Source organism: Miniopterus schreibersii (assembly GCF_964146895.1).
Source record: "Miniopterus schreibersii genome assembly, chromosome: X".
NCBI classification, from domain to species: domain Eukaryota; kingdom Metazoa; phylum Chordata; class Mammalia; order Chiroptera; family Miniopteridae; genus Miniopterus; species Miniopterus schreibersii.
The window spans coordinates 58,358,298-59,511,730 of NC_138104.1; the positions used below are offsets into that span (position 1 = coordinate 58,358,298).

General features: G+C 39.6%; 13 protein-coding genes and 6 pseudogenes across 40 annotated transcripts; 6 read left to right on the forward strand and 13 right to left on the reverse strand.

Moving 5' to 3' along the window:
* Positions 1-9,033: 9,033 nt before the first annotated feature.
* Positions 9,034-61,646, reverse strand: DLG3 (discs large MAGUK scaffold protein 3; the record flags this gene model as incomplete). Of its 10 annotated transcripts, none has more annotated exons than XM_081125211.1 (21): positions 9,034-11,285; positions 12,354-12,445; positions 12,781-12,890; positions 13,306-13,478; positions 14,034-14,135; positions 14,704-14,754; positions 16,064-16,105; positions 17,807-17,852; positions 20,968-21,043; positions 21,291-21,467; positions 33,092-33,206; positions 53,106-53,208; positions 53,632-53,788; positions 55,374-55,533; positions 56,109-56,253; positions 56,590-56,726; positions 57,022-57,191; positions 57,404-57,528; positions 57,944-57,994; positions 58,255-58,308; positions 61,290-61,646. In XM_081125211.1, 21 exons carry the CDS (start codon positions 61,644-61,646, stop codon positions 11,179-11,181), a joined length of 2,550 nt encoding a protein of 849 aa, XP_080981337.1. In that variant the 3' UTR covers positions 9,034-11,178. The 10 variants fall into 10 exon arrangements, with proteins under 10 accessions (XP_080981337.1, XP_080981334.1, XP_080981338.1 ...); XM_081125208.1 differs by lacking the exon at positions 17,807-17,852 and adding an exon at positions 20,064-20,163; XM_081125212.1 differs by lacking the exon at positions 58,255-58,308.
* Positions 61,647-77,292: 15,646 nt separating this feature from the next.
* Positions 77,293-91,336, reverse strand: GDPD2 (glycerophosphodiester phosphodiesterase domain containing 2). Of its 2 annotated transcripts, XM_081125732.1 has the most exons (16): positions 91,000-91,336; positions 89,357-89,539; positions 88,988-89,091; positions 88,611-88,704; positions 88,382-88,441; positions 88,023-88,121; positions 87,751-87,844; positions 87,473-87,618; positions 87,279-87,361; positions 87,032-87,182; positions 80,579-80,800; positions 80,223-80,371; positions 78,484-78,631; positions 78,261-78,343; positions 77,983-78,011; positions 77,293-77,904 (listed from the first exon to the last, which is right to left on the reverse strand). In XM_081125732.1, the coding sequence occupies exons 2-16, from the start codon at positions 89,459-89,461 to the stop codon at positions 77,852-77,854; spliced, it is 1,620 nt and encodes a 539-aa protein (XP_080981858.1). In that variant the 5' UTR covers positions 89,462-89,539; positions 91,000-91,336; the 3' UTR covers positions 77,293-77,851. The 2 variants fall into 2 exon arrangements, with proteins under 2 accessions (XP_080981858.1, XP_080981859.1); XM_081125733.1 differs by lacking the exon at positions 88,382-88,441 and having other exon boundaries at positions 91,000-91,083.
* A 2,322-nt stretch (positions 91,337-93,658) lies between these two features.
* On the reverse strand, positions 93,659-219,843 carry KIF4A (kinesin family member 4A). 3 transcript variants are annotated; one of them, XM_081126622.1, is made up of 32 exons: positions 219,778-219,843; positions 219,542-219,657; positions 219,286-219,424; positions 219,063-219,177; positions 210,198-210,388; positions 208,745-208,837; positions 205,998-206,164; positions 205,666-205,760; positions 174,382-174,498; positions 173,584-173,759; positions 169,381-169,442; positions 160,982-161,114; positions 159,272-159,330; positions 159,052-159,157; positions 150,307-150,363; positions 147,857-148,042; positions 131,286-131,389; positions 130,204-130,348; positions 129,364-129,474; positions 122,967-123,050; positions 122,108-122,221; positions 115,148-115,303; positions 114,929-115,029; positions 108,443-108,572; positions 106,484-106,654; positions 105,047-105,154; positions 103,981-104,058; positions 103,533-103,631; positions 102,829-103,005; positions 96,369-96,485; positions 94,611-94,733; positions 93,659-94,340 (listed from the first exon to the last, which is right to left on the reverse strand). In XM_081126622.1, exons 3-32 carry the CDS (start codon positions 219,403-219,405, stop codon positions 94,140-94,142), a joined length of 3,696 nt encoding a protein of 1,231 aa, XP_080982748.1. In that variant the 5' UTR covers positions 219,406-219,424; positions 219,542-219,657; positions 219,778-219,843; the 3' UTR covers positions 93,659-94,139. The 3 variants fall into 3 exon arrangements, with proteins under 3 accessions (XP_080982748.1, XP_080982749.1, XP_080982750.1); XM_081126623.1 differs by lacking the exons at positions 174,382-174,498; positions 219,778-219,843 and having other exon boundaries at positions 219,542-219,631; XM_081126624.1 differs by lacking the exons at positions 96,369-96,485; positions 219,778-219,843 and having other exon boundaries at positions 94,060-94,340; positions 219,542-219,631.
* A 117-nt stretch (positions 219,844-219,960) lies between these two features.
* Positions 219,961-222,646, forward strand: PDZD11 (PDZ domain containing 11). Its single transcript, XM_081126042.1, has 7 exons — positions 219,961-220,044; positions 220,556-220,655; positions 221,110-221,193; positions 221,460-221,516; positions 221,803-221,901; positions 222,136-222,196; positions 222,358-222,646. The coding sequence occupies exons 2-7, from the start codon at positions 220,569-220,571 to the stop codon at positions 222,390-222,392; spliced, it is 423 nt and encodes a 140-aa protein (XP_080982168.1). The 5' UTR covers positions 219,961-220,044; positions 220,556-220,568; the 3' UTR covers positions 222,393-222,646.
* Positions 222,647-228,083: 5,437 nt separating this feature from the next.
* On the reverse strand, positions 228,084-244,466 carry ARR3 (arrestin 3; the record flags this gene model as incomplete). Its single annotated transcript, XM_081125385.1, is given in 15 exon segments — positions 228,084-228,144; positions 228,602-228,685; positions 230,176-230,313; positions 230,702-230,774; positions 231,021-231,042; positions 231,044-231,105; positions 231,290-231,317; positions 231,321-231,429; positions 232,080-232,146; positions 232,295-232,355; positions 232,474-232,630; positions 232,632-232,665; positions 241,773-241,833; positions 241,983-242,012; positions 244,449-244,466. Coding segments are annotated over 15 exon segments (1,005 nt in total).
* A 7,608-nt stretch (positions 244,467-252,074) lies between these two features.
* On the forward strand, positions 252,075-253,172 carry P2RY4 (pyrimidinergic receptor P2Y4; the record flags this gene model as incomplete). The annotated part of the gene is made up of 1 exon (XM_081126069.1): positions 252,075-253,172. The coding sequence occupies one exon, from the start codon at positions 252,075-252,077 to the stop codon at positions 253,170-253,172; it is 1,098 nt and encodes a 365-aa protein (XP_080982195.1).
* Positions 253,173-283,162: 29,990 nt separating this feature from the next.
* On the reverse strand, positions 283,163-288,633 carry AWAT1 (acyl-CoA wax alcohol acyltransferase 1; the record flags this gene model as incomplete). The annotated part of the gene is made up of 7 exons (XM_081125931.1): positions 283,163-283,317; positions 283,527-283,726; positions 285,286-285,457; positions 286,111-286,315; positions 287,178-287,248; positions 287,504-287,611; positions 288,558-288,633. 7 exons carry the CDS (start codon positions 288,631-288,633, stop codon positions 283,163-283,165), a joined length of 987 nt encoding a protein of 328 aa, XP_080982057.1.
* A 26,100-nt stretch (positions 288,634-314,733) lies between these two features.
* DGAT2L6 (diacylglycerol O-acyltransferase 2 like 6) lies at positions 314,734-334,057 on the reverse strand (the record flags this gene model as incomplete). Its single annotated transcript, XM_081126060.1, has 7 exons — positions 314,734-314,888; positions 315,316-315,527; positions 320,290-320,464; positions 321,838-322,042; positions 322,379-322,449; positions 323,063-323,173; positions 333,973-334,057. 7 exons carry the CDS (start codon positions 334,055-334,057, stop codon positions 314,734-314,736), a joined length of 1,014 nt encoding a protein of 337 aa, XP_080982186.1.
* A 9,804-nt stretch (positions 334,058-343,861) lies between these two features.
* On the reverse strand, positions 343,862-383,913 carry IGBP1 (immunoglobulin binding protein 1). Of its 4 annotated transcripts, none has more exons than XM_081125308.1 (6): positions 383,209-383,913; positions 382,548-382,841; positions 372,999-373,194; positions 371,117-371,196; positions 370,010-370,122; positions 343,862-344,333 (listed from the first exon to the last, which is right to left on the reverse strand). In XM_081125308.1, the coding sequence occupies exons 1-6, from the start codon at positions 383,400-383,402 to the stop codon at positions 344,188-344,190; spliced, it is 1,023 nt and encodes a 340-aa protein (XP_080981434.1). In that variant the 5' UTR covers positions 383,403-383,913; the 3' UTR covers positions 343,862-344,187. The 4 variants fall into 4 exon arrangements, with proteins under 4 accessions (XP_080981434.1, XP_080981437.1, XP_080981436.1 ...); XM_081125309.1 differs by lacking the exon at positions 343,862-344,333 and adding an exon at positions 353,881-353,984 and having other exon boundaries at positions 383,209-383,442; XM_081125311.1 differs by lacking the exon at positions 370,010-370,122 and having other exon boundaries at positions 383,209-383,443.
* A 4,722-nt stretch (positions 383,914-388,635) lies between these two features.
* OTUD6A (OTU deubiquitinase 6A) lies at positions 388,636-389,511 on the reverse strand (the record flags this gene model as incomplete). Its single annotated transcript, XM_081125939.1, has 1 exon — positions 388,636-389,511. The coding sequence occupies one exon, from the start codon at positions 389,509-389,511 to the stop codon at positions 388,636-388,638; it is 876 nt and encodes a 291-aa protein (XP_080982065.1).
* Positions 389,512-390,979: 1,468 nt separating this feature from the next.
* On the reverse strand, positions 390,980-391,385 carry LOC308551447 (prefoldin subunit 4 pseudogene; annotated as a pseudogene). Its single transcript has one exon. The product of its transcript is annotated as a prefoldin subunit 4 pseudogene (transcript).
* Positions 391,386-407,255: 15,870 nt separating this feature from the next.
* On the reverse strand, positions 407,256-408,118 carry LOC308551502 (uncharacterized protein NKAPD1 pseudogene; annotated as a pseudogene). The gene has a single exon. The product of its transcript is annotated as an uncharacterized protein NKAPD1 pseudogene (transcript).
* Positions 408,119-412,702: 4,584 nt separating this feature from the next.
* AWAT2 (acyl-CoA wax alcohol acyltransferase 2) lies at positions 412,703-437,336 on the forward strand (the record flags this gene model as incomplete). Its single annotated transcript, XM_081125386.1, is given in 14 exon segments — positions 412,703-412,735; positions 413,548-413,740; positions 415,176-415,263; positions 419,976-420,090; positions 420,094-420,115; positions 434,873-434,983; positions 435,343-435,380; positions 435,384-435,413; positions 435,595-435,799; positions 436,028-436,202; positions 436,782-436,941; positions 436,945-436,981; positions 437,186-437,275; positions 437,278-437,336. Coding segments are annotated over 14 exon segments (1,356 nt in total).
* Positions 437,337-442,061: 4,725 nt separating this feature from the next.
* On the reverse strand, positions 442,062-825,959 carry EDA (ectodysplasin A). 7 transcript variants are annotated; one of them, XM_081126532.1, is made up of 9 exons: positions 825,250-825,959; positions 538,078-538,183; positions 454,696-454,719; positions 449,464-449,643; positions 448,082-448,116; positions 447,105-447,156; positions 444,507-444,595; positions 443,880-443,930; positions 442,062-442,719 (listed from the first exon to the last, which is right to left on the reverse strand). In XM_081126532.1, exons 1-9 carry the CDS (start codon positions 825,643-825,645, stop codon positions 442,468-442,470), a joined length of 1,185 nt encoding a protein of 394 aa, XP_080982658.1. In that variant the 5' UTR covers positions 825,646-825,959; the 3' UTR covers positions 442,062-442,467. The 7 variants fall into 7 exon arrangements, with proteins under 7 accessions (XP_080982658.1, XP_080982662.1, XP_080982661.1 ...); XM_081126536.1 differs by lacking the exon at positions 443,880-443,930 and having other exon boundaries at positions 444,471-444,586; XM_081126535.1 differs by lacking the exon at positions 443,880-443,930 and having other exon boundaries at positions 444,465-444,586.
* LOC308551842 (set1/Ash2 histone methyltransferase complex subunit ASH2 pseudogene) lies at positions 509,895-511,588 on the forward strand (annotated as a pseudogene). The gene has a single exon. The product of its transcript is annotated as a set1/Ash2 histone methyltransferase complex subunit ASH2 pseudogene (transcript).
* Positions 674,352-674,915, forward strand: LOC308551845 (ferritin light chain pseudogene; annotated as a pseudogene). The gene has a single exon. The product of its transcript is annotated as a ferritin light chain pseudogene (transcript).
* On the forward strand, positions 817,171-817,985 carry LOC308551846 (E3 ubiquitin-protein ligase SIAH1 pseudogene; annotated as a pseudogene). The gene has a single exon. The product of its transcript is annotated as an E3 ubiquitin-protein ligase SIAH1 pseudogene (transcript).
* A 42,325-nt stretch (positions 825,960-868,284) lies between the features above and the next one.
* Positions 868,285-885,337, reverse strand: LOC308550979 (dnaJ homolog subfamily C member 9 pseudogene; annotated as a pseudogene). Its single transcript has 3 exons — positions 885,229-885,337; positions 868,531-869,107; positions 868,285-868,366 (listed from the first exon to the last, which is right to left on the reverse strand). The product of its transcript is annotated as a dnaJ homolog subfamily C member 9 pseudogene (transcript).
* A 76,464-nt stretch (positions 885,338-961,801) lies between these two features.
* Positions 961,802-989,746, reverse strand: NALF2 (NALCN channel auxiliary factor 2). The gene is made up of 3 exons (XM_081125609.1): positions 988,836-989,746; positions 965,071-965,242; positions 961,802-964,651 (listed from the first exon to the last, which is right to left on the reverse strand). Exons 1-3 carry the CDS (start codon positions 989,694-989,696, stop codon positions 964,266-964,268), a joined length of 1,419 nt encoding a protein of 472 aa, XP_080981735.1. The 5' UTR covers positions 989,697-989,746; the 3' UTR covers positions 961,802-964,265.
* Between the last annotated feature and the right edge of the window lie 163,687 nt (positions 989,747-1,153,433).

Genomic DNA, 1,153,433 nt, shown 5'->3' on the forward strand with positions numbered 1-1,153,433 from the left:
CGGGTAAGGATTAAAAGAAAACTAAAAAGATAAAGCTTGATCTATTCAACCCCTGCTCGGTCATTTTGCCCTCGTGCTGCATTTCTTTTCTCTGAAATGTTTGAAATGTGTTTTCTTGAACTCTAGGGCAAAATACCTTATGTCTAGCCTTATGCTCTCAGGAATTCTGACATCCCCTGAGTCTGCCTGGACCTTTACAAACCAGGGACCCAGGCACCTGATTCCTCTGCAGTGAGTGAGCTCATCAGGGTGGAGCTAGTGTACCTCCCTAGTCTGATGCTGTATAGAGGGGATTGTTTGACCCAAGAAAGATGTCGAGCCAATCAGATCATTATTGGTCAGAATTAGGTCATGAAGAGCAAAAAGTCCCTCTTATTGATTTCTTTACTTTCTGAGGGGTAATACTGTCAGCAAGACAAATAAAGAATTTATAATGTTCTGCTTTTAGGCAAATGACACTGATAGAAACCCTGGACAGAGGCCCTCATTGCTGCTAGATCTTGCCCTGTGCCATTTTTGTGATCTGCATTAGGAACACATCATCTATTTCCCCCTTTGTGTAGGGTGCTGTGTGATGTACTTACACTCTAATACTCCTTTTCTTTCTACCTTTTCTTTAATCTTTATGTTCCTTTATTGGAGCAAGGTTCCTGGCCAGTATATAGTGCTGTATTTACTAAACAGAGACCTGTGCAGAAATTACATACTATTCATCTAGATAGATTTTTCATTACACTTCGCCTATTGATGGAATAGTTCCATTTATAAGGTTTTATGCATCAAAAAGCTTTGAACTTGATCAGGCTGTCCATTAATTCGTCTCTAAAAAAGTGAAGTGACATTTAATTTTAGCTACTATATTTTATAGCAATAAAAAGCTTAGGTATAATGTGGCCAAGAAGACAAGCTCTCAGAGTAAGAAGTCTGTATTGGTAGTTAAGAAACTCAGGTCATGAGTACTTTTGTCTCTAAGCACCAGCTTATCATTCTCAAATGAGACCCGTCTGCTTGAATCTGGGCAAGATGGCGGACTCTGCTCTGTCTGCTAAATGCCATTGTGCATAGAATGGCATTATGAGAAGCTTCCTAATGTTTCTTTCTACTTTAACTTCACCAAAACTTGGCAGACAGCTCTGTCCTCACGTTCATGGATTTCTGTGCATATTGCACAGTGTTACGTCCTGTTCTCAAAAGGATCTTTCTTCTTCACAATGTGCTCTTCCTGATCCCAAGTTCTACTTCTATGTTTCATTCCTCCCAGTTTTAATAATTCTTTTGGCTGATATTTATTACCTTGAGTTAAGATTTCAAGTTTATCCCTGGCTGGTGTGACTCAGTTAGTTGAAGCATCATCCCGTGCACTGAAAGGTCCCTGGTTCGATTTCTGGTCAGGGCACATACCCAGGTTGAGAGTTTAATCCCTGGTTGGGGTGCATGCAGTAGGCAACCAATTGATATCTGTCCCTCCCTCTCCCTCCCTCCATCCCTCTCTCTCCCCCCCCCCTTTCAAATAAATAAAAGCATGTCCTCAGATTAGGATAAAAAAAAATTTCAAGTTCATAATATTAAGTTGAACCAAATGAATCTGCCATTTTTTGTTGGTCAAATACAGTTGACTATTGGCAATTTCATACAGTTCAACCCAATGCATGTGCTGTGCATTGATGCAGAAACAGCTTAAGCTGTAAGTTGTATTTCTGACTCTTTCCCCAGATGTATTCTTGTTGTTCTTGTTGTCATATCTGATATCATCCATACTAATTGATTTTATACTAATATCAGGGTATTTTCCCCCTTTCCCCTCCATTTTCAGTTTAAAATTCTCTCAGATCAGCAATGCTCTGAATAAACACATTTTTCCCCAGTTATCATGGAGAATTCTGTCCCTAGCCAAGAGCCCAGCAATCCAGTATTTTAAACTATGGTCCAGACAAAACAAATTATATTGAAAATCCCATCTCTATAGGCAGCCATTTCATCTGTCATATATTATTTTTTATTCCAAACTACCAGGTTTCTTTTGTAAGAAGAAAACACTACTTGGTCCCCAAGTCCTTGAATTTCTGCCCACAACTTCATAGTCCTTGGAGATGATTTCCATGTCTCCTGTGGTCCTGTCACTCATGGAGCAAGGTGGAAATGGGCAACCTTTGTTTGGTTTGATAGCTTTCCCACGGCTCTCTGTTAAACTGTGATGAAAATACATGATCAAAGAAAGTATTCATGTTACATCTGCATACTGATGGCCCCCTCCACATTGTCAATCAGGAAGCCACCAACTATACATTCATTTGTTTGTGCATTCATTCATTCATTCATCTGTCCATCCGGCCAATGACTAACTGGTTTAGACCCAGATCCTATCCTCAATGAGCTTATTTTTTATTTTTTAATTAAACTTATTGCCCGGCCGGGTATGGCTCAGCGGTTGAGTGTCGACCTAGGATCCAGGCGATCGGGGTTCAGTTCCCGGTCAGGGCACATGCCCCGGTTGCGGGCTCGATCAGTGACTCTCTCATCATTGATGTTTCTGTCTCTCTCTCTCCCTCTCCTTTCCTCTCTCTGAAATCAATAAAGATATATTTTTTTTAAAAAAACTTATTAGGGTGACAATGGTTATCTTCAGTGAGCTTATAGTCTAATAAAGGAAGAGATTAGGTTTACATTTATTGTATTAGAGTGATTACAATATTATAGATACAATGTGAATGCCAAAAAAAAGTTGGGGTAGGGGGGAATGCTGAGATTCCAAAGTAGGGGATCAAGAGATGCTATGTGGAGAAGAAGGTTGAACTAGACTTTAACGATGTATAAGATTTGGACACAAGGGATGAGGGGAAGGGTGTTCCAAGACAAAAAATAAATAACGCAAGGCAAGGGCACGTAGTCTTTTTCCTGTTAATTTGCAGATAGAGTGCTTGAAGGGGAGTAGTGAGGGAAAGCTGAAAAAGGTTGGTTGGAACTAGATTACAAAGGGTATCAGTTATCTAGCTAAGGAGTTTGGACTTCATTCTGTAAGCTATTGAGGAATTTGAGCCGGGGAGTGGTAAGGTCAGAGACAGACTCCAGGAACATTAATCTGGACAACAGTGGGTAAATTGGATTGGAGAAGGGAAAGTCTAGAGGAAGGAAGATTAATTTGGAGGCCATTATAATTTCCATATTTCACCCTTTTATAAAGCCCCACATTTTCATTAACAGCACTTACCAGTTTGTAAATATATACTTATTTGACCATCTCCTCAACAGTAAGCTCTATAAGGGCAGACACATAGAATAATATGTGTGTTTGTTGAATGAATGAAAATAGTGAAGAAGTGAATTGGGATAATAGCAATGAAAACGGTGATGGTTGAAAATGAGGACTATTATAGAGACATAATCAGAGATAATACAAAGGTTTCAAGTCTGAGTGGGGAGATATTTTAACAGTGTCAAATGTGGCAGAGAAGTTGATGAGTATGAGGTTTGTGAAAGTATAAAATCTGGTGACTTGGAAGCCATACTGACTTCTGAGAGCACAGTTTCAATGGGGCAGTGAGGGCAAAAGCCAGACTGCAAAGAAATGCCGAGGAGGGAAGTGGGAATTAGAGGCAGAACAGCACAGTGGCATACAACCTGGAGCCACTGGATTCAAGTCCTTGCTCTTCCACTTAGCTGTACAACCTTGGCTAAGTTACTTAATCTCTTCAGGCTTCAGTTTCTTCATCTATATAAAGTCTGTAACAGCAGTCATAGAGTTGTAAAGAGTAAACGAGGGCTCAGCCGGGCGTGGCTCAGCAGCTGAGCATCAACCTAGGATCCAGGAGATTGAAGTTCGATTAACGGTCAGGGCACATGCCCGGGTTGCGGGCTTGGTGCCCAGTGGGGGGGGGGGAGCGTGCAGGAGGCAGCCGATCAATGACTCTCATCATTGATGTTTCTCTCTCTCTCTCTCCTTCTCCCTTCCTCTCTCTGAAATCAATAAAGACTTTTTTTTTTTAAAAAAAGTAAATGAGTAAATACATGCAAAGCTCTTAGAGTGATGTCTGACACATAGTAAGTGCTTTTGGAAAGTTTGCTGCTATTATTCAGCTCTTGCTGTCTGGCAGGGTTATGTTTTCCTGCCCCTACTGTCTTGACCCCTCTTGTCATTCTCCTGGAGACCTGTCTTTTCCCCTCCTGTAAAGGCTTCCTGTTATAGGGTGGCTCCAAGGATGCGGGGATTTTTACCTTTTTTGTTGTTTTCCATTCTTCTAGTCATCACAGTCATGACCCTGGTTTTTATTCCCTTTTACCTTCTCTATTGTTTATTGTTATTTTTTCTGTATAATGACCCAGTTCACCCCTGGTGGAGCCTGCAGCCTGCCCTTTTTTGTCTCCTGCTTTGACATTGCTCCACTGAACAGCAGTGGGTCTCCCCTTGGACCTCTTTAGGATCTTTATACCTTTTCCTCCTGATTTCTTTTGTCTTTTTCTTTTTCATTTTCCCCCTTATTCTGCTTAGGAATAATACCTCAACCTCTCCAATAAACCAGAATAGAGAGGTACTCCATGAACCTTTTTACTTCCTCAAGAAAAGTTGAAAGTTGAAAAGCTTGAATTTCAACTAACAAACACAAACCCAGCAATTGCTCTGACTGAAAGACAAGCCTGGTATATCATCCCCTGCAGGGCGCAGCACAGTTTCCATGCCTCCTGGTTCCTGCTCCCCCTGTTGACTGTTCTTCCATGGCCCCCTCCACCCTCAAACAGCTCTCACTAGGAACTACGACCAGGAACTACTGTTTGCCACTGCAGGGCACCTGAACTCTCCTTCTGAGGGCATCTGGTGGTACATTTGAAACATCCATCCCCATATTTCCCTAGTACCGTTTCTTTGTCCAACTAAGTCATCAGAACCAACAACCTCTTCTATCACATTTTCTTTTTCTTTTTTTAAGTTGTCTTAGAATCCTACCCCTCTGCCCAATTGGGAAAAGCAAATTCCCGTCCTAGTCGACACGTCTCCTGTGAATCCCTTGCTCCCTCACAGCAGGCACCTAGCCCCGTCCTCGAGTAATGCTTAATTGTGTATAAACAATGTGCTCATGTGCCATGTTCTTTGACAGCTGCATTTTAGCCTTCTATGTCATCAGCATCACTGTTCATTTGTTTTTTTGAACTGAAAATTTGCAAAAGGCCATGAACAATCTTTGTCTTTGGGGGGGGGGGGCGGGCAAGATTCAGCATAGTACATGGCCTTTAGTATTCTATTTTCCCATCAATGGGAGAGGCCTTAGAGATCATCTATGCAACTTCCTCATGTTTTAGATTAAGACCATGAAGTCCAGAAAGCGGAAGGCCATTCTACAATCATTTATTGAGCATCTGGCACATATTAACTGCTCTAAGGGATGCAAAGATCCACTGGATGCAATCCCAGCCTTCTAGGAGCTTTTCATCTAGTTGAAGAAGTACATTACAGACAAATAGCTATCATGCCAGGAAGAACAGAACAAGTTCAGCATGAACTGCTAGAGTGGTGCAAAAGAAGGGCAGGGTTTTACAGAGATGAGGACTGGAAACATTCCAGACAGAGGCCTTGGTCACAGGTAAAAAGGCAAGTAGACTGGAAAAGAAGATTGAGGCCAGTGGAGAGTGTTAAATACTTCCCTTCCCCACATCCCACACCCTCTCCTCCACCAAGCTGATCCTACTGATCTTACTGGGCTCAACTTGAATGTCACTTCCTCACAGAACCTTCCCCAGGCACCTTCTCTAAGCAGGTCCTCTCACTATGTTATCCTCTATCACTGCATCCTATTAATTTCCTTCATAGCATTTGGAAGAATGTGTAATTAATTATACACTCAGTTATTTACTAGTTTGTTGCCCTGCCCCACTAGACTGTAAGGACCTCAAGAGCAGGGACTGTCTTCATTCGTTGTTTCTGGCACCAAGCACAATGCCTATCACTAAGTGCTCACCAAGCAATGCTCTTCTTATTACGAGGGTAGGAGCAGTGATAATGAAAACAAAGGACTGAACAGGCATTACAAAGAACCAACAAGCTTTGGTAGGAGATTGGATATGATGACTAGAGGAGAGGAATCAGGTTTTGGACCTAAGTGACTAGGAAATGGTGACACTTGGGAGGTGGGAGAAGAGTGAGTGAAAGAGTCAAGGAAAAGCCGAAGTGGCCCAAAGAGAAATGAAGTCAATGGTGAAAGCAGGGACATGGCCTTTTCATATTTCTATGCCATTAAGGGGGAGAAAAGGGTCTTTGAATGTCATGCTTGGGATATCATGGCTGACTTTGAGAGCTTTGGGCATTTGATAAACTTGTGTTGAATGAACAAACGGATGGTCAGTGAGCTGGAGCAGAATAGTTTTTGGTGAGAAGACAGCAGAGTGAAAAGGGAAGGCGCTAAAGGAGAGGAAGTGGTTGGCAATGAAAAGGAGTCATAATTAATGGAGCAAGATCCCAGAGGAGATTTCAGGTACCCCAGAATGAAACTCTCCATAAAATAAACAAAAAAATCATATTAACCACAGGTTTAGGCCTACTCAAATATCTACCCTCCAAGCTTGAGCCAAAGACTAGCACATCTCTTCCCTTTTACTGGGCACCTACTATGTGACAGATATTGTGCTAAATGCTGGAGATATGAAGATGAATAAGACATAGTCTCTGCTCTCAAAGAGAAGTCAAGGAGAAGAAGACACACATAGAGAGGGTCAGTAAAATGTTCCAAGTGTGGCAAAGTGAGCGGTAGCACAGTGTAGCCATTAAGAGCACAGCTACTGCAGTCATACAGCCTGTGTTTGACAACCCGCTTTTAGCTCTGACCTTGTGCCTCAGTTTCCTCATCTGCAACACGAGGATAGTAAGAGCACCTACCTCATAGGACTGTTTTGGGAATAAGTGAATTAAAATGCATAAAGCACTTAGTAGTGTTTGTGACATAGTAAGCATGTTACAATCACTAACGTTCTTACTTGGTCTAATAGAGCACAAAGGATGGACACGCCAGTTCAACCTCTGGGGTGAGAGGGAAAATAGGAGGTGCTTCAGGAAAGGCAGCATAGAAGGAGGGGAATTTTGGAATTGAGTCTTAAAATATTAAGAGGACTCTTCCAGGTAAGCAAGATGGGTGGCAGCAAGGGCATTTATGGGCAGAAAAAAAAGTGTGAGTAAAGACAGGGTTGTGGTGCATTCAGGGAACTTGTGGTGGGAGCACACAGGGACACAGCAAAAGATGAGACAGGAGAGAAAGGCCAAGGCCTGATGGCAAAAGGGCCATCCTAAGGAGCTTGGACTTTTTCCCGTAGGTAACAGGCTCCCAGAGGGTGAGAGCACTTTAGATAGTGAATTCTGTCAGTATGTGGAGAATGATCATTGGCACCAGAAGGCCAGTCAGGGAACATCCTCTTGCACATGCTCTTCACTGTGGGCAGGCAGATCTGAATCCTTCTCAATCAACCCCTTTCCAGTCCTTCAAAATATGCTAGATACTTCTGGTTAGAGTGCCAGTGACAAGAGAGGGGTAGGACACGCAGGTAGTTCATCCAGCTGAATGGGAAGGCACCAGTGGGTATCATACTGACACAGGGCATGGCTCTGCAGATCAAGTCCCGTAGAGGCTTCACCAATGAAGCCCTTCTGTGCTCTGGCAAGGCTCGTGCACCAAGACCCTGTTCGTTGGGGACGAACCAAGGTGCACAGGAGCCAGTTCTGCTATTTCTTGGAAGAGATGGGGAAGAGAGAGGCTTTTGAGGAAATTGGATTTTGAGCTCCAGAAAGTTATTTGCGGTGATAATAAAATGTCCAAAACATGACAAGGAAATGACTGAATGGGTAAAAGGATTAATAGAATTGAAGCCATAAAACCCTAGGTAGGAACAAGGATGAAGGACAAAACTTGGGGAGACTGAGTCTGACTGAGTACTGCCAAGACCCAGGTGGCTCACCAGGCACCTAGATGCACTTCTAACCCCAGCACACTTGTTGGACAGCTTTGAGAAAGCTAACGGCTCTCCCAACAACCGCTCAGCTCATTTCTACAAGGTTTTCTGACATCTTGAGCTTCTAGTGGTTGCCACCTGGCAAGCACTGTCCCTGTGGAAGAGGCTCCATTATCCTTCAGTACTGACCCCTCTGCTGGAGCTGGGTGTCCCTTTTCAGCCCCATCCTGTTTTACTCTAGTTTCTTCCCAGTCCTGCAGCTCAACTCCCACTTTCTTCTGCATCTGTTATTAGGGTCATCCTTGAACACTGCTTCCACACTTGTTTTGGGTAAAGATTTTGCTTTCATTAGCTCATTTCCCGAAGCACTTCCACCTTAAGATAAAGTTGGTCATTTGTGCCTGAACAAATATTTTATGTAGTCATGAGTATCATCCTATGAATGCTGTAATTTAAGGTCTGTTACAGACGAAACCGAGGTGCCCTGAGCTGTACTGTCAGCAGCAGAACTGGGGAGAGATCCCAGTGTTGTCCCCATACAGAGATGGGGCTCTAGCCATCAGGTCATAGCAGAGCTTATGGTCAGGGGGTGTCTACCTTTGATGTTTCCAGGTCTGTAGGGATGACTGCCACCCTGCTCTGCCAGCTGGGGCCTCCTCTGGGTCCACCTCCCCCTCATTTTCTCCTGAGCTGTCAATGCTTTCTGGGCACACCGGTAGCTGGTAGGCCAGCTTTTTCTCACCATCTTACTCAGTTCTCCGCTGCTAACTTGGCCCTTGCTTTATCTAACAAACCTCTTTGCTGCAGGAGGCATCTCCCATCTTGTGTACTTTTGGGGAAAATGTCAACATTCTGCCATCAAGGATGTGGGGACCCCTTCCCAGACCTGGTTGGTGCTATCTGAAGCAGTGTTTTGGGGCCTGGGTGGAGGACCTGCTATGGTCACAGGGGTCTAGAACCATCCAGACAGAGGAACACCTGACTCGCTCAGCTAATGATCACTAAGGAAAGAGCCTTTTGGCCCTGAACAGGTTTGAGACATTTTCCCCACTGCTGTGATGCCATGCCTCCCTCCCCAACTACTTCAAGAAGGTCTCTGAGCCACAGTTCATTGCAACTATCATTTATTAAAAAATATATGTCTCCTTGGAAGGAACACTGGTAAACCAACTAGTGTCATGCTTACTTTGAATCTTTGCTTTTCTTCCCTGGGAGGGGTAGAGGGTTGAGCATCAGTCAGACTTACATCAGTTACTTAACATCAGAGAAATCAACACTCCCTGCTCACCCTTCGTCATCAGTCATTATCGGCCATCACTTACCCCTCTCTGCCTTCAATCCAGTGTACTGCCCAGGTAAAGCTGCTGCTCTTTCTTTACCCTCATTCTGGGACCCACACTTTACAGTTACCCTCATTATGCTGGTAGGAGAACTGTTACCAGATTTCCAAAATCTGGCTGGTAGCACGCAAAGTGTCTTCAACATGGCATCATTCACACTGCTCTAACACAATGGCCTAGAAACAAGACTCAACCCAAAGGGGCCAAGCACATCGGCTCTCTTCTCCCGTGTCACACCTCCAGAGTGGAGGTGACAGAGGCACAGTGGCTTCAAAGAAGCATGGGGGGGGAGGGGCCTGAGCCACACCTGTCGCCTCCATTTATGGTCAAAGAAAAACTCCCTTGACCACATCACTGCCATCTGATTCTGGGAAAGGGCAACAAGGTTTCACATGTGGCCATTGAGTGAATCTTGGCTCTACAGCTCAAACTGACAGCATGAAAGTCAGCTTCCTCCTTGAAGAAACAGTAAGCTACCAGCTGTTGGGGGGGGGGTAGGGCATATAAAGCAGCTGTGAAAGAAAACCAAATCAAACTTCTCTTAACATGGCTGGCCAAGGCCAGTGCTGTCCCACTGTTCCCGCACAGAGCTAGAAGGCAAGTGACTCCCTGTCCCTGTCAGTGGGCCCCATCGGGGGCCTCAGCTGAGCCCAGCATGTCCCAGGCAGGTGAGTAAAGGGCCACATTGCAATGCAGAGCCCCAGGTACTGCTCTCAGTTCTCACCAGCCCTCACTTCCTGTCCTGCTGACCCAGTCTGCATCACCTTCTCTATCACAAGGCACAGTGACATCACGAGCCTTTAGAACACTGTCAAATTGGATTCTACACATTCACTTAAACAGTAAAAGTAAAATTTCAAATAATGAAAAGGCTGACACAGTAGCACAACATGGTTTTGGTTTAACAGCAGCTTAAAAATGAACAAAAAGGAAATCTCTCATGCAGACATCAGGTGGCAAAAACAATAAGCAATTTAATATGGAGCATCATTAACCATTCTCTCTCTTTCCATACACAGTACTGATTGCACCTCAGGGGCAATAGCTGGTTCATGGTTAAGTCTCCAGCCCTCTCACCCCAGGCCAAAGCCCTTTCTCGAAGGCCTCCAGCTGGCCCCCTCCAGAGAAAACCCAAGCTCTCAAGAGAATGACCAAGTGTGAGTGCCCTTGGTACAGCACTTACTACAAATTTCAATCCCTCCCCAACCAGTTGGGGTATAAGATGCCATCTAATTGGAATATGAAAATTAAAGCATTTCTCTAACAACACAGTACCACTGATGAAGTCTCCATAGATTTTCTAGTCCAAAGATGTGATGTGTGTGTGTGTGTGTGTGTGTGTGTGTATATATATATATTATATGAGAGTGTATAATATATATATATAATAATTTCTATATATTTTAGATAAATTACATATATATATCTGTATATAAATAAGATACTTTCTGTCGCCATGATATCGCACCATTCGGAGCTGCATGACAGCAGTACGGATAGGCGGAGATGCAGGAGCACCTCATCGTGGTGCGCTGAGCTCATGTCAAAACCAGGCAGCTGTCCGGAGTCTATCTTTCCATTAGTCCTCCTCTCTTCTCTTCGCTTCTGCTTGATTTTTATGAAAACAATGACTCTGATGGATTTGCACCTGTGCTAGTGCTTGGGAAAGGTCCATGCAGGAATGGGCACAGTCACATGATGAGTGAGATGGCATCATCCCCCCAAAATAAACTCAAACAAAACAAAAATTTAAAAAAACAGAACGGGACTAGAAAACAATTTTTTGACATATCTAAAAAAGGGGATAAGAACAATAGTCATTTGTTCTCCCCATGGGGACAGGAATGAAGAGGGAGGAGGGAAGAGGGGCTTGATTTCTTCTGTTCATAAGAGAAAGGATGGAGGGGCTTCTTCAGAGTTTTTCAGGGGATGGGACCCAAATGTAGTGCCCAGACTGGTCCTCAATGATTTGCTTGATCTTGTTATAAATCTCTTCCAGTGAGTCACCCTGTACAATGGCTAGAGTGAAGAGGAAAACAGAATTATTACTGTGGTCCACAGCATCCCCCGAAACCCCAGCAATCTGGCCTGGCCCAACAGGCCTACAGCTCAGCCCGGCACGCAGTGCCCGCATGGCCGCGGGGTTGGTGTCGCTAGGTCGCTATCTGTGAGCCTAGGTAGCAAGGAAAACTGGTAGGCACTCCCAGCCCAGGGCTTGAAGTTAATTTGCTGAGACAGTGAGACTAAGTAGCAATGAACAGGAAACTGTGTTGCTCACAAACTTTTACTGAGTGCCCATTAGATGCCAGACCTTGCAGCTCACGCTGCCCTTGGCCACGGGGAAGCCAACAGCTGGTAGTTCTCAAGCAGCCATAACCAGAAGACTGGGAAAATCCCAGTTATACAGAGAAAGAGCTGGAAGCCATGATTTCTGACAAGAGACAGTGCTCCTGGGGCAGTCACATCTGCTCTCTTTCAGAGGTCAGCCCAGCACACAAGGACGCGGATGCTCACAGTAAAGGGGACTCTCCAAAACCCAAGGGATGACAGGATAGTTACAGATCCTGTCCCGGTTCACTTAGTAATGCCCCTGCTAGAGTTTACTCTGCACCAACCTATACATACATGTCACTGTACATGAAAAGGTAAGCAACATGTTACTGACACCCTGCCAACCTCTGAGGAACTGACCTCCATAGTCACGTGCACACACATGCTGACAAACAACTTGAACACACACCAAGGAACCATCATCAACAACCAACGTTTATTCAGCACCTAAAGCATGCAAGGCCAAGTACTGGAAGTGGGAAGAGGGGAACATAGTCATGTAGGGAGCATCCACTCTACTAGGCACATGAAGACAAAAAAAACCCCAAATGATCTAAGGCAGTATTGGTGATGGTGGTTGATACTATAAACTGGGTAAAGTGCTCTGGCGGGCTGCAGGCCACTCGAGTACTTTGGAAAGGTATGAGCTCAAAAGCCCCCAGAAAGTATGCGAGGTGGCTAAGCCTCGTGGAGACCCTTATAGAACAGGTGTTGACTGGTCCCATATGAGCCAGACTGGGCGGCTGAGGTCTTTACCTGTGAAGTATTCTCCGAACTCCTGCTCCAGCTTCATGGCTTTGTCATAGATCTTATTTGCTTGTTCATATGTCTGCCGTCGGTTCATTTCCCTGCCAATGACAGAAGAAATGTAGTACCAAACTAGATTCTATGTTCTGATTAACACAAAATGTTATTCCAGGCTCCCTGAAAACCTGCTCAGCTGCCCTCTGAGAGGAGCATGGCCCATGGCTCCACATGTTCCTCAAACCTTCCAAGTCTAAAAGCTCACCCAGAAACACAAGTGTGTCACTCACACTGGGAGCCCTAGGGGACCAGAGCTGGGGCGCAGACCTCCCTTTGCACTTCTGCTGGGGCACCCACCAGCCCAACCAATCACTTCATTTTCTGTTCCCTTTCCAGAGCCCTCTCCTATCCAGGAGTGCGAGTCTCAGCAAATACTTACATAAGTGCTTCAATGGACTTGGGCTTGATGAAAATGGCAATGGGGTAAAGTTGTGCTTGCTGCAGCCTCTTAATAGCATTGCCTGAAACATCTAAGATGCAGTGCTTGCCCTGGAAAAGCAACGCCTTGCATCAGCCCACCCAGACCCTGTCAACTGAACCCCAAGCACTTCCCCAGTGGAAACCCCAACATCCCCCTAGGTGGAACCCAGAAAAGCCTAGAAGATTCTACCCCAGAGGTACCTACCCAGGCTCCACATTTTGCTCCTACTACCCAGAAAAGGCCAGGCCCACAGAGGGATCCCTATTCAAGTGGGTGACACTCTGGAGTGAGATGTATGGAGGAGACAGGCAGACCCCTCCATCTGGGGGCTGGGAACATGCAGGGCGGGCATGGCTTTGGTCAACAGCGCTGCTTGGTAGGCCCTGCACTGGGAGGATGAAGATCCCAGCGGAGCTGTGGCAGGTAGCCTTCTGTGCGCCCTCTGAGCATTACTTATCTAGCAGGGCTATCTCCTGTCCTTACCCTCTCTGCCACTGCGCGCACTGACTGGATGCTGGTCCCATAGAGATTATCATTGAATTGGCCTGCCTCGATGAACTTGTTGTCCTGAATGTCCTTCTCCATTTGTTCTCGGGATACCACGAAGTGGTAGTCCTGGCCGTCCACCTCATTCTCACGCCGAGGCCGCGTAGTATCTGAAGGAAGAAAGGAAACGATGGGCAGCCCAAGGACAATGACATGCTCCTCTCTCACCTGGGTGCCAAGGCCACCCCAAAGGTGAAATGAGTGGGGGAAAGCAGCTGGGAAGAAGCTTGTCTTGCCTACTTCTCCTCTAACCGCAACTCTCACACACATGGGCTGTTTGTTTTAGGTTCAACTAGACCATAAAGGTGGGGTTTCCTGGACCAAGGCCTGGCAGAGGTACCAAAGGTGGTACAGGAGCAAGCGAATGTAACGAGCTGCCCAGTGGGCCATGCCAACACCACTTGGGCTGGGCCTTGCACTTGTCCCACCATTCCTGACCATCAACACCCAAACATTTCCCAAGGGAGTGAGCAGACTGCTCTGACGTCTTCCTCCAACCTCATCAGCTTTGGGGGAATCTAGTGCTGCCTAATCTCTTCTAGGGTATTAGATGCACCCTGTTTCAAGGGCACCCTAGAACGTGGTCTCACACCATTTCCATAACATCACAGCAACAAATCCCAGGGCACCAACACCCCATACCCACAGCCTTCCTGGGCTCTTACGTGGCACACAGGATCCAAACTTATGCGGGAACTCTGAAATCAGGTCATCATTGACTCTGTCCTTCATTGGGCCAAGGATGATCACGGGTCTTGCATAGTGAACTAGAGAGAGAGTGCATGGAGGTAGTGAGCAAGGCCCCCACTGGATGGCCTGCTCTACCTACAAATCTGCCCAGAACACCGAAGCTCATGTTCAGACAGCACAGTGTCCACAGCCATTTGCCGGCTTTTTAACTACAAAGACATCCAAGAGGCTTTATTTGAAAATATCTAAGTCTAAGGCATCTCCCCTTCCAACATATTCAGGAGAAATCTCTGTATGGACACCAGCAGCTAAGCAAGGTTCTTTCAGAGCAGCCACTGAAGGGATGTGACCAGGACCTCCCTTTTAGCAGCGGCTACAGCTAGTGAAATTGCCCTGTCATCCTTGTAAATCTGTCCTACCCTTTGGAAGGCACCCTGGCAGCGAGCACAGGTGCGGTCAGGGGTAAGGGTGCGCACCAGGAGGCCGCACACCTCCAACAGGAAGAAGGGGAAGAGGACGAGGCCCTGGGGCTGCATGTGCCCTCCTGCTCCCCCACACTCTTCCCTGACACCATGTCCCACCACTGTGTTGGGCCCCATGACTGTGAGACTGGCTAGAAGACAAGATTCTCAGAAAAGGGCATACTTTCTTGCCGAGTCACTGGTTCATATGACAAAATAGCATCCTCTTGTCCCTCTGCAACAAAAAAAGGAGACATGTTAGCACTCCCTAATCTGCCTGTGTCCTTGTCTTCCTACACCACTTACCTCACTCCCACCTGTGCCAGAAAACAGCCTAGTCGAGTCGTGCCTACTCACACCTGCCCCGTGGGCCTGTCTGCTTCCCATTGGCAAAAAAGCACAGGAAGCCTTCACCGCCCCAGGACAGGAGCTAGGAGTCCTCTTGTTCAGCGAAATATAGCTGAACAAACAGACGCAACCCAGAAATCATGAAGCCTGCACCAGAAACCACCCCAGTGGTTCCTGAGCACAGGAACTGTTCTTATAGGTAACAGTCACCTGTGCTCAGTTGCCCTCTTGCTCTGGTAAGAATCACAGGGAAGCTTCAACTGGTCTAGACACACTCCCCGCGCCAGCAGGCAGAGAGTCAGGGCACTCCTGCAGGTCCCCAGAGCTGCAGCCTAACTTTGGCCTTTTAAGGGTCTATCTATCCCCCACTCACTGGAAGAAGCATCCAGAAAAGTGGCACAAGGCTGGGCTAAGGTCCCAAGTGCCCTTTAAGAGCCAAGCTGAGGCCTGTTCTATCCTCATGATAGAGCTCCATATATCCTAGCAATCATGAGCTTTTCCCAAAACATTGCCAAGCCACTCGGTGCAGGGTGAATGGAGGTCCCAAAGAAGCTGGCAGCTGGCAGCAGTGCCGGGGAAGGCAGTGATGCTTGCATCAAGCCCCAGGATGCTTGCTCACAGGCTTCCTCTGAGCCGAAGACTTCTGGGCAGATTTTCTGCCAGGAGGCCAGTGCTCCCAAAGTTCATGGGGTTTGCATTGTGGCTTCTCTGGCTTCGTCACAGGATCTCTGAAGGCAAAGGGGGCAGTTACCTGATCATTTAACCCAGCTTAAAGGCAAGGACATTAAACCTTAACCAAGGAGGGCCTACAACTTGGCAAGGCAATTCAGGACAATATCCCACAGGAGCCATTTTTCCTTTGGTCTTTGAGCAAATCTGTAAACCTGGCAGCACCTACGGCCCATAATACCTGTGGCAGGGATTTCCTCACTGGAAGCTCACCCTTCCCAGGGCCCCAGGGATGTTTTAAGTGAGGTCCCAGCCAGGACATCAGGCTTCTACTCTCCTTTTATCCGAGGCCTGAAGCCCATCCCACAAGGACAAACTGGCCACAGCATGTCCAGGATCTGAAAGTGCACATGGCTAAAAGAAGCACTAGCCTCTGAACAGAAACAGCAGCCTTGCAATGCTGGAATGAGGGTGGCTGGGACACATGGTGGCGCAACACAACATGGGGGAGAATGACACACACTTACTGGAGCTGCTTTCGCTGTCACTGGTGTTGGATGTCACTCCCTCTGCAAGCCAACAAGAAAGAGACTCCAATTCAGAACACACCCCTGACAGGTCATACGCGGCACAACTCTCAAATGCTCCAGGAGAGAGACACTGAGCCATCAACCAAGTCAGGCAACAGGACACCTGCCACGTCCAGGCTACCAACTGAGAGACACAGCTCCGGCCCTAAGCATCAGCTACCTCATACCAGTCCCCAGAGTCCTCTTGGTCTGCCAAGTCCCTCCCTATACACTATAAGCCCTCCATTCTTTGGCAGCTTCCTCTTAATCTGAATCCAAAGACCTGACAATGGATGGCTTCCAAATCTTATGTCAAAATGCATCTCCTAAGACTACCAATAGGAAAGGCAGTGACAATAGCAAAGAAAAGTCCAGGGACAAGGCTACTCTTGAATTTCCCTCCCAGATAGAGGCCCCAAAATACAGAATTGCATGGTGCTACCAAACTTCAAGGCTAAGCACTGGGTAGGCTAAGCAGTCACCAGGTAACAATGCTTTGACCACTTGGTGGGACCAACTGCCCTCCTGCCACCACTACCTAAAAGGAGGGCATAGCCTCAGTAGTGAGGGGGCGCTCCCCCATCCACCCGAAAACAGACGTGGCAAAACACAAAGAACACTTGGAGGACAAGACAGCTCTCCTTGTCTTGGAGCCTTGGGACCTGCCCACGTCTGGGCTGGGCTGAGCAGGCACACTCACAGGAGGCATAGGCACAGTCTGGCTGAAGCAAAGTCCACCACTCCCCAGACAGCAGGCAAATGGAGATGAAACATGGACACAACAAACTATGGAGAGAGACATTGCTCATTTCAGCCAAGATGGCACTGTTCCAGACCATGATATGCTGTGGCCTCCAGGAAGGACAGGCTGACTTACCACCCACGGCTAGTTCCTGAGCAATCCCTTGAGGAAGCTCTCCACCTTCATACCTTTAGGACTTATTGAGGGAGAGGATATGCTCACGGAAGCTGCCCAGCACAGCCACATGTATGTGTGCCTCTGTGCACAGTGGGGAGGCTAAGGCCCTGTCATCTAGGTCCCTTCGTTTTCTACTCCAGGATTCTTTTCAGAGAGGAGAGGTCAGTCAGGGTTCTCCTGAGCTAAAGCACTAGATATACATGGTCCACAAATGCCGCTGAAGACCCCTCCAGCTCACCCCTTAGAGATGCTCTGTGGAAAGCCTGCCCATGTCTGTTTGTTGAGGTCCCTGGGCCTGCTGGGAGATCCCAGATGCAGGCTGGGTAAAGGACTTCACAGTGCTCTTGCTCCTAGTTAGAGAGACTGAAACAGCTCATTCTGAAGCCCAATGCTTTAGTGTTGGGTCACTGGGAGAAGCCTCCAACCGGCAGGTACCCCTCACCTCAACACTAGGCTAGAGATGAGCTGAGTAGTCACCCTGTAGAAGTACTTTTTGCGCACATTATTTATAAGGTGGGATGCCAAGTGGTGGGCTCCCCATCACTTCAAGGTACAAAAGGAAAACACAGACATGAATGACAGGCTTTTATTAGGGTATCAGGGATCCAGAGCAGAAGTGTGACATTCACAGCCACTTGTACTTCCTCCTGCTGTGGCATCAGAGTTCTCACAAATATTGCCCTCCCCTCACCCTTCACCCTTCCCCACATCCCCTATAACCTCAACCCCAGCATCTCCACTCATGCCCAAAATACAGTGAACGGTGTGTACAATTGACTTACTCAGGTTCTTTGCTCCATAATAATCGTCACTTAACCCAGGGAAGTCCTGATTTCATAGACAGCAAGGACAAAGAGGGAAGGAGGGAGGGAGGCAGGGACGGAGAGAGGGAGAAAGGGAGGGAGGGAACGAATTAGGGAGAAGAGAGAAAATAGAGAAAAAAGACAGGGGAAGGAAGAATACAGAGCCAGGTAAGCATTAGTGACAGAAGTATGAAATACTATGAAGACCTATAGCTACAGTGAGGTTAAGAACTTTGCTACAGAGAGAACGTCCCAGGTCAAATAAGATACCTGACTTCACTTGCTGCTAGAGGCCTCAGAGTGGACTTTTTCTCAGGTGGCCTACAGGCCGACAGGACAGGTTACTTTCCAAGGCTTGGAGCACATGCTTTGACTAAATTTTTTTTTATAGAGCCAGGTCTCTGCTTTGCCCCCGAAATCACCATTTCCCCCTATAGGTGCATGAAAGAGCAAACACCTATGTGTGGTAGGTAGGCAGGCAGAACTGTCATCATCCCAAGGAGCTTTCTTCCAACACTGATTCACTCTGTCCAAAGCCTTTAGGGAAAGCTTCATGCAGTCTGAGTGTGACTTTCAAAGCTGGCCTGAGTGGTGTAGACCATAGGGGATGAGCTCAGTTTCCAGAGGATAAGCACTAGGCAGCTTCAGCTCTCATCCAACAGGTAAACCTACACGTCAGCTGGGCCACCCAACAGCGTACCCTCATCTGGTGAACTGAAGTGACCGTCTCCTAGTGCTCATGAACAGTACTCCTAGTGCTCCTTACTGAAATTCCTGGAATTTTGAGCCATAACCTTCATCTGCATGAGGGCATCCTTGTATCTACTAGCAACCACACTAGATGGCAATGACCTACACATACCAAGACCATGAATCAGGTTGGCCTAGAAAAAAATGACATTCCCTATTGGAACTACTATAGTCCCAATAGCCCAGGACCCCAAGACCCCTCCTTGTGAGGCAGAAGAGAGGTTTACAATTCACCATGAGTCACATGAGAAATATTTCACCAGCCTGACCTGATATTTAAGGTCAGGTCAGAGCAGTTAATTTCTGAGGCATATGTCAGAGTATGAATATTCTCAGGATTAAATTGGTTCATAAAAAGTTCATTTAGTCCTCGCCAGGTGGCTCAGTTGGTTAGAGTGTCATCCTGTACACCAAAAGGGTGCGGGTTTGATTCACAGTCAGGGCACATGCCCAAGTTGTGGGCTCAATCCCTGGTGCAGGCAACCAATCAATGTTTCTCTCTCATACTGATGTTTCTCTTTCTCTCCCCCTCCTTCCCTCCTTTCCTCTCTCTCTAAAAATCAATGAAAACATGGCCGGTTTGGCTCAGTGGTTAGAGTGTTGGCCCATGGATTGAAGGGTCTCGGGTTCAATTCCAATGAAGGGCACGTACCTCGGTTGCAGGCTCGATCCCCAGCCCCAGTCAGAGCGCGTGCGGGAGGTAACCAATGTGTCGCTCTCACATCAATGTTTCTCTCTCTCTCTGTCTCTCCCCCTCCCTACCACTCTCTAAAAAGCAATGGAAAAAATATCCTCGGGTGAGGATTAAATACAAAAGTTCATTTAGCTCAGCTATATGGTCTTTTCTACCAAAGCAGCTTCGTGTTTCTCAATAAATCTTTATTTGGAAAATGCTGAGTACTCTTTCTTCCATGCCAATTCCTTCAGGAAGAAGGATTTTATTTTGAAAGCTGGCTTTGTAATCACTCTGGGATGACATAGGTCTGTTAGAGCCATGTGGACATCCTGTGTGCAGATGCACGTGTGTGTGATTCGAGTTGTAGACCCAACTCCAGGCATCCAGCAAAGAAAAGACTCTTCTCTTGACATAGGTGAGTGAAGTTAAGGAAAAGAAAACACAAGAGGAGGAAGCCAGGAGAGCAACACTGAGCCCCTAGACCTGGTTGTCTTGAAAATCCAGTTTTCCAAAGCCGACACTGTGGCTGAGAACTGCTTATCGCTACCATAGTAGGCCAGCCCTGGAACCAGTTCCACTCAGAACCTCCAACATTCTTTTGGAGTGATAAGCTGGACAAAAGACCCAGCGTCTCCCTGTGCAGACCAACTGCTACCCTGCCTCTGCTAACAAGCAGGTACACATGCACACGCATGCACACATGGACACGCCAGCACACGCATGTTCCCAGTCCTCTCACAAGGGGAGGTGCAAATGAAGAAAAGGGCGGGGCTGTGCGCCGGCTGCTCTCTGTACCCTGCTGCTACTTACGTTCCTGTATGCTGCTCTCCTGGGCCATGTTTTCTTTGCTCTTGTAAAATGGAAACTTTCGAGAGAGGCGGAAACTCTTTTTACGTTTCGTTTTGATCGACTGTGAAAGAACATGAAGATGGAGGGGAAGGACAGAAGGAAAAAAAAAAACAGAACAATGGATTTTAAAGCATGCAAGAAAAACTAAAATGGAGACAATGGTGAGCTAAATAAAAGATCATTTTTCACAAATGGAGTCTATGAGATTAAATGAAAGTTGATGTAAGAGGAAAATTATGTTTACAGGAAAATGTTGTAGGGATGTTAGACATTTCTACCTAATCCAGACTCACAGCACTCACTGGTACTTCCTAAAGCACAAAGGTCACTGTAGCCTCCTGGACACATGCCCTAAGGTGCCACTGATAAACAGAGTCATTTACTCCATGTCTGTCTTCCCTCTATTGCGCCGGAACTTCTTTGGCCTGCGAAGCTCATAGAAGAACAGGGGTGAATGGAAAGAGCCATTAGGCCTCATTTGGTCTGAAGGGCAGTCAAGAGCTGTAGGGCTACCTACTGGGCTGGATGATGAGGCCTGCTGAGGGTCCCCACAGCTCCGACAGTGTCTGCAGCCAGGGAGGCACCCACAGTGGTTTCATGTGCCCCAAGCCAGTCAGCCTTTCAGATAGTCCGACTCCATTACATCTTCAAGAGCCAGTTCCCCAGAAGGAGTACACACTGGCCAGAGAGTTTGAGTGCCCACTCTCTGCTCTCATAAAAGCAGTCAGTATGCTGATAGGACAGAGTCGGCCCCTGACAAAGAGGGATTCTTTTGTGGTCCCCAGTTCTCTTATCCACCACGCAGACTCCAAGCTTCTTACTCCTCTTCACATATTGGCTGACTTCCTTGGGGATCCCCACTTACCCTGTTAGACTCAATCATCCCCGTCCGGGCATGGAACTTCACAGTTTTCAATCGAGCTCGCTCTTTCTTTTCCACCCTGTTTTGGAGTCAGAAACAAGTCCTATTACTGCCAGTGCATAGTCTCAGCAGTGGGTTGCAGAGGGCACAGCAGCCACTTTTTGTCCCATTGAGTCATAACCATGTCCTGAACACCAACTCTCTACCAAAAAGGAATAATAAAGCACATCCCCTGCTCTCAAGCAACTTACAGTTTAATAGGCAAGAAAGAAATCAGTACCAAGGAGAGGGTGAGGAAGGCCTCTCTCATGATTATGACAACTCACCTCTTCTTACTGGGTATCACACCGATTTGCTCACTTTCTCCATGTGGGGTCACCAGTCTTGCCTGCCACCACTCATCATCTGAAGCATTGACGACATGCAGAATGTCACCATAGGAGAAGCTGAGCCCCTGGCTTGGCAGGCAGCTGTCCCGAGTCCGGTCATAATCAAACAGGGCCCTGAAATGCACAGTGAAAGATGAAGTGATCATCCCAACCCTCAATGCCAGGAGGCTGGCACTCTGAAAGGAGGGCATTGGAAGGCCAACCCAAAGAGCGCAGACCCAGTGGCCTCACAGCAGCTGAGACGGAATTCTCTTCTGTCAGTCCCGACATTAATATGTGCCCTGTTCTCAAACAAACATTTCATTCTCTCATCAAGGAAAAATCTTTCTCAACTCTCATCTCGTCCCAGCTTCTAGACACAAGGTGGAAGTCCAAAGTAGAAAATACTCAATAGTCCTCTCCCTCACCCACATCCTAGGGAAACAAACTAGCTCTACCAATGGGCTTTCTCGATTTACAAATTTACAAATGTAGCCTCAAAAAGCAGGTGAAGAAAAGACATAAAAATGTTAACTACAATCCCAAACAATGAATGGTATAGAATGGTGTAGAAACACAAAAGAGAAAAGGGCCCTGTGTCCTGGGGCAGCCATGGAAAAAGCTAAGGCTGACGATGACCCACATGATGATAAAGTTGAAAGGGACCCTATGAAGAAGTCTCCTAGTTCAGTCTGTGTCTCATATATACATATATGGAAATGGAGAGTCAGAGAGGAAGAATAATTTGATGTAGGTCATACAGCTAACTAATGTGGGACAGAAGTCAGGTCCTGTGACAAGACATACAGAGTAAAGAGATAAAGGGGACAGTAGAAGAAGGTGGGGAGGGAGGTATACCATGCAGGCTTGAGAAAAAGGAAGTGCAGCTGGGAGTCATCGGAAATGAGGTTGGAAATAAAGGTTGGGGGCAAATTTTGGAAGGCCTCTGAAGATTTGAGAATAGAGAAGAGATACATCAAGACAGACTTAGGAACATGAATTTGACTTCATATGTAATGGGATAACAGGGGAGGGGTGGATTTGAAGGCAAATTTAAACCAAAGCTACAAGCTCAATCCTTCAGGATCTATCGCTTACTTTGGCTCTAGTGAAGCTGGTCCTTTACACCAGCTCCTACTCAGGGAACAACTCGCCTGCATGAAAGTATCTCCTTTTCTCCTCCACTGCATCTCTCCTCATATGGAGTCCCCACAAATGGGTTATTTCAGTGAGAAGTTTGTTATTTTTCTACTTGCAACCTAGGCTCTGACTATCTTCTGCATTTTCCCGTTAACACCTTTGCACCCCACAGACTGGTACACTTCCCAGAACTAGTCTAAGACTTAGACATCTCCCCACATGCAGGCCCAAATGAAATATAGAATGTAATAAAAAACTGTAGAAAGTGAAATACCCATTGTCTTTTGAAACTTCTTGAAACAGAGCCCTTAAGAAATTAGTGTCAGGCCCGGCTGGTGTGGCTCAGTTGAGCATCAGCCCGTGCACCAAGAGGTCACAGTTTGATTTCCAGTTAGGGCACATGCCCAGGTTGAGGCAGCCAATCAATGGTTCTCTCTCATCAGCGTTTCTATCTCTCTCTCCCTCTCCCTTCCTTTCTCTCAAAAAATCAATTAAAAAAATTTCACCAAAAAAGAAATCAATGTCAGATTTAAAAATGAAAATACCCAAACTCTGAAAAAAGTCCTTTATCTCCCTTGTCAAGTTACACACTCAGACCAGTAAGGAGAGAGGCCAAGGCCAGGAGATGAAGGAGGCACTCGCTCTGTACATGAGGTTCTGAGTTTTGTGTGACACAATCAAATCTGAATGTGTTTGCACTTCCTGAAGCAAGGAAGGCATTCTGGAAGTTGTTCCTAGTGACAATGAGAAACACTAAATGGCATTATAGGCTTCAAAGGTTATAACAAATGTAGTAAGGAAAAGAACAGAACTTGGATGAAGCACAAATTAGTTTGGGAAGGGATGGAAGCAAGATGTTAAAAATGACTAGGAGAGATTGGGATGAGGCTGTAGAAGATTAGAAGTGAGAGTTTACTGGTTACAAGTTTAAAACACAACAAGAAAAGGGGAGAATAGGCAAATAATTAATATTTTTGTGTATATTCTATTAAAATAATTGAGATTTTAAGTTATTCATTAATTTCTATCACCATTTATGCCCCTTTACCCTCTTTTACCTTTCCCCACCCATTTCCTTCTGGTAATCACCATACTGTTGTGTCTATGAGTATTTTTTTTTAAATGTCTTTATTGATTTCAGAGAGAGGAAGGGAGAGGGAGAGAGGGAGATAGAAACATCAATGATGAGAGAGTCGTCATTGATCAGATGCCTCCTGCACACCCCCGACTGGGGATCGAGCCCACAACCCAGCATGTGCCCTGACCGGGAATCGAACCTCGATCTCCTGGATCCTAGGTCGACGCTCAACTGCTGAACCACACCACTCGGGCTATGAATTTTTTTTTTTTTTTTTGCTTCATCCCTTCACCTTTTTCACCCAGTTCCCCAACCCCGCTCCCCTCTGATAGCTGTCAGTCTGTCCTCTGTATCTAAGAGTCAGTTTATATTTTGTTTTAGTTTGTTTATTAGATTCTACATATAACTGAAATCATATGGTATTTGTCTTTCTCTGACTGGCTTATTTCATTTCACATAATAATCTCCAGGTCCATCCATGCTGTTGCAAAAGGTAAGAAAAATATCAAGTCTTAGAAAAGAAAAATCACATTTAACATAACTTAGAAATAACCACTCTTCATATTGTTGTGGTATCGTATAATATTATATAATAAACACACAAACAAAAAAATACACATTTCACTAAGTTGGAAACATGGTGTGTATATACAATTTTGCAACCTTAGTTGTCACTTGAAATTATATCATTAATATTTCCCATATAATTGAATATTCTTCAAAACTAATATTTTTAATATTGATACAATATTCTATTCTTAAGGATCTTCATTAATTAAACAAATATTTATGAGCATCTAATATAACCAGGCACTCTTCTGGGCACTTTAAAAAAGAGGGGAAATTGATATACCAAGCACCTGGCTTGAGTCATTTACTTCAGATGAGGCACAAGTCTGGCTCTAAGTTCCCCGGCAAACAAGGCAAAAAAGGCAATTTCCCAATAAAAAGTGGTATCCATATCTGTCTGAATTTTACCTGAAGAATTTCTGAATGAGAAATACTGAGCAACAGAACTGACAATGCCTTTTACACTGTGATTTTGTCAAAGACATAGCAGCATATTTGAATTTAAAATTCTGATCATTCTCAGCTGAGAATGTGAAAGATGAACTAACAAATTTTCCTTTTCTATCATAACTGCAAATGGGAAAAGAGCTGAGTCTCAGCGGTCATCTTGTCCCACTTCCTATCTATTAAAGGGAATTCCTTTGAACTTCTCTAAGTTTCTTTCCAGCTCTAGCATTTAATGTCTCTGAGTCTTTCCTAGGTCTTCTCTAAACATTCCTAATTCCTTCACTGGTCCTTCCATTGTCATAATTTTGATTTGTTTTCCAAATCCTTGATGTGAATTCTCTCTAAACCCACTTTGTCTCTTTCCTGCTGAAAATTTGTTTGTCAAACTAGAAAACTTCCTCACAGATGATGAAAACCAGGCCCAGAGACACACAGGGCCTTACAGAGAGTTGGATGGAAGGTGACTTTCAGACTTGGGCTCTTAAATCTCAGAAAAATGTCACGAGGTCTCAGTCACAATAATGCTAAAAAGAAAGAAAAAAAGAAAGAGAAAAAAAGCTAATGCTCTATTTGGCTATGTCTAGAAAATACCTTTCTTCCATTATTTAAATACTCATTGAGTCCACTCTGCATGGGGTATTGTGTTCGATAGATGGGAGATCCTGGCCTGTAGAGCGTGCTGTCTGGTAGAGCATATTGTAGTGAGAGGCACAAAGCAGGACAAATCAAGGCCTAAAAGCATTCAGGAGCATAGATCACATCTAGCTTGGGGACGCTATAAGGAGGTGCTAACTTTTGAGCTGAGGCTCAATGAAAGTTCAGGATTTCAAAAGACAGAGATGGGAGAGGCCTTTCGGCTAGAGGGAACTCCGTGAGCAAAAGCACACAGCCTGGGTGTGTGTGCAGAGCCAGCAGCGCCTGCATGTGGCCACGCCACAGCGTACTCTGGAGAGTGGTGAGCCAAGCCTGTCCATGGATAGATAGCCTCAGTCCCCTGAGAAGTCTGGCATTCATTGAGTAGGCCTTCTGTAACTGACTTCATTGCCTTGGCTTTTTTTTTTTTTTTATCATCACCAGACTAAACTTTCACGTGGAAAGTAACCCAGTAAAAGAGCACAGGTTTGAGTAGTAAAGTCAAACCATCTTCTGAATGGCATATATTTCATGTAATTGAGAAAAGTATGTACATTAGACTTTAATGAATTTTCAAAAAATATCGACTACCTATGTAAGTTCTTTAAGAAGCATGCTAACCTGTGGCCACCTAGCAGTGACAGTCTCTCTTCCAAACAGCCTGGAAACCTAATGAAGTGATGGGAATTGGCACCCTGTTACAAATGTCTTGGGTTAGGCCTGGTAAGAGGATGAAGGAGCACCTTTCTCTAAAACTAGAGAAAGTCAAAGTAGATACCATACTGCTGCCCCTTTTCAACCAAACAATCACTGTCCTGGAACTGAAATCCTATACATGTGAGGCCCAGATGATACAGTGACCAAACTTTTTAATCTCTGACTCAAAAAGAGAGTGAGCAGGAAAAAAGAAGAAAGCAACATCTATTTGTCTGCAGACACCTAAAGAAAGACCATAATGAATCATTCTGTCACTTGGCCCCACCCCACATGTGTGAACTTACTGACAAGCTGGTGTGTTGGGAGACTAGAAGCCTCAGAAAGCCTTTATTCTTTCTGGGTCTAGCTAAAAAGAATTTCATGGAGGCCTCCAAGTTAAGGACTGGTCAGGTCGGTGGGAACACTGTGTCAAGAGAGAACAAAGCTTGTGAAAACAGCCTAAGGTCACAGTGAGCGGTTACATGAAAGATGACTGTTCAACCCTGAATATGTTCTTCCTTGGTTATGGCCATGCACCTCTGTGAAGCCAGGGAGAGTCAGGTCCTGGGTTTCCCTGCCACTTCTCAAACATGGTGGTTAGGCCAGAAAAATACTGATTTATCTTAAGAGCTGAGTAAAGAGCATGGCCCAGGGAACCTGTGGCATGTAAAAGCAAAGAGAAAGTAGGCAATCTGGAGCCAAGTCGCGCCAGCACTAAAAGCAGATGCTCTCTTCCCAGGGTCTGCAGGTTGAAGGTCCCAAGCTAAGCTGTAGCATGGCAGTTGTAAATACTGCTGCCTCTTTCCAAGGAGAAACCATTGCCAAAGCTCTTGCAAGACATGTTGTTGAAGTGGTGACCTTCAAAAAGTATCCCCTAAGAGCTGTGTGCCTGCTCACAGGGCTGATGCACGTGGTCTGGGACATTTGGCCTAATCTTCCTTTTAACTGGGACCCCACTGCCCAATGGGAAAGCAGGAATATAATCAGCCCAAAGTAAATAGATTACCAGGCCAAAGTCTCTACACTTCTGATCCTAAATTGTGAGAGATGGATATGCAAGATCCAGAGAAATCACAAGTACCTGGCACAGCCTGGTGTCTTAGTGAACAGGAATGCCAAGAAAATGGAAACTCTCAAGAAAACTGGTCAGGCAGGTTTCTCAAAGCAAAGTAAACAAGAGCACTTCAGCCTCAAAGGCCAAGTGGCTACTTCCAATGCACTCAACCATTCCAGTACCCAGCTCTCTGCCTGTGGCTCTAGCCATCTGCCTGGCCTGGGAGGCTCCTTATGCCCTGGGCAGCTCCTCTGAGGCCCAACCCAAGTCCCAACCCTTCTCTGTGACCCTGCCCACTACAAATTTCCTTCTTCCAAATTCATACTATGTATTTAGCAGTGACCTTTCTTTCTATTTTCTATTTATTGCTATTTAACTCTTGCAGTTTTTATATCTTTTATATTTTATCGCCAAAGGAGAGGCCCTTTGAGGACCAAGGCCACGTCTAATGCTCCCAAATAGCAGATGAGACCAGACCAAGGTGGGAGGGCACAGAACAACCTCCCAGTATTCTCCCACTATATTTCCCTCCATATCAGTTGGGGTCTAAGACATTGCTTTCTTCCTTTGGTCAGTGTTATGGGCTGAATGTTTGCGTCCCCCTAAAATTCATATGCTGAAGGCCTCAATCCCCAGGGCAATAGTATTAGCAGGTGGGGCCTTTGGGAGGTGATTAGGTTTAGATGAGGGCAGGGGCCCTCATCATAAGATTAGTGTCCTTATGAGAAGAGACAGGAGAATTTTTCTCTCTCTTCCCCTCCCTCTCATCTACCCTCCATCTACCCCCTCTCTTCATACCCCCAGGAAAGGCCACATGAAGACACAGCAAGAAAGTGGCCATCTACAAGCCAGGAAGCGGGGGCCCTCGGACCTGACACTGAATCTGCCACCACCTAGATCTTGGTCTTCCCAGCCTCCAGAACTGTGAGAAATAAATGTTTGTTGTTTAAGCCACCCAGTCTGTGGTATTTTGTTAAAGCAGCCTGAGCTATCTAGTACAGGAAGTACCAGATAAAGGGCACATGTTATTTGAAAATTGAGCAGCTCCTCTCTTGCCTGCTCAATATAAAACATGCAGAGAGCTATAACACAGCAATCACTCATGAACCCCTGACCCCAGTGTGAGAGTTAAAATTTCCAGCAATCTCTGAACCACCACCAAAAAGGCCAAACTTGGCTACTCAGGTAGACACAAGATGGGTCATCACAAGAGGTACAGTGCAGTTGGCGGCACACCATGCCTCCCTGTGCACCCTGAGGAAGGGGACATGGACAGCATGGAAGCACACTGTTCTCCTTAGTCTGTCTCAAAGTCTTAGGCCTCAGAGGGCAATTCTGAAGTTGGAGGAGCATTCAGCTGAGGGTATTCTGAACACAGGTCCAGGACTGGCATTTGGCAGTTCCAGAATCACTGATTCTGGAAACTCTGCCCCACCCTCTGGTAGCCCTGAACACTACATAAATTGTTGTGGCTTTTTCAGATGCATATCATCATCACCCCAAATCCTATCAGATAATGAAGCCTGCCAATACTACCTCGTTGGCATCTTAATCCACTATGGAAAGTCATTAATGAGTAACACCAAGTCAGGCTCCCCCAAGCATCACCCTGGGCTAAGCACAGGGAAGCTGCACAAGTCATGTCTGCTTGTTGACAAGAAGCAGCATTCTCCAGATGCCTTTGATGATCAAGCCAATATTTCTCACATTGTTTCTTGAATCGAGACTACAGATGCCCCAACATGATTTCCTTCCTAGAGTGGGAAGAAGACTGGGGTGGCAGATGGCCAGCCAGGGCGCTGGGATTCCCAAAATGCCTGATGTTGTCCTGTGGCTGCAAAGAATGCAGGCAGGATAGCCAGAACGGACTTTCAAAAGCTATTTCTACAAATGTACTATTAAGCCTCTCGGTAACATTTGGAGCACAAGGTCTTTCATTCATTCATTCTATAGATAAATAAAATATGAGTATAGAACTTGGAAGTCTAACCTACCCTGTGTCTTTTTACTACCTTCACGTCTGAATGGACTGAGTTAAACACCTAGCCACCCGATGCTGAGCAAGAGGCTCAAGAGAGGCATATTTCTGTGGACTTTTCCAGTGTGGAAGGTAAATTTACCAGCACAGCAAAGGCCTACACCGGGCAGAAAGTGGGGCTCTGCTCATTCTGCCTGTACTACTTAAGAGAGGATCCTAGTATGGTGAAGGGTGGGGAAGGCCTTTCCATTAAGTCACTAGTGACTTTAAAACCAAGTTTCATTTTGCAAATACTACTTTTCCTTCTTCCTCCTGCTCCCTGCTCCCCAAATCCTGTCTCCTCTGGTTCATACAGCTGCCACTCCCTAGGCCTTCACTTGCTATAGCCTCTGTGCAGCTGTAAGAGGGTGTTATTTGCTTCAAAACAGCTTTGGAACCCCATGCACACCAGAGGAAGATAGAAACTCAGGGGAAGGGAAGGCAGGAGAAACACGTCATAAGGGTTTGAAACAACAGCAAAAAGAATGAGGTGAAACCCCACCTGAAACGGGTTCCTTCACTTTAACCAGCTGTGGCTCAGTGTCTTCTGTGTAGACAGCAAGCTGCCAGAGGGCAGGAACCACAGCTTCTGGCCCCTTGAATCTACCCTTGCAAGCAGGCCCATATTCCTAGCCCTGTGCTTTACTACTTTCCATGCAGTAGGAGCTAAAGACAGTTCATGTTCAGTAGTTCAAGTGAAACAAATAAATGTCTCTTGTGACACACAAGTGGTCATTCCTGAGTGTCCTGACTGCTTGTTAAAAACATACGTTTCCCCAACCTGACAGAAGAGGGGCCTGTGAATCTGTACTTTCACTAGCATGACAACTGACTCCTATCAGCAAGTTTGGGAAATGCTGGGAGAACCACCCTCTGTATTCTGAACTACCAGGAGCAAATTCTAATTTGGGAATTTATTAGCTGTCTAACTGGAGTCTCAGTTTTCTCATCTGCAAAGCAAGAATAATAATGTCTACTTTGTAACATCATTAAAAGGATTGTAAAAGCAATTTCAAGAGAATAACAAAGGTCCTGATGTGTAAGTGGGTTTTCCCTGAAGGTTCGTTCCCCTTTATCCAAAAGACACTGGGGAACTACTGAAAGCTTCTGAGCAGGTCATGTCCAGATTGTTGCTTTACCTTTAAGCCCCTCTGTGACACCCAGGCAAATGGCTGGCCAGCCTCGTCCATAACACCTCCAGTGACAAAAGATCAAATTTACTATCTCTGGAAGTAGGCCATTCCATTTGCAGACAGCTTTAATCATTAGCAATTTCTTCCTCGTGTTGAGCTGAGATCTGCCTTGGGTGACAGAACAAGTCTAATCCCTTTTCCACACGATAGACTGATGCAATTAACTTAGATAAGGAAAATGAGGAGGAGGAGGTATGGGGAGTTCATTTTGAACACCCTCCACTGGGAGGGCAGCCTCACACCCATGTCCAGCAAGTGGTTGCTATGCATGTCTGCAGTTCAGTAAAAAATTAGGGGCGTCATTTACACAATGGAAGGATTTGAAGTTGTGGAAATAAATGACATTGCCATTTAGGGGGCAGAGCTAATGAAAGGGATTGAGGAATGGTCAGCAAGGTAGGAAGAGAGCCTTTAAAGAAAAAAAGCAGGTAAGTCATGGAAACAAGTGTGGTGAAGAAGTCAGACTAAAGGCAGAAGTCAGACTCAGTCACTGAATTTGACGACTGAGGTCACCACTGCTCCTTGGAAGACTTGAGTATCTGCTCCTCCGGAGCTGCTTAGAACCACACCACCAAGCTGAAAAGCAAATGCACACTTCTCTTCCTACTGAAAGAGAGGTGATATGGATGGAGAGAGAGCAGCAGCAAGTATAGATGACTCCATTTCCCAACCTGCATGTTAAGACAGGTTTCTCCAAATAAGGCTCTCATGCTCCTTCTTATCTTTTGGGAAAACACTGCCTACTAAATCCATCCTGGAGATTAATCACAGTGAAGAACCCTATTTTCCTGTTTAATCCTGCACTTGCCCAACTTCCTGAACCACTGATTTTTCACACAATACTACATCAACCTCTCAAGGAACTAGTGTTTCCTAGCACAGAATTGGGCAAATGTGGGGAGCAGAAGAGAGACAAGACAGTAGTTTAAGGGACTACTGGTATGAAGGGAATTTTTTTCTTTTCTTTTTAAGAATGGATGAAAGTTGAATATGTTTACATGTGGAAGAAAGGGAGCCAAGTATAGAATGAAAGGCCCAAAACAGGCACGAAAGGAAATAGAGCAAGCCTGACTCCAGTAGAGGGGTTAGCTTAGCAAAGGACCTCAGGTCATTGCTTCAGCCAGGAAACATTATTTTTTAATTAAGTCTAGTGATCACAAATGTTCACTATTCTAAGCCATATTTGCTTTGCTCAGAGGATACAGATGTTATCAAGATAAGGATAAGGGTCAATTATGTAAACTGAATAAACTGCTTCACTAGAATCAGAGCGTGTCTCCACCCTCCTCCACAGAGGGAGGGGCGAGAGAAGGGGGTTCCAGGTCTTCCAGCTTGGTAGCTAACGCCCCACTGCCCCTGCCTAGGCAGGGCAAGCTCTAACACAGGATAGGCGGAGAGGGGAAATCTAAATATAAAGCTCTCCGAAGAAACTGTCTTGCCTAAAGAGTGTGTAGCTTCCCACACACTCTGTAGTGCCACATCTGTGGGGGCTGAAAGCATGGAACAGAACAATCCTGACCAAGTCACATAAGTATTATCCTTTAGCAGGGGGCCTCAGCACATTACTGATTCTCCCCATCAGTGCCCTAGTGTTAGGAGACCAAAAAGATCTCGGTGACTACTCTAGCCCTCCTCCTGCTCTCCTCCCTTCACAGCAGGAGGTGAGTACAGCACCTGTGAAGAAAGCTGCTCTCAAAACACAAGGAGTGGAGTTGAGGGCTTATTTTAGAAAAGAACCATGAAGCGGTTAGTGGGCTTCAGGCTCAAAGCTGGGCTCCCTCAGCCCCACTCCCGGCAGTAGGGTCAGGGACAAATGACCAACTGAAGAAAAAAAAAATCAAGCACCCTGAGAAGAACTGCAATTAGCCTTTCTGTCAGTTGGCTATCTTCACCTCAAACCCCAAGGACAGAGCAGTTGTCACGTTGCTGAGCAACTAGTATATGCAACCTCCCCTTCTACCCTCCCAGCCAGTATCAGAGGCCACTTGAAAAAGTTCAACCCAAGAGTTTGATACAACCCCACACGTAAGCATTAAATACCCAGGGAGGGAGGCAGCCAGCTCAGGGGAGTAATCCTACCACCTCTTTCTCTAAGGGTTTTAACCTTGGAGAGATACAACATACTTGCACCAACTATTGGAGTTTTGCCAAGAAGCCCAGGCCAGAAAAAGGAAACTATAATTCTACCAAGAGGCCACAGTGTTCATTTAGCAGTCCAACTCTCCAGGAGGTTTGTACTTTGACCTGACAAAGTATGACAATGTGCCTAGAGCGTCAGAAGCTCAACCTTGAACAATATCTTGGAATAATTTTCAGCAGCAATACTCGCAAAGCTGCATATCCACCCGCCCTTCCTGGGGAACGCATACCATCCTGTCGCATGTCCCATTCCCATGTCCCATTACTCAGATATAATGGACCAGTGCAGCAGGGAGCAAGCAAACACAATTTGTTTCTTTTTTAAAAAAGAATGCAACAACCTGTCAGTTCCTTGGTTTCTTAAAAGAGACCCTGTACCAGAACACAGTGGTAGTTGATATGCTTGGATACAAAGCCTGAGGCGTACTATGCATATGTGAAAGGGGGGGGGGTGCCAAGTTTTCTGCTCAAATCACAGATTGCAAGTACTTTGAACATTAGAGTGCTATTTGAATGCTGACTAGCAACAATCACCCAATAACCTTTTCTGACTGGAGCAAACTAAAATGTTCCCATACTGAGTCATTCATGAGCAAAAAGGAAGAAGCCAAGCCATCTCCTGACTGGCAGGAGATACTACTGACCAGAAAGTACACAACCTGAGCATAAAGTGCAAAGTATTATTGTAGTGCTGGGAGTACACACTCCCTACCCCACTAGGTAAACAAGGGCTGGGTTGGCACCGGCTCCCCTTGTGCAGCACAAGGCCTGCGGCTCGGAAGTGGGACTCACCTGACATACAAGGACCTCTTCTCACTTGTTCGGAGGGACCCAGACCCAGAGCTCATGCTGCTGTTCATCATTTGTTCTCGCAAGTCATGTATCTTCGACTCAAAGCGACTGTACTCTGTCAGGAAGACAAGGGAAAGGGCAAGGAAAGAATGAAGCCAAGGAGTGGCACTGAGCCTACATGTCAGTGGCCCCAGAGTCAGAGGACACTTGGCCTCAAAGCAGCCAGAGCCAGTCCAGTCAGTCTTTGCCTAGATAGGCAGAGTCTCTCTTCCAAGCACAGAAAAGGAGACTTCTCTCCACTCCCCACACTAATAGAAGGAAAGAACACACCTGAAAAGGGATTAACATTCCTACATATCAAATGAAAAGGCTTTTATCTGCCTTGAAATCTCAGAAATCCTTAAAAAAATAACTGGAAAGAGGTTCCAGTGGAGCCTTCATAAATCTTTAGAACAGGCACTAAGGCCCAAGGAGAGCAGATGGGAAAGGAGAATTTCCCAAAAAGAGGATTTCAGAGAACAGATGGCCCTGAGAGCAGGGTGGAGGGGCTGGATAGGACCCAAGGCCATTAGATGACTGTTAGGCAAAGAAGCCGATTTGTTTCTAGATGCCTTTTTTGAGGGGGGATATTTGAACCCTGTACCAAGGTTAAAACAAACGTCACAATCAGATAAGGAGATCACAAAGCTCTCCTGGGTTATTTCCCTTTTAACAAACAGGGTCTTTGGCTTCAGCATCAATTAAACATTAAAACAAATTCTCTCAAACCTAGAGGTCTGGTAATATCTTCCTCCCCCCAAATCGTCTAGTCAGTGGGACCATAAATGCAGGCCCAGCTTGGAGGCCCACTGACCCCATCACAACCACCTGGACCACCTTATCACTCACTCTGTAAAGGTGACTATAGGTTTATGCCAAATTTAAGAAAACCTGATTAGGAAAACTAACTCTAGTCATTATAACTTTATTATAAAAGGCTTTTTATAAGGCTGCTTTGCTGTGGCATTGTCCTAGTACATTTAAAATATGATAGTCATTTCACACACACACACAAACACACGCACATGCACACACACCACACACACACACAATTTCACAACACTTTTCAGGTCTATAATTGCCACATGAAATGAATATACTAAAGCACAGGCTGTGGAAATGGTAGAAAACAGGCATGCTTCATTATGACCAGCTGATTTTAAAGGAAGTCAAATTTTATTCTAGGGATTGAAGGTGGGGGAACTGCTTTAAAAAACAAACACATTTCCAGGGAAAATGAATTCCACAAAAGCATTTTCATGCACCATGGAGGGCTGGCAAGAAGTATCCCCATGTAGTCTGTATGACTGTACAGGCAGAAAACAAAACACCTGTTCCAACACCTGACACTCCCCTTCCCTCAGCAAAGCAACCTGACCTTCAGCTGGGTATAAAGGGAAATGCTAAAAAGCCTAAAGGGGAGGGAATGGGGTTCTAACTGATGGAAATAACCTCTTCTCAACAAAGTTTCTTTTTGTTTAGCTGGTACCAATGAAGCCAACTGGTTAGATTCATGTGCTCTTTCATTCATCATGCACTGATGTTATGGTGATTTATCCTCATTACCTACTCCTGTCCCTGAATTCCTACAGGAAGTAGTTAAGTCACTGACTCACCCATTAAACGTTGGGCAGAAAAAGAGAAACAGCAGCTGGACAATGTCCCTGTTCTGACAGTTACCTGGCAACACATCAATATCAATGAGGTGTCCCAATCTAAAGGTAGAGGGTGGTGACCGATCTGTCATAGAAGCACTCGACTGCCCAAGAGCGCAGCAGCAGGGCTGTCTACCTCTAGAGCTGGCCTGCGCACCAGCCCACCCCAGGGCTTGGCCCTCCACGCTGACCCTCTCTAGTCGGCTCCTTTCTGGCCTTCCTTCTCACACACAAACTAAGAGAGCAGGGTGAGGCAAAGAGATTTCTGACCAGGCAGCCCTTTCTTGGGGAAGAGAAGTAAAAGGCAGAAATAGGCATTGAACCCAGAAAAAATACACCCAATCTAACCTTAAGCCGTTTTCCCCCTCTCAACTTGTTTATATATTCCCTTCTTTGGAATTGACTTGCCTGCTGAACTCCAACTTAGCAGCAGGTCACAGCAGTTGCTTAGTAACTACGTTACTTAAAAAATCCTTTAAAAAAACAACCACCAAACCACCATTTCCTCAAAGCTCCTAATCCAAGGTTGATAATGCTGGGCCAGAGGGCCCACTTAAAATAGGCTACAGAAAGAGAACAAGGCTATTGCTTTAAGGAATTCACTTTCTGTTTTCTACATGCTACTAAGCTTTCAAGTCTATTAAATTGTGTTTTATTCATTTTTTCCCATTCAGATGATCCCCTTAGAGTTCCAGATGCTCATCAGGTTTCTGGCTTTTATTTGTACAGTTATCTAACGTCCACTAGGGCACAGAATAGCCTCTGAATAAATGATTGTTGGGTAAATCAGGAGCATATTAGAAAACAGTGCCCAAGTTGATGCTTTTGTTCTCAAACTAATAAACCTAATGGTTTATTTAACTGATGGCTGCCAGCTTCACTGAGGGTTTGGAAAGGTAGTTAAGAAGTATTCCCATTTACTTTCTTACCAAGGTTAATTGTTGGGAGCAATTGGGATATGTTTTTTAAACACCCTTCTGAGATGTTAATAACCCACAGGGGGCATCTGATTAACAGACTTTGTTTATATCAAAGAAAAAACGAATTCTAACATAAAAACTGTTTAGAATAGTCTTAAGATACATAGCACCTCATCTTAATATTTAGAGGCATTATTTTCCATGAACAGAAGCTTCACTTATAAATCATCTGAATTTGGCCCTGGCCAGGTGGCTCAACTAGTTGGAGTGGGGTACAGTACACCAAAAAGGTTGTGGGTTTGATCCCCAGTCAGGGCACGTATGAGAGGCAACTGATCCATGTTTCTCTCTCAAGTAGATGTTTCTCTCTCCCTTCCTCTCTCTCTAAAAATCACTTTTAAAAAAATAAGCCTTGGCCTGTTTGGCTCAGTGGTTAGAGCATCGGCCTGTGGACTGAAAGTTCCTGGGTTCGATTCCAACCAAGGGTAGGTACCTCCGTTGCAGGCTCGATCCCCGTCCCCAGTCGATGTTTCTCTCTCTCTCCCTTCCACTCTCTCTGAAAAGCAATGGGAAAAAACAACAACAACAAAAACATACCCTTGGGTGAGGATTAAAAAAAAATCATCTGAATTCTAAGGCCTCACAATTTTCCAAAGTCTCTCCTCCCCTTCCACTCATAACTAACAATGATATGAAAGTTACTGCCTATGAAGCCCCCCAGACCAGCCTCTAACCCAAAGGGCCCACTTCAAATATGCTACTTTAAAGAAATAACACTTACTACTAAAATCTCAAGTCTACTTAAACTGTGTTTTATTCATTTTTCCCATTCAGATGAACTCAACCATTTGTGACCCACAAAGATGCCCATCGTGAGTCATCGCATCCCTCGTTCTCTTTGCTAATCACAGAGAGTAATGAGAGGCACAGTCAGTTGTCATTCCCCCAAACACAGAGTTTCTCACTGACTACCTGGGCTGCCTCTGAAAGATCTTGGACTCCACCCCAGACACTGACTCACAACCTACTGAACAGACTCAGGAATCTGCATTTTTAGCAAGCATCAAGGTGATTCTTTTAAAAAATTGTATTAAATATGGTGATTCTGATACCCAATAAAGTTTGAAACTACTGGTCTTGGCTTACAAAATGGAGTTTTGTTTTGTTCAGGAAAAAGATAAGGTAAGTATCATGTGCAGTGTGTCTCATATGGAGGGTAGGGCAAGAGGGTTACCCTACCCTCTTTAAAAAAAAAAAAAAAAATCTGACAATTTGATAGCAAATCCCACAGGAAAGGAAAGTACTAAAGGGGCCTCTGTCCAATGTGCCTGCAAAGAAAGTTGATGAGTTTATAGTTTTTTTTGTTTTTTGTTGTTTTAAATATATCTTTATTGATTTCAGAGAGAGGAAAGGAGAGGGAGAGGGAGAAATAGAAACATCAATGATGAGAGTCATTGATGGGCCACCTCCTGCACGCCCCCAAATGGGGATTGAGCCCGCAACCCGGGCATGTGCCCTGACCGGGAATCAAACCCTGATCGCCTGGATCCTAGGCCAACGCTCAACCGCTGAGCCACACCTGGCTGGGCGAGTTTACAGTTTTTAATTATAAAAGTAGCACATGATTTTTACAAATCTTTAACTTTTTTCTTTAGAAACTCCTGTATCATTTCCCCATCCCACTACCTAGAAATAATGAGTTAGTATATTTAGTGTGCATCCTTCCAAACTTATTTCCATGTACAGTTGACCCTTCAATGACACAGGTTTGAATTGCTCAGGTCCACTTATACACAGATTATTTTCAATACATACTGTAAGTGTATTCTATCTTCCTTATGATTTCTTAATAACCTTTTCTCTAGTTTACTTTATTGTAAGAATACAGTATATAACAGATATAACATACAAAATATGTGTTCACTGACTGTTTATGTTATCAGTAATGCTATTAGTTAAGTTTATGTTATCAGTAAGGCTATTAGTTAAGTTTGGTGAGAGTCAAAAGTTATACATGGATTTTTGACTACACAGGGTCTAGCATCCTAACCCCCGCATTGTTCAAGGGTCAACCATATATATTGTTTCTATGCATACACTCACAACTAACAGATTCACATGTATCTACTTTTTTTATATTCTCTGGTATGTCATGGAAACCCATCCATATCAGTACATAGAGATCTACCTCATTCTTTTTAATAGCTGCGTAGTATTCCATATTATGGATAGACCATAATTTATTCAGTCATATCCGAACTGATGTACATTTAAATTGTTTACAGATTTTTAATATTACCATCAATGCTGCACTATATATTTCTATGAGTATTGCTATAGCATGGATTTCTAGAAGTGAAATGCAGGGTCAAATTATATTAAAAATATTTGATTGGCACTACCACATTGAACCCCAACATTCTGTAACCTTTATGACTATAAGTGAGGATAAACTGCTGTTCTAAAGCTTCCCGTAGCTTTTCTGTTTCTGAGGAAGTAGAGGCAGAATTTACCTTTGAGGACAGATTGATCTTTTGTTTGGGGAAAAACACATTAATGAGCCTTCTGGTTATGCCTAAGTCAAGATTGTATTCTGGGCCCTAGCTGGTTTGGCTCAGTGTTTAGAGCATTGGCCCATGGACTGAAGGGTCCCAGGTTCAATTCTGGCCAACGGCATGTACCTCAGTTGCAGGCTCAATCCTCATCCACAGTTGAGTCACATGCGGGAGGCAACCAATCGATATGTCTCTCTCACATTGATGTTTCTCTCTCTCTCCTTCCTTTCCACTCTCTCTGAAAAGCAATGGAAAAAATATCCTCGGGTGAGGATTAAAAATAATAATAAAAAGATTGTATTCTGGAATAGACAAAGAGGAAGAGCAGTCTCAAATGTTCACTCTGCATAATCACAGAAAAGGTGGTCCTTCTGTGTGTAGGTGGAGCTGCTGGTTCAAAGGGCTCTTCCTAACACCTAAGTGATACTCCATCTTCCTCCAGAAATATCTACCCCGATCAAGTATCTATAATAACTTAACAGCAGCTAAAGTATTTTACTTTAATATTTCCTTCTCCTAGTTATTTACTTAATAACTAAACTTTTTTATTATTATTATTGATTTCAGAGAAAGGAAGGGAAAGGGAGAGAGAGAAACATCAATGATGAGTCATTGAAACCCGGGCATGTGCCCTGACTGGGAATCGAACCAGGACCTCCTAGTTCATGGGTCGACGCTCAACCACTGAGCCACACTTTTAAAGATGGCTACAACCATCCTCCTGTCACTCCCAGCTTATGTATCTCATCTCTCATTACACAGATCCTCTTGTGAGCTAGCCTAGCTAGAACACTCGAACACAGCTTGTTCATTCCTAGCTATTATTTGCTTCTCCTAGAATTTTCTCCCCTTCCTGACACAAAACAACCTTTATGTCCTTCACAACCTTTCTTTTTCATCCTAGAAGTTTTAATCATTCATTTGTTTATTCAAACATTTACTGTGTGCCAGGCACTGTGAGAGCTGCTGGATACATAATGGTAATCAAAACAGTTCCTAGAAATTACAATCACGAAACAAACAACTTTAATTACAATTTTAATTACAATTGTGACAACTGTTATGAAGAAAATGCTAAGAGAGAGACTAACAGGGTGATCTAACCTACTGTGGGATAGGCAGATGAGGCAAGAAGGAGGTGTTAACAAAGGTTTCCCTGAGGAAGTGACATTTAAGCTGAGCCTTTAAGGATGAAGAGTTAGCTAGGGGAAGAGGGGTGGATAAAGCATTCCAGACAGAAGGAACAGCACACATGAGGGTACAAAATGTCTGGATCACAGGGAAGTGGGGGGATACTGACAGGAGATCAGACTAGGGAGACAGACAGGTATCAGATCATGCAAGGGCTTGTGGACTATAGTAAGGATTTTTTCTTTTATCCTAAAAGTAATGGAAAGAAGTCATTGAAAGATTGTAAGGAAATGAATGACATGTTCAGGGTGTGCGTGCGTGCGCGTACATTAATCACTATGGCTATTGTTGCCCAAATAAGTGTGGTGCCTTACATGTAAACTTAATTTTCTTGAAAGCAGAGAACCATGCTTTCTCTTTCTGTCTGGGCCCTACAGCCCCCAGTATAAGTAGCCCCTGCTTTTACAGCATCCAAACCAGCTAGCCCCCTAGCCTCTACTCAAGTATGTCCAATTTTGAGAAGTTCTCCATTGTTTAATTATTAGACAACACTATTCAAGAGAAAATTCTTGGGCTAAGGGCCATCTCTTTTGCCAGCTGATCTGAATTTTCATATCTAAAACATAAAACATGATCAATTCTTTTTCATAATAATATGATGGAATAGTTTAAAGAAGGTCAAAGAGCTAGGAAAGCCTGGAGCATGTTCCAAGACTACTGAATAAGACTGACTAGAAGGTAAAGTGTGAACAGGGGAAGGGGAGGTGGTGGAAGGTTGGGGGCCAGATTATAAGAGTTTGAGATACAGCTTTTCTTACTAAGCTATGGGAACCACTGAGTGTTTAAATAGGAAAGTGATACAGTTAGAACCAGGTTTGGGAGAAGATTATTCTGAGAATGTAATATAAAATGGAGTACAGAAATGAAGATAACAGAGACCAGGAACCTATTCTACTATAGATAATAACTTCAAATGCCTGACATAGTATGGGAGCAACTGAGAATAGAAAGAAGAAACAAGAATAAAAAAATATATTGGACCTAGGAATAAACCAAATTTTACACCTGACTGGATGTAGGGTGAAAAAGGCCCAAAAGCAACTTCTAAGGTTTTTCCTGGAAGACCAGGAAAAGGCAGGATAATATCAGCCATGATAGAGAATGGCCATCATGTATTCAAAATAAGTTAATTCTTCTGCAGGCTAAATATTGCTACTTCCTTAATCATTCTTCATCTAACATGGTTTCCAAATCCTCCATTACCTCTCCCTTTTAAAATCTAATGTCCAGCATTTGTGGTGATGTCATTTCCTTTACAAAACTATTAGCTCGTGGATGTGGTTTTTGTTTCCTTCTCAAAGTTAGCATGGCAACCTGCACCCCTGTTGAGTCAATTAACTTTTATTGAATGTGTTAACTTGCTATAAAGATCCTACAGGACAAACCTGGACACTGCAGTTCTCAAGTTCTGCTTCATCAGGAACTAAAGTAAGAAAAAATAATACAAAACTTTCTCCTTCCACCCACCCCCAAAATGCTAAAAACTGACCAACAAAAAACCACAAACCACTTCTGCAAAACACTGACATGTCGGAGGTTTCAAGATCTATTTAATAGCCTAATAAAGTATCAACAGGGCCTAAAACTACAATGTTCACTAATAAAAACTGGACACTTATCCAAGCCTCCAAATCCATCTCCCCTCTTAAACTTTGCTCTCAAAGCCATCTACCTTCTTAATGACAGAAAAACTGTCTCCTCAGAATTGAAAGTGACATTCGTCGTGAATTTGGCAAAGCTGAAAGGGACTCAGGTTCTCAATCCATAGAAAGTTTATTTGGTCCTATTTAATTATGGGTAGGAAAATGTAGAGACAGGAAACAAATGGTAGCAATAAAGGGTACTTATTCTGTGTGCAGTATAGATTACCAATGATTTGAATAAAGATATAAAAGGGAAATGCTACAAAATAAAGTGAAAGCCATGCCTATCAAATTTGGAAATAACAATGAAGCTGGGGAGACAACTGGATGACAGACTTCAGACACAGACTGTGACAGGGAGAAACAATGGGAAGACACAAATAAAAAACAAATAAAAAAAGAGAAATGTAATTTCCTGACCTTGAGTCCCCACACAGATACTGAGTAGGAAAGAAAGGCCTGAATAATTGCACGTGTCTTGGTTGGCTTAACTCAAAAGAAGTCAATAGCTGCCCAAAGGCTCATTTGTTCTCTTGGAAGTGCAGGTGTTCCAGTCTCAAACCCATACAGCCCTCATTTGCCATTGCTGAACTGCCCTGAGCTCAAAGGAATCACCCATTGTGAAAATGTATAGAACTCTAGTGGAAATGAAGGGACCTCATGAGAGAGTCACAGATTTTGATGAATGAGTTGTGTTTTAGGTTTCTATAGATCCCTTTGGACTGCAAACCCTCAGGATGTGTCTGAATTACAAGCATCTGTCTCAACAGTATAGCTCAGGTTTTCAAAAGAAATGGACGGAGATTAAAGAAAAATGAGTCCATCAAGAAGATACCTGACAGTGTAGAGATATGTATATGAATCGCCAAAAAGCACAACATTTCTAAAAATCACAAACTTGTCTCTATAAAAACAATATGAAGCTTATCACTTGGGTTCTTTTCTAATTATGGGGCCCACTATTTAAAGACTCTGACACCTTTAAAACTGGACACTTTCTCAGGTCCCTTCTAATTTTGACATAATTATGATTCTATGACCAAATCAATGAGATACATAAGGTATCAAACCTAGGACTACTTTAATTTTTTAATATGATCTAGAAGGGGGAAATCCTCAATCTGCAAATAACCCTAAGCTCCTTGGGTCAAAAAATACCAAATCAATGGGTATAAATTACAAAAATACATTTCTAAAGGCTATTTGAGAGAGCAGAAAAGTGACAAACAGGCCTCAATATAGACAAATACTGCTTGAAGAAAAACCATTTCAGCTCCACTTTTAGAACAATGCTCTTGGAACTCTGACTAACCCAGAACAGAAACCTCGGTGTCATTGTTCTGGCCCCTGCACTGTCACAATGTGCTTCCTCAGCCATACACACATAGCCTGGGTTACGGATAGCACCCTGATACTAGGAATGAAACAGAAAACAAGACATGCCAGATTAGCATGCCATAAAAGATTCCAGTTTATTCCTATTGACTGGATGTTTCTGTTCCCCAAACAGCTTAGTGAGGATGTAGGAAGAACTACTGGACAAAAGTACTATAGTATATAAAGGTTTCATTACACTCAGCCACCTGGTCTGAAATGAGTGGAATGAAAAATGCTTTGATCTGATATCAAACTAAGAAAAAGTTATCCACAGGACTTGCTATTGGTCCTTCTCACCTATTCTGGATCACCCAGTAGATCAGGGTAAAAGCCTCAAATAGGGCCTTTTCTCTACTTCAAAGGAATTTCATATAGCATACTCACATGCAAGATTAACAAAGCCTTTAGCACTTTTAACCCATGAGCCAAAGTATATGTAAGAACCACCCCAAGACAAAACACCTCATCCAGAAAACATGAGTATGAAGATAGAATTAAACCTTTCCCTGCTCTCAATGTAGTGGGTACTCTTGTTCCTAACAATCATTTCCATTTAACAGAGATGCTGCAATATAGTGACTGAAACAACATCTTATTATTAAGCTTGTTTACTTAAGTTAACATAACTAATTTCTGTGTTTTATCACATCAATTGCAAGTCTAGATTTAAATGTTCTTCACAGTAGTCACTCCAACAGGACCACAAATTCTTTAACAGTCTTTATTGGGGCATGAACTGAATCTGTTTTGAGTAAAGTTTCTGTGGAAGGAACCCAGAAAATGGGACCTAGAGAAAGAAAAGACTCTTCTTGTTATTTGTCCAAACACCTGTGGTCATTTTTCAGTAACTGATAAAATCCCAGAGTAAAATATTACAGAACAGAATAAAAAACACAAAAATCAAATTTTGTGTGTGTTTGTGCGTGTGTGTGAGATAAAGGTGGCACTTCAAAACAGTAGTAAAATGAATTACTTAATAAATGGTACTGAGGTGATTAAACATTTGGAGCAAAAATAAAGTAGTATCCTACCTTATATCATAAATAAACCTCAGGCAGGTAAAGCTTTTAAATGCAAAACAAAAACATTAAATAACTAGAATAAAACGAAGATAGGTATTTATTTGCTCCAAAAAAAGCAAACTAGCCTGGCCAGCATGGCTCAGCCGTTGAGCATCGACCCACGATCCAGGAGATCTCAGCTCAATTCCCTGTCAGGGCACTTGTTGGGGTTGCAGGTCGATCCCCAGTGGGGGGCACGCAGGAGGCAGCTGATCAATGACTCTCTCTTCATTGATGTTTCTATTTCTCTCTCTCCCCCTCTCCCTTCTTCTCTCTGAAATCAATAAAGATATATTTTTTAAAAATGGAATTACCTAGCCCTGGCCAGTTTGGCTCAGTGGTTAGAGCATCAGCCCTGGGTTTGATTCCCAGTCAAGGGCACATAACTGGGTTGCAGGCTCGATCCCTGGCCCCTGTTGGGGCCATTGCAGGAGGCAACCAACTGATGTGTCTCTCTCACACTGACGTTCCTCCCTCCCCCTCCCTCCCCCTCCCCCCCCCTTCCACTCTCTCTGAAAAGCAATGGGGGGAAAAATCCTCTGATAAGGATTAAAAAACAAAAGGAAATGCCCCGCCGGGCATGGCTCAGTGGTTGAGCATCAACCTATGATCCAGGAGATTGCGGTTCGATTCCCAGTCAGGGCACATGCCCAGGTTGCCAGTTCGATCCCCAGTGGGGGGCGTGCAGGAGGCAGCCAATCAATGACTCTCTCATCATTGATGTTTCTGTCTCTGTCTCTCCCTCTCCCTTCCTCTCTCTGAAATCAATAAAGACATATTTAAAAAAAGATGGAAATACCTAAATGTCCACCAATAAGGGAATAGTTACATGAATTATGGCACACACGATGCAATATTGTGTAACTATTAAAAACCATTTTAATCTTAGCATATGTTAAGTTAAAAAAGGATATAAAACTGTTTAAATACAATGATCCCAATCTTAAAAGAGATACATACATACATATTAATATGATAAGCTATAAAAGTTTGGTGGAAAATACACATGCACAGTGGTTATTTTTGGAGGTGATTACAGGAGATTTGAATTTTTTTTACTTTGTATTTTTCTGTATTTTCCAATTTTCTACAAATCTAAATGCAATACTTTTCTATCCAGGGAAAAATAAATACAATTTGAGGGGAGTAGGGAGGCAAAACGAACAAGACAGGCCCAAGGACAAAGCCAGGACACACATGCACTAGAAACTCCCCTCCACACTGCTCCTGGCTCATTCAGCATTTTCCTCTGGGACTAAGCATTCAACCAGTCACAGACAAATCCACTTAAATGCATTATCACTATTGTCACCTGGTCATCTGATCTAAGAGTGGACCAAAGAAGTCTTGCGTGCCTTAGTAGAATCTAAATATACCACATCTACCATATTTCCCTGATCTACCAGTCCAGTGACCCTGTCCATCAAGGCAATCTGGTCAGTCTGACATGGCTTGTTTGACCTTGGTGAACCAAAACCGGTTCCGGTGCTCACCACTTCTTTTTCTCAGTGTTTACAAACAACTCTTTTTTAAAAAATATATATCTTTATTGATTTCAGAGAGAGGATAGGAGAGGGAGAGAGAGATATAGAAACATCAATGATGAGTCATTGATTGGCTGCCCCCTGCACGCCCCTGACTGGGGATCGAGCCCGCAACCCGGGCATGTGCCCTGACCGGGAATCAAACTGCGATCACCTGGATCCTAGGTTGACGCTCAACCGCTGAGTCACGCCTCGCAGGCTACAAACAACTCTTAATAATATAGTCTGGATTTGCAAAATTCTCTTTATCCTTTTTGAAAATCTGAAAGACATGTATCCAGATCCCTAATGTACATACTTATATAAATTATGTTAATCTTCTACTATGTGTCTATTAAAATTTTTTATCATTTAATTTCATCAAGTAGAAAAATCCCCAAATCTCTAGGGCCTTTGCTCTTTTAAAATACCGAAATTCAGTGAAAAGTAAACAAAGGTCCGTTTCAAGAGAATAAAAGCCTTATTACAGGAAAAGAGAAGGCAAGACAAGACCCTTATTAAAGCAAAACTGTTATTCGCTCAAGATTGTGTGATTCAGTAACAGTCTAGGTACAAATAGGAACTTATAAACTGAATTCACAACTCACTTCCACTTATCTAACACAGAATTGTGGAAAAGAAGTCTAAAGCTTTAAACAAAGCAACAGTGTAAATATGAGAGTAAAGTTTTCAACAAGCAACATATTAAAAAGAAATCCCAAAAAGCTATAACTACATAAGAAAGAATTCATTCTCATTGTCATAGATTATTCTAATCATTCTACCCCATTAGGAGAACCAACGTTTTGCAGACACCAAAGCTCCTAGGATTTTGCCTCAAACCATCTAACGAGGACAAGAAGGCACCTGTCTAGCTAGGTTCAGAAATCTTTGTCAACTCTAGCTACCATGTCCTTGGGCTATATGGAAGATACACAAAAGGCCAGCCCGCCCACATACATGAAGTTCAGCCCCAGGAGGCAAAACTGGACAAAAGGTTAACAACTTTTTTCTCTTCTAAGTTTACAAAACAGGGTGGGCCCAAAGCAGTGCAGCCACTTTGGGAAAAAGTCTGGCAGCTCCTCGAAAATGTTACCTTATGACCCAGCAATTCCACGCCTAACTATATATACCCAAAAGAATTGAAAACATGTGACCACACAAAAACTTGCCCGAGAATGTTCATAGTAGCAGTATTCACAATAGTCAAAAGGTGAAAACAACCCAAAAGTCCATCAACAGATGGATAAACAGAATGTGGTATATCCATGGCATGGAGTATTATTCATTCTTAAAGATGAATGAAGTACTGACACATGCTACAAATGGATGAACCTTAAAAACATTATGCTAAAAGAAAGAAGCCAGATACAAAAAACCATATATTGTAGGATTCCAATTATATGAACCAGCCAGAAAAGGTAACTTTATAGAAACAGAAGATTAGTGGTTGCCTGGGGCTAGGGGAGGGGAGGGATTGGGTGGAAATGGGGAGTGACTGCTAACGGGACAGGGCTTCATTTATTTATTTTTTTAATTCTTATCTGAGGATATTTTTTCCATCACTTTTCAGAGTGGAAGGGGAGAGAGCAAGAGCGAGAGGGAGAGCAAGAGAGACAGAGACAGAGAGAGAGACAGACAGACATCGATTGGTTGCCTCCTGCGCGTGCCCTGACCAGGGTGGGGGCATCGAGCCTGCCACTGAGGTACATGCCCATGGCCAGAATCAAAGCAGGGATCCTTCAGTCCTCAGGCCAATGCTCTAGCCACTAAGCGAAACCAGCTAGGGCAGGACAGGGCTTCTCTTTAGAGTGAGAAAATTTTTCTAGAATTGATTGTGGTGACAGATGCACCACTCCAAACAATCTAAAAACCACTGAATTGTACACTTTAAATGGGTGAGTTGTAAGGTATGTGAATAAGCTCTTTTTTAAAAACAAAAAAAGTGAGCCTTATCATTTTTATCAGGTGAGCATTTCTAGCTAAAGTTATCTACACCCAATCTTTAAACCCCTCCAGCACAGTGCTAACAGTAAAACTTAGTCCATTATCCTCTTCGTTCCCTCTAATCACCTGAGTAATAACATAGTTGGCTTGCTCTGGTCTCAAGTCAATTTGGAAACTGAGAATCAAATCAGAGGACCAAGCAAAGCAAAACTGAATGACAAACAATAAGCACATAAAAAGATGCTTAACATCTTAGCCATCAGGGAAATGCAAGTGAAACCACAATGAGATATCACTTCTCACCCACCAGGACGGCTACAAGAAAAAATACTGGCATTGACAAGGGTTGGGGAGGACGTGAACAAACTGGAACCCTCACACTGCTGGTGGGAATGTGAAATGGTGCAGCCGCTATGGAAAGCTGCCTAGCCATTCCTCAAGAGTTTAAATATAGAGTTGCCATATGATCCAGTAGGTATATATACCCAGAAATTTGCATACAGATGTTCATAAGGAGCATTATTCATAATAGCTAAAAAGTGGCAAAAATGCAAATGCCCATCAACTGATGATGGATAGACAAAATGTGATATATCCCTATAATAGAATATTATTCAGCTATAAAAATAAATGAAGTATTAATCCATGCTACAACATGGATGAAGCTTGAAAACACTATGTTAAGTGAAAGTAGTCAATCACAAACACTATACAGGGTGGGGCAAAAGTAGTTTTACAGTTGTTTGTATAGAAAATAATACAATAATTAATAAATAATAATACAAGAATAAACTATGTTTTGCGTACTCAGAACTATAAGCCCACCCCTGTATATTATACAAAATGTCCAGAATAGGCAAATCCATAGAGAGAGGAAATAGATTAGTGGTTGCTTAGTGCCAAGGGGGATGGGAGGGTGACACTTAAATGGTGCAGTTTTTTCTAGGGTGGTGAAAATGTTCTAAAATTGATTGTGGTGACAGTTGCACAATTCTGTGAACATTCTAAATACCACTGAAGTGCACCCTTAATGAGTGGCTTGTAGGGTCATAACAAATGAATGACAAATACAACTCCATTTCACTTGAAGAAATTAGAAATGCCTACTGACTGCATTAATATTCTTAAGCCTCCATACATTTGCCATTAAGTCAAGCAAACCAACTCTCATTTTTTGGCTCCTTCTGGGTTTCACCCCACAATATTATTCCGTAGTAGTCTTCCTAAGTCCACTTTCCTTTTGAAGGAGAGGGGGTCTCCCTCAGGCTTCCAGTAGCCCCTCTACCTCCAGGTCACTTCTCCTCCTTTGGTGCAGGAGTTTGTGGCCATCAAGACTAAAACACTGACATTTGGGAGTTGGTTTTAGCCCATTTTGGCTAACAGCTTCTGGCACCTGAAGAGTCTCAAAGCAGTATCTTTTGCTATGTACAGATGTATTTGAGTAGAGAGAGGGGAAGGCTCATAGCTCTCTGCTATGGTGGGTGGTAGTTGTGACCTAGTGGCAAAAGCCCTGGACCCGAAGTTCTCAGTAAATACGACTTGAAATTTCGATTCTGCCCCTTACTGACTGTGTGACCTTGAGAAAGTCTCTCAACCTCTCTGAGCTTCATTTTCCTCATCTGAAAATGGGGATAATACCACCTATCCCACAGGGATATCCCGAAATGCTTACAAAGCCGTCTGGAACATAGAGATACTCAATAATTCAATTCAACAAAGCACGTGCCATGTTCTGGACTAGGTGCTCAGGTCATGGATAAATACAACACCAGCTGCCTTCAAATTGTTCAGTATAGAAACGCTGTTAACAGGCATTCGTTTTCTTCCTTCCCTACATTAGCCTTCTTTTAGGATGGCAACAGTCTGTTCAAGACTTTATTCTTTGCCTTTATAAACTTTCATCTCTGTGCTCCCAACAGAGATCTCACTGATAGGGTAGCAGCTATGTTTACATCTTTCATTCTAAAACACGGGGAGATGGACATGTTATGGGGGAAATACCCCTTTTACATTTTCAAGATATTATGAACGCTGATCCTTAACTCTTCCAGGCCTTACCTGAAGATGTTTCCATGGTGAGAGTGTGCTTATTCAGCACTTTAAAATAAGTACATGTGGAAAACTCTCATTCTCTTACTCCCTGTACCCCCAGCCTTTCTGGATTTACATTCCGGCTGAAAAGACTGGTCACAAAAGATCAGTTCCCAGTTTAGCTACCTTAGTGACCAATTTCTGGCTCACCTCCTGATTTGGGGTTCAGGTTCTACTCTATAAACAAAAGGGCTTTCCAGAAAAACACTAGCTCAGTTTATAAACAGAGGCTAACACAAAGTAACTAGAGGGGAAAACGTAGGGCATAGTTTCTAAATCAAAGTCTTTTAACATGAAGCCCACCCTTCCCTTGGAGGAGCAATTCAACAAGTCACAGAAAAATATTTTTCATTTTAGAATAGATTGGAAAAGAGCCTTTGCCAAGAGCCAGTTGTTTAAATTTTCAATTTGAATTTTAAGCAGGATTATACATGCCCAAGAACATCATGCTATTTTTAGCTAATAGGTAGGATTGCTGTGTCCACAACAGTTTGGAGCAATCAGGAGTGAAAGTATTAAACAGCATCTCTCACTGTGGTACCTTTGTCACTTAGTACTTCTACTTCTATTTTAATATTTTCCAAAGCTCCATCATAAAAATACTTGTAAAGCACCCATGCTAAGCACAGTACAAAGTTCAAATAGATAGCCACAGTTTCTATCTTCATTATGGGTTTAACCCACATTAAGCAAACCAAATATATGAAAAAATCTCAAGGTTAAAGCATTCCCACCAAGCTGCCATCTAGCCCCTAAAAATTCACCCTTCCAAAAATTGCACCCTCTCTATGTATTAAATGGAGAGGGCTAGTGAAAATGTTCTAAAATTAACTGTGACCACGGATGCACAATTCTGTGAATGCACTAAAAGCCACTGAGTTGTATGCCTAAATGGGTGAATTTTATGGCATATGTATTATATCTCAATTAAGCCATTTAAAAAGAGAAGAATTGTTCTTACTCTGTTCTAACTGTCAAAGCTATTTTTCAAAGCTCTCATGTTAAAGGGCATCTAGCTAAAGGCTGCACTGATTTGGCAATGCCGCCTCTGTGGCCCTGATGGAGATCACTCTAATCTTCCCTTGCACATACATCTTTCTTTCCCTCACTCTCTTTCACTAGTCTCTCTTTCTCCAGTTCCTTTCCAGTTGTTCCTCTGTTCTAACTAGGTCTTAGATCTCTCAGGTATCCCCAAGCACAACTGGTCCCAATTGGTGGACCCCAGGATTAAATCGATTGCTGACCCTTGGCAACTTTCCCTTCATGACCTTAGGCAAGTCAGGTCCTTTTTCTCCTGTAATCTCTGGTTTGCACAATGAGGGGGTTGGACTACATAATCCTTTCCAGCTTCCACATTCCATGTAAATAATTTTTTTTAAAAAAGAACACTTACTTGGCCAATAACATGCAGTCTCTGCCATTTTAGCTAACAGACATACATTCATTTTGTAAATGCTCATTTGATGTAATCTTCCAAAGAACAATAATACATTTATAAAACGATCAACATGGAGTCCATATTTTAAAAACTATCACTTTATCAAAGAAAATTCAGAGCCCAACACGGAATGCTTGATAGTCCCTCTGGACCTGTTTCCAAGGGTCCATTTTTGAATGAGAAAAAAACGAACACCCCAACTTTTGCATGTTGGGAATCTGCTGAATTTACCAAACCAAAGAAAGAAGAAATATTGGGGTAGCAGAGCTTTAACAGTAGTGGCTCAACTAAATCCTGAGAGAAGAAAGGCTTTGTGGAGCAAGTAGTAGAGAGACCTAACATAAGACAGCACCTCAACATACTTTATACACTCTCAGAAATAGCATTAGAGAGCAATGAACACTGCAGGAATCCTTTTACCCTGGACAACTTGTAGCTCTGTATGAAAACCAGTTACATTCCCCCAACAAAATTCACAAAAATATGTAGTTACCAGTTTCCAACATCCTACCACCAGACAAATTCACAGTATTGTTTCCATGTGCCCAACATCAGAGAGCAAAACCGAAAGAAACAATTCAATTTCTCCTACACACACACACACACACACACACACACACACACACACACACATATGCAAGAGAAACCATTTTCTTTGCAGAATCTACATTATCAAAGTTGTGGGCATGAAATGGATAAATACTGGTTGCTAATAAAAATCAGATGGTTAGCTCTAAGAAGCCAACATCAAACACAGAAATCATAAAAACAATAACTCTAAGGTGTGTTTCTTGTCTTTAAGCTGAACACCAAACATGGAGAGGAATGACTCAGAGTATCCATCTGCATCTCTCTTTCCCATTACCTCAGACCAACCAGCTCTCCTGTTAGTTACCTCCCTACACTACTGTCCGGATCAAAAAAGGCTAGTGCAGAAGGTGGCAGGACCCTCTCTTCTTTCCATTCAGGCTCTTGGCTGGAACCAGAGTGGGGGGAGGGTGGAAAGGACAAAGGTAGGCGCTTTAGATCCCTTACGGCTTGGCGACAGGGCTCCCAGCCTCTCCCTTTCTCATCACGGAACCGGCGCACCTGCCTAGGAGAGGTCCCTTCCTCCAGTAACTGGCCCATGGAGCCTAGGTGTTCAAAGAGCCCGAGCGCTGTAGCCCTAAGGGACAAAGACCAAGACCGGGCTAACAAAGAGGAGGGGGAGGCTAAAGAAGTTGGTGCAAACAAAAGCGGGTGGGGGGGGGGACTGAAAAGGCCAAGCCCATCTCGGGTGCTCGCAGAGGTAGTCGGGTTTGTTGCATTCAAGAGTGTGGGGGAGGAGCGCTTTAGAAAATTCCTCTGAGGTTAAGGATTAGGGAGCTGCTATGGGAGGGCCGAGGCCCTGGGGCGCGAAGGGGGCAGAGCTGGTGGGCTGGGAGAGGTGATGGCAAAGAGATGCCGCAGACGGGGCCCAGGGACTGGAGAGGGACCCCCAGGAGGGGATCCAAGCTGTGCCTGTAGGGGCTGGGGGAGAGCGCAGAGTGGGGGCGCAGTGTTGGAAAAGAGAATCTGAGAACAGAACCGTAGAGAGGCTCAGGCGGACAGAGAGGGGGCCTGACCCCTCGTCCGCCCCACCTCACCTGGCGCGGGTCCGAGTCCAGGTCTAATGAGGAGAAAGCGCCAGCTCCGGCCGCCCCTCCGTCCCGCGCGGGAGACCACGGACACAAAGCGGGGCGCGCTGGAGGAGGGGAGGAGGGAGGAGGGGGGAGGGGGACGGCAGGGAGGAGGAGGAGACGCCTGAGGCGCGCGAGGGGGGGCAAGGATGGGCGCCCGCCGCTTGGGTCAGGGGGAGGGGCGTAGGGCTGGAAGCCACGCTTGGCCAGCCAATGGCCACCCCGCCGGCCGGCTGGCTCAGGCGCGCCGGCCTGCAGCTCACCTCGGCACCTGGGCCTCCGCTGCTCCCAGCCAATCAAAGGCCTTCATTTGCATAACCGGCCCCACCCTCTAGCCCCAGCCAGAAGACTGCTCACGGAGAACACAAAGGCGGCCCCTAGTAGGAGGAGGGGGTCCACTTCCGACTCCCTACTCCGTGGGTTTGGCATCACCTTTTCGGCGCGTTTATGGGTTTTTCATGATAACCCTGATATGGGGAGGGAAATGGTAGGGGGTCATAGAGCTTTGGCCCAAGATGTCTTAAGACGTCGGATCTCTTCTCTCTGAGGTCCTTCTAACCAAGCTATCCTCCAGTTCCAAGGCGTCTTCGCCTCTGAACCCTGCGCGCCCCGTTCCTCCCCCTCCCTTTTTTCCAGCCGCCCCAATCTCTGTGCTTCCTCCTGTATGCTGCTTCCCACTACTGGCCGCCTGCTGTACTGCAGCCCTGATCTGCAAGCTCTGAGCACAGCCTTGATAGATGCTCCTGACTTGCCCAAACCTACCCCTGTCCAGAAGGAAACCGAGAGAGTAAGCCGTTACTGCACTAGGGTAGAAAAGACCTGGTCTAGTGGCTTTGATACCTATGATGGCAAAAAGCCGACACTTAGCACAAGTGTATACTCCTCAAATTATCTTGCCCCGCCTCCCTTCTCCTACCTTCAGGTCTGTACTGGGCCACAATGGTGACTGACTGGCCAGCCCGTTTCAGAGCAGCTGCAGCCTGCTCATGGGTTGCATTCCTCAGGTTGACACCATTCACCTGTTGAAATAGAGGAGCTATGAGCCACCCTAAAAGCAAGAAAGGGAGTCCTCTGTCATAGCAGTTAGGAAAGGGAGATGGGTAGCCCATCCCTAAGCCTACTCAGACGCCTTTTTCAATATCCCATCCTTGCCCCTAAGATAAGACCTAAAGGATATGGCATCTCTAGCGTAGTAATTATCTTTATGGGTCAAATGTCAACCAGGGTTAAGATAAAAAAGACATTGATTTCCTCCTCAAGGATAAGTCTCGTCTCCATCCCTGTCCCTCACTAAGGACATCCATAAAGAAAATATAAGTTTTCTTCAGCTCTTAGCCCTTCTCCCATCTCAAGAAGCATTCCTTAGAGAAAGCAGGATCTCCTCTCCTCACTTTTTAGACTGGCACAGCTCCCATCCTCCCACCTCGCCTTTGTCTCCTCACCGATAAGATCCGGTCTCCCCTGCGCAGCTCTCCACTCAGGTCAGCTGGGCCTCCCGCCAGGATGAAGGAGACAAAAATGCCTTCTCCATCCTCTCCTCCCACGATGTTGAAGCCCAGGCCTGTGGAGCCCTTGTGCAGGATGATCTTGCGAGGCTCTCTGGTGGAAAAGCAGTAGAAGGGTCAGGACAAGGTAGATATTAACTGGTGTCTCTATGAGAGCCAGCCTGGAACAAGTCCCACATCACTGCAGAAGGACTTGGGTCCCTGTTCCTCCCTTTCTCTCCTGGAACCTGCTTGGCTGCTGTTTTCTGCTAGGTGCCAAGTTTCAGTTCCTCTTCCCTCCCTTATTCCTGAGGGCCTGGAGTCAGCTCCCCAGTGGACAGTCCCCTACTCTCTCAGGTCATCAAAGACCTAGCCTGGACTGTGAAGACCATAGTTCAGAGACCACTCACTGGTCCTCTTCCTCCCCAGATTCTCCTATCCTACCAGCTGGTGTGATGGAGCCCAGGCCACAGAAGGGGAGCCGGTTAGGGGCAGTGGAATCACCCTGGAGTTGATTGCACTCTCCATCCACAAAACGTGCATACTTACTTTCCACATGCCCCTCTGCTGTCTCAAAATTCCACCCCCCACTATGACCTTCCCCAACAATAGATGTAGTCACCAACTACTATACACCCTTGCTAGGTGATGTGGGAGACAGAGATAAAGAACTCCCAGGTCCCCCAAAGGGGTGTAGGAGCCTAACTGAAGAAAGGGAACAAATACATGAAAACCTGGACTACCACTAACCACGTGTAAAAATTCCTCAATAAATGGTCACAGTGTCATCAGGTGAGGGCAAAAGCCACTCGGGTATATCCATACACCCGGACTCCCAGCACACTTTCCTGGCCTACCACCTTCACTTGAAGCATCTTTCATCAGAGGAGCCCCAAGTCCAAGACTCCTTTTTTGTTCCAGGTCTGGCCCGAGGCTTCCTCCCTGAGTCCCGGATGCTCTTGCTCGAAGCCCTCCTTTCCTCCTACCTGGCGTCCCCTCCAGGTCGTAGGGAGCGGAGCGGCCAGGCCCACCTCTGCGAAGCCCTCCTCCAGGCTGAGGCCGAGGCCGAGGCCGAGCCCAAGCCCTGGGCCAAGCCCGAGCCCGAGAACTTGCGCGCCCTCTCCATGGCCCCTGCGGCTCTCCCCCACACCCCGTCCGCCTATACTTTCAGGCCCCACTGCAGCCAACCCAGCAGCCTACCAGACCCCACCCCACGGCAAACCTGTCCCCCGGAACCCAAGCCTGCTCAACCAGTTCCACCGAGGCCGCCGCCAGAGTGGGGCGGAGCTGCTCCCTATGAAGCCACCAGGCCGGCCAGCCTCCCTGAATCCTCCCAACCCCACTGGCTGTAAGGCTTTCTTCTCTGATTCGGAATGATTGCAGCAGAGGGGGCGGCTACTGTCTCGGGGCAGGAACCCCCGCAGCCTCCACCTCCTCAGCCCCCAAAATACTCCACCCCACCCTTTCTCCGCACTTCGGCTCCCGGCCACACACTTGGCACTCCCCCTGATGGTAGAACTTGTCCCTGCATCCTCTTCTGTCCCTTCCTAGAGCCCCAAGGGCAGAGAGAGGGCCTCAGACCCCAAAGATGGGAGAGATGAGGGCCTTGTCCTCTTCTTTGCCGTACTACACTAAGCCTGTGGCCAGCCAGAAACGGGTTCCTCTCCTCCCCACCCCTACATAGGGGGTGGGGGTCTCACCTGGTGAAGTCCTCCTCAGCCAGCATGTGCCTCGGGATAGGAGAGTAGCGGGCAGGGGGAACCTGAGGAGGAGCAGGGTAGCTGACCTTGCTCTCCACAGCCCCAAGATAACCCAGGCTGGAATTATGGCTTATGTGGTTGTCAGCCAAGGCAGTAAAAGCTGGAATCAAGAAAGGGAGAAAAAATTTCAGAGACCACTCCACGTAGGTACCTTCCTCTCCTCCCCAAGGACTGTCCCTCACACCCCACCTCAAATGCACCTCAGCACCAAGGGGTGCTGATTCCTCTGGCCTCTCTGCCCCACTCCACCCCCAGGGTTCCTCCTCCACAGTCCCTTTCTGAATCCTGGGCTCACTCCTGTGAGTCTTAGAAAGAGCTGAAGTCAAGGCAGTCTACAAAGAAAGGCATGACTGGAGGTGTAACTAATAATAATCCCTCACATCTCTATAGCCTAATACAGTTTTCCAAGGGCTTTCTCATCCATGATCTCATTTGATCCTTGCAGCAGGCCTGTGAAGAAGGCAGCACATATATCATTAGCTCCTTTTTGCCAAAGAGGAAACTAAAGACAGGTGAAAGGGACTTGTCCAAGGGCACCAGCTATAAGGTTTGGACTCAGTTCTCCTGAGCACAAGTCCTCTGTTCTCTCTATCTTAACAAGGAATATGAACTTCTTCCCCTCCAGAAACCAGGGGCAGGGGCTTCAGCCCAGGGACAGGGCAGATGGGTACGTACTGCTGGCGTAGTCAGGGGGTGCGTACATGTCGTTGAGGTGAAGGCTGCCTGGCTTGGCCACCTTCAGATAGACCATATCAGAGGTGTTCTTCAGTGAGGCCACAGCTTCTTCATGCCTCACATCTTGCAGATTGGTGTTGTTCACCTAGAAGAGAAGAAGCCTTCAGGCTAGCACTTGCAATAAGGAAGGGCCTCTTTGGGACCCCTGAGAGGGGCCCTTCACTGAAATTCAACAGTGCTCTCACAGAGGCCCAAGGATAGTGCTGTGAGGAGCAGAGAGGCCTGAGATAGAGGTAGGGCAGAAAAGGGACTCCCGGCCATGAAAAGTAGGGCCTTGGTATCTAATACACCCAACTCTGATGATGCTCTTGAAATTCCCCACAATGCTTAGTCCCTGAGTGAGGTTCAGGTGGACTGAGAGGCTGCTAGAGCTCTACCTTCCCACCCTACCATTTGGGCATCCCTGTTAAGACTGTCTCACCGCCAGCAGCCGGTCTCCAATCTGTAGGCGGCCATCCTTCTGAGCAGCACCTCCCTCAATGATCTTGGTGATGTAGATGCTGTTGTCTCCTGGGATGTGCTGGTTGCCAATGCCCCCAGCAATGCTGAAACCCAGGCCTGAGTGGGAACCAGCAGGGAGTGGGAGAGGGCCACAGGAGAAGTTAGAGTGCTCAGTCAATCCTAAACCCAACCCCACCCCCAGCCAACACTCTTGCCCCATGGGAGGTCCCCCCAGGGATCCCAAATACTAGGCTGCCATCCCCAGGTCAATAAGGGTGAAACATGAGGTCAAGAAACAAGGGTGTGAGCTGAAATGGGGAGTCAGGCAAGGAGTAAGGCTAATTTCCCTTCCATTTCCTACAGAGCCAACCAGGGACCTCTGGCCAGAGCACAGGAACCCAGAGGGCCGCACCTTTGGGCCCTTTGAGCAGGTTGACCTCCATGATGGTCTCGGGTGGGGGCTGTCGCCTCCGCACCACCAACCGCACCACAGGGCCTGCCTCCTTCAGCGCCTCCACAGCTCGGCTGTGCACCACCTCTGACACGTCCACCTCATTCACCCGCAGCACACAGTCATTCACCCTGTGGGGGAAGCCCAAGAGGCATGACACTGCGCCACCACCCCTCCACCCCCTCTCCCACCTCATTCGGCTCCCCCCCCCTGCCCTCCGCTCCTCCTCCTTCCTTTCCCTCTCCTCTCAGATTGAATGGAAGGGTCATCCTGCCAGGTGCCCTCCTCCCCTCATCTTCATCCTGCCCCTGTTACCCCCAGCCCTGTTTCCAGGCCACCTCACCCCAGCCTCCCGTCCATGGCAGCTGCTCCACCAGGAATGATCTTGGTAATGAAGATGCCAGGGTCATCAGGGACATGGGGGTTGTCAATGCCACCTGCAATGCTGAAGCCCAGGCCGGAATTGCCCTGCATAAAGGAGTGGAGGGGCACAGTCTGCTTACTAAGAGGGCACAAGAGAGGATTCCTGCCCCCCCCCACTTCCGCCTATCCCCCAGAACAGGTACTCCAGGCCTCAGAAGGGGCCAAGGCAGACCAGGGCACATTTGTCAGAAACCAGGTGGCTTCCCAGCCTGTGCTGATCATCTTTGGCCTAGAGGCCTCAGCAAAGCCACCCCCTCCCCAGTTCCCCAGGCTTCAGCAAGGTCAATTAATATTTGTTAGTTGATTGATTGATGCAGTGATGCGGCCTCTGAGAGTCGCTGTTTCCCCATCTTCTCAATGCAGGTCACTCTCTGAGTCTTAAGACTGAGGTTCAAGGTCTTCCCCTCTCCTGGCTCAATCCCTCCCCTCCCCTTTCATCCCATCCAACTGGCAGACTCACCCGCTCAAGCACTATCTCCTCATACTTGAACATGCCATCGCTGCCATTTACCTAGGGAAGACACAGTCAGTTCCCTAAGTGCCTCCTGTACCATCCCAGCCAGATGCTCCCTGGTCAACCTGCTCCTCCCCACTCCCCACAGAATAGGAGAGCTCAAATGGACCCCAGACATGTATCCGCCACAGATGGGGACAGGCTGACCCTGAGGAGTTCAATTCCTCCTCTTGCTTCCAGCCATATCAGGCCAAACCCAGCTGCTCATTTAGCTCAGATCAATGGTCTGGGACTGAGCTAACCAGTGGTGCACTCAAGGAGAGGCTGGGCTCCGGGGCCTTGTGTTTCACTAGGAGGTGTGCAGCTCTGGCCTGGGGGGGATGGCAGAAATGGAACATGGCAGATAAACCACACCATGCTTAGCATCCACGGGGGTCCCCAGGACCCGGACAGGGATCTGCTTGCCTTCTGAACCACAGCTCTCCATGGTGGGGATCACAGACTCCCACCATGTGAGAGGTAGAAAGACAGCAGATACCATCTTGTCCAACCTCCCTCATGTGACAGACGGTGACACTAAGGCCCAGAGTGGACAAAGGTTGTGCCTAAGGGCACACTGAGAGTTAGTGGCAGAGCAGGGGCTAGAACCTGGATTTCCAGGTGCCCTTTGGATTAAAGCAAGCTGCCAAGGCCACTGATGTTTTGGCCACTCATACCCTTCCCTAGCAGAGCTCATGGGAAAAAGGAAACTTGTCCCCTTCAGAGTACCTCTTGAACCCTCATTCTACATCTCTTTCTGTGTCCCCAGGAGCCCAGTTCTACATGGGTAGAAGAAGTTAAAGTCCTAATCCATTTTCTACCAAGGGGTGTTTAATCCTGAATCCTTTGTGTTTCCAAGCAGAAAGGGCCAGGGTAGGACCCGGCTGGGAGTCTGAGGCAAAGCCAGGGGTGGGACAGGAGCAGAATGGACAAAATTCCCCTTGAGGCAGAAGCTGATGACCAGGGACCAACTGGCAGCAGAGTCCATGGCCTTCAACATGCAATAGCCATGGGAGGAGATACAAGAGAAGGGGACAGAAACACAGGGTTGGTCTGATCAGCCCACAGAAGTGGCCTCCCAAATAGGACATCCTTGTGACCATTGTCAAGTGAAAATGTGATTCTGGATAGACAAGTAGAACCTGCTTTCTGGCTCCCACTCTCATCATCCCCCTAAGTGGAAAAGCCCTCTTGCCTGTCTCCCCAGGTAACCTGGCACTCCTTCCCCATCTTTCTCTGGCTGTGTTGCCTCTTGCCTTACTGCTGGTCTCCTCCTCTGAAGAAGGGAACTGGGAGCCCAGGGTTGGGGCTCCTCCACATGCCCAGTTCTGTTTCTCCCTCCCACATTCACCCCACACAGCTTTGGCTTTGAGAAGCAGAGAGGAGGAGATGGGGAGAGGGATGGCTAGTCATGCCTCCACCTTTTCTGGGCCTAGCCCCAAGACTTTATGCCTTACAGAGCTAGGAGTTGGTGGGAGGACTCCAGCTGCAGCCCCACTCTGGTCCCTGATCCCAGGAGAAACTGATGGCTCTTCAGAGTCCCCAAACCAACACAGCTGCCTGGAGTACCATGCGACAGAAATGCAGGGAAAAAGGAAACCTGTGCAGCTCTTGCATGCATCTGGGGTACCATGTGATAAGCCATGCTTCAAGCACAGCTCCAGTGAGATCCAGAGGATCGGGCTTCCACCCTCCCACTGCCCCCTTCAAGGACCCTGTTCCCAAAGCCAGAAGCCACCCAGGGATCAGTCCCGGCAAAGAAATCTTGGCCAACTGTCCCAGCCTTGGAACTGTCACCCATCTCCCAGTTGAGCAGGACGTACATAAGAGAATGTTTGCAAGGGGAGGGCCCCTGGATAGAGAGGAAAAGGAGAGAAGTGGACTCGCTGGAGAAGGCAAGGGGTGAAGGCAAGAGACACAGGAAACAGTAAGTGTGAACAGGCAAAAGGCCAGAACCGAGGACTCCTCTCCCGAGGAAGTCCCCACCTTTGCTTCTGAATGAGAGCTCATCCTATCCCCAGAGGTGGCCAGAATGGTCACTAGCTTGGGGCAGTCAGCACCTGCTCTCAACAGCAAAACCTCCTCCTCTCTCCCTACCCTGGGGGCTGCAGGCCCGAATAACCAGACAGGCCCTCCGCCATGTGTACCAGGGACCTGTCTCTGCCGGCCCAGCCTCCATTTTGCTGCTTCTCCCACAGATGCTCCTTCCATTTTCTAAGCTAGCAGTTTAGGCTGGGAGTGAAAGCCGGAGTTGTGCCTGGCACCCAGGGGTTCCCAAGCTGTGCCAAGTCAGGCCTGGGGGGCCAAGTTCTCCCACATCTGGGGGTACCCAAGGGGGCATGCCCCACTGGGGCCAGTTCCTGCACCAGGGCAGCTGCCTCGTGCCTGGCTTCAGGCATCATGCCTGTTCTGGAGCGAGGAAGCTTGCTTTAGCCGCCCCCCCCCCCTCCGCACACACACTTCAGAGCTGCTTGGACAAAAGAGTCAGTCCTTCTCAGCATCCTCTCAGCCTTGCTTGGGACGTGTTTCTCTCTTCCTCCCCCTCCCTTCCCTTGCCTGTCAAGCGCCTCTTGCCAGGGATACCACACACACACACACACACACACACACACGTGTGTGCACACACTTGCAGCCACATGGTCACACACATATACATGTAGCCACATACACGGGCAAACACAGCCATCCCTGCAGCCTCATCTACAGAAACACCTCCACGGTCAGAGAGACATTATCACACGTCCATGTGCACATTCACACACAAAGGGACTGGGACGGAGAGGGACTCATGGCATCGAGGGATGAAGCTCAGCGAGCTGGGCACATGGGTTCTACATAGATTCACAGGAGCTCCATTGCCTTTCTCCACACACCTCAACATACACACACACACATGTCCCCCCTACGCAGAGCACCATGCCCCCTCCTCCCCTCCAGTGGAGACACACACCACACACAGCCCCCGCAGAACCTCCCGCCCCTGCCAGACACAGAGATACTGCTGAACCCCCGCACTGAGACAAACCCAATTCCCCCACACAGGAAAATGTGCCCCTCTGCCATACCTTCACCTCCTGACACACACAGCTCCTCCCAATTTCCCCCTCCAAATGGAGACCCCCAAACAGACACACACAGTGAAGCACACATTCCCCACTGCCTCTCCTGACCCAGCTGCAACATGAAGGCTTAGGGTCCACTGGCTTAGAGCCCCAGGAACCCCTGCTGCACCCCAGGCCTCTTAGCCCCCACTCTCTAACCCCCCCAACCCCCCGCCCTTGCCCCACCGCCCTCCACCCCCACTGGTCCATACCTGCTCATACCAGTCCCGGTTGGTACAGGTGCACTCAGGCCACCAATTGGGGCCACTGCCGTTGAGTTTGGGGGTGCTCTTGCCCGGTACTGGCTTAGGGGGTACTGGCCCCACATCTCGGCCGGTGGGGATGAGCTTGGCCTTGGTGCGCGGGGTGGGGGTGGCCCCCGCCTGCGAAGGCAGGGTCTGCGAGCTGTATCCCCCATACGCCGTGCTGCCTCCATTTCCCCCACCTGGCCCATAGGGGTCGGGTACCTGCCAGTCCCCGTAGCTGGGAGGCTCTAGGCGCCGCAAGGCGGCCAGGCGGGTCACCTCGTAGCACTCGGGGCACTTACAGCAGTGCTGGTGCTTGTGCATGGCACTGCCCCCCCCGGCCCGGACCCCCCAGCCAACACCGGTTTCCACGCCGCCACCGCCGCCGCCACCGCCGCCGGGTTCCCGGGCACAATCACACTGCTCGGACCAGGAAGGGGGGGGCACCCGTGGGGGTGCCCGGGCGGAGCGGGGCCTGGGGCCAGGCGGGCGTCCCGGGGCCTCTGCCCCCACGCTGCCCCGCACCCACGGCTCCCCCTCCAGCACTGGCGGCTCCGTGTCGCCCGTCGTGGCTCCTGGGCCTAGGCCCAGTGGCAAAGAAGAAGTGGGTGCCTGGGCAGAGGCTGGGTGATGCGAGGACCGCTCCTGCACTGGTCCCCAGGATGGATCTGAGTGGAGTCTAGAGCATCTCTCCCTGGCTCCCTTCTCAGTTGATTCCAGCCAATCAGCGTGCAGAGTCAGGCAGCAGCAGCAGCAGCAGCAGCAGCAGCAGCAGCAGCGGCGGCGGCGGCGGCGGCGGCAGCGGCGGCGGCAGCGGCGGCGGCGGCGGCGGCGGCGGCGGCGGCGGCAGCAGCGGCGGCGGCGGCGGCGGCGGCGGCGGCGGCCGAGGCGGCGGCGGCAGGAATGCTAAACAGCGGCTCCTTAAAGGAACAGGCAGTGGCGTCCCCAGGCTCAGCCCCAGCTCCCCAGATTTCTGGGGTACCGCCAACCCTAGGGCAAGGGCAGAGGACTTGGGCCATGTGTGAGCTCAGCCCCCAGTCTCGTGCCCCCATATCCCAAATTTCAGCTCATCCTCTGCCCACTCCACCCCACCCAACAGGGAGTTGCAGAAAGATGCTCAATGGGTCCCCGGGCTTGCACTTTACCATGAGTAAAGACTTGCAGCAGCAGAACGGACTGAAGTGATGCTGGGGAAGTGCTCTCCTGACAGGGGATCAGGGCAGAGAGCAGCTTATGTGGTGGCTTTCCTGTCAGTGCTTCCTCCTCAGGACTTGTTCTCTCAACCTCTAGGCCCTGAAACGCCAGCAACCTTCCACTTGACCTGTTTGCATTACCAGCGACGGATTTAAGCCTAGGACAGGAGGAAAAGAAAGCTCTAAGTTCTTGTCCCTGGCCCACAGACTCCTCCCGTGTCCGCCACCCAACTTCCGTATGTTTATGATGGGGGAAAGAGAGCTTCAGGGTGCCAAGAGGAGAGAGCCCAGGGCAGGAAGAAAAGCAAGAAGAGATCTGAAGTAAGAGAACACATTTTGGGTGTCTGAAGAACTTGGGAATCTCCGTAGCCTCTCCTGGCTCAGCCTGCTGGGGAATGGAAGTAGGATCATTAGCTACCAATTACTGAGAACTTTACAAAGTCCTAAGTGTTTCACATGCAAACAAAAACCTGACCAAGGTTATTATTATCTTAATTTCACCAATGAGAAACTGAGGTACAGGTAGGTACCACAGTTGGAAGTGACAGAATGAGAATGCAAAACCTAGCCATTTGCCTCCAGAATCCTTGCTCTGAACTACTACAGTACAACAGGTCTATTCTAAGTTCTTCTGCAGAACTTAGATCCCAGTTCAACAGATATTCATTGCACACCAGCTCTGTGCAAGACATTGGCCTAGGACCCAGGAATACAGAAATTCATTTTTGACTCAGAAAATATTCATTGGGCACCTGCCATGTGCCAGACATTGTTCTGGGATTTAAGGATAAAGCAGAAAAAGGAACAAAACAAAACACAACAAACCCCTGTCCTTGGGGAGCTTACATTCTAGTGAGAGGACACAGACAAAAATTAGCAGAATAAATAAATGAATTATATACTCTATAGAATGATAAGTGCTGTGGAAAAAAAAAAAAAAGTAGAGCAGAGAAAGGGAGATTGGGAGTGCTAGGAGAGGATACCGAGTTATAATAATTTTTCTTAGAGTTTTTTACCCTAATGTGTTTTTTAAAAATATGTTTTTATTGATTTCAGAGAGAGGAAGGGAGAGGGAGCTTAAGAAACATTGACGACAGAGAAACATCAATCCACTGCCTCCTGCATGCCCCCCACTGGGGATTGAGCCCACAACCCCTGCATGTGCCCTGAGCAAGAATCGAACCAGAGACCTCCTGGTGCAGGGGATGATGCTCAACCAATTGAGCCACACTGGCCAGGATACCCCCATATTTTTAATATGAAAAATTTTATTTATTATTATTTATTTTATCTTTATTGTTGAAAGTATTACAGATATCCCCCCTTTTTCCCCCATTGATCCCCTCCACCTCGCATCCACCCACCCCCAAGCCTTCCCCATACCAATGTCTGTATCCATGGGTTATGTTTATAAACATACAAGTTCTTTGATTAATCAATCTTTCTCTGACTGGCTTATTTATCGAAGCATAATACTCTCCAGTTCTCTCCATGCTGTCCCAAAGGGAAAGGCATCCTTCTTTTTTAAAGCTGCATAGTATTCCATGGTATAAATGTACCACAGCTTTTTTATCCACTCATCTACTGATGTGCACCTGGGAAGAATGTATATTCTGTAGCTTTGGTGTGGAATGTTCTGTAAATGTCAATTAAATCCATCTGACCTAGGGTGTCATTTAGGGTCACTGTTTCCTTGTTGATTTTTTGTGTGGAAGACCTATCCAGTGAAGTCAGTGGGGTGTTAAAATTCCCTAGTATGACTGTATTGCTGTCAATCTCTCCCTTAAAGTCCTCTAGAAGTTTTTTTTATGAATTTAGGTGCTCCTATAGTGGGTGCATATATGTTTATCAGGTTTATATCCTCTTATTGGATTGATCCCTTTAGTATTATGTAGTAACTTTTCTTGTCTCTCGTTATGGTCTTCATTTTGATGTCTATTTAATCTGATATTAATATTGCTACCCCAGGGTTTTTTCATTTCCATGGAAATTTTTTTTCCCATCTTTTCACTCTCATCCTGTGTGGGTCTTTTGTTTTGAGGTGGGTGTCTTGTAGACAGCATATATATTTGGGTCATGTTTTCTTATCCATTCAGCCACCCTATATCTTTATTGGAGCATTTAATCCATTCACTCTTAAGGTTATTATTGATAGATACTTATCTATTGCCATTTTAATTCTTTATGCCTATGTTTCTCTCTCTATTTCTACTACTTCTAATTACAGCAGTTCCTTTAACATTTCCTGCGATGATGGTTTGGTGGTGATAAATGTCTTTAGCCTTTTTTTTTTTTTTTTTGTCTGGGAAGCTCTTTATTTTACTGTTTTTAAAAATATATATTTTTATTGATTTCAGAGAGAGGAAGGGAGAGGGAGAGAGAAAGTTGAAACATCAATGATAAGAGAGTCGTCATTGATTGGCTGCCTCCTGCACCCTTTCAACTGGGGATCGAGCCCACAACCTGGGCATGTGCCCTGACCAGGAATCAAACTGCGATCTCCTGGATCCTAGGGTGATGCTCAACCACTGAGCCATGCCCAGCCAGACTCACCATCTGTCTTGAATGATGGTCTTGCTGGATAGAGTAGTCTTGGTTTCAGATCCTTGTTTTGCATTACCTTGAATACTTCATGCCATTCTCTTCTGGCCTATAGAGTTTCTGATGACAGCCTTACGGGGGCTCCTTTGAAGGTAACAGATTGCTTTTCTCTAGCTGCCTTTAAGATTCTCTCTCTGTCTTGAATTCTTGGCATTTTAATTACAGTGTGTCTGGGAATGGGTCTCTTTGGATTCTTCTCGCTTGGGACTCTCTGTGCCTCCTGAACTTGTGTGCCTTTTCCCTTCACCAGGTTAGGGAAGTTTTCTGCAATTATTTTTTCAAACAAATTCTTTATCTCTTGCTTATTCTCTTCCTCTCCTTTTGGTATTCCTATAATGCAAATATTGTTACGTTCATGTTGTCCCACAGCTCCCTTAAACTCTCCTCCTGTTTTTTTAATTGTTTTTTCTTTCTGGATCTCTGATTGAGTGATTTTTTTCCACCCTGTCTTCTAATTTGCTGACCCAATCCTCAGCTTCCTCTAATCTGCTGTTTATTCCTTCCAGTGTATTCTTTATTTCTGCTGTCATTCTTAATTTCCTTTATAGTTTCCATATCTGCTGAGCATCCTTACAATCAGCATTCTGAACTCTATATCTGACAGATTGCTTATCTCTATTTCATTTAACTCTTCTTTTCTGAAGACTTCTCTTATTCCTTCATTTCAGGCTTGTTATTTTGTCTTCCCATTTTGGCTGCCTGTTTGGGTTTGTTTCTATGTATTAGGTAGATCTTCTAGGACTCTCAGTCATTTTTGAGGGTCTCTGGGGCAGGCCAATGTCAGACACAGTTTTTGACTGGCCCTGAGTACCCTGTTTGGAGCTATCAACAACCCATCACTTGAGGTCTCCTCTGTTGGGGCTGGGTGCAGTTGGACAGGACCAAGATACACACCAAAGTCTGCTTTTCCAAGGCCCAGGCCCAGAAGCAGATCAGGCAAGGACTCAAAGCACTCTGAGGTCCGCCTCTGGCTGTAGGCTGATTAATCTGATTCTCTTAATGAGCCTCAGGCTGTAGAAACTCCTCTGGGTAGGATGAGAGGTTTTCCAGCAGGGTGGGACAATTGCTTCCTCCCTCAGGTAAAAGCAGCAAAATGTCTGCCTGAGAAAGATGTCCTCTGCAGTATGGAGGAATGATTCAGCACAGTAATCCAGATGGGTGCCTTCTGATCTCTATCTCCAGAGCCCACAACCCTAGATTCTCCTCACACAGCTCCAGTCCACTCTGCTCTCCCTCTGATGGAGCCCAAGGTGAGTGGCTACACACACAACTTTGTGCATTGGCTCTTTAAGAGGGTGCCTGCAGTTCTAGCCATCTTTTCCTGGCGGACAGAAATCCTGCTGCTTTTTACAGCCAGATGTTATGTGAGCACCTTTCTCAGTTTTGGTGCTCTTGGCTGGGAAGCCCAGACTGGGGTTTAGGCCCTAGAGTCCTCAGTGGGAACCCCCCACAGCTGAGCTATCCCTCCAGACCTTGAGCTGCTACCTGTGGGAGCCCAGTCAGTCCTCTCACACCTCCACACTTCCTACCAGTCTCTATGGGGTCTCCATTTTTCCTCCTTGGTTATGAGGGTGCTCTCCAGCTCGTCTTCAGTTGCAGTTGATTATTCAGGATGGTTTTTCTATATTTTAGTTGTAATTCCAGTTTGGTCCTGGGAGAGTGTCAGTGTACCTTCCACTCAGTCTGCCACCATCTTTAATCTCCCTTAATATGAAAAATTTTAAACATACAGAAAAATTAAAAGAATTGTACAGGGAGTAAACACCAAATTGCCTCCTAGATTCTTAACATTTTACTAAATTTGTTTTGATCTCTTTATCTACCCTCCACATAGCCTCTCCAACTTTTTTAAAAATGAAAATTTGCAAACACAGAAATGTTGAAAAATAAAGAGACAACCCACTGAATGGGAGAACATATTTGCCAATGATACATCTGATAAGGGGTTAATATCCAAAATTTATAAAGAACTTATAAAACTCAATAAATGGAAGAAAAATAATCCAATTTTTAAAATGGGAAAAAGCCCTGAATAGACACTTCTCCAAAGAGGACATACAGATGGCCAAGAGGCATATGAAAAAATGCTCAAGGTCACTAATCATCAAAGAGATGCACATTAAAACCACAGTGAGGCATCACCTCATACCTGTGAGAATGGCTACCATCAATAAATCAACAAAAAACAAGTGCTGCAAGGATGTGGAAAAAAAGGAACCCTTAGTGCACTGTTTGTGGGAAAGCAGAATGGTCAAGCCACTGTGGAAAACAGTCTGGAGTTTCCTCAAAAAATTAAAAGGGGAACTACCTTATGTCCCAGCAATTCCTCTTCTGGGAATATATCCAAAGAAACCCGAAACACTAATTCAAAAGAATATATGCTCCCCTATGTTCATTGCAGCATTATTTACAATAGCCACACTCTGGAAGCAGCCCAAGTGCCCATCAGTAGATGAGTGGATAAAAAAGCAGTGGTACATTTACACAGTGTACCGTAAAAAGAGAAGGCAATCTTACCTTTTGCGACAGCATGGATGGACCTGGAGAGTATTATGCTAAGCAAAATAAGCCAGTCAGAGAAAGTTAAGTATCACATGATCTCACTTGTATGAGATCAGAAACTGACAAACAAAATAGATCCAGAGACGTGAAAGCATGCAGCAGACTGATGAATCTCAGAAAGAAGGGGGAGGGGGGTGGGAAGAGATTAACTAAAGAACTTATATGCATATATACATAACCCATGACACAGGCAATAGTGTGCTAAAGGCCTGGGGAGGGGGAGGGAGTGGGGAGGAGGGGGAAAAAGGGGGATATCTAATATTTTCAACAATGAAGATAAAGTTTTAAAAAAATAAATAAACTAAAAAAGTGGAGATAGACTCTTGGATACAAAGAACAGACTGAGAGCTGTCAGAGGAGAGGGGGCTGGGGGCTGGGTGACAAGGGTGAAGGGCTTAAGCAAAGAAAAAAAGAGAGACTCATGGATACAGACAACTGTATGGTGATTGCCAGAGGGAAGGGTAGAAGAAGGTAAAGGGGGGATAAATGGTGATGGAAAGAGACTTGACTTGGGGCGGTGAATGCAATACAATATACAGATGATGTATTATAAAATTGTACACCTGAAAACTGTATAATTTTATTAACTAATGTTACCCCAATAAATTCAATAAAAAAAAGAAATGTTGAAAAAATAGTACAATGGAAAAAAAATAGTACAATGAGCACCTATATATCTTCCTCACAGAGTCAACAACTGGTAATGTCCTATGATACTTGCTTTATGAATCTGCCTATAGTTTTTTCTGAACCATCCAAATGTAAGTTACAGATTTCACTTCACTTCTCCTCTAAATATCCCTGGAGGCATACTGTAGGAATAAAGACCTTCTCCTACATAACCATAATATTATTATGCCATCAAAGAAAATTAACAATATTTCATATCATCTAATATCACTTAATGTCCAGTTCTGTATTCAAATTTCCCCCACTTGCCTTTTATATTTTTAACATTAAAACCTAATCAAGGTTCTCACATTGCATTTGTGTCTTTAGCCACTTTTAATCTAGAACAGCCCCAATCTTTTTTTAAAAAAACAACAACTTATTTTACCCTAGTCAGTTTTGCTCAGTGGTTAGAGAGTCGGCCTGCGAACTGAAGAGCCCCAGGTTAGATTTCTGGCCAAGGGCACATACCTCGGTTGCAGGCTCGATCTGTGGCCCCAGTTGGGGTGCGTGTGGGAGGCAACCAATAGGTGTATCTCTCTCACATTGATGTTTCTCTCTCTCTCTCCCTTCCACTCTCTGAAAAGCAATGGAAAAAATATCCTCTGGTGAGGATTTAAAAAACCACCATCATTATTTTGAAATAATGATAGATTTGCAAGGAAGTTACATAGATAGTACAGAGAGGGCCTGTGTACCCTTCAACCAGCTTCTCTCAAGGATTACATCTTGCTTATTTATAGTACAATATCAAAACCAGGAAATTGACACTGGTACAATGTGTGTATAATTCTATGGCATTTTACCAAATGTGGAGATTCCTGTAACAACCACTGCAATCAAGATACAGAACTATTTGTCACCACAAAGATCTAGTAGCATCATCATTTCATCAGGTTGAGCGAAGTATAGAAACCTCCCTTTAAGTCCCTTTCTCCTGTCCCATTTATAGTGTGGTTGTCTTAAATATTTTCTCTCTATATATTGAAGTCCACATCAGATGATGTTATACTTATTGCTTCAACCATCAAACATAAATTAGACAACTCAAGAGGAGAAGGAAAGTCTATGTACTTACACTTTTCCTTATTCTATTATTTCTTCCTGATGTTCCAAGATTTCTTCTTTTATCATTTCCTTTCTGTCTTCAGAACTACCTTTAATCATTTTTAGGGTGGGTCTGCTGACGACATATTCTCTTTGCTTTCCTTTGTCTGAGGATATCTTGATTTCCTCCTCATTTCTGAAGGATACATTCACTAGACATAGCATTCAAGGTTGGCAGTTCTTTTCTTTCAACACTTGAAATATGTTGTGCCACTTCCTGCTGGCCTCCATGGTTTCTGGAGAGAAATCCACTGACATTTGAATTGTTTTCCCCTGTAGGTAACTTACTACTTTAATGATTTTCTCTTTGTCTTGTTTTCAAATGTTTGATTGTATTGTGTCTTGGCATGGGATTTTTCAGTTTGGGATTTTTTTCAGCTCCTTAAATCTGTAGGTTTATGTCTTTTGCCGAATTTGGGAAAATTTCAGCCATTATTTCTTGAGAACTTTTTCAGCCCCAGCTGCTTTCTCTTCTCCTGGGACTCTAATAACACAAATGTTAGGTCTTTTGTTATAGCCCCACATCTCTGATGCCCTGTTCTTTTTGTTGTTGTTGTTCAGATTTGGTAATTTCTAATGTTCTGTTTTCAAGTTCACTGATTCTTTCCTCTGTCCTCTTCCATCCTGCTGATGAGCCCATCCACTGAAATTTTCAGTGGCTTGGCTCAGACTTCCTTTTCATTTGTTTCAACCTTGCTTGTAACTGTTCATTGAAGCATTTTTTGGTTTATGTTGGCCAATTTAGAATCCTTGTCAGATCATTTAAAGCTCTTTGTCATCTTGGTGTTGCCATCCGTTGATTATTTCTCTTTCAGGTTGAGAGTCTCCCGGTTCCTGGTATGATAAAGTGATTTTTTTCTTGCATTCTAGACATTTATGGATATTATGTCATGAGACTCTGAAACTTATATAAATGTTTGTTTTTTGATAGGCTTCTTCTGACATTGTTGCCAGGTAGTCATAGAAGTTCAAGTTCCCCCCTTGGCATCAGTTGGTATTCCAAACAGGGGCTCCTTCTTACTGTTGGGCAAGATTGGGAATTCCAGCTCTCCATTGACACCTGTCTGGAAGGGGTTGGAATGCCTCCTTCCTGATCTCCAGGGGGCTTCCACCGACTAAGGTAGGGGTGAGGGTGGTAGAGGAGTGGAGTGGGGAGGGAAGGAGGGATATGGCAGAGGCAAAAGTCCTGGTGCTCCACTAGACCTCCTCTGGCACTCTGACACCACCTGGTGGGGAGGAGAAGCCTTGTACTTTGTGGGGATGGAAGCCCAGGCTCCCTACTGGGCCTTCTCTGGCACCACCCCAGAAAGCGTATGGGGGAGCCTGATGAGAGTGAAATTCTGGGTTTCTACTTGGCCTTTGCTGTTGTGAGAGTGGCTGAAGTTTTTTCTGTAATGTTTGGTTGCAGTAGAATAGTTATTGTCTAAGAGTTTTCTGTCTGGCTATGCTGCCCATTTCCTGGTCTTTTAGCTAGAGAGGCTTTTATTGAGGCCTTTCTTGGTCTGTGACCACTGGCATTTCCAGGCTGCTCACTTCTCTGGCACCCAGTCTGGGATATATGAGGCAACAAGAAAACCCAGGGAACTCACCACCATGAGTTCAGGTCACTGGAGTTCCTAGTCAGTCTGCCCCTTTCTCTTTCTTTTAGAGTCTTATGTTCATTTCATATATAATGTCCAAGGTTTTAGGAGGAGAGATAGGGAGAAGTGTGTCTACTCTAGCTGGGCCCAAAACTAGAAGTCTCATCTTATCTTTTTTCTTTTTTTAAAAAAATATATGTCATTTGTTGATTTGTTGATGGCAGCCATTCTGACAGGTGTGAAGTGATACCTCATTGTGGTTTTAATTTGCATCTCTCTGATGATTAGCGACGTTGAGCATTTTCTCATGTGTCCCTTGGCCATCTGTATGTCCTCTTGGAGAAGTGTCTGTTCAAGTCCTTTGCCCATTTCTTAATTGGGTTGTTTGTCTTCCTCTTGCTCAGTACTATGAGTTCTTTGTACACTTTGGAAATTAGCCCCTTTGGAGAAAGGGGAACCCTAATACACTGCTGGTGGGAATGCAGACTGGTGCAACCACTATGGAGAACAGTATGGAGGTTCCTCAAAAAATTAGAAATGGAGCTGCCGTTTGACCCAGTGATTCCACTCCTAGGAATGTATCCTAAGAATCCTGAAACATTCATCAGAAAGAATATATGTACCCCGATGTTCATAGCAGCACGATTTACAATAGCTAAGATCTGGAAACAGCCCAAGTGCCCATCAGTAGATGAGTGGATCAAAAAGCTGTGGGACATTTATACCATGGAATACTATGCAGCTGTAAATAAGAAGAATCTCGTACCCTTTGGGACAGTATGGATGGACCTGGAGAATATTATGCTAAGTGAAATAAGCCAGGCAGCGAAAGACAAACATCACATGGTCTCGCTTATACGTGGAATCTAAAGAACTTAATAAACTGATGAACAGAATAGATTCAATGACATGGAAGCATAGATGAGACTGATGAATGTCAGAGGGATGGAGGAGGGGGGTAGGTGGAGGGGGAGAGAGAGAGTAACCAAAGAATTTATATGCATATATGCATAACCCAAGGACACGGCCAATGGTGGGGAGAGGGACTGGGGAGGGGGAAAGGACTAGGTGGAACGGGTCATTGGGGAGAAAAAGGGACATCTGCAATATTTTAAACAAAAATAAAATTTAAAAAATAAATAAAATAAAATAAATTTTAAAAATAAAAAAAATAAAAAATATATGTCTTTTTTGATTTCAGAGAGAGGAAGGGGGAGAGAGAGATAGAAACATCAATGATGAGAGAGTCATTGATCGGCTGCCTCCTGCACACCACTGACTGGGGATTGGGCCCACAGCCCAGGCATGTGCCCCAACTGGGAATCAAACCCCAATCTCCTGGATCACAGGTCGATGCTCAACTGCTGAGTCACACTAGCCGGACTCTTTTTTCCTTTGATTAATGACATTGCCTTTTTGAAGATTACAAATTGGTTGTTTTGTAGAATATCCTACATTCTGGATTTGTCTGTTTTCTCCCCTTCATGGTGTCATTTATTCCTCTATGCTCTGTATTTACTATACACTGGAAATTAAAATAGAGGCAATCTTAAATATGTTTATATAAGTCAGCCTCACTGAGGTGACATTTGAGCAAAGACTTGAGGGAGGTGAGGAAGTGAGCCATGCAGAAAAGTAAACCTAGTCAGGGAACAGCCAGTGCAAAGGTCCTGGGTAAGGAGTGCACCTGCTTGTTCAAGGAACAGCAAGGAGGACCAAGAGGCTGGAACAGAGTGAGGGAGGGGGAGAGTACTAGGAGCTGAGATCAGAGATTTAGTAGGGGACCAGATTGTATAGGGCATATAGGCCATTGCAAGGATTTTGGCTTTACTCTTAAAGGGATGTTGAGCCATTGGAGGATTTTGTGCAGAGAACTGACATGATACAACTTGGGTTTATCAGGATTGCTCTGGTTTCTGTGTGGATAACAGGCCATAGTGGACAAGGGTGGAAACAGTGAGACCAGCCAGGAGACTACTGCAGTGATCTAGATAACAGGTGATGGTGGTTTGGATCATGATGGTAGCACTGGAGGTGATGAGAAGTAGTGGATTCTGGATGTATTTTGAAGGGAGAATCAACAGGATTTGCTGATGAATTGGACATGTGGTGTGGCTCCAAGGTTTTTGGTCAGAGCAACTGGAAAGATGAAATTGCCATCAACTGAGATGAGGACAGTTTTAGGAGGGGTCATTTTTGGGAAAAAGATCAGGTGTTCAGATTTGGATATGCTGACTTTGAGGTGCCTATCAGACAACCAAGTGAAGATGAATAGTAAACAGGCCCTGCTGCCGAGGTGCTCAAAGTTAGAGAAATAGAAATATGGAAGCTGATTATTACAATACCTTTGAAAAGTGCTGTCACAGAGGGGTGTGTAGAAAAGCAAGTTATCAACTCTACTTGTGGGGAGAGGATGTAAGAAAAGTTTTATGAAGGAGATGACATTTGTAGTTTTATCCTGGAGGGCGACTAGGTGTTCATTAGGTAGAGAAAAGAGAGAAGTGCCTTGTTTTCTACATTCTTAGACCCTGGCACACAGTGGTTGCTGTCAGACCCAACTTAATCACTAGTTGTGTGACCTTGGATGCTATTTTACTTCCCTGTGCTTCAGTTTCTTTATCTGTGAAATGGAAATAATTATAGGGTTTTTGTAAAGACTAAATGTAAAACACAACACAATACCTGGTATACAGTGGGTTAGGGTTAATTATTATTGTTGAATGAACAAATGAATGAATATCTTCCTTCATGACCAAGTCTAGGCTAGACTGCCAACCCAGGAGATTAAAGTCTTTTATATGCTCAGCAGTTTGTCAACATAGACAAAGTGGCATGGTGGTGGTGGTGGGGGGGGGGGCCTGGGCCCTCTGAACTGATCTGATTGAGCAACAAGCATTGCTAAGCCTGGAGTGAATGGAGAGGGTCAAACTATTCTTTCCACATCCCATCCGCATTGACTGGCTTTCTCTCTCATCTTTTCATTTTTAATGAATCTGAGTAAAATCCCTTGAGATTCATAGTGAGCTTCTCCCCACTCCACAGGCTCCCTGAGACTCAGACTGAACTGGGTTGGCAATCCTGAAATGCTTTGACACTTGGAACCTCCTCCCAACTGCTAGAGCCTGAGGCCCCAGGAAGACAGGAGCCCCCTACAGGTCAAAAGAAGCCCCCAGCCCTGGCAGGCACTATGGTTGCTAGGCTGCTCAGACTGAGGCAATGGATGAATGTGGGAAGGGATTTGGGAGGAGGAGAGATACCATTTCTCAACCCATTTCCTTCTCTCTGGCACCCTTAGTAAATTGATGGAGTTGGGGCAGCGCAGCCTGCTGCTGTCTGATAATCTGGGCTCATTCTTGAAAGTAGAGCTTCATTGGGTTACCTCAGTCTTTGTATGTGGAGAAACAATCACTTTTGCCCCAAAGCCATCTGGTTTCACCTGGGAGCCAGAGTCTGGGGTCGCTGAATGCAGAAGTTTGTGGTTTGCAAGTAGGGGGCATCACTGTGAGTGTGCATCCTTGGTCAATAGGAATTCTAGCAAATTGGGTGTGGGTGAGAATAATTTGAGTGATTAGTCCAGTAAGGTATTTCCCCACCATTCCCAATGTATAAATTAGGGAACTCCTACTTTAGCTCATTAAAATAATAAGGCCTCATAGGAATGGCAATATATAAAGAATCATTCCTACCTTTGTGGAGACAATTTTCTCACTAGCTTTCCTGAATTAGTTTTCTCTATGGGGTAGGGAGAGATTCTGAGGTCTATTGACCCCTGTGAGTAGGGACAGAACCCAGTAAGAGGGGAAAAAAATAAAAAGAAGAATGGGAGGTTGGTAAACAAAGAATTAGGCAGCTTCCTAGTGCTGTGTCTGGTTTGGGGCTAGCAAATTCCTGGCTCTGTGCCCTCCCTCTCTGTTACCACCATGCAGCACACCCTGTCCTCATGACGGCCTTTGAGGACCAGAAACCCATACCTTTTTCTCCTAGTAACCTAGCATTCTGGCCCAGGAGTACGTCTAGGCAGTCCTAGGCTGAGGCCACAATAACCCTTCCACTTGGGACTCATTTCTTCACTCTCAGCTAGTAAAACAGGAGCATCATTGTGGTAGAGCCCCAAACCACTGAAAATTTAGTGGAGAGCTGTGCCCAGGAGTCTGATGGTGGGCTTTCCCTTAAGTTACAAGGTAGCCCAGCTGGTGTTGCACAGTGGTTGAGCATTGACCCATGAACCAAGAGGTCACCAGTTAGATTCCCAGTCAGGGCACATGGGGGCCTTGCAGGCTCCATCCCCAGTAGGGGGTGTGTAGGAAGCAGATGATCCATGATTCTCTCTCACTGATGTTTCTATCTCTCTATCCCTCTCCCTTCTTCTCTCTCTAAAATCAATAATAATAATTTTTAAAAAAGAGTTGCAAGGTAGAGATACCAAGCTAAGATACTGGCAGCCAGAGAGGTACTGGTCCAGCCACTGACCCAGTCCACCACACACACCTCTACAGGGCATGAGGGTAGGGGGTAGGCTCCTTGCTCCGTGTGCTTCCACACTAAACTGGGTCGGGACTGTGCCTCAGTTCTATTAATACCCCCCTAGCCTAGTCTGGTTGCCCCAAACCCGGATGCCAGAAGCTGTGAGTCAGCAGCTAAAAATAACGGAGAGCAACTGCACCCGAACCCCAATGACCAGTTCCCCCTGGCCCTCCGCCCTCAGGTTTTTGTCGGCTTCAGTCTCCAGTCTAGGGCCTCACAGACTTAAGTGTGCCATCCAGTCCTCCTGGGAAGAGTAAGGATTTGCGGTGGCAGGCTCAGAGCTGAGTACCCAAGGCTAGGGGCCAGGGGCAAGGGGTGAGGGGCTTGGGCTGAGTTCTGCATTCTGTCGGGGGTTTGGAAGCTGAGGTTGGAGGACTACAGCTGAGTCTGGGAGCTGGTGGTTGAGCAGGCGAGGGCTGGAGACCCCGGAGGTTGTCAGGGTTAAGTCCAAAGCGGAGGGGAGGAAGAAGCTGCAGGGCTGTGAGGCTGGGCGACCGGGAGGGACAGAAAAGTAGGGATGGGAGAGGAGGTAAATGCTGAGAGGTGAGAGCAGGCAGTACCTGACAGGGTAGGCGCCCCAGAGTTGAGGCCGGCAGTGGGCCTGACAGAGGAGCGGCATCGGGAACGTGCAAAACTAAGGAAAGATTTGCAGCCCGGAAAGGTAGTATGGGGTAGCAGGCGGCGCGGACCTGGAGAAGACCTGCCTCGCAACAGCAACAGCCGTGGCGCGGGTCCCCAGGTCGTCTCTGGCTGCCCGGGAGCCCGACGCTGTGCCCCGCCCACCGCGCCAGCTACCCACGGGGTTTGTTGGAGCTGATGGCAGCCAGCGTGTGTGCGCGCGCGCACGTACGTGCCTGGAGAGGCGGGGCGGTGAGAGGTGAAGGGGCGCGGCCCCGGAGGAGGCGGGAACGGGAACACAAATTCAAACTCGCCTTGGTCAATTTCAATCATGAGACGGTAGTGGCCGGGGCATCCTGGGAATTGTAGTTCCTCGGGCTTCTCTGCGACAGAGTGAACGCTAGTCTCGAGGCGCTAGGGCTGTCCTAGGTCCCACTCTGGGGAGAGGGGAAGAATGGAGAACCGAACCTCCTGAATTCGCCAAAGCCTCAATTTGATTTGCCTTCGTGTAGAGACACGAACTGGGGCGAATATTGGTGCGGTGGGGGACTGAAGAGTCAGTCACAGAGCGGCCTCCTGTTACCCTTTTTGCCTTAGCCCCACTCCCTTCCAGACTCCTTATCCTAGACCAGCTCCGCGCTAGTCACCTGAAGTGTTACGCCCAGGGACACTCGAGCAGCAAACACCCGGGGAACTTGCTCTTCGAGGAACGGCGGGCCGGAGAACTAGACCCTGTGCGCAGCCCAGAGAAGCGAAAACGTGTGGAAATAGGACTATGCCCTCAGGGTCCAAAGTCAAGGACACAGGTCCCCAGCTGGCAGGGAAAACAGGTGGCATTCAGCAAACACATCACGGTGAGGATGGACGCGGCCCTCCTCTTGGGGCAGGTGACCACAAGATGGAGCTACAAAGCAACTCTGTACAGCGAGCCTTGGGCCACCCGAACTGCCTACCTTGGTGGTGGCTCTCCCGTTTCCCTCTTGCCTCAAGTGGTCCTTCTCCCACCTCCAACACATACATCTCCCCATGACGACCCTCATTGTCACGTCGCATACACCCCTAGATGAAGGGGGCATCCTTCGCCCAGCCGCAGTGTTGAAAAGATGAGACTGGATAAATGGAAATTAAATTCATTCAGAAACGGATTAACAGAAAAAACACACGAACCAACATGTCCTGAAGAAAAAGGCTGTGTGCAGCAAAAAGCCACCAGTAGGCACAGAACTACACGGCTAGATGGGCTCTTTAGCCTCCAGCCTCTAGACAGGAAAGCAGCTACATTGCAGAGGTCAGGGGGACACAGTGAATGGAGTGGGGTCAGTTCTCCAGGAAGGCCGTTTCGTCTTCTCCTTCAGTCACTGTTCCAAGCTGTTCCATCCTTGACATATACTGTGCCTTCTACACAAGAACGTGTGCACCCAAGTCTCAAACATTATCTTGGCAGTCTCACTCACTCTCTTCCACCACCACCTCAGGTCAAAACCCAAAGGGGAGAAGATTCCATGGAAGCTTGGGACATGTTCACCATTCCCCTCATAGTTCAAAACCTCCTGTTGGCAAAGTTCACCCCACTCTAACCCCACCAACATTCCACCTTAGCCATTCTCCCTTCCTTGCTGTTGGCAGATGTAGACAGGCCTCAGACTCTGGCTGGTGGGGGCCTAGGGCAGGGCATTCACTCCATTATGAAATTGTTGATCCTGGTCAGAAGCACAGCTGTTTCTAAGCCTGGGGGGGGCATGGGGGGGATGAGTAAGGGAAATGCTACTGGAAAAGAAAAATGAGGGAAGAGGAGAAAGTTCTTACCAGTTATCTCTCTCTTCTCAGCATATCTCCTACAGGGAGAAAAGCTTCCCATTGTGAGTTCAGCCAGCTTCAAGCACAACCTTTTGACCCTGGGTTCCCTCAAACTGCTTTTCCCAGGTTCAAGCCAATTTGGTGTCCAAGGAAGTGTCTAAGAATCTCAAAGGAACCAAAAAGACCCAACCCCAAACTCCAGGAAGCATATATGAGTCTGAATCAGTCCCATCATCAGGACCCTGGGGAGAATAAAGATCCAGAAAGCTGAAGCACAAAGCACTCACCCACGGAGGAGGAAGAGCCACAAAATCAGCAAGCTGGAGACACAATTGGTGAGAAGCCACATCATTAGGTAGGTTTTAGGGGGCTGTGGGAATAAGTAAAGGCCCGTCGGTGGCCAGAGCCCCAAAGGTAGTATATGGGGGGAAAGTAAGGAAGAGAGGGACAGGGTTAAGGAGAAGCAGGGAGGGAGAAAAAGGAGGAGGGTAACAGTCTTGGAGCCCTCACAAGAAGCCAGGCAGGGTAACGCATCTGCTGCAGCAGCTGGCAGTCATTGGTGGTGACCGAGTCCACACCTGCACACCAGATTATGGAGAAGAGCCAGGGCTTGTTCACTACAAACATGTTCACTGAGACATTATCCTCATGCAGTGCCCTACGGAGGTGAAAAAGAAACAGGGAACATTCAGAATTGTGGGACACAAGGCATGGGAGGCAGCCCCTGTCTGGCTTGAATCAATAGTGTCACTGCAAAGGAGGTATCAGTTCCACCTTTGCTTGGCAGCCTGACCAAAAGTGATTTTCTTTGCATAGCTGAACTCTGTCTTTTGGTGGATTCCTTCCTTTGCTGTTTGGGGCCACACAAATGTCTCTCCTCTTTGACCCAGGACAGCCCTTCAGTGGTCTGAAAAACAGTGACCATGTTCCCCTGAATCTTCTCTTTTGTAGGCCCAACAGTCACTGTCCTTTCAAATGGGGCTTAGAACCTGGTTTATCATTTCCTTCACCATACAAACCCATTTAATCTGATAATACTCCAGTTTGTCAATGTTCCTTTCAAAGTATGGAGTCTGCATCTGCACATGATATCCAGGTGGCTTGCACAAGCTTTGAGGAGAACAAAACTCTTCCTGCTTTCTGGGCACTATGCCTGTACGAAGGCAGCCCAGGGTCAGGTAGGTTTCGGCAATGTGATGTGCCACCGATGACTCATTATACACCCTGTTCAATTAAAGTCCTGATCTTTCTCACACATTTTTGCTGATGCTTGTGTCTCCTCTCTTGTGTTTGAGCAATTGAGCTTCTTTTGGGCCCCAAATATAGGTTTTTACCACTATCCTTGTTGTGTTTCATCTTGATATATTTGGCCCATCATCTCAGAGTGCTTAGACCTTTCAGGGCCTCGATTTCATCATCAGTGTATTCATTACCAATTCACATCTTTGGAAAACATGATCGGCAGTTGATGCTGACCAGGACAAGACTAAGGTGGGGGCCAAAGCCAATGTCATGTCTCCCTCCATGGTGACAACTTGCGGAAAGGTCCTTAAAATACTTATCATAACAAGGCTATCATTCAGTCCCATTTTTTTCTATCTGACCAGAGGAACATTAGAAGAGTTCTTGGTGGCTGAATGTTTTGAGGTTCATCACGTTTACTGGCTGGGTCAGCTTTTGGGGCCCAGCTCACATCTGCGACTCTGTCACCTCTCTCCCCTGCATCCATCGTCTCTTGCACTTATCTCTTTGGTGTAGAATGAAAGCTAAAATCCTTCTCATGGCCTACAAGGTCCTATCCAATTTGGTCCTTGCCCACCTCTCCAGCTTCACTTTCCCCTTTTTCATTAGACTGCTGTTCCTGCTATTCTGCAGCTCTTCTCATCATTTGCTCTTGTGACCCATCAAGTCTCAGCCCAGACACCACCTCTTTAAACATTCTTCCTAATGTGGCCCTTCCCTAGCCCCTCGCCCTCAACCCCAATTGCTCTATTGCATCTCTTCATTTTATCATCTTCATATCATTTATCAGTGTCCAAAATGCATATATTTTATTCAGTGGTTTATTGTCTTTCTCTTTTACTTGTATGCCCAAAGCCTACAATAAATAGTGCCTGACACATAGCAAGTGTTTGATAAATATCTGTTGTATGAGTGAATGAATGAATGGTCTTTGCCCTCCCTGCATTGGCTCTTCCCCACCATTAAGCTGCATGTGATCCCCTTAGCTCCTTTTCTCCGGCACTCACTTTATATCCAACTGTGTCAGGTCCTGATAGGGGAGGTTGAGAAATAGGGGCCTCTCAGTTCTGTTGACTCCCTGCTGTCCATATATCTGGCGCATTCTGGGTGCCCGTTGTTGGACATTAGCCCTATCTTCATCTGGGAGCCAAAGCACCTGTGGGTTCAGGGAGGGTGGGTGTGAAGCTGGGGAAGGCCTGGGGATTCCAGGGGCAGGATCAGAGCAGAGAGGTTTGGCCACAGAATGGGGTAAATGAGCTGGGTGGGGCCCTGGGAGAGGGACAGCTCAAGATTATTACCATGGCCTAGGGAAGGTGGGGGTTGGGGTGGTGGTGAGGGGAACTTGGGATCCTGGCAACATCACCATGTCTTGAGGAATCCTTGAATTCAGCACAGTCTCCAATGTCTGGTTCACAAAAGTGTCATAGTATGTATGGTTTTGTGGTGGGCGGCGCAAATCAAACATAATGGAAAGGTTGAGGACTGCAGCTTCCTTCAGTAACTCTTCCAATGTTGGTACTGTCTGATTCTCAGCCTCTTTCCGATCAGGGCCCGACAGCTGCTTGGCCTCCCAGAAGGGTGGCCTCTATAAGAATAGAAAAATTATTTCAAGACTAGAAGAAACCTCTGGGCCCATCCTCACTATCTTACTCATTCCCAACTTGGGGTCCAGCTTCTGCCCACATCTTTGCCAGGGTCTTTCTTTTCTCAAACTATGACCTTTTCCATACCCTCTAACCCCTTAATCTGTGACCTCAACCTCCTACCTTCCCAGTTTCCTAATTTCCTAGTTACACTTTCTCTTTGGTTTCATGGAAATCTCTGGGATTGTGACCCCTTGGTTTCCTTCCAATATCAGCAGCTTTCTGGCTGCACCTACATCCCCTTCCCATGGTCCCTCCACAGCTTGAACTACTCTTCCACAGAACCATCAACAACTTTCCTGACCCACCTGTTCTACAGATCTCAAAATTCTGATTCAATTCTACAATTGCCTGCCTCCTGCTCCCCTAGTGTGGCAGAGCACACCATATGGACTGTTGGCACTGCAGTCCTGTTTTTTGCTCTGCCACGTAGCCATCCATTTACTTGTCCTTGATCTGCTTCCTCTCCCATTTCTCCTAGAGACTATTCCAAACCTGGGCCACACTCCTCTCCTTCCTTTGTAATCAACAAATGACTTTACCTCCTAATCACTGACCTGGAGAAAGTGAGCTACCTAAAACTTATTAAGTATTTACTGTGTACCAGGTAGTGTTAGAGGTACTTTATGCAACAGGCCCTGTATAGGAGGCAGGTGAAAATTTCCTCTTTGAATGATGCAAGATTTGGTGGAAAAGAAGCACTCTGGAATGTCATAGTAAGGACTTCCATATATCCACTCCTTCAGAAAAGCAAGAAGAATACTGGCAAACAAAACCAAAATTATAGCTGACTTCTTGAATATAATGTATGCCAGGTATGACATCTTTAAAGTTGTGGGGAAAAAATCTCAACTATGAATTTTGTATCCAGTGAAAATATCCTTCAAAAATAATGGTGGCCCTGGCTGGGTGGCTTGGTTGATTGGAGCATCACCCAGTGTACCAAAAAGGTTGCAGTTCCATTCTCGGTCACGGCACACACCTAAGTTGTGTATGGTAGGCAACTGGCTGATGTTTCTCCCTCACATCAATGTTTCTCTCTATCTCTCCCTTTCTCTCTCTCTAAAATCAATAAACACACACACACACACACACACACACACAACAAAAACCACACATCCTAGGGTGAGGATTTAAAAAAATGAATAAAAAATAATAGTGGACTCAAGCTCATTTTACGAGACCAGCATTATCCTAATCCCAAAATCAATAAAGACACTACAAATAAAAGAAAATTATAGGCCAATATCTCTGATGAACATAGACACTAAAATCCTCAATGAAATATGAGCAAACTGGATCCAGCAATACATTAAAAAGATCATATACCACGACCAAGTGAGATTTATTCTGGGGATGCAAGTTTGGTACAATATTCACAAATCAATGAACGTGATATATCACAGAAACAAAATGAAGGACAAAAACCACATGGTCATATCAATAGACTAAGAAAAAGCATTTTATAAAATCCAGAACTCATTTATGATAAAAACTCTCAACAAAGTAAGAATAGAGGGATCATACCTCAACATAATAAAGGCCATATATGACAAACCTACAGCCAACATCATACTCAATGGACAAAAAATAAAACCATTTCCCTTAAAAACAGGAACAAGACAGAGATGTCCACTTTCACCACTCTTATTCAACATAGTACTGGAAGTCCTAGCCACAGCGATCAGAGAAGAAGAAATAAAAGGCATCTAAATTGGAAAGGAGGCAGTAAAACTGTCATTATTCTCAGATGATATGATACTGTATATAGAGAATGCTAAAGATTCCACCAAAAACCTACTAGAACTGATAAATGAATTCAGTAAAGTAGCAGGATACAAAATAAATATTCAGAAATTGGCTGCATTTTTATGCACCAATAATGAACTATCAGAAAAGGAAACTTGCCCTGGCCAGTTTTGCTCAGTGGTTAGAGTGCAGGGTCGTGGGTTCGAGTCCCTGTCAAGGGCACATACCTGGGTTGCAGGTTCAATCTCTGGCCCTGGTCTGGGCGTGTGCCAGAGGCAACCAATCGATGTGTCTCTCTCATATTGATGTTTCTGTCTCTCCTCCCCTTTCCTCCCTCCCGTCCACTCTCTCTAAAAAAAGCAATGGAAAAAATATCCTTGGGTGAGGATTAACAACAACAACAACAAAGGGAAACTAAAAAAACAATCCCATTTACAATTGCATCAAAAAATAAAATACCTAGGAATAAATTTAACCAAAGATATAAAAGACCTGTACTTGGAAAATTATAAGACACTGAAGAAAGAAATTTAAGAAGATATAAACAAGTGGAAGCATATACTGTGCTCATGGATTGGAAGAATTAACGTCATTAAAATGTCCATACTACCCAAAGATCTATAGAATTGCTGCAATTCCTATCAAGAGTCCAGTGGCATTTCACAGAACTCGAACAAATATTCCAAAAATTTATATGGAACCAAAAAAGACCTCGAATAGCCACAGCAATTTTGAGAAAGAAGAGCAAAGTTGGAGGGATCATACTACCTGATATCAAACTATACTACAAGTAATCAAAACAGCATGGTACTGGCATAAAAACAGACATATAGATCTAGATCACTGGAACAGAATAGGGAGCCCAGAAATAAACCCACGCCTTTATGGCCAATTAATATTTTACAAAGGAGGCAAGAGCATACAGTAGGGTAAAGATAGTGTATTCAATAAATGGTGGTGGGAAACTGGACATATAGGTGCAAAAAAATGAAACTACACCACCTTTTTACAGCATATACAAGAATAAACTGAAAATGGATTAAAGACTTAAATGTTAGACTTGAAACCATAAAACTCCTAGAATAAAACATAGACATTAAAGTCCTAGACATTGCTCTTAGCAATATGTTTTATGATATATCACCTCGGGCAAGGGAAACAAAAGAAAAATAAGCAAACAGACTACATCAAACTAAAAAGATTTTGCATAGCAAAGGAAACCATCAACAAAATGAAAAGGGTACCCACTGAATGGGAGAATTTATTTGCCAATGATACATCTGATAAGGGGTTAATATCCAAAATTTATAAAGAACTTTTAAAACTCAGCACCAAAAAAAAAAAAAAAATCCAATTAAAAAATGGGCAAAGGACCTAAATAAACATTTCACCAAAGAAGACATACAGATGGCCAAGAGACATAAGAAAAGATGTTCAAAGTCACTAATCATCAGAGAGATGCAAATTAAAACCTCACACCTGCCACAATGGCTACCATCAATAAATCAACAAACAACAAGTGCTTGCAAGGATGTGGAGAAAAGGGAACCCTAGTGCACTGTTGGTGGGAATGCAGATTGATGTGGCCACTGTGGAAAGCAATATGGAGTTTCCTCAAAATATTAAAAATGGAACTGCCATTTGACCCAGCAATTCCATTTCCAGGAATATATCCAAAGAAACCTTAAACACTAATTTGAAAGAATATACGTTCCTCGATGTTCATTGCAGTGTTATTTACAATAGCCAAGATTTGGAAGCAGCCCAAGTGTCCATCAGTGGATGAGTGGATAAAAAAGCTGTGGTACATTTACACAAGGGAATCCTACTCAGCCATAAAAAAAAAGAAGAAAAAAAAAGAAATATTACCTTTTTCATCTGCATGAATGGACCTAGAGAGCATTATGCTAAGTGAAATAAGCCAGTAAGAGAAAGACAAGTACCATATGATTTCACTTATTTGTGGAATCTAATGAACAAAATAAACCAACAAAGTGGAGACAGAGTCATAGAGAACAGACTGACAGCTGTCAGAGGGGATGGGGGTTGCAGGGCTGGGTGAAAAAGGTGAAAAGGTGAAAGGATTAAGCAAAAAGAAAAAAAACACACACACACAAAAAAACTCATAGACAGACAACACTATGATGGTTATCAGAAAGAAAGGGGATATATTCCTAGATGTGGGATTACTGGGTCAAACGACAGCTCCATTTTTAATTTTTTGAGGAACCTCCATACTGTTTTCCATAGTGGCTGCACCAGTCTGCATTCCCACCAGCAGTGTACTAGGGTTCCCCTTTCTCCACATCCTCGCCAGCAAGTGTCATTTGTTGATTTGTTGATGGCAGCCATTCTGACAGGTGTGAGGTGATACCTCATTGTGGTTTTAATTTGCATCTCTCTGATGACTAGCAATGTTGAGCATTTTTTCATCTGTCTCTTGGCCATCTGTATGTCCTCCTTGGAGAAGTGTCTATTCAGGTTCTTTCCTTATTTTTTAATTGGATTGTTTGTCTTCCTCTTGTTGAGTTGTATGCACCCCTGTGTTCATAGCAGCACTATTTACAATAGCTAAGATCTGGAAACAGCCCAAGTGCCTATCAGTAGATGAGTGGATGAAAAAGCTGTGGGACATTTACACCATGGAATACTATTCAGCTGTGAGGAAGAAGGATCTCCTACCCTTCGGGACAGTATGAATGGACCTGGAGAGTATTATGCTAAGCGAAATAAGCCAGGCAGAGAAAGACAAATATCACATGATCTCACTCATATATGGAATCTAAAGAACATAATAAACTGCTGAACAAAATAGATTCAGTGACATAGAAGCATGGAACAGGCTGATGAATCTCAGAGGGAAGGCAGGGGTGGGTGGGGAGAGATTAACCAAAGAATTTATCATAACCCATGGACACAGACAATAGTGTGGAGAAGGCCTGGGGGGGGAGTGCAGGGTAGAAGGGGTCAATGGGGAAAAAAGAGGACATCTGTAATACTTTCATCAATAAAGATAAATTTTTAAAAAAAGAAAAAGAAAGGGGGTGGGTAAGGTAGAAGACGGTATAAGGAGGACAAATGGTGATGGAAGGAGACTTGACTTGGAGTGGAGAACATACAATAGTGTCCAGATGATGTATTCTAGAATTGTACACCTGAAACCTATATAATTTTAGTAACCAATGTCACCCAATAAATTCAATAAAAAGTTTAATATAAGAGATAATACACATGTTGTCTTAACACGTACTTTCACATTTCTAAATAAAGTCATAATAAAAAAAAAATAGTGCAAAAAAGGACTTTTCCAGGTAAGCAATTATTGGGTGAATTTGTCAGCAGCAGGAAATTGGAGCATAGTCATAATAAATAGAACTCTTTGTGTAAAATAAGGACCGATAAGCCTATATTTACATGAGTAAATAAATGAATAAAAAATAAATGTGAGTTAAAAGAAGTACTTTATGTATATTAACTAATTTAATCCTCCCAATAATCTTGCAAGGTACTGTTATTATTCGCATTTCACAGATAAGGAAAATGAAGCACAGAGAGATGAAGGAATGTTGCCCAGGCTCACAGGGTAGGAAGTGGCAAAGCCAGGATTCAACCCAGATATTCCTTGCTCTTAACACTCTGATATGTCATTATATAGAGAGTTAAATAGAAAATTGCAAAAGGATATGCGAAGTGGTCCTATGTGAGTGCATATATCTGTATGTATGTATACATATGTATACATGGAACATGTAACCAACTTTTAACAGTGACTATCTCAGGGGGGTTGGATTAGGAGAGAGTTTTCAATTTTTAGGTTATTTCTCTGATGTTTTACTCTTTTACAAGGAACATGTATTACTTTCATAATCAGGAACAGAGGAACTGAAAAAATTAAGTATCCTTTGCAATGTATTGCATCACCTGCAGGATTGAAGTCCACACCTCTGGGCCTGGCATTTGAAGCTTTCCAAGACCAAGCCTCTGCTCCCCTCGCCAGTCTCCCCTCCCACTGCTCGCACCAGTTTTATCTCTTAGTGCCACCAAACCACTTTGTGTTCCCTAGAAACGCTTCTTCATACTTCTGGGCTTTACCCACACTCTTGCCTTTGACTAGAAATCCCACTTCCTGCCTTGTCCATCTTAAAAACTGCTCAGGCATCCTTTCCTGTGAAACTACACCTGACCGTCTCCCACACCCACCCTGCCAAACAGTGACCTCTCTACTCAGTAACGATACTGTTTTCGCTCTAGTTTTTGTACTCTGATAGCCTGTTGCCCAAACTCTCATTTTTACTAGGAGGCAATGACCTGAAGGCAGAGACTATACCTAGTCCCCAGTACAGGGCTCAGCAAGTGCTTATCAATGAATGAACTTTGCCCTGAGTGCCCCTGCAGGTGGCTCTCTTCCAGGAGGCTGTCCTCACCTCCAGGAACCAGGCCCCGGCATTGAGTCTCTTCAGTTCAGCCCAGGAGAAGTTGCTGCTGTGGGCAGTGATTCGGGTTGGGAACACAGAGGCCACATCTGTGGTTCTGCTCAGGTGCTCATCATGCATGAGGAAAGGGATCCCATCAGAGCTGAGGGCACAAGGGGTGTCAGAGGGCCAAGCTCTGGGGCTGCTCTCATTTCCGGAGCTCCCCTGCTGTATCTGTCAGCCCCCCAGCTTCCCTCACCTGACCATCACATCAGTCTCAAACACAGCAACTCCACATTCAGCTGTCTTCCGCAGGGACATCAGGGTGTTCTCAGGGGCCAGCTGGAAAAGGGAATTGGTGAGGAGGTTGCAGGGAAGGGTGGGAGCCTGGGACCCATAGGCCCAGCCACTGCACACCCTCCCCGCCTTGCCAGCATTCTGCCCAACACTCACCATGGGGGCCCCTCGGTGTCCAACCAGCCCAGGCTTCGGGGGTAAGTCTCTGGGTTCCATAATACAGGGTGAGGAGATGCATAGGGGGGCCAGGTAGATGGCCAGGACAATTGTAAAAAACATGAACAGTAGTGCAATCTTGTGACCTGTGGGAAGTAGGGGACGGGCTGTGGAGAAAGGGCAGAAGGCGAGCTCTGGGGGCAGAGAACAGAGTGTAGGTGCAGGAAATTGGGCAGCAGGATGGCCAGGGAGGGTGTGTGGGGGAGTGAAATTGGCACCTCTTTTGTGGATATGGTAGAAGTTATCAGCCACAGGCCAGGCCAGGATGGTGATGCAAGCAACGGCTCCAATGTGAAGGAATGGGGCTGTGGCCTGTGGACCAGAGTTGGTGAGGAGGGCTCTGCTCCCTGGTGCCCTCCCTTTCTCCTCTGGGGCCTGACTTTTGGAAACTAGAGCTACTTGCAGTCTTGGGGGACCAGGGAGCAAGATAGATTCTGGGGTTGCCCACAGGCCCAGACTCCCAACCAGGGAATGGAGATTAGCCACTCACCCACAGTGACAGACGTAAACTAAGCCACTCCTGCTGCCATTGGATGTCCAGTACCACAAGGCCAGTGCACACAAGCAGCACTATGAGGAGCAGCAGCACCTGGGGGACCCGGGATGAATGGGGCCTTCTGTGTCAACCCAGGCTCATGGCTACCTGGGCTGCCCCTCACTACTCTATGAAAACAGGGCCCTTCCAATCCCCTGACTCCTCCACTTTCCTTCTTTCATTTAACAAACACTTACTGGGCTTCAGGTCCTGAGTTTGAGCCCGGGGATAGAATAGTGAGGTCTTCAGCAAATATCCAGCCAAATGCTGGACCCAGGAGCCCCCTTTCCCGCTTGCTCCCATTCCCACTCTACCTTGTGGACACCATGCAGATGTAGAGGCTGGCCACAGAACCACAGGAGCACAGCCAGGATCTGGGGGCAGAGGGTGTTGGGAGTAATGAGGTGCCAACAGGTGGGTCATTGAGAGGTGGGCTTCCCAGGCTGACACCGCCCTCCTTCCTTCTTCACAGTGGGACAGGGTAGAGCTGAGCCAGAAGGAAGGGCTGAGGTGGGGGTTAGGCCAGTGCCCCCCTGAACCTACCAGTAGCAGGGACACATATGTGACCAGTAGAGAGACGAAAAGCGTAAATGCCAGGGACCAGTCCATCCAGTGTCCCCAGTGGCGGAACAGGAATCTGTGGGAGGGGAGAGGGAGGCCTCCGAGTGCAGGAAGGGGTGTTAGGAGTGGCCTGAGGGGAGTTGGGGTAGGTGGACCCAGAAGGAGGACTAGAAGGGAGTGAGGGGCAGCCTTTCACAGGGTCAGGGACTCCAAGGACTGGGGAGATTTCATGGAGGGGTCTTGTAAGGATGTTGGGCAGCAGGAGAGCTGGGCAGGGCTGCGGATGACTGAGCACCCAAGGGTCCCAGGGTGGGGAGTAGGTTGACACGTTTGCTGAGGCAGAGGGGTCCATGACACACTCATTGAAGTTGTGTAGGTCATTGAGAAGGATGAGCCCGATGTACAGCCAGCCCAGGGAGAGGAGGACGGTGAAGAAGAGCAGGCCAAACCAGATACATTCGCACTATAAAGGGGCAGGAGAGAAGCTCACAGCTGATTCCCACTTCCAGCTCAGAGTCCCCAGCCATTGGCAACACACGGGGACTTCCTGCCAGGCGTTGGGCTGCTCTGCAGGCAGCTCTTTTCATATTTGAGAGCGATTTCCTTCTTGGGGAGAGAAAGCCCCTTTCCCCACCAGCTGCCTCTGAGTGCAGTGGCTTCCTTGGCCTCCTTTTCCCCTTCAAGAGGCCTTTGCTTTGGACTTCCTCCCCCCCTCATCCCTACTCCACCTGGCTGGTTTTCATCCTCTCTTTGGGGCATTTCCTCCAGTGGCAGCTATACAGGCAGTGGATGCCCAGGGCCCAGACGGAGCAGCAGTTGGGGGACTCGGCCATGGTGAGGGCCTGGGGGAAAAAGTCCCAGCCTTCTTCCCAGTGTATCTGAGGAGCCTGGGGGAGAAGCAGAGGTCTGGGCTGCCGCCCAGCAATGGAGGTCAGAGGGCAGGCCCTGCATGCCAGAGTGGATGAGGAGGGGAGCAAAGGGGGACAATCTCCAGGGTCTTTCCCTTTAGTCTGGATACCCAGTCAGTCAGTGGGATACCTGTGAGGTCCAGCCTGTTTGCCCGCAGGATGAACACCCAATCTCTCCTACTTAACAGCATGCCCATTTAACAGGAGAAACTGCCTGGGGTGGGGCAAATTCAGTTCAGCAAGTTTTGGCAGATCAAACAAAGCTTCGGGCAGCCCCAGAATGAGGAGCTTTCCACCCCAGGAATCAGGAGTAACCTAAAACAGAAGTTCTAGTTCTGTCCTGGGGCTAGAGGGAGGCCTAGCTAGTTGGCCAGTTGCTATGGATACAGATTGCACACATCACAAAGCCCTGACTGAAAGATCCTCTGTCTCCACCTTCCAGGGGGGTCATAGCCAATAAGAGGAAGCCAGGGGAACAGGCAGCCTGGGTCACTTCCAGCCTTCTTAAGGGGATCTTTTCCTGTCCACACACACCTGGAAAATTTGAGCCCTCTACCCCCAGTCCTATCACTTCCTGCCCAGTCATCCCTTCCCGCCCCCCACTCCAGCCAGCCAGGAAACCAGTCTCCACCTCCCTACTTTCAGGGGCCCCACCCTCTGAGGTCCTTTAGGTGAAAGTACAACAAATACAGGGCAAAGGTTAGAGGGGGGGGGGGTGTCCTGGGGCAGGCGATCCCTGTACCTTGTGCTTTTTGTTCAGGCTGAGACTGAACTGGCTTACTGATCTCAAAGGAGACTGGGTGTGTGATGGTTTCTCCAGAAGAGGAGGTGCAATTTGTGTCAGCACTTGTATCTGCATGTGCACTAGTGGCTGACAGTACAAATGGGCTTGTTGATGACTTTGGGTGTGTAAAGGAGCTCCTGAATACACCCAAAGTGTGTGTGGTCTATGGGACACAACCCCTTGTCATTTGGGCTCTCCTGAGGCTGGGAGTCTTAGAGGGATGCACAATGGCTGGGCCCCTGAAAGGAGGGAGGGTGTGGCTGCTCCCGAAACTGCCCTCCTAACACTATGCTTGCCTTGGGAAAGGAGGCTAGGGTAGGGTGAGAAGGGGTAGGGGCCTGGGGCTGGGGGAAGAAAACCTCTCCATTCCTCAAGCCCCCTCCCAGGAAAAAGTCATCCCAAAGGGAGGCCCTGCCTCTTCCCACCCTGGGACTGGGTTGTGGTAGCCTGCCCTGGGCTCCTTCAGCAAATCCTCAGGTCCTACCCCTGTACCCCAGGCACTGCCTGCCAGAGTCCCACCTCTCTCCAGGAGCTGCTTGGAGGATGGGGTCAGGTCTGAGCACCCCGAAAACCCCAGTCAAAGGAGTTGAGCAGTAGTGCTGCCCAATCCCTGCTGGTTGGAGCCAGCCTCCACCCACAGCTCCCAACTGTAGCCCCCAGCCTTCCCGGGCCCTCACACCTTTTCTCAGTGGCAGCTCTGCTCTCCTGCTCTGTGCGGCACTGCTTCCCAGCTCCTCTCCGAGTTGTCTGCCTCCTCCCTCTTGCAGTCCACGGCTCAGCCCCACAGGTCAAACAGGTGGCACTGTTGCCACCTACAGGAGGATGTGTGGGTCCTCTCTGAAGGCCTGCAGCTGCTCTCTGGCCTGTGCCCAGTCCGGGTGGAAAATGGGAGGAAGGAAGAGGGAGGGAGAGCAGATCTGCTTCTTTACTTGCTTTACTCGCCGCTGCCGGTCAGGGGGCTTTGGGGTGAGGAATTCCTTTGTGCAGCCTTCCCATCCCTCTGTCCCTCCTCCTTCTCCCCTCAGTCACTGCTGGGGCTTTGTCCTGGCTCAGGGAGGCGAGGGCTGAGGGCACTGGCAGGCGGGAGAGAAGCTGGGGGAGGTGACCATACAACTTTGCAACTTGGCAGAGGAGAAGGGGCCCAGCTAGCCCCCTGGGACGGGGTGTGTGTGAGGGAGTCCAGCATTTGGTCTCAAGCTTCATGGGAGGATAGCCTTGGTTCATCAGCCTCCCTTCCCTCTTGGTAGTCTACTTCCACTTATGCAAAATGCATCTAGAAGAATTACAAGCTACTTCCTGATATCTGGGCAGCAGGACACCCTGTTCCTAGGCCAGGGGTCTCCATGGGCTGTGTGGTTCCTATCCACGACCCCAGACAGGATATGCTCATTCAGGATGGCTGAGACTTGCATCATTCCAGCTGCTTTATCTCCAAGGTATTTAAATTCTCCTTCCAAAAATCATTTGAGGAGTGTAGGGTGCTAGGGTCACAGTATTGTGAAAGATGAACATAAGAAATGTTCAAACTTGTAGAGAAATTTTATGAGTTTATTTGAGCCAAAACTGAAAATTGCCAGGAAGCAAAATCTCAAGGGATTGAGAAAATCCTCCAGAGAATGGCAGTTTTACAGCCTATTTTATACACTAGAATCAAAGGAGACATAGAGGGTTTCATGAAATCCACTGGTGGTAGATCAATGGGTCAGGATATAGCAAAGCAGGGAAATCTCTGAGATTGGATAAAGAGTGAAATGGGGAGACTCATACATCTTTTACACTGGGGGGTACAGGATAGTTAGCATTTACAACACAAAGAGATGGCATGTGGGGAACAACATAATAATGAGGGGTTCATAGTTTCTGCTCTGGTGTGCCCTGAGGGTTCTGGAGGAGATCACTCTGACATTGCAGGGGTATGTTATTAGATGCAAAAAGACAATATACAGGCTCACTTAGGGTAAAGACTGAACTATGTCAAAGAAGATATACAGGCCTAGGATGTGACTGCCGGTCATGAACTGCTCTTAGTTAGGAATTGTTATGTGGTTATTTTCCTACAGACCATCCTATGTGGTTACTTTCTGTCTCTGGGTCTGTAAGGCCACCACGTAGGCCTCCCTTGAGCTTGTCAGGTTTAACATGTGGCCCCTTTTTTGTCCACAGCATATAAAAGATGCTGTTACTACATCAGCAGAGAGGGCTGGCTAACACTTGTAGTCAGCTTAGCGCTAAAGCACAGGGCTCAGGGTGGGACTGGGCTGGGGGCTGCCCTGACGGACCTTCCCTCTACCTTTTGGCTGATGCGATGGCTCAAAGCCTGGGGGCTAACGCAGTGTTAGTGGGAAAGGATGCCTCTCTGGAGATAGCTCGGTTACCCATCCCCCCACACACACTGGGTTTGGAACAGTGAGAAGGAAGACTGGTTCTCTTATGCCAGGAGACAGCCCCCCTCCCTCTCTGCCTTCCCATTGTATCCAGGGGCTCTAGTTGGCAATGGCAGAGGCTCTCTTGCTCCATGGACATTAAAATGCAAAGAGAAGCAGGGCTGCTTGCTGGCAGGAGGCCAGAGAGGGCTGCAGGGCACCTAGTCTTCCTGCAGGCTTCATTCTCAGCAGGTCATCCTTCACTTTTCTTTGCTTGGCGCTGGCGGATTCTAGGAGTCTGGGCTTTCATGTGCGGAGTTCGGGGGGGGGGGGGGTTACTTTGGGAGCTTTTATTGGGGAGTGGGCTGGGATTCAGAATGCATGGATATGAGAGGCCCAGGGTTTGCAAACTCTTCAGAAGTCTGCAAGGCCCGTCAGCAACCTATTTGACATTCCAGGGCTGGCCCCTGGTAGCTTTAAGCAGAAATGGAGAATTCTGATGCCCAGAAAGGAGTAAGCCACGGCCCTCTGCTCCCCTTTCAAAGGAGAAAGCAGGCAGCAGTGTGGCCCCATGCCCAGGCTCCAGCAAGAGGTCAGGCTACAGGGCTTTAGGGATGGTCACCTCTGCCACTCTAGTCACATAAGTTTTGGTGTTCGACCTGGGTTCAAGTCCTGGCTCTATTACCCATAACTTTGTGACTTCACATAGAACTGTGGCAGGTGAACGGAGATGTAAATTTGGCCCCTTCCTGGTAAATCTTGAGGCCAGGTAGGCTGTATAGTGGAGGTCAGGCCACTGGCCTTAATAGTGTTATTCCAATTTCCTGCGGTAGCAGAGCGACAGAAAGAAATCACATGCTGCTCCATATTCCCCTCAGGGGGACAGGGGCGATGACAAGGCAGTGGGGCCTGGGTACTTATATGGCGTTGCCAGGGGCCGAGGAACACAGGTTGAAAGCATAGCACAGAAAGATCTTTCCAAATAGTAGAAGCACTAAGCTTTATTTCTTTCTTTATTTTTAAAAACATTAACATTTTTAAAGATTTCATTTACCTCCCACCTAGGGCAGGCTCTGTCATTAAGCTGACACAACCTAGAGATAAGACAGCCTTGGCCTCATCTGCATTGGGAGACAGCCTGAACTGCTGGCAAATCAGAAAGAGCTCCATTGTACTGGAGACTGGTTCCCGAAGAGTCAGCAGGAAGGTCCGCTGGTTCTCTCTTCAGCAGGCAACTTAGCACCCTTCTGGAGAAGAGAGAGTAATAGTCTGGGGCTGAAGGTCTGGAGACTGAGGGCCAACATCCAACAAAAGTTCCTTCCCTTTCAGTAACACGCTGTCCCTTTGATCAACAGCAAGAAACCTGAAATCTAGAGGAGTCATTAAAAAAACATCTCTGGCTGCAACCGGAAGACGTCTTGCAAGCCAGACTGGGGCAGAGATGAAGAGTCCAACTTCAGGGGGCCTCTTCTTCAATAGGGGAGCAGCCAGAGAAGAAGCTGACATTGCTGGCCAGAGCTCGTTTCTTTTTCTTCCCTGGAGCTTTATTTTCTTGAGATTCTGTGGCTACATGTTTCAACTCTTGGAGACCAAAGGAGGAGGCATCTGGAGCAGTCTTTAACAGAACCTGCTCCACCTCACACATCTCTTTCAGGATCTAGGAAGGACAAAAACATGTATGACTACATCCCAGGTGGGGGCAGAGGCTCAGCTCAGCTTAGCCTCTACGAATGCCCAGTACGTTCCCAATAGTACGAGGCGTCCTGTAAGATTGCTCTGCAGGAAGAAAGACTCTAGCCTATGCTCCATTCCTAGTTCCCAACAAGAAGACTGTCCCTTTCCCCCTCCCCGCACCGCTCTCTGTCAGAGCTAAGACAGAGATGGAAAGATACTACAGCTGGAAATGCCTGCCTTTTAGCCTACTTACCTTGCTGTTTGGAGTGGCACAGATGGGGTTGAAGAAGTTCAATCCGGGGGTCACCTCTGTGGGATCCTCCAGTTTAAAGGAGCCTTCAGAATCCTGGGTCTGCTCAACAGTGCCCAAGCTATCCTGAGAATCAAGCAGATAGGCTATTAGAAATTCAGTTCCTAGGGTTACAGAATCACTGCTCCCCTTCAACCAGTGAGACATCAGCTTGAAGGGCCTCATCAAAGTCTAAGCAAGTCTCAGGGAGACTCTGCCTGGGGGAGGTTGAGGTGCTTCACGGCAGCTTCTGAAGGTAAAGGGCTAGGTTGTATAGTGGCACAAGACACATCACGAGGCAAGGTTTAAAGAAGACCAAGCCTTGGTCATTTCTTTGATTAACTTTCCCTTTTTCCAATCTATAATATCCTTTTTAGCACCTCTACAGGGTATTGTATTAATCTTTTTTTCAGAAAAGGAAACTGAGGCCAAGAGAAAGTTACTTAGGTAACAAGCTTTGATTGGAATTATTACCTGTTGTTATTAATAAAGAACTGGATTAAGAGTCAGAAAGCATAAGGTCTAATTTTTTTTACAAGTCTAAAAAATTTAAAATTTTATTAAATTTATTGGGGTGACATTGGTTAATAAAATTATAGGTTTCAAGTGTTCATTTCTATGATACATGGTCAGTATACTGCATTGTGTGCCCACCACCCCAAATCAAGTCTCTTTCCGTCACCATATATTTGACCCCCTTCCCCTTTTACTACCTTCCCTACCCCCTTCCCTCTGGTAACTACCATACTGCTGTCTGTGTCTAAGAGTTTTTGTCTGTTCATTTGTTGCTTTCAGTTCTATATCCCACATATGAGTGAAATCATATAATTCTTGATTTTTTCTGTCTGACTCATTTCACTTAACTACAAGAATAGACTCCTTAGGTCCCTGCAACATTTACAATTGTTAGCCTAACCTCTACCCTGCCATTTTAATCCTCTAATGACTGCCTACCTTAGAAGTATTTTTAATAGAAAACCCAGGACAAAACTGCTCACGTGTAGATGTTCAAGAAATGCATGATGAATGATCATCAGACAAAGCTTGCTAAAATTATTGTTTATCACACACAGAGCTGTTGGAATGAGCTTTTGCCATGGGCACAGGTAGGCGGAGGCCAAGTTTGTGGACCTGATGTGCTTGGTGCTGCCTTTCTCAGCACACATTTTGTTTCCCTGAAATTGCTATTCCTGGAAGGAGGACAGCTACAATTACCTTGGCTCACAACAGTGACTATTAGAAAGACCAAGTTCCTGTGGGTCTTTTCCTAGAGCCAGGGAATAGCTGGTTCCCATGGAGAGGGCTAAGTAACTAATGTCTCAAGATGTTAGGATTAACTTCCTTCCTGGAAGTTGCCACCTCAGCACGTGGTCCTAACAGTTCCAGCTAAGCCTCTGTATTAGCCTGTTCCTGCATGTCTATATGCCTGTAATTGCCTACTTTCCTGTTCCTTGTTTCTGCCTCAGAAACTGTACAGAAACTTTATAGCCAAGGCGGGGAATGGGGAGCTCATACCTGGGAATCTTCTGGGAAGGGCTGTGGCTTCTGAAGGGGATGTGTGGACAGGCTAGCAGTGAGGAAGAAGGATTAAGTGAACTGTGTCTGTTTCTGATTGCAGAGGGAAGGAGAAGGGTGAGAAGAGCTGTGCAGGAGATTCCAGGTTTCATGAAGAAAAGGGCGGAAACTAGTGGGGAACATAAAGGGCAACAGCACTGATCCTACCTTGTCTTGCTGACGGTTCCTACACTTTGTGGGGTCACAGCTGCAGTCCACACCACAGTTCGACTTCTGTCTCCTACACCCACACTGCTTATTCCCACACCAGCCCTTGCAGGAACACTGCAAAACAAGTTTGTAGAAAGACTCATTACTGGCAGGGTTAGATGACTAGTTTAAAAGGCCTTCTCTTCATTTGCAAGCCTTTCTGAAAAGATGGAAAGAACCATCAACTTTACCAAGCTTCTGTCTCCTCAGTCCTCTCTTGTTAATCCTCACCCGAAGATATTTTTTTCCACTGATTATTTTTTTAGACAGAGTGGAAGGGAGTGGGGAAGAGGGAAGGAAGGGGGGGGAGGGGATAAAAGCACATCGATTGGTTGCCTTCCACATGTGCTATGTGCTGTGGGGCTAGGGATCAAACCTGCAACCCAGGTACATGCCCTTGACCTGGAATCAGACCCGAAACTCTTCGGTGCACAGGCCAATACTCTAACCACTTAGAAACACTGCCCAGGGCTCCTCAGTCCTCTCTTTAGTGAAACAATGATCAGCCTGAACTGCCATGGGTTTACTAAGAACAAGTCAAGCCAGACAAATCCGTTTATTTGGGGATAGAACACTTGAAAGACAAATCAGAGGGATATTATTGGCAGGGCAACTGAAAGAGACTCCCATGATCATTTTATGGGAAAGTGAAGAACTGTGAGCTGGATGGTAGTGGAGTTAGGTATAGTATATTTAAGGACTAAGCACGGTTGCTTGATATCTTTAGATCTACCTAACTATACTTCATCCAGTTCATTTTCTACAGTTTGTTCAGTGTCAGCCTGGGCTTTGTCCTCAGCACTTTAATCATTCAGCAGTTTAATGAATCACTGATGATATGAAATAAGATCATTTACATTTGCATAGCACTTTACAGTTTTCAGGGTACTTTCATATAGTATACAAATACAAAAATCTCATTTGAATCTCATAATTGGTCTACAAGGTAGGCATATTAATCTGCTGCAACAACACAAAGCTGGAAGGATGATTAATATGTAAGATAACAGAATCATAATTCAAAAATATTTGGACAGGCTGAAATTATGGGCCAAAAGTAAAAGAAAAGTTATACAGGGATCAATTTAAGTCTGGCATTCAGGTTCTCCCCTAATCAGTCATATAAATATAATATAGGGGAAAGACCTGGCTTAAAAGTAGTTTTTGCACAAAAGGCCTAGGGATTTGAGATATCATGAAGTTCCACGAGTCCAAAGTGTGAAATGCATGTCAAAAAGCAAATACAGTCAGACAGAAGTTTGGAGTTCAGAAATCAAGGGGAGCAACTGCTTCCAGACCCCATTTGAAGCAGTCTGTCCCATTGAACAAAACAGAGACGGGTGAGCAGTATTATAGGAAGTGACGCCATAAGAGAAATGGTGGGAGAAACTGGGATAGTTTGGCTTGGAACAAGTCGCAGAGCTCACAGGATTATGGATGAGTCGGAAGAGACCTCAGGGACCATCTAAAGCCTGATGTGATGTTTGAAGCACCTCTCTAATATCTCTGGTCTAATTATCCAAAATTATATTTATCCTGAGATTATAACATTTTATGTATAACATTTGACCACAGGACACAATTCTGTCATCTGGAATGACATGAAATCAGTTTAACCCCACCTTCACAGCATAGGTGCTCAAACCCTGAGCATAATTTTCCCTTCCCAGCGCCCCCTGTCCAATCCTCTCAAAGCTAAATATACCTAGATCCCTCAATTATTCACCACATGATATGGTTTCCAAGAATCCTCACCATCTTAACTACATACCAATTTGTTCATCTTTAACTGTGACATCCAGAAATGAGCATAACTTTCTAGATGTGTGACCACTGTGAAGTAGATTGACACAGACACCTCCCTTGTTATAGAACCAACAGTCTTGTTAATGAGGTCTAAAATCACAGTAGCTTCCCCTGCCCTTGTTATGTCTGTGGATTCATACTGGGTTTACAGTTAAATTCAAGCCCTTATATCTCTTTCTTATGACAGCCATATCATTATTCTGTAGTTGTAAAGGTAAAAGAAACCAAAATAACATCGTTTTGATTATGAGAATAATATATATCACTTTATAAAATTTGAAAATCAAAACCATGATTTTCAATATTTAATAGTTGTACATAGTATTTCATTATGTGAAAATATCAATTTATTAAACCAGACCCCTACATTAGATATTAAGACTGTTTTGTAAGAAATTGTTTGCTATTATAAATCATGTTACAACAAATATCCTGGTACATAAATATAACCCAAATGTTATCATGATTGACAAGGCCCTCCATGATGTGGCCCCTGACTACCCCTCTGATGTGACCTTGTACTACTCTCTCCCACGTCTCAATACACTCTAGCCACACTGGTCTTTTCAGCTGCTCCTTCACAAACCAAGTTCATCCTGCCCAGAGATCTTTGCATTTGCCGTTTCTTTTTCCTATAATGTTCTTCCTCTGATTCTTTTCCTGACTTGCTCCTTCACTTTGTTCAGCTCTCAGCTTAAATATCTCCTCCTTGCCCTCTTCTGAAGTACTCTTTTCCTATCCCATCTGTGACTTCACTATATTTTCTTATCTCTTATCATCTAAAATGATTTTGTTTTTCTAGTTACTGTGTCTCTATCTCCACAACTGTCTTTCTTCAGTTTCATGAGGTCAAGGATCTTACCTGTCTCATATGCTGTATCAGTGTCTGATACTTAGATCCTCAAAAAAGACTTGTTGAGAGAATAAATATTTTTATACACCGATAACTGTTTCTTTAGTATAAATTCTTATGTGTATAATTACTGGGCCAAAAGATAGGAACATTTTGATATGTATTTTCAAGGTGCCTTATAGAAAGGTATACCAATTTTACATTCCTAATAGCAATAGACAGGAATTGTCATCTTAGTCATATTTGCCAACACTGGACATTAAAATAAAAAAATCTTTGCTTCTTTGAATAAGACAGGGCAAAAGACAGAATTCTATGACATGTCCTAGAGATATCTCACCAGGATGACATTGATCCATTGATTGCTATAGGCTGGGTATGGTCCTCCGACCATTTACAAATTCATCTATATGCCTCAAAAAACACCCTGGTACCCTGTCTATGTGTCTCTATTTTATGCAAAGAGATAATAGTATGAGAGAGGTATCTGAAAGGCTGTCATAAGTAAGAACAATTAGATTTTTATATAGCCAAGACCCATGGGGATTATTTTAGCTTAACAAGGAACAACTTTCTAACAGTTATGGAACACAATGGGCTGCCCTGTGAGATTCCCCACTACCAGAAGTTTTCAAGCAAGCAGAGGCTAGAAATACACCTGGTAGTGGTATTATAGAATAGTCATGACACATGTGACAGATGTATTCACATGAATGCCATATGCGCTAGGTACAACTTCATTTTATTCTTTCTCACACCAGGACAAGATTAGAATGCAAGAGAGGGAGCATGACCTTGCCAAAGACATAACCTCAATTATATAGGTATGTGGTGTGTGTGTACAGATGTGTGTATCACAACTGTTGGCAACCCACCCAGCATGTCCCAACATCATAGTTGAGAAGCACTATAATAGGGGGATTCTTTATATAGAGTGGGAAATAGAGCTGAAAGGAACCTCTGAGGTTCCTTTAAGCCAGTAGTTTTCAACCCTGATTACACATAGGAAATTTCTGGTGAGCTTTTCAGAAAGGCCAGGTCCCACCTCAGACCAATTAAATCAGAATATCGGGGTGTGGGGTCCCCAGCTTCCATGTTTCAAAGCTCTTTTGGGGATTCTAATGTGCAGACAGACTTGAGAACTATTGCTTTAGAGTCTATAATTCTTCTAGCATTGATTTCAGTGTTGTATTGTATCTCAGAATGATAAGATCTGGTAAAAATTTTAACAAAGAATACCAGACTAGGAATTAGGAAACTTGGGCTCTAGTCCTATATTTAATTCTTGGCATGACCTTGGACAAGTCACTTCATCCAAGTTCATCTCCATTCTTTCATCACTAAGATAGAGAAAAGAATAACTGCTTCCTCTTTTCTGCCAAAGGAGACAAATAAGAGTATTTGTAAAATGCTTACTATGCTTTAATAATACCTAAATAATATTTTATCTGTCACAGGTGCTTTTGCATACCTTCCTTCTTTTTAACTTTTTAGATTACCATACACCACCATATAAAGGCAGAATTATTAAAACCCATTTATTAAAAACAATAACAAAACCCATTTATACAACTTTGTTATTCTGACTCAGGATATTGGTGCTGGAAGGGATATTATACATCTGTTCTAATCAAATCCCTTCATTACAGAGATGAAGAATCTGAGGCCTAGGGAGATTAAGTGACTTGCTTATGGTCATCTAACTCACCAGTACCAAACTCAAGACTAGAACTCATGTCTATATGGCTCCTAAGCTACTACTTTTTTTAAACTATAGCACATGACTATCCCTCAGCATGTTCTTAGTACACTAAGAAAACATGGCTGAGTGAGGAAGCCAAACTTTTCAGCAATAGCTTTGGACAAATCATCATTTTGGTGCCTTGCTGCAGTCTCCCTTGCAGTAACCTAGTGATAATACCAGCCTGCTTCCGCTGGGTTGGAACAATATTCATCAGGATTGCCTTCATGCAAAGCTTCAACATCTACAGTGCCTGTCTATGAGCAGTCTGATCAAAGAGCAGTCATAGCATCCATGTACTTCGAGGTTGCATATAGGGAAAAACTAGATTATATGCCAGCTTGCTCCCCTTAAAGAGCAGTTGTATTCTTGTCTAGTTATAAAATCAGGGGGAGAGCCTAGAAAAGAATCATCTCTCTGTTTTAGGCATAGGATTTGTCATTGATAGCGAATATTATTTACTTGCAATATTTGTTATATATTTCTTTTTAAGGTCTTAGAGCAATAGTGTTATAACATACAATAGGCTTTCCTTGAGGAAAGTATACCCGTATTTGCTTTTCATTTGGAAATTCCTTCCCCAGAGTTTTAGGCCCTCTATCATGTGTTACTGTGTGCATTTTTCAACTCTGCTTCCTGTCACCTAGCTGACCTTTTCATCTGCACTCAGCTCACGCTCTCCACTTCAACCACAGCAGAGTCCATAAATGTTCGTTGAGTAAGTGAATGTAAGTCAGACAAACCCTCTATCCCTCTACTACTTCTACTACAAAGCCTTTGCAGTATGCTATTCATTGGTCCAGAAATTGTCTCCCAGTTGCTCCCAACATGTATTTCCCTTTCTGTCTTATAATGCAGCAATAGTCATCTCTTTCCTGGCATCTTCCTAAACTCTATCTACTTGGTTTGGCTTTATAGTCAGTCTCTCTTAAAATCCCCTTAATGCATTTCTCTGAGATGAAGATGCTGAGGTTCTATGGTGTGCTTCTATTTCTTTGCCTTGTTTTCCCATTAGATTATTAGTTCGTTGAGGCTGAGGATGAGCTGTTAGTCCCAATAAGTTGCATTCCTAATGACTCTTTCCAAATGACTTAATGCCACCATGACTATTCTTCATGACTTGCTTCTCTCTGGTGTTGTGGCTTTATAAGGCTCAGTTCCCTGTGTGATCAGCTAATGAAATCAAGTAACCTTCCAGGAAGCCAGCTAGGGTAGTTTGTGACTGCTCTCTTTAAGCAGAATGTGGCTGCAGGGAACAGTTGCAGTAGCAGTAAACTATAGTGCCTGGGAAGTTAATGTTTCAACATAAAACATCTACGTTTGATAATTATGTAAACCTGTCATCATGTAAATAAAGAAAACATGCCTCAAAGTCAGGCTATTCCTAACTAGCCTTAACTTGGTGTGTCTGATTCCCGTTGTGCCTTAGCCTTGTGAGCAAAGTCACTCTATTAAGCAAGGAAGATCAAGTTCCCACTTAGCTCCTCGTCTGTAATTTTTACTGATATGACCATGATATGACAGAAAAAAACGAGTCAGACTATTTGATTTCAAGTCCTGACTGTCACTTGGTTTCATAACTTTGGGCAAGGTCATTTCCCTCCTGTGGGTCTCAGATCCATCTGTAAAACAAATAATAAATATCTCATTGGATTTTTTGTGACAATGAAAAGAGATTAATGTATATGAAGATGCTTTATAAACTGCAAAGTGCTCTAAAAATGTGAAGAATTATTATGGTCACTTTGGAACCAGCCTGAAGAAATGGTATAGAACACTACTGCCTTTCAGATTGGTAACAACCTGCAGACATGAAGAGAGCCACCCTGTGCACTCAGGCAGCTCCTTCTGCTAGCCCCAGGTTCCATACAGAGCTGGCCCAATGAGCACCCCTAAGTGGAGCCAATGCCTTTGAATGGGACCTAGGGGCTCAGGTGCAGGGTATGGGGCCAGTACATTCCCACTGGCAATGAAGATAATGACTAGAACCCCTGACAGAGGTGAGAGCTGCCTCCTACCACTTGGATGCTCTTCTTGGATATCTTAAATAATTTTGTTGGTTTCCATTCCTCATCATCCCCATCGTCGATATCACCATCCTCAGGCTCATTCACAGAATGCTCAGAACAGTATTTTAGATCATCGATGTCCATGCTCTGCTCCAGTAACTTTTCTTTAAAACGGGAAGGTCTTGGCTAAGAACAAAGGTTTGGAATGGTTATTTAATTAAAAAACAAACAAACATGTGGATCATATCTTCACAGTAGCTATTGCCAGCTATATTCTCAGAGCAGAGATTTCAGACTCCCTCAAATATACCCCACTTGGCTTTACCAATCAGAAGAAATTCTGTTTCCGCCTTGGGCTGGGCCTTGCAGAGTCTTTAAAAAGACAGAAACTGCAGGGAAAGAGACTGAGTAATCTGAGGGAGGAAGGAGGGACTCATGATCTGGTATCTTTGGATGGACAGCTGAGTACTGCTCTTTTCTTTTGCTCCTCCTCCTCCTCAGCTGTGGTACATGTCTGTACATGACCAAGAGTTCATCTTCTAGGGAGGGAGAAGGTCTATTTTCCTCAAGATTGTACTAGAGTTTTATCTGGGAGTCCAAGGAAAATCGAGATGCTGGAATTTGGAAATTTTACCTCTCAACCTCTTCTAAAAGGCAATTTTAGCACACTCCAAACCTTGGCTATTTGAAGGTATCATAGGCACTGAGTTTACCTTAGGTGGGATATATTCGAAAGAAGAGTCTGGAGATAGAAGGGTATCCTTAGGAAGATGTGGTTTCTTTTTGCTGGCTACTTGGAGGAGAGTCAGTTTCTATTTGAAAAGAAGAGACAAAGTATATATTGCAGGGCAGCTTCTGAGAATGCTCATGGCTCAAACATAAAGATTCTAAGCTAGTTCAATTTTAAAGCATATTAAAGTGAAGCAGGATAATAGTAAAGTAGGTTTAAAGACTCCCACTTTACAAGATCAGGATTAGATTCTGAAAAGAGCAAATTAAAAAATGTGTGTTTATACCATTTTGAAATGCACATGACTATATCACATGAAAACTCAATGTCGATCTCATGAAGTACAGCCAAGTCATCATACTCAGGCTTGCTCCCAAGGGTTGACAACAGGGTTTCCTAGGGCTTGTTCAGTGGGTGAAAGGCTGTATTACCTGCTTTATGATTTCATTCTCTCGGAGAAGCTGCTTATTTTGTTCACATACTTCGCGCATCTTCTCAAGTTCTTCTTCCTATTTCCAGAGAGTGCAGAGATCGGTGGGATTATTTTGGACACTACATGTGGGTTACCAAACAACTCACAGAGATGAAAACATACTGCTGCCAAGTTGCTGGCAGCAGATGGTTTTCGCACAGCAGGCACTGGCACCCAGAAAAAGGCCTGATTCCTATCAGTTCCTAGGAGTCCTGAATGCCACTTCTATTCCAACACTCCCAAGCAGCCCTGACAGCCATCACAGAAACCATGGGCTCTGCCCTACAAACTTTTCTATTCTTTTCCATTCTCCAGCCTCACATTCCTTATTCACATCAGGATGCTGATTAAGAAACTCATGTGGACAGCTCTGTTTCTCTGAAGTCACAGGTTCTTTTGTTCATCCTTTTCAACACAGACTAGGCAGTTTATTTGCTACTCTAATAATAAGCCTGATTAAACTTCCTGGCATTTAAGACATCAAGATTCATGCATACGACCTTAACTAGTTTGATTTTATCTTCGATGGGAGGTACCAAGGAAATGCTAGAAACCGGTGGTTCAGGAAAAAGATTCTGAGTTGGATAAAATAGTGCTCCAACATGCTACTAAAGGGTGTGGTGCTCCTAGCCTCTGCAGGAAATTTAGACCACAGACATTTTATAGATATGTCAGGTCTCAGCTCAGATAAACAGACTCAGGAAGAGACAGCTGGATGCCCCTAGGATTCTACTGGATGATTTAACTATCTCAACTGTTTAGAGCTTAGGGTTGAGGCAAAAAACCAGAAGGCCTCAGAATCTCATATGGAGTATGCACTGTCATTTCTGTACCAAAAAGGTTATTCTATGTGTGGCTACATTCTAAATACCCTTACATTGATTAACTAGGGCCAAAAAGTAGTAGAGGCTGCTCTTATCAACCCTTTTCAGAACCTAATTTACTCTCTGCTGTAAGTACAATAGTCTAAATCAATTCTGTCAGGCCCGCAGAACCCATCTCTGGAAACCTTTGCCTCATTATACCTGACATTTCAGTGTGCTCCGCAGCTGTTGTTCCTTTTCACTGACTGACACTTCTAGCTGCTTCTCTGCCATTTGGCTTTGCTGCAGCTGACTGAGAAGGTACAGCACCTAGAGAAAGATACAACCCAATGGGATCAAAGAAATAGACAAAAAAGGAAATCAGGCTCAGTCCAAGCAGTGATCAGATGACTCTTCTGTGATTTAGCAATGAACTGTTCTCGCTCTCTCTTTTTTTTTTAATCCTCACCTGAGGATATATTTTTTTATTGCTTTTTAGAGAGAGGAAGGGAGAGTGAGAGAGAGAGAGAGAGAGAGAAACATCAATGTGATTAGTTGCCTCCTGCACACGCCCCAACCAGGGACTAAACTTGCAACCTAGGTACTGGTCATGACTGGGAATCAAACCCAAACCAACTGAGCCACCTGGCTGGGGCTAAACTGTTCTCTTTTGCTCTCATGATTTGAAGTAGTAAGGAGTAAGCATAATCGTAATGTTCACCAGGTATGCTAATCTTAATACCAAAATGGAGGCTAAGACCTGTTGTCACTGGTATGGGTAAACTTAGACAAGTCATTTATTTCTGTTTCAGGTTTCTTATTTGCAAAATTTGGAAAAAACTACCATGGTCTTTTATTTTTTATTTCTCAGAAAACTTTTTATAAAAGCAGCTTTCTAGCTTTTGAGGTTGTTTCCAGTGTTAGATTTGGTAAACTCAGAGTTGTTTATTGAATGAAAATCTGAAATACTTCTCTTTCAGAGCTTGCATTTTTAAGGAGCAAATGACTGGAATCCTAGGTTATCTAGGATTTAGTACCTGGATACTTCAGGAGAGTAGTAGAGAACCATTTCTTATTTTGTGAATCACCTTAACTGCTTCAAATTTTACTTCAATCTTCTGTTTCCTATAAAGGTATAGCTCAAACTTCATTTGTTCCAGCATTGGGGAGCTCTCACTGGTCATCTGACCATCCCAAATATGCAATTCTACTTTTCAGAGGCAAACCTTGAGTAAAGCCTGACCCCTTTGGCATAGCTTATAAGGCCTCTATGATCTTGATTCTGCTTAGGTGTGTAGTACAGGCTTTCAGATCCCAGCTCTTCCATTTACTGTGCAGTCTTGAGCACGTTAACTGCTGGGGCACAGTGCTGAAGGCGCAAGGTCAGGGCAAGGTCCCAGGGGGCGGTGCTTGGGGGCCAGGAGCTCAGGGGCAGGAGGTGGTGGATGCGGATGGAACCAGCGGCACCAGGGGAACCTGTCTCGGAGTCGCTGAACTCCAGTCGGAATGTGAGCCGACCCCTCCCCACGCTGCCTAAAGGAGGCGCTCTGACTATATGGTCCTTTGAAGGAAACGTACCCCCTACTATTTTTTTAAAACTAACAACAGAAAGCAATGATGGTTTATTCCTCAGTATAGCTTCTTGTCTTGCCCTTTTACCTTCTCTTGGTGCTGTTGCTCCACTCTGAACAGCTCTGCCTGTAACTCTGTTTCTATTTCAGCAATATGATTTCGTTCATCAAACAGCATCTTCTGCATGTCAGCACAGCTGGCCTTGTTCTGTTTCAGGGTGCTTTCAAGCTTGCTGACCTGTATTTTGGAGGAGACCAGCTGGAAGAAATAAAAGAAAAATTTCTTTGGAGAATGGCCACCTTTCCTCATTCATTAGGCAGGCAAATGTCTGCTTTCTTAAAATGGGCTAAGAAAAGTTCCTCCATGTCCAAGTCCATTCTTATGTTTTCATGACATATGGATTCTACCATTGAATAATAACACTACCCAGGCCAAGAGCTGATATTTCTGTTTAGGTAGATAACTTATAGAGCTAGAAATCATCATTAGGGTCATTCAATCTCTTGCTCTGTCTCAAGGCAAGAATAAACGCAACATGAACAGTAGCTGACAACTTCAAATTCTAATATTTAAGAAGTTTTTCCTGCCCGGCCGGGTGTGGCTCAGCAGTTGAGCATCAACCTAGGATCCAGGAGATCGGGGTTTGATTCCCGGTCAGGGCACATGCCCGGGTTGCCGGCTAGGCAGCCGATCAATGACTCTCTGATCACTGATGTTTCTATCTCTCTCTCTTCCCCTCCTTTATCTGAAATCAATAAAGATATGTTTAAAAAAAAAACACAAAAAAAGAAGTTTTTCCTTAATTTTAAAGAGAAATTCATAAGACACACCCTCATGGCTAATTATGTCCCATTTCAGAATGTCTGTGTTCACATGTTGAAGCTCGTAGACGCGTTAGCTGAGACTGCAGATCTGGCTCTTCAGGCTAGATTGATATCTTATGCTGGCCTAGTTATATATTCTCTACTAGCCTAGATGGTGAACATCATAAACACCAGTGCTGACAAGACTGATGAGGATTTCTTTAGTAGGATATATCTGCTAACTCGACACAAAATGTAGAAAGGATAGCATTGCTCAAACTTGCAGAGTTGGAGGAGTTTGTATGCTTATCTCAAGAGAAATGCTTCAATCAACAGAAATGATCAACTTTAATTCCTGGACAATGTAAGATAACAGATTATATACATTATTTTAAGGTCAGCGTAGATGCATTTTCTTTTTTCTTTTTCTTTTTTTATATGTTTTTAATGATTTCAGAGATAGGAAGGGAGAGGGAGAGAGAGAGAGAGAGAGAAACATCAATGATGAGAGAGAGTCATTGATCGGCTGCCTCCTGCACGCCCCCTACTGAGGATCAAGCCCACAACCCGGGCATGTGCCCTGACTGGGAATCTAATTATGACCTGGTTCATAGGTTGACACTCAACCACTGAGCTGGCTGGGCAAGATGCATTTTCTTTAAGATGAATCTCTGTATGTCAAAGATGATTTTGTCTGTCCTAGATTGTATCTTAAATTTTTTTAATATACATCTCATAGGTGTTTCAAAAAGTAGTACAATATAATAGTTTATGTTTAAGTAGTGGCCTACTATGGCATCCTGATCTTTTCCTAATAATAACGGCAAACATTTATTGAGCACTTGTACACGCCAACCTTTACCCATAAAACAATTTCCCTAATGTTAGTGTCATTGTGGTTTCTACCATGAAAAGTGGCAATAACACAATGACAGTATTCTAGGCTAACATTTTATTTCTTTTAAAAAAAAAATGTTTTTATTGATTATTTTAGAGAGAGGAAGGGAGATGGAGAGAGAGAGAGAAACATCGATGAGAGAGAAACATGGATCATCTACCTCCCGCAGGCTCCCTTCTGAGGATCTAGCCTGCAACTAAAGGCATGTGCCGTGACTGGGAATTGAACCAGCGACCTCCTGGTTCATGGGTCAATGCTCAACCACTGAGCAACACCAGCTGGGCTAACAAATTATTTCAATCTACCAAGCCAGACCCCTAATTGCTGGTAGGAAGTGATGTTTACCTCTCCAATTAAATATTTCACAACACACTTGGCTTCCAGAATGGTAGCAATATTCTCCCAGCGGTGTTTTGGCCTGTCTTCACTTTCTGCATCCAGCAGCTTCTGCTGTAGGTCAGCAATCTGAGCACTCCTTCAAGGAAAAAAACAGTGAGCCTTATTACTAGTAGTCTCAACACCAAGGAAAGGGGAAGAGCTCCAAGGAGAAACTTCAAATAGTTTTCTGGAAGGAGGTATCAGTTAAGTATCATTTAAATGGAGGAGATATCAAGATGGTGGCGTAGGTAACAGCTGCACCTGCCGCCTCCCGCAACCACATCAAAATTACAACTAAAATACAGAACCACCATCACTCAGAACCACCTGAAATCTAGCTGAACAGAAGCCCTACAACTAGGGAACTGAATAAGCATCAAGACTGGTAGGAGGGGCGGAGACGCAGGTGGACTGGGGCTGAATTGTGGAGACGTGGCCACGGGCCCACACCGGGTGTGGCAGTTTAAACCCGGGAGGGACATCTCCACGGCGGAGGTTTCCCGGAGGAGTGAGGGGTCCCAGCCCCTCATCAGGCGCCCAGCCCAGGGCTCCAGGGCTGGGAAGAGAAGTCCCCACAGCTTCAGGGACTGTCACTGAGGGTGGGGTGGTGGTGCGGGAGTCCCAGGCAGCTCCTCTTAAAGGGCCCGCACATGAACTCAGACGCGCTGCCTCTGAGCCACAGCACTGGGAAGCAGCTGGAAAGGAACCTGGGACACTTGGGGAGGAACTAACCTGCCTGAGGTCAGGACAAGAGGTGGAGGGGCAGCTTTCTTCCAGGCAGAGAAACTGGCAGAGGCCATTGCTCCTCTGGCGAGCCCTGCCCCACACAGTTGGCTGGCAGGCACCATATTTGAATAACCAGCACCTGACTTACACCTTTGGCCCCTCCCCACCCCACCTGCAAGCTCATCCAGGCCATTTCCAGGGTCTTTTCTGTGCAAGTGGCCTCTCGAGCCTCATGCTTAGGACTTTTCTAAAATCTCTCAAACATAGGGCTGATAAGAGGCCCCAGGCCTGGCACTAGCGGCAGCCTGCATTGGCTCATAGCTTGGCCTCTCCTAGACACCTCCAAGCCCAGCACAAGTAGCAGCCAACTACTGATTGCTGTGTAGCTCATGCTGGGTGGCCCTGGGCAAGCGACAGGCAGAGGCTGACTTTGCACCTCCCGGGAGGCCCCAGAGACAGTGCACCTGGTGATCGGACTCAACCACACTGGATTACAACCCCTACCACATCCACGACTGACACACTCAAGGGGCCCACTTGGTGAACACCAAAGCCCCACTGAAGTAAACCGTGACCCACAGGGGCGTCTCCAGCACAGCAGCTCTTTGGCTATAGTTGTAGCTGGTCCTCACAGACTTTTGGCCTGGGGGTCAATTCCTCCCAGTGACGCCAACAGCAACCAAGGCTCAATTACAACAGGACAGTGCACACAGTCCACACAGGGGAGCACCTAGAGGGCCCAGCTCAGGTGACTGGGGAGGCTGAGCCACTGGACCCTACCGGACACCTACTACACAAAGCCACTCTACAAATTCCAGGAGACATAGCAGCTCTACCTAATATATAGAAACAAACACCTGGAAGCAGACAAAGTGTGGAGGCAAAGAAACATGTCACAAAGGATAGAACAGAAGAAATCTCTGGAAGAGGAACAAATGAAATAGATCCAAGCAAGCTAACAGATATAGATACAGAGTTCAGAATTTTGTTTATAAGGATGGTTAAGCAGACTATTAGGGAAATAACTGAGAAAATAAAAAACATAATAAAGAACAAATTTGAAAGGAAGGCTACACAAACTGAAATAAATAATTTACAGGGAATCAACGGTAGAGTAGAGGACACTGAGAATCAAATCAGCAATTTGGAACATGAGGAAACAAAAAACACCCAACCAGAAGAGAAAAAAGAAAAAAGAATCCAGAAATAGGAAGATAGTATAAGGAGCCTCTGGGACAACTTCAAGAGGTCACCATTTGTATTATTGGGATGCCAGAAGGGGAAGAAAGAGAGCAAGAAATTGAAAACCTATTTGAAAAAATAATGACAGAAAACTTCCCCTACCCGAGGAAAGAAACAGACTTACAAGTCCTGGAAGCACAGAGGGTCCCAAACAAGAGGAACCCAAAGAGTCCCACAGCAAGACACATCATAACTAAAATGCCAAAGGTTAAAGACAAAGAGAGAATCTTAAAAGCAGCAAGAGAAAAGCAGTTAGTTACCTACAAGGGAGCACCCATACGACTGTCAACTGATTTCTCAACAGAAACCTTGTAGGCCAGACGGGTGTGGCAAGAAATATTCAAAGTGATGAAAAACATGGAACTACAACCAAGATTGCTCTACCCAGCAAAGCTATCATTTAGAACTGAAGGTCAGATAAAGAGCTTCACAGATAAGAAAAAGCTAAAGGAGTTCATCACCACCAGACCAGCACTATAGGAAATGTTGAAGGGTCTTCTTGAAGAAGAAGCTAATGAACAAAAGGATCTGATGAACTAAATAGATCCAGAGACATTGATGCAGGCAACAGATGATCATATTTCAGAGGAAAGAGGGAAGGGGGTGGAGGGTGGGAAGAGATTAACCAAAGAAGCTATATGCATATATGCATAACCCATGGACACAGTCAATAACGGGGTGAAGGCCTGAGGATGGGGTGGGAGCAAAATGAATGGGGTCAATTTGGGGGAAAAATGGGACACCTGTAATACTCTCAACAATAAAGATAAATAAAAAAAAATAAAAAAATATATACTGGATAGTAAAAAAAAAATTTAAAAATCATTTAAATAATAATTTAGTCATTCGGTTAGGATGTGTGCTCAGCAGCTGTTGGGATATACAGTATCTCAAATCCTGTTACAAAGGGACTCCAAAGACCATCCAAATGGTTTCATTTTATTAAATACTGGTTGAAATGAATGGATCACATAGCTGGACTTGGAAAGATTTGTTTTAGTAAGGTTAGTAGTGCACTGACTACAACATGATTTTGTCTATAGGCCACATAAGCTCAGATTGTGATATGGTGGCTCACCTATGCAAGGACAAGATTCAGGTCAGAGACTGAAAGTAAAAAAAGCCCTCAAAATAACAAACACGTGGATGCTCTTTGCTGGAATTGAATACCAAATTGACACCTACGGCTGGTGTTGTGAGAGGTTATTTTGAAGTGCCTGCCACAAGATAGAAGAGTTTCTAAGAAGACGCGATACCCTGATCCTGGTTATAGCTTCCAGATACGTTCTTTTTCTTTTTTTTAGAAAAAATATCTTTATTGATTTCAGAGAGAGGAAGAGGGGGAGAGAGAAACATCAATGCTGAGAGAGTCACTGACTGGCTGCCTCCTGCATGCCCCTGACTGGGGATCAACCCCACAACCCGGGCATGTGCCCTGACTGGGAATCGAACCCCAATCTCCTGGATCCTAGGTCGATACTCAACCACTGAGCCATGCCAGCTGGGCCCAGATACTTTCTGATCGAGTATGGCCTGAGACCAAGGTTGACACAATATTTCAGTTTCATTACTAGCTTCCTTCTCAAATTTGCTGTGACCAATGAGAGGGAGCATACCAGCACGTATGTGCATAACATGCAGTGCTGTGTAAGGTACTATAAAGAAGATGGGTACCAAAACAACCTAACATAGCAGTTCTCAAATTTAGGTCTCAGGACCCCTTCACACTTAAGAATTATTGAGGACCTAAGAAATTCCATTCACATACATGTTATACCTATAGATATTTACATATAGTATTAGAAAGTAAAACAGAAATATTAAATATTTATTAATTCACTTAAAAATAATAATCCATTATACATAACATATTTTATGAAAAACAACATTTTCCTCAACAAAAAATAATTTAGTGAGAAGAGTGGGATTGTTTTTCCCTTTTACAAAGCTCTATAATATCTGGCTTAGTAGAAGACACATAGATTTGCACATCTCCCTCTGCATTCAGTCTTTGTTGAGGTAAATGAAGACAATCTGGCCTCACATGGACAAGGGAGGATCATTTTAATAGCCTTTTGTGGCTATTCTTTGAGAATACACTAAAACCATACAAGTGGTAGCTCCTTAAAAGTTAGTTGAAAAGTGGAATTTGAAAACATTATTAATAAACATTTCGTACTCTCTTACATTAAAATCCATTGGTCTGTCTTGAAATCTTAATGGGTCTTTTACCCATACAGAATTCTGTAACATCATTTGGACAATGATGAGTCATAGTATAGCCTCTAAATGTTAACACATTTCATTATACAATATAAAAGAATCACAATTGTTAATATCATTACTGGTCTCATCAGAAAAGTTATGAAAAACTGTCAAGCTCACAGTAGCAGATATACATTTTCCAAAATTCTCACTGTCACTTGAAAGTTCAAATTTTATCATTGGCGACAATCATTGTCAGCTGTTTTCCTTGAAGTGACAGGCTCACTCTGTTCATTTTTGAGAAAACATGTGCCACATATCCAAGTCTGAATAACCATAGCCTGTCTGTCAGTCGTTCTTTCAAGTATAAATGAAGTTCCATGCAGAGGCCTGCTGTGCCCACCCTCCAATAGTCACCAAGCACCTTTCCTCGAGACACCACACCCCTGCACGCTGCACACCCGCAGTGTTCTTTCCACTCCGTCACACATATGAAACATCGCTGGACTCAAGGGTGTAGATTTCATAAAATGAACACTTTTTACTGCTTTATCAAAGCCATTCTTAAGTAAGACTCGATTTTTAAAGCTGTGAGTGTGTGGTGGTGAAGTATACAGTGACCACTGCTATAGGTTCGTACCACTGCTTTTATTCAAACCAAGCTGTCAGCAGTTTTGTCCACTGTTACTTTTGCACTGCCATGGCAAATAAATCTTAATATTATTATGAAAATAGTTTTGATCAGACTCCCTAAAAGAGTCTTAGAGACCCCCAGGGGTTTGGAGACCACACTTTGAACAACCTGGTCTAATATGTGGTCCTATGCTTCAACAAGCTTATAATCTTTCTAGATCGACAAGACTGATAAAGGTAAAACAGTTAATAAATATAAACATAACATATGTCATCTGTACCACATGATTGAGTACTGTAACCTCTGAAGGAGTTTAGAGAAGACGGAGATTAGTGAGGGATGAAGGGTTAGGGAAGGCTTCTTGGAAGACGTGGGCCAGAACACTTCAGAGTTGCTGTCTGTCATACGCCCTTTCCCGTTGTCTCTGACAATTCATGCCCCTTGTCTATTTCATAATTTAGTTTATGTCTCATCAACTTTAGGAAAATTCTCTTGATTAAACTCACCTCTGCCTGATTGCCCTCTACCTGGCACCTGCTCTACATTTAAGTAATCATTTACTTATGCACGCAGTGGTGTGCAGGTAAATGTTTAACATCCAGCACTTAAAAAACCAGACCTGATCTGTAGCTTTTGCTAGTTTCTGTGGTGTAAATGCTCTAACCATAACCAATTGTAAGCTATCAATGGCTTACAATATTCCTGAAATTTTAACAAATGATTCCAGCACATTAAACTATTTCCACTTGAGAGCAAAGGTGATACCACCTATTTTTTCTACATATACCAACTGCACTCAGTGCAGCTCAAAGTAGAAACTCAAATGCTGAGTGACTTGTAGATGTATCCAAAGATAAATAGTGTATGTTGCTAAAAACAAATTAAATTATCTCCAAGCTCTTCTGGGCAATAAAATCCTATTATCCTAAGAAACTATACAATCTCTAAGTTCTGATCCTTCTAGAATTCATAGATACTTAAAAGACAGCAGTGATTAGAGAGGCTGGGTAGCATAATTTCTGGTCTTATAGCCAGGAAGAGAGAAAGAGAAGAACATTCATTGAGCACTTCCACTATGCCAACTACTGTACTGTGTTATGTACTTTACTTATTAATCTCATTTAATGCTCATAATCACTTTACCTATATATTCTATCTACTTTGCTGTTGATCTCTAAAGTTCTCCTCCTTCTATGTTATTCCTCTTCTGATATTTCTTGGGTTCCTTTAAAGTTTTGTTTTTATTCAGTTCCACATTTCAGAGATAATACGGCATCAAAAATTGTGGTGCAGCATAAAGAGCATGGGCTGTGGAGTTAGACCAGGTTCTGAATTCCAGCTCTATATAACCTATAGCAAATATGTTAAGATCTGTGAACTTAAGTTCAGATCTCTAAAGTGAGAACAAGAATACATACCTCATAAGGTATACCTCAGAGGGAGGGACTGAATGCGAAAATGTACCTAACATGTCTAGTGACATGTATATTTCAAAATAAGTAAATAAATTAATTAAAATTAAAATTAAAAAATGCTACTTTCTCTTGTTTCTCCACCATCACAAAGCTTCTGAATCACTGGACTAATACGTTCTATTTTGATTCCAAGCATACATTTTTATAATGCCTTATAGACAGTCCCGTTACCTGAGTTCTATTTCAGTCTCTAGGCTTTCAATCTGCTTTGTAATGGAATCCTCTGATTCAGAAACTTGACCATGCAGTTCAGCAACTGAGAATGTGCGCCTCTGTAAAGAAGAATAGTGGGAATGAGGGTGAAGTACTAAAAGGAAAGTAACCCTCCAAAGCAGTGAGGGTGTCTGGGGAGTCTGATAATTGGTCAAATATTTCCATAAGGGCACTTACCCGGAATTTAGAAGGTAGATTCTCCCCAGATTCCTTTTGTTCTTTGAGTTGAGCCAGATCCTGAGCAAGGATCTTTCTATCTTCAAGAAGGTCATTCAGATGGCGTTTGGCTTCTTCAGTACTGACCATAACCTCAATTTCATTTCCAAGCCAACTCTACAAGAGTAATCAGTGATGTTGGGTTAGGGATGAGGAGTCTCTGGCCCATGCGCTAGATTCAGCTCTAGACTTAATTTCCCTTGGACCAGAGTCCAAGTAACTAGAAGTGAGATTTCCATCTGTGCCTATACTCACCAAAAATTCCAATAGCTCTCTAAGAGCCTTTAACAGCAATATCCTAAAAGGTCACAATAAAGACTTTTTGCAGAAAATCTTTCTTCAGATAGTCTACATTTCTCTGCACCCTGTCTTTATCTTCTCTATTTTCTCCTAACCTTTGTCCTTATCTAGTCATGATATAGAATTAAAGTATATTTTTCTTTATATCTGTTCTATTTAATAAATAGATATCCATTTTTAATCTTTAAAGAGGAATGAAATTTTTTTTTTAAATCTGCATTTTAATTTTTTTAAAAAAATATATCTTTATTGATTTCAGAGAGAGGAAAGGAGAGGGAGAGAGAGAGATAGAAACAACAATGAGGAGAGAGTCACTGATCGGCTGCCTAGCCCGCAACCTGGGCATGTGCCCTGACTGGGAATCGAACCCTGATTGCCTGGATCCTAGGTCGATGCTCAACTGCTGAGCTATGCCCGGTTGGGTGGAATGAAATATTTTTAAGCAAACAAAATTAACTAAATTCAATTTTCAAAAAAGTAACCATGCCTGAGAATACTTTCACATCAGAAGATATACCATAATAAGAGTAGTCAAAAGAAAGCTGGAGTGGATATATTAATATCAGGTAATGTAGAATTCACATCAAAGAATTTTACCAAGAATAAAAAAAGGTAATTTCAGCCCTAGCCAGTTTGGCTCAGTGGTTGGAGTGTCAGCCCTCAGACTGAAGGGTCCCGGGTTTGATTCTGGTCAAGGGCACTTATATCAATTGCAGGCTCGATCCCTGGCCCTGGTCAGGGTGCGTGCAGGAGGCAACCAATCGATGTGTCTCTCTCACATCGATGTTTCTCTCTCTCTCTCTCTCTCCCTCTACATCCCCCCCCCCTCCTTTCCACTCTCTGAAAAGCAATGGGAAAAATATCCTCGGGTAAGGATTAAAAATAAAATAAAATTTCATAATGGAAAAGGAGTCAATTATTCAAGATAACTTAATCTTTGTTTATGCCCCTAATAAAGCACCAAAATATGTGGAACAAAATCATATATAAGCCAACAAAGGAGATAATGTGGAATTATAAAAATACTCAACTGGTCCAAAAGAAGCCAAAAAAACAAGGAAAAAGTGAATGAAGGGCCATGTTATTAGCACAAAAAGTAGATTTCAGAACAAATATTACCAGGAGTAGAAAAGATTATTTAATAATAATGAGGGTATCAACTAATACTTATTAATACTAAGTGTTTGTGCCTCTAACAACAGCTTCAAAATAAATGAAGCAAACCAGAGAGAACTATAAGGAGAAAAAGACAAATCCATAATTTTAGTTGGAGATCTCAATATTCACCTCTCAATAACTGATAGAACAAGTAGGCAAAAACCCAGCAAGAACACAGAAAATAAATAGCACAGTCACATAGACATGACTGACATTTATAAACTACTATCCCAAAACAGCACAATACACATTCTTCTCATTTACGCATAGAACATTGACCAAGGTTGACCATATTCTAGGCCATAAGAAGTCTCAATAAATTCAAAAGGATTCAAGTCATACAAAGAATGTTCTCTAACCACAATGTAATTAAATTAGAAATCGCAACAGAAAGATATATGAAAAAATCCCCCAATATTTGGAAACTAAATAACACAGTTCTAAATAACCCAAGGGTCAAATAAGAAACCAACAGGGCAATTAGAATGTATTTTGAACTGAATTAACATGAAAACATAACTATAAAAAATTGTGGGATGTTGTTAAGAGTACTTAAGGGGAATTTTATAGCACTAAATGCCTATATTAGAAAAAGAAGAAAGAACTCAAGTCAATGACCTCAGGTTACCAGATATGGTGGTGGGGGACTAGGTAAAAAGGGTGAAGGATAGAGAAGTACAGATTTGTAGCTACAGGATAGTCATGGGGACGTAAAGTACAGCATAGGGAATATAGTCAATAATATTGTAATAACTATGTAGGGTGCCAGGTAAGTACCAGACTTATCAGGGGGATCACTTTGTAGGTTATATAAATGCCTAACCACTAAGCTGTACACCTAAAAGTAATATAATATTGAATGTCAACTGTAATTTAAAAAAAAATAAAGAAAATTGAAATAAAATATAAGAGCCAATGAAATCCAAAGGAAATAATAAAGATCAGATCGAAAATTAATGAGCTGGGGTTTTTTGGGTATTTTCTTAGTGTGATAAAATATCCATAACATAGTATTTACCATTTTAACATTTTGTAAGAATGCGCTGGTTCTTTGACAAACCTCTAGCCAAACTGATCAGGAAAAAAGAGAAAAGACACAAAAAATCAATAACACAAATGAGATAGATGGCATTAGTATAGCTTTTATAGACATTAGAAGGATAAAAAGGGAATATTATGAATAATTTCACACCAATAAATTTGATAACTTAGATGGAATTCCCTGAGACACAAACTACCAAAGCTCACTCAAGAAGAAATATATAACCCTAAACAACCCTATATCTATTTAAAAAGTTGAATGTTAGTTAAAGCCCCTCTCCACAGAAACAAAAACTAATAAAAAATCCTTCAGGCCCAGATGGCTTAACTTGTGAAATGTACCAAACTTTTAAGGAAAAACAAAATTAATTCTATACAAACTCTTCCAGACAACTGAAGAGGAAGGAATACTTTCCATCTCATTCTAAAAGGCCAGCATTATCTTGATACCAAAATCAGACATTAAAAGAAAACAACAGACCAATATCCCTCATGAACACAGATGCAAAAATTTTACACAAAATTTTAATTTTAGCAAAAGTTTAATTTTATGTATTGCAATACATGAGAAGGATGATATATCACAACCAAGTGGAGTTATCCAAAGAATGTAAGGCTGGTTCCATATTTAAACATCAAAGTGGGCACACAGTGCAATATACGGATCTTGTATCATAGAAATCTACACCTAAAACTTATATGTTCCTATTAACCAATGTCACTCCAATAAATTTCCATTTTTAAAAAGTAATTTATCAAGTCAACAAACTAGAGACAAAAGCATTTGATAAAATTTACATCCACTCAGAATAAAAACTTACAGCAAACTAATATTAGATAAGAACTTCCTCAATCTGATAAAGGGAATCTATGAAAAATCTACAGCTAACATCATATTTAATGGTGAAAGACTGACTGGGCTTCTACCGTCACCACTCCTATCCAACATCATCCTGAAGGTCCTAGCCAATGTACTAGGGGGAAAAAAAAGATATAAAAGACACGCAGATTAGAAAGGAATAAAACCTTATTTACATGTGGTATGATTGTCTATGTAGAAAATCCCAAAGAACCTACAAAATAACTACTAGACTAATACAGTCAGAGGATAAAAATTAATATAAAAAATGGATTGCATTTCTATATATCAGCAAAGAACAACTGGGTAAACAATTTGGCAGTTCCTTAATACAGTGAAACATACACTTACCATGTGACCCGGCAATCCCACTCCTAGGTATATTTACCCAAATGAAGTGATTACCTATGCTTACACAGAAACCTGCCTGGAATGTTTTTACAGCACTGTTATTCACAATCACCAAAAACAAGAAGAAAACCCAAGATATCCTTTAAAAGGTAAACAGATAAACAAACTGTGGGACATCTATTCAATGGAATACCACTAAGTAAAAAAGGGCACAAACTACTGATGTAGGTAACAACATGGAAGAATCTCAAATGCATTATGTTAAGTGAAGAAAGCCATACTGTGTTTCTATTTACATGACACTGATGCAAAAAGAAAACAATAATGACAGAATTCAAATCCATGTTTGCCAAGGGCTAGGGATGTGGGAGGACTTGACTACAAAGAGGTAGAGGGGAAATTGGGGGGATAATAGAACTATTCTATAGCTTGATTGTGGTGGTGGCTATACAATTGTATGTGTTATAAAAACTTGCAGAACTGTACACTAAAAAGGGTAAATCTTACTACATGCCAGTTATGTTTTAATAAAATAACTTGAAAAAATTAAGTCATTTGCCATATTAAGTAAAAACAAACAAACCATAAGATCATCTCAATAGGATTCAGAAAAAACTTTTGAAAAAAATCCAACATCCATTCATTATAAAAACTTTCAGCAAACTAGGAATAGACAGGAACTTCTTCAACCTCATAAAGAATGTATACAAAAAACCTACAGCAAATATACTTAATGGTGAAAGACTGAATGTTTTTTCCATAAGATTGGGAACAAAGCAAGGATGTCTCCTTTCACCTACTCTACTCAATATTTTACTGGAAGATTTGGCAAGTGCAATAAGGCAAGACAAAGTTAAAACAAAGGCATATAGAGCAGATAAGAAAAAATAAAAATTGTCCCTATTTGCAGATGACATGATTGTCTATGTGGAAAATCCTAATGACTCTACAGAAAAGCTACAAGAACCAACAAGCATGTCCAAAAAGTTGGAAATTGAAATTAAAAAAACCATTTCCAGTATCATAAAAATATGAAACTAGGGATATATTTGACAACTGTGTAACACCTGTACACTGAAAACGAAAACACTGCTGAGAGAAATAAAAGACTTAGATAAATGGAGAGGTGTACTGTGTTCATGGATCAAAAGACCCAATATTGTTAAGATGTAAATTCTCCTCAAATATATCTATAAATTCTATGCAGTCCCAATCAAACTCTTAGCAGGATTTTTGTAGAAATTGATAAGTTGTTTTTAAACTTTATATGGAAATGCAAAGGACCTAATTTTCCCAAACCAATTTTGAAAAAGAGTAACAACTTTAGAGAACTTATACTACCTGATTTCAGGACTTCTTATAAAGCCAGTGTAATAAAGGATAGACATGCAGATCAATGGAATAGAATCTAGAAATTGACTTATGGACAATTGATTATGACAAAGGTATCAAGTCAAAATGAATCATAGACCTAAGAATAAAGCTTAACATTATGTGACTTCTACAAGGAAGTTTAGGGGGAAATCTTAGTGACCTTGGGTTTGGCAAAGATTTCTTAAATAGGACATAAAAATCATTACAGTATAAAAGAAAAATGTCAATAAATTGGATGGCATCAAAATTTAAAAAGCTAAAAGGCATCCTTGCAGGTGTGGCTCAGTGGTTGGAGCATCGGCCTGTGTTCCAAAGGGTCAAGGGTTCAATTCCTGGTCAGGGGCACGTACCTGGGTTGCAGGTTCGATCCCCATCCGTGGTCGGAGGGAGTACAGGAGGCAATCAATTGATGTGTCTCTCTCACATTGATGTTTCTCTTTCTCTCTTTACCTCTCTCCCCCCCTCCCTCCGTCCCACTCTCTCTAAAAAGCAATGGAAAAAATATCCTTGGGTGAGGATTACCAAAAAACAAACAAACGAAACAAAAACTAAAAGGCAAACCACAGCCTGGGAGAAAATATTTCTAAGACATAGAAGTCTTTTGTTAGATATATCTAGAATATATAAAGAATTCTAACTCAAAAATAAGAAAAAAGACAACTCAATTAAAAATGGGGAAGAGATTTGAACAGATATTTCATAAAACATATATATGGCAAATAAACACATGAAAAGATGCTCAACATCATTAGTCATTAGGGAAATGAAAACTAAACCACTACCCATCTACTAGAATAGCTAAAATTTAAAAGACTGACCATATTCAAACTACATATTGTTGGGAAACTACAGCAATGAGAACCCTCGTACATTGCTAGTGGGAATGTAAAATGGTACAATTACTTTGGAAAACAATTTGGCAGTTGCTTAACTTAAAGTATACACCATCTTCTAACATGTGAGGACACAGGGAGAAGACAGCTGGAAATAGGCCTTCAACAGAAACTGAATCTGCCAGCATCCTAACCTTGGACAGCCCCCAGGACTGTGAGAAATTACTGTTGTTTATAAACAAAAAAGTTAAAATATACATGTATCATACAAGCCATTCCACTCCTAGGTTTTCTACCCAAAGAAATAAAAACATGTATGCACACAATGACTTGTACATGAATATTCAGTACAATATCTGTAATAGTTAAAAACTGGAAACATGTCAATCAACAGGTGAATTAATTAAAAAAACTGTGGTGTATCTACAGAATGAGATGCCACTCAGCATTAAAAAAAGCAGCACTGATACACACAACCACATGGATGAATCTCAAACAAATTATGTCGAGTGAAAGTTAGAGAAAAATACTGTATGATTCCATTTTTATAAAATTCTAGAAAATGAAAATAAATATATAATGACAGAAAGCAGATTAATGGTTACCTTGAGATGAGGGGTGGGGGGGGGATGGAAGGATTACAAAGGGGTACAAAGTTTTAGTCATGATGGATGTTGATGTTATCTTGATTGTGGTGATTTCATGGGTGCATATCTGCGTCAAAAGTTATTAAATTGTACACTTTAAAAAGGTACGATTTATTGTAGGTCAATTATACCTCAAGAGAACTGCCAAAAAATTAACTGAACCTTAAAAGGGGCAGGGATAGAAAGGGTTCTCTACTCTTGGTCTTTAACAACCATTCATATATTCATATCTTCAGGAAATAAGGCTTTCAGGTAGACATTCAGATTTTGCAGTTTACTTCTAAATAAAAAGAAAGCTATTTCCCATGTTCCATCCACAACAGTACAAAAGGGAAATGACCGTTTAAGCTGTCCATACCTTCACTCGAGCTGCAGTGCCTTCCATTTCACGGCTCTGAGTCTCTTTCCGCTTATCTGCGACCTCCCGTTGTTTTTGGAGGGCATCCTTGAGCCTCTTGTTGGCAGCTGCTGCCTAAATAAAAACAGCTCACAGTAATGTTGAATTGAAGGATAAAAAGAGCATTCTAATTTCCAGCACATTAGTAAAGTAAAATAAAAAAATTATATGGTTTGAGTTCCTATATGAACCAAGTTCATAAGTGTCCACGTCAGATGTGCACCTCCCCTAGGTTCTAAAGCAGATTCTGGTCAACAGTTACTGCTTTAGAGCCTAGGTAAGAGGTACACATTTCAAGGAAGTGCTATTGGCTTGAAAATGTCTGGAAATGTCACATATCAATATTATTCTGTGAATTTTTAGAACAAAGCAAGCCTGATTAGAAAAAAATCCTTATTTGACTAGTACCATTTCTATCTGCTCAGAGTTCATGGCATATAAACAGGGATCAAGACTTAGGAATTGCTGGTCAAGGTTGGCATCCCCTGCCCTGCCTGGGTGGCTCAGTTGGTTGAAGCATTGTCCTGTATAACAAAGGGTTTTGGGTTTGATTCCTGATCAGGGCACATGCCTGGGTTTCTGGTTCCGTCCCCAGTTGGAACATGTATGGGAGGCAATCGATGTTTCTCTCTCACATCAGTGTTTCTCTCTCTCTCCCCCTTCCTCTCTCTCTAAAATCAGTAAAAACGTATTCTTGGGTGAGAATTAGGGGAAAAAAAGATTGGCAATCCCGGTTTCTGAGGACAGTGGATCATTTAAGGAATACTACTTTGCCGGCATCTAAGCAATACACTTGACCTAGCAGACTGGATTTTCTTACCTCCTCAGTTTTACGTCTAAGCACATTAGATTGTTTCTGGAAGTTTCTTTCAAGTTTGAGCAGCTCATATTGCCTCTTTCGTTCCTGAGAAGAAATAAACCAGACTTTTATTCAGCTAGCTAAAATAAAATCTTATTATGTAACTAAAGAGTCTTTCAATGGTACAGTCATTATGGAAAACAAGAGGTTCCTCAAACAATTAAAAATAGGCCCTGGTGGGTGTGACTCAGTGGGTAGAACATCGTCCCTCAGACTGAAGGGTCTTGGGTGCAAGTCCCAGTCAAGGGCATATACCTGGGTTGCAGGTTCGGTCTCTGCCCTGGTAGGGGCATGTGTGGAAGGCAACCAATCGATGTCTCTCTCTCTCTCCCCACCCCTCCTTCCACTCTCTCTAAAAATCAATGGAAAAAATATCCTCGGGTGATGATTAACAACAAAAAATTAAAAAATTGAACTACTGTAAAATCTAGCAATTCCACTATTGGTTATATATCTAAAGTAAATGAAACCAGTATCTTGAAGAGATATCTGCATTCTCATATTCATTGCAGCATTATTCATAATACCCAAGATATGAAAAGATGAATGATAACAAAAATATGGTACATATACACAATGGAATATTATTTACGCATAAACAAGAAGGGAAACCCTGCCATTTGAAACAACATGGATGAACCTGAAGGCTATTACGGTAAGAGAAATAAACGAGGCTGAGAAAGACAAATACTGTATGATGTCTTATATGTGGAATCTAAAAGTCAAACTCAGGACCAGAGAGTAGAACAGTGGTACCAGGGACTGGGGGATGGGGAAAAGGTCAGTCAAAGGGTAAACAATTTCAGTTATAAGATGAACAAGTTCTCGGGATCTATGTATAGCATAGTGACGATAGTTAATAATACTGTATTGTATACTTAAAATTTGCTGAGAGTATATCTTAAGTGTTCTCAACACACTAAAAAAAGGGCGATAGATGTGACATTTCCAAATTTACTCTTCTCTTTTAAAATTGTTATGACTATTCTGGTTCACTTGCATTTCCATACGAATTTTAGGATCAGCATGTGAATTTCTGCAAATAAGCCAGGTGGAATTTTGACTGGGATTGTGTCAAAGCTGTACATCAATCTGGGGAGTATTCCATCCTAAGAATATGAAGTGCATGCCCTGGCCGGCATGGTTCAGTGGTTAGAGAGCCGGCCTGAGGGTTCAATTCCGGGTCAAGGGAATGTTTCTGGGTTGCAGGTTCCTTCCCCGGCCCCGGTTGGGGCGTCTGCGGGAGGCAACCAACAGATGTGTCTCTCTCTCTCCCCACTCCTCCGTCCCTTCCACTCTCTCTAAAAAAAAAATGAATGGAAAAAGTATCCTGGGGTGAGGAGTAACAAACAAACAAGAATATGAAGTTTTCCCATCCCATAAACATGGTTTATATTTTCATTTATTTAGATCTTTAATTCAATGATGTTTTGTAGTTGTTAGTGTCTAAGTCTTAAAATTGTTTTGTTAAGTTTATTCCCAAGTATTTTATTCTTATTGATGCTATTATAAATGAAATGCTTTCTTAATTTCATTTTTAAATTGTTAGTTGCTAGTGTATAGAAAACAACTGATTTTCATATGTTGAACTGATATCCTGCAACTTTGCTGAAGTCGTATATTAGTTCCAATAGTTTTTTAGATTTTCTAGGGTTTTCTATATACAAGATCATGTTATCTGCTAACAGAGATAGTTTTGCTTCTTCCTTTCCAATCTGGATGCTTTTTATATATATTTCTTGCCTAAGTGCCCTGGCTAGAACCACCAGGACAATGTTGAATAGAAACGGCAAGAGCAGATATCCTTGTCTTGTTCCTGATCTTAGGGTGAAAGTATTCCGTCTTTCATCATTAAGTATGACGCTAGTTGCAGGGTTTTCATAAATGACCTTTTAGTAAGCTGAGGAAGTTCCTTTCTAGTTGTTTTTTGAGTGCTTTAATTATGAAAGGATGTCGAATTTTGTCAAATGCTTTTCTGTGTCTATTGAGATGATCCTTTATTCTAATAATGTGGTATATTACATTATTTGATTTTCAGATGTTAAAGAAGCTTTGCAGGTTTTTAGATCTTACTTGGTCATGGTGTATCATTCTTTTTATATGTTGCTGGACTCAATTTGTTAGTTTTATGTTGAAGATTTTCACATTTATATTCATGAGATATTGGTCTGTGGCTTTCTTTTCTTACGATGTCTTTGTATGGTTTTGGTATGAGAGAAACACTGTTCCCTGTTTTTTGAAAGTTTCTGAAAATTTGGTATTATTTCTTCTTTAAATGTCTGATAGAACTCACTAGTGAAGCTGTCTGCGCCTGTGCTTTTCTTTCTGGGAAGTTTTAAACTACTAATTTAATCTCTTGTTATAAAATTTTCTATTTCTTCTTTAGTCAGTTTCCGTAGTTTTCTTTTTTGTTTGTTTTTGTTTTTTAAATCTGGATGATATTTTTTCCATTGCTTTTTCAGAGAGAGAGAGAGAGAGAGAGAGAGAGATGGGGAGGGAAACATCGATGTGAGAGATACATCGATTGGTTGCCTCTCATGCACACACCCCAAGAGGGGTCAGGGATTGCTCCTGCAACTGAGTTACGTGCCCTTGGCCGCAATCGAACCCGGGACCCTTCAGTCCACGGGCTGACACACTAACCACTGAGCCAAACTGGCTAGGGCAGTTTCAGTAGTTTTCATCTTTCCAAGAATTTTTCCATTTCATCAAGGCTTTCTAATTTGTTGGCATACGGTTGTTCATAATATTCCCTTATAATTTTTTCCTTCTGAAAGATTAGTAGTGATGGTCCCTCTTGCACTCGGAATTTTAGTAATTTGAATCTTCTTTTTTTCTTATAAAGCATACCTAAAGTTTGTCAGTATTTATCATTTCAAAGGACCAACTTTTGGTTTCATTGATCTTCTCTATTGTTTCCTGTTCTCTATTTCATTAATTTCCACTCTTAATATTTCTTTCTACCTGCTAGCTTTGGTTTAGTTTGCTCTTCCTTTTTTCAGTGTCTTAAAGTAGAAGGCTAAGCTTATTGACTTGAGACTTTTCTTCATTTTTAATATGGGCACTTACAACTATAAATTTCCCTCTAAGCACCCTTTAGCTGCATCCCGTAAGTTTTGGTATGTTGTGTCTTTGTTTTAATTTCATCTCAAGTTTTTCTTGTGATTTCTTCTTTGATCTATTATTTAATTAGGAGTGCATTTGTGAATTTCCTAAATTTGTTGGAAAACATACTTTGCACTATTTCAATCCTTTAAAAAACATTGATGCATGTTTTATGGCCTAACATATGGTCTGCCCTGGAGAATGTTCCATGTGCACTTGAGAAGAATATATAGCCTGCTGTTGTTGGTTGGAGTATTCTATAGACGTCTGTTAGGTCTAGTTAGTTTATAATATTGTTGAAGTATTTTATATCCTTGCTGATCTTGTACCTAGTTGCTCTATCTTTTAGTGAAAATGGGGTATTGAAATGTCCAAATATAATTTTTGATTTGTCTATTTTGTCCTTCATTTCTGTCAGTGTTTGCTTCATGTTGTTTTGGGGCTCTGTTGTTAGGGGTATATTTTTATAATTTTTATATCTTTCTGATGGATGGACTCATATCATTATAAAATGTTCCTTTTTAGTTCTAGTAACAATCTGTGTTCCAAAGTGTATTTTGTCTGTATAGCCACTTTAGCATTTTTATGGTTGATGTTTGAATGGTAGATCATTTTCCATCCTTCCAACTTATTTGTATCTTTGAATCCATTATGTGTCTTCTGTAGATACCATATCTTGTTATAGATCTTGTTTTTTTCAATTCAGTCTGACAGTCTCTGCCCTTTGATGAGATTATTTAATCCACTTAAATTATGTTATTATTGATATGACTGGATTTATGTTTTCAAGCTTAGTTTTTGTTTTCTATCTTTTATCTTTTTTGTTCCTTCATTCTTCCTTTACTGCTTTTCTTCACATTAAGTGAATATGAATATTTTGTAATATGGCATATTAATTACTTTAATGATTATTTCACTTTATTTTTTGAGTTATATTCTTAATGATTGCTCTAGTGCTTATAATAAATATCTTATCAGAATCTACTAAAGATTTATATTAACTTAATTCCAGTGAGATATAGAAATGTTATTCCTGTATAGCTCTGTTCTCTCTTCCTTTTTTTGTGTTATTATTGTTATGCATATTACATCAATATATAACCAAAAATAATTATAATTATTACTTTATGTCCTTGAAACAAGCTGAGCTAAAAGGAAAGCAAATACATGTTGATCGAATTTGTTATTTACCATTTGTTTCTCCTCATTTCTTCCTGTAGATTCATGTTACTGTATGATGTAATTTTGTTACTCAAATACAACTTTGCCTCCAGCCACCTCCTTTATGTCATTAGTGTCAAAGATATGTTTCTATATATTATAGGCCCATCAGTACAATTACATACATATTATTTTATACAATTGCTTTTCAAAACATTAAGAGAAGAAAGGAAATGTAATATATAATTATACTCTTTTAGAATGATCTATGTAATACCCTTATTGGCACTCTTTGTTTTTGTTTTTTTGTGTGTGTGCAGATTCAAATTACTGTCAGTATCACTTGCCTTAGTCTGCAGTTCTTTTAGTATTTCTTGTAATGTAGATCTGCTAAAAACAAATTTACTTGGCTTTTGTTTATCCGGGTATGTCATTATTTTGCCTTCATTTTTGAAAGAAAACTTTGCTCTCTATAAGATTCTTGGTTGATAGCACCTTCAGGTTTTAACTTCTCCAAACTCTTTCTTCAAATAAAGTCAGTCCCCTTATGGAAGGCAGCATTCCTATGGCTGTTCCTATGGCCTGCCTCTCCCCCTGGGCAGAACTTTCGCTAAGGACCTGGGGGCAGGGACCGCAGCCTAGTTCCTAGAGTAACATTTCTGTTCTAAGTAGGATGCTGGCTATTTTTCTTGGCTTGCCTCTCCTGACATGAAACCTCCATCCTATGGTTACATGGGTTGGGACAATCAGGCCCCAGTACTCCTGGCTTTCTAAAGCAGGGGCAGAGTTTCCACCCTATGCATGGGGGCTAGGTGGAAGAAGGGATACACAGACCTCTTGGCTGCTCTTGCCTGAAACAGAGCTTCAGTAACATGGAGCTAAGGGGATGAAACAGAAGAAACCACAGCCATAGAACGGAAACTGGGGGGTAAGGGGAGGGAGCTGGCCGTGGCTCAAATGCCACAGACTCTTGCTGTTCTTACTGAGATTTAGTAGAGTTCCTTGAATAATTGTTTATTTGCTATATGCCCTTAGGACAATTTCCAGAGATTTTTATGGTTGTTTTTATAAATTTTATCAGCTGTGCTTCTTTCACTGAGTCCACAAATCTCCTCATGCTACCTACCATTCTGAAGGTACTTCTCTCCTTATTTCTTGACCCAACATATCACATTCTGGCCAATTCTAAAAATTTCTCCAAATCAATGTCCTTTCCAAGAATGCTGTTACTACTCTAATTCAGGCCCTAACTATCTTTCTGGATAATACGACATCTTCTTAACTTGTGTTCTGGCCTCCGGTTTCTCAATACTTCAGTTTGTTCTACACATTACTCCCAGACATATCTTTCTAAAGTAGTACTTTGCTGATATCACATTGTTTCTCAAAAACCTTAAAAATCTTTACTCTGCTAAGAAAATAAAGTTCAAACTTCTTGGATCTTTAACAATCCAGCTTCAACTTGTCTTTCCAACGGAACTTTTTACTACTATCCTTCATCCCACCTGGACCATTAGCCATTCCTCGAATATGCCTACAAAGTTGTCATCTCCTGCTGTTTCATCTATCTGGAATGCCTGCATTTATCTCTATCAAAATCCTCCTTAATATTCAAGGCCTGTTCACCTATCATCTTTTCACTCCAACTGGAAGCTTGCTTCCCTTTCTTAACTACTTTGGTGTTTTAGACCATTCGTAAAGCACAGATCTCTTTATGCCTTATATTGGAGAAAACCATGTTTTTGTCTCATCTTCCCCTTACACCAGGCATTCGTCAAGGGCAGGATTTATATACTACCCATCTTCCTATATTCCAGGGTATCTAGTGGATAGTACCTTGCACACAGTAGACATTTAATAAATAGCTGTTAAATTCATGAATGTGTCACATTTTTTGGAGACACCAGTTATTTGAAAAAATGATTTAATGTTAGTCAGCCCAGAGAAGGGTTTATTATCCTTGAGGAGTGTAGTTACTTACCTGTTTTTGTTTTGTTACTTTATATTTATTGTTGACACTATTATAGATGTCCCCATTCCCCACCTTTGCCCACCTCCACCCACCCCCCTCCACCGTCCCTCTGGTACTTACCCGTTCTTTCAATTGGATTACTTCTTTGTCTTTTTGTTGTTTCCACTGTCTAAACTTGTCAGCATCCTCTTTCATCTGACGCACTAACTGTACCCGCTGGTTTTTCATCACCTGTAAAAACAAAAGCCAGTACAAGTATCAGTCATCTGCATTTATTCTAGGTTGATGTGCATATGGACCGACTAACCATTAAGAAGAGAGAAAACTAAGCTGAGAAGGCCACCAACAGACTTTATGATTATGCTTGCAATAGCCCTTGTTATGCTTGCACAGGTTTTCTGAGTATAGACTATACAAATAAACACAAATAACAAATAGAAATAAAAGCAAAAATGTACTTACAAGCTAAATCCAGCCCTAAATTCATGCTATATAAATGAAATTTCAAGGAAATATTTACTAAGTCTCAAGGACAAATCCACCTAGCAACCATTGTATCTGAAGGTTTCAGTACAAGTGGCCTGAAGCAACTACTTGGCAGATAAGTTGAATATTGTCTCTAGGTATTTGTAATTTTGCAACTACTTTATGAAATTATTCCACATAATCATGGAAGGTGGTCAGGATATTACCACTAAATATTAAGGTATCATTGCCCTTTGTTTTTCAGGGAATCTAACATTAAATTCTGAATGTCAAAGAAGGGTTTTGTTATTCAGATTCTAGATGACCACTACGAATAATGTTCTGCAAAAGGGACTTTTGTGGAGATTTACACACTTGAAATGATGACCCTGCCTGCTACTTTCTCACCTGAAAACACCTATGTAGTATAATTCCAAATGGAACACCTATGTTTGTAAGTTTCAGTAGGGCAAATGCATAGATAGAGTTTAATACCCGTATCTCCTGGTTCAGTTTGGAGATGGTATGCTCTGTGGATTCTTTCAGCTTCAGAAGTTTTGACTGTTCATTCAGTTTCTTCTTTAGATCAGCTATTTGACCCTCTAGCTCCTGGAGACGTTTGCGGCGGCGCTCACTCAACCTAAACACAGATGCTGTAGAAATGAAGACTAGGAGCAGCAAAGCCTGACTTCAAAAGACATAGTATTAGACTCACAGGCTCACAACCCTGATATAAAATAGGTGGCCAGTCACATAGCCATCTTCAAATATGAATACCACCCAAACAATCAAAACAGTCTCAATAATGGGGGCTTAATACAGAGTCAAAGAACAACTTTCTGAGTATATAACAATGTGATTGCCTCAATACCCCCCCCCCCACCCATACCACTATGTGTTAAAAGGATGGTTCTTTGAAGCCATTTCACTTCACTTTAGCTTTAGGAAATAATTCTGATTATTACAGAAGTATGAGATAGAAAGTTAACATTCAGCATTACTTTTAAGAACATGACCTTTAGACTCAATAGAAAGATACAACAGTCACTGAGTAAAATGAAGGTAGAATAGCCAATAAGGCGGAGGTTTGAGGGAGAGTAGGATATTCTGTTTATCTGACTTGGCTTTATTCTTAACTAAGAAATGGCTAGATTGATTTTTCGCTTACTAGCCCAGATGTTAGTTCTATTCACAAGCTAATTTACCACCAGAGCAGGGATAAACTGTTGCCGACTGGTAGGTCTGATAATCTTTCAAAATCCAGCTCAAATGCTAACTTCTTGTAAAGCTTTCCTTGATCATGCCAGCCCAAACTAATATCTCCTGCCTCTTAAAGCAATTACTGACTAAGAAATTTATCTGGCTACTAATCATATGCTGTGTCATGGAGTTCTTTTACTGTCATCATGAGATGTTATTTAAAATCTCAATTAATTAACTTTTCTTTAGGTCTCCCCCTCCACAACTAAGTTTAAATTTTGTGGTTGCAGGAAATGGCTCTTTTACTTCTCTGTTTCCTCTACAGCTCTTCATACATAATAGGAACTTGATGTAATATTTATTGACTTTCTTCTTACTTGGCTTGGTTAACATCCTTCTTTGTTGCCTGAAGTTCAAGAAGCAATTCTTCCTTTTCCTTTTGCAGATTGATGACTTCCAATTCTAGATTTTTAATGTTATCCTACAAAAGTTATAGGTCAGAGAGAAAGAAGGCATTAAAGGCACAGGAAGAAAATCACTTCAACATTCCACATTTAAGGAACTATGCACTTAATTTCACCACTTTAATCGCATACTAAAAACATTTGTACTTGATTTGATGGATTTAATGTTATGTAGTGGGAAAAGTATGGACTTGGACCAAAGGGCTGGGCTTGAGCCTTGATTCCAGCACTTACTATCTAAATATCTTAGGGAAGGTCACTTCATTTCTTTTAGCCTTAGTTTCTGTGCAGAACAGAGTTAATATAGCAGGCATGAGATTACTATCTTTAAAAAAGGAAAGGGGGGACATCTATAATACTCTCAATAAAAAAAATGCCTGCTTGTAAGGTTGGCGCATAGCTCATGTCTGGAAACTTGGAATTTGGTAGGGTTCCCACCATTCTCTAACTGACAAGAGTGACTCATTATGCTTAAACTGTGCAAACAATATGATTTATCCTGAGTACATGCTTTCCTTTTGGGAGTCTAGAATTTTGGTATATGCCAGGCAGAGAATACCTACATGAATGACCCCTGGTAAAATCCCTGGATTCCTAGGCTTAGAGGAACCTCACTGATAGACAACATTTCAGATATGTTGTCGCAACCCATTGCTGGAAAAAGTAGGTACATGCTGTGTGATTCCACTGGGAGAAGACTCTTGGAAGCTCGCACCTGGTTTCCTTCAGACTTTGCCCCATGTGCCTTTTCCCTTTGCTGATTTTGCTTTATGTCCTTTCACTCTAATAAATCTTAGCTGTGAGTATGACATATGCTGAGTCCCCTAAGTCCTCCTTGGTGAATTGTTGAACCTGCAGGTGGTTGTGGGGATCACCAAGAGTTTCCCTATCTATGTAAATAGTTAACAACACCACTTACCTCACAGAGTTGTTGTGAAGATCAAATAAGACAAAAAAGTAAAGACATTTTGTAAATTGTAAAGAGCGCACAAACATCCTTATGTTCAGAACTTTCAAACATATGTATTCAATAGCAACTGTAGTTCTGCATGAATTTAGGAAACAAATTCTAGAAACTGAAGTTTGGTAGTTTTCAAGATTGGGAAACCTGAATGAACAGATTCCTTCCTGTTATCATAACCAAGAATGATTTATGGAAAATGGGTGGCCAAGTGGTTGACAGCTAAGAAGATGTAGGCATTAGACCAGCAGTGAAATCACACAAAGAGCAGAGGCAGGTTAGGTGGGGCTTTATCAGACAAGCTTTCTAAATAGGCAAGAACTGTTTTCCATGAAATATACTGAGCCACTTCAGTATAACCAATAAAAATCCATCTCATTGCTTTATAGTTACTCTGCATATTTAAACTGGCAATAATGGATGTGTATGTCTGTGTATACTTACAGAACTAACACATGAAAACATTCTTATAAAAAAAAGTCCAGATAATACATATAAAGGGCAAGTTCCCCTGACTGCCTCACCCCTGCCAAAATTTCAGTCCCCTCTCCAGAAGTAACCACTGTTATTAGCTTAATCCAGACCTTCCAGATATTTTTCTAGATGTTTATATATTCTAGACATTTACACATATATGAAAGTGCATAGACTATATATGTATTTAATAAATATATTGTAGAAAATGTCTAGCATACTAGAATATGTGTAAACAGATATAAAATATAATATGTATACACACAAATGTGCATATATGTATGTGTGTGTACATATTGAAGTGTATTATAGATAAATAGAGTTACACTTTGTGTATATATTATTCTGTCACTTGCCTTTTTAAAAACCTGGTATTGGAGATTTATTTATATCAGTGCATATATAGATCTATCTCATTCTGTTTTTTTGCTATAATGAAATATTCTTGTACATGCTTTCTGTGCACTTGTGCAAGGTTTTTCTAGGCTAGAGATGAGTGGAATTACAGGATCACGGAGGGTACACATTTTCAATTTCAATAGATACTGACAAATTGTCCTCCAAAGTGGCTATTCCAATTTACACTCTTGCTAGCTATGTATGAGAGTACCTGTTTTCCTGCACCCTTGTCAACATTTGATATTACTACACTTCCAAATTTGCACCAATCAGATGGGTAAAAAATAGTATGTCTTCATTATATATACCATATTCAGTCAATAATTGTCTCACCAACTCCACAAAAGGAATTATTCAAATATTTGAGTCCTGGGCTACTATAACTCATTGTAATCTTCATTAGTCAGAACCTATACCTCCTCAAATTTTTCTATGGCAATGCTTCACAGTGAGAGAAAAAGTACTGTTTAGAACAAAAAATTACCTTATTTCTTAGAAAAAGAGAGACAGTGATTTACATGTGATTAAAAATTACTGTTTACATTAAGAATTTATTTCCTCTTTAAGATTCCTTTTTAACTTAAATTTTACTTTTCAATTACAGTTTACATTCATTATTATTTTATATTAATTCAGGTATACAGCATTCATGTTCCCCTAACTGTTAGGTTTTGGAGCTCAAGTATGTTTGATTTCAAGGGGAAAAAGGACAAGATATCTTACTACAGCTATAGCTATAGCTCCTTAGTAGCAACTCCTCATATAGTTAGCACACTGGGGGGACATATCCCCATGTTTCTAGGCAAGAGTACAAGAAGAGAGGAATACTTTTTCAAACTATTAATCCTTTGTTTACCCTGCAAAAGCTAAAATGCATTCAACCTAAAAAAAGCTTCATTTTAAGTTCTGTTAACAAGGAGGATTGAGCTACATATTTAACTTGCTCCCTCCTAAAATCCCATTAAAGTGACCTAAAAGAAGGGTATAAGTCAGCAAGGATGAAGAGAGCAGTTAAAAGATATAAACACATTTTGGAAAAGGAAAACAGTTGGGTAAGTAATGACTGAGTAAGCAGAGTTGAAAAGCTAAAATATGACTCCTGTAGGACAAATGGCAAGAAAAAAGCCAATTTATACCATAGAACTAGAGAGAGGAGCAGAGGTGTCTCCTCTGGACACACCAAACCTGACAGACTCAACTCACAGACAGCAGACGATGGAAGGCAACGATAAAGTATCATACTGCTGATAGACAATTAAATATAAGTCTGTATATGACTGGAGAGACTCCAATTCCCTTATTTTCTCTGGGTTACCAAAAATAGGGCATACCACCACTCTGCCCACATAACTCCAGGTAGGAGAATGAATGAGAGATTTCTTTATTAGAAACTGATTAGCCCAAGAGAAACCCATGCATACAGAACTTCCTATTGTTTTTTAGTACCTCACTGTTAAATATAAATGGACAGCTAAAGATCACTAGAAATTTGAGGCATGTTTCTTACCTGAAAGACCAAAACAAAAACACTAAAGTAAGAAATTTGGAGGAAACAGAGGTAAGGTAGGAAGAAGAAAACCTCAACAAAATTTAATTTATATCCTTAGAGATGAGCACTACATCCATGAAAGAAAGAAAGAAAGGAGAAAAAAAAAAGAATAGAAGACTAGCAAAGAAACAATGCTAGGAAACCTCGTATTAAAGGAGAACACAAATTTCTAGATTGAAAGGACACACCAAGCACCAAGCACAATAAATGAGAAAAGACCCATACCAAGGCTCATCACCGAAATGAAATAACACTTTGGGACAACGAAAAGATCCTGAAAGTGTCCAGAGGAAAAAAAAATACAGGTCAAATAAAAACCAACATGAATTACAATGGACTTCTTAACAGTAACATTGGAAATAGAAGACAATGGAGCAAAGCCTTCAAAATTTTTTAAAAATTCCATTATAGAATTCTAAATCCAGTCAAGCTAACAAGTGTAAGAGGAACAGCAAAAAGCCATTTGTAAGCATGCAATTGTTTCCCTTTCATGTACACTTTCTTAGAAAGCTACTAGGATTGTATTCTACCTACACAAAGGAGTATCCCAAGAAGGAAGAAGACACAAAATCTGTTTCAATATACACATGAGACATGAAGCAGGTTCCCGGGATGATGGTCACAGGTTGATGGCTGGGCAATAGGTCTAGAGAAAGCAAACCAGGACAGAAGATTCCAGGAGGATTGTCTTCAAAAAAGAAATGGATTGATAAATTATCTGGTATATTTGACCACATTGAGAGGAATTTTATCATTCTGTTAAGAAGTTTGGAGATAAATTATTGACAGGTACATAGAAGACTAAGTAAATGTAAAAATGAGATTATTAGAGTCGGTCCAAGATGGTAGCATAGGTAGATGCTGAAGTCACCCTCTTGCAATAATACATCAAATATACACCTGTATTCAGAGCAAATCCTCCTAAGAGACAACTGTGAGCCCATTGAACACCCTGTGCAGAACAAACAAGAGAGAGTGACCGCCTAGAGAAGGTTGGGGAACCACAAGAGCTCTCCGGGAGCAGAGAGAACAATCCAGCACTGGAGGAGTGGGTGAGAGCCATTGTTTATGTTTTTCCTGAACCTGGACAACAGGTGGGAGCTCCATCCAGGTTCTCTGGTGGACCTGTAGGGTGCTATAGCATGTCCCCAGCCACCCCTACTTGAGCTAGACCTGGCAGAAACAGGAGAGTGCCAAAGTGTACATACAAGGGGACTCTCCACCTGGAGATTTATCCAGCAGGTGCAGCTGCTTTGCACTCCCACTGGGCTGCACACACAAAGAGTTCCTCTTCCTGGACAAAGTATGGAGCCTACAGAACACTGCAGTACCCACTTTCAGGGCTTTCCTGTCCAAAGAAAGTGCAGAGATAGTGGGGTGCTACTGTGTGGTCATGTGGGGCTCTCCCACCTAGAAAGAGTGTGGAGCTGACACAATGCTATTGGTACCTACACACAGGACTGCCCATTACAGAGAAATTACGGAGATAGTGGGGCACTGCTGCACCCATAAGTGGGTCCGCCCAACCAGAAGAAAATGTGGTTAGAAAAACTTTGCGGTACCCACATGCAGGAATGCCCCATGTGGAGTAAGTGGGGTGCTACTGTGGACCCACCCATGGCAGGAGTTCCTGCCCCCGCCCAGGAGAGAGTTCAGAACTACCAAAGTATTGCTGTGTGCGCCCATGGAAGGCTGCCCCAACAGGAGAAAGGGCTGAACTAGTAGGGCAACAGGCAGAGTGGCTCCGCCTAGACCTTGCTCTGACTGAGGATAATTTAAGAAACAGGGCATGCACACAGGGATGCCTATGGAGTGAGAGGGGTGTGGCTGAGAGTACAAGGAGCTGTGCTGCTTGGAAAGGGAGTAGAACTAGCAAAGTGCTGAGGTGCCTGCACACAGGCCTGGCCCAATGGGAGAGGGAGGGGAGTAGGTGGGGTCTAAAGATGCAAGGTCACAAAGCAACCCTGCACAGGCCCAGCTCAGATCACAGACAGTTAAAGCAACAGGGCACTCCAAAAGCCCAGCGAGCAGCCCCATGTACATCACGCAACCCCACCCAGATTATAAGGGCAAGGAAGCAAGCACATACCAGGCTACCCCACTCAGAACACACCCCTTCAGCCCAGGTGACACACCAGGCACTGCACACACCTGCCCCAACTACAACCTGCCTGCCAAAACTATTTGACACACAGTCTACTCAGAAACTACTCTTTCAGATTGGAAGAGAATTATTCTATCCAGCTCACAGGAATAAACACAGAAAGTCAAACAAAATGGGAAAGCAAAAGGATATGCCTCAAATGAAGGAACAAGGAAAAACTCAGAGAAAAGCCCTAATGAAATGGAGATAAGTAATTTTCTTGATAAAGAATTCAAAGAAATGGCCATAAGGATGTTCAAGAAACTTTAGACTACAATAGAAAAACTCAGAACACTTCAACACAGAGATAGAAAATGTAAAGAAGAACAAATCAGAGATGAAGAATATAATAGCTGAAATTAAAAAATACATTAGAAGAAATAAACAGCAAATTAGTTGAAATAGAAGAATGGATTAGTAACCCGGATGACAAAATAGTGGAAATCACCCAATCAGAACAGCAAAATGAAAAAAGAACTTCAAAAAATGAGGATAGTATAAGAGATATCTGAAATAACATCAAGCACCCTAACATTCACATTATTGGGATTCTGGAAGGAGAGAGAAAGAGGCAGAAAGAATATTTGAAGAAATAATGACTGAAAACCTTCCTAATCTAGGTAAGGAAATAGACATGCAGGTCCAGAAAGTACAGAGAGTTCCAAGTAAGATGAACAAACCCAAAGAGATCCACATCAAGACATATTCTAATTAAAATGGCAAAAGTTAAGGATAAAGAATCAATCATAAAGGCAGCAAAAATGAAAAAAAAACAAAACAAGTTACAGACAAGGGAAACTCCAAAAGACTATCAGCTGATTTCTCAGAAGCAACTTTATAGGCCAGAAGGGAGTGGCAAGAGATATTTAAAGTGCTCAAAGAAAGGAATCTACAACCTAAGATACTTTAGTTAGCAAGGTTATTAACAGTCAAACCTCAGTTCTCGAATGTCTCCCATCTCCAACAATTCGCTTCTCAACCTGAAAACCTTTTCATGCTGATACCTATATGATCAGTCACGCATCTCTCAGGAGACAATTGAGAATGTGTGAGTATGAGTCAGTTTACCACTAAACCTCACATTGTTAGCATCTCAGGAAATTGTGCTGTAAATATTTTGTTGTTTATTATTATTAAATTTTAATTTTTACTGTACATTTCCTTTCCTTTTTGTTAAATATTCATTTACATTTCACATCCTTTTTGTTTTTAAAGTGTTTATTTATAGACAAACAGTACATTAGACATGTATTGTAAATAAGAAAGGCTAAAACAGGGAACCATTTGGGGGGTCTGGAACGGATTAATTCAATTTATATTATTTCTAATGGGAAAAAATGATTTGGTTTTCAAACAGCCTTCTGGAACGAATTAAATTTGAGAACCGAGGTTCCACTGCATTTAGAATTGAAGGAGAAATAGAGTTTCCCAGAGAAGCAAAAACTAAAGGAGTTCACCACCACTAAACGAGCCTTGCAGGAAATGTTAACGGGTCTTCTTTATGGAGAAAAGAGAAGACCATACCCAGAAGTAAGAAAATACAAGAAAATAAAAAATCTCACTGGTAAAGGCAAATATACAATAATCAACCACTTAAAAAGTTAATAGGAAGGTTAAAAGACAATAGTAGCAAAATTAACTATAACTATAATAAATAATCAGGAGACACACAAAACAAAAAGATATAAAACATGACATCAAAAACAGAGAAGAGAGGGAGGAGTAAATATGTACTGCTTTTAGAATTAGATTGAACTTAAATGCCTATCAGCTTAAAATAGAGTGTTATAGATATAGATGGATATATATGAACCTCATAGTAACCATAAACCAAAACCATGCCAAAAATACACCAAAAAAATGACGAGAAAGGAATCCAATGAAAACACTAAAGAAAACCAATGAATCAGAAAGAGATCAAGAGAAGAAACAGTATAGAACAACAAAAACAATAAGCAAAATGGCAATGAGCACATACCTATCAATAACCTTAAATGTAAATGGATTAAGTGTCCCAATCAAAAGATATAGGGTAACTGAATGGAAATAACACCCATCTATATGCTGCTTATAAGAGACTCACTTCAGCTCAAAAGACAAACAGAAACTGAAAGTAAAGAGATGGAGAAAGATATTCCATGCAAAAAGAAATTTTAAAGAAAGCTGGGGTGCCCAGCCGGGCGTGGCTCAGCGGTTGAGCGTCGACCTGGGATCCAGGCGATCAGGGTTCGATTCCCGGTCAGGGCACATGCCTGGGTTGCGGGCTCTATCAATGACTCTCTCATCATTGATGTTTCTATTTCTCTCTCCCTCTCCTTTCCTCTCTCTGAAATCAATAAAGATATATTGAAAGAAAGAGAAAGAAAGAAAAAAGAAAGAAAGAAAGAAAGAAAGAAAGAAAGAAAGAAGAAAGAAAGAAAGAAAGAAAGAAAGAAAGAAAGAAAGAAAGAAAGAAAGAAAGAAAGAAAGAAAGAAAGAAAGAAAGAAAGAAAGAAAGAAAGAAGAAAGCAAGCTGGGGTGACAATACTCATATCACATAAGTAGACTTCAAAACAAAGAATATAAAATGAGACAAAGAAGGCCATTACATAATGTTAAAGGGGTCAATTCAAACAGAGGATCTAAAAATTATATATATCTATGCACCCAACATAGAAGCACTCAAATAAATAAAGCAAATGTTAGTGGACATAAAAGCAGAAATTAACAATAATACTGTAATAGTTGGGGGCTTTAATACTACACTTACTTCAATGGGCAGATCATCCAGACAAAAAATTAATAAGGAAATAATGGTCTTAAATGCCACATTAGACCAGTCTGACTTGCTAGACATTTACAGAGCTTTTTATCCAAAAACCGCAAGCTACACATTTTTCTCAAGTGCACATGGAACCTTTTCCACCATAGATCACATACTAGGCCACAAGACATGCCTCAATAAATTTAAGAAGATTGAAACTATATCCAGCATATTTTTTTTTACCACAATGGCATGAAACCAGAAATCAATTACAGGAAAAGAAATGGAAAAAAACACAAATACTGGAGATTAAACAACGTGCTTCTAAAAAACCAATGGATCAAAGAGGAAATCAAACAGGAAATCAAAGATTACTGTATGACAAATGAAAGTGAAAATACAACCTTACAAAATCTATGGTCTGCAGCAAAAGCAGGAATAATCCCAAATACAGAGTCTAAATCTATACCTTAAGAAATCTGAAAAAGAACAAACAAAACTCAAAGGAGGAAGGAAATAATAAAGATCAGAGCAGAAATAAATGACATAGAGACTAACAAAACAATACAAAAGGTCAATGAAACCAAGAGCTGGTTCTTTGAAAAGTTAAACAAGATTGATGAACCTTTAGCCGGACTCATCAAGAAACAAAGAGAGAGGACCCAAATAAACAAAATCGGAAACAAAAGAGGTGAAATAACAACTGACCCAACAGAAATACAAAGGATTGTAAGCAAATACTATGAACAACTATATGCTACCAAGCTGGACAATCTGGATGAAATGGACAAATTCCTAGAAAAATACAACCTCCCAAAACTCAATCGGGAACAGTCAGAAAACCTGAATAGGCCGAAAACTGACGAAGTTGAAGCAGTGCTCAAAGGGCTCCCAGCACACAAAAGCCCTGGCCCGGATGGCTTCAAAGGGGAGTTTCACTAAACATTCAAAGAAGAATTAACACCCACCCTCCTCAAACTATTTCAAAAAATCCAAGAGGAAGGAACACTTCCAACCTCTTTTTAAAAGGCCAGCATTAGCTTAATTCCAAAATCAGATAAAGACACTACAAAGAAAGAGAAATACAGGCCAATATCCCTGATGAACATAGATGCTAAAACCCTAAACAAAATATTAGCAAACAGGATCCAGCAATATATTAAAAAGATCATACATCATGACCAAGTGGGATTTATTCCAGGGATGCAAGGCTGGTTCAATATTCGCAAATCAAGAAACGTGATACATCACATAAACAAAAATCACATGATCATATCAACAGATGCAGAAAAAGTATTAGACAAAATCCAGCACCCATTTCTGATAAAAACTCTCAACAAAGTGGGAATAGAGGGATCATACCTCACCATAATAAAGGCCATATATAACAAACCTACAGCCAACATCATACTCAATGGGCAAAAACTAAAATCATTTCCCCTAAGAACAGGAACAAGACAGGGTATCCACTTTCACCACTCCTATGCAACATAGTACTGGAAGTCCTAGCCACAGCGATCAGACAAGTAGAAAACATAAAAGGCATCCAAATTGGAAAGGAGGAAACAAAACTGTCACTATTTGCAGATGACTTGATATTGTACATAGAAAATCCTAAAGACTCCACCAAAAAACTACTAGATTTAATAAATGAATTCAGCAAGGTAGCAGGATACAAAATTAACACCCAGAAATCGATGGCATTTTTATACACCAATAATGAACTCTCAGAAACAGAAACTAACAAAACAATACCATTTACCATTGCAACTAAAAAAATAAGATACCTAGTAATAAACTTAACCAAAGATGTAAAAGACCTGTACTCAAAAAACTACAAGACACTGAAAAAAGAAATAGAGGAAGATATAAACAAGTGGAAGAATATACCATGTTCCTGGATTGGAAGAATTAACATCATTAAAATGTCCATACTAGCCAAAACAATCTATAAATTCAATGCAATCCCTATTAAAATACTAACAGCATATTTCACAGATCTAGAACAAACACTTCGAAAATTTATATGGAACCAAAAAAGACCCAGAATAGCCACTGCAATCTTGAGAAAGAACAAAGTTGGAGGGATCACAATACCAGAAATCAAGTTATACTACAAAGCCACTGTAATCAAAACAGCCTGGTACTGGCACAAGAACAGACATATAGATCAGTGGAACAGAACAGAGAACCCAGAAATTGACCCACGCCATTATGGTCAATTAATATTTGACAAAGGAGGCAAGAATATACAATAAAGACAGCCTCTTCAATAAATGGTGTTGGGAAACTTGGACAGGTACATGCAAAAAAATGAAACTGGACCACCAACTTACACCATACAGAAAAGTAAACTCAAAATGGATAAAATACGTAAATATAAGACATGAAACCATAAAAATCCCAGCAGAAAACATAGGCAGCAAAATCTCAGACATCTCTCGTAGCAATATGTTTGCTGATACATCTCCTAGGGCAAGAGAAACAAAGAAAATAAACAAATGGGACTGCATCAAAATAAAAAGCTTCTGTACAACAAAAGAAACCATCAACAAAATGAAAAGGGAGCCCACTGTATGGGAGAACATATTTGCCAATGACACATCTGATAAAGGGTTAATATCCAAAATATATAAGGAACTCATACAACTTAACAAAAGGAAGACAAATAATCCAATTAAAAAATGGACAAAGGACCAAATAGACACTTCTCCAAAGAGGACATACAGATGGCTAAGAGACATGAAAAAATGCTCAACGTCACTAATCATCAGAGAGATGCAAACTGAAACCACAATGAGGTATCACTTCACAGCTGTCAGAATGGCTACCATCAGCAAATCAATGAACACCAAGTGCTGGTGAGGGTGTGGAGAAAAGGCAACCCTAGTATGCTGCTGGTGGGAATACAGACTGGTGCAGCCACTATGGAAAGCAGTATGGAGTTTCCTCAAAAAATTAAAAATTGACCTGGCATTTGACCCAGTGATCCCACTTCTAGGAATATATCTCAAGAAACCACAAACACTAATCACAAAGAACTTATGCACCCCTATGTTCACAGCAGCACAATTTACAATAGCAAAGATCTGGAAACAGCCCAAGTGCACATCAGTAGATGAGTGGATATAAAAGATGTGGTACATTTACACCATGGAATAATATGTAGCTATAAAAAGAAGGATCTTCTATCCTTTGGGACAGCATGGAGGGAACTAGAATATATTATGCTAAGTGAAATAAGCCAGTCAGAGAAATACAAATACCACATGATATCACTTATATGTGGAATGTGATAAACAAAATAAACTGATGAACAAAGTGGATCCAGAGACATAGAAACATGGAACAGACTGAGGGATCTCAGAGGGAAGGTGGGGGTAGGGGTGGGGGTGGGGGTGGGGGAGTGGGTGGGGAGAAATTAATCAAAGAACTTACATGTTTATAAGTATAACCCGTGGACACAGACATTGGTCTGGGGAAGGCCTAGGGGTTGAGGTGGATGCGGGGTAGAGGGGATCAATGGGGGTAAAAAAGAAAAAAAATAGGATGATGAAGGCACTAATCTGGTAAGATTATCAAACCCAAATACCTTATCAGTTTTACTGTCAATATTCTAAGGAAAATTTTTGTTTTCATTCTTTTCTACTCTTATTTGTAAAGTTAGCATTATTTATTCTAGAAAACTATAAAACATAGATTTCCCCTTTCCTTACAATAATATCTTGTTCTCAGGTACTACAGTATACTGCCAGTATTCTGGGGTTGTAACATAGTGGCCAACGCTTTAGGGTGAAATGATGTAGGCTGAAAAAAAAAAGAGAGAAAGAAAAAGAAAGAAAAACAATAGAAAAGATTAATAAAACTAAAAACTGGTTCTTTGAAAGGATACATAAAATTGACAAGCCTCTGGCAAGACTCATCAAGTGGAAAAGAGAACACAAATAAATAAAATCTGAAATCAAAGAGGAGAGATTACAGCTGACACCAGAGAAATACCAAGGATCATTAAAGAATACTATGAATAATTATATGCCAACAAATTCGACAATCTAAAAGAAATGGATAAATTTCTCAAAACAAATAACCTTCCAAGCTTAAGCCACGAAGGAACAGAATCTGAACAGACCAATTACTAGCAATGAAATTGAAGCAGCAATAATAATAAAAAAATCTCCCAATAAACAAAAGCCCAGGACCAGACAGCTTCACAGCTGAATTCTATCAAATATTTAAAGGAGAATTTGTGCCTATCCTTCTCAAGCTATTCCAAAAAATTGAAGAGGAAGGTACACTTCCAAACTCATTCTATAAAGCCAGCATTACCTTGATTCCAAAACTAGACAAAGACACTACAAAGAAAGAGAATTACAGGCCAATATCCCCAGTGAACACAGATACCAAAATTCTCAACAAAATACTAGGAAACCAAATTCAACAGTACATTAAAAGGATTATACACCATTATCAAGTGGGATTTATACCAGGGATACAAAGGTAGTTCAACTTCCACAAAGCAATGTGATTCATCACATCAACAAAACCAAGGATAAAAATCACATGATTATCTCAACAGATGCAGAAAAAGCATGACAAAATTCAATATCCATTTATGACACAAACTCTCAACAAAGTGGCTATAGAAGGAGCATACCTCCAATTGATAAAGGCTATATATGACAAGTCCGCATCTAACATCATAGTCAATGCTGAAAAGATAGAGAAAGCTTTTTCTCTAAGATCAGAAAAAGACAAAGATGCCCAATTTCACAACTATTATTCAACATAGTTCTAGAAGTCCTAGGCAGAGCACTCATACAAGAAAAAGAAATAAAAGGTATTCAAATAGGAAAGGAAGAAGTAAAATTGTCACTATTTGCTGATGACATAATACTATATATAGAAAACCCTAAAGAATCCACCCAAAATTAATAGAATTAATAAAATAATTCAGTAAAGTAGCAGAATATAAAGTTAATATATGGAAATCTGTCACATTCCTATATACTAATAATAAACAATCAGGAGAAATGAAGAAAACAATCTCATTTACAATTGCATCAAGAAGAACAAAATATCCAGGAATATACTTAACCAAGGAGGTGAAATACCTGTACTCTGAAAACTATAAGACAATGAAGAAAGAAATTGAAGAGGACACAAATAAATGAAAGGATATACTGTGCTCATGGATTGGAACAATTAATATTGTTAAAATGTCCTAACTACCGAAAGCAATTTACGGATTCAATGCAATTCCTATCAAAATACCAATGGCATTCTTCTCAGAACTAGAACAAATAATCCTAAAATTGATATGGAACCACAAAAGACCTTGAATAGTCACAGCAACCTTGAGAAACAAGAACAAAGTTGGAGGTATCATGCTCTCTGATCTCAAACTATACTACAAAGTTATAAAACAGTATGGTACTGGCACAAAAACAGACACATAGATAAATGGAACAGAACAGAGAGCTCAGCAACAAACCCTGGCTTATATGGTCAACTAATCTATGACAAAAGGAGGTAAAAATATACACTGGAATCACAACAGTCTCTTAAACAAGTGGCGCTTGGAAAACTAGAAAGATACATGCAAAAAAATCCCCAAACTGGACCACTCTCGTACACCACATACAAAAAACCCCATCTCAAAATGGGTTAGACTTCAATGTAAGGCCTAAATCCATAAAACCTAGAAGAAAACATAGGAAGTAGACTATTTCACATTAGACTGAGTAACATCTTTTTGGATACATCTCCTCAAGCAAGGAAAAGAAAGGCAAAAATAAACAAATGGGACTACATCAAACTAAAGTTTCTGTACAGCAAAGGAAACCTTCAACAAAACAAATAGGCAACCAACTAAATGGGAGAAGATATCTGCAAACAACACCTCCAATACAGGGTCAATATCCAAAATATATAAGAAAATCATATAACTCAATAACAAAAGAACCTAAACAATCCAATAAAAAATGAGCAGAGGACACGAAAAGACATTTCTCCAAAGAAGACATACAGATGGCCAGCAGACATAAAAAGATGCTCAATATTAACTATTGTCAGGAATATGCAAATCAAAACAATAATGAATGGCTATTATAAAAAAGTCAACAAATTGCCCGGCCGGGCGTGGCTCAGTGGTTGAGCATCGACCTGGGATTCAGGCGATCAGGGTTCGATTCCCGGTCAGGGCACATGCCCGGGTTGCAGGCTCGATCAATGACTCTCTCATCATTGATGTTTCTATCTCTCTCCCTCTCCTTTGCCCTCTCTGAAATCAATAAAGATATATTAAAAAAAAAAAAAAGTCAACAAGTAACATGTGTTTGAAAGAATGTATAGAAAAGGGAACCCTTGTGCACTGTTGGTGGGACTGCAAATTGGTGCAGCCGCTATGGAAAACAGTATGGAGATTCCTCAAAAAACTAAAAACAGATATACCATACAACCAAGCAATTCCACTTCTGGTATTTATCTGAAGAAATCCAAAATCCTAATTTGAAAAGATACATGCACTGCTATGTTCACTGCAGCATTATTACAACAGCCAAGATGTGGAAGCAACCTAGGTATCCATCAATAGATGAATGGAAAAAGATGTGATACAGATACACACACACACACACACACACACACACACACACACACACACAATGGAACAAGGGAATATTTTGCAGCAATGGTTTCACTAATATGTGGAATCTAAAAACAAAACAAACAAAATAAAACAAAAACAAAAAACAAAACAAATAAATAACAGACTCATGGAAACAGACTAAAAGGATGGTTATTAGAAGGGGGGAGTGAGGTGGATAAATAGGGGAAGGGGAATATAGTCCATAATATTGTGAGTTTACACCGTGAAAGATGATTACTAGAATTAGTGGGGTGGTCACATCATAAGGTGTAAAAATGTCAAATCATTACATTGCACACCTGAAGCGAATATAATATTGTATACCAACTATACTTAAATTAAAAAATAAATTAAAAAAATGAGATTAACTCCAGGATACACAAAGTATATTAGAAAGGAAATGCAATCATATTTTATAATGTGGCTCATCTGTAAAACATTTACATAATCATAAAAATGTAAACATTAATTTAATCGAACACTGCAATATAGTCATTTTTAGAGGTAGATATAAGGCAGTGTGCATGGGTGGTTGTATAAGAGAGCTATATTCCCATCTTCCATAGTGGGAAGTCAATTGATAATGTTTAAAATTTTTAATTAACATATTTATATTACAAACTCTTCTCTAGAGATACTGAGATAAATATCAGAAGAAATGGCTTAAAGTATAAGCCTAGGGAACAGGGGAGAAGGTGGTAGAGCAGGAGATTGCTTTTATTTTTCTGAGTATTATACTATTTGACTTTTAAAAATAATAGACATGCATTTATTTGACATAAATAAAAATTAAATTTTAAAAAAGTTAGGTAAGGCTGTGGTAATAAAAAGGAAATAAAACCTCTATTGGCAATTCATTTATTATTTTGGAAGCAACTTCTACCCTAGGGGTAAAAAATGGCAAAAAACACTTTTTTTATTTTTATTCTGACAATTTAGGGGACATGGTGGTAGAAATGCATTAGTGCTATAGGGATTTCTTGATACTAGCATACAGGACTTTGGGGTTATAGCTGGATAAGAAAGCAATGCACCTTTCCTCCTACCAGCCCTGCTAGCATCCCTTTGTGGATGGGAAACACTGGGCTACAAGGGAAAATAGGTCTGGAACAAGGGTAACCTTGTGGATAACCTGAAAGCCAAAGACTTGTTTTTAAGGAAAGATAAATCCCCTTAATTAGCAAGGGCCACTTAGGAAAAACTACCACTATGAGAAACAAGTTTAGCTATTTGCCAAGTCATGTGATATCCACTACAAATCTCTTCGTAACTGACACTCTGAGACCACAGCATAGTTATTAGAACAAAATTTCTCCAAGTAGGGACTATTTCTATTATAACATTATCAAACTATTTATTAAAACCTGTTGTAGAAGGTATTAGATTAAGTAAAACAAAATTACAGGTTCCCTATCCTGCATGTATTCTTTTTTCAACCAATAGTACAACTCCAGTTCTACTACACACATCATGTCTTGTCATCATCAAAAATGGTGTGCCTGTTTTCTTCACTTACAATTCAAGAGAGATGGTAGACATTAACAAATGCTGCTCTAGTAAAGATTTTACCTGATACTGGAACTGAATGGGCTGTAGTTGACTGCCATCCTGAGTCATCTTCCTGGCTAGGGCCTCTTTCAGTGCAAGGGCTTTATTCAACTCAACCAGCTCCTTAGACATCTGAGCTTGACGGAGAACATGTTGAGTGGTGAATCCATCAGAAGACCTACTGGTCTGTAGACTGGTTTCCACTTGCTGGAAAAGATCAGCATAACGATTTGTAAGAAAAACAAGCAACTGGAGTTCCTTAGGCACTACTTCATTGAGTCTCAGCCACTTATCCATTACCTGTACCTCTGTTCTTTCAAAACTGGTTTCTCATACATTCACTTTAAATATCTGAAATAAATTGTGCTAGCTTATTTCCCTGCTCTCACAAGCATCTTATTTCTTTTATCTTTTGGGTCATGTTTTCTTGTCCATTCAGCTACCCTATGTTTTGATTGGAGCATTTAATCCATTTACATTTAACATTATTATTAACAGGTACTCAGCTATTGCCATTTTATTTCTTTATGCCTATGTTTCTCATTCTTTCTATGTCAACTTATTACAGCAGTCCTTTTAACATTTCTTACAATGCTGGTTTGGTGGTGATCAACTCCTTCAGCCTTTTTTTTCTGTCTGGAAAGCTCTTTATTTTACCATCTATTTTGAATGATAGCCTTGCTGGATAGAGTACTCTTGGTTTCAGATCCTTGTTTTCCATTGTCTTGAATACTTCATGCCATTCTCTTCTGGCCTGTAGAGTTTCTGATGAGAAATCAGCTGACAGCCTTATGTGAATTCCTTTGTAGGTAATAGATTGGTTTTCTCTTGCTACCTTTAAGATCCTCTGTCTTGAATTCTTGGTATTTTAATTATGATGTGTCTGGGGGTGGGCTTCTTTGGGTTCTTCTTGTTTGGGACTCTCTGTGCTTCCTGAACTTGTGTGATTTTCTTTGACCAGGTTAGGGAAGTTTTCTGTCATTTTTTCTTCAAACCAGTTCTCTAAGACTTGCTTACTTTCTACATCTTCTGGAATTCCTATGGTGTGAATATTGTTAAGTTTCATGTTGTTCCACAGCTCCCTTAAACTGTCCTCCTATCTTTTGTTTTTTCCTTTTTGTTCTTTGACTTTTTTCAACCCTGTCTTCTAATTCGTTGATCTGGTGGTCAGCTTCTAATCTGCTGTTCATTCCTTCCAATGTATTTTTTTTATTTCTACTATGTCATTCTTAATTTCCTTCATAGTTTCCATTTCTTTTTTCATGCTGTTGAGCATCCTTATGATCAGTATTCTGAACTCTATATCTGATAGATTGTTTACCTCCATTTCATTTAGCTCTTCTTCTGGAGAATTCTTTTGTTCTTTCACTTGGGGCTTGTTTTTTTGCCTCCCCATTTTGGTTGCCTGTTTGGATTTGTTCTATGTATTAGGTATATCTGCTAGGACTCCCAGTCTTTTGGATGGTCTCTGGAGCAGGCCAATGTCAGATGCTGTTTTTGACTGGCCTTGAGTACCCTGTTTGAAGCTTTCCATACTCCACAGCTTTGTGGTTCCCTCTGCTGGGGCTGGGTGCATTTGTAAAGGACAAAGATGCGCACCAAGGTCTGCTTTTCCACGCCCTGGGTCCAGAAGCAAATCAAGCAGGTTCCTTATTTCTTATATCTTTTAACTGATTCTTTTAGAGTGAACTAAGTTTCTTGCTTTTTTCTTTTTCTTTTTTTATTGATTTTTTAGAGAGAGATGAAGGGAGGGAGGGAGAGGGAGAGAGAGGGAGGCAAGAAGAGAGAGAGGAAACATCGATGTGAGAGAGAAACATCAATCGCCTTCTGCACATGCCCTGATTGGGGATCAAACCCACAACCTAGGTATGTGCCCTGACCAGGACTGAAACCTGCAACCTTTTGGTGCACAGGATGACCCTCCAACCAACTGCGTCACCCAGCCAGGGCCCTTGATCTTTTCTTTATTAATCATGCCAACATTTCTCACATTTACCTCATTCTGAGGGTCCTTAGAGGAGAGAGGGCTATGGAAATGCCATCTTAGGAATGGAGGAAATGTAGAAGAGGCTTCATTTATTCTTAAAAAGCTGACCTCTGGTACCTGATTTATCTTCTACCTTTCTTCTTTCAGAATATGAAAACTGATATATATTGGCTTTAAGGAGAAAAAGCTTTCTCAAGCAAACCATTGTCCAGCCTTTCATTTTGACTTTGCTCTATTACCTTTAGCCAACATTGAATATATTTTATCTATTGAATACTCAAAATATTTTCCTTGGTTCTATTAGCTTCTAACCATCCCATACATAGAAAAGTATGCTGAGAAAAAAAGTTCTCTTCCATTTCGTCTCTTATGCTTTTCTGACCTTGCCATAATTTCAGGGATTCTCTTCCTCAGCTGAGTGATAAATTATAGGCAATGGCACAGTTAAAGCTCCTGGTTCTACACAAAGGGGCTGATTACTTACAGCTTCCGGATCAACTCCAGTATCAATGGCTGCAGCCATGCAAGCAACAGTATCATCCTGCAATGACAAATGATGTTTCAGTTTAGAAAAAGATTCTGAAGTGAAGCTTACTAGAGTATTTTATACTGGTTATTTAATTTTTTCAAGTGTACATAGAGACCACTTAAGGTACTGAATCCTTCTGTAGTCACATATACTCTAACAGCCACATGTTTTCATTTCCCACTTCTCAAGAGATTTTTAAAAAAATATATCTTTATTGATTTCAGAGAGAGAAAGGGAGAGAGAGATAGAAACATCAATGATGAGAGAGAGTCATTGATTGGCTGCCTCCTGCGCACCCCCCACTGAGGATTGAGTCCGCAATCTGGGCATGTGCCCTGACCGGGAATCAAACCGAGATCTCCTGGATCCTAGGTCAATGCTCAACCACTGAGCCACGCCAGCTGGGCAAGACTGTCTTCTTTATAAAGGTCGATTGTGCAGTCTTTGTAAAAAACAGGGTAATGTGGCAACATACATACAGGGTGGGGGCAAAAGTAGGTTCACAGTTGTGAGTGCACAAAAGTTTATTCTTATATTATTATTAATTATTGCATTATTTTCCATACAAACAACTGTAAAACTACTTTGCCCCACCCTGTACTTATTGCATCTCTCTTGCTTGGCTAGAGGTCACTGGCCCAGAGTGAAACACTTAACCACTCCAACGGGCCAAAGTTTAAGTTACTTACAGATGCCACTCTTTTCATGTTAAAAAAAATTTTTTTTAATCCTCACCCAAGGACATGCTTAGAGGGAGCGAAAGGGAGTGAGAGTGAGAGCAAGAGAGAGAGGCAGTGATGTGAAAGAGAAACATTGATTGGTTGCCTTCCCTACACTCCCTAACTGGGGATTGAACCCACAACCCAGGCATGTGCCCTGACTGGGAATCAAACCAGCAACCTTTCAGTGCACAGGATGATGCTCAACCAACTAAGCCACTCTGGTCGAGCATCTTTTATGTTTTTACCACTAAATCTACTTTATAATATACAGGTCTAACCAGTCCTCCTGGACACACCATCCTAGGAACAGACATATCAAATTAAGGCAATGTAGCAGAAAAGTGAATAAAGAGTTATTTTGATTTTTATTTTATAGTCAAGGTAGCAAGACCCTACCCTACAAGGAAATAAATGCCATGGTAGATACCCTAGAAAAATGTGCCCATGAAGTCAGACAAATATACTGCAGCCCCTGTCCCTCATATATTAGAACGGATCATATGCAGCTTCTCCAGGTAGTGGAGGGAAAGGGCAGGCACCAATTCTCTCCCAGAGAAGAGCAAATTCCTTTTTGGGGCATTGAACACCACTTAAAAGGGAAATCTAAAACCACTTATTTGGATTAATTTGTTTATAGGCTATCACATGAGCAAGCTCAGTTCTCCTGGTGAAATTCAGGCTTTATTTGGCATTATAACATAAGGATTACCACTTCTGTTTAAGTGATCCTGCAAAGCTCCGGGAAGAAAGGATTATTTCCAGGAAGTCACATGATTAAAGAGGTCATAGGTGAAAGAGCTATTGGCTCAACAGCAAGGAAAGAAGAATTTAGGGTTAGCATAAGGAGTCTCTGTGCCAGCCCAGTGAAACATTACATTGTTGTTGAAACTTAAATCTCAGTACCTTTAAGGTGAGGACTGAAATGGCCCTTAGTAAGTGCTGTTTATAAAGCATTTCCCTTATTCTGCCCAGAAATTCTCAACTAGTGAGACACAAAGAGAATTCAAAGGAAGCGCCGGTGTTTCCACATCCTGTCTCATCATGATTTACAATACTGGTGATTCTTTAAGAGCAAGACATACTAAATCTTTCTTTAAAACAAAACAAAACAGAGCACTTCAATATATTATAGGTTAATAGTTACCCTTCCTCTCTCCCATGTTTTAAGTTTCAGTATAAGGACTAGTTATAGACCTAGTCTAGATTAGTAGAGCCTATAGCACTGACTTTTGGAGACTTTTTCTGGTACCTTCCAGAGGGTCAGGAATCTAAGTAGATGGGTTAAGCCTTAAAGATGACATGTTGTTACTATGGGTTTACCTTGTGGCCCAATGAAATTTCACAATGCTAAGGTTTAAGCTTTGGTGACACATTCTACATGAACATGGCAGGTTTCTGCCTTCACAATACTAAATGTAAATATGTAACAATAAAATTTATTTCGCTCTAACAGCCTTTCTCCCTCATTCTAAGGATACAACTGAGAACCTTTTGTGAGGGAAAAAGACATGATTTGCTGAAGGTGATGATCAGGGGAACAAGGGTAGGCTTCACTGAGATACAGTAACCAGCAATACCCACCAAAATGAAATCTGTGCTTGTAGGCTGTAGGCAATACCGTTACTGAGCATGCAAAATGCTTTTTATGGAACTAGTCTTGAGGTAGGGGATAAAAACAAAAAAAAAATTGATTTTGTTGAAAGGAATGCATGAATTTGCTCATGGGTAACCGCAAAAAGGAGGTTTACTTGAACTATATTTTAAAGGAATAAATGGTGCAGTTTAGCCCTTAAAGCTGAAGGAAACAGATCTGAGAACAATGACTGCCTTTATAACTGAAAATGGGGTGTTCACCCATTACTTACAATAAAAAGTTTTAATTCAGAATGAAGGGCACAAGCACTTACATTTGAAGCATTTTGCTTTCACTGTAGTAAGTCTTAATAAAATCCAAAGGACACATTGTTGTATATTTAATATATATATGTGTGTGTGCATATATGTGTGTGTGTGTGTGTGTGTGTATGTCTTTGGGAAAGTCTCCAAACAATAGATATGGAGGGCTCTGATTCAAGAGTTCAGAAGGATCCATGGGTAAAAGGGTTTATTCTGCTTAACTGTGACAATGGATGGGAGCCAGGGACTTGATCAGCTTGTGGCAACCTTTAGCATCCTCCTCCTGCGTGTACCAAGTGAATTTTAGTGGCAGACACAGCAACTCTACACAGTTCCTCTCAGCCAGCCACAACTAGCAACTTCCTTTATAGCAAGGGTGGGGAACATCTGGGATACCACCTGCAAAGTCATTTGGTATGGCCCTGCCAAGGCAACCACAAGCAGGACTCGAAATTCAATAAATCTAGGAGCTTTTTTCATAGCAAATTTTTAAGTTGATAATTTTGTATGGCCCACAAATAATGTTATAAATATCCAAATGGCCCTTGGCAGAAAAAAGGTTCCCCATCCCTGCTCTATAGGCATTCCAGGCACCAGTCATATTGCCAGATCGTCACTGAGGATATGCCTTCTCTTCTTAACCTGGTTTCATGGGTTTCCTTTTTCATCTTTCCCATGTGACTCAAAGACCCAGAGATGAGGTGGTGTGGCCATAAACAAAGGTGCCCTGGATCACTCTTTTCTGATCTTATAAGCTTTGGCTCCAGTAGGGTTCTGAAGCCTAGGTTATTTTAATTCTGAGGCAGCTCAGGTTTTCACATATTAGATGTTCCAGCTATAGTTAAGTGGAATTATAGACGGTGAAATTTAGCCTTGTGATGGTCATTCTTTGGAATGTACTTTATACTTCAGTCATACTGAAGTTCTTACCATGTTCTAAACTTTTATACCCCTTTGCTTTTGCATATACCTTTTCCTCTCTATAGATTGCCCTTTCCCCTCTGTGTGTTTGGCAACCTCTTATTCATTTTTAAGGACCAGTTTCTTCTGTGCTGCCTTCCTGAATTTTCTAGGTAGATAATCACCCCTTCCTTTGTGCTCCTAACACACTTTGCTCATATTGCTAATGTAAAAGGATTAAAACACACAAGAGAAGCTTCCTAGTTTTCCCTTGCCTCCTTTTCCTTTCCACCTTCTGTGCCACCTCCCACATCTGTGAATCTTGCCCAACTGACAAACCACAAGGCTTGCGAGAATAATTGCTGAAAATAATTGAACAGTTATCAGAATGGGATTGTACTGATGTTCTTGAGCATGAGCCATGAGAACTGTAATAGCCTTCACCCAAAGGTTTCATAGCGATTAACAACAAAAACTGCTATCTGAGCCCAACTCCAGGTAACTACCAGAGTCAAAGCAGGGCTGGAATATGGTAGGCACTCCCTGAGTTTATCAGCTGAATAATGCCTTTAACCTCTATTTGAGTCACTTAAATTATTTTCTTTTGTTATTAATACATACTTAGCAAGGGTACGCAACTAGTGAATGGCAAAATTTTAAACCAGGGTCTGAGTGGCTCTGGAGCCCAGGTTTTTAATTACTGTGGCCTGTTTGTTGGATAAATGAACTGTCATTCTGAACAGTTCCTGATAGTTTTGTACAGTACCACTTATTCTGAAAGACTGCTTTCTAGCCTTTTGGGAGTCTAGTCATTTAATTTCTTGGAACAGGCCACCCTAACCCTTTCCCTCTTGATACTATATGGTATTTTTTCCCAGTGAATCTTTAGAGTAAAATATAGCTGTGGATGATTTTGTAATATCCTTCTGACAACTCTAGACAACACTGGGCAAAACCTGGGGTGGAGAATCACTATTCTGATAAAATTAAAACCTCTGCCCAAGAGCTAGGAATTAACACCAGACATTTACATACACATTACTACTTTAGAATGATAAATAAGAGGGTACAGATGGAACAAAGCCAACCATAACCCCTTAACCAACCATGACCCCTTAATAGAATATGATTTCAATTTTTAAAAAGTACACATACCTAAGGACTAAGAGAAGGAACACTATAAATAAAAAGAGGGTTTTAGGGTGGAAGAATTGTAAGAATTTTTCTTTTGGGGAAAACCAACAAATAATACCCCCCCCCCCCACAAAAAACACACACAACAAAAAACCCCAAAAACCTACCCACAACTTACTATAATAGTTCTAAAAATAAGAAAATGGGAACCTATAGCAGAATGATGATTCAAACTAATTTATGACTGCTTATAAAAAAGAGCTATAGTATTCCCTGGTTGTTCTAAGCTATTTGTCAGAAGCCAGCTTATTTAAGATCAGAGTATGGTCCAAGGCCTCTTACTAAGTTAGCCTGCACTGAAAGGACAGCAAATCAATGACTGCTGCTCATGCTACCTGGCAATTTTGTACTGCATATATATGGGGGTATGTGCAAAAGTAGGTTTATAGTTTTCATAGGAAAATAATAAAATAATAAATAATACAAGAGTAAACTCTGTGTTTCACATACTCACAACTGTAAACTTACTTTTGCCTCACCCTGTATGTTGTTGCTTCCATTATTTGATTAGAACGTTGAAATACTAATGTATCATTGCATATGTAATCTAAGGGAGTTTAATTTAACAAATTCATATTCAGATCATATCCAATGATCCATAATATCTGTCCTCAAACAGCTCAGAATCTAGTTGTTTCAGCAAAAGGCACAGTTAATAGACATGTTTATATGCAACAAGAGAAACAAATGAGGACTTCTGGTCAAGATGGTGATGTAGGTAAATTTGGTACTGACATCCTCCCATAACCACATAAAAATTACAACTAAGCTATCAGTGAGAACCACCTGAAGTCTAGCTAAACAGAAGTCCTATAACTAAGGATATACAGAAGCCACTTCCAGACTGGTAGGACGGGTGGAGATGCAAAAGAGGTTGGTCCCACACCTACATGTGGTGGATAAAAATTGGGAAGGATATCTCAGATGTCAAGGTTCCCCCTGAGGAGCTAGGGGCTCCAGCCCCTTCAGACCAGGGTCCCAGTGCCAGGAAGAAAAGTCCCCATAACTTCTGGCTGTGAAAACCTGTGGGAATTGTGGATGAGTGAGACAGAGGGCTGCTGGAGTCCCAGGCAATTCCTCTTAAAGGGTACGAGCACAGACTTACTCGACCTCACTCTCTCTGAGTTCCAGCACTGAGGTAGCAGCTCAAAAGGCACCAGGAAGTGAGTTGTCCAGTGAGGACTGGAGGGGCAGCTTTCTCCCAGACAGAAGTGCAGGCAGAGGCCATCATAACCTTCCTGAGCCCTCCCCACACAAAGCTGGCAGGTGGGTGCCATATCTGAGTCTTCTTCAACCTAGCTAACATGTTTGCCTAGCCCTGTTGACTCTCTGAGACCCTATCCCATACAACCTGCAGGCCCAACAAAGCCGTTTCCAGTGGCTTTTCCATACAAATGCCCTGTCTTGGCTCAGGCTGAGGACTTTTCTAAAATCTCTCAAAGGACCACAAACCCCAAACAAGCAGTATCTGCCCTCAGTGTGCACCTACCTCTCACTAAGTGGCCTGAGGCCCGACACTAGTTGCAGCCGGACTCGGTTCACACCGTGGCCTCTACTAGATATCTCCAAACCCAGCACAAGTAGCAGTCATCTGAAGACTGTTCTGTAGCTCATGCCAGGTGACCCCAGGCAGAACACAGGTGGCAGCTGATCTTGGCTTGCATCTCCTAGGAGGCCTCAGAGCCAATGCACCCAGTGTAAAACCTCAGACATCACTGGAGCACCAGCCAATTATCTCCACAAATGACACACTCAAGAGATGGACTCATCAGGACCAAGAGCCCTGCTAAGTGAGTCCTGTACATAGGGTTTGCCCCTGCACAGCAGCTCCTCTGCTATAGTGTGGGACAGTCCTTGCAGCCAATTGGCCTGGGGGTAAATTCCTCCTATTGAGATGCCAACAGCAATCAAGGTCCTTATCTTCCAAATCTCTGATTTGATTCTCTGCTTCATCTACTCCACTGTTGATTCCCTGTAATACATTATTCATTTTGGTTAATGTATTCTTTATTTCTGACGGGTTCTTTTTTGTTTCCTATTTCCATTTTTATATTTTCTATCTTTCTTTTGAGGTTCTTCTCACTAAGTTTATCTAGTCTTCCCTTAAGTTCATTAGCATCCTTAAAACCAATATTTTGAACTCTGCATCTGGTATATTACTCATCCATTTTATTTTGTTCTTTTTCTGGAGTTCTCTTCTGTTCTTTCATTTGGGACATGTTTCTTTTTGGCTGCCTCCCGGTGTTTGTTTCTATGTATTAGCTAGAGCTGCTACATCTCCAGGGCTAAGTAGAGTAGCCTAATATAGTAGGTGTCCTATAGGGCCCAGTGGTGCAGCATTCCCTGTCACCCAAGTAAGGTGCTTCAGGTGTGCCCCCAGTGTAGGCTATGTGCACATTCCTGTTTTGTTGAGAGCAGAAAACACCCAATTAGAACAGCAAAAAGAAAAAAAGAATCCAAAAAATGTGGATAGTTTAAAGAGCCTCTGGAACAACTTCAAGCATACCAGTATTCACATCATGGGGAAGCAGAAGGAGAAGAGAGAGAGCATGGAATTAAAAAACTACGTGAAAAAATAACAACAGGAAACTTTCCTAACCTGGTGAAGGAAAGACACACTAAACCTGGAAGCATAGACAGTCCCCAAAAAGACGAACCCAAAGAGGCCCATACCAAGATACATCATAATTAAAATGCCAAAGGTTAAAGACAAAGAATCTTAAAAGCAGTAAGAGAAAAGCAGTTAGTTACCTACAAGCAAGCTCCCATAAGACTGTCAGCTGATTTCTCAAGAGAGACTTTGTAGGACAGAAGGGAGTGGCAATAAATATTCAAAGGGATGTAAAGCAAGAACCTACAACCTGCAAAGCTATCATTTAGAATCAAAGGACAGATAAAGAGCTTACTATACAAGAAAAAGCTAAAGGAGTTCATCACCACCAAACCAGTATTACAGAAATGTTAAAGGTACTTCTTTAGGAAGAAGAAAAAAGATAAAATATATGAATAAAAATGGCAATAAATACATATCTACCAACAATTACTTTAAATGCAAATGGATTAAATGCTCCAATCAAAAGACACAGGGTGGCGGAATGGATAACAAAACAAGACCTTTGCATATGCTGTCTACAAGAGACTCACTTCAGATCGAAAGACACACATAGACTGAAAATAACGGGATGGAAAAAGATATTTCATGAAAATGGGAACAAACAAAAAAACAACTGGGGAAGCAATACTTATACCAGACAAAATAGACTTTAAAGCAAAGAGACAATGAAGGACCCAGCAATTCTACTTCTGTGCATTTATCTAAAGACACCAAAACACTAAATAAAAAAGACATATGCATTCATATGTTTGTTTCAGCATTATTTACAAAAGCCAAGATATGCAAGCAACCTAAGTGTTTATCAATAGATAAGTGGATAAAGAAGTGGTGGTGCATATATACAATGGAATATGACTCAGCCGTTAAAAACAATGAAATCTTGCCATCTGCAACAACATGAATGAACCTAGAGAGTATTGTGCTAAGTGAAATAAGTAAGACACAGAAAGACAAATGCCATATGATTTCACTTATATGTGTAATCTAAAAAGAAAATAAATAAACAATCAGAAGAGAAACAGACTCATAGATACAGAGAACATTTTGACGATAGCTACACGGGAGGGGGTTTGGGGGGATGGGTGAAAAAGGTGAAGGGATTAAGTACAAACTGGTAATAACAGAATAGTCACGGGGATATGAAATATAGCATTAGGGAATATAGTCAAGAATATTATAATAATAATGTATGGTGTTAGATGGGTACTAGATTTATCAGGGTGATCATTTTGTAAGTTCTATAAATGTCTAATCACTGGGTTGTACACCTGAAACCAATATTATATTGTACATCTACTGAATTAAATAATAAAAGAAATAAAGAGAAACAAATGAAAGCAATGTGCCTATTTACATTGTCCCTGCTTGGCTTACCGGTATCTGGGTAATCAGTTGCTGCAGGTTACAAATTTTCTCTATATTTTCTTTTAATTCCTGGTCTTCCAAACTCCCCACTAGCTTTTGAAGATCCACTTTACAGCTGAAAATTCAAGCAAAGGAACCCAAGAGTTAACCACACTGCAAAGGCCAGAGCATCTATGATTACATATTACGTGGTATAAGGTCAGTAACAAATATACGGTAGGAAACTTACGCTGCATGCTGCTTGAGCTCTTCTAGTTTGGCATTAATTTTTTCATTCGTTTGCTCTGTCTGCAACAAAAACCCAGGAGATCATCAGTGGCAGTACCTGACAGCCTCATTTAATTATGCCTTCTCTCCTACTTTTATGGATTAAAACCTAGGTAGAGAGGCTGACTCCTTTGCTGTAATAGAGTATTCAGTGGTCTTTGGTTATTTTGTGAGAAATGTGTTTTTTAACAGTCATGGAAATTAGCCCTTCAGTCAACATGAAGTACTAAAAATATCATCCAAGCAGCTGGGTCTTTTGCTTGCCATGAAGCTCAGACTATGGGGTAGAGTGTGAAGCCTCAATTCCATAGAGAACTTTGCAACCGGGGGAGAAAGCAATAGTTCCTGGCATGCTACCCCCTGCTGTTTGCAAAAAACCACTTACTTAAAACTGTCTCCTACACTATACTGCTCTCTAGTCCCAGCAGAAGGGCATTTTAAAACATAAAAGGGCCTCACACTGCATATGAACTGAGTTTTTGCACATTACACTATCAGATATGGTAGACTAATTTTAGCAAAAGAAAGAAAAAGGGTGAAGCACAAGAATGATGGCAAAGAAGAAATGGCAGAGGCAGCTACGTTTTGGGAAGGGTGACCGATTATTTCCATTTTATTCCAATCACAGTATTTGTAACATGTTAGATGCTGCAACAGATTTGGGAAGAACAGTTTATATAGGACAAAAATGTGTGCTTGTTATGAAGTTCAGATAGAACATCAAGCCACAAGCCTATCAAGCAGCCACTGTAACAACCTTATAAAGGTCAGATGGTATGTGGTTAGAATAACAAGTACTGTCTGTTACATCTGCCACACTCACAATCATGTGAGACACATCTTCTAGAATTACTTCAAAGGCATAAAATGCAGCATGGAGACAGAAAACTATATAAAAATCCCCTAGATCCCATTCTAACTCTTCTGCTAATAATGGACAGTACAATGGACTTAGGATTTGGCCCTCCTCAAAGAAATCTTTAAGCAGCTTACCCTTCCATGAAAAGAGAGCACACTGATGCGTGAAGATGTATAAATTACAGATGTTCAATTACATTTTGGTGGAAAATCATTTTTGCTTCTGGCAATAATTGTGCTATCAAAGACTGAGCTGTATTTAGACTAGTAGAAAAACGTTATTGACAGAGCCAGCATGCACTGATCCAGGAGGTTACTATCAGACAGATAGTAGGGTACAGAACTTGCTGGAAATTAACCACATGTGAAAGGAATTAAAATTAATTTCCTATTCTACCTCACCACGATAACTGTTAGGATGGGATATGAAATGTGACAATGCTAGGGAAAGTGAGATAGAGAGGAACTAAAATCTTATTGAGGGAACAGTTACTTGGTATTATGGATAGAGACTAGGAAGGACTTAAGGTGACAGAGGGACCTGGTTCTTTACTCTCTGGTATTTTAGAACAAATCTACTTTAAAATATTCATGTAGATTTTTTGTGGTGGATATATAGGTGTTCACTGTACAATTCTTTTAACTTTTCTGTATGCTTGAATATAAGCCTTAGAGGGGCTCTATGGAGGATATGGTAATACTATCCATTTCTTTCCACATAACTGGTTTCTTATAATGAGAAGCATGTTAAATATTTCAGAAACTAAAGCTAGTAAATGTCCAGATTACTAGTAGTTTAATCTTGGGGCCTCACCAAAATGATCCTCTCCAACAGCTGGGTTGTCTGACCAACTGCCTCACTCAGACCACGACTTAATTTTTCATTCTCCTCTACCAGGGACTGATTCTTCTCCATCAAAGACTGTAGATTCTCTGATGGCTCCACACTAAAACAAAGAAAGTAACATTAGAAAAATACATGATTGATAACACCTGTATCAAAGGTGGTACAACTGTATCCCGTAGGCCTTTGGGGTGGGGCAGTTGGTTTAAAATTACCCCCGAAAGTCTGGAAAAGGTGTGTCTATTCCAATCTATTCTCTCAGTCAGGTAGTATATTGTATGAATAAGAAACATATGCCTGAAATACTTTATTATTATCTTTATTTTTTAATTTATTGAGTTTATTGAGGTGACATTAATAAAATTATATAGGTTTTAGGAGTACAATTCTATAATACATCATCTGTATTTTGTATTGTGTGTTCACCACCCCAAGTGGAGTCTCCTCCCATCACCATTTATCCCTTTACCCTTTTCTACCTTACCCACCCCCCTTTTCCCTCTGGTAATCACCATACTGTTGTCTGTATCTATGAGTTTGTTTTTTCTTTGCTTAATCCCTTCACATTTTTCACCCAGTCCCAAACCCTCCTCCCCTCTGACGTCTGTCAATCTGTTCTCTGCATCCACAAGTCTGTCTCCACTTTGTTAGTTTAATTTGTTCATTAGATTCCACATATAAGTGAAATCATTATTTGGAGGATGGTAATGATTCAGGGTCAGACATGGTTGCAACAGAACACCTAACCTCTATCCTTGGCTCTTGGTTTAGGATCTTTCTGTTTGTGTCACATTGGTAAGAAGTGAAGGCTAAGTGTAGCTAAGACATGTTCTCTCCTTGTTCCCACTCTGAATCTCTCATTAAAGATTAGGGAAGTAGGGAAGGAAAAAGTACAGAGGAGGTAGGGTATAACCTCATAAATGTAAGTCAATTACCTAGTGTATAGTTTAGTCCCAATAGCATTTAAGTCAGAAAGCTGAAATGATGAACAGTGGTCACTAAGAGCACATTTCACAATTCTCCACAAATAAGTGCTCCCTTCTAAGCACTTGTCTTGCTTGAAACTGATGACTCATAGCCTTTTTGTTCATTTGTCTATCAGTTTTAAATTGCTTAGAGTGGGTGGAGGAAACAAAACAATAGTTTCCATTTCAAATAGGAGCAGAAGGGACACAAATAATTTAAAGGATACATATAAATAAGAACCTTTGGAATTTATGTAGATTACCTGATAGCGGTCCCAGACTAATGAAGCAGACCATTAAGAAGTATAGTTTTGGCCCGGCTGGCATGGCTCAGCAGTTGAGCATCGACCTATGATCCAGGAAATCGAAGTTTGATTCCTGGTCAGGGCACATGCCCAGGTTGCGGGCTCGATCCCCAGTGGGGGACATGCAGGAGGCAGCCGATCAATGACGCTCATCATTGATGCTTCTATCTCTCCCTCCCTCTCTCTAAAATTAATAAAGATATATATTTTAAAACAGTATATATATATATATTGGTTTGCTTATTTTTAATAATCCACTGGGATTAACTGTTCAAAACACAAAATTGGACTGGTGAAAAAAAGACCAGAAGAAATATGAAGGTTTGATCTTAAGGAGACTGAAGGGAAAAATTAATAGCTATCAAGGCTATAATAAAGAGAAAAAAAGGACAGGGAAGGAGCTGTTCTCAATCTCAATAAAGGATAAAAAAAGATTATAGAAACAGATGCCCTCTCACCCAGGTTAAGACCTCCATGAATGCTTCCTTTTTTTTTCCTTCACTTGAGGACATTTTTATTGATTTTTAGAGAGAGAGGAAGAGAGAAAGGGAGGGAGGAAGGGAAGGAGGGAGGGAGAGAGAAGCAGAAAGAGAGGGGGGGAGAGGGAGGAGGAGGGGGAGGGAGAGACACACATCAATGTGAGAAACATTGATTGGTTGCCTCCCGAATACAACCTGACCTGGAATTGAACCCACAACCTAGGTATATGCCCTGACCGGGAATCAAACCCGCAGGCTTTTTGGTGCACAGGACGATGCTCCAACCAACTGAGCCACACCCGTCAGCACAAGACCTCCATGAATTCTTATGGAACATCTTTATCAAAAAGTTAATAACAAGTTCACACCATAAAGTCTCCTATTACACGGTTGAGAATTTACGAAGTCTTATGAAGGAAAGTTCAATTAAAATGTGCATTATAAAATTAAACTATCAGTAAATTTAGTGTTATTTTAGATTGCTCTGATATTTCCTTCTTTCCTTACTATTATTAAACTGAAAACTTCCATGCATTGTTCATGAAAGCTGACAAGCTCCAAAGTAATGATATTTAAATATCATATTAATTTCAGAAGGAAGATTGGCCAATTGCTTCTAAACCAATTGAATTGGTCTATTATTAGAATAAATCTTTAAGAGATCTTTTAGGAGATCCCAGCTTTCCTCAGTTTCTTTATCCAACACCCTTATAATATTATCAAGGAAACCAAGATTAAATTGCCCAAAGGGGAAGAATTACAAAGACAAAGGTGGTCATCTCTAGGTGATGAAATTATGGTAATTTTAAGATTTAATTTCTATACTTTTCTAAATTTCCCACAAGAAGCAATGCATCACTTTTATAATCAGGAAAAAAGGTTAAGAGTTACTGAAAATCAAGATAGTAAAAGAAAACAGACTCACACCATACACAATAATAAACTCCAAATGAAAAGTAAAACATAAAACCAACATAAGGACTAGAAGAAAACATTGGTGAATTCCTTTTTAACCTTGGTGTAGGAAAAGGGTTTCTAACTATGAATCAAAACCCAGAAGCATAAGAAGGTAAACATTAGTCACTTTGGAAAACAGTTTGGCAGTTTCTTAAAAAGTTAAACATACGACCCAGCAATTCCACTTTTAGGTATCTACCCAATAAAAAACACATGTTCACAAAAAAACTTGCCAGTGAATATTCATAGCAGCATTATTCATAATAGCCAAAAAGGTGAAACAACCAAAGTCTATTAACTGCTGAATGGACAGACAAATGCAGTATATCCAGACAATGAAATACTATTCAGCAATAAAAAGGAATGAAGTGCTGACACATGCTATATAACATGGATGAATCTCAAAAACATTATAGGTGAGCCCGGCCGGGCGTGGCTCAGCGGTTGAGCGTCGACCTAGGATCCAGGCGATCGGGGTTCGATTCCCGGTCAGGGCACATGCCCGGGTTGTGGGCTCAATCAATGACTCTCTCATCATTGATGTTTCTATCCCTCTCCTTTCCTCTCTCTGAAATCAATAAAAATATATTAAAAAAACAACAAAAAACAACAACACAAAACATTATAGGTGAAAGAAGCCGGACAATAAGTCCATATACTACATGATTCCATGTATATGATATGTTCATAATAGGCAAATCTCTAGAGACAGAAAGCAGACTAGTGGTTGGCTGGGATTGGGAGTGGGACCAGGAGTGACTGCAAATAGCATAAGGGATCATTTTGAGGTGACGGAAATGCTCTAAAATTGGATTGTGGTGATAGTTGTACAACTCTGTGAATTTACTAAATGTCATTGAATCGTACAATTAAAATGAGTGAACTTTAAGGTAATCTCAATAAAGTTGCTAAAAAGTCCAGAGACAATAAAAAATGATTGATAAACTTTTCACTACATAAAAATATAAAAATTTTGCATGAGAAACACAATAAAGAGAATACATTTGAAGAAAATATTTGTAATACACTACAGTCAAAGAACTAATATCACTAATATATAAAGAACTGTTAAAAATAGGGCCCAAAATTAGGGTGACTATATGCAGACAACTATGGAAAACAGTATGGTAGTTTAATTTAAAATTTTTAAATAGAATTACTATATGATCTAGTTATTCTGCTTTTGGGTACATATCCAAAGAAATCAAAAGCAGGGTCTTAAAAAGATATCTGCACACCTATGTTCATAGCAGCATTATTCATAATTGCCAAAAGGTGGAAAAGCAACTCCTGTCCATTGATGAATGAATGGATACACAAGAAATGGTATATAAAGGGTGGGGCAAAAGTAGGTATATAGTCATGAGTACATAAAACACAAAGAGTTTATTCTTAGATTATTATTAATTATTGTATTATTTTTCATATGAACAACTGTAAACCTACTTTTGGCCAACCCGGTATTCGATGAAATAAGCCAGTCACAAAAAGACAAACACTGTGTGATTCCATTTATATGAGGTATCTAAAGTAGTCAAATTCATAGAAACAGAAAGTAGAATGGTGGTTACCAGGGGATGAGAAGAAGGGCACAAGAGTTGTTGTTTAATGGGTATATAATTTCAGTTTTACATGATGAAAAAGTTTTGGGGAGCTGTTTCACTTAATTCTACTCAACTGTGCACTTAAAAATGGTTAAGATAGTGCCCATCAGTAGATAAATGGATGAAAAAATTGTGGTACATTTATACCACGGAATACTATGCAACTGTAAAAAGGAAGGATCTCTTACCCTATGAGACAACATGGTGGGACCTAGAGAGTATTATGCTAAGTGAAATAAGTCAGTCAGAGAGAGACAAATATCACATGATCTCACTCATATGTGGAATCTAATGAACAAAATAAACTGATGAAAAAAATAGATCCAGAGACATTGAAGCATGCAACAGACTAATGTATTTTGGAGGGAAGTGTGTGTGTGTGGGGGGGCGGGGCGCGGGAAGAGATTAACCAATGAACTTATATGCATATATGCATAGCCCATGGACAGACAATAGTGCAGGGAGGCCTGGGGAGAGGGCAGGAGCAGGGTGGAGGGGGTCAATGGCAAGGGGGGAGGAAAGGGGGACATCTGTAATACTTTCAACAGTAAAGATAACTTTTAAAAATGGTTAAAATAGTAAATTTTATGTTATATGTTCTTTACCACAGTTTTTAAAAAAAGAAAAAACCTACAAGAAAACTAGAAGAAAATATAGGCGAAGGTGAAGAGCATTCTATAAATAAAAGCAATGGCAGAAAACTATAAAAGAATAGATAGGGGTGGGGTAAGGAGTTGTTGTTTAATGAGTATTGAGTTTCAGTTTTGCAAGAAGCAAAAGTTCTAGAGATTCATTGTACCACAATGTGAATATACTTAGCACTACTGAACTGTACACTTAAAAATGGTTAAGATAGTAAATTTTGTTATGTTTTTTACCACAATATTTTTCAAAAGGAAAAAAAACAAGTATAAACACACACACACGCATACATATATATGCTCAGAGAAGTGTCATTCCCTCTTTGTCCCTGCTAACCCTATTCCCATTCCACACTTATTTCCACCCCTTTTCCAACCACTATTCTCCCTCCCCTTGTATTTAATCAGTCTCTTTCATTTCTGATTTAGCCCTCCTGTAGTATACTACAGATACTCTTTGTGCCTTTACTTTTTTCAGTATTTTCTGGAAATCATTTCTTATCTGTTCATAGAAGTCTCCCTCATTATTTTTTTTTTTACAGCTGCATGGTCTCTTACATGTGTACATGTGCCATATATTCAACATCTCTTTGTATATATGGGCATTTCGGTTGTTTCCAATATTTGGCAATTACAGACATGCTGCAGTACGTATATATTTTTGTGTTGTTAGTTATTTATCTTCAGAGTAGATTTTTAGAAATGGGATTTCTGGGACAAAAGGTAAGTACATGTCTGGTTTTGTCAGATATTGCCATAGTCCCCTCCAGAAGGGTTACATCCATTTGCATTCCCAACAGAATTATATGAGAGTGCTTGTTTCCCCCACAGCCTCACCAATGGAATGTGATGTCATATTTTCCCATTTTTTATGAATATGATAGGTGAGAAATACTATCTGTGTTGTTTTAACTTGTATTTCTTTAATTATACAAGCATTTTTTCATGTTTCAGGGCTACTTTTATATCCTTTTCTGGTGAATTGTCTGTTCATGTGTCCCATTTTTCTACTGAGTTTTTTATCCCTTGGCCCTTTTTCTAAAAATTGTGGTAAAATATACAAAATAAAATTTACCACTTTAACCATTTTTAAGTATGTGATTCAAAATGTTGAAACCTGTATAATCTTAATCTTACTAACCAATGTCATCTCAATAAATTTAATTTTAAAAAGTAAAGTGGATTTGAGGTGGAAAAAAGAATATTCACAACACTGAGCAACCATCACCAGCATCTATCCTCAAAACTTTTTAATCTTGCAAACTGGAACTCTGTACGTACTTATCAATAACTGCCCATTTCTCCCTCTTCCCAGCCCCTGACAAACATCATTCTACTTTCATTTGATTACTCTAAGTACGTCATATGGGGGGAAATCATACAATATTTGTATTTTGTAATTATCTTGTTTCACTTAGCATAATATTCTCAAGATTCATCCATGCTGTACATCTGTCAGAATTTCCTTCTTTTTTAAGGCTAAATAATATTCTGTTGTATGAATATACCACATTTTGTTTATACATTTATCTGTCTATGGACATTGTGTTGCTTCCACCTCTTGGCTATTATGAATGCTGCTGCTGTGAACATGGGAGTGCAGATATCTCTTTGAGACTCTGATTTCAATTCTTTTAGGTATATACCCAGAAGTAGAATTGCTGGATCAAATGGCATTTCTATTTTTAATTGTTTGAGGAAACTCCATACTGTTTTCCATAGCAGTTAGACCATTTTACAATCCCTCCAACAGTGCACAAAGTTTCTAATTTCTCCACATCCTCCTCACATCCTAAACAACATCTGTTATTTCCTGGGTTTGTTTTTGTTTGTTTTTTTTATAGTAGTCATCCTAACAGGTATGCAGTGATCTCATCGTGGTTCTGATTCACATTTCTCTGCTCTGATTATATCTTTCTGTATAACTCTGACTTAGATCATATTTCACATACCCTTCACATATCCAAAATGTAAACAATTAAAACCAACCAAGACGTAGAGGGAACTCAAAATGAAATACAAACACTGACTGTGGGAGATAGTACCTTGCCTGGATACTCTAAGCCTAAGGACAAAAAGAACTATACATAAATGCTGTAATCTAGTTCATACAAGTATTTCTCACAGGGGTATGGGCTAGCAATTCTGAAACTACTTTATGTGTATACCAGAACAGAACAAGAATGACAGCTGGTTTCTCACTGTTGGAGAAAGAAGTTTATAAAAGGAGAGGAAGGCTAAAATGAACCCTGCAGTGTTGGATTGGAATCAGAGGTATCAGTATAAAATCATGATTTCTAACATACAGGGTAGGGGCAAAAGTAAGTTTACAGTTGTTTGTATGGAAAATAATACAATAATTAGTAAATGATAATACAAAAATAAATTCTGTTTCATGTACTCACTACTGTAAACCTATGTTTGTTCCACCCTGTATATACAGGTACATAGATCTCAAAATATAGATATGAGTGTATAAGTGAGTTACTATGCATACAGATATTTCCTAGCATTACTCACTGAGGGGGCCTAGAAGTAGTGACACCTCAGTAACAATGAGCACACCTAAGTGCCCAGATCTGGTTTCTAAACACCATTTTGCAATTAAAAAAAATACCAGGGCTCTTTGGAGATATGGTTGATTCCAGAACTGGGGTGGTGAAAATACAAGATAGGTGCGGAATATTTTGTGGAAATGCTCAAAAAGTTGAGGGTATGTTAAAGAACATAAAAGCCACCCTAAAGGAGCTCCTAGCAGACAAAGCAGGAACAATTTAAGTCATAAAACAAATAATGATAGTATTGGATATTAACCCATAGAATAAAATAAATACCCATGAGTCTACATGGATATAAATAAAAAAATCAATGAATAAATGGGAGATCAGAGACAGTTCTTCCTCATAGTAGAATTCCAATGAATAAATTTCTAAGGCCAGAACCCATGCTCTTCCTATTACATCAGGCTACCTCAAAGCCAACTAGCTAAATCCAAAACAGTCAGCAAGTTTGGTAAGATCCCTACCTTGACACCAATGCTATCAGAAACTTTAATATATCAGGGGAAAACAACTATCAGGAGAAATAGCTTCTGCTAGAGTATACATTTAAAATTAATATATGGCCCTGGCCAGTGTGGCTCAGTGGTTATAGTGCTGGTCTGCAGTGCTGGTCCGCAGACCGAAGGATCATGAGTTTAACTCCAGTCAAGGGCACGTACCTGGGTTGCAGGTTGGATCCCCGGCCTTAGTTGGGGCACAGGTGGGTGGTAATCAATTGATGTGTCTCTCTCACATTGATGTTTCTCTCTCTCTCTCTCCCCCTTCCTCCATCCCTTCCACTCTCTCAAAAAATCATTGGAAAAGATATCCTTGAGAGAGGATTAAATCAAAATAATAAATTAACATATGGCTCTTACTTTATAGATCCAGGCAGGGTGCCTCCATGGGCTTGTAGCAATAAGACCTGTAGCTGCTGTACCTGAGAAATGCAAAGAAAAATAGTCACCAATCAAAAGCTAATTATCCCTTTATCAGTGAAATTACCACAACATCAGTGGGGTAATTTTACTCAATGCACAGGAAATCTAAGGCATATATTAGGTATTACAGGCAGCATCAGGGTTGATGATTCAATGGTAAAAGAACAATCAATGTTACATGAATAACTAGTATTTAGAAGATGAGCTGCCCCTTTTACCTAAGTATCTTAATTACTTTTATTGAGCATCTATTTTTTAAAAAAAGTCAAACTCAGCCCTGGGCTAGGCAATGTGAAGGGGAATATGAGATTAAATTCTTGTGGTTTATTCTCAAGCTTACAATCTAATTGAGGAAGACAAGTATAAGGCCTGAAGTAGTAGTAGGAAATAATAAAAGACAGAAGATGCTAAGTCATCAAGTATAGTTAGGTACTTTAGGGTTCTGAGAAGAAACAAATGAATGGAATACCAAAACAGTCAAAAGGAGGCTTCATGGGGATGGATCTCAAATCAGAGTGCATGTGCAACCATCCTCTCCTATTCCTTCCTATGACAGAAGAGGTGCTGTTCTGCCTCCTACAACCAGTCTCCTCACTTGTGCTTTGGACCCCAACTCTTCTTGCCTCCTGATGAATCTTACTCTGTTCATTATCCCTTCTCTCTTCTCTATCTTTGACTTCTCCTTTCTACAGGATACTTCTTATTAAGATTAAAACATGTTCAAGTTTTACCTATCTTAAAACAAAAGCATGCTTCCCAATCCCACTTCCTATCTCTTTTGCCCTATTTCTCTCCTTCACAGAGTTTTAGAGAATAGTCTATACCCATTGCTTCGATTTCCTTTTGTTCACCTCTCTCACTTGCTCCCCAATCTCAATGTTGATATCTGCCCACAGTATTCCACTTAAATACTCTTGCTAAGGTCACCAATGATCTGCATGTCACTACACCCCATGGGCATTGTTCAGTCTTCATTTTACTTGACTATTTAGTAGTATTTGGCTTACCAGAAACCATGCTTTCCTGCTTTTCCTTCTATTCTTCCAGCTGATCTTCTAAGTCTCTTGGTGCATCCCCGCTCCAATTGTCCTTTAAATGGTAAAGTTCCTCAAAGCTCATTATGAGTCTACTCGCTTTACACTCTCTCATTAAAGCCTCAACTCTGACTATGGCTTCAATTACCATCTACAAACCAGTGACTGCCAAAATGTATCCCAAACACAGACCTTTCTGAAATTAGACCCATATATTCAACTATCCACTTAATATTCCATTTGTTTGTCTGCTATCTCCAAACCTGTCCCTTCTCCAGTGAATCCCAGGTCAGGGAAAATGTTTCATACTCCAGAAATCTGGGTGCCACACTCTCATCCCCTTAACTAACCCACTGTTCACTTCTTTTTATCACCACCACCACCCTAAATCTAAGCCACCATTATCTCTCACTTGGAACACTGCAATAATTTCTCAGGTGGTCTCCATGAATCTACTCTTCCTCCAATGAAATCCATTTCCACATAGGGCCAGACCATCTTTTAAAAATGTAAATTATCAATCATTTAAAAAAATTTTTTCTTTATTGTTGAAAATATTACAGATGTCCCTTTTTCCCCCATTAACTCCTTCCATCCTGCCCCACTCCCCACCCCAGGCCTTCACCACACTATTGTCTGTGTCCATGGGTTAAGCATATATGCATATAATTGTCCATGGGTTATGCATATATGCATATAAGTTTTTTGGTTAATCATTATCAATCATTTTTAACAGTCCAGGAGGCTTTGATCAGGCCTCTGCTTTTCTCTAGTGTAATACTGGAATACTCTTTCCTTGCTATCTCCACTCAAAGGATGCGCACTGGCGCACTTTCAGTTCTTCATATGCACTATACTTCTTCCTAACTCAGGACCTTTGTAGACTTGCTATACGCCTGCTACTGTTCTAAGTATTTTATGTGTATTAACTCAACCCCCACAAAAATCCTATGAAGCAGTACAATGATTATTATTTATATATAGAGAACCTGAGAAACAGAGAACTTGTCCAAGGTACATAGCTAGTGAGTTATAGAGCCAGGATTTGGACTTGGGCAGTCTGGCTGCAGTGTCACTATACTTTGCTTTTAACCCCTATACTTTGCTACACATCCTATTTCTTCTCCCTGGAATCCTCTTCCTTCTTTTCTGCATACATAATTCCTACTCAATCCCTCAGATCCCAGCTCAAATGTTGCTACCTCAGAAAGCCTTCTCAGATTAGATATATAACAGAAAATCCGATTCCATACTTTCATAGAACACTATCTCAGTTTATAAGGATATGTGTTTAGTGTCTGTCTCTCCCATAGGTAATTAAGTTCCATGAAGGCAGCAACTATGTCTGCTTTGCTCAACAATGTATCCCAGCATAGTACCTGGCACATAATAGTGTTCAATAAACATTTATTGTTGGAATTAATGAAAAAAATAAATGACTAGGAAGAAGAGCATTTTGGGCAATAAGCATACACATGAAAGAAAATAGAGAGACAGAACTGAGTGTGGTATTTTATAATTTAGATGATACTGTGAACAGGTAAATACATGTATTTTCTATTGTGACCCCTTAGCAGAGAAGGAGATAAAGGAGAAGGGGAGGGAAGAAAAGAGATTAACTGAATAGTAGTCATCATTGAGAAGGAAGGCCGGAGGTGGAGTAAGCACTGGACAGTTGGGAAACACTAGATTCCCAGTGGAAAGAGTATTATACCCTGGAAGGCAAGAAAACGTCACAACTCAAGCATAAATTAATCCAACTACCTGCCTTCTCAGCTCCTCTATCAGGGATACTGAGCTGCTGCACAACCAGTCATGATGACACTACCACAAATTCATGCCTATAGTTAACTACCTCTTCTGTTTCTGTGATTTCAAGTCTTTTGTGGTCTCCTCAATCCCTCTACGCTATTATCTGCTTGCTTGCTCTTAGATGACCTTGCCTCCTACTTAACTAAGAAGATAAAGGTCATCAGGATGAAAATCCTTCAATTTCCCTTCTTTTCCCTCTAAATTAGTGTCACTGTATTATTCCTATCCTAACCTCTTCTTCTAGTCTTGGGGCAGGTATCCCCTCTATTATCTAAAGCAAATCCATCTTTATTCGTGCTCAGAACCTCAACTACTTAGAGATGATGGCTCCTTACCAACTAGTCCCTGTTCTCAGTTTCAGTCTCTCCCAACTAATTCTTTCCCTTGTTCAAGTCTCTTCCATATTTTAAAAACAAACCTACATCCCTTGAACCTCAACTACTACTTCTTGTCTTCTTTTATCTTGTCTTCTTGAAAGAAGAGCCTATCAACTTCCTCTGCTTACTTATCTAGCATTCACTGTCTATCCGACAGCATTCTGCTCTTTTACTTAGCAACTCTACTTACATGTCTCCCCAAGCACTTCAAATTTTAAAAATTCAAACTGAGTCTCATCATTTTCTACCTGACCCTGTTTTTCAAACTGTATTCCCTGACTCAATAACTGGTACTACCATTTATTCAATTGTCCAAGCAAGAAATCTGGGAATTAACCTTGATTATCCTCACCTGCCCTTCCACATCAAATCTGTACCAAGTAAGCCCTATACATTCTACTTCCTTGTGTTTTTTTTCTAATTTGTCCCCTTCTTTCCATCTCTATTGCTATTATCTTTAGTTCAGGCCTGAATTATTATAACAGCCTACTTTATTTTCCCATTTCTAGTCATGCCCACCTGTAATCCACTTTCTTTAGGCTTGCTAGAGTGATCTCCCTAAAACATACATTTCACCATGTCGCCTTGTCACTTAAAATCTTTCAATGGCTCTCCATAGCTCTCAGGTTGAGTTCTAAATTCTTTAACAAGTCATGTGAGGACCTTCAGGATTTGATTCCTGCCTACCTCTCGTCTTATTTCTCAATGTTCACTTCTTTATCAGTGAAATCTCCAATGCCACCCCTAATCTTAAATATGACAACCACGTTAATAGGAATAAGAATTCCACAAACTAACGTAACACTTAACCAGTACCTCTAAACTTCTGGTAGAGGAGAAGCTAAGAAACAAAAGCAGCTCTATTATTCTACTCACATTCTTCTAATTTTTCTCATCAAATTTTAAGTCCCTTATACCTGTTGCTTCAGATGATTAAGTTCAGCTGTCCGGGGATCAATATTAACAACAGGTTTATTCTTGATTTTTCTTGCTCTGTCAGCATAGCGAAGGGTATTTAATGTTTCTTCTAGATTGGAGTCAGCAGGACTCACACAAGCTATCATAAGAGTGTGGCTATTACCTCCTAGAGAATCTGAAAAAGAACAATGGCAGGAAATTAAATCAAACAAGTAAAATGCAAACAAAGCTGTCTATATGGGCTGGTGACTTCAAAATCAGAGCTGTAAGGGGAAAAAAATGAGTGTCTACAAATTTCCTATTTGTGACAATATAAAAACACAAAGATTTTTGATGTATAAAATAATAATAGTTTAAAATACTATTGCATATGTCCTCATTCTTGGGAGAGACTGTGATTTCAGTAGTTAATCGGGTTAAAACAACAGGTTAAAGCCCAAGTAAGTCAGGAGCCACTATTGGGATTAAACATTCTTGGGATGCCCCCATTAGGTAGATTTTAACTCTTCAGGGAATTCTGTTTATCAGCACTAATAAAGAGTAACCAAGTTCATTTTTAGATACAAAGTACTAAGTACAGTTGGTATTCTGCAGACTTCTTGGCTTTCAAACTATATATGAAGATATATTTCCATTATTTTACAAGCCTGCTTGCCAACAGGTCTCTTTCCTATTTATCAATTAGACAGCTCTGTATGTGATAGTCCAAAAATCTGTTTTTTTAACCTATTCCATTTCTGCTTTCTCAGCACTATCATAACTACTCTCTCTTATGTTTAGAGGCACTTTATGCTTACCTTGGAGCAGTCGAGTCAACTTGGAGTCTCTATAGGGCACAAAGCCACCCTTTTTGTCATCTCCGAGAGCACTGATCACATTTCCCAAGCATAGGAGTCCTCGGTTAATATTAATACCTAATAGCAGGAAGTAAAATTTAAAGTGCTTGGTAAAGCATCAAACTTATTACCTACATTTATCCTAAGAAAGGTAAAAGAATTAAAGACCCCTTAGAAATATTCACTTATCAATCTTAAGGAAACTTCTTAACCTGTTCACTTTTCTTAGAGTGCCTCTTTAAGTAAAGTTCAAAGGACAAAGGTCCAAACCTTGGATATACACAACTGAGTCTGTTGGTACTACTCATCCTTTCCCATGGCAACAAAGCAGACAGACAGATAACTATCACTATGTCAACCACCACTTGCATAGTTATTTACTTTCTATATCCATTATCACACTTAATCCTTAGATTAATTCCGTGAAATTAGATTAACAGCTATTTTTTAATCATCTTATTATCATTACTAAAGTGCCTGCAGAGGGACAATAATGATGAAGAGAGTGATAAGAACAGCTAAGTTTATATAGTGTTTACTATAAGATAGACACTGTTTTAGGTACTTTATACAGGGGTGGGCAAAAGTAGGTTTATAGTTGGTTGTATGGAAAATAATACAATAATAAATAATAATACAAGAACAAATTCTGTTTCACATACTCACAACTATAAACCTACTTTGGCCACCCCTGTACATATTAACTCATTAAACCCTCACAGTAGTCCTATAAAGTATGTATAAACTATGATTATCCCTAGATTGACAGATATGAGAGTTGAGGCACAAAGAGGTAAGGTAACTTGTCTAATATCACGCAGCTAATATGTGGAAGAGCCAGATTTCAAATGTAGGCAGCCTGGCTCCAAAGTCCATGGTCTTAATCTCTATGCTCTATGGAAATGAGCTACATTGCTCACTTAAAGGCAGCAGGTACCTTGGAAAGAGGAGAACCTTGAGGCTAAAGATAGGTAATTGACAGAAAATGTATATAAAGAACTCTTGAACTCTGAAGTCTCCCCTCCAGAGCCATGCAACTACTTTCTCTCCATTCTCAATCATTCCCAGTCTACTTAATGGGATAGTCTTCCCAATATCCATCCATTAAATGTTGGTATTCTCTTGGGACTAAGCTCTTTTCTTACTATATATACTCTCCCTGGGTTATCTCATCCATTCCTAGAATTCCAGTAAATACCTATATTAATGATTCCCTAAATCTGCATCTCCAAGCCAGAGCTCTTTCTTGTTGTCCAAAGCTATATTTTGGCTGCCTGCTGAATAACCTCCAGTGGGTTGTGCCCAAGTGGCATTGCATAAAAACATTGAACAAAACAGAATTCATCTTTTAGTGCAAATCTATTTCACTTCCAGCACTGTTCCTTTTCACTGTCTCACCATCTAACCAGTCACTCAACAAACAGCAAACCTGAGACATCCTGGACTCTTCCTTTTTTCTCACTCCACATATCCGAGGCTTTTCATTGAACCTTTAGTGAACATGTACAATGCTCTAGGCATTGCGCTTGGTATTAGAGATACAAAGATGAATAAGTCACACTCCCTACTCTCAAGGAGTTCATAATTTACCAGCAGAGATACACACACAAACAAATAATTGCAAATATAATGTTAAAGGAAGAGATTATGTATAGTAAACATGGGTTCTCACAGGAGAGAGTGGTAAACTTTACCTGGAAAGGTAAAGAAAGGTGTCTGAGAAGAAATGAAAATTTTAGCTGAATTGTGAAGGATGACTAGGACAATGCCAATGGAGGAGGGAAGGGTAAGAAAGAAGAATGTAAGGACATTCCGGGCAGATGAAGTAGCACATGTCAAGGCACATGTTTGTGAAAGAGCACTATACATTTAGGAATTATAGGTAGTTCCAATATTTGCATTTATCCTGCAGGGCAGTGGTTTTCAAACTGCGTTCCTCAGAACCTTAGGGATACTTTAGGGACAGAGATACTGCAGAGTTTCTGCCACTGCAATTTGGATTTTGTTTTAAAAATTATTTTTTATTGTGGTAACATGAAATTTACCATTTTAACCATTTTTAAGTGTAAAGTTCAGTGGCATTAAGTACATTCACACTGTTGTGCAACCATCACCACTATTTAAAATTATTTTAACTATTTTAAAAACTGCATTTAAATGGGCTTACTCCAATGTGCTATATACTAAATGTTAACATGCTGGCGGTCTACCAGTACATTATTTTGTGCATCAAGGTTTATTAATTTTCTGCCATCTTTAAAAATACCTCTATTATTTGTACATATGTCTATTTTGCAAATCTATAATTTAAGGTTGTGGCTTTGCACTAGATTTTTTGCCAGTTCATATGCTCACTCTTGGAAAAATATGCAAGTAATTATACCACTATAGCATGTGAGCTTATAGTAAAACACCAGACAGAGGCAGTTGCTCAATTCATGTGCTCATCACTGCATCACAGTCAGTTGTGAAGTACTAAAGAATATGGAACTCAACATGTTAAGATGATATGGTATTAAAGGTGATTTCACAATCTAAGTGTCCATTGATGGATGAATGGATAAAGAATATGTGACATATATAATGGAATATTACTGAGCCATAAAAAGAAGAAAGTCCTGCATTTTGTGACATGATGAACACTGAGGGCATTATAAGTGAAATAAGTCAGAGGAATAAAGACAAATACTGTATGTTCTCACTTATACGTGAAATCTAAAAAAGCTATACTCATAGAAAGAGAGTAGAATGGTGGCTGCCAGAGGTTGAGGGGGTGGAAGAAATGGGGAGATGTTGATCAAAGGGTATATACTTCCAGCTACTAAGTGAATAAATTTTGGGGATCTTATGTATAGCATGATGACTATAATTAACAGTATCATATTATATACTTGATAGTTATTAACAGAGTAAATCTTAAATGTTATCACTACACACACATACACACACACAAAGATAATTATGTGAGAGAATGGAGGTGGTAAGTACTCTTATTGTGGTAACCATTTAGCAATATATACACATCAAATCATCACATTGTATACCTTAAATTTACATATATGTCTGTAATATCTCACTAAAGATAGAAAAAAAAAGATTAAATAAGATAGTGCAAATGAAGCACTTAACTAATAACGCTAAAAATACCACATGGTTTCAGTGCTTCTTGTAAGCTTTTTGAGTGTTTTGTCAGAGATTTATAGTTATTAAATAAAATAAATTTAGAAAAGATATTGTTATTGATCCAAATTTGGATTTAAATATCAAATCCTGAGATTGTAAAATGGGCTATTAAAAAATGTTTATAATTTGCAGCTATGTATCAGTATGAATCAGGATTTTCTTGATAATTGATACCAGAACAAATTACAAAAAAAAAAAAATAGATGCAAAACCTTAAATAAAATTGTAACTGTCATCAGAAATCCAGTCATGTCATATACTAAGAATTAAGAATGCTTACTGGAGCCTAGTTTGTAACAACAAAAGTCTGAAACCAACCTAAATGTACATTAAGAGGGGAATGGTATAATAAATACAATGACATAACTATACAATATATAGACATGAAAAAGAACACAGTAGAGATGTATATGCCAATATGGTACAATCTCCAACAAATACCATTTTGTGGAAAAAATAAACGGTACAGTAGAACAGAGTACATAGTATGCTTCCTTTGTACAGAAAGAGAGAATATTTAGAAATGTTGCACTGGAGATTTGGGGAAATAGAAAAAAGTTACCTTTCATTATACTGCATTAAAAAAAACTTATAGATTCAGAGGAAGTTGCAAAAAAATGTAAAGGAAGATATTGTGTACCATTCACCCAGTCTCCCCCAATGGTAACATCTTTCATAACTATAGTACAATATCCAAACCAGGAACTTAACATTGACACAATCCCCAGAGCTTAATCAGATTTCTCCAGTTTTTACATGTACACTATATGTATGTTTGTGCATGTAGTTTGTGCAATTTAAAAAAATACTGTTTTTACTGATTTGAGGGAGAGGGAGAGAGAGAGAGAGAAACATCCATGTGAGAGAGAAACATCCATCAGCTGCTTTCTGTCTGCACTCACCGAGAATTGCACCGGCGACCTTTTGGTGCATGGGACAACACTCAACCAACTGAGCCACACTTGCCGGGGCGAGTTCTGTGCAATTTTATCACATGTAAAACTTCATGTAACCATCACCAAAATCAAGATACAGGCTCTCTTGTGCTACTCTTTATAGGCACAGCTACCGTTCACTCCTCAATCCCTAATCCCTGGTAACTATTAATCTGCTCTGCCCTGTAATTTTGTTATTTCAAGAATGTATAAATGGCATCACACAATATGTAAACTTTTGATACTGGCCTTTTTTCCCTCCATCAGCATAATAATAATCCATTCAAGCTGTTGTCTGTATCAAAAGTTCATTACTTTTACTGCTGAGTAATATTACCTGGCATGGATGTGCCACAGTTTGTTTAACCATTCACTTGCTGGGGGACATCTGAGTTGTTTCCAGCTTTTGCTTAGTACAAATAGAGCAGCTATAAACATTCATGTACAGGGTTTTCTGTGAACGTACATGTTCTATGGGATAAACACCCAATAGTACAATTGCTGTATCATATAGTAAGCACATGTTTAGTTTTAGAAGAAACCATTAGTTCATTTTCCAGAGGGTCTGTACCTTTCTACATTCCCAATGGCAATGTATGAGAGATTCAATTTCTCCATATTCTTGTCAGCATTTGGTATTGTCACTATTTTTTCTTTTAGCTATTCTGAAAGGTGGGCAGTGATATAGCTCATTATGGTTTTCATTTGCATTTTCTTAATGACTAATGATACTGAGCATCTTTTCATGTGCTTATTGCCATCTGTATATCTTCTTCAGTGAAATATCTGCTCATGACCTTTGCCCATTTTCTAGATGGACTGAGTTTTGAGAGTTCTTTATATATTCTAAATACAAGTCATTTGTTGGACACATTGCATTTTTTATCATGGAAAAATTTTATGATATGCAAGTTAATATAAAGAAACTATGAAAATAAAAACAGCTATGATACTCTTGTTTGAAGATTGACTTACATCCACAATGATATAAATTTGAACTTATAAATTTACGTGAATTTAAAATCCTTTAAAAAATTTATTTCAACTGTTAGAATTGCATTTAACAGCTTCATTCAAAAAAGAGTTACTATGTTTCCAGTCAAGATGGTAGAGGAGGTAACGCTGTGTTCCCCTCCTGCCATGATCACATCAAAATTACAAATAAATTATAGATCAAACTGGAGAACCATCTCAAGACTAGCTGAAGTCCTATAACAGATATGAAGAAGTCACATTGAGACTGGTATGGGGGATGGAGATGGAGGGGTCCCAGGTCCACACCGAGCTCTCAAGCCCAGAGCACCAGTGCTGGGAAAGGGAGCCCCCACAACATCTGGCTGTGAAAATCGGTGGGGATTTTATCCCTTTGGGTGAGATGGAAACCCAGGTATCCTCTTAAAGGGCCAATGCACAGACTTACTAGCTCACAGGCACTCACCCTGTGTTCCAGCTGAAGGACAGCTGCCCAGGGGGCACCAGAGACATACAGGGAGAAACTGAGTTATGTGGCTACAGGGAGAGGGCTGGAGGGACAGCCACCATGTGGCAATGTATGGAGGGCCTCTGTGTTGAGCCCTCCTCTCACACAGCTGGCATGAGGGTACCAAGATTCCTGTGTTGAGCCTTTTACCCACACAGCCAAACCTGAATTTACGTTAGCCTCGTGAACTCCACTCACTCCACCCTGACAACTCCGAGACCCTGCCCCACCAAACTCCCATACCACCAGAGGCTCTTTCAGCAGCATGCAGCTTGCCTCGGCCCTGATGAAGTCTTTCTTAAAAACTTAAGCCCCAGGTAGGCGGCAGCTGGCCTCAGTGTGTGCTGTGCCTTTTGCTGAGTGGCCCCAGGCTCCCCACTGGTGCCAAATCTGAATCTGTATTAACCTTGTGAACACCACTCACCCCACATTGGTGACTCCCTGAGACCCCACCTCACCCAACTCACATACTGCTCGAGGCTCTTTCAGCAGTTGATCCTTGAGGGAAACTGACATGCAGTGGCAAGCCTCAGGGTTACCCAATGCTTTGTGCTTTGAGGCCCCAGGCCTGGTGATCGTGGCAACCATCCTGGGTTCACAGTGTGGCCTCTCCTATGGTCTTTAGGCCCTGCACAAGGATCTACCAACCACAAATGCTTTGTAGCTTCTACCAGGTAGCCCTGGGCTGGTCATAGGCAGTAGATGACCTTGGCCTGCACCTGAGCCCCTATCAAAAGGCCCCAGAACCAAAACATCCAGTAGCTGGCTTAAAACCACAACAGAGCACCACCTGATTAGCTCCATAAGCCACACACCCAAAGGGTAGGTAGTCTCAGAAGAACTGAAGCCCACTGGGGTAAATTTTGCTCCATGGGGTGAGCCCCTGTATAGCAGTTCATATGCTGTGGTTGAGGCCAATCACCAACCCTACTCACCAATATGCCAACAGCAATCAAGGCTCAACTTCAACAGGAAGGCACTCATAACCCAAACAAAGGAAACTCCTGAAGCAGCTGGCTCAGGTGATGAGGGAGACTGTGCCACTGGTCCATGCAAGTCACCTACTACATAAGGCCACTCTACCAAGCAGGAGACATAGAAGATCTATCTAATACATAGAAGCAAACATAGAGAGGTATCCCAAATGAGTAGACAAAGAAAAATGTCACAAATGAAAGAAAAGGAGAAACTCTAGAAAAAGAGCTAAACAAAATGAAGGAAAGCAACCTACCAAACACAGAGTCCAAAACACTAGTTATAAGAATGCTCAAGGAACTTAGTGAGAACTTCAGCAGAGATAGTAAGCATAAAAAAAGGACATCAAAACGATAAAAAAGAACCAGGCAGAAACGAAGAATACAATAATGGAAATGAAGAATACACCAGAAGGAATCAATAGCAGATTAGTTGAAGCAGAGAAGAGAATCAGTGATTTGAAAGACAAGGTAGCAGAAAATAACCAATCGGAACATTAAAAAAAAAGAGAGAGAGGATATTTCAAGGGACCTCTGGGACAACATAAAGCAAAACAACATTCACATCATGGTGGTACCAGAAAAAGAAGAGAGAGGGAAAGAGACTGAAAACCTATTTGAAAGAATAATAACAGAAAATTTCCCTAACTTGGCAAAGGAAATAAACATAGAAGTCCAGGAAGTGCAGAGTCCTAAACAAGATGAACTCAAAGAGGCTCAAACCAAGATAGATTATAATTAAATTATTAAAAGTTAAAGATAAAGAGAGAATCTTAAAAGCACCAAGAGAAAATCAGTTAGTTACCTACAAGGGAGCTCCCACAAGACTGTCAGCTGATTTCTCAAAAGAAACTCTGAAGGCCAGAAGGGATTGGCAAGAAATATTTAAAGTGATAAAAAGGGTCTACAAATAAGATTACTCTATCCAGCAAAGCTATCATTTAGAATCGAAGGACAGATAAAGAGTTTACCAGACAAGAAAAAGCTAAAGGAGATTATCACCACCAAACTAGTATTATAAGGAATGTTCAAGGTCCTTCTTTAAGAAGAAAAGAAAAGAAAAAAAGATAAAAAATATGAATAATAAAATGGCAATAACTACATATCTATCAATAAACACTTTAAATGTAAATGGATTAAGTACTCCAATCAAAAGACATAGGATGGTTGAATGGATAAGAAAATAGGGCCCATACATATGCTGTCTACAAGAGACCACTTCATATCAAAAGGCACAATCAGATTGAAAGTAAAGGGATGAAAAAAGGTATTTCATGCAAATGGAAATGAAAAAAAAAAAAAATAGCTGTGCTGGCAATAGTTATACCAGATAAAATAGACTTTAAAACAAAGGCTATAATAAGGGACAAAGGACATTTCACAATGATAAAAGAAATCAGCAAGAGGATATAATCTGTGTAAACATAGGCACATCTAAATATATTAAAAAAATATTGACAAACATAAAGGTAAAGATTGACAGTAATAGTCATAGTAGGGAATTTTAACACCCCATTGTCATCAAGGAACAGATCTTCCAGGCAAGAAATCAACAAGGAAACAGAGGCTTTAAACAACACATTAGAATGGATGGATTTAATTGATATTTTTAGAGCATTTCACTGCAAAACATTAGAATATACATTCAAGTATACATGGAACATTTTCCAGGACAGACCACACATGTTAGGTCAAAACACAACCCTCAATAAATTTAAGAAGACTGAAATCATAGCAAGCATCTTCTTTGACCACAATGGTATGAAACTAGAAATTAATTTAAAAACTGTAAAACACACAAACACATGGAGGCTAAATAACATACCAATAAACAATGAATGGGTTAACAATGAGATCAAGGAAGAAATCAAAAGCTACCTTGAGACAAATGAAATTAAATCACAATGACTCAAGCACTGGCTGGGTAGCTCACTTGGTTAGAGCATCATCCAAATTCACCAAGGTTGTGGGTTTGATCCTCAGTCAGGGCAAATATAAGCCACCAATGAAATCATAAGTAACTAAAACAACAAGTCTCTCTCTCTCTCTCTCTGTCCCCTTTTCTCCCTCCCACCCTCTTTTAAAAAAGGAAAACACAATGACACAAAATCTATGTGACACAGCAAAAGCAGCCCTAAGAGGGAAAGTCATACCAATACAGGCCACCTCAAGAAACAAGAAAAATCTCAAAAAAAAAAAAAAATCTATCCTTACACCTAAAGAAACTAGAAAAAGAATGAACAAAGCGCAAAGTGAGTAGAAATAAGGAACTAATAAAGATCAGAGCAGAAATAAACAGATTAATAAAAAAAAAATCCAAAAAAGATCAATGAAACTAAGAGGTGGTTCTTTGAAAAGATAAACAAGATTGATAAACCTTTAACCAGACTCGTCAAGAAAAAAAGGACCCAAATAAAATCAAAATAAATGAGGTAAAATGACAACTGACACCACAGAAATACAAATGATTATAAAAAATACTATGAATAATTACATGCCAACAAATTGAACAGTCTGGAAGAAATGGATAAATCCCTACAATCATACAATCTTCCAAGACTATCTCAAGAAGAAACAGAAAATCTGAACAGACCAATTACTACCAAAAAAATCAAATTAGTAATAAAAAAAAAAATCCCAACAAAAAAAGTCCTGGACTGGAAGGCTTCCCAGGAGAAGTACTAAACATTCATAGAAGAATTAATATCTATCCTTCTAAAGCTATTCCAAAAAATTCAAGAGAAGGGTAAATTCCCAAGTCTATTTTATCAGGCAACCATTACCCTGATTCCAACACTATAAAGAAATTATAAAAAAAAGAAAATTATAGGCCAATATCCCTGATGAACATAGATACAAATATCCTAAAAAAATATTAGCAAACCTAATTCATCAATACATTAAAACGATAGTACACCATGATCAAGTGGGATTTACTCCAGAAATGCAAGGTTGGTTCAATATGCACGAATCAATGAAAGTGATACACCACATAAATAAAATGTTGGATCAAAATCAAATGATCACATCAATAAATATGGAAAAAGCATTTGACAAAATCCAGGACCCATTTATGATAAAAACACTGAGCAAAGTGGTAACAGAAGGAACATACCTCAACATAATAAAGGTGATATATAACAAACCCACAACTACCATCATACTCAATGGGGAAAAGCTAAAAGCATTTTCCTCAAGATCAGGAACAAGACAAGGATGCCCACTTTCACCACTTTTATTCAACAAAGTATTGAAAGTCCTATCCATAGAAATCAGACAAGAAAAAGAAATAGAAGTCATTTAAATTGGAAAGAAAGAAGTAAAATTGTCATTATTTGCAGATGACATGATAATATACAGAGAACCCTAAAATCCCATCAAAAAGTATTAGAACTGATAAATGAATTCAGTAAAGTAGCAGGATACAAAATTAATAATCAGAAATCGGTTGCATTTTTATACACCCATAAGAAGCTATCAGAAAGAGAAATGAAGCAAACAATTTTATTTATAATTGCATAAAAAACACACCTACGAATAAATTTAACCAAGGAGGTAAAACACCTGTACTTATAAAATTATAAGACAGTCAAGAAATGTCCAGGGATTTTCAAGATGGTGGTGAATTGAGTAGAAACTACACCGACATTCTCCCCCAGGACCAAACTGCAATTACAACTAAAATAGAGAAAAAACATCCTGAATAATCAACTGAAGACTAGCTGGAGAGCACCCTCATAACCAAGGATGAAAAGTGGAGACCCCATAGAGACTGGCAGGAAGTGTGGAGGTGTGAGAGCACCAGCTGGGCTCCCACAGGCGGCAACTAAAGGTCCTGAGGGATATCTTAGTTGTGGGGGGTTCCCACTGAGGACGCTAGGACCAAAACTCCAAGCTGGGTTTCCCAGTCCAGAGCACCAGAACTGAGAAGGGTACCCACATAACATTTGGCTGTGAAAAGCAGTGGGGTTTTGGTCTGCCAGGGAGAGGAGGCTGGAAATGCAGGCAATCTCTTAAAGGGCCAATGCACAAAGTTTCATATGCAGCCACTCACCTTGGGCTGTGGCGAAGGGAGGCCAGAGTGGACTGGAGCTGTATGGGGAGAATCCCTGGATGCAGCTTGAGGAACAAAGCCAGAGGACAGCTGTCTGGATTCTGTGCTGGGTCATTCCCCAATATGATGGAGGACATCTTTCTCAGGCAGACATTTACCATCCCAGCAGGTTTTGTCTGGGGGCAAGCAATGGCCCTACCGACTGAAAACCTCTCACCTCACCCTGTGGAGTTTCTACAGCCTGAGGCTCATTAAGACTCTGAATAACACACGGTCAGCCGGGCTCAGCAGTTGAGCATAGGCCTATGATCCAGGAGATCGTAATTCGATTCCTGGGCAGGGCACATGCCGGGGTTGTGAGCTTGATTCCCAGTAAGGGGCGTGCAGGAGGCAGCCCATCAATGACTCTCTCATTATTGATATTTCTATCTCTTTCCCCCTTTCCCTTCCTCTCTCTGAGATCAATAAAGACATTTTTTTTTTAAAGAGTCCGAATAACAATCAGCTTCTGGGTGCTTTGAGTCTTTGTCTCATTTGCTTCAGGTCCGAGGGCTTGGAAAAGCAGATCTTGATGTGCATCTTGGTCCTTTCCATATGCACTCAACCCTAGCAAAGGGAACCACAAGCTCTGAAGTGCAGTGGAAAGCTTCAAACAGAGTACTAAAGGCCAGTCACAAACAGCATCTGACATTGGCCTGCACCAGAGACCATCCAAAAGACTGGGAGTCCTAGCAGATATACCTAATACATAGAAACAAACCCAAACAAGCAACCAAAATGGGGAGACAAAAAAACAAGCCTCAAGTGAAAGAACAAAGGAATTCTCCAGAAGAAGAGCTAAATCAAATGGAAGTAAACAATCTATCAGATATAGAGTTCAGAATACTGATCATAAGAATGCTCAACAGCATTAGAAAAGAAATGGAAACTATGAAGGAAATGAAGAATGACATAGTAGAAATACATTAAAAAAACATTGGAAGGAATAAACAGCAGATTTGGGGAAACTGAGGATCAGATCAGTGAATTGGAAGACAGAGTAGAAAAACTCACTCAATCAGAGAACCAAAAAGAAAAAAACAATTAAAAAATAGGAGGATAGTTTAAGGGAGTTGTGGGACAATATGAAACTTAATATTCACATCATAGGAGTGCCAGAAGATCTAGAAAGTAAGCAAGGGTCAGAGAACCTGTTTGAAGAAATAATGGTAGAAAACTTTCTTAACCTGGTGAAGAAAAACATCACACAAGTTCAGGAGGCACAGGGACTCCCAAGCAAGAAGAACCCAAAGAGGCCCACACCCAGACACATCATAATTAAAACGCCAAAAATTCAAGACAAAAAGAGAATATTAAAGGCAGCAAGAGAAAAGCAATCTGTTACCTACAAAGGAGCTTCCATAAGGCTGTCAGCTGATTTCTCATCAGAAACTCTACAGGTCAGAAGGGAATGGCATGAAGTATTCAAGGTAATGCAAAACAAGGATCTGAAACCAAGACTACTCCATCCAGCAAGGTTATCATTCAAAATAGATAGTGGAATAAAGAGCTTTCCAGACAAAAAAAAAGGCTGAAGGTCTTTATCACCACCAAACCAGCACTGCAAGATGTGTTAAAGGGACTGCTGTAATAAGAAGTTGAAATAGAGAGAAAGAGAAACATAGGCATAAAGAAATAATACCTATCAATAATAACCTTAAATATAAATTGATTAAATACTCCAATCAAAATATAGGGTAGCTGTAATGGATAAGGAAACATGCACCTCAGAACAAAAGACTCACACAGGCTGAAAGAAAACAAAAACAAAAAACTTCTGGAGGACTTTAAAGGAGAGATCGCCAGCAATACAGTCAGAGTAGGGGACTTTAACACCCCACTGACTTTACTGGATAGATCTTCCAGACAAAAACTCAACAAGGAAACAGTGACTCTAAATGACACACTAGATCAGATGGATTTAATTGACATTTACAGAACATTATATCACAAAGTTGCAGAATATACATTCTCCTCAAGTGCACACGGGACAGTCTCAAAGATAGACCACATGTTAGGATAGAAAACAAGTCTCTACAAGTTCAAGAAGACTGAAATCATATCAAGCATCTTCTTGGACATTTACACCATGGAAGACTATGCAGCTGTAAAAAAGAAGGCTCCCTGACCCTTTGAGACAGTATGATGGGTCCTGAGGAGTATTATGCTAAGTGAAATAATCCAGTCAGAGAAAGATAATTATCACATGATCTTACTCATATGTGAAATCTAATGAACAAAATAAACCAATGAATAAAATAGATCCAGAGACATAGAAGCATGGAACAGAGTGATGAATCTTAGAGGGAAGGCTAAGATTTGGCACCAGTGGGGAGCCTGGGGCCACTCAGCAAAAGGGGTGTGGGGGTGGGGAGGGAATAACCTAGGAACTTAAATGCATACATGCACAACCCATAGACACAGACAATAGTGTGGTGAAGGCCTGGAGGGGGGGGTGCAGGGTCGAGGGGATCAATGGGGGGGCGGGGAAGGGGACATTGGTAATACTTTCAAGAATAAAGATACATTAAGAAAAAAAGAAATGTTCATATTACCAAAGCAACCTATAGATTCAATACAATCCCTATCAAAATACCAAAGGCAATTTTTATACAACAAAGAGAAATAATCCTAAAGTTTATATGGAACCAAAAAGACCTTGAATAGCCATAGCTTCCTTAAGAAAGAAGAACAAAGTTGGATGTATCATGCTACCTGACATCAAACTATACTGCTACAAAACCACAGTAATCAAAACAGCATGGTACTGACATAAAAACACACACAGATCAATGGAACAGAATAGAGAACCCAGAAAGAAAGCAATGCCTATCTGGCCAATTAATCTATGACAAAGGAGGCAAGAATATACAGTTGGGTAAAGACAGTCTCTTAAATAAATGGTCTTAGAAAAACTGTATAGATACAGGCAGAAAACAAAAATAGACCACCTTCTTAAACCATATATAAGAATAAACTCAAAATGGATTAAAGACTTAAATGCAAGACCTAAAACAAAGGCCACATTAAGCACATAGCCTTGTGGTACAAGGTGAGGAGCTCTGGGAAGAGCTCTAAGCAGGTAAATCGAGTTTCTAAGCATCTTGGCTGCTGGTTAGAAGATGACTTGAAAGAGTACATAACTTGAAAGGGTAGGTGACCTGAAAGGGAAACCAATTGGAAAGCTTTCTGTAAGCTAAGAAATGATGAAGGTCTGAACTAAGGTAGTGGTAGTAGTAGGGTTAGTGAAAGAAAGTGATGTGAGACATAAGTAAGACTCACAGGACTTGGTTACTCATGGGGTTGGGAGATGGAGCCAGAGTGAAGAAGGAGTATGGAATGATGCCCTGGTTTCTGGTGTGGGTGACCAGTTTTATGTTGGTATTATTTACTGCAGTTGATGGAGGCGCTGGTTTAACAGAGGCCGGGAGGGATGAGGAGTTCAGTTTTAGATATGTTGAATGGGAGGTGCCTGTGGGTCATTTATGAGATGCCCCACAGGCATCTACACTTATAGGCTGAAAAGTTGATGTGAGACATCGGCTGGAGACAGAGATTTGGGATCAGCAGGTTATAAGCAGTAGAAGTTATAAGCATCTAAGTGAGTGGGACTACTTAGGGTGGTGCAGAGGTGACAAGGTGATGGGTTTGAACAGTGGGAAGAGAGAGAAAAGAATCCCAGGACAGACCTGGGCTGTTTCAGGTATGGGTGGGTAGAAGAAGAGGAGCCTGAGAGCCCTCAGAAAAATAAGAGGAAACCTAGGAGAGGATAGTGTCACAGATCCAAGGGAGGAATGAGACTGTCCAGAAGAAGGGGCAGGACGTCAGACACTGCAGTCACCAAGTAAGGGGAGAACTGAAAAGAACCTAATAGATCCAGTTGTTCAGGTCATTGGTTGACCTCAGCAGGGACAGTTTCAGTGGGATGAGGATGGAGGGCTAGCAAAATAAAAGCAGAGTAAAAGGAAAAGGTAAGAGAGCTCTAGTATGAGGATGAAGAATTTTGTTTTAACATGGGAGAAACACATTAGTACTAAGTTGAGGGGGGAAAGTCAGTAGAGAAGGAGAGTTTAAAAAGCACAGGAGGAACAGGAACGCTTGATGGAACCAGATTTCCAAGGCAGTGGGGAGAAAAAAAAATCCAGCAGAGAACATATGAGCACAACAGTACAGAGATCTGAAACAAGAGTACTGTTTGGAAAATGATGAGTAGACTGCTGTGGCTGGAACCCTGTAGTTTGTAGGGAAATGCTGGGAGATGAAACAGGAAATAGAGAGTCCAGAAAATGGCAAGACAGTCCCCTGATACTACAGAATTTCAGAGAGAAAAAAAGTACAGTAGATTATATGGTTACAAAAGGCAGCATCAAAACCCCCAAGACTTAAGTTGGACCTTGAAAGATGGATATGTTGTAGATAGTTTGATGGGGGTGTAGGGGAATGATAGCATTCTGGGAGAGAAGAGGAGACGGCTATAACAAAAGTGCACAGAAGCCAGAATTAGCAGGGCATGTGGTGGAGGCCATGTATCTGGAGTAGAGAGTGTGGGCAGGGAAGCTGTGAAAGACAGCTGAGGAGGTGGGCTGGCTATGAAGGGCCTGGAAGCCCTGGCTATGGTTTTTAGACTTCATTCTGTAAGCAGTGATGTGCCTGCCACTTACTTAGTTTCTAACCAGGGGAGGTACCATGTACAAAATGGTATTTTAAGATTAATGTAGCTATGGTATTTAGAATGGAATGCCTCCTAGGGGCCAAAGTGTTAGGAGGCTCTTGACCAGGTGTACAGGGTAAAGGCATGGACTTTGTAGAGACAGCAGGAACAGACTAGAAGTGTATGCATCCCTATAATATCGCTAAGGAAGAACTAACAGCAGGTAGTGGTTACTTATTCCTAATCAAGATCATGCTGGGAGCAATAAATAGCACAATGGAATAGGAAAAAGAAAAAGCAAGAGACTGAAAAGAAATAGTCTGAGTTAGGAAAAGAACTAGGAGAGTGAGGATTTACAAATCAGGAGAAGAGTTTCAAGAAGGGAATGTTCAAGCGTCAATGCCACAGAGAGGTTAGATAAGATGAGCACTGAAAAGAACCACTTGTTTTGGTAATTAAGGTATCACTGTTGATATTTTACATAGTGGTTTTGGCAAGGTGGGTGAAGGCAGACTACCAAGAGAGTGACTCAGTCAGGTTCCTAAATACAAAGTCAATATTCAAAAATAAAATTTATTTCCATACACTATAAACAAATTTAGAATACAAAATTTTAAAAGATTCTATTTATGCTGTTTACATGGGTTTGTTCAGTTTGTGAAAATTCAGTGATCTACTCACTTATGATATATGTACTTTTCTGTTTGTATATTATACTTGAATAAAAAGATTTTAAAATATCACTTCCAATATTGTCAAAATAGAAATTACTTAACAAGAGAACAAAAGATGTACAAGACTTCTACAGGGAAAATCAATGAAAAATATTAAAGAAGTCCCAAATAAATGGGGTGATATACTATGTACACAGATTTGGAAGACTTAATTTGACTTAATAGAAGAAGTGGCCCTGCTCATTAGTGGGGGAAAGGATGGACTTTTTAATAAATAGTGCTAGGACAAATGGGCATTTATAAGGAAAACAAAATTGGTCCCCTACATCATACCATGTAAAGAAAACAGTTCTAAGTGGATTAAAGACTTAAATGTGAAAGGCAATATTGTGAAGCTTTTATTGGATAATATAGAATATCTTCAAGACCTTGGTTACCAAAGAATTTCTTAAACAAGACACAAAATAAAAGAATCATAAATGAAAAGAGAGTAAAAAGACAAGCCAGAGATAAGGGAGAAGATATTTGTAAAACCTGTGGGGGTGGGGAGGTTTGCAAATAATATAATTGAACTGTGACTAGAATCTATGGTATACATATAGTATACATATAGCATACTATTTTTGAAATAAGTAAGAAAAAGACAGACAATAGAAAAATGGGCAAGACTAGAAGAGGCATTTTACAGAAAAGAAAATATACATGGCCAATAAACGTATGAAAAGGTGATCAACCCTTTTAGTCACTGAGGTAATGAAAATTAAAATCACAACAAAGCTTACCAAACCAGTCAGATTAGCAAAAATTTAAAATTCTGACAAAACATTGTGGGGGAATGTGGACTCTCATACACTAAACACTTAGGAAGACAGTTGGGTGTATATGTACCCTATGACCCAGTCAGTAATTGTACTTTGAGGTCTACACCCTAGAAAATTCTTACACATATGCATCAGGATACATAAACAAGACTGTTCATAAGGGCATTGTTGTTGTTTTTAATTTTTAAAAATTGATTTGAGAGAGAATTTGTTGTTAACACTTATTTATGCTTTCATAGGTTGCTTCCTATGTGTGTCCAGACTAGATAGCAAACCTACAACCTTGGTGTACTGGGATGATGCTCTAACCAACTGAGCAACCCTGTCAGGGCCAGGGCATTGTTGATAATAGCCCCAAACTGGAAACAACTGAAATACCCATCAACAGTAGAAAGAATAAATAGTTGTATAGGTATACAGTAGAATACTGTACAGAAATGGAAATGGAGGAACTACAGCTATATGCATCATAGATGAATCTCACACAATGCTGAAGGAAAGATGTAAAATACAAGATTATATACAGTATGATTCCACTGATATAAAGTTTAATAGACAAAACTATAGAGATATATACACAGACAGCACTACTATCCAGGAAAGCAAGAGAATTATTATCACAAAAGTCAGGAGTGGTTACCACAAGAGGGAAGGAAGGGGATCATGGCCTGAGAGGGTTATACACAGTGCTGGAAATGATGTTTTTCAACCTAAGTGATAATTACATGGGTGTTCACTTTATAATTACTTATTAAAATATATACATGATTTATTCAGTTTTCTGCATATGTGCTATATCTCACCAAAAAATGTAACCAAAAGTGAATCACATGTATTGCTAAGCAGTGTGAACTTTTTTGAGGAGCTTGACTCTGAAAGGAAGGAGATAGCATAGCAGTTATAGGAGGATTCAGGATTGAAGGAATTTGTGTACATATGCACACCAAAATACATGTACAAGAACATTCATAGCAGCACTATTCGTAATAGCCCTGAACTAGAAATTACCCAAATGTCTATCCAACAGTATAAAGGAAAAATAAAGTGTTGCACATTCACCAACGGAAAATGCGTAGTAATAAAAATGGATGAACTACAACTACATGCAATAATATGGATGACCCTGGCTGGGTGTCAGTTGGTTGGAGTGTTGTCCCATACATCAACAAATTGTGGGTTCAGTTCCCAGTCAGGGCATATACCTAGGTTGCGGGGTTGATCCCCAGTTGGGGTACATATGGGAGGCAAATGATCAATGTTTCTCTCTCATATCAATGTTTCTCTCTCTCTCTCTCTCTCAAAATCAATATAAAAGCATATCCTCAGGAGAGGATTTAAAATAATAATAATAATATGGATGAATCTCACAAGCATAATGTTGAGTTAAGGTTACTAGATTTAGCAAAAACACAAAAACGGGCATCCAATTAAATTTCAATTTCAGATGAATGATGAATCATTTTTAATGTAAGTATGTTCACTACAAAATGATGTCATTTATCTGAAATTCAAATTTAACTAACATCCTTTATTTTCTCTAGTGACCTTACATTGAATGAAAGGAATTGGACACAAAGGTTACCTTTTGGGGAAGACTGAGACTGAAGTGGGCACAAGTGGTACTTCTGGGATGCTTGTAATATGGTTTTTGATCTGGGTGCTAGTGACATAGGTATATTCACATTGTGAACATTCATCAGAGTGAAAAATTATGATTTGGGCACTTTTCTGTATGCTATATTATACTTCAATTGAATAATCTCTTATCTATCTGTAATCTATTTATAATATATCTGGTAGTGAGCTGAATATGTTTTATATTCAAAGTCACAACAAAAAACAGGGATAAGCTTAACAAGAAATATGCAGCACCCACACACTGAGTAAAGGGAGATAAATACCTTGCACAGGTAAGTTAATACAGAATATGAATGGTCTATAAATATGAAAGTATTTTTAACTTCACTGATACCTACAAGAAAGAAAATGAGATAGCACTTTTTGGTTATAAAAATGAGTAATTTTATGCCTTTATGGGAATTTGGTAGCATATTTTTAAAATATAGATGGATTTTGGGAAGATGGTAAGTTAAAGGTAGCCCAGATCCCCTTTGTTCCCAAGTCTGATCCATCTACTCTGTTCTTGTGCCAAATAGTTGATGAGTGAGCTCACAGGATGGGTCTAAGATCTGAGAGTAAGTTCTCTTTTGAACAGATGAGAACTCTGGGCCAAGGACCTGGACTCTGATGTAGTATAGCTAAAGTGCAATGATGGGAACATGGCTCCTGGCAAAAGTTTGGTCTGTAGGACTCGATGAACTCCTAGGGGAAAGTTGATATTGCCTGTGTATCCATGGGGGTAGGGGAAGTGGTTCTAAATTGCATCTTTACAACCAAAAATTAATTCAAGATAGATTATAAAACTAATGTAAAAGCTAAAAACTATAAAGCTTCAAGTATAAAATATAGAAGATTATCTTTATGACTTTGGGAAGGCAAAGATTTCGTGGACAGGACACTAAAAGCTCTAGGCATTAAAGAAAAAAAGTTGGTATCAAAATTAATATTTTTGCTTATCTAAAGACACTGTTAAAAAGACTGGAAAAAATACTTGCAACATGTATCTGACACTAGAGTCTAGAATATATCAATCTATTCCCACAAATAATCAATAAAAGATGATTAATTCAATTTTTTAAATGGGCAAAAGACTTGAATGGATACTTTGAAAAAGAAGATATCTTAGACAGTAAGTACATGAAAAGGGGCTCAACACTGTCATCTTGGAAATGCAAATTAAAACCATGATGAGATGCCATCTGAGACCCACTAGAATTTCTAAGACAATATTTTTTTTTTATGGTGTGATAAACTGAAACTCTCATACATGATTGGGGTATAAAATGGTACAAACCATGTTAGAGAACTGTTAGGCACTTTCTTATAAAGTTGAGCATACATCTACCTCTTGCACTCGAAAACGTGTGTTAACAAAAAGACCTGTACACGAATGTTCAGGGCAGCCTTATTCAAATAGCTAAAAAGAGGAAATAACCCAGATTTCCATTAACAGGAGAATGGAAGAATAATAGCAGTATAATCATATAATAGAATACTACTCAGTAATACAAAGGAGTACATTATTAATCAGAGTGGAAACATGAACAAATCTCAAAACAATATTACGTTGAGCAAAATAAGCCAGACACATTAAAAAAAATTATATGATTCCATTTATATGGAGTCTAAGAACATGTAAAATTAATCTATGGTGATAGGAGTCAGAAACTAGTTGCTTAAGGTGGAATGTGGGAAGGGTGTATTGACTGGAAAGCAGCACAAGGGAACCTTCTTGGAGAGATGGAAATGTTTTATATTATGTCTTGGGTGGCAGTTACATGAGTAACTACAACTATCAAAACTCAACAAATTGATCATTTAAAATATGTGCATTTTATTGTATATAAATTTTACCTCGGGAAAAAACTACACAGGAAGAAACATACACATTAAGACATGAATAAAAAGAATAACAGCCCTAGTTGGTATTTCTAAGTGGTTAGAGCATTGGTCCGTGGACTGAAGGGTCCTGGGTTCAGTTCCAGCCAAGGGCATGTACCTCGGTTGCAGGCTTGATCCCCGGCCCAGGTAGGGGCATGTGCGGGAGGCAACCAATCGATGTGTCTCTCTCACATCGATGTTTCTCTATTTCTCTCTCCCTTCCACTCTCTGAAAAGCAATGGAAAAAATATCCTCAGGTGAGAGAAAACAAACAAAAAGAATAACAAAGTTGAAAAATGAGACTGAGAAAAATCTATGTAACATATGTAAAAAGGAACTAATACCTAGAATATATAAACAACTCCTAAAGTCAATAAGAAAAATCCAAACCAAAAGAAAAAAAACAGTAAGTAAAGGGTATGAAAAGGCCAATTCACAGAAATGGAAAGCAAAATGGCCAATGACATGAGAAGATGCTCAATTTCACAAGTAATTGGGGAAAATAATAAGCTTTAAAAAAATAACAGGCAATGTTCAAGAAAGGGAAAAATAAAAAGGTCAATAATGTCCAATATTGTCAACAATACAGGGAAACATTCACATATATTGTAGATGGCCTGCATACTGGGACAGACATTTTAGAGGATAATATTTAGCAGTATTTAACATTTCAAATGTGTATACCCTTCAATCTAGCAATTTCTTTGCCAAGTATATAACCTAGAGAATACTCTTATGTGTATATCATGTACAAGGCTATTGATTGAGGCATCATTTTGCAATAGGCAGAAACTGGACAACCTAAATGTTAAGTAAAAGAGGAATAAATAAACAAGGTGGATTTGTATACTGTAAAATCCTATATAGCAGTTGTAACAATGAGGTAGACTTATATATGGATACAAAAATATTTCAAAGATATATTACTAAGAGATAAAAGCAAGTTTAAAAACAATATGTATAGTATAATAGTATTTATATTTAAAAACAATAGGGAGACACCAATAAAAAAATGAATGTGCAGAAAAAAATCTTGAATACTATCCACTAGGCAGGTGAAAGTGGTTGGATTGGGTGGTAAATCAAGGGTAATTTTATCTTCATCTGTATTGCTTATGTTTTCATATTAGAAATTTATTTATGTATTACTTGCGTAATAAAATGAAATAAATTAAGCAATGCCAAAATTATAAAGGGCATATATATATTACTATATGTATATATACACACATGCATAGAAAAATATCTGGTGATGATACAAATCAAAGTTGACAGTCATGGTTAAACAAGAGCCCAGCTAAAAATTTAAAAGATTCAGGGAATGAAGTGTCCACAGAAGGCCTTTAAAATCTCTAATATAGCCCAGCTGGGCGTGGCTCAGCAGTTGAGTGTCGGCCTAGGATCCAGGAGATGGCGGTTTGATTCCCAGTCAGGGCACATGCCCGGGTTGTGGGCTCAATACCCAGTAGGGGGTGTGCAGGAGGCAGCCGATCAATGACAACTCTCTCATCATTGATGTTTCTATCTCTCTCTCCCTCTCCCTTGCTCTCTCTGAAATCAATAAAGATATATTTAAAACAAAACCCAAAAACTCTGATATATTTCTGGAGCTCTAGAAAGCTGTGTACATGCTCAGGAAAGACCTAAAAAAGTCAGGAAAAACCTAAAAAGCCCTCCTCTTGTACCTCTGGCTGACTTTGAGGCTCTGCTCAAGAAGTGAAGACTAACAGTTGTAGAGTCCAAGCATTGAAGGCAAATCCCAACACACACATAGAGCCCTAGGCAAATGCTGGAAGAGTTACAGGTTCCGGGCATTTAAGGAAATCTGAGAACAATCATTAACTCAGTTGAACAGATACTTCTGACCTCAAACTACAGGTAATGACAAAATTAGTCGAGGAAAGTCACAAAACATACAAAAACAACAAGTTAGATTTATCCTAGGAATACAAGCTTGGTTTAACATTCAAAAATCAATTAATGCAACGTCAGATACCAAGAGAATAAAGAACAAAAATAACATGATCACGTCAATAGATGATGAAAAAGCATTTGACAAATTCATGATAAAAACACTCAACAAACTATGTATAGAAAGGAATTTCTTCAACCTGGTAGGGGCATCTATAAAAAATTCACAGCTATCATAATACTTAATAGTAAAAGACTGACTGCTGTTCTCCTAAGATCAGGAACAAGACAATAACATCGACTCTCACCACTTCTATTCAACATTGCATTGGAGGTTCTAGCCAAGACAAGTAGGTAAGAAAAGGAAATAAAGCCATCCAGACCAGACAGGAAGAAGTAAAACTATTTGTGTTCACAGATGACATAACCTTATTATGTCAGAAATCCTAAAGAATTCATTTAAAAAACTATTAAACTAACAAGTTCAGCAAGTCTGCAAACACAAGATCAATATGCAAAGCTCAAAAAACAATTTGAAAATGAAATTAAAACAATTCCACTTACAACAGCAATAAAATGAATAGAATATTTAAAGAAGTATAAAACTTACACCCTGAAAAAAATATTATTGAAAGATATTAAACAAGACCTAAATACATGGAGAGACATCTGATGTTCATGGATCAAAAGACTTAATGCAAGATGACAATACTTCCTAAACTGATCTATAGATTCGACAAAATCCATATGAACAACCCAGCAGACTTCTTTGCAGAAAATGACAAGTTGATCCTAACATTCATATGGAAATACAAAGGACCCAAAATAGCCAAAACAACCTTGAAAAAGAACAAAGTTGAAGCGCTCACACTTCCCGATTTCAAAACTTACTACAAATCTACAGAAATAAAGACAGTATAGTACATAAGGATAGACATATAGATCAATGGAATAGAACTGAGAGTCCAATTGCTTCTTGACAAGGATGCCAAAACAATTATATGGGGAAAGAATAGTCTTTCAACAAATGATGGTGGGATAACTGAATATCTACATGCAAAAGATCGAAGTTTGGACTACCACTTCATACCATGTACAAAAATTAACTCAAAATTAATCAAAGACCTAACTCTAACATCTAAAACTATAAAACTCTTAAGAGAAAACAGTTGTAAATCTTTGTGTCCTTGGATTAGGCAATGGTTTTTTATATGACACCAAATGTGTCAGCAATAAGAGAAAAAAATAGATGAATAAACTTCATCAAAATTTAAAAATGTGTGCTTCAAAGAACACAATCAATAAAGTAAGAAAACAACCCCCAAAAATGGGAGAAAACACTTGCAAAGCACATATCTGATAAGAGGCTATTATTCAGAATATATAAAGAACAAACACAATTCAACAATAAAGAAATAAATAACCCAAACAAAAATGTGCAAAAGATCTGAAGGAACATTTTTCCAAAGAAGAAACACTAATTACTGATAAGCACATGAAACATCATTAGCCATAAGGGAAATGCAAACCAAAACCACAATGAGATATCACTGCACAGCTACTACGATGGCTGTAATTAAAGACATAGTAACACAACAACCCAAAGTCTAAGGGACACAGTGAAAGCAGTTCTGAGAGGGAAGTTCATAGCACTACAGGCCTACCTCAAGAAGCAAGAAAAATCTCAAATAAACAATCTAACCCTACACCTAAAAGAACTAGAAAAAGAAAAACAAGAAAAGCTCAGAGTAAGCAAAAGGAAAATAATAAAGATCAGAGAGGAAATAAATTAGAGTCTAAAAAACAATACAAAAAAATCAATAAAATCAAGAGCTGGTTCTTTGGAAAGATAAACAAGATTGATGAACCTTTAGCCAGACTCATCAAGAAATAAAGAGAAAGAGGACCCAAATAAATAAAATCAGAAATGAAAGAGACAAAGTAACAACTGACATTACAGAAATAAAAAGGATTGTAAGAAGATACTATGAACAACTATATGCCAACAAATTGGACAGCCTGGGTAAAATGGACAAATTCCTAGAAACATACAATCTTCCAAAACTGAATCAGGAAGAATCAGAAAAGCTGAATAGGCCAATAACAACTAATGAAATTAAAGCAGTAATCAATAAACTCCCGTATACAAAAGACCTGGATTGAATGGCTTAACAGGAGAATTTTACCAGACAATGAAAGAAGAACGAATACCTATCCACCTCAAACTATTCCAAAAAAATTCAAGGAGGGAAGACTTCTAAACTCTTTTCACGTGGCCAGCATTATCCTAATTACAAAGCCAGATAAAGACACTACAAAGAAAGAGAATTATAGGCCAATATCCCTGATGAACATAGATGCTAAAATCCTCAACAAAATATTAGCAAGCCAGATCCAGCAATACATTAAAAGGCTGGTGCAACACCCACAAATCAATACATATGATACATCACATCAAATGAAAGATGAAAATCACATGATCATATCAATAGATGCAGAAAAAGCATTCGACAAAATCCAACACCCATTTGTGATAAAAATTCTCAGCAAGGTGGGAATAGTGGGATCATACCCCAACATAACAAAGGCCATATATGAAAAACCTACAGCCAGTATCATACTCAATGGGCAAAAACTAAGTGTTTCCCTTAAGATCAGAAACAAGACAGAGATGTCCACTTTCACCACTCTTGTTCAACATAATGCCATAAGTCCTAGCCACAACAATGAGACAAGAAGAAATAAAGGGCATCCAAGTTACATGGCCAGGAATGAGTCAGCAGTTGAGCATCGACTTTTGATCCAGGAGATGGTGGTTCGATTCCCAGTCAGGGCACATGCCTGGGTTGTGGGCTCGATCCTCAGTCAAGGGCATGCAGGAGGCAGTTGATCAATGACAATTCTCACATCATTGATGTTTCTTTCTCTCTCTCACCTTCTCTCTTCCTCTCTCTGAAATCAATGAAGATATATTTAAAAAAAAGAAGACATCCAAGATGTAAAGGAGGAAGTAAAACTGTCATTATTCACAGATGACATGATATTATACATAGAAAACTCCACCAAAAAACTACTAGGTCTAATAAATAAGTTCAGCAAAGTAGCATGATACAAAATTAATATCTAAAATTGGTGGCATTTTTATATACCAATAATAAACTCTCAGAAAGAGAAACGAAGAAAATAATTTCATTTATTATTGCAACAAAAAACATAAGGTACCTAGGAATAAACTTAACTGAGGAGGTAAAAGACCTACACTGGGAAAACTATAGGACACTGAAGAAAGAAATAGAGGAAGATGCAAACAAGTGGAAGCATATACCATGTTTATGGATTGGAAAAATTGACATCATTATAATGTCCATACTACCCAAACCAATCTACAGATTCGGTGCAGTCTCCATTAAAATACCAATGGCATATTTCATAGATCTAGAACAAATATTCCAAAGATTTACATGGAACGAAAAAGACCTTGAATAGCCTCATCAATCTTGACAAAGAACAAAGTTGGAGGGATCACAATACCAGATAGAAAACTATACTATAAAGCTACTGTAATCAAAACAGCCCAGTACTAGCACAAGAACAGGCATATAGACCAATGGAACAGAACATAGAGCCCAGAAATCAACCCAGGACTTTATGGTCAATTAATATTTGATACAGGAGCCAAGAGCACACAATGGAGAAAAAAATAGTCTCTTCAATAAATGGTGTTGGGAAAATTGGACAGGTACATGCAAAAAAATGCAACTAGACCACCAACTTACACAATACACAAGAATAAACTCAAAATGAGTAAGACTTAAATGTAAGTCACAAAATCATAAAAACTCTAGAAGAAAACATAGGCAGTAAAATCTCAGATATCTCTGAGAGCAATATTTTTGATGATATGTCCCAAGGGCAAAGGAAACACAGGAAAGTATAAACAAACAGGACTACATCAAACTAAAAAGCTTCTGCACAGTAAAAGAAACCATCAACAAAATGAAAAGGGAACTCACTATATGGGAGAACATATTCGCCAATGATTCATCTGAATCATTGGGGTTAATTTCCAAAATAATTAAAGAACCTATACAACTCAACACCAGGAAGACAAACAATACAATTAAAAACGGGCAAAGGACCTGAAATAGATACTTCTCCAAAGAGGACATACAGATGGTCAATAGACATACGAAAAAACGCTTCAGGTCACTAACCAGACAGATGCAAATTAAAACTACAATGAGGTATCACCTCACAACTATCAGAATGGCTACTATCAATAAATCAACAAAGAACAAATGCTGGCGAAGATGTGGAGAAAAAGGAACCCTGGTGCACTACTAGTGGGAATGCAGACTGGTGTAGCCATGGTGGAAAACAGTATGGAGTTTCCACAAAAAATTAAAAATGGAACTGCCTTTTGACCTAGTAACCCCACTTCTGGGTATATATCCTAAGAATCCTGAAACACCAATCAGAAAGAAAATATCCATCCCTATGTTCATAGCAGCATTATTTACAATAGCCAAGATCTGGAAACAGCCCAAGTGCCCATCATTAGATGAGTGGATAAAAAAGCTGTGGTACATTTACACAACGGAATACTACACAGCTGTAAAAAAGTAGGAACTCTTACAGTTTGTGACAGCATGGATGGACCTGGAAATTATTATATCAAGCGAAATAAGCCAGTCAGAGAAACTACCACATGATCTCACTTATATGGGGAACCTAATCAACAGAATAAATTGACAGACAAAATAGAACCAGAGGCTTGGATACATGAAACAGATTGACAAATGTCAGAGGGGAGGGGGATTGGGGGACTGGATAAAGGGAGGTGAAGGGAGTAGCTAAAGAACATATATGCAGCTTGGCCGGGCATGGCTCAGGGGCTGAGCATCAACCTAGAATCCAGGAGATCGCAGTTTGATTCCCAGTCAGGGCACATGCCCAGGTTGCCAGCTAGATCCCCAGTTGGGGGCGTGCAGGAGGCAGCCGATCAATGACGACTTTCTCATCATTGATGTTTCTATCTCTCTCTCCCTCTCCCTTCCTCTCCCTGAAATCAATAATATTAAAAAAAGAAAAAAAAAGAACATATATGCATAGCCCATGGATACAGACAACAGTGTGGTGAGGTCCAAGGGAGGGGGAACAGGGGCTGAGTGGAGGTGGGCAAAGGGGAGGAAAATGGGGGACATCTGTAATAGTGTCAATAATAGAATATTTAAATAAAAAAAGACAAAACTAAAAATATGGTGAAATTAGAATCCCTATATATATGGATTGTTGTTGTTAATCCTCATCCGAAGATATTTTTTTCCCATTGATTTTTAGAGAGTGGAAGTAAGGAAGGGAGGAGGAGGGACAGAGAGAAACATCGATGTGAGAGAGACACATCGACTGGTTGCATCCTGCATGTGCCCCAGGGATGGGGATTGAACCTGCAACCCTGGTATGTGCCCTTGACCAGGAAGCGAACCCAAGACTCTTCAGTGTGTGGGCCAATGCTCTAACCACTGAGACACCCCGGCCGGGGCAGAAACCTTATATATTGCTGCTAAGAATGTAAATTGCTGTGAAAAAGTCTGGCAGTTCTTCAATAAGTTTAAACACTGAGTTACCATTATAACCCAGCAATTACACCCTTAGGTATATACCCAAGAGAAATGAAAACATACATGGACACAAAAACTTGTACATCAATGCTCAAAGCAGCATTATTCAATAACCAAAAGTGGAAATAACTCAAAATCAGTCAAGAAATTAATGGATAAAAAAAAGAAAAAAGAAATGAATGGATAAATAAAAACTTAATATATTCATGTAATAGAATATTGTTTGGTGAAACCAATATCATTCCAATAAATTGGATATAAATAAATGGGCAGATAGATAAAAAAAAGCAATGAGGTTCTGATACATGCTACAACATGGATGAACCTTGAAAGCATGTTAAGTGAAAGAAGCCACACACACAAAAGACCATATATTGCATGATTACACTTATATGAAATGTCCAGAATAGGCAAATCTTTAGAGACAGAAAGAAGATTAGTTATTGCCTGGGAGGGAGGGAGGAGGTGTTGGGGAGAAACGAAGTGACTGTGCTAATGGGTGTGGATTTCTTTTTGCAGTGATAAAAATAGTCTAAAATTTGCTATGGTGACTGTTATACAACTTTGTGAATACAATAAAAATCGCTGAATTGTACACTTTAAAATGCTGAATTTTAATGTATAATAACTACATCTTAATTTTTTTAAAAAATTAAAGTTACCATATGACCCAGCTATTACACCCTAGGTACATACTTAAAGAGAAATTAAAATATTTGTGCACACAAGTACTTATACGCAGATGTTAATAGAGCAACATTCAAAACAGCCAAATTAAATACAACTGATGGACAAACAAAATGTTGTATATCCATACTATGGAATATGATTCAGTGATAAAAGGGAATGAGGTACCAATACATGCTACAACATGGACGGTCCTTGAAAACCTATGTTAACAGTGAGCGAGGGATCCCTTTTCTCCACATCCTTGCCAACACTTGTTTGTTAACTATTTGGTGGGAACATAAATTGGTTCAGCCACAAAAATGTTCCTAAAAAAATTAAAAACAGAACTATCATATGACCCAGCAATTCCACTTCTGAGTATTTACCTGAAGAAATCCAAAACACTAATTCAAAAAGATATATGTATCTCCATGTTCAACGCAGTACAATTTATAATAGCCAATATATGGAAGCAACCCAACTGCCCATCAACAGAAGAATGGATAAAGATGTGCTGTATGTATTTACAACAGAATATTACTCAGCAATTAAAAGAATAAAATCTTGTCATTTGTGACAACATGGATGGACCTAGAGAGTGTTATGCTAAATGAAGTCAGTCAGACAAAGACAAATATCACATTACCATATGATTTCACTTATATGTGGTATCTTAAAACAACAAAAACAACAAACAAGCAAAACAGAAAGAGACTCACCAATACAAAGGACAAACTGATGGTTGCCAGAGGAGAGGAGGGTAAGGGGGTGTTATGTTGAAAATGTAAAGGGGAATAAAAGGTACAAACCTTTAGTTATAAACAAATAAGTCACAGGGATGTAATATACAGCAAAGGGAATACAGTCAGTAGTATTGTAATAACTTTGTATGGTGATTGATGGTTACTAGATTTATCATGGTGATCACATTGTAAGGTATATAAATGTCCATCACTATATTGTACACTTGAAACTAATATAATACAGGGTTTACACTTGTGAGTACATGAAACAGCTTATTCTTGTATTATTATTTATTAATTATTGTATTATTTTTCATACAAACAACTGTAAACCTACTTTTGCCCCACCCTGTATTGCACGTCAGCTACACTTTGATAAAAAAATAAATTTATCACATGAAAAATCCTTTATAAAACAAACAAAAAACCTTAAGTGAAACAAGCCAGTCACAAAAGACCACATATTGCATGATTATATTTATATGAAATATAGGTTAGTGGTTGCCTAGAGCTAGAAAAGGGGTGAGAATAGGGAGTGACTGTTAATGGCTATTGAGTTTCTTTTGGGGAATGATGAAAATGTTCTAATATTAGATTGTGGTGGTGGTTGCACAACTCTGAATACGCTAAAATCTACTAAAGTGTACAGTTTAAATGGGTAAATTTTATGTAATGTGAATTATATCTCAATAAAGCCATTAAAAAATAACAGAACTGTACACCTAAAAAAAGAGAAAAAGGGCACAAGAACCTTTAAATAAGGTTAAATCACAAAGTGCAAACACAGAACCAAAAGGGCACTTTTAAATACATTCAGGACAAAAAGCTGAATAAGGAAGAAATAGGTCTCTGCCCTGTGCCAGCAGTATAATACTGATAAATGACAGAGGTAAAATTCCTCAATTACTATTTTTGCTTCAGTTCCCAAGTGAACTGAAGCCCAATATGAGTAAAGAGGTAGTGAGAACTCAACTACTTTAATAAGAATTCATATATCTTGGAACAGGTGCATTCTAGCCGAGGGAACTAAAAGTAGTTTCTAAATAAATAAATAAATAAATAAATAAATAAATAAATAAATAAATAAAGTAGTTTCAAATGAGAGTGTTGAAGCCATGTCAAGGGTCTTTGAGAAATCATGGAGAAAAGATGCTCCAGAAGATTGGGCAGATGTAATTTCAACATTAAAAAAAAGGAGGTAAAAGTTAATTCCACAAATTACAGACCAGTAAATCTGATGTCTTCTAGATTATTACAGGGATGGCTTGCAAGAACCTAGAAATGGAAGAATAAGCACTAGAAGCCAACTTGAATTCACTAAGAAAAAGTCAATTTAGGCTAATCCTTATTTCTTTTTTGTATTGTTACTATGTTGGTGGCTATGAGAAATATGGTAGACACAGTATATCTGAACTTTAGCAAGGCATTTGATGAAATATTTTATGAGATCCTTAAGTACAAAATTGAGAAATAGAAATGGGTTAATTTTTGTTAGATAGATTAATAATGGCTTAAAAAACCATTCCCACAGCATGCAGATTACCAGGTCACTATCATGCTAAGTGAAGTTTTCTAATAGCATACATCTAATAGCTCCTAATAGCCTTAGGAGCTTCACCATGTATATCCAACAACTTCAATGATGATATGGAAGCCATGCTGATGATGTTTATGTGACAACATCTGGGAAGAACAGTGAATACTTGAGGATATTGATATTAATCACAAGTAGTTGAGGATAAAACAAAACAAAACAAAAACAAAAACAAAAACTTGCCTGGACCAGATGAAATCAAACCAAGAGCCAGATCGAAATCTCATACCTAAATTAGAAAATGAGTGCAAGGGAAAGAAACAATTTTTCACTATTTCTGAAATCAGCCTCAAGCTTGAATTGTAGGTACCTGAAATATCCCAGTCAAGATACCAATACCACGAATAGGAGTACTAGAAGTTTTTATCTACAACTGTGGCCTTAATTATTCTCACCCTCTTTTAGACGATCACCTTCAGCCTTGGTTTTCTTTTGTCTTTCTGATCCAGCAAGGTCTACAAGATGCAGCTTGGAGCGAAAGCTGCTACTCCTGTGATAATGACAGAAAGATACAAGTGAGAGTAGTACATAAGCTTGAGGATGGCTGAGTATCAAAGTTGACATGCCAGCTCTTCTTTTCTTTCAAGTCAGTCAAAATGACCCCACTGGTTACTAGTGCTCAGAGTACTGATGTCAGATATTTGTCAAATCAACTAAAGAAGCAACCTAATATACAACTTTAGTAGAACTAATGTTAAAAATCTTGACTCTTTAAATTGTAACTTACTTGTCACTTTTCTTTCTTTGTTCTACAGAGATTGTAAAGATGGCATGAGAACGGGATGACTGGGAGTTCATAGCTGTGGAGGCCACAGTCCTACAGTTGTTGCCCTGCTCCAAACAGAAAACAGTATCCTTGGCAACTAAAACAGTCTTCTCAGTGAGTCCCACAATCTAATTCAGAGAAAGAAAAAAATTCCCTTATGATTCATATTTCAAATACTTCATCAGAAATATAAGAATTGGTGTTTTAAAAAAATAATGCCTTGATGTTCCAATAGAACCTTAATAGAATAGTAGTGGTTTTAACTTGCAACTCTGATCATCGTGATCCCTGCATATCAAGGTCTCCAGTCTCCCCTAGGGGCTCCCAAAACAAAGGTGCTGGCCAAAACTAGAGCTAGAAAAGATGTTTAGATTTTAGGGTAGCAACGGATAGGTGCTTTCCAGGGAGTTCCAAGTGAAGGTAAGCTTTGACCTGAAGGACAGCAAGTGCAACACAAACAGCTATGGTATTTCTCTTTGCTACTTTCTCTTCTGTGTGACCCTAGGCTCTTCCCTATACCTCTGATCTGTTTTAAACCTATTTTTCACTGGGGGGAAATTGCATGGCGTAGTTACCACTGGATTAGGAAGCCAGAAAAACAGGGGCCTAGGCTTAGTACTATATCTAGCTATGAGAGTTTGTACAAGTTAAATCTCTTGGAGCCTCTGGAGATTGAACTAGAGAAAGTCCCTGCTAGCCCCAATATGCTATGATTTTATTACTCCATAGCACCCAAATCTATACTGGTGCCCTAATTTCTAGTCTTTTATAATTGCCTGCTACCTACCCTTTGAAATCAGTAAGTTATAAACCAAACTCATTTTCCTCCCACCAACACTGATTCGATCCACTACTTCTCCATTTCTATTAATATCTCTATTCTCAAAACCTCAGCTTCACCTTCAATTCCTCATTCCTCCATATCTCAACTCTAATGCACCAACTCTCAGTCATTCTTCTTTTGAATCCATTGCTTCCTTTTTCTTTCTACTTGCCTAGTCCAGGCCCATATTACTTCATGCCTGAAAAATAAGGCAGTTTCCCCAATTGGTCTTCCTCACCATAGTCTTTCTCCTTTTCAATCCATTTTTGTTTAGTCTTCCTAAAAATCCTGCTTCCTAAAATGTCACCAAACTACAAAGTCTTGTGCAAGGTAATGAGGATAACATCCAGGAGCTCACTCAGCTGGAGAGATAAGTACGGAAATAAAGAGTGGGTAAAAGCAGCCACAGCAAGTCTTCATTCAGAAGTATTAGAGTTTATACAGTGTTCACAGGGATAAAAACCAAGTTCTTTAATCTGGATTCATAATTTGACCCTAACCATATCTCCTATCACTTCCCAACCCATATCCCTGAATTCAGACTGACTGGTCCAGTCTTATTACCCCGAGGAGTATATTTTCTGCTTTCCTGCTTAAACTATTCCTCACCAGAAGAATGCCCTTACTCTTTTCTCTACTTATTTATATTCCATTTATCCCATCTGAAAAGTATTTATGAACTTGTCCTTACCAACCCCAATTTTAGTCAGAAATCTACACATCTTTTTATTGTAAATTTCACCTCAAATAATGCTTGGGATTTAATTCCTGCTTTAGCATGGAGCATAGAAAAGATCTTAGAATTCGGTCCAGAGCTGGCTTACTACCAACATTCTCTTTGGTGATAGCATGAATTTTGCTCAGGTTTCTTATTCCCAGTATCCAAACTTATCCCTTGTATTCCAAGCTTATAAGGCTTTCAAAATAGGTCTGATCCTTTAAACCCTGCTTTAGCTCTTGGATAATGGCTTAACAACCCACAAGAAAAAAACACACAAAATCAGAAGCACGAGCACCTGTCCCCTAGGCACCTCTACCTAAACCTTCAATTTTCTGTGCAGGGAAGATGAAGGAGAGAAAGATGGGTAATATATTATTTACCAAGTTTTCCCAAGTCTGTGCTACCTATTCTCATCCATTTCCAGCCTCAGATTCTCCCACTCCTGAATACTCAAATTGGTGCTATACTCAAGCTCTGCCTGTTTTCAACACTGGCTTCTGAATTTGGTCCACTCCCAGGTACAAAACTCCCAACCTTGCCTCAAATTTTCTGTTCAGCTATAGCTCCACATCCTGCATCTATACCATGTGACAGAAGCCTCTCAAATAAGTGATCTCTTTTTCCGATGGTACTTACGAATTTTTAAAAAGGTTATATTATTCAACTTTTTAATCTTAAGATATCATACTAGAGCCTGGCATAATGTCTATCCCAGTGTTATCCAACAGAATTTTCTGACCATGGATAAGTTCTGTATCTGTGCTGTCCAATACAGTAGCAACATGTAGCTACTGAGCCCTGATGTGTGGCTGGTGTAACTGAGGGACTAAATTTTAAATTTTATTCAATTTTAGTTCATTTAGGTTTAAATAGCCATTTATGACTAGTAGCTACCGTGCTGAACAGCCCAGCTTTAGAACTCTGTAAATAGTTAATAAATATTTAATTGATATTAGCATCACTTGAAAAGGTAACAGGAAGGTGATAATACATCCTTCCCATGTAGGAATTGTAGATTAACAAAGGGAATTAGGACCACACCAAATCTGAAAGATGTTAGTAGTCAATTAAAACTACAGTGGCAAATAAAAGGGATATGAATTTTAGTAGTGAGCAATAGTGAGCAACATTTTTAAATAATAATAATAACAACAACAAACACACCTTTATGCCTTCCTTAGGATCCTCTCGTATATTTATTTGAGAGGCTTTCTCACGAGATGAGCATAGAAGATCCAAGATTTCTTCATTGTAAATCTGGTATTGTTGAAAATAAAGTAGTAAAAACAAGACGTTATCAGCGGTAAACTCAGGGTGGTGGAATTGTAGATTATTTTTAAATTCTTTGTGACTTTCTGTATTAAAATATTTTTACAACAAACATTATATTTTTAATTAAGAAAAGGACTTTAACCCTATATACAAACATTTGGTACTTGCAAGAATGAATTCACATATTACTATAACAAAACTGAGACTGCTCTCTTAAGACAGTCTCTTAGGAATAGCAGACACAATGAAAAGTAACATGGGGGCCCAAATTCAGTTCTTTGATAGTGTCATAACAGTGTCACCTTCACCCATTTTGTTATACCCTAAGTAATGAGTCCTTAGTAGAGGGTGGAAGTGGGAAGCAAAAGGAAGAAGTGGCAACCGATATTTCAACAACCAGAACTTTTAAGTATTTAGAACAGTGTTCAGCACGTAGTAAGCACTATATTTGTTTGCTAATATTGCTGTTGCTATCATTTAACATACCAGGTACCTAAGTTATTTTTTCATTTGATTACCTTGGACAAAACTGGGTTAATGAAGATTCAAGAAGGGAATCTTGATGCTTAATTCCCCATCTTTCAACTCTATACCTCCTATACCTATTAAGATTCAACTTCAGGATGAAGTATTCACATACAATTTATAACTACATGCTTAAATCATATAAGTTTAATTATTGCTCCTTAAAAATAAGAAATCCTATCACTGTTAGTTTCCCAGAAGCCACAAATTCCCTAAACAGGTGTTTTTGGTATCACAAGGTTAGATATAACTAGTCAATCTACTTCTATACTGATAATACACTAGAATGAAAACACCTACAAGGGCAGGGACTTTTATCTCTTTTGTTCACTGTTATAGCCCAAATACCTAGAATAGGGACATAACATGGTAGGTACTCAATATCTGTTGAATAAACACACTCTGTCATCACCTATACAACTCAATATGTCACCCAATTTTTATAATATTCTTCATGAAGTAGCAGCATTATCACTTAAGCCCCAAAATAGTAAAAGGAAATCAAATATTTTTCTACAGACTATAGGGAATCAATGATAGAGGCCAAACTGGAATTAAAAGAATTCCTATCATCTTTTCATGTGGCAATCCCAACTCCTCTAACAATCAGATTAAACAGACTATTCTGACAATGAAGAAAGAACTGGGTGGAAGCCAGATCCAACTGAGCCAGTAAGTTTTTTCTATCAATTTATTACAATGTAATTTACTAAAAATGAAATTTATTAATTTGAGTCATGCCAGGAAAAATCTGATTAGGATTTATTTTTCTACCCAAAGATAAATTTAAACTCAGAAAAATTAAAGATAAATCATTTACCTCCAAGTATGATACTTTCAGAGTAAATTCGAAGTCACTCTTCTTATCAATTTCTTTGAAGAGCAGCTGTATTACCCTAGGAATGACCCCAACTGTTGGTTCATTCTCTTGCTCTGCAGTGTATGCACCTCCCATTGAATAGGTTTTTCCAGAGCCAGTCTGTCCATAAGCCAGGATGGTTGCATTGTATCCTGGCAAAAGAGAAGTCACATGCATAGTGGTACTCAAATATTTTCATCTAATCAATATACTCCATTTCCTTTAGCGATTACTTGCAACAAAATTGAGACCGCTCTCTTAAGGGACTCTTATGAATAGCAGACACAGAGAAAAGTTATATTGGTCTCATGAATTTGCACTGCTCCAAATAAGCAAAGAAGAAAAATACCAAACCCAGAATGTGTGGCCCTCTTGATAGCCCTTAAAAGATAGGAAGTAAAACACTTACAGATATGACTAAGATCATGAAGGTGGCCAAGTCATTGTCAAAGAACCATTCAGAGCTTTATAATTGTACGTTCTATCTATATGCCTTTTGTTGTGTTTTTGGTGTTTTTTTTTTGAAAGAATTTGTTTGTATAAATGAAGACCTTGATATTCTGAAAAATCATAAGATGTTAAGTTGAGATTTTCACTAATAGATTGCTAGGATTGCCTGGTATGGTATAGCATGGCATGACTATGGGCCAAGAGAATAACATTCCACAATCTTCTGCAATACTACAGATATGTGTATATAGTAATAACTGGGGAAACCAAGTATTTGGGGAGCCCAAATACTCAGGGCTCTGGGGTATTGGGAGTTCAGACTACAAGAGGGTGCTGTTGAACTGACTGAAAAATATTAGTTTGTATTTGCAGAGAAATGTTAACCAAATGCATATATATTGGAATCATTTTCTACATTATATTTCTTCTAGTTTCCCAAGTCAAAAACATGAAAGTAGAACTATAGTACTCTCACTAAGCTGTGAAGGTACATTCTGAGGAAGATGACCAGATAGTAAAGGCTTTGGAAACCATATTGTTTCAGGAATGGCTAAAGGAGGAATGGTTAATTAGAAGAAAATTAGAATCATATGATGGTCTTCCAAATATGTAAATAGGGAAAAGATTAACTTTATAGTGGAGAAATCTGGTAGATAACACCTTAATCAAATGATCAAAATGAACATCAGGATGTGAAGGTGACCTGGCTGCAACATCTGTCACCCCATTGATCTCCAGGGTTGATTCAGGTGATCTGGCTAGCTAGGAGGGTGTCTCCTTGCCCCCTCACTGCTCCATGTGCATCCCTCCTGAAGCTGCACACTCACTTGGTTGAAGAGGACATTCGGGATAGAGGAGAGGATTGTTTTATGGTCAAGAGTATACAAGTAGCTGTGCTCCCTACCTAAAGCCTCCAAACAAGTTATCAAAATGAATATCAGCAGTAATGGAACAAATCAAAATCATGTGTTGAGTTTTTCAGGAGTGAAGAGCTCCTTCTCTCTGCTAGAGATCTGAGCAGAGGGGCTCTTCCCTGTTCCACTGTCTAAGTACAAGGAAGTTGAGTGGGGAGTTCTTCCCTCTCCCAAAAGATTTAAAGCAGATTCCTCTTCTTTCTCTGTTCTTTTTCAGGAATACTGATCAGATGTACAGACCAGCCAAAGCGACCCTTTGGGCCTGAGCTTAGAGCCCAGAGCCCCTAACAAATGTCTCTACCACCTGATACTGTACAGTAGACGTGACCTGATGCCCCCGGACACACCAACCTGTCTCCGCGACTGGCGCACCTTACCTGGTGCCACCAGAAGATTCAACCCACCACTGCGACCCAGCACAACCAGTCACCTCTGGACACACGGACCCACCCCAGTGACCCCCACCCACATCATCTGGCACCCCTCACTACAAGACTACTAAAATGGGGAGACAATGAAATAAGCCCCCCCCCCAAAAAAAAGAGGAAGAGCAAGAAAAGGAACTAAGTGAAATGGAGGCAAGCAACTTGTCAGATAAATAATTCAAAGTAATGCTTATAAGGGTACTCAAACAACTTAGTGAGAACTACAAGCAACTTAATGAGAATTATAAGAAACTTAATGAGAACTACACAACCATGATAAAAGAGATAGAAACAATGAATAAGAATCAATCAGAAATGAAGGATAACATAGCTGAAATAAAGAATATTCTGGAAAGATTCAACAGTAGACTAGAAAAAGCTGAGGAATGAATCATCAAATTAGAAGACAAGGTAGAAAAAAACACCCATTCAGTGGAGCAATTGGGAAAATAATGAAAAAGCAGGAGATTTTAAGGGAACTTTGGGACAACAGGCAAAGTAACTACACCTGCATCATAGGGGTTGCAGACGGAGAAGAATGGGAGCAAGGGATAGAGAAACTGAAGAAACAGTAACAGAAAACTTCCCTAACCTGGTGAAGGAAAAAAATCACTCAAGTTCAGGAAACCCAGAGAGTCCCAATCAAGATGAACCCCAAAAGACCCACACCTAGACACATCATAATTAAAATGGTAAACATTAAAGACAAAAAAAGAATCTTCAATTCTGCAAGAGACAGACAGGAAGATACCTACAAGGGAGCTCCCATTAGACTGTCAGCTAATTTTGCAATAGAAACACTTCAGGCCAGAAGGGAGTGGCATGAAATATACAAAGTAATGAAAAGCAAGGGACTGAAAACAAGACTACTCTATCCAGAAAGGCTATCATTCAAAATAGATGGTGAAATAAAGAGCTTCACAGACCAAAAAAAGGCTAAAGGAGTTTATTACCACCAAACCAGAACTGCTAGAAATGCTAAAGGGATTGGTATAAGAATAAGAAATAGAGAGGGAGGAACACTGGCATAAAGAATAAAAATGGCAACAAATAAGTACCTATCAATAGCCTTAAATGTAAATGGCTTAAATGCTCCAATCAAAAGACATAGGATAGCTGAATGGAAAGAAAACATGGCCCAAATATATGCTGTCTACAAGAGACCCACATCAGAACAAAACACTCACAAAGGATGAGAGTGAAGGGATGGAAAAAATTTTTCCATGCAAATGGAAATGAAAAAAAAGCTGGGGTAGCAATACTTATATCTGACAAAATAGACTTCAAAATGAAGGCCACAATATGAGACAATGAAGGCTACTTCATAGTACCAAAGGGATTGATAAAAAACGATATAACTGGTAAACATATATGCACCCAATATAGGAGCACCCAAATATATAAAATAACTTCTGGAGGACTTAAAGGGAGAAATCAAAAGCAATACAATCACAGTAAGATACTTTAACACCCCACTGGCATCACTGGATAGATCTTCTAGACACACACACACACAAAAATTAACAAGGAAACAGCGATCCTAAATGACACACTAGATCAAATGGATTTAATTGACATTTACAGAACATTTCACCCCAAAGCTGCAGAATATACATTCTTCGCAAGTGCATATGGGTCATTCTCAAAGATAGACCACATGTAAGGAAACAAACTAAGTCTCTACAAATTCAAGGATTGAAATCATATCAAGCCATCTTCTTGGATCACAATGGCATGAAACTAGCGATCAACTGCAACAAAAACACCCCAAAACATTCAAACACATGGAGGATAAATAACAGCATGTTATTAAACAATGAATGGGTTACCAATGAGATCAAGGAAGGAATAAAAACTTCCTGGAAAGAAAAGAAAATGAACACACAACTCAAAATCTATGAAAGCAGTCCTGAGAGGGAAGTTCATAGCCTACCTCAAAAACAAGAAAAACTTTTAATAAGCTATCTACCCTTACAACTTAAAAGACTTAGAAAGAGAACAACATGAAAAGCCCAGAGTAAGTAGAAGGAAGGAAATAATAAAGAGCAGAGTAGAAATAAATGACATAGAGACTAAAACAACTATAAAAAAGATCCATGAAACCTAGAGCTGGTTCTTTGAAATGATAAACAACACTGATGAACCCTTTGCCAGACTCATCAAGAAACAAAGAGAGAGAACCCAAATAAATAAAATCAGAAAGAGGTGAAGTAACAACACCACAGAAATACCAAGGATTATAAACAAATACTATGAACAACTATATGCCAACAAGGTGGGCAACCTGGATTAAATGGACAAATTCCTAGAAAAATACAACCTTCCAAAACTGAATCAGGAAGTGTCAAAAACACTAAGAAGGCTGATAAAAACTGACAAAATTGAAGCAGTAATAAAAAAAATAAAATAAAATAAAACTACCAGGAAACAAAAGCATTGGCCCAGATGGCTTCACAGGGGAGTTTTACCAAATATTCAAAGAAGAACTAACAGCTATCCTCCTCAAACTATTCCAAAAAATCCAAGAGGAAGGAACACTTATAACTTCTTTTCACAAGACCAGCATTTATTAGGATAATCCTAATTCCAAAACTGGATAAAGACACTGCAAAGAAAGAGGATTACAGGCCAATATCCTTGATGAACATAGATGCTAATACCCTCAACAAAATATTAGTAAATGAGATCCAGCAACATATTAAGAAGATCATACAACATGACCAAGTGGGATTTATTCCAGGGATGCAAGGTAAGTACAATACTCACAAATCAATAAATGTGATACACCACATAAGCAAATTGAAAGGCAAAAATCACATGATGACATCAATAGATGCAGAAAAAGCATTTGACACAATCCAACACCCCTTTTGATAAAAACTCTCAGCAAAGTGGAATAGAGGGATCATACGTCAACATAATAAAGGCCATATATGACAGACCTATAGCCAACATCATACTCAATGGGCAAAAACTAAAACCATTTCCCCTAAGAATAGGAACAAGACAGTGTTGTCCATTTTCACCACTTTAATACAACAGCACTGGAAGTCCTAGCCACAGCAATCAGAGAAGAAGAAAAAATAAAAGGCATCCAAATTGAAAAGGAGAATGTAAAATTGTCATTATTTGCAGATGACATGACATCATACATAGAAAACCCTAAGGACTCTACCAAAAAAACTGCTAGATTTAATAAATGAATTTGGCAATGTAGCAGGATGCAAAATTAATACCCAGAAATCATTGGCATTTTATACACCAATAATGAACTTTCAGAAAGAGAAAGTAAAAAAAAAAAATCCCATTTACCACTGCAACAAAAAAAAATTAATGTACTTAGGAATAAACTTAACCAAGGAGGTAAAAGACCTGTACTTGGAAAACTATAGAAGGTTGAAAAAAGAGAGAGACTCTATAAACAAGCGGAAGACTATACCATGTTCATGGATTGGTAGAATCAACATCATTAAAATGTCCATACTACCCAAAGCAATCTATAGATTCAATGCAATCCCTATTAAAATATCAATGGCATAGTTTGCCAATCTAGAACAAATACACCAAAAATTTAGATGGAACCAAAAAAACCCCCCAATAGCCACAGCAATCTTGAGAAAGAAGAACAAAGTTGGAGGGATCACAATATCAGATATCAAATTATACTATAAAGCCACTGTAATCAAAACAGCCTGGTAATGGCACAAGAACAGGCATATAATCAATGGAACAGAATAGAGAACCCAGATATTGACCCAAGCCATATGCTGAATTAATATTTGATAAAGGAGGCAAGAGCATACATTGGAGTAAAAAACAGTCTCTTCAATAAATGGTGTCGGGATAAATGGACAGGTACATGTAAAAAAATGAACTAAATAACCAACTTACACCATACACAAGAATAAACTCAAAATGGATAAAAGATTTAAATGTTAAGTCACGAAACCATAAAAATCCTTGAAGAAAACATAGGTAGCAAAATATCAGACATCTCATAGCAAAATTTTCACTGATATAATGCCTAGGGCAAGAGAAACAAAGGAAAAAATAAACAAATGGGACTACATCAAAATAAAAAGCTTCTGCACAGCAAAAGAAACCAGCATCAAAATAAAAAGACAACCCACTGAATGGGAGAACATATTTGCCAATGATACATCTGATAAGAGGTTAATAGATACTTCTCCAAAGAGGACATACAAATGGCCAAGAGACATATGGAAAATGCTCAACATCACTAATTATCAGAGAGATGCAAATTAAAACAACAATGAGGTACCACCTCACAGCTGCCAGAATGGCCACCATCAATAAATCAACAAACAAGTGCTGGGGAGGATGTGGAGAAAAAAGAACCCTAGTAATCTGCTGGTGGGAATGCAGACTGGTGCAGCCACTATGGAAAACAGTATGGAGGTTCCTCAAAAAATTAAAAATGGAACTGCCATTTGACCCAGTGATCCCACTTCTAGGAATATACCCTAAGAAGCCTGAAACATCAATCAGAAAGAATGTATGCATCCCTATGTTCATAGCAGCATTATTTACAATGGCTAAGATCTGGAAGCAGCCCAAATGCCCATCAGTAGATAAAGGGATAAAAAAGCTGTGGTACAGTTGCACAATGCAGCTGTAAAAAAGGACCTCTTACCCTTTGAGACAGCATGGAAGGACCTGGAGAGTATTATGCTAAGCAAAATAAGCAGTCAGAGAAAGTTAAGTATCACATGATCTCACTTGTATGTGGAATCTAATGAACAAAATAAACTGACAAAATAGATCCAGAGACATGGAAGCATGCAACAGACAGAATTCTCAGAGGGAAGCAGGGGGGAGGGAAGAGATCACGCAAAGAACTTATATGCATATATGAATAACCCATGGACACAGATGATAGTGGGGAAAAGTCCTGGGAGGGGATGGGAGTGGGGAGGAGGAATGTCAGTGGCAGAAAAAAAGGGACCATCTGTAATACTTTCAAAAATAAAGATAAATTAAAAAAATAATAATCAAGTGATGGGGGAGAGAGACATAGGTGATAAAACATTGGCCCACTGCTGCTTATCACAACATGGTTGCTGGGTTTTTTAAATACTATTTTCTCTACTTGTGTATGTGTCTGTAGTTTTACAAAATAAATTGTTTTTAAAAGTGAAAAAAAAAATCATGTGTTGACTGACAGTATTCAAAGAGAACCTGAATCTAATCAGAAATAAACATCAGATAAAACAAAATCTGGAAATGGTTTACAAAATAACTGGCCTTTGATCTTCAAAAGTGTCATGATTATAAAAGTCAGAAAAAGAATGACAAAATTTTAGAATGAAGGAGACTACAAGGGCAGTACAACTAAATACAACATGTGATTTTAAACTAGACATTCTGTTATAAAGGGCATAATTGAGTCAATTGGTGAAACTTAAATGAGATCTGAGGACTGGATGGTAGTAATGTTGGAATGCTAATTTTATAATTTTGGTGGCTGTATTGTAGTTATGTAGGAGAAAGTCCTTGTTTGTAGCAAATATACACTAAAGTATTCAGGGGGCATCAGATCAACAACTAATCTCAAATGATTCAGGAAAAAAGGTTTTTTATGGTATTCTTGCAACATTTCTATAAGTTTGAGATTATTGCTTTAATATTTTAAAAAATTGAAACAAGTATTCAATGTGCCCAGAGTCATTACATCATTTAAAAAGTGAAAAAAGAAATGTGAATAGCTGTTGCCTGGAAGAAGGCTTCTGTTTGTCTAGAGAGATGAACTAACATCGCTGGGTAGACATTACCAGGAGGCAAATTTCATCTCAATATAAACTAAGGCAATTAGAGTTGTCTAAAAAACCAATCAACAGGACTACCCTGTGAGTCAGTGAGTTCCCTGTCCAAAAAAAAAAAATTAGACAATGGAAGTTTACTTTACAGAGGTATTGCTAGAAAGCATGTTTCCTTGGAAGGAAAGCTAGACTAGATGATGTAAATGTCCTTTACAACTTTAAGGGACTAATATGTCATGGTTTTACTTCTTTTAAATAGCCCTCTGCTTTGAATCCTGAATAACCACTGTCCTAGAACAATAATTAAAGACCTCTTAGGCACTGCTCCCTTCTTCATAACCCTGCTATGGTCTTCAATAACACTAAAGCCTTAGCTTCTGCAATAAAGATTATTAACTGGCCAGAGTACTCAGGGACTTTAGGAAATCTCCTTCTTTAAAAGAATTCTACTCATCATTCAAGTCCTATCTCAAAGGTTCCGTATGCTGTGAAATTCGCCACAGATTCCCCAAACAGTTAGTGTCATCCTTCTAGTTTTCATACCATTTTGCATAAAAGCACTGCTACTTCTAGAGCAGGACTGATTGATTCTATTGTATATTTTTATCTTCTAAATTATTTATGTAGTCATCTACTTCTACTCCTACCCCTAAACTTTGCAGTCCTGCAGGATCCTTCCACAGGTCTTGCAGTGCTTGAACCTCAAGGAGACTGGCACACTAATTATCATCAGCACCCATCAAAGAACTTAGAATCTAATGAGGTTCCAGGACAAACGAAAATATATAAAAGTCACCCTGGCCCATGTGGCTCTGTGGTTAGAGCATCGGCCTGGGCACCAAAGTGTCACAGGTTCGATTCCGATCAAGGGCTCACACCTGGGTGGTCAAGGGAGCGCATCTGGTTTGCAGGTTCGATCCCCAGCCCATTCGGGTGCATGCCCCAATGTCTCTTTCTCCTCCCCCCACTCTCTAAAAACTAATGGAAAAAATATCTTTGGGTGAGGATTAATATACATACACACATATATGTATGTATATGTATATACGTACATACACACACACACAAAGCAAATACAGTACAAAACTAGTTTCAAGGGTACAGAGACATTCACAAATTTTATTGCATTAGTTCCTAGGCTGTGGGCTTTTTGAAGGCAGGACTCATGCTTCTTCCATTCTTGTATTTACAACATCCAAGCACAGTGCCTGACACAGTATATGCTCAAGAATCGTTTGAAGAATGAAACAGTCTCACCTTTAAATATGCCTTTTATGAGTGGTGCTACTGCTGTATTGAAGATTTCTTCCTGTTCAGTAGAGGGGTCAAATACAAAATCGTAGGTGAAGGACTTATCAGTACCTACCACCACCTAGAGAAGGCAAACGACAAGGGGTGAGAAAATAATGAAAGGCCAGACCACGCCCCTCACTGTCAATTGGCCCCAGGTGTTCCGACGCGGGCCCAGACTGCTACGCACCTGCGGTTCCCCGGGTACGAAGGAAAGGCACATCTGACAGCCCTCACTAATCTCTTTGAGAACCAGAGGGCGACATCGCAGTGCCACTTTTACAGGAATTCCCTTCACCTCTTCCGTCATGATCCTACCTCAGCACTGTCTATGACGGAGAAAAAGAAAAGAGGCTTGCTGATGAATCTTGGTGGGTTGGCAGGGGTGGGGGGGCATCCTCCCTTAGTTCCGGCCCTCCGCAGGGGGTGGGGGATGGGTTACGGACCTCTGCGTAAGCCTCCTCGCAGCCCGGTCGCTGCCGTTGAAGAGTCACTCTCCTTCGGATTTGGCCACCACAGGACTCCTCGGCAGCCCGACACTCTAAAGACAGCGAAGCGGCGTCTGAAATGGAAAGAAAAACCCCCAGCAGAGATGACGATTAAAAACCCACAGCCCCAGGGTACAGGGAAAGGCAGTTCCTGAGCTAAAGTGTGTCCCCTTCACTCGCCAAACTAAACGTACCTTCTCCGGTCTTCCAGCGGTGGTGTCCCAACCGGATATTTAACCGCCAAGTTTCAAATTGGCTCTGGAGGCACCAGCCAATCGGAGCGCTGACAGCCGGCGGGAGGAGCACGCACGTCGGTGTGCGTAAGGGGACGCTTTGGGAAGGGGCGGGCCTGCGCGCCGCACCGTAATCCCGCCCCTACCGACCCTGCGGAGCATCTGCTTCCGGTTCTCAAGCTGATTTGGCGGCGACCAGAACCTGCGCTGGCTGAGGCCTGTTGGCAGGTGAGGTAACACGGCAATTACAGTTTCGAATGCGCGGGGCTCACGCTGAATGTGGGGAGGGGATTTGAAGGTTGCTGGTGGTGAAGGAAGGGTCGTTCTGGGGACCCCCACCTTTACCGATCACGTCTAGGAAATGAGCGGTACTTTGCCTTGAGTCCCTGTGGATAGTTGGAGTCAGCACTCCCTTGGATTTCCAAAGTAGATCTTTTTAGACGCGGTTCTGCTTGCCTGTTCTCAAGGTTGATAGTGACATCTATTTTGCAGGAGTGTTGCGAGAAAGAAGATCATCTCTATAGAGTACCTAGCAGGTTACTTGGCATCCAGATATCCAGCAAAGTTCATTGTTTTTTCTTCCATTTTTTTCTTCCTTCTTTCCACCAATCTATCACCTAGAAGTGGGCTGGTACTAGGCTGACAACCTTGGATGGGTTGGTGTCGTTTTCTGAAACTTGCTGGACTGCTGTCCCTTTTGAATCATTTTTGTCAGCTTTGATTCACCCTTCCATTCCAGAGCCTTGCTGGAGATGGACAGCCGGATTCCTTATGATGACTACCCAGTGGTTTTCCTGCCTGCCTATGAGAATCCCCCAGCATGGATTCCTCCTCATGAGGTGGGAACCATCTGTACTCTTGAATAGCTGATTTTTTCCCATGAGCATGAGATAATATTTGAAAGGTAGGATAGCAGGGTTAGAAAGCTCGATGGAGAATGAATCTTAGCCTTTGTTGTAGCCAAGGGACCCAGAAATTGGATTCTGAGCAACTGGACCCATTAGAAGCTTCTTATGGAGTCCTCCTTCCAGAGTCCATTCACACCAGAGAATTCTGGAAATTCAGATCCCCAGTTTCCATTCTGTCAAAGTAATGAAGTGGGGAGCTACTGGACTACTAGCATTTCCCCAGGCTATCCATCTACCCATTTGGACTGTGTTATCTGTTCTACTTAAACTAAGTCCATGACTTCACCTTTTCCTGACTTCAGGGTGATACATTTGTGTTCCAGATGAAGGTGAACATAAAATATAAGACTAATAGTAAGATTTCTGGTGTTGCTGTTTCTTGCAGAGAGTATACCACCCAGACTACAACAATGAGTTGACCCAGTTTCTGCCCCGAATCGTCACATTGAAGAAACCCCCTGGAGCTCAGGTGAGCTTATGGAACAATGACATCTTATTCCAGGCCAGATTTGTCCATACTAGGCCCAGAAGTTAGCCGTGGTTGGGAGGACAGATTGGGAAACAGGTAGGGAGGTAAGGAAACTACCTTTATCGGGCAGAAAAGCTGAGATACTATTTCCACAACTTCTGACTTCTCTCTGAGGGACACATAGCCAAGCTATCATAGTGATGCTACTAGATATTCTTGTGTTTGTGGTCTATATTGAGCCCCCACTCTGTACTCTTCTCTTGCAGTTGGGATTTAACATCCGAGGAGGAAAGGCCTCCCAGCTAGGCATCTTCATCTCCAAGGTGCGTGTGCCTGGTAGGCAATATGGATAGCTACTTCCCTTTGTCATCAGGTTGCAGAACTGTGATGTCCCAACACCTGGGAGAAGGATGATTTTGTAGACTCATAGAAAAGGGGTGTAGTGGAGAAACTCTTTCCCACTTAAAACTTCCCACCTGGCAAGCATCTGTTTCCCTACATTTTCACATGCACACATATGTTCTCACACACACAGAATAGCACCTTACATTTGAATAGCACTTTGAAATTATCCTACCTCAACCACATATATTCTCTCCTTACCAACAGGTGATCCCTGACTCTGATGCACATCGAGCAGGACTTCAAGAAGGAGACCAAGTCCTAGCTGTAAATGATGTGGATTTCCAGGATATTGAGCATAGCAAGGTGAGCATTGCACTTGGGCTGTGATGAGGCCAAAAGCCATCCCAGGTAGGAAAAGTTAGACAGGTTTAGCCTAATCTGTATGTAACTCAATAAGAATCTCTCCTGAGGAAGTGTACTAGTCGGAAGCAGCTATTAGTGACCCAGAAGGTTGGATTGGCAAATGACTTTCCTCCTGTTATGATTCTATTCTGGGTCATATCTCTTCATTTGTACAAGCTGTTGTGCTCCTTTTAGGCTGTTGAGATCCTGAAGACAGCCCGTGAAATCAGCATGCGTGTCCGCTTCTTTCCCTACAGTAAGTGTCACTCTCTTTTTTACTTACTCGGAAGGGCTCTGGATAGGGATGCTTTAAGTTTACTGATTACTAGAGGCCCCATGAGTTGGGGGTAGAGAATTGGGAGCTCAGGCCTGAAAATAACCTGCTTTGTTCCTCCTTTTCTTTCTTCTTTTCCCCAGATTATCATCGCCAAAAAGAGAGGACTGTGCACTAGAGAGTTGCAACCCACAGCCCTCCACATGGAATCTTCTAGGACAAGCTGGCCAGGCCTCAAGGAAGCCACATGCACTCTCATACAGTCTCATACATTTCGGAGATTCCCGTAATACCTGTTTTTCCTCCTCTGCCTACTATTCTCTCCTCCAAAAAGTAAAACGAGATGCTGAAGAAATGTTGGTGTGACTTTTGGATGATACTCATTAAGTATAAAATGCTATTGAGTCAAAAATAAAAGCACGTCCAAAGAGAGGAGCCACTGGAAGTAACAGAGCAACACTGTACCTACTTGACAATTATCTCTATCTGCCCAGAACATCAGGGAGGCCCAGGAACCTTAGCTACAGTATAGCTGAAGAATGATATAGGGTGGAGGATACTGGAGGAAACCTTCCCTTTCCCCCATGATCTTTGGACATTTCTCTGGAGGGGAGGTTGTATTAGTTCTGTCTTCTTTCCCTGATTCTTTGATCTGGAACATAAACTAAGAGAGAGGCTTAGTGCATCTCTTTTCAGCAATAGTAAGAAATTGATTCCCAATTTCCAAGTTGTAGATTGAGTAGTACTGACAGCTGATTTCTCCCTTTTCTTCACCCCAGCCCCTAAATAACCTTCTGCCATGTTTTTAGTTCCTTAGTTACAATTCATTGTTAGAGATTCCAGGCCACACTTTATGCCATTTCCACTGGCATGTTTAAGATACCCATTCAGAACAGAAAGTTTTCTAATGAGATATGGGATGAAGTACCCCCATAATGAAAGTCCCAAATTTGCCCTGAAAGAATCCTGGGAAGCTTAAATATATATTTCCAAGCCCTTCCCCCGGAGAGTGATTTTGTTGGTCTGAGGTGGAGCCTGGAAATCTGAAATTTTAAGTAAGGTAAATTAGCCTTCAAATATGGGAAACAGTTCTAAATGCAGTAGTAGTAATATATCTCTATGAGGAAGTTCTGGCTCTTCCTATAAATCCCATCCCAGCTCTACTATGGTACCTCTTCTAGAGGCTTGATGCCATTGTTAGGTGGCAACATCCTTGTGAGCAGAGCTGGAGGTAGAACTCCTCTAGCTGTCTCTGCTTCCTGGGTAATTCCCTCTTACTGGGAATATTCCTATTGCTCTGCTTACCTGCAATGGCCATCTGAGAAAGAATCTCATACTTGCACAAAGGCATATTGGCTGAGTCTACTGAATGTTGAGGTCCAAGACTCTCCCTGTGGTTAATTCATCTGAGAAGTGTGGTAAGCTGTAAAAAGTCCCTGCCAGGTACCATGGGCCTAAGAGGCAAAACCCCTCTTGCCCTAAATTGGCTCTCACTTTGTGGTACTTGGAATGGCTCAGGGTTGGTTGGAGCACCAGATGATGTAATTGCATTGTGGAAGTATAGGTAGAGCATAGAGAAAGTGCAAGCAGTAACAGGCTGAGGTAAAAGGACCAGTTGTTTATTGAGGGTGTAGATAAGAAAATGGTGGATAATGAACTGTATTGGTCTTTGAGGCATCCCAGCTGCTGTAGAACTGCATCCCCTATAGGTGTCTTAGCAGTCAGTGAAGGTAAAGTGGGATTCCTGGGTCCTGCAAGAACTTTCCACCCATAACTGTGAGATACAGTCAAGAAAGAAATGCTGGCACTTCCAGGGGTTTCGTTTTACTCGTAAGCCCCAGAATTGGACAATACCTTAGTAAGTGGTCAAGTATTTAAACCAAAAACCTGAGGGTGGGGGAGAAGGACTGATACTGGGAGGCCCAAATGCAATAAATTCGTCAAATTAGGCAGGCAGCCTAAGCTATCAACAGGAACAATGGCTTTTTTAAATGTTTGTTAATCCTCACCTAAGGATATTTTTTCCATTGATTTTTAGAGGGAGAGGGAGGGAGGGAGGGAGGGAGGGAGGGAGGGAACATTGATGTGAGAGAGACACATCAATTGGCTGTTCCTGCAAGCAGGGCTGGGGATAGAACCTGCAACCCAGGTACATGCTATTGACTGGGAATCAAACCCGGAACCCTTAGATCCACATGCCAACACTCTAACCATTGAGCCAAATCAGCCAGGGCAGGAGCAATGGCTTTTGATGCCTGACACATCAGAGGGCTCCAGTTAGATTTCAACCACTGAAGTGTGTTAAGGAAGGTAATAGAGAGGTGGCTGGGGTCAAATCTCAAATCCCAGGGGCAGCTTCTAGGAGACAAGAGGAATTCTGATTTTACGATCCCTTTCACCTAAAGGCAAACCAGAGAGCTACTTTGAGCTTAGTTAGTCCCTTGTCTCTTAAATATTAATTAGGGGGAAAAATTGGCTTGGCCATCAACTCAACAAGGGAAGTTTGTCTTCTTTGCTTGTGCACTCCGTACCCCAGCAAAGCTGGAAAAAAAAGGATACTCTTTTTCCTTCAGTGGAGATGAGTTATTTCTGGGAGGAAGGTCAGGAGCCATGCACAGCTCTGTGTGTGTGTGTGTGTATGTGTGAGAGAGAGAGAGAGAGAGAGAGAGAGGGAGGGAGGGAGGGAGGGAGGGAGGGAGGGAGGGAGGGGTGCCAATGGAGGGAGAGAGAATGGTGATGCACAAAAGGAGGTAAGGTTCAGAGACATGATTCTGGGCCTTTTTACTGCATAACAGGGACACGAACCTTACACTGCCCCACGATAGGACAAACCAAGGTTATCTGAAAGAGTAAGTGGTGGTGGGTGGCTAGAGCCAAGAGTGCCATGGAATTATAATAAAGAATAGTTATTTTTCACATTGTAACTGGTTTTGGCACTGGTTTCAATAAACATCACATTGAGGTCTCTGGATTTTTCTTCCCCTCTTCTGCGGAGACTTGTCTGGACAAATGAGAAATTATATTATAAGGGACCAGATAGTGGTAAGACCCCTTCTGACCAGAGTTACTGGAGAAAAATAGATCCTTCTCAGGTATAATAATGCCTCCCTAGTAATAGCAACTCTAGAAACCTTGAACCTATAACCTTTCTGATCCCTGACACTAGTAACTTCTCCCAAGTAAATATAGCATAGTAGACCCTCCCCACAGAGACTAAGCTTTAGGTATGCCAGAAAAAGTTATAGTTACACCTTACCTTTTGTTCAGATCAATCTTGTTACCCACCAACATGATGACTACATCATTACCTCTTTCTGCCTGAACATCTCCTACCCACTTATCCATTTCTTTGAAAGAATTGATGTGTATAAAAGAATGTGTTGCAGTGTTGAAACATTTAGTAGAGGTTTGGAGAGAATAAAGTACCTGTCCTTCCTCTCGCCTATTCTTACCAACCTCCCTATTGCTTACCTTAATCCCTTTATCAAATAAAACATAGCATAACACCCCCTTGTGATGCCATAGACAACCCCTGCAATAACTGAATCATAATGTAGCTAGGAATCAGGCTGCAAAAGTGCTGCTGGCCAGCTGTGTCCCATAGCTTCAGTTGAACCTGCATAAAACAAAGGTAGATAAAGGCTAGAACTTAATAAAGGCAAAGTAAAAAGAGTTAAGGAATCTGGATCTCTGAAAAGTGGCTACTATGACCACAAACCAAGTGACCTACCATCCTAGGACAGGTCCAATGTCATTATACTATTTTGATTAAGGAAGACCCTAGAGAGCAGCAGATTTAAGGATTCAGGGCCTCTTGGATTTTGTCTGTGTTACAGTTGGAGTTTAGATAAGGACAGAGAGAACAAGAAACAGGACAGGGTTGGTAATTTGGGGAGGTTTCATGTTTTCCTTCCCCTTCTTTATCCACAAATAATCTAGGGTGGTGCTACCCTACTGTGACACATATGCCTAAGGGGTTGAGGTACAGGATTAGTGATATGAGAGTGAATACTCGTCAGTCCTCCAAGTATATGATCTTAGACAGGAAGTCAATTCCAATGGTTGCCTGCAAATGAGAGATACGCACTCTACCCCTCCTCTACTCCCAATATCAGGCAGCCTTAGAACTGCAAGTGGAGAATAGCCTTTGAGAAGGTTGTCCTGCTCAACTTCTCAATACTTAAAATAGATAACTTTGAGGAGAAGAATCCCTGAGTGAGTGGACCAAGGAAAGGGGCAAAAATGTACCTAATGATACCTTGGTGGTGGGCTCACCTGGCCGGTGCAGTTGAAGCTCTGGATCATGAACCAGGTGGTGACTGATGTCTTCCCCACTGTGAGGTAGATAAGTAAGCCATTTGTCACCCTGGGCGAACCAGGGAACCCTCTACTCCATTCCATACAATCACACCTCCTTATCCCCCAAGCCCAACCCAGAGCCCCACTGCCCTGCTCCTCCAGGAACAGGAGTTTGGATTTATGCAGAGATTAGTACTGGGATCCCTTGATGGTTTCCAGGCTGAAGCTTCTGTTCTTGCTGTGGCCCTCGCAGGATGTCAAGGCATACCTCGTGGCTAGCTGCCTGAAGTCACGGAGCTCTCGGTCCAACTGCTCTTCAAACCACCTTGGGACCGCCTCTGGGCCTGGGCTCTGCCCACTGGCCCACAGCTTCTGCTGTTCTTTCTCTCCTCTGGGACAGTGGGTGATCTCGGGAGTGGGGAAGCAAGGATGGACAGCACCCAGAGGGAAAGTTGAAGGACCTATGAAGTCAGGGGTCATTTAGGGGAAAAGCACCTGCTACAGGGTAATCTAATCATTGATGTGGAAGGGGGGCGCTCGTTCTTGATAGTTCCATTACCCTCCTGGAAGAGGACATACCAAAGAGATCGCCAGGAATCTCTGGACAAGCTGAGTTATTAAAGCGTTACAGTGGGGCTCTCACACAAGCTCCAGAGCCAGTTGCTCAGCTCCCCTCGTCCCTCTCTGCTGCCAAAGTCTCTTGCCTCTCCTCCCCGCAGGGTAAACTCCTGGATGACTATGTCCTCAGAGCTTGCAAAAGCAGCAGAGGGGAATGGAGGGTTAGGAACAAGTTTCTGGGCATCTCCACATTCCCTCCTTTTCTTGATCCCAGAGAAGTGATCCCTTCCCTGTCTTCCGGCTCACATCTTCAAACCCCACAGGGTAGCCCCACCCCTTCCAGATTGACCACACCCGATTGTTTCCCTTCACTGGCTCCCTCCCCAAAGACCCAACACAAAACGCCCTGGTGAGTACTGGAGGGGGAATTAGAATGGAGGGAGGGATGGAGGGAAGGGATCGAAGAATGAAAGAGGGAAATAAGGGTGAGAGGGCTGGCAGGAATGGAAGAGATGAAGGGCGAGGGTGATCCCGAGAGGAGAAGTGGGGATGCAGAAAGGAAAAGGTGGACGTCTGAAAGCACTGAACTATAACATAAAGCAAAACCGTAAGTTTTCACTATAAACGTATTGAAAGCAACACTCCAGGAAGCTTTTTTTACATATCCACTGTCAAAAAAAATGGAGGATGGCAGTGGGGAAAGGGTGATGGGACTTCCAGGCCACTTGTTTCCTTACCTAGAAGCCTCAGTAGCAAGCAAGGAGAGGGAGGGGAAAATGAAGCTGAAGCTGATAAGGGGCTCTTCAGTTTCTGAAGAAATGTCTTCCCCCTCCCTTTTTAACCCTCTCCCTCCCACACAATACACACATACACACTACTTCCCCTGAAAACCTAGACACCTAACCTGCCTATTGCTATTCAATCTCCACCCAAACTGCTAGTCCCCATCCATGAGATCAGAACTGTTTGGTCCCCAACCAGAAGGCCCACCGTTCCTGTGAGTTCCACCTGGTCACTCACCATGAGATGGCTTTGGATGCATCAGGATCAGGGGCAGCTCCACACCAACATCACTGCAAGGATCTCAAGGCAAAGTTTCCCTCCAAGTCCACTCCTTGAACCTCTCTCGCTCAGTTTTCCATCCTGGGATGGCCTCAAACTCCCCCATCAATCCTTTGGTCTCCTTATCTCATCATCCTCTCCTCTTGTCCCAGTTCCCCTCCCCACATCTCTTACCTGGCTTGTCAAGTTGCCTTGGATGCTGAGGGTAGAATGACAACATAAAATTAGCAGCTGGAAATGGAAAGTGGGAATATAATTTACTGGGGGATGAGGGATCGTAAGACCAAGTTAGCCACAGAACAGGTTTCTGGAAGGGAAGGTGGTTTGCTCACTGTGCTCACAGGGAACCTGATCTGGGAGAAGGATAGGAAACAGCTTGATTGGATCAGTCTAACTGGGAGGAAAACAGAAGGGAGAAATCTTTGGACTCTCAACCCCCACTCAGACAGACCCTGAACCCTCTCTCACCCTCCACTGGACACCATAAGATTGACTCTGACTTTGTAGGACACCAGGATCCCCAGCAGCTCCTTGTTCATTCCAGGTCTAAGACTGGAGATGGTAGTATTCATTGTGTGTTTGTGGGGGAGGAGGAGTAATTAATCAAGTCCCCCAGTCCTTTCCTGTGCATCTTTTGTCTTCCAACAGGCCTCCCAGGCTTTACTCTCTCCTAGTCATTGGAACCACATTTCTGTTCCTAAAATCCAGTTTTACCATGTCACCCTCTGCTCAATATCCTACCTCACTGAATCTAACTACTCTGCTTAGCAATCTTGTCCCACCCAGCCCCTCTAACCTTTTCTGTCCTAACTCCCTGACACCTGGAAAACAACCTAAATGGACCCATCCTCTTTCTATGCCCAAAACATGCCACGGGGATTCCCACCCTCTAGCCTTTGCTCATGCTATGCTATCAATCTGAAATGTTATTTTCTTCTTCTTTTGCTAACCAGATTCTACACATTCTTTAAGATCTAGCTTATTCTATCTTCTCCAGGACACCCTCTCTAGCTTTGTTGGCTTCTTTTAACTCCTATTGGATTTATAATCTGAACCACAGGTACTAATATTTAACTATTAGATTACATTTGCATTCCTCTTTGTTCCCCATCTAGACCATAAATTGACTGAAGGCAGAAATTGTCTTTAACTTCTTTGTATTCTCCACATGTAATGGGTGCCGAGTAAAAAACCCCACTGATTGAAAAATAAGGCACAGAAAGCTGTGTATTCTTGGAAAAGTCTCTTCATTGCTTGGGGGTGCTGATCTTCTATAAACTAATGCTGTTTGGATGATTTCTAAGGGTCTTTCTAGCATTAATAGTCTATAGCTACATGATTGATAAGGCATGGGGAGGGGTATGGAGGAATTAATGCTTGTCAGATGGTGGCAGATGGTTTTTCCTGGGAGACACATTTAACACTAAGGCCTCTGAAGTGATAGGACCAAATGAATGACTTGATAGAATTCTATCAATTTTTATCATATCATTCTCCTTTTTTGACCTCCTTTTCCTCCATTTCTCATCTCCTAGTCTTTCATCCATTTCTATCTTCCCTAGAGAGTAGGTACTGTAGAGATCACAGTGTTAGAACCAAATGACATGTGCTAGAATCCTTTCTAACTCTGCCACTATTTGCTACACACGCTTAGACAAATTCCCTCATCTTTTCAGCCTCGGGGTCCTTAAGTATAAAATGGAACACAAACAACTTTACAGCCTACTTTAGTGGGATTTTTATGAAGAAAACATAATACATACATAAGACCTTTGTGAGCTGTGAAATAATATACAACATAGGAGTTTTTTCTCTCCACTTTTTCCTTTCTTGCTGACTATGACCCAAGCCTGCCATTGATCCCATGGGAATTATTTAGCTTACTGCTGGCCCTTAGGCCTGGAGGGATCTATGAACACTGACCTAGGGACATTAAAAAAATAGGTAGGCTTTATTGAAGGTGAAACCTCACAACTGTATATATAACATGCAGAATGGGTAGGAAATAGAAAATGGAGGCTGGGAGTCACGTTTGAGTTTACATTGTGCTAGAGGCCAGATTGGTATCACCATGCTTGAGTTTGCCATCCAGTGCCAAGCCCTGTTTCTGGCAGTAGGCAGCCAGGAGTGGGGTTATTGTAAAGCTCTTGGAGAAGCTGGAGTTAACAGCTATAGTCTCCCTTTGAAAGAAGAAGAGAAGAACTTAGGCTAGGCTTGCCAACTAAGTGTACTTTCATTCGGAAGAGTATCTTCCACAATTGCATGAATCTACTGGAGTATCCAAGAGAGCTGGCATGTCTAACTATGGAGAGCAGGAACAATTTTCTCTGATGGAAAGTCCTTGTGTCCCTGCCTTCTATCAGCATTTTGATGATCCTCTTGTGGGTATCCTCCCTCTAGTTCTCCTGGGAATCCTTCCCTTTATCCATGTCAGCCCTCACTTCAACTTTTCTCAGTCCTAGGCTCTTACCCACTTTCCCCAACCCTCTCCTCTGCCTCTGGCCCTCAGCCCTCCTCCCACCACCCCACCCCTTGGCACTTTGACTTAGGGCCTCAGCTCCAGCTCACATGAACTCCTGAATGAACACTGTTTTGGTGTACTGGTCTAGTGAATACAGGACAACATCTGCGATCTTGTCAACTAAACAGCCAGGAAAAGCAGATGACTATAATTAATCAGTCATCCTCGAGACCCCAACTCACTGCCCTCAGATGTGATCTTATACAATATGCATGATGCACTAAAATGTGCTCACGGACAAACAAAAGATAACTATTTTGATAAGCCCAAATTGGAGGGAATACAGGTTGAATAAGTAGGGCAGAGTTTTGGAAAAAGATCTGTGGATTCAGGACCAGGTGCAGAGAGATAGGAAAAGAAGCTCACCTGAAATCTTGATTTTTTTCAGTGATCTTGCTGGTGCAGTTGTTAATAGAAACATTGACAGAGATGGGTTGACCATGGTAGTGAACTTGAAGTTGGAGGAGAGAGGCCCATCAGAAGGTTGGAGGGAGAACACCAAGATCAAGACCCAGAATTCCTGTTTCCTTAGACCTGTTGCCACCTGGCTTCCATCCCTGTCTACCCAAGTAGGAAATCTGTGAATAAAAGGTTTCAGAGGGGCTGTGGGGTAGAGGACAGGAAGTGGGGGTCACAAACCTTCTTCTCCATCCAGGCCTGAAGTTAAAGGGGCTGAGCTGATAGAAGAAAGGGGCAGATGGCCTGGGCCCAGGGGCCAGGGTCTGCCTCCAGGTGTGTAAACTGTACTTTTTGAATCACTAGCCTCGCTGAGTTTCTGAGTAGAGGCCAAGGGGTTAGCCAGAACCTCTCTTTTGGGACTCACAGACCTTTCCCATGCCAACCCCATAGTCCAGTCCTTGCTTGAGAATTGGAGATGGGTGAAAGCCTTTCTCAGAGAACTCCTTTAGATCCTTGATGTGGGTATCTAGACCACTGGTCAGCAAACTATGGTTCACTGGCCAAATCTGGCCTGCTGCCTGGTTTCTATGCCCCATAAGTTAAGAACGGTTATTGCGTTTCTCAATGGTTGAAAAATTCAAAGAACAATAATATTTCATGACGTGGGAATTATATAAAATTCAAATTTTAGTGTCCATAAATAAAGTTGTATTGGAACACAGCCATCCCCATTCATTTTTGTGCTATCTATGCTGCTTTCACTCTACAGTGGTAGAGTTGAGTAGTTATAACAGAAACTAAATGATTTGCAGAGCCTAAATAGTCATTTTTTGGCCCTTTACATAAAAGTTTGCTGACCCTTGCCCTTGAGCAAAGCAGAGAAGTCAGAGGGGAATCAGAGCAGGCATCTGAGTTGATGGTGATAGTGCTGTAACAGGTTAGAAATAGGGCTGTTTCTGTCCTGAGAGCAGATCTGTTTCCTGGCACAGTTTGGAGGCAGTGATTTTGGAAAGGCTCAAAGAATACTGCTTAAGGATTTTGTCCTCCAAATTTTCAGCACAGAAACTCTTCACTTCCAAGTCAACCCCATAAGCTTGCAAAGGGCAAAGGCAAAGAGAACTCATTTCCAACATTGTGCTTCCCTTCCTTGTATACTGTAAGGAATGTCTGACCCCATTCCCAAGCTGTTCAATTCTCCAGTCTTGTTTGTCCATTTGTTCCTCCTAGCACTGACCATCTATCCCTTCCTGTATCTTGAGGACCTGGTTGCAGTGTCACTGAACAGGGCAGGTTGACAACCATCTAGTGGATTAGAAGGAGGGCAGCAAACAAAAGAAATAGGGACTCCTTTCTTCAGTTGTTCTTTAGCTTTCTCTCTTAATCTTCCCTGGAAACGTTGTCCAGGACTTGGGGTCAATACCTGCAGGGTAAAGGGGTAGGCATTGTCCCCCAGCTTGTGCAGCAGTTGCTCTTGCAGGACTGTGAGGGGCTTCTGGGGGTTGGTGGGCTCTGCTGGGATGACTTGTTGGACCTGTACATAGATGTCTTTGAGGAATGTCAAACCAATCACATCCATGGCCATATCGAAAGTCACATGTCAACATGAAAAACACTGCAGGCAAAGGAGGAAGAGAGTGACCTGTCAGGCCTGAGGGGGAAAGAAGGTCTTAAATGGCTCCTAAGACATGGAGAGACAGTGTTATATGATTGAAACAGTATAGCCATAAATAAAAGGACTAATACATTTGACTACAGTAAAATTTAAAACTTCTTTACATCAAGAGTCTTTATAAGCAATGAAACAAGCAAAAGCCTGTGAGAAAATATATGCAACACATATGACAAACAAATGTTTAGCATTTGTACTATATAAAGAACTTTTACAAATCAAAAATAAAAATATCCCAATATAAAAGTGTGCAAAGAATATGAATTGTCTCCTCACAAAAGTGCAAAATGACATGGGCAATAAGATACGAAAACAGCCCTGGCCGGTGTGGTTCAGTGGTTAGAGTGCCAGCCTGTGTACCTAAGGGACACAGGTTTGGTTCCTGGTCAAGGGCACATACCTGGGTTGCAGGTTCAATCCCTGGCCCCAGTTGGGGCACATGCAGGAGGCAACAGATCAATGTGTCTATCTCACATCAATGTTTCTCTCTCCCCCTCCCTTCCACTCTCTCTAAAAATCAATGAAAAAAATATCTTCAGGTGAAGATCAACAACAACAACAAAAGATATGAAAACATGTTCAGTCTCATTATTAATCAGATAAATGTAAATTAAAACCACAATGAGATAACATTTCATATCCATCAGGTTATTAAACAATTTAAAGTCTGACAATACTAAGTGTTGATGAAGATATGGAACAATAGGAGTTTATTACACACTGCCGGTGGGAGTATACATTAGGATAACCACTTTGGAAAACTGCTTGGTATTTTCAGTAAATTGAATCTGCTCAATATCTTATGACCTAAGAAGAATTTAGAGGGACTCTTGCTCATGTTTACAAAAAGATATGTATAAAAATATCCATTGCATCAATGTTTGTCATAGCATAAAACTTTAAGTAATTTAAATATCTGTCAATGGGAGAATGGATAATACAGTTGTGCTATATTTATATAATGGAATATTAAACTGAGATTAAAATGAATGAACTAGAATCCCATGTGTTAAAATGGTTAAATCTCAAAAACTAATGAGTAAAAAAAGCTAGCTGCAGAATGATACACTTATAAAAATTTATGTTTATCAAATTTTAAAGCATGTAGAACAATACCAAAGTTTCTCACAGATATATAAAGTAAGAATGTAGAAACATCATGGAAATAATAAACACCAAATTAGAGCTAGTGGGTAGAAGTAGGGTGGAGGTGAGTAGAGAAGTAAGAGGGAGGGAGGAAGGGGAATGGGGTGAGGAAAGGACACAAGGGAGACTTCACTTTGTTTCTATAATTGTGTGTGTGTGTGTGTGTGTGTGTGCGTGTGTGTGTAAAAGTCTCATTTTATTTCTCTATAACTAGGATTAAATTAGCTTTTTTATTTTTTATTTTATTATTGATAGTATTACAGATGTCCCCCATTTTCCCCCCTTTGCCCCTCTCTGCCCAGCCCCTGACCCACCCCAGGCCTTCACCACACTACTGTCTATGTCCATGGCTTATGCATATATGCATATATGTTCTTTGGTTAATCTCTTCCTACCCCCCACCTCCCTCCCCTCTGAGATATGTCAGTCTGTTCCATGTATCCATGCCTCTGGACCTATTTTGTTCATCAGTTTATTTTGTTTATTAGATTCCACATATAAGTGAGATCATGTGATGCTTGTCTTTCTTTGACTGGCTTATTTCACTCAGCATAATTATCTCCAGGTCCATCCATGTTGTTGCAAAGCTGGGTGGTGAGTACAGGGTATTCATTACAGAATTCTCTACGGTCAGAACATAGGCTTTATATATCTGGGCTTGAACATGACTTGTATAAATCCCTCTAGTTCTCTGAGCCTCAGTTATTTCACCTGTCAACAGTACTGCACTAAGAACTCTACATATGTTATTTAGAGCTCACAACATTCCTCTGAAGTATTATCTCCGCTTTACAGGTAGAGAAAATTAGCTCAGAGTAGTTAAGTGGTGGCCCAGGATTTCAATCCAGACCTGTCTGACTCCAAAGCCCAGACTTGTGTGTACCCAACCTCAGCTCATAGGACAATTGTGAGGAGTTGATGTATAGAAAATTGTAAAGTAATTATAGATGTGGATGATGATGATGATGGTGGTGGTGGTGGTGGTTATCATAGAAATATTGGCAGAAATGGAACAGTTAGAATTGAACTCATACTTTGCAGCTGGTACCTAAGATTAGTGGGAAATAGAAAGCTGCTTCAATGTACCAGTGGAGTGTGGGATGAAGTACAGAGGGACACCTTTCCAATGACAGAGTGACACAGATTGAAGAAAAGAAGGCTGTATAACAGAGATGGGCAATCTTAATTTTATCAGGAGCCCTGACCCAAAGAAAACTAATAACAGCCATACACTAGTAGAAAGCAACTTATTTTAGTATTTTTAAGAGATCAAAATATCGAACAGTCAGATTATCTGCTTTCAAAATTAAGAACAAGGAAAATGAATCTACATTCAAAAGATACAGCAAAGACTGAAAGTAATGATAATGGTAGTGTTTATAAGAACTGGGGCAATGGGCAGCCTCATACACTGCAGGAGGGAGAGTTAATTGGTATCACCATTTTGGAGGGCAATTTGACAATAGAAAGCTTAAAATATGTATGAATGCTGTTTGGCCAATCATTCTTTTTCTAGGCATTTAGCCTAAAGAAATAATTGGACAAGCATGAAAAGATATATACAAGTATGTACTTCACAGGGTTGTTTATAATAGCAAAAAATATCCAAGAATTGAAGATTGGCTAAACCATACAATATAGGACTAGGCAACTTTAAAATTAGAGATTTTTTATATATTGACAAAAGATTAGAAAACATTATAATATAGCATTTTAATTAATTAATTAATTTTTAAATATATCTTTATTGATTTCAGAGAGAGGAAGGGAGAGGGAGAGAGAGAGAAACATCAATGACGAGAGAGTCATTGATTGGCTGCCTCCTGCACGCCCCCGACTGGGGATCGAGCCCTCAACCCCGGGCATGTGCCCCTACCTGGAATCAAACCTTGATCTCCTGGACCCTAGGTTGATGCTCAACTGCTGAGCCACACCCGGCAGGGCAATAATATAGCATTTTAAATAAAAATATAGATATTCTACACAAAAAAGATGAATAAATATGAACTAAGATATTACTAGTAATTATCTTTATTATCATCTGTACTTTCTAATCTTTCTACAGTTAAGACAAACAACAATTTCCAAATTGACAACAAATAAATTCACCATGGTTCTCAAGTACAGTCAATTAAAGTGGGAAAAGGGAGAGAGAAAGAAAAGGAAAGATGGGACAAAGGAAAGGAAAATATAGAGAAGGGGAGAAGAGGAAAAGAGGAAAAGAGGTGGCTGGAAGGAAGCATGGGGAGAGACGGAATGAAAGAGATGAAGAATAAGACAGAAAAAGATTAGGAGGGGTGAGGCAGAGGGATCTAGTAACCCTTGAGGTGAGGGTATTAGATGAGTTGTTCTTAACACATCCAGCTGTTTGCATGTGGGGAGGGGATCACTGCCTCTCAAGACCTTATTGGCTCTCAAGCAGCTTAGAATCATCTTTTGTTTGTGCTAGGACATACTGGTTTTTATTTTTTAAAAATTCAACATCTACTTTAAAGTTATTAATTTATACTTGTGTTTATTATACTAATAATGCATATTAATTGTGTGAAAATGAGACAATACAAAAAAGATAAAGCATAACTCCACCATAATATGTCACATTACAGAGGTAACCCTGTTTATAACTGCTGCATTTGCTTCCCAACTTTGTTTCTATAATTAAATATAAGGTCGCCTTAGGTATTTATGACTTCTCTCTTACTGACTTTTCTAAAATTTGAATTTTTACTTTGAGACCATTGTAGTTTCACATGCAGCTGTAAGAAATAATAAAGAAAAATCCCAGATAGATTTTTATTAAACAACACTTCATTCACACAACCACATATACTGCCCTACAACTGGCCTTTAATCACTCAATGGTATAGAGTAAGCATATTTTACATCAACAAATGCAACTTGACAGGAGAAAAAAACATAATAGAAAATATGATGCAAATAAAGTTATCTTCATAAAAGTAACAAAACATAAAATAGCTAAGGAATTCCCTTAAATATATACAGCTTAAGTGAATAATAATATCAAACTCTACTAAGGGAAGATTAGAATAAAAGGGAAAAAATCTTATTCCTGGACCAAAATGCATTTTTTAAACTAAAAATTTCTTTCTGTAGATTATTCTGAAGATTCTGCAGGAAAGTGAAAAAACGATTTAGGCTTTGGAAATAAAGAGAAATTGAGAGTCTTAAATAAGTTGGTTAATTTACTAGCTATACCCCAATTTTTCTCTGATCATAAGGATGCCCAACAGCATGAGAAAACAAAGGAGCTCCCATAAGACTGTCAGTTGATTTCTCATCAGAAACTCTACAGGCCAGAAGGGAATGGCATGAAGTATTCAAGGTAATGCAAAACAAGGATCTGAAACCAAGACTACTCTATCCAGCAAGGTTATCATTCAAAATAGATGGTAAAATAAAGAGCTTTCCAGACAGAAAAAAAGGCTAAAAGAGTTTATCACCACCAAAGCAGCATTGCAAGAAATTTTTAGGAGACTGCTGTAATAAGAAGTTGAAAGACAGAGAATGAGAAACATAGGCATAAAGAAATAAAATGGCAATAGATAAGTACCTATCAATAGTAACTTTAAACATAAATGGATTAAATGTCTCAATCAAAAGACATAGGGTAGCTGAATGGATAAGATAACAAGATCTAAATACATGCTGTCTACAAGAGACCCACCTCAGAACAAAAGACTCACCAAGGTTGGGAGAAAAACAATACTTCTAGAGGACTTTAAAGGAGAGATTGCCAGCAATACAGTCAGAGTAGGGGACTTTAACACCCCACTGACTTTACTGGATAGATCTTCCAGACAAAAAATCAACAAGGAAACAGTGACCCTAAATGATACACTAGATAAGATTAATTTAATTGACATTTATAGAACATTCCACTCCAAAGCTGCAGAATAGGCATTCTCCTCAAGGACACCTGGGACATTCTCAAAGATAGATCACATGTTAGGACACAAAATAAGTCTCTACAAGTTCAAGAAGATTGAAATCATATCAAGCACCTTCTCAGATATTTACACCATGGAATACTATGCAGCTATAAAAAAGAAGGCTCCCTTACCCTTTGAGACACCAAGGTGGGACCTGGAGAGTATTATGCTAAGTGAAATAAGTCAGTCAGAGAAAGACAGTTATCACATGATCTTATTCATATGTGGAATCTAATGAACAAAATAAACTGATGAACAAAATAGATCCAGAGACATAAAAGCATAGAACAGACTGACGAATCTCAGAGGGAAGGCGGGGGTGGGTGGGGAGAAATTAACATAAGAATTTATATGCAAATATGCATAGCCCATGGACACAGAAAATAGTGGGGTGCAAGCTTGAGGGGAGGGGTACAGGGTGGAGGGGATCAATGGGGGAGAAAAGGGGGCATTTGTAATACTTTCAACAATAAAGATAAATTAAAAAAACAAAAAACAAAAGAAAATTGCAACCTTCGGGTCACAGCCAAGCTTATAGAAAAATACAGGTTTTTAAAAATTTATCCAGGTCTTTAAAAATCTTTTAATTATTTGCCAACATTTGAAAATCAGGAAATTTGCATAAAAATATGGATTTCTGACATATTGAATCTTTCCATAGGCAATCTAAGTCCATGTTCTGATCAGCAGTGAAGCAGGGGCACCACCAACAGTAATGGAGAAAATCAGAAATTCTAAAAACTATTTAAATTTCAGCATGCATGTAAATTTTGAAAAATAAAATTTCATTTATGTTTTAAAAACATATCTATTTTAAAATATTATTTGGGGAAGGGACACCATAATATTTTCAGATTTTGTGCCTCTAAAGGTCTTATTCTGAGCTTAATTTCCTGTTCCTCTCTAACAATCAGAAAATTTGGCCCCACTGGGCTGGAATTCCCAGTTGTTAGCCCCCACCAGACAAGGAATTCACAGTTCCTGCCACTATTTGGTTTTTCTTATATCCCTCCAGTTCACTTGCTTAGTCCACTCACTCAGGTTACTTACCTGGCATGTGTGACATTTCAGTTTGAGGCCCTTGACACAAAGACCAACAAAGATTTTTCACTTACTCTTTCAAACTTTTTAAAAAAATTTATCTTTATTGTTGAAAGTATTACAGGTGTCCCATTTTCCCCCCCAACTGACCCCCTGCACCTCATTCCCACCCCCTCCCCAGGCCTTCACCCTGTTATTGACTGTGTCTATGGGTTATGCATATATGCACATAACTTCTTTGGTTAATCTCTTCCCACCCTCCACCCCCCTTCCCTCTTTCCTCTGAAATATGACTGTTTGTTGCATGCATCAATGTCTCTAGATCTATTTAGTTCATCAGATTTTTTTGTTCATTAGCTTCTTCTTAAAAAAGACCTTTCAGCATTTCCTGTAGTGCTAGTCTGGTGGTGATGAACTCCTTTAGCTTTTTCTTATCTGTGAAGCTCTTTATCTGACCTTCAGTTCTAAATGATAGCTTTGCTGGGTAGAGCAATCTTGGTTGTAGTTCATGTTTTTCATCACTTTGAATATTTCTTGCCACTCCCTTCTGGCCTGCAAAGTTTCTCTTGAGAAATCAGCTGACAGTCATATGGGTGCTCCCTTGTAGGTAACTAACCGCTTTTCTCTTGCTGCTTTTTAGATTCTCTCTTTGTCTTTAACCTTTGGCATTTTAACTATGATGTGTCTTGCTGTGGACCTCTTTGGGCTCCTCTTGTTTGGGACCCTCTGTGCTTCCTGAACTTGTAAGTCTATTTCTTTCCCCAGGTAGGGGAAGTTTTCTGTAATTATTTTTTCAAATAGGTTTTCAATTACTTGCTCTCTTTCTTCTCCTTCTGGTACCCCAATAATATGAATTCTGGGCCTCTTGAAGTTGTCCCAGAGTCTCCTTATACTATCTTCATATTTCTGGATTCTTTTTTCTTTATGCTCTTCTGGTTGGGTGTTTTTTGTTTCCTCATGTTCCAAATTGCTGATTTGATTCTCAGCATCCTCTACTCTACTATTGATTCCCTGTAAATTATTCTTCATTTCAGTTTGTGTAGCCTTCATTTCAAATTGGTACTTTATTATGTCATCGATGGTCTCAGTTGTTTTCATAATACTTTTACTAATATGCTTTAGCATCCTTATAACCATATTTCTGAACTCTGTATCTAGTAGCTTGCTTGGTTCTATTTCATTTAGTTCCTTTTCTAGAGATTTCTTCTGTTCTTTCCTTTGTGACATGTTTCTTTGTATCCACATTTTGGCTGCTTCCACGTGTTTGTTTCTATGTATTAGGTAGAGCTGCTATGTCTCCTGGAATTTGTAGAGTAGCTTTGTGTAGTAGGTGCCCTGTAGGGTCCAGTGGCTCAGCCTCCCCAGTCACCTGAGCTGGGCCTTCTAGGTGCTCCCCTGTGTGGGCTGTGTGCACTGACATGTTGTAGTTGAGCCTTGGTTGCTATTGGTGCCACTGGAAGGAATTGACCCCCAGGCCAATTGGCTGTGAGCACCAGCTGCAACTACAGCTAAAGAACTGCTGTGCTGGAGATACCCCTATGGAACAGGATTTACTTCAGTGGAGCTTTGGTGTTCACTAAGTGCACCCCTTGAGTGTGTCACTTGTGGATGTAGTAAGGTTGTAATCCAGTGTGGTCGAGTCTGACCACCAGGTGCACTGTCTCTGGGGCCTCCCAGGAGGTGCAAAGTCAGCCTCTGGCAGTGCCTTGCCCAGGGCCACCCAGCACGAGCTACACAGCAAACCGTAGTTGGCTGCTACTTGTGCTGGGCTTAGCGTTGCCCAGGAGAGGCCAACCTATGAACCAATGCAGGCTGCTGCTAGTGCCAGGCCTGGGGCTACTTATCAAGACATATGGGGCACGCTGCTGCTTGTTTGATAGATTTTTGGAAAGTCCTAAGCATAAGGCTCGAGAGGCCACTTGCAGAGAAAAGCCACTGGAAATGGCTTGGATGAGCTTGCAAGTAGGGAGGGGCATGGTTTCCAGGAATCACCGGGGCAGGGCCAAAGGTGTGAGTCAGATGCTGGCGATTCAAATATGGTACCTGCCTGCCGGCTGTGTTGGGTGGAGGACTCGCCAAAGGAGCAATGGCCTCTGCTAGCTCTTCTGTCTGGGAGAAAGCTGCCCCTTCACCTCTCCCCCCAATTTCAGGAAGGTTAGTTCCTCATCAAATGTCCCAGGTTCCTTTCAAGCTGCTGCCCAGCATTGGAGCTCAGAGGGAGCACGTCTGAGTGAGTCCGTGTGCCAGCCCTTTAAGAGGAGCTGCCTGGGACTTCCTCAGCAACAGTCCCTGCTGGTTTTTACAGCCCAAAGTTGTGGGGATTTCTCTTCCGGGTCCTGGAGCCCTGGGCTGGGGAGCCCAAAATGAGGCTGGGACCCCTCGCTCCTCCGGGAAACCTCCAACTGCCAAGATGTCCCTCCCAGGTTTAACCCGCTGCACCAGGTATGGGCCCATGGCTATGTCTCCAGGATCCAGCCCTGATCTGCCCACGTCTCCACCCCTCTTACCAGCCTCAATGCCTTTTCAGTTCCCTGGTTATAGGGCTTCTGTTCAGCCAGATTTCAGGAGGTTCTGAGTGATGGTGGTTCTGTATTTTAGTTGTAATTTTGATGTGGTTGCGGGAGGTGGCGGGTGCAGCTGTTACCTATGCTGCCATCTTGTTTCTTCACTCTTTCAAACTTCTAAGTAATCAAGATCAACCAAGACTACATCATCTGTGGAAAGAGGGAGCAATGGAACCCCTGGTCAGGAAAAGATCTCAGACCTTGAAGCGGAAGTCGATCCCTGAAATGGTTCCTCCCATTTTTCCCTTTAATTGCCCTTTTCTTCTGAATGGTCCTTTCTTGGCCTTCTTTCACTCCCTGGCTCCCATACCCTTCTCCCCAAGCTCTTTCCCTTTTTGGACTCACTGGCCAATGGGTTTCACCATGTCTGCATGGTCCACAAAGTCCCATTTCCCCAGGTAGACAGAAAGCTGTTGTGGAACAACCTGCTGTGTTATTCTCATAATCATTTTTAACATAGTCACCTGAAGCCTTCAACCCAAACCCCTGAGACCTTGAAGGATATACTCACCTATCCCTTTTGCCCTCTCAGTTGCCCAGCTGGGCCAGGTTCTCTCACCTTCCCGTTAGAGGAGGTTTTCTTAAACACCTTATGGGGAGAAAACCAGAAAGAGGATAGGGTGGAAGAAGATTGAGAGAGAAGGGAAGAAGAGAGGAAGGGAGAGGAAAGAAAGGTTAAGTGGGGAAAAAAGGAAATATTCTTAGGATTAGAAGAGGCCCAAGGGGCTTGAAATGGTGCAAAGGTGGAGGTAACTGGGATAGAGTTTAAGACACAAGTTGGGGGAGGTTGGAACCCCCTCTGTCCCAAAGGCAAGTGCTGGATTTGGGTAGGGGACAAGTCGTAGGATCAGAGAATTAGGAGTTCTTACTTACCTGGAAATGTTGGCCATGGAGTTGATTTAGAGCCTTTTCTGGAAGGAGGGAGAGAAGGAGGAAGGCTCAATCATTTGGTCCCTAGTATCCTTAACTCCCTTTGTTATACCACCCAAGTACACCTGGTGTAATGTAGCCTTCCCCCTTTAGATAGATAACTCTCACCATAAAGTGCTTTTACTGTTCTCTTTCCTGACAAAGGTACTTATTCAGCCATATTCTTACCCTACTTGGTTTTTATTTTTTACAAATTGTTGGCTAACTATAGTGTCCATTCTTCAGAAAGTGCTGGCTTTCCTGGAGTAGCTGGGGCACTCTTGGAAGCCTTCAAGAAAGAAACTTGTCTGTAAAGGGACTAGAGATAGGCCTCCATCCAGCAAAGTGTGAGGAAAATTAAACTGAATGAGGCTGGATATCACCTAGCACACAGTGGGCTCCAAGACATGTTTGTTAACTATCTGATTTAATGAACAAACAAAAACAGGCTCTGTCTGCTTTTGCTCCTACAATGGATTCTGAGCCTGAGTTCACTTCACAGTGGCCTTATTCCTCAGCTAAGAAAGGAGATCTGTAGGAGAAAAACGGTTGGTGCCCTCATGTTCTTCATTGGTGACAGACACCTCTGTGGAGGTTGAAAGACTTTCTTCTTCTTTTTTAAAAAAATATGCCTTTATTGATTTCAAGGAGAGGAAGGGAAAGAGAGAGAGAGATAGAAACATTAATGATGAGAGAGTCATTCATTGGCTGCCTCCTGCACGCCCCCTATTGAGGATCGAGTCTGAAACCAGGGCATGTGCCCTGACTAGGAACTGAAATGAGATCTCCTGGATCATAGGTCAATGCTCAACCACTAAGCCATGCCAGCTGGACTGAAAGCCTTTCTTGAACCTGTTCTTCACTCTTATCACCCTCTCTAGATTTTCCCATCCTTCTCCTCATCCATATCCCAGGTGCTAGGCCTTGGAGAAGGGGGCCCTTAGAGAGAAGAAGATATCTCTCTAGTGCTTCCCTTTTATGCATATTAGGTCTGGCCCCAGGGTGAGCCTAGAGGAGCTTCCAGAGGTTTCTTGCAATGTTTCTCAGCCTGAGTGCCTGCTGGCTGTGTCAGGAAAGGTGCCTCTCAACTGCTCCCTGATATCATTAAGGGGGATGCTAAGGGCAAAGGATATGGGGCTTAGTATGGGCTAGAAATAGAGGACTTTAGACTATTCCCTGGGGAGAAAGATGAAGCTCACATCAGTCTCCAGCTCTTGTTGCTGTGCCTCCCTCCCCAGCCTCTTATACTCAAGGTCTTCTGAGTGCTCAGATTCATGGGGGTTAGGGGAAAAGAATAGGGTTCTAGGGGTTAGCATGAAATGCTGCTTTATAAATAGCTCAGGTGCCAAGAGTTTGGAAAGCAGATTAGTGGCTGAAAGATTAGTGGCTAAAAGAGAAGCAGGCTCTTCATGTTGGGACAGGGTGGGGTAGGGGTTTTAATCTGATGGTGTTAAAGGCAGGGGAGCTTGTGAAGGGGAAATACAGGGGTTTGGCTATGTGAGGCCTTGTACCTGAGGACTGGGATCAAAGTGGAGTCAGAGGCCTTAAAAGAAGAGCATGGTGAAGGGTAGAAATAGGAGGGCTCAAAGTGTAAACCTTTGTGTTCCTGAAAAAAGAGCTTTGTGTCACCCTCTTTCTATATCTCTTGATCAGCTATTACAAGCCACACAAAAGCCAAAGATATGGAAAAGAGTATCACTTCCCCAGCCACCCATCACTTAGAACTTGAGACTCTTGAAGCTGATAGTTAGCACTGACCATCCAAGCTTATGTGCACAGCAGAAGTCAATCTCCTATAAGAGGGAGTGGAGGTAGGGGAGGGGGGAATGGATGTATTGAGCTGTATGTATACAAGTCTGTGAGCCTTGAACTTCTTTTCTTGTTGGAGAGGAAGTAACAAAGGATTCTTGGCCCAAGAACAGGTTCTCCTGGCAGGATATTGCATGTGGAGGGAATAGGCAGTTGACATATGCATCACCCCCACTTAGAGTAAACCCTCCCCCACCCTAGCTCTTGACTCTCTCCAATCCCTGAAACTAAGTCCATGCTATAGGCTCTAAGCAGCTTCCCTGGCCTCTTATGACCGCTCATAGAATTAGAGATATTTCTGTCCTACAGCCGCCAGGACCCCCATAATGGCAGCAACAGAAGTAATCTTCCTTATTTGACTGTCCTTCCCACAAGGGGCTTCATGGACATGAAGAATGTAGAGACAGAACCTCCAACCTCTGGGGATACAGGACCCTACCCCCCTCACCTTAAAGCCGGCTGGTATTTAGTATCTATCCACAGATGCAACCTTCAACCCTCCAAAATGAGGTGTTCTTTCCTCAGAGGATGGGTATGGCTGTGGCTCAGAGGGCTGGGAAAGGCCTTCTCTACTTCCTGCTCCCCACTGTGGGCACTGAACAGCTACCCTATATTCCCTTTGCACAGTGAGCTGTGTTAACCCTTGTCATATCTTGCCAGCATGTATCCCAGTGCCTTGTCTTTTAGTTGCTGTAATTTGCTCCTTCTCAGGTATTTTCAGGTAGAGCTGGAAGCCCAGGCTCTGCAGGGATCATAGGGTGATTGAAACTAATGCTGGACATACAGGAAAGAGTCATATAACAATACAGTGTACAGATGATGTGTTGTGGAATTGTGTACCTGAAGCCTGTATAATTTTGTTAACCAGTGTCACCCCAATAAATTCAATAAAAAGAAAAAATAAGAAAAAAAGAATCATATAGCCCAGCTGGGCGTGGCTCAGCGGTTGAGCGTCGACCTAGGATCCAGGCAATCGGGGTTCGATTCCCAGTCAGGGCACATGCCCGGGTTGTGGGCTCGATCAATGACTCTCTCATCATTTATGTTTCTATCTCTGTCTCTCCCTCTCCTTTCCTCTCTCTGAAATCAATAAAGATATATTTAAAAAAAAAAAAGAAAGAAAGAAAAGAAAAAAAGAATCATATAATTGCCAAGGTTGGTGTCTGTGGGGAATGTGAAAAGTCCGAATGAATGTAATTTTGGACTGGCCTTCAGCCCATTTTTGTCTTCAGACCCATACTTGAGGCTTACTTCCTTTTTCAACTCAGGCCCATGGTCTCCTCAGCAGGAAGTAGATCTGGTAGGTCTTTAATTCATTATTATGATTGAACTTAAATCATTATCTCTTTTCCAGGAGTCTATGCATTTCTTGACTGGGGTATAATTTACAAACAGTAAAATGCACTAACCTTAATTGCACAGTTTGATGAATTTTTATCTACTGTGGAAGGCTGAATAATGGCCCCCAAAGATAGTAGGTCCTAATGCCTGGAACCTATGAATGTTACCTTGTATGGCAAAAGGGACCTTGCAGATGTGATTAACTTAAGGATCTTGATATGGGGAAATTATTCTGGATCATCTGTGTAGACCCTAAATATAATCACTGGTCTCTTTAGAAAAGAGAGGCAATGGGAGGTAGAAAAAGATTTGACTACAGAAACAGAAGGAAATGTGAGGACTGAAGCAAGCTACCTTGTTGCTGGCTTTGAAGATGGGAAAAGGGGCCACACTCCAGGAATGTAGCTCTAGAACCTGGAAAAGACAGGGAAACAGGTTCTTCTCTGTGGTTTCTCATGGTTGCAAGGTCACCATGGCAGTTCAGGCTCAGCCCTGCTGATACCTTGATTTTGGCCCTGTGAAACTGATTTTGGTCCTTTTCAGGTCCTTACCTCTCCTCACTCTGCACACCTCAATGATATTCCCAACCAGGCCTTCCAGTTAGGAAGTGATCACATTTCTGAGTAAGGGGTCTATTATTCAGTAAGAGGTTGTAGCAGACAGGGTGGTTTATCAACCCATTAGTCATATCCCGCTTCCTTTTTGTGGGCAGAATCCCCATTTTTTGGGTATTCCATCCTCTTCCACTTGGTGTTCTGCTCTTCTAAGCCAGTCATAGTCATGTCATCCCCCTTTCCAGTAATTGGTTTAATTATAGGCTTAATTATAGGCATGATGAAATTCAGGCCACTGAGGTGTGAGGAAAGTACAGTATGTTTGCTAGGGAGATTCTAGGAAGGGTTTACTGAGTGATAAAAATAAGCACCCAGGATAGAGGTCTTCCTTTCCTACCACTTAATATTGCCTTGTTTGGATGCAATGCCTGAGCTGCAGTAGCCACCTTGTGACCATGAGAGTTGCTAAACAACATGCTGAGGGTTGCATATCAGAAAGATGGAAAGAAACAGAATTTTTTATAACGTTGTTTAACTGTTGAATTAGCCAACTCTAAAGCTGCCCACTCCTGGACTTAGAGGCAAGATAATAAATTTCCTTATTTTAAAGTCAGCAGAGTTAGAATTTTCTGTTATTGCAACTGAAAGTATACTAGTAGATGTAAGTGGGTTCTGGATGAGGGCATTGGCTCAGTGAGGGAGAATAGAAAGGAGACAGATGAATCAAATGGTAGAAAGAGACTTCCCATGCTGTCCTAGGTGCTGGACACAGTAGTACTGATCTCTACCCTAAAGTTGTTAATAGCCTTGATGGAGATAAAGAATGGACATTTAGAAAACTATAGAAAAGACAATGGAACAAGACTAACTTGGGTACAATCATATGGAGCCAGTCACTTTCCCATGATTTTATTAAGTTTGCATTATCCAGGATTTCAGATTAGTGTTCCTTTACACCGAAGTCAAGTGACAGTCTTGTTCCTCATTACACTGCACCTTATTCTCAGCAGGTGACCTCATTTTTTTCACTTCATAAAGAAAACAAGCAATTGGGGTGAACTTTATCTGCAACACCCTCCAAATTCACGTACTGTATCTTTTAATTCCTAACGATAAGGAGGGTGATAACTACTAGACCCTATGCATTACATGCATTGCTTCATTTTCTCTTCACAACAAGACAGGTGCTAGTATGCTCATTCTACATATGAGAAAATGTACATTCAGGAAGACTTACCCACAGCCATCTAGCTAGTAGGTGATGGAGCCAGAGTTCAACTCAAGATGTATCTGATTCCAAAGTTGCATTGCTCCACTATTTCACTTACCTTCTTTCCCTCATTTCTTTCCTTCCCCCTTTCCTTCCTCCCTTCTTTTCCCTCCCTCACCTTCCTTTCTTCCTCCTCCTGCCTCCACCTCAGAAAAAGAGGTTAGAAACCATGCCTTTCCCCCTTTCCCTTCTTTATGCCCCAAGGAAACAGCAACTAGAGAATGTGAGGAGCCAAGCGGGAAGGGCTGGAAAAGACTGGAGGAGTAGGAAAGTGGAGGGATACTAGCAATAATGGTATTTATACATTTACTTATCTCAGTCAGGGGAAAGAAGGTAATAAAATTTGCCTGACATACTAAATTCTAGATATCAATGAGATAGTCAAGTGGATATGTCCTACAGCAAGCAATATATATCAGAGCTTAGACTATAGATGTGGGAATCATTCAATTCAACAAACTATTAGTGAGTCATTCATTCATTTAACAGATACTTATTGAACACCTACTATGTACAAGATATCTTTTTTGTTAACTGAACTGGAAGACTTTTTTTTTGGACCACAAGATGTACAATTTGGGGGAGAATACCTGGAACATACTTGGAAGGCTATGGGAAAGACAGGTAAAACCAGGTGTTTGTCCTCAAGGAGCTCTGGGTTTGGTGTGGGAAGAGATGAACAAAAGCACAAGTGGGTACAATTCTAGGCAGTTTGTGGTATGTGTCATGATTTCAGTAGAAATCAAATGTGATCAGAATGTGAGAGATTTAGTTTGATTAGAGAGAGATCTATATGCTGGTGTCTCATTGGTCATTATAATTATTCATAACTTCTAAGTTAAATCATTAGAGTGGACGATGAGAGAGAGGAAGAGAAAAAGGTGGGGGCAAAGGGGGAGGGAAAAGAAGGGAGGAGATTAGAAAAGGGGAGTGGAGAGAAGCTCTCAAGGTAAGCCTTAGGGAAGGGTCCCACTTGGGGGAAGGAGGACAAAAAGGAACCGGGGAAAGTGTCAGAAGGAACATCCAGAGGAACAGGAGAACCAGAGTAATCCCCAAATCACAGTTACAGAAATGAGGAAGAGCTTCACAGAAGAGAACGGATCTGGACAGTGGCAGTGCTTCTGGCCTCCATTATGTTAGCAGAAGCTAGCTTCTGCTTGGGGAATGTTGGAAGAGGTCTTTTCCTGAAGTAGCCACTGGGTAGTAGTGGTGGCAGCAGTGGCAGCTGTAGCTGTTTCCACAGGGACCAGCAGAAACCTAGCAGAGCTAAGCCAGTTTGAAGCAGTGGGAGCCAGAAGCTGGCTCAGTCCTGGGCTTCCTTATTGTAGTGGACATTGAACTGGTCCCTTAGGTGTACACCAAGCCTCAAATCACACTTGTCCTCTGAAGAGGTCAGCTTCACCCCTGGGAGCAAAGTAATGATACAAAATACTTTATGGATTAGCAGCATTTTATGGTTTACAAAGTGCTTTCACACCTATTAACCAATTCAATATGCCAGAAACCATAAATGGTTGGCATTATTATCCCCATTTCACTGGTGAGGACACTGAGTTATGAAGTGGTATCCAGAGTCACACAACTCATATGTGGAAGAACAAGGATTTGAATTCAACAACATCTGGCTCCAAACACCTGGGTCTTTTATGCAGTATCACAGCTTTCAGCTGTTAAAGACTCAGGCTGTGACTGCTTCCTCCATGCCTACCTTTTATTTGCCCCCTACCCTGACATGGCAAGGATCTCCAGAAGCTAGCTTCTGGTTGGGGAATGTTGGAAGAGGTCTTTTCCTGAAGTAACCACTGGGTGGTAGTGGTGGCAGCAGTGGCAGCTGTAGCTGTTTCCACAGGGACCAGCAGAAACCTAGCAGAGCTAAGCCAGTTTGAAGCAGTGGGAGCCAGAAGCTGGCTCAGTCCCGGGCTTCCTTATTGTAGTGGACATTGAACTGGTCCCTTAGGTGTACACCAAGCCTCAAATCACACTTGTCCTCTGAAGAGGTCAGAGGTTTCTCCCATCAAGGTTTTTGGGCCTTTCAGGTGTTCTGGATTCTAGATTCTAGAGTCTCCCTTGCAGGCCTGTCTCCTCCTCTCACTCACAGGATCCAGCTGGGCAGCATTCTCAGGACCTGAATAACAGGTTCAGAGTCCCCATTGTTTGCCAGTTCCCTTCAGAATGGATTCTGCTCCAGCCTGCTCCCCTCCCTAAGCACTACCCACCTCATCCTCAGAGGCCTCCAGGCCCAGAGCTTCCCTTCTGTGCCTAAGACTTCCATAATCACGAAGACTTTAGTTAGCCCCAAGAACCTTGGGCCCAGAACTCCTGACAATTGAGCATTCCTGGACACTTGGCTCTCAGACATCTAGGCTTTCTCTGCTGTATTCAGACCAAGGTCACCTGCAGTGATAGAGAGATAAGGTGATGTGTAGGAAGGGCTGGAGTCTGTAAAGGAAGCTTGTTGACTAGTGTACTTGGGGAGGAGTGAACTGCCTCCTTGCTGCCTCCTCGCCATCTCCTCTAACATATAGTAATAATAAACATCTTGAAATATTGACAGGCTTAACATTGGACTCCTGATCTTTCCTCAAACCTGCTCCTCTCGCAGCCATCAGTAACTCCATCTCTGTCAACATTAACTCCATTCTTCCAGAAATCTTGTAGTCATTCTTGACTCATTCATTTCTCCCACACCCCACATCAGGAAATCTGGTCTCTACTTTGAAAACCTAGCCACAATATGACCACTTCACAACATCTCCACCAGCCTGGTCCACCATCATCTCTATTGGCAATAGCCTCTGAACTGGTCTTGCTCTTGTGCCCCCAGCCTTGTAGTCTATTCTCAACCTGGAGCTAGCCAGTGATCCTTCTGAAGTGTACATCAGATCCTGACACTTGTCTCTTGTAAATCCTGCATGGCTTCCCATTCACTGAAAGTAAAAGCCAACATATCCTCACAATGACTTTCAAGGACCTTCATGATCTGGTCTCTGCCAAACTCTCTGACCTCATTTCTTTGTTTCCCCTTCCTCACAACCACCTGGTCTTTATTCAAAAGACACTTTAATATTTAAAACAGCAATCCTCTCTATTCCCCCTTGTTCTTCCTTCAGCATTCCCCTTTCCTCCTTTATTTTTCTCCATAATAATGATCAAAATCTATATATTTTACTTGTTAATTTTATCTTTTCTTTCCACTAGTATGTAAGCTCCATTAAAGTAGGAGTTTTTGTCTGTTCTGTTTATTAGAGCTGGGCCAAGCACATAGTTGTCTCTCAGGAAATATTTGCTTATCCTTCCATGGTTTATGACCAGTGGCTTAGAGAGGTGACTAAGCATAGTAATTAATTACGTGGATGCTAGAGCCTGGTTCAAGGGCAGGCCTGCTTGGGTACAAATCTTGGTTCTACCACTAATTAACAAAATACTTAAACAACTGTGCCTTAATTTTCTCATCAGCAAAGTAGGGATGATAATATTACCTACTTCAATAAAGAGCCTGGGGCCTGGCCAGGTATGGCTCAGTGGTTGAGCATCGACCTAGGATCTGGGAGATCACGGTTTGATTCCCGGTCTGGGCACATGCCTGAGTTTTGGGCTCAGTCCCCAGCCGGGTGTGTGCAGGAGGCAGCCAAACAATGACGACTCTCTCATCATCGATGTTTCTATCTCTCCCCCTCTCCCTTCCTCCCTCTGAAATCAACAAAGATACATTAAAAAAAAAACCTAGGGACCATTAATAAGTGTAAAACACTTATTAACTTGCACAGAGTAGGTGCTACATAAGCATTTGCCATAATCATATGCACATGGAGTTAAGATTTATATGAGTAGTTTAGATTTTCTAAAATCTTTCAGTGTGTTATCTTGTAGTTGCCCATGTTAACATTCATTTCCCATGTTTCTGCTTATTTACACAGATTATATGATCATCTTGTAGTTCTATTTATCTCCAGTGGCCTGGCTCTTTATCTGTAAACTTAGACGTTTCCTTGTGTACTCTCTCCTACAGTCATTTAGAAGCTGTTAAATAGTAATCTAATTGGGTCCCTTTCGCAATCTGTACAGTGAGAGGGTTGGACTAGATAATATTGATGGGCCTTTCTAGCTCTGACAGTCTCCCAGGACAGGAGGAGGGGCAAGCTTCACCCCAACCCCGCCCCCATGGATATGCCCTCTGGCTGCCAAGGGGAAGGGTGACAGAGTCAGCTGGGCTCAGCTTCAAGGGGACCAGGTAGGAGGCCTGCCATGTTTCTTGGGTAAGAGTGGTGATGGGGTTCTGGGCTGGACCAGGCGTCAGAATTAACTGTAGTACGAAGACACTGGGAGCAGGGTGAGAGGAGAGGTGAAGTCATCTAATGGAGAGATGCTCTCTTCACAGGGACACAGATACTGTGACGAGCTAGGAGACAATTAGGGTCTGGGCGTCTTCTCATGTTGGAGAGTCCTGGTAGGCCTTTACCCTTTTCAGCTAGCCAAACTCTGAAAGACAGAGTCAGCTCTAGAATGAGAACAACCCAAACCACTGACTGTCCTGATTCCCAGCACTGCCTGCTACCCACCACTCCCCTGGCTAGACCAAGGGAGCTCAGGCAGGGGCCTGGCTGGCCTGTGTTGCACCCAGATTTACATCCCTCAGCTCAGCTCCCATTAATGCTTCAACCATCACCCTCCCTGTTCTCTTCCTCCCCCCTCCCGAGGTCAGGGCTGGGGGTGGGAGGCAAGGAAATCCAGTATGTTCACTTCTGCCTTTTTCACCTCTAGGGGGACCATGGCCAGTGCAGAATCCTCACTCTTCACAACCCTAGGCCCCAGCTCAGATCCTGGCAACAGTGAGGTGGAGCTGGACTGCTGGTTTGATGAGGAGTTCAAGTTCATCCTGCTGCCTGTGAGCTATGCAGTTGTCTTTGTTCTGGGTCTAGTCCTCAATGCTCCAACCCTTTGGCTCTTCCTCTTTCACCTCAGACCCTGGGATGCAACGGCCACCTACATGTTCCACTTGGCCTTGTCAGACACTTTGTATGTGCTGTCGCTGCCCACCCTCATCTACTATTATGCAGCCCGCAACCACTGGCCCTTCGGCACTGAGCTCTGCAAGTTCATCCGCTTCCTCTTCTACTGGAATCTCTACTGCAGTGTCCTTTTCCTCACCTGCATCAGTGTACACCGCTACCTGGGCATCTGCCACCCACTGAGGGCACTACGCTGGGGCCGCCAACGCCTTGCAGGCCTTCTCTGCCTGGCAGTTTGGTTGGTTGTAGCCAGCTGCCTTGTGCCCAACCTGTTCTTTGTCACAACCAGCTCCAGGGGGGATACCATCCTGTGCCATGACACCACTCGGCCTGAGGAGTTTGACCACTATGTCCACTTTAGCTCAATAATCATGGGGCTGCTCTTTGGCGTGCCCTGCCTAGTCACTCTTGTCTGCTATGGGCTCATGGCCCGGCGCCTGTATCGGCCTTTGCCAGGGGCTGCCCAATCATCTTCTCGTCTGCGTTCTCTCCGCTCCATTGCGGTGGTGCTGACCGTCTTTGCTGTCTGCTTCGTGCCTTTCCACATCACCCGCACCATTTATTACATAGCAAGACTGTTGGAAGCTGATTGCCGGGTGCTGAACATTGTCAATGTGGTCTACAAAGTGACCCGACCTCTGGCCAGCGCCAATAGCTGCCTGGATCCTGTGCTCTACTTGCTGACCGGGGACAAGTATCGAAGTCAGCTCTGGAAGCTCTGCAGTGGTGGTATCTCCCAGCCCTCCACCACTGCCTTCTCCCTGGCGCTGGTTTCCCTGCCTGAGGATAGCAGCTGCAGGTGGACAGCCACCCCCCAGGACAGTGGCTGCCCTACCCCAAGGGCAGAAAGATTGTAGCACTGGAAGCCTGGAAGGAAGAGAAAAGGGGGTGAATACGGGCAGAGGTGAGGGATCCTAATGGTGACACCTCATATGCCTGCTTCCTCTTTGTTCCAGATTCTGGTAAGAGGCCCTCCCCCTGAGGGTTAGGCAGAGCCAGAAAAATCATGTGTGACCCGATCTCTCATAAATACTTCAGTTGCCCTCTACTTTTTAGCCAAAGGCAGTAGCTGTAACTCTTCCTCCTCTACTTCTTCCTCTTAGTTTCTGTCCCATTCCTGGGACCATTGGTCCTGTTTCTAGATCCTACGAGGCTTCCTGGAAACCTTCCCCAGTCTTCCTTCCCCCTCCTTTCCCCCACATCCTTGTATAGCATATGTTCCTCCAGTCAAACCAGAGCATTCAACTGGAGGAGTGGAGAAGCTAGAGTAATCTCAGGACTGGCCTGACTTATCTGATGGTGACAGCCAGAATCAGGAGATAGGGGCACCAGCATATCATAGATGCCAAGGATGTGACATATGTAGCAGCAATAGCCACTTCCTGGTTTCCCCTTGAAGACAGGATAGCCTGGCCTACTTAGGTGCTGAAATAGGGCACAATCCCAGACAGCCCGCATGCCAGAGTCCCCACATGCAGCTGGTGGCATGGCGCTATTGAACTGGTGTGTAGCTGCTAGGTAGAGAGGGAGCCCAAGTCTTACCATAGGCTGGGGATTCTGAAGAACCTCAGGGGCAGGGCCCAAACTGATAAAGGCCTTTGGAATAGAAATGGGACTGGACCTCCTTTATGATGTCTGCTAAGAGCATATTTGACACTTCTGTATGTAATGAAAGGAAGAGGAGATGGCTCAGAATTACAGGGAGGAGCTTTCATGTATATGGCTGTAAGTTCCAGCATCAAGGGGTAGAGAAGGTTTGTGCAGAGGTTAGAGGTGGTGACAGGGTTCCATGCCAGAGCTGGCTCATCACTGGTCTCTTCCATTTCTCTAGCTCCTGCCCTAGATAAATAATAAATCTGTCACCAGCTCTTTCAGATCAGGATTTAACGTTTTGAGGCCAGAGCGGGGCACTGGGACCAGGACAGCTCCCCTCAGAGTCACCCATCCAGTGACCCACCCGCTTCCAGCTGCATCTTAGTGCTTAAGGGCTTATGGATATGGGGATGGGGATGGGGATGGAACTTGGGGAGCTAACTGCCAAGCCTTGGGAAGTAAGAGTTTTTGGCAGGCCTTCATGAGAAGGGTGGGCTCACACTTCTAGGTGCCCCCTTCTGAAATTGCCTTCCAGCCCTTTAGTCGTCTGAGTCTTCAGCCTTCCTTTTCTTTTGCCCTACCCTTGCTGACCTGTCTCTGATCTCTTACTTATCTATTACCTTACTTGGTCTTACTAGGTCTCTTTGGAGAGTAGGGTTGAGACTGGTCTGCAGAAATAAAATGACTTCAATGCCTCTGAGTCCCCTTTGCATTCTTTTAAGTGTGCCGTCATCCTTCCTAGATATCCAGGACTTGCCTGCTACCTAGGACCACTTCTTTTAGGAGTAAATGGACTGGCCTTCTTACTAGTCTCCCAGTCTCATAGCCATTGCCTAAACTTACAGACCCTGTTCTTCATCTGCATTCATTCCCTTTTATTCCTATGACCACAGCCTCCTTGCCAATCACCTCTCCTACCCACAAGCCTCACCTAAGAAAGCTACTCTCTCCATCACGACTGACCCAGCCTCCTCCATTTCTCCAGTCCATTTAACTCCCATATGCTTAATCAAGACTAACTGCCCATATTTTATGGCCTGCTACTTTAGGGATGCCTTCCCTTTCACCCCAATTTTAGTTAAACACCTTGGGCCAATCTCCTCTCTCTTAGACTGGAGGAGATTGAAGATGAAGCCAGAACATAAGGATGGCTTGACCCACTGAAACTTCTTGTCTTGGAACTTCATCTAAGTTCCCATTCCGCTTAGCCTGCTGAGTTCCTAGTGAGCATTCCAGAGTGACTGTTTGCTGTCTTTCCCACCTTCTCAAGACCACAATTTCATCCTACCCCATGATCTCTTAAGATTTAGCTTGCCTTCTGGGGCCATTGGTCCTGTTTTGTGATCCTATGAGGCTTCCTAGAACTCAGAAGATCTAATACCTCAATTTCTCTCTACTTCATTTAAGATAACTCTACTTCTATATCCATCTTGTCTTTTTTCTTTTCTTCCCTGTAGTCCCAGAATGAGAGGTGGCCCTCTTTTCTGTTCTTTTGTTTATCTTTCTTCATCATTTTCAATCTCTTCTGTAACTGATTTCTTCCTGTCTTAAAACAACACCCCCCCAAAAAAAAACAACCAAATAAAAATAAAACATTACCACTGATACCTTAATACCACTGCTGTCTCTTCTAGCTACTGTTCTATTCATCTTATTCATTTCACTGTCATTTCCAGAAAAAGTACCACACCACAGGTAATTTGTGGTGTATTTCCTCACCACAAATATGGTTTCCTTCCTACACTTTTTTTTTGTATCTAGAAGGACACAAATTACTTCTTAAGCAAGACCTTTAACGATTTTTCCCTCTAACTTTATTGCCTTTGACTTCTATAGGATGCCCTTGTTGCACATCCTCTTTAAAATTTTTGTGTGCATTTTATTTTATTTTTAAAAATTTATCGTTATTGTTGGAAGTATTACAAATGTCCTCTTTTCCCCCCATTGACCCCCCTCCACCCTGATCCCCCTGCCAGACCCTCACTGCACTTATTGTCTGTGTCCATGGGTTATGCATATATGCATATAAGTTCTTTGGTTAATCTCTTCTGGCATAAAAACATTAAAAAATTCCACTATGACAACATTAAAGGAAATTTTGAAAGAAAATAACCACCTATACTTTCAAACCCTAGACAATTGTTTTCATTTTTTCATGTTCCATGCTTTTTCTGTTTGTGTAATACGTATATTTTTATATGTGTAATCATAGTGTACATATATTTTTAAATTCTGCAAAAATATTTTATTGTAAATACTTTCTTTGTGCTACAGTCTTTCATATTTATCATTTCAATGGTTGCATAAAATTACATCCATCAGTAGATTATATTTTATTGCACTATTCCCCTATTATTGGACATTTAGGCCACTCCCAAGTTTTCTGTGCTTTGAATATCTTAATGCACATGGATTTTTTCTTGTTTGTAATTCTGTTCCTGGGAAAAGTTCCCAGGAGTGGGATTGCCAGATCAAAGAACATGAACTTTTTCATGGATCTTGATTTTTCAAAGGGACTGTACAAATTTGCAATGCCGCAATGACACATGAGTGTTCCAGTTCCCTTGCAGCTCTAGCATTGGACTTGATAGGAAATCTATTTGGGTGGCTTAAACATTAATTTATTAATTTCACTTCTTTGACTACTCATGGGATTGAACACTTTCCATATGTTTACCATTTGCATTTCCTCTTGTGTTAACTATCTGTTCATATCCTTCTTCAACTGACATTTTAGTAGTATTCTTATGTATCTAAATATATTTTTTAACATAAACATTAACCTTTTGTTGTATTTGGTACAAATATGTATTCCATTTATTATAGTACTTTTAATTTCAGTTTCTAATTTTATCCCCCTGATTTAAAATTTCTCTCCTTCTACTTTTATCTCTCTTATTACTTCCTCTCTCTTTGCTGGCTTCTCTTTTACTCCCTAAAGTGAACAGAATTCCAAGTTCTGTCATAGTTATAGCATTTGGGGATTATTTAACCTCTCCCCCTTCTGATCCTTGATTTTCTCTTGGAAAGAACCTAAATGCATGTGAGTACAATTCAGTTGACTCATAGTCCTTGAGATTACTTCAGAAGTCTTCTAGGGCCTGGACGCCCCTTCACCTTACAGAGGACAAAACAGGCCCAGAGATATGACTTACACATAACTTATCAAATCAGTGGCAGAACAGGGACTAAGCTCAGGTCCTCTGATTTCCAGAGATTATTCCATAAGCTCGAAAACTCTCAGGCAACTTTATTTCTTCTCCCTCCCTGTTCCATGAGATTCTGGCATTTCTTCATCATGTCAATTACAATTGGCCTTCCTTTATGATCCCAGTGCTACCATTCTAATACTGGCTCTTGTCATGTTATCCTTGACTGACTGCCCCAGCCTCCTAACTTGTCTTCCTTACTGCCAGTCTCTCTTCACAGGATTGCATTCTACACAATGCGTATTGCCAGATGAATTGGCTCAAACACTGCTTTCACTCTATTACTCAAAACTCTTTCATGGTTCCCCCATGTCTACAAAACAAGTTGAAATTCTTTAGTCAGAAATTCAAGAGAGCTTTTTCAGTCTTATTTTCCATTCTTCCCCAATATAAATCTTTCTTCTTCAGCTCATTTGATCTCCTCATTCTTTCTCCATATAAGACTTGCACTTTCCCACCTCTGCACCTTTATTTTTCCTTTGCCCCAAACTAGAATGCCTTCCCTTTCTTCTCCCACTGTCTTTTTCCTACTTTGTTTCCAAAGCCAGGCTTAAGTTCCATTTCTTCTTTGAGGCCTCCTCTGCAGAATCTCACCCAGTGAACTTTCTGGCCACTTCTATGGTTATTATCTGTATGAGTCATTTAGTACTTTTATTGTCTTTTGCTATTACTTATACTATTATCTTGAATTGCTATTTAACTCTTTATGTATGTCTATTTGAGTTCCCACCTGTAAACCCCTTGAGTTACTGTGATAGAAAGGAAAGAGCATAGGACTGAAAGTCAGAAGACCCAAATTTGAGCCCTGGTTATAAACTGGGGCCCAGGTGTGTAACTTGGGCAAGTCACTCAGACTTTCTGAGCCACAATTTGATCATCTGTAAAATGAGGATCATAGTTTCAGCTTTAAGTACTTGAGATTATGGCAAAGTTCTGCAAATCTAGAGACCTAAGCAAATATAAATAGCTGTTATTATATCATCTCACTTACTTAATAAATGGTGCTTAAAAAATATTTGTTGAATGATTACATCTCAGTAATTCAGTTTAATGTTTCTTCTCCTGGGTACATTCTCATGTTAAGAGGCCAAAGGACCCCCAAGGGCACTTTAGGAACTGTGGAGGTAGGGAGGGAATTGGAAAGATATTTTGAAGGAAAGTAGGACTGTTCAGGATCTCTCACATCCCACTACACTGAGTACTCACTAATTGGCCCACCTGTAAGGCTAACCTGGAAGTGATGAAGAGGAGAAGGTGGTACACTTGAGCTTTCACTTTCCCCACATTTTCTACTTCTTCATCCCACAATCCCCAACTGGTTAAGCTAAATGCTTCACCTGAGACTTCTCTCCTTCACTGATGGGAGGAAAGCCAGCATTCTGATGAAGAAGGTGATGAGGAGTAGTAGAGAGAACAAACAATGTAGTCAGATAACCAGACTTGGCTTTGAATCATTGATCTTCAGTTTCTTAATTTCTCTGGGATTTAGTTTCTTCATTGGTAAATTGGGGGTAGTAATACTTCTTTGCCAGGGCTGTTGTAAAGTGTCAATGGAGTAATAAATGAAGGAACATCATTTATAGTTCCTGTGCATGGGAACCCCCTTTCAACAGTTCTCACCTTTAGTGTAGCTGGACAAGGAACTAGAATTCTAGATTTGGATTTGGTGCTACTTAGAAATGATAGTTAAGATCATGACAAAAAATGAACACTTGAGTGTGAGAAGCAGAAGGCTAAGAACTTATCACTGAAGAGATGACCATAGTGATGGATAGGGAGGAAACAGATTGTGACTTTAACATTGTATCAAGGGAGAAGAGAGTTTCAAAAGGAAGGACTTGCTCAAGTTATTTTTTAAAATCCTTTTGACCAAAAGAAAAAATATTAAGAAAGCAAACAACAGGGGTGTGCAGAAGGCAGCCGATCTATATTTCTCTCTCTCTCTCTTTCTCTCTCTCTCTCTCTCTCTCTCTCTCCCTTCCTCTCTAAAATAAATAAAAAACATACTTAAAAAAAAAAGGAAGAAAGAAAGCAACAATGTCAAATGCTTAAAAGAATTCAGGGAGGGTGAGAAACTCAGAAAGATAATGAAAACTACTTGATTTCCTGCCACCCTGGATCTATGCATACAAAAGATATTAGCCAATGACATTATCTAAAGAGGTCAATCTCGAATAGCTTTTGTAATCAAGATCTGTTCATATGTGTTTATACTCCTCTTTCCCTTTGAGTTCCTAGGTGCCTTTCCCTATTTCCATAGATTTAAGAATAACCCACTTGAATGGGTTACTTGCTGAAACCTACAGAGCTGATATTCTCAGTATGAGATGAGATGTGGCTTGTCACCAAAAGGGAGTGCAAAATTACTTGATTGCAACCCAAAAGTGAGTCTGTCTATGAGGGCACCTTGATGTATTTTGATTGCCAGAGCTTATGTATTTAGGTCACAAAGTGGGAAGAAGACAAATTATCCCTCCTGAGTCAAACTGTAAATTATTAAAATATGAGAACTCTCCAAGGGAAGGCTAAAGATGACATCTTTTGGGGGGCTGGCCGATTATTAATGTAAATTTTGTACCACAGTTTGAGGACATAGTCATGCTCTTATATCTACTGTTGGAAAGAAGAAACCGGATGTACTTGGAAAACTCAAGAGAAAAATCAACTCATGCCCTCTCGGGATGTTGTGCTGCTGGCACCTGCTCAATTTGTATACTTTTCATTGATATTTAACTTACTGCTCATTGTAAGCCTCATTCTCTTTACTACCAATAATCCTTTACCTACAACGTGAATAAAACGTTTCTTTTTACTGACTCAGACTTGCTGGATTCCTTTCCAGAAGGTAGCCATTGCTCTGGTTCTTTGAAGATTTAAGTTAGTTTGATTTTACAAGTTTTTGTCTTTATTCATTTCTCAAATGCAGTTTTCCAAAACACACATTCCAGGATAGGAATAGGTATTACTAAATTTTTAAAGAATTGGGTTAAACAATGTTAAGATTTCTTTACTGCAGGATTTATCCAGAACCTTTAACATTATAATGTCTATGGTGAATTTCTAAGAGGAAGGGGTTCTATATGTCATATTTACCAAACTTACTGACTGATGGAACTTTCCTTTTTCTTTCCTGAGGTGCATCTCAAGAACATACTATGCCAAAACACACTTTAGGAGACACTTCTCTAGAAAGGGAAATCTAATATTTTGATCCCACTTGATCAGAGGGCAGGAGTTATGTCTCCTGCCATCCTAGATTTCTTGTTCTCTACCATGGGCAGATACAGAACAGGAAAAGAAAAGTACTTTTCTTTTTGTAGGAAATCCCCTTGTTTCCAAATCCAAAGAAAGACTCTTTCTCCTTCTCCTAATAAAAAGTAAAATATTTTTCCTGCAATTCTTTTTCTTTTGAGGTAGAGTGTGTCAGTCAGGACTAAATTTGATTGCATGTAGCAGAAACCCTACTGTGGTAGCTAAATAAAATAGGTGTTTGTGTGTGTGTGTGTGTGTGTGTGTTTTAACCAAGAAATTCTGAGGTAGGCAATCCAAGGGTGGGTGCAGTTGCTCAAAACAGTCTTTACAGTTTCTTGCTTCACTTTTTAGTGTGTGTTTTTTATCCTTATGATTGTAAAATGGCTGCTCAATTTTAAAGCACTTTTTCCATGTTCTATACAGGGAGAAAGGGGTAAGAGCATAAAGAAAAGAGCTAAAAGGTCAGATCTGGTAAACTGAATTGTTTTTCTTTATTAGAAAAACAATAGCCCTTCTAGAAATCACACCCAGTAGACTTCTGCTTAAATCTCATTGGCCAGAGTGAGGTCATGTGGCCAACCTGAGCTATGTGTATGGGAAATTGGGTTTATTGCTGCTGCAAACAAATTTGGGGTTCTCTGAGTAAGAAAGGGTGGAATAATGGGTAACTATAACATAAAGATCACCATAAAAAATATTGAGAGTCACTATTTGCACCTTCCTGTATATCTTTCTAGATCCTTTCTTATGCACAGATACAAAGGACACTGTAGTCCCATTTTGTCCAAATGCTGAATGGCCAAGAGTTAAAGTCAATGTTCAACTGAAGCTCAAGAAAAAGTTAAGTATTATTATCCATTTTAGTTTTTAAAAAAAACTTTCTTTTAAAATATGTTTTTACTGATTTGGGAGAGAGAGAGGAAAGGAGAGGGAGAGAAAGAAACATCGATGAGAGCAGAACATTGATCGACTGCCTCCTGCATGCGCCCTACAAAGGATCGAGCCCACAACCCAGGCGTGTGCTCTGACTGGGAATCGAACAGGCAACCTTTTGTTGCACAGGATGATGCCCAACCAACTGAGCCACACCATCCAGGACAACTCATACCTTTTTTAAAAATAAACTTTATTTTGGAATAATTTTACATTTACAGAAAAACTGCAAAGATGATACACAGAGTTCCCATACACCCCTCCCTCTGTTTCACCTAATGTTAATATCTTCTAAAACCACAGTACATTTGCCAAAACTAAGAATTGACATTGGTACATTACTACTAATTAAACTCCACACTTTACTGGGATTCCCCCAGTTTTTCCACTAACATCCAGGATACTATATTGCATTTAGTCTTCATGTCTCTTTAATTCTTTGGTGTGTGACAGCTTCTTCATCTTTTCTTGTTTCCATGACCAGTGATTTTGAGGAGGACTGGTTAGGTATTTTATAAAATGTCCCTCAACTTGGGCTTTTCTGATGTTTTTCTCAGTTAGACTGGGTTTATGGGTTTGGAGAAGAATACCACAGAGGTGAAATGCCCTTCTCATTACATGCTCTCAAAGGGGCTTATTGCTTGTGACATTCACCTTGATCAGTTGGTTTAGATTGTGTTTGCCTGGTTTTCCCACTGTAAAGTTACTGTTTTTCCCTCTCCACACTCTATTCTTTGGAATTGAGTGGTTTAGGCTAGTCCAAGCTTAGAGGTCGCACGAGGATCAAGCTCCACCTACTGGAGGGGAGAGTATTTACATACAGTATTTGTAATTCTGTAAGGAAGATTTGTCCCTTTGTCACCATTTATTCGTTTATTCAATCATTTATTTATATCAGTATTGACTCATGTATATTTATTTTATACATTGAATAATAATCCAATACTGCATTTTTATCTTATTGCTCAAATTGTTCCAGCTTTGGCCATTGAGAGCTCTTCCTGGTTGCTTCTGTATACCCCTTTGACATGCCCCCATCCTTTCATTTTTTGAGCACTCCCTTGCTGTATTTATATTTTGTTTGTTTCCCCTAAAATATTCTATTATTGTCTCTAAATTTCTCTTCTTAGCTTGTTTGTCAGGAGAAGAAGATTTTCAGTTTCTATTCATCTAGGGACTCTAAACCTATATTTATTATTTATTTCTAAGTTTACTGTACTGTGTCCTATGACTTCAGTATGTAGAATTTCTGCCTTTTTATTTACTAAACACTTTTTAATTCAAATACACAAATAATAGTTGTAAATGATTCACGTGTACTTGAAAAGAAAATGTAATTCCTTCTGATGCTCATTATGTTCTTATCACTTGACAGCTTGATCTACATTAGTCATTGTATTATTCAGCTCCATACTTTTAAAAATCAGTTTTTATACTTGATTTGACATATTCTGATAGCAGAGTATTGCGGTCTCCAGCCACATTATACAGCAGACACTTGGAATACATCACAAAACATGCATCCTGAGACCATGTGATTTTCATCCACAAATGCAGTAAAGGTATAACTGAAAACTTCAAGTTTCTCCTTCACGCCCTCAACGCAGTTAACCATAAGTAGAGAGTGCCAAAACCAAGTTTACATTTAAGTACAGTTTAGTTCATTCACTACCTAAGTTACTTATTTTAGCAGAATTAGAAATTTCCTACAAGTCATGGGCCTTCTGGATTCATTCATTCAACAATTATTTCTTAAGCACACACAATGAGCTAGGCACTGAGCTAAGGGGTAGGGATACAGAGATGAACAAGACAGTCATAGCCCCTGTGATCCTGGAGCTTCAGTGTAGTAACATTTACTTGCAGATTGTTGAAGCTACATGAAATCTGTAAATTCCAAAGTTCTGCTCTGTATTTAATTTTTCAAACTTCTTTTTCTAGTCTTTCTTTTACATAGTTCTATGCAATTTTATTGAGCTTATTAGACTTTCATTGAATAGCATACTTTTGACCCATATGTCCTTACATCATCTCTTCAGTGCCTTTCTTCTATGAAATCCCTATGAATCCCCTTCTTTTTTTCCTGGAAATATACATATATTAGGTGGCTATCACATGCCAGGTACTTCTTTAAACATTTGGGATGTTGTGATGAGTAAGATTTAGTTTTTATTCTCAAGAAGTTCTCAAACTAGTAGGAAAGACTTGCATAGAAGAAAATAATTATTCTGTAATATAATATGTTAAGCACCATAGTAGAGCCAAGAAAAGTTTATGGAAGAATGGAAGAAGAGGTTGTTAATTCTGCCTGAGAAGGTGATATTTGATGGGGGCTTAAAGATGAATAGGCTTTACCATGTAGAGAAAACATGTTTCAAAGGCAAAAAATTGTGAAAATGTTCAGAAAACATGTAGTCCAGTGCACTACTTTAGACCATGATAAGGAGTGATCAGAGATTATAGGGCTGGTAAAGGGCCTGTGCTGGCCTTCGTGAAGGACCAATCAACAATTATGTGTATAGGGAAGCATTGAACATCCTGGCTGATAGTCTGAGTCCAAAAGACGATGACTAAGTACAGCTCTTCCCTCTGTAGGGCAGCCTTCTGGATACCACTCAAGTGCTCTGCTCACTTTCTGCCCCCATGATTATTACCTCAGACAGACTGCTGGCTATTTGGTCCACTAGGGTCAAAATCCTGGCCACTTTTTGGAAATGTTCCTTCCTGCCTTCACATTCCATGATCAAGTCCTACTGATTAGTTCCCTTGATGATCACCACATATAAAGTCACTGTAACATCCAGATTATGAGACAAAACCTTAGAGTATTAAAACACCTTTAAAATATTCAGAGGGGAGGAGGAGGGAGAGGGAGAACAAGAGACTGGGGAGAGGAGTATGGGGGGGATGAAATTTAGAGAAGGAGCATGTGACTGATGCTAATTAGAAAACAAGGGACTTCCACTCAAGATGGCAGTGGAGGTAAATATAGTACTCAAATCCTCCCACAACCACATCAAAATTACAGGTAAGTTATAGAACAACCATCATCCAGAACTGTCTGAAATCTAGCTGAATGGAAGTCCTGCAACTAAGTATATAAGGAAGTCACTTTGATATTGGTAGGAAGGGTGAAAACACAGAATGGGCTGGTCCCACATCCAAGTGTGATGGATAAAAATTGGGAGAGATATCTTAGTTGTGGAGGTACCCTTTGAGAAGCAAGGGGTCTTAGCCCTCGTCCCAGGTTTTCAGTGCCAGGAAGAGAAGTCTCCATAACTTCTGGCTATAAAAACCAGCGTAGATTGAGGAGGGAAGCTGAGGCAGCTGGAATCCCAGGCAGTTCCTCTTTTGTAATCTTTATTGTTGAGAGTATTACAGATGTCCCTCCTTTTTTCCCCCCTTGCCCCACACCACCCAGTTCTGGCTCCACCCCAGGATTTTACCACCCTATTGTCTGTGTTCATGGGTAATGCATATATGCATATAAGTTTTTTGGTTAAACTCTTCCTGTCTGTCCCCTTCCCCCCTGAGAGTCATCAGCATGTTTCATGTTTCCATGCCTCTGGTTCTATTTCATTCATCAGTTTATTATGTTCATTAGATTCCACATGTAAGTGAGACCATGTGAAATTTGTCTTTCTCTGACTGGCTTACTTCCCTTAGCATAATCATCTCCAGGTCCCTCCATGCTATCTCAAAGGGTAATAGATCTTCCTTTTTGCATAGTATTTCATTGTGTAAATGTACTACAGTTTTGCCCAGCCACCGTGGCTCAGGGTTTGAGCATTGACCTATGATCCAGGACATCGTGGTTCAGTTCTTGGTCAGAACACATGCCCAGGTTGTGGGCCTGATCCCCAGTAGGGGCGTGCAAGAGGCAGCTGATCAATGACTCTCTCATCATTGATGTTTCTATCTCTCTCTCCCTTCCTCTCTCTGAAATCAATAAAGACATATTAAAAAAAAAAGTACCGCAGTTTTTTTAACCCATTCATCTACTGATGGGCACTTGAGCTGTTTCCAGATCTTAGCTATTGTAAATTGCACTGCTATGAACATAAGGGTGCATATATATTTTTTTCTGATTTGTGTTTCAGGCTTCTTAGGATATATTCCTAGGAGTGGGATCTTTGGATCAAATGGCAGTTCCATATTTAATTTTTTGAGGGCCCTCCATACTGTTTTCCATAGTGGCTATACCAGTCTGAATTCCCACCAGCAGATTACTAAGGTTCCCTTTTCTCCACATCCTGGCCAGCACTTGTTTGTTGATTTATCAATGGTAGCCATTCTGGCAGGTGTGAGGTGATACCTCATTGTCATTTTAAATTGGATCTCTCTGATGATTAGTGACGTTGAGCATTTTTTCATATGTCTCTTGGCCATCTGTATGTTCTCTTTGGAGAACTATCTATTCAGGTCCTTTGCCCATTTCTTACTTGCATTGTTTGTCTTCCTGGTGTTGAGTTGTATGAGTTCTTTGTATATTTTGGAAATTAAACCTTTATCAGATGTAATATTGGCAAATATGTTTTCCCATACAGTAGGTTCCCTTTTCATTTTGTTGATGGTTTCTTTTGCTGTGCAGAAGCTTTTTAGTTTGATGTAGTCCCATTTGTTTATTTTTTCCCTTGTTTCCCTTGCCCTAGGTGATGTATCGGTGAAAATCCTGCCACGTGAGGTGTCTGAGATTTTACCGCTTATATTTTCTTCTAGGATTTTATGGTTTCTTGACTTATATTTAAGTATTTTATCCATTTTGAGTTTATTCTTGTGTGTGGTGTAAGTTGATGGTTTAGTTTCATGTTTTTACATGTACCTGTTTAATTTTCACAAAACCATTTATTGAAGAGACTGTCTTTACTCCATGGTCTGCTCTTGCCTTCTTTGTCAAATATGAATTAAGCAAAATGGCTTCGTCTATTTCTGGGGTCTCTGATCTGTTCCGTTAGTCTATATGCCTGTTCTTGTGCCAGTACCAGGCTGTTTTGATTACAGTGGCTTTGTAGTATAATTTGATATCTGGTATTGTGATTCCTCTACTTTGTTCTTCTTTCTCAAGATTGCTGGGGCTATTCGGGGTCTTTTTTTATACCATATAAATTTTTGAAGTATTTATTTGTTCTAGATCTGTGAATATGCCATTGGTATTTTAATAGGAATTGCATTGAATCTATAGATTGCTTTAGATAGTATGGACATTTTAATGATGTTGATTCTTCCAATCCATGAACACGGTATATTCTTCCACTTGTTTCTACCTTCCTCTATCTCTTTTTTCAGTGTCCTGTAGTTTTTTGAATACAAGTCTTTTACATCTTTGGATAAGTTTATTCCTAAGTATCTTATTTTTTTGTTGCAATGGTAAATGGAATTGTTTTTTTTTTTTAGTTTCTCTTTGTGAGAGTTCATTATTGGTGTATAAAAATGCCATCAATTTCTGGGTGTTAATTTTGTATCCTGTTACCTTGCTGAATTCATTTTTTAAATCTAGTAGTTTTTTGGTGGAGTCTGTAGGATTTTCTATGTACAATATCATGTCATCTGCAAATAATGACAGTTTTACTTCCTCCTTCCCAGTTTGGATGCCTTTTACTTTTTCTTCTGGTCTGATTGCTGTGGCTAGGACTTCCAGTACTATGTTGAATAAGAGTGGTGAAAATGGACACCCCTGTCTTGTTCCTGTTCTTAGGGGAAATGCTTTTAGTTTTTGCCCATTCGGTATGATGTTGGCTGTGTTTCACATATGGTCTTTATTATGTTGAGTTATAATCCCTCTATTCCCACTTTGCTGAGAGTTTTTATTAAAAATGGGTGTTGGGTTTTGTCCAATGTCTTTTCTGCATCTATTGATATGATCATGTGATTTTTGTCTTTCAGTTTGTTTATGTATCACCTTTATTGATTTGCAAATATTGCACCAGCCTTGCATCCCTGGAATAAATCCCACTTGCACATGGTGTATGATCTTTTTAATGTATTGCTGGATCCGATTTGCTAATATTTTGTTGAGGATTTTAGCAACTATGTTCATCAGAAATATTGACACGTAATTCTCTTTCTTTGTAGTGTCTTTTTCTGGTTTTGGAATTAAGATAATCCTGATCTCGTGAAAAGGGCTTTTAAGTGTTCCACCTTCTTAGATTTTTTTCGAATAATTTGAGGAGGATTGACATTAGTTCTTGTTTGAGTGTTTGGTAAAACTCCCCTGTGAGCTGCCCAGACCAGGGCTTTTGTTTGCTGGGAGTTTTTAAAAATTTTTTTATTACTGCTTCAATTTTGTCAATTGTTATTGGCCTACTCAGGTTTTCTGATTCTTCCTGATTCAGGAAGATTGGAAGTTTTGGAAGATTGTATTTTTCTAGGAATTTATCCACTCCATCCAGGTTGTCCAGCTTGTTGGTATATAGTTGTTCATAGTATTTTCTTATAATCCTTTGTATTTTTGTGATGTCAGTTGTTACTTCACCTCTTCCCTGATTTTATTTATTTGGGTCCCCTCTCTTTGTTTCTTGATGAGTCTGGGTAAAGGTTCATCGATCTTGTTTATCTATTCAAAGAACCAACTCTTCGTTTCATTGATCTTTTGTATTTTTTTTTAGTCTTTATGTCATTTATTTCCTCTTATCTTTATTAGTTCCTTCCTTCTACTTATTCTGGGGTTTTCTTGTTGCTCTCTTTCTAATTCTTTAAGTAGCAGGATTAGATCATTTATTAGAAATTCTTTGTTTTTTGAGTTAAGCCTGTAGTGCTATGAACTTCCCTCTCAGGACTACTTTCATTGTGTCCCATAGATTTTGGGTTGTTGTGTGTTCATTTTCATTTGTTTCCAGGACATTTTTTATTTCTTCCTTGATCTCATTGGTAACCCATTCATTGTTTAATAACATTGTGTAGCCTCCATGTGTTTGAGTGTGTTTGAGTGTTTTTACTGTTATTGATTTCTTATTTCATACCATTGTGATCTGAGAATATGCTTGATATGATTCCAGTCTTCTTGATCTTGTGTCCTAACATATGCTCTGTCTTTGAGAATGACCCACGTGCACTTGAGTAAACTGTATATTTTGCAGCTTGGGGGTAAAATGATTTGTAAATGTCCATTTATTCCATCTGATCTAGTGTGTCATTTAGGCTCTCTGTGTCCTTGTTGATTTTTTTCTAGAAGATCTATCCAGTGATGTCAGTGGGGTGTTAAAGTCCCTTTTATTATTGTATTGCTGTTGACTTTTCCCTTAAAATCATCCAGAAGTTTTTTTTATAAATTTGGGTGCTCCTATATTGGGTGCATATAAATTTACCAGGGTTATAGCCTCTTGTTGGATCAATCCCTATAGTATTATGTAGTGACCTTCATTTCTCTTGTTATGGTCTTCATTTTAAAGTCTATTTTGTTAGATACAATTATTACTACCCTAGCCTTTTTTTCATTTCCATTTGTATGGAAAATTTTTTCCCATCCCGCTACTTTTATCCTGTGTGAGTGTTTTGTTCTGATGTGGGTCTCTTGTAGACAGCATATATATGGGTCATGTTTTCTTATCCATTCAGCTACCCTATGTCTTTTGATTGGAGCATTTAAGCCATTTACATTTAAGGTTATTATTGATAGGTACTTATTTATTGCTATTTTTATTCTTTATGCCTCTGTTCCTCTCTTTCTCTATATTTCTTCTTCTTACACCAGCCCCTTTAGCATTTCTTGCAGTGCTGGTTTGGTAATAAACTCCTTTAACTTTTTTTTTTTTTTTTAAATCTGGGAAGCTCTTTATCTCACCTTCAGTTTTGAATGATAGCCTTGCCGGATAGAGTAGGCTTTGATCGAGCCCGCACAACCCAGGCAAGTGCCCTGACAGGGAATCAAACCCCAATTGCCTGGATCCTAGGTCGACGCTCAATGGCTGAGCCACGCCCGGCCGGGCAGGATAGAGTAGTCTTGCTTCTCATTATTTTGCATACTTCATGTCACTCCTTTCTGGCTTGAAGTGCTTCTATTGAGAAATCAGCTGACAGTCTAATGGGAGCTCTCTTGTAGGTAACTTTTTAAGACTCTTTCTTTGTCTTTAATCTTTGCCATTTTAATTATGATGTGTCTAGGTGTGGGTCTTTTTGGATTCATCTTGGTTGGGACTCTCTGGGTTTCTTGAACTTAGGTGACTTTTTCCTTCACCAGGTTAGGAAAGTTTTCTGTCATTATTTCTTCAAACAGGTTCTCTACTCCTTGCTCAGATTCTTCTTATTCTGGGACCTTTATGACATGTATGTTGTTACATTTCATCTCCCAAAGCTCCCTTAAACTCTCCTTCTGCTTTTTAATTTTTTTCTAATTGTTACTCTGTTTGGGTGATTTTTTTCTACCTTGTCTTCTAATTCCCTGATTCAGTCCTCAGCTTCTTCTAATCTACTGTTAATCCCTTCCAGGATATTCTTTATTTCAGATTGATTCTTATTCATGGTGTCTACATCTTTTTCATGCTTATGAAGTTCCCACCAAATTTCTTGTAGTTCTCATTGAGTTGCTTGTAGTTCTCACTAAGTTGTTTGAGCCTCCTTATAACCATTACTTTGAACTGTATATCTGATAAATTGTTTGCCTCCATTTCATTTAGTTCATTTTTTGGCAATTTCTCCTTTTCTTTCATTTGGAGGTTGTTTCTTTGTCTTCCCATTTTAGTGGGTCCTGTCTTCCCGGGTGCTGGGTCAGTCACGCCTGTTCAAAGCGTCCGGTCCTTGCATCCGGGGACGTTGGGTCATGGCATGGTCCTGTCTTCCGGGGGCAATGTGTCAGGTGTGCCTGGTCATTGTGGCACATCTGTGCATCTGGGACATCAGGTCCTGGCAGCAGGGTGAACTGGGGTTGCCGGTAGTGATGGTAGGTCCTTGTGTCTGTGAGAGCTGCATCATTACAGCAGGTCCAGTCATTTAGGGTCGCTGGGTCAGGAAAGCTGGGTTGCTGTGTCAGGTCCATTCATCATGGGCATTGGGTTGCACTGTCTGTGTCCTCAGGGCCCTGGGTCACAGCTGTTCCCCACAGCCTTCTCTCAAGGAGGATCCTGTGGATCCTCCAAAATGGTGCATTCTCCAATCTCAAGTGGAGAGAAGTGCCCGGCTGAGCATTGTGTGACAGTGGCCAACATCTCCTCCACCAAGAGCACTTGAATCACCTGCGTGGGGTTCCCACACTGACAGACAGGTGCCCACCCACACTTGCACCAACACATACTCTCCTTTGCACATACTCACCCACTCAGTCTTACTTGTACTCTGGTCCTGCTCACCACCATGTTGGCTACTCTGTAAGGTTTCCGGGCAGTTCCTCTTAAAGGGCCTGCACACGAACTTACCCTGACTCACTGCCTCTGAGCACCAGAGCTGGAGCAGCAGCATGAAAAAATCCAGAAGGAAATGAATTATCTGTCATCGGTGTGATTTCTGTGGGGCAGCTTTCTGCCAGACAAAAGTACTGGCAGAGACCACTGTTCTTTTTCTTAGGACCCACCCCCTCAGAGCCCACAGGTAGGTGCCATATCTAAGTCTCCATCAACCTTTCTATCACTGTTTTCCTTGCCCTGGTGATTTCCTGAGACCCTGTCCCACCAATTGTGGGCCCACCCAAGCTGTTTCCACTGGTTTTTCCATACAAATGGCCCATCTTGTCTCATGCTTGAGACTTTTCTAAAATCTCTCACACAAGCAACATCTGGCCACATGTGCCATACCTCTTGCTAAGTTACCCTAGGACCAGCACTAACAGCAGCTGTCTTTGGTTTACAGCTTGGCCTTACTGGGGCACCTCCAAGCCTAGCACAATTAGCAGCCATCTGAAGATCACTTTGTAGCTCATGCCAAGTGGCCCCAGGCTGAACAAGGTGGCAGCTGACCATGACCTGTCCCTCCCTGGAGGGTCCAGAGCCAGTGCACCAAGTGGACAGCTTCAGTCCATATCCATGCACCACCAAACCACCTCTACAACAACATATTCAAAGGGTGGACTCAGAGGGTACCAGATCCCCACCAAATAATTCCTGCTCTGTGGAGTGGGCCCCTGCACAGCTGATGATCCAAGGTGGCTGGTGGTCACAGCCAGTCCTTATAGCCAATAGGCCTGGGGGTAAATTCCCCCCATTGATGTGCCAATAGCAATCAAGGTTCAACTACAATAGTGAGATGTACACAGCTCATATGGGAGGCCCACCTGGAGCCCCCAGGTTGGGTGATTGGGGAGGATGTTTCACTGGACCCTACAGAACACCTACTACATAAGACCAGTCTACCAAGACTGAGAGACCTAGCAGCTCTACCTAATACATAGAAACAAACATAAGGAGGCTGCTAAAATGAGGAGACAAAGAAACCTACAAAATAAAAGAACAGAACAAAACTCTAGAAAAAGACATAAACAAAATGGAGATGGGCAATATACTAGATGCGGAGTTCAAAACACTGGTTATAAGGATGCTCAATAAACTTAGTGAGAATTTCAACAGCATAAAAAAGGATATAAAAACCATAAAAAAGAACCAGTCAGAAATTAAGGATTCACTAACTGAAATGAAGAATGTTTTACAGGAAAAACAGTACAGCATCTGAAGCAGAGAATCAGATCAGCCATTTGGAATATAAGGAAGCAAAAAATACCCAATCAGAACAGCAAAAAGAAAAAAAGAATTCAAATAATAAAGATAGTGTAAGGAGCATCTGGGAGAAGATCAAACATACCAACATTCTCATAATGGGCATTCAAGAAGGAGAAAAGAGAAAGAAATTGAAAACCTATTTGAAAAAATGACAGAAAAGTTCCTTAACTGGGTGAAGGAAACAGACATACAAGTCCAGGAAGTGCAGAGAGTTCCAAACAGGATGAACCCAAAGAGGCCCACAACAAGATATGTCATGAATAAAATGCCAAAGGTTAAACACAAAGAGAGAATCTTAAAAGCAGCAAGAAAAATGCAGTTAGTTACCTACAAGGGAACTCTCATAAGACTGTCAGCTGATTTCTCAACAGAAACTTTGCAGGCCAGAAGGGATTGGCAAAAAATATTCAAAGTGATGAAAGCAAAGACCTACAACCAAGATTGCTCTACCTAGCAAAGCTATCATTAGAATTGAAGGACAAGGAGGTGGAGGAGGGTATAGGGGGGATCAATGGTGATGGACACAGTCATGGTTGGGGTGGTGAACACACAATACAACAGACAGATGAAGCATTGTAGAATTGTGCACCTGAAGCCTGTATAATTTTGTTAACCAGTGTCACACCAATAAACTCAAAAAAAGGAAAAAAAAAAAAAAAAAAGAATTGAAGGACATATAAAGAGCTTTCTGGACAAGAAAAAGCTAAAAGAGTTCATTACCACAAAACCAGTATTACATGAGATGTTAAAGGATCTTCTTTAAAAAGAAGGAAAAAAATAAAAAATGAGAACAATAAAATGACAATAAATACATATCTATCAACAATTAAATTTTAAAAACCCAAAATAAATGAACATGCAGACCAGAAACGGACTCATCAATAGAGAGAACATAGACTGACGAATGTCAGAGGGATGGAGGAGGGCGGGTGGGTGAAGGGGGAGAGAGTAACCAAAGAGTTTATATGCATATATGCACAACCCAAGGACACAGACAATGGTGGGGAGAGGGGCTGGGGAGGGGGATGGGATGGGATGGAATGGATCATTGGGGAGAAAAAGGGACATCTGTAATATTTTGAACAAAAATAAAATTAAAAAAAATTATCTTTATTGTTGAAAGTATTACAAATGTTCCCATTTTTCCCCATCGATCCCCTCCACCCTGTACACCTCCCCCAGGCCTTCATCCCACTATTTTCTGTGTCCATGGGTTATGCATATATGCATATAAATTCTTCTTTTTTTTAAAGACATATCTTTATTGATTTCAGAAAGAGGAAAGGAGGGGGAGAGAGAGAGATAGAAACATCAGTGATGAGAGAGTCATTAATCAGCTGCCTAGCCTGCAACCCGGGCATGTGCCCTGACAAGGAATCGAACCCCGATCTCCTGGATCCTAGGTTGATGCTCAAACGCTGAGCCACACTTGGACGGGCTAAATTCTTAGGTTAATATCTTCCCACCCACCCCTGCCTTCCCTCTGAGATTCGTCAGTCTGTTCCATGCTTCTATGTCTTTGGATGTATTTTATTCATCGGTTTATTTTGTTCATTAGATTCCACATATGAGTAAGATCATGTGATAATTGTCTTTCTCTGACTGGCATATTTCACTTAGCATAATACTCTCCAGGTCCCACCATGCTGTCTCAAAGGATAAGGGATCTTTCCTTTTTACAGCGGCATAATATTCCATTGTGTAAATGTCCAAGAAGATGCTTGATATGATTTCAATCTTCTTGAACTTGTAGAGACTTATTCTGTGTCCTAACATGTGGTCTATCTTTGAGAATGTCCTATGTGCACTTGAGGAGAATGTATATTCTGCAGCTTTGGGGTGAAATGTTCTGTGTAAATTAAATCCATCTGATCTAGTGTGTCATTTAGAGTCACTGTTTCCTTGTTGATTTTTTTGTCCAGAAATCTATCCAGTAAAGTGAGTGGGGTGTTAAAGTTTCTTACTAGACTGTATTACTGTTGATCTCTCCTTAATGTCCTCCAGAAGTGTTTTTTTGTTTGTTTGGCTGGGTTTCTTTTTTCTTTTTTGTTTTTTTCCAGCCTGTGTGTCTTTTGTTCTGAGGTGGGTCTCTTGTAGACAGCATATATTTGGGTCTTGTTTTCTTATCCATTCAGCTACCCTATGTCTTTTGATTGGAGCATTTAATCCATTTACATTTTTAAAAAAATTTTATGTTTGTTTAAAATACTACAGATGTCCCTATTTCTCCCTAATGACCCATTCCACCTTGTCCCATCCCCCTCTCCAGTGCCTCTCCCCACCATTGTTCTTGTCCTAGGGTTGTGCATATATGCATATAAATTCTTTGGTTAATCTCTCCCCCTCCACCCACCCCACCCTCCTCCATCCCTCTGACATTCGTCAGTCTGATCTATGCTTCCATGTCATTGAATCTATTCTGTTCATCAGTTTATTAAGTTCTTTAGATTCCACATATAAGCAAGATCATGTGATGTTTGTCTCTCTGTCTGGCTTATTTCACTTAGCATAATATTCTCCAGGTCAATCCATACTGTCCCAAAGGGTTCAAGATTCTTCTTAATCTATTTACATTTAAGGTTATTATTGATGGGTACTTATCTATTGCCATTTTATTTCTTTATTGTCTGGAACCAGCCTGAAAAATGAACAAACCTGAAGTCAAGCGGTGGGAATGAAAGAGACAAACAAAGTTATGGGATCAGGAGAACTGTCCTCTGGTGAGGAGCATCCCCAAATGGCTTCAATGCCTTTAGTATATAGTAAGTGACAAACAATTGGTAATAAGGTGAGCGTGATACAAAGTATAAACACTCTTTCAGAGTAAATATCCTGCCTCTTGCATCAGCCCAGACCTTGGTATTTCCTTATCTTGGATAGCAAACCCCCTCAAGGGTAATTGTGGGGAGGGTCGAGTCCTTGACTCCAGACCCTCAGGTGATGTGGACCATGTCCAGACACATCACCAGTTCCCAACACTTTATGCCTATGTTTCTCACTCTCTCTATTTCAACTTCTTATTACAGCAATCCCTTTAACATTTCTTGCAATGCTGGTTTGGTGGTGATAAGCTCTTTTAGCGTTTTTTTGTCTGGAAAGCTATTTATTTCACCATCTATTCTGAATGATAGCCTTGCTAGATAAAGTAGTCTTGGTTTCAGATCCTTGCTTTGCATTACCTTGAATACTTCATGCCATTCCCTTCTGGCCTGTAGAGTTTCTGATGAGAAATCAGCTGACAGCCTATGGGAGCTTCTTTGTAGGTAACAGCTTGCTTTTCTCTAGCTGTCTTTAAGATTCTCTCTTTGTCTTGGATTTTTGACATTTTAATTATGATGTGTCTGGGTATGGGCCTCTTTGGATTCTTCTTGCTTGGGACTCTCTGTGCCTCCTGAAGTTGTGTGACTTTTTCCTTGACCAGGTTAGGGAAGTTTTCTGCCATCATTTCTTCAACAAGTTCTCTCAACCTTGCTTACCTTCTACCTCTTCTGGAACTCCTATGATGTGAATATTGTTATTTTTCATGCTTTCTCACAGCTCCCTTAAACGTCTTCCTGTTTTTTAATTGTTTTTTTCTTTTTGGTTCTCTGATTGAGTGATTTCCTTCTACCTTGTCTTTAATTCACTGAACCAATCCTCAGCTTCCCCTAATCTGCTGTACATTCTGTCATTCTTAATTTCCTCCATAGTTTCTATATCTTTTTTCATGCTGTTGAGCATCCTTATGATCAGTATTCTGAACTCTATATCTGATAGATTGCTCATCTCCATTTCATTTAGCTCTTCTTCTGGAGAATTCCTTTGTTCTGTCATTTCAGGCTTGTTTTTTTGTCTCCTCATTTTGACTGCCTGTTTGTATTTGTTTCTAAGTATTAGGTATATCTGCCAGGACTCCCAGCCTTTTGGATGGTCTCTGGTCAGATGCTGTTTGTGACTGGCCTTGAGTGCCCTGTTTGAAGTTTTCCACACTCCACAGCTTCTGGTTTCCTCTGCTGGGGTTGGGTGTGTTTGGACAGGATCAAGATGTGCACCAAGATCTACTTTTACAAGCCCTGGGTCCAGAAGCAGATCAGGCAAAGATTCAAAGCACCCAGAGGCTTTTGTTCAGTCTCTTAATGAACCCCTGGCTGTAGAAACTCCGTGGGGTGGGGCCAGAGATTTTCCAGAAGGGTGGGGCATTCCCCCCCACACACAGACAAAAGCTACTTAAAAGGTAAATATCTGCCTGACAAAGATATCTTCTGCAGAATGGGGAAATGACTCACCACCCGGGTCCACAGGGGTGACCTCTGAGATCTCTTTCCCCAGCCAGCCCCTCTGGATTCTCCTCACACTGTTCTAGTCCACTCTGCTTTCCTTCCACTGGAGCCCAAGGTGAGTGGCTGCACATAAAACTTTGTGCTTTGGCCCTTTAAATGGGTGCCTGCATTTCCAGCCATCTCTCTCTGGCAGACAGAAACCCCACTGCTTTTCACAGCCAGATGTTATGTGGGCATCTTTCTCAGTTCTGGTGCTCTAGGAGGGGGAGCCCAGTTTGGGGTTTAGACTCCAGAGTTCTCAGTGGAATTTCCCCCACAGCTGAGATATCCCTCGGGACCTTCAGCTGCTGCCTGTAGGAGCCCAGCCAGCCCTGTACTGCCTCCGCATTTCCTACCCATCTTTATATGGTCTGCACTTTTCCTCATTGGTTATGAGGGTGCTCTCCAGCTCGTCTTCAGTTGTAGTTGATTACTCAGGGTTGTTTTTCTATATTTTAGTTGTAATTCCAGTTTGGTCCTGGGAAAGTGTCAGTGTAGCTTCCACTCAATCCATCGCCATCTTGTATCTCCCGATTACTATAGAGAGGACATTTTGACAAGTTGCCAGATGAGAGGGGGGTGGGGGAATGGGTGAAAAAGATGAAGGTATCAAGAAGTGCAAATTGGTTGTTACAGAATAGTCATGGGAATATAAAGTACAGCATAGGGAATATAGTTAATAATAATCTAATAACAATGTATGGTATGAGATGAGTACGGGATTTGTTGGGATGATCACTTAGTAAGTTATACATGTCTAATCACTGGAGTGTACACCTGAAACTAATATAATATTGTATGTCAACTGTAGTTGAAAAATAAAAATTATTTTAAAAATAGGAAAGCCAGGGCTTAAATAGAAATCCATCTGTTCTTTTAGTCTTTCAGGTATAGCCTCCTTCTCATGTGTGCCCTTCACTTTTTCCTGGAAAAATTTTGCTCTCATTTACCCTTCGTGGACAACCGAAACAAGTCAGAACAATTCAATTGCAATTCTCCTTTCATTCAATTACCTTCTGGTCGCCCCTTATGAGGCTTCAACCCACCCAGTTAGCTCCAATGACTCCTACCAAGCTTTCTAAGAATCTGATGATACCATTGTAATTAACTTAGTTATTAATAACCGAAAAGAAGCAAAGGGAAGGCCAAATATTATAGGCATATCATTTGGGCAGCTTTGCCAGGAAGTAGCAGCTTTACACTCCCCATGGAGCCACTGGTCCATTCTCTGAAGATTCCGGGGGGAAGGGACTGGACAAGAGGAGAATAAACGCATGCCCAGTAAACTTGGGGAGACTAGTGAAGATACTTGCTGTTAGTTACACCTGGGGACATGTCATTGGGCAGAGTAGTCATGGCCACTGCAAGCATGAGAAGATTTGAGATATTTAATCCCCTAAACAAAGGAGTTCTTGCTCTTGTGCTCTTAGTTCTCTTGAGACTCTTGTTGCAGGGGTTGCTCCCCTGCATTTACCCACTTGAACCATAGCCATGTGGACCCCACACACAATGGATCGTAACTAGCTTGATGCTGAACTGGACCTGGCTAAAACATGGAACAGAAATTCGACACTGGCTCTGACTTTAGCTCTACTGGATTTCCAGCTGCACTTCTTCCAAGACTGGATTAAGGGAAATGAGACTTTAGAAACACAGAGATGTAATTCCATGCAAATAAAAATCACTCATCCACTCTTGGGAATTTCAGAAAATTCTTTTTCTTGAGATATCATAAGGACTCCACCCTCAGCACTCAGTGGGGAAAGGGATACCCCATTTCCACCGATTACACTGATAGGTGCCCAAACCAAATCAGCCACTTTTCCTGTATTACCAGTAGCATTCTCTGCCATGGGAAGGAGTTTGAACTTTATTTTATATTTCCAAGACCAGCATTTCCAAGACTATATTTAGAGGAACCTTAAATGTTCTATGAGATGGTAATACACATTACTTAAAACAAGGGTTCTATTGTCAGATAGGTTGGGAAATGCTAAATACTCCCTCTTGGATAGTCACAATGTCCATTAGTGTAGTAAAGACTCTGAAAATATGTCAGTAAATACATCTATATAACTTGGTTTCATCCAGCATCTCCCATAGTTTTTAACCACGGAGCCACTTTTCTGTGCAGTGTTCATTAATATCTATGGAATATAAGTGGTACCTAGAACATAATTTAGGATATGGTGATAGAAGCATTGTAGGAGCAATAACGGATTTTAAGCAGAGGACTAACAAGGCATAGTTAAGATTTAAGAAGAACATCCTGGTGGCAGTATGATGCATGGACTAATTAGAGGGGACTTTACTAGAGGGAGTGGCTATAGTCTAGGAATTGGTGGGGTTTTTCACTAGGTTGTGACAGTGGAGAAGGAGAAAAGGGGTTGGATTAATATTAAAATGGTAAAATGGATAGGATTTGGTGATAAAATATGAGATTGGGAAGGGATAGATTGTTCACCAGGTATTAAGCATGTTGAAGTTAAAGTGCTTATTAGACATTGGTAAGCTTGATATACTGGTTTTGAGGGAAATTACATATGAGGGAAATCTGGGTTGGAAGTAGATATTTCAGACCTGAAATTGTAAAATTTAGAGAAGAGGGTGGGACCCCGCCAAAACCTAATATTTAAGACTTAAGAAAAGGAAAAAAGGTTAATCTAAATAATCCTCTCCCCCTTTTTTTCCAGCTTTATTGAGATATAACTGACACATAACATAGTGTAAATTTAAGGTGTAAAACATAGATGATTTGATATACAGATATATTGCAAAATGATTACCATGGTAAGGTTAGTTAACACATCCATCACCACATAATTACAATTTTTTTGTGGTGAGACCATTTAAGGTCTACTCTTTTAGCAATTTGCAAGTATATAATATATTATGGTTAATTATAATCACCGTGCTGTACATTAGATACCCAGAAATTACTAATCTTATAACTGGAAGTTTGTACTCTTTGACCACCATCTCCCCATTTTCCCCATTTCTCAGCCCCTGGCAACTGCCATTTTATACTCTGTTTTTATGAGTTTCACTGTTGTTTTGTTTTTTAGATTCCACATATAAGTGAGATCATACAACTTTTGTCTTTCTCTATATGATTTGTTTCACATCTTCTCTATCCGTTCATCTTTCAATGGACACTTAAGTCTTGGCTATTGTGAATAATGCTACAATGAACATACAGATGGAGAAATCTCTTTGAGATAGTGATTTCATTTCCTTCAGATATACACCCAAATGTGGGATTGCTGGATCATATGGTAGTTATATTTTTGATTTTTTTAAGGAACCTCCATACTGCTTTCCTTAGTGGCTGCACCGATTTATATGTCTACCAACAGTGCACAAGGGTTTCCATTTCTCTGCATCCTCTCCAACACTTATCTTTTGTTGTTTTGATAATAGTGATTCTAACAAGTGTGAGATGATATCCCCATTGTGGTTTAAATTTGCATTTCCCTGAGGATTAGTGAAGTTGAGCATATTTTAATGTACCTGTTGGCCATTTGTATGTCTTCTTTGGAAAAATGTCCATTTAGGTCTTATGCTCCATTTTAAAATTGAATTATTTGTTTTTGTTTTTGCTATTGAGTTGTATGAGTTTCTAAAAGTTCTCTTAACTTTTGTTCCTTTCTGTGTTTGTTTATTTATTTATTAATTAAATTTTCTTTTCCTTTCTGTGTTTGTGTTTTTTTTTTAATTTATTTTTATTTTATTTTTTACATATCACTGCAGAATTAGAAAGCTGGACATTTATCCTCTGATCTAGTCCACCACTGAGAATTTCCTCAACCTTGAGAGCTTGGAGTCCCCTTCCATTTTAAAAAAAATAAATATATCTTTATTGTTGAAAGTATGACAAATGTGCCCCCTTTTACCCCATTGATCCTCTCCACCCTGCACCCCTACCCCTTGGCCTTCACCACACTATTGTCTGTGTCCATGGGTTATGCATATAAGTTCTTAGGTTAATCTCTCCCCACCCACTCACCCACCTCTGAGATTCATCAGTCTGTTTCATGCTTCTATGTCTCCGGATCTGTTTTTTTTTTTTAAATACATTTTTATTGATTTCAGAGAGAGGAAGGGAGAGGGGGAGAGAGAGAAACATCAATTATGAGAGAGTCATTGATCTGCTGCCTTCTGCACTGGGGATTGAGCCCACAATCTGGGAAGGAATTGAACAGCAATCTTCTGGATCATAGGTTGACACTCAACCGCTGAGCCATGCCAGCTGGTCTCTGGATCTATTTTGTTTATTGGTTTATTTTGTTCATTAGATTTCACATATGAGTAAGATCATGTGATAATTGTCTTTCTCTGAGTGGCTTATTTTGCTTAGCATAATACTCTCCCTGCTGGCTCATAAAGTAAGGGATCCTTCTTTTTTATAGCTGCATAGTATTCCATGTGTGTAGATGTCTGATAAGAAGATTGATATGATTTCAATCTTCTTGAACTTGTAGAGACTTGTTTTGTGTTCTAACATGGGTTCTATTTTTGAGAATGTCCCATGTGCACTTGAGGAGAAAGCCTATTCTGCAGCTTTGGAGTGGAATATTCTGTAAATGTCAATTAAATCCATCTGATCTAGTGTGTCATTTAGAGTCACTGTTTCCTTGTTGAGTTTTTTGTCTGGATGATCTATCCAGTAAAGTCAGTGGGGTGTTAAAGTCCCTTACTATGACTGTATTGCTGTCAATCTCCCCTTTAAAGTCCTCCAGAAGTTGTCTTCTTTTCAGCCTGTGTAAGTCCTTTGTTCTGAGGTGGGTCTCTTGCAGACAGCATATATTTGGGTCTCGGTTTCTTATTCATTAAGCTTCCTTATGTCTTTTGTTTGGAGTGTTTAACCCATTTACATTTAAGGTTATTATTGATAGGTACTTATCTATTGCCATTTTATTTCTTTATGTCTATATTTCTCATTCTCTCTACTTCAACTTCTTATTACAGCAGTCCCTTTAACATTTCTTGCAATGCTGGTTTGGTGGTGATAAGCTCCTTTAGCGTTTTGTGTGTGTGTGTGTGTGTGTGTGTGTTTTGTCTGGAAAGCTCCCTATTTCGCCATCTATTTTTAATGATAGCCTTGCTGAATAGAATAGTCTTGGTTTCAGAGCCTTGTTTTGCATTACCTTGAATACTTCATCCCATTCCCTTCTGGCCTGTAGAGTTTCTGATGAGAAATCAGCTGACAGCCTTATGGGAACTATTTTGTAGGTAACAGCTTGCTTTTCTCTTGCTGCCTTTAAGATTCTCTCTTTGTCTTGGATTTTTGACATTTTAATTATGATGTGTCTGGGCATGGGCCTCTTTGGATTCTTTTTGCTTGGAACTCTTTGTGCCTCCTGAACTTGTGTGACTTTTTTCTTGACCAGGTTAGGAAAGTTTTCTGCCATTATTTCTTCAACAGGTTCTCTAAGACTTGCTTAACTTTCTACCTTTTCTGTAACTCCTATGATGCGAATATTGTTATTTTTCATGTTGTCTCACAGCTCCCTTAAACGTCCTCTTGTTTTTTAATTGTTTTTTCTTTTTGGTTCTCTGATTGAGTGATTTTTTTCAACCCTGTCTCATAATTTGCTGATCTGATCCTCAGCTTCCCCTAATCTGCTGTTCATTCCTTCCAATGTTTTTCAATGTATTTCTACTATGTCATTCTTCATTTCCTTCATAGTTTCCATTTTTCTCATGCTGTTGAGCATCCTTATGATCAGTATTCTGAACTCTGTATCTGATACATTGCTCATCTCCATTTCATTTAGCTCTTCTTCTGGAGAATTCCTTTGTTCTTTCACTTGAGGCTTGTTTTTTTGTTTCTCCATTTTGGCTGCCTGCTTGGCTTTAAGAAAAACTTAATAAGCATATAGGATAAAGTGGATTTCCCCATAGTACACTCCCAGAAGGTAACAAATATCTTGGGATTATGGTGTTAGAAGACCATCATGATGCCCAAATGACCTATGTGAAATAATTCTACCAACTGAAAAGAAGCCCTGAGTGAGATGCCTTTGACCTATCTGAAAAGCATGCTTGTTAGCTCAGTGGTCTGGACATAAAGTAAGCCTTTGTATTTAGAGACAGCAGGTTACCTCACAAAAGTACATGAATGTTTATAGTATCATTATTCATAATAGCCAAAAAGTGGAAATAACCCACAAGTCTATCAGCTGGTGAATGGATAAAAAATGTGGTGTGTATGTTCAATGAAATATTATTTAGCCACAAAGAGAAATGAAATACTGATACATGCTACAACATGGGTAAACCTGGAAAACATTATGCTAAGTGAAAGAAGCCGCGCATAAAAGACCACATATTCTATTATTCCATTTATATGACGTGCCTAGAATTGGCAAATCCAGAGACAGAAAGTGGATTAGATGGGGGAATAGGGAGTGACTAGTAATGTGAACTGGATTTCCTTTTTGGGGTTCCTGAAAAATGCTCTAAAATTAGACAGTGGTAGTGGTTGCACAACTCTGAATATACTAAATACTGAATTTTACACTTTAAACTGGGTTAAATTTATCATATGCAAAATATATCTCAATTTTTAAAATGCACGAAGACAACAACAACAGTAAGGTGGTAGCTACTCAGACTTCTTGGCTGTCATTTGAGCCCTCCAGGCCCTGGGAGGTTGGACTGGGAAAGGAGAGCCAGTAGGGAGCCTGTTAGTGAGCATGCATGTCTGGGCTTGAGTGGCCTCAGGATATCTGCATCTGAGGAAAGAATGAGTGAAGCAACTCAGGGACAGCAATTACAAGGACTCTGTGCCAAGGAAGGAATTCCTGATGCCCTCCCTGACCATATATAGCCCTCCTTCATCTCCCTTTTCCCACTTTTGGAGAGCAGCAAATGAGTCTCCTCTTTGAGGCACTTGCCTCTGGGCACACAGCCCCTTCAGTCACAAGAAAAGCAGCTTTTGAATCTTTGAGCAGCCTAACAGGGTCTTGTGCTGGTCAAATAGTTTGTGCAGGGCTTCCATATAGAGCGCGTGGTATTTGTCCACCACCTCCTGGCTTGGCTTCTCAATCTTGGGTACTGGCAAAGGCTCCCCGACTGCCAAGAGAGATGAGAAAGGGCAAGTGTCGGAATCTTGTGCTCTGTAAGCCTCTTTCTCTTTACCTGGGCCTGATCGTCTAGCATCCCAAATCAACTCCTAGCTTCTCCCCCTCCTCTGCTCTATTCTTTGGTGGGGACAGTGGGGTCAGGGCTCAGGTGGAAGTTGAAAAAGAGTGAGGTGTCCTTGGGTTGAGAGCAGCACTCACCCACAGTGGTGATAGGCAGCGGGTATGGCAGGAGCCCAGCAGAGCCTCTGCGGAAGCCTCGTCCATAGAAGACACAACAATAGAAACCAAAGAGACGGCGAAAGCGGCTCTGAAACTTAAACATCCAGCTGTCCTTCTGGTACAGTACCTGTTCATATACCTCAGTTTCTCCAAAAGTGAAGGTAGGGACCAGATGAGCGCTGTAGGAAAACTCCAATTTATTTCCCAGACACAATCTAGGTGGAAACCACTCAGGAAGAACACTTATTCATGGGCAGGCCCCCATCCATTATGAAATCCCTGTGGCACAAGTATTTCTTCTTGCACTAAACAGAGCTCCCACACTTAATGTCTCTTGTCCTGAAATTTTCAAGGCCAGTGAAAGTGCTATCTCTGGGCCAGGATCACAGGGGCAAGATATGGGAATGCAGGGAAGGAAGAAGAGTTTGGGCAGAGATTCCCAAAGACCCACATCGCATAAAGAAAAGCTTCCAGGAGGTGTCAGGGAGGGGAATAGCTGACTCTGTTCCTACTGAGGAAACACAGAGATGATGATAATTTTGCACAGATGTGTCTATATGATATGCTCCTCACCCACAGAGACTATGCATAATGTATTCTGTCTTTGGGTCTTGGGATTAGCACAGGGTAAAGTTGTTTCCCTCTCATAGGCCATGGGAATCCATGCTGACAGTGCCCCAGGTAGGGAATCAGGCTCCTTAAGTCTTTCTTTGAGAGAAGCATCAAGAGAACACAATCTCTCTTATACAAATCTTTGAGTTACTAATAGCAATCTCTCAGCACTCTGACCAATGTTACCTTAATGGTTCTTCACAGCAGAGACAGTGGAGGACACAGTGGGGGGTTATTTTCTTTATCTTCCAAGTCCAGAAGCCCAGGTTTGGAAGTGGGAAGGTCACTCAGGTGTTCAGTGAGTAGCAGGACCTAGACTAGGACCCCAGGACTCCTCCCTTTGAGTTCAGAACTCTCTGCCCCTACATTTGCTCCAAACTGATCAACAGACCACTCAGGCACGGTCCTTAGAAGAAATGCTTCCCTATTTTCTGAGTCTGCAGTAGGACAATTACCCCTGTATCCAGTGAGTTGCCTGCTGACCTGGTGGTACAACCTATAGCTCCAGCCTTGGGCTTCTGCTCATAACCTCCTCTCTTTACCCCAACATCAGGGTGACTAATGTTTATCCATCGCTTATTGTGTGCCAGGCACATGGTCCGTGTTTTATGAACACGAATTCATTTAAACTCCACATTAACCCAATGAAGTAGGTACAATTATTAGTAGCCACATTATAAAGATGAAAACATGAAGGTTCAGAATGGTTGATTAACTTGTCCCAGAGTGCATGGTAAGTCATGGAGCCATGATTTAAAATCAGGCCCCTGACTCCAGATCCTGGTGCATACTGACCATACTGTACTATCTCTTGTATTTAACATTAACAGGCAAATATAGATATTGATGTTGATAGAGATAATGTAGGAGTCCTCTATATACTAGGGCAGCTCTAGCCAATTCTCCTCATAATGAATCTGGGTTTGCAGTTTGGCTTGCTGGGAACAGGTCCAGTTAGCTCAGAAGGAATAGCTGACCTGAACCTTTTTGAAATTCTATGACCATCTGCCCTACTCACTAGTAAGTTCAATGAGGGCAAGAGTCATGTCTCATTTATCTTGGCATCGCCTACCAGGCATGCTGCTCAGAGAAGGCCACCCACCCCTGCCCTGGGAGGAACACCTACCCATGCTGGAGGGCAGTGCGCACAAACCCCTTGCGCTTCCGGAGGATGAGGGTAGTGGTGTTGGGCACACTTTGCAGGGCTTCACCCACCCCTCCCACTACAATGCCCACGAGGTTGCCAGTGCCGTGGCTCAGCAGGTAGTCGATGGCTGGCTGACTCACGGAGCACACACCTGAAAAGAATCAAGGAGCACAAAGATCAGGAGAAGAGAAAAGACAGAGGGAATACCCTCTGCTCTACTCCTCACTGGCTTGTTTGTATGCCCTCTGTTAGCATGCATCCCAGGAGGAGAGATAATGAGATGGGACAAAGGGTGTGGAGAAGAGAAGGATGTGGGCACACAAAACACAATTCACTTTGAAGCAATATCTCCACTTTGCAGGAGGCACTGGATCAGAACTATAGCAGGAAGGTTTTCAGTGGGATAATCAGAAGGACTTTCTGAATTCCACCATAATTCTACTCCTTTCTTTTCCTTTATCACCATTAATTGCACCAGTGATTATTTATTGAGCACATATTTTGTGGCAGGCACTATACTGAACACTTCACTTGTATTATCTTATTTAATTATCACACCACATCTGAGGTCAGACTATCAGCAGAAACACCACTTTACATATGAGGAAACTGAGACCAACAGAGTTTCGGTAGGTCACCCAAGACCACAATTTAGCTCTAGAACATATGCTTTTAACTACTATGCTATAATGATGGGGGGGGGGGTGAGAGGGAGTTGAGAGGTAGCGGATGAGGGGCTTAAAAAGGTGCATCTCCAAGCAGAAAAATGGGCCAGAAGAAGTAGTAAGTATGAGAAAGAAGCACCTTTGGCCATGAGGTAGTCCCTAATCAAGGGGATCTTGAAGAACCAGGACAGCGTGGCCAAGTGGGGAGTAATGCCTGGGAAGATCTTCGAGAAGCCTGTGGCCTCAGTGCAGAAGTTGCAGAAGGCGCCAAAGGTCAAGAGACCATGGGGATGAACCCCCATGAGGTAGTTGTGCTCAGGTGACAGGTCTTTAGTCTTCAGGATCTGCAGCCACGGAGATAAATGACAGAGGTGGTGGAATGAGATTACATGGGGAAGCAAATGTAGAGACACTTCAGCGAACAGGGTACTCTCTAAACCAGAGTTTTTCAACATACAGGCCATGAGTGGGTTTCAGGGACTGAGATACTGGTCTCCTCAGCCCCTGGGAAACCAGGTAGAATCTGGGGCAGCTGAACTGCTAGGTCTCTTGCCTATGGCTACAAGGAGTCTCAGCCATTTATGTCAGTGCACTTCATGGATGGTATCATTTTCTCTGAGTGCCCTTAAGTGAAAAGATCAGCAAGCTCTGCTCTAAAAGTCAGGGCAGTGTTTGTTGTCTGTTCCAAAGTGTACTCAGAGGATCTGTGTAGCAGTATATTTCTGGAACCTCTTCTTGTTATTTTCTCCCCCAACCCCATTTCAGTGCCCACTTAAGTAACTTTTATTGAACTTTGGAAGTGCCTTTCCTTACCCTTCATCTGAATTATTTGTATACCTTGTACCAAACTGTAAATATACTGTCTATCCTCCCTATTAGATGTGAGCTCCTTGCTAGAAGAGAATGGTATTCTACTCACTTCTCTGTACCCCAAACATGTGGCACAGAGTAGGCTTTCAATCAATGTTTGTTAAACTAAACTGAACGTATTTCCATTTTTGTCTATGTCATCTGGCCATGCCAAGGGCATCCAAAGTGTCCTAGCAGAGTAATGCGTGCCTGGTAGCAATGTTGGATGATAAAGTATGTCTGGCCTGCACTGAGACTCATCTGGAATGCTCATTTCCCTTTGGACAACCCTAGTCATTTGGCATTAATGCCTAGTATTTGGGGAACTGTGAATGGCGCTAAGGAAGAGACACTTACCGTGATGGGGAAATAGTCCCTGATGTGTGTCCAGACATACCAGTTCCTTACCCAGGTGGATCGCCTGCCACCTGAGACAGAAATATCAGTAGGGACAGTGTCTGTGTGACAACCTTACCCCTTCCAGGGCTTCCTTAGCAGCATGGAGGGACCATGGCTTTGCTAGAGAGCTGGAAAAGAGACCCCAAGATGGTCCTGCCTGGCCCAGTTCCTGTGGCTCTGAGAACTTGGAAGAGAGGCCTGTGGCATGGTGAGTGAAACTCCCTAGTTACAGGTTAAGAAGGAACATTCTTAGGTTCTGTTCTTTCTAGATCCATGAGCCTTACCTTTTTCTGGGGTCTTCCAGTCCAGGAAAAACCAGACAAAGTAAAGGGCTGGTAGTGGCCACAAGGATGTAAACAGCAGATAAATGAACAATGGCTGCACAATCCAAACTGATGAGAGAGCAAGTCAGACCAAATTTTTGCTGCAAGCAGAACTTGACCATGTCCCGCCCTATTAAGAGCCCTCCAAACTACACATGCCTCTGGTCTGGGCCTTTTGCAAAATTGAGCTCCTTCCCATCCACTATCCATGTTTACTTGTCCTTCCAACATTTCCTCTACCATCTGCCACACACCAGCCCTATTTCTCTGCTTTCTTGTCACCCCTGTCCACCTGCCTCCCTGCCCCCCCTCTATGCCTCTACTCCTGCTCCTTGCCTGCCACCAGCTTTTACCCCTGCTCTTATTTGGCCACCATCTTGTTTCTCTTGTCTCCATCCCTATCCATCATCCCTGAACCCTGTTAAATCACTAGCCCACCCTCCCTTGCCCATATACTGTCCATATCTCCCACACCCTACCCACACAGCATCTGTATCCCTCTACCATTTCCCATCCACCATTCTTGTCCTCTTTCCCTTCACCATTATTTTCATTATCCCTGTCTCCTGCCATATTACCACCCCCACTCTCAAAACGGAAAACTGTGGTTTAAACACAGGCTATACTCCTCTAAGTCTGCAATGCTAATACTTCCTCTGCCCCACTCCCCATGCTTCTTTATGATCATGAACCTATCATGCCTATTTCCTGGGTCTCATTTCTCTTCTCCAGAGAGTGAGGGTTAGGAAGTGGCTGAAATGAGCTAGATCTACTCATACCCATCATGACCCTGTTCTACCCCCCTGCCTGTCCTTACTGCCCCTTGGGGCTCTATCTCTTCCTTCTCTAGGGCATTCGTGGAACTCAAGACTCCTTGCCTTTACTCTGCAGTACCATCTGAGATGATGAAAGGCCAGAGATGAAACTTTTCATGAGCTTAAAAATCAATCACCCCAGATCTGGCCCTGACCCCTGATTCTGGCTTCTTGCCATGCACTCTTAGATCAGTACTCACATATGGCAAGGTAGCTCAAGGGCCAATGCAGAAGTATGAGACTCTGGAAGTGCTTAGGCTGCTTAAAACAAGGCATGATGCCCAGGAGCCTGACAGAGGCGAAGATCCCAGAACAGTGTTCCAACCAAAGGTGCCACCAGCCTCTGGAAGCTCACTCAATAGTGACTATGAGGCTTTTTACCTGCTCTCTTCCCTTCTTGTGCTGTCTCACACCTACCACCCGCTTCAGGGGCAGGCTCTGGAGCACCAAGGACTGCCCTATCAGATCTGAGCCCTGGACTCTGCACATTTGCCCTTTGACTCTCTTTTCTGGGATTATTGGGACATCAAAATGGAGAAAGTTGAGAAGGACTGCAATTAGTCCTACTGACCCAGAGATCCAGAGAAGAAACACACATCTCATAGGCTACTTCTAGAGCACAGGGTTTATGACCTCAGGGAGATGGCTGGTGGGAAGGGAGCTCTGGAGGTTTGTGTGGGTGGCGAGCACTTGGGGTTAGGTTTCTGTTGTAACTTACTGTTGACCTGAGGCAGCCTGGTTTGGAGCTGTTCCTTCTTTTAACTTTCTATTATAAAAATTTCAAAACACACACAAAACTAGAGAAAGCAACAAATTTTAATCTTTATGTTCATCTTCAAACAATTAATATTTTGCCATACTTGTTTCATTTATCTCCTTACTCTTTTTTCTTGGAGTATTTTAAAGCAATTCTAAGACATGTTATTTCACTCCTAATACTTTACTATGCATTAAAAAATGGATTTTTCTTCCATAATAACAATGCCACTATCACCCTTAACAAATTTACTAATTCTCTAATAACATTTAATAGCCAGCCCATATTCAAATGTCTTTTTATAGTTGGTTAATTTGAATCAGGATCCAAACAAGAGCCACTGATTATATTTGGATCCTGTGTCTTAAATTTCTCTCTCTCTCTCTAATTTTTTATTGTAAACTAAAACCCAGATACAGAAAACTACCTAAAACAAATGTATAGGTAATGAATTATTATAAGACATACACCTTGCAGCCACCACTAGGTCAAAAAATAAAAACTTTTCCACCTTCCCCAGAAGCCTTCCCATGTCCCATTTCAATCACAACCCTCTTTCTCCTCCCAAATTAACTATTATCTTGACATTTAGAGTAATTTTTTCCTTGCCTTTTTATGGTTTTATTACCCAAGTGTACTTCCCTAATGACTATGGTTCAGTCTTGCCCATAAAAAATTGATATATACCTTAAATTTTCTCTTTTTTAAGCTTTTTATTTTGGAATAATTTTAGATTTATGGAAAGTTCAAATATGGAGAGTTCCCTATACCCTTCACCTAGCTTCCCCTTGTTAACATCTTAAATAACCATGGTATAGCTATCACAGCTGAGAAGCTAATACTGGCACATTACTATTAACTCCAGACTTGAATTACACTAATGGTTTTCCTACTAATGTCCATTATCTGTTCCAGGATTCCATCAGGTCCCACATTGTATTTACTCATCATGTCTCCTTATTCTCCTCCAATCTGTGACAGTTTCTTGGTCTTTCCTTGTCTTTTATGAACTTGACACTTTTGAATAGTGTAAGTCTATTTTAATGTACAAGTTCTCCCTCAATCTCTTTTCTTTACAGATGATTTATCTGTTGAAGAACCCATGGCTTTTGACACAGAGCATTGCCCACAGCCTGGATATTGCTTACTGCATGCTCATGGTGCACTTCAACAGGTTCCTGGGATTTCCAGTAGATTGGCAGTTGCATTCAAAGACTGGATTGGACTACTCAGGTATCAGCCCTTTGGTAAGATCTTCCTTTCTTCTTCCTTTCTTCCTTTCTTCCTTTCTTCCTTTCTTCCTTTCTTCCTTTCTTCCTTTCTTCCTTTCTTCCTTTCTTCCTTTCTTCCTTTCTTCCTTTCTTCCTTTCTTCCTTTCTTCCTTTCTTCCTTTCTTCCTTTCCTTCCTTCCTTCCTTCCTTCCTTCCTTCCTTCCTTCCTTCCTTCCTTCCTTCCTTCCTTCCTTCCTTCCTTCTTTCTTTCTTTCTTTCTTTCTTTCTTCTTCTTTCTTTCTTTCTTTCCTCTCTCTCTCTCTCTCTCTCTCTCTCTCTCTCTCTCTCTCTCTCTCTCTCTTTCTTTCTTTCTTTCTTTTTCTTTTTCTTTCCTCTCCCTCCCTTCCTTCCTTTTTTCCTTTGTGCTAATCCTCACCTGAGGATTTTTTTTCCATTGATTTTTAGAGAGAGTGGAAGGGAGGGGGGGAGAGAGAGAGAAACATCGATGTGAGAGAGACACATCATTGGTTGCCCCTGACTGAGGCTGGGGATCAAACCTGCAACCCAGGTAGGTGCCCTCAACTGGGAATTGAATCCATGATCTTTCGGTACAGGGACCAATGCTCTAACCACTGAACCACACTGGCCAGGGCTTTATTTGTTTTTGATACAGAATAATCCCCCTTCCTACCAGCTCTTTTTTTTTTTTTTTTTTCATGTCATTGACCTATTGAAGACTGTTTTCACTTGGAGTAAGCCAGACTTCCAGGCTTAAGTACCAGCTCCCATGAGCAGGGGTAGGAGTGTGGAACCTGGTTGCTAGGTAAGTCCCAAATACAGGCCAAAGTGGGAGGGGGGAATTGAAACCCCATTCCTTTCTCTGACTCATTTCTTACTTTGTTGTAACTTTATGCTCGCTGAAGCAAGTTGGGTTGTGAGGTTGTTTTATGTTTGTTTGTTTGTTTGTTGTTTTTGCTTTTCACACCTGAAGACTGTACACTTCTAAAGGGGTAGGGACCACATCTTATTGTCAGTGCATCTGCCCCTAATGCCTGGAAAGTCCTAAGTCCTCAGTAACTATCTTAGTTTGAGGTCAGTGATCAGGATGTTTTCTTATGGGTAATGCGATCACAAGAGTCTTATGAAAGAGCGTGTCCTAAAGGCTTGAGTGAGGGACAAGAGGCTGCACAGAAATAGAGGGCAAGGGACACATTACAAAAGGGGAGAAGAAAGAGAGAAAGGAAGGCAGGTGCTGACCTTTGAGTCAGTTTGGCAAGAGACAAAGTTCTGCTTACTTTGCCTCCCCTACACCTGGGGGCCAGCCCCACTCCAGGTGTTTCTGCTGATTGAATACCAGCCTGGCCCTCCAGCAAATGTCAGCACTCAGGTATTGCAGCGTCTCTGCCCTACTTAACTGTTGACATCCCTGTGGTTGAGGTTGGAGACTAGCCCCTGGCAATACAGGGATTAGCATTCTGTCTTTTCATGACAGAATTTTCTGGGCCTACATCAACTCCCTCTCCATTCTCTATCATCCTTGTAAATTGTTTTCTCCAGGATTTTTCCTAGATTAACTTTCAATAATGTGTGCTTTTTCAGTTTCCTCCCTCTATTTCCTCCTGCCACCCGCCCCCCCATAAAAAGGAAGTAAGCTGCTGAGAAGACACTCAAACTACAGAGAGTTGATCTTTACATACATTTTTCCTCTTAGCAGTAGATCCCATCCCTTGCTTTTGAATTTTAACGCTTAAAATATCATGGGCTTTCACAGGATAGTAGTTGTATTTTTAATAACTATTGATCGATAAATATATAATAAACTCAAGGACTATGGGTGCACATCATGGCAGCATACAACATGCCATTTGAAAAAACATATGTAGAAGCACATTATGCATTCCTTTTAGACAGTGCTTGGGTCATGTAGGAATTTCCAGAACCCTTGTAATAAAGTTACCCCCACTTGCCAGCAGTTTGCTGCCTACAGGTTGGAAACAATGACTTGTTTGCTTTTTTCAAAATGGAAATTGATTTACTGTTTTTCCTGATTATAAAAATAATCCATGTAAATCATAAAAATGTCAGACTACTCAGAAAAGCATAAAAGGAACAAAGGTCACTCATAATCTTGCCACCCAGAAATAACCACTGTTAATTGTCAAATCAACATACTGGTATCCCTCTTTCTTCCCCCTTTTCTGCACAAAAATGGATATAGATAGAGTTCACTGTGAAGAGTTTGGGCTCTTGGCTTCAACACATCTAGGTTTGTATCTTAGCTCTGCCACTTAAGTGAACGATGGCAAATTACTTCTTAGTGCTGCAGCTTCCTCACCTGTAGAAGAATGAGTATAATGCCTACGTACATCATAGGGTTGCCATGAGGATAAAGTAATTAATGTAAAACACTTTACTTAGTGTTTTGCTCATATATATGCTCATATTTGAAGCTCACTCCATGTTAGTTATTATGTATAATTTATTAACCAAACTAGAATAACATTATTTATAGTTTTGTGGCCTGCTTTTTCACCTAATGGTACATCGTGGATATTTTTATGTTAATTTTCTTCTATAACATTACACAGAACATTTCATTGTGTTGATATGCCATGATTCACTTAACCAACCTCATATTATGGAGGAAGCACTAATTTTTAGACATTCCTCTTCCACCACCTGGTCCGATTTCTAGGTCTTTTAATGGTAGGTGAAAAGTCACCGATCAGAAACCCTCACTAACCCACAGCCCTTTCTGCGGCACTGGCTCAGTTTCCTCTCTGCAGAAGGTTTTAGAATTTACTAGTGCAGAAGGTGGGGCACTTCCTTGAGCCTCCATTAACCTGGGTAGGATCCAGGAACCAGTTAGCCCGGTCAGTGGAATTGGTCTCTCACTCCAAGGAGATGACTGGATCTGAAGAGAGAGTTTAAGCCTCTTATCTAAGCAGGTCTGGCTAACAGGTTTCATGAAGCCCCCCCCCCCCCCAAATCTTATTAGACCTTCAGGGTTGCTGCATAAATTCACCTCAGCTCAAGTTGAGGGAACATTCAAATGTAAGTCAAGTCCAGGACTGAGCTGAAGTGTGGAAAATGAGACTTGTTAGCTTTAGATCACTGAGATCAGCCTGTAGCCTGGAAAAACTAGGGTAAGCAATATGTTTTTTCACTATGTTGGTTTTTATGCTTTCATATTTCTTTCTTTTTGAGAAAAAAATTAATCGGCTCTCACCTGAACTAAAGGTGAAAGTGATTGCAATTTCTTAGGCCAGGGACTTTCTTGGTATGTGGGTGGTCCTCGACACCTTAAACTGTATCAAAGAAAATGGAGCGATAACCAAAAGAAATCAGGAAACCTGGGAATGTGAGAACTTGTTAGTAAGTACACTGATCCTTTTTTTTTTTTTTTTAAACGTGACCTCACAGAATTGTATTAATCATACTCCTTGGTTGATGACACACTCTTATCATTGTTTATGGATGTCCTCTTCTCTACCTATCTAACTTTATTGATCCACATTTTTCTAGTAGGGACTTTCCTCTTTAGCACTATACATGAAAAGTATTGTCCTTGCCCTGGGTCACAATTTAGCAGCTAATTGTCTGGTCTTGGCCTTCACTTCCCTCTCAGAGGCCTACAGGTATCTTCTTGATGCTGCAGCTTTGGTAATAGAATCCTTCTTTCTCTTATCTTCAGTCCCTGGCCTGGTAATAGGATTTATCAGAGCAGCATCAAATCCTCAAGTGAGTTCTGTCACAATAGAATGTGGGCAGCAAATAGATAAAGCAGGTCACAGAGAAGTATTGGCAGGCATCAATATTCCCCCTAAGCCAATGCCTGGTCATATGGAGATCTAGGTATCAGAAACAAATTGAAGTTCTAAGATCTGGGAAGTCAGCAAGGCATGGAGGTCAAGTCAAGAATAAATTTTAAAAAAGAATAAATGAAAAGGCAAGGCCATTTTCAAAGGTGATACAGCTAGTGAAAACTACCCAGGTCTAGTCCTAGGTCAAAGGTGAGTAGAGATTGGGAAGGCAAGTGATCTTGATATCTTAGTTTGGGTGATTAGAACAATCAGACAGGGGTGTTGCCATTTCCCCACCTGCTTTGGCCTGCTGGCCCAGCCTGTCATGCAGTGTTTCTGGTCAACCCCAGCTTATCCCCCAATTGGCACTGCCTGCCTCTGGCCATCTGCCTGTTCCTTCTAAGCCTGTTTTGCCTGCTAAACAATTGGATGAATTCATGCTGCATGATATATACAGAAATAGCCAAGTTGGGGGTGGCAAGGGTCAAGGATTTGTTTGGTGCAGTGTGATAGCTGTGGGAGTGAAAACCAAGGTTTGCAAAGAAAGTACCTGTCATGTCACTGAATATGGCTAGGCAAATGCTAACTGGGAATCTGCTTCAGTTTTTCTGTCATTGGACTCTGAGGAACTAAGAAGCAATCAGTCTGTAGAGGAATGATTTATTGCCTACAAGCTCTGGGCCTGTGCATCCTCAATGGACTCTTTTTCACTCCCAAGTCCAAGCAGAGGTAATAGCCATTTATCTCATCCATTGTATCCTTGATACAGTAGTTTACCTCACTGGTCCCTTGACGTTCCTGGAAGATCTTACTTTCCCACCCTTTTCACCTTTGGTGCCAGAGAGACTACAAGAGTCATAAAGAATCATAAAATTCTTCATCTTATCTTCTGTGATAAAGGCCCCACCTTTATCTTATCAGGTATAGTACACTTGCCAAAGTTGCTGTAGCTGCTGGGAGGTGAGTGAAGAGGGCTTTCCTCTCCACTGCACAGTCTTGGGGAATTACATCAGCTTGTGTTTTACTTAACCTGTTCTAAAAAGCAAAATTTCATGTATGGTTTATTCTGCCTATGGGAATGAGAGAAATGCCTGTCATATCACTATACTATGACCTGTTTACATGCAGGAGACAGGGATATCTAGGAGGGACCAGGACCAACAAGCAGGGCCACAGGTTGTAAACTCAAACATCTCTAGGTACTAGAAATGAGGAAACAGGCTGAGAGTTATTAATAAGGAATAGTGGTGGTGGCATTGGCTCCTTCTAAAGGCCTTCAAAGTTAGTTTTTCCTACTTTTTCTTGTAAAAAATTGAAACATACAAGAAAGTTGAGAGAACAGCATAATTCATACCTGTATATTATCTATCTCTTCAATTCAAAAATTATCAATATTTTGCATGTTTTATCTCTCAATATATGAATATATGTACATATGTACCAAGACTTGATTATTTTCACTCAATGGTAAGATTTTGAGATTCATCTTTGTTGGCATATGTACCTCTGATTTCTGTATCTCATTATATGAATATGGATGGATATACATTTATGTGAATGTGTGTTTTCCTTTCCTGAACCATTTCTAATTTTAAAAACAATAATAACTGTACTGTTTAAACAAAATCCAATTGCAAACAGATTTGGCCCAAGGGCTGCTAATTTGTGACCACAGGAGAAGGACCAGTACAAAGTCCTAGGAGTCCAGTCAACATCAGGAAATCTCACATGGAGCAAAGAGTGGACCAGCAGAAATATGCATGATCTTGTAGCTCCTCCCCAGCCTTATTGTTGCTGAAAAGACTATATAATACTTTCCAGATCACCTAGGGTTTCCTTTGTGTTATTGTGAAATATATCATACATATAAAAGAGTCAAGAGAATAATAAAGAGAACACATGTATTTATCACCCATCTAAAGAAATAATATGCTACCAGTAGTTTTGAAGGTCCTTGTGTGCCTCACCCTCATCTCTTCCTCCACCATCAATAACCACTATACTGATGCTTCCAGGACATTCTTATACATGTCTTTCATTCCTTTGCTTTTATTTGTAGTTTCATCACATATATATGTATGTCTTCCTAAGCAATAAAATATTGTTTTAATCTTGCCTACTTTTGTGTGTATATACACATACATAAAAATATGTATATATATGTGTATATATATGTATATATATATATATATATATACATATATATATATATGTAATAGTATTCATCTGTGACTTGATTATTTTCACTCAACAATAAGATTTTGAGATTCATCTTTGTTGACATATGTACCTCTGATTTTTGTATTCCATTGTATAAAAATGGGTGGATATACCATTATTTATTCATCCATGCTTTTATTTTTTAAATATTTTAAAATTGATTTTTAGAGAGAGAGGAAGGGAGAGGGAGAGGGAGAGAGAAATATCAATGTAAGAGAGATTGCTGCTTCTTGCAAACCCTCTACCTGGTATCACCTGAAACCCCGGGCATGTGCCCTGATCAGGAATTGAACCAGCAACCTTTCTTTGAAGGGGACAAGATTCAACCAACTGAACCACACTGGTCAGGGCTCATCCATGCTCTTATTGATGGGCATTTGGGTTGTTTCCAGCTTCTTTTTGGTATTATGAACCATACTTCTAGGACATTCTTATTACATGTCTTCTGGTGCTCATGTGTAAGTTTCTCTAGGATATATGCCTAGGAGTGGAACTGCTAAGTCACAGGTTCTGTGCAATTCAGTTTTACCAGGACATGCTAGATTATTTTCCACAGTGATTATATGCTTTCACCAGGCATGAGTTTACATTGCTCCATATCCTAACATTTGGCTTTAACTGACTTTTTAAACTTTTGCCAATCAGTTTAGTGTCCAGTGCTTCCTTATTGCAGTTTTAATTTGTATTTCCCTAATTATGAAAGAAGTTGAGCTTTGGTTCAAATGTTTATGGGCCATATTTCTTTTGGAAAATACCTGCTTATGCTTTTTACTCATTTTTCTATGGATTGTTTTTCTCTTAGTGATTTGTAGGAGCTCTTGATATAGCCCATATACTAATCCTTTGTGAGTTAGGTTCTATGAATGTCAATGTAACAATTAGCAATAAGGTACAGAGAACATGGCTTCTGGAGCCAGACTGCCTGGGTTCGAATCCCAGCTCCACCCTTTACTAACTGCGATCTCAGGCAATTAACCTCTCTGTGTCTTAATTTCCTTAACCTCTTTGAGTTTCATTTTTCTCATTTGTGGAGTGCCTAACTCGTAGAGTTATTGTGCCAATTAAATGAGTTAGTATACATAAAGTACTTAGGATAATACCCAGCCTATGGTGAACATATATTTTTTCAATAGAATGCTCTTCAAGAGCAGGGATTTTGTTTTGATTTGTTCACTGGTTTATCCTAAGAACCATTAACAGTGCCTTCACATAGTAGGTGTTCAACAATACTTGCTGAATGAATGATCTTTCTTCTAGTTTGTAGATTGTCTTTTCATTTTCTTAAGAGACTTTTTAAAGTTCTTAATTTTAATGTGATTGAATTTTCAATCCTTTTCTTTTTAAAAAATATATCTTTACTGATTTCAGAGAGAGGAAGGGAGAGGGAGAGAGAGATAGAAACATCAACGATGAGTCATTGATCGGCTGCCTCCTGCACATCCCTGACTGGGGATCAAGCCCACAACCCGGGCATGTGCCCCAACTGGAAATCGAACTTCAATCTCCTGGATCCCCGGTCAATACTCAACTGCTGAGCCATGCCCGGCCAGGCTCGATCCTCTTCTTTAAGCTTTGTTCTTTTGTGTGTCACTTAATAAATTCTTCCCCACTCTGAGGTTATAAAGTTATTTTTTATATTTTCTTCCAACAGTTTAAAAATTGTTCTTTAAAAATTTTTATAACTTTGGGGAAAAGATAGGGATGCAAAAATAGGAGATTTAATTAGTTATATAAAACTTAAAAATCTCCACAAAAGTTGATCTGAGTGCTTTTAAGTCTGTAATGGGGCTTAGCTAAGCTTCTTAGTTCCTCTTCAAGTTCCTTCCCCTGTGATTTTAGTCTCAGGGCTGAGTTTTTTATTTTATTGATTTTTTTATAAAGGGAGAGAGAGAGAGAAACATACATGTGAGAAAGATACATTGATGGGCTGCCTCCCATACATGCCCTGACTGGGGATTAAACCCATAATCTAGGTATGTGCCTTGACCGGAAATTTAACCCGTGATGTTCCCTGCACGGGAAGACACTCCAACCAATGAGCCACACCAGCCAAGGCTGAATTTTCCATTCTAGCCCTCCTCTCCTCACCTCTGTTGCCTCACGTTTTCTTTAGCTAAGACTCCTTGAAGTACTAGTAAAAGGATTTAAGTGAAATCTGTTTAATATCTCATTCATTCGTTCATTCAACAGATACTTATTGTGTGACAGCTATGTTTTATGCAGTGTTCTAGGTGTTGTAGTTACACTTACATGTTGATGCTTATAGTATAGGGAGGGAAGACAACAAAAAAACAAATAAATATATAATTAAAGTGGTGATACATTCTGTGAAGTAAAATAAATCTGAGTGCGGGAAATTGGAAGTGGGCTGCCATTTTAGGCAGATTAGTTAGGGAAAGCATGTGGCTATCTAGGGCAAGAACCATTTCAGACAGAGGAAACAGGCCCTCAGGCAGGAGCATACTTGTCCGAGGAATATATTCAAGGAACAGCAAGCAGGTCACTGTGGCTGGAGTGGAGTTGGCAACAAGTAGAGAATATAGTAAGAAATGGAGTTTGAGAGGTGGTGCTAGAGTTAGCCATGGTAAGTCACTGAGGAAATAAGTTCTTTTGGGTCATCAGTGACTACCTGTTGGGTAGAAGCAAGGCATAAGCCTGAGTTCCTAGTCTGGTCTCCTGGTCTCTTGCTTATCTTCCCTTCTGTACTACTACTCACTTAATCTTTTGAAAATTCCTATTGCCACCATCATGGGCTCTCTATTGCTTATGAGATAAAGGCCAAATTACAGTCTCTGAAACCTCACCTATGTTATTCCCTCTACCAGGAACATCTTCTCAGCTCTTCTTTGCTCAAGGTCACATGATCAATAGAGTCAAGTTGTCTTGACTTCCACACATAGTAATCAAAGCATGTTAGAACTAGAATGATTTGCATTAGTTAGGTTGCAGGTTCAGAGCATGTGACAGAGAGCCAAAATAAAATGTAGCTTAAATAAGATAAATATCTATTTCTCTCTCTCTTTCAGACACTGTGAGATGTCTGAGCTGTTGTGCAGGTCTAATCAGTGAAGTTGTAAGGGTCTCAAGCTCCTCCATCCTTAGGGTGTTGGGATGATTTGCATGATACAAGATGGCTCATCACCATGTCTCCCTAGATTATTATAGCAACCTCTTAATGATCTCTCTGCTTTGGTATTTGCCCTTTTAAAATCTAATTTTTATAAGCCAGCTAGAGGAAGACTTCTAAACTATAGGTCAGATTTTGCCATTCTTTTGCTCAAAACCAATGATGAAGATGATCTTCCTCCAATAATGAAGAAGATCTGGTGATACAGATATGGAGTGATTTCCAGGATATAGTTAAGTAAAAAAAAAAGGAAGATGCAGAGTGGCATATACAGTAATGCAACTTTTGTCAAGAAAGGGAAGATACAAATATATATGTAGAGATACAAATGTATACATATAAATGCTTCTAATTGCAAAAAGAACTCTAGAAGGAAAAAAACCACCAAATTAACAAAAATGCTTACCTGTAAGGAGAGGGAAGGAACAGATTAGAAGGGGTAAAGTTGGAAGTGAAACTTATCAATATACTGCATTATGGCTCTGCCCAAGTAGCTCAGTTGGTTAGAATGTCACCCCGATATGCCAAGGTTGCACATTTGACCCCCAGTCAGGGCACATACAAGAACCAACCAATGAATGCATAAATAAGTGGTGCAACAAATTGATGCTTCTCTCTCGCTGGCTCTCTCTCCCTTCTTCTCTCCAAAAATAAATTAAAAATATATTTTAAAAGATTTAAAATATATATATAGCATTATGTGAACTAATAAGTGCGGACAGAATGACAGAAATAGAAAAACATTGTACAACCTCTTATGAAATAATTGTGTCATACAATAATTTTCATTGACTGCTAAAACCATGAGGTGAAAGGTCGATGTGGAATGTCACAATGAAAAGATTTGGCTATCACCACCCACACTTTGGGTCAATCTTACAAGTACTAAAAGGGGGATAAACCCAATGTGAAGTACCTACCTATATCTACCTGTAAAGTATTCTTACCTCCAAAGTTGAACCTGAATTTAAACAAGCCTCTGGCTAACTTCCAGTTTCCAGGAAATAGGAATAAAGAAACAAGTTAGATACCATGAGGAGGCTAGCAGCCAAACCCCAAATATGGGACTTTTACAAGATAATAATATAGTTTCTTCAAGAAGTCAATGGTATTTTAAAAATGGGGAAGGGGAGTGGGAGGGCTTTTCTAGATTAAAATAATTTATGGGATGTCATAAACCAACTGTAAAAAAATATTTTGAAGACAATGAGGGAAATTTGACTATGGACTGAGTATTAGATGACACTAAAGAACTATAGTGAATTTTTTAGGTGTGATATTGGCTTTATTGTTATGTAAGAAAAGAGTCATTTTTTTTTTTAGACATGAGATACATAAGGGTGAAATTTATTTTAAAACACTTCAGCTAAAAAGGGGAAAAGTTGGAATAGATGAAACAAGTGCAAGTATCTTGATAACTGTTGATAAGTTTATGGAGGTTCATTATAATATTCTCTCTAGTTTTGTGTATGTTTAAAAATTTTCATAACATTCCAACAACTACTCACCTCACTTAGCAGAAAATTCAAAGCCATCACATTGGCTTATGAGGTTCTACTTGATCTAGCACTTTTCTACCTCTCTCACCTTGATGCTGGATGGCATCCAGGGAGGCCAAGGGAGGCCTCAACCTGATCCAGGTTCCTGACATGGCCCAAGAAGGAATTCGTGACAAAAGGATTTAGCAAAGCACAGTAAATTTATTTAATTTTTTTGTTTTAATTTATCTTTATTATTAAAAGTATTATAAATGTTCTCCTTTTTCCCCCATTGATCCCCTTCACCCTGCACACCCACCACTCCAGGCCTTCACCACACTATTGTCTGTGTCCATGGGTTATGCATATATGCATATAAATTCTTAGGTTAATCTATCTCCACCCACCCACATGCCCCAGCCTTCTCTCTGAAATTCATCAGTCTGTTCCATGCTTATATGTCTCTGGATCTATTTTATTCATCGGTTTATTTTGTTCATTAGATTTCACATATGAGTGATAATTATCTTTCTCTGACTGGCTTATTTCACTTAGTATAATACTCTCAAGGTCCCATCATGCTGTCTCATAGGGTCAGGGAGCCTTCTTTTTTACAGCTGCATAGTATTCCATGGTGTAAATGTCCTAGAAGATGCTTGATATGATTTCAATCTTCTTGAACTTGTAGAGGCTTATTTTGTTTCTTAATATTTGGTCTATCTTTGAGAATGTCCTATGTACGCTTGAGGAGAATGTATATCCTGCAGCTTTGGGGTGAAATGTTCTCTAAATGTCAATTAAATCTATTAGATCTAGTGTGTCATTCAGAGTCACTGTTTTCTTGTTGATATTTTGTCTGGGAGATCTATTTGGTAAAGTCAGTGGGGTGTTAAAATCCCTTACTATGACTGTATTGCTGTCGATCTCTTCCTTAATCCTCAAGAAATTGTGTGTTTTTTTCAGCCTGTGTCTTTTGTTCTGAGATAGGCCTTTTGTAGACAGCGTATATTTGGGTCTTGTTTTCTTATCCATTCAGCTACCCTATATCTTTTGATTGTAGCATTTAATCCTTTTATATTTGAAGTTATTATTGATAGGTACTTATCTATTGCCATTTTATTCTTTTATGCCTATGTTTCTCATTCTCTCAACTTCTTATTACAGCAGTCCCTTTAACATTTCTTACAATGCCAATTTGGGTGATAAACACCTTCAGCCTTTTTTTTTTTTTTTTTTTGTCTGGGAAGCTCTTTATTTCACTATCTATTTTGAATGATAGCCTTGGTGGATAGAGTAGTCTTGGTTTCAGATCCTTGCTTTTCATTACCTTGAATACTTCATGCCATTCCCTTCTGGCCTGTAGAGCTTCTGATGAGAAATCAGCTGACAGCCTTATGGGAGCTCCTTTGTAGGTAACAGATTGCTTTTCTCTTGCTACCTGTAAGATCCTCTCTTTGTCTTGAATATTTGGCATTTTAATTATGATGTGTCTGGGTGTGGGCCTCTTTGGATTCTTTTTGCTTAGGACTCTCTGTGCCTTTGGAAGTTGTGTGACTTATTCCTTGACCAGGTTAGGAAAGTTTTCTGCCATTATATCTTCAACAGGTTCTCTAATCCTTGCTTACTTTCTACATCTTCTGGTACTCCTATGCTGCGAATACTGTTATATTTCATGTCGTCCCATAGCTCCCACAAACTGTTCTCCTGTTTTTTAATTGTTTTTTCTTTTTGGTTCTCTGAGTGAGTGATTTTTTTCTACCCTCTCTTCTAATTCACTGATCCAGTTCTCAGCTTCCCCTAATCTGCTGTTTATTCCTTCCAATGTTTTTTAATGTATTTCTACTATGTCATTCTTCTTTTCCTTCATAGTTTCCATTTCTTTTCTCATGCTGTTCAGCATCCTTATGATCAGTATTCTGAATTCTATATCTGATAGATTGCTTATCTCCATTTCATTTAGCTCTTCTTCTGGAGAATTCTTTTGTTCTTTCACTTGGGGCTTGTTTTTTCATCTCCCCATTTTGGCTGCCTGTTTGGTGTAGTTTCTATGTATTAGGTAGATCTGCTAGGACTCCCAGTCTTTTGCATCGTCTCTGGTGCAGGCCAATGTCAAACGCTGTTTGTGACTGCCCTTGAGTACCCTGTTTGAAGTTTTCTGTACTTCACAGCTTGTGGTTCCCTCTTCTGGGACTGGGTGTGTTTGGAAAGGACCAAGATGCACACCAAGGTCTGCTTTTTCAAGCCCTGAGTCCAGAAGCAAATCAGGCCTGTAGTAAATTTATTAAAATGATAGTACATATTCGAGAAGTGAGAGAGAGTGACCTGGGAGAATGAGACATGCCTGTGCGGTTTGGGTGGAAAGCTTTTATTAAACATTGGCAAGCAGAGGACATGGTGGTCTCGTGCTTCTGACGCTGGTAGAGTAACTGCTGATGTGGCTCATCCTTGTTTCTCTTCTCCAGATAACGATTTCTTCTTGGTCTTCTCAATTCAAGCTAATTGGGGAGGGAAGAGCGGGAACAGATGGTCAGTGAATGCCTCACCCAGACAGAGAAGAGAAGGGGTGGAGCTTGAGGTTTTGTTCCCTATTTTAACTTTCCTGCCTCCACCTTGTTTTACATTCTTGCTGTTCACTCCACTCTAACAAGTTACCAAGCAATCTTGCTGTTCTCTGAACCTGCCAAGTAGATTTCCTCTCAGGGTTTTTATCCTTGCTGGTCCCTCTGCTAGAACTGATCTATCCCCAATATTAACATGATTGGCTGCCTCACTTAATTCGGATGTCTGTTCAAATAACACCTTTCCAGGGAAGGTCTCCCTCACCACCCTCACTGAAATAAGACTCCCCATCACACACTGATCCCTTATTGGCTTTCTTTTTCTTCATGGCACTTATCACTATCTGGTGGCATTGCTTGCTTGATAATCTCTGTGAGGGCAGGGTCTTTGTTTTATTCAGTGCTACAATTCCAGCATCTAGAACAGTGCTTGTGACATAGTAAAAATGCCATAAGCATTTATTAAAATAGTGAAAAAGTCATGTTGTGATAACTTGAAAGTACTAAGTGATATGGGACAGATAACAATTCAGCTTGACACATTTGCTGAACTGCTAATCCTCTACAAACAGCAGGTGCTGTAATCACCTGAATATGTCATATGGTGTGAGATCTTGGGGTTAAGGAATGAGGCATTTCCAAGACTCGCTTATCTTCAGGGAGGACTTGTTTGCACAGATGTTTTTGGGTTGTGACTCCTAGCTTACTTCCAGGCAGTTGGGTTTGTCAAGAGGGTGGAGTCCCCCTCCAGCTATCATCTTAACTGCTTTGTTTTCTGACTCACTAGTTCCCTGTCCTAGGCCATCCTTAAATGCAGTTTGCTTCCAGTTACTGGGGAAAAGACGGACATAGGTGATTGACAAAAAGCTCCACCAGGTCCTGAGATCCAGAGATTAGGCTCTAAAAAGTCTTATTTTTTCCTCAGACGTTATGCCTTGAGACTCTGGTGGTTTCTTTGTGGAAGCTCAAAAAGAGTGAGTTCCCTGTGATGGTCTTGGACCCAGGGGCTCCTCCTTCCCTGGCCAACAAGGAAACCTCCACCTCATCTGTTTTCTCCCCACCCGCTTTCCATTGGACCTCTTGATACTCTCTTGTTATGTTATACAGCCACAAGACAGAAATGAGCTTGGGCTCGTGGCACTTGAGGAAAGCCTATTCAGGGATGCTTGTGCAGAGGCCCCATTCAGTTCTTCAGCTCAACAAATTCTGAGGTACCTTGTTCACTGATTTTGCTGCAGACTCAGACAACAGTGTTATGCCATGGTTGGGGTCTTGCTTTGGTCTTGAAAGTACCAGGGCCAAGGAAAATCTTTGTGAGGGAGGAGAACACAAAGGAACTGTAAGCAGAGAGACTAAACCCTGAGCCCATTTTCTGAGGTTCCTTTCATTTTCTTCTGCTATTTTTTTTATAGTTTGAAGCTTTAAATGGAATCCTTTAATCTAACTAGAATATACAGGGTGGGGCAAAAGTAGGTTTGCAGTTGTTCATATGGAAAATAATATAATAATTAATAAATAATACAGAAATAAACTGTTTTGTGTATGCACAACTGTAAACCTACTTTTGCCCCACCCTGTATTTAGGTATACAGTATGAAATGACATTATAGCTCTTCCCCTCAGACATATTTCCATTATAATACTATTTATTGTACAATCTACCCCTTCTCATTTATTTGTGAGGCTTCTTTTATCTTGTGTTCAGTACAGGCTTACCTTGCTTTATTGTACTTTACGGATACTGCGTTTTCATCAACATTGAGGCAAGACCTTCCACCAACAAAAAGATTATGACTTGCTAAAGGCTCAGATGATGGTTAGCATTGTTTAGCAACAGAGAATTTTTAATTAAGTTTGGTACATTTTAAAGACATAATGCTATTGCCCACTTAATAGACTACTATGTAGAGTGAACATAATTTTTATATACACTAGCAAACCAAAAAATTTGTGTGATTCCCTTTATTGTGGTGGTTTAGAACTGAACCTGCAATATCTCCAAAGTATGGCATGGATAGATCTATATAATATAGATATAGTAAATCTATCAATCAATCAAGCTATTTACCTATCATCTATCTATCATCTATCTATCTATCTATCTATCTATCTATCTATCTATCTATCTATCATCTATCTATCTATCTATCTATCTATCTATCATCTATCTATCATCTCTGTTTCTGGGTTCTATGTTCTATTCCATTGACCTATGTACCTATTATTGTACTAATACTATTCTGCTTTAATGTTTGAATATTTATAATGTGTTTTAACATCTAGTTGTGCTAGTTCCTCTTCATTACTCTTAATTTTCAAAAATTGCCTGAGTATTTTTAACTGGTGGTTTTTTTTGGATGAATTTTGGAGTAACTTTCTCAAGTGCCAAAACCCTATTAGAATTTTAATTGGAGGTTCATTAAGTGTTCAGTTTCATTTGGAAATAATATCTTCACAATATTGGGTTTTCTTATCCACGAATGTGCTGTATCTCATTTATTTACCCATTCCTTTATATATCACAATAAAAAAAATTTTTTTAAATATATCTTTATTGATTTCAGAGAGAGAACAGGAGAGGGAGAGAGAGAGATAGAAACATCAATGATGAGAGAGTCATTGATCAGCCCACAACCCGGGCATGTGCCCTGACCGGGAATCGAACCCCAGTCTCCTGGATCCTAGGTTGACGCTCAACCGCTGAGCCAAGCCCGGCCAGGCAATTTTGTAGATCTTTTTCCTATTCTATTTTTAATGGCTTATTATTAGTCTACAGGAAAATTTATTTTTGAGTATATTATCTTGTATTTAACTACACTGCACTGAAGTCTTATCAATTCTAACAATTTTTCAGTTTATTTTCTTGAGTTTTTAAACAATCATTGTTTGCAAGTAACTTGTAGACTGGTTGTTCCTGGACCAAGTTCAGAAATTAAGCTCTCATAAGGTAAGCTCACATTATACTGTTGCAATATAATATAGGCATACTTCGAGATATTGTAGGTTCAGTTCTAGACCACTGCCATAAAGCGGGTATCACAATAAATCAAGTTGTAATCTTGCTGGCTGGTCTTGCCTTCAATTTGTAAAAACTGGAACATTGTTACCAAACCAAAGTCCATGTGCCCACGCTTGAGAGGTGCCAATGGAGAAGATAAACTTAATGGTACCTCAAACCCATCTTGCTCAATGAACCAGGCCAAGGGTTTTTGAGGGGCTAGGGGAACAGGTATGCAGAAGTGCTGGTGGGGCGAGTTTTAATTGGAGGACCTTGGAACTTGGCCATTTAGAGTAAAGGGGCATTAACACCCGATCTTCCTGTACAATAGACCTATGTACCTTGGCTTCTGAAAGGGTTCCGGTGTTCAAATTCCAGTTATGTCCAGGTCCTTTGGTTCTGGGGGGTGAAGGGGTGGGAAGAGACTTTGGTTCCGAGTGCAGCTGGAAGCCAAAATTCTCTCCTCTGCGCATGCTGCAGCTGTGTGAACTTGTGGTTTTGGTCTGTTGTCTCTGAAAAACAACTCAGCACCTCATCAAACAGGATAGGATCATTTTGAGTTGGTTGTGTGGTTACAACATCTGTGAAGCCCAATAATGCAAAGCACAGTAAAAGGAGGTATGCTTTTATGTTGGAATTTGTTTCTAAAAACTCATCTCACACTGTAACAATACCAAAATTGATAATGAAAAGAATATCCAAATATATGCTTTTGTTGTTGTTGTGATGAATCCTTACCCCAGGATATTTTTTCCATTGATTTTTTTAGAGAGGATGGAATGGAGGGGGAGAGACAGAGAGAGAGAAACATTGATGTCAGAGAGACACATAGACTAGTTGCCTCTTGAACATGCTCAGAAGGGAGCAAAGGATCCAGCCTGCAACCGAGGTATGTGCCCTTGACGGGAATCAAATCTGGGACCCTTCAGTTTGCGGGGTGACACTCTGACCACTGAGCAAAACTGGTTTGGGCCAAAGATATGCTTTTTAAAGATCTTCATTAACTATGTAAAATAAAACACTAAATAGAAATGCTGCACCATAAATGCTTCTTTTGGAGGTTATTTTCCCTCATGGGCTGGCTTGTCTAAGATGTCCATTGTGAGTATATGAAAAAAACACTGAACTGTGTTCTTTAAAAGGGTGAATTATATGGTCTGTGAATTATGTTTCAATTTAAAAAATAAAAGAAAAAATACAAGTTCTTGAAGTTTAGAATTAAGGTGTCACATTTTTCTGTTAAATATTCCTTGAATAAATATAGCATTTTTTATTATTCTCAGGACTTTCTAAGTGCATTTTAGAATAGGGTCATCTTTCTGGAAAGTTTTTGTTGATGAAATGTGTATTGACACAAGGTAAATATTTCGAGCGGGCTCATTTATATGGCAACTCTAACAGTGACCCCTTGCTGTCTCATTTCAAGAAAATCTTTATAGCAGAGTTCCTTTGAGAATCTATCAATTCAACCACTTCTGCTTTATACCCAGGCCTTGATTTGTATTTCTTGACATTGTAGATTTGTGGCAGCATTAGATTACAAAAACTCCTGTTTAATCAATATTAGACACCTATTTGGAAATAGGAGCTTTCCTCAATGAATTCAGTTAATTTTGCCAAGAACTTCTTCAATGCTTCTGTGATAGGACCTGCAGATACCCTCTCTCCCAATTCTGATGTTACAACAAACAGTTCTCTTCTTGTCCCTGTTAAATCAGAAGTATACTTTGTTTAGGATGAAATGCTTTCCTTGGATAGCTCACACTGGTTGTTTTTATGTGTTCTTAAAGAAAGATGATGTTTTTTGTCCAAATTGGTGCTTGGCTCATTATGCATAAATGGAGTCAAAATACCATATTTCAATTTTAAGTTATAGCTTTTCTTTTTTATTGATTTGGCATTTCCTTTCTCATATATTTGGGAAAATAAAAAAGTTTTAAATTTGAAGAAAATCGACCAAAACAATTAAAGAGTGTTTTAAAAAGGATCAGATATTGTCACTTTCCCATTCAAAACTTTCCAGTGGTTTTCCGTATAACTCAGAATAGCATCCAAAGTACTTACCCTGACCTCCAACACCTTGTGTAATTTGATTCCTGCTTACCTATCCTACCTTGTTCTTATTCTTCTCCTTATACTTCTCCCACACTTGAGCTTATAATCAATTGATGTTGTATCAGTGTTAATAGGAACTTAGGTATTACTGTGGGGACTATAGTTTTAATAATAAAGGAGTCACTTCTAAACATAATTCTGTTGCCTTCTTTCTTATATTTATTCCTTTCCATTCTGTTTCACTTTATGAAACAGAATACCATAGGCCCCAAATGGTGTCACTTGTGCTAAAGCCTCTGACACCAAGCCTGGATTTAATACTTGACCTAATTGCTGTTTCAACCTCTCCCAGAAACAAAATCTTAAATCAACCAGTCTGGAATTTTCTGGCCAACACCAATGAGGTAATTTGTCAAAGCTAGTCCTCTCCAACCTCCTCCCCATAAAATGAAGAGGCAATCTGCATGATAAAAACCCTTGCCTGTTCTTTTCCCTCCAAAAGAAAATGTTCTGATTTGAAAAGAATCCTTTCTTTTCTTATGTTAATAGCTCCCTTTCCCCACCCTTCTTCCTATAAAAACCTTCCATTTTGTACAACCCCTTGAATACCCTTCTAGTTGCTATGTGAACTGCTATCTGATTCATGAACTGCTTAATAAAGACCAAGTAGATCTCCAAATGTACTCATTTGAATTTTATTTTTTAACAATTAGTTACTTTGGCCAAAAATTTGAAAAGAGTGGTAAATAACTGTATTGGTAAAGGACACATTTTGGGTTTTTTCTGATTTTAATAGAAATGTCTATAGGGTTTCATTATTGTATGGTGTTGGCTATTGCTTTGAGATAGATACCACTTATGATATTATGGACATATCTTCTATTCATAGATTTTACAGTTTTTGTTCAAGAATAGACATTTAATTTATTTTATATGTTCTTAGTATGTATTAAGGTAACTGCACAGTTTTTGTTTGTTGACCCATTGTTGTGTCATAAGAATAGATTTTCTGTTATTTTAACCATATTTGCATTCTTGGGATAAACCTTTTTTGGTAGTGAAAATTCTTCTGTTAAGGAAATTTTGATTCCAATTTATTCTTTTATTATTCAAGAGGTTTACATCTTTGTTTATAAGTGATATTATTCTATACAGTAGTTTCCTTTTTGGCATGTGCAATGTCTCTGTTTTGGATTAGGTACTGTCATTGAGAACACTCTAAGGAAATGAGCCATCTTTGTGGTATTCTCTGAAGTAAATTCATTGGTTCCGTTTCCTCTGGATTACACTTTGTACATAATCAAAAATTTATTATTCCCTTATGCTTTATATAAAAGTTAACTCAAAATGAATCATGATCCTAAATGTAAAACATAAAACTAGAAAAATTTCAGAAAAGCACATGGGAGAAAATCTTGGGGACTTAGGGCTTGGAGAAGTATTCTTAGACATGACACCAAAACAAGAGCCACGTAGTAGGCTGAATAATAGTCCCCACAAAATGTCCAGATCCTAATTCCTGGAAATGTAAATTTATACCCTACGTGGCTAAAGGGACTTCGCAGATATGATTAAGAGAAGGGGAGAGTATCCTAAATAATCTACATAGGCCCAATGTAATAACAAGTGTCCTTATAAGAGGGAGGCAAGAAGATATGAGACAGAGAAGATGTGATAATAGAAGTAGAGGGAGGAGTGATGCCTTTGCTGGAAGAGGGTCATGCATCTGATACAATAGGGACTTGGGTCTGGGAATGGAAAAATACCAGGTGTCTAGGAAGCCAAGTTAAGACCAGGTAGCCAGAGAAAATCAAAACCACTGTTCCTCATGCACAGTTGATCAAGGTTTGACTGCTATATGATCTTCTTGGAATGACAGTAATGAGCAATACCACCATCTTAAAAAAAAATCTATCTTTATTGTTGAAAGTATTACAGATGTCTCCCCTCCATTGATCCCCTCCATCTTGCATCCGCCACCTCCCTGTCCCCCATACCAGGTCTTCCCTGCACTATTGTCTGTGTCCATGGGTTATGCATATATGCATATAAGTTCTTTGATTAATCTCTCCCCACCCACTCCCCCACCCACGCCTGCCCACTGAGATTCATCAGTCTGTTCCATGCTTCCATGTCTCTGGATCTATTTTGTTCATCACTTTATTTTGTTCATTAGATTCCACATATGAGTGAGATCATGTGATACTTGTCTTTCTCTGACTGGCTTATTTCGCTTAACATAATACTCTCCAGGTCCATCCATACTACTGCAAAAAGTAAGATTTACTTCTCTCTTATAGCTGAGTAGTATTCCATTGTGTAAATATACCACAGCTTTTTTATCCACTCATCTACTGATGGGCACTTGGGCTGTTTCCAGATCTTAGCTATTGTAAATTGTGCTGCTATGAACATACAGGTGCATAAATTCTTTCTGATTGGTGTTTCTGGTTTCTTACCACATCTTTTGTTTTGTTGTTGTTGTTGTTGTTGTTTTGTTTTTTTTGTTGTTTATTTGTTTGTTATTGTTTTAATTTTAATTTTTTTCAATTACAGTTGACATTCATATATTATTTTCAGGTGTACAGCATAGTGGTTAGACATTTATATATATAACTTACAAAGTAATTCCCCCCAATAAGTCTAGTACCCACCTGGCACCACACATAGTTATTATAATATTATTGACTATATTCCCTATGCTGCACTTTACATCCCCATGACTAGTCTGTAACTGCCAATTTGTACTTCTTAACTCTATTTGTTTTTGTTCAACTTTCTCAAGGTTTGTCCAGCACCTAAGCTGCTGAGCTTCTGGTTTGAGATGGGCCCAATGCCCTCTGCGCTCCCAAGGAAACACCAGAGATTATCAAGTTCCTCAAGCAGATGGTGGGGGACTTCTGTGGGTGAGAGCCATCCTGTGCTGGATTATATATAGGATATAATATTCTAATGATAAGTCCTCGTTCCTACACAATGTAAGGAAGGCACTGGGGTCTCCTGCCTAGTTTTGCTGAATTAGTAACAGGGAAGAACAGAGGTATAAAATGAGGCCTTTTGTGAGTAGAGCCCTGGGTGAAATCAGGAGTCTCCTGCTGACCATCACTGCATGGGTTTGGGAAAATCATTTTCCCAGCTATAAAATAGAAATTATATCTGACTTCCTGATGTCTCAGAGGCAGTATGAGCATGAATTTTTTTCTTAAATATGTTTTTATTGATTTCAGAGAGAGGGAGAGAGAGATAGAAACATCAGTGATGTGAGTCATTGATCAGCTGCCTCCTGCCCGCCTCCTACTGAGGATCGAGCCTGCAACCCAAGCATGTGCCCTCACTGGGAATTGAACCATGCATGACCTTCTGGTTCATAGGTTGATGCTCAACTGCTGAGCGATGCCAGCTGGCCGAGTATGAGCATGAAGTTTGAAGAGAGGAGAGAGAGAGAGAGAGAGAGAGAGAGAGAGAGGGAGAGAGAAGAGAAACATTATAAATTCTTAAGTGAAAGAAATGTATATACATGTGAAGTATTTTGGGGATCTCTCTCCTGAAAGCTAATTCTTTCCCTTTAATGTGAGGAACACATATGCCTGCTAACAACTGAGCAGCAAAACCACAAAACCACACTGTCCAACATGAGGCTGAGAGAAAGAAGCCAGATGCAAAGGGCCACATACAGTGTGATTCCTTTGCAACCCTGCCATCTTGTCCCCACAGTGAAAGCATGGAGATTTGGATATAGATGCCAAGCAACCCTACAGAAGGAGGAAGTAACCCCACCCTGACATGGAAAATTCCACTCCTGGCCTCTTCACAAGACCCGCTTTTCACGCAAGCTTGCTTTGTCCCCAGCTTATAAAAACAGTCTAGCAGAGCCAGGCCCCAAGCCAGTTCAGAGGACCTTCCTTTCCTTTGTGCTGCCTCCCTTGTGCTCAAGCTTAAGCTTAATACATTCTGCCTGGAAATTATTTGAGGTTTCCTCTCAATTTCAATCTTGGGGAACCCAAGAACCCCAACATCAGTAACAAACTGAGGAATATGAATAGTCTTTAAAAGCCGGAAAAGGTAAAGAATGGATTCTCTCTTAGAGTCTCCAGAAGGAATGCAACCTTGCCAACACCTTGATTTTAGCCCAGTGAGACCCCTTTTCAGGTTTTTCACTTCCAAAATTGTAAGATAATATAGTTGTTTTATGCAATTAAGTTTGTTACAGCTCCAATGTAAACTGATACATTAACAAAAGAAAACTTTTAGTGGGAATTAAAGCATGGGAAGGGAAGATCAGGGTGACTCCAAAGCTCAGTTACATAGGTTACCCTGAGCTTTCTAAAAGGGAAATTTCATGGGTGGAGTGGCCTGGCTCTTTATCTGATTATGTAGCTGGCAGTATGTTTATTTGAGATGGATGTCTCTGAAATGGATGCCTTGGCAATCAAAAAAGGTTAATGTCAGACACTTATATTACAATAAAAAACGGTAATTATCAGGCATTTTTACTCCAGTTTTCCTAATGGCTAATGATATTGAACACCTTTTCATGTGCTTATTTGCTGTCTATAAATCTTCTTCAGTGAAATGTCTCTCCATGACTTTTGCCCATTTTCTAATTGGATTGATTAGATTTTTTTACTGTTGAGAGTTCTTTATATGTTCTAGATACTAGGCTTTGTTGGATATATTTGTTGTTTATAGGTAGTTTCTCTCAGTCTGTAGCTTGTCTTTTCATCCTCCTTAACAGGGCCTTTTGCAGAGAAAATATTTTTAGTTTTGGTGAAGTCCAATTTATCAAATTTTTCTTTTGTTAATGTGAGTATACAATTGCTCCTGCATCATTTATTGAAAAGAGTATTCTTTCCCTCCATTGAATTGTCTTGGCACCCTTGGCAAAAGGCAATTGACCATAAATGTATGGGTTTGCTTCTGGACTCTCAATTCATTCTATTGATATAGAAAGATTTTTAAATTAATGTTATTTTCTCTGAGGCCTAACCTGGGACCACTCTGAGTAGAATCAACGTCATTTTTGCCCACACATATGAACTAATTTAAGTGGGGTGCCATGTGACCTCATTGAGGAAAATTATGTTCATTAATAGGTCTCCAGGAAATGAGAAACAGGAAGTGTGGTGATTGGTGCATTAGAAAGAATTTTGGATTAGAATTAGTAAAACCTGGGTTTGTATGCTATTCAATCCAAAGATATGGACAAGTTACTTAACTTCTGAGTTTTAGCTACCATGAAATGGAGATGATGGCAATTTTGCAGGGCTGGTGTTAGCATTAAGAGACAAAGGTTTTGAAAATAATGGCATGGTTCCTGGTACACAGTAGGTACTTTACATGAAGTAGACTCACAGCTGGTGTATGGTCTTGTGGCTCCCTCCCTTCTGACCCAGGATAGTTATGTGGGATCAGGAGAGATGGGCTCCTCAGTGTGTATCTGTGACATTTCCCACAGTTCTGCTCCTGTCTCCTACACTGTGCAGCAGTTATAGTTCTACTCCCTCACATTTTCTGTCAGGGGCAGTATAAAGGGTAGATGAAAAAGAGGAAAATGGCTCTCCACAGATCAGCTTTCTGGCTAGGTTAAAGGGAAGTACAGTAGTGAACTACAAAGTAGGAAATAGTCATATCTGGTTTTATATATCTAGAGCTTTATTTTAACAAAAGAAATAGCATAACTGCACGTAAAAGTTTTTGTCAGTGCAGAACTGTGTCACAACTGAGGGAATCCTGTCTGCTTAGATCAAGAAACCACAGTTCAGGTCCTTAGTTTACCTTGTGGTGGTCCCCAAATTGTAGGTAAAGGGTCTAGGAGGAAACAAACCATCCCTGTTCTCAACAAGTCTTCTAAGTCTAAACCTAAATAGTGATGGTATCACTAAGGGGCACGGTGTTCTTCGGCTTCTCATTCTTCTGATCAGAGAGTTGGCTGGAGTCAGGGGGAAAAAACATCTGCACAAGACTGCTTGTTCACCTCGGTTGTTGCCCAGTCTTCCCCTGTTCCTCTGGTTCCTTCCCCCAAACTTGACTCATTAAGTACTTTCTGGCTTGATTGGCCTCTTATCTCACACCTGAAATCCTCTCCTCTCCCCAAATTCTTTCTTCTATGTGGCCTTACTTGGATCCCTCAATGCTTTGGGTGTTTAATAATAAGGGAATCCAGCTTCTGTTATATGACTGTCAGCTCCTGGGTCTCAGAAAGGCCATACTGAACTTTGTGCTCGTCAAACAACTTGCGCAGGGCACTGATGTACAGTGTGTGGTATTTGTCCACTGTCTTCTTATTTGGCCTCTTAATCCTGGGGATTGGCAGGGGCTCCCCAACTGTAGGGAAGAAGAGGCAAGGATCAGAGCTCCCTCTCAACTCAAATTGCCCTCCCTCACAGGGGTCCACATACTGAAACTCAGTGTCCCCTTCTTTTGTTTTTCCTTCTGCTCCAACCTCATCCTGTCTCATATTCTCCAAATACCTAATCTCACGCATGCTTCAGAGTATGAGAACAAGCTCAGGAGAGTGCTGAAGGAATGTATGTGAATAATTATGCTCTCATGGCAGCTGTTGAACTCTGTTCCACTGGTGAACGGCCACAACTCTTATCTGTTCCATTGTTGTTCCCACCCTGCCCTCAACCACACCCAATAGAATATCCATTGCCCATCCAAGCTGTGTGCCAGGTTCCTGGGACTTGATGTGTGACTTGGGTGGGGGGAATCAAGGACCAGGGTGGTTCAGAGGTACTGGAAATCTCACCAACAGTGGTAATGGGCAGATTGAAAGGCAGGAAGCCCCAGGATTCTTGAGTGAGGCCTCGGCCATGGAAGGTACAGAAATTTAGTCCCAGAATTTTTTTGAATGTGTCCTGGAAGGTTTTTTGGAAAAACCTTAACCATGTGCCCTCAGGGAAGGTCTCTTGATTGTAAACCTCATTCTCTCCAAATGAATAGGAAGGAACAAGGTGTGCTCTGCAAAGAGAAGGGCAGAAGTGTGAGTTCTCCCAGGAAACTTCCCCCAGTGAAACCCTCACCAAGGTGGGAAACCTGTAAATCTCCCCATTATAGGACAAGATTCCAAGCACCCAAGCATCTTCAGCCTGTGTCTCATTCTTGCCATGCCCCACCCTCCCAACTGAACCCTTTGTGAGGAGCTGCTACACATTTCCCCATAATCAGAAGAAACCAATCTTAGGAAACCTAACTGCCTTTATTGCACCCAGCATCCAGAGTGATCTTAAACTGCGTATCTGGACATGTCGCTCTTCACTTTAAAACTCTTCGAGAGCTCCCCACTTTGTACCACGCTACTTAACATGGTCTTTGTTCTCTAGTTCTGCCTACCTGGCTAGCTTTCCCTCTCCCTACCCCTTCCTTGCAGTCTGCTAAGCCATACTAAGTGTGACAAGCTCTCTCTTGTCTGTGTGTCTTTGTGCATTCTGCTCCCTCTACTGGAAATGCCTTCCTTCTGTCTTCACATGGCCAGTTCTATTTTTCCGTTCAATACTCAGCTCTGATTTCATCCCCTGAAGAAACTTTGACCACCTCCAATTCCCTCCCCCACAATGTAGATTAGGTACCCCTCACCTAATGCTTATCTTTCTCCTGCACTAATACTATCTTAACTCTAGTACATTCATCTTCTTACCTGTCTTACTGATGTTATCTGTCAAGCTGATCAAGTTGGTAACTCTTATCATTTACTTATGAATTCTTAGGGCCTGGCATAGTACCTGATATGAAAAAACCCTGAGTTCTTTCTCCCTTTTGGTCTGATTGGCAAGTCCTAATATTTCAATTCACAATTCAGATGTCACCCACTAATGAAACTTCTACTTTTGGTGAAAGTCTTTCCATCAACCAGTGCTTTCATAGCACTTTGTACATATCTCCATTATAACATGTCATTCATTCAACAAATATTTATTAAGTTCTTTCTATGTGCCAGTATTGTTTTAAGCCCTGGGGATACATCACTGAACACAATGGATTAAAAAATGTCTGTCATCATAGAGTTTACCTTTTATTGAGGGAAGACAGACAATAAACAATAATAACAAATAAATAAAAAACAGATATATAAATAAAAGTAATGATACATAAGCAAATGATAAGTGCAATGGGGAAAAGAGAGCAAGATAGCCAGGATAGACCTTATTGAGAAGAGGGACAGCTAGAGCACAGGCCCTAAGGCAGGAATGTGCACCTTGTTGGAGGATCAGCAAGGAGGTAAGTATAGCTCTAATGGAGTGAACAAGGAGCAGATCAGTAGGTGATGAGGTCAGAGAGGTGGCCAATGGCCAGATTATTTAGGGTCTTGCAGGCTCTTGTAAGGACTTTGGCTTTTGCTTGGAGTGAAATGGGAGTTGTTGGAACATTTGGTGTAGTGACATGATTTGACTCATGTTTAATAGGATCATCCTGATAGAGGAATCATACTTCAACATAATGAAGGCCATATATGACAAACCCATAGTCAGCATCATACTCAATGGGAAAAAACTAAAACTGTTAGCCTTAAGATCAAGAATAAGTCAGGGATGTCTACTTCACCACTCTTATTCAACATAGTTCTGGAAGTCCTAGCCACAGCAATCAGATAAGAAGAAGAAGTAAAAGGTATCCAAATTAGAAAGACAGTAAAACTGTCATTATTTGCAGATGACATGATATTATATATAGAAAACCTTAAAAACTCAACCAAAAAAAATGACTAGGTTTAATAAATGAATTCAGCAAAGTAGCAGAATACAAAATTAATATTCAAAAATTGGTAGCATTTTTATACATCAATAATGAACTATCAGAAAGAAAAATTAAGAAAACAATCCCATTTACTCTTCCAACAACAAAAAAATAAAGTGCCTAGGAATAAATTTAACCAAGGAGGTAAAAGACCTGGACTTGGAAACTTATAAGATACTGAAGAAAGAACAAGTAAGTGGAAGCATATACTTTTTTTATAGATAGAAAAAATTAACATCATTAAAATGTTTATATTATTCAAAACAATCTACAGATTCAACACAATTCCTATTAAAATATCAATGGCGTACCTCACAGATATATAATACATATTCCAAAAATTTATATGGAACCGTAAATACCCTGAATAGCCTCAGTGATCTTGAGAAAGAAGAACAAAGTTGGAGGGATCACACTACCTGGTATCAAACTATATTACAAGACCATAGTAATCAAAACAGCATGGTATTGGCATGAGAACAAGCATGTAAATCAATGGAACAGAATAAAGAGCACAAAAATAAACCGACACCTTTATGGTTAATTAATATTTGACAAAGGAAGCAAGAACATAGAGTGGGGTAACACTCTCTTCAATAAATGGCCTTGGAAAAATTAGATGCACGCAAAAAAATGAAACTGGACCACCAACTTACACCATACACAAGAATAAACTAAAAATGGATTAAAGCCATAAATGTAAGGTGCAAAACCATAAAAATCTTAGAAGGAAACATAGGCAGTAAAATTCAGACATTTCTCATAGCAATATTTTTGTCAATATATCTCTTCAGGCAAGGGAAACAAAAGAAAAAATAAATAAATGGGACTACATAAAACTAAAAACTTTTTGCAGAGCAAAGGAAGCAAAGGAAGCCATCAACAAAATGAAAGGACAACCTACTGAATGGAAGAACATATTTGCCAATGATACATCTGATAAGGGGTTAATATCTAAAATTTATAAAGAACTTTTATACCACTCAACACCAAAACAACAACAACAAAACCCAAAAACAATCCCATTAAAAACTGGGCAAAGGATCTGAACAGACACTTCTCCAAAGAGGACATATAGATGGCCAACAGACATATGAAAAAAAGCTCAACATCATTAATCATCAGAGAAATGCAAATTGAAACCACAATGAGATATTACCTCACACCTATCAGAATGGTGATCATCAATAAATCAACAAGGATGTGGAGAGAAGGGAACCCTTGTGCAGTGCTGGTGGGAATGTAGACTGGTGCAGCCACTGTGGAAAACAGTATGTAGTTTCCTCAAAAAATTAAACATGGAACTGTCTTTTGACCCACAATTCCACTTCTGGGATCTGAAGAAACTCAAAACACTAATTTGAAAGAATGTATGTACCCCTAAGTTTATTGCAGCATTATTTACAATAGCCAAGATTTGGAAGCAGCTCAAGTGCCCATCAGTAGATGAGTGGATAAAAAGCTGTGGTACATTTACACAACGGAATACTACTTGGCTGTAAAAGAGAAGGAAATCTTAGCTTTTGCCACAGCATGGATGGACCTGGAAAGCATTATGCTTAGTGAAATAAGCCAGTCAGAGAAAGACAAGCACCATATGATCTCACTTATATGTGGAATCTAATGAACAAAATAAACTGACAAACAAAATAGAAACAGAGGCATGGATACATGGAACTGACTGACAGCTGTGAAAGGAGAGGGGTTTGGGGGGCTGGATGAAAGAAAGTGAAGGGATTAAGCAAAATTATACATATATATGTGTGTATATATACATGTATATGTGTGTGCATGTGTGTGTGTGTGTGTGTGTGTGTGTGTGTGTATATACATATATATATATATCAGATAGACACAGACAACAGTGTGGTGATATTCAGGGGGGAAAGGGGGTGGAGGTAGGTAGAGGTGGGAAAAGGGGGAATAAATGGGAATGGAAAGATACTTTGCTTGGGGTGATGGACACATGGTGCAGTGTGCAGATGATGGTTTATTGAGTTGTACACTTGAAACCTGTATGGTTTTGTGAACCAATGTTACCCAAATAAATTCAATTTAAAAATAGGATCATCCTGGCTACAGTTGAGAATAGACTCTTGGATGTGGGGGAGACAAAGAGAGAAGCAGAGAGAACTCTTGGGAGACTAATGTAATGATCCAGGGGAGAGGTTATGGTAGTTTAAACTGGGGTGGTAGTTGAGATGGAAAGTGGTTGGCTTTTGGATATATTTTGTAATTATATGCACATATGTCTGTCTTCCCTATTGGACTGAGTTCCTTAAAGGTGAGGACCAGGTCTTATATATATTTTTTATATCCTTAATGCCTAGTGCTATGTCTGACACAGAGTAGGTGTTCAATAACTGCTGAATGTATGCATTCTATTTCTCAAACCAGATTATATGCTCATTGGAGGGCAGTAATCATGCCTTTTTAAAGTGAATTTATTGGAGTGACATTGGTTAATGTAATTATATAGGTTTCAGGTACACAGTTCTACAATACATCATCTGTATATTGTATTGTGTGTTCACCACCTGAAGTCAAGTCTCCTTTCATCACCATTTATCTCCCTACGCCACCCCACCCTACCCCGCCCTCAGTAATCATATCTTATTCATCTTTGCAATCCCCACAGCATCAAGCCTAGTGCCTTCCCTGCCCTGAGTAGGTTCTCTTGCCTCTTGGTTAACAGGCAGATATAGGGTAAATCTGCATTCTCCACACCCCCAGTCTACCAGGCTAATGGGTAGAAGGTAAAAGTCTTCTTCAATTGTTTTTCCTGCAACTTCAAGTAAAAAAGTACCCACCAAAATGTGTCTGGAGGTCAAAACACCTCTGAGGTACAGTGTGAGGAAGTAGAGAGAATTAATTAGAACAAAGAGGGAGCCCTCTCTAACAGGTTTCCAAGGAAGGATACCATTCTGGAGAGGTGCTACAGAGAATCTATGGCACCCAGACAATAGGGCACCATAACTTAGGGACCCACCCTGTCTTCAGTGCTAATTTCACAAAACCTTTATGCTGTTTAAGGAAGATGGTAGAAGCTCCTGGCCGGCACAAGAGGGCTTCAGCAGCTCCACCCACCACGATAACCACAGCATTGCCTGAGCCTTTCTGAGTCAGCAAATACTTCAAGGCCAACTCACTCACGGGGCACACACCTGTGAAACCAAAGAGTTAACAAACTTGGTGTCTGAGGATGGGGTAAGGGGTTCTTCTGTGCTCTTAATGGTGGAGACAGTTCTTCTGTTTCCTGACTGTTGTTTTCACTCTTCTGTCTTTGACCTCTGCATCCTGGGTTACCCTAGTCTGAGGTTGGTCCTTATGTGTTGGGAGTCTATGCTGCTACAGTTGGGGTGACATTGAGTTCCTCTTCCTACTTCCTCTTAATTCAATAGTATTTAAGCCCATCCCTTCCCTCTGTACTCATGAACCACAGCCACCTTCCACTCTCCCCAGGCTGATAGCACTGGAGACTAACCAGAGTTATCTCCCCAGGAGTGATCAGGACTAGCCACCACCAACCTGCTTTCTCCCTACAGCACTTGCTGAAGAGAAGCCATTGGCTGGGGTTTCTGGGGAGTAGGCAGACCCAAGAGCCTGCTCAAATCAAATTGAAATGTAAATGAACCATGGAATAAGGATGGCACCCTGTTGCTCAACAACAGTCACAGAGTCTTTCCTCACTTCTGCTTCCCATCTCCTGGGATAGCAGAAATTGCCTCCAGGCCTCAGTCATTGAAAGAGACCTCTGCTCCAGGTTCATGCCAACCTCAGAGGGGAGCAGAGCCATCCTCTGGGACTCTAGTGTTCCCACCTGGTCCCTCCAGATAAATATATCTTACCTTTTATTATTTCGCTTCAGTTGTTTTCTGGTGTCCAGAGGATGGATATTCATCCAGAGAGAAGGACATTTGTCACAGTACCCTGGCTTGTACCCTGGCATGGGGAGGTTGTTCTTGATTCTGATGGATGTTTATTCTTTATCCCTTGATGTCTTATGCAAGTTTGAAGGGGTTCCCAGGAGATGAAGGTCATGGGCCAGGAAAGTACCAGCTAGTATGAAAGACTTTAAAATGTCTTTAAGACTCCCTGGGATGAGAGCTGCTTTATAAATGACTGGCCAAAAGAAGTGAACTGATATCCCAGAAAGAGTCTGACAAAGTTCATCTGAGCTGCCCATTTCATGACTGATTTCCCCAACAGTTGGGTTTGATATTTGGTTTTTACCTTCTGCTTTCCACTTTGGCTTTGATCCTGAACTCCAGCCTTCTCCTTCTTTCTCTGAATGTATTCTTGGTAACTCTTATGAATGCCCATAATCTACTCTGCTGCCTAACCAAACCCTGCCTCCCAGATCTTGGACAGAACCTGATGCTTAGCCACATACTCCTGTTACTGGTCCAGCATGTTCTGGACTCATTTTTTACTAAGTTCTCTTCCAGCAGGGAGTGAGAATTGGACTGACTCTCAGGGCTTAGTGAGGTTGGAGCCCTGAGGTACATCAGAGGATGGAATGATTTCTTATACTCACCCATTGACATCACATATTCTCTCACAATTGGGATCCAGAAGATCCATTCCAAGGTCCCTACAGAAGGAGTGATGCCTGGGAAAATCCGAGCAAAGCCAGTGGCCTCAGTGGCAAAGTTGATGAAGACACCATAAGAGACAATGCCATGGGGGTGGTTGGCAATGATATAGTTGTGTTTGGGAGAGAGGTCATGAGTCTTCACCAGCTGTTAGAGGGAGACTGAGTCAGAACAGTGGATAGGAAGAAGGAAAAGAAGACATGTGGACTCAGATCCCAGCAGGTAACCTGTGTTTCCCTCGGGGAGCCCAAATCCCTGTTCATTGGGATGTTGCCAGGGGTTATGATGCTCAGAGAGGCTGACTTGGGTTTGTCACTGTGAGGAAAGGCTGCTATCCATCCATCTCCTCACCTGCCCATCCATCTTGGGCCCCTACTCTGCATTATGCCTCTGAGCCTTGATCTTCACTACTGGCCACCAAAACCTTTGAAAACATGAAGCTGAGTGGAGAGAGAGAATGCACCCAGAGGAAGGGGTAGTCACCTTTATTGGGAAATAATTTCGGAAATACTTCCAGAGGGTCCATTTTCGTACCCAAGCTGAACGCCTACCACCTGCGGGTACAGAAGGAAAGGGAAGAGCAGGTGAGATACTGCCAATTCTTCTATCTTTCCAAGAGGCGGAGGGTTCTTCCTACAGTCCTTAGGTCAAAGGAAGGGCATCCTTCTCACACTTCTATATTTCTAGGGCAGAGCTGTAGGTACTGTCCCTGAATCCAACCCCCAAGAAGACATGGGAAGTCCCTGCTCCTCTGGAGCCAGCCAGAAAGGTGATAGACAAATAGTGTGAGGCTGGGCACCTGTCCAGGAACATCAACCTTTTCATTCTTCCTGGGAAGCCTGGCAGAGACTTCTGTTCCATGCTGAGCTTCACTGTCCTCTCTCCCTCCCCTTCCCCTTCCTCCTTTGTACCTCCCCCTCTCTACTCCTCGCCATCACCCCTTCCTTTCCCTTTCCCTTTCCCTTTCCCTTTCCCTTTCCCTTTCCCTTTCCCTTTCCCTTTCCCTTTCCCTTTCCCTTTCCCTTTCCCTTTCCCTTTCCCTTTCCCTTTCCCTTTCCCTTTCCCTTTCTTTTCTCTCCACACTCCTCTCTCTGCCTCTCTCACTCTCTCTTTCCACCTCCCTCTCCTGTGGGTACATCCTTGGCACAGACATCCTGTGTCTCTTACCTTGACTGTGGGTGTTCCAATCATAGGCGAGCCAGGCTAAGGTGAGCACAGACAAGGTCCAGAACTTAGTGAATACCAGAAAGTAGGGTACAAGGAGAATGGGAATAGCTCCTGAGGGGACACAAAGGGTTCATGCCCTTCAGTTCTCTTCAAGTTTAATATACCTCTCATAACTGTGATCTTTACTCTATACTGAAGGAGCAGACCAAGGCTTGTTTGAGACCCATCTCCCCCTCTCCCCTAGTCCCCACCCAGCTCTTCTGTGGTCCAGGCTGGCTGTTGAGTCCCTGAATCTGGGTTCCCCTGATGGTTGAGATCTTAACTGAGGAAACAGCAGAACTATGTTAGCACATTCAGTGGAGAAGGATTGCCTGCAGTGCACAGGCTGTTTGTTGCTGAAAGGAAAACTTTTTAGAAACTGCTCTTTACTGAGTTCAATTTTGTCCCATTCAAAACGTCTCAAAGGTTCATAAGGGAAAAATGATATATGTTAGCAAAGGGCCACAGCAGTGAAATGCAAATGTGGTGTACCTTACAGCAGTGGGGATTGAATTCCATTTTAAAATATGCATTCATGAGAAAGGGACTAAGTACACATATTGTGATTAAAAAAAAAGACCCAGCTAAGGGAATGACTTTTTTGACCAGGTAGAAAAAAATTCAGAGAAAGAGAAGAAAATCAAGAGTTACTTACACGTAGCTTCGTCTCTTGCATTTTGAGATGAAAATAACATAGACAAAAATAACAAACAAAAAAAGACAGAATGGCATGTTATGGAGTAGAAGAAACCTTAGTGATGGGCTGAATTCCCCTTATAAGGATTGACTGGGTTTTAAGGGTGGAGATTTTAGGGGAGGTCCCAGGGGAAGATCTCAATAGAATATTCAGCAGTTTTCCAGGTGTGTCCTTTCAGGTTTGTGGTCTCCACTGGCATCAGGGTAGGGGTCATTATTCAGTACAGCTGGTCCTGAGGTCAGCTGTGGCTGGTTTTGTTGCTTACCTGGGCCTGGAGCTGAAATACAGCTGAAGCCTATATGTTCTCTCTAGGGAGGAAAGGTCAGGGATTCCAACCCGCCTGACCAGTGATATGCTAGGGGAAGAAAGGTCATTCTGGAGGCGAGGCCACACTCTACAATTGTGCTTTCCTAGGCACCTGAGGCTTTCTGCCCTGATGACGTTCTATACCTGGTCCATCATCCTTGCTCTGCTCACATCTGTCTAACCGCCTACCACAGTTTGAATGACGGTTGTTCTGTAGTTTAGTTGTAGTTTTGATATGGTTATGGGAGGATGCAAGTACTGTGTTTACCTATGCCGGCATCTTGACTGGAAGTCCTGGCCAATTCATTTTTGACAAAGATACAAAGCAATTCAATGGAGGAAGGGTAGTCTTTTCAACAAATGATGTTGGAACAGTTCGATATTCATATGTAGTAAGTAAACCTTGACCAAAACCTCACATTTTATTAAGAAATTAACTCAAAATTGATCATAGATCTAAATGTAAAACACAAAATTGTAAAACTCTTAGTAAAAAACAAAGGAGAAACCCTTTATGATCCATGGTTAGATAAAGAGTCCTTGGATTTGACATCAAAAGCACAATCTGAAAAAAAACAAAAACCCAAGGGAGCTGCCATAAGACTGTCAGCTGAATTCTCAACAGAAACTTTACAGGCCAGAAGGGACTGGCAAGAAATATTCAAAGTGATGAAAAGCAAGGACCTATAAATAAGATTACTCTACGCAGCAAAACTATCATTTAGAATTGAAAGACATATAAAGAGCTTCCCAAGCAAAGAAAAGCTAAAGGAGTTCATCACCACCAAACCAGTATTACATGAAATGTTAAAGAGTCTTCTTTAAGCAAAAGAAGGAAAAAAAAAGATAAAAAAAATATGAACAATAAAATGGCAATAAATACATATCTATCAAAAATTTAATCTAAAAAACAAAATAAATGAAAAAGCAGAACAAAAACAGACTCATAGATACAGAGAACATTTAAAAAATATTTTTTCTTGATTTTGAGAGAGAGAGAGGAAGGGAGAGAGAGAAACATCAATATGAGAGTGAAACATCAATCAGCTACCAGGGCATGTGCCCTCACCAAGAATCAAACAGGCAATGCCCAACCAACAGAGCCACATTGGCCAGGGCCATATAGAGAATATTTTGACAGTTGTCAGATTGGAGGGTATTGGGGAATGAGTGAAAAGGTGAAGAGATTAAGAAGCACAAATTGGTAGAATATAAATTCTGTAGAATAGTCATGGGGATGTAAAGTATAGCATAGGGAATATAGTCGGGAATATTCTAATAACTATGTATGGTGTGAGATGGGTACTAGATTTATTGGGATGATCACTTTGTAAGTTATATAAATGTCTAATTGCTGGGGTGTACATCTGAAACTAATATAATATTGTATGTCAACTGTTATTGAAAAATTTTTTAAATGATTTAAATTTTAAAAATTCAGTAAAATAAAAAATAAAATTAAGAGGTATGCTTGACACAATGAAGCTAATCATCCTAAGCTTCAAAAAAACCTCAACAATTGGCCATATTCATGTGGATCTATTTCTGAACTCTATATTCTGTTCCATTGATCACTATGTCTATCCCCTTACCAATAATCACTGTCTTGATTTCTGTAGTTTCTGGCCTGCAAAGTTTCTGTTGAGAAATCAGGTGACAGTCTTATGGCAGCTCCCTTGCAGGTAACTAACTGCCTTTCTTTTGCTGCTTTTAAGATTCTCTCTTTGTCTTTAACCTTTGGCATTTTAATTATGATGTGTCTTGGTGTGGCCTCTGTGAGCTCATCTTGCATGGGACTCTGACTTTCCTGGAGTCTTAAGATCAGATAGTGTGATTCCTCCAACTTTATTATTTTTCAAAATTGTTTTAGCTATTGTAGTTCTTCTATTTTTCTATATAAATTTTGTCTATGTCTACAAAAACTCCAGATGGGAGTTTTAAAATTAAACATTTTCTTTTGAAAAAACTTTATATCAACAGAAAATTTGCAAGAGTATATATATTTTTTTTAATTCTCACCCAAGGATATATTTTCCACTGCTTTTCAGAGAGAGTGGAACGGAGAGAGAGAGAGAAACATCAATGTGAGAGAGACACATTGATTGGTTGCCTCCTGCACATGCCCCAACCAGAGCTGGGGATGGAGCCTGCAACCCAGGTATGTGCCCTTGGCCGGAATCGAACCAGGGACCCTTCAGTCAATGGGCTGATGCTTTCACCACTGAGCAAACCTGGCTAGGGCTGCAAGAATATTTTAATAAAATTCCATATAACCTTCACCTAGATCTACCCCTCCTTAACATTTTACATTTGATTTATCTCTAAATATAAATATATATAAATATATGTTTGTATTTGAGAGTATATTGCAGAGACAACAACACTTTACCCCTAAATACCTGTGTGTATTTTCTAAAAACAAAGACATTCTCTTCCCTTATAGCACTGATAGTGCTATTATCAAATTTGGAAAATTTTAATATTTATGCAAAACTCTTATCTAATACACTCTACTGGGACTTTTATTTGAATTGCATTACATTTATAGATTTGGGGAGAATTGACATCTTTACTATACTGAGTCTTCCAATCATGAATACAGTATATCTATTTAGGTGTTTAATTGTATTCATTAGCATTTGGTAGTTTTCAGCCTACAAATACCGTAAAGGTTTTGTTAAATCTATTCATTTTTTGGAAGTATTGAAATGATATTGTTTTTTAAATTTCTATTTTAAATTTTTCTCTGCTAGTATGTAGAAATGTGGTTAATTTTAATACGTGATCTTGTATCCTGTCACTTTACTAACCTCATTTGTTAGTTCTTGGAGGTTTTTTTGTTTTTAGTAAATTCCTTGGGATTTTCTACACAATCATGTCATCTGTAATTAGGGCAGTTTTAGATTTTTTTTTTTTTTTTTTTCAATTTGTATGCTTTTCTATGTATTTTTTTCTTCTTGTCTTATTGCCATTGCTAGGACTTTTAGTGTGATGTTGAATACAAATGGTGGGAGTGGACATCTTGCTTTGCTCCCAATCTTAGGAGGAAAGCTTTCAGTCTTTCACCATTAGCATAATGTTAACTTCAGGGGTTTTTTGTAGATGTTCTTTATCAAGTTGAAGAAGTTTCCTTCTATTCCTAGTTTGCTGAGAGTTTTTATCTTGATTGAAATTGATGTCTGTCAATTGCTTTTTCTACATCAGTGGATATGATTGTGTATTTTTTCTTTCTTGGATGGTTAATAGAGTAGTTTACATTGATTTTCAAATATTTACACTTGCATTCCTGGAATAAAGCTCACTTGGTCGTGGCATATTATGCCTTGTAAATATTGCTGGATTCAATTTGCTAGAATTTTGTTGAGGATTTTGCATTATATTCACGAGGAATAGTGGCCTATAGTTTTTTTGGGTTTTTTTGTACTGTTTTTGTCTGGCCTTGGTATCAGTGTTTAGCCTCATAAATGAGTTGGCAAGTGTTCCTTCCTATTCTGTTTTCTGGATAAGATTGTGTAGAATCTGTGATATATATTCTTTAAATTGTTTGGTGGAATCCATTTGGGCCTGCAGATTTCTGTTTTGGAAGGTTTTTAACCTTCCATGATTAATATTTAATTTAATTTAATTAGTAGTTATAGATTACCTATTTTATCTATGCTGAGTTTTGGTTGTTTGTAATTTTTGAGGGCCTCCAAATACAATTGCTAATTTGTCTATTTTTCTTTTCAGTTCTGTCAGTTCTTTTTTCATATATTTTGAAGTTCTATTGTTAGGTGCATACACAGTTAAGATAGTTATGTCTTCTTGGTGAATTGACACTTTTATTATTATGTAATGTCCCTCTTTATCTCTGGTCCTTTCTTAAACCTGTACAGCCTCAAATTACTAATGATTACTAACTTAAGTTAGAGATGGTACCAATATGAATCTAAGTTTGTCCTCTCTTCAAGTCATTTCTGATTTGTCCCACTTGTTCACTTTCCCCATATAGTAATAGCCAATATTTATTGTACACTCATTATGTAAAACTGTTTTACATGCATATTTTATTTAATCTTTGTAAAGACCCTATTAGGATAGTAATTCTCTCTCTCTCTTTTTTTTTTTTCTTTTTTAAATATATCTTTATTGATTTCAGAGAGAGGAAAGGAGAGGGAGAGAGAGAGACAGAAACATCAACGACAAGAGAGTCATTGACCGAGCCCGCAACCCAAGCATGTGCCCTGACTGGGAATCGAACCCCGATCGCCTGGATCCTAGGTCAACGCTCAACCGCTGAGCCACGCCCGGCCGGGCAGGATAGTAATTCTCATTTGTGGATGAGCAACTCAGTCTAAGAGATGTTAAATATCCACCCGAGGTCACACAGCTAGCTGGTGGGGAAGCCAGAGTTAAGAATGCAGATTGTCTTACTCCAGGGATTATACCCTTAACCATTAAGCTGTTATTATTGCTTCCTGTCAGTTCTGTCTTCCAAACATCTTTCAAATTATCCTTTTCCTCACCTCCATGCTACTACCTGGTCCAAACCACCATTCTCTCTCTCCTGGGTGACTATCACTGTTTCCTAAATAAGCCTTGTGCTTCCATTTGAGCCATGACATAGCAGCACGCTGAATGCAAATCACACTCCATTCCTCTGCAGCATATAGCCAAAAATGGCTGGTTTATCAAGAGGCATTCTGAGGCTTTGTGATTACTTAGTAGATTCGAGTTAACTATAGATATAAGAAGCTGTGGGAACAAATGTTAATTTAATAATTTCACAACTAACACAGCTTCCCATGACTCTTAGGATCAAGTACAGTCTTGTAACCTTGGTTTCAAAGGCCCTCCGTGATGGAGCCCTGGCCACCCCCTTGTTCTCTGCATTCCACCATACTGTTCTGTCCGTTCCTTCAACTCATTTTCCTCTCTAGCCTCTGTTGTCCCTTTTACTTAGAAGATTCTTTCCTCAGCTCTTTGCCTGTCTAGTTCCTATTCATCTTTCAGGCCTCAGGAGAAATGTCACAGTTTCAATATTTTGGAGCTGTTGTTGACTTCTCTCCCTTTCCAAAAAAAAAAAAAAGAAAAAAGAAAATCTCTCTAATTCATCCTCCTGCCTCTGTCTCCATTGCTACTTCTTTGGTCCAGGACTTGATCTCCTCTGGTCTAGACTGCAGTCGGGTGTCTGCTCTTGGCCTGCTGGTCTCCTCCTCTCCAGTCCATTTTACATGCTACTGCCAGATAATTTTTTAAAGCACAGTCATAATGTTGCTTGCCTTCTCTGAAACCTTCAATGTCTTCCCACTGCTGACAGAATAAAATCTGAACATGTTAGCCTGGCATTTAAGGCCCTCCATGGGCTAGCCCCCCTCATCTTCCTTGCCTCATCTCTCAGTACCTGCACTCACATCCCTCATGCTTTAGCCCATTATTCCTCAAAGTGTGGTCCCATACCACTGTAAGGACACTAGATGGTGTGAGTTGGTGTATGGATAAAAAGTTATTTTAACGTGTAATGAATAAAAGTGAATTCATGGTAATGATATAAAGTTTCTTGTTAAAATACATAAATTTTGGTTACAGAAATGAGTCAATTTGGAAAAAAATGTTAAATAATAATAGCATAGGAGGTACTCAGCCATGGAAAGAATCAGAAGGTGGGATGCAAATGGCTGAAGTATGGGAAACAAGGGCTCAACCACTTTAGTTTACTCCCTATTCCTTCAGCCCACCATGCAATTTCAGATCCTTATGCCTTTGGGAATGCTGTTCTTATTCTGACTACCCCCTCCCCAAGTTTCTGCCTATCAAAATTCTCTCAACCTTTAAGGCTTAGCTCACATGATACCTCTTTGGTGATATCTTTGCTGCTTCTCTGGTCAGAATTAAGGGCTTCCTCTTCCACACATCCACAGCACATTACTTATGCTTCTACTTGCCCTGTTTGATTTTGGTGCTTGTGTAGTTCATACCTTACATGTCTGGCCCTTCCCCTACTAAACAATAAGCTTATTGAAAACAGCTGTTAGCACAGTGCCAAGCAGAGGCGAGAAGACTTATGATAAAATCTGTTATGCTAAATTGTAGCACTAGTAGAAGTTTGATTTCAAAATTCTCCAGGGGCAGGTGAAAACTTACAGTAAGAGAAACCACCAATGCCTTTATTCCAAGCAAGGAAAGGCCTTGTGAGGCTCCAGGGTGTGCATGTGTGTGTAAAGCTATAGGCAACCAGTTGTTTCCAGTGTAAAGCAAAGACCCAGCATTCTAATCAAAGCCTTCCAAGAACATAGCTGGTGTGTCTGAGATGAATTTATGTGGTTTTTTGGTTACTTATTGGATCCAAATTAACTATAGATCTAAGAACCTGTGGGAATTGAAAGTAATTTAATAATTCAATAAACATTGAATGAGCACACCTCATGTGAAATCTCTGTGCTAGAGGCAATGGGGACAGGGTTGGGGACTGGAAGGAGGAGGGTGAAGAGAATAAATATGAAAATAATTAAAATAATTTAAGTATGGTAATTGGTACCATGTATCCAGCATTTTCAATTAAGAAGCTCTGTTCAGCACCTAATGTACATTATCTCACTTAATCATCTCATGACCTTGAGAGATAGATAATTTTATCACCCCTGTTTTACACATGAAGAAACTGAGGCTCAGAGAGGTCATGTACCTTCACTCCAAGCTTTAGGGGGAAAAGAATGTAGCATTTGTTAAGTCTTTATTATATGCCAAGAGCTATTTTAAGCACTATGTGTGTGTTAACTCATATTAATACATGTAGAAAATAAAGTTCTTGCCTTCCAGAAATTCATAGTCTAGTGGGAAAGACTGATACCATAAATAATGAATACATCCCAGAGAGTGAGAACTATGTAGTCAGAGCTCAAATGTCATTCTATGGGAACCCAAGGAAAAGACTATTCCTTACCACTGGGGAACCAAGAAAGGCTTCTTGTAGAAGGCAAGATTTAAGTTGAATTTTGGAAGAAGAATAGGATTTTGACATACAGATTAGTGAAGGAAGAGCTTTCCATGCACAAGGAAGAACTTGAACAAAGGCCTGGAGATGGAGGAGTCCAAAGCCCGTGAGTAACACGATAACCTCCAAACGTACAGGGAATCTGGGAAGTCATGGAATAAGAGATGAAGCTGGGAAAGAAGCTTAAAAAAAAAAAGTGTTGGCAATGATGTGGAGAAATTGAAACTCTAGTGCACTGTTGGTGGGAATGTAAAATTGTGCAGCTGCTATGGAAAACAGTATGGAAATACTTCAAAAAAAATTTAAATGGAATTACCACATGACCCAGGAATTCCACTTATAGGTATATATCAAAAATAATTGAAAGCAGGTCTTAAAGAGATATTTGAACATCCATGTTCATAGCAGCACTATTCACAATAGCCAAGAGATGACAGCAACCCAAGGGTCCATCTATTGAGGAATGGATAAACAAAATGTGATATATACAGACAATGGAATATTATTCAGCCTTAAAAAGGAAAAAAAAATCCTGTCACACGCTACAATATGGATGAATCTTGAACACATTGTGTTAAGTGAAATAAGCCAGTCACCAAAGAACAAATAGTGTATGATTCCACTTATATGAAAGTACCCAGGGTAGTCAAATTCACAGAGACAGAAAGTAGAAGGGTGGTTGCCAGGGGCCAGGGGGAGGGAAGAATGGGGATTATTGTTTAATGGGTACAGAGTTTTAGGTTTACAAGATGAAAAATTTCTGTTGATGGATGGTGGTGATGGTTGCATAACACTGTGAATGTACTTAATGCCACTGAACTGGACACTTAAAAATGGTTAAGATGGTAGCTTTTATGTTATGTGTATTTTACCATGATTTTTTAAAGCTTTAAAAAATGCAGGTCAAAGAAAACAATCACATTTATTATTAGTGTTTTTACTTAAGATAAATCAAAGCCATCATTTGTCCCTGACATCCTCAGTTCACTCCTCCAGCTCTTTCAGGATGACTGGAGTCTGGTAAGATTGGGGGTGGGCATTACCAGGAGGCAAACTCTCACCTTCTTGGACACTTACATAGTCAGTGTTGGATATACCTTCTACCCTATCCCTGTCCAGAGAGAGTATCTTTTGAGAGGGGAAAGGAAGAGAGAAAAAACGCTTAAAAAGAAATCATTTTCTGGGAGAAAAGTAAGCACATTTTATTGAGGAGAGCTCCCCAGAAGAGCCAGAACAATCTGGGCCCTTGGGTTCAAATACCATACAAAAGCTTTCTGTGGTGGGACAGACCCCATACCTAAAAAGGTCAGCTCACACAGCTTTTTCTCTCTTGACCTCCTTTCCCTGCCCTCTTTGCCCACTCTTTCTGGGATCCAGACTTGAAATGGTGGCTGCCATCATGATGCTAAATCTCTGAGGACATTCCTGTGCTCCTCACTTTCCTAGCTAAGGTCTGGAACTTGTCAAAGGAGTCTTTTTGAAGAAGTTAAGAAAAACACAAAGGAAAACAAGAAGAAAAAATGAAAGACTAGAAACAAATACATTTACAGAAAAATTGCTTCCTTCTCTTATTACCAGAGTCATGCCATTGATGGACTAAGAGCTCGGCATAGTTTGACTTCAATAAGGCTCAATAAATCTTCATCTTTTGGGGGCAATGGGCCCCTTTGGCAGTCTGGTGAAGCCTATGGACCCTTCTCTGGATTGTATTTTTAAATGCACAAAATAAAATACAGATTTACAAAGGAAACTCAACATATTGAAGCACAGTTATCAAAACATTACCAAAAAAATGTGATCTGGTAACATGGGCTCATTGATTTATGCATTAAATAACCAGGCCTAATGGTAGTTCAAATAACTGTAAGAATTTCTGAAGCAGTCACGAGCATAAATAAAATGTCAAGATGCCTGCAGCAACTGGCACATGATGTGCACATCTTTGCAATGTCTATTAGTGACACATTCACAGGTACTGCTAACGCTTCTGTGGTTTGTTGCCTACACTCATCATTCCATTTGAAATTAGTGAAATTAAAGAGATAATTTTTTCCATCCAAATTCAAAGTTGCACCCAGCCGGTGTGGCTCAGCAGTTGAGCATCAAGATCCCGGTTCAATTCCCTGTCAGGGTACATGCCTGGGTTGGGGGCTTGGTCCTCAGTAGGGAGCGTGCAGGAGGCAGCCAATCGATGACTCTCTCATCAATTCTATCTCTTTCTCCCTCTCCCTTCCTCCCTCTGAAATCATTAAAAAAGAAAAAAAATTCAAAATTGCCCACACCCCCGATTTGAGGTCCTGTTTAAGAACCTCTACTCTAAGGGGTTATACAGCTGTCCATGGATTGGAATAGGCTGCCTCCTACTTGTCTCACCCTTCAGGATGACATTTCTCCCTGCCCAGTTTCCAAGCTTGCCCTTTAATTGGCTGCTGACAAAGCTCTGGTTTCTGTCTGGGAGTCCATTGAACAGCTGGCCTTTTCTCAAAATTCTGTCTAATGAGTTACTCAGGCAGCCCTGAGATTTTCCAAATTCTTTCACCATTGCCTTATACTGGGAAATCACCTTACACCTACCTAATAATACCAATGCTGCAAGTCACTACCACCTTTGCCCCAGTCTGTGAATCTGACTCTGAACTAGAGGGGGCAGTCCTGAGAAGGCTGGGGTGATATTCAAACTAGAACAACTATAGCCTCATTCCTGGCCTTCACACCCCTCAGTTGGGAGGAGAGAAATCCAGTGAACTCAGCAGTAGTGAGTGAGGAGGCACAGTCCTTCCCAGGGGGAGGGGGCCAACCAAATAATAGTCTCTTTGAAGCCCTCCTCATCTGTGAATTCCTGGCCTCTTTCTTGGCCTGTTTCCATGTGCTCTCTAGCTCCTGGGGTTCACTCACCTAAAAATATGAAGACTGGGATCCACTGAAGAACAGAGAGGGTTTGGAGGATCTCCTGAAGATTCTGTCGGGAGAGGAAAACCATGACTATGGTGCTGTTCTGCTGTGGCAAGAAGCCCAAACGGAAGGCCAGTGCCTGTAAAGCTGAGGTGCTTGCAGGTGCTTTGCTTTAATCTGTTATCACTGAGTCCCTTTAGCTGCTAGAGGTTTTAGGGTTGGCCTAAACTTTCCTCCAGTCTTCCCTGTTTCTCTGCCCCGCCTCAACTTCCTACACACATCAGATTTCAGATCCTACTATCTAATCTCCCTAATATACATATATTCTTTCTCCATGTGTGTTCAAGTGCAATGAGGTAGAAATAGCCTTGAGGTGGTTCTAGCTGTGTGTGTGTGTGTGTGGGGGGGGTTACCTGATAAATTAGTGCAGAAAAAAGAATGGCTTAGGCCTCAAATGGGACCTCTGAAAGCAACCTGCTACCTTTCACTGCTTAAGAAAGGGACCTGGTGACCACATTTGTTTCTGTCCTAGTGGCTGCTCTTTGCCTCCTCCTGCTGAGAGGTCTTTTTCTGCATGGATATCTATACTTCTCAAATCCTTCCTTGTGCATCTATTCCCAGGGGCTCTGTATCAGTGGCCAGATACCATATGATAGAGTGGGAAAGCACTGCACAGAGAGCAGACCTAGGTTCCAGTCCTAGCTCCACCATGTTTTTCCCATGACACCTTTGGAAATTGCTCATCTCTCTAGATCTCAGTTTAACCATTCATTGTTGGGAGGCAGTTTAGTGGTTAGGGGCATGGAGTTGAGAGCCAGATAGCAGGATTCAAATATCAGCTCTGCCAATTACAAACTGGTGAAGCTTTGTGCCTCAGTTTCCCCTATCTATAAAATGGCAATAATAACAGTACCTATTTCATAGGGTTGTTCTGAGGAGTAAATGAGTGGATGAATATAAAGTGCTTCGCACAGAGCCTGGCACATAGTAGGAATTAGGTAACTGTTTCCTGTTGTTATTATTTGTTTAGTTCTATTAATGTCTAGGTTCCAGGGTAAGAGGCTTTCTTCTGCATACCAGCCTCTGCAAAATTAAAGATTATCCCCAGGTCCCAGACCTCTGGATTCATTTTTTTCCTGTAATTATCTATTGAGTGACTGCTGTTTGCCATACTGTATTGTAGGTTCTGAGGATTGAGTGGAGAAGATGGACATGACTCATACCTTCAACGAACTTACAGTCTAGTGGAGGAGACAGACTTTAAACAATCATGAAAATGTTTCTACACTTGAATTTGTGATTGTGTCTTAAAAAACAGGGCTGGTATTCTCAGTGTAAGGCCTTGAGTATACAAGGTGCTCAAAAAAACACTTTTGAATGTAATCAAAAGGGTTGCTAGGAAAATCAAATACAAGAATACTATCAAGTGTCCTACAAGTGCAAGAAAATATTGATTCCTTAGCCTTCTCCAAGGAGATAAGCAGAACTCTGTCTTCCTCCCTACCCACCAACTCTGGTTTGGGCCTCCTGATTATACTAATACGACTCTTTAGAGTTGAGCTTAGAGAACTTTTTGGTATGTTGTGGGGGTGTGCTTTCATTCTCCAATGTATCCTAGATGGCCACCTGACATGTAGCACCTTTCTCCACTTCCTCTATATTTACTTTTCCCTAGCTGTGGTTCTTAAGCTGCTTCTTGGGGCTACTTGACCACATACACGTTGAGATGTATTGGAGCCTGTCTGCTCAGAATTTGCATGGGAGGAGGAAGAGAGGTAAGAGAGTCAGGTCTGGCTCTCCTAATGGAAAGCACAGATGTGAAGAGGGCTGGAGTATCCAGGATAAACAAGATCCCCAATGTTGAGAGCTCCAAGTCCCCTTACATGTCAGGTCTCTACCCCCTTCACTTTCAGATTGGTAAATGGAAAAGGCCTAGAAAGGACTCAAGGTCATACAGGACACCAGAGGCAGGACAAGGACAGACCAATTTTTATTTCTGTGCCCCTAATGTGTGGCTCAGGGCCTGGTTCAGAGTAGGCACTGAAGTAAATGCTTGTGGAACAAATGAAGGATGTCTGGTCTCCTGGTTCTTCGAGCAAGAGTGACTGGTAGGGCTGGGCCCAAACCCGATTGGCCACCCCTTTTCTACTGAACAGAGCATGCTGTTCCAGCTGCAGCTCTCCTGAGCCAAATGGACAAGTGTAAAATACCAGGGAGTGTATGAAAAGCAGGGAGAAGAGAAGTAGGCCAGCAGATAAACCCTGAACAGCCAGCACTCATGATGTCCCAATGACAATCCAACCAACCAGAAAGCAAAGGCTTAGCTGACTTAGAGAAAGCAGTACCAAAGAAAAGGTGGCCAAAAAGCACAAAAGGTCTGCCAATTCCATTCACAAACATTTAAGGCTGACATGATTCTAACCGTCGAGAAACTCACAGCCCAGCACACAAGGTAGATGTAAGCCCAGACACCTGTATGGGGAACCATGGGGTGAGCAGGTAAGAAGCAGCCACTAGCCCCAGGCAATCAAGGAAGGCTTGATGGAGCAGGGGCTGCTGCAGTGAGCAGAAATGGACTAGGCACAAAAGGTATGAAGGGCAATCTAAGGCAGACTGCAATTAGTTTTCCAAACCAGAAGGAATGGGGGGGTCTGCGATAAGCTGGGAAGCTAAGAAGTTTCTAAGGAGCAACAGAAAAACAAAGAAAGGACAAGAATGGAAGGAAAAGAAGGTCAAGGGGACCAGGGAACTCAGAAGGAGTGGTGGAAGTGAGGGTAGCTGAGAAAGAAGCAGTCCCAGGATTCTTCTTTCTGAACTCAAAGGTTCACCCTCAGCCTTCAGAATGACTCATTTCCAGAGTCATTTGGATAGCTGGGGTTTTGCCATAATGTGTTTTCTTCTGATTTCCCTATTCTGACATACTCTTATGTGGTTGGAGTTGCAACTACACTTCAATTAAAAGCATTTGTGGAGAATCTATTTAATGCCAGGTACCAGGTACTATAGAAGGAACATACATAGTGCTTTCATTCACCATATTTCTATTGAGGTCCTACTGTAAACCTGGTATTATTCTAGGTTGGCAATTGTGTGTGTGGTTGGTCAGGGGGGCAGGTAGAGAGTAAAAGATGTGCATATATAATTAATACAAGGATTAGGGCCATCAGAGAATTACAAATAAGTCAGAGGGGAAGGCTAGTAGCTCTGTGACCTTGGACAAGACATTTCCCCTCTCTGAGTCTCTGTTTCCTCATTTGGAAAAAGGTACTAGTCACATTTATTTGCTGTGAGGATTAGTGCTATTGTTTGAGAAGCTCCTCAGGAGGTATCTGACACCCAGGCACTACTCTATAGAACTGGTATTGAGCTGTGGGGAGGTGGTATTTGCAATGGGCTACAACAGGCAGAGAAAAAAGGGAACATGACCTATCTTGTAGTGGCCCAGTGGACCCAAAAGTCTAAAGGTTTGCTTTGGCACAGGGACTAGTTGAGTTGGACTGGGCCTCAATTTTGTGGAGGGGAGTAGGAAAGAAGGCTAGAAATTGGTGAGGATGTTTTTTTCACAGATCTCTTTATGTCTAGAGGTCAGCGGATCTAGAATCAGTGAAAATCAACCCAGGACTGGTGGTTCGAGGAAGGGCCTGTGGAGGTAGAGAGTAGGGTACAACTGAGTATTTCAGTCTCCCGGAAGTCACTGGATCACTTCTCAAAGGCAGGTAGGCCCTGGGATGTAGCGTCAGGTTAGGTTGACCAACCTTATCTGCTTGCCAGGGGCTGAGGAGCTGCCTAGGACATGGGACTTTCAATGCTAAAATCAGGATGGTCTTGGGCAGACCAGGACAGCTGGTCCCCTAGTTTAGGTCCTTGCCACTGTGCCCTGGACTTCAGCAGGCTGTTCCCCGCTGGGCTCCCTTTCTTTGGTCCCCACGCTGCTGCTAGAGGATCACTGTCACACATAGCCCTTTGTATCTTCCCTGTTTCAAACCCTCGAAAGTCTCCCATTGCCTCCGGGATCAAGTTTGGACCCCAGAGCCTGGCACCCATAGCCCTGTCTACACTGGTTTCTGTCTTCCTTGAAAGTCTCATTTCCCACACTGTCACCCTACACCAGATACAGCCTCCTTCCCCAAACAGCAAGTGCCCTTTCCTATTCTGGGCCTCTGCCCACAGTAGTCTCTTATCAGTTGAACCAATTCCTACCCAGGCTTCAAGGTTCAGTGAAAATGTCATTCCCTGAGACTCTGCCCACTTTTCTCCTCTGGGTTTCCAAGGCACATTAGACACACCTTTGGAACAGCCCATATCAGGGAATTAGTTTGGGAGTGTAGATCCCACCTCTACTCCCAGCTTCCAGGGCTATGTGTAGTAACTTTTGGAATATATAGGGTATCCCGGAAAATGTATACACACACTTTGAATAATTATAAAGGCAGTGTTTATTAAAATACATTTCATTTTCAAAATTGAGCTATCAGTTGTTAAAGTGTGTGTACATTTTTTGGGACACCCTGTATATTTTGGTCAGAATATTCACATGATTCAAAATTCAAAAGGGATGATAGAGAATTCAGTGAAAATCTCCTTCCCACTCCTGGCCTCTAACAAGCCAACACCCCTCCTTCTCCATGGATATTTTATGCTCACACAAGCTAATAATGTAACTTATTTGTTAAATGAATAAAGGAGCAAACAATAAAAACCTGGAAATAATCCAAATGTTCAAAATCTAGGGCTGGCTAAGTAAGCTATTATACAGCAACTTTATACACTAATCTGCAGTCATTAAAAGTCATTGAAATTATTGTTAAAAGCAGAGTATAAAGCAGACCTCTCCATTGAATGAACTTTGTTAAAATGTGTTCTCTTCAGTGTTAGCATAAAAGGTCTAAGAGAGAAATGATTGCTGTTTTAAGATGAAGGGGTTCTGGGTTTTCTTTTATGTGCAATTGTTTTAATACGAAAAGAGAGAGGCTGGATTATTGTGCATCTACCTGATGAAGAAGTGTGATTCATGATGGGACTCATTCATTCAGTAATTCATTCCACAAACATTGAATGCTTGCTTTGTCAAAAGGAAGAAGGCAGAAACAATGCCTAAGCTTCTCAGGATGACCACTAAATAGGCAATGGGCTAAGAAGCTCTGATAGAGGGAGAGGGGTGGGGAATGTGATGAGCTCATTTCATGTCTTGATTTTGAGCCTGGTTTGTTCACCACAAGGAGCTGTATAGTATATGGTAGGATATAGGTGTGGGAGCTCAGTAGAAGGGTCCAGGCTAGTGCTAGCCCACAGTGCACATGTGGTCAGTAAGCCAGAGATGGGCTGGAGCTCATCCAAAGAGAAGATAGACAAGGAAGGGAGAAGAGAGGTTACATAAAGCTGGTGAGGAGTCTTTCTGTAAATGCCTCAATATTTCTGAACCAGGGCCAAGGGCACCAGGGTAGCAGAGGTGGTATCACTGAGTGCTGAAGGGTCTCATAGTTCAGGCAGAAACCCTTCCTCCAAGCCCCTGGCTCCCAAGCCTCATGTACTCATGGCCTGTGTCTGGTCTTAGTTGCCTGGGAAGGCCTGGTGGACTAAGGAGGTTTTCAACTGGCTTAGAAAATTGTAGGAACCCTTAAGTGAGAGGCTGTAGTAGAGGGTTTAAAAGATTTACTTGTGCCCGGCCATTGTTGCTCAGTGGCTGAGTGTCGACCTATGAACCAGGAAGCCATGGTTCCTTCGATTCCCTGTCAGGGCACATGCCCGGGTTTCAGGCTCGATCCCCAGTAGGGGGCGTGCAGGAGGCAGCCGATCAATGATTCTCATCATTGATGTTTCTATCTCTATTTCCCTTTCCCTTCTTCTCTCTGAAATCAATAAAAACAGTAAAAAAAAAAAAAAAAAAAAAAAAGATTTACTTGTACAAGGATCAGCTAGGCAGCTAGGGCTGTAACGGCAGAGGTGGGCCTGGCACTGGTAGCAGGAATATTCCCCTGCAGGTTGCGGGATGTGAGGCCCAAGGAAGGGGAGGTTTCTGAGGAGTGTGGGTTTACCCTGGTGAGCAGGTCTCAGACGTGACCCTGAAGGGCCTGGCCAGCAAAGCTGATCAAACTGTTGCTCAAAACTTAGAGAAAGGGGAGGGGTTGTCCTCAGAGAAGTGTGCCACCAGGCAGTGCTGCCCACCTTCCAGTGTAACCTGTGCTTTGTGCTTCCTAGGGAGGTAGTGCGGTAGACTTGAGTAAGGCCAACTGGAAATCAGTCTTCCGGAGCCTCGCTTTCCTCATTTACAAGTTGAGGCTATAATACCATCTGCCTTGCACTATTGTGAGGATTAAGAATAATGTAAAGCTCCTAATATATAGTAGGTGTTCAATACATGGCCCCTACTATGTACCTGCATGGCTACTATTTTTATTTGTGCCACCACACGGGAATAGGCTGGCCCAGGTCATTGCTGAGCTGTATTCTCTTTGAGAGATTCATTGCTAGCTGGGACAAGAAACTGAACTCTAAGACTCTGTTCACCATCCTTTCACATACATTTGTCAAAGGTGGCCTGGTGGGCAGATATGTAAAAACTGGTTCCCAGTTCCCACTGCACATAACAATTCTCTTTGTTGCTCATCTTAGCACACAAAGAAAAGCATTTCACAAACCTTTCACTGGTGATGATATATAGAAGATACACTGAGAAAGCATTAGAGGGGCAGGGATTAAAATAGAGTTGTGAAACACTGAAGAAGAAAAAAATGCATCCGCTCCTCTGTCCCCCTAGCTTGCCAACAGCCTGCTCCTCTCACTTCTCCTTCCTGTGCCATTTTAGAACCATTCAAAGTGCTTCCACGAATGGATTTAATTTGCTCCTCACTTTGGCCTGTGAGGTAAGTAGGGCATTTGTCACCTGCAACAGGGAGGAGCTAAGGTAATAACAGAGCTGGTATTTGGAGCCAGGTCTCTTTGTTACAAAACATGAGTGAACTGTGCCAGGTTAAGCTGTACCTTGGATGAATGGGTTCAAAGCAACCTGTGGGGAAATGATGTGCAGGTGTTGGAGAGAGCTGTTTTGCAAGAAGACAGTGATAACAACAGCACCTTGCTGTAGGGTGTCCAACAGAGATAAGTGGCAATGCATTTGTTGCATTGATTAGCAAACTGGAGGCCCAGCGGAAGCAGATAACAACTTTTGGAGTTCAGATGACACAGAGAGGTGTATTTATTTCAAATGTTTCCCTCTCCTGAAGTTGTTTTAAATGACAGAAGTGATACAGGTGACTTGGATGCTCCAGGTCACCCAGCTGGGGAGTGGCAGAGCCTCGAGGATTGTCTCTAACTCACTGCTCTTAACTGTTTCTGGGGCTTGAAATCAGCGCCTTCAGTCCCCTGGCCTTTCTCACAGGGGTGCTGAGAGGAACAAGAGTGGAAAGGAAAAAATCACTGCATAGCATTAAAAGAAATAGTGCTAGGGGTTCACCTTTTCCTAATCAAATGGGCCTCCAGGAGAGAGCTATGAAGGCAAATATTGTGGCTACACTGATATACTTGTACTCTCTACTTACTAGCTGTGTAACTGAAGTAAGTCATCCACTTCATTTCCCAGAGCCAGTTTCCTTCTCTATAAACTGAAGACATCATTTCCTGCCTTACAGGTTGTGGAAATGAAATAAGCAGCATATGTGAAAGCATTTTGTAAACTATGAAGCAGTATTATTATCTATTGAAAGCTTTGTATTCTCACTTCCCATAGTCTCCCAAACCCGGCTCACTCTAGGACCCTGAAAGGCCTGCTGGCTCTGGTGCGAGCAGAGAAGGTGGTTTTTTTTTTGTTTTGTTTTGTTTTTTTGTCTCTCCCGTAGGAGAGGAAAACAGAGGAAAATGGGGTTGTGGGGTTGCTGCTGCCTGTCTTCTTATCCTTCAGCTGAGGGGGAAATGGCAGGGGAGCTAACATAACCTCTTCTTTGGTGAGTCAGCTAAGAAGGAATTTCTAGAGCTCCAATGATGTATAAGTGGTGGTTTGGGTTTGGATTTTTAAGCTGCCTCTTTTAAAGCAGCTTTACAACATAACTAAAAGCACAAGCAATTAGGAAGCACATGGAATGATAGCAGCACAGCTTCTTACTAGTGTGAACTTGAGGAAATCACTCAGCTTCTCTGGGTCTGTAAAATGGGGCCAATGCTACCTATTTTGCAGGGTCATTGAGTATTAATAGTATGTGAGAATGCTGGGTCCAGTGCCTGGCACACAGCTGAGGCCCAATGTCTGTCCATTTGCTTTTCCTTCCTAGTGGACAGATTGCAGAATTAAACTCAGATGAATGGAAAGCACTTACTCTATTATTCTGTTCTGTTGCCTGATTCTATTATAGTGGCTGCCATTATTCATTTAATTCTCAACCCCATGAGACATCTATAGACATCGAGGAAACAGAGCGGCTCAGTTTGATTTCCCAAGGTCACACTGCAATTTTTTTGACTTTTAGAGAGAGAAGAGTGAGAGAGAAACATTGATCTGTTGTTCCACTATTTATGCATTCATTGGTTGATTCTTGTGTGTGCCCTGGCTGGGGAATGAACCCCCAACTTTGGTGTATGGAGACTGCTCTAACCAACTAAGCTATCTGGCCAGGGCCAGCTTGCAATTTTTAAAGCTATAGGATTCACACCCACCTTGTCTAATTTGCTTTTTAGATAATCAAAATGTATGAGGAGGGCTAATCAAGCTGGATCTTCTGGAAGGCCCACCTTTAAATAGACTTGGACCAACGGGGTAATCCCAACCTGGCCCATTTTGAGAGTGAACTCAGGGTGGAGCTTCAAGGGGAGGAAACAGGCCATTGCCAGAAGCAGCCTAGTAGTAAATGAAAGGGCTAAAAACCAAAAGTTTGCTTCCCAAATCCTGGGGGAATTGAATCGGTGCTCTACCAGTTTCAGGAGCTTATGTTGTGAGGGTGAGATGAGTCCTTTGTTAAGCAGTATACAAATATATTATCAGTAGTCTTCTGTCATCTCCCTCTAAACACAGCCTCCTACTCATTGCCTGACAGTCCTCCACTTCCCATCCTAAAAACGAGGGAACTGAGTCTCTTTTTCAAACCCCTCTCCTAAGCTAGACTGCAGAAGCTAGAATAGGAAGGCTGAGTCATCGTCCTCTGAGGAAATCTGTGTACCAAAGGCACATAGAAAAAAAAAGTATGTTTTTTATACAGGTCTTTGTTTCAACACTTGGCTGCTTTTTTAAGCTTTTAACCCAAGAGCTGAGGACATGTCTTCTCTCTACTGCAGAATGTAGGTACCTCTCAGTTTTATCTATCCCACCCCCTCCTCCATACCTGGTCATTCACACCTTACTCACCAGCAAAATGACCGCCCTGGCACATTTACCACTTCCAACTGTGCCAGATATTGCACAGCACAGGCAAGGAGATAAAAAATGCTCTATGGTGGCCCATTTAGGAGCTATGCTACAGCCTGAGCTGCTCTTCTCCCTAAGTAAAGGTTATGGCAAATAGTTCCATGAGAGTAAAGGCCCTGGCCTCAGATGCATACACAAGGGTGGCTCTCACAGCACCTGATGTTTCTCTCATTTCTCCTGGCCAAGGCAAGGAAAACCAAGTAGATAAGACTGTTATGATCCACTGATTTACAGCTGTAATTCCTGAAAAAAGTGCTGTGTGGCAGGGCAAGTCCTGAGTTTTGTGCTCTCCCCTTGTGGAGCGGTGTTGGGTCATTTCACAGTGCTGGGGTAGAAGAGCGAAAGCCCCAGTTCCTCTGCAGCTCTGAGGCTGGGAAATTGACTGCGCAGATCAAAGGGAGACAACCAGGGTCTCTCCATAAGCCCAGGGACCCAGAGCTGACTCCGTTCCCGTACACATGCACACACAAAAACAGCTGATACCAGTATTTCTGCACAGGCTCATGTAATAGAAAGGACTTTAATTATTTTTTAAGGAGAATTCATACAGCCATTATACAGAGCCACTTTTCAGTACTCTTCTTTCCACCTAAGAAACTAAAATACAACATGATTAGGATAATGCCAAAATAAGAATCACTGGTTCATCACCTAGGGAACAAATACACACTTAATTGCTTGACACTTTATTGAACGCAAAGCAAGACTAAGCGTCTCTGCCTCTGATGTACAGAGCTGAAGCAGGAGCCCAGGGAGGGGAAGACTGCACAGTGTTCCTTCACGGGGGAGATGTGCGCCCCCTGTAGTCCAGCCTTGTTGTGGGAAGACTAACCCATGTTCTTTCGGTTGCCATAGCCCCTAGGATGGGTGTCCTTCCAGTCATCCCACTCCCGAGTTTGGTGGAGTGTTTGCTCATCATCCTCTTCCTCCTTTTGTTCTTGACTTTCCTGTTGCTGAGCTGCTCTTTTGACCTCTACCAAAGTAGAAAAATGAGAAAGTGATGAGAAACTGACGGAATGTCAGGGGCATCAGCACCACTCTGAACACAATCACCTAAAATGAGAACAAGGCATATAGCTGGCTGCCAGCCATGGGGCCAGCAGAAGTGGGAAGACAACTTACATATCTAACAGAGTACATGTTAATAATGGTAAGAAAAGATGCTGAGTGCTTTTCACAAGGAGGCAAAAACATAAAAATTGCCCCTCAGGATGAATTCTATTTTGGGAAAGAATTATTGCTAAAATGGCTAAATGCCCCTCCCAGCCTTCCAAAAACAAAAAGACCCACAAAAAACCAGACCAACAAAACCCCAGCAAGCCAAAGGCACAAATGTAAAAAATATGTATGAATTTATAATTTGTGACATGCTAAGGAGCATGAAGTGCTGGTGACTCTCTCTCTTCCATTTCCTGTTATAATTTTGTGTGTAAAACTGGAAATCGCAGGGCAGTTGAATCTACCAGAACAGAATATCTCTGTTATTCTGCACATGCTTGGAACAGGGTATAAAGTTGAAATGGCACTTGTCATGCGATGTGCACCCAAAAGAAGTTGAACCAACTGCTACATCTCTTTTGCACTAACTTTTTTCTCTTGTGAGGTGAAAGAGCAATTCCTGGTGACTCTGAGTTTGTTCATGAGAAAGAATTTCATTACTATGATAAAGAATTAAATGTGGGAGGGAAGATGGTGGCACTCTGACAAGAAGCAGAGAGCCTTTGCTTCCAGACACTGACTGCATTTAGCACTAAAATACTGTGTAACCAGCTTGGAAAAACGAGAAATATACCTGAGTGGTCATATTTTGAGTAAGGAGCACTAAAGAAACAACATAGAGTCTGATAAGGGGCAGCCCCCCTGAAGCCAGTGCTTGGCTGTGAGGCCTGACAGACTGCAAAGCTGCCTCCCCTTGGGAGTGTGGACCGGCATCCAAAAGCTGGGGTCTCAAACCTGAAGCAGAGAAGGGAAGGAGAGCCCGTGTACAGCAGGCAGAGGGAGCCAGGGGAACAGTGTGCCTGTGAGGAAGGGACCACGCCTTCCCAGTGAAACAATGCGTCTAATGGTGGCAGCCAGGACAGGAGGCTTTCACCCCAGATACTGACCACAGGAAAGGCTGTCCTGCAGTATTGTGGCTTCCGAATAGAAAGGGGCCAGAGGGCTGCATTTAGCAGTGACATAAAGGGACTCTCTGCTTTCCTGTAAGGCATCGTGTAGAATCCCAGAAAGCATTTGAACTGTGTGGCACTGAGAAAAGAAGGAGAGCCCTCCTGCTGCCAGAGGGACCAAAGCCGCCAGTGGGGTGGCTCTGGTCTCCAAAGCTGCCGATGGGATCAATTGAAGATTTTTGACCTGCTCTGAGGGGAGCCAGGATAGCATGGAAGGAGCTGCCCCAGCTTTACTGAGATCAGCTGTGCAGGGGAGCTGTATGGGGCTGACTTTGTGAGCCCTCCTGCTTGGTTTTGAGGCACGGGGACACCAGGACCTCACAGGTCAAATTCTCTGCCTGTTTGTTGCTTTGTGCATTGTTGATGGCTGAACGGGCGTCCACCTTCCTGGCTTGCATTGGGGAGACAGACCAGTGAAATCTGGGATTTCTGTCTGCATTGTTGAGAGTTTGAACTGAGCATGCTGTGAGATCAGCCAACCAGATCCCGGAAAGGAGGGGTGGAGCACGCCTGCCTCTCTCACAGGCTAGGAACACAACCCCCAACAGGGAAGGGGCTGGTTCAGCTCACTGAAGCCCCAGATACACCCTGCAGGGTGCAGTCCTGAAGGGGAAGGGAGAATGGCTCACAGGAGGACACTGCAAGAAAAAGACTCTATGGAACTATTGGTTTGGGAACTAGAGGAAAAGCTGAAAATCCCTGCTGGGGGCTGGGCAGGCAAAGTGCTCACTGGAATGTTTTTTAATCAAACCCACTGAGCCCAGGCTGCTGAAACTGCCCATACAGAAAAGGCAACAAGCTGAAATCAATCTGAAACTGCAACAGGTCTGTGCATGGGGAACTAGAATTGGAAGATAAGGTAGAGACTGAGGAGCTCTCTGTGGATCACAGACTAACTCCCTCACAGTGAGTGACTGACAGTGAAAACCTCTTAGAAAGGGGAACAATAGCCCGAGCTACACTAGCTGGCCTGCGTGCTAAAGGCTCTTCAGAAGACTCTGGAGTAAGACCAGGAAACCACAAGGGGGAGGCAAAATAGCTTACAGGTGGTCACCAGAGAGCCTCAGACCAGCCAACTACCTAAGGACACCTAAGCCAAACCCAGACAGCTCCTGACATTGCCTGATACACAAGTACCTCCCAGGAGATCCAAAATCAGCACACAAAACAGTGAGCCTCAGAGAACATATGCTGCCCAGATGAAACTCACCTGATTGACCACCCCCCCCCTTTTTTTTTTTTTAGAAAAAAGGGGGAAAATTTTTCATTTTAAATTTTTTGCTTTTGATCTTTTAATTATTTAAAAATTTGTGGGGTTTTTTTGCTTTGCTTGTTTGTTTTTTTTTCTTTTTTTCTTTTTCTATGATCAAGATTTTGTTGATATTCTCTACTTTATTGCTGGGATATTATCATTATAACCAATAAGTTTATTGCTTTTCTCTATTATTACCTCCATATCTCTTACTGGACTCCTTCCCTGCTCTTGCTTTACCTCTCTCTTCTTGTTCCATTGGCATAACTTTATTTTTTTTTCATTTCTTTTTCTCCCCTTTTATTTTCTGCATTCCTGTATTTTGTTTGTGTGTGTTTGTCTCTTTATTTCATTTCTATTTTTTCTTTTTCAACCACTATCCTATTCTTACTCTCTTCCCTCAATTTTTGCTTGCCCTTCCTTCCTTTCAGAATATTTTCTCTGTTCCTGTTATCTCCCAGTAGCTTCAATATTTTTTACTTTTTATTTTATTATTATTACTTTTTACTACTATTAGCATTACATTCTCTCTCTCTCTCTCTCTCTTGCTTTAGTATTTGTGTTCTCACTTCACTCTCCCAATTCTACTTTCTCTTGGGATGTTTTCAATGTGATTGTCAGGATATTCTGTAAGTTACTGCTGTTTCCTGGCAGTTTGGTTGTGTTTTGTTTTGCCCTGTCAGCACCTGTACAACAGCTCACAGGACGTGGTTGTTGCTGAGCCTCACAGTTAGCCAGCCTGAAAGGAGAGTCCTCCCAGGAACAGGTCAACAACAATCTAGAACCAAAAACAAGAGGAAAGCCCAGAAAACTCACAGAAGGGACACCCACAAAAGGGACATGGCTAGAGCAAATAGCTCAGAAGTATAAGGAAAACACACCTCTGGGCCCCACTGGACATATACTACAAAATCCCACTTCACAAGACTGGGAGACAGAAAATATATCTAATATACAAACACTAAGAGTCACTAAAATGGGGAGAAAAAGAAACCCCAAAACTAAAGAAAAAATAACCAGAAAAAGACCTTGATGAGATGGAGTTAAGTTAGTTATCAGAAATAGAGATCAGAGTAATGGTAATAAAGATGCTCAAGGAAATTAATGAGAACTACAAGACACTTAATGGGAAAGTCCAGGAACTTAGTGAAAACATGAAAACAGAGATAAATATGATATATAAAAACCAGGGAGAAATGAGGAATACTGTATCTGATATCAAGAATACATTGGACAGAAATGAAAACTTCCCTAAGGTAGTGAAGGAGAAAGCCACACAAGTTCAGGAAGCACAGAGGGTTCCAAACAAGAGGAACCCAAAGAGACCCACTCCAAAACACATCATAATTGAAATGGCAAATGTTAAGGACAAAGAGAGAATATTAAGGGCTGCGAGAGAAAGAAAAGCAGTGACCTACAAAGGAACCCCCAGAAGGCTGACAGATTTCTTAACAGAAACACTTCAGGCCAGAAGGGAGTGGCATAAAGTTCTCAAAGTAGTGAAAAGCAAGGACCTGTAACCAAGACTGCTTTACCCAGCAAGGCTATCATTTAAAATTGAAGGTTAGCCCGGCTGGGCGTGGCTCAGCGGTTGAGGGTGGACCCAGGATCCAGGCGATGGGGGTTCCATTCCCGGTCAGGGCACATGCACGGGTTGTGGGCTCGACCAATGACTCTCTCATCATTGATGTTTCTATCTCTCTCTCGCCCTCTCCTTTCCTCTCTCTGAAATCAATAAAGATATATAAAAAAAAAAAGTAAAAAAAATAAATAAAATTGAAGGTTAAATAAAGAGCTTCCTTGACAAAAAAAAGGCTAAAGGAGTTCAGTACCACCAAACCAGAATTGTAAGAAATGCTAAAAGGACTGCTTTAAAAAGAAGAAGAAATATTGAGACAAAGGTACAGTGGCATAAAGGGAAAAAATAGAATTAAGTATCTATCAATAGTAACCTTAAATGTAAACGGAATAAATGTTCCAATCAAAAGACATAGGGTAGCTGATTACCCATATATATGCTGTCTACAAGAGACTCACCTGAGAGCAAAATATTCTCACCAGCTGAAAGTGAAGGGATGGAAAAAATATTCCATGCAAATGGAAAAGAAAATATCTGGAGTGGCAATACTTACTTCTGCCAAAAAAAAAGACTTCAAAATAAAGACCATAACAACAGATAAAGATGGTCACTACATAATACTAAAGGGATCAATCCAACAGGAGGAAATAACTCTTATAAATATATATGCGCCCAATATAGGAGCACCTAAATATATAAAAAATTTCTTGGTGGACTTTAAGGGGGAGATAGAAAGCAACACATTCATAGCGGGGAACTTTAACACCCCACTGTCATCATTGGACAGGTCATCAAGACAAAAAATCAACAGGGAAACACATACCTTAAATGACACACTAGATCTAATGGATTTAATTGACATTTACAGAACATTTCATCCCAAAGCAGCAGAATACACATTCTTCTCAAGTGCACAGAGAACATTCTCAAAAATAGACCATATGTTAGGGCAGAAAGCAAGTCTCGGCAAGTTCAAGATGATTGAAATCATATCAAGCATCTTCTTGGATCACAATGGCATGAAACTAGAAATCAACCACTATAAAAAACCTCAAAAATATTCAAACACATGGAGGCTAAATAGCATGTTATTAAGCAATGAATGGGTTACCAATGAGATCAAGGAAGAAATAAAACACTTCTTGGAAAAAACACGAAAATGAACAGATAACCCAAAATCTATGGGACACAATGAAAGCAGTCCTGAGAGGGAAGTTCATGGCATTACAGGCATACCTCAAAAAACAAGAAATGTTCTACTAAACCATCTGAGACAACTGAAACAATTAGAAAGAGAACAGCAAGATAATCCCCGAGGAAGTAGAAGGAAGGAAATAATAAAGACCACAGCAGAAATTAATGACATAGAGACTAAAAAAAAAAATACAAAAAAAATCAATGAAACCAAGAGCTGGTTCTCTGAAAAGATAAGACTGATGAACCTTTAGCCAGACTCACCAAAAAACAAAGAGAGAGGACCCAAATAAATAAAATCAGAAATGAAAGAGGCAATATAACAACTGACCCAACAGAAATACAAAGGACAATAGGAATATACTATGAGCAACTATATGCCAACATCTGTACAACCTGGGTGAAATGAACAAATTCCTAGAAACATACATTCTTCCAAAGCTGAATCGTGAAGAATTAGAAAACCTGAATAGGCCAGTAACAACTAATAAAAGCAGTAATCAAAAAACTCCCAGCAGCCCAGCCGGGCGTGGCTTCTGCTACTGAACGTCGACCTAGGATCCAGGCGATCCAGGCTCGATTCCCAGTCAGAGCACATGCCTGGGTTGCAGGCTCGATCAATGACTCTCTCATCATTGATGTTTCTATCTCTCTTTCTCTCTTCTTTCCTCTCTTTGAAATCAATAAAGATATATTTAAAAAAAAAAAACAAAAACAAAAAACTCCCAGCAAACAAAAGTCTGGGAACAGATGGATTTACAGGCGAGTTTTAACAAACATTCAAAGAAGATTTTTAACACCTATTCTCCTCAAACTATTACAGAAAATTCAAGAGGAGGGAAAACTCCCAAGCTGTTTTTATGAGGACAGCATCATCCTAATTCCAAAACCAGATAAAGACACCACAAAGAAACAAAATTACAGGCCAATATCCCTGATGAACACAGACGCTAAAATCTTCAACAAAATACTGGCAAATTGGATCCATCAATACATTAAAAAGATCACACACCATGGTCAATTTGGATTTACTCCAGGAATGCAAGGCTGGTATATCTGCATAACAATAAATGTGATACATCACATAAAATGAAGAATAAAAATTCTATGATCATATCAATAAGTGCAGAAAAAGGATTTGACAAAACCAGCACCCATTTTTGAAAAAAACTTTCAGCTAAGTGGGAATAGAGGGAACATATCACAACATCATAGAGGCCATATATGGCAAACCTACAGCCAACATCATACTCAATGGGCAAAAATTGAAACCACTTCCCTTAAAGACAGGAACAAGACAGAGATGTCCCCATTCATCACTCTTATTCAATAGAGTACTGGAAGTCCTTGCCACAGCCATCAGACAGGAAGAAAACATAAAGGGTATCCAAACTGGAAAGGCGGAAGTGAAACTGTCATTATTTGCAGATGACACGGTATTATACACAGAAAACCCTAAAGATTCCATCAAAGTACTATTAGATTTGATAAATGAATTCGGCTAGGTAGCTGGCTACAAAATTGACATCCAAAAATTGACGGCATTTTTATACACCAATAATGAGCTCTCAGAAAGAGAAAGTAAAACAACAATAACTTTTACCACTGCAACTGAAAAAATAAGATACCTAGGAATAAACCAAGGATGTAAAAGACCTATACTTGGAAAACTACAGAACACTGAAAAAAGAAACAGAGGAAGATATAAACAAGTGCAAGAATATACCATGTTCACGGACTGGAAGAATTAATATCTTTAAAATGTCCATACTACCCAAAGCAATCTACAGATTCAATGGAATTTTTATTAAAATACCAACAGTATATTTCACAGAGCTAGAACAAATATTCCAAAAATTTATATAAAACCAAAAAAGACCCCGAACAGCTGCAGCAATCTTGAGAAAAAAGAACAGAGTTGGAGGGATCACTTTACTAGATATCACACTATACTACAAAGCCACTGTAATCAAAACAACCTGATACTGGTACAACAACAGACATATAGATCAATGAAACAGAACAGAGACCCCAGAAATAGACCCATGCCATTATGGTCGGTTAATCTCTGACAAAAGAGGCAAGAGCATACAATGGAGTAAGGACAGTCTCTTCAGAGAATGGTGTTGGGAAAACTGGACAGCTACATGGGAGAAAATAAAAAAAGATCACCAACTTACTCTACAGACAAGAATAAATTCAAAATGGATAAATGACTTCATGTAAGTTGCTTAACAGTAAAAATCCTGAAAGAAAACATAGGCAGTAACGTCACAGACATCTCACATAGTGGAATTTTCAATGATACATCTCCTAGGACAAGAGAAACGAGAAAAAGTAAACAAATGGGACTACATCAAACTAAAAAACTTCTGCATAGCAAAAGTCGTCAATCTCAAAATACAAAGGAACCCCATGGTATGGGAGAACGTATTTTCCAAGGATGCATTGGATAAGGGGCTAATTTCCAAAGTGTAAAAATAACTCATACAACAAGAGGAAGACAAACAACCCAATTAAAAAATGGGCAAAGGAACTGAATAGACACTTCTCCAAAGAGGACATACAGATGGCCAAGAGACATATGAAAAAATGCTCAAGGTCACATCATCAGAGAGATGCAAATTAAAACCTCAATGAGCTATCACTTCACACCTGTTAGAATGCCTACCACCAACAAATCAACAAATGACACATGCTGGTGAGGATGTGGAGAAAGGGGAACCCTAGTACACTGCTGGTGGGAATGCAGACTGGTGCAACCACTATGGACATCAGTATGGAGATTACTCAAAAAATTAAAAATGGAACTGCCTTTTGACTCAGTAATCCCACTTCTAGGAATATATCCAAGCCTGAAACATGAATCAGAAATATATGCATCCCTATGTTCATAGCAGCACAATTTACAAAAGCTAAGATCTGGAAACAGCCCAAGTTCCCATTAGTAGATGAGTGGACAGAAAAGCTGTGGGACATTTACACCATGGAATCCTACACAGCTGTAAAGAAGGATCTCATACCCTTTGGAACAGCATGGATGGATCTGGAGAATATTATGCTAAGTGAAATAAGCCAGGTAGAGAAAGACAAACATCACATGATCTCACTTATATGTGGAATCTAAAGAACATCATAAAGCGATTCAGTGACATGGAAGCATGGATCAGACTGATGAATCTCAGAGGGAATGAAGGTGGGGGTGGGTGAATGGGGAGAGATTAACCAAAGAATTTATATGCATATATGCATAACCCATGGACACAGACAATAGTGTGGTGAAGGCCTGAGGAGGGCAGTGAGTGCAGGGTGGAGAGGGTTAATGGGGAAAATAGGGGACATCTGTAATATTTTGAACAATTTAGAAAAAAAAAAAAAAAGAATGAATGTGTGGGAATCCTTTCTCTTCTAACAGCTTAGAAACCTTGTGTTTTGTTTTGTTTTTTAAACTTTTATTGTAAAATAAAGAATACTGTAAATCATATATATAACTTCCATTTTTACAAGGAGGCTGTACCTTTATAGCCTCCACCTGGGTCAACAGATCTTCTGTACCCATCCCAAAAGCTTCTCCATGAGCATCTTCCAAATTACAACCTCCCCTCTGCCTCAAAGGTAACCACTGTACCACCTTTTATAGAAGTAACTTCCTGGAGTTTATTACAGCTTGATGACCCAAGTGTGCAGCCCAAGACACCAGAGTTGTCCATTTGTAGATTTGTTTTACTCAATGACTTCTAGTACGGAGTTGGGGCTCCATCACCACAATCTAATTAAAAAAAATTCTATCACCCCGAAAAGATCCCTTGTGCCCATTTACAGTTAGTTCCCATTCCCTCCCTCTCCCCAGCCCCTGGCAACCACTAATCTGCCTTGTTTCTCTATACATTTGCTTATTCTGAACATTTCAAAGAAATGGAATCAAGTAATATGTAGTCTTTTGTGTCTGACTTCTTTTACTTAGCATAATATTTTTGAGGTTAGTCTTACCCATTTAAAATATTTTGTTTTCTTTTTTTCCTGGAGCGCCTTTTTTTTTTTTTAATTGAGGTAACATTAGTTTGTAACATTTTATAAGTTTCTCTATTTCTTTTTTAATCCTGGTATTCCAGAATTTATACAGATATTATACTAGTAACAGTGGCTTATCTCAAACTATCATGTTGTACACCTTAAATATATACCATTTTTATTTGTTAATTATAACTCAACAAAGCTGGTAAATTTTTCAAAAAGGAGTAAAATATATATTGACCAAAAGATGAATAAAACCAACTACCAATCTTTTTAATCTAGAGGTTCCTCTTCTACCCCTTCCCATCCTTACATGTTGTCTTGAAGAAGCTGGAAGCATCTGACCTGTAGAGTTTCCTCAAATCTGGATTTTGCTGATTGCAGTCACGATGAAATCCAACATGTTCTTCTGAATTTCTGCAGATTGGCAAGTTCATACAGAGGCTTGATCTGATTCAGGTTGATCCCTTTGTCATGATTATAGGTGGTGCTGTCTTCCCTCATCAGGTGGTACATATCTGTGTCCCATGTGCTGAAATGTTAGCTGTTGATGCTCAATACCTAGATTCATTAATTTTCCAGGTGTTTCAAAAAGGTGATACTCTAAATTTTAACATTTCCTTTTAATTAACTAGAATGCATTTATAAAGAGAGGCTTTCCCTCATCTACTACTACTTGGTTACCCAAGAGAAACACAAAATTGATGTTTGATTCTCTCACTTTACAAGATAACTGGTTCCTTATCATCCTCTGAAATTGAACAGTTTTTGTTTTAAAGTATTATTATGACCTCATGGATTTAAACATATTTGATGGGTTTCAACCAATTGCAATGATTTCTAAAAAATTCTTAAATAAGCTTTTAAATTTTAGAATAGTTTCAGATTTACAGGAAAGTTGAGAAGATGATAGAGTTCTTATACATTTGTACCCAATCTCCCCTATTATTAACCTCTGACATTACAATGGTTTCTGTTACAACTAGTGAACCAATACTGATATATCAACAACTAAAGTCCATACTTTATTCAGATTTCCTTGGGTTTTACCTAATGCCCTTTTTCTGTTCCAGGATCTTATCCAGACCACAGTACAATTAGTTGTCATGTCTCCTTGTGTCCTCTTGGCTGTGACAATTTCTCAGACTTTCCTGTGTTGAGGAGTCCTCATCAGGTATTTTGCAGAATATACCTCAATTTGGGCTGCCTGATGTTTTTCTCATAATTAGGCTGGGGTTGTGGGTTCAGAGAAGACTCCAGAGGTTAAGTGCCCATCTCATCACATCAAATCAAGGCTACACATCATCACCATGACTTATCACTGCTGATGTTAACCTAGACCACCTGACTAACGTAGAGTTTGTAGGGTTCCCAACCATAAAGTTACTCCTCCACATTCTTTCTACACTGTAGAATACAGCCCATACTTCGGGAGTGAGGAGTTATGCTCTACCTCCTTGAGAGAGGAGTATATACACAAATTATTTGGAACTTTTACATAGCGAAGATTTTTCTCTTCTCCCCAATTTAATTAATTTCTATCACTATAGACTCATCGGTATTTCTTTTACTCCTTATGTTATAACCCAATTCTGCTATTTTCCTGCTCAAATTCTTCCAGTTTTGGCCAGTGAGAGTTTTTTCAGCTGACCCCTGTGTCCCATTAAAGTACACCAATTGTCTTTTTTTCTTTTATTTTTTCTTTTAGTACTTCTTTATTCTCTAGTACTATAAGATGTGTCAGGCTCATCCTGCATATCCCGTGCCCCCGCACTAGAATAATCCAATTTCTCCAAGGAGCTACAGTTTTCTGGTGGTTACTGTTAGCACAATATATCTTTTTCAATCTTTTTACGGAAGAATGGTCTTAGACACCAAGATTTGGGTGCTGGATGTGCTCGCTGCCACTGGCAATTACCCTTTTGAACCAAACTGTCTCTGGCCAGTGGAAACATCTTCAAATTGGCTTCTGAGTCCATCTGATATCACCCTAGTAGTCTCTGAAAGCTTCTTCCCTATCTTTTATGACTAGGTGTTCAAAGATCCAGATTTCCTGCTCCAGACTTGCAATCAGCTATCTTAGTTTCTTTTCAATGGGAAGGGTATTTCAAAACCACAATGAGTTACTAGGTATCATCATTGCTACTGGGCTAGTCATTGTTTCTAAGCCTTTTCAGTGGACAAAGCAAAGAGGTGTGTATTTACTTTTTTTTTAATTTAAAAATTTTATTTTTGTTTAAAATATTACAGACGGCCATTTTTCTCCTCAATGACCCATTCTACCCCGTCCCATCACCCTCCCCAGTCCCTCTCCACCAATATCCATGTCCGTGGGTTGTGCATATATGCATATAAATTCATTGGTTACTCTCTCCCCCTCCACCCACCCACGCTCCTCCATCCCTTTGACATTCATCAGTCTCATCTATGCTTCAATGTCACTGAGTCAATTCTGTTCATCAGTTTATTAAGTTATTTAGATTCCACATATAGCGAGATTATGTGATGTTTGTCTTTCTCTGCCTGGCTTATTTCACTTAGCATGATTTTCTCCAGGTCCATCCACACTGTCCCAAAGGGTACGAGATTCTTCTTCTTTACACCTGTGTAGTATTCCATGGTGTACATGTGCCACAGATATTTTATCCACTCGTGTACTGATGGGCATTTCGGCTGTTTCCAGATCTTAGCTACTGTAAACTGTGCTGCTATGAACATAGGGGTACATACATTCTTTCTGATTAGCGTTTCAGGATTCTTAGGATACATTCCTAGGAGTGGAATCACTGGGTCAAAAAGCAGCTCCATTTTTAATTTTTTGAGGAACCTCCATACTGTTTTCCATAGTGGTTGCACCAGTCTGCATTCCCACCAGCAGTGTACTACGGTTCCCCTTTCTCCACATCCTCGCCAGCTCATGTTGTTTGTTGATCTGTTGATGGTAGCCATTCTGACAGGTGTGAAGTGATAGCTCATTGAGGTTTTAATTTGCATCTGTCTGATGATTAGAGACGTTGAGCATTTTCTCATGTGTCTCTTGGCCATCTGTATGTCCTCTTGGAGAAGTGTCTATTCAGGTCCTTTGCCCATTCCTTAATTGGGTTGTCTTCCTCTTGCTGAGTAATATGAGTTCTTTGTACACTTTGGAAATTAGCCCCTTATCAGATACATCCTTGGCAAATATGCTTTCCCAGACCATGGGGTTCCTTTGAGGCTGTTTTCTTTTGCTGAGCAGAAGCTTTTTAGTTTGATGTAGTCCCATATGTTTATTTTTTCTTTTGTTTCTCTTGCCCTAGGAGATGTATCAGTGAAAATTCCACTACCTGGGATGTCTGTGACTTTACTGCCTATGTTTTCTTCCAGGATTTTTATGGTTTCGTGACTTACATTTAAGTCTTTCATTCATTTTGTTTATTTTTGTGTATGGTGAAAGTGGGTGGTCTAGTTTCATTTTTTTGCATGTAACTGCCCAATTTTCCCAGCACCACTTATTAAAGAGACTGTTTTTATGCCACTGGATACTCTTGCCTCCTTTGTCAAATATTAACTGACTATAATAGCATGAGTCTATTTCTGGAGTCTCTGTTCTGTTTCATTGATCTATATGCCTGTTGTTGTAGTAATACCAGGCCATTTTGATTACAATAGTTTTGTAATACAGTTTAATTCCGGTAATGTGATCCCTCCGATTCAGTTCTTTTTTCTCAAGATGGCTGCAGCTATTCGGGGTATTTTTGGTTCAATATATATTTTTGAAATGTTTGTTCTAGGTCTGTGAAATATGCTGTTGGTATTTTAATAGGAATTGCATTGAATCTATAAATTGCTTTGGGTAGTATGGACATTTTAATGATATTAATTCTTCCAATCCATGAGCATGGTATATTCTTCCGCTTGATAAAATCTTCCTCTATTTCTTTCTTCAGTGTCATGTAGTTTTCCAAGTACCGGTCTTTTACATCCTTGGTTAAGTTTATTCCTAGGCATTTTATTTTTTCAGTTGCAATGGTAAATGGTATTGTTTTTCTAGTTTCTCTCTCTGAAAGTTCATTGTTGCTGTATAAGAATGCCACTGATTTCTGGATGTTGATTTTGTATCCAGCTACCTTGCCAAATTCATTTGTCAAATCTAGTAGTACTTTGATGGAGTCTTTAGGGTTTTTCTATGTACAATATCATGTTATCTGCAAAGAATGACAGTTTTACTTCCTTCTTTCCAATTTGGATACCTTTTATGTTTTCTTCTTGTCTGATGGCTATGGCGAGGACTTCCAGTACTATGTTGAAAAGGAGTGGAGAAAGTGGACATCCCTGTCTTGTTTCTGTTTTTAATGGAAATGGTTTCAGTTTCTACCATTGAATATGATGTTGGCTGTAGGTCTGTTGTATATGGTCTTTATTATGTTGAGGTATGATCCCTCTATTCCCACTTTGTTGTTTTTATCAGAAATGGGTGCTGGATTTTGTCGAATGCTGTTTATACATCTATTGATATCATCATATGATTTTTGTCAATTTTGTTTGTGTGATGTATCACACTTATTGATTTGCAGATGTTGTACCAGCCTTGCATCCCCAGAATAAATCCCACTTGGTCATGATGTATGATTTTTTTAATGTATTGCTGGATCCAGTTTGCTAGTATTTTAGTGAGGATTTTAGCATCTATGTTCATCAGGGATATTGGCCTGTAATTTTCTTTCTTTGTAGTATCTTTATCTGGTTTTGGGATTAAGATGATGCTGGCCTCATAAAAAGAGTTTGGGAGTTTTCCCTCCTCTTCAATTTTCTGGAATAGTTTGAATAGAATAGGTGTTAATTCTTCTTCGAATGTTTGGTAAAACTCGCCTGTAAATCTGTCTGGTCCAGGACTGTTGTTTGCTGGGAGTTTTTTGATTACTGCTTCAATTTCATTAGTTGTTATCGGCCTATTCAGGTTTTCTGCCTCTTCTTGATTCAGCTATGGAAGGTTGTATGCTTCTAAGAATCTGTCCACTTCACCCATGTTGTACAATTTGTTGACATAAAGTTGCTCATAGTATTTTCTGACAATCCTTTGTATTTCTGTTGGGTCAGTTGTTATATCGCCTCTTTCATTTCTGACTTTATTTATTTGGGTCCTCTCTCTGTTTCTTAGTGAGTCTGACTAAAGGTGCTTCAATCTTATTTACCTTTTCAAAGAACCAGCTCTTGGTTTCATTGATTTTTTTGTATTGTTTTTTTAGTCTTTATGTCATTAATCTCTGCTCTGATTTTTATTATTTCCTTCCTTCTACTTTCTCGGTGCTTTTCTTGCTGTTCTCGTTCTAGTTCCTTTAGTTGTTGTGTTGGATGGTTCATTAGATCTCTTTCTCGTTTCTTGAGATAGGCCTGTAACACTATGAATTTTCCTCTCAGGAATGCTTTCACTGTGTCCCATAGATTTTAGGTTGTTGTCTGTTCATTTTTGTTACTTTCCATGAAGTGTTTGATTTCTTCCTTGATCTCATTTTGGTAACCCATTCATTGTTTAATAACATGCTATTTAGCCTCCATGTGTTTGAATATTTTTGAGTTTTTTTTTTATAGTGGTTGATTTCTAGTTTCATGCCATTGTGATCTGAGAAGACGCTTGATATAATTTCAGTCTTCTTATATTTGTAGAGACTTGCCTTGTGCCCTAACATGTGGTCTATTTTTGAGAATGTTCCATGTGCACTTGAGAAGAATGTGTATTCTGCTGCTTTGGGATGAAATGTTCTGTAAATGTATATTAAATCCAGTAGGTCTAGTGTGTCATTTCAGGTATGTGTTTCCCTGTTGATTTTTTGTCTTCATGATCATTCCAATGCTGACAGTGGGGTGTTAAAGTCTCCCACTGTGACTGTGTTGCTGTCAATCTCCCCCTTAAAACTCCCTCTCCCTCATTTTTTTATATATTTAGGAGCTCCTGTATTGGGTGCATAAATGCTTATAAGGGTTATTTCCTCCTGTTGTAATGATCCCTTTACTATTAGGTAGTGACCATGTTTGTCTCTTGTTATGGTCTTTATTTTGAAGTCTATTTTATAAGAAATAAGAATTGATACTCCAGCTTTCATTTCCTTTCCATTTGCATGGAATATTTTACTCCATCCCTTCACTTTTAGCCTGTGTGAGTCTTTTGCTCTCAGATGGGTATCTTGTAGACAGCATATATTTGGGTCCTGTTTTCTTATCCATTCAGATAACCTATATCTTTTGATTTACCATTTATTCCATTTACATTTAAGCTTACTATTGATATAAACTTATTTAATGCCATTTTCCCCCTTTATGCTGATGTACGTTTGTCTCAATATTCCTTCTTTTTCTTAAAGCAGTCCTTTTCGCATTTCTTGCAATGCTGGTTTGGTGGTACTGAACTCCTTTAACCTTTTTTTGTCTGGGGAGCTCTTTATTTCACCTTCCATTTTAAATGATAGCCTTGGTGGATAAAGCAATCTTGGTTGTATGTTCTTGCTTTTCATTACTTGCAGAACTTCATGCCACTCCCTTGTAGCTGGAAGAGTTTCTGTTGAAAAATCTGCTGTCAGCCTTATGGGGGTTCCCTTGTAGGTCACTGCTTGTCTCCTTCTTGCAGTCCTTAATATTTTCTCTTTGTCCTTGACATTTGCCATTTTAATTATATGTCTTGGAGTGGGTCTCTTTGGGTGCCTCTTGTTTGGAACCCTCTGTGCTTCCTGAACTTGTGTGGCTTTCTCCCTCGTCAGCCTAGGGAAGTTTTCTATAATTATTTCCTCCACCAAGTTCTCTATCCCTTGCTCTCTTTCCTCCACCTCTGGCACTCCTATAATGCGAATGTTGTTTCTCTCCATGTTGTCCCAAAACTCCCTTAGACTGTCCTCATGCTTTGTGTTTTTACTTTTTGCTGCTCTGATTGAGTTACTTTTTCTACCTTGTCTTCTAAGTCACTTATTCTATCCTCTGCTTCATTGAGCATGCTTTTAATTCCTTCCAGTGTATTCCTGATATCAGATACAGTATTCTTTATTTCTGTCTGATTTTTATGTTATGTATCTCTTTTTTTGTGTGTTTTCCCTAAAGTCCTCGATCTTATCCTCTATTGCCTTTTTTTCTTTAAGTTCCTTGAACATCTTCACCATCAATACTCTGAACTCTGTTTCTGATAACTTGCTCAACTCTGTCTCATCAGAGACTTCTTCTGGCAATGTTTCCTTTTCTTTAATCTGGGGGTTGTTTCTTTGTCTCCCCATTTTGGTAGGCCTTAGTGTTTGTATCTATATATTAGATATATTTGCTGTCTCCCAGTCCTGTGGGATGGGATTTTGTCTTGTGGGTCTAGTGGAGCCCAGAGGTGTGCTTTCCTTATCCTTTTGAGCTCTTTGCTCTAGGCGTGTCCCTCTTGTGGGTGTCCCTTTTTGTGGTTTCTTTATATTCTCCTGTTGTGGTTGGGTCTAGATTGTCATTGGTCAGTCCTTGGGAAGACCCTCCTCTCAGGTTGGCGAACTGTGTCTCAGCCCCAACCTCGTTGTGTAAGCTGTTGCACAGGTACTGGCAAGGCAGGATAATACACAACTAAACTTCCAGGAAACAAGAGGTATCTTACAAAATATCTTGACAGTCACAATGAAAACAACCCACGTGAAAACAGAACTGGGAGAGTGATGGGAGAACACACACACACAAGCTTGTGTACTTACTTTTAAATAAAATTTCTCATGATTTCATATTTAGGATTACAGGGGTCTTATTTCGAACTTAAACTCTTGAATTACGTCTGTATTCTACATTAAAAGTCTTAGTTGTCAAAGACAGAGGATGATGAAATTAGAGTATCTCATAATCACTCATTTATATTCTCACATTACAGTCTTAGAATAACACTAATATTTTGTTACTATTACAATAACTGAGAAAAATTTATTTTTTTGCATATGCTTTTCCCATTTATTCATTTTAAAAAAGTCTACATTAAAAAATAAAATAATAATAGAATCTACATTATCTGAGTACTGAGTATATAGGCATTACATACTCTACTCTCTCCCTTTTACCTTTCATTTAGTCTTAGTTCTACAAGTCATTATATATTTAATACTTGCCACCAATCCTTATGATAATGTCTCTCTCATTTTGGTTGTCTGAAGCTCATTCTTTAGCAAATTCCTCAGGAAGAGATCATGGGAACAATAGCTCCTAAGTTCCTGAATACTGATGAATGTCTGTACTCTTCATATTTAAAAGACAGTTTTATCAGATGTATGCCCTTGTCTCACATTTTTTCCCCTTGAGTACCTTAAATATCTGTTACTCCATTATTTTCTGGCATAAATTGTTGGTGTCAAAAAGTTTGAGAGTGATCTAATTTAATTTCCTTTATAAACCACCTGCTCTTTTTGCTGAAATGTCCACAGCATTTTTTCCTTTTCTTTCAAGTCTAGTACTTTTATTGCATTTGTTGGTCATTTTGGGTCAGAATTCTCAGATACACAGTATGCTTTTTCAAATCAAATCTTGTGTTGTTGTGTTTTTTTTTAGTTTCAGGAAAGTTTCCTTAATATTAGTTTTTAGCATTTATTCTTTTTCCTTGCTTTGATTTTCTTCTTCAGGTAATCCTATTACCCATATGCTAGGTCTTCCTTGCTTTCTTTAATTTGTAAATTTTTCTCAAATCTTTTTATTTTCATTTAAAACATTTCCCCTTTTACCTTAGTATGGCATTTTCTATTGCTTTCCTCTGGTTTAGCCTTCATTTCTAAAATAATTTTCTTATTTTCCCTAAAGTTGTCACCACATTTCTGAGTTTTTCTAACCCTTTTTTATATCATTCTTCCATGTCTTATATAATTTTCTTAATGTCTTCCAACTTATTTTTAAACAGTATATTTTAGATTTGTTGTTTTTTTGGAATGCTTTTGATTCTTTTTCTCCCTTATAGTAATTTTGTGTGAACTTTGGTCTTGACAATTTTGTTTATTTTCTAACAGCTTTATTGGTATATATTTTGTATCATAAAATAAAATTCATCCATTTAAAGTGTACATTTCAGTGGTTTTTCATATATTCAGAACTGTGCAACCATCACCACAACCTGTTGTTCATTCTGATGTGTGATAAGTTGTCCCGAACTTTTAGAAAGAAGTATGGTTCAGGTGGCTTTTCTAACTTCACAGAAGCTCCCTTTCTATTGTTAAAGAAATAAGCCTTGCTTGATTAGTTCCCAGTTCTGGTCCTTTCTTCCATTTTTATCTGGACTTTCTCTTTCTTCCGTTTCTTTATTGTGCCTGTTCTGCTCAATTTCAATTCTATTCTCAGCAATTTCTCCTCAGGGTGGGACCCTGTCTTGGAAGGGAGATCTGGTGGGTCATTTTCAAGAGTTCATTAAGGACTAGACTACTACACCCCTTTCAGACCTTCTGACCACGAGTCCCTTGATTCACCCAGTTGTTGTTTCTATAATCTTCACCCGATGACATGCTTTTTAAATTAATTTTAGAGAGAGAGGAATGGAGAGGGAGAGAGAGAGGAAAACATCAATGTGAGAATGAAACATTGATCAATTGCCTCCCATAGAAGCCCTGACTGGGATTCAAATCCACAGCTTTTCAGTGCATGGGATGATGCTTCAATTGAGTCACACCAGCCAGGGCTCACCCAGGTTTTTTTGTTTTTTTAAGAATATATCTTTATTGATTTCAGAGAGAGGAAGGAAGAGGGGGAGGGAGGGGGAGGGAGAGAGAGAGGGAGAGAGAGAGAGAGAGATAGAAACATCAATGATGAGAGAGTCATTGATTGGCTGCCTCCTGCACGCCCCCGACTGGGGATCGAGCCCACAACCTGGGCATGTGCCCTCACCGGGAATCAAACCATGATCTCCTGGATCCTAGGCCGACGCTCAACCACTGAGCCACGCCTGGCTGGGCTCACCCAGTTTTTATTGGTGGCAATACAACTTCCATTTGTGTTGTTCTTAAATTGGACTGCCATACTTTTTAGTGAATGAATACCTGTTTGCTGTTTGGAATTCTCCTGTTTGTCAGGTGATTCACACGGTCTGTCAACTCTTTCTGCTTTCTTCCACACAGATACCAATCACTTGTTGATCTTGTGGCTATGGGTGATTTTCCTTACCTGTTTAGTCAGAGGGTCATGGGGATACACTGTCACCTAGTTCTACTATGATTAGTCTGTCAGTTTTCATTTGTGTTTTTATTAAAGTATAACATGCATGTAGAAAAACACACATAGTATATAGTTCAATGGATTTTCTCAACTGAACATATCCATGTAATCAGTACCCTGATCAAGATACAAAACTTTACTAACTCCTCAGGAGTCCCCTTCAGGTCCAATTCCATTCATGAATCCCCACTAAGAGTGAACACCATACAAGTTTCACCTGTTTGAACCTTATATGAATGGAATCATATAGTATATACTCTTTTGTGTCTGGCTTTCTTTACTCATAACTATGTTTAAAAATTTAGCTATATTTGTAGCTTATAGCTGAAGAACTATCATTGGTTTAACCTTTTTGCTAAGTAGGATTTCAGTGTATGAATACAGCAAAATATTTACCCATTCTCTTATGTATGTCCATTTGAGTAGTGTCCAGTTTGGGGTATTACAAGTAATGCTTCTATGAACATTATTGTGCAAGCCTTTTGTGAACATATAGTCTCACACTCCCAGGTATATACCTAGGAGTAAAATTGCCAGGTCATGGGGTTATACATGTTCAACATTTGTGCATCACTATCACCACCACAGCACTAGATTGTCCATTTTTACTGTTTCCTTTCCTCTATGTACTTTGGACTTATTCTGTTCTTATTTCCCTCAACTTCTTAAAGTAGGGCCTCAGGTAATTGATTTTATTTTTTTTCCAAATATAAGTACTAAAAGTTAGACATTTCCCTCTCAACACTGCTTTAGTTGTACCCCACAAATGTTGATATTATATTTTCATTGTCTTCAGTTAAAAATATTTTCTAATTTTCCTTGTGATTTCTTCTTTGACCTGGGGTTATTGAGAAGTGTGTTGTTATTCCATTGTAGTCAAAGAACACTTTCAGTGTGATTTCAATCTTTGAAAATTTATTGGGACTTATTAGATGGCCCAGAGTGGCCTATCTTGGTGATTGAACCATTGTGCATTTGGAAAAAAGTATAGTTTGCAGTTGTTGGATATTTTTCTATAAATGTCAAATAGGTAAGGAGGCTGCTAGTGTTGTCCAGATACTGTGTCCTTATTTTCTGTCTAGTAATTCTATGAATTACTAAAAGTGTTAAAATCTCCAACTATGATTGTAGCTATGTCTATTTCTTCATTTAATTCAGTTAAAATTTTCTTCATGTAATTTGAAGCTTGTTATTAGGCACAAACATGTTTATGACTGCCATGTCTTCCATGTCTCTTTTATCAGTATGAAATCTCCTTTTTTATATCCAGTAACACCTTTTGTCTTGAAGTCTACTTTATCTGATATTACTGTAGTTACTACAGCTTTCTGATGCTTACTGTTAGCACAATATATCTTTTTCAATCTTTTTACTATCCACCAATCTGTGCCCTTATACTTAAAATGCGTCTCTTACAGATAGCATGCACTTGAGTCTGATAATTGATTTCTAATTTGTCTAATAATCTGATTTCTAGTTTGAAAGTTTATTGTGTTGGCACTGGCTAGCTCAGTTGGTTAGAGCATTGTTCTGAGAACTGAAGGGTTGTGGGTTTGATTTCTGATCAGGGCACATACCCAGGTTGCTGGTTCAGTCCTCAGATGGGATGCATACAGAATGCAACCAATTGATGTTTCTCTTTCACATCAATGTTTCCCTTCCCCTCTCTCTCTCTCCGTTCCTCTCTCTAGAATCAATGAAAAACATATCCTTGGGTGAGGATTAAAAAGAAGAAAAGAGTTTATTGCATTTATATTTAAAATAATTAATGATATGGCTGGACTGGGGTCTACCATTCTACTATTGGGTTTATTTTCATGTTTTTTGTTCCTCTGTTCATTCTTTCTTGCCTTCTCCCTTTTAATTTTTCTACTGACTTTATAGTTTTGTTTCTGCATTATTTTTTTTAAAAGGACTTTAGTTTTTAGAGCAGTTTTAGGTTCACAGTGTTCCCATATACCCCTGCCTCCACACAGCAACAGCCTCTCCCACCATCAACATCTTGACCAGAGTGATACATTTGTCACAATAGATGAACTTACACTTATCATCACCACCCAAAGTTCCTAGGTTACATTAGGGTTCACTCTTGGCGTTGTACATCCTATGGATTTGAACAAATGTATGATGACATGTATCCACCATTATAGTATCATACGGAATAGTTTCACTGTCCTAAAAATCCTCTGTGCTCCACATCTTCATCTCTCCTTCTCCTCTAGCCCCTGGCAACTGCTGGCCCTTTTACTATCTCCATAGTTTTGCCTTTTCCAGAATATCATATAGGTGGAATCATATAATACGTAGCCTTTTCAGATTGGCTTTTTTCACATGGTAATATGCATTTAAGGTTCTTTCATTTCTTTTTAGCAATGAATACTACTATGTCATTGTTTGGATGTAACAGTTTATCCATTGTCCCACTGAGGACATCTTGGTTGCTTTCCAAGTTTTGGCAATTATCAGTAAAGCTGCCATAGCCTGTTGTGGGCAGGTTTTTGCGTGGACCTGTTTTCAACTCATTTGGGTAAATATCAAGGAGCACAAATTCTGGATCGTATGGTGTGATTATGGTTAGTTTTGTAAGAAGCTGAGAAACTGTCTTCCAAAGTGTCTGTACCATTTTGCATTTCCACCAGCAGTGAAGAAGAGTCCCTGTTGCTCCATATCCTTGCCAATATCTGGTGTTGTCAGTATTTTGGATTTCAGCCATCCTTATAGGGGTGTAGTGGTATCACTGTTGTTTTAATTTGCAATTCCCTAATGACACATGACATTGGGCATCTTTTCATAGGCTCATTTATCCATGTATATCTTCTTTGGGGAGGTGCCTGTTCAGGTATTCTGCCCACTTTTAAATTGGGGTGTTCATTTCATTATTGTTGCATTTTAAGAATTCTTTGTACATTTTGGGTAAAAGTCTTTTATCACATCTGTCTTTTACAAATGTTTTCTGTCAGTCTAAGGCTTGTCTCCACATTTTCTTGATGCATTATTTTTTAAGGGTTGCTCTAAGGCAGCAATTTTCAACATTTTTCATCTCACGACACACGTAAACTAATTATTAAAATTCTGTGGCACACCAAAAAATGTTATTTTTGCTGATCTGACAAAAATAGGTATAATTTCAATTCATTCGCACGGGGTGGCTATTGTATCGGCTGTTGTCATTTTTTTATTTGACAATCTCAGGGAAGAGGTCAGTGCCTCTGACTAAATAGTCAGGTAATGCATGTTTTAAAAATTCTTGTGGCACACCAGTTGAAAATTGCTGCTCTAAGGAATACAATAACCATCTCTAACCTTGATCCCAGTCTCCAGATATTCCTGCTCTTATGTAGTCCCCTCCCACACTGTATTGGGGTTGGTGACTAATGGAATATGGCAGAAGTCATGGTTTGAAACTTCCAACATTAGGTTTTAAAAGATAATGAGGCTTCTCACCCTGGCCAAGGTGGCTCAGTTGGTTGGCATCATCCCACTGACCACATGGTTGCTGGATCGATTCCCCTCGGGAATATACCTGGGTTGTGGGCTCAGAGTAGGGGGCGTGTAAGAGGCTGCCAATTGATGTTTCACTCTCACATTGATGTTTCTCTCTCTAAAAATCAATTTTAAAAATCTTTTAAAAAAAAGATACTGAGGCTTCTATTTTGGTTGTTCTCTCCTGGATCATTCACTGAAGAAAGGAAGCTCTTAAGTTGTGAGCAAGCCTATGGAGAGACCCACATGGGAAGGCTTCTTGCCAATAGCCACACGGACGAGTGAATGAGCTGGAAGACTCAATGAAGCTTTCAGAAGACTGCAGCCCAGCTGACAGCAACCTCAAGAGATCTCAATCAAGAACCATCCAGTTAAGTTGCTCCTGGAGTCCTCACCCTCAGAAACTATGTGAAACAATAAATGTTTATTATTTTAAGTTGCTAAGTTTTAGAGTAATTTGTTAGTAGGTAATATGCACTGCTTCACATAAAATAGAACAATCTCACAAAAAATAGTTCCATTTATTCCCTGTCCATTTTGCTATAGCTGTCATATGTATTACATCTATATATATTATAAGCCCCATAGGACAATATAATTTTTGCTTTAAGAAGCCATATGTAGTTTTTAAAAGTTGGAAGTGAGAGGAGCTAGCCCTTTGTATTTACCCACATGATTACCACTTCTGTGCTCATTTTTTTTTTTTTTTTTAATAGACTAGTTTAGAGAGAGAAAGGAGAGGGAGAGAAACAGTGATGTGAGACCACAACTGTTTCTAACGGGAAGTCAGCAACAATCCCTATCATTATTCTGCTATATATAATGTGTACTTTATTTCTGGCTGCTTTCAGGACTTTCTCTTTTTCTTTGGTTTTTAGCAGTTTGACTATGATGTGCCTATGTGTGAGTTTCTTTGTATTTAATATGCTTGGGGCTTGCTGCTATTTCTGAATCTGTATATTTGTGTTTCACAGATTTGAAGAAAATTTCAGCCATCATTTTTTCAAGTATTTTTTCTGGTCCCTTCTCTCTCTCTCCTGTTGGTACGGTATTCCAATTGTACGTATGGTAGACCTTTACATATTTTTCCACAAGTCACTGAGGCTATGTTTTTTCCAATCATTTTTGTTTTTCAGATTGGCTAATTTGTGTTGATCTATTTTCAAGTTAACTGACACTTTCTTCTGTCATTGCAAATCTTTTAAGTTCACCCAATGATTTTTAAAGTTCAGATACTGTATTTTTTGTTCCAGTTTTGTGTAGTTTCTACCTCTCTGCTGAGACGTCTTTTAAATCATTACAAGCATATTTCCTCCTCTGCCCTTGAGCACAGAAATAAGTCGCTTTAAAGTCTCTGTCTGCTCATGTCAACATCAGAGTCGTCTTGGGGTTGATCTCCATTGATTGCTTTTCCTCTTGAGTATAAGTCACATTTTCCTGATTTATTTTTCATATGTAGTTTATGATTGAATCCCAGACTTTGTAAATGGTATGTTTTACAGATTCTGAATTCTGTTTCATTCTATAAAAGAGTACTGATTTTTCATTTTATCAGGCAGTTAATTTATTTAAAAATGAAAATTCTAAATTCTATCTATTTCCTCTGCGGCAGCTGTATTCTCCAGTCAGTTATTTTAGCCCTCCTTAGGATGCTTGGAATCTATCCTGTGCATGTGGAGCTTGAGTCAGCCAGAGATGTGGGCAGGTTTATATGTGGTTCTCTTCTTTCTGGGATATTCTTCTCACTTTTCAGTTGCTATAGTCACCCTGATCTCAGTTCTCTCACTGCACAACCAATAAGACTGCAAGTTTCTATCCAAGTTTTACCTACTCCCATCACAAGACCTGCAGCCTGCCCATGGGTAAAAAGCCATAAAAAAACAGAAAAGCCTTTCAAATGACCACTTTTCTTTTCTCTGTGCTATATCTGAAACAGCATTGGAACATGGAACTTGGAATATTAAGACCGGAATTAAAATCCTAGCTTAGCCACTTTTTAGCTATGATGACTTTGCATAAGTCAGTTCTCAGACACCATTTCCTCATACTAAAATGAGGTTAAAAATGTATGCTTCATGGAGTTATTAAGATCAAATGAGATACTACATGAGATAAGGAAATAGGCTCAGAGGGGCTAGATGATATCTTATCAAGTGATAGGAGTAATTGGTTACCCCAGCTCTGTCTGTGCTTTTCCTCCTAATACCATAATGCTTCCATCTTTCTAATGACCACCCATTTCCACCTTTCCCTCCCAAAGACACCTCCAAGTATCTACTATGATCTAATTACCAACTTGGGCATCAAGAATACAGCAAGTCAAAATCCCTGCCCTCAAGAAGTTCCAAGTACCATTCCTTTCTTCTAAGTGTTGACTGACCTCCATTCTATGTTTGCTTTCGATTGCTCTCCAGTGCCTTCAGGTAGTTGTTTTATTATAGTTTCTCCAGTTTGTAATTGTTAACTGTAGGAGGTGTTGACCTGCTCTGCCAATACCAGAAGTGGAACTGCTATCCGGGGATTTCTGGTTTTGCTATCTAGCTGCTCAGTCTGTTTTTATGCCATACTATTTGGAGAGATTCAAAAAACATACCTGTCCACTGCCCCCATCCTCCCAGAATCATTTGCTATTTATTTTAATAATAAATGAAATAAAATACTGCCTAGTCTTTCTGTTACTCAGAATCTTTGTCCAGATTACTTCTGCTCCTAAAGGATAGCAATACTTGGTCAGAATTTAATTGCTGGGGAATAAGGGACCATAGTGTAACTACTTTTCTCCCATCCCTTCATACCTGATGTTGTCTTGGCTATTCCCTGATCTGGTAAAGCTCCCAGCTTCCGATGCTGATCATACCAGTCATTCACTGTCATAGATGCCAGACTTGGATAACCAGCTCCAAATACTCTGCAAGAATCACAATGTATTTAGAAAACTAAACATAAATAGCACTATTAAAAGCCTCTTCTGTTTAGTGTAAAAGCCTGTGTCTGTTTCATCCTCCCTCCACTAACCAGCCATCTTCTGAGTTGTGCAAAGTCCTGTGAAGATATGTAAAAAGAGGTATCCAAGAAGGGGTATTAAAGTTAAGAGCTTTCATGAAAAGATAAATAGCCCAGGATCATCTCCCAATAAGCAATCCCAGAGGCCAATGCCCCACAGAGCAGTGATGATACTGTGAAAACGGTATTTATAGTTGGTAGGTCTAAAAGGTACATGGAGGAAGGAGAATCTCCTGCCACCGTATGGAAAAGCATCTCAAGAACTCATAGGCAAACATGTCCTTTTGAGCACTGTAGCTGAAGGCAATAATGGGAAACAATTTTAAAGTGAAAAGGGAAGTGAATATAATCTTTCAGACTGTAGCTAGGCTCTTTTTTTTTTTTTTAAAGGAGACCTTTTTTATTTATTTTTTTACATATATCTTTATTGATTTCAGAGAGAGGAAGGGAGAGGGAGAGAGACAGAAACATCAATGATGAAGTCATCACTGATTGGCTGTCTCCTGCATGCCCCCTATTGGCGATTGAGCCCGAAATCCAGGCATGTGCCCTGACCAGGAATCAAACCACAATCACCTGGATCATAGGTTGATGCTCAACTACTGAGCCACGCCAGCTTGGCTTTCTGTTTATTAATTAACTAACTAACGGATTACTCTTATTGGTTTCCTTTTGAGCCTCCTTTTAGGCTCAGGTTTGTGAGGGAAGTGTCTACTGAAGACAGAGAGAAATTATAAGAAGAGATAATATCCCTTTGATAATATTCTTTGATAAAGAACAGCCTCCCAGGCAAAGCCATGACCTTTTAACAATGTCCATTCTGTCTGGCACCATGCACTGCAAATGAACCACAGAAGCAAGGGGTTTACAAAGGCAACCCACTTTTTAGTACTACCTACTTGGCTTGGGCTGCATCCCGAGTGAGAATAAAGGGTTTCATTGGAGGCCTGGACTGATGAGATGAGCGAGAAGTTGATGCCTGAAAAGAAAATTAACTATCAGAAGTGTACTTGCCTTTTGCCCACCCCACTATGCAGCCTCTTAGGTTTTCAGGTGCTTGAAAAGCCCTGAATTCAAAATTCAGTTACTCCCTACATATTAATCTCTGATATATATCAGCAGAATATTAATGATGGAGGTTGCTTAGCTCTCCTGAGGACACCCGAGTACCTTACTGAAGAGAGAGAAAGGGAAAGTTCTGCCAGGAATCATCTCACCATAAGTAACAAATCGCTTGGCTTTAAAATGTCCCCCTCCAAAGGAGATGCCAAAGGCTTCTTCTATGATCCATCTAAACGTCCCTTGAGCTACATTTTAAGCCCCTTTCCTCAGCCTGGCCTTCAGTTCTTAAGTTCAAGTATGACACTGTAATTATGTTATTAACTGTCAAGAACCATCTAGGGTACTTTAGAAATGGATGTCCCTAAATGTAAGGGGGGAGAATGGGTTAATAGTTTTCATATGTAGGTGTATAGAAATGTTTCAAGGAACCCTGGCTGTCCAGGTGTACAATGATACAAAGTCTGGTCAAAGAAAAGTTGTTCACTTGGTTCAAGCTCCATCACTCCAAGGGCCAATCTCAATACCAAATGAGAGAGCATGAAAAAAGAAAAAACAGCAGCAAAGATGGGGGGAAGGGGAGGACCCAGAACAGTCCAGCCTCATACTATTTAAAAATCACTCTAGATATGCTCAAAGGGCCTTATGGCCTCAGAATACTGATTGTACATTCTTAGATCTTTTAACATGAGGAACAAGGTTGATATTACCCTGAGGCAAAAGCTCCTGGACTAATTAGTACAAATCAAATTAGGAGGATGTTTCTCTGAGGACTTCAATAAATGCCTGTGACCAGCTGATAAATTCAACTCAATTCCTGTTATATCAGAACCAAAAAGTGGCAGCAGAGCCTAATCTTTTGAAGTAGCAGCTCCAAAACAGGGTCATGATCTTCAAAGACAGCCAAAGGTCTCTTCACCAGTATGCCCAACATTTTGTGCACGGAGATGTCTTGCTGTATCTCATAACTGGGGGATCTAAAGGCATGAGAGTGCATCACTGTGTATGTAAATTGGGATTCCTCCCCCAGCCGAAATATATTCCTTGTCCTTCGTTTTATCATCTTCTTTCTACTCTATTCTCTCTCTCCAGTTCTACTTTTCTTCTCCCTTCGCATCCTATTCCTCTTCCCCTTTGTTTATTATAGTCAAGCAGATTTTTAAAATATTTTTTTATTGATTTCAGAGAGAGAGGAAGGGAGAGGGAGAGAGAGATAGAAACATCAATGATGAGAGCAAGAGTCACTGATCAGCTGCCTCCTGCATGCTCCTTACTGGGGATCGAGCCCGAAACCCTGGCATGTGCTCCGACTGGGAATTGAACCATGACCTCCTGGGTCATAGGTTGACGCTCAACCACTGAGCCACGCCGGCTGGGCAGTCAAGCAGATTTTAAAAGCCTATTTCCCTATGCCTTCCTTCAGTAGTCATCACTTCCCACAGTCAAAACCAATTTTTACTTCAGGGAAGTCTCCCTCCCCCATGACATGTCACAAAATTACAAATGACTAGAATTGTGCTACAGGTTAGAAAGCACTGGGGAACACTACTGTAAACCAGAGAGAAAGCTACCCTAGTGAACCTTCAGCCTTCTTCCACAGATCTTAATAAGAACAATGATTTTATGGAGACTCAAAGGGATTTTAATTTGATTATTGTCCTATAGAACATTCAAATTTCTGACAGCAGCTTTTTGAACTATATAGGCAGTAACCAGCCTTACCTCTTTTGAAGAGTCTTTTCCTCTCAGGATCTTCATCTCCTGGTCAATGCTCTCAATCTCTTCTAAGCTGATACCAATCCACCTTCGAAGGTGAAGGAGGTAATACTCACGAACACGCTCATCATCTGCTTCACCACTTTCCACAGCAGATTTCATTTCAGACAACCTATGCTCCATTTCCTTCTTTTGTTTGTATCTGTTCCACAAAAAAGTATTACCCATGAACTTAAAAATAAAGAGGTATTCCTTCAAAAGAAGGGCATAGTAAGACTTTACTTTTGCAAGTGACCAGGCAGTGAGAACGCCAGTTTCCACTTTGGCAACAGTATAGATTCTATACTTTAGAACTTGCCACCGAGGCAGTTCTCTCAAGACTACAAGGCAAGGAAGGGATTAGCAGGGGATGAGAAATACATTTGAAGCCAGAAAAGTATAGACACAATCTGATCTGAGCAACTCCTCCCATTGTCTTTAGAGATGGAGTGCCCTAGTAATTTTATATCAACCTTTACTAGGTTGGGTGCTTACTACTACACAATGTCCATTTGGGAATTACAGCTGCAAAGAATCAGAGTCTTATAGGTCATTTATCTGCCATTGATGTAAGAATTCCTAGTAGATACAGCCTAAAAAATGATCTTATTTTTTCTTCTTGGCAAAACATTCTCAGATCTTCTGATGCATCTTAATATAGTTCGAAGTCTCATAAACCGCCCCGCCTACCTTTTTTAGGATGCATTCTAGTATCTCATCTATCATTCATTTGACAAATATTTACTGAGTACCTATTGTATGACAGGCACTGTTCTCAGTGCTGGAAACACAGCTGTGTATACAAATCCTTGCTCTCCTGAAGCTTTCATTCTAGTGGGAGAAGACAGACAAAAAGAAATAGATAAGGAGTCAAGTGGTGATAAGTGCTATGAAGAAGCAAAAAGCAAGGTAAAGTGGATAGACCACTGGTATGAAAGTAGGAGTGCTATTATATAAAAGGTAATCAGGAGAGACCTCTCTGAAGAAGTGATATTCGAGCAAAGACTTCAAAGAAATTGGGAAGCAAGCCACTTCAATATCTGGAAGGCTGTTCTTTTTGTTTCACTGGAGAAAATCAAGTTTTAATACATGCGCATGGGGAACTCACGTTAAGTGTGTAAATTCCAGACAGTGAGGGAACACTGGGTATATAAGACATTTCTGGAGAAAGGAGGGGGGGACAGGGAATTAGATTTCGGAAGTGAGAATGGGCGATTTACAGGTAGTTGAGGAAAAGCAGAATATGCATGACAAGGAAATCCTTGCTAGGCAACTTAGATATAATGGGACACGGGGTATCTAGCTAACAGGAGCCTTCCTGAAGCCCTCTTGTTTACCACACTTAATTCAAATAGGGCTACGGCTGCATCGTAGGATCTCCTTTCTGAAGCAGGTTTCTGTGTCTGAATCTCTCGAACAGGAAAGGGTGGGTGGGGGGAATCAAAGGTTCTGAGTCTTGCTTCTTAATAAACAGCTTAAAATCAGTATCCCCAAAAGGCAGCTTCAGGTTGGCAAAACTTCTGGAAAGGTGTTTGTTCTAAGGGGGAAAAGCAAATCCAAAGGTCCTGGGTGGAAGAGTGCCCGGCCTGCCATGTTTGAGAAATAGCAAGGAGGCCAGTGTGGCTGGTGTGAAGTGAAGAATGACAGGAAATGAGGTCTGATAGCCAGGGACGTAATCTGTAGAGCCCTGTAGGGAATAAGACCCAGTATATCAAATGCTGTATTTTGAGTGAGATGGAAAAGTCACTGAAGGCTTTTGGATAGACTACATGACAGGAATAGAGTGACATAAAAACTTTTTTATATGGACTCCTCTGGCTGTGTATGTGGACTCTAGACCATGGGAACTGGGAGGCAAAGGTGGAAGCAGGGAAATCAACAAAGAGGACATTGCCAAAATCCAGGTGAGTGAGATATGGATGTATTTAACATATAAAACAGGACTTGCTGATTTATTGAATGTTAAGGGCTTGAGGAAAAAAGAGGAGTGGAGGAAGAACTCCATGGTTTCCAAGAGAAGTATCCCAAAATATCCGTATCTGAAACCCCACTCTAGTCCTCTAGAATCAGATGCTCCTCTGGAGGTGTTCACCCAAATTTGCAGTCCTTAACCTTTTTTTTTTTGGGGGGGGCATTGGTCCTTGAACTCCCTAAAATTTTATGTCGAATCCTACAGATAGGCACTTTTCTTTTCCCCACCAAGAGATTTTGTAGTGTTTTCAAATTATTAATGAGGACCTGGACCCAGGACAAATCAAGAACCACTGCTCTGGAAACATTATTACAAAAACTTTTAGGCTCTTCTGCTCCATTTACTCAACAAGTGGACACTTTATGTAATGTTACTAATAATTGTCACAGCATCGTCATAGGCAGCCTTGTGAGTAAAATACTACAAAGGTCAATTCCTAGTTCATGAATGTTATTACAGCTATCACTTGAAAACATTTAACTCCAGTCCCACTTCTACCCCAACCATCTTTCCTGGATGTACCTAAGTCAGGAAAAAAAACATAGTAGGGCCTTAGAATGTACATAATCCTGGGAAAATTCTGGGTTAGTGTCCTGGTCTTCTGAATACAATTTGTGTGCTTCCTTTCCAGTCTCCAGCTGAGACCGTGCATGCATGTGATCTCATTGCACTCTCTGGTCTTTCCTTCTTTTCTTCTTCCTTGCTCCTATGACAGCTCCTTGTCATCCTCGGGACTTCTAGTCCTCAAATCCTGTTTGTTTTGTTTTTTCTTGGTTAATCCTCACCAGAGGACATTTTTTCATTGATTTTAGACAGAGTGGAAGGGAGGTAGGGAGGTAGGGAGGTAGGAAGGGGAGGAGAGAGAGAGAAAAACATCAATGTGAAAGAGACATATGAATTGGTTGTCTCCCGCATGGGCCCTGACAGAGGTCAGGGATCGAACCTGCAACTCAGGTATGTGCCCTTGACCGGGAATCGAACCCGTGACACTTCACAGTGTGTGGGCCAACATACTAACCACTGAGTCACACTGCCCACAGCTCAACTCCTATTCTTTCAGGCCAGTGTTTTTAAAACCTTTTTGTCTTAGCAAAAGAACCCTTCCTTCTTATGAGAGCTTATTTGGAACTCCAATAAGTAATAAACAGATAAAATCCACCATGGTTAAATCAAAGGAGGGATTCTTAGGGCTCCAAGGCACAGATTTAAAACCACTGTCCTAGATTCCTATCACTGTTCTCTATTTCCCATGCTGGGCCATTACATGAAAACACTCCCTCATCACCCTAGGAACCCCAGTGCCTGTCACTCTTCTGAGTCTGGACAACTTTCACCATTCCCTTTTCCAGTTTCCCAAGCTGCTGAAGAGAGCTAATGAATTACAAATTTGTGTCGTATGAGTCAACTACAAATTCACATTATTAAACTCTGGGTGAGAGGTTACTCTTGTTCAGCTATCCTTTTGTTCATCTTTTGTGGATCCCATTCCGCCAGACCGCCAGCAATTCAACTTCCCTCTTTACCTTAAAATCTCTGTAGCTTCACCTTTCCTCTTTTCCTCTTGTCCATAAGGGGCTAATGCTGTCTTTAGGAACCAAGGCTATCTCTTTTACCATTCCACTTTTGCTACGGATCCTGCCCCCACCCACATTCTTCCAGGCCTCACTCTATCAATTATCCTCCCTGTCATTAGCAGTTATAATTTTTCACTCTACTGGTGTCCTTCTCCTATCCTATAAACACCTTCCCCCATCCATGTTTTATCTCTTTTTGTTCTATGCTATAGTGGAAATGGCACCAAACCTGGGAATTTGAAGACCTGAGTTCAAATCCTAGCCTGTACTCACTAGCTATATAACTTGGACAAGCCAATTTCCTTATCTCTAAAATGGGGATATTTGCTTCGTGGGGTTGTTAAGAGATCAAATGGAACAACATACATGGAAGTGCTTTGTAAGCAGCAATATAATACAAATATTATTAGCTGATAAGAATGCTGAGTCTAGGAGCTAGATGATGTTCCACCAATTAAGAAATTGGTGACCCCAGGTTTGTCTGACTCCTAAATCCAAGCCTTTTCTGCATACCACATTGCTTCCATCCTCCGGGTGACCACTCTGTCCCTCCCAAATACAACTCAAGCACCTACTATAATCCAATTATTGGGCACCAAGAATACAGTGATACAATTGGGATACTAAAGATGCAATTAGTCATGGTCTCTGACCTTTAGGAATCTCATGTCTAGACAATAATATACAGTTATTGTAAGTACCATAAACTAAGTGCTACAGTATGGGGGGGTGGGCGACAGGTAAGGAGAAGCTTCAAGGAGGACATGACTTTTGCTCTCTTCCCCAGGCTTCTGCAAGTACTTCTATCTGTACCTTGTTGAGTCTTTTACCTTTGGTTGCTCTTTCATTTCTCTTTCTTCTCCCTTAACTTGCCCCCAAGGTTTTATCCTCGGCTTTTTTCTCTCTACACATTATTCCTTGGCAAACTATACAAACCCACCAAAGCACCTGAATTTTTAGCACTAGTCACAAAACTGTCTCACAAGTTTTAGTTACACATTTCCACCTGTCTATGGAGATGGCTATCCAGTTGTCACTTTAGAAACTAAATTCAGTAAATCTAAAATTAGACTCATTGCTTACCTAGCTCCTACCCTCCGATTTCTTTCAAAAGAATGGAGGTGCAGTCAATCAACCAGACTTACACTTACTCCTCAAAGATGGGAATTAGAGTAAAGAAGAAACAGGTTTTGAGAGAGGTGTTTTATGTGTGATGGCCTCAGTATGCAAAGTTGTGGGGTAGGGGAGGGAGGACTTACAAAAAGTAAATAAGGAGATGAACACTTATTTTTCTATTCACAGAAATGCTTCTTGTAAAAATAATGTATCTGATAGCTGTAACTTCATTTTTATTCTTCCCAGTTGAAGTACTATTTTAACATGTTAACTTTTCTTTCTGCCTCTCTTCCCTTTCAATATTCTATACGCATCACTTCCTTATGCAGACCTCTGAGCTTCTGCCAAACCAGACTACTCTCCATTCCCTGTACATATCTCAAACTGCCTTGGGATTTTGCTCATGTTGTTCCTCCTGCTTGTCAACAATAAATATTTCTTGAGCATCTTCTATATGCCAGGCCCTGTGCTAGGCATACCACAATGAACAAGAGAGAAATGGCTCCTGACCTCATGGAGTATACATTCTAGCAGGGGAGAAAGGTCAATGAAGAGCATTCCATGCAAACATAACATGCACAAAAACTCTGTAGAAGGAAGGAGCTGAGTCTGTTCAAAGAACTAAAAGGCATTCTGGCTAGTGTTGCTCAGTGGTTAGAGCGTCCGCCTGTACACTGAAGGGTCACAAGTTTGATTCCCAGTCAAGGGCACGTACCTGGGTTGTGGGTTTGCTCCCTGCCCCTTGGTGGGGCATATGCGGGAGGCAACCAGTCGAAGTGTCTCTCTCACATCAATGTTTCTCTCTCTCTTGCCCCCTCCTTTCCTCCCTCCCACTCTCTCTGAAAAGCAATGGAAAAAATTTCCTTATGTGAGGATTAATAACAACAAAAAAGAACTAAAAGGCTACTGTGGCTGGTCTAATGAGCAAAGGGAATGTGATACACAAGACTGGAGAGAGGCAGGTGCCAGATCATGCAGGGCCTTGTAGTTAGTCTTTCGGCTATTTCAGGTGAGAGATGCTGGTGGCCTAGACTAAGGTATGATAATGGAGATGGAGAGAAAAAGACAGACATAAGATACATTTTGTAGCTAGAATTGGCAGGCCTTGCTGATGGACTGGATGTGGAGATTCAGAAGGGAGGAACTGAGGCTAACTTCTAGGTTTCTGGCTTAAACACCTGGTGAACAGTGATAAACCTTCTAAGATGGTGAAGTCTTGGGTATGGGAGATATTTGCTAGTTTAAAAGCCAAGGGTTCAATTTAGGGCATGTTAAGTTTGAGATGTCTCCGAAACATCCATGTAGGGCAGATTTTCAACTGGTGTGCAGCAAGAATTTTTAAAACATGCAATACCTGACTAGTCAGGGGCACTGACCCCTTTTCCCTTAGATTGTCAAATAAAAAGATGACAACAGCCAACACAAAAATAGTTACCTGGTGTGATTTAATCAAAATTAGACCTATTTTTTTGTCAGATAGGCAAAAAATATTTTTGATGTGTCGCAGTATTTTAGCAATCAGTTTACATGTGCCATGAATTGAAAAAGGTTGAAAATCATTGATATAGGGTGTTGGAAGTGTGAGTCTGAAGGTTAGGAGAGGTCTGGTCTAGTGATACCTCATTTGTCAGGCATGTAAAGAAAATGCTCAAAGATCAAGCTTTCTAGCCAAAGAAATGCAAATCAAAACAATGAGATACTTTTGTTTGCCCAGTTGGACTTTCTAAGTGTTAACATCCAAGACCAGTGCAGTGGGACACACTCTGCAATTTGTTATTGTGGAAAGCAACACGTTGTTACCATCTAGAGTCTTAAAATATTCTAGAAATCTATCCTAAGGAAACCGTGACAGATGCAGTTAAAGATGTTCGTTTGAGCAAAAAAGAAAAAAAAAAGAGAACTCAAGGACATGGACAACAGCGTGGTGATGGCAGGGGAGGGGGGTGTAGAGGTGGGGGAGTGGGGAGTAGAGGGGTGGAAGAAAAGAGGGCATAGAGGGGATAAATGGTGATGGAAAACAAAAATTTTTTAAAAGATATTTGTTCTTAACATTATTTAGAATAGCAAAAACAAACAAAAACCCAAACCATAAATAGTCTAAGTATTTGACAATAAAATGTTTAAATACTTATGGTATAACTATGGGATGAAATATTATGTAACCATTAAATACCATGGTTTCAAAAGACACAGGGAGATGCTCGCAATATGTTAGGTTACAAAAAGATTTAAAAAAAACTATATTTACAGTATTATTCCAAATTTATTAACTAAAATAACTACATATCTGGAAGGAAATACATCATAAAGTTAACAAAGGTCATCTCTGAGTGCTAGGATTAAAGATTATTTTAATTTAAAAAATATTCCTCTTTTTTTCCAACTTTCTACAATGAGTGTTACTTTTACATTCAGGAAGTTCTGTAATCTCTATTTTTAACCATCCTTTAAGGCTCATCTCAAATGCTATTACCTTCTGAAACCTTCCCCATCCCTCCAACCAGATGTGAGCACTCCCTGGTCTTTCTCCACAACGCTGTTTGTTATTCTATAACATATGCAGTCTTTTTTTTTTTTTTTTTTTTTTGGTATAATTCTTTAGATACCAAATTCATTGTTTAAACTACCTATTATATGCCAGTGGGTTGCCTTCACCTTCTTACAAAGGACATGATGCTGAATTCCACTTCCTGTAAGTCTATCCCATTTCCTCAAAAATCATTTACTCTCTCACTAGTCCCTAACCATAATTTATTATTCTTTATAGTCCTCACCACCTGAAATTACATTATTATTTAGTAGCTTACTGTCTCCTCACCAAAATAAAAGCTCCGTGAGGTCCTAGACTTTGTCTGGTTCTCCATTACCTAGAACAGTTCCTGGCACACAGGACAGGGTCAATAAATATTTGTCAAATGAATCAATCAATTTTCAGCTTTCTAGATCTTGTCTCTCCTGAGTTTCATGCTACCAGATACCTCTACTTGGATGTCTCCTAGGCAATTTAAATGCAACATGTCTCAATACCAAATTCACTCTCCCCCTATCCTCTGATCTATTCTTCCTCCTCTATTGTCCATCTTAATGAGTTCCACAGCCATCTACCTAAGTCAGGAATGGGGATATCCTCCTTGCTGCTTTCTTCTACCCCATCTCCCTCAACGGACTAGTAACCAGGTTTTCTGTACATTCAACCCCCTAAATAAATATACTTCCCATCCCTTTTGCCATTACACTGCCATAGTGAGGCCTTATCACCTCTGTGAACTAATGGGATCTACTCTTCTCCCTCACATTGCTTCCTAACTGCTACCAGAATATACTGGTTAAAGTGCAAATATGGCTATGCTCCTCTTAAAAAAGAAAAGAAAAAACAGTAGATCCCAATCATCAACCAAAGTCTAAGCTCTTTAACATGGACTACCTGTAAGGAACATTTACAGAATATTTACTATATGCCAGATACTGTCCTAGCAGTGTTATGTGCTTCACCTTATACTTCTGAACCCTATGACAAAGATATTGCTATTACTTAGATTTCACATATGAGGAAACCTGAGGCCCAGATAGGTTAAATAAGTTACCCAAAGTCCAACAGCTTATAAGTGAAGCTGGGTCTCAAACCCAGGTCTCTGACTTCACAACCTGTACTCGCTACAAAGATGTAACAGTAGCTGACTTTGGGTGCTTACTGCATCAGGCACTGTGTAAGTGCTCTTTTATGTATGAGAAAGGGCCTGTTATCCAATTTTAAAGCTGGGGAAATTAAGGCACCGAGGGGTTAAGCAACATACCCAAAGTGAGTAAGCGAATGGTGGAGCTGGGATTCAAACCCGTTCCCCACATTCTTAGCAATGAGGTTGTTCCTTCACCTTTCTCACACCCTAAGTTCCCCTAGGACTGAATGCTACATCATTCTTCAGCATCATTCCTTCCCCCTCCCCATCACCCCCTCTGTATTCTAACATCACCTAATTGCTTATAGTTATTCCCAACCCACATATCCCCACCCCAGCACAGCTCTTTAATGCACCTGTAGCTTACTAATGCTATCTCTGCTACCTAATGCTCTCCTTTCCTCTTTTTCTAGATAATATTCCTATTCATCACAGGAGTCACCTCTTCCAGGGAGCCTTCTCCTCTCTCCTGTTCTCTCTTTGGTTAGGTGCTCCTCCTGTCTGCTCTCACAGTACCTTGTACATCTTTCTATCAACATCATTTTATATTGATACCGTTTATATGCCTCATTTCCTCACCAGACTGTATGTTCCTCTGAGGCAGACACCACCCATACTCACAGAAACACACATGCTCAGTTTGTACCCCCAGTGACTAGCACAGTTCCTAGACATTGTGAGCACTCTGAATGCTTTTTAAAAACTAAACTGAGAGCAAGCAACTTGTTCCAGGTCACAGGATGAAGCTGCGCCGGTACTAAGATTAGTTCCGGATGTTGCACACCTGGTCCAGTATTGTTAGAACAGAGCATCTCAATCAATGGATTGGAAATGGACTACAGCTACAAGATACTGTGCCCTTCAGAGATATTTACCCCACTGTACCATACAAATATTGCCATACTGCAATGTGGGAGAGATTGGGAGACACTCTGCCAAACTACACTGCTGCTGTTGGCAACCATAAGGAGTCTAATGGTTTGGTATGATCATCTCAACAAAGGTAGAAGGTTCTTGAAAAACTCAGTAGTGAGTTTGCTCGAACCAGGGCCTATGCGCAATAAAACACGAAGAGAGTGACATACACCATTGTCCATCCCCCCCCCCCAAAAAAAAACCATGCACCCTCCCCAACAGCACTTGCCATTGGGCAGTTTTCAAATAATTACTGACCTACCTCTCTATTTTAGCCTGTCTTTGAGATGCCATAGCAACGAGGCTAGGATGGGCCATGGAGGAAGTAGCAGTGTTATTTTCAGCTGAGTTGTTCTTCGTTTTGGGCAATTCAAACTCTGCCACATGATAGTGTTGGCACTGAGTTAAGTAGTTTAAAAAGTGTTCCCGAGCCCACTGCAAATGATCTAGGCGCTTGCTGGGGTTGACTTGTTTCACGGTGAGCGCTCCTTGAAATGCTGGCACCATCAGGTACTTCAGATCGGTGGAAGCAATCTCTTCCAAATCTTCATTTTGGCTGGAAAGTGCAAAGAGGAGGCTGTGAAGCCTGGCTAGGCATTGAAATTGTGGCCCTTCCTTCCTGGGGTGGGGGATGAGGCAAAGGGAGGAGGCAAGCGGTGCAGCGGCCAGTTGTTTTTTTTTTCAATCAAAGTGGCTGGGGGCTCATACCCAATGACTCCGCCAACAGCTGATACTAGGTAACAAGAGTCGTGGGATATTGACTACTCGGAAGAAAGGTGGAGAATGTAAACAACGTACTCGAGATCACGGTGGGAGGTAGGCATGAAAGGTCCCTAGTCTTAGTCTCCTCCACCCAAACTCAATGGCTCCACCCTTGGTAACCATTATTACCTACGCAGTCAGCTATCCCCCGAGCCCCATACCTGAACAAGTCGAGCTGCGATAACATTTCAGCAGCCTGCTTAAGAAGCTGTAGTCCTTTCAACACCTTCTCTTGAACTACCCGGGAACCGGTGGGCTCAGCCGCTACTTCCACTTCGTCCAGAAGCTGCTTGCTGATATCGAACAGCTCGGGGAGCCGCGGCAGCAGCTGCTCGTCTTCTTCGGCGGCTGCCATCTTGAGGGAAGGAGGAACACGGAGGACCTCACTTCCGGGGTTAAAGGCAACGTAGGTACAGAACTCTGCGAGAACCTACGAAACCGGAAGGGGCGCTGCCTTGGTTCAGTCGCACCATTGTTACCGAAGCACGTGAGAAGCTCCTGGAGCTGCTTTTTGTCGGCCCTGGCAACCGTTTCCACTGACTCATTTGACCAGGTTGCCCTTACAAGTAGGCCTCGGTGAAAAACCAGCGCACGAGCAAAACCCTCGGCGCTGTTTTACGGCTTACTCCTCGTCGCCGACGATGGGCTAGGAATTCCGTGGGCCCGGAGACCCGGTTATGGCGAGGCTGAATACCGAGCGGGCCGCGGCTCGCTGTGCGCCTTACCCCTCCCAGCGAGGGGCCGCGGCAGCCTGGGCTCCAGTCGCCGCGCCGCACACTTGGCCTGCAGGTCTGGGCGAAGTGACAGTGGCGCCCCACTCAGGCTTGTGTCCAGCCACAACTGGAGCCCCGGGAATCCTCCCACCTAATCCTCTCCCGCCCACTTCCCCTCCACGTCACTCCTCTCCACAAGCTTCTTTCGAAAGTTTGTGAAACTTTCCGTGACACCGCCCTCCCCCAGCCAAGCACAGTTATGTGCATCCACAAATCTATATCCCTTACCAGAATGAGTCTGATTAATTTTTGCAACCCTCTGGCTAGCCCAGTGTTATTAAGTGCTCAGTGTCGTTATATGAATAGAAAAATAAGTGATGGGCTTGGAAAGCAGCCCAATTATGCAGAACTCGTGCTGTTCAATACGTAGGTACTAGCCACATGGGGCTATCGAGTCCTTGAATGTGGCTATTTTGAATTGAGATGTGCTATAAATGTAAAACAGACACCCGGAGTTTGAAAAATTATTACTAAACAAGAAATACGATATCTCAATAATTTTTACACTGACTACGTTGTTGAAATGCTGTCATTTTGTATATATTGGGTGAAATATATTAAAATTAATTTCACTTGTGTCTTCACTTTTTTCATGTGCCTACTAGAAAACTTAAATTTACATATTGGGCTCACATTTGTGGCTTACATTATATTTCTGGGCAGTGCTGATGTAAAAATATAATTTGGGGATGTCACTGCTTTGAACAAATCAATATAAATATATACTGATTACCTTAGGACACACCCCAAGTTGTCCTAGGGGATTTAAGTTAAGGAGAATGCACCTTGGCTGGCCTGGAAAATAAGCTTTTAAACTAAATGTAGTTGCGAAAAAAATTTTCATGTAAAAACAACTAGAGGGCAATATAGGACAGTATATAACTAGGGGATGTGTCACATTGCACAGGCTGTTGGAAAACTAAGAAATGACAAGTCATTCTATGCTAGGAATTCAGACAGCTTCTAAGACATGATATGCTGTCACAGAATTTCAAAGTTGGAAGGAGACCTCAAAAATCAGAGGAAAAAACTGACACCAGAAAGTTAAGTGACTTGCCCAACCAGTTGTGACAAAGCCAGTGTCTTCTAAATTCAATTGTTTTTACTCAATCTTAAATTGAGCTGGATTTAAAAAGATAGGACCTTTTATGTGGGGCAGAATGAAGCCCTTAGCTAAAACAATGCTTTGCAAGAGGGAGAGCAGAGTGGAACACAAATGTAGGTTGAAAAAAGCCTCCCAGGTGATTCTAATAAACCTCCCCCTTGCAACTCCTCACTTTACAAGCTGAGGGGGAAGGGAGACTCTGGCAAATTACCTAGTATTTGATTTGTCTGGCACTTCTAATGACTCTAGTAAACAACCTTTAGGGTCAGCCTTGGCCAGGGATACAAAGAAGTAAGCTAGCACTTGTGGAGGAGACTTGAAAACTCAGTAATTGTGAAATTAAAGAAATTTTGTTCCTGTGCACTTGCTTGGATTAAGGCATATCTTTATTGTTGTCTAAGAGAAAAAAATATTCAGAATTTGAATTTGGTCCTGAACTTTGTAAGCCATCTTTTCTATGGCTTCCGAAATGACAGTCTTTATGGGAGTTGCCAGTTACTTTCAGAGTGCATATTATATATTTGAATTATTATAAGCATTGCATTGTATCTTATTTTGAGATGATACCAAGATTAAAAAGTAAAAAAAGTAATATAAATTAGTTTTTTATTGTGTTTCTATTTGTGAACACTTTATCACATTAAATCCCTGTTGTGTATGGAAGATTTTTATAAAATCTTAGTTTAGGGGAACTGGAAGGGCCCTCAGAAATCATGTAAGCATAATGGTACTTAAACTTTTTGTAGTAGCAGAATTTCCAAATCAAGTTTTAGATAGGTCATGATTTCTAAAAGGGCTGCAGTGTTGGAAGTGGATACACAGAAGCCTGCTTTGCCAACTCAGCCCATCTTTTCCCTAGCCTTGGATAACTGTGGGTGCCACGGCACCCATGACACCAACGTTGGGTGTCTGAGGGACTCAAGGGTTCTAAATAACAGTGTAAAAAGCACTAATCTGGCACAGCCCCCTCATTTAGCAGTTGAGGAAACTGAGACCCTGAGAAGTTACTTGCCCAAGGTCACACAGCTAAAGAAGACTAACTGGGCAACAGTATATAGAGTGAGTTGGGACGAGGAGAAACTAGAGTTCAGAATAGTCTAAAGCATTTTAAATCATCTATGCACAACCATGGAAATGAGATGACCTTTTAAGTATTTCCTGATGTGACTCACTGGTAGAGATGATGGATGTTCTTTTGTCTTGTATGGATCTTAATACATATTTATTATCTTGGATAATTGTGAAGTTCATGAAAGAAATGTTAAAGTAGACCTTTTCCTGACTGTCTGAATTGAGGCGCTTGGTTGGCAGTTTAGACCTTCTTTGGTCAGCTTTAGAGGGTCTAGTGCTGTTTTTCTTGAGCAAGTAATATTCTACTGACATTTGTACCTGTAATACCAGCAATAACACTAGATGAAATCAAATTGTGTACAGTTTAATTTGCCAAAATTTTTTATGGAATAATTACTTAATCCTTAAGTGTTGAAACTATCTTTACTAAGTAGTATTGATATTTGAACTTGCCTGCTAGTGTCAAGAACTTACATTAAGCCATGAAAGGAAAAACTCCATCCAATACAATGAAGCTTGCATTAAATGAAAGATTTCAATTCCTACTTCTATATCCAACTCTGAGGAATGTGGTACAGCACTTAAAAATACTCTGGAGACCTGGATTTGAGTCCTACCTCTGCTACTGAGTAGCTGAGTGGCTTTGCAGAAGTCCCTTCCTTCTTTCCACATTCATTGTGTGCTACCTGAATGCTAGGCCCTGAGAATTCAAAGAACAAGACAGAGGGTTTGAGCCCTTAAGGGGCCCATAGTTCAACAAAAGAGACAGATAAACAAATAATCAAATAGTGATTGGGTAAGAATGAAGGGAATAACTGGCACTGCGGGGTCATTCTCTTAAAGGTCAAACTCCATACCTGACTTAGGAGATCCTTTCTGATCTAACATCCTCCCTGCCCCCTCTTTCATAGATCCTAACCTCTACTTTAGGAGACTCTCCTAGTTCTCCAAACCTATCACATTCTCTTAGGCTTTCATGCATTAACATGGGACGTGCCTTCTGCTTGGAATGTCCATCTCTCCCTTGTCTGCCTGGCAAATTTCTATTAATTACTTAGGATCTGACTCAAGGATCACTTCCTCCAGGAAGCATTTCCTATCTTTTGCCTGCAGGTGAGGTGTGCTACTCTTAGCTGTTACAGCACTTTATTCGTCTCCCTATGCTAGTATTGGACTACGGTTTTCTTTAGTCACAGTTGTCTCACTAGATTGAGATATTGAGGCCAAGGAGAGTGTCTTATATGTCTTTGTTTACCTCAGCACAGCACTTGACACCTGTTAGGTAGGGGCTCAATGTTAAATGAATAATGTTGCATAATAATAATACCAAACCATCTCTGAGTACTCACTTCCTGCCAGGAGACTATGCTAAGTACTTTACATGCATTTTCTCAACAACTGCCATAGGAAATAGGTGTTGTTATATATACCCTTGTTTTACATATGAGAAATTGTGGCTCAGAGAGGTTAAAGTAATTGGCCCAATAGTTTTCTCTTATACTGGGATTTGAATGCAACTTCATTTAATCTAGTTTCCAGAGCCTGTGATCTTAACCACTAAACTATACTACAAAAGGGGGAAATAAAAGACCTACTGAAAAACAAAAGAGGAAATGGACACGTAACAGACTTGTGCTAAAAAGTAAAAAGAAGCAAGACTGAATCAGTAGGCTGGCCCACCTTAGGGAGGATGTACAGTCAGCTAGAAGAGTGTAGACTTGATGTGCCATAAGCAATAAGGAGACATTTGATGCAACTAAATATTTATTGAGGACCAATTATGTGCCAGACACTGTATTAGCTACTGGGATATAAATATGCACAGTCTTGGCTCCAAAGGATCTAACTAGGTGAGGGAGAGAGACAACGAATGTTACGGTGATACACATAGAGTATGACAGAAACACCCAGGAGGAAGCCTCTCCAGAAATTCATAGATGTGTTCTCAAAGGAGACAAGGCCAAAATTCAGTCATGAATGGTAATACCATATGTAGGGAACCAGAAGCATCTCGATATTATTGGAACTTACAGTTGGAGACAAGAAGTAGGTCATTAATTATTTCAACGTGTACAGTAGTTTGGAAAAAAAAAAAAAGTAACCTCAAACAGCCCACGATACATTTTCCCCCCAAAGAACTAGGCAAAAGACATTCACAAAGCATTTTGAGTACATAAAAGCCAAGTTTATCTAACTAATCCAATATATTCATGGACAATCTGAAGATTCTGAGCTAAACTGATTTTTTCCCAAGTTAAGAACGCCATCAAACCAAGTTTCCATTTTAATCCCCAAATTATTTGTAACATAACCAATTCTCATCGGCCAGGGAGGCAAAAGCCCTTAAGGGCAAGATGTGGTTGGAACTTTTCAAACTGACTCCCCCTCAAGTGGTGCAATACAGTTACCTTCCCTGTACCAAGTCCCCGTCCCCCACCCCGTGAAGGAAGCAAAGACGGAAAGAGAGGTGGCAAAGCGGGGCGAAAGGTTGTTAAATTTTGAGTAAAACGAAGAAAAGAAAACCAGAGAAGGCCAAAGGAAAAAGTAGAGCCTACTGAGGAGACCCGGCGGCGGCTTTGGCTCGGGGTCCGGCGGCAACAGCAGCGGCAGCGGCGGCCAGCGACGGCTACAAAAAAGGCCTAGAAGAACCGCGGGGCGACGCCCCCCCGGGCGCCGGCTTCCAGCGGCTTCACTGAGTTGTAGTGCTCCCCGAAGCTGGAGGTGTAGCGCCTGTAGACGAGGGTAAGCGGCTTCTTGGTGTACTCCTCCCCGATGACGAGGACAGGCGACTCGGTCTGGATCACTTCGATGGGGGACTGCAGGACATGCGAAAGGGCCCTCAGCTCGAGTTGGCCTCCCCACGACGCGCAGTGCACGATGTTGTCGCAGTAGTTGAAGAAGCCGTCGCGGGTGTAGGCATCACCGGTTTCGGGGTCGCTGAAGAAGGGCAGGAAGTCGTCGACGTGCTTTCGCATGTAGTTGGCTGTGTGGCCCCGAAGGCTCTCCACGGTCACGGAGAACGACAGCTGGTCTTGGATGGCGCGGTACATGCAGTGGCTGTCGGCCGGGATATCCTTCATCTCCAGATTCTTGGCCTCCAGGATGACGGCTAGCTTCTCCTCCTCGTCGCGACGATAGTTGGCCAGGTACCCTACCTCGGCGTCAGCCGCCATCTTCTGGCGCTCTCTCTGGAGCGCCGCCCTTCTTTCGCGCCTTTTCTGGGCTCTGGAGAGGCAAGGAGGCTGGTTCTCAAGATCCATCTTGGCCAGACCCTCAGTGATGGAATCGAGGTTGCTGTTAGCAGGGAAAAGCTCTGTGAACTTCTCCAGATCCAGCTGATGCTTCTGCTCCAGTTCGGCCTCAAGGCGGGCCACATCAAGGAGCAACTGCTTTCTTTTCTTCTTGTCGCTCTTAGGGACCGCATTCTTCATGGCCTGGATGCGGTCCTGCAGGTCTTTTTTCTCGCGGAGGTGGCGTCGTTCCATCCGCTGATACTCAAGCTGCAAATCTTCCATGGTGTTTAGCGACTGGCGAGAACCTAAGTTTGGTAGCAGCAAAAGTACCCGCTACAGTTCCGACTAACAGCTCCAACCGCCCAACAGGTAGCGGATCCTCAGCCTCCAGAGGCCGCTGCTCTGTTCATTTAAGCCTCTGGTTGCCCGCCCCCTACTCATGGCCCTCTCTGCCATTGGTCACTGCCCCTATGGCCACGCCTCCAAACACGCCTGGCACTGGGATTGGCTGTTGGGAGACCCTAGATACGCCCCTATTAGACACCATAGCAACAGGTGTTTCCGCTTTAACGAGGTTTGAAATTCGGCCTGAAAGATCCAGCCTTTGCATGTTATGTGCAGCAACTGGGCTTGTAGAATTATTCATGGACTCTTACGCCCTACTTCATTTCCAAGCCTAAACACAATGCAGACACTGGTCGTGCTTGAGAAGCACATGACAAATATTATACCACCAGCTGAATGTACTGTGACGCTGGACTTAACATTACTTCTAATGTCCGGGAAGCAATGCAGCCTTTTCCAGTTTTTCAAATCTCTTGACTAGCGGACCCTTAATTTTGTGTATTAGAACAAAGACATTTCCTTGCGTTCCTGGGAACAGAGTTCTTTCAGTTTACGTTTCAAATCCACCCTGTCCCATCTCAGTGTAAAAAGGCCACAGCCACTCTCCTTAAAGCCATTCACTACAACTCCGCAGACCTCTCGGTTTGTGCCAACTGAATGCACCTTCCCTAAACTCATTTTCTCCTGGATTCCCACCTTCCAAAACGGGATCCCTAGCATTCCCGGGAAGCACTTCTTTATGATTATTTTGAGTCTCTAAAAGTTCTTTAAAAATTAAATTAAAAATTTAAAAGCCCTAAGCTCTTTCAAATATGTTCTCATCCTGTCCCATCCTGCTCATCTGTATCTTGAATTCCCAAACAGGAAGGCCCTTGAGACCACCTCTCCCTTGTTACAAATGAAGAAAGTGGACGTTTGTCCAAGTTGTTGTAAATATCAAAATTTCATTCCTTTTTTATTGCTAAGTAGTATTCCATGATATCGATGTATTGTAGTTTAACCATTCACCTGTTGAGGGGCATCTGGGTTGTTTTCAGTTTGGGTTTATTATGAATAAATCTGCTATAAACACCGGTATACAAGTTTTTGTGTGATCATAAGTCTTCATTTCTCTAGGGCAAAATGCTCAGGAGTGCAATTGCTGGGTCATATTATAAGTGTATGTGTAGGGTTTTTTTATTTCTTATTGCTTAACTGATTTTAATAACATGCCATAAACCCCCTACACTTGATAGAATCATTATGCACAATACATAGATGAATACTGTCTTCTTTTTAAAATATAAAATAAATAAGCAAGATGTGAAAATAGGCAAGTTTCCATTAAACAAATGAATTTTTTTTTAAAAAAAGGAAAATTATCATTTAAATAATATTCAAGTTTATTAAACAAATTTTAATATGTTTAGCTTTCATCAGCTTCAAGGTTTATGTTGCTCCCAAACTTTGCATATAGCTGAACTTTCTAATCTGCTAACACCCACTGAATGGATGCCACTCCGGATTCTAAGGCGTCAATTTCTCCTTGCAAATTTTTCTTTGCTTCTTCTAACATTTCCTGTGTTTATTCTTGAGAATGGCTAATGAAAACATCACCAATTTGATAAGGTACCATTAAGCAGTGTTCATCTGTGAGCATGATGTCCTCGCAGGAATCTTCTAAATTTTGGAGTTGTTTTTTTTTATGTCTATTTCTTCCTTAAGCTCTGTGATCCTACCTGTTCTGTGCAAATTTGTGTATCTCTTGTTCGTCTTCAAAAGGAACACCGACAGACATCTTCTGCAGCCCCCTCCTTCACGGTGGCCGCCATCTTGGGACTGGACCACCGGTGACCGTGAGGGGGCGAGGCGCCCCCGCGCTCCTCCCGGGGTCTTCCTCTCCCGGCCCTCCTCCCCCGCCATCTCTCACGGCCTGCTGGCCCACAACTCCCGCAGAAAGCAACACCGCCGCCACGTTCCCTCCTATGGGGTCTTCCTGTATGTGTAGTTTTTTTTTTGTTTTTTTGTTTTTTAATTTATCTTTATTGTTGAAAGACTTATAGATGTCCCCTTCTTTTCCCCACTGACCCCTTCTACTCTGCACCACCTCCCAGGCCTTCACCACACTATTCTGTGTCCATGCGTTATGCATTTATGCATATAAATTCTTTGGTTAATCTCTCCCCCTCACCCACCTCCGCATTCCTTCTGAGATTCATCAGCCTGTTGCATGCTTCTATGTCACTGGATCTATTTAGTTCATCAGTTTATTTTGTTCTTTAGATTCCACATATAACTGAGATCATGTGATATTTGTCTTTCTCTGCCTGGCTTATTTCCCTTAGCATAATATTCTCCAGGTTCATCCATACTGTCCCAAAGGGTATTAGATCCTTCTTCTTTACAGCTGCGTAGTATTCCACGGTGAAAATGTCCCACAGCTTTTTTGTCCATTCCTCTACTTATGGGCACTTGGGCTGTTTCCAGATCTCAGCTATTGTAAATTGGGCTGCTATGAACATAGGAGTGTGTAAGTTCTTTCTGATAAGTGTTTCGGGTTTCTTAGGATATATTCCTAGAAGTGGGATCACTGGGTCAAAAGGCAGCTCCATTTTTAATTTTTTGAGGAAACTCCATACTGCTTTTCATAGTGGCTGCACCAGTCTGCATTCCCACCAGTCAAAACCATCAGTTGGGCATATTTGTGTGGGTCTAGTTCTGGGTTCTCTATTCTGTTCCATTGAGCTACGTGTCTATTCTTCCACCAACACCATACAGTCTCAATTACTATAGCTTTGTAATAAGTCTTTCAATTCTGTTCTTATTTTCAAAATTGTTTTTCTATATAAATTTTAAAATAATATTGTCTATATCTACAAAAAATCTTGCAGAGATTTTCATAGGAACTGTGTTAAAACCGTATATCAATTTGAGGAGAATTGACACGTGGGTATGTATCACCAATTATTTAGATTTTGGTTGTTTTCTTTCATGATTGTTTCATAATTTTCAGCATATAAGTCTGGCACATATTTTGTTGGATTTACACTTAAGCATTTCAATTTTTGAGTGATTGTAAATGGTATTATGTATATATTTAAAATTTTATAATATGTTTTTATTGATTTCAGAGAGAAGAAGTGCATGCGTGCGAGAGAGAAACATCAATGGTGAGTGTGAATCATTATTCTGATGCCTTCTGCATGCCTCCCATTAGGGATCCAGCCCGAAACTCAAGCTGGTGCCCTGACCAGGAATCAAAGTGTGATTTTCTTGTTCATGGGTTGACACTCAACCACTGAACCATGCCGGGCAGGCAGTGGTGTTATATTTTTAATTTCAGCGTCCACATGTTTTTCTATTATATAGAAATACAGTAGACATTTATATGTTTATTGTGCAATGGAGGACCTTGCTCAACTGACTTACTATTTCTGGGAGTATTATTTTTGTGTGTAGTTTCCTTGGAATTTTCTATACAATGAATCATGTTATCCGTGAATAGAGACATTTTTATTTTATCGCTTGCAATCTATATACTTTCATTTCCCTCTCTTGCCTCACTGCATTGATTATAACTTTCAGGACTATGTTGAATAAGAGTGTTGAGGGCAGGCAGCCTTGCTTTGTTCTGGATCTTGGGGGAAAGCATTTCACCTTTCACCATTAAGTATCATAGTAGTTATAGGTTTTTTGTAGATGCTCTGTATCAAGTGGAGGAAGTTCCCCTCTGTTTGTAATTTTTTGAGAGATTTTAACATGAATGGTTTTGAATTTTGTCGGGTTTTTTCCTGCATCGATTGAACTGTTTGTGTGATTTTTTTTTGTAGCCTATTGATATGGTGGATAACACTGATTCATGGTCAAGTATTTGAACCAGTTTTATACTTGGTCATGGTTTACAATTCTTTTTATATATTGATAAATTCTATTTGCTAATATTTGTCAAGGATTTAAAAATCGACATTAGTGAGAGAGATTGGTCTGTAGTTTTCTTTTTTGATACTTTTTTGTTTGGTTTTGGTATCAGGGTAACACTAGCTTTATCAAGTAAATTTAGAAGTGTTCCCTCCTCTTCTGTTTTTCTGGAAAAGACTGTTTAAAATCAATGTTAATTCTTTGAATGTTTGGTGGGATTTGGAGTGAAAACACCTAGGTCAAAAGATTGCATTTTGGGGAGTTTTAAAGTAAAAAAATGTTTTCCTTGGTAGCTACAGTAATAATCACACTATGCATTTCATATTGTATGAATTTTGGTAGTTTGTGTTTTTTGAAGAATTTGTCCACCATGTAAGTAGTCAACCTTATGTGTGTGGAGTTGTTTGCAGTATTCCATTATTAGCGTTTCATGTCTGCAAGATTTGTAGTGATATTCCCTGCTTTATTTTTGATATTGGTAATTTGTGTTTTCTCTCTTTTTTTATTTGTTCTTTGTCAGTCTTATTAGATATTTGTCAATTTTATTGATCTTTTCAAAGAACCAGCTTGTTGTTTCATTGATTTTTCCCTATTGCTTTTCTGTTTTCAATTTCGTTGATTTCTGCTCTGTTTTCCTTATTTCTGCCTGATAGGGTGTAAGTCACTCTTCTATTTCTGGTCCTCGAGGTGGGAGCTTCGATGATTGATTTCGGACTTTACATCTTTTTCTAATGTATGCATTTAGTGCCATAAATCTGCTTCTCTGTATTACTTTAACTGCATCTCACAAGTTTTGATATATTGTATTTTTATTCTCATCCTGTTCAATATATAGAATTTTAGATTTCCTTGAGATTCTTTGACTCATGGATTATTGAGAAGTGAATTATTGGTTTTCAAGTGTTTTCAAATTTTCCTGTTATCTTTCTGTTACTGAATTCTAGTTTGATTCCTTTGTGGTTGGAGAATACACCCTGTATGATTTCAATTCTCTTAAATTTATTGGGGTTTCTTTATGGCCTAGAATCTGTTCTATTTTGACATATGTCCCATGGTCACTGGAAAAGAATGTGTATGCTGCTGTGGTTGGGTGATGTGTTCTATAAATGTTGTTTAAATCCCCCTGATGACTGATAGTGTTATCAACTTTTCTATATTCTTTCTGTCTAATTCTTCTAGTTATTGTTAACAGAAGAGTGTTGAAGTTTCCAACTCTAATTGTTGCTTTATCTATTTCTCTTTTCAGTTTTATCAGGCTTTGCTTCACATATTTTGCACCTCTGTTGCAAATCCCACACATTTAGGATCACTTTGTCTTTTTGGTGGATTCACCCTTTTAGCATTATGTAATGCCCCTTTCTGTCTCCGGTAATTTTCTTTTTCTTTGCTCTAACATCTACTTTATTTGATATTAATATAACCACTATTTTTTCTTTATTAATATTTGCATGATGCATATATATATTTCTATCTTTTTACTTTCTTTTATATATATATATCTTTATTGATTTCAGAGAGAGGAAGGGAGAGGGAGAGAGAGAGCTAGAAACATCAATGATGAGAGTCATTGATCAACTGCCTCCTGCACACCCCACACTGGGGACGGCGCCCGCAACGCAGGCATGTGCCCTGACCAGGAATCAAACCGTGATCTCAATGCTCAGCTGCTGAGCCACGCTGGCCGGGCTATCCTTTTACCTTCAACATCTAATATTATATTTTAAGTGAGTTTTTATCTCTAGTTGTGTCATAGTTTTTAATCCACTCCGCCAATCTCTGTTTTTTAATTGGCATATATAGATCATTTACATTTAAGGTATCATTAATATGATAGGGCTTAAGTATGCCATTTAATTTTTTGTTTTCTGTTGGTTCTGTGTTAATTTTTTTTTTCTGCCATCCTTTGGGTTCCTTGAACTTCTTTTTTAGAATTCTATTGTGATTTATCCGTAGTGTGTGTGAGTGTATGTCTTTGTATAACTTTTTTAGTGGTTACTCTAGGTACATTTGTGTGTGTGTGTGTGTGTGTGTATGTGTGAGTGTGCACGCACGTGCACGCACGCATGTGTGTATTATCAAAATCTATGGTGTTGTTATTTTATTTTATTTTAAATATATCTTTATTGATTTCAGAGAGAGGAAAGGAGAGGGAGAGAGAGAGAGATAGAAACATCAATGGTGAGAGTCATTGATCAGCTGCAGCCTGCAACCCGGGCATGTGCCCTGACCGGGAATCGAACCCCGATCGCCTGGATCCTAGGTCGATGCTTAACCACTGAGCCACGCCCGGCCGGGCTATGGTGTTGTCATTTTACCAATTTGAGTGAAGCACAGAAACCTTAGCTCTTTTTGCATCCCTTTACCCTTACCCACTTCACAATACAATTGTCTCAAATGTCCTCTACATGCATTCAGAACCACATTAGTTTTCTAATTTTTGCTTCAACCTTCAAACATAACAGACAACTCAATAGGACAAGGAAAATCTATTGTTTCTACATAGTTTTGCTTGTTATGTTCTTCCTTTCTGAGTTTCCAAGATTTCTTCTTTTATCTTTACTGTTTAAAAACTTCATTTAGCCATTCTTTCAAGCTGATCTCCTTGTATAAGTTCTCTAAGTTTTCCTTCATCTGAAAATGTCTTGATTTCCCTTTTATTCCTGAGGGATATTTTCCCCAGAGGGGTTCACTATTCCTTTCTTTCATAACTTGAAAAATGTTGTGTTACATTTTGTTGGCCTCCATGGTTTCTGATGAGAAATTTACTGTCTTTCAAATTGTTTTTCCTTTTATTGATAAGATTTTGCTTCTCTTTCTGCTTTCAATAATTTTTTTCCTGGTATTTAGTTTTCATATATTTCACTATGATGTGTCTTGGTGAGGATTTCTTTGGATTTATCTCATTTGGGTTTGCTCAGCTTCTTGACTCTGTAGGTTTATCTCTTACCAAATTTGAGACGTTTTCCACCGTAATTTCTTTGAGTACTTTTGCTCTGTTGTTGTCCTAAAGGCCCCTGAATCTCTGTTCAATTAAAAAACATTTTTAATAAGTTTTATTTGGGAGGGGTTCTTTTTTACAAATTCTATTTTTCAATTACAATTTGCATTCAATATTATTTTGTATTAGTTTCAAGTGTACAGCATAGTGGTTAGTCATCATATACTTTACAAAGTACCGCCCTTGATATTTCCAGTGCCCCCTGGCACTGTACACAGTTATTACAATATTATTCATTATATTTTCTATGTTGTACTTTACATCCCCATGACTATTCTGTAACTACCAGTTTGTGCTTCTTAATCCCTCACCTTTTCACCCAGTCCCTCTGGCAACTACCAGTCTGTCTATGTATCTATCAGTTTGTTTCTATTTTGTTTGTTCATTTATTTTGTTCTTTAGACTCTATGTATAAGTGAATTCCTATGGTAATTGTCTTTCTCTGACTGACTTATTTCACTAATACCCTCTAAGTCAATCCATGCTGTAGCAAAAGGTAAGATTTTGTTCTTTTTTTTTTTTTTGTAATCCTCACCTGAGGATGTGTTTAGAAAGAGTGAGGGAGAGAGGGAGAGAGAAAGAGACATCGATGTGAGAAACATCTGTTGGTTGCTTCCCATAGGCACCTTGACCAGGAATTGAACCCAAAACCTAGGTATGTACCCTGACCGGGAATTGAACCCACAACCTTTTGGTGTATAGGATGATGCTCCAACCAGCTGAGCCATCCTGGAAGGGCAAGATTTCATTCTTTTTTAGGGCTGAGTAGTATTCCATTCCATATGTGTACCACAGCTTTTTTCTTTTTTCTTTTAACCACTAGTCTATTGATGGACACTTGGGTTCTTCCATATCTTGACAATTATAAATAATGCTGGAATGAACAGGGGGTGTGTGTGTGTGCATATATTCTTTCAAATTAGTGTTTTAGGTTTCTTTGGATATAAACCCAGAAATGGAATTGCTAGGACATAAGGCAGTTCCATTTTTAATTTTTTGAGAACCCTCCATACTGCTTTCCACAGTGGCTGCACCAGTCTGCATTCCCACCGGCAGTGTACTAGGGTTCCCTTTTCTCCACATCCTCAACAGTACTTGTTTGTTGATTTATTGATGACCATCATTCTGATGGTGTGAGGTGATATCTCATTGTGGTTTTAATTTGGGTTTCTCTCATGATAACTAATGTTGAACATCTTTTCATACGTGTATTCGCCATCTGTATGTCCTCTTTGGAGAAATGTCTATTCAGGTCCTTTACCCATTTTTTTAATTGGCTTATTTGTTTTTTTGGTGTTGAGCTTTATGAGTTCTTTATAAACTTTGGATATTAACCCCTTATCAGGTGTATATTGGCGAATATGTTCTCCCATTCAATGGGCTGTCTTTTCATTTTTTTGGTGATTTCCTTTGCTGTGCAAAAACTTTTTAGTTTGATGAAGTCCCATTTGTTTATTTTTTTCTTTTGTTTCTCTTGCCTGAGGAGATATATCATAAAAAATATTAAGTGAGATATTGGGCCCAGCCGGGCGTGGCTGAGCGGTTGAGCATCGACCTAGGATTCAGGTGATCAGGGTTCGATTCCCTGTCAGGGCACATGCCCGGGTTGCGGGCTGCAGCTTATCGATGACTCTCTCATCATTGATGTTTCTATCTCTCTCTCTCCCTCTCCCTTCCTCTCTCTGAAATCAATAAAGATATATATATAAAAGAGATATTGGAAAGTTTACTTTCTATGTTTTCTTCTAGGAGTTTTATGGTTTTGAGTCTTGCATTTAAGTCTTATCCATTTTGAGTTTTATTTTTGTATATGGTGTAAGAAGGTGGTCTAGTGTCATTTTTTTTTTTTTTTTGGCATTTATTTTAGACTTCATTTTTTAGAGCAGTTTTAGGTGCATAGCAAAACTGAATGGAAAGTACACAGTGTTCCCATATACCCCTGCCTCCACACAGCAACAGCCTCTTCCACCATCAATATCTTGACCAGAGTGATACATTTGTCACAATAGATGAACTTACACTTATGACCACCCAAAGTTCCTAGGTTACATTGGGGTTCACTCTTGGCGTTGTACATTCTATGGGTTTGAACAAATGTATGATGACATGTATCCACCATTATAGTATCATACAGAATAGTTTCACTGCCCTAAAATTCCTCTGTGCTCCACATCTTCATCTCTCCTTCTCCTCTAGCCCCTGGCAACCGCTGGCCCTTAGTTTTGCCTTTTCCAGAATATCATATAGGTGGAATCATATAATACGTAGCCTTTTCAGATTGGCTTTTTTCACATGGTAATATGCATTTAAGGTTCTTTCATTTCTTTTTAGCATTGAATACTACTATTCCATTGTCTGGATGTACCACAGTTTATCCTTCTCCCACTGAGGACATCTTGGTTAGTTTCCAAGTTTTGGCAATTATCAGTAAAGCTGCCATAGCCCATTGTGTGCAGGTTTTTGTGTGGACTTAAGTTTTCAACTCATTTGGGTAAATATCAAGGAGTGTGATTGCTGGATTGTATATAGTAAGAGAATATTTAATTTGGTAAGAAACTGCAAAACTGTCTTCCAAAGTGTCTGTACCATTTTGCATTTCCACCAGCAGTGAATGAGAGTCCTTGTTGCTCCATATCCTTGCCAGTATTTGGGTGCTGTCAGTATTTCGGATTTTGCCCCCCTCCCCTCCCCTCCCCTCCCCTCCCCTCCCCTCCCCTCCCCTCCCCTCCCCTCCCCTCCCCTCCCCTCCCCTCCCCTCCCCTCCCCTCCCCTCCCCTCCCCTCCCCTCCCCTCCCTCTTTCTTTCTTCTTTCTTTCTTTCTTTCTTTCTTTCTTTCTTTCTTTCTTTCTTTCTTTCTTTCTTTCTTTCTTTCTTTCTCTCTCTCTCTCTCTCTCTCCTCTCTCTCTCTCTCTCTCTCTCTCTCTCTCTTTCTTTCTTTCCATTCTGATTATGCTTATTACGGTGTTTTTTTGGTCTCTTTTTGTTTTCCTAAATTTATCTTTATTGTTGAAAGTATTACACGTGTCCCTCTCCCCCCCCATTGATCCCCTCCACCCCCATAAACCCAACCCCCAGGCCTTCCCCATAACAATGTCTGTGAACATGGGTTAGGGTTATAACCATATAAGTTCTTTGATTAATCACTCTCCACCCACTCCCCCATCCCACCTTCCCTCTGAGATCCCTCAGTCTGTTCCATGCGTCTATGTCTCTGGATCTATTTTGTTCATCAGTTTATTTTGTTTATTACATTCCACATATGAGTGAGATCAGGTGGTACTTGTCTTTCTCTGACTGTCTTATTTCACTTAGCATAATACTCTCCAGTTCTCTCCATGCTGTGCCAAAGGATAAGAGATCCTTCCTTTTTACAGCTACATAGTATTCCTTGGTATAAATGTTTCACAGCTTTTTTTATCCACTCATCTACTGAAGGGCACTTGGGCTGTTTCCAGATCTTAACTATTGTGAATTGCACTGCTATGAACATAGGGATGCATCAGTTCTTTATGATTACTGTTTCAGGTTTCTTAGGATATATTCTTAGAAGTGGGATCACTGGGAAAAAGGGCAATTCCATATATTTAATTATTTAGGAAACTTCACACTGTTTTCCATAGTGGCTGCACCAATCTTCATTCCCACCAGCAGTGTACTAGGGTTCCCTTTTCTCCACTTCCTCACCAGCACTTGTCATTTGTTGATTTGTTGATGGTAGTCATTCCGGCAGGAGTGAGGTGGTATCTCACAGTTGTTTTAATTTGCAGCTTTCTGAAGATTACTGACATGGAGCATTTTTTCATATGTCTCTTGGCCATCTGTATGTCCTCTTTGGAGAAGTGTCTATTTAGGTCCTTTACCCATTTTTAATTGAATTGTTTGTCTTCCTTTTGTTAGGTTATATGAGTTCTTTACATGTGTCATTGGCAAATGTTCTCCCATACAATGGGCTCCCTTTTCGTTTTGTTGAAAGTTTCTTCTGCTGTGCAAAAGCTTTTTATTTTGATGTACTCTCATTTGTTTATTTTCTCTTTTGTTTCTCTTGCCCTAAGAGATTTATCAGCAAACATCAAACATATTGCTACGAGAGATGTCTGAGATTTTGCTGCCTAAGTTTTCTTGTAGGATTTTTATGGTTTTATGTCTTACATTTAAGTGTTTTATCTATTTTGAGTTTATTTTTGTGTATGGTGTAAGCTGGTGGTCTAGTTTCATTTTTTTTTTTTTTTTTTTGCATGTACCTGTCCAATTTTCCCAATACCATTTATTGAAGAAATTCTATTTTCTCCAGTATATGTTTTTGCATCCTTTGCCAAATATTAATTGAGCACAATGACTTGGGATTTCTGGGTTCTCTGTTCTGTGCCACTAATCTATATGTCTGTTCTTGTTCCAGTACCAGGCTGTTTTGAATACAGTGGCTTTGTAGTATAACTTGATGTCTGGTGTTGTGATCCCACCAATTTTGTTCTTACTTCTCAAGACTGCTGTGACTATTTGAGGTCCTTTTTGGTTCCATATTAATATTTTGGAATATTTATTTTAGCTCAGTGAAATATGCTGTTGGTATTTTAATAAGAATTGCATTTAATCTAAAGATTGCTTTGGGTGGTATGGACATTTTAATGATATTAATTCTTCCAATCCATGAACATGGTATATTCTTGCACTTGTTTATATCTTCCTCTGTTTCTTTTTTCAGTGTCCTGTAGTTTTCCAAGTCCTGGTCTTTTACATCCTTGGTTAAGTTTATTCCTAGGTATCTTATTTTTTTAGTTGCAATGAAAAATATTATTTTTTTTAATTTCTCTTTCTGAGAGTTCATTGTTGGTGTATAAAGATGCTATCGATTTTCAGATGTTAATTTTTTATCCAGCTACCTAGCCGAATTCATTTATCAAATCTAGTAGTACTTTGGTGGAGTCCTTAGGGTGGTCTATGTACAATATCATGTCATCTGCAAATAGTGACAGTTTTACTTCCTCCTTTCCAATTTGGATATCTTTTATGTTTTCTTCCTGTTTGATGGCTATGGCAAGGTTTTCCAGTACTATGTTGAATAAGAGCGGTGAAAGTGGACAACCTTGTCTTGTCCCTGATTTTAAGGGAAATTATTTTAGTTTTTCACCACTGAGTATTATGTTGGCTGTAGGTTTGTCATATATGGCTTTATGATGTTGAGGTATGTTCCCTCTATTCCCACTTTGCTGAGAGTTTTTAGAAAAAATTGGTGTTGGATTTTGTCGAATACTTTCCCCACATCTATTGATATGATGTGATTTTTGTCCCTCATTTTGTTTATGTGATATATCCCATTTATTGATTTGTGAATATTATAACCTGCCTTGCATCCCTGGAATAAGTCCAACTTGGTTGTGGTGTATGATCTTTTTAATATGTTGCTGGATCCGGTTTGCTAGTATTTTGCTGGGAAATTTAGCATCTATGTTCATCAGGGATATTGCTCTGTAATTATCTTTTTTTGTAGTGTCTTTATCTGGTTTTGGGATTAGGATGATGCTGGCTTCATAAAAAGAGCCTCAGGGTTTTCTCTCCTCTTGAAATTTCTGGAATACTTTGAGGAGAATAGGTGTTAAATCTTCTTTGAATGTTTGTTGTAAAACTTGCCTGTAAATCCATCTGCCCCTGGACTTTCAGTTGCTGGGAGTTTTTTGTGTACTGCTTCAATGTCATTAGTTGTTATTGGCCTATTCAGGTTTTCTGCTTCTTCCTGATTCAGCTTTGGAAGACTCTATGTTTCTTGGAATTTGTCCATTTCACCCAGTTTCCAGTGTGTTGGCATATAGTTACTCATGGTATTTTCTTACAATCCTTTGTATTTCTGTTGTGTCAGTTGTTATATTGCCTCTTTCATTTCTGATTTTATTTTTTTTGAATCCTCTCTCTTTGTTTCTTGGTGAGTCTGGCTAAAGGTTCATCAATCTTACTTATCTTTTCAGAGAACCAGATCTTGGTTTCACTGATCTTTTGTATTGCTTTTTTAGTCTCTATGTTGTTAATTTCTGCTCTGATCTTTATTATGTCTTTCCTTATTCCTCCTTGGGGCTTTTTTTTTTTTTCTGTTCTATTTATAATTCTTTTAATTGTTATGTTAGATGGTTTAGTAGAACTTTTTCTTGTTTCTTGAGGTATGCCTGTACTGCTATGAACTTTCCCCTCAGGACTGCTTTTGCTGTGTCGCATAGATTTTGGGTTGTTGTCTCTTCATTTTTGTTATTTTCCAGGAAGTTTTTTATCTCTTTCCTGGTCTCATTGGTAACCCATTAATTGTTTAATAACATGTTATTTAGCCTCCATGGGTTTGAATATTTTTGAGGTTTTTTTTTATAGTAGTTGATTTCTACTTTCATGACCCTGTGTTCTGAGAAGATGCTTGATATGATTTCAATTGTCTTGAACTTGTAGAGACTTGCTTGGTGCCATGACATGTGGTTTATTTTTGAGAATGTTCCCTGTGCACTTGAGAAGAATGTGTATTCTGCTGCTTCGGGATGGAATGTTCTGTAAATGTCAATTAAATCCATTAGATCTAGTGTGTCATTTAAGGTCTCTGTTTCCCTGTTGATTTTTTGTCTTGATGACCTGTCCAATGATGACAGTGGGGTGTTAAAGTTCCCCGCTATGATTGTGTTTCTGTCATTCTCCCCCTTAAAGTCCACCAAGAAATTTTTTATATATTTAGGTGCTCCTATATTGGGTGCATATAAATTTATAAGGGTTATTTCCTCCTGTTGGATTGATCCCTTTGGCATTATGTAGTGACCTTCTTTGTCTCTTGCTATGGTCTTTATTTTGAAGTCTATTTTGTCAAAAATTAGTATTGCTATTTCAGCTTTTTTTCTTTTCCATTTGCATGGAATATTTTTTTCCATCCTTTCACTTTCATCCTATGTGAATATTTTGCTCTCTGGTGGGTCTCTTGTAAACAGCATATATATGCGTCCTGTTTTCTTATCTATTTTCTTTTCCTTTATGCTGATGTACCTTTCTCTTAATATTTCTTTTTCTTTTTAAAGCAGTCCTTTTACCATATCTTTCAATGCTGGTTGGGTCGTACTGAACTCCTTTAGCCTTTTTTTTTCTGGGATGTTCTTTATTTCACTTTCAATTTTAAGTGATAGCCTTTATGGATAAAGCAATCTTGGTTGCAGGTTCTTGCTTTTCATTACTTTGAGGACTTCATGCCAATCCCTTCTGGCCTGAAGTGTCTGTGTTGAAAAATCTGCTATCAGCCATATCGGAGTTTCCTTGTAGGTCACTGCTTGTCTCTCTCTTGCAGCCCTTAGTATTCTCTCTTTGTCATTAACATTTACCATTTTAATTATGATGTATCTTGGAGTGGGCCTCTTTGGGTTCTTCTTGTTTCGAAACCTCTGTGCTTTCTGAACTTGTGTGGCTTTCCCCTTCACCAGCTTAGTGAAATTTTCTGTCATTATTTATTCCACCAAGTTTTCTATACCTTGCTCACTTTCCTCCCCCTCTGTTACCTCTATGATGCAAATATTTTTTGCTTCATGTTGTCCCAAAGTTCCCTTAAACTGTCCTCATGCTTTTTAAGTGCTCTTACTTTTGCTGCTCTAATTGAGTTTTTTCTACCTTCTCTTCTAATTCAATTATTGTATACTCTGCTTCATTGATCCTGCTTTTAATTTTTTTCCAGCACATTTTTCATATCAGATATACTATTCTTCATTTCTGCCTGGTTCTTATTTATCACATCTATATCCTTTTTCATGCTTTCGTTAAGTTCATGGGCCTTCCCATTAAGTGTCTTATGGTTCTCATTAATTTCCTTGAATATCTTTATAACCATTACTCTGAACTCTGTTTCTTATAATTTGCTAAATTCCATCTCATCAAGGGCTTTTTCTGGCGATTTTCCTTTTCTTTAGTTTGGGGTTTTTTTCTTTGTCTCTCCACTTTAATGACTCTTAGTGTTTGTGCCTGTATATTAGATATATTTGCTGTCTCCCAGTCATGTGTGATGGGATTTTGTCTTGTAGGTCCAGTGGAGCCCATGTGTGGCTCTCTTCATAGGAGGTCAAAAATCTCAGATTCTCCCCACTAGCAGCTTTGGTGGCTGAAGTCTTGATCTGCTCCACTGGCAGCTCCATTCCCTCTCTCTACTGTCTGGAGTGCTCTCTTCCCCTTCTCAGTCCCACCCAGTTCAAATGCTCTCTGGAGTTCTACACAATGCCTTACAGGAAAGCAGAGTATCCCTTTAGGTCCCTGCTGAGTGCAGTCTTCTGGCCCCTTTCTATTTAGAAGCCACACCCTGTGGGATAGCTTTTCTTGTGGTCAGCACCCAGGGTGAAACTCTCCTGCCCTGTCTGCCGCCATATGGTGCTTTGTTTCACTGGGAAGGCATGGCCCCCTCCTCGCAGGCACAGTGTTCTCCTGCTTTGCACAGCCTCTCCTTCTTTTCTTATCCCCTCCAGGTTTGAGATCACAGCTTTTGGATCCCAGTCCACACTCCCAATGGGAGGGAGCTTTGCAGCCTCTAACCCTCGGGCCTTACAGCAGATCACTGGCTTTAGAGGCAACTCCTACTTACAAGGACCTCTCTCTCTTACCAAACTCTATAATGTTTCTTCAGTGTTACTTACTCAAAATATGTCCACTCAGATATATTTCTCTTGTTTTTCCAAGCTGGCTATGCAGTATTTTAGCTGTAAGTCCAGTCTGTGGCTTGGAGCATGGGCACTCTGCTACTTGTCAGAGTGCCGCCATCTTCCAAAATAGTCTGGGTCTTTTTTGGTTCCGTATAAATTTTTGAAGTGTTTGTTCTAGATCTGTGAAATATGCTGTTGGTATTTTAATAGGGATTACATTGAATTTATAGATTGCTTTGGGTAGTATGGACATTTTAATGATGTTGATTCTTCCAGTCCATGAACATGGTATATTTTTATAGTTGTTTATATCTTCTGTCTCTATCTCTTTTTGCAGTGTCCTGTAGTTTTCTGAGTACAGGCCTTTTACCTCCTTGGTTAAGTTTATCCCTAAGTATCTTAATTTTTTTTATTGCAATAATTGAGATTGTTTTTTTAGTTTCTCTTTCTGAAAGTACATTATTGGCGTATAAAAATGCCATCAATTTCTGGGTGTTAATTTTGTATCCTACTACCTTACCAAATTCATTTATTAAATCTAGTAGTTTTTTGGTGGAGTCTTTAGGATTTTCTATGTACAGTATTATGTTATCTGCAAATAATGACAGTTTTACTTCCTCCTTTCCAATTTGGATCCTTTTATGTTCTCTTCCTGTCTGATTGTTGTGGCTATTATTTCCAATATTATGTTGAGTAAGAGAGGTGAAAGAGGACACCCCAGTCTTGTTCCTGTCCTTAGGGAAATGCTTTTAATTTTTGCCCATTGAGTATGATGTTGGCTATAGCTTTGTCATATATGGCTTTTATTATGTTGTGGTATGATCCTTCTATACCCACTTAGCTAAGAGTTTTTATCAAAAATGGGTGTTGGATTTTGATAAATGCTCTTTCTGCATCTATTGATACGATCATGTGATTTTTGTCTTTCAATTTGTTTATGTGATGTATCACACTTATGGACTTGCGAATATTGTACCAGCCTTGCATCCCTGTAATAAATCCCACTTGGTCATGGTGTATGATCTTTGTAATGTATTATTGGATCCAATTTGCTAACATTTTGTTGAGAATTTTAGGATATATGTTCATTAGAGATATTGGCCTGAAATTCTCTTTCTTTGTAGTGTCATTATCTGGCTTTGGAATTAGGCTAATGCTGGCTTCATAAAAAGAGCTTGGAAGTGTTCCTTCCTCTTGGATTTTTTTGGAATCGTTTGAGAAGGATAGGTGTTCTTCTTTGAATGTTAGGTAAGACTCCCCTGTGAAGCCATCTAGGCCAGGGCTTTTGTGTTCTTGGAACTTTTTGATTACTGCTTCAATGTCATCACCAGTTATTGGTCTATTTTGATTTTCTTACTCTTCCTGATTGGGTTTTGGAAAGTTGTATTTTTCTAGGAATTTATCCATTTCATCCAGGTTGTCCAGCGTGGTGGCTTGTAGTTGTTCATAGTACTTGCTTACAATCCTTTGTATTTCTGTTGGGTCAGTTGTTACTTTACCTCTTTCGTTTCTGATTTTGTTTATTTGGGTCTTCTCTCTGTTTCTTGATGAGTCTGGCTGACGGTTCATCAATCTTGTTTATCTTTTCAAAGAACCAGCTCATTGATCTTTTGTATTGTTTTTTAGTCTTTATGTCATTTATTTCTGCTCTGATCTTTATTATTTCCTTCCTTCTACTTACTCTGGGCTTTTTTTGTTGTTCACTTTGTAAGTCTTTAAGTTGTTGGGTTAGAGAGTTTATTAGAAGTTTTTCTTGTTTTTTTGAGGTAAGCCTATGGTGCTATGAACTTCCCTCTCAGGACTGCTTTCATTGTGTCCCATAGATTTTGGTTTGTTGTGTGTTCATTTTCATTTGTTTCCTGGAAAATTTTTGACTTCTTCCTTGATCTTTTTGATAACCCAGTCATTGTTTGTTTGTTTTTTTTTTTAATTTCAAGAAACCTTCATAACAAAATACCAGATTCCCTATTAACAATAAGCGGATCAAATTTAACGGGCCAAAATAGAAGACAAGTCTGTTGGAACATACATAAATGGCACAGGACAGCACCTACGTCAAGCCCCCTGTGCTGAACAACAGAGTCATTGGCAAAGCCCCACAGTGCAAGAGCTGTCAATATCCAAGTCACGTGGCAATTTAATAATGTTTCTCATTAGTCATCCTCTGAACTCTCAGCAGACCTTTCATCAGTAGCTACTTTTCAATTTGTGTGTTTGTCCTCTCCTGTATTTCACTGCTAACTGCAGGGATGCTGACTTTATCTTTCTTTTTTCCCTTTTGGTTTTCTTAGTGTCTCTTCCCTCACTTTCCTCAGAACTGCTGGATGCTGAATCCTGTGATTGAAAAGTGTCACTTTCTGCCTCTAAAACTACTGCAGACTTTTTTAGACTTTTTCCTCGATGTTTTCTTACGCTTATGTGGTTGTTTCCTGGTACTTGAAACCCCCGTTTCTTCTGATAACTTGTCTGAGGAATCTGCTGTTATGTCTGTGGTTTCCTTTTTGCTTTTCTTCTGTTTTTTTGTGTGACTTCTTTTTGTGCTTTTTTTGGTGAGATTGCTTTGATTTTTTGTGTTTGTGAGTCTCGTGGGTAGATGATTTTACCTGGAGAGATCTTTTTTCCCTATTGGTAATATACTGATGATCACTGTCTAAAATTCTTCAGGGTATAACTCTTTATAACCACTGTGACCCCATCTGTCTGGCATGTTAGTATCATAATCATATAACTACTTGTTCCTGGATTTAGCCTTAAGAAAATCATCTTCTAATGCCCCAGAAATTTTATTTGTTGGCCTCTAATTGTCTCTTTGACTTTCTTCATCAAAACCATCACTACACATCCGGCTTGAACTGCTGGGTAACATTTTCCTTTTGTTCCCCCAGTAAGCGTCTTCCATCTGTTTCTCCAGTTCTCTTATTTTCCACATATCCGATTCCTCCTGAATCTTATTGTGAGCATCTGTGTGCTGGATAACATTCCTTAGGAAGACTTTCCCCAGTGGAACCGGGGACATTCTTCAATCATGCACCACAACCTTGTGTGGCGAGGGAGGGGGAGGAAACAGGCTCCCCATTTATTGTTTAATAACATTCTATTTAGCCTCCATTTGTTTGAATTTTTTTAGTGTTTTTATTGTAGTTGATTTCTAATTTCATGCCATTGTGATCTAAGATGCTTGATGTGATTTCAGTCTTCTTGAACTTGTAGAGACTTGTTCTGTGTCCTAACATGTGGTCTGTGTTTTAGAATGTCCCATGTGCACTTGAGAAGAATGTATATTCTGTACCTTTGGAGTGGAATTTTCTGTAAATGTCAATTAAATCCATCTGATCAAGTGTGTCATTTAGGGTCACTGTTTCTTTGTTGATTTTTGTCTGGAAGACCTATCCAGTGAAGTCAGTGGGGTGTTAAAGTCCCCTACTATGACTGTATGGCTGTCAATTTCTCCCTTGAAGTCCTCTAGAAGATTTTTTTATAAATTTAGGTGCTCGTATATTGGGTGCATATATGTTTACCAGGGTTATATCCTCTTGCTGGATTGATCCCTTTAGTATTATGTAGTAACCTTTGTTGTCTCTCATTATGGTTTTCATTTTGAAGTCTATTTTGTCAGATATGATGATTGCTACCCCAGCTTTTTTTTCATTTCCATTTGCATGGAAATTTTTTTTCCCATCCCTTCACTCTCATTCTGTGTGAGTCTTTTGTTCTGAGGTGGGTCTCTTGTAAACAGCATATATTTGGGTCATGTTTTTTTATCCACTCAGCTACCCTATGTCTTTTGATTGGAGCATTTAATCTATTTACATTTAAGGTTATTATTGATAGATACTTATCTATTGCCATTTTAATTCTTTATGCCTATGTTTCTCTCTCTATTTCTACTTCTAATTAAACAGTCCCTTTAACTTTTCCTGCATTGCTGGTTTGGTGGTGATAAATTCCTTTACCCTTTTTTTGGTCTGGGAAGCTCTTTATTTCACCATCTGTTTTGAATGACAGTCTTGCTGGATAGAGTATTCTTGGTTTTAGATCCTTGTTTTGCATTACCTTGTATACTCATGCCATTCCCTTCTGGCTTGTAGAGTTTCTGATGAGAAGTCAGCTGACAGCCTTATGGGAGTTCCTTTGTAGGTAACAGATTGCTTTTCTCTTTCAGATTCTCTCTTTGTCTTGAATTTTTGGCATTTTAATTATGATGTGTCTGGGTGTGGCCCTCTTTGGGTTCTTCTTGCTCAGGACTCTCTGTGCCTCCTGAACTTGTGGGACTTTTTCCTTCATTAGGTTAGTGAAGTTTGCTGTCATTTTTCCAACAAATTCTCTATCCCTTGCTTATTCCCTTCCCCTTCTGGTACTCCTATGATGCAAATATTTTTTATGTTTCCTGTTTCCCACAGCTCTCATAGACTGTCCTCTGTTTTTTAATTGTTTTTTTTTAATTTTTGGGTCCCTGATTGAGTGATTTCTTTTCTTCCCTGTCTTCTAATTCTCCAATCCAATCCTTAGTTTTCTCTAATCTGTTGTTTATTCCTTCCAATGTATTCTTTATTTCTGCTATGTCATTCTTAATTTTCTTCATAGTTTCCCTCTCTTCTCATCATTGTTACAATAAGTATTCTGAACTCTATATCTGATAGATTGCTTATCTCCATTTTATTTAGCTCTTCATCTGGAGAATTCTCTTGTTCTTTCATTTGGGGCTTCTTTTTTGTCTCCTCATTTTGGTTGCCTATTTGGGTGTGTTTCTATGTATTAGGTAGGTCTTCTAGGACTCTTAGTCTTTTTGGAGGGTCTCTAGTGCAGGCCAATGTCAGATGGTGTTTGTGACTGGCCTTGAGTACCCTGTTTGAAGCTGTCAACAACCCACAACTTGAGGTCCCTTTTGTTGATCCTGGTTGTGTTTGGATAGGACCAAATGCACACCAAAGTCTTCTTTTCCAAGCTGGGGTCCAGAAGCAGATTAGGCAAAAACTCAGAGCACTCTGAGGTCCCCCTCTGCCTGCAGGCTCATTAATCTGATTCTCTTAATGAGCCCCAGACTGTAGAAGCTCCAGAGGGTGAGGCAGCTGATTGTTATCAGTCTTATGGAGACTCAGGGTGTAGAACCTCCAGGGGGTAGGGCCAGAATTTTTCCAACAGGGTGCGGCTTTGTTTCCCCCCCAGGCAAAAGCTCCTTGAACCGTAAATGTCTGCCTGAGAATGATATCCTCTGCACTATGGTGGAATGACTCAGCACAGGAATCCAGGTGGGTGCCTGTGAGCTCTATCTCCAGAGCGCACAATCCTAGATTCTCTTCACACAGCTCCAGTCCACTCTGCCTTCCCTCTGCTGGAGCCCAAGCTGAGTGGCTGCACATGAAAATTGTGTATTGGCCCTTTAAGAGGGTGCCTGTATTTCCGGCTGTCTCTCCCTGGCAGACAGGAACTCTGCTGCTTTTCACAGCCAGATGTTATGTGGACACCTTTCTCAGTTTTGGTGCTCTTGACTGGGAAGCCCAGCCTGGGGTTTAAGCCCCAGAGTCCTCAGTAGGAACCCCCCACAGCTGAGATATACCCTCGGACCTTCAGCTGCTACCTGGGGGAGCCCAGCCAGCCCTCTCCTGCCTCTGCACTTCCTACCAGTCTCTATGTGGTCTCCACTTTTCCTCCTTGGTTATTAGGGTGCTTTCCAGCTTGTCTTCAGTTGCAGTTGATTATTCAGGATGGTTTTTCTATATTTTAGTTGTAATTCCAATTTGGTGTTGGGAGAGTAACAGTGTAGCTTCCACTCAATCCATCACCATCTTGAAAAACTCCCCTTATCTTATTTTAAATAAACAGAAATAATTCATACCCTCCCTTACTGTCATTGTACCATTCAAAGAAATTAAATACTGTGGATTAAAATAAATCAATGCAATGATAATTTCAGAAAACCATTATGCTGATCCTGAGAGAGATATCTTTTGGACTTTAGCAGCATGATAGTAATGGTCACATAGAGCCTGCTTGTTTGCTGCAATCAAGACTTTTTTTTTTAATTTTGCAGAAGAGATGACAGGTCTCTTTTAATGTCAAACCCCATTGCATAGGCATGTTTTTGTGGCGTGAAGTGGGGAAAAAACAGCTTTGCAAATGTCAAGCTTTACTGTCTGTAGTTTATGTTAAGTAAACCATAATTATTATAACATCCAGTGTGCCTTTTCCAGCTCTGCACTGAAGTCTGCTACCCTCTCTATCTCCACCCTCTTCACACCCCATCTTTGTCCAACACACACTCTCCCTTCTGGAGAGTATAATCCAACTTCCAGGTCACATGCCCTGCCTCGTAGAACCACACATCCCCAGCAATAGATAGGTTGCCTGCTTCTCAGGCAGTTCTTTATGAATATCTTTTCTCACAACTGAGGTTTTTATCAAAAGGATAAATGGCAGGGAGTTTCAGGTACTTTTTCCAATAAGAACCACTGGGAGTGGCAATAGGCTGTCTTGTAGATTAACATCATGTGCTTTGCCAGTCACTGAGGAGGCAAGAGAATTAATGCCTAGGTTGCAGGGGGCTGTGATTACCAAATGTATGTCAAGCCCTGAGCCCAGTGCCTGGTACCAAGGAAGACAGTAATGAATGGCAGGTCCTTTCTTCTACTATACCTCAGTCCCTATCTCCAGCTCCTGCTCTCATGCCATTCTTTTTACATCTCCTCTTTCCACTTCACCACCCCCATTCCTCTTCCCCTTCAGAGGACACCAGAGACAGCAGTTTCTGTGGTAATCAGCGTCCTCATTAGTTTGGAGTTTAATGGTCCCTAAGTGTCTGTCTGGACTGGGTTTGTAGCTTACATCAGAGGGAGCTTTCCAGTGAGCTCAAGGGCTGTTGAGAAATTGTCAAACACAAGCCATTTTGTTCAAGTCAACCTAATTACACACAGTAGCACACAATATTTTTGTGTAACGAGAGAGGATATGAGGAATTCATGTTGTCTTGTCCAGGGCTCACAGCTCCTGGGCATCTGGAGAATCACTCTCTGTGCCACACTCACTGATGAGGGATTACATCACTGGGCTGTAGGTGTTGGAATGTGAGTAAGGAGGGTATGGGAGATTGGACAACAGGGAGCCAACCTCACTAAAGGTTTTTGAGTACATCACTGAGGATTTGCTCTTTCCTCATCTTTCCACCTGTCCCTTAAGGTTCTAACATCATGAAAGTTTCGTACTCTGTTCATGCTTACTTTCTGTATTGACCCCAACCTTGCTCCTACCCCTGACCTGTTTTGCTCATTCATTCATTCATTCATTCATGCCCCATTTATCAGTTCTACTATATGCCAGACAGTGTTTTAAGCACTGTGGATAAAATAAAGAGTGAATAAAATAAAGACCCCTAACCTTAAGGTGCTTAAAGCCAAACAAGGGAAGACAGAAAACAAGTAACTACAGAATGACATGCAAAATTGAAGCTGAGCTTTGGAACAAAGGTTCACAATCGCACTCTTGACTAGTGTCCTAGCCCTGTTTCTCTCTTTGTTCCTCCTCATCAATGGTCTATATACTCAGGGTAACTTCTCCTGTCCCTTCCACATCTGCTAATGGACTACATGAGTACACATGGGAGAGTATGAGACCTCATGCCAATGGCATGATGTTAAAGGTGGGAGTGAGTCTTTTGGGCAAAATGGCCATGTGAGACCCCCAAATCCTGGAGCCCTTCGGAAACAGGAAAGTCCCCCATAGCCCAGCAAGGCAAAGGAAAGCAGCCATCTCCAATCCTTTGAGACATTTGGGGCCTGCTCTGGCACCTTCCAGCTGTCAGTCTTGCCCTTTCCTTCCCCTCCCACTTAGCTTCTGTTTTCATTTATTCGTTAGGCCTCCATCCCCTGATTGTTCTTGGTTTGCCAGAGGAGAGAAGGGCAAACTGGCACTTGATCCAGAAGGCCTAAAAGCCTTACCCAGCAAGCAGAAGAGATAGGTGAGATGGGGTGAGTGTGAGGCATGCAGGAAGAACCCCTTGCATAGTGAAGACAGTTCTGAGAGAATTTTACTAAATCATTAAGTGCAGAGAATAGGGACTAACCTGATCTCTGAGACAGCTGAGAAACTGAGGGTGACACACAGACCTTCTGAGCCACTGAGTGAGGTCTGCTGTCTGGATGTGATAAACAAGGCCTGGCTTTGGCTGCCACAGTGTGCCAACTACTGACTATGTGATCCTGGGCTTTAGGGTTGCCAGATTGAGCAAATAAAGGCAAAGGACTCCATTAAATTTGAATTTCAGATGAACAGTGAATACTGTTTTAGTATAAGTATATCCCATGCAATATTTGGGATATGTTTATACTAAAACACTATTGATTTTCATGAGAAATTCAAATTTAACTGTGTCCTGTGTTTTATCAAAACACTATTGATTTTCATGAGAAATTCAAATTTAACTGTGTCCTGTGTTTAACCCTGTTACCGTAGGCAGCTGTCAGTCTGAGTGTGGGCCTGGCTGGCCACTTTGGAGGAGCAGGCACGCAGCGGCTGTGCAGAAGACAACGGCGCACTGGGATTCAAGGGTACCCCCATAGACTCGAACCGGCTCCTCAAGATGTGCAAGCTGCTTTGACAAGCATCGGGAGACAGGCTGAGGGCTGCAGCATCTCCAGGCTTCCTAGTGAGGGTCCTGCAGTGCACCCCCTCCCCCCCCACCAATGACCCTGATACCCTAGTGAGTGCTGGGAGTCTTCCCCATTGGCCAAGATGGCACAGGAGTGGTTCTTACATGAGTGCACCAAAAGATTAATGGACAGGGTCAGAGCATGCCAAAATCGAGTAAGATAACTGAATAGAAAGAAAAGCCCTCCCCTCCCTATCCCCATAAGAACTGTGGGCTTGAGCAGGAAGAGGAGATGGTCTTTGAGACAGGAGTTCACCAATTTCCCAGGTCAGGGCAGGTGAATAAACCTCTTCCCTTTTGCACCAGCACCTGCCTTAGGAGTTTGGCTTTCATTGTGGCAGGCAGCTGAACCTGCATTTGTGGTTGCAACCTTACCTAGGTGTGGTAAAAACTGCTATGCAAGGGAAGGACTAGTTTTATTTTTTGTCTGTTTCTAGTGACCTAGAGTAGGACCAGTGGGGAGTGGGCCTGAGTCTGAGAGCAGGAAGAAGGATTTCATTGGCAGGGGGCTCAGTGAAGGCCATGAGGAGCCCTCCCTGGGTAGCTTGGAGTTAGAAACCTCAGAGAGCCTTTCTCGTTCTGACAGTCTCTGAGCCTCAGAATCTCCAGAGATTTTGAGGATGAAGTGGAGAAATAATGGAGGGGGATAGGACTGTGACTGTGAAGCTCCCCAACAGCCTTGACCATTTCTCTGTTTGGAGTTAGGACTGTGGAATGCATGCAGATGCATCAGCTGGGCACATGGCCTTCTCTGTGCAGATGAGGAGTCAGAGCTTGTAGAATATTCCAAATGCTCACGCTGTCATTGATTCTGCTCTTGAGTTTCTGACAACCTTTCTCTGAGGTAACACTCTTTGGAGGGAAGCCCATCTCAGGGCAGGCCCAGTTGAACTCTGGGCTTTCTTTCCTCAGTGCCTTGCCCTCTCCTCCCCACCCCTTCTCTTAATGATAGTGAGGGCAGTAACTTACATGTGGATACCATTTCACAGTTCACGAAGTGATTGGCAATCTTGTACTTGTCTGGATTCTCAAGTCTGAGAAGGGGGTATTCATCTCCTATTTACATTTGAGGAAACCAAGCCACAGAGATTTGCCCAGTGATAGTCACCAGGTCGGGCCTCTACCCACTCAGGCATTTTTATAACAAATGTGTCAGTGTGTGCCTACTGTGTGCCCTGTGGTAGGGGCTGGGCATATGAGAACAATATGACCCAGTATCACCCAGTTTCTGCTCCTGAGAGCTCCCAGACCTGGGTGGGGGGTGAGAAGTCAGGGTCGATGAACAGATGAAGGGGCAAGAATAACAAAATACAAGTCCTTGGGGCCGGCTGGATATGAATGAGGACTCCTCTCAGGGCTGGCTCAGTGGAAGGCGAGTCCACTCATCCCAGGCATTCTTCCTCTTCAGTAATAGCTCTTTCTCTCTTTTCAGGCTCCATTGCTGTCTTGGCACTGGCCCTTGGAAGTGTCCCTGCGCCTTATGCCCTTGGCCCACAGCCCACCATGGCAGCTTCTTTTTGGTAAGGAAGTGCAGATCCTGTTGCTGCTAAGCTCCCCCAGGGCCTTGCAGAACCTTCCCCTCCCCCACGTGGCCCGTTTCTCAAATACAATTTTTCATGGAATTCTAATTTGAAGCAGGTTAAAAGAGAGCTGGTGCTCTGTTTTGAGTGGAAGCTGTCAAGCCAGAGTCCTCTGCTCAGCCTCCACCATAGTTGCTCCTGGATCATGTCTCTGAAAGCTTAGGGTCAGCACAACACACTTTACAAGCAGCAGCTAGCTTTACTAGCTGTCATAGGGCCTGCTTGTTTTGCAGGCTCCTTGCACAAATGGTGGCCCAAACTAAGGTGATAATTTGCTCCAGCCACCCTGCAAGTAGTGCCCCTCTTCCCGTGTTCCCTATCCTCACGACCCACCCAGGGACCGAGTCAGAATCTTGGCTGTAGCCTCCTTTCCCCCATCAACTCCACACCAGATAGCCAGGCCAGACTATTTCTTGTCTGCCAGAGCTTTCTCTATCCCTTGCCATTCACCTGTGTTCAGTGTTTATGGAGTTTTATTCCCCAGTAGGAGATAGTCTCAGGAAGATTCCCCAACAAAAGTCTGGATAAGAAGTGTGCAACCTCCCTCCCAAACACACTGTGGGGCCAGTAGGCTTTTCTGTGCCAGCACAAGTCCCATAAGCCCATCCACTTACTTTGTGTGGAGGTGGAGCTGGTCTTGCAAGTAGGTATTAGAGAGGAGAGAAGGGTGAGCCTGTGTGTCAATCATGAGGGCAGCTGGGCCCCTAGGCCCTTACAATCACCTTGTGCCTGAAAATCATCCTCATGTGACATTTGGCACAAGTCACCATCCCTCCTTAGAAGCTCTCACCTCCTCAGTGCCCACGTATTAAGCCCACACTCCTTGTCTTGGTGTCCAGACTCTTTTGGAGATTGGATATGCTGCCATTTTGAGCCTCACTTCCCACCAGTCCCTTCACAGAACCACTATTTCATCCAAGCAGGCAAGCTGCACCCAACACTCTCCACAGGTTCCCTGCAGAACTGGATTGGACCGGGCTGAATGCAAGGAAGGCACCCAGGCCAAGGTAGGACCCTGGGTGGGTGTGCTTGACATGACAAGGGTCTCAAGGTCTGGGCAGTTCTAAATGTTATTTCTTGTTATGAGGCTAGTATTTTGTAGATAAAGCTGTTAACAGTATGAGCTGACAGGAAGTCAACTGGATGACAGTAGCCAACTGCAAAGAAGAAATCAACATGTAATTGACCAAATAGAATATGTGAGCAATGGCTAAGCCTCTCTTCCCCAAGGCAGAGCTTTGGATATTAATCCCATCTCCTTTACTTGCTGCAAGTAAGTAAAACTACCTTGAGACCACCACATCTCGCTTTTGAATAGAGCACCTGAAGCCTCGAACCCCTTGAGTTTGGTAACAGGTGTTCACTAACTGGATACCCTTGTAGAGGCATCTGAGCCTCAGAGAGGAAAGTGCCTGTGTGGGGCCAGACATATCCAGATGTGACCATTTGCCACCATCTGGACTACCAACAGTCTGGCCTGAGCCACCATCATCTCTCACCTAGATTACTATAATAACCCCTCCAAAGTCTCCTCCTTCTTCCCTGGCCCTTCAAAACAACAAATCAATCCTGTCTCTTCTCTGCTCAAAACCCTACAAAGGCTCAGTCAGAGTAAAAGGCCAAGGCCTTACCCCATTTGGCCCCACCAAGCATTCTGACTTCACCTCCTCAGTTCCTCTCACTCACTTGGTTCAGGTCTATTCCTCAAAAACTGCCAGGCATACCCCACCTTAGGGTCTGTTCACTGGCTGTGCTCTCTGGCTGCTGGAACATTTGCGGTTCAGACAGCCACATGGCTTGACACATCATCTCATCTCAATGCTCAGTTGCCACCTTTTCAGCAGTGGCCTTCCTTGATCACTCCTTTTGTTATTCTTCTTCTTATTATTATTCTTTTGTTAATCCTTACCCAAGGAAATTTTTTCCATTGATTTTAGAGAGAGTAGAAGGAAGAGAGGGAGAAAGGAAGGGAGGGAGAGGGAGAGAAACATTGATGTGAGAGAGAGACATCAATTAGTTGCCTCCCCCATGTGTATCAAACACAAAACCCAAGAATGTGCTTTTGACATACCCGAGACCCCTCAGTGCATGGGCCAACACCCTAACCACTGAACCACACTGGCCAAGGCCCTCACCACTCCTTTTAAAATTACCCTTTGTGACAGCATGGATGGACCTGGAGAGTATTATGCTAAGCAAAATAAACCAGTTAGAGAAAGACAAATATCACATGATCTCACTCATATGTGGAATCTAAAGAACAAAATAAACTGATGGACAAAATAGATACAGAGACATGGATACATGGAACAGACTGACAGATCTCAGAGCGGGGGAGAGGGGGGTTGGGGTGGACAGGAAGAGATTAACCAAAGAATTTATGTGCATATATTCATAGACCATGGACACAGACAATGGTGTGGTGAAGGCCTGGATGGGGGCAGGGGCTGGATGGAGGTGGGCAAAGGGAGGGAAAATAGGACACATCTGTAATACTGTGAACAATAAAAAAGTAAATTTAAAAAAATTGTAAAGCCTGTTCTCCGTCCCCAGTCCCTCCCCACCTCCAGCACTATGGATCTTCCTTACTCTGTTTCAACTGTTTTTCTTTTTCCATAGCACTTAGCAATTTGTAACTCACTAGATAATCCATTAATTAATTTCTATCATCTGTCTTCCTCTACCAGAATGTCAACTTCACAAAAACATGAATTGTAAAATATTTTTTGCTCACTAATATAACCCAACTGTCTGGAACAGTCCCTGCCATATACTGTGCCATCAATAATTATGTGTTACATTAAGAAGCCCTCCGGTCTTCCACACTTTCATCTACTTGGCGTGTAGCACACACCTGGCTGGCCTTAGATGCTTTCACAAGCACACATCCCCATAGCACACAGACACATATCTGGTTATGCTATCTACTGATGTGTATCTATAAGCATGTATTGACAATTAGAAACATATTTACCTTTGTAAATGTATATGCACGCACAAAACCATATGTGTACATGTATGTGCATGAAGAAACTACTTTTTAAATTTTTATTTACTTTTTAAAATATTTTTTTATTCATTTTAAAGAGAGGAAAGGAGAGGGAGAGAAGGACATTGATCGGCTGCCTCCTGCAGGCCCTTAGTGGGGATCAAGCCCAAAACCCGGGCATGTGCCTTGAGACCCTCCGGGAATCAAACCATGACCTCCTGATTCATAGGTAGACACTCAACCACTGAGTCACACTGGCTGGGCTAAAATTTATTTTTACTATGACCTTAAGAGACCTATTTTTTCCAAAATTCTATTTTAACTAATTTCAAGCCTACAGAAGAGTTGAAAGAATTGTACAGTGAATACCCACCATCTAGATTGTACAGATATTTTGTTGTATGGATTCATTGCACATCTATTCAACATATCACTTGATTCATCTATCAGTACATCTTATATGCATTTCAGAGTGAATTGCAGCCATCAGTACTCTTCACCCCTAAACACTTCAGCACTGAGTTCAATATTTATTTACATTTTAGGTAAAATTTACGTGCAGAGAAATGCACAAATTTTAAGTGTATATTTGCTGAGTTTTGACAAATGAGTTTTTGACCTGTATAACTCAAAGCTATGTCAAGATAGAGAACATTATTGTCACCCTCAAAATTTCCATCATGCCCCTTCTTGGTCAGTCCTCTACCAGAGGCAACCACTACTATGACTTTTTTTTAAAAAAATGATAGATTAGTTTTACCTGTTCTAGAATTTCATGTACACAGAATAATTTGATAAGTACTCACATTTGTTTATTCATTCAATAACTATTTAGCACCTACTATACGCTTATAGACTATATCTGATGTCTGTTCATGGAAAGCAGTGAGTTCTGGACTGACCAAGAAGCCAAAGGTATTTCTTGGTTTGGCCTGTGACCTCTCTCCTCCCCTCCAATCACAGTGTCACTGAGAGCATAGGTAGCTGTGTTATCAAACTTAAGGGGTTCGTGGCTTGGGGTGCTCTACTCAAAAGCAAGATATGGTTGTGGCAAAGTAGTTTTATTTTCTTTCAGTAAGTAAAGGAGATGGGATTCATATCCAAAGCTCTGCCTCCCCGAGGGGAGGCTTAGCCTTCTTTGCAATTGGCTACTTTCATGGGTTAAGTTCTTGTCGACTCACCTGTTTACAGCTTCATCTACAAAGTACTATGCTATGTTTTAATGTTTATCAAGAAAGCATTTAGAACTTCCCAAACCTTGAGACCCTAGTCTTATCTAACAGCTGGGCTCAAAAAGAATTGCATACCTGTGCGCCATGTGTGCCCTGGGCTCCTCCCTGCCCCTCACCCTATCCATACTGGCTCCAAAGGCCTCTGACCAGCTCCACCCCCCCACTCCCACTCACTTCCTACACCAGAGCTTAATTCACGTTTCTCTGTGCAAGTGTGCAAAGGAGTGTCATAACCTCATCCCATGTCATGCACCAGTGGGTAAAAGTGCAGCTGGTTAGAGAGGTGAAAGGAACTGGACAAGCAGAGGAAGCACGTAGTCCTATGATCCTGTGTAAGGGTGGAGATGGGGAGAATGAGAGCGTGGAGACTAGGCAGGTGCTGGAGAGGCAGGCTTGAAGAGAGGAAACATTGCAGGCCCCTGAGCATTCAGGACTGGGCAGCCAAACAACACTTACCTGGCTGGAGCCACTGGGACCTTGGGCAGAATACTCTTGCCCTCTAAGAAAGACCTCAAGACCGCCCTGGAGGTCTTTGCTATTTTCCAGTGAGCCCTTAGTATCTTGGTTATCGGTGAGATTTTAGCTTTTGGTAGGGTGACCAACTGTCTGGGTTTGCCTGGGACAAGGGTTTTAGGGTTTAGCAGGACTCTTGATGCTAAAACCTGGATGGTTCCCAGACATCAAGAGGGCTGATCCCCCTGACCTGTAGAGGGGATGGTACTCTTGGGGTCTGTGAGTATGCATGTGGGGATCTGTGTGTGCATATGGGTGTGTGCCTGTGTGTGCACATGTGTGAGACAAAGTCTTGCTGCAGATGTGCATGTTGAAACTTCCTGGATCTACATTAGGGCAAGGAGGGCATGTTTTGGTAAAATAGGAAGTGGTTCCACTAAGGCTAGCCAAGGAAAAGGGTTTAGCTGCAACCTGAAGAACTTGAGCAGACCATTGGTGGGAGACAATTGTCCTAGTGACAGAGGGAGACTGTGAAAACTTCTGGGGTAGAAGAATTCATCCATCTATCCATCCACTTTTTCCACTCTCTGCATCACAAACACTTTATGAAAGTTATCTGCTGGCCACTGTGTTCTAGGTGCTGAAGCAAATCATCCCTATGGGAGGGGTCCTGGGAAAAATTCTCATTTGTCAGGTGGTTTAGGTGAGTGCTGGCTGAAGGTGCGGGCATGTACTAAATGACCTTGTAAGATATCTGGGAAGGAAAGATGCAAGTGGGCTCTGTGAGCTCGGGGCTTGCCATTGACTAGGGAGAATGGGCTAGAGGACAGGGAATGGGGCTTAGAGGCCTGCCTGGGGTGAGACCAGGATCCCCAATGCTGGAAAGAGCAGTGTTAATCTGGGAATGACGGGCAATCAGGGCTGGAAGAGACCAGGAGAAAGAAATTCTTATGTGTTAGGTACTTCCTGTGTTTCAGGTATGTTCACACTTATTATTTCACTTTAGCTTCATGCCAATTTTATGAGGTAGAAGCTATTGCTATGCATAATACACCCTAATAGTTACACACTCATAATTATAGCTAATTCTGAGATAATATTAGCTAGCATTTATTGCACCCCTTTTTCACCCAGCCACTGTTTGAAGCACCATATGTGCCTAATAATCTTCATTGTACAGCTGAGGAAGCTGAGGTTCATGTAGTATGACTGGTTTGGTCAAGATCACACAGTTTAGAAGTGGAGGAGCTGGCCTGGGACTTGAACCCACAGGACCTGATTCTAACCTATGGGTTTCTCTCCTTACATCTTGCATCGCCTCACTCACTGCTGATTAGGAGGTAGAGTGGATGTGCTCCTGGAGTACATGCTAGGCCAGAGGAGGAGGAAGCCAGGCCTTCCACATATGTAAAAGCTCCTGACTGAAAGGTGAAAAGGGGCCAGTTCAGAATGGCCTCTTCCTGTAAACAAGGGCCCCAGCTGAGCTTCTGCATACTCCCTCCATGTGGCAGAGGCCTTGGTGGCACTCCCTTCAGTAAGGACTGAGTCCCTGTCTGGGTGGAGTGGCGGCTATTCTCACTCTCATCCCTCCAACTACTAGGGCTCAAAAAATTTGAAGGTGAGTCTACCAAAACTGGTCTTTCCAGAGGTGGGCTGCTCCACCACCTGCTTTTTCAAACGGGCTGTGGCTTTGGCACTTGGTGCTACTATTCTTTGGGAAGAGCAACTTTCCTGTCTGGACTGGGGCTTCTTACCCTTGGTCAACAAGGCTGCTTTCTTCTTTGGCCTTGGCTCCAGGCTTCTCAGAAACCAGAGTCAGCATCCTTATAGCACCTGCAAGCAGAATTTCCTGCCTGCTGATCCTGCTTTGACAGGAAGTTTTAGGGCATTGGGTTCTGGTCCATTGCCTTTCTTGAGTTCTTGTTCCCATAGACTTGGCTCATTACCACCCTCCCCCTTCCCCTCATTGCCACTGTGTTCTCACAGGAGAGCAGTGTCCCCAACGCCTAGGAGCTGACAGTGCATTGGGGGAAGCATGATCATTTATTGAAGGCCACCCTTGGCCAAGCCCCATGTAGGGAGGGAGTTGGAGCCTCTAGGTTGGTATGTGTCTTTCCTCAATCCAGTCCCTAATCTCGCTCCTCAGAGGAAACCACTGTTAACAGCTTTTTGTCTCTAGGACCAGAAATTATGGATACACATACATCTATAGCCAAGAGAAAGTAAAATATGGGTGTTAAAAAACACACCACAGTCTCTGGAGCTAGACTGCCTGCTTTCAAATTGCAGCTCTACTACTTACTATCTGTGTGCCTTGAACAGGTTATGCATTCTTTCTTTATACATTTCTAAAATGGGCATATTCAAGTGTATTAATTGAGACTGCCTAGGTAGGTTGTGGTAACAAATTAACCCTGAAATCTCAGTAGCTTAGCCCAGCAAATGTTTATTTGTTGTTCATGTTAAACTTCCAACACAGGTTGGTGGGAGTCTCTCTGTTCTCTGTGGACATTAATGTTCAGGTTGATGGAGGCCCCACCAAAGTGTTATGCTGTAAAATGTGACTTTAGAGATTCCCACACTAGAGAAAGAAAAAGGATGGAGAACTCATGGGCACCTCCAACCAAAGTGATAAGTAGACAACAAGTTGTAGCCTTATTTTGTACTCCTTAATTCACGTTGAAATTTTTTCATGTATTTATTAGCAATTAGTATTGCTTTTTCTGTGAGCCACCCATTCGTGACCTTTGCCCATTTCTCTATTGAGTTTGAGTTTACTCTTGAAGGACAAATAAGAAATAGGTGAAGAAAGAAGAGTGTTTAGGGCAGAGAGTGGGCAACATATGACAAGGCTAGGGAAAGGGGGGAGCATAAAGGATTCGGGGAGTTGCCAGTAGTAAGTGGGATGAGGGGGTCAGAGGCACAGAACTGATGCTCCATACATATTAAATGAATGAATGAATGAATGAATGAATGAATGAATGAAATAAATAATAAATAAATAAATAAATAAATCAGAGAGAGAAGAAAAAGAAGACTGGAGAAGTAGGCAGGGGACAGATGATACAGGGTATTGTAAACCATAGAAAAGAGTTTGGACTGTTTCCCAGGGCCTTGTAGAACCATGATTGGGTTTGGCACAGGGCGTGGCATCAGATTTGTGTTTTTGAGGGATTGCTATAGCTCTGTGTAGCAAAGCGTTGACAGGAAGAGACTGTTGCAATAACCCAGGTGAGAGGTGGTGGTGCTTTAGGCCAGACTAGTAGTAATCAGGATGGAGAGAAAAGAAGAGAGATTCAAGGAATTGGAGTAGAATTTAATAAGACTTGCTGCACAGACGATGTGGGAGAAAGGCAGGAGGCAAGACTGAGAATTCAGGTTGCAGTGCGAGCTGGCAGAGGGACCAGAGGTACAGAGAAGGCTGAGGGAGAGTGGCTAAAAGGGAGATGAGTATGAGGAGGAAACTGTCACCTCATTTGAGTTGGACTTTGCGTGTACCAAGGGGCAGTGTGGAGCAGGTGGGAGAGCTCTAGGCCTGGGCCCCAGCAGCTGTGGGTTCCAGTGCTCACCTTCCCTCACTAGCTCACATAGGGCGGGTGGGGACAGGGTGCCTCGGAGCCTTCCCAGCTCTTTGCCCTAGGAGTCTGTGAGTAGAATCATATCCATTTGGACCCTAAAGGCCTTAAGGGGAGACCCTTACCGTAAGTCTGTGGGGAAGATAAGGCAAATATTGGTACTGTAATTACCACTTGGTAGATGAGGAACCGACGTTCAGTGACTTGTGTGTGATTGTACTCACGGTGAGTGGCAGATTCCCATTCATCGCTCCACAGGGCACTCCCTCACAAGATGTCCCCAACACTGTCTGAGGTTGAACAAAATCTCAGGGAACTAGGGTAGTCTCTTCCAGACTAGACCCATGCCTCCCTTTATTTCTTGAAAAAGTCAAATAGTTGTGTTTTTTTGTTTGTTTATTTGCTTAATCCTCACCGAAGGATTTGTTTATTTTAGAGAGAGGATGTGTGTGTGTGTGTGTGTGTGCGCGCGAGAGCGAGAGAGAGAGAGAGAGAGAGAGAGAGAGAGAGAGAGAGAGAGGGGGGGGGGGGGCAGAATGATCGACTGGTTGCCTCTTGTAAGTACCCCCACCAGGAATGAAACCACAAACCAGGTATGTGCCCTGACCCAGAATCAAACCCACAAACTTTTGGTGCACGAGATGACACTGCAACCAACTGAGTCACCTGGCCAGGGCAAGTCAAATAGCTTATAATGAGTATATAAAAAGCCTAAACTGCTGGCCTTTTCTCCCCTCTTAAATCTGTTTCCCAGAGGCAGTTATTTTCAACATTGCTAGCTCTTTTTTTCTTCTTCTGGAATTTACCTCTATATGTCTCAATTTTACTATTTTAAATTTTGAAATATTACTGTTTTCTGATTTAACAATTTTAGATACTGTCACTGACTTCCCAAAATGCAGATGAGAATTTGACCCTGTACACTGTCACCAGATTTTCCTCTTTCCCCTCCTCCCCACATTGTTATAGCACAGGCTTTAGTTGAATGCCTGACTAGAAGTAGGAAATATTATCCACAATTGGTCTATTTAGTGCACTAAGGTTATTTTTCTTCCTTGTAACTTCTTCCTCACCCTTCTGCCGGAACTCGTAATTGCCTCATTTCAAATTTCTTTAGTTACCTGTTAGATATGTATTACTTATCATTAATTCTCCAAACTTTCCACAGACATGTGAATCTCTCACATCAGGAATCTCTAAGTCTCCTTCCCTCCCCTTTCTTCCCCTGCCACTTTTAATTTCCTGGAGGACATTGCTGCTGGAGTGTAGGATCCTCCTGTTACAATCTGGTCTCATGAACAGCTGCATCCCCAGGGCCCTTGAAGCACTGTGGTAGCACAATTTAGGAAGGTGCTGCCTCTCAGGGTTATGCAACTGTTGCGTCAGTAATTGCCTGACCCTAAGAGCAATGTCTCCTTAAAGTTTGTGTACTAGGCACCTTGCTTGCTTCACCCTAGTCCTTACCCTGTTTACTTCCTTTTCTAGTTGAGTCCCATTGTTCTTGGGTCTCATGCCTTCCTGTGTCTTGATTCACTCCCTCATTTCGGTGGAGCACATCCTCCAGTAGTTTCCTGAAAAAGGGACAAACTCTCTGAGACTGTATAACTGAGATGGTCTTTATTCAGCTTCATACTTGATTAAGAATTGGGCTGCAGATAGAATATCTCAGCTGCGTCTAGTACAAGTACCCGAGTCTAGAGTTTCTTTGGTTCAGTTTATCTTTTTTCTTCTTTTTTTTAAATTTTATTTTTGTTTAAAATATTACAGATGTCCCTTTTTCTCCCCAATGACCTGTTCCACTCCGTCCCTTCCCCCTCCCCAGTCCCTCTTCCCACCATTGTCTGTGTCCTTGGGTTGTGCATATATGCATATAAATTCTTTGGTTACTCTCTCCCCCTCCACCTACCCCCCCTCCTCCATCCCTCTGACATTCATCAGTCTCATCAATGCTTCCATGTCATTGAATCTATTCTGTTCATCAGTTTGTTAAATTCTTTAGATTCCACGTATAAGCGAGATCATGTGATGTTTGTCTTTTGCTGCCTGGCTTATTTCACTTAGCATAATATTCTCCAGGTCCATCCATACTGTCCCAAAGGGTATGAGATTCTTCTTCTTTACATCTGCATAGTATTCCATGGTGTAAATGTCCCACAGCTTTTTGATCCACTCATCTACTGATGGGCACTTGGTCTGTTTCCAGATCTTAGCTATTGTAAATCGTGCTGCTATGAACATCAGGGTACATATATTCTTTCTTTTTTTTTTTTTTTTCATATATTCTTTCTGATGAATGTTTCAGGATTCTTAGTATACATTCCTAGGAGTGGAATCACTGGGTCAAAAGGCAGCTCCATTTCTAATTTTTTGAGGAACCTCCATACTGCTTTCCATAGTGGTTGCACCAGTCTGCATTCCCACCAGCAGTGTACTAGGCTTCCCCTTTCTCCACACCCTTGCCAGCACATGTTTGTTGATTTGTTGATCTTAGCCATTCTGACAGGTGTGAAGTGATACCTCATTGTGGTTTGAATTTGCATCTCTCTGATGATTAGCGACATTGAGCATTTTCTCATGTGTCTCTTGGCCATCCGTATGTCCTCTTTGGAGAAGTGTCCATTTAAGTCCTTTGCCCATTTCTTAATTGGGTTGTTTGTCTTCCTCTTGCTGAATAGTATGAGTTCTTTGTACACTTTGGAAATTAGCCCCTTATCAGATACATCCTTGGCAAATATGTTTTCCCAGACCGTGGGGTTCCTTTGTATTTTGAGGCTGTTTTCTTTTGCTGTGCAGAAGCTTTGTGGGGAGCCGCTGTGGCCCCAGGCACAGAGGAGCTGCCTGGGTGAGCTGCAGATGTGCTCTCCTGCTCCCTGACCCAGTCCTTGAGGCACCAAAGCAATACTAATTTAGCTTGCGGCCATAAATTCTAGAAAGGCTAATTAGGAAGCTGGCCCCGGCCTGAAGGGTTAAGGGATAGTTAAGCCACATACCAAGCCAAGGACTCAATCCTCCCCAAAAGTTCCCATTAGAAGCCGAGATAAAGATAGTTACCAAGGTCTGAGCTCCTGCAGGAGGCAGGGTGTTTACTCCGAAAAAGCATTCGTAGGGCCTTGAAGGAATTACTTTGTATCCGGCAAGGGGAAGAAATGCGGGGCGGGGTGCTGTTCAGCACAATCAACAGTGCCTGTATATATTGAGCTGAGAAAATGAACTCAGGGCTGCGGCAGTTACGAGCTGCAGTCCTCCCGATCCCACCTTTTTTGTGTCTGTCTTTTCTCCATCCTCACCCCTTCCTCAGGACCTTTCGACTCTGCCGTCGGGCTCCGGCAAAGCTTTTTAGTTTGATGTAGTCCCATATGTTTATTTTTTCTTTTGTTTCTCTTGCCCTAGGAGATGTATCAGTGAAAATTCCTCTACGTGGGATGTCTGTGACTTTACTGCCTATGTATTCTTCCAGGATTTTTATGGTTTCGTGACTTACATTTAAGTCTTTTATCCATTTTGAGTTTATTTTTGTGTATGGTGAAAGTTGGTGGTCTAGTTTCATTCTTTTGCATGTATCTGTCCAATTTTCCCAGCACCACTTATTGAAGAGACTGTCCTTACTCCATTGGATACTCTTGCCTCCTTTGTCAAATATTAACTGACCATAATGGAGTGGGTCTATTTCTGGGGTCTCTGTTCTGTTCCATTGATCTCTATGCCTGTTGTTGTACCAATACAAGGCCTTTATGATTACAATGGCTTTGTAATACAGTTTAATTCCGGTAATGTGATCCCTCCGATTCTGTTCTTTTTTCTCAAGATGGCTGCAGCTATTCGGGGTCTTTTTTGGTTCCATATATATTTTCGAAATGTTTGTTCTAGGTCTGTGAAATATGCTGTTGGTATTTTAATAGGAATTGCATTGAATCTATAAATTGCTTTGGGTAGTATGGACATTTTAATGATATTAATTCTTCCAATCCATGAGCATGTTATATTCTTCCACTTGCTTAAATCTTCCTCTATTTCTTTTTTCAGTGTCACATAGTTTTCCGAGTACAGGTCTTTTACATCCTTGGTTAAGTTTATTCCAAGGTACCTTATTTTTTTAGTTGCAATGGTAAATGGTATTGCTTTTTTAGTTTCTCTCTCTGAAAGTTCATTGTTGCTGTATAAGAATGCCATTGATTTCTGGATGTTGATTTTGTATCCAGCTACCTTGCCAAATTTCTTTATCAAACCTCGTAGTACTTTGATGGAGTCTTTAGGGTTTTCTATGTACAATATCATGTCATCTGCAAATAATGACAGTTTTACTTCTTTCCAATTTGGATACCTTTTATGTTTTCTTCCTGTCTGATGGCTATGGCGAGGACTTCCAGTACTATGTTGAATAAGAGTGGTGAAAGTGGACATCCCTGTTTTGTTCTGGTTTTTAATGGAAACGGTTTTAGTTTTTGCCCATTGAATATGATGGTGGCTGTAGGCCTGTCATATATGGCCTTTATTATGTTGAGGTATGATCCCTCTATTCCCACTTTGCTGAGAGTTTTTATCAGAAATGGGTGCTGGATTTTGTCGAATGCTTTTTCTGCGTCTATTGATATGACCATATGATTTTTGTCCTTCATTTTGTTTATGTGATGTATCACATTTATTGATTTGCGGATGTTGTACCAGCCTTGCATGCCCGGAATAAATCCCACTTGATCATGATGTATTATCTTTTTAATGTATTGCTGGATGCGGTTTGCTAGTATTTTAGTGAGGATTTTAGCATCTATGTTCATCAGGGATATTGGCCTGTACTTTTCTTTCTTTGTAGTATCTTTATCTGGTTTTGGGATTAGGATGATGCTGGCCTCATAAAAAGAGTTTGGGAGTTTTCCCTCCTCTTCAATTTTCTGGAATAGTTTGAGTAGAGTAAGTGTGAATTCTTCTTTGAATCTTTGATAAAACTCGCTTGTAAATCCATCTGGCCCAGGACTTTTGTTTGCTGGGAGTTTTTTGATTACTGCTTCAATTTCATTAGTTGTTATTGGCCTGTTCAGGTTTTCTGCCTCTTCTTGATTCAGCTTTGGAAGGTTGTATGCTTCTAGGAATTTGTCTATTTCCCCCATGTTGTCCAATTTGTTGCCATATAGTTGTTCATAATATTTTCTTACAATCCTTTGTATTTCTCTTGGGTCAGTTGTTATATCGCCTCTTTCATTTCTGATTTTATTTATTTGGATCCTCTCTCTTTGTTTCTTAGTGAGTCTGGCTAAAGGTGCATCAATCTTATTTACCTTTTCAAAGAACCAGCTCTTGGTTTCATTGAGTTTTTGTATTTTTTTTTAGTCTCTATGTGGTTAATTTCTGCTCTGATTTTTATTATTTCCTTCCTTCTTCCTCGGGGCTTTTCTTGCTGTTCTCGTTCTAGTTTTTTAGTTGTTGTGTTAGATGGCTCATTAGATCTTTTTCTTGTTTCTTGAGATAGGCCTGTAATGCTATGAATTTTCCTCTCAGGACTGGTTTTGCCATGTCCCATAGGTTTTGGTTTGTTGTCTGTTCATTTTCATTACTTTCCATGAAGTGTTTGATTTCTTCCTTGATATCCTTGGTAACCAATTCATTGTTTAATAACATGTTATTTACCCTCCATGTGTTTGAATATTTTTGAGCTTTTTTATAGTGGTTGATTTCTAGTTTCATGGCATTGAGAAGATGCTTGATATGATTTCAATCTTCTTATATTTGTAGAGACTTGCCTTGTGCCCTAACATGTGGTTTATTTTTGAGAATGTTCCATGTGCACTTGAGAAGAATGTGTATTCTGCTGCTTAGGGATGAAATGTTCTGTAAATGTCAAATAAATCCATTACGTCTAGTGATTCATTTAAGGTCTGCGTTTCCCTGTTGATTTTTTGTCTTTATGATCTGTCACAACGTTGACAGTGGGGTGTTAAAGTCCCCAGTATGATTGTGTTGCTGTCAACCTCCCCTTTAGAGTCCCCTAAGAAATTTTTTATATATTTAGGTGCTCCTGTATTGGGTGCATAAATGTTTATAAGGGTTATTTCCTCCTGTTGGGTTGATCCCTTTAGTAATATGTAGTGACCATCTTTTCTCTTGTTATGGTCTTTAGTTTGAAGTCTGTTTTGTCAGAAATAAGAATTGCTACTCCAGCTTTCTTTTCCTTTGCATTTGCATGGAATATTTTACTCCATCCCTTCACTGTTAGCCTGTGTGAGTCTTTTGCTGAGGTGGGTCTCTTGTAGACAGCATATATCTGGGTCCAGTTTTCTTATCCATTCAGCTACCCTTTGTCTTTTGATTGGCCCATTTATTCTGTTTACATTTAAGGTTACTATTGATATCAACTTATTTAATGCCATTTTCCTCCTTTATGCTGATGTACCTTTCTTTCACTCTTCCTTCTTTTTCTTAAAGCAGTCCTTTTAGCATTTTTTGCAATGCTGGTTTGGTGGTACTGAACTCCTTTAGCCTTTTTTTTTTGTCTGGGAAGCTTTTTATTTCACCTTCAATTTTAAATGATAGCCTTGGTGGATAAAGCAATCTTGGTTGTTTGTTCTTGCTTTTCATTACTTGCAGAACTTCATACCACTCCCTTCTGGCCTGAAGAGTCTTTGTTGAGAAATCAGCTGTCAGCCTTATGGGGGTTCCCTTTTAGGTCACTGCTTGTCTCTCTCTTGCAGCCCTTAATATTTTCTCTTTGTCCTTGAAATTTGCTGTTTTAATTATGATGTGTCTTGGAGTGGGTCTCTTTGGGTGCCTGTTGTTTGGAACCCTCTGTGTTTCCTGAACTTGTGTGGCTTTCACCTTTGCCAGACTAGGGAAATTTTCTATCATTATTTCCTCCACTAAGTTCTCTATCCCTTGCTCTCTTTCCTCCTCCTCTGGCACTGCTATAATGCGATTGTTGTTTTGCCTCATGTTGTCCCAAAGCTCCCTTAGACTGTCCTCATGCTTTTTGAGTGTTTTTTTCTTTTTGATGCTCTGATTGAGTGATTTTTACTACCTTGTCTTCTAAGTCACTTATTCTATCCTCTGCTTCATTGAGCCTGCTTTTAATTCCTTCCAGTGCATTCTTGATATCAGATACAGCATCCTTTATCTCTGTCTGAGTTTTATTTGTGGTATGTATCTCTTTTTTCATGTTTTCACTAAGGTCCTTGATCTTATCATCTAGTGTCTTCTTAAGTTCCTTGAACATCTTCATCATCCATACTCTGAACTCCATTTCTGATATCTTGCTTAACTCCATCTAATCAAAGTCTTTTTCTGGTGATCTTTCCTTTTCTTTAATTTGGGGGTTGTTTCTTTGTCTCCCCATTTTGGTAGGTCTTAGTGTTTGTATCTATATATTAGATATATTTGCTTTCCCCAAGTCTTGTGGGATGGGATTTTGTCTTGTGGGACCAGTGGAGCCCAGAGATGTGTTTTCCTTACGCTTCTGAGCTCTTTGCGCTAGGCGAGTCCCTCTTGTGGGTGTCCCTTTTGTGGTTCCTTTATGTTCTCCTGTTGTGGTTGGGTCTAGATTGTCATTGATGAGTCCTTGGGAGGACCCTCCTCTCAGGTTGGTTAACTGTTTCTCAGCCCCAACCTCGTTGTGTAAGCTTTTGTATGGGTGTTGGGAAGGCAGGACAATACACAACTAAAATTCCCGGAAACAAGAGGTATCTTACAAAATATCTTGATAGTCACAATGAAAACAACCCACGTGAAAATAGAACTGGGAGAGGGAAGGGAGAACACACACACACCAAAAAAAATTCATAAAAAAAAGAGAGAAAGAAAAGTAACACTTAGAGAGAGATGTATATTGTTGTTAATACTGGTGAAAAATTAGAAAATAATAATAAAATGTAAAAAATAGAGAGGCTACTGGGAGATAACAGAAGCAGATAAAAGATTCTTAAAGAAAGGCCAGCAAAAAAATTAAGGGAGAGAATAGGAATAGGATAATTGTTGAAAATGAGAAAACAAAAATACAATAAAGGGAATAAGAGAAACTAACAATTGGACAGGAAGACAGAAGGGAGGATATTTCCTAATAAAAGAATGAAAGAAAAGTAGAAAGAGAAAAAAAAAGAAAAGTTATGCCAATGGATCGAGAGGAGAGAGAGAGATAAAGCCCAGGCAGGGAGGGAGTCTGGTAAGAGATTTGGGGGAAATTATGGAGGAAAGCAGTAAACTTGGTTATAATGATAAAGTCCCAGTCATTAAGCAGGGATATCAAGAAAGTCTTGATATTAGAAGCAAGGATAAAACAAAACAAAGTAAATAACCAAAACAAAACTAAAAACAAGCTAAGCAAGACAAAATTCTTTTGTAAAAAAGAGAAAAAAGTTTAGTTAAAAAAAATGCTTAAAAAATATATAAAAATTAAAAAAATAGATTATAAAATTTGAAAAAGAAGAAAAAACAAATTTTCTCCCCCTTCTCTTCTTCCTAAGGAAAAAAGAGAAAAAATAAACAAACCCACAAACAAAAAACAAACATAAAAACTCGAAAACCAAAAAAAACAAAACCAAACAAAACAAACACAGAAGAAAAAACGGTAGTCAATCAGGTGAGTTTCTTCTGGGCAACTTATGTTGTCTGTGGCTCCCTGTTTTGTGTGCTGGTTTCAGTTCTCATGGGAGGTGCTTGTGTATCAGCCAATGTGAGGAGCCATCTAGGTTTGGCTCTGGTGTCCTTAGGTAGATGGTTGATCTGAGGCTCTCTGTGGACCACCTCCTCTTGTCAGCTATTTTGCAACTTTATTGTTGCCTGGTTTTGCTCCAGAGTCTTCTGTAGAGTCTTTAGGGTGCAGGGTGGCTAGTGTAGCCCAGGGTATCACTCCCTTTAGAGGTGTTGCTGTCAGGCGCTCACTCTGCGGGAGTTAGTCTCTGCTCCACTGCCAGCTCCTCAGTCCCTACCCTGTCCTCTGATACTAGTGCCCCAGGAACTGGCCTGTTGCCTTTTCTGTATGGGCCGTTTTGGCAGCCTGGGCTCAGTGGGTTCTATTAAAAACACATTCTGGTGAGCCCTTTGCCTGCCCAGCCCCCAGCAGGGGTTTTCAGCGTTTCCTTCAGCTCCCAAACAACAGTCCCTGAGAGTCTTATTCTTGTAAAGTCCTCCTGTGAGCTGCTCTCCCTTTCCCCTCAGGACTGTGCCCGGAGGGGGTGTCTGTGGCCTCAGTGAGTGGGACCCGCCCCTTTCCTGTTGGGGGCGGTGCTCCCAGCTGCAAGAGAGGCCGGAGGGCCCCGCCCCTCCCTGCTTAGCTCTGGTTGGCTGGTCGCACAAGGCCCGCCCCTCAGACCATCTACTGTGCAGACCCCAATCCCAGCCTCCGATGGTCTGTATGTGCTGTGCAGGCCAGGAAGGTGGGACCCAGTTCCGCAATCAAACTTGCAAATGCACAAAGCAACACACAGGCAGAAAGTCCGCCCTGCAAGGTCCCGCTGCCTGAGCACCAAGGCACCCAGCGGGAGGGGACCCAAAGTCAGCTCCACGCATCTCCCCGCACCACTGGTCTCAGCAAAGCTGGAGCGGCTTCACGCGCCACCAGAGCACCCCTCAGGGCTGATCACAGATCCCAGCCTCCCGCCACTGGGCGCTCAGGGCGGGAGGGCTCCTCCCCTCCCCCGCGCCACGCAGATTGAGCGCTTTCTGGGGCTCAACACAGTGCCCCACAGGGAGGCAGAGGGTCCGTGTGTGTGGCTGCTCAGCGCAGTCCTCTGGTCCCTTACCACTGGGTGCCACAGACCTTGGACAGCCTTCCCTATGGTCGGCACCCCGAGCATCAGACACCGGTCGCAGCCGCCACTAGAAGCTTTGTTTCCTAGGAAGGCGCCGTCCCCTCCCGGACTCACCGCTCCCCTGGGCCCCTCTGCCCTGTGCACGGGGTGCTCCTTCTCCTCTCTGCTCCGGGTGTGGGGTCCCCACTTTTGGAGGCAGGTCCGCACTCCCGAGGGGGGGAGCTTTGCAGCCTCCAAGCCTCTGGGCTCGGAGCCCAGCACAGGCTTCAGGGGGGACTCCCCCTCCTATGCCCCCCCCCTTTCCGGACTCCGTGATGTTTCTTCAGTGCTCCCCACTCGCACTCCGTCCACTCAGGTATGTTTCTCTGTTTTTTTCAAGCTGGTTACCTAGGATTTTAGGTGTAAATCGAGTCCGTGGCTGGGAGTGGGGGTGCTCTGCTGCTTCTCACGGGGCCGCCATCTTCCCTCTCCTGGTTCAGTTTTTCAGAGAGTAACCTTTCGATTTCCAGTTGTGTGTGTGAGGGGTCTGGGATTTTAAGTGCTTCTATGATACACTTTCAATCATGCCCTGTCTCTCATACTTGCTTTCTGTGAAACCTGGTGGCTCCAAATTCTGTCTTTCCCAGATTCTCAAGTGCAGACTGGTTTGCTTGCTGTTGTAAGCATTGCCCTTGCAAAGGTGTCAGCCTTCTTTGTTCTAAGTCAGTCACTCCCTCCTCCATCCACTTGCCAGTGTGCAAACATTTTGCTGATATCTTCAACCCACCGCTGTCATCTCTCTAATTCTCTTTCTCCTTGTGCATCTATATCTTTTAAAACATTCCTATGGTAAATTTCATGAGGCACCAATGAGAAGTCAAGATAAAAACTTGTGTGCAATCTTCCATGTTCAATTAAAAGTTTTTGTCTTTGCTTACCTTTATTTTGATCTATTTTTTCCCTACACAGTCTTATTTATAGCTGTTTAAAACCGGAGCCCAGTAATAATTCTAAGTGATTGTGGCTCCCTATGTTATCTCCACTAAGTCTGTCCTAACTACTTTAACCTACAGTGTTCCTAATCTTCTTGGAACTTAACACGGCCCAAAACTTCATTCTATCCCAGCTTGCATTTTTCTTTGTTTCATGTTTGCCATCTTGTGCTCTCCCAACCTGGCTGAAGGTGGGTCTTCTCTTTCCCTGGTATTCCCTCTTCTGATGCTTCACAGATATGTGTGCAAGAATGTGATAGTTAGAGGAAACTTCATGCTCTGTCTTTTTAGGACTCCCAAGCTCTGGTGGCCCACCATTGGCTCTCAGCCGTTGAGTGCAGACCAAAGCAGTGCTGGGGCAGATCCTGGGGAGTAGAGGGCTTACTGCATGGTGCACAGCTGGGAAGGAAAACACCTTGCCTTCTAGACCTGAAGCAGGTTTCCAAGGCCAGAGAAGAGGTAGGGGGCTCTGGATGTGGGCACATGGACCATGTGCCAGGGTAAGGAAGTGAAAGTGTTGAGTTGGCAGAACCCCAGAGGGAGGGCAAGTGTGAGGGATTATTCACAGCTCATTAACTCTGGGCTGGGCTTCCTCCAGTAACCACAGTAATCGTTGTCAACTTCTACCTGATAGCATTCACACCATACTGGCCTGTCATTGTGCTCATTCTTGCTTGGCTGGCTGTTGACGGGAAGACTCCTGAGCAAGGTAAGGGCCCTTCTGGGGCTGTGCTGCCACCTGATGCATGTTCTTTCCTGTGATCCCAAGAGGCTCTCGCAGCCCTTTAGCCTGACCCTCCCTGGGCTAGAGAAATTGAGGGAAGGGTTTTTTTCCCCCAGGTGCTAGAAAGAGCCAGATGAGAACCATAGTGGGTTAGGGGAGAGGCAGATAGTGAAGCAGAAAGCTAGGCTTGCCCTGCATTGGCCCTGACCTGCCATAGCCCATTCTGGTTGTCACTGAAGAGGCCCAGAAGAAGCAGGGGGTGAGAGTACCTTGTGGCAGGCCCAAAAGGGCTCTAAAGGACAATCTGTGTGGGCAAAGCTTGGCTGCATCAGTTCTGTTTTCAGGTAGCCGCCGGTTTACTTGTGTGAGGCATTGGTGCCGATAGAAACAGTACTGTGATTACTTTCCACTCAAGATGAGCAGCCCTGGGCCCAGCCTTAGCTCCAGTGCTAGCAATTGGGTCAGGGAGGGAGTTGTGCGTTGTCCAACCTTCATGACTGGACATAGCAGCCCTTTTTCTTCCAGGTCTCTGGCCAGAAAGAGAGTCCTCTTCTCTTCCCTGGTCATACCCGTCCTGACTGCTCTTTCCTCCACAGCTTTTGAAAAGTCATGACATCTCCCCCTGCCACAACTACATCCTTGTCTGCCACCCTTATGGGCTCATGTCCCATTCATGCTTTGGCAACTTCACCACAGAGGCCTCAGGCTTCTCCAAGGTCTTTCCCGGCATCACCCCTTATGTGCTCACACTGGGACCCTTTTTCTGGGTCCCTTTCCTCAGAGACTATGCCATGTCAACAAGTGAGTTGGCTCCTAGGACATAAAGCCAAAATAAAAATGGCTCCCTGAGGAGGAAGTGCTAGGGGAGTGGGTGAAAGCATGGCCAACTCTGTGATCCCCCCTGGTCTTAAACAGTGCCCTAGGCTCACCTTTGTGAAATGAGGCTCCTTCCTCCTGTGAAGAGGCAGGGAGGAAGGCTAGGAAGTTTGGGAAGTGGCCAATGACCTTTTGACTTTTTCTGCCTGCCAGGGGTCTTCTCTGTGAGCCAGTCCTCTACAGACTATCTGCTTACCCAAAAGGGCACAAGCAACATGCTGGTTGTGGTAGTCAGTGGCCTGGTTAAGTGCAGATACAGCTTGCCAGGATCTACCACACTGTTCTTGAAGAACCGGACTGGGTTTGTATGCAAGGCCCTGCAGCATGGGTAAGGACAGTCCAGATCCTGACTGGAGAGAGTGGTTCCAAAACTCCAACAGAGAAGGAGGAAGGAATTTGGAGGAAATGATATGTAGACGGGAGGGCAAATCTCCTGTGTTGGAGTAGAGCCTGAGCCAGGTCCCGGAGGCATTTCAGCTTCTGAGGAAATGTTAGAGGGCCAGTCCTGAGCTTGCTGTCCTGCACATTAGCCTCTCATCTAGGCGAGGCTGTCTATGAAAGGTGACTGGCTGCAACCGCCTCTCAGGGAGAGCCAAACTTGCTTTGTGGGTTAAAGGGAAGAAAGGTAAATGAATGTTCCTTGAGTTTTATGTTCCTTGAGTTTTATCAGACCTGTGGCTTCACAGGAGAGTTGGGACTTGCTTCCTTTAGCTTGCTGCTATTTTGTCCCCACAGGAAGCCTGGGGTAGTCCACGGCGCCCTCAAGCTTGGCCTGGACCTAGGTCCAGCTAAGTTAGGGGCTGAGGAGCCTATAGGCAGACCCTGAGACCACTGGTAGTCAGCATGTCTGGCTTTCAGCAGGGTCCTTACCTTTCTGGCCATCAAAGGACATGCCTTTGCTCTACAGGGTGGCTCTAATCCCTGCCTATGCCTTTGGAGAGGTAGACCTCTACCATCAGCACATTTTCTCTCCTGGGGGCTTGGTCAGTTGCTTCCAGAAATGGTTCCAGAGCGTGATGCACATCTACCCTTGTGCTTTCTATGGGCGTGGCTTCACTGAGAACTCCTAGGGCCTTCTACCCTATTCCCGGCGTGTAACCACCATTGGTGAATGGGCTCTTCTTCTGGCAGCCTAGTTTAGAATGTAGATCCAGGTCTGAGGCTGAGCCTAGGCTTTGGGTGTGTCCAGAGGTGGGGAGGCTGGCCAGGATGGGTAGTGTTGGGGTGGTAAGGATGGGCTGGAGGGCTGAGGTCCATTCTGAGGAGTGAGCTATTCTGATGCTTCTCTTTTCCTTCTGCCTCCTCTGGCAGTCAAGGAGCCTCCACCAGTGCCCAAGATAGAGAAGCCAAGCCAGGACGTGGTGGACAAATACCACACACTCTATATGGAAGCCCTGCACAAACTGACCAGCACAAGACCCAGTTTGGCTGCTCAGAGACCCAGGAGCTAGTGATAGTTTGACAGACATACCCAGCAGCTGTTGAGCCTGGCTGGAAGGTGTGGAACTGTAAACACAGGGACAAAAGTCATCTATGGGGCTTCTGCTCCTCATTTGGCCATTCCTCAGTGTGAGGAGGGGCTTTCCATTTGGTTATTTTCTAAACCCCAATTCCTTCTTCATCTCTCTCCTCCTTCCAGCTCTTCTCTGCCTTTTCCTTGGGGCTACAAGGGAGATGGTCTCAAGAGGCAGGGAAGGCCCTGGGAGAGGTGCCCTTTAGACATCCTCATACATGCCCATTCGTCAGCACTGAGGAAAACAACGGTCAGAATAAAAAGCCTATCTTCTGATACTGCTCGTGCTCTAACTGGTATGTTTGAGGGCCCAGGATCCCCGGACATCTTTCTAGCTCTCAAGCAGCTCCATCTCCTGGCATTGAGACTCTTGCAGGATTGGGTGCCTTAGGGTCCAGTGAGCAGGCTCCACCACCTTGAAGCCATGTGACTCGGAGCAGTCAGTCACCTCTGAGCCTCAGTTTCCTCATCTGTAAAATGGGACTAATCTCTCGTCTGCTCACCTCAAAGACTGTTGAGAAAGCAAATGATATTGAATGTGATTGAACTTTGTAAATTGGGGGATTTACACAGAATTATTCTCCTGCCACCATTTCACTCATTTCCTGTCCCTGAGCAAAAATGCCCTAAAGCTGGCATATCAGTGTTTAAAAGAGTGTGCAGTAGAGGATCTTGTCAGCAGTTCTTTGAGAATTTAAGTAATAGAAGCCTCTATCAACCCTGGTCCACACTCAGTTTTCCATCTCATAATGCTGTAATAGACTGAGTCAGGCCTGGCCTAATTTCCTGTCTTTCCCATGCAAGTTGCTTATCCTTGCCTGGCTATCTCACCCTAACCTTTGTCAGAATCAGCCATCTTGCTTAAGATGGAAGTGAGTGCCTGGCTTCTGGCCACCATAAAGCTCTCCTTCTGGATGGTGAGGCTCTCAGACTCTTGGCCCAGTGATTGTTGGCAATGGTAGGTTACACAATTTGGCCCACAGCCCCCTGTTCCATTCCTCTTGAGTGGATGCCATTTGGTCCTAATGATTTATCTGCATCGACTTGTCAGTTTGGTCTAGAACATCCTGTATAGTAACCAGTGTGAACTGCTGCCTCTGCCCTGGGTGCCTGCCTCACAAGACGACTGTACATAGTGAGTAAAGACCTAAGGTGAAGGGGATGGGTGCATGGTCTGGGGCAGAGAGGAGATGGGATGTCTGACAGGAAATTCAGACTACCTGCCTTCTGCTGCCCCCTCTGAAATGAGTGCCTTGGTCTTCTAGCTCATGTGTGGCAGCACCTGCAAAAAAGCACCTAGCGTGTAGGAAGTGCTCAAGCCGATTTCAAGAACAGAGGGGAAGAAGCTTTATTTGCAAAGAATAAACCATTAATTTATACAAACTTACATCCCAGTTTATATACATTATGTATAGTTTATATACACAGTATTTCACACTGGATGCTGACCCCCAAAGCAGCACTGGGCCTGCTCCAGGCCATTCTCAAAACAAAGCCGACACCCCTGCCCCAGCTGGAAGCATTTTTAATAAAGAAATGACACACCCCAACTCTTCTTGGAGAGAGCCCTGATTCAGGTTAAAAGAAAAAATCTGGTCCCTTCTTTGTGCTCACATGGTCTACGGGAGCCTCCAGGTAGAAGCAGGCCAGAGGCAGTGCCAGCGTAGCCTCAGGACTTCCAGGTGTTAGGCCACTCCAGAGGCAGGAGCTAGCAGAATGCCTTAAGGGGAGCAAGAGTTCTGATGAAGGGTGCAGCTGCTCTCTCCCTGCCTGGCCAGGCTCCTGAAGGGGGCCAACCACTTCCAGCCTTGAGTCTGGGTACTGTTTGAGACAGGGACTGCTCCACCCCCTCACTCTGCTGAGTCTGTGAGTTGTGGCTCATTCACTTTGGGTAGGCCGCCTTCCCTCTCTGAGCCTCAGTATCTACATGAGTAACCTGGGGCAGAATGCAGATTGGGCTAGATTCCCTCTAAAGGCCTTTCTAGCTCTAAATTTCTCTGAATCTATTTGCATCCACCAGAAGTTACATAAAACACAAATACTCACATGTGGATCAGTCTTTTTCACCTTGTAGTTTCTTAGTCCTTTCCTGCTCAGCAACAGAAATTTGGCTCAGAATAGATGAAGGGGAAATAAAGCAAAGACTACATTTTCCAAGGAACCAGTAACTGAGCAACCCTGACAGCTGACTTTTGTGCCAGCTTTTGGTGTTGAAGCCCAAGCAGCTGGCAGAGGTTCCTGCCATGTAATTCTCCCTTGAACCTCTGTCATCTGCCTGCTCACAAATGTCCTTGTCCCGTTCTCCAAGCAGGACTTGGCCTTCTGATAAACTCACATCAGCATAATTCCAGATGGTCAATCTATGTCCACATTCTCTTATTAGTAAATTGCTTCACTACTTTGCCAATAACTTCGCTGCAACAGGGCTCCCCAGCTACCTATTGCTTCCCTCCTCACCCCTCTCCCTCTAGGGTTCCTTTTGAGGGTTCATAATGAATCAAGGGTTTGTGTGACTCCTGTCTCCCTTGTAATCCCCTCCATATCTGGAGAATAGGGTAGGTGTCAGAATGTCCTTTAGGGCCACAATTAGGAATCCTTTTCTTTCCCTCTCCTCACAGCCTTTTGGCTTTAGAACCAGTCCTCACTCTTCCCTCCATCCCTGAGAGATCCTGGCAGTACAAAGTTCTCTGTGGTATGGTGCAAGGAGATAAGGAGTCACTCAGTAGCTGTGGGAAGTGGCCAGCTCCTGTAGCCCATCTGTAGGGTAAACAAAGAAGTACCTCACTTGCAGTAGGGGCTCCGTATGTAACGGTTGGTTGGTTCATGGGGTGGGTGGAAGAACATAAGGGGTATCAGTTCTGTGGTTACCAGAAGCCTGCCACTTGGCCATGGTGCCAAGATGGTTCTTCTGAACACAGGAGCTCTAAGGCTGATGGCTGTTTCCCAAGAAAACACCCTATTCTTTTGCCGTAGAACCTCTGGCAGCTAAGGCAATAGGCATTACCATCAAGGAATGAAAATGAGCAACTCTGGGTTCCTTCTTAGAACCCACAAGGATTTGAGGTCCATGTTACTATTTTATTGGTTTTCTCAGGACCCTAAATTCAACACAAAACTGCAGCACAATGGAATAGTGTTGGTCAGACCTGGCTGAATGAAGCCCCGGACCTGTGACTTCAGTTGGGTGAGATCCTGGTCAGAACACTTAACTCTCTGAGCCTCCTTTAAACAATAGGATTTGTAATATTACTGAAGGAGATAATAAGAGAGAAAGTATTCTCCAAGTTTTAAGGAGAAATTCTCATCTGTTACTGCTACGCCTGAGGACTGTCCAAGGCACTCTGTAAGAGCTGGGTCAGACCCATGCCTCATATTTGCTTCACCTGGCCTTGCAAGGCTGTCATTAGCAGCCAGACAATGGATGTGCAGCTCACTGCCTCCTGCCCCGGTCCTTGAAGGGCCCAGCAGCATAGCTGCTTAGAAAAAGGCACAGCTGTGGATGGAGTGCCTGTTGTTCTCGTTAAATTTCAGCTGCCCAAAGGAACTTATTCCCCATCTCCCCATAAGGAAACTTGTTTCTTGTTTCATGAGCAAGAGTAGCAGACTGTACAAGACCAGCCCTCTCAGCTTTGGGCTGGACCTGGCACCCAGGAGTCAGGCTGGGCCCAGGCAGTTAGAAATAGGGCCCTTGAATGGTCCCACAAGCTTGGGGAAGTGGCGATGGTGTCTTTGGGCCCTAGACTAGAGGGCAGAGCCTTACCCAGATGCCTAGATGCTGGGTTCTTCTGAGCCTGGATTCAGGAGAGCAGCACTGGAATCTGTGCTGACCATGCTGTGTCGTGGCTTTCTGGAGCCAGAGTGTAGGCAGGGGTGTCAGCAGGCATCAGCTGCTGTCCTTTCTGTTAAGGCCTAGGTAACTGGCTGCTTGGCTTGCAGCAAACTTGAAAAACCCTGTCCTATCCCCACCTCTTGTCTTTTCTGGGTCGGGTAGAAAAGCTCTGCTCTGCTGAGGCCCAGGGGCAGGTTATAGGGTTGGGGATTTTAGTAGGCTATTAAAGGAGGTGCCTCAATACTGGGATTTGAAGGGACTTCTGGAGGTCAGTCAGTCCAACACTTTGTCCCTAGACACAACTCGACTAGATGAATATTTGTGTTGCTTAGTAAATGGAAGATTCTGTTTGTGCCCAGGTAATCTCAAGAGTTTCCCAGACTCACACAAGCACAGGTCCCAGGTTAGGCACCTGTCTCATACAGAGGTAGGCTCATTCTAGCCAGGCTGGGAAGGGGGGGGGGCAATTGGGAGGGGGCCCAGGGAGTTTTCTGAGCCTCAGCATAGCTGTAAACAAAGTGAAAGACATGTGGCCCCAAGTCTGGCTTCAGGTTCTTATGCAGGCAGGTTTGTGGCTATTCCTTGTAATCACTCCAAGGAAGAACAAACCTCCTGTCCCCAAAGCCTGGCAAGCTGCTGCATCCAGCTCTCTGCCTGAGTGGAAAGAGCTCTGACCGGCCCACTGGCTACAGGCAGAGCAGCAAGAATGCTTTCACCACCCAGGATGCCTGCTCCTGCTTGGCAGTTTTGTCCCTGGGTCTCTGCCACAAGCACCTACCTTTCCCCTCTGGTCCCACCCCCTGTCCCACCCCCACCCCAGAGAGGAGCAGCAGCCCCCTTGGGGATAGAAGTTTGCCCCCCCAGTCTGCAATACACCTCTGCTTTCTCTTCCTGCTGCCCCAGACTCTCACTTTAGTGCAACAAAATATAACTCTGACAATAGGGACCTTGATGTTGAAGAGTCATGCCATTAGCCAGTCAAAACGGAGACAAGGAAGCCGCTTCTGCTTCATGTAGACCCTGGGGCTCCATCAACTGTCCTGTTAACTGAAGGTCATTTGGGAAAGGCAAGCAGGCCTTGTCCTGGAGTCAATAGGGAATAAATAGCAGTGGGGCCTTTCTCTCTGCAGCTGCAACACACATATGCCCCACTCCACAGCAGCACTTTGAGGTTCTGGGGTTCCAGGGTCCCAGACCTGGGGCAGGGGCACAGGCAGGGGCAAAACAGGGGGTGGTGGTGGTGGGAAGAATCTAGGATGCAGGGGCCTCGCCCAGCCTGATGGCCCCAAAGAAGGTGGTGTGCTTGCTCATGTTGATAGAGATGTCAGCATGCACCATCTTCACAGCGATCTTCTGCCGGGCTTTGAGGAGGCAGACCCCCGCGGTGTAGCAAGTGTTGTAGTTGGTCTTGCCTGTCTCAATGCTGCGGGTACACTGCAGAAAGGGCTTCTCGTCCACCACCACCTCATAGCTGGCAAAGTCAGTGAAGTTGATGTAGTATACCTGAATGAGAGGCAACAAGAAGGGATTGGGGGAGAGAGGAAAGAGGGTGGGGGGTGGGGCCCTCCCCTGTCATGATGAGCTGCCAGTATACCTTGTGAAGGGGCAGTGCCACTTGAAGGCATGCTAGTTAGCTGACAGAAAAGGTGGGATGACGGGCTTATACTCTGTCCTTCCCCCACTCCATCCGGCTCAGGTGGCTAAGCAAATCTTTCTTTCAACAGTACACCAGTTGTAAACTCTGAGGGCAAGAACCCTGCCTTATTTACCACTTTACCTCCCCCAACCCCCACCCCCCTCCTTTGCCCTGGCTATGGACACGTGAATACAAACTAACTTCTAATTGCAAGCTCCAAAGACTATTTGCAGATAAAGTTAGAAGTCACTGATTTTCCAGAGAGAGAACAGTGACAACTTGCCATTTCTTCAGCTCTTTTGCAGACTGCTCCTGCCCCTGTTGTATTTCTCTCAATGATTCTCACAGTGTTCCTTAGCCCTCTCATCTGACAATTGAGGAAACTGATCCAGAGAGAGGGAGAGCACTCCACCACAAATGAGATCAAGAATTTGGAAGGGCAAAACCCAGGCCCCTAACTTTACTTTGTGGCCAGAAGGAAGTGCGAACCTATGTTCAGTGGCCTGGTGTCAAGGGGATTTTCCCAGTTTGCATGGTGTCCAAAGCCAGAGGCCACTCCCAATTCTCTCCTAGGCCCTAAAAATTAATTTGTTTATCCTTCACTACCAAGCTTTGATCCCCCACTAAATGGAGCTTAGGACAAATGCCCCATAGGACACTGGGATTACATTCATGTGCCCCCTGGGGATCAGGACCCTCGTCTGTCCCCCTAAGTCACTTTATCAAAGGTTGCTCCCTCCATGGGCTCTATAGGAGGGAGCAGTGCACTCAGGTGCCACATAATTCCTTGGTTCAGCACCCAATTTGTGCCAGAATGCTTGGTGGAGTTAGCAAATGCTTATTAACCCACCTTCTCTGGCCACTCCCCTGTGAGGCCCTTCTGCTGGCTCCATAGTCCTTCTGTAATCTGCCTGCTTGCTCCCCATCCTACAGAAGCCCCAACCTCAAGTCTCATCTACCTCTATCTCTGAGGAGCCACCCAGTGGAGGCAACCAACTGGGGTGGAACCAGATAGGCAGTAGCAGACCTGGTGAGTAGGCCCGGGCAGGACAAGGACAAAAACAGAGGGAGAAAAGTGCTGGGTGAATGACAGCAGGAAGGAGGCAAGAAGAACAGAGAAACAGAAGGTAGAGAAATAAATGGGAGAAAGAGGAAGGAAAGAGAGTCAGAAACTTTTTTGAGGCCGAGAGCAAGTCCACAGGAGCACCCTTCATTACAAAGCCAGTGATGTGGGGGAAGGGGTTCTCAGCAGCCCTGGAACTGACTTTCAAAGAATGTACTGAGACAGCGTTCAAGTTTGGCAGTAGAACCAAACAGGTTGTAGGGAGGTGGGTAGGTGGGGGAAGAACAAGGGCCTGGGGCCCTGCAGGAGGGAATCCATGCCAGGGTGTGGGAGGGGCCTCTTTTCAGTTTTTGGTGATATCTGGCTAGGAAAAAACCCCAAACAACCCCCTCTCTCTTTCCTCCTTTCAATTCCCTCCCAGTATAGTACCCCTAGCCCCCTCACCCCCCAAAGCAGGCTGGCCTTGGCTGGCTCCACAGTGCCCCTATGTGGCCTGCACCGGATCTGCATTCTGGATATAAGAAGAGTTAGGCCTAAGACCGTACTCACTTCTACCTGACTATAGATGAAGTAGGTGCCGTCCACCAGTACCTCCAGCTCCCCACTGCGGGGATGTAGCTTAAACACCTTGGGGTTCATAGTGATGCGAGACCAGTCATTGAGTACTCCACCTGAAAGATCTCAGTATGAGAGAAGGGCAGTCACTCAGTACATGTCAGAATAACCTGGGCAATAGAAACAAAAATTATCAAGCAGTACACAACCCCCACCCCTATCCCAATGCAATCTGCATAGCCCAGGAGGCCAAGCTTTAAGAACAGCATTTGCAAGCACATTAAGTTTTCTCTTTGTAAAGTGGCTGCCAGGAGGGCTTCAGGCCACTGGAGTCTGCCTGTCTTCCTCTCTCCCTCCCTGACCCCTCCATCTGGAAGGGTCTTTAACCAACACCTTGTAGTTGGAATTGGGGGTGGGGAGTAAGACCTATTTTCTTTGTTGTTCTGGGGCCTGCACAGGCAAAATTCAGACACTCATTGGCAGGCTAGGTCTTATTATTCCATTTGATTTCACCAGCAGTAACTCCTAAATCTCTCTCCTGTATTAAGGTTCATGGATTTTCTCTTTCTTCATAAGAGAGTCTTCCACATCCACTCCTTTCTAAATAAGCCTCCCTGGGCCTCCAGGAAACCACTTAGCCCAATAATTGTCTACCTGGAGAACCTTAGGGATCAGGGGTGAGTCAGACTTCATGGCAGCCAGAGAGCATGACTGCCAGTAATAAGGCCCCACGGGGGAGAAGGGTATTTATGAGGGAGGGGCAGACTGCCAGGCAGCATTAGAACCAGCCAAGGGAATGGTGAGGGTGTCTGGGAGCTGAGGCACCCCTGGCAAAGCTTCTGTCTCTCAGCCCCACCCCATTTGGGGTGGAGGAGCTGTCATACCACCTTGGCCAGACACTGGGAACCAGCACAGAAGGGCAGAGGAAGAGCTTCCCTTTCCATCCTGCAGAGAGAAGGGGCACCTTCCCACCACAAGAGAAGGGAGTCCAAGCCTATGGGGTCTTTTCCCCTCAAAATTGTCCATTCTCCATACAAAAAAATTATGCTTTGAACATCCATCCTTGGCTAGTCTCAGGAGGCCTGCCTCTCTGAGGTGTGAGGAAACCGGCCTCCTGGAAAAGGTGGCAATCTTCCCTTAAGGTGATGATGGGATAGGAGCTAGGAGGAGATGCCCTGGCTCAGCCCCTTCAAATCCATTCTGCATGATGTCCTCCTACCCCCATCCCCTCACTTCTGCTCCTGGTTGAAATGAAGATCAGCAGAGACTAATACTGGGGACTGACCTAGAGGAGTTGGGACTAGTCTTGAGATGTGGTAGTGGCAGCAAAATCAGTAGCTTCTGGCACAGAATAAACACTGAGGTCACCCATCCAGACATCGAAACATATCTGTTTCCTATCTGTCTCACTCCTTCCTGGACAGATGGTGGTTATGGCTCACCCAGAGCCCTGGGGCCTAAGGCACCTGGTCCCAGCAGGACCACTTAGGTTCTGGCGCCATTCTGCTCCTACTTATATTTCTGAGGCTATTAAGTCAGGCATCCAGGTGGCAGTCCTGGATGTAGTTAAGCCCAGTCATTAAGAAAGCTCAGCCCAGCCAATTTTGGACAGACGGGGCTCTTCAAAGCTGTCTCCATAGAGCAGGTTTCTTAACCTTCATTTACTGTACCCTCACTTACAGCCCTTCCCTTCCCCTCCAAGTTTTGTATGCATCTGACATCTTGGCTGCCTAGCTGCTTCCCAAGGCTCCTGGGGGAGGGCTCATGCATTTTAGGCTCTGTGTACCTTGGGGACTAGACATTCTTTCAAAGCACTGTTCTTCTTCATGTCTCTTTGGGGAAGAAAATTAATCTAATCATTCAGTGGCATGTACACAAACATCACCGAAGTAGCACAGTGCAGTGGAAAGAGTCAGCCAGATGTAGTTTTGAATCCCAGCTCCTACACTTAACCGAAATCTTGGGCCAGTTAACCTCTGTGAACTTCAGTTTCTGGCTCTGTAAGAAGGAGCTAATACCTACCTCATAGGGTTGTTGTGAGGATCAAATAAAATAAAGGACAAAGAAAGCATGTTGAAAACTGTAAAGCACCATACAAACATAAGGCACTATGATTTATTATGGTATTGTCCAATCTCTCTGGGACTGTTTCCTCATCCTTTAAAAACAGGAATTATATTAAATCAGTGTTTCTTAACCTCCTTACACCTGTTCTCCCTTTTTGTAGACACTAGCACTGTATACTTCCTGGAGAATCTGTGCAGACCAATCAGACAAGAATTTAAACTTATGTAGTTTTCCCTTCTCTGATTTTTATTGTGAAATTGTTGATTGAAGTACACATATCCTCATGGTGACTCTGATAGAACCTCCATTTCACAACAATTCCCCATCTAGATGATGTCTCAAGTCCCTTTTAGCTTCCTCTCCATGTTTCTAACTGCAATTTGGGTGTTGCAGCTGGTCTTGATGCAAGCAATTACCCAGGACAGACAGCAGAGGGCAAAATGGAGTAGAGAATGGCCTCCTAGTGCCCAGGGTACCTTAGGGGTCAGGGAGGAACTAGGCTCTGTGACTAGGGGGTAAGGAGGAGGAGAAGCTCCTCTTAGCAAGAGAGCCGACTTTGACTCTTACCATTCTTGACTTGAATTGCTGACCCTTGGCCCTGCAGATGCACCACGGCTGGCTGGGAAAGATGAGAAGGATAGAGAGAGGAGTCACTGTGAGAAATGACTGCTCACTCAGCCACCAGTTTCCATGTTTCCACCTCTGACTGCTACTCTCCTTTCTGATTCCAATTCTGATCCTTCTTCCCTGTCTTGGGATGCTAGTGATCACAGTGTGACTAGAGGGTAATCTGATTTTGTAGTTCGGCCACTTCTTAGCTATGTGACCTCAGCCAAATGTAATGCCTCTGAGTCTCATTTACCTAACTGTAAAATGGGGATTAGCAGAATCTCTGGCCTCTCTCACAGGATGTTTGAAGATCAAATGAGGTGATGGATACAAAATTGCCTTGGAAGCCATCAAGCTCTGTGCAACTGTGTAGGTTTAATTGTGGCCAAACAGCTGTGTCTAGGAAGGCTGAGATGAGACAAGGCCAGGGAGCAGAACCTGCCAATAGAGGCAGATTAGGAAGCTCAAAGACTAGGGAGGAGCCCTTCAGGCCATTAAGTCAGAAGCCCAGGCTGGGCTTGGCCTGGAGCTGCTTGGCTGATTTTCAAGAACATACTCTTAAACTTCTAAGCTCCCGATCCCAGGCAGTCTGAGTGCCAAAAAGGTGTCTGGGGTGGCTGGGGGAGTTGGAGGCCCAGGTGAATAGGGCCTGTCTGGTGGCTCACTGACTACAGTGTGTGGATATGGTGACCCTCTGTCTCCTATGGAATGGAGAAAATGGCCGTGGGAAGACTCAGTTCCCTTAGCTAAAGGCAGGCCCTAGGGCAAAGTTTTTGTGTTCATAGAGATGGGAGGGGCTGTGAGGGAAAAACCTCAGAACCTCCAGGGTATCCTCACAAAATAAAGCCTGAGAAAATTTAATAGGGGGAAACTCAAAGGTGGCTCTAGCCTGTGGCCTCCCCTCCTCCCCAGGAAGTGAGCAGTTCCCAGCCAACCTGGTTATCTCGAGTTCCAGCTTTATCAGCAGCACCTGTGAAATAGGATAGGACAATCAGAGGGCATGTTCTTTCTACTTTCCCTTCTCCTCACCTAGGCAGCCAGTGGCAGGGAACTGTGCTTCCTGCAGCCAAGCCTTGTGATGGGAGAGGACACCACTTCCATCTGTTACTTGTCCCTGACCTGCATCTTCAGTGGGCCCGACAAGTCCCACTGAGCACCCACAGAGACAGATGAGAGTGCATTCCTGTCACTGTGTGACAAAGCTGTTAGTTTCTTTAGCCTTTTGCTTCCTTTCTGTTAATATTTCTCATAGAGTGCGTTGCCATTTGTAAGTATGCTGCTTCTTTAATTGTCTCTCTCCTCCTCTAGGACATAAACTACATGAGAACAGGGGCCACTTATCAATACATCTCTTATACATAGAAAATCCTGGATTAATATTCATGGAAAGATTGAATGAAAAAAAAAATCTACAACTCCATCTCTTCTGGCCACAATAAACACTGATTAGCCCTGTTTGAACTATGAATCCTGCTGCAGAATTCATGGACCTAGAGAAGTCAGCTGTAAAGAGTCTATTTCTTTAAAGCCCCAGGATACAGAAGGGGAGCAGGAGAGAGAAATAACAACTGGCCCAAGCTCAGGCAATTTGACTCCTATCAAGACATCTATACCTAGGCATGTACACCTCTTGGATGCCCTTCTGGGCCCAAAGGGAAAGATGCAAAGGGATTAAATGCTATTTGAATGGGCAATGTGGTTGGGTAAGGACCTAGTGCAAGGAGCTCTTGGTTCCTCAATAGGACAGTCTTGGTGCCTGGGTTTGCTTCTCCCGCAGCCTGAGTGACTCATAAGTTTTCAATGCCTTGATTATCAGCAACTACTTGTTTACCTCTATGAGAAGGGCACTTTAGAGTTCGTGGGACTAGACTGTTCTAGGGCTGGTATCTTGCCTAGTCCTCAACATTCCTCCCCATATCGACATCAGCACAGGAGTTAGATGCTGGGATCAGAGTAGAGCCAATCCATCTCCTACAGGAAGGTCAGCAAACCCTCAGGGTCTGTCTCAGGCTTATATGAGTTTACTGGCCCACTACAGGGAGGCCTAGACTAAGGGAAGGCTTGTAATGGAATAGTTGAGACAGGCCAAGAACAGGTGACTCCTCCTTGACAGGTTGGTATAAACGAGAAGTTAGAGCAGGTCAGATCCTACTGGCTTGTTTAATCTCTAGGTTTACACTGAGCTAGGAGACATGCATTTCTAATTTCACACCCTCGCCACCAGCAGCATTTGAAACTGCTCTCAGGATCACCCACCCCTGTTCTATTAAAGTACTGGTAAAGGAGCCTGGGGGAGGGTGGAAGAACAGGAATTCACCAGAAGGTCCCTGGAGGCCAGGGGGTCCTTGAGGACCAGGAGGACCTGGAGGGCCAGGTGGTCCCATAACAGTTGTTCCTGGAATTCCAGGAATCCCTGGAATCCCTGGGGGTCCCTGGGGTCCTGGAGGTCCTGGAGGTCCTGGGGGGCCATTTGGCCCAGGAGGTCCCGCCTTCTTTCCTGAAAGACAAGATTTGGTGTTATATTTGTAGTTATTGAGTGAGGATGTATTATCTGGAGTTCTATGGACTTCCAATGACAAATAGTACTCTGGGAATTCCTGCTATTAAAGAGGGGAACACCTTTAATTACACACACCTTTCTCTCTCTCTCTCTCTCTCTGCCCTTTCATGAATAATCATTTACAGAGTTGGGTTTGAAGATGATAAAAATAAATGGCCCTCAAGGAGCTCAGTCTAGTGAGGAAACAGACACAGTCACAGAAAAGTACAAGTGCCATATTCTTGGTGGGGACAAAATGCTTAAGAGGTCAGGGAAGACTTCAAAAAGGATGTTACATTTCAGCTGTGTCCAAAGGATCTGAATTACCAAGTGGCCAGACCTATGGGTCACTTTTCAGAATACTGAGAATTAAGCTATTGTCAAAGGGAGTGGCTTTCATGTTTACTTCCCAGTTTGGTGGACTTGATGCAAATGGAAGGGGAAGTTAGGAGGACACCCTGCCCTTAGAGTAACATCAGCTCCAGGAAGGTTTCCTATAGGAATCAGGGTGTACAGGAACTGGGTGCATGGAGGAAGTGATTGCTGGGAATGAGGAATGGGAAGGAGTTTAGGAGATGAGAGGTGGAGGAGGTGGAGAGAGGAGAGGGGAGGGGAGGGGAGGGGAGGGGAGGGGAGGGGAGGGGAGGGGAGGGGAGGGGAGGAGAACTGAGGAGGCAGCAGACTTTGCTTTTTCAGCTGACCTCTCTAAACACTATTTTTAAAGGTCTCTGGGGAAGGAAATTCTGTACATTCCCTTGGTAACATGTTCCAATGTTTATCACCCCTTCCTGTTAGGAAGTTTTTCCTGTATATTTAACTGAAACCCCTTCTGTGGCAGTTTAAGGTCTTATTCTAGTCTTTGTATAGATAGAGAAGAATATTTACCATCATACATATAAATAATCCTCATATTCTCAAAGACACTGTCACCTTTCAAACTCCATTTTTATAGGCTAAATAATCTCACTTCCCAGTCTTTCCTCAGATGCCCTACTCTCGCATGTATTATTAATCAAGCCTGCCAACTCCTCCCCTTTTGGCCCTCACTATCCTTTCAGAACAGTCTCAATCCTCCTATTCCATGTTCCAGTCCCCCCAACAGTCCCACCAACATGTAGTTATGCTCACTGAGTGCTAACTGTGGCCTTGAAGCCAAACCTGCAGCTCCTCCTGTTTGGTTCCTCTGCCCAGTGCAGCCCAATTCAAGCACTGTAGGTAGTCACAGGGGAGTGTCCCCTTCAGTACTTTCTCAGTTTGGTGGAAGTCTCAGGAACGGAAGCCTTTTAACAGACTCCACCACAGTGTCTTCACCTGTGGTACCTTTTTATTTTTATTTTTTAAAAAATATATCTTTATTGGTTTCAGAGAGAGGAAAGGAGAGGGAGAGAGAGGGATAGAAACATCAATGATGAGAGAGTCATTGATCGAGCCCACAACTGGAGCATGTACCTTGAATGGGAGTCGAACCCAGATCGCCTGGATCCCAGGTCGACGCTCAACCACCGAGCCACAGCCTGCCAGGCACCTTCTTAGTTTAAAATATAACCCTCTCGAGACTCACTTAAGTACCTCCTTACTGTTCCCCAATTCCCTGCTCTGCAGACTCTTAGGCAGAAGAATCCTGTCTTGATTTATCATGTCCTCCTTTAAGAATAAAGCTGCATGTTCAAGAAACCCAGTCCCCATGGCAACATGCTCAAAAGGCCAGTTGTCCAAGTCTGCACACATCTGCATTTGGAATGAATCAATAGGGTCATTGTGAGGCCCTTTGCCCAGTGAGGAAAGGAAGGAAGGTCCAGAGAGCCTCTCTCCCAGGAGAGCCCTTGTAGCTGTAAAGACCTAGAGGCAGGAGCTTTAGCATTTTCATTACACTTAGCAGCAAAATATTAGATCTTCCCAGTTTCTAAATCTAGCCAATTTCAAGATGCTGAACAGGAAAACCATCTCCCATCAGATTTGGGCACTTTCCAAGTAAGACTCATTCAACACCCAAGTTTCAATTCCAGCTAGTGTAGTGGAAAGAACACGGAATCTGTAGTCAGGAGATAAGGCTGTAAGCCCCCAATCTGCCATGGACACATTTTGGGCAAATCCCTTCCTCTCGCAGAGTCTTAGTGTCTCCATTGGTGATTTCTCTAAGTTTCCTCCCAAGACTGAGATTCCTTAAGGAGCACTGACCTCCCCCTGGCAGTCAGGAAACTTCCCTGGCCTGGCTGTAAGGTTTGCTTCTCCATCACTGTTTTCTGGGCCATGTGGACACAGAGGACAGTGCATATTAGGCTGTGCTATGTTCCAGAATTTCCAGGCCTAACAGTGGTTTTTCAAGCTAGAGGGTGTTCTGTGGGTAGTACAAACTTCAGTGTCAAGACTGAGTCTCCTGTGATTGCTAATGTAATTTTGGAAGAATTACAGCCAGAAACTCCTCCAGTCAAAGAGAATAATGGTTGCAGTGTAAACAGAGAATGTTCACTTATGAAAATGTTAGAAGGCGTTTGAGAAAAAGATCTTGCTGTGATCTAGTTCTACAGCTGATCCTCTTTGCTCCTCAGCAACCAGGTTTAGGCAAGTGTGCTTCTCGTGCTTGCATACTTACAGAAAGTTGGCCCAGAGAGGAGCATGACCCCTGGACCAAGAAGATGACTTTAGAGGATTGAATTCATTCTCTGGATTTCCTTACTTTAACAGAGCACTTCATGATACAAAAGACCAGAGACTTTTGTATTTAGAAAGTTACCCTTTATAGTCTTAGATGAAAGTATACATTTTTTTCAAAGCTAACCTTCATGAAAGGGTATTTTGCCAACCTTTTAGCAAAGTCCAAATTGTTGAAAGAACAACTAAAGGAAAGTGAGTGAAAGTGTGTGTGTGTATGTGTGAGTGAGAGGGTCGGGGTAGTGTGGGAGGGGAGAAATTCCATTAAAGAATGGAAATTAAATAAACAACTCAATTTACCTCTTCAGGCATGTGCTTATTTACTGTGTCCACGGAAATCTGTATTAAATGGCATCCAAATCACTTTCAGCCAAAGTAAATGTTTAAGTCCTCTGTGCATCTCCTCCCAGTAATGGCCCATACACAAAGTAGCAGTGTGGGGCAGTGATCCGAGTCCTTGGCAGAGGCATTGAAATCTGAGTGCAATTCCAGAGCTTCTGGCCTAGACAGTTGTCTTCTATTGCCCCTTGCAGGGCTCACCCATTGTATAACACTGCAACTGGGTGCTGCTTTCCACCATATACATGCCCTACCCTCTGGGAAATCACTAGTCTACTTGCTGCTCTCCAAACACGCCATGCTCTTTCATGCTTCTGAGAGATCTGAGTAGGCTATTCCCGTTGCTGGAATGTCCTTCCCCCTCTTTTTTTCCTCATCCTTCAAATCCAGGTCAAATATTGTTTTCTCTGAGATGTGGTCCCTCCACTCCCTGAAGGAGAACTACTTGCCCCTACTTTGTGCTCCCACAGCATGGTGTTCAGGCTTCGATGATAGCATTTTTTAGACTGGACTGTAATTATTTTTGTGTACTTCCATGATTCCAATTGCACTGGGAGATTTTTGAGGGAAGGAACCATTTTCTTCATCTCTGTAGTCTACTCCTGGCAAACATAAGAAGCTTATTCCCTGTCTAGTGAACAAGCAAGTAAAAAAAAACACAAAACAACAAAACAAAACAAAAAAACCACTACTAGCTATAATTAGAAAGTGCTTTCATGTCTATTTATTAAAAAGGCAAGTCATCCCTGAGCTTGTGTTAGGAGCAGAGGGTGCCCTTGTTCAAGCCAAGTGAGCATTCTGAGTTTGTTATAGTGTCTGTATTAAAGGAATGTGACAAGAGCTAAAAACTACATGTTTGAAAGTCAAATTTGCTTTCTTAAAAGACAGACTATTTGGGGAATACCCAGGCTCCAGGGAGAAAGATTTCCTCACTGGCTCTAGCTCTCTGGCTGTTTTCCAGCTTTGCTCAGCTCAGGTCCCCAGGAGGCCAGACCATTCCTCGGCTTCTTTACACCAGGGATACAGGTTTTCCATGTGGGCCATGGCATCTCAAGCCACCAGAACACTCTCGCACTCAGAGAAATGGTAGGTGGCAGCTGAAGCCAGTCTTTTTGGCCTAGTCTGGGGATGATAATCTATGCTATAAAGCTCCAGAAATCTTGACAGAATCATTTCACTTAAAACGTTTTAGTGAAAAGTCATTAATTTCACTCTATTTTCCTCTTATGTCAGAACACAGAAACAAATAGGTACTTAGAATTGGTTTCGCAGCAGGTTCTTTTAGTCCTAAAGAGTGAACCATATTGCCTGGTCCTGTACAGTATTTTGGAACCTGTTCTCTCTTTGGGTTCTCCTCAAGTAAGCAAGCTCTTGGGCCAGTCTGTGGCAAGCACACCAGAGACTTACTGAACCAACAATGGCACAATGGATCTGCTCAACTAGAGCTTCTCTGAAAAGGCTAAAATATCAGGGTATTACTCCAGCCTAGTTTTTCCATTACAGACAAAATGATATTGAAACCCCAAAGCAAGAAATACCTTCCCTGCCTATCTGAGAAATACAACAGGGATAACTTTTAGGCCAATAAATAGGGTACTGACATCTCTCAGGAGGTAGTATATATATACCTAGACCCTACGAGCTGTCTCAGGGTTTCATTCATACCTGTTCACTGACTTGATAAAGGAAGGGAAAAAAGAGAAAGAAGAAGGGCAGGGGAAAGAGCAAGTTAGAATAAAGGAAAGAGACAGAAACTGAATTGTATGGAAGAAGCAAGAAAAAAAAATCAACATTCACATGTTACCAGAGAAGCAATTCTATATTTCGTGGATCATTACTGAAAAACAATCTCTATTTTTTGTTCCTTGGAAGCTGCAATACTCAAGAAGATTCCATGTGATTGAATAAAATAATGGACAACCAGACTATAATATAAAAATCCCACTCCTGGATTCTTTTTCTTCTAATTTTAGAAAAGACATGACATAGCAATTTTATCAAATCAGAAACTTAACTTACCCTTTTTCTTGTTTTTAACTGGACCTGTTACAAAAAGACAATGGAAAATTAAATCACTGGAAATTAACAGAAAATGTTTATTCTCCAAGATGGTCACAGGAGGGACCCCAAGACACTGCAAATTTTAGGGAGCCCCACACCAAGGTTCGGTAATTGACAAGGTATCTCCCAACTATAAAATTTCCCCAGTCTGTTTCTGACTGCTTTCTGACTGTTGTAACAAGAAAATTACAAGAAAGATTCTTTCCTAGGGAGAAAAAAACCTTTCAGGCTGCCTTTGGAGTGAGGGAATGGCTGCTTCTCCATAGAGCTGAAATGCCCAGAAACAGAGCTCCACAATCTTAGGATGGCATTCTAATAACTCTGCAAGTCCTGAGACTGAAGAGTCATGCATTCAGGTGAGGAACTGATATAAAGACTCATGCATTGAATCTGGAAGGAAAAAAGGGCCATTTTCATGGAAGGAACAGAGCAGTGGCAGATTACTTTTTAGTTACTTCCTTACAGTGATTTAAATTGTTAGTAATTAATACAGTGCAACTGTAGTATATTCATGTGGGGTCCACATGTACTCTCACTGTAATTTACCATAAGTTAATAGACACTTTAAGAGAAGTGTCAACAGTTTTATTGACAACGGAATCACAAGCATTTTCTTGGGAATTACTTCCAAAGAAAAGAATTCTAATCAATTGAGGGTACTCAGAAAACCCAAGGCTTTCTCATATTGTTAGGTGACAACCACTACCCAGACATACACAGTGTAGGTGTCTCCCAGACATGTTTTCCCTCTTGGGGACTCAGTTCTCTTCATTTTGTATTTGATGTTCTTTTCTTTCTTTTTAAAATTAAAAAATTTTTTTTTAGATATGGGTATTTAAAATCTGTTCCAAACTGCCACAAGGACACTATTGGACAACATTAAACCATGGAACTTACAAAAAGAACACCAAGTGTTTGTATATTGTTTTATAGTTTATAAAACATATTTCCATCTATCATCTCATTTTATCTTTGCAACAAGCCTGGAGTGATCCTTACCTCTAAGAGCAGGCTCTATCAGAGGTTGTATCTAAACAGACTGGATCAGAAGTCTGTAAAGTCTTAACCTGGAGGGCCGCCAAGTGTGGTCATCAGAGCTTGCACAGATCCCTTGGAAACCATTGTCTGTATAGACTTCCCTGGCAAAGTAATTTCATGTGCAAGGTGTGTTTTAGGTTGAGTTTAGTAACCTGCTATGCTTAAGGTCATAAATCTCCATTCTTTTATCTTCACTTTTCTCCTTTTCTCATTTCCCAGTCCTTTGTATTCTTTCTCTGCTGCCTCTCCTCTACGTTTTTAACAGCATTGAGAATTCTTTTTTTAAAAAAAATTATTGTTGAAAATATTACAGATGTCCCCTTTTTCTCCCATTATCCCCTTCCACACTGTCGCAGGCCTTCACCACACTATTGTCTGTGTCCATGGGTTGTGCATATATGCATATAAATTCTTTGGTTAATCTCTCCCCATTCACCCACCCACCCCCACCTTCCCTCTGAGATTCAAGAATTCTTGAGAATGTATGTGGAAGTTCTGGAGAGGAAGCACAGCTACATAGATACTACTGACCAAGAGGCAGCAACCAAAACTGAGAAAGGCCACCTCCTTGAACAAGAAAGCTATTTGGGAAGGATTTACACAGAAAGGCCCAGTCTCATCAGCCAGCTACCAGCCAGCTAGTCAGCCACCTCATTCCTGAGAAAGCACTGGGATGACAGCCATTGCAGCCACATTGCCCTCAGAGACAAGTTGTGTCAAGTTGCTGGCCATTTCAGCTGGTCAAAGGGTTAGTTAGCACTGTTACACCAGATTTCAAAGCAGGCTTTGAGGAAATCAGACCATCACCAAGAACCCAGTCCTTAACCAGGCATGCCCATGGAAGGTAGCCCAGTAAATATGAAACACAACTCAATCCTCAAAAAACTTACAGTTGGATAGGAATATACTAAAGAGAAGACTTAAGGATAATAGAAAAAAAATACTTCCTGGAGGGAGTTTGACCAAAATCTACAAGTGAAAAGAGGGAAAAGGAAGTTAAAAATATTTTAACATCTACTATTTTTATGCCAGAAATAGCTACTCATTACACACACATGAATGCATACATATAGATACATAAAAAGGGGAGCAAGAAGGGAAAATAGTTTATTAGACTATCCACAAAAACTCACTATTAATATTTTTATGCACATCTTGAAACTTTCTATGCATATAAATATGTATTTTTACACAATGGGATCAAATAAAATGATATTGATAACTTTTTTTCTGTCAATAACTATATTTCTACCTTATTATTTTTAATATGGATACATCACCATTATATAGGTAACTCTATATATTTCTAGTTCTTTTATGGTTTCATTTTTTATACTTAAATCTTTAATTAATGTGGTATAAATTTTGGTATACAGTATAAGGTAAGGTGTTAACTAAAATTTCTATTGTTATTTTACAAAATGACCATGACATGAAGGGTGCTAAGATCAATGAGGGCTCAAAGCCAGTCCTTTCTTCCACTTCATCTTGTGTCACTGAAGTGTTCTCAGACAGCTTCTACTCAGCAGACATTTGGCATTTCCCTTGGGAAAAACAAGGATTAAAGAATATGGACAAGACCATCATTAGACTGCATGTCATTTCCTACAAGTGCTAGTGAGCACATCAGCTTGGCAGCACAGGAGTTCCTTTTTGTTCTAATACAGCTCATCATGGCCAGTAAATAATTCTTATGAGTTTCAACATGAATCTCTAATCCCTGGTTCTACAACTGCCATACCCATTTCTTTTGCTTGAGGCCATTGTTTTCTAGTTTCTAAAGAGAAAGCACCAGGGAGCTAGGACTATACAACACTAGATATGAGCATCTTGAACCAGAGCAGAAGTAGTAGCCTCTGCTGAATTTTATAACCTTTTAGATATATTCACTTATTTTCTCCATATGATTCAGACCTTTCTCATACCTACTCCGAGTACTACCACTGTCACATGTCTGTTTCTATGGTAACAGGCCACCTTTCTCTATGATTCCAATTCCCTCTGTTTATAATCATAATGCTTTGTATAAGCAAAACCCACAAATGCATCACGGTGGGAAAGACAGCTGTGCAGTCCCTGAGACTGCTTTGATAGAAGTAAAATTGAGTTCTGACAGGTTTTGATCAATGTGGTCAGGCAGTTTGCTACCTGACATTAAGAAAAGGGGGTCTACCAAATAGCCACAGCAGTCTTGAAAAAGAAGAACAAAGTTGGAGGGATGACAATACCAGATATCAAACTATACTACAAAGCCAATGTAATCAAAACAGCCTGGTACTGGCGCAAGAACAGACATAGATCAGGGGAACAGAACAGAGAACCCAGAAATCGACCCAAGCCATTATGCTCAATTAATATCTGATAAAGGAGGCAAGAGCATACATGGGAGTAAAGACAGTCTCTTCAATAAATGGTGGTGGGAAAATTGAACCGGTAAATGCAAAAACCTGAAACTAGACTACCAACTTATACTATACACAAGATTAAACTCAAAATGGATAAAAGACTTAAATGTAAGTCATGAAATGATCAAAACCCTAGAAGAAAATGTAGGCAGCAAAATATGAGAAATCTCATGGAGCAGAATTTTCACTGATACATCACCCAGGGCAAGAGGAACAAAGGAAAATATAAACAAATGGGACTATATCAAAATAAAAAAACTTCTGCACAGCCCAGCCGGTGTGGCTCAGCAGTTGAGTGTTGAGCTATGATCCAGGAGATTGAGGTTCAATTCCCAGTCATGGCACATGCCTAGGTTGCGGGCTCGATCCCCAGCAGGGGGTGTGCAGGAGGTGGCTGATCAATGATTCTCATCATTGATATTTTTGTCTCTCTCTCCCTTCCTGTCTCTAAAATAGATAAAAACATATTTTTTAAAATAAAATCTTCTGCACAGAGAAAGGAACCCTCATCAAAATGAGAAGGGAAACCACTGTATGGGAGAATATATATATCAATGATACATCAGATAAGGGGTTAATTTCCAAAATATATAAAGAACTCATACAACTCACAGAATTCAATTAAAAAATGGGCAGAACACCTGAATAGACACTTCTCCAAAGAGGACATACAAATGGCCAAGAGACATATAAAAAAATGCTCAACATCACTAATCATCAGAGAGATGCAAATAAAATGACAATGAGGTACCACCTCACACCTGCCAGATATCATCAATAAATCAATAAACAACAAGTGCTGGTGAGGATGTGCAGAAAAAGGAACCCTGGTACACTGTTGGTGGGAATGCAGATTGGTACAAGCACTATGGAAAATACTGTGGAGTTTCCTCAAAGAAAAATGGAACTGCCATTTGACCCAGTGATACTACTTCTAAGAATATATCCTAAGCCAGAAACACCAATCAGAAAGAGTATATGCAACTCTTTGTTCATAGCAGTACAGTTTACAATAGCTAAGATCTAGAAACTGCCCAAGTGCCCATCGTAGATGAACAGGTTAAAAAACGATGGTACATTTATACAATGGAATACTATGCAGCTGTAAAAAAGAATCTCAGAGGAGGGAAGATAGCGGCACTCTGACAAGAAGCAGAGCGCCCTTGCTCCCAGCCATGGATTGGATTTACCACTAAAATACTGCATAACCAGCTTGGAAAAAACAAGGGAAATATACCTGGGTGGATATGTTTTGCATAAGGAGCACTGAAGAAACATCATGCAGTCTGGTAAGAGAGGGGGGCATAAAAAGAGAAAGCCCCCCTGAGCCAGTGCTGGGCTGTGAATCCCAAGGGTTAGAGGTTGCAAAGCTCCCTCCCCTTGGGAGTGTGGACTGGCATCCAAAAGCTGGGATCTCAAACCTGGAGTGTAGGAGAAGGGAAGGAGAGCGGGCAGAGGGAGCCAGGGGAACAGTGTGCCTGTGAGGAGGTGACTACACCTTCCCAGTGAAACAACATGTCTAATGGCAGCAGCCAGGACAGGAGTCTTTCACCCTGGGTGCTGACCACAGGAAAGGCTGTCCTGCAGTGTGTGGCTTCCAAATAGAAAGAGGCCAGAGGGCTGCACTGAGCAGCCACCTACAGGGACCCTCTGCTTTCCTGTAAGGCATTGTGTAGAACCACAGAAAGCATTTTAACTGTGTGGTGTGGAGGAGGGGAAGAGAGCCCTCCTACTGCCACAGAGGGACCTGAGCCACCAGCAGGGCGGATCTGGACTCCAGCCGCTGGAGTTGCCAGTGGAGTGGATTGGGACGGCAACTGCCAGAGCTGCAGGTGGGTTGAATTGGAGATTTTTGACCTTCTCTGAGGGGAGTCAGGGTAGTATGCAAGGAGCTGCCCCAGCTTTACTGAGATCAGCTGTGCAGCAGACCTGTATGAGATTGACTTTGTGACCCCTCCTGCTTGGTTCTGAGGCACGGGGACACTGGGACCTCATAGGGCACGTTCTCTGCCTGTTTGTTGCTTTGTGCATTTTTGAGTTTTTGATGCTGAACGGGCTTCCACCTTCCTGACTTGCATTAGGGAGACAGACCAGCAAAAGCTGGGATTTGTGCCTACATTGTGGAGAGTTTGAAATGAGCTCCCAGTACATCAGCCAACCAGATCTGGGAAAGGAGAGGGAGAGCACCCCTACCTCTCCCACAGGCTAGGAGCACTACTGCCAACAGGAAAGAGGCTGGTTCATCTCAGTGAAGCCCCAGATATACCAACAGGGCAAAGTTCTGAGGGGGAAGGGAGAACAGCTTACAGGGTGACAATATAAGAATAAGATTCTCAGGGACTATAGTTTGGGAACTGGAGAAAAGCTTAAAACACTTTCTGGGGGCTGGGCAGGTAACATGCTCAACAGAATATTTTTTTAATCAAACCCACTGAGCCCAGGCCGCTGAAACTTCTGATAAAGAAAAGGCAACAGACTGAACTCAATCTGAACCTGCAGCAGGCCATTGTATGGGGAACTAAAATTGGAGGATAGGGTAGAGACTGAGGAGTTGGCTTTAAAGCAGAGACTAACTTCTCCACAGTGAGTGCCTGACAGTGAAAACCTCTAAGTAAAGAGCAATAGCCCAAGGTACACTAGCTGTCGTGCACGCTAAAGACTCTTCAGGAGACTCTGGAGTGAGACTAGGCAACCACAAGGGGTAGGCAAAATAGCTGACAAGTGGAGGTGGTCCACAGAGAGTCTCAGGCCAGCCAACTACCTAAGGACCCCAGAGCCAAACCTAGACAGCTCCTGACATTGGCTGATGCACAAATACCTCCCAGGAAACCCAAAATCAGCATACCAAACAGTGAGCCCCAGACAACATAAGCTGCCCAGACAAAACTCACCTGATTGACTATTTTTTTTAGAAAAAAGAAAAGAAAACAAATTTTCTTTTTCAATATTTTGTTTTTAAATATTTTTTAAAAATTTATTTTGCTTTGCTTGTTTTTTTTTTTTTTTTTTTGCTTTGTTTTGCTACTTGTTGTATTTTCAAGATTTTCTTGATACTTTCTGCTTTATTGCTGGGGTATTATTATTATATCCAATAAGTTTACTGCTTTTCTTTATTGTTTCCCACATATCTCTTATTGGACTCCTTCCATGTCCTTGCTTTACCTCTCTCTCTTCTTGTTCCATTGGCATAACACTTTTTTCTTTTCTTTTTCTCCCTTTTTATCCTCTGTCTTCTTGTCTTTGTTTGTCTCTTTTTATTTTTTCTTTATCAACTATTTTCCTATCCCTAATCTCTACACTTAATTTTTTGCTTGCCCTTCTTTCCTTTCAGAAACTTTTCTCTGCCCCTTTTATCTCCCAGAAGCTTCTCTATTCTTTGCTTTTTATCTTATTATTATTTTATTATTAACAATAATATTCTTCTCTCTCTCTCTCTCTCTGTTTTAGCATTTGTGTTCTTACTTCACTCTCCCAATTCTATTCTCTTTGGATGTTTTCATTGTGATTGTCCAGATATTTTGTAAGTTACTATTTGTTTCCTGGCAGTTTGGTTGTGTTTTGTTTTGCCCTGTTGGCACCCATACAACAGCTCACATGATGTGGTTGTGACTGAGCCTCACAATTAGCCAACCTGAGAGGAGAGTCCTCCCATGAATAGGTCAACAACAATCTAGACCCAACCACAGCTGGAGAGCCCAGAGAACCCACAAAAGGGACATCCACAAAAGGGACATGCCTAGAACAAATAGCTTAGAAGTATAAGGAAAACACACCTCTGGGCCCCACTGGACATACACTACAAAATCCCACCTCACAAGACTGGGAGAGAGAAAATATATTTAATATACAATACAAACACTAAGAGTGACTAAAATGAGGAGACAAAGAAACAACCCTCGAACTAAAGAAAAGGAAAAATCACCAGAAAAAAACCTTGATGAGATGGAGTTAAGTAAGTTATCAGAAACAGAGTTCAGACTAATGGTTAAGAACATGCTCAAGGAAACTATTGAGAACCACAAGACCCTTAATGGGAAAGTCTAGGAACTTAGTGAAAACACAAAAAAAGAGCTAAATATGATAAATAAGAACCAGGAAGAAATGAAGATTATTATCAAGAATACGCTGGAAGGGCCTGGTTGGGCATGGCTCAGCAGTTGAACATTGACCTAGGATCCAGGAGATTGCGGTTTGATTCCCAGTCAGGGCACATGCCCAGGTTGCAGGCTTAATCCTCAGTCAGTGGCATGCAGGAGGCAGCCAATCAGTGATGACTCTCTCATTGATGTTTCAACTCTCTCTCTCCCACTCACTTCCTCTCGCTGAAATCAATAAAGATACATTAAAAAAAATACACTGGAAGGAATGAAAAACAGGCACAATGAAGCACAGAGGATAGAATTAGTGAATTAGAAGATAAGATAAAAAGACACACTCAATCAGAGCAGCAAAAAGAAAAAACACTTAAAAAGCATGAGGGCAGTCTAAGGGAGCTTTGGGACAACTTGAGTGAAACAACACTCTCATCATAGAGGTAACAGAGGGGGAGGAAAGTGAGCAAGGGACAGAGAACTTGGTGGAGAAAATAATGACAGAAAAATTCTCTATGCTGGTGAAGGAGAAAGAGGGTTCAGGAAGCACAGAGGGTTCCAAACAAGAGGGACCCAAAGAGACCCACTTCAAGACACATCATAATTAAAATGGCAAATGTCAAGGACAAAGAGAAAATATTAAGGGCTGTGAGAGACAAGCAGTTACCTAAAGGGAACCCGCATAAGGCTAATAGCAGATTTCTCAATAGAAACACTTCAGGCCAGAAAGGTATGAAATGAAGTTCTTAAAGTAATGAAAGCAAGAACTTGCAACCAATACTGCTTCATCAATCAAAGTATCATTTAAAATTGAAGGTGAAATAGAGAACATTCCAGAAAAAAAGGCTGAAGGAGTTCTGTACCACCAAAGCAGCACTGCAAGAAATGGTAAAAGGACTGTTTTAAGAAGAAGAAGGAATAGTGAGAGAAAGGTACATCAGCATAAAGGGAAAAAATGGCATTAAATAAGAATATAATAGTAACCTAAAATATAAACTAAATAAATGCTACAATCAAAAGACATAGGGTAGCTGAATGGATAAGAAAACAGGATGCATATATACGCTGTCTACAGGGGACTCACTTGAGAGCAAAAGTTTCACACAGGCTAAAAGTGAAGGAATGGAAAAAAAGATTCCATGCAAAATGAAAAAAAGCTGGAGTCTCAATATGTATTTCTGACAAAACAGACTTCAAAATAAAGACCATAACAAGAGACAAAGAAGGTCACTACATAACACTAAAGCTATCAATAGAAAAGGAGGAAATAACCCTTATAAATATATATGCACTCAATATAGGAGCACCTAAACATACAAAAAATTTCTTGGTGAACTTGAAGGGGGAGAATGACATTAACACAATCATAGTGGGTGACTGTAACACCCTACTGTCATCATTGGATAGATCATTAAGACAAAAAAATCAATAGAGAAACACAGACCTTAAATGACACAGTAGATCTAATTGATTTAATTGACATTTACAGAACATTTCATCCCAAAGCAGCAGAATACACATTCTTCTCAAGTGAACATGGAATATTCTCAAAGATAGACCACATGTTAGGGCACAAAGCAAGTCTGTACAAATTCACGACTGAAATCATATCAAGTATCTTCTCCGATCACAATGCCATGAAACTAGAAATCGACCACTATAAAAAAACTAAAAAATATCCAAACACATGGAGGCTAAATAGCATGTTATTAAACAATGAATGGGTTACCAATGAGATCAAGGAAGAAATAAAAAACTTCCAGGAAAAAAATGGAAATGAACACACAACAACCCAAAACCTATGGGACACAATGAAAGCAATCTTGAGATGAAAGTGCATAGCAGTACAGGGATACCTCAAGAAACAAGAAAAGCTCTACTAAACCATCTAACACAGCAGCTAAAAGATTAGAAAGTAAACTGCAAGAAAAGCCCTGAGGAAGTAGAAGGGAAGAAATGATGAAGATAAGAGCAAAAATATATGACATAGAGACAATACAAAAGATCAGTGAAACCAAGAGCTGGTTCTTTGAAAGGATAAACAAGATTGATGAACCTTTAGCCAGACTCATCAAGAAAGAAAGAGAAAGGACCCAAATAAACAAACTCAGAGATGAAAAAGGTGAAATAACAAGTGACCCAACAGAAATACAAAGGACTGTAAGAAAATACTGTGAACAACTATATGCCACCAAGTGGGACAACCTGTATGAAATGGATGAATTCCTAGAGAAACACAATCTTTCAAAACTCAATCATAAAGAGTCAGAAAGTCTAAATAGGCCAATAACTGCTGATGAAGTTGAAGCAGTAATCAAAGGACTCCAAGGCCACAAAAGCCCTGGATGGCTTCACAGGGGAGCTTTACCAAACATTCAAAGAAAAATTAACACCTATCCTCCTCAAACTGTTTCAAAAAATCCAAGAGGAAGGAACACTTCCAAACACTTTTTACAAGGCCATCAGCCTAATTCCAAAACCAGATAAAGACACTACAAAGAAAGAGAATTACAGGCCAATATCCCTGATGAGCATAGATGCTAAAATCCTCAACAAAATATTAGGAAATTGGATCCAGCAATATATTAAAATGATCATAAACCATGAGCAAATGAGATTTATTCCAGGGATGCAAGGCTGGTACAATATTCGCAAAACAATAAACGTGATCCATCACATAAACAAATTGAAAGACAAAAATCACATGATCATATCAATGGATGCAGAAAAAGCATGTGATAAAATCCAACACCCGTTTTTGATAAAAACTCTCAGCAAAGTGGGAATAGAGGGATCATACCTCACCATAATAAAGGCCACGTATGACAAACCTACAGCCAACATCATACTCAATGGGCAAAAACTAAAACCACTTCCCCTAAGAACAGGAATAAGACAGGGGTGTCCACTTTCACTACTCTTATTCAACATAGTACTGGAAGTCCATGCCACAGCGATCAGAAGAAGATGAAAACATAAAAGGCATCTAAATGGGAAAGGAGGAAACAAAACTGTCATTGTTTGCAGATGACATGATATTGTACATAGAGAATCCTAAAGACTCCACCAAAAAACTACTAGATTTAATAAATGAATTCAGCAAGGTAGCAGGATACAAAATTAACACCCAGAAATTGATGGCATTTTTATACACAAATAATGAACTCTCAGAAACAGAAACTAAAAAAAAAAAATCCCATTTAATATTGCAACTGAAAAAATAAGATACCTTGGAATAAACTTAACCAAAGATGTAAAGGACCTTTACTCAGAAAACTACAGGACACTGAAAAAATAAATAGCGGAAGACATAAACAAATGGAAATATATACCATGTTCATGGTTTGAAAGAATTAACATCATTAAAATGTCCATATTACCCAAAGCAATCTATAAATTCAATGCAATTCCTATTAAAATAACAACAGCATATTTCACAGATCTAAAACAAACACTTTGAGAATTTATATGGAACCAAAAAACACCCCAAATAGCCACGGCAATCCTGAGAAAGAAGAACAAAGTTGGAGGGATCACAATACCAAATATCAAGTTATACTACAAAACTACTGTAATCAAAACAGCCTGGTACTGTCACAAGAACAGACATATTGATCAGTGTAACAGAACAGAGAACCCAGAATTTGACCCAAGCCTTTATGCTCAATTAATATTTGATAAATGAGGCAAGAACATACAGTGGAGTAAAAACAGTCTTTTCAATAAATGATGTTGGAAAAATTGGACAGATACATGCAAAAAAAAAAAGAAACTAGACCACCAACTTACACCATACACAAAAGTAAATTCAAAATGGATAAAAGACTTAAATGTAAAACATGAAACCATAAAAATTCTAGAGGAAAACATAGGCAGTAAAATCTCATACATCTCTCATAGTAATATGTTTGCTAATACATCTTCTAGGGCAAGAGAAATTAAGGAGAAAATAAACAAATGGGACTACATCAAAATAAAAAGCTTCCGCACAGCAAAAGAAACCATCAACAAAACGAAAAGGGAGCCCACTGTATAGGAGAACATATGTGCGAGTGACACATCTGATAAAGGGTTAATATCCAAAATATATAAGGAACTTATACAACTTAACAAAAAGATGACAAACAATCCAATTAAAAAATGGACAAAGCACCTAAATAGACACTTCTCCAAAGAGGACATACAGATGGTCAAGAGACACGTGAGAAAATGCTCAACGTCACTAATCATCAGAGAGATGCAAATTAAAACCACAATGAGGTATCACTTCACACCTGTAAGAATGGCTACCATCAAGTCAACAAACTACAAGTGCTGGTGAGGGTTTGGAGAAAAGGGCACCCTAGTACACTGCTGGTAGGAATGCAAACTGGTGCAGCCACTATGGAAAGCAGTATGGAGTTTCCTCAAAAGATTACAAATTGACCTGCCATTTGATCCAGTGATCCCACTTCTAGGAATATATCCTAAGGAACCCCAAATACCAATCACAAAGAACTTATGCACCCCAATGTTCATAGCAGCTCAATTTACAATAGCTAAGATTTGAAAACAGCCCAAGTGCCCACCAGTAGATGAGTGGATAAAAAAGCTGTGGCACATTTACACCATGTAATACTACGCAGCTGTAAAGGAGAAGGATCTTGTACCCTTTGGGACAGTATGGATAGACCTGGAGAATATTATGCTAAGCGAAATAAGCCAGGCAGAGAAAGACAAACATCACATGATCTCACTTATATGTGGAATCTGGAGAACTTAATAAACTGATGAACCAAATAGATTCTGTGACATGGAAGCATGGATCAGACTGATGAATCTGAGATGGAATGTGGGGTTGGGTGGGTGTGGAGAGATATGCATAATCCAAGGACACAGACAGACAATAGTGTAGAAAGGGACTGGGGTGTGTATGTGGGGGGGGGGGTGGAAGGGGTCTATGGGGAGAAACGGGGGCATCTGTAATATTTCAAACAATAAAAAAAGAAGAATTGCTTACCCTTTGCAACAGCATGAATGGACCTAGAGAGTATTATGCTAAGCGAAATAAACCAGTCAGAAGAAGACAAGTATCACATGATCTCACTTATATGTGGAATTTAATGAACAAAATAATGTGATGAACAAAAAAGATCCAGAGACATTGAAGTATGCAACAGAATGATGTATTTCAGAGGGAAAGTAGTGATGGGGGGCTATGTCTGTCCATAGCCCATGGACAGACAACATTGCTGGGAAGATCTGGGGAGGGGGTGGGAGTGGGGTGTCGGGGGTCAGTGGTGAGGAGAAAGTGGACAACTGTAATATTTTGAACAAAAAAAATAAAAAAAAAATAAAGATAATCAGCAAAATATGTAACCAATTATGGAGACAAATATAAATCTATATGTGTAGGAATACATCCTAAATGTACCAAAACAGTGCAAAAATAAATAAATAAATAAATAAATAAATAAATAAATAAATAAATAAATAATGGGGTTTTTGGACCTGGCCGGGTAGCTCCATTGGTTCGAGCATCCTCCCAATACACTAAGGTTGTGGGTTCAATCTTCAGTCAGGGCACATACAAGAAGCAACCAATGAATGCATAAATAAATGGAACAACAAATTAATTTCTCTCTCATCAATAAATAAAAATAAAAAAAGAAAGAGAAGGGGGTCCTGTAACAGCATCGGGGCCATGGAGGCCCGCGACAGTCTTAGCCAGATTCTGGTCCTGACTCAACAGCAAACTGACCATAGGGCAAGTAATTCTTTTCTTCTGAGTCTTCGTCTTCTAAATTAGGGAACACTTTATATAGTTTGTCTCTATTTAAGGCCTAGGGTTCTGATGAAAATAAATGAGATAATACTTAAAGCTAACATTTATTGAATACATATGAGCAATGCACTTTGCTAGTTGCTTTACATATCTCATTTAGGTCTTATTACAATCCAGCACAGTAGGTATTGTTATGCTTATTTTACCAATGAAGAGATGGATGAAATAAATTTTACTAGTTTACAGAGCCCATAGGGTTTTTAAAATTTTATTTTAAATATATCTTTATTGATTTCAGGAGCCCATAGGTATTTTAAGGTAAGTTGAAATCTCAGAAAGATTCATATTATTCCAGATGTGTTTTGAAAACTTAAAAATAAATGTATATATTTCGAGTTTCTGGTTTGACATGTGAAGAACTTAGAAGTTGTCACTCCTATACTCACAACAAGAAAAAAGCTGAACAAATTTAAAATCAACTGTTCTTAAATTAAACAGAGAATTAACGTCAGAAGGCAAATTGCTGTTCTGAAAATGGAGAGACAGAGAATCATAGCCTACCAGGCATAGAAGCCTGCAGCTACAGCCAGTATCAGTAAAAACACTTTAAAACTGTAATGAAAAGATTGTTAGAGGCTCAGTATGGACTAGCTTAAGAGCTAAGAACTCCAATGGGGTTCAGTCTAATAGGAGTCCCCACACTTTCATAAGGTTTACCTTTAAGAGCCCTACCAGGTTCTCACTCTGAAGACTGGAGAAAAATTCCCTTATGCTTCTGGCAAGAGGAGAGGAAAAGTAGTCATTTTGAAACACACAGACCTCTCTACTCTCCTTAACAAGGCCTTCCATCAAGGAAAAATATTTCGTCTGGCCAGGCATGGCTCAGCAGTTGAGCATTGACCTAGGACCCAGGAGATTGCGGTAGGATTCCCAGTCAGGGCACATGCCCCAGTTGTGGGCTCAATCCCCAACAGGGGGGGCATGCAGGAGGCAGCTGATCAATGACTCTCTCATCATTGATGTTTCTATTTCTCCCTCTCCCTCTCCCTTCCTCTCTCTGAAATCAATAAAGACATTTTTTTTTTTTTTTAAAAAAAAGGAAAACTATTTCATCAGAGCCTGACTGGGGTTTTACTAGAGCCTAACTGACCTGGGGGACAAGAAATACCCAACTCAGGCACAGTAAAAGTTTGAGACCTAATCAGAGGCCTACAGAACACTTCCCATCTACTCACACTTTACCACCATGCCAACAGGTCTCTTGTGTAATAATAACAGGGGACTAGAGCAAAAAAAACTGCAAGTCTCAGACCCTACTTAGGAGTAGGGTCACTCAAAGACAATAAGAGGAGATTAAAATAAGAACAATAGAAGACATTTTAGCCTCTGACACCACATCTACAGCAAACAGTAAACACAGTCAAACTCCTAATCAGGTAAACATAAAACTTCTGGGCCTACCTATCTCAGTTACTTTTACCCCGTATATCATATCTGACTTTCAGCCCAAAATTATAAGTCACACTAAAAGGCAAAAAGATACAGTCTGAAGAGGCAAACCAAGCATTAGAACCAGACTCAGATATGACAGATAATTTTGGAATCATCAGTCCTGGAATTTAAAACTAACTCTGATTAACATGCTAAGGGCACTAAGGGAAAAATTAGACAATATGCAAGAACAGATGGTTAATGTAAGCAGAGAGATAAAAAACCTTAAGAAAGAATCAAAATGAAGTGCTAACTTATATAAATATAGTTAAGTGATCTTTGACAAGGAGCAAAGAATAAAATGGGACAGAGACTGTCTTTTCAACAAATAGTGCTGGAACAATTGGACATTCACATACAAAAAAATGAGTCTAGACAAAGACCTTACACCATTCACAAAATTAACTCAAAATGGATCATAGACCTAAAAGTAAAATGCAAAGTATAAAACTCCTGGAAGATAACATTAAAAAAACATAGATAACCTTGGGTGTGGTGAAGACTTTTTAGATATAACACCAAAGGCATGATCTATGAAAGAAATAATTTATGAGCTAGATTTCATTAAAATAAAAAACTTCTGCTCTGCAAAAGACAGTGTCAAGAGAATGAGAAGATAAGCCATAGAGTGGGAGAAAACATTTGCAAAAGGTACATCTAATAAAGGATTGCTATCCAAAACATGCACAACACTCTTAAATTTTCACAAGAAGACAACACAATTTAAAAATGGGTCAATGATCTAAACAGACATCTTACCAAAGAAGATATACAGGTGACAAGCAATCATAAAAAGATGCTCCATATCATATGTCATTAGGGAAATACAAATTAAAGCAACAATGATGTACCACTACACACCTATTAGAATGGTCAAAAATATGGATCAGTCACAACACCAAATGCTGGTGAGAATGTAGAGCAGCAAAAGCTCATTCATTGTTGGTTGGAATGCAGTCACTGTGGAAAACAGTACTTATGGAAACATACTCTTACCACACAATTCAGCAGTAATGCTCTTTGGTGTTTACCCAAAGGTGAAAACTTATGTCCACACAAAAAAGGACACATGGGTGTTTATATCAGCTTTTTTTCATGGTTGTCAAGACTTAGAAGTAATCAAGATATCCTTCAGTAGGTAAATGGATAAAGTGTGGAACATTCAGACAAGAGAATATTTTTCAGAAATGAGGTATCAAACCATGAAAAAAAATGAAGGAACTTTAAATGTATATTACTAAGTGAAAGAAACCAATCTGAAAAGGCTACACACTATATGATTCCAACTATGACATTCTAGAAAAGGCATAATTATAGAGACAGTAAAAGGATCAGTGGTTGCTAGGGATTGGGGGTGAGGGATGAATAGGTAGAGCAGAGGATTTTTAGGTAAGTGTAACTATTCTCTGTAACACTATAATGATAGATACATGTCATTATACATTTCCCCAAACCCATAGAACATGCAACACTAAGAGTGGTATTGTAATGTAAACTATGAAATCTGGGTGATTATGATGCAGCAGTGTAGGTTCATCAATTGTAAGAAATATACCACTCTAGTAAGGGATGTTGATAATGGGGGAAGACTTTGCATGTGTGGGGCAGGGTATATAAGGGAAATTTTTTTACTCTCAATTTTGCTGTGAATATAAAGCCGTTCCAAAAACAAAGATGTAAATAAAAAGCAAATGCTAAAAATAAAATCAAACACTGAAACCAGGAGCTGGTTCTTTAAAAAGATAAACAAAATGGACAAACCTTTAGCTAGCCTCACCAAAAAAAGAGAGAGGACTCAAAATCAGAAATGAAAGAGATGTTACAACTGATAACACAGAAATACAAAGGATCATAAGAGACTACTATGGACAGTTATTCACCAAAAAATTGGACAACCTAGAGGAAATGGATTAATTCCTAGAAAAATACAAGTTACTTTGACTGAGTCATGATGATATAGAAAATCTGAACAGACTAGTTACTAGTAAGGAGATTGAATCAGTAATCAAAAACCTCTCAACAAACAAAAGTGCAGGACAGATGGCTTTACTAGCGAATTCTACACAATATTCAAATAAGAATTAATACCAATTCTTCTCAAACTCTTTCAAAAAGTAGAAGAAGAGGGACCCCTGACTGGTGTGGCTCAGTTGGTTGGAGTGTCATCCTGTACATGGAAAGGTTACGAGTTTGATCCCTGGTTGGGGTGCATACAGGAAGGCAATCAATGTTTTTCTCTCACATTATTCTCTCTCTCTTTCTCTCTCTCTCTCTCTCTCTCTTTCTCCCCTCCCCTCTCTAAAATTAATAAGCATGTTCTTGGGTGAGGATTAAAAAACAAAAAAATAGAAGAGGAAGGAACTCTTCTGAACTCATTTTACAAGGACAGCATTACCCTGATACCAAAACCAGACAAGAATCAACCCCCCCCCCCCACCACACACACACACTTAAACAATTACAGGCCAATATTCCTGATGAACATAGAGGCAAAAGTCCTCAAAAAATATTAGCAAACCGGATCCAGCAATACATTAAAAGGATCATACACCATGATCAAGTGGGATTTATTCCAGGGATGTAAGGATGGTTCAACATCTGAAAATCAGTTAATGTGATACACCACATTAACAAAAAAAGGACAGAATTCATATGATAATTTCAATAGATACAGAAAAAGCATTTGACAAAATTCAACATCAATTTATGATAAAAACTCTCAACAAAGTGGATATAGAGGGAACATATTTCAACATACCAACAGCCAGATATGGCAAGCCAGGAGCTAAAATCATACTCAAAGGTGAAAAGCTGATAGCTTTTCCTCTAAGAGTAGGAACAAGACAAGGATGCCCACTCTCACTGCTTTTATCAACATAGTAATGGAAGTCCTAGCCATAGCATTTAGGCAAGAAAAGAAATAAAAGGCATCCAAATTGGAAACGAAGAAGTAAAACTACCACTATCTGAAGATGATATGATACTATATACAGAAAACCCTGAAGACTTCGTCAAAAAACTGTTAGAACTAATAAATGAATTCAGTGAAGTTGCAGGATACAAAATAAATATACAAAAATATGTTGCATTCCTATATATGAATAATGAATTATTAGAAAGACAAATTAAGAAAACAATCCCATGCATAATTACCTCAAAAAGAATAAAATATCTAGGAATAAATTTAACCAAAGAGGTAAAAGAGCTGTATTTTGAAAACTACAAGACATTAATGAAAGAAATTGAAGAATACACAAATGGAAGACACAAATATTCCATACTCAGAAATTTGAAGAATTAATATTGTTAAAATGTCCATCATACACAAAGCAATCTACAGATTCAATGCAGTCCCTATCAAAATTCCAATGGCATTTCCCACATATACAGAAATCCTAAAATTTGTACAGAACCATAAAAGACTCTGAATAGACAAACAGAATAAAGCTGGAGGCATCACACTCCCTGAGTTTAAACTATATTACAAAGCTATAATAATTAAAACAGGAAGGTAATGTCATAAAAACAGATCAACGGAACAAGATAGGGAACCCAGAAATAAACCCATGTACATATGGTCAATTAATTTACAACAAAGGAATCAAGAATATACAATGGGGAAATGTCAGTCTCTTCAATAAATGGTGGTGGGAAAGTTGGAGAGCCACATGCAAAAGAATGAAACTGGACCACTATCTAATACCATATATAAAAATTCACTCAAAATAGATTAAAGACTTGAATGTCAGACCTGAAACCATAAAACCCTTAGAAGAAAACATAAGCAATAAACTCCTTGACATATGTCTTGGTGATGATTTAAAAAAAAATCTGGCACCAAAAGCAAAAGCAACAGAAGCAAAAATAAACAAGTGGGACTACATTGAACTAAAAAGCTTCTGCACAGCAAAGGAAACTATCAAGAAAATAAAATGGCAACCTACTGAATGGGAGAAAAATTGCAAATCATATATCTGATAAGAATTCAATATCAAAATATATAAAGAACTCATATAACTAATAGCATAAAAACAAACAATCCAATTAAAAATGGGCAGAAGATCTGAATAGACATTTTTCCAAAGAAAACATACACATGGCCAACAGGTACATGAAAAAGTGTGCTCCAAATCATTAATCATCAGAGAAATGCAAAAAAATCATGAGATATCACCTCACATTTATTAGAATGGTTATTATAAAAAAGACAAGAAATAACAAGTATTGCCAAGGATGTGGAGAAAAGGGGACCCTTGTGCACTGTTAGGGGGCATGTAAATTGGTGTAGCCACTATGGAAAACAGTAACAAGGTTCCTCAAAAATTAAAAAAAACTACCATATGATCCAGCAATTCCATTTTTGGGTATTTATCCAAATGAAAAAATGAACTCAAAAAGGCATATGTACCCCCATGTTCACTGCAGCATTATTCACAATAGCCAACACATGGAAACAATCTAAATGTCCATCAATGGATGAGTGGATAAAAAATTGTGGTACATATATACAATGGAATATTATTCAGCCCTAAAATGAATGAAAAATTGCCACTTGTGACATGAGTGGACCACAAGGGTATTATGTTAAGTGAAATAAGTCAGACTGAGAAAATCAAATACCACATGATCTCTCTTCTATGTGGAATCAAAACAACAACAATGACGATGACAACAACAACAACTAACCAAACAAATTCCTCAACAAAAAACCTCACCAAAACCTACAACAATCTCATAGATATAGAGGATAGACTGATGGAGGCCAGAGGTAGGAGGTGAAGGATGAGAGAAATGGGTAGACTGTCGTTTTTAGTTTAAATAAACTGAATTTTAAAAATAAATTTAGCTGTAAAAAACACTATAAAAGAATGCCTTTGATGCTAATGAATCAGTGAGCTTAAAGATATGTCAATAGAAACTTCCTAAATAAAATGCAAAGATTAAAAAAAGAATGGAAAAGATGGAACAAACTATTAAAAGATTGTGGTACAGGCCCTGGCCGGGTAGCTCCGTTGGTTAGAGCGTCATTCCGATACACCAAGGTTGCTGGTTCGGTCTCTGGTCAAGGTATATGCAAGAAGCAACTAATGAATGCATAAATAAGTGGAACAACAAATTGATCTCTCTCTCCCCCCCCCCTCTCCTTCTCTCTCTCTCTCTCTCAGCATGTCATCAGGTGAGAGATAAAGAGGGGCACTACATAATGATCAAATCTTCAATTCTCCAAGAACACATAACAATACTTAATGTGTATTTGCCTAACAATGGAGTGTCAAAATGTGAGGCAAAAAATGAAGAATCTACTGTTACAGTTAGAGACTTCAACATCCCTTGATCAGTAATGGAAATATCCACGAGGCAGAAAATCAGTAAGGATGTAGTTGAGCTGAATAGCACCATCAATCAACTGGATCTAATTGACATTTACAGAATACTTCATCCAACAATACCAGGATATACAGTCTTCTCAAGTTCACATGGAACATTCACTAAGATAAACATTCTGTCATAAAACACATCTTAACAAATTTAAAAGCATAGATATTATAAAACTGTACACACATCACAATGGAATTAAACTAGAAATCATTAACAGAAAGCTAAAATATCATAGGAGAAAAAACTAAATTATTTTGGAAAATATCTAATCTAAGCTTCCACTTTAGGAAATGAGAAAAGAAGAGCAAATTAAATCCAAAGTAAGCAGTAGAAAAGAGGTAATAAAAATCAGAGCAAAAATAAATGAAATTAAAAACAGGAAAACAATAGAAAAAGAAAATCAATGAAACAAAAACTGGTTCTTTGAAAAGATCAATAAAATTGACAATTCCCTACCCAGGCTAACCAAGAAAGGGAGAGTGAAGACACAAATTATTAATATTAGAAATGAAAAAAAGGGCCATTGCTATTGATCCCATGGACACTAAAAGGATAATAAAATATATTAAGAACAACTTTATGCCCAGAAATTTGATAATGTAGATGAAATTAGCTAATTCCTTGAAAGACACACCTATCAAAACTCACACAGGGAGAAATACATTATCTGAGTAGATAATATATAACTGATAATCTCTCTCTATATTAAAAAATTGAATATATAATTTGAATAGACCTATATATATATAAAAGAAATTGAAACAATAGTTAACCTTCTAAAGCAGAAAGCACCAGGCCCAGACAGTTTCACTGGTGAAATTTACCAAACACTTAAGGAAGAAATTATACCAATTCTCTACAACCTTCAAAAAAAGAAGCAGATAGAATTCTTATTTCCAAAACCAAAGACATTACAAGAAAGGAAAACTCAGACCAACATCTCTCTTGAAAATAAATTAAAAAATCCTCTACAAAATACTGTATAAAGTAAAATCCAACAATGTATTAAAAGAACTATATACCATGGCTGAGTGAGATTTATTTCTGGTACATAAGGCTGATTCAACATTCAAAAATCAATTGACTTATTAATCTATCACATATCAACAGGCTAAAGAAAAAAAATCATATGATCTTATCAACAGATGCAGAAAAATCATTTGACAAAATCCAACATCCATTCACAACAAGAACTCTCATCAAATTATCAATAGAGGGGAACTTAATCAATTTGATAAAAAAAGAAGTCTACCAAAAAATCTAGAGCTAATATCATACGTAATGGTAAGAAAATAGATTCTTTCCCTCTAAGACTAAGAGCAAGGCAAGAATGGTACTTCTTACCACTCCTATTCAACACCACACTGGAACCCCTAGCTAATGCAATAAGGCAAGAAAAGGAAATAAAAGGTATGCAGACTAGGAGGGAATAAATAAAACTATCTTCATAATTTTCTATGTAACAAATTTCAGAGAATTCACAAAAAGTTGAAACTAATAAAGAAATATAATAAGGCTGAGGGATACAAGCCTAATATGCAAAAGTCAATTGCTTTCCTATATACCAGCAATGAACAACTGGAATATGAAACAAAAACCCAACTATTTACATTAGCACTGAAAAAGGGAGTAACATTTAAGTATAAATCAAACAAAATATGTACAAGATCAATATGAGGCAAACAACAAAACTCTGATGTAAGAAATCAAAGTCTAAATAAATGGAAAGATATTCCATGTTCATGGGTAGGAAGACTCAATATTGTTAAAATTTCTTCTCAACTTGATCTATAGATTCAATGCAATCCCAGTCAAAATCCCAGCACTTTACTTTGTGGATATAAAAAAACTGATTCTAAAATTTATATGTACAGGAAATAGACATAATATCCATCAAAATATTGAAAAACAAGAACAAAGTTGGAGGACTCACACTACCTGATTCAAGACTTAGCATAAAGCTATAGTAATCAAGACAGTGTGGTATTGGTGGACTATAGAAATTTAGATTAATGGACCAAAGTAGAGAGCCCGGAAATATACTGTAACAAATATAACGAACTGGATCTTTGACAAAGAAGCAAAGGCAATCCAATGGAGAAAAAAATAGTTTTTACAACAAATGGTGCTGTTACAACTGGACATCCACATGCAAAAACATAGTCGAGGAAGAGATTAACCAAAGAACTTATATGCATATATGCATAACCCATGGACACAGACAATAGTGCAGTGAAGGCCTGGGGCAGGAACAGGGCAAAGGGGGTCAATGGGGGGGGGAGGGGACCTCTGTAAAATTTTCAACATTAAAAGTAAATTAAAAAAAAAAGAATCCAGACACTGACCTTACACTTTTCACTAAAATGGTCTCAAAATGGTTCACATACCTAAATGTAAAACACAAAATTCTAAAACTCCTATAACATAACATAGGAGAAAATCTAGTTGACCCTGGGTTTGGCAATAGGTTTGCAGGTAGAACTCCAAAAGCATAATTCATGAAAGAAAAAAAATTGATAAATGAATCAAAAGACAAGCCATAGACTGGGAGAAAATATTTTAAAAACACATATCTGATAAAAGACCTGTATCCAAAATATATAAAGAACTCTTAAAACTCAACAATCAGAAAACAAACAATCCAATTAAGACATGGCAAAAGATCTGAAAAATGCCTCACCAAAGAAAGATATATAGATTGCAAATAAGCATATGATGTTCAACATAATATGTCATTAGGGAAATGCAAATTAAGACAATTAGATAGCACTTCACACCTATTAGAATGTCTAAAATCCAAAATACTGACGACACTGTATGCTGGCAAGGATGTAGAGCAACAGGAATTCTCATTCATTGCTGGTGAGAATGCAAAATGATACACACTTTGTAAGATAGTTTGGCAGTTTCTTCAAAAGCTAACAAACCAGAAATTACACTTCTAGGTATTTACCCAAATGTGTTGGAAACTTATGTTCACACAAAAACCTGAATATAATTTTTTTATAGTAGCTTTATTAGTAATTGCCAAAATTGGAAACAACCAAGATGTTATTCAATAAGTGAATGGACAAACTGTGGTCCATCCATAAAATGGAATATTATTCAGCAATAAAAAGAAGTGACCTATCAAGGCATGAGAAGACCCAGAGGAACCTTTACTGAATATTGCTAAGTGAAAGAAGCAAGCCTAAAAAAGCTAAATGCTGCGTGATTTCAATCATATGACATTCTGGGAAAGTTAAAACTATGGAGACAGTTAAAAAACCGGTGGTTGCTAAGGGTGGAGGGAGACAGTATATGGGAACTCTGTTTTTGCTCAATTGTCCTGTAAACCTAAAACTGCTCTAAAATATAGTCTATTAATTATGAAAATACATTTATAAAACACCCACTAGCTTAAGAGTAATACTGAACTGCTTATAGTTCAACATGGAGCTCTAAGCACTGGCTCTATATCCACCACACTCTCCTTCCACATACCTTCTGCCTCTGTACCTTTCTTCATGCCATTCCCTCTACCTGCAGTGCCCTTCTCCAATCAGTCTGTCTTTCAATGCCTAGTTGCCTTTAAGACAGCTCAGGCAACAATTCCTGTGTGTTCTCATAATAAATTGTTGCACTTATCAAACTGTAATTTTCTGATTATGTGATTGTTCTATTTACTAGAGGGCAAGGGCTATGCCTTATTCTCTATATCTCCAGCACCTAAAAGCATTTCTTTTAAAGTATGTGCTCAATACAATGCTTGTTGAATGAATAAATGAATAACGGAAGGAAATGGTAATCTTGGGATGTGAACAAAGATTCTTCTGACTCCAAATTTATTGTACCTTCTACTAAATCAGTCATACTAAGAATACCAATAATAGCAGCATCATACATAAATTGCCCATTTGAAAAATGAGCATGATTCTACCAATTTTAGTTGTTTTGTAGCCTAAATAAGTGAAAGTGATGTGCTTATAGTAGGTACTCGATAAATGTTTATTTAATTTCATTTCCTCTTTGCTTATACAGGTAGTAGGCTCTATGTTTTCATGACTTTCTCCCTTTATATAGAGAACTACACCAGAGAACTGAACATGGCCAATATTCTTTAATACCCAAGTGAAGCAATATGAGGGAAGTAAGGACAATGACTGGCAGATGAGGAGTTATAGGATTGGAAATTTTTATTTAAAAATGGAACCTTCAACATAGTCTGTATCTTCAAATCTTTTATTTTTATATATATATATAAATCTTTATTTATATATATATATAAATAAATCTTTATTTATATATATATATAAATATATAAGATATATATATTTAAGATATATATATCTTTATTGATTTCAGAGAGAGGAAGGGAGAGGGAGAGAGATAGAAACATCAGTGATGAGAGAGAGTCATTGATCAGCTGCCTCCTGTACTCCGCCAGCTGGGGATGGAGCCCGCAACCCAGGCATGTGCTCTGACCAGGAATTGAACCACAGTCTCCTGGATCCTAGGCTGACGCTCAACTGCTGACCCATGCCCAGCTGGGCTTCAAATCTTTTTTAAAAAATTTATCTTTATTGTTGAACATATTACAGATGTTCCCCTTCCCCCCCTCATGGGTCCCTTCTACCCGGCATCCCCCCCTCCCGCTTACCCCAGGCCTTCTCCACACTATTGTTTGTGTCCATGGGTTATGCATATAAGTTCTTTGATTAATCTCTCCCCCCAACTCCTCCACCCCTGCCTTCCCTCTGAAATTCATCAGACTGCTCCATGCTTCTATGTCTCTGTATCTATTTTATTCATCAGCTTATTTTGTTCATTAGATTCCACATATGAGTGAGATCATGTGATGCTTTTTTTTCTCTGACTGGCTTATTTCACTTAGCATAATACTCTCCAGTCCCATCCATGCTGTCCCAAAGGGTGGCAGATCTTTCTTTTTTATAGCTGCATAGTATTCCATGGTGTAAATGTCCCACAGCTTTTTGATCCACTCATCTACTGATGGGCACTTGGGCTGTTTCCAGATCTTAGCTATTGTAAATTGTGCTGCTGTGAACATACGGGTGCATAGATTCTTTCTATTTGGTGTTTCAGGTTTCTTAAGATATATTCCTAGAAGTGGGATCACTGGGTCAAATCTTATAATCTTAAGAGTTTATTTCATGTTCTGTCTCACACTGTTAGAATTGTAAACCGAGAAGATGCACTAATATGTGTGTCAAATTCAACACTTTTGAAGAAAATGGAAGCTATTACCTTCAAAGAGTGAGAATTTTGAATGAGAACCACATGGAATGCTCATGTTCAGAGCACAGATTACTGTTCTAAACTAAGCATAACAAAAAGACAAGAAAAGGTAAGGCTGTATATGTTGATTCCCATCCCACCCCACCCCACCCCACCCCACCCCACCCCACCCCACCCCACCCCACCCCACCCCACCCCATCCCATCCCATCCCATCCCATCCCATCCCTCCCTAATCTCTAAAAGTATTTCTGATGTGAGTAGGCTTGTGTTCTTCATCCAAGGATTTCCTCTCTAGCCCTTGCAGCAGGGGCTCATACCTGGGGCTTCAGGCTCTAAAAACATGACTTACGATCAGCTGCAAAACTTTTCTGATTTGGTTCTGATTTGGGTTGAGAAAGATGTAAAAATCTTAACAAAAACATTACTGTGGGCCAGGTAACACTAAAACAAGTCTCACTAACTGCTGACATTTCAGAAGCTTAATGGTCTCTCAAACTTCCATGAGGTATAGGTTTCTATATTACCAAAGATGTTCTCAAATTGACAAGAGTGTGTTCTTGCTAAGGAAATATTGTGCAATACTGAACCTTTGGTCACTTTAATGGTTAGAATGAAAAAGCCAGACCTAAGAGCAACAATATCTGAAGAGAATTAGAAAGGTGAATCGAATGGACTGTATGGTCTAGTGCAGTGTATTTCACACCATGTTTCAGGGAGCAGTAGGTTTCTGTGTGATATTAACAGATGTTCATAGAAAAAGGATTCCTTAGTCAAAAAAGAGTTTGGGAAACAAAGGGTTAAGGAAAAATAAACAGATTTCTTTACTGAAGACCTCTCAGACTTTTTAATACACAAATGGGAAATGTGACTCTCCAAAATGGAATATGAAATGCAGCATTTCCCAAACTTATTTGGCCACAGAACTTTTTTCAAGAAATATCCATTTCCTGTTGAATTAATGTTCTAGATTGCTGTTTGGGAAATACTGAGGTTGGGGAAAGAGCATGAGCTTTGTTTTTCTTTTGGAACTGGGTTTGAATTCTAATTCTATCATTCAATAGCTATATGACCTTGGGAGGGTTACTTTACTTTTCTGAATCAGTTTTCTTTTTTAATTTATGAAAAATGGGACAGTAATAGATATATATCTCTAAACGGATGTCAGGAGGATTGAGTGAGATGATGCACAGTACTTAGTACAATGCCTGGCACATATAGGTACTCAATAAATAGCAGCTATAATCATCACATTCATTTTTCATCACCATTATTATCAAGCCACATAACTACCTGACAGGCCTGCCAAACAGCTTTAATATAGGTCTGGCCTGAGGACTCAAATGGCTATATTTTTTACTGTTTTGGGAGCTCAGTGTCGAAGAACTGGACTAAGTTGTCCAGAGATATAGTTCTATGGTTTATTTGCTATCTGACCTTGGGGGAATCACTTCACCTGTCTGCCAAATGCAGGTATAGACTAGATAGCCACTTACTCTAAAATGCTGTGGACCTGAGCTCTAAAATGCTATATAAGAAATTTATAATTCTATTGTTAAAAAAATCTGTGGTACAGGTTAAACCCAATTATAAAGGATGGTCCTGTATAACAAAGCTATTTTTATGATCCAGCAGATGGCTGGCAGAAACAGTGTTTTGCCATTCTGGCTACAATGAACTCTGTATAGTGAATAATTCTGTATAACAATTGCTTTCTCTGGTCCTTGACCCCATAATTGTCACTCTCTAACATTGCTCTGATCAGCTAAAGAACTTGATTATGTGTTATTTTCAATGTAGGCACGGAGAAGAAAGCTGAGTTAAGCTAAGCTATAGAATTTCTAGCTGAAATGTTTATGTCCAATTTCATTATTTTACAGCTGAGGAAATAGTACAGGAGAGGTTAAGGAACTTGTCAGGGGTCACACAACTAGTAAGTGGCAGGGTTTTGAACAGGTGTCTGAACAAAATGATTATCATCTGTGAACTTACAGATTTTACTGCAAGACCATATATAAAAATGTTAAATCAAACCAGAATGAGATATTAAAGAAACTCTTCTGTTTATGCTTCCCAACCTATCAAGATGTGCATTTACCACTATCCTTTATCCTGAGTTAAAGTACTCTTTATAGGATGGTTCCTCTAAAAACCATGGTGCATAGTGACACAACTTAGAGCATAATCTTTGCTGAAGAACTTCAATTAAAGGTTTCTTTGAATGTCTAAATTACACCCACTGGTCCCTTTAGACACATGCACAGCTCCTTCCGCAAAGGCCTCCATTAGTCATATATGTTGGTGTCTTATTGAACTATCATTTTCCCCTCCTTTGAACCCAATGTCTTCCTTCCCAAGATTGTTATGAAGAAAGTTGTAATAAGTGGCAAAAATGAAAGATTTTGCATCAGGCCCATGCCATCTTCTACACACTGTACTCTTCAGAATTTTGTCCCAGGAAATATCGTTTCCCTTGCAGGGATATTGAATACATAATCGTAAGCCACAGAATTGCATTCAAGTCCCGGCTCTGCCACTTACTAAGTGCTGTATGACACTGAGCAAATTGCTTTCTCTTTCTGAGTGCAACCTCATTTGTGAAATGGGGATACAGAGTTGTAAGGAATATAAAAGATAACATAAAAAGCATGTATAAGAGAGTCTCTAGGCACTCAATAAATACAAGTTAAATTCTTTGCAAAATTTCTTAACTATATAAATTCCATTTATTCAAAACCCAAGCACATAGAAAGCTCAAATAACCAGGACTTTTAACCCAATATGAAGTGATGTTCAAAATTATGACCCCGAGGCACAGCAAGATATTGAAATGGCCTTGGAGGATTTAATTTCTTGTAGAAAGTTTTTTTTCCCCCCAATTAATTCTTTCAATTATATTCAACTCTTAAGTGTTGTTTGAACTTCATAAGTAGTTTGGTACTGTATTTGTACTACACAAAACAGACAATGTAGGACCTGGTCACCTTGATGATCTCTCCAATTTATCATATCTTTTCAATCAATAATCTTGGGTTTTCTAGCTATAGAATAATATCTGTAAATAATGATAGTTTGTATAATTCCCGAATAGTTATACCTCTTATTTCAGTTTCTTGTCTTACTGCATTGGCTAGAATGTCAAGAATAATGCTGAACATCAGCAGTTATAATGAGCATATTTGTGTTATTTCTGATTTTGGCAGGAATGCCTCCCATATATTTACCATTAGTACTATGCTATTTATTAGGCCAAGAAATTCTGTATCATATTAAATAATGTCCTTTTATTCTTCATTTCTAAGAATGATCAGAAACAGGTGTTACATGTTTATCAAATGCCTTTGTGGTATCTGAGCTGATCATATGATTATATCTTTTTTTAAAAAATTATCTTCATTGTTGAAAGTATTACAGATGTCCCCCCCCCCCCCCCATTGATCTCCTCCACTTGGCATGCACCACCCCCGGCCTTCTCCACACAATTGCCTGTGTCCATAGGTTATGCATATATGCATATAAGTTCTTCGATTAATCTCTCCCCCACTACTCCCCCTCCTCTGCCTTCCCTCTGAAATTCGTCAGACTGCTCCATGCTTCTATGTCTCTGTATCTGTTTTGTTCATCAGTTTATTTTGTTCATTAGATTGAGATCGTGTGATACTTGTCTTTCTCTGACTGGCTTATTTCACTTAGCATAATACTCTCCAGTCCCATCCATGCTGTCCCAAAGAGTGAGAGATCTTTATTTTTTACAGCTGCATAGTATTCCATGGTATAAATGTCCCACAGCTTTTTGATCCACTCATCTACTGATGGGCACTTGGGCTGTTTCCAAATCTTAGCTATTGTAAATTGCACTGCTATGAACATAGGGGTGCATAGATTCCTTCTCATTGGTGTTTCAAGTTTCTTAGGATATATTCCTAGAAGTGAGATCACTGGACCAAATGGAAGTTCCATTTTTGATATTTTGAGGAAACTCCATACTGTTTTCCATAGTGGCTGCACCAGTCTGCATTCCTACCAGTAGTGTACTAGGGTTCCCTTTTCTCCACATCCTCACTAGCACTTGTCATTTGATGATTTGTTGATGGTAGCCATTCCGACAGGTGTGAGGTGATATGGACGTTGAAAAAAGAGATAGAGGAAGATATAAACAAGTGGAAGAATATATTGTGTTCATGGATTAGTAGAATTAACATTATTAAAATGTCCATACCACTCAAAGCAATCTATAAATTTAATGCCATCTCTATTTAAATATGAATGGCATATTTCACAGACCTAGAACAAACCCTCCAAAAATTTAGGTGGAAACAAAAAAGACCCTGATTAGCCATGGCAATCTTGAGAAAGAAGAACAAAGTTGGAGAGATCGCAATACCAGATATCAAGTTGTACTACAAAGCCACTGTAATCAAAACATCCTGGTACTGGCACAAGAACAGGCATATAGACCAATGGTATAGAACAAGGAACCCAGAAATCGACCCAAACCTTTATGCTCAATTAATATTTGACAAAGGAGGCAAGAGCATACAATGGAGTAAAGACAGTATCTTTAATAAATGGTGTTGGGAAAACTGGACAGGTATGTGCAAAAAAATGAAGCTGGACTACCAACTAACACTATACACAAGAATAAACTAAAAATGGATAATATATTAAATGTAAGTTGGAAGCCATAAAAATACTAGAAGAAAATGTAGGTAGCAACATCTCAGACATCTCTTAGAACAATATGTTTGCTGGTACATCTCCTAGGGCAAGGGAAACAAAGGAGGAAAAACAAATGGGACTGCATCAAAATAAAATGCTTCTGCACAGTGAAAGAAACCATCAACAAAATGAAAAGGAAGCCCACTGTACGGGAGAATATATTTGCCAATGATACATCTGATAAGGGGTTAATTTCCAAAATATATAAGGAACTCATAAAACTTAATAAAAAGAAGACAATCCAACAAAAAAATGGACAAAGGACCTAAATAGACACTTCTCCAAAGTGGACATACAGATGGTCAAGATACATGTGAAAAAATACTCAAGGTCACCAATCATCAGAGAGATGCAAATTAAAACAACAATGATTTATATCTTTTGACTGGACAATGTAATATGAACTTAAGAGATTTCTTATTATTGAACCACCTTTGCTTTCCTAGGACAAAACCTACTTGGTCATGACATATTATACTTTATAATTTGCTGGTAGTTTATTTAGGGTTTTTATGTGAGACATCTTTAGTTTCCTTTTTGGTGCTATTTTTGGAATGACTTGTTATCAACGTTATACCAATTTCATAAAATGAAGTAGGAAGCATTCTTTCTCTTTCTATGCTCTGCAAAAGTTTACAGAACATGAGAAGTATTTGTTCTGTAATATCTTGAGTTGGGCCTAACTCCTTTGTTTAATAGGATATCATTGGGTATTTTTTCTCCCTGGTAGAGAAAAACATACAATAGCTTTCATTTAAAAAATGTACTGCTATTCCTAGTTTGTAGCACTTCCTTGAGGGATAACTGATACATGACCTCAGTTGTTATTGTTGTTTTTTAACAGTTTACTCAGCCATACTAACTTTAAAAAAATCTATTGATCTCTTATCAGTTTTCTGTTAACTTTCATTTCAGGTACCAATGTCACTGCCTCCAGAGGAATTAGATGTGGGAAGAATGAAAGATGAGGAGTGGAAGGAGGAAAGAGGATAGATGGACTTAAGGAGCATAAGAAAAGAAATCTCAGAGGTTTGCTCTAAAAGGTTTGCTTTATGGTAGGGATGAAGCTTACATTTCTCTTTGGAGGAGAGCTAGTTGTCAGCCAAGGTGACTAATATGGGAGTTGGAAATGGAAATATAATTTCAGTATTTATCACCATCGATTAATATTTACATACTTATTGGCATGTCACCATTTTTTAGTGCACAGTTGCAACTGAAACAGACCTCTTATAGGAATGTAGTGATTATACTTACAAACTGAAGGTATTGAGCCCAGATGGTAAGCACCTTATATTTCCTTATGAAGCTGTTTGTGGAAAGGTCATTGCATTTTGTCTTTAGGAAATTAGCTCTTTACACCCTTTTCCCCTCGGGTGTCCACTTTCTACACAGACACAAACAGAAGTGAGGAGCACACTAGAACACTGGGCTTTGAGTGAAAGGCCTGGTTATATGCTGCCAGAGAGTGATGAATTTCAGTTATTCCTAATAATTTTGAAAAGTCAGTGCTCAGGAACTGTCCTACATCTAGAACAGTAATAGCCTGGAAGCCCATCCACCTGAGCAAGTTTGAATTGGCTTCAAACTGAATCTTTCTAATTGGCCGAGTCTTTTCCTGTACCCTTTCCTTCTCTAGCAATGTTCCTTCCCACTTGCCTAATTTGCTGAGAGCATCTGGGTCAGTAACTTTCCTTGGGCACTTGATTTTTATTTCCTCTGAGCTACAGGGCTGTTATAAAATCTATCTAGGCTGTGATTCAGTCGGGTCTGATACAGAGCCTAGACTTAGCATCTGGAAAATCCAAAGTTTCACCCTTCTATACCCAAATCTGTCACACTGTCTTTAACAAATAACTGAATTTGTTAAAATGTCTATGCTTTGTGAGGACTCTGTTCCTTCTGGCCTAGTGATTTCCCGTTCTGGAACTGAGGAGTGAGGTTAACAAAAAACAACAACAAACTAGATTTGCCTTTTTATAGAAATTTATATTAAAAAGTTGAACATGTTATTTAAGAAAGCTATTTTTAAACAAAGCCCTTCCACTCACATTACCCCAACAGTCTACTGCTGGCTCTTCCCATTCCAAGGAATGAGGTCATGCTTTATGAGAGACATCTGCTTCTGAGGATATTACTGCACTGAGCACAGAACATGACTTCATTAGAGGGAACAGTGGACCAGAGAGATTCAACAGGAGATTTGCATATGTGACAGCAAAAACAAAAAGAGCCAGTTGAGATTCTCCTCTAGTCTCTAGCCTTCAGGAGAGACTGAAGATATGGTGATTTCACTCTCATATGACCTCCTTTTGCTTTGAAATAATAAACAATGTATGAAAACTTCCAGAAAACTGTAACTCATAGCAACACCACCTGTATTTGTAAATAGAGAAGCTATCTTCTCTCAAGGGATTGGATGAATTACATTCTGGGAAGAGACCAGGTGTTTAAAACTTTGGGGTTGCTACTGAATGCACACCCACACAGAGTAAGCTCTGTTTCAAAGAAGCATTGTTTCAAATGGTGCTGCAAATGTATATGATGCCATCTTTCAGTTCTGAAAAGCAAATTCAGAATGTTAGTAGGGATTTTCGCTTTCCAGGAAGAGGATTTCCAGAGCAGTTTTATAGAATTTTTGACATATGTTGTTTATAACCTTAATTTTTAAAATGAGCAAGTCTAATAAATCTGTTACCTACTAACCAAGCTCTGATCTACTTGCATCTGTTCCCATTTTATTTGATACTCCAAAGAAGTTTCAATAGACAGCTAAGTATTTTGGTGTTATTCATTGTCTTATATGCTCCTATTGACTACGACTTTTCAAAGAAAATCCTTAAAATCACTAGTATTTTAAAAGCCAATAATTGCTAGTTTAATTTACCAGGCTATATTTCTAAGGACTCATAATGCAGCTGGAATCACACAAGTGGGAGGGAATGTTAAGAGAACATGTGGCTAGGTCCCCCCCTTTGATCTAGGAAGGGTAGAAGTTTGGAACATTATGGAAGGCTGTTTTGTGACCTCTTACTATAACCTGCTTTAACCCTGAATCCCACCCAGGGTCAAGAAATTCTTATTGGCATATAATGAAAATTGGTTTTGCTACCATTTAGGCTGATTGCCTATTGTTTATTTCAGTGCACAAATGGAGAACAACTTGTCTAAGACTTCAAAATACCCCACTGTGAAATAGAAAAAAAGCCATGAAATGTCCCCCTTTCCTTGGTCTCATATACTCTAGCTCTTTTCTACTCTTTTCCCAAGATCCAGTTTTCTAGCCTTTTAGTCATATTGGTTGCTCTTTTCCAGAATTTATTTAACAACCATTTTCTGACTGCCTCCCATGTGCAGTATATTGGTGTTAAGTGTTTCAGGCAAAGTGGTTCCCACATCTGGCTGTGTTTAAAGAATTGTCTGGAGAGAATTTTAAAAATACAGATTATTGGGTCTCATCTCAGATCTACTAAATAAAATGTGGGGTAGAGCCAAGGGATCTGTATTTCAAAAGCAAGCTCTAGGTGATTCTTATGTACTCAGCCTAGTACCAGTCTGAGAATTAAAATTTAAGAAGGGTTTTAGGGTTGGTGCATTAGGGTCATCTAGTAGGGCACTGGTGGTACAGATATGACAAGAACAGAAGTAACTATAGAGAACAACTAATGAGTAAGAAAGTGCCACCTCCTTTTGCATATCATTTTACAAAGTGAATTTGCAATTATTTTTTAATGTAATCCTTACATTAACTCTGGGTAGGTGGCAGTATTTCCATTTTACAAAGAATAAAACTGAAGCTCAAGAAAGAATAGATCACTTGTCTAGGATTATGCTGCCAAAAGCAGTCAAGACTCAAACTCAGGTTTTCTGATACTAAATCTTTCATTTTTGCCACTTATTACAACTTCCTTCGTAACAATCTTGGAAAGCAATGGACATTGGTTCAAAGGAAGGAAAAATGATAGTTCAATAAGATACCAACATCCAGTAGTGGCAATATGATAAAATTCACTAGGACTGATATCATATCAGCATTACATTAGGTGTCTTTAATATATGAAATCCATTCTTGTACAATTGTCTCCTGGCCCTCCAATGAGTGGCAGAAAATGAACCAAGCCTGGGGATGTCTGAACCTCCATCCAGTGGCAAAAAACTCATACAGAACCCATGTTTCCTGGCACTCTACCTAGCAGCAAAAAGCAGCCCAGCTAAGTGGTTTCTTCCTCTGTAAGTAGCCAGCAGAGATGGAGTGGAGAGCCTACCAGTGCTCCATGGCCAGAGCTCAGAAAAAAAAAGAACAATGAATGGGTAAAAATAAGGGTAAATATAATATATTATCCTGATTCTCACAAATTTCTTAAATCATATTTGATGATTGGGTAAAAATTATAACAATGTTATGTGCTCAATTTATGTAGAGGAATTACTTGAGACAATTATATTTAAAAAGTGGAAAGAGCTTATATGGTCCTAAATGTAGTAAGCTTTCAATACTTCATTCAAAAATGTTAAATTGTTGATATTTGCAGACTAAGATAAGCTACACACACACACACACACACACATAATCTAGAGCAACCACTAAGTGATACACTAAAAACTGCATAAATAAAACATGATGGAATCCTCAAATATGTGCAAGAAACCCATAGGAAGGCAAGTAAAAAGAAATAGAGGAGACAAAAATAAATAGATAAATGGCATACTTAAGCTCTAATATCAATAGTTACGTCAAATATAAATGGTCTAAATACATCAATTAAAACACAGAGATTGGCAGAGTGGGTTAAAAGTTAGACTCACAGCCCTGGCCGGTGTGGCTCAGTTGGTTGGGGTGCCCTCCCATATACCAAAATGTGGAGGGTTCAATTCCCAGTCAGGGTTCATGCAGAGGCAACTGATCGATGTCCTTCCTTCCCCCCCTCCCCCCCTTCTTTTCTCTAAAATCAACTAAAAAAAAGTTGGACTGACTACATAATTATGAGATAAAGTAGACTTTAGAGCAAAGAAAATTACAAAGAGACAGAGAGAGATATCACAAAATGATAAAAGTATAGATACACTAAGAAGACATAGCAATCCTAAATGTGGATGCACCAAACGGCAGAGCTTCAAAATTCACAAAATGAAAACCAAATTGAAAAGACAGATATTAAAAATTATAGTTAGGGATTTTAGCACCCCACTCACAGCAAAAGATAGAACTACTAGACAGAAAGTTAGCAAAGATATAGAAGAACTGAAAACTACAATTTTCATTTATATAACACCCCCCCCCCCGAATAACAGCAAAATACACATATTTTTTCAAGTGCCCATGGAACATTCACAAAGACAGATCATATCCTGTGTGAAAAAACAAACTTCAACAAATTTAGAATCATTAAAAGAATACAGAATGTGTTCTCTGAGCAAAAGGGAATCAGACTTGAAATCAGTAATACGAAGAATATAGGAAATTCTACAAACACTCAAAATCTAAAAAACACACTTTAAACAACTCATCAGTCAAAGAGAAATCTCAAAGGAAACAAAACAAAATACACAGAACTGAATGAAAATAAAAATGCAACATATAAAAATTTATGGGATACAACTAAAGTAGTGCTCAGAGAAAATTTATGGCACTAAAGATTGATAAAGTAAAAAGTAGAATAGGTACAAATTACCGATATAAGGAATGAAACAGGGACTCATTAAACATCACATAGCCATTAAATGGATTATAAGTTTCCTGGAGTAGATATACCTTTCCTTATTCTTCCCACTAAGTACAACAACAACAAAATCCTGGATACTATATAATAAAACAAACAAGAAAACTCTGAAAGGTGGAGAAAAGGCAAACTGGGCTAGAAACCTTGGGATCCGAGGAATGACAGAGTGATAAGTTTCCCAGGTTTTCTTTTTGCCTTATATATCCCAGACTTGGAACTGAAGAATCCAGCAACCCAGAAATACAAATAAGAGCAGACAAAGAAAAAGACCTAAGAAAATCCTCCTCTCTTATGCCAAGGACCAGGAAAGGAGCTATCTGGCATGAGAGAAATTTTTTAGACAATAACCTCTCTGCTTCAGACTAACACTACAGAAAAACATTGTGACCCCACCCCACCCATTCCTACAAAGGCCAAGTGGGATCCCTAGAATTCCACTCTCATGAAGTTATAACAAGGTGTCCCAATCCCCTACTGATATTGTTGGAGAGTGCCAAATAGGGGGCTGGGACTTCATCTCAATCAGCAAAACACTACCTTCCCTCCGCCACACACACACACTGTGCCAGAAGAGACTGGCCATGTGGTGAGTTGGAACTCCCATCCCTACCCAGAAATACTGAGAAGACCCTTCTACCTCAGGTGTCAAAGGAGAACAAGTGTGGGGCCTACAGTTCTATCTCTACCTGGCAGTAATGTGGTGGCAATCCCTCTTCCTCTGACAGAGCCGTGTCACAAAAAGTCAGTTAAAGTAAGTTTAAATAAGACACAGTCTTAAAAGAAAATGTAAAAAATCATGGTTTCAATAAAAAAAATACTTATACCATGAATCAAGAATATCTCAAGCTGAGTGAAAAAAAAATCAATAGGAGCCAACAGTGAGGTGATAGGAGTCTATGACAAAGGTTTTAAAAAGTCGCCATCATAAGAATGCTTCAATGAATAATTATGAACACACTTAAAAAAAAGGAAAGCCTCACAAAAAGTAGGAAGTCTCAGCAAAGAAATAGAAGATATAAAGAACCAAATAGAAATATTAAAAGTCAAAAAGAAAAACAGAAATAAAAAGCTCAGTTGATGGGCTAAATAGCAGTCACATCAAATTAAATTTCTGAAAACTAAAGACAAAGGAAAAATCTTTGCAGCCAGATAAAATTGAAACCCTAACTATTGGGGAAAAACAAGTCAAATGGCAATGGATTTCTTGGAAGAAACCATGGAGGCCAGAAGGAAGTCGCACAACATTTTTCAAGTGCTGAAAGAAAAGAACTGTCAAATACAGAATTCTATCTATACCCAGTGAAAATATTGTCCAGGAATTAAAGGGATATCAAGACATCTCAGATGAGGAAAAACTAACAGAATTTGTCACTAGCAGACTTTATCTAAAATAGTGGCTAAAGGAAATTGCAAAAGAGAAAGGAAATTATAAAAAAAGGAATCTTCAAACATCAGGAAGGAAGAAAGAACAAAAGAAAAGAGTAGAAATAAAGTAAATACAATAGTAATTTTCCTCTTGACTTTTCTGATTACATTTGATGATTAAAGCAAAAGTTATAACACTGTCTTATGTTGTTCACAAATATGTAGAAATATATTTAAGACAATTATAAATGGAGGGTGGAGAGTAAAAGGACTTAAAGAGAGGTAAGGTTTCTATAGTTTACTTAAAACTGGTAAAATGTCATCACCAGTTGACTGATAAGCTATGTACACATAATGTAATACAAAAGCAACCACTAAATAATCCACACAAAGAGATACATTCAAAAGAACTATTAAAATGGAATTACAAAAACTGTTTTAAGTGCTCCACAGGAAAGCAGAAAAGGAAAACAGAAATGAAAAACAGAACAAAGAGAAAACAAAAAATTTGGCAGATTTAAACCTTAAGACATCAAAAACTACCATAAATGTAAATGGTCTAAATACACCAATTAAAAGACAGATTGGCAGAGTGGATTAAAAGACATGACACAACTACAGCTGTCTACAAGAATCTCACTTCACATATGACAAGTGAATATAGAAATGTAATTGAATTTTGTGTTTTGATCTTGTATCCTGAGACTGCTGAACTCATGTATTAGTTCTAGAATTTTTATTTATAGATTGCTTGGGCTTTTCTACATAGACAATTATATCATATGCAAAAACAAAGTTTTATTTCTTCTCTCTGATCAGTATGTCTTTTATTTATTTTTTCTTGCCTTGTAAGAAAAAGCACTTCCACCATTATGTTGAGTAAACTGATGAGAACATATATCCCTGCCTTGTTCCAGTGTTAGGAGGAAAGTATTCAATCTTTTGCATAGGATATTAGCTCTATTTTTTTTTTTTTTTTTTTTGGTAGATGCTTTTGACCAATTTGAGGAAGTTCCCCTCTATTACTATTTTGTTAAGGGTTTCAATCACGATGGGTGTGGGATTTTTGTCAAGAACTTCCCAAGCATCAATTGATATAATCATATAATTTTTCTTCTATAGCCTGTTGATATGTAGGGCTATATTTATTTCCAAATATTGAGCTAACCTTGCATAAAGGCTGTGATAAATCCCACTTAGTAATGGTGTATAATTGTTTTATATATTGTGGTATTTAATTTGCTAATATTTTGTTGAGGAAATTTGCATTTAATTTGATGAGAGATACTAGTCCTCAGTTTTCTTTTTTAGTGATGTTTTGTCTGGTTTTGGTATCAGGTGATACTGATCTCACTTAAAAAGTTGGGAAATGTTCCCTCTTCTCCTATTTTCTGGAAAAGATTGTATAAAATTGGTGATGATTTTAAAAATATTTGGTAGAGTTATTCAGTGAAACCATCTGGGCTTAGAAATTTTGGGAGAGATTTTAATTACCTCAAGATCTGTGTATTTTTAATTACTTTTGAGACCTTCTCTTAGACCCATGAATTATTTTGAGGCATGCTGTTTAATTTGTAAGTGTTTGGAGAATTTCCTATTGTTTTTCTGTTGTTTATTCTGGTTTGATTCCTTTATGATCAAAGAACATACTTTATTATTACAATTCTATTAAATTTGGTGAGGTTTCTTCTATGACCCAGGATATGTTTTATCTTGATAAATGTTCTATGGGCATTAACAAAATTGTGTAGTTTGGTATGTTGAGAGTAGTGTTCTACACAAGTCAGTTAAATTTTGTGGGTTCATTGTGTTGTTCAGTTCTATGTCCTCATTGATTTTCTATCAATTGTTGCAAGTTGTTGAAGTGTCCAGCTATATTTGTGGATTTATCCATTTCTTCTTTGTTTCATGTATTTTGAGACTGTTGTTTGGTGTGTACACATTTAGGATCATTATGTCATCTTGATGGATTGATTCCTTTATCATATCAATGTCCCTCTTTGTCTCTAGTAATTTTGTTTGCTTGGAAGTCCACTTTATCTTATATTCATATAACCATTCCTGCTTCTTTTTCATTAATTTTTGTATGATATATCTTTTTCCATTCTTCCTTTCAACCTACCTATTTTGTTGTATTCAAAATGAGTTTTTTGTAGACAGCATATAGTTGGGTAATATTTTATAATCCACTTTGCTAATCTCTGTGTTTGAGTTTGTTTGTTTGTTTATTTATTATTTATTTATTTGTTTTAATCCTCACCCAAGGTTATTTTTTTCCATTGCTTTTCAGAGGGAGTGGAAGGGAGAGAGAAAGAGAAACATCAATTTGAGAGAGACACGTCGACTAGTTGCCTCCCACAGGCACCCCAACCAAGGCCAGGGATAGAGCCTGCAAGCCAGGTATGTGCCCTTGGCTGAAATTGAACCCAGGACCCTTCAGTCCACAGGCCAAAACTCTAGCCACTGAGCCAAATTGGCCAGGCCTGAATTGGTGTATTTAGAACATTTACATTTAATGTAATTATTAATCTGTTAGCTCTTAAGTCTGCCATTTTATATTTTGTTTTCAGTTTGTTTCCTCTGTTTATAATTCCCATTTTCTCTTTCCTGCCCTCTCATGTGTAATTTGAACATTTAAAAGGGTTCTATTTTTATTTATAATGTTTTTGAGTATTTTATTATTCAGTATTGTTTTCTTAGTGGTTCTTCGTGGTTGCTCTAGGCATTGTAATACATATATAATTTATGGCAGTCTACTGGGATTGATGATTTAGCACTTCAAGTGAAGTATAGAAACCTTACTTACATTTAAGTCCATTTACACTCCCCATTTAAAAAAATAATGGCTCTATGGAGGTGTAATTTATATACTGTACAGTTCATCCATTTAGCATGTATAATTCAATGGTTTTTAGAGTTGTGCAAACATCACCACAATCAATTTTAGAACATTTTATTATTTAAAAAAGAAATCCTGTGCGTCTTTAGCAGTAAACCTTCATTTCCATCCAACTCCCCCTAGCCCCACTGAACCACTAACTTACTTTCTGTCTCTATGGATTTGCCTATTCTGGACATTTCATATAGATGGAATCATAGAATATGTTACTGGTTTCTTTCACTTAGCATGTTTTCCAGATTCATCCACGTTATACCACACATCAGTATTACTGCCAAATAAAGTTCCATTGTATAAATATGCCACATTTTATTTTTCGATCCATCAGTTGATGGATATTTGGGTTGCTTCCAGTTTTGGGCTATTATAAATAATGCTACTCTGAACACTTATGTACATGTATTTGTTTGAATATCTGTTTCAATTTCTTGGGAGTGGAAGTGCTGGGTCATATGATACCTGCATGCTTAGCATTTTGAGGAACTGCCAGACTGTTTTTTCCCAATAAGAGTACATTGTTTTATATTCCCACCAGCAGTGTATGCTAGTTTCAATTTCTCCATGTCCTTGTGAACTCTTGTTATATTATCTGTCTTTTTTATTATAGCCATCCTAATCTCATTGTGGTTTTGAGTTACATTTCCCTAATGGCTAATGATTTTCAGTAGCCTCCCCACTCTTTAATGTAAGTGTATCTTAATTATTTTAAGTATTTCCTCTCTATGTATCGGGCACTACATCATATGGTGTTATAATTTTTGCTTGAAGCATCAGAAATGATTTAAGAAACTCACAAGAACTAGCATAGTATATTATATTTACCCTTATTTTTACCATTGTGCTGTACTTCTTTCCTCTGAAGTGAACCTTCCTCTTCTGGCCCTTCTTCTGTTATCATTTCTGTTTCTAAAGCTTTTTTTTGTCAGTCTTTAAGTGGGGATTTGCTAGCAGCAAATACTCTCCTTCATCAGAAAACTTCTTTATTTTCCCTTAATTCCAAGGATTCTCTTGATATAACTCTATGGTTGACTGTCTTTTAGCTTTTGAAAAACATTGTACCATTTCCTCTTGGCTTCTATGCTTTCAAATAAGAAATCTGTTGACAGTTGAATTGGTGTTCCTCTATAAGTAATGCATCATTTTTTCCTGGCTGCTCTTAAGATTTTTTTTCATTATCTTTAGTTTTCAGAAGTGTAATGATGTGTCTTGGCATGGATTTAGTTGGATTTATTATATTTGGGTTTCACTCAGCTTCTTGAATGCATAGCTTTTGTATTTTGCCATATTTGGAAAGTTATATCCATTAGTTATTTTTAATTAAAAATTGTCATAAAATACACATGATATAAAAATTGTCAGCTTAACCATTTTAAAGTGTACAGTTCAGTAGTGTTAAGTACCTCTGCATTGTTGTGCACTCAATCTCAAAATCTCTTTTCATCTTGCATAACTGAAACTCTATATCCATGAAACAACTCCCATTCCTCTCTACCCCCAACCTCTATTAGTCATCATTCTCCTTTCTGTATGAATTTGACTACTCTAGGTACCTCATATAAGTGGAATCATACAGTATTTGTGTTGTTGTGTCTGGCTTATTCTACTTAATATAAAGTCTTCAAGGTTCATTCATGCTGTAGCATGTGTTAGAATTTCCTTCCTTTTGAGGCAGCCATTATTTTTTTGAGTCCTCTTTCAGTACTTTTCTTCTCTCTCTCCTTTTGGATACAGATGATATGAATGCTGGATCTTTTGTTATTGTCCCACAGATTCCCTTAGGCTCTGTTCATTTCTTTTCTAGTCCATTTTCTCTCTGTTGTTGAGATTGAGTAAATTCTACTGCTCTGACCTCAAGTTCACTTGATTCTATCTTCTGTTATCTCCACTTCACTATTGAGCTCACATTGAGTTTATTTCAGTTATTGTATTTTTCAGTTCTACAATTTCTATTTGCTTCTCTTTTATAACTTCTATTTCTTTGCTAAGATTTTGTATGTCTTTGTTTTGAGAGAATTTGTAATTACTTACTGGATCATTTTTATTATGGATGCTTTATAATCCTTGTCAGATAAAACCAGATTTGTCTCAGTGTTAGTGTCTGTTCTCATTCATGAGTGATTATTGACTGGGGGTTTTTTGGACACTATATTATGAGGCTCTGAATCTTATTTCATCTTCTATTGAAAGCAGGCAGTCCACGTGTTGAAGTACAATGTGAGGGCTAGGTGCATGTGCATGTTCCTGCTGCATCCCATTGACATGACCCTGGCAAAAGAGGGGCACTTGTTGTGGGGTAGAAGTTCAATTACCCCCTTAGCTCTACTGACACTATCCCCGTGAAAGTGGGGATACTGATCCACAGGGCTTATAGCTTCTGTTATGTTTATTTGAATGGAAGTATAAGCTCAGCTCCCTGGTGAACCCTGCTGATACCCAGAGAAGGGAGAGGGAGAAGCACATTACCACCTTCTTAAGTGTCACTACTGCAACTTGGGGTGGAGGCTTAGCTCCTCACTGGGCCGCACTGACGCCAGGGGAGTGGGTACAGGAGTACTGACTAGCTCTGCTTCACACTGCCTCTTTAAGTCTTATTGCTGCCAGGTGGGTGTGGAGGTTCAGCTTCCCACTGGCCCTTCTTGACACCACGGATAGGGGAAAAGTGGAGTGCTTGCTAGCCCTGACATGCATCCCTTTGTTCAGTCTTTTTGATGTGAAGAGGAGTAGAAGCTCCGCCTCCCCATTGGGTCCCACTGACATGGAGATGAAGTCCTGTGGCAACTAGCTCTGTCTGCACCAAGTTGTTAACTATCTTTGATTTTGGGTGAGTGTGGCAACTTAGCTTGCCACTTTGGAAGAGAATAGGAGCACCATCTGCTTCTTCCAGATAGAGAGGTTAGAGGGACTGCCTGCTTAGTTCTGCCAACACGACCCCAGCAGTGGAATAGGAGCATGCTGCCTGTTTTTTTGTGGGAAGGGGTGGGGAGGTGGAAGATTAATTTCCTACTAGGTTGCACTGAAGCTATGAGGCAGTAGGGGTGGTAGTGCAATATTTTTCCATTGGTATTGGCTAGAGTAGGGCAGGTATTATCAAAAAGATTTTCTGTTATTAGGAAACTCTTCCCCCCTTTCCTTTAGATGTGGGGATCAGGCTTTCTTAGACCTTTTTTTTGTTGTCTGTGCCTGTTGTTGTCTGTGTTGGATTGGAGGCTTCCATAGAGCCTTGTTGGGCTATATGGGAGGCTCCCACTGTTACATTGTTCAAGTTCCTAGGTAGTCTGTCTTGTTTTTTTCACTTTTCAGAGTCTTGTTCATTGTGTTATGTCCAGGGGGTTTTAGTTGTAAGAGGGAAGACCTAGAAGAAATGGAGTTTCTCCATCTTGGCAGAAACTCAAGTCCTCCTATTTTTTTTTTAAGAAAAAAATCAGCAGAGCATACAACATCCTCAAAAATTGTTGTTTTTTTAAAAAATATATAAGGGGATTTCTGACAGTAGTAATGATTTAAGCAATAAACCATAGTGAAAGAGTATCTAGGAGAACTTAAAGAAAGAGATGGAGATTTACTAGCTTTATGGAAAGCCGATCAAGATACCTTTCCTAATTTCACGGGAAATCTGTGGAATGTTAAACAGATCACTCTTGGTGTGGCCAAGTTCTCTTTCTATACAATGCTCCTTCGTGGGTTTGTAAAGTTCTTCATGTTTCCTGGGGAAAAGTCGTAAGTGGCAGGAAAATTTTTGCTCCTTGCATATAAAACAAGATTTGACATTCATAGTTACTGTTGAGTAAAGGTAAGAATGGTGGAAGTAGGAACTCCTGGTGAGATGCAATAACAGCTGCTTTAAGTAGCAAGAGCAGTAGCGGCAACATTTCTGCATACTCACATTCTCAACTCTAAATACTAGTGATTTTTACTTGTTGGAATTCTTGGGGTAAAGTATATAATTGTGAACTCATTGTTTCAGAAGATGCCCATGTCTTCACTTTACAGCCCCTGTCATAGATACCATTTTCTGGTCTTTAAACCCTCCCCTTTCTCTCAAACCAATATGCTTCACATGCTGTTGCATTACTAGTACCAGGCTGATTCCAACACTGGGTATTACAAGGATATGTCAACTGTTTGACCATACTAAGTCACTTGGAGGCAGTGCAGTTGAAAGAACTCTGGAGTAAAAAAGATCTTGGATCAATTCTTGCATCTGCCACTAAAGAGTTGTGTGACTTTACACAAATTACTCAATCATTCTGGGCCACAGTTTGCTCATCTGTAAAATAAAAATAATACTGATCTTACAGGATTGTTATGAGAATTAAATGACATAAAGTACATAAAGTGAGGACCTAAATTTGGTGCTCAACAATTCTGAAAAAGTTTCTGGAGAACGTAATTAACCTCTGACAATTATGCCTATATTCACCTAGTATTTCTCCCATTTGACCATGTAATGGCTGTTTTCTGCTTCTCCCATGTACTACATTCAATCTCTGTACTGATGTATGTTACAGCTTATGGGACAAAGAAACATCATTCACTTAGAACAGATCAATATGCTCATCTGATATTTATAATTACTTCTTATCTCTAGTCTCCAGAATAGAAGCCCAAGGTGTTCAAAGGAGAAAAACAAACAAAACTTAAAAAAAATTTAGCAATGCAACCTAAACATTTCCTATTCAGTTTTTGTCTATTTTACAGTACAGCTGTTTGGTTTTTTTGTTTGTTTGTTTTTTAATAATCAATATTGTTTTTCTGTTATAGGAACGGGGCAATTGAACCTAAATTTTGAGTTTCAGTGGTGTATTAATGATACTGTATGCCACTGGCAATAATATCCAAGTCCTTTCCAACTGACCTAAAAGGATCTAGTGGTAAAGAGAGATGGACATCACAACACAGCAGTTTGGGGGTGGGTCTATGTCTTATGGTTTTACTAAAGATTCTAAACTTTCACTGAAAAAATTCACTTTCAGTTTTTTCCACCCAGAGACAGGAAAATGAGCTGATACCCTGTAACCCCACTGGAATGCTTATGGCTAGAAAAGGCTTCCAGCTAAGTAGCTCAGAAAGGCCAGCTTGCCTGACTCAGGCAAGAAAAGGTCAACACGAATACTTACTTTGAGGTTAAGATTAGGTCTGAATACATCAAAAAGGCAAAATGACCTCCTGCCCAGAGGAGCAAACTAAGACAAGGAAGATTTTATTTTTGTTCTTATCTTTTCTTACCACCTGTACTCTCTACTCAAATTACTTAACATCTCTGAGGCTGATGTCTGTGTCTGTATGTAAAATGAGAATAACCTCAATCTCATGTGCAGGGTGATGTGAGGATTAGAATGCTTAGCAAAGTGCCTGGAATACAGTAGGAATGCAATAGATGATAGTTAATTTTATAACAGTTTTAGGTCTGTATCACATGGCACTGGGCTTATTTCAGGATAAATGAATTAGAGATGTTATATAGTTTCTATGAAATAATTTCAACTCTGCCTAAAATTAATATAATTTCATGGCTGAGAGGAACCCAAGAAGTCATCTAATGTTTTTGATTTAAATGTGTAAAAATTTTGTTCAAGCAGAAATTTGATCTCATATAGTAATCAGCTCAGACAAATTATTTTCCTAAGGTATTCTGTAACTGAGCTATTCTGAAAAGTGTAGGTTGCTAGAGCCTTACAGCTAACATCATAGCTAAATGCTACAGAATACTTACTATAGTCAATCTTTGTAAGGAAAATTCAATCAATTATTAAAGAGACCATGTATAGGTTGGTTAGATGTTGTCTATGGCTATAATCTCATTCCATTTCTGCCAACTGTAAGACAGGAAGGAACAGTCATTATAGAAAGGCGTAGGAGAGGAAAAATCAACTCCTTGTCTCCTGGTTTTATACACTATCCAGTTCTGCAGGGAAACTAGGATGGCAAACATAGGCTACCATTGTCAAAGAAGCTATGGAGACCTCTAAGTAAATAGTAAAAGCAGAGCCACTTGAGTTGTGACTGAACATCAAATCACATGGGGAGTTGAAAACATAACCTGGTTTTTCTTCTTTAAGTTATAACAGAAACAGTAAATAATAATAACAATAATAACAATAATAATAAGGAGGAGGAACACAGTAACAGAAGAAATAGATGAATTGGACTTCATCAAAATTAAAAATTTCTGTGCTGCAAATGATACCAACAAGGAAGTAAAAAGACTACCCACAGAATGGGAGAAAATATCTGAAAATCATGTATCTTATGATACTTGCATATAAAGAATTCAATAGTTAAGACAACCCACTTGAAAAATAGGCAAACAATCTGGATAGACATTCCTTCAAAGATGATACAAATAGCCAATGGCCACATGAAAAGATATTTGATATCATAACTTCACACCAAAAGATGGCTATAATAAAAAAAAGACAAGGGTTGGTGAAGATTTTAGATCCCGCATACACTACTGGTGAAATTGTAAAATGGTGTAGCTACACTGGAAAACAGTCTGGCAGTTCCTCAAAAAGTATAACATAGAGTTACCAGTGGACCCCAAAATTATACTCCTGGGTATATACCTAAGAGAGGTGAAAACATATTTTCATTAAAATGTGTATGTGGAAATTTGTAGCAGCATTATTCATAAAAGCCCAAAGTGGAAACAACTCAGGTGTCCATCAACTGGTGAATGGATAAAATGTGGTATTTGTGTTCTTATCTTCTCTCACTACCTGTACCCTCTAATCAAATTATTTAACATGGTAACATTATGCAATACAATGAAATATTATTCATTCATAAAAAGAATAAAGAGCTTATTCATGCTTCTACATGGATAAACCTTAAAGACAGTAAGATAATTAAAATAAGCTAGACACAAAATGACAAATATTGTAAGGTTCTACTATACGAGGGACATAGTATAGGAAAAGTCATAGGGACAGAAAGTAAAGAACTGGTTACCAGGGGCTGATGAGTGGAGAATGGGGAGCTAGAGTTTAATGGACACAGAGTTACTCTTTGGGAGGATTGAAAGAGTTTTGGAAATAATGAGTGGTGATAGTTGCCCAACACTGTGAATGTACTTAGTGCCACTGAATTGTATCCTTAAAAATGGTTAAAATAGTGACCTGGCCAGTGTGGCTCAGTTGGTTGGGAGTTGTCTCATGCACTAGAAGGTTACTGGTTTGATTCCAGGTCAGGGCACATGCCCAGGTTGTGGGCTCGATCCCTGGTAAGGGGTGTGCAGGAGGCAGCCGATGGATGTTACACTCTCACATCAATGTTTCTTTCTTCTCCCTTCCTCTCACTCTAAAAACCAATAAAAAATCTTTAAAAAAAATTGTTAAAATGCAGGGGAACACAAACATTAAATGACTCACTAAATATAATGGATTTAATTGACATTTACAGAACATTTCACCCCAAAGCAGCAGAATACACATTCTTCTCAAGTACACATGGAACATTTTCAAAAATGACCACATGTTAGGGCACAAGGAAGGTCTCTATAAACTCAAGAAGATTTAAATCATATCAAGCATATTCTCAGATCACAATGCCATGAAACTAGAAATCAACCACTATAAAAAAACTCAAAAATATTCAAAAACATGGAGGCTAAATAGTATGTTATTAAACAATGAATGGGTTACCAATGAGATCAAGGAAGAAATCAAACACTTCTTGGGAAAAAAAATAAATGAAAAGACAGCAACACAAAATCTATGGGACACAATTAAAGCTGTCCTGAGAGGAAAGTTCATAGCATTACAGGCATATTTCAAGAAATAAGGAAAAGCTCTACTAAATCATCTAACAAAACAACTAAAAGAACTAGAATGAAAACCGCAAGAAAAGCCCCAAGGAAGTAGAAGGAAGGAAATAATAAAGATCAGAGCAGAAATTAATGACATAGAGACTAAAAAAAATACCAAAAAAAATCAATGAAACCAAGAGCTGGTTCTTTGAAAAGATAAATAAGATTGATGCACCATTACCCAGACTTACCAAGAAAGAAAGAGAGAGGACCCCCAAAAAAATAAAATCAGAAATGAAAGAGATGATATAACAACCAACCCAACAGAAACACAAAGGGTCATAAGAAAATACTATGAGCAACTATATGCCAACAAGCTGGACAACATGGGTAAAACAGACAAATTCCTAGAAGCATACAATCTTCCAAAGTTGAATCAAGAAGAGGCAGGAAACCTGAGTAGGCTAGTAACAACAAATGAAATTGAAACAGTAATCAAAAAAACTCCCAGCAAACAAAAGACCAGATGGAATTATGGGTGAGTTTTACCAAATATTCAAAGAAGAATTAACACCTATTCTACTCAAACTATGCCAGAAAATTCAAGAGGAGGGAAAACTCCCAAACTCTTTTTATGAGGCCAGCATCATCCTAATCCCAAAACCAGATAAAGATACTATACTACAAAGAAAGAAAATTACAGGTGAATATCTCTGATGAACAGAGATGTTAAAATCCTCAACAAAATACTAGCAAACTAGATCCAGCAATACATTAAAAAGATCATAAACCAAGACCAAGTGAGATTTATTCTGGGAATGCAAGGCTGATATAATATCGGCAAATCAATAAATGTGATATATCACATAAACAAAATGAAGGAAAAAATCATACGATCATATCAATAGATGCAGAAAAAGCATTCGACAAAATCCAGCACCCGTTTCTGATAAAAACTCAGCAAAGTGGGAACAGAGGGATCATACCTCAACATAATAAAGGCCATATATGACAGACCTACAGCCAACATCATACTCAATAGGCAAAAACTAAAACCATTTCCCTTAAAAACCGGAACAAGACAGGGATGTCCACTCTTACCACTCATTAACAAAGTACTGGAAGTCCTTGCCACAGCCATCAGACAGGAAGAAAACATAAAAGGTATCCAAATGGAGAGGAGGAAGTAAAATTGTCATTATCTGCAGATGACATGATACTGTACATAGAAAACCTTAAAGTCTCCATCGAAGTACTACTAGATTTAATAAATAAATTCGGCAAGATAGCTGGATACAAAACCAACATCTGGAAATTGGTGGCATTCTTATACAACAATGAACTTTCAGAAAGAGAAACTAAAAAAACAATACCATTTGCCATTGCAACTAAAAAAATAAGATACCTAGGAATAAACTTAATCAAGGATATAAAAGACCTGTACTTGGAAAACTACATGACACTGAAAAAAGAAATAGAGGAAGATTTAAACAAGTGGAAGAATATACCATGTTCATGGATTGGAAGAATTAATATCATTAAAATGTCCTTACTACACAAAGGAATTTATAATTCAATGCAATTCCTACTAAAATGCCAACAGCACATTTCACAGATCTAGAATAAACATTTCAAAAACCGATATGGAACCAAAAAAGATCCTGAATAGCTGCAGCTATTTTGAGAAAAAAAGAACAGAGTGGGAGGGATCACTTTACCAGATATCAAACTACTACAAAGCCATTGTAATCAAAACAGGCTGCTATTGGTACAAAAACAGACATATAGAACAATGGAACAGAACAGAGACCCCAGAAATAGACGCACACAATTATGGTCAGTTAATATTTGACAAAGGAGGCAAGTGCATACAATGAAATAAATATAGCCTTTTCAATAAATGATGCTGGGAAAATTGTACAAGTACTTGCAGAAAAATGGATCTAGACCACCAACTTTCACCATATACAAAAATAAACTCAAAATGGATAAGACTTAAACGTAAGTTGCAGAATTGTAAAAATCCTGGAAGAAACATAGGCAGTAAAGTCACAGACATCTCACATAGTGGAATTTTCAGTGACACATCTCCTAGGGCAAGAGAAACAAGGAAAAGTAAACATAGGAAACTACATCAAACTAAAAAGCTTCTGCACAGCAAAAGAAAACAGCTTCAAAATACAAAGGAGCCCCATGGTCTGGGAAAACATATTTGCCAAGGATGTATCTGATAAGGGGCTAATTTCCAAAGTGTACAAAGAACTCATACTACTCAGCAAGAGGAAGACAAACAATCCAATTAAGGAATGGGCAAAAGACCTGAATAGATACTTCTTCAAAGAGGACATACAGATGACCAAGAGACATATGAAAAAATGCTCAAGGTCGCTAATCATCAGAGAGATGCAAATTAAAACCACACTTCACATCTGTCAAAATGGCTACCATCAACAAATCAACAAATGACACATGCTGGCGAGGATGTGGAGAAAGGGGAACACTAGTACACTGCTGGTGAGAATGCAGACTGGTGCAGCCACTATGGAAAACAGTATGGAGGTTCCTCAAAAAATTAAAAATGGAACTGACTTTTGTCCCATTGATCCCATTTCTGGGAATGTATCCTAAAAACCCCAAAACACCAGTTAGAAAGATCTTATGCACCCCTATGTTCATAGCAGCATTATTTACAATAGGTAAGATCTGGAAACAGCCCAAGTGCCCATCAGTAGATGAGTGGATCAAAAAGCTGTGGGACATTTACATCACGAAATACTATGCAGCTGTAAAGATACAGGTTCAAACTTGTTGCCAGTCCACTCAGCAAATGTCCCCACACATATCAAGTCTAGCTGTCACCTGCTGGGTGCGTGCACACCTTTGAGTTGGGGCAGAGTCTCAGGGAGTCATGAAGGTGAGGCTAGTAGACTTTATCAGGTCCAAACAGACCAAGATTTGGCCATGTGAAAAGAGGGCTCTCCTCCAGTTGGGCATCTGAGGGCAAATGACCGCTGTTCTAGAGCCACAGAGCTCAGTTTGTTCAATATTCTGCTGGCAGGAGACAGAGCTCAGCTGGATGGGACTGCCACAGGTCAGCAGGATGGGGTTGCTAGGAGTCAGGAGGATGGAGTTAGTGGATTTCCCTTGAGAGGGTGGTGTCAGTCGGGCTTGGGAAAGGTGGGGTGTTGTGTCCCCTTCTCCAGATCCACACCAATCAGTCTGTCCCAGATTTTACCCCAATCTCTTTAGGGCAGTGCCACTCGGCGTTGGGCAGGTGGGGCCTCTAGAGCTGGAGCCTGAGCCGAGTGTGGGTCAGCCAGAACCCCCAAGGGTGGTTCTAGTGGATCTTCTGTGAGAGAACAGTGCCAGTCACGTTCATGGGAAAGTGGAGGGAATGATCCCTTCCCCAAAGCGACACAACTCAGTCATTGACACTCCCTGAGTCTGCCCATAGACTATACCCTAGCCAAGGCAGCTGACTCCTTAGCAGAGTGTAAGCTCCACCGGGTGAGTCAATAGGGAGTGCAGACGGTGGGGCTATTGCTTTCCCATAGGTTGATGCTGCTTGGAGGGGAAGTTTCTACCCAAGAAAGAAACTCATAGAAACAAACACCAATAGGCAGCCAAAATGGTGGGACAAAGAAGCAGTCCCCAAATGAAAAACAGGGGAAATATCCAGAAAAAGAGCTGAATGAAATAGAGGAGAGCAATTTATCAGATATAGAGTTAAAAGTAATGGTTATAAGGATGTCCAACCACATGAAAAAGGACATAGAAACCATAGAAAAGGACCAGTCAGAAATGAAGACTACAATATCTGAAATGAAGAATACAATGGAAGGAATAACCAGTATGTTGGATGAAGCAGCGGATCTAATCAGCAATTTGGAAGACAAGGTAGAAAAAATGCCCAATCAGAGCAGCAAAAGGGAAAAGAATTTTTTAAAAAGAGGATAGTTTAAGGGACTTTTGAGACAACATGAAGTGTAACAACATCTCTATCATAGGGACACCAGAAGGAGAAGAGAGAGAGCAAAGAATGGAGAATATATCTGAAAAAATGACTGAAAACTTCCCTAACCTGGTTAAGGAAAAAGAAACACAAGTCCAGGAAGTACAGAGAATCCCAAACAAGATGAAGCCAAAGAGGCCAAACAAAGACACATCATAATTAAAATGGCAAAGGTTAAAGACAAAAAGATAGTCTTAAAAGCCACAAGAGGATGACAGTTACCTGCAAGGGAGCTTCCATAAGCCTGTTAGCTTATTTATCAACAGAAATATCTCAGGCCAGAAGGCATTGGCATGAAATATTCAAAATGATGGAAAGAAAAAAAAAAAAAAGACCCATAACCAAGACTACTTTACCCAGGAAGACTATCATTTAAAATTTAAGCAGACTGTTTGATCACTACACAGAACTCTCTCCTGCTACTACTTTATAGCCACACCCACTCTCCTTCCCCCATCATTCCCAATTCCTGACAACCATTGTGTTTTCCATTTCTATAATTTTGTCATTTGAGAATGTCATATAAACAGAATTATACATTTTTTTATACTGGCTGTGTTTTCCATCACTATAATACCCTTGATAATCAAGTCACTACACCAATCTACATGTGACAAAATGACATGGAACTTTACAAATGTATTGTACCAATGTTACTCTCCTGGTTTTGATACTGTACTGTATTTACCCAAGATGTAACCACTGGGGGAAGGTAGGTGAAGGGGAGATGAGGCCTCTCTGTAATATCTCTGAAATTTTTTGTGAATTTATAATTATTTAAAAATAAAAAGTTGAAAAAAATTTAAAAAATAAATTGAAGGAGAAATAAAGAGCTTCCCAGATGAAAAAAGTTAAAGGAGTTTGCTACCACCAAACGAGTATTACAAGAAATGTTAATGGGCCCTAGCCCATTTGGCTGAGTGGTTAGAGTGTCAGCCTGCAGATTGAAGGGTCCCAGGTTAGATTCCAGCCAAGGGCATATACCTCGGTTGCAGGCTTGGTCCCCATCCCTGGTTGGGATGTATTCAGGAGGCAACTAATCGATGTGTCTCTCTTACATCAGTGTCTCTCTCTCTCTCTCTCTCTCTCCCTTCCACTGTCTCTGAAAAGCAATGGAAAAATACACTCAGGTGAGGATTAAAAAAAAAAATGAAATGTTAATGGGCCTGCAAGAAGAAGAAGGAGAAAAAAGAAAGAAAGAAGAAAGAAAGCAAGAAAGAAAGAAGAAGAAGAAACCTAGAGGAACGTAGGTAAAAGAATAAAATGGCAATAAATTTGTATCTATCTAAGGCTACCTGTTTGGGACCTCTCTTGCTGCAGCGGGAGCTTTTGTCTCTCCTCTCTTCAATAAACTTTTGCTTTCCCTTACCAAAAATAAATAAATAAATAAATAAATAAATAAATAAATAAATAAAATGACTTTAAATGTAAATGTCTAAAATGCTCCAATCAAAAGACATAGGGTAGCTGAATGGTTAAGAAAACAAGACCCAGGTATATGCTTTCTACAACAGACCCACCTGAGAACAAAACATACACACAGAGTAAAAGTAAAGGAATGGAAAACTATATTTCATGCAAAAGGAAATTTTTAAAAAGCTGGGGTATTAATACTTATATTTGACAAAAGACTTTAAAACAAAGGCTATGGTAAGACATAAAGAAGGACATAATGATAAAGGGATCATTCCAACAAGAGGATATAACACTTGTAAACATTTATGCACCCAATATAGGAGCACCTACCTAAATGTGTAAAGCAAATCTTGATGGACATAAGGGGAGAGATTGACAGTAATACGGATATAGTAGGGGATTTTAACATTCCATTGACATCAATGGATAGATTTTCCAGACAGAAAATCAACAAGGAAATGGCAGCCTTAAATGACACACTACATCAGATGGATTTAATTGGTATCTTCAGAACATTTCATTCCAAAGCAGCAGAATATACATTCCTTTCAAGTGCAAGTACTGTATATAGAGAACCCTAAAGATTCCACCAAAAAGCTACTAAAACTAATAAATGAGTTCAGTAAAGTAGCAAGACACAAAATAAATATCCAGTAATCAGATGCATTTTCATACACCAATAATGAAAACAATACCATTCACAATTGCTTCAAAAAGAATAAAATACCTAGGAATAAATTTAACAAAGGATGTAAAAGACCTGTACTTGGAAAATTATAAGACACTGAAGAAAGAAATTGAAGAAGATACAAATAAGTGGAAGCATATACCATGTTCATGGATAGGAAATATTAACCTCATTAAAATGTCCATACTACCCAAAGCAATCCATAGATTCAACTCAACTCCTGTCAAGATACTAATGGTGTATTTCACAGAACTAGAACAAATAATCCAAAAATTTATATGGAACCACAAAAGACCTTGAATAGCCACAGCAATATTGAAAAAGAACAAAGTTGGAGGAATCATGCTATCTGATATCAAACTATACTACAAGGCCATAGTAATCAAAACAACATGGTACTGGCATAAAACAGACATATACGAAAAATGGAACAGAATAGGGAGCCCAGAAATAAACTCATGCCTATATGATCAATGAATATTTGACAAAGAAGGCAAAAACATACAATGGAGTAAAGATAGTTTATTCAGTAAATGGTGTTAGGAAAATTGGACAGATGTGTGAAAAAATGAAAATAGAACACCTTCTTATACTGTACACAAGAATGATACATCTGATAAGGGGTTATTATCCAAAGTATATTAATAGCAAAACAACAAACAATCCAATTAAAAAATGAGCAAAGGACCTGATTAGACACTTCTCCGAAGAGAACATACAGATGGCCAATAGATATATGAATAGATGCTCAGTGTGAGTAATCGTCAGGGAAATGCAAATTAAAACCATAATGAGATCACCTCACACCTGTCAGAATGGCTGTTATCAATAAATCAACAAACAACAAGTGTTGGTGAGGATATGGAGAAAAAGGAATCCTGGTGCACTGTTGGTAGGAATGCAGATTGGTTCAGCCACTGTGGAAAGCAGAATGGAGTTACTTCAAAAAATTAAAAATGGCCCTAACCGGTTTTGCTCAGTGGTTAGAGTGTTGGCCTGAAGAGTCTTGGGTTCAATTCCAGACAAGGGCATGTACCCTGCTTGCATGCTTGACTCCCGGCCCTGGTTGGAGTGTGTCTAGGAGGCAACCAATCAATGTGTCTCTCTCACATCAATGTTTTTCTCTCTCTCCCCCTTCCACTCTCTTTAAAAAGCAATGGACCCTTTCCGCAGCTTTTAAGGGATGCAAACTCTGTTGATGTAAGTGGTGGTTTGGAGACAGAATCCTCTAATGGAAAAGATACACTAGAAGGTGCTGGGGATACTTCTGAGGCAATGGATACTCAAGCCGGCTCTGTGGATGAAGAGAATGGCTGACAGTTGGAAGAAGTAGAGCTGCAGTGTGGGATATGTACAAAATGGTTCACAGCAGACACCTTTGGCATAGATATCTCATCCTGTTTACCCTTCATGACCAACTACAGTTTTCACTGCAATCTGTGCCATCATAGTGGGAATACCTATTTCCTCCGGAAGCAAGCAAACTTGAAGGAAATGTGCCTTAGTGCTTTGGCCAACCTAACATGGCAGTTCCGAACACAAGACGAACATCCAAAAACCATGTTCTCCAAAGACAAGGATATCATACCATTTACTGATAAGTACTGGGAGTGCATGACGACCAGATAGAGACTTGGGAAAATGACTTGGCCAAATAACATTGTTAAAACAATGAGTAAAGAAAGAGATGTATTCTTGGTAAAGGAACATCCTGATCCTGGGAGTAAGGACCCAGAAGAAGATTACTCCAAATTTGAACTTTTGGATCAGGATCTTAGTAACATTGGTCCTGCTTATGACAACCAAAAACAAAGCAGCGCTGTGTCTACCAGTGGGAATTTAAATGGGGGAATTGCAGCAGGAAGCAGTGGAAAAGGAAGAGGAGCTAAGTGCAAACAGCAGGATGGAGGGATCACAGGGACCACCAAAAAGGCCCATAGTGACCCTTTGTTTTCTGCTCAGCGCCTTCCTCCTCATGGCTACCCCTTGGAACACCTGTTTAACAAAGATGGCTATTGGTATACGCTAGCTGAGCCTGATCTCCACTCCCCTGACCCTGAGAAGCTTGACCTTGATTGCTGGGCAGGAAAACCTATTCCTGGAGATCTCTACAGAGCCTGCTTGTATGAGCGGGTTTTGTTAGCCCTACATGATTGAGCTCCCCAGTTAAAGATCTCTGATGACCGGCTGACTGTGGTTGGAGAGAAGGGCTACTCTATGGTACAGGCTTCTCATGGCGTACAGAAAGGTGCTTGGTACTTTGAAATTATGGTGGGTGAGATGCCACCAGACACTGCTGCTAGACTGGGCTGGTCTCCACCATTGGGTAACCTTCAAGCTCCCTTAGGTTATGATAAATTTAGCTATTCTTGGCGGAGCAAAAAGGGAACCAAGTTCCACCAGTCCATTGGCAAACACTATTCTTCTGGCTATGGACAGGGAGATGTCCTAGGATTCTATATCAATCTTCCCGAAGACATGGAGACAGCCAAGTCACTGCCTGATACTTATAAAGATAAGGCTTTGATAAAGTTCAAGAGTTATTTGTATTTTGAGGAAAAAGACTTTGTGGATAAAGCAGAGAAGAGCCTAAAGCAGACTCTCCATAGTGAGATAATATTTTATAAAAATGGTGTCAATCAAGGTGTGGTTTACAAAGATATTTTTGAGGGGGTTTACTTTCTGGCCATCTCACTTTACAAGAGCTGCATGGTTTCCATTAACTTTGGACCATGCTTCAAGTATCCTCCAAAGGATCTCACTTACTGCCCTATGAGTGACATGGGCTGGGGTGCCATCATAGAACATACTTTGGCTGATGTCTTATAGCATGTGGAAACAGAAGTAGATGGGAGGCAGAGTCCTCTGTGGGAACCCTAACCAGGTCCCTCTTTCTTTGCAGACATGGACTTTCTGGGGAATAACACTGGGTGATTTTCTTTTGTTTTTTTAGCTGTCGCAAACGTTATCCTGAAGATACTGCAGAGCATAGCCTTTGCTGTTAGCAAGCTGAAAGGCTGGGTGAGACTGGGAGAGACTCCCTGTCCTTCAATACTCTCCCTGCTTCTGGTGACTTCTTTTCATTTTGTGTGCCATATGCCAACAACTGCTGACCCTAGGATCCCAGAAGCTCCCTGTGAAACTGGTGCTGTACCACATTCCCCACCACTGGGCCTTGTTATCTTACTGTCTTCTCTAGGAGTGGATAATATTGTCCAAGTAGCTAACTTATTTAGAAACTTTTGTTCTCCTGTGGGCATTGACTCCATCCCACCTGATGTGCAGGGAAGTTGTGGGCCTGTTTCTGAGAACAGCTGAATCAATGGCTGTATATACCAAACCAATCTAAGAGCTTTCTTTTGGGTGTGGCTTTGTTTTTGTTATTAATTTTGAAATATACTTTGAACACTGGGATCTCTGAAACTACCATGTTTCTAGAACTGTAATTGTGAAAGGGTCTCACATTCAGCTTTACAATTAGAAATTCTTCCCAAATAAAACATGATTAAGTGTGAGGGGAAAAAAGCAATGGAAAAAATATCCTCAGGCAAAGATTAAAAAAAAAAAGGAAATGCCTTATGATCTAGCAATTTCACTTCTGAGAATTTCTTCAAAGAAACCTGAAACCAAAATTCAAAAGTATGTATTCACCCCTATGTTCATTGCAGTGTTATTTACAATAGCCCAGATTTGGAAACAGCCCAAGTATCCATCAGTAGATGAGTGGATGGAAAAGCTTTGGTACATTTACACCATGGAATACTACTCGACAGCAAAAAGAAGAAAATCTTACCCTTTGTGACAGCATGTGTGGACTCAGGGAGACTCATGCTAAGTGAAATAAGCCAGTCAGTGAAAGACAAGTACCATATGATTTCACTCATATGTGGAATCTAATGAACAAAATGAACTAACAAGCAAAATAGAGACAAACTCATAGAGAGCAGGCTGACAGCTGTCAGGGGTGGGAGGTTGCAGGGCTGGGAGGAAGGGTTGGAGGGATTGAGCAGAAAAGAAAAAAAAGAGAAAAATTCATATACAAGGACAACAGTGTGCTGATTGCTGGGAGGAGGGGCCTCAGGAGAGGTGGAGGAGTGTATAGGGGAGATAGATAAATAGTGATGGACAGAGACTTGACTTGGGGTGGTGAATACACAATACAGTGTACAGATGATGTGTTGTGGAATTGTGCACCTGAAATCCGTATAATTTTATTAACGAGTTTTGCCCCAATAAATTCAATAAAAGGAAAAAATAGAGAAAAACTTTTTTTTTTCCAAAATGGGCAGAGGATCTGAACAAATATTTTTTCCAAGGACATACAGATGGCCAACAGGCACATGAAAAGATGTTCAACATCACTAATTATTAGGGAAATACATATCAATATCACAGTGAGATATCACCTGATATAAAGGGTGTCCCCAAAAATGTATATACACTTTAACAGACGATAGCTCAATTTTGAAAATAAAATGCATTTTAATAAATATTGCCTTTATAATAATTCAAAGTGTGTGTATACATTTTGAGGGGACACCCTCTATTTCTGATGTATTGATCTTGTTAATACCCTTATGAATGATCAGGATGTGTGTTTGGCCATTCCTTTTTCTTGTCCAAGAAATTAAGCAGAGGTTTTTCCCTCCTAAGTCCCACAGCCAGTTAGAAGCTGAACTAGATCTAAAATCCAAATCTATTTTCAACCAAATGCTCTGTCTAATCTACCATTCTGTTCAATAAATTAGATCACACAGTGTTCCATAAATGGGACAGATTTCTATATAGCAAAAGCAAACTAAAAATGTTAAATATAGGTCATTAATATAAAAAACTCTCACAGGTTGTTCATTTGTGTTTCAGAGTCCTTTTTATATTTCTGTGATCTCTGAACAAGTTTGCCATGTTATGTGCTCTTATGGCATTTAAACAAAGGCATAGATAGTGTAAGATAAACCCAGACAGGGTTTGGTGTAAATGGTTTTAGGTGATAATTTTGTTGATAACTATTTTCTGGACATGTGCATTATATTACTTTTGAATTAAACCTACATGTGGTTTCTTAGTTCAAGGAATTGTCATTGGACTAGGAGGAGGAAGCAAGACAAAAACAAATATGTGATCAATAAAGAAATAAATTGGAATTGAGGAATAAGGGGTTAGGTTAGAAGAAGAATGATAATGGACTAAAGGGTATAGAGAATAGTCTTGAACAATGACTTAAAATGTGTTTCAGAAAAGCCTTGGTTGGAATGCCTAGTTCAAGTCTGCCATTTTTCTGTAAAAGGAAGAGAAAATAGATCCTAATCAGAATACCAGTAAGAGTAAAGTTTGTATTTATTTCTCTCATGCAGGTCTTAACAAATGCAAGGGCTGGGTTCATATAGAATATGATTGAAAATTCACTGGTATGGTTCTTAAGATTATAATGCTGAATAAATTCATTTCATTGAATGGACAACAAAACAATTTCAAATTATTTGTTTCATGAAATGCATCCAAAATCTTTGAACTTATCAATAATGTGAACAAAGAAAATAGCTTCTGTAAACTCCATGGCACTTAGCCCAGCCTTGGAAAGGAAAAAGCTGTTCCTGAGATCTAAGATGGTGGCAGAGTAAGTGGATGTTACACTCACCCCCTCCCAGGACCAATCTGGAATTACAACTAAATTATAGCACAATCAACTTGAGTAATCAACTGAAGACTAGCTGAACAGAAGTCTCATAACCAAGGATCTACAGAAGAAGCAACATTGAGACTGGTAGGAAGGGTAGAGACTTGAAAAGGGCTCGTCCCACTCCCATAGGCAGCTGAGATTCTGGAGGCATATCTCAGCTGCAAAGGTTCCCTGTGAGGAATGTGCAGTCTCGATCCCATATTGGGCTCCCCAGCCTGGAGCACCAGAGCTGGAAGGAGGCACCCATAAAACATCTGGCTATGAAAATCAGTGGGAATTCTACCTGTCAGGGAGAGATGAAGTCCACTAGAGACATAGATGCCCTCTTAAGGGGTGCACAAAATTTTGTTCACAACTACTCACCCTGGGCTCTGGAGGAGGGTGCTGACTAGAGTCACATGAGGAGAGTCTGGGGTTGTGGCTCTGGGGAGAGAGCTGAACGGCAGCTGCCAGGATCCCTGTGCTGAGTCATTCTTCCATACTGCAGAAATCATCTTTCTTGAAAAGAGCATTCCCCTTCATATGGCATGATCCTGGGGGAAAGCAATAGTCCCACCTTTTGCACTCCCTATTACCCCATACTGCAGAGCTAAGGCCCTGCTGAGAACTTCTCTGCCTTGGCTAGGGTGTAGAGGACAAAGGAGGCAAAAATATACAATGGAGTAAAGATAGTCTATTCAATAAACGGTGTTGGGAAAATTGGACAGATAACATGCCAAAAAAAATGAAATTAAATAACTTTCTTACATTATATACACAAGAATTATCTCAAAATGGGTAAAGGACTTAAATGTTAGACTCTAAACCATAAAAATACTAGAAGAAAACATAGGCAGTAAAATCTCAGACATTTCTCATAACAATATTTTTTCTGATATATCTCTTTGGGCAAAGGAAACAAAAGAAAAATAAACAAATGGAACTTCACCAAACTAAAAAGTTTTTGCACAGCAAAGGAGATCATTAACAAAATGAAAAGACAACCCACTGAATGGGAGAACATATTCGCCAACAATGAAATCTGACAATGGGTTAATATCCAAAATTTATAGACACAGCATACAACTCAACACCAAAAAAACAATCCAATTAAAAAATGGACACTTCTCCAAAGAGGACATACAGATGTCTGATAGACATATGGAAAGATGCTCAATGTCATTAATAATCAGAAAAATGTAAATTAAAACCACAATGAGATATCACATACATGTGAGAATAGCTATCATCAATAAATCAACAAACAACAAATGTTGGCGAGGATGTGGAGAAAAGGGAACCCTGGTGCACTGTTGATTGGAATGCAGACTGGTGCAGCCAGTGTGGAAAGCAGAATGAAGTTACCTTAAAACGTTAAAAATGGAACTGCTTTATGGTCCAGTGATTTCACCTCTGGCATGTATCCTAAGAATCCTAAAACACTAATTTGAAAGAATATATGCACCCCTATGTTCACTGCAGCACTATTTACAATAGCTAAGATCTGGAAACAGCCCAAGTGCCCATCAGTAGATGAGCGGATAAAAAAGCTGTGGGACATTTATACCGTGGAATACTACTTGACTGTAAAAAAGAAGGAAATCTTACCTTTTGGATAGAATGGATGGACCTGGAGAATATTATGCTAAGTGAAATAAACCAGTCAGAGGAACACAAGTACCATACGATTTCATTTATATGAGGAATTTAATGAATAAAATAAATGAGCAAACAAAATAGAAACAGACTCAGATACAGAGAACCGACTGATAGCTGTCAGAGGGGATGGAGGTTGTTGGGATGGGTGAAAAAGATGAAGGGATTAAGCAAAGGGAAAAACCATCATAGACACAGAGTACAGTTAGGTGATTACTAGATGGGGGGGGGGGGGAGAGGTAAAAGAGGGTATAGGGGGATAAATGGTGACAGAAGGAGACTTAACTTGGGGTGGTAAACACACAATGGCAGATGATATATTATAGATGATATATACAGATGATATATTATAGAATTATACACCTGAAACCTGTATAATTTTATTAACCAATGCCACCTCAATAAATTCAATAAATTTTTTTTAAAAGCTCTTCCTTTATTAATGATTTTTATATAGGGCCTCAGGCAATTTGGAAAGAAAATTTTTAAGATCTAGTGCATAATCCAAATCTGATCTTTGGATTCTTTTCCCCCCTTACAGCTAACTTCATTAAAATGTTTCCTAAGAATAGAGAAAAAACTATGAAGAAAAATGGAAGCATTATGTTTTTTCCAGATCATTACACTCACATCAGAAGTTTGCTTCATACCCACTAGGAGAAATATTCAGGTTATTTGTTGCCGATCAATACACTGAAACAGTGATTCTTAGTTCTGGTCTTGCAATATCCCATCGGGTCACCGATTTTTTTTGAGGGGTATTAGGAAATTCTTGAAACTTTAATGTCAGTTTACTTTAGCTTTTTTGTATAAATATATGCCAAACAGCAGTTCTTTTAGGGAGGAGTAGAAGATTTGGCCAGGGAAAGAAATCCAAAATCCAGTTAACAATAGAGATTTTAAGTTCAGTGGTGGGAATTGCTCCTTTAACTCTGCTTGGCACAAACATCAAGCCATGATCTTCCATTGATTCTTCGGTGTCAGAGAAAGTGAGAAAGAAGAGGGATAACTTTGACTCTCAGGTTGTAAAACCTTAAAAACACATATACCTAGCAAGTCTACTTAATTGTTAATAGTGGCTCTGTCTGGGAACTGAGGTTGTCATGTTACATTCCTTGTGTTAAAGAAAATAAATTGTACTTAGACAAACTAAGTACCTTTAAGTCTGAAAACAATTGGTTACAAAGACTTGTGTTATAGGATTCTTAAACCATCATTATAGAATAGAAATATGATGTAAGCCACAAATTTGAGTCATATATGTTAATGCTAAATTTTCTATTAGCTATATTAAAAAAGTAAAAAGAACCTGGTGACAATTTTAATTTGACATTTTATTTAACTCAGTATATCCAAAATATTATAATTTCAACATGTACTTTGTATAAATATGTATTTTTCCACTGTTTGCAACTTTTTATTGTTGACATTATTACAGGTGTTCCCTTTTGCCTCCCACCTCCATCCAGTCCCCCCTCCACCCAGCCTTTACCACATTGTTGTGTGTGTCAATGGGCTATGCGATATGCATATATGTTCTTTGGCTAATCTCTTCCAGTTTCCCCCACCCTCATCTCCTCTGAGATCTGTCAGTATGTTCCATGTATCCATGCCTCTTGTCCTATTTTGTTCATCAGTTTATTTTGTTCATTAGATTCCACATATAAGTGAGATCATGTGAAAGTTGTCTCTCTCTGATTGGCTTATTTCACTTAACATAATGGTCTCTAGGTCCATCCATGCTGTGGAAAAGGGTAAGAGATCTTTCATTTTTACAGCCATGTAGTATTCCATTGTGTAAATATACCACAGCTTTTTTATCTACTCATCTACTGATGGGCACTTGGGCTGTTTAAAAATATGTATTAATTAGATATTTTACATTGCTTTTTGTGTACTGTTTGAAATATGGTATGTATTTGACATTTCCAACATATCTTAATTCCTATTGGTCTAAATGTAGAGCTTACTTTATTTATTCAACTTTTAAAAAACAATGTAAATAATTATCTGGTAACCAATCACCCAAAACAAAAGCTAGGACCATTTTTCAAAACTTACTTCTAATCACATTCATTCTCATCTCCCTACCTCTGCCCCACCTAAGGTAAACTTGATCTTGAACCTTGTCTTCATCATTCCCTTGATTTCCTTTTCATATTTGCATCACATTTATATGTACTCTTAAAAATGTTTTTATAAAATAAAAACTTAGTTGTTTTGTGACATTATATAAAGGTTATGCTATATTTAATATTTTGGGAGTTAATTTTTTCAGTATTCAATTAGGCTTATTATTATAGGTCAAAGGTGACTTGTTTCTTAAATGTATTTAGTACATATATAGGTTTGTAACTATTTTTTCTAGTTTTATTGAGATATAATTGATATTATGTTGTATTAACTTAAGGTGTACAGTATAATGATTTGATATTTGTATATATTGTGGAATGATCGCATAAGTGTAGTCAACATTCATTCCCTCCCATAGTTACAAATTTTTTTGTTGTGATGAGAACTTTTAAGATCTACTCTCTTAGGAACTTTTAAATATACAATACAGTATTTTAACTATAGTTACCATGCTGTACATTACATCTCCATGACTTATTGATCTTATAACTGGAAGTTTGTACCTCTTGACTACCTTCACCCATTTATCCCACCCTCAACCGTTCTCTGCCTCTGGAAAACACCAATTTGTTCTCTGTTTCTATGAGTTCAGGTTTTTATATTCCACATAGGAGTGAGAACATACAGTACTTGTCTTTCTCTGTCTTGCTTATTTCACTTAGCTTAATGCCCTCAAGTTTCATCCATGTTGTCATAAATGGCAGGATTTCCTTTTGTTTTATGGCTGAATAATTTTCCATTGTATATATGTATACCACCTTTTTCTTTATCCATTCACCCATGGATGGAAATTTAGGTTGTTTCCATGTCTTGACCATTGTAAATAATGTTGCAATGAACATGGGAGCACAGATATCTTTCGAGATAGTGATTTTATTTCCTTTGGATATATACCCAAGTTTGTTTGTTTTTTTGACAACTTTAGCATAGGAGACTTATTTTTTATAAACTTAAAATTATATTAATAAGATTCATTCATACCACTAAGTATTGCTGCATTTCATTGGTATGACTATATCATAGTTTATCCAAATGTTAGCCCATTGACAGGCATTTGAGTTGTTAGATTTTGCTACTGTATATTCTTGTCTAAGTCTGTTACTGCATACATGTAAGAGGTTTTTCTGGGGTAGAGATCTAGGAATTCACAATTCTAATTCAACTGAAACAAGTATGTAGTAGATGAGGGAGAAGGCAATGGAGACCATCCAGAGAGAGTTGCAATATGGGTCAGAACCAGTAAGAAGAGGAACTGGTAGGGATAAGGATACTTGTGGAGGCCCAAAAACATTATGAATGGCAGTTGGTCTTAGTTTTCCAATCTTATTTTGCTCTAGTGGGCTGCAGCAAGTGGAGTTAAAACTTGGAACAATAGCAGTGGGTACAGATAGGCCCTACTGCTGAAAGTTCCCATATAAAATTTGACAATGCCAACACAGCTGGAGAACTTGGGGCCTGTCTTCCCTAGACCTTCCACCCTTCTTGTTCTTGGTGGTCAGTCCCTTTCCTCTGCATCCCATAAGTTGCCTTTCTGCACAGGGGTATCGTACTGGCAGGGCAAGAGAAGAACCTGACTTTTGGTGTACATGAAAGCATTCTCTGGGAGTAGGGGAAAGGTGGAAATTCTAAAATAAGGAGTTTTTAATCTGCTCTTGACTGCATTAAAGTTCATAACTATGAGCACAGTAAGAATCACCTTCAGGAGTTAGGGTTTATTTTAGCTGGTTCTAATGGAAAAGCATAAATTTGGGACTGTTAGCTGGATCAACTATAAGGGAATGAATCTGAAGGAAGAGGGGAAGAGGAATTTACATAAAGTTAGGAATGAGATAAAGCAATAGGTAGTTCAGGGCCTAAGCCAAGGGCTTGACAATGTGGAAAAGGAAAATTACACAGGTGCATACAGGGATATAGAACTCAGATTTGTCCGGGGCTTTACATTTTAAATGTGTTTTTCAAATCACACTATATTTCATCTCCACAGTAACCCAGTAAAGTGGGTATTACCATTTTTGACATTTTATAGGAACTGAGGCTGAGAGATTAGTAAGCACATTCAAAGTTTCATAGCAAATATGTAGCAGACCTGCAACTTGAACCCAGGTCCCTAAATACAAAATAAAAGTATGTGCCGTTGCCACAGTAATTTAAAAGTAAGTTATTGAAATGTGTTGCAAATATTTTGTTGCTAACACAGTACTGAAGGTCACTAATAATTTAAATAAATAAAAAGTGGAATAGATTTAATGGTGTTTCTGTAATAGTGTCACTCTCATTTGAATTCTCATACATTTTCTTGAGCATGAAAGAAAGGGGCCAGCATGCTAGAAAAATGCAGAAAACCCCAAGGACCTCAGGGAGGGAGCCCCCATGTGAATGCTATCCAAACTGTGAATTATGCCGACAAAAGGTCAAGATCTGCCACATTATACCATAACAGAGAAATAATAAAATTTGGGAAATGAAGGGTGAGATAATATGTGATGATAAATTACAATGCAATTTTTATTTCTTCCTTTGTGTTTAAATGTGAGAATGCAACATTTTGTGTGTTGTACAGAACTGCCCTTTGAAGTGGCCATTAGAAGACAGAATTGTTACTGTGGTACAGAATAGAACTGGAAAGGGCTCACAAGCTGCTCCCTCATGGACAAATATTTATAATAACTCCTTCCTTCAATCTCTCGATGATTTACCAAATATTTGCCATTATATACAACTCTTGTAGCTTCATAGACATCTGCATTATCTAAGGCCTGTCTCTTAAGATCTTTCAAATACAGCTTTTTCTTTTAAAAGAGGGACTTTTGGATGGGCCTATAGGATGTTTCTTTCAATCTACAAACATTAACTACTTGGCTATTAAGTCATCCTATGCTAGTTGCCATGCTGATATAGAAGGGATCCTTGACTTGTCTTTTTTTAAAATATGCCTTTATTGATTTCAGAGAGGAAAGGAGAGGGAGAGAGAGACAGAAACAATGATGAGACAGTCATTGATTGGCTGCAGCCCGCAACCTGGGCATGTGCCTTGACGGGGAATCGAACCCCAATCGCTTGGATCCTAGGTCGATGCTCAACCACCGAGTGATGCCCGGCCGGGCGATCCTTGACTTCTTGTGGCTTATCACCTAGCTGAGAAGATGAGAGAAGAACATGAAAGAGATCTATAAAATATGTGTCTTTTAAGCATGCCCATGGAAAAATATAAACTAAGAAGATGAGCTATCCGAATGGAGGTTTGTTAAGGCCATGAAACTTCAGAATTAGGTTCTAAAAAGATGAATAAGGATTAGAGGTGGGGAAGTAAGAAGGCAGTTCAGGAAGGGGACTGGTTTAGTAAAACCAAGAGGCTGTAACCAGCAAGGTCTGATGAAAGAGGTAAGACCACTTTGCTACTGTGTTTGGTGCTCCATGGTAATGTTACATGGCATATTAAGATTAGTATGCCTGCCCAGCTGGCGTGGCTCAGCAGTTGAGCATCAACCTATGATACAGGAGGATTGCAGTTTGATTCCCAGTCAGGGCACATGCCCGGGTTATGGGATCAATCCCCAGTCAGGGGCGTGCAGGAGGCAGCCGATCAATGACTCTCATCATTGATGTTTCTCTCTCTCTCTCTCTCCCTCTCCCTTCCTCTCTCTGATATTAATGAAGACATTTTAAAAAAAGAAAAAACCCTAAATTTATAAAACAACAAAAAAAGATGAGTATGCCTTTGGTTTTCTTGTAATCCCCGATTTCTTTGAAATCTCCAAACCAATAAACTCTCTCACACCACACTGTTTCTGTATTTAACTTTTATGAGAAGTAATACTTCACATTTGTACCTCACTTTATAGTTTACATAGTATTTGCACATAGAGCATTTCATTTGACCTATATAACAATTCTGTGAAATGACATGGAGGCTGACTTGCTACAACTTAGAGGACCAGAAAGTGGGGGATCAGGACTTCAACCTAGGTCAGATTCAGTTCAATCTTTAACATTTACATGTACAGTTCTGACCAATAATTGATTTCAATAAATAATATTATTAAGGTCTTATAATATTTTGAATACAACTTACATCAGGAATTATTAAATTATGTCTGGGGTAATTTTTATGTTTAGTACCAAAGATTTTAAAAATCCATATGAAATATTTAGAATTTATTATATAATCTTTAAGATGGCTTCTAATAGACTTGGTTGAATACTATGCCTGAGATTTCTTTCTAATTACAATGTTATATAGTCTTCATCTAACAGCTTTATGCCGAGTTAACTTACTTACTGGCACCATATAAGAGGTTCCACAGAAGTGAGTTTTCTTAAGTTACTCTACTAACAGCAAACTTTAGAATGTGACAGAAATCTTTCAAAAATATTCTGTCTTGTCATGTCAGATACAGTTATCTACTGAGGACTAAGCATCATTATAAAAATCCCCCACTGGGCCATACAGTGGGGTGCTCAGTGTTTACCAAGGCATGCAGAGAAGTGTGAACCACCACATGAACAGTTCCAAGTGATTTCACTTTTCTAGTATTCCGCTTTTAGACTTCTGCTGTTCTTTACACTGCTAACTGTGCCATCTGAGGGTATCTGTATTCTCACAGCTAGTAGACCCCTTCTTCCATTCTAATTAGTTGTCTGCCAACTAAGCTCATTTCATCAGCAAGTAATGTTTATTTTATAAAGAACACTAAGACTAGAGGCTTAGTGAGGTTGGCATCAAGCCTCTCTTACAGGTGTAGAGTGAGAGGCCTCAGTGGATTGAGATTTCCCCCCTAGATCATAGAGTTTCTATCCTCCTTCCTTTTGGGGGTTCTAAGCTGTGTTCTAGATATTTGAGGTTGCTAAATAAAATACCTCATAATAATTGGGATGTAACAAAAATAATTACATTTTGTTTACAAAACTCACATTCTGTATGTTTTTGAACGATTAACAAAATCAGATGTAATGATTAAACTATCAAAGTAATAGCAGTTTGTGATATACAATTTTTATTCTTTAATTTTAAAATCATTGGTGGGAGAAGAAAAAAGAAATCTTAAGCCTTATGTAAAATATTCTATCTTAATCTTTAACAGCTTTTTCTATTTTTCTAAGTGATTTAGCATGTATTCTCTCTTTTGATCATCACAATCCTGTGAGAGAAGCAGGATAGCTCCTTTTCTCAACTATTAAAGTAGCTACATGATTGTAGTGTTTGAAAAAAGGCATTTTTATTTATTGTACCCATAACCTGAGAAGTACTATATGGACTAGTACTGTTCTCACTTTATGGTCGATACTAATAATTAGCAATTATGGAGTACCTGTTATGTGCCTGTATTGAATTAGGCATTTTACATTATCTCTAATTCTTATAATAGCTTATTAAAGGAAGCATTATTTCTGCTTTTATACAACGAGAAAACTTAGGCTGACTTGGCAAAGGCCACAAAGCAAAAAGTAGTAGAGCTAAGATTTGAAATTCGGTCTCTGTGATTTTATTTTATTTATTTATTTATTTATTTATTTATTTATTTATTTATTTATTTTTCTAAAAATATATCTTTATTGATTTCAGACAGAGGAAAGGAGAGGGAGCGAGAGAGAGACAGAAACATCAATGATAGAGTCATTGATCGAGCCCACAACCTGGGCATGTGCCCTGACCAGGAATCGAACCCCGATCACCTGGATCCTAGGTTGACACTCAACCGCTGAGCCATGCCAGGCCAGGCAGTCTCTGTGATTTTAAATTTGAAATCAGGTCTATGTGGCTCTAAATTCTATGCTCTTTACCCCAAGCTGTTACCGAAACCAAGGGTCAGAAAAGTTGCTTCTTGATATCAACTAAATTTTTCTTTCTTGTATATATATCTCATCCATGTACTGGGAGCTTAACTGCACTAAATGTGGGCCTTGTTTCTGAAAGCTTCTGGATTTTGAATATTATGCTAGTGAATGGGAAGAACAAATTAGATTCAAGATGCTGAACTGAAACTTGTAAACAACCTCTGAGATAAAATATTTGTACCACAAATTTACCCTTCTCCTTTAAATAGGTTACAATGTAAACCTATGTTTTTAAAGAGCTTTGGAGATGGCTTGTAAAGATAATGACCAATGACTTTATGACTCATGTAAGAAGTTTCCTTTTTCTTTTGAACAAAATAGTTAAATGTGTGACCTGAAATACAAAATTTCACTTTTGGAAGCATACAATTCATACTTTAAAATTTCATAATTTCAATGTAGTTTGTTTTTAAAGAGATGAAATATATCAGAAAATTGAGGACAGAATCAAATTGCTGTATTTATAATAACTGAACATCCTCTCAGGAGATACTGTGAAGCTATCATGAAAAACACATTCTTTTTCCATTTCCATTTTAAGAAATTATATTTCTAAACAGATTAGGATCAAAACATAGTGAATTACCTAGCCAATCTTCTTCTCACTCTTCTGGCACAATGTAAGATAATGATATGCTGAATTTCATCTATAAAGGACACTACCAACTATCTGGCAGCAGACCAGGCCCACAAATTATTTTGCTATAGGGAGAATAGATCTGCACAAAGTCACCTTTTTTCTAGTACACCATGTGACAAATAGCCTAGATTGGTTAGACCCCTGGCGTGGGGTATAAACAACCCCAGTGAGGCTAGACCTAATGTGCTACAGTAATAGGGGGTGGATACTGAAAGCAGTGGTAAAATGCAGCCAAGATTCTAAGCCTACAGCAAAGCCTCCTTTGTGCACTACCATTTCAAAAATAGCTCTCCCTATATTTCTATACACGTCAATGGCATAGGATTATGTCTTCTAAGTCAACTTAGAGTCCATTTCTCAAGTGTAGTAAGGTGGGGAAGATGCAAAGATAATTTGGGATTAAAATGCCATTTATCAAATGCCTCAGTGGGCATTTGAAAGCCCCTTAGGTGGTTTGGGGATCTTGTCACCTTTTCTCCACCCAATATTCTGGCTTCCCTCAATCCTTCCTTTAAGCCTCCTATGTTACATATTAGATTTCTTTCTTTCCTTTTTTAATCCTCACCCAAGGACATTTTTCTCATTGATTCTGAGAGGGGGGAAGGGAGAGGGAGAGGGAGAGGGAGGGAGAGAGAGAGAGAGGGGTGAGAGAGAAACATTGATCCATTACTTCCATATACACGCCGACTAGGGATTGAACCTGCAACACAGGTATGTGCCCTGACTGGCAATCAAGCCTGCAACCTTTTGGAGTACAGGACGATGATCCAATTGACTGAGCAACCTGGCCAGGCACATACATATTAGACTTCTTAGCCAAGAGGAGAGTCAACATATCTAGGGGATTGGTTAGCCTTTGCATTTGCTATTCCCTTTGTCAGAAATGCATTTTCTACTTTTCTTAATCAAAGTCCCATTCATTCTCCAAAATCCAATTCAAATGTCACCTCATTAATTCATCTATGCATGCCTAGTGTCAGCCATTGTGCACTTCTCCTTGGAGATGTATTTAATGCATTTGTTTGGCCATTCTGTGGCTTCTTTCTCTGTGCTTCCATGCCAATCTTATCCTACCTCCATATAAGTACTTATCACCTCTGGGAATTATTTAAAAGATTCTCTCTTTAATGAAGACCATGTGATTCCAGAACTAAGAACCCTTATCTTATGTATTTTTGTATCCCTGGGTGTAATGGATGCAATGCTTTAGAAATAGTAGATGGTTAATAAATCTCTAGCTATTACTCTACTCTCTCCCTCCCTTTCATTTACATTTGTTATTTTCTACTTACTCCTCTGACTTGATTCTCAACCCTTCTGTATTCTCAACTCTATTGTTGTATTAAAACTGCTCTCACCAATGTTGCCTACAACATCCTTCTTACTGAATCCAATGGATGGATAAGACATACTCTTTCCACTGCACTTGCTAAATTGGTAAAATGTAAGTCTAGAGATGCTAATAGCTATTTTTGCCACCTTATGGGGAGAACCTGCCTGAAGAATGAGGCCAACAGAAATGAAAGCTGAGAAAGTCCTGATGATATCATTTGAGTTCCAAAGTTCTGCCATGTTTCAAGTCAGCTTCATCAGGGACTTTACAGTTAAATGAGCCAATAAACCCCAAATCCCCTTTTTTTTAATCTTAATTCAGTTTAGGCCAGCTATCTGTCACTTGTAACCAAGAGAGTTATAATATAGCTAGTGAACTCCAGATCTATATTCCAGTCCAGATACTTTTCCTGAGCTTCAGATGCATATCTCCAATTGCTTACAGACTTTCTCCTCTGAATTTCCCACAGGTACTTGAAACCTGATCTGTCTAAAACCACACATATTCAATAATATGGTTATGTCATAATTTATTCAACCTTTTCCTTATTTATAGCTAGTAGGGTTATCCCTCTTTTTGCCACAAAAATTGTTCTATAATAAACATCCTTATACATATTGACCTATGATTTGGTATTCTTATTTCTGTAGGATAGATTTCCAAAACTATAAATGCTGGATCAAAGGTATCCTAATGTTGAATTTTACTAGAGAGTTAGATTAATATCCAAAATGGTGTAACAGTTTGTATTCTCAAATGTGATACACTACATTAAGAAAATGAAGGATACAAATCATATGATCATCTCAATAGATGCCGAAAAGCATTTGTAAAAATTCAGCATCCTAAACACTGATTAAAGAAATTGATGAAAGACACAAAAAAAATGGAAAGATATCATTTTCCACAGAAACAGAAAAAATAATCCTAAAATTCATATGGAACCACAAAAGTTCCAGAATAACCCTAGCAATCATAAGCAAAAAGAACAAAGTTGATTTAAAAATATATTACAAAGGTACAGTAATCAAAACTGTATGGTACTAGCACAATAAAAGATATAGAGAGCAATCAAACAGAATTAAAGAGCCCAGAAACAAATCCATGCATTGATGGGCTACTGATCTTCAATAAGGATGCCAAGAATACACAATGGGGAAAGGATAGTCTCTTGTGTTGGGAAAAATGGATATCCCCATGCAGAAGAATGAAATGGGACCCTTATTTCACAGCATATACAAAAATTGACTCAAAATGGATTAAAGACAAACATAGACCTGAAGTTGAAAAATTGCTAGAAGAAAATATAGGGAGAAAGCTTGTTAACATTAGTCTGAGCAATAATTTTTCTGGATATGACCTCAAAAGCACAGGCAACATAAGCAAAAATAGATAAGTGTGATTGCATCAAGCTAAAAAGCTTCTCACCCTGGCTGGTGGGGCTCAGTGGATTGGAGCATCATCCTGTACACTGAAAGGTTGTGGGCTCAGTTCCCAGTTAGGGCATATACCTAGGTTGTGGGTTCGATACTCAGATGGGGCAAGTATGGGAGGCAACCTATCAATGTTTCTCTCTCACATTGATGTTTCTCTCCTTGTCTCTGTCTCTGTCTCTGTCTTTCTCTCTCTCTCCTTTTCTCTCTCCCTTCCCCTCTCTCTAAAATTAAGGGACATATCCTTGGGTGAGGATTGAAATAAATAAATAAATAAATAAATAAATAAATAAATAAATAAATAGCAAGCTTATACACAGCAAAAGAAATAATCAACAGAGTGAAGAGGCAACTTACAGAATGGGAGAAAATATCCGCAAACTGTACATCTGATAAGGAATTAATATGCAAAATATGTAAGAAATTCAAACAACTCAATAGTGAAAATGAATGAATGAATGAATGAATGAATGAATGACCTGAGTTTTAAAAATTCGCAAAAGATTTGATTAGACAGTTTCCGGAGAAGATGTACAGGTAGCCCATATCACTAATCATCAGGAAATGCAAATCAAAACCTCAATGAGAGGTCACCTCACACCTTTAGGATGGCTATTATCAATGAGACAGAAGACAACAAGTGTTGGTGAGAGTGTGGAGAAAAGGGAATCCTTGTACACTGTTGGTAGGATTATAAATTGGTATAGCCACTATGGAAAACTGAATCGAGGTTCCTTAAAAATTAAAAGTAGAAATACCATACAATCCAGCAATTCTACTTCTGGGCATATATAGGAAGGAAATGAAATCTTGAAGAGATATTTGCACTGTCATATTCATTGCAGCATTATTCACTATAGCTAAAATATGGAAATAACCTGAATGTCTATCAACAGATGAATAAGAAAAGAGAATGTGATACACACACACACACACACACACACACACACACACACACACAGGAATATTATTCAACCTTTAAAAAGAAGGAAATACTGCCATTTACAACGTGGATGAACCTGGAAGACATTCCTGGTGAAATAAGCCAGACACAGAAAGACAAATATGGCATGATCTCACTTTTATGTGGAATCTAAGAAAGTCAAACTCATAGAAACAGTGAAGAGAATGGTGGTTGCCAGGAGCTGGGGGTGGGGTATTTAGGGGAAGTGGGGAGGTGTTGGTTAAAGGGTACAAAGCTTCAATTAAGCAAGATGAATAAGTTCTAAAGATCTAAAGCACACTAGGTTGACTATAATTAACAATACTGTATATTATATTCAAAATTTGCTAAGAGAATAGATCTTGTATTCTTACCGCAAAAAAAGGTAACCATGTGAGGTGACAGAAATATTAATTAGCCTGATTGTAGTAATCATTTCACAATGATATGTATATAAAAATATCATATTGTATACCTTAAATATATACAATTTTTATTTGTCAATTATACCTCATTGAAGCTGGGAAAAGCAGTTTATATTCTTTCCACAAATACCTGGGTTTCCTACTTTTTCATTAGCATAAGATATTATCACAATATAAAATTATTGATAATATATTTCAGTGATGATGAAAATGGCATATTATGAATATTTTACCTATTTAAAAAATTAAACTCATTTATTTTATTATTTATTTATTTTTAATATGTCTTTATTGATTTAAGAGAGAGGAAAGGAGAGGGAGAGAGAGATAGAAATATCAATGATGAGAGAGACATTGATCAGCTGCCTCTTGCACGCCCCCCACTGGGGATCAAGCCCGAAACGTGGGCATGTGCCCTGACCAGGAATTGAACTGTGATCTCCTGGATTATAGGTCCATGTTTAACCTCTGAGCCACGTGGGCCGGGCTAAACTCATTCATTTTAAATTAGTAGTACATGTAGATGTTAAAAAATCCCAAAAGATACAGAAGCATGGAAATTAAGTTAACTCTTTCCCCACCCCCACCTCAAACACTCAGCTTTCTTCCCCAAAGTAACCAGTTACCAGTTATAGATTTATCATAATTTATTTAATCATTTTCTAAACAGTGGACATTTAGGTTATTTCCAGTCCTCTGCTATTACAAGTGATACAGCAAAGAATGTCATTGTTGGTAAATGATTTCTCATGTGTGAGTATATCTAGAAGTAAAAGTAGACTTGTTCGATCAGAGTATATGTATTTAGCATGTGAAGATATTTGCCATATAGTCTTTTTAATTTTTATTCAATTTATTTATTTTTAGCAATTTATTTTTTATTAATTTTTATTTTTAAAAAATTTTTGTTCAAAATATTACAGATGTCCCTTTTTCTCCCCATTGACCCATTCCACCCTGCACCAGCCCCCTCCCCAGTTCCTCTCTAAACCATTGTCTGTGTCCTCGGGTTATGCATATATGCATATAAGTTCTTTAGTTACTTTCTCCCCCTCCATCTCTCTGAGATTCGTCAGTCTGATCCATGCTTCCATGTCATCAAATCTATTTTGTTCATCAGTTTATTAAGTTCTTTAGATTCCACATATAAGTGAGATTATGTGATGTTTGTCTTTCTCTGTCTGGCTTATTTCCCTTAGCATAATATTTTCCAGATCCCTACATACTGTTCCAAATGGTACAAGATCCTTCTTCTTTACAGCTGCATAGTACTGCATGGTGTAAATGTCCCACAGCCTTTTGATCCACTCATCTACTGATGGGCACTCGGGCTGTTTCCAGATCTTAGCTATTATAAATAGTGCTGCTATGAACATAGGGGTGCATATATTCTTTCTAATTAGTATTTCAGGATTCTTAGGATATACTCCTAGAAGTGGGATCACTAGATCAAAAGTCAGCTCCTTTTTAATTTTTTGAGGAACCTCCATACTGTTTTCCACAGTGACTGCACCAGTTTGTATTCCCACCAGCAGTGTACTAGGGTTCCCCTTTCTCCACACCCTCGCCAGTTATATGTCATTTGTTGATTTGTTGATGGCAGCCATTCTGAGAGGCGTGAAGTGGTAACTCATTGTGGTTTTAATTTGCATCTCTCTGATGATTAGCGACGCTGAGCTAGCTCATTTATTATCACCTCCTCTTTATAAATCTGTACTAACCATACAAACTTCTTTTGGTTCCTCAAATGAGCCAAGCTCCCCTTTACTTATGTTCTCTCTGTCTGGTTTACCTTTTTCTTGAATCTTTACTTGGCTAACTCTTTAGCACTGGTCAGGTTGCAGCTCAGATGTTATCCCTATTAGGAGACGTTCCCTGAACTCTCAGGTCTAGATCAGGTGCTGACATGTTCCATAGCACCCTGTGTTTATTATACCAAATTTACTATACTATGTTGAACAAAATATGAGTTTAATGAGGGTAAGGACTTCTCTTGTTCACCACTGTGTCCCTAGTGTTCTGAGCAGTGATCAGTAAACATTCATTCAACAACTAGTTGGTACTTAATAAACACTTATTAAATGAATGAAAAAAGAAGAAGCTGCAGTAGTTCCTCACCTGTGAGACAGAGGAGGCCCTGTGGAATCTAGTATAAGGGAGGGTTGCATAAGGAATATACTGTAGAGCCAGCAGGAACTATCTGCCTACACATCTACATCTGCCTGTGATATTTTGCGGAGCCATACAAAAGGGAGCTAGCTGGTAGTTCACCACCTAGCCAACAGATTAACCTTCTTAGCATTCACTTCTTGAAGCCTTATGCAGGCTCTTAATCCTTATTGAACCTCTTCATTGACACTAATGAAAAGGCTTATTTGACCATCCAAACTGAAACCCAGAGTATTTAATCATCCAGATTTCATGTAATTAGCTATAACTACCCTAGCTATTATTATATTATAGAAATCAGGGGTAGTTAGGAGCAAATTATCACGGAATTGGAAGGAAACAATTAGACCATCTATTCTAGTAGTTCAACATCTTTTTCTTATCTTTATATATCTGAGATATATGACATAATCTTCTCAGCAATAGTACTACCTCATTATAGATTTCTTCATTGTATGCAGAGTGGTCAGAATTTCCAGGGGTGTGTATACCTTGAAAAAACTCCTGAGATGATTTTGAATCTCTTACACCTGAGTTGAGAATTACCAATTCTAGTCTAACCTTTAGAAAGAACCAGAAGCAGAGAAGGAAGGTTAAGTAAAGAGTTGGCTAAGGTCATACTGCTAGTATAACTAAATAATGGCAGAATTGGGACTAGAATCTGGGTCTCCTGGCTTAGAGTTTATCGCTTTTCCTAATAGTGAGAAACAAATAGTTAGAAGGAATAAGAGAGAGTGAGACAGACCAGAAGTACCTTTGGAGAACCTCAGATCATCTGGGCCTGTGATCTCTAAGCAAGTAAGATATCCCTCAAAGATATCTTACCTTTACAGCATTTTCTAGGGGGAGGTGGGAATGTTCTCATTTTACCTTATATGATTCTGTATCCCTTATGTTATAATGAGTAGGTATTATTTTTGCAATTTAAAAAAAATCTCATAAATATTTTTAAGCAGCCTGATATTGAACTAATTTCTAGACCCAGTTTACTTAAGGATTTAGATACTAAGGGCAGGAGTTTTTAGCTATACCAACCACAGAGCCTGGTACAATGTCTTACAAGTAGTTGGTATTCTAAAAATGCTGTTAATCAAGTGTCAGTGATAAAAGCCTGCTGAGATCATTTACTGCAGTTCAATCAATGAAAATATAGCTTTAAAGGGCATTTTGGAGTATGAGCAAGCTAAGGCATTGTGGTTTACTTAATGTCTTATCTGATATAAAGCTACTTTTCTGAGTATTTTGCTTTGGGCACTGAGGACGTTGGTTTCCATGACCGGCAGGCAACCTTGATGAATCTACCTCTAAAATAGACAATCCTGTTCAAGTCTACACACATTGCCAACCCTCAAAAAACTTTAATTTTATCTTTTGAATAGGCCCCTGAGACTCTATCAGCTCTCAAAATGACTTTAGTTGCTCCTGTTTGATAATAGCACAGTGATGGCTCACTGATAAGCAATAAATAGAAGAGCAATACTAGAATGAGAACACCATTTAATTCTAGCTAACATTTTTACAGGCAGAAAGTCTGTTTCTTTGAGGCCATAGCCTTTCATGTTCATCTGTACCAATTTAATGGTAGGTATGACCTCTTTCATTATTATTTTTAAGAAACAAAGAACAAAGGATATATTCCAATCTTATTTGTGTGTTTTTTCCTTTACTATCTTATAATAGCAAAAAAAAAAAAAAAAATACTAACTTTTTTGATCTGACTAAAAGTAAAGATATCTACAAAGAAGAGATACTGACAAAAAGGGACACAGCCATCCATCCATCCATCCAAACTGTACAGCTGTGATCATTTGTTGTGATGAGGTAGGCCATAATTTGAGGCTTGGAGCCTTCTTCCTATGGGCTTGGATAACATTAGTGAGTATAAAAAAGGACAATCTGGCTGAAATGGAGTATCTTTACAGGAATTATAATGGTTATCCAGAAATTAATGAATGAGTGCCTAACATGCCTGGGAAACCATGTTATTATGTTCATATTCCAGAGAGAACATAGTACTAGCAGTTAATAATTTCTGAAGCGTTTTTGTGTACATTAAAGCTTTTGATCATTACAACAAATACATGAGGCAAGCAGGCCTAATTAGCTTCATTTTACAGGTAAGGAAACTGAGGCTTAGAGGGATGTCACTCCTTCAAGGTCACATAACTGGTAAGGTGGCAGTAATTTCAGGATTAGGATCCAGAAATTGTGACTCAGTCTAGTATCATTTCTATTATACCATGCTGCACTTTTATTTTTATTGTATTACTAGGACAGAAACATGGGGAGAAGGTGGGTGTGGAAAGATATTAATATTTTGATTGATTCCTGAAAATGTTCTGATAGGAAGAGAACAAATGGTTTTATAATATTTTTAAAATATGGAAACTAGCTCTATGGGAATTTTGGATTCATGTTATTTGATTCTAAGCTCTCATGACTCTCAGAATATATTCTACATTTCATTCTAACTAGAAAATAAAGTTCTGCAGATTTCTGGAGTGCCCTGCAAGAGATGACCAAGCAAGCCACTTCAGAAGAGCTGTTATTACATATCACAAAGATGGGTCTCAGCAGGAAATCCTGGCACAGGTTTCTGGAACTGTTGTTACTCACAGCACCTACAATGGAGGGATCATGCTTTCCTTGAAGAAGAATAACAACTATATAATTAGCATATAATTAGCAAAAATGAACTTAAAACCTGAATCAAAGACTTTTGGCTAACTCAAAACAGGAACAGTGAATTTAAGGCAAAGATGTAGTAAAGAAAAAACTTCACTTATTTTCTAAGAGTTGAAGTTATAAATTGCCAAGATTTATATTAGAGGGGAACTAACCAGTCTTCAATTATAGAGTAACCTAAATGAGGAAACTGAGATGAATGCAATTGTTTCTTGAATAGTGTGTCAGAAAGATTGGATATGCTCTGGATATAGCCACTGACATTCTAACAGCAAAATAGACTATGCCTATGTTATGCCTCATTTACAGGAAAATAGGCTTCTATATTCTGATTAATTCCTGGTGAACCTATCCATGCTCCTAAGGATCACTACTACATCCCTTGCATTTCCTTAGTGTGAATGAACCATTTTTTGGAAAAAAAAATATTTTTCTCACACAGAGATTAGTAAAGATCATCAAAATCAATATCTGTAGTTCCTAGATAGAAAATCTAGATTCTCCTCCCCCCTTTGTTGTTGTTGTTGTTGTTGTTCAGTCATTCATTTACCAAATGTTTGAGTGTCTTCTATGTACTGGTACCATGTAAGGTAAAACTCCAGGACCCACTTTCCCACCCTACTTTTGCTTCATTTTTACCTGTTGTCTATCAATGTATGGGCTCCCTCATTAAGTGTCTCTGAGGGCCATATTCATCTTTGTACTTCTGGTAATGCCTAGAAGACTTGTTAAATAACACAAAAACTTGGAACTGAAGTGAAATTAAAGGATAGTAACAGATAAAAAAATTATACAAGGGAGCTAGAACTGATTTTTCCTGCTCTGTTCTTAAACTTATCTTCATTTTTGACCTTATAAAAATGTTTTCTTCCTGAAACCTCTGTCATGTTCTATGTAAATTACTTTTGCTTTGAGGCTTAGGAAGCAAACTTGAGCTGGATAGCTAATTTTTTTTTTTTTTTATATCAAGTAACTTGTGAATTTAGAATCAACACGTTATTGTTTTGATTTTTGGCCTTAACTCACCCTACTCTGACCTACCTCTTACTCTGTTCAGATGGTTTCTAGATCAACTCACTTCTTTAATGAGTAGTTCTTTACTTTTATAGAACAGAGTCAGCTCATTGTCTTGAGACATAGTGATATACAGTGTAGGCTTATATATCTGGCTGCCTCTTTTTTTGATATTGTTAATCCTCACAGGAGAATATTTTTTTCCATTAAGTTTTTATAGAGGTGGAAGGGGGGAGAGAGAGAGAGAGAGAGAGACATTGATGTGAGACACATCGATTGGTTGCCTCCCTCACCTGCCCCCACCAAGGCTGGTAATCAAACCTGCAACCCAGGTACGTGCCCTTGATCTGGAATCAAACCCATGATCCTTTGGTTGGGGTGTGTGTGTGTGATGCTCTAACCACTGAGCAACGTCAGCCAGGGCTCTGGTTGCCTCTTTAACATAAATATTTGGTTGTCTATAAGGCCCCTCAAACAGCATGCTTAACTGAATTCTTGACTCCTTCTCTACACCCCTTTACTCTGTTCTTCCCCTGTTGTTCCCCATCTCAGAAATGGCAATTCCCTTATGTCCAAAACTTTGGGGTTCTCCTTGGTTCTTCTCTGTCTTTCATTCCCCTTATCTAATCAAACCAAGAATCCTGTCAGCTATTCCTTCAAAATCTCTCCAGAATCTGACCACTTATCACCCATATGGCCTGCATCCTGGTCTAAACCACCACCATTTCTTGCATAAATTATTGTTATACTTCCCTAACAGGTCTTCTTGTTTCTGTCCTTCCTGCAGCTATTTTCAATATAGTAGCCAGAGGGATTCTGTTAAAACATAAGTCAGATCCTGTTATTCTTCTGCTCAAAATCTTCCAATGGTTCCCCATCTCAGGCAGTATAAAAGTTGGAGTCCTTTACCTAGGCCTACAAGGTTCTAGATTGAACTTTGCTCTCTGATCTCATCTCCTTCCTTCTCCCTCTTGTTCACTCTGCTCTCAGCCACACTGATCTTTCTAGAAAATGCCAAGCATTCTTCTGCTTCGGAACATTTGTATTTATTGTTTCTTCACTCCTCCTCTTCCCACCCCCAAATATTTGCATGGCTCACACCTTCATTTTATTCAGGTTTCTTCTGAATTGTTCCTTACTAGAGAGACCATCCCTGACCACATTATAACAACCCCCCATCACTTTCTCTCTCTCTTTCCCTGCTATATTTTCTCCACAACACTTATCACCAATTTTGTTTATTGCCTGTCTCTTTACATTGGAAGTTAAGGTCTTTGAGGGCAATAAGAAATGTTTATTGGGGCTCTACTATGTACCAGGTCCTTTTCTAGGCAAAGGGATATAAAAGTAAACAAAACAGGCAGATAATATCTTTATGGTGTTTCCATTCTAGTATTATACAAGTATTTTCTCAGTAAATATTTGATAAATGCATTGAATGAATATAATATACACTCAACGGAGTGACAGGAATGGTTCCAAAGTAAAGGAGATTTGAATTGGCTTGTCACCCTTTAACTCACTGGAGAACCCACCACATCTAAAGAAATGGATATATAGCCTCCCAGATGAAAGGCTAGAAATCTAATCAAATCCCAGGATTCACAGACATTCCATACTTCTAATTCTAAGGGGTTCTGGATTCCTCCCAGTTTACTGTTTAATGAAAAGGATCTGTGATTGGCCCAAAGTGACAAGTTTAGTGATTTACTGGAGTATCAGATCAGGAGGAAATTAGATAAGAAGTGCTAAAAACTAGTGAGAGGCTTTGGAGAAAAACTATTTTGTATCAAAACAGAATAAACACTAAGAGCAGAAGCAAAGATGCTGGTAGCCAGATCCAGATAAAGTGGCTTAGGAAAGTGGAAGAAGCTGCCTTCTTTAACAGAAAACTTGGGAGGCCAAGGGAAGAGGAAAACTGTAGAAACGATTAGACTTCCTATTTGGAGAGGAAGGGAAGACTAGGCCCACTACATAAGGTTGTATTGTTATTACTATCTCTCTCCTCTTCTCCTTGGCAATCAGGGAATATGAAAGATTTTGTGGTATTGGGAACAGCCTCAGGGGGGAAGTCAAAGGTGGAAAGAACTACATGCATCAAAGGGTGAGGTAACTGGGAGAGGAAAGAGACCGTGGCTGTAAGTTCTCAGCTTCTACGTAGCCTTCTGAAGACTTCCAGGAAACTGGTCGCAAATGAATTACAGGTGTATTTTACTTCATGGGCTACATTTCCTATGCATAAACTTGGTCATCAATTGTATACAAAGTGTCTGTTCTAGAGAATAGCCCCAGTGGTCCAGTTCTCCATTCAAAGGATCAATGCTGCTGCCACTTCTATGGACTAGAATACTCCACTCATCTTATTTCTCTGACTTTTTTTCATTACAGGATCCTTGTTCTGAGCTCTTTTTCAGACTTCATCCAGTTCTATTTCCTGTGGTCCCTATTGACAAAGTCCTGGTCCCATTTCTTTAATAGCACATGCCTTCTGGAACTGCCTCCATCATTGGCCCTTACTCACATTGGCAAATGTCAGCTTTAAAATCTAATCTCATTTTCATCTTTATAAAGTCATAGTGCTTTGTAACCCCCAGACATATATCTTTGACAGAGGTAGCCAGCACATGCTGTTTTTGAATCCAGATGGCTTTTCAGCAGCTCAGAGCTATGCATTCTACAAACTGATGTGCCAAAGAGGTAGTGTTCTGTCAATTGACAGAGTAATATTGAAATAGGGTGATTCAAAGACCCTGCCCAGCAGTTAGCTTAATGTCTTGTTATTCCCCACAAAATGTATTGCTAGTTAACTCAAATCTATCTTACCCTCAATAGGGATGGTTTTCACGGCACATCATAACCTAGCTGAAGAGGCAATAAACACCATCAACTTACATTATAAACACCAACAATTTGCCAGATACTAGTCTAGATGCTGGGGTTATCCAAAGAGAAATAAATTTCTGCCTTTAAGGAACTTATAAACAACTTCTAGAAGCTCTAGTTCATATTTGAACATGGTAGCTGATACCAATATTGACATGATTATCATTGGAATTAACACATCTTGTAAGTGCCACTATGGCACAACACTATGTCAATTCCAAGAATAGCACTGAATCCTCTTGGTGCCCTTAGTAGGTGTGGGATGTATCCAGGAGAGATTAGGTTCTTATGGAGGGTGATCTTGAGAGGTACAAATGCTACTATGGCTCTCAGACATAATGTGAAAGGACTGAAGCTATCTGGGGTTGCAGGAGAGAGGATTCTGTGTGGTCAATTCTATGTCAAATGACTGATGGGTAGGCTAGGCTGAAAAAAACTTCTTCTGTGACCCTGGGCCTGTGGACAATCCTTTTAGATGGTGAAGCACACTTGAAAAACTAGTTCTCAAAAGGGTACTCACATTAACTGAGATATGATAAAGGATCACCCAAGTAGACTTACCATCTACTCCTTCACTGGTTTTGCTTCTTTTATTGCGACGAACACGTCTACCTTCTGTTTCAGAGTATGACTTTTCTTCAGGGAAGAAAAAATTCAGAAGGGCCATCTGTAAAAATAACAAGTAGGTGAATAAAAGGTTGACCCTGGTCAACCACAACTGACATAAAAAACTAGTTTTCTGTAGACAGTTTACCTTCACCTTAAATTCAGTATGTCTAAAGCCTGAGCCCATCTTCCCCTCCACTGTAAAATCTTTTTATTTTTACCATTATTATTCCAGTAATGTAGGCATGAAATTTTGGCTAAGCTCTGAATACTCCCTCTTCTGCCCTGAATGTCTAATGACTAATCTTTTGAGTTCCATTTCTCCATATAGTTCTGGGATTCAGAGAGTCCAGTCATGGATTTCTAGCTCCCTTCACGTACTACTGATGTCTGCCCAGAATTAGACTTCAGTTTGCAACTCTCTCTTGGACTTTATTATTATACATCCATGATCTTTCCACATTCTTATTTATACTAAACTTTTGGTTTGTTCCCAGAATGCTCTGCATCCAATTATGATTGGAAGATGCCATTTATGTCAATGTTCTTCTGGGAGATAATAATAACAAAGCATACACTTATTCACTCCCTTTCCTAGACTCCTACAGAACTCCTATAGGACTTGGGTCTATAAGACTCATTTTGCTACTTGATCCTCTACTGTCTTATGATGATCTCTCATAATAATACAATATGTTTCATATATGAATGGGTGTGGTTTTGTTAATGACAATCACAGCCAAAATATGTACTTGCTGAAATATATCATAATCTTTCAGCATGAGTGCCTCTTTGTGGTTAAAAATATGATTGAGGTAAACAGTGGACAGAGTAGTAGGAATAAGAGTGACTCTAATCCGACTTTGTCATTTATAGCTGTGTAACCTTGGGCAAGTTTCTTGAGCTTTAATTTCCTCACCTGTAAATAGGGATAATAAATAGCACTTTGCTCATAAAGTAGTTGAAGGGTTAGCACAGTACCCAGCATGTAATATGCACTCAATAAATGTTAGGTATTACTATTATTAAAATCACTCTTCCATATAGACTGGTTAGAGAGTTTTGGGGTTAAAAAGGGAGGAATGAATCTGCATTTTTACCCTAGTGTTAATGTTCAAAAATAAACAATTTCAGAATCCTCATGTCTGTTTCATCTCACATTAATTGAAAAAAATGGGTAGGACTCAAGAAAGCCTTATGATTCTCAACAAACTTTCTTCAAAACATTGTGATTTACTGTTTACATAGAAAAATTATATCCAACAGCTTTAATGTACAAGATTAGCATCTTGCATAATATATTAATGTATTAAATATAAATTTAATAAATGAATGTTTAGGTCATTTCCAACTTGTCATAAGGTTAATTTAAAAACATTTATGTTGAACCATATGAAACTGTAATTTTTGTATGTCAAAAATGGTTGAATATTAGCAATTTCACATGGTTCAACTGAGCAGTATTTTTGAGTCATTTGATTGGAATGTAAAATGCATTTTCCCATAAAATCAACAGAATAAACTCTGGCTAGTTTTCCAGATAAAGCCCATAGAAAGTTACCTAACTCATAACATAAATAAGTTATTATACTACTGATAATATAAACCCAGATTGCTATTTACAATAAAAATCTCAATCACTTACAACTTCAAAAGAATAAGTCATTCTGGATGGAAGAGTTTTCTTGGTAACTCTGAGTACTGAAACTTACTTCAGCTATTTTGAATAGAAAATAGAAATTAATCCATAATATATGATTTAATTCAGGGCTTACTGAATATGTAGAAGACTATTTGTACATTAAATGGCCCCAGTCCACTATGGTTTTGAGGTTTTTAAAAAATTATAATTACATTACAAAGCAATACATGTTGTGTTGTATTATCCCAGAGAAACACAAGGTTCTCTGGGATAAAGTAGAAAAGCACCTAATACAGACTGAAGGTAGACAAGGCTTCTTGGAGGAGGTGCTACCTCTGTGAGTCCTGAAGGATGTCAATGATTTAGTGATGAATGGGAAATGAAAAAGGAATTCCGGGCGAAAGGACCATTGTGTGTAAAGGTGCACAGGAGAGATCCAAGATGGCAGTGGACTGAGTGGAAGCTACACTGACACTCTCCAGGGGCCAATCTGGATTTACAGCTAAGATGTAGAAAAATCATCCTGAAAAACAACTGAAGACTAGCTGGAGAGCACCCTCATAACCAAGGAGGAAAAGTGGAGACCACACAGAGACTGGTAGGAAGTGCATATGTGAGAGGGCTGGCTGGGCTCCCACAGGCAGCAGCTGAAGGTCTGGAGGGATACTTCAGCTGTGGGGGGTTCCCACTGAGGACTCTGAGGCCTAAACTCCAGACTGGGATTCCCAGCCAAGAGAAACAGAACTGAGAAAGGTGCCCACATAACATCTGGCTATGAAAAGCAGCTGGGTTTCTGCCTGCCAGGGAGAGGCAGCTGGAACTGCAGGCACCCTCTTAAAGGGCTTATGCACAAAGTTTCATGTTCAGCCACTCACCTTGGGCTCCAGCAGAGGGGGAGTGGAATAGACTGGAGCTGTATGGGGAGAGTCTGGGGTTGTGGGCTCTGGAGAGTGAGATAAGGGGATGCCCATCTGGATTCCTGTGCAAAGTAATTCCTCCAGACTGTGGGGGGTAATCTTTCTCCAGCAGCAAATTTTTGGCTGTTGCCTGAGGGGGGAAGCAATTGCCTCACCCTGCCGGAAAGCCTCTCACCCAGCCCAGAGGAGTTTCTACAGCCTGAGGCTTGTTAAGAGACTGATAGCAATCAGCTGCCCCACCCTGTGGAACTTCTACAACCTGAGGCTCATTAACAGAATAGGATTAATCAGCCTGCAGGTAGAGGCAGACTTCAGGGTGCTTTGAGTCTTTGCCTGATCTGCTTCGGGGACCCAGGCCTTAGAAAAGCATACTCTAGTGTGCATCTTGGTCCTGTCCAAATGCACCCAGTCCCAGCAGTGGAGACCTCAAGCTTAGGGTTGTTGATAGCCCCAAACAGGGTACTCAGGGCCAGTCACCAACTGCATCTCACATTGGCCTGTACCAGAGACCCTCCAGAAAGACTGAGAGTCCTAGCAGATCTACCTAACACTTAAAAACAAACCCCCCAAAAGTAGCCAAAATGGGGAGACCAAAAAACAAGCCCTAAATGAAAGAACAAGAGAAATATCCAGAAAAGAAGCCAAATGACATGGAGATAAGCAATCTCTCAGATACAGAGTTCAGAATACTGATTGTAAAGATGCTCAAGAGCATGAAAAAAAGATATGGAAACTATGAAAAATGACCAGTCAGAAATGAAGAATGACATAGAAGAAATAAAGAATACCTTGGAAGGAATAAACAGGAGATTAGAGGAAGCATCAGTGAATGAGAAGACAGGGTAGGAAAAATCACCCAATCAGAGACCCAAAAACAAAAAAACAACTACAAAACAGGAGGACAGTCTAAGGGAGCTGTAGGACAGCTTGAAATATAACAATATTCGTATTATATAGTAGTGCCAGAGAAGGTCAAAAGTAAGCAGGGGTTAGAGAACCTGTTTGATAAAATAATGGCAGAAAACTTCCCTAACCTGGTCAAGGAAAAAGTCACATAAGTTCAGGAGGCACAGAAAGTCCCAAGCAAGAAGAATCCAAAGAGACCCACACCCAGACACATCATAATTAAAATGCCAAGAATCCAAGACAAAGAGAGAACCTTAAAGGAAACTGGAGAAAAGCAATCTGTTATCTACAAAGGAGTCCCTATGAGGCTGTCATCTGACTTCTCATGAGAAATGCTACAGGCCAGAAGGGAGTGGCATGAAGTATTCAAGGTAATGCAAAACAAGGATCTGAAACCAAGACTACTCTATCCAGCAAGATTATCAATCAAACTGGATAGTGAAATAAAGAGCATCCCAGACAAAAAAAGGCTAAAAGACTTTATCACTACAAAATGAGCATTACAGGAAATTGTTAAAGGGACTGCTGTAATTAGACGTAGAAATAAAGAGAATGAGAAACATAGGCAAAAAGAAACAAAATGGTAATAGATAAGTATCTTTCTATAATAACCTTAAATGTAAATGGCTTAAATACCCCAATAAAAAGATATATGGTAGCTGAATGGATAAGACAACAGGACCCAAATATATGCTGTCTATGAGAGTCCCACCTCAGAACAAAAGACTAACACAGGATGAGGGTGAAGGGATGGAAAAAATTTTCCATGCAAATGGAAATGAAAAAAAAAGCTGGGGTAACAATACTCATAAGAGACAAAACAGGCTTCCAAATGAAGACCATAACGAGAGACAAGAAAGGTCATTACATAATACTAAAGGGATCAATCCAACAAGAGGATATAACCCTGATAAACATATATGCACCCAATACAGGAGCACCTAAATTTATTTAAAAAACTTCTAGAGGACTTTAAGGGAGAGATCAACAGCAATACAGTCATACTAGAGGATTTTAACACCTCACTGACTTCACTGAATAGGTCTTCCATACAAAAAATCAACAAGGAAACAGTGACCCTAAATGACACACTAGATCAGATGGATTTAATTGACATTTATAGAACATTCTACCCCAAAGCTTCAGAATATACATTCTTCTCAAGTGCACATGGGACATTCTCAAAGACAGACCACATGTTAGGACAAAAAACAAGTCTCTACAAGTTCAAGAAAATTGAAATCATATCAAGCATCTTCTTGGACCACAATGGCATGAAATTTGAAATCAACTACAATAAAAGCACTACAAGACAGTTAAACACATAGAGGTTGAAAAGTATATTTTTAAACAATGAATGGGTTACCAAAGAGATCAAGAAAGAAATAAAAAACTTCCTGGAAACAAATGAAAATGAACACACAACAACCTAAATCTGTGGGACTCAATGAAAGCAGTCCTGAGAGGGAAGTTCATAGCACTATAAGTCTACCTCAAAAAACAAGAAAAACTTCTAATAGACTCTCTAACCCTACAACTTAAAAACTTAGAAAGAGAACAACAAGAAAAGCCCAGAGTAAGTAGAAGGAAAGAAATAATAAAGATAAGAGCAGAAATAAATGACATAGAGACTAAAAATCAATACAAAAGATCAATGAAACCAAGAGCTTGTACTTTGAAAAGATAAACAAGACTGGTGAACGTTTAGCCAGACTCATCAAGAAACAAAGACAGAGGACCCAAATAAACAAAATCAGAAATGAAAGAGGTGAAATTACAACTGACCCAACAGAAATACAAAGGATTGTAAGAAAATACTGTGAATAACTATATGCCACCAAGCTGGACAACCTGGATGAAATGGATAAATTCCTAGAAAAATACAACCTTCCAAAACCCAATCATGAAGAGTCTGAAAGTCTAAATAGGCCAATAACTGCTGATGAAGTCCAAGCAGTAATCAAAGGGCTCCCAGCACACAAAAGCCCTGGCCTAGATGGCTTCACAGGGGAGTTTCACCAAACATTCAAAGAAGAATTAATACCTATTAATCCTTCTCAAACTATTTCAATAAATCCAAGAGGAAGGAACACTTCCAAACACTTTTTACGAGGCCAGTATTAGCTTAATTCCAAAACCAGATAAAGACACTACAAAGAAAGAGAATTACAAGCCAATATCCCTGATGAACATAGATGCTAAAATCCTCGACAAAATATTTGCAAATCGGATCCAGCAATATATTAAAAAGATCATATACCATGACCAAGTGGGATTTATTCCAAGGATGCAAGGCTGGTACAATATTTGCAAATCAATAAACGTGATACATAAACCAATTGAAAGAGAAAAATCACATGATCATATCAACAGATGCAGAAAAAGCATTTGATAAAATCCAACATCCATTTTTGATAAAAACTCTCGGCAAAGTGGGAATAGAAGGATCATGCCTCACCATAATAAAGACCATATATGACAAACCTACAGCCAACATTATACAAAATGGGCAAAAACTAAAACCATTTTCCCTAAGAACAGGGACAAGACAGGGATGTCCACTTTCACCACTCTTATTCAACATAGTACTGGAAGTCCTAGCCACAGTGATCAGACAAGAAGAAAACATAAAAGGCATCCAAATTGGAAAGGAGGAAACAAAACTGTCATTATTTGCAGATGACATGATATTGCAAACAGAGAATCCTAAAGACTCCACCAAAAAAACTACTAGATTTAATAAATGAATTCAGCAAGGTAGCAGGATACAAAATTAACACTCAGAAATCGATGGTGTTTTTATACATCAATAATGAACTCTCAAAAACAGAAACTAAAAAAAAAAAATCCCATTTACCATTGCAACTAAAAAAAAGATATCTCGGAATAAACTTAACTAAAGATGTAAAAGACCTTTACTTGGAAAACTACAGGACACTGAAAAAGAAATAGGGAAGATATAAATAAGTGGAAGAATATACCATGTTCATGGATTGGAAGAACTAACATCATTAAAATGTCCATACTACCCAAAGAAATCTATAAATTCAATGCAATACCTATTAAAATACCAACGGCATATTTCAGATTTAGAACAAACACTTTGAAAATTTATATGGAACCAAAAAACACCCTGAATAGCCACAGCGATCTTGAGTAAGTACAACAAAGTGGGAGGGATCACAATACCAGATATCAAGTTATACTACAAAGCCACTGTAATCCAAACAGCCTGGTACTGGCACAAGAACAGACACATAGATCAGTCGAACAGAACAGAGAATCCAGAAATTGACCCATGCCATTGTGGTCAATTAATGTTTGACAAAGGAAGCAAGAGCATAAAATGGAGTAAAGATGGTCTCTTCAATAAATGGTGTTGAGAAAATTGGACAGGTACATGCAAAAAAATTAAACTAGACCACCAACTTACACCATACAGAAAAGTAAATTCAAAAGGGGTAAAAGACTTAAATGTAAGACACAAAACTGTAAAAATCCTAGTGGAAAACATAGGCAGCAAAATCTCAGACATCTCTCGAAGCAATATGTTTGCTGATACATCTCCTAGGGCAAGAGAAACTAAGGAGAAAATAAACAAATGGGACTGCATCAAAATAAAAAGCTTCTGCACAGCAAAGCAAACCATCAACAAAATGAAAAGGGAGCCCACTGTATGGGAGAACATATTTGCCAAGGACACATGGGATAAAAGTTTAATATCCAAAATATATAAGGAAGTCATGCAACTTAACAAAAGGAAGACATATAATCCAATTAAAAAATGGGCAAAGGACCCAAATAGACACTTCTCCAAAGAGGACATACAAATGGCTGAGACCTATTAAAAAATGTTCCCTGTCACTAATCTTCAGAGAGATGCAAATTAAAACCACAATGAGGTATCACTTCACACCTGTCAGAATGGCTACCATCAACAAATCAAAGAACTACAGTGCTGGGGAGGGTGTGGAGATAAGGGCACCCTAGTACACTGCTGATGGGAATGCAGACTGGTGCAGCCACTATGGAAAGCAGTATGGAGTTTCCTCAAAAGATTAAAAATTGACCTGCCATTTGACCCAGTGATCTCACTTCTAGGAATATATCCTAAGGAACCTAAAACACCAATCACAAAGAACTTATGCACCCTTATGTTCATAGCAGCACAATTTACAGTGGCTAAGATCTGGAAACAGCTGAAGTGCCTTTCAGTAGATGAGTGGATAAAAAAGCTGTGGCACATTTACACCATGGAATACTATGCAGCTATAAAAAAGAAGGAACTTTTATCCTTTGGCACAGCATGGATGGACCTGGAGAATATTATGCTAAGTGAAGTAAGCCAGTCAGAGAAAGACAAGTACCACATTATCTCATTTAAATGTGGAAGGTAACAAACAAAATAAACAGATAAACAAAGTGGATCCAGAGACATAGAAGCATGGAACAGACTGAGGGATCTCATAGGGAAGGTGGGGATGGGGGACTGGGGGGGGGGAGAGATTAATCAAAGAACTTTATGTTTATAAGCATATCCCATGGACACAGACATTGGTATGGGGAAAGCCTGGGGGTGGAATGAATGCGGGGTGGAGGGAATCAATGGGAATAAAAAAGGAACATCTGTAATATTCTGAACAATAAAGATAAAGAAACTTGAAAAAATAAAGGTTCAGAGGATAGAGAGAGAATAGCAGTTTTTGGAAATACAAGCAAATTACAATAAGTGGTAGTAAGTGGGGAGGAATGTTAAAGAATAAGCCAAAAGACCGTTAAATAGGGGCTAGATCATGTTAAGGAATTTAGATTTTATCCTAGGCAGGGAGATCCTCTGGAAGATTTTCCACTTCTTAAATTGTTGTACTTTATGAAAATTTAAGTTGTAATCTACATACAATAAAATACACACATTTTAAGCATAAAGCTTGAAGAATTTTGAAAGATTAACACACCTTTGTAACTGCTACTCAAATCAAGACAGAACATTTTCATCTCCCCAGAATTTTCCCTTGTGTGCCATTCAGTCATTCTTTAATGCAACCTCCCACCCCAGCAACCACTGTTCTGATTTCTATCACCATAGCTTAGTATATCCTATTCTAGAATTTCTCATAAATGGAATCATACAATATGATTGTATGATTTTTGTATGTTGTTACTTTCATTCAACATAATGTCTGTGAGACTCATCCATGTTGCTGTGGGTATTAGTAGTTCATTCCTTCTAATTGCTGAGTAGTATTTTATTGGATGGATATATCACAATTTTTTAATGCATTCACCTTTTGAAGGACATTTGGGTTATTTCCAGTTTGGGGCTATTATGAATAAAGCTGATGAGCACTAATGTACAAGTCTTCATGGAGACATGTTTTCATTTTTCTTCTGTAAACAAAAAGGGGTAGAACCTATGGATTATATATTAAGTATTTGATGTAAGGAACTGCCAAACTGTTTTCCAGAGTGACTGTACCATTTTATACTCCCACCAGCAATATATGAGGGTTCCAGTGCTCTGCATTTTCATTACACTGATAATGTCAATATTTTTAATTTTAGCCACTCTTGTGGATGTGAAATAGTGTTTCATTGTGGTTGGTTCCTGAAATCTTAAGCTTCTTTTTAATGCTTTTTTGTCTCTTACCTTGCTGTCAACTATCACATTTCACTTTACCAACCTGTAACATCCTTTTTAATCCTTTCAAATTTGCTACTTATAATGTTATAGGCTTTACACCTTATTAAAACTAATTAGAATCATGTACAAACAGAATAAACAAGTAGTCAATGAGTTTTTGAATGGCTTTTCCAATAAATAAGATGCATATTCTCTGACAGCTTAAAGGCCATTTGTTTATTGCTCGATTCCTGGTTGTGGTCTGGATAGGTAAATTTGTCAGAAAACTGAGTTTTACATGGTGTGTTATTACAGTATATTACTATTTCTGGGTGAAAGGGATTTTGAAGTCTAAATGAAGAACCTCCCCACCATCACAACTATAATTCTAGAATTTCCTTCACACTTTTTGTGTTCTGGCAGGGCCTCTAGCACCTTCTTGTGCTCTGATGGCAGCAGTAGAATGTGCTTACATATTAATTGTTCCAAAGGGTCTGATTGGACCTTGTGAGAACTCAAGCTCCCAGAAGAGAGGGCTGAGGGAGACACAAACTCCTGCAGATAGCAGACACAACTCCAGTTTCCATGGGTATTAGGAGTAACTTAAAGTGCCTTAAGAGAGGCTATTGATGAGTATGGGACATTCATAAATCAAGTGTTTATTAGAAGGGGAATGCCTGTATATGAAAATGCTTTGAATACAGTTTCCATTTTTTCAATAAAAACTGGAAGGAAATAACACAAAACACAGCTTAAACTGAAAGAGGATCCCTATTCACAGTACCCTTATTTGAATCTCAATTAGACGAAGGAGGGAAAACTAGCCTCTGTGTGGTAAGGGAAAAAATCAGTGGCTGCTCATACAGAAAGTCTGGAATACTAGCTTGAGTTTTATATTCATTAGCATAGCCTTCACAGGCAAGTTGCAGAATATGAACGAAACAACTTTCTCTCTTCAAGTACTGCTTTCTTATTGCACAAGGGGGGGGGGGGAGGAATCAGGAATGTTGGCTATAGCCAGGCATTTTGCTCCAGGAGAAAAAAGCGTAATTCTTTATACTTTATTAACTGATTACACCCTTGTTTCCTATGGTAAAATTGCATGGTAAATACCACCTGCAGATTACAGGAATCTCAACTGGAAACAATTTGTTAACAGTGAGATATGAGGGATGCATCTATTAGTTGCTAGTGACTCTCCAGATATTGTTACAAACATTGTTTCTAATATCTAAACCCATAAAATTAGTAGTTACTTTTTTTTCTTTTTACCATGACATAGAATAAATTTAATTCATTTTATATTTCATGGCTAATGTATTTTATTGTTTTAGCTTTGGGCCCGGCACATAGTAGGCCCGCAATAAATATCTGTTGAAAAAATAATAGGACTATCAGTAACCTATTCCTTAAAGACAGGATTTTATTGGACACTAATTGGACCTCATTTTTTAAGATCAACCATGGAGAGGTAGACTAAGTACTCAGTATACTACTGGCAGTAATAAATAAAAGGGATTTAAGAGTGAGACACTCTGTAGGCCAGTGGCTCTCCAACTTTGGTGTGCATCACAATCACTAGAATGTGAAAATATAGAATTCTGGGCCTTACCCTCCTCAAATTTAGATTGAGTAGGTCCCCAGAATCTGAATTTTTAACTTGCTCACTACGGGATTCTGATGCAGGTCATCCTTGAAACACATTTTGAGTAACTGTTTTGTTGTTCATTCCTCAACCTGTCCTTTATCTGGAGACTGAAAAGGCTAAGCCCCCTTTTGCCACTGGTAAACCAGGGCTCTCACATAGACAGTGTTTTTCACCTTTATTCTGTCATTCCTAGAATTAATCTGTTTATAGAAATTTGTACTTCATCTGTCTCAAGAGAAGACAGGTACCTAGCAGGCTTTCTAAAATTGATAAATCACCTATTTTTAAAGAAGGATTTCTCTTTCAATGTTCTTGAATAAATCTACTGCTGTCATTATCACCACCCATCAGTAATCCGCCAGCACCTTGAAATAAAGTAAAATAAAAACATTTATACTCTGAGATATTTAACAAAATCTCCAAGTGATTCCACCATAGCAAAAAATGAGCATCTCATCTCGGTACAAATTAGTGAAGTAGGTTTGCCCAAATTAGTTTCATGGGCATGTCATAGATATAAAATGGATACAGAAGCTAGCATTGAACACACTTCCAGTCTTATAAGAACCCTTAACTCAACATGCTCTGATTTTCAACAAAAGGTCTAGAGAAGGTCACTCAGGGTGGTGTTGTCTGCTGCACAAACACTGAGTAGTTACCATATGGAGGACACTGAACTAGACACAATCTTTAACATCACACAGTTAAACAACATGCAAATAATCCTGAGTTGCTTTGTAGTGCAGTGATAGCACTACATAACAGGAGGTAGTAAGGTTTAAAAGGCAGTGTGACAAGAAGGGAAGCACAGAATATGCTGGTTGCCAAACAGAGCTTGCCAGCTCTAACAGAGCAAGCAAACAAGAGCACTCAGTATTGATCACAGCATCCCATGGGAGCTGCCACCAGCAGGGTGTTGGGGAGAGGTGGCAGCAATCAACCCAAATGCCACAGGAAATTGGCACCTTTGACATCTCTGGTGTGAGTGCCAAGAATTGCCATCCTGATGTAAAAATGTCTAATGATGACTGAAATTAACCAGTAAAGCTAAACGTGGAAGCAAAACACAACCAACATTTTCCGCATAGAGCCAAAAGCAGTCACTGAATTCTTCTCCCTAGGAAGTTTGACTTAAAAAATCTCTGTCCAACAAAGCAAGTGACTGTAAAATAGAAAAATAAAGAAGAATAGTATCTTTGTTTGAGGATATTATCATAGTGTGGCATCAGTAAGAAATTATACTATAGACCAGTTCAATCTCTGGCTTTTCTTGCCTCCCATTTTTGGGCTATATTAATCACCTAACACTTAACAGACAATGCCTACTATATCTTTAATACTAATTTTTCTTTCCTGCATTGATAGTAAGCCCCTGCAAGGTAGCTATATTTGTAGGTTCAGAATCTGTGTGGACTTATCCTCTGGACAAGGTGAAATTTGTTTGAGATGCACATTATGAGGAAAGATGAGTTATTTTAAAAACAACTACTAACACAAGGGGGGAAGTGGACTTCTGCTCTGATCATCTGTTTCCTAGGTTTGGCTCTGTTCCTAACATCCAGAACAAAACTGAAACAATAGAAACTTAATGAATTGATTCTCATCAATGAACAATGCAAGCTGTGCCCAGCTTTTTTGTATGACTTGGAAATTCACACCCACAGCAAATGTCACATCTACCTCATTGAGCTGTTTTATTGTCAGAGTTGGAGTCATGCTTAATGTGAAATGGCAAGAGAGGGCCACCACTACTAAGATTCTGGAAGTCAGCTGGTCTATAAGAGGAAAACAATGTTCATTGATGACATGTGCAGAGATGGCAATGACAGATGAGTTCCCAAGTATGTTTGTTATGGTGAGCTTTCTGGCATAACCATAAGCAGGGTTGGCATAGAAATACTCTAAAGGACACTAAAGCATAGCTTCAAAAAACATGATATAACTGTGGGCTGCTTGGGAAAACAGCAGCAGAGACAATCTTGGAATGCAACAATATGGAATTTGGAAACTCTTTTTGTGCAAAGGTTTTTAGCTGACCACAAGTTGAACACAGAAATACAGACAGTGACAGGCTCTACAAATAGCAGCTGCAGCCACAGTTCAAAGAGCAGTTTGTATGTATGTCATATAGAAAGAATGTTTAGTTAAAGATTTAGTTTTTGCTTCCTACAAGTGTGGGTGAAATCAGTAGTGACATCTTTGAATAAGAAAAAGGGTAGCAATATATACTGGATGTCACTGTTTTCCCTTGGGAGTGTCTGCTTATTTAATTTGTAATTCTTTATACTTCTAAAGTGAAAGGCATTTTGAAACATAAGGAGAAAAACATACACTTCCACCTGTAATACCTGGAAATCACTAAGGGGTATCATTTGTGAATAGAATAAGTTTATAAATTAGAATGTATCTATAGAACTTACAGAAGTGCAAGGATAAAACCATTCCAGTCAATCCTGAGCTCTGGATTCAGGAAACATTAGCTCAAATACATCCTCTTAATTATGAATTCTTAAATGGCTCTTGAAAGTTTTATAACAATGTGGCAGTTTACCTTTACAGAGTTGGACTAATGAGGGTTAGAATAGTAGCATTATGACCAAAATGAGATTGCCTGTTCAATCCATTTGGTTTACAGTACGATTTTCCCCTTTTCCAAAATTACCCTATAGTTAGCATTCTGCATAATCTATTCTGGTTCTTGATGGAGACCTAAACAACATAAACTACCTCTAAGCCATATTTGACTACAATGTTGAAGATTAAGTATGGAGGAAGAGTAAAATCAAGGTAGCTTGTGAAAAGAGAATTATAATAGTCAGAAGTTGAGGGGCAGGGGAATAGGTCACAAGTAAGAAGCCAATTAAGAAACAGATGGCTATTGATTCTAAGAGGGCAAAAATGTTCTAAACATTATAGGAAAAATTAAGCAGTGGGAAAGATAAGTTCAGTTTAAGTTGATATTGAAATATGTTGTAGATAAAGGTTCAATGATTATAACTAGGGATCCGATGATGAAAGGCTAGGAACAATGGTCCAGACATACCCATAGGGCTGAGTGGATAACAAGGATATTAACAGAAATATGTGACCAGTAGACCATTAATCCAGAACTGGCTCACAGGGAGGTGAGTATAGTAAGTGAATTTCAGAGATCAATACAAAAACTAATGTCAGGCAGGATAGGGTGTAAGTACAGAAAATTGAATTCAAAGGAGAGTCTGAGATACAAGCATCTTAGGGGCAGGGAGATGAATCAGTGGTGATATAATCAGCAGATAATTGCCTGCAATAAGTGCCTGTGGAACACAAACCTGAGGATTGAAAAACAATAAAGGGACTGGGATACAGCTTCAGAACTTTAAACATTGTAAAACTAGAATCACCAAGGGCACAAAAGGACTGGTAAGAAACTGTGAGGCCAGGAAGGCCATTTCATTGTGCAATTAGATAAATCTAAACTTGCAATGCTGTCCCTTAGATAACTTGGCATTTCAGTGCTTCTTGTATATGAGTATGGCTGGGGGCCTCCCTTGAGGTAAATATAAAACAACTTCTGTGATATAATGGCTGTTTCAGTAGCTGTAAACTGAATTTTTTTCAGTATGGCTGTTGATTAAAATCCAGCATTAGGGTGTTTCTATGGAAATCTTTTCTTTTCCTCAGAAGGAAATCCCTGACTCTTGCTTATGACCATGACACTGAGTGAAGAAAGCCTCATGCTGAGTATTGTCTCATAAATCTTTTCCGCAGCATCTCAACAGAGCTACCCACTCAAAAAGAAATTAGTATAAAATATAAACAAATGAAATGAAGTATAGCAAAATATTCATTAGAGTCAATTTTATGCATATCCATTGTTTGATTGTTAGTTTAGGGAGTAAAGCCACCTTTTGATGGAGCAACAGAGAATTAGGTTTCACTGCTGTCTAGTAATCTCTTTTACAGAGCTTTAATTCTAATGAATCCTCTAATTTCTGCTAATAGGTAAACAATGTAGATTTCTACAGTTTATATCCAATTGTTCTCATTTACAAATATTTTCCAAAATTTTTTACAAAAAGCTTATAAACTTTAAAATTTGACAAGTATCTAGGCATCTGGATTAATATGGCAGACCAAACAATTTTAGCTCCTCTCTCTTTTTTTATTTCTTTAGTATTTATTTTATTTTTAAATTTTTGTTTAAAATATTACAGATGTCCCTTTTTCTCCCCAATGACCCATTCCATCCTGTCCCACCCCCCTCCTGAGTCCCTCTCCCCACCATTGTCCATGTCCTTGGGTTGTGCATATATGCATATAAATTCTTTGGTTACTCTCTCCCCCTCCACCCACCCGCCCTCCTCCCTCCCTCTGACATTCGTCAGTCTGATCTATGCTTCCATGTCATTGAATCTATTCTGTTCATCAGTTTACTAAGTTCTTTAGATTCCACATATAAGTGAGATCATGTGATGTTTGTCTTTCTCTGCCTGTTAGCTCCTCTCTTTCTCTAAAGATCCCATTAAACAAATAAAAATAATATAATAAAGAGAATAGAGGGATTAAACACAAAATATATTTTTCAATATGTTTCTAAAAGACAGAAAGTGGATAGGATGCTGAGTGATAAAGAAGGGCAGAAAAAGTGATTGAGGGGGCTTATATAGCCTGGGAGAATGCTGGTCTGCACTGTAGGACCCCAGAGAAGTTTGCAAATGTCAAATAAGGGAAAGGGTGAAAATGAAGTGTGAGGAATTCATTGAAAGCCTGTGTACTGAATCATCATCTCCCACCCCCATACATAGAACCCTTAGTTTCAGGCATTTATTCCTAAGGCAAAAAAATAAATAAATAAAAAAAATCAGAATGTTCTTCTCCAAAGAGATTAAGTCATCTAACAATACAAGTAGCTCCTGTAGGCATTAGTGTCTCAGAACAAAGACATTTACATCTTGGAATTCAGAGATCTCCCAGAATAATGGCTTTATGCACATAGGTGGGGCTTATTGGCTTCATATTTGGGATAACCAGCCATTTTGCTCAACCCCTAGACACATTATAAAATTTCAGGACATTAAAGTAAAAAGAAGACCCTAAAAATGTCCAGAGAGGAAAACCATTAACAGTTAGAGCAGGGGTGGGGAATATTTGGCCCGTGGGCCATATACTGCCTGCGAAATCATTTGCTCTGGCCCTGCCAAGGCAACCACAGGCGGGACTCGAAATTCAATAAATCTAGGAGCTTTTTTCATAGCTAATTTTTAAGTTGATAATTTTATATGGCCCTCAAATGATGTTATAAATATCCAAATGGCCCTTGGCAGAAAAAAGGTTCCCCACCCAGAGTTAGAGGAACAAGAACTGGAATAGATGGGTCACCTCATCAGCAATAGTGGGTGTTAGAGAGAACAATGGAGAAATGCCTTCAAGTTTCTGAGGGAAAATTATTTTGAACCTATAGTTTTATTCCTAACCAACTATAAATTGAGCTTGATAGAAAAAAATTTCCACATTGCAAAAACTCAAAGTTCGCCTCCCACCTTTTTCCTAGGAAGTTACTTAGGTATATACTCCAGCAAAGGAGTAAATAAAAATAGATGCATACTGGGTTCTGAAAACAGCGGACCTTAAACCAGACACTAATCAAAGTCCAAGGATGACAGCTACACAACAGGCCTAAAGAGCTTCAATCCAAATGGAAGCAAGGAGGGGCCCCAGGAAGGAGGAAAAAAAAAAAGAGGATGGGGGTTCACAATTTTACCACTTTTAAGACATTAGAGAAACTATGGATGCTGCAGACAATGTGAGAAAAAAAAGGCAATTAGAAAATTGAGAAAAACAAAACATTATACAAATTAAGAAATGTTCTCATTACACTTGATGGAAGACAGAAAAATTTCAAATAACCACAATAATATAAACACTGTATACTTATTTTCAAATTTCAGAAATAACCAATATATGAAAGCATGATACTTAATTACAGAGCTACTTAATTATAGATAAAGAGCAAAGCATAAATGTTATCTCTCTTAGAAATGTGAAAAGTAAAAGTACAAATGACAAGAGTTAGGTAGAAGAGATGGGCAATAAAGGAAAGAGCAGGGATGGCCTCATCTCACAAATGGAGTTAAGAGATACTATCTATAGTTTATGGAACAAGAAATAATTAGGTCTAAGTATATTCCTAAAACAAATGAACAGAAAAAATAAAAAGCATGATAACTATACTGGGATGAGAGGTAGAATAATTGAGGTAAAGCCTCATTTATCACAATGGAAAATTAATAAAGTCTAAAATAGATAAATCAAGTAATAGCAGTATATAGGGAAGCAATCACCAGAAGAACCAAACAGAAACAGTTCATAGATTTAAAGAAAATAATCTTAGAGGATTAGGACTTGGGGCAGGGAGAATTAGAACAGTGAAATGTTGCTTATATTATAAGCTTTTATGCACATAGTTCATATTTTTTAAAACCACATGCATGAATTACTTGGCTACTTCAAAACCAACTAGGAAACTTGAAACAAAAATCTTTTGCCACTATTAAACTCAAACCAGTCTCTGAGAATCCTCACCTGAAAAAGAGTGCTGGCAAGGGGTCATCTAAGTATAGCTCCTGTTTCTATTATTCAACCTGCCTCTTTCCCCCAACCCCTGCCCCAAAGCCTATGTTCTTTCTCTTATAACCGTGGAAATTTAACACAAACTTTGCATTAAGTTATGACCAGCTTCATTCTCAGCTACAGAGATAAGTTTTCATGTCTTTCTAGGGATAAAATAAGCTGCCCATATACATATTTAAGTATACACCTTGTTAAGTTTTGACATATGTATGTACATGTATGTACACCTGTGAGACCATCATCACAATAAAAATAATGAAGATATTTATAACCCTGAAAGTTTACTCAGACCACTTTGTAATACTGGCCCACTTGGCCCAGTCTTTGATGCCTTCTGGATTCCCAGGTGACTACTGATTTACTTTCTGTCACTGTAGACTAGTTTTCATTTTCTATAATTTTATATAAATAGAATCATAAAATTTATACTTATTTTTTGATCTGGCTTCTTTCACTCAGCATAATTATTTTGAGATTCATCCATGCGATAACATGTATCAGCAGTTCATTTCTTTTTATTTCTAAAAAATCTTTATTGTTGAGAGTATTACAGATATCCTTCCCTTTTTCCCCCTTGACCCCCACCCCCTGGTTCCCGCCTCACCACAGGCCTTCACCACCCTATTTTCTGTGTCCATGGTTTATGCATATATACATATAAGTTCTTTGGTTAATGTCTTCCCGCCCCCCCTTCCCCCTTCCCTCTGAGATTCATCAGTCTGTTCCATGTTTCCATGCCTCTGGTTCTATTTTATTCATCAGTTTATTGTGTTCATTAGATTCTACATATAAATGAGATATGTGATATTTGTCTTTCTCTGTCTTATTTTGCTTAGCACAATCATCTCCAGGTCCCTCTACACTGTATCAAAGGGTAAGAGAGCCTTCTTTTTTACAGCTGTATAGTATTCCATGGTGTAAATGTCCCACAGCTATTTTATCCACTCATCTACTGATGGGCACTTGGGCTGTTTCCAGATCTTAGCTGTTGTAAATTGTGCTGCTATGAACATAGGGGTGCATAGATTTTTTCTGATTGGTGTTTCTGGCTTAGGATATATTCCTAGAAGTGGGATCACTGGGTCAAATGCCAGTTCAACTTTTAATTTTTCGAGGAACCTCCATACTGTTTTCCGTAGTGGCTGCACCAGTCTGCATTCCCACCAGCAGTGTACTAGGGTTCCCCTTTCTCCACAGCCTTGCCAGCACTTGTCATTTGCTGATTTGTTGATGGCAGCCATTCTGACAGGTGTGAAGTGATATTTCATTGTGTTTTGTTTTGTTTTGTTTTTTTAAAATATATCTTTATTGACTTCAGGGAGAGGAAAGAAGAGGGAGAGAGAGAGATAGAAACATCAATGATGAGAGGGTCATTGATCGGCTGCAGCCCGCAACCCGGGCATGTGCCCTGACCGGGAATCGAACCCTGATCGCCTGGATCCTAGGTCGACGCTCAACCGCTGAGCCACGCCCGGTCGGGCTCATTGTGGTTTTAATTTGCATCTATCTGATGATTAGTGGGTTTCAGTATTTTTTCATAAGCCTCTTGACCATTATTTCATTGTATGGATGTAACAGAGTTTGTTTATCCATTCGCCTGTTGTTGGACCGAATGGGTTGTTTCCAGTCTTTAGTTACTACACACAAAACTTCTATGAACACTGGTGTACAAGTATTTGTTCAGTTACAGTTGACACTTATTATTTTTTATTAGTTTCAGATGTACGGCATAGTGGTTAGACAATTACATAATTTACGAAGTGATCCCACAATAATTCTAGTATACACCTGGCACCATACATAGTTATTACAATATTATTCACTATATTCCCTGTGCTGTACTTTACATTCTCATGATTATTTGTAACTGCCAATTTGTATTCCTTAATCCCTTCACCTTTTGGTATACAAGTTTTTGTGCGGACATATGCTTTCATTTCTCTTAGGAAATACCTGGTAATGGAACTGTTAGGTTATATGGTAAGTATATGTTATAAGAAACTGTCAAACTGTTTTCTAAAGTCATGAACCATTTTACATTTCCACCAACAATATATGAGAGTTGCAGTTTCTCACATCCTCATCAAAACTTGGTATGATCAGTCTCTTTAAGGTTAGCCCATTCTAATATGTGTGAGTGGTCTCTCACTGTGGCTTTAATTTGCTTGTCCATAGTGATTAATGATGTTGAGTATCTTTTCATATATCTTCATTGGTGAAGTGTCTATTCAAATCTTTCACCCATTTTTAAAAATTGAATCTCAACTCTAATTGAAAAATAAATTTTAAAATATTGATTCATTTTTTTATTATTGAGTTTTAAGAATTCTTTTTATATTTTGGATACAAGTCCATTATAGGAGATGTCATTTGCAAACATTTTTGTTCCAATCTGTCTTGTCTTTTAATTATCTTAACATTGTCTTATAAAGAGCAGAGTTTTTCATTTTGATAAATTCCAATTTATCAATTCTTTCTTTTATGGATCATCTTTTTGGTGTCATACCTAAAAAAAATTCTTTGCCTGATAGTTTAGAATTTACTTTTAGGTCAATGATCCATTTTTGTGTTGTTTTTTTATTTTTGTTTTTTATTTTTTACATTGAGTATAAGGTATTAATCAAGGTTGATTTTTTGTTGTTGTTAATACTCACCTGAGGATATTGTTTCCACTGATTTTTAGAGAGAGTGGAAGGGAGGGAGAGGGGAGAGAGGGAGGGAGGGAAGGAGAGAGAGAGGGAGGGAGAGAGAGAGAGAGAGAGAGAGAGAGAGAGAGGTCGATGTGATATACATGGATTGGTTGCCCCCCAACCCACCTGGACTGGGAACAGGATTGAACCTGCAACCCAGGTACGTGCCCTTGACCAGGAATAGAATACACAACCCTTTGGTACACAGGCCAATGCTCTAACCAAAGAGCCGCGCTGGCCAGGGCATCAAGGTTGATTTTTTAAACGACGATGTCCCAATGTTTCCAGCACAATTTTTATTAGAAAGCATACTTTCTCCATTGAATTGCTTTACACTTGACCACATATATATGTCTGGGTCTACTTCTGGGCTCACTCTTCTGCTCCTTGATCTACTATCTAGCCTTATATTAAGAACACTATGTCTTGATTGCTGTTGCTTTCTAATAAGCCTTGCTATCAGATAGCATAAGTCCTCCAAGTTTGTTCTTGTTTTGGATATTCTAGGTCTTTTTTCTTCCTAGATAAATGTTCAAATCACATTACCAACCCTACAAAAAAGTTACAACATATCAAGTTGGGGAAAACTCACGTGTTAAAACTCTTTCATATTTTTGATGCTATTATAAAAGGTATTTTAAAATGTCAATTTCTTATTATTTGTTGCTAGTATATAGGAATATAATTGATTTTTAAACAGTTAGTCCATGTGCTGTGAACTTGTCATATTCACTTACTAGTTCTAGTTGTTTTGTAGATTTCATGTGATTTTTCTACAGAGGTGGACTGCATATAATGACAGTTATTTCCTTTCAAAACTGGTTGCCTCTTCAGCCAAGCAATGACTCTCTCATCATTGATGTTTCTGTCTCTCTCTCTCCTCCCTTCCTCTCTCTGAAATCAATAGATATATTTAAAAAAAAACAAAAAACAACCCCCCCCCCAAAAAAAAAAACAAAAAAACAAACAACCACTGGTTGCCTCTTATTTATTTTTTCCTGTCCTTATTGCACTGGCTAGAATCTCCTGCACAATGTTGACTCAAAATGAAGAGAGCAGACATCCTTAGCTTGTTCCTGATCTTAGAAGGAAACCATTCAGCCTTTCTCCATAAAGTATGATGTTAGCTATAGGATTTTTGCATTCTATTAAAATATATATTGTTTAAGTATAATGAAATGATTTTCTTAAACTCAGAGTAGAATTCATGCTCCAGAAAGGCACAGCCTGGACCCTGTCAGACCACTGACAGTTGGTGAAGCACAGCTCTGTGTGGAGGAGCTGAGGGTCACTGGTAAAAAATCAGAAACTAGGAGAAGCTTCTTGGGATAGTTGTCTAACCTCAGAATCATGTCAATCAAGCATTAGGCATGCAATTAGAACTACTGTAGTTTCAAAGCTTGTATGTTTGCCTAAGGACCTAAATTATCATTTGCTCACTCTCTGATTACCCCAACTCCATGATGAGCCAAGTTCTACCTAGCCAAAACATATCAGGAATGCTTCTAAGAGCTTTAAACAAGTTTTCAAATTTCTTTGGCAAATCAAGTCAGCTGCATAATATCTTGCTGGGGTCTTGAATTGACATTGAACTGGGACCATGCAGAGCCCAGTTCTTAGCAATAAATAACATGAAGAATTATGTTAGTACTAAGATCCTTGAGCAATTTTCATTTTGACTTGTACTAAAGGTAACCTGAAATAGTAATCAGGGACCTCATCTCTGATTAGCTCATATCTAGTTGTGTGGAAAGTGCTACCATATCCTGCTTGAGAACTGATTAGAAATGCTTTTTATTATTTCTTTTTTTAATTAATTTTTTACTGTTGATAGTATTACAGATGTCCTCTAATTCTCCTCCCTTTAGCCCCCTCCTCCCAGCCCCTGCCCTACCCCAGGCCTTCACCACACTATTGTCTGTGTCCATTGGTAATACATATATGTATTTAAGTTCTTTGGTTAATACCTTCCCATCTCCTCCCACCCCCCAACCCGAGATATGTCAGCCTGTTCCATGCATCCATGCCTCTGAGCCTGTTTTGTTCATTAGTTTATTTATGTTATTTCTTTCCAATAAAGGTCAAATTACGTTAAAACAATATATTTACCATATTATGAAGCTTTTGTAGAATGAAGAAACTTTTAAGTGTAAGTGGTGGCACATTTATTTGTAGCAACATTCAATTAAAATTACAGCTCATCCTGGCTGGTGTGGGACAGTTGGTTGGAGTGTCATCAGGGACACCAAAAGGTTGTGGGTTCGATGCCCGCTTGGGACTTGTTCAGGAGGCAGGCAATCAATGTTTCTTTCTTTCTCTCTTGTCCTTTCTCTAAAATCAATGAAGTTCTTTAAATTAAAAAAAAAAAATACAGCTCAAGGCAACCAAAGGATTTGAATCACCAAGGTGTTTGCTTTTTGTAAAGGGTATAAGGTTACCAAAATTTTTCTGACTTCCTACTGTAGTGTTTTTCAACTATTTATAAATGTAATCTATGCCCACTTAAATAAATGTTTAAAACACTTTATGCAGTTCCTCTTTCTGATGGCAACCCATTTCCCAAGGAAGTATCCCTGGTTCACAATTATCTGATGTGTGTCTGCACCAGCTAAATAGACTTTATCAGACTTTACTTGTTGTAGTTTGCACTATTAGAACAGTAGATAGTTAAGAATAAAAATATGATAAACATCCTCTTCATTTCAAAAATCACTTCTACTCCTCCCCAAAGATTTAGCAGCCATCTGCATAAATGTACTCAAATGGTTCCAAATCTAATCATCCACAACAATACACAAAAAGAATATCTGCATTTCCATAAAACCCCAAATCATTCACTTAATAAACACTGATTCATAAGATACTACGGAACCCAAAAGACACTATGCAATGTAGTAGGAATACAAATATCAGTGAGATATGGCTCTAGATGCCTACACAGTCACAGTTTAACATAATTGCTCTTAACATGGGACAAGTATCAGAGTTACTTGGAAAGTCTTTTCAAAATTGACATGGGCGGTGCTGAGACCAGTAAAATCTGAAGTGACTTGTGAACATTTAGCAGTTTCATAGAGCTAAAACTCAAGAGGCATCCCAGGCAGAGGGAACTGCATGTACAAAAGGATTAAAGCAACCCACTTTCCTCTATATTTTCTTATCTAAACAATGGGAATAGCAATCACCTCATGGGGTTATTGTAAGAATGCAATGAGAACAAGCACAAAAGTGCATGGTGTATTGTAGATGTTCAATCATGTTACTGGCTTTCTTTGCCCTATCATTCAAAATAAAACTGGTTTAACCAATTAACTTTTTTCGCTTAATGTGACCCTGAAGGAATAGCACATAGAATGGATAAGATATGATATAGATTGAAGGGGGAAAGGCAAATTTGCAGATTGGAAGGCAAAGGGGTAACATGGCAATATACTCAGAGAGGGAGGACCTAAGTTTGGGTTTCAGGGCAATCAAAATCAGATGCAACTAATAGTTTAATTATATATCTGCTACTTACATTGTGATGGGAAAAGGAATTAAAGTTACTGCTTATTTGGTCCTAAGGTAAGAAAAAATCATGCTGCACATATGTTCTGAGTACATTTTAGTCTCTCTCACTGTTATTTTTCCATGTTCAGGTGGTGAGGATAGAAAGTAGTGTGTGTGTGTGTATGTGTAGTCATGAAGTAAAGAATGCAAAATGATATGGACATTTTTAAAGACAGTTTAGCAGTTTTTTGCAAAGCTAAACATAGTCTTACTATACAACCCAGCAATTACATTCCTTTAACATTTACCCAACTGATTTGAAACTTATTTCCACACAAAATGTAGCATGCAAATATTTAAAGCAGTTTTATTCATAATCACTGAACACTAGATGCAACCAAAATGTTACTCAATAGGTAAATACATAACCAAATTGTGCATATACATACAGGGTGGGGCAAAAATAGGTTTACAGTAGTTTGTATGAGAAATAATACAATAATTTATCAATAATAATACAAGAATAAACTCTTTTTCGTATTCACAACTGTAAACCTACTTTTGCCCCACCCTGTGTAGTGTAATACTATTCTAGGATAAAAAGAAAAAGCCACACAAAGACATGGATGAATCTAAAACATATATTACTAAGTGAAAAGAGTCAGTTAGAAAGACTACATACTGCATCATTCCATTTATATAACATTCTGGAAAAGACAAAAGTATAGATATGGTATACAGATGGCTGGTGTTTGTCAGAGGTTTGAGAAGGGGGATGCAATGTTGAATGTGTGAAGCACAGGGGATTCTTTTTTTAAAAAAATATTGTTGAAATTATTACAGATGTCCCCTCTTTTTCTCCAATGATCCCTTCTACCCCCTCATTCCCCCAGGCCTTTACCACACTATTGTCTGTGTCCATGGGTTATGCATATATGCACATTCTTTAGGGTGGGGATGACATTATGCATTTTTCAAAACCCATAGAACCTTACAGCACAAAGAGAAAATCTTTTCTTTTATTGTTGCTGTTAATCCTCACCTGAGGATATTTTTTCCATTGAGTTTTAGAGAGAGGGGAAGGGAGGGAGGGGGGAAAGAGAGAGAGAGAAGGAAAGGGAGAGAGAGGAAGGGAGAGAGAGAAAGAGAGAGAGAGAGAGAGAGAGAGAAACATTAGTGTGAGAGAGACACAGTGATTGGTTGCCTCCTGCATGTACCTGACCAGAGCCAGTGGTCAAACCTGCAACCCAGGTATGTGCCCTTGACCGCAAATTGAACCTGAGACCCTTCCATGCTTGGGCTGATACTCTAACCATTGAGCAACACCAGCCAGGGCACAAAGAGCAAATCTTAATGTATGCAAAATTTAAAAAGTCATTCAATAAGTCATCAGGTAATTGATCTCAGGATGGAATGCAGAGTGTGACAGAAGAATCTAATTATATTACATATGTCTGAAACAACCTCACTGAAGAGGGTGGGGAGAAATAGGGTTGGCCTAAGAAATTTTGGATATAAGTAGAGTTTGTCAGACTAAATACAAAAGAAGCTATAGATAAGCATGTACTGAATTTGATAAAATTGTCCCACAGAATAATTAGTTAACAATTCTGACATCATTATACACGTGTATTGGAATTGGATGATTAAGTAAATGGATGATGGATGGGAATGGGAGGTTATAGACAAATGGGAGAGAAGGCTAGAATGATCCATATGGTAATGGATTAGAGTTGGAGACATTAGTATTAACTTACATTTAGCTTAATATAGATACAGGTGGTTACATATAGAAGTATTTGTAAATATATGTATAAATGCAAGCTAGTATACACACATATATTTCCTTTCTCTGTCAGCTGGGAAAACCTAGAAGTAATGATATCCTAGTAGCAATAAACACATCTAGCACTCAGGTCTTGCTTTTTAATATCATTCTCCAATAAAAAGAAGCAGGGATCCTTGGAGAAGTGGTTGACAATAGGACTGACCAGAGCAAGAAACATGCATGAGTCTGTAGCATCTTGTATTGCCATGAAGGAAAGAAATATTCAGTAAAAGTCCCCATGGATGGGGGTATGTCAAAGGGACACAGAAGCCAACTGAAAGTGCTCCCAATGGCCAAAGCTGAAAAAATTTGAACAACATAAAGTAGTATTGGATTATAACCCAAAGTATAAAAATAAATATCCTTATGTCTATGCTTTTATAAATAAATAATTAAACAAACAAATAAAAAAGGGTGAGAATAGACAAATTAAACATGTAGAAGAATCCCAAATAATTTATATAAATACTTCACCCTCAAGAAGGTGAAGCATAACTGCCCACTCCTTAAGTGTGGACTGTGCATCATGACTTTCAAAGAGGCCGGTATGAAAAGGGGGAAATCAATAATTTTACAGTGGAAAAACCTGAATAATACTACCTCAGCCAGGTGACCAAGCTTAATATCAACAGTGAAAAATTTACCATTGATATGATGTACTGAGAATGACATTTGCTTTTGTGGTCTTCCTTCCCAAAACCCATAGCCCCTAATCATGAGAAAAACATCAGACAAATTCCAATTGAGGGACATTTTACAAAATACCGGATCAGCACTCCTTAAACCTGTGAAGGTCATTGAAAACAACAAAAGTCTAAGAAATGGTCTCAGTCAAGAGGAGAGAAGGAGACATGACAACTAAATGTAGTCTGGTGTCCTGGATGGAACCTTGTGAGAGAAAAAGGACATTAGGGAAAAACGAAGAAAATATGAATAAAGCACACATTTTAGTTAATAATATCATTATTAGTTCACCTGATGTGACAAATGTATTATACTAATGTAATAGGATACTGGGATACGTGGATTATATGGAAACTCTGTAGTATTTTTGCAACTTTTCTGAAACTCCAAAACTACTCTAAAATAAAAAGTTTAAAATACTGTATTAAGATATTATTTACCTAGATAAAACTGGACAAAGATTAAGATAAAACCAGAAGAACTTGTAAAACAATGGTGAAGGAGAAAGAGAAGAGGGAGAAGAAGAAAAGCATATTTCCAGAGTGGGATCACCCTATGATGGTTCCAACACAAAGGAAAAGAATGAGAAAATTATGTATACAAAATAAGCTGCTCTCACTGCAGTGACATGCAAAGTCTTATCTGGTGAGGTTAAATAGCAATGCTCTGGAATGAATGTCATGATAGCACAATAGGAATTAGCCAAATAACTTAGCCTGCAGTTACCCACAGACTAATTTGTTTTCTGAAGAACCACATTCCAAAGTTTATACAAATCATGAACCCTACAAAGATTTATTTTAATCTTTTTTCTTCTTCAGATAATGCTCAAATTGAACTTTTTTTATTTTTATTTTTGTTTTAAATATTACAGATGTCCCTTTTTCTCCCCAATGACCCGTTCCACCCCGTCCCTTCCCCCTCCCCACCATTGTCTGTGTCCTTGGGTTGTGCATATATGCATATAAATTCTTTGGTTACTCTCTCCCCCTCCACCCACCCACCCTCCTCCATCCCTCTGACATTCATCAGTCTGATCTATGCTTCCATGTCATTGAATCTATTCTGTTCATAGTTTATTAAGTTCTTTAGATTCCATGTATAAGCGAGATCATGTGATGTTTGTCTTTCTCTGTCTGGCTTATTTCACTTAGCATAATATTCTCCAGGTCCATCCATGCTGTCCCCAAGGGTACGAGATTCTTCTTCTTTAGAGCTGCATAGTATTCCACGGTGTAAATGTCCCACAGCTTTTTAATCCACTCATCTACTGATGGGCACTTGGGCTGTTTACAGATCTTAGCTATTGTAAATTGTGCTGCTATGAACATAGGGGTGCATATATTCTTTCTGATTAGTGTTTCAGGATTCTTAGGATATATTCCTAGAAGTGGGATCACTGGGTCAAAAGGCAGCTCCATTTTTAATTCTTTGATGAGCCGCCATACTGTTTTCCATAGTGGTCGCACCAGTCTGCATTCCCACCAGCAGTGTACTAGGGTTCCCCTTTCTTCACAACCTCACCAGGAGGAGTTGTTTGTTGATTAGTTGATGGCAGCCATTCTGACAGGTGTGAAGTGATACCTCATTGTGGTTTTACTTTGCATCTCTCTGATGATTAGTGACCTTGAGCATTTTCTCATGTGTTTCTTGGCCATCTGTATGTCCTCTTTGGAGAAGTGTCTATTCAGGTCCTTTGCCCATTTATTAATTGGGTTGTTTGTCTTCCTCTTGCTGAGTAGTATGAGTTCTTTGTACACTTTGGAAATTAGCCCCTTATCAGATCATCCTTGGCAAATATGTTTTCCCAGACCGTGGGGTTCCTTTGTATTTTGAGACTGTTTTCTTTTGCTATGCAGAAGCTTTCTAGTTAAATTGAACTTTTAAAGATATGAAATACAGTTTGAAAGTTCATTATTGGAGGTTCCAAACATAGATACTTATGACTTCTGATATGTTTATAATTCCAAACAGAATCCAAGATTTTCTCACCTCCAGATTTGGTCCCTTACTTTTGGTGCTTTACAACTGAATTCACAGTAACTCCAAAAGGAAAGGCTCTTTTACAGCCACTATTGGAATTAAGCTTTGAAAGACTCACCAGCGCTAATAAAGGCAAAATTATGTAGACCTGTGTACTAGGCTGGACTTGAAATGTGCCATAGTAATATAAAATGGAAGACTGTTGGACAGGGTGTGGGGAGGAGGGAGCTCAGTAGCATCAGATGATTATTTTACACCACATACTTGTTAACCTGGACAAGACTAGGGTTATAAGTGTCTGTGACTGTCTCCTTTAGAAACAAGTTGGCTGTCTTATGGTTCTGAATTTCCCTGAAATACTTATTCTGTTATTCCTTTGGGTAATTATGGCTTATTAGCCCTATTTATACTCTCATGTTGCATGGTAAATTATTCTCTACTTTCCTTGGTGTTTACACCCTTCAGACAGTTGTATCTCCACCCCCTGCCCCCTTAGTCATCACTTAGCTAAATTGTATAGACAAAATTCTTTTAATCTTTGCTCATAAATCAATCCCTCTGGCCCCTTAATCATTTTTGTTACTCTTCTCTGAACTCTCTCCAAATTAATCTATATCTTTTTAGTTAATGAGTTTGGAGAAGCTGAATAGCCCAGGTGTGATCCTAGTTTTGTTTGGTGTCTATGTGTTTATAAATGTATCCAAGGGTCTTTTGTAATGGGGATGAAAAATGTAATAAATTAACAGTGGTTTTTCTGTCCCATTTTATAGTACTCCAAGTGGTTAATTATCGTTTAGCTATGGGTTTCATCATCAATTTCTCAAGTTTCAACTCCTGCTAGACTACAAAATCAATTATAGTTCTTGCTGTTAACCAGTCACAAATACTTCAAGTATCTGTCAAAAACAAATGTATTTAGATTGATCCATCCAGTTACTTTCAAAAGAACCCTATGCTTAATTTTTTGGGAGTTTTTCTTCAAGCCAGACTGGTGTATAGATACTGACTAGAGTTGACTGCTTTCACTGGAGAAACTAAGATAAAGTTAAGAAATGGTTCATAGCAGCATAATTCATAATAACTAAGATCTGGGAATAGCGCAAGTGCCCATCAGTAGATGAGTGGATAAAAAAGCTGTGGGACATTTACACCATGGAATACTACGCAGCTGTAAAGAAGAAGGATCTCTTACCACTTGGGACAGTATGGATGGACCTGGAGAATATTATGCTAAGTGGAATAAGTCAGGCAGAGAAAGACAAACATCACATGATCTCACTTATATGTGGAATCTAAAAAAAAATAAAATAAACTGATGAACAGAATAGATCCAGTGACACAGAAGCATGGAACAGATTGATGAATCTCAGAGGGAAGGTGGGCATGGTAGTGGGAAGATTAACCAAAGAATTTATATGCATAAATGCATGACCCATGGACATAGATAATAGTGTGGTGAAGGCCTGGGATGGGGGTAGGTGTGGGATAGAAGGGGTCAATGGGAAAGAAAGGGGACATCTGTAATTCTTTCAACAATAAAGATAAATTTAAAAAAATAAAAAAATAAATGGTTTTAAAAAAACGCAAAGGAAATGTACTCACTTGACTGTTAAAGGAGTAAAGGTTCTTTTTGTAGGAAAAGGTCATACATTTTTAAAGAACTGACACTTTAAAATAAGACAGGTTATTTCAGAATAATGATTTCTTTCCAGAGAGTGCAACTTACCTTTCACTTTCAATAGGTATTCAGCTTCCTTTAGAAGGTGGGCTAGGCTACTCTTAATTTTGGGAAATAATTCAGTTTGGGGGTAATTCAGCTCCACAAGTACTTACCATCATCAATTTCCTTCCATTTCCTTCCTGCTGATATTACTTTGCCCTGTTTATTGTACTGAAACTCATGAGAAGGTATGTGCATTTTACAACATTTGTAAATTACAAGACATTACAGAATAGACTATATATGAAAAGAGAACCTCAAAATACATGTCATACTTGCATAAGAGTTGGTGATCTTTTCAGGGTAGTAAAACACGAGGCGTATAAAAACATGAGATTTACTTAAAACATACTGCATTTAAAATGTTATTATTAAAAAAATAGAAAATCTAAATGGCAGGGAAATTAGGAGTAAAGGGGTGATTAGCATAAAATAGAGTTAAGTTAGGATGACTTGATGAAGAAAATGAAAAGTGAAATTAGACAAATTTCCTTCTCTGGCATGTAGTTTTTGATGAGAAAATGTGTTCAAACAATAGCTATAGGAAGGTTTGAGGATAATCTGTGGATAATGTTTATCCATGTAATGATATTCCATTGCCTATTAGCACAAACACTAGGAATTTGGCTTCATAAGTTTACTGTGGTTCTGAAAAATTCTTTTAGTTTTAAGTTCAAACACCTTAATCTATATGAGATCAAATATATAAATAGAAATATAACCCAGTGGGGGAAAGACAACATATTTTTTGTAAGTAGAAATTATGTCTCGATTCATTTTCAAGAGTTCTTTGAGGAAGTAAGTAAGGATGTAACCAATGGGAAACCAATGGATGCAATTTATCTGGGTTTTCAATAAGTTCATTTTTTTTTAAAGATCATACACCAAAGACTGCCTAAAAATAAAAATTAATTAACACAGAAGTTGTGGGACCAGGAGAACAATTTTAAGGATTGTAAACAAAGGAGAGTGCTATGGATGAAAAAAATGTAAATAATGGGCATTCCCCAGATCTGTGTTGATATTGATACTCTCATTTATTGAGTTCCTATTATGCACCAGGTACCATACTAAGTATTTTCATACAGTGCTTTTCATTTTTTTCTATGAAAGCAGTCATAAAAGCAGAAGAGACTAATGCTACTAATGTCTGGGAGCATGTACAAAAAGAGAAAATTCCTTTCTATTATCTTAGAAATTCACATAAACTCTTCATTCTACTTCATAATAAATAAATTTTACTATAAAAATAATGCCTGAAATCAGTTACCATTGGTGCATGTTTATCCTATGACATTCTTGTAATCCCAGACTTGCATATCTGACCTTATTTAATTCTCACACCAGCATCCTAAAGTAGTTATTCTCATTTTTGTAGATGTGGAACTTGGAGCTCAGAAAGGATATCAAACTGAGGTGTATCGGCATTCAAAGTCTGTGCTTATGGTATCATGCTTATGGCATCAATTAAGGTGATGGGAGTAATATATCACCACTGAGAATGAAGCATTAACTAGTTAGAAAAAATGTTGAAGACTATCTTGACCAATAACTTCATTTTACTCATAGGAAAACTGAAGCCAAAAGGAGAGGTGACAAGCCACACAAGGCAGTGGCAGAACTGGGATCAGAATCTAAGTCTTCATCTGGAGGACCTTCTCTACCCTTGCCCCTCCCAGACAGGTAAGGAGATACTATTATGAGGTCCCATAGCACCCTGCACCTCATGTCCACACTTAGTTTTCTTTCTATCATTGATTATTTAGTTGTCTGAATTTTCTCCTAGAATTTTGAAGCCCTAGGAGGGCAAAGACTATGTCTGTTTTGCTTATTATTATATCTCCAGCACTTATCAAAGTGACAGGTACAGAGTAAGCACTCAAAAAATAGTTTTTGCATGCATGTACACCTGTTGCGATGCTCCTTTTATTCATTATGCCACATGGCCTACTTTAACATTGTTGCTAGTGATCTGGAAGAGTGTGTGTTTAAGATGGTAGATGACAGAAAGTTCTCTCCATATAAGATGCTATAACAACAGGAAAGCATTGCAAAGACAAGGCCTAATGAGATTCAAGAGAGGGTAGAAAAGGTAAAATTTCCCCATGAGGGTGAGTGGGGTAGCATATGTAAGAGAAAGAATAACTGAATTCTGTAAGATTGCAGTCTTTGAGCTTCAACTTTTCACACAGAAATGATATCTATATGAGCCCCATAAACTATTCCACAAATATATTGTTGGGGTATCATTCAGAAAAGTCATTAGAAAAAAAGGCAAAAGTAACTCTCCTTCTCTTATGCAGTGAAACCCAATACCGGACTACGGTAGAAACTTGAAGGAGATTAGCAGGAAGTAGGGAAAAGTTTAATGGACATCTACAGGAAAAAATAATTAAGGTGATGGGAGTAATAGGTATTATATGAGGAGAGACAAAAGAGTCAGGACATTATTCTCATGTGGGAAAATAATGCCTGAGGAAGAGTGTTACTGATATTTAAAAATAACCTATAGAGATACTGTGGATTTAGATCCAGAAAACCTATATTTACACTGTAGCTCTACTAGTTTCTAGCCATGTAACATTGGAAAGGTCACTTAACCTTTCTGAGTCTCAATCCCCTCTTCTAAAATGTCCAAGTAGATGCATTACAGGATGATTCCACTTCTGCTAATGGCCAACCAAATAAGCTCTTGACAGACTAACCCTCCTGCAGATAACAACTGTACACTCTGGATAAAATAGAAAAAAAAATACCTGAAGGCACTGGAGAATAAACAAAAGCAGGGTGATGTCATATGGGGCAAGGGGTTGAGATTTAAAAGAAGGGAAATGGCTTTTAGCACATTCTAGGGTGGCTAGAAATCTGTGGTCTCACTGGCTTGACGAACTAGAGGACAGAATTCAAGGGCAACCATAGCCAGTGGAAAGTGAGAATTCCTGGAAAAGAGAGAGCCAGAGGGGTATCCCAATTCTGCATATAAATTCTGTCTGAATCTCTGGTTGACCCCTGGATTATACATGTGCAGAGCACACTACAAGCAGCCCAGCTAAACCTAATGGTACTAAATTTGGATTTGAGCTTCCCCTCAATGCAGGAGAGACAGGGTTTATATATTTTTAGCTAAGTTAAATACTTACTTAAAAATATTCTTTAGAGGAACATAAAAGAATCTAGAACATTTACAATGTAATATTCTATAATATCCAGTATAACAATCCAAAATTATTTAACATATTTAAAAAACTGGAAAATGTGATCCATTCTCAAGAGAAAAGATAATCAAAAGAGACCGACTCTGAAATGATACATACATTTGAATTCAGGAAACAAGATTTTAAAGCAGCCATTGTAACTATACTGTGGGATATGAAGGAAAATGTACTTTAATTAAAACACAGGAAATCTCAACAAAAAAACAGTAACTGTAAAAAAGAGCCAAATGAAAATTTCAGGCCAGAAAAATCCAATCTGAAATACAAATTGGACTTAACAGCAACAGTTCAGGGAAATGACAAAACAGTCAGTGAACTTGATGACAGACTCATAGAAATTTTTCAATCTGAACAACCCAGAAAAAAAGATTAGAAAACATAAGCAGAACCTGAGACCTGTGAGACAGCAAAAAGTCTAACACATATATAATTGGAATCCTGGAAAGAAAGGAGAAAATAAAGCTGGAAAATATTTGTAGAAATGGTCAAAATTTCCTTAAATTTGGTCAAAGATATAAATTCATAGATTCAAAGATTGAAGAAGTACAGTAAATGCCTAGCAGGATCAGGATCAAAACACACACACACACACACACACACACACACACACACACACACACACACCACTTTACCTGCTGTCATCAAAGACAACCTGCTGAAAACTGAAGTTAAAACCTGTGAGTAATGCCATTTACTTCACAAGCACTTTCAAAAAGGAACAAAGATAATAGGTATAAAATTGTCTAGCACATAGGCAATAACTAGCAGATAGCATAATACCTGTTGAATTATTCACTTAAAAGACATACACAACAATACTAAACATTTGTGCCAAAGAAAATACATACTACTTTACCCTAGGTTTGTGAATTCATTATCATTATACTAAGAAATGATTTGGACTGGATATAGAAATGTATAAAAATTTTTCAAGAAAAGTTATATACGTTTGTAGACAAGAGATAAATCTATAGTGGTTTGATAGAAGATACTGGAATGCTTGGACTTTTCGGGTGATATCCTAAACTACAAAACAGTTCTTGATACATCTGTAAGATGGAATATCGCATTGTGTGGATGGTAGAGACAGAGTAGTACATGCTCCTTCTACAAAATAAGTTTTGACTTATGTCTTTAAAAATGTGGTTGTGAGGATTTCCCCCCTCAAAAACAGATACAAAAGAAAACAGTAAACATATCTATAGTTCATTCTAATGGTACAATCTTTTACACAAAGTATAAACAAGCAGGGCTCTGATTATCACTATGAGTGCATTATTAATTTAGTATATCTTTAAATGGGTATATGGGAAAGAAAGAAAGGAGAAAAGGTATCAAAAAGGGGAAAAAACATTTTGGGGAAAGAAAGCTTTATAGATATCTGTTTTGTTTTGTTTTTCCTCCCCCCCTCCAGATGCAGTAATTTCCAATGATTCTCAAACTGTAGTGTCCAGCCTTGGTGAGTACCAACCTGGCCAATGAAGACAGCATGGCAACTGTGACTTTAACCTTGTTGCCTAGAACTCAAGGCTTTCTTAATTCCTTGAGTCTTGATTTTGTCATGCACATATTAGCCATTATTTCTAGCTTTATATAATCTAAAGATTTAATATGTATAACTTTAATATCTTTGTCCAAGTTGTTGCTAAAAATGTTGAACAGGATAGAGCTCAATGGCAAGCCACTGCATAATTCTCTCAAGCTTGAAATAAATACACAGAGTTTAACTAACTATAAATCCCTTTAACTGCTATCAAACTTCTCTTATGTCCTCTTTTCCAACAAGGATAACAAAAGATATGGGATTAATTGTCTTACTGGATCTCTATTTCATGATGTCTTTGTCTTAAAGTCTAATTTAGCAAGCTTATCAAGAAATGACACATAATTATTGTTTTATTATTGACTTATTCTTAGAGAACCAACTTAGAGCTCTTGATGACCATTATTTTCTTTAATGAATGTCTATAAACTATGTGACTGAAAATCTATTTTAGAATTATGCTGGGAGTAATTGTTACATTTATAGATCCATAGTTTTAGCAAATCATCCCTCTCTTTAAATCAGGGCATTTGTCCATTCCTAGTCTTATGGAACTTGTTCTTTATGAGGTCTCAAAAACTGGTAATAGTAGTTTTGTGATTACCTCTGAAGCTTTTTTCGGTGCCCTTAGATCCAGTTCTTCTATGCCTTGACACTTAACATACTCAAAAGGAATAGATATATGCTTTCTAATTTTTCATTTACCTTAAGCTTCAAATTCCTTCTTAGCCATGTTCCATCTACCCTTTTCTGTTCGAACATCATTTCCACTGATAAAGAAGTCTGGGGAATAGTTCTGTCAGCTGTTTATTTATTTATTTATTTATTTATTTATTTATTTATTTATTTATTTATTTATTATTGTTATTTTTAATAGCATATCAAGCAGGCTTAGCTCTTCCTTGTTCTTGTTCTAAATGGAAATAAATATATACACACATTCAGTAGTTATTAGCATTTTAACAAGGCTCTGGCTTTCCTGACACTATTCTTAAAATTATTATGTCCTTCTCTGCAATGTGTACTTGGTTCTATGGTCTTCCAGTTATCGTGTCACATCTGAACTTAATCAAAGAACATCCTGGGAAGTCACACTGATCAATGATGCTTTGAGTTTTAGGGAAGGGAGAATGTTCCTTTGGGTTGGGTTTCAAACTACACATTCTCTACAAATTGTGATATGTGTTCTTGTAGCTTCTTGAGTGAGCACTATTACTAGCTATGTGTCATGCCCCTTCTGGCGTATATCCCCTCTGGTGTGTTGAGATCTAAGAAAGGTTAAGTATGACTGTTTTAGATACTCCCTTCCCTCTCTATCACCCAGAAATTAGGAATATTTGATTTTGAAAATCTCTCATCACTTAAAAAATGTAATATGTCAGGATGAGGGGGGCATATATTTCATTCCACTAATTTTTGGAATATGTTTTTCTAAAGTCTATAATAGATATGGGACCATAAACAACAGTACTTCCTTCCTTCACTACTACAAACTCTAAATTGGCATACTCACTTTTTCCCAAGGTTCCTATCACCACTATCTTACCAACCAGCTCTTCCTTCCTATTCAGAAGTTTGACTAGAGTAGAAATTCCTTGCTTCAATTATTCTACATCCTGAGAAGTAAAATTGCCATCAAAGCAACAATTTTAACTTTACCATATACTTATTGAATATCTTCTATGTTCCCAGCTAAGTGTGGTAATAAAGAGAAGACAAGACATTATCTTTAGCTAAAAGTATTTCTTTTTCCTTCTACATAAATACTATAGAACTCATACTATAACAATCTGTGTGATTTTTTTGCCAATAAACTTGACTTTATGGTGCTGCTGTCAATTTGCATGGATTATGGGGAATACAGACACCCCACTACTGCAATACATCCCATCATCCTGGCTCACAGGGAACAATAAGAAGACATCCCAAAAGCCACAGCATTCCATGTCAGAACTCTTGGTTCAAAAGCTTCACAAAATCCAATTCAAATAGCAGATGTGTCAGGTGATATTCAGAGGAGAGAAGAGGAAGGCAGACAGTTGCAAATTTAACTTTGGGAAAGTACTTTCACACCACCACTTCAATGTGATATTTAAAAAAAATGCTTTTAAAATGGAATTACCCTGCTTCTTTGTGTCCTTGTGCTCAAAAGATCGTCCCCACTGTTTGGGGCTTGGGGTAGCCTCTCTGGAGAGTGGAAAGGAGTTGCTCCTTGTTGTTCAAGTAAAAGTATAAATGTACATTTGTGCTCTGTAGGAGATCAAGCAGAAATTAACTGACAGGACTGTACACTGCATGAAATGTTTTGAACCCAGGCAATCTTGAAAAAACAGTGCACAGTAAATAAAAGAAAGAATGAGTCAGAAATGAAGGAAGATGGTCAGTTAGGAGAGAGATTTGATGTGAGAAGAGGGCATTTGAAGAGTTTCAAGAGCTGGTGATCACAGAAATATTGCCACTAGAAATAAGAAGGTAGTTGAGTGTTGCTGGGGTGTAATCTATACTCAAAGATAAATAGAGGGCCATAGAAGACCTTGTTTAATCAATAACCAGGCAGAGTTCAGCCAGAGGACTCTATCTAGGCTGATGGTGGAAGCAAATATGGGAACTAGGATAAGACTATCAACTGATTAATTCAGTCAATAAATATTTACTGAGTACCTTCCCTGTGCCAAGTATTGCATTAGGCATATGAGATATACAGATTTATAGCAGTGAATAAAACAGACGGAGTAGCCTCCTTCCTCGTGGAATTTAGTGAAGTCAAGGGAAAAAAATAACATGTAGGCTTGGTCAACATTGACAGAAAATGGCAGACTCAGTGAAATGGGTCCAGGCAAGAACAGATTCTAACATTATACTGTGTACATATAATTTTCTATCTATGGTTTCTATTCTGAAATTCCTTACACAGTAGCAGTCTCTTAAATTTTCAATGGCTGAATGCTATCTATTGGAAAGAAGGAAATAGTCCAGAGTTACAGTAATAAAGTCACAGCCTAGAGAAGGGCCTGAGCTTAAGCTTAGTGAAATGGCACAAGAAATGATCAGTAGAAAAACTGGGGAGTTTCACTTTGAAATATTTGAGTTTCAAGCACTTTCTTTTCTATTTCAGAGGAGGAACCAGAAAGCTGAACTAGTGATTGGTTCCATTTTCCCCCAAAACTTTTGATAGTACTGATTAAGTATAAAGTATATAAAGTCTTAAGCCTTTTATTTTTATTTTTAGAGAGAGTGGAAGGGAGGGGGAGGGTGAGGGAGAGAGAGAGGAACATCAATGTGAGAGAGACACATCGATTGGGTGCCTCCCCACACATCCCCAAATGGGGGTGTTGGTGGGGGTGCAGGGATTGAACCTGCAAAGCAGGTATGTCCCTTGACAGGGAATCAAACCCTTGACCCTTTGGTGCTCGGGCCAATGCTCCAACCACTGAACCACACCAGCCAGGGCTAAAGTCTTAAATCTTAAGTCTAGTCTTACAGTCTTAGTGTTGGAGAGAGAGGATATGTAGGAAAAGATAAAGGGCCGCTGAAATAATACAACCTTGCTTCAGTCCACTTCTCCCCAGCCATCTCAGCCAGTGCCCTACTCATCGCTCAGTTGACTGGTCATTTTAAAAAAATATTTTAATTTTATCTAATTTTTTTAAAAAAATATGTTTTTATTGATTTCAGAGGAAGGAAGGGAGAGGGAGAGAGAGAAATATCAATAATGAGAGAGAGTCATTGATAGGCTGCCTCCTGCATGTCCCCTGCTGGGGATTGAGCCTGCAACCTGGGCATGTGCCTTGACTTGGAATTGAACCATGATCTCCTGGAAGATAGGCCTATGCTCAACCACTGAGACATGCCGGCCAGGATTAATTTTTATTTTTTGTTAATCCTCATGCAAGGATCTATTTTCAAGGATATTTTTTCCATTGATTTTTAGAGAGAGTGAAAGGCAGGAGGAAAGGGGAAAGGAAGAGAGAGGAGAGAGAAAAACATCCATGTGAAAGAGACACATCAATTGGTTGCGACCTGCAAGCATCCCAAATGGGGGGACTAGATATTGGCCTTCAATCCAAGTAAGTGCCCTTGACTGGGAATCGAACCAGTAAGCCTTTGGTGCAAGGGCCGATGCTCTAACCACTGGGCCAAACCAGCCAGGGAACTTGGCTGGCCCTTTAACTTAACCTTTGATTTTCCCTGACAAGGATAAAGCATGTCCCGCAAAAGGAAGCCTCTTCTCACAGTGCTAATCCAAAGCAGAAAAATAAATGTTTAGGAGATTTGTTTTCATTTCCTCAAAATGTACTCATGTGAAGGGGTTGGCAGTGGTGAAGGAGTGTAGAGAAATTGCAGAAGAGAAAATGTGAAAGTTACTATGTAGTATGTTAGTGGCATTGGTTTTAGCATGTTAGCTACAAAGCTCCAAGAACCATGTCCTCTGAAGAAAATTGCTTCAGATTGGGCTCAGCATGTAAGCATTTAACAATTTTTTAAAAAATTTATCTTGTTGAAAGTATTACAGGTGTCCAATTTTTCCCCCCAAATGGACCCCTTCCACTTTGTTCCCACCCCCTCCCCAGGCCTTCACCCCATTATTGACTGTGTCCATGGGTTATGCACATTTGCATATAACTTCTTTGGTTAATCTCTTCCCACCCTCCAAGACCCTTCCCTCTTCTCTCTGAAATATGATCGTCTGTTGCATGTGTCAATGTCTCTGGATCTATTTAGTTTGTCAGATTCTTTTGTTCATTAGTTTCTTCTTAAAGAAGACCCTTCAACTTTTCCTGTAGTGCTGGTCTGGTGGTGATGAACTCCTTCAGCTTTTTCTTATCTATGAAGCTCTTTATCTGACCTTCAGTTCTAAATGATAGCTTTGCTGGGTAGAGCAATCTAGGCTGTAGTTCCTTATTTTTCATCACTTTGAATATTTCTTGTCACTCCCTTCTGGCCTGCAAAGTTTCTGTTGAGAAATCAGCTGACAGTCATATGGGGGCTCCCTTATAGGTAACTAATTGCTTTTCTCTTGCTGCTTTTAAGATTCTCTCTTTGTCTTTAACCTTTGGCATTTTAATTATGATGTGTCTTGCTGTGAGCCTCTTTGGGTTCCTCTTGTTTGGGTCCCTCTGTGCTTCCTTGACTTGTAAGTCTATTTCTTTCCCCAGGTAGGGGAAGTTTTCTGTAATTATTTTTTCAAATAGGTTTTCAATTTCTTGCTCTCATTCTTCTCCTTCTGGTACGCCAATAATACGAATGTTGAACTACTTGAAGTTGTCCCAGAGGCTCCTTATATTATCTTCATATTTCTGGATTCTTTTTTCTTTTTTCTCTTCTGGTTGGGTGTTTTTTGTTTCCTCATGTTCCAAATTGCTGATTTGATTCTCGGTGTCCTCTACTCTACTGTTGATTCCCTGTAAAATATTCTTCATTTCAGTTCGTGTAGCCTTCATTTCAAATTGGTACTTTATTATATCATCGATTTTCTTACTTATTTTCATAATAATATGCTTGAGCATCTTTATAAACAAAATTCTGAACTCTGTATCTGTTAGCTTGCTTGGATCTATTTCACTTAGTTCCTCTTCTAGAGATTTCTTCTGTTCTTTCCTTTGGGACATGTTTCTTTGCTTCCACATTTTGGCTGCTTCCAGGTGTTTGTTTCTAGGTATTAGGTAGAGCTGCTATGTCTCCTGGAATTTATAGAGTGGCTTTGTGTAGTAGGTGTCCTGTAGGGTCCAGTGACTCAGCCTCCCCAGTCACCTGAGCTGGGCCTTCTAGGTGCTCCCCTGTGTGGGCTGTGTGCACTGTCCTGTTTTAGTTGAGCCTTGGTGGCTGTTGGTGTCTTGTGGAGGAATTGACCCCCAGGCCAATCAGTTGTGAAGACCAGCTGCAACTACAGCCACAGAGCTGCTGTACTGGAGACACCTCTATGGAGCAGGATTTACTTCAGTGGAGCTTTGGTGTTCACCAAGTGCGCCCCTTGAGTGTGTCACTCGTGGATGTGGTAGGGTTGTAATCCAGGGTCGCTGAGTCTGACCATCAGTTGGACTGTCTCTGGGGCCTCCTGGGAGGTGCAAAGTCAGCCTCTGCCTGTGCCTGGCCCAGAGCCACTCAGCATGAGCTACATAGCAAACCGTAGTTGGCTGCTACTTGTGCTGGGCTTGGAGGTGTCCAGGAGAGGGCTTGGAGGTGTCCAGGAGAGGGCTTGGAGGTGTCCAGGAGAGGCCAAGCTATGAGCCAGTGCAGGCTGCCACTAGTGTCAGGCCTGGGGTTACTTATCAAGCTGTATGGGGAACGCTGCTGCTTTTTTGCGAGATTTTAGGAAAGCCCTAAGCATAAGGCTCGAGAGGCCACTTGCAGAGAAAAGCCACTGGAAATGGCTCGGATGAGCTTGCAGGTGGGGAGGGGCAGGGCCACCGGGAATCACAGGGCTGGGCCAAAGGTGTGAGTCAGGCACTGGCGATTCAAACATGGTGCCTGCCTGTTGGCTTTGTGGGGAGAAGATTCCCCAAAGGAGCAATGGCTTCCGCCAGCTCCTCTGCCTGGGGAAAGCTGCTCCTCTACCTCTTGCCCCAACTTCAGGCAGGTTAGTTCCTCCCCAAGTGTCCCAGGTTCCTCTCAAGCTGCTGCCCGGTGCTGGGGCTCAGAGGGAGCACATCCAAGTGAGTCCATGCGCAGGCCCTTTAAGAGGAGCTGCTGGGGCTCCTGCACCCTCTGCATCCCTCAGAGACTGTCCCCACTGGGTTTCACAGCCCAAAGTTGTGGGACTTCTCTTCCGGGCCCTGGAGCCCTGGGCTGGGGGTCTGATGTGGGGTGGGACCCCTCACTCCTCCAGGAAACCTCCACTGCCAAGATTCCCTTCCGGGTTTCAACCGCGGCACCGGGTATGGGCCCACGGCCACGTCTTCAAGATCCAGGCCCGATCCGCCCGCATCTCCGCCCCTCCTACTGGTCTCAATGCTTCTTCAGCTCCCTGGTTGTAGGGCTTCTGTTCAGCCAGATTTCAGGAGGTTCTGAGTGTTGGTGGTTCTGTATTTTAGTTATAATTTTGATGTGGTTGAGGGAGGCGGCGGGTACAGCTGTTACCTATGCCGCCATCTTGTTTCCTCCCAACAATTTTTAATGGAAATAATTTAAAGAATATATAACACAAGAGCAAAGATGGGAGCTCAACCAGCCCTCCTTATACTAATGAATACAAGGGTAAGGGCTAGATGAGATGATCTCAGAAGACCCTTTTATCTCTAAAGGGCTCTGAATTGAATGTATGTAGTTTTGTTCAGAGAATTCAAGTGGCTAGTTGCATACATGTAAGTAGAATGCAAGAAAGTATTCTATTTGGTTCTGGGAGAATATGAATAGACAAATAAAAATGAAAACAGACCCTATGAGATTATAAGCTCACTAAGTCATTCAGCTAGCACATCTTACAACTGTACATTTATTTGAGTTAAGAGTGAACTTAAAATTCCCTTTCCACTCAGAATAGAATGACCTTAATCTCTTCCAAAGCAACATAGAAAGCTGATCTTGAAAGTACAACAGCCGCTTCAAAATGATTCAGAACAATAAATGATTGCTAGCTCTATGGGAAGAGATGTCTCCTCAGGAAAAGGAAAACTGCCAAGTTTCTCAGCATGGTCTTAAGTTACCAGCTCCAGTAATTACTGGATTTTACTCCAAGATCCCGCAATGGTAACTTACTGGGCAAAGTGATGGCTAATATTGACATTCCTGCAGAGTAAAATAAAAATAAACCTAGAAATGTAGATGAAATCCTTTAAAGAGGCAATTAAAACATCAACAGTTGTTAAACTGCCAGATCAAATAACTCTGAATATCAAACAGAACTTTTTTTTAACGTTACAGCTTTAGAGGAAAAGGAACTCTGCCTTTGCCCCAACATGCAATATTTAAAATTGGGAGCAGCTTGTTGTTTCATTGCAGACTGTTCCCCATGGTTCAGCATGTGGCTCTGTCTCCAGCAGGAATGAATCAGGCAAGTGGTCAAACACAATGAAAGCAAAGGGGAAGACAAAGAATCAATAATCAAACTCTACACAATCTCTTCAGAACCAGCATGCTGCTATGCATTCCTGAGGGAAGCTATAAAATCTGTATCTCCAGGGAGCTTTGTCAATAAGGGAGCCTCCAAAGCTCCACATAGAGAGCATTTGCAAACTCCATTTGACCAGACAGTGCTCCAAAGCAGGACAATAGAGAAAGAAGGGCTGAATAAAAGGTGTCACCCATGAAACTGGAAGAGAATGTCTATAACCAGATAGACAGTTCATGAATGGAATTTTTTATTTTTTATTTTTTAAAAATATATTTTTATTGGTTTCAGAGAGAGAAAGGGAGAGGGAGAGAGAGAGGAAGAAACATTAATGATGAGAGAGTTGTCATTGATTGGCTGTCTCCTGCATGCCTCCTACCAGGGATTGAGCCTGCAACCTGGGCATGTGCCCTGACTGGGAATCAAACCTCAATCTTCTGGATCATAGGTTGATGCTCATCTGCTGAGCCATGTAAGCTGGGCTGGATTCTTTCTTTAAATAATATGTTTTTATTGACTTTAGAGAGAGAGAGAGGAAGGGAGAGGGAGACAGAGAAACACTCACTAGTTGCCTCCCTCGGATTGAACCCACAACTGGGGAATGTGCCTTCACCAGGAATCAAACTGGCAACCTTTCCACCTTTTGGTGCACAGGATGATGCTCAACCAACTGAGCCACAGAAGCCAGGGCATGAATGTATTCTTAATTCTTTATTTAGAATACTACAATTCTGAATTCAACTCTAGAAAATACTAGTATTATGTACCTCATGGTAGCTGAAGACACAGTTTTACAGATTTTAATGCCCTGGCCAATAAAAAACAAATGGATTCAGTTATGAGATCATGTCTGATTTCATTTCAACATACAGTGTGTTCTACACCTACATGTACTAGGTATTGTTGGAAGCAGATAGATGAATAAGAAATCACTTCTGCCCTACAAGAAGTCTAGCAGGGGAGAGGGGACACATGTGAAGAACTGCAGTACAGGAAGAACGTGTGAATAGAAGTTAAAAAGGCACTGAGGGGTCACGGAAAACTTCACACTTTCTTTCCTCTGGGAGCCTGTGCAGAAGATGAGCTCCCTCATCTCTCATCACTCACTGTAGCTTGTTAACTCCACCTTAAGGAATCACATATTCTCACACAGACCCATATTGCCTCTTTAAATCATTCTTTCTTCTCCCTTTTCTTGCCCAGTTACTTAAAAAACAACAAAAAAACACCTTTCTTTCAGTCTCTTTGTTCTGTTTGTGAACCCCAAATGACCATAATCATGACTGATAGCTATAAGAGCAACATTAATGAGATACCTGTATCAAGGAATAGGAAAGTCATCCTTTCTGAAGTGAAATTAGACATAAAAGATGTGCCAAACTGTAATGTCCATTGAAAGTACCCAGAAGTGCTCTTCAGAAATAAATCTCCCAAAGCCCTCATCTATCTCAACATGTAATTAATTCTGCTATTCTCGTGCTTTAGCATTCAATGTGCTAATTCTTATTCAATTACATATTTTTGTTTTAATTATTAGTACTGAGACAGTATGTAGAGTATTTTAGTTCAATTACAGGTTAAATCCAATTTTGTGGACTAACCTGGGATCTTCCTTATCACAGTACCACTGTTTCTACAAGAAAACATGTAATTGCCAAACAACCAACCTAAAAATAATCTTTTGGAATAGCATTATCCCATAAACAGAGGGTTTGCCTGTGAAGCTGTGCATAGGATCCCCTTTAGTGCTTAATAAATGGGGTCTAACAAAGTTACTTTTAAAGTAACTGCTAAGTAAATCTCATTTTTCAGTTAACTTCCAATAAAGTACTGGAAAAAACTTGAAACTAGAGATGCTTTTTATCCCTAAATATAATATCACACTGTCTTACCAGTGTAGGCCCACTCCACTATACACTGGAAACTTCATCACATAAACAATAAAGAGAAAAGTGTGTGGCTGGGAGTTATTATTTCTTACTCTCGCTAAAATAATTTATCTAGGCTCCATAATTTCACTTGAAAGCCACTCAGCAATGTAACTAGCTCTACAGTGAAGGCTCATTTTACCACACCACACTGATTGACTGAAAATAACTTTTTATGTGACAAATACATTCCTACCAAGGAACTACCATGACAACCAAACCACTGGCTTGTGTGATTAGACTATAGAGACTGATGAATTACATATGCCATATACATTACACAACTGCCATACGGACACTTCGCGGGTCTGAGTTTGCAGCCAAGATGTTAGGAAAAATGCAAGTGGGGGTTCTATGCATTGAGCATTGAGCTAAGCATGTTCCATGGATTAACTCATTCAATAGTCATAGCAGCCTTCTATGTGAGTAGCATTTTATATATGAGGAAACTGAGGCACAGAGTGCTGAAGTAAGTTGTCCAAGGTCACAGTTAGTCGGTGGTAGAGTCTGCATTTGAATCCAGGCAATCAGCATTAAATGACTTTGTAATCTTAACCAGCATGCTATGCAATAATGCCCTTACTGATTATAAGAAGGATGATAATAATATAAGTAATAATGGCAAAAACACTAATATAATGTTGACTACTTAAGGTACTGTTCCAAATATCTTCCATATATCAACTCATTTAATCAATACAACAAACCTATGAGGTAGGTACTATTATTATTCTCATTTTTCAAATGGGGAAAGTGTAGCACAGAGATATTTAATAATTTGGTTAAGTTCACACTACTAGGAAGTAAAAGATCTGTGATTCAAACCCAGGAACTCTGGCTCCATTGTAACACACTGCCTCTGTAACAAATATAGCTGGGGTATAATAGGCAAAAGTAGTGGGCTAGGAGCTTAGAAAAATAATTCAAGTCCAACTATTTCCTAGCTCTGAAATTTACCTCTTATATCTTCACTTTCTTTATCTATAAAATAGATAACAATTTTAAACTCACAGGGATAGTGTAAGGATTAAACAAGAATGTTACGTGAAAGTACTTTTGAGAATGTAAAGTGCTATATAATTATATGGAATTAATGAATAGAGTGATAGAGTGGGTAGGAACAGTTAAGACATTTTGTGTATTCATGTAAAGTGTGATAACTGGAACCCAATACTCAGAAAGGAATTATGACCTCCCTCCTATTTGCAACATGGTATTTTAGAATTTTGGGTTATGCTACTGGGAATTGTGTATTTGTGATAATGTCTCAGGTGAACAGGCCTGAGGTCTATAGTAGGGTAAGGACAGTTTATTATGAAACAATCAAAGACTGCTGCAAATGGCAACCTGGAGCAATGATAAAGCAATTGCTCGTTGTTATGATTAACATGGACCAATCAATAAGTCCATCGCAGCAAATCTAGCCCACCAGATAGTGTGTATCTCAGAACTAGTTCTATCCCTAAGATGAGCAGTAGTGCTTGAGAAGAGAAGTGGTTCTCAAATATCTGCCTTCAATACATCTCTCTGTGGCTTATTAGATAGTATGATCTCATAAAAGAACCATCCACTAGAACTCAACAGTTCTATCCCCACTTTACAATAGCTCTTCTTTAGGACTATACTTTGTAGTAGAGGGAAGCACTTAAAAATCACAGTAAGAGTATCAGTCACCAAATTACAGGGTGCAATTATCTGCTCAAAGCCCTAGAAATTGCAAAGAGGAGAAGAAAGCAAGAGAACTGTCTCTATGAGAACCTGGCTCCAGACATATCAAACAATATAGTGGAACTTGCTATACCAAATCCCTGAAAGCAAGGTTGGGGAAAAGCTTACAATGACTATGGATTGTCACTATGTGAAGGAAAATCATTCAATAGGTAAAGCAACCAGGGCAGTTACATTTTTTTATTTTTAATAACAATTATTTAAATATAGCAGTACTTTTTAGTTTGATGTAGTCCCATTTGTTTATTATTCTTTTGTTTCTCTTGCCCCAAGGTACGTATTGGTGAAAATTCCACTACATGAGATGTCTGTGACTTTATTACCTATGTTTTCTTCCAGGATTTTTATGATTCTGCACAGCAAAAGAAATCAACCTTGAAATATAAAGGAACCCCAAGCTATGGGAGAACATATTTGCCAAGGATGCATCGGATAAGGGGTTAATTTCCAAAGTGAACAAAGAACTCATACAATTCAACAAGAGGAAGACAATCCAATTAAAAAATGGGGAAAGGACCTGAATAGACAATTCTCCAAAGAGGACATACAGATGGCCAAGAGACATGTGAGAAAATGATCAACGTTGCTAATCATCAGAGAGATGCAAATTAAAACCACAATGAAGTATCACTTCACACCTGTAAGAATGGCTACCATCAACAAATCAACAAATGACACTTGCTGACAAGGATGTGGAGAAAGGGGAACCCTGATACACTGCTGGTGGGGATGCAGACTGGTGCAGACACTATGGAAAACAGTATGGAGGTTCCTCAAAAAATTAAAAATGGAGCTGCCTTTTGACCCAGTGATCCCACTTCTAGGAATATAGCCTAAGAATCCTGAAACACTAATCAGAAAGAATATATGCACCCCTATGTTCACAGCAGCGCAATTTACAATAGCTAAGATCTGGAAACAGCCCAAGTGCCTATCAGTACATGAGTGGATAAAAAAGCTGTGGGACATTTACGCCATGGAATACTACGCAGCTGTAAAGAAGAAGGATCTTTTATCCTTTTGTACGGATGGGCCTGGAGAATATTATGCTAAGTGAAATAAGCCAGGCAGAGAGACAAACATCACATGATCTCACCTATATGTGGAATCTAAAAAACATAATAAACTAATGAACAAAATAAATTCAGTGACATAGAAGCATGGAACAGATTGACGAATCTCAGGGAGAAAGTGGGAGTGGGTGGGTGGGGAGAGATTAACCAAAGAATTTATATGCACATATGCATAATCCGTGGACACAGACAATAGTGTGGTGAAGGCCTGGGGTGGGAAGTGGGTGCAGGGTGGAAGGGGTCAATGGGGAAAAAAGGGGACATCTGTAATACTTTCAACAATAAAGATAAATTTTTAAAAATATAGCAATACTTATTTTTATTTTACATACCTAAGATTTTTATTAAAAATATTCTCAAACCAAGAAGAAATTCTTCCTCATAGTACTTCAGAACATTTTTAGAAGGTGAGAAACTTTTTGTTAAAATAAACTACTAAATAAAAACTAAATTTTTAAAACATAAAAGTGGAACTTTACGTCATGTTTTTTTTTAACCATATTATAAATGGAACTTCCAGTTGAAAAGCCAAACCCCATCCCCTCAATCAGTAGTTTCTAGAATCTTGAAAATCACTGCTTTATTATCTCATGTTGTCCAAATTATTGATTAAATAATATAGTCCTGTACTTATTTTCACCCCCACATTCACATCCAGTCTGAGATCATGCCAATCAAATTTAATCTATGTTCTTATCTCTTGGAGAGTAAAAAATCATTAAGGCTGTGGTATAGTACATATCTGCTTGACACATACAGATTTAATTGCCTTTTGTACCTCAATGGCACAGACATCAATAATATTTTTAGTGCCTTCTGGTGTTCCTGTCTGCACCGAATAAGTGAGCAACAAGATCAAGCTCTGACACACTACAGGCAATGTGGGAGGAATCCCTGTCCTGCTCAGGTCTCCCCACAGGGGATGACTTAACCAGAAGGATCTCTCAGTAATCAGCAGGGTAAAAGCGGGGCGGCATGGGGGCTATATCACTCAGAGGGACTCATTTAAAGAAAGGCCTTTTGTCATTAAACACGTTTCTCAAGAAGCAAACACCTAGGGATTTAGGTAAAGGAAAGTGTTCCCTGGTCCACTGAGGTAACTAAGTGTTGAGAACAATTAGCTTATGACAGTAGTTGAAGTAAAAGCAAACCCTCAAGGATTAAATGGAAGAGTACACCTAACTTTAATAAATATTTTCAATGTTCAGATCCTGTACTTTATAACTCAAAATCTTTTCCATTTCTTTCTTGATTTACACTCTAAAAAGGCAGAGTGGAAAATATTTACAAGAGAAAAAAAGGAACATTTGCATTCAGAATTTTCTTTCCTTTCAGGTTCCAAGGTTTGAGCTTAAATACCTCTGGCTAAAGAAAGAACATTCAGGCAGTTTTTCCACCACCAGTTCAATACCAATATTTATTGTCTTAGAGGGAGTGATAGGGAATGCGAGGGTGGATAGAAAGGAGGTGTGTGTATCAAAGTTTCCAGAATCCTTGACTTTCTGCTATAAGGAAAGATGATAGGTTTTTAAAAGGGGGGAGAAGCATAGGTTTGAGCTAATCTTTTTCCACCTTGGATTCTGAGAAGGTGGAAAAAAAACCAAGGTTCCTTTGCATTAGTCCTTTATCTAGGTAAGGACAAGTTCAATTATCTTAGAAAATCCTGTAATTTCAAAGCAAGAATAAAAAATCTATGCATAACATGGAAAAGTGTTAAGAAGTTAATCAGGAAATCGCTTATTTTTTTTCTTTTCAAAATGTGAGTTGTAGAGAAGAGTATATTTTTATATTTTTATATTTTACCAAATCTATCCCAAATGAGGGAGGGGTGGTTAAAGACATGAATAAATAAAAGGAACTAAAGTAGCAACATGCCATGGTGGAAAGGTCATGGAACTTCAAGCCAGGGAACCTGTTTTCTAGTTCTTTCTCTGCCTTAGGCAAGTGTCTTAACCTCCCTGTGCCTCATTCTCTACCTCCTCCAAAATGAGGGGCTTATAGAGTCTCTTCTAATTCTAATAACTCAAAATGTGTGAAATAATAAGGTACTTGTTATGGATTGAATTGGGAACCCCCCCCAATCCACATGTTGAAGCCCTAACCCCCAGATCTCTATTTGGAGATAGGGCCTTTAAAGAGGTAAATAAGTTAAAATGGAGCTGTCAGGATAGGTGATAATCCAATCTGACTGGTGTCCTTATAAAAAGAGGAGATTAGGACACAACAGAGAGACACCAGGGATACACACATAGAAGACTGTGTGAAGAGACAGCAAGAAGGTGGCCATCTGCAAGTCAAAGAAAGTGGCCTCAAAAGATACCTTGATCTCAGACTTCCAGACTCTAAAACTGTGAGAAAAGAAACCTCTGCTGTTTAAGCAGGGCAGTTTGTGGTATTTTATATGGCAGCCAGAGCAAATTAATATACTGTATCATTTGAGTAAAAACTCAATTTATTTAAAAGGGAATGAACTTTTACATCTTTGCTAATGAATTGTACTCAAGATGATTTTGCTGGAAGTTCAAATTTCCTGGTTCCTCATTTCAGAATTTGTAAGCTTCTCAAACTAGCCACAGAATAAATGATAATTGCTGTTGTGGAAAACTGTAGCCTATAAAGTCAAGTATCAGTGGGATTGAAACCTTAGAGCACAATGAAGAAAAACCAGGGTAGTGACTGTGTGTGTGTGTGTGTGGGGGGGGGGGGCAAAGGCAGGGTGGAGGTGGAAGAGGGCATAGAGGGATAAATAGTGATGGAAAAGATAATAAACTAAACTAAACTAAACTAAAATGCAAAATAAAATAAACACTATGTGTCAAACCAGCTAAACTTAAGGACTAAATATTAGATGATTTCTAGTATTCTTATATATTTCAATTGGTTCATTACTAACATTATAATATGTTATTAGAACTGGAAGATTTTTTGGTTCCTAGCATTATTAGGACAATAGTAGCTGGGGGTCAAAGAATAAGTATGACATTTTTGTTAGTTCATGTCTAAAGGAGAAGCCATGACAAACACATCTTTTCTAGGATTATTCAAAATTGACAGGTCAGAAACTTTTCCTATTAAAATAAACACTTGGTCTCTATCTGCATCTTTTTCATTTACTTTACTTATGGGCATGAAAAATAAATGAAAGGGAATGTAGTATATTAGTTCACATCTAGCAAGACACACCTAAACCCATACTGTTCAGGAGAAAAGGCATTTAAAAACTCAGTTAACTTTCCATGTATTCACATTTGCAAGTATTTATTCAAGAAGCATACATGCAGCTTATATTTGCAAATGGTGAAGTTAAACACTTTCTGAAAATGTGATATGTACCCTCCAATACTTTGTAGTGAAACAGTATATTACTAAATTCATTATCATATTGTATTAATGAGAAAAATGAAGCTTTAACAACTTTAAAGTTTAGCTTCTAAAGACCACTACATAAGCCCTGGCTGGTGTGGCTCAGTTGGTTGGAGCATCGTCCCGTACACCAATAGGTCACAGGTTTGATTCCCAGTCAGGGCACATACCCAAGTGGGGGGTTTGATCCCCTGTCTGGACCTGTATGGGAGGCAACTGATCCATGTTTCTCTCTTATATCAATGTTTCTCTCCCCTTCTTCCTCTCTCTCTAAAATCAATAAAAAGTATGTACTCAGGTGAGGATTTAAACAAACAAACAAACAAATTAATTAAATAAAGACCATTACATAGTATTTTTTTCTCTGTGTCATTTTCTAACAGTCCATATACCTCATGCACTCACTTTGATTTTCTTGTAAATTTCATGTTTCAATTACAGTTGACATTCAATATTATTTTATATTAGTTTCAGGTATACAGGACAGTAGCTAGACAATTATATACTTTACAAGTTGATCCCCTGATATTTCCAGTACCTACCTGGCACCATACATATTACAATATTATTGACTATATTCCCTATGCTGTACTTTACACCCCCATGCCTATTTTGTAACTACCAATTTGTACTTCTTAATCCCTTCACCTTTCTCATCCAGCCCCCCATGCTCCCTCCCCTATGGTAACTGTCAGTCTATTCTCTGTGTCTGAATCTGTTTCTATTTTGTTTGTTTTAGATTGCACCTATAAGTGAAATAATATGGTATTTGTCTTTCTCTCTCTCACTTATTTCACTTAGCATAATACCCTCAAGGTCCATCCATGCTGTCACAAATGGTAATATTTCATGTTTTATGGCCAAATAATATTCCATTGTATATATGCACCACATATTCTTTATCCAATCATCTATCAAACACTTAGGTTGCTTCCATCTTTTGGCTTTTGTAAATAACACTGCACTGTACATGGGGATGCGTATATCTTTTCAAATTAGTATTTTGGGTTTCTTTGTATTTATACTCAGAAGTGGAATTGCTGGGTCATAAGGCAGTTCCATTTTTAATTTTCTGAAAAAACTCCATACTGTGTTCTACAGTGGCTGCTCAAATCTGCATTCCCACCAACAGTGCATGAGAGTTCCCTTTTCTCCACATCCTCGCCAAAACTTGTTGTTTGTTGATTTATTGATGAAAGCTATCCTGACAGGTGTGTGGAAATATCTCATTGTGATTTTAATTTCAAAAAAGGGAAGAGGATGTCAACATAAGTAAACAAAGAAAGAAGAGTCTTTTCAACAAATGGTCCTGGGGCAACTGAATATGCACATGCAAAAGAATGAAGTTAGATCCCTATACCATATCATAAACAAAAATTAACTCTAGATCATAAAAGACCTAAAGTAGATCATAGAGACCTAAATGAAAGAGCAAAAACAATAAAACTTCTAAAAGAAAACAGAAATAAATCTTCATGATCTTCAGCTAGGGAATGGATTTTTAGATACAATAATAAAAGCATAAGCAACAGAAACAAAATATAGATAAATTAGACTTCATCAGAAATAAAACCTTTTGTATTTTAAGAATGCCATAAGAAGGTAAAATGAAAACCCAAAGAATGGGAGAAAATATTTACAAACATATATTTGACAGGGGACTTGTATACAAAATAGATAAAGAACTCTTAAAATCAATAATAAAAAAGACAAAAACCAATTAAAAATTTGGTAAAGGATTTGAATAGATGTTTCTCCAAAGAATGTATACAAGCAGGCAATAAAAGCACATGAACAAGCTGAACATAACTAATCATTAGGGAAATGCAAACTAAAACTACCAAAACTAGTGATACCACTGTTCACAATAGTGAAAAGGTGTAAACAATTCAAATGCCCTTCAACTAATGAATGGATAAACAAGTGTGGAATATTCATACACTGGATTATTGTTTGCCAGTAAAATAGAATAAAGTTTTGACTCATGATATGACCTGGGTAAACCTTAAAGATATTACGCTAAGTCAAAGAAACCAATCACAAAAGACAATATTTTATACAATTCCATTTTTATATGAAATATTCAAAATAGGCAAATCTATAGAGATAGAAAGTAGATTAATGTTTGCCTAGGGCTTGGAGAAGGGAGGTGTGGGAATTTGGAATAACAGCTAACAGCTAGCTATAACTCTCTTGTTGGGGAGATGAGAATGTTTTAAAATTAGATTATGATGATAGTTGCAGAATTCAGTGAATATACTAAAAACCTATGACCTGCACACTTTAAATGGGTGAATTATATGGTAAGTGAATTATTCTCCACTTAAAAGAGCTAAGAAGAGAAAGTTTAATATTTCATGTATATATCCCTCAATTTACTTTTTTTTAAAACTTATTCTGTTTCAAATGCTAAGTATAACAGCAAAGGCCAAGCAACTATCTTAGCACAGATGTCACTTTGCATTTAATTACTCCTTGTTGCAGCTACTATTTATCTTTACCACCAATACTTATTTTGACACTATAAGTTCCGTGGTCAATGTATATTGAAGTAAAATAAATATGAAAAGGTCATAATTATTTAAGGTTAGCCAAGCATAGCACAGAAATACTATTCTTAAAAGTAGTTCTATTTAACAATACCGGTAGCAACAATTTAAATTGTCAATTGCTATGTGCAATAGTGAACATAGAGATGACTGTCCCCTTTTAAGATGATGATTGTTTTTCAATCTCTATTGTTCTACACACAAGGTCTGTAATCAAATATTGCAAGATGCAAAAGCTTTCTCTGTCTCTCTCTCTCTAGGAGGTAAACAACCCATTATCAAGAGACAAAACAATTAATAGAACCAGGCTCTGATGTGGGAATTTACAGGGAATTTAAAACAACAGCAGTTAGTATGTCAAAGACTGTACTAAAAAAGGTGGACAGCATGAAAAGACATATGGGTAATTTCAGAAAAGAGAATGAAACTATAAGAAAGAATGGACATGGCATTAAAAAATAGTAACATATCTGTCCTTTATTATGTTAAGGCAAATTCCTTCCATAACTCTCATTGGTTGAGAGTTTCTATCATGAAAGGGTGCTGAAATTTATCAAATGATTTTCCTGTATCTATTGAGATGATGTGATTTTTATCCTTTATTAGTGTGTGGTGTATCACATTAATTGATTTGGGTATGTTGAATCATCTTTTCATTCCAGGGATAAATCTTATGTGGTCAGACTGTATGATACTTTTGAAGTGCTACTGAATTTGCTTTGCTAGTATTTTGTTGAGGATTTTGCATTTATGTTCATCAGGATATTGGCTTGTAGTTTCCTTTTCTTATAGTGTCTTTGTCCAGAGTTGGTCTCAGGATAAGGATGACCTCATAGATTGCGTTTGGAATTGTCCCTTCTTCTTTAGTTTTCTGGTAGAGTTTAAGAAGGATTGGAATTAATTCTTTAAATATTCAGAAGAATTCACCAATGAAGACATCTGGTCCTGGGCTTTTTTTATTGGAAGGTTTTCAATTACTGATTTTATCTCCTTACTCATTATTGGTTTGTTAAGATATTCTATTTCTCCATGATTCAGTTTGGGAGGTTGTATGTTTCTAGAAATTTTTTGATTTCTTTAAAGGTTTCTAACTTGTTGGCATATAACTATTCATAGTAGTTGCTCATAATACTTTGTATTTCTGTGGCATCAGTTGTAATGTCTCCTTTCAGTTCTGATTTTGTTTATGTCTTCTTTCCCTTTTTCTTATTTAGACTAGCAAAGGGCTTGTCTATTTATTATTTCAAAAGAACTGAATTTTATTTATTTTTTTTCTATTATATTCTATTCTGTATTTAATTTATTTCTGCTCTAATCTTGATTTACCTGCCTTTGTTAACTTTAGGATTAGTTCTTCTTTTTCTAGTTCCTTGGGAGGTAAAATTACTTTGCTTATTAAAGATTTTTATTAAAGTAGGAGTTCATTGTGATAAACTTTTACTTAGTACTGCTTTTTTGGTATGTTTTGTTTTCCTTTTCATCTGTCTCAATAAATTATAATAAAGGTCATATATGAAAAACCCAAAGCTGACATAATACTCAATGGTGAAAAACTTAAAGTACTTCTTTTAAGATCAGGAACAAAGCAAAGATGCTCACTTTCATCACTTCTATTAAACATTGTACTTAAAGTTCTAGCCAAAGCCATTAGGCAAGAAAATAAAAATAAATAAAAGGTATCCAAATTAAAAAGGAAGAAGTAAAATGATTTCATTTCAGATGACATAATCATGTATGTAGAAAACTAAAGAATCCACAAAAAATTTGTTAGATAAAATAAATGAACTCAATAAAGTGGCAGGATACAATATGAATATACAAAATTCATTTACTTTGCTATAGACTTATGAGCTACCTGTAAAGGAAACAGTCCCATTTACAATAGTATAAAAATAATAAAATAATAAATTAGGAATTAACTTAAACAAGGAGATTAAAAGTTTTTATGGCTAAAAACTATAAAAAAATTGATGAAAATTAAAGAAGGCATAAATAAATGGAAAGTTATCCCATGTTCATAGATTGGAAGACTTATTATAAAATATTCATTCTATCTGAAGCAATCTACAGATTCAATGCAATCAATATCAAAATCACAAAGGTGTTTTTTTTTACAGAAATAGAAAAAAATTCTAAAATTTATATGGAACTACAAGGAGCTTGAAAAGCCAAAATATTCTTGAGAAGGAAAAACAATGATGAAACATCATACTTCCTACTTTCAAAATATATTACAAAATTCCAGAAATTTAAATAGTATGGCACTGGCAAACCCCCCAGGAATATAGACTAATGGAATGGAATAGAATAGAAAGCTGAGAAATAAACCCATGCATATATGGTCAACTCATCTTTGATAAGGGTTTTGAGAATATATAATGGGGAGAGGATATTCTCTTCAATAAATGATACTGGGAGAACTGGATAACCACATGCATAAGAATGAAATTAGATCCTTACCTAAAACCAATTCAAAATGGATTAAAGACTTAAATGTAAGACCTGAGACTGTAAAACTCCTAGAAGAAAATATAGGGACAAAGCTTCATGACATTGGTCTAAAGCAGTGATTTTGAACCTTTTTCATCACATGGCAAACATAAACTAATCACTTTCCTTTCTGCAGCACAGGGCAGCAAGATGGTGGTGAAAATTTCCAAAAAGAGGAGGTATGTTGCTGATGGTATCTTCAAAGCTGAACTGAATGTGTTTCTCACTCAGGAGCTGGCTAAAGATGACTACTCTGGAGTTGAGGTCCAAGTTACACCAACCAGGACAAAAATTATTATTGAGGCCCCAGGATGCAGAATGTTCTTGGTGAGAAGGGCCAACAGATATGGAAATTTCCTGCTGTGGTTCAGAAGAGGTTTGGTGGTTGAAAATCGCTGGCCAAAAGCAATGATTTCTTGGATTTGACACCAAAAGCACATGCATCAAGAGAATAAATAGACAAATGGGACTACATCAAGCTAAATGCATTCTGCACAGGACAGAAAACCAATTAACAGTGAAAATCAACCTACAAAATGGGAGAAGGTATTTGCAAATCATATCATTTATAAAGGATTAATATAAAAATATATAAGGAACTTTTACAATGCAATAGCAAAAACACAACCCAATAAAAAAATGGGCAAAGGACTTGAATAGGCATTTCTAGAAAGAAGACATAAAAATCAGATTCTAAGATGGTGGCAGATTAAGTGGAAGCTACACTGACACTCTCCCAGGACCAAACTGGAATTGCAGCTAAAATATAGAAAGTCCATCCTGAATAATCAACTGAAGACTAGCTGGAGAGAACCCTCATAACCAAAGGCATAAAGTGGAGACTGCATAGAGAATGGTAGGAAGTGCCGAGGTGCCAGAGGGCTGGCTGGGCTCCCACAGTCAGCAGCTGAAGCTCTAGAGGGATATCTCAAATGTGGGGGGTTCCCTCTGAGAACTCTGGGGTTGAAACATCAAGTTGGGCTCCTCAGCCCAGAGTACCAGAATGAGAAAGGTGCCTGTATAACATCCGGCTGTGAAAACAGTGGGGTTCCTGTCTGCCAGGGAGAAATAGGTGGTAATGTAGGTACCCTCTTAAAGGGCCAATGGACAACATTTCAGGTGTAGCCATTCACCTTGGGCTCTGGCTGAGGGAAGGCAGAGTTGACTAGAGCTGTGTGAGGAAAACCTAAGGCTGCTGTATCTGGGGATAGAGCTCAGAGGGCAGCCATCTGGATGCTTGTGCTGAGACATTCCTCCATAATACAGAGGACATCTTTCTCAGGCAGACCTTTACCAGCAAGGAAGCTTTTGCCTGGGGGGAAAGCAATTGCCCCACCAATTGGAAAACTTCCCACCCAATCCTGTGGAGTTTATGTCTTGCTATGGTCTACAGTCTGAGGCTTATTAAGAGACTAATAATAATAATAAACCTATAGACAACCGTGGATCTCTGGATGCTTTGTCTTTGCCTGATCTGCTTCTGGTCCTGGGCCTAGGAAAAGCAAACCTTGGTGTGTATCTTGGTCCTTTCCAGGCACACCTAGCTCAGCTGAGGGATCCAAAAGCTGTGGATTGCTGAAAGCTCCAAACAGGGTACTCAAGGCCGGTCAGAAATAGCATCTGACATTGTCCTGCACCAGACACTCTCCAAAAAGACTGGGAGTCCTAGAAAATCTACCTAATACATAGAAACAAACTCAAATAGGCGGCAAAAATGGGGAGACAAGGAAACAAACAAAAACAAGTCCCAAATGAAAGGACGAGAATTCTCCAAAAGAATAGCTAAATAAAATGGAGATAAGAAAGTTATCAGATATAGAGTTCAGAATAATGATTGTTAGGATGCTCAACAGCATGAGAAAATATATGGAAACTATGAAGAAAATTAAGAATGACATAGCAGTAATAAAGAACACACTGGAAGGAATAAACAGCAGGTTAGAAGAAGTGAAGATTGGATAATTGAGTTAGAAGACAGGATAGAAAATATCACTCATTCAGAGAACCAAAAAGATAAAACAATTAAAAAACATGAGGACAGTTTAAGGGAGCTGTGGGACAACATGAAATGTAACAATATTCACATCATAGGAACACCAGAAGATGTAGAAAGTGACCAAGGGATAGAGAACCTGTTTGATGAAATAATGGCAGAAAACTTTCCTAACCTGGTCAAGGAAAAAGTCACACAAATTCAGGAGGCACAGAGTTCCTAGCAAGAACCCAAAGAGGCCCATACTTAGACACATCATAATTAAAATGCCAAAAGCTCAAGACAAAGAATCTCTTAAAGGCCTCAAGAAAAAAGCAATTTGTTACCTCAAAGGAGCTCTCATAAGGCTGTCAGTTAATTTCTCATCAGAAACTCTACAGGCCACAAGGGAATGTCATGAAGTTTTCAAGGAAATGAAAAGCAAGGATCTGAAACCAAGGCTACTCTTCCAGCAAGGTTATTATTCAAAATAGATGGTGAAATAAAAAGCTTCCCAGACCAAAAAAAAAAAAAAAAAAAAAGGCTAAAGGAGTTTATCACCACTAAATCAACATTGCAAGAAATGTTAAAGGGACTGCTGTAATAAGAAATAGAATGCTTAGTGAAGCTCCCCTGTGAGGCCGTCCAGACTATGGCTTTTGTCTGCTGGGAGTTTTTTTATTACTGCTTTGATTTCCTCAGCTGTTATTGGCCTATTCAGGTTTTCTGATTCTTCCTTATTCAGTTTTACATAATCTCACTCATATGTGGAATCTAATGAACAAAATAAACTGATGAACAAAATAGATCCAGAGACATGGAAGCATGGAACAGACTGACCAATCTCAGAGGGAAGGCGGGGGTGGGGGATGGGTGCATGGGAAGAGATTAACCAAAGAACTTATATACATATAATGCATAACCCATGGACACAGAAAATAGTGTGGTGAAGAGCTGGGGCAGGGGCAGGTGTGGGGTAGAAGGGGTCAAAGAGGAAAAAAGAGGGATGGACACCTGTAATACTTTCAACAATAAAGACAAATAAAAAATGAAAGAAGACATACAAATGGCCAACAGATGAAAAGATGTTCTACATCACTAATCATCAGGGGAATGCAGATCAAAACCACATTAAGATGCCATCTCACACCTAAGATGGGTATTATTTAAACATTAAACTAGAGATAACACCCTGGCTGGTGTGGCTCAGTTGGTTAGAGAGTTTTCCCATTCACTCTAGGGTCACGGATTTGATTCCCAGTCAGGGCACATACCCAGGTTGCGGGTTTGCTCCCTGGTAAGGGCAGGTGCAGGAGCCAACTTGAGGAGCAAGTTGCAACTTGAAGGCAACTTGCAGGAGGCATATGCAGGAGTAATGTTTCTCTCTCTCTCCCTTTCCCTTCCTGTCTCTGGAATCAATGAAAAACATATCCTCGGGTGAGGATGAAAAAAAAAAAAAAAAAAAAGAGAGAGAGAGATAAGTGTTGGTGAGAATATGGAGAAATTGAAATCCTGTATATTGTTGGTAGGCATGAAAAAAGGTGCAGTTGCTACGGAAAACAGTATGATGGTTCCTCAAAAAATTAAAATAGAACCGCCATATGGAGTAATCCTACTTCTGGGCATATATCTAAATGAATAGACATTGGGATCTCGAAGTGATAGCTGCATTCTCATGGTCATTATAATATTATTTATAATAGTTAAATGTCCATCAGCAGATAAATGGATAAGAAAAATGTATTATAGAGTATGATTAGCCTTAAAAGTAAAAGAAATCATGCCATTTGAGATAATATGGATGAACCTGGAGGACATTATGCTAAGTGAAATAGCCAGGTACAGAATGACAAATACTGTATGATTCCACTTATATGAGGCATCTAAAGCAGTGAGACTCAGAATCAGAAAGTAGGTGGTTGTTTTCTAGGGGCTGGTGGGAGGGGGGAAATGAGTTGCTTTTTAATGCGTATAAAGTTTCAGTTATACAAGATGATTAAGTTCTAGAGATCAGCTCTATAACATTGTGCCTACAGATGACAATACAGTATTATACACTTAAAAATTTGTTAAGAGGGTTGATCTCATACTAAGTGTTCTCACCACAATTTAAAAAAATAGGTAGTCAAAAATACATAGTAAAAAGTATTATAGAAATATATTGAACTGTTAATTAATGATATATGTTTTATATATATATATTTATAATGCTATATAATATCTATACATTACTGCTCCAGATTTTGTGATGTTTTGGTGTCAGCTTCTGAATATTTGTAATTTCTGTAATTTATTTTCTCATTCTAAATAAATATTCATTTTTGTACTCCCTCAAATTTTGTAGTCTAATTGGAGAATCAGATATATAAAAAATAATTCAATAAAGATTTACAGGGACTAATATAGAAGTTTGTATAGGATATAGGGGAGGCACAGATGACAGAGGAGTGGTCAGAAAAAGCTTCAACAAGGAAGCGCTACTTGCTCAAAGCCTTTATGGGTTGGGATGGTAGGGTGAGGAAAGGCATTCCAATTATAAAGAGCAGTGTGTGAAATAGCATGGATGTATGAAACAGCATGGTTCACCCAGAAGGTCTAATTCACTGTGGTGAAAGAATACTAATGGAATATTCCACAGATGAGTCTGGAATGTTAGTCAGGGATCGGATAACTGAAGGCTTTGGGTACAATCCTAAACTCTAGATTTTATCATTTAAAATGGGAGTCATGGAAGCATTTTAAGCAGGAATAATATGATCCCCCTACAAACAGTTTCAAATATATATTAGAGAAGCAGACGAGACTGTAGGCAGGGGAAAAGTTAATCTTGATAAAATAGGAAACTCTGAAATAAGGCAGCATCAGTAAGTATGAGAGTAGAGCATGGACTCAAGAGATGCTATAAAGCTAGACCGCATAGGACTTGGTTCCTGATTGGATTAAATGAATCAGAGAAAGGGAAGAGCTAAGGGTGACTCTTAGGTTTCTGGGTTGGAAAAGTTACCTCTGGAACAAAAACAATTTCAGAACATGACAGGGGCTCAAGGCTTTCCTACTCCTTAGAATCTTGTAACAGGGCAAAAACTCCAGTTTTCCAGGTACTCTCTGAAGCTGATCAACTCCACTAACAGTGCTGTAGACTATTATCTTGTCCTTCAGAATATAAGGCTACATCCATATGTGTGGAACCAACAGACCAAGGAACCTACCATCTGTTTTCTAGGATTGTCTAAACAACCAATAGGACTCATCACTTAATGGATTCAGCTACAGCAATTAATAATGATTATAAATATGGTGAAAATGATCAGTTTGTCTATGTCTGTCATGGATCAGTATTTAGGTCAAGCATAAATATGGCCAAAATCATACCCTCACATCATTAGTCATTATCCACTGCAAATTATGAAAACATTTACAAGCAATGAATGAAAAATACACACTACTTAAACTTGTATGTCATGTTCCAGTAGATCTGACTACATATTATATTTATTTTCACATTGGTTGCTTCTTTAAGAAACTAACTTTGTGGCATTCTCCACCAGTTCTCAACAGTTGTCTCTACAAAGGTCAATGTAATGCTACAACTACCTAATTCTTCATTCATTCATTTCTTCAGTGTTAGAAAAGTATTAGAACAAAGGTCCCTAACATCAAGGAACCTTGGTTAGCTCAAAAAACAGACACTTACCTGTGGAAAAATAAGGAAAGAGTTTAAACAACAAAGCACTATGCTATTAGACAAGCTATATGTTCGGTGTCAAATAAGAGCTATGGACAGGAAGTATAAGAGTTCATAGGAGGGAGAAATCTTCATGGGTATGAGGGGTAACAATAAATTTCATGGAGAAGGTGGGAACTACTGTGGGACTTGAATAATGGGAAGGACTTGGGCATGAAGGGAGGATAGTATATGAAATTTTGTTTGTATGAGTAAAGCACAGGGAACAAGTGGAATGAACTTGAGATGCTTCAGGAACAATCACAGTTGGCTATTCAACATACTACAAAAGCAGTGAGACACTGCCGCTCCTTCATATTACAAATATTTAAGATATTTTGAAGTGTCAGTAGGATGTTCAATGGCTTAAATCAATTTAGCACTGTAAGTAGAAAATATTTCAAATATTTCAAGGCAAGATTCCCAAAGCTTTCTATCACCACTGTTTACAAAGTAACTATGTCTTTGCAAAATGATTAGAAACAATCATGTTCACCTTGAATATTGGAACTCTACTACTACAAAAGATGGAAATAATATGTCCAAATTTAGATGTCTGTAAGTAAAGGTTAGTGTGCCTTCATATTTCACCAAGTTTCTAACAGGTTTAATGTACATAGATACAAAAGAAGGTGTGTGGGCCCTTTTCCCAGAAAGATGTACTAGTTTCATTCACTGTGCATAAAATGACCTTTACTAGTTACTGTGTATGTACATGTCACCAGAAAGGCAGCAAAAAGAGAAATTCAAGGAATGAGTAATGGAAAAGTTTTGAAAAAGCATACATAAGATTTCATTATACAAACAGGAAATGTGTGTGTACATGTGGTCACATGCTTGCACCTTTTCTCTTTCATTGCCTTTTCTCTTGTTCTTTTACTCTCACATTCTCTCTTTTTGGTTTACTTTCTTTTTTTCTTTTTCTTTTTTTTTTAATATATCTTTATTGATTTCAGAGAGAGGAAAGGAGATGGTGAGAGAGAGATAGAAACATCAATGATGAGAGAGTCATTGATCGGCTGCAGCCCACAACCCAGGCATGTGCCCTGACCGGGAATCGAACCCCAATCGCCTGGATCCCAGGTCGACGCTCAACTGCTGAGCCACGCCCGGTCGGGCTGGTTTACTTTCTTTAGCTCAATTCTATAGATATAGATGATATAGATATAAAAATATAGATGATATATAGATATATAGATATAAATAGAGATATATAGATATAGATATATAGATATATACTTTGTATGCATTATATCATACTATATTACACTAAACACATGCTAAAGAGGGTATGAAAGGAATCCCTACCCTTCAATGGATTATAAACTAAATCATATTTATCACTTAAAACATAATAGGTGAAATGCCAAAATAAATGCTACTGACAAATTGAAATAGGAAGAAAGGCCTGGCCGGGCGTGGCTCAGCGGTTGAGGCATCGGCCTAGGATCCAGGTGATCAGGATTCGATTCCCGGTCAGGGCACAAGGCCCGATTGTGGGCTTGATCAATGACTCTCTCATCATTGATGTTTCTATCTCTCTCTCTCCCTCTCCTTTCCCCTCTCTGAAATCAATAAAGATATATTTAAAAAAAATTAAAAAAAAAAGAAATAGGAAGAAAGTTCAACAGTTCTTTAGAAGAAGGTAAAATTACTGTGGACTGGCAGCCACATTTGATAGCATCACCAGGGCAGGACTTTAGCATCTAGATTGATTCGGGGGTTTTCATACTCAGTTGTGCCTAAGGATCATATATGGAACATTTGTTAAAATGCATATTGCTGAGGTCCATTCCCAGGAAGTCTAACTCAGTAAGTCCAAAGCAAGGTCCAGAAATATACATATTTAACAATTCCAGATTATTTCAATGCAGATGTCCCTCAGAATACACTTTGTCGAACACTGAGTAACAGCCTAAAGAATAAATAGGATTTGTATAGGCTTGATGGGTATTCCAGATAACGGAAAAAACTGGGATTCCATGAAGGGCAGTAAAGGAAGTGAGGTTGCTGGAAGCAAAGTAGTTGGGGGAATGGCAGAAGATAAATCTAAAATAGGTAGTGGGAAGAAAAATTATGAAGTTTCTTAACTATCATGCCAGAAAATTTACATGAGACTGAACCTATAACTGGTGTAGAGCTAGTAAAGATTTATCTAGCACGGCCCTTCAGTAAAAGGAATTGACTACACTGATCCTTCCATTCTTACAAATAATGCCAATGCCAAAATAACAAGTCCTGGACTATAGTGCTCCCAAAGGCTTGTCCATAGATCAATGAATAATCACAATCAAATTTCAACTGGCCTGAGGTAAAATGAAAATAATCAAGACAATATGGTGATCTTTTTGTGAGGCTACAATTATTTACTTTTTTAAATGTTCAAATGTTCTTTCATATTTAATTAAATATCCTTTGCAAAATAAAAAGTAGGCAGCTGAGCATATGAAAAGATGTTCAACATCATTGGCCATTAGGAAAATATAAAATTAAAATCATTATAAATATACAACTACACATTTATTAGAATGGCCACAAAAAAAAAAAAATTAATGACAATACCAAGTGACGGCAAGGAAGTGGACAAAACAGCACTCTCGTATACCACTGGTGAAAATGCAAATGGGCATAGCCACCATGGAAAACAGTTTGGCAGTTTCTCATACAGTAAAACATAAACTTAATATATAACCCAGCAATTGTACTCCTAGGTATTTATCCCAGATAAATGAAAACTTATGTTCACACAAAAACTTGTACCTGAATTTTTATAGTAGCTCTACTCATTATCCATAAACCACAACCTGGAAAAATTCCCAAATGTCCTTCAGTGTGTGAGTGGATAAACAAACTGTGGTACATCCATACCAGGGCATACTACCCAGCAAAAATGGAATGATGAATAGGATGTAGTGGAGGCACAGATGACAGAGAGAAAAGTTAGCTGAATCTCAAAGAAATTATGCTGAATGAAAGAAACCAGTCTCAAAAGGCTATATGCTGTATTTATGCATTTACATATATTTATATAATATGCTTGAAAAGACAAAACTACAGTGATAGAACAGATCAGTGATTGCTAGGGATAAGTGGAGAGAGGTAGCTATGACTACAAATGAGTTTTTTGAGTGATGGAACTGTTCGGAATCTTGGCTGTGGTAGTAGTTAAATGAATCTATCTATACATGTATTAAAACTCATTGAATGGTACAACTCTCCTCCTCCCAAACAAGTACATTTTACTGTATGTTAATTTAAAAAATTAAATAGTAGGCATTAATTTATCAGTTCTCCCAATATTTTGGAATCCTTGTTTATCCAGATGTCTGGTATATTTAGCATAGGCCACTGAGGGGCAAATGTCCTTAAGAATCTTGTCCATTGGTGCTGAAAAGTTACCTGCATTACTTCTGTATTGAATCTCAATAAGCACCAATGATTCTTATCGCAACCCTGGGTTCTACTTCATTTTTCCAAATTCCATTCCACAGAGTGATTCTCATATCAATTAATTGTTCAAAAGTACCCAGTCTGCTACTCTCATTAACATCTGAACAAGCTCCTTAAGTCTCTTCCACTCTCACATACGCAAAATTTTCTACTCTCTTCATTCAATTATGCAGTGAAGATTATTAGGTAAGAGTGAGGGAGCAATAAAGTTTGGGGATAGTATCAATGGGTTCCAAAGCATATTTTTTCCTGGAATCTTAAGAGACCATGATTTCTTTTCAGTACTTCTCAGGAATTAATTAGACAAATGTTTCTGAGAATTTCCCAAGTGCTCAGAATCTCCCAGATATTTCTGGAGTTATATATTTGGTAATATGGGAACAAACCTATATTCCTTCTCAATACTAATAAGTCAAATGGGTGGAGGAAGGGACCACATTATTTTTGTTGTTTTTTAACACAGACACTTCCTTCTTAACTTTTTTTTCCCTTTTGGTTGACTGATGGAATTAATAACACAAGCAACAACATGAATAAAAAGTAGAACTTTCATGAGTTGGATTTCCCTTGAGCCCTGTTTTAAAAAATAATTGTTTATTTGAAAATTTCTTCCTTGAGCCTAGCCATTAGTAAACCAGACCGTCACAAACATTGACTTCTGTATTAGTTATCTACTGCTGCTTAACCAATGACCCCAAAACTTAAGTGTCTTAAAACAACATTTATTATCTCACACAGTTTCTGGGATCAGAAGTTCAGGAGCAGCTTAGCTAGTAGTTCTGTCCTTACGGTCTGTCATAAGGTTGTAATCAAGATGTCAGCTGGGGCTACAGTCATCTGAAGACTTAACCGAGGGTGGAGGATTCTTCTAAAATGGTGAACTCACATGGTTATTGGCAGAAGACCTCATCTATTTTCTGGTTATTCATAGGAGGCCTCAATTCTAGGCTCTCCGTGGAATGCTTGAGTACGCTCATGAAATAGCATTGGCTTCCTCCAGAACAAGTGTCGAAGAGACAGTAAGGTGTAAGTCTCAACGTTTTTATGACCTAGCCTTGAAAGTCACACTCCATCATTTCCACAGTGTTCTACAGAGATCAGACCTATTCATTGTGGGAAGGAACAACAAGGACATGAAAATACCAGGACATTGAGATAAATAGGGGCCATCTTGTAGGCTTGCTATCACCACTCCAGACCAAAGACAGAGTTTTATAACTTCTCAAGCTAATAGATTTGATCAAGGGCAAAGGCTAACCAATTAAACTTGGCTAACCAATTAAACTTTTGAAGGCAAACACAGAAAGTATACTTAACATTGCTAATTATTCATTCTCCTTAAGATGTCAACTATATGACAGATAAAGCCTTACACGGGTAAGACTGAAGCTATAATTAGGAACCGGGTGACAAAAGCACATCAAAGAGAAAAATGAAGAATAAGTATTCTGAAAATCCACAAAGGAACAGAGACTAATTTCACTGATTTTCCAATTAGCCAAATGTTTGAAAAAATGTATCCAAGATTCAGACAGATCTGTGTTAAAAAGGTCATCACTAAAATCAACTGTAAAAGAACTATATGTGAAAGGTTATCCGCACACTACCATATAAGCAGTCTTTGTTTCAAATTAAGTATGTAAAATGAAATGTTTTTTCCTGTTTAACTGGGTTCGACCTAGAGCTACCCTAATATATGAACATACTTGAATATGTCGAGTTTCTAGGAGAATAACTACAGGTGAATACACTCTGCCTGCTATTTTATGAGTCCTATGAAAAGCTAACTTTGTAAGGTTACCAACTGGTGATAATTACTTATTTTCCTTTCCCTCGTTTCCTTCTTCTTCACTCAAGACACATTAGGTGAGAATAAAATTTAAGCCTGAAAAAGAGAAAAGTACTTATGCTGAGGTCGCTCCTGGGAAACAATGAGTGGAACTAGGCTGCAGCTGATGTGAATTATATCAGGTGGCAGTGGGAAAGAACTCATTGGTCACCATTACAGCACATTTCATCATCCTCATTTCATGCCACTGGTTTTATAGGATTGAATGAATTGTGCTTGTGGGACTTTGGAGACACAAGCAGATGTGGAGGGTTCTAAACTAATGCCTGCAGAGGGAAAACATATACAAATGGCAGACAAAGTTGCAGAGATCCAACCTAAAACTATTGAGAAAAGGAGCCTTATATTACAGGATATGTCCTGCCAAGTCTAGGAGGACTGGGCTTATAATGATTTGGTAGGCTGATAAATTTTGTCCAGTGTGCCTCAAGGCTGAGGTATAAGGGATAGACGTACATCGTCTAAGAGTACTGGATAGCTCTGCAAAGGCAGAGAAAACCCATTATGTTTGAGAGCATATCTCTGTACCAGAAATTCAAGCACCTTGATTTCTATGAGAAGATCAACACTACAGCAGCCTTAGAGGAGATCCTTTATTTCTCATCATTTGCGTAAAAGGAGCTAATCAAAAGTCCATTTGGGTTTTTCAGAAGTCAGAAAATAGTGATCCCAATCAATAAGTTTTTTCAGAGTCTATCTTTCAAAGGCATGAGAATATTTGAGGTTTTTCTCATCCTCTCTTCAAATTTTCCATCTCCATTGGGTCATAATTGTGCCAGAGCTCCTTTTGTGATACCTACAAACCATAAAAAGCTAAGTTACAAATTCACTATAAACTACATTTATTTTGCATTATATTTTTCTTCTCCCTCCTCCTTTTTAAGGTAGTTCTCTCATTTATACTCCACTTAATTTTAATTGTCTTTATAATCTCATTCCATGTATATCATACTTTACAGTTTACAAAGTATATCTATGAGGTAAGCAGGGCAAGTCTTATGATCCCATTTCATGGATAAGGCAAGTGACTTATCCAGTTAATGCAGACTAAAGTTGGGGGAAAAAACCTGATTTCTTAATTCCAAATCTAGTGTGCTTTCCAGTGTGCTGCAGTGACTGAGAAATATTTTATATCATGAAATAAAAGGCACAAGTAAATGTCTCTCAAGAGGAAAATGGTCAAAAAGAAGGGGATAAGGACATTCTGTTAAAATTCAAGTCTCTGTAAAATTAGCTAATTTGGAGAGTTAAAGGATTTCTGTAATGGTTTGGCAGAAGTTGCAGCTTAATTTTTTAGAGAAAATTGTATTCCTTTGTTCATTTATTTTTATCAGATGTAGCTTACTAATTCATAAGCTCTTTTAAGGCACTTTCCTCATTATGTGTACTTTTGTATACCACATCTTACAATCTCCAGTCTTGAACAAGATACATGCTTAGTATACAAGTTGTTCAAAGAACTGAATTCAGTCCATATTGTAGATGGTAAAAAAAAATTTTTCTGTCAATAAACCCACACCTTTATGGTCAATTAATATTAGACAAAGGATGCAAAGAATATACAATGGCATAAAGGTAGTCTATTCAGTAAATTGTGTTGAGGAAATTGGACAGATATGTGCAAAAAAAAAAAGAAAAAAGAAAAGAAAGAAACTAGACTACTTTCTTACACTGCACACAAGAATAAACTCCAAATGGATTAAAGACTTAAATGTTAGATGTGAAACCATAAAAATCCTAAGAGAAAACACAGGCAGTAAAATCTCAGACATTTCTCTTAGCAACATTTTTTTCTGATATATCTCCTTGGGCAAGGGAAACAGAAGAAAAATCAACAAATGGGACTACATCAAACTAGGAAACCATCAACAAAATGAAAAGACAACACACTGAATGGGAGAACATATTCACCAATGATGCATCTGATAATGGGTTAATATCCAAAATTTATAAAGAACTTACATAACTCAACACCAACGAGACCAAACAATCCAATTAAAAAATGGGCAAAGAACCTGAATAGACACTTCTCCAAGAGGACATACAGATGGCCAATAGACATATGAAAAAATACTCAATGTCACTAATCATCAGAGAAATGCAAATTAAAACCACAACGAGATATCACCTCATACTTACCAGAATGGCTACCATCAACAAATCAACATACAGGTGTTGGTGAGGATGTGGAGAAAAGGGAACCCTAGTGCACTGTTGGTGGAAATAAAGATTGTTGCAGCCACTGTGGAAAACTGTATGGAGGATCCTCGAAAAAGTTAAAAATGGAACTGCTTTATGACCCAGTGATTCTACTTCTGGGAATATAGCCAAAGAAACCTGAAACACTAATTCAAGAGAATATATGCAACCCTATGTTCATTGCAGCATTATTTATAATAGCCAAGATCTGGAAACAGCCCAATAGTCTCTCAGTTAGATGAGTGGATAAAAAAGCTGTGGTACACATACACAATGGAATACTATGTGGCTGTAACAAAGAAGGAATTCTTACCTTTTGCAACAGCACAGATGGCCCTGGAAAATATTATGCTAAGTGAAATAAGCCAGTCAGAGAAAGATAAGTACCATATGATTTCAATTATATGTGGAATCTAATGAACAAAATAAACTAACAAACAAAATAGAAACAGACTCATAGATACAGAGAACAGACTGACAGATGTCAGAGGGTAGGGGGTAGGTGCCTGGGTGAAAAAGGTGAAGGGATTAAGCAAGAAAAATAATACATAGACACAGACAACAGTATGGTGATTACCAGAGGGAAAGGGGTTCGGGGGAAGGAGAATAAGGTAAAGGGGGGATAAATGATGATTGAAGGAGACTTGAGTTGTGGTGATGAACACACAATACAACATACAGATGATGTATTATAGAATTGTACCCCTGAGACTTATATAATTTTATTAACCAATATTATCCCAATAAATTTAAAAATAAAAAATATGAAAAAAAATATTCTTCTGTCTTCTCAAATCAGAGAAGCAGAATGACAAGACTGAAAGAGTCCTGTAGAAACCCTATCTTTTCCATTACCTTCAGGTGGGACTATACTCAGCCTAGTTCAGATTAAAACACAATCATCCAAATTCCTTGTTACTAAGAGCTCTCATGGGTAGAAGTTGCCACAAACCTCATTTGTCACAAATTTAGTGCTTTTAAAACACTCATCTCCAAAAGTTTATTTCCATAATGTTATAATTTACATCCCATACTGATTATTCAGCTTTCAATGGAGACTACAAAGCAGAATTAACCTGCTGGAAGAAGAAAATGAATTATCTTAGTGTTTCTGCAATAATTCTGTATCCCAACTCTCCTAAACATCTCCAATGTCTCCTCCCTCAAGACAAAGAGTTGGGGAACAAACCTTGGTGCTTTAATAAGGACTTTTGAAATTCCTGTTGCTGTCCCTAGCACTATTCTCCATAATGACAAGGCTAATCCATTGACATGTCTTTTGATCAAATAGACTCCTAGATACAGTATTTCTTACTTTATTTTTGACAACATTTTACTGATTTCATTCATTAATTTACTGAACAAATATTTTCTGGGCTCCTACCACATGCCAGGCACTGTTCTATGTTCTGTAAACACAGAGGTAAACAAGATAAGCAGGGACCCTGCTTTCATTTTGGTAGGGGAATGACTGACAGATAATCAACAAAAAATTAATTAAACACTAATTTCTATGAAGAAAATAAAGAGAGAAAAGAGAGGGGTTGGAGACCTCTCTAAGGAGCTAGCATGTGAGGTGAGACCTGCCAGCTATGCATAATCTTGGTGAAGAAGAGTTTTCCAGGCAAAATGAGGAGCACGTGCAAAGCCTGACTTAGAAACAAGTTTGGTGAGTTTAAGGGGAAAAAAGAGGCCCGTGTGGCTGAAGCACAGTTGAATTCAGAGCAGCACAGTACCCAATGAGATTCTAGAGGTGGGCAGGAATTTATAGCTGATGCCAGAGAGTAGCTATTGAAGAGTTTTAGGCAAGGGAGTGATAAGTAAACAAAGCAGGTTAAATGTCATCACATCTCCCTTTTTTTTTTTTTCTTCTTCTTTTTTTTTTTTTTTATAACACTTGTTAGCATATTGCAGCCAAGTTTGGGAAAAATTTGTAGAAGAGCCTTTTCTAACTTTTAGTTTTAGGCTCATAACAATTATAATCCTATATTGCTCCCCAACCCTAGCTGATAATGCCATTCTTAAACTAATTCACCATCTGGTTGAGCATCTTGTCTTCCTCTCCCCACCCTCACCCTCCATCTCATATAGTTCTTCATTAGTAGCAAACATTTGTGGGATAGTCTCTAAAAAGTAAGGGGAAGCCCTGTCTGGTGTGGCTCAGTAATTAGAGAGTCTGCCCACACACTGAAGGGTTGTGGGTTTGATTCCTGGTAAAGAGCATGTACCTGGGTTGAAGGTTTGATTTTTGTGGGAGGGAACCAATCAATGTCTTTCTCACATCAATGTTTCTCTCTCTCTCTCTCCCCCCTTCCATTCTCTCTAAAAATCAACTAAAAAAATATCCTCAGGTGAAAATTAACAAAAATAAAAAAATAAAAAAACAAATCCTTTAAAAAAAAGTAAGGAGGAAGCTCACATAGATGGCTTTGAAGAACATACATACAACTCACTATTAAACAGAATATTTTCCAACAAACAAAACAAAACAAAACATTATTCTTCTGACTAGGCAATGGAATGAGTAAATACTGAGATGTGATAAAGTTAAGGCCAAGTAACCTAGTACTTTTAGACTGAGATAGGCAAAGAGTGCATGACCTTTCCCTCAATTACTTAGCTAATGCGATGTGATAAAATGAGCATTTATTTTTTAAAGAACTTCATGGATGAATGAAGGGAAGAGGCTGGGGTATTTAAGGTGGGAAGTTCCAAGCCCAAGTTGTAGTTTTTGGAAAGGTTCAACTGTGAGTCTAGGTTAAAATGATGAAGGGGATAAATAAAGGCATTTCACTAAGAGGGGAAGATAGATGATGAATAGAAGCAAAAGGAAATAGGCATGTCTTAAGTGGCCTGGTGAATGTCTTTGAAGCCCATTGGACATAATCTCTATAAATGAAAAGTCACTTTCAGCGTATTTGTTAACATACTACTAAAAACAGTCAGCTAGAAATTCAACAATTCAATAAAAATGATATAGATTGACTTAAAATATAGTATAGGATGTATCTTATTTAAGTGGTACATTTGAAAATTTATATGGAACCAAAAAACACCCCGAATAACCACAGCAATCTTGAGAAAGAAGAACAAAGTGGGAGGTATCGCAATACCAGATATCAAGTTATACTACAAAGCCACTGTAATCCAAACAGCCTGGTACTGGCACAAGAACAGACATATCGATCAGTGGAACAGAACAGAGAACCCAGAAATTGACCCATGCCATTATGGTCAATTAATGTTTGATAAAGGGGGCAAGAATATACAATGGAGTAAAGACAGTCTTTTCAATAAATGGTGTTGGGAAAATTGGACAGATACATGCAAAAAATATGAAACTAGACCACCAACTTACACCACGCACAAAAGTAAATTCAAAATGGATAAAAGACTTAAATGTAAGACATGAAACCATAAAAACCCTAGAGGAAAACATAGGTAGCAAAATCTCAGACATCTCTCGAAGCAATATGTTTGCTGATACATCTCCTAGGGCAAGAGAAACCAAGGAGAAAATAAACAAATGGGACTGCATCAAAATAAAAGTCTTCTGCACAGCAAAAGAAACCGTCAACAAAATGAAAAGGGAGCCCATTGCATAGGAAAACATATTTGCCAAGGATATATCAGATAAAGGGTTAATATCCAAAATATAAAAGGAACTCATATAACTTAACAAAAGGAAGACAAACAACCCAATTAAGAAATTGGCAAAGGACCTGAATAGATACTTCTCCAAAGAGGACATAGAAATGGCTAAGAGATACATGAAAAAAGCTCAATGTTGCTAATCATCAGAGAGATGCGAATTAAAACCACAATTAGGTATCACTTCACACCTGTCAGAATGGCTGCCATCAACAAATCAAAGAACTACAAGTGCTGGGGAGGGTGTGGAGAAAGAGGAACCCTAGTAGACTGCTGATGGGAATGCAGACTGGTGCAGCCACTATGAAAAGCAGTATGGAGTTTCCTCAAAAGATTAAAAATTGACCTGCTACTTGACCCAGTGATCCCACTTCTAGGAACATATCCTAAGGAATCCAAAACACCAATCACAAAGAACGTATGCACCCCTATGTTCACAGCAGCCCAATTTACAATAGCTAAGATCTAGAAACAGCCCAAGTGTCCATCAGTAGATGAGTGGATAAAAATGCTGTGGTACATTCACACCATGGATTACTATGCAGCTGTAAAAAAGATGGATATTTTATCCTTTGGCACAGCATGGAGGGAACTAGAAAGTATTAAGCTAAGTGAAATAAGCCAATCAGGGAAAGACAAGTACCACATGCTCTCACTTATATGTGGAATATAATAAACAAAATAAACTGATGAACAAAGTGGATCCAGAGACATAGAAGCATGGAATAGACTGAAGGATCTCAGAGGGAAGGTGGGGAGGGGGGGTGTGGGTGAGGAGAGATTAATCAAAGAACTTATATGTTTATAAGCATAACCCATGGACACAGGCATTGGTATGGGGAAAGCCTGGGGGTGGGTTGGATGTGGGTGGAGGGGATCAGTGGGGATAAAAAAGGGGCATCTATAATATTCTCAACAATAAAGATAAAGAAACTTAAAAAAATGTACATTAGTTGAATTAGTAATTTACATTTTCTGTATCTGTCATAATATGGGCCTGGCACTAGAGTCAGAGAGCCTTGGTTGACAGTATATCCTCTCTCAGGTGCCTCCAAGCCAAGCACAGGCAACTCCCAATTGCGGATCACTTTGTACTTCCCACCAGGTGGCCCAAGGCTAAGCACAGGCAGCTACTGACCTTGGCCTACACAGGGGCCATTCCCCAAACAGGTCAAAGAACCAACAACCCCGGTGGCCAGCTTCAGACCACACCAGAGCACCACCCAATTAACTGCACATATAACACACCCAAAGGATGGACTCAACAGGCACCAGAGCCCTGTTAAAGCAAATGGGGGTCAGCACCCTGCATAATAGTTCAAATGCTGTAGCCATGGCCAGATCTCATAAACCAGTCAGTCTGAGGGTCAATCCCACTCACTGAAATACCAACATCAGTCAAGACTCAACAACATACAACAGGAAGGTGCACACAACCCACACAAGGGACACTTGAAGCAGGTGATTAGGGAGACAGCACCACTGGGCAGCATGGGACACCTACCACATAAGGCCACTTTGTGAAGACTGGGAAATGTAGCAGATCTACCCAATACATAGAAACAATCATGGGGAAACGGCCAAAATGGGGAGACAAAGAAACATGTCCCAAATGAAAGAAGAGGAGAAAACTTCAGAAAATAAATCTAAATAAAATGGAGGCAATCAATCTACCAAATACAGAGTTCAAAATATTGATTATAAAGATGATCAAAGAACTTAGGGAAAGAATGGATAAACTCAATAAGAACTTACACAAAGTGATAAAAACCTTATAAAAGGACCTGACAGAAATGAATACAATAACTGAAATAAAGAATACATTAGATGGCATTAACAGCACATTAGATGTACAGAGGATGAAGTAAGCAATTTGAAAGACATTAACACAAAATATTCAATCAGAACAGCAAAAAGGAACAAAGAATTTAAAAAATTAGGACAGTTTAAGGGACTTCTGGGATAACATCAAGCATAACAACATTTGCATCATAGAGGTACCAAAAGGAAAAGAGACAGACCAAGGAATTGAGAACCTATTTGATGAAATAATGACTGAAAATTTCCCTAACATGATGAAGGAAATAGAAATACAAGCCCAGAAAGCTCGGAGTCCCAAACAAGATGAACCCAAAGAGGCCCACACCAAGACACATCATAATTAAAATTCCAAAGGTTAAAGAAAAAGAGAGAATCTTAAAAGCAGCAAGAAAAAAGTGATTAATGAACTACAAGGGAACTCCCATCAGACTTCCAGCTGATTTCTCAACAGAAACATTTCAGGCCAGAAGATATTGGCACAAAATATTCAAAGTGATAAAAGGAAAGGACTTATAAACAAGACTACTCTACTCAGCAAAGCTACTATTTAAAAACTGAAGGAAAAATAACGAACTTCCCAGATAAGAAAAAGCTACAGTAGCTCGTCATCAACAAACCAGTACTATAAGAAATGTTAAAGAATATTCTTTAAAAAGAAGAAAAAAGAGGATCAAATATATGAATAAAAGAATGGCAATAACTACATACCTATCAATAATTTCTTTAAATATAAATGGATTAAACGATCCAATACAAAACATAGGGTGGCTAAATGAATAAGAAAACAAGACCCATATGTATGCTGCCTACAAGAGGTCCACTTCAGGTTTAAAAAAAACAGAGAAAAAAATAAAAGAATGGAAAAAGATAATGTCATGCAAATGGAAATGAAAAGAAAAAAAAAAAGCTGGGATAGCAATTGTTACAACACACAAAATAGACTTTAAAACAAAGGTTATAAAAGAGACAAACAAGGACAATTCATAATGATAAAGGGATCAATCCAACAAGAGGATATAATCCTTGTAAGCATTTATGTAGCCAATGTAGTAGTACTTACATATATAAAGCAAATATTGATGGACATAAAGGGAAAAATTGACAGTGATATAGTAATAGTAGTGGACTTTAAAACCCCATTGACAACAATGGATAGATCATCCAAATAGAAAAACCAACAAAAAAACATCAGCCTTAAATGATAAGCCAGACAGAGAAAAACAAATACCATATGACTTCACTTATATATGGAATCTAAAGAACAGAAACTCATGGATATAAGAGAACAAAACTAATGGTTGCCAGATGGGAGGGGGTTGGGAGCTGGGTGCTCATGGATAGGAAGAATTAACATTGATAAAATGTCCACCTTACCCAAAGCAATCTATAAATGCAAGGCATTTTCCACAGCACTAGAACAAAGAATCCTAACATCTACATGAAAATACTAAACAACCTGAATAGGCAAAGCAATCTTGAGAAAGAAGAACAAAGTTGGGCCCCGCCGGGCGTGGCTCAGTGGTTGAGCATCGACCTAGGATCCAGGTGATCAGGGTTCGATTCCCGGTCAGGGCACATGCCTGGGTTTTGGGCTCGATCAATGACTCTCTCATCATTGATGTTTCACTCTCTCTCTCCCTCTCCTTTCCTCTCTCTGAGATCAATAAAGATATATTAAAAGAAAAAAAAAAAAAAAGAAGAACAAAGTTGGAAGTATCACACTACCTCATATCAAACTATACTATAAGGCTATAGTAATCAAAACAACATGGTACTGGCATGAAAAATAGACACATAAATCAATGGAACAGAATAGAAAGCCCATAAATGAACCTATGCCTTTATGGTCAATTAATCTATGACAAAGGGAGCAAGAATATACAAGGGGGTACAGACAGACTCTACAATTTACAAGAATAAACTAAAAATAAATTAAGGACTTAAATGTCCTTAATAAATTAAGGACATAAAATTCCTAGAAGAAAACTTAAGTGGTAAATTGTCTGACATTGCTCTTAGTAAGATTTTTTCTGATATGTTTCCTTGGATAAGGGAAACAAGGGAAAAAATAACAAATGGGACTACATCAAACTAAAAAGGTTTTGCACAGCAAAGGAAACTGTCAACAAAACAAAAAGATAATCTACTGAATAGGAGAAGATATTTGCCAATGACACATCCAATAAGGGATTATTATCCAAAATAAATAAAGAACTCATATAACTTAACACCAAAAACCAAACAATGTGATTAAAAAATGGGCTGAGGACTTGAATATACATTTCTCCAAAGAAGACTCACAGATGACCAATAGATATATGAAAACATGCTCAGCATCCCTAATCATCAGAAAAAAAGCAAATTTAAAGCACAAAGAAATATCACTTTACATCTGTCGGAATGGCTAAAGTAAATAAATCAACAAACAAGAATTGGTGAGGATGTAGAGAAAAAAGAACATGCATGCCCTGTTGGTGGGATTGCAAACTGGTGCAGCAACTATAGAAAATAGTATGGAGGTTCCTGAAAAAACTAAAAATAGAACTACCATATGACAACAATTCCACTTCTGGGAATTTATTTGAAGAAATCCAAAACACTAATTTGAAAAGAAGTATGTATCACTATGTTCACTGCAGCATTACTTAAAATAGTTAAGATATAGAAGCAACCTAAGTGTCCATCAATAGCTGATTTAATAAAGAAGTGGTATGAGGTAATGTCAGAGCAATGGCAGTGTAAGAGATACCCTTGGCCTCTTCCCCTGAAATTTCAACAAATTAACCAACTAAAATTCAACAAAGAATTCCCTACTTGTCAATACAAAGGCACACCTAAGAGACCTGCTCACTGAAACATCTAAAGGAGGGCAACCAGGAATAAGCAGGGAGACAAAAAAGGAGGAAAGCTTGGATGGTGTTCAGACACAATCCTGCAGTAGGGAGCTTGCAGCACAGCTGGGAGAAGGGAGGAAGCTGACGGTAGCAGGCACTTCCTTCAGCCAGCTAGGAGGAACAGAGAGCTGTGGAGGCCTGTCAAGCAAGGTGAGCAGAGAGAAATGATTAAGCCAGCAGACACCTGACAGGGTGCAGGGTTCTGCTATGTGGCTGTCCACTGTCAAGTGGGGCTGTTTCTGACAAAGAAATGGAACCACAGAGCCCTGCCGCCCCTTCGACTCCCAAAACTCCTCCTGTTGTCCGAGGAACATTTTATCTGTAAGCCAAGAGCTATTGCAGTAGAACTGCAGTTTCTTTCTGTGGTTGATCCTGGCGTTTAGTGCCTGGGGCTGGACCTCACAAACCCCACCCCCAAGCAGTGGGGCTGTACTGTCTTATAGAGGCCCTGGAGGTCAAGTCTGAAAGGTCACAGGGGTAAAAAAAATAATCTTGCGATTCAGCGCCACCTACTGGAAAATAGTAGAAAGACCTCTTCAGAGAACACTGCTATAGAAGGGAAATTTATGCCTAGACAAAGGAGAGTAGCAAATATCATAAATAACCATGGTAATGAGGGTGATTGGAAGAAGAAGAAGAAAAAAAAAAGAAACATCCCCAGAAAGCATGGAAATACATTTTGTAAATGACAGAGATTTTAAGATTGCAGTTCTGAAAATACTCTACAGGATGCAAGAAAATACAGAGAGGCAATTCAGTGCATTCAGAAAACAAATCAATGAACAAAAGGAGAACTTTATCAAAGAGATTGAAACTTTAAAAAAGAACCAATCAGAAGTCTTGGAAATGAAGCATGCAATTAATGAGATTAGGAATGAGCTACTGAGCAGAGAAAACAGAGTAAACCAGATGGAGGAAAGAATTAGTGATATTGAAGATAGGAATCTAAAAATGACAGAGGGAAGAAGAAAGAGACCTGAGCACAAAGAACAAGGAAAGAGCTCTATGAGAACTATCTGACTCATCAGTAAATGCAATGTTAGGATGATAAGCATTCTGGAAGAAGAAGAGAGGGAGAAGAAAAAATGGAGAGCTTATTCAAACAAATAGTGGATGAGAACTTCCAAAATTTATGGAAAGAACAATATCCTCAAATCCAAGAAGCAAACAGTCGAAAGAGGCCCTCTCCAAGGTATATTGTATTAATCTCAGTCTAAAGAGGCCCTCTGCAAGGTATATTGTATTTAAACTGTCAAAATTTAATGACAAAGAAAAAATTCTCAAAGCAGCCAGGGAAAAGAAAGAAGTGACTTACAAAGGAAAACCCATCAGAATTTCATCCTACTTAGCAGAAACTCTACAAGCCAGAAGAGAGTGGAACTAAATATTCAAATGTCTGAAAGAGAGAAATTACAAGCCAAGAATAATATATCCAGCAAAATTATCCTTTAAATATGAAGAAGAAATAAAGACATTCCCAGATATACAGAAGCTGAGAGATTTTGTCAACAGAAAACCTCCACTGCAGGAAATACTCAAGGGAGTTATTCTACCTGAAACGAAGAACATAAGGTCACAACACTAAACAGAGATAGTTTGTGACAACAAAAACAAAAGGGAAGGTGGTAAAGGTCCATATAGACAAAGGAGGATGAATATCAGATGCACTCAAAAGGAAACAAACTATTGTATATATGCAACTTAATGTCTTATATACCTAATGGTAACCACACACAAAAGTCACCAAACCAGGAACACATAGCTTTAAAAAAGAGAAAAGAAGTAGCCTGGCCAGGCGTGGCTCAGCAGTTGAGTGTCAACGTAGGATCCAGATCACAGTTCGATTCCCAGTCAGGGCACATGCCCAGGTTGCTGGCTCACAGCCAATCAATGAAGTCTCTCTCATCATTGATGTTTCAACTCTCTCTCTCCCTCTCACTTCCTCTCTCTAAAATCAATAAAGATATATTTAAAAAAAGAGAGGAAAGAAGTATGAAATACCACCAAACAAAAACAACAGACAGAAGTAGAAAGGAAAAGAACCAATGGAGGCACAGAGCTACAAGAAAACAAAAGATAAAATGGCTACAGGAAATCCTCATACATCAATAATTACCTGAAATGTAAATGGTCTGAATTCACCAATAAAGAAGCACAGAGTAGCAGAGCATATTAAGAGAACAAAATCCAACCATATGCTGCCTACAAGAGATGCATCTAAGCTGCAAAGGCAAAGGTAGATCCAAAGTAAAAGGGTGGGAAATGATTCTCCAAGCAAACGACATGTACCAAAAGGCAGGTGTAGCCATGCTTATATCTGACAAAACAAATTTCAAGACAACAAAAATAACAAAAGACAAAGATGGACACTTTATAATAATAAAGGGGACACTACATCACAAAAACGTAATACATATTAATATATGTGTACCCAACTAGGCAGCACCAAAGTATATAAAGCGACTAATCACAGAACTAAAAGGAGAAACAATCAAAACTCAATCATAGTTGGGGACCATAATACTCCATTGACCGCTTTAGACAGATCAACCAAACAGAAAATAATATAGGCCTAAAATGAAACACTAGACCAAATGGACATAATTGACATTTTTAGAGACTTTTATCCCAGAACATCAGATTATACATTTTTCTCCAGGGCACATGGAACATTCTCAAGGATAGACCATATGTTGGGTCACAGAAGTAGCATCAACAAATTCAAGAAGGTTGAAATTATACCAAGCATATTCTCTGATCACAATGCCTTGCAATGAGAAATCAACTGCAAAAAAAGATGTAAAGAAACCCACAAATACATGGAGATTAAACAACATACTACTAAAAAATGACTGGGTCAAAGAAGAAATGAAAGATGCGATCAGAAGATATATAGAGGCAAATGAGAATGATATAAAACATATCAAATCTTCTGGGATGCAGCAAAAATAGTAATAAGGGGGAAGTTTATATCATTACAGGACTATCTCAAGAAACAAGAGAAATCCCAAGCAAACAACCTAAGATCACATTCTAAAGAACTAGAAAAAGAACAAAAGAAACCCAAAGTCAGCAGGAGAAAGGAAATCATAAAAATTAGAGCAGAATTGAACAAAATAGAGAAAAAAGAAGAAAAAAAAACTATACAAAAACTTAATAAAACAAAGAGTTGGTTCTTGGAAAAGATGAATAAAATTGACAAACCCCTGGCTAGACTCACTAAGGAAAAAAGGGAAAAGACCCATAAAAACAAAACCAGAAATAAGAGAGGAGAAGTCACCACAGACATCACAGATATACAAAGGATCATACTAGAGTGTTATGAAGGATTATATGCCACCAAATTCAATAACCTAGAAGAAATGGATAAGTTCCTAGAAATATATAACCTTCCTAGACTAAATCATGAAGAATTAGAAAATCTAAATAGGCTGATCAGCATCGAGGAAATTGAAACAATCATCAAAAACCTCACAAAAAATAAAAGCCCAATACCAGATGGCTTTACCAGTGAATTCTACCAAACGTTCAAAGATTTCAAAGCTATTTTTCTCAAACTCTTCCAAAAACTTGAATTAGAGTCAGTACTTCCTAACACATTTTATGAGGCCAATATAATCCTGATACCAAAACCTGGCAAGGATAACACAAAGAAAGAAAACTACAGACCAATATCTCTGATGAATACAGATGCAAAAATCCTAAACAAAATAATAGCAAATCAAATATAGCAGTACATCCAAAAAATAATGCATCACGATCAAGTGGGGTTTATTCCAGGGGCACAAGGATGGTTCAACATACATAAGTCAATCAATATAACACACCACATTAACAAAAGAAAGGATAAATATCATATGATCTTATCAATAGAGGCAGAAAAACCATTTGATAAGCTACAATATCCATTTATGATTAATACACTCAATAAATTAGGAACAGAAGAAAAGTATCTTAACATAATAAAGGCCATATATGATAAACCCTCAGCTAATATCATACTTAATGGTGAAAAATTGAAAGCTTTTCATCTAAGATCAGCACCAAAACAAGGATGTCCACTCTTGCCACTCTTATTCAGCATAGTCTTGGGGGGTCCTAGCCAGAGCAATAAAGCAAGAGAAAGAAATAAAAGGCATCCAAATAAGGAAGGAAGAAGTAAAACTGTCAATTTTTGTGGACAACATGATTCTGTATATAGAAAACCTTAAAGACTCCACAAAAAAAACAATTCAAAACAATAAACAAATACAGTAAGGTTGCAGGATACAAAATTAATGTACAAAAATCCATTGCCTTCCTTTATACCAAGAACAAAACTTCAGAAGAAGAAATGAAAAAAGTAATTCTTTTTGTAATTGCAACCAAAAGAATAAAACATCTAGGAATAAACTTAACAAGGAGCATGAAAGACCTATATACTGAAAATTACAAAAGATTATTAAAAGAGATTGGAAAAGACACAACAAAAAGAAAAAATATCCCATGTTCATAGATTGGATGAACCAACATAGTTAAAATGGTCATATTACCCAAATCAATATTCAGACTTAATGCAATCTCCATCAAAATACCGATGTCATTTTTTAAAGAAATAGAACAAGAAATCATCAGATTTGTATGGAACCACAAAAGACCCCAAATAGCCAAACCAATCCTGAGAAAAAAGAATGAAGCTGGAGTATCACACTACTGACTTCAAATTATACTACAGAGTCATGGTAATCAAAACAGCATGGTAGCCCTAGCCAGTTTGGCTCAGTGGTTGGAGCATTGGCCTGCAGACTGGGGGGTCCCGGGGTTTGATTCTGGCAAAGGGCATGTACCTTGGTTGCCGACTCAAACCCAGCCCTGGCCGGGGCACATGCAGAAGGCAACCAATTGATGTGTCTCTCTCACATCAATGTTTCTATCTCTCTGTCTCCTCCCACCTTCCACTCTCTCTGAAGAGCAATGAAAAAATATTCTCTGGTGAGGATTGAAACAACAACAACAAAAGAAACCCAGCATGGTATTGGTACAGAAACAGACACAGAAATCAATGGAAAAGAACAGAGATCCCAGATATAAAACCACATGTGTATGGGCAGATAATTTTTGACAGTGGAGCCAGAAACACAATGGAGTAAAGATAGTGTCTTCAATAAATGGTGCTGAGAAAACTGAAAAGCCGCATGCAAAAGAATGAAACTAGATTACAGTTTGTCCCCATGTACAAAAATTAACTCAAAATGGATCAAATACATAAATGTGAGACCTGAAACAATAAGTTACATAGAATAAAACATAGGTACCAAACTTATGGACCTTGATCATGAGCTTGACCCAAAAGCAAGGGATGTAAAGGCAAAAATTAATGAATGTGACTATATCAAACTAAAAAGCTTCTGCACAGCAAAAGAAACTGACAACAAAATAAACAGGCAGCAAACCAGATTGGAGATAATTGCAAACAGTAGCTCTCACAAAGGTTTAATTTCCAAAATATATAAAGAACTCATAAAACTCAAAACCAAACAACCCAGTCAAAAAGTGGGCAGAGGACCTGAACAGAAACCTCTCCCAAGAAGACATAAGAACAGCCAATAGATATATGAAAAGATGTCCAGCCTCACTAGCAATTAGGAAAGTGCAAATCAAAGCTACTATGAGATGCCACCACACACCTATTAGAGTGGCTACGATCAATAAGACAAGCAATAACAAGTGTTGGAGAGGTTCTGGAGAAAAGGAAACCCTCATTCACTGCTAGTGGGGATGTAGACTGGTACAACCAGTATAGAAAGCAGTCTGGGGACTCCTCAGAAAATTAAGAATAGAGCTACCATATGACCCAGCAATCCCTTTCCCAGATATATACCTGAAAAACTCGAAAATGTGTATTTGCAAAGATATATGCACCCCTATGTTTACTGCAGCATTATTTACGGTGGCCAAGACATGGAGACAACCAAAGTGTCCTGCCTGCGATAGAGGACTGGATAAAGAAGATGTGGTACATGTGTACAATGGAATATTCCTCAGCCATGAGAAAGGATGAAATACCACCATCTGTAACAACATGGATGGGCTTTAAGAATATTATGCTAAGTTAAATGTCAGTCAGAGAAAGCTAAGAAGCATATATTTCACTCATATGTGGGATATAAAACTGAAACTGGTGGACACAAACAGCAGTGTGGTGTTTGCCAGAGGGAAGGTTGTGTGGGGTCAAGAGGGTATTAATATATGGTGCCAGGAGAAGATATGAGTTTGGGTGGTGGGTACAAAGACCAATATGCAGACCTTGTAACATAGAAACCCACACCTGAAACCTATATGTTCATATTAACCATTGTCATCCCAATAAATTTAATTAAAAAATGAAAAAATAATTCTTTCCTGATAAAAACAAGTAGTGGTACATATATATAATGGAATACTACTTGGCCATAAAAAGAATGAATTCTTACCATTTGCAATAACATGGATAGATCTAGAGGGTATTATGCTAAGTGAAATAAATTAGACAGAGGAAAAAAAATACCATATGGTTTTGCTTATATGTGGAATCTAAAGAACAGAATAAATGAACTAACAAAACAGCAACAGACTCATAGATAAAGAGAACAAACTGATGGTTTCCAGATGGGAGTGTGGTTGGGAAGCTGGGTGAAAAATTTGAAGGGATTTAAGATGTATGAATTGGCAGTTATAAAATAGTAATGAGGATATAAATTACATCATAGAAAATATAGTCTATAATATTGTAATAACTATGTATGGTGCCAGATGGGTACTAGACTTAGAAGGGTGATCACTTTGTAAGTTATATAAGTGCCTAACCAGTATGCTGTATACCTGACACTAATATAACATTAAATGTCAACTGTGATTATAAAATTAAAAAATTAGAAAATAATATGAGTACAAGAGGTTTCTAAATATTTACATTATTAGAGTTAATTTTTTTTCATTTTGGATACTGAAGAAATTAGACTACGTCACTTTGAAAATGAAGAAATCTGGATTGGTAAAAAGTAAAGGATAATGAGAATTATGAGAATCTGACAGTCTGAAAGAAATAGAAACTTAAGAGCAAAACATGAGAGATAGGCAGTTTTGAGGGCAAATGAAAGAAATATATTATGTAAAGATCATTTGACAGTTGATTCAAAAGGTAGTACATTCTTTCAAGAGCAATTGATGACTAACGTAAGGAGTGTTGATCACCCCAAGTGCAAGGCAGCATTTTCTACTAGAATAGATGAAACAAATTTCCACTAAGTGGCTATATGCTTACTGAAAAGGAGAGCCTGTTCTTTACCATGAAGTGGACTTTGAAGTTCAACATGAGGAGATATGTGGCTATCAAAAGTGAGATTCTCCAAAGAGGACATACAAATGGCTAAGGGACATATGAAAAAATGCTCAACGTCGCTAATCATCAGAAAGATGCAAATTAAAACCAATGAGGTATCACTTCACACCTGTCAGAATGGCTACCACCAACAAATCAACCAACTACAAGTGCTGGCGAGGGTGTGGAGATAAGGGCACCCTGGTACACTGTTGGTGGGAATGCAGACTGGTGCAGCCACTATGGAAAGCAGTATGGCGTTTCCTCAAAAGATTAAAAATTGACCTGCCATTTGACCCAGTGATCCCACTTCTAGGAATATATCCTAAGGAACCCGAAACACCAATAAAAAAGAACTTATGTACCCCTATGTTCATTGCAGCACAATTTACAATAGCTAAGATCTGGAAACAGCCCAAGAGCCCATCAGTAGATGAGTGGATAAAAAAACTGTGGGACATTTACACCATGGAATACTACGCAGCTGTAAAGAGGCTGGATGTTTTATCCTTTGGCATGGCATGGAAGGAATTAAAAAGTATTATGCTAAGTGAAATAAACCAGTCAGAGAAAGACAAGTATGACATGATCTCACTTACATGTGGAATATAATAAACAAAATAAACTGATAAACACAGTGGATCCAGAGACATAGAAGCATGGAACAGACTGAGGGATCTCAGAGGGAAGGTGGGAGGGGGATGTGGGTGGGGAGAGATTAATCAAAGAACTTATATGTTTATAAGCATAACCCATGGACACAGGCATTGGTGTGAAGAAAGCCTGGGGGTGGGATGGATGTGGAGTGGAGGGGATCAGTGGGGATAAAAAGGGGACATCTGTAATATTCTCAACAATAAAGATAAAGAAACTTAAAAAAAGTGAGAGATCCTCCTCACAGTATTGAGACACTATGACAGAGAAAGCAAACTGTGATTTCAAGGAGACCCAGAAGAATTCAGTATCTGTATAATGTCTGAAATGTGTCACCATTGTCAAGCCCTAAAATGGAAAGGTCAATTTAACATTGAATGGTAAGGTCATATATGGCTCAGTTAATAAGTTCCCAGGTCTCCCTGAAAGCTTAATTTGAAGAATAACAGGAATTCACACAACACTAGGTCCTACCAAAGCACATTTTAATAGGGTTTGATAAAGGGAACAATTAATTCCACAGATACTACCAATTCCCTTGGATGGCCTCTTTGCTTTCAAAGATCTGCATTTACTCATCTTTGGTGAGTGGGTATCTCCATGACTATTCATAAATCACAAGGGCAGGCATTTTAAATTGTAGGTATTGACTTTCAATTGAGACTTTTGTTACATTGACAACTCTGTAGCATGTTATACACTGAGTAGAAACAGTGATTTGTTCATATGTGCCTTGGAGAATAGAATCGAAAATAAAAGCCAGGACATAGATTTTTGTGGCAGTGGCACAGGGTTGTGTGACAGCACCATGGGCTGACTGTCAAAACAATGAATGGAGAACTGGACTGGGATGTAACTCTGTAGTATTTGATTCAAATGTGCACTCACCTCTAGACTGTTATCCAGGCTTTATTCTTCTAGTTTGCTGATGAGATACATCAGACACATTATGAAACTTACTAATGAAAAGATATCCAGGTTTCCAATTAGAACACTAAGAGAATGGCTAATCCAGCTAGTTAGTAGATTTTGGAAGGTATTCTAAAACAGAATTTTCAAAACTATGCTCAGAGAAAAACAAGTATCTCATAAAATACTAACAGCTGACCCATAATAAAATGATTTCCCATCAAGTAAGCTCGGAAACAATGGGTAAAGTAAGGGTAAACAACAGACTTTTTCCTCCCCACTGCTTTTAATGTTAATTTGTATTATAAGTGCCCAAAGGGGGGAGGGAGTACAGTATGTGGTATTCCCAAATTTATTTGGCTATAAAATCCTTTATTCCTCTCAAGCCAAATTATTCATACATTATGTTATACTAGGGCTTGGAAGAACCAAGTTTGAGAAAAGCTGCTTTACAAACATACACATTCAGCTGGCATTTGGGAAATACTGATTTCATCAAATGCCCACTTAGTCACCTGATCATTTCTACAAGCTTATTTCATATCAAACACTGTCTTGCTCACTATTCCAATCAAATTTCCATGGAATACCCCAAAGATATACTATCAGTTACCATACTTTTTATTTTTTTGACTTTATCATTTATGACTTTACACAAGTATTACTTTTCCTTGAGTCCTCCCTCTCTCCCTTCCTCCCTTCTTTCCTTCTTTCTTTCCTTCTTACTTTCAAAGGCAATCTTACATGACATCTATGCAGATAATGTTTATGAAAGTTTAATATTTTGAGGTCTATGCAGGATTTTTTAAAAAAACTTCAAGGACCTCTCATATTTGGAACTTGAGCAGCCATAATGATAACTTTTACAACATGTCGCTAATGCCGAATAAATCATTACCTCACCAGCAGCCAGTATTCTGGCATTTAAACACACACACACACACACACACACACACACACACACACACCTCACACGTTTTGCTGAACACTGCTTTGTGGCTTTTAAAGGATCAAAAATCCAAGGCTCATGTTAGCAGGTGCAGACATGAACAGCTTTTTGTCTTTGAAAGGAAACAAGGAGCTATTCTGGCTTTAAATAATTCAGTTAAAATTTGCAGTAAATTCAAGAAGTTCATTTATTGATAGAAACTATTTTGTCAATGACAATTTATGGCATATCATACAAGAAAAAATGTTAAGATAAATAGAAAAATGTATTGGGTAGAAGCAAAATGAAAAGATAGGAAGAAAGAATATAAGGGTAAAAGAAGCAAGAAGACTAGGACTAAAGAAATTCTTGACTGTTAATGTCAGTCAAAACTGATAAAAGAGACTGCCCAAAATACATTAGATAATACTTTAAAATGTAGAAAATAAAGTCATGGCAAACTATAACACAAGGTCATTGAAAACTAATATGTTTTGATTAAAAAAAAGATGTGCTTTTACAGAATTTATGAAAAGAGAAATGTGACTTGATGCTAGCAGAACTCACGTATAACTGATGAAATTATCTTTAAAAATCATTAACTTTAGGAGGAAACAAAGAAACATGACTAGTGAGTACTGAAGTAAGGAAGTGGATAGCTTCACTAGTCCCTTGGTGGGGGTAGGGGTGGGGGTGGGGGATCAAGGGGTGGGGAGGGATGCCACAAAGATCACTTTCGTAGTGCTTTCAGAAGCAGGTGCTACTATAATGTCTCGGGTGTTTGTATTTCTGATTCCATCAGTTAAGTAACTAAGTTACAGCAAATCACTGCATGAAGCCCAAATTATCAAGCACTCACATATATCTTTGCAAACAACCATCTGCTATGGCCATCATTTATTCTTAAATATAACACAAAAAACTTAATTATAACAACAATCTTTTCCATGACTGCTCCAGTTCTTGTCTTTATATTTTAGAAAACCTATTATTGAAAGCAGTGTCAGAAAATGGGCCACGTATTGGCAGATAATAAAAATGGAAAAATTATCAAACTTGTACATCTAAATCCATAATTTGGGGTAGTAGAGAAGTACAAGATGTCTCTGAGGAAGGACCTTCCAGCCCCATAGTGGCTTTAACATAACAGAAACCCCAACATGTGAGAACGGATCTTCATCTAGCCATATAGCAAATATTCACAGAGTTCCTACTTTATGCAAGACACTGTCCTGGGAACTAGGGATTTAACTATGAATAAGACAGACAAGGTTCATGCATGTCCTCATGAGGCTCCAATTTGAGTGGAGAAAGATAGAAAAAAGCAAACAAGAAAATTACAGTATATAGTCATTTCTCTGAAGGACATAAACCAAGTGATAAGATAGAGAGTAATAGGGGATGGAGGTGAGAGTGGGGGTAAACTATTTTAAAAAGGATGGTCAGGAAAGGCCTTTCTCAAGTAATGGCATTTGAGCTGAGATATAAATGATAAAAACTACAGTTATTTGAAGCTCTATCTAGGGGAAGAATACTCTAGAGAGAGCAAACAGAAAGAGCTAAAGTGTACACTGACTGTCACTGAATAAGATGGTATAACAATTTTAAAAGGTGAAAAAGGCTGTTTTATTGGCGGGCTAATGAAAACTATGATATAACAGGAAGCATGACTACCATTCAATGCCTTTTCCATCTTTAAGAGAATAATGGAAAGATGATAAAACTCACTTCACTTAGTCTAATCTCCCACATAATGTACTCCACACAGTCATCCCTCTACTGCTTAAACACCTCCAGTGTTTAAGGCATCCCACTCAATTGTGAGACATCTCAGACACTAGAAAATTTTTTCTTAATCTAAGCAGATATTGCATTTTCAGAAACCCCCCTCATTGACTCTAGTTCTGCTTTCTTATATTCAAAGGTAAGTATTTCTTGCCCTCATTGCTCTGCTCTAGGACCCAGGTCCTTAGTCCGTTGCTTAGGGATTCTAGGTCATCTAGACATTATGCTTCCTCTGGACACATTATACTTTCTTAGTAAGTTACTTTAAAACCATACTACCTCTGGGGACACCTACAAAATTTGGAAGGTAAAGAGTTAGGGCCCCAATTCTCAATTACAGAGTTGTGGCATACTCACCAAGTATATTCAACAGTCATCTGTTAATAACTTGATTTATGCAAAACATGATGTTAGGTGCTAGGGAGATTGAAAATTGAATTTAAAATAGTCCTCTCACCCTGTCCCATGTGGCTCAGTTGGTTGGGTGTCGTTCCATGCACTGAAAGATTGCTGGTTCGATTCCCGGTCAGGGCACATACCTGGGTTGCAGGCTTGATCCCCGGTAGGGGGAGTGCAGGAGGTAGCTGATTGATGTTTCACTCTCACATCAATAGTTCACTCTCTCCCTCTCCCTTCCTCTCTCTTTAAATATCAATAATAATAAAAAATCTTTAAAATGGTCCTCTCATGAAGATTGTAATCTAGTGGAAGGAAGAATCATGGTATGGTCTTAAGTGCCTTAACATAGGGGTAGACACAATATAAGGGGTACTTACTCTGAAGAAAAATTTGTTGCAAATGAACTAGGCACCATTGTCATATCTACCTCATTTTATTAACTACTTGCTGGCATATCAGACTTCCATCTGTATGCTTACTCCTATCTACATACACACACAGACACACACACACACAGGTCAGGATCTTGGGACTGAAATTTGAACTGCTGTCATTTCTGCATTAATATTCAAGTTAGGCTAATAAAGGGTATTACTAAATTCAAGTTCCTTGTTAATTATTAGTGAGACTAACCATTTAAGAAGTATTTTATTGCTTGATTGCAGAAAGTAACATAAATGATATTGAAAGAATCTAGATCACAGTTATGAAATCTGAGATATATGGTATTTGAACACAATTTTGGAAATTTAAACACTATCATTACTGATAGCTACTCACAGCTTTATTAAAGGCAGAACCTTTGAAATAGTTGTGTGCATGTGGTGCTCATCACAGTAATTACTAAGATATTTACCAGAATTGGTCTGTTTAAGTAAGTTAGAGGAGACTGACCAAGGAGGGTGAAGTACAGTTAGACAGCACTGTAGATGCACAGGGAACTTCATTTATTTCAAATCTTTTTTTAAGGAACCAATTTCTGAGGTAGTTATAATTTCAGGGAAATAAAGAAAAGAGTATTTGGAATGCACTTTGATTATTTTGTTTGAAGAGAAATTTCTATACGGTATAGGCTGCTGCCTAACAGCATAAATGTGTGAGTACACATGCACATGTTCTCTGGATTAATCACTTACTTTACTGTAATGTTGTCTTTTACTACAAAAACATTTTTATGGGAAAAATGTACCAACATGCAATTATTTCTTTTTTTAAAACTTCATTGAGGTGCATAAACAAAAAGAAACTTCACAGTTTAGAGGGACAAGTTGTATACATTATCATGTCAAAGCAGGACAATGCAAGGCACATTTGTAGAATACTAATCACCACCAGCCTGGGAAACTCCTTTAATACAGAGCTTCTATTTTCAAGTAGCCAGATGTTTTTACCCAGGACTAAAAGCACAGATGGTGTACAGCTGTCAGACAGCTGTCTCTGTGAAGTTCTTAAAATTTTTTTCAGCCTCTATTAACTGGAAAGAAATTTTCCAAAAGGTTGAGAGAAAAAGGAAACAGGAATATACCACTGAAAATTAACTTAGAAGTTTGAAAGTAATAAAAAAGTGGCTTTATGTTCTCAAAGAAACTGTATAGTTCTCATATTTATGTGGCTTCCTTCCCTTTTATCCTCAATAAATATTTATGTTTCTGCCAGGCACTACACTAGAAGCTGAGGATTTAAAGATAAACGAGATAGTCCCTGCTCTCTAGGACTTCACAGTTTATTAGAAGAGGTAGTTATAAAAGAAAACAGTGCAACACAGTATAAAACATTCTATAGTAGTAGAAAATACTCTATCTAGTGGTGATGCGCAGGAAGAAGTGGCAGCTATGCCTGGGTTGTCAAAGAATGCCTTACAGAGTACAGATAGGTGAAATGAGTCTTGAAAAAAGTTGAAGTTAAGCTTGGTGTCAGGGGTGGATTCAAGGCAGAGAACTAGCAGGAGCAAAGGTACAGATACCTAAAGCAACATAGCCCACTGAATAGATAGGGATGAGCATAACTGTGTCTTTGAGAATGATGACGGTAAGAGTGATGAAGCTGGTAAGGGTTGTATCAAGGAGAATGCATGGAGCAGTGGCCATGAGAAAGGTGGTAAAGGTTTACAATGGTAACCATTGCCAACAGAAGAGGGGAATAATTAAGGATACAGACAATGACTACTAAACGGTATGCTAAGGGCCCAACTGAGGTCTTTAGAAACCATAATTTTATAGTATTAGCAATCTGGACAGTTGTGTCATTTGCTGCAGCAGCATTCAGCCTTTATGGTAAGAGAAGCACACAGCTCCATAATCTGGAGAATAAGACCATTCAAACTAAAATTGAATCTTAATTAGAAATACATTAAAATACTGCCCCAAAGTAATTCAAATTCCAAAAATATACTTTAAGAGTACCAAAAACTCTAAACTCAAAATGAATAAATTAGACAAAAGGCAGGATATTTACCTGTGTTTTTGCTTTGCTTTATATATCTCAAAGCACTTTAATATGGTTGACCTCAATTTATTTCCCTCCTACTGAGGAAAATAATAAAAAATATTGTCCATTCATTATTCCCAGCACCATGTGCATACTTCTCACATGACAATTACCATACTATATTGCAGTTGCAAACATGAATACCTCCACCGTACGGCGAGCTATTTGAGAGCAGGAATGATGCCTTACTTAAGCTTTGTACCCTCAGCATCTCCTTCAATATCTATCTGATAGAAACCTGTTGCTGGATGGATCAATTTACAGATGAAGAATATGAAGCACAGAATAAAAGGTTTTCCCAACACAGCACAACTAGTTTGTGATGTAGAATGCAGTCCACTGATGCAGACCAAGGTCTCAGCTTCTGGGAGGCAATGTTTGGCTTTAAATAACATGAGTAAGAAATCTTTAGAAATAAAACCATATGTTTTCAAAATAAAGCATAATATTAGGTCTATATAGGACTCTGAAAAATAGAATTACATAGTGAAAGAGACATAAATATCACCACTACATTTTAATTTGCAATACAATGGCAAAAAGAAGGTTGATATATTTAACAAGAAGAAATCTCAGATTATTACTATCACAACTTTAAAACATTAGTTATTTTTAAAAAAAGTTGAACATGCTTTTCTTTTCATTCTAGCCTTCTTGTTTAGTGGGCAAGCTTCTACTCTGCCTTTTACTGGTGACACTGAAATGTATTTTTAGAGATGAAAATTATAATAGTTTGATTCCATTTTTGATGTATAACCAATGATAGTTTTCAAGCCCCATCGCTCTTTCTTTCCCTTTTTTGCACCATATCAGGGCAAGCTGATAAGAAAGGCCTGGGCACTTCTCATGGTACTGGCAGGGAAGTTTAAATCATGCAAGTCACAGCAAGCATAGTAACCTTACTTTGGCCCTACCACCTAAAAACCATAAAAAACAAAGCCACTCACCCCTCTCTTCAAAGACTCAAGCCATTTCAGACTGACTTGGGAGCCAGCCCTGCTTTCCCCCCAAAACCTTATTATGTCAGTAATAAATCTTTTCATAGTCTTTTAGCGTGTATGCGACATCATTAGTCTCGACATCCAAACCACATTTTGGGTGGGGGGGTGGGGGATTGATCCCATGCTTGCAGGGTAACTGCAAGAAAATTGGCACTGTGAGTAGGATGTTGAGGCAATAACCATCACCATCTGTGGGTCTTTCTTCTTTTGCCTTTGGCTTGCTGTCTGCTGCCCAGGACACACTTTGAGCTGCCCTGCTGCCTGCTGACCAGCATTTGCTATGAGCTGTGTGCACTGTACTGTTTGCTACGTCCTACTGAGCCTCTGCTATGGATTTAACCAACTTAATTCAGAAGTTTTGCTAGATGACATTTAAGGATAGATCTATCAGATTGGGGCCCTCCTTAAAATTGTCCTGGGTTGTGTATATCAGCTGGGGCCTGTCTGTGAGTTTCATATGGAGTTATGAATTTTGATTCTAGTATAAGGCATGAGTAATGCTAGGCTCAGGGAAATGACTCTTATCCTATGACCATTGGTTATATGTCTTAATGAGATCTTGGCACTCATTTTATAGATTGTTTAGGGGAAAGACTACATCCTGTACAATATATGGACCCATTGGGTGGTTGCATGCCGAAGTCCACACATTGAAAATCAGATGGCTCAATAGGATCCTATGAAACGCCTTTGCTACTGCTGCTGTATATGTCACCAAAAAGATCCTTATCCTCAGGGTTATAGAGACACCCATGGCACCCAGTGGCACTTGACCTTATGAAAAGCAGCCTTGATGCTTTACTCCCACCCCTTTTAAAGATCCAGAGGACACCATCACCCTATTGGGCAACTGTAAAAAGGACTAACAAAGACCCTGGGTTCAACTGAGTGCCATGGCTTATCAACATGCTATGAGGTTGATTCAAAGTCAACTTAAGCCCTGGGTCCTTAAATCCACTAAAGAAACAACCAGCATGGGAGAGGCCCTTAACCCTGATTGTACTGAACTGGGACTCTCTGGAGGAAGAAATTTTAAAATGTGAGCAGGGAAGAAAGGACCCCCTCCACCCAAAATATGTCCAACAAAAAGAAAAACAAGAAAAAATTCCAGATAAAAATAGAGGAAACAGCCTTGCCAGTGTGGCTCAGTAGTTGAGCATGGACCTAGGATCCAGGAGATTGCGGTTTGATTCCCAGTCAGGATACATACTTGGGTTGCAGGCTTGATCCCTAGCAGGGGGTGTGCAGGAGGCAGTTGATTAAAGACTCTCTCATCATTGATGTTTCTATCTCTCTCTCCCTTTCCCTTCCTCTCTCTGAAATCAATGAAAATATGTTTTAAAAAAGAGAGGAAACAAAAAAATAAAATAGGTCCATGATTTTACCCCAAATAGAAACCCCAAAATTTACTAAAACAATTTATACAATAGGAAGGTTATCAGGGTTCCAACTGGCTTTTGCTCTACAACGTAGGTTCTAAATTAATTTTAACATCTACTGAGTTGCACCAATTGGCAAATCTTCATGGCTTTAATCAATACTTGTCCTCCAGTTATGATTATACACAAGGATCCCACTAAATTTAAAAAGCTACCCCCTATACTTTCAGAGGAGCTACCAAACATAAAATAGAGGGCAAATAGGTATGCCTCACCTTAAGAACTGAAACTATTACCTTGCCTAAATTCCCCATGGTCACAGCATTCATTAACATAAAATATCCCATAACGGGCAGTGATGCTCTGACTCAAAAAGTAACAGATTGAAATAAAATTATTTGGCACCTAAAATAAGCTTGACAAATGGTACCCCATGGATTCCCTCCCACTCTGACACAGTTAAAATAGTTAATATGGGACAATATGATTCAAACAAGGCCTATAGGAATTAAAGCCCATTATACAAGACCTACTGAAGAAAGAGGCCATTATTCCCACTGCATTTCCCATGAACATTCCAATTTGGTCAATGCCTAAACTTGATATAAAATATATGACATTAAATTACAACTAAAATACAAAACAACCATCACTCAGAACCTCCTGAAATCTAGCTGAACAGAAGCCCTACAACCAGGGAACTGAAGAACCACCGAGACTGGTAGGAGGGGTGGAGACGCGGGCGGATCGGGGCTGAATCCCGAAGACTCAACCAAGGGCCCACACCCGGTGCAGCGGTTTAAACCCTGGAGGGAATCTCGGTGGTGGAGGTTTCCTGGGTAAGTGAGGAGTCCCAGCCCCACATCAGGCCCCCAGCCCAGGGCTCCAGGGCAGGGAAGAAAAGTCGCCATAACTTTGGGCTGTAAAAACTAGTGAGGACTGTCACTGAGGGTCTCGGAGGCTGAGGAAGCCCCAAGTTTTCCTCTTAAAGGGCCCATGCATGGATTCATTTAGACACGCTCCCTCTGAGCCTCAGCGCTGGGCAGCAGCTTGAAAGGAAACTGGGACACTTGGGGAGGAACTAACCTGCCTGAAATTGGGGTGAGAGGTGGAGGGGCAGCTTTCTCCCATACAGAAGAGCTGGCAGAGGCCATTGCTCCTTTGGCGAGCTCTCCCCCCACACAGCAGCAGGCAGGCACCTTATTTGAATCCCTAGCACCCAACTCACACCTTTGGCCCAGCCCTGGTGATTCCTGGAGACCCCGCTCCTCCCTACCTGCAAGCTCATCCAAACCATTTCCAGTGGCTTTTCTATGCAAGTGGCCTCTCGAGCCTCATGCTTAGGACTTTCTTAAAATCTCTCTAACAAGCAGCAGCATGCCCAAGAGGGCTTGATAAGTGGCCTCAGGCCTAGGAATAGTGGCAGCCTGCATTGGCTCATAGCTTGGCCTCTCCTGGGCTCCTCCAAGCCCAGCACAAGTAGCAGCCAAATACGGTTTGCAGTGTAGCTCATGCTGGGTGGCCCTGGGCAAGGCACTAGCAGAGGCTGACTTTGCACCTCCCGGGAGGCCCCAGAGACAGTGCACCTAGTGGTCAGACTCAACGACGCTGGATTGCAACCCTACCACATCCACGAGTGACACACTCAAGGGGCCCACTTGGTGAACACCAAAGCTCCACTGAAGTAAATCCTGCTCCATAGGGGTGTCTCCAACACAGCAGCTCTTTGGCTGTAGTTGCACCTGGTTCTCACAGCCGAATGGCCTGGGGGTCAGTTTCTCCCAGTGATGCCAATAGCACCCAAGGCTCAACTACAAGACAGTGCACACAGCCCACAAATGGGAGCACCTAGACAGCCCAGCTCAGGTGACTGGGGAGGCTGAGCCACTGGACATTATAGGACACCTACTACACAAAGCCACTCTACAAATTCCAGGAGACATAGCAGCTCTACCTAATACCTAGAAACAAACACCTGGAAGCAGCCAAAATGTGGAGGCAAAGAAACACGTTCCAAAGGAAAGAACAGAAGAAATCTCCAGATAAGGAAATAAATGAAATAGAACCAAGCAAGCTAACAGATACAGAGTTCAGAATTTTGGTTATAAGGATGCTCAAGGATATTAGTAAGACTATTACAAAAACAACTGAGACCAAAGATGACCTAATAAAATACCTATCAGAAATGAAGGCTACATGAACTGAAATAAATAATAATTTACAGGAAGTCAACAGTAAAGGATGCTGAGAATCAAATCAGCAATTTGGAACATGAGGAAACAAAAAGCACCCAACCACAAGAGCAAAAAAAAAAAAAAGAATCCAGGGAGGGGGGAGATGGCAGCACCGTGAGAAGTAGCAGAGGGCCCCACTCCCAGCCACAGACTCGATTTACTCCTAAAATCCTACGTAGCCAGCTTGGAAAAACCAGAGAAACATACCGGAGTGGACGGAGTGTGAGTGGGGAGCACTGAAGAAACATCATGGAGTCGGGTAAGAGAGGGGGGTCGTAGAAAGGGGGAGTCCCTCCTGAAGCCTGCGCTGAGGTCTGAGCCCGGAGGCTTGGAGGCTGCAAAGCTCCCTCCCCTCGGGAGTGTGGACCAGCATCCAAAAGCAGGGATCTCACACCTGGACTGGAGTAGAGGGGAAGGAGTGCCCCACCAGAGGGCAGAGGGACCCAGGGAAGCAGTGCGTCCACAAGGAGGGGACTGCTTCTTCCTAGGAAACAAAGACTCTAAAGGCAGACCGCGCTTTCCTAGGAAGCAGAGCTTCTAGTGGCGGACAGGACCACTGTCTAATGCTCAGGGTGCAGACCATAGGAAGGGCTGTTTCAAAGTGTGTGGTACACGAGTGGTAAGGGAACAGAGGATTGCACTGAGCGGCCACACATGGGTACCCTCTGCCTCCCTGTAAGGCATTGTGTGGAGCCCCAGGAAGCACAGAGTCTGTGTGGGGTGGAGGAGGGGAGGAGCCCTCCCGCCCTGAGCTCCTGGTGCGGAGAGGCTTGGATCTGTGACCAGTCCTGAGGGGCGCTGTGGTGGCATGTGATGCTGCCCCAGCTTTCCTGAGACCAGTGGTGTGGGGAGCTGTGTGGAGCTGACTTTGGGTCCCCTCCCGCTGGGTGCCTTGGCGCACAGGTGGCAGGAACTTGCAGGGCGGACTCTCTGCCTGTGTGTTGCTTTGTGTGTTTCTGAGTCTGATCACGGAACTGGATCCCACCTTCCCGGTGTGCACTGGCTGGACAGACCAGCGGAGGCTGAGATTGGGGTCTTCACAGTACACTGTCTGAGGGGTGGGCCTGGTGCAACCAGCCAACCAGAGCTGAGCAGGGAGGGGCAGGGCCCGTCTGCTTCTCCTGCAGCCAGGAGCACCGCTCCCAACAGGAAAGGGGCAGGCCCAGCTCACTGAGGCCCCAGACACACCAGCTGGGCACAATCCGGAGGGGGAAGGGAGAGGAGCTCACAGGAGGACTGTACAAGAATAAGACTCTTAGGATTGTTGTTTGGGAACTGAAGGAAAAGCTGAAAACCCCTGCTGGGAACTAGGCAGGAAAAGGGCTCACCAGAATGTTTTTTAATAAAACCCACTGAGCCCAGGCTGCCAAAACGGCCCATACAGAAAAGGCAACAGGCTGAAATCAATCTGAAGCTGCAGCAGGACAGAGCCTGGGGAACTAGAATCAGAGGACAGGGTAGGGACTGAAGAGCTGGCTGTGGAACAGAGACTAACTCCCACACAGTGAGTGCCTGACAGCGAAACCTCTAAGTAAGGGGAGTGATACCCTGGGCTATATTAGCCACCATGCACCCTAAAGACTCTACAGAAGACTCTGGAGTAAGACCAGGCAACTACAAGGTTGCAAAGTAGCTGACAAGAGGAGGTGGTCCACGGAGAGCCTCAGATCAACCATCTGCCTAAGGACACCAGAGCCAAACCTAGACCACTCCTCACATTGGTTGATACACAAGTACCTCCCAGGAGAACTGAAATCAGCATAAAAGACAGTAAGCCTCAGACAACATAAACTGTCCAGAAGAAACTCACCCGATTGACTACCTTTTTTTCTTCTGTTTTTTGTTTTGTTCTGTTTTTGTTTGTTTGTTTGTTTTTTCTCCTTTTTCATTAGGAAGAAGAGAAAGGGGGGAAAATTTACATGTTTTTTCTTTTTTAAATTTTATACTATTTTTTTTTAATTAAAAAAAATATTTTTAAATAAATATTTTTCTTTTTTTATAAATGAATTTTGTCTTGCTTAGCTTGGTTTTATTTTTCTTTTGTTTATTTGCTTTGTTTTGTTTTATTCTTGCTTATACTATCAAGACTTTCTTGATATTCCTGCTTAACGACTGGGACTTTATCATTATAACGAAGTTTACTGCTTTCCTCTATAATTTCCACCAAATATCTTACCGTACTCACTCCATGCCTGGGCTATTTGTCTCTCTCTCCTCTCGAACCATTGGCATAACTTTTTTTTCCTTTTTCTTTGTTCTTTTTCTTTTGTTCTTTTATTATCCTCACTTCTGTCTTACTGTCTTTTTGTTCGACTGTTAGTTTCTCTTAGTCTCTTTATTGTATTTTTATTTTCTCATTTTCAACTATTACTCTATTCCTATTCTCTCCCTCAATTTTTTGCTGGCCCTTCTTTCAAAATCTTTTCTTTGCTTCTGGCATCTTCCAGTAGCTTCTCTATTTTTTACATTTTAGTTTATTATTATTTTCTAAATTTTCACCACTATTAACAACAATATACATCTCTCTCTCTAAGTGTTACTTTTTGTTCTCTCTTTCTATTTTTTAAGCTTTTTATTTTGTGTGTGTTCTCCCTTTACTCTCCCAGTTCTATTTTCACATTGGTTGTTTTCATTGTGACTGTCAAGATATTTTGTAAGATACCTCTTGTTTCCTGGAAGCTGTGTATTGTCCTGCCTTGCCAGCATCCGTACAACAGCTTACATGATGAAGTTGGGGCTGAGACACAGTTAGCCAACCTAAGAGGAGGGTCCTCCCAAGGACTGATCAATGACAATCTAGACCCAACCACAACAGAAGAACGTAAAGAAACCACAAGAGGGGGACCCACAAGAGGGACATGCCTAGAGCAAAGAGCTCAGAAGTATAAGGGAAACACACCTCTAGGCTCCACTGGACCCACAAGACAAAATCCCATCCCACAAGACTGGGAGACAGAAAATATATCTAATATATAGATACAAACACAAAGATCTACCAAAATAGGGAGACAAAAGAACAACCCACAAAATAAAGAAAAGAAAAAATTGCCAGAAATTCTTTGATGAGACGAAGTTAAGCAAGTTATCAGAAACAGAGTTCAGAGTATGGATGATGAAGATGTTCAAGGAACTTAAAGAGAAAAACAAGGCAATAGAGGATAAGATCGAGGACTTTATGGAAAACATGAAAAAGAGATACATAACATAAACAAAAATCAGACAGAAATAAAGTATGCTGTATCTGATATCAAGAATAGACTGGAAGGAATTAAGAGCAGGCTAAATAACGGAGAGGATAGAATAAGTGACTTAGAAAACAAGGTAGAAAAAGTCACTCAATCAGAGCAGTAAAAAGAAAAAACGCTGAAAAAGCATGAGCACAGTGTAAGGGAGTTTTGGGACACCATGAAGAGAAAAAACATTCGCATTATAGCAATACTAGAGGGGGAGGAAAGAGAGCAAGGGGTAGAGAATTTGGTGGAGGAAATAATAATAGAAGACTTCCCTAGACTGGCAAGGGAGAAACCCACAAAAGTTCAGGAAGCACAGAGGGTTCCAAACAAGAGGCACCCAAAGAGACCCACTCCAAGACACATCATAATTAAAATGGCAAATGGTAAGGACAAAGAGAAAATATTAAGGGCTGCAAGAGAGAGACAAGCAGTAACCTACAAGGGAACCCCCATAAGGCTGACAGCTGATTTCTCGACAGAAATCCTTCATGCCACAAGGGAGTGGCATGAAGTTCTCCAAGTAATGAAAAGCAAAAACATGTAAGCAAGATTGCTTTATCCAGCAAGGCTATCATTTAAAATTGAAGGTGAAATAAAGAGCTTTCCATACCAAAAAATAAGGCTAAAGGAGTCCAGTACCACCAAACCAGCATTGCAAGAAATGCTAAAAGGACTGCTTTAAGAAAAAGAAGGAATAGTGAGTGAAAGGTACATCAGCATAAAGAAGAAAAATGGCATTAAATAAGTTTATATCAATAGTAACCTTAAATGAAAATGGAATAAATGGTCCAATCAAAAGGCATATGGTAGCTGAATGGATAAGAAAAAAGGACCCAAGTATATGCTGTCTAAAAGAAACCAACCTGAAAGCAAAAGACTCACACAGGCTAAAAGTGAATGGATGGAGTAAAATATTCCATGCAAATGGAAAGGAAAAGAAAGCTAGAACAGCAATTCTAATTTCTGACAAAATAGACTTCAAAATAAAGACCATAACAAGAGACAAAGGTCGTCATTAGATAATACTAAAGGGATCAATCCAACAGGAGGAAATAACCCTTATAAACATTTATGCACACAATATAGGAGCAACTAAATATATAAAAAATTTCTTGGGGGACTTTAAGGGGGAGATGGACAACAACACAATCATAGTGGGGGACTTTAACACCCCACTGTCAGCACTGCACAGATCATCAAGATAAAAAATCAACAGGGAAACACAGACCTTAAATGAATCACTAGACGTAATGGATTTAATTAACATTTACAGAACATTTCACCACAAAGCAGCAGAATACACAATCTTCTCAAGTGCACATGGAACATTCTCAAAAATAGACCACATGTTAGGGCACAATGCAAGTCTCTACAAATATAAGAAGATTTAAATCATATCAAGCATCTTCTTGGATCACAATGCCATGAAACTAGAAATCAACCACTATAAAAAAACTGAAAAATATTCAAACACATGGAGGCTAAATAGCATGTTATTAAACAATGAATGGGTTACCAATGAGATCAAGGAAGAAATCAAACACTTCATGGAAAGTATCAAAATTGAACAGACAACAACAGAAAGCAGTCCTGAGAGGGAAATTCATAGCATTACAGGCCTATCTCAAGAAACAAGAAAAAGATCTAATGAACCATCTAACACAACAACTAAAAGAACTAGAACGAGAACAGCAAGAAATGCCCCGAGGAAGTAGAAGGAAGGAAATATTAAAGATCAGAGCAGAAATTAATGACATAGAGACTAAAAAAAAAAAATACAAAAAAATAAAGGAAACCAACAGCTGGTACTTTGAAAAGATCAATAAGATAGATGCACCTTTAGCCAGACTCACTAAGAAACAAAAAGAGAGAACTCAAATAATAAAATCAGAAATGAAAGAGGCGATATAACAACTGACCCAATAGAAATACAAAGGATTGTAAGAGAATACTATGAGCAACTATATGCCAACAAACTGGACAACATGGGGGAAATGGACAAATTCCTAGAAGCATACAACCTTCCAAAGCTGAATCAAGAAGAAGAAGAAAACCTGAATAAGCCAATAACAAATAATGAAATTGAAGCAGTAATCAAAAAACTCCCAGCAAAGAAAAGTCCTCAACAAGATGAATTTACAGGCGGGTTTTAGCAAACATTCAAAGAAGAATTAACACCTATTCTATTCAAACTATTCCAGAAAATCAAGAGGAGGGAAATCTCCCAAACTCTTTTTATGAGGCCAGCATCATCCTATTCCCAAAACTGGCTAAAGACACTACAAAGAAAGAAAATTACAGGCCAATATCCCGATGAACGTAGATGATAAAATCCTCACTAAAATATTAGCAGACCAGATACAGCAATACATTAAAAAGATCATACATCATGACCAAGTGGGATTTATTCCGGTAATGCAAGGCTGGTAGAACATCCAAAAATCAATGCACGTAATACATAACATAAACAAAACGAAGGACAAAAATCATATGATCATATCAATAGAAACAGAAAAAGCATTCGACATAATCCAGCACCCATTTCTGATAAAAACCCTCAGGAAAATGGGAATAGCGGGAATATACCTCAACATAATAGAGGCCATATATGATAGATCTAGAGCCAACATCATACTCAATGGGCAAAAATTAAAACCATTTCCATTAAAAACAGGAACAAGACAGGGATGTCCTCTTTCATCACTCTTATTCAACATAGTCCTGGAAGGCCTAGCCACAGCCATCAGACAGGAAGAAAACACAAAAGGTATCCAAATTGGAAAGAAGGAAGTAAAACTATCATTATTTGCAGATGACATGATATTGTACATAGAAAACCCTAAAAACTCTGACAAAGTACTACTAGATTTGATAAACAAATTTGACAAGGTAGCTGGATACAAAATCAACATCCAGAAATCAATGCCATTCTTATACACCAACAATGAACTTTCAGAGAGAGAAACTTAAAAAACAATACCATATACCACTGCAACTAAAAAAATAAGATACCTAGGAATAAACTTAACCAAGGAGGTAAAAGACCTATACTCAGAAAACTATGTGACACTGAAAAAAGAAATAGAGGAGGATTTAAACAAGTGGAAGAATATACCATGCTCATGGATTGGAAGAATTAATATCATGAAAATGTCCATACTACCGAAACCAATTGATAAATTCAATGCAATTCCTATTAGAATACCAACAGCATATTTCACAGACTTAGAATACATATTTTGAAAATTTGTATGGGACCAAAAAAGACCCCGAATAGCTGTAGCCATATTGAGAAAAAAGAACATAGAGAGAGGGATCACATTACCGAATTTCAAACTGTACTACAAAGCCATTATAATCAAAACGGCCTGGTATTGGTACAACAACAGGCATATAGATCAATGGAACAGAACAGAGACCCCAGAAATAGACCCAAGCCATTATGGTCAGTTAATATTTGACAAAGGAGGCAAGAGCATCCAATGGAGTAAAGACAGTCTCTTCATCAATCAGTGGTGCTGGGAAAATTGGACAGATACATGCAAAAAAATGAAACTAGACCACCCACTTTCACCATACACAAAAATAAACTCAAAATGTATAAAAGACTTAAATGTAAGTCACGAAAACATAAAAATTCTAGAAGAAAACATAGGCAGTAAAGTCGCAGACATCCCAGGTAGTGGAATTTTCACTGATTTATCTCCTAGGGCAAGAAAAACAAAAGAAAAAATAACCTTATGGGACTACATCAAACTAAAAAGCTTCTGCACAGTAAAAGAAAACAGCCTCAAAATACAAAGGAACCCCATGGTCTGGGAGAACATATTTGCCAAGGATATGTCTAATAAGGGGATAATTTCCAAAGTGTACAAAGAACTCATATTACTCAGCAAGAGGAAGACAAACAACCCAATTAAGAGATGGGCAAAGGACACCTGAATAGACAGTTCTCCAAAGAGGACATAGGGATGGCCAAGAGACACATGAGAAAATGCTCAATGTTGCTATTCATTAGAGACATGCAAATTAAAACCACAATGGGGTATCACTTCACACCTGTAAGAATGGCTACCATCAACAAATCAACAAAAGACTCCTTCTGGCGAGGATGTGGAGAAAGAGGAACCCTAGTACACTATTGGTGGGAATGCAGACGCGTGCAACCACTATGGAACACAGTATGGAAGTTCATAAAAAAATTAAAAATGGAGCTACCTTTTGACTTAGTGATTCCACTCCTAGGAATGTATCCTAAGAATCCTGAAACACTAATCATAAAGAATATATGGCCCCTTTTTTCATAGCAGCACAGTTTACAATAGCTAAGATCTGGAAACAGCCCAAGTGCCCATCAGTAGATGAGTGAATAAAAAAGCTGTGGGACATATACACCATGGAATTCTAAGCAGCTGTAAAGACGAAGAATCTCATACCCTTTGCGACAGTATGGATGGGCCTGGAGAAAATTATACTAAGTTAATAAGCCAGGCAGAGAAAGAAAAATATCACATGATCTTGCTTATATGTGGAATCTAAAGAACTTAATAAACAGATGAACAGAGTAGATTCAATGACATGGAAGCATAGATCAGACTGACAAATGTCAGAGGGATGGAGGAGGGTGGGTGGGTGGAGGGGGAGAGAGTAACCAAAAAATTTATATGCATATATGCATAATCCAAGGACATGGACATTGTTGGGGAGAGGAACTGGAGAGGTGTATGGGATGAGGTGGAACGGGTCATTGGGTAGAAAAAGAGACATGTGTAATATTTTAAACAAAAATAAAATTAAATATATATATATATATATATAACTGCCAACAGCGACAGAAAAAAAAGAAAAGAATCCAGAATTATGAAGATAGTATAAGTAGCCTCTGGGACAGCTTTAAGTAGCTCAACATTTGTATTAACAAGCTGCCAGAAGGAGAAGAAAGAGAGCAAGAAATTGAAAACTTATTTGAAAAAATAATTAAAGAAAACTTCCCCTACCTGGGGAAAGAAATAGACTTACAAGTCCAGGAAGCACAGAGTTCCAAACAAGAGGAATTAAAAGAGTTCCACAGCAAGACACATCATAATTAAAATGCCAAAGGTTAAAGACAAAGAGAGAATCTTAAAAGCAGCAAGAGAAAAGCAATTAGTTACCTACAAGGGAGCACCCATATGTCAGCTGATTTCTCAACAGAAACCTTGCAGGCCAGAAGGGAGTTGCAAGAAATAGTCAAAGAATGAAAAGCAAGAATCTCAACTAAGATTACTCTACCCAGCAAAGCTATCATTTAGAATTGAAGGTCAGGTAAAGAGGTTCTCAGTCAAGGAAAAGGTAAAGGAGTTTCATCACCATCAGACCAGTACTACATGAAATTTTGAAGGGTCTTCTTTAAGAAGAAGCTAATGAACAAAAGAATCTGACAAACTAAGTGGACATAGAGACTCTGACTCATGCAACAGACGATCGATCATATTTCAGTGGGAAGGGGGGTGGAGGATGGGAGGAGATTGACCAAAGAATTCATATTCATATGTGCATAACCCATGGATACAGAAAATGATGGGGTGAAGGCCTGAGGAGGGGGTGGGAGCGAGGTGGAGGGGGTTAATTGGGGGGATAAATGGGACACCTGTAGTGCTTTCAACAATATAGATAGATTAAAAAATAATAAGTGATATTTAACAGTGAATTATTGCAACCTTAATGCCCCCAAACCCAATAATGTTAAAATTACTGACTCCAACCCTGGCCAGTGTGGGTCAGTTGGCTAAGTGTCATCCCATGCATCAGAAGGTCACCGCTCAATTCCTGGTCAGAGCATATACTCAGATGTGGGTTCGTCAATGTTTCTCTCTCATTGATGCTTCTCCCTCTCTCCCTTCCTCTTTCTCTAAAATCAATAAAAAATAATAAAAATTATAAAATTACTGACTCCATCCAATAGCAACTGAAAAATATTTTGCTTTATACATTTGGTTAACATTCAGTGCCTATTTCAATATACTCTCAGCTGCAGTTTGCCTTCACCTTCAGAGGGATTTAATATACATTTATCTGGCTACTCACGGAATACAACAACAGCCCTGTTATCAAACACAATATTTGCCAACAAGATCTTAACTGTATCCAACTTTACTCAGGAGTGCTGGCATGATATTATGCACCTGAGAATCTTAGGGTGGGGGCTGGTCATGCCAGAAAGACCACTATATCACTTAGGATGGGGTCTTTGGGTCTTGCAGTATCAGTCAACCTAAAGACTGAGTCCATCACATGGGCAAGAAATTAATCACTCATACCTGTGTAATGAAGCCTCAATAAAAAGTCTGGACACTGAAGCTCAGGTGAACTTTCTGGGTTGGCAATACCCAATACTCTGTGTACTGGCACATATTGATGCCAGGAAGGTAACTCGTCTTGAGGAAAATGGAAGTTTCATATTTGGAACCCTCCCTGACTCTGTCTATGGGTCTCTTCCTTTGGTTGGTTATAATTTGCAACCTTTCCTTGTAATTAATAACATAATAAATATATAATATACCAATAATAAAAATAATACAATTAACAAAATAAGGATAAAATCAGAAGCAGCCAAAGTACAACTCTAAAGTCAGTATAGTTGCTGTCATTGGTTATATAACTTGGTTTGGTGTATCCTGTAACAATTTATATTTGCATAAGTTTTCATAACTTACATAGTATTTTTGCTATAAAAATGTTTACTCATAATCTCATTTACCCCCTTATACCTATTTATAGAGGAAGTATTTTTCTTAGCCCCATTTTATACTTGAGAAAATTTAAGTTCAGAGATACTAAATGATTTATTCAAGGTCCCTGGAAATACCATGACTGGGAAGCCAGGTCTTCTGATTCCAAAGTTCATATTCTTTACACTGACATACTGGGGTCTTCTCCTGCTCCACTTCTTTCTTTAAATGATATCTCTCTGAGTATTCCCTGTTAGTGATCAGATGGGTAGACACTGGTAGCGCTGAACCAATGTATGACAGGAACCTGTTTCCCAATCTATTCAATAAAAGAAGTAGACCTGACAGTCTCTAGGGTACTGTTGTACTTTGAAAGTGCGTGGCATTAGCAGTGGTTGCTGGGTAGACACACACAGGATCTGGTCTAGGAAATAACTCCAAAAGTTGCCTTTAGCAGAGACAATGGCTAAGAAATCATTTTCCTCCTTTCTATCCTTCAAAATCTGAAATTATTACTTTGTGTTTTTGAGACAAGGTAGAGGTGTCTACATGCCTTTGTCCAGTAATTCATATCTTACCCAGTATCCAGGGATGAATTCAACTCCAATCATCTTCATAATGTTTTCACAGACTATGCTAGCCCACAGATATTTCTATTTCTCTCTCATCAGCACTAATCTGTCCACTCACTTTAGCTCCTACTCATATACAGCATTATTTTTCTTATTTAGCAGTACATCATATAATGACTGTTCAAAAATACATATTATATATTAAATTTTGCCTAGTTAGTGGATTGAATCTACTATGTGTCAGATTTTAATTTTTCTTACCTTTACAATTTTCTTCCTAGTTCCTATTCACAACTGTATGTCACTCATCACTTAGTCACATTTCCAACTATTGTTTACTCTTCTTAATTGGTTGAGGTGTGGAGGGCATAAACCGCATTATTTTTCTGTAAAAATACTGGGTAAACATAAGTATACACTATAAAATTACATCATTCATTGTTTGAAAAGTACAAAGCAAGCTGGATTTAACCAGAATGTAACCAGGTTTTTAACATGGCCTATGAGCTCTGGCATGGTTTACTGTCTACTTACCCTTCAAGCTTCCTTTGGCTTCACTCCCTCTCTCTCTTCCTCTCTGATCCAGCTATACTTCAATCCTTCCATTTGTTAAAATTCACCATGCTGCTTCCCACCACAGGACCCTGCAAGTGTCATTACCTCTGCTTGGAAATTTCTTACATATTCCCCTCTCTGTCTAGTTAACTCCTACTCTTCCTTCAGATCTCAGCCTCATCATCACTTCCTAGGAAAGCCTCCCTCATTGTCATGACTGAGTTAAGGCACCCTGTCTTGCACTTTCATGGCATCCTATTTCTGTCTTTTGTAGCATGTAACACAATTATAAATTTTATATTTATTGGTGATTTCTGGTGTCAGTTTATCCCACTGAATTATTGTAAGCTCCATAAAGGTAGTATTCACTGTCTTTTTGTCTCCCCATACCATTTTATCTCCAGCACATGGAAAAGTGCCTTGAATATTTTAAGTACTTAAATATTTACTGAATGAATAAACATGCACTTCCAACAAAATACAAAAAGCCTTAGCTATATTGATAATCACAATATTAAACACTCTCTCTTCTTCACAGAATGAGCCAAGACTATTCACTTATGAAATACTGTCACCACAAGCATACCCTAACATTGACAATAAATTATCCTTTTCCATTATACAAATAGAAAAACTGCAGTCTAGAGTGATTAGGTGACTTTCCCAAGGCAGAACAAGGTCTAAACTCCAGATATCTTGATTACCTAGCTAGTGTTCCTTCCACTACATCACAAAAGGTAGATGGTATAATAGAAGTATCATCAATGATCAATTCAGGCAACTCGACCTTAAATTCTGTCTTATTTACATTGTGACAATGAGAAAAATACTTAACTACTCCAAGCTTATTTTTTTTCTGTGGATTGAGGATAATGTCTATCATATAGGGATTTTGCAAAAAATTAGAAAAAATATATAGAGCCCTCAGCATAATGCTTGGCACATAGTAGTCAATAAATGGTAGACATGCTGCAACTTAAGCCTTGGTTTGTTCATTTTAATATTTAAATTTTGTATATTGTGTTTTCCTATATCAGAGCATATTATCTATCAAGTCAAACACATGCATATAAATAATTTAGGAAACCTATTTGTCGTTTGTATAGCTCTGAGTCCTTTTACACATGAAGCATATCCTGATTAGTATTAATATTGCCTGAGTTAGAGTACAAGCAGAGATCCAAACTGCTGAATTTCAACCAGCATCTTGGCACGTGGTTGTTTAATTAAAGCATTTTGTGTTGGCGCTGAGTTTAATTGCACAACATGTTAACTGCTGCAAGGAGTTTGACTTTACCACAAGCAAACCAACATGGAAGCTTCTACCTAGGAAATAGTGAAAGGTTTTTTTGTTTAGTTTAGTTTTGTATTATGTTTCTAAGCAGACAGTAAAATTTTAAAAAATAATAATAATAAAAGAAGATTTATATTGGGGAAGCATTTTGAAAAACAAAAGAGACAATGTACCCAGCTTTGAAAATAGCCAGTGACCCAGCGAAACAATATATGTCTGTTTAGTAATAAAGAAGGCTAATTTCATTCATATCTATTCACTCATTTAACAGATATTTAAGTAACTTTTCTGTAGATTTAGTAGTGAGCAAAAGTAAACCTGGTCCCTTTGAGTGTATTGGGGGGGAAGACTGACTATACATAACTACCCAGGCCCCTTAACAGCTTTCTGGAGCTCCTCCTACACTTCTTGTAGCTCTGATACAGAACAGAATTTCACTTTAAGTAAGTTGACCCTGGACATCTCAGGGGAATTAGTTAGGATGTTTTAGAAAGCCACTGTTGAAAGAAATCTTCACCTCCAAGCAGTCCCAGAACAGAAAGACCAAGGTCACTAGAGTGATGCAATAGAAAACTCTGAACCAAGAGTAGAAATACAGAGCTAGGTTCTAGTCCTGTGCCACTTGGGCAAGTTACTTAATCTCTGATCCTGAGTTGCCTCATCTATTAGATTAATGTTCCAGCTTAAAAAATAACGTCAATAACAAAGATTCTATAATGACATTATAATGAGGCTCCAGAGTATTCTAGATTTCTATGCCAAATTGCTAGATACTTACCATAAACTTATTAAACAATTCTACCTATTAAAAATTACATATTTATTCTGGTAACAAGTTTTAATTAAATTATTTTTACAAAATTCAAAATTTGGAAGGAGTCTTAAGAGACCATTTAGTTACATGAAGATCATTCCTACTAGACAACCTTATTAGATAATTGCCTGTGTTATTTCATAAGGTTTTACTCAGGAGTGAGATTCAGCTATTGCTTGGTTGATTCTTTTAGCTTTGTCCTCATGAGAGGAGAACTGATGGTTGGCATCCTCTTGTAATAGAACGTACTTCACAGATGTAGAGACAATGATTAAGTCACAACCTCAGCATTCTAGGCAGACTAAAGAACTTTATGTTTCCAACTCTGGTGTCTATAATCCTTTGAGTTGTATATCTCCAAAGAAATAATCATAAATCTTGCCCTGGCTGGTGTTCTCAGTGGTTAGAGCATTGGCCTGTGTCCACATCTCTCTCTCTCTCTCCCCCTCCCTCCCTTCCACTTTCTCTAAAAAAAAATCATAAATCTTATCTACTTTATATCAAAGAAATATTAGAAAGTAAAGCACATTCTTTCTCAAAGATAAGCTAGGATACTGATGATAAAGAGAAATAGAATTCAGTGATATTAGGTATCATGCATGATACATGAACCATTTTTTCTAAAAGAAGTTTTAAAAATCATTTTTTAATCATCTTTTTCAAATGCTAAAAAGACAGTCCATTTCAACATAGAGAATGTTCACAGAAGGGTTGGCATGGATGCATCTCAAAAGTCTTAGTATCTGTATCAGCTGTACATAATTATTATAGCCACCCACAAAAATCTTAACATACCAAAAGAAAAAAAACCCTAGCAACTACTGAATCTTCCCTTTGATCATTTAGGTTTACTTGCTTTAAATACAGATGGCTGGTTCTCAATCATGTAGAACCTTCTATTTGTAGGCCTAGCAAGACATCACGGTAGCCAGGGATGGCATAAAGAACTCAAAAGGCAAGAACAAAACAAAAAACACACCAAAAACCTCATAGACACAGACAACAGTATAGTGATTACCAGAGGGAAAGGGGGTTAGGAGAAGTGGGAGAGCATAAAGGGAGAATAAATGGTGATGGAAGGAGACTTGACTTTGGGTAGAGAACATACAATACAATGTAAAGATGATGTATTATAGAATTGTATACCTGAAACCTATATAATTTTATTAACCAATGTAACCCCAATGAATTCACTTTAAAAAGTGTAAGAGAGAGAGAGAGAGAGAGAGAGAGAGGGAGAGAGAGAGAGAGAGAGAAACTCCAAACAGTTTAAACACAATGTAGTCCGGTATGTGTTAGACAAAAGGCAAGGGTTCTGACATTGCAAGACTTTAGTACTTTGTGGGCTTTATAGATAAATTTCTTTTTATTTTAATGAATTTAGGTGGAACAGAGCAAAACAGCAAAGATATCACCAGGCAGTCATTGGCAGGTGCTTGTTACAGTCTGACAATAAGTTGAAATAGGCCCAACTTTTCAGTTATAAAAATTGTTCCAATTGTCTCTGGGAAGTTACTTGTCTATAACGTCATACAGGTGGTTAGTGGCAAGACAGGGTTTCCTCCTGACTCTAAATCCAACCTAATACTCTTTAAAAAACGTTTTTAATTATAAAATTTATAAGAAGGCACAAAAAATAATACAACAAATCCACGTCCCTACTACTCAAGTGAAAAAATAAAACATTGCCAATACAGTTGAATTCCTATTGTGTACCTCATCCATAATCATCTTGCCCTTCTTTACCCAACAGTTAAATATCTTGAATTTTGTGTTTATAATTTCCATGCCTCTGTGTATATACTTCTAAGTAAAATATATATTTCTAATAAATATATAGAATTCTTTGAGGTATTTTTAAATCTTATACAAACTGTATATATACATAAATTCTGTAACCTGCTGCTTTTGCTCAGCACTGTTTGTGATATTCACCTATTTTGATTCATGTAGCTATGGTTCCTTCATTTTCCTCTACTGCAGCGGTTTTCAAATGGTATGCTGCAAGAAGTTTTGAAACATGCAATACCTGACTATTTAGTCAGGGGCACTGACCTCTTTTCCCTTAGTTTGTCAAATAAAAAAATGACAACAGCCAACACAACAATAGCTATCTAGTATGAATGAATCAAAATTATACATATTTTTTGTCAGATCAGCAAAAAATATATATTTTGGTGTGCCACAGAATTTTAGTAATTAGTTTATGTGTGCCATGAGATGAAAAAGGTTGAATATCACTGCTCTACTGTATAGTATTCCATTATATAAATATACAATAATTTACTCACCTATCCCCTTGCTCATGGAGACTTAAATTGTTTCCAATGTCTTGCTATTAGAAACAATGTGCCTTTAAAAATATATTCATGTGCATGTCTCCTGAGTTATCATGAGAAAATCTCTCTAGGAATTCACCTATAAGGTCTACCTATAATATCTACCTAATAGATATTGCCATATTGTCCTCCAAAGTGGTTCTACCTATTTATACTCCCACCAGCAGTATAGAAAATGGTTCAATGGTCTACATTCTGGCCCAAAATTGGAACTATCAGACTTGGTAACTTTTCCAAATTTGATAGATGTGAAATACTAAATTGGTGGTGCTAAGTTGCATTCTCCAGATTACTAGTGAGAATGAGTCTTTTCATGTTGATGATATATATTTTCTCTTCTGTGAACTGCCTATTCAAACCATTTTCTAATGGGTATCTTTTTTTAAACTAATTTGAGAAATTCTTTATATAATCTAGGTAACAATCCTTTGTTACATGTGTTACAAATATCTTCTGCCAATTTGTAATGGTATTTTCACAATTTAATGGTGTCTTTTGATGAACAGAAACTAAAAATTTTAATGTGTCAAATTTATCAACTCTTTATGTTATGGTTTATCATTGGTTTATCGTAAGAATTTCCCCACCCCAAGGTCATAAATACAGTTTCCTATAGTTTTACCTAATTTTTTGAAAAGTATTCTTTAATGATCTTTCCATGATACTACAGTTATGTGTTTCAAAGAATGTACTGCACACAGGAAACATTCATCATTCTACTTAGATGTCAGTCTCTGCTCTGGCCAACAAGGGACACATCTTAAATGTGGCTGAACAAGGCACTCCCTGGATCAAATTTTGAACTATGCATTAAAGAGTCTCCATAATACTCTCAGGTGCAACATGGTTCTGGCATTGGTAAATGTACATAGGTCATGGTAAATATGACACTTTATTTATGAGTCTCTTTAAAAATAACTTTTCAACTATGCTTTGCTTTAAGGAACAGCAAAAATTTGATACGGAATAAATTCTATAGAAACAAAATTTACTTTCCTAAAAAATAGAGAAATTATCTAATATTTTAAATAAAAATATATAGTGAGAAATGGATAAAGATGGTTACTCTCATAACATACTCTATCAGTGACTGATAGAACTTCAGACACTGCTTTTCCTTTGCATAATTTTCTCAGTTCCTTCCATTATTGTCCAGCATCTAGCCTCTCTTAGAATACGGAACTTTGTTCCATGCGTGGGAATCTAATGATTCCACAGATAGCACCACAAACTTTTTTGATTGGTTATGATGTCTCTTGGTGCTTAACAGCAATATTACAGTCTACCAGAAGGTGTCAAGACCTTCCACATCAAGTACTCTAGCTTAAAACCTGCTAATAAAGTATCAGATTGTGTTTTTAATGATTTAGAGAATGGTATTAAAAATAAAATATACATGTTCTTTGGTTCTGAAATTACACTTCTGGGAATTTATTCTAAGGAAGTAATTAAGAAACTTAAACAAAAGTTTAACTACAATTATGTTTACTGTACCACTGTTTGTGAAAGGAAAAACTTGAACAACAATTCTGATGTCTAACAGGAATGGGTTATTAAATATGTCATAGTACACCCATACTATTGAACATTAAGTAGCTCCTCTTCTGAACTTCAGAGACTCTTCTGAGTTTCACATCCAACTGCCTACTCAACAGTTCTACAAGGCTATCCCAGGGGGAGCTTCTAATCTCCCTCCTACAAACCTAGTCCTTATATCAGTGAATAGCACCACCTTCTATTCAGTTCTCTAAGCCAGAAACCTAGAAGTCATCCTTAACTTTTCTTCTCTCAACATCCCATTAATTTAATCACCTAGTCTTATTTATTTCACCTCCTAAATATCTACTGAATCTAAGTTTTAGCATTTTCACTGCCAACACCCTAGCCTGAGTCACCATCACCTCACCTCACCAGTTGCAATAGCCTGATCAGTGGTCTCCCCTCAACCACTCTAGTTCCCCAAAGCATTCTTTATACTGCAGCCAGAGTGATCTTTAAAGTACTTATAGCTAACTGGTGAAATACAAAAAAAGGTCAGTGATTTATTAGTAGTGTATCAATGTCAGTTTCCTGGTTTTGATCATTATACTATGTTTATTTAAGATATTATCACTGGGGAAATATGGTAAAGGATACACTGAAACTCCTGCTACTATTTTGGAAACTTCTTGTGAGTCTAAATTATTTCCAAATAAAAAGTTAAAAAAAACAAACACCTTTAATGTGAAGCTAATCACAGCATCCCTTACTTAAAGCCTTTCAATAGTTTCCTATCACTACTACTGGCTAAAACCCTCACTATGGACAACAATGCCCTGCAGAGTCTGACCTCTGCCTCCATCTCAAATGTAGATTTTTTGTTTTATTTTAAACACTCTTCCCTTTGTTCTCTGTGCTTGCCACACTATTGTTCTTTCAGTCCCTTGAACATACCATGATTTTTTTATGCTATTGCGTATTGGCACAGGGTGTTTCTCCTATCCAGAATCTCTCCTAGTCACTCCTTTCTTTGTCCACTTGACTCCTATTTATCCTTCAGATTTCAACTCAAGCATTTCTGAGTGAAAAGTGCTCATTAAATATTTGTTGAGTGAAAAAATACAGGAAGGACAGGTGCTAATAGTGAGCCCCTTACCAAGATATATGTAAAGACATTTTGTTTTGTCAAAGCCACTCGGATTTGGGTTTTCTGTTACTTGCAACCAAAGGGATCTTAACTGATAAAGATGATATATATAATAGAATGCAGACTTCAAAATAAAACTTGTATCAGAGGGTTTCTGTCATCTTAATTGGGTTCCCTTTCAATATACAGATATGACTTTACTTTTTGAACTAGATGTAGCCCTGAAAAGTTGAGTTAATATTTATAAAATTAGAATTTACCTATTGACATACATTATAATTTCATACAATACAGCTTTCATTTATGATTGACCTTCAATAGGATATCACATTTATTTTCTCCATCTTATCCCTCTTGTGGTGGTTAAGAATATAGATTCTTGAGCCAGATTTCCTGGGATCAAATCCCAATTCTTTCACTTACAAGCTGGGTTCCTTAGATACATTCCTTTACCTTTCTGGGCCTCAGATGATTTTTTTACCTGTAAAATTACAATAATATCATTCCTACAAACTGGGGATTTGTGAGAATTGAGCATTTAATACAAGTAAAGCACATAGAAAGGGGCTTTGTACCAATATATATCTATTTTTGTTATTATTCTTATCTCCAGAACTTTCCAAATTATCTTTAAATTCTATCAAGTTCTTAGATGTAAAAAGAGAATCTATAATTAATTTTCCAATTTTATAGTTCAATTTTTTTTAAAAAAAATGACCATGGATTGCTTAATAGTTGTTGAAGGTGGGTGATGTATGTATACATGAGTCCATTATATAATCCTATCTATTATATGTTTGGATTTTCCATAATAAAAAGTAAAAAAGCTTAAAGGAGGTACATCTTTCCTGTCATAAATTACATACAAGCATGTATACCATTCAAAGGACAGTATTTTATTCCAATGAAAAGTAAAGCACTGTATTTGACTTACCATACAACTTCAATTGTTTGTTTTGGGGGGAGGGGTGTATGTATGCAAAGATTACAAAATAAGAAGAAAATTACTGGCTGCCAAAATTTACAATTCATCCAAGAAATTCTATGAGGCACCCTGGACTGTGGGTGAACAGCTGGTACCAGTGGTGTATTTAAATATTATAGTGTGGAGCAGACCATCCAGAAACTTTGCTCCACTTACTCCAAGAAGACAGTCAAACACTGGTCCATGTTAAATATACTATTCTGTAATACCACACAAAGTTGAGAACAACAACAATGAGTTGGTTGCCAGGTGCTTCATCCTTTATTCTGCTATACTTGTGGGCCCAAAAAGTATTACTAATATACAAGTGTGCTATGTATATTAAGGGAATCCTGGCAGCAAGCTATTTCAATCATTGAGTTAGTCACAAAATAGATATTATTTTTATCATTAATGTACTATCAAAGGAATTAGGATTAAATAAACTATGTAGCTAAGCAACATAACAGGGAAAAGTATAATCTGATCTCTCTTTTACACACACACACACACACACACACAGACACACACACACACCTCTGGGCAAAAGAGGACTTAAAAGGCCTTCTCATGGCACAGGTCCTATTCACTTACTACGTTTCCTTTATATATTTTCATTCACCAATCCCATTTGAATACTTATAAATCAGAGCTACTAGGGTTTATTAAGGATTAGATAATTTAATTAATCATGATGTGCTGATAGAATAAACCTGGAAAATCATCTTCTAAAGAGCTCTAAAATAAGTCTTAGAATCAGAAACCTTATGTTCAAGTTAGATCCAACATTAACATGTCATTTTAACAGCAAATTACAAAGTATCTCTCTGCCTCAATTCCCCCCTCTTCATTCAGGAAAGCTTTGCCATCAGCCACTTGGGATGTGAAAATATATTAATAGATCACCTGTCTACTTTTTGAAGCTATGACAAGAGACTATATAACTGCAACCTAAAAAGTAGATAGCCTTACAAGAGAATTAATACAGAAAAGAAGGGATACAGAAGGAATATTTTTTTAAAAAAGCAGAAAGGAAGTTAGGATGGCAAACAAATATTACTGAGACCAATGAATACCTTTGAGAAGGTACATCAATTATGGCAAAGAAATCATGAAGAATCAAGGATTGAGTAAAGGCCAATGGGCTTGGGAATTTAGTTTAAAATTATAGTGACCCTGCTTTTGATAGAATGTTGATAGTGGATGAATGCTAGTAAGGTATTAAGGAGGGTAGAGAAGAAATACAGAACTGGTCCAGAACAGTCATTTGAAAAATTTGCCTGAAGGAATCTGAGATGACTTTTTCACCCAATATCTTTGTTAATTTCATAAATCCTTTTGTTTGGTCATTTTGCTGCTACCTTTGGTTCTGTTAAGAAATAAAGCCTGATAGTATTCCTTACTGCAGGGCTCACCAAATATCGCTTCTGTCATTCAGACTGTTCCAGAATTTTCAGCTCCTCCAGGAAACTACCCCTATCTCGTGCAATGAGAACTATTTCACTGCTTTGCTTAAATTTTAAACTCCAATGACTGTAGTGTAATCGTTCCCAGCTCCACTGTTTAATATTAACTGAATTTATTTCTGACATAACTGATATTAATTCCTTATTCTATAATTTGTTATTAATCTACAGATATATTTATACTTCACTGAGATTATGAAGAATATGACTATTTCTGTGACCTGGTGAATGATGCACAGAAAATAATTTGTTGATGTGAATTCAATTCATTCTATACAAGAAGTAATTCTGCAGTACAAGTAAAGAAAGATGAAAATATCCTATACCAGTCACTCAAACCTCTTTTCATTTCAAGTGTGTATGTAAATGTTGTTTTGCCCCAGTAATAGTTTGAGAGTTCAGATAGGTTATATTTTAGATGCTTTGTCGAGTCTCCCAGTCCTGAGTTGGCATCAAAGATCTTTTCACCTGTTCATTCACAAAAGAGAAGCCAGGCATCATACGCTTTATTGGTTTGCTCCCCAGCCTAGGCCTGTGATTTCTTACAATATATTTAAAATAGAACTCTATCACAGGGACACCTTGGTTAACAAACCCTCCAGGAATAAAGCTACTCCACAATGAAAGTGGCTCTGTTTCAAATGAGTGTCACTTCACAATCATACAAAGGAGCACGTGTGTCTCACAGTTGAACAGTTGCTAAGCTACACATTTGTGTGGCCACAGAAAAAGACCAAAATAACTCTGGGCAAGGTTCCTTAAGCCATCCCCACTTCAGTCCAAGGCCCTTTGATAATTGTTTAATGTTTTCTAGCACATTCAATGTTATTTGTGTACACACAATTGAAAGTAAACAAAACTATTCAGTGGTCAACAAATCAAGATTTTGTGTGATTGATTCACCTTTCTACTCTTCCCCCCACCATCTCCATCCTGGTATCCCTCCTCATTTATAGTATTTTTCCCTTATCAAAACAGGAAAGATCTGGATAGCCACCCCAGTCTGTATTCAGATGCCTTTAGTGGAAAACAAGCCAGGGGTGACTTGGCTGTAGCTGCTTGTGGGAACAAACAGAGCACTGAAGATTTTTCCAAGGTTTAACACCTGCCTTATCCCCAAAAGTCTGTCCATGTCTTATCTCTGAAAATTCCTCCCCATACCATTTCTGCCTTAAAAACTTAACCTTTCTCTCCGAATTCTGATACTTCACTATATATATATTATATGTTCTGAGACATCATGTTTACTGTTATTTAATATTTTGATATTATACTTACTTTTTCTGGTATTTTTACAATTTATCACAAAGCTTTTTAAATCATAGAATTTCTATGTAACAGATATAATTAAGTATCTTGGACACTGGTTATAGAGGTTTACTTTGTTTTAAGCAACTATAGGTTTCTGTAGACCACTTAAGAGAGTCACATAAAGAAATGTACTAGAGAATTTCTATAATTAGCAAACTTGACTCTGGTATTCAAAACATGATTAACTTCAACTTCATGAGAATACCTTTATAGCAGGAGCTGGTAAATTTTTTCTGTAAAGGGCCACATAGGAAATATTTTGCCTTTGTAAGTCATACAGTGTGAGTCACAACTACTCAAATCTGCCACTGTACTGTGAGTGTAGTTATAGACAATATGGAAATGAATGAGTGTAGTAGTGTTCCAATAAAACTTTATTAACAGCTGATAATAATAATGAGTGTTGGTGAGGGTGTGGAGAAATTGGAACCTTCATTAACTGCTGGTAGTAATGTAAAATAGTGCAGCTGCCTTGGAAAACAATATCAGGCAGTTCCTCAACAGGTTAAACAGAGTTACCATATGATCCAGTAATTCTACTCCTAGGTATACATACAAAATAAATAAATAAAGACATAAGCCTACACAAGAACATGTACACAAATTTTTGTAGAAGCATTATTAACAATTGCCAAAAGATGGAAATAACCTAAATGTTCAGGAACTGATGAGCAGATAAATAAAATGTGGTACTTTCATACAAAGGAATATTCTTCAGCCACAGAAAGAAATTAAATACTGATATATGCAACATCACAGGTTAAACCTTGTAAACACTATGCTAAGTAAAAGAAGTCAGTCACTAAGGATCACATATTACATGATTCCATTTATATGAAATGTCCATTATTGACAAATTCATAGAAATAGAATAGTGGTTTCAAGGACTATGGGTATTAGGGGGAAACAGGAAACGACTGCTAATGGGTATGGAGTTTCTTGTAGGGATGTTAAAAATATTCTAAAATTGATTGTGGTAAGGGTTGCACAACTGTGTGAATATACTAAAAATTACTAAATTGTACAATTTAAATGAGTAAACTGCATTGCATGGTATGTGAAACACATCTCAATAAAGCTGCTATTTAAAAACATTCATTTGTAAAAATAGGCAGTGAGTTGGATATGGCCTGAAAGCCATAGTTTGCCAACCCCTGATCTATAGAATAAAGATCTAAGACTTCTTAGAGATATTACTTATATTATATAGATATAGCATTTATATACATATACGGGATTTCACCTGTATATGCTCTATTAATATTTGCATCTTCCATTATAAGTGTTACAGAGGCTAAGGGGTCAGGTACAGAACTTTTGAGCAATGTATTTATACACACACACACATATACATATACATATATAAGTAGTTTAACAAATATTTTATTAAGACTAGTACCGCCCGGCCAGGCGTGGCTCAGCGGTTGAGCATCGACCTAGGATCCAGGCGATAGGGGTTCGATTCCCGGTCAGGGCACATGCCTGGTTGCGGGCTCGATCAATGACTCTCATCATTGATGTTTCTATCTCTCTCTCCCTCTCCTTTCCTCTCTCTGAAATCAATAAAGATATATTTAAAAAAAAAAATACTAGAGTGAGATACAAAGTCCTCAGAGAAAATTTTGGTGTTACATGCTTTGTCAGTTCTTGGTAGTCAAGTTGCATTATGGTCATAAAAGCTTTTTCTTTTTTCTTTTTCTTTTATTTATTAAAAAAAAAAAAAAATGTTTTAATTGGTTTTTAGAGAGAGAGGAAGCCAGAGGGATAGAGAGATAGAAACATCAATGATGAGAGAGAAACATCATCAAATGGCTGCTCCCTGCACACCCCCACTGGGGATTGAGCTTACAGCCTGGGCATATGACCTTGACGGGGAGTTGAACTGGCAACCTCTTGGTTCATGGGTCGAGGTTCAAACACTGAGTCACATTGGCTGGGCAAAGCTTTTTCTACTACTTCAAAACATATTTGCAGGTAACCAAAATGACATCAGAGGAGATTTTACAGAGATAGAAAATGGAAAGTGTTCATGCATTAGGTAGAACAAGGGTCAGCAAGCTGGCCAATCAGGGTGGCTACCTGTTTTTTATTTTTCATTTTTTAATGAGGTGAAATTCATATAACATAAAATTAACCATTTTAAAGTGTACAATTAAGTGGCATTTAGTACATTTATAATGTTATTCAGCCATCACTTCTACCTAGTTCCAAAACATTTTTATCACCCCAAAGGAGACCCCATTCGACATTCCTGCCTAACCACAACTCCTAGCGGCAATGAATTTGCTTTCTGCCTTTATGAATTTATCTCTTCAGGATATTATATATAAACAAAATCATATAATATATGACCTTCTGTATCTGGCTTCTTTCACTTGGCATAACATTTTCAAAGTTCATTACTTTTTATGGCTGAATAATATTCCTTTATATGAATATACCACTATTAAATTATCTATTTGTCCATTGATGGACATTTGGGTGATTTCCATCTTTTGGCTATTGTGAATAGTAATTCTATAAGCATTTGTGTACATGTGTTTTCATTTGTCATGGGTATATACCTAGTAGAATTGCTGGGCATAGTGTAATCCTATGTTTAACTTTTTGAGGAACCAAACTGCTTTTGACAGTGGCTGCACCATTTTACATTCACATCAGCAATTTCTCTACATCCTCACCAACACTTGTTAGTTTCCATTTTTCTTAAATTATAGCCATGTTAGTGAGGTACAAAGTGATTTTGTTTTGCATTTCCCTAATGATTAAAAATGTTGAACATCTTTTCATGTGCTTGTTGGTCATTTTTATATACTCTTTGAAGTAATGTTGCCACCTCTTTTTATAAATACAGTTTTATTGAGACACAGCTATACTCATTTAATTACATACTGTCTATTTGCTACTTATGCTCTAGAACAGAATTGAGTATTTGTGACACAGACCTTATTGCCCACAAAGCTCAATATTTACTATCTGGTCCTTTACAGAAAATGTTTGCTGACCCCTGAGATAGAAGTTTGAGTCAGAAAATTATACAATGTTTTCACTGCACCATTCTAAAGGTTTATTCATGGGTCCTCCACTGGTTTGCTCAGTTTCATCACTAAGAAAACTTGGAGTAGAAGATTTAAGCTCAAACAGGAGGTTGCCTTCACTGCAATTTAAAAGTAAAGGGAGTCCTTGCTGCTGTGGCTCAGTTGGTTGGGTGTCATCCTGTGTACTGAAAGGTTGCCAGTTCAAGGGTTTGATCCCTATTAGGGGGCATGCAGGAGGCACCCTATGGATGTTTCTCTCTCCCTCTCTTTCCCTCTTCCTTCCTCTCTCTCTCTCTCAAAAAAAAAGTAAAGGGAGATAGACAAGCATACCTCCTCTTATACTTTGTATGAACTAATGATTATTGTACTTATAGCCAGCATAAAATCCAATGAACGCTCCAATAGTCAAAACCATAGGATGTAATCGTGGTTTACCACGAGAAATTTTAGAAGGTTTACTTAGCAAGCTCTTCAAGAAAGGAAAATAAAGGGAGACTCAAAAGCCAGAACTGTGTAAATAGATCATGGGGGAGACATTTTACAATCACTGCCTGGCATTCTGACTCTTAAATCTTTAGTGGTAGGAGTTTCAGGTCATTATTTTTCACTGTTCAGTAATCTGGCTCACCTCCTGCCTCCAGTTATTGTTCCTCAATCAGTAATATTAGGGACCAACAGCAAAAACAGACTTCCTTTCATTTATCTGTAAGTATAAAAATTCTTGCTCTGGCTCACCAGTTTGAATTTAAATGTTTAACGAAAGTCTCAACTATATTTAGGGGCATTTCTAAAATCCCAGCACATTAGCTTTGACTTTTGTATCACACTGCTATAATCAAATGTAAATACCACTGAGAAAAACTTACACATTTAAATTTATACAAAAGGTGTGAATTAAATTACAAACCTCAGAAACTCAACTAAATACAGCCATTATATAGATTCAATGAGAATAGAAATTTAGACTTTGTTACAAAAGCCGAGCAGTGTCTCTTATGACAGGAGTAATAAATCACATGAAGAGGAATCAATCTACAAGAATGCTTATTTACTGGAGGCTCATGTAAAAATCATTCCCTAAAAAAGAAAAGATATAAGCTTGTTTTTGTATGCTTCATATTCAACATTCCCATGCACTATTAGCAAAATTGTTTCACAAATGCTATGTATCTTCAATGTCATAAAACTATGTTGTGTAGAAATGACTTATGCTAAATTTGGGGACACTCATAAAATTTCTCTTTCTCCATAAAACTCATATAGCATCACAAGTAAAATAATGTAGTGTACCTTGGTTCATGGCTCTGGTCATACCACATGACATACAAGAAAGTGACAGGCTACTTGAAGATCATAGTAAAAAGGATACAGGCAGAGATGAAAAGGACTAGCACAGAAATTAAAGAAATTCTATGAGTCAGTACTAACCTAGAGGATATTAGATAGTCTTTTATTCCCAAATTGGCTTATGAAACACACAGGTTAGATGTACTAAATTCACTGATGGTAACTCCTAACCCTAAAATGACAAACTGTATATAATTACATTAATTGGGGTCACATTCATTCAAGATTTTCGAAGAAACACCAGTGAGAAATCAAAATTACCATTTATAAAAGTAAAACTTGCTATGATTTATGGTCATCATACCAAAGAGCTGAGAAACTGTAAACAAAATCCCTGCATGCCCATCCCTAAGATTCATTAGAGATCTCTATACAACCACAAACTAGCAACTTTAGCCACCATACTGGGCAAGTTTATAAAACCTGTCTAAAAAAAGAAACAGAATCAAAAGAAACCATTGCCATAAGCTAGTGGAGAAAAGGCTCAATGTTTTTATAAAGAAAAATAATCCCTGATTCAAAGCATTTGAATTTTTTGAGGAAAAAAAAAATAAGAAAAATAAGCCAAAAGATAATAATAAATATTTAGATCTTGAATGCTTTTAAAACTATAGTTTCTAGAACTCTAGGATACAGAGGTTCTTCAAGGGTTTTGCCAAAACTTAATTTAACAATCATTTAAAATATTTTTAGCTATTTTATTTTTATTTTTTTGGAGCTATTTTAAAGCTGTGATAAAAAGTACAAACTATCAACACAAACACTCGATTATGTTATATACCAAATATATAATACTGAAGACTACCTACTCGTTGGCTTGTTTTAGCAAGTCAGTGTTTGTTCAAACCTCAGAATAAATCTTATCCTGACATTTCTGTGCATTTATTAAAATTCTTCTGGATAGGCCTATGATTAGGACTGTACATTTCTGCTCATATAAAAATTTCAAGAAAATACAATACTATGGCATGTGTGCCTAAGACTTGACTGGCATCAAACTGAGCCTCTGCACATCTGTTCAAACTATGCCTTTGTCATGTTATAAGAATCAGTTGTAAAATAACAAGTGAAGATGTTAATACACTGTATTATCATTTATGCACTCACTTGTGAGTTTTGGATGTATATCTTTTATTTTTGTTAAAGAACATGAGCACTTGTCACATAGTTAATGATTCAACTTTAAAATAAAGGTCTCCTACTACTCCTCTTTTAGGCTTCAGGATCAATTAATTAAATAATAATCAATGATTGCAAGATGAGCTATTAAAATTTGTTGGTATTTAGAATTATTTTTCTGTATGACTTAAGATTTTCTTAGAACACTTTTCAAAAATTTATATGGAACCAAAAAAGACCCCGAATAGCTGCAGCCATCTTGAGGAAAAAGAACAGAGTGGGAGGGATCACATTACCAGACTTCAAACTGTATTACAAAGCCACTGTAATCAAAACGGCCTGGTACTGGTACAACAACAGGCATACAGATCAATGGAACAGAACAGAGACCCCCAAAATAGCCCCAAGCCATTATGGTCAGTTAATATTTGACAAAGGAAGCAAGAGTATCCAGTGGAGTAAAGACAGTCTCTTCAATAAGTGGTGCTGGGAAAATTGGACAGATACAAGCAAAAGAATGAAACTAGACCACCAACTTTCACCATACACAGAAATAAACTCAAAATGGATAAAAGACTTAAATGTAAGTCACGAAACCATAAAAATCATGGAAGAATACATAGGCAGTAAAGTCACAGACATCCCAGGTAGTGGAATTTTCACTGATACATCTCCTAGGGCAAGAGAAACAAAAGAAAAAATAAACATATGGGACTACATCAAACTAAAAAGCTTCTGCACAGCAAAAGAAAACAGCCTCAAAATACAAAGAAACCCTACAGTCTAGGAAAACATATTTGCCAAGGATGTGTCTGATAAGGGGCTAATTTCTAAAGTGTACAAAGAACTCATATTACTCAGCAAGAGGAAGACAAACAACCCAATTAAGAAATGGGCAAAGGACCTGAATAGACACTTCTCCAAAGAGGACATATCGATGACCAAGAGACACATGAAAAAATGCTAAACGTTACTAATCATCAGAGAGATGCAAATTAAAACCACAATGAGGTATCACTTCACACCTGTCAGAATGGCTCCATCAACAAATCAACATATAACATGTGCTGGCGAGGGTGTGGAGAAAGGGGAACCCTAGTACACTGCTGGTGGGAATGCAGAGCAGCCACTATGGAATGTTCCTCAAAAAATTAAAAATAGAGCTGCCGTTTGACCCAGTGATTCCACTCCTAGGAATGTATCCTAAGAATCCTGAGACATTCATCAGAAAGAATATATGCACCCCGATGTTCATAACAGCACAGTTTACAATAGCTAAGATCTGGAAACAGCCCAAGTGCCCATCAGTAGATGAGTGGATTAAAAAGCTGTGGGACATTTACACCATGGAATACTATGCAGCTATAAAAAAGAAGGAACTTTTATCCTTTGGCACAGCATGGATGGACCTGGAGAATATTATGCTAAGTGAAATAAGCCAGGCAGCGAAAGACAAACATCACATGATCTCGCTTACACGTGGAATCTAAAGAACTTAATAAACTGATGAACAGAATAGATTCAATGACATGGAAGCATAGATGAGACTGATGAAGGTCAGAGGGATGGAGGAGGGTGGGTGGGGGGAGGGGGAGAGAGTAACCAAAGAATTTATATGCATATATGCACAACCCAAGGACATGGACAATGGTGGGGAGAGGGACTGGGGAGGGGGAAGGGACGGGGTGGAGCGGGTCATTGGGGAGAAAAAGGGACATCTGTAATATTTTAAACAAAAATAAAAAAATTTTAAAAAGCAGGAAGAACACTGCTGTAGGTCAGTCTTCTTGACAGCAGTTTACTTACTCAATTTGTTCCATTCAATTGGTAAATTCACCCAACTTAGGGTTTAACATGTCAGAAAGAGACTTTTCAACCAGGTGTCCTGGGGGCCACATGAGGATAACACCAACCACATTTTCTCTCCTTTCCCTCTTTTGGATTTTGGGCCTTGTAATGTCACTTGTTTATTTTTCACATCATTCTGGGTGCAATGTTCCACAGCCTCAGTACCTCTTCTATTTCAACAATGACAAAAAGTGGACAAACAAATATCTGAGCACATCCTTCAAACATGGAGAAATGTCTATGCTTCAGAGTTTGCAAATGCCCCATTCAATCCATTTGTTTTTGTAAACTTGAACTTTCACATTTAAAATAAACCATGTATTAGACAAAAGAATGCACACACAAAAAAAGAAAAAGAAAAAAAAAAAGAAAAAAAAAGATTGTCTTCATAATATGCATTAAAATCAAAATTAAGAAATAAGAGATATAGGATGTAACTATCATCTACAACCTCCTTACTTCAAATTTTGGTGTTCATTAAAGCAATGTTATTCTAATTCGTTATTTTTTTTATAACAAATGATTGAAAAAATTGAGCTTGTAAAACAATTTATACCAATTAGGTGAGTTTTTATATAGATAATGGAATAAATTTGGTGAGCAATGATTAAAGTTACTTACAATGTAATATACTCTGAGTTAATTGTATAAGCCAAAGAAGAAACATAAGGGTATTTCCAGAAGACATAAAATCAATGTGATATCTTTCAAACTTTAAAAAGTTAAAAAAATACTTGGAATTTTCAAGAAAGGCAAAAAGAAAAATGTTATTCTTCATCATGACACTATGATATAAATATTTTAGATACAATATAGACTAGTATATGTAGCTCTGGGGCTATATGTTAAGATAGAGTAGAAATAAAGAAATGACCGAAGGGATTAGTATGGGTACAGAAGCAAAGGTTGCTAAATGATAATAGATTAAAAAGATGAATAAGGTCTCTTCAGATTTAAAAGATGATGACTGAAATGAGACATTATCATAGTGATAACATACCATGAACAGCATGGGGGAGGTGAACTCAAACATGTCTATCAAAAATAGTAGAGAAATGGAATTCTGTTTGAAATTCCAGGGATTTGAGTTGAGGAAACATTAACAAAAACAGAAGAAATAGTTCTCATGGTGGGCAATAAAAAATATGGTTCAGAATATAAATATAAATGATATATTTTTTTAAAGTTTAGGTTCATGGATAATGGAGCCATAATATTTTACTGGGAGAACCAGGATGCATAGAGCTTATCCTAAACATGGGAGGTTGAGGTCAATAGGAGAAATCATGTCATTCTACAACATACTCCTTAATGACTCTGTTTAACATAGAATAATAATTTGAGGTGTGCTTTGCAGAAGGACAAAGGTTTCCAGTTAGTTGACTAGGCAGGGTTGTAAAATGAACAAAGAGAACAACCAAGATGATTAGGTAGGTCTCTCTCTTATATTTATATATTTTATATTTCCAAAATGATATGTTTAAAGAACTTGAGGTGGTGCAAGTTCAGGGAAGTCTCTTGAGTCAGAGATTTCCCTGAGTAACCAGTAAAAATTTATAATTTACAGCAATATGACAGCTTCACTTCTGGTCAAGATGGAGTAATAGCCTGAAACAACCAAAACAAAGCAGTAAAGATTTTTTAAAAGACAAAATCTATTTTAAAAGGTTTTTTTTCAAGACCCTGTACATCAGACAACAAAGGAAAATGATTCCTGAGAAACTGGAAACAAATGAAGGAAGTCCAATGATTATCCAGCTTACTGCTGTGAGAGAGTTTCCAGACTGCAGTGCAGGAAGAACCCAGGCAGAGGTTAGGAGAGTTTTTGAGTTGAGGACACAGGGCTGAGAGTCTGAGAAGACCAGAGTATCCTGTTCTTATTCACCAGAGTACCAGAGAGGAGAGAGCAGCACAGAAAGAAAACCCTACAGATCTTTAAAGGTTCCCACTTGAGTATTCAACAGAGTACTGTTCAGTGCCATTGCATGAATATGAGGAAATTACCCAAGGCCAGGGGGAAAAACATACAAAAATATTAGAAAGTAACAGCACCCAGTGATCACACAGGGCCCAGGTATAATGACTGCTCGTACCAGCTAGAATGCAAAAACTCATAATTCATGAGACATTGAGTAGAATAACCTCCTCAACACCTACTTTAGGGTGTTGCCTAAAAGATAGGGAATAATTAATACTAAACTGAGCTTTGCTCTTCAGCCATCTAACTAATCTTAAAAAGCACAGCTAAGGAATATTTAATGGACTATAAAAATATCCAGAACCCACAAAACCAAACACTTTTGTATATCCAAGTATACTATCAAGAGAGTGAAAAGACAGCCTACAGAATAGAAGAAAATATTTCCACATCATATCTCTGATAAGGGATTAATATCTAAAATATATAAAGAATTTCTACAACTTACACAAAAGAACAATTCAATTAAATAATGGACAAAATACCTGAATAGGAATTTCTCTAAAAATGATATAGAAATGGCCAATAAACACATGATGATGGTCAATATCACTAATCATTAGGGAAATATAAATCAGAACACATCAAGATGACATATCACAGTCATCAAGATGGAAAAATGAAAAATAACAAGTGTTGGCAGAGATGTGGGGAAACTGTAATCCTTGAGCATTGATGGTGAGAACATAACATGGTGCAGTCATTGTGGAGAACAGACTGGCAGGTCCTCAAAAAGTAAACAGAGAATTACCATATAATTCAGCAATTCCACTCCTAGACATATAACCAAAAGAACTGAAAGCAGAGTCTCAAATAGACACTTCTACACCAATGGTCACAGCAGCATTATTCACAAAGGCCAAAAGGAGAAAACAAACAAATATCCATGAACAGATGAATGGACAAGCAAAATGGAGTATTTTGACATAATAGAATACTATCCTGTCTCAAAAAAAGAATGAAATTCTGATATATGGTACAACATGGATGAACCTTGAAGACATCATGTTAAGTGAAAGAAAACAGTCACAGAGGACCATGTATTCCATTTATATGAAATGTCCAAATCTATAGAGATAGAAAGCAGTTTATAACAGAAACAGACTCATAGATACAAAGAACATTTTGACAGTTGCTAGATGGGAAGGGGGTAGGGGATGAGTGAAAAAGGTGAGGGGAATAAGAAGTACAAATTGGTAGTTACAGAATAGTCATGGGGGTGTAAAGTACAGCATAGGGAAGACAGTCAATAATATTGTAATTGTGTATGGTGTCAGATGTGTAAGAGATTTATTGGGATGATCACTTTGTAAATTATATAAATGTTTAATCACTGAGTTGTACACCTGACACTAATATAATATTGTACCTCAACTGTGATTGAAAAATAAAAAATATTTAAAAACAGAAAGTAGATTACTGGCTGTCAAAGGCTGAGGGAAGTGGGAAATGGAAGGTGACTATTTAATTGCTACAGAGTTTATTTTGGGGATGATAAAAATATTCTGAAATTACATACTAGTAATGGTTGCAAAACATTGTGAATATACTAAAAGCCACTGAATTGTACACTTTAAAAGGTTAAAATAATGAATTTTATTTTACATGAATTTTACGTCAATAAAAAAATAGCAAATCAAGGCTACCAATTATATAAAATGAATTATAGCCCTGGTCAGTGTGGCACAGTTGGTTGAGCATCGTCCTGTGAACTGAAAGGTTACCGCACTGGTTCGATTCCTGGTCAGGGCACATACCCAGGTTTTGGGTTTGATCCCTGATCTGGATATGTGTAGCAGGCACCGATACGTGTTTCTCTCTCATATCAGTATTTCTCTCTCTCTCTCTAAATTAATAAAAAATATACTTTAAAAAAATGAATTATATACCATGACCAAGTAGGTCTTATTCCAGGTATTCAAGGTTGATTCAACATTTGAAAATCAATCTGTAGGACTGATTATATGATTTATATGGTAATCCACTATATCAACAGGATAAATAAGAACATTCACTGACACATAAAAAGCATTTGACAAAATCCAACACCCATCCATGAAAAACTCTCAGCAATTAGTAGAGAAGAAGTGCCTCAACTTGATAAAGAGCATCTATAAAATGTCTACAGCTAACATCATACTGTGTGGTATTGGCAGAGATATATACACACACACATCAACAGAACAAAATACAGGACCCATAAATGGAACCACAAAAAATATGCCCAATTCATGTATTTTTTATAACAACTTTATTGAGATATAACTCACATACCATAAGTCACCCTTTTATGTGTACTATTCAGTGCTATTTAGTATATTCAGAGTTGTGCATCCATCACCAGTATCTAATTTTAGAACGTTTCTATTACTCCAAAGAAATCTAATGTCTTTTTTCAAAGTTGTTTTTATTATTTATTTTTTAAATTTTAAAAATTCACTTTAGAGAGGGGGGAGATAGAGAAAGAAACATCGATTTGTTGTTCCAATTATTTATACATTCATGGTTGATTCTTGTATATTCCCTGACTGGGGATTGAACCCCTAACCTTGGCTATAGGGATGACACTCTAACCAACTGAGCTACCCCACCAAGAAGGCAAAATCTAATGTCTTAATATAGTCACTTCCCATTCTCTTTTCACATTAGCCACTGTAACTACTAATCTACTTTCTATCTTTATGGGTCTTTCTATTCTGAACATTTCATATAAATACTGAATAATAATTAAATAAAATATTGAATTATACACTATGTAGCCTTTTGCATCTAGCTTTTTCATTTAGCATGTTTTTAAGATTTATGCAAGTTGTAGCATGTATGAATACTTCATTACTTTTTATGGGGCAACTGATTATTGATGAAGAAGCAAAACAGTTCAATGTAACAAATGATGCTGGAGCAGCTGAATATCAATAGATTTTTTTTTAAAAAATCAAATTTTAACTAAATTTCACCTTTATACAAAATTAAGTCAACAAGGATTATGAACTTAAGTGTAACATGTAAAATAATGAAACTTTTAGAAAAACAAACAAACATAGGAACAAATCTTCAGAATCTAGGACTAGGCAAAGAGTTCCTAGAGTTGGCACCCAAAACACAATCCATTAAAAAAAATGGTAAATTAGACCTCATCCAAATTAAATCTTTTGGCCTACAAAAGACCCTCTTCAAAGGATACAAAAATAAACTACAGACTAGGAGAAAATATTTTCAAAGAACATACCTAACATACCTAGAATGTTGAATGTACCTAACACAGGACTAGAATGTTGAATACAGGATGGGACAAAAGTAAGTTTAGAGTTGTTCATATGGAAAATAATACAGTAACTAATAAGTAATAATATAAGAATAAACTCTGGCCCTGGTTGGTGTGGTTCAGTTGGTTGGGGCATTGTCTCATTTACCAAAAGGTGGTGGGTTTGATTCCTGGTCGGAGTACTTAACCAAGTTGCAGGTTTCACCCCTGGTTGGGCATGTGCAGGAGGCAACCAATGATGTTTCTCTCTCTTTTTTCATCCCCCTCTCTAAAAAAGAAAAAAAAAAAAGAACTCTGTGTTTCAAGTACTCACAATTGTAAACCTACTTTTGCCACACCCTGTATATAAAGAGCTCTCAGAATGTAATGGGTAAAAAAATCCAATTAGAAAATGAGAAAAAGTCATAGAGAAACACATTTTACCAAAGAGGATATACAGATGGCAAATAAGCACATCAAAAGATGTTTTGCCTCATTAGCCATTATAAAAATGCAACTTCAAACCACACCCATCCAAATGGCTAAAATAAAAATTAGCGATGATACCAAATACTTGCAAGGATGTGGAAAACTGGATCACTCATACATTGCTGGTGGGAATAAAAAATAATACAGCTAGCTTGGACAACAATCTGGCAGATTCTTATAAAACTAAGCCTGCAATCACCAGAGGATCCAGCAATTATATCCTTGAGCAATAATCCCAGAGATATGAAAACTCATATTCATACAAAAATCTGTATAAAAATGTTCCTGTAAGTTTAATTTATTCCAGGCAAAAATTGCAAACAGATCAGATATTCTTCAACATGTGAGTGGTTCAAATACAGCAATAAAAGGAATGAACCATTGACACAAAGAGCAACTTGGAACTGTGCTGAATGAAAAAAGGCCAATCTCAAAAGCACATATAATGTATGATTCCTTTTATATGACATTCTAGAAATGTAAAAATTATAGCTGGAGAAAAAAATTAGTGGATATCATGAGTTGGGTATAGAGAAGGGATAGTAATCATGACTAATAAAGGGCAAAAGGAGGGATCCTAATGGTAATCAAATTTTTTGGTATCTTTACCATATAGTTTTGCAAGATTTACCATTGGTGGAAACTGGGTGAAGGGTACACAGGATCTCTCTGTATTATTTTTTACATATACATACCAATCTGCTATTATCTCAAAACAAAAAAAGGCTATTTTAATTTTAAAAGATGAAATAAACACTTTCTCAGAGATACAAAAGCTGAAAAGGAGTTCATCACCAGCATACCCACATGAAGGAATGTTATCTCACATCCTTCATGAAAAAGTTAAATGACAGCTGATAGAAATATGGATCAATAGTACCAGAAATGGCCCAGCTGGTGTTGCTCAGTGGTTGAACATTGACCCATGAACCAAGAAGTCACCAGATCAATTCCCAGTCAGGGAACATGCCTAGATTGTGGGCTCAATCCCTAGTAGGTGGCATGCAGGAGGCAGCCAATCAGTTTCTCTGTCTCATCGATATTTCTATGCCTCTATCTTTCTCCTTTCCTCTCTCTCTAAAATCAATAAAAACATACTTGAGTACCAGAAATGATAATTGCATAGGTAAATACATTTTTTTCTTACTGTTTATACTATAAACCATAATGCAACCACTAACGTAATAAAACAGAATTGTAGCTAATCACTCAACAAAGGCCATGCAGTCAAATCATAACTTTACTCAGTTAAAAAAAAAAAAAAAAGCAGAAAAAAGGGAAGAGGGTACAAAGAATAGATGGGAAAAATAGAAAACAAATGACAAGATGAAGACTTAAACCTAATTGTATCAATGGTCACATTAAATGTAAGTGGTTTAAACACCTCAATTAAAAGGTAGAGAGCTCATGCTTCAGATTTTCCTAAAATCTCTCAAATAAGCAGCATCTGGCCTCAACATGCCCGGTACCTCTCACTAAGTGGCCCCAGGGCCAGCATTAGCAGCATCCAGCCTTGGTTCACAGTTTAGCCTCGATGGGGAAACTCCAAAACCCAACTCAAGTAGCAGCCATATGCAGATCATTTTGGAGTTCATGCCACGTGGCCATGAGCAGAACACAGGTGGCAGTAACCTTGGTCTGCAACTCCCAGGAGGCCCCAGAATTAGTGCACCTGGTGGACAGCTTCAGACCACATCGAAGCACCACCCAACCACCTCCATAAGTGACATATTCAATGGGTAGACTCAACAGGCACCAGAGCTCTGCTGAAATAAGTCCTGATCTACACAGCTGATCCTTCACAGTGGTTGGCAGTCACAGCCATTCCTTGAATACAAACGGTCTTGGGGTAAATCCCTCCCATTGATGTTTCAGCAACAATCAAGGCTCAACTACAACAGGAGGATGTACACAGCCCACACAGGGAAGCTGCCAAAATGAGAAGAGAAAAAAACATGTCTCAAATGAAAGAATAGAACAAAACTCCAGAAAAAGGACTAAACAAAATGGAGACTAGCAATCTACTAGATGCAAAGTTCAAAGTACTGGTATTAAGAATGCTCAATGAACTTAGAGAAAACCTCAACAGCATAAAAAAAAACTAGTCAGAAATGAAGGATGCACTAACTGAAATGAAGAATAATTTATAGGGAACCAACAGTAGAGTAGAGGCCACCGAGATTCAAATCAAGAATTTGGAATATAAGAAAGCAAAAGAGCCCAGCCGGGCGTGGTTCAGCGGTTGAGCATTGACCTAGGATCTAGGCGATTGGGGTTCAATTCCTGGTCAGGGCACATGCCCAGGTTGCAGGCTGCAGCCGATCAATGACTCTCTCATCATTGATGTTTCTATCTCTCTCTCTCCCTCTCCTTTCCTCTCTCTGAAATCAATAAAGATATATTAAAAAAAAAAAAGAAAACTTTAAAAAAAAAAAAAAGAGAAGAGAAAGCAAAAGACACCCAATCAGAACAGCAAAAAGGAAAAAGAATCCAAAGAAATGAGGATAGTCTTAAGGAGACTCCGGGACAACTTCAAGCATACCAACATTCACATCATGGGGATGCTGGAAGGGGAAGAGAGGGAGCAAGAAATTGAAACACTATTTGAAAAAATAATGAGAGAAACTTCCCTAACTTGGTGAAGGAAATAGACGTAGAAGTTCAGGAAGTGCAGAGTCCCAACCAAGATGAACCCAAAGAGGTCCACACCAAGACACATCATAATTAAAATGCCAAAGGTTAAAGACAAAGAGAGAATCTTAAAAGCAGCAACAGAAAAGCAGTTAGTTACTTACGAGGGAGTTCCCATAAGACTGTCAGCTGATTTCTCAAAAGAAACATTGCAGGCCAAAAGGGATTGGCAAGAAATATTCAAAGTGATGAAAAGCAAGGACCTACAACCAAAATTATTCTACCCAGCAAAGCTATCATTTAAAATCAAAAGACGTATAAAGAGCTTCCCAGAAAAAATAAAGCTAAAGGAGTTCATCACCACCAAATCAGTATTACATGAAATGTTAAAGGGTCTTCTTTAAGAAAAAGGAGGGGGAAAAAAAGATTAACAATATGAACAGCAAAATGGCAACAAATACATATCTTTAAAAAGGTAAAGACTGTCAGACTGAATAAAAAAGGAAGACTCAACTATATGAGAAATACACTTTAACTATAAAGATAGAAATAGGTAAAAATTAAAAAGATAAAAAAAATATATCATGCTAACACTACTCAAAAGAAAGCTGGAGTATTTATAGAAATCATACAAAGTAGATTTTAGAGCAAAGAATATAACCAGGAGTCAAAAACACCATTTCATAGTGATAAAGGGGTCACTTAATACAGAGGACAATTCTAAATGCTTATGCACTCAATGGCAGAACTTCACAATGCATAAATTAAAAAACTCTGATAGAATTGCAAGGAAAAATAGACTAACACACAATTATACTCAGAGATTTCATTACTCCTTCCTCAAAAATGGAAAGAATAAGTAGACAGAAAGTCAGTAAAGGAATAGAAGCCTCAATAAAACAAGTCTCAATAAATTTAAAAGTATTCGAATCACACAAAGTATTCTCTCACAAGAATGGAATTAAAAATAGAAACCAAGAACAAAAATATATCTGGCCCTGCTGGGCATGGCTCAGAGTTTGAGCATTGACCTAGGATCCAGGAGATCGTAGTTCTATTCCCGGTCAGGGCACATGCCCGGATTGCAGGCTCAAGCCCTGATCAATGATGATTCTCTCATCATTGATGTTTCTAGCTCTTTCTCTCCCTCTCCCTTCCTCTCTCTGAAATCAATAAAGATATATTAATATATATATATCTGGAAAATAACCAAATAATTGAAAGTTAAATAATGTACTTTTAACTAACCCATGGGTCAAGGAGCAAATCAAAAGGGAAATTAGAAAAATATTTTTATCTGAAGTGATAATAAATATACAGTATACCAGAATCAATAGTTCAAGGGAAATTTATAGCACTTGATACCAATATTAGAAAAGAACAAAAAGTTCTCAAATCAATGATCTCAGTTTCCTACCTTAAGCAGTAAAAGAACAAATTAAATCCACAGAGAAGAAATGTTTGTAGAAATTAACAATTTGATTCTAAATTTTATAAAGAAATGTAGCTCTGGGCAATGTGGCTCAGTTGGTTGGAGTGTAGTCCTGTGCACCGCAAGGTCTCAGGTTCAATTCATGGTCGGGGGTGGATAAGAGGCAACTGATCAATGTTTCTCTCTTGCATGTATGTTTCTCTCTCCTTCCCTCCCTCTCTCTCTTTCAAATCAGTAAGCATATCCTTGGATGAGGATTTAAAAGAAAAAAGAAATGTAAAGCATCTAGAATAGTCAAAACAATTTTGAAAATGAATAATGCTAGATGACTTACACTACTTTGTTCAGAACTTAATATAATACTACGGTAATCAAGACAGTATATTAGTGTGTAAAGAAAGACAAAACAATTTATGAAACATAATAGAGTCCGGAAATAGACCTGTTCTTATATTGTCAATTGATTTTCAACAAACATGCCAAGGCAATATACTAGAAAAGGGTTGTTTATTCAAAAAATGGTGCAGAAACAAATATATATCCATATGCAAAAAATAAATAGACCTTCACTCTTACCACATTTTGTATACAAAATTAAGTCAATATGAATCACAGACCTCAATGTAAGAGCTAAAACTAAAATTTCTACATAAAAACATGGGAGAGGCAGTGTCCTTGGTGATCCCAAATCTGTCTCTTGCTTCGACAGTGTTTGGATGGAACAGACCCAGGGACACTCCTTCTTCCAACTTCTGACCACCCTCCTACATCTTTTCCAGTTACCACCTTCAGAACCATCTTAGCCATCCGCAGCCTCCGAGACCAGCGGACACCATTTTTCGACCTTAACTCCTTATTGCTGAGCAACCATGTGCTCCCATATTTGCCAGAATTACTCCACCGAGGTGGAGGCTGCCATCAACAGCCTGGCCAACCTGCATCTGCTGGCCTCCTACACCTACCTCTCTCTGGGCTTCTATTTTGAATGAGATGATGTAACTCTGGCCACTTCTTCCATGAGTTTGTGGAGAAGCAGCACGAGGGCACTGAGAATCTCTTAAAGATGCAAAACCAGCACTGTGGGCCTCATTATCTTCCAGGACGTGGGAAGCCTTCCTAGGATAAATGGGGCAAAACCCAAGATGCCATGGAAGCTGCCATGGCTTTGGAGAGGAACCTAAACCAGGCCCTTTTGGATCTGCAGGCCCTGGGTTCTGCCTGTGCAGACCCTGGGTTCTGCCTGTGCAGACCCTCATCTCTGTGACTTCCTGGAGAACCACTTTCTGAATGAGGAGGTGAAACTCATCAAGATGGGCAACCACCTGACTAACCTCTGTAGGTTGGCCAGCCCCCATGCTGGGCTGGGTGAGCATCTTTTGGAAAGGCCCACCCTCAAGCATGACAAGGAGCCTTTGGAGCCCCGAGGCCTTTGAGGGGTCCCTCTGCATTCCTCTGGTGTCTGGCTTTTACCTGAGCCTCTCCCTGAAACCCATAGCCATTCTTGTAACCACCCTGGAGCCCTCTCCCATGCAATGGACCAAATGGAAACAATAAAGCTTTTTGTAGCAAAAAAAAAAAACCCAAAAAACAACAAAAACAAACAAACAAACAAAAAACCTTGGGAGAGCCCTAGACAGATTTGCTCAGTGTCTAGAGCATCAGCCCTTGACAGAAGGGTCCTGGGTTTGATTCTGACCAAGGGCACATACCTCTGTTGCAGGCTCAATCCCCTGCCCTGTTGGGGATACTTGCAGAAGGCAAACCAATCAATGTGTCTCTCTCACATTGATGTTCCTCTCCCTCTCTCCCTCCCTCCCCCTTCCACTCTCTCTGAAAAGCAATGGAAAAAGAATTACGTCACTGAGGCATAAGAATTATATCCTCAGGTGAAGATTAAAAATATATATATACATACATATATATATATTAAAAAAAACAAACATGCAAGAAAGTCTCAGTGTCCTTGAGTTTGGCAGATATGTCTTATATATGACAAAACCCCACAAATTATAATAGGAAAAAAAATATTAAATTGAATTTCATCAGTTCAAAATGTTTGCACTTGAGATGAAACCATTGTGAAAAGTTAAAAGCAAGCCACAGACTGGGAGAAATACAGTAAATCCTTGATTTTGTGGACCTTGATTTATCGACTTTGGATTTAAGGGACAAAATTTCCGGTCTGTATGTCATATGTGAAAATTGACCTGTTAATTTTAAAATGCTTTTAACTAGAATTAGCTTATAGTAAAATCAACAGGTTATTTTTGTTACTCATTCACTGTTACTTTTAACAAATTTTATCAAATAGGCTATATGTTGGGAAAAAACACTGTAGTAATTTCACTGACATAAATAAATATTTCTACAATTATAGTATACATTTTTAAATCCAAACGTCACCACTAGTAAACAGTGTTCGGTGATTGATTAGTACATGATCACACTGCATTGCATGCGGTACTTGGTTCTGTTGTCGTGTGGAGTGACTTTCTGCAGGAGTCTTAATTCTGCTGGGCCATGTTCCCACATGCGCTAAGCAATGCCCCAGTCATGTGCATTTGCTTCCTCATGGTGACTGGTGAATGCACACATATACTAGATCTATTCAGTATAAATGTAAAATTACAGTAACATATATAGAAGACTTTTCTGTGAAATTAAACTGTTCATACATACTTAATTTTAATTACACAATGTGTCTACGTAAGTAAAAACAGGTAAAGTAACCAATTTGACAATTTTTTAACATACACATTTGGAAAACTTACTTTATTATATAATGGATTTTGGCTTTAATGTACACCCCCTCACCTAAATTCTGCCATAATATTGAAGTTTTACTGTATTTGCAAAACATGTATCTGACAAAAGACTATGTAAGAAACTCTTACAACTCAACAATAAGATGACAAAGAACTTAATAAAAATAGGCAAAATACTTAGACACTTCACAAAAGAATATATCTGGATAACAAATAAGCACATGAAAAGATATTCAATATCATTAGCCACCAAGGAAATACAAATTAAAATCACTATGAGAAAATACTATGCACCCACTAGAATGAGTGCAATTAAAAAGCCTCATTATTCCAGGTCTTGTCAAGGATGTGGAACTGGAATTTTCATACATTCCTAATGGTTGTGCAAAATTAGTAAGTTTGAAAAAAAATTTTAAAGGTAAATGTATACTTACTCTATGTCCCAAACATTCCACTATCCATTTAGCTAAGAGAAATGAAAGCATATGTAAACAGAAACACTTGAACACAATGTTCATAGCAGATTTATTTGTAATAGCTAAAAATTAAAAACAAATCTAATATCTATCAATAGTTGAAAGTAAAATCAAATTATATATCTATACAATGTAATACTACTCAACAGTAACAAAAGAATGAACTATTTATATACACAATATGAATGAATATGAAAATAATTATGCTGGGTGGAAGAAGCTAGATACTGTATAAATCCATTTATAAAAAAAAAATTCTAGAATCTGCAAAGGAATCATGCTGATGGGAAGTAGATTAGTAGTTGCCTGAGAGAAGAGGAGGTGAGTGTAGGGAATAAAGGGAATATAAAGGGGCAAGGAGAAATTTGAGGGATGATGGATATATTCATTATCTTGATTGCGGTGATGGGTACATGTATCAGATTCTACATTTTAAATATGCTTTACTGTATGCCAATTATACCTCAAAAAAGTGTTAAACTGTAAAAAATGTTATTTGAAATTATGTTACTATTAAGGATTTCTAAGGGTTTAACACCAAGTCGCAAGAAAAGCCAGCTGTTTCTAGCCAAAAGGTCAGGAAAATGGCAGTTCCCACCAAGACAAAACTTTTAGACAGTCACCTCCCTACCCCACCCAAACACCATAGATAAAACTGTGGCCCCACCCACATCAGCTTCAGCAAAGGATGAGTGGGAAACTTAGATTTCCACTTTAACACAGCTATAAGTGGGTACACCTACTATCTCCCACTGGGGAGGTGCCAGAGAAAACTGAGTGAAGATCTGGGACCATCATCCGTACTTAAAAGTAATGAGGTTCCCCCTCTTTGCTGTCAGAAACCATTTGGGAAGCCTGGCCTTCCACCCCCATGGAATGGTAAAAAGGCACTCCTCCCCCTCCCTGCCAGGATGCTATCAGTAGAGGTCTACTGGGGAGTCAACTCGCACCTATGCCTCTCAATAATGAGGCATCCTCTCCCTGATGAGATTGTGAAAGAAGGTTGAGTGAGAAACGTAGACATCCATGCCCACCTGACAGGAAACATGCAGTGTCCCCTTCCCCCATAGGTGCAATTTAGAGGAAGCCTACCAAAACAAATTTAAATAAGACCCAGAAGTTATAGCATAATACCCAAAATGTATAGGATTTAATTGAAAATCACTCATCATACCAAAAAAAAAACAGGAAAAGCATCAACAGAAAAAGAAAAGATAGTCAATAGACCCCAAAACTGACAAGAGAGGAGAATCATCTGAGTAGGATTATAAATCAGATATCATAATTTTTCAAGAAGCAATTATGGGTGGATGACTAAGATGGCGGTGCTGTGAGATGCAGCAGTGCCCCCGCTCCCAGCCACGGCCTTGATTTCCTCCTAAAATCCTACATAACCAGCTTGAAAAAAAACAGAGAAACATACCTGAGTGGACGAAGTGTGAGTGGGGAGCACTGAAGGAACATCACGGAGTCCGGTAAGAGAGGGGGGTCATAGGCAGGGAGAGTCCCCCCGGAAGCTTGTGCTGGGCTCCGAGCCTGGAGCCTTGGAGGCTGCAAAGCTCCCCCCCTTGGGAGTTTGGACCAACCTCCAAAAGCGGGGACCCCACACCCAGAGCTACCAGAGGAGAAGGAGCGCCCCACCCACAGGGCAGAGGGACCCAGGGGAGTGGTGAGTCCCAGAGGGAACAGCGTCTTCCTAGGAAACAAAGCCTCTAGTGGCAGCTGCGAGCCCTGTCTGGTGCTCGGGGTGCTGACCATAGGGAAGGTTGTCCCAAGGTCTGTGGCACCCAAGTGGTGAGGGACCAGAGGACTGTGCTGAGCACCTGCACACAGGGACCCTCTGCCTCCCTGTGGGGCACTGTGTTGAGCCCCAGAAAGCGCTCAATCTGCGCGATGCGGAGGTGGGGAGGGCTCCCCACCCTGAGCTCCCGGTGCCAAGAGGTTGGGATGTGTGACCGGCCCTGAGGGGCCCCGTGGTGGCACGTGAAGCCACTCCAGCTTTGCTCAGACCAGCAGTGTGGAGAGCTGCATGGAGCTGACTTTGGGTACCCTCCCGCTGGGTGCCTTGAAGCAAGGGCGGCGGGACTTTGCAGGGCACACTTTCTGCCTGTGTGTTGCTTTGTGCATTTGCGACTTTGATTGCGGAACTGGTTCCCACCTTCCTGGCATGCACTGCACACACAGACCAGCAGAAGCTGCCACTGGGGTCTGGGCTGCAGATGACCTGAGGGGTGGGCCTGGTGTGACCAGCCAACCAGAGCTGAGCAGGGAGGGGTGGAGCCTGCCTGCCTCCCCTGCATCCAGGAGCGCCACCCCCAATAGGAAAGAGGTGGGTCCAGCTCCCTGAGGCCCCAGACACCCCCTCCGGGCACAGTCCTGAGGGGGAAGGGAGAGCAGCTCACAAGAGGACTTTACAAGAATAAGACTCTCAGGGACTGCTTTTGGGAACTGGAGGAAACCCTGAAAACCCCTGCTGGGGGCTGGGCAGGCAAAGGGCTCACCAGAATATGTCCTGAATTGAACCCACTTAGCTCAGGCTGCTGAAATGGCCCATACAGAAAAGGCAACAGGATGAAATCAATCTGAAGCTGCAGCAGGCCAGAGCCTGGGGAACTAGAATCAGAGGACAGGGTAGGGACTGAGGAGCTGGAGGTGGAGCAGAGACTAACTCCCACAGAGAGAGCTCCGGACAGTGACACCTTTAAGGAAAGTGATACCCTGGGCTACACTAGCCACCCTGCACCCTAAAGACTCTACAGAAGACTCTGGAGTAAGACCAGGCAACTACAAGGTTGCAAAGCAGCTGACAAGAGGAGGTGGCCCACGGAGAGCCTCAGAACAACCATCTACCTAAGGACACCGGAGTGAAACCTAGATGGCTCCTCACACTGCGGTGATACACAAGTACCTCCCAGGAGAACTGAAATCACAAAAAACAGTGACCCTCAGACAACATAAGTTACCCAGAAGAAACTCACCTGATTGACTTCCTTTTGTTCTGCTGTTTTTTTGTTTGGTTTGGTTTTGGTGTTTTCGGTTTTTGGGTTTTTTTGTTTGTTTTTTGTTTGTGGGTTGGCTTATTTTTTCTCTTTTCTCCTTAGGAAGAAGAGAAAGGGGAGAAAATTTGTTTTTTCCTCTTTTTTAAATTATATAAAAATATATATATATATTTTTTAATTTTGTTTTAAACATACTTTTAACTAAATTTTTTTTCTACTCTTTTTTATAAAAGAATTTTGTCTTGCTTAGCTTCTTTTTGGTTTTGTTTTGGTTATTTGCTTTGTTTTCTTCTATCCTTGCTTCTACTATCAAGACTTTCTTGATATCCCTGCTGAACGACTGGGACTTTATCATTAATACCAAGTTTACTGCTTTCCTCTATAGTTTCCCCCAAATCTCATACCAGACTCCCTGCCTGCCTCGCCTTTATCTCTCTCTCTCTCTCTCTCTCTCTCTCCCCTCAATCCATTGGCATAACTTTTTTCTTCTTTCTTTTTCTACTTTTCTTTCATTCTTTCATTGTGCTCCCTTTTGTCTTCTTGTCCGATTGTTAGTTTCTCTTATTCTCTTTATTGTATTTTTGTCTTCTCATTTTCAACAATTATCTTATTCTTATTATCTCCCTTAATGTTTTGCTGGTCCTTCTTTCAGAATCTTTTCTTTGCCTCTGTTATTTCCCAGTAGCTTTTATATTTTTTTACATTTTAGTTTATTATTATTTTCTAAATTTTCACCAATATTAAAAACAATATACATCTCTCTCTCTCTAAGTGTTACTTTTCCTTCTCTTTCTTTTCTTTAAGCATTCTTTTGTGCATGTGTGTGTATATGTGTGTGTTCTCCCTGCATTCTCCCAGTTCTATTTTCACGTGGGTTGTTTTCATTGTGACTGTCAAGATATTTTGTAAGATGCCCCTTGTTTCCTGGAACTTTAGTTGTGTATTGCCCTGCCTTGCCAGCACCCGTACAACAGCTTACACGTTGAGGTTGGGGCTGAGACACAGTTAGCCAACTTCAGAGGAGGGTCCTCCCAAGGACTGATCAAGGACAATCTAGACCCAAGCACAACAGGAGACCATAAAGAAACCACAAAACGAGCACCCACAAGAGGGACACGGTTAGAGCAGAGAGCTCAGAGGTGTAGAAAAACACACCTCTGGGCTCCACTGGACCCACAAGACAAAATCCCATCCCACAAGACTGGGAGACAGCAAATATATCTAATATATAGATACAAGCACTAAGACCTACCAAAATGGGGAGACAAAGAAACAATTCACAAATTAAAGGAAACATTGCCAGAAAAAGACTTTGATGAGATGGAGTTAAGCAAGTTATCAGATATGCAGTTCAGAGTATGGATGATGAAGATGTTCAAGGAACTTAAGAAGACTCTAGATGATAAGACTGAGAACCATAGTGAAAACATGAAAAAAGAGATACATACCATAAATAAAACTCAGACAGAGATAAAGAATACTGTATCTGATATCAAGAATGCACTGGAAGGAATTAAAAGAAGGCTCAATGAAGCACAGAATAGAATAAGTGACTTATAAGACAAGGTAGAGAAAATCACACAATTAGAGCAGTGAAAAGAAAAAACACTTAAAAAGCATGAGGACAGTATAAGGGAACTTTGGGACAACATGAAGCAAAACAACATTCACATTATAGGAGTCCCAGAGGGGGAGGAAAGACAGCAAGGGATAGATAACTTGGTGGAGGAAATAAGGATAGAAAACTTCCCTAGGCTGGCGAAGGAGAAGCCACACAAGTTCAGTAAGCACAGAGGGTTCCAAACAAGAGGCACCCAAAGAGACCCACTCCAAGACACATGATAATTAAAATGGCAAATGGAAAGGACAAAGAGAAAATATTAAGGGCTGCAAGAGAGAGACAAGCAGTAACCTACAAGGGAATCTGCATAAGGCTGACAGCTGATTTCTCAACACAGACTCTTCAGGCCAGAAGGGAGTGGCATGAAGTTCTGCAAGTAAGGAAAAGCAAGAACATGCAACCAAGATTGCTTTTTCCAGCAAGGCTATCATTTAAATTTGAAGGAGAAATAAAAAGCTTCCCAAACAAAAAAAGGCTAAAGGACTTCAGTACCATCAAACTAGCATTTCAAGAAATGCTAAAAGGCCTGCTTTAAGAAAAAGAAAGAATAGTGAGAGAAAGGTACATCAGCATAAAGGAGAAAAATGGCATTAAATAAGTTGATATCAATAGTAATTTTAAATGTAAATGGAATAAATGGGCCAATCAAAAGACAAAAGGTAGCTAAATGGATAAGAAAACAGGACACAAATATATGCTGTCTACAAGAGACTCACCTGAGAGCAAAAGACTCACACAGGCTAAAAGTGAAGGGATGGAGTAAAATATTCCATGCAAATGGAAAGGAAAAGAAAGCTGGAGTAGCAATTCTTATTTCTGACAAAACAGACTTCAAAATAAAAACCATAACAAGAGACAAAGATAGCCACTACATATTACTAAAGGGATCAATCCAACAGGAGGAAATAACTCTTAAGAACATTTATGCACTCAATACAGGAGGACCTCAATATATAAAATATCTCTTGGGGGACTTCAAAGGGGAGATTGACAGCAACACAATCAAGTGGGGGACTTTAACACCCCACTGTCAGCATTGGACAGATCATCAAGAAAAAAATCAACAGGGAAATGTAGACCTTAAATGAATCACTAGACTTAATGTATTTAATTGACATTTATAGAACATTTCACCCAAAAGCAGCAGAATACACATTCTTCTCAAGTGCACATGGAACATTCTCAAAAATAAACCACATGTTAGGGCACAAAGCAAGTCTCTATAAATATAAGAAGATTGAAATCATATCAAGCATCTTCTCAGATCACAATGCCATGAAACTAGAAATCAACCACTATAAAAAAACTGAAAAATATTCAAACACATGGAGGCTAAATAGCATGTTATTAAACAATGAATGGGTTACCAAGGAGATCAAGGAAGAAATCAAACACTTCACAGAAAGTAACGAAAATGAACAGACAACAACCCAAAACCTATGGGACACGGCGAAAGCAGTCTTGAGAGGAAAATTCATATCATTACAGGCCCATCTCAAGAAACAAGAAAAAGATCTAATGAACCATCTAACACAACAACTAAAAGAACTAGAATGAGAAGAGCAAGGAAAGCCCCAAGGAAGTAGAAGGAAGGAAACAATAAAAATCAGAGCAGAGATTAATGACATAGAGACTAAAAAAAAATACAAAAAATCAATGAAACCAATAGCTGGTTCTTTGAAAAGGTAAATAAGATTAATGCACCTTAGCCAGACTCACTAAGAAACAAAGAGAGAGGAGCCAAATAAATAAAATCAGAAATGAAAGAGGCGATATAACAACTGATCCAACAGAAATACAAAGGATTGTAAGAAAATATTATGAGCAACTGTATGCCAACAAATTGGAAAATATAGGGGAAATGGAGAAATTCCTAAAAGCATGCAACATTCCAAAGCTGAATCAAGAAGAGGCAGAAAACCTGAATAGGCTGATAATAACTAATGAAATTGCAGCAGTAATCAAAAAACTCCCAGCAAACAAAAGTCCTGGTCCACATGGATTTACAGGCGAGTTTTACCAAACATTCAAAGAAGAATTAACACCTATTCTATTCAAAATATTCCAGAAAATTCAAGAGGAGGGAAAACTCCCAAACTCTTTTTATGAGGCCAGCATCACCCTAATCCCAAAACCAGATTAAGATGCTACAAAGAAAGAAAATTACAGGCCAATATCTCTGATGAACATAGATGCTAAAATCCTCACTAAAATACTAGCAAACCGGATCCAGCAATACATTAAAAAGATCATACATCATGACCAAGTGTGATTTATTCCGGGGATGCAAGGCTGGTACAACATCCGCAAATCAATAAATGTGATACATCACATAAACAAAATGAAGGACAAAAATCATATGATCATATCAATAGATGCAGAAAAAGCATTTTACAAAATCCAGCACCCATTTCTGATAAAAACTCTCAGCAAAGTGGGAACAGAGGGATCATACCTCAACATAATAAAGGCCATACACGACAGACCTACAGCCAACCTCATACTCAATGGGCAAAAACTAAAACCATTTCCATTAAAAACCGGAACAAGACAGGGATGTCCACTTTCACCACTCTTATTCAACATAGTACTGGAAGTCCTCGCCATAGCCATCAGACAGGAAGAAAACATAAAAGGTATCCAAATTGGAAAGGAGGAAGGAAAACTTTCATTATTTGCAGATGACATGATATTGTACATAGAAAACCCTAAAGACTCCATCAAAGTACTACTAGATTTGATAAATGAATTTGGCAAGGTAGCTGGATACAAAATCAACATCCGGAAATCAATGGCATTCTTATACACCAACCATGAACTTTCAGAGAGAGAAACTAAAAAAGCAATACCATTTACCATTGCAACTAAAAAAATAAGATACTTAGGAATAAACTTAACCAAGGATGTAAAAGACCTGTACTCAGAAAACTACGTGACACTGAAAAAAGAAATAGAGGAAGATTTAAACAAGTGGAAGAAGATACCATGCTCATGGATTGAAAGAATTAATATCATTAAAATGTCTATACTACCCAAAGCAATTTATAGATTCAATGCAATTCCTATTAAAATACCAACAGCATATTTCACAGACCTAGAACAAACATTTCGAAAATATATATGGAACCGAAAAAGACCCCGAATAGCTGCAGCCATCTTGAGAAAAAAGAACAGAATCGGAGGGATCACATTACCGGAATTAAACTGTATTACAAAGCCACTGTAATCAAAACGGCCTGGTATTGGTACAACAACAGGCATATAGATCAATGGAACAGAACAGAGACCCCAGAAATAGACCCACGTCATTATGGTTAGTTAATATTTGACAAAGCAGGCAAGATATTACATTGGAGAAAGACAGTGTGTTCCATAAATGTTGTTGGGTAAATTGGTCAGGTACACACACAAAAATGAAACTAGCCCACCAACTTACACCATGCACAAGAATAAATTCAAAATAGATAAAATTGATCCTAGATGGCAGCAGATTTAGTGGAAGCTACACTGATACTCTCTGATGACCAAAGTGAAATTACAATTGAAATATAGAAAAACAACCCTGAATAATCAACTGCAACTGAAGACTACTAGCTGGAGAGCACCCCCATAATCAAGGACAAAAAGTGAAGACCACATAGACTGGTAGGAAGTGTGGAGGCATGAGACAGCTGCTGGGCTCCTATGGGCAGCAGCTGAAGGTTTGGAGAGATATCTCAGTTGTGGGGGGTTCCCACTGAGGACTCTGGGGCCTAACAAATCAAGTTGGGCTCCCCAACCCAGAGCACCAGAACTGAGAAAGGTGCTGACAAAACATCTGGCTGTAAAAAGCAGTGAGGTTTCTGTCTGCCAGGGAGAAAGGGCTGGAAATGCAGTCACCTTCTTAAAGGGCCAATACACAAAGTTTCATGTGCAGTCACTCACCATAGGTTCCGGCAAAGGGTAGGCAGAGTGGACTAGAGCTGTGTGACGAGAATCCAGTGTGGCTGGCTGAGGGAACAGATCTCAGAGGGCACCCATCCGGACCCTGGTGCTGAATCATTTCCCCATACAGCAGTGAACATATTTCTCAGGCAGACATCTACCTTTCAAGCAGATTTTGCCTGTGGGAGAAGCAATTCCTCACCTTGCTGGAAAACCTCTGTGGAGGTTTCTACAGAGTGAAGCTCATTAAGAGACTGAATAACAGCCTCTGGGTTCTTTGAGTCTTTGTCTGATTTACTTCTGGACCCAGGACTTGCAAAAGCAGAATCTGGTGCACATCTTGGCCCTATACAAATACATCCTGTCCCAGCAGAGGAAACCAGAAGCTGTGGAGTGTGGAAAACTTCAAACAGGGTATTCAAGGCCAGTCATAAACAACATCTGACATTGGCCTGCACCAGAAACTCTCCAAAAAAAACTGGGAGTACTAGCAGATCTACCTAATACATAGAAACAAATCCAAACAGGCAGCCAAAATGGGGAGTCCAAAAAAAAAAAAAAAAAAAGTCCCAAATGAAAGAACAAAAGAATTCACCGGAAGAGGAGCTAAAAGAAAGGAGATAAGCAATCTATCAGATATACAGTTCAGAATACTGATCAAAAAGATGCTCCAACAGCATGAAAAAAGATACATGAACTATGAAGGAAATTAAGAATTACATAGAAGAAACAAACAACAACATTGGAAGGAATGAACAGCAGATTAGGGGAAGCTGAGGATCAGATCAGTGAATTAGAAGACAGGGTAGAAAAAAATCACTCCATCAGAGAACCAAAGAGAAAAAAAACAATTAAAAAATAGGAGAGTCCAGCCGGGCGTGGCTCAGCGGTTGAGCATCAACCTAGGATCCAGGCGATCAGGGTTCAATTCCCGGTCAGGGCACATGCCCAGGTTGTGGGCTGCAGCCGATCGATGACTCTCTCATCATTGATGTTTCTGTCTCTCTCTCTCCCTCTCCTTTCCTCTCTCTGAAATCAATAAAGATATATTTAAAAACAAAATAGGAGAAAAATTTAAGGGCGCTGTGGGACAGTATAAAACATAATATTCACATCACAGGAATGCTAGAAGAGTTTGAAAGTAAGCAAGGGTTAGAGAACCTGTTTGAAGAAATAATGGCAGAAAACTTCCCTAACCTGGTCAAGAAAAAATTCACACAAGTTCAGGAGGCACAGAGACTCCCAAGCAAGTAGAACCCAAAGAGGCTCATGCCCAGACACATCATAATTAAAATGCCAAGAATTCAAGACAAAGAAAGTATCTTAAAGGTAGCAAGGGAAAAGCAATCTATTACCTACAAAGGAGTTACCATAAGGCTGTCAGTTAATTTCTCATCAGAAAATCTACAGGCCAGAAGGGAATGGCATGAAGTATTCAAAGTAATGCAAAACAAGGATCTGAAACCAGGACTACTGTATCCAGCAAGGCTATCATTAAAAATAGATGGTGAAATAAAGAGCTTTCCAGAGAAAAAAGGCTGAAGAAATTTATCACCACCAAACCAGCATTGCAAGAAATGTTAAAGGGGTTGCTGTAATAAAAAGTTGGAATAGAGAGAATGAGAAACATAGGCATAAAGAAATAAAATGGCAATAGATAAGCACCTATCAATAATAACTTTAAATATAAATGAATTAAATGTCCCAATCAAAAGACATAGGGTAGCTGAATGGATAAGAAACAAGACCCAAATATACGCTGTCTACAAGAGGCCCACCTCAGAACAAAAGACTCACACAGGCTGGAAAAACAAACAAATTTCTGGATGACTTTAAAGGGAGATGGACAGCATAGTAGGGGACTTTAGCACCCCACTGACTTTACTGGATAGATTGTCCAGACAAAATATCAACAAGGAAACAGTGATTCTTAATGAGACACTAGATCAGATGCATTTAATTGACATTTATACAATATTCGCCTCCCAAGCTGTTGAATATGCATTCTCCTCAAGGGCACATGGGACATTCTCTAGGATAGACTACATGTTAGGACACAAAACAAATCTCTACAAGTTCATGAAGATTGAAATCATATCAAACATCTTCTCAGACATTTACACAATGTAATCCTATGTAGCTATAAAAACGAAGGATCCCTTACCCTTTGAGACAGCATGGTGGGACCTGGAGAGTATTAGGCTAAGTGAAATAAGCTACTCAGAGAAAGACAAGCGTCGTCAGAGAAAGACAAATGTCACATGATCTTACTCATATATGGAATCTAATGAACAAAATAAACCAATGAACAAAATAGATCCAGAGACATAGAAGCATGGAACAGACTGATGAATCTCAGAGGGAAGGTGAGGGTGGGTGGTTGGTTGGGGAGAGATTAACATAAAAATTTATATGCATATATGCGTAACTCATGGACACAGACAACAGTGTGGTGAAGACCTGGGGGAGTGGTACAGGGGGATGGGTATGGGGGGAGGGAATCAATGGGGGGAAAAGGGAACATTAGCAATACTTTGAGCAATATAGATAAATTAAGAAGAAACAAACTAACAAAAAAGCCAAAATGGACAAAACACTTAAATGTAAGTTGTAGAACCATAAAAATCCTAGAAGAACACATAGGCAGTAAAGTCACAGACACCTCAGATAGAGGAATTTTCACTGATACATCTCCTAGGGCAAGAAAAACAAAGAAAAAAATAAACAACTGGGACTACATCAAACTAAAAAGCTTCTGCACAGCAAAAGAAACCATCCTCAAAATGCGAAGGGAACCCATGGTTTGGGAGAACATATTTGCTAATGATACATCTGATAAGAGGTTAATTTCCAAAATATACAAAGAACTCATACAACTCAACAAGAGGAAGACAAACAATCCAATTTAAAAATGGACAAAGGATCTGAATAGACACTTCTCCAAAAAGGACATACGGATGGCCAATAGGCATATGAAAAAATGCTCAATGTCACTAATCTTATCAGAGAGATGCAAATTAAAACCACAATGAGGTTTCATTTCACACCTGTCAGAATGGCTATCATCAACAAATCATCAAATGACAAGTACTAGGATGGATGTGGAGAAAGGGGAACCCTAGTACACTGCTGGGGGGAATACAGACTGGTGCAGCCACTATGACAAACAGTATGGAGGCTTTTTCAAAAACTAAAAATGGAACTGCCATTTTACCCAGTGATCCCACTTCTAGGAATATATCCTAAGAATCACAAAACACCAATCAGAAAGAATATATGCACCCGTATCTTCATAGCAGCATCATTTACAATTGCTAAGACCTGGAAACAGACCAAGTACCCATTAACAAATGAGTGGATAAAAAAGCTGTGGGACATTTATATCATAGAATATTAAGCAGCTATAAAAAAGAAGGATCTCTTACCCTTTGGGACAGCATGGGTGGACTTGGAGAATATTATGCTAATTGAAATAAGCCAGGCAGAGAAAGACAAATATCACATGATCTTATTTATATATGGAATTTAAGGAACAAAATAAATTGACGAACAAGATAGGACCACAGACATGGAAGCATGAAACAGACTGATACATCTCAGAGGGCAGGCAAGAAGGAAGGTGAGAAGAGATTGACCAAAGAACTTATAAGCATGTATGCACAGCCCATGGACACAGACAAAAGACAGGGGAAGAACTGGTGAGGGGTGAGAGATGGGAGAGGGTGGTAAAGGGGAGAAAATGGGGGACATCTGTAATACTTTCAACAATAAATAAATTTTTAAAAAAAGGTTATATTAAAGTATTTTAATATTTTACATTAAAATTTATAGTAAATATTTTTATTTTATAATTATATATTATTTTTATAATTTATGTTCAACTATATTAAAGATTATGAATTATCTTAACATAAAATGTTTAAAAAGAAATAAAAAATAAAATCAAGACACTGGAAATAACTAGAAGCACAATTCAACAAACATGAATGATGGTTTTGAATTATGAGTAAGATTCTGCAGGCTAGAGAGACATCCTAGAGTGGGAGAACAAAAGTGCTATACTTCATAATCATCCAAACTACATAGTAGCAATTCATTGACTATGAAAGAGAAATAGAATTGAGGGTTACTCTAATTCAATCATAGCTTATTTGTCACTATAGAATGGGCATTTCCCAACTAGGGAACATTATGTTTTGGACAACAAAACCGACAGAACAATGCTGGCAATATAGTAAGCTATCAATATTTGGGGAAGAACTGAATGGTTAAGCCAGTTCCCTTCTTATATATGTCACTGTTGTTATATTCTCTCAAAGCCTTAGAAAACTTTTTTGGGGGGGGATATTTGGTGATAAATTACTGTTCTTCTCCTTAGCATGGAGTGTTTATAGAATTTTTTTCTTCTAGAAATGAAATAGATTAAAACCCACTGTTCCAAAGCAGCAATTTCTAATTGTTAGGCGGTACCATCCCTATGACAATTTAATTTGGGGCTCTTGTCCAAATCATTTTAAGTTTAAGTTTCTTCAAATTAATTTGGGTTTGAGAATTTCACACTAACCACTGAGATTATAAATATCCTAGGATACTATCCTACATGACAAGATGTCAGAGTGATTGAGATGCCATCCAGAGAATGCTGTTCCTTAGGTAAACAAAATGATCTCAGATCTAATCATTTATAATAGAGTCTCTTTTTAAAAATATGGGAGAAGAGATTATCTGACAAAGGTTTTATTTGAGCAGTATCAATAAAGAAAGGTATAGAGGAAAAATGGAGAGTATTTTTCAAAAATACAAAAAAACAAAGAAAAACTTAATTTTTTCTTGGTGTCTCCCTTATTATATAAGAGAAAGTATTATGTAATACTCTAATAGGGAATTTCCATTAGGACAGGGTCTCAAGAGTAAGGAATGAATGGGGGTGGTAGTGGTGGAAGAAAACTAAAATAAGGAAAAATAAGGAGAGATCTACAAGCAAGGTTCAGCACTAGACTAAGGCAGTAGTGGCAAAGAGGAAGGCAAAGGAGAATTTGAAACTTTATTTTGGTCTAATCTCATTATTCTTTTCTCAGCTCAAAAAATGCCCCTTCTGCCCATCTTTCCATTTATGGCTAGCTCATCTCTTGTCCCTATTATATCTGATAACTAATCAAGACTTATTAGAGCAGAGTCTCCCCATATACTCTAGCAGGTGAATTTAGTCTGGTTTTCTAAAGGAAATTTCAATGCAGTTGACAGATGGAATGCAATTAAAGCCTAAAGCCTCAAATCTCATTGGTTTATTTTAAATCTTACTGCATAACTACCATCAACAAATCAACAAATGACATGTGCTGGCACAGATGGAGACAAGGGAACCCTGGTATACTGCTGGTGGGAATGCAGACTGGTGCAGCAACTATGGAAAACAGTATGGAGGTTCCTCAAAAAATTAAAAATGGAGCTGCCTTTTGACCCAGTGATTCTACTCCTAGGAATATATCCTAAGAATCCCGAAACACCTATCAGAAAGAATATATGCACCCCCACGTTCATAGCAGCGCTATTTACAATAGCTAAGATCTGGGAACAGCCCAAGTGCCCGTCAGTAGATGAGTGGATAAAAAAGCTGTGGGACATTTACACTATGGAATAGTATGCAGCTGTAAAGAAGAAGGATCTGTTATCCTTTGAGACAGCATGGAGAGACCTGGAGATGATTATCCTAAGCAAAATAAGCCAGTTAGAGAAAGACAAACATCACATGACTTCACTTATTTGTGGAACCTAAAGAACAAAATAAACTGACAAACAAAATAGATTCAGAGACACTGAAGCATAGAACAGACTGACAAATCTCAGGGGGAAGAGGGGAAAGGCGTGGGAAGAGATTAACCAAAGAATTTATGTACATATATGCATAGCCCATGGACACAGACAATAATGAGGTAGGGCTGGGGGGGATGAGTGCAGGGTGGAGGGGTTCAAAGGGGGGAAAAGGGGGACATTTGTAATACTTTCAACAATAAAGATTTATTTAAAAAATAAAAATTAAAAAAATAAATCTTACTGCCTGATACTCATCCATCATCATATCCTGTTTAGTCAGAGAATTTCAAATGATGCTGTTGTGGGGAAATTTGCCTAATGTCCCTCAAATATCAGGGGTTGGCCTCAGTGCTCACAAGCACTGTAACAAGTGAAGCCTCTCTAGTGCTTGGTCCAATCATAGCACATCAGGCAATCGATTGGTTTAATTCAATAATTGGGGCTATTTAAACATTTGATAATTTACCTTCATTATATTGCCAAGTTGAGGGCATATAAGGGAGCAGTTGCAGCATTCTGTAGGTATAATTCATAGCTTTCCATTCAATCTAAATACTTCACTTGCATTGTCATATTTTCAAACTGGTAAATCCAATTATCTTAGAGAGCATACCACTTGTTCCCTTCAGAAAACATTTTTCAATCATCAACAAACATCTCATCAGAGATATTTGAATATCCACCAAATGTATGTTCCTGTAATACGATGCTTATACGCAAAAGCATGAAAAGCAATTTTTTTCCTTCTGTATCAGTCTTAAATGGCTATAATGGCATGCAAAGCAAGACAACTACTAAAGTCCAAGGGCTTCTAGGAAATCTCCCTCACTCTCAAGGCCAAATGCCCTGGCTATTTCTAGAATATACTTTCATGCCTTACATGCATTCATATAAAGGTATCAGGAATTGTATCCTAATCATCTTTGTAAATCTTATCTTCAGTTACAATTGCAAAGAGCATCAAACCAGAAACTTTCTACCAAAGCCCATTTCAGAGCCACAGACCACAGCTAATCCAAAACAATTCCTGTCTTTCTGGTCACAAGGTGATACACGGCATTTCTAGCTAACAGTAAAAGCAGCTCCTTTGTTCCAAACTACCTGTGCCAAGAAATAAACACTTTTCCTTCCTAGCACTATCAAGAATATTATCCTACCTACCATAAAAGGTCAAGAGTTTTAGACTTTGTTGAGTTCTAATGACATCAACTTTTATTAATTTCATCCTTCAGCAGAGTGTAAAGGGAAATCACCTTTGCTCTTCCTTCTCTATCATTTCCACCAAGTTCAGGTTTTCTAATGAATGTACTGATTAGTCACCAATGGCCCATCATCTTAAAAATTAATTTGAAAAGGATATTTGGAAAGAAAACATCTTTTCTGTTTGGAGGTAGATGGGATGCTCATGAAGACAGGGCTATCCACAGTCCGCACATCTGAATTATGCACACACTGTACCAAGTGTCACAAAATGCTTTATTCGGCCAGCTGGAGACAGATTTTACACTGAGGAGTGCAGTGTTTCCTACAGGAACAATGCCCCTGTGGATAGTCAACAAATCTTTATTAAAAGCCTTCTCCACAGAGGGAAAACGAGAAACATAAGTGAAGCAGGGGAGGGCTGGTTGAAAGGTCTGTGAGTGTTTCTAGAGGAGACTTATTGGAGACAAAGGGCATGTCTGCAACCTTTCCAACAGGGGGGTTGGGGACTGAGGGAAGCAGTCATAAGTCATTCTGGAATAAAGGGGAGTAGGCTGTCATTCCAAACCTTTGGCAACTAGATTGCTATTCACCCAATATACACAACCTCCTGTTTGCAAAGCATTGCCACATTTCCCTGTTGCCAACAATAACATCTGTTTTCAAAAAGTAAGGGTCAGGGTTACATCTCACCTTTCTAGATAACTTATCCAGCACTTTCGACTATCCAGAATTAGCCAATAACCTACAAGACAGTCAAAAATATACATTCTAAGGATGATCAAGCACTCAGACTTATGCTCTTTACTCATAAAAACATATAACATTAGGATTAGGTTCTCATAAGAGGATCCCCTATGTCCTCATTTAATGTATAGTCTTTCTTAAAATTGTATCTAAAAGCAACAAGCATATTTATCTGGTTTCCAGGGGCACAACTGATTAAGCATAGGGGAGCTGCCAAATACATCAAGTAGTAACAGCTGACAGTGGTGGAAGAGATTAAAGAACTATAAAAAGCAGATATGAAATTTTAAAAGCATAGCAGTCTGGGGACATTCAGTGTAGGGGCAAACAATCCTATTCATATCAAATGTCCCCAGTGGAACAATTGTAAAGCAAAGCAAAAAACTGAGGTTCATAACGATGGCAAAACTCTAACCTTGTCCTGATTTTGTCATCTGATAATATTACACCAATAGCTCCAAGCAGAAGGCCTTCTTGAGGCAGTGTGATACAGTGGGGGAAACACAAGGCATTTACTAGTTATATGGCTTTGGATGCATCAGTTAATCATTAGGTCTCAGATTTTTTTATTTGTAAAATGTGGATACTTACTGATTCCCTCACAGGATTGTCATGATGAAAAAATAAGATACTGTATATAAAAGCTCTTTCTTTAGTATAAAGTGCTAACTAAATAACCAGTAGATTTCCACTTTCTTTTTTCTGCTTGCTCCAAAATATGATTATAAGAATCCATAGTGGTTATCTTACCTTTTTCCTGTTTGCACTTTCTAATTTAACACATCTCTCTTCCTCTTATATTTGCAAGGAATTATGGTAGCATTACTCTAATGCTACCATTACTCTAAGGCATCCTTGACGCCTCCTTTTCCATTATTATCTAAGCTGTGACCCTGTTCACCTTCCTAACCCCTCTTGTAGCCTTTCTTTCCTTTTCATTCCCTCTGAAAGATCCTTGTCCAGGCCATTATAGTTCATCTCTAATTGGCTCCCCCAAATTTAGTTTCCCCTCACTCATTCAAGGTTTCTTATACCTGCTCTAAATACAGCTTTGAATAGGTCATTCCCTGGATCAAAAGCTTTTGCTGGCTTCCCAGTGCCCTCAGGATAAAATCCAAACTCACCAAACTGGCATTTATAAAATAAAATAAAAAAAAATGGGGGGGAAGGGGAGGAATTTCTCACAGGTCTCAGGAAAAATCTGTGCTTCTTCTGAGAAACTGGTTCATTTAACCTTATGGACACCTGCAAATCTTATATTTCCCTCTTTGATCTGTCTGCTAAGACACTCAGAGTCAGGCTTAAGGCACAACCATGAAGTTCCAAATGCTGTGTACTTAATGCAAACCTTAACCTGGCCTCATTTTAGTTTCTTACATTTATTTTCCCTTCACACTCATTTCTCTGCCAATTTGTTAATACTGTAATTGTGTTAATTTCTCAGTAAACCAACTCAAATCCTTGTTACAATGAAGAATTTAAAATTACATTGTGAGACTAAGGACTATACATGACCATGTGAACAGAGGTGGAAGAGAGGCTGGGTAGCAAGAGAGGGGGTAGGAATGAGGGTGAGAATGAGGATCTTCACTGATGTGAAGATCAATGTTAGTTCAATTGTAAGGAAAGTAGAGCAAGCCCTTTGGGGAACATTTACTATGAGAATTTGCAATGAGCTAACATGGAAACAAATGAAGCATTTATAAACAAATCTGTTCCTGACAACATCTATGAAAATACTAAGTTCTAATGCTAACCTTGTGTCTTAAAATATTTTACCAAGCAAAAATTCAATGAAGTAAAAGCTATGCAGAATATGACTATGACTACATTTATACTGCTTTGCCACTTGCAAAACCCTTTCACATACATTATCTCATTGGAACCAGTCTGGACTATTCTTTGCTCTGTTGTAGAAGCCATTCACACTGACAGTATGGATGGACCTGGAGAATATTATGCTAAGCAAAATAAGCCAGGCAGAGAAAGACAAACATCACATGATCTCGCTTATACGTGGAATCTAAAGAACTTAATAAACTGATGAACAGAATAGATTCAATGACATGGAAGCATAGGTCAGACTGATGAATGTCAGAGGGGTGGAGGTGGGTGGGTGGATGGAGGGGAAGAGAGTAACCAAAGAATTTATATGCATATATGCACAACCCAAGGACAAAGACAATGGCTGGGAGAGGGACTGGGGAGGGGGGTGGGATGGGGTGGAATGGGTCATTGGGGAGAAAAAGGGACATCTGCAATATTTTAAACAAAGAAGAAGAAGAAGAAGGAGGAGGAGGAGGAGGAGGAGGAGGAGGAGGAGGAGGAGGAGAAGAAGAAGAAGAAGAAGAAGAAGAAGACGAAGAAGAAGAAGAAGAAGAAGAAGAAGAAGCTGTTGCAAGCAGCATTCTTCAGATCTGAGTCTTTAAAGATGTGGTATTTGCTGTAATAGAGAGTTGTGTGGTTTATTTCACTAAATCCCCCTCTGCAGGCATTTCCCCTTGTTCTCTCAATCACCAAGCTCTACCATGCCAATGTCATTTTGATCTCTTAACCTATTCTTGTGTTGAGCCTCTTTTGAGACACAGGATCCAATTCTCCCTTTTCTCTACCCCCTAGCCCCCAAAAGAAGAGACTTCCACTTCTTTGCACGCCTGGGCCACTCCCTCTCCAACCTCCACCTTTCCAAGAATGCACTTGTTTTTGAAACATTTCAGCTATGAAGACCACCCAGCATGGAGCTCACGTATTGTTCTCATTCCATGTTGTACCGCACCAACTTGTGTCTTTAGGTTGTAAGCTCCTCAGAGAAAGGATTTTCTTCTTTGTTTAGTGCAATCAACCTATTATAAAGCACTGTGTATACTTACAGACTATCGCTAATTCAGTTCTTCCTGGGTTTCACTGGAATTAGACACTGAGTCATGTGATTTCACTTGGGCGTCATTTTCCTTCCCTGGAATTATTTGGGGCCCTCTTCCAGTTTTTTTTTTTTAAAGTAAAAAAATTAGCACTTTCTGTTTTCAAGAGTACTGTCAGCTACACATTTCAATGTATATGCTTCATTCTGCTTTATTCTATTTCTTACAGATAACAGTATCAAATTAAATACCTTCCAAGAGGCTACTCCAAAGGTAAAATACAAAGCCATTTTTCTTCGGGCTAATCTACAGATAATCTTATTCACTCCTGCTATACAGAAAAATGACAGTGGTTGACTTGGAATTGAGTATATTCCAGTTACCATTAATTACAACACTGAATCAGGGGAACTATGCTGGTTAAGTAAATAAAGTCATTGATTTCCCCTGAATAACAAATTCTATTCTTCAATTAATGCAAATACTTAGTGACTGGACATAAACTTTAGCCCGGGGGTGTTGCAGGAGGCAGTCGATCAACGATGACTCTCTCTCATCATTTATGTTTCTATCTCTCTCTCTCTCTTCCCCTCCTTTCCTCTCTCTGAAATCAATAAAGATATATTTTTTAAAAAGCTAATTCCATAGAGAGACTGAGCCCATATGGAGATCTTTGCACAAAGTATGTTAAACTTATTCTTCCATTAATACCTGGCAGTGCAAACATATCAGGACAGGTGTAGATTCTACCACCTGCCCCTTAGTGAACATTTTAGAGGTGATGGTTAATAGAGATAAAAATATGATAAACAAAATAACTGATGAAAAAAATAGATCCAGAGACATAGAAGCATGGAACAGACTGAGGTATCTCAGAGGGAAGGTGGGGAGGGGGAGTGGAAGGGGAGAGATTAATCAAAGAACTTATATGTTTATAAGCATAACCCATGGACACAGACATTGGTACGGGGAAAGCCTGAGGGTGGGGTGGATGTGGGGCGGAAGGAATCAATGAGGGAAAAAAGGTGACATCTGTAATACTTTCTCTTTTTTTTTTTAATATATCTTTATTGATTTCAGAGAGAGGAAGTGAGAGGCAGAGATAGAAACATCAATGATGAGGATTCATTGATAGGCTGCAGCCCTCAACCCGGGCATGTGCCCTGACTGGGAATCGAACCCCGATCTCCTGGATCCTAGATCGACACTCAACCACTGAGCCATGCCCAGCTGGGCCATCTGTAATACTTTCAACAAGAAAGATAAATTAAAAAAATATGATGTGACAGATAAAGTCAAGATAATTAAAATTTGTATTATTAAAATGACATCTGGACACAATATCTAAAATAGCTTTGTTATTAAAGTTCAGTTTTCTGTTCACAATGCTTTGCAGTACCCCTCCAGGCAGAATTAAATGAGTAAGATTTTCTTCCTATTGAACATGCTGCTGTTAAGCAACTAACATAGTATCTGCTGAAATGAAGTTAGAAAATATTTTTAGTTATAAAGAGAGAGATATGCACTACAATAAGTCTTTAATGATATCAGATGAAAACCTTTTACTTCCTAAAAGAGATTCACCAGGTTAAGATGATATAACATTAAATACCTGGGATAATACAATTAACACTATTCAAAAAAGAGAGCTTTCAACTAATGCTCAAGTTTGGAATTAAGTTGGCTAAACAAATATTAACTGTGAGCTATCACACTTGACCACTCAAGATTGGTCAGTACTCCCTTTAATTACTAAAGAGACATAACTTAATGAGTTTCCTCGTAATCCAGCAGGATCTACCAGGACTTTTTCATGGGCTACATTCAGAAAAATGAGAAAATCAAAAGGATGGGGAGACTAATAAATGCTGGGAAAAAGAAAAGGGACTCATGTTAAATATAGGGTAAGAATTTATTACTATTTGATCTCCCCTTGACCAACCCTCCTGTTTCTTTGGTTTGAGTAGAATTTTTTTTTTAATTGGTGTATTGCTAGAAATCACATTCCCAACCCATAGGACCAGAAATTAAAAGAACTCACCTCATCCTGTTAATGGTAAATTAGTAGGTTTTATCCTCTTCTTCCCCTCACAAAGCAAACACAAAAGTAGACATTTGTATTATAAACTAGCTGTTACTGAATCAGGGCTGGGAAGGGAAAAAAATGTTTGCTTGTATAGGTTTGTAGCAATGTAGTTAATGTAAGAAAGCACCATCACAAAAGAGCCTCCAAGAGGGGATGGAAATATCTTTGTTTTTGTAATGGGATTTTACTTGAATAAAAGGAAAAATGTCCTGACAGTGAAAGTCCAAAATACAGAAATGACTTAGAAGGTGGTTACAAAATTCCATTCCCAAAGGCCCTTTAAAAAATAACATATTCATCTTTCTAGAAAGGTTTAGGTAGAGTTGAGCCTAGAGAGCGGAAGATGGATGAGACCTCTCCAAACCCTTGCAGCCCTGTAACTGAAATGGGCCTTGATTCTGCTGCACTCCACAGATGGGATAAGATAAATATGCTTCTCAGAATTACCTGATCCACCTACTGATGCGTACTTTCACCATTTCATGGTCACAAAGCACTACCTGGTAGTTCCACTAACATAAAGAATGCAAATATAAGTCTTTTGGATGAAATACTTCAGAAAAAATGGGAGGGAGGAGAAAGTGTCCTGGTTAATAAGAAAAAAATTCACATTATGTATGAAATAAAGAGTTTAGAGCCACTTCTTTAAGAAAAAGGGTAAGCTATCAAAGAAAGGCATTTATCACTTCCCCTAAAAAATAAATAAATAAATAACCCAGTGAGAGAAATTGTTTCCTAAAAGGACACATTGGGAGTCATATATAACTTTGGAAAAACAGTGGTTTTCAGGGACTAATATCCTATTAGACTGTATGTCAACAGGGAGTTAGTTATCTATACTACTTGTATATAGTTCAATATTCTCGGAGAACCTGCCTCTGGGCCTCAAGAGTTCTATATCAGCTCCTGTCCTGCAGCCAGGAAAAGACTTATCAAGTCATAACAGGTACCTCTGGTCCTACTTTAGAGCCACTCTAAACCTATGTCTCAACTCCCAGTCAATTGGTTTCTCTGTCCTGCCTACTCTTCCCAATGACCTAGTATTCTGGGCCAGTCTTAACACCCTTTGATTAGCCTCCTATCCAAGTTATCATTTATTTTATCTTATTTAACAAAGACTAATATGGATACTGCTTTAAGCACTTTATAAATATCAATGCAACCTTATGAGAGGGGTTCTATTATCTTCATTTTATAGATGATAAAACCTTAGGCTTAGAGAAGTGACCCAAAGGCCACACTTCAAGTAAGTGGTAGAGCAGAGATAGAATCCAGGCAGTTCAAGAGTTCATGCTTTTAGCCACCATACTATGCTGTCCTCACAAAGGATGCTGTTAGCCACTATACTATGCTAGCCTCACAACAGTCAAATGATGGCTGTTGGTTTATCGATTATCCTAAAGATTTTCTGCTTTTCATTTTAAAAATTGTAATAAGATTAAAACTACAATTCTTTAAAGGCAACCAACATCACTGATCCTAACTTTCTCTACATGATGCATGCCTACAACATATCACATGGCAAGCCTTCTTAACACATTCCTTAGTAATAAAGTTTTGTACACTCCTGAGGGATGGGCAAATCACCTAATTTCTCCTCCCTTTACCTAATCAACTCTCTATTACAAGCAGAAGAGTGTAGTTTTCATTTCCAAAGACTTTTCTATTACAGGTTTAACAGATGTATCTCTGGATCCTATTAGCCAAAGGCCAAAATCAAGGCACATATCTGGGTCACAATGAAAGCAACAAGAAACACCAAACCCCTCCCCTCAAATCCTGGAATTCCAGGTTTTCCCATTCTCTCTTGGGCCAGGCAGAATATCTTCTGTATCTGCTAATTGCTTCCCCCACCACAGAAGTGGGCTAAGCTGCTTCCCACCTTTGGTCTCCAAGGAGCTACTCCTCCTTATTAGCATGGCAGCTGCTGAATTGACTGCTGCCAGCCAGTCTCATTGGATCTTTTCCTTTTCCAAATCACTGTCTTATCTGTTAGTCCCAACCACCACCTTCCAAATACTCTATTTTTGAGCTACTCAGTTATTAAAAGTAGAAAGAGAAGATAGCTTTAATTCTTTCCTTTCCTCTACCTCCATATCCAATCCATTAGCAAGCTCTGTTTATCTTCAAATTATAACCCATTTCTCTCATACTCCATTGTTATCATCCAAATTCAAGACCACATTATCTCTCTGTTGGAGAAAAGCAGTTGCCTCCTAACTAGTCTTCGTGCTTCCATTCTTGACCTCCTACCATCCATTGTCAGCTCCACAGACAGTAATCTTGTTAAAGTATAAAGTGATCAATTACACTCCTTAAAATCCTCCAGTGGCCTCTAACTGCACTAAAAATAAAATCATAATTCCTTACCATGACCTATAAATCCAAGTCTGAGTGATCTGGCCTCTGTTGACATTTCTCAACATTCTTTTCCCTTGGTTCCTAAAAAAAAAAAAAAAAAAGCAAAACTCTTCCTAATCTCAGGGCTTTTGAACTCACTTTTTCCTTTACCTGTAATGCTCTTTCTCCTCTGGCTCTTTGTGTGGCTACATCCATTTCAGCTATAAGGTGCAGTTTAAATGTTACCTCCTCAAAGAGGCCTTCTAACCATCCAATAATAAGTATCCTTTCCATCATTATAAAGATTACCACCTTTCTGATTTCCGTCCTCATATTTATTACATATGATATTTTTTTTCTTAGCTGTTTTTGAAATTTTTTACCCCCCACCCCCACACCACATAGGGCTGTAAGCTCTCAGAGGGTAGGGACTATGTCTATTCATAACTATCTCCAGTGCCTAGATTTTTACACGTATTTTTGGAAATGATGAAACAATTGCCCATTGCAATGCATGGAGAAAGCCTCTGCTAGTGTTAGACCTTCTACTGAAGCTTGGGCCTTCAAGGTTGCCTCTCTCTATATCAAATTCCTTCCCACTTGGGGCCACAGCAGTACCAATTATTTCCTCTCATTCCACTTCTAGAGGCCATGAAAATATAGCCCACCTCTCTTCCCACCACCCAGAGGCTGGTCCCTCTCTTCAACTTCTTTGTCTGATGCCAAGAAGGGGGAGAGAAACCCTCTTTTACCAGAGAAAACCTTCATCTTTCCCTATCTGCATTCCCTTGCAGAAATTAAGACTATTCTCTTTTCACTTCAGAACACTTTTGCTTCCACTCTAAGTCAGATTTTATATGCTCAAGACTCCAATTTAAACCCTCTTTTCTGCTCTTAAAAAGAGCATATTGGAAGCTATAGATGTTCTGTTCTGTGGGTTAAAAAGAATAAGAAATCAAATCATAATAAAGTTATGAAGAAATCCATCCTTTCCCGTAATAAAATTAATTATACCCAAGTTTCCAAGAAGACACAATAGAATAAAATCATATGTAGGAGAACAGAAGTTTGGGTTGGGAGGGGTGTCTAAACTTCAGAGCTCTAAGCTATAATCTCTATGTAGAAACTTTCCTTAAATTACCAACTTTAGAAGATCTTGGTGTGATTTCACTAATGGAGCAGGCCAGTTTCCTCAAAAGGCCTACTTGCAACATTTCTATGGTAACCTGGAGCAAACATGACTTCTTGCTTTGTGTTTGCATAAAGGACAGGCAGCTACAATGCAAACCATAAACAGAGAGAGTAAAACAGAAGGAAGAGAAGGGAGGGAGAGAGGGAAAGGAGGGAGGAAGAGAGGGAGAGGAGACAGAGAATGAGAGAAAGAAAATGAGAGAGAACAAAAAAGACAGAATGTGAGCAAGAGAATGAGAGGCAGAGGGGGAAGGAAGGGTAGAGGGAAGGAGGAATAGAGGATCTTGGTTATCAAAATTTAGCTTTTATGACTACATGTTTCTGGGGTGCTCAATATTTTATTTTATTATTATTATTTTTTAAATGTCTTTATTGATTTTCAGAGAGAGGAAGGGAGAGGGAGAGATAGAAACATCAATGATGAGAGAGAGTCATTGATTGACTGCCTCCTGCATGCCCCCCACTGGGGATTGAGCCTGCAACCCAAGCATGTGCCCTGACCAGGAATGGGACCACGATCTCCTGGATCATAGGTCTATGCTCAACTGCTGAGCCATGCCAGCTGGGCAGGCACTCAATATTTTAGAACACTAATGAGATAAGTCGACTCCATTACTGAGGCTTTTAGTATTTTATTTGTGGGGTCTCTTCCTTTCTTAATAAACAAAGAAAAGGCTGTTTTGATGCACCAGACCACAGGAGAGCCAAAGTAAAAAGATTTCAAAGCTGAAAGCCATTTATTTGTTTTTTCTTTGTGATAGCTCTGATTAAAGGTTAGTTAATGGAAGGCAGAATAATTAGCTGGCAAGATCACCAATCTCAAATAGTATTAACTACAAGAACCCCTGCTCTGATCTGTTACTGCAGTGGCTTCCAAACCTTTCCACTAAAGGTTCTTTTATTCTATTTCCCCACCTCCCACAAAGAACCACATTTCTGAAAGGTTTAATCTCCTAGACAAATGTCATTTATTAATTAATAATTCTTTAAATTTGATTAATTGAAGATGTATCATAACTTGTGCTCATATGAGATGATGAGTACTATCTTGAGTTGATAGAATTCCAAGGTAAAGGATAGAAACTGGATATGTTAATTAGTATGTGAGAACTGCACAAAGATCCCCATTGCTGTCCTTCACAGACTTCAGATGAATTAAGTGTGATCTAAAAAATCCCACGTAGCTCTCTAGTGGAAAAAAAGTAAGTGATGAAGAAATACACTTTTCTATCCATTGAAAAATCATACAAGTGGGTGAAGTAGAAAAGGGTAAAAGGGGATAAATGGTGATGGAAGGAGACTTGACTTGTGGTGAACACACAGTACAATATACAGATGATATATTATAAAATTGTTACCCTGAAACTTACATAATTTTATTAACCAATGTCACCTCAGTAAATTCAATTAAAAATAAATTTAAAAAAAGAAAAATAATACAGAAATCCAGAGCAGAGATGAAGAGGAGCTTCAAGGTTGGTAATTATCTGGATACCACTTTAGGCAGAGTGAGAGGAAAAAATATGAGCTCTAAAGTAGTCAGACCTGGGGGGTGACTGCCAAATTCTACAAGAATATACCAGCTTGTGCCCTTAGGCAAAGTATTAAGTTTCAAGTTCTTTAACTAAAAATGGGGATGGTATCACCTACTTTAAAGCACTATTATGAGAATCAGATGAGAAGTATATAAAGCACCTAGCAGCACTACCCGTCCTGCCCCACACTCTTAATACTCTAAACCAGCGATTTTTAACCTTTTTCATCTCATGGCACATAAACTACTAAAATTCTGCAGCACACCAAAATATATAGTTTTTGCTGATCTGACAGAAAAATAGGTCTAATTTTGATTCATTCACACCAGATGGCTATTGTGTTGGCTGTGGTCATTTTTCTATTTGACTATCTAAGGGAAAAGAGGTCAGTGTTCCTAACTAAGTAGACCAGTATTGCATATTTTAAAAAGTCTTGTGGCACACTGGTTGAAAATTGCTGCTCTAAACCACAATGTCTTTTTGCTTAGTCTCCAACATCCTCTTTTCTTGAAGATCATCTGCTCGCTGATAAAACCAGTGGGTGGATACCATTTAGGGGTCCAATCCCTAATACTTCTATAGCTTCTTATATTTTTTCACCAAACTGTCATCTAACATACAACCTTTAATTATCTGTTTTCTCTGTTAATCTTCTAGGTACAAAGGTATGTTGGAGTATTCTTATAACATCGCCTTAAGAGTTCATGCAGTAGAGCCATGCATTAGATAGCACTACTATGACCAAAGAAAGATCACAGTAATAATTACAATGATAAGCCTTATGGGAGGCACAGGGCTTCAGAGTCAGACAACCTGGGCCAGAATTCCATATCTACCTCTGGCTTGCTTTGTAATCTTGGAAAAAATACTTCATCTTTTGAGCTTCACTTTCTTACTCTGTAAAATTAGAATACAATACCTACTTCCAAATGTATCTGTAAAGATTAAATGAGGTAATGCATATAAAGGGCATAGCACAATGCTTGGCACACAAATGTTCAAAAACAGATTGTCAGTTTTATAATAATATCCCCTTGACATATGCTGAAGAGCAAAACACCAATGCACTATTTTCCTGAAAGGCACATCATTCAAACAAAGAAGGCTTTGAGGGCTCAAATCAGGGTATCCAAGTCAATAGGAGACATCCACTTGTTTTCTTCATCAGCTGTTACTGATACCACATCACCTGTGTTCAGATAAGTAATTAAACTTCTCTTATAACACCCAAAGAAGATTCTGGGAACATTATATGAAAGTATCTAAATCTGGTGTCTCAGAAAATGTCTCCACCTCATGTAGCATGAAGATTAAGTTCTTTGATTCAGACCAGATGGAAATGCAACACATTTCCAAAATTAGCCACCTTAACTATTTCCAGATCTTTATAAAATAGAAGCATGCTATGGATAGTCTGCTAATGCCTGGCTGGGTATTAGACATATCCACTTACCTAAGGTGAATTACCCTAAGATTTTATGTGGACAGTTAAAACTATCTTTGGTTATACCTCAATTTTTATAAATCACACAATTTTACGTCTATAAAATGTAAAATTGTGTGATTTAAAACCATTTCCACTTTAAAACCACTTCCGATTGTGTGATTTAAATATCATTTCCACTTGGATGGTAGTATAGGAGGGTATTAGTTACAGAAAAGCTAAGTAATGTCATGGTGTGGCACCAAGAGCACTTAATGGAAGTAAGAGACTGACTTTTCATGCAATCTTAGCCCAGGGAATCTGTGGTATAGGGCTTACTTTGTGAGCAAAGTAAGGTGATCTCTTCTAACTCTAAAAGTCTACCAACTTAACTTTGTACATTAATACAAATAAATGAGAGCTCATGCATACAAAAACTCAACTGCTATATATTGTCAATATTCAGCAGTAACTACTAGATATTATGGTTTAGTCCTTTTTTATATCCCTACCACAAAGAAGCCTTAGGCAATTTCTGCATTGAAATATGTAAAATAAAGACAGTAGTGGTAACAACAGTAATGGTGGTGGTGGTGATAATTACGGTGATGTTAGTAATAGTAGTAGGTAGAAGTTATTCAACTTCCTATGGACCATATCCTATTAGAAACACTTAACAAGTATTAACTCATTTAACCCTCACAATGCTAGAAGGGAAGTAACTTTTATTATCTCTACTTTGTAGAAGGGGAAGATGAGATAAGGGAAGTGACTTGATTTAACCACTGGAGGCAGAATTCAAACCTACAGTTTCAGCTCTTAATCACTATGCAAAGGAAATTAGCAGAAGGGCACTAAACCATAAATTTTGCTTCTAGCCAAGATGGACTAAAAGGGACCAGAGTTACCTTCCTTTCTTAAACAACTAGAAAACCAGAAAACAATATTTTAAGAAAGATATTAGACAACATGTAGCACAGGGTTGTGATCCCCCGAAAGGGAAATAAACAAGGTAAGTACAATTATTGCCCCAGTTTACTGTGTGGAGACAGTTTTCAAGTCACAGTGCAAGGAGAGGCAGTTCAAACAGAGCTCAATAGTTTCATAGGACTAACGAGGCAGAGATTGGAGTTCAGAGCAGCCAAAGTGGTTTGAAATTATGGAGGAGAGTACAGTAGACAAGGGAGCTGCACAGAGAATAAGATCCAAAGAGCTACAAAGAAATGAGTCTTTGGCTGATTACCAAATTTTTATATCATGAGAGGGACCTATTCAAAGATGGGCATAAAACTATCAGAAAGGAATAGGGGTGGGGAAGTGATTATTAAAATAGTGACATAAGGAACTCAACAGATTTTTAAACCAGTTAAAGAACCATATTAGGTGAAAAATATTTTTAAAAAGGCAAGAACTACTAAAACTTTCTAGAAAATATTGTTGAAAGTTTACACAGCAAATGAAGAAACATTTCTTCAAGAACATGTCCATTTTGGTAAGAATAATGAGATTTTGCAGCATGTAAGATGTGATCCATTCCTTATCCCCACCCCCACCTCTAGCTCCTCAGATCAATGTGACAAAAAGTCTACTCTGGCAGTTGTAGCAAACAACAGAGGGCTCTCAGTCTCCTAGTTGACAACCTAGGATTACAGCATCATGTGGGGTTCTGTAGGATGCCCACACTAATGATCCCCCAACCTTGTGTTTCAGAAGCTTTAATTTGGGTGGGCATGGCTGAAAGTTCTGGGACCCCTTTCCTCCACCCAGCTACCACTTGTAGGGCCAAAGCTCTACTCTGGGCATGGCAGGCCAACAATACCAGGCCTTAATGCCCTAATCTCAGCTAATTTATAAGATGAGACTCCAAACCAGGAGAGAAAAACCAAGAAGTCCAGAAACTACCACCTCCACCCAGCACACCATGAATAAAGCAGGTATATAACTGATTTAGAAGCAGGCCACTGTCTCAATCTACAGCTCTGGAGGAGTGGTGTAGACTTTTTTCCCAGGAGCACAGAAAGGCCATAAGGATAGAGACTGCATAAAGAAACTCTAAGAGAGTTATGCAGTCCTCTGTCCTTACTATATTTGGAACAGAGCATGAGGAAGTTCAAGGCTCAGAGCACTGTAGAAAACAATGGAGATTTTGGTGGTGAGCACTTAGAAGGGGTTGGTTGCTCCATAACAGCAAACTATACATCAGCTAGAAGCTTAACAGAGAGAACTAGGGAAAGATACAGCTAGCAAGAGGCCTCTCAGGGTCAGAATAAATCTCAGTTGCTAGTCTCAAAATTACCCCTGCAAAAGGGCCTGATTTTAATTGTATCAGATGAAGCAATTTATGCCCCAGGACATTTTCAAAAACAATAAAACAACCACGTGGCAATTAATAGCAGTAACAGTTGACTAGGATACCAACAGAGACAGACACATTAATAGAAAGATCAGAGAAAGAGACAGTGAAGTAGGGCCCTGCTAAAACTATTGCCATCCCAAGATAACTATGCACATACCAAACCTGTGCCCTCTGAGGAGACATCAGAAATCTCACAATGTGAGGGAAAGAGACTTCAATGAACTAGTATACCAAGACACTAAACAAATAAACAACAACAAGCCCTGGAAGGGGAGGACTGTGATCAGCATTCTTATTGCTATAAAATATCATCTAAAATGTCCAGTATTCAACAAAAGAATTATAAGACATGCAAAGAAACAAGAAAGTATGGCTCATACACAGGAACAAAAGAACAGGCAATAGAAACTATCTTTGAAAGGGTCCAGACATTGGACTCAGCAAATAAAGTCTTCAAAGCAAATAGTATAAATATGTTTTAATCTAAATTAAGAGATATAAATTATTTTTAAAGACAACCAAATGAAAATTCTAGATTGAAAAAATATAATAATTGAAGCAAAAAATTCCCTAGAGGGCTCAATAATAGATTTGACAGGCAGAAAAAAGAATCAAGGAATTTTAAGAAAGATTGGCATATTATGTAATCCAAAGGACAGAGAGAATGAAGAAAAACAGAGCCTCAGAGCAATACAGGGCTTGAATAAATATACCAACATATGTAACAGAGTAACAGAAGGAGAAGAAAAAGGGCAGAAAAATTAGAAGTAATGGCTGAAAATTTACCAAATTTGATGAGAAACATTAACCTACACATACAAGAAGTTCAACAAACTCCAAGTGAGATCTAAAGATAAGGAGATCCAAATATAAATATTTTTTAAAAGGTAAAGAGATCCACACCCAGGAAAATCATATAAAAATAGTTAAAAGACAAAGAAAAAATTAAAACCTTGAAAGCAGCAAAAAAAACCTCATCACATACAAAGGAACCCAAGCCCAGCTGGCATGGCTAAGTGGTTGAACATCAACCTAGGAACCAGAGGGTCACAGTTTGATTTTAGAATTCAATAATATAAAATCTCAATTTTTGTTAAGTGACTGGGTCGGCTCAATATTACAATGCAAACGACAGAGCAAAAGAGTCAGTGAGCTTTAAGATAGATCAACAGAAATAATCCAGTAAGAGTAATAGAGAGGAAAGAATATTGGAAAAAATAACATCAAAAATTCTAACATTCATGTCACTGGAATCCCAGAAGAGAAATAAATGCGTATAGAAAATGTTTGAAAAAATAATGATTGAAAACTGCTCAAATTTGGTGAAAGGAATGTTTACAAGATTCAAGAAGCTCAACTAATCCCAAACATGATAAACTCAAAGAAAACTATGCCCAGGCACATCATAACCAAAGTGCTGAAAGCCAAATATTTTTTTTAATCTTAAAATCAATTTTTTAAAATTACACATCACATATAGGGAAAAAAAGTTTCAAGGAAGTAGAAGAAGGTATAGAGGAGATAAATGGTGATGGGGAAAAAATAAAATAAGATTAAAAAACCATGGATTTCACATAAGAAAACACAGAGGTCAGAGGACAGAAGAAAAGCATATTTAAAGTGCTAAACAAATAGAACTGTGAACCAAGACTTCTATGTACACTGAAATAATCTTCAGGAATAAAAGCAAAATAAAGACAATTTCAGATGAATGAAAACTAAGAATTCATAACCAGCTTATCTGCTTTAAAGGAAATTCCTCTCAGGAAGGAAAATAATATCAGATGGAAACATATGTGTTCAAAAATGGTGAAAGAGCAACAGAAACAGTAAATATCTGGTGAATATTAAAAGTTACACTCAAGTTCTTTAAAATCTGTATGAATATTGGAAGCAAGACTCATAATATGAGGAATTTCCAATGTATGTAGATATAATACACATAACAATGATAGAGGTGTAAGTGGAGCAGGATCAACAGACCCATACAGTTGTAAGGCATCTCCATTTTACTGGAAGTGCTACAATATTAACTCCAAGTAGAAGGTACAATATAGGTATGTGAATTGACATCTATAGAGCAAGCACCAAAATACAAATATGAGATATAGCAAAATCACCCACAGATAAATTAAAATGGAATATTAAAAACACACTAATATTTCAAAAGAAAGCAGGAAATGAGAAACAAAGAATAGAAGAGACAATCAGAAAACAAATAATAAAATGATAGAATAAAATCCAGCCATACCAATTATTACATTGAATGTAAATTGTCCAAATATATCTAATGAAAGACAGAATTGTCAGCCTGGGTTTAAAAATACAGGTTGTCTACAGGAAATCCACTTTAAATATAAGGACATATGAGTTAAAATTAACCAAAGAACTAATATGCATATATGCATAACCCATGGATAAACAATAGTGCTATGAAGGCCTGCGGAGGGAGTGAGAGAGGGGTAGAGGGGGGTCAATGGGGAGAAAAAGGAGGATATCTGTAATACTTTCAACAATAAAGATAAATTAAATAAATAAATAAGATAAATTAATAAAAATAAAAGGAAGAAAAATTATACACAATGTAAACTATAATTCAAACAAAGTTGAAGTAGTTATATTAAAATAAGACAAAATAGACTTCAAAATAAAAAATATTGCCCGGCCAGTGTGGCTAAGTGGTTGAGCATTGACTTATGCACCAAGAGGTCACCAGTTTGACTCCCAGTTGGGACATATGCCTTGGTTGCAGGTTCAGTCTCCAGTAGGGGCTGTGCAGGGGGCAGCTGACTGATGTTTGATGTTTCTCTCTCATCAATGTTTCTATCTCTCTATCCCTCTCCCTTCCTCTCTTAGGAATCAATAAAAATAAATTAAAAAAATATTTCCAGGGATAAGTAGGGACATTACATTGTGATAAAAGAATCAATTCAGCAAGAAATCATAACAATCATGTATATGAATGCACTTAATAACAGAGTTTCAGAGTACATGAAGCAAAAAGTGATAGAGCTCAAAAGAATAAATAGGGAAATAAAAAATTATAGTTGGAGATTTTAACACTTCTTTTCTCAGCAATTAATATAGCATGTAAACAGAAAATCAGTAAGGATATAGAACTGTACAACTCTATTAATCAATTTTAATTGACATTTATAAAACACTCCATACAGCAAGAGTAAAACACATAGTCTTTACAAGAGAACAAGGAATATTCACCAGGTTAGATAATATTCTAGTTCATAAAACAAACCTGAAGTCTCTCCAGTGTGGCCTAGCGGTTGAGCATCAACCCTTGAACCTGGAGGTCATGGTTCAATTTCTCGGTCAGGGCACATGCCTGGGTTGTGGGCTTGATCCCCAGTAGGGAGCGTGTAGGAGGCAGCCAATTGATGATTTTCTCTCATCATTGCTGTTTCTATCTCTCTCCCTCCCCCTTTCTCTCTCTGAAATCAATAAAAACAAAACCACAAAAAGCCTTTGTTAAAATTGTGGTTTAAAAAATCACATAACATAAAATGTACTGTCTTAACCATTTTTAAGTGTACAGTTCAGTAGTGTTGAGTATATTCACATTGTGCAACAGATCTCCAGAAGTTTTTCATCTTGCAAATCTGAAATTATACCCATTAAACAATTCTCCTTTTCCCTCTCCTCTCCACCTCTGGTAATCACTATTCTGTTTCTATAAATCTGACTACTTTAGATACATTATAAAAGTGGAATAATAAAGTATTTGTCCTATTATAACTGGCTTATTCCACTTAGCATAATATTCTCAAGGTCCATCCATGTTGTAGTCAGTGAGATTCCTTTGCTGTTGTTTAAGATTTTACAAATCAACTAAAGGGATTTGTAGACAGATTACATGTTCCAGCTTCAAAACGTATTTCAGCCATGGGTCTAAATCAGTGAAATAAAATGTAAATTAATGAATGTAAATTCCTACCATTTAAATTTTTTAAAAACTCCTATTATATAATTTATTTTGTTTTTATTTTTTTAATTAAATTTATTGGGGTGACATTGGTTAATATGATCATATAGGTTTCAAGTGGGGGTTTCTATGTTACAAGATCTGTATATTGCTCTTTGTGCCCACCACTCAAAGTCAAATCTTCTCCTGTCACCACGTATTAGGACCCCCTTCACCCCTCCCACCCCCTTCTCTCTGGCAACCACTACACTGCTGTTTGTGTCCATGAGTTTCATTTTTATATGCCAAATATGAGTGAAATCATATGCTTCTTAGCTTTTTCTGACTGACTTATTTCACTTAGCATAATATTCTCAAGGTCCATTCATGTTGTTGCAAATGGCAGTATTTCATCCTTTCTCATGGCTGAGTAGTATTCCATCATGTACATGTGCCACATCTTCTTTATCCAGTTCTCTATCGAAGAGCACTTTCGTTGTTTCTATGTCTTGGCCACTGTGAATAATGCTGCAATGAACATAGGGGTGTACATATCTTTGCGAATACATGTTTTTGAGTTTTTTGTATATATATAGAGGGTTTGCTGGGTCATATGGTAGCTCTAGTCTTAATTATTTGAAGAGTCCCCAGACTGCTTTCCACAGTGGCTGTACCAGTCCACATTCCCACTAGCAGTGAATGAGGGTTCCCTTTTCTCCACAACCTCTCCAACACTTGCTATTGCTTGTCTAGTTGATCATAGCCCTTCTAACAGATGTGAGGTGGTAACTCACTGTAGTTTTGATTTGCATTTCCCTAATTGCCAGCGAGGTTGATCATCTTTTCATATACCTATTGGCTGTTCGTATGTCTTCTTAGGAGAGGTGTCTGTTCAGGTCCTCTGCCCACCTTTTGATTGGGTTGTTTGTTTGGTGTTGAGTTTTATGAGTTCTTTATATATTTTGGAAATTAAACCTTTGTCAGAGCTACTGTTTGCAAATATCATCTCCCATCTGGTTGGCTGCCTCTTTGTTTTGTTGTCAGTTTCTTTTGCTATGTAGAAGTTTTTTAGTTTGATATTGTCCCATTCATTTATTTTTGCCTTTACTTTCTTTGTCTTTGGGGTCAAGTTCATAAAATGTTTATGACCAAGGGCCATAAGTTTGGTAGCTATGTTTTCTTCTATGTAACTTACTGTTTCAGGTCTTGTATTTACGTCTTTGATCCATTTTGAGTTAATTTTTGTACTTGGGGACAAACTGTAGGCAGATCATTTTTGACAAAGGAGCCAGAAACACAAAATGGAAGTCTCTTCAATAAATGGTACTGGGAAAACTGTAAAGCCACATGCAAAAGAATGAAACTGGCCCACCATTTACATTTAAATACTACCAACAACTGTAACAAGAGGTCTCTTTGTTAGAAACTTACTCTGTACCAGTTTCTGTGCTAATAATTATATATACTTCATTTTCCTTAATACCCTTCTATAAAATAGGTATTCAATTATTAGGAACACTATTTAAAACATGTAAACCAAAGCTTAGAGAGCAATATATTCAATGTCACATTGATGGTAAATATCTGCACTAAGATTCAAATCTGGCTGGTCTGTTTCCAAGCCTAATTTTTGGGTGCTAATGCTGCTCAGAAAATCAGTTGAACAAATAAGTTAAGCATGGTGAAATCCTCAGGTAATTTCAGCTCTGAAATTGTGAGTTTACGACCATCTTAATGTAAGCACGGAGGACTATAAAACTAACACAATGTTAGGTACCATGGTGTTTTCCTTATTTTTTAAGGCTGAATAATATTCTATGGTACATATTTACCATATTCTGTTTATCCCTTCATCCGTTCATAAACGTTTGGGCTGCTTCCACCTCTTGGCTATTTTCAATAGTGCTGCTATGAATATGGGTGTGCAAATATCTCTTAGAGATCCTGCTTTCAATTCTTTTGGCTATATATCTAGGAGTTGGATTGCTGAATCATATGAGATATATATATATATATATATATATATATATATACACACACATATATATGTGTGTATATACACACACACACAGATAGATAGATGATAGATGATAGATAGATGATAGATAGATAGATATAGATAGATATAGATAGATGATAGATGATAGATGATAGAATGATAGATAGATATACAGTATTACAGATGTCCCCCATTTCCCCTCCCTTTGTCCCCCTCCACCCAGCCCCTGCTCTACCCCAGGCCTTCATCCACTATTGTCTGTGTCCATGGGTTATGCATATACGTACGTTCTTTGGTTAATCTCTTCCTGTCCCCTTCCTGTCCCTCTCCTCTGAGTTCTATTTTTAAATTTTTTTTAGGAAACTCCAATGTTTTCCATAATGGTTACATTACTTTACAATACCACCAACAATGCACAAGAGTTCCAATTTCTCCACATCCTCACAAATATTCTGTTTTTGATAGTAACCATCCAAATAGTTGTAACTAAAAGCGTTTTAGAAAGTGAAATCATACAAAGTATGTTCACTAACCACAATGGAAATAACTAGAAATAACATAAAGATATGTAAAAAAAATCCCCCAAATATCTGGAAATTAAACAACATACATCAAAATAATCCATGAGTCAAAGGAGAATTCTCAAGGGAAGTTTAAAATATTTTGAACTTAATGAAAATGAAAATCCAACATATTAAAATTTCTTGGATATAGCTACAACATTGTGGACAGGGAAAATTCTACCATTAAATTCTTATATTAGAAGACAAAGAAAAACTGAAATTAGTAACCTAAGCTCCCAATTTAAAACACTAGAGAAAGAAAGCAAATTAAACCCAAAGCAAGGAGAAGAAAGAATATAGATAAGAGCAGAAATCAATGAAATTGTTTGTCTGTGTTACATTTCTATTTTTAATCAAGCCCAAATATGGTCCTTTAAAAAGATCAATAAAATTGATAAACCTATAGCCAGACCAACCAAGCAAACAGGAGAGAAGATACAAATTACCAATTTTATTTATTTATTTATTTATTTATTTATTTATTTATTTTTATTTTTTTATTTTTTAAAAAATATATCTTTATTGATTTCAGAGAGGGGAAAAGAGAGGGAGAGAGAGAGAGGTAGAAACATCAATGATGAGAGAGTCACTGATCGAGCCCGCAACCTGGGCATGTGCCCTGACCGGGAACTGAACCCTGATCTCCTGGATCCTAGGACGAAGTTCAACCGCTGAGCCACGCCTGGCTGGGCCAAATTACCAATTTTAGACATACAAAAAGAGGGAACCACTCTTGACCCCACAAACAGTAAAAAGACAATAAGGAAAAACTACAAATAACTCTATGCCCAGAAATTTGACAACTTAGACAAAATGGAACAATTGTTTGAAAAATAGCAACTCTTTTTTATTTTACATTTGTTTCAGGTGTACAGCATAGTGGTTAGACAATTATATAATATACTGCGATTCTCCCTGATAATTCTAGTACCCATCTGGCACCATACATAGTTATTACAATATTACCAACTCTATTCCCCTGTGCTGTACTTTACATCCCTGTGACTATTTTGTAACTTTTTACTCCTTTCACATTTTTCACCTATCCCCTTTGCTCCCTTCCCCTTTGCCCCCTTTCCCATCTAGCAATCCTCAATTTGTTCACTGTATCTATGAGTCTGTTAAAAATAGAAACTATTAAAGCTCACTGAAGAATAAATAGATATCCCAAATAATTGTACATATATTTTAAAAACTGATTTGTTGTTAAAATCCTTCCTGCAAGAAAAATCTAACCCAGATGGCTTCACTGGTAAATTCTACCAAACATTTAAGGAAGACACAATATCAATTTCACACAAACTTCCGGGAAATACAGAGAAAGGAGAACTTCCCAACTTATTTTATATGAGGCTAGTACTATCCTGATACCAAAGCCAAACAAAAACATTACAAAAAGGAAACTATAGATCAATATCTCTCATAAACATAAATGTAAAAATCTTCAATAAAATATCAAAAATCAATCAAAATAATTTACCATATCAACAAAATAAAGAAAAGCAAACAGTCAATAGGTAGCCAAAAAAGCATTTGACAAAATTCAACATATATTCTTCATAAAAACTTTGAGCAAACTAGGAATACACAAAAACCTTCAGTCTGTTAAAGGTCATCTATAAAAAAGCTAATGCTAAGAAGATAATGGTGAAAGACTTAAATGTTCCCCTCAAGGTCAAGAACAAAACAAGTATATCTATTCTCACCACTCTCATTCAAAAGCTATAGCAGTGCTCAGGGGAAATTTATAGCATTAAATGCTTATGTTAGTAAAGGAAAAATGTCTCAATTCAATAATCTAAGCATTCAACTTAATAAAGCTAGAAAAATAGGAAATTAAGCTCAAAATAAGGAAAATGAAATAAGTAATATTATAAGAAAAAAAGTCAATTATTTTTTAATTGAGAAGAATCAATAAAATCAAAAGCTGGCTTTTTGAAAAGGTAAATATAATTGATAAATCTCTAGCTATACAAACCAAGAAAAAAGGGAAAGAAGACACAAATTAACAATATAGGGTAGAAATGTGGGGTTAGCACAACATACCCTGCAGACATTAAAAAGACAAAAAGAGGATACAATGAAAAACTCTATGCCCATAAATTCAGTGCTTAGTTGAAACAGACCAATTCTCTGCAAGATACAAAATAACAAAACTCATTCAAGAAGAAAGAGACAACCTGAACAGTTTTATACCTACTAAATAAATTGAATATATAGTTATAAACTTTCCAACAAAGAAAACTCCAGGTTGACATGGTTTCCTTGGAGAAGTCTACCAAATATTTAAAGAAGGAATAAAGTATGATAAAACTAAGCAATTTTAAGTGGACAATTTGATGAATTTTGACATATATGATTATCTTCTCAGGATAAAAGTAGAAAATTGATGTCTGGAAGTTATTATATATTCAGTAGTACTACCTTACATAAAGCAATGAAGGAGGTAGGATAACTGTCATAAATATTTTTCATTATAGTCCACCAATCAAAAGTCACAAAATATAGATACTTTTATTTACTAAAGCACTCATAGCACCGGGCAATTTCTCTTTCCAAAATCACACACACTTTTTAGCATCTATTGGGCACACAGAACTAAACTAAAGAACTAACAGTCTAGCTACAACAGTAAAACTTGTAATGTTAAATGAGGCTCCAGAGAGGTATGGTTTGAGGGTCTGAAGACTGAATAGGATTTAAAATGCAAGAAAATAAGGCAGCCACTTTCATTTACATCTTAGAAGCCATTTTATAGTAGTAAGACATAATGCTTGCTGTCCCCCAAACCTCAGGAGCTCATGGTAAATGACACTGCCTCTGTCTAGAATGTCCTTTCCCCCTGTTTTCCACCAACTCATATCCCCTCATAGTTTGAAAACCCTCATTAAGACTCATGTCCTCCAGGATGGATTAACTGATTAATTTGCTTATTCAGAAATATTTATCAAGCACTTAATACATCTAGGTACTATGGATACAGCAGTGAGCAAAACAAAATCCTAATCCTGAAATAATACTGTCAGTCTAAAGCGGAACATAAACTAATAAATAAATGATGAAAACTATGTAAAGCAGTGGATAAATGATATGAAGAAAAAGAAAGCAGAAGATGTCAAACAAAGAGAGTGGGCAGAAGAGTTTTGTGTGGTATGGGAAGGATAGCTGTGACTTGAAGAAAGACCCAAAAGAAGTGAGGAAACAAACCAGATGGTGCGATTTGTGGAGGCTGGAGGGAGACATTCCAAACAGAGGGATCAGAAAGTGCAAAGGTCCCTTGGCATGCTTGGCATGTTTAACTGGTACTAAGAGTAAGGGGTGAAGTGGTAGAAAATGTGGTCAAAGAGGTAGCTTTGTGTAGGCCATGTTAAGGACTGTTGAGCTCAGAAGCCAATTGGAGCAGAAGAGCAACATGATTTGATGTATGTTTTAAAAGGACCACTAAGGCTGCTGTGTGGAGATTAGAATAAAATAAGGTACAAGAGTGAAGCAGAGACACTTAGGAGGCTATTGAAATAATCTAGTTCAGAGATAATGGTGGTTTATATCAGGGTGGTAGCAGTGGAGAGGATGTGAAGTAGTTTGGATATATTTAGAATGTTTAGCTGATATAGTTACTAAGGAATTATCTGAGAGATATGAGAGAAAGAACTAGGATGTAATTGCTGGAGCAATGTCCTTTTGTAGGCAAGATATGTAATCTAGTGCATAGGTGAAGGGGCTGGCTTTAGATTAAAAAACATAGGCAGCCTGGCCGGGCGTGGCTCAGCAGTTGAGCGTTGACCTGGGGTCCAGGAGATCGGGGTTCGATTCCCGGTCAGGGCACATGCCCGGGTTGCGGGCTCGATCCCCGGTCGGGGGTGTTCAGGAGGCAGCCGATCAATGACTCTCTCACCATTGATGCTTCTATCTCTCTCTCTCCCTCTCCTTTCCTCTCTCTGAAATCAATATATATATTTTTTTAAAAAAGTAAATACTCTATGTGCCGAAAGGTATTTAAAAAATAAATAAATAAAATAAAATAAAATAAAATAAATAAAATAAAATAAAATAAAATAAAAAACATAGGCAGTATGTATAGTAACAAAAAATAAAGAAGATAGAGAAAATAGGCACAGATACAAGTAGATGAGTAGGTGTGGGAGTAGAAACTTTTGGAGGTTAACAATGGATCGCTTTCTCTTAAAACAGAACTGAAGAGGAAAGATGTGATGGAGATTTAAAAAGAAACAAGAGGCCAGTAAATATAGTCATCCAAGGATACCACTCTCACCACACTCACCCAGATCCAGTAGTTCACTAAATCCTAAGCACCTCTGCATCAATTTCCACCTAGCTAGATTCATTTTCCTTATGCTCTGTATTTTCTCTGGCTCCTTCATTAAACCCTCACCCAATGGGGGTAATTTTTTATGTGCAGTTTATTAGGAGGGAAATAATAGATATAAACCATCCATTTATTTATGAGGAGAAACCTCTATACCAAGGGGTATTAATGTGTTCTATCTACTACCTCTGTCACACCTCTTGAATCTGGGCTCTTCTCTCCATCCCCACTGTCAATGCTCTAGAATTCAGGCCTTCAACATTTCTCACCTGAGCCATTGCACCAGTCTAATTTATCTGTCTACCTTTCCTCTCACCTGTCTCCAGTCCATTCTCCATATCATTGCCAATATATAGAGTTGATGCATCCCTTCTGCTTAAAATCTTTCATTATTACCCCTCTTCTCTTTCTCAAGTTATGCATCCGTCAACTTTTCCAGATGAATCTGTCATTTTATCCCCTTCTCTTGCCTCACATCCTACAATGTAGCCATGCCAAATTACATTCAATCCCTGAATACATCAAATCCTTCAATTACCGTTTTCTGTACCTGAAATGCACATCTGCCCTTTCTCCACAAGATATTTTTTACTAATCGTTGCACCCAGCTAGAGGCCCAGCTCAAAGGTGACCTTCTCAGTCACACCGCAGGCAGATGTAACCTCTCTTTTGTGCTCACATGCTTCCCCTACAGCACTCATTTTACTGTATCAAAAGTATTTAGCTATCTAACTTTCCCACTAGCTCTATTACTCATCCTTTATCATAAGTAGTCAGTGCAATGCTGGGCACATAGTCTATAGACAAATTTTTATTAAATGAGTTGATGCATATGAGTGATGGAATTAAAAACAGCAATACAACAAAAGTATAAATTGACAGGTGAGACACAAAATTCATTAACCTACCTAAACAAGATATATTTCTATGAAATGTTTTAGGAATGGAGCGAAAACAGGGATCATATGAAATCTCACTAATCTTAAAGAAGCAGATAGAACTTTTAACAAAGATGGTAAAATGAAACCTAACAGGATAATGCACAGCACAGCAAACACCTCTCTCTTTCCATCAAGTACACACAGCAACAAATAGAGCAGGCTTTTAGTCTGAAGTGTTTTAAGGAAGATGTTGACTATAGAATACAAATATCTATTGATTTCTGCTCATAATAGTAGATATACCCCAAGAAACTCTATATTCTACACAATAAAGAACAATGCTGTAATGTGTGTGTATCTGTGATTTACAAAGCACTTTCACATGTATTATCTCATTTAATTCCGACCACAACCATGTTAGATAGGTGTTATGTCCTCCTTTTAGACATGAGGAAATATGTCTCAGGGAATCACTAATCTAAGATCACATAGTCAGTAAGAGATTAAGAGAGACACAGCTGGGGTTCTAACCAGGGTCTGTCTGACTGTAAATCTATTGTTCACTATAGAGGCTGAGTTGATGTTTTCATGTCTTTTCAAAATGTACACTAAAGTGAAGCCAATAAATTGTTGACATGTTTTTTGGTATTTTCTATCTTTCCCCTCCTTGGTCCTTTACTCTGAATAGAATATTTTCTATTGACCTCTCTTCTACTCGACCAATCTTCTGAACTGTATCTAATCTGCTGTTCAACTGAACTACTCAATTTTTTATTTTAGTTGTTAAAATGTTCAATTCCAGAATTCCCTTTTTTTCATGTAGAATCTAGTTCCCTGCTGAAATTTTACATACTAATCACAGTTAGTCTGAGTCTCTTAACTCTAATGTCTCAACCAAATGTCAAGGCCCTTCTATTGTCTGTTTCTTCTTGCAGTGTTATTCGCTGAATTGTGCCCTCCCCCAAAATTCATATGTTGAAGCCCTAATCCCTATTATCTCTGAATATGATCTGATTTGGAAATAGGGTCTTTACAGAAATAATCAAGTTAAAGTGAGTTAATTAGGGTGGGCTCTAATACAATATAACTGGTATCCTTATAAAAAGGGGGAAGTTTAGACAAAGAGATATACATAGAGGAAAGACAATGTGAAGAGACATGGGGGAAAAATGGTCATCTACAAGCCAAGGATAGAGACCTGGGTCAGGTCCTTCCCTCATAGCATTCAGAAGGCAACAAACCCTGTCAATACATTGATTTTTGACTTCTAGAATCCAAAACCATGAGATAATAAATTTTGGTTGTTTAAGCCACATAGTCTGTGGTACTTTGTTATGTTAGCCCTAGCAAACTCATACTGGTAAGCCTAGTAATTTTTTATTAAATACCAGACACTGCATATTAAAAGTTAGAGGAGCTCTGGATGATATTATCTTCCTTCAGAGAAGATTTATTTTTGTTTCTGCCAGGTGATGAAGGACAGATCACTTTAATTCTACCTGAGATTGAGCTGATTCAAAGCTGTGTTTTAGTCTTTGTGAGGAATGGTATTTTCCTAGTTCATCTTTACTCTTAGAGTTTAGCTCTTTTGGGATCCCAACTGAAAACCTGGGGTAATTACCAGTGTCCCTCCTGTTTGGCAGGCTCTAATCTCCAATTTCTATGTCTCTAGCATTGTGAAACTGCAGAAAGCTATGCTTAGCTACTCAGATTTGTACCTGCTACTTTCTGCTTAATTTCTCAACTTCTTTACCTATATCACTTACAAATCAGCAAATCACACTAGGGGAAAGTAGCATAAAATGCTAGACTAAATTCATTGTATTTTCCTTTCTTCTGGTATCTTGGGCCCTGAAGTTCTGATTATAATGATATCCCTGAACTCTAACTTTTGTCTCTATAGCCTCATCAGACTGCTGAAATCTCTGGTCAATTTTTCTCTTAGTTAATATTTTCAGTTTGGCTTTTTAGTCTCTCTACCCATAGCACTTACATTGGCAGATGCCTTGAAAAGAAATGTAGCACAGAATGCCAGGTTCACTTCAATACATGTCTTCTTCAATAGAATTTTGAGTCCTAGTTGCTTTGGTAGCTCTCTGGTGCTTTCAAACAAGTATTTTGTAATTTCATCCAGCTTTTTCAGTTCTTCTTGAGGGATAATTGATGTAATACAAGTTAGTATGTCAAACCCAGAAGCATAAGTTTCTAATTCCATTGATATGCCTGCTCTTGGTTCATTCATTCATTAATTAATTTCAGCATGTATTGAGCACGTGGTATGTGTCAATAACTCTATAAGACTCTGAGAAACAAAAAGCCCCATTGTTAAGAAACGGTGGAACTGTTGAGGGTAAGACCACAAACATAAATGGCAAAAATACAATCTGAAGTGTTTAAAACTAGAGGTGTGTAGAAGATACAATATGGAAGAAATGGAAGTAACTATCTTTGTCAGGTGCAGGGGTGAAAAACTGATCACAGGGCCCTGGCCAGTGTGGCTCAATTGGTTGAAGCATTGTCCTGTACACCGAAAGTCCATGTGTTCAATTCCCAGTGAGGACACATACTCAGGTTGCGGGTTCCATCCCCAGTTGGGGTGCGCACAGGAGGTAACCAATTGATGTTTCTCTCTCTCTCTCTCTCTCTCTCTCTCCCCCTTTCTTCCTCTCTCTAAAATCAATAAAAACATATCCTTGGGTAAGGATTACAAAAAATTTTTAAAAAACAGGTCACAGGATAGAAGACATTTGAGGTTAAGTCAAGAAGAATGTGACTGATGAATAAGAAGTTGGAGAAATAGAAGAAAAGCATCGCAAGAGGAGATAACATTATGTGAGTAAAAATATGGCAGTAAGCATGGAAAATTACGATTAGTTTGGTACTGGTGGAGCTAGATGAGTGATAGGGTGTGCTAGGACATAAATAAGAAAATGCAAACAAAGTTCTGATTGTAGAGGGCTCTGTCTCTGTCCTAAAAGTTATTGATCATATAGTTAATGCATAATGGTATTCCCAGAGTTAGAAGTCCACCCCATGTTCAGTCAGACCCACAGAGAATTTAAAAACAGAAATTTAAGACTTCTTCAGCAATGAATTGTAAATTCAAAAGCAACATTATCATGCTTACAAAGCAATGTAGTAGGATTACAAAGCAATGAAGTCAAGTCTGTGGTTCACCTGACTAGTTTGTAGGGAAAAGAAATGAAACTTCTAAAATGCTGTAGTAGATACTGTGTGGTCAAGAATTAAAAACAATTTGAGTCTCATTTCCTAAGCTTATAAGCTTAGCTATCTATTATAAAGTTCAACAAGCAGCCAAAAAAAAAAAAAAAAAAAAAGTTCTAATTTTTCAGAAGCTTTTTGTCCACTTTTGCCCTCAATGATATTGCCATCAAAGAGCAATGTATTAAATGCTTACTTACTTGTGAGACTGAATATCCAGTAAGTGTGATAGGATTTCCCCCTTTTGTGGATTTAAAATGTAAAATGCTGGACAACACATACTATCCCACAAAGATACCAAGAAAGCAATATAAAAACACTGAACATCTACATAAACTGACAAGAAAAAAGTGTTTACATGATCTATGCCTCAGGGACCTGTCACTTCTGTGACACTCAGGTCAACAGAGAAGGAGATGAGATTTTTAGCTCTCTCAGGCTGATGGCAGAGAAAAGGTTTGGCAGACAATGGAGAGGGTGTTATTCCAGACACCTGGTACAAGGGGGAAGCAGTCTAAATGAGAGGATCCTGCACAAAGAAGAAGCCAGAATATGTTTCTCTAAGAAAAGTAAAGTCATGGATTGGGCTAAAGGAAGAGACAAGGAAAGAGCAGTGGGCTACTAAAGCCCAGAGATGGGTGATCTGTAATTCAGGCTCATGGGCTCAGTCCCTTAAATCTACTTTCCTCCTGGCAAGTTGCAGTTCTGTAGTTGAACGAAAAGCATCCCCAACCACCACAAATCAATCCTTTATTCCCACAAAGGAATTAAGATCATTCTACAAGCATATAAACAAACCACATCTAGGAATTAATTTACCAATGAAACATCATTGAGAAAGCATAGTACCTACCCAGCTACTGCGCACTGCCATTTCACAATACCACCAAGGAAAACACTAGATCTTATGCCATTTCAATTAGATTCCTGATACCAGAATCTAAATTACCCAAGTTAGAAATTGGTCATAATGCCAGTGCTGGCCCTCAGAAATAATCTACAACATTCAAAAGGTTAGAGTTAGCAAGATCTTAGTTCTAAACATCTCCAAAAGAATAACAACAATTAGGATTCTTATTCTCCCCGGGGGAGGAGGTAAAGAGCTAAGAAAAAAAGTAGGTAGAGGAAAGCAGGAAAGGTTGAATCCCTGAAGAAAACTCACATCCTTAAGATTACATAACACTGCCCAGAACTAACTGAACTACAGCAGAAAAATTTCAAACACATTCCAACATGCCTGTAATTAAGATAGTTTTGGGAGGTTCCAGAATTATAGGTATCAAACATGAAACCTAAAGAATTCACCAAGATTAAAAAGATTACCAACTTTAACTCAGAGGAAAAACACACTGGAAGAAACAGGTTAGTTAGAATACACTCATAATGATGTCAATTTGCTGACTTTCACACAATTTCTACATCATTTTAGGTACAATCATTAGTGATAAACGTCTGAATGACAATGGGTTGGGAACTGTACAAAACATTAAATTAGATATAATTCTTGTTCAGAGTTCAAATCAAGTACTTTATAAACTTCATTTTTCACCAGAGAAATATGTTGATATTCTATAACCATGAAATTATTTTACAATACAGCAAGAAATATAGGTAGGATATATGATAATGTGAAATGTCTAACAAGCGAGAATTTTTGTAGCATGTAGAAGCAAGCTGAGTGCCCACATGAGGTATGTATTTTGAAATATAGATGGATGGTTAACCATAAAGGCTAATTTAACACCTACACATCATTTGCATGGAGACAGAGCTATGAAATATTTGCATTTACTACTTGGTAAGAGGACCATCACCAGCACTGGCATAAGAATGCCAGTGGCAATTAAATTACATGAAATTTCACAATTTAAAAGATATGCAATCTCCTTCCCTGAGAACCTTAATTTACATAAACTGACTAGAAAGCTCTCAAAAATAAAATTCTGACTATAAAATTACAATAAAGGAAAAACGGATACGTAGCAAGAGACATCTGTAAAAAAATTCTATAATATCACATTTACAAAGTGTATAACAACATTAATAGCATTTATTGAGTACTTATTCTGTGTCAAGAACTGTGCTACATGCTTAGTGTTTATTATCTCATTTAATCCTCATAACAATCCTATGAAGTTGGTCCTATTAGTAATATTATTAATTCCATTTTATGGGATTGGTTATTTAACTCTCTGAGCTTCTATTTCCTCAGCCAGAGGTTAAATAACCAATCACACATCTAGAAAGGGATAGAAGTGAGATTCAAACACAAGTCTGTCTGGCTCTTAAGTTGGTATACATCTCTCTACTGATGTAACAAAGGAGATATAAACCAGCGATAATAACTACAAGAGAGTGATATGTACCTGCAAAACACTAAAACAAACCAAGGTTTAGAATGACCTGAGCCTTAGAAAGACATATATTCTGAGGATAACAAAAGGAGATTTCTAATTGCCATCAGGAATAACAAGAAATATATTGTTAGGTGACAAAGAGAAAGAAAAACAACCCAATTCCTACTTTGTTTCCGTGTATCCTCTTAAGAAACAAGAAAGGATCTAACAAACATTAGTGGAAGGAAACAAAAAAGATGCTACCGGAGGAGTACATAAATGGGATTCTTCCTTTGCTAATGGGAGAAGGGTTCTTGGGGCATCGCTGAATTGAGCACTTTCAGAAGCCTCCATGGGAGAATGAGATGTGGTAGAAGATTTTATTTGTGTGCAGTTATATTCCTCATGTTCCAAAGACCCATGTCCCTTAACCCAGTCCTAAAAAAGTTACAGCTGGGGTTCCAGTAGAGCCAAAAGGAGGACAAGTGTCCAGAGCTTCCGTTCCATGTTGTAGCCAAGTCCATTTCAGCTTCAGGTCAATTAAAGTCCATTAGTCCAATGTGTGGAGCCCAAATGGCTGTGAGCCACATGGGTGAATACAGGGGGATGTGCCTCCTGCAACAGGAGTCAGGAACAAACAGCAAGCAAGCAAGTCAAGAGCCAAGAGAGCGAAATTCCTTTGTTCAGAAGTTTAAATATTCAGGTTTTGTACCCTTGCAGTGGCCATGCCTATTCTGGCCAATTAACTGTTCCCAGGTATGACTGACAGGTAAGCATCTTCCTATGCCACACAGACCTTACCAGTCATGCATCCAAACTGCCTTTGTCCAGTCCCTTCCTCCATCAATCAGTGGGGAACAGACTTGGAGAGTGTTAAGTTAGCAAAGCTGTATAAATGGTATGCTTATATTATCTAGTCTTTCCTTTATTCCTTTCCTGTTAAATGATAACCAGGTTATTACAACGGTATCACAAAGACACAAGAAGAGGTTAAGAAACAATCTGGAATAATCACATTCCAGGATACTAGAAAGACCTTGGGCTAAAATTTTCAAACTGCTATCCAGGCAGAACTGTGAATAATGAGAGAGGGACAGAAGTCTGGGGAGAGACAAATGCAGTCTTGATTTTCAAAAAGAGAAAGCCATGTTTGCAAGCCGGAGAATTTAATTTTAATTCTAAGCAAGTGGTATAGAACATATTATTAAAGAGAATGGAAGACTTCTGGTCTGAGCAGAATGATGCTTTTCCCTTCTCCTTCCATCTAAGCACAACTATAAAACCTGGAAATGGCACAAAAGACAGCAAAAGGAGACCTCTGAAGGGTGGTAAGAAGAAACTTAGCTATTTTTGGACCCTAGAACTAGAACTGCTCAATAACAAGATATTTTGCATGTCCGCACCCAATAGAGAACTGTCACCCAGATCCAGTATTTCTAGATCCTCCACCCTAACAATGAGTCCAAGTACACTCATTCCTGTCCAGAATCAAACAGGAGTCCCTCCGACAACATTAGGCAAGCACAACATCACCAGTACAGAGGATCAGTTGGGACTAAAGGGGTTTTGGGCCCAATTCCAATGTGTGCTTTTGAGGTTGTTTCCACACCAGCAATTCTCCAACAACAGCCAGATTTCAAATAATTCAACTTAATTCTGACACTATCTATGTGGATAGCGCTTCTGACCCCACAGTTTAAGGGTTCAATTTTACAGAACTACCCCCCTCTGACTTCAGATGTGGGTTCCAGGTCTAGGTTTATCACCTGTTCTTCTGACCAACCAGCTATAGATCAGAGGTTTCAATGACCCTCTCCTTGGGTTTAATTTGCTAAAGTGACTCACACAACTCAGAGAAACATTTTACTTATACAATTACCCCTTTATTATAAAAGAGATATAACTCAGTAAGGGCCAGATGGAAGAGATACATAGGGCAAAGTATAGGAAAGGACACAGAGCCTCAATACCCTCTGAATGTGCTACTTTCTTCCCGAATCTCCATGTGTGCACCAACCTGGAAGCTCTCTTAATCTCCTTTGGGATTTTTATGGAGGTTTCATTATATAGATATGGTTGATTAAATCATTGGCCGTTGGTGATTGATTCAACCTCCAGCTCTTCTCCCCTCCCCCAAAAGCAAGGGGTAGAAATGATAGTTCCAACCTTCTAATCAAGGTTGTGATGGGGAAGGGCACACAATAAGAATAGGACCACAATTGTTTAATGATTATTTACCTTACTAACTAGAGAAAAGAGGTTTTCCTACAGAGCCTGTGAAACTGGAGGGTGTGTTACAAGAAGAAAAACAGAGCTGTAAAAAGACAAGAGACACTTTGGGCCTGGATGGGTCCAATACTCAGAAAAGAAAATACATTTTGAGAACAGACAAAGGACAGGAGACACTTTGATTTGGTTGCTATGCCTGGACCCTGACCCCCTCCAGGAGTTTGCCTCAGGAATGCTGTTGATTCTCTGGTCCCAGGTCCTAGGTATGGGTGGAGTTGTTTTTAACATCATGGAAAATTAACTACCTTGTTATCAGACTTCAAGACCCTGGAAGGAGACACACAGACCATGGACCCTGTAGCTGTTTGTTCTGCCCTCCCTTCCCCCTTGCACATAGACATTCTTCCTTATCCCTATATAATTAGCTGGCTAGTAGGTGGTGTTAGAGCAGAATTTACAGGACAACCTGCTGCTCTCCCCATACTTCCAGCATTATTGGAATAAACGTTCATATATGATTCAACATTGTCTCTACTTAATTTGGCTCAAGAAGTGACAGGAAGCCCAGACCCACTGTGTACAGTTTCAGTTGGTTCCCATGGCAACCAGCCCTCATCCTTAGATGCTTTCCAAAGTCATTTCATTAACATAAACCCAGCTGTGGTAGAAAGGGGCTTGTTGTGAATAACAAAACACCCATTACACTTTTATGACTCTGAAGTAATTTCAGGAGCTGAGGACAAGAGACCAAATATTATAACAAAAGAAGCTCTTATTACTCAGGAAATTCCAAGAGTTAGGGAGCTGTGAGCTAGGAACCATGGTCTAAGACCAAATTTTGTCATCTAAATGGGCAAATATATATTTCTTATAAATCAGAATATCATAGGAGCCTAGATAGAAATAAATAGTCAGAGGACGTATTCTCCTCCACTAGGCCTGGGACTCTCCTTGCTCACCGAGAAATACTAAGGTTGGCAGGCAGAGCATACAAAAGAGACCCAGCTACAGCAGACAGCCTGGTCTGGAAAGCTTCTTTGTCCCTATGGGCCCCAAACTCTCCACCCCCCACCCAAAGACACTGGCAGCAGAAGATGGAACCAGAAATGAGACTCAAGTCACCACAAACATTCAGTTCCAGGAAGCTTCTTTGTCTCACAGACCCAGCACTCTTCTTCCCAGAGACACTGGGCCAGTGTGGGGTAGGTGACACTGGTGGAGAATCCCACTGTGACCCTCCTTCACTCAGAGACATCCAGTGGCAGGTCAGAGAAAACTCCTTTTGACCTATCAGGCAGCACTAGCAGGGACCAGTGGGAACCTCAGCACTACTAGATAAACCAAGCAAGCCAAAATTGTACCCCAAAATCTATAAAAATTAAACTTCCATTCGTATCACAGCCAACAAATGTAGGCCAAGACTCACATGCTAAACCTAAACAATGCTGCTGTCTGCTAAAATAAAGATTTAAATAGAGCCCCGCCAGGCATGGCTCAGCGGTTAAGCGTCAACCTAGGATCCAGGCGATCAGGGTTGGATTCCCTGTCAGGGCACATGACCTGGTTGGGGGCTCGATCCCCAGTCGGGAGCGTGCAGGAGGCAATCGATCAACGACTCTCTCATCATTGATGTTTCTATCTCTCTCTCTTCCTCTCCTTTCCTCTCTCTGAAATCAATAAAGATATATTAAAAAAAAAAAAAAAAGATTTAAATAGAAACCAGAGTCTCCTAATGTGATAGATACACATCTATGGTACAGTCAAAAATCACCCATCATACCAAGAAACAAGAAAATAACAATCTGAAGGAGAAAAGACAACCATTTGAGGGCAACACTAGTATGAGTCAGATATTGGAATTATATGGCAAGATTTTAAACGAGCCATCATAAAAATGCTTCAAAAATCAATTAGTAATTATCTTGAAACAAATAAAAATATAAAAATAGAATTTATTTTAAAAAAAAAACAAGTAGAAACTATAGAAATAAAAAATATAATGACGGGGGGGAAAAGATTGTTGGAGGGCTCAATAGTATAATGGAGATGACAAAGGATAGAACTAGTGAACTTGAGGACAGAACAGTAGAGTTCACCTAATCAGAACAGAGAAAACATAGGCTGAAGAAAACAAACAGGGCTTCAGGTACCTGTGGGACAATAACAAAAAATACAATAGTTACATCATTGGAGTCCCAGGAAGAAAGGTGAAAAGATGTGGAGATGAAAGAACATTTCAAGAAATAATGGTTGAAACTTCCAAAATCTAGTAAAAGACAAACAAACATCCAGGAAGCTCAGTCAACTTCAATCAGAATAAACTCAAAAGAAATCCATGCCAGGACAGATCATAACTAAAATTTTGAAAACTAAAGACCAAAAAAATCTTAAAAGCAGACAAAAATAAATGACACATTACCTTAAGAGAAAAGCAATTCAAAAGGCCAAGAATTTCTATTCTGAAACAGTGGAGGCCAGTAGAAAGTATCATGATATTTTTTAAGTTATTGATAAGGGAAAACTCAGTCTAAAATGGCCAACAGTCGTTTCCCACCCCCACCCCCCACCTGCTTCCCCTTCCTGCACCCCGCCACTTTCCCGCATGCCAAACTAGGTAGGTTAGCCCCGCCCTCCGACCACAATGTAGGTGGAAGCATGTATGGTATATAACTCCTTGCCCGAATGTGTTGGGGGCTCAGACTTTGGATTTGGACTCCCCTGCCCCCCCCCCCACTATAAATAAACCTCCTGAACCGTGAGCCTCGGAGTGCCACTTGGTCTTTCTGTAAGGTGAACGTCTCTGGTTCTGCAACATTGTGAAAGAAAATGACTGTCAACCATGAGTTCTGTATAAAGAAAAACTAAAAAAAATTGTTGCTATCAGACCTATCCTGAAAGACTAGCTAAAAGATGTTCTTCAAACCCAAAGGAAATGATAAAAGAAGGAACATCAGGAAGAAAATAGAAACAATGGAAAGAACAAGCTATCGTTTTTCTCATGAGTTGCATAAATCTTATTTGACGACTCACAAAAAGTATAACAACATCTGATATTCAAGACAATGATACATATTTAAATGTGGGGAAGAAGGTAAAGAGACCTAAATACAAGTGAGGTTTCTAAACTTCACTCAAGTGGTAAAATGTTACCAGCAGACTGTCATAAGTTACTTATGTACTGTATATTGTAATATCCAAAGCAACCATTACAAAAATTATATAAAGAGATGCACTCAAAGACATTATTAATAAATCAAGCTAAAAATATCCAAGTAACCCATGGGAATATAAGAAAAGAAAAACAGAGAAAACAAACACATAAAATGAATAATAAAATGGTGGACTTAGGCACCATCTATCTATCAATAGATCGATAGATAGATAAGTGATAGATGATAGATGATGATAGATGATAGATTATAGATGATTGATAGATAGATAGATAGATAGATAGATAGATAGATAGATAGATAGATATAGATAGATAGATAGATGATAGATAGATAGATAGAGAGATAGATGATAGATAGATATAGATGATAGATAGATGATAGATGATAGATAGATGATAGATAGATAGATGATAGATAGATAGATGATAGATAGATAGATAGATGATAGATAGATAGATGATAGATAGATAGATAGATAGATGATAGATAGATAGATGATAGATAGATAGATAGATAGATAGATAGATGATAGATAGATAGATGATAGATAGATGATGATATAGATATAGATAGATGATAGATGATGATAGATAGATAGATAGATATAGATGATAGATATATGATAGATGATAGATATAGATAGATGATAGATAGATGATAGATGATAGATAGATGATGGATAGCTAGATGATGATAGATAGATATAGATAGATGATAGATAGATAGATGATAGATGATAGATAGATAGATAGATAGATGATAGATAGATAGATGATAGATGATAGATAGATGATAGATAGATAGATAGATAGATAGATAGATAGATGATAGATAGATAGATAGATAGATGATAGATAGATAGATAGATAGATAGATAGATGATAGATAGATAGATAGATAGATGATAGATAGATAGATAGATAGATGATAGATAGATAGATAGATAGATAGATAGATGATAGATAGATAGATAGATAGATAGATAGATAGATAGATAGATAGATAGATAGATAGATAGATGATAGATAGATAGATATAGATAGATGATACATAGATAGAAAATCTGAAATGTAAATGGGCTAAATATAATAATCAAAAGACCGAGATTTACAGAGTGAATAAAAACACATGACCCAACAATATATTCTTTACAAGAAACTCACTTCAGATTCAACAACATAAGTCAGTTGAAAGTAAAATGATTGGAAAAGATATACCATACAAACATTACTTTTTTAAAGAAAAAGCAAGAGTGACTATATTAATATCAGATAGAGCAGACTTCAGAGCAAAGAAAATTACTACAAAGACAGATATTACATAATGATAAAAGATCAATCCACCAGGAAGATGTAGCGATTCTAAATGTGTGTACAGTCATGTACCACATAATGATGTGTCAGTCAACCACGGACCTTATGCATATACAACGGTGGTCCTATAAGATTTTATAATGGAGCTATATTTCCCATAAGAAATGAAAGGATATGTGGTTCAGGAGGAATTTATTTTCTCTAATGGGAGCAATATCTGGGGGGATTAGCAATAGATTCCATTTCACTCATAGCACCTCGATTTTGAGTGCACAGATTATATCCCAATCAGTCAGCCACTGACCTGTTTCAGCACAGAGGAGCCTGTCCCCAGAGCACTACATATTCAGAGGATACTACAGCCCTTCCAGATATAGCCTCATGGTTTTCAGAGTATATTTCTATAAATTCTTTGTTGAAAGCCTGAAATCCCGTGCAAGGACAGAGGTCCACAGGAGCTACCCTTCTGTGGTAGTATGGGGCCAGCCTGTTCCTATACTTTGTAAATATTTTCAGGTTGTAAATGATGTAAAGCATAGATAAGTTTTATTTCTTCCATCAATTCAATGCCAGAGAGAACCCCTTTGTGTCAGATAGGGTCAATGGTACCAAAAACAAATTTCCTAAGTCAAAATACTTAGTTCTCATTTCTACACCCTCTCAATGTTAAACACCATCTTTTTAAATATAAATACTGCAAAGTTCCTTAATGTGACCAACTGCTCCAACATGCAATAGCCAAAACCACATTGCCATGATAATCCCCTATGTGCCTTAATATCTCCATCTTGATTACTTTTTCCTACTAATCCTCAAGCCACCTTTCACTCCCTCCTGACAAGTCACTGTAATAATGATCTACGCCTTACCCAGCCAGTTTCTCCTTGATATTTCCAATCAATCCAGCCCACATCCCTGTTCATGGAGCAGCATTGACAGCTTCGATGTTCTATTTCTGACCCTGTTGAAAGGAAGCAGGGGGAGGACTTGTGGGACAGTGTTTATAAAGTCTACATTAGTGTACAGTAATATCCTAGGCCTTCACATTCACTCACCACTTACTCACTGACTCACCCAAACCAACTTCCAGTCCTGCAAGCTCTATTCATGTTAAGTGAATTTTTTTATCTTTTATATTGTATTTTTACTGTACCTTGTCTATGTTTAGATATATTTAGATACAAAAATACTTACCACTATGTTACTATTGCCTACAGTATTCATTATAGTAACATGCTGTACAAGTTTATTGCCTAGGAACAATAGGCTATACAATCTAGCTTAGGTGTGTAGTAGGCTATACCATCAAGGTTTGTGTGAACACAGCCTATGATGTTTGCATAGCAATAAAATTGCCTAACAAGGCATTTCTCAGAATTTATCCCCGTCATTAAGTGATGCACAACTGTATAACAAACAATATAACCTCAAAACACACACAAAAAAAACTAATAAAACTAAATAGAGAAATAGAAAAATCCAGGATTATAATTAGGGACTTAAACACACCACCCTCAGGAACTGATAGATCTGCAAGAGAGAAAGTTAACAATGATATAGGAGATCAGAAAAATACAACCAATAGGATCTAATTTCCATATACAGAACTCTCCACTTAACAACAGAATACACATTTTTGCAGGTACTCAGGGAACAGAACATATCCTAGCCCATGAAACAAACTTCAACAAATTTAAAGGAATTAAAATTATACAGTATATTATCTGATCATAATGGAATGAAACTAGAAATCAATAAGACAACAAGAAATCTCTAAACCATATGGAAATTAGAAAACATACTTCTATATAATCCATGAGAAAAAGAGGAAGTATCAAAGGAAGTAAAAAACTACATAAAACTGAGTGAAAAATGAAAATGCAACATAGTAAAATATCTGGGAAACAGCTAAAGTAATGCTGGGAGGCAAATTTATAGCACTAAATGCTGCCATAAGAAATGAGAAAAGGTCTCAAATAAATAACCTAAGTTCTAACCTCAAGAAACTAGGGGCACAGGGAGGAAAATAAACCCAGGAGAAGCAGAAAGAAGGAAACAAAGACAAGAGCAGAAATCAATGAAATGGAAACTAGAACTAAACAAAATAGAATATTAATGAAAAAACTGGTTCTTTCAAAAAGCAATAAAGTTTTTGCTCATTATGATATTAGCTGTAGGTTTGTCATGTATGGCCTTTATTATATTGAGGTATGATCCCTCTATTCCCACTTTGCTGAGAGTTTTTATAAAAAATCAGTGTTGGATTTTGTCAAACAGTTTTTCTGTGTCTATTGATATGATCATTTGATTTTTGTCCTTCAATTTGTTTATGTGATATATCACATTGGTTTCTGAATATTGTACCTGCCTTGCATCCTTAGAATAAATCCCACTTGGTCACAGTGTATGATCTTTTTAATATATTGCTGGATCCAATTTGCTAATATTTTGTTGAGGATTTTAGCATCTATGTTCCTCAGGAATATTGGCCTGTAGTGTCTTTACCTGGTTTTGGAATTAGGATGATGCTGGCCTCTTAAAAAGAGTTTGGCAGTGTTCCTTCCTCTTGGATTTTTTGAAATAGTTTGAGGATGATAGGTGTTAGTTCTTCTTTGAATGTTTGGTAAAACTCCCCTGTGAAGTCATCTGGGCCAGGGTTTTTGTGTGCTGGGAGTTTTTTGATTATTGCTTCGATTTCATCAGTTGTTATTGGCCTATTCAGGTTTTCTGATTCTTCCTGATTCAGTTTTGGAAGACTGTATTTTTCTAGGAATTTGTCGATTTTGTTCAGGGTGTGCAGCTTGCTGGCATATAGTTGTTCATAGTGTTTTCTTATAATCATTTATATTCTGGTAGTGTCAGTTGTTACTTCACCACTTTTGTTTCTGATTCTATTTATTTGGGTACTATCTCTGTTTCCTGATGAGTCTGGCTAAAGGTTCATAAATCTTATTTATCTTTTCAAAGAACCAGCTCTTGGTTTCATTGATCTTTTATATTGGTTTTTTTTTTAGGCTCTATGTCATTTATTTCCCCTCTTATCTTTATTATTTCCTTCCTTCTACTTACTCTGGGCTTTTCTTATTGTTCTCTTTCTAAGTCTTTAAGTTGTAGGGTTAGATAGTTTATTGGAAATTGTTTCTTGTTTTGGGGGTAGGCCTGTAGTGCCATGAACTTCCCTCTAAGAACTGCTTCCACTGTGTTGCATAGATTTTGAGTTGTAGTGTGTTCATTTTCATTTGTTTCCAGGAAGTTTTTTATTTCTTCCTTGATTTCATTGATAATCCATTCATTGTTTAATAACATGCTATTTAATCTCCATGTGTTTGAATGTTTTGGGGTGTTTTTATTGTACTTGATTTCTATTTTCATGCCATTGCAGTCTGACAAGATGTTTGATATGATTTCAATCTTCTCGAGTTTGTAGAGACTTAGTTTGTGTCCTAACATGTGGTCTATCTTTGAGAATGAAAAAGGAACCCTAGTACACTGCTGGTGGGAATGCAGACAGGTATAACACTATAGAAAACAGTGTGGAGTTTCTTCACAAAATTAAAAACAGAGCTGCAATTTGACCCAGTGATCCCACTTCTAGGGATATATTCTAACAAGCCTGAAACACCAATCAGAAAGAATATATGCACCCTTATGTTCATAGCAGCACAATTTACAATAGCTAAGATCTAGAAACAGCCCAAGTGCCCATCAGTAGATGAGTCAATAAAAAAGCTGTTGGTACTTTTACACAATGGAATACTATGCAGCTATAAAAAAGAAGGATCTCTTACCCTTTGAGGCATCATGGAGGGACCTGGAGAGTATTATGCTAAGTGAAATAAGCCAGTCAGAGCAAGACAAATATCACATGATCTCACTAATATGTATAATCTAATGAACAAAATAAACTGACAAACAAAATTGATCCAGAGACATGGAAGCATGCAACAGACTGATGATTCTCAGAGGAAAGGCTGTTGGGTGGTGGGAAAAGATTAACTAAAGAACTTATATACATATATATATAACCCATGGACACAGACAATAGTCTGGTGAAGGCCTGAGGAGGGGGAGGGAGGAGGGGTTCAATGGGGGGTAAAAGGGGGATATCTATAAAACTTTTAACAATAAAGATAAATTTTTTTAAAAGCCAATTTTTTAAAATTGGCAAGACTGACAAAAGCAAAAAGACAGAATACACAAGTTACCAGTGTCAGGAATGGAAACAGTATATCACTAAATCTTACAGCCATGGAAAAGACAATAAGGGAATGTTACAAATAACTTTATGCTAATAAATTTGACAACTAAGATGAAATAGGACAATTCCTCAAAACCCACAAACTACTAGTTTCAACCAATATGAAGTAGACAATTTAAATAGCCTTATAACCAATAGAAAAATTCAATTTGTAATTTAAGGTTCCTGAAAAAGAAATCTATATGCTCACTTGAATTCAATGGATAATTCTATCAGACATTTAAAAAAATATTTAATGCCAATTTTACAAAATCTCTTTCAGAAAATAGAAAGAAGTAACACTACCAAACTCACTTCATGAGGCCAATATTACCTTGATACCAAAACCAGGCAAAAGACAATACAGAAAAAGAAACTAAGGACCAATATTGCTTATGAACTTAGATACAAAACTTCTCATCAAAATGTGAACAAATTGAGTCCAACAATATATAAAAATAATTATACACCATAACCAAGTCTTGTTCAACATTAAAAAATTCAACCAATGTAATCCACCATAATCAACATGCTGAAGAAGAAACATATGATCATACCAACTGATGCAGAAAATGTATTTGACAAAATCTAACACTCACTCATGGAAGAAAACAAAAACCTCTCACAGCAATTTGGAATCAAGGGGACGTATCTCAACTTGATAAAAAACAGAAATCTTACAGCTAACATCATATTTAATGGTGAATATCTTTCCCCTAAGATATAAATAAGGCAAGCATATCTGCTCTCAATACTCTTATGCAACAGAGTACTGGAAGTTGAAAATAAAAAGACATAGATTAGAAGAAAAAAAACTATGTTTGTAGATGCTATGTGTATGTAGAAAATCTCAATGAAACTACAGAAATAATCTTAGAATCAATAAGTCACCAAAGTTGCAGGATAGAAGATTGACACACAAATATTAAATTGCTTTTCTATATACTAAAAAAATTAAAAATACAATACCAAAATTAAAACACAAAAACCAAAATTAAAAACACAATACCACTTGTAATTGCTCTGAAGAAAAAGAAATGTCTCTTTGGGATCTAGGGCTAAGTAAAGAGTTCTTACACATGATACCAAAAGCATGATCCATAAAGGGGAAATTGATAAATTGAACCTCACTAAAATTAAAAACTATTGCTTGGCAAAAGCTTATATAAACAAATAAAAAAGACAAGATTACAAACTAGGGCAAAATATTTTCAAGCCACATATTTTATTTTATTTTTAATATATCTTTATTGATTTCAGAGAGAGGAAAGGAGAGGGAGAGAGAGAGAGACAGAAACATCAATGATTAGAGGGTCATTGATCAAGCCCGCAACCCGGGCATGTGCCCTGACCAGGAATCAAACCCTGGTTGCCTGGATCCTAGGTCGACGCTCAACCGCTGAGCCACGCCCAGCCGGGCGCCACATATTTTAAAAAGGACTTATATCTAGAATATATAATCCTTGAAACTCAGTAGTAAATAAAAAGAATAATCCTATTAGATAATGGACAAATACATGAAGAGACATTTAACTGGAGGATATAAGATGGCCAATAAGTACATGAAAAGATGTTCAATATCACTAGCCATTAAGGAAGTGAAAATTAATACCACAGTAAGATATCACTATACACCTATTCGAATAGCTAAAATAAAATATAATGAAAATACAAAATTTTAGCAAAGATGTGGATAAACAATGTAAAATAGTATAAGCACTCTAGAAAACAGTTTGCCAATTTCTTTTTTTTTAATATATCTTTATTGATTTCAGAGAGAGGAAAGGAGAGGGAGAGATAGAGAGATAGAAACATCAATGATGAGAGGGTCATTGATCGAGCCCGCAACCGGGCATGTGCCCTGACAGGGAATCGAACCCCGACTGCCTGGATCCTAGGTTGATGCTCAACCGCTGAGCCATGCCAGACCGGGCACAGTTTGGCAATTTCTTTAAAAAACAACAACACTAAACATACAACTACCATATCACCTAGCAACTGTACTCTTGGGCATCTATCTCAGAAAAATGAAAAATTATCTTCATATAAAAATTATATATAAGTATTTATAGCAGCTTTATTTGCATTTGCCCCCAAATGAAATCAGCCTTGAAGTCCTTCAATAGATGAATGGTTAAACAAACTATGGCACATCCATATCATGGAATACTAGCCAGAGGAAGATACAGGTATTGTCGGACTTGAAGAATATACAAATTGCAAGAACTTCTTTAAGAAAAAGAGTACAAAATTAGCAATAGGGCCTTGGAAGGGACCCTTGCAAGTGAGGCGCCTTGGAACTTAAGCTTCATAGTAAATCTATTCCTACTCACTGATGTAGCCCTAGTTCCTAGTACAGCGCCTTGTGCATGGTAGGTTTTCATGAAAAATTTATTAAATGAATGAATGAACAATATGTAGTGGCATAAAAGGTTAATATCACCTGAAGCTACAATAACAGACATATGTCCAGGTGAAGAATGTGATTATCAGGCCTGGTTAGACCACATCTAGAACATTTTTCCTGTTTTAACAATAAGAAACAAAAGTCTTCTCTGACCCTAAAAGCCTTGGTTGAAACCATGTACTATGTCCTTCCTTTATTGCAGCCCTATCACCTTGTTTTGTACTGCCCATTCCATCCTCTGTATCTCACATTAGATTTTAAGTTCCACAAAGTCAAGGAGCATGTCTGTCTCCTTCACTGTTACATTCCTAAATGCTGGCACAGGGTCTAAAAGCACAAAAGGCATTCAGTAAATATTTGTTTCATGAAGGATGAAACAGAAAATCCAAACAAGAGTAGTCTAGACAGTGAAGAGATTTAATGCCATGTTTCTCTCATTCAAACACTATCAGAAACATTCTAATATAAGATATAGTCCATGCCCTCAAGAAGCTCCCAACTCATAGGATGTGTGAAAATACAACTTCAAAATTATGACCCCAATACACAATGTAGATAGTTATAACAAAGAAACAGTTGAAAGAAGATGTTTAGCCTAGAGCAGGGAGAATGGCTATCAAGTGGAAGAGGATTTATGATTCCATAGAGAGGAGGCACAGGGTAGCTGACTACAGTATTAAATAAGAAAGAGTTTTATAACAATTAGATCTGCCTGCAAATGGCACGGGCTGTCTCTGGTGAGAGCAAATTCTCCATTACTAGAATATTTCAAGCCCCGGATGACAACCACTTGGTAGAGACATTGTAGAGGTGATTCACAGAAGAGATGGGGACTTAAGCTGGATGATCTTTATGTCCATTCTAACCCAGAGATTCTCTGATACTTTTGATCTCTGCTTTAGATAGAGGGGGGAAAAAAATCAATCTTTTCAAACAAGAATTCTATACTAAATATATCTGTCCAGCTCTGTCTTAAGAAAATGATCAATACTTAATAGAAATTATGTTTCTCCATCTAGTACATGTTAGACTTTAATCTCATCCCCAAAATTCCTCGTTTTGTGAGAATTTGAAATATTGCTATCTCCCACAACATATACTAGATGAAGTGAATGGGTTCTTTGAAGTCCCATCTACATCACTGTACAGCTAATGATAAGCTTCCCAATTTTTCTGGAAGTGACTAAGAAGAGGTTCCTCCATTCCCCCATTGGAATCAGCCACATTAGAGGAAGTGCTTGTATTCTCAGGTGTCTTCAGAAAACCCATACATTCTCCTTTTCCTCATTCCCACCCTGATTCTAGAACAGCAAACCTGAAGCTAATTTATTACTTTAAAACTGGTTATTATTTTCCCCAAACAGATTTAACATATTTGTCCCACCTGCTCAGTTATACTCCTGATTACTTTCTTCTGGTGTCATTGAAGTTTTTAACCCAAACCTCAAAGACTATACTCCACACATAAACTCTGAAACATTGCTCTTTTTAAGTGCTACTCAAAAGAGTAAAGGTTGTATGTGGGTGACAATGGGAGCAAGAAAAAAAGGTGAATGTATGTGTAACATCCTCTGGCAAGCAAAGTGACTAAGGTCAAGCCTCTTCCAACCAAATGGATTAGGGAAATGGGGATGAGGAGTTGGGGTGGAAGGAGAAGGTCACAGGTTTGATAATCACTGCTCTGTTTTCTCTGGCTGCTTAACCATCCTCACTAAACAACAGCTCTTCTGCACACATGCCAAAATCAATCAGATCTCCAGAGGATGGTTTAGGTGGGTTGAAGTGAAGTGTGGACCAAATGACATACTGTACTGGGAAACATTTTATAAATTAACTGCTAAACATACATTAATAATAATAATAATAATAATAAATAATAATAATAATAATAATAAAATAATTCCACTTAATTCCTGCCCAAGTTCATTCTCTTCCATATCAATCAGCTCTCTGACACCTGTTTTGCTTTCCCACTGTAAATAAACTTCATGAAGCCACAACCAGCAACAATTAAGTTTTAAGGAATGCATATACCATTATACTGACACACACTTCCTTATCTGATCTTTACTTCAATCCTTGGCAATAGATACTATAAAACTCATTTCACAGAAGGGGAAACTGAAGCTAACAAAAGTAAGTAATTTGGCCAAGTTCATGCAGTAACACCTCCTAAGTGACAGAGCCAGTGTGTTTGATTCCAAAGCACTTGCTTTCCTTAGATTCCTCCATACTCATAGGACTTAGAAGTATCACTAATTAATTATTAGAGATAAAAAGAGCTATATGATTTGACTTCTCTCTCACATTGATGATTGACTTTTCATTGCCACATCTCTTCTAATTTTGCTTCTCTCTAACACCTTGACCATGCATAAACAAGTCATTTTTCACTTATCACTAAGAATAATGTCACTTCGCCCTCTCCCTCAGACTTCTCAAAATAGTCATTGATTTTTTTTTTTTGCTTAAATTTAAACCATTCACATAAGCTTTCATTCCTTGTGTGCTTACTAACTTGGCTCTTCTCTTACATATGTCAAGTACACTTACTTTGTTACTTCTTCCTTTTTTGACTTATTTCTTGTTCATGCTGCTCCATATGCCTAAATAAATTCTCACTATTCTATAAAAAAAAAAAAAATGAGATGAAATCATGACTTAAAGAAGGCCACTGAATTATTACAATAAATACTTAAGTGTCTTAAATATATAATCACTAGACCAGGAATTATAAAGGTCAAAAACAATGAAAACTCAACTAGCCCCTGACCTCAAGAAGATTATAATTTAATAGGAGACATAAAACACATATATACATGAAACCACAATTTATACGATTATATATGAGGTCTTAAGCATACTTTAAAGTACCAGAAAAGTTAAGTGGAAAGACAGAGAACTTTGTGTATGGGGCGACAGGGAAGCTAGCATACATTCTAAGTACTCTTATCCTCATTTTATAGATAAGGAAATCGAGGTATAGAGAGTGTAATCTAGGGAGCTGAGGTTCTACAAAGGCAAAAATACTTAAATAGCCCTGCCAGTGTGACTTAGTTGGTTGGGCATAGTTCTGTGAACCAAAAGGTTGCCGGTTCAATTCCCTGTCAGGGCACATTCCTGTGGTTGTGGGTTCGATCCCCAGTAGGGGGAGTGCAGAAGGCAGCCAATCAATGTTTCACTCTTACATAGATGTTTCTCTCTCTTCCTCTCCTTCCTCTCTCTCTAAAAATCAATAAAAGTATTTTTAAAAACTTAAATATTTGCAAATGACAGTCCTTCTGTATACTACTATAAGTAAGCTTTTGTATCTTAAAACATTAATGTAACAAAATAACTCTGATATCATCTAAAGTATGGTAAAAGGAAGTTTAATCCTTAATGCTTTCCTCCTATTCTTCAAGATTTCTCCTTTAAAAATCTTTCCTGAATCATCCAAGGACTGGTGAAGGAGTCTAAATTCCAATCAAAACTGATCCTCTCTTTGTTCTGCAATTTCTTTTCCCTTTAGGAATATCATTCAGGTCAGCTGCAGGTCAGATGCTCTGACTCCTGAAACCTCTCCTTTCCTCCTAGAGGGCAGAGAAAGTGAACAGCACAAGTACACAACATGCTCTTTGTTTCCAGTTAGGCCATTTTCATTTAACAATGGGGTATCATTAGTTTTGCTTTGGAAAGACAGCCTTTCATCACCTAGGCTTCAGATAAGGAGTAGCTTCACAGTTCAATTAGAAGTCAATGATCTTATAAGCTAGTCCATCTAAATAAGATTTAAAAGCAAATTTGGAAAATGTTGGTGCTTATATATTGAACAATCAAACATAGGTATATAGGTATGAAAACAAAAGGTCTAATATGCAATTACAAATGCCATTTCATTTTTCCAGTAAATCAAATTCTAAGCAAATAGATTACTGATGAAATCATCATGTAGAGATTCAAAGCTGAAGAAAATAATTCTTGAATCAGTGGTTCACAACTATGATTTTAGAAATGCCTCTTGTCTCAAAAATGGTTCCTCTGACTTGGCTACAAGTTCATTACATAGCTGCTGAATAGAAAAAATCTACAACAATCATAGTCTATACCAATAGAAATCTAATAACTGGATTAAAAGAAGGTATAATTTTACTGTACTCAGGGCTGAACAAATAATCTCTAAAGTATTAGGTCCTCTTCTCTGCGCTCCATTTTAAAGGAGCAAATAAACAACTAAAAGTAGGTTTCAATAGCTTCCAGAGTGATGAAAACCCCGCAAATCATTCATACAAGGAAGGAATGAAAAAACTAGGGATGTTTGCAATAAAAGTAAAATTAAGAGGAATCATAAAAGCAATCTTAAATATTAAAAGCACTGATCTGAAGAGTATAGAACAGTTTCTCTGCCAGGCTCAAGAGGACAAAATTTCTGGAAGTACTATGAGATCTTGTTCATGGGCTTTCAATAGGTTGAAATTTCTCATCTGAAAAATGAAGGGAATGGATGAGACAATCTTCCAGTCCCTCCTTCTCTAACAGTCCATGATTTTTTTTTACAAAGAATCAGATTTTAGCTCAACATCTTTCCCCCTTGCCACTAAATTTTTCAAATAATGGAAAGAGCTGCCTAAAGAGAACAGTAAACTGACCAACCTTGAAGATATTCAAGCACAGTACCAAATAATCTTTCAGGAATACTCTAGAAGGGATACTTGCAGTGCAGGAGAGGGACTATACAGTGTATTAAGGAATGCAGTCCTGGAACCAGACTTGAGTTTGAAACCTGGATCTATTGAGTTTTAGCTATGTAAACCTAGACAAGTTTACCCCTCTGAATCTGTGTTCTCATTTATAAAAATGCAGATAACAATAGGATACTTCTAAGGGTTATTATGAGTATACAATGAAATGATACAGGTAAGCACTTATCACTGTGCTAAGCATACAATGAAAACTCAGTAAATGTCTACTATCATTATTATTGTATGGAACTAGATGATCTTTGAAGTTTATACAATTATAAGAGCCTATGGGGCCCTGGCTAGGTAGCTCATCTGGTTAGAGTGTTGTCCTGATATGCCAAGGTTGTGGGTTTGATCCCAGTCAGGGCACATATAAGAAACAACCAATGAATGCATAAATAAGTGGGAAACAAATCCATCTCTCTCTCTCTCTTTCTCTTTCTCTCTCTCTCTCTTTCTCTCTAAAAATCAATAAATAAAAAATTATTTTAAAAAAGAGCCTATGAGTCCATAAACATATTTTTGTAATATCACCAAAGCAGATGTATGTCTCCTGCTTGTTATAATGCAAGAGCCTCTTCACTATTGAGACTCGTTTAATGTCATCACAACAATGTGCCAGCCAACAGGGTCTACTTTTCCTGGTAAGATACCATTTAGCGTAGCTGAGTTGGGGTCCTAATCCATCCCAGACAAGTAGGGAACACTAGCTGGGACACAGTATGATTATAAGAGCTGGTTGCAATATGTAAGTTAGCACAAGCATGGGCTGAGCAGAAACCAAAATAAGAGGTCAGCAATGGCAGAGCTACTTACAATTATAGGAAGAGGTAAACAAGCATAGTTTGTTACCAGTAGAAACTTAGCTTGTACACATCTTTAAAAATTAAACCAGATTTAAGGTCAAATACTCCAAAATCCAAAATTTTAAATGCAGTCAGGGAAAGTTTTAATAGTATTTTGCAACACCCAGCTGGGTCACAGAAGAGAAGTTATTTTGACAAAGTTTCTTTACACTTAGCTGAGTACTGTGTTAAGTACCTTACACACATTATATTATTAAAATTTCACAACCACCCTGTTATCACCACTCATGTTATACACATGTAAATTGAAGCTCAGAAAAGTTGGATAATTTACCTAAGATCACATTGCTAGTAAAGTCTATGAGCTAAGGCAGGTTTCTTAAGAATGAATTTTTCTCTTCCATTCAGGAATCTATATTATCTACCCCATGAGAAAAAAATCTAGTTGGAGTTGGTGATACCTACTGAGATGAGAGGTTGCTCCTGGAAAATCTACTGACATGAACCCTGGGGGATGGAATGCTTTCCTATCATCAGTGTGAGAATCATAATGAAATGAAAAAAATATGAAAATAACATAGAGTATGATCATTTATTATATAGGATCTCAGTTGCTTTTAGACTCATCTTTGATTAATATTAAACTATCATTGTTTCACCTGATTATATTCAGAACTTGGTATGTTCCTAAGTCTTAGTGAAAATGAATATCATCTTGGTTTTATGGCAGGCAGACAGTGCAGAAAAATATTTTTTCAGAATTTAAAAGATAAGTCATTTAAAATGTTTACTATATTAAATTAGACCTGGCAACCAAAGAACAATGCAGTAAAACTGAGGTCAGTATAATGGTGCAGAAGAAAAGGACATGAACATTTATTGAAAATCTACCATGAATAGGTATTGTGCTAGAGATTTTCTATGTTATTTCATTTAATCTTAGAGACAAATCTGTGACGCAAGTCTCATCATCCTGTTTTATAAATGAGCCAAATGATGCTCCAAGATGTTAAGAAACATGGGGCTAAGAACACACTGCCAATTATACGAGGGCTATTTAGCTACCTTCTAATTATTAATTTGATGCTTTCCTTCTCAAAAAGTTATTTTATATTCTTTGAAAAGATCAACAAAATTGGCAAACTTTTAGCTAGAATGAAAGAAGGGCATTACTACTGAATACATAGATATAAAAAGCATTATAAAGAAGCAGCTGCATATATAAAATTAGATAAATTAGCTGAAATGGTTAAATCCTTAGAAAAACATGAATACCAAAACTGAAGGAGAAATTGAAAAATCTGAATAGAACAAAAACATGTAAAGAGATTAAATTAGTAATTTAAAATAATACAAACAAAAAACTAAGAAAAGCTAAGCTCAGATAGCTTTACTGGTGAATTTTAATGTACGTTTAAAGAACAGTTAACACTCATTTTTCACAAACTCTTCCATGAAACAGAACAGCAAAGATAACTTTCCCACTTATTCTATTAGGTCAAAATTACCCTGATACGGACACCACACAAAGACATCACAAGAAAAGAAAACTACAGACCAACATCTCATGAATATAGGCATAAAATCCCCAACAAAGTACTAACAAACTGAATCTAGCAACATATAGAAAGGATTATACTAGTGGGATTAATCCCAGCAATACAAAGTTTATCATTACTGTAATACACCATATGAATAGAACAAAGGGAAAATATGAATATTTCAAAATACGTAAAAAAATGTTGACAAAATTCAAAACCCTTTCATGATAAAAACAACAAAACTCAATAAGTTAGGAATGTAAGGGAATTCCTCCACTGGATACACTATACGTAAGAAAGACCAGAAGTTAATATCATACTCAATGCTGAAAGATTGGAACAACCAAGCTTTTTTACACTCACCATTTCTATTCCACATTTTACTAGAGGTTCTAACTATAAAAGTAAGTAAATAGAAAATAAATAAAAGGCATCCAGATAGGAAATAAATAAATAAAACTATTTCAACCTGCAGATGATAAAATAAATTTTAAAAATCCTAAGGAATACACACACACACACACACACACACACACACACTATTAGAACTAATAAATGAGTTCAGGAAGATTGTGAGATACAACACCAATATTAAAAAATTGGTTGTAGGTCTATAATTACAATAAACCATTGGAAGTAAAATTTAAACAATTTTATTGACAGTAACATTAAAATAAAATAAAAACAATCTTATTTAAAATTGGGCAAAGGAAGATACAAACAAGTACAAGCATATACCATGTTCATGGATTGGAAGAATTAACATCATTAAAATGTCCATACTACCCAAAGAAATCTATAAATTCAATGCAATCCCTATTAAAATACTAACAGCATATTTCACAGAACTGGAACAAATATTTGAAAATTTTATATGGAATCAAAAAAGACCCCAAATAGCCATGACAATCTTGACAAAGAAGAACAAAGTTGGAGGGATCACAGTACAGGATATCAACCCATACTACAAAGCCATTGTAATCAAAACAGACTGGTACTGGCACAAGAACAGACATATAGACCAATGAAAAAGAACAGAGACCCGAGAAATCAACCCATGCCATCATGGTCAATTAATATTTGACAAAGGAGGCAAGAGCACACAATGGAGTAAAGACAGCCTCTTCAATAAATGGTGTTAAAAAAACTGGACAGGTATATGCAAAAAAATGGAACTAGACCACCAACTTATGTACAAGAAGAAACTCAAAATGGATAAAAGACTTAAACGTAAGTTGCAAAACCATAAAAGTCCTAGAAGGAAATGTAGGCAGTAAAATCTCAGGCATCTCATATAGCAGCATTTTCCCTGATACACCTTCTAGGGCAAGAGAAAAAGAAAAAAATAAATGGGACTACATCAAACTAAAAAGCTTCTGCACAGCAAAAGAAATAATCACCAAAATGAAAAGGAAACCCACTGTATGGGAGAAAATATTCGCCAATGATACACCTGATAAGGGGTAAATTTCCAAAATATACAAAGAACTCCTACGACTCAACAATCCAACTAAACAAACAATCCAATTAAAAATTGTCAAATGATTTGAATAGACACTTCTCCAAAGAGGACATACAGATGGCCAAGAGACGTGCAAAAAATGCTCAACATCACTAATCATCAGAGAGATGCAATTTAAAACCACTATGAGGCATCACCTCACACCTGTCAGAATGGCTACCATCAACAAATCAACAAACGACAAGAGGTGGCAAGGAAGTGGAGAAAAGGGAACCCTAGTGCATTCTTAGTGGGAATGCAGACTATTGCAGCCACTATGGAAAACAGTATGGGGTTTCCTCAAAAAAATTAAAAATGGAACTACCACTTGACCCAATGATCTCTCTTCTAGGAATATATCCTAAGAGTTCAGAAACACTAATCAAAAAGAATATATGCATCCCTGTGTTCATAGAAGCATTATTTACTATAGTTAAGATCTGGAAAAAGCCCAAGTGCCCACCAGTAGACGAGTGGATAAAAAAGCTGTGGTACATTTACACCATGGCATACTACACAGCTGTACAAAAGAAGGATCTATTATCCTTTGAGACAGCATGGATGGACCTGGAGAGTATTATGCTCAATGAAATAAGGCAGTCAGCAAAAGGCAAGTATCACATGATCTCATTTATATGTGGAATGTAATGAACAAAATAAAAGGATGAACAAAACAGGTCCAGAGGCATGGACACATGGTACAGACTAACAGATCTCAGAGGGGAAAGGGTGGGGGGAAGGAAAGAGATTAACCATAGAACTTATATGTACATATGCATAGCCCATGGACAGAGACAATAGTCTGGTGAAGGGCTAGGGTAGGGCAGGGACTGAGTGGAGTGAGGCAATGGTGGGGAAAATTGGGGGACATCTGCAATACTGTCAACAATAAATTTTTTTAAAAGTCTGAGCTATAACCTCAGCTCACAAAGGAATGGCTTAGTTGGCAGACTTGCCATTGTCTCGACACCAGAAGGCCATGTACTTGGCCAATGGGACAACTTGTTCAGTGAATTTTCAACTTGATCATATAAATAAATAAAAATAATGTCATTATCTCTAATAAAAAGGAGGGAGGTAGAGGATCTGAATAGATATTTTTCCAAAGAAGATATACAAATGTTCAAGAGGTACATGAAAAGGTGCTCAACATCATTAATCATCAGGGAAAAGCAAATCAAAACTACAGTGAGATATCAGCTCACAACTACTAGAATGTCTATCATCAAAAAGACAAGAGACCAAGTACTGGTGAAAATGTAGAAAAAACAAAATCCTTGTATACTGTTAATGGGGATGTAAATTAGTGCAGCCACTACAAAAATCAATATTGAAGTTCCTCAAAAATTAAAAATAGAACTACCACACGATCCAGCAATTTCACTACTGGGTATATGTCTAAAGGAAATTAATCACCAACTTGAAGAAATACCTACAACTTCCATGTTTATAACAGCATAATTTACAATAGACAAGACATGGAAAGAATGTAAGTATCCCTCAATGAGTGAATGGATAAAGGAAATGTGATTATGGTTTTCAGCCATAAAAAGAAAAAAATCTTGCCTTTTATGACAACATGGATGCAACTGGAAGGCATTATGCTAAGTGAAATAAACCAGACAGAGAAAGACAAATATTGAATGATCTCACCTATATGTGGAAACTAAAAATGCCTAAACTTATAAAAACAAATAGTTGATTGGTGGTTTTTAGGGATGGTGGGGGTGGGGAGTAAGAATGGGTGAAGATGGTCAAAGGTTACAAACTTCCCATTATAACATAAGTTCTGGGGATGTAGTGTACAGTATGTTGTCTGTACATAGCAATACTGCATTGTATATTTGGAAGTTACTAAGAAAGTAAATCTTTAAACTTCTCACTTCATACACCAAAAAAATGGCAAGTATGTGAGGTGATAACTATATTAACGAACATCACTGTGGTAATCATTTGCAATATTGCATCATCAGTTGTATACCTTAAACTTACATAATGTTATATGTCAATTATATTACAATAAAGCTAGAAAAATTAAAAGAAAATGTTTAGGAATAAATTTCCCAAAAGAAGTACAAAACTTATACCAAAAACTACAGAATATTGTTGAAAGAAAATAAAGACTTAAATAAATGGAAAGACATTCCATGTTCATATATCAGAAGACTTAATATTATTAAGATGGCAGTTCTTCCCAAATTAATCTATAGATTCAACTTAATCTCTATCAAAATCCTAGCTAAAATCTTTGCTGAAATTGATAGGCTGATCTTAAAATTCAATGGGACACAGAATAGCCAAAACGATCTTGAACGATAACAAAGTTAGAGGGCTCATACTTCCTGATTTTAAACTTACTACCTTTTTCATCTCATGGCACATATAAACTAATTACTGAAACTCTGTAGTACAACAAAAATGTTATATTTTTTGCCAATATGAAAAAGTTATCATTTTGATTCATTCACACCCAGCGGGCTATTGTTGTTTTGGTTGTTTTCATTTGACACTCTAATGGAAAAGAGGTCAGTGCCCCTGACTAAATAGTCAAGTATTGCATGTTTCTAAAATTCTTGCAGCACACCCATTGAAAATCACTGGGTTAGAGAGGGAAGATGGCGGCACTGTGAGAGGCAGCAGCGCCCCCGCTCCCAGACATGGACTTGATTTACTCCTAAAATCCTACGTAACCAGCTTTAAAAAACCAGAGAAACATACCTGAGTGGACAGAGTGTGAGTCAGGAGCATTGAATATGCATCACGAAGTCCAGTAAGAGAGGGGGTCGTAGGAAGGGGGAGTCCCCCCTGAATCCTGTGCTGGGCTCCGAGCCCAGAGGGTTGGAGGCTGCAAAGCTCCCCCCCTCCGGAGTGCGACTGGCCTCCAAAAGTGGGGATCCCACACCCGGAGTGATGAGAAGGGAAGGAGCGCCCAGCACACAGGGCAGAGGGACCCAGGGGAGCCGTGAGTCCACAAGGAGGGGACTGTGCCTTCCTAGGAAACAAAGCCTTAGTGGCCACTGCAACCAGCTTCTGGTGCTCCCGGTGCTAACCAAAGGGAAGGCTGTCCCAAGGTCTGTGGAACCCAAGTGGTAAGGGACCAGAGGACTGCGCTGAGCAGCCACACACGGTGACCCTCTGCCTCCCTGTGGGGCATAGTGTTGAGCCCCAGAAAGCCCTGAATCTGTATGGTGTGGGGGAGGGGAGGAGCCCTCCCACCCTGAGCTCCTGATGCCTGGAGGCTGGGATCTGTGACCAGCCCTGAGAGGTGCCCTGGTGGCCTGTGAAGCTGCTCCACCTTTGCTGAGACCAGAGGTGCAGGGAGCTGCCTGGAGCTGACTTTGGGTCCCCTCCCGCTAGGTGCCTTGGTGCACCAGCAGCAGGACCTTGCAGGGAGGACTTTCTGCCTGTGTGTTGCTTTGTGCATTTGCAAGTTTGATTGCAGAACTGGATCCCACCTTCCTGGCCTGCACAGCACACACAGACCATCGGAGGCTGGGATTGGGGTCTGCACAGTAGAAGGTCTGAGGGGTGGGCCTGGTGCGACCAGCCAACCAGAGCTGAGCAGGGAGGGGCGGAGCCTGACTGCCTCTCCTGCAGCTGGGAGCACCACCCACAACAGGAAAGGGGCGGGTCCCACTCACTGAAGCCCCAGACAACCCCGCAGGGCACAGTCCTGAGGGGGAAGGGAGAGCAGCTCTCAAGAGGACTTTACAACAATAAGACTCTCAGGGACTGCTTTTGGGAACTGGAGGAAACCCTGAAAACCCTTGCTGGGGGCAGGGCAGGCAAAGGGCTCACGAGAATGTGTTTTTAATTGAACACACTGAACTCAGGCTGCTGAAACGACCCATACAGAAAAGGCAACAGGCTGAAATCAATCTGAAGCTGCAGCAGGCCAGAGCCTGGGGAACTAGAATCAGAGGACAGGGTAGGGACTGAGGAGCTGGCTGTGGAGCAGAGACTAACTCCTGCAGAGTGACCGCCTGACAGCGACACCTCTAAGGGGAGTGATACCCTGGGCTACACTAGCCACCCTGCACCCTATAGACTCTACAAAAGACTCTGGAGTAAGACCAAGCAACTACAAGGTTGCAAAATAGCTGACAAGAGGAGGTGGTACACAGAGAGACTCAGATCAACCATCTACCTAAGGACACCAGAGCCAAACCTAGATCACTCCTCACGTTGGCTGATACACAAGTACCTCCCAGGAGTACTGAAATCAGCACACAAAAGAGTGACCCTCAGACAACATAAGTTGCCCAGAAGAAACTCACCTGATTTACTACCTTTTTTCTTCTGTTTTTTTGGTTTTGTTTCATTTTGGTTTTTTTGGTTTTTGGGTTTTTTCTTTGTTTTTTGTTTGTGGATATTTTTATTTTTTCTTTTTTCCTTAGGAAGAAGAAAAAGGGGAGAATTTGTTTTTTCTTCTCTTTTAAATTTTATAATATATTTTTTTAATTTTTTAAAAAAATTTTTTTAACTAAATTTTGTTTTTCTTTTTCTCTTTTTTTTAAAAAGAATTTTGTCGTGTTTAGCTTGTTTTTAGTTTTGTTTTGTTAATTTGCTTTGTTTTATTTTATTCTTGCTTCTAATATCAAGACTTTCTTGATATTACTGCTTAACAACTGGGACTTTATCATTATAACCAAGTTTACTACTTTCCTCTATAGTTTCCCCCAAATCTCTTACCAGACTCCCTCCCTGCTTGGGCTTTATCTCTCTCTCCTCTCGATCCATTGGCATAACTTTTTTTTTCTTTTTCTTTTTTCTTTTTCTACTTTTCTTTCATTCTTTTGTTATCCTCCCTTCTGTCTTCCTGTCCGATTGTTAGTTTCTCTTATTCTGTTTATTGTATCTTTGTTTTCTCATTTTCAACTATTAACCTATTCCTATTCTCTCCCTTAATTCTTTGCTGGCCCTTCTTTCAGAATATTTTCTCTGCTTCTGTTATCTCCCAATAGCTTCTCTATGTTTTACATTTTAGTTTATTATTATTTTGTAAATTTTCACCAGTATTAACAGCAATATACATCTTTCTCTAAGCGTTAGTTTTCTTTCTCTCTCTTTTTGTTTTAAGCATTTTTGTGTGTGTGTGTTCTCCCTTCACTCTCCCAGTTCTGTTTTCACATGGGTTGTTTTCATTGTGACTGTCAAGATATTCTGTAAGATACCTATTGTTTCCTGGAATTTTAGTTGTGTATTGTCCTGCCTTGCCATTACCCATACAACAGCTTACACGATGAGGTTGGGGCTGAGACACAATTAACCAACCTGAAAGGAGGGCTCTACCAAGGACTGATCAACGACAACCTAGACCCAAGTACAACAGGAGAAAATAAAGAAACCACAAAAGGGACACGCCTAGAGCAAAGAGCTCAGAAGTATAAGGAAAACACACCTCTGGGCTCTAGTGGACCCACAAGACACAATCCCATCCCACAAGACTGGGACACAGCAAATATATCTAATGTATAGATATAAACACTAAGACCTACCAAAATGGGGAGACAAAGAAACAACCCTCAAATTAAAGAAAAGGAAACATCGCCAGAAAAAGTGTTTGATGAGATGGAGTTAAGCAAGTTATCAGAAATGGAGATCAGAGTATGGATGATGAAGATGTTCAAGGAACTTAAGAGGACTCTAGATGATAAAATCGGGGACCTTAGAGAAAACATGAAAAAAGAGATACATACCATGAATAAAACTCAGACAGAGATAAAGAATGCTGTATCTGATATCAAGAATGCACTGGAAGGAATTAGAAGCAGGATCAATGAAACAGAGGACAGAATAAGTGACTTAGAAGACAAGGTAGAAAAAACCACTCAATCAGAGCAGCAAAAAGAAAAAAACACTCAAAAAGCATGAGGACAGTCTAAGGGAGCTTTGGGACAACATGTAGCGAAACAACATTCCCAATATAAGAGTGCCAGAGTAGCAATTCTCATTTCTAACAAAACAGACTTTAAAATAAACACAATAACAAGAGACAAAGATGATCACTACATATTACTAAAGGGATCAATCCAACAGGAGAAAATAATCCTTATAAACATTTATGCACCCAATTCAGGAGCAACTAAATATATAAAAATTTTCTTGGGGGACTTTAAAGGGAAGATTGACAGCAACACAAAAATAGTGGGGACGTTAACACCCCACTGTCAGCATTGGACAGATCATCAAGACAAAAAATCAACAGGGAAACGCAGACCTTAAATGATTCACTAGAGCTAATGGATTTAACTGACATTTACAGAACATTTCACCCCAAAGCAGCAGAATACACATTCTTCTCAAGTGCACATGGAACATTCTCAAAAATAAACCACATGTTAGGGCACAAGGCAAGTCTCTACAAATATAAGAAGATTGAAATCATATCAAGCATCTTCTCAATGCCATGAAACTAGAAATCAAGCACTATAAAAAAACTGAAAAATATTCAAACACATGGAGGCTAAATAGCATGTTATTAAACAATGAATGGGTTACCAATGAGATCAAGGAAGAAATCAAACACTTCGTGGAAAAAAACAAAAATGAACAGACAACAACCCAAAACCAATGGGGCACTGCAAAAGCAGTCCTGAGAGGAAAATTCATAGCATTACATGCCTATCTAAGGAACAAGAAAAAGATCTAATGAACCATCTAACACAACAACTAAAAGACCTAGAACGAGAACAGCAAGAAAATCCCTGAGGAAGTAGAAGGAAGGAAATAATAAAAATCAGAGCAGAGATTAATAACAAAGAGACTAGAAAAAAAAAATACAGAAAATCAGTGAAACCAAAAGCTGTTTAATTGACAAGGTAAATAAGATTGATGCACCTTTAGCCAGACTCACTAAGAAACAAAGAGAGAGGAGCCAAATAAATAAAATCAGAAATGAAAGAGGCGACATAACAAGTGAACCAACAGAAAGACAAAGGATTGTAAGAAAATATTATGAGCAACTATATGTCAACAAATTGGACAACATAGGGGAAATGGACAAATTCCTAGAAGCATACAACATTCCCAAGCTGAATCAAGAAGAGGCAGAAAACTTAAATAGGCCGATAACAACTAATGAAATTGAAGCAGTAATCAAAAAGCTCCCAGCAAACAAAAGTCCTGGACCAGATAGATTTACAGGCCAGTTTTACCAAACATTCAAAGAATTAACACCTATTCTATTCAAACATTCCAGAAAATTCAAGAGGAGGGAAAACTCCCAAACTCTTTTTATGAGGCCAGCATCATCCTAATCCCAAAACCAGATAAAGATACCACAAAGAATGAAAATTACAGGTCAATTTCCCTGATGAACATAAATGCTAAAATCCTCACTAAAATACTAGCAAACCGGATGCAGCAATACATTAAAAAGATCATACATAATGAACAAGTGGGATTTATTCTGGGGATGCAAGGCTGGTACAACATCCGCAGATCAATAAATGTAATACATCACATAAACAAAATGAAAAAAAAAAAGAATATGATCATATCAATAGATGCAGAAAAAGCATTGGGCAAAATCCAGCACCCACTTCTGATGAAAACTTTCAGTAAAGTGGGAATAGAGGGATCATACCTCAACATAATAAAGGCCATATATGACAGACCTATAGCCAACATCATACTCAGTGGGCAAAAACTAAAACATTTCCATTAAAAACTGGAACAAGACAAGGATGTCCACTTTCACCACTCTTATTCAACATAGTACTGGAAGTCCTCGCCATAGCCATGAGACAGCAAGAAAACATAAAAGGTATCCAAATTGGAAAGGAGGAAGTAAAACTGTCATTATTTGCAGATGACATGATATTGTACATAGAAAACCCTAAAGACTCCATCAAAGTACTACTAGATTTGATAAACAAATTTGGCAAGGTCGCTGTATACAAAATCAACATCTGGAAATCAATGGCATTCATATACACCAACAATGAACTTTCAGAGAGAGAAACTAAAAAAACAATACCATTTACCATTGCAACTAAAAAAACAGGATACTTAGCAATAAACTTAACCAAGGATGTAAAACACCTGTACTTGAAAAACTACGTGAAACTGAAAAAAGAAACAGAGGAAGATTTAAACAAGTGGAAGAATATACCATGCTCTTGGATTGGAAGAATTAATATCATTAAAATGTCCATACTACCCAAAGCAATTTAAAATTTAATGCAATTCCTATTAAAATACCAATAGCATAATTCACAGACCTAGAACAAACATTTCAAAAATTTATATGGTACCAAAAAAGACCCCAGCCATCTGCCACCATCTTGAGAAAAAAGAACAGAGTGGGAAAGATCACATTACCGGACTTCAAACTGTATTACAAAGCCACTGTAATAAAAATGGCCTGGTATTGGTACAACAACAGGCATATAGATCAATGGAACAGAATAGAGACCCCAGAAATAGACCCAAGCCATTACAGTCAGTTAATATTTGACAAAGGAGGCAAGAGTAATCCAATGGAGTAAAGACAGTCTCTTCAATCAGTGATGCTGGGAAAATAGGACAGATACATGCAAAAGAATGAAACTAGACCACCAACTTTCACAAACATAAACTCAAAATGGATAAAAGACTTAAATGTAAATCACGAAACCATAAAAATCCTGGAAGAAAGCATAGGCAGTAAAGTCACAGTCATCCCATGTGTGGACTTTTCAGTGATACATCTCCTAGGGCAAGAGAAACAAAAGAAAAAATAAACATATGGGACTACATCAAACTAAAAAGCTTCTGCACAGCAAAAGAAAACAGCCTCAAAATACAAAGGAACCCCACAGTCTGGGAAAACATATTTGCCAAGGATGAATCTGATAAGAGGCTAATTTCCAAAGCGTACAAAGAACTCATACTATTCAGCAAGAGGAAGACAACCTCATTAAGAAATGGTCAAAGGACTTGAATAGACACTTCTCCAAAGAGGACATATGGATGGCCAAGAGACACATGAGAAAGCGCTCAAAGTTGGTAATCATCAGAGAGATGCAAATTAAAACCACAATGAGGTATTACTTCATACCTGTCAGAATGGCTGCCATCAACAAATCAACATACAACATGTGCTGGTGAGGGTGTGGAGAAAAAGGAACCCTAGTACACTGCTGGTGGGAATACAGACTGGTGCAACCACTCTGGAAAACAGTATGGAAGTTCCTCAAACAATTAGAAATGGAGCTGCCTTTTGACCCAGTGATTCCACTCCTAGGAATGTATCCTAAGAATCCTGAAACATTAATCAGATAGAATATATGTACCCCGATGTTCATAGTAGCACTGTTTACAATAGCCAAGATCTAGAAACAGCCCAAGTGCCCATCAATAGATGAGTGAATAGAAAAGCTGTGGGACATTTACACCATGGAATACTACACAGCTGTAAATAAGAAGAATCTCATACCCTTTGGGAGAGTATGGATGGACCTGGAGAATATTATGCTAAGTGAAATAAGCCAGGCAGTGAAAGACAAACATCACATGATCTCGCTTATATGTGGAATCTAAAGAACTTAATAAACTGATGAACAGAATAGATTCAATGACATGGAAGCATAGATGAGACTGACGAATGTCAAAGTGATGGAGGATCGCGGGTGGGTGGAGGAGGAGAGAGTAACCAAGAATTTATATGCATATATGCACAACCCAAGGACACGGACAATGGTGGGGAGAGGGACTGGGGGTGTGTGAAGGGACGGGGTGGAACGGGTCATTGGGGAGAAAAAAGGACATCTGTAATATTTTAAACAAAAATTATATATATAAAGAAAATCACTGGGTTGGGCAATAGTTTCTTCTAAATAGTACCAAGAGCACAAGCAACAAAAGAAAAAATAAATAAATTGGACATTACCAAAATTAAAACCTTTTATATTGCAAAGAACACAATTCAAGAATGTGAAAAAAACAACCCACATAATTGGAAACAATATTTGCAAGTCATATATATCTGAGAAGGGACTCTTACCGAGACTATGTAAATAAATCTAACAACTCAACAATAAATACATAAATAACTCAATTAAAAAATAGGCAAAGAATTCGCACAGACATTTCTCTAAAGGAGAGATATCTACAATTCTCAATTACCCAATAAGCACATAAAAAAATGCTCAATATCCTTAGTCTTTTTGGAAATGCATATCAAAACCACAATTGAAATACCCCTTCAGACTCATTGGGATAGATGTAATAAAAAAGACAAATAATAACAAGTGTTGGTGAGGACATGGAAAAATTGAAATCCATTATTTTCCTTGTAGGAATGTAAAACAGTGTAGTCTCTTGGAAAACAGTCTCACTGCTCCTCAAAATGTTAAACATAGTTACCATGTGATCCAGAAATTCCACTCCTAGGTATATACTCAAGAGAGTTGAAGACAAATGTCCATACAAAGAAATGTACACAAATGTTCATAGCAGCATTAGTAATATTAACCCAAAAGTGGAAACAACCCAAATGTCTAACCATAAAATGTGGAGTCTATGCAATGGGATATTGCTTATACACAAAAAGAATAAAATACTGATTTATGCTATACCTTGAATGCACCTTGAAAATATTATGCTAAGTAAAAAAAACAATAATAGAAAACCACACATTACATGATTCCATTTATATGAAATGTCCACAATATGTGAATCTGCAGAGATTAAGTAGAGTAATGGTTTCTAGGGGGACATTTAGTGAGGAATGGGAAGTGACTGCTTATAGGGACTGGAATTCTTTTTGTGACTCTAAAACTGATTTTGATAATGGTTGCATAATTCTGTAACTATATTAAAAAACATTGAAACTGTGCACTTTAAATGTATGAAGTGTATGGTATATGAATCATATTTCAATAAAGCTGTTGTTTAAAATAAAATCAGTGCTGGATAAAATTGCTGACACCTTGGCAAGGATTAAGTCAGGGTAGCAAACTATATTAGTGGCCACTGTATTTTTTACAACCATGCACTTGTGGGAAAAAATTTCACTGCTCACTTTTGTATTTAAATATTAAAAATAACTCCAATAGAAAAAAAGAATGTTCTTGATGAAACAGTAGAAATTATAGTTAGTGTTCATGAAAAATTATATTTATGTTAATGTGCCCTGTGTTTATTGTTTTTTAAATAAATTTATAAAATTTTAAAAGGCTATATATAGAGATCATAAAAAATACAGTGCTTCATAACATACTACATTTATATAACATACTATACCATTCTAAATTGACTTCAGTTAGGTTGCTTAGTTTGTAGAGGTTAATAAATCTTGATTTACATCAGAAACAATAAAAATCCTCTTCTAAATTTCTCAAGAGGATACAATATACACAAAACTATGTGGGTGGGGTGCTAGAAACCTACTTGTATTATTCTTCATAATTAAGAAAGTTCTTTTAGTGAGAAGGGAGAGGGGAGAGGGAAGAGGAGGGGGAGGGAGAAACATCCATTAGTTGCCTCCAAATGTACCCTCAACCTGCAACCCAGGTGTGTGCCCTGACTGGGAATCAAATTTGCCACCTTTTAGTGTATAGGATGATGTTCCAACCAACTGCCACACCAGCCAGGGCAGAAATTTCTTTCTAAATTACACTGTTTAAGTTCTTAATTTCTAAAATATGTTTCCCTATATCTTGAATTATATAATATGTTGCAACATGGCCTAAAAAACTAGCTTTAGATGTCGTAGTCCAAATTTTAAAATGATTCTTCCAAATAATCTAGGTCTTAAATCTATCCATTCAAATATTTATTGTACTTGTTTCTATATCATAAAGGCCCAGACATTACCAGCTAATAAAATACAACATTTGAATAAATGTTCCCATGAAATCATTTGCTGTAATCTTGCTACAACACAAATCAATTGCTAACTGCTCCAAAGCAAAATAAAAAATTAGTTGAGAGAGATCCAAGATGGCTGTGGATTGAGTGGAAGCTACACTGATACTCTCCCAGGACCAAAACAGAATTACAAATAAAATACAGAAAAACCACTCTGAATAATCAACTGCAACTGAAGACAAGCTGGGGAGCAACCTCATAATCAAGGACCTACAGCAGAGACCACATAGAGACTGGTAGGAAGTGTGGAGGTGTGAGAGGGCTATCCGGGCTCCCACAGGCAGTGGCTGAAGATTCAGAGGGATATCTCAACTGTGGGAGGTTCCCACTGAAGACTCTGGGGCCTAACCCCCAAACTGGGCTCCCCAGCCTAGAGCACCAGAACTGAGAAAGGTGGCCACATAACATCTGGCTGTGAAAAGCAGCAGGGTATCTGTCTGCCAGGGAGAGATGGCTAGAAATGCAGGCACCCTCTTAAAGAGCCAACACATAAAGTTTTGGGTGCAGTCACTCAACTTGGGCTCTGGTGGTGGGAAGGCAGAGTGGACTAGAGCAGTGTGAGGAGAATCCAGAGGGGCTCGCTGGGGGAATAGACCTTAGAGGGCACACATCTGGACCCCAGTGCTTAGTCATTCCCCCATACAGCAGGGGACATCTTTTGCAGGCAGACATTTACCTTTCAAGCAGCTTTTGCCTAGGGGGTATATAAAGCAAATGCCCCACCGTACTAGAAAACCTCTGGCCCCACGCTATGGAGTTTCTACAGCCTGAGGCTCATTAAGAGACTGAATAACAGCCTCTGGGTGCTTTGAGTCTGCTTGATTTGCTTCAAGACCCAGGTCTTGAAAAAGCTGACCTTGGTCTACATCTTGGTCCTGTCCAAACACACCCAGCCCCAGTAGAAGAAACCAAAGGCAGTGCAGTGTGGAAAACTTTAAACAGGGTACTCAAGAGCATTCACAAACAGTGTCTGACATTGGCCTTCACCAGAAACCATCCAAGAGACTGGCAGTCCTAGCAGATCTACCTACACATTAAAAAAAAAAAAAAATCCAAATAGGCAGCCAAAATGGGAAGACAAACAAAAACAAAAACAAAAACAAAAACAAAAAACAAGCCCCAAATGAAGGAAAAAAATAATTCTCCAGAAGAAGAGCTAAATGAAATGGAGATAAGGAATCTATCAGATAAAGAGTTCCAGATATTGATAATAAAGTTGCTCAATAGCATGAAAAAATATAGAGAAATTATTAAAGAAATTAAGAATGACATACTAGGAATAAAAAAACAACAACATTAGAAGGAATAATAAAAAAAAACATTAGAAGGAATGATTAGGGGAAGCTGAAAAACAGATTCAGCTAATCAGAAAACAGGGTAGAAAAAAAAAAAACACTCAATCACAGAACCAAAAAATAAATAAATAAATAAAAAACAGGACAGTTTAAGGGAGCTGTGGGATATGAAATGTAACAATATATGCATCATAGGAGTACCAGAAGAGGTCAAAAGCAAGCAAGAATTAGAGAGCCTGTTTGAAGAAATAATGGGAGAAAACTTCCCTAACCTTGTCAAGGAAAAAGTCACACAACTTCAGGAGGCACAAAGTCTCTAGCAAGAAGAACCCAAAGAGGCTCATCCCTAGGCACATTAAAATTAAAATGCCAAAAATCAAAGGCAAAGGGAGAATCTTAAAGGCAGCAAGAGAAAAGTAAGCTGTTACCTACAAAGGACCTCCCATAAGGCTTTCAGCTGATTTCTCATCAGATACTCTACAGCTCAGAAGGGAATGACATAATGCAAAACAAGGATCTGAAACCAAGAATATTCTATCCAGCAAGGCTATCATTCAAAATAGATGGTGAAATAATAATCTTTCCAGAAAAAAAAAAAAGGTTAAAGAAATTTATCACCACCAAATCAACACTGCAAGAAATGTTAAAGGGACTGCTATAATAAGAAGTTGAAATAGAGAGAATGAGAAACATATGTATAAATAATTAAAATGTCAATAGATAAGCATGTATCAATAATAACCTTAAATATAAATGGATTAAATGCTCCAGTCAAAACATAGGGTAGCTGAATGGATAAGAAAAAAGACTCAAATATACGCTGTCTACAAGAGACCCACCTCAGAACAAAAGACTCATACAGGCTGGAAAAACAAACAAACTTCTGGATGACTTTAAAGGTATATGGACAGCATAGTAAGGGACTTTAGCACCCCACTGACTTTACTGGATAGATCTTCCAGACAAAATATCAACAAGGAAACTGTGAATCTTAATGAGACACTAGATCAGATGCATTTATTTGGCATTTACATAACATTCCACTCCCAAGCTGCAGAATAGGCATTCTTTACCCTTTGAGACAGCATGATGGGACCTGGAGAGTATTATGCTGAGTGAAATAAGCCAGTCAGAGAAAGATAAGTGTCACATGATCTTACTCATATGTGGAATCTAATGAACAAAATAAACCAATGAACAAAATAGATTCAGAGTCATAGAAGCATGGAACAGACTGATGAATCTCAGAGGGAAGGTGGGGGTAGGTGGGTGGGTGTGGAGAGATTAACATAAGAATTTATATGCATATATGCATAACCAATGGACACAGACAATAGTGGGGTGAAGGCCTGGGTCGAGGGGTACAGCGATCAATGGGAGAAAAAAGGGGACATTTGTAATACTTTCAACAATAAAGGGAAATTTTTAAAAATTAGTTGAATATTTTATTACAAATGTAAGAGCTATTTAGTACTGCAATACTTTATAAATTGAATTTTAGTTTTCTCCATTATTCAGAAACATATCAGTTGTAAATGGTTTCTTTTCAGGAAATTTTCTTGGTTCTCTCTTTCCCTGGGCAGTCACTGAAAAGACTTTTAGGAAGATGCAAGATTTTAGAAAAAAAGTTAAACAAGTAATGAATATTGCCAGACTATTAATCACTTCTGTGTTCTGACATCTATATATAAATAAAATAAAACAAAAACAAGAAGTTTAAAATTGAAAACCTTCTAAAATAAAGACTTCTTTCCACCTTTACTCCCCTAAGCTAAAAACTTCCAAGTTCTTATCCAATCTCACTCAAGCTCAACGTTCTGGTGGGTAGAGATGTACAGCTATACAGCATCTAATAAAATTCCAGGCCACAGTCACCGAATAAACATCAAAGTTAAACAAATGACATTTCTTATCAAATAAACACTAACATAATTGAGCATACAGCATTTCAATCAGTCAACATCTGTTGTATAAACCTATTTTCTATGTTATAAATGTAGTGTGAATGAAGAATTCATTTTTATGGATTTACTGCCTTATGCTGTCTCATCATTGCATTTCAATTCTAGTTAGAGGGACCTGAACAAGAAAATATATGCTAAATGCTGGAAAACCTTGATTACCTATAACCATTCAGGAATGAGTTATACAAGTTGCCCAAGTAGTTAAAAGCTTAATATTTTAAAAACAAAGACTTTTAATTTAATCTGTTGAACAGAAATCTATGCACAACATTCATTGCTTTCTTCATAAGTAGAATATAGTGGATCCTCACAATTTAATTGTTTTTTGATGAATTTGTGTCATTATTATGAATAGCAATTACTGCACTATGTTATAATGCACTGATGCCCTCAAGGCCTATTTAAGCAATGTAGAGCTATTAGTCCCAGACTGCTCTGAATCCTTGGCCTTTATACTGTTTTTCTGATTCCTTCTTTACAATCAGCTGTCCCATCCTCCTACTATCTTCTATGAGCCTTTTAACATTTCTAATTGCCTCTCAAAAGATGTTGGCTGGGAAACATGACAATCATGATTTAAGCATGACAATTAAATAAATTATGAATGAAGATTTGAGGAGTTTACCCTATAAAGTACTTGAGCTTAAGTGCATGGATTTTGTGACATATACTTTATCTTCACAAAGCCTTTTTTCTCCATTCTACTCCATAGGTGAGACTACCAGGTCACTGGATTCCAGCTATATAAATCCCCCCCTTTACCATCAAAGCAATTTATGATCAGATACAAACTCATTAGACAATTAAAACGATGGTTGATTAAGACAAATCTACTTCTTCTGCAACCACAGATAAAAAAGTATAGTTTTCCTAAGCTTGAACCTTTAGAATACCTAAGAAATAAATTTCATAGAGATTTAATACTCTGGAAGCATGGCTTAGAATTCTTAAAATTCATATAAAATGAAGTATGTAAATACAACAAGTTCAATTCAATTCAACCAGGAAATGTTTATTGGGCATATACCATGTTCAAGGCATTATACTAGATACCACAGGGGATATAAAAATGAATAACACAGAGTTCATGCTTTAAGAAATTAATATCTAGTAAGCAAGGTTACATGATACAAATGACTGAGAGGAAAGGCAAAGAAAGGTAAGGGATGTAAGAAAAGCATAAACAAGATAACATGGGAGTTCAAAGTAATGAGAGATTAAATTTAGTTTGGGTAGAAGGATCAGAAAATCACAAAGCGTTCCATCTGTGGAATAAAAGGGTGAGCCTTATAGGTTGGATGTTTTCTTGATGAGAAGTAGGAGGAAGAAGAAACAGTAGTAGACATCTCAGGCTAAGGATACTGCAATCATTCATTCCACAAATATTTACTGAGTGCTTATTATGTGTCCAATACTGTTGTAGTTACTGGGGATAGAGTAGTGAACAAAACAGACAAAAATCCCTGTACTCATGGAGCTTATATTATAGTATTGGGGTTGAAGGGGTTTGGGGGTAGAGGAGAGGGGGAGAGGGGAGAGGGGAAGGAAAGAGAAAAAGAAAGAGAACAAAAATAGTAACAATAATTACAGCAATAAGAGCTAACACATTAGAACACTTAACATGTGTTAGGCACTGTTTAAGTGCTTTACATATAAATTCCTTTCATCCTCAAAACATCTCTATGAAGTAGATTACTATTTTATTTTACAGACAGAAAACTGAAGTAGAGGTTAAATAAACTACCAAAAAGCACCCAATGAGAAATGGAATCTCTATCCAAACCTGGACTGTTCAAGCTATAGACTCTGTGTTCTTAACCATTATGCCATATCAAATAAGCATGATCTGTAACATGCTAGATGTTTTAGAGGATGAACAAGAGCAAGGAGAGAGGATAGGAAATCAGATTTACCACTGAACATTTATTAAGAATATTGGCACAGCCCAGGTAAAAAGTAATTAAGAGATACAATATAGGGTGGGGCAAAAGTAGGTTTACAGTTGTTCATATGGAAAATAGTACAATAACAAATAATAATACAAGAATAAACTTGTGTGTTTCACATACTCACAACCATAAACCGACTTTTGCCCCACTCTGTATATGAGATGATGATATGATATGATATGATATGATATGATATGATATGATGATATGATATGATTTAAATTATGGGAGCTCCAAGAAATGAGATCTCTCATGCATGCATGCACACACACACACACACACACACACACACACACACACACACACACACACCAGTAACTAAAAAGCTCATTCTCCAGTGCAGACCAAAACCTTGAAGTCATCCTTGACTTTTCTGTTTGCTCTCATATTCTACATCCAATCAATAGCCAATCCAGAATCCAACAATCTTTCACCACTTTCACAACGACTACCCTAGTCCAAGCCATCAACAACTCTTGCCCAGCTTAGTGTAATAGCCTAAATACTTACTCCCTGCTTCTACCCTTGCCTGGATACAATCTATTCTCAAACCAGTAGCCAGAGCCATCTTGCTAATAAAAAAGACAAATCAGGTGGCTCCTTTGCTCAAAACCCTCCAGTGGCTTCCCATTTCACTCATAATAAAAAGGCAAAGTCTTACAATAGCCTACAAGATCTTATTTGATCTGGTTCTCTCCCCCTCACCAATCTGACCTCACTTCTACTACTTTTTCTTTCACTGACTGTGCTTCAGTCACACTGCCACTTTGCTATTTCTGGAACACTTATGTTCTCTCCCATCTCAGGGCCTTTACACCTGGTAATCCCTCTGTCTGGGATGTTCCTCTTGTTCTCTCTCATGTCTGCCTGGCTCTCTCCTAACCTTCAAATCTCTGCTCAAATGTCACATTCTCAGTTAGCTTTCCTGGAGTATACAATTTAAAATTGTTCACACATACACACTCTATCACAATCTTCTCTATCCAACTTTGCCAATTTTTCTCTATATAACTTTTCATTATCTAACATTTATATATTTTACTTAGCTGCTTGTGTGTCTTCATCCATTAGAATATCAGCTCCGTGATGGCCAGGATTTTTGTCTGTTCTGTTTACTCCTATATACTTGGTACCTTAAATTGTGCCTGGCACATAGTAGTTCTTAATAAATATTTGTTGAATGAATTAATGAATTTGGGAAAAACAAAGTGAGATAAACAAGGGACACTGAAAAACTGGAATTCATATAACAGGGAAACTGATGGAATAAATGGAGCAAGGAAGGGGAAAGGATCAAAATGTCTTCATGGTAGAGAAACAAGATGGTGGCATAGGTAACAGCTGCACATGTCGCCTCCCATAACCACATCAAAATTACAACTAAGCCCAGCCGGGCGTGGCTCAGCGGTTGAGCATCGACCTAGGATCCAGGCGATCGGGGTTCGATTCCCGGTCAGGGCACATGCCCGGGTTGTGGACTTGATCAATGACTCTCATCATTGATTTTTCTATCTCGCTCTCACTCCCTCTCCTTTCCTCTCTGAAATCAATAAAGATATATTAAAAAAAAATTACAACTAAAATACAGAACCACCATCACTCAGAACCTCCTGAAATCTGAGTGAACAGAAGCCCTATAGCCAGGGAACTGAAGAAGCATCGAGACCAGTAGGAGGAGCGGAGACGCGGGAGGATCGGGCTGAATCCCAGAGACTCGGCCGCGGACCCACACCCAGTGCCGCGGTTGAAACCAGGGAGGGAATCTCGGCAGTGTGGGTTTCCCGGAGGAGTAAGGGGTTCCAGCCCCACAGCAGGCCCCCAGCCCAGGGCTCCAGGGCAGGGAAGAGACGTCCCCACAACTTCGGGCTGTGAAAACCAGCAGGGACTGTCTCTGAGGGTCACGGAGGCTGCAGGAGCCCCAGCAGCTCCCCTTAAAGGGCCTGCGAATGGACTCACTCGGACACACTCCCTCTGAGCCCAGCACTGGTGAGCAGCTTGAAAGGACCTGGGACACTTGGGGAGGAACTAACCTGCCTGAAATTGGGGCGAGAGGTGGAGGGGCAGCTTTCTCCCAGGGAGAAGAGCTGGCAGAGGCCATGGCTCCTTTGGCGAGTCCTCCCCGCACACAGCCGGCAGGCAGGCGCCATATTTGAATCGCCAGCACCCGACTCACACCTTTTCCCTGCCCCGTGATTCCCGGAGGCCCCGCCCCTCCCCACCTGCAGGCTCATCCAGGCCATTTCCAGTGGCTTTTCTATGCAAGTGGCCTCTCGAGCTTCATGCTTAGGACTTTCCTAAAATCTCTCAAACAAGCAGCAGCGGGCCACATACAGTTTGATAAGTGGCCCCAGGCCTGGCACTAGTGGCAGCCTGCATTGGCTCATAGCTTGGCCTCTCCTGGACAATGCCAAGCCCAGCACAAGTAGCAGCCAACTATGGTTTGCTGTGTAGCCCATGCCAGGAGGCCCTGGGCAAGACACTGGCAGAGGCTCACTTTGCACCTCCCGGGAGGCCCTGGAGACAGTGCAGCTGGTGGTCAGACTCGACCACGCTGGATTAGAACCCTACCACATCCACGAGTGACACTCAAGGGGCGCACTTGGTGAACACCAAAGCTCCACTGAAGTAAATCCTGCTCCATAGGGGTGTCTCCAGAACAGCAGTTCTTTGGCTGCCATTGCAGCTGGTCCTCACAGCTGATTGGCCTGGGGGTCAGTTCCTCCCAGGGACACCAACAGCAACCAAGGCTCAATTACAACAGGACAGTGCACACAGTCCACACAGGGGAGCACCTAGAAGGCCCAGCTCAGCTGACTGGGGAGGCTGAGCCACTGGACCCTACAGGTCACCTACTACACAAAGTCACCCTACAAATTCCAGGAGACATAGCAGCTCTACCTTATAAATAAAAACAAACACCTGGAAGCAGCCAAAATGTGGAGGCAAAGAAACATGTCACAAAGGAAAGAACAGAAGAAATCTCTAGAAGAGGAACTAAATGAAATAGATCCAAGCAAGCTAACAGATACAGAGTTCAGAATTCTGTTTATAAGGATGTTTAAGAAGACTATTAGGGAAATAACTGAGAAAATCGATAACATAATAAAATACCAATTTGAAATGAAGGCTACAGGAACTGAAATGAAGAATAATTTACATGGAATCAACAGGAGAGTAGAGGACGCTGGGAATCAAACCAGCAATTTGGAACATGAGGAAACAGAAAACACCCAACCAGAAGAGCAAAAAAAAAAAAAAGAATCCAGAAATATTAAAATAGTATAAGGAGCCTCTGGGACAACTTCAAGAGGCCCAACATTCATATTGTTGGGGTGCCAGAAGGGGAAGAAAGAGACCAAGTAATTGAAAACCTATTTGAAAAAGTAATTACAGAAAACATCCCCTACCTGGGGAAAGAAATCAACTTTCAAGTCCAGGAAGCACAGAGGGTCCCAAACAAGAGGAACCCAAAGAGGCCCACAGCAAGACACATCATCATTAAAATGCCAAAGGTTAAAGACAAAGAGAGAATCTTAAAAGCAGCAAGAGAAAAGCAATTAGTTACCTACAAGGGAGCCCCCATACGACTGTCAGCTGATTTCTCAAGAGAAACTTTGCAGGCCAGAAGGGAGTGGCAAGAAATATTCAAAGTGATGAAAAACATGGAACTACAACCAAGATTACTCTACCCAGCAAATCTATCATTTAGAATTGAAGGGCAAATAAAGAGCTTCACAGATAAGAAAAAGCCTAAAGGAGTTCATCACCACCAGACCAACACTACAGGAAAAGTTGAAGGGTCTTCTTTAAGAAGAAGCTAATGAGCAAAATAATGTGATGAACTAAATAGATCCAGAGACACTGATGCATGCAACAGACGATCATATTTCAGAGGAAAGAGGGAAGGGGGGTGGAGGGTGGAAAGAGATTAAGCAGAGAAGTTATATGTATAACCAAAGGACACAGTTAATAATGGGGTGAAGGCCTGGGAAGGGGGTGGGAGCAAAGTGGAGGGGATAAACTGGGGGGGGGGGGAATGGGCTACCTGTAATACTCTGAACAATAAATGTAAATTAAAAAAAAAAAAGTCTTCATGGTGCCCCAACCTAAGAATGACAGTAGCATTATCAGAAATAGATAGTTAGCGGAAACTGGAGAGAGAAAATTAACTTTTTTTTAAACATGATGAATATGTGGTATGGGACACTAATGAGAGTTCAATCAATGAAAATATGGACCTTAAGAAATCAGGGCTAAAGATACAGGTTTTGGGGTTATAAACATAGAGGTAATAGTGTTGGAGCGGATAGGACATAACCTTGCTATATTTCTGGGGAATCAAGGAAGGAAATCAATCAGGGAGATAGAAAGAGAACAAAAATAACACCATGCCATCACACCGAGAGGAGTTTCAAGAAGGTGATAGTGGGGAGATCCAAGATGGCGGTGGACTGAGTGAAGCTACACTGACACTCTCCTGGGACCAATCTGGATTTACAACTAAAACATAGAAAAACCATCCTGAAAACCAACTGAAGACTAGCTGGAGAGCACCCGCATAACTAAGGAGGAAAAATGGAGACCCCATAGAGACTGATAGAAAGTGAGGAAGCAAGAGGGCTGGCTGGGCTCCCACAGACAGCAGCTAAAGGTCTGGAGGGATGTCTCAGCTGTGGGGGGCTCCCACTGAGGACTCCGGGGCCTAAATTCCAGGCTGGGTTTCCCAGCCATGAGCACCAGAACTGAGAAAAGTGCCCCCATAGCATCTGGCTGTGAAAAGCAGCAGGGTTTCTGTCAGCCAAGGAGAGGCAGCTGGAACTGGAGGCACCCTCTTAAATAGCCAATTAACAGAGTTTCATGTGCAGCCACTTACCTTGGGCTCCAGTGGAAGGAGGGGCAGAGTGTACTGGAGCTGTGTGGGGAGAGTCTGGAGTTGTGGGCTCTGGAGAGTGAGATCAGGGGAGGCCCATCTGTATTCCTTTGCTGAGTCATTCCCCCACACTGTGGAGGACATCTTTCTTGGACAGAAAATTTCAGCTTTTGCCTGAGGGGGGAAGCATTTGCGCCACCCTGCTGGAAAGCCTCTTGCCCTGCCCCAAGGAGTTTCTGCAGCCTGAAGCATGTTAAGAGACAGACAACAACCAGCTGTTCCACCCTAGGAAGCTTCTACAACCTGAGATTCATCAAGAGAATCAGATTAATCAGCCTGCAGGCAGAGGCAGAACTCAGAGTGCTTTGAGTCTTTGCCTGAGCTGCTTCGGATCAAGTCTTGGGAAAGCAGACTTTGGTGTGTATCTTGGTACTGTCCAAATGCACCCAGCCCCAGCAGAGGAGACCTCAAGCCTAGGGTTGTTGATAGCCTCAAAGAGGGTGCTCAGGACCAGTCACAAACTGCATTTGACATTGGCCTGTACCAGAGTCCCTCCAAAAAGACTGAGTGTCCTAGCAGATCTACCTAATAAGGAGAAACACACCCCAAAAAGTAGCCAAAATAAGGAGACCAAAAAACAAGCCCCAAATGAAAGAACAAGAGAAGTCTACAGAAAAAGAGCTAAATGAAATGGAGATGAGTAATCTCAGATATAGAGTTCAGAATACTGACTGTAAGGATCCTCTACAGCATGAAAATGATATGGAAACTATGAAGGAAATGAAGAATGACATAGCAGAAATAAAGAATACATTGGAAAGAATAAACAGCAGATTAGAGGAAGCTGAGGATTGGATCAGTGAATTAGAAGACAGGGAAGAAAAAATCACTCAATCAGAGACCCCAAAAGAAAAAAACTATTGAAAAACTAGAGGACAGTCTAAGAGCTGTGGGACAACATGAAATGTAATAATATTTGCACTATTGGAATGCCAGAGGAGGTGGAAAATAAGCAAGGGTTAGAGAACCTGTTTGAAGAAATAATGGCAGAAATTGTCCCTAACCTTGTCAAGAAAAAAGTCACAGTTCAGGAGGCACAGAGTCCCAAGCAAGAAGAATCCAAAGAGGCCCATGCACAGACTCATCATAATTAAAATGCCAAGAATTAAAGACAAAGAGAGAATCTTAAAGGAATCTAGAGGAAAGCAATCTGTTACCTACAAAGGAGCATCCATAGTCTGTCAACTGACTCCTCATCAGAAACTCTACAGGCCAGAAAGGAATGGCATGAAGTATTCAAAGTAATGCAAAACAAGGATCTGAAACCAAGACTACTCTACCCAGCAAGATTATCATTCAAGATAGATAGAGAAATAAAGATCTTCCCAGACTAAAAAAGGCTAAAGGAGTCTATCACTACAAAACTAGCAATACAGAAACGTTAAAGGGACTGCTATAATTAGAAATAGAAATAGAAAGAATGAGAAACATAGGCATAAAGAAATAAAATGGCAGTAGATAAGTATCTTTCAATAATAACCTTAAATGTAAATGGATTAAATGCCCCAATAAAAACATATGGGGTGGTTGAATGGATAAGAAAGCATGACCCAAGTATATGCTGTCTAGAAGAGACCCACCTCAGAACAAAAGACTCACATAGGATGAGAGTGAAGGTATAAAAAAATTTTCCATGCAAATGGAAATTTTAAAAAAGCTGGGGTAACATGACTCATATTGGAAAAAATAGACTTCAAAATGAGGACCATAATGAGAGAAAACAAAGGTCATTCAATAATACTAAAGGGTTATATCAGGATATAACCCTGATAAACATATATGCACCCAATATAGGAGCACCTAAATTTATAAAAAATCTTCTGGAGGACTTTAAGGGAGAGATTCATAGCAATACAGTCATACTAGGGGACTTTAGCACCCCACTGACTTCACTGGATAGGTCTTCCAGTCAAAAAATCAACAAGGAAACAGAGACTCTAAATGACACATGAGATCAGATGGATTTAATTGACATTTACAAAACATTCTACACCAAAGCTGCAGAATACACATTCCTCTCAAGTGCACATGGGGTATTCTCAAAGATAGACCACATGTTAGGATATAAAACAAGTCTCTACAAGTTCAAGAAGATTGAAATCATATCAAGCATCTTCTTGGACAACAGTGGCATAAAATTAGAAATCAACTACAATAAAAACACTAAAAACTATTCAAACACATGGAGGCTGAAAAGCATTTTTTACACAATGAATGGATTATCAAAGAGATCAAAAAGAAATCAAAAACTTCCTGGAAACAAGTGAAAATGTACAAACAACAACTCCAAATCAATGGGACAAAATGAAAGCAGTCCTGAGAGAGAAGTTCATAGTACTACAAACCTACCTCAAATAACAAGAAACAATTTCTCATAGACTCTCTAATCCTATAACTTAAAAACTTAGAAAAAGAACAACAAGAAAAGCCCAGAGTAAGTAGAAGGAAGGAAATAATAAAGATAAGAACAGAAATAGATGACATAGAGACTAATTAAACAATACAAAAGATCAAAGAAACCAAGAGCTGGTTCTTTGAAAAGATAAACAAGATTGATGAATTTTTAGCCAGACTCATCAAGAAACAAAGAGAGAGGACCCAAATAAACCAAATCAGAAACAGAAGAGGTAAAATAACAACTGACCCAACAGAAACACAAAGAATTGCAACAAAATACTATGAACAACTATATGCCACCAAGCTGGACAACCTGGATAAAATGGACAAATTCCTAGAAAAATACAACCTTCAAAGACTCAATCAGGAAGAGTCTGAAAGCCTGAATAGGCCAATAACTGCTGATGAAGTTGAAGCAGTAATCAAAGCTCTCCTAGCACACTAAAGCCCTGGCCTGGATGGCTTCACAAGGGAGTTTTACCAAATACTCAAAGAAGAATTAACACCTACACTCCTCAAACTATTTCAAAAAATCCAAGAGGAAGGAACACTTTCAAACTCTTTCTACAAGGCCAGCATTAGCCTAATTACAATATTCAATTAAGGCACTACAAAGAAAGAGAATTACAGGCCAATATCTTTGGTGAACATAGATGCTAAAGTCCTCAACAAAATATTTGCAAAACAGATCCAGCTATATTTTAAAAAGATCATACACCATGGTCAAGTGGGATTTATTCCAGGGATACAAGGCTGGTACAATATTCGCAAATCAATGAATGTGATACATCACATAAACAAATTGAAAGACAAAAATCACATGATTATATCAATAGATTCAGAAAAAGCATTTGATAAAATCCAACACCCATTTTTGATAAAATCTCTCAGCAAAGTGAGAATAGAGGGATCATACTTCACCATAATAAAGGCCATATATCACAAACCTACAGCCAACATCCTGCTCAGTGGGCAAAAAATAAAACCATTTCCCCTAAAAACAAGAACAAGACAGGGGTGTCCACTTTCACCACTCTTACTCAACATAGTACTGGAAGTCCTAGCCAGTGATCAGACAAGAAGAAAACATAAAAGGCATTCAAACTGGAAAGAAGGGAACAAAACTCTAACTATTTGCAGATGACATGATATTGTACATAGAAAATCCTAAAGACTCCATGAAAAAACTACTAGATTTAATAAATGAATTCAACAGGGTAGCAGGATACAAAATTAACACCCAGGAATCAATTGCATTTTTATACACCAATAATGAACTTTCAGAAATAGAAACTAAAAAAAAAAAAAAAAAAAAAAATCCCATTTACCCTTGCAACTAAAAAATAAGATACCTAGGCATAAACTTAACCAAAGATGTAAAAGTCCTTTATTTGGAAAACTACAGGACACTGAAAACAGAAATAGAGAAAGAAATAAATGGGAAAATATACCATGTTCATGGATTGGAAGAAATAACATCATTGAAATATCCATACTACCCAAAGCAGTCTATATATTCAACGCAATACCTATTAAAATACCAACAGCATAGTTCACAGATCTAAAACAAACACTGAAAATTTATATGGAACCAAAAAACACCCCAAGTAGCCATGGCAATCTTGAGAAAGAAGAACAAAGTTGGAGGGATGACAATACCAGATACCAAGTTATACTACAAAACCACTGTAATCAGAACAGTCTGGTACCAGCACAAGAACACATATAGATCAGTGGAATAGAACAGAGAGCCCAGAAATTAACCCACTCCATTATGGTCAATTAATATTTGACAAAGGAGGCAAGAGCATACAGTGGAATAAAAACAGTCTCTTCAATAAATGGTGCTGGGAAGACTGGACAGATACATGTAAAAAAATGAAACTAGACCAGCAACTTACACCATACACAAGAGCAAATTCAAAATGGATAAAAAACTTAAATGTAAGACATAAAACCATAATAATCCTAGAGGAAAACATGGGCAGCAAAATTTCAGTCATCTCTTGTAGCAATATGTATGTTGATACATCTCCTAGGGCAGGAGAAACTAAGGAGAAAATAAACAAATGAGACTGCATCAGAATAGAAAGCTTCTGCACAGCAAAAGAAACCATCAACAAAATAAAAAGGGAGCCCACTGTATGGGAGAACATATTTGCCAACAACACATCTGATACAGGGTTAATATCCAAAATATATAAGGAACTCATACAACTTAACAAAAGGAAGACAATCCAATTAAAAAATGGGCAAAGGACCTAAAGACACTTCTTCAAAGAGGACAAATAGCTAAGGAACATATAAAAAAATGCTCAATGTCGCTAATCATCAGAGAGATGCAAATTAAAACCACACTGAAGTATCACTTCGCACCTGTCAGAATGGATAGCATTGTCCGGCTGGGTGTGGCTCAGTGGTTGAACATCGACCTAGGGTCCGGGAGATCGAGGTTCGATTCCCAGTCAGGGCACATGATTCCCAGTCAGGGCACATGTCTGGGGTTGCGGGCTCGCTCCCCAGCCACCAATCAATGACTCTGTCATCATTGGTGTTTCTATCTCTTTCTCCCCCTTTCCCTTCTTCTCTCTGAAGTCACTAGATATGTTAAAAAAAAAATGGTTACCACCAACAAATCAAGGAACTACAAGTGCTGGCGAGGGTGTGGAGAAAAGGGAACCCTAGTACATTGTTGGTGGGAATGCAGGCTGGTGCAGCCACTGGAAAGCAGTATGGAGTGTCATCAAAAGATTAAAAATTGACCTGCCTTTTGACCCAGTGATCCCACTTCTGGGAATATATCCTAAGAAACCCGAAACACCAATCACAAAGAACTTACACACCCTATGTTCATAGCAGCACAATTTACAATAGCTAAGATCTGGAAACAGCCTAAGTGCCCATCATTGGATGAGTGGATAAAAAAGCTGTGGGACATTTACACCATGGAACACTGTGCAGCTGTAAAAAAGAATGATCTTTTATCCTTTGGCACAGCATGGAGGGAACTAGAAAGTATTATGCTAAGTGAAATAAGCTAGTCAGAGAACGACAAGTACCACATGAACTCACTTATTTGTGGAATATAATTAACACAATAAACTGGTGAACAAATTGAATTCACAGACATAGAAGCATGGAACAGACTGAGGAATCTTAGAGGGAAGGTGGGGGTGGGGGTGGGGAGGGATTAATCAAAGAACTTATATGTTTATAAGCATAACCCATAGACACAGACATTGGTCTGGGAAGGCCTGGGGGTAGGGTGGATGTGGGGTGGAGGGGATCAATGGAGGTAAAAGGGGGACATCTGTAATATTTTCAACAATAAAGATAAAGAGAGTTTAAAAAAATAAAGGTAAATTCACATTTAAAAAAATAAAAGAAGGTGATGGTAAATTATAATTAAACATCGCAAGAGAAGTCAAGAGGGTTCTTAGAACAAGCAGGTTGATTTGGCAATTAGGAAGCTATAGGTGACCTTTAAGAAGTGTTTCATTGAAGTGGCTGGAGCAGAGGCCAAATTTGAAGGCATTCAAGAAAGGTACTTTTTGGCCCTAGCAAGCTAGCTCAGTTGATTAGAGTATTGACCATATATTCCAAGGTTGCAAGTTCAATCCCCAGTCAGGGCACACACAGGAATGAACCAATGCATGCATAAATAATTGGAACAACAAATTGATACCTGTCTCTCTCTACCCCCCTTCCTCTTTCTCTTTCTAAAACTGAATAAATAAAAATTTAAAGAGAAAGGTACTTTCTTTCAATAAGTTCAACAAAATAAAAATGCTCATGCCGCTTTGCCTAGTAGTCCCACTCCTTGGAATTTATCTTTAAGTAATGGTTCACCAAAAGAATAATAGTAAGCAAATACATAAATGCAGGAAGATGCACATCACATTGTTGTCAATAATAGTAAAAAACTGTAAACTACTTGAAATGTCTAAGTATAGGAAAATAGTTTAGTAATTTCTGATATGTTAAAACAAGCAAATACTTGATAAATATTACATATAATATGAAGAAAAAAGGAAAATGATATATTAAATAGAAAAAATCTAAATATAAACTTAAAATATATGCCACCCATTCATTTGGCATTTAATTATGGAGCCCCTCCTAATATGATAGGAACATACTAGATATATGGTGGCAGACAAAACAGGCAGGACTTCTAGCCTCATAAGATTGACAGTCTGTGATTAAAATTCAAAAATATACATATATGCAAGCAAAGAAAAGTATTCCTTCAAATGACAAAAGCTATATGTTTTGTGGGTAGGATTATGGCTCTATTCCCTCCAATAAACTTCAAGAAAAATAGCTCTTTCCAATAAATAAAGAGAAAAGTAATTATTTATAGCAATGAATGGAAAAGCATTGAGAGGGTAACTTGAGGGGGAAGCGGAGTTTGAAGAAATGATTTTTAGAAGAGGAAACCTGAGCAAGTGCCAAGACAAAGGATAGAGCAAAGAGGCAAAAATTAAAAATTCACACATCTTTTTTTACTGCAATAAGTAGGTTAACATATCCATTCTTAGAGTTCTTCAAATTTCTTGGAAAACGGACTTTGAATAGTCTAGAATAGCTGTCCTAGAGATGACATTTAAATGTGTCTCTTGTGAACTCTAATAAAGATTCCATCCTTCACCTAAAAAATGCTTGATTCAGACAATAAATTTCATAGTAAAACTGCTAAACATGGAGGAAACATTTACTAAACAGTATTACTTCTCATGAATTGCCCCAGACTATACAGTATGTATTCACTTCACTCTAATAACTTTGCTTCTAAATGATTGTTCTTGAACAGCATAAAAATTGGCTGGGTGCAGGGGGTATTTTCATTACCACTTAAAAGAAAGACAATTTAATAAGTATGGTATAGCACATCTAATACTCTGACATATCAGTTCCAAAATTATAAATTCAAACATGGCATTCTATGACCACAACCTTCCAGGTTGCTGGTTCAACTACTCCCACTATCACCATTCTTTCAACTTATCGAGAGCTCTAGTTCACTAATCCTTCCCCTCTACTTTCTTCCTATTCATCAGAATTTTCTTCACTTCATTCCTTATCCAACTTAGGTTCCACAATGCATCACTGCAGTAACACTATTACCAAAATCACAGGTCTCTTGCCTCACTCATTACAATGTTGTTTTGATGAGGATAATAATATTTTTATACTCATATAGTCAAAGTCCAACCACTGATCAATCATGCCTACTATCCACTTGCTGTGCACCAGTATTCAGTAGCCAATGATGGGGCAAAGTCACACCACAGGCAGACGAGTTTCAAAACATAAAGTCAAAATCAATACCTACAGCCAGGCCCTGAACACTGCTCACCAATCCTGCTGTTTCTCTGGTCAATACACTCTTTTTCATGTTCTACCACAACTTTTTCAAATTTCCTCCACTCTCCTCAAACCTCTAGACCACTACTCTGCAATTCTACCCCTTTTCAGAAAGTGACTTTGCCTCTTACTTCCTAGGAGAAACAAACCATTAGCTCCTTGAGGCTGGCACATCTCAGGTACTCAAATATATGCTAAATAGGGAAAAAAGATAAAAACATGAAAAAGAGAAAAACTAGTCATGGTAACCTTAAAAAAAGCACTTTTCTGATTTTTTTTCATGATCCCACTTTATTCTATTTTCTATTCTATTCTATTCTATTCTATTCTATTCTATTCTATTCTATTCTATTCTATTCTATTCTATTCTATTCTATTCTTTTACTCTTTTATATTTTCTTTTCTATTTTATTATTTTCATATTTATTTATTTATTTAATTTCATTTTTAAATTTATCTTTACTGTTGAAAATATTACAGATGTCCCTTTTTTCCCCCATTGATCCCCTCCACCCCACATCCATCTCACCCTCAGGCCTTCCCCATATCAATGTCTGTGTCCATGGGTTATGCATATAAGCACATAAGTTCTTTCATTAATCTCTCCCCACCCACTCCCCCACCCCCTATATTTTATTTTTCAATTACAGTTTACATTCAATATTATTTTGTCTTAGTTTCAGGTGTACAGCATAATAGGTTTTCTGATCTAAGTAGCCTCCAGCTCTAAATGCTATGGTAATAAAGTTTAGGTTCACATGTCAGGACTTCTGAATGCAACCTGTCCAGAGAAAGATTTTCTCAAAAGTCAACATGTAGTAGCCAGGAAATATCATCTTATGCCTGTGTTTCCAACTAGGGGTGATGTTATAATTCATTTTTCAAAAAATATTTACTGGGTTTCTTCTATTGTAATGATTTACAGGGGAGAATAGAGGCTATGTAAGACCTGGTTTTGCCTTCATGGAACTTTCAATCTACTAGGGAAAGAAAGACTTTATACAAACATCTCTAATAGGTGACATGTGCAGCAACTTAAAAAAAATACTAGTGATTAATGTGACTTAACAGTTCTTATTACTTCTCAATCAATTGTGAAGAACTGATGGCTGTCAAAAAAACTGTCACTTCCTAAGATATGATATACAGTGACAGCATGTGTCTCTTGCAAGCCCAAGACTATTCCCAACTACAGATAGGAGTAGGTGAGCAGAAGAATGTGAAGTTAGTCCTCACTTACTAAAATACTTTTCAAATTTCATGACACTTTTTATTTTTTGAAATGTGTTTCAATGAGAAAACACCTTGGAAATATTTATTAAACCTATTATCTGCATAAATTTTATGGTCACTGAATATATCTGAATGTATCAGCTTGCTGAAAAACAAAAAAAGGAGGAAAAAGAAAAATAGGTACTAACTTATTCATGCCTAGGTTTCTAAACTTGGCCTTGCATTGGAATCACCTAGGAAAATTTTAAAATACATATTCCTGCCCTGCCCACTCAAAATCTCTAGGGTTCAGGCCCAGGAACATGAATCTTTAAAGCTCCTCAGTTGACTGTGGTCCACTGCCATTTCTGAGATCATTTTGATCACTCACTATTGACAACTCCACAAGAATTTCCATATTGTAGGGTAGCAAAAGAAATCATCAATTTATTTCTAAAAATAGATTTCTTGAGGCTAGGAGGTTATTATATAATAAAATGCATTATACAATTGGGTTGTATTTTAAGTATTTTATTTTATGCACACTTTGTAATGTATTGATGTCCCTAGCATAATGATAGCATATACTACATTTATATCTAGTTTATAAGATTTGGAGAATAATTTTTAACTACTTTAAATGATTAGAGATTTATAGTTCTTATATCTTTGCTTTTATGCCACATTGTTGATTATATCTATGATTTATTTGATGCTGAGTCTTTGGTGAGGAACAAACCCCCAATTATAATATTGCTCCTGTGGAAAAACACGATACATTTTATGACACAGTCCAGGAACACCACGGTGATGAACACCAGGGCCTGCCTGTACAAGTGTAGCTCACTTTTCACAAAAGGTATTTTCCTGAAAAGTGGTATAAGCTGAATTTCTATCAGTCAAGTCATTTAACATCTATCAAAGACCCACTTAAGCTAAAGAAACCCTTTAATAAAAAATACTTTTAGAAAATTAAAGCTCATCTTTATTTTATTTGCTCAGAAATTTTTAATTTAATACATGGTGAACTATTAGAACAGGACACACTAATATTTAAATAGAAGCTAGTCTAGACTACACTACTGCAGACCAGATACCTTGGAGTCAAAAAAAGTAATCACTGAAGCCCCCATCCAAGATATCTTTTGTAGTGCTATGCATTAATCTGGCAAAGAATGTGGATGACAAGTCTGTTTCTTTTTACTCTAAGATTCAAAAGGATCAGAGTACAAACAAATGCTCACACAAAGTTTCTGTGAGTGAGTTAAAAGGGCAAGTGTTGAGGATCCTTCTTTTTCAGAAAGAGAAATGCAAGCACAGGTTGTAAGTGGTAAGGACTTCTGAACTGCAGACAAGTAACTAAATACTAGAACCAGCTCATGAACCCAAAGTTATTTGCTCTCAAGAACAATGCTACTCAAAGTAGCCATTTCTTAATGCAGAAGAAAGATTGTTAGAAAATTCATGCAAAAGTACTTTGTAAACTCTAAAGTACTATGCAAATATAGGAAGCAAACTTCTTAGTTTAGAGTGAAGATGGAGGTAGATTTGAGGAGAAAGTATAAAAAAATCCAGAAAAGGGAGGAAGGGAATGAACAGGGAGGGCAGCATTAAGGTTATAACTTGAGTTTTGTGGTCAAGAACCAATGAAACTAATACTATTGTAATTAACCTAGTTATTAATAACAGGAAAGGAGCAAAGGGGGAAGACAGCCATTATAGGCATGCCATTTAGGCAGCTTCATTGGGAAGCTACAACTTTACACTCCCAAGGAGTCCAACAAAGGAAAGATAGATGCACACCCAGTAAAGTTGGGGGTGGGGGGGTGGAGACTAGTGAAGGTTCTTGCTGTCAATCACACCTGGAGACAGAGATAGTTGGCCAGAATGAGCATGGCCATTGCGAGTGCACATATGATTTGGGATATTTAATCCTTTGAACAAAGGAATTCACACTCTTGGTTCCTCTTGCTGCCCTTGGGACTGTTGTTGCTTGGGGCACACTCTCCTGTATTCTCCTGTGTGGCCCACGGCCATGCAGATCCCCACACACAATGGACTAATGGACGGTAACTAGCCTGATGATAAACTGGACCCAGTTGCAACATGGAATGGAAAGTCTGGACATTGGCTCTGATTTTAGCTTTACTGATGGGATATAATTCCATGGACATAAAGCTTTCTACCATATCTCATCTTCCCATGGGTACCTCTGGAAATGCTTACTCCAGCAGTACCCCAAGAACCCCACTTCTACAGATAAAAAGACCAGGCAGTGAGGTCATATAGTTTTCTCCAGCCTGTTTTGCTGCATGGATAAAAGCACCAAGCAGGCAGAAAGTTACCAGGATTGTGATTTTGCCGAGTGAATAAAGGAAGTGAGAGAAGGCAAAGGAGGTAAGGGTATATGCATGCCAGGGGCTGAATTACAGTGGTGGCAGTGGAAAAATAGAAAAGGAAAAGGCGATGAGATTCCCAGATCAGATTGATAGGATTTAGCTAAGATGCACGAGAGGCTCAAAATGCATCAGTGCAGGTTTTAGTCAGGCAATAGTATTTGCAAACTTGTGCACAGAGTACTGCACAAGTTGGATTTTAGAGGTCAGCTATAGTCCTAGATTTCCTCAAGTAGTGCTGAGTTACCTGAAATATGCAGACAAGACCTGGCAAACAGTGGGCTAGGGAAATTAGGAGAGGAAGGCAAAGGTAATTTTGCCTAAATTGGCAATAGATTTGATGGTGGGCAAGGAGGTCAATGGACAATGGAATAGATGATCACGTAGTGATGGTGGGACGGAGATGCAGAATAGGCTCCTAGGACAAGATCAGTGATCAAGACTAGAATTATGGGCCAGGAGAACAACTATTTTGTTTTATGTAATTAGCCTTATCTGCTCTCACCCTCTCTTACCTTTTGCAGCATAATTTAAACCACAAATTACAATATATATTCTAATGATGTAAATAATGCTGGAGAACCTTCTTAAACTATCTCACATACAAATAAACACAACTGGAATGGATGAATTCAGATACATGGGAGAAGAATGTGGTAAAAAGTCCTTTAAATTTATCTAAAAGTGATCACTAAAGGCAGATAGTCTCATGCCAATAAATGCAGAATAGAAGAAAGACAAAACTGGAGGTCTGAAGACCTGGTTCCTAGTCCAAGTCATATAATCTGAGCTTCATTTTATCATCTGTAAAAGTAGGTAATGACACCCTCTCTACAAAATCATAAAGTCTGTGCATAGGAATGAATGTAAGATTCTTGAGGGGAGGAAATTTTACTGCTCTGTTTGCTAGTATATCTCTAATACTTATCCTGGCACATAGCAGGAGCTTATGAATAATTAAGTGAATGACTATTGGAAAGTGCTTTTATATATGACTTCTACATAAACATCAAGTATGGACTTACCTCCTTAATAATAATTCATATGAAATAAAAGCTGTTACTGATTATAGCAATATGGAATGTTCTAACATTTTGATAAACATCTTTAAGCAATGTATTTTATTTCTTTCTAATGAGGTAGTTATGAACTAGCAGTAGCTCAACAGGAATCAGTTGGAAAGTTTAAGCAGTTAATTCTAAAATTATTTCTTGAACTACCTCCATGGAGGCCAGAATCAAATGGTCAAATATAAGAATGACAAACTTTTTGAACAGTGAAGTTACTTTATACTGGGAGTATTTAAGCTGGAAGCCTGCTAAAAAAGGCAAGATGAAAGATTGTGTAGTCACATATGAAATATATTGAGAATCTTAAAAGTTCTTTTTGTTGTTGTTGTACCAAAAAATATGTCCCTGCTGTCCCTAATGATCCCTTTACATTTTCTATTTGCCCTTTACCCCCAGTCAATACCATATATTATGATTTCTGTCTTCTCTGGTCCATCAGTCTTATACATTTATAGTTATACATTTTGTTTAACTTTAATATATATTTTTAAATTCTCATCTGAGCACATGCTTAGAGAGAGGAAGTGAGAGAGAGAAACATCAATGTGAGAGAGAAACATCAATTGGTTGCCTCCCGTATGTGCCCCGACCGGGGATTAAACCTGCAACCCAGGTATGAGCCCTGACCGCTGATCAAACTGGCAACCTTTGGTTGCACAGGATGAAGCCAACTGAGCTATTCTGCCTGAGCTAACTTTAATAATTTGTATTTTTATATTTAATTTCAATATTCTTCATCTTATATTGTATATGATATATTAAACCCTCAGAGTCTTTGATGAATGAATAAATGAAAGAACTTTCTCTGAACTCAATAAATCGAGCCTGCCACTTTCTCATCTCCTCCTGTATTCTCCTTCCTAGCCTGCATATTTAATGACCTACCATTGTAATCTCTCCCTGTAGCTAGTCTGGCAAATCCTTGATCCTGGATAAATTCAATCATTTACCTGCTCCAAATTTGTACCTGAGCAGCTGAATGTTCCTAGAGGAAATCATACAACCTTGCTGATGGGTTGCATGATCACAGACTTCAAACAAGTACTAAATGCTGTCTGTTTGAAATCCACTACTTTTCTCTATTAACTTTACCTCTCAGGAAGATTATTTTATATTTCCCTCTCAAACCTCTCTCACCACTCTCCTTTGCCCTCTACCCTGATGATCTTGCCCCACACAGTACTTCATTGAGAAGGGTACCATCAGGGGTGGGCACTCTCCCTCTTCCCACCAACAAATGTATCAGCTGATCTGTATCTGCATACATTTTGTCTTCTTTTTTCCTGTTACAGTGGATGAACTTCTCCTTCCCCTCAAAGGCCAAACCTCCACTTGCACTATTTCTCTCCCACACTACCTTTCAAAGACTTTACCTCTTTGGTTATCCTTCATCATCAGTCTCTCCTCCATAGATTATCCTCAGGCACTTATATAAAAAATCTCCTTGTCCCCACAAACCTCCCTTCACTCAACACTAGGCTCTAGTCACACTGGCATCCCCTTGTACCTTGAACATGCCAAATTTTACTGTCTTAGAATAGAATACAAACTCTGCTGCTGACTTTGGCCAGGAAGACATGGGTCTTCCTGCCTTTACAACCTCATCTTGCATAACTTTTGGTGACTTACTACATTCCAGTCATACTGTTCCTTTTTCAGTTTCTACAACATTCCAAGATCTTCCTTGCTTCACAACTTTCACACAAGCTACTACTAGGTGTGGGACACAGCAGTTCCCCTCTCATTCTATATCTCTCCTCCTTAGAGAGGAGGCCTTTTCTGTTCATTCTAATTATTGCAGGTATTCCCTCCCCTGTTATTCTCCCACAGCTCATATTTACTTATATATTTGCTGTCTCTGCCATTAGACTATAAATTATAGGGCCGGGACACTGTCTGTTTTGTGTGCTGTCATATACCCAGCATCTAATACACAATACCTTGCATAAACTACTAGTAACAATATTTTTCAGAGTGTAGGTGAAAAGGGGCCACATACTAAACCTGACAAGCTCAGGGAGGCCTGCATGAAGGCCTTACAGACTCAGAGACTTAAAGTAACCACATAGAATGGCCTGAAATTAAAACTTTCTAACTAAAAGCAGGTCATGGCTGGCAGTCATGTCCTAGGCTAGAATCTTTCCAGACCAAAGAAATCTTTACCTTAATTGAGCCTGTCTATAGTCTTTTTGCATCTACAATAACATACCTTTGGAATGTCAAAGTAACTTCCTTGTTTCCGGACCCCTCCAGGGCACAACCATGCCAAAGCAGAGAACATAAATCCCCTCATTGTTATTGTTATCAAGTGTTAATTGGTGACTGTTAACTATTCTATACTCACCTATGTAAAAGAAGTACTCATCTATCATTTTACTCTTTATCCAATCCCAGAGGTTTCCCTGCTTTTCTTTCTCCAGCCTCCCTAATCTTTCACCAAGGGATTTCATGTAACCCACCTAAGCCTCCTCTTTTGATTGTAATATATCAAATGAGGTGCAAAACTGCCATTCTCAATCCCTCAAGATCCTACTTCTGGGCAATTATCCTCAGTTTGGCTCAAACGAACTTTCAAAAATTCTCTACAGGTTTGAACGTTTCTTACATTGACAAAAGGTATGAATGAATGAATGCCCATCATTTACTTTTGATCTTCCTAATATCTTATGAAATAAGGAAGATTTTATTATCCTATATGTTAGATGGGCCAGGTACAGAAACCTAGGTACAGAAACTAGGGTACAGAAACTCACCAGGGCAGGAAGCCCCAGATGCCTAGCAAGGGGTGAAACTGGGAAAACAAGAAGCTTGTCCCCAGGGTAATCTATCCTCCCTCAGCATATCACTGGTTAAGCAGGTTAAGAGCCCCTGAGCTTTCCTCTCTACAGATAGCATCTAGGCCTCAGTTTTATTTCAGCTCTAGGACCAGAAAAGTAGTGAAACCAGAAAAGTGGTGCATTGGCTGCCTTGGGACCAGCTAAATTGACTAATGATCCCCTGCCTTGGCACTGACCAATCAGTAGAGAGCATGACCCTGAAAGTGCACACCTGGAAAGCTGATGAATATTCTATTAAGACCCTCCCCTTACACCACCCCTAAGATTCTCACCTGCAAGAAAGAGATAAATAAGCTCAGGACAAAGGACCCAGTGCACACTCCAAACCAGGGGAACATTCCAGCACCATCTCCATCCCCCTTCTTCCCTCCAAGGGGACTCCAAGACACTTGTAACCAGGGGAGGAACGGGCAGCAGCAGCTAATCCTGGGCTTACCCCTTGAACCTATCTCCAAAGTCCCTGAAATAGCCCAGCTTAGGCTCTCCTGTTACTTCTTCCATGCACCTTCCTTCTTTCACGGTCTTAAATATATTTTTGGTGCCATCATGAACCCAATACCCTTTGACTCAGTGCTATGTAGCCCTTCCCTTTAGATAGCCCATTTCACATCCTGTTTTCCTTACATAAATTCAGTTTTTCTTTATTCACCATCTGAGGTGGCTATTTAGCCTATCTGTGTACCCCAACCAGTGAATGAACCCAAAACCTGGGCATGTGCCTTAACTAGGAATTGAAACAGCAATCTTTTGTTGTATGGGACAATGCTCAACAAACTGAGGCACGTGGCCAGGGCCATGCCACTTTTTTCTTAAAATTAACCAGCCTAAAGTAGTCCTTATGCCAAAGAAACACATTTTAAAATTTTATTTTATTGTTGAGAGTATTACAGATGTCCCCTATTTTCCCACCTGTGCCTTCCTCCACCCCATCCCAGGCCTTACCTGTCCATTGTCTGTGTCCATGAGCTATGCATATATGCTTGTGAGTTTTCTGGTCAATCTCTTCCCACCCTCCTTCCCGCCTTCCCTCTGAGATGTATCAGTCTGTTTCATGCTTCCATGTCTGTGGTCCTATCTTGTTTTGGTGAATTAATTTTGTTCATTACATTCCAAATATAAGTGAGATCATGTGATATTTGTCTTTCTCTGCCTGGCTTATTTCACATAGCATTATATTCTCCAGGTCCATCAATGCTGTCTCAAAGAGTAAGAGATCATTCTTTGTTGCCACTGCATAGTGTTCCATTATGTAAATTAGCACATCCATTCATCTACTGGTGGGCATTTGGGCTGTTTCCAGATCTTAGCTATTGAAAATAATGCTCCTATGAACATAGGGATGCATAAATTCTTCCTAATTAGTATTTCAGGGCTCTTAGGATATATTACTAGAAGTGGGATTAGTGGGTTAAATGGCAGTTCCCTTTTCAATTTTTTGAGGAACCTCCATACTGTTTTCCAAGGTGGCTGCACCAGTCTGCATTCCCACCAGCAGTGACCTAGGGTGCCCTTTTTCCCACATCCTCGCCAGCACTTGTCATTTGTTAATTTGTTGATGGTAGATGTGAAGTGATACCTCAATGTAGTTTTAATTTGCATCGCTCTGATGATTAGTGACATTGATCATTTTTTCATATGTCTATTGGCCATCTGCATGTCCTCTTTGGAGATGTGTCTGTTTAAGTCCTTTGCCCATTTTTTTAATTGGATTGTTTGTCTTCCTCTTGTTGAGTTGTATGAGTTTTTGCATATTTTGGAGATTAACCCCTTATCAGATGTATCATTGCCAAATATGTTCTCCTATACTGTGGGTTCCCTCCTTTGCACTTTGTTGATGGTTTCTTTTGCTATGCAGAAGCTTTTTAGTTTGATGTAGTCCCATTTGTTTACTTTTTCCTTTGTTTCTCTTGCCCCACAAGAGGTATTCGCAAAAATTCCACTATGAGAGATGTCAGTGATTTTATGGTCTGGGTTTTCTTCTAGGATTTTTATGGTTTCATTATTTACATTTAAGTATTTTATCTATTTTGAATTTATTCTTGTGTATGGCATAAGTTGGTGGTCTAGTTTCTTTTCTTTTCTGCATGTATCTGTCCAATTTTCCCAGCACCATTTATTGAAGAGACTGTTTTTACTCCATTGAATGTTCTTGCCTCTTTTGTCAAATATTAATTGACCACAATGGTGAGAGTTGATTTTGGGGGTGTTTGTTCCGTTCCATTCATCTATATGACTGTTCTTGTGCCAGTATCAGGATGTTTTGAGTACAGTGGCTTTATTGTATAATTTGATATCTGGTATTGTGATCCCTCCAACTTTGTTCTTCTTTGTCAAGGTTGCTGTGGCTTTTTGAGGTCTTTTTTAGGTCCATATAAATTACAGGCATACCTCAAGAAACAAGAAAAAACTCTAATAAACTATCTAACACTACAACTAAAAGAATTAGAAAGACATCAGCAAGAAAAGCCCAGAAGAAGTAGAAGAGAGGAAATAATAAATATCAATGCAGAAATAAATGACATAAAGACTAAAAAAATAATACAAAAGATCAATGAAACCAAGACCTGGTTCTTTGAAAAGATAAATAAGATTTATGAACCTTTAGCCAGACTCACCAATAAACAAAGAGAGAAGACCAAAATAAATAAAATCAGAAAGGGGCAATATAATAACTGACAACACAGAAATATAAAGAATCGTAATAAAACACTACAAGTAACTATATGCCAACTAACTGGACAACCTGAAGAAAATGGACAAATTCCTGGAAACATACAATCTTCTAAAACTCAATCAGGAAGAATCAGAAACCTGAATAGGCCTGTAACAACTAACGAAATTGAAACAGTAATAAAAAACTCACAGGGAACAAAAGTCTGGGACCAGATGGATTTACAGGATAATTTTACCAAACATTCAGAGAAGAATTAACACCTATTCTACTCAAACCATTCTAGAAAATTCAAGAGGAGGGAAGACTTCCAAGCTCTTTTTACAAGGCCAGCATTATCCTAATCCCAAAACCAGATAAAGACACTACAAAGAAAAAAAATTAGAGGCAAATATCCCTGATGAACATAGATGCTAAAATTCTCAACAATATATTAGCAAATCAGATACAGCAGTACATTTGAAAGATCATACACCATGACCAAGTGGGATTTATTCTGGGGATGCAAGGCTGGTACAATATTAGCAAATCTATAAATAGGATACATCACATAAACAAAATGAAGGACAAAAATCACATGATCATATCAATAGATACAGAAAAGGTATTCAACAAAATCCAGCACCCATTTTTGATAGAAACACTCAGCAAAGTGAGAATAGAGGAAACATACCTCAACGTAACAAAGGCCATATATGACAAACCTACAGCCAACCTCATGCTCAATGGGCAAAAGCTAAAAGCATTTCCCTAAAAAACAAGAACAAGACAGGGCTGTCTGCTTTCATCACTTCTATTCAACATAGTACTTGAAGTCCTTGCTACAGTGATCAGACAGGAAGAAAAAATAAAAGGCATCCAAATTGGAAATTAGGAAGTAAAACTGTCAGTCACAGATGACATAATATTGTACATAGAAACCCCAAAGACTCCACCAAAATACTACTAGATTTAATAAATGAATTTGGTAAAGTAGCAGGATACAAAATTGACATCCAAAAACCGAAAGCATTTTTATACATCAGTGATGAACTCTCAGAAACAGAAAGTAAAAAAAAAATACCATTTACCATCACAACAACAACAACAAATAAGATACCTAGGAATAAACTTATCCAAGGATGTAAAAGACATGTACTCAGAAAAGTATAGGACACTGAAAAAAGACATAGAGGAACATACAAACAAGTGGAACAATATACCATGTTCATGGATTGGAAGAATTTACATAATTAAAATGTCCATATTACCCTAAGCAATCTATAAATTCAATGCAATCCTTATTAAAATACCAATGGCATATTTCACAGAACTAGAACAAATATTCCAAAAGTTTATATGAAAGCAAAAAAGAGGCCCATTTTGATGTGATAAACTCTGCTCCCCTCCAGTAAACATTAGTAGTATAATTTTACTCATTTTACAAATGAAGAATAACCAAGTAAGTTCTAAGTCATAGCTGATAAATAGTAAAAGCAGTAATCAAACCCAGGCCTTCCAGCTGTAACAGGAGAGCCAGCTCAAAATGCTTTCCAACATGATACTGAGCTGCTTTTCAGAGAGGACAGACCAAAACCGCAAGTCATGAAGGTGAAACATACAGAGAGGAGAGAATTTTGACTGTCAGCTGCACCCAGAACCAAATTCCATCCATGCACCCTCCCAGGAAATCACAGGACCGGGACATAACCTGAACTCTTTCAGAAGTGAAGGGTCCATTGTCCAGGATGATCTAATGCTGAAGCCCCTTACCATAAATAGCCAAGTTCCAAGGTCCTCCCATTATAACTTGCTCTGCCAGCACCTCCTCATACCTGTTCCCCCTAACCCCAACCAGCCCTGAACCCTGAATCTGAGAGACAGTTTCAGGCTTTCTCCCCATCTCCTTGTTTGGTTGCCTCTCAAAATAAACTCCTCGTTGCATAATCCATGCTTCAGTGATTTTTATCTTACTACACAATGGGCATATGAACTCAAAAGCTGATATTTTGCAGCTATATAGTATTGCACCTCCCCACTCATTATCACTGTGACAGATCTATACCACTACTATTACTACTACTACTACTAATAGTAATAACACTAGTAATCAACAATAACAACCATAACAGCTAACACTTACTGAATACTTTCTGTGAGCCAGTAACTTTTCTAAGTGATTTGCATGTATTATTTTATTATCATAACCACCCTATGAGGTAGATAGCCTGTAATTATTCCGTTTGCATATATACTTTAATCCTCAGTTTCCTTAATTAACTTGTTCAAGGTTACAAAGCTAGTGTCAGAACAAAAATTCAAAGCCATGCATTTCAGTTCTGAAGTCTAAGCTCTTGTCCTTTCACAGTCCAGATGGAATGTACCAATGGAAGTCCTAGCATAACTCATGCTACACCATTATATACACACATGCCTACACCCAAGCAACAGCCTATTTTCCTGTGAAAATGGCACCAATCACCCAGAAAGGTATCCATCCATGCCAACTTATGGCAAAGGTAATAACATTTTCATCAACCAGATACATTTTCTGCCCTTATTACTTTTTAAACAATAGTATGATTTTATAAAAATGACTGGTCTAGGTTGGAAGCAAAATGAAACAAATTGGTCCAAGACTTATTAGCACCAGAATGATATAACTTTTGCTGGGAACTTTTAAAACCATCTTTCCCAATGTCCATTTTACTGATTCACATGTCCCCACTATTGTCCTGTATGTGATTATGGATACACACACATATATAGGGTGTCCCCCAAAAGTGTATATACACATTAACGGCTGATAGCTGTAGATTCTATATACATATAAACTATCCCAACCAACCATATCACCACAGATCTTGCCAAATGCAACAAAATACAAATAGGGTAGTTGTTTTTGCATTTTATAATTGCTACTGCAAATTTTAAAAATGCGTAGGCTTATAATTTAGAAAATTTTACATTCCTCAGAAAAACTTCGCTAGTAGCTTTGGAATCTCCAACTTGCCAGTTAAAACAACAGAACAGAACATAGTGATAATGCAAAAAGCCTTAGCAGTTTGCATATCAGAAAAACAACAACAAAATAAAGCATTACATGAGTAAAAAATTTGTATTAGCTGTTCTTACACTTACCAGAAGGGTTGGAATTTGAAAAGGAGACTAATTCAAATTTATGTTGCTTCAGATCACAAGCCTTGGAGTCAAAATAGAACTGGGTTTAAATCCAAATCCTGCTATTCACTCTCTATTATTTAATCTCTTAGAGCTTGTTTCCTCATCTGTAAGATGGGGATAATATATACTTTGCAGGTAAATTGTGAAGACTGAATTAGAATATATGTAAATCTCATAGTCCAGTGGTTGGCACTTAGCATATGGTGGACCCTCAAGGATCCAAATCCCTCTGTTCTCCCTGCCAGGCCTGGTGTTAGTGCAGAATGCTTACAGAATCATGATGATACTGACTTTGTTCCTTTCAGAAGCCTTATTTCTTTCTTCCACTTTACCATAAACACCTCTTTCTCCTTTAGCATCCCAGCAACAGTGTTCATCTAGCCTTTGTCACTAGTGTGCCAGAAATAAGGGAAACCAATCTCAGCAATTCAGGAGGAGGAAGATGGCTGTGCTGGTTCTTATGCAGCCCTCAATTGAGGGCCACTTAATTTAAGGTCATTCCACACCCACAGCAACATTTACCCTGTATGTAAAGAGAGACCCACCCAATTATAGTATCAATTTAATATTTATCATTTAATTTATTCATAGGAGCTACACAATTAATATAAATATTTTAAATAACTATCATTTCTTACACACTTTTTGCCAGGCAGTATGCTGAATGCTTTACATATATTCTTTCTTTTAATTAAAAAAAATTACTGATTGATTCTAGAGAGAGAAGCGAGAGGAAGAGAGAGAGAGAGAGAGAGAGAGAGAGAGAGAGGCATCACCTTGGTGTATTGGGATGACTCTCTAATCACCTGAGCTATGTGGCCAGGACCTACATATATTATTTCATTTAAGTCTTACAATATTCTTCTGAGGGAGGTTACTGCTGAATTATTCCACAGTGAATATTATTGATTGCAATTAATTTTTAATTGGCTGTTCTAAATACTAAGCAAAAGGACAAAAATTTCTGCCCTCATGGAGTTTATTGTCTACCATGGAGAGATATCAAAGAGGTTGAATAACCCACAGATTATTACCTAGTAAGTAATAAAGCCAAGATTCAAAAGCAGGTCTGTGAATAAGATAGAAATTCCAGAAATAAATCCTCACATATACAGTCAGTTAATTTTTGACAAGGTTACCAAAGCCATCAAATGAGAAAAGGACAGTCTTTTCAACAAGTGATGTTGGGAAAACTGGATATACACATGCAAAAGAATGAAGCTGAACCCTTACTTTATACCACATAGAAAAATTAACTCAAAATGAAGCAAAGAGTTAAAACATAAAAGCTACAACTATAAAACTTTTCGAAGAAAACAGGAGAAAAGCTTCATGACATTAGATTTGATAATAATGTCTTGGATGTGACACCAAAAGCATTGTCAACAAAAGAAAAAATGAGTTGAATTATATCAGAATTAAAAACTTTTGTGTATCAAAGGACAGTAGAATAAAAAGGCAACCTATGTAGTGAGAGAAAATATTTGAAATCATATATCTGATAAACAGTTAATATCCAGAATATATAAAGAACTACAACTAACAACCAAAAAGACAATCCAATTAAAAACTGGTAAAAGGACTTGAAAAGGCATTTCTTCAAAGAAGATATGCAAATGTCCAAGAAGCACCAGAGAAAGCCACTAATTAAGGAAGTGGAAATCAAAACCACAAGGAAGATACCACTTTACACCCATTAGGATGATTATAAAAAAAAAAAAATAATAAGTGTTGACAATGATATGGAGGAATTATAACCCTTGTGTATTGCTGGTCGAAGTGTAGAATAGTACAGCTGCTATGGAAAACATTTTGGTGGTTCCACAAGTAATTAAAATAGAATTACCATAACCCAGCAATTCCACTTCTGTATACCCAAAATAATTGAAAGCAGGAACTCAAACCGATATTTGTACACCATGTTCATAGAAGCATAATTTATAATAGCCAAAGGTGGAAGTATTCCAAATGTTCACTGATGGATGAATGAATAAACAAAACGTGATAAATACATTCAGCTTTTAAAAGGAATGAAATTTTGATACATGCTACAACATGGATGAACCTTGAGGACAATATTTAAGTTAACTTAAGCCAGTGACAAAAGGACAAATACTGTCTGATCCCACTGATATGAGGTATCTAAAGTAATCAGACTCATAGAAACAGAAGGTAGAATAGTGGTTGCAAGAGCTAGGGGCAAGGGGACAATGGAGAATTACTGTTCAATGTGTACAGGGTTTCAATTTGGGAAGATAAAAACATTTTGAAAATGGATAGTAGTGATGGTTGCACAACACTATGAATGTACTTAATGCCAGTGAATTGTATACATAAAAATGGTTAAAATGATAAAATTTATGTTATGTACAGTTTACTACAATAAAAAAATAAACCAAATAAAACAAGCAGGTGTGTGACTCTTCAGTTTATACTCTTATCTACTATAGTCCAATGCCTATTAGTTGTTGTTTAGAGTCTCTCACAGAAACCTTGGTTCAGCATTCAGGCTCAAATGTAAAATTGTGGTAAAACTATAAACACACAAAGCACTTGGTATCATCACAATGCTACTTGAGAAAAATCATTCACACAGTTATCCAGCCCCAAATGCATTCCCAAAAAGCAATTTTAAATGTGCCAGGCTGACTAACAATCCTTACTACAAATAGGAAAATAGGTAACTCAACTGCAAATGATTATCAGGAAGCTGTTCCTTACAACTCACTCAAACTGGGGTTAAAATCTGTTACATGAGTTTTCCTACTCTAGCAAACAATCAGATTCCAAATACTGAACTATTCATGAACTTCTCTTGCTTGTAAGTCACAAACCCATCAGATAAAAACACATGCTGTTTCTGGTACAACATGATTATTTCTTCTTGTGTTTTCTCCTTTTTTAGTTCAATTCATAGGCAAAGTGTTAACATTTGGTATGGGGGGATGGGGACTACAGTATTTCTCAAATTAAGAAACAAAATGTAAAATAGTTTTCAGTTAATTTTTTGATTGTATTGATTTTTGGAAGGAAAGACAGAACTTAGAATATTAAGACAATGGAAATGTTTTTCAAGCTAGATCCCATGTAATAGCTGTAATCCTTATATAATGAGCAAATGTTGCCTGACATTGGAATGTGATAGAATGCAAGTACCCATGAGAAGGCTCTCTAGGCACACTATTGGTGGCCTTTTTCATTACCACCATCACACCACCACCATCACTACCAAATAACTAAGAATTCCATCTACTTAAAATATCAAGATTTCCATCCTTTGATTTATCACTGTCTCTTCAGTACATCACAATACTAATTAAAACATTACTACTACTACTACTACTACTACTACTACTACTACTACTACTACTACCAGCTAACATTTAGTGAGCACTTACTACCTGTCAAGCACTGTGCTAAGGTTTATATGCATTTCTTCTTGGATTCTCATCATAACTTTATAGAGTACATATCTTACTATTTTTATTTTATAGATGAGGAAATGAATAAGACTAGTAGATTAGCAGTAAATGTCAGAGGTGGGATTCAAATCTTGACTTCAGGTTGCCAAGCCCATGTACCTAATTACCATGTAGACTACCTCTTTACAATCCTCCCCTTAAAATGAAAAATCATTTATAACACTATGTTTCAACCTCAGGCTTCAGGTATTATACCCACAGGTCAATTACAGAATTCAAGCTCATTAATTAAGCAGACTGAAACAGTGTAACTCATCTATCTGATATAGGTCTTTCCCAAGGCAGCTGGCTCACTCTTTTAAGCCAGATCCTAAGAGCAATTCAAGTGTCCTTCTTTGCTCTCTAATTCCTTCTTTTCTTTGACTTCACAATAGAAAAACTACTCAGTTCTCTGAGGAATAAAACCTCCCATGTGTTAATAGAAAGCCATAAGAAAACAAGGATCTATAATATAGAATTTTACCTTAGCCAGTCATTTCCTAATTTATCTGTCTTTTATATAGAAGTACACCTGTAGACTACTTGGTATACATTATTTTTGCATATTTATACATGTTCTTTATATTTTTTCTCCCCATCCACATTGGATATTCTTGAGTGACCACTTGTCATGAATGCTTCAGAATCCATCTACTTGAAAACAGAGGGTCTGGACAAAACAGTCTCTTCAAATTCTCTTCAGCTGTATTGCATGATTTCCCAGGAAAATGTTAAAAATTACTGTATGAAAAGTTTCATTGTTCTTTCCTTCTAATCCCTTGTTCTACTTGTAACAATGTCACAACCTTGCAACAACCCACTGAAGCAAGACTGAAAAACTGAGATGCATGTATAACACTACAATTATTTTTTTTTCTGTTCATCTTGCACAAGTCCAGGTCCCACTAAGAGCAAAATCCTCTCATTAGATAAACAACTATGATAACAAAAAACTACATTCTCAAGAAAGAACAGTTTCCCTGAGTATTATTCTGATGAATGTTATTTGTCCCAGAAATTAATAATAAAATATCATACATTCATTCTTTCCCTCAAAAGTCTGAGCAACAAAAAAACAAAACAAGTTTGTGTGTGTACTGTGTGTACAACATCATTCTATGCACTAAAGATATAAAGTAATATAATGGAGTGTTTTGTAGAGAATGACTTCAGTTTAGTAGAGAAGAAAGAAACATTAAATAAAATTCACAGAGTACAGTATATTATAGTTAAGTGAAGTGACAGGAATATGCCTAGAATTCTATGAACACAAAAGAGTATCTATTTTAGATTTGGCAGACAGTACTCAGGAAAAATATTTTGGAGGTGATATCTGAACTGAGCTTTGGGAGAAAAAAGTAGAAGTTAAACTAAACTGGAGTGAGATGGCACTTGAGGGAGTAGACTGGGCCTCTATAACATCTGGCTGTAAAATCCAGGGAGTTTTGTGCCCAAGAAAGACAATGGTCTGCTAGAGACCTAGTTCCTGCCAGTCTTGAAAGGACCATGTACAAACTCACCCACTCAGAGCTAAAGTGCTGGGGCAGCAGTTCAAAAAGTGCCAGGGATGCCTCGGCAGGTGTGGTTCAGTGGTGAGAACGTCAGTCCACATACCAAAGGGTCACAGGTTGAATTCCCAGTCAAAGGCACATTCCTGTGTTGCAGGCTCAATCTCGGCCCTGGCCGGGGAGCATGCAGGAGGCAACCAATCGATGTGTTTCTCTCACATTTATGTTTCTCTCTTTCTGTCTCTCTTTGTCTCTCTGTATCTCTCTCCCCCCTCCCTTCCTTCCACTCTCTCTAAAAAGCAATAAAAAAATATCCTCATGTGCGGATTAACAAGGACAAATTTTTTTTTAAATGTGCCAGGGACACATGAGAAGGAACTGAATTGACTAATTTCAATGTAAGGGCTGCAGGGGTAGAGATCAAGGCAGCATTCTCCAAGTCAGAAGTGTAGGCAAGCAAGCACCATTATTGCTTTATTGAGCTCTCCCCCCATCCAGCCAACAGGCAAAGGTGAGCACAAAATCTGCATGCTTTATAGAAATGGCAAACACTGTTTGCCCCTCCTGATGATTCCCTGAGACTCCGCCCAAAACAAATCACACGTCCACCCTGAACCTCTTTTAGTGGCTTGTCCACATAAAAAGCCAGCGTCAGCTTAAGGTGCAAGCTTTCCTAAAATCTCTCAGGGGTACAAAAATACCAACCAATCAGCAGCGAGACTCAGTGTACCCCATACACCTGTCTTAGCATCCCCAAGTCAAGCACTAGTAACAGCCAGCCTTGGTTTGCATCTTCACCTCTCCCAGGGTCCTCCAAGCCCAATAGAGGTGGCTACCAACTTCAGATTGCATTGTTGCTCCCACCAGGGCATCTGCAGCAACTGACATTGGCCTGCACCAGAGACCGTCCTAAAAAGCCCCAAAAGCAACAAACCTAGTGCCTGGCTTCAGGCCACACCAGAGCACCACACAAGCAGCTCCACAAAGAACACACCCAAATAGCAGACTAGGCAGGCACCAGAGTCTCACTAAAGTGAATCCTGCATCAGAGGCCCAAGCCCCACACAACAGCTCGTCTACTGTAGTCATGGCCAGTCCTCACAGCTAGTTAGCCTGAAGGTCAATTCCAACCACTGACGTGCCACCAACAATCAAGGTTCAACTGCAATAGGAGGGCACACACAATGATACAAAGGACAGCCCTGGAGCACCCCACTCAGGTGACCAGGGAGACAGCACCACGGGGCAGCACAGGACACCTACTACATAAGGTCACTCTGCCAAGACTGGGAGACACAGCAGCTCTACATAGTACATAGAAACAAACACAGGGAAACAGCCAAAATGAAAAGACAAAGAAATATGTAACAAATGAAAGGACAAGATAAAACTTCAGACAAAATGTCAACAAATTGGAGGCAGTCACTCTACTAGATACAGAATTTAAAACACTGGTTATAAGAATGCTCCATGAACTTAGGAGAAGAATAAATGAACTAAATGAGAATTTACAGAAAGAGATAGAAACTATGAAATACTACAATTATACGCCAAAAGGAATCAGTCATGCCCTGGCTGGCTTGGTTCAGTGGTTAGAGCATCAATCTGTGGACCAGAGGGTCACAGGTTCAATTCCTGGTAAAGGGTACATACCTCAGTTGCAGGTTCAATCCCTGGACTCAGTCAGGAGGCAACTAATCTCAGTGTTTCTCTCAAGCTGGTGTTTCTCTCTTCCCATTCTCCCTCCCTTCCACTCTCTCTCAAAGATCAATGGAAAAAATATATCTTCAGGTGAGGATTAAGAAAATATATTAAAAATTTTTTAAAAATCAGAAATGAAGAATACAGTAACAGAAATAAATATATTAGATGAAATAAATGTATTAGATGAAATCAGTAGTAGATTAGATGAAGCAGAAGACCAAATCAGTGATCTGAAAGACAAGGTAGCATAAAACACACAATCTGAACAGCAAAAAGAAAAAAAAAAATTAAATCAGGATAGCTTAAAAAATATCTGGCTCTGGTTGGTGTGGCTCAGTTGGTTGAGCATTGTCCTGTGCACTGGAAGGTCGCCAGTATGATTCCCAGTCAGGGCACATGCCCAGGGTATGGATTTAATCTCCAGTCAGGGTATATGTGGGAAGTAGTTGATGGATGTTTCTCTTGCACATCGATGTTTCTCTCTCTCTCCTTCCCTCTCCTTTACCTTCTCTCTAATGAATAAGTAAGTAAATAAATAAATTAATAAATAAAGGAAAGGCATCTTTCAAAAAAATAAATTAAATAAAAGACATCTGGAACATGAAGTGTACCAACATTGGCGTTACAGGAGTATCCTGAAGGAGAAGACAGAGAGGAAGGGATTGAAAACCAATTTGAAAAAATAATGACAGAAAATTTCCCTAACCTGATGATGGACATAGACATACAAATCCAGGAAGATTAAGAGTCACAAACAGGAAGAACTCAAAAAGGCCTAAACCAAGACAGATCATAATTAAAATTCCAAAGATTAAAGATAAGGAGATAATCTTAAAAGTAGCAAGAGAAAAGCAGTTAGTTACCTACAAGGGAGCTCCCCTAAGACTATCAGCTGATTTCTCAACAGAAACATCTTGGGACAGAAGATATTGGCACAAACTGTTCAAAGTGATGAAAAGCAGTGACCTACAACCAAGAATACTTTACCCAGTAAGGCTATGATTTAAAATTGAAGGATGGATAAGAGTTTTCCAAAGAAGATGAAGCTAAACGGATTAATTACCACTAAACCAGTATTAATAAGAAATGATACAGGGACTTCTTTAAGAAGAAAAAAAATAAAAAATATAAATAAGAAAATATAGCAAAGAAAAATGATTTCACCAATAAAGATAAGAGCATCATAAAAGCAGTGGATCATCCAACACTAAAGATAATGCAAGAGTGAAAAGGCAAAAGTAGGAAGATCATATGTAATTAGAACAATAAATTAAGGGAAATAAATAAACACATACACAAAAGAAATAAAAAATAATGAAAAAACATAAATGTGGAGGGGGTCAGTAAAAATAATAGTGATTATAGGATGTTGGACCTTAAGTGACAATAAACTTAAAAATAGACTGCTATAGCCCGGCCGGGCGTGGCTCAGTGGTTGAGCATCGACCTAGGATCCAGGCAGTCGGGGTTCCATTCCTGGTCAGGGCACGTGCCTGGGTTGCGGGCTGCAGTCAATGACTCTCTCATCATTGATGTTTCTATCTCTCTCTCTCCCTCTCCTTTCCTCTCTCTGAAATCAATAAAGATATATTTAAAAAAAAAATAGACTGCTATAAAAATAGATGGGTATATATGAAGCACATGGTAACAACAAACTAAAAATCTACAAAAGATAGACAAGAAATAAAGAGAAAGGAATCCAAACACAACACAACAGAATATCGTCAACACACAAGAGAAGAGAGCAGGAGAATAAAAAAGGAACAAAGAAGAACAAAACAACAACAACTAGAAAACAATAAATGGCAATAACTACATACCTATCAATAACTACTTTAAATGTTAATGGAATAAATGCTCCAGTCAAAAGACATAGGGTGACTAAATGGAGAAGAAAACAAGAGCTACGCATATGCTGCATACAAGAGACCCACCTCAGATCAAAGGACATACAGAGACTAAAAATAAAGAAATGGTAAAAGATATTTCACGCAAATAAAAACCAAAAAACCTGGGATAGCAATAATGACATAAGACAAAATGGACTTTTAAAACAAAGGTTATAACAGGAGACAAAGAAGGAAATTTCAAAATTATAAAAGGATAAATTTAAAAAGAGTTTATAACTTGTAAATATTTACACACCCAGCATATGACAACCTAAGTACATAAAGTAAATATTGATGGGCATAAAGAGATCCACGGTGATAAACTAATAGTTAGAGATTTTAATACCCAGTTGATATCAATGGATAAATAATCCAGACAGAAAATGAACATGAAAACAGTGGCCTTAAATGACACATTAGATCAGTTGTATTTAATTGATGTTTTTAGAACATTTCACCCTAAACCTTCAGAATATACATTTTTTTCAAGTGCACATGGAACATTTTTAAGGATGTGTGAGGCCACAAAACAAGTCTCAGTAATTTTAAAAAGATTGAAATTATATCAAGCATCCTCTCCAATCAAAATGGTATGAAACAGGAAATCAATTACAAGAAAATTGAGAAACACACAAACACATAGAGGCTAAATAACATGCTACTGAGAAATAAATTGGTTAATAATGAAATCAAGGAAGAAATCAAAATATATCTTACCCAAAGAAAAAGAAAAATGAAAACACAAGGACCTCAAATTTATGGGACACAAAATAGCAGTCCTAAGAGTGAAATTTAAAAAGTACAGAAACCTTAAATAAATAACCTGACCTTACACCCAAAGAAACTAGAAACAGAAAAACAAAGCCCAAGTGAACAGAAGGAAGGAAATAAAGATCAGAGCAGAAATAAATGAAATAGAGTCTAAAAAAAATACAAAATATCAATGAAACCAAGAGTTGGTTCTTTGAAAAGATAAAATTGATAAACCTTTCACCAAAATCATCAAGAAAAAAAGAGAAAGAACCCAAATAAACAAAATCAGAAATAAAAGAAGAGAAATAGCAACTGACGCCACAGAAATACAAAGGGCTTTAATGAAATACTACAATTATATGCCAACAAATTGGACAATCTAGAAGAAATAATAGATAAATTCCTGGAAACATCTTGACTTCCAAGACTGAATCAAAAAGAGACAGAAAATCTAAACAGACCAAAAACTACTTACAAAGTCAAATCAGTAATCCAAAAAATCCAAACAAACAAAAGTCTCAGATCATATGACTTCACAGGTGAATTTTACCAAACATTGAAATAAGAATTAATACCCATCCTTCTCAAACTATTCCAAAACACGGAAGAGGTACCTTCACTAGCCTGTAGGGGAAATTAATTCCAACAGCATTGTAAAGGCAAGGACTTGCTGGGTTGAAGAAATCAAAAAGTACATAGCAGGTCAAAGTGAGATATGAATGTCTGTTATATGGAAAGCTTCTAAAGATTTGAAGGAGAGAATGAAATTGAGAATAGAGGCTTGAGGGTCCAATATGCTTTCTGGGAGCATACATGACCTTAATCAAGGCTTTAAAAGTAAACAAGTTTTAGTGAACAGACCCCATCAATAATAACCAGATCCTTAAGGTAGCACTAAATTCCAATCAATGAATGTGTACAACTGTGTTTTAGAGTCCAATATTAGGGAGATTGTTTTAATATCTTAAGATTTACTTCCATATTTAAAATAGTATAGATTAGAGCCCAGAAATAAACTCATGCCTATACAGTAAATTAATATATGACAAAGGAGGCAAGAACATACAATGGAGTAAAGACAGTGTATTCAATAAATAGTGTTCAGAAAATTGGACAGATGAATGCAAAAGATGAAACTAGAGCACCTTCTTACACCATATACAAGAATAGTCTCAAAATGGATTAAAGACTTATATGTAAGACTCAAAACCATAAAACTCCTAGAAGAAAGCATAGACAGTAAATTCTCTGACATCTCTCTTGGCAGCATCTTTAAAATATATTTCCAGAGGCAAGAGAAATAAAAGATAACATAAATGGAACTACACAAACAGAAAAGTTTTTGCACAGCAAAGGACACTATCGACAGAACAAAAAGACAACCTACTGACTGGGAGAAGATATTCATTAATGATACATTGAAAAGGGGTTAATATCCAAAATTTATAAAGAACTCATAGAACTCAACACCAAGAAAACAAACAATCCAATTTAAAAATGGCCCTGGTTAAGAGACTGATAACAACCAGCCGAACCACCCTGAGGAGCTTCTACAACCTGAGGCTCATTAACAGAATCAGATTACTCAGTCTGCAGGCAGAGGTAAACCTCAGGGTGTTTTGAGCCTTTTCCTGAGCTGCTTCAGGAACGAGGCCTTAAAAAAGCAGACTTTGGTGTGCATCTTGATCCTGCCCAAACGCACCCAGCTCCAGCGGAGGAGACCTCAAGCTTAGGATTGTTGATAGCTCCAAACAGGGTACCCAGGGCCACTCACAAACTGCATCTGACACTGGCATGTACCATAGACCCTCCCAAAAGACTGAGAGTCCTAGCAAATCTACCTAAAATTTAAAAACAAACCCAAGAATGTAGCCAAAATAGGGAGACCAAAAAACAAGCCCCAAATGAAAGAATAAGAGAAGTCTCCAGAAAAAGAGCTAAATGAAATGGAGATAAGCAATCTCTCAGATACAGAGTTCAGAATACTGATTGTAAGGATGCACGATGGCATGAAACAAGATATGGAAACTATGAAAAATGACCAGTCAGAAATGAAGAACACATTGGAAGGAATAAACAGTAGATTAGAGGAAGCTGAGGATCGGATCAGTGAATTAGAAGACAGGGTAGAAAAAAATCACTCAATCAAAGACCCCAAAACAAAAAACATTTAAAAACAGAAGGACAGTATAATAGAGCTGTGGGACAGCATGAAACATAACAATATTCAAATTATACGAGTGCCAGAGGAGGTCAAAATTGAGCAGGGGTTAGAGAAACTGTTTGATGAAATAATAGCAGAAAACTTCCCTAACCTGGTAAAGGAAAAAGTAATATGAGTTCAGAAGGCACACAGAGTCCCAAGCAAGAAGAATCCAAAGAGGTCCATGCACAGACACATCATAATTAAAATACAAATAATTCAAAACAAAGAGAGAATCTTAAAGGAAGCTAGAGGGGGGAAGGGAAGATGGAGGCACCTTGAGAAGCAACAGAGCACCCCCCGCTCCCAGCCACGGACTCAATTTACTCCTAAAATCCTACGTAGCCAGCTTGGAAAAACCAGAGAAACATACCTGAGTGGACGGAGTGCGAGTGGGGAGCATTGAAGAAACTTCACGGAGTCTGGTAAGAGAGGGAGGCGTAGAAAGGGGGAGGCCCCTGAAGCCTGTGGTGAGCTCCGAGCCCCAACGCTTGCAGGCTGCAAAGCTCCCTCCCCTCAGGAGTGTGGACCAGCATCCAAAAGCAGGGATCTCACACCCAGAGCGGAGAAGAGGGGAAGGAGCACCCGCATAGAGATACCTGGGGGAAACCTGTGCCCATGAGGAGGGGACAGCGCCTTCCAAGGAAACAAAGCTTCTAATGGCCGACAGCACCTTCCTAGCAAAACAAAGCTTCTAGCAGTGGACAGGACCAGCATCTAATGCTAGATGTGCTGACCATAGGAAGGGCTGTCCCAAGGTGTGTGGCACCCGAGTGGTAAGGGACCAGAGATGGGGACTGAGCAGCCACATGCAGGGACCCTCTGCCTTTCTGTAAGGCATTGTGTTGAGCCCCAGGAAGCACTGAATTTGTGTGGTGAGGGGGAGGGGAGGAGCCCTCCCGCCCTGAGATCCCAGAGCCCAGAGGGTGGGATTTGTGACCCTCCCTGGGAAGTGCTGTGGGGGCCTGTGAAGCTGCCCTAGCTTTGTGGAGATCAGTGGTGTGGGAATCTGCATGGAGCTGACATTGGATCCCTTCCTGCTGGGTACCTTGGCACTCGGGAGGCGGGACCTTGCAGGGCGAACTCTCTGCCTGTGTGTTGCTTTATGCATTTTTTAGTCTGATCGCTGAAATGGCTCCCACCCTCCTGGCTTGCACTGGGCAGACCGATCAGCTGAAGCTGGGATTGGCATCTGCACAGTAGACTATTTGAGGGGCAGGCTTGGTGCAACCAGCTAACCAGAGCTGGGAAGAGAGGAGTGGAGACCACATGCCTCTCCTGCAGCCAGGAGCACCACCCCCCAACAGGAAAGGGGTTGGTCCAGCTCACTGAGGCCACAGACACCCCAACAGGGCACAGTCCTGAGGGGGAAGGGAGAGCAGCTCACAAGAGGACATTACAAGAATAGGACTCTCAGGGACTGTTGTTTGGGAACTGGAGGAAATGCTGAAAATCCTGGGTGGGGGCTGGGCAGGCAAAGGGTCACCAGAATGTTTTTCTAATTGAACCCACTGAGCCTAGGATGCTGAAACGGCCCATACAGAAAAGGGCACAGACTAAAATCAATCTGAAACTGCAGCAGGCCAGAGCATAAGGAACTAGAATCAGAGGACAAGGTAGGGACTGGGGAGCTGGCTGTGGAGCAGAGACTAACTCCCTCACAGTGAGTGCCTGACAGCAAAACCTCTAAGTAAGGGGACTGATACCCTGGGCGACACTAGCCATCCTGCACCCTAAAGACTCTCCAGAAGACTCTGGAGCAAGACCAGGCAACCACAAAGTTGCAAAATAGCTGACAAGAGGAGGTGGTCCACGGAGAGCCTCAGACCAACCATCGACTTAAGGACACCAGAGCCAAACCTAGACAGCTCCTCACATTGGGCGATACACAGGTACCTCCCAGGAGAACGGAAATCACCACACAAAACAGTGAGCCGCAGATAACACAAGCAGCCCAGAAGAAACCTACCTGATTGAGGGTCTTTTTTTTTCCCTTAGGAAGAAGAGAAAGAAAAAATAATAATTTGTTTTTTCTTCTTTTTAAATTTTACAATAATTTTTTAAAAATTTAATTTTTAATTGTTTTTTTTCTTCTTATTTTCTTTTCAAAGAATTTTGTTTTGCTTAGCTTGTTTTTGGTTTTGTTTCACTCTTTTATTTTGATTCTTTGCTTTGTTTGGTTTTAACCTTGCTTCTAATATCAAGACTTCCTTGATATTCTTGCTTAATGGCTGGGGCTTTATCATTATAACCAACAAGCTTACTGCTTTTCTCTATAGTATCCCCAAATCTCTTATTGGACTCCCTCCTTGCCCAGACTTTATCTCTCTCTCTCTCCTCTTGGTCCATTGGCAAAACGATTTTTTTTCTTTTTACTTCTTTTTTTTTTTCTTCTTCTTCTTTTCCTTCTTGTTTGTTTTCCTCCCTTGTGTCTTCCTGTCTTTTTGTTAGATTCTTAGTTTTTCTTATTCTACTTAATGTATTTTTAGTTTTTCATTTTCAATATTATCACATTCCTATTCTCTTCCTTAATTGTGTGCTGGCCCTTCCTTCAGAAACTTTTCTCTGCCTCTATTATCTCCCAGTAGCTTCTCTATTTTTTACATTTTAGTTTATTATTATTATTTTCTAAATTTTAGTCACTATTAACAATATACTTCTCTTTCTCTAAGCTTTACTTTTCTTTTTCTTTCTTTTTTTAAGTTATTTTTTTAATCTAGAACTTGTGTTCTCCCTTCACTCTCCTAGTTCTATTTTCACTTGGGTTGTCTTCATTGTGACTGTCAAGATATTTTGAAAGATACCCCTTGTTTCCTGGAAGTTTAGTTGGGTATTGTCCTGCCTTGCCAACACCCGTACAACAGCTTAAACAATGAGGTTGGGGATGAGACACACAGTTATCCAACCTGAGAGGAGAGTCCTCCCAAGGACTGGTCAACAACATTCTAGACCCAACCACAACAGGAGAATGTAAAGAACCCACAAAAGGGGCACCCACAAAAGGGACACTCCTAGAGCAAAGAGATCAGAAGTATAAGGAAAACACACCTCTGGGCTCCACTGGTCTCACAATACAAAATCCCTCCCCACAAGAATGGGAGACAGAAAATATACTAAATACGTAGATACAAACACTAAGACCTACCAAAATGGGGAGACAACCCCCAAATTAAAGAAAAATTGCCAGAAAAGGACTTTGATGAGATGGAGTTAAGAAAGTTATCAGAAACAGAGTTCAGAGCATTGATTATGAATATGTTCAATGAACTTAAGAAGACACTAGATGATAAGATTGAGGACCTTAGTGAAAACATGAAAAAAGAGATACATAACATAAACAAAAATCAGACAGAAATAAAAAATGCTGTATCTGATATCAAGAATGCATAGGAAGGAATTAAAAGCAGGCTCAATAAAGCAGAGGACAGAAGAAGTGACTCAGAAGACAAGGTAGTAGAAATCACTTAATCAGAGCAGCAAAAAGAAAAAACACTTAAAAAGCATGAAGACAGTCTAAGGGAGCTTTGGGACAACATGAAGAGAAACAACATTCACATTAGAGGAGTGCCAGAGGGGGAGGAAAGAGAGCAAGGGATAGAGAACTTGGTGGAGGAAATAATGACAGAAAACTTCCCTACACTGGTGAGAAAGAAAGCCATACAAATTCAGGAAGCACACAGGGTTCCAAACAAGAGGGATCCAAAGAGACCCACTCCAAGACACATCATAATTAAAATGGCAAATGGCAAGGACAAAGAGAAAATATTAAGGGCTGCAAAAGAGAGACAAGCAGTGACCTACAAGGGAACCCCCATAAGGCTGACAGCTGATTTCTCAACAGAAACTCTTCAGGCCAGAAGGGAGTGGCATGAAGTTCTCCAAGTAATGAAAAGCAAGAACATACAACAGAGAATGCTTTATCCAGCAAGGCTATCATTTAAAATTGAAGGTGAAATAAAGAGCTTCACAGCAAAAAAAAAAAAAAAAAAAGGCAAAAGGAATTCAGTACCACCAAACCAGCATTGCAAGAAATGCTAAAAGGACTGCTGTAAGAAAAAGAAAGTATAGCGAGAGAAAGGTACATCAGCATAAAGGGGAAAAATGGCATTAAATAAGTTGATAACAATAGTAACCTTAAATGTAAACAGAATAAATGGTCCAATCAACACATAGAGTAGCTGAATGGATAAGAAAACAGGACCCAAATATATGCTGTCTACAAGAGACCCACCTGAGAGCAAAAGACTCACACAGGCTAAAAGTGAAGGGATGGAATAAAATATTCCATGCAAATGGAAAGGAAAAGAAAGCTAAAGTAGCAATTCTTATTTCTGACAAAATAGTATTCAAAATAAAGACCATAACAAGAGACAAAAATGGTCACTACATAATACTAAAGGGATCAATCCAACAGGAGAAAATAATCCTTATAAACATTTATGCACCCAATATAGGAGCAACTAAATATATAAAAAAATTCTTGGTGGACTTTAAGGGTGAGATTGACAGCAACACATCATAGTGGGGGACTTTAACACCTCACTGTCAGCATTGGACAGATCATAAAGACAAAAATTCAACAGGGAAACACAGACCTTAAATGACTCACTAGACCTAATGAATTTAATTGACATTTACAGAACATTTCATCCCAAAGCAGCAGAATACACCTTCTTCTCAAGTGCACATGGAACATTCTCAAAAATAGATCACGTGTTGGAGCACAAGGCAAGTCTCTACAAATACAAGAAGATTGAAATCATATCAAGCATCTTCTTGGATCACAATGCCATGAAACTAGAAATCAACCACTATAAAAAAAAATTCAAACACATGGAAGCTAAATAGCATGTTATTAAACAATGAATGGGTTACCAATGAGATCAAGAAAGAAATCAAACACTTCAAGGAAAAAAGTGAAAATGAACAGACAACAACCCAAAATCTATGGGACACAGCAAAAGCAGTCCTGAGAGGAAAATTCATAGCATTATAGTCTTATCTCAAGAAATGAAAAAGATCTAATGAATCATCTAACACAACAACTAAAAGAACTAGAACAAGAATAGCAAGAAAAGCCCGAGGAAGGAGAAGGAAGAAAATAATGAAAATCAGAGCAGAAATTAATGTCATAGAGACTTAAAAAACAATACAAACGATCAATGAATCGAACAGATGGTTCTTTGAAAAGATAAACAAGATTGATGCACCTTTAGCCAGACTCATCAGGAAAAAAAGAGGACCCCAAAAAAACAAAATTAGAAACGAAAGAGGTGAAAAAACAACAGACCCAACAGAAATGCAAAGGATTGTAAGAAAATACTATGAGCAACTATATGTCAATGAACTGGACAATCTGGATGAAATGGATAAATTCCTAGAAGCATACAACCTTCCAAAGCTGAATCAGGAAGAGTCTGAAAGCCTAAATAGGCTGATAACTGCTGATGAAGTCAAAGCATTAATCAAAGGTCTCCCAGCACACAAAAGCTGTGGCCCAGATGGATTTACAGGCAAGTTTTACTAAACATTTAGAGAAGAATTAACACCTATTCTATTCAAACTATTTCAAAAAATCCCAGAGGAGGGAAAACTCCCAAACTCTTTTTATGAGGCCAGCATAAGCCTTATTCCAAAGCCAGATAAAGACACTACAAAGAAAGAAAATTACAGGTCCATATCCCTGATGAACACAAGTGCTAAAATTCTGCCTAAAATACTAGCAAACCGGATCCAGCAATACATTAAAAAGATCATAAACCACAAACAAGTGGGATTTATTCTGGGGATGCAAGGCTGCTACAATATTCACAAATCAATAAACGTGATACATCACATAAACAAATTGAAAGACAAAAATCACATGATCATACTAATAGATTCAGAAAAAGCATTTGACAAAATCCAACACCTATTTTTGATAAACACTATCAGCAAAGTGGGAATAGAGGGATCATAACTCACCATAATAAAGGCCATATATGACATACCTATAGCCAACATCATACTCAGTGGGCAAAAACTAAAAGCATTTCCCCTAAGAACAAGACAGGGTTGTCTGCTTTCGCCACTTTTATTCAACATAGTACTGGAAGTCCTATCCACAGTGATCAGACAAGAAGAAAACATAAAAGGCATCCAAATTAGAAAGGAGGAAACAAAACTGTCATTATTTGCAGATAACATGGTATTGTAAATAGAGAATCCTAAAGACTCCACCAAAAAACTACTAAATTTCATAAATGAATTCAGTAACGTAGCAGGATACAAAATTAACACCCAGAAATCAATGTCATTTTTATACACCAATAATGAACTATCAGAAATAGAAACTAAAAAAAAATCCCATTTACCATTGCAACTGAAAAAATAAGATACTTCAGAATAAACTTAACCAAGGATGTAAAAGACATTTACTTGGAAAACTGCAGGACACTCAAAAAAGAAATAGAGGAAGATATAAACAAATGGAAAAATAGACCATGTTCATGGATTGGAAGAATTAACATTATTAAAATGTCTATACTACCCAAAGCAATCTCTAAATTCAATGCAATAGATATTAACATACCAACAACATATTTCACAGGTTTAGAACAAACACTTTGAAAATTTATATGAAACCAAAAAACACCCCAAATAGCCATGGCAATCTTGAGAAAGAACAAAGTGGGAGGGACCACAATACCAGATATCAAGTTATACTACAAAGCCACTGTATTCAGAACAGCCTGAAACTGGCACAAGAACAGACACATAGATCATTTGAACAGAACAGAGAACCCAGAAACTGACCCATGCCATTATGGTTAATTGATATTTGACAAAGGAGGCAAGTACATACAATGGAGGAAAGACAATCTCTTCAATAAATGGTGTTGGGAAAATTGGACAGGTACATGCAAAAAAATGAAACTAGACCACCAACTTACACCATACACAAAAGTAAAATCAAAACCGATAAAAGACTTAAATGTAAGACATGAAACCATAAAAATCCTAGAGGAAAACATGGGTAGCAAAATCTCAGACATATCTTGTAGCAATATGTTTGCTGATACTTCTCCTAGGGCAAGAGAAACTAAGGAGAAAATAAACAAATGGGACAGCATCAAAACAAAAAGCCTCTGCACAGCAAAAGAAACCATCAACAAAACGAAAAGGGAGCCCACTGTATGGGAAAACATATTTGCCAAGGACACATCGGATAAAAGTTTAATAATAAGCTGTGGGACATTTACAACATGGAATACTACGCAGCTGTAAAAAAGAAGAATCTCGTACCCTTTGGGACAGTATGGATGGACCTGGAGAATATTATGTTAAGTGAAATAAGTCAGGCAGCGAAAGACAAACATCACATGACCTCGCTTATACGTGGAATCTAAAGAACTTAATAAACAGATGAACAGAATAGATTCAATGAGATGGAAGCATAGATGAGACTGACGAATGTCAGAGGGATGGCGGAGGGTGGGTGGGTGGAGGGGGAGAGAGTAACCAAAGAATTTATCTGCATATATGCACAACCCAAAGACATGGACAACGGTGGGGAGAGGGACTGGGGAGGGGGAAGGGACAGGGTGGAATGGGTCATTGGGGAGAGAAAGGGACATCAGTAATATTTTAAACAAAAGTAAAATTTTAAAAAAGGTTTAATCTCCAAAATATATAAGGAACTCATGCAACTTAACAAAAGGAAGACACATAATGCAATTAAAAAATGGGCAAAGGACGCAAATAGACACTTCTCCAAAGAGGACATACAAACGGCTAAGAGACATACGAAAAAATGCTTCCTGTCACTAATCTTCAGTGAGATGGAAATTAAAACCACAATGAATTATCACCTCACACCTGTCAGTATGGCTACCATCAACCAATCAAAGAACTATAAGTGCTGTCGAGGGTGCGGAGAAAAGGGAACCCTAGTACACTGCTGGTGGGAAGGCAGACTGGTGCAGTCACTATGAAAAGCAGTATGGAGTTTCCTCAAAAGATTACATATTGACCTGCCATTTGACCCAGTGATCTCACTTCTAGAAATATATCCTAAGGAACCTGAAACTCCAATCACAAAGGACTTATGCACTCCTATGTTCATAGCAGAGCAATTTACACTAACTAAGATCTGGAAACAGCCCAAGTGCCCATCAGTAGATGAGTGATTAAAAAACCCGTGAGACATTTACACCATGGAATACTATTCAGCTGTAAAAAAGAGGGATCTTTTATCCTTTGGCACATCTTGGGGTGAACTAGAAAGTTTATGCTAAGTGAAATAAACCAGTCAGAGAAAGACAAATACCACATGATCTCACTTATATGTGGAATATAATTAGCAAAATAAACTTATGAACAAAATGGATCCAGATACATAGAAGCATGGAACAGACTGAGGGGTATTAGAAGGAAGGTGCGGAGGGGAGAGTGAGTGGGGAGAGATTAATCAAAGAACTTATATGTTTATAAGCATAACCCATGGACAAAGACATTGGTATGGGGAAAGCCTGGGGGTGGGATGGATGCTGGGTGGAGGGGACCAATGGGGATAAAAAGGGGACATCTGTAATATTTTCAACAATAAAGATAAAGAAACTTAAAAAAAAAAGGCCCTTTCCAGTGTGGCTCAGTTGGTTCGGTGTCTTCCCATGCACCAAAAGATTTCTGGTTCTATTTTTGGCCAGGGCACATGCCCAGGTTTTGGGCTAGATACCTGGTAGGGGCTGTGCAGAAGGCAGCAGATTGATGTTTTGCTCTCACATTGATGTTTCTCTCTCCCCCTCTCCCTCCCTCTCAATCTAAAAAAATAATCAATAAAAAAATGCGAAGAGGAACTTAATAGACATTTGTCTAAAGAGGGCATACAGGTGGCCAACAGACATATGAAAAGATGCTCAATGTCACTAATCATCAGAGAGATGCAAATTAAAACCACGATGAGGTATCAGCTCATACCTGCCAGGATAGCTACTATCAATAAATTGACAAACAACAAGTCCCGACGAGGATATAGAGCAAAGGGAATCCTGGTACACTGCTGGTGAGAATGCAGACAGGCGCAGCCACTATGGAAAACAGTATGAGGGTCTTCAAAATGTTAAAAATGGAACTTCCTTATACAGAGTGATTCCACTTCTGGGTATATATCCAAAGAAACTGAAAACACCAATTTGAAAAAATATATGCACCCCTGTTCATTGCATCATTATTTATAATAGACAAGATATGAAAGCAACCCAAGTGCCCATCAATAGACGAGTTGATAAAATAGTGGTGGTACATATATACAATGAATATTACGTGGTTATAAAAACAACGACATCTTACCATTTGTGACAGCATGGATGGACCTAGAGGAAATTACGCTCAGTAAAATAAGTCAGTCAGAGAAAGACGAATACCATATGATTTCACTTATATGTGGAATCCAAAGAACAAAATAAATGAACAAACAAAATAGAAACAGACTCATAGATAGAGAGAACAGACTGATGGTTGCCAGAGGGAAGGGGGGTTGGGGGACTGGGTGAAAAAGATGAAGGGATTAAAAGGACAGATTGGTAGTTACAAAATAGTCACAGGGATGTAAAGTACAGCATATAGGGAATATAGTCAATAATACTGTAAAAACTATGTATGATACCAGGTGGGTACTGGAAATATCAGGGGGAACACTTTGTAAAGTATATGATTATCTAACCACTATGCTATAAACCTGAATCTAATACAAAATAATATTGAATGTAAACAGTAATTGAAAGAAAAAAGAACAAATAAAGTCTCAGTTCTGTTGCTGAAAAAAAAAAAAAGAATACAGATTAGTATTGTAATTATAGTAGCTACAGAAAAGTATAAAACTCAGTCTCTGCCTTCAAAATCCTTCCCATCTAGTTGCAGAAACAAGATAACCTACAACTCAACACAGTGCTAAATGAAGGGTTGAGGGGAGTGTTGAGATAGATGGGCAAGGAAGATTTCACTGAAGTGGTAAGGTTTAAGTTGAGCTGTAAAGGACCTGAAGGGATCCAAGAGGCAGGTTGGAGGGAAGGACATTCTGCTTTGGGAAATATGAGAACATAGGCCAGAATGTGAGAGGTTTGTAAATGGGTCAGTGTGGATGGAACAGGATTCAGATGGAGAATAGCAAGAAGATTGGAAGAGCAGCTCAAGCTTGATTGCAGAGGGGTTTGGAATGCCAGTTTAAGATGTTTGAAGAGTGGCAGCAGGGAGACATAAAAGATTTCTGACATGAGGGTAACATGACAAAGTGGCACTTGAAGAAAAATAATCTAGCTGAAGTGTGCATATGGAGTAAAGAAAACAACTCTCAACTGGATAACCACTGCAGGAGTCAGGCAATAAGAAACTGAGGTAGAATCACAGGTTTTCTTGTTTGTGCAGATCACCTAAGCCAAACACAATCAGAGTGGTAGCAGTGGGACTAGAAAGAAAGGGAGTGATGCAAGAGACACTATGAGCAGTATAAATCAAGTTTGCAAAGTATGAATCAACTTAGCAATTGATTGCTAAATATAAGTATCAAGAGAAAGGAAGAAGTGGAAAAAAGCCTCCACGGTTTTGTGCTTGAATGATTGAGAAAATCAAACTAGGAATTTTGTAAAATTCAGTGTTATGTGGTGGGAGATGGGGATGAATGGAGATGACTTCAGTTTAATTTATTGAATTTGAGATGTTAGCTAGAAATCCTAACAGAAACAAACTACCAAAAAGATTTGTCTAATGTCGTTAAGAACAAAGTAGGTTTGCACTCGTTGGTTGATCTTTGTTAGCTAAATCAGCTTCATGGAATAGAATCCTCACTAGCAATGTATCTTGTACATAATAGGGACTCAATGAAGTGGTGGTTGAGTCGAGGGAACTCCTAGACTCTTCTCTTCTTCCTTCTTTCCCTCAGTCTGACTAATCGTGAGAAGTGTTAAGATCCTTCCTTCCATAACAAACTGTCAGAGTTTCCCCAATCTAAGCAATTACACTACATAGAAAAAGTGTGTTAGAGGTATGTAATGCTTCTAGGCACAGAGCCTTGTGGATTGATTCAAAATCTTAGCAATGTTCAAGCTTTTCTTACCCTTGTAGGCCATAGGTGTGGCAAGATGAAACAAGAATAATGATCCATAACCACACAAAAAAATCAGATATAATCTTGTTTTGAAAATCAATTTCATTGTGGCTATTTAGTTTCAACCCTTGCTGTTCACCATCATCACTCCAATAAAAATTACTCTTCATCTCTGAAGTGCAGGCCCATTGACAGATGGATGTATCTATATAGAGGAGATTACTCAGCAGCATATTATTGTAAAGAGGTTTCAGCAGCTAGCAGCAGGCAAGTCCCCATGAAGCCACAGGAGACAGGAAACCACCCTCCTCCCTTGGCTATTCCAAGCACACAAGACTATCATCTTGCTGAGGAACTGTCAACTAAAATCCCTCTCCCTCAAAGACACAGAGTTTATAAAATTATTTCCCAGATGGTGTTCCACAGAGATATTAAGCATTCACTACCACTCAAGTCATGGTCCACTGTTCTTCAAAGTTAGTCCTTGTATAACAGGTGATAAATATGTCATAATCCATAACAGGGGAGCTGAGGTTAGGCACAGGGAACCAAATGTTATCTCCTTTATAGTCTTCCTTTATTTCTGTCTTTAGAGCATTAGTTCTGAAATGAAATGAGCATCAGCATCACCTGAGAAGCCATTTTCTCCAAAAAATATTTGCTTATGGTCTCACTCTAAAGACTCTGATGATATGCCTAAATAGCATATCAGAGATATGTGCGTTTGTAATTAGTTCTGTATGTAAGACTAATATGCACCCTTAATTAAGAACCACAGCAATAGACAATAGATTATCAGTATTATATTTTTTAACCTTACAATTCTAAAAACATTCTAAGTAGGATCTGGAAATAGCTATTTTTATCAGAGAGGAGAGAGAGAGAGAGAGATTGATAGATTCTGGGTCAAGATTCCTAACTGTTATATGACCACTCTAGTGCAAATAGCCATTGGGCCCCATATGTACTCTGGGTTCTAACCATACCAAGTCATTCACCATTACAAAAATTACAGATTGTCACCCTATAGTGCACACCAGAATCACCCAAAGAGTTTAAAATTACACATGACGAACCTCTCCCCCCCTCCCCCCCGAGGAACTTCTGAGTGAGTTGATTCTGGGTTGGAGTTCTGGACACATCAATTAGGGGGAGGTGGCTATGAGGGTAATTGGGATAAACAGTCTTGAAGATTCTCTTCCTCTAAAGATAGGTATCACTGAGGAACAACCAACACCTCCTACATATTTATTGACCATATACTATGTGCCATACACTTTAAAAAATAACAGCCTAATTTAGATATAACTCACATACCATAGAATTTACCCATTTTAGGTGTACAGTTTGATTTTCAGTAACTACCAAAATACCACTACCAACACCCTGGCTGTGGTAAATACATTCTAGAATATTTTCTCCCTTCCAATAACCTCCTTCAATGAGTTCTCTGATGCCTATATAGCCTTACATTCCATCTGCCCTAGGTATTCACTAATCTAATTTTTGTCTATATATTTGCCTATTTTAGATCCTTCATATAAATGGAATTATACATTATGTTTTTTGTGACTGCTTCTTTCACCTAGGGTAATATTTTTGACTTAGTGTAACACCCATGTTATAGCATGTATCTGTACTTTATTCTATATGGCTGAATAATATTCCATTGTATAGAACATAATACTACATTTTGTTTACCCATCAGACATTTGGATTAATTCCACTTTTTGGCTAATATGAGTAATGCTGTTATGAATATTTGTGTAGAAGTTTTTGTGTGAACATGTTTTCATTCATCTTGGGTATATACCTAGTAGTAGAATTGCTGGGTCATGTGGTAACTCAGTTAATTTACTGAGGAATTACCAAACTGTCTTCCAAAGCAGCTGCATCACTTTACATTCCCACCAGCAATATATGAAGGTTTCCATTTCTCTACATCCCCACTTCTTATTGCCTTTTTCATTATAGCCATTCTAGTAAATGTGAAATAGTATCTCCACTGTGCTTTTTAAAAAGATTCATTTTTTTTAAAAAAATATGTGTCTATTATTTTTTTTTAGAAAGAGAGCAGAAAGGAGAGGGAGAGAGAGAGAAATATTGACATGAGAGAGAAACATCAATCAGTTGCCTCCTGCACACACCCCGACTGAGGATCGAGCCTGCAACCCGGCCATGTGCCTTGATTGGGAATTGAACCTATGACCTTTCAGTGCACAAGATGACTCTCAACCAACTTGAGGCACACCGGCTAGAGCCCCATTGTGCTTTTTAAAATTTTATTATTTTTATTGAGGTATAATTGGCATGCAATATTATGTTAGTTTCAGATGCAAAACATAATGATTCAATATTTGTACATATTGAAAAATAATCACCACAATAAGTCTGGTTAACATGTCACCACACATAATTACAGAAACTTGTTTCTTTTGATGAGAATTTTTAAGATCTATTCTCTTAGCACCTTTTAAGTATGTAATACAGTATTATTAACTATAGGTGCCATGCTATCTGTACACTACATTCCCATGACATTTATAACTGGAAAATTGTACCTTTTGACTCCCTTCACTCCTTTGCCCTCCTCCCACCCTCCACCTCTGGCAACTAATAATCTGTTCTATGAGTTTAGTTTTTTTACTTTTTTTAGATTCCACATATTCTGAGATCACACAGTGTTTGTCTCCATTGTGGTTTTAATTTGCATTTCCCTGATAGATAATGACGCCGAGCATCCTTTCATATATTTATTTAGCCATTTGAATATCTTCTGTGCTAAACTATTTATATATTTTGCCCATTTTTGTTCAGGTTGTCTTATTAATGGGTTACAAGATCCCTTTATAAAATCTGGATATAATTTTTAAAAATATTGATTTTTTTAGAGAGACAGAAGAAGGGGAAGAGAGATAGATGGGGGGGGGGGAGAGATTTGTTGTTTCACTTATTTACGCATTAATTGCTTGATTTCTTGTATGTGTCGTGACTGGAGATTGAACCAGCAACCCTTGCACATACGTACAATGCTACAACCAACTGAGCCATCTAGCCAGGGCTGGATATAAATTGTTTACTGAATATGTTTTGCAGATACTTCCCTCCGTTCTGTCACATTTATTCCATTTTAAAATATTTTTTTAAAAACACAATCTTATTTTTGTATTTTGATGAGGTCCAGTTTATCAGTTTCTTTTTTTTTACTATTTTTGGTGCCATATCTAAGAAGTTCTGTCCAGTCCAAAGTCTTGAAAGTTTCTTCTATGTTTTCATCTAAAAGTTTTATTGTTTTGTAAGATGAAATATAACTTAAAGGTTTCAGGAAGCATTGATTTTATACCTTAATGAAAAGATTCTAAACCAGACATTTTAAAATCCTCTCAGATTTTCAAATTGCTCTCTGTGGACTATAGTATTTTAGTAAAACCTGGGAACTATTACATCTATTTGAAAACACTTTTTAAAATAAATAAAAGATTTTGAACAATAAAATAAGTTTTATTATTTTGACACATTTATGCTTATCATACATTTTAAAATTAAATTTATTGAGATAACATTGGTTAATAGTATTACATAAATTTCAGGTGTACAACAATATAATTCAATATCTGTAAACTATTGCGTTCTCACCACCCAAATTCTAGTTTCCTTTCATAAGTTAATTTTGGGGCATGGTATATAGTGAGGGTCTAAGTTGATCTTTTTACATGTGGATATACAAATGTCCCAACATCGTTTGTTAAACAGAGTATCTTTTTGCCCAATGAATTGTCTTGGCACATTTGCCAAAAATCAACTGACGTAAATGTCAGGGATGTTTCTAAATAATCAATTCTGTTTCATTCATCTATATGCCTATCTTATGCCAGTACCATACTATCTTGATAACTGTAGCTTTATAGAGTTTTCTGTTCCCTGAATACACTATGTTCTCTCTCACCTCTTCCAGCTCTTTGTACATATTATTCCTTAGGCCTAAAACAGTCTCTTATCTAGACAACTCTTACTTGTTTTTCAGGTCTAAGCTGCAAAGATGCTTTGTCCAGGAAATGTTTCTTGATTTCAAAAGTCTGGGTCAAGTATTTCTCCTTAGTGCTCCAGATCATGTGATAATTATATTTATCATTGAATTATCACATTGTATTACATTTGCTTGTTCACTTGACTGTAAGCTCCATGATGGCAAAAATCCTCTCTAATCAGTGCAAGGTTCAGCTCCATTGCTTTATACAGTGCCTGATGCATAGGAAATGATCAATAAATACTTGTTGAAGAAATGATTAACTGATTCTGCTTCTAGTTATGGAAGACTAATTCAGACCAAATTTCCTGCTGAAAACAAGAAAACTGTGATAAAATATAAATAATATATATATTTGAAGGTATCCAAGATCTAATAAAGCAATAAAGTATTATGGAACCAAGATGCAGGATAAAAAGAAAACCAAGAGAGGCTGTTTTTCTCACCAGGTCATTGGCTAATTACAGAAGAGTAGCTGAGAGACAGCCAAGGTTTTTACAAGCACATAGAGTTAACACAACAAATATTTGAATTCAGAACCCATCATTGAGGGGAACCGTAGATAAATCCTAAGGTGTTGGGTTCAAACTGAGAAAGCATACACACTGAAAGGAAAGCTAAATAAGCCTTCACATGGCCAGCATCAAATTATCCCAAACTTGAACTGAATTAAGGTGATGAGGGATTGTTAGTGCCCCTAACCACCTGCCTGAAGTGAGCATAAATCCTTTCTGGATAAAGATTTGACAAGCTGAGGCCTCAAACCATCTCTATTATAAAGTTTTCAGATATGATGTCTGTGACTCAACCAAAACTAACCAGGCATATGAGCAAACAAGGAAAAATGAATTTAATCAAGAGAGAAAATAGACGACATAAACATACCCTAAAGGATTGAGATAATAGAGTTTCCAGATGAAGGATGTCAAACAATTGTGCTTAATACGTTCAAGAAAAGACAAGACTAAATTATAAATTTTGGCATAGAACTAAATACTATTTTTCAAAAGAATCAAGTGAAAATTCTACATTTATAAGGTGCCTGCCTTGGTGTGTAGTATTTAGCAGGAGGGTATGAGGGAGGGGAAGGGGAAGGGGAAGGGTGGTGGGGGGTAGAGGAACCGGAAATGGCCATGGCTGGGGGCGGGGCTTAAGGACCTTGGCTACTCCGCGGTAACCAGGAGATAACAAAGGGAGCTGTTGCGTGGGTTGTGCTGGCCAGAGGCAGCAGCAGCAGCGGTAGCAGCAGCGGCAGCAGCAGACCATAGTTTCCCAGTGGTGTCCTGTAGGTGTCAGCACAGTAAGAGTTGGTGGCGCTTCCGGAAGTAGCGGGGATTGGTGGTGGTGGGGACAGAAGAGCGAGTGGGAACAGGGCCGGGGTGTCTGGCATACTCTCCACCCACAGAAATGAGCCACCTTACTACAACAGCGTTCGTGACCTACTGGGACCTCTAAGTGCACACTGTCCCAGAGGATGCCTCCCCGATGGGCACAACCGCATCCAACAATGACTTAGCCACTCTTTTTGAGTGTCCCGTCTGCTTTGACTGTGTGTTACCACCCATTTTCCAGTGTCGCAGTGGCCATCTTGTGTGTAACAACTGTCACCCAAAGCTCACAGGCTGTCCAACCTGCCAGGGCCCATTGGGAGCCATTCGCAACTTGGCCATGGAGAAACTGGCCAATTCAGTACTTTTTCCTTGCAAATATGCCTCTTATGGATGTAAAACAACTCTGCCACACAAAGGAAAAGCAAACCACGAAGAGCTCTGTGAGTTTCAGCCTTGCTCTTGCCCATGCCCCGGTACTTCCTGTAAGTGGCAAGGTGCTTTGGATGCTGTCATGCCTCATCTGATGCATGAACACCCATTCATTGAAACCCTGCAGGGAGAGGATGTAGTTTTGCTTGCTACAGACATCAATCTGTCTGGTGCTCTGGACTGGGTGATGATGCAGTCCTGTTATGGCTTTCATTTCATGATAGTTTTGGAGAAAAAGGAAAATTATGATGGATACCAGCAGTTCTTTTCCATTGTACAGCTAGTGGGAACACGCGAGCAAGCTGAAAATTTTGCTTATCGACTAGAGCTAACTGATCATAGGCAGCGATTAACTTGGGAAGCCACTCCTCTATCTATTCATGAGGAAATTGAAGCAGCCATTATGAAGAGTGACTGTCTAGTCTTTGACACCAGCACTGCACAGCTTTTTGCAGAAAATGGCAATTTAGGCATCAATGTATCTATTAACATGTGTTGAAATGGCAATAAAAATTTTTCTGGCCAGTGTGTAAAAACATTGTATTCAGTTTCACAGAAAATAGGCACCCTCCTGCCTGCCAACCTGAAACTTTTGGTAGGTGGAAGCTAGTCACATGAAGGTAAATAAAAGGCTGTTAAAAGGAAACAGTTGCATGTAGTAACATTAAGATAGTTATAAGTAAGTCAACAGTAAACAACTGAATATATATATATATATATACACATACACACACATACTCAAGATGGGCATCTATTGTATTTAAAAAGGAAGAATTGTAAAATAATTCTGAATTTCTGTTTGTTGTAGACTGAGTATACCATTGAAAAATACTGGGGTATTTTGTTGTTGTTTGTTGCTGTTTGTGTGTGTGTGTGTATGTGTGAGCATGTGCATGTATGTTTGAGGTTTTTTTCTTTAATGGACAAGTCATGTTGAGTGGTCTTAGACTACTGCTTTCCCCTCTTTTTAAAATTAAATTCACTGGGGTGACATTGGTTTAATAAGATTATAAAGGATTAAAGTGTACAATCTTATGATATATAATCTGTATATTGTATTGTGTGCTCACCACCCAAAATCAAATCTCCTGCCGTCATATATTTGACCCCTTTTACTCTTTACTACCTCTCCCCACCCCTTTTCCCCCTGGTAACCACCATACTGCTGTCTGGGTCTATGAATTTTTGTTTTTCTTGATTGTTCATTTCTTGCTTTCAGTTTGTATCCCCCATATGGTTCTTAACTTTTTATGCCTGACTTATTTCTCTTAGCTTGATATTCTCAAGGTCCATCCATGCTGTTACAAATGGCAGTATTTAATCTTTTCTTATGGCTGAGTGGTATTCCATTGTATATATGTATCACATCTTCCTTTTTTTTTTTTTTGCCCTGAAATGGCATTGTATTGATTGATTTTTTACAAAAATAAACATTTTAACAAACAAGAAAAATAAGTATGTGTGAGAAGTAAAATTAAGAAATCAGTGGGTGACTTTAACAGACGATAAGGCAAAGCTAAAGAGAGTGAATTGGAAGACAGGTCAGAAGAAAATATTCAGAATGAAATACAGAGAGGAAAAAAAAGGATGGAATACAGAAAAAAAGTGTGTCAGAGGTATAAGGGATAAAGAGAAATGTCTAAAAGAGGTTGTAACCGAGTCTTAAAAAGAGTAGAGCAAGAATAAGGCAGGGAAAACATTTTAAGAAATAATAGCCCTGGGCAGTGTGGTTCAGTTGGTTGGGCATCCATCGGGTACACTGAAAGGTTGCTGGTTTGATTCCGGGTCAGGGCACATGTCTGGGTTTAGGATTTGAGCCTCAGTAGGGGGCATGCAGGAGGCAGCTGATAGAAGTTTCGCTCTCACATTGACGTTTCTCTTTCTCTCTCTCTCCCTTCCTCTCTCTCTCAAAATAATAAATAAATAAATAAATAAATAAATAAATAAATAAATAAATAATAAATAATAAGAAATAATACCTGAGAATGTTATAAATCTGACAGATAACCATCAAACCACAAATTCAAGTACTATGAACCCCAATGGAGATAAACATAAAGAAAATCACACCTAGCTCTGTCTGGGTGACTCAGTTGGTTGGAGCATCATCCTATACCAAAAAAGGTTGTGATTTGATCTCCAGTCAGGACACATACGGGAGGAAAACAATTGATGTTTCTCTTTCACATTAATGTTTCTCTCTCTCTCTCTCTCTCTCTCTCTCTCTCTCTCTCTCTCTCTCTCTCCCTCCCTCTCTCTAAAATCAATTTTTTGCCCAGCCAGGGGTGGCTCCGCAATTGGGCATCGACCTAGGATACAGGAGATTGTGGTTTGATTCCCAGTCAGGGCACATGCCCAGGTTGTGGGCTTGATCGCCAGTCGGGGGCGTACAGGAAGCAGCCAGTCAATGACTCTCTCTCATCACTGATGTTTCTGTATCTCTCTCTTCCTCTCCCTTCCTCTCTCTGAAATCAATAAAGATATATTTTTTAAAAAATCAATTTTTTAAAATGGTATATATTCAAAGTAGTTTTTTAAAAAAACAATAAAAATCACACCTATGAACATCAAACCCAAAGATAAAGAGAAAAATCAAAAGAAGCAAGATAAAGAAGTACATTACCTACCAAAGAAGCAAATACATATATTTTTAGCTGATTTCCCATTAGAAATAACGGAAGCCAGTAGGCAGTGTCATGGTATCTTCAACATGTTTTAAGAATAATAACCAATAACCTACAACTCTAGATCCAGTAAAAATGTCCTTCAAAAATAAGGTGAAATAAACATATTTTCAGGAAAAAAAAAAACCTGAAAAAAATTATTTACAGCAGATACAAACTAAAGGGAATATTAAACGGTGCTATTGCAGCAAAAGGAATTTTTCCAAGACAGAGGCCTGGAAACAAAAAAAGGAATGAAGAGAAAAGAAAAGGGTAAACATCAGGGAAATCTAAATAAATATTGACTATAAAACAACAACAATGATAATGTCCTGTGTGGTTTAAATTATATAGATAATTAGATTATAAAAGAACAATAGCATATAGTTGGCCAGGGGAAAATGGAATTAAAGTATTCTAAGGCCTTTGCACTGTATAGAAAGAGGTGAAAGAACTAACTTCTTTCAAACTGTAAGTCAAGAATGCATGTTGTAATCTTTAGAATATACACTAAAACAATAATAAAATAATGTACAACTACAAAGCTAACAAAGGATAAAAAAAATGAGACAAAAAAATCCAAAAGACGGTAATAAGGAGAGAAAAGGTTCAAAACAGGCAGGACAAGTAGAATGCAAAGATTACGATGGTATATTTAAAGCCAAGTATATAATTAATGACATTCAATGAAAATTGATTAAATGTGCCACTTAAAAGAGATGGGCTATATTAAAAAAATAAAGAGATGTCTGTTTACAAGAGATGTATTTAAAATGTAAAGGTTACAAATTTAAAAGATGGAAGATATACCATACAAATGGCACCCATAAGAAGGTAGCAGTATTGCCTGGTCAGGTGTGGCTCAGTGGTTGAGCATCGACCTAGGATCCAGGAGATCAGGGTTCAATTCCCAGTGAGGGCACATGCCCAGGTTGCGGGCTCCATCCCCAGTCGGGGGCGTGCAGGAGGCAGCCAGCCGAGCAATGACTCTCTCGTCATTGATGTTTCTCTCTCTCTCTCTCTCCCTCTCATTTCCTCTCTCTGAAATCAATAAAGATATATTAAAAAACAAACAAAAAAAGAAAGTAGCAGTATTAATGTCAAACAATGTAGACTTTATAGTAAAAAGCATTACTAGAGATAAAAAGAGACATTTTATAATAATAAAAGGTTCAGTTCAACAAGAAGATATAATAGTTCTAAATCTGTATGTAACTAATAACATACTCTCAAAATACAGAAATCAGAAATTCCCAAAACTAAAAGAAGACATGAATAAATACATAGTCATCACAGGAGATTTTTTATTTTATTTAATACTTTATTGACTTCAGAGGAAAGGAGAGGGAGAGAGAGAGATAGAAACATCAATGATGAGAGAGTCACTGATCGGCTGCCTCCTGCAGGCCCCCCACTGGGGATCGACTGGCAACTCCAGCATGTGCCCTGACCCAGAACCCAACCTTGATCTTCTGGATCATAGGTCGATGCTTAACCACTGAGCCACCTTGGCCAGGCTCATCATGGGAGATTTTTAACACAAATATCTCAGCAACTGATAGAACCAGTAGACAAAAAAAAATCAGCCAGCACCCTTGCCGGTGTTCTCAGTGGTTAGAGCAGGGTGGGGAAACTTTTTTCTGCCAAGGGCTATTTGGATATTTATAACATCATTCACGGGCCATACAAAATTATCAAATTAAAAATTAGCTATGAAGAAAGCTCCTAGATTTATTGAATTTCGATTCCCACCTGTGGTTGCCTTGGCAAGGCCAGACCAAATGATTTCCAGCCCGTGGGTGTGACATTCCCCACCCCTGCTCTAGAGTGAAAAAAACAACTAGAAAGTACCTCCATCCTTTTGATTAATTTAATTGGGTTTCTGCAGACTTTTATCAGCTGTTAGGTTTTTCTTAAGGAGCAACCACCAGAATTTCCTATATGATTGTGAATATAAATCTACTTTTGGTCCTTTACATGGAAAAGATAAGGGTTTTGTTTTGTCTTTGTTTTCAACACCCTTCTTTATGATGCCCACCATATTCTTGGCTTCGAGAATTGCAATCACAAGTGGGCCAACTTCACAGAATGATCAACAGTGATTTTTTTTTTACTCTAACAATCATATTGTATATTGTCTAACTCAGAGACTGGTGTTTCTCTTGAGATCATTGTGACTATCCAGATAATCTATAGGTACTCAGCTACTATGACTGAAGGAGAGTTATGATTTTAGGTTCCAAGTGACCTCACTTTCTATCGTCAGCACCTATTTCCCCACTGGGGAGGCTTTTCTATAACAATTCCCTTGGAGAACTTTGCTGATCTATGCATCCTAACTGCCCTAACTTTCTTGTGTATCTTGTTTTAAAAGTTTTTTAATTGAGGGATGACATAGATCTTCAGTGATTTCCAGATCCCTTTCTTGGGTCATAACTGAGGCCATCATATCATAAGCATGGATAGGTTTGAATGGCCTTATAACAATGAAGTGCCTCTGACAGTTCTGCCCATTTGGTCTCAAGAGATCATCTTGCAATTTATTCTCATCAGTTTGCCTTCACTCCTTGTAGATAAACTGGTGAGAAACCTGAATGCTCTGCCCATTGAAGGGTGTATTGTTTTTATCTTTCTTCCTCTCCACCTAAGAGTTGCTGTAACAGCAACTGTCTGTGTTGGAAAACTAAAATATGAAAATATGACCTACGTGGCCAAATCCCACAAGGCTGTTTACTTCCTTATTTATGAATCAGAATCTGTCAGCACAACTTAGAATCTTGGCTGTCAGCACATACTGCAATTAAATGTCCCTACAAAGCCAGCAGAGGGTGCACCAGGGCACTAGAAATTTTACCCAAAATGTAGCAATATTAACTTAACTCTAGTAGCCAGTTGACTTTATCTCTTTTTTTTTTCTTTTTGGTATACTAAAACTAATATCCTCAAGATAAACTTAGTTAAGTTGAGTCCTTCAAAGCATGCTCCAATTCTCCTGAAAATGAAGTTCAGGAAGAATAAGGAATACACAGTTAAGCTTAACCTAGCCAAAATGTAGATGGAGTAGAAGAAAGTGGTGCAGATCTGACCAATCTACTCTGGCAAAATTCTACTCTGGAGATCCACTCTCCCCCAAAAGGGTCCAGGTAGTAGTATGATACAGGAGAATAGATACTGAACTGGGAGTCAAGAGACCAACACCTTGGACAAGTCACTCGTGCCTCAGAGCCTATGTGTTCTCCAAGAGGATAAAACAAAATGGACTCACATGGCCACTCACAACTGTAAAAAACTCTGACTGCAACTGATGCCGGCAAATATAAAGAGCCAGTATCCATGCTTCCACTGCTCAGAAACATTAAAACAGAAAGACTAAAAGATAGAAGATAGGGAGCTGTATTTAAACTTAGGACTATTTGAAGTGCCATGCAAAGAACAGACAACTAAATGCCATAATAGACTTTGAGAGTCCCACATCATCACAGAAGCCCTAGAGTACAGCTGTCCTGCCAATCCTGTCTATAAATGTGGGTCTGTCTATTCTGAATGCCAAAAAGCCTTGGCTACCATTTCACTAAAGAAGTTAAATTCCTTCATTTTTTTCACACAGTATCAATGTTCAGCTGCTAAGTATTTCTACTGGGCATTAGAGGGGGTGGTGGATAAAGAGAGCCAGAATCCTAGTTAATTATCATTTAGCTACAGTGTTTAAAGTTTCAAGTATGAGAAGCATGTCTACTGATTCTGTTATTTGATAAGCTGTTATATAAGTTGGAGTGTGCTAGCAAGACATCTTAAGGCTCATGGCAACTTTACAATTCACATCATAGAAAAATGTGTCAGTCCTAACATTACAATATTATCATGAATGTGATGCCAGCTTTGGATGGATGGCCAAAGTAGCACAAATAATGTTTACAGAGTATGACAATGACTCTCAGTGTGGTAGTAAATACAGAAGGCCTGGGTCCCTCACCTGAAGGAAATTATTAGCGCAACTTGCTCTCTTCCCCAAGAGGAACAAATTCATTATTATTCTTTAACCACCTCAAAAGGATTCTTGGATGCTTCTCTTAAGTTGCACATAAGAAAAAGTTAGGAGGGCAAGAGGATATTGATTTTAAGTGTACCAAACTTACTTGAATAAAGTGCTAGAAAGAGTAGAAAACAAACACCAAAGCTGCTAACAAGGACAAAAACACCATAAAGACTGCAAAAAACAAAAACTATACACACACACACACACACACACACACACACACACACACACACATACACACACACCCCACAACTGCTCTTGAGAGATTACTCTTGGGTATTTATTCCATCAGTAGATTCCTGTTCTCAAGCTAGTAACAGCAAGACACTTCACACCCACCCTCTCCATCCCACTCCCCCAAAAAAGAGTCTGAACCGGCATGCAAAGGGTGAGTTTTATTTCCATAGATTTTTAAAATTGCTCTTCAGAAGTTGTCTAGCAAGATGGCATGTTTCTACCAGAATTCCTCAGGGGCGCTAATCCTCACTACAACACCCAGGACAATCAGTCTCAAATCGCAGGTAAGTGTGAACAAGCCCGGGTTCTGGTCAGCGCACGAGGACCCGTGCTGAAAATATGATTAAAAGTTGTTTCAAAGGCCCGTGGAGCAGTTATTACAGCTGTTTACAGCTCCAACTCCAAATGAGAGCCTGCTAGTGCTAGCATCAACTCTGGACACGAAAAAACAAGCACTGCGGGCAGAGAATCTGTCCAGGAGCAGAGGGGCCAAGCTGCTGCCGTTAGTCCGCCAGAGGGGCAGCGCCCGCACCTCGGCGCCGCGGCCCAGCCGGGAGCGTAGCCAACTTTCCCAGAGGCAGCCGTAGCCGGGGGCGGTGGACGCGGGCCAGAGCTCCCAAGTCTGGGGTCCTGAGGGAGTCTGGGTGAGTTGGGCCAGGACCGAGTACAACCTGCCTCAGGGCAACCTCTCTCCGTCGGGCTCGCCTGCCCCCTCCCTGGTCCTGCCCTCCAACGTGGCTCGAAGTGGCTGAGTCGCCCCCGGGCCCGGTTGGGGAGGGCCCCTGTCCTACCGCCTCTGCCGCCGCCGCCCCAGCCAAGTGACTCACCTGGTGCCCGTCCTGGGAGTCTGGTGGGAGAGTGGTTTCTCCGGGTTCTAGCGGCGGCTGCTGAAGTGACGGCAGCCCAAAGTGGCGGGAGATGGGACCGTCAGGGTCGAGGTCAACGGGGCTGCTCAGGGTGCCAGAGGTGCCAGGGGTGCCGGGGCCGCCGAGGCGGGTCTCGGCTCCCCGTTCCCGCCGCAACTCGGAGCGCAACTCTAGGTAGCAGCACAATGTCAGCAGGTGGAGGGCCAGCGAGAGGCCAAAGAAGCCTAGGAAGAGCCGGCAGCTGTTTCCTTCGCCTGCCCGGGCAGGGGCCCCGCGACAGCCGCAGCCCTGGCTCCCCCGCTCCCTCGGAGCTGCCGCAGGCAGGGGCTCCTTGCGCTCTACCTTGGGGTAGCCCATGGCCTCCGGAGACTCCCACTCTCTGAGGCCCGAGAGACGCCGCGTCTGCCTCAGCCGCTCAGGACCCCTGACAGGCGGCTACTGTCCTGCCATGGGCTGGGGGCTGCAGGGACCCGTTCCTGCGCGACCGAAGCTGGGCGGGACCGAGCAGTGAGAAGCCGCATGTGCAGCTCCACTCGGAGGGATGGGAAAGGGAGGAGGAGGGGCGGGAGAGAACCTTGCCTCCGCCAGCGGAGGGAATGAGGGAGGAGGCCCGGGCCAACCACGCCCCATCCCTCAAGAAGCTGCCCAGGCGTCCAACCACCCCGCTCGCCAAGTCTGGGCGCCCCGCCCCTTAGCGTTCCACCCCTGGCCTCCAGCCGCGGGGCGGAGCCTGGGGGCCTATGGTTTCGCCTCTGCCTCATGGCCCCACCCAGCTCGACCAGCTTGCTCCGTTCCAGTTGGTGATTGCTGCTGTCGTTCATCGCTAGACTCCGCCCCAATTTAACCCTATAACGCCAGTACTGTGAAGGGAAGAGGAGGGGGGAAGGCTAAGAAGAATTTGGGAACCTTGGAAATTAGAGCAAGGAAAAGGAGGCAGAAACTAGTATTAATAGAAATGTTTGCAATTAACTGCAGTTGCTAATAACATCATCCCGTACTTATCTGTTGCATTCAATCTTCAAAGCGTTTAACAGACGTTAAACTAATTAAAACAGTTCTGGGTTTGGAATGAAACCATGCCTGCTGTTTGCAATCCAATACCGCGCCAGAAGAAAAGGAAACTCAGGAGCCAGGGAGCCAAACGGAGTGAGAATGGGGTGGGATGGAGGCAGCCCCATCCCTGGAGTGAGTCTGGGGCCTCAGTCTAAGTGATGAAGAAGTCCGCCTGTGCCAGGTGGAATTGAAACAATGTTGCCCCATGCACAGTAAAGCAGTCCCATAGGATTTCTTGATATATTAATTAGTTCAACAAATATATATTGATCCCTTTACAATGTAGAAAGTGCTGTATGAAAATCCACAGCCAGTATATTTTCTCTTCTTCCACCGCAACAGGGGTTTCGACTGGAGAATGAGCAAATGGGGAAGCTGAGTGCCAGAATGAAGTGAATTTTTACAAGGGTGGTCCGCAGAATGGCCAGACAATATTGGCATCTCTATTTGCAGGCAACTGTTCTGGCCTTTCCACCTCTCCCCTCCTCTCCCTGGAGTAGTCCCTGGGGAAGGTTCAACAAGTCAGCCAAATCTTCCAGATGTACACTGCTGCGACTGCAGCATCTTCCACAGCTGCACCAATAAGAAAAGGGTTCAGAACCAAAACAAAACAAAACAAAACAAAACAAAACAAAAACAAAGAAACGAGAAAAAGTGGCAAATGTGAGAACAAATGAAGGATGGAAAGGATTAGTTGAGTTGCCGTTGACAAGAGTTACTAGTCTGAGATTATAAAGAGCTAAATGACAACAGCAGGGGAAATATGTATGCTTCTTGGCCACTATGCACTCCCATTCCAGTGTTATGAATAATTAGCAGTTTTATGGACTTGAAGAGGATAGGCCTAAGTCCCAGGCTGGAGGAAAAAAAGAAAAATAGGGGGAATACAAAAGAAGAGAAACAACGAAACAGAAACAAAGCATATGGTAGGGAGGTCAGTCCAGAGGGGGCAGAGGTCAAAATCCTTAAATATATCAGCCACAGCCAACTTTTTTTGAGTCACTTTGTGAATGGTTTTGGTGCTTTAGAAACATCTTTGTGTTCCCTCATTGGCCCTTACCCATGAAATATCAAGTTTTCAAAGAATGCCATCATCATACAGATAAGAAAATTAAAAAGTACATTTAACAGCTAATCTCAAGTGCTGTTTGTCCAGACTAGTAATTCTAGATGCTAGGGGAACTGCCAGGTTGATTTACCTTCATTATCACAGCTCAGAACTATTAGAAAGAATGCTAGACTAGGAATCAGTAGACCTGCCCCTACCACTAGTTTGCTAGGTCACTCTGAGCAAATTGCTATGCTTTTTGGGACCTTCGCTTTTCCATTTGTAAAATGAGTAGTTTAAACTTCTAAAAAATATCTTTATTGTTAGAAGTATTACAGATGTCCCCTTCCCCACCCAATTGACCCCCTCCATTCTGCTCCCAACCCCTCCCCAGGCATTCCTCTCCCTATTTTCTGTCCATGGGCTATGCATATATGCATATGAGATCCTTGGTTAATCTCTTCCTACTTCCACTCCTCTTCCCTCTGATATGTCAGTCTCTTGCCTGTTTCAATATCTCTGGATATTTTTTGTTGGTCAGTTTGTTTTGTTCATTAGATTGCACATATAAGTGAGGTCATGTGATACTGTATTTCTCTGACTGGTTTCTTTCTCTTACCGTAATACTCTCCAGTTCCATCCATGCTATTTCAAAGGATAAGAGATCCTTTTTTACACCTACATAGTATTCCATTGTGTAAGTGTACAACAGTTTTGTAATCCATTAATCTACTGATGGGTACTTGGGTTGTTTCCAGACCTTAGCTATTTTAATAACCCTGCAGTGAAAATAGGGATGTATATATCTGTTCTGATTGGTGTTTCAGGCTTCTTAGGATATAAGTGGGATCACTAGGTCAAAGGGCAGTTCCATTTTAAATGGTTTGAGGGAACTCGACACCATTTTCCATGGTTGTTGTACAAGTCTGCATTCCCACCAACAGTGTACTAGGGTTCCTTTTTTCCACATCCTCACCAGCACTTGTTGTTTCTTGATTTATTGATAGCCATTCTGGCAGGTGTGAGGTGGTACCTCACTGTCATTTTAATTTGCGTCTCTCTGATGATTAGTGACTTTGAGCATTTTTTCATATGTCCCTTGCCCACCTGTATGTCCTCTTTGGAAAAATGTCTATTCAGGTCCTTTGCCCATTTTTAATTGGATTTTTTGTCTTCATTTTGTTGGGTTGTATGAGTTCTTTATATATTTTGGATATTAAACCCTTAGCAGATATATCATTGGAAAACATGTTCTCCCAAACAGTGGGATCCCTTTTCAATTTGATACTGGTTTCTTTTGCTGTGCAGAAGAGTTTTGTTTTTATATAGTCCCATTTATATATTTTTTGTGTCTCTTGTACTAGATGTATCAGTGAAAATTCTGATCCATGAGATTTCTGATATTTTGCTGCCTGGTTTTCTTCTAGAATTGTGAAGATTTCATGACTTACATTTAAGTCTCTTACCTATTTTGAGTTTAATTTTGTGTATGGTGTAAATTGGTGATCTAGTTTCAACTTTTTGCATGTACCTGTCCAATTTTCCCAACACCATTTATTGAAGGGGCTGTCTTTACTCCATTGTATGCTCTTGCCTTCTTTGTCAAATATTAATGGAATGTAATGAATTGGGTTGATTTCTGTGTTCTCTGTTCTGTTCCATTGATCTAAATTCCTGTTCTTGTGCCAATACCAGGCTGTTTTGATTACAGTGGCTTTGCAATATAACTTGATATCTGGTATTGCGATCCCTCCAACTTTGTTCTTCTTTCTCAAGATTGCCATGGCTATTCGGGGTCTTTTTTTGTTCTATACAATTTTTTGAAGTATTTGTTCTAGATCTGTGAAATATGCTATTGCTATTTTAATGGGATTGCGTTGAATCTATAGATTGCTTTGGGTAGTATGGATAATTTAATGATGTTAATTCTACCAATCCATGAACACGGTATAGTCTTCCACTTTTATATCTTATTCAATCCCTTTTTTCAACTTTCTACAGTTTTCTGAGTACAGGTCTTTTGCCTCCTTGGTTAAGTTTATTCCTAAGTATCTTAATTTTTGATTTACAATGGTAAGTGGGATTGTTTTACAGTTTCTGTGTCTGAGAGTTCATTATTGGTGTATAAAATTGCCATTGATTTCTGGGTGTTCATTTTGTATCCTGCTACCTTGCTGAATTCATTTATTAAATCTAGTTTTGTTTTTGTTTCTTTGGTGGAGTCTTTAGGGTTTTCTATGTACAATATCAACTCATCTGTGAATATTGACACTTTTACATCTTCCTTTCCAATTTGGATGCCTTTTCTTTTTTCTTCTTCTTCTTATCTGATCACTGTGGCTAGGACTTCCAGTACTATGTTGAATAAAAGTGGTGAAAGTGGACAACCCTGTCTTGTTCTTGTTCTTAAGGGAAATGGCTTTTGTGTTTGTCCATTGAGTTTGATGTTGGCTGTAGGTTTGTCATATATGGCCTTTATTATATTGATTTATGATCCCTCTATTCCCATTTTGCTGAGAGTTTTTATCAAAAATGGGTATTGGATTTTGTCATATGCTTTTTCTGCATCTACTTATATGATCATGTGATTTTTGTCTTTCATTTTGCTTATGTGATGTATCACATTTATTGATTTGTCAATATTGTACCAGCCTTGCATCCCTGGAATAAATCCCACTTGGTCATGATGTATGATCTTTTTAATATTGCTGGATCCAATTTGCTAATATTTTGTTGGGGATTTTAGCATCTATGCTCATCAGGGATATTGGCTTGTAATTCTCTTTCTTTGTGGTGTCTTTATCTGGTTTTGGAATTAGGCTAATTCTGGCCTTGTAAAAAGAGCTTGTAAGTGTTCCTTCCTCTTGGAATTTTTGGAATATTTTGAGGAGGGTAGGTGTTTGTTCTTTGAATATTTGGTAAAACTCTCCTGTGAAGCCATCTGGATCAGGGCTTTTGTTTGCTGGGAGTTGTTTTTGTTTTTTTTATTACTGTCTCAATTTCATCAGTTGTTTTCGGCCTGTTCAGGTTCTCTGATTCTTCCTAGTTCAGTTTTGGAAGATTGTATCTTTCTAGGAATTTGTCCATTTCATCTACTTTGTCCAGCTTTTTGGCATACAGTTGTTCATAATATTTTCTTACAATCCCTTGTATTTCTGTGGTGTCAGTTGTTACTTCACCTCTTTCATTTCTGATTCTGTTTATTTGGGTCCTCTGTTTCTTGATGAGTCTGGCTAAAGGTTCATCAATCTTGTTTATCTTTTCAAAGAACCAACTCTTGGTTTCATTGATCTTTTGTATTGTTTTTTAGTCTTTATGTCATTTATTTCTGCTCTGCTCTTTATTATTTCTTTCCTTCTACTTACTCTGGGTGTTCATTTTGTATCCTGCTACCTTGCTGAATTCATTTTTTAAATGAATCTTGTTGTTCTCTTTCTAAGTTTTTAAGTTGTAAGGTTAGAGAGTCTATTAGAAGTTTTTCTTGTTTTTTGAGGTAGGCTTGTAGTGCTATGAACTTCTTCCTCAGGACTGTTTTCATTGTGTCCCATTGATTTGGAGTTGTTGTTTGTTCATTTCCATTTGTTCTCAGGAAGTTGTGGTTTCTTTCTTGATCTCATTGGTAACCCAATTATTGTTTAATAACATGCCACTTAGTCTCCATGTGTTTGAAAGTTTTTTGGTTTTTTTATTATTATTATTGTAGTTGATCTCTGGTTTCATGCCATTGTGATCTGAGAAAATGCTTGATATGATTTCAATCTTCTTAATTTGTAGAGGCTTAGTTTTGTCTTAACATGTGGTCTATCTTTGAGAATGTCCCATGTGCACTTGAGAGGAATGTATATTCTGCATCTTTCGGGTGAAGTGTTCTATAAGTGTCCATTAATTCCATTTGATCTAATGTGTTGTTTAGGGCCACTGTTGATTTTTTGTCTAGAAGATCTATCCAGTGATGTCAGTGGGGTGTTAAAGTCCCCTACTATGATTGTATTGTTGTCGATTTCTCCCTTAAAATCCCCCAGAATATATATATATATATTTAGGTGCTCCTGTCCTGGGTGCAAATATGTTTACTATGGTCATATCCTCTTGTATCAATCCCTTTAGTATTATGAAGTGGCCTTCATTGTGTCTTGGTATGGTCTTCATTTTGAGGTCTATTTTGTCAGATGTGAGTATTGCTTCTGCAGCTTTAGTCTCATTTCCATTTTCCTCAAAAAATTTTTCCATCTTTTCACTTTCTTCCTGTGTGAGTCTTTTGTTCTCACACAGGTGGGTCTCTTTTAGGCAGCACATATGTGGGTCATATGTTCTTATCCATTCAGCTATTCTATGTCTTTTGATTGGAGCATTTAAGCCATTTACATTTAAGGTTATTATTGATAAGTACTTATTTGTTGCCATTATTTTCTTTATGCCTCTCTCTCTCTCTCTCTCTCTCTCTCTCTCTCTCTCTCTCTCTCTCTCTTCTCTCTCTCTCTCTCTCCTCTCTCTCTCTCTCTCTCTTCTTATAACAGCCCCTTTAACATTTCTTGCAGTGCTGGTTTGGTGGCAATAAACTCTTTTTTTTTTTTTTTTTTGGTCTATGAAGCTCGTTTTTTCACCTTCAATGTTGAATTATTACCTTGCTGGATAGAGTAGTCTTGGATTCAGCCCCTTCTGGCCTGAAGTGTTTCTATTGAGAATGAGCTGACAGTCTAATGGGGCTCTGTTTACAGGTAACTTTTTGTCTCTCTCTTGCAGCCTTTAAGATTCTTTGCCTTTAATACTTTCCATTTTAATTATGATGTGTCTAGGTGTGGGTCTTTTTGAGTTCATCTTGATTGGGACTCTCTGTGTTTCCTGAATTTGACTTTCTCCTTCACCAGGTTAGGAAAGTTTTCTGTCATTATTTCTTCAAACAGGTTCTCTATTCCTTGCTCAGATTCTTCCACTTCTTTTACCCCTATGATGTGGATGTTGTTACATTTCATGTTGTCCCAAAGCTCCCTTAAACTCTCCTCCTGCTTTTTAATTTTTTTTCCAATTGGTGCTTCAAATGGATGTTTTTTCTACATTGTCTTCAAATTCGCTGACTCATTCCTCCACTTCTTCTCATCCACTCTTGACTTCTTCCAGGGTATTTTTTATTTCAGCTATGTCATTCTTTATTTCTGCTTGATTCTTATTCATGATTTCTACAACCTCTTTTTATGTTTGTGTAGTTCTCATTAAGTTCCATAATGATCTCATTAAGTTGCTTGTAGTTCTCAGTAAGTTGTTCGAACACTCTTATAACAATTACTTAGAATTCTTTATCTGACAAATTGCTTGCCTCTATTTCATTTAGTTCATTTTCTGGCAAGTCCTTTTCTTTCATTTGGGGGTTGTTTCTTTGTCTCCCCATTTTTTCTATCCTTTTGTATTTGTTTCTATGTATTAGATCAAAATTCTATGCCTCCCAGTCTTTGTGCTGTGGTCTTATTTAGTGGGTGTTTTGTGGGACCCAGTGGTTCAGTCTCTTAGATCTCCTGAGCTGGGTTCTCTAGGAATGCCCCTTGTTTGTGTTATTTGGGTTTTCTTGTTGTAATTGGATCTTGAATGTTGTTGTCCCTTTTGTGGTTGGAATCTCCTCTCAGGCTGGCTGACTGTGAGGCTCACTCCCAACAATGTAGTGCAAGCTGTTGTGGAGGTGCTGACAGAACAGAACAAAATACAACAAAACAAAACAAGAAACAACAGATACAGAACAAAAACATAAACAAGAACTCTACAACAAAAACAACCACAGAAGAAGAGAGAATTAGGAAAGAGAAAAGAGAGCAAGAACAGTAGAAGAAAGAAAAAATTATGAGGAAAAAAAGGGGAAGCAAAAGGAATATGAAGGGGCAGAGATGAAATAAATAAAATAAGAATAAAAATTAGGGGAAGGAAAATGGTATAAAAGAAAAGAGGAAGAAAAAAATTGTAAAGGAATATAGAGGAGAAAGCAGATATACCCAAAATAAGAAAAAGAATAAAAGATGAGAAAGCATGGGAAGAAGAAAAAAAAATAGAGTAGGAAAGAGGAAGAGAAAAAATTAGATATATGAAAGAAACAGTAGAGACTAAAATAATAAAAGAACAATAAGGTAGGTAGATAAAGAAGATAAAAACTTTTTAAAAAGTGAAGTGGTGTTTGTCTCAGTACAGTTTAGTGCCTCCTTTGGATCCTGCTCTTCTGAAGACTGCAGCTGACTGTTCTGTCTGTCAATTCTGGGCTTCCCTGGAGGTGCTTATGTGCCAGCCACTGTCAGAGACTGTCTTCCTCTGGCTTTCAGCAACCTGTTTGAAGCTCAAAGCAATCCACAGTTTGTGACTATCTCCACAGGCCTTGGCTGCATGCGGGAAGGGCCAAGTTGCACTCTAAGGCCAGTTTGTTAGCATCAGGGGGCCCAAGGCTGGGTCAGTAAACTTCCCTAAGTTCCCCAGGTTCTGCCTCCACTCTCCTTCGCCTGCCAGCCAGCTGTCAATCTTAATCACCAAAAAGTCTGTTTCTGAAAGGGCTTTAGTTGGAATCAGGAGTATATACCTCTGAGTCTCTTGTGAGGGGGAGGTGCTGTTCAAATTTCAAGGAAAGCAGTTGGTGTGTTTCCCTATCCCATAGCTACTCCCCTGAGAGTGTCCCAGAGTATTACTCTGCCCTTGGCTGGGCAGAGATCCTTGTATGCAGTCCAGTGGGATCAGCTGGATACTGAGAGTTTCTATCAGCTCTCCTGTGTGGGGGAAGCACCAGTCAGGTTCCCCAGATAGTGGGGTGGATGGTTCCACCTGTAATACAGTCACTGATGCTTCGGGAGACTATCTTTCTGCAAAGGTCAAGATGCAGGTTGTAGCAGGCAGGACTCCTGAGAGTATGGCAGGCTGTATCACCTAGGACTCCTGGCTGCTGCTTTTCCATGTCTCCCCTCAATGCTTCCCACCCCAGCCTCTCCTTAGGCACCTCAAATCCACACCGCCCTCCCTCCACCAAAGCCTCGGGTGAGTAGCTGCAGTTGAAACTCCTGTGCTCTGGGTTTTAAAAACAACAAAACAAAAAAACTGAGGCTTTCTCTCCAATTGGCTCTGGTCTCCCAGGCAGCCAGCAGCCCTGCTGGATGTTATGTGGGCACTGGTCTCAGCTCTGGTGTTCCAAGCTGTGTATCCCAGCCTGGGTTCCCGGCCTCAATCTTCTCAGGGAAACAACCCTCTTGTAGCCCAGATATCCCTCTTCACTCTCGGCCTGCTGCTTGTGGAAGCTGGGTCAGCCCCTCTATGACCTCTCCTTTCATACCAGTCTCCAGGTGTTTTCTGTCCTTCCTTGATATAGGTGCCCTCCTCAGCTGGACCTCAATTGGTAATTCTGGGTGAGTGTTCCCCAATTTAGTTGTATTTCCAGCGTGGCCCTGGGAGGAGGTGCAAGAAAGGTCTGCCTATTCGGCCGCCATCTTCTCTCTCCAGTAGTTTGAACTTTAACAGCTATAACATTGTCTTTTATCTGTTTCATTACTGGCTGTGCTGACTTGGTCACAAATACAGTTCAAAGAGGCTGCCCCTTCCCCTAAAGTGAAAAGGGAACAAATAACAGTCATCTCCTGGTAGTGGTGCTCAGGAGCCTAACTGGATTCAGTCTACTATGTTCTTTCTACCAGGCTTTTAACAGCTTCATTGATACACTAGGTTGCACCATTGCCCACAGAAGACCCTACAAGTTGAATTTGACCTGGTACCTCACCTTGGTTCCCCAGAGGAAAAACACATGGCTTCATATGGAGTAGAAATGTTGGAATGGACAATCCAGTGAGGGATCTACATGGTTATTTTTTAAAGTGTTACTTAAGTTAGCTTCTATGCTTCCATAAGTACCTTGTCCTTTACAGCACAAGTCTCAAAATGACAGCCTCCAGGTCATATCCAGCAAACAGTTGTGTGTTTGAGTTAAAACAAATTAATTGCCAGCATTTAGAAATCAGAAGATTTTACATTTTAAAAATCCAGATTTCCTAATTCTCTATTTAAAAAAATTCGAAAAACCTGCTAACAGTGGATCCACATTCCCATATGGCTTCAACGAACTAGCCAACTGAGACAAGCGTGAGCAACCAAGTTCTACACAGTCATCCCCACCTCCTTCCTCTAGTCTCTATTACTGTCCTTGTCACTCATTTATATTACCTTTCTAACCCCATTTACTTTAGGGAAAAAAAATACCAGCTCCTTAGCATGGCCTATAGTCTGCCTCTCCAACCTCATTTTCCATCATCCTACAGGGAACCCATACTCCCACAAACCAAATTTGTTGACATTTCTCATTCTTCTGTGTCTTTGCACAAACTGGGTTTTTTGTGGGGTGTTTTATTTATTTTTTGCCAGGAATGCCCCCACCTTGGAAATCTAATGTATTCTTCAAGAATCAAATCATGTGTTCCCTCTGGTATGGCCCCACAACATACTTCAAACAGATTTTTCTTTATGCTTTCCCTGTATCCTTGGCATATCTCAATGATATCCCTTACCACATTGTTGTTGTTGTTTTAAAATTTTTTTCACAAGCTTTCTCACTACCAAACTATGAGCTCCTTGATGGTTAAAACCACGTTATTTCCATTTTGGTAGTCCCAGTACCTAGCATAGCACTTACCACATAGTAGGCATCAGTATTGCTTGTCAAATGAATGGGGTAGGAAGCCTGCTGCTGTAATCTAGACTACCTAGAATTCCAAAAGGGAAACTGGGCCAAGGGATGCCTGTCAGTACCACTTATGAAGCACTTACTGTGTGCAGAGCTATATAACACATTATCAAGAGATATAAAAGAAATTGAGCCACATGACAACTATGCAATTATTGTCTTATTTGTGCCAGTGTTAGAATTGTGAACAATTCTGAAAAGTAAATAATCCAGAAATTCAAATACCTTTGGTTTGTAGTGCTTCATTGGATTTCTTTTGCATCAAGTTTTCCTTCCTAATTTTGTTTGTCTGGGTCTAAAATTAAAGTAATATCAGTTGATAATACCTGAATAATAAACATTCAAAATGAATTGTCAACCTCTGGTGGAATATGATAAGGAGTTAGGCAGGAACTGATTTTAAATACCTCTTAGCTTTGGTTAATCCACAGAACAAATCATTGGCTTGGAGATCACAGAAACAACTCTTTGACCCACTGAGGAATAAGAAGATAGTCAGGAGAAACATGGGCTTATGACTTGGATTCAGGTTTGAATTCCAGCATATTCACTTATCAACTGTGTTGCTCAGGACAAGTAATTTTTGCCTGTTTTGCAGAGCCTCAATTTTCTGATCTGTAAAACAGAGATGACAACATGTGCTTTGTAAGACAGCCGTGCTTAAATGGGATGCTATATGTCAAAGTGTCTGGCACATAATGCACACTAAATGCTAGTTCCTGCTATCTAAGAGACTTCCATCAAAAGGAGAAGAGAAGAAAAACATATAACAGTATTCAAAAGCATGAAATAAATGCAGAAAACTATCTACATACTTTTGCCCTTGCCAAATGCCTGCCCCCTTTTGTTGCATTTTTTGTTGTTAGTCCTCACTTGAGGATATTTTTCCATTGATTTTCTTTTTTTATAGAGTAGAAGGGAGAAGGGGAGAGAGAGAGAGAGAGAGAGGGAGAGAGAGAGAGAGACGAAAACATCGTCGATTGGTTGCCTCCGGAATGCACTCCAGCTGGTGTGCCCTAGATGAGAATCAAATGCATGACCCTCCAGTACACAGGCTGATGCTGTAACCACTGAGCTACACCAGCCAGGGCCCTTTTGTTGCCTTCTTAAAGTTTAAGATAGAACCCTTGTGTTCCCATCGCCCTCTTTTGAACTCTTGATGCATATATCCAACTTCCTCTTCTGCATTTCTATCTGGATGTCTAATAGACATCTTAAGCTCAACATGACCAAAACAAAAGCTCTTCTCCCCTAAAATGTGCTTATGCCTTGGTCTTCCACATCTTAGCAGATGGCAAGTCCATCCTCCCATTGCTCAAGACAAAACTTTGAAGTCATCCTTGAATACTCTCTTTTTTGAACACTTCACATCCAATCTGTCAGTGAATGTTGTCAGTTCTGCCTTTAAAATATACTCCGTACCTGATTACTTCTTACCACCATCCTAGTCCAATCCCCCATGCTCTCTCACTGGATTACTACTTTACCCTTCTCCCATATCTTTATGCTTTTTGCCACCCTACAGGCTATTCCCTACCCTGTATTCAGAGGTATTCTGTTAAAATTTTAAGTCAGATCTTATCACTCCCCTGCTCCAAATCCTCCATTGGTTCCCCATCTCCCTCAGAGTCTTCACCTTGGCCTACAGGCCCTGCATGATCTGATTAGTGGCCACCTCCTGGGCTCCTCTCCTATTACTATTCTTGCACTCTGCTCCAGACACAGTGACCTCTTTTGCCATTTCTTCAACTTGCAAAGTATGCTACCATGTCCTTCTGCTTGAAATGCTAGTCTCCCAAATATAGGGTTCTCTCTTACTTCTTCCAAGTCTGTTCTTAGATGTCACCTTATCAAAGAACCTTTTGCTGACCTCAATATCCCATTCCTTTGTTGTGTTTTTATTCTTAGCACTTATCATCATCCGATACATTGTGTATGTGTTTGTTTTATTGTGTGATGGTCCACAACTAGAATATCAGTTCCATGAGGGCAGATATTTTTGTCTGGTTTTGGTCACTGTTCAATCTACCATATCAAGAACAGTTCCTGACATGTAATAGACACTCAATAAATATTTGTTGATAGAATGACTGAATTCCTCCCTTAGTAGAGTAAGAGGAAGGAAAAAAGAGGACTGGTCAGATGTGTTATTGGATAGGCAAGGACTTTTCTTCCAGCATAGTAGTGCAGAAGGAGTATCTCTCTCATTTTACATGAGGCAAATCCCGCAGAGAAAGATATGCAAAAGGACCACACAGCTAACTAGAGGAGGGGGCAAGAAAGGAAAAGAACATTAGTTGAACATTTGTCTTCTCTGTGCCACACTTTCTCATTAAGTTCTACATAAGATTAGTATTATGAACATTTCACAGATGAAAAAAAATGAAGGCATTTAACAAAGAGGTTGAATGACTGGGCCAAATTCACAATGTAACTAAGAGGTAGAGTTGAAATTCTAATCCAAGTTTGACTGGCTCACAAATTCCATACTCTTTTCACAACGTTACCTGCTACTGACAGATCTCAAATTCAGCTTCATAGAACTAGACACACAGAGACTGTGAGATTTCTGGAGTGTCAGAATAATAAACCAACTGAAATTCAGAGTTTCTTCTCCCACCAGCCTGGCTGCTGCTGCCATCAACTTTTTGCCCCAATTCCAAGGCCACTGAGCATACTGTGATTAGATGAATGTGCTTAAATCTGGGTCCCATCAGGTCATTCTTCTGTATAGTAACCCTTAATAACTTCCCATTGAATACAGAACAGTAGCCTAACTACTTAGCCTGACATCCAAGGCCCTCCAATCTGGCCCTAAACTCCCATTTCAGCAGTGCTGTTGCTAGCCTAGACAAAATTCTGTCTATGCATAACCATAGCTCTCATTGTCCAGAACAAATGTCTACATTCTTGCCTCTTTGCCTTTTGTTGACATTACTCCTCTTCCTCTTTCCCATATCCTTTCTCTTCCCCTTTGCCTATTTAAAATCAGCACATTCTTCAAGGTCCAGCTCAAGTTCCTGCTCCTGACCCTGTCTGCCCACAATGCTCTGCACCAGGACACTCTGCCTATAAAAGTTCTCTGTCACTCAATACATGGAGCTCACAATTGCTAATTATTCCCCCATTCTGCGTGAGGGTCTCATTTCCCCCAGATTATAGCCAATGATCCTCAAAGAAGGGAAACACCTGTCTTAGCTCTCACAAGGCCTACCTCGAGTAGGTGCTTAGCAAATCTTTGTTAATGGATTAAAGACACTGCAGAGATGAATTTTAAGCAAGGTTTTGAAGGCAGAAAGGGTCTGCATTTGATGGCCGGCATAGAAATATTTTCAGAAATCCATGAAGCAATAATAAGGAGATAAAAATTATCCTTGCTATAAGGGAGCAAGATGGCACAACATTAACATGGAATATTCATTTTGGAAATAAAGTATTTAGCTATTTATGGGTGGCTGAGCATATGGGAGGCTCTCACTTCATGAGAGGAATTTTTCATTCAAAAATGGAAAACCATATTGCTTTCAGAATGTCATTTGCATCTATCCTCTGTAATGATGTTAGTCCCACCATTCAGGTCACCAAGTATCCTAGAAACAGACTGCATATTCCACAGAATCATTGCTACATGTCACATCAGGAGCACGGTGAGATCACAGATGCAGTTTTGGGCAGAGTAGAGCTTATAGGGGGGGAAATGGGGATGGAAAGAGACTTTGCTTGAGGCAATGGGCACATGATGCAGTATGCAGATGATGTTTTATTGAGTTGTACACTTGAAACCTGTATGGTTTTGTGAACCAATGTCATCCCAATAAATTCAAATAATAAATAAAAATTAATTAATTAATTAATTAATAAGAGAGAATCTTTGGCAGTGAGTGTCTTTACAGGTTTTCATATCCTCCAAACAACTATGTGTGGTAGATAGAGTGGCCATTTGCCTTTTTTAAACAGGGAAGGAAATTGAGGCCCAGAGTGATAGAATGGCTTTTCCAAGGTCACATAGTCAGGGTACATGACTTTTGGCCTAGGGTTCTTTTTTCTTACTAAACTGTCATATTTTTCCATCACACTTATGTTTTCCATTTGATCTAGTCAAACAGTTTATTGATTGTGCCCATATATGCATTTCCTGGTCAGAATTAGAGAACACAGTTAAGGATCTGAACCTGGGAGAGTCAGGCACTTTTGGGATTTAATCTTGGCTCTTGGAAAAGCAACCCAAGGCAGGATTTGGAAGACTCTAGAATTATAATAAATTTCCCAAACTAGCTCCAGCTACCTCCACACCCCACCCCACTAGATTATATTGAGGGGATACTATTGGCTTTGGGTGATTTAAGTATCACATCCATTCAACAAATATTCATAGAGTTTCTGATATGTGTCAGGCACCAGTCTAAGTGCTGGGGATACAACAATTGACAAAACCAGAATTAATACTATCTATAATTAGAACACCATTTTTGAGAAATAAGAACTCTGTTTTACAAATACAGTATACCAGCAAAGTGCCTTTAAATGGCCTTGTGCCTTCTCCTCTGAGCTGGGTCAGACTCACAGGCACATTCCTAGGTGTTGGTTAGTGTAATGTCTTAACCATTTCAGGGTTTCCAAATATTGAGCAAAAAGTACAGATTACCCCATTTCAATGGCTTTCCTCTAAATAACTCAGGAACACTAGTCTTGGGCTAAGAAATGAAAACTAAACAGCCTAGTGTTAGAATTTAAGCACCTCTCTTACTGGCTTAGCACTTGCTAATTAAAAACCCAGGAAAGGAATCTACAGGGTAACAGTCTGGCTCATGGAAGGACAGGAAGCATGGAAGCAAAGCTAGGTTGAATGTGAATAGTCAGTGCCTAAATATAAGTGCCAAGTTGAACGGTTGAACTTGAGTCTTAGGGCATTAATGTCTAATATAGATGTGTGTGTATGTATGTTTGTATGTATGTATACATATATATGGAGGGGGGGGAGAGAAGGTATGGGAAGAGGCTTTTTAAAATGAGAAGTGTTACACAAATGTAAGATAATAGCTACTCTGCATTGAGTACCTACTATGTTCCAGGCACTATGCTAGGCAAAGCTATATATGTTTACCTCACTTAATCTTCAGAATTTATTTGAGGTAAATTTTCTCACATGCTAAAAACCCCCCACAAAAACCAAAAAATGGACAAAAAAGCTAAACAAAACAAAAGAACACGGCCCAAAGAAAAGTGAAGCAACATGCCAAATATCCCCTAGCTAGTAAATAGTAGTGCTAAGATTCAAGTTCTGGGTCTATTCTTATTGAAAGGTCCACATTCTTGGAATCTAATAAACAAAATGAACTAACAGGCAAAACAATGACACATTCTTAGATAGAGACCAGGCTAGTCCAGGTCTATCCTTATTGAAAGATCTGCATTCTTGGAATCTAATAAACAAAATGGCAGAAAAAATAGTTACATATTCATAGAAAGAGACCAGGCTGACAGCTGTTGGGGGAGGGCAGGGGTAGGTGTGTGTTCTGACTGCTCCACCAACTGGTTGTTCCCATCTCTCTCCTTCTCCTTGGGTGTGGGGGAGGGAGATGGAAGGATTGAGCAAAAATATAAAAAATTAAAAAAGGTCTACATTCTTTCCATTAAGCTGCAATGAACGATTTATTTTGCACACTCAGAAACCCCCTAAATAAGGAGTTTAAGGAGTTTTCTGTAATTTTCAAGCTGGAATCTATTAGATGTTAAATGGTTGGTACCCTTCCCTCATTCCAATATGATCTTACAGTCTAATGGGAAGATATGATACTGTATGTAGCCAAGTCAAACTAGATCTTGAAAATAACAAAACTAAATAAGAAAATTCTAGCAGCAGAAAATACAGACTTAGGAAATTACAGCCATACTTCATTTTATTGCACCTGGCAGGTATTGCTTTTTTTCTTCTTTTGTTTTCTTTTCCAAATTGTAGGTTTGTGGCAACCTCGCTATGGCACAAGTCTATCAGTGTTATTTTTCCAACAGTATTTGCTGTATTCATGTCTCTGTGTTACATTTTAGTAATTCTTGCAATATTTCAAACTTTTTCATTATTATATTTGATATAGTGATCTGTGATAAATGATCTTTGATGTTACTATTGTAATTATTTTGGAGAGCCATGAACTGCATCCATATAAGATATCAAACTTAATTCATAAATATTTTATGTGTTCTGATTGCTCTACCAACTGACTGTTACCCATCTCTCTCCTTCTCCTTGGGACTCCCTATTCCCTGAGACACAGCAGTATTGAAATTAGGCCAATTAATAACCTACAGGGGCTTCTAAGTGTTCAAGTGAAAGGAAGAGTCACACATTTCACACTTTAAATCAAAACCTATAAATGATTAAGCTTACTGAGGAAGGCATGCCGAAAGTTGAGAAAAGTTGAAAGTTAGGCCTCTTGCACCAGTTAGCCAAGTTGTAAATGCAAAGGAAACATTCTTTTTAAAAAACAATGTGGGAGGAAACAAGATGGTGGCATACGTAACAGCTGTACCAGCTGCTTCCCGCAAACACATCAAAATCACAACTAAAATACAGAACCACCATCACTCAGAAACTCCTGAAATCTGGCTGAACAGAAGCCCTACAACCAGGGAACTGAAGAAGCACAAAGACTGGTAGGAAGGGAGGAGATGTGGGTGGATTGGATCTGAATCTTGGAGACTCGGCCTCGGCCCACACCTGGTGCCTGGGTTTAAACCAGGGAGGGATATCTCAGTGGTGGAGATTTCCCGGAGGAGCGAGGGGGTCCCAGCCCCACAGCAGGACCCCAGCCTAGGGCTCCATGGCCAGGAAGAGAAGTCCCATAACTTTGGGCTGTGAAAACCAGCCGGGGCTGTGAGGGTCACAGAGGCTGCGGGAGTCCCAGGCTATCCTCTCCAAGGGCCCACGCACGGACTCACTCAGACGTGCTCCCTCTGAGCTCCAGAGCTGGGTAGAAGCTTGAAAAGAACCTGGGACGCTTGGGGAGGAACTTACCTGCCTGAAATTGGGGCGAGAGGTGGAGGGGCAGCTTTCTCCCATACAGAAGAGCTGGCAGAAGCCATTACTCTTTTGGTGAGCCACTCAGCCAGCAGGCAGGTGCCATATTTGAATCTCCAGCACCAGACTTACACCTTTGGCCCTGCCCTGGTGATTCCTGGAGACCCCGCCCCTCCCCACCTGCAAGCTCATCCAAGCCATTTCCAGTGGCTTTTCTATGCAAGTGGCCTCTCGAGCCTTATGCTTAGGACTTTCCTAAAATCTCTCTAACAAGCAGCAGCATGCCCCATATGGCTTGATAAGTGGCCTCAGGCCTGGCACTAGTGGCAGCCTGCATTGGCTCATAGTTTGGCCTCTCCTGGACACCTCCAAGCCCAGCACAAGTAGCAGCCAACTACGGTTTGCTGTGTAGCTCATGCTGGGTGGTCCTGGGCAAGGCACATGCAGAGGCTGACTTTGCACCTCCCAGAAGGCCCCAGACACAGTGAATCTAGTGGTTATACTTGACCACACTGGATTACAACCCTTCCACATCCACGAGTGACACACACAAGGGGAGCACTTGGTGAACACCAAAGCTCCACTGAAGTAAATCCTGCTCCATAGGGGTGTCTCCAGAACAGGAGCTCTTTGGCTGTAGTTGCAGCTGATCCTCACAGCTGATTGGCCTGGGGGTCAATTCCTCCCAGTGAGGTCAACAGCAACCAAGGCTCAACTACAATAGGTCAGAGCACACAGCCCACACAGGGGAGCACCTAGAAGGCCCAGCTCAGGTGACTGGGGAGGCTGAGCCACTGGACCCTACAGGACACCTACTACACAAAGCCACTCTACAAATTCCAGGAGACATAGCAGCTCTACCTAATACCTAGAAACAACCACCTGGAAGAAGCCAAAATGTGGAGGCAAAGAAACATGTCACAAAGGAAAGAACAGAAGAAATCTCTAGAAGTAGAACTAATTGAAATAGATCCAAGCTAGCTAACAGATACAGAGTTCAGAATTTTGTTTATAAGGATGCTCAACCATATTAGTAAGAGTATTACAAAAACAATTGAGAAAATCGATGACATAATAAAGTACCAATTTGAAATGAAGGCTACAGGAACTGAAATGAAGAATAATTTACAGAGAATCAACAGTAGAGAAGAGGACTCTGAGAATCAAATCAACAATTTGGAACATGAGGAAACAAAAAACACCCAACCAGAAGAGCAAAAAGAAAAAAGAATCCAGAAATATGAAAATAGTATAAGGAGCCTCTGAAACAACCTAAGAGGCCCAACATTTGTATTATTGGGGTACCAGAAGGAGAAGAATGAGAGCAAAAAATTGAAAACCTATTTGAAAAAATAATTACAGAAAACTTCCCCTACCTGGGGAAAGAAGTAGACTTACAAGTTGAGGAAGCACAGAGGGTCCCAAACAAGAGGAACCCAAAGAGGCCCACAATAAGACACATTATAATTAAAATGCCAAAGGTTAAAGAGAAAGAGAGAATCTTAAAAACAGCAAGAGAAAAGCAATTAGTTACCTACAAGGGAGCGCCTGTACAACTGTCAGCTGATTTCTCAACAGAAACTTTGCAGGCCAGAAGGGAATGGCAAGAAATATTCAAAGTGATGAAAAATAAGGAACAACAACCAAGATTGCTCTACCCAGCAAAGCTATCATTTAGAACTGAAGGTCAGATAAAGAGCTTCGAAGATAAGAAAAAGCCTAAAGGAGTTCATCACCACCAGACCAGCACTACAGGAAGTGTTGTAGGGTCTTCTTTAAGTAGAAACTAATGAACAAAAGAATCTGAGGAACTAAATAGATCCAGAGGCATTGACACATGTACCAGACGATCATATTTCTGAGGAAAGAGGGAAGGGTGTTGAGAGGTGGGAAGAGATTAACCAAAGAAGTTATATACATATATGCATAACCCATGGATACAGTCAATAATGGGGTGAGGGCTGGGGAGGGGGTGGGTGCAAGGAGGAGGGGGTCAATTGGAGGAAAAAATGGGACACCTGTAATCATTTCAGCAATAAAAATAAATTTAAAAATTACATGTGTCTTTACTGATTTCAGAGAGATGAAGTGAGAGGGAGAGAGAGAAATGGAAACAGCAATGATGAGAGAGTCATTGATTGGCTACCTTCTGTATGCCCCCTACTGGGGATCAAACCTGCAACTGGGGCCTGTGCCCCGACCAGGGATTGAACCGTGATCACCTGGATCATAGGTCGATACTTAACCATTGAGCCACACGGGCTGTGCAGGAAACATTCTCGAAGAAAATTAAAAATGTTACTCCAGTGAACACACTGCAGTGATAAGAAAGTAAAACAGTCTTATTGCTGATATGCAGAAAGTTGTAGGGGTCTGGATAGAAGATCAAACCAGTCACAACATTCCCTTAAGCCAAAGCCTAATCCAGAACAAGGCCCTAACTCTCCTCAATTCTATGAAAGCTGAGAGAGTAAAGAAGCTGCAGAAGAAAAGTCTGAAGCTAGCAGAAGCTGCTGGTTCATGGGATTTAAGAAAAGAGGCCATCTCCATAACATAAAAGTGCAAGGTGAAGCAGCAAGTGCTGATGTAGAAGCTGCAGCAAATTATTCAGAAGATTCAGCTAAGATAATAAATGAAAGCCTGGCCAGTGTTCCTCAGTGGTTTTGCTTTGACCAAAGAACCAAGGGGTCCCTGGTTCAGTTCCTGGTCAGGGCACATGCCTGAGTTGCGGGCTCGATCCCCAGTAGGGGGCATGCATGAGGCAGCCTCGATGTTTCTCTCATTGGTGTTTCTATCTATCCCTCTCCCTCTCTCTAAAATCAAATTTTAAAAATAAACAGTAAATGAAGGTGGTTATACTAAATAACAGAATTTTGATGTAAATGAAACAGCCTTATATTAGAAGATGGCAACTAGGACTTTCATAACTAAAGAGGAGAAGCCAATGACTGACTTCAAACCTTCAAAGGACAGGCTGACTTTCTTGTTAGGGTTAATGCAGCTGGTGACTTTAAGTTGAAGTCAAGTTCATTTGCCATTCTGAATATCCTAGGGGCCTCAAAAATTATGCTAAATCTACTCTTCTTGTGTTCTACAAACAGAACAAAGCCTAGATAATAGCACATACATTTATAACATGGTTTACTGAATATTTTATGCCTACTGCTGAGAACTACTAATTAGGAAAAATGATACATTCCCAAATATTACTGATCATTGACAATGCACCTGGTCACTCAAGAGCACTAATGGAGATGTACAATGAGATTAATATGGTTTTCGTGCCTGCTAACAAAACATCCACTCTGCAGCCCATGGATCAAGGAGTAACTTCTACTTTCAAATCTTATTATTTAAGAAATACATTTTGTAAGGCTATAGCTGCCATAGGTAGTGATTCCTCTGATGGATCCGGGCAGAGTAAATTAAAAACCTTCTGGAACGGATTCACCATTCTAGATGTCATTAAGAACATCCATGATTCATGGGAAGGAGTCAAAATATCAGTATTAACAAAGAGTTTGGAAGAAGTTGATTCCAACCCTCATGGATGACTCTGAGGGGTTTAAGACGTCAGTGGAGGAAATAACTACAAATGTGCTGAAAATAGCAAAAGAACTAGAATTAGAAGTAGAAACTGAAGATGTGACTGAATTGCTTCAATTTCATGATAAAACTGTAACGGATGGGGAGTTACTTTTTATAGATGAGCACAGAAAATGTATGTTTTTAAAAATAATCTTTATTGTTGAAATTATTACATGTAATCTTTTTTTCCCCATTTCCCCCTCCCACCTTCACCACACTATTGTCTGTGTCCAAGGGGTATGCATATATGCACATAAATTCTTTGGTTATTCTTCTTCCAACCCAACCCACGCATTCCCTCTGAGGTTTGTCATTCTATACCATGCTTCTATGTCTCTGGGTCTATTTTGTAAATCAGTTTATTTTGTTCATTACATTCCACAAATGAGTGAGATCACGTGATACTTGTGGTTCTCTGACTGGCTAATTTCATTTATCACAATACTCTCCAGGTTACTCCATGGTGTCTTAAAGGGTAAGAGATCTTTCTGTTTTAGAGTTGTATACTATTCCATGGTATAATTGTACCACTGCTTTTTTATCCACTCATCTACTGATGGGCACTTGGGCAGTTATCAAGTCTTAGCTATTGGAAATAATACTGTTACAAACATAGGGGGTGCATATATTCTTTATGATTTGTTTTTCAAAATTCTTAGGATATATCCTTAGAAGTGGGATCACCGGGTCAAATGGCAGTTCCATTTTTAATTTTTTGAGGAAACTCCACTCTGTTTTCCATAGTGGCTGCACCAGTCTGTATTCCCATCACAGTGAACCAGGGCTGCCTTTTCTCCACATCCTTGTCAGCTCTTGTCATTTGTTGACTTGTTGATGGTAGCCATTCTGACAGGTGTGAGGTGATATCTTATTGTTGTCTTGATTTACATCTCTCTGGAGATAAGTGATGTTGAACATTTTTTCATAAGTCTCTTGGCCATCTGTAGGTCCTCTTTGGAGAAGTGTCTGTTTAGGTCCTTTGCCCATTTTTAAATTGGATTGTTTGTCTTTCTTCTATTAACTTGTATGAGTTCTTTATATATTTTGAAAATTACCCCTTATCAAATGTATCATTGGTAAATATGTTCTCCCATATAGTGGGCTCCCTTTTCATTTTGTTAGTGGTTTGTTTGTTTGTTTTTACTGTGCAGAAGCTTTTTATTTTAATGTAGTCCCATTTGTTGACTTTATTCATTGTTTCCTTTGGTCAAGGAGATGCATCAGCAAATATATTGCTGCAAGAGATGTCTGATATTTTCCTGCCTATTGTTTCTTCTAGGACTTAGATGGCTTCACATCTTATATTTAAGTGTTTTATCCATTTTGTGTTTATTCCACTATATGGTGTAAGTTGTTGGTCTAGTTTCATTATTTTACATATACCTGTCCAGTTCTCCCAACACTATTTATTGAAGGGACTGTCCTTACTCCATTGTATGCTCTTGCCTCATTTGTCAAATATTAACGGAGCATAATGGCTTGGGTCAATTTCCGAGTTCTCTGTTCTGTTGCATTAGTCTAAAGGCTTGCTCTTGTGCCAGTGCCAGGCTGTTTTGATTACAGTAACTCTGTAGCATAACTTGATACCTGGTATTATGATCCCTCCAACTTTATTCTTCTTTCTCAAGATTGCTGTGGCAATTCAGGGTCTTTTTTTGTTTCATATAAATTTTTGCAGTATTTGTACTAGATTTGTGAAATATGCCATTGGTATTTTAATAGGGACTGCCTTGAATCTTTAGATTGCTTAGGGTTGTATGGACATTTTAATGATATTAATTCTACCAATCCATGAACAAGGTATATTATTCCACTTGTTTATATCTTCTTCTATCTCTTTTTTCAGCATCCTATAGTTTTCCGAGTACAGGTCTTTTACAACTTTGGTGAAGTTTACTCTTAGATATCTTATTTTTTTGGTTGCAATGGTAAATGGGATTGTTTCTTTAGTTTCTCTTTCTGAGAGTTCATTATTGGTGTATAAAAATACCATTGATTTCTGGGTGTTAATTTTGTATCCTGCAACATTGCCAAATTCATTTATTAAATCTAGTAGTTTTTGAGTGGAATCTTTAGAGTGCTCTATGTACAATATCATGTCATCTGCAAATAAAAACAGTTTTACTTCCTCTTTTCCAATTTGGATGCCTTTTATTATTTTTTATTGTCTAATACCTGTTGATAGGACTTCCAGTACTATGTTGATAAGAGTGCTGAAAGAGGATATCTCTGTATTCTTATTTCTAAGGTAAATAGTTTTAATTTTTGCCCATGATTTTCCAAGTAAATGAAAACGAAAAAAAGCTTAGGTAGCAGTACTCATACCTGACAAATTAGACTTCAAAATGAAAGCCATCACAAGACACAATAAAGGTTACTACATGATACTACAGGGGGTCAATCTAACAAGAGGATATGATCCTGGTAAACATAAATGCACCCAATATGAGAGCACTTAAATATATATAAAAAACTATGAAGGACTTTAAGGGAGAGATTGATAGCAATACAGTCACAGTAGTGACTTCAACACCCCAGTGACTTCACTGGATACATCTTCCAGAAAAAAAAGTCAACAAGGAAAAAGTGACTTTAAATGACACACTGCATCAGATGGATTTAATTGACATTTACAGAACATTTTACCCCAAAGCTGCAGAATATATATTCTTCCCAAGTGCACTTGGACATTCCCAAAGACAAGTCAAATGTTAGGACACAAAACAAGTCCCTACAAACTCAAGAAGATTAAAATTATATCAAGCATCTTCTCAGATCACAATGGCATGCAACTAGAAATCAATCACTATAAAAAACTCAAAAATATTCAAACACATGGAGGCTAAATAGCATGTTATGAAACAATGAATGGGTTACCAATGAGATCAAGGAAGAAATCAAACACTTCTTGGAAAAAAACGAAAATGAACAAGCAACAACCCAAAATCTATGGGACACAGTGAAAGCAATCCTCAGAGGACTGTTCATAGCAGTACAGGCCTATCTGAGGAAACAAGAAAAAGCTCTAATAAACCATCTAACACAACTAAAAGAACTAGACGAGAACAGCAAGAAAAGCCCCGGGGAAGTAGAAGGAAGGAAATAATAAAAATCGGAGCAGAAATTAATGACACAGAGACTGAAAAAACAATACAAAAAAATCAATGAAACCAAGAGCTGGTTCTTTGAAAAGATAAATAAGATTAATGCATCTTTAGCCAGACTGGCCAAGAAACAAAGAGAGAGGACACAAGTAAAATCAGAAATAAAAGAGATGATATAACAACCGACCAAACAGAAATACAAAAGACTAAGAAAATACTATGATCAACAATATGCTAACAAACTGGACAACATGGGTGAAATAGACAAATTCCAAGAACCATACAATCTTCCAAAACTGAATCAGGAAGAATCAGAAAACCTGAATAGGCAGATAACAACTAATGATATTGAAGCAGTAATCATAAATCTCCCAGCAAGCAAAAGTCCTGGTCCAGATGGATTTACAGGCAAGATTTACCAAACATTCAAAAAATAATTAATACCTATTCTACTCAAAATATTCCAGAAAATTCAAGGGAAGGTAAAACCCCCAAACTCTTTTTATGAGGCCAGCATCATCCTAATCCCAAAACCAGATAAAGACACTACAAAGAAAGAACGTTACAGGCCAATATCCCTGATGAACATAGATGCTAATATCCTCAACAAAATACTAGCAATCTGGATCCAGTAATACATTAAAAGGATAATACACCATGAACAAGTGAGATTTATTCCGGGAATGCAAGGCTGGTATAACATCTGGATATGAAAAAATGTGGTACATCACATAAACAAAATGAAGGACAAAAATCATCTGATCATATCAATAGATGCAGAAGAAGCATTAGACAAAACCCAGCACCCATTTCTCATAAAAACCCTCAGCAAAGTGGGAATAGAGGGATCTTACCTCAACTTAATAAAGGCTATATATGACAAACCTATAGCCAACATCATACTGAATGGTTAAAAACTAAAACCATTTCCCTTAAAAACAGGAACAAGAGAGGAATGTCCACTTTCACCACTCTTATTAAACATTGAACTGGAAGTCCTTGCCACAGCCAACAGACAGAAATAAAACATAAAAGGTACCCAAACTGGAGAGGAGGAAGTAAAACTGTCATTATATGAAGATGACAGGATATTGTACATAGAAAACCTTAAAGACTCCATCAAAGTACTACTAGATTTGACAAATGAATTTGGCAAGGTAGGGGATACAAAATCAACATCCAGAAATCAGTGGCATTCTTATACATCAACAATGAACTTTTGAAAGAGAAACTAAAAAACAATACCATTTACCATTGCAACTAAAAAAATAAGATACCTAGGAATAAACTTAACCAAGAATGTAAAAGACCTGTACTTGGAAATCTACAGGACACTGAAAAAAGAGATAAAGGAAGATACAAACAAGTGGAAGAATATACCATGCTCATGGATTGGAAGAATTAATATCTTTAAAATGTCCTTACTATCCAAAGCAATTTATAGATTCAATGCAATTCCTATTAAAATACCAACAGCACATTTTACAGATCAAGAGCAAAAATTTCAAAAATTTATATGGGACCAAAATTGACCCTGAATAGATGCAGCCATTTTGAGAAAAAAGAACAGAGTGGGAGGAAACACTTTACCTGATATCAAACTATACTACGAAGCGATTGTAATAAAAACAGCCTGGTGTTGGTACAACACCAGACGAATAGAACAATGTAACAGAACAGAGAGCCCAGAAATAGACCCACACCATTATGGTTAGTTAATATTTGTCAAAGGAGGTGAGAGAATACAATGGCAAAAAGACAGCCTCTTCAATAAATGGTTCTGGGAAAATTGGACGGTACATGCAAAAAAATTAAACCAGACCACCAACTTTCACCATACACAAAAATAAACTCAAAATGGGTGAAAGTCTTAAATGTGAGTCGAGAAACTAAAAATCCTGGAAGAAAACATAGGCAGTAAAGTAACAGACATTCCACGAAGTGGAATTTTCACTGATACAGCTCATAAGGCAAGAGAAACAAAAGAAATAAATAAACATATGAGACTACATCAAACTAAAAAGCTTCTGAATAGCAAAAGAAAACAGCCTCAAAATATAAAGAAACCCCATGGCCTGGGAAAACATATTTGCCAAGGATGTATCTGATAAGGGGCTAATTTCCAAAGTGCACAAAGAACTCATACTACTTAGCAAGAGGAAGACAAACAATCCAATTTGAAAATGGCCAAAGGACCTGAATAGATACTTCTTCAAAGAGAACATACAGATGGCCAAGAGACATATGAGAAAATGCTCAAGGTCGCTAATCATGAGAGAGATGCAAATTAAAACCACAATGAAGTATCACTTCACACCTGTAAGAATGGCTACCATCAACAAATCAACAAGTGACATGTGCTTGTGAGGGTGTGGAGAAAGGGGAACCCTAGTACACTGCTGGTGGTAATGCAGACTGGTGCAACCACTGTGGAAAACAGTATGGAGGTTCCTCAAAAAATTGAAAATGGCTCTGTCTTTTTATGCATTGATCCCACTTCTAGGAATGTATCCTAAGAATCCTGAAACATTAATCAGAAAGCATATATATGTACCTTGATGTTTATAGTAGCACAGTTTACAATAGCTAAGATCTGGAATCATCCCAAGTGCCCATCAGTAGACGAGTGGATAAAAAAGCTGTGGGACATTTACACCATGGAATACTATGCAGCTGTAAAGAAGAAGAATCTCGTATCCTTTGGGACAGTATGGATGGACCTGGAGAAAATTATCCTAGGTGAAATAAGCCAGGCAGAGAAAAACAAACATCATATGATCTCGCTTCTACGTGGAATCTAAAGAACTTAATAAACTGATGAACAGAATAGATTCAATGACATGGAAGCATAGATGAGACTGATGAATGTCAGAGGAATGAGGAGGGTGGGTGAGTGGAGGGGGAGAGAGTAACCAAAGAATTTATGTGCATATATACACAACCCAAGGACACGGACAATGGTGGGGAGAGGTACTAGGGAGGGGGGTGGGACGGGGTAGAACGGGTCATTGGGGAGAAATGGGACATCTGTAATATTTTAAACAAAAATAATATTTAAAAAATTTAAAAAAAATTGAGTTGAATCTATAGAATGCTTTGAGTTTTATGGATATTTTAGTGATGTTAATTGTTCCTATCCATGAACACAGTATATGCTTCAATTTACTTGTATCTTCTTTCATTTTTTTCTTCACTGTCTTATACTTTTCTGAATACAGGTCTTTTACATCCTTGGTTAAATTTATTCCTAGGTGTTTCATTCTTTTGAAACAATTGTGAATGGAATCAATTTTTTTGTTAGTTTCCCTTTCTGATAGTTCATTATTGGTATATAAAAATGCAACTTATTTCTGGATTTTATTTTGTATCTTGCTACTTTATTGAATTCATTTATTAGTTTTAGCAATTTTTTGGTGAAGTTTTTAGGGTTCTCTATACACAGTATCATGTCATTGGCAAATACTGACAGTTTTATTTCTTTTGTTCCAATTTGAATGTCTTTTATTTCTTTTTCTTGTCTGATTGTTGTGGTTACGACTTCCAGTACCTTCTTGAGTAAGAGTGGTGAAAGTGTACATCCTTGTCTTGTTCCTGGTCTTAAGGGAAACACTTTCAGTTTTGTTCTGTTGAATATGATGGCTGTAGGTATCTCATATATAGCCTTTATTATGTTGAGGTATGTTCCCTCTATTTCCACTTTGCTGAGAATTTTATCATAAATGGGTGCTAAATTTTATCAAATGCTTTTTGTTCATTTATGATATGATTATGTGATTTTTATCCTTCATTTTGTTTATATGGTGTATTACATTTATTGATTTGGGGATATTGTACCAACCTTGCATTCCTGGAATAAATCCCACTTGATCACAGTGTATTACTTTTTTAATGTATTGCGGGATTCTGTTTGCTAATATTTTGTTGAGAATTTTAACTTTTATTTTCATAAGGGATATTGGCCTATAATTTTCTTTGTTTATAGTATCTTTATTTAGTTTGGAATTAGGATAATTTTGGTCTCATTAAATGAACTTGGATGTGTTTCCCTCTCTTGAATTTTTTGGAAAAGTTTGAGAAGGATAGTTGTTAGTTCTCTCAATGTTTTTTAAAGTTCTCCTGTGAAACCATCTAGTCCAGGACTTTGTTTATTGGTAGTTTATTTATTTATTTATTATTTATTTATTTATTTATTTATTTATTTATTTATTTATTGTTAGTGCTTCAGTTTTATTCGTTGTAATAAGTCTATTCAGATTTTCTGATTCTTCCCGATTGAGTATTGGAAGATTGTATGTTTTTAGGAATTTATCCATTTCATCAAGATTTTCCAATTGTTGAATAATTTTGTAATATTTTCTTACACTTCTTTGTGTTTCTGTGATGTCAGTTGTTATTTCTTCACTTTCATTTCTGATCTTATTTATTTAGGTCCTCCCTCTCCTTTTTCTTTTTGCTGAGTCTGGTTAAAGGTTTGTCAATCTTGTTTATCTTTTCAAAGAACCAACCTTGGTTTTATTAATCTTTTTATTGTGTTTTGTTTGTTTGTTTGTTTGTTTGCTTGTGTTTTTTTGTTTTAGTTTATATGTCATTTATTTTCACTCTAATCTGTGTTTATTTTTCCTTCACCAGATTATGAAAATGTTTAATTATTATTTCTCAAACATGATCTGTACCCCTTGCTCACTTTCATCTCCTTCTTGTACCCCTATGATGTGGCTGTCCTTATGCGTAATTTTGTTCCAAACGTCCCTTAAACTATCCTCATTTTTAAAAATTATTTTTTCTTATTTTTTGTCTGATTCAGTGTTTTCTGTTACCTTGTCTTCCAAATTGATGATTTGACCTTTTGCTTCATCCAACCTACTGCTTACTTCTTCTAGTGTAATCTTCATTTCAGATATTGTATTCTTCATTTCTAACTGGTTCTTTTTCATGGTTTCTATGTCCTTTTTCATGCTGTTGAAGCTCTCACTAAGTTTCACAAAGCTCTCACTAAGTTCCTTGAGCATCCGTGTAATCATATGTTTGAACTCCATATTTGGTAAATTGCTTGCCTCCATTTCATTTATCTCTTTTTTTATATTTCTTGTTTTTCATTTTGGACATGTACTTTATTTCCCCATTTTGGCTGCCTCTTTGTGTTTGTTCCTATGTATTAGGTAGATCTGCTGTGTCTCCCATAATTGGTAGGGTGGCCTTATGTAGTAGTTGTCCTATGGGACCCAGTGACTCAGTCTTCTTGATCACCTGAGCTGGGTGCTCCAGGAATGTCCCTTTTGTGGGTTATGTGAGCATTCATTATGTAATCGAATCTTTTAAAATTATTTTATTTTATTTTTTTATTACCATTTATCCCCTCTATGCCAACTTCCATATCCATCCATCTCCCTCCACCCCTGCAATCACCACACTGTTGTTCATGTCCATGAGTTCTCTCTCTTTGCAATTGAATCTTGATTGGTATTGGCCCTTTCACGCATGGGATTGACCCTAAGGCTGACTTACTATGAAAATCAATCTTGACAACACTGTACAAGATTTGTGCAGGTGTTGGACACACAAAGCTGAATTTGCCTCAGCAGGGTCTGGTGCTTGCCAAGATGTCCCTTTGGACATGCCGCTTGTGACGCTAATTAGATCCTGCTTTGATGTTCTCTAAAGCCGGCCACGGAGTATGTTTCTTTTGGGCCTTTTGGGGATGGACTCTGGTGCAGGTCAATGTCACACACTGTGTGTGACTTGTCCTGGGCAAACTGTATGGAGCTACAAAGCAATCCACATTTTGTGGCTGCCTCTGCCAGGCCTTGGTGTGTGGGAAGGACTCAGCTGTATATCAAAGCTGGCTTCCAACCATCACCAAGCCCAGGGGCAGGTCATCAATATCCCAAGGCACCCCAAGGTCCACTTCCATCTCCCTCCACCTTCTGACTGCCTATTAGGCTCAGTCACTGAAAGAGCCTCTGGAGGACTCAAGTTGTATGAGGTATGCTCTCAGTGAGTCACCAGGTAGCTGCAAGTGGTATTCACAAGATTGGAACAGTTTCATACTTGGTACCAGTGCTGGGTCTGAGGCCACTCAGCAAAAGTCTCAGTATATAAAAGTCTAGCTGTTCCCTGATAGGTGATCCCAGATGTTTTTGTTGGGACAGGGTCTCAGGGAATCATCAGGGTGAGGCCAACAGTGTTTATTAGGCAAAAACAGACCAATATTTGGTTGTATGAAGGGAAGGTTCTTCACTGTTTGGGCATGTGAGGGAAAAATGGCCCTCATCCTAGAACTACACAACTCAGTCTGTTCCAGATTATGACAGAAGCCCAGCCTCAGCAGGATGGGGCCACCAGGAGCCTGGAGGGTGGGATTAGTGGATCTCCCATGAGTTGGAGGCACCAGTCAGGTTCATGGGAATGTGGGGGAAATGGCCTCCAACCGAAAGCCATACAACTTAATCAGTGACACCCCGTGAGTTTACTCAGACTTCTACACCCTGGCTCAGGCAGCTGAATCCTCAGCAGGGCACGAGGTCTGCAGGGTTGGGCAACAGGGATTTTGGAGTGTGAGGCTACTCATTCCCCCAGGCTGATGCCATAAGTTGGGAATTGCCCCAACCAAGAAAGATGGTGTCTGTAGTGTGCAAGGGACTCAGCACAGGGGTCCTGGTGGCTTTCCCTTCAGCTCTTTACCTAGAGCCACAAACTCCAGTCTCTCCTCACACAACTCAAGTCTCCTCTGTCCTCCTTCTGCCAGAACCCAGCATGAGTGGCTGCAAACTAGATTTCTTGCATTGTCCCTTTAAGAGGGTGCCTTTTTCTCTAGCAGACTACTGTTTCTCTCTGGCCAACTGAAATTCTGCTGATTTTCATAGCCAGATGCTATGTGGGCAACTCTTCCTGGCTCCGGTGTTCTTGGCTGGGAAGCCCTGCATGGTACTGAGATCCCCACATGCCTCTTGGGAAACCTTTGCAGCTGAGATACCTCTCTGGAATCTCTGCCTCTACCCATGGGAGCAGAGACACCCTTTTTTGAGTCTCTGTCCTTCCTACCAGTCTCTATGTGGCTTTTCCTGTAAATCCTTGAATATAAGACACGTTCATATAGTCTTAAGTTGGTTTTTCAGGTTGATTATTCTATAATTTAGTTGTAATTCCAGTTTTTTACTGGGAAGAGGTGAGTGTACCTTCCTCCTACTCCACTGCCATCTTGAATCTCTGGTTAGCATGTTTTAGCAATAAATATTTTAGAATTAAGGCATTTACATGTTTTAGGCATAATATTATTGTACACTTAACAGACTACAGTATATTGTACACATAAGTTATTTATTTATTAAAATATATTTTTACTGATTTCAGAGAGAGGAAGGGAGAGGGAGAGAGAAATAGAGAAATCAATGATGAGAGTCATTGATCAGTTACCTCCTGCACACCCCTGACTGGGGACCAAGCCTGCAACCCGAGCATGTGCCCAGACCTGGAATTGAACCATGATCTCTTAAATCCTAGTTCAGTGCTCAACTGCTGAGCCATGCTCAGCCGGGGTATTTATTTATGTTTTGTGTGAGAATAGGGAGCTACATCAAATAAATTGATTTGTCATTAAAATAGTCAATTGAATCAACATTCATGATGTAAATGCTAAATCACTTCAAACATACACTTCAGAGCCTGCTTCTCAGGATAGATATTGTCCATTGATTTAAAACCTCATTTAATCATTGTATATATACTTTTTAAAATACCAATTCAGTGCTTAGTACTAATAAGCCTATGTAGCAAAAAGTATAAAGATAAATCAATCATAACTTTACTTTTATCAAGCTTTAATAAACTTTCTGTTTCTAAGTTAGAAAAAGATCATAGTGAGCTCAAACAAGCACACAAACAAAAATACAAGATGTGCAGTTGGAGAGTGACTTAAAGATGAAATCAGATAATGAAAAAAAAAAAAAAAGCATTTACTATAGTGTTTAACATAAAGTGAGTGCTCCATAAATAATGGTTCTAATTGTTACTGGTGTTGTTGTCTTTGTTAACTTGTGTTTAAGGATATCATATTTCATTGGGGAGGATCAGTGGAGGTGTTTTGAAAGAGGTAGCATGTATTTTTTCAGGTAAAAGAGCAAGGGAGAGATATAAATCAAAACAAGGACTAAAAGAAATAGATGGGAGCATAAAAACTGACTCGTCCACTATGCAATGGGAAGTAGAAAGTAATAGCTAAGAAAGCTTAAGGCAAATATGTGGGGCCAAAATTCCCAGGCTAAAGGGTTTGGAATTAATTTATGAATCAGTGAGAAATACGGAACCCCAAGAGATTGGAATGCCAGAAACTGAAGGCAGGACTCAAGAAAGGGAAGGTGAGAGAAGGAGCATCTCAAGTAAGACTTTGGAAGTGAAAAAAGGATGTAACATGCATTTTAGAGATAAGTAATCTGAGGAAGATAATGATAGAATTAGAAAGGGGAAAAATGAACTGCCAAAATGCAGAATTACAGAAATCTAAGGAGTCAGGAGAAGTAAGAAGACCAAGGAGAAAAAGATCAACAACTTGGAAGGAGGAGTCTCTTAGACTAACAGGTAGCACCAGAAAAGCATTAAATGGCCTTGATTGTTTATTTGGCAGAGTCACAACATTGGTAGTAGGATGTTGGTAGAAATCCATTAAAAATTTTTTTATGTTTTAATTTATCTTTATTGTTGAAAGTATTACAAATATCCCTTTTCACCCCTATTGATACCCTCCATCCTGCCCCCCCTGCAGGCCCTCACCACACAGTCTTGTCTGTGTCCATGGGTTATGCATATATGCATATAAGTTCTTAAGTTAATCTCTGGGAAAACAAAAAGTTCATGTGACTCACTTTATTGCAATATTTGCTTTATTATGGTGGTCAGGAATCCAACTCACAATATCTCCAACTTATGACTGAATATGCAATAGCACCAAAAAGAAATGGTGGCATATCCAGTGGCAGACGGGGTCTGCAACATGTTACTGCAAAGGTCTTATACTGATTCTTTCAGTTGTTGATTTGTAACTTCATTTATTTATCCTTCCACCTCTCAAAAAGTTATTGAGCACTGGCTCTGGGCACTCACAGCTCACAGAACTTTCATGAAACCTGAACTAATGAACGAATACTTAGGAATCCAAATCTAGCAGCCCAGAGGCCTACAGCAGCCCTGAAAAAATCTTAACCTTTCTTTTCATACAGTTTGACTCAGTCAGTTTAGGAATTTTGTTTTTCCTGTGTGAACTTATCTCTATGAATATAGGCTTGGCTTGACTTAAATGTTCTTTATTGCAATGGCAGCTGAAGAATAGGCTTCCACCAACTGACTCCTTTGCCAGAAGTCTGGAAGCCAAGCTTTACCTGGAAATAAAAGAAATCTATAGAAATTTATAGAAATAAAAGTTGAGAAACCAAGTCTATGCTTGAATTAAATAAGCTGCCCTTAATAATGTACCAAATTATTTGGGAAAGAAGACTGGCTACTGAGAGGGAAGAAACTGGTAATCCAAAGAAGCTACATGACCTAAGTGTCACTACTGTCAACCATAACTTGAACCTTTGGGCCCAAAGGCCTTAGCCCGGCAACACCAGGTGTGACACTCTTAGTTTAGCAGAGCTCCACTTTGTTTAATACCCAGTCCTCCAAAAGTCTTGGTCATTATCTTTTCTCAGCTTCTACAGCTGACTCAAAAGGTCAGAACTGGAAGGCCCCTTTGAAACCACCTAGTTCAACCAATTCATTTTTAGAAGAAAATTTTAAGTCCAGAAGGGCTAAGTATCATGCCCATCAAGTTAGTGGATTAACTAGACTAGAACTAATGCCTCTTCCCTCCTTTTCCCCCAAGCCAACAGCTTATGTATCTATAGCAGACAATCACAAAGCATTTTCAAAACATATGAATTAGTTTTCTTTTACTTCTGCTGAGCCAAAAGCATGAAACAGGAAATTGACTAGAAATGACTGGCCTTGCTTCTGACATCTAGTTCAATTTTAATATGTTTTTAATGATTTTATTTATTTTTAGAGAGAGAGAAAGGAAGAGGGAGAGAGAGAAACATCAATGAGATAGAAACATGGATCAGCTGCCTTCTGCACACCCCATATTGGGGGTCAAGCCCGCATGTGCCCCTACTGGGAGTCGAACCAGCAACCTCTTGGTGCATAGGATGATGTTCAATCCATTGAGCCACACTGGCCAGGTGCTAGTTCAATTTTAAACCAACCCCAAATAATTTTCTGGTTTGTACTCTGCCTCGAGGTAATCCTCCATTTTACCAAGTTTCATCCTTGTATTTAACCAGCTGATTACAAATCCTCACCTTATCTTGACTGCTTTAGAATCCCACCACCAAAAAGCTCTGTATAACTGATCTTAATTCTTCAGTTAGTAACATTTATTTCTGAAGAAGCAGCTGCCAAGCTGTCCCTTAAATGCACTTGATAATTTTGAAATTTGAGGGAGAAGTGAAAAGTTTCTAGTACAAATGTTTTCTACATAAAGCTGCCCTTTTCCAAAGGTCAAAACCCAGTGGCAGAACTACCACTTGACTTATGAGGACCACCCCCCAAACCTCCAAGGGAGTGAGTGACCAGACCTATTCTGGACAAGTCAGGGCTTTCTTTCTGCAAATTCTGGTGGGGCCAAAAATTTGCTGTCAAAGTGAAGTGCTTCTTCCAAAAATGTCTTTTGGGGAAGCTGGAGAACAGAATTCTGAGAAGAGCTGGCTGGAGGAATAATTGGTTGAAGTTATAGCTACTATAGTTCTTGTTTTGAATTCTTCTCCTTAAGAAAACTTAAATAAAAAATATCATGCTAAACAGAGCTGAATGCTTCCAGTTCAGAGAAAAAGGCAAAAAGAAAGGCCTACATGGCTTCTTAAGCCTCTGTGAAAAGGCAAGCTAGTATTAATGAATAATTTTTAAAGGTAAAATCATGACTTATGAAAATATAAAAGGAACACGTGTCAAGAAATTTTAACTCATTAATTAATGAGGAAAACAGTAAATATTACAACCAGTTCAAAGGAGAATTCAAAGGACACAGATTTCCATAGGCAATTAGTAATGCTGGAATGAATTTTCAAATACATACAAAAGTGATCAATATCCATGGGACAATAAACAATTGCAGTACACCAGGCAAAATTTATTTCCATTTCTATGAATAAGAACATTTTGCATTATTCTGTTTTCTATAATTTATAGAGTTGTTAAATAGCTTGAAGCCAATGAAAGGCACATAGCACAGAAGAGTGCACAAGTCAGGACATTCAATATTTTTTGTCTGTTCAAAGTCTTTCACAAATTTCCTTGACGCTAGAAAGAATTATTGAAATCAGACTGCTTTAAGGCCAAACAGGTTCCATAACCCTTGGGGCCATGATCATGAGGTAGCCAGGGAGATGGCCTAAGGAAAGTGTTAGAAGTATAATACGACATTTAAAGAATTTGCAATGCTTAATATGGGTTAAAGAAAACAAGGTGGCTTGTAGGCCAAATATACTTTAATAATTTGTTTTTAAATCCTCACACAAGGATATTTTTTCCATTGCTTTTCAGAGAGTGGAAGGGAAACAGAGAGAGAAAGAAACATCAGTGTGAGAGAGACACACATCGATTGGTTGCCTCCTGCAAGCACCCTGACTGGGGCGCAGGATCAAGCCTACAAATGAGGTACATGCCTTTGGCCAGAATTGAACCAGGGACCCTTCAGTCTTTGGGCCAGTGATCTAACCACTGACCCAAACCTGCTAAGGTGACAAATATTTTTAAAAATTTATCTTTATTTCTGAAAGTATTACAGATGTCCCCATTTTTTTTCTCCATTGATTCCCTCCACACCCCAAGTGTCCCCTCCCCAGGCAGTCTCCATACTATAGTTTGTGTCCATGGGTTATGCATATATGCATGTAGGTTGTTTGATTAAGCTCTCCCCAAGCACTCCTCACCCCCGCCTTCCCTCTGAGATTCCTCAGTCTATTCCATGCTTCTATGTCTCTGGATCTATTTTGTTCATCAGTTTATTTTGTTTATTACATTCCACATAGAAGTGAGATCATATAGTACTTGTCTTTCTCTAACTGGCTTATTTCACTTAGCATGATACTTTCTAGTTCCCTCCATGCTGTGCCAGAGAATAAAAGATCCTTCTTTTTTACAGCTGCATAGTATTCCATGGTGTGAATGTACCACAGCTTTTTTATCCACTCATCTACTGATGGGCACTTGGGCTGTTTCCATATCTTAGCTATTGTAAATTGCACTGCTATGAACATAGGGGTGCATAAATTCTTTGTGATTGATGTTTTGTATTTCTTAGGATATTTTCCTAGAAGTGGGTCATTGGGTCAAATGGTAGGTCAGTGGTAGATGGGATTTTTTAGTTCCTCTTTCTGAGAGTTCATTATTGGTGTATAAAAAGGACATCAATTTCTGGGTGTTAATTTTGTATCCTGCTACCTTGTGAAATTCATTTATTAAATATAGTAGTTTTTTGGTGGTCTTTAGGGTTTTCTATGAACTATATCATGTAATCTGTGAATAATGTGAGTTTTACATCCTCCTTTCCAATTTGGATGCCTTTTATTTTTTTCTTCTTGTCTGATTACCGTGGCTAGCACTTCAACTACTCTGTTGAATAAGAATGGTGAGAGTGGACAACCTTGTCTTGTTTCTGTTCTTAGGAGAAATGGTTTTATTTTTGCTCATTGAGTGTGATGTTGGCTGTAAGTTTGTCATATATGGCCTTTATTATGTTGAGGTATAATCCCTTTGTTCTCACATTGCTGAGAGTATTTATCAAAAATCAGTGTTGGATTTTGTTAAATATTTTTTATGCATCTATTGATGTGATCATGTGATTTTTGTCTTTCAATTTGTTTATGTGATATATCACATTGATTGATTTCCAAATATTGTACCATCCTTGCATCCCTGGAATAAATCCCACTTGGTCATGGTGTATGATCTTAATGTATTGCTGGTTCTGATTGTGGTAATATTTTGTTGTGGATTTTAGCATCTATGTTCATAAGACATGTTGGTTTATAATTCTCTTTCTTTTTAGTGTCTTTATCTGGTTTTGGAATTAGGATGATGCTAGCCTCTTAAAAAGAGTTTGGAAGTGTTCCTTTCTCTTGGATTTTTGGAATACTTAGAGGAGGATAGGTGTTAGTTCTTCTTTGAATGCTTGTTAAAGCTCCCCTGTGAAGAGGTCTAGGCCAGGGCTTTTGTGTGCTGGGAGTTTTTCTATTGCTGCTTCACTTTTATCAGCTGTTATTGGTCCATTTATGTTGTCTGATTTTTCCTGATTCAGTTTTGGAGGATCATATTTTTCTGGGAATTTGTCCATTTCATCTACTTTGTCCAGCTTGTTGACATACAGTTGTTCATAGTATTGTCTTACAATCCTTGCATTTCTGTGGTGTCACTTGTTACTTCACCTATTTTGGTTCTGATTTTATTTATTTGGGTCCTCTTTCTTTGTTTCTTGATGAGTCTGGCTAAAGGTTCCTCAATCTTGTTTATCTTTTCAAAGAACCAGCTCTTGGTTTCATTGATCTTTTGAAATTTTTTTAGTCTCTATGTCATTTATTTCTGCTCTGATCTTTTTTATTTCCTTTATCTTTCTGTGGATTTTTGTTGTTGTTCTCTAAGTCTTTAAGTTGTAGGGTGAGAAAGTTTATTAAAATTTTTCTTGTTTTTTGAGGTAAGCATGTAGTGATATGAACTTCCCTCTCAAGACTGCTTTCACTGTGTTCCATAGATTTGGGGTTATTGTGTGTTCATTTTCATTTGTTTTCAGGAAGTTTGTGATTTCTTTCTTGATCTCATTGGTAACCCATTCATCGTTTAATAATATGGTCTTTAACCTCCATGTGTTTGGATATTTTTGAGTGTTTTTATTGTAGTTTATCTCTAGTTTCATGGCATAGTGACCTGAGAAAATGTTTGATAGGACTTCAAACCTTTTGAACTTGCAGAGACTTTTTGTGTCTTAATATGTAGTCTATTTTTAAAATGTCCCATGTACATTTGAGAAGAATGTATATTTGCAGCTTTGGGGTGAAATGTTCTGTAAATGTCAATTAAATCCATCTGATCTAGTGTGTCAGTTGGAGTCAGTGTTTCCTTGTTGATTTTTTGTCTGGAAGATCTATCCATTGAAGTCAGTGGGGTGTTAAAGTCCTCCATTATGACTGCATTGCTGTCTATCTCTTCCTTAAAGTCCTCCAGATGTTTTTTATATATTTAGGTGCTCCTATATTGGGTGTATATATGTATACTAGGGTTATATACTCTTGTTGGATTGATCCCTTTAGTATTATGTAGTGACCTTTCTTGTACCTTGTTATTGTCTTCATTTTGAGGTCTATTTTGTCAGATACACCAGCTTTTTTTTTTCATTTCCATTTGCATGGGAAAATTTTTTTCTATCCCTTCACTCTCATCCTTTGTGAGTCTTTTATTCTGAAGTGGGTCTCTTGTAGACAGCATATATATGAATCATGTTCTCTTATCCATTCAGATACCTTAAGTCTTTTGATTGGAGTATTCAATCCATTCTATTTTAAGGTTATTATTGATAAATACTCATCTTCTACCATTTTACTTCTTTATACCTATGTTTTTCCTTCTCATTAATTTCTTCTTATTATGACAGCATTCCTTTTATCTTTTCTTGCAATACTGGTTTGATGGTGATCAACTCCTTTAGACTTTTTTGTCTTGGAAGCTCTTTATTTCACCATCTGTTTTGAATATTAGCCTTGCTGGATAGAGTAGCCTTTGTTCCGATCCTTGCTTTTCATTTCCTTCAGTACTTCATGCCATTTCTTTCTGGCCTATAGTGTTTCTGATGGGATGTCAGCTGACAGCATTATGAGAGCTCTTTCATAGGTAACAGATTGCTTTTCTCTTGCTGTCTTTAAGATTCTCTCTTTGTCCTGAATTTTTGACATTTTAATTATAATAGGTCTGAGCTTGGGCCTCTTTGGGTTCTTCTTTCTTGGGACTCTCTGTGCCTTCTGAACTTGTGTGACTTTTTCCTTGGCCAGGTTAGGGAAGTTTTCTGCCATTATTTCTTCAAACAGTTTCCCTAACCCTTGCTTATTTTCTACAACTCCTGGCACTCCTAAGATGCAAATATTGTTATGTTTCATGTCGTCCCCCAGCTCCCTTAAGCTGTTCTCTTGTTTTTTACTTGTTTTCTCCTTTTGGTTTTCTGATTGAGTGATTTTTTCTACTGTCTTCTAATTTGCTTATCCAACCCTCAACTTCCCTAAGTCTACTGTTTATTCCTCCCAATGTTGTTGTGTGTGTGTTTTTTTAATTTCTACTATATCACTCTTAATTTCCTTCATAGTTTTCAGTTCACTTCTCATGCTGTTGAGCATCCTTATGATCAGTTTTCTGAATTCTATATCTGATAGATTGCTTATCTCCACTTCATTTAGCTTTTCTTCTGGAGAATTCTGTTGTTCTTTTATTTGGGCTTTCCCCCTCCCCTCCCATTTTAGCTGCCTGTTTGGGTTTTTGTTTTTTTTCTATGTATTAGGGCGATCTGCTAGGATGCTCAGTCTTTTGGATGGCCTTTGGTGCAGTCCAATCTCAGAGGCTGTTTGTGACTGACCTTGAGTGCTCTCTTTGAAGCTGTCCACACTCCACAGCTTGTAGTTTTCTCTGCTGGGGCTGGGTGCATTTGAAAAGGACCAAAATGTGCACCATGGTCTACTTTCCTAAGTTCTGGATTCAGAAGCACATCAGGCAAAGTCTCAAAGCACCCACAGGCTGATTGTTAATCTTGTCCTCCTGTTTTTCTTTTTGGTTTTCTGATTGAGTCATTTTTCTAGCCTTATCTTCTAATTCACTGATACTATCCTCAGCTTCCCCTAATCTTCTGTTTATTCCTTCCCACATATTCTTATTTTTGCTCTGTCATTCTTAATTTCCTTCATAATTTCCATATCCTTTCTCATGCTGCTGAGCATCCTTACAATCATTATTCTAAACTTTATATCTGATAGATTACTTTTCTCCATTTCATTTAGTTCCTCTTCTGCAGAATTCTCTTGTTCTTTCATTTGGAGCTTGTTTTTTTGTCTCCCTATCTGCAGTATGGGGGAATGTGTCAGCACAGGAATCCAGATGTCTGCCCTCTGAGCTCTATCCCCAGAGCCAGCATCCTTGTATTCTCCTCCCATAGCTCTAATCCACTCTGCCCTCTCTCTGCTGGAACCCAAGGTGAATGGCTGCACACAAATCTTTGTGCATTGGCCCTTTAAGAGGGTGTCTTCATTACCAGCCGTGTCTCCCTGGCAGACAGGAAACCCACTGCTTTTCACAGCCAGATGTTATGTGGGCATCTTTCTCTGTTCTGGTGCTCTGGGCTTGGGAACCCTGAATGGGGTATAAGCTCCAAAGTTCTCAGTGGGAATCCCCCACAACTAAGATATATTTCTGGACCTCCAGTGTATGCCTATGGGAGCCCAGCCAGCCCTCTCATGCCTTGGCACTTTCTACCAGTCTCTATCCAGTCTCTACTTTACATCCTTTGTTATGAGGTTGCTTTCCAGCTAGTCTTCAGTAGATTATTCATTATGGGTTTTCTATATTTTGATTGTAAGTTCAGTTTGGTTCTGGGAGAGTTTCAGTGTAGCTTCCACTTAATCTGCCACCATCTTGGAATTGATAATGTTTTTTTTTTTTTTTAAATAAAGTACTCAATACCCACAAATAAAAGAAAAAAAGTAGAACATGAAGCATGGCAGGAAGGAAGGAAGGAACCAAGGAGGCTTTTCTAAAGCCTCAGGAGCTAAGAAATCTGACAAGTAGAGAGTACTCCCCATGAGACTGAAAGTGGCTGGTGATGGCCTCAAAGGGTCTGTATAAATACACTATTCTCCCACTGCTACTCTATCTTGCAAAGCCCAATTCAGAATATCTGGTTGAAATACATCACCTTGGTTCTTGCCTTGCTACAAAGTACAAGTAAATGAAATCCCATGAGTAAGTCCATTGGGAAACTTCAGGAACATAAGGAGAATTGTGAAGAATTCTGCCAGTTTTTCTAGCACTTAACATATTGTGTGACTCATTTTCTATTAAGTGCCTGTACACCTTTAGTTTTTATGTGGGCCTGAGAACCAGTAGAGATCCAGAAATAAAAAGCAAGCTGGTGTCTTTTTTTAGGAGTATAATTATTTTTTATTATATCAAAGTGTTGTAATGCTATACAACCTGCATTAAATTACATTTTAATACAATTAAAGAGTATTTTTTAACCTGTTCATAATCACAAACTGAAAACATGTCCTGTGTTTATCTCAGATAATTTAATACATAAGCTCAGTGACAGGCTTATTTTATACATATGGTATTGAATATATTCTAATGAATACATACCAATTCCAGTAAGTATAAATGAAAATCTCTCTACTATCCTCATAAATTTATACCATGAGTGCATGATAACGAACTACTGGATGAAGATGGCTTGTCTTTCAAAGTTAGAGTCAGAAGGGGCCTTTAAGAAATCATTTACCCAGACTCCCTCACCTTTTCATAGATAAGAAAATAAGTCCAGATAAGCTCTTTGACCTGCCTAATGAGATTCAGCAGTTATAGGCAAGACTACACCACCTGTTTATGCTACTTAAACTGAGATATCTACTATAACGCTGACTAGGACTACTTTTCTCCTCTTTTCTCTATCCTAAACACCGTTCATATTTTTTCTAGATCATATTTTAAATGATCACTAGAATATTTTTATTATTAAAATACCCTAGTGATCATTTAAAACTTAACAGATACTTTTTACTTATTTTTTAAATCATGTATAAGTCTTATAAAGATACTTAAAGTAATGTGAACACGTTTCTCCTATATGTCAAGCAAAGAGTACAAAATCTGGTTGAGTAAAACAAAAAGGAGAGAAGACCTATTCAAGAATATTAAGACTGAAAGCAAACTGTCAAGTATTTGGAACACAGATATCCAGCAAGTGTTCTGAAGACATTCTAGCTAGGTAGAGTATCTGTTCTAATAACCACACACATCACTCTGAATACTCTGCAGTTCACTCCTGTGTGGCAAAATGACAACTGGTAAAGGAAGTATGGACAGACACACATTCTAGATAGAGTTCCTTGTACAGATGATCCACAGAAGCAAGTTCTGTCAGAAGAATACCAACCTCCCCCTCTTCCCTTAATGACCACCACAAAATTCCTTCACAGGAGAACTTCACAGAATGTCAGGGGATTTCTAGGATATACTAAGATCAGGTTGAGAGATTCTGGTTTACATAGTCAATCTGAATAATTTAGGTGGGAAAGATGACTGTTCTCAAGGGTTGGATTTACTTTTTTATTCAACTTTTGATTATACCTTGTCTACAGTGGAACTAATTAACACCTAAGTACTTTTGAAGGGAAAATTCCATTATTTCTTGTTTTTCTTGAGAGCTGGTTTTTCCACTTCCTCATTTGGAAAGTTTGCAGTACTCTGCTTCCATCTGAGCCAGAAAATTTTCCATTTCTTTTTGCTGATCTTTTTTTTTTTTTCTTTTTTTTAAAAATCTTTTTATTGATTTTAGAGAGAGAGAGAGACATTGATGCCTCCCCATACTCACTGAACTACAACCTGGGCATGTGCCCTGTCTGGAACCAAACCCAAACACCAACTGAGTCACACACTGGCCAGAGACTGCTAATCCTTTAGTTTGCACTGAATGACTGCCTTCAAGTAATCTACTCCTTTATCAAGTCCCAACTCCTTACTGCTCATTTCTGCTTCTTTAGCCTCTTCCTGAGCCCTCCTTGTCCTTGCATTCATCTTTTGCTTCAATTCTTTGACAAAGACATTATAGGATGGAACCTCTCCAGCATCAATGGCTTGCTGAATAATGTTTCTTATTCTGGGTTCCTCTTTACACCACCCACAACACACACTCCAGGATGGGATCCATGTCCCCTTGAAGTCCAGATAAGCCTGTTTAATATCAGCAAGCTCTTTCTTAGAACCATTATATGTCTTTTCAAAAGCTTGAATGTCTTCTAGAGATATTTTTTTGAAGAGTGACCACCAATACTGATCTTGGTTGAGCACATCAGAATCCTGGTCCACTGTTCACTGCTCATCATACCCTGCTCTCTGCAATTTGTCACTGAGAATAGAAGAATCTGGAAGCGGTGGGTGACATCCTCCCTGTGGCCCTCACATACCTGATTTGGGTGCTCTTGCAGGGACACCTGTGGGGCCGCATGGAATCTCACCATCGGAGGCCTCATGCCGAAAGCCCAACACTCAGTAAAGGCAGACCATGTTGGAACACTTCCTCGCACAGCTCCATCAGCCCCTTGGCCAGCAGAGGTGCAGAGCAGGTGGCAGCCTCCATGAAAACAGTGGGTCTCATCGACACTGCTAGACCTCCCACTGGTGTCTTTCCATTGCTGGTTTTCTCCATTCTTAGGCAGTAGTCATCAGCTTGCCTTTTTTCTCCTCTTTTCATGATCAGCTTGGAGATACCTGACATCCTGGTATCTCTTATGTAGTGCAAAAGAGCAACATGTGGCATGGAGTAACCTGAATGTTTTTCCCTTCCCACTCTCCAGGAACAACCCATATCATTAAGCAGCTGGAAAAGGTATGAAGCAGACAATTTATACACACAAAAAATAGGAAAAAAACCACTGGACTAGGGTTCAGGAGCCACCCAGATTTAAACCCAGATCTAACATTCTTTCTGCTTCTGGTTCTTAGATGATGTGATTTAACACATTCAATCACACTGGTACTAAAGAAGAATATTCATTTTATACTTATTAAAGTAGCAAATATTATCAAACACAATGTTGGTTTGGTTTGGAGGGAAAAGATAGAAAAATTATCTTCATACTGTTCCTGCAGCAGGATAAATTAGGACAATTCTTTTGAAGCACAATTTGGCAATATGTATCAGAAGTCATAAAACATATTCATGCCCTTTCACATAGTAATTCCACTCCTGGAAATTTGTCACTATGGTGATCATTCAACAGAAGGAAAAAACTATATATACAAATGCATCGTACATGCCATTATACATAATCTCAAAAAACTATTATTAGCTAAATGTAACCAGAGAAGTTAAGTGAATTGAGACACATAGATTGAATGGAATATCATGTAGACAATAAAAATCATACTTCTGCGGACTGCAATAAACTTAGAAAAGCTTAAACACAATAAAATTAAGAGGTTAAAAAGCAAAAACAACACACAGTTGTATAGACATTTTCACTGTAGCTCTAGACATATCTCCAGAAACAGTTGTGTTGGGTGATAGGATTACAGATAAAAATGATTGTGTTTTTTTTTCCTTTTATGGAATATACTTTCTAAAATAAGTTAAAAATGAATTTAAAGTAATAAATAAATGAAACAAGTGCTGGCCTAACACCAAGCAGACTAAATATCAGTCTCTTCTTTCCCTGGGCTGCCCTTCTAAATCTACCAGCTCCTGCCATCTGCTTCTAATGCTAAAGGAGGAAAAAAGAGAAAAAGGGGCATTGCTAAAGAAGAGGTACCCAAGAAAACATGCCTGTGAGAAGCAGAAGATGTATTGCTGAATGCCTCTGCTTACTATGCTAAAGAATTTGAGCATTCCAATGAACTAGGTTCCCTTCTGTGCCTCCATATAAATTTACCGAACAATAGAAAACATTTATTTTCAGCAACTGTGGAAATAAGTATTTCTTTTCCAGAGGATTTGTTTGTTTGTTTGTTTATTAAATGTTTATTTGAATAGATGTTATAACAATAATAAACATTTTAAAGTGATAACATTTATAATTCTATCACATGAACAGTTTTACCTTTCTGAATATTACTATCAATAAACAAAAATATTTTTTACTTATTGCAATTATGGTATAATGCCATTTTCAATTCCATGTTTTCATAAGCATACTTTTATTCCCATAGTCTTCATAGTTATCATTTTAATGATTGCATAGTATTACCTACTGTTGATGGATCATCATCTATTAAACTATGTCCCTAGTGTTTGTCATCTTAAGCTGTTTCCAATTTTTTCCTAGCCTCCATTTCATTTTGATGAAAAAGAAAGAAGTTCTTTTAAGGAGCGTTGTTGAGCTGATTAAGGTAAAAGACTTCCAACATTTATTTGAAAGGTTTTACTTGGCTTTCCAATATTTTAGACCAGGTATCATCCATTAAGATGACTCTCCCAGAGAGGGCAGCCAGCATGCAGATTTTGGAGTGTGCTGGCAGCTGGAATGAAGCTGCTGCTGAGTTTTGCCCTTTTCTGTCTCTGGCTAGACAGGAAAAAGTCCCTACAATGGAATAGATCAGAAGGAAAGTATTAAACTTGTTTTCCTGGTCTGGACAGGGGTTTGATTAGACCTAGGTTCATATCCCAGCTCCAGCTCTTAATACCTGTGTAATTGGCACACCTGTCTTAAACTGATCCCCAACTCCTCATCTATAAATGAGGAACTGGACTAGTGTTAGAGGTGCTGTATAATTCTGACATGCTATGACTCTAGTTATCCATTAGTCTGTTCTACAATCTTGCTGACTTCATGCCTTAATGAATCCAAACATTATTCGCTTCCCAAAGTCCCTGATCCACTTAAATATATTTTTTAATTTAAATTTTATTTTTCTTTAAAATATTACAGATGTCCCTTTTTCTCCCCAATGACCCGTTCTACCCCGTTCCATCCCCCTCCCCAGTACCACTCCACACCATTTTCTGTGTCCTTGGGTTGTGCATATATGCATATAAATTCTTTGGTTACTCTCTCCCCCTCCACCCACCCGCCCTCCTCCATCCCTCTGACATTCGTCAGTTTCATCTATGCTTCCATGTCATTGAATCTATTCTGTTCATCAGTTTATTAAGTTCTTTAGATTCCATGTATAAGCGATATCATGTGATGTTTGTCTTTCTCTGCCTGGCTTATTTCACCTAGCATAATTTTCTCCAGGTCCATCCATACTGTCCCAAAGGGTACAAGATTCTTCTTCTTTACAGCTGCGTAGTATTCCATGGTGTAAATGTCCCACAGCTTTTTTATGCACTCATCTACTGATGGGCACTTGGGCTGTTTCCAGATCTTAGCTATTATAAACTCTGCTGCTATGAATATAGGGGTACATATATTCTTTCTGATTAGTGTTTCAGGATTCTTAGGATACATTCTTAGGAGTGGAATCACTGGGTCAAAAGGCAGGTCCATTTTTAATTTTTTGAGGAACCTCCATACTGTTTTCCAGAGTGGTTGCACCAGTCTGTATTCCCACTAACAGTGTACTAGGGTTCCCCTTTCTCCACACCCTCTCCAGCACATGTTGTTTGTTGATTTGTTGATGGCAGCCATTCTTACAGGTGTGAAGTGATACTTCATTGTAGTTTGAATTTGCATCTCTCTGATGATTAACGACATTGAGCATTTTCTCAGGTGTCTCTTAGCCATCTGTGTGTCCTTTTTGGAGAAGTGTCTATTCAGGTCCTTTGCCCATTTCTTAATTGGGTTCTTTGTCTTCCTCTTGCTGACTAATATGAGTTTTTCTAGTCTTTGGAGATTAGCCCCTTATCAGATACATCCTTGGCAAATATGCTTTCCCAGACCATGGGGCTCCTTTGTATTTTGAGACTGTTTTCTTTTGCTGTGCAGAAGCTTTTTAGTTTGATGTAGTCCCATATGTTTATTTTTTCTTTTGTTTCTCTTGCCCTAGGAGATGTATTAGTGAAAAGTCCACTACTTGGGATGTCTGTGACTTTACTGCCTATGTTTTCTTCCAGGATTTTTATGGTTTCGTGATTTACGTTTAAGTCTTTTATTCATTTTGAGTTTATTTTTGTGTATGGTGAAAGTGGGTGGTCTAGTTTCATTTTTTTGCATGTATCTGTCCATTTTCCCAGCACCACTTATTGAAGAAACTATCTTCACTCCATTGGATGCTCTTGGCTCCTTTGTCAAATATTACCTGACCATAGTGGTATGGGTTTATTTTTGGGGTCTCTGTTCTGTTCCATTGATCTATATGCCTGTTGCTGTACTAATACCAGGCCATTTTGATTACAGTGGCTTTGTAATACAGTTTGAAGTTTGGTAATGTGATCCCTCCCACTCTGTTCTTTTTTCTCAAGATGGCTGCACCTATTCGGGGTCTTTTTTGGTTCCATATAAATTTTTGAAATGTTTGTTCTAGGTCTGTGAAATATGCTGTTGGTATTTTAATAGAAATTGCATTGGATTTATAAATTGCTTTGTGTAGTATGGACATTTTAATGATATTAATCTTCCAATCCATGAGCATTGCATATTCTTCCACTTGTTTCAATCTTCCTCTATTTCTTTTTTCAGTGTCACGTAGTTGTCCGAGTACAGGTCTTTTACATCCTTGGTTAAGTTTATTCCTAGGTAACTTATTTTTTTTTAGTTGGGATGGTAAAAGGTATTGCTTTTTTAGTTTCTCTCTCTGAAGGTTCATTGTTGGTGTATAAGAATGCCATTGATTTTCGGATGTTGATTTTGTATCCAGGTACCTTGCCAAATTCATTTATCAAATCTAGTAGAACTTTGATGGAGTCATTAGGGTTTTCTATGTACAATATCATGTCATCTGCAAATAATGATATTTTACTTCCTCCTTTCCAATTTGGATACCTTTTGTGTTTTTTTCCTGTCTAATGGCTATGGCAAGGACTTCTAGTACTATGTTGAATAGGAGTGGTGAAAGTGGACATCCCTGTCTTGTTCCGGTTTTTAATGGAAATGGTTTTAGTTGCCCATTGAGTATGATGTTGGCTGTAGGTTTGTCATATATGGCCTTTTTTATGTTGAGGTATGATCCCTCTATTCCCACTTTACTGAGAGTTTCTGTCAGAAATGGGTGCTGGATTTTCTCGAATGCTTTTTCTGAGTCTATTGATATGATCATGCTCTTTTTTTTGTTGTTCATTTTGTTTATGTGATGTATCACATTTATTGATCTGCAGATGTTGTACCAGCCTTATATCCCTGGACTAAATCCCACTTGGTCATAATGTATGATCTTTTTAATGTATTGCTGGATCTGGTTTGCTAGTATTTTAGTGAGGATTTTAGCATTTATGTTCATCAGGGATATTGGCCTGTAATTATCATTCTTTGTGGTATCTTTACCTGGTTTCAGGATTAGTATGATGCTGGCCTCATAAAAAGAGTTTGGGAGTTTTCCCTCCTCCTGAATTTTCTGGAATAGTTTGAATAGAATAGGTGTTAATTCTTCTTTGAATGTTTGGCAAAACTTGCCTGTAAATCCATCTGGTCCAGGACTTTTGTTTGCTGGGAGTTTTTTGATTACTGCTTCAATATCATTAGTTTTTATCAGCCTATTCAGGTTTTCTGCCTCTTCTTGATTCAGTTTTTAAAGGTTGTATGCTTCTAGGAATTTGTTCATTTCATCCAGGTTGTCCAATTTGTTGGCATATAGTTGCTCATAATATTTTCTTACAATCCTTTATATTTCTGTTGGGTCAGTTGTTATGTCGCCTCTTTCATTTCTGATTTTATTTATTTGGCTCCTCTCTCTTTGTTTCTTAGTAAGTCTGGCTAAAGGTCCATCATTCTTATTTACCTTTTCAAAGAATCAGCTCTTTGTTTCATTGATTTTTTGTATTGTTTTTTTAAACTCTATGTTATTAATTTCTGCTCTGATTTTTATTATTTACTTCCTTCTACTTCCTTGGGGCTTTTCTTGCTGTTCTCATTCTAGTTCTTTTAGTTGTTGTGTTAGATGGTTCATTAGATCTTTTTCTTGTTCCTTAGATAGGCATGTAATGCTTTGAATTTTCCTCTGAGGACTGCTTCGCCATTTCCCATAGATTTTGGGCTGTTGTTTGTTCAATTTTCGTTACTTTCCGTGAAGTGTTTGATTTCTTCCTTGATCTTCTTGGTAACCCATTCACTGTTTAATAACATGATATTTATCCTCCATGTGTTTGAATATTTTTGAATTTTTTTATAGTGCTTGATTTCTGGTTTCATGGCATTGTGATCCAAGAAGATGCTTGATATGATTTCAATCTTCTTATATTTGTTGAAGCTTGCCTTGTGCCCTAACATGTTGTCTATTTTTGAGAATGTTCCATGTGCACTTGAGAAGAAGGTGTATCCTGCTGCTTTGGGATGAAATGTTCTATAAATGTCAATTAAATCCATTAGATCTAGTGAGTCATTTAAGGTCTGTTTCCGTGTTGATTTTTTGTCATGATGATCTGTCCAATGCTGACAGTGGGGCATTAAAGTCCCCCACTATGATTGTGTTTCGGTCAATCTCTCCCTTAAAGTCCCCCATGAAATTTTTTATATATGTAGGTGCTCCTGTATTGGGTGCATAAAAGTTTATCAGGGTTATTTTCTCCTGTTGGATTGATCCCTTTAGTATTATGTAGTGACCATATTTGTCTCTTGTTATGGTCTCTATTTTGAAGTCTGTTTTGTAAGAAATAAGAATTGCTACTCCAGCTTTCTTTTCCTTTCCATTTGCATGGAGTATTTTATTCCATCCCTTCACTTTTAGCCTGTGTGAGTCTTTTACTCTCAGGTGGGTCTCTTATAGACAGCATATATTTGGGTCCTATTTTCTTATCCATTCAGCTACCCTATGTCTTTTGATTGGACCATTTATTCCATTGACATTTAAGGTTACTATTGATATCAACTTATTTAATGCCATGTTTCCCCTTTATGCTGATGTGCCTTTCTCTCACTATTCCTTCTTTTTCTTAAAGCAGTCCTTTTAACATTTCTTGCAATGCTGGTTTGGTGGTACTGAACCCCTTTAGCCTTTTTTTGTCTGCGAAGCTCTTTATTTCATCTTCAATTTTAAATGATAACCTTGCTGGATAAAGCAATGTTGGTTGCATGTTCTTGCTTTTCATTACTTGGAGAATTTCATGCCACTCCCTTCTGGCCTGAAGTGTTTTTGTTGAAAAATCAGCTGTCAGCCTTATGGAGGTTCTCTTGTAAGTTACTGTTTGTCTCTCTCTTGCAGCCCTTAATATTTTCTCTTTTCCCTTGAAATTTGCCATATTAATTATGATGTGTCTTGGAGTGGGTCTCTTTGGGTCGCTTTTGTTTGGAACCCTCTGTGCTTCCTGAACTTGTGTGGCTTTCTCCTTTGCCAGCCTAGGGAAGTTTTCTATCATTATTTCCTCCACCAATTTCTCTATCCCTTACTCTCCTTCCTCCCTCTCTGGTTCTCCTATAATGCAAATGTGGTTTCTCTTCATGTTGCCCCAAAGCTCCCTTAGACTGTCCTCATTCTTTTTAAGTGTTTTTTCTTTTTGTTGCTCTAATTGACTGATTTTTTCTACCTTGTCTTCTAAGTCACTTATTCTATCCTCTGCTTCATTGAGCCTGCTTTTAATTCCTTCCAGTGCATTCTTGATATCAGATACAGCATCCTTTATCTCTGTCTGAGTTTTGTTTATGGTATGTATCTCTTTTTTCATGTCTTCACTAAGGTCCTCGATTTTATCATTTAGATCTTCTTGAGTTCCTTGAACATCTTCATAATCAATACTCTGAACTCTGTTTCTAATAATTTGCTTATCTCCATCTCATCAAAGTCTTTTTCTGGTGATTTTTCCTTTTCTTTAATTTGGGAGTTATTTCTTTGTCTCCCCATTTTGGTAGGTCTTAGTGTTTGTATCTATATATTAGATATATTTGCTGTCTCCCAGTTTTGTGGGATGGGATTTTGTCTTGTGGGTCCACTGGAGCCCAGAGGTGTGTTTTCCTTATACTTCTGAGCTCTTTGCTCTAGGCATGTCCCTCTTGGGTGTGTCCCTTTTGTAGTTTTTTTTATTTTCTCCTGTTGTGGTTGAGTCTAAATTGCCGTTTGATCAGTCTTTGGGAGGACCCTCCTCTCAGGTTGGCTAACTGTGTCTCAGCCCCAACCTCATCGTGGAAGCTATTGTACTGGTGCTGGCAAGGCAGGACAATACACAACTTCTAGGAAACAAGAGGTATCTTACAAAATATCTTTACAGTCACAATGGAAACAACCCACATGAAAATAGAACTGGGAGAGTGAAGGGAGAACACACACAAACACAAAAATGCTTTAAAAAAAGCGAGAAAGAAAAGTAACACTTAGAGAGAGAGATGTATATTGTTGTTAATAGTGTTGAAAATTTAGAAAATATTAATAAACTAAAATGTAAAAGATATAGAAGCTAGTGGGAGATAACAGAAGCAGAGAAAAGGTTCTGAAAGAAGGGCCAGCAAAAAATTAAGGGAGAGAATAGGAATAGGATACTAGTTAAAAATGAAAAAACAAAAATACAATAAAGAGAATAAGAGAAACTAACAATCTAACAAAAAGACAGGAAGAGGATAACAAAAGAACAAAAGAAAAGTAGAAAAAGAAAAAAAAAAAGTTATGCCAATGGATCGAGAGGAGAGAGAGAGATATAGCCTAGGCAGGGAGGGAGTCTGGTAAGAGATTTGGTGGAAACTATAGAGAAAAGCAGTAAATTTGGTTATAATGATAAAGTCTCAGTTGTTAAGCAGGGAATATCAAGAAAGTTTTGATACTAGAAGCAAGAATAAAACAAAACTAAGCAAATAAACAACACAAAACTAAAAACAAGCTAAGCAAGACAAAATTCTTTATGAAAAAGAGAAAAAAAATTACTTTAAAATGTTTTTTAAAAAAATTAATATAAAATTTTAAAAAGGAAAAGCAAATAAATTCTCTCCCCTTTCTGTTCTTCCTAAGGAAAAAAGAGAAAAAACAAACAAACACACAAACAAACAAACAAACAAAACCAAAAAAAACCAAGAAAACCAAAAACAAACCAAAACAAAACAGAAGAAAAAAAAACAGTCAATCAGGTGAGTTTCTTCTGGGCAGCTTACTTTGTCTGAGGCTCACTGTTTTGTATGCCGATTTCAGTTCTCCTGTGTATCAGCCAGTGTGAGGAGCCGTCTAGGTTTGGCTCTGGTGTCCTTAGGTAGATGGTTGGTCTGAGGCTCTCCGTGGACCACCTCCTCTTGTCAACTACTTTGCAACCTTGTAGTTGCCTAGTCTTACTCAAGAGTCTTCTGTAGAGTGTTTAGGGTGCAGGGTGGCTAGTGTAGCCCAGGGTATCACTCCCCTTATTCAGAGGTTTCACTGTCAGGCACTCACTGTGAGGGAGTTAGTCTCTGCTCACAGCCAGCTCCTCAGTCCTTACCCTGTCCTCTGATTCTAGTTCCCCATGCACTGGCCTGCTGCAGTTTCAAGATTGACTTCAGCCTGTTCCCTTTTCTATATAGGTCATTTCAGCAGCCTGGGATCAGTGGGTTTGATTAAAAATACATTCTGGTGAGCCCTTTGCCTGCCAGCCCCCAACCGGGGTTTTCAGCATTTCTTCCAGTTCCTAAACAACAGTCCCTGAGAGTCTTATTCCTGTAATGTCCTCCTGTGAACTCCTCTTCCTTCCCCCTCAGGACTGTGCTTTGCGGGTGTGTCTGGGCCCTCAGTGAGCTGGACAAGCCCCTTTCCTGTTGGGGGTGGTGCTCCTGGCTGTGGGAGAGGCAAGTGGGCTCACCCCTCTTTGCTCAGCTCTGGTTGGCTGGTTCCACCAGGCCAGTCCCTCAGACAGTCTACTGTGCAGACCCCCATCCCAGCCTATGATGGTCTATCCGCCTAGTGCATGACAGAAAGTTGGGAGCCATTTCCTTGATCAAACTCACAAATACACAAAGCAACAGACAGGGAGAGAGTCTGCTCTGCAAGGTCCTACTGACGCTTGCCAAGGCACCCAGCGGGAGACCCAAAGCCAGTTCCAGGCGGCTCCCTGCACCACTGGTTTCAGCAAAGCTGGGGCAGCTCTGTGTGTCACCAGGGCGCCCCTCAGGGCTGGTCACCAATCCCAGACTCTCTGTACCAGGAGCTCAGGTCCGGAGGGCTCCTCCCCTCCCCCATGCCACGCAGATTCAGTGCTTCCTGGGACTCAACACAATGCCTTACAGGGAGGCAGAGGGTCCCCTTGTGCGACCACTCAGCGCAGTCTTCTGTTCCTTTACCACTAGGGTGCCACACACTTTGGGACAGCCTTCCCTGTGGTCGGCACCCGGAGCACTAGACTCTGGCTGCAGCAGCCACTAGAAGCGCTATTTCCTAGGAAGGCACCATCTGTCATTAGAGTCTTTGTTTCCTAGGAAGAAGCCGACCCCTCCTAACGGACCCACTGCTTTCCTAGGTCCCTCTGCCCTGTGTGCGGGGCCCTCCTTCCCCTGTCTTTGCTCCAGGTGTGAGTTCCCTACTTTTGGAGGCCGGTCCTCACTCCCAAGGGGAGGGAGCTTTGCAGCCTCCAAGCCTCCAGGCTTGGAGCCCGGCACAGGCTTCAGTGGGGGCTCCCCCTTTCTATGCCCCCCTCTCTTACTGGACTCCGTGATGTTTCTTCAGTGCTCCCTACTTGTACTCCAGCTACTCAGGTATGTTTCTCTGTTTTTTCCAAGCTGGCTATGTAGGATTTTAGAAGTAAATTGAGTCCATGGCTGGGAGCGGGGGCGTTCTGCTGCTTCTCACAGTGCCACCATCTTCCCTCCCTGATCCACTTTAATCTTCCTCGGTCTCAGGAAATAATCTTGACTATACCTTCTACTTGACAGACCCTCTAGTTATCTTCCAGCATGATTTACTTCAACTTCTCTCCTTACCCAGTCTCTTCTCCTTCTCTCCTATGTCAGAGAAAGAAATGTCTCACTCACAGCTTGTAATCCCACCCCTTCTACTTCTGTAAAGACTGTGCTCCATTAATTATATCCTATCAACAACATTTCCAATTTCTCCCTCTCTTATGCTTCCTTCCTCTGTCTGTAAACATACTCAGATACTTCTAATTCCAAAAACCCTCCCTGAATCTAGTAACCACTTCAAGATTTTGTTCATCCTTTTCCTTTTTTCACCAAGTTAAAAACTGGTCATCTTTACACATGTCTGTATTTCCACTACAAGGATAACAATAACAGTCGAATGCCACTTATTATACCTTAAATTATTCTCCTCTGCTAATTACTTCCTCTGTTAGCTTTGCTGGGCCCTCTTCTCCCACTTCTAATAGTAGGTGATTCTGAAACATACTGTTAAGTGAGGAAGTAGGATATAAGATAACATGTGTGATACTTAAAAGATGTATATGAAAAGCCTAGGAGGAAAAAAATATTCTGAAATGATAAAATGATTGATTTAGGTGATTAGATTTTTTTAAATACATTTTTAAAATTTATCTTTATTGTTGAAAATATTACAGATGTCTCCTTTTTTCCCAATTGACCCCTTCCACCCCACACCCACTCCCCACCCCAGGCCTTCACCACATTATTGTCTGCGTGCATGGGTTTAATTAAATATATTAGGGTAACATTGGTTAATAAAATTATATACGATTCAGGTGTACAATTCTACAATACATCATCTGTATACTGTATTGTGTGTTTACCACCCTAAGTCAGGTCTTTTTCCATCACCATTTATCCCCCCTTTACTTTCTTCTACCTCCTCTACCCCCACTTCCTCCTGGCAATTACTATACTGTTGTGTGTTAGGTGGTTAGATTTTTAGAGGTGTTTTTCCTACTTTCTGAATTTCCTGTAATATGGTTATATTACTTCTGTGATTAAAAATAGTTTTTGCCCTGTCAGGCATGGCTCAGCAGTTGAGTGTCGACCTAGGATCCAGGTAGGTTGGGGTTCTATTCCCGGTCAGGGCACATGCCCAGGTTGCGGGCTAGGCAGCCAATCAATGACTCTGTCATCATTGATGTTTCTATCTCTCTCTCACCCTCCTTTCCTCTCTCTGAAATCAATAAAGATATGTTTAAAAAAAAGTTTTTAATAGAATAATAAAATTAATATGGGTGCTATATTCAATTCTACCCTTGATGCTCTCTGTTCCTTCTTGCCTCTCTTTCTCCCTTAGTGATGTCATCTATTCCCAGTCATTCAATCATATCCTCAGTAACAATGACTTCCGCCATATCAGTCCCTGCTTATCTCTTGGCTTTCTAGCTCCATTCTTGAAAGCACCATCTGGAAGTACTCGCTACTATTTTACATTCAACACCATGTCTTGTATCTGAGACATTAGTAAGAAAACTTAACATATCCATAATATTAGCCATTTCTTCACTCCCCAATATTAACAGGTGAATCCTTTTTACCCTAGGCTAAACCACCATCCCTTAACTGGAGAACTGCAACAACATTCTAATTGACTTTTTCACTTTCTTCTTTATTCTGTTCATATATCAGTATGTGTGATCTGCTTAAAATATAAAGCAGATCATGTTACCTTCTCCTTAAAAATGATTTCCATTTTAATCAGAATAAAATCCGAAGTCCTTATCATTGTCTACAGGGCACTATATCACCTTGACCTTAGCTGCATCTCTGAGCTCATCTCCTTTTTTTTGGTTCAACTCTCTGTTTTCTGTGCTCCCTCTGCCCTACCACCATACAACTTTTCTCTTGCTTCAGAGCTGTTGCACGTGCTGTTCCCTCTGCCTTGACTACCCTTTGATCTCCTCCTCTCTATCTTTCTTCATGAGAGAGTGTAATTTCTTCCTTCTCATTCTTCAGCTCTCAGCTTCAACATTGCCTCCTTATAGAGGCATGCCCAGATCACCCTATAAAGAGGAGGTACATCCGTCTTGTTCTCTATTACAACACCCTGTCAATTTCTTTCATAGCACTTCTCTAAATTTGTAATTTCAATGATTTGTTTGCTTTTTCATTTACTGTCATTCTCCTTCTCTGGAGTATAAGTTCTGTGAGGGCGGAGGATCATTTTTATTTTACCCATCACTGTATAATTCAGAGCCTCAAACAGTGCTTGACATATAGTAGACCCTCAATAAATATATGTCAAATAATTGATTGAATGAATGATTTGTTATGATTATGATTTTTACTGAATGTTTGCTAAGTACATAAAATGTGTCAGACATTTTTACATAAATTATATCATTTCATTCTTTTGGAGGTGTATTAAGCAGAAATTTTTAAATTAAATTTTTACCTTTGAGACAATTGTAGATTCACAAGCAATTGTGAATATAATGCAGAGAAATCTCATTTACTCTTCACTCAGTTTCCCCCAATGGCAACATCTTTCAAAGCTATAGCACACTATCACAACTTTGATATTGACATGGATACAATCCACCAAATTTATTCATATATCCCAGTTTTACTTGGACTCAGTTTTGTGTGTGCATGTTTATTTTTATGCAATTTTATTACATGTTTAGGTCCTTGTATCCACCACCAAAATCAAGATACAGAACAGTTCCATCACTGCAAGGATCTTTCATGACGCCGCATTAAAATTACACGCAGCATCTGCCCCACACACGCTCTCCCTCATCCCATCCCAAACCCCTGGCAACCACAAATCTGTTCACATCTAGAGTCTTGTCATTTCAAAAATATTACATAAACAGAATCAGACAGCATATAACCTCATGGGGTTAGCTTTTTACTCAGGATAATTACCTGGAGATTTACCCAAGTTGTTGTATGTATCACTCCTTTATATTGCTGAGTAGTATTCCACAGTATGGATTACCATAGTTTGTTTAATCATTCATGTGAATGGTATCTGGCTTGTTAAAAGCTATCTGGGTTGTTTGCAGTTTTTAACTGTTATGAATAAAGCTTCTATGAACATTCATGTACAGTTTTTTTCATTTTTCATTTTTTATTATTGTTGACAGCATTACAGATATCCCCCAATTTCCCCCCCCCACACAGACACTTCTCCACCCCTCCTAGCCCCTGCCTTTACCTCTACCCAGGCCTCATCACACTATTGCCTGTGTCCCTGAGTTATGCATATATGAATATAAGTTCTTTGGTTAATCCCTTCCTGTCTTCCCCTCTCTCCTCTGAGATACGTCAGTCTCTTCCATGTATCCATGCCTCTGGACCTATTCTGTTTGACAGTTTATTATGTTCATTAGATTCCACTTATAAATTAGATCATATGATATTTGTCTTGCTTTGACTGGCTTTTTTCACTCAGCATAATATTCTCCAGGTTCATCCATGCTGTTGGCAAAGGGTAAGAAATCCTTCTCTCTCTTTTTTTTAAATTGAGATATAATTGACATAAAATTGAATTAATTTTAGGTGTACAGCATAATGATGTGATATATGTATAATTACAAAGCTATTAGCACAATAAGTTTAGTTAACATCTATTACCATTTTGTATATGGTATAAAGTTTAGATAGATAGATAATTTTTTTCTCAGGATGAGAACTTTTGAGATCTACTATCTTTGCAACTTTCAAATATACAATATAACATTGTTAACTATAGTCACCATGCCATGTACAGGATTTTGTGTGAACATAAATTTTCTTTTCTCTGAGAGATAAATTGCCGAGGAGTATAATTGCTGGGTTTTATGGTAGTCACATGTTTAGTTTTATAAGAAACTGCCAAACTGTTTTTCTAAAGTGGTTGTACATTCCCACTAGGAATTTATGAGCAATCCAGTTTCTCTGATTCCTTTTTCTTTTAGCCATTCTGATAGGTGTGCTGTGATAACTTATTATGCCTACAACATAGAGCAATTTTTATTGCTCTAAGGGCTAGTGATATTGACATATTTTCATGGGTTTATTTGCCATCTGCATATTTTCTTGCTCTCTTCATGTCTTTTACCCATTTTATAATTGTATTGTTGTTGTTTTTTTACTAAGTTTTGAGAGTTTTTTGTATATTCTAGATACAACTCTTTTTTTGAAATACGTGGTTTGCAAATACTTTTTCCCAACCTGTAGCTTGCCTTTTCATCCTCTTAACACAGTTTTTCACAGAGCAAAAGTTATTTTTTTAACTATAATAAAGTCCAATTTATAAATATTTTCTTTTATAGATCATGCTTTCAGTGTGAAGTCTTAGAAACCTGACTAGTCCTTTATCCTGGAAGTTGTCGCTATTTTTTCCTAAATTTTGTAACACTTAGTTTTAATTAGTTAAATTAGTAAAATTTAGTTTTACATTTTACATTTAAGCCTGTGATCAATATATTGAGTTAATTTTGTAAAAGGTATAAAGTTTAGATAGAGATAATTTTTTCTGCCTGCGGATGTTCAATTTTTCTAGCATATATTTTTAAAAAGTTGCCCTAGCCAATTTTGCTCAGTGATTAGAGCATCGGTCCACAGACTGAAGGGTCTTGGGTTTGATTCCAGGCAAGGGTAGGTACCTCAGTTGCAGGCTCAGTCCCGGCCCCCTTTGGTATGTGAGTGGGAGACAACCAATCAATGTGTCTCTTGCACATTAATGTTCTCTCTCTCTCTCTCTCTCTCTCTCTCTCTCTTTCTCTCCTCTCTCTCCCTTCTCCCACCCCTTGTCCCCCTTCCACTTTCTCTGAAAAGCAATGGAAAAAAATATCCTCTGTGAGGATAAAAAAAAAGTTTGCACTTACTCAATTGAATTGGTTTTGTACTTTTGTCAAAAATCAGTTGGTTATGTCTGCGTGGCTCTATTTCTAGGTTCTGTATTCTGTTCTATTTACCTATGTGTCTATCTTTCTTAAAATATGGCACTGTTTTAATTTTTATGGCTATTTAGTGGGTTTTAATATTAAGTAGACTGATTCCCTCCACTTTCTTCTCTTTCAAGATTGCTTTGGTTAATTTAGGTTCTGTACCTTTCTATATACATTTTAGAATAAGCTTGTCTTATGTGTACAAAAAAAAAAGCATAGCTGAGATGATTTAATTTAACAACTTTGTTGAGATATAATTGGCATACGATAAAATTGCATTTACAGGGGTGGCAAAAGTAGGTTTATACAGTTGTGAGTTTGTGAAACAGTTTATTATTGTACTATTATTTATCAATTATTGCATTATTTTCCATACAAACAACTCTAAACCTACTTTTGCCCCCCCCATATTTAAAGTATACAACTTAACAAGATTTGACATATATACACACCATCACAATCAAGATATAGAACATATCCATTCTCCTTCAACATTTCCTTATGCTCCCTCTCCATTCAGACTTATCTCAAGACAACTAATAATCTAATTTCTGTCATTATACATGAGTTTGTATTTCTTAGAGTTTTACATAAATGAAATCATAAGGAATAAACTATTTATTCCCTTTTAATGTGGAGAGGTATTCTATTGTATAGATATATGATAATTTGTTCACCCATTCCTTAATAGAGGGACATTTGAGTTGTTTTTTGTTTGGGGCTAGTACAAATAAAGCTGCTATGAATATTCATGTATAAGTATTTATTTTGGCACATGCTTCTATTTCCTTTGGGTAAAAATCTAAAAGTAGCATGGCCAGATAATATGGCAAATGTATGTTTAACTTTTTAATAACCTGCCAAACTGTTTACCAAAATGGTTGTACCGTTTACATTCATTTCGACCAGTAAAGTACGAGAATTCCAGGTCCTCCACACTCTTGCCAACTCTTGGTATGGCTAAAATTTTAACTTTAGCCATTCTAACAGTGTGCATCCCATTGCAGTTTTTATTTTGTTTTATTTTGTTTTTTACATTTTCCCAAATGACTAATGATGTTGAGCATCTTTTCATGTGTTTACTTGCCATCCATATATCTTCTTTGGTAAAATGTCTGTTCATATATTTTACCCATTTTTAATTGGGTTGTTCATTTACTTAGTGATAAATTTCAACAGTTCTTTATATATTCTGGGTACAAGTTTTTTATCTGATATATGCTTTGCACATATGTTTGCTCATTCTGTGAGTTGCCTTTCCATTTTCTTTATTGTGTCTTTTGAATAACAGCAACTTTTTGTTTTTTCTTTTCATGAAGTCCAATTTATCAGTTTTTCATGGATTATGTTTTTGGTGTCATATCTAAGAAATCTTTGCCTAACCCAAGTTCACAAAGATTTTATCTGTTTTCTTCTAAGTTTTATATTTGGGCCTATGACTTTCTATGTAGAGGTATTACATTTAGGTCTATGATCCATTTTGAGTTAATTTTGTTTTAGGTGCAAGATATAGATGGAAGTTTTTTTCTTTTTTTACATACTGATACCCACCCAATTATTTATTGTAAAGATTATTCTTTCTCCACCAAATGACCTATTCACTTTTGTCAAAAAACAGTTGTCCATATATGTTTAAGTTTATCTCTGGACCTTTTATTTTGTTCCATTGATCTATTTTGCACCAATATCATACTGCCTATATTACTGTAGCATTAAAAGAAGTCTTGAAATCAGGTAATATTAGCCTTTAACTTTGTTCTTCTTCAAAGTTGTTTTAGGTATTCTATTCCTTTGCATTTCTATATGAAGTTTAGAATCAGCTTGTCAATTTTTACAAAAGCCTTCAAGGATTTTGATTGGGATTGTGTTTGAATTTATACATTAATTTAGAGAGAGTTGACTTTTTTTAAAAAAACCTCACTCAAGGATATTTTTCCCATTGCTTTTCAGAGAGAGTGGAGGAAGAGAGGGAGGAAGGAAGAGAGAGAGAGAGAGAGGGAGAGAGAGAGAGAGAGGGAGAAACATCAATGTGAGAGAGACACATTGATTGATTGGCTCCTGCACTCACCCCGACCACCCCGACCAGAGCCACGGGTGGAGCCTGCAACTGAGGTATGTGCCCTTGGCTGGAATTGAACCGAGGACCCTTCAGTCCATGGGTTGATGCTCTAACCACTGAGCAAAACCATCTAGAGTGAGAGTTGACATCTTAATGTTGAGTCTTCTGTCCCATAAACATGATATATCTCTCGAATTATTTGGGTCTTCTTCAATTTCTCCCAGCTATGTTCTGCAGTTTTCAGTGTTCAGATCTTTCACATCTCCTGTCAGATTCAGCCCTAAGTATTTTGGATTAGTTATTGGATTCATTATCAGTAAGTATTTTGTTGCTATTGAAAGTAGTATTGTTTTCTTAATTTGGATTATCAAAAATTTTTATTGTTAGAATAAAATATAGAAACAAAATTTTAACACATTGGCCTTGCATCCTGTAGTCTTGATAAACACACTTAATGTTTTAAAGTGATTTTCTAAAAATCCTATCAGAAATTCCACTTAAATGATTATGTCTCTGAATAAAGACAATCTCACTTCATTCATTCTAACCTGATGTATTTTATTTCTTTGTCTTGCCTGATTGCACAGGCTAGAATGTCCAATACAATGTTAAATAGAAGGATAAATATGGACACTCTTCTTCCTGGTCTTGATCTTTCATCAATCAGTATGATACTAGCTATAGGTTTTTTGTAGATACTTTTCATCAGGTTGAGGAAAGTTGCTTTTTCTTCCTGTTTTGCTGAGAATTTGTATCAGAAATGGATATTGAATTTTGTCAAGTGCTTTTTCTGTATTTGTTAAAATGATCATATGGATTTTCTTTTTAAGTTTGTTAATATAGTGAAATCCATTGACTGATTTTGAAATGTTAAACCATCTCTGCATCCTGGGATAGACTGTACTTCATCATGATCTATTATACTTTTTATATATTGTTGGATTCAATTTGCTGAAAATTGTTTAGAAAACTTTTGTATCAAGGTAGTAGTGGCTTCTTAGGAATGATTTTGTTATCAGTTGTTATGAGTTGGGAAATAATCCCTCCTCTACAATTTTCATTAAGAGTTAGTATAGAATTGCTATTGTTTCTTTCTGAAATTTTTGGTAGAATTCACCAGTGAAGTCATTTGACGTCTGGGATTTTTTTGTGGGAAGTTTAGTTTTTAAATTTTTTAGTCTTTTCTTCTTTATTATTAATTTTCTTTTTTGTTAAAATATTCTTTGTAGGAATGTTTTAAACTACCTATTCAATTTCATTAATGTAGGACTATTCAGGTTATTTAATTTTTCTTATGTGAGCTTTAGTAGTTTGTTTCTTTCAAAGAATTTGTTCATTTCTTTATTTTCAAATTTATGAGCATAATATTCCATTATTATTTTAATATTTTGTGGAATCTATAGTGATGTCACCTTTTTCATTTCTGGTGTTAGTAAATGCATGCCTTCTTTGTTTTCTTTGTCAGTATGCCTAGAAGTTTATCAGTTTTATTGTTCTTTTCAAAGAACCAGCTTTTGGTTTCATTAATTTTTCTCTATTTTTTTTCCATTTCCTGTCATTGATTTTCACTTTGGAATTTATTATGATTTCCTTTCTTCTGCTAATTTTGGGTTTAATTTGCTCTTCTTTTTCTAGTTTCTTAAGATTGAAGCCGAGGTCATTGACTTTAGACCATTTGTTCTTTTTTAATATAGCTGTTTTAGTTTCCTCCTTCTTACTGATTTAGCAGCATCCCACAAATTCTTATATGCTTTATTTTCATTTTTATTAATGTTAGTATATGTTCTAATTATTACCTTTTAGATTTATTCTTTCACTTATGGGTTATTTTGAAAGGTTTTATTTTGTTTTTGAGTATTTGGAGACTTTCCAGGTATCTAATTGTTATTGATTTCTAATTTAATGCTACTGTAGTAAGAATATATATTCTGTATAAATTGAATCATATGAAAAGATGCTCAACATCACTAATCATCAGAGAAATGCAAATTAAAACCAAAATGAGATATCGCCCCACACCTGCCAGTATAGCTATCATTAAATCAACAAGCACCAAGTATTGGAGAGGATGTGGGGAAAAGGGAACCCTGGTACACTGCTGGTGGGAATGCAGACTGGTGTAACCACTATGGAAAGCAGTATAGAGTTACCTCAAAAAATTAAAAGTGGAGCTGCCTTATAACCCTGTGATTCCACTTCTGGGAACATATTTGAAGAAACCCAAAACACTAATTCAAAAGGATATATGCACCATTCGTGGCATCGTTATTTACAATAGTCAACATCTGAAAGCAGTTCAAGTGCCCATCAGTAGATGAGTGGATTAAAAAGCATAGATGCATTTACACAATGGAAACTATTCAGCCATAAAAAATAAGGAAATCTTGCCCTTTACATTTTCTTAAGGTTTTGTTTTGTGTGTTTTTAATCCTCACCCAAGGATATTTTTTTCCATTGCTTTTCAGATAGAGTGGAAGGAGGGGGGGAAGAAAGAGAGAGAGAGAGAGAGAGGGAGAGAGAGAGAAAGATTGATGTGAGAGAGACACATCAATTGGTTGCCTCCCACACATGCCCTGACCTGGGCTGGGGATCAAGCCTGCAACTGAGGTACTTGCCCCTGGCTGGAATGAAAACCGGGACCCTTCTATCTGCAGGCCAGCACTTTAGCCACTGAGCGAAACTAGCTAGGGCTTAAGGTTTCTTTCATTGCCTTGAATATGGTCTATCTTGCTGAATGTCCCATGTACACTTGAAAAGAATGAATATTCTCCTGTCATTGGATGGAGTGTTCCATAAATGTCAATTAGATCAAGTTGATTAATAGCGTTGTTCAAATCTTCTATATGCTTACTGATTTTCTACTTCTCTAAATGATGAGAAAAGGATATTAAAACCTCTAAACAAAATCATGAATTTGTCTGTTTTTCCTTTTAGTTCTATCAGTTTTTCCTTCATGTGTATTGAAGCTCTTTTATTAGATGCATAAATGTTTTGGAATGTTATTTCTTCCTGATGACTTGAACCCTTTGTCAGTATGAAATAACATTCTTTATTCTTAGTAATAGCTTTTGCTCTAAAATCTATTTTATCTGATATTAATAGCCACACCAGATTCCTTATGACTAAGGTTACCATGGTACACTTTTATCGATCATTTTCTTTTTAACATAGTTGGGTATTGTTTTTTAAAAAACCAATTATACAGTTTGTGCCTTTTCACTTGAGTGTTGAGGTCATTTTCATTTAATGTAATTTTATACATCCTTAGATTAAAATCTATCATCTTGCTATTTGTTTTCTATTTGTTCCATCTGATTTTTGTTTACTCTTTCCTCCTTTTCTGCCTTCTTTTGGACTATTAAAATAATTTTTATTATTCCATTTTGCCTTATTTTTAAGATTATTGGCAATAACTCTGTTTTGCTATTTTAATGGTGGCTGACTCTTGAAACAATGTAAGTATAATAAAAAATATTACAACTTTATGTCCATAAATTTGACACCTTGGATGAAATGGACCAATTTCTGACAGATAAAAATTATCCAACTCACTTCAAAAGAAATAGATAACCTGAATCATTTAATATTTGTTAAGGAAATTTAATTTTTAGTTAAAAACCTACCAGTACCAGATGGTTTCACTCACAAATTCTACTGAACTTTTAAGGAACAAATAATATCGATCATACATAATCCCTTTCAAAAAATTAAAGAGGAGTGAGAATTTCCCAGCTTACAATATGAAGCCAATGTTATCCTAATACCAAAGCCAAGCAATGACACTACATGGAAAGAAAACTACAGACCATTATTCCTCATGAACGTGAAATGAGACCAGTCAGCATGATTGTGTGTCTTTCCAAATTTAATTATGCAGTTGCATAATAGATGGAGAGTTGGATTTAACCAGACTTGAGGTTTAGCCATTTGAATAAGTGAGAGAGATGTAAAGGTATTGAGAGCATATGTAGAAGCATTAATATAATGATTGACTGGAATTTATGCTGGGTAGGGAGGGAAGTGAAGACATGAAGAAGAGTGAGCAGTAGATTCAATGAATGGGGCTGAAGTATTGTTAGAGTAAAAATTATAGGAATGAGAAAAAAAGAAGTTGTAGTTAGAGTGGGATGCTTGAAATTGAGAAAAGAGAATAGCAGTTTTTTAGTAATTATAAGGTCAGTGAAATGGTCATGTGGGTTAGTGGATAATGTAAGGTCAATGACAAGATAATTAAAGAAGAGGTCAAGGAACTGAGAACATAGACCATTTCTGTGGATACTAAACTGAATAAGAATTTTGACACAGGAATAGTGTTAGAGGGAATTACAGTGAGTCAGGTGCTAAAATCTTCAAGGAGTAAGTGTGAAAGATCCAGGGGTCAGTGGTTTACTTACCTGAGGACAGGAAGTAGGTGATATAGTCTGATGACATGAGATAAAAAGCTAGGTGTTGTTATTGAGGAGGGAGGTGAATGTCCTGGAAGTGACAATGAGAAAGACATCTCTTCCGCCTCCCAGTATTTTGGTGATAGAGGTATGAGAGAGAAGACAGCACTATTCAAGAGGATTTCAGGGAGAGTAAAGGTCTTAGAGGAGAGTTTTATTTCAGTTAAGTGAGGAGATGAAGGGAATAATACAGAGAAGCAGTTACACATATAGGGGAATTTGACAATGATTGTCCACAAATTCCAGGGAGCGTAGTGGAAGGATTTCAGAAGTTGGAGAAAGGTAGGAAATTGAGTCATAAAAGGGATAAGCAGAGCTGTCTGAGTACACTCAAATTGAAGGATGCTTTAGAAGCCTTAGAGTGACTGACATCAGAAAGCAGAACTTGTAGAATGTATGTATGTGTGTATGTGGGGTGTGTGGAGAGAGAGAGAGAGAGAGAGAGAGAGAGAGAGAGAGAGAGAGAGAGAGAGAGAGAGAGAGAGAGAGAACTCAAATAATTGGCTCACACAACTATGACCTGGCTAAGCAGATACAAAATCCATAGGATAAGCAGTCAGGGCAGGATGATTGTAGACAGATTAGAACCCATGGCACGGGCTAAAACTGTTGTCTTCATGCAGTCAAAAAGATCATGAGCATGATGGAACTCTATGGTCATACCAGCCAAATCTGTGATCCACAGGTGGAAATTGTTCTCTATCCCAGGGAAATCTCAGCTCTTCTTTTATGGTCTTCCAGTGAATTCAGTTAGGTCCACCCAGATAATCCAGGAAAAATTCCCTTACTTAAAGTCAACTGATAGGGGCTTAGTTTTACCTGAAAAATATCATCACAGCATCATCTATATTAGTATTTCACTGAATAACTATAAACTGTAACCTAGCCAAGTTGACAAATCAAAAATATCATCACAATATTAATTCATTTAATCCGTGAACATGGGAAATCTTTACATTAATTTGTGTCCTTTTCAATTTCTTTCATCAATATCTCATAATTTTCAGTGTTCAGATCTTTCACATCCCTAAATTTATCCTGAAGTATTTTATTGTAAATGGGATTGTTTTCTTAATTTCTTTTTCTGATAGTTCTTTGCTAGTGTATAGAAATGGAATTGATTTTGGTATGTTGATTTTGTATCCTGCTACTTTACTGAATTCATTTGTTAGTTCTAACAGTTTTCAGGTGCAGTCTTTAGGGTTTTTTATATATAAAATAACATCACCTGCAAACATGGACAATTTAACTTCTTCTTTTTGATTTGGATGCCTTCAGATTCAATGCAATTCCTATCAAAATTCCAATGGCATTTTTCATAGAAATAGAAAAATAATCCGAAAATTTGGATGAAACTATGAAAGACCATGGATCACCAAAGCAATCTTGAAAAAGAAGAACAAAGATGAAGGCATCACACTTCTGGTTTCAAATTATACTACAAAGCTACAGTAATCAAAATAATATGGTGCTGGCATAAAAACAGACATAGACCAATGGAACAGAATTAAGAGCCCATAAATAAAGCCACACATTATGATCAACTGCACTTTGACAGGGGTGCCAAGAACATTCAATGGGGAAAGGATGGTCTCTTCACTAAAAGTTGTTGGGAAAGCTGGATATCCACATGCTAAAGAATAAAAATGGATGCTTATTTTACACTCTACACAAAAATTATGTAGAAATGGATAAAGACTTAAACATAAGACTTCAAATCATAAAGCTCCTAGAAGAAAACATAAGGAGAAATGCTTCCTGATATTGGTTTTGGCAATGATTTTTGGTAATGATATCAAAAGCAGAGGGAAAAATAAATTAATAAATGGAGCGCATCAAACTCAAAAGCTCTGAGCAATGAAGAAATAAAATTAAAAGGCTACCTACAGCCCAGCCCGGTGTGGCTCAGTGGTTGAGCATCAACCTAGGATCCAGGAGATGGAGGTTCAATTCCCGGTCAGGGCACATGCCCAGGTTGCGGCCTTGATCCCCAATTGGGGGCATGCAGGAGGCAGCCGATCAATGACTCTTTCATCATTGATGTTTCTATCTCTTTCTCTCCCTCTCCCTTCCTCTCTCTGAAATCAATAAAGATACTTTTTTAAAAAAAAAAAAAGGCCCCGGCAGGGCATGGTTCAGCAGCTAAGCATTGACCTAGGATCCAGGCCATAGGGGTTCGATTCCTGGTCAGGGCATATGCCCGGGTTGTGGGCTTGATCAATGACTCATCATTGATGTTTCTGTCTCTCTCTCTCCCTCTCCTTTCCTCTCTCTGAAATCAATAAAGATATATTAAAAAAAAAAAAAAGCAACCTACAGAATAGGAAAAAAGTATTTGCAAACCATATATCTGATAAGGGAGTTAATATCCAAAATATATAAGAAATTCTTGCAACTTAACACCAAAAAACAAAACAAAAGAAAAAAAAACCACCATCCAATTAAAAATTTAGTAGAGGACTTGAATAGACATTTCTCAGAAGAGGACATACAGATTGCTAACAGACATATGAAAAGATACTCAACATCATTAATCATGAGGGAAATACAAATCAAATCCACAATGAGATATCTCACACCTGTTAATATGGGTATTATCAACAAGAAAAGACATAATGAGTGTGGAAAGGATGTGGAAAAAAGGGAACTTTTGTACACTGTTGGTGGGAATGTATATTGGTACAATGATTATGGAAAATAGCATGGAGGTTCCTCAAGAAATTAAAAATAGAACTACCATATAATCCAGAAATCCTATTTCTGGGTGTATATCTAAAGGAGGTAAAATCACTTTCTCAAAGAGAAATTTGCACTCCCATGTTCATTACAGCATTATCCACAATAGCCAAAACATGAAAACATTGTGTTCATCAATGGATGAATCAATAGAGAAAATGTTATATGTATAGTATTCAGCCATAAAAAGAAGGAAATCCTGTCATTTGCAACAACATGGATGAGCATGGAGGATGTTATGATATTAAGTGAAATAAGCCAGACATAGAAAGACAAATACTGTTTGATTTCACTTATCTATGAAATCTAAAAAGTCAAACTCATAGAAGCAGACAATAGACTGGTGGTTGATAGGAGTTGGGGAGAGGAGAGATAGAGAAATTTTGGTCAAAGGGTACAAAGTTTCAGTTATAAGATGAGTAAGTTCTGGGCATCTAATGTACAGCATGGTGACTATAGTTAACAACAATGCATACTTGAAATTTGCTAAGAGAGCAAATACTAAGTGTTCTCACCATCAAAAAAGGTAACTGCGAGGTGATGCATATGTTTATTAGCTTGATTGTGGTAAACATTTCACAGTGTGCCCATATATCAAATCATCCTGTTGTACACCTTAAATACATACTTTCAATTTTCAAAAACAATTTGTTAATAAATTAGATTTCATGTTGTGTTCTTACCACAACAAAATTATAAAGAAGAAATGCAAGTTCTAAAGGGTAAAAAAAAACTAATAAGAGTAACTAATAACTAATCAAAATAAGTAATAATTTTGAACATGTCAAAAATATAATAAGCAATGATATTGTTTAGAAAAATTAAAAATAGTAATCACAATTATGTTTTGCTACTTTACCCAACCTGCCATTCTCTGCTTTGTAATTGGGGTGCTTCAACTATTTACATATAATGTGAATACTGGTATAATTAGGTTTAAATTTATTATCTCTTTTTATAGATTTTTAAAATTGAATTTTAGAGAGAGAGGGAGAGGGGGAGAGAAAAACATTGATGTGACAGCAAAACATCAAACTGCTGCATCCTGCATGACCCTTAATGGGGACTGAGCTGCAACCTGGGCATGTGCCCTGACCAGGAATTAAACTGGCAACCTTACAGTGCACAGGAGGATGCCCACCAAAAGAACCACACCAGTCAGAGCTTAAATATATTATTTTCTCATTTGTTTTTTTTCCCCTTTATTTTTTGTTCTGATTTGCATGTGCTTTATTGTGAATGAAGCTGAGATACTTTTTATTTTTATTTATTTATTTATTATTTATTTATTTATTTATTTATTTATTTATTAATTTTCCTTTTTATTGAATTTATTGAGGTGACTCTTGTTAACAAAACTATACAAGTGTCAGGTACACATTCTACAACTCATCATCTGTACACTGTATTGTGCTTTCACCACCCCAAATCAAGAATGTCAGGACTATTCATTTCATATTATCTTTCACTGCAAAAACTGATACTTTGCTTTGGCAGCAAAGATAACATTTTTAAAATATTTTAAAATTACTTTTTATTTTAATATGTTTTAAAAATTTTTTCTTTCAAATATTACAAATGCCTATTTTTCTCCCCAATGACACATTCCACTCCATCCCATCCCTCTCCCCACCATTGTCCGTGTTCTTGGGTTGTGCATATATGCATATAAATTCTTTGGTTACTCTCCCCCTCCACCAACCCTCCCTCCTCCGTCCCTCTGACATTCCTCAGTCTGATCTATGCTTCCATGTCATCGAATCTATTCTGTTCATCAGTTTATTAAGTTCTTTAGATTCCATGTATAAGCGAGATCATGTGATGTTTGTCTTTCTCTGCCTGACTTATTTCACTTAGCATAACTTTCTCCAGGTCGATCCATACTGTCCCAAAGGGCACAAGATCCTTTTTCTTTACAGCTGCATAGTATTCCATGGTATATAAATCCCACAGCTTTTTTATCTACTCATCTACTGATGGGCACTTGGGCTGTTTCCAGATCTTAGCTATTGTAAATTGTGCTGCTATGAACATAGGGGTGCATATATTCTTCCTGATTACTGTTTCAGGATTCTTAGGATATATTTCTAGAAGTGGGATCACTGGGTCAAAATGCAGCTCCATTTGTAATATTTTGAGGAACCTCCATACTGTTTTCAATAGTGGCTGCACCAGTCTGCATTCCTACCAGCAGTGTACTAGGGTTCCCCTTTCTCCACATCCTCGCCAGCACAAATCATTTGTTGATTTGTTGATGGTAAGCATTCTTACAGGTGTGAAGTGATACTTCATTGTGGTTTTAATTTGCATCTCTCCCATGATTAGCCAAGTTGAGCATTTTCTCATGTGTCTCTCGGACGTCTGTGTGTCCTCCTTGGAGAAGTGTCTATTCAGGTCCTTCAACCATTTCTTAATTGGGTTGTTTGTCTTCTGCTTGCTGAGTAGTATGAGTTCTTTGCACACTTTGGAAATTAGCCCCTTATCAGATACATCCTTGGCAAATATGTTTTCCCAGACCATGGGGCTCCTTTGTGTTTTGAGGCTGTTTTCTTTTGCTGTGCAGAAGCTTTTTAGTTTGATGTAGTCCCATATGTTTATTTTTTCTTTTGTTTCTCTTGCCCTAGGAGATGTATTAGTGAAAATTCCACTACCTGGGATGTCTGTGACTTTATTGCCTATGTTTTCTTCCAGGATTTTTATGGTTTCACGACTTATGTTTCAGTCTTTTATCCGTTTTCTTTGTTTGTGTATGGTGAAAGTGGGTGGTCTGGTTTCATTTTTTTGCATGTATCTGTCCAATTTTCCCAGCACCACTTATTGAAGAGACTATCTTTACTCCATTGTATTCTCTTGCCTCCTTTGACAAATATTAACTGACCATAATGGTGTGGGTCTATTTCTGGGGTTTCTGTTCTGTTCCATTGATCTATATGTCTGTTGTTGTACCAGTACCGGGCCGTTTTTATTACAATGGCTTTGTAGTACAGTTTGATGTTTGGCAAAGTGATCCCTCCCACTTTGTTCTTTTTTTCAAGATGGCTGCAGCTATTCGGGGTCTTTTTTGGTTCCATATACATTTTCAAAGTATTTGTTCTAGGTCTGTGAAATATGCTGTTGGTATTTAAATAGGAATTGCATTGAATTTATAAAATGCATTGGGTAGTATGGACATTTTAATGATATTAATTCTTCCAACCCATGAGCATTGCATATTCTTCCAATTGTTAATATCTTTCTCTATTTCTTTTCTCAGAGTCCCGTAGTTTTCTGAGTACAGGTCTTTTACATCCTTGGTTAAGTTTATTCCTAGGTATCTGATTTCTTTTAGTTGCAATGGTAAATGGTATTTTTTTTTTAGTTTCTCTCTCTGAAAGTTCATTGTTGGTGTATAAGAATGCCATTGATTTCCAGATATTCATTTTGTATCTCACTACCTTGCCATATTCGTTTATCTAATGGAGTCTTTAGGGTTTTCTATGTACAATATCATGTCATCTGCAAAGAATGACAATTTTACTTCTTCCTTTCCAGTTTGGATACATTTTATGTTTTCTTCCTGTCTAATGGCTGTGGAAAGGACTTCCAGTACTACATTGAATAAGAGTGGTGAAAGTGGACATCCCTGTCTTGTTCCTGTTTTTAAGGGAAATGATTTTAATTTTTGCCCATTGAGTATGATGTTGGCTGTAGGTTTTTCATATACAGCCTTTATTATGCTGAGGTATGATCCCTCTATTTCCACTTTACTGAGAGTTTTTATCAGAAATGGGTGCTGGATTTGTCAAATGCTTTTTCTGCATCTATTGATATGATCATATGATTTTTGTTCTTCATTTTGTTTATGTGATGTATCACATTTATTGATATGCAGCTGTTATACCAGCCTTGCACTCCCAAAATAAATCCCACTTGGTTGTGATGTATGATCTTTTTACTGTATTGCTGGATCTTGTTTGCTAGTATTTTAGTGAGGATTTTAGCATTTATGTTCATCAGGGATATTGGCCTGTAATTTTCATTCTTTGTGGTATCTTTATCTGGTTTTGGGATTAGGATGATGCTGGCCTCATAAAAAGAGTTTAGGAGTTTTCCCTCCTCTTAAATTTTCTGGAATAGTTTGAGTAGAATAAATGTTAATTCTTCTTTGAATGTTTGGCAAAACTAGCCTGTAAATCCATCTTGTCCAAGAGTTTTGTTTGCTGGGAGTTTTTTTATTACTGCTTCAATTTCATTATTTGTTATTGGCCTATTCAGGTTTTCTGCCTCTTCTTGATTCAGCTTTGGAAGGTTGTATGCTTCTAGGAATTTGTTCATTTCATCCAGGTTGTCCAGTCTGTTGGCATATAGTTGCTCATAGTGTTTTCTTACAATCCTTTGTATTTCTGTTGGGTCAGTAGTAGTTATATCACCTCTTAAATTTCTTATTTTATTTATTTGTGTCCTCTTTGTGTCTTGATGAGTGTGGTTAAAGGTGCATCATCTTATATATCTTTTCAAAGAACCAGCTGTTGGTTTCCGAATTTTTTGGATTGTTTTTTCAGTTTCTATGTCATTAATTTCTACTCTTATCTTCATTATTTCCCTCCTTTCTACCTCCTTGGGGCTTTTCTTGTTGTTCTTGTTCTAGTTCTTTTAGTTGTTGTGTTAGATGGTTCATTAGATCTTTTTTGTTTGTTTGTTTCTTGAGATAAGCCTGTAATGCTATGAATTTTCCTCTCAGGACTGCTTTCACTGTGTCCCATAGATTTTGGGTTGTTGTCTGTTCAATATTGTTACTTTCCATGAAATGTTTGATTTCTTCCTTGATCTCATTGGTAACCCATTCATTGTTTAATAACATGCTATTTAGCCTCCATGTGTTTGAACATTTTTGAGTTTTTTTTGTAGTGCTTGATTTCTGGTTTCATGGCATTGTGATCCAAGAAGATGCTTGATATGATTTCAATCTTCTTGTATTTGTAGAGACTTGCATTGTGCCTAACATGTGGTCATTTTTGAGAATGTTCCATATGCACTTGAAAAGATTGTGTAATCTGCTGCTGTGGGATGAAATGTTCTGTAAATGTCAATTAAATCCATTAGGTCTAGTGATTCATTTAAGGTGTGTGTTTCCCTGTTGATTTTTTGTCTTGATGATCTGTCCAGTGCTGACAGTGGGGTGTTAAAGTCCCCCACTATGATTGTGTTGCTGTCAATCTCTCCTTTAAAGTCCCCCAAGAATTTTTTTATATATTTAGGTGCTCCTATATTGGGTGCATAAATGTTTATAAGGGTTATTTCCTCCTGCTGGATTGATCCCTTTAGTATTATGTAGTGACCATTTTTATCTCTTGTTATGGTCTTTATTTTGAATTCTATTTTGTCAGAAGTAAGAATTGCTACTCTAGCTTTCTTTTCCTTTCCATTTGCAAGGAATATTTTATTCCATCCCTTCACTTTTAGCCTGTGTGAGTCTTTTGCTCTCAGGTGGGTCTCTTGTAGACAGCATATATTTGGGTCCTGTTTTCTTACCCATTCAGCTACTCTATGTGTCTTGATTGGACCATTTATTCCATTTACATTTAAGGTTATTATTGATATCAACTTATTTAATGCCATTTTTCCCCCTTTATGGTGATGTACCTTTCTCTCACTATTCTTTTTCTTAGAGCAGTCCTTTTAACATTTCTTGCAATGCTGGTTTAGTGGTGCTGAATTCTTTTAGCCTTTTTTTTTTTCTGGGAAACTCTTTATTTCATCTTCAATTTTAAATGATAACCTTGCTGGATAAAGCAATGTTGGTTGCATGTTCTTGCTTTTCATTACTTGGAGAACTTCATGCCACTCCCTTCTGGCCTGAAGTCTTTCTGTTGAGAAATCAGCGGGCAGCCTTATGGGGATTCCCTTGTAAGTTACTGTTTGTCTCTCTCTTGCAGCCCTAAATATTTTCTCTTTGTCCTTGACATTTGTCATTTTAATTATGATGTGTCTTGGAGTGGGTCTGTTTGGATCCCTCTTGTTTGGAACCCACTGTGTTTCCCACTGTTCCACTTGTGTGGCTTTCTCCTTTGACAGTATAGGGAAGTTTCCTGTCATTATTTCCTCCACCAAGTTCTCTATTCCTTGCTCTCTTTCTTCCCCCTCTGGCACTCCTATAATGTGAATGTTGTTTTGCTTCATGTTGTCCCACAGCTCCTTTAGGCTGTCTTCATGCTTTTTAAGTGTTGTTGTGGGGTTTTTTTTGCTGCCCTAATTGAGTGATTTTTTTCAACCTTGTCTTCTAAATCACTTATTCTATCCTCTGCTTCATTGAACCTGCTTTTAATTCCTTCCAGTGCATTCTTAATATCAAATACAGCATCCTTTATCTCTGATTTATGTTTATGTTATATATCTCTTTTTTTATGTTTTCTCTAAGTTCCTCGATCTTATCATCTAGTGTCTTTTTAAGTTCCTTGAACATCTTCATAATCAACACTCGCTATGCTGATTCTGATAACTCCATCTCATCAAAGTCTTTTTCTGGCAATTTTTCCTTTTCTTTAATTTGGGAGTTGTTTCTTTGTCTTCTCATTTTTGTAATTCCTAGTGTTTGTATCTATGCATTAGGTATATTTGCTGTCTCCCAGTCTTGTGGGAGGGATTTTGTATTGTGAGAGTAGTGGATCCCAGAGGTGTGTTTTCCTTATACTTCTGAGCTCTTTGCTCTAGGCATGTCCATTTTGTGGGTGTCCCTTTTGTGGGTTCTTTATGTTCTCCTGTTGTGGTTAGGTCTAGAGTGTTGTTGACCAGTGTTTGAGAGGACTCTCTTCTCACGCTGGCTAACTGTGTTTCTCAGCCCCAATTTTGTCATGTAAGCTGTTGTATGGGTGCTGGCAAGACAGGAAAATACACAACTGAACTTTCAGAAACAAAGGGTATCTTACAAAATATCTTGACAATCACAATGAAAACAACCCAAGTGAAAATATGACTGGGAAAGTGAAGGGAGAACACAAGTTCCAGAGGAAAATAAAATAGCTTAAAAAAAAAAAAAGGAAGAGAAAGAAAGGTAAAGCTTAGAGAGAGAGAAGTATATTGTTGTTAATCGTGACTAAAATTTAGAAAATAATAATAAAAAACTAAAATGTAAACAACAGAGAAGCTACTGGGGGATAATAGAGACAGAGAAAAGATTCTGATAGAAGTTCCAGCAAACAATTAAGGGAGAGAATAAGAATAGGATAATAGTTGAAAATGAAAAACTAAAAATACATTAAAGATAATAAGAGAAACTAACAATCTAACAAAAAAGAGGAAGACAGAACAGAGTGAAACAATAGAAAGAAAGAAAGGAAGAAGAAAAAAGAAAAAAAAGAAAAAAAACTGAAAAAAAAAATTATGCCAGTGGATTGAGAGGAGAGAGAGATAAAGCTGTCACAGGGAAGGAGTCCAATAAGATTTGGTGGAAACTATCGAGAAAAGCAGTAAACTTTTTGGTTATAATGATAAAGTCCCAGCCATTAAGTGGGAATATCAAGAAAGTCTTGATATTAGAAGCAAGGATAAAACAAAGCAAAGCAAAGAAACAAAACAAAACAGAAACAAAATTAAAAACAAGCTAAGCAAAACAAAATTTTTTAAAAAATAAAATAAGAAAAAAAATTAATTAAAAATTTAAAAAATTAATTATTATAAAATTTAAAAAGAAAAAACAAACAAACAAACAAAAAGACAGTCAATCAGGTGGGTTTCTTCTGGGAAGCTTGTGTTGTCTGTGGCTCACTGTTTTTTATGCTGATTTCAGTTCTGGGAGGTACTGGTGTATCACCCAATGTGAGGAGTTGTCTAGGTTTGGTTTTGGTATCCTTAGGTAGATGGTTGATCTGAGGTTCTCCATGGACCACCTCGTCTTGTCAGCTATTTTTCAGCTTTGTAGTTGCCTGTTCTTACTTCAGAGTCTTCTGTAGAGTCTTTAGGATGCAGGATGGCTAGTGTAGCCCAGGGTATCACTCCCTTTACTTAGAGGTTTCATTGTCTGGCACTCACTGTGTGGGAGTTAGTCTCTGCTCCACAGCCAGCTCCTCAGTCGCTACCCTGTCCTCTGATTCTAGTTCCCCGTGCTCTGGTCTGCTGCAGTTTCAGATTGATTTCAGCCTGTTGCCTTTTCTGTATGGTATTTCAGCACCCTAGGCTCAGTGGATTCAATTAAAGAACAATCCAATGAGCTTTTTGCCTGCCCAGCCCTCAGCAGGGGTTTTCAGCGTTTCCTCCAGTTCCCAAACAACAGTCCCTGAGAGTCTTATTCTTGTAATGTCCTCTTGTGAGCAGTTCTCCCTTCCTTCTCAGGACTGTGTCCTGTGGGGGTATCTGGGGTCTCAGTTAGCTGGACCACCCCTTTCCTAATGTGGGTGGTGCTCCTAGTTGCAGGAGAGGCAGGCGTGCTCCACCCCTCCTTTCCCAGCTCTGGTTCCTGGTCCCACCAGGCCTGCCCCTCAAACAGTCTACTGTGCAGACACCAATCCCAGCCTCTGCTGGTCTGTCTGCCCAGTGCACACCGGGAAGGTAGGAGCCAGTTCCACAATCAGAACTCACAAACACACAAAGCAACACACAGGCAGAGAGTCGGCTCTGCAAGGTCCCGCTGCCCGAGGAGGCTCCATGCGCCACTGTGGCACCCCTCAGGGCTGGTCACAAATCCCAGTCTTTCCACACTGGGAGCTCAGGGCGGGAGGGCTCTCCTTCCCTTTCCCAAACTACGCAGGTTCAATGCTTTCTGTGGCTCAACCCAATATCTTACAGGGAGGTAGGGGTCTGTGTGTGCGGCTGCTCAGTCCCAATCTCTGGTCCCTTACTACTCAGTTGCCACATACTTTGGGATAGCCTTTCCTATGGTCAGAGTCCCTAGCACAGTTGTGTCTGCCACTAGAAGCTTTGTTTCACTAGGAAGGTGCTGGCCTTTTCTCAAGGCACACAGCCCCCCTGGGTCCCTCTGCACTCTGTGCAGGGCACTCCTTCCGCTCTCCTCTGCTCCTGTCCGAGATCCCCACTTTTGGAGGCTGGTCCGCACTCCCGAGGGGAGGGAGCTTTTCAGCTTGCAAACCTCAGAGCTCAGAGCCCAGCCCAAGCTTCAGGGGGTACTCCCCCTTTCCACGCCCCCCCTCTCTTCTTGGACTCTATGATGTTTCTTCAGTGCTCCCTACTCGCACTATGTCTACTCAGGTATGTTTCTCTGGTTTTTCCAAGCTGGCTACATAGGATTTTTAGAGTAAATCAGGTCCGTGGCTAGGAGCAGGGGCGCTCTGCTGCTTTTCACAGGGCCGCCATCTTCCCTCTCCTTCATTTGTTTTTTATTTGTTCTACCTAGGTTTTGTTTGCCCCTTTTTTCTGCCTTCTTTTGGATTATTTTTTTATGACTCGTTTAACTGTTTTTGCTAGCTTTTTAGCTAGAACTCTGTTTTGTTATTTTACTGGCTGTTTGAGGATTTATAGTATACATCTTTAACTTATCACAATCTACCTTTAAGTGACATTATACCACCTCACAGATACTATGAGAACCTTAAAATAGTATATTTTATTTCTCCACTTTTAACCTTTGTGTTATTGTCATACATTTTACTTTTTTTTTAAATCCTCACCTGAGGATATGATTTTTATTGATTTTAGAGAGAGAGAAAGGGAGAAAGAGAAAAAAACATTGATGTGAGAGAGAAACATTGATCAGTTGCTTCCCACACATGCCCTGACCCAGGATTGAACCTAAATCCTAGGTATGTGCCCTGACTGGGAATCAAACCCACAAACCTTTTGGTGTGCAAATGATGCTCCTGGCAACCTAGCCACCTGGCCTGGACATTTTAATTTTAAGTATGTTAGAAATCTTACAATACATTGTTATTTTGTGTAAATACTCAATTATCTTTTTGTTATAATTAAATAAGATAAAATATTATATATTAATGCCTGTAATTACCATTTTTGGTGCTATTCATCCCTTCTGGTTCATTTCATTTAGTTCATTCCATATTTCTATTTGATATCATTTTACTTCCTCCTAAAGGATTTCTTTTAATATTTCTTGTAGTTTTTTTCTTTTGGTCCTTTAAAGACATTGCTCTGTTTATTTGCTTGCATATGTATGATAACTTAGTCTGTTGTGGTTTTTTTTTGTTCCTTTGAATGTAATGTGTTTTTTCCTTTGCTGTTAAAATTTTTCTGCAGTTATTGTGTTCATTTTTTCCCCCTCTGACTGCTTTTAATATTTTCTCTTAATCAATTATTTTGAGCAAGTTGATGAGTCTTGGCTTTTTTTTCATATTTCTTTAGGTTCTTTGAGCTTCTGAATCTGGAGGTTTATTTTTTCATCAGATTTAGAAAAATTTGGCCATTAATTTTTCAAATATTTTTCTGGGCCCCTCAACTTTCAAGGATTACACATGTATTATATTGCTTAAAGTTGTCCCACAGCTCACTGATGCTTTTTTAACTTTTTAAAATTCTCTTTTCTCTATTTGTTTAATTTCAGATAGTTTCTATCATTGTTTACTAATCTTTTTCTCTGCAATGCCTAATTTGTTGTTAACTCATGCAGTGCATTTTTCATCTAACATTTGTAGTTTTTATTTCTAGAAATTCAGTTAGGGTCTTTTTATATCTTTCATATCTCTAATAATTCTCTGAACATATGTAATACAGTTATAATGTTTTCATGTATCCTTCTCTGTTAATTGCAACATCTGTGTCAGTCCTGAGTTGTTTTCAATTGGTTAATTATTCTCCTCATTATGGGTTGTGTTTTCCTGCTTCTTTGCATACCCACTAAACTTTGATTGGATCCCAGATATTGTGAATTTTACCTTGTTGTGTGCTGGAAATATTTGTATTCTTATAAATTTCCTGAAGTTTGCTCTGGGGTGCAGTTATGTTACTTGGGAAAAGTTTGAACCTTAGAGGTCTTGCTTCTATGATTTAATATGTGGGTCAGAAAGAAATAGTGCTCAACCTAGAGTTAATTATTTCCCATTACTGAGATAAGACCTTCCTGAGTACTACACCCAATGCATTGTGAATTATGAGTTATTCCATTCAGGCTGGTGAGAACAGTAATTATTCACGACCTCATATGAATGTTCCACTCTGTTTAATCCTTTCATATGGCTTTTTCCCTTGCTTTGAGTAGTTTTCTCACATTCATGCACTGTTTAGTACTCTTCTGAATACTCAAGAGAGAACATCTGCAGGTCTCTAAGGGTCTTTTTTGTGCAACTCTTTCTTTCTCAGTACTCTGGCTTATGAACTCTAGCCACTTTAGTGTCCTTGGACTCAGCATCACCTCCTCAACTTGGAGTGTGCTGAGGTCTACCTGGACTCCCCCTCATTGTGTCATGACCTGAAAATTCCCCATAGCCATAAGCTGGGCAATGTTAAGATTCATTTTGTTTGTTTCTCATTTCTCAGGAATTACTATTATTGTTATTTAAATTTTTGGAATTTATTTTCTTTTTTATGTTTTAATTTATCTTTATTGTTGAAAGCATTACACATGCCCCCCTTTTCCCCCATTGATCTCCTCCACCCTGCACCACACCCCCTCCAGGCCTTCACCACACTATTGTCTGTGTCCATAGGTTATGCACAAATGCATATAAGTTCTTAGGTTACTCTCTCCCCACCTTCCCACCCACCCATGCACGCCTTCCCTCTGAGATTCATCAGTCTGTTGCATACTTCTACATCTCTGGACCTATTCTGTTCATCAGTTTATTTTGTTCATTAGATACTTGTCTTTCTCTGAATGGCTTATTTGGCTTAGCATAATACTCTCCAGGTCCCACCATGCTGTCTCAAAGGGAAAGGAGCCCTCCGTTTTACAGCTCAAGTATTCCATGGTGTAAATGTCTAAGATACTTGATATGATTTCAATCTTTTTGAACTTGTAGAGACTTGTTTTGTGTCCTAACATGTGGTGTATCCTTGAGAATGCCCTATGTGTACTTGAGGAGAATGTATATTCTGTAGCTTTGGAGTGGAATGTTCTGTAAATGTCAATTAAATCCATCGATCTAGTGTGTCATTTAGGGTCACTGTTTCCTTGTTGATTTTTTTTTGTCTGGAAGACCTATCCAGTAAAGTCAATGGGGTGCTAAAGTCCTCTCTTATGACTGTGTTGCTGTCTATCCCTCCCTTAAAGTCCTTCAGAATCTTGTGTGTTTGTTTGTTTTTTGTTTTTTTTTCAGCCTGTGTGAGTCTTTTTTTCTGACGTGGTTCTCTTGTAGACAGCATATATTTGGGTCTTGTTTTCTTATCCATTCAGCTAACTTGTGTCTTTTGATTGGAGCATTTACTTCATTTATATTCAAGGTTATTATTGATAGGTGCTTATCTATTGCCATTTTATTTCTTTATGCCTATGTTTCTCATTCTCTCATTTCAACTTCTTATTTCAGCAATCCCATTAACATTTCCTGCAATGTTGCTTTGGTGCTGATAAACTCCTTTAGCTTTTTTTTTGTCTGGGAAGCTCTATATTTCACCACCTATTTTGAATGTTAGCCTTGCTGAGTAGAGTTGTCTTGGTTTCAGATCCTTGCTTTTTATTACCTTACATACTTCATGACATTCCCTTCTGGTCTGTAGAGTTTCTGATGAGAAATCAGCTGACAGATTTATGAGAGTTCCTTTGTAGGTAACAGATTGCTTTCCTCTTGCTGCCTTTAAGATTCCCTGTCTTGAATTTTTAGCATTTTAATTATGATGTGTCTGGGCATGGGCCCCTTTGGATCTCTTTGGGTTCTTATTGTTTGGGACTCTCTGTGCCTCCTGAACTTGTATGAATTTTTCCTTCACCAGGTTAGGGAAGTTCTCTGCCATTATTTCTTCAAACAGGTCTTCTAACCCTTGCTTACTTTCCACATCTTCCGTTACTCCTGTGATGCAAATATTGTTGTTTCATGTTGTCTCACAGCTCCTTAAACTGTCTTCTAGTTTTTCAATTGATTTCTCTTTTTGGTTCTTTGATTGAGTGATTTTTTTCTACCTTGTCTTCTAATTCACTGATCCAATCCTCAACTTCCCCTAATCTGCTGTTAATTCCTTCCAATATTTTTATTTTATTTTATTTCTATGCCATTCTTAATTTCCTTCATAGTTTCCATTTCTTTTCTCATGCTGTTGAGCATCCTTATGATCAGTATTCTGAACTCTATATCTGATAGATTGCTTATTTCCATTTCATTTAGCTCTTCTTCTGGAGAACTCTTTTGTTCTTTCACTTGGGGCTTGTGTTTGTTGTTGTTTTTTGTCTCTCAATTTTTGCTGCTTATTTGGCTTTGTTTCTATGTATTAGGGAGATCTGCTAGACTCTCAGTCTTTTGGATGGTCTTTGGTGCAGGCCAATGTCAGAGGCTGTTTGTGACTGGCTTTCAGTACCCTGTTTGAAGATTTCTGAACTCCACAGCTTGTGGCTCCCTGTGCTGGCACTTGGTGCATTTGGAAAGGACCAAGATGTGCACCAAGGTCTGCTTTTCCAAGCCCTGGGTCCAGAAGCAAATCAGGCAATGACTCAAAGCATTCAGAGGCTAATTGTTATTCAGTCTCTTAATAAGCCTTAGGCTGCAGAAACTCCAGACTGGGGTGGCTGACTGTTTTTCAGTCTCTTATTGTGCCTCAGTCTGTAGAAACTCCACAGGGTAGGGTGAGAGGTTTTCCAACAGGGTTGGGCAATTGCTTTCCTACCCCCTTCCCCAGACAAAAGCTGCTTCGATGGTAAATGTCTGCCTGAGAAAGATGTTATCTGCAGTATGGTGGAACGACTCAGCACAGGAATCCAAATGGCTGCCCTCTGAGTTCTATCCCCAGAGCCAGCAACCTTAGATTCTCCTCACACAGCTCTAGCTTACTCTGTCCAAGGTGAGTGGCTGCACACAAAACTTTGTGCATTGGTTCTTTAAGAGGGTGACTGCATTTCCAGCCATCTCTCCCTGGAAGATAGAAACCATGCCGCTTTTCACAGCCAGATGCTATGTGGGCACCTTTCTCAATTCTGGTGCTCTGGGCTGGGAAGCCCAGCTTGGGGTTTAGACCCTGAGTTTTCAGTGGGAACTCCTCACAGCTGTGATATACCTCTGGGCCTCCACCTTATGCCTGTGGGAGCCCAGCCAGCCCTCTCACACTTCGGCACTTCCTACCAGTCTCTGCTTTACATCCTTGGTTATAAGGGTGCTCTCCAGCTAGTCTTCAATTGTTTATTCAGGATGGTTTTTCCATATTTTGGTTGTAATTCCAGTTTGGTTCTAGAAGAGTGCCAGTGTAGCTTCCACACAATCCACTGCCATCCAATAAATCAGGAATTATTATTTTTCATTGCCTGATAGCTAATGTCTTGAAAACCCTAGGTTAATACATTTTGTCTGGATTTCTTGGGGACAAGGATGTCTCATGTGGGAGAGTAAATTTGGTACCTTTGACTTCATCTTCACTGGAAGCAGAAATATTATCTTATTTAGTATTTTTATACATGAGCTCTTTTGAGATATATTCCCTTACCATACAATTTATCTATTTAAAGTGAACAAATCAACAGTTTTTAGTATAACACAGAGTTGTGCACCATTACCATCATCAATTTTACATTTTTATCACCACAAACAGAAATCCCTTACCCATTAGCAAACACTCTGAATTTTCCCCCTACTCTATCTTTCCCAACCCTAGGTAACCATTAATCCACTCTTTGTCTCTACTGATGTACTTATTCTCACCATTGCATATATGTGGTCTTTAATGATTGGCTTCTTTACATGGTATAAAATTTTCAAGTTTCATCTCTGTTGTAGCATATATCAATACTTCATTATTTTTATGGCCAAATAATATTCCATTACCTGGATATACCCCATTATGTATCAATTTATCAATTGACATTTGGTCTGTTTTACTTTTGGGCTATTATTATGAATGGTGCTGCTATGAATATTCATGTCCAAATTTTTTGTGTGGTCATATGCTTTCATTTCTCTTGGGTATATACCTAGAAGTGGAATTGCTAGGTAACATATCTGTATGCTAACCTTTGAGACTATCATTAAATTTTAATTCTCAACACTCTGTAAGGAAGACATTATCATCTCCATTCTACAGGAGAGGCATGGAAATTCAGCCAGGTTAAGTAATTCATCCAAAGTCACAACACCACAAAGTAATAAAATTCAAAACCAGTTGTTGTTGTTTTTGTGTGTGTTTTTTTTGAAAAACGTCACTTTCATTTATTGTTGTCAAGACAGTGGATTGGTACAATTGTTTTTGGAGAGCAATTTGGCAGCATAGGTTAACATTTTTAAATGTGCATGCCTATAATACAGTGAATTTATTCAATCCAAATACTATGACCTCTAGCAATTATGTGTATCAAGATTCTTATTGTAAATTCATTTTCATAGAAACAATTCAAACAAATGAATTGTCATTAGTAGGGGACTGTAATACAATGAAATACTATGCAACCATTAAAAAGAATGTGATAGAGAACATGCTCAACAAATAGGAAGCAAAAAATCAAATAGGATGGTATGTAGAGTAGTGATCCCATTTGTGAGGGAAAACAAGAAATACATATTGGTTATATATGTACAGAAAATTACTTGAACAAAAATATCACTTATATGTGAGAAATGAGAATGAGAGGGGAGTACTGTTATTTTTTACTTTATGCATCTCTGTGTCGTTTTAGGTTTTGGTCATGAGTTTGTATGACTCCAATACATTTTTAAAAGTTATTTAACAATATCAGATATTTTGAATCCAAATCCAGTGCTCTTTCTCATACATCATAAATATATTTCCATTTTTATATCTATCACTGAGATCCAATGTTGTGTCTTTCATATAATAAGGACTGGAACAATTATGGAAAAGCATTTTTAAAAAAGGATTTGTTCTCTTTAAGAAAAGGCTAATTGCTTGTGAAGAAAAAGTCACACAAGTTCAGGAAACCCAGAGAGTCTCAAGCCAGAAAAAATCCAAAGAAGCCCATGCTCAGACACATCATAATTAAAATGCCAAAAATTCAAGACAAAGAGAATATTAAAGGCAGCAAGAGAAAAGCAATCTGTTACCGACAAAGGGGCTCCCATAAGGCTGTCAGAAACTCTCATCAGAAACACTATGGGCCAGAAAGGAATGTCATGAAGTATTCAAGGTAATGTAAAACAAAAATCTGAAACCAAGACTACTCTATCCAGCAAAGCTATTATTTAAAATAGATGGTGAAATAAAGAGCTTCCCAGACAAAAAAAAAAAAAAAAAAAAGTGAAAGGAGTTGATCATCACCAAACCAGCACTGCAGGAAATGATAAAAGGACTGCTGTAATTAGAAGTAGAAATAAAGAGAGAAACATAGGCATAAAGAAATAAAATAGCAATAGATAAGTATCTATCAATAATAACCTTAAATGTAAATGAATGAATTAAATGCTCCAATAAAAAGACATAGGGTGGCTGAGTGGATAAGTAAACATGACCCAAATATATGCTGTCTACAAGAGACCCACCTCAGAACAAAAGGCTCACAAAGGATGAGAGTGAAGGGATGGAAAAAAATTTCCATGCAAATGGAAATGAAAAGAAAAGCTGGGGTAACAATACTCATATCAAACAAAATAGACTTCATAATGAAGACCATAACGAGAGACAACAAAGATCACTACGTAATACTAAAAGGGTTGATCCAACAAGAGGCTATAACCTTAATAAACATATATGCACCCAATATAAGAGCACCTAAATTTATAAAAATCTTCTGGACGACTTTAAGGGAGATATTGACAGCAATACTGTCATACTAGGGGACTTTAACACCCCACTGACTTCACTGGATAGGTCTTCCAGACAGAAAATCAACAAGGAAACAGTGACTCTAAATGACACACTACATCAGATGTATCTAACCGGCATTTATAGAACATTTCACCTCAAAGCTGCAGAATATACATTCTCCTCAAGTGCACATGGGACATTCTCAAAGATAAACCACATGTTAGGACACAAAACAAGTCTCCACAAGTTCAAGAAGATTGAAATCATATCAAGCATCTTCTGGGACCACAATCACATAAAATTAGAAATCAACTACAATAAAAACACTAAAAATATTCAAACACATGAAGACTAAATAGCATGTTATTAAAGAAAAATCTAATTGAACTACAAAGCAGGCTGTGAAAATGGTTGAGAAACTTGTCTCATGAAAAAAACCACTTCATTCAATTGTAATAGAAATTAGATTAGAGAGGGATTAGAGTAAGGTAAAAGTGGCAAACCTGATTGCCAGAGCAACCTTTTCCTGATTGGAAGGAACCCTTCACTCAGAGGAGCTGCTGATGCAGGCACTGCTGCCTCCATGGTCTTTGTTTTCATTTAACTTTGATTACCAGGCAATGAGCAAGCAAGCTAGATGCAATCTTGGGAGTCAGTGTCATAACCACAGTAACAAGCATGCTGGAACCTTGCAAGGGAGAGAAGACAGAGTAGATTGGCAGGCAGTGAAAGTAGAAGGGAACCCCATGGTGTAAGGCCCAACCTGAAGAAGGAAGATGACTAAAAGTCCAAGTTGCACAGTCCTAGGGGATGGGACTAATTCAGATCTTATTTGCACTGGTTTTGAGAGCCAGTTTTGAGTCTTTGGACCAGAAACACTATTTGCATAGTGGTAATAATTATAGAAATTTTGGGTGGAAATTTCAAACTAACAAATGTCATAAAAGTTATTAGAAACTCCATGAGAGCTGGGGTCTGACTTATTCCCTGCTGTATCCCCAGTGCCTAGAATAATTCTTGACACAGGTGTGTATTCCATAAACCTGTGTCAAATGAATGAAGCCCAGTTCTTCAGACTAGGGATTCCCTCAAACACACCAGATCATGTCCTTAGAGTAGCAGGCTAATTCTGAACTTCAGCTCCTTATGTTTTCAAGCTTGGCAGGAGCTGGGTAAAGCTGACCATGAAGGCTAAAGAGCCTTCATGTTTCTTCAGTTTCTACAAATGAACATATGTCTAGTAAGCAGTCTCCTTTAATCTGATCTCAACTCAACTTTTATATCCTCAGAAAGGCCTTTTCTGACCACTATAGCTAAAATGTCCCTCAACACTTAACAAGTCATTCTCTACCTCATTACTTTTAGTTCCTTCGTCATCTGAAAGTATGTGAGGTGTTTGTCTATGGGCTCAGTGTCTGTGTCCTTGCACTAGAGAATATAAACTCCATAAAAGCAGGGACTTTGTTTCACTCATCATTGTATTTCTGAAACCTAGAAAAATGCTCAACACATAATACGTATTCAGTAAATATATGCTGACACAATGATTAAACAACTGAGTTTAGTGACAAAGGTATGAGTTTATTCTTATGTATCTATTTCTTTCCATTTTACCTTAGCCAGTACATAACTTTATCTTATATGTTGCTTAAAGTGAGCAGGTATTTTCTATTTTAACAGTTTCCTTTGAACCAGAAAAATTTCCAAAAGAGCTCACATGCTAATCTATGATAACCTCTATCCATAAGAGATGGAAGTGTTGTCTTCTGTCCATAGTCAAATTTAAGTGAGCATAATCCTGAAGACAGTGTTACTCAAAGAAGGTCGAAGGACCTCCAAAATCAAAATCACTTGTCAAAAATTCATTTTACTGGGCTTCATTCTAGAACTACTAAATTACAATCTAAGGGAAACCCAAGGGAAGGGAAGAGAAAGGAAGGGAAGGGAAGGGAAGGGAAGGGAAGGGAAGGGAAGGGAAGGGAAGGGAAGGGAAGGGAAGGGAAGGGAAGGGAAGGGAAGGGAAGGGAAGGGAAGGGAAGGGAAGGGAAGGGAAGGGAAGGGAAGGGAAGGCTTTACCACAGAGAAGATGATTTCATTAAGTATTAAAACATATGTAGGAGTCTTTCTGGTGAACAGGGGATTCCAATCAGAATGAAGAATGTGGACAAAAATGCAGAAGCATGGAACAGAATGGTGTGTTTAGAAAACTTCAAGTAGATTGGTATGGGTGGCATGTGAGGTGTGAAGGGGAAAATGAAAAGATACTAGCAGAGTAGGCAGGGGCTGGATCTTGCAGGTCCTTATTTACTGTGCTGAGAAAGCTGGGTATATCTTAGAGGCAGTGGGGCCTCACTGCACGGCAAACCAGGAGTTAAATAATTAGATTTGCACTTTAGCAAAAAAACAACAACAGCAGTAGCAACAACAAAAAACAGCAGGAGAAAAAAATGATGAACTGGAGTTTACCAAGAAAGTTCAGTAGGGGGTAGTGAGAGAGGTCCTTGGGAAGAACAGCATGCAAAAAGGGACAGAATTGTGAAAGATTATGATGTGTTTAGGGAACTGTGAGTAGCTTGATATGGCCAAAAGGTCAGTGTTTGGGTGGAGATGAGAGAATATTAAGGCTACAAAGGTCATTAAGATGGCAGATGATGAAGAGCATTGTAAGGAGAGACTGTCATAGTTGCAGGATAGTAAGAAGCTAGAAAAATCCCTGGGCAAGTGGAATGGGGAAACTGAGTTAAGAAAATTAAACAAGGCCAAACAGTTTGAGCAGCTTGCAGCCAGCTTGTCAACTGCAAGACCTTATCTCCCCTAACCCAGGATACTTGAGAGCAAATGGTTTATTCTCTCAAACAGGGAATACATAGCTTAAATCACCCTGGCCTGGGGAGTGGTGGGCAGAGGCAGCTTGACCTGGGCTCACCCCCTGATCCTGTCTCCAAGATCTCCTTTTTCTCTGATTTTCAGTGAGCTAAAGCAGCCCCGCCTAGGCTCACTTCTATCACTGCGACCTTCACTTCCCAGTGAGCTAACAGCAGCCCTGCCTTGGCTCACCTCTTTCCTATAACAGTTCTAGGGAACCAAAGCAGAGCACTGCCTAAGCTCTCCACTGATATTTCTTCTACCCTAATTCCTTCCTTTGTTCCATTGTCCCCAGCATTAATAAACATATTCTCAAACTCATCTGAACTCTTATTGTGAAATCTTTCCTACAGGAAGTTTAGAACCACACACTACAGGCTGGCCTGAGGCAGACCTGCTCCAGGCTGGACCCTGTCTGGTAACATCATGAGGTGATTTAAAACCATGGCACTAGAGCCATGCAGCCAACATTTGAATCCTGTTTCTCGAGTCTACTGGCTGTGTGGCCTTAGGAAAAGTATTGGACATCCCTTGCCTCAGTTTTCTCATATATAAAATAAGGGCAATTTACAATAACTACCTCAAAGGTTTGAAGATGAAATCATTCAATATGTAAAAACAAATTATAATGTTCTCAATATCACATAAATATTAGCTGCTATTAATATTGTAAACCATGTTAAGAAGTTTGAACTTAATTTTTTGTTGTTGTTGCAATTGGGAGGTCTCTGGTGGCCTTTGAATGGAGAGGGTATACACAAAGTGGTGTAGGAAAACTGACTCAGATGGCCAATATGGGAAAGAAACTAGAGGCATGGAGCCCCATTAGGAAAATATTTCAGAAATCCAGGAGAAAAATGAGGGTTTGACTGAAAGCAGTGACAGTAAGACAGACAGGAAGGGACACACATGAGAAAGAATTTGGTGGTAAATTGACAGAACTTGGAAAGAAAAGAAGGTTCATTTTCAGTTAGGAGTCCCAGGTCAGTTTCATGTTTGGGAGTACCATGCCAAGTTTTACCAACTTATGTCCTCCCTTCCTGGCCCTCGACACAGTGACTGCCCAACGCTGTTATACTTCCTTGCTTTCCTAAAAGTGCTGTCCTTCTCCTGCCTCAAGCTCTTCAGACCAAAAGAAGTGTTAAAAAAATAAAACAACATCTGAGATTTCCTGGAAAAGCTGACAGAATAAAGCTGACTTACAGACTCTTACTCAATTCTTCACCACTATTGCCAAATACCTAACAAAATAAACAAAGATAAATCATAATAAAAACAACAACAATTTTATCAGCATCAAACAAACAAGAAAAAGAGTAAAGTTCCACAATAAAAGTTTCAAAAAGTGGCAGCCAAGGAAGGAAGTTGAGGACTTTAGGACAGTGCTACAAGTCTCCTAACTGTTTCCACCCCCTGAAACAGCACTTAGGGAAAAAACCAAGTCAACAAACTCCAATCAGTTATCACTAAACCCCACCAATATGGAGAGTAGTCAGTAGGGATTTGGAATAAGCAGGAGGAGGGGTTAAGGAACAGAGCATTTGGGGAAGAGTTCAGAAAATACCTTCAAAAGGAGAAGCCCCAACATATTACTGCAGGATCTCAGCCAAGGCAGGAGTGCTGTTAGGGCTTGCTTGCCATTTTCTGGAGGTTCCCTACTTCCTTATTTCTTAGGAACATTGAGCCAAACCTTTGGGAGTGTAACATACCTCTGGCAGGTGGAAATGAGCCAGGTATGGACATTTAATAAAACAGAAATCAGAGTCTAGCTCCCTCAGCAAGAGAGGCACAGCTTTAGTCGAGTTTCCCCTTCCCACAATTTACCTGAAGGCTACAGAATAAAGGACTGCACAGAACATTGTACTTGCAAACAACACCTTGGAGGGGTATATAAAAAGGTCCTAGATACACTGGAAAGGGTGTCATGGAGAATTCAAAGGAATTATATAAAAGCCAGACCTGCCCATATTAAGCACAAGCAAGGGGAAAATAAATGACATGGCTATCATGCCAACATACAACCACAACCAAAGCAGAAAAGGGAAGAAACGTAGCAAACAAGAGATTAAATCCATATGGAGCAGCAATTGCAGTCCTGGGCATTTATCCCAGGCAAATAAAAACTTGTATTTACACAAAAACCTGTGCACTAATGTTTCATAGCAGTTTCCCTCAAAATAGCCCCAAACTAAGAACAACACAGATGTTCTTCAATGAGTGAATGGTTAAACAAGCTCCGGTACATCCATACCATGGAATACTACTTAGCAATAAAGGCAATGAAGTGTTGATACACACAATAACTTGGATAGAGCTCCAGGAAATTATGCTGAGTGTAAAGAACCAATGTCTAAAGGTCACCTACCATATAATTCAAGTTATATAACATTCTAAAAATGACAGTTATAGAGTTTGAGAACAAACTAGTGACTGCCAGGTGTTAGGGATGATGAGATGAAGTGGGAAGATATGGTTATAAAAGCATAACACAGGGGACCCTTTTGGTGTTGGAACTGTTCTGTATCCTACTATGGTGGTGGATACACAAACCTATACATGTGAAAAATTGCATAAAAGCAAACCCACATACACAAATAAGTATAAATAAAAGTGGGAAAATATGAATGAAATGGATGCATTGTATCAATGTCAACATCCTGGTTGTGGCTTATACTATACATTCATGTGCCACTTAACAACAGGTATACATTCTGAGAAATGCGTTGTTGGGCAGTTTTGATACTGCATGGACATCCTAGAGTGCACTTACACAAACCTGTGTGATATAGCCTACTACACACCTAGGCTGTATGTTATTGCCTATTGCTCCCAGGCTACAAACCTGTTCCTGTACTGAATATTGTAAGTTCTTGTTAACACAATGGAGAGTATTTGTGTATCTAAACATAGAAAAGGTACAGTATAAAAGATAAGCTCATTAGGTTTGTTTATACCTGAATTACCAAAAACACTTGAGTAATAAGTTGTGCTATGGTGTTAAGATGATTACTACATCACTAAGCAATAGGAATTTTTCAGCTTTCTTAGAACTTTATGGGACTGTTGCTGTATATGTGGTTTGTCATTGACCAAAACATCATTATGTAGTTTTGCAAGATGTCACCTTTGGAGGAAACTGGGTAAAGAGTACATGGGACCTTCCTGTATTATTTATTACAACTACATGTGAAGCTACAATGATCTTAATAAAAAGTTCAACTTAAAAAAACATATGGAATAACACATAACTCAAGAAACACAAGGCCTAAGGTGTCCACACTACGAAAAACAATCTGTAGATTCAATGCAATTCCTATTAAAATACCAACAGCCTATTTCACAGAACTAGAACAAATATTCCGATAATTTAAATGGAAAAGAAAAAGACCCCAAATAGCCAAAGCAATCTTGAAAAAGAAGAAAAGAGTTGGAGGGATCACTGTACTGGATATCACACTATACTACAAAGCCATTGTAATCAAAACAGCCTGGTATTGGCACAACGGACATATAGATCAATGGAACAGAACAGAGACCCCCAAAATTGACCCAAACCATTATCATCAATTAAAATTTGACAAAGGAGGCAAGACCATACAATAGAGTAAAGACAGTCTCTTCAATAAGTGGTGCTGGAAAAATTGGACAGGTACATGCAAAAAATTAAAGTAGGTCACCAACTTACTCCATACTCAAGAATAAACTCAAAATGGATAAAAGACTTAAATGTAACTCCCAAAACCATAAAAATCCTGGAAGAAAACATAGGCAGTAAAGTCACAGACATCCCACATAGTGGAATTTTCACTGATACATCTCCTAGGGCAAGAAAAACAAGGAGAACATAAACAAATAGGACTGCATCAAAATAAAAACCTTCTGCACAGCAAAAGAAATCATTCTCAAAATACAGAGGACCCCATGATATGGGAGAACATATTTGCCAAGGATACATGTGACAAGGTGCTAATTTCCAAAATATACAAAGAACTCATACAACTCAAGAGGAAGACAAACAATCCAATTTAAAAATGGGCAAAGGCCCTGAATAGACACTTTTCCGAAGAGGACATACAGATGGCCAAGAGATATATGAAAAAATGCTCAACATCGCTAATCATGGGAGAGATGCAAATTAAAACCACAATGAGGTATCACTTCACACCTGTCAGAATGCCCACCATCAACAAATCAACAAATGACATTGCTGGCGAGGATGTGGAGAAAGGGGAACCCTGGTACACTGCTGGTGGGAATACAGACTGGTGCAGTCACTATGGAAAACAGTATGAAGTTTCCTCAAAAAATTAAAAATGGAGCTGCCTTTTGACCCAATGATCCCACTTCAAGGAATATATCCTAAGAAACATGAAACACTAATCAGAAAGAATATATGCACCCCTATGTTCATAGCTGCACAATTTGCAATAGCTAATATCTGGAAACAGCCCAAGTACCCATCAGTAAATGAGTGGATTAAAAAAAAGCTGTGAGACATTTACACCATGGAATATCATGTAGCTGTAAAGAAGAAAGATCTCTTGCTCTTTGGGACAGTATGGATGGACCTGGAGAAAATTACGCTAAGTGAAATAAGCCAGGCAGAGAAAGACAAATATCACATGATTTCACTTATATGTGGAATATAAAGAACAAAATAAAATGATCAACAAAATAGATCCAGTGACATAGAAGCATGGAACAGACTGATGAATCTCAGAGGGAAGGCAGGGGTGGGTGGGTGAGGGGGAGAAATTAACCAAAGAATTTATATGCATAAATACATAACCCATGGACGCAGACAATAATGTGTTGAAGGCCTGGGGTGGGAGGTGGGGGTGGGGTCAAAGGTATCAATGGGGGAAAAAAGGGGACATCTGTAATTCCTTCAACAATAAAGATAAATTTTTTAAAAAAGAAACACAAGGCCCTAGCCATTTTTGCTCAGTGGTTAGAACATCGGCCTGCAGACTGAAGGGTCCCGGGTTCAATTCTGACCAAAAGTGCATACCTGGGTTGCAGGCTCAATCCCTGGCCTTGGTTGAGACTCCTGCAGGAGGCAACCAGTTGATGTGTCTCTCTCACATCAATGTTTCTCTCTCTCTCCCTCCCTTCCACGTTCTCTGCAAAGCAATGGAAAAAATACCCTTGGATGAGGATTAAAAAAAAAAGAAAATTCTTAGTGTTTGGCATGTAAAACTCAACATGAATTCAATAAACAAGAATGCAAAGACAAGATAATAAACAATAGAATGAGCATATGGCAGAACTAAAGAAACAAAGTAAGAACCAAAACAATACTGTTTCAGAACTAATAAATTAATTAGAAACAGAATGGCTCAAAATAGCCATAACTGAAAATAGAATCACTGACATGAAAGAAAATATTGTGATAATCATAGTGAATCAAAGCTAAAGGACAACGCTATTAATTCAACCATAGACAGTATAATAGTCATGGAAAATGAAGACAATCTAACTAGGCTGGGTAATGCTCCTAAAGTCTAGGAAGAATTCAACAAATTGTGCAGAAAAGGTATTTAGAAATATGATAGAGAAAATTATCCCTGAAATGAAAGAACCAAATCTGTAGACAGAAAGGACATACTGTGCTACACGAAAAATTAAATGTATGACTGATATTGAGACCTATTATCAGTAGGCTTTTGAACACCAAGGATAAAGAAATGGTTCTTCAGGTGTATAGACAGAAAAAAAGCAAACTTTATATGAGCGAAAAATCAGCTTGGTTCCGGACTTCACAGCATTATTCAGCAACAGAAGACAATGGAGCAGGTCTATAAAATGTTGAGAGAAAGTTTAAGTGAGACTCAAAGATATCATACCCAGCCAGCTACTTTTTCAAATAAAAAGGCTACAGGCAGAACACAGGGAATACAGCATTCATAAAACATTCTACAAAACCTAGCCAACCAAGATAAAAATCAAATTTTAAAATCTAGGAATAGATAAACCACAATAAAACAGTACAGGTGAAACACTGAATTTATTTAAGTAAATAAATATTTATACTCCATATACACCCAGTAAATAACTTGGGTGATGCTGGTGGCAAAGCACCATGTAACCGTTAACACTATTGACAGAGTAATGATATAACTAATAAAAACCTGGAGGTTGGGAGAGAGCAGATGAGAGGAGATATAACAGTGTAATCTTATCCTTCATAGTGTGGAGTCAGTATCTTTTGAGGTGAAATAATGTTTATCCAAAAGTTAGAAATTCCTTTGGTTATATTTCAGTCTTATGTTAAATTCAAGTAAAATTAGATTGAATACTTTTTAATAAAACTGGCTTGCACATTATGATCCTGTTTTCATAAAATCATTTTTTATCTAGACATTCATCCATCTCTTTTCTGAATAAGTGCATAGAAAGATGTCTGAAATGATGTTCACTAAATATTAACACATTATTTCTGGGTGGTAGGATTTGGGGTGATATGTTGCTTTTTTATTTTAATAAAAACAGTAACATAATTTTCTTTTTTTCAGAAGAAAAAAAATTATATTTGTTCTTTGGTTTTACCCGAATCAAATTTTATCTGATAGGGCATGACATTAATGAACCATATCAGAACCTCATATATCTTTAGTTCACACAGCAATGTTTTTTATAATGTGGAATGACATCTCCCTATTGTGGGCAAATATTCATTATTCAATTAAATATGCAATTAGCACCCACTGGGGGTCCAACCCTGTGCTAGGCCCTATAGGAGACACATGGTTTCCACCCTTAAAAGAACTTTCAATTCTGTTGAAAATAAAGATTCATTTTAGCCCTGGTCAGTGTGGCTCAGTTGGTTGGAGGGTCATCCTGTATACCAAAAGGTTGGGGGTTGGATTCCTGGTCAGGGCACATACCCAGGTTGCAGGTTTGATCCTGAGTCAGGGCACATGCGGGAGGCAACTGATCAATGTTTCTCTCTCTCCCCCTCTCTCCTTCCCTTCCTCTCTAAAATAAAAATTAAAAAAAGAAAAAAATTAAAAATTCATTTTAGGGAGAAGTTTTACACCAAAGGTAGATGTGTAAAAGTAAATGGAAACAGCTTAGCTACTTTTTAAAATATTAAGTGGGTACTTATATGCCAATAATTATTCTAGGTATAGGAGATACAAATGCACAAGGCACGTTCTCTGCATTCAAGGAATTTATAATCCAGTTGGGGAGACAAAGTATAAATATGTAATTTTATTATAATATGATAATTCTAGGACACAAATATGCCAGTGGTGCAATGTGAACAAAAAACTGAAGAAAAGACGTACTGAACCAGTAAAGACAGAAATGAGTTGGACATGGCTCATGTTTAACTCTGCAAATGCTTTCGTGCCTGCCTCCTCTTTCTGTTTCCTGTTTTACACCACGTCAGCGTAATTGAGCCTTTGCCTAACATCATCCCCCAGTGTGACCATGGTTCTTTGACAGTTCAGCTTGGCAAATATTTTTAGGGCCACTGCGCACCAAGCCCTGTGTTGGAGATCCAAAAATAAATAAACAATGTACAGCTCATTTCTCAAAGGAGAATAGGGAGGCAACTGACTTGTCAAAGGCCCACTTGTGCCAGGCAGTGTGCTAAGAGATTTCTTATGTTATCTCATTTTATCCTTGCAACAACCCTACCAGATAAATAATGTTATGTTTTTACAGAAGGGGACATTAAGGCACAGAGGAGTTAAGTAACTAGTCAGAAATCACACAGGTAATAAGTGGCATGGTAGATAATTGAATCTATATCTGTACTCAGGGCAGTGTCCATCTATTGGGAAGAGCAGGCATTTACAACTCACTGTGTTATCAAGGATACCTACCATAAAAGGGTATGAACAGAGTACTCTGAGTGCTTGGACAAATCCAAAAAGATTTCCCCAGCATGATTCATCTTTGAAGAACAAGGATAGAGCTGGGCCTGAGGGGCATTCTAGTAGACAGAACAGAATCCATTTTTTGTTTTGTTTTGTTAAAATGACTCCCCTATACATAATATTAATCAGCAATGACAGCTCTTCTCTTCTTTCTCTTCACCAAAGATGGTGTTTTGAAATGATTTTGTCTCAGACAGCCCCATGCTTAAATTTCCTTATTGGTCTTATTAAAGGCTGCTTTCCTCACCCGAGGATAGGAAGGAATCCCAGATACTTTTCCCAGGATCAGATGAAAGTTAGTTTTAGATTTAGAGGGCAATCCAAGCACAGAGGCAGGCAGTCTTTCTGATTAGGTACTAGTTTCTAGGATATAGGAGGCTAAGAAGAGGAGTATAAAATCTCAATTTGCTTTCTCCACCCCAAATCTTCTAGAGAGCCTCAGAAGATGGACACTAGAAAGATTTCACCTTTCCCAGGTTTTTGTGGGGCAATGCCTAAAGTTCTATCCATCATGGACTGGTGACCTTTAGCAGAGTCACAATAAAAAGACAAGAAAATAGATAGGGCATATCCAGAGGAACATCTTACTCAAGCATTAAGGGCTCTGACTAGTGGTCAAAATATACTGTTGTTTGGTATCAGAGCTGTTTTTTTAACGTGAGGAGATCATAAACAGGGGAAGAGACTGATGTAACAACACTTAAAATAATGATGTGAAAATTTTGACTGCTCTCTATCAGGAATCTGAGCAGGAAAAAAAAAGTAAATGTGATTTTATTAGCTATATTCTATCCATTAAATCATTTAAAATATAATTAGATGTAATTATTATAAAGTTCTGGCTATTTTCTCACCTCTACACATTTCTCCATGCAATAGCTTCAAAGCTTGTCTCACTTTTCCCCCAAAGTAAGGTCTTGAAAACATTAATTTATACCTTAACCTTCCCAGAGGACATAGCCAGAGGATATTAATCCCAGTGACTGGCAAAACAGAATGAGGATTTTCTGTGCCAGTTCACCCTGACACCCATCATCCTAGCTGGAAGTTTTGTTCAGTGGCCAATCACTTTCCTCCTTTGAGTCTATAGAAAACTCCAGATCAATCTTATTCAGACAAGTGGCCAAAGAGTGTGTTACTACCTTAAACTTCTAGAAGGCTGCCCCTTCTCTCCCAGTCCTTTACTACAGACCTTTCCAGAGTGTTTTGAGCTAAGTGTTTATTTTCTTTTCCTCCAGATTCTGAAAAGTTTCCAAAGGAAGCATATCCATTCATCCACCCAGCCACCCATTCACTCACCCAAGTCACATCCATATCCCACCAACCACCCATCTACATATACAACAAATACTCATTGAAAACTTATCATGTTTCACCTAGATATCTGGGATAGAGATAAGAAACAGACCCTACTCTGTTAAGAGTGACCAACCATCCTGAATTGCCAAGGACTGTGTGTGTGTGTTGGGGGTGAGGTACTCTGAGATATGATACTTTCAGTGAGAAATCCAGGAAAGCCCTGGGAAAACTGGGATGAGAAGAGTGTTAAAGTCCCCTACTATGACCCTGCTATGACTCTATTGCTGTACATCTCTCCCTTAAACTCCTTCAGAAGTTATTTTATAAATTTAGGTGCTCCTATATTGGGTGTATATATGTTTATCAGGGTTATATCCTCTTGTTGGATCAATCTCTTTAGTATTATGTAATGACCTTTGTTGTCTCTCGTTACAGTCTTTATTTTGAAGTCTATTTTGTCAGATATGAGTATTGCTACCCCAGCTTATTTTTCATTTCCGTTTGCATGGAAAAATTTTTTCCATCCTTTCACTCTCATTCTGTGTGAGTCTTTTGTTCTGAGGTGGGTTTCTTGTAGACAGCATATATATGGGTCATGTTTTCTTATTCACTCAGCTAACCTATGTCTTTTTATTGGAACATTTAAACCATTTACATTTAAGGTTATAATTGATAAGTTCTTATCTATTGCCATTTTTATTTTTTATGCCTATGTTTTTCCCTCTCATTAATTTCTTCCTATTATGACAGCAGTGCCTTTAACATTCCTTGCAATGCTGATTTGGTGATGACAAACTCTTTTAGCCTTTTGTTTTCTTGGAAGCTCTTTATTTCACCATCTATTTTGAATGTTTACCATGCTGGATAGATTAGTCTTGGTTTTAGATCTTTGCTTTTCATTTCCTTGAATACTTCATGCCATTCCTTTCTGCCTGTAGAGCTTCTGATGAGAAGTCAGCTGACAGCCTTATGTGCATTCCTTTGTAGGTAACAGATTACTTTTCTCTCCTGCCTTTAAGATTCTCTTTGTCTTGAATATTTGGCATTTTAATTATGATGTGTCTGGGCATGGGCCTCTGTGGGTTATTCTTACTTAGGACTCTCTGTGCCTCCTGAATTTGTGTGACCTTTTACCTTGACCAGGTTAGGGAAGTTTTCTGCCATTATTTCTTCAAACAGGTTTTCTAATCATTGCTTACTCTCTTCCCCTTCATGCACTCTTATGATGCAAATATTGTTATGTCTCATGTGGTCCCACAGCTCCCTTAAACTGTCATCCTGTTTTTTAATTGATTTTTCTTTTTGGATCTCTGAGTGATTTTTTTTCTATGCTGTCTTCTAATACACTGAACCCATTCTCAGCTTCCCCTAATCTGATGTTTATTCCTTCCAATGTATTCTTTATTTCTGCTATGTCATTCTTAATTTTCTTCATAGTTTCCCTATCCTTTCTCATCATCCTCACAATCAGTATTCTGAACTCTATATCTGATAGGTTGCTTATCTCCATTTCACTTAGCTCTTCATCTGGAGAATTCTCTTGTTCTTTCATTTGGGGCTTGTTTTTTTGTCTCCCCATTTTGGCTGCCTATTTGGGTCTCTTTCTATGTATTGGGTAGATCTGCTAGGACTCCCAGTCTTTTGGAGGGTCTCTGGTGCAGGCCAGTGTCAGATGGTATTTGTGACTGGCTTTGAGTGCCCTGCTTGGAGCTATCAACAATCCATGGCTTGTGGTCCCCTCTGCTGAGGCTGGGTGCATTTGGACAGCAGCAAGATGCACACCAAAGTCTGCTTTTCCAAAACCCAGGTCCAGAAGCAGGTCAGGCAAAGATTCAAAGCACCCAGAGGTCTGCCTCTGCCTGCAGGCTGATTAATCAATGTCTCTTAATGAGCCTCAGGCTGTAGACCACAGGAAGATGTAAATTCCACAGGGTGGGGTGAGAGGTTTTCTAATATGTGGGGCAATTGCTTCCCCCACCAAAGGCAAAAGCTTCCTGGCTGGCAAAGATATTCCTGAGAAAGATGTCATCTGTGGTATGGGGGAATGACTCGGCACAGAACTCTAGAGGGCTGCCTTCTGAGTTCTATCCCCAGAGCCTGCAACTCTGGATTCTCCTCACACAGCTCTAGTCCACTCTGCCCACCTTGGGCTGGAGCCCAAGATGAGTGGCTGCACACAAAACTTTGTGCATTGGCCCTTTAAGAGGATGCCTGCATTTCTAGCTTTCTCTCCCTGGCAGACAGAAACCCTCCTGCTTTTCACAGCTAACTGTTATGTGGGCACCTTTCTCAGTTCTGGTTTCTTGGCTGAGGAGCCTCGCTTGAGGTTTAGACCCCAAAATCCTCAGTGGGAAACCCCCACAGCTGATCTATCCCTCTGGACCTTCAGCTGCTGCCTGTGGGAGCCCAACCGGCCCTCTCCTGCCTCTACACTTCCTACCAGTTTCTGTGGGGTCTCTGCTTTACATCCTTTGTTATGAGGGTGCTCTTCTGCTAGTCTTCAGTAGATTATTCAGGATGTTTTTTCTATATTTTAGATGTAATTACAGTTTGGCTCTGGGAGAGTGTCAGTGTAGCTTGCATTCAATCTACTGCCATCTTGGAATCAACCTGCGGTCACTTTTTTGCTACAAAGAATGTTGCAATATAGCACCTCTGGCCCTGGGAAGCCAGAAGTATTTAATCTCTGGCTCTTACAGATCAGAACACAGTCCTGCCTGCTCTAAGGCACATACCACCTCCCAGGTATGACTTGCACTTCCCCCTCCTCTCTCCTGATATCTTTTCATTTCCACCCTATTCCCCACCAAACCCTGTTTTCAAATGTTCTCCTAGCATATCATTGGACTGTATCTTTTAGCCCTCTTGCATCTATATGGTGCCATATAACCATATGTTGTGTCACTTCTGAGACAAAATGGCTATGAGAAGGTATATCTTCTCCACTTTGGCTCTTTCCATGTGACGGTGAGGTGATACTTAATAATCTTTAGTGGAAGATGGAATAAGCCTGCATCTCTAAATGACTTTATGGAGTATAACCTCCATTCCCAAGCTGACCCATTATAAACTTCAATATGAGCAAGAAATAGATTTTTGTTGTGTTAAGTCCTTTATATTTGGGAGTTCATGTATTACAGCAACTAGCCTTACTTATCTTAAGTATTACATGATTCTCTACCCTGATTATATTCACATCTCTGAACAATTTTTAATCATTTAGTTTACCTATTTGTTTACACGAATGTCTCATCTATTAGATTCTAAGTCCCTTGATGTGTCTTAGTTCTCTTTGAATCTTTAGCACCTAGCACATGGAAGTACTTAACTGTTTGATGAATGAATGAACGAATGAATGAATGCATGATGCCTAAACCTCTGGGGTATTCCACTTGCCCTTTAAAAGTCAGACCCACATGAAAAAAAGATACCATTTTCTGGTTTTCCTTAGTGTAGCTTACATTGTCTAAAGGAATTTTACTAAATCTGAAAAGAAAACAGAAATAATTATAGAAAATAGTAACAGCACAGAGTCAGATTTCTACACTACAAGTTTTGAAAACTACACTCCCAGTAAAAGCAGTGAAAAGCTCTCTTTACTGAGTCCCTAAGTCTCTCTCTTGAGACAGTTTTACTGTTTAGGCCGGTGGTTCTCAAAGTTTTTCCTCTGCCTCCCCATATTCCACATGTACAACACACTCCAATCAAAAACAGCTCTCTTTACACCCAGGTAACTGAGATGCACTAGTGAATAAATGTGATTTAGCAGGGAGCTTCACCTGGTTTTCCTTTCCCTGAACACCCCACCTTGCCTGTTGCTTAGTCATGAGGCCTTCTGGATGTCTCAGCTCCCAAATTCACTCACCTCTGCTTCCCCACTTCCAGCTATCAGCTGCTAAAATCCTCACTCTGCCGTTAACAATTTCCCAGGCCTTGAAAGGGTTCACTTTTCATTCTAGCGTCTGGCCTGTGATGATTACCTACTCCATAGCCAGTTTCCTGGAGAAGACCAATTGCCAAACGTGAGCCCCCAGAACTGGCCCTGTAGCCTTCTATAATGGTTCAAGTAAGCCCTCTTTGTCACTCACTTCAGGTCTGCAATATAAGAAGACCACACAGTACTCAAAATAGTCATGCAGTGAGTATTAGAAGCAACACAGAATAGAAAGAAGACAGATTCAATGGAAATATGAGATGGACACAAAACAAGCTTTCAACAGTTTCTGTGTAAGAAAAAGGATGCTAGGCTGTGCTAACTAAGCTTATATGATTTACAGGTTTTTGTGAGAGCAAGCAGCTCTTTTTTATGTGCTTACTGGGCCAGTAAACATAGTATAAGCTAAGGTTATAAAAAGAACCATATCACAATAAACAGACCTTTACTGTATGCTAATGCCTTAGAGTTAAATCTGAATATTACCTATGCTCTGGGGATAAAGACAGCCATGATTTCTTTCAACATGGAGTCCCAAATCTGGGATCTACTTTTTTGGTTCCAATCAAAGAAGTCTGTGGTTGAGTGAACAATCATGTATTCTATATGGAACCCCTAGGGGCTAGTTTTAGTCCTTGGCATATAGTACATACTAAGTGGCTAACTTCTCAGCAACTATTCATTCTCTCATTAAAACCATATCCTGTAGGAGTGGAAAGTGGCCAATTCACCATTAGTTGCCAGTTCATGATGCAAGAGAACCCATCGTCACACCAGGGGTTCAGATAGTGAGGGACTGGTGAAAGCAAAAGGGGATAGTCTAGGTCAGGATGACAAATATAAGGCACATGTACTACAATTCTTTTCTCCTTCATCCATGGCAGACATTGTTAATTAATCATAGCACTCTACCACTGAGTCCACTTGCAGACTCAGACTACTTCTCAACATATCACTCTAAGCGATCCCTATCATTCGGGTGGAGTGCAGCATGAAATGTATTTACCATTCTAAATCTAGGCTCCCTGAGTTGTGGAGAGAGCCAGGAATACAGGTCTAATAGGGAACTAAGTATAGTAAATCAGAAAATCTGCACTGAGCCCAGCAGGCATGGTTCAGTGGTTGAATGTCAACCCATGACCCAGGAGATCACAGTTCGATTCCCAGTCAGGGCACATTCCCAGGCTGTGGGCTCAACCCTCAGTAGGGGGCATGCAGGAGGCAATTGATCAATGACTCTCTCATCACTGATGTTTCTATCTCTCTCACCTTCTCCCTTCTTCTCTCTGAAATCATTAAAAACATATTTTTAAAAATCTGCACTGAATACACTATGACTTTTTTCATACTCATGGCTAAAATTTATTACAGGGATTTATTAAAGGTACATAGCCATATCACAAGGGGAAAAGACAGGTGGAATCTAGAGGAATCCATGTACAAAGGCTATGACTTTTTTTGTTTTTGAACCTTTGAACATGTTCTTTATTCCTGAAATGAAATTTTCCTCCCTTATCTTCTTGGTGAACTCCTAGTCATCTTTCACAATTTAACTCAGCCTGACCTCCTTTCTGGTCTTATCTCTCTTTTTCCCCATCCCAAAGAGGGTTATTTCTAGCTTATTCTCAGTCTCCCTTCACTCATTAAGCAACATTTATGTATTTACCATGAGGCAGATTTTGTGTTCCTGTCTTGCCTCATTCCTTAAACACTGGGGTTCCTCAAGGCTCTGTCCTCAGCCCCTTTTCTCATTTCTCTTTCTCTCTATACACTCTCTTTGGGCCATCCCATTCACCTGCATATCTTCAATCATCAGTTGACTCCACATTCATTCTCTCTCTTTCTCTTCCTCTCTCTCTCTTTCTCTCTCCTGCTCTTCAGTTCTGCACATCCCCAAATCTGTTTGAATGTTTTGTGGACACTTTAAAGTGAATATGTCAAACTCAATTAACTAATTTCTTACCCCTTGCCTCTCCTCCAGTGCTCTCTATCCCAGTATATGGCACTACTGTCCACCTAGGTGACTAGAAATCTGGAAACTTTGACTCCTTCCTCCTCCTTAGCCTCCACATCTGATCAATCACCAAGCAAATCCTGTCAATGCTACCACCTAAATATCTGTTACATTGCTCTAACTTTCTCCATTCCCACTGCCAACAACCTAACTGAGTCACCATATTGTCTCATCTGGATCCCTGCATGGACTTCCCAACTGGTCTCCTTGTATTCATTTCTTTCTTCCTTCCACTCTGTTCCTTATAAAACAGTGAGAATATTTTTTAAAATGCAAATATGATATGTAACTCTTGAAAACTCTTCAGTGGCTTCCCATTTCCCTGGAATTAAAGTCAAAACGTGGCTTTGAATATGGATCAGTACAATCAGGCTTCTGTCTCTCTCTCTTGCCTCATCCTCCATTGCTCACCATCCACCAGCTCCCTCCTCACACTCCATGCTCCTGCCACACTAAACATTTTTAGTTCCTCCAGAATAGATGCCATTCCCTCTGCTTGGAAAAATTTTTCCCCCACCTCACTTAATTTCTGCTACTTATCCTTTAGACCTCAGTTTAGATATCACCCCCTTTGGGGTACCATCCCCTTGGGAGGTCTCTTTTGACTACACCTCAGTGGGTAGGTGTAGTCAAAAGAGGACTGCCCCTTCATTTGTTCTAACAAAACTCTGTGATTTCTTCTAATGGTACCTTAACACTAAACTCAAATCACTTGCTTACTTGTCTGACTCCTCTACTGGCCAGCCTATGGGCTCTCTGAGGCCAATGACCAGGACTGTCTTTTATTTTATGTTATATTTTTTATTGATTTTTAGAGAAAGAGGAAGGGAGAGGGAGAAAGAGAGAAACATTGATTAGCGCTTCCTGCATGCCCCCTACCTGGGGTCTAGCCCACAACACAGGCATGTGCCCTGACCAGGAATCCAACTGGCAACCTTTGGTGCACGGGATGATGCCGAACAATCTGAGCTATGCCTACCAAGGCTAGGACTGTTTTATTCTCACCTGAATCCCTAGTGCTTAACACAGTACCTGGTATATAGTCGATGCTCAATAAATATAAGTTGATTACATGAGTGGCTGGAAATCAATAGAGAAAATTCATCCAGACTGGGCATGAATTTTGACAGCTGATAAACAACCCCTGTTGAAGTAGTGCTTCTCTATTGTGGTTGTTTGTAAATGTTAATGTATAACCGGCAAGAGATTGACTGGAAACAGAACAATAGGTGAGAAACAAATTATTCCCTGGCGTGTGTAGCATGAGGAATGAGTCAGGAAACAATGAAAGAATCAGGGCTGAATTAGCTAAAACAAAAGATCAGCATGAAATAGGCTGCAGGAAGCTGGAGAATGGGCAATGAAGGAAAAGATAGAGTGAATGGTTAGCTAAGATTAACAACTAGAACAGGTTATGGCACTTTATATTTTATAACCCCCTTCGCTGTTCACCGAATCCTCACAACAGCCTGCTAATATAACTATTATAATTAAATGCTTCCTTCTGAATTTTAGTGTAAGAGAAAACTAAGGCTCAGAAGATACAGTAATCTGGCAAAGTTATGCACAACCTAATGAGAAAGCAAAGGCTCCAATCCAAGTGCACTAACTACTATGTCTGTACTATGCCCTAGATCATCTTGGGGCAGGGACAATCAGGGCAAGTGAGATTGCTATTTTATCTGAGGCAGCTCAGGCCTTCCTGACCACCTGAACACACCTCCCATCTGGGTCAGGGGCCCCTCCACTGAGGGGTCATAACACCTTAGGATTCCTAGTAGCACACTCAGCATGCTGCATTGGAATCATGCTTACAATTCTTTCTCCCATGTCTATACATATATCTGTATATTTATATCTATATCATCTATATCTATATCATCTATATCTATATCTATATCACCTATATATCATCTATATCTATATTTCTATATCATCTATCTATCTAATCTATCTCCATCCCAAGCACAACAGCCTTCATGTATGGCACAGAGTGGGCTATTGGGCTATACCTAAGGAATGGGTACTAACAGGAAGGAGCTGAATCAAAAAAGTAGGGCATGGGACTCAGACAGGGGCAACAAGTCCCAGGCCAGCAATTGTCTAACCTCCAGAGAAACAAACCATTCAGCCCCTTCAAAGGCCTGCCCCAGTGGGGCCCAGATCCATATAGCCAAAGAAAGGATATCTTTCATGAGAATACTAGAACTCCCAGGCCACTGGTGCTCAAGGCCTTACAATGGCAATGCAAATGAATAATAGACAGCAAAAAGACCACAAACACATACAGAAGAGACACAAACAAAATCCATGAAGCTTGAATGACCTCATTTCTCAAGCAAGAGGCAACAAAGCAAGGAGAAAACACCTTGGAGTGAGTGGTTGGCTGAATATGGTCCTTAAAATATATCTACATCTGAAGCCCCTGAACCTGTGAATACTGTCTTATATGGCAGAAAAGGACATTGCAGATGAGACTAATTTAAAGATCTTGAGATGAGCAGATTATCCTGGATTATTTGGGTGGGACCTAAATGCAGTCACATGTACCCTTATAAGAGAGAGTCAGAACATTGACAAACCAATGCCACCACGAAGGCAGAGATTAGAGTGATACAGCCACAAGCCAAGGAATGCTGGCAGTCACCAGAAACCAAAAGAAGAAAGGACTGGATTCTCCTATAGAGCCTCCAAAGGGAGCATGATCTTACTGGCAGTTTGATTTGGGCCCAGGGAGACTGATTTTGGACTTCTGGCATACAGAACTATGAAAAAATTAATGTGTGTTTTAAGTCACCAAGTTTGTAGTCATTTGTTACAGCAGCCACAGGAAACTAATACAGAGTACAAAACACATTCAAGTATCTTTAGTTATTGCAGATGCTCCTTCACTAATATAGATTATACACAGTGAAGACAGATGCTCAGCCTCTTTTTAATCCCTTCTCACCTCCCCATTAGATGAGAAATCTGGGGTCACTTGTCTTATCTGTGTCCTTTGTTCCAGGAAGATAGTGAGTGTAGAATTCACAAGCAAGATTTGGGTAAGGTGGTACCTGTCTGGGCAAGGCTTAGGTGCAAGTGGGCAGGTAAGATATGACCTAATGGATGGGCTCTGTTGCTTGTTATTCAGGCAACAACCAAAACTAGCCCATAGCACAAAATAGGCCTTGATGTTGAAAAGAGAAATGGCCATGTGCAGTCTCTAGGGGAAGCCATTTTTCATTAAGGAGGACCAGCTGTAAAAATTCATGTGTCAGGAACCCAAACCCAAAGTATTAGATCTTCTGAGCAAAGAGGTCAGCCACTGGGAACCTGGTGTTAGAAAGTCAGAGCAAGACTGGTGCTGCACCTTCTCTTCCCTGATAAGGTCAAGATTTGTCCCTCAGAATGAGGTTGGAGCACAGGCTACAAATAACAAAACTAGCACTCATAGCCCTTACACTGTGTGCCAGGCATGGTGCTAAAGTGGTGCACACGCCCAGCTGGCATGTCTCAGCAGTTAAGCATCAGCCTATGATCCAGGAGATTGTAATTCGATTCCTGGTCAGGGCACATGCCCGGGTGGCGGCTTGATCCCCAGTGAAGAGGGTGTAGGAGGCAGCTGATAAATGACTCTCATCATTGATGTTTCTCTCTCTCCCTCTCCCTTCCTCTCTCTGAAATAAAAAAATTTAAAAAATAAAGTGATCCACACATATTAACTCATTTAACCCTCAGCACAACCATAAGAGGTAGGTGCCACTGTTGCTTCCATTTCAAAGATAAGGGAAGTGAGTCCCAGAGAGATTATATATCTACTCCAAGATCACACACTTAGGAAGTGGAGGAGACAAAATTCAATCTGGAATTTGAAATCAGGGCTGCCTGCCTCCTTCAGGGCCCATTTGCCAGTGGCTCTTAATCCTAGCTGCAAATTGTGAGCTTTAAAAATTATCTTGCCTAGGTTGCATCGCCAGAGATTCTACTTTAATTCGTTAGGGGTGGGGTCTGAGCATCATTGTTAAAAAATCTCCACAGGTGATTCTATTAACAGCCAGAGTTGAGAAGCACTGAACTAGGCTCAATTGACTCTTGAATGACTGTTAGTTCCTCCTTCGAATTCTTCCAGAAGTCTTTGCTTGTTATTGAAATAAATCTCTTATGGATGGAATTTCTGGCCAAGTTAGGAGACATAGTAATAACTATAAAGATGATAATGGTAATGATAACTCTAGCTGTATAGGCTTTGTCATCTACAAAGGGCTTTCATATGCATTCTCTTCCACTTAATCCTCACAACAACCCTCTAAATTAAGGATGGTTAGCACCGTCTTACAGATTATCAAACTGAGGCTCGGAGAGATTAATAAACTTGCCCAAAGGATCACAATTAGTAAACAGCAGAACTTCAGTCTTCTGATTTCACATTCTTTACTCTCTTGATTCCAGCACATGTATAAGCAACAGATTTGCAGAAGTGGCAGCAGGCAGACAATAACCACTTACATCCCTGAAACTCACCCCTTCTTTTCCATGGCAGGAGCCACAGCCTCAGCTCTCTTTCACCTTGGCACCATCATTTTGTAGGAATTCCCATCTCTGGCACATTTTCAAGGTCATGGTTCAGTTTGTCTCCACCTAGAAACTATTTTTTCCTTCATAATGACATAAATGACATCAACATAAATAAAAATAAAATTAAAAAATACTTTACTGATAATCTTGCCACCCCAATGAGTCATGTGTTTTCATTTTTTATGTTTCCCTCTCTAGGTCTTGGCCATATGCATACATCATTTTTACATACTTGTAATCATATCATAGATGCAATTTCATATTCTGCTTGTGTCACTTAGCATTATATCATAATCATTTGCTTTGTTGCTACAGCATCTTCATAATTATCATTGTAATGGCCACATAATATTCCATTGAGTGGATTCACCTTCATTAATTTAAGTATTTCCCATTTTTCACTATTTTAGATAATGCTGCAATAACCATTCTTACATGTAGAGCTTTTTTGTTTTCATTTGGATGGTTTTCTAAACTGTCTATCACAGTAAATACACCTCTTCTTCTCATTCAGTTACCCATTCACCTACTGGTCATTCAGTCTACAGCATTGTCAGGGCATTGGGGCACATGTTCAGAACAATCCAATGTGGGCCATGTGCTCAGTCTGGTGGTTAGACAAGCACCTCAGCAAATAATTGTGATATTATGTTGTAAGTGCTATCAGAGTCCAGTGAAGGAAGTGAAAAATTTTGTCTCTTTCTCCTGGGGTGAGTTCTCATTGTCCTCTTACTGGAACATTGTCTCCTACCCAACAGCTCCAGCTAACCTCATTTTTCCAGTCTCTTCTTTCTCTCTTGGCTGGCCTTTTAGTGTCCCCAAAGACCCCTTTCTCTGAGCAATCTGCCCCAAATTGACCCTAGCATGCACACTCCCCACAACTTACAAGCTTTCTTTCTTCATTCAAACACCTCTGACTGCCACCTCCTCTTAGGAAGTCTTCCTAAAGGCAATAAAGTAGGCCCTTAGGCCAAATTGGGCCTGCGGTTTTGTTTGTTGAGCACAGTGCTCTCAAAAGTTGGAACTGGAGTGCCTGTGGCATATCTGTTTGCTTTCCCCCAGGTCCATCACTCCCTACCTCCTCAGATTAGGTCAGCTCCACTCAGGAATTTTCCCTGCCTGGTCTGAACTGGCAAGACAAACTAGGCTCCCCTCAACTAAACTTGGAACTTTTATTATCTTTTCTCACTTCCTTACCCCTTTACCATAAGAATTTAATTTCTCCTATCTTCCAACCTTTACACAGGTTGCAGTTTCCTTAATGTATGTCCATTTGCTTCATTCGTTCAGTCAGTCAATCAACTGGTCAGCTACGGAATCCTTACTGAGCACCTGCATTGTGTCAGGTCCCCTGTGGAATGCTGGGGATACAGAAAAAAATGACCAGTGACCTTTTCACTGGCGGTACTCATGGTCAAGCATAAACATATCCTTCATGGATTTGGGTTATAAACTCCTTTAAAGGAAGAACTGAAGGCAAAAGATCGAGTTGGTTAAAACACTTTAAGTAGGGTCTTGCATAGAAAACAACATATTCAGTGCTCTTTGAATGCTGTAAAGGTTATTCAAGGGCCATTCTACTTCATCATACCATGCCCCACTGATGTTTAGCTTTGCAGGACCGGCACTTGACAAAATCCATATTCCTTCTGGGGGGAAAAAATGGTCATCTGGAAGAAACTGGATGATTATCCTAAGATTTCTCATTAGTATATATCTTGCTCCTTCCTCTCATTTGGCCCTTGCCTCGTCTAAACAAGCTTATGTTGTGTTCATACACTCCCAGGCTTTTGCATAAATATAGGTCCTAGGGCCTGAGTATGTGAGGGCTCAGACCCTCCTGCCTTCTAAGGACCACAGCAGAGATGTCTCTTTATCCAGACAGAAGAAAAAAGAGGAGGAAAGAAAAAAGGTGGTACTAATCTCACATGGCTTGTCCATGGCATTTGACCCTTGTTTTGGGATACTCTCTTCACCTGCTCTCTTATATTCCACGTATCTGCCCAAGCTCTCACTCTGGGTTACCCTCCCTCTCAGACATTTCCTGTACAGTTTCTTCTGAGGGCCTTTCTTTCTCTGCCCATCTTTTTAAAATGTTTAGTAACAATTTTATTGAAATATAATTCACATACCATACAACTCATCCATTTAAAATATACAGTTCAGTGGCTGTTAGTGTATATACCAAATTGAGCAACCTTCACCATTATGTAACTCCAGAACATTTTCATTATTCCCCAAAGAAACTTCACACTCCTTAACCATCACCCTCTAATTTCTCAATCCTCACCAGCCCTAGGCAACCACTAATCTACTTTCTGTAACTCTTGATTTGCCTATTCTGGACATTTCATATAAATGGAATTATACAATACGTGGCCTTTTGGGTCTGGCTTCTTTGACTTCGCATAACCATTAAAGTATATCCATATGTGTCAGTAAATTTCATTCCCTTTTATGGTTGAATAATGTTCTATTGTATGCATATAACACAAGTTTTTTACCATTCATCCATTGATGGACTTTTAAGTTGTTTCCAACTTTGGGCCATTGTGAATAATGCTACTATGAACACTCATGTACAAGTCTTTGTGTCAACATGTGTTTTCATTTCTAGGAGCAGAATTGCTGGGTTAAACAATAACTTTATGTTTAACCTTTTGAAGAACTACCAGGCTATCTTCCAAGGGTCTCTGTCTACCTTTTAAAAAAAAAATTATTAAAGTATAGTTGGCGTAGAATAGTATATTAGTTTCAGGTATACAACATAGTGATTAGACAAACTGTCCACCTTTTAATGTTGCTGTTCCTCTCCTCTTAACTATTGCTGATATTTTCTAAATATCCATTTCTCGTTCAGATTTCTCTCCTAAGCTGCCTACAAACATCTCTACCTGGATATCCCACAGGCTCTTCAATCTAACGTTTCAAAACAGAATTCGTCTCCTCCCTGTCCCAAGCTACGGTCTCTCTTCCTCCCGTGTTACCTATCCTGGTGCATGTTCTCATAACCTACGCAGTTGCTCAAACACCAAACAAATCCTAGACTCCTTTCTTCTCTCATTTTCCACATCCAATTCATCACCAAGTTATAAAGATTCTGTCTGCTCAATAACTCTCCATCTCCTCCACTTCATCACTTTTTGCCAATGCACCAATTAAGGCCCCATCTTGCCCACAATAGTAGTCTTTTATCTAACCTCTGCTCATATTTTTCACTATCCCTTCAAATCATCCTAAATATCACTGCTAATCTGATAAACCACTTTCCTCCTCGGAATTCTTTAGTAACATACCCCAAGTTATGGGATTAAAATTGCCTTCTTTGCCTGATATGGTAACAGGTATTGCGCCAGTAATGCTGAATTAGGTATGCTCTCCCATACATCTGTGCTTTGCAAGTGCTGTTTCCTCTACATTGAAGACTCTTCCCAATGCTTGTCCACTGAGCAAATTCCTACTCATCCTTCAGAGCCCAAATTAAATGCTACCTCCTCTGTGCATTCCTCAGGTAGACTTTGGTCTTGCTTCTCCCATATTTCCACTGAGCCCATATATATATATGCCTTTGCTAGAAGCTTCATTAAAAATAATGTTTCCTTAACTATCTTCTTTTCTAGACTGCAAGGTACTTAAGGGCAGGGACAGTATACTTTCATCTCTAAATACCCAGCCCTTGTCCACACACTCAACTAAGGGCTGGGTATACACACAATGTAGTAAGGAAAAAACAAAATGTGCTTTATTGACTTTATTATCTCTTTGATTGCCTGCTCTGGGCCAAGAATGTTAAACACTTTGTATATTACCTTATTTAATCCTCATAGCATCTCTACCTGATATCTCTATCTAAAAATGAGGAAATTTGGGGCTCTCTGAGATTTGGTATGCTGCACAATTTCACATTCAAGGCAGAGCAATCTTTCCTCAAAAGGGTCTCAACCAGAATCCTTACCAGCTGCATCTTGCCTTCAGACCCAAAGCCCTCAAATAGTATCCTATCTACAGACCACAGACATCTATATCCCTTCTTCCTGAGAAGAAAAGTCCAGAAAGGACCCTTTAAGTCTCATATAAATGCTACCTTTCTCTCTACCTTGGTTTAATCTTTTCATTCCAAGACTTCAAGTGGCCCATCACAGCCACCTCCATTCCCCCCTTTTAGGAGCTTGATAATCTTCCTGGCTATCTTGAACCATCCGTCGCCAAATGCCTTTTTGCTTAAATTGATCTGAGACAGGATGGGAGTTTTTAAAAGGAACTTTTCTCAGAAGCTAAGGGTAACACAATAAATTTTTAAAAATTATGAAACCCTAGAAATAAATGAGTTTACAGAAGACTGATTCTTTTTCCTTATGGTACTCAGATCTTTCCACAGATGGGCTTGGCTGGCACAGCTTACAGGGCACTCAATCCTCATTCCTATTATTGGCCTCAATCCTGTCTTAGTTGGACCTTCAACCACCATTACTCAGACTCATTGCCTGGAAAGTTTGGTTTGGTGCCACAATTAGGACTGGTGGGATTCCCTGTCCTTTCTAGAACCTGCTTTATTAATTTAGCTTTGGTGGGGGGATGAGTTGAGGAACATTTCCATTTTACCTCCTGGTTCTGGGAAACTCTGTATTTGTCCTGAGAGAACTACCTTGGTTCCAGGTCCCATGAGTGAAGTAGGAACTTCCTCACCTAGCCCTAGAAAGGCATTTCTTGCACTTCAGGAAGCTTCACAAGTGTTTTTGTAACTCCTCTTACAGGCCTCTATGGCTCTGGCCTCTGAAAAGCCCACTTTCACCCCAGCCTATTTCTCTTTGTCTCCTCTGGTTGTCCTGAAGCATATCTGTGGTAGATACTTCTTGGAATGGGGGGGGGGGGTGCGGCTCATTCACAACAACACCCCTGTGACAGCCACTGTTGATTGTCTATCCATTAGCTATTTCCCCACTTTTTTTGCTAACAGATGCAAATATGCTAGGTCCTTTATGATGAATTAAGCAATCCCAGAACTGTACAGCCCTTGACATCATATTAACAAGACAATGAATTTCCCTCAAAGCTTGTCACTTTTTGATGTTTCCTTTTAACTGCAGCTGAAAGCATCTCTGGGAACACCCCAATTCATAGACCCAATGGTCAATTCTTCCCTATGCTGCATGTCCCTCTCCTCCTTCCATTACTTATTTTTCCAGGGTTTAAAAGTTTGTTTCAAGTTTATCAAATCAACTTCACTCCCTGGGGAATTTGAAACTGGTATTTGGAAACATAAAGCATAGGAGCCAGTCATTGGTGCTGACTCTCACAGTTGGCAGTGCTCTAGTGAAGGAAGGGTCAAGGAGTTAAGCAGACTATTTAACAATGAGTGAAGTAGGTTTAAACTACTTTTCTGGTTCTGCCTTTCCTGAGGGCAACCTTCCTTCCATTGCTTTCAACCAAAAGAGCCTTAGATGACGACATCTAACCAATTAGACATCAGAACTACCTCTACCCTTTTGTGACACACAGCTGTTTATTCTAGGTGTGGCACTGGTTTCATTTCCATGCCAATGCAGATCCATTAGTAGTAGCTGCCTAGAGTACTCAGTTAAGAAGGACTTTGATTTAGAATCACACTGAAGTTGGAGTGCAGCGACCAATTAGCAATATCCACCATAATAGGCACGCTAGTGGTTAAGTGGCACTAAGTATTTACAGACTCTATCTAAGCTAATACCTGGGGCAGTTCTCTCTAGCAGCCTATGTGGCCTCTTTCTATAGCCTGTTCATCTGCCTAGCTCAGAACACAACTTTGTGACCTTGGAGAAATCACTTTCTTTCTCTGAGCTCCAGTTCCTTAAGTGTAAAATAAAGAAGTTGATCAAATGATCACAAGGTCATTTCTAGTTCTTTGAAGGACACACCCCTTCAAAGGTCAGTAGCTGACTGTCTCTTCCTGTTTCAGCACTCACTGTCCTCCCCCTCTTACAGCACTCATTGAGTTCCAGCGTTTAGTCTGAGGAATGCCTTCCAGTTCTCAGTCTATTGGCTGAGGAGAGAGTATTGACAAGTCTTGAGCCCAATGAATCCTGAGGCCTTTTCCAGTTCAGGTTACGAATTCTACCCACTTCCCAAGGGTTTCTCCGATGATTCAGTTCAGGTGTTCCTCTCTTATTCTTGGGAATAAACTTCCAGAATTTTATCTCTTCTATTTTGCAATAGAAAAATACTTCACATGCTGAATTATAATACACAATATTCATCAACATCTTCTGCCACCTTTTATCATCCCCACCATGTGCCACGCCCATCAGACCCTCACTCCACCTCTTAGCTGCCACTGCACCTCCCCTTCCTCTCTCCCTCCAGACACAGTCTTGCATTCCTGAAGGTTTCCATTCTGACACCTCAAATGTGTGCACCTCTCCCCTTTCCCCAAACTAAGCTCTGGACTTCAGTGGCAATTAGCCTTTACCTTCTCCCCACCCTGCCACCCTGTTCTGGCCTCCCTCACAGGGCCTCTCCCTCTGCAGCTGCTGCAGTCTGAATAAACACAACAAATATTCACCACATGTATTAAAGTGAAATTCTTGTTGAACAACTGTGGATTTCCCTGGGCAGGACTTCAGTTTGAGTTTCTCAGGGTTCCTATGGAGCCTGATTTTATGCCCAGACCCACCCTGCCCCCACCCCAGATGTCTCCACCTGTAGGCAACCAGAGCCCTGGCCAGTCCCAGAGGACCAGTCCTCCGGAACTTCCTTGTCCACCAGTAAGGGGCCAAAGGAACAGAGAGAGCAGGGGAAAGTCAGCCAAACAAGGCAGGGAGCAGGCAGCTCACCCTGCAGGGAAGTTTAACACAGAACTAAGGGCCCTGAGGGCAGGAAGCCAAGCTCTCCCTCACTGAAGCAAAAACCAATCTTGCAAATAAACACATAAACAGATTACCAGTGAGTCAGGAAGGGCTGCTAAGGGCCTGGAGAAGTGATCAGTCCCCAGCCCCACCCCTGGCACTTCCCCAAAAGTTTAGGCCCCAGCTTTGCCCAAGAGGAATTAGGTCTCCAAAGCCTATGCCCCAGCCAGCCTCTCAGTTGCTGAGGGAAGTCCTGAGCTTGGCCAGGCCTGAGCTTGGCTTGGCCAGGCTTCTCTTCTCTGTTGCCCTTTTCTCCCTGGCTTCTTCACCCAGAATCTCCCTCCAATTCTTTTTGCTTCTCAAGCCTGGGCTCTTGTCCGTGTCTTCCGGGCACTTCTGCCATCTGTTGCCGGTTTTTCACTGCTCCCAGTCACTTTCCCAACATCCTTCAAGCACATTTACCACCATGTCCCTCCCTTTCTGGGCCTCTTTTTCAAATATCGACCATGAACCTTGAAAATGGTTCTAGATAATAACCCCCACTTCACCCCCATCCCCACTCTTACTCTTTCAGAAGCCCAATCAGAACCTTCAATTTGAGTTGTTTGGGCTTCAGTGTATCCCAAGATTCTGAGAACCCTGCCCAACCCGCACAAGCATTCCTGGGGAATGTCTACATGCCATGCAACAGAATCAAAGTGCCCAGACTGGGCCTCAGATTTTCTTGGACTATACCTTTCTGTCAACATCCTTTTCTGCCACTCCTATCACAACCATCAAGGAATGGCACCAAGCATTCAGGTGCTAGGAGAGCCCAAGGATATTATGTGACAGGTCAGAATGCATGCCTCCATATTTGGCCAGAGGGAGGGACACTTGCTCCTGGTCTAGGGTGGAAGTTCCATAGCTCTATCTATGCTTGTTACTGTCTGACACATAGGAAGCACTCAACAAATATATAGAGAAGTGCATGCATAAATATCTAAATAAATAAAGCTGACAGCACCAAACTTCTAGGGCCTGGAATAGTGCTTCCTCATCTGAGTAAAATCCCAAGGCCTCTGTATTAGTTTCCTATGGCTGCCATAACACATTAACACAAACTTAGCAGCTAAAAATAATACCTATTTGTTAGCTCACAGTTGTGTTGGTCAGAAAGTTGGATGTGCTCCATTGAATTCTCTGCTTAGGGTCTCATAAGACCAAGATCAAGGATCAAGCTTTCGGATGGACTCTTATCTGGAGGCTTGGAGTCAGAACCCACTTTCACATTGATTTAGGTTGTTGGCAGAATCCACTTCCTTGTGCATGTAGGTCTAAGGGCCCATTTCCTTGCAGACTGTCAGCTGGGTGCCCATTTACTGCTTTTAGAGAGGTCACCTGCATTTCTTTCATGTGCCCCCCCCCACACACACACACACTTCAAACTATCAACAGTGTGTCAACTTTGACTTTCCCTTCTGCTTTCCTCTTCTTCCACCAGCAAGAGAAAGTTCTCTGCTTTTAAGGGCTTATGCGATTAGATTAGGTCCCATTCATATCTCTCTCTCTCTCTCTCTCTCTCTCTCTGTCATGTGAGGACATAGTGAGGAGGCAGCGGTCTGCAAGCCAGAAAAAGACTTCTTTCCAGGAACAAATCACCTGGCATCCTGATCTTGGACCTCTCAGACTCCAGAACTGTGGGAAAATAAATTTCTGTTGTTTAAGCCACTTGATCTGTAGTATTTTGTTATGGTGGCCTGAGTAGACTAAGACAGTGATCATGATATGCAACATCATAAAGCAAGATGGAAAGAAAGCTCACAGCCCACTTGTGTAATCCTACTTCATGTCTTTGACCTTTCTGGCATTCACTGAGAGCCAGTCTGGGTGTCCTGACAGCCCCAGTCCTGGGGCTTAGAAGAAAGGGGAAAAGGGCCAGTTTTTGAGACTTAGGCTAGCTTAGTGCAGCTGACTGTGAACTTGATAGGGGGTCCTGGGTATGAGGCCACCTTCCTAGGCAGGTCCAGGAATGCTGTAAGAGGAATAAGCTGCAGCTAAAAATCTGCAGCAGGAAGCAGGGCAAGTGCAGAGTGCCCTCCATGTGCAATTGATTTGTGACTGTTAACAGCAGATTTGGGATGTGACAGTGGACTGCAGGGTCAAGCAGCCAGCAGAGCTGTGTTGGTTTGGAGGCAGTTCAAGCCTCTGAACTGAAAAACCATATTTTTTGGAAAAGACCATGAGCATCTGTTTCAATTCTGAGACTGGCTCCTCCTCATTGATGTTGCTGGTTTCTTTTGTCAGAATGTGTAGGCCCCAACTATGGTCCCTAGAAGCAAAACTGCCAGTTGTTCAAAGGGGCTGTGCCTTATTTATCTATTGTTGTGTAAAATTACACAAATTTATTATCTCATGGTTTCCACATATCAGAAATCTAGGCACATTTTAGCTGGGTCCTCTGCTCAGGGTCTCACTAGGTTGAAATCAAGGTGTTCACAGGGCTGAAGCTGGGTGAGAACAAGCTAACAGATGGTTGGCAGAATTCAGTTCCTTGCAATTGTAGAACTTAAGTCCCCATTTTCTTTCTGGCTCTTGGCCAGGGATTACTCTCAGCTCCTAGGGAGGCCATCCTCAGGTCCTGGCTGCATGGCCCTTTCAATGTGTCTGCAGTGGTCCCACGCCCTCTCATTATTAACTTTTCATTTGGAAATAATTATAGAATCACAGGAAGTTCTAAAGATAGTACAGTGAGGTCCCATGTATCCTTTATCCAGTGTTCCCCAATGGCTACACCTTGTATAATTATAGTACAACATTCAATCCAGCCAGCTGACATTAGTGCATGTGTACATATAGTTCCATGCCATTTTATCACATGTATAGATTTGTGTAACCACAGCTGCAGTCAAGATTCAGAACTATTTCATTACTTCATAGTCACACCTACCTCTTTCTCTCCCACTGTCTCTAACCCCTGGCAACTACTAACCTGCTCCCCAACTCTATGCTTTTGTCATTTTGAGAATGTTTTATAACATGCAATATGTAACCTTTTGAGACTGCCTTTTTTTTTCCACTCAGAACAATGCCCTTGAGAGCCATCCAAGCTTTTGCATGTGTCAATAGTTCATTCCTTTTTTACTGCTTAGTAGTATCCCATGGTATGGACATACTAGTGTTTAACCATTCACCTTGTGAGAGACATTTTGGTGGTTTTTAGTTCTGGCTATTACAAATAAAGCTGTTATGAACAATTATGAGCATATTTTTGTGTCAACATAGGTTTTCATTTTTCTGGGATAAATGTATAAGTGTACAATTGCTAAGTTATATGGTTAAGTATATATATAGTTTTTTCAGATTGTCATATTTGATATTTAATAATTAGTATGAATGCTAAAATTGTACAAAGAGTAAATATTTTAAAAATCTTGCTCTCCATGTATCTTATATCATTTTAAATTAATTTTATTGTTGAGAGTATTATAGATGTCCCCCATTTTCTCCCCTTTGCCCCTCTCTACCTATCCCCCACCCCATCCCAGGCCTTCACCTGTCTATTTTCTGTGTCCATAGGCTATGACTACTGCTTGTTCATTTATTTTGATACTTAGAGTCAGTTGTTGATAGATATGTATTTATTGCCATATTATTGTTCCTATTCTTGATCCTCCTTATTCTTCTTCCTCCCCTTCCCCCTCCCCTTCCCCCTCCCCCCTTCCCCTCCCCTTCTTCCCCCTCTTCTTCTTCGTCTTCTTCTTTTTCTTCGTCTTCATCTTCGTCTTCCTCTTCCTCTTCCTCTCCTTCTTCTTCTCCTTCTCCCCCTCCTCCTCCTCCTCCTTTTTTTCTTTCTCCAAGAAGACTCATTAACATTTCATGTAATACTGGTTTAGTGGTGATGAACTCCTTTAGCTTTATCTTGTCTGACAAGCTTTTTATCTAACCTTCAATTCTAAATAATAGCTCTTCTGGGCCTGACTGGCATAGCCCAGGGGTTGAGCATTGACTATGATCCAGGAGATCATTGTTCCATTCTTGGTCAGGGCACATGCCTAGGTTGCAGGCTCAATTCCCAGTAGGGGGTGTGTAGGAGGCAGCCAATCAATGACTCTTTCTCATCATTGGTGTTTCTATCTATCTCTCTCTCTCCCTCCCTCTGTCTGAAATCAATAAAGATATATATTTTAAAAAATAAATAAAATAAAATAAAAAAATAAATAATAGCTCTGCTGGGTACAGTAATCTTGCTTGTAGGTCCTTGTTTTCCATCACTTTGAATATTTCTTGCCACGCCCTTCTGGCCTGCAAAGTTTCTGTTGAGAAATCAGCTGATAGTCTTGTAGGCACTCCCTTGTAGGTAACTAACTGCTTTTCTCTTGCTGCTTCTAAGATTCTCTTTTTGTCTTTAACCTTTGGCATTTTAATTATGATGTGTCTTGGTGTGGGCCTCTTTGGGTTCCTCTTGTTTGGGACTTTCTGTGCTTTCTGGACTTGTATTTCTTTCACCAGGTAAGGGAAGTTTTCTGTCATTATTTTTTCAATTAGGTTTTCAATTTCTTGCTCCCTCTCTTCTCCTTCTGGTACTCCTAAGATACAAATGTTGGTATGCTTGAAGTTGCGCCAGAGGCTCCTTACACTATCTTCATATTTTTGGATTCTTTTTTCTTTTTGCTGTTCTGATTGGGTGTTTTTTGCTTCCTTATATTCCAAATACTTGATTTGATTCTCAGCGTCCTCTACTGCTGATTCCCTGTAAATTATTCTTCATTTCAGTTAGTGTATTCTTCATTTCTGACTGGTCCTTTTTTACATTGCTGATGTTCTCACTAAGGTCCTTGAAGTTCTCACTGTTTCTTGAAGTTCTCAGTAAGTTCCTCGAGCATCCTTATAACCATTGTTTTGAACACTGTTTCTGGTAGTTTACTTGCTTCCATTTTATTTAGTTCTTTCTCTAGAGATTTCTTCTGTTCTTTCATTTGGGACATGTTTCTTTATCTCTGCATTTTGGCTGTTTCCTTGTGTTTGTTTCTATGTATTAGGTAGAGCTGCTATGTCTCCCAGACTTGGTAGAGTGGCCTTGTGTATTAGGTGTCCTGTAGGGTCCAGTGGCTCAGCCTCTCCAATCACCTGAACTGGGGACTCTAGGTGTGCCCCTTTGTGAGCTGTATACACAGTCCTATTGTAGTTGAGCCTTGGTTGATGTTGGAGGCACTGGAAGGGACTGAGCCTCCCAGACAAATCTGTTGCAAGGATTGGCTGCTGTGTAGGAGCCAACCCTAAGGAGCAGGACTTGCTTCATTGGGGCTTTGGTGCTCACTGAGTCTACCCCTTTAGTGTGTCACTTGTGGCAGTGGTAGGGTTGTAATCTGGCATGGTCAAAGCTGACCACCAGGTGCACTGGTTCTGGAGCCTCCTGGGAAGTTCAAAGCCAGCCACTGCCTGTGCCCTGCTCAGGGCCACCCAGCATGAGCTACAAAGCCATCTAAAGATGACTGCTAATGTGTTGGGGTTGGAGGTGCCCAGAAGAGCCCAAGCTATGAACCAAGGTAGGTGGCCACTAATGCCAGGCCTGGAGCCACTTATTGAGAGTTATGAGGCACGCTGAGGCCAGCTGCTGCTCTTTTGAGAGATTTTAGGAAAGTCTGGAGGATAAGGCAAGAGAAGCCAGTTGTATGGAAAGCCACTGGGAATGGCTTGGATAAGCCTGCAAATAAGGAAGGGCGAGGTCTCAGAGAAACATCAGGGTGGAGCAAAAAGTGTGAGCCAGGTTGATGGAGATTCAGATATAGTGCCCTACCTGCCTGCTCTGTGGTGGAGAGGGCTCATCAAAAGAACAGTGGTTTCTGCCAGCACTTTCATTTGAGAGAAAGCTGCCCCTCCAGCTCCTTCCCTGATTCCAGGGAAGTTAGTTCCTCCCCAAATGCCCCAGTTTCCTTTCAGGCTGCTACCTCAGCATAGGAGCTCAGAGGGAGTGAGTCCAAGTAAGTCTGTGCACTGGGCTCTTTGAGAGGAACTGCCTGGGGCCAGCAGCCTGCGTGTCACTCAGCCACAATCCCCACTGGTTTTTACAGCCAGAAGTTGTGGAGACTTCTCTTCCTCGCACTGAACCTTGGGCTGGGGTTCCTGATGTAGGGCTGGGACCCCTTGCTCCTTTAGGAAACCTCCACAGCCAAGATATGCCTCCCAATTTTAAACCACCACACATGGGTGTGAGACCAGCCGGTTCCAAGATTCCACCCTGTGTCTCTGCCCCTCCTACCAATCTCCATGTGCTTCTTCTTTAATTCCTTAGTTGTAGAACTTCCATTCAGCTAGATTTCAGGTGGTTCTGAAAGATGGTTGTTCTGTATTTTAGTTGTAATTTTGTTGTGGTTATGGGAGGAGGTGAGTACTACTTTTACTTACACTGCCATCTTGACTGGATGTATATATATGTGTGTGTGTGTGTGTGTGTGTGTGTGTGTGTAGTTTTTAAAGACACTGCCATACTCTTTTCTAGAATGGTTGTAGTACTTTTCATGCCCACCAGCAATGTATGAGTGATCTAGTTTCTCACATCCTCACCAGAATTTAATGTTGTTCCTTTTTTTTTTTTTTTTTTGATTGGTGGCTTCAATTAGCAACTCCCTAATGGCTAATGGTGTTAAACATTTTTTCAAATATTTACTTATCATGTGTATATTCTCTTCAGTGAAGTGTTTTTTCATATCTTTTGCTTTCTTTTTAATTGGATTGTTTGTTTTTTACTGTTGAATTTTGAGAGTTCTTTATATATTCTAGATACCTTTCCTTTATGAAATATGTGGTTGCGAATATTTTCTCCCAGTCTGTAGCTTGTCTTTCCTTCTTCTTACCTAGGTATTTCACCAAGCAAAGGTTTTTAATTTTGATGAAGTTAAATTTATTATTTTTTCTTTAATGGATCATGGTTTCTACATCAAATCTAAGAATTCTTCATGAATTACTAAATCCCAAAGATTTTTCTCCTACGTTTTACTCTAAAATTTTTATAGCTTTACATTTTATATGTTCTACTTTGAGTTAATTTTTATGTAAGGTGCCAAGTTTAGGTCAAGTTTGTGTATTTATTTCTTTGCCTATGGATATCCAAATGCAATAGCATCATTTGTTGAAAATAGTTGTCATCTCTTTTAAGGAGTCACCTGATTAAGTCACGCCCACCCAGGATAACCTCCCTTTTGATTAACTCAAAAGCAACTGACTATGGAACTTAATAACACCTGAAATATCCATTTTTCCGTATAGTAGCATAATCATGGGAATGACAGCCCATCATATTTAATGGCCCCATCCACACTCCAGGGGAGGGGATTATATATGGGTGTCGGTCATTAGGTGGGAGGGTCATCCTAGAATTCTATCAGGATTCTATCTAGGTACTGGAAACATCCATTCACACCCATTTTTTTCTTCCCTGGGTTTAAGAAAAACTGGCTGTTTTGAACTGGCTGTTTTGGAAAGTTCTACATGGAGCTGAGAATAGGTATGCATACATGTTTGCATACCAAGCTTCAAGCAAAATATAATTTGGTTGTTCCTTCCCAGAATTTGGGGTGGGTGATCTCACTCTGGACTAAACAGATCTGATGGTGAGGTGAAGCATGAGGTGGGGGAAGGGCACTATTACATGAGCCTTTTCTTTGAAAATAAAGCTTGGATTAACCAAGTCAGAGCAGAAACTCACCCTAGGCCCAATGAACATAAGAAGTGCCCATTCCCTGGCAATCTATTTTCTAACTTTCACCAGAGTGAGTGTTCTGTCACTGACATTTAGCTAATAAGCATTGTCTGGGGCCCAAAGGTGAAACTTCTTTTAGCAGTGACTTCTTTTGGCCATGGGACTCTTTTTGTCCTTCTGCACCTCTTTTGGAGTAAGTGGCTGAGAAGGTTGAGAAAAATTCAGAAAAAAAGTGAATTTAGAAATATAAGGGGAAGGCCATTAGAAGAGACCCACCTGAAATGAATGGAATCCCAAACCTGTTTGTTAATCAGTCCTTCATGAAGCCAAAGAACAACTTGAAGCAAGAAGAATGAGGAGAAACCCTCAATTCTCATATAGTCACAAACATTCTTTTACTCTCACTCCCATCCTGTTCTGAACTTTCCTCATCACCAGCCCCATCATCCCCAATGTGAATGGCACACCTGGAGCTGAGCAGCGTGGCAGCCCTGATTCCAATGTGTGCTCTGGAAATGCCACTGTAAGGTAAGCAAACTCCCCTACACTCTCAACCTTTTGAGTGCATTCTGTACCTCCTGAGTTAACTCATAAAATCAGGCTCTTCATGGGCACAATACTTCCTCTACAACCCAGCCCCTCCTCCCACATCCTGCTAGCACATTGCCTCAAAGTAAGGTCTGTATCACCTGAATCCCTGCAGCTGCTTCCAGACCATTGCTCTTTATCAGATAAAACCCCTTCCTCTTTCAATACTCTTTCCATCTGATATTATCACCCTCTATCACTCCTCCACACCCCCTCCCCACCTATCACTGTCATCCATTCTACAACATTCTTAGAGGATTTCAATCCCCTCTGGTTTATGTATTCCTTCTCCATTCCAATTCCTGTCATCACACTGACTGATTTAAACATCCATGTAGATGACTTCACATATTTCTGTAGCCCAGTGGTTTTTGACCTGCAATCACTTGGAAAACTTTAAAAATACTGATGCCTGGGACCAACTCAAACCAATTGAACCTGAATGTCTGGGGAGGTGGCTTTAGCATAGATATTTTTTAAATCTTACAGGTAATTCTAGTGTGCCAGTATTGCAATGGCACTTTTTAATATTTCCATTGCAAGCCAGGATTGAGGACTACTGCTCTGGATTTGAAGATCCTTGACATTCTCAACTCTAATGAATTTCACATCCACTATACTTAAGAATGCAAACTTTATGCTCATATTCTGACTGTAACATCACCTAGAATCTTTCTACCTCTGAATTCTGTCATTCCAAGAATCCCACTGCAATCTTGAACTTCCCTGCTTTGGTACCTTTTCCATCTAATTACAACTTCAGACCTTGACCCCTGTCTTTTTCACTTAATGTATTAGCAGTCCCTCATCTCTGTTTCTTTCCCTACACATTCTGGCTCCTGTGGTAGATCATTCTCACCAGTATAACTTCACCACTCAAGCTCTATTGCACTTACCTTACAAATTCCATACCTAAATCAACTGGACAATCTGCCTTCTCTGCTCTTCTGCCAGAACTTCTGGAGAAAAATTTAATGCCAGTCAGATGGGTACCACTACAAATGTATGATTTCTAATTTTAGTTGTTTTATGAACACAGTTGATCTTTTCATTTCTACTCAACACTCTCTCCCATTTCCCTTAACCACTATCCTAAACCTTTGCCCCTTTTTGAATATAGGCCATGAGTGTGAACTCTTCTTTCACAACTATAAGCTTATTTGCATCTCCTAGTGTCTTTTCCTCTTTCTTTTTGCTCTGAGAGTAATATTCCTTTTCCTGCACAATTATTCTCTATCCTATCATCATGACTCTTTTTTTATTGAATCTTTAACCTCTGCTGTCTTCTTCCCCTGAGACTAAACGTGTGCTCACACACACACAGCTCACCTTATAAAACTCTCTCTCTTGAGCTCATATTTTCCACCAACTACTACCTTCGTTGGATATCAGCCAAGCTTCTAGAAAGAGCAGTCTAATTCAGTGTCTTCATTCCTCACCTTTTAGTTATTTCTCAATCCACAGCTACCAGGTTCCCACTGCTCCACTAACTGCATGGGCAATGGTCAGGGCAGAATCCATAAGGACATTTCCAGATTTTTCTTTTATTGAAACTCTTCTCCATACCATCTGTGCTAACCACTTCTACCTTTTGAAAACCTACTTTGGCTCTCACGATTTTCCACTACCATGGCTCAGTTCCTACCTCTTGGACTGACTGCTTCTTCTGTCTTCATTGCTACATCATACATAGTCTTTTATATGTATTTTAAAAGTTGGCAGATTTGAAGGTTCTGTTCTTAGCCGGCATTGTCTCTCCCTACTAAGGAGGCTATCTAGCCTCCCTGCCCCTCCTCCTTTTCCTCGTCCAATTTTACATGTTACAAACCAAGCTTATTATCTTCCTAAATCCTCTTGCATCAAACTATGAAACCAGGACCAGGTGTTTTTCATTTTTATTGATGACACCATTATTCATTCAGTCTCTCACAACAGAAACCTGATGCAGTTATCTAGCTTGTCCTTTCTCCCTCAACCACCACATCTAATTAATCATCAAGTCCTAACAATTCTACTTCCTAAATAGTTCTCCAGTGTGTCTGCTTCTCTCCATTGCTACTGCCTTCATTCAAGTTTTTATCTCTCAACACTAATGATATAATCTCCTAATGTGTCTCCCTGCCTGCACTCTTGCTCTTCAATGATTGCTTCACCCAGCAGTCAGAGTGATGGAAAGCCTTTGGAACAGTACCTGGGACATAGTAGGTATTCAGTAAAGTGTCGTTGAATGAATGGATGTCCATATGCTCTCTGTAATGACATACAATGCCTGTTCCTATTTTCCAGCCTCATTTTCTCTCTTGTAATTTAGTTTCTAGCTAGTGAGTGCAAAAGCAGATCTCATAATAGGTTTTCTGATTCCAAGTTTGAGTGCTCTTTCAACAACATGCCAGCTGCCTCCCTTTCTGCCACGTTTTATCAAAGTCTTAGAAATCTTTCAATTGGGGGCATTTGGATGCAGTCCCAACTGGAAGCAAGGGGACAGACAATATGACCTCCCTTTGTCAGTCCCCATGAGGGAATGATGTGATGTTAGACCCACAAGGGAAGCAAGCAGGTAGATTTTGTAAAGGTCTAAAGCATGGAAGAATTCAGACCATAATTACTGAATTAATTCATTTATTTACTAAACAGACATTTACTTTGTTCCAGGCTCCATACCAGGCTTGAGGGTGTGATGGTGGGCTCCACTGCCTTCAGGTGTATTGATGGACAGAGATGGAGGCTTTTGACAAAATGGGAAGTAGAAAGGGATAAGCCTGTGGAGCATGACCTTGGTGTGGTGGTGGGGAGAGAGCATCTTCCGTGTCCAGGGAGAATGGCCAAAAAGCAGCTCCAGGACATGTCCTCGCCCACTGCAGTACCAGGGCAATGAGATGTCCTGAGATAGCAGGCAGAGAGGGAGTCCTGAGTCTGAAGCAAAACCTTATTTCTTTAGCCCCTTACTCCTTGCTCTAATCACCTTTTATAGAAACAATTATTCCCATCTCCCTAGATATCTTAGATGTGGTGAAGTCAACTGTCCTAGCAATGCCCAGGAAATGGTGGCAACATAAACTTCTCTGGGAAGATGTTATTGTGTAGAATGGAACATGTTCATGACAAGTTGCCCTAGATTTTCCTCAATCTGAGTTTCCCTTCATAAGCCTCTAGCTCTTCACTGGTGACTCACTCAGGTGTCCTCCAAAGAGGGCCTTTTAACCAGAGTCCTAGAACTTCTCAGATACTATTTGAAAAAGCACCTCATATCCCAGGCAATTTCTTTCAACATCATTGATGGGGAGAAGTTTGCTCCTCACACAGTTGCTGACCTGTGAGGACTAGGGCAGACAGCAGGGATCAAGGCTGCAAAACTTAGCTGGTGGAGGAATGTCTTCACTGTGACCCTGGGCCTTCCCTACAGGGGTCTGAGCCAGACCCCAGGCTGGCCTGCTCTGTGCCCCTCCTCTCACCACCCCCTTTCTGGGCAGGGCTATACCAGACCAAGAAGACACTGCCCCAGGGGCTCGTAAACTGAGTGAGACAGTCCAATTATCTTCAATTTATGGAACTCAATTGGAGTGAGTTCAGAAAAGAGCAACCTGAACAATTAAGGGACTGGAGGACTCAGCTTCTGGGGCAAGATAAAAGGCAGGAGGTCTTAGGCTGCAATAGTGGTTTCAGGGGGAGTGGTGGCTAAGGGGCAGGGCCCACAAGAATGTCTGCCAGCAAGCAGGTGTTGAAGGGGGCAAACACCTAGGAGGGAGAGGGTAGAATGAGCTGGAACAAGGCAAAAGATGTGAACCCCCAGGAAGGGCAGACAAGAGACTCAGAGCTCAGACCCAGCCTTTGGGAGTCAAGCCATGTTGAGCAAGTAATAAATTCCAGCTTTCTTAGCCTAGGCCTTGGCTTGAAGGAATACCTGGAAGCCCCAGAGAACAGAGCATTCAGGAGGGTATAGCCTCTGACAGAAAGAAGCCTAGATCTGGGGACTTTTGAAAGTTCATGTGATGAAAAAAATGGTAGTTTTCTGGGCTGGTTGAGCTCCAAAGTGTCCTGGGATATCTGTTCCAGCCCTGCTAAGATCCCACAGGGTAGGATGCCCCTAACCCAATTCAACTCCTAATTCAGATTTTATAGTCAATGCATAAGAGGTATAGTGGGCACAGCCTTGTACTGGTTGGCAAGGACCCTACTAGACCAGGCTCTACTTCTGCTAGGCTGGGCAAGTCCTTTCCTTTCTCTGACTCTGTTTCTTCCTCTGTCAAACATGGAGAACCTTTTAAAGCAGAGGAACCCTCCCTTATTTAATGAAATCTTACACAGAACCCTACTATATAGAACAGATAAAAGCAGTGCTTTGTTAATAAAAATGTGTTTACTCAGTTCAAATTTATGTCATTTACTTTATTATCAAGTGAATCAATCAGAATTATGAGACAATTTTGATCAAATCAATGCTTTACAATGAAGTGTTATAAATCTTGGTTGCTGTCTGAAATCTGCCAACACATCTAATGTTTGCAGAACTCCTGAAGCTCCTCTGTACAGCTCAAGGGAGCCCACAGAATTCTGGGTGAAAACTCAGACTTTTTTTAGAATCTAGACTGTGTGTCCCTAGAAAGCAGGCACTCTGTGTTCCCTGCACCTTGGGACCTTTATACCTGGCCCATGGCTTTGCAGAGTTTTTAAAAAAGTTTTAAAAAGTCTGTAGGAATGAATTGGGGACATTTGGTAAGGTAAAGGAGGTGGGCCTTGGTTGGGAGGGTGCCCCACCCAGACATAAGAGCTCTGCCCACTTTGGAGCTCCCTTCCAGATGACTGGGAGAAGCACTTTTGGAGAAGGAGGATTTAAGTCCTCGTCTTTGGGTGTATCACTCTTGCCAAACCCCTTTCTACTTCAGCCGCCATTCCCAGAAGGCTTCACTTCTGGGTGCCCAGGAAGCAGCCCAAACCAGGATTTTTTAAAGGTTGAGTAAAGCCAAGCTGATCAGAGTAGAGGAGGTGGCCTGGGCAAGAAAGACCAGAGTGAAACTGCTTTAAGTACACTTGGGAAATGGAATGATGACTGTGGAAATGTTTTTGCAAAGTAGATTACTAAGTAAGGGTTTGGGTGCCGCAGGAACCAGGTCGTTTCCCATGCAGCTATCCTTGACTGGCAAGTTATTTCAGGTTGTCTCTTGAGAGGCTGCAGAGTTAGTTTTGTTTCTTTGCTTGTTCATTGTAGTTTTCCTTTTGTATCTACTGCAGAATTTCTTAAAATGAGATATATTTTTATTATCTTCATGGTGCAAAACTTAAAAAGAATAACAAGATATATCTTGAAAATAAGTATGTCTCCTTCCTTCCCAAGTCACACAATTCTTTTTCCCAGAGACAACCATGTTCACCAGTTTCTTGATGCAACCTTCTACAGATATTTTATGCCTATACTATATTGATATAGCCTTCCAGACATATTCTATACAAATACAGGCAAATATATATATATATATCCCACAGAAAAGGAAGTATTCCGTACACACTGCTCATGTTCTTTTTAATGGCTGCATAGTATTCCATTATATGTATGCATCAAAATGTATTTAACTAGCCTTTTATTGATGACATTTGGGTTTCTTCTAATCATTTCTATTATTCAAAATACTGCAAAAACTATTCTTGAACATACATAACTTGGCATATGTGTGGGTATATCGTACTACCCTTGAACCAAATTTTACACCCAACTGTGAGGCTGCAGGAGGGAATGCTCTGGAATGTCATGGTTTAATTTTGCCTCCCTTTACCACTTTGCTTCTTTCCTTGATCTTCAAGCTGATGCATCTAAGTGCCATTCGGGGACATTAGAAAAAGAAAAGCAAAGGCCAGGTAGGGGTCTAACCCAAATTGGCTAAAAATGTCCCCATTGGCTAACAATTCCTACTTGGTCACATTTTTTGCCCCTTGAACCATTTCAGCAGCTGCTGCATGACAGGTTGATTTTAGAAATCAGATAGACAATGGAAAACCATGAAGCAAGCTGCATGTAATATACCTCCCTTCAGTGTCAGAGACCAAATGGGGAGTTGTGGGGCTGGGGCTGACCAGGAGAGAGCACAGTTCACCTACGGAGAGCAGATTCAGTTCCAGTTGGCAATGGGGGCCCAGTACTGTCAGATCTTCTGAATTATTAAGAAGCTAGAAATATGAATTATATGTGAACTCTCCTCAATTTATACAATAATAATAATAATAATAATAATAACAAATGCCCATACAGCACTTACTATGTGTCAGGCACCATTCTAAGTGCTTTAGATATCATAACTTAATATTCATTGTAACCCTATGAGGTAGAGTACTATTGTTTATCTCCATTTTACAGATGAGCAAAGTGAGGAACAGAGAGTTTAAGTAACCTTCCAAGTATCACATGGAACAAGTCAGAACGCAAAGCCAGGCCATACTGTTAATGACTACACTTTCATTGAAATTTTATTAAACTAAATGTATTATTGAGGAAATATAAGTCAAATTTTACTGCTTGGACTGACACTGCCAAGCCAAACAAAATTCCTCTGAAAGCCTCTAGTTGGAAACCTCAGCTTTACAAGTTGTCTGACTTGAGGTTGGCTGTTGCTCTGCTGGTTCTACAAACCTCAACTGAGTTCCGCTGCCATCGTTCAGACCCAGGCCAGGTGTCAGCACATCCCAGGAGCCAGGTGAAAGCTCTTTCTGCTGCTTCAGTCACACTGCCTGTGTTTATATTGGCTCTTGAGAACAGAGTGAGGGCACAGGTCTGGGACCCCTTGGCCTAGTTTTGAGTCCTCAGCAGGTCATGAAACTGTGGGTGAAAAGGTGCTGGCACTGATCTTGGAGTTGGAATTCTTGGTTTCTAGTCCTGGCCTTTTGGTCTCAGGGTTTTTGTTTTGTTTTTTTAAGTTTTTCTTTTTGGGGGGTGGGGCGAGAAGAAGGGTGAGTCTTTTGGCCTCACTGAGCCTCAGTTCCTTCATCTGAAAACCAGAACTAATAATCCATACTGTAAAGGGTTATTTTGAGGAGCAGTGAGACACTGTATCCATGTGTAGTACATGTAGAAGAGGATAGTCTTAGCAGTAGAGTTTGTTCGGGGAACAAGAAGCTGTCATTTCCCAGGGAAAGCTACCCAGAGATGGAGCCTAGGAAGATGAGCTGTCTCCTCTTGGCTCACCTTTCTCATGGTTATGTTTTTTATTGCAAGCTTTTTTGTCCACCAGGCCACTTCTATGACCATAAATGAGCAATATCTAACTCTGGGCATGGATTCCTGGAGCCCAAGGGCACAGGGCAGACTGAAGTGAACCATAAGTGTTCTTTGCCAATTTTCCTCTTAACTTATATGCTTTTCCATGTTAATTTATACATTTGTGTGCTGGATTTGACAAAGCTAAATTCAATACAGACGTCTCCAACCTTTCCTCAAGAAGAGCTACCTATAGTCTTAACATCTGTGACTTTTAGGTTCCTCAAGAAAAAAACCCCACTGAAACTCAGCATTTTGGAGAAACCTAGTCATGCATGTCATCAACCACTTTGTGAAAGAATAGTGTGTCTTTGTTGAGAAAAGGTCTCATGCACCAGCAGGAGGGTCATAGGTGAGTGGGCAACATGGATGGGAGTGGGACAGGGATATCTCAAGAGAGCATAACAGAGCCAGGGGATGGAAGACAAAGGGAGGGGGCAAAGGAATAAACATGGATGTGCTCCCATGCTCTGGGGTAGGCAGGCACTGTGTTCTCTGCATCTCTGCAGTCTTGTGACAGTGTGATCATGAGTTAGGGATGTCCAAATAGATGGCTTTGGAGCCCTGTACAGAGTCCCAGTGAGGTTCCCACTGTGTTCAGTTCCTGTTCTAGCTCCTCTTCTACTCAGGGCAACCTACCCAGGACCTTTTACTCTAGATTTGAGTAGAGATGAGGCCAAAATGGTGAGGTCAGAGTGTTCAGGATCTTGAATGCTTTTCGATTTTTTCCAAGCAATTGGAGCCATTACTGGGGTATGATACCAGGCCAGTGCTCCAGGAGGCTGCTGGCACTGGGAGACACTGGGAGACAAGTCTGGGGCTGGAGACAGGGAGGCCAGTTGGCAGGTAATGACGATCTGGGCAGACAATAGCAGTGAAGATGAATGAATCAGTTTAGGATATAGAATATACATAGAGATATATAGGATTATCTGGGTCATATAGTAGGGGAGTGGAAGGGGCCAAAGGGAGAGTCCCAGATGACTGGCTTCTTGCTCTGGAAGCCAAGAAGAAAAGGCAGGGCTATTAACATAAACCATAAGTTAACCCTTAATGGCTCTGGCCCTTTTTCATCAAAAGGCTGCCCTGCATCCCTGACCTCTAGTTGGGTCTTGACTGGATCCTACGTGGGAACTCTGTATTGTACTTGGAGTCCAGGGAGGCCTGAGACCTGGATGGGTTGAAAAGAGAGGGAGCCACAAGGTCCCAGACGTTCCGGTGTCTGGCTCAGTCATACACCCCCTACCCGCCCCCCCCCCCCAGTCTCTGGCCCCACTTTGGCCTGGAGGGTCAGAAAGCCAAGGACCCCCAGAGAGAGAGAGGAAAGCAGGGGTAGGGGGTTGGAGGGGGAGCTGGGATGGACTTGAACGCTGGACAGCTCGGAAGTGGGAGAAAGAGGCTGACAGGAAAAAGCTTGCTCAGCCAGCACCACCGGACCCCACGGGAGGCTGGGTTAGTTGGCTGCGCCTCAGCCTTCCTGGCACCTCCAGCCTGGGTAAGAGGAGCCACAGCGCCACCCAGCGGCCTGTGGTAGGAAAAGGCAGCCAGGGCTGTTGTGCGGCCCCAGAAGAGTGAGGGAGCTGAATGGAACAGATCCTCAGAAGGCCTAGAGGAAGTGAATGCGGAAGTGGGGCACATAGTGGATGATGGACTCTTAAACCGGACCCTCCATTCATTTCACCCACCAATCCATCCGGCACACGGCATTAGATGAATCTTACTCCAGGTCAACTAATAATATTCTTCTTAAGTTCAACAATCTTCCATGGCTCCCAGTGGGTCTCTGTACAAAGTGCAAATTCCTAAGTTGGACTTTAAAGGGCTTCCATGTTTTGACTTCAACCCATCTTTCAAGCTTCATCTCTCACCACCTTCTCCACATCCTGCCACAACTCACTTCTGCCCAAATAAACCACTACTCCCCTGCATCTCTATCCATTCATTCAATGAACCTTTACTAAGTCACTGGGGAGAAAGGGAACACACAGATCTTTGTATACTCAGAGCTTACATTCAAATAAAGAGAGAGGCAATGAACAAGAAAAGCAATGTATAAACAAGATCATTTCAAATAGTTACCATCACTAGATCATATAAAAAGCTAGGAGATATGATAGAGTGTCTGGGACAAGAAGGGCACTACCATACCTAGAGAAGTTAAGAAAGGCCTTTCTGAGAAAGTGATATGTGAGCTGAGATCTGGTAAAGAGAAGGAGTCAGCCTTGCAAAAATGGAGGGGGGTAGAACATTTCAGGCTGAGCAAGGGCACATACAAAGGTATTGAGAGTAGAACAAACCTTCTACATCAGAAGAAAACTAAGTGGGGTGGCTGGAGGATAGTGGAAAGAGTATACTGGGTAAGACTGGAGCGGTATGCAAGCAATAGGTCATGTAGGGCTGTGTGGGCCATGGTAAGGACTTTGGATTTTATTCCAATCAAGATGGGAAGTTACTGGAGGATTTTAGCAGGGGAGAGACATGATCTGATTTGCATTTTTAAAAGATCATTCTGGGTGGAATGTGGGGGAGGGCAAGATTGGAAGCAGGGAGACCAGTTAGAAGGCCATTCCAGTGCTCCAGGAGACAGTTGATGGTGGCCTGGTTTAGGTGTTGACAATGGATTTGGGAGAAACTGTCAGATTCTAGAGGTATTTTGAACAAATTCTGTTCGTGTTTTCTTCCCAAGCAACTCAGGACCTTTTTGAGGGCAGATTCCCTATCTGAGTGATCTTTGGATTCTATACTCCTATGCAGTTAGTTTAATAGGTGCTCAGTGTTTAGTGCATCTCCACAGAGAATATGACAAGAGAAAATCGCAATAAGACAGAAACTTTAGCCTGGGACAGAAATTCTGGGTCTTCTTTCTAGTCACACTGATTCACTTCTCCTTTTTTCCTTCTTTGTCCTTTGTGTCTCTTAAAAGAATCTAAAAATGTTTGGAGAGAGAAGGCAAAGCAGGAATTATGAGTTCCCCCTCTGTACTAGATACTGTGCTTAACACTTTCACATATATTATTTAATTTAATTTAATTTATTTAATCTTTATAACATCTAATCCTGTCCCTTCATTTTAGAGATAAACTGATAAAAATCCAAAAAGGAAAAGGGACTTTATGAAAAGCAAAGTTGTCAGAGCACAAAATATTCAATATTTTGCCTCCTCCATAAGTCCTTCCCTTCATATCATAACCTAATACTGTTTATCTATATCCGTTATCTAAGGTCTTTTTCATCCTCTAGTTAGCGTTGCTCAATGCAATAAATTGCAGAATAAAACTGCAGGTCTTGAAAAAGATTTAGGGTTTCATGAAGTCAATGAAAGTGATGTAGAAGAGGGTATAGGGGGGATAAATGGTGATGTAAAAAAATCTTGTATTTTCAAAAAAAAAGTGATGTTGAAGACCATCTCTAATGTCATGTAAAGTCCTTGATAAGTGTGGATTTGGCAGATAGACCAGTTGCCACTGGCAGAAGAGAAAATTAACCTGGGTAATGACAGGATCAAGGCTTCAAAGACAATGATTCAACTGTCAAAAGATAACAAGAGGTCTTTGGGATAATGGAAGATGCTCTCTAATTTTGGAAAAACAAAACAAGACTTTATGATTGAGTTACAACAGACACTGCAGAAATACAAAGAATCATTAAAGAATACTATGAATAATTACATGCCAACAAATTCATCAATCTAGAAGAAATAGACAAACTTCTAGAAGCATGAAACCTTCTAAGGAACCAGGAAGAAATAGGAAAATCTAAACAGATGGATTACTAGCAATGAAACTGAAGCAGTAATCAAAAAACTGATTATGTGATTATGATTGTGTGGCAAAAGTCAATGTTGTGTTCTCATGCACTTTGGTCAGAAAAATTATGTTATTTCTACAATGCCTGATTCATTTTTTTTTTCATTCTAAGAATTAGTGCATATTTGCAATAATTTACACATTTTAAACTTAAACAAAAATATTTTCCACATTTTCAATTTTATTTCTCAAGGCAAAGTCCCAATCAAACCCTTTCCTCTATTTTCCCCCACTCTGTTGTGAAATGTCAGTCTCCACTTCAAATGGATTCATGGCAAGGGGCTTTTTTCTAGAACCTGTTAACAAATAACAAGAACCTCAAATAACAAGAACTTCATGTAGTTCCGGCCTTCTCTTCATCCCATGATTGGCAAGCCTGGCTGCACATTAGAATCACTGTGGAGTTTGTTAAACAATAATGAAGCGGGACTCCAACCCAGACTAATTACATCCAAATCCCTGCTGCTGGGGCCAGAGTGAAAACTCTCCAGGTGACTCTGTTTGCAATTGTAGGGTTGTGAGCTACTGCTGCTGCCCCTCCTTGCAATGCTGAGGCTGGGAGACACTGAGGCTGTCTGCAGTTGGACTGAACTGAAGGGAGAACTGAACCACAGCCTTGGCCTGGTTTGAAGGGGTTGCTCAGAGGGGTGGCTGCAAGGGTCAAAGGACAACGTGTGGCTGGTAAGGCTACTCCCTTGGCACAGCCAACCATTGTACCCTTTACTGCCTTAGCACCATGGGTGTGCAGCCTCCTTCAATCCCTTAGATCTCTTTCCTATGCCCAAGACCAAGAGAGCCTAGCTCTCCTCATGGGCATTTGGTGAGATAAAAACTTCAATGCTATAGTAAGCATATCATAGTTGTCCAACATATAACATCATGTTATCTTGTGGATCCATAATGTGTGTCTTTTACTGCTGTATTCCAAGCACCCAGCACAGTGCTTCACATACAGTAATTGCTCAATAGGTATATTTTAAATGAATGAATGACTTAAGTTGAATAAAGGTAGGATGTAATAAGTACCACGATTAAGGCACAAAGTGTTATAGAAGTACAGAAGAGGACGAGATTGTTTTCAGCTTGGGAAAGGGGGAATGTGGAAGTCTTCATAGCAGAGGGGGCATTTGAGCTGCACTTTGAAAACGGGGTAAGGCAGTGATAGGCAGAGATGGAGAGAGGGTATTTTGGACAGAAGAAACAATGTGAGCAAAGGTCAGACAAGAAGGTGCAGAGCTCATTCAGTGAATGACCAGCAGTGAAATGTGGCTGGGACACACACACGAGTGTGATAGCCTGTGGTGGAAGATCTGACTGGAAGGTTAGGATCAGAATACAAAGAGCTTTGAAAGTCACTCTAAGAAGTTTACACTTGATTCTACAGGCGATGTGGAGCTATCTGATGTTCTTGATCACGGGAGTAATGTGTTTGCTTCAGGAAGATGAGATGTATACTTTATGGCAGCAGTTCTTTCAACAAAGTTTTTATGGAGCGTCTCCTAAGAGCCTAAGGGCACTGTGCTAGGGAATGTGGATTGGAGCTGGAGTAATTGAACAAGAGATTACTTGGTAAGCCATTGCAATAGTCCAGGCAAGAGCCCCTGAGAGCCTGAAGTGGCTGAGTGGGAGTGGGGGTGGAAAAGAGAAGGATTTGACACATATTACACAGGTAGAATTCACAGAACTTGGTGATCATTTTAGGTAGAGGTGAAGGAAAGAGAAGACATACTATTATGATAATAATAACCATCAGTATTTGAATAACCAACAGTTGTGCAAACTGTTTTGTGTACATCATCTAATTCTCACAATAACCCTTTTGATGGATGACATTAAGGTTAAAAGAAGTCAAGGAACTTGTGCAAAGTCATATAAGTAGGAGATGGTGGTACTAGACTTGAACTCATACACTGGTTGTGGAGACCAGTCCCTAGCCTCCATGCTATGTTGACTTCAGAGGAGCTGGGGGACTTGTGTTTTCTTGGCAAAGGAATTCAGCAGTTCAGTGAAGACACCAGTTTCCCTTTCCTGTTTATGTGAAGAGGTGGTAGTTGTGGAAGGTTCTGCCTGCGATTCTTCCAGCAGTTTCTCCTGAGTGCCTTTCACTCCTGTGGTGGGAAGATGGACCTGGTGCAGCAGTGTAAGAGATGAGGCTGGTAGACAAGAACCAAAGGCTGCAACAAATGTGCAAAACTGGTCACCCCCAGGCTATGTGAGGCCTGGGGACATGTTAAGTCACACAGAGGTTTGTTTGTTTTTGACTCTGAACCAACATTTGGAAATTAGAGGGCTTCCCGTAAAACCTGAGTCCTGACTTCCCCTAAAGAATGAGAAAATCTCGCAACATTGGGCTCATATTCCCAAAGACAACCTTGGGCTTGAGCTTCCCCTGTGGCCTGCAGTGCCCTATATTCCTCATCACTCACAATGCTGCGGTCTGTACTTCACCCCTGCCTGGGCCACGTCACTCACTCTCACTCACTCACTCACTCACTCACCACTCACTCACTCACTCACTCACTCACACTTACCTGCCTGATCCCCACAGGAGGTTGAGTTTGATTCCTTGTCTAAAATGACCCTACTATAGAGTTTCCCTTTTATTCTCCTGACACTTGAGCCATCAAGGGGCCAAGCACAGGGTCAGCATCCTCTGGTCCCACCTCCTCCCCAAGCCATAGACTTTTTCCTCTGGTAGCACTTGACTCCACAGAACACAACCATGAAGGGAAGGTTATCATCAAGTCTTACCATTTATTTCTTTATGGGATTAAACAAGAGCAGAGAGGCCTCTGCCCCACAATGCAACAAAACAGAAAGCAGTACACAGAGACTCTCACTGAAACACAGAGGCAGGGGAAGGGGGACAACTGAATCATAGCCAGGTGAGGGAGGAAGGGGCAGGGGACTACTAGGAATCCAGCTTGGAGACTCAGTCATAGAAACTAGTGCAAGAAAGCCCTACTCATGAAGCACAGTGTAGAAAATGGCATAAGAAAGCTGCCCAGCTCCACTGCCTATGACGGAGGGCAGAGCAGCTTGAGGGGTGGTGTAAGATCTGGGTGGTGGGGTGGATACGGACAGTCAAATGACTTTGAGGTGGAGTGAGGTGCCCCTTTCCCCTGCCACCGGGCAAGGCCCTGGGCTGGTCTGAACCAGGGGTCTCCTGGGCACTTGGTGAGGGGGAAGAGAGGATGGGAGTCTCCAAGGGTCCATTCCCTAGGGCCCTAAGGTCCCCTTTTACTTCCCAGTCCCCTTTTCCCCTCCTGAGGATGCAGGAGTTAAAAGGCAGTACCTAGGGTCTCTCATGTCTACATAAGCATCTCTGGAAAGGAGCCAGCACCTCTTTCCCTCCCCAGCTGAAAAGAGCACTCTAGGGATAGGGTATGTGGCTAGGCCCAAAGTGCTGAGGGCCAAACAGGGGAGTGTGTGGTCAGGGCACATGGATGGGGGAAGGGGGCACACTGAGAGAAAGGAGAAAACTGGTAGGGAAAGACTCCCCAGTCTTCTGAAGCCTATTTGGGACACAGCTGAGGCCCTTAAACGATTCCCTCTCTACAATGGAAGTCTCCCATTTATCCCCCAGCCAACCAATTTCAGCTGTCCCCTCCTGATCCCCTTCTTGGTTTTACCTAATGTGGCTCCAGGCCTATTCCTCCCCTTAACTCACTAACATCACATCCTAGGACACAGGCTCTTCTGGCACCAAAGCCCCTTGGCCTGTCCCAGAACAGTTCTGGCTCCTTATTGGCTTTGAGATGTCCCAGGCAATGTGACCTCCCACTCCCAAGAGATAAGCACAAGGCTCATGGCCCCCAAAGGACTCTCAGTGCCTCTTCTCTCACTAAACCCTCTAACCTGGCTAAATAGTTCAAGTTTGTCAGTCAACAGATGACAGCACATTCTCTTTATTCAGTGGGTCCTTTTTGCCAGTTTCTGGATGTTCTCCAGCAAGGGGCAAGGGACCCACCTCAGGGTGAGGAAGAGTCTGGTTGTTGCACTATTGGAAGAGTAATCCATGAGGTCACGGATGGGAAGGGATGAATACTCTTTGGTAGGCTGGGGATGGGGACAAGGTGGGGATGAGGGGGGCTCATCTCTGGAAAGCCCTGGGGCAATGCCACCAGGTTCTCCTTCATGGAGGCCTGGGTTACAACAAAATGGGGGAGTATGGGGACCCAGGCCAGACCTGACCCATTTGGGCTTAAGTCCCTCCTCCCCATGGAGATCAGAAATGGAAAGAGTTTTGACCCCAAGGCCAAGATCTCTAGGGCAAGAGCGGCCCTTGGGAGTATGTGCACCTTCTGTAAGATATGGCCCTTCAGAGAATGGCAGTCGGATCATGTGCCCTCAGCCTTCTGTTTTGAGGTCCAGCAACCCAGTTCCTGTACTCTTTCCCAGAAAACTCCTTATACAACCTTTTTTGATTTGGGGCACTGTCCTTGAGCTTACCTCAACACTGATCATACACCTCCCCAAAGTCTGGTAGCAATAACCCATTTAGCCATCTTGCTACGCCCTCTGACTACAACTCTTCTCTCCTCTATCTCCACTCTCTCACCACTCATTCTGCACCCCATTCCCTCACTGCATAGGGTAGTAGGGCACAGTTTCACTGGGATCCTGACCCAGCTGTGACTATGCACACCTCACCTCCCAGCCTGGCACTTCCCTGTGGTGGGCACATGCAGGCCAAGGTGCGCTGGAGAAGGGCCACTGCACCGTCTGCCATTGCCTATAGGGGTATGGGCAGAAGGGAATTAAGGATCTTGGCAACAAAAGGAATGCGGAAGGGGAAAGAACTTCTCCCCTCTGGGCCCCCCAACATTCCTTGCAGGGCCAAGGCTGGGCAACCAGCCTCCTTCTTTAGAGTCAGGGCTCTTGGCAAGAGTGGGCAATGCTAGCCCCCACTCTTCCCCTTTTTTGTTTGCTAAGCCCCATAGGTGGGGCTTAGGAGGGGGCACCTGCTGCTCCTGCCTTTTTCTCTTGAATGAGTTTTGCAGCTCCATGGGACCTTCTGGCTGTTCTGTTAGAGCTGCTTCTTGGGTGGGAATAGGTTGGGGACCATGTGTAGTCCCTCATTCCCCCCACCCCCCACTTGGTTCTGTATCTCCCATGTGAGGAGCCCCCTTTCCCCTGCCCCTGGGGGAGCTGGAACTGATGTCATTGCGTGGTGGAGGTCTGTCTTCCCTCCCTGCTGTCACTCTTCCCGAGTTAAGCCCTCATCTAGGGCAGGCAGTGCCTCCAGCCCCAGTCCCCCACCACTCTGGTTGCTGGAGATGGACACCATGGTATGGAGGAGCATGAGAACAAGGACATAGAGCCGGATCCTGCTGGGGCTGAGGCGGGAGCCCCCAGAGACCGGCAGCAGGGAGGGCTTGTGGCTGATACGGCCTGGGAGGTCATGGCGGGGGTGGTAGTGGCGGAACTGTTGGTGGTAGTGGTGGAAATAGGAATGGTGGAATTGCTGGTGGTGGGTTTTGGGGGACTCAGACTCCTTGAACTTCTTCTTCTCCGACTCACAGGAGACCCACTGCACGTCACAGCACTTGCTTTCCGGCCGCTTTGGCGAAGTATCCAGCAACCCTGCCAATGGATAAGGAAGGTGTGGTGGGGTGCTCAGGGGGCTGAGGCCTAGGCCTTTCCTAAAGATGAGCTTTTCAAAGCTGAGACTGACTGCTTGGGTAGCCGTGCCCAAGACTCCTTTCCCCCTGCCCCTTGCCACCTTCTTTTTCTGGACTGTTCTCTCTCAGGGGCTCCAGATGCTTTCTCTGGGATGACTCCCTGGACAGGCATGTCTTGGACAGCGAGAGGGCCACTCTGCTCTCTGCCCCTACTCCACTTGCCCTTATCCCAATCTGGGGACCTCATTGCCTGCCTGCTCCTCCAGCTACTAAACTTCTTCTAACCTGACTTCCCTATTGTCCTCCCTGCTACCACATCCCAGGCCTGGTGCCTGCCCTGGGCCCCGGCCTCCTCCCTCCTCCCCAGTGCCCTGCCTTTACCTGTACAGATAAAGCCAGGGAGCCCTCCGTACACCATTTCCTCATTGTCGGGGAGTATAAAGGGACACCGGGTCTGCACCTCCAGGCAGTACTGCTTGCAGGGCACCCAGCGCTGGCATTCTTGTTGGGTCACGCTGAAGTATTCTGAGCACAGCCAGGCCTTGTAGACAGCCTGTGGGGAAAGGACAGAGCATCAGCCCAGGCATCAGCCCCTTCCCACCTCAGAAAAAAAGGATGAGGAGGGTGTACTTGTACTCTATGGGATGGGGTATGTGCTCACCAACCCAACTACAGGATCCAAGAGAAGAAGGGTTTGGGTCAAGACTGGTACATCCTACCCTAAGGTAGGACTCATAGCCAGGACTCCTGAGTTCCTGAGTCTGCAATCATCTAAGACTTAGAATTTGTTCATTGGTAGAGTCACAAAATTACTCCTATGTCTGAACTGGAAAGGGCCTTACCAATCATCCCATTCAACCCTACCATTTTACAGTTGGCCCAAAGAAGTGTCCTGACTTGTCTGAGGTCACCTATAACAGGGTCAATTTCAGTTCTATTCAATTCAGCAAACATTCATTTGGCTGATGATGGTAACTTTCTAAATTCAAGAAAGAGAGAATAATCCTTGCTTTACCTCATTAAGTTGTTGTGTGGATCAAATAATATGACACATGAAAATGTCTGGTAAACTCTAAAGTGCAATATAAATGTGAGGGGTTATTTTGAATAAAAACAGGAATCTGCTTTACCAGATACCACATGTACCTTCAAGCTTTACTTAATCCATGCTCAACCCTGGTGGGGGGCAGACACCATACTTCATTTGGAAACTCTGCTTTGCCGTTTCATTTCATGGGTATATTTTCTGTCCCTTATCTAGCCCACTCTTATCAGGTGCTGGGTCCTAGCTAAGAAAGGTTCCCTGCTCTATACTCTTTTATTATCATCAAGCCTAGATTTTCTCAAGAGTGACACTACTGACATTTTAGCCTGGATAATTCTTTGTAGTAAGGCCTGTTCAGTGCACTGTAGGATATTGAGCAGCATCCTTTGCCTCTACCTACCAGTTGCCAGTTGTAGCCCCCTCCAATTGTAACAAGAAAAAAATGTCTCCAGCCATTGTCAAATGTCCCCTGGGGGGGTGTCAAATTATCTCCCATTGACAACCACTAATCTAGCTCCTTGCTACAGAAAGTATGGACCCAGGCCTGCAGCAATACTATCACCCACCTAGAAGCTTGTGAGAAGTACAAAAGCCCAGGCCCTGCCCCAGACCCAAGTCAGCATCTGTAACTCACACTTGAGGTTAGAGCACTGCCCACACCCAGTCTTCATCTCTTCAGAGGCACCTTCTCATAGTTGCTCATCACAGCAATGGTTCCCAGATTTCAGTGTGCCTCAGAATCCCCTAGAGCACCTGTTAAATATACAGCTGGCCCATCCAATTCACCTTCAAAAGGATTGAGGTGGGCTCAGGGATCTGCATTTTGACAAGGGTCCAGATCATTCTGCTGCCAAAGTCCTTTCACCCACACTCTGAAAAACATGGTCAGCTTTTTACACCAACTTCAAACATTTACTCTAAAATACAAATAACTCCACTGTGAACATAGACTCTGGCAATGTAATTTCACATTGGCCTTTTCCATAGCCATCAGTGATGGGTAGTAGTGGGATATGGTGCAAATCAACCGCATAAGGAACAAAGCATCGCTTGGGACTTTGATATCTCACTGGCATCTGAAATTTAACATGCTCTAAATCTTAAAATAAAGTTCTCAACTTATTTTTACTCTAAATCTTGCTCTCAGCCCCAAGTCTTGGCCATTTCAGGTAAGTGCTACCACCATCCACCTGGGTATCCAAGCTGGAGACCTAGGTGTAAGGCTACATTCCTCTCTTTCCCAGCATCCTCACACGAAGTCCATCCACTTTCACAGCTTTATTCAGGCCACTGTCATTTGTCACCAGTTTCCTTTCTGGCCTTCCTGCATCCACTCTTGGTCTGTCCAATCCACTGTTCACACAGGAGTAAGAGCAATCTCAAAATGTGACATCACATCGTTATTCCCTTGCTTCAAACTCTTCAAAGCATTTAGAATAAAATCCAAACCTTAAGCCACAGACCTCAAACCCCTGCATAACTTGTCCCCGTCTGTCTCTCCAGTCTCATTTTCTACCTCTCCCTTCAAGCTCATCATGTTCCACATGCAGAGGTTTTCTTTCTTTTTCTTGAACATTACCCACTTCTTCCCAACTCAGGGCTTTGGCACATACTGTTGTCTTAACCTGGAATGCTCTTCCCCCTGCTTTGGCATAGCTAGGTCCTTCTTATCTTTCAGGCCTCAGTTCAAATATCACCTCCTCAGAGGGGGTCTCCCTGACCAGTCTAGCTAGAGGACGCCCCATCATCCTTCTCTTTTTTTCTTAACTGTTCACCACAAGTATGACTTTGGCTGCATCCTTGTTTTGCTTTTCTCTGTCAATCTTACAAAAATGTGAGATGCATGAAAACAGACATGGGCTTGTCTTATTGACCATCGTGTACTCAGCACAATATATGTAAAAAATGTCTGTTGATTGAATGAGCTGGACAAGTAAATAAGGACAGGTCCCTACTCTCAGAGAAAATCTAGTTTCATGGGTAGACACATCTAACTTGAATCTCTGGCATATGATCCATGCTATAAAAGAGGCTAAATAACTGGCCATTGGAGGGAAGCAAATAGAAAAGGGAAAGATTTCAGCAAGGGGGAAAAATTTTAAAAAATTCAAAAAAAAATTAAAAGTATTAAAAAAGAAAAAATAAAGAAAGAAAAAAAAAAGAAAAAAAGGAAGAAAAAGATTTAAGCAAGGGGATAATAGCTGAGCAAGGACTTAGTAGGATTTTAGACAGCTGGGTAGAGATGAGACAAAAGGGGATTTCAGGCAGAGGCAACAGCTCCAAGAAAGCTATGGAGGTGATTGAATACAAGGTGTGCTAAAAGAACAGAGAACGATTTTGTATGAATGGAGTGGAAATGGTACCAATCTCCTGTGGATGGACATTTAAGTTATTGCCAGAATTTCACTATTCTAAACAATGCTTCAGTGAATATCGTTGTACACTTATCTCTTGCATACCTGTGTTACATTTTATTTATATGAACTAAAAGTGAAATTATTGGAATAAAAGATATCTACAAAAGAATGAGAAGGAAATGAGAAGAGAGTCAGAAAGAACAGTGAAGGTAAGAGGCAGGGTAAGAGAGAGCTGGAAGGGTCAGAGACAGAGCCAAGGGGTCAGAGAGAGTGGCAGTGAGGTAAGGGGGTACAAGGGAGGAGATGTATAAGAAACAGACAATAGGAAAGAGTAGGGAGTTGGAGGGTAAGAAGTGGTGGTGATAATGGGGGTAGGAAAAAGCAGGGTTAAGAAGAAAGGGTGGGGAATAAGAGACGGAAGGTGTAAGGGAAATAAACAGGTGTGGTGAGGGTAAAAGAAGATAAAGGTAAGAAAAAGCAGGGGGCAGAAGGGTGGGGGTAAGAGAGGGGCTGTGAAGATGAGGGCCAAGAAAGGGAGAGTAGGAAATATGAGAGTAAGAGTGAGCAGGGGAAGAAAGGTGGGTGTGGAAGGTAGGAGTGCAAGAAAGCAGGGGTAAAAAAGAGAGATATGAGAGCAGGAGGGTAGGAGAAAGAAATAAAAATAAGGCAGGAAAGAAAAGGAAGCCCCTAGAGATAAAGGCCCCCGGGCCTCAGAGACTCCTGCCCTCTTTTGGACCCCAGAGAGCCAAGATGAAGCTGTGTCCATAGCCTCTGCCACAATCTCTACAGCCTGGACTCAAAGTCCATCTCAAGCCTCACCCCAAACTATGTGGAATAACCCCCTCTTTCACCAGTGGGTTTCAGAGACCCCTAAGGGATTCTCCCTCAGCTCTTCCAGTTCAACATTTCTGTTCCTAGGTGAGGAGTCTCCATTGGGGTTCCAGCTCTCCTCTCAGGCAACTGCAATTAGCCTAATGAGAGGCTGTGGTGGCTGGGCATTCCTCTCATTGCTCAGGGAAAGAGGAAAGAAGTCCAGGAGGGTGAGAGGAAGGCAGGAGGAGAGGGGTGGCTTGACCTTGAGAGTGAGACCTTTCTCCTTAATTAGATGACCCTCCCTCAAGCCCCACACTCTCAGCCAGAGTCACCATGACAACAAGTGGGCCAGCAGATTGCCTGAGGAGGACACCAGGCTTGTGGGTGGTGAGGCAGGAACAGGCAAGGAGCTAATGAGGGGAATGGAGAAAGAAGAGCAACAAGGGGCTGAGAGGTAATTCAATTCCTTGGTCCCACACAGAGCCAGCTGAGACCATTGCTGGCCCACCTGCTTCAGGGGTGGCCTGGGATTCTTCTCAGGTGAAAAGTCTGGCTCTCAATGCTACCACCTGGGCAGCAAGCTTGCCTTAGTCTCTGCAGCCTTCTTCCCTAGACAGGTCTAAGTAGCTTGCCTTGTCTCATCAGTGTTAGGACTAAGCCAGAGGGGACTGGCTTGTTTGCACAGGCACAGGGGAGCTGGGCACTCATCCACAATGACAGGGAAGAGCCAGGTTAGGAGACCTGAGGTGCTTGCTGGAGCTGAGGCATGCAGAGAAAAGGAAATTTCTTAGAACCAGATAATAGTTGAGAGACCCACTGAGCCAAGACTCAGGGCCAGAGGGTTGGAGATCTTTTGCTCTAGTTTTTCAACTCTGGCTGCATATTAGAATCACTCAGAGAGTCTTTTAAAAATGCTCTTGTTCGGCCCACATTACACTCCAGACCAACTAAGTCAGAATCCTTGTGGGTGGGGCCCACACATCTGTAGTTTCTCAAAACACCTCAGGAAATTTTAATATGCATCTAACTATCAGCGTAGCCTTAGTACATCATTTTATAGAAAAGGAAACTGAGGCCTAGGAAAGGGGGGAGGACTTGTCTACAGACACATAAAATAGTAGCAGAGGGAAAAAACTGAAACCTGGTTTCTCTACTCCACTTCCAGGGTTCTTCCTACTGGGCAATCCTACCGGTGACTTTAAAGTCCAAACTCGGGGCAGAACACAAGGGCATGGGTAGGGGGAAGAGCTAAGGACCACTCCTTCTCTGGGCTTTCAGGCTCTTCAAACTCCAGATGTGGCAGAAAAAGCTTCATCATGCCCGGTCCTCTGAGCTTACCCATCCTGGGCCCTCGAAGTAGCAGCAGAGGATGGGTAGGGTAGGAAGCCTTGGCCTGGCAGTGCCGTCCTTTTCCTATAGAACCCCCCTTTTCCACTTCAGTGAGGCCACTGCTGGGCTCAATCAGGTTCTGGCTGCTGCCAAGTTGCTATGGGAACTGGGAGGGGAAGGAAGCAGGGAGTAACTAGAGGGAACACCAATTAACCCAAAAAAGAAGGTGGAAAGGCTGTCCCATCCCTCCTCCCAGCTGGAAACTGAGGCCCAGAAAAGCCAGGGTTAAAAGGCAGGTACTCTGATGACTAATCTGATACCTCTCTGCAGTACATCCACCAGCACAGCTAGAATTGTGCACCTATTCCTGATTCTGGATCAGAACAGGGTAAAATCAATGTCAGTCTCTCCAACACAGGGGACAGAGATCATGGACATAATTCTGGTGACAGCTACTCTTGAAATGAGAGCATGCAAGATGAAGGAGATCCCCACCCCTCCTGAGCTCTGCAGCTGCCAGTTTAGAGAGAAGTGGGAGGACCTGGAGAGCATCACCTTCCTGTTCCCTGTCTTGAAACCCTGTCTAGGGCATTCTCATCCCAAAGCTCCTCTGGAAAGAAATGCCTGACTTCTGGCCCCCAGGGTGCTGTGTGAATGCACACGGTGCATGAGTATACACACAAAGCCCAAAGCCAAGATTCAGGGTCAGACGATTTAGAAAGAGGAAGCCATCCTGGATTCCTTGGTTTGGAGGCTGGAAAACCCTCTAGAGAGGAGAGCTTTATTTCTTGCCAACCAGGAAGTCAGCAGTTTCCTTCTTGGATTCCAACAGGCTCTCTTCCTTAGGGCCTGTTTCCCCATTCAAATCCTCCCTACAGAACTTCACTGCTACTGGTTTTCTTAATGTACCCCTGGGACCGTTGGCCAAGAGCTGCAGCTGCAGAGCCTGTGGAAGAAGAGCAGCAATCTGGGCTGGACTTGGGAATGAAACCCACTGTCCACAGCACAGAAGTAACCACTCCACTCCCAGATTTTGCCTAGGGGGAAACTGAGGCCCAGAAAAGCCAGGGTGAAAAGGCAGGCGCTCTGATGACTAATCTGATACCTCTCGCAGTGCATCCACCAGCACAGCTAGAATTGTGCACCTATTCCTGATTCTGGATCAGAACAGGGTAAAATCAATGTCAGTCTCTCCAACACAGGGGACAGAGATCATGGACATAATTTTGGTGACAGCAGTTCACTGGGACTGACAGAGTCACACTGGGATTAGAGGCATTATAGGGCAAATCCAGGTGCATGGCATGGCTTTACTTAAGTGGCTATAAAAATAAGCAACAGCTTTTCTGCTTCTGAGAATGAGCAGTCACGAGTCAAAGTGGCCTGGCCTGGCTTGGAGGAAAGGTGGGGGAGATGGCTTGAGAGATGGGTGAAAACGTAGAACAAGTGCAGTTCCAGAGGGCCCTGATGCTTCCAAGTACCTTAGGCCATCTGCTCAAAGGCCAGTGGCTAGGTGGGCCTGGCATGGCCAGGGTCAGCCTGGTTATGGAGAAGCAGTGTCTCAATTGCAGGGGCAGCTCTTAAGGAGCCTGGATGATCCATATCAATCAGGTGAGCAGAGGAGGCAGGTTCATGACCACTCCAGGATGGAAGGGACTGTGAGAGGCATCATTCCATTTTCCTCTCTGCTTTTGGAATTTCCACTCAAACATCACCGCCAAGCTCTATTCAGCTACTTATTGTGAACCTCCTGTCAGAGTGTACTTCCTCCTAGGGCAGCCCATACCTTCAGACAACTCTAGCAGTTAAAGAAGTTCTTCCTCCTTCTGAGCTGAGATAATGCCTATGTGGCTTTACTCATGGCTCCTACTAGCTTTTCTGGGACCATACAGAGAATAGTCAGCTTCCTGTCCCCCATGCCAGCCCAGCAGGTATTTGTCAGCTTCTCTGAATCAGGTCTTCCCATCCATTTTTCCATGCAATGATCACTTTCTGAACATCCTCTGATTACCCAGCACTGTGCTGGGGAGCTACAGATCATAGAGATGAGTAAGACAAGGTTGCCATCTTCAAGAAGCAGGAGAGACAACCATGTGAATCAATCATTATAAGTCACAGTAATAAGTAGAGGAAGGCCATGCCCATATTATGATATGCTCCAGATGCTGAGGAAGAGCTGGGCTTCTCCCCTATAGGCAAGGGGGAGCCTTTAACAAGTTTTAAATAATTGCTTTTTCAAGATTGTTTACTACTTCTGTGAATAACTTTACAGACTATGTGGAGACTGTAGGCATCAAGACTGGTGGAGACACCAGTTAGGAGACTATTGCAACAATCTGAGGGAAAGGTAATGGGGACCTCAATGAAGCCAGTAGCGGCAAAATTAAGAAATCAAGAGAAGGGGGTGGATATGAGAAGAGATGTCAATGAGGTAGAATCATTAAGATAACTTCTAGATGTGGGGAATGAGTGAGAAAGAAGGGTCCAGGATGACTACCAGGTTTTTGGCTTGAGTGACAGGATAAATAGTAGTTTCATTCATTAAGGAAAGGAAGCCAGGAGGAAGAGTAGATTTGGGGGTGATGAAGATGAATTCAGTATTGGTCATGTTGACTTTGAAGCATATGTAGGTCAGCTAGGTAGAAATGTCAAGGAGGCAGTTGGACATACTGGTATGAGCTCAGAAGGAGGGTTTGAGCTAAACATCAAGGCTTGGGAATCATCGAGAGTTAAGGGGTTGCCCGGCCAGGCGTGGCTCATCGGTTGAGCATCGACCTAGGATCCAGGAGATCGCAGTTCTATTCCTTGTCAGGGCACATGCTTGGATTGTGGGCTCGATCCCAAGTCGGAGGCATGCAGGAGACAGCCGATCAATGACTCTCTCTCATTATTGATGTTTCTATCTCTCTCTCTCCCTCTCCCTTCCTCTCTCTGAAATCAATAAAGTTATATTTAATAATAAAAAAAAAGAGTTAAGAAGTTAATCATTACAAACATAGTAGGACTGTACTTTCCCACACTTTTTGAAGTTAAGCATGGACAATGAAATGTTAGTTGAAGTGACATGGATCACTCTTGGGAGAAGCTTTAAGAGCTGATATATGAATTACCACATTCTTTCCCCCCTGCTGCTGACTGTGGAAGCAGTATTGAAATGAATCCTTTACTGGCGTGGGTCTCTTGGAAACTATCACGCGTACATGATTCCTGATGACCTGTTTTGGACACGTATGGTAAGCAAGGAATAACTGTTGTGTTTCTGATATTTGGGAGTTGTTTTTTACCAGAGCATAAACTAGCTCCTCCTGACTGATAAAGCAATAGTGGAGACCAAGGAAGTGATGATATTGCCTATGGAGAGTGAGCACAGAGAGAAATAGGATCAACAGTGGATTCCTGGAAAACACCAACATTTAAGGGGCAGATGGAGAAAGGGAATCTGATGAAGATGGAGGAGTGGTTTAAGAGATTGGAGGAGAAACAGAAGAGAGTGATATTCTATAAATTAGGGAAGGAGAGAGTTTCAAAGAATGGTCAGCAGATAAGGGCTTAGACAGGATCATGTTGGTAGTCTCACCATGGTGAGATCAGTTTGAGTGGAGCAGTGGGGGTGGAAACCAGACTGTAGCCAATTTAAAAGGAGCATGAGGGAAGAAAAATGGAGATAGCTATGTGTAGACTACTCTTCCAAGAAGCCAAAGACTCCCAGTTTTTTCAACTATTTCATGGGATGTGGTTTCCAGTTTTCTCTTCTATCCTGGTTGCACATAGCCAGACTAGTTCCTATTTTCCTGTGTCCTTTGCAACTGGACATAATCCCAAGACAGAGTTTATCAACACAAAGTCAAATAGAATCGTGAGCCTTCCTATAGACAGTATTATATTCTTCTGGTATTCATTGGAGATGGAGAGGGGAAGGTCTCCCTGGAGTGTGGGATCAAAGACAGTTTATATTAAAGTCCCTGCAAGGAGACAAAGCTTTCGGGTGAGATACCTGTATCAATTAAACAACCTTGAGACCTAGGGTCCCTGAAGACAAGGATTGTACCTATTTATCTGTATACTGCCCTCAGGGTTTCCCCGGAGCTGGGTATAAAGAAGAGGTGCTTGCTAAGTACTTGAAATCCAAGTACTTAAAAACCAAGCTTCCAGCATTTAGCCAACATTGGAGCAAAGCGAAGATCTCCCAGAAAATGGTAGAAGTAATGGGTTGTTTAACGTGTATGGATGGATTTTTATAGCTCTGATGGAGACACTGGGGATGCACTAGCAAAACATCACAGAAAACCGGAAAAAAAAGAGGCAATTATTAACTCTAGGAAAACAAGTTGACCAAGGAAGAAAATGTAATCACAGTATTCTACATCACTCAGCTGTGAAAAATATTTATAATCTTAATAATGTAAACATGGACTACTGTTACAACCAGAAATTGTGATACACCCATATTGGATGTCTGAGGGAAGAGGAAGTATATTTGCACCTATGATGCTGCTTGTAGTAAGACAGCTAAATCCTTTTAATAAAATAAAAAGTTAACAGATATTTAAAACAGAAAAAAATAACAAATAGTAGTATTAACATGCCATTTCAAGGTGTGGAGGTAAATATCAGAAAAAACAGCTAAGAGATTTGCAAGTATTTAACTCTGCAGAGTGAAGCTCAGGGTTGGAGCAGAGGGCTTTTGTTTTAATTATAAGCACTGAGATCTAAGTTTATTATTTAAAAACGGTACAAACTACAAGGATATACAGGGTGTTCCCTCCAAAAACGTCTACACACTCTGAATGATTATAAAGTCAGTGTTTATTAACACACTGTTCATTTTCAAAATTTATAAGAATTACATAAATGAATACTTGTTTTTGTCAATATCTATTTTCAAACTGATGACCATTCTGGTCCAAGCACTGCTGATAACATGAAGCAATGAAATTGCAAACATCAAGAATAATTTCCCTCGGTATTTGTGCACCCTCAAGTCATAGCCTGTTGCCAGTTTTATACTGTAAACTTTATCTTTTATGTATCCCTGTAAAAAAAAAAAAAGTCTAGTAGCACTTCAGGATAAATTTTCTTTGTTCAAAGCTTAGTCTGGCTTCACCAATTTTTTTCAAATCAGTTAAACCTGAAAAGGAGTGAAAATTAAGTGAGTTATCAGCTGTTAAAGTATGTATACATTTTTTGGGACACCCTATATGTCATATATATATGCTAACAATGGCATATATAGGATAGATATACACACCCACACATACACACACAGATATTTTAAACAGAAAAGTCAAGAAATAGCAGTACTGGTGTATCATTAAAAATGTGGAGTTTTTAACGGACCCAGCCCCAGCAGAGGGAGCCACAAGCTGCGGAGTGCAAAAAACTTCAAACACAGTACTAAAGGCCAGTCACAAACAGCGTCTGACATTGACCTGCACCAGAGACCATCCAAAAGACTGGGAGTCTTAGCAGATCTACTTAATATATAGAAACAAAGCCAAACAGACAGCCAAAACCAGGAGACAAAAAACAAGCCCCAAATGAAAGTACAAAATAATTCTCCAGAAGAAGAGCTAAAAAAAATGGAGATAAGCAATCTATCAGATATAGAGTTCAGAATACTGACCATAAGAATGCTGAACAGCATGAGAAGTGAAATGGAAACTATGAAGGAAATTAAGAATGACATAGTAGAAATAAAAATAAAAAATTGGAAGGAATAAACAGCAGGTTAGGGGAAGGTGAGGATAGGGTCAGTGAATTAGAAGACAGGGCAGAAAAAAATCACTCAATCAGAGAACCAAAAAGAAAAAACAATTTAAAAAAACAGGAGGAGGGTCTAAGGGAGCTGTGGGACAACATGAACATAATAATATTCGCATCATAAGAGTGCCAGAAGAAGTAGAAAGTAAGCAAAGGTTAGAGAACCTGTTTGAAGAGATAATGGCACAAAACTTCCCTAACCTGGTCAAGGAAAAGGTCACACAAGCCCAGGAGGCACAGAGAGTCCCAAGCAAGAAGAACCCGAAGAGGCCCATGCCCAGACACATCATAATTAAAATGTCAAAAATTCAAGACAAAGAGAGAATCTTAAAGACAGCAAGAGAAAAGCAATCTGTTACCTACAAAGGTGCTCCCATAAGGCTGTCAGCTGATTTTTCATCAGAAACTCTACAGGCCAGAAGGGAATAGCATGTAGTATTCAAGATAATGAAAAGCAAGTATCTGAAACCAAGAATAAAAAAACAAACAAACAAACAAAAATGTGGAGATAAATATCAAAAGAAAAAGCTAAGAGTGTTTCAAGTGTTCACTCTGAAGAGTGAGTATATAATGGAGCTTATAAACCTTTTAAAATTATGAAATATATTACTCTGATAAAATAAAAATATAAACTGATTTATAGCCATGAACCTCAAAAACAATAAAACAAAATCTGTAATACTTGGCCTGACCAACTTCACCAGACTCAGCTCCAAAGCCCCAAAGCCCCAGGCCCTGCACTGCCCACTGCTAGATCACTACTCCATCACCACTGTCTGGGCCAAAGGCTTGGGCTAGGTAAGCTTAATATACCAAGAGAATGAATGAGTGGTCCCATAGTCAAAGAGAGGAAGTAATATGAGCAGATGGGAGCTTTGGGGGCTTTTGTGCTCAATGGCTGTGTAGGCTACCACAGGAATGGTGCCCATGTGACAGTGACAACCATTGCTTCCTTTGAGTTGCATACAGATATGCTTGGCATAAAATCCCACTGACCCTCCCAGGCACGCCTGTCTGCCACTCATTGCTAGCGCTGAGCCAAGTTCCCAGAAGCAATCTCCAGTCTTCTGCAGGGATCATCATGAAACCATCTTCCTGTCCCTGCCTTACCTCCTTCCCCAAACGCAATGCCTTGCTAGACAGATGAGAGGCTGGGGAGAACAGAGACTTGATAACAGGACCTGTCAGCTGTGCCTGTGTCCGGAGGTTAGGTAAATCAAGGCATTGGCCCATCTAAGCATGTATTTGTGCCCTCACTCACTAGAATATCTCCAGTTGCCGTCTGGCTCCTGACCTTCAACCCCCACAACAGACATTTCACTCCCCTGCTCCCAAATTACCTTTCCTTTTTCCTAAGTAGTCCATCCCAGTGTTGTCAATCTCAATTGGGTATTAAGCAATTATTTGGATTAACAGATCTAATTAAGGTGAGAATAATACGTACCGTTTATTAAGTGCTTACTATATGCTAGACTTTGTTCTAAACAACTGACATTGACTCATTGAATCCTCACAACCACCCCCTGAAGTGGAAATATATTTACAGGTGAGAAGACAGGAAGGACAAGAGAGTATAAATAAACTTGCCCAAGGCCACACATCCAATAATAATAATAATGGTGGCTACCATGTCTCGAGCACTTTGATTTCAGACACTGTGATCTTAAGAGATTAGCATGTTGTATGTCATTTAAGCTTTGTAAATGATCCTATTTCTTAGTTTTAAATACGGAGAAAATGAGTTTTCAAGAGAGATGAAAGAATATATTCAAGGTGTAAACAACTAATTTATGGAGAAGACAGATTTCAAACTGAAATTTGAAGCCAGGTTTACCTGGACTTCAGTGCCCAAGCTCTAATACACCATATTGCTCCTTGGATGGTTCCTACAATTTCACTGTCACCATGGAAATAATTAGCTTGTTACTCAACTCTTTTTTTTATGGAATTTCAGGTCAAGTTAGGGAGAAATGTCTAGGACTGGATGGGAGGGTACTTTTATAAAATCAGTATATGCATCCCATTCCCTGTATGAGTAAGGGTTTCTTTGTAAGGGTGTGTGTGTTGGGGGAAAACATTTGGGTACTAGAGAATACAAATGACCATTTCCCCCATCAAAGCACTCCCTTCCCTTCTTCCTCTAAACTAACTCTCTCTCTCTCTCTCTCTCTCTCTCTCTCTCTCTCTCTCGGTCTCTCTCCTGGGAGACAGAGATGTTGAAAAGAGGCAACTGCTGCTTTGTTTCTTCAAAACCCACCAGCTTCCTACTAAGAGCCCTGAGCTCACTATTCCTGCTATCATCTTTGGCAACTGGTGAAGGGAGAGCAGCTGTCTCCTTGTGGAAAGGTTTTCTTGCCTTTGTACATGAGTTCTCCTCTCCCAGGTCCTATCATTTAGGGGCTTCTGGAACTTCCTTGCCCTAGAACTCCAATGCCAGAGTCCATTTGTTCAGAAAGGTCTCAGGGCAGCTGCACACTCTACCTAATTGTTCCTTCTCCCCAGCTTGTCCCATAAATGTTCTTCATTGCAAATCCTTTGCTCCAGTTAAGATAGGGAGTTAGCCAGAGCTGAGCTCAGATTCTGGGCCTGCCGCTAGCTATGTGGTCTTAGACATATCACCAATAAAGAGGCAGGGACTCAGCTACTGATTTGCTGTGTGACTGTGAACAAAGTACTTTCCCTCTCTGGGCTTCAATTTGGATCCAAAAAAATGGTCATTAGGGTGGCAGTATATATGGGAAAAAGACAGGGTTAAACATTTTTAAACTCAAATAGTCCTGTAGGCAAATCTCGGGTCCGCTCTTACCACTTATGAAACCTCAAGCAAGTTACTTAAATTCCCTGATCTACACTTTCCATATCTGCAGAATGGAGATAATAAAAGCACCTATCCTTACCTTTCTGTAAATGATGTCTGTAAAGCAACTACCACAAGGCTTTACCTATAGTATAATTACACTGACATGGATTGGGTAGTACCATTGCTTTCCAGCAATCAAATCCCTAGATTTGACCTAGATTCAAATCCCAGCTCCAAGTTTTACTAGCTGAATGACTTTGAGCTAGTTACTTAACCTCTCTGAGCCTGTCTTCTCCTATATCAAATGGAGATAAATACATATGCACATCACAAGGCAGATGCAAGAATTAAGTGAGATAAAGTATATAAAAAGTGGATGGGATAGTTCCTTTTTCCCCCCATTCCCTCCTTTCATCTCTAAGATTCAAATAACAAATGGAAAAAAAAAAACCACCCACAAGACCTGCCACAAATGTGATCAGAAAAGGTTAAAACCATTAATACATATAAAAAAGTACATAGAAATCAATAAGAAAAACACAAGGCATGAATAGGCAATTCACAAAACAGACAATAGAAATGGACTATTAACAAGAAAAACGAATGTTTGACCCCAAGGAATGCAAATTAAAAGCCAATGCTATACCATTTTCAACTCCAAATTAGTAAAGCTTCAAAAATATGATACTCAATACTGAAAACAGTGGTAAATTAGTCCTACATTTTTGGTGATGGTATAAACTAGAATAATCCTTCTGGAAATAAATTTGTTAGGAAAGAAATCTGCATGTCAAAAGCCTTAAAAGGGTTAACACTCTGATTTTCTAAGACTAGTCCCAAATGTTCATCCTACAGAATTAATGTTTATGCTCCCATTTGTATGCAAAACAAAGGAAAGAAGAAGGCATTTTGTGTGTAAATGTTTCTGTAGCTCTGAGAGAGGGGCTGCACAAATTGTTAACATCAGTGACCTCAGGGCAGTGGGACTGCGAGGAGAGGGACTGGAGGATTAATGTTTTCTTTATTAGCCTCTGTATCGTTAGATTTGGTACAATGAATATGCATTATTTTGTGATTTAAGAAACTCAGCAAAGTAGGGAAATAATAAAAAATAATTGAGATAGTATTTATTTTTTTAAAAAGAAACAAGTCTGAAAAAGATTTATGAACAAAATATTCTTCACAGCATTATTTATAATAGTAAAAGTTGGCAGTAAATATCTAACAACAGAGGACTATATCGCACTATATATAAATTGCACTATACTTATGTGATGAAATATTCTACACTCATTAAGAATGGATGTTGCCCTGCCAGGCACATGCCCAGGTTGTGGGCTCAATCAATGACTCTCTCATCATTGATGTTTCTATCTCTCTCCCTCTTCTTTCCTCTCTCTGAAATCAATAAAGATATATTTAAAAAAGAAAAAAGAAAAAAGAATGGACGTTTATGGCCCTAGATGGGTGGCTCAGTTGGTTGGAGCATCATCCATACACCAAAACATGGCAGATTCGATTCCAAGTCAGGCCACATACCTAGGTTGTGGGTTCGATCCCCGGTCAGGGAGCGTGCGAGAGGCAATCAATCCATGTTTCTCTCTTGCATAGATGTTTCTCTCTCTCTTTCTCTCTCCTTCCCTTTCTCCCTCCCTCCCTCCCTCCTTCCCTCCCTCCCTCCCTCCCTCCTTCCCTTGGTCCCTCCCTTTCCTTTCCTCTCCAAAATCAATAAAAACATCCTTGGTTGAGGATTAAAAAAAAAAGAATGATGTTTACTAACATTTAATTACATGGAAATATACTCAGTATAACTTTTAATAAAATGTTAAAAAGAGCAGAGTAAGAAACCATGATTTCATCTATGTAAAAATATATAGTCACACCTATTGGATGGCTATTATAAAAAATGAAAAATAACAAGTGTTGGTGAGGATGTGGAGACATTGGAACCTTCTTGCATTGCTGTTAAGAATGTATAATGCTGTAGGCACTGTGGAAAACTCTGTGGCAGTTCCTCAAAGAGTTAAATATAAGATTACTATATGACCCAGCAAGTCCACATCTAGGTATATATCCAAAAGAATTGAAAGCAGGGATTCAAACAAATATTTGTATAACAATGTTCATAACAACATCATTCACAATAGACAATAGGTGGAAGGAAATGAAAACATAAGCCCACACAAAAACTTGTTCATGAATGTTCATGGCAGCTTTATTCTTAATTTCCCCAAAGTGGAAACAACCCAAGTGTCCATAGAAATGAATGGATAAACAAGGCAATGTAATATTATTCAACCGTAAAGAGGAATGATGTATTGATCCATGCTATAAAATGGATTCACCTTGAAAACATTACGCTAAGTGAAATAAGCCAGACATAAAAGGACAAATACTGTATGATTCTACTTATATGATGTACTTAGAGTGGTCAAATTCATAGAAACAGAAAGTAGAACAGAAGTTACCAAGAGCTGGGGGAAGGGAGGGAGGGGAGTTATTGCTTAATGGGTATAAAGTTTCTGTTTAGGAGAATAAAAATGTTTTAGAAATGGACGGTGATGATGGTTGTACAACAGTGCAAATGTACATAATGCCACTGGATTTGTACACCTAAAAATGGTTAAAGCAGTAAATTTTATATGTATATTTTACCATATTAAAAAACTAAAAAGATTATATATCTATATTTATGTATCTATCATACGTGCCACAAACAGACATATCAGGAGGAAATACACTATAACATTAAGAGTGTTTCTGTGACCTTTTCCTGTTATACTTCTATTTTACAAAATTTCTCAAACACCATTTTTTTTGCAACTGGAAAAAAAGGTGTTTGTAAAAGATTCCAAGTCTATAAAAATTCTGAAGGATTAACATGTTTGGAAGTTTTAGTTGAGTTCAACACTAAGCAGACAGGCTCACCTTTCACAAGTAGCTAAACTATCTACTGAAAACCAAACAAAAAGACAGGAAATGATGGTATCCCTACCACTATCACATGCCCCTCTCCAGGCAAAACTTGATGAGTTGGCACTTCCTTCTCCCCCAAGAGAAGCCTAGCCATCCCAGGCCAGGACTCACCTAAACCCTGGCATGGAAACTAGATGTCCAAAGCCCAGGCCAGGCCTAAGAAGGCTCTGGGATGAAAAGGTGTCACTCTTTCCCCTTTCAGCTCTCCCACTCAGCAGGTGTTAGATGGGGCTCAGGCCTGCACTAGGCCTGCCTAGAGGACCTTCTGTCCACCTGCCCCAGTTGATCCTTCTAGCAGATCGAGGCTGAGACTATAATAGATACCTTCTCTCCAGGCAGGAAGAGCCCAGCTCCTCCTAGCTCATTTGCAGAGCCTGAAGAAAAAGGAGGGAGTGAATATCCCCCTTCCTCATGACTTCCTCCATCACTATCCCAAGAGGATACTAGTGATTGGCACTGAGTCTCAAAGATATGAGACTAGGGTATTGAACAAAGAAAATGTTGGTGAGTCCCCATTCTCAGTCTGAGATGCTCCAGGGGACCCCTACAAGCTACCAAAAGGTTCTGCTGGACTTCACCTGCTGTCAGTCCAGCTTCTTGCTACAGTCTTTCCGCCGCCATCTGGGCATTAACTACCTCTGACAGTTGGAGATTATTAACATTTTTATATGTATGTGCACTGGGGAAGGAACACATAGACCTGGGGGTGTATCCCAGTCCTCCCACCTTTTAGCTACATGGTTGGGGTAGGTCATGTTTCCTCACTAACCCTCAGTTTTCTCACTTGCAACATGGGGATAATGATAGTACCTGTCTGCTAGGATGACTGTCAGAATAAAATGAGTTCATGGACACATACAAAGACCTTGGCATCTCTTGGGTACTCTGTGTGTCAAAAGCTTGCTGTTTCCTTTCCCCCCTTCCCTTTCTTCTTTGGTTCCAGCCTTCTGGCCCAGAGACTTGTGATTTAGATTGCAGCTCCTTTCTCTAGAATCCATTCAAGCAGGAGCTTTGGCCCTGGCAGCCCATTACTCCATAGTAACCCCTTCCTTTTCCAGGGAAAGCTGCAGCTCACTTGGTGCCCTTGCTCTCTCTTCTAAGTAAGTACTTGCCTGGTTCAAGGTGTCAAAAATCCAGGTTTTTCTGAACCCCTTCTTATGCCCATGGAAAAAAGTCTAGTCCAGCATCCCTGGCCACCTACACACACTATGGTCTGCATAACCACAGGAACATGACATGCCAGTTCCCCAGACATCTCCCAGGTCAGCATCAGAGTATGGTGCTTTTGAAAGTCTATATTTGTCTAGATCCTTACATGGTTTACCATGCACCTTCTCATGCTTGTGATGTGTTTGGAGACCCTTGACCCTCCTTTACTTTGTTTTATTTATTTTTTTAATATATTTTTATTGATTTTAGAGAGAGGAAGGGGGAGAGAGAGAGAGATAGAAACATCTATGATGAGAGTTACTGATCGGCTGCCTCCTGCATGCCCCCTGCTGGAAATTGAGCCCTCAACCTGGGCATGTGCCCTGACCAAAAATGGAACCCAGCTCTCCTTGACCCTCCTTTAATCTCAGCCCCACCCACTGTCTTCCCTTTCCTCACCCCCTGCCTCCACTGTGTTCAGCAGACTTCCAGCCAGACCATGAGATTGGGTGGGCGGCTGCCAGGCTTCCTACCTACATTTAACTCCCTTTACCCAGGAGATACCAGTGTATCATTCTTGGAGGTTCCTGTTGCTATGGTGACTATAGTAGTCAGGAACCAGCCTGTGGGAAGGATGGGAAGTGGCCATAAAGAAGACTGCATGTCTGTGTGAGTTTATGTGTCTAAATGTGTGTGTATGCATGCATGCATATATCTGCCTTGAGTGGGGAAGAGACAAGGGACAGAGGAAAAAAAGAGCAGGGGGGGGATAAAGGGGACCAGAGGATGAAAAGGGGGCAAGAGGAGGGATGAGGAAAAGGGAGGTGAAGTGTGAGTGGGGTATGAGGGATGTGAGGGTGAGGAGGCATGGAGGTGTCAAGGGCAAGAGGTGCAGTGCCAGGAGGGTTGGGGGTAAGGGTTTGGGCAAAGGTTGGGAGGGGTATGAAGAAGAGGTGGGAGATGAGAGAACTGGAGAGGGATAGAAAATGGGAAAGGGTCAACTGTTAATAGAGGAGCAGGGCTGGGACAGGGGGAGCGGAAGGTGGGAAGGAGTGGGGGTAACTATTGGGAGAAGTGGGGGCCGGAAGTGTGTACGTGTAAGGGAAAGGACTAGAGAGTGAGGTGTGGAATGTGGTCTGGAAAGGGTCTAGGGTGATCTTCAAGTAGAAGATTGGGAAGGTTGTAGGGTCACTGGTATGTGGATGAGGGGTGTTGAGTGTGGGCAAAAATTTAAGAGGAATATGAGGGGTAATAGTGGGGGTGGGTCAGGATGGGGTCAGGGGGCCCAGAGAGGTGTGGGTTGCATGAGGCCACTTTCCCAGTCCCACATTTAACCCGGTGCATCCTTGTCCGAGCTATAAACATTGCCTCTTTTCTGCCCTGGCTTCTTCTAGGAAACCCAAAGCTCAAATTCCTGAGGAGTGGGCTTCTGTGGATCTAGAGTTCCCCCCCCCCCAGAGGTGGCTTTGCCATAGTTTCCAGAAGACAGTTTCTTGACTGCAGCCCCTTTCCTCCACTTCCAAACAGGGACCAGGGCACCTTCTCTGCCCACAAGAACCCTGGGTTGGAGAGGCTGACTGTGGGCCCTGCTTCCCGCCTGCGAGCTTGAGTAACAACAGGGACCATTGGCCAACTTGGGGATTGTGCCCTTTGCCCAGCGTCCTGAGCTCCCTGCTCTCAGCACCAGCATTAGCCCAGGAGTCCCTCATAGCAGGAAAGCTGTGGTAGGTGGGAGGAGAGAGGAAGGCAACGAGGCAGAAACAGCTGCCAGCCAGAGTGGAGGAAGAACCAATGGGTACGGGCAGAAGGTGAAGCACTGGATCTGGCACCCCCTCCCCACCATGAGTGAGTGTTAGGCTTCCTGCCCCAGTCCTTCCCATTCAGTGTTGGTGTTCAGGGAGCAGTTAAGGCTCATGGGCCTTAACTCTGGGCTGAAACAGACCTGGTCCATCTCTCACCATAATCTGGAATTAGAGTTATCTCCACAGCATTTCCTCTAGGGGTCTGCCTGAATCAGGCCAGACATTTCCTGGGAACAGGAGCTCTCCTCCTCCTAAGGCAGTCTTGTCCCTCTTTTGAAGAAAAAAAACTTAACTGAGTAACTCTGTCATGCCAGGCTTAGGTGCTGTGCATACTTCTCATTAATAATGACCTCACAGGGTTGAGGTTCATTTTATAGATGAGAAAAGTGTGGGTTTGAGAAAAAAGTCCACAGCTCAAGGTCACATAGATAATAAATGAAAGAGCTGTGTCTGAACCCAGGACTTTCTAACTATAAAGTACCCCTGGGACTAAGCAGAATATGCCTCTTCTTTTGCATCATGACAACTCTTCAGAGGTCTGAAAGCAGAGACCACAGCCTTCTGAGTGTCCTCTTCTCCAGGTGAAACAGCTCCTTCAACTTTGTCCAAGAGAACTTGGGTTTCAGCCTACTCCCAACCTGCTCAGTGTAAGACCCAAAACCAAACACATGGTCTTCCAGGTGGATTTGGGCCAGTTTAGAACAGAGCAGACCTATCATATTCTTCCTTGTCACTAACCTTTACTTTTGTGGCCCAATGGTTGGTAAGAGAGCTGAGAACTGCCCTTCTCTTGGGCTTCTAGCCCCTCTTGGATCAGAGTTATGAGAGAAGAGGCCAAAGATTTGTTCCCATCTCCACCACTCCCTTCAATTGGAATGCCCTGAATTAGAGGAGGGAAGTGCAAAGATAGGGGAAGAGGCAATTAGAGCCAGGCAGGGGCATGGCAGGGCTGGGAGGATGGAGAGCTGTGGGGAGTGAGGTGGCTGTCCAGTAACCCTAGGCAGGGCCAAGAGGACCAAGGGGAGGGGGAGGTAAGTGTTTTGGAGGTGTGCACAGGGGGGTTAAGGAGGTGGAGGATGGTCCCTAAGGTTAGGAGAGACCAGGGTGGAGATAGGCATGGCCTGACTAAGTCAACATTGCCCTGCCCTGGGAGAGGAAGCGACTCGTGCATTAAGCAAATGTTACAACTGGTACTAAATTGGGAGGTGTCACAGGCAGCAGTGAAGACAGGTATGATTATTGGGGCCTTGTGTGACCCAAAACAGGGGCAGACATTGCAAAGGGAAAGAACAGAGTTTTTGGGGTTTCCCAGGAAAGATCTGACTGAGACACAATCAGGGATGGGGGTCATTTGGCCCTGAAGAAGGTCCAGGCTTGGTTTCCAGAAGAAAAGAAAGCCCTCTCATCCTGGCCTGGGGCTGTGAGCTCTCCACCCAGGAAAAGTTTGAGGATGGTTATCATCTCCAAGAGATTCCATTTGGGGTAGGAGCTGAACCGGTAGGCTTGGAGTCTGGGAGCGGGATCAGGGATCAACAGAGAAGGCCTGGGTTATAAGTGGGGTGATGGGATGAAGATAGAAGGGCTGCAGGAAAGAGAGCAGGGATGTCTTTTCCCTTAGTGCCCATAATACAGCTGGAATCAAGAGCCCTTTAGGTCTAGGCCTGAGTTGAGGGACAGAGCATTGGAGAGGGATGGGAAAGATAAGAAAGCTATGGAGCTGGCACTGCCCTTCTCCTGGCACAGCAGGCAGCAAGAGAGCAGGCAGAGTTCCTTTGAGAGGGAGAGTGAGAGAGGGAGAGCAACAGCGACACACAAGGAGACAAAGGAGAGAAGGGAGGGCACCAGCCACTGGGAACTTAATGGGAGACACTGGAAAACACATGGGATTAGCACCAGAACATGTGGGTTGGAGGCCTGGCACTCCTGCTCATTAGCTGAATGAACTTTGGGCAAATGGCTTGACCCCCCTGCACCTCAGTTTCCTCATCTGTAAAATGGTGCTGGGATTACCAGTCTCCTTGGGCAGTTGTGATCTCATAATATATTGGAGAGAGGTTAAAACCCTAGCCATTACATCAATGTTGGGTGTTATATTATTATTTCAAAATGCTATCAGCTACCTCTTCCTACTTGAATCTCACACAAAATGCTCAGGATGTGGGCAAAGCAAGGATTATTACCCCTGTTTTACAACTGAGCAAATAAAATCTTAGAGAAGTGAAGTGACATGCTCAAGGTTACACTGTTAACAAGGGGTAGAGGTTGATAAGGCCTAAATCCTGGAGATCAGTGGTCTTTCTCCTACACCAAACTGCTTGGTAAAAATAATCAAAATGAGAGATTATTATTTAGTGTGGGATCAGATACAGCTTGAAGCCAACTATAACATGGGGAAAACCCATGGGGAACTTGTGGCATGGTCTCTCATTCATCCTGGTGATTGAAGAAAAGGAAAGTTGGGGCCACAGGGTTGAATTGAAGGCCACAAAAGACATACATTCTTTATTGATTTTGCTACTGGACCATGTCTGTCTGTTCCCATTGAGTGTGTGTACTGTGGCTTGCACTGAGGCTGTGTGTCTCTATCTCCATATGACAAAATATGTCCTTTTTCGTGTGACAGGACTTCTGTCTTTGTGTCTTTAAGATTTTGGGGAGATGTATGTATGTGACAGGGTGTCTGCTTCTGTAGCACTGTTTAGTGTGACAACCTCTCTGTATCTCTATGTGACTTTGCCCGGGGTAGTGGTAGTGCATGGCTGTGTGTGTGTGTGTGTGTGTGTGTGTGTGTATCTGTATACCTTTAAGAAATGGAATATCTCATTTGGTAGTGTGAGTGAGGCAGTGAGTCAGCTGAGAATGAGGGAGGCGGGAGGAAGGCAGCTAGGTTACAAGAACAAGAAAAAGGAGAAGGAGAAAGTAAAGTCAGGAGCAAGAAGCTACCCCTTTCCTCCCCAAACCCCTAAGGAGCCCACCAAGAGCATGGAATCCTGCAGAAGTCCACAGGGGTCATGTTGGATGGAAAGAGGCACTTCTTGCCCCTCCCCAAAGCCTTGGTGGGAGACAAGCTAGACTAAGAGGCAATCAACTCCCTCTCCAGCTCTCAGTTCCCCCATCCCTGCTTGAGGATGGGTGAGGCCGCCACCATCCCAACCTGTCTCCTTGTCACTTGACCCTTTGACCTTGCTGTTCTCTTTCCTCCCAAAAGCAAGCCACCTGGCCAGGATGAGCCAACAAGGCAGTAGCACCACATCCCAAATGTTTACAGCCCCCATACACTTACTACGCAGAACCACCCTGCTGAGAGGGTCAAGAAGTTTCTCAACTCAGCTCTGTTATAGGCAGGCCAGTTCTGCAGCGGCCTCGTCTCTCCTCTGGATTTCTGTTCCCAGCAGCCAGAAAGCCAGCTGTCTCCCACTGCTACCTCAGGGTGCTAGAAAGGCACTGGGAGTTTGGTAATGCACCAATCTTCAGTGGCCTTCCCACAAGTCACTATGCTCTGTTCCCAGCTCTTTCTTTTGTCAGGGAAGAAGAGCTGGAAAGGAAATGACCAGCATCCCTGGGCTCCACCTGACTGGCCACCTCAGGTCATATAAGGTCAACAGTGTGGTGTGCCCCACCAGCAGGGGTGCCCCTCCTCTAGCCCATTTGCAGGGACCAAAGGGTGAGGGCTAGGTTGCCAAATATTCTTCCTTCAGCCTTTGGCCTTCCCCCTGCACCAGCCAGTCCCAAGACTTCCAATTCCAGCCCAAGAAAGGAAAAGGGCACCGCTGGCTGAAGATGGAAGCTGGGGGAGCCAGATCCCTCTTTCCACCCCTTTGCCAGCGAGGGCCTGGAGACACCCTCCCTCCTCAGGCGGGGAGGGATGCCAGGAGGCCCCAGTCAGACCGTGCCCAGACCAGGAATTAATATAAGTTGGCCAGGTGGTGACCTGACCTGAATCCCTGAGGCCCCTTCTCCTGAGTGGGTTCCAAAGCAGCATTCATAGTGAAGCACTGAGAATGGTGGCGGTGGGTGATGGGAGGAGGTGTGGTGAGCAGAGGGGGAGACCTCTTTTTTTTGTCCAGGCCCACCACCACCGCTCCCAACGCATGGCCACGGAGGCCAGTCCCTACCTTACAGCCTTTCGTGCAAGACCGGATTGAGTACTCTTCCGCCTGTAAGTATTTATGCAGCACGAGGTCGAACTCGTCATATTTTTCCTGAGCATGTCGGTCGAGCCTCTGGTACGCCTCGATACAGTTGCTACACACCTCCCAGGCCCCGGAGCCCGGGCTGGCTACCACCGCCAGCAGGTCCCCCAGCAGGGCGTCCAGGCTGCAGTCTAGGCTGTCAGGGCGGTCCATGCCCAGCAGCAAGTCCCAGACCGTGTAGGTGTTGCAAAAGGAGAGAGTGAAGTTCCGAAAGTGGCCTTTGAGCAAGTTTTTTTTGGCGGAGGGGAACTCGGCCGGGGCACGAGAAGGGGAGTCAGGGGGCCGCAGTGGGGGGGCTGGGGTGGTTGGTTCGAAAAGTCTCTGCAAAGATTGCAATTTGGTGCAAGCTGCGTCCAGCCCCGTGGGCTCTGGGACGCCGCCGCAGTCTGGCCCGGGACCGGCGGCGGGGACGGCTTTGGTCAGGTTGCTGTATCGGGGGCCGCAGGTGCCAGGGGGTGCGCTGGGATCGCCAGGCGGTGGCAGTGGCAGCACCGCACGAGGAGGCACGGGCTGCCGCTCACGGTCGGTCCCCCAGGGCGGCCGCATGGCGCTGCTTAGTTCCCTGGCCCGGGGCCGGGCCCCCGCGCACAGCCACAGATGGTCAGAGAGCAGCACGGTGAAGAAGAGCAGGGACGCCAGGGACAGTCGCCATCGCTGCGCCCGCTCGGAGTCAGCGCAAGGTTTGTCGCTCGGCCTGGGAGCCCAGCAGCAGCAGCAGCAGCAGCAGCAGATAGTCAGCGCGGCGGCGTCTTTCCCGGGCCACATCCAAGCGCCCCTGAACATATTTCAGGGGGGTCCGGGCTGGAGAAAGCAGGCAGGCGCGAGGCCGGCCGTCTTGGGCGAGCGAGCGGGCTGCCCGCCGCTCCGCGCTCCTCGGCGCCGTCCAGGCTTTACCTCGGGGGCTGCATGGTGAGGCAGGCCGGCCGCCCTGGGGCCCCACTCAGGCCGGAGTCGCGGGGCGCTCTCGTGCCGTCCCCGCGCCCCTCCCGCGCTCCCTCGCTTGCAGCCCGGGCGCGGCCGCCCGGCCGGCTAGGCGCTGCCAGGCGTCCCAGCGGGGAGCGGTGCGGGGCTCTGGGGCGGTGGAGCCTGCGGCGGCAGCGCCGCGCTCCTCATAGTGTCGGGCCCCGCAGCTTCCCTCTGCTCCGAGATACTCCGCTTGGCGCTGACGGCCGCCCTCCTCGGACTTCGTTCTGGCCGTCTCTGCTCCGCGCAGCTCGGCGCCCCCCAGCGCCGCCGTGCGGGCCTGGCCGCCGCGCTCCGCTCCGCTCCGCTCGCTCGCCCCGCACCGCTCCAGCCGGTCCGCCCGCTGCCCGCTCCTCGCCGCTCCCTGCCTCACTCGCGCCCTCCTAGGCCCGCAGACCTGCCCGCTGCCCGGCCCTTCGGGCTTCGCTCGCGCCCTGGCCGTTCGCCAGGGCTGGTCCCAGGCCGGCTCTGCTCCGGCTTCTCGCCTGCTGCTCCCAGAGTTCCGGCTCCGGCGGGCCACCTGGCCACAGGCGCCGGACGCCAATGCCAGGTTTTACTTAGTGCGCTTCTCGCTTCCGCCTCTCGTTCGCACCGCTGGGGCGGCAACCAAGCGGTATGGCCCCATGATTCCCGCTGGCCATACCCCCTCAGTCTGTCGCCATCTTCCACTGTGCGGAGAACACCTTGAGAGCCCGGGTGCGAGTGTGTTTGGTGGGGAGCGGGGCGGAGAAAGAGGCATGAGGAGGAGGAGGGAGCCGGACTGGGGCCGCGACTGCGCCTGCGCCTCAGGACTCTTGCCCCCCCCCCCCCCCCCCCAGCTTTCCCAGGCCGCAGCCTATACTGTTTGGGGATGTTTCCCAGTCCACCCCCAACTCCATTCACTTCAGCGCTTCTGATCATCTGCCCGCTCCCAGGGTGCACACGGCACAAGCCGAGCCTCCGGCCCTGAAGCTCCTCCTCCCTCGCCAACCCAGGCGCCCGCCCTCCTCTCCGGGGCCGTCGCTCACTCCCCACGAGGGCTCGGGGGCTTTCTGGGGGCGATTCTTGGAGGCAAGAGGCAGCTCCGTAGCACCTAGCTGCCTCCCCTGGTTGCCTCCCCCGTCTCCGTGACTGGAGGAGGCTGGAGCGGCTGCGGATCGGATCAGTACCGTGTCCCTAACTCCGCGGTCTCCCTCACTGTCCTGCTGGAGGCCAAGGCTGCCCCTGGTGCTGAAGGACAGCTCCCGGCTTAGCAGCTGTGCAGGACAGAGCTTGAAGAGAGTACTGGAGAGGGCAAGTCTGTGGGCTAAGATGGTTTGTAGTGATGGGGTGTCGTTTCTGCCCTTAGTAAGATTTCCAGCAGCCTCTCCTCCTTCCTAGCTTCCTGGCTCCCCCTATAGGCTGCTGAGAATAGCCGAGCGAGAGTTAGGGAGGCTGCACTGCCTGGGTGGAACCATGTGCTTGGGGCCCTCACAACGTCACATGGCACTAGGAACTCGGGAGCAGACGTCCTGTAGCGCCACTAACCTTGTTTGGATTCCACCAAATCTCAAAGTGGTCTGGTTGTCTACTTCTTTTTCTCACTCCATCCCACTCTCAGTAACTCCCACATTCTAATTTTTAATCAAGCATTAAGGATTTGCTAATATTGAGAATAATAACAATAAAGAAAATACTCTTTTTTTGCGTGTATACTAGGTGTTCGGTTACTGTTCTTGGCACTTTACACACATTATTTAATTTAATCTTCACAACAATCTTATGAAGTAGGCACTTCTGTCATCTTCATTTATATATGAGAAAACTGAGGTTTAGAGTGGTTAAGTTGCCTCAGATTACACAACTAGTAACCAATGAAGTCAAGATAGAAACCCAGGCAGTTTGGATCTAGTAAAGCCCTGGAAAAATGAAGGGATGGAAGACACAGTCCTTCCTGACTGACAGGAAATTATAGTCTACATGAGGGAACAAGGCATATATGTTGGCTAGGGGGAGGATTCATGGACTGGAGACTTAAGTTTAGGTAATAGTTCTACCACTGAACATGCAATGTCCCCTTGAGAGAGTCCTTTCTCTCTCTGAGTCTTGGTTTTCCCTGAGCAACATGAAGGAATGCCAAGAGCTAGATGGATGGGAATCATTAGCACTATTCAGAGGTGGGCCTGGGTAGGCTGGGGTGGATGCAGGAAAAGTTTGGAATAAGGAGGGTTTGAGCTGGTTCCTAAAGAAGTAGTGGGATTTGGGTAGATGAGTAGGATGCAGGTGAAAGATTTCAGGGATGAGAAGGAGCCTTGTATGGTTGTGAAGCCATGAGTGTGACAGTTTAGCTGTATTGGTGGTGAGAACTTGTGGGGAATGGAATAGAGGGATATGAAACAAAGGACAAGAATGTCAGGTCATTGGCAGGCCTGTTCATTCATTATGTTCCAAGTACTATGCTGGGGAATAGGTAGAAGGCTCAGGTGGATCAAACATGGCTCTACCCTCGACATGGACACAGGTGAATTAAGGAAGCAGACATTTTAAAGGAGGTATTGCAACAAAGTGGAACAAGAATGATATGAATGGGAGGGAGGAGGGGGCTTCCTCCCATAGAGGTGAGCACTGACCAATTCTGTCAGCTTCCCTCAGAGATGATTTTGCACACAGTCACTTGAATTGGGGGGAATCTGTTCATTTATTTATTTAGCAAACGTCTATTGAGGATCTGTTATGTTCCAGACACTGTACTAGGCATATAAGATATAGAAATGAGTAAAATACATGTCTTGGGCTGAAAGAGTTTAGTTGAGGTCTTAAGGAATGGGTAAGAATTGGCTAGATAGGAGAGAAGGTGGTGTGTGAAAGACGTCCCATGCAAAGGAAATGCCATGTGTAAAGGTCCAGAAGCAAAGCCAAGAATGGCATGCTCAGAAACCTGCAAAGTAGTTCAATGTGACTAGGTGTGAAAGAGGAGCACTTCCAAAAATGAGGCTGAGGATTTGGCAGGAACCAAATCACAAAAGGCCCTGGGTGCCATGCTAAGTAGTTTGGACTTTATCCCAAGGGGACAAAGAGCCACAGAAGAGGTTGAAAGATTTTCAGCAGATCCGTATTTTTAGAAAATTGATTTGGCTGCAGGATGGAGACTAGATTAGAACAGGGGTTGGGAGGAGACTTGAGGCAAGGAAACTGGTTAGGAGACTGGTTAGTAGTCCAGGTGAGAGATAATAGGGATGAACAAAGAATGCAGTATTAGGGGTGGGACAAAGAAATGCATATGGGAGGGAAATAACAGAGGCAAAATTGAAATGACCTAGGACTGGTTTAACTGTAAGGCATAAAGTAGAGACAGGGCCTGAAGAAGGAAGATGAAACCAAAGGGTGTGAGTTAATGACACTGTCATGACTGCCCCTGCCCACCGAGCAACTGCTTCTTTCCAGAGCAATTCTTTTTTCAGTGCTTGGAGGGTTCAGTGTTCTGTTTTAACAAAGAACGCTAATGGCTTAGATACCTAGTTCAGAGCTGATTGGCACAGCCACAGTGATTGACACTCTTGAGTGTCAATGAAAGAGCAGCCTGCCAGGCCTAGGCTATCAGCTCCAAGCACCTCTGAAGTTTTCTGTGGGAAGTCACTCAAGCAAGACCACTTCTTCTCCCCCAGCACACATAGGGCAAAGTGTCTCACAAAGGTCCATTTCTCCTAAGAACACAATATAGTAATAACCCACACAGTACCCGCTGCACACGAAAGAGAAGAGGTAGCACACCGGTGGTCAGAAGAAGCTCATTCTCTCCCTCTAGATGACACAAGAAATTGGGATGGGAGGAGGGAAGGCACTGGCCTCGAATCAGGACCCTGGAGCAAAATAACCAGGTGAGAAGGGGGTTGTTGCTCTCCAGAACTGGTAGGTCCTAGCCAGCCTTCTTCCCAGACCTTTCTCCCCACCCACTTCCAGGTCAGCAGAGGACAAAGGTGAGTCACTTCTGAGGGCACGAATAGTGCTCAGGAAGAGTGATAGAGTGCTCTCAAACCCACTGGGTGAAGACCCCTTGGAGTAGAAGGAGGAGGGGAAGGTTTTCTGCAGTGAAATTCTTACAATTAGGAAGAAGAAAAAGTGGTAACTGTTTAGAAAGACCAATGTGATTACACATTTGTTAACTTTCTGTTAAGTTCAGATCTTAAAAGGTCATGGGCAAAAGATGGAAACAAGAAATTAAGGGTGAATGTAAGAACCTGTAAAAAGAGTGTCAAGATGCCTAAAGCACAGCTTGAGCTGAAGCTTGTTGGGCTCTGCCTAGATCCCACCCTCTGTTCCCCTACTTCTTCTGTAGTTGGAGTAATTTCCCCCCACCTGCAGACTGCATCTGTCCTAAGACAGGAAGGATCAAAATAACTTGGCCTTACATACTAGAACTAAGTATCAAGTAGTTCCTTTGCCACCAGTCTGACCTCAAGTTTCCACTGAACTTCTATTGCTCAGTTCTGATCCCTTGCCATCTGTCTCATGTCCTATATCTGAGTTTCCCAGTCAGAGACCCTGCCTGACCACCAATCCCCTGTCAAGGCCTAGACCCAGTCAAGTTCTTTTACTCTACCATCCAGGGAGATCCTGAGCCCCACCCAGTGGCTGAGGCCCAACGGCCTAGTGACTCTTCTGATCCTAACTGCCCACTTGTATTTCTTTCTTTTCCCACTTGTATTTTTTAATGCCTAAATTCCTGTAGTGATGTTTACCCTCCAATTAGACCTCCAGTTTTCCTATGCTGTAACACTATTTCAGTTAGGTATACCTTTGGCCATAAATAATAGACAACTCTGCAACAGTGGCTTATAAAGATAGAGGTTTATTTGTCTTATGCAACAAAAATTTCCTGGCATGGTCCAGAGATGATAAGGCAGTTCAACAGTGCCATCAAGACTCTGGCTTTTCATGTCCGCCATCCTCAGAGCAGGCTTTTATCTATTTACTTTTTGTCTCGTGGTCACAAGATAGCTGCTGCAACTCTGTGCCTCATGTCTGTATTATAGATAGGAAGAAAGGGAAACAGCTACAGGGCAAAAAGGCTAAGAACAAAAGATCTTCTAGAGAGGCTTTACCATTTTATTCAGAATGGATCACTCTCCCCAGTGTCACACACCTACAGTTCTCTGATTAGAATTGTGTTATATTGACACTCCTAGATGCAAAAGAAGCTGGAAAATCTAATGCTTTTAGCTGGGCACATTGTTACTCTGTAAAAAGTTGGGATTCTATAAGGAAGAAGAGGGAAATTTTTATTGGGAAAGCAACTGGTAGCATCTGCGACGAACTGCAACCACCAACTACTTGCCTAGACCACCTTTCCTTTCTTACTAAACCCCTTAGTTACTGGACTTTGGCTGCTGGACTGAATTTCTCCCAGCAACTAGCTGGCTTGTTCTTCTAGCACAGGATAGAAGAGAACTGCCTGGTTTAACAACAGCACATGTAAAAAAGACCTTGATTTGATTGTAAAGTCAATACGAGCCAACAGAGTGATGATGCTGCCAAAAGTGGTAATTAGATTTCAGACTGCATTAATAGAAGTATAGAACCAGAACAAGAGAAAAGATGGTTCTGCCCTTCTCTACACTTGTCACATACCACTCAGAGAGCACTGTGCTCCATGTAAACAGGGATATAATGACAGAGTGCAAAGTGTCCCAATGTGAGTCACTAAGCTGGTACACAAGCAGCCACATCATATGAGGAACAGTTGAAGGACCTGGGTTTATTTGGTCTAGAGGTAAACAGGGAAGAGCCCCCACAGGGGGAGGATCAGAAGCAGTTATTCAAGAGAGGGTGCAGAGCCCAGGAGATTTCAGCAAGCAGGGTAGTATCAAGTAATTAAGTGGAAGGATGGGAGGGTGAATTAATAACAATAAAAACAATCACTTAATCTTCCATGACAACAATTCTGTGAGGTAGAAACTGTTATTGTCTCCATTTTCCAGATGAAGAAAGTAATGGACAGACAAGTTAAGTCACTTGTTTAAGGCCACACAGTTAGCAAGTGGTTGAGGCAGAATTTGAACACAAGAGTTCATGCTCACTTTACCTCCGCTCAGAAGAGGTTAGTGGTTTTGGATAATTGCCTGGATTTATACCAGATAGCATTTGCAGCTTTCTTGATTGTTTGGCTGTGGTGGGTGAGTTAGCGCAGATGGGGCAGAGGGATAGAGGGCCCCATTTTAAGACTTACAACCTAGGGGATTCCTCTTAGATATTTCAATACCTTCTCAGTCAAAACCAGGAGAAGAAAGCCCAGCGGTGTGGCTCAGCAGTTGAGCGTCAACCCTTGAACCTGGAGATCATGGTTCGATTCCCAGTCAGGGCACATGCCTGGGTTGCAGGCTTGATCTCCAGTGGGGGTCATGTGGGGGTTATGCAGGAGGCAACCAATCAATGATTCTCTCTCATCACTGATGTTTCTATCTCTCTCTGTTTCTCCCTTCCTCCCTCTGAAATCAATAAAAGAAAAACATATTTTTAAAAAACCAAGAGAAGAAAATGACCATATTGTAGCCCATCTTGGGCTTTTCCTTTCGCTTCCTATTTGTAGTATGAGGAATCCAGCCTCATTCCTAGATAATTGACACAGTGACTTCGCCCTAGACTCCATCCCACTCTGGGTTGCAAAGGTTCAGAGGTGACCCCTCTGGGCCACCATTATTCTAGAGCTTGTAGTATGCAGAGTCTGTGTCTCCTGCAGCTGTCACCAATCCAGGCTGAGAGAGAGACTAATAACTTCTCAAAGATACTAGGATTAAATCAGCCCTGCCCCATATCTCCCAAAATCATTATTTCACTCCTTAATTGTAAGCCTCACCTCTACCCTCACATTGATTCTCATACTACTTTGCTTTTTTCTTGACCCAATCCATCACTGCAGTTTTGCTCCATCTCTGCAAGCCTTCCACCAAAGCCCTCTGGACCAGCTGCTCGCTAATCAGCATTCTCAACCTCTTTTGCCTAACAGAAAGTTAGTTCTACTCAAAGGGATCTCTTTCCTCTGCTGTCTTCCTATGTGAGGCTGCTTGTTTCTTTTCCAGTACCATAGGGTCAGGAGGTGGGTTAGGTGTCTTCTTTGCTCCTCATTGCTTTCAAACCATTTGTTTTTCTCCCTATTCAAAAACTACAGTTCTTTTGAGGCTCACATTATTTTGAAACAACACTCATTCTTTCTCACTGTTGTCAAGTATAGACCTCCTAGTCATATCCTCTGTAATGGATTGAATTGTGTCTCCCAAAAAGATTTGTTGAAGTCCTAACCCTGGTGGCCTTATTTGAAAATAGGGCCTTTGTAGATGTAACCAAGTTAAGATGAGGTCATACTGGATTAGGGTGGGCTTCTGGTATGATGTCCTTACAAATAGAGAGAAATTTGGACACAGAAACACACACAGAAGGAAGATGGTCATGTGATGACAGAGGCAGAGATGGGAGCAATGGGTCCACAAGCCAAGCCAAGGAATGCCAAGGATTGTTGGCAACTACCAGAAACCAGTAGAGATGCATGAAAAAGATCTCCCTCAGAGCCCCCTAGAATGAACCAATCCTTCCAACACCTTGATTTAGGACTCCCTGGCATCCAGAACTGTTGGAGAATACATTTCTGTTATTATAAGCAACCCAGTTGTGGCAATTTGTTAAAGCAGTTCTAGGAAACAAATACACTCTCTTTCTCAATGAAGACTTTGGTCTCACTGGCTTTCCCACCTCCCACTGCAAGTCCTGCCATCATCCTAAGGCACTTCATTGTCCATGTTGATGATTCAGCCATCACTTGGACCTCCTGGTTCCTAAACATCCTCATCTCTTCCACTTCACCTCAGCCCACTACCCACATTATCACAAACTGAATCTGCTCCACTATAAATCACCAGTCTCAATTGAGTCCTCAATACTACTTCATAATTGAGCCCTCATCACTTACTTCATTGGGAAGACTGATGTATCAAGCAGGACCTCTACTCCCCATATAACCTCATCCCTCTGTAGGACTTTCCTCCTGTAACAGAGCAGGATGGGTCCTTTCTTCCTGGAGGCCCATTCCTTCCACTGGTGTTTTGTAGTTTATCCTTTCCCAGCTGCTCACACTATCAACTATGTATTCAACTCCTTTCTCTCAACTGTATTCTTCTCAGTAGCAGGAAAAATTATTTCTTCCATCTTAAAATAATGTCCCCCTCAACTCCACACCCCTCTCCAGTTATCATTCATTCTTTAGCCCTTCCAAATAAAATTGTCAAAAGAGTTCTCTATATTCACTCTTCAGCCAACTCCCATCATGCTCCTGACTCATCACTACCCTGAAAGTGCTTTCACTCACCTCACCATTAATACCAAAATATGCTTTCAATCTTTAATTTACTTGATGTCTCAGTGGCTTTTGATATTATTGACCACTTCTTCTTTATTGAGACACTTCCTTTTGTTAGCCTCCTTTCTTTGTTTTTCTTCTACTTCTCTGAGAACTCCTTGGTTTCCTTTGGGGCTCATTTTTCTCTAACTGGCTTTTAAATGTTGGAGTTCCTCAAAGCTTCCTTATCTTCTCACTCTATACTCTCTCATGAGGAAATCTCATTCGTGCCCATGGTATGGATCTCATGTTTATATCTCTACTGAAATGACTGAAATGTGACTCAAATTCAGTACACCCAAGGCCAAACTTATGGTTTCCTCTTCGAGATCTTGTTTTCTACCAGTTTCCTCTTTTTCAGTGAATGGTAGCCCCAACTATACAGTTATGCAATTCAGAAACCCAGGAGTCATTCTGGCGATGCTTCTCCCTCATATCCAATCATCACTAAGTTCTACTTATTTTACCTCTTAAAAGTTTCTTAGTTTAAACAGAAATGAAAATTAAAAAAAAAAAAAAGTTTCTTAGTCCATTCATTTTTTTCCTGTGACACTGCCAGTCACCACCCTTGTCCATGTTACCATCATCTTTAATTTTATCTATTAAAACAGATTGGTCTCTACACATCTACACTGTCTTCTTTCCAATCCATTTTCTACTCAGCATCCAGAATGATGTTTTCAAAAGTTAAATATGAATAATTTCCTATGACTCATAAAAGAAAATTGTTAATGTGGCCTACAAGGTTCTGTGAGGTCTTGTCCAAATTTATATCTCCAGCTTCAGTTCACATCACTTTCTTCCACATGCTCTATTCTCTATCCACACTGGCCTTCTTCCAAATCTACCATTTCTTTGTGGCCACAGGGCTTTTGTACATGTTTTCTTTTCTTCTGGAGGACTCTCTCCATTTCTCACTTCTATCTGCTTTGCTTAGTTAATCCTACTTAATACTCAGATCTCAGTTCCAGCACCACTTCCTCAGGGAAGGTTTTCTAGACCAGTCCCTCCAGACTAGGTTAGGTTTTTCATTATATCTCTCAAAGAACTGTCTTCCTTTCTTCATAGCACTTATCTCAGTCGCATTTCACCCTTATTTGTGTGATTCTTTGGTTTATTACCATCTCAACCACTACACTCCAAACTCCATCAGAGCAGGAACCATGTCTGTTTTTGTTTCTCCCTGTTCCTTAAGCAGCAAGTATAGTTCCTAACGTGTACATGCTCAGTGTTTGTTTGTTGAATGAATGAATGAATAAATGAATGAGTGAGTGGGTGAACAGACACTTCAAGTGAGAACAATCCCCACCCCATCACAGGGTGTGGCTTTACTCTAAAAGATCTGCTAGCATGGCTGTTTGATAAAAAATATGAACCCCAACATCTAGAAACAGAAGGTCTTCCTCTCATAGTTGCTTCCAGAGGTAGTGAATTCCCCTCAGTGAAGATACCTTCGAACAGGTATCTAAGCAGAAGTTGAATGACTGCTAGTGGTTAAACAGCCACAAGAGGAATAGATGATTTCTAAAGTTTTTGCCATCCAAAAATTTGTGGTTCTAGGGTTTGACACATAGTGAGAGGGTAGCTAGAACAAAGAGGATTCAGACACCCTCTGGGATGGAAAATGGAAAAGACACAGAAGAAAGTAGTCTAGGATCCTAGCCCTACTGAGATCACCCCATTCATTCCCTTCATTCCCCAAAGAAGTTCTCTCTTAGTTCATACTTGAGAGGGCCATTTTTTTTTTTTTTACACTGAAGATTGCCATGGGGTAGGCTCTTCAACTTCCAAAACTCTCTCAGTTCCATCATTTACTGTCAGTTTTACTTCCAATTTTTATCTTTCCTGCTTAAATTTAAAGCTATTTCTTCATGCTCCCCTTAGCAAGAAGTACACTGCCTATCTGTATCCAAAAAGTTTTTAAATAAATATTACTGTTTTGGGTTGAGTGCAAATTCCCACATTTCACAGTACAGAAAATTGGGGTGCCATTTATTATACTGTACATGTGTTATTCTTGCTATTCGGATGTTAAGGGTCTTGTAAGGCTGAAGTGTTGTCAGACTGTGGGGCCTGTACAGGTCAGAGCTGTGCCTCTCAAAGTAGGGGGTTGGCTCTCACCTGAACTGTGGGATGATAAATGGTATCAATCACTGTAGAGTCCTGAGGATCACCTGAGAAAGAAATGTATTTGTCAGAGAGGAAACCAGGGCTGAGGAGGAGGCCTCTAGGAAGTCTGGGACTCAGATGTTTTTAGTATTGGCTGCAGAGGGAACCCAATCCTCAAATACTTGCTCACTGAGGTTTGAGGTAAACAGTGCCTCTCCTGCGAAGATAGGCCAGGGGCAGAGAAGGAGGGAGACCAGCCCCTGCCACTTTGGAGTCTGGATGTAGTCTAGACAGAGTATGTGTGTCCCAGAAAAAAGTTAGCCATGGTTGCTCAGAGATGCGTGCTGTGGAAGCTGGGCTGTTCGGGTTTCTGGCATTGCCTTGTGCTCCCCTGAGTGTTTCAGGAAGTTCTTTGTGCATATATTTCCTACTGTCTCCACTGTTCCCAGGAATAATCAAAGATGGGCTTTGTGGCCCTCTTAGGCCAGAGTGTTAAAAAGAGAGTGGCATTTGCCTGGTGCTGAGTATGTGGTAGCAGTGGCGATAAGAAAGGGGTAAAGTCCTACCATGGGGCCCACTAAGGGGGTCTGGGAGTGAGAGTACTTCCTGCATGCCTCTTACCCAAAGTCTTCTTTGCTCCAACCTGGGAGACTCTGTTTTTTTACCAAGAGGATGCTAGTGGTAAGGTCAGAGTAAGAGCCAGGGCCCTAAGGAAGAGGGGAGATTCAATGAGCCAGAGTTGGGAGACCGCCAAAGCCTCTTCCCCCATGGAGATTCTCTTTTCAGTGCAATGGGTTTCTCCTAACAAGGGAAGCAGTTTCTTTAGTTACCGAGTACTTTCTCATGGGTCAAGAAGGGATCTACCTGTAGAGACAGGGGTAGATTTTCCAGCTGGCAGTGGGCAAATGGGGCCTTCCAGCACTGCTCTTCAGATTCTCTCTGGAGCCAAGCCCCTAGGCTGGGCAAGGCCTTTGCCAAAAGGCTCCTGGTCTGGGACCTGGTGAAGATTTCTTGTGAAGGCAAGGAAACCCCTCTGCAGTTTCCTGCCTCACTATGCCACAGGGAACTGCCTAGTGAAGGTGGTGAAAGGTAGGCCCAGCAGGTAAGGAAGGGCTTCCATCTCCACAACTCATTACAAACTCATTGTCTGCCTCCTCCTCTACTGATATAGAAGAGAACTGAGTGGAAGTCTTAAAGCAGCCAAACTGCCTAGCACTAGAGTCCAAGTCATCATGGATGATGGTCCATGCATGACCTGGGACTTTAACCCAAGGAAGGCCTCAGGTGCCTAGACTCGAGCTTCTCCCTCAGTCCCTCCCATAACTTGCTCCTGCACTGCTTCTGAGTGGGGGGCCCATGCCCTGGCATGTGCTGTACTTTGGTTCAGTAGCTGTCTTGTCTCCTGGAGGGTCTGTGGTTCCCCTCCTGAGGTTTGGGGCATATTACCAGGATCTAGAAGTTACCTTTTCAGCTGGCCTTGTAGGCTCTAGTCAATGGCTCCCATCCTGTTCAGGAAGCAGCACATTGGTAGTGGAAATAGCACAGACTGGTGTCAGGTAGGCCTGGGTTTGCACCCCATCCCAGCACTTCTGAGTACAAGCAGTTAGAGCCTACCAGTTTCCCTATCAGTAAAATAGGAAAAATAGTTCCTTCATAAGGTTGTTGTCTAGATAAAATGTCATGATGGTTTTAAAGTGCCTCATACATGGCCCTCAGTATATGAGTCTACCCTCAAGTGTTCTTTGTACCACAAAGTACTCATTCTTTTCTTTTTTTATTCTCTAATGGTTTCTTTTTATGTTCTGTTGCTTAAGACACATACACCAGCAGATTATTTAGTCTGGCTCTCTGCTGGGAGGATATTCACAGAGGGGATGATTTCTGTGTATAGTAGAAGCTTGTGCACTGGGTACTCGTTTTCACCCCCCAGGGCAAACATCCTCAGAGATACAGATCACCCATGCAGAGAAAGGGGGCCTACATGCCCTTGTTTCTCAGATATGAGTTGGGAGGAACACGTTAGGGGTATTAGGGGAAGTGATCCCCATGCTCAGGATAAGGAATGCAGAAGGAGAAAGCTTCACAGAGCTTCCAGTGGCCTTCTCAGAAGGGAGTCAGGAGATAGAGCTCAACTTCTTCAATCTCAGTCTCCTCTGGGGACTGTGGAAAATGGAGTCTTTGCCATTTTATGTTCATTTCACTGTAATTCACCAAACCTAGTATGTGTAATGTGTTCCTTTTGTTATTTTTGTTCTGTTTTGCTTTGATGGTAGTCAGTGGAGCTCTTTACATGAGGATTGTCTTTAGATTTATCTTTAGGGGAGTGCAAGGAGAACTTTACTTCACTCTACAGCCAGCCCAGTGGAGAGCTGTGCCCCACTCAATGGGATGAGTGCCAAGGGCAGCTTTAGAGATGAAAGGAAAAGATGCTGAATGCCTAAGCCTTCAGGCAGAAAGCCAGTATAACTCTTGGAGTTGGTCTGAACCTGACACATGGTTTGAGAACTTAAGAGGAAAAGCACTGAGGCTTCCCCAAGGTAACCCTCAGGGAAGCTCAGTACCTTTGTGATTGGCCTAAACTCATATTGGCCTGTTTATTATATCATTTACGTGGTTTCTTGAGTGAATGCCCTCTTGGGCACTGATATTTTAGTTAAAGGGCTTTCTCTTTCTGTTTTGAAGTCTGAGTTTGTTTCTGGACTCTCCCAGTAAGAACCTATCTTTCAGGAGTACGTCTTCCTTTTAGTTTATTTGCAGGATGTGGCTGTCCAATGTCTTCTGAGTTTAGTCATTAATCCAGCTATCACTGGTCACTGGACTCACACTCTTCCCTAAGAAGTCACTGATGATTCACCTTTTGGTGTGTGGTGGGTGTGAAACTCTTTCTACAATCCCTGAATTGCATTCTTATAAAATCTGGGTACCTTAAATTTATGGACCATAGAAGTAAGAAGGTGTCTCTTGCAGGCCAGAGAGGCCAGCATGAAAACCATTGCTAGAGTGATCTGGGGGAGAAGTTGAGACAGCTGTTCTGAGCAGGATTCTTCTAGCCTCAGCCTAGAGTATCAAAAGCGGAGGAAAAATGGTTCTATGTGAAATTCATTTGGGGAGGGAGATATTTCTGTGCACAGACTGAACTAAATTATATGCAAATAGTTGTATTATTCTTCCCTTGCTGTATTTTGGACTTCTCTATTGTGGTATTTTAAGTGCCCAAGGCTGCTGCACTGTTCTGGAAGCTTTCCTCTTCTCTGACTTTCTAGTTGCTCTTTGGACTGCTCCCATGCCCTACATTGGGTCAGGTCTGGACTAGACTGAAGGGTGGTGATGCAGCCTGGGATTGAGCTGAGCTGGGCTATGACTCCTGTACAGATGCAAACAGATTCTAACCCAGTTCTGAGTCTAAGCAAACAGTACTGTAAATTGGCCTCTGCTGCCCTCCCATGGTAACTAAGGTTACTTTTCTTCACCTGAGGTTTCTGAAAAAAGACTGTCAGACCTCCAAATTATTAACCACTTTCCCCAGCTACTTATAACCAGCCTTGCACTCTCTGAAGTGTTTCCAGGGACATGGTTTTCTCTTGGGACAGTGGCAGGACACAACTCGGCCAAGTCCTGAGACTAGGGAGATTCAGGCCATGACTGGGAGGTTCTGCCGCCCACTTTGGCCTATATCCAAACTCCCTACCTCAGATCTCTTCTAGGGCTGTGGGAAGTGAATGGAGAAAGAGGGCATTCAAGATACTGAGAACGAGATTATTTCTGTCAGAGTGTGCTCAACCTTGAAATTACCAGCCCGAAGCCTCCTAGGATCCCCAAGCACCCATCTCAAAGTCTAAGAGCATGATCCTTCCCAAGTATGCCTCAAAATTAACCCAGGAGCCATGACTCAGCTTCTACTGCTTTTTGCCAGGTAAGTCTGGCAGATCAGAGGTGGCCCAGAGCCTCATTGGCCCACCTTCCCCCTTCTGGGCTCTGTACACCTTTGGGCATCAGGACATGGATAAAAGAGGAAGCAGATTCTTGATCTGAAGCAAAAGATGTAGGTTTCCCCACAGATCTCAGGGAAATGTCCCATTGCTCTTGAAGAGAGTACCACTCTACCTACAGAGCTAGAAAATGGGTTGAAGGCCAAGTCTGACCACCCAGGAAGAGATAAGAGGACAGGTTTGGAGGCCTCTCTGAGTATGAGCTAGCAGTGAAGATACCACCAGTATCCCAACTTCCAGTTTGAGGTTTGGGTAAGAAGAGGGCTCTTTGAAGTAGATCTATGGACCTTTGTCCTGGTCTCCATGTTTACCCCTCAGCATGCTGGAAAACTGCTGCTCACCCTCACTTCTGGCTCTTTTCTTTGGGTATCCCTTGTACAACACTTTCCTGTATCTGAGACCCTTATCCCATCTCAGAAGCAGAGCTGGACCTATTTAGGGGCAAAGTTAGAAATCTGGAGTCATAATAATAAAGCCCTATAGGAACTTTACATGTATTATTTCATCAATTTTCATAAAATTCTTGTGAAAGAGGGATAATTATTATTGTTACAGATGAATAAGCCAAGGCTCTGACAAGTGATATGATTGACAAAGAGTCCCAGAGCTAGGTCTTGGAGGAATCTCTTCCATATCTATCTGACTTCAAAGTCAGGATTCTTACAAAATATCACTCCATCACGTTTTGTTATTTTAGATCAATTCCTCTCTCTGATCCTTTGTATCCTATCAAATGCCAAATTTATAGATTCTACCTTATAAATGTCTCCTATACCTTATCCTTACCCTTTCCCTTTCTCTTCCTCCCTCTCTTCCTTTCTCCTCTCTCTTATATATTCCCTTAATTGAAATAAAGTGTACTTACAGTAAAATGTACATATCTTAAATGTACAACTCAATGAGTGTTCGTGAATGTATATACTGTATTTCTACCATTCTAAATCAAGATATAAAACATTTCCATCACACTTGAAAGTTCTCTCATTTCTACTTTCTGTTAATCGTTGGCCCCCATAGACAACCATGAATATATTTTCGGTTACCAAAGATTAGTTTTCCTGTTCTAAACTCTCATATAAATGGAATAACAAATATACCCTTATGTTTTACTTTTTTGGGGTCATAAAATGTTTTTATATTCTACATGCTGTTGAGTATATCAGAAACGTTATTCCTTTTTAGTAACAGCTTTATTGAAATATAATTTGTATACTATACAATTTGTCCATATAAATGTACAGTTCGCTGGTTTTTAGTATACTCACAATCATGCAACCATCATTAGCCCCAAAAGAAACCCTGCAGCCTCCAGATACCCCTACTCCTGCCCCCAGCCCTAAACAATCATTAATCTATTTTATGTCTCTATGGATATAGATATAAATGAAATAATAAAATATGTTTTTATTGTGACAGACTTCTTCCACTTAGCATAATGTTTTCAAGTCTCATCCATTCTTTTTTATGGACAAGTACTATTCATTGTATGCATATAAAACATTTTATTTATCCTTTCATCAATTGACTGACATTGGAGTTTCTCCAATATTTCATATTTTTTGCTAATATTAATAATGTTGCTATGAATATTCATGTACAAGTGGAATTGCTGTTTCATATGGTAACTCCATGTTTACATTTAGAGTAATTGCCAAACTGGGAATGTCTCAATTTTTCCTTCATTTTTGAAATATAGTTTTGCTGAATTTATGTTTCCAGGGTGATAATTTTTTTCTTCCATCACTTTGAATGTGTAACCCCACTGCCTCTTGGTCTTTATTGTTACTGATTAGAAGTCAGCTGTTAATCTTATTGTGGTCCCTTGCATGTGATGATTGGTTTTTCTCTGGCTGCTTTCAAGATTTTTTGCTTGTATTTGTCATTTGACTATAATGTGTCTAAGTATGAAGATGGTCAAGCTTTCTGAATATGTAGGTTAATGCTTTTCATCAAATTTGTGCAGTTTTAAGTCATTATCTCTTTGAGTATTTTTCTGCTCCTTTCTCTCTGTCCTCTCTTTTGGTACTCCCATTACATGTATATTGGCACACTTAATGATGTGTGAGGACAGAAAAAAAAAAAAAGAAAAAAAAGAATGAAGAGCCTCAGAGAAGTGATATATTTTCCTCCCACAGTAGACCACCTCTTATGTAACTCCTCAGAGGCACAGTTTTGGGCAAGTGTCAAGTCTACCTGAATGCTTTGGCTGGTCTGCTTCTATTGGTATCCCACCTCGTTATTAGCTTCAACTAATTGCTAACTGATTGCTCTGTTGTTTTTAATTATGTTCTGGGCCATGAATTACTCCAAGATTGGATCTGATCACCGTAGAGTCCCATTGTAAGAGAAGGGTGTTACCAGTCTTTTTTTGTTAATCTTTTTTTTTTTAATCCTCACCTAAGGATATTTTTTCCATTGCTTTTCAGAGAGAATGGGGGAGAGAGAGAGAGAGAGAGAGCGAGAGAGAGAGCGAGAGAGAGAGAGAGAAACATTGATGTGAGACAGACACATTGATTGTTTACCTTCCTGCACAGGCCCCAACTGGGTCAGGGATTGAGCCAGTAACTGAGGTACATGCCCTTGGCTGGAATCAAACACAGGACCTTTCAGTCTGAGGTTTGATGCTCCAACCACTGAACCAAACCAGTTAAGGCACCAATATTTGTAGCTGCCCAAACCCCAGGTATAGTAATTTTTAAATTTTATTTTTAATTACAGTTGACATTCAATATTATTTTGTATTAGTTTCAAGTATACAGCTTAGTGGTTAGGCAATCATATACTTTACAAAATGACCCTCCACACCTGGCAACATACATACTTATAATATTATTGACTATATTCCTTGTGCTGTACTTTTATATCATGACTATTTTATAACTACCAAGTTGTACTTCTAATCCTTTCATCTTTTTCACCCAGCCTCTCAATGCCCCCTTCCATCTGGCAGCCATTGGTCTGTTCTCTGAACCTATGAGTCTGCTTCTATTTTGTTTGTTCACTTATTTTGTTCTTTAGACTCCACATATAAGTGAAATCATATGGTATTTTTCTTTCTCTAATTGACTTCTTTCACTTAGCATAAATACCCTCTAGGTCCATCCATGCTGTCGCAAAAGGTAAGATTTTCTTCTTTTTAATGGCAGAGTACTATTCCATTGTGTATATATGTACCAAAGCTTTTTTATCTACTCGTCTATTAATGGGCACTTGAGTTTCTTCCATATCTTGGCTATTGTAAATACCGCTGCAATGAACATAAGGGTGCATATTATTCTTTCAAATTAGTATTTGGGATTTCTTTGGGTATGTACCCAGAAGTGGTATCTTTGGGTCATAAGGCAGTTCCATTTTTAATTTTTGAGGAACCTCCATCATGTTTTCCATAGTGACTATACCAATCTGCATTCCCACCAACATTGCAAGAGGGTTCCCTTTACTCCATATCCTCAGCAACACTTGTTTGTTGATTTATTCGTGATAGCCATTATAACAGGTGTGAGATGGCATCTCACTGTGGTTTTAATATGATATCTCTTTATGGTTTTAATATATACTCCTTTGATGATTAGGGACATTGAGCATCTTTTCATATTTCTGGCCTTCTGTATGTCCTCTTTGGAGAAGTGTCTATTCAGCTCCTCTGCCCATTTTGTAATTAGATTGTTTTTTGTTGAGTTGTGTGAGTTTTTTTTATAAATTTTGGATATTAAGTCCTTATCAGATGTATCATTGGTGAATATGTTCTTCCATTCAGTGGGTTGTCTTCATTGTGTTGATGGTTTTCTTTGCTGTGAAAAATCTTTTTATTTTGATGTAGTCCCATTTGTTTATTTTTTCTTTTGTTTCCCTTGACCAAGGAGACATATCAGAAAAAAATGTTGCTAATGGAAATGCCCAAGATTTTACTGCCTATGTTTTCTTCTAGGAGTTTTATGGTTTTGAGTACTATGTTGAATAAGAGTGGTGAAAGTAAACATCCCCATCTTGTTCCCGATCTTAAGGGGAAAGGCTTTTAACTTTTCCTGGTTGAGTATGATGTTAGCTGTGGGTTTGTCATTGAGAGCCTTCATTATGTTGAAGTCAATTCCCTCTATTCCTGTTTTGCTGAGAGTTTTTATTTTATCATAACTGCTGCTGGACTTTGTCAAAAGTTTTTTCTGCATCTATTGATATGATCATATAATTTTTATCTTTTATTTTGTTTAAGTGGTGTATCACATTAATTGATTTGTGGATACTGTACCAACCTTGCACCCCAAGAATTAATCCGACTTGATCATGGTGTATGACTTTTTTAATGTATTGCTGGATACGGTTTACTAATATTTTGTTGAGGATTAATTACCTATGTTCATCAGGGATGTTGGCCTATAATTTTCTTTCTTTGTACCATCTTTATCTGGTTTTGGAATAGGATAATGCTGGCCTCATAAAATGAGCTTGGGAGTCTTCCCTCCTCTTGAATTTCTTTGAAGAGTTTGAGAAGGATAAATGTTAATTCTTCTTTGAATATTTGGTAAAATTCACCTGTGAAACCATCTGGTCCAGGACTTTTGTTTCTTGGAAGTTTTATTTATTTATTACTGCTTTGATTTCATTAGTGTTAAATGGTCTGTTCAGATTGTCTGTTTCTTCTTGATTCAGTTTTGGTAGATTGTATGTTTCTAGGAATTTATGCATTTCCTCCAAATTGTCCATTTTGATGGCATGTAGTTTGTAATACTTTCTTACAATTCTTTGTATTTCTGTGGTGTCAGTCACTTCTCTTTCATCTCTGATTTTATTTATTTGTATCCTCACTTTATTTTTCCTTGGTGAGCCTGATTAAAGGTTTATCAATCTTGTTTATCTTTTCAAAAAAAAACTGTCCTTGGTTTCATTCATCTTTTGTATTTTTTTAGACTCTATTTCATTTAATTTTGTTTTGATTTTTTATAATCTCATTCCTTGTACTCACTTTGAGCTTTGTTGTTGTTTTTTCTAGTTTCTTTAGGTGTAAAGTTAGATTGTTTATTAGAGATTTTTCCTGTTTCCTGAGATAGGCCTGTATTTTCCTTGTAGAAAGTTATAATTGTTTTTACCAAGAGTGTATGTGGGGCTTGATTTGCCCTTCATCCATTGGCTAGAACATGGATTGGGGATTTGGCAAAAAAACACACAAACCCTGATTTTGATTTAAAAACACTATGTTATATGAATTGCACTTTTTAATGATATGTCTTGATAGGATAATTGTTTAGAATGTAAAAATGGAAAAGGGGGCCACTTAATTCCATTGCTCCTCTTTTTACATTGATAGTTTATTACACACATTTTATTTCTTCCCTTTTCTCCTTTTTTTCTCTCTCAATATTGTGTTCATAGTAACTAGATGGTAAAATCTAAGCTACATGCTCTGGAAACATTTTTTTCAGATGCATTTGGTTTAAAATGGTAGGTGTACACTTTCAGAATACAAAACAGCCAAAGGTTATTGTAAATCTATTTGTTTTCCATTTTCAAGTGCTATATGGTCAGTAACATTTTAGGTAAAATTGATTTACTTAATATAAACTTACAATGCACACTGATTGTATATTACAACCTTATGTATGATGAATTAAAGAAAAAAACAACAATGATGTTTTATGGAGTGAATGGTAGAGGACCGAGAAAGGGGATGCTCATGGTAATTTTAGTAATAAGTAGTATTTACTATTTTAGGAAACTGTTTTTAATACTTTGTCTCTATCCATTCATCTAATGTTGAACAATTCTCTGAAGTACATGCTATTGTTATTATTGTCATTTTATAGATGGGAGAACTATAGTATAAAGATATCAAGTTACTCATCCAATGTCACACAGAAAGTGGTGAAACTTGAACTCAATTCCAGGTAGTCTTAGCACAGAGATCTTTCTCTTAACCACTACACTGGTACCCTTTTTTTCTTTTTTTTGATTGCTAATAGCTTTCCTTCTTACTTGAGATAATGCCCGCAGGTGGAGAAAAGTGCTCAGGGGAGAAAGTAACAGGAGCTTTTATCCTCTAGGGACAAAGCAACCCCCAACTCTTGGAGGTCTTTTTCAATGAAGTGTGTGGGGGGGAGGGTGTATATATATTAATACATATATGCATATTCATGCAAACTTATTTATTCTTGCCTTGATAGTTTCATATATCATTAATAAGTATTTTAAAATATAATGGTGAAAAATACTCAATTGCAAATAGCAATAGCATGAAAAGAATACTTAGGCATATAAATTTTACAAAAGTTCAAGACTCATGAAGAAAAATATAAACACCTAGGAATATAAATTTAATAAAAAATGTGCAAAACACATGTGAAGAAAAGTATAAAACTCTACTGAAAAACATAAAAGAAGATTTTAACAAATAGAGAAACATAACTTTTTCTTCAATAGGAAGACTCAATATTGTAATTTTTTCTTTAATCCTCACCCTAGGATATTTTTTTAATTGCTCTCCAGAGAGAGTGGAAAAGAGAGAGAGAGAAATTTCGATGTGAGAGAGACACATCAATTGGATGCTCCCCAACCAGGGTCAGCGATCAAGCTTGCAACTGAAGTACATGCTCTTGGCTGGAATTGAACCCAAGACCCTTCAATCCATGGGCCGATGCTCTAACCACTGAGAAAACTGGCTAGAGCAAGGCTCAATATTGTAAAAGCTGCCTGTTCTCTCATTATTAATCTATAAAATAAAAACATTCCCAGTGAAAATTCCAAGACTTTGGGGGGTTGTTCTTATGTTTTGGAACTTTAAAAAAGTATTCTAAAGTTTTCTGGAAGAATAAATATTAAGGAATAGCAAGGGAATTCTGAAAAATAAAACTAATAAAAGAGGATTTGCCTTACCAGATATTAAAATTTATTGCAAAGTTACAATAATTAAAATACCCTAGTACTATCCTAGGAGCAGAGAGATAGATCAGTAAAATTAAAATAGAAAATCCAGAAATAAACCCAAATTTAGAATTTATTATGTTATAAAAGCATCATTGCAATTTACTAGGGAAAGAGATATTCAATAAGTACTATTGGAACAAAATAGAGCTGGATTAATGTCTTACTTTTTATACCATACACATTTTTGATATAACAATATAAAATGTGAAAAATAAAACCATAAAACCAGTAGAAGGAAATATGAATGAACATTTTATAATCTCAGAGTAGCAGAGGTCTTTTCAAGAATGATATGAAATACACAAACCATAAAGGGAAGATTGACAGATTTGGCTACATTAAACAAAAAATTTCCGTACAAGAGAAACAAGATTGAAAGACAAATGACAAATTGAAAAAGAACAAATATGACAAAGGTTAATTTCCTTCATCTAAAAACCTATTAACAAAAAGATAATACTCCATTAGAAAAATGGTGAAAGGATAATAACAAGAAAATCATGAAAGAAAAATATACATAGACAATTAACTTATGAAAACCTGTTCAACATCACCTTTAATCGAGGAAATGAAAACAAGAACCATGATAAGATGGACTTTGTCAACTTTTGGTTTATCAAATATTTTAAAATAAGCTTTATTTTTAAAACCTGTTTTAAATTTACAGAAAAATTGAGAAGATATTACAGAGATTTCCCATTCACCCTGCACCCAGTTTCCATTATTATTGACACATTACATTAGTATGGTATATTTGTTTTACAGTTAATGAACAAATAGTGATATATAATTATTAACCAAAGTCCATAGATTCTTCTGATTTCCTTAGAAGACCTAATGTCCTTTTTCTGTTCCAGGATCCTATTCAGGACACCACAGTTCAGGTTGTTGTCATGTCTCTTTAGGCTTCTCTTCACTGTGGTATTTTCTCAGACTTTCCTTGACAGCTTGGAGAACTGGTCAGGTGTTTTGCAGGGTGCCCCACAATTGGAATTCATCAGATGTTTTTCGTAGACAACTAATAAGATAATACTGAAGTTATGGATTACTGTATTGGGAGGGAGAACACTATTTAAGTGCCATTTTCACCACAGCATATCAAGGATGCATACTATCAACATGATTTATATCTGTTGATGTTGACCTTGATGAAGGAGTGTTTTTCAGGTCTCTCCACTGCAAACTTACTTGCTTTCTCTCCTTTCCATACTGTACTCTTTGGAAAGACGTCACAATATGCAGCCCACACCTAAGGTGTGAAGCATTATGCTCTCTCCTTCAGAGCAAAGTATCTACATAAATTATTTGGAATTTTCGGTTTGAGAGATTTTCTTCTCCCTCTCTGTTAACTTATTTAGTTATTTGTTCATATCACTATGTACTTGTGGAAATTCACTTTATACTTTGGTTTATAATCCAATACAACTTTATTTTCTTGCTCAAATTGTTCTAACTTTGGCCACTAGGAGCACTTTCTGTTGGCTTCTGTGCTTCTCTCATATATCCTTATCAATGTGGTTTTTAAAAATCACTTCTTTACTTTTTGTCACTAGGAGATGCCAGGCTCATCTTATATATTTCTTGCCAAATTCCTAGAATCAGCTCTTTATCCAAGGAGCCCTCATTCCTTTTATTGTAGAATGGTATTAGAAACCAAAATCTATATGCTAGATGTGCTCTTTGCTCAGTTGGTCTCTTTGCTTCTAGGCCTTCTTAGCTGACAGAGCAAAGAAATATACGTGTATCCATATTAACCCATCTATATACACACATTTATAAACACTTCTATATGTAACTATATTAAGTTAAACATGAGTTCATAGTGATGTCTCCAACTCTAATCTATTACCACATGGATCATTTTAGCCTTTCCCCCTTGCTTATCTATAAATTTCCATGCCAACAATGAGAAAACTGGTTCCCACCATCTTCTATTTATTTATTTAATTGTTTAATTCTAGTATTCATGTATAGTCCCATCAGAATTATTAACACCCCCCACGGGAAACAAGCTTATCAACTAGATTGTAATGTGTATGTACAGGTACTTGTGTTTTTAGTCTTACAGTCTTAAGTCATTTCCAAAGTTACTTAAGTCAGGACCTATCCTACCCATCCCTTCAGTGAAGTTGTCTCATATATTTATAATACAGTTACATTCTCTTGTCACAGTATGTTTTACTTCCTGAAATTCCCATCCTCCTAAATTGTTTTTAAAACTGCAAACATTGGGGTGCTTTGAGTCTTTCCCAGATTTGCTTATGGACCCAGGGCTTGGATAAGGAGACCTTGGTGTGCATCTTGGTCATGTCCAAATGTACGCAGCCCCAATAGGGGGTGCCACAAGCTGTGGATTGCTGAAAGCTTCAAACAGGGCCAGTCACAAATAGTGTCTGACATTGGCTTGCATCAGAGACCATCCAAAAGACTGGGAATCTTAGCAGATCTACCTAATACATAGAAACAAATCCAAACAGAGCCAAAATGGGGAGTCAAAAAAAAAAAAAAAAAAAGCAATCCCCAAATGACAGAATAAAAGAATTCTCCAGAAGAAGAGCTAAATGAAATGAAGATAAGCAATCTATCAGATATAGAGTTCAGAATACTGATCATAGGATGCTTAACAGCATGAGAAGTGAAATGGAAACTATGAAGGAAATTAAGAATAACACAGTAGAAATTAAAAGAACATTGGAAGGAATAAACAGCAGATTAGAGGAAGCTGAGGACTGGATCAGCGAATTAGAAGAGAGGGTAGAAAAATTCACTCAATCAAAGAACCAAAAAGAAAAAACGATTAAAAAAACAGGAGGACGGTTTAAGGGAGCTGTGGGACAACAAGAAACATAACAACATTCAAATCATAGGAGTAAAAGAAGGGGAAGAGAATAAGCAAGGGATAGAGAATTTGTTTGAAGAAATAATGGCAGAAAACTTTCCTAACCTTGTCAAGGAAAAAGTCACACAAGTTCAGGAGGCACGGAGAGTCCCAAGTAAGAAGAACCCAAACAGGCCCATGCCCAGACACTTCATAATTAAAATGCCAAATATTCAAGACAAAGAGAGAATCTTAAAGGCAGGAGAGAAAAGTAATCTGTTACCTACAAAGGAATGTACATAAGGCTGTCAGCTGACTTCTCATCAGAAACTCTAAAGGTCAGAAAGGAATGGCATGAAGTATTCAAGATAATGAAAAGCAAGGATCTAAAACCAATAATGCTCTATCCAGCAAGGCTAGCCTTCAAAATAGATGGTGAAATAAAGAGCTTCCCAGACAACAAAAGGTTAAAGGAATTTACCACCACAAAACCAGCATTGTAAGAAATGTTAAAGGGACAGCTGCAGTAAGAAGTTAAAATAGAGAGAAAGAGAAACATAGGCATAAAGAAATAAAATGGCAATAGATAAGTACCTATCAATAATAACCTTAAATATAAGGGGAGTAACTACTCCAATCAAAATACATAGGGTAGATGAATGAATAAGAAAACATGACCCAAATATATTGTGTCTACATGAGACCCACCTCAGAACAAAAGACTCACACATGCTGGGGGGGGGGGGGAACAACTTCTGGAGAACTTTAAGGGAGAGATAGACAGCAATAGAGTCAAAGTAGGAGACTTTAACACCCCATTGACTTTACCAGACAAAAAAATCAACAAGGAAACAGTGACTCTAAATGACACACTAGATCAGATGGATTAAATGACATTTACAGAACATTTCACCCCAAAGCTGCAGAATATGCATTCTGCTCAATTGCACATGGGACATTCTCAAAGAGAGACCACATGTTAGGACACAAAACAAGTCTCTACAAGTTCAAGAAGATTGAAATCATATCAAGCATCTTCTTGGACATTTACACCATGGAATACTATCCAGCTGTAAAAAAAGAAGGATCCCTTACCCTTTGAGACAGTATGGTGGGAACTAGACAGTATTTTGCTAAGTGAAATAAGCCTGTTGGAGAAAGACAAGTATCACATGATGTTACTCATATGTGGAATCTAATGAACAAAATAAACTGATGAACAAAATAGATTCAGTGACATAGAAGCATGGAACAGGCTGACGAATCTCAGTGAAGGCAGTAGTGGTGGGTGGGTGAGTGGGGAGAGATTAATCTAAGAACTTATATGCATATATGCATAAGCCATGGACACAGACAATAGTGTGTGTGGTGAAGGCTTGGAGGCAGGGTTCAGGGTTCAGGGATCAATGGGGGGGGGGGAAGGACATTTGTAATAGTTTCAACAATAAAGATAAATTAAAACGTAAAAAAACTGCAAACATTAAGGTTCACATTTTATTCTGTAAGGGTCTATATATTTTGACAAATGCAATGTATATTACTTTACACTATCATATAGGTATTTTCTGCCCTAAGAATCACCTGTACTTTATTCCCACATCCCCTGAGCCCCTGGAAACCACTGATAATTATATCTAGTTTTGCCTTTTCCAGAATGTCATAAAATTCTTTGTTGTTGTTAATCCTCACCTAAGGACATTTTTTTCCAGTGATTTCCAGAAAGAGTGGAAGGGAAGGGGAGAGAGAGGAGAGAGAGAGAGAGAGAGAGAGAGAGAGAGAGAGAGAGAGAGGGAGAGAGAGAAGAGAAAGGGAGGGAGAGAGGGAGAAGAGAGAGGGAGGGAGGGAGGGAGGGAGGGAGGGAGGGAGGGAGGGAGGGAGGGAGGGAGGGAGGGAGGGAGGGAGGGAGGGAGGGAGAGAAACATCAATGTGAGAGAGTCACATCGATTGGTTGCCTCCAGCAAACCCACTAACTGGGGCCAGGGATCAAACCTGTAACCCAGTTGTGTGCCCTTGACCAGGAATCGAATACACCACCCTTCAGTGCTTGGGCTGATGCTCTAATCACTGTACCACATGGGCCAGGGCTTTCATATAGTTCAAATCATACTGTATGAAGCTCTTTCAGACTGGCTTCTTTCACTAAGCAGTATGCATTTAGGGTTTGCCATGACATTTGTGGCTTAATAACTCACTTATTTTTTAGCATTAAGTGATATTCCATTATATGCATGTACCAGTTTGTTCAACCATTCACCCACTGAAGGAAACCTTAGTTGCTTCCAGTTTTTGATTATTAATAATGCCCTTATAAACATTTATGCAGGTTTTTGTGTGGGCATAGGTTTTAATTTTATTGTTATTGTGTGAGCATAGGTTTTATTTTTATTGCTATTTTTAATATATTTTTATTTTTTCCAACATGTAAGAGGCTGTTCACCTTGGAGAACGGCTGCAAATACAGGTTTCGACCGGCACAAGATTTACACCTCTCTCCCGCATTTTCAAGAGCTAGCAAGAGCTCACTAGATGCCATTGGAACCGCAATGTTTTCCAAATGGGCATAGGGTTTTTGAAAATTTTTATATTATTTTTCAATTATAGCTGATATTCAATATTATGTTACTTTTGGGTTTATAGCATAGCAGTTAGACAATCATATGCCTTTACAAAGTGGTCCCCCTGATAAGTCTAGTACCCACCTGGCACTGTACACAGTTATTACAATATTATTGATGATATGTAATTTACATCCCTATGACTATTCTGTAACTACCAATTTGTACTTAATCCCTTCATAGATTTTTTAATCAATTGGGTAAATACTTCATACTATAAGACTGTTTAGCTTTGTTAGAATCTGCCAAACTGACTTCTAAAGTGGCTGTTACAGTTTGCATTCCCACCAACAATGAATGAGAGTTCCTATAGCTCTGCATCCTCTCTAGCATTGGTTATTTTCATATTTTGAAAATATTTTAGCCATTCTCATATGTGTGTAGAGGTTTCTCATTGTTGATTTAATTTGCAATTACTAAATGAGGTATGATGTTGAGCATTTTTCATATGGTTATTTATCATCTGTACTAATCTTATTTGGTGATGTGTCTGTTCAGATCTTTTGCCCATTTCTTAATTGGGTTGTTCTTTTTTTTTATTGTTGAGTTTTAAGAGTTGTTTATATATTTTGGATGCATGTCCTTTATCACATATGTGGTTTGAAAATACTTTTCCCAGTCTGGCTTATTTTTTGATTCTCTAAACTTTTGCTAGTTGTGTAGATGGAAGCTCAGATTATTGATTTTATATTGTTTCTAATGTATGCATTTAATGATACAAATTTCCCTCTAAGTTTCCCTGCATGCAACAAATTTTGATAAGATGTACTTTTATTTTCACTTAGTTTAAAATTATTTTAAATTTCTTTTGAGACTTCTTTGACCCATGTGTTATTTTTCCATCTATCCTTCTGTTACTGATTTCTAATTTAATTACACTGGGGCTTGAGAACATACTTCATATGATTTATATTTTTAAATATTTTTTAAGTTGTGTTTTATGGCTCATAATGTGATCTGTATTGGTGAATGTTCCATGTGAACTTGAAAATAATGTGTGTTCTGCTGTTGTTGGATGAACTATTTTATAAATGTCAATTAGATCCAGTTCAATTATATCTTTACTGATTTTCTCCTGGTTTGATCTCTCAATTACTAAAAGAAGTTTGTCGAAGCCTGCACCTATAATAGTGGATGTGCCTATTTCTCCATGCAGTTTAATCAGTATTTTACTCATATATTTCACATATACATATTAAGGATTGTTATGTCTTTTTTGAGAATTGACTCCTTTATTATAATGTAATGTTCATCTTTATCCCTGACAATTCTCCTCGTTCTGAAGTCTTTGTCTGAAATTAACATAAGTACTCCAGCTTTCTTTGATTAGTGTTAGCATGGTATACAGACATACCTTGGAGATATTATGTGTTTGGTTCCAGATCACCACAATAAAGCAAATATTGCAGTAAAGCCAGTCATGTGAATTTTTTGGTTTCTTGGTGCAAATAAAAGTTATGTTTACACTATATTGTAGTCTTTTAAGTGTATAATAGCATTATGTCTAAAAAGAAACAGTGTACATGCCTTAATTAAAAATACTTTATGGCTAAAAAATATTAACCATTATCTGAGCCTTCAGCAAGTCATAATCTTTGCTGGTGGTTGCCACAAACCTTCAACTTGTAAAAATGAAATATCTACAAAGTGCAATAAAGCCAAACATGATAAAACAAGGTATGCCTGTATCTCTATCTGTTTAATTTTTTCTCATGTTAGTAATCTTGGCTTTATTTTTTTTCATTTTCTTATTGTGGTAATATATATAATATAAATTTCATGGTTTTAACCATTTTTAGTGTACAGTTCAGTGGCATTAAGTTTATTAGTAATATTGTGCACCTGTCACCACTATCCGTTTTCAGAACATTTTCATCATCCCAAACAGAAACTCTGTACCCATTAAACAATAATTCCTTATTCCTCTCTCCTCCTGGCCTCTGATAAACTCAGTTCTACTTTCTGTCTCTATAAATTTGCTTATTCTAAGGACCTCATACAATATTTGTCTTTTTGTATCTGGTTTACTTCACTTAGTATAATGTTTTCAAGGTTTATTTATGTTGTAACATGTATCTGACTTTTATTCATTTTTAAGACGGTATAATATTCCATTGTATTTATTTACTACATTTTGTTTATCCATTTATTTGTTGAGGGACACCTGCATTTTTTGCACATTTTGGTTATTGTGAATAATGTGGCTATAAACATTGGTATACAAGTATCTCTTTGAGTCCTCCTTTCTTTTGGGTATACCCAGGATTGCTATTGCTGGATTACATGGTAATTCTAAGAACCATGAAACTGTTTTCCACAGCCATTTCATCATTTTACTTTCCCATCAGTAATTCACAAGGATTTCAATTTTTCCACATCCCTGCCAACACTTGTTATATCCTGTTTTATCATAATAGCCATTCTAAGGGGTGTTAAGTAGTATCTCACTGTGGGTTTGATTTGTATTTTTCTAATGACTAGTAGACTTGAGCATCTTTTCATGTGGTTGTTGGTCATTTATGTATAATCTTTGGAAAAAATGTCTACTCATGTTAGTTTCTTTTGTTGTTGAGTTGTAGGAGTTCTTTATATATTCTGAATATTAATCCCTTATCAGATATGTGATTTACAAATATTTTCTCTCATTCTGTGGGTTACCTTTCACTCTCTTAATAGTGCCTTTTAATGAACAAAAGTTTTTAAATTTGATAAAGTCTCATTTATCTATTTTTCTTTTGTTGCCTGTGCTTTTGGTGTCATATCAAGCAATCATTACCAAATCCAAAATCATAAAGATTTTACTCTATGTCTTCCTCTAAGAGTTTTATAGTTTTAGCTCTTACATTTCAGTCTTTCATCCATTTTGAGTTAATTTTTGTATATAGTGCAAGTTAAGGGTCCAACTACATTCTTCTGCATGTGGGTATCTAGGTTTTTCAACACCAGTTTTTGAAAAAGACATACTTTCCTCCAATGAATGGTCTTGGTACCTGAGTTGAAAATGAAATGTTGACCATATATGTGAGGGTTTATTTGTGTGCTTTCTATTCTATTAAGTTTGTCTATATGACTGTCTTTGTGCCAGTACCACACTGTTTTAATTACTGCAGCTTTGAGATCAGGAAGTGTAATTACTTTTTTTTTTCCTTCAACTGTATTTTGGCTATTCAGAATCCCTCGAGATTCCATATGAATTTTAGGATGAGTTGTTCTATTTTTGCAGAAAGAACTATTTTGAGATTTTGACAGGGATTGTATTGAATGTGTAGGTCACTTTGGCTATTATTGTCATATTAACAATATTAAGTCTTCTAATTTATAAATACAAAATATCTTTCTATGTATTTATGTCTTCTTTAATTTTTTTCAGTGATGTTTTGTAGTTTTCAATGTATGTTTTCTGCCTCAAGTATTTTATTATTTTTAATGCTGTTGCAAATGGATTTGTTTCTTAATCTCTTTTTGGATTATCCATTGCTAGCATATAAAAGGCAACTGATTTTTGCATGTTAATTTTGTATCTATAAATTTGCTGAATCATTTATTATCCCTAACAGGTGTGTGTGTGTAATCCTTAGGGTTTTCTCTATATAAGATCATGTTATCTGCAAACAGAGGTAATTTTACAAATCCTTTTTAATGTAGATACCTTTTATTTCTTTTTCTTGTCTAATTTCTCTGGCTATAAGTTCCAATACTACGTTGAATAGAAGTGGTGAAAGTAGGCCTCTTTATCATGTTTCTGATCTTAAGGGAAAAGCTTTCTGTCTTTCTCAATGGAGTATAATGTTAGCTGTAAGTTTTTATATATGGCCTTTATCATGTTGAGAAAGATGAGATTAGGGGTTGGCAGATGAAACAAATATTTATTACACACATGTTTTTTTGTTTGTTTTTTGGTGTTTTTTAAATTTAATTTAATTTTTAATTTTTTTTTGTTTAAAATATTACAAATGTCCCTTTTTCTTTCCAATGACCCATTCCAACCCATCCCATACCCCTCCCCAGTCCCTCTCCCCACCATTTTCCGTGTCCTTGGGTTGTGCATATATGCATATAAATTCTTTGGTTATTTTTTTCTCCCTCCACCCACCGGCCCTCCTCCATCCCTCTGACATTTGTCAGTCTGATCTATGATTCCATGTTATTAAATCTATTCTGATCATCAGTTTATTAAGTTCTTTAGATTCCATGTATAAGTGAGATCACATGATGTTTGTCTTTCTCTGCCTGGCTTATTTCACCTAGCATAATATTCTCCAGGTCCATCCATACTGTCCCAAATGGTACAAGATCCTTCTTTACAGCTGCATAGTATTCCATGGTATTACACACATGTTATATGCCAGGCACTCTTCTAGGTATGTTAATGCATAATTAAGTCATTCAACAAATATTTATCTCTTGTCTACTATGTGCTAGGCGCTGCAGATTCATTGGAGAGCAACAGATTTATGATCTCTGTATCATGGAGACTAAAGTCAGCTGAATGAGACAAATACTACATATAAGCAAATAAATAATATGGAGACTGCAGAAGAAACAGGGTATTGAAAAGGAAAGAGTAATTAGAGGAATCCATTTTTGATGGATAATCATGAAAGACTTCCCTGAGGGAGTGGCATTTAAGCTGAAACCTGAAATATGATAAGCAAGTGAAGTGATTCTGATTGAAGAAAGATGATGTCAAATAGAGGAGACAACAGCAAAGGCCTAGAGGTGGGTAAGGGCTTGGCAGGTTCCATGAACACAGAGGGGGCCAGTGGGCTAGAACATAGTAAGTGATAGCAAGGCCATATGATTTGAGATAGTAAGATTTATACCACAAAAGTCCTTGAAATGACATGGTAAAGAATTTAGACTTAATTTCCTGAGGGATGGGAAGCCATTTCAGGACATGAAATAGAAGGGTAGCATGATCTGAGTTACATGTTTAAAAAGTCACTCTGGTTGTGGAGCTAGAGGTAAAATGAGGGATGGACTATAAAGGAGAGTAGGGAATCTTTTGGGGATGATGAAGAAAATGTTCTTTATCTTGATTGTAGTGGTGATTTCATGGGTGCGTACATCTGTCAAAACTCATCAAATTGTACCATCAAATTGTACTATTAAATTGAGTCATTTATTGTACCTAAATTATAACTCAATAAAGTTAAATTTTAACTTTATGTCTTTTTCTAGGGTATGGATGGTAAGGGGCAATAATAGCAAGGATAGTCATTAGAAAGTTATTGCAAGCACCTGAACACTTCAATAGGTATTGATGTTTTATTTGCTCCTCACAGATAACTTTGAAAGGTACATCCCTCATTTGATAGTTGGAGAGCCTGAGACTCGGAGAAGTAAAACAGTTTTTTTCAGGGCCACCCAACTAGGAAGTGGCAAGGATAGAACTGGAAAATAGGCCTATATGATTTTAAAACTTTGTTCTTTGTGCTTTACTACATTGCCTCCTCAAAACCAGAGTATGAAGTCAAAGACTCTGGACAGGATTATTTTAGATCACAGCTATCTTTTCTCCTCACTCAATCCTTCTGTACTTTAAAAAAATATATGTTTTTATTGATTTCAGAGAGAGGAAGGGAAAGAGAGAGAGAGAGAAACATCAGTGATGAGAGAGAATCATTGACCAGCTGCCTCCTGCATGACTCCTACCGGGGATCTAGCCCACAACCTGGACATGTGCCCTGACTGGGTACAAAACCCTGACTTCCTGGTTCATAGATCAAAGCTCAACCACTGAGCCACACCTGCTGGGCTCTTTGTGTACTCTTGACCTTGGTCTTTAATGGTGCCATATATGACTTCTGATCCCAAGTCCTAGACTATTTTCAGGAAGCTCAAATAAAGGAAAATCTTGAAAGGATCTAGAAGAAAAGGAGGTGTCTTTCAGATCAGATACAGGCAACTCAAAACGGTTTAGCCTCTGTAATTTACCCGTGGTCTTCCAGAAATTTATGAATTGTGGTAAGGAGGGCAGAAAGGGGCAAAAAGTTATAATCTGCCTTAATCACTTTTTTGTAAGTTCTGTGACTTCATGAATTAGCATGATCATATCTAAATTTCTTTGGCTTATTTCCATCAATATGTCCCTAAGGTGAAATTTGAAAAGTAAGAATTTGAGTGCTACAGTCAAGACTCTCTTTGTTGTAAGTGACAGAAGCCCACCCCAAAGTTGTATAAGACAAAAGGGGAAGTATAGCAACACAACTGGCTTCAGGTACAGCTGGAACCAAGCCTCAAATGATATAGGCAAGTATCTGTGTCTCTCTAGCTCTTGGATCTGCTTTTCTTTGCTGGCTTTTATCCTTGGGCTTGTGGTGACAGCTTTTATCAGCTCCAGGCTTACATGGTCCATTGTCTTTGATCTCAGAGAGTAAGAGTACATCTTTAATGCACAAAAATATCAAGGAAGAATTTCATTGGTCAGACTTTTATTAACCCATCCTGGACTAATTACTATAGCCAAGGAAGGACTCTAATTAGCCAGGCCTAGGTCATTTTCCAACCCTGTGATTATGGCAAATGGAATGGTTTTCCCCATTCAAATTACATGAATTGAGAATTCAGGAGGGATAATACCCCAAAGAGATGCTGGGTAAAAAAAAAAAAAAAAAGCATGTGACCATTATATTCAAGGTTCCTCTTTCCACAGGTGACTTAGATGCATCTCTCCCACCAATTATGATCCAACTCATAGGGCTTGAAAAAACTTAGTGGGGTACTATCCATGGCAAACTGAGGGAAGGTGGCCAAGTAACCTGGACAGACTCAACCAAAAGGGTGGGTGGGATGAGGAGTCAAATAAAGCAGCTAAAGACAGCATAGCTAGAGCAAGAGTTTAGATTGTGGACAATGAGGAAATAAAAATGTTTAAGCCAGAGAAATCAGTAGTATGGCCAATTAAAGGTTCTGTAATATCATGTAGGACCCAGGATGTGTTTGCCTTTTTCTCTGCCATCCTAAGCATGATACTATGCTCAGTGTGGTCTCTTAGTCTGGGTTCCTTCATGGTTGCAAGAGATACATGGAAACTTTACCTGCGCATGTTCTTACCTGTAGGCAAGGAGTAAAATAAGTCAAAAGGAAGCCAATGGTGAGATCAGTAATCAGGAGAATAAAAAACTTGGATCAAGAAGTATGGGATAAGGAAAGTAGTTCAAAATGAAAGCCTTCAGCAGTGGGATGAGACTTGCCTTTTTGTGGTGCCTGTTGTGGGACATAGAGGCAGATGCCACAATTTAAATTTGTTTGACAGTACCATGTGATGTTAAAGACACCACTCCTCCAAAACTCAAAGTAGCCAATTATTTCTCTTACATCAGGAACATTTCTGAATTTTTAATCCCATGAAGGCCCCCTTAACAGGCCTCTATAAATGGAGCTGCCATGCTATTGAGAGGCCATACTAGTATCTCAATAGGTTTCTAAACAGATAGTTCAAACAACACTATCAGTATTAACTTGTCCCAGGAAAATATTCTTGTTTTAAAAACATGCTCCTTATAAAAGTAAAACCACAGAGGCCAGGACTAATGCATGTGGGAGGAGTTCCAAGTGTTGCATTCAAATTCTAAAATGATTTTTGGAAGGGTGTAACACCAGTCACAGCCAAGCCAATGTAGATACCAGTATCAGTCAGAGAAAATAAATAAATAAACCACTTTAGGTATATAAAACAGAGGTAATTTAATATAAGGACTTGGTAACACAGGTCATGGAGGGCTGAGAAACCAAACAGAAGATAAGAAAGCAAAAGTCATAGCAGGAAGTCTCTACCTTCCCTAACACTGGAGGAACACAAAGAAGGAGGTAAAAAAAGGTCAGCTGATCATGATGGAGCTACCCAATGGGGAGATGAAACTATGGAGGAAGATGTAGCCACTTCCAGAAAATACCCCCTGAAGGACAGAGAGGGAGAAATACCCTAGCTTGTACTTTCTTCCATACTCCAATCTCTGATCAGCATTTCCCATTAGCCAAAGCAAGTTGGCAAGAACAATAGAGTAATATCATATACAGGAGAAGAGTATGGAATGGAACTAAAAGCAAACAGGCTAAATATACCAGCACATCATTATTACCAGTGCACTCATCTTATATTCCTCTGTACTTCTTCTTAACTAACCAGATTTCTTCCCCTCCTTGCATCCAGCCTAAACCCTTCCACTGTACCCTCTGGAACTCAAACCCTGTGATAAGCCAATTCCCTCAACTTCTTCAAACATCCCATCAATCTCGTGCTATAACTACAATCTAGATGGTCCCTTAGCAAACCCCCTCTCCTATATATGGTTTTTCTTTCATACTACACAAGTCAGGAATGTGAGGCAAGTATCCTACTTGTTCCTCATTTCCCCTTACAAGCAATTATCCTCAATCTTTGTGTGAAAATCCCTGGTTATGAGGCTCATGCCATCAGCAATATCACCCCTCCCTTTCCTCACTGGTGTCATCTGCCAACATCCCAGCAATACCTCCCTATTCATTAAAGACTTTGGCAGCTTCCTCACTCTATAAATTGGGTTGCTCTTGGCAGCATATAACAGAAAATGCCAAATCAACTGACATAAACAATAAAGAACATGTACTCTCTCACACATAAAAAAGCTCTAGTAGCCAGGAAGGTTCCAGGCTGCTTCATTCAGTGGTTCTGTAATATCATGTAGGACCCAGGATGTGTTTGCCTTTTTCTCTGCCATCCTAAACACGATACTATGCTCAGTGTGTTCTCTTAGTCTGGGTTCCTTCATGGTTGCAAGAGATACATGTAAACTTTACCTGTGCATGTTCTTACCTATAGGCAAAGAGTAAAAGAAGTCAAAATTATAATGAGAAGCTTGTCTAGTGAGCATGAAATAAAAGTGAAGGGAATTAGTCTTATGATTTTAATATATACAGACATTTGGCCAAGGAACTTGGAAATCTCCCTCTCCACATTAAATATGCTGGTTATCAAGGTTAGGTTCTTAGGCTAGGATACTATATTCTTTAGAAAGTGTCTGGAGGGAGCTGCCCATGTTTGTCTCTGGCTTTTTCTGTGTATGCATCTGTAGTTGGACAGCTGCCCTTCTGTTTTACACAGTATTTCCTTAGATTTGTCAACAACTTCCATTAGGTTACAGTCAAGCCTTGCTGACAAGGGAACTATTCTGTCTTATTAAGATGTCATTGCATATCTTTGTTTATATTCATCGTATGTTAATTCAACAGTTTAACTCTCAAAGGTGACTCTTAGTTCTTTCATTTCCAAGTCTTATAAGTACACTTTGCTTGAGTGGGAGACAGTGAGCATAATCTGATTTACCATCTCTGAGCCAATGTTATCATTTGTGAAATGAGGATTACAAAGGTACTTAACTCATAAGGTTATTGTAAAAACCAAATGAAAAAAATACTTCAAAAGCTCCTACCACAGCACTTGGCACATAGAATGCACTCAATATAAGTTGTCTATTATTATTATTATTATTATTATTATTATTATTATTATCAGTATATTTTCTTCAATTTTTTGTTTTAATATCAGGGAGAGGGCAGGGCAAAAAGGTCCAAAAACAAGTAGCAAGGCATAATAGAAAAACTGAAAGTAATTCAGTGTAGTTAGAACATAGATGTCAAGGGGAATGAGCAGTTGTCCAAATATAAAGCTGAAAATATAGGCAAGAACCTGGCCATGCTAAGGAATTTTGAATGTATTCCATATATGTTGGAAGGTGAAGGGCACTGAAGAAATGTAATCAGAAGATACTAGAATCAGATTATGCTAAGTGAAATAAGCCAGTAAGAGAAAGACAAGCACCATATGATCACACTCATATGTGGAATGAACAAAATAAACTGATGAACAAGATAGATACAGAGATATAGAACCAAGGAGCAGTTGGACGAATTTCAGAGGGAAGGTGTTGTGGGGAGTGGAGGCAGAAAGAGGTTAATCAAAGAACTTAGATGCATATATACATGATTTATGGGCACAGACAATAGTGTGGAGAAGACCTGGGAGGGTGGTGGGGGTGGATGCCAGGTGGAGGGGATCAATGGGGGTAAGGGGACATCTGTAATACTTTCAACAATAAAAAAAAGAAAGAAAGAAAGAAAGAAAGAAAGAAAGAAAGAAAGAAAGAAAGAAAGAAAGAAAGAAAGAAAGAAAGAAAGAAAGAAAGAAAAGAAAAGGAAAGAAAGAAAGAAAAGAAAAGGAAGAAAAGAAAAGAAAAGAAAAGAAAAGAAAAGGAAGAAAAGAAAAAAAGAAAAGAAAAGAAAAGAAAGAAGAAAAGAAGAAAAGAAAAGAAAAGGAAAGAAAAGAAAAGAAAAGAAAGAAAAGAAAGAAAAGAAAGGAAAAGAAAAAAGAAAAGAAAAGAAAAAAGAAAAGAAAAGGAAAAGAAAAGAAAAGAAAAGAAAAGAAAAGAAAAGAAAAGAAAAGAAAAGAAAAGAAGAAAAGAAAAGAAAAAAGAAAAGAAAAAAACAACAACACAAAAAAGATTTTTATGTTGAAAAATCATTCTGGAAGTGGTGCATAGCACGGATTACAAAAACAACTGGATACCAGTGTGGAGTCTATTACAATAGCTTAGATCAGAGATTATGAGACTTTGAGTTAAAGGAGAGGGGAAGGGAGAGTACTGGTTCCAGTAATGGCAGAATGGGTTGTATCAGATTACCTTCCCACAGAGACAATCATAAACCATAGACAAATATTTTGAAAACTACTATTTGAAAAACCTCCCACTATTAGAATGCATTGAAGATTGATTGAATGAAACCAGGCAGAAAATGGAAGAAATTTGACCCTTAAAAAGAAGAGAATATCACTGGTTGAGGTCCAAAATTATATGTATTTTCCCCTAAGAACAATCCCCAATTTTCGTGTGACAGAATGGCTTAAATTTAAGCAGGAAATCACATTATTTTTGCTTGAAGTATCAGAGGAGAGTTTAGAATTGCCAGAGCAGCTGAAAATTAGAGAGGGAAGTGTGGCAAAAAGAGAACTGTGGAGGGTTCCCTTAAAATCCTTGGCTGAATCTGAACTTTACATGCATGAGGGTACTCCATGGATCTGGAAGAAAGCGATAGCTAAAAGGCTAAAAATCCTGAGCAGAGATTTCAGCTGTTGGCCATTGCAGGGAATACAGAGTTTAGAGTGTCAGTGCTGCCTAGTAAAAAGGGTAAATATCTCTTGGTAAATATCCCAAACTTTCAAGTGAAATACCAGAAGTCTCTTGACTTTGGTGTAAAGATTATCCAAAGATAAAAAGACTTACCCTAAGACTAAGGGCAAAAATGAAAGAGATCTACATGAAAAAAAGTAAAAAACCATACCCCCAAAGTTCAATTTATTTGCCCACTAGAATGAAAATCAGCACTTTTCAGAGACCAAAACAAAATCTACAGTCTCCACAATACATAATGCATGAGGCCAAAGATAAAATAAAAATTAGTACACATGTGAAGGAACAAGAAAGTGTGACCTAATATCAATAGAAAGAGAAGGAGGGAAGATAGCAGCACTCTGACAAGAAGCAGAGTGCCCTTACTCCCAGCCACAGACTGGATTTACCACTAAAATGCTGCATAATCAGCTTGGAAAAACAAGAGAAATGTACTTGAGTGGACATATTTTGAGGAAAAAGCACTGAAGAAACATCATAGAGTCTGGTAAGAGAGGGAGGCATAGGAAGGGGGAGTCCCCCCTGAAGCCAGTGCTGAGCTGCAAGGCCCGAGGGTTAGATGCAGCAAAGCTCCCTCCCCTTGGAAGTGTGGACTGGGATCCAAAAGCTGGAATCACTTTACTCCATTGGATGCTCTTGCCTCCTTTGTCAAATATTAACTGAACATAATGTCATGGGTCTATTTCTGGGTTCTCTGTTCTGTTCCATTGATCTATATGTCTGTTGTACCAATACCAGGCTGTTTTTCTAACAAGGGCCTTGTAGTACAGTTTGATATCTGGTAAAGTGATCCCTCCCACTCTGTTCTTTTTTCTCAAGATGGCTGCAACTATTTGGGGTATTTTTTGGTTCCCTATAAATTTTTGAAATATTTGTTCCAGCTCTGTAAAATATGCTGTTGGTATTTTAATAGGAATTGCAATGAATCTATAAATTGCTTTGGGTAGTATAGACATTTTTTTTTTAATATATCTTTATTGATTTCAGAGAGAGGAGAGGAGACGGAGAGAGAGAGATAGAAACATCAATGATGAGAGAGTCATTGATCGGCCGCAGCCCGCAAACCGGGCATGTGTCCTGACCGGGAATCGAACCCCGATCGCCTGGATCCTAGGTTGATGCTTAACCACTGAGCCACGCCCGGCCGGGCTAGACATTTTAATGATATTAATTCTTCAAATCCATGAGCATGGTATATTCTTCCACTTGTTTATATCTTCCTCTATTTCTTTTTTCAGTGTTTTATAGTTTTCTGAGTACAGGTCTCCTACATCCTTGGTTAAGTTTAGTCCTAGGTATGTTATTTTTTTAGATGCAATGGTAAATGGTATTGTTTCACTCAGTTTCTATTTCTGAGAGTTTACTGTTGGTGTATAAAAATGCCATTGATGTCTGGATGTTAATTTGGTATCCAGGTACCTTGCCAAATTCATTTATCAAATCTAGTAGTACTTTGATGGAGTCTTTAGGGTTTTCTATGTACAGTATCATGTCATCTGCAAATAATGACAGTTTTACTTCCTCCTTTCCAATTTGGATGCCTTTTATGTTTTCTTACTTTCTGATGGCTGTGGCAAGGGCTTCCAATACTATGTTGAATAAGAGTGGTGAAAGTGGACATCCCTGCCTTGTTCCTGTTTTTAGGGGAAATGGTTATAGTTTCTGCCCATTGAGTATGATGTTGGCCGTAGGTTTGTCATACATGGCCTTTATTATGTTGAGGTATGTTCCCTCTATTCCCACTTTGCTGAGAGTCTTTATCAAAAATAGGTGCTGGATTTTGTCAAATGCTTTCTCTGCATCTATTGATATGATCGTATGATTTTTGTCCTTCATTTTATGTGATGTATCACATTTATTGATTTATGAATATTATACCAGCCTTCCATCCCCAGAATAAATCCTACTTGGTTATGGTGTATGATCTTTTCAATGTATTGCTGGATCCAGTTTGCTAGTATTTTGTTGAGGATTTTAGTATCTGTGTTTATCAGGGATATTGCCCTGTAATTTTTTTTCTTTGTAGTGTCTTAATATGGTTTTGGGATTAGGATGATGCTGGCCTCATAAAAAGAGTTTGGGAGTTTTAACTCCACTTGAATTTTCTGGAATAATTTGAGAAGAATAGGTATTAATTCTTCTTTGAGTGTTTGGTAAATCCATCTGGATGAGGACTTTTGTTTGCTGGGAGTTTTTTTTATTACTACTTCCATTTCATTAGTTATTATTGGCCTATTCAGGTTTTCTGCCTCTTCCTGATTCAGCTTTGCAAAAGACAGTCTCTTCAATAAATGGTGCAGGTAAAATCAGATGGCTACATGCAAAATAATGAAACTAGACCACCAACTTACATGACACACAGAAATAAACTCAAAATGGATAAAATACTTAAATTTAAGTCACAAAACCATAAAAAACATGGAAGAAAACAAGCAGTAAAATCACAGACATCTCACATAGTAGGATTTTCACTGATACATCTACGGCAGGAGAAACAAACAAACAAAAATAAACAAATGGGACTACATCAAACTAAAAAGCTTCTACACAGCAAAAGAAATTAGCCTCCAAACATAAAGGAACCCCAAGGTATATGAGAACGTATTTGCCAAGGATACATCTGGTAAGGGGCTAATTTCCAAAGTGTACAAAGAACTCAGACAACTCAACAAAAGGAAGACAAACAATCCAAATATAAAATGGGCAAATGACCTGAATAGACACTTCTCTGAAGAGGACATACAGATGGCCAAGAGACATATGAAAAAATGCTCAACATTGCCAATCATCAGAGAGATGCAAAATAAACCACATGAGGTATCACTTCACATCTGTCAGAATGTCTACCATCAACAAATCAACAAATGACATGTGCTGGCAAGGATGTGGAGAAAAGGGGACCCTAGTACATTGCTGGTGGGAATGCAGACTGCTGCAGCCACTGTGGAAGACAGCATGGAAGTTCCTCAAAGAACTGAAAATAGAACTGCCTTTTGACCCACTGATCCCATTTCTAGGAACATATCTTAAGAATATCAAAACACTAATCAGAAAGAATATGTGCATCCCTATGTTCACAGAAGCACAATTTACAATAGCTAAGATCTGGAAACAGCCCAAGTGCCCATCAGTAGATGAGTGGATAAGAAAGTTGTGGGACATTTACACCATGGAATACTATGCAGCTGTAAAGAAGAAGGATCTGGTACCATTTGGGACAGTGTAGATGGACCTGGAGAATATTATGCTAAGAAAAATAAGCCAGGCAGAGAGAGGCAAACATCACATGATCTCACTTATATGTGGAATCTAAAGAACTTAATAAACTTATGAATAGAATACATTCAATAACATGGAAGCATGTATGAGACTGATGAATCCCAGAGAGAAGGAGGGGGGTTGGTGGGTGGGTAGAGGGGGAGAGATTAACCAAAGAATTTATATGCATATATGCATAACCCAAGGACACAAACAATGGTGTGGTGAGGTACCAGGGCACGGGGTGGGGAGGGGTGGAATGGGTGAATGGTAAGAAAAAGGAACATTTGTAATATTTTGAAGAATTAAAAACAAATATAAGCTGGGATCTCAAACCTGAAGCAGAAAGAAAAGGAAGCGGAGCCCAAAAAGGGCCGGCAGAGGGAGCCATGAGAACAGGGTGCCTGCTAGGAGGGGACCACACCTTCCCAGTGAAAAAACACACCTACTAGCATCCACAGCAGGAAACTTTCCCCTTGGGTGCTGATCACAGGCTATCCCACAGTGTGTGGTTTCTGAACAGAAAAGGGACAGACCCTCAGGACACTCTGCTTTCCTGTAAGGCATTGTGTAGAATCCCAGAAAGCATTTGAACTGTGTGGCACAGGAAGAGGAAGAAAGCCCTCTCACCACCAGAGAGAGGACCGCACCTGCCAATGGGGCCGATTGGGTATCCACTCACCAGAGCTGCAGGTGGGGTGAATCAGAGATTTTTCACCTTCTCTGAGGGGAGTTGGGATAGCACCCAAGGAGTTGCCCAGCTTTACCGAGATCAACTGCTCAGGGGACCTGTGTGCGGTGGACTGTGACCCCCTCCTGCTTGGTTCCTAGGCACTGGGGTACTGGGGTCACAAGGTGGGCTCTCTGCCTGTTTGTTGCTTTGTGCATTTTTGAGTGTTTGATTGCTGAACAGGCATCCACCTTCCTGGCTTGCACTGGGAATACAAACCAGCAAAAGATGGGATTTCTGTCTGTCCTGTGGAGAGTTTGAATTGAGCGCCCTGTGAGATCAGCCAATCAGATCTTGGAAAGGAGGGGTGAAGCACACTTACCTCTCCTGCAGGCTAGGAACACCACCCCCAACAGGAAAAAGGCTGGTTTAGCTCACTGAAGCCCCAGACATCCCCTCAGGGCACAGTCCTTAGGGGGAAGGGAGATCAGCTCACAGAAGGACATTACAAGGATAAGACTCTCTGGGACTATTGTTTGGGAAATGGAGGAAAAGCTTAAAACCCCTGCTGGGGGTTGGGAAAGCAAAGTGCTCACCAGAACCTTTTTTGAATTGAACCCACTGAACCCAGGCTGCAGAAATTGCCCATACAGAAAAGGCAACAGGCTGAATTCAATCTGAAATTGTAACAGGCCATTGTAGAGGGAAGTAGAATTGGAGGATAAGGTAGAGACTGAGGCGTTGGCTTTGAAGCAGAGACTAATTTCCCCATAATGAATGCCTGACAGCAAAACCTCTAAGTGAGGCGAGCAATATCCCGAGCTACAGTAGCTGGCCTGCACCCTAAAGATTCTTCAGAATACTCTGGAATAAGACCAGGCAACCACAAGGGAGAGGCAAAATAGCTGACAAATGGAGGTCCACAGAGAGCCTCAGACCAACCAATACCTAAGGACACCAGAGCCAAATCAAGACAGCTCCTAAAATTGACTGATACACTAGTACCTCCTAAGAAAGCCAAAATCAGCATACAAAACAGTGAGCCTCAGGAAACGTAGGCTGCCCAGACCAAATTCTCCTGATTGACTTTTTTCTTTTTTCTTTTTTAGAAAAAAGAAAGAAAAGAAAAAAATTTCTTTTTAGTTTTTTTCTTTTTAATTTTTTAATTAATTTTTAAAAAATTTGTTTTGGTTTCATTGTTTTTTGCTTTGTTTTGTTCAGTTTTTTGTTCCATTATCAAGATTTTTCTTGATATTCTGTTTTATTACTGGGATATTATAATTATAACTAATACGTTTACTGCTTTTCTCTATTACTTCCCCAGTATCTCTTATTGGACTCATTCCCTGCCCTTGCTTTACCCCCACCCTCTCTTCTTGTTCCATTGGCATACCTTTCTTTTTTTCTTCTTTTCTATTTCTCCCCTTTTATTCTCTGTCTTTCTGTATTTTTTTTTTGGTATGTGTTTGTCTTTTTATTTTATTTTTTATTTTTGAACAGTTTTCTTTTTTTTAAAATTTTATTATTGTTTAAAATATTACAGATGTCCCTTTTTCTCCCCAATGACCTGTTCCACCCTGTTCCTTCCCCCTCCCCAGTCCTTCTCCCCACCATTGTCCATGTCCTTGGGTTGTGTATATATGCATATAAATTCTTTGGTTACTCTCTCCCCCTCCACCCACCCGCCCTCCTCCATCCCTCTGACATTCATCAGTCTCATCTATGCTTCCATGTCATCAAATCATTTCTGTTCATCAGCTTATTAAATTCATTAGATTCCACGTATAAGCGAGATAATGTGATATTTGTCTTTTGCTGCCTGGCTTATTTCACTTAGCATAATATTCTCTGGGTCCATCCATACTGTCCCAAAGGGTAGGAGATTCTTCTTCTTTACAGCTGCGTAGTATTCCATGGTGTAAATGTCCCACAGCTTTTTTATCCACTCATCTACTGATGGGCACTTGGGCTGTTTCCAGATCTTAGCCATTGTAAATTGTGCTGCTATGAACATCGGGGTACATATATCCTTTCTGATGAATGTTTCAGGATTCTTAGGATACATTCCTAGGAGTGGAATCACTGCGTCAACCGCAGCTCCATTTCTAATTTTTTGAGGAACCTCCATACTGTTTTCCATAGTGGTGGCACCAGTCTGCATTCCCACCAGCAGTGTACTACGGTTCCCCTTTCTCCACACCCTCGCCAGCACATGTTGTTTGTTGATTTGTTGATGGCAGCCATTCTGATAAGTGTGAAGAGATACCTCATTGTGGTTTTAATTTGCAACTCTCTGATGATTAGCGACATTGAGCATTTTCTCATTTGTCTCTTGGCCATCCGTATGTCCTCTTTGGAGAAGTGTCCATTTAAGTCCTTTGCCCATTTCTTAATTGGGTTGTTTGTCTTTCTCTTGCTGAGTGCTATGAGTTCTTTGTACACTTTGGAAATTAGCCCCTTATCAGATTCATCCTTGGCAAATATGTTTTCCCAGACCGTGGGGTTCCTTTGTATTTTGAGGCTGTTTTCTTTTGCTGTGCAGAAGCTTTTTAGTTTGATGTAATCTCATATGTTTATTTTTTCCTTTGGTTCTCTTGCCCTAGGAGATGTATCAGTGAAAAGTCCACTACATGGGATGTCTGTGACTTTACTGCCTATGTTTTCTTCCAGGATTTTTATGATTTCGTGGCTTACATTTAAGTCTTTTATCCATTTTGAGTTTATTTTTGTGTATGGTGAAAGTTGGTGGTCTAGTTTCATTCTTTTGCATGTATCTGTCCAATTTTTCCAGCACCACTTATTGAAGAGACTGTCCTTACTCCATTGAATGCTCTTGCCTCCTTTGTCAAATATTAACTGACCATAATGGTGTGGGTCTATTTCTGGGGTCTCTGTTCTGTTCTATTGATCTATATGCCTCTTGTTGTACCAATACCAGGCTGTTTTGATTACAGTGGCTTTGTAATATAGTTTGAAGTCTGGTAATGTGATCCCTCCCACTCTGTTCTTCTTTCTCAAGATGGCTGCAGCTATTCGGGGTCTTTTTTGGTTCCATCTAAATTTTCAAAATTTTGTTCTAGGTCTGTGAAATATGCTGTTGGTATTTTCATAGGAATTGCATTAAATTTATAAATTGCGTTGGGTAGTATAGACATTTTAATGATATTAATTCTTTCAATCCATGAGCATGGTATCTTCTTCCACTTGTTTAAATCTTCCTCTATTTCTTTTTTCAGTGTCACATAGTTTTCTGAGTACAGGTCTTTTACATCCTTGGTTAAGTTTCTTCCTAGGTATCTAATTTTTTTAGTTGCAATGATAAATGGTATTGCTTTTTTAGTTTCTCTCTCTGAAAGTTCATTGTTGGTGTGTAAGAATGCCATTGATTTCCAGATGTTGATTTTGTATCCAGATACCTTGCCAAATTCGTTTATCAAATCTAGTAATACTTTGATGGAGTCTTTAGGGTTTTCTATGTACAATATCATGTCATCTGCAAATAATGACAGTTTTACTTCCTCCTTTCCAATTTGGATACCTTTTATGTTTTCTTCCTGTCTGATGGCTATGGCGAGGACGTCCAGTACTATGTTGAATAAGAGTGGTGAAAGTGGACATCCCTGTCTTGTTCCTGTTTTTAATGGAAACGGTTTTAGTTTTTGCCCATTGAGTATGATGTTGTTGGCTGTAGGTCTGTCGTATATGGCCTTTATTATGTTGAGGTATGATTCCTCTATTCCCATTGAACAGTTTTCTTATTCCTATTCACTACCCTTAATTTTTTGCTTGCCCTTCTTTCAGAATCTTTTCTCTGCCCCATTTACCTCCCAGTAACTTCTATATTTTTTACTTTTTATTTTATTTTTATTTTTTATTTACTATTAGCAACAATATCCTTCTCTCTATCTCTTTATCTTTTTCTTTAGCATTTGTGTCCTTGCTTCAGTCTCCCAATTCTACTTTCTCTTGGGTTATTTTCATTGTGATTGTCAGGATATTTTGTAAGTTACTGCTTGTTTCCTGGCAGTTTGGTTGTGTTTTGTTTTGCCTTTCCAGCACCTGCTCAACAGCTCGCAGGACATGGTTGGGGCTGAGCCACACATAAGAGGAGAGTCCTCCCAAGAACAGGCCAAAAACAATCTAGACCCAATCACAATAGGAGAGCCAAAGAATCCACAAAAAGGACACCTGCAAAAGGGACACTCCTAGTGCAAATACATCAAAAGTATAAGGAAAACATACTTCTTGGTTCCACTGGACATACACTACAAACTCCTACCCCACAAGACTGGGAGACAGCAAATATATCTAACATACAAATACAAACACTAAGAGTCACTAAAATGGGGTGACAAAGGACCCCCAAACTAAAGAAAAGGAAAAATTGCCAGAAAAAGACCTTCATGAGGTGTAGTTTATCAAGTTATCAGACATAGAGTTCTGAGTAATGGTTTTAAAGATTTTCAAGCAAATTAATGAGAACCACAGGACACTTAATGAGAAGATCCAGGAACTTAGTGAAAAAATTAAAAAAAAAAAAAAAAAGATATGTATGATAAATAAGAACCAGGCAGAAAAGAAGAATACTACATCTGAAATCAAGAATAAGCTTTAAGGAATTAAAAGCAGGCTCAATGAAGCAGAGGATAGAATAAGTGAATTAGACGATAAGGTAGAAAAATAATAAACAGAGCAACAAAAAGAAAAACACTTAAAAAGCATGAGAACAGTTTAAGGGAGCTTTGGGACAACATGAAGTAAAGCAACATTCCTATCAAAAAGGTTCCAGAGTGGGAGGAAAGTGAGCATGGGTTAAAGAACTTAGTGGAAGAAATAATGACAGAAAATTTCTCCAAGCTGGTGAGGAAGAAAGCCACACAAGTTCAGGAAGCACAGAGAGTTCCAAATAAGAGGAACCCAAAGAGATCCACTCCAAGACACATAAAAATTAAAAAGTCAAAAGTTAAGGACAAAGAAAATATTAAGGGCTGCAGGAGAGAGACAAGCAGTAACCTACAAGGGGACCCCCATAAGGCTGACAGCAGATTTCAACCAAAACTACTTTATCTAGCAAGGCTATGATTTAAAATGGGAGGTGAAATAAAGAGCTTCCTAGACAAAAGAAGGCTAAAGGAGTTCACTAGTATCAAACAAGCATTGTAAGAAATGCTAAAAGGCCTGCTTTAAGAAGAAGAAGAAATCTTGAGGGAAAGGTACATCAGCATAAAGGGGTAAAATGGTATTAAATAAGTATATATCAATAGTAACCTTAAATGTAAATGGCTTAAGTGCTCCAATCAAAACACATAAGGTAGATGAATGGATAAGAAAACAGGACCCATATATATGCTGTCTACAAGAGATCCACCTGAAAGCAAAAGATTCACACAGGCTGAAACTGAAGGAATGGAAAAAGTATTCCATGCAAATAGAAACAAAAAAAAAAAAGCTGGAGTAGCAATACTTATTTGTAACAAAATAGAATTCAAAATAAAGACCATAACAGGAGACAAAGAAAGCACATAAAACTAAAGGGATAGATCCAACAGGAGGAAATGACTCTTATAAATATATATGCACCCAATATAGGAGCACCTAAATATATAAAACATTTCTTGGTGGACTTTAAGGGGGGCATTGACAGCAACACAATCATAGTGGAGGATTTAGTACTCCACTGTCATTGGACAGATCATCAAGACAAAAAATCAACAGGGAAACGCAGACCTTAAATGAATCACTAGACCTAATGGATTTAATTGACATTTAACAGAACATTTCATCCCAAAGCAGCAGAATACACATTCTTCTCAAGTGCACATGGAACATTCTCAAAAGTAGACCACATGTTAGGGCACAAAGCAAGTCTCGACAAATTTAAGAAGTTTGAAACTCTATCAAGCATCTTCTCAAACAGTATAGCATGGAACTGGAAATCAACTGCTATAAAAAAACTCAAAAATATACAAACACATGGAGACTAAATGACAGGTTGTTAAATAATGAATGGGTTACCAATGAGATCAAGGAAGAAATCAAACACTTCTTGGAAAAAAACAAAAATGAATAGTCAGCAACTCAAAATCTATGGGACACATCAAAAGCAGTCCTGAGAGGAAAGTACATAGCATTATAGTCTTATCTCAAGAAACAAGAAAAAAGGAGATCCAAGATGGCGGCAGACTGAGTGGAAGTTGCATTGACACTCTCCCAGCACCAATCTGGGTTTACAACTAAAACATAGAAAAACCACCCTGAAGACCAACTGAACACTAGCTGGAGAGCACCCTCACAACCAAGGAGGAAAAGTGGAGACCTCGCAGAGACTTGTAAGTTGTCCAGATGCTAGAGGGCTGGCTGGGCTCTGACAGGCAGCAGCTGAAGGTCTGGAGGGAGATCTCAGCTGTGGGGGGCTCCCACTGAGGACTCTGGGGCCTAAATCTCAGGCTGGGCTTCCCAGCCAAGACACCAGAACTGAAAACGGTGCCAACATAACATCTGCCTGTGAAAAGGACCTGGGTTTCTGTCTGCCAAGGAAAGATAGCTGAAACTGTAGGCACCCTCTTAAAGAGCCAAGGCACAATGTTTCGTGTGCAGCCACTCACCTTGGGCTCTGGGGGAAAGGGTGTGGAGTGGACTGTAGCTGTGTGGGGACAGTCTGAGGAGAGTCATTCCCCCAGACTGTGGGGGAGGTCTTTATGGAGAGGAGAATTTTTGGCTTTTGCCTGAGGGGAGAAGCAATTGCCCCACCCTGCTGCAGAGCCTCTCCCCCTGCCCAGAGGAGTTTACACAGCCTGAGGCTTGTTAAGAGACTGATAACAACCAGCTGCCCCACCCAGTGGAGCTTCTACAGCCTGAGACTCATTAGGAGAATCAGATTAATCAGTCTACAGGCAGAGGCAGACCTCAGGGTGCTTTGAGTCTTTGCCTTATCTGCTTCAGGACCAAGGCCTTAGAAAAGCACACTTTGGTGTGCATCTTGTTCCTGTACAAATGCACCCAGCCCCAGCAGTGGACACCTCAAGCCTGGGGTTGTTGATAGCCCCAAACAGGGTACTCAGGTCAGTCAAAAACTGTCTGACATCAGCCTGCACCAGAGACCCTCCAAAAAGACTGAGTGTCCCAGCAGATCCACCTAACACTTAAAAACAAACCCAAAAATGTAGCCAAAATGAGGAGACCCAAAAACAAGTCCCAAATGAAAGAACAAGAGAAGTCTCCAGAAAAAGAGCTAAATGAAATGGAGATAGGCAATCTCTCAGATATGGAGTTCAGCATACTGATTCTAAGGATGCTTCACAGCATGAGAAAACATATGGAAACTATGAAGGAAATTAAGAATGACAGAAGAAATAAAGAATACATTGGAAGGAATAAACAGCAGATTAGAGGAAGCTGAGGATTGGATCAGTGAATTAGAAGACAGGGTAGGAAAAAAAATCACTCAATCAAGGATCCAAAAACAAAAACAATTAAAAAACAGGACAGTCTAAGGGAGCTGTAGGACACCATGAAACATAGCAATATTTCTATTATAGGAGTGGCAGAGGAAGTCAAAAGTAAGCAAGGGTTAGGGAATCTGTTTGATGAAATAATGGCAGAAAATTTCCCTAACCTGGTCAAGGAAAAAGTCACGAAAGTTCATGAGGCACAGAGTGTCTCAAGCAAGAAGAATCCAAAGAGGCCCACACCCAAACACATCATAATTAAAATGCCAAGAATTCAAGACAAAGAGAGAATCTTAAAGGAAGCTAGAGAAAAACCATCTGTTACATACAAAGGAGCCCCCATGAGGCTGTCAGCTGACTTCTCATCAGAAACTCTAAAGGTCAGAAGGGAATGGCATGAAGTATTCAAGGTAATGCAAAACAAGGATCTGAAACCAAGACTACTCTATCCAGCAAGATTATCAATCAAAATACATGGTGAAATAAAGAGCTCCCCAGACAAAAAAAAAAAAGGCTAAAGGACTTTGTCACTAGAAAACCAGCATCATAAGAAATGTTAAAGTGACTGCTATAATTAGAAGTAGAAATAAAGAGAATGAGAAACATAGGCATAAAGAAACAAAATGGCAGTAGATAACTATCTTTCAATAATAACCTTAAATGTAAATGGATTAAATTCCCCAATAAATATATATAGGGTGACTGAATGGATAAGAGAACATGACCCAAATATATGCTGTCTACAAGAAACCCAAATCAGAACAAAAGTCTCACATAGGATGAGAGTGAAGGGATGGAAAAAAATTTTTCCATGCAAATGGAAATGAAAAAAAAAAAAGCTGTGGTACAATACTCATTTTCGACAAAATAGACTTCAAAATCAAGGCCATAACAAGAGACAAGAGTCATCACTACATAATAGTAAAGGCATCAGTCCAACAAGAGGATATAACTCTGACAAACATATATGCACCCAATATAGGAGCACCTAAATATATTCAAAAAAATTTCTAGAGGACTTTAAGAAAGAGATCAACAGCAATACAGTCATACTAGGGGATTTAACACCCCACTGACTTCACTGGATATATCTTCCAGACAAAAAGCAACAAGGAAACAGTGGCCCTAAATGACACACTAGATCAGATGGATTTAATTGATACTTACAGAGCATTCTACCCCAAAGCTGCAGAACATACATTCTTCTCAAGTGCACGTGGGACATTCTCAAAGATAGACCACATGTTAGGACAAAAAACAAGTCTCTACAAGTTCAAGAAGACTGAAATCATATCAAGCATCTTCTCAGACCACAGTGGCATGAAATTAGAAATAAACTACAATAAAAACACTGAAAGACATTTAAACACATGGAAGTTGAAAAGTGTGGTTTTAAACAATAAATGGGTTACCAAAGAGGTGAAGAAAGAAATAAAAAACTTCCTGGAAACAAATGAAAATGAACACACAACAACTCCAAATCTATGGGACACAATGAAAGCAGTCCTGAGAGGGAAGTTCATAACACTATAAGCCTCCTTCAAAAACAAGAAAAACTTCTAATAGACTCTCTAACCCTAAAACTTAAAAATGTAGAAAGAGAACAACATGAAAAGGCCAGAGTAAGTAGAAGGAAAGAAATAATAAAGATCAGAGCAGAAATAAATGACATAGAGACTAAAAAACAATACAAAAGATCAATGAAACCAAGAGCTGGTTCTTTGAAAAGATAAACGAGATTGATGAACCTTTATCCAGACTCAGCAAGAAGCAAAGGGAGAAGATCCAAATAAACAAAATCAGAAATAAAAGAGGTGAAATAACAACTGACCCAACAGTAATACAAAGGATTGTAAGAAAATACTGTGAACAACCATATGCCACCAAGCTGGACAACCTGGATGAAATGGATAAATTCCTAGAAAAATACAACCTACCAAAACTCAATCGGGAAGGTTAGAAAGTCTAAATAGTCTGATAGCTGCTGATGAAGTTGAAGCAATAATCAAAGGGCTCTCAGCACACAAAAGCCATGGCCCAGATGGCTTCACGGGGGAGTTTTACCAAACATTCAAAGAAGAATCAACACCGATTCTCCTCAAACTATTTAAAAAAATCCAAGAGGAAGGAACACTTCCAAACACACGCCAGCATTAGCCTAATTCCAAAACCAGATAAAGACACTACAAAGAAAGAGAATTACAGGCCAATATCCCTGATGAACATTGATGCTAAAGTCCTCAACAAAATATTAACAAATCGGATCCAGCAATATATTAAATAGATCATACACCATGACCAAGTGGGATTTATTCCAGGGATGCAAAGCTGGTACAATATTTGCAAATCAATAAACGTGATATATCACATAAACAAGTTTAAAGACAAAAAATCACATGATCATATCAATCGATGCAAAAAAAGCATTCAATGAAACCCAACATGCATTTTTTGATAAAAACTCTCAACAAAGTGGGAATAAAGGGATCATACCTCAGCATAATAAAGGCTATATATGATGAACCTACAGCCAACATCACACTCAATGGTCAAAAAATTAAAGCCATTTTTTTTTTAAAACAGGAACAAGACAGGGTTGTCTGCTTTCACCACTCTTATTCAAAATAGTACTGGAAGACCTTGCCACAGCCTCCAGACAAGAAGAAAACATAAAAGCTATTTAAATTGAGGAGAAAATAAAACTGTCATTATTTGAAGATGACATGATATTGTACATAGAAAACCCTAAAGACTCCATCAAAGTAGTTATAGATCTGATAAATGAATTCGGCAAGGTAGCTGGATACCAAATTAACATCCAAAAATTGATGGCATTTTTATACACCAACAATGAGCTCTCAGAAAGAGAAACTTAAAAAACAGTACCATTTACCATTGCAAGTAAAAAAGTAATATCCCTAGAAAGAAATTTAACCAAGGATTTAAACAACCTATACTTGGAAAACTACAGGACACTGAAAAAAGAAATAAAGGAAGTTATAAACAAGTGGAAGAATATACCATGCTCATGGATTTGAAGAATGAATATCATTATAATGTCCACACTACCCAAAACAATTTATAGATTCAATGCAATTCCTATTAAAATACCAACAGCATATTTCACAGAGCTAGAACAAATATTCCAAAAATTTATATGGAAACAAAAAAGACCCCAAATAGTCTCAGCCATCTTGAGAAAGAAGAACAGAGTGGGAGGGATCACTTTACCAGATATCAAACTGCACTACAAAGCCATTGTTAGGAAAACAGCCTGGTATTGGTACAACAACAGACATATAGATCAATGGAACAGAACAGAGACCCCAGAAATAGACCCACGCCATTATGGTCAGTTAACATTTGACAAAGGAGGCAAGATCATACAATGGAGTAAAGACAGTCTCTTCAGTAAATGGTAAAATTGGACAGGTACATGCAAAAATATGAAACTAGACAACCAACTTTCACCATATACAAAAATAAACTCGAAATGGATAAAAGACTTAAATATAACTTGCATAACCATAACAACACTGAAGTAAACATAGGCAGTAAAGTCACAGACATCCCACGTAGTGGAATTTTCACTGATACATCTCCTAGGGCAAGAGAAACAAAAGAAAAAATAAATATATGGGACTACATCAAACTAAAAAGCTTCTGCACAGCAAAAGAAATCAGGCTCAAAAGAGAAAGAACCCCACAGTATGGGAGAACATATTTGCCAAGGATGTACCTGATAAGGGGCTAATTTCCAAAGTGTACAAAGAACTCATACAACTCAACAAGAGGAAAACAAGCAATCCAATTTAAAAATCGGCAAAATACCTGAATAGACACTTCTCCAAAGAGGACATTCAATTGGCCAAGAGATATACGAAAAAATGCTCAATGTTGCTAATCATCAGAGAGATGCAAATTAAAACCACAATAAGGTATCACTTTGAATCTGTCAGAATGGCTGCCATCAACAAATCAACAAGTGACACGTGCTGGTGAGGATGTAGAGAAAGGGGAATCCTGGTACACTGCTGGTGGGAATTCAGACTGGTGTAGCCACTATGGAAAACAGTAAAGAGGTTCATCAAAAAATTAAAAATGGAGCTGCCTTTTGACCCAGTGATCCCACTTCTAGGAATATATCCTAAGAATCCTGAAACACTAATTAGAAAGAATATATGCACCCCTATGTTCATAGCAGCACAATTTACAATAGCTAAGATCTGGAAACAGCCCAAGTGCCCAGCAGTAGATGAGTGGATAAGAAAGCTGTGGGACATTTATACCATGGAATTTTGTGCAGCTGTAAAGAAGAAGGATCTGGTACCATTTGGGACAGTATCGATGGACCTGAAGAATATTATGCTAAGTGAAATAAGCCAAGCAGAGAAAGACAAACATCACATGATCTCACTTATATGTGGAATCTAAAGAACTTAATAAACTGATGAATAGAATAGACTCAATGACATGGAAGCATGGATCAGACTAACTAATCTCAGAGGGAAGGAGGAGGGTTGGTGGATGTGTGGGAGAGATTAACCAAAGAATTTATATGCATGTATGCATAACCCAAGAACACAAACAATGGTGTTGTGAGGGACTGGGGAGGAGGGTGGGATGGGGTGGAAGGTGTTAATGGGAAGAAAAAGGAATGTCTGTAATATTTTGATCAAAAAAACAAAACAATAAAAAGGCTGTGGGGCATTTACACCATGGAATACTATGCAGCTGTAAAAAAGAAGGATCTCTTACCATTTGGAACAGCATGGATATACCTTGAGAGTATTATGCTAAGTGATATAAGCCAGTCAGTGAAAAACATGTATCACATGATCTCACTCATATGTGGTATCTAAAGAACAAAATAAACTTATGAATAAAATAGATCAAGAGACATAGAAGCATAGAATAGACTGAGGGACCTCAGAGGGAAGGTAGGTGGGGTGGGTGGGGAGAGATTAACCAAAGAACTTATATGCATAAATACATAACCCATGGACACAGACAATAATGTTGTGAAGGCCTGGGGCAGGGGCGTGTGTGGGGGGTAGAAGGTTTCAATGGGAAAAAAAGACATCTGTAATACTTTCAATAATAAAGATAATTTTTTAAAAATATGTATGCAGATTTTCTGTCTATTTTTTAATTGGATGTTTTGGGGTTTTTTGCTATTGAGTTGTATGGGTTCTTTATATATTTTAGACATTAACTCCTTATCAGATGTGCGGTTTGCAAATATTTTCTCCCATTCAGTAGGTTGTCTTTTCATTTTGTTGATTCTTTCCTTTGCTGTGCAAATATTTGTGGTTTGATGTAGTCCCACTTGTTAATTTTTGCTTTTATTGCTTTTGTTTTTATGTCAAATTTTAAAAAAAACTATCGTCAAGTCCATTGTCAAGGAGCTTACTGCCTTTCTTTGAGGTCTTTCATTCATATTTTTATCCATCTTGAGTTGATTTTCGTGTATGGTGTAAATAGTGGTCCAGTTTCATTCTTTTGCATGTGGCTCTCCAGTTTTCTTAACATTATCTATTAAATAGGTTGTCCTTTCCTCATTGTATATTCTTGGCTCTTTGCCACTAATTAGTTGGCCATGTATGTGTAGGTTTATATCTGTACTCTCTATTCTGTTCCATTGATCTGTATGTATTTTCTGTATGGATGCTCTGGCATCTGGGGCCTCACTGACTGTAGAGACACTATCCCTCCTAGGGATAGCTAATTCTTAGATACAGACTCTCCTGAGTGTACCTTTCACGTGTGAACTATCAGTGCAGAGCCTATACTCCAAACCACTTCTTCTATATGACTTTTACCCTCAAGAACACAATATTCCTCTGTCCTAATCATCCCAATGTCAGGTACTAGAAAACTGAGGATCACCCCTTATATCCCAGAGGCTACTAAAATTATCAAAACTATACAACCTGAAGTCTGCTCATTTGTTTACCTTGCCACACCCATTCCTTCCTCTTAAAACCACAATAAAGGTTTTTGCCCATGCTTTCCCCTTGCAGTCTATACCTTCTTGCTGACCCAGGCACTTCCCAATGTGACCCTGTATGTCACAGCATGCCCCCTCCTCTTGGGAACTGTGAGTAGCAAGCTATTTTTTTGTGTGTGGGGGGGGATTTTATTTATCTTTATAGTTGAAAGTTTTGCACATGTCCTCTTTTCCCCCTCATTGATCCCCTCCACCCTGCATCCATCTCACCCCCTAGGCTTTCTCCATACTATTGTCTGTTTCCATGGGTTATGCATTTATGCATGTAAATTATTTGATTAAGCTCTTCCTACCCAGTTCCCCACCCCTGCCTTCCCTCTGAGACCCCTCAGTCTATTCTGTGCTTTTATGTCTCTAAATATATTTTCATCCTCAGTTTATTTTGTTCATTATATTCCACATATGAGTGAGATCATGTGATACTTGTCTTTCTTTCACTGGCTTATTTCACTTAGCATAATAGTCTCCAGTTCCATCCATGCTGTTCCAAAAGGTAAGATATCCTTCTTTTTTACAGTTGCATAGTATTCCACTGTGTAAATGTCCCACAGCTTTTTTATCCACTCATCTACTGATGGGCACTTAGACTGTTTCCAGATCTTAGCTGTTGTAAATTGTGCTGCTTTGAACATAGGGTGCATAAGTTCTTTCTGATTAGTGTTTCGGGATTCTTCAGATATATGCCTAGAAGCGAGATCACTGGTTCAAGAGGCAGTTCAATTTTTAATTTTTTGAAGAAACTCCACAGTTTTTCATAGTGGGTACACCAGCAGTGCCCTAGGGTTCCCTTTTCTCCACATCCTTGCCAGCACTTGTCATCTGTGGATTTGTTGATGGTAGTCATTCTGACAGGTGTGAGGTGATACCTTATTGTGGTTTTAATTTGCATCTCTCTGATGATTAGTGATGTTGAGCATTTTTTCATATGTCTCTTGGCCATCTGTATGTCCACCTTAGAAAAGTGTCTATTTTGGTCCTTTACCCATTTTTTTAATTGGATTGTTTGTCTTTATTTTGTTCAGTTGTATGAGTTCCTTATATATTTTAGATATTAACCCCTTATCAGATGTATCATTAGCAAATATGTTCTCCCATACAGTGGGCTCCCTTTTTGTTTTGTTGATGATTTCTTTCACTGTGCAGAAGCTTTTTATTTTGATGTATCCCCATTTGTTTATTTTCTCCTTTTTTCTCTTGCCCTAGGAGATATATCAGCAAACATATTGCTATGACAGATTTCCGAGATTTTGTTGCCTAAGTTTTCTCCTAGAATTTTTATGATTTCACATCTTACATTTAAGTGTTTTATTCATTTTGAGTTTGTTTTTGTGTATGGTATAAGTTGGTGGTCTAGTTTCATTTTTTTGCATGTACCTGTTTAGTTTTCCCAGTACCATTTATTGAAGAGACTGTCTTTACTCCATTGTATGTTCTTGCCTCCTTTGTCAAATATTAATTGAGTGTAATGGATTGAGTAGATTTCTGGGTTCTCTGTTCTGTCCCACTAATCTGTATGCCTGTTTTTGTGCCAGTACCAGGATGTTTTGATTACAGTGGGTTTGTAGTATAACTTGATATCTGGTATTGTGGTCCCTCCCACTTTGTTCTTCTTTCTCAAGATTGCCATGGCTATTCGGGATGTTTTTTGGTTCCATATAAATTTTTGAATTTTTTGTTCTAGATCTGTGTAATATGCTATTGGTACCTTAATAGAGATTGCATTGAATTTATAAATTGCTTTGGACATGGTAATGTCCAAAAGGGTAAGTATGGACATGTTAATTATTCCAATCCATGTATGTGGTATATTCTTCCATTTGTTTATATCTTCCTCTATCTCTTTTTTCAATGACCTGTAATTTTCTGAGTACAGTTTTTTTACCTCCTTGCTTAAGGTTTTTCTTAAGTATCTTAATTTTTTTGTAGCCATGGTAAATGGGATTGTTTTTTGAGTTTCTCTTTTTGAGAGTTCATTATTGATGTACAAAAATGCAGTAGATTTCTGGGTGTTAATTTTGTATCCTGCTACCTTGCCAAATTCATTTTTTTTAATCTAGTAGTCTTTTGGTGGAGTCTTTAAGATTCTCTCCATGGACAATGTCATGTTATCTGCAAGAAATCCTTCTTTCCAATTTGGATGACTTTTATGTTTTCTTCTTGTCTGATGGCTGTGAGTAGGACTTCCAACACTATGTTGAATAAGGGTGGTGAAAGAGGACATCCTTGTCTTCTTCCTGTTCTTTGGGGAGTGGTTTTAGATTTGCCCATTGACTATGATGTTGGCTATAGGTTTCTCATATATGGCCTTTATTATGTTGAGGTATGATCCCTCTATTCCCACTTTGCTGAGTGTTTTGGTCATAAATGGATGTTGGATTGTCAAATGCTTTATCTGCATCTATTGATATAATCATGTGATTTTTGTCTTCCAATTTGTTTATGTGATGTATCATGTTTACGTGCCTAAAATATATTCCCCTTGGTCTTGGCGTGTGATCTTTATAATATATTGCTGGATCTTATTTGCTAATATTTTATTGAGGCTATTGACCTGTAATTCTCTTTCTTTGTAGTGTCTTTATCTGGTTTGGGAATTAAGCTAATGCTGGCCCTGTAAGAAGAGTTTGGATGTGTTCTTTCCTCTTGGATTTTTTTGGGATAATTTATGGAAGATAGGTGTTAATTCTTCTTTGAATGTTTGGTAAAACTCCCTTTTGAAGCAGTCTGAATCAGTGCTTTTGTGCGCTGGGAGTTTTTTGATTGTTGCTTCAACTTCATCAGCAGTCATCAGCCTGTTCAGGTTTTCTGACTCTTCCTGATTGAGTTTTGGAAGGTTGTATTGTTTTAGGAATTTGTCTATTTTATCCAGATTGTCCAGCTTGGAGGCGTATAGTTGTTCATAGTATTTTCTTGCAATCCTTTGTATTTCTGTTGAGTCAGTTACTTTACCTCTTTTGTTTCTGATTTTGTTTATTTGGGCCTTCTCTCTTTGTTTCTTGATGAGTCTGGCTAAAGGTTTCTGGTAAGGTTTTTTTTTTTAAAATAGATTTTTGTTGATTTTTTTAGAGAGAGAGGGAGTTAGAAACATCAATGAGAGAGAAACATTGATTGGCTGCATCCTGCAAGCCCCTTACTGGGGATCAGGCCCACAACCCCTGGTATGTGCCCTGACCAGGAATTGAACCTGCAACCTCTTGGTGAATAGGATGACGTTCAACCTACTGAGCTGCACTAGCCAGATCAAGCTATTTTTTCAAAAGCAGTCATCTCCTGATCTGTTGAACTCACCATACCTCAATAAATAAAAATCCCAGGTACACTTTAAGACAACTTGAAGTGGTAAAAAGCTGATACCACACCTTCTATTGATATCACAGTAGTCTACAATAAGTTACATATGTATATTGTAATAATTATAGAAACTAATAAGATAATTACACAGATTGATACACTTAAACATTAAAAACAAATGTCCAGGTAACACACAGGAAGCAAGAACAGAGAAACAGATGAATGAAAACAGAGGAAACAAAAACAAATAAACCCTAACATATCAATAATTACTTTAAATGTTAGTGGTCTAAATACACCAATTTAAAGACAGCTTGTCAGAGTGAATTAAAAAACAAACAAATAAACATTTTCTTTTTACAAGAAACTCACTTAAATTCATCAATATAAGTAGCTCAATGTAAAAATATAAACCATGCTCACATAAAAGTGAGGAGCAGTTATATTAATATTTTATAAAGTAGACTTCAATAAAAAAAATTACTAGATACAAAGAAGGATATTGTGTAATCATAAAAAGATCAATGCACCACATAGACAAAATAATTCCATATTTGCACTCACCAAGCACCAGAGCCTCAAAAGACATCAAGCAAAAACTGATAGAGCTAAAAGGAGAAAAAGAAAAATCCACAATTATAACCAGAGACTTAAACAGCACCTTTTCAGCAACTGATAGTACAGAAAATCAGTGAGGATATAATAGCAGTGATTAATACCATCAACCAATAGGTTCTGATTGACCTATATTGAGCACTCCACTCAACAATAGTAGAATATACTTTTTTTTGAAGTGCTCATGGAACATTCACCAACTTACTCCATATCCTGGGACAATAAACCGTTCCCTTAAATTCGAAGGAATCTAAATTATACAGAATATGTTCTCTGACCATAATGGAATCAAACTAGATATCAATAATAGAAAGACAGTACTAAAATCTCTAAACTTGTACAAATTAAACAATATATTTCTAAATAATTTATAGCCAAAGAAGAATTCTCAAAGGCAATTAAAAATACATAGAGCCTGGCCAGGCGTGGCTTAACGGTTGAGCATCAACCCAGGATCCAGGAGATCGTGGTTCGATTCCCTGTCGAGGCACATGCCCTGGTTGCGGGCTCTATCCCCAGTCGGGGGCGTTCAAGAGGCAGCTGATCAATGACTCTCTTTCATCATTGATGTTTCTATCCCTCTCTCTCCCTCTCCCTTCCTCTCTCTGAAATCAATAAAGATATATTTTTTTTTGAAAAAATACATAGAATTGAATGAAAATGAAAATACAATATATCAAAATATGTGAGTTATATCTGAAGTAGTACTGGGAAGGAAATTTTTAGCACTAAATTCTTACATTAGCAAAAGGGAATGTCTCAAATCAATAATTTAAATTCCTACCTCAAGAAACTAGAAAAATAAGAGCAAAATAAACCAAAATCAAACAGAAGGAAGGAAACAATAAAGGTAAGAGCAGAAATCATTTAGAAACAGGAAGACAATAGGGAAAAATCAATAAAAGAAAATGTGACTTCTTTGAAAAAGCTTCTTCTTTGGCAAGACTGATAAAAACAAAAAGAAGACACAAATCACTAATATCAAGAATGAAACATGATATCAATACAGATACTGAAGCTATTAAAAGGAGAAAATGGGAATACTTTGAACAATTTTACATTCATAAATCTGGCAACTTTGAAGAAATGAATTAGTTCCTTAAAAATCACAAACTGCCACAACTCACCCAGTAGGAAATAGATAATTTGAATAGCCCTATAACTATTAAGGAAATTAAATATTCCCCAAAAGAAATATCTATGAGTTTGTTTCTTTGATGTTTATCAGAGGGTAATGAAGATGGAATTAGGGCAAAAAGGCTAAAGGAGGTCAAATACAAGGTGACAGAAGGAGACTAGTCTTCGAAAGGTGAGCACATAATAGAGTATACTGATGTTGAATTATAAAGTTGTATACCTGAAATTTATATAATGTTATTAACCAATGTTATCCAAATAAATAAATTAAATAAATAAATAAATAATAAACTCTCCGGTCCCAGTTGGTTTCAGTGGATAGTAGAAGGAGAATTAGCACAAATTTACACAATTGATTCCAGAAAATATAAAAGGAGGGAATACTTTCCAACTCATTTTATGAAGCTAGTATTACCCTGATACTAAAACTTGACAGAGACAGTACAAGAAAACTACAGACCATATTTTTCACAAACTTAAATACATAAATCCTCAACAAAATATTAGTAATCTGAATCCAATAATTTACAAAATAATTATATACCTTGACCAAGTGGATTTTATTCCAAGTATGCAAGCCTGGTCCACTATTTCAAAATCAGTCAAGGTAACCCACCATATTGACAGGTTACAGAAGACAAATTATATGATCATATTGATTGAAGCAGAAAAACATTTGACAAAATTCAACCCCCATTTATGATACAATCCACGCCAAACTGGGAATAGAAGGAAACTACTTAGGCTTGATAAAGAGCATCTACATAAAATCTACAGCTAACAGCATACATAATGGTGAAAGACTAAGTGCTCTTCCCTTAAGATCAAGAACAAAGCAAGGATGTTCACTTTTACCATTGCTACGCAATAAGGCAAGACAATAAAATTAAATGCACATAGATTGGGAAGGAATGTATAAAACGGCTCCTACTTGCAGGTGACATGATTACCTACATAGAAAATTCCATAGAATCGGTAAAAACAAACTCTTAAAACTAATCAATTCAGCAAAGCCACAGAATACAACACTCGAACACAAAAGTCAATAGTATTTCTATATACTAAAAATGAACTTGAGAAAAATGTAATTTAGAACACAATACAATTTATAAATTCTCCAAAGAAAATGAAATAGTTATACACTTAACAAACATGTTTCGAATTTATATGTGGCTGAAAACAACAAAATGCCAATGAAAGAAATCAAGGAATACCTAGATAAATGGAGAGGCATCATGTTTGTGGATTGGAATACTCAACAGAGTAAAGATGTCAGTTTTCCCCAAGTTGATACATAGATTTAACACACTTTCAATCAAAATATCAGTGGGGTTTTTTATAGACATAGATAAGCTTATTCTAAAATCTATCTAGAAAAGCACTGTGCCTAGAATTGTTAAAACAATATTGAAAAAGAAGAATAAAGTGGAAAGAATCACTTTACCCAGTATTAAGTCTTACTATATAGCTATAGCAATCAAGGCAGTGTGGTATTGGCAATGGGGTAGACACATAGATCATTCAAACAAAATAGGGATACCAGAAATAAATAGACCCACACCAATATGTCCAACTGATTTTTTGAAGCAAAATTAACATTTTATTTTACAATTTTTAAGTGTTAGGAATTTGAGAGTGGTTTAGTTAGGTATATCTGGCTCAGTTTCTTTTCTTTTTTTTTTTAATTGAACTTATTGGGGTGAAATTTGTTCTTAAAATCATACAGGTTTCAAGTGTACAGCTCAATAAAACATCATCTGCACACTGCATCCTGTGCTCATTGCCCCAAGCAAAGTCTCTTACCATTCCCATTTTCCCCACCTTTGCCCACCTACAACTACCCCACCCCCCTTTCCCTCTGGCTATCATCTGTTTGTATATATGTTTTTTGGCTAATCTCTTCACCTTCTTTCATCCAGTCTCCCCATCCCCCTCCCTCTGACAGCTGTTATGAGGTTGCAGTGAAGATGTCAGCCAGACCACCAGTCATCCAAAGGCTTTCATCCACTTCCAGGGAGGTTAACACACATGACTGGCCAATGGATGCTGGTTGCTCCATGGGGCTGCTAGAGTGTTCTCACCACACAGCAGGTGGCTTTTCTAAAGAAAGTGATTGAGGAGAGAGCAAGGGGAATTCTCAGTTTCTTTATGACCTAGCCTCTAAGAAGGCACTTATTGTCACTTCCACAGTCTCTTGTTGGTTGCTCAGGTCATGGGAAGGGCATGAATGCCAGGAGGCGAAGATCACTGGGGACTATTTTGGAGGCTGACTATATATAGAGCAATTCATAGATTTGTTTTGTGACTTTTGTGTAAAATATGTTGGAAAAAGGGAACATTACAAGTCAATTCATTTAAGCTTTACTGATAAACACAAAAAAACACTATTAAAGTTATTCCTATGCTGGTTTGTAGCAAATGATCTGTGTTGAAGAATTTTAGTCATCATAATGATGGAATAATAATTTTTTAAAAATTAATATGTAGTAGTATGAGGGTTTAATTTTGTACAAACTAATATATTAATGTTTCGATATGGGAATATTGCTGGAATAAATTAACTTCCACATTTGTTACTGTGTCGCACATGCTATGGAAAGCATCTGCTTTTTGAAAAATGGTTCTAAACCATTTTTTCCTTTTAAAAAAATATCCCACATGCCCATACTCTGATTTATTTTGGCTTGGGTTCATACATTTTAACCAAGACCTTTGGTCATCTGCTTATTTGCAAACAGATGTATAAAATGCATGAGGTCAAAGTTGAAGCTCTAGTCAGAAATTCGGTGTCAAACAGCGTCTACAGGGAGCAGAGTAAAGGTAAACACAGTGAAAGGTTCCTGCATCAGTGGCAGCCAGAAACATCTATTCCAGGAGACACCACTTAAAGACCCAGCACACAGGACACAGGGCTCATGAGATCTCTTTAGCCAGTGACTTACCGACTCCTCACCCCACACAAGTGCCTGAGAGCTGGCTGTTTATTGTCTTGATGTCATAGTGCAGTGACTGTTGATCACAACTGAGTGCAAACTTGAGAGGACAACAGTGATCATCTGGAAGAACACTCACATCAAAATACCTGTTGATGTCTTCTGATGTCATAGTATAAATGTCACATGACCTCTGGCCTTTGTTCTTAGCGACGCAGCCTTTTCCAGTCTTTTCCAGGATCCACTGCATGATGTCTACACTGCTGATCTCAAGAATTTAGGCCCTGTATTATGTCCAACTGATTTTTGAAGTAGGTATAAAGCCAGTTCACTGGAGAAAGGAGAATCTTTTCAACAAATAGTGTTGGAACAATTGGACACTTACACATAAAAACAAAAACAACAAAAAATCCTTGATCTAAAGCTCACAAGTAATACAAAAATGAACATTAAATGGATCACAAACTTAAATCCTAAATGTAAAACACAATTCTGTAAAAAAAAAAAAAAGAAAAGAAAAATGTTCTGAATATAAGGCAAGACAAAGAGTTCTTAGGCTTTCATCATAGAAAGAAAAGTGATAAATTAGAACTCACCCAAATTAAAATATTTTCTTCTACAAAAGATCTTGCTAAGAGAATAAAAAGAAAAAGTACAGACTCAGAAAATACTTGCAAACCACATATCCAACAAAAGACTAGTATCTAGAATATGTAAAGAACTCTCAATACTCAACAGTAAAAACAAATACCAAGCAGCCTAATTAGAAAACGGATAAGACATGAAGAGACATTTCACCAAACAGGGTTTTTGAATTACAAATAAGCATATGAAAATATGTTCAGCATCATTAGACATTAAGGTAATGCAAATTCAAACCATGATAATATATTACTACATACCTTATAAGAATGACTAAAATGAAAATAACAGTGATAACACCAAATGCCAGAAGAGATGTAGAGAAACTGTATCCCTTATACTTTGCTGATGGGAATGTAAAATAGTACATAATTCTAGAAAAGTTTGGCAGTTTCTTATAAAACTAAACATGCAACTGCCATGTGACCCAGCATTTGGATTCCTGGGTATTTACTGCAGAAAAATGAAAACCCTTATGTTTATAAAAACCTGCACACAGATGTTCATAGAAGCTTTATTCATAATATACATAACCTAGAAAAATCTAGATATCCTTCAATGGGCAAATGGTTAAACATTATGTAGTACTTCTATACCAAGTAATAATACTCAGCAATAAAAAGGAACAAAATATTAATAAACATAACCACTTGAATGAAACTACAAGGAATTATGCTGAATGAAAAAAACTAACCCTGCAAGGTTACATACTGTATGATTCTATTAACAGCATTTTTTAAATGACAAATTATAGAGATGGAAGACAGAGTATTGGTTTCTGGGGATTAAGTATGGGGGAGGGGATTGAAGGGAGGTGGTTATAAAAGGGCAACATGAGAAAGCCTTATGGTGATGAAACTGTATTGTACCTTAATTGTGGTGTTGCATACATTAAATTACACATGTAATAAAATTTGTATAGATCTAAACCCTCACACATATACATGCGAGTATAAGTAAAATTGGGGAAATTTGAATAGGATCAGTTAAGAAAACTACAGACCAATATCATTGATGAATACAGATGCAAAAATCCTAAACAAAGTACTAGCAAATTGAATACAGCAGTACATCCGAAAAATAATGCATCACGATCAAGTGGGGTTGATTCCAGGGGTACAAGGATGGTTCAATGTATATAAATCAATCAATGTAATACACCACATTAACAAAAGAAAGGATAAAAATCATAAGATCTTATCAACAGATGCTGAAAAAGCAGTTGATAAGATACAACATCCATTTATGATGAAAACAATCAATGAAATAAGAATAGAGGGAAAGTATCTTAACATAATAAAGGCCATATATGAAAAATCCTCAGCTAATATAATATTCAATAGTGAAAAATTGAAAGCTTTTCCTCCAAGATCAGGAATAGGACAAGGATGTCCACTCTTACAGTCACTCTTAGTCAACATAGTTCTGGAAGTCCTAGCCAGAGCAATAAAGCAAGAGAAAGAAATAAAAGGCATCCAAATAAGTAAGGAAGAAGTGATACTGTCACATTTTGTGGATGACATGATTCTGTATATAGAAAACCCTAAAGGCTCCACCAAAAAAACTATTAGAAACAATAAACAAATACAGTAAAGTTGCAGGATATAAAATCAATGTACAAAAATCCATTGCCTTCCTGTATACTAACAACAAAACTTCAGAAAAAGAAATGAAAAGCAAATCCTTTTGCAATTGCAACCAAAAGAATAAAATACATAGGAATAAACTTAACAAAGAATGTGAAAGGCCTATATACTGAAAATTACAAAGCATTATTAAAAGAGATTGATAAAGACACAACAAAATGGAAAAATATCCCATGGTCATGAATTGGAAGAATCATCATAGTTACAATGGCCATATTACTCAAATCAATACACAGATTCAGTGCAATCCCCATCGAAATACCGATGGCATTTTTTAAAGAAATAGAATGAGAAATCATCAGATCTGTATGGAACCACAAAAGGCCCTGAATAGACAAAGCAATCCTGAAAAAAAGGAACGAAACTGGAAGTATTACACTACCTGACTTCAAATTATACTACAGAGCTATGATAATCAAAACAGCATGGTATTGGCACAGAAACAGACACACAGATCAATGGAACAGAAGAGAGAACTCAGATAAAAAATCACATGTATATGGGCAGATAATTTTTGACAAAGGAGCCAGAAACACACTATGGATAGGAAAATTGGAAAGCCACATGCAAAAGAATGAAACTGGATTTCAGTTTGTCCCCATGTACAAAAATTAACTCAAAATGGATCAAAGACCTAAATATGAAACCAGAAACAATAAGTTACATAGAAGAAAACATAAGCACCAAACTATGGACCTTGGTGGTAGAGAGCATTTTATGAACTTGACTCCAAAAACAAGGAATGTAAAGGCAAAAATAAATGAATGGGACTATATCAAACTAAAAAGCTTTTGCACAAAAAAAGAAACTGACAATAAAACAAAGAGGCAGCCAACCAGGTGGGAGATGATATTTGCAAACAGTGCTCTGACAAAGGTTTAATTTCCAAAATATATAAAGAACTCATAAAACTCAACACCAAACAAACAACCCAATCAAAAGGTGGGCAGAGGACCTGAACAGACACCTCTCCCAAGAAGACATACGAACAGCCAATAGATATATGAAAAGATATTCAACCTCACTAGCGATTAGGGAAATGCAAATCAAAACTACAAGGAGATACCACCTCACACCTGTTAGAGTGGCTATGACCAACAAGACAAGCAATAACAAGTTTTGGAGAGGTTGTGGAGAAAAGGGAACCCTCATTCAGTGCTGGTGGGAATGTAGACTGGTACAACCACTATGGAAAGTGGTCTGGTAATTCCTCAAAAAATTAAGAATAGAGCTACCATATGACCCAGCAATTCCTCTTATGGGTATGTACACTTAAAACTCAAAAACACTTATTTGCAAAGATATATGCACCCCTATGTCCACTGCAGCATTATTCATGGTGGCCAAGACATGGAAACAACCAAAGTGCCTGTGATAGAGTTCTAGAAAAAGAAGATGTGGTACATGTATACAATGGAATATTACTCAGTCATAAGAAAGGATGAATTACTGCCATTTGTTACAACACGGATGGACCTTGAGTATATTATGCTAAGTGAAATAAATCAGTGAGGAAAATCTAAGAACCATATGATTTCATTCATATGTAGGATATAAAACTGAAACTCATGGACACAAATAGCAGTGTGGTGGTTGCCAAAGGGAAGGGGGTGGTTGTAGAGGTGAGGGGGTGAAGTGGGTCTTAATATATGGTGATGGGAGAAGATATGACTTTGGGTGGTGGGCAAACAGAGCAATATACAGTCCTTGTAACATACAAACCCATACCTGAAACCTATATGTTCATATTAACCATTGTGACAGCAATAAATTTAATAAAGTGTTAAAAATAAATAAATATTTGTAACACTAAAAAATAAAAAATATCAGTGGATTGTTTCAATATTAATATCCTGGGTATGATATTGTACTATAGTTACACAAGATGTTACCACTGGGGGAAGCTGAGTAAAGGATACACAGGATCTGCCTGTATTATTTCTTATAAATGTATGTGAATCAAAAATTATTTCAAAAAATTTTATTTAAAAAATCTGGCCTTTTTCAAATAATGTATTGTTCCTTTTATTTTTTATTTTCACTTCTGTTAACCATATGAAACATACTTATTCTGTATCTGATAACTCCATTATATGGATTTCATAGGGATGCAATCTTGTTGTTTGTTGTTTCTGCCAAGTCTCAGTCATGGTACCATAGTTCCTCATGCATTTTATTTCTTTGAGTTGTGAGCTCAGTTTTATGAGGTTTGTTTGTTTGTTTGTTTGTTTGTAGTTCTCTATCGCCGGGATTGAAGTTCCATCCTTCCAGAGATAATTTATCTTTGCTTCTGCTAGGCACCCCAGGGCACTACCAAACTGGGAATACCTCTTTTTTGGTTGTGGGTCTTCTGGACATGCAGATAGTATAAATTTGAACCATAACTCCTTGTTGTTATTAAATCTTAAAAGAGACCTTACCCACTAATATATACACACTAATGCTAAAGCTGAAACAGCTAAGTTTGCTTGTTTTCTCATTTTATTTTCAAGTGGAATTTTTTCTTAGTCTTTATTTTGCTAAGAATGCAGTCTTTTGGGGGTTTTACTTTTGTGTGTGAACATCTTAATTTCTACTCCTTTTTACAAAGTCCCAAGGCCTTGTCTACTACACTTACATGTCCATTAAAATGCAAGATACCATTAACAAGTAAAAAGACAAGTCATTGAGTGAGTAAAGGTTTTTGTATTACATATATCCAATAAAAAGATTTGTATCCAGAATATATATATGTATGTGTATATATGTGTATATGTATAATATATATTATATATATATACTATTTTACTATTCCAAACCAATAAGAAAAAGGAAGATAACCTGAAAGAAAAATGAAGATATTCAAATCACCAGTAAGCATATAAACATAAACTCAACTTTATTAATCGTCAGGGAAATGTGAATTAAAACCAAAATATGATACTTCGTCCTTTCTCTTAGAATGGCAAAAATGTAAACGAATAATAAAATTAAGTGCTGACAATTATAAAATTAAATAGGACAATTATAACTCTTATACACTGCTAGTGGGAGGGTAAATTTGTACAAAGTGTACAACACTTTGGAAAACTGTTTGGCAGTATCTGCTAAAGCTCAATATATACATATTATCTAGCAATTCCACTTCTAGGTATATACCCAATAGAAATTACACATATATGCTCATCAACAGATATTTGTAATAGCCCCAAACTGGAAACAATCCAAATGTATATCAACAGCAGAATGGATAATGCAAAGATTGTATTATCAGGACATAAGAGTGCTAACCAGCAATGAGAATAAATGAATTATTACTATGCACCACAACACAGATGGATGAATCTCACAAACACAGTATTGGGTGAAAGAGACCATATATGAAAGAGTGCATACTATATGACTTCATTCTATAAAGTTCTAAAACAGAAAAAATTAATCTATGATGTTAGAAATTAAGATAGAGTTACCTTTGGGAGATAGTGACCGGAAACAGGATATAAGGGGAGGCAGGATGGATTCTGAGGTAATGCTCTGTTTCTTGATTTGGTTGTGCTCACTTTAAGAACATTTTTCAAGTCATATGCTTAAGATATACTGTATGTACTTTTCTGTTTATGCTATACTTCAGTAAAAATTTACTTTAAAAATTGGATTGGAAAATAGAAAATGAATGGGATCCAGGTTTGGATATGGAAAAATAAGTAATGAGAGAACATTGGTATTTTAGCAATAAATTATTTGTTGTTTTTTCTTTGTTGTTGATGTTTTACTTTAAAATTGGTTAATTGTTTAATAGCTTAGAATATAGGTGATATTAAAAGTAAATACAAAAGACAAAACTGCATAAGGTGTTTTTTTGTTTTGTTTTGTTTTGTTTTGTTTTTATCCTCACCTGAGAATATATCTTTATTGATTCTAGAGAGAAAGGAAGGGAGAGGGTGAGAGAGAGAGAAATATTTATGTAAGAGAGAAACATCAGTTGCCTCATGCATGCGCCCTGACCAGGAATAGAATCCCTGACCCTTCAGTGCATGGACGGTGCTCTAATCACTGAGCCACACCGGTCAGAGTGAGAGCTTCTGATTTTTAATTATTGGTGATTAAAAACAAAAATAAAATAAAACAAACAAACAGAAACAAGAGAAAACTGTGTCAGCCAAGTCAAACACCTCTGCCAGCTACTTTGCAACTAACCTTGGCTCTAAGTGGTCTGGGCCCTGAGTGACTCTCCAGCTGGCCCCTTTTTTGCTTCTGCTCCAGGCTTACTACAATAGCAGACACTGTCAGTACTTTGTCATACCCTTTAGCTCTGTCATTTCAGTGCACTCTCACTTTTCCATGGCCAGTGTCTGAATCTTTGTGCTTGGCTGCTTTTTCTGAAGTCCTGGAAGGTCACTCTGCTCATGGAGAAATGCCATCAACCAGTGACTCTGAGAGTTGGAGATAAGTACTTCAACTCTCTTACTCCTTGAGTACAGTAATTTTGAGAAGTGTTTTGCCCCATTTCCAAGATTTTTCTTGAGGTATTAGGACTGTTACCCACTGATAAGCTTGTTCCTGCTGCAAGTTCCTTGCCTTTGCTGTTTCTTCTACTTGCATGCTCTTCCCTCAAGTGTTCGAGTAGTTCATTCTCTTCTTTGTTTTTTATTTTTCTCAATAAAATATCATCTGCACACTGCATCGTGCACTCACCACCAAAAGTCAAGTCTCTTTCCTTCCCCACTTATCCTCCTTTAGCCACTTCCACCTCTCCCCATCTCCCTTTCCCTCTGGCTATCACCACACTGTTATCTGTTTCTATGTGTCTATATATATGCTTAATCCCTTCACTTCTTTGTTTTTATCTCAGTTCAAAAGTCACCTCTGCAGATAGGCCATCCAAGACCACCTAAACCATAATAGTTTCTCTCTCTCTCTCTTTCACTATCAGTTTTATTTTCTCTGTGACCTTTTTACTATCTGAATTTATATTGTTAATTTACTTATTAATGTGTGTTTAATGTCTATTTACCCTCAATATCAGATCCATGAGAGCAGAAATCCTGCCTGGCCTGTTCCCTGCCCTACTATGAGTGCAGGGCACTAAATAAATTAGCAAATGGTGAATTCCCACAATTCTTGGAGATGGTGTTCATTTCCCCTAGTACTCCCTCCCTTGATTCTCTGTTCTTAACTTGACCTCAAGGATGCCACAAAGTCAGTGCAGGGGAATGAAAGGCGACCTTCTTACTGGTGGGTAACACAAATCCTTCTATCGGGTTTGTGTTTTCATAAGTATCCATGAGTATATCTCAGTTATGAATCCCTTTCCTCTGTTCTAGTGATCTCGTTGGGATTTTTCTTCTTTGTATTAAAAATCCCAGTTTGCTTTTTTTTCTGCTCTCACTCTTCACACTGACATATTGACAGCTGAGGCTGAAATTGCCATGCCCAATTTCCTCTCCAGTCATTTCTTGCAAATCACCAGAGTGTCTCTCTCACTATTATTCTTCTGTGTTGGACATGCAGGCTATTGTCTATAGTATCTGGCCTCACAGTCTGATATGGGGCATGTTTCGCACTCCACCCTCATTTCCAGTTAAAGTCATCTTGATCAGATCGGCAAGTCTCCAGGCAACCACATTCTTCCCTAGTGAGATGCACTGAATCTTTAGCCAAAAGCCTATCGTTCCAGTATCTTAAGCCATCATAAAAAAAAAAAAAAGTCTGCACAGCTCCAACTGTTTCCTGCATCTCCAGCTGTGCTGGCTGCAGCCACCTCCACACCTAGCCTCAAGGGGCTCTGACCTCTCAAACTAGGCCTGCAGCGGCTGAGATATACACAAATCCTATTTCCCTTGGTTCAGATGAGACAATATTGGAATTTTTCAAAAGAAAATTTGCTAGGAAGCCAAGTGAAAAACAAAACCAGGGAGTGGGGGAGAGAGCAAGAAAGAATACAAAAGCTTAAGAAAAGATGCATTAGAGTAATGATTCCTTATCCTGAGATAACTATAGTCTGACTGCAGATTGACTTGGCTGGAACAGCTAACAGGGCACACAGGATATAAGAATATAATCCTCCACCCTTTCCACAAAGGGGCAATGGAAATGGGGTAGGGGAGGGGCTTTCAGGAAGTCAGAAAGAGTCTTTGTGTGTCTGGACTGTTTCATTCCATGGAAATGGTACCTGAGGAAGTGTGTGGGCTACTCTATCACCCCTGGTAGGGGCAGGACCCCTCCCCCCCACTAACCCTTGTTTCCCTGGAAGCTACCTACTACTTTGCTTAACTTGTTTATTGGTTCTGACAGTTTTTAATGGATTCTTTAGAGTTTTCTATGTCCAAGATTATGTCATCTGCAAATAGAGGTAGTTTTACTTCTTCCTTTCCAATTTGCATGTCTTTATCCCATTTTCTAGCCTAATTTCCCTAGAACCTCATGCACAATGTTGACTAGAAATGATGATAGCAGACCTTATTCCTGATCTTAGAAGGAAAGCATTCAGTTTTTCACCATACAGTATGATGTTAGCTGTGTTTTTTACTAACATTTTCAGGGACCCATGCTTTGTTATAAAGTTCTGCTTATACTTGTTACTTTTTTTGTTTGTTTTATTTTTGGCCTCCTTTACTTTTTGTACATTTTCTTTCAGATAAAGAAAAGTTTTAACCTGTCTTAAGTGGTGGATAAATCAAGGGAGAAAAGGCTTGATTTTCTTTCATTCATGTGTTCAGCAAGTATTTATTAAATGCTTATTATGTGCCAACAGCGCCCTAGGTTCTTGGGGATACAAAACTGGATAAAATAAAATCCCTATCCTCATAAAGTTCACATTCTAGTGATGAACTTAGACAATAAGTAAATAAGCAGAATAATTACAAAGAGATTTAAGTTCTGAGATGGAAGAATGTTGGTGCTGTGGGAAGGGGGGCCTACTTTATAGTGAGAGGTCAGGGAAGGCTTCTCTGGAAAGGTGCTATTTTGGCTGAGAGCAAGTCATCAGAAGAACTTGGACAAGAGTGATACAGCAAAAGGAACAAGTGCAAAGGCCTCAAGGCAGGAATAAACCTGATGATTGGGAGAGAAAGGCAACTAGGAGGCAGCCCAATATGACTGGAGCAGAGGGAAGAAGGGGGAGATTGAGAGATAATGGACAAAGAAGTCACAGGTAAGGATGCTTGGGTTTCCTGAGTGTGATGGGAAGACACTAGAGTGTGTTAAAAGAGATACTGTGATATGACTTAAGTTAGGAAAAAGCCCCTCTGGCTGATATAACTGCACATACCCTGGCTCTCAGGCTTTGTGTGAAGCCCAGGGTTCCTTGGAATTGGTTCAAAAAGTCAGGTTAAAGAGCCCCTGCTCACTTCTGCAGCCTCCCCTCACACAGCAGCCAGAGGGATTTTTCTAAAACATCAGTCCAATCATGTCCCTCTTCTTCTTGAAACTCTCCTATTGCTCCCTATGTCTCTGAAAGTAAATACCCTCTCAGTGCCTTCCAAGACCCTACAAAATCTACCCCTTCCCATGTCTCTCTGCCCTCCTCACTTAGTTCTCTCACCTTCACTTATTCTCTTGCAGCCAGACCAGCTTCCTTGACTTTTCCTCAAACAAGCCAAGCATGCTTCCACCACAAGGCCTTTGCCCTGGCTGCTCCCTTTGTCTGGAATGCACTCCTCCAGACATCTGCCTTATCAGGTAGACCCAATACTGCCTTATCAGGTAGACCTTCCCTGACACCATTTTCTCTCTGATCTCATCTACCACTCTCACTCTGCTTGCTCTACTCCAACCACATTGGCCTACTTGCTGTTGTCCCTTGAGCTCAGCAAGTATATTCTCACCAGGGAGCCTTTGCCACCATCTCCTTTGCTCCAGGCAAAATGGCCTTCATTTAAGTACAATACCAGTGGGACAGAAACTAGGGGTCAGACAAAAAGAAACACGAGAAGAAGAAGGTGGCAGGCTGAGCCTGGAGTGATTATCTAAGTCATCTACCATATGATGACTATAGAAGCTTTTGTGCTTTCTTTTGTCTATTGTGAATTTTTAAGTTTTGTGATCATAAAAATAATGATATTTATAACAAAATGTTCGAAAAATGATGAATGTTAACAGTCTGGAATTTTCTCAAAAAGTTAAAAATAGAGTTACCATGTAACCCAACAATTCCACTTCTAGTTATCTACCAAAGAGAAATAAAAACATATGTCCAAACAAAGACTTGTACACTAATATTTATAATAGCATTATTCATAATTGCCAAATAGTAGAAACAATCCTAATGTCCATCAACAGATGCATGAATAAAAAAATGTGATATAGCCATGAAATGAAATATTATTCAGTCATAAAATGGAATGAAGTGCTGACACATGCTATGACATGCATGAACCTTGAAAACATTACAGTCGGTGAAAGAAGCAAGTCACAAAAGGTGATATATGGTATGACCTGTTTATAGAATTGTCCAGAAGAGGCAAATTCATAGAGATGAGTCAGAAAGTTGATTGGGTAGTGACTGCTAATAAGTATGAGGATACTTTGGGAGGTGATGAAAATGTCTTAAAATTGATGGTGGTGATGGTTGCATAACTTTGTGAATATAATAAAAAACCACTGAATTGTATACTTTTTGTTTGTTAATCCTCACCCAAAGATATTTTTTTCCATTTATTTTTAGAGAGAATGGAAGAGAAAGAGGGAGTGGGAGAGAGAGCAAAACATCAATGTGAGAGAGACACATCAGTTGGTTGCCTCCCTCATGCCCCAACTGGGGCCAGGGCTCAAACCTTGCAATCCAGGCACATGCTCATGACTGGAAATCCAACCCAAGACCTTTCAATGCATGGGCCGATGAGCTAACCACTGAGCCATGCTGGCCAGGTCATGAATTGTATACGCTAAAAAGGTGAATTTTATGGTATATGAATAATATATCAATAAAGCTATTATCAAAGTAAGAAATATATAAAGATTTAAATAAAAATCACTGAATATCCCACTACCTCAAGGTAACATCTGCTGCATTTTAGTGTAGCTTGTATCTCCCTATTTATCTACTAGTAAATACAGGTAGATATAGATATAAAACTGCAAAATGGTAAACATAGTATATATAAATTTTATTTCTTTTTATATATATTACATTGTGAGCAATTTACAAACCATTAAATATTTTCTAAAAAATACGATTATAATGGTAATGAAATATAATATTTCTCAAGTATCAAAATTCTCTCCTCAAGAACCATACCCTCTGCCCAGCTGGGTGTGGCTCAGCGGTTGAGCGTCAACCTGGGATCCAGGCGATTGGGGTTCAATTCCCGGTCAGGGCACATGCCTGGGTTGCGGGCTCAGTCAATGACTCTCTCATCATTGATGTTTCTCTCTCTCTCTCTCCTTTCCTCTCTCTGAAATCAATAAAGATATATTTTAAAAATAAATAAATAAGAACCATACCCTCTGGTATATTTTGTGGTAGGAAAGGGGGCTGGTCTTATGTCCACCATTGAGTTGTACACTGAGTACTATTTCTCTGTTCCACATGCTTGTCCCTGCTACTATTTCCTTTTGCTTTACCCTGTTACCTCCTATAGGTCCTGAATTATAGCTCCCCCTGATTTAATGTTGATATCTCTGCACAGGCCTTAGTGTGTGGGAGAACAGGGCACAGGACACCTCCCTTGAAGCCCTGTCCTTTTATGCAACACAATTCACAACAAAAGGCTGAATAAGCATATCAGGCTTTACTGAATATTTGAAATAATGGAAGGAAGTTACATTTTTCCCAAGAGCCAATTGACAGAGGCTAGGGAAGAACTATTAACTTTGTGTTCACAGTCCTGATGATCCCAGGACTCAGGCTAATGCCTTTGGCTTCCAACAGCAGGTTTTGTCTATGTTGCTGTAGACTGTCATGTAAATTCTGGGTTAGTGGCATTTCTCTTATATCTCCTAACCTCCTAAGGGGTTAGGGTTGGGAGGAAGTTAGGTAATGGAAAGACAGTTTGTTCTTTACATATAACCTGATAGTTCTTTCAGGAAAGATTCCATGCTATTTCTGGTCACATTACATCTGTGTCCTGATAGAAAAGGCCACCCTTTTCTGACTCTACCATAAGTACCAATCAGTAAGTATTCCATCACATTCTCCTGATCTTTCTCCATAGATGAGCAATCTCACCCTAAGGCTGTGATTCCAAGGGGGAATCTAATCTGAGACAAACTAGCCTAGACCATTGAACCAGTCAAATTTCTAGACACCCTAAACTTAAGAGCTAGCTGGTCAATTGACTTTATCTCTTGGCCACAATGATACAAGGACCAATGTAGACCACACCTGAGGCAGATGAGGAGGAGCCAGTGCATAAGGATATGGGTTGGAGAGATAGCTATTCCTAGATGATAGTAGTTTAGTGAGCAGCTCACAAGAAGGGACTGCATCATGGCCTGAACCCATAACTGGAAAATATTGCAGCTGCTAGTGACAGGGAAATGGGGTAGGCTCAGGCATAACTCTCATTTTATCTGAGCCTCAAGCTGAGTCAGAAGATGTCCTGGCTATCAGAGAAACTGTAGAGAGGGTGGTGGTACCCAGTTAAAATCAAATGTATTGGGGGTATTGAGGAACTGAGTCTAGCAGGCCCAGCTATTGACCTGGCTCAGTCCTGCCCTAGTCCTGGCAGAATTTATTACAAAACATCCCAATCTTTCTCATGCCAAACTGCACATAGAAAATGATAGCATTTGTATGGTGCAGTGGAGTAAATGGAGACTACTCATAGTCAGAGGTGACTGGTCCAGGCTCCAGCTGCCTCAGGTTCTGCCTAGCCATCTAAAGCTGAGGGGATTAATATCTTCATTGCAGCACACAGGTTGGGGTAAGCTCTGCTTTAATTAAGGTCATTTTCTTCTGATGGCACCTATACACTTAAAGCTTAGGACCACTTCCTGGGCCACTGCCTGCTGGACCTTAGATGTTCCTATCTTGAGACTTACCAACTTATTATTTTCTGAAGTAGTTGAGACCCTGAACTTCACCTATAAGCACTGCCAATGTTATCTTTGGACCAGGCTTGTAGCCATGAAACACTTTGCCAAGTAAGTTGTCACCTACTTGAGAGGTAGTTTCAGAACAGGAGATGGTAATTCTAGTCTTATGGCAAAACTTCAACTGATTTTGTGGTCTTAGAGTTAGGATGCCCATCTTGAAAAGTGAATGTACTCACACTCTGATTCAGGAGTCCTGGCTCAAGGACTCCACATATAAAATCTATGGCAGAGGTTTATTAAATATTCAAATTCCTCCACTCGGGCACTGGCTCTTTTTGTAAAAGATTAAGAGATTTCAGGTGATGGCAGGTCTCCAGTGGTTAAGGCAATGGTGTTGTGAGAGGAGCCCAGGTATTTATAAATCTGGACCTGGTGGCCACCTACATATAACCTCATTTGAATTAGAAAGGTGAAAAAATGTTATTTCAGAACCACTGGGGGGAGGATAATATAAGATATGATATTAATAATATAATTGGTATGAGTTAATCTTTATTGTTCTTTCACTAAAACAATGGAATCTTTTATTCTTGTTGGATCTAGGGCCCTAAATTTATATTAATTTCCTTTCTAAACCAATTTCCCCCCTTTTGTTTTTGGTCTGAGTTACATTCCACTACTACAGCAGCACCACCTGCAGGTCACAACAAAGTAATGCATATTGATGGTTTAGGATTTGAAAATTTGAATTCTGATTAAGAGACCTAGGCTAGTAGTGTTACCGGAAAGCCCCGGTGGGGCTCAGGGCTGCCTGTCACTGTATCCAATTCAACAGAGGCAGGGTTGAATCATATCAGGTGTTTATTGAGAAGGCCGGCCAACCAAGAAGACAGGGAGCATACGAACATCCAAAACATGCCTTAAGGAGTGGCCTGAGGGATGGGTTTATATGGGGCAAACTGAGATTAGGAATGGAATGCAGCTACATGCAGTTCTGGAAGTCACTGTTTTGATCTTGGTCAGCTGACCATATCTCAATAAGGTGACATTTTCACTCTTTTGATCTTGGTTGCCTGGAGATGTCTTGATAAGGTGACATCTTAACCCATTGTTCACAGCTGCACCACCTCCTTAATTGCTTCAGTCCAGGATCAAGGGGAGTGTAAGATGCAAAGGTCTAGGAGAAAGAAGCCTAAGGGAAAAAACAAAAACAAACTTAAATCCCTGCTCACGTAAGTATTTGTGTTCTAAAATTTTGTAGGTAGTATCATTATATTTCAGATTAATTCAGGTGCTCAATCTCTGGAAATTATAAGCGCCCCTATCAGTAATTTCTTAGTCATGCTGAGCTTCAGAATGGCTGAGAAGCAAAAAACAAATAACCAAACAAAAGAAATACAAAAACAGCCCGGCCGGGTGGGTGGCTCAGCAGTTGAGTGTTGACCTAGGATCCAGGAGATCGGGGTTCGATTCCCGGTCAGGGCACATGCCCGGGTTGTGGGCTGCAGCTGATCAATGACTCTCTCATCATTGATGTTTCTATCTCTCTCTCTCCCTCTCCTTTCCTCTCTCTGAAATCAATAAAGATATATTTAAAAAAAAAGAAAAAAGAAATTATCAAGCCTAACTCAGACCTCCTAAATCAAAAATTCTGGGGCTGGGGGCTGGGATTAATTTTTTCAAATTAATTCTGATGCCACTGACTTTTGGGAACCACTGGTTTAGTTGACAATAAAAAAGTGCCTGCAGTACTTGAATAGCAAACTCCTAAGAGACCAAGGACATACAAGCTAGGGGCTTATAGGCTATCACTGCAAGTTTATAACCCATGTCTCAAACTTGAATCATGACTCATGATTTGCATGAGGCAACAAGGCATCATTTGGACTATGAGTGCAGCTGAGAATTTTTTTCTCTTAAAGTTGTTATCTTTTGAATTAATACAGAACTTTTAGTTTCTGGTCCAGTTTGTAAGGAGCTCAGAAGTCACCACATCACCTTAACAATAAGTTAAAAGAGGAACAAACTAAAAATTCAACAATTCTTCTCACTTCGGTCAGAGAAGTGAGACCAGTCACAGGGCAAACTGCTGCAGCCCAAGTTGTACAGACAGGCAGATACAGAGAATCACAACTTTACCAGAGTAGAAACTTATGAGCAAGAACCTCTGTGGGAACAACAGAACTGCAACTGATGAATTTTTGGAGGCTCAGAGCAAGTCCAAGAGTTAAAAATCCCAAAGGGACTCAGTCATAATGAGGCCCACATGCTTTTTGAAAATTTTAGTGCCAGGAGTTCTTCCAGGTTCTCACAGTGAAGATTGGAGAAAATTCCCTCATGCTTCCAACAGAGGGAGAGGAAAGGGAACCATTTTGAAATATGCCAGACCATTCTAGTCTTCTAAACAAAGCCTGCCTTGAGGACACACTATTTAACCAGAGGCTAACCTGCTGGGATATTAGCAGAGCCTAACCAGTATCGAGAAGGGAAATATACAACTCCAGCCCCTTGTAGCCCTCCTGTCCCACCTAAGGCGAGGGGGAGTGGTGTTCACATTCCAGAAACATAGGTCCACCAAAAGGTTGAGACCTAATTATTATGGGACTACAGAACACTTCCTCTCCCCCTACACCTTACCACTGCATTACTAAAAGCCTATTGACAACAGTTCCTTTTACCCAGTACATTACACCCACCTTTCAACCAAAAAATTAATTATAAGGCATACCGAAAGGCAAAAACACAGTTTGAAGAGACCGAACAAGTATCAGAAGTAGATTCAGATATGGTAGGAATGTTGGAATCATCAGACCAAGAATTTTTTCAAAACTATGATTGATATGCTAAGGGCTTTAATGGAAAAAGTAGACAGCATTCAAGGATAGGTGGATAATGTAAGCAGAGAGATAGAAATTCTTTTTTCTCTCTCTTTATTTTATTTTATTTTTTCCATCACTATTTATCTCCCTATAGCCTCTTCCACCTCCACCCACCCTCACAACCTACAATCACCACATTGTTGTCCATGAGTTCTTTCTCTATTTTTTCTTTTTTGTTGAATCCCTCCACTCCTCCAACACCCCTCCACCAGAGCTGTCTCCCTGCTCTTATCTATGAGTCTGTCTCTATTTTGCTTGTTAGTCTATTTTGTTCAGTAAATTCCACATGAGTGAAATCATATAGTATTTCTCTTTCTCTTACTGGCTTGTTTCACTTAGCATAATGTTCTCCAGGTCTATCCATGCTGTCCCAAAGGGTAAAATTTTCTTTCTTTTTACAGCTGAATAGTATTCCATTATGTAAATGTACCACAGCTGTTTTATCCACTCATCTACAGATGGGCACTTGGGCTGCTTCCAAATCTTGGCTATTGTAAATAATGCTCAAATGAACATAAGGGTGCATATATTCTTTAAAATTGGTGCTTTGGGTTTCTTCAGATAAATTCCCAGAAGTGGAATCACTGGGTGATGTAACTCCATATTGCTTTCCACGGTGGCTATGCCAGTCTGCATTCCCAGCAGTGCAAGAGGGTTCCCTTTTCTCCGCATCCTTGCCAGCACTTGTTTGTTGATTCATTGATGATAGCCGTTCTGATAGGTGTTAGGTGATATCACATTGTGGTTTTAATTTGCATGTCTCTGATGATTAGTGACATTGAGCATGTTTTCATACATTAGCCATCAGTATGTCCTCTTTGGAGAAGTATCTATTCAGGTCTTTTGCCTTCTTTTTAATTGGATTGTTTGTTATTGATGTTGAGCTTTATAAGTTCTTTTTAAATTTGGGGTATTAACCTCTTAAAAGATGTATTGGCGAGTATGTTCTCCCATTCAGTGGGCTGTCTTTTCTTTTGTTGATGGTTTCCTTTACTGTGCAAAAACTTTTAATTTGATGTAGTCACATTTGTTTATGTTTTTTTTCCCTTGCCCAAGGAGATATATCAGAACAAAATATTGCTACGAGAAATGTCTAAGATTTTACTGCTTATGTTTTCTTCTAGAATTTTTATGGTTTTGAGTCTGTCTTTAGTCCATTTTGAGTTTCTTCTTGTGTGCAGTGTAAGAAGGTGGTCCCTAGTTCCTTTTTTTTTTTTTTTTTTTTGCATGTAGAGAGATGGAAATTCTAAGAAAAAATAAAAAGAAATTCTAGAGATCAAAACACTATAACAGAAAAGAAGAATTCTTTTCTTGATGAGCTCATTAATAGACTAGATTTAGCTGAGGAAAATATTCTCTGAGTTTGAGGATATTACAAATAGATCAATGGAACATAATAGAGAGCCCAGAAATAGATCCACATAAATATATTCAAGAGATCTTTGTCAAAGGAGTAAAGGGAAATACAATGAAGCAGAGATAGAATTTTTAACAAATTGTGCTACAACTGGGCATCCACTTGCAGAAAAAAAATGAATATAGAAACAGACTTTATACCCTTTACAAAAATTAACTCAAAATTTATTGTAGACCTAAATATTAAATGAAAAACTATAAAACTCTTAGAAGACATAAGAGAAAACCTAAATTACTTTGGGTATGGCCATGACTTTTTAAATACAACACCAAAAACACAATTCATAAAAGAAACAACTGATAAACTGGACTTCATTACATTTAAAAACATCTGTTCCGTGAAAGACAGTGTTAAGAGAATGAGAAGACAAACCATGGACTGGCAGAACATATCTTCAAAAGACACATCTTATAAATATACAAAATTCTTAAAATTCAACATTAAGAAAACAAACAACCCAATTAAAAAATAGGCCAAAGACCTGAACAAACCTCTTTAAAGAAGATATATAGTTGGCAAGTGAGCTTATGAAAAGATGTTCAACATAATATGTTATTAGGAAATTTCAAATTAGAACAATAATGAAATATCACTAAACACCTATGAGAATGGTCAAAATCCAAAACACTGACAACATCAAATGCTGGTAAAGATGTGAAGTAACAGGAACTTTCCTTTATTGCTGTTGGGAGTGCAAAATGGTATAGCTACTTTGGAAGACAATTTGACACTTTGTTACAAAACTAAACATACATGTACCATATGATCCACCAATTGTGTTTACCCAAAGTAATTGAAAACTTATGTCCACCTGAAAACCTGAACATAGGTGTTTAAATCAGCTTTATTTATAATTTCCATAGCTTGAAAGTAACCAAGATATCCTTCAGTAGGCAAATGTATAAATAAACTGTGGTACATCCAGATTAAGGAATATTTCTTAGCACTAAACGGAAATGATCTATCAGGCCATGAAAATACATGGAGGAAATACAAATGCATATTACCAAGAAAAAGAAGCCAATATTTATTTTTTCAGATTGGTTTATAACATTATATAAGTTTGGGGTATACAACATTATAATTCAACATCTGTATACACTGCAGCATGCTCACGACCAAATGTCTAGTTTCCATTTGCCACCATATGATAGAACCCCTTTATCCATTTCGCCCTCCTCTCTCCCCTCTGGTAACCGTCAGTCTGTTGTCTACATCTGTAAGTTAGTTTTTGTTTTGTTTGTTTTTTATATGAGTAAAATCATGTGATTTGTCTTTCTCCGTCTGACATTTCATTTAGCACAGTACCCTCAATGTCCGTCCATGTTGCAAATGGCAAGATTTCAGCTTTTTATGTCTAAGTAGTAGTCTGTTATATATCTACATCATATCCTCTTTTTGCATTCATCCATCATTGGACATTTAGGTTGTTTCCATATCTTGGCTATTATAAATAATGCTGCTATGAACATGGGGTCCATATATCTTTTCATGTTGATGTCTTTGTATTCTTCAGATAAATACCCAGACATGGAATAACTTGGTCATATGGTAGTCTTATTCTTAATATTTTAGAGGAATCTCCATACTATTTTTCATAGTGGCTATACCTATTTACATTCCAACAAACAGTGCATGAGGGTTCCCTTTCCTCCATAACCTCTCCAACACTTTTTTATTTTTTGTCTTTTTAATGACAGTCATTCTAAGAGATGTGAGGTGATGTCTCACTGTGGTTTTGATTTGCATTTCCCTAATAATTAGTGATGTTGGACATCTTTTCTTGTGCCTGTTGGCCATTTGTATGTCTTCTTTCGAAAAATGTCTTCAGATTCTCTGCCCATTTTTTTAAAAATCAAGTTTTTTTTGTTTTTGCTCTGGAGTTGTATGAGTTTTTATATATTTTGGATATTAACCCCTTATTTGATGTATGATTTGCAAATATCTTTTCCCATTTGGTAGGTTGCCTTTTCATTTTGTTGATGGTTTCCTTTGCTGTGCAAAAGAAAAGAAGTCAATTTGAAAAGGTTACATACTGTATGATTCCATCTATTTGACATTCTGGAAAAGGGAAAATTATGGAGATAGTAAAAAGATTAGTTGCCAGGAGTGAGAGAAAGTGGGGGATGAATAGGCAGAGCACAAAGGATTTTTAGGGCAGTGAAACTATTCTGTATGCTACGATAATGATGAATATGTGTTATTATAGATTTGTGCAAACCCATAAATTGTATACCACTGAGAGTGAGCCCTAATGTATACTATGAACTTTGGGTGATAGTTGTATGTCAATATAGATTCATTGCTTGAAGCAAATGCACTACTGTCATGAAGGATGCTGATAGTGGAGGAGGTTGTGTGTGTCAGTACAGAGGGTATATGGGAACTCTACATTTCCAATCAATTTTGCTGTGATCCTAAAACTGTCCTAAAAATAAATTTATTAATTTTTAAAAGTGACATACAATAAAATTGACTTTTTGAGTACAGTTCTATGAATTTTAACACAGATATTAGATTTGTATCACCACCACCCCAGTCGGGAAGCAGATCTGTTTCATCTTCCAAAAAACCTGCTGTGTTGTCCTTTTGTATTGACAAGTATAGATTTGTTTTCCATCACTATAGCTTTGTATTTTCAAGAATGTCATATAAATGGATTATGCAGTATGTTTCTTTTGAGACTGATTTCTTTCATTCAGCATAACTGCATCTAATGGCAAGTTGTGTACTCAGAACCTGGTTACTCAATAGTGTACTAAGAGTTTGTTTCATCTCATTGCTGAGTAGTATTTCCTGTCATGGATGTATTGAGTTTATTTATTGAAGGACATTTGGGTTGTTTCTACTTTTTGGCTATTATGAATACTGCTACTATGAACATTCCTGTGCCGGTTTTTGTGTGGATATATGTTTTCATTTCTCTAGGGGAAATATTCAGTAGAGGAGTTACTGAGTCTTATAGACTGAATGTTTGTGTCCCCCAAAATTCATATGTTGAAACTTAATCCCCAATGTGATGGTATTTGGAGGTGGGGCCTTTGGAAGGTGAATGGGTATGAGGGTGAAGCCTTCATAAATGGGATTAGTGCACTTCTCAAAGAGACCACAGAGAGCTCCCTCACACCTTCTGACATGTGAGCACATATTGAGAAGACAGCCTTCTATAAATGAGGAAACGGGCCCTCACCAGACACCAAATCTGCCAACACCTTGACTTCCCAGCCTCCAGAACTATAAGAATTAAATATTTGTTGTTTAAACCACCCATTTTATGGTATTTTTTGTTATAGAAGCCTAAACGAATAAGACACTAGGTTATATAGTAAGTGTATGTTTAACTTTGCAAAAAACTGTCACACTGTTTTTCAGAGTGCCTGTACCATTTTGCATTCTCATCAGCAATATATGTTTTAGTCCTCCATATCCTTGTGAGTACCTGATACATTTAATGGGTATATTGTGGCAACCGATCATGTTTTTTATTTACTTTTCTCTAAAGATGTTGGTATCTTTTGTGTGCTTACTTGCCTTTCACATATCCACTTTGGTGAATTCTTTCAAAGATATTTTGATCAGGTTGTTTTCTTACTGTTGAGTTTTGAGGGTTTATTATATGTTCTAGATATAAGAGCTTTGTTGGATATGCAGTTTGGAAATATTTTTCCAAGAATGCAGCTTGTCTTTTCATTACTTTAACAGCGTTTTTTACAGAGCAAAAGTTTTTAATTTTAATGAAATCTAACTTATCAGCTTTCTTCTTTATGTATCATAGTTTGGTGTCATATCTAAAAATGTTTTGCCTAATCCTCGGTCAAGATTTTCTATGTCTTCTTCTAAAAGTTTTATAGTTAAAAAATGTGCATTTAGAATTAATTTTTCTATAAGGTGTAAGGTTTAGGTCAAGGTTCTTTTATTACATGTGGATATGCAATTGTTTCAGCACCACTTGTTGAAAAAGATCCTTCCTCAATTGAATTGCCTTTGCACCCTTTTCAAACATCAGTTAGCCAAGGCTAGCTTAGGTTATTGATTTTAAATATTTTTTATTTCTTAATGTATGCATTCAATGCTGCATCCCACAAATTTTGATGAGTTGCGTTTTATATTCATTTAGTTCAAAATATCTTAAAATTCCTCTTGAGACTTCTTTAGAAGTATGTTGTTTCATATATAAATATTTTGGGATTTTCCTACTTTTTTTCTGTTATTGATTACTAGTTTAATTCCTTTGTGATTTGAGAGCATACTTTGTATGACTTTTATTAGTTTACATATGTTAAGGTATGCTGAAATTTGCAGTAGCTTATTTGTTTCAGACAAAGTAGACTTCAGATCAAGGATTATTATTAGGATTAAAGAGGTGTGCTACATAATAATAAAGGGGTTAATTCTCCAAGAATATATAAGAACACTTAATGTATGTTCGCCTAGCAATGGTGTCAAAATATGTGAGGCAAACACAGAACTGTAAGGAAAAATAAATGAATCCACTATTATAGTTTCAGACTTCAACAGACCTCTTTCAGTAACTGATAGAACAAGCCAACAGAAAATCAGTGAGGATATAGTTGAACTGGGTCTATTTGACAGCTATGAAATATTTTATACAAGAGCAGAATACACATTCTTCTCAAGCTTACATGGAACATTCACAAGATAGACCACATTCTGGGCCATAAAACACACCTTGATTAGCAATAGCATGGTATGTGTTTTTCCATCCCTTTACTTTTAATCTATCTGTGTCTTCATAATTAAAGGTTTCTTAGAGACAAAATACAGTTAGGTCTTGTTATTTTATCCACTCTGTCAGTATCTGCTTTTTAATTGGTATATTTAGACCATTTACATTGAAAGTGATTAATTATACAGTTGAATTAATACAGGAGTGGGCAAAAGTAGGTCTATAGCTGTTCATATGGATAAAAGACATTAATAGCTTTATTAAATCCGTGTTTTATGTACTCGCAACTGTAAACTTATTTTTGCCTGCTCCAGTATATACCATATTTATAACTTTTTATTTATTGCACTTGTTCTTTGTTTATTTTTTCTTCCCCTCTTTCTTTGCCTTCTCTGGTTTTAATTATTTTATATGATTCTATTTTCTCTCTTCTCTTTGCACATCAATTGCACTTCTTTTTTAAAAAAAAATTAGTGGTTGCACTAGTGTTTGCAATATACATTTACACCCAAATAAGTCACTTTTAAATCACATTATACTGATTCATTGGTAGTGCAACTACCTTGTAAAAGAGTATTCCCAAATCTTCTTCCCCATCCCTTATATCATTGCTGTCATTCATTTCACTTATTCATAACTATAATCACCCTATACAGTGTTGGTATTATTATTTAATTTTACTTTATTTTAGTGGTAAGAACACTTAACAGGAACTTTACCTCCTTAAATTTTTTAAATGTACAGTACATTATTGTTGACTACAGTTACAGTGTTGTACAACAAGTCTCCAGAGCTTATTCATATAGCTTAACTGAAACTATATGCCTATTGATCAGTAACTCCCCCTTTTTTCTCTCCATCCAGGCTCTGGCAACCATCATTACACTCTTTGATTCTATGAATGTGACTATTTTAGACAACTAATATAAGTGGGATCATGCAGTATTTGTCTTTCTGTGACTGGCTTATTTCACTTAGCATAATGTCCTCTAGGTTCATCCATGGTGTTGCACACTGCAGAATTTCCCTTTTTAATGCTGAATAAAACTCCATTGTATGTATATACTACATTTTTAAAAAATTCATTCATCTGTGGATGGATATTTAGGTTATTTTCACATCTTGGCTATTGTAAATAGTGCTGCAATGAACATGGGAATACTGATACTCTTCAAAATACTAATTTCAATTCTTTTGGATAAATACTCATAAGTGGGATTGTTGGGTCATAGGGTAGTTCTGTTTTTAATTTTTGGAGGAGGCTTCATATTTTTTCAGTAGTGTCTGCATAATTTTGCATTCCTATCAACAGTGTGCAAAGATTCAGATTTCTCCATATCCTTGCTAATACTTGTCTTGTGTGTATGTGTGTGTGTATGTTTATAATACCTATCTTGACAGATTTGGGGCGATATCTCATTGTGGTTTTGATTTGCATTTTCCTAATAGAGATGTTAAAATCTTTCTATGTACTTGTGGGCTGTCTGTATGTCTTCTTTGGAAAAATGTCTATTCAGATCCTCTGCTCATTTTTAAATTGGGTGGTTTGATTTTTTTATTGTTGAGTTGTATGAGCTCTTTACATATTTGGATATTAACACCTTATTGGATATATGATTTGCAAATATATTTTCCCATTTGATAGGTTGCCTTTTCATTTTGTTGATGGTTTTTTTAGTTGTGCAAAAAGTTTTTTAGCTTGATATAGTTCCATTTATTTATTTTTGCCTTTGTTCCCTTGCAGTTGGAGTTGAATCCACAAAAATATCACTAAGGCCAATGTCAAGAAACTTGTGGCCTGTGTTTAAGTCTTTAATCAATTTTGAGTTCATTTTTGTTAGTTTAATTCTTTTGCATGTGGCTCTGTAGTTTTCCCAACACTAATTATTAAAGAGAGTTTTCTTTGTCCATTGTATGCTCTTGGTCCCTTTGCCATAAATTTGTCCATATACATGTGGGTTTATTTCTGGGCTCTCAATTCTGTTCCATTCACCTGTGTGTCTGCTTTTCTGCCAATGGCATACAGTTTTGGTTACTGTAGGTTTGTAGTATAGTTTGAAATAGGGAGTTTGATACCACTGGCTTTGTTTTTTTCCCCTCAGGATTGCTATGGCTATTTGGTGTGTTTTTTGGTTCAATAACACTTTTAAGATTTTTGTTCTATTTTTGTGAAAAATGACATTTGGATTTTCATAGGAATTGCATCAAATTTGTAGATTGCTTTAAGGAATATGGATATGTTATAACGTTAATTCTTTCAAATTAATTAGCATGGAACATCTTTCCATTTATTTGTGTCTTCTTCAATTTCTTTCAACAATATCTTATAGTATTTAGTATACGGGTCTTTTACGTCCTTGGTTAAAATTATTCCTAGATATTTTATTCTTTTTGTTGCAATTGTGAATGGGATTGTTTTCTTAATTTCTCTGATAGATCATTGCTAATGTATAAAAATGCAACAGGTTTTCATGTATTGATTTTTTTTACCCTGCAACTTTACTGTGTTTGTTTATTTTTAATAGTCTTTTGTTGATGTCTATATGGTTTTCTATATATAAAATTATGTCATTCTCACAGAGAGGCAACTTTACTTTTTCCTTTTCAATTTGGATGCTTTTTTTTTCTTTTCTTTTTCTTGCCTGATTGCTTTGTCTAAGACTGCCAATATTATGTTGAATAAGAGTAGTGGAAGTGGACAGCCCTGTCTTGTTCCTGATCTTAGAGGTAAAGCTTTCAGTTTTCACCATTGAGTATGATATTAGCAGTGGGCTTGTCATATGTGGTTTTTATTATCTTGAGGTATTTTCATTCTATAACTATTTTATTGCATATTTTTTTCACAAATAGATGTTGAATCTTGTCAAATGCTTTCTCTGCATCTATTGAGATGGTCATATGGTTTTTACCTTTTATTTTGTTAATGTGATGTGTCATATTGATTGATTTGTGGATGTTGAACCATCTTTGCATATCTGAAATAGATTCCACTTGATCGTGGTGTATGATCCTTTTAATATATTGTTGTATTTAGTTTGCTAAGTTTTTGAGAATTTTTGCATCTGTTTATCAGAGAAACTGGCCTGTAATTTTTGTGTGCTGTTTTTGCCTGAATTTGGTATCAGGATAATGTTGACCTTGTAAAATAAATTAGGAAGCATTCCCTCTTCTTCAGTTTTTTGGAAGATTTTTAGAATGCTTGGTAGAATTTGCTAGTGAAGTCACCTGGTCCTCGACTTTTGTTTTTTGGGAAGTTTTTGATTACTGCTTCAATCTCCTTACTAGCGATTACTCTATTCAGATTTTCTATTTCTTCATGGCTAAGTCTTGGAGTTGGATAGTTCTCATAGAGTTCTTTCATTTTTCAACTCTCAGTTCTCTCTCTTCTTCTTCCTGAGTCATTTCTAAATTTCTATCATTGAGCTCACAAATTCTCTCTTCCACATGATCTGTTTTATTTCCATTGCCTTTTAATTCATTCTTCATCTCATTTATTGAGTTATTCAGCTCCAGAATTTATGTTTGGTTCTTTTTTAGAGGTTTCTGTTTCTTTGGTAAATTACTCCTCCTGTTCGTTAATTTTATTCCTGAGCTCATGGGAACTGTTTTTCTGTGTTTTCTTGTAGCTCACTGAGTTTTTTTATGACAGCTTTTTAAATTCTCTACCAGTTAGATCATAATCTTCCATGACTTTAAGTTTGGTTTCTGGTGAACTGTCTTTTTTTTTTTTTTTGGTGATACTGTGTAGCCATGATCTTTCATGGTGCTTGACGAATTGTTTTTCTGCCACAGTATTTGAAGTAGCAAACACCTTTTTTATTTAAGTAAGGCTTTGTTTACTTTGATTCTAACAGTTCAACTAATTAGAGGTCTTTTTTTTCTTTTAATTGTTTCCAGTAGTTGGTACTGCAGTACAAGGCTTTGGTTTTTCCTACCTGAGTTGTCTCCAGTTAGGTTGGAAAACCAGCATTTTCCACCCTCCACTGCCTTTGCCAGAGGTATAGCTGGTGTCCTTGTTGCCGCTCTTTGTGCCTCTGAAGTAGCTGGTGCCTTGCTTCTGCCAGTTTCACTGTGGTCACAGGCATTGTCACCAGAGTCACCAGCATGGTGGGTGGCTATACTGAATTTGCGGTCACCTGTGTCATGGGCACAACCACCACAGTGAGGGGGTGGGTGAGGTCGGAGCTTGGGTTGTAGATGCCTTTGTGGCTAGGGGTACTTGGCTCACAGGCACTGCCATGGTTCCTGGAGCCTTAAGTCTCAGATACTACCATGGTCCTGGAGCTTCAGGTCACAGGTGATGCCACCAAGGCTGAGGGCACTGGGATCTTTGGTGCAGTCCCTGCTGTCTGGGGACCAGGGTCCCAGGCACTGTCACTTGCTGGGGGAGGGAGAGGCTGGGTTTCAGGTGCCACTATGGTTCCTGGAGCCTCCAGTCTTGGACTTCACTACTGCTACTCTTCTGGTTCTGCTGCCTCCACAAAGTTCGACCCATTCACCGCCAGATGTACAGATATATGGATCTCTCAGGCATCCTGGTATGCTGGGCAGAGGATCTTTTGTTGGGCTATGGATGTCCTACTGGTTTAACTTAATGGGGAGAGACAAAGAGAATAAGCCATGCCATCACAATGTTGCTCTCACCCAGCTGTTGGTATTATTATTTTGAAGAAACAGTTATCTATTAGATTAAGAAGAAGAAAAATATTTTATTTTACCATTTTTATTACTTCCTTTTTCTAAATTTATCTTTATTGTTGAAAGTATTACAAATGTCCCCTTTTTTCCCCCATTGATCCCCTCCACCTTGTACCTCTCCCCCCAGGCCTTCACACTATTGTCTGTGTCCGTGGATTATGCATATATGCATATAAATTCTTAGGTTAATCTCTCTCCACCCACCCCACCTACCCCTGCCTTCCTTCTGAGATTCATCAGTCTGTTCCATGCTTCTATGTCTCTGGATCTATTTTGTTTATTGGCTTATTTTGTTCATTATATTCCACATATGAGTAAGATCATGTGATATTTGTCTTTCATCACAAGTATCACATTTTTTATTACTTTCTAATGCTCTTCCTTTTTTCATGCAGATGCTAGTTTCTGACCTATATCATTTGCTTTCTCTCTGAAGAACTTCTTTTAGTATTTCTTTCAAGGCAGATCTACAAGCAATAAAGTCCCTTGGTTTTTGTTTGTCTGAGAAAGTCTATTTCTCTTTCATTTTTGAAAGATAATTTCACTGAATATAAAATTCCAAGTTAGTGGTTCATTTTTTCTTTCAACACTTTAAATATTTTACTGTACTCTCTCTTCTTGCTTCATTTTATGACCCAGTACATGATATATTTTTGTGAATGTTCCATGTGCACTTGAAAAGAATACGTATTATGCTGTTGCTGAGTAGAGTGTTTTATTAATATTACTTCGATTTAGTTGTTGGTGTTCACTTTTGTTATATCTTTGCTAATTTTCTGTTTACTAGCTTTATCAATTAATGATAGAAGAGTGTTGGTCTCCAAATATAACTGTGGATTTGTCTATTTCCCCTTTAGTCTTTTAAAATATTAGTTTTTATTTCATATATTTTGAGGCTCTGTTGTTAGCTGCATACACATTTAGGATTGTGTATTCTTGGTGAGTTAACTCTTTAATCATTATGTTATGTCCCTGTTCTCTGAAGTCTACTTTTTCTGATATAAATATGGCCACATCTATTTTTATTAATATTTCTTTGATATATCTTTGGTATATTATTTAAAATAATGTTCACACATGACACTTGAGGGTGAGCCCGGGAGTTTATAGACAATTTTATGGAATTTATAGACAATTTTATAGACAACTTTCCTGAGCTCCTACCTTTCTGCAATCTCTCTAGTACTTTCCAGTTACTCAAGCTCCCCTTCTCGTTCCTCCAGTCAGAAAAACATGATTTTATTTACCTTGTTCTGCAATATACTTCCTGTGATTGTTTCTGTATGGGGAACCCAACGGCAACATGACACAGAGAAGAAATAAAAGCAATGTGGGTTCACTCTATCCTCTTGGGACCACATTTCCTTTGATTAGAGAGGAAAGTCCTCATCCATCAAAGTTTTAAGTGACTGTAAGCATACACTGTCATGACTGTGGCTTCCAGGAGACCATTTTACTACTCCTGAAGTTTGCACTAAAGGGCTTTTCTTGGAGATCTCTGTCTGCATTGAAACCAACTTCTGATTTGGGGGCTGCCTTGAGTCTAGTCTGGGGATAACAAAGAAAAAAAGTGCTTAACTTACCACCACCTCAGCAACACTTTGAATTCTAGTTTTGTTCTCTCGATTCATGTACTATTTACTTTTCAGTTTTTACATAGCTGTTCTGTATATTCTGTACAGGTTTTATAGTTGCTTTCAGTAGGAGACAGACAGTGGAATATTTTTATTTTATCCTTCCTGAAAACAGAACCCCAGACCTGAACCTGATCCTGAAGGTGCCCAAGCTATTTTATTTAGGTGTATTATGTGGTCAATAATATCCTCTGCAAATAATAATGTATATTTTAATTTCCTTTTTTATACCTCATTCTTTTTTCTTGTTTATTGCATTAGCTAGAACTCCTGCAACAATACTAACAGTGATAGCAGTCATTTTTGTTTTATTTTAGTCTCTGATACATTTTGCTTGGCAGTATGTCCCATACATCTCTCATAATCATTGGAGGCAGACTGCTGTAAAAAGATGCATATTTCATGGACACTTTAGCACACAATGAAGAAACATTAAGCATTTGAGGTAAATCAGTACCATGAAAGAGAGACACAAACTTCAACAAACAGAATTAACAGCAATGAAACAGATACTAGAGCAAACAAAATAAAACTTAAAATAATTAATATTCTTAGAGTGTTAATAGAAGTTATTGAATTTATAAGTCACAAATAGAATTCTATGAAAAAGAAAATTTAGAGATTGTGGAAAGTGAAGAAATGATTGTAAGAAAATCTAAAACTCAGTGAATGGACTTTGTAGCATAATAGGCATAAGTAAAAAGGCAAGCTGGAATATAATGCCAAATTCTTTTCCTATACAATGCAATACAAAAAGACAGAGAAGTGGAAAATGCAAAAGAAAAATTAAGAGATGAAAATGATAAATCAATTAGTTTTAATAACCACTTAATACAGCTTCCATAAAAGAATAGAGAACTTGGAGTTAAGAAACTATTTAAGGAAATAACAGGAAAACTTTTCTTAGCTGAAGAAAGACAAAGTATATAGATTGAAAGGTTCCATAGAGTCCTAACTGGAACAAATGAAAGATGACCCACATTTTGTGCCATTAGATTACCCTTTTCCATCTTGTTCTATACAGCTGAAGGCTGAGCACTATGGTTTGCATCATCAGGGATCCCTTTCCTTCTGGCCTCTTTTTGGGTTTGGCCAGTTAAAAGCAGTGGCAGAAGACAGGGGCAGAGGGGTGATGTGATCAGGATGGTTATTCCTCTAGTGCTTCCCCAGGTGAGCCCTGGTTTAACAATGCTTTCATTATGCTACAGCTCCTGGCAGAAAGCCTCTCTCACACAGTACAGCTCTCACCAGTTTCAAAAGTTGTTCTCTCCCTGTACCCCTTCAGGCTTATGGTTGATAGCATTCTCTTGCTATTTCTAGTCTCTAGGAGCTTCATGACTCCTTGTTGTTACTCTTAAACCAGTCCGTACCCTTGCAAATTGACCTTTCATTAAACTCTTTTGAGTTATTCTTTTGAATGTTCCATCCAGTTCCTGGTAGGATGTTTTCTAATAAAAATACTATGGTAATATTTTTAGAATTTAAAGAACTAAGATTAATACATTCCAGAGAACAAAACTGATGGAACACAAGAAATGAGACTAAGAGTGACACTAGACTTCTCATTGATAATATTGGATGTGAGAAGACTGTTGAGAAATATCTTCAATGTTCTGAAATAAACAAAAAGACCCAAAAAAAAGACACAAAAAACAAACAAGGAAAAAACAAAATATATCTGGAAATTCAAAAACTAACTCTTGAATTAAAGATGAAACCTAACAGAAATATGCAAACTACTTAGAAATAAATAATGACAGCATTGCATTTCAAATGTTTTAATATGTGACTAAAAGCACTACTTAAAAGAAAAAATTGTAGTGTATTGAACAGGTATGTTCATTAAAATTGTGTGAAATTGGTGTGGCAATAGCTGAATAGATTAAGGTGGAACAGACTAAACGTCCAGGTAAAAGGTGTGGCAGTGATAAAGTGTTAGTAGACTGACAGCCAATGGAGAGGGCTGATTTCTGCAGCTTCCTTAAAGGACCCATGCCCAGAGCATAGTCAATATTTATTTTTTAATTTTTTAATTTTACTTTTGTTTAAAATATTACATATGTCTCTTTTTCTCCCCAATGACCCATTCCACCCAGCCCCCTCCCGCTCCCCAGTAGCTCTCCCCACCATTGTCCCTGTCCTTGAGTTCTGCACATATGCATATAAATTCTTTGGTTACTCTCTCCCCTCCACCCACCCACCCTCCTCCATCCCTCTGACATTCATCAGTCTCACCTATGCTTCCATGTCATTGAATCTCTTCTGTTCATCCATTTATTAAGTTCTTTAGATTCCACATATAAGGGAGATCATATGATGTTTGCCTTTCTCTGCCTGGCTTATTTCACGAAGCAAAATTTTCTCCAGGTCCATCTATGCTGTCCTAAAGGGTACAAGATCCTTCTTCTTTACAGCTGTGTAGTATTCCATGGTGTAAATGTTCCACAGCATTTTCACCACTCATCCACTGATGGGCACTTGGGCTGTTTCCAGATCTTAGCTATTGTAAACTGTGCTGCTATGAACATAGCGGTACATATATACTTTCTGATTAGTGTTTCAGGATTCTTAGGATACATTCCTAGGAGTGGAATCACTGGGTCAAAAGACAGCTCCATTTTTTTTTGAGGAACCTTCATACTGTTTTCCATAGTGGTTGCACCAGTCTGCATTCCCACCAGCAGTGTACTAGGGTTACCCTTTCTCCACAACCTCACCAGCAGGGGTTGTTTGTTGATTTGGTGATGGCAGCCGTTTTTTACAGGTGTGAAGTGATACCTCATTGTGGTTTTAATTTGCATCTCTCTTATGATTAGCGACATCGAGCATTTTCTCATGTGTCCCTTGACCATCTGTATGTCCTATTTGGAGAAGTGTGTATTCAGGTCCTTTTCCCATTTCTTAATTGGGTTGTTTGTCTTCCTCTTGCTGAGTAGTGTGAATTCTTTGTACACTTTGGAAATTAGCTCCTTATCAGATTCATCCTTGGCAAATATGTTTTCCCAGACTGTGGGGTTCCTTTGTATTTTGAGGCTGTTTTTCTTTGCTGTGCAGAAGTTTTTAGTTTGATGTAGTCCCATATGTTTATTTTTTCTTTTGTTTTTCTTGCCCTAGGAGATGTATCATTGAAAATTCCACTAGGTGGGATGTCTGTGACTTTACTATGTTTTCTTCCAGGATTTTTATGGTTACATGATTTATATTTAAGTCTTTTATCCATTTTGAGTTTACTTTTGTATATGGTGAAAGTTGGTGGTCTAGTTTCGTTCTTTTGCATGTATCTGTCCAATTTTCCCAGCACAACTTATTGAAGAGACTGTCTATACTCCATTGGATACTCTTGCCTCCTTTGTCAAATATTAACTGACCATAATGGTGTGGGTCTATTTCTGGGGTCTGTTCTGTTCCATTGATCTGTATGCCTGTTGTTGTACCAATATCAGGCATTTTTGATTACAATAGCTTTGTAATACAGTTTGAAATCCAGTAATGTGATCCCTCCTACTCTGTTCTTTTTTCTCAAGATGGCTGCAACTATTCGGGGTCTTTTTTGGTTCCATATAAATTTTGGAAATGTTCTAGATCTGTGAAATATGCTGTTGGTATTTTGATAGGAATTGCATTGAATTTATAAATTGCTTTGGGTAGTACAGACATTTTAATGATATTAATTCTTTCAATCCATGAGCATGGTATATTCTTCCACTTGTTTAAATCTTTCTCTATTTCTTTTTTCAGTGTCATGTAGTTTTCCAAGTACAGGTCTTTTACATCCTTGGTTAAGTTTCTTCCTAGGTGTCTTATTTTTTTAGTTGCAATGGTAAATGGTATTGTTTTTATAGTTTCTCTCTCTGAAAGTTCATTGATGGTGTATAAGAATGCCATTGATCTCTGGATGTTCATTTTGTATCCAGCTACCTTGCCAAATTCGTTTATCAAATCTAGTAGTACTTTGATGGAGTCTTTAGGGTTTTCTATGTACAATATCATGTCTTCTGCAAATAATGACAGTTTTACTTCCTCCTTTCCAATTTGTATACCTTTTGTACTTTCTTCTTGTCTGATGGCTATGGCAAGGACTTCCAGTACTATCTTGAATAAGAGTGGTAAAGGGGACATCCGTGTCTTGCTCCTGTTTTTAATGGAAATGGTTTTAGTTTTTGCCCATTGAGTATGATGTTGGCTGTAGGTCTCTCATATATGGCCTTTATTATGTTATAGAGGTATGATCCCTCTTTTCCCACTTTTCTGAGAGTTTTTATCAGAAATGGGCACTGGATTTTGTCTAATGCTTTTTCTGCGTCTATAGATATGATCATATAATTTTTGTCCTTCATTTTGTTAATGTGATGTATCACATTTGTTGATTTGCAGATGTGGTACCAGCCTTGCATCCCTGGAATAAATCCCACTTGGTCATGATGTATGATCTTTTTAATGTATTTCTGGATCCAGTTGGCTAGTATATTAGTGAGGATTTTAACATCTATGTTAACCAGGGATATTGGCTTGTAATTGTCTTTCTTTGTAGTATCTTTATCTGGTTTTGGGATTAGGATGATGCTGGCTTCATAAAAAGTTTGGAAGTTTTCCCTTCTCTTGAATTTTCTGGAATATTTTGAGTAGAATAAATGTTAATTCTTCTTTGAATGTTTGGCAAAACTCGCCTGTAAATCCATCTGGTCCAGGACTTTTGTTTGCTGGGAGTTTTTTGATTACTGCTTCAATTTCATTAGTTGTTATTGGCCTATTGAGGTTTTCAGCCTCTTCTTGATTCAGCTTTGGAAGGTTGTATGCTTCTATGAATTTGTCCATTTCCCCCATGTTGTCCAATTTGTTGGCATATAGTTGCTCATAGTATTTTCTTACAAATCTTTGTATTTCTGTTGGGTCGGTTGTTATATCGCCTCTTTCATTTCTGATTTTATTTATTTGGGTGCTCTTTGTCTCTTAGTGAGTCTGGCTAAAGTTGCATCAATCTTTTGACCTTTTCAAAGAACCAGCTCTTGGTTGCATTGATGTTTTATATTGTTTTTTTTAGTCTCTATGTCATTAATTTCTGCTCTGATTTTTATTATTTCCATTTTTCTACTTCTGCGGGGTTTTTCTTGCTGTTCTCATTTTAGTTCTTTTAGTTGTTGTGTTAGATGATTCATTAGACCTTTTTTTGTTTTCTGAGACAGGCCTGTAATGCTTTGAATTTTTCTCTCAGGATTGCTTTCATGTGTCCCATAGATTTTGGGTTGTTGTCTGTTCAGTTTCGTTACTTTCCATGAAGTGTTTGATTTCTTCCTTGATCTCTTTGGTAACCCATTCATTGTTTAATAACATGCTATTTAGCCTCCATGTGTTGGAGTATTTTTGTTTTTTTATAGTGGTTGATTTCTAGATTCATGACATTGTGATCTGAGAAGATCCTTGATATGATTTCAGTCTTCTTATATTTGTAGAGACTTTTCTTGTGCCCTAACATGTGCTCTGTTTTTAAGAATGTTCAAAGTGCACTTGAGAAGAATGTATATTCTGCTGCTTTGGGGTGAAGTGTTCTGTAAATGTCAATTAAATCCATTAGGTCTAGTGAGTCACTTAAGGTCTGTGTTCCCCGGTTGATTTTTTGTCTTGATGATCTGTCCAATGCTGACAGTGGGGTGTTAAAGTTCCACTCTATGATTGTGTTGCCGTTCATCTCCCCCTTAAAGTCCCCCAAGAAATTTTTTATATATTTAAGTGATCCTATATTGGGTGCATAAGGGTTATTTCCTCCTGTTGGATTGATCCCTTTAGTAATATGTAGTGACTATCTTTGTCTCTTGTTATGGTCTTTATTTTGAAGTCTATTTGGTCAGAAATAAGAATTGCTACTCCAGCTTTCTTTTCCTTTCCATTTTCATGGAATATTTTACTCCATCCCTTCACTTTTAGCCTGTGTGAGTCTTTTGCTCTCAGGTGTGTCTCTTGTAGACAGCATATACTTGGGTCCTGTTTTCTTATCCATTCAGCTACCCTATGTCTTTTGATTGGATCATTTATTCCGTTTACATTTAAGGTTACTATTGATATAACCTCATTTAACGCCATTTTTCCCATTTATGCTGATGTACCTTTCTGTCATTATCCCTTCTTTTTCTTAAAGCAGTCCTTTTTGCATTTCTTGCAATGCTGGCTTGGTGGTACTGAGCTCCTTTAAACTTTTTTTGGGGGGAAGCTCTTTATTTTACCTTCAGTTTTAAATGATAGCCTTGCTGGATAAAGCAATCTTGGTTGCATGTTCTTGCTTTTCATTACTTGCAGAACTTCATGCCACTCCCTTCTGACATGAAGAGTTTCTGTTGAGAAATCAGCTTTATGGGGGTCAGCCTTATGGGGGTTCCCTTGTAGGTCACTGCTTGTCTCTCTCTTGTAGCCCTTAATAGTTTCTCTTTGTCCTTGCCATTTGCCATTTTAATTATGATGTGTCTTGGGTCTCTTTGGGTCCTTCTTGTTTGGAACCCTCTGTGCTTCCTGAACTTGTGTGGTTTTCTCCCTCGCCAACCTAAGGAAATTTTCTATCATTATTTCCTCCACCAAGTTTCTCTATCCCTTGCTCTCTTTCCTTGTCCTTTGGCACTCCTGTAATACGAATGTTGTTTTTCTTCATGTCCCAAAGCTCCCTTAGACTGTCCACATGCTTTTTAAGTGTTTTTTCTTTTTACTGCTCTGTTTGAGTGATTTTTTTACCTTGTCTTCTCAGTCACTTATTCTATCTTCTACTTCATTGAGCCTGCTTTTAATTCCTTCCAGTATATTCCTGATATCAGGTACAGCATTCTTTATTTCTTTCTTATTTTTGTTTATGTTATGTATCTCTTTTTTCATGTTTTTCCTAAAGTCCTCAATCTTATCCTCTATTCCTTTGTTTTTCTTTTTAAGTTCCTTGAACATCTTCATCATCAATACTCTGAACTCTGTTTCTGATAACTTGCTTAACTCCATCTCATGAAAGACTTCTTCTGGCGATGTTTCCTTTTCTTTAATTTGGGGGTTGTTTCTTTGTCTCCCCATTTTGGTAAGTCTTAGTGTTCATATCTATATATTAGATATATTTGCTGTCTCCCAGTCTTGTGGGATGGGATTTTGTCTTGTGGGTCCAGTGGAGCCCAGAGGTGTGTTTTTCTTTTACTTCTGAGCCCTTTGCTCCAAGTGTGTCCCTCTTGTTGGTGTCCCTTTTGTGGTTTCTTTATGTTCTCCTGTTGTGGTTGGGTCTAGATTGTCCTTGATCAGTCCTTGGGAGGACTCTCCTCTCAAGTTGGCTAATTGTGTTTCAGCCCAAACCTCTTCATGTAAGCTGTTGTATGGGTGCTGGCAAGGCAGGACACTACATAACTAAACTTCCAGGAAACAAGAGGTATCTTACAAAATATCTTGACAGTCACAATGCAAACAACCCAAGTGAAAATAGAACTGGGAGAGTGAAGGGAGAACACACACACACACACACAAAAAGCTTAAAAAAAAAGAAAGAGAGAAAGTAAAGTAATGCTTAGAGAGAGAGATGTATATTGTTGTTAATAGTGGTGAAAATTTAGAAAATAATATTAAACTAAAATGTAAAAAATAGAGAAGCTACTGGGAGACAACAGAAGCAGAGAAAAGATTCTGAAAGAAGGGCCAGCAAAAAGTTAAAGGAGAAAGTAGAAATAAGATAATAGTTGAAAATGAGAAAACAAAAATACAATAAAGAGAATAAGAGAAATTAACAATTGAACAAAAAGACACGAAGACAGAAGGGAGAATAACAAAAGAATGAAAGAAAAGTAGAAAAAGAATAAATAAAAAGAAAAAAAAGTTATGTCAATGGATCTAGAGGAGAGAAAGTGATATAGCCCAGGCAGGGAGGCAGTCCTGTAAGAGATTTGGTGGAAACTATAGAGGAAAGCAGTAAACTTGGTTATAATGATAAAGTCCCTGTAGTTAAGCAGGGAATTTCAAGAAATTCTTGATAGTAGAAGCAAGGATAACACAAAACAAAGCAAATAAACAAAATAAAACTTAAAAAAGCTAAGCAAGACAAAATTCTTTTATACAAAAGAGAAAAAAATTAGTTAAAATATTTTTTTTAATTATATAAAAAAAATATAAAATTTCAAAAAGAAAAAACAAATAAATTCTCTCCCCTTTCTCTTCTTCCTAAGAAAAAAGAGAAAAAACAAAACAACAGAAGAATAAAAGACAATCAGGTGAGTTTCTTCTGGGAAGCTTATGTTGTCTGAGGCTCACTGTTTTGTATTCTGATTTCAGTTCTTCTGGGAGGTTCTTGTGTATCACCCAATGTGAGGAGCCATCTAGGTTTGGCTCTGGTGTCCTTAGGTAGATGGTTGATCTGAGGCTTTCTGTGGACCACCTCCTCTTGTCAGCTATTTTGCAACCTTGTAGTTGCCTGGCCTTACTCTAGAGTCTCCTGTAGAGGCTTTAGGGTGCAGGATGGCTAGTGTAGTTCAGGATATCACTCCCCTTACTTAGAGGTTTCGCTGTCAGGCACTCACTGTGTGGGAACTAGTCTCTGCTCCACAGCCAGCTCCTCAGTCCCTACCCTGTCCTCTGATTCTAGTTCCCCATGTGCTGGCCTGCTTCAGTTTCAGATTGATTTCAGTCTATGTCCTTTTCTGTATGGTTTGTTTCAGCAGCCTGGGCTCAGTAGGTTTGATTAAAAAAACATTCTGGTGAGCCCCTTGCCTGCACAGCTCCCAGCAGGGATTTTGTGGCTTTTCCTCCAGTTCCCAAACAACAGTCCCTGAGAGTCTTATTCTTGTAATGTCCTCCTGTGAGCTGCTCTTCCTTCCCTCTTAGGACTGTGCCCTGTGGGTATTTCTGGGGCTGCAGTGAGCTGGACCAGCCCCTTTCCTGTTGGGGGCAGTGCTGCTAGCTGCAGGAGAGGCAGGCAGGCTCTGCCCCTCCCTGCTCAGCTCTGGTTGGCTGGTCGCACCAGGCCCACTCCTCAGACCATCTACTGTGCAGACCCCAATCCCAGCCTCCGCTGGTCTGTCTGCCTAGTGCATGCTAGTTAGGTGAGAGCCATTTCCTTAATCAAACTCACAAATTCACAAAGCAACACACAGGGAGAAAATTCACCTAGCAAGATCCCGCAGCTCACGCACCAAAAAACCAAGAGGGTGGGGACCAAAAGTCAGCTCCACTCAAACCCCGCACCGCTGGTCTCAGCAAAGCTGGAGAGGTTTCATGTGCCACCACGGCGCCCCTCAGGGCTGGTCACAGATTCCAGCTTCCCTGCACTGAGAACTCAGGGCAGGAGGACACCTTCAGGGCTGGTCACAGATCCCAGCCTCTCCACACCTGGAGCTCAGGGCAGGAGGGCTTTTCCCCTCCCCCATGCCATGCAGATTCAGTGCTTTCTAAGGCTCAACACAATGCTTTTCAGGGAGGCAGAGGGTCCCCGTGTGCGGCTGCTCAGCGCAGTCTTCTGGTCCCTTACCACTCGGGTGCCAAACACTTTGGGACAGCCCTTCTTATGGTCGGCACTCTGAGAATTAGACCCTGGGCGCAGCCACCACTAGAAGCTTTGTTTCCTAGGAAGACACCATCTCCTCCTCGCATACTCACCTCTTCCTTGGGTCTCTCTGCCCTCCGCATGGGGCGCCCTTTCCCCTTGCTCCAGGTGTGAGATTCCCACTTTTGGATGCCAGTCCGCACACCCAAGGGGAGGCTGATTTGCAGCCTCCAAGCCTCCCAAGCACAAGCTTGGGGGGGGGTCTCCCTTTCTACGCCTCTCTCTCTTACTGGACTCTGTGATGTTTTTTCAGTGCTCCCCACTAGCACTCTGTCCACCCAGGTATGTTTCTCTGGTTTTTCCAAGCTGGCTATGTAGTATTTTAGGAGTAAATAGTCTGTGGCTGGGAGTGGGCGCACTCTGCTGCTTCTCACAGTGCCGCCATCTTTCCTCTCCCATAGTCAATATTTTGACTGAACTAGCAGTTCCCTAGGAAAAATCTCCTTTTATTAGGTATTGTGGCAATTTGATTTGACTCTGAGAACAGCTCTGTGGCCAAATTACTATCCTCGAGGTGTTACCAAAAATAGTAGAAATTTGCTCGTCATTTGGCAGCTGCCTAAGCCTGTGATTTCAGTGGGGACAAACAAGAGTCTGGTAAAAATTTAAAAAGATGCTTTAAGCTAGACTACAGGGAACTTTGAAAAAATTCTTGAGGATTTAAAAGGCTGGGCATATATTCAGAGAAGGCTTGTAAAAGGAAAAGGCCCCAGTCACACAATTGTCTGGTCTTGGCAAGCAGAAAGTAAAAGTTAAGGATGACTTGTAAATTGCCTGAAGTTTAAAAGCATGCTTTCATACTTGGGTTTTCTTCTTTTTCTTTTTTCTTTTTTATTGATGAGAGAGATAGAAGGAGGGAGGAAGGGAGAGATAAAAACATCAATGCGAGAGAGATATATCTATTGGTTGCCTCCTATACATGTCCCGACCAGGGATCAAAACCCCACCTTAGGTATGTGCCCTGATGGGAAGTTGAACCCGAGACCCTCTGGTGCACAGGGCGATGCTCCAATGAACTGAGCTATACTGTCCATGGCCATATATGGGTTTTCTTGATAAAGAATGGAAAGCTTACTTGTTCAAGACATTTAAAGAAAGCTTCTGACTGATCATTGGCTAACCATAAACCAGATGTGATCTCTAGGAAACTAGAAAATGTAAAATATAATATAATAATATAATATAATATAATATAATATAATATAATATAATAATATAATATAATATAATATAATATAATATAATATAATATAATATAATATAATATAATATAAACAAAAACTTTAAAAAAATCTATCAGAGAACTCAGGGTCCCCATAACACAGAGAATACTAAATCTGTAGAATTAACCCAGGAATGTCACAAAACAAAAAAATAGCAACAACACCTACAAAAATAACAACAATTTTTAAAAATGAGCAATAATAACAAACCCTGGCAAGAAGGGAATCTGATACTAGACTTGTTACAATATATTATCTTAAGTTATTAGACACACACAGAAAGAGGAAAGCAGGCACATATACAGTAAAATGAGCAGTCATTAGAAACTCTCTGAATGAGCTGAGACATTAGACTTACTACACAGACTTTAAATCAGGTATTATTAGTATACCCAAAGAACTAAAGGAAACCATGTTTAAAGAATTAAAGGTAAATGAGAGACTGATGTCCCACCAAATAGAGTATCAGTAAAGACATATAAATGATAAAAAGAGCCAAATAAAAATTCTGGAGCTGAAAAATACAGTAATTGAAGTGAAAAATTCACCAGAGGAGCTCAACAGCAGATTGAGCTGGCAGAAGAAAGAATTGGTGAATGTTAACATAGGTCAGTTGAGATTATCTACCTTGTGAGACAGAAAGATAACAGAGTGAATAAAGATGAAGAGGGAGAGAGACGATGGTGGCACTGTGAGAAGCAGCAGAGTGCCCCTCTCCCAGCCACAGACTCTATTTACTCCTAAAATATTGCATTGCCAGCTTGGAAAAAACAGAGAAACATACCTGAGTGGACAGAGTGTGAAGAGGGAACACTGAAGAAACATCATAGAGTTTGGTAAGAGAGGAGGGGCATAGACAGAGGGAGTCCCCTCTGAAGCCTGGGCTTGGCTTCGAGTCCCAAGGCTTGGAGGATGCAAAGCTCCCTCCCCTTGGGAATGAAGACGGGCACCCAAAAGCTGTGATCTCACACCTGGAGCAGAGGAGAGGGGAAGGGGCGCCCCATGCAGAGGGCAGAGGGACCCAGGGGAGCGGTGAATCCCAGAGGGATCGGAGCCTTCCTAGGAAACAAAGACTCTAATGGTGGGACTGCGTCTTCCTTGGGAACAAAGCTTCTAAAGACAGACAGTACCTTCCTAGCAAAAGAAAGCTTCTAATGGTGGCCATGACCAGCAGATAATTCTCAGGGCGCTGACCATAGGAAAGGCTGTCCCAAAGAGTGTGGCACCTGAGTAGTAAGAGACCAGAGGTCTACACTGAGCAGCTGCACACATGGACCCTCTGCCTCCTTGTAAGGAACTGTGTTGAGCCCCAGAAAGCATTGTATCTGCATGGCGTGGGGAAGGGGAGGAGAGCTCTCCTTCCTTGAGCTCCCAGTGTGGAGAGTCTGGGATCTGTGAAGAGTCCTGAGGGGCGCCGTGGTGGCGTTTGGAGCTGCCCCAGCTTTGCTGAGATCAGCCATGCTAGGAGCTACGTAGAGCTGACTTTGGATCCCCTCCCGTTGGGTGCCTTGACGCGCAGTTTGTGGCACCTTGCAGGGTGGACACTCTGCCTGTGTGTTGCTTTGTGCATTTTTGAGTTTTGATCACTGAACTGACTCTCAACTTCCCAGCATGCACTGGGCAGACAGACAGCAGAATCTGGGATACGTGTCTGTACAGATTATTTGTGGGGCAGGCCTAGTGGGCCAGCTTAACAGGTCTGGTAAGGGAGGGGCAGAGCATGCCTGCCTCTCCCGTGGCCTGGGAGCACCACCCCCAACAAGAAAGGGGTTGGTCCAGCTCACTGAGGCTCCAGACACACCTGCAGAATGCAGTCCTGAGGGGGAAGGGAGAACAGCTCACAGGAGGACATTACAAGAATAAGACTCTCAGGGACTGTTGTGTGGGAACTGGAGGAAAAGCTGAAAGCCCATGCTGGGGGTTGGGCAGGCAAAGGACTCACTGGAATGTTCTTTAATCCAACTCACTGAGCCCAGGCTGCTGAAACAAACCATACAGAAAAGGACATAGACTGAAATCAATCTGAAGCTACCATGGGCCACTGTATGGGGAACTAGAATCAGAGGACAGGGTAGGGATTGAGAAGCTGCCCATGGAGCAGAGACTAACTCCCTCAAAGTGAGTGCCTGACAACGAAACTTCTACGTAAGGGGATTGATACCCTGAGCTACACTAGCCATCCTGCACCCTAAAGACTCTACAGAAGACTCTGGAGTAAGACCAGGCAACTACAAGGTTGCAAAATAGCTGACAAGAGGAGGTGGTCCACAGAGAGCCTCAGATCAACCATCTACCTAAGGACACCAAAGCCAAACCTAGATGGCTCCTCACACTGGCTGATATACAAGTACCTCCCAGGAGAATCAAAATCAGAAAACAAAACAGTGAGCCTCAGACAACATAAGCTTCCCAGAAGAAACTCACCTGATGGACTGTCTTTTTTTGGGTTTTGGGGGGGTCTTTTTTTCGTTTTTTTTTGGTTTGTTTTTGTTTGCTTATATGTTTGTTTGTTTGTTTATTCTCTTTTTCCCTTAGGACGAAGAGAAAGGGGAAAAAATTGTTTTTTCTTTTTTTTAAATTTTATAATTATTTTTTTAATTTTTAAAAATTTTTAACTAAATTTTTTCCTTTTTTATATATTAAAGAATTTTGTTTTGCTTAGCTTATTTTACTTTTTGTTTCTCTGTTTTGTTTTGTTTTTTTTTGCTTTGTTTTGTGTTATCCTTGCTTGTACAACCAAGACATTCTTGATATCCCCTGCTTAATTGCTGGGACTTTATCATTATAACCAACAAGTTTACTGCTTTTCTCTGAAGTTTCCTCCAAAACTTTTATTGGACTCCCTCCCTGCCCAGGCTTTATCTCCCCCTCTCCTCTCGATCCATTGGCATAACTTTTTTCTTCTTCTTTTCTGTCTTTCTTTTGTTAACCTCCCTTCTGTCTTCCTGTCTTTTTGTTTGATTGTTAGTTTCTTTTATTCCCTTTACTATATTTTTACTTTTTCATTTTCAACTATTATCCTGTTCCTATTCTCTCCCATAATTTTTTGCTGGCTCTACTTTCAGAATCTTTTCTCTGCTTCTGTTATCTCCCAGTAGATTCTCTCTTTTTTACATTTTGGTTTATTATTATTTTTTAAATTTTCATCACTATTAACAATATACTTCTGTCTCTCAAAGCTTTACTTTTCTATCTCTCTTTTTTTTAAGCTTTTTTTTCTTTCTTTCTTTCTGTGTGTGTGTGTGCTCCCTACACTCTCCCAGTTCTATTTTCACTTGGGTTGTTTTCATTGTGACTGTCAAGATATTTTGTAAGATACCTCTTGTTTCCTGGAAGTTTAGTTATGTAGTGTCCTGCCTTGCCAGCACCAGTACAACAGCTTATACAGTGAAGTTGGGGCCAAGACACACAGTTAGCCAACCTGAGAGGAGGGTCCTCCCAAGGACTGGTCAACAACAATCTAGACCTAACCACAAAAGGAGAACCCAAAGAACCTACAAAAGGGACACCCACAAAAGGGACACGCCTAGAGCAAAGAGCTCAGAAGTATAAGGAAAACACACCTCTGGGCTCCTCTGGACTCACAGGAAAAAAATCTCACCTCACAAGACAGGGATACAGCAAATATATCTAATATATAGATACAAACATTAAGACCTACCAAAATGGGGAGACAAAGTAACAACATCCAAATTAAAGAAAAAGAAAAATCAATAGAAAAAGACTTTGATGAGATGGAGTTAAGCAAGCTATCAGAAACAAAGTTCAGAGTATTGATTATAAAGTTTAAAGAACTTAATGAGAAAAAGAAGGCATTAGAGCATAAGATGGAGGGCCTTAGTGAAAACATGAAAAAAGAGATACATAACAAAAACAAAAGTCAGAAAGAAATAAAGAATGCTGTATCTGATTTTCAGAATACACTGGAAGGAATTAAAAGCAGGCTCAATGAAGCAGAGGATAGAATAAGTGACTTAGAAGACAAGGTAGAAAAAAATCACTCAATCAGAGCAGCAGAAAGAAAAAACACTTAACACATTGCATACTGCTCACAATTTTCCTCGTGTTTCGAGCGCCATCTGTTAAGAACCTTAGGTGCCAACACACTGTCTTGTCCACATCAAATGAAGCGATCTCATTGGTGGAAACCGTGCAGGTCAATCTATGAAAAACTATATAATTGCTCGAACCCATGAAGCACTGCAGTTACATTGTATTTTGTTCATTCGAATAGTCTTCGTCTTCAAGTTCCTGGCGCTTTTAGATATTCCCTCTCTCAGTAAAAGGAAGGAAACCAACGAAACTGATACACTTCCAGAAGTATTTAACAATAACTTATCAGATATTCCTAGTGAGATCGAAGATGCGGATGACTGTCTTGACAATTCTGGAGATGATTCTACTGATTGTACTGTCAGTGAAATTATTAGACCTGTAAGAAAGCGCAAGGTGGCGGTGCTTTCAAGTGATTCCAACACTGACGAAGCTACTGATAATTGTTGGTCTGAAACTGACACACCACCAGGCTTACAAATGTTTAAAGGTCATGCTGGGGTCACTACATTTCCATCTCCGTGTGTCTCTGTACCCTCTGTGACCAATCTCTTTTTTGGTGATGAATTGTTTGAGATGTTGTGCGAAGAGTCTAGAACACTAAAGTTGTCTCCAGTTACACAGAAGGACATCAAGAAATTCTTTGGCCTAATTATTCTGATGGGTCAAACAAGAAAAGATAGCTTGGAAGACGATTGGTCAACAGAATCTTTGATATGTACCCCTATATTTCCGCACACAATGAGTCGCCATAGATTTGAGCAAATATGGACATTCTGGCATTTCAGTGATAACGCCAAAATGGACAGTCACTCAGGGAGACTTTTCAAGATCCAACCTGTGCTGGATTATTTCCTGCATAAATTTCCAACAATATACAAACCAAAGCAATAGTTGTCTTTGGACGAGGGAATGATTCCATGGAGAGGACGTTTAAAATTTCACACGTACAACCCAGAGAAAATAACAAAATATGGTTTACTTGTTCAGATGCTGTGTGAGAGTGACACCAGCTATATCTGCAATATGGAGATATACACTGCTGAAGGAAAGAAATTGCAAGAAACTGTTCTTTCAGTCCTTGGAAGCAATCTTGGCATATGGCACCATATTTACCAGGATAATTATTACAATGCTACATCTACTGCTGAATTGCTGCTACAGACTATTAGAGAGAGTAGAGGTTTACTGCCATATTTGAAAATGAAAACATCAAGAATGAAGAAAGGTGACATAATATTTTCCAGAAAAGGCGATATTCTTCTTTTAGCATGGAAAAACAAGCGGGTTGTCCAAATGATATCAATGATCCATGACACTTTTGTCTCAACAACAGGAAAAAAAATAGAAAAAAGGGAGAGAATATTATAAAACCTACCTGCATCAAGGAATACAATGCCCACATGAAAGGCGTTGACCCTGCGGATCAATTCCTTTCATGTTGATCCATTCTAAGGAAAATGATGAAATGGACAAAAAAAGTAGTGCTGTACCTTATAAACTGTGGACTTTTCAATTCATTTAGAGTGTACAACGTCCTCAATCCACAAGCAAAAATGAAGTATAAACAGTTTCTGCTATCGGTGGCGAGAGACTGGATAATGGATGACAATAATGAAGGCTTTCTGGAACCAGAGACAAATCTGTCCACCCTTCCCCTGGGGGTGCAAGGAGAGCACCCAAAAGGTTGTCAGGTGATATGAAGCAGCATGAACCTACATGTATTCCAGCGAGTGGAAAGAAAAATTTTCCTAAGATTGCCTGCAGAGTTTGTTCCGCCCATGAAAAAAAGAGCGAATCTAGATACTTATGTAAATTTTGTTTGGTTCCTCTTCATAGAGGAAAATGTCTTATGCAGTACCAAACATTTAAAACGTACTAAGAACTTTAATTGTTTAATTGTTTAATTGTTTTTGTAAATAAAAATATTATAACTATTGAAAAACAACACCTAAAATGCATTATGATCTGTAGTTATGATGATTTAAATAATGTGCAGTTTGCCCAAAAACATGCGGTCCCTGGCATATGTCTTAGAAATTTCTATGCGGTACGTAATGTGTTAAAAAGCATGAGGACAGTCTAAGGGAGCTTTGGGACAACATGAAGAAAAACAAAATTCGCATTATAAGAGTGCCAGAAGGGGGAGAAAGAGAGTAAGGGATAGAGAACTTGGTGGAGAAAATAATGACAGAAAACTTCCCTATGCTGGCAAAGGAAAAAGCCACCTAAGTTCAGGAGGCACAGAGGGTTCTAAACAAGAGGAACTCAAAGAGACCCTTTCCAAGACAGATCATAATTAAAATGGCATATGTCAAGGACAAAGAGAAAATATTAAGGGCTGCAAGAGAGAGACAAGCAGTGACCTACAAGAGAACCCTCATAAGGCTAAGAGCTGATATCTCAACAGAAACTCTTCAGATCAGAAGGGAGTGGCATGAAGTTCTCCAAGTAATGAAAAGCAAGAACATGAAACCAAGATTGCTTTATCCAGCAAGGCTATCATTTAAAATTGAAAGTGAAATAAACAGCTTCCCAGACCAAAAAAAAAAAAAAAGTTAAAGGAGTTCAGTACCACCAAACCAGCATTGCAAGAAATGCAAAAAGGACTGCTCTAAGAAAAAGAAAAAAGAGGAGAAAAGTATATCAGCATAAAGAGGAAAAATGGCATTAAATACATTTATATTAATAGTAAACTTAAATGTAAATGGAATATATTGTCCAATCAAGAGACATAGAGTAGCTGAATGGATAAGAAAACAGGACCCAAATATATGCTGTCTGGAAGTGACCAATCTGAGAACAAAAGACTCACAGAGGCTAAAAGTGAAGGGATGAAGTAAAATATTCCATGCAAATGGAAAAGAAAAGAAAGCTGGAGTAGCAATTCTTATTTCTGACCAAATAGACTTCAAAATAAAGACCATAACAAGAGGCAAAGACGGTCACTACAAAATACTAAAGGGATCAATCCAACAGGAGGAAATAACCATTATAAACATTTATACACCCAATATAGGAGCACGTAAATATATAAAAAATTTCTTGGGGGACTTTAAGGGGGAGATGGACAGCAACACAATCATAGTCGGGGACTTTAACACCCCACTGTCAGCATTGGACAGATCATCAAGACAAAAAATCAACAAGGGAACACAGACCTTAAATGACCCACTAGACCTAATGGATTTAATTGACATTTACAGCATATTTCACCCCAAAGCAGCAGAATACACATTCTTCTCAGGTGCACATGGAACATTCTCAAAAATAGACCACATGTTAGGGCACAAGGCAAGTCTCTACAAATATAAGAAGACTGAAATCATATCAAGCATCTTTTCGGATCACAATGCCATGAAACTAGAAATCAACCAGTATAAAAAAACTCAAAAATATTCAAACACATAGAGACTAAATAACATGCTATTAAGCAATGAATGGGTTATCAATGAGATCAAAGAAGAAATCAAACACTTCATGGAAAGAAAAGAAACTGAAGAGACAACAACCCAAAATCTATGGGACACAGTGAAAGCAGTCCTGAGAGGAAAATTCATAGCATTACAAGATTATCTCAGAAACAAAAAAAAGATCTAATGAACCATCTAACACAACAACTAAAAGAACTGGAATGAGAACAGCAAGAAAAACCTCAAGGAAGTGGAAGGAAGGAAATAATAAAGATCAGAGCAGAAATTAATGACATAGAGACTAAAAAAGAAAAAACAATACAAAACATCAATGCAACCAAGAGCTTGGTTTTTTGAAAAGATAAATAAGATTGATGCACCTTTAGCCACACTCACTAAGAAACAAAGGGAGAGGACCCAAATAAATAAAATCAAAAATGAAAGAGGCGATATAACAACTGACCCAACAGAAATACAAAGATTTGTAAGAAAATACTATGAGCAACTATATGCCAACAAACTGGACAACATGGGTGAAATGGACAAATTCCTAGAAGTATACAGCCTTCCAAAGCTGAATCAAGAACAGGCAGAGCCCATCCGGGTGTGGCTCAGTGGTTGAGTGTCGACCTAGGATGCAGGCGATTGGAGTTGGATTAACGATCAGGGCACATGTCCGGTTGTGGGCTCGATCCCCAGTCGGGGGCATGCAGGAGGCAGCCAATTAATGACTCTCTCATCACTGATGCTTCTGTCTCACTTTCTCTCTCCTATCCTCTCTATGAAATCAATAAAGATATATTTTTAAAAAAGGAAAGGCAGAAAACCTGAATAGGCAAATAACAACAAATGAAATTGAAGCAGTAATCAAAAAACTCCCAGCAAACAAAGGTCCTGGACCAGATGAATTTACAGGCGAGTTTTACCAAACATTCAAAGAAGAATTAACACCTATTCTATTCAAACTATTCCAGAAAAATCAAGAGGAGGGAAAACCCCCAAACTCTTTTTATGAGGCCAGCATCATCCTAATCACAAAACAAGATAAAGACACAACAAAGAAAGAAAATTACAGGCCAATATCCCTGATGAACATAGAGGCTAAAATCCTCACTAAAACATTAGCAAACATGATCCAGCAATACATTAAAAAGAGCATACACCATGACCAAGTGGAATTTACTCCAAGGATGCAAGGCTGGTACCACATCTGCAAATCAGTAAATTGATATATTACATAAAAAAGGGGGCAGCCCGGCTGGGCGTGGCTCAGCAGTTAAGCATGGACCTAGGATCCAGGCAATCAGGGTTCGATTCCTGGTCAGGGCACATGCTCGGGTTGTGGGCTGCAGCCGATCAATGACTCTCTCATCATTGATGTTTCTATCTCTGTCTCTCCCTCTCTTTTCCTCTCTCTGAAATCAATAAAGATATAGTTTTTAAAAATGGACAAAAATCATACGATCATATCAATAGATGCAGAAAAAGCATTCAACAAAAACCAGCACCCATTTCTGATAAAATCACTCAAAAAATTGGGAATAGAGGGATCATACCTCAACATAATAAAGGTCATATATGACAAACCTACAGCCAACATTATACTCAATGGGCAAAAACTAAAACCATTTCCATTAAAAACCGGAACAAGACAGGGATGTCCACTTTCATCACTCTTATTCAATATAGTACTGGAAGTCCTTGCCACAGCCATCAAACAGGGAGAAAACATAAAAGGTATCCAAATTGGAAAAGAGGAAGTAAAACTGTCATTATTTGCAGATGACATGATACTGTACATAGAAAACCCTAAAGACTCCATCAAAGTACTACTAGATCTAATAAACAAATTTGGCAAGGTAGCTGGATACAAAATGAACATCCAGAAATCAATGGCATTCTTATACACCATCGATGAACTTTCAAAAAGAGAAACTAAAAAACCAATACCATTTACCACTGCAACTAAAAAAATAAGATACTTAGTAATAAACTTAACGAAGGATATAAAAGACCTGTATTTGGAAAACTACATGACACTGAAAAAAAGAAATAGAGGAAGATATAAACAAGTGGAAGAATATGTCATGCTTATGGATTGGAAGAATTAATATCATTAAAATGTCTATACTACCCAAAGCAATTTATACATTCAATGGAATTCCTATTAAAATACCAACAGCATGTTTCACAGACCTAGAACAAATATTTCAAAAATTTATATGCAACCAAAAAAGACCCTGAATTTCTGCAGCCATCTTGAGAAAAAACAACAGAGTGGGAGGGATCACATTACCAGATTTCAAACTCTATTAAAAAGGCATTGTAATCAAAACGGCCTGGTATTGGTACAACAACAGGCATATAGATCAATGGAACAGAACAGAGATGCCAAAAATAGACCCACGCCATTACGGTCAGTTAATATTTGGCAAAGAAGGCAAGACCATTCAATGGAGTAAAGACAGTCTCTTCAATAAATGGTGCTGGGAAAATTGGACAGATACATGCAAAAAAAAATGAAACTAGACTACCAACTTTCACCATACACAAAAATAAACTCAAAATGGATAAAAGACTTAAATGTAAGTCATGAAAGCATAAAAATCCTGGAAGAAAACATAGGCAGTAAAGTCACAGACATCCCAGGTAGTGGAATTTTCACTGATACATCTCCTCGGGCAAGAAAAACAAAAGAAAAAAAAAAACATATGGGACTACATCAAACTAAAAAGCTTCTGCACAGCAAAAGAAAACAGCCTCAAAATACAAAGGAACCCCACGGTCTGGGAAAACATATTTGCCAAGGATGTATCTGATAAGGGGCTAATTTCCAAAGTGTACAAAGAACTCAAACTACTCAGCAAGAGGAAGACAAACAACCCAATTAAGAAATGGGCAAAGGACCTGAACAGACACTTCTCTAAGGTGGACATACAGATGGCCAAGAGACACATGAGAAAATGCTCAAGGTTGCTAATCATCAGAGAGATTCAAATTAAAACCACAATGAGGTATCACTTCACACCTGTCAGAATGGCTACCATCAACAAATCAACAAACGACTCCTGCTGGTGAGGTTGTGGAGAAAGGGGAACCCTAGTACACTGCTGGTGGGAATGCAGACTGGTGCAACCACTATGGAATACAGTATGGAGGTTCCTCAAAAAATTAAAAATGGAGCTGCCTTTTGACCCAGTGATCCCACTTCTAGGAATATATCCTAAGAATCCCGAAACACTAATCAAAAGAATATATACACCCTTATGTTCATAGCAGCACAGTTTACAATAGCTAAGATCTGGAAACAGCCCAAGTGCCCATCAGTAGATGAGTGGATAAAAAAGCCGTGGTATATATACACCATGGAATACTATGCAGCTGTAAAGAAGAAGGATCTCGTACCCTTTGGGACAGTATGGATGGACCTGGAGAATATTGTGCTAAGTGAAATAAGTCAGGCAGAGAAAGACAGATATCACATTATCTTGCTTATTTGTGAAATCTAAATAACTTAATAAACTGATGAACTGAATAGATTCAATGGCATGGAAACATAGATCAGACTGACGAATATCAGAGGGATGGAGGAGGGTGGGTGGGTGTAGGGGGAGGGATTAACCAAAGAATTTATATGCATATATGCACAACCCAAGAACACGGACAACAGTGGGGAGAGGGACTGGGGAAGGGGATGGGATGGGGTCAAAGGGGTCATTGGTGAGAAAAAGGGACATCTGTAACATTTTAAACAAAAATAATAAAAATAAAATAAAATAAAATAAAAAATAATTATAAAATGAAATATAGGAAAAAGAAAGTAAGATGAAGAGAGCCTAATGGACCTGGAGGATATGCCCACCTATGCATAATAAGAACCCTTGAAGGAAAGGAGAAAGAAAATATCAGAAAATTTTTGAAGAAATAATAGTTGAAAACTTCCCAAATTTGATAATAAACTGATCTATATATCTAAGAAAGTCAATCTGCAAACATAGAAAACACAGAGAAATCCACACTTAAGCACATCACAATCACAGTGATGAAAGCCAAAGAGAAAATCTTAAGAATAGGAAGAGAAAAATGAGTTATCACATACTAGGTATCCTGCCCTTTCATCAGAAACGAAGATGCCAGAAGACAGTGTTATGGCATATTTAAAGTTTTGAAAGAAAAAGACTGTCAATCAAGAATTATACATTCTGCAGAATTATCCTTCAAAAATTACAGATAGACCTATTCTCAGATAAACAATGACTGAGAGAATTCATCACCAGTAGATATGCAGTGCAAGAAATAGGGTGTCCTTCAAGCTGAAAAAAAAGGACATTATATGGTAACTTGGATCCATACAAAGAAATAAAGAGCACTGGTATAGGTAATTACATTAATAAGTATATAAAGATGGTATGAAATATATAATTTTACTCTTTTCTTTCACTAACTAATTAAAGGGTGAATGCATAAAACAATAACTACAAAACTATGTTAATAGGATTATCATTTGTAAAGAAGAATGACGATAATAGTACAAAATGGGGGAGGCACAAGTGAGCTATACTGGAGTATACAGTTTTTACATATTATTGGAATTAAGTTAGTATTAATTTGAACTGGATTGTTTTAAATTAAGATGCATATTGTAATCTCTAGAGCAATAATTAAGAATGTGACTCAGAATAAAACAATAACAATAAAGAAATTTTAAAGGTAGACTAGTAAATACGTATTTAATACAAAAGAAGGCAGTAATCGAAGTATAGAGGAACAAAAAAGATATAGGACATATAGAAAACAAATAGTAAGATGACAAATATTAACCCTATCATGTTAATTATAACATTAAATGTGAATTAAACACTTCAATCACATGGCAGAATATATCTCCCATGTCTTTCTTACTAGACCAAAGGTGATGGGCCACCTTCATAATATCTTGTCACACTCCCTGACCTGTCTCCTATGAGTATTTTGAGCTTTTATTCACTGTAGATGAATAGATTTCAACTTTGAATGTTCTATGTGTTCCTTAGACCACCATCTCTAGACTGATCTAGAGACGGGCCTTCAGGATAGGGGAGGGAGAGTAAGAAAGTGTCAATCACACTGTAAAAATTTTTAGAATGCCAGATCTGTGAACCATGAAGGGTATTGGGGGTTTCAGGGCACCCTTACAAAATTATAGCTACTGCTTTCCAGCCAAACTGCCCTTCTTTGTTGGGGTTTCTTAAGAATGGCAAAGGCCATTCTTGGGGCCTCCACAGAAGCATAATCATTTCAGGGGGTTAAGGGATGTTTGCTTTGGCCCCCCATCTGGGACTCTTCGTATATCATTAAAAGGACTGTCTCCAAAAATGTAGTAGGAACAGCCTAGTGCCAGAAGACATGCCTAGATGAGGGACTTGCACAAAAGATGCTTTTCAAGAAGTTAATTCTGATCCAGTGCTGTAGAAGGCATTCTTTTTAGTTTTTGAATGGGTCTGCTGCATCCCACAATCTGAGCCTCAGCTGGTGTTTGATGCCTGTTGCCATAAGCCTGGTCTAGTTTCCTGCTGTATCACACAGAATTTCTGTTAGGTTTTCCTTGGTCTGTGGCTATTTTGGTACTCTGTGGTTTCAGGAAGCAGTGAGTGACGAAACCTGTAATTATAAGACCACGACATGCTCTGGGTAGAGAGGGACACGAGTTTTTAAAGATTGGCTTTTTGGTGATGAGTTAAATGGAACCTCCATGGTGGTTGTAATATCTAGACCAGGAAGTACCCTTCTATTGTGCTGATGTTGGACTCAGTGATACTCTGGTTTGTGGGTAATAAATAACCTAATGTGGATAGAGAGGACATTGAAGACTATCACACCTACAAACTTGAGAGATAAAATTAAAGTTTTTGCTTAACAAAGCAGCAGTGGCTGAGGTAGATGAAAATATGGAGCATGCAACCATTGTGAGGGCAGCTACCCTACCACCAGCATAAGGCCCTGTGGCCCTGGGAGGGAGGTTAGGCTCAACACAAATCACAAAGCAAGCATCTCCTTTTAGAAAGGGTTGCAATAGTTTCAATGGGAATTAAATAGCCTCAGTGGCCTCCTGGATTTGTAGACTCCTGTGGATATCAGTGTCCTATATGGTGCAAGCCTGATCTGTGGCCACCATAAGTCTTGAGAGGCACAACTAGTTCCTAGAATAAACCTTAGTGGCCTGATAGGGATGTATAATTCTTGAGATGCCTAAGGCTTTTTTCTTCTATTCTTCTAATTTTGGAGGATATTCTGAGAGGCTGTGGACCATATCCTGACAGTGTAAGCATCTGCCTAGTAATGATCCTTTATCTTATCACATAGTTCCTCCTGTGTCTCAGGAAGGAGAAACTCATAGCCATGTGGTGATCTGCAACTAAAATATCCAAAGAAGAGGGCCAACTGTACTGATGTGGACTGAAGGGAAGTTGTTCCAGTATGTGATATTTTGGCCTTGTGATCAAGGATTGTCTAGAGCCCTCTTGAGGTACGGCTTGAAGGCATCTGAAGCAGCTGTGCTGGTTAGCAGTTCTTGGTCCCATCCTGTGGAGTTTATCTTGGCTGTAGTCAGCTTCCTAGAAAAATAAGCACCACAGTGAAAGCATCCTATACCAGTGCAGGGGCCTCTTATGATAGGATGGTTTCCTGTCATTACTGTGGAGCGTTTCTCAGGGTGTAGATCAAAGAAATGGCCTGGAAAAAAGAGAGATGTAATGTGACCTCCATAATATCACCAAGCCCAAAGGCCCTTAAATATTTCCTGAATGGCTTTGGGAGCTGGCTGAGATACCCAAGCCCAAAAAAAGGAGTTTCGGTCTTTCAGGTGTATAATTAGGTTGGCTCAAGGTTGCTGCTTCCGGAGATGACTTGGCCTTTCCCAGGTTGGAGGTTTTCTGAGGGTGAGGTTTGGAGAGTAAATGGGAATGTGATCCAGCTCCTCTATTGCCTCTTGTTTAAGGAGGGCTGAGGATGTCAATCTAGAAGTTGTTGCAAAAAGCAACATTGATTATTCAAACTGTCCAAAGTGTCTGTGGTTTCTGATCCTTTAGTGAGGGCTGAGATGGGCCCCTTTGGAAAGCCAGATGTTGTATGGGTAACTGTGATAGCTTAAGTTCCAAGGGCCAGAGTTGGGTGGTTATAGAGGTAGTAAAACATGGCTTTGGTGTTAGGTAGATGTGGGATACAATGATTGGAATCCTGAAACTGTCGTTTACTGGCTGACTTAATCTCTCTGAGCCTCATTTTTCTCACCTATAAAATGGAAACTCAAATAATGCAGCTTTCCCCCACCATTTGAGAATAGAGTGTTCCTATGAAATCTTTAGTAGGATGAAATGGCAGAAAGCAAAGAGTATCCCCTGCTTTCCAAAAGTTTGCATTAAGTCACTTTTCTTTTACAAAAGACCTACATTAATATGGTAATGGCTCTTTTCATGAAAGAGAAAATCCTCTTTGGATTCTTTTCAGTTAGTGAATTTTTTTTTCCTCATAAAAGTGAAATGCCTTAATGCAAACTTTTGAAAAGTGAGGGATACCTGTACTTATTCTTAGGGCTGTTGTGAGAATTAAATTGAATAAAGTAATGCTTAGCATGGTGCCTGGCACATAATAGGTGCTCAATAATGGAAGATATTGTTATGGCTGCTGTTATTTTGTGGTGCACAGGAGTGGTAAAAGTTAATAAGTAAATGCAAAACAGCAACAACTCTCAAATAAACAAACAAGCAAAACAAAAACAAAACCTCAGGGAAGTCAAGCCCAAAGAGCAAGAGCAAATTGGAAATGGGAGACAAAGCCAGAATAGAAAATTAGGCAATGTGGAAAGGGAGAATATGAGGATTAGAGTGTTAAGGACCACAATTATTGGCTTCTGGCCACATGTTCCATAGGTTATTCAATCTGGTTTGAATGGACAAGGTCCTCAAAGATAACGGAAAGGCTATTTTCTACTCACCATTTTTCTATATTCACAAACATCTCTTGGGTTTAGCTTTATGATTAACCCTCTGTGTTGGCCCCAAAAGCTGAGGTTATTCAAAACTGGAAGTGGTTACTTACAGTCACCATGTTGAGGCTAGGTAATTCGACCAAAGTTATATTTTCCTATTCTTTTCCTTTACTCAAAGATCTGAGGTCTCACTGAGGAGTGAGGAGGGCCAGAGAAGGTGAAATCCTCAGGTTTTATCAGTATCCTTGAATTCCTGAGCCTCTCATTTCAGAGAGAGAACTTTTGTCAGTATCAGTCAAGATAAGTTAAGGTATGTTACAGTAACAAATAACCCCCAAACTAGTGCTTAAAACAATAAAGGTTTAGGGGGGTTCCAGTTCGAGATGGCAATGTAGAAGATCCTGAAATCACCTCCTCCCACAGACATACCAAAATCTACAGCTACTTAAGGGACAATTTCTTCTGAACAAAAAAACCTAAAAACTGGGGAAGCGAGACTTTCACATTGGGGAAACCACATTGAAACAGGTAGGAGAGGCTGAGACACAATCTTTCCACACACTCTACCTCTGGTGTGGTGACTCACAGTTGGGTGGAAACTTAAAACCCAGAGCTTCTCCTGAGGAGCAAAGGGTTCCTAACTCACATTGGGCAACTTGATTTTTAAGACAGTCATCCAAGAGACGAGTCCCCAGAACGTATGGCTTTGAAGACCAATGAGGCTCATGCCCATGAGACCTGTGGGGCTTTGATAAACCAAGAAACAATTTTTGAATGGCCTGAGCTCAAACTCATCCACAAGACCCAGCTTAGAAGCAGCCCTTTGAAAAGCTCCCTGACTCTATGTGAAAGAGACTTATTTCCTAATTTTAAAGTATTGGTCTGAGGCGCAGGGGTCTGTTGAGATACTCTCCAGGGACAGATGCTGGTAGGCACCATCTTCCTAGTTCCCCTCTTCCTTGTAGGCAAGTGCCATATTTTTCTTTCCTTTCCCAAGGGTGCCACCTTTATGCTCCAGTGGTGGGTACCATCTTCTGCAATCTCCCTCTGCTGTGCTAAAGCTGGTGGGTGCCATCTCTCCTTCCTTTTTTCTTTTTATTCATTTTTCTTTTATTTCCTTTTCTTTTTCTTTTCCCTTTTTTCCCTATTTTCAGTGGGTGCCATCTTTGCACTCCCCTCCTGCCTCACTCTACCCAGTGGGTACCATCTTTACACTGTTCCTCTGCTATGATCCAGAGCACCAGTATCTCCCAGAGCTTCTACACACATCTGGCAGCCTGGTTATCATGTCTGGTGACCTGGTTTTTGCAGTTGTTACCCAAGGGACACCCTTTGATTGCCTGTCTCTGGCCACCAGGGGGGCTTGTGTATCTGGGTCCCATGAGAATGTAATAGAGATAGTTCTTGGCAGACTTCCACTCCCAGAGCACTGTACATATAGTAGACTGAAATACATTCCCAGTCTTTCTGAGAAAGAGCTCTATTTGCTTGTCCAGGAACTTTGACCTGAGGGGCAGTGTCCTGGTTTGACACACATATAGGGGCGTATGGAGGGGCTCTTAAGGAATGGAAGCCAGTGAATGCGATGGCTGTGTCCTTCCTCTGCCTTGTCGCAGCTCTTGGTATCTTACAGAAAGAAGCTTATACCCTTCTCTGGTATCATAATTTTTTAGGCTGCCCCCAGGGGAACACCTCTGTATCACCTGGCTTTGGTGGCCAGGGTGGCTTATGCTCATAGGTCCCACAGGACTGCAACTAATGAAGAAAAAGTTCTTAAACAGCTACCAGGGCACAGCAAAAAGCAACAGGACCAGAAGCTCAATCTTTTTGGAAAAAGGTCCATTAACTTATCATCATAGCTGCAGCCTAAGAGGCAAGCTACTAATTAAACATACCTAAGGGCTAATTGTAAACCTTTCCTCAGACATCTGAGGGCAGGCACTATCTTTGTGCTCTCCTTCTGCCACACTCCATAGTGCCATCATCTCTAGAAGGGGAACTCTTATATGTGTCTGATGTCCAATGTTTTACACCCGATTCCTTGGTTTTTAAGGATGCCACCCATGGGACACCCCTTGATCCCCTGGCTCTGGTGGCCAAGGGTCTTGCATTCCTGGGTCTCATAGAACTATAACAGTTGGAGAGATAGTTGTTGGCAGGCTACCACCCTCAGGACACTACAGAGAAATTAGACTTACACACAACTTCAGCTTTTCTGTGAAAGAGGCCTGCTTGCTAGTACTGGAGCTTTGGCATTAGAGGCAGACTTCGGTTTGGCACACATCTAGAATTTGCGGAGATGTTCTCAAGAAACATTGGCTTGGGGGTGCCATCTTTGTGATCTCCTTCTGCCTTGCTATACCTCACCAGTATCTCTCAAAAAGGAACTTGTACATTCATTTGGGGCCCCAGTTTTTGTGGCAGCTGCCCAGGGAATGCCTCCAGACTGTATGGCTCTGGGGGCCAACAGGTTTTATGCTTGCAGTCCTACAGAACTATGTATATTTGCATTCTTTCAAAGCTGTTGCCTGAGGGTCTGGATTTCCATTAGCCTGAATCTAGAATCTGTCTGAAATCCTCACCTTTGGGACACCTGCTTGTCTTGGCACACCCTCAACTAATGGGAACTACTAAAAATAAAATAAGCTGTTCGAACAATCACAAATGTTTGAGAGGCAATCAAGAACTAGGGCAGGGTTGAAAAATAAGTTTCATCTCCTACACAAGGTAAAATCTTCAAGACTGAGAGAGGTGGTTTTATCTAATGCATAGAAACCAACACAGAGCCTGGCCGGGCATGGCTCAGTGGTTGAGCATTGACCTAGGATCCAGGCGATCGGGGTTCGATTTCCAGTCAGGGCACATGCCCGGGTTGTGGGCTTGATCCCCAGTCGGGGGCATGCAGGAGGCAGCCGATCAATGACTCTCTCATCAGTGATGTTTCTATCTCTCTCTCTCCCTCTCCCTTACTCTCTCTGAAGTCAATAAACATATATTTAAAAAAAAGAGAAAGAAACTACCACAGAGAGTCAAGCAAAATGAAGAAACATAGGAATATGTTCCAAATGAAAGAACAAAATAAAACCTCAGAAAAAAAGTAATGTAATGGAGATAAGTTATTTACCTGAAAAAGGGTTCAAGGTAATGGTCATAAAGATGCTCACTGAACTTTGGAGAAGAATGAATGAACACAGGGAGAACTTCAACAAAAAGATAAAAAAAATATAAGAAAGTTCCAAACAGAAGTCACGCAAAGGAAGACAATAAGTTAACTAAAGAAACACAGTAGAGGGGTTCAACAGCAGACCAGATGAAGCAGAATAAAGAAGTAGTGAACTCCAAGACAGGGCACATGAAGTTAGAGTAGCAAAAACAAACAAACCAAAAGAATTTTTAAAAAGTGAAGATAGTTAAAGGGATGTATGGGTCAACATTAAGCAGATGAACATTCACATTATAAGACTCTCAAGAGGAGAAGAGAGAGAAAGAGGGGGTTAAAATTTATTTGAAGAACTAATTGCTGAAAACTTCCCTAACCTGGAGAAAGAAATAGACATCCAAATCCAGGAAACCCAGAGAGCTCTAAATAAGCTAAATCCAAAGAGACCCATACTATGACACCACAAGAAAAGAAAATTACAGGCCAATATCACTGATGAACACAAAGCAAAAGTCCTCAAGAAAATATTAGCAAACCAAATTCAACAATACATTAAAAGGAGCATATACCATGATAAAGTCAGATTTATCACAGGATGCAAGGATGATTCAACATCCATGAATCAGAATCAATCAACATGATACACTGAATTAACAAAATGAGGGATAAAAATCATATGATCACCTCAATAGATGCAGCCATTTATGATAAAAAGTATCAACAAAGCAGATATAGAGGAACAGTACCTCAACATAATAAAAGCCATATATGACAAGCCCACAGCCAACAACATACTCAAGTGTGAAAAGGTGAAAGCTTTTTCTCTAAGATTAGAAACAAGACAAGGATGCTCACTCTTGCCATTTTTATTCAACATAGTATTGGAAGTCCTAGCCAGAGCAATTAGGAAAGAAAAAAAAGGCATCAGAATTGGAAAGGAAAAGGTAAAACTGTCAATATTTGTAGATGACATGATACTATATCTAAACTACCCTAAAGACTCCACCAAAAAACTGTTAGAACTAATAAGTAAATTCACTAAAGTTTCAAGATACAAAATCAATATATAAAAATCTGTTGCAGGCCCAGCCACACGTGGCTAAGCGGTTGAGTGTCGACCTAGGATCCAGGCGATCCGGGTTCGATTCCCGGTCAGGGCACATGCCCGGATTGCGGGCTCCATCCCCAGTCGGGGGCATGCCGGAGGCAGCCAATCAATGACTCTCTCATCATTGATGTTTCTATCTCTCCCTCTCCTTTCCTCTCTCTGAAATCAATAAAGATATATTAAAAAAAAATCTGTTGCATTTATAAACACTAACTATAAGCTATCAGAAAAAAAAATTAAGAAAACAATCCTATTTACAATTCATCAAAAAGAATAAAATAATCATTAATTAGGCTCTGTTAGTATGTTTACTGAAATCAGCATTACCGTTAAGAGTTAAACATAATAAATTATTAGACGATATTCTTTAACTGTTACCTAAATTCCAGTTAATATATCTTATTTAGAGTTGGAAGTATTAATTCAAAGGTGAGAAATTAAACTTTAAATTGTAAAAAAAAAAGGGATAAAATACCTAGGAATAAATTTAACCAAAGAGGTGATAGACTGAAAGTTATAAGTACACTGAAAACTATAAGACATTAATGAAGGAAACCGAAGAAGATATAACTAAATGAAAAGCTATTCCATGCTCATGGAATGGAAGAATTAATAATATTAAAATGCCCATACTACCCAAAACAATATACTGATTCAATGCAATCCCCATTAAAATTTTAAAGGTGTTTTTTTTTTTTTTTTACAAAATAGAACAAACAATTCTAAAAGACTCTGAATAGTAAAAGCAATCTTGAGAAAGAAGAACAAAGTTGGAAGTATCACAATCCCTGATTTCAAACTATATTCCAAAGCTATAGTAATTAAAACAGTATGGTATTGGCATAAAAGCAGACAAATAGATCAATGGGGAAAAAAATTGTGTTTAGAAATAAACTACTGCATATATGGTCAATTAATGTATGATAAAAGAGCCAAGAATATACAATAGGGAAAGGACAGTTTTTTCAATAAGTGGTGTCAGGAAAACTGGGCAGCAACATGCAAAAGAATGAAACTAAACCACTATCTTACAACTTACACAAAAATTAATTAAAAATGGATTAAAGACTTGAATATAAGACCTGAAACCATAAAACTCCTAGAAGAAAACATAGGTAGCAAGTTCCTTGATATAGCTCTTGGTGATGATTTTTAAAAATCTGACACCAGAAGCAAAGACAATGAAAACAAAATTATACAAGTACAACCATATCAAACTAAAAAGCTTCTGCACAGAAAAGGAAACCATTAACAGAATAAAAAGGCAACCTACTGAATGAAAGAAAATATTTGCAAATCACATATCTAATAAGGGCTCATATTTAAAATATATTAGAAAACTCACACTACTTAACAGCAAAAAAACAAATCATCCAAATAAAAAAGGGCAGAGGATGTGAATAGTCATTTTTTCCAAAGAAGACAAATAGATGGTCAACAGGTATATGAAAAGATGCTCATCATCATTGATCATTAATAAAATGCAAATCAAAACCACAGTGAGATATCACCTCACATCTGTTATAGTGGCTACTATAAAAAAGACAAGAAATAACAAGTGCTGATGAGGATGTGGGAAAAAGGGAACCCTTGTTCACTATTGGTAGGAATGTAAATTGGTGCAGACAATATACAAAATAGTATGACAGCTTTTCAAAATATTAAACATAGAACTACGAGATTCCAAACATGGTGGCAGGCAGGACCCGAGTGAGGGTGAGAGAGTGAGTAGGTGAGTGTGTTTGAGAGAGTGGAAGGCTTCTGTCTGTAGGAGTGGGAGCTGGGAGGCTGGGTGATCCTGGAGGAGTAGCTTCTAGCTGGCAGTGGGCTACTCCATGGGCACTTATTTCTGCTCAAGAGTGAAAAACCCACCACATTAAGGGAGCCACAGGATCCTCCATGGGAGGAGGCTGCAAGAAGCGGCCTTGCCCCAGCACCCCTAAGCCACAGACAAGTGCACAGCTCCACTGGTGGGACTTGAAGCCCCAGGACACACAGGCCAGGCATAGCAACTCGGGAGGCCTGAACTATGGGCCTCAGAGGACCAGCCGGCTGCCTTAATAAGCACTGTGTGGGGCCTGCCCTGCACTACAGGCAAGCAGGGCACCAGATCAGCCATGTCTTCTCCACAGTGGAAGGCCCTGCACACCCACCATACAACCAAGCAAGGCATCAGGTCTGCTCTGCCCTCTCCACCAGCGGAGCACCTATTAATGATATTAATTCTTCTATCATTCTTCCAATGAATATGGTATACTCTTCCACTTGTTTATATCTTCCTCAATTTCTTTTTTCAGTGTCATGTAGTTTTGCGAGTACAGGCCTTTTACATCTGTTGTAAACTTTATTCCTAGGTATCTTACTTTTTTAGTTGTAATGGTAAATGTTACTGTTTTTTAGTTTCTCTTACTGAGAGTTCATTGTTGGTGGATAAAAGTGCCGTAATTTTCAGATGTTAACTTGGTATCCAGCTACCTTGCTGAATTCATTTAGCAAATCTTGTAGTGCTTTGATGGAGTGCTTAGGGTTTTCTATGTACAATATCATGTCATCTGCAAATAATGACAGTTTTACTTCCTCCTTTCCAATTTGGATATCTTTTATGTTTTCTTCCTGTCTGATGGCTGTGGCAAGGACTTCCAATACTATGTTGACTAAGAGTGGTAAAGCAGACAACCCTGTCTTGTTTCTGTTTTTAAGGGAAATGGAATTAGTTTTTGCCCATTGAGTATGATGCTGGCAGTAGGTTTGTCGTACATGACCTTGATTATGTTGAGGTATGTTCCCTCTATTCCCACTTTGCTGAGAGTTTTTTTTTTATCAGAAATGGGTACTGGATTTTGTCAAATGCTTTTTCTGCACCTATTAATATGATCATATGATTTTTATCCTTCATTTGTTTATGTGATGTATCACAATTATTGATATGCAAAAATTAAACCAGCCATGCATCCCCAGAATAAATCCCACTTGGTGGTGGTGTATGATCATTTTAATGTATTGATGGATTGGGTTTGCTAGAATTTTGTTGAGGACTTTAGCCTCTATGTTCATCAAGGATATTGGCTTGTAATTTTCATTCTTTGTGGTATCTTTATCTGGTTTTGGGATTAAGATGATGCTGGACTCATAAGAAGAGCTTGGGAGTATTTCTCTCTCTTGAATTTTATGTAATAGCTTGAATAGAATAGGTGTTAATTCTTTCAATGTTTGGTAAAACTCGCCTGTAAATCCATCTGGTCCAGGAATTTATTTGCTGGGAGATTTTTTATTATTGCTTCAATTTCATTAGTTGTTATGGGCTTTTACAGGTTTTATGCCTCTTCCTGATTCAGCTTAGGAAAATTGTATGCCTTTAGGAATTTGTCCATTTCACCCATGTTGTCCAGTTTCTTGGCATATGGTTGCACACAGTATTTTCTTAAAATCCTTTGTATTTCGGTTGGGTCAGTTGTTATACTGCTTCTTTCATTTTTGATTTTATTTATTAGGTCCTCTCTCTTTGTTTCTTGGTGAATCTGGCTAAAGGTTCATCAATCTTATTTATCTTTTCAAAGAACCAGCTCTTGGTTTCATTGATTTTTTTGTATTAATTTTTTAGTCTCTGTGTCATTAATTTCTGCTCTGATCTTTATTGTTTCCTTCCTTTTACTTCTCGAGACTTTTCTTGCTGTTCTCTTTCTAATTGTTTTAGTTGTTGTGTTAGATGGTTTAATAAAGCTTCTTGCTTCTTGAGGTATGCCTGTGCTGCTATGAACTTTCCTCTTTGGTTGTTGTCTGTTCATTTTTGTTTTATTCCGGGAAGTGTTTGATTTCTTCCTTGATCTCACTGGTAACCCATTCATTGTTTAGTAACATGCTATTTTCCCTCCATGTGCTTGAATAATTTTGACTTTTTTAATAGTGGCTGATTTCTAGTTTCATGCCATTGTGATCCGAGAAGATGCTTGATATGATTTCAATCTTCTTGAATTTGTAGAGACTTACCTTGTGCCCTAACACGTGCTCTGTTTTTGAGAATGTTGCACTGTGCACTTGAGAAGAATGTGTATTCTGCTGCTTTGGGATGAAATGTTCTGTAAAATGTCTGTTAAATCCATCAGATCTAGTGTCATTTAAAGTCTGTGTTTCCCTGTTGATTTTTTGTCTTGATGACCTGTCCAATGATGACAGTAGGGTGTTAAAGTCCCCCACTATGATTGTGTTGTTGTCCATCTCCCCCTTAAAGTCCACCAAGAAATTTTTTATATATTTAGGTGCCCCTATATTGGGTGCATATATATTTTTAAGGGTTATTTTCTCCTGTTGGATTGATCCCTTATTAGTATTATGTAGTGACCTTCTTTGTCTCCTGTTATGGTCTTTATTTTGAAGTCTATTTTGTCAGAAATAAGTATTGCTACTCCAGCTTTTCTTTCTTTTCCATTTGCATGGTATATTTTTTGCCATCCCTTCACTTTTAGCCTGTGTGAATATTTTGCTCTCTGGTGGGTCTCTTGTATACAGCGTATAAATGGGTCTTGTTTTCTTATCCATTCAGATAACTTATATCTTTTGACTGGGGCATTTATTCCATTTACATTTAAGGTTACTATTGATATAAACTTATTTAATGCCATTTCCCCCCTTTATGCTGATGTACTTTCTCTCAATATTTCTTCTTCTTCTTAAAGCAGTCCTTTTAGCATTTCTTGCAATGCTGGTTTGGTGGTACTGAATTCCTTTAGCCTTCTTTTGTCTGGGAAGCTCTTTATTTCACCTTCCATTTTAAATGATAGCCTTGGTGGATAAAGCAGTCTTGGTTGCAGGTTCTTGCTTTTCATTACTTGCAGAACTTCATGCCACTCCCTTCTGGCCTGAAGTATTTCTGTTGAGAAATCAGCTGTCAGCCTTATGGCGGTTCCCTTGTAGGTCACTGCTTGTCTCTCTCTTGCAGCCCTGAATATTCTCTTTGTCCTTAACATCTGCCATTTTCATTGTGATGTGTCTTGATGTGGGTCTCTCTGGGTCCCTCTTGTTTGGAACCCTTAGCACTTCTTGAACTTGTGTGGCTTTCTCCCTTGCCAGTGCAGGGAAGTTTTCTGTCATTATTTCCTCCACAGTGTTCTCTATACTTTGTTCTCTTTCCTCTCCCTCTGGTATCCCTATAGTGTGAATGTTCTTTGGCTTCCTGTTGTCCCAAAGCTTCCATAAACTTCGCTGTTGTTTTTTAAGTGTATTTTCTTTTTGCTGTCTGATTGAATGTTTTTTTCTACATCATCTTCTAAGTCAGTTATTCTATCCTTTGCTTCATTGAGCCTGCTTTTAATTCCTTCCAGCTTATTCTTGATATCTGATACAGTATTCTTTATTTCTACCTGATCCTTATTTATCATATCTAACTGTTTTTTCATGTTTTCACTAAGTTCCTCGACCTTTCCATTAAGTGTCTTGTTTTTCTCATTAATTTCCTTGAGCATCTTTATAACCATTAGCCTGAACTTTATTTTTGATTACGTGCATAACTCCATCTCATGTAGGTCTTTTTCTGATGATATTTTCTTTTTTTAGTGTGGGGGTTTTGTCCTTGTCTCCTCATTTTGGTGGCTCTTAGTGTTTGTATCTGTATATTAGATATATTTGTTGTCTCCTGGTCTAATTGGGTAGGATTTTATAGTGTATCTCCAGTGGATCCCAGAGCTGTGTTTTCCTTATACTTCTGAGCTATTTGCACTGGGCGTGTCCTTTCTGTTGATGTTCCTTTTGTGGGTTCTTTGAGATCTAAGGTTGTGATTGTGTCTAAATTGCTGTTGACCTGTTCTTGGGAGGATTCTTCTCTGAGGTTGGCTAACTATGTGTCTTAGCCCTAGCCCCTTCATGTGAGCTGTTTTACATGTGCTGGCAATGCAAGACAATACACAACCAAACTGCCAGGAAACAAGCAGTAACTTACAAAATATCCTAACAATCACAACAAAAATATCCCATGTGTAAGTAGAATTGGGTGAAGGTAGAACACAAATGCTAAAGCAAAAAGATAAACAAAAACAAAACAAACAAAAACCAGAAACAAAGAAAAAGAAAAAATAGAGTGAAAGACGGCAAGAAAAGGTTATTATTGTTAATAGTAACAAAAAATAAAAAAATAATAATAAAATAAAAAGTAAAATATAAAGAAGTACTAGGAGATAAAAGGGGCAGAGAAATTATGCTGAAAGAAGGGCAAGCAAAAAACTAAGGGTAGAGCACAGGAATAGGAAAATAGTTGAAAAAGAAAATACAATAAAGAGACAAACACAAATAAATAAACAAACAAAAATACATGAAAAAAGAAAGGAGAAAATGAAAAGAAAGAAAGAAGAAAAAAATGCCAATGGAACAAGAAGAGAGAGAGAGATAAAGTAAGGACAAGTAAGGAGTCCAATAAAAGATATGGGTAAACAATATAGAAAAGCAATAAACTTATTGGTTATAATAATAATGTCCCAGCAATTAAGCAGAAAATATCAATAAAACATTGATAATAGAACAAAAGACAAAACAAAAGAAAGCAAAAAAAACCAAAAACACAAGCAAAGTTAAAATTTTTAAAAAATTAATTAATAAATTTAAAATTTAAAAAAAAATTGAAAAATTAATTTTTTTCTTTCTTTACTCTCTTTTTTCAAAAAAAGTGTCAATCAAGTCAGGTTCATCTGGGCAGCTCATGTTGTCTGAGGCTCACTGTTTTGTATGCTGATTTTGGTTCTTCTTGGAGGTACTTGTGTATCAGCCAATTTTAGGAGCTAAGTTTAACTCTGGTGTCCTTAGGTAGCTGGCTGGTCTGAGGCTCTTTGTGGCCCACCTCTACCTGTCAGTTATTTTGCCTCCCCCTTGTGGTTGCCTGGTCTTACTCCAGAGTCTTCTGAAGAGTCTTTAGGGTACAGGCCAGCTAGTGTAGCTCAGGATATTGCTCCCCTCACTTACAGGTTTCACTGTCAGGCACTCACTATGGGGAAGTAAGTCTCTGCTTCAAAGCCAACTCCTCAGTCCCTACCTTATTCTTCAATTCTAGATTCCCGTACAATGGCCTGCTATAGTTTCAGATTGACTTCAGTCTGTTGCCTTTTCTGTATGGGCAGTTTCAGCAGCCTGGGCTCAGTGGGTTTGATTAAAAAAAGATTCTGGTGAACACTTTGCCTGCCCAGCCACCAAAAGGGGTTTTAAGCTTTTCCTCAAGTTCCTGAACAATAGTCCCCGACTTATTCTTGTATTGTCACCCTGCAAGCTGTTCTCCCTTCCCCCTAAGAACCGAGCCATGTAAGGGATATCTAGGGCTTCAGTGAGCTGAACCAGCCCCTTTCCTGTTAGGGGTGGTGCTCCCAGTCTGCAGTAGAGGTAGACGTGCTCTGCTTCTTCTTTCCCCAATCTGGTTGGTAGATGTGCTGGGAGCTTATTTCAAACTCCCCACATTGCAGAAACAAATTCCAGCTTTCACTGGTCTGTCTCCTCTATGCAGGCCAGGAAGATTGATGCCGGTTCAGCAATCAAAAACTCCATAACTCACAAAGCAACACACAGGCAGAGAGTCTGCCCTGGGAGGTCCCATTGACCCAGTACCTTGGTACTGGGCAGGATGCGTTAAAAAGTCAGGCTCCCACAGCTTCCTTGCACAGCTGATCTCAGTCAAGCTGGGGCAGCTCCTTGGGCACTATCTCAGTTCCCCTCAAAGCAGGTAAAAAAAACAAAAAACAATTAGCCACAAATGGCAGCTCTGGTGCCTGAAGACCCAACCCTCCCCATCAGCAACTCTGGGGGTTTCAGTAACGATCCACCCTTCTGGTGGCTCTGGGCCCCTGCTGGCTGCAGGAGGGCTCTCTTTTCTTTCCTCGTGCCACACAGAACAAATGTTTTCTGGAGTTCTACACAATGCCTTACAGGAAGGGAGAGCGTCCTTTTATGTGGCTGCTCAATGCAGCACTCTGACCCCTTTCTCTTCAGGAGCCACACACTGTGGGACAGCCTTTTGTATGGTCAGCACCCACTGTGAAAAATGCCTGTCCCATTCGCCATTAGAATCTTTGTTTTACTGGGAAGGTGTGGTCCCCACCTCACAGGCCCAGTGTTTCCCTGGGTCCCTCTGTCTTCTGCACATGGGCTCTGCTTCCCTTCTCCTCTGCTCCAGGTTAGAGATCCCAGCTTTAAGTTGCCAGTATACACTCTCAAGGGGAGGGAGCTTTGCAGCCTCTAGCTTTAGGACCTCAGAGCCCAGCAAAGGCTTCAGGGGAAGCTATCCTTTTTTATGCTGCCCCCCCTCTTACCAGACCTTATGATGTTTCTTCTGTGCTCCCTACTTGAAATATGACCACTCATATATATTTCTCTTTTTTTTCCCAAGCTGATTATGAAGTATTTTAGTGGTAAATTGAGTCTGTGACTGGGAGTATGGGTGCTCTGCTTCTTGTCACAGTGTGGCCATCTTCCCAGGCCCTATTATTTAATTTTTTAATTATTATTATTATTATTTAAAAAATTTTTTTGCTTTGTTTTGTTTTTTGTTCTATTATCAAGATTTTCTTGATATTCTGTACTTTATTACTGGGATATTATCATTTTAACCAATAAGTTTACTGCTATTCCCTATTGTTTCCCCAATATCTCTTATTGGACTGCTTCACTGCCCTTGCTTTACATCTCTCTCTCTTCTTGTTCCATTGGCATAACTTTCTTTTTTTTTTCTTTTTCTCCACTTCTATTCTCTGCCTTCCTGTCTTTTTGTTTGTTTAATTGTGTTTGTCTCTTTACTTTATTTTTCAACCATTTTGGTATTCTTTCCTCTACACCTAATTTTTTGTTTGCTCTTATTTCAGAATCTTTTCTCTGCCCCTTTTGTCTCCCAGTAGCTTCTCTATTTTTTTACTTTTTAGTTTATTTTATTACTTTTTAAAATTTTTTTTGCTATTAGCAATATTATCCTTTTTTCTCTCTCTTTGCCTCTCTTTTTTTGCTTTAGAATTTGTGTTCTCTCTTTGCTCTCCCAATTCTACTTTATCTTGGGATGTTTTTATTGTGATTGTCAGGATATTTTGTAAGTTACTGCTTTTTTCCTGGCAGTTTGGTTGTGTTTTGTTTTGCCCTGTCAGCACATGTAAAACAGCTCACATGACATGGTTAGGGCTGAGACACACAGTTAGCCAAACTCAGAGGAGAGTCCTCCCAAAAACAGATCAACAACAATCTAGACCAAATCACAACTGGAAAGCCCAAAGAACACACAAAAGGGACACCCTCAAAAGGGACACGCATACAGTAAATACCTCAGAAGTATAAGGAAAACACACCTCTGGGACCCACTAGACATACACTACAAAATTCCACACCACAAGACTGGGATGTCTATATATCTAATATAAAGATACGAACACAGAAAATCACTAAAATGAGGAGACAAAGAAACAACCCCCAAACTAAAGAAAAGGAAACATCACCAGAAAAGACCTTGATGAAATGGAGTTAAGCAAGTTATCAGAAATAGAGTTCGGAATAATGGTTATAAAAATGTTCAAGGAAATTGAAGAGAAGCACAATACACTTAATAAGAGGGTCCAGGAACTTAGTGAAAACATGAAAAAAGAGCTAGATATGATAAATAAGAACTAGGCAGAAATGAAGAATACTATATGTGATATCAACAATATGCTGGAAGTAATCAAAAGCAGGCTCAATGAAGGAGAGGATAGAATAAGTAAGTTAGAAATGGAGCAGCAAGCCCAGTCGGGCGTGGCTCAGCAGTTGAGCATCGACCTAGGATCCAGGCAATCGGGGTTTGATTCCTGGTCAGGGCACATGCCCAGGTTGTGGCTGGATTCCCAGTCAGGGGCGTGCAGGAAGCAGCCGATCAATGACTCTCATCATTGATGTTTCTCTCTCTCTCTCCCTCTCATTTCCTCTCTCTGAAATCAATAAAGATATATTTTTTAAAAAAAGAAAAAAAAGAAGAAAAAAAAGAAATAGAGCAGCAAAAAGAAAAATCACTTAAAAAGCATGAGAAAAGTTTAAGGAAGCTTTGAGACAACATGAAGCAAAACAACATTCACATCATTGGGGTTTCAGAACGGAAGGAAAGTTAGCAAGGGATAGAGAACTAGCTGGAGGTAATAATGACAGAAAACTTCCCTGCACTGGCAAGGGAGAAAGCCACACAAGTTCAAGGGGCACAGAGGGTTCCAAACAAGAGGATCCCAAAGAGACCTTCTCCAAGACACATCATAATAAAAATGGCAGATGTTAAAGACAAAGAGAATATTCAGGGCTGCAAGAGAGAGACAAGCAGTGACCTACAAGGGAACCGCCATAAGGCTGACAGCTGATTTCTCAACAGAAATACTTCAGGCCAGAAGGGAGTGGCATGAAGTTCTGCAAGTAATGAAAAGCAAGAACCTGCAACCAAGACTGCTTTATCCACCAAGGCTATCATTTAAAATGGAAGGTGAAATAAAGAGCTTCCCAGACAAAAGAAGGCTAAAGGAATTCAGTACCACCAAACCAGCATTGCAAGAAATGCTAAAAGGACTGCTTTAAGAAGAAGAAGAAGAAATATTGAGAGAAAGTACATCAGCATAAAGGGGGGAAATGGCATTAAATAAGTTTATATCAATAGTAACCTTAAATGTAAATGGAATAAATGCCCCAGTCAAAAGATATAGGTTATCTGAATGGATAAGAAAACAAGACCCATTTATACGCTGTATACAAGAGACCCACCAGAGAGCAAAATATTCACACAGGCTAAAAGTGAAGGGATGGCAAAAAATATCCCATGCAAATGGAAAAGAAAGAAAAGCTGGAGTAGCAATACTTATTTCTGACAAAATAGACTTCAAAATAAAGACCATAACAGGAGACAAAGAAGGTCACTACATAATACTAATAAGGGATCAATCCAACAGGAGAAAATAACCCTTATAAATATATATGCACCCAATATAGGGGCACCTAAATATATAAAAAATTTCTTGGTGGACTTTAAGGGGGAGATGGACAACAACACAATCATAGTGGGAGACTTTAACACCCTACTGTCATCATTAGACAGGTCATCAAGACAAAAAATCAACAGGGAAACACAGACTTTAAATGACACTAGATCTGATGGATTTAACAGACATTTTACAGAACATTTCATCCCAAAGCAACAGAATACACATTCTTCTCAAGTGCACAGTGCAACATTCTCAAAAACAGAGCACGTGTTAGGGCACAAGGTAAGTCTCTACAAATTCAAGAAGATTGAAATCATATCAAGCATCTTCTCGGATCACAATGGCATGAAACTAGAAATCAGCCACTATTAAAAAAGTCAAAATTATTCAAGCACATGGAGGGAAAATAGCATGTTACTAAACAATGAATGGGTTACCAGTGAGATCAAGGAAGAAATCAAACACTTCCCGGAAAAAAACAAAAATGAACAGACAACAACCAAAGAGGAAAATTCATAGCAGTACAGGCATACCTCAAGAAGCAAGAAGCTTTATTAAACCATCTAACACAACAACTAAAACAATTAGAAAGAGAACAGCAAGAAAAGTCTCGAGAAGTAAAAGGAAGGAAACAATAAAGATCAGAGCAGAAATTAATGACACAGAGACTAAAAAATTAATACAAAAAATCAATGAAACCAAGAGCTGGTTCTTTGAAAAGATAAATAAGATTGATGGACCTTTAGCCAGATTCACCAAGAAACAAAAAGAGAGGACCCAAATAAATAAAATCAAAAATGAAAGAGGCGATATAACAACTGACTCAACAGAATAACAAACGATCGTAACAAAGTACTATGAACAACTATATGCCAAGAAACTGGGCAACATGGGTGAAGTGGACAAATTCCTAAAAACTTATAATCTTCCAAATCTGAATCAGGAAGCATCAGAAAACCTGAATAGGCGAATAACAATTAATGGAATTGATGCAGTAATCAAAAACTCCCAGGTAACAAAATTCCTGGGTCCGATGGATTTACAGCCTAGTTTTACCAAACTTTGAAAGAAGAATTAAGCTTGTTCTTCACAAACTATCCCAGAAAATTCAAAAGGAGGGAAAACTTCCAAACTCTTTTTATGAGACCAGCGTCATCCTAATCCCCAAACCAGATAAAGACACTACAAAGAAAGAAAATTAAAGACCAATATCCCTGATGAATATAGATGCAAAATCCTCTACAAAATGCCAGCAAACTCGATCCAGCAATACATTAAAATGATCATACAACACGACAAAGTGAGATTTGTTCTGGGGATGCATGGCTGATATAATATTCGCAAATAAATAATTGATATACATCACATAAACAAAACGAAGGACAAAAACCATATGATCATATCACTAGATGCAGAAGAAGCATTTGAAATCCAGCACTCATTTTTGATAAAGACTCTCAGTAAAGTGGGAATAGAAGGAACATACCTCAACATAATAAAGCCCATATATGACAGACCTACAGCCAACATCATACTCAGTGGTCAAAAATTAAAACCATTTCCCTTAAAACAGGAACAAGACAGACTTGTCTGTTTTCACCACTGTATTCAACATAGTATTGGAAGTCTTTGCCACTGCCATCAGGCAGGAAGAAAACATAAAAGGTATCCAAATTGGAAAGGAAGAAGTAAAACTGTCATTATTTGCAGTTGACATAATATTGTACATAGAAAACCCTAAACACTCCATGATAGTACTGCTAGATTTGATAAATGAATTTGGCAAGGTAGCTGGATACCAAATTAATATCTGAAAATTACCAGCATTTTTATATACCAACAATGAACTGTCAGAAAGAGAAACTGAATAAAACAATATCATGTGACATTGCAACTAAAAAAATAATAATATACCTAGGAATAAACTTAACCAAAGATGTAACTTAAACTTAACCTTTTGTACTTAGAAAACAAAAGGACAGTAAAAATGGAAATAGAGGAAGATATAAACAAGTGGGAGACTAGACCATTTCATGGATTGAAAGAATTAATATCATTAAAATGTCCCTGCTACCCAAAGCAATTTAAAGATTCAGTGCAATTCTTATTAAAATATCAACAGCATATTTCACAGAGCTAGAACAAACACTCAAAAAAATTTTATAGAACCAATAAAGACCCCAAATAGCCGCAGCCACCTTGAGAAAGGAAAACAGAGTGGGAGGGATCACTTTACTGGATATCAAACTGTACTTCAAAGCCATTGTAATCAAAACAGCCTGGTATTGGTACAGCAACAGGCATATAGATCAATGAAACAGAACAGAGAACCCAGAAATAGGCCCACGGCATTATGGTTGGTTAATATTTGACAAAGGAGGCAAGAGCATACAATGGAGTAAAGTTAGTCTCTCCATTAAATTGTACTGGGAAAATTGGACAGCTATGTGCAAAAAAATGAGACTAGACCACCAACTTACACCATACACAAAAATAAACTCAAAATGGATAAAAGACTTAAATGTAAATTGTAAAACCATAAAAATCCTGGAAGAAAAGATAACCAGTGAAGTCATAGACAACTCACATAGTGGAATTTTTACCTATATATCTCCTAGGGCAAGAGAAACAAATGAAAAAATAAAATGGGACTACATCAAAATAAAAGCTTCTGCACAGCAAAAGAAATTATCCTCAAAAGACAAAGGAACCCCACAGTATCAGATAACATATCTGACAAAGATGTATCTGATAAGGGGCTAATTTCCAAAGTGTATAAAGAACTCATACAACTCAACAAGAGGAAGACAAACAACCCAATTAAAAAATGGGCAAAAGATTTGAATAGACACTTTTCCAAAGAGAACAGAGAGATGGCCAAGAAACATGAAAAAATGCTCAACGTCTAATCATCAGAGAGATGCAAATTAACACCACAATGAGGTATCACTTCACACCTGTCATGGTGTGAAGAATGACTACCACCAACAAATCAACAATTGACATGTGCTGGTGAGGATGTGGAGAAAGAGGAACCCTCGTACTCTGCTTGTGGGCATGCAGACTGGTGCAATCACTATGGAAAACAGTATGGAGGTTCCTCAAAAAATTTAAAATGGAACCACTTTTTGACCCAGTGATCTCACTTCTAGGAATATATCCTTAGAATTCTGAAACATTAATCAGAAAGAATATATGCACCCTGTGTTCATAGCAGCATAATTTACAATAGCTAAGATCTGGAAACAGCCCAAGTGCCCATCAGTAGATGACTGGATAAAAAGCTGTGGAACATTTACACCACGGAATACTATGCAGCTGTAAACAAGAAGGATCTCTTACCATTTTGGACAGTATGGATGGACCTAGAGAATATTATGCTAAGTGGAATAAGCCAGGCAGAGAAAGACAAAGATCACGTGATTTCACTTATATGTGGAATCTAAAAAACTTAATAACCTGATTAACAGAATAGATTCAGTGTCATGGAAGCATGAATCAAACTGTCAAATCTCAGTATAAAGAGGACATGGGGGTAGGGAGATTAACCAAAGAATTTATATGCATATATGCATAACCCAAGGACACAGATGATGGTGTGGTGAGTTACTGGGGAGGAGGGGGGTGGGGCAGGATAGAATGGGTCAATGGGGAGAAAAAAGGGCACTGTAATATTTCAATAATAAAAAAATAAAATGCAAAATAAAAATTGAAAAATTAAAAACAATTAAAAAATTTAAAGGATAAATTTTTCCTTTTCTATTGTTTTAAAGTCAATCAGGTGAGTTTCATCTAGGCAGCTTATGTTGTCTGAGGCTCACTGTTTTGTATGCTGATTTTGGGTCTGACCTGGGAGGTTGTGTTGTGTATCAGCCAATGTGAGGAGCTGTCTAGGTTTGGCTCCAGTGTCCTTAGGTAGCTGGCTGGTCTGAAGATCTCTGTGGATCATCTCTATCTGTCAGCTATTTTGCCTCCCCTTGTGGTTGCCTGGTTTTACTCTAGAGTCTTCTGAAGAGTCTTTAGGGTACAGGCCAGCTAGTGTAGCTCAGGATATTGCTCCTCTTACTTACAGGTTTCACTGTCAGGCACTCACTGTGGAGAAGTAAGTCTCTGCTTCAAAGCCAGCTCCTCAGTCCCTACCTTATTCTCCAATTCTAGATCCCCATACAATGGCCTGCTATAGTTTCAGATTGACTTCAGTCTGTTGCCTTTTCTGTATGGGCAGTTTCAGCAGCCTGGGTTCAGTGGGTTTGATAAAAAAAGATTCTGGTTAGCACTTTGCCTGCTCAGCTCCTAAAAGGTGTTTTAAGCTTTCCTCCAGTTCCCAAACAATAGTCCCTGAGAGACTTATTCTTGTATTGTGGTCCTGTGAGCTGATCTCCTTTTCCCTTAAGGACTGTGTCCTGTGTTGGATATCTGAGACTTCAGTGAGCTGAACCAGCTCCTTTCCTGTTGGGGATAGTGCTCTTAGCCTGTAGAAGAGTTGGGCAAGCTGTGCCCCTCCTGTCCCAGATCTGGTTTGCTGATCTCACAGGGCACTCATTTCACTCTCTACAATGAAGACAAAAATCCCAGCTTTTGCTGGTCTGTCTCCACTATGCAAGTCAGGTAGGTGGATGCCTGCTCAGCAATCAAAAACCAAAAATGCACAAAGCAATATATAGGCAGAGAACCTGCCTTGCCAGGTCCTGGTGTCCCTGCACCTTGGAACCATGCTGTAGGCGTCACACAGTCCAGCCCACACAGGTGCCCTGCACTGCTGATCTCAGTAAACCTACGGCAGCTCCTTGCACACTATCCAAGCTCCCCTCAGAGCAGGTCAAAAATCTCTGATCCACCCCACATGCAGCTCTGGGGCCTGGAGACCCAATCCACCCCGCTTTCATCTCTGGTCCTTTCTCTGGTGGTGGGAGGGCTCTCTTCCCCTTCCTCATTCCACAGAGTTCAAATGCTTTCTGGAGTTCTACACAATGCCTTACAGGAAAGCAGAGGAACCTTGTAAGTGGCTCCTCAGTGAAGCCCTCTGGCCCCTATCTATTCAAAAGCCACACACTTCGGGATAGCCTTTCCCATGGTCAGCAGCCAGGATGAAAGTCTCCTGTCCCTGCTGCTGCCATTAGGCTTGTTGTTTCACTGGAAAGGTGTGGTCCCCCCTTGCAAGCACACTTTTATCCTGGCTCCCTCTGTCCACCCTGCAAGAGTGCTCTTTTCCTTCTCCTCTGTTCTGGGTTTGTAGTCACAGCTTTTTGATGCCAGTCAACACTCCCAAGGAGAGGGAGCTTTGCAGCCTCTAACCCTTGGGCCTCACAGCCCAGCACTGGCTTCAAGGGAGACTCCCCTTTTTTTCATCTCCTCTCTCTTAACAGACTCTATGATTTTTCTTCAGTGCTCTTCACTTGAAATATGTCCACCTAGGTATATTTCTCTCGTTTTTCCAAGCTGGTTATGCAGTATTTTAGTGGTAAGTCCAGTTTGTGGTTGGGAGCAAGGGCACACTGCTTCTTGTCAGAGTGCTGCCATCTTCCCTCCCATACATAATACTATATAGTATATATAATGGAATATTATTCATCCAAAAAATAATGAAATCTTGGATAACATGGATGGATCTTGAGGGAATTATGCTAAGTTAAATAGTCAGAGAAAGACAAGTACCATATGATCTCACTTATATGTGGAATATATAAAAAGAACAGATTGGTGGTTGCCAGAGGTGGAGGTTTGGGAGTGAGCAAAATGTGTGAAAGAAGTCAAAATTTCCAGTTATAAAATAAATAAAAGATGGGGATGTAGTGTACAGCACGACAACTATTCTCTAGTTAATAATACTGTACTGCTTATTTGATAATTGCTAAGAGAATAAATCTTAAAGGTTCTCATCACAAGAATAAAAGTCTGTAACTATATATGATGATGGATGTTAATTAGATTTATTGTGATAATCATTTCACAATACATACAGATAGCAAATCATTATGTTGTACATCTTAAACTAATAAAATGTATGCCAATTATATTTAAAATTTTAAAAGTAACAGAAGATTAAAAAGAAAAAGTGAATGGTGAGGGTCTAAATGCTTATTTTCTATAAAACTATTTTTCAGCCTACATAAACTATGTTATAATGTGCTGTCATCTGCTTTATGGAATAAAAAAGATAAGAGTTAAGGTCCATATGTTGAATATTAGGAAAGTTTAATTTCCTCCCTTTGGTAAAAATTATTTCAAACACTACTTTATTTTTGTCTTCCCACTAAATGTATCAATATTCTCTTGAGCGTTCAATCCTCTTTGTAGGCAACAAATCTAGACGAGAGATTTGGAAAAATTTTTAAATTAAGGGTCATTTTCTCAAAATACAACAGCTTTTGATTCCAAAGTCTCAGTGGATTAAGTGGAAGCTACACGGACATTCTCCCAGGACTAAACTGGAATTACAACTAAAATATAGAAAAACCATCCTGAATAATCAACTGAAGACTTGCTGGAGAGAATCTTCATAAACAAGAACATAAAGTGGAGACCACATAGAGACTGGTAGGAGGTGTGGAGGTGCGAGAGGGCTGGCTGGGCTCCCACAGACAGCAGCTGAAGTTCCACAGGGATATCTCAGCTGAGGAGGGTTGCCACTGAGAACTCTGGGGTATAAACCCGAAGCTGGGCTTCCCAGCCCGGAGCACCAGAACTAAGAAAGGTGCTCACATAACATCTGGCTGTGAAAAGCAGCAGGGTTTCTGTATGCCAAGGAGAGACGACTGGTAATTCAGGCATCCTTTTAAAAAGCCAATGCACAAAATTTTGTGTTGTGGCCACTTACTTTGGGTTCCAGGGGAGGGAAGGAAAAGTGGGCTAGAGCCGTATGAGAAAAATCCAGGGGTGCTGGATCTGGTGATAGAGCTCAGAGGGCAGCCATCAGGATTCCTGTGCTGAGTCATTCCCCCTTACTGCAGAGGACATTTTTCGCGGGTAGACCTTTACCATCCAGGCAGCTTTTGCCTGAGGGTTAAGCAATTGCCCCACTCATTGGAAAACTCTTGTTCCAACCTGCATAGTTTATACTTTGCTGTGGTCTACAGCCTGAGGCTCATTAAGAGACCACAGATAACAGTCTGCAGACACAGGTAGACCCCTGGGTGATTTGAATCTGCCTCATTTGCTTCTTGACCCAGAGCTTGGAAAAGCAGGCTTTGGTGTGCATCTTGGTCCTTTCCAAATGCACCCAGCTTCAACAGAGGGAGGCACAAGTTGTGGATCAGTGATAGCTCCAAACAGGTCACTCAAGGCCAGTCACAAACAGCACCTGACATTGGCCTGCACCAGAGACCATCCAAAGACTGGGAGTCCTAGCAGATCTACCTAATACATAGAAACAAAGCCAAACAAGCAGCCAAAATGGGGAGACAAAAAAATAAGCCCCAAATGAAAGAACATAATAATCCTTCAGAAGAAGAGCTAAATAAAATGGAGATAAGCAATCTCAGATACAGAGTTCAGAACACTCATCATAAGGATGCTCAATAGCATGAGAAATTAAATGGGAACAATGAAAGAAATTAAGAATAAAATAGTGGAGCCCAGCTGGCGTGGCTCAGCGGTTGAGCGTCAACCTAGGATCCAGGCAATCAGGGTTCAATTCCCGGTCAGGGCACATGCCCGGGTTGCGGGCTGCAGCCTATCAATGACTCTCTCATCATTGATGTTTCTATCTCTCTCCCTCTCCTTTCTTCTCCCTGAAGTCAATAAAGATATATTAAAAAAAAAAAAAGAATAAAATAGTGGAAATTAAAAAAACATTGGAAGGAATAAACAGCAGATTAGGGGAAGCTGAGGATTGGATCAGTGAATTGGAAGACATGGTAGAAAAAAATCACTCAATTAAAAAACCAAAAAGAAAAAAACAATTAAAAAACAGGAAGACAGTTTAAGGGAGCTGTGGGACAACTAGAAACATAACAATATTTGCATTATAGAAGTAAAAGTAGAGGAAGAGGATAAGCAAGGAATAGAGAATTTTTGTTTGAAAACATAATGGCAGAAAACTTCCCTGACCTGGTAAAGGAAAAAGTCACACAAGTCCAGGAGACACAGAGAGTCCCTAGCAAGAAGAATCCAAAGAGGCCCACGCCCAGACACATCATAATTAAAATGCCAAAAATTCAAGACAAAGAAATAATATTAAAGGCAGCTAGAGAAAAGCAATCTGTTACCAACAAAAGAACTCCCATAAGGCTATCAGCTAATTTGTCATCAGGAACTCTTCAGGCCAGAAGGGAATGGCATGAAGTATTCAAGGTAATGAAAAGCAAGGATCTGAAACCAAGAACTACTCTATTCAGCAAGGCTAGCATTCAAAACATATGGTGAAATAAAGAGCTTCCCAGACCAAAAAAAAAAAAAAAAAGGCTAAAGGAGTTTATCACCATCAAACCAGCATTGCAAGAAATGTTAAAGGGACTGCTGTAATAAGTAGAATGCTTGCTGGAGATACCCTGTGAGTTCATCTGGACTAGGGCTTTTTTTTGCTGGGAGTTTTTTGGTTTCTGCTTTGATTTCATCAATTGTTGTTGGCCTATTCAGGTTTTCTGATTCTTCCTGATTCAGTTTTCCATGATCACACTCCTATGTGGAATCTAATGAACAAAATCAACTGATGAACAAAATAGATCCAGAGATATAGAAGCATGGAACAGACTGACTAATCTCAGAGGGAAGGAGGGGATGGAAGAGGAGGTGGGGAGAGATTAATCAAAGAACTTTTATGCATATATGCCAGGGGTGGGGAAACTTTATTCTTCCAAGGGCCATTTGGATATTTATAACATCATTCATGGGCCATACAAAATTATCAACTTAAAAATTAGCTATGAAAAAAGCTCCTAGATTTATTGAATTTTGAGTCCCACCTGTGGTTGCCTTGGCGGGCCAGACCAATACGGCCCTCAGGTTGGACCAGATGTTCCCCACCCCTGATATTTATAACCCATAGACAAATACAATAGTGTGGTGAGGGCCTGAGGGGGGAGTGGATGTGGGGTGAAGGGGTCCAATGGGGAAAGAAAGAGGACATCTGTAATACCTTCAACAATAAAGATAAACTTTAAAAAATGACAACAACAAAATAAAACAAAATTTTAAAATTTTAAAAAATCAAAATACAATAGACTTTGATAGGGACCATTTAACTACCTTTTTTTTTTTCTGTGCACATAGTTTGAAAAGTAGTATCAATTGCATCTACTTTTTTGCATTTGCCTATAGAAACACACACACAGAGCACTTGTCAATAAAAAGAAAAACAGTGCATGAGGTAGTGGGTGTGTATTTATGTAGCACACAGCACATGCTACATGTGGGTGGTTGATAAATTTTGGATGATGGTCACAATGATTGTCAATTTAATCACACATTCCCTGAAATAATTCTATATTAACCCACCTTCTTTTCAAATATGTTTTCAGCCTCTTGGGAGAGAAAAAATAACAGTCTATGGAAGTTTTCTTTTAAGTCTGGAGGGAAATAACCAGATGTTCAAGGTTTTGTTAATGATCTGTATTTTTTATGGTTGTAATACAGTTTTAGTAATGTTGAGGACAGAGTAAAATAAGATTGTCTTTTATAGTGGGCATACACTTCCAGGAATCTTTGAAGACCTGAGAATTGTATTATGAGAAAAAGGAATCAAGTTTTCCAAAAGAACACTCTATTAGACATAATACTGAATATTTAAGGATTTTGTGTTTATACTTTAAAAATTTTGGTGTTTCTCTAGAAAAAAACAACAACAAGATAAAACAAACATATAAAAGTTTATTTCTTGCTCATGCTATATGTCCATTGTAGGTCAGTTGGTCAGTTGAGGGCTCTGCTCATCACAGTCATCAGAGACCCAAGCTGACAGAGCCTCCATATCAACTCATTTCCATGATTACTGCTTCAAGGGAGAGGAACAAGCAGAATAACTCACTAACCCTTAAAGTTTCCACCCAGAAATTGACCTATGTGAATTCTACAAATATTTTATTGGCCAAAGCAAGTCACATGGCCATGCCTAACCTCAAAGGGATTAAGGAAGTGCGATCCTACCATGTGCCTGAAAGAGGAAAGCCAGAAATAACTGGTAAATAGCATTTTTTATTACCATGCTGTCTTACTGAAATATCTGCCCTGGGACATCAATATGTCAGATAGTCAAAATCTCAGTGCAGACAAAATTCTTCTGTCTATTGAGTTTTACTGAAACATTCTACTGTTCTGGAAGGCTATGTCTTTGGTAAGTTTCTGAGGTACTTTAGAGGCAGATCAATTGGCCCATGTGCCTTCCAAGCTCACTACAAATGCGTGTGACAATATTCTGGGGTTAATAGAAGGTGGGTCGTGGACTTCTAACCAAGTTAGTTTAAGAATGTACAGGAAACATCAGGCTGGAGATGAGAAGTGAAGGCTCCCAATCACATAGAATGGCTATTCTTCTCTACAACCACACTAACCTCCATGAGAATAGTCACATGGGTGATAATCCTTCCTGGATTTGTGATGCAGGTATAGAGTGTTTTACAGTTGGGGGGCAAAGTTGAAGCATTTCTAGCCTGAAAAGAGAGGACAAAATGGGTTTTTCCATGAGCATGGCCAGGAAACCTTCCCCTGCATTGTGGTTTTGCTAAGTTCCTGCAATAATTGAAGAGGGGTTGTAAGCTAAGACTCCCAACCCCTACCAAAGGTGACCTGCCACTAATAGTCATGGTGGAGCCCATTGGCTTCTATGCCTTGCAATTCTACAATCTTGCCTAAGCTCTCTCTAGAATGATGCCATTTACTTTTAGAAGGTTATGACAGGGCCCTTACACAATGGACTGTCTCAGGTGTTGGGAAGTGGAATATCTCATCAAAATCGGTAGCCAATGGATATAGCTAGAATGTGAACTAGAGGATACAACTCTTTTCCAGCATGGCTAGGACTGTTACTTGGGCCCTTCCCATAGCTAAAAAGATTGCATGTATTTGGATGAACCTACCTTCTACTACTCATATTCCAAGCATGCATGTTGAGAGTAGCATCATCAAATCTGCGCCACGTGGGGAGTTGGATCCCTGGGCTTGCTCTTTCCTCCAGTCTATCTTCATGATTGCTCCATTTTCATATTCAGGACTTGCTTACCAATCCAGGGCATAGTATATTACAGAATGCCATGCAATGTTATCTACAGGGATCTAGTCTTTACCAATTTCCTGCCCCAAACTTGTTATATTATGAATGGACACCTTCTATGGGCAGCATAGCAAAGATCTCAGGCTCTGAGGTCAGATTGTATTCATTTGAATTTGGATTCAGCCACTTAATTACTTAACCCTTCAAATTACTTAGGCTTTCTGAGTTTTGGTTTCATTAGCTATAAAATGAGGATGATAATAAGAGTTCTCAGGATTGCTACAATGATTAAGTGAGAAAATAGATATAAAGCACGTAGTGTAGTGTCTGGCACATGACAAGTGCTCAGTAAGTGGTGAGCAACACATCATCATCATCATCACTCTCATCACTAACATGAACTCTGCTAAGAGGCCTATTACACGTGAACCTCTCCAGAGGCATTGAATAGGCCCAGGATAAGTTGCTGAATTTTGTGGTCACTCATTCCCTGTCTTCCACATCGTAGGGCAGTGGCTTTCACCTTGACCTACTGTTGTCAGCACTTAATGTGGGCCCTTTAGGCAGCCATCCAGCCCACCCTACCAGTAGCTGAAATACTGGCCAACTGTGTGGCTTCTGGGAAGATATGCTTGGAGCATAAGCTCAGGAAGCTTCTTGCTTCCAGGACTGAGAGGGAAAGGATCATTTCCTCATTTTCAGGGCCTGGTTCTATATGAAATGGGGATACTCTGTTCCAAGGTCATAGTCATATATGTTCTGAACTGTTATTGACAGAAATCTCTGGGGAAAATGGGGGAGGCTTTACTCACCCTTCAAAATAGTAAGCTAAGACTCCTCTAGAACAACCAAGGCCTGGAAATCATGACCACAAAAGACTGACCTCACAACTGTTCATATCTTTTCTGCTGGCTAAGTTCAGAGGGGCCTTGGTATTCAGGAAGCTGAAAGTCTCAGCAGACATGCACCTTTACCTATAACCCCAAAAGAAGAAGATGAGTGGAGGAATATCTGCCATTGTCTCATCCTACTTGATGGGATTCCTAGTATCAGCCACCCCCACCTTCATCTAGACCTCAAACCACATAGCTGGACCTGGCTTCTGATACCCCTGAATGATTTGCAGCTTACACCCTGAAACATTTCATTGACTCAGCATCTGCTTCCCAACCTATTATTGGGTTTCTTAACATCAAACATGTGATTTGTTTCACATCCTCCTTCCATTTCCCATGTTATCTTATGGCCTAGTCCAATCCCCTGATAAAATCTTACATTCGACCCCACTTCTCTAACTTGTACTTGTCCTTTCCCTCTGACCACAGCAAGGACTTTTTATGGCTATAGTGCTATTGGCTGGTCTGGCAAGCAGTGATCCAGGGGGCTTCATCCTGGCTTACGCTTTCAGAAGCAGTGATCTCAGCAGGTTTGCAGCAGCCTCACTAGTAAGTAGGACCCTAGATCACCAGGTCAAGTATCACATTTTGGCTGTACTAGCAGTACTAGGAGTGTTCTACCATGGCATGACCAGTATCCTGCATGTACTTCAAAATTAGGAAGTTGAGATCTATTTGGGCAGCATGCTTATTTACACCTCAGCCCAGATGGTTTGGTTGACCTGCAGAGCAACCATCCTTGGCCACCCCAGAGTTCAGTACACTGGGACCATCTTGCTTCAAAGCATTTGGATAATGCTGACAAAGGTGACTGTGGTCTTGGAGCAGGAGCTCCCTTAATCTTGTAATTATTAGGTTTCTTAGCTTTATGGGTTTCTATCTATAGCAGCCTGACTTATCTCCATCTCCAGTGCTACTCCTGGTTCAAACCATCACCATCTGTGTCCTGGACCACTGCAGTAGCCTAACCAATCTCTTCATTGCCACTCTTGAGCACCTATAATCTGTTCTTAATAAAAAACCAGAATGATCTTTTAATACTAATCATACCACACCACTCACATGTATAAATCCCTCTAATGTTTGTAGTTATGTTAAAAAATTAAGAATCCTCATCTTTTGGAGCTATATATAAAGTATTTATGGATGAAAGGATATGATGTCTGGATTATATTTAACAACTCAGTGTGTATGGGAGTAGTGGAAGGTACAGATGGAATGAGATTGTTCATATGTTAATTCTTGAAGCTGATTGATAGGTACATGAAAGCTCATTACATGATTTTCTCTCATTTGTTATATGTTTGAAATTTTTTATGATTAAAAGCAAAATAAAATAAAACAATATAAAACAAAAGCAGCAGCAACAATACCTTCCAATGGCTTTCTATCATACATAGAACAAAATGAATTCATAACTGTGGCCTAGAAGGCCCTGCTTAATGCTACTAACTACCTTTCTGACTTTATCTCCCACTGCACTCTCTGTCCATCTACTTTCCTTCAGCCACACTGGTCTTACTTTACCTTAAATACACCAAAATCTACCTCAAGTCCTGTTCCCTCTGCCTGGAATGCTTACCCCCATGGCTACATTGTTTGCTCTTTTTCATTGTTTCCTCCTCAGAGAGGCATCCTCTGAATACCTATTACTATAGATAGTGAGACAGGTGGCTGATAGCCACACTGAAATATAGACAGACTTCTGCCTATAGATAGCTTTATCTGACTATCTTATCTTAAGAAGCTCCCACCCTCTGGTCATTCCAAAGTATTCTAGTCTATTTTCTTGTAGAATTTATCTCTATCTGAAAACTTAATTTTCTTTTTTGTGTGGTTTTCTTGTTTATCATCTGCTTTCCTCACTAGAATAAAAGTTCCAAGAGGGCAGAAACTAATGCATAGTACATAGTGGATAATCAATGATTGTTGGTTAAATGTAAAAATGAATGATTCCCCAGATAGAGATTGGTGGAATACCTGTGTATTTGGGAAGATGAGTTCACCTCAGCTGCTATGTCTATGTAGAAGTAGATGCCTTCAATACTGGGCAGGAGGCAGTCTTGCCCAATATAACTCACAGATACATTGTGCTTCCTTTCTGTTCAAACTGATGACAATGAAGTGTACAAAATGGGGAACTCTTTGAAGAGCGCCTGGCACATAATCAGCTCCCGATAAAGGTTAGCAGTTATTATCTGAATCAGAGAGCCCAGACTTTGAGTTTATTTATACCCCGCCTCATTCCAGAAAGGATCTGATACAGTTGACTGCAGTCAATTAGAACTGGGCTTTAATCTTGACAAACTCACTTAAAGTCACCAAGTCAGTAAACCATCACTCTTATGTGTGTGACCTTGAACTAAACACTTCACCTCTCTGAGTCTCCTTCCTTCTTTTCAAATGTTTAAGTTCAAATCAGGAGAGAAAATAATGGGAAAAGAAAACTGTTTCATCAGTCCAGAAAAAAACAAACCAGAGGAATCAAGGTAAATACAAAACATAAAATAAGGCAGATTTTGCCTGTGAGAAGCAGCAGCGCCCCCGCTCCAGCCACAGATTTGATTTCTTCCTAAAATCCTACATAACCAGCTTGAAAAAAACAGAGAAATATACCCAAGAGGACGAAGTGTGAGTGGGGAGCACTGAGGCACCATCATGGAGTCCGGTAAGAGAGGGGGCCCTTGGAAGGGGGAGTCCCCCTGAAGCCTGTGCTGGGCTCTGAGCCTGAAGGCTTGGAGGCTGCAAAGCCCCGTGGACAGCATCCAAATTGGGGATCCCACACCCAGAGCAGAGAGGGGAAGGAGCGTCCCCCGCACAGGACAGAGGGACCCAGGGGAGCAGTGAATCCAGGAAGAGAGGGCGCCTTCCTAGGAAACAAAGCATCTAAGGGTGGACAGGGCCTTCCTAGGAAACAAAGCCTCTAGGGGCTGTGACTGGCGTCTGGTGCTCGGGGTGCCGACATAGGGAAGGCTGTCCCAAGGCCTGTGGCACCCAAGTAGTGAGGGACCAGAGGACTGCACTGAGCACCCGCACATGGGGACCCTCTGCCTCCCTGTGGGGCACTGTGTTGAGCCCCAGGAAGCACTGAATCTGTGTGGTGTGGGGGAGGGGAGGATCCCTCCCGCCCTGAGCTCCTGGTGCCTGGAGACTGGGTTGTGCTACCAGCCCTGAGGGTGTCCTCCGGCCCTGAGCTCCCGGATGCCAAGAGGCTGGGATCTGTGACGGTCCCTGAGGGGCCCCGTGGTGGTGCTTGAAGCCAATCCAGCTTTGCTCAGACCAGCAGTGTGGAGAGCTGCGTGGAGCTGACTTTGGGTCCCCTCCCGCTGGGTGCCTTGGAGCAAGGGTGGCAGGACTTTGCAGGACGGACTCTCTGCCTGTGTGTTGTTTTGTGTGTTTGCCAGTTTGATTGCAGAACTGGTTCCCACCTTCCCGGCATGCACTGCAAGGACAGACCAGAGGAGGCTGCCATTGGGGCCTGCGCAGTGGATGGTCTGAGGGGCGGTCGTGGTGCAGCCAGCCAACCAGAGCTGAGCAAGGAGGGGCGGAGCCCGCCTGCCTCTCCTGCAGCCAGGAGCACCACCCCCAATAGGAAAGGGGCGGGTCCCACTCACTGAAGCCCAGATACACCCGCAGGGCACAGTCCTGAGGGGGAAGGGAGAGCAGCTTCTAGGAGGACTCTGCAAGAATAAGACTCTTGGGGACTATTGTTTGGGAACTGGAGGAAACCCTGAAAACCCCTGCTGGGGGCTGGGCAGGCAAAGGGCCCACAAGAATGTGTTCTTAATCGAACCCACTGGGCCCGGCTGCTGAAACGGCCTATACAGAAAAGGCAACAGGCTGAAATAAATCTGAAGCTGCAGCAGGACAGAGCCTGGGGAGCTAGAATCACAGGAGAGGGTAGGGACTGAGAAGCTGGAGGTGGAGCAGAGACTAACTCCCGCAGAGTGAGCTCCTGACAGTGACACCTCTAAGGGGAGTGATACCCTGGGCTACACTAGCCACCCTGTACCCTAAAGACTCTACAGAAGACTCTGGAGCAAGACCAGGCAACTACAAGTTTGCAAAATAGCTGACAAGAGGAGGTGGCCCACAGAGAGCCCCAGATCAACCATCTACCTAAGGACACCAGAGCCAAACCGAGATGGCTCCTCACATTGGGGTGATACACAAGTACCTCCCAGGAGAACTGAAATCACAAAAAAAAGTGACCCTCAGACAACATAAGTTGCTCAGAAGAAACACACCTGATTGACTACCTTTTACTCTGCTGCTTTTTTCTTTTGTTTGCTTTTGGGTTTTTTGGTTTTGGGGGTTTTTTTGCTTGTTTTTTTGTTTGTGGGTTTGTTTATTTTTCCTTAGGAAGAAGAGAAAGGGGAGAAAATTTGTTTTTTCTTCTTTTTTTAACTTTTATAAAAATCGTTTTCTTTTTCTTTTTTAATTTTTTTTAAAACAGTTTTTTAACTAAATTTTTTAATTTTTTTTATAAAAGAATTTTGTCTTGCTTAGGTTGTTTTTGGTTTTGTTTTGGTTATTTGCTTTGTTTTGTTTTATCCTTGCTTCTACTATCAAGACTTTCTTGATATCCCTGCTTAATGACTGGGACTTTGTCATTATAACCAAGTTTACTGCTTTCCTCTATAGTTTCCCCCAAATCTCTTACCAGACTCCCTGCCTGCCTGGGCTTTATCTCTCTCTCTCTTCTCAAACCATTGGCATAACTTTTTTCTTCTTTTTCTTCTTTCTTTTTCTACTTTTCTTTCATTCTTTCATTTTGCCCCCTTTGGTCTTCCTGTCTGATTGTTAGTTTCTCTTATTTTCTGTATTGTATTTTTGTTTCCTCATTTTGAACTATTCTCCTATTCCTATTGTCTCCTTTAATTTTGTACTGGCCCTTCTTTCACAATCTTATCTCTGCTTCTGTTATCTCCCAGTAGCTTCTCTATTTTTTACATTTTAGTTTATTATTATTTTCTAAATTTTCACCAGTATTAACAAAAATATACACCTCTGGGCTCCACTGGACCCACAAGACAAAATCCCATCCCACAAGAATGGGACACAGCAAATATATCTAATATATAGATATAAGCACTAAGACCTACTAAAATGGGGAGACAAAGAAACAACCCCCAAATTAAAGAAAAGGAAACATTGCCAGAAAAAGACTTTGATGAGATGGAGTTGAGCAAGTTATCAGAAATGGACTTTAGAGTATGGATGATGAAGATGTTCAAGGAACTTAAAAAGACTCTAGATGATAAGATTGAAAACCTTAGTGAACATATGAAAAAAGAGATACATACCATGAATACAACTCAGACAGAGATAAAGAATGCTGTATCTGATATCAAGAATGCACTGGAAGGAATTAAAAGCAGGCTCAATGAAGCAGAGGATAGAATAAGTGACTTATAAGACAAAGTAGAGAATATCACACAATCAGAGCAGCAAAAAGAAAAAACACTTAAAAAGCATGAGGACAGTCTAAGGGAACTTTGGGTCAACATGAAGCGAAACAACATTCGCATTATAGGAGTGCCAGAGGGGGAGGAAAGAGAGCAAGGGGTAGAGAACTTGGTGCAGGAAATAATTATAGAAAACTTCCTTAGGCTGGCGAAGGAGAAAGCCACACAAGTTCAGGAAGCACAGAGGGTTCAAAATAAGAGGGACCCAAAGAGACCCACTCCAAGACACATCATAATTAAAATGGCAAATGTCAAGGACAAAGAGAAAATATTAAGGGCTGCAAGAGAGAGACAAGCAGTGACTTACAAAGGAACCCCCATAAGGCAAACAGCTGATTTCTCAAGAGAAACTCTTCAGGCCAGAAGGGAGTGGCATGAAGTTCTCCAAGTAATGAAAAGCAAGAACATGCAACCAAGATTGCTTTATCCAGCAAGGCTACCATTTAAATTTGAAGGTGAAATAAACAGCTTCCCAGACAAAAAAAAGGCTAAAAGAGTTCAGTACCACCAAGCCAGCATTGCAAGAAATACTAAAAGGACTGCTTTAAGAAAAAGAAGGAATAATGAGAGAAAGGTACATCAGCATAAAGGGGAAAATGGCATTAAATAAGTTGATATCAATAGTAACCTTAAATGTAAATGGAATAAATGGGCCAATCAAAAGACAAAGGGTAGCTGAATGGATAAGAAAACAAGACCCAAATATATGCTGTCTACAAGAGACCCACCTGAGAGCAAAAGACTCACACAGGCTAAAAGTGAAGGGATGGAGTAAAATATTCCATGCAAATGGAAAGGAAAAGAAAGCTGGAGTAGCAATTCTTATTTCTGACAAAACAGACTTCAAAATAAAGACCATAAGGAGAGACAAAGATGGTCACTACATATTACTAAAGGGAATAATCCAACAGGAGGAAATAACCCTTATGAACATTTATGCACCCAATACAGGAGCACCTAAATATATAAAAAAAATCTCTTGGGGGACTTCAAAGGGGAGACTGACAGCAACACAATCATAGTAGGGGACTTTAACACCCCACTGTCAGCACTGGACAGATCATCAAGACAAAAAATCAACAGAGAAACACACACCTTAAATGAATCACTAGACCTAATGGATTTAATTAACATTTATAGAACATTTCACCCAAAAGCAGCAGAATACACATTCTTCTCAAGTGCACATGGAACATTCTCAAAAATAGACCACAAGTTAGGGCACAAGGCAAGTATCTACAAATATAAGAAGACTGAAATCATATCAAGGATCTTCTCAGATCACAATGTCATGAATCTAGAAATCAACCACTACAAAAAAACTCAAAAATATTCCAACACATGGAGGCTAAATAGCATGTTATTAAATAATGAATGGGTTACCAAGGAGATCAAGGAAGAAATCAAACACTTCATGGAAAGTAACAAAAATGAACATACAACAACCCAAAACCTATGGGACATGGCGAAAGCAGTCTTGAGAAGAAAATTCATATCATTACAGGCCTATCTCAAGAAACAAGAAAAAGATCTAATGAACCATCTAACACAAGAACTAAAAGAACTAGAATGAGAACGGCAAGAAAAGCCCCAAGGAAGTAGAAGGAAGGAAATAATAAAAATCAGAGGAGAGATTAATGACATAGAGACTAAAAAAACAATACAAAAAGTAAATGAAACCAAGAGCTGGTTCTTTGAAAAGGTAAATAAGATTGATGCACCTTTAGCCAGACTCACCAAGAAACAAAGAGAGAGGACCCAAATAATTAAAATCAGAAATGAAAGAGGCGATATAACAAGTGACCCAACAGAAATACAAAGGATTGTAAGAAATTATTATGAGCAACTATAGGCCAAGAAATTGGACAACATAGGGGAAATGGACAAATTCCTAGAAGCATACAACCGTCCAAAGCTGAACCAAGAAGAGGCAGAAAACCTGAAGAGGCCGATAACAACTAATGAAATTGAAGCAGTAATAAAAAAACTCCCAGCAAACAAAAGTCCTGGACCAGATGGATTTACAGGCGAGTTTTACCAAACATTCAAAGAAGAATTAACACCTATTCTATTCAAACTATTCCAGAAAATTCAAGAGGAGGGAAAACTCCCAAATTCTTTTTATGAGGCCAGCATCATCCTAATCCCAAAACCAGATAAAGATACTACAAAGAAAGAAAATTACAAGCCAATATCCCTGATGAACATAGATGCTAAAATCCTCACTAAAATACTAGCAAACCGGATCCAGCAATACATTAAAAAGATCATACATCATGACCAAGTGAGATTTATTCCAAAGATGCAAGGCTGGTACAACATCCGCAAGTCAATAAATGTGATACATCACATAAACAAAATGAAGGACAAAAATCATATGATCATATCAATAGACAAAGAAAAAGCATTCGATAAAATCCAGCACCCATTTCTGATAAAAACTCTCAGCAAAGTGGGAATAGAGGGATCATACCTCAACATAATAAAGGTCATATATGACAGACCTACAGCCAACATCATACTCAATAGGAAAAAACTAAAACCATTTCCATTAAAAACAGGAACAAGACAGGGATGTCCACTTTCACCACTCTTATTCAACATAGTACTGGAAGTCCTCTCCATAGCCATCAGACAGGAGGAAAACATAAAAGGTATACAAATTGGAAAGGAGGAAGTAAAACTGTCATTATTTGCAGACGACATGATACTGTACATAGAAAACCCTAAAGACTCCATCAAAGTACTACTAGATCTGATAAATGAATTTGGCAAGGTAGCTGGATACAAAATCAACACCCAGAAATCAATGGCATTCTTATACACCAACAATGAACTTTCAGGGAGAGAAACTAAAAAATAATACCATTTACCATTGCAACTAAAAAAATAAGATACCTAGGAATAAGCTTAAGCAAGGATGTAAAAGACCTGTACTCAGAAAACTACGTGAAACTGAAAAAAGAAATAGAGGAAGATTTAAACAAGTGGAAGAATATACCATGTTCATGGATTGAAAGAATTAATATCGTTAAACTGTCTATACTACCCAAAGCAATTTATAAATTTAATGCAATTGCTATGAAAATACCAACAGCATATTTCACAGACCTAGAACAAACATTTTGAAAATTTATATGGAACCAGAAAAGACCCCAAAAAGCTGCAGCCATCTTGAGAAAAAAGAACGGAGTGGGAGGAATCACATTACCAGACTTCAAACTATATTACAAAGCCACTGTAATCAAAACGGCCTGGTATTGGTACAACAACAGGCATATAGATCAATAGAACAGAACAGAGACCCCAGAAATAGATCCACACCATTACGGTCAGTTAATATTTGACAAAGGAGGCAAGAGTATCCAATGGAGTAAAGACAGTCTCTTCAATAAGTGGTGCTGGGAAAATTGGACAGATAAATGCAAAAGAAAGAAACTAGACCACCAACTTTCACCATACACAAAAATAAACTCAAAATGGATAAAAGACTTAAATGTAAGTCATGAAAGCATAAAAATCCTGGAAGAAAACATAGGCAGTAAAGTCACAGACATCCCATGTAGTGCACTTTTCACTGATACATCTCCTATGGCAAGAGAAACAAAAGGAAAAATAAACATATGCGACTACATCAAACTAAAAAGCTTCTGCACAGCAAAAGAAAACAGCCTCAAAATACAAAGGAACCCCACGGTCTGGGAAAACATGTTTGCCAATGATGAATCTGATAAGGGGCAAATTTCCAAAGTGTACGAAGAACTCATAGCACTCAGCAAGAGGAAGACAAAGAACCCAATTAAGAAATGGGCAAAGGACTTAAATAGACAGTTCTCCAAAGAGGACATACGGATGGCCAAGAGACACATGAAAAAATGCTCGACATTGCTAATCATCAGAGAGATGCAAATTAAAACCACAATGAGGTATCACTTCACACCTGTCAGAATGGCTGCCATGAACAAATCAATAAACAACATGTGCTGGCGAGGTTGTGGAGAAAGGGGAACCGTAGTACACTGCTGGTGGGAATGCAGACTGGTGCAACCACTCTGGAAAACAGTATGGAGGTTCCTCAAAAAATTAAAAATGGAGCTGCCGTTCGACCCAGTGATTCCACTCCTAGGAATGTATCCTAAGAATCCTGAAACATTCATCAGAAAGGATATATGTACCCCGATGTTCATAGCAACACACTTTACAATAGCTAAGATCTGGAAACAGCCCAAGTGCCCATCAGTAGATGTGTGGGTGAAAAAGCTGTGTGACATTTACACCATGGAATACTACGCAGCTGTAAAGAAGAAGAATCTCATACCCTTTAGGACAGTATGGATGGACCTGGAGAATATTATGCTAAGTGAAATAAGCCAGGCAGCGAAAGACAGATATCACATGATCTCGCTTATACGTGGAATCTAAAGAACTTAATAGACTGATGAACAGAATAGATTCAATGACATGGAAGCATAGATGAGACTGATGAATGTCAGAGGGATGGAGGATGGCTGGTGGGTGGAGGGGGAGAGAGTTACCGTAGAATTTATGTGCATATATACACAACCCAAGGACATGGACAATGGTGGGGAGAGGGACTGGAGAGGGGGCAGGAACGGGGTGGAACGGGTCATTGGGGAGAAAAGGGGACATCTGTAATATTTTAAACAACAATAAAATTAAAAAAAAAAAAAAAAAGCAGATTTAAGTCCAAACATATCAGTAGTAAAAATACATGCAAAAAGATTAAATTCACCTGTTAAATCACAGAGGTTCTAGCTTGGATATAGAAGAAATATAATGGCTAAAATAAAATGACACAGGAAGGTTGAAAATATCCAGGGGTAGAAAATGCTATGATTGACAAATAGCTAAGAGAAAGACAGTAAGCATTATTATTGTCACATAAAATAGCATTAAAGGGGGCAAAGAGGGAAATTTCATATTGACTAATGGAGCTATTCATCAAGAGGATATAATAGAGACAGAAAATAATAATATGCACTTAAAGAAGTGGTTTCAAAATACATAAAATGAAAATCACAAAGAGAAGCTGACAATACAATAATTAAAGCAGGAGACTTTAATATAACATTTTCAGAAATAAAAAAAAATCACTAGATAAAACATAATTAAGAATAGAGAGGGGTTAGATCTAGAACAAATACTTCAAAAATTTATATGGAACCAAAAAAGACCCTAAATAGCCACAGCAATCTTGAGAAAGAAGAACAAAGTTGGAGAGATCACAATACTGGATATCAAATTATACTATAAAGCCACTGTAATCAAAACTGCCTGGTGCTGGCATAAGAACAGGCATATAGATCAATGGAACAGACAGAGAACCCAGAAATCGACCCAAGCCTTTATGCTCAATTAATATTTGACAAAGGAGGCAAGAGCATACAATAGAATAAAGGCAGTCTCTTTGATAAGTGGTCTTGGGAAGAATGGACAGGCACATGCAAAAAGATGAAACTAGACCACCAACTTACACCATACACAAGAATAAACTTAAAATGGATAAAAGACTTAAATGTAAGTTGTGAATCAATAAAAATTCTAGAAAAAAACCACAGGCAGTAAAATCTCAGACATCTCTCATAGCAATATGTTTGACAACACATCTCCTAGGGCAAGGGAAACAAAGGAGAAAATAAATAAATGGGACTACATCAAAATAAAAGCTTCTGTACAGCAAAAGAAGCAATCTACAAAACGAAAAGGGAGCCCACAGTATGGGAGAACATTATCTGCCAATCATACATCTTATAAGGTGTTAATTTCCAAAACATATAAAGAGCTCATACATCTAAACAAAAGGAAGACAATCCAATAAAAAAATGAGCAAAGGACCTAAATAGAAACTTCTCCAAAGAGGACATACAGATGGATAAGAATCATATAAAAAAACGTTCAAAGTCACTAATCATCAGAGAGTTGTAAATTAAAATGACAATGAGTTATCACCTCACACCTGCCAGATTGGCTATCATCAATAAATCAACAAATGACAAGTGATGGTGAGGATGTGGAGAAATGGGAACTCTAGGACACTGCTGGTGGGAATGCAGACTGGTGCAGCCACTATGCAAAACAGTAAAGAGGTACCTCAAAAAATTCAAAATGGAATTGCCATTTGACCCAGTGATCTCACTTCTAGGAATATACTCTAAGAATCCTGAAACACCAATCAGAAAGGATATATGTACCCCGATGTTCATAGCAGCGCTATTTACAATAGCTAAGATCTGGAAACAGCCCAAGTGCCCATCAGTAGATGAGTGGATAAAAAAGCTGTGGTACATTTACACCATGAAATACTACGCAGCTGTAAAAAAGAAGGATCTCTTACCCTTTGGGACAGCATGGATGGAACTAGAGAGCATTATGCTGGGTGAAATAAGTCAGAGAAAGACAAGGATCACATGATCTCACTCATATGTGGAATCTAATGAACAAAATAAACTGATGAACAAAATAGATCCAGAGACATAGAAGCATGGAACAGACTGACAAGTCTCAGAGGGGAAGCAGGGGTGGGGAAGTGTGGGGTGGAAGATTAATCAAAGAACTTATATGCATATATGCATAACTCATGGACACAGACAATAGTGTGGAGAAGGCCTGGGAGGGGGGCTGGCAGATGCTGGGTGGAGGGGATCAATGGGGGAAAAGGGAGACATCTGTAATACTTTAAAATAAAGATAAATTTAAAAGAAATAATAATAAATAAACAGTGCATATGTACTTATGTTTATAGAAACAAAACTTTGCACCCAGCAGTTTAAAAATACAAATTCTAAACAATAATAAAATTTAAAATAATAATAATAATAATAAATAATAAATAAATAAATAAATATACAAATTCTTTTTCAGATGCATGTGAAATGTTTCTATAAATTGACTACCTTGAAAAAATTTTTAAAAAGTCATCTTATACAGATCATATTTACTGACCACAATACAATAAAATAAAAAGATGAATTCCCATACATTAAGGTATTTTAAAGCATTCTAAATAATTCATGGGTTAAGGAGAAAATAAAATGAAAATTGCAAATTATTTGGAAGTCAATGGTAATGCAAGCATCAAAATCTTGTGGGAAGCAGCCAAAGCTGTACCCAGAAATAAGGCTATAGTAATAAAAACATTTATTAAAAAACAAGGAGTTTTAAAAATGGATGGACTAAGTATACAACTCAAGTAACCAGAAAAGCTTGAGTTTTTAGCTTGAAGTGTATGAAATATCATGGATAAATTTTAACTCTTCCAAGTTTAGGTTTCAACTCTCTAACATATGACCTTAACGCTAAATTGTATGCTGCTGGGTGGCTACCCCAATATCAATTAGGTAAGTAAGAGAAATTTATGGACTCTTTCCTATAAAGCCCACTAGCAATCTGTGATAGAAAAGGAGATCCCTCTCTGAACAGGAAGGGTATAACTCCAAGCCTAAGCTACTCCTGTAACCTGTGTCCAGAGCAATTATGAATGCTGTCTATTTAAGCAAGTTTCACTTCACCTGATGGAGAAGGGGAACATTTCAGTAGTATAATTTGGAACTTCAGGCTTTAGAGGAAGCATAAAAATAAGCCCTTCTGTTGGGGCTGTCTTCTAAAGCATGAGTGTTAGGCTCTAGGAAAGGCACAGAGTGCCCCTGATGAGTGCTACAACCAATACTTTTGAACATGCTATACAAATGTGGGGAAAGACCTCAGAAGTATGACCCTAGGGTACATGGGCAATATGTAACACTGAACAATTTTGGGGGGGAATGGATATAGAGGTAATTAAGTTTCTTTGGCCCAAAATAACCACAGAAGTTCAGGCAAAATATGACAATGGCATCTCAAATATTCAGTAAAATTATTGCTCACACAGATAACCTATGAGGAAATAAATAAGCCACCAAATCCTTAGTTAATTACTTTTTTTCTCTAGGATAAGACAGTCATCATCTGGGCAACATATTGGTGTCCTGACACTTGTTATATGCCCAGTGAGGCTTACCTGGAATCAGAGAGCATCCATGACACGAGTGTGTTGAAAGGCATTTTTGCTTGGATGTATCCCACCTAAGTGACAGTTTGAGAGTTGGCTGTTATGGAAATGGTTTCAATTGGCAGGAATCAAAAAGTGAGAAGTACTCTTGTCATTATCCAATGAACCCCTGAATGGAAAATTAAAGAACTTTAATAAACATAGTGGGGTGCCGCCATAACAAAAGCAGGTAGAATGGGTAAATGGGCTTTCAAGTTTATGCACATAATGAGGAGGATACCCTTGGTCTCCCACCTACCTTCCTGATATGTGGAAGGAAGCCCTATCTGATCATTGGCATCTGTTTAGGATCAGTGACAAGGGCCCAGATGGGTAGATAAGGGCAGGGTTTACAGTTAAGCTGAGGAGTACATTACCATCTGCTGATTGGCAGGTGATGGTGGCAACACAGTACCCCAGACAAAAGAAAAACACTGTGACAACTGTGGAAGGCACCCAAATGACTGTTTAGAGATCAAGTTTTGTTACAACATGTGAAAGTTACTATACTGTTGGACAGAAATTCTGTATCTGGTAGTGAACTGGTTAGAATACTTCCCATTTTACAAATGCAGCTGGAACAGAAGCTGGGCCCATAATGCAATGGTTTTCAAAACTTGAGCAGCATCAGCATTGCCTGGAGGAATTGTTAAAACACAGATGGCTGATGCACACTCCAGAATTTCTGATTGAGGCCTGGGGTGAGACCAAAAATTTGCATTTCCAGCAAGTTCCCAAGTGATGCTGATGCTGCTGGCCTTGTGACCACACTTTGAGAATCACTGACATAATGAATGCATCATAGCAACCTCTACTCATCAAGGAAGTAATTAAGATTAGGATAGGGAATATTCCCAACTCAAAGACATAATAATGATATGAGATTAGTTATCTATTCTCAAAGCTTATGAAGAAAGGAGAACATGGGGACAGATAGTGGGGTGTGCATGACATATTTTGAAGGAGACCTCATGACTACCTTAATCTTTAATAGAAGTTCTCTTTCCAAAGCACCAGGAATTAGCAGGCCTCCTCCAACAAAGCATTGTCTAGACACCTCAGAGTTTGAGCCTTTGAAACTTGGAGATATTTCTGTGACAGGAATGCAGCTCGTGTTCTTGAGAATGTTCTTGGTGTATAACTGGAGGATCCAGGGACAGTCCTCCAACCCCCCAGAATGTGTTGGGAAATCCAACATGATGACTAAACTGAAGTTAGCCCAGGGTGCTCAGGATAGAGCTATCTCATGTGAATAACTGTTGCATGATGTGCTGAGACCCCTGATATCACCCAGGCTCTCCTAACTCACTGAAGGGGGTGGCAGTACTCTTCTTTGAAAGGGAGTAAAGGGTTTTCCTAGGATGCTTGTTCCTCACCATCCTTATACCTGGTGAGAGGGAAGAGGGTTTTTTTGCATCACAAGTTATCCAACTGTTCCTTTACATCTTTATCTCAGGTGAGGAGAGGGCCATTTATCACAATAATGCATTGACTTTTTTTCATGAGAGGGAATGAATAGAAACAATAGAGAAGCTTGTTGGTCTGAAAAATAGGAGGTTCCCCTTTCCTCCCATAGACCAGAGCCTTTCCTGCCCCTTGTAGCCACAAGGAGCCAAAGAATTTTGCTATCCTTGCCTACAAGAAGTAGTTGCAGGATAGGGCTAGACACTGAGAGTGAAAGTAGGGACAAAGAGTAACAGAGGAAAGAAGGAGGGGGACCCAAGGATGAGAGAGCCTTCCAAGTACCCATCTGAAGTAGACTCTATGTACTAAAGGACAATTAGCTGGCAACCATGGAGAAATGGTTTACACCATTTTCTAGATTTCAAATGTATTTGGATTGGCCATAAGTAAAATATTTTTTTTAAATCTTATAATTGATTCTACTCTTGTAAGACATAACGGAGCATATGTGCAGTATTACAGAAATAAAGTTCCAAGCACAAAAAGTCACAGAAGCTACAATTTGTTAAGCTCTGACTCTGTGCCAGGGTCAGTACTAAGCACTTTATCTGTATTATCTCATTTCATCCTCCCAACAATCATCTGAAGTAGGCCTTACCACTTTACAAATTGGAAACTAAAGCTCTGAGAGATTAAGTGACTTACCCAGGATGAAACAGCAGTGTTTAGCTGGAATAAAAGAGCAAACTAAATTTAAAGTAAGGAGAAGGAAGCGAATAATAAATATTAGAATGGAAATAAATGAAATAGAAAGTAGAAAAACTATGGAGAAAAGCAATGAAACCAAAAATTGGTTCCTTGAAAAGATCAACAAAATTGACAAACCTTTGGCTAGATTGAATAAGAAACAGAGAGAACTCAAATTACTAAAATCTGGAACAAAAGAGGAAACATCACTACTGACTTTATAGATATAAAAAGGATTATGGGGAAATACTACGGACAACTGCATTCCAACAAAGAAGGTAACTTAGATGAAATGGACAAATTCCTAGAAAGATACAACCTACTGAAATAGACCTAGGAAGAAGTGGATAATCTAAACAAATCTATAACAAATAAAAAGAATGCATTAATAACAACAATAATAGAAGAGAGGGAAGATGGCGGCACTGTGAGAAGCAGCAGAAAGCCCCCACTCTCAGCCACAGACACAATTTATTACTAAAATCCTACATAACCAGCTTGGAAAAATCCAGCAAAACATACCTGAGTGGACTGAGTGCGAGTAGGGAGCACTGAAGAAACATCATAGAGTCAGGTAAGGGGAGGAGCATAGAAAGGGGGAGTCCTCCCTGAAGCTTGTGCTGGGCTCCGAGCCCGGAGGCTTGGAGGCTGCAAAGCTTCTTCCCCTTGGGAGTGCAGACACTGGTGGACACTACCAGTATCTAATGCTCTGGGTGCCGACCATAGGAAAGGCTGTCCCAAAGTGTGTGGCACCAAAGTAGTAAGGGACCAGAGGACTGCACTGAGCAGCGACACATGTAAGGCATTGTGTTGAGCTCCAAAAAGCATTGAATCTGCATGGCGCTGGGGAGGGGAGGAGCCCACCCACCCTGAGCTCCTGGTGCAGAGAGTCTGGGATTGGTGACCAGCCCTGAGGGGTGCTGTGGTGGCACTGAGCTCCCCGTGGGGAGAGTCTGGGATCTGTGACCAGCCCTGAGGGGGGCCGTGGTAGCCCATGAAGCTTCCCCAGCTTTGCTGAGATTAGCAGTGTGGGGAGCTATGTGGAGCTGACATTGGGTCCCCTCCTGCTGGGTGCCTTGGCTCCCCGAGTGGCAGGACCATGCAAGGCGGACTCTCTGCCTATGTGTTGCTTTATGTGTTTGTGAGTTCTGATCGTGGAACTGGCTCCCACCTTCGCAGTGTGCACTGGGCACACTGACCAGTGGAGGTTGGGATTGGGGTCTGCACAGTGGACTGTTTGGGGGGGGAGGGCTTGGTGCGACCAGCCAACAAGAGCTGGGAAAGGAGGGGCAAAGCCTGACTGCCTCTCCTGCAGCCTCGGGGCACCACCCCCAACAAGAAAGGGGCTGGTCCAGCTCACTGAAGTCCCAGATACACCTGCAGGGCACAGTCTTGAGGGGGAAAAGAGAACAGCTCACAGCAGGACATTACAAGAATAAGACTCTCAGGGACTGTTGTGTGGGAACTGGAAGAAAAGCTGAAAACCCCTGCTGGGGGCTAGGCAGGCAAAGAGCTCACTGGAATATTCTTTAATCAAACCCATTGAGCCCAGGCTGCTGAAACAACCCATACAAAAAAGGAAACAGACTGAAATCAATCTGAAACTCCAGCGGGCCACTGCATGGGGAACTAGAATCAGAGGACAGGGTAGGGACTGAGGAGCTGGATGTGGAGCAGAGACTAACTCCTTCACAGTGAGTGCCTGACAGCGAAACCTCTAAGTAAGGGGAGTGATACCCTGAGCTACACTAGCCATCCTGTACCCTAAAGACTCTACAGAAAACTCTGGAGCAAGACCAGGCAACTACAAAGTTGCAAAATAGCTGACATGAGGAGGTGGTCCATAGAGACACTCAGATCAACCATCTACCTAAGGACACCAGAGCCAAATCTAGACAGCTCCTCACATTGGCTGATAGACAAGTACCTCCCAGGAGAATGGAAATCAGCACACAAAACAAAAAGCTGCAGACAACAAGCTGCCCAGAAGAAACTCACCTGATTGACTGTCTTTTTTTCTTCTGTTTTTTGTTTGTTTGTTTTGGTTTTGGTTTATTTGTTTGTTTGTGTTTGTTTTTTCTCTTTTTCCTTTAGGAAGAAGAGAAGGAGGGGAATTTATTTGTTTTTTTTCTTTTTTAAATTTTATTTTTATTTTATTTTATTTTATTTTAAATATATCTTTATTGATTTCAGAGAGAGGACAGGAGAGGGAGAGAGAGAGATAGAAACATCAATGATGAGAGAGTCATTGATCGAGCCCACAACCCGGGCATGTGCCCTAACCAGGAATCCAACCCCGATCACCTGGATCCCAGGTCGATGCTCAACTGCTGAGCCACACCTGGCAGGGCTGTTTTTAAAATTTTATATTTATTTTTTAATTTTTTTAAAAACATTTTTTAAACTAAATTTTTTTTATAAAGATTTTTGTCTTGCTTAGCTTGTTTTTAGTTTTGTAACTCTGTTTTGTTTTGTTTATTTACTTTGTTTTATTTTATCCTTCCTTCCACTATCAAGACTTTCTTGATATCCCTGCTTAACTACTGGGACTTTATCATTATAA

What these genes read in the sequence shown, in the direction of transcription:
- GDPD2 (XM_081125732.1), bottom strand. Translation starts at nt 89,461, where the DNA reads ATGGCCGAGTCCCCCAACTGCTGCTCCGTCTGGGCCCTGGGCATCCAC. An exon ending in GTTTACGTCTGTCACTGTGG is followed by an intron (nt 87,845 to 88,022) that starts GTGAGTGGCTAA and finishes TCTGGTCCACAG; the next exon opens with GCCACAGCCCCATTCCTTCA. An exon ending in GACACCGAGGGGCCCCCATG is followed by an intron (nt 87,362 to 87,472) that starts GTGAGTGTTGGG and finishes TCCCTTTTCCAG; the next exon opens with CTGGCCCCTGAGAACACCCT.
- KIF4A (XM_081126622.1), bottom strand. Translation starts at nt 219,405, where the DNA reads ATGACGGAAGAGGTGAAGGGAATTCCTGTAAAAGTGGCACTGCGATGT. An exon ending in ACCCTGCCTGGATCTATAAA is followed by an intron (nt 161,115 to 169,380) that starts GTAAGAGCCATA and finishes TCTTTGTTTTAG; the next exon opens with TGTGGAGCCATCAGAGAATC. An exon ending in GAGACTGAAATAGAACTCAG is followed by an intron (nt 108,573 to 114,928) that starts GTAACGGGACTG and finishes TTTTCCTTGAAG; the next exon opens with GAGTGCTCAGATTGCTGACC.
- PDZD11 (XM_081126042.1), top strand. Translation starts at nt 220,569, where the DNA reads ATGGACAGCCGGATTCCTTATGATGACTACCCAGTGGTTTTCCTGCCT. An exon ending in CATGGATTCCTCCTCATGAG is followed by an intron (nt 220,656 to 221,109) that starts GTGGGAACCATC and finishes TGTTTCTTGCAG; the next exon opens with AGAGTATACCACCCAGACTA. An exon ending in TAGGCATCTTCATCTCCAAG is followed by an intron (nt 221,517 to 221,802) that starts GTGCGTGTGCCT and finishes CCTTACCAACAG; the next exon opens with GTGATCCCTGACTCTGATGC.
- IGBP1 (XM_081125308.1), bottom strand. Translation starts at nt 383,402, where the DNA reads ATGGCAGCCGCCGAAGAAGACGAGCAGCTGCTGCCGCGGCTCCCCGAG. An exon ending in AGACAGGCTAAAATAGAGAG is followed by an intron (nt 373,195 to 382,547) that starts GTAGGTCAGTAA and finishes TTTGTGGAACAG; the next exon opens with ATACAAACAAAAGAAGGAAA. An exon ending in GAAAAGACTCTTCAAAAGAG is followed by an intron (nt 371,197 to 372,998) that starts GTAAGGCTGGTT and finishes TTTTCTTTTCAG; the next exon opens with GCATCAACTTCTCGCTCATC.
- EDA (XM_081126532.1), bottom strand. Translation starts at nt 825,645, where the DNA reads ATGGGCTACCCCAAGGTAGAGCGCAAGGAGCCCCTGCCTGCGGCAGCT. An exon ending in ACTCCCAGGACGGGCACCAG is followed by an intron (nt 538,184 to 825,249) that starts GTGAGTCACTTG and finishes TTATTTTTACAG; the next exon opens with ATGGCCCTTCTGAATTTTTT. An exon ending in AGTTAAAAACAAGAAAAAGG is followed by an intron (nt 449,644 to 454,695) that starts GTAAGTTAAGTT and finishes CTTGTCTTTCAG; the next exon opens with GAAAGAAGGCGGGACCTCCT.
- NALF2 (XM_081125609.1), bottom strand. Translation starts at nt 989,696, where the DNA reads ATGTTCAGGGGCGCTTGGATGTGGCCCGGGAAAGACGCCGCCGCGCTG. An exon ending in CTTGCACGAAAGGCTGTAAG is followed by an intron (nt 965,243 to 988,835) that starts GTAGGGACTGGC and finishes CTTTCCCCACAG; the next exon opens with GCTGTCTACAAGGCCTGGCT. An exon ending in CCCTGGCTTTATCTGTACAG is followed by an intron (nt 964,652 to 965,070) that starts GTAAAGGCAGGG and finishes ATCCATTGGCAG; the next exon opens with GGTTGCTGGATACTTCGCCA.